This window comes from Ambystoma mexicanum, chromosome 4q (genome assembly GCF_040938575.1).
Source record: "Ambystoma mexicanum isolate Mex_15411 chromosome 4q, UKY_AmexF1_1, whole genome shotgun sequence".
Lineage (NCBI taxonomy): Eukaryota > Metazoa > Chordata > Amphibia > Caudata > Ambystomatidae > Ambystoma > Ambystoma mexicanum.
This window is the reverse complement of record NC_090928.1, coordinates 1,267,699,167-1,268,707,012: the sequence shown is the minus strand read 5'-3', so window position 1 is coordinate 1,268,707,012 and position 1,007,846 is coordinate 1,267,699,167. Positions and strand designations below refer to the sequence as shown.

The 1,007,846-nt window shown below is 48.2% G+C and overlaps 2 protein-coding genes and 2 pseudogenes across 3 annotated transcripts in view; 2 read left to right on the top strand and 2 right to left on the bottom strand.

Moving 5' to 3' along the window:
- Positions 1-164,678: 164,678 nt before the first annotated feature.
- SRF (serum response factor) lies at positions 164,679-696,833 on the top strand. 2 transcript variants are annotated; one of them, XM_069608882.1, is made up of 8 exons: positions 164,679-165,637; positions 259,998-260,264; positions 386,572-386,676; positions 455,994-456,249; positions 507,503-507,619; positions 572,449-572,640; positions 625,348-625,424; positions 696,641-696,833. In XM_069608882.1, the coding sequence occupies exons 1-8, from the start codon at positions 165,194-165,196 to the stop codon at positions 696,734-696,736; spliced, it is 1,554 nt and encodes a 517-aa protein (XP_069464983.1). In that variant the 5' UTR covers positions 164,679-165,193; the 3' UTR covers positions 696,737-696,833. The 2 variants fall into 2 exon arrangements, with proteins under 2 accessions (XP_069464983.1, XP_069464984.1); XM_069608883.1 differs by lacking the exon at positions 386,572-386,676 and having other exon boundaries at positions 165,054-165,637.
- LOC138468737 (5.8S ribosomal RNA) lies at positions 515,277-515,420 on the bottom strand (annotated as a pseudogene).
- Positions 696,834-920,920: 224,087 nt separating the features above from the next.
- On the bottom strand, positions 920,921-921,501 carry LOC138467173 (N-alpha-acetyltransferase 20-like; annotated as a pseudogene).
- Positions 921,502-995,909: 74,408 nt separating this feature from the next.
- CUL9 (cullin 9) overlaps positions 995,910-1,007,846 on the top strand; it is a 1,917,728-nt gene continuing 1,905,791 nt past the window's right edge. Inside the window, exon 1 of the mRNA XM_069608881.1 lies at positions 995,910-996,093. The gene's annotated coding sequence lies outside the window, so the exon portion shown is untranslated. The remainder of the gene's footprint in view (positions 996,094-1,007,846) is intronic.

Here is a 1,007,846-nt window from a genome sequence, read left to right as displayed (position 1 = left end):
AGCTCTAGGAGATGTGTTCATAGCGGACTGAGAGTTTTCACTCCTGTACAGGTTTCCTCCAGTCCCAGTCATTCCTCACGTGATAAGGAGGTTGAGCAAGCTTGGGAAATCCATGATCCTAATTGCTCCAGATTGGGCCAGGACGACGTGGTACCCAGACCTTCTGGACATGTCCATCTGCTCTCCAATACGTCTTCCGCAAAGAGGATCTTCTCACTTGGGAGGAAGGTTTGATTCTCCATCCAGAAGTCAAGACGGTCAACCTACACGCATGATTTCTGAGAGGTTGAGGTATAAGGATTGTGACCTGCTGAATGACGTATTGGAGATTTTGCTCTTTGTACCAGTGCTGTTGGAACAATTTATGCAGCTAGTGCAGCGACAAGAATGTGGATCCTTTTATGTGCAGTACACCTTTATCGTTCTTGTTATATCTGGCTAATCAGGGGCTCCAGGTTGGTACAATAAAAGAATATCTGGCAGCGCTGTCAATTTTTTAGCACTCCTCTGAAGAGTTAACTTTCTTCAAAATGCCACTAGTGATAAGGGGTTGGAGTGGTGCTGTTGAGCGGCCACAAAATGGCTGCAACTTGCTGAGCCTCCATGGGGACCGCCGGCTGATCGTTGATTAATCCCACAATTTGGACAAGCTGACAAGAATAGAGACCACATTTTGTGAGCAAAAAGACTTTGCTACTGCTTGTTGGAATTTTGGACCACAACTCCTTGTGGATCCGGAGATCCGAGACCTGCGCCCAGTCTCGTTGCATCAAAATACGCAAGAGCTGGCTCTCTATCACACGGCGGCCACAGTGAGATCGACCACGCAGAAGGGGCGCTCTGCACACTATGGCACTGACAAAACCGGGGGTGGAGCCCAACACAACTTAATACTGCAGCGCCCTATATTGCGAGACTCTGAGAACTGCCCGACCACTAGTGACGCCTTGAGACATTTTTTGGCAGATGCAACACCACAGAGCGGTGCGACACCAAGACCGGATGGGACAAAGACTGCAGCGGACAGACTGGTCTGCCTCCCTGCCTAGAGTACAACGCTGAGATAAGCGGTGAGTGGTACGTGGGGGGTAAGCCCAAAGACTATTGATGTGTGTCCCCCACATGGTGCTACCCCACGCACCCACAACGCTCTCACCACATGGGGAAACCACACTCTAAGGACATGATAACGCAAGCAATGACCACTTTTTGTGAATAAGATTGTGTCATCCTTACTAGACCAGAATTGGGGCCATAACTCCACAAGGACTCGTGTCCACAGGCTCTCTGAGACCAGGAAATCTATTGTGTTGCATGCTGAGCTCCACGGGACCGGAGCACTTGGAACTGAGACTGAATACTCTCTGAAACAGTGGCGCTCTATGCTACTATACCCAGTGCACCTGCCCTATTACCCGATTACCCCCGGATAATCTGGTGACGGCAAGACCAAGGCAGTGAGGGACAACTGCAGCACACTGAGTGGCCTACAGCTGTGTCCCCTCACCCCCCAGCCTTGACAATAACATCTGGCCACGCAGAGCTGGGTGCGCAAGGAGTGGGCCCATCAAAACCACCAATACAGGCAATCGGGTTTCCGCCCCAGACATGGTAAGGAAACAGCCTTGAATGTCCTTATAACACAATCCAAGACATAAAAGATAAGGGTAAACTAGCCCTCCTACTATTGCTCGAACTATCGGCGTCTTTTGACTTGGTCAACCACCAAACCCTGTGCCACCACCTGAAAACAGCTGCACACTTCTCTGATTCGGCTACATCTTGGATTAGATATTTCCTTGCAAACAGAACCATGAGGATCTTCTCACCATCTGCCTCTGCTGAACCTTCTCCAGTACTCTGTGGGGTCCTGCAAGGGTCATGTGTCTCCCCTACGCTTTATAATGTCTTTATGATATGGCATTTATAACGCGCCTATACACAAGTGTTTTGAGGCACGACAAGGCAAGGGAGGGGGAACAGAGGGAAGACAGGCAACGATCTTACTAGGCCAGGTGTCCTTCAAATCGCGCAAGTGCATGGGATGGGGCAAAGGGAAAGTAAGGGAGAGGGGAAAGTGCAGTACGAAGCCTCTTTTGACATTCTCGATCATCTGGGTGTCAGGTATACCAACTATGCTGATGACACCCAGATACTCATTCTCATCACTGGAGACCACGTAACGGACACAAAAGCCCTTAACGAAATCTATTCAGTAATCCAAGTCTGGATGCCGCACCATGGACTCTGCCTAAACGACGAGAAAACTGAGCTACTAATCGTCTGCTCTCACGCTAGACTTAACAAGTTAGACCCTGCCTTCAAATCCTTCACTATTTATGGCAACTCTATCATGGTCACGAATAATACGAACACCCTCGGTATCTACCTCGATGCCACACTATCTTTCACCAGACAAACTAACGCGGTGTTAGCAGCGTCAGCATACACTTGTAAACTAGTCATCGCATGTAGGCCCTTCCTTACGACATCCAACTGCATTACTCTTGCTAGAACCCTGGTTCTCCAGCATGGGGGGTGGCATGGATACACATGCTCATGAATATTCCCCGTCGTCAGGCTGGGAATCCTCGGTAAAGAAAAAATCAGTATCAGTTTCGTTTCTGATCTGTCTTTCGTAGTAGTAACCAATCACTGATCTCTGCGTCATACTGACCACAGCCAATGACTGCCCTCTACCTAAGCCCCGCCTCTGGCAGCCATCTTCAGATTTTTCCCGCACGTTCAAGTGTTGGGATCCTCGTGCTATTACTTTCGAGCGTTAGTGCTATTTTTCACGTTTTTTCTCAGAAAAAAATTTCTTTTTCAGTCAACAGAGCCTCAAGCTCCACCGTTTCTTCATCCGATCAACGGGGACCTGTGTCGGATTCGTCTACGCCCCTCAAGGGTGAAGATTTCGTCGAGCCACGCTTTTGGAGGACTCCAGAAGTTTCTCAGGCCCATCTCGGACATGGCCCAGGAGAAGGGAAGCTCGACGCCCGGAAAGCTGTTCAGGGTCTGCCCTGGATGCCAGCTTCAGAATGACTTTAAGGAGGACGAACACTCCCTTTGCCTTTACTGCCTACATGAGGACAAGACGCACGTGGAGAAGGACTGTGCGTTTTGCGGCAATATGTCGGAGAGGACCATGAAGGACCGCCATCAACGTCTCGCCAACTGGCTGGAAGGAAAGAGCCCGTCAGGCGAGATGAAGAAGTTGTCCGAGCGGTCTTCTAAGACCTTTGAGGGCACCCCGGTGACGGGGGTCCAACAGAAGGCCAAGCAGCGCGAGTCCGCTGGCACCGGGAGCGCCGAACGGTCGGGCTCTACGGGCGCCAGGCAGGGCGCATCCTCCCCGGCGCCATCAACCACGAGCCAACGCTCTGGCTCGGGTAAGAGGAAGGCCGAGCACCTGGCGAAACTCCTGGAGAGACCCTGGTCGTGCCCTAAGGCCCCATCGGAGGGGGAGCGAGGTGGTGACCCTCCCCCCAAGGAGAAGGCGGTGAGCGCACCTAAGGTGGTGAAAGCCTTGATCCATCCGGCCAAGGCCTCTATCGAGACAGTCGCGGCGGCCCTGGCTCAGCCTGTGGAGGCTACACCAGTGGTGGCGACCCCGGCGCCCAGAATCTCCCTGCCACCGCGGAGGGAGTCCTCTTTCATGCCCATCGACAGGACCCCCATGAAACCGACGGAGAAGAAAAAAGGGGGGCAGGAGGTCGTTGTGGACTCGGCCTCAACCTCTGAGGAGGAGCTGATCGAAGTCTTAGGCCACGGCTCTGGCGTGCAAGAAGGCCATCCTGTTGGGAGGGACCCCGACGTGGAAGATGACGAGGGCGTCGAGGATGCCGACGGGGCTCCTGATCGCCTGTCGGATCTCCCTCAACCAGTGCCGCAAGACAACTCGGCGGCCATTTTGTTGGCTATACAGTCCTTATGCTCAGAGATAAGGACGAGACTGCCGTTATCACCAACGGAGGAACCGCTCCCGATGGGGGACCCGGAGCCAGGCCCTTTTGGGAGCCCTCCCCCTAAGAGATGGATTCATCCTCCACCTCCTTTTCAGCCATCGCGCCCTGTTCAGCCCTCCTCCCCGTCCACGAAACGTGGGGATGATACGGGGACTGACACGGCCGCGAGGGGTACAGACGACGAGGTTTACGACGAGGATCTCCCGTCGTCGCCTCCCACCCGGGCTTCCCCGCCCGACGAGATTGGATCGTTTAACTCCATGATCGCAAGGGGGTCCGAGCTTTTCCAGCTCTGCCCGGAAGAGAAGAAGGAAGGTTTCCTTTATCAACGGCGCGAGACCAAGAGGAAGACGGTCCTCGCTGTACCTCTACTAGACGATATTTGGGATGAGGGCCTTGCCCTCCTCAAGAACCCATCCACGACGCCGGCTAGAAGGGATTGGTACAAGAAGTAGTACCGGGTCCCGGACGCGGCCCCCTTGTGCCTTCGGGCACAGCCGACCCTGGACTCGGTCGTCTCCACGGCGGCCAGGAAGAAAGCGGGGGGGGGGCGCGCGGCCTCTACGTCAACCTCCCCGCCGGACGGCAAAGGGAAAGAAATTAGACACGATGGGACGCAGAGTCATCTCGTCGGCAGCGACGACGATTAAGGCGGCCAACGCCTTGGCTATCGTAGCCCGCTACGACAGGGAGTTGTGGTACAAACTGGCCCCCCTGCTGGACTTCCTACCAGACGACAAGAGGGCGGAAGCCCTAGAGATCTTGCAGGAAGGAGAGGTGGCATCGGACCACGCCATTACTATTGCGACGGACATCTCTGACACTGGATTTCGCCAGTTGGGCAACAGCGTGTGTCTTGGGCGGCGTGGATGGCTCAAGGCTACTGACTTCCGTCAGGACGTGCAGACCAGAGTCTTGGACATGCCGTTCGACGGAAACAACCTGTTTGGGAAAACAGTGGACGATTCCCTTCAAGCCATCAAGGCGGACACGGAGACGGCCCGGGCTCTTGGGGTTCTCCAGCAACGGCGGCCGCCCTTTCGGAGCGGCGGAGGCAAACAGGGTGCCTCCAAAGGTTCCAGCGGCAGATTTTCCACCTACCGTCAAAGGGCCCGTTTGTCGTCACAGGAAGCTTACAGGGGACGAGGCAAGTCAGGCGGACCCTGCCGTCGTCGCCAAGGAGGACAAGGCGGCAAAGCCTCGTCGAAGCAGGACTGAACCGGCCGCGGGGTCGGGCCCCCACCGAAGCACCCCGGTGGGAGGCCGGCTGGCGAGCTTCGTCAGCGTGTGGGAGTCCATCTCCACTGACCGTTGGGTGCTGGACGCCCTAGCTCAGGGTCACGCGCTCGAGTTTCTAAAGAGGTGCCCGCGCGTCCCCCCTGTGGCCAGGAAAGAACATCACGTCCCTCAACTTCTCTTGGAGGTAAAGGCGATGCTCAAGAAGGGCGCCATCGAGCTCGTCCCAAAGAGGCTTCGGGGCTCCGGAGTTTACTCAAGATACTTCCTCGTGAAGAAGACGGGAGGATGGCGTCCCATCCTGGACCTACGACGACTGAACAAATTCATCAAGGCACAGAAGTTCCGGATGGTCACCCTCCAACACGTCCTGGGTCAACTGGAGGAGGACGATTTCCTGTCGTCGTTGGATTTGGAGGATGCCTACTTCCATATTCCCATCCTAAATGGACACCAAAAGTTTCTCAGGTTCGTGGTCCAAGGGCGTCACTACCAGTTCAGAGCCCTTCCCTTCGGATTGAGGTCGGCACCCAGGGTGTTCACCAAGTGCCTCGCACCGGTGGCGGCGCAGCTGCGCCGAGAGGGGATCCACGTCTACCCCTACCTGGACGACTGGCTCATCCGAGCAAAGATGAAGGAGCTCGCCGTGGAGCACACGGCAAGGACCGTCCAACTACTCACGGACCTGGGATTCTCCATAAACTACGCCAAGTCCCACCTGGTGCCCGCACAAGACGCTCCGTTTCTGGGAGCGAAGCTCGACACAGTGTCGCTTCTGGCCTCTCCGTCGGAGGAAAGGACGAGGGCCATATTGGGCAAGGTGCAGCGGATGCTGGTTGCGGACGCGGCCAGGGTGAGGTCCATCAAGTGCCTCCTCGGAATGATGTCTTCTTGCATTTATCTCATCCGCCTGTGCAGGCTCCGGATGCGCCCGTTGCAGGAGTTCCTGGACGCGCGCTGGATCCAGATGACGGGCAGCTTCGAGGAGAGGATCACACTCGACGAGAGTTTCCGAATAGCGATCCAGTGGTGGGGCACCCGCGCGCATCTGACGGCGGGCATGGACTTCCAGACCCCCGGCCACCAGGAGACAGTGACCACGGATGCCTCCCTGGAAGGGTGGGGAGCGCATGCCGAAAATCTGCACGCGAGAGGCCTTTGGCTTCCGACGGAGAAGTCCCTCCATATCAACGTCCTGGAGCTCCGTGCAGTGTGTTGGGCCCTCAGGTCCTTTCTTCCGTCCCTCAAGGGCAAGGTGGTGAGGATCTTCACCGACAACACCACCACCATGTTCTACATCAGGAAGCAGCGCGGTACCAGATCCCCAGCCCTGTCCAAGGAGGCGCAGGATCTGTGGCATTGGGCTGTCGCCCAAGGGATGTTTCTGGTGCCGTTTCATCTGGCAGGGATAAAAAAACACCATTGCCGACTCGCTCAGCAGAGAGCTGCGCTCGTGCCACAAGTGGGAACTACGACAGGATCTAGTGGACCGCCTCTTCCGACAGTGGGGCACACCCCAGATCGATCTGTTTGCGACGGCGACGAACTCCAAGTGCCGGAGGTTCGCCAGCAGGTTTCCCCAGCCAAGGAGCATGGGCGATGCTTTCTCGTTCCCCTGGGAGGGCCTGTTTCTATATGCGTTTCCTCCATTGCCATTGCTGATCCAGCTCATCAACCAGCTCATGAGGTCACGGTGCAGGATGATCCTCGTCGCACCTGCGTGGCCGAGGCAGATATGGTTCCCGGACCTTCTGGACTTGTCAGCGTCCCTGTCAATCAAGCTGCCAGTGGACGCGGATCTTCTCTCCAGGGAAGGAGGCGCCATCCTCCATCACGACCCGAAGTCGCTGAACTTGCAGGCCTGGCTCCTGCAGCATTAGAGTTTGGAGGATACGACATACCGGCCGACTGCAGAGAGGTTCTTGCAAAGGCCAGGGCGTCCTCAACTCTTAAATGCTATTGACACAAATGGAAGAGGTTCTCTGTCTGGTGCCACGCACAGAAGATTAACCCTCTACGGATTACGGCTCCCCAGGTACTGCCGTACCTTCTGACGCTGGCCAAGGCTGGACTGGCGCACGCGTCCATCAAGATTCATCTTGCTGCGATCTCCCGATACACCAGAACCACGGGGCGGACGTCTTTGTGGTCTCATCGTCTGGTGAAAGAGTTCATGAAGGGACTGTTCAGATCGTTCCCGCCGGTGAAGGCTCCGGCCCCGGCGTGGGAGCTCAACGTGGTGCTGACCAAGCTCATGGGACCTCCGTTCGAGCCTCTGCACTCGGCTCCGTTGAAGTTCCTGTCGTGGAAAACAGCGTTTCTTGTGGCCATCACCTCCGCACGAAGAGTGGTAGAGATCCAGGCCCTTTCCTGCAAGCCCCCGTACTTGACTTTTCACGACACGAGGTGCCGTCGGACTTCCACCTCAACGAACCCTTGGTGTTGCCTGTTTCCTTCCCGTCACCTTTGTCGCCGGCCGAAAGGAGTTTGCACTCGCTGGATGTGGCTAGAGCGCTGAAGTTTTACGTGGACCGCAGAAAGTGTTTTCGGAAGACGTCGCAACTTTTTGTGAACTTTGGACCTGTCAATCAGGGGAAGGCTCTCTCAAAGGCCTCCATTTCCAGATGGCTCTCCGGCTGTATCATGTACTGTCATCGGTTGGCAAACCGACCGCTGCCTGGCCGCCCGAGACCCCATTCCACCAGAGCGATCGCAGCTACCACGGCGTTCCTATCTGGTGTGCCCTTGCTGGACATCTGCAGGGCTGCTACGTGGAGGTCGACGCACACCTTCACGAAATTCTACTGCGTCGATCGGGATTCCAGGGAGGAGTCCAGGGTCAGCCAAGCAGTGCTGCGCAATCTGTTCGCCTAAGGTGAGCCTGGTGAGGAGGTAAGAATTGCTTAATGTTGAGTTTGATGTAATGCTTAATGTTGAGCCTTTGCCACCTCCCGTGGTTGTGCATGTGTGTACTGCTATGTATTCTTTATTCATGAGCATGTGAATCCATGCCAGACCCCATGCTGGAGAAGGAAAAAGTTACTTACCTGTAACTGTTGTTCTCCAGCATGGGTCTGGCATGGATTCACATGCAAACCCTCCAGCCTACCCCTCTGCGGCTCTTCACTTGGTCATATTGCCACTTCACGTGCTACCAAATCTGAAGATGGCTGCCAGAGGCGGGGCTTAGGTAGAGGCCAGTCATTGGCTGTGGTCAGTATGACGCAGAGATCAGTGATTGGTTACTACTACGAAAGACAGATCAGAAACGAAACTGATACTGATTTTTTCTTTACCGAGGATTCCCAGCCTGACGACAGAGAATATTCATGAGCATGTGAATCCATGCCAGACCCATGCTGGAGAACAACAGTTACAGGTAAGTAACTTGTTCCTTATGGCTACAATTGATTATTGCAATGCCCTCTATCTAGGGACCAGCCACAGAAATATCAATAAACTCCAAGTAACACAAAACAATGCCATCAGGGCTGCCCTCAACATTCCAAGAAGGTCCACATATCGGACACAAGACATATCCTTCATTGGCTGCCAGTCCAGCACAGAATCTCCCTTCAAACACTTGCTTTAACACACAAAACAAGGGCGAATCTGGCCCCAGCATACCTCACCAATAGACTCTCCCCACACACCTCCACAAGCCCGCTAAGAGCAGCCACACCATGTCCATCCCGAGATCTAAGCTCCCAAAATCCGGAGGCTCCAGTTTCCCTGTTCTGGCAGCCAAGCTCTGGAACACGCCTCCCTCCTCCCTCAGATCTGAACCTTCCTTCCAACTATTTAAGAGCAGCACTAAACGTTGGCTTCAGGAACTTGATCTTGCTGGACAGTACTCATAAGTTTAGCTATCCCTGACAGGGATTACTAGAGGGCTCTCACCTCCACATGTCCTCTACTAGTCCCTGTAAAATGTATAAGGGCACCTGGTAAGGCCCTGGAAAGACCTGGTGGGCGTACGTATAGGTAAACAAAGTAATCAGGGTGCAAAGTCACACATTTATTTCATATTGGTCATGTTGGAAGTTTTGCTTTCATTCGACAGCATATTGTGTTTTAACAAATACATTGTGGACACAAAATGAATTTCAGTGAAACAGTAACAGTGTGAAAGTCTACACCTACAGGACAAATGGCATATATTACACCCAAAACAAAGAAAGTACACTTGCTACTCCATGGTGAACGATATGGGATCTAGAATGGACATGATGCTGATATCAGACCAATTAGTGACGCAAGTGATGTACATATACCCACACACTTTTTCAGACCACTCTCCAATTACGTTAGCCTTTCAATGGGGCAAGGTCCCAATAAATCGGGATATGTGGAAATTCAAATCCATGGCTCTACAGGAGGACCTTGTTTTTAGAACAGATAGAGGAGGATATCCATACTTATTTCTTGACCAACGACAACCGGTCAGTCTCGCAAGCCAACTTGTGGCAAGCATTCAAAGTTTTATATAAGAGGAATGTCGATATCACGTGCATCTGGTATACTACGCACGATACGGGGGGACTTGGCGAAGTTCGAAAATGTACTCCGAATACTAGAAAGACAATACTATGGGACACTTAACCGTAATATCCTGTCCAATATTCAGACACAACTGGACACTTCAACTGTCGGGCAGGGAAATACAATACTTTGCTAAGCCAGCCTTGGCCAGGAAATACAGCGAGGGAGACAGACCTGGGAAGATGCTAGCCAACCTGATGAGAACGGAAGGGGGGCGAAACAACATAACTTGGGTGGAAGATGTGAACCAAGTCATGGTAGATACTGATCTGGACATAAACGAGGTGTTCAATAGGTTTTACGCTACCCTTTATAGTAGACACAGGGAACCAAATTAACAGGAATTAAACAACCTCCTAGATGACATCCCGATATCCTTGTTATCCCCGATGCGGGGGCTCACCTAAACACCCTGCTAACTACTACGGAACTTTTGCAGGTGATCAAGGAACTACCCAGAAAAAAAGCACCAGGGCCAGATGGACTCACCGCCCAGTTCTACATGGAATACGAGGCCTTGTTAATTCCTGCACTACTGAAACTCTGAGTCGGTCAATAACGGGCATCTATCGCAATCCCTACATGAAGTGGTGATAATAGTCCTGCTCAAACCGGGGAAAAGAAGCGAAGAATGTGGGTCTTAAAGACCACACTCGCTGATGAATGTAGACACCAAACTATACGCCAAGGCCCTTGCTAACAGCCTCCTCCCTCTTATGCCAGCCCTAATCCACCAGGATCAAGCCGGATTCATACCGGGTAGGGTGACATCCCTCAATTTGAGACTCCTTTTTGATGTAATGGCAGATATATCCCCAAACGTAAATGCAGTGGCTGTAGCCGTAGACGCCCAAAAGGTATTTGACATGGTTGCGTGGCCCTTTTTATTTGCAGTCTTGAAGTGCGGGCTAGGTGATACTTTTATCAACTACATCCAACTACAATACACAATCTATGGCAACAGTCTGCACTAATTGTCCCTGGTCCCTACTGTTTGAACTATACAGAGGGGCCCGTCAGGGAGGCCCCCTGTCACCATTACTATTTGCTCTGGCTATTGAACCCATGGCTAACTGGCTGCGCTCCTGACGCCGCAATAAAGGTATCCGCATAACAGGCACCCAAGAACTGGTATTGGTATATGCAGACTATGTGCAATTGTACACTCTAGAGATAATAATGCAAGATTTAGCCCGAATTTGAGCATACCCAGGGTTTACAGTAAATTGTAGCAAATCTGAGATACTCCCCGACAGACAACACTCCCTGCCCACAACTACGGACACAGCCGAAATGTGCTTGACGGTCTGAAATACATCTGGGTGTTGGTAACCAGATCCAAGACTACTCTCCGGGCGTGTAACTACACTAAACTGCAAGAATCTGCAGACACCAAAATAACTACGTGTTCGCGAATACCTATGTCCCTGGCGGGCAAGATGGCCTTACTTAAAATGATACTGGTACCTAAGATGTTGTTCACGTTTGTCAATGTCCCTATCTGGCCACGGAAACAATTGTCTGATTTACACAGTTTTTGTGGCACTCTTGGGCATTGCTGAAATGATGGGTCTAAATGGCACTTCCTTACACACCAGGGGGATTTAACGGGCCCAACCTAGAGTGTACTGGCAGCCCAAGCTCAACACGCCACCCACTGTTATGGGGAGGGAATAGAACCACCACTCATCAAAATAGGACAAGAAAGCGGAGGCCATGGCCATCTTTCAGGAGGGGGAAGTGGCATCTGACCATGCAATCATGGTCGCCCTTGACGGTACCGACTCCGGTTTTCAGCAGATGGGCAACTGGGTTACCCTACGCCATCAAGGTTGGCTAAGGGCCACAGATTTCAGGCAGGATGTCCAAGCATAGGTGGTAGACCTGCCTTTCAACATGCATAACCTTTTTGGTAAGCCAGGGTAGAGTCTCTTCTTGCCATCAAGACAGACTCAGAGATGGCCTACCTCCTGGGCACACTGCAATAGAGGAGGCAGAACTTTGGCTCCCAGAAAGGGAAGGTCTTCCGAACTTCCAAGTTGCTCATCCCTTCTACAGTCAGCCCTCCCGCTCCACTACTCGGGAGGAGCATAGAGGCCATTCCCAGGCCTATAGGGAAGGTACCCAGCGTCGTCCGCAAGCCTCCAAGATCCAGAAGGAATGCAGACCAGGCCCAGCCCCTGAGCCTCCACTTCAGCACACCAGTGGGAGGCCAACTATCTCAGTTTGCCGACCTGTGGTGCAACATCTCCATGGACAAATGGGTGCTCAACGTAATTGAGCAAGGACACTCGGGAGTTCCAAGACAAGGGTCCCTTGATGTGTCAAGAACAGCACGGAGCTCAACTAGTCAAGGAAGTTCAGGCCATGCTGCTGAAAGGGGCAATAGAACCAGTCCCAGATATACTCCAGATACTTCTGGTTTGCGGAAGGGGGCACATTGTTAGGCAAGATTGTATGCAGTACCCTTTGGGTGCACTACATTAACCTTGATCACCTGGCAATATGAACCCAACCTTTGGTATAAGTCTGCACTACACAGGTTGGTAGTGTGGCTGAGCAGCCAGGCTTATCTCAAGAAGGGTCAATGTGAGCAGTCATGTTGTGACACAGTTTCACCACACAGTTATTCAAATATCAAGAAACAAGGTTTCTTGATGAAAACAATTATAAATTTGTTTCACAGTCAGTTATATAAGCCTTCTTCAGAAAGGGAGCAAAACATTTAACACTTGAATACACTTCAAAACACACTCTTAGTTTCTCTGAATCAGAGGACACCCATTGGGATGGCACACACACTTCCTACACCCTCGGGTGACTTAAATAGCTAGGACACTGTGGACATTGATTTGTCTCTGGTATATTTAGAGCAATACTGAGTTTGGTGAAAAAGATAGAATAGAGGAATAAAACAAAGGTTAACAAATAATTCACAAACAGGTAAGTACTTTTAAGAACCTTCCAAAGCAGAGTAAATTAACCCTTTCCTGGGGGAAAGGCCAAAGCACAAAGTCGGAGGTAAGGAGTCTTTCAGGGAGCCAGGACAGCCAATGTTAATTGTACAACGTCAAGGGGAGCTGGAGATCTTCTTTGCAGGTAGGTAAAAAGTCTTGCACAATGTTTTTAGAAATGTTTGTAGAAATACATAACATTTGAAGGGCCACAAGCTGGGAGGCTTGTGAAGGGCAAATCTTTAGCAATTCTGCAAAGTAACCAGACAGGTCTCAACTGAGAGCAAGTAAGGCTGCACAAGAGAAGTGCAGCGCTGCAGATCCTGTTGTTCCTGGGCCTCAGTCGTGGGGACAAGAGGGAGGACGTCTGGGGGACCCCTGCTCTGCAACGGGAAGGTCAGCGGCAGCAATGGGCAAACTTAAATTCAACTGTCCTTCAGTGTTTCAGCTCCTCGCGTCCAACAGCAAATAGCAACACTGCAGTACTTGGATACCACTTCAGACTTTACTTGCTTCTAGGGTCCAGCACTCTGTTGAGGTGGCTCAGGCTTGGCCAGTCCTGCATCAGGGAAGTCCGGGGGATCTTCCTAGTGCTCAGGTCTGACTTAAAAGCAACGTACACAATCTGGTGTTCATCTCCCTGGCACTTCTGTTCCTGCAGCAGTGGAAATGCAATCAGCTTCGAGAGGATGTCAATACAGGCTTACTCTGGAGTTGATTACTTTGGAGTTGATCCCACCAACTCAAAGGGAGAAGTCGTCCTTGCAGAGCTTCTCTAGTCAAGGCGAATTCAGAACTTCAGCACAGCAACAGGGCTTCACCGGGCAAACCAATGGTCCAAGAGTTGCAACAAGAGTCTCTTCCAAGTTCTTCAGATTCCTTCGTCCAGTGGTCGACTGCCTTCCAAGCCAAAAAGCCCTGCATTTTTTGCAGGTTCCTCCCATTCATTCTAGCCGGCCAATCACCTTTGGGTGCATTCCTGTAACCAAGGAGATTAAGCACAGGGAGTTTCGGGCACCTCTTTCACTTCCTGCCCCTGCCAGACATACTGGAGCCAGAGGCAGGCTTCACTCGTGAATCCCACCAAAGGCAAAACTAACAAAGAGACCAAACCTAAAACTCAAGAAGGACCTTTCCAACAATAAATGGTGAAAAAAATGACCGGGCCATTTAGATAAAATGGACACCCATGGGTGCCTTAATGCAGCTGCGAACGCTGCCCGTGGTAAAAACACAAAATGGTAGTAAAAAGTAAACCACTGCCACCAGCCATCAACTGTAGAACGGGTAACATAAAAATGTTACATGAGAAATTAGTCAAAGGGGATACTAAGTAACCCCTCTGGCACCCTATGGTAAGATAGTGGGCGCTGGATCTAGAAAGTTACAAATGGTAGTCAATTTCACTTCACTGCTCTTGGAAACAGTAGTTTCACCAAGAGTAGGTATTTAAACCTTTGGGAAATCTAAGAAACGTCCCTGTGCCACTGCACTGAGGGTGCTGTGTGACACAATGTAAAGATGGTGCCTACGGAGTTTGTCAGACTCCAAAGTAAAAAGAAACAGAGAATAAATCACATTAAAATTACTTGAGATAAAAAGTCCTAAAGTCCAGATGCAACACTGGATCTGGAGGATGCATACTTCCACATGCCCATTCACCCAAAACATTGGAAGTTCTTAAGGTTTGTCGTCCAAGGAAGATATTACCAATTTAAGGCGTTACACTACAACCTCAAATGAGCCGAGAGGGTATTCACCAAATGCCTAGCCCCAGTGGTGCCGTTCCTTCAGAAGCAAGTGTATGTCTACCCCCCTACCTGGATGACTGGCTGGTCTCGTTCTTGCGCCCTGGGATTCTCTATAAACTATCTGAAATCCTGCCTGGTGCTTTCTCAAGTTTCACTGTTCCTGGGTGCCCGACAACACCGGCGACCCAGTCCAACGGTGGTCATAGACTAGCGTTGCTACAGTCCAGTCCATCAAATCCCTGTTTTGGATGTCCTCATGCATCCATCTGGTCCATCATTGCAAATTGTAAATGAGACGGCATCTGGAGTTCCTGGATGCCAGGTGAAAGCAGAACTCCTGCTCATGGACGACCGGATAGCCCTCAATCAAATTTGCAGCCAAGCCCTACACTGGCGTTCCGATCACCCTCACATCTGGCATGCAGCTCCCTACAGGGCCCCTGTGCATCAAGAGATGGTTACCACCGACACCTCACTGAAAGGTTGAGGCGCACACATGCAGCAAGTATATGCCAGAGGCCTACGGTTCCCGGCATCAACATACTGGAACTATGGGCAGTTTTCTGGGCTCTAGTCTTTCAAGCTTCCGCTCTGGGGAAAGGTGGACAGGTTCTTAAGAAAACACAGCCACCATGGATTACATCAAGAAGCAGGGCGCAGGACAAGGTCGCCCATCCTCTCTGGAGGCGCAGAACCTGTGGCGCTGGGCTATTTCTCACTGTATGTTTCTAGTCCCGTTGCATCTGGCAGGCATTCAAAACACATTGCAGACTCTCTAGGCAGGAGCTGCAGTCCAGCCACGAGTGGGAGCTCCAACAAGCTCAAGCCTCCTTGATCTTCAGTGAGTGGGGCCAGGCTTGGATCGACCTGTTTGCGAGAGCAGCCAATACCAAGTGTCAGTCGTTTGCCAGCGGGTATCCTCGGGCAAGGAGTCTGGGGGACACCTTCTTGTTCCTATGGATAGGCCTATTCTCCAGCATGGGATCTGGCATGGATTCACGTAGTCATGAATATTCCCGGTCGTCAGGCGGGGAATCCTCAGTAAAAGAAACAGTTTTGCTTTAGCTTGAAAACTGCATTTCTCCTCTAAACCAATCATTTTGCTGTGGGTCATACTGCATCCATCCAATGACACTCCTCTCCCTAAACTCTACTCATGGTGGCCATCTTCAGATCTTGACTTCACGCTTCAGTGTTGGGAGTCCGCGTCTTGCTCTCTGAGCAATTTTTTCATCTTTCGAGTTTTTGGCAAATTTTGACAATTGTTGGACCGATTTTTTTTTTCTTCATCGTTCAACCAAAAGTCAATTACCGGCAGTGGGTACCAGCTATCAGCAAAGATCATCCTACATTGCAGATCTTCCATCAGAGTTTCTAGAAGGCCCGGGCTTGGGTCTACTTCACGCCTTTCCACCATGTCCAAGGGGAAGAGGTGCCTCTTCAAACTCTGTGCAAAGTTTGGCCTTAGGAATGTGTAGGCCCTGGATCGCCACCATAAATGTTTGCATTGCCTGCAACCGGACCATGATGAGGAGGGATGCAAGGTCTGCCATGGGTTTTCAAAAAGAAAACAAATATCGCTACAGCATGCTGGCAGTGTGGCTCAAGTCAGGCAAGGCCTCTGACTCTGCTTCCAGGCACGGTCATACCTCCCCCAGGCCCAGCTAGTCCAACAAGTGAACTCCCTCAGAAAAGAGGTCGAGGTCCTTTAAGGACGCCCCTCTCTCAGGGTCCAAAAGAAGGCCAGGCTCCACGACTCTAATCCCACTGGGTTCGCTTCGGCTGCAGGTCCCAGTATGGGGAGAGTGCAATTGCAGTCACCAACTACTTCCACAGCGAGCCTACCGGTGATGGGTGCTTCCTCTAAGAGAAAGTCCCTGACTCCTTCACTCCTGCGCTTACCATCAGCTGACAAGCCGATGAAGAGATCTGAAGGTGGCTCTTTGATGCCCCCCTTTGGCGACACCATCGTCCAAGTCTACGACCCCATCGGCTGTTCGGCCTCCCAGAACGATTTCATTGTTGACGACACTTTGACGAAGGCTACTGCTACCACCCAATCAACGACCTTGTTGATCACGTCTTTGTCGAAGGGGGGCCTGGCCACAAAGGTGGTGTCCATGGTCACGGCGGTGACCACGCCTCAGGTTTTGCCACCGCCATGTGTGAAACAGCTGCAGTAGCACCAAGGCACCTGCCGCCCCAGGGATGGGAACAACTCCCCTTGCGGCTCTGTTCCAGCCCTAGCGAAGAAAAATGGTAGGATCCCTCCAACTGACCCTAAGAAGAGTGCCGGGCAAGGAGTGGCTCCATAGAAACTGGTGCAGATCTATACAAGCTCCGAAGGAGACGATAATTCACCCGAGGACTATTATTCGTACCACAAAGGAGGTCGTGGAAACGTCTCTGTTGGGGATCTTGATGCGGTGAGCCCTGTTCTCTCCCCCGCCGGAGGAGGCGTGTCAGACCGGAACCTATGCTGCTTGCTCCTGTCAATCCTCATCCAAGGGACAGATCATTGGACATTCTGAAAATCCAGCAGAGGCATCCCCCCACACTAAGGGCCTGCCCCATCTCCGAGCCCTCCAAGGCTTCCAGCCGGGAGCCCACCCCGTTGCAAGCTTAAGTCAAAGAGCCAGTGGCTCTGAGGCGTCAGCCGACATCTCGACCACCACCTCTGCATTGCGATATGACTCCAACTGGGCAGCCGGCACCGCACACAGACCTAGGAACAAACACGCCATGATGTCCAGGGCCTTAGACCTTTTTCATCTGGTGCCTGAGGAGGGATTCATCAATGGCGCGACTCCAGATGGAAGACCATCATGTCCGTTTCCTTGCTAGATGATCTCTGGGAAGAGTGCTTGGCTCTGATGAAGACTGAGCATTGCACTGCCCAAGCAGGATAGACTTGAGAAGAAATACAGGGTCTCGGACTCAGCCCCCAAGTGCTTGAAGTCCCAGTTTTCTCCCCATTCTGTGGTCGCTGACGCAGCCCGGAAGCGCTCGGCGAACCTATCATCTACGCCCATGATGCCCCAGACCAGGAGAGGAAGAAACTGGACGCCATGGGCAAGAGGATCATTTAAACTGCAGCCTTCACCATTAAGGCTGCTAATGCCCTGGCCATTCTGCCCCATTATGACCGGGAACTATGGTATAAGACAAGAAAGTTAAGGCCCTGGCCCTGTTCCACGAGGGGGAAGTTGGCCTCAGACCACGCCATTACAGTGGCGGTGCACATCGCAGAATAGAGAAGAGGAACAAAACCTTGTTGAATATTAAGATAGTTAATTTGATGTTGGATTATCCTTTTTGAAGAAGAATTTAGTGAATTGCATACTGAATTTATGTACCTTTTGATGTATGAATAACTTGAGCAAATTTGCTTGGTTAATAAATAGTTTTAAAATAACCGAGGAAGAGGTTTCGTTCGTACCTCGTTAAGAGTGACTAGGCCATTCATCAGTGGGACTGATGAATTTTGTTGGTATTTTGCTTATTCACTTTGTGGCACGGGTTGGCACCGGAGAACCTTAAGCACAGTTACGTTGTGACTATGTTTATATACTGTTTTTTGAAAGAATGAAGATTAGTAGTGCACCCTAATCCCCATATATTTAATTTATCCTGTAAACCCCCATACTTGCCTTTCCATCCAGCCAAGGTGGTTCTACAAACTCAACTGTCCTTTATGCCAAAGGTCCCGTCTGTCTTTCATTTAAATGTTATGTTATGTTATTTTGCATTTATATAGCGCCTCATATACCATTGGTATGGTCTGAAGGCGCTGGTAGGTTGAACGCCCTTGGGAACCGAAGTTCGGGTCAGTAGAGAGAGTAGAGGGAGTCAAAGGTGCGTGTGCGCACCAGGCATGTGTGCAGCTGGTGCGGAATTCGTGTAGTAGCTGCTTCTTAGCGGTAGGTGTGGTGGTTGAGCGATCAGGCGTATGTGTTCGTTCTGGCAGGATTTATCCAGACCGAGTGTGGCTGCGTTAGGCCTGAGGAGAACGCCTGGCTGGGGGGGGGGTGTAACCAGCATTGTTTACTTAGTGATGGGGAGTGAGTGGGAGATGTTGATATGAGAACAGTTATACCGAATGGTGTCATAGTATCTCTGTGTTCTAGTTGAGTGGTGGTGTAAAGAAGAGAGTAAGCGTGGGGTGTGGTGTGATGGGGATATATGCTCTTTCAAATGTTCCCTGCATTCCAAACCATACGATGTACGTCACGCAACTCTATGCAATCAAGTCCGTTCTATGCACTTTTATTCATTTCATGCGTCCCAGATTGCCCTACTCACTCGGGTCTGCTCGACACACTCACGCACTCCAGGCCGCCTTGCGTGCTTTAGTCCATCCCTCGCGCTCCAGTGTGCCCCACGCATGTACTCCTGTATTCCCCACGCATGCGCTTCTGTCTTCCCCACACATGCAATCCTGTCTGCCCCGCGCATGCACTCCTTTCCGCCACACGCGCTCCTGTCCCCACTCGGCGCTTGTCCCTTCTAGGCGCTTGTCCCTTCTAGGCACTTGTCCCCACTACGCGCCTCTTTTCGTATGCACTTGTTAGCTCATATGCACTCGTCTGCTCTATATATTTGTCGGCTCTACTAGTAGTCTGTTCTATGCAGTCCTCAACTCAACATTCTTCCGCCCAGCTCATCAATCTCGCTCTGCTTATCCACCCGTTCCCGCACTCATCCGTTCTATGCATTCATCAGCTCTGCATGCATTCCATACTCATCCGGTCTTCCTACTTATCCATTCTACGCACTCACCTGGTCTATGAAACTCATCCGCCCTAGGTTTTTGTCTGCCTTATGTTCTCAGATGCACTACACCTTCATCTGTTCTACGCATTCATCCACCCTACGCAGTCACCATCTCCTCGCACTCACTCGCTCTCCGCACTCACTAGTCCCCCGGACTCATCCGCTTGCCACACTCATCCGCTCGCCACACTCATCCACTCTACCCACACTCATCTGCAATATGTGCTCGCCACACCCCTCTGTTCTCTACACTCCTCCGCTCTGTGCGCTCATCCGCTCTGTGCGCTCATCCGCTCTGCACACTCATCCGCTCTGCATGTTCATGTGGTCTATACGGTCATCCGTTCTGTATAGTCATCAGTTCTACGCACTCCTGGGTTCTATTCGCTTCTCTGTATTTACGCACTCATCAGCTCTACACGCTCGTCCGCTCTACACACCCAACCACTCTACACACTCATCCGCTTAGCATGTTCATATATTCTACACACTCATCCGATCTACATACTCATTTGATCTATCTAGTCATCTGTTCTTCCACTCATGCACTCTTCCACTCAGTGCATTCATCTGTTCAACACGCTTCATCCATTCTAACTATTTCATCCACGCCATTCACTTTGTTCCCTCCTCATGCATTATGTCCATTTCAGCAGTTTAGTTCTCCTTACTTTTCCCTATGATTTATTCATATTATCCACTTCACTGTTTTGATCTACTTTACTCGTTTAGTTCTGTTTGTCTTTCTAGTTTACATTCGAGTTTATTAGCTGTCATTTTCTCGCATCAGGTAGTTTGTTGGGTCAGTGTCATTGTGATGCTGTTAGTTTGGAAACCGGTTGGTTTTAAGGGAAGAGCCAGGTTTTCAGTAGTTTGCAGAAAAACACTAAATCCTCAGTTAGGCGGATGTGGGGTGGGAGCGAGTTCCACAGGGTTGGGGCCAGGGCTGAGAATGATAATCCGCCTAACCTGACTGAGTTTGTCTTAGGAATTACTAGGAGGCCGGCTGAGCTTGATCTTAGGGTGCGAGTGGGATGATAAGGTTTTAGTTTGTCTTGTAGATATTGAGGTCCAGTTTTATGCAGTGCTCGATGGGAGATGCATAAGGTTTTGAAAGTCACCCTTCGGGCTACTGGAAGCCAATGTAGCGTCTTAAGGGCTGGGGAGATGTGGTCTCTTGGGCCGAGCGCAAGTAGCATTTTGGCTGCCGCATTTTGTGCCCTTTGGAGTTTATTCAGTTGGTACGCGTGGACTCTGAGGTATAGGGGGTTTGCGTAGTCCAGTCTTGATATAACGATTGATTGGACCGCGGAGAGTCTGTTGGGAAATGAGAGATATGGAAAGATGCGCCTAAGGGTTTTAAGGTGGTAGTGGCAGGACTTTGAGACGTTATTGACTTGGCGCGAGAGTGTTGGGTCAGAGTCAAGGGTGCATCCAAGATTTTTCACTGAGTTGCAGGGGGTTGGTGAGTTGCCTATGGCGGCTGGCCAGGGTAGTGGGTGCGGAAGGAGTTCAGAGTTGCCACATACCATGATTTCCGTTTTGGAGGGGTTTAACAGGAGGTGGTTTTGGGTCATCCAGAGTTCTATGTCGAGGAGGCAGGGGGCCAGGTCAGGTCCGGAGTTGGGATTTGAGTTCATTAGTTTTAGAATTAGTTGTGTCGTCGGCATAGTTGTAACATAGGATGTTGTGTGAACGAATTATTGGAGGGAGGGTGATCAGGTAGAGATTGAACAGGAGGGTGGATAGGCATGCTCCTTGTGGGTCTCCCGTGTTGACTGGTAGGGCTTGGGAGGTATAGGTTGAGAGTATTGTTATTTGGTACCTATCTTTGAGGAATGAAGCTATCCATTTAAGAGCGATTCCACAAATCCCTAGGGAGTGGAGGCGGTCAAGGAGGATTGAGTGATTGTGTCAAAGGCGGCAGATAGGTCAAGAAGGATTAATGTGGCGCATCCCGTGGAGTCTGCCGTCATTTTAAGGTCATCCCAGATTGAGGTTAGGGTGGTTTGAGTTCTGTGACGGGCTCTGAAACCTGATTGTGCAGGGTCTAGGAGATTGTTGGTTTCGACAAAGGCATTTGGTTGGGAGTAGGAGGTTGTCAATGAGTTTGGCAAGGAATCTGGTGTTTGAGATGGGGTGGTAGTTTTTGGGCTCGAGAGGGGCGAGGGAAGGTTTTTTAATTAGTGGTTTGACATGAACCGTTTTGAATGCGTCGGGAAAGATACCAGAGGAAAGGGAGGCATTTATGATGGATCTTGCGTGTTCTCCTGCGCAGGTGGAAGTGAAAATTCCTTTGAGGGTTGTGGCCGGGCAAGGGTCAAGCAGAGAGCTAGATGGTTTGCGGGCAGATAGAAGTTTGAGAAATTGTTCTTGTGATATTGGAGTAAAGGATTCGAACTTTGGTTGTGTATTGGTCGCAGCTGGTGGGCTGGCCGCTATGGGGGGAGTATTGCCTGGAGGTTGTAAGAGAGCCAGTTTGGTGGCTAGCGCATTTGTTCTTTCAAGAGCCGTGGTGTAAAAGTGGAGAGTGAGTCGCACAGTGATTGTGAGGGGGTCGGAACGGTCGTGGTGCAAGCCGGTTTGGTGAATTCAGAGATGATTTTCTGGAGTTCCTTGCTTGGGTTTTTGCAGTTTAGGATTCGGGAGTTGTAGTGGGCTTTTTTCGCTTTCCGGATTTCAGCCTTGTACTAATAGAGGTGTCGGGCCAAGGTGGCCCTGCTCTCCTTGGTTTTGTCTTTCTGCCATTTGCGTTCTAGGTATTTATATAGTTTTTTTATTGGTCTTCAACTCAGGAGTGAACCATCTGGGAAAGAGGCCACATCAGAGGTGAGTTGAGCCATGAGTCGAAGGCGTCAGGGGTTAGTAGTTTGAGTTGGCAGGTAGGTGGTGGAGACTGGAGGAGTGCGTCGGCTAGGTCCGGGACGATTATTAGTTTTTTCCAGCATTTGCGTAGATTCGGTGGTTCAGATTCGAGTACGGGAAGGGGTTCGGGTGAGCGAATGGCGAAAGAGAGAATGAAGTGATCGGACTAGATGATAGGGGTAGGGGGGTTTAAATGAATCCGGGTGTTGGAGCTAAAGATGGCATCAAGAGTGTGTCCTTTATAGTGAGTCGGGCCATTTATGTGGGGTTAGAGGTTAATTGCGTCTAAGCCGTGTGTCATAGGATTGGTGAGGAGGCGAACCATATGTTGAAGTCTCCAAGAACGGTGAGGTTGGGATGGTTTAGTTGGAGGGTGGCAATAGAGTTGTAGAGGTTGTTTGCGAATTGTCTATCGTAGCCAGGGGGCCTGTAGATTATTAGGAAGCTGTGTTTGTTTGTTTGTTTGTTTTATTATTTATAATGCGCGAGCGAACCCGGGGGTATCAGGGCGCAGACTTTACAAGAATTTTCGAAGCTTGGTTACAGTACACGAGGAATATACATAATACAAAAATAGGTGCACAAATGTTATATACAGTATATACAAATCATCAGTAAGGCCAGCAGGCGGTAATGTAATATACAGGTAAGCAAGAGGCACACGTGGTTACGATGTGTGCGTGTAGCGCTGGACACTACCTAGTCTTAGTGGGTCTCTAGTTTCAGCCAGGAGATTAACTTGGAACGGAAGTTCTGATAAGGCAAGTCTACTCTAAGGTTTGGAGGCAGGGAGTTCCAGAGCTTGGCAGCTTTTACCGGGAAGCTGTTGCCTCCTATGGTGGCCCGTTTGTAGTGGGGGACAGATAGGCAATCTTTGTATGCGGTTCTGACGGGTCTTGAGGAGGATTGTTTGTGGAACCTGTTGATCAGGTAGGTTGGGGCTGCGTTGTTGAGAGACTTATGGGTGAGAGATGCCGTTTTTAAGAGAATTTTATCTCTGGTGGAGAGCCAATTGTTCTGTTAGCTGAAACCTGTAATGTGTTCTCTTCTGGAAATGCCCAGAGCTGCTCTGAGAGTGTTGTTCTGAAGGGTTTGCAGTTTATTGGTGGTGGCCTTGGTGGATCCTAGGTAGAGGGCATTACAATAGTCGAGGCGAGACAGTATGAGGGCTCTGGCGAGTGTCAGACCGCTAGTGTCAGACAGGAAAGGTTTGGCTGCACGGATTAATTTGCACGTGTAAGACGTGGAGGATGCAAGGGAGCTCACTTGTCTTTTGAGGGAAAAATTGGAATCTAGATAGAATCCCAATGTTTTGACCTCTTGTCCGACTTTGATGTTGTTCCCGTCAATCATGAAGGAGTTATAGGCCGGGCCAAGTTTCTTTATACTGAATGTGGTGCCTAAGATGATGAGTTCTGTTTTATCATCATTCAGGCATAGTCCATGAGTAGCCATCCATGCCTGGATGATGATGTACACCCTATTTAGCAAGGCCAAATCCTTTCCATAATCTCCTGAAAGCGGAAGGAGGATCTGAGTATCATCTGCATAGTTAGTGTAGGTGATACCGAGATGATCCAAATCATCGAAAAGGGGCTTGGTAAATATGTTGTATAATGTGGGGGAGACACAGGAGCCCTGAGGTACACCACATGTGATGGGTATAGGGTCTGCTGCCGCTGTGGGAGAGAAGACCCTCATAGTCCTGCCGTTAAGGAAGGATGTGATCCAGGTGATGGCCTCATTGGAGAAGTGAGCCGAAGTGTGGAGGTGTGAGCAAAGGACAGAATGATCGACCAGATCGAAGGCTGCAGAAAGGTCGAGGAGGAGGAGGAGGAGGAGGAGTAGGGCGGCTTGCCCGTTGTCTCTGAGCGAATCGATATGCGCTTTCAAGTCATTAAGGGCGGTTTCAGTCCTGTGTTGGGGACGGAATCGAGATTGTCTAGAGCCTAAGAGGTTGTGTTCTTCCAGGTGCTTCTGTATTTGTACATAGGCAACCTTGTCCAGAATTTTTAGTAGAAAGGGAACAGTAGTTATGGGACGGTAGTTTGTGGGTATGGCTGGGTCAAGTGTGGGTTTTTTCAGTAGAGGTAGTACCCAGGATTGTTTTAGGTTAGTAGGGATGGAACCAGTGGCAAAGGAGGCATTGATCAATTTTGTAATGAAAGGGGAGAGGTCGCGGGCAGCATCTTTCAGGGACAGGATAATTTTTTCGACTTCCAGTATGTTGACTTTGGCGAATTGGAAGCGGGCTAGGTCAGTGGGCATGGGCTTGTCCGGAATTTTTGAGTTGAGGGTGTCATTCAGGGATGCTCTTTTGCTGGTGATTTTACTTTGAAGAGTCGCAATCTTGTTTGCTAGGGCTCTTTGAATTTCTGAGCACCAGTTTTTATCTTTGGTGCACGTGTCAAGGGGTGCTATGGGGGTTTCTATTTCTTTAAGGATGGAGAAAAGTTCTTTCATGTTAGATTTAGCTTGGGATATATGAGAGTCAAAGGAGGCTCGTTTGGCCAGGTAGATTTGTTTTTTGTAGAGTGCAGCTAGTTTGGAGAGTTTTAGTTTGTTAGAGACTGAAGGGGATTTTTTCCAGATGGCCTCGCAGTTTCTTTTTTGCTGTCTTAGTTTTTTGAGGAATGGTGTGTACCATTTGTTAAGGTGCGTTTTCGGTTTACTGGATCTCAGTTTAAGGGGGGCGATGCGGTCCAGTGAGGTGGCCATAATCTTGTTATATTCTTCAACTAAGGACTCAGGGTCCAGGTTATCAGGAAGTGAGTTGAGAGTGGGGAGTAGGTCAGGGATAAGTCTTTCTACTGTCATGTTCTTCTTGTTTCTAGTGAGAGTGGGTGGGGCCTTAATGGTGGGCGGGGGTGGGGGTCTGTCGGTGGAGAGCATAAAAGATACCAAATGGTGGTCAGTCCAGGCTTGGGGTGAGATATTTGTAATGTTCACTAGGCAGTTGTGGTCGGCCACCCAGTCAAGTGTTCTACCTTTCGTATGCGTGGGTGTCATACATCTTTGCACAAAGCCTAATTCAGTAAGAGTATTAGCTATGGTACTAGCGGAATGGTCTTCTAGGTCATTGTAGCCCAAGTTAAAGTCTCCTAAGGTGAGAGCTTGAGTGGAGCTTTTGAGGTTTCTGGATAGGATGGAGTCAAGGTCTTCATCGAAGGTGCCAATGGGGCCTGGCGGACGGTAGATCAAGTAGATGTTAAGAGTTTGGGAGTTAGTGAGTGGTATTTTGACTGCTAGTGATTCGCAAGAGAGGGCATCGGTCGAGGTGGCTAGTCTCATGGTGAGACTGCACTTATGGATAAAGGCGACACCGCCTCCTCTAGAATTAGGGCGGTCTTGTCTCAGGATGGAATAGTTATCTGGGACTGCCAACATAAGCATAGGGCCTGCTGCTGGGTGTAGCCAGGTCTCAGTGATGGCGAGGAAGTCAAGGTCTTCGGTGAGTATTAAGTCTGCAATTTCTGTAGCATGAGCTACTAGCGACCTGGCATTGATCAAGGCTCCCTTGATATTGGGGCTAGCTTTGTTTTTAGAGATAGTGGCTATGTTTTTTGAAGTAGTAGTAGTATGGCGCTTGTCTTGTGTAAGTTTAGGGGTACTCTGGTTGCGGGAGTTCTGAAGGGTTTGTAATGGGTTACTGGATTGTGTGGAGGTGTTTGGTCGCGGTGGCAGCGATCTAGAGTTTTGTGTAGTGGGCAGTGAGCGGGCAAGTGGTTCGTGGATTTTGGCTAGTCTGGCTCTAAGTCCTAAGTTCCTTTCTGTGGTGGTGCGAGGGTGACTGGAAGGTAGCAGTGTCTGAAAGTCGTTTAAATCTAGGTAAGGTACTTGGTTGTTGTGTCTGGGTAGGGCTGGCATGTTAGGTAGGTGTGGAGCCATCTTGGTCGGAAATGTGTTATTGAGGCTGATCATGAAGTAGGCAAGCAAGATGGAGGTGAGTAGATACATGCTAAATGGTGGGGTTGAGAGTGTTATGGAGCGCTGTGAGAGCGACGAGGAGAGGGATAGTCTAACGAGGAGAGATTCGCAGGAAGGAATGGAAGGTTGGTAGTCGATGATTGAGGCGTGGAAGAGAGACTTGAAGACTAATGCTACTCCCCCTCCTCTAGAGGGACGGTTCAGTGGGATGAGGGAGTAGTCGGGGGGGGGGGGGGGGGGGGGGAGGCTTCACTGGCGATTGGGGCGAAGTCGTCAGAGAACCAAGTTTCGGTGATGAAAGCCAGGTCTGGTTTGTCCGAGGCGAGGAGGTCAAAGATGGAGGATCTGTTTTTTGCTACGGATCGGGCATTAAATAGGATGCAGTTCACATTGGTTGGCGTAGTTGGTCTCGGGGCTGGAGCCGAAGGGGGTGGGGCTGGGGCAGAAGGGGGTGGTGGCGGAGAGAGAGGAAGCTGGAGAGGGGGGGAGGGTGGGTGATGATCGATGGGAATAGTGGGTGAGCAGAAGTTTGGTCTGAACAGTTTTCTTTGCAAACCCTTTTACACCTGCTGAAAGGTCTTTGCATTCACTGGACGCTTCTTGTGCCTTGAAATTCTATGTGACACACACTAAAGATTTTCGAAAGACTTCTCAACTTTTTGTCAACTTTGGACCTGGGCGTCATGGGAAGGCCTTGTCGAAGGCGTCCATCTCGAGGTGGCTCTCTGGCTATATCATGCATTGCCATCAATTGGCCAACAGACCATTGCCAGGCTTGCCGAAAGCCCATTCCACCAGAATGCCGTTCCTCTTTGCCATTCCCCTGCTGGGCATCTGCATGGCTGCTACGTGGAGGTCTACTCACACCTGCACAAGATTCTTCTATGTCGACAGGGATTTTAGGGTTGTGTGGTTGTGTTTATTTACTGCTGTGTAATCGTATTCATAGCATGTGAATCCATGTAAGACCCCATGATGGAGAAGGAACAAGTTACTTACCTTTCTCTTGCTCTCCAGCATGGGTCTTGCATGCAAACCCTCCAGCCTTCCCCTCTGTGGCTCTTCTTAGTTCATACTGCCACTTTACATGCTTACCAAATCTGAAGATGGCCACCGGGGGGGGTGAAGCTAAGGAGGGCCAATGTCACTGGCTGCTGCAGTATGACTCAAATGTAACAGCAATAGGCTATTAAAGCAACAAGCAGTTTTTTATTTTGGCTTAAAGCAATACTGCTTTATATCACGAAGGATTCCCAGTCTGACTAGGAATATTCATAGCATGTGAATCCATGTAAGACCCATGCTGGTGAACAAGAGTTACAGGTAACTTGGTCCTTATTCTACATCCCTGCTTCCCTAACGGCAGAAACCATCATTCAAGCTGCTTTAATGGTGTAACATTTCTAGAATACGGTTATCCTCCAGACACATCGACTATCACCAATTCATTTACCTCATAAAAGTACAAAATGAATTGAATCAAGGTGCATTTTTAACTTGGAATGTTTTGAATGTAGGTCAATTTTTAATACTGTGAATGTTTCGTACCTATTTGCAATTTGAACACAGCAGAGGTCCCTTTTCTCTATTGGCCCTGGGTATAGTGAACATTGTGAATCTACCTACAGCCGCACACAACTCAAGTTCATCATCCTTGTTACCTTCCAAGCACAGCAGTTGCCTGAACCCAGTGGCGCCCTGTAACATCAGCACCCTCCCACTTGTACCTCCCCCACATCCCACTCTGGAACCACATGCACTCTGACCCTTCCCTCACCTGCCTCCCTCGCAAGGACTGAGTAATATCTGACCCCTGCCCTCTAGCTCCTGCCACAGTCAACTCTAGCCCACTCCCCTGACCCCCTCCCTAGAATTCTCCCCTCATGAGCACTCTTCCCTCCCAAACCCATTCCTCTTTCAGCACCTACTCCCAGGCACCCTCCCAGTAATACCGCCCCTTAAACCCCTCCCCTTCTTATATCTGGTCCACCTCAACCCTGCACACCCCTCCTCCCGCTATCATCCCATTTATAACCCTTCCTTGAAGCGTGCCTCTCCGACTTGCACTCTTCCTCCTCTAGGCACCCTCCCTCACACCCCCCTGCATCTTATTAATCACTGAAACCTGGTTCTCTGACTTCCAATCTATCGTGCATGAGACTGTCCCCTCTGGATACTCCCTGATCATGCACAACAGATCCGGCAGAGCAGTGGGAATAGCCATCCTCCACAAACTTCACTTCAGAGTCATACATTCTGAGAAACGTACCTGCAACAATGATTGCGAGTCTCTGAGTAAATTTCAACTCTTCCCCCTCCCTCACCCATAGCGTCTACAGACCCCCAGACTGCAACAGAAACTTTGCAGAATCCCTTAGCGTCTCTCTAGCGGCCATCCTCATCTCTCACCCCTCACTTACCCTACTTGGAAAACTCAACATCTGGTTTGATACCCTCTCTTCTCCAGCATGGGGTCTGGCATGGATTCACATGCTCATGAATATTCCCTGTCATCAGGCTGGGAATCCTCGGTAAAGAAAAAATCAGTATCAGTTTCGTTTCTGATCTGTCTTTCTTAGTAGTAACCAATCACTGATCTCTGGGTCATAATGCCCCCAGCCAATGACTGCCCTTTCCCTAAGCCCCGCCTCTGGCAGTCATCCTCAGATTTTTACCGCATGCTCAAGTGTTGGGAGTCCTCGTGTTTAGCTTGAGTTTTTTGCTGCGTTTTCAGGAGATTTTCTCATTTTCTCGGTTTAATCGAGCCGCAAGCTCCACCGTTTCTACTTCTGATAACGGGGACTCGTTTCGATATTCTTCTACGCCCATCAAGGGTGAAGTTTTCGTCGAGTTTATACTTCTTGGAGGATTCCGGAAGATCTGCGACCTACCTCAACGGACATGGCCCAGGACAAGGGAAGCTCGACACCCGGATCCAAGCTGTTCAGGTGCTGCCCTGGATGCGGATTACAGAACGTTTTCAAAGAGGATGAGCATTCGCGATGTCTCTACTGCCTCCATGAGGACAAGACGCACGTGGAGAAAGACTGCGTTCTGCAAGAACCTTTCGGAACGGACCAAACAAGATAGTCGTTCCCACCTCGCCATCTGGCTGGAGAAGGGCACAGCAGGTGAGAAGGCGAAGAAGTCTGAGCGGGCTTCTAAGTCCTGTGAGGGCGCCCCGGCGACGGGGGCCCAACAGAAGGCCAAGCACCGCGAGTCCGTCGGCACCGGGAGCGCCGAAAGGTCGGGCTCTTCGGTTGCCAAGCAGGGCACTACTTCCCCGGCATGTTCGACCACGAGCCAGCGCTCTGGTTCGGGGAAGAGGAAGTCTGAGAACCCGGGTAGGCCGCTGGAGCGGACCCGGTCGATCTCGAAGGGGGAGCGAGGCGCTGACCCTCCCCTCAAGGCGAAGGCCCAGGACGCACCTAAGGTGGTGAGGGCTTTGATCCACCCGGCAAAGGCCTCTACCGAAGTGGTCGCTGCGACCCTGGCAAAGCCGGCTGAGATTACGCCTGTGGAAACGCCCACCAGGCCCAGAGTATCGCTGCCACCGCGGAGGGATTCCTCTTTCCAGCCCATCGCTAAGACCCCCGTGAAGCCCCCGGCTGAAAAAGAGGTGGGGGGCTGGTGGACATTAGACTCGGAATCTGAGGAGGAACTGGTGGAAACCGAGAAGGGCCTCAACGAAAGGTCCATAGGCCTCAACGAGAGGTCCTTAGGCCTCAACGAGAGGTTCATAGGCCTCAACGAGAGGTTTGAGAAGGTTCGATCCCAGTGGGCGGTCCCTGCTGACGTGATCGAAGATAGCGACGACTATGACGAACAGGGCCCAATGGAACGGCCATCCCGTCCGTCGCAGCCATTGCCCGAGCTCCAGGATAGCTTGGCGGCCATTTTGTTAGCAATCCAATCCTTATGCACCGAGATAAGGACGAGATTACCACGGACCCCGATGGAGAATCCAGAACCAGGCCCGTCGGGAAGCCCCCCGAACAAGCGGAGGAGAGTCTACCCTGCTCCGCCCTTCGTGCCTGCGAGACCGGTGGACCCCTCATCCCCCTCGCCAGACCCTAGAGAGGATACGGCGATGGATACAGCGACGGGGACGGACGATGACAGCGGCGATGACACAGCAGACATCCCGTCGTCACCAGCCCCGCGGGCGTCTCCAGCCGACGAAATTGGCTCTTTCCACGCCATGATAACCAGGGCATCCGAGCTCTAACAGCTCTGCCCTGAAGAACAGAAAAAGGAGGGGTTTCTGTACCAACGACGAGAGGCCAAGAGGAAGACAGTCCTCGCCGTGCCTTTACTCTACGACATCTGGGAGGAGGGTCTTGCTGTCCTCAACTCTTCCACAACACCAGCCAAGAGGGACAGGTACGAGAAGAAGTACGGAGTCCCCGATGCCGCCTCCTTGTGCCTCAGGGCCCAGCCCATGCCGGACTCTGTCATCTCGGCAGCGGCTAAGAAGAAGGTAGCGGGTGCGGCGGCTTCAACTTCCACCTCCCCGCCGGACAGCGAGGGCAAGAAGTTGGACACTATGGGACGACGAGTCATCTCATCGGCGGCTACGTCGATTAAAGCGGCCAATGCCTTAGCGATCGTGGCCCGCTACGACAGGGAGCACTGGTTCAAGATAGCTCCCCTGCTAGACTTCCTGCCTGATGACAAAAGGGCGGATGCCCTAGAAATTCTGCAGGAAGGCGAGGTGGCGTCGGATCACGCCATAACGGTGGCAACGGACATTGCCGATACTGGATTTCGCCAACTGGGCAACAGAGTTTGCCTCCGACGACGAGGATGGCTCAAGGCGACAGACATTCGCCAAGACGTCCAGACCAGGGTGTTGGACATGCCGTTCGACGGCAACAACCTTTTTGGTAAGGCGGTGGATGAGGCCGACAGGCCATCAAGACCGACTCGGAGACGGCCCGGGCCATGGGGGTGCTTCAACAGCGGCGGCCCTTTCGGAGCTCTGGAGGCAGACAGGGTGCCTCCAATGGATCCAGCTGTGGCTCCTCCACTTACCGCCAGGTGGCCCGCTCCTCTTCTCAGGAGCCCTACAGAGGTTGCGGCAAGCAAGGGGGTTCCCGCCATCGACGCCAAGGAGGACAAGGCGGCAAGGCCACCTCCAAGCAAGACTGACACGGCCGGGTTGTCGGGCCCCCACCAAAGCACCCCGGTGGGAGGCTGGCTGACGAAGTTCGTCAGCGTGTGGGAGTCCATCTCCGCCGACCGTTGGGTGTTGGACACCCTGGCCAACGCGCACTCGCTGGAATTCTAAAAGAAGTGCCCTTGCATTCCTCCCGTGGCCAGGAAGGAGAATCACGTCCCTCAACTACTGTCGGAGGTAAAGGCGATGCTTAAGAAAGGTGCCATCGAGCTCGTCCCCAGAGGGCTCCGGAGTGTACTCAAGGTACTTCCTCGTCAAGAAGAAGACAGGCGGTTGGCGCCCCATCCTGGACCTGCGTCGCTTTAACAAGTACATCAAAGCGCAGAAATTCAGGATGGTCACCCTCCAGCACGTGCTGGGACAGCTGGAGGAAGGTGATTTCCAATCGTCTTTGGACCTGGAGGATGCTTACTTCCACATCCCTATTCTAAAAAGGCACAGGAAGTTCCTCAGGTTTGTGGTTCAGGGACGCCACTACCAATTCAGGGCCCTGCCGTTCGGATTGAAGTCGGGACCCAGGGTTTTCACCAAGTGCCTGGCACCAGTGGCGGCGCGGCTGCGTCTGCAGGGGATCCACGTTTACCCCTACCTGGACGATTGGCTAATCCGGGCAAGGATAAGGGAACTCGCCGTCGAACACATGGCGAAGACCGTCTGGTTGCTCATGGAGCTGGGGTTCGCCATCAACTACCCCAAATCCCACCTGATTCCATCGCAGATAGCACTGTTGCTGGGAGCGAAGCTCGATACAGTGGGGCAATTGGCCTCCCCTTCAGAGGAGAGGACCAAGACCATCCTGGGCAAGGTGCGGCGCCTGCTAGCCACAGACGTGGCCAGGGTGAGGTCCATCAAGTCCCTCCTCGGGATGATGTCCTCATGCATCTACCTTGTACCCCTTTGCAGACTTCGGATGCATCCGCTACAGGAGTTTCTCAACGCCCGCTGGCTCCAAGGAAGGGGCAGTTTCGAGGACAGGATCCCTCTCGACGAGGAGTTCCGTCAGGCGATCTTATGGTGGGGCATCCGTGCTCACCTCACGACAGGCACGGAATTTCAAATCCTGGTGTTTCAGGAGACTGTGACAACGGACGCCTCTCTGGAGGGTTAGGGGGCACACACTGGAGACCTCCACGCAAGAGGCCTTTGGCTCCCGGAGGAGAGGTCTCTCCACATCAACATTCTGGAGCTCCGAGCAGTGTTCTGGGCTCTCAAGTCGTTCCTTCCGTCCCTCAAGGGCAAAGTGGTGAGGATCTTCACCGACAACACCACCACGATGTTCTATATACGGAAGCAAGGAGGCACCAGATCCCCAGCCCTATCCAAGGAGGCCCAGGATCTGTGGCACTGGGCCGTCGCCCAGGGGATGTTTTTGGTTCCCTTCCACCTGGGAGGAATAAAAAACACCATCGCGGACTCACTTGGCAGGGAGCTGCGCTCGTGCCATGAGTGGGAACTGCGCCAGGACCAAGTGGATCGACTCTTCCAACGATGGGGCAAACCCCAGATCGACCTGTTCGCGACGGCGACGAACTCCAAGTGCCAGAGGTTCGCCAACAGGTTCCCACAGCCGAGGAGCATGAGCGATGCTTTCTCGTTCCCTTTGGACGCCTGTTTCTATATGCATTCCCACCGTTGCCGTTAATGCTCTGCCTCATCAACCAGCTCAAGAAGTCCAGGTGCAGGATGATCCTCGTCGCACCGGCGTGGCCGAGACAGATCTGGTTCCCGGACCTTCTGGACTTGTCAGCGTCCCCACCAGTCAAGCTGCCGGCGGACGCGGATCTTCTCTCCAGAGAAGGAGGCGCCATTCTCCATCACGACCCACAGTCACTGAACTTGCAGGCCTGGCTCCTGCAGCACTAGAGTTTGGAGGGTACGATATCCCGGCTGATTGCAGAGAGGTTCTTGCAAAGGCCAGGGTGTCCTCGACTCTCGTGTTACGGTCATAAGTGGAAGAGGTTCTCTGTCTGGTGCCGTGCACAGAGGATTAACCCTCTGCGGATTACGGCCCCTCAAGTGCTGCCGTACCTACTGTCGCTGGCCAAAGCTGGACTGGCTCACGCCTCCATAAAAATACATCTGGCTGCCTCTCCCGATACACCAGGACTACGGGACGGGCGTCCTTGTGGTCTCATCGCCTGGTAAAGGAATTCATGAAGGGACTATTCCGATCATTCCCGCCGGTGAAGGCCCCTGCCCCAGCGTGGGAGCTTAATGTGGTGCTGACCAGGCTCAGGGGAGCCCCATTTGAGCCTATGCATTCGGCGCCTTTGAAGTTCCTGTCATGGAAGACAGTGTTCCTCGTGGCCATCACCTCTGCAGTGGGAGAGATTCAGGCCCTATCTTGCAAGCCTCCATACTTGACTTTTCATGACACGAGGGTAGTGCTGAGGACGCACCCCTCCTTCATGCCCAAGGTGCCGTCGGACTTCCACCTCAACGAGCCCTTGGTGTTACCAGTTTTCTTCCCGTCGCCTTCGACGCCGGCAGAGAGGACTTTGCACTCGCTGGATGTAGCTAGAGGGCTAAAGTTCTACGTGGACCGCACAAAGAGTTTTCGGAAGACGTCACAACTGTTCGTGAACTTTGGGTCTGTGAATCCAGGGAAGGCTCTCTTGAAGACTTCCATTTCCAGATGGCTCTCCGGCTGCATCATGCATTGTCACCGGTTGGCAAACCGACCGCTGCCCGGCCGTCCGAGAGCCCATTCGACCAGAGCGATCACTGCTACCACGGCGTTCCTGTCTGGTGTGCCCCTGCTGGACATCTGAAGGGCTGCTACGTGGAGGTCGACGCACACCTTCACAAGATTCTACTGCGTCGATCGGGACTCCAGGGAGGAATCCAGGGTCGGCCAAGCAGTGCTGCGCAACCTGTTTGCTTAAGGTGAGCCTGGTGAGGAGGTAAGAGATGCTTAATGTTGAGTTGTTGTATTGCTTAATGTTGAGCCTGTTGCCACCTCCCGTGGTTGTGCATATGTATACTGCTATGTATTCTTTTATTCATGAGCATGTGAATCCATGCCAGACCCCATGCTGGAGAAGGAACAAGTTACTTAACTGTAACTGTTGTTCTCCAGCATGGGTCTGGCATGGATTCACATGTGAACCCTCCCACATACCACTCTGCGGCTCTTCACTTGGTCATTCTGCCACTTGGCGTGCTACCAAATCTGAGGATGGCTGCCAGAGGCGGGGCTTATGGAGAGGGCAGTCATTGGCTGGGGGCAGTATGACCCAGAGACCAGTGATTGGTTACTACTAAGAAAGACAGATCAGAAACGAAACTGATACTGATTTTTTCTTTACCGAGGATTCCCAGCCTGACGGGTAATATTCATGAGCATGTGAATCCATGCCAGACCCATGCTGGAGAACAACGGTTACAGGTAAGTAACTTGTTCCTAACCCCATCACCCAACCGCTCATTGAAAACTTGGAAGCCCTCAACACGACCCAACTAGTATCAGGTTCCACCGACACTAGGGCACACCCGTGACGCAATATTCAACTCTACCGACCTGATCTGGTCGCCCTCTAGCATGGACCAACCACTCAGCCATCTTTTTCTCACTTATGACTACCTCCCCCCCCATCCCTCCACGCCATATCCCTCCCTTCCTCTCGTATTCCGCTGTAGTACAAGGTCTCTGTCACTGACCTGGCTGACTCCATGCTTTCCTCCTTTCCCAACCGCCCTATTCAAAAAGTATCGCCTTCTTTCGACCATTTTGACCAATGGCTCTCTGCTGCTCTCACCCACTGCTCTCACCCCCTAGACTCCTCTAGATCCTCCTCCCACAGACCAGGCCTTTCACCAACATGGTTCACTCCCCTCCTCAAATCCCTCAAAACACTCAACCACCGCCTGGAACGAAAATGTCAGGCCAGCCCTTCCCCTCAGAACAAAGCTATCCTGGCCAGACAGATCAGGGCCTACAGGACAGAAATTAGGGAAGCCAAAAGATGCTTTTATGGAAACTGACACTACAATGCCAGCAACGCCAACAGGGAACTCCACAAGATCACAGAATTCAAGGCCTCCCTCTGCCCTAACCCCTCCACCCCACACTCCCAAGCACTCTGTAATGCCCTGTCGATTAATTTCTACAACATCACTATAGAAAGAAAGCACACCATCTGCACCCAATTAACTGCAATTTTCCGCCGCCTTTCCCTCCCCCCTCTGAACCCTCCCCATGCGCCCCATCCTCTGCTTCTTCTCCCCTATTTCACATCTAGATTTCCTGAAGCCACCCCTCAGGATCCCTGAAAGACCACTGCCCCATCCCCCCACCTCCTCAAGAACATTCTCTTCCACCTGCGAAGGCAGCGTCGCTAGATCATTAATCAACAATTTGCTATCATCAGGCGTGTTCCTGGCACCTTTCAAAACCTCTCACGTCAAACCCCTACTCAGAAAGCCCTGCTTCGACACCTCCCTCCCATCGAACTACTGCACAATCTCAAACAGCTGCTTCATTGACCAACTCTTAGATCGCGCTGCATATACTCAGCATTCCCTCTTCACAGAATCCAATGGCCTGCTCAATCCTGCCCAGTCCTGGTTTCAGACCCTTGCATGGAACCAAACCTTCCCATGTCTCTATCTGGGATGTGTGAGAAACTAGAAGGTACGCTCACAACCACTCCCCAGTGATCGTTTACTCAGGTGGCCAGAGAAGGGGCCCTAGGGTTTGGGGAGAGAGTGCTGGATGGTGAGACATGGTATCCCCCTTTCCTAATATAGATTCACCCTTCCTTCAGCCTTCATGGGCTATGTCCACTCTCTACTTGCAAATGCGCACCAAGTACTTAAGGTCAGGCATGTCCCATTAATTGGGCTCAAAGCCAAGCAATTCAGGGCAACAACACACACCTGAGGCCTCTTAATAGTGCTCAGGTGTATGAAGGAAGGAGAACTGCCGGGTTGGAGCGAGACTGGCCCGTCTGAAGACCAGCAACGATCTCGGAAGACCTGCAGGGCCCAGGGAGAACAGGTTGCATTGCGTTCGCATGACCGAGAGCTTTCAAAGTGAAAGGCGGGCAGACAGAGCTGCCAAACAGCTGACCTGCCATGAAATAAGCTGGGAACAGAGAGAACGCTGTCTGCGTTCGGTGAGAAGAACTGGGTTACCAGCGTGTACAAGGATGCACCCGGCGATTGAGCAGAGCAAACACGGTTTGCTTAACGACTACAGAAGAGATGAGCAGCGCGAGCAGGTGGGACCGCCGCTGGGGAGACACGAAAAGTCGGTGAGTGTTATAGGAGTGCTCCCATGGGACCACAGGCAAGTAATGGTCCATAGGCACAAGTGAATGCGAATTATATTGAATGCCGAAATGAATTGAAACTATTTGATTAAGAACAAGTGATGGTGAATATTAAATGAAGATTTATGAACTTGTAGAAAAAGCAATGGCTGGTGCAGAAAAGAGTTGCACTACCCAAAAGGAAAGCCAAGTGTGGAAAACCCGAACCCAAGGCAGAAGAGCCTGTGAGGCGCCAAACAAACCTAAAGGGGAGAGATATGGTTGTGCGACCTGTTATGGGTGGACTGTGCGGTCCAACAACTGCATCTAGACCAAGGAGCCCTCTACTGTGAAGATCAGTCATCCTGAATCAAGCCAAGCAGAAGTATAGGGTTCCTGGTTGTGTAACCTGTAATGAGGGGCCGTGTGGTCTGGTAACTGTGCCTAGACCAGGGGGCCCTAAATGATGGCCAGTAAGCCACTGTGAACTCACTGATAAAGCAAGCCAGATCCAATTAACCTGTTTCTTGCATTGTACAAGTGACTGTAGAATAAGTACTACATTGAGATCCTGAGGTAGGGAACCCTGCCAAACTAAGAAGCGTCTTGGGGAACCATATTGAACTTGGGGAAGGGAACCTCAAGGCATTTTTGAACATTGGTGAAACAAACAGCTATTGGAACTGTACTGAGCCTAAAACAGAAAGCCCAAGATGGACTTAAGCTGAGACTTTTCTTTTCAACATTATTTTGGTTAAGAGAAACCCCACACGTTGTTTATTTCTGGATGTGAGGACAAGCATAGATTTTTGACAAAGACGGAACTTTGATTTGGACTTGGACACAGACTTCCAATCGTTTTTTTTAGGCAGGAGAAATCAATACCTTAGTTATAGGGCAAGTTAATCCTCTCATCATCCTGACATTTGAATTAAAAACTCTTTGAAACTGAGTTCTGTTGTGTCGTCTCTCTTGATGCCATGCCTGTCTCACAAATGACATTAACAGAAATCAGACTCTGAAGGCTGTGCTGCCCTCATCCTCGATCTCTTGGGTGCATTTGACACAATTGACCACCTCCCCTCCACTCCCCAGGCATCAGGGATTCTGTTCTTAGCTGGATTGCCTCTTTCTCCGCCAACCGCAAACAAGTCTTTCTCCCTACCTTCTCTTCCCCCGCCCTGTGTCCTACAGAATCCCATATTGATGCAGTCTAGTCCTGTTCTGTCTCACTGGCCAGGAATGCATGCTGGTAGAATGTTGCTGAGTGTGATGAATGACAGCTCAAGAGAATGTTGGGTGAGTGTTGTGTGCAAGTGTTCCATGTGTGTCAGCTGGGGGTCTGAGCTGGTGATTTGAGGATGGTCGGTGGGTGTACTGCGTGATCTGTGTCTGTACATAACTAATAGTAGCTGGAACTGTAGTGTATAAATGTACAATAAAGCCATCCTGGAACTACAACAGAGGCTACCCGGCTGGTCTGTGAGTGACCCCTACAATACAGCTTCTATATTACAACATTTTGCGACAAGTTAACTCAAGAGAACCCACAGAGAAGGTCAAGAGATTACAAGTATGGACAAGAGTATCAGCAAATCAAGTAAGGAGAGCTGTGGGCGGGGGGAGCAGCCAAGACGGTCACCCACCATTTCCCCCAACAGTTCAATACATCCATCTTCACCCAGCATAGCATGTTGTGGGCTTTCTAGGTGATAGGCCTCAACAGCCATCCCTCACCCGTCCGCCACACAAGTGGAATTCACTGGTGTCCTGAAATGAAGAAACTCCCCCACCCCCCACTGCCATTGCATTGCCTTACACGCTTGTGGGGTCGTTGTTGTGTCCCTTGCCCCAGCGGTGCAGCTCGTGCAGCGGACACAGAAAGGAGCGCCGTGGGGAGAGGGAGAGGGCGAATGGTGTGCATGCAGGGTGGGGCCTCGTTCTGTTTTCATGTACGTGCCCAGTGGTGTGTATTTCATTGGAGGTCGTGCCGTGGGTTGTGAAACTATGCAACCTGGTGTAACTTTGGTGTAACTTTGTATTACAGAATATTGGAGTGTTGAGAGAAACAAGGAACGTGCCTACATGCCTTTTCGGCCTTAAAGAAAAAAAAGATACACGAGGAAGTGCCGCATCGCAGATGGGGATAAGGAAACCGGGTTGAGGTATTTTCATTTCTTTTGACAGACGGAGATTGGAGGGCGGTGTAGGACATATGAACATATGATTCGAGGGGATTGGGTCCTCCGACGTATTCCATATCTATGACAGGTAATCACCACAGCTGTGCTGCTTCAGAAACTTTTTTCTGCGTCGATGACGTCAATGTGCCCTTCGTCGAGGACCTCGTCCGACGTCATCCGATGTGATAAGTAGGACGCACGACGCCCGTAGCCTCAGTTCCGTTTTTTCCACGAACGTGTTGCTTCGTGAATCTCGGTTAATGCCTCGACTCTTTGGAGTTCTGTTCTTCTCGGTTCTTAGAACCTGTTCGTTTTTGTGTGAATCTCCTTCGTGTGAAGATGTCTTCTACTTCGTCTTCGACCCCGCGTCCGGGCTTCAAGAAGTGCGGGAAGTGTGGGTCCAAGATGTCGGTGACGGACTCGCACGACGCCTGCCTCTGGTGCCTCGGGGAGGCCCACGACACGGATGACTGTATCGACTGCCAGTCGCTCACGTCCAAAGCCTTACTTGAACGTAAGAAGAAGTTGTCGGTAGGTCGGGTGTCCAAGCCCCGGAAGTTGAAGTCTGCAGGGCTTTCGACGGATGATTCGAGAGGAGACTCTCCGCGTCATCGTCGGAAGTCTCGTGGGTCTCCTACTAGAAGTCGGTCTCGCCACTCCTCGGCCTCTTCGAGGCATTCTCGGAAGCGCTGACAGCGGTCGTCTTCCAGGTCCTCTTCTGAGGACTCTGCCCGGCACGTCGCTTACCCCACCAGCTGTGCGACGCCGGAGGAATGGGCTTCCTTCGGGAAGAAAATGCTGCCGATTCTCGAGTCACAGGGTACTAAGCCGTCCGCGCCCCCGAGTGGGGTCGGTCGTGAGAGGTCGAGAGACACCGCTCGGAAGAGTGGTCGGCACGAGCCATGGGAGAGGTCCCGTTCGGACAAGGGGACTTGTTCTCAACATACCCGTTCCAGGTCCCGGTCCTCGACGCGTTCGAGACCGTGTGCACCTGTGATGTCTCCGAGTAAGACATCGACGTCTGAGGCGTCGACAGGCTTTCTCGAGGCTCCAGCTCCAAGGAAGTCATCGAAGCCGTCGACGCTCAGGTCATCAAAGGACACGCTCGGAGCTCCGGCTTCGAGGACTGTGTTGACGCCATCGATGCTGGCGGCGCTGCATCTGACGACGCCGATTTACTCGACGTTGACGCCAATCCTCTCGGCGCTGATGCCTGTTCTCTCGATGCCGGCGCCGATTCACTCGACGCCTTTCGAGGCCGGGGTGTTGGAGGTACCCCGTGGCACGGGGGAACCCCCTAGGAAGGCTCTGGTTAAGAGCAAGCACTCTCGGGTGCCTTCTTTTCGCCACCTGAAATATATTTCGGAGGTGGATGAGGATTCTGATGGCCTGGTTCCTAGTCAGGTTCCAGATGAAATTGTCTTGGGCCATAGTCAGTTTGACGATTTGAGGCAGTCACTGCATGATGCCAGTGGACTGGACACCTCTCCGGAGGTGGAGTTTTGTAGGCCTGAGCCTGGCTCTCATGCCAATTCCTCGTACCGGCGCCTTATGGCTAGGGTTTCCGAGTACTTGGGATGGTCTGCTCCCCCAGGGGAGTTTGTGCAGGATGATCTTACGGACATCCTTGATGTTGGTCCCCCAACTGACCCGGTACTGCCGTTTCATAGGGCTCTACAGAGAAGGGTAGCGGTGGCTTGGACTGCTCCGGAGAGTCTCCCGGCGGTGGGCAGGTCCTTGTCGCGAAAATGCCATCCAGCCAGTAGCGACCCCTGCTACTTGACCAGGCGGCCACGGCCCCGCCAAAGCAGGCGTCGTACCCTACCATCCCTCCTGATAGGGACGACAAACGTTTTGATGGCTGGGCGAAGAAAGTGTTTTCTTCTGGTGGTATGGCGCTTCAGGCGGCCAACTCCATTTGTGCCTTGTCTTGTTTCACACACACTCTGTGGAACTGTATTGCGTTAGCGGCTGAACATATTCCCGAAGGGGACGAACCGGATGGTTTCCTTGCTATGGTCCAGGATGGTAAGGATGCCATGTGTGAGTCCGTTCAGTCGGGTTTGGACATGGCTGAATGCGTCAGCAGGTCCATGGCGGCGAGCACCGTGATACGCAGGTTTGCGTGGTTGCGGAAGTCTGGGTTTGCTCTTGATGCGCATCCCCGGCTCCTCAACATGCCCTTTGAGGTTGAACGAGAGCCTTGAGAGGTTGCAGACCACAAAAGCTGCAGCGAAGTCGTTGGGCGCTGCAGTTCGCCAACCTCCGCCTTTTCGTCCTAGGGGACAGCAATGGAGGGGTGGTTCCTTTCGCTATTACTCGTCCTTCAGTAAAGCAAGAGGAGCTGGCAGTCAAAGAGGCCAACGCAGGGGTACCAGAGGTGGATGACAGGGTACCCGTGGTGCCAAGGCCGCTCGGGCAGTTGCCTCTTTGCCCTCAGGTAACGCCGCAGCCGCTGCCACTCAGTCATGAGGCCATGTCCCATGGTTCGCCGGTTGGGGGAAGGCTAGCGCAGCATCTTGTAGAGTGGCGTGCCATTACTTCAGATGTGTGGGTTCTGGAGATCATAACCCACGGCTACTGTCTTCCCTTTCGGCACAGGCCTCGCGACAATCCACCGGGGAACCTCTCTTTGCAGAGTCTCCATCCGCTCCTTGCGCAGGAAATTCAAGCCCTGCTGGAGAAAGGCGCCATAGAACTGGTGCCTGTAGCGGAGAGGAACAAGGGATGTATTCCCCTTATTTTTTTGATTTCGAAGAAAGACGGAGGATTGGGACCCATCATGGACTTGCACGGTTTGAACAAACTCCTCAGGAAGGACAAGTTCAAGATGGTTACTCTCTCTCCAGTCCTCCAGGCCCTTCAGCTTCAGGACTGGTTGGTGTCTCTCGACCTCAAGGATGCTTACTTCCATGTGCCGATCCATCCCAAGCACAAGAAGTACCTGAGGTTCGCGGTTGGCGACTCGCACTTTCAGTTTCGGGTCCTGCCGTTCGGATTGACCTCCGCCCCGAGGGTTTTCACCAAGCTCATGGTGGTGGTGGCAGCGCATCTCAGGCAAGGGGGGGATTCACGTCTACCCCTACCTGGACGATTGGTTGATCAGGGGGAGCTCTCCCGAGCAAGTCCTGGATCATCTGTCACCTGCCACTCCCTTCACAGGCTGGGCTTCTCCCTCAATTTAAAGAAGTCCCATTTGACGCCAACACAGCGGCTCCAGTACATCGGAGCAGTGCTCGACACTTCCCTGGGGCAGTGTTTTCCTCCCCAGGTGAGAGCTCTTCACATTCAGCAGATGGTGCACAAGTTTCAGCATGCCCAGACGCTCCCAGCGTTCGAGTTCTTGAGGTTGCTCGGCCTCATGGCATCCTGCATTCTTCTGGTGCCAGAGGCTCGCCTGCGGAGGAGATCTTTGCAGTGGGCACTCAAGATGCAATGGTCGCAGTCCTCCGGCAGGATGTCGGACCCGGTTCAGGTGTCGCCCTCGGTCGCCCGGGACCTTCTGTGGTGGGCCGTCGAAGGCAACTTGATGAAGGGGGCTCCATTTTGGCTTCCCTGGCCGGAGGTGACGATCGTGACGGATGCATCCCTCACGGGATGGGGAGGTCATGCCAATGGGCTGACAGTCAGCGGTCGTTGGTCTCCATCGGAGTCCAGACTCCATATCAATCTGTTGGAGCTGAGGGCCGTCAGGCTAGCCCTGAAGGCTTTTCTGCCAACTGTGCGAGGAAAGAATGTCCTGATCCTGACAGACAACACAGTGGCCATGCACTACCTCAACAAAAATGGGGGGGCAGGGTCACTTCCTCTGTGCAGGGAGGCGATGCAGCTCGAGTTCTGGGCCATCCAGCAGGAAGTTTCGATCTCGGCAGTTCATCTGGCCGGAGACGAAAATGTGACGGCGGACGCTCTGAGCAGGCAGAACACGATCTCTCACGAGTGGGAGTTGGCTCAGGAGATTCTCCTGGAGATCTTCGCCCTTTGGGGGACCCCTCAAGTGGATCTCTTCACCTCCAGTGTCAATCGGAAGTGCGAGAGGTTCTGCTCGCGGGAATTTCCTCCAAAAGGAGCCTTAGGAGACGCGTTTGTGGTGGAGTGGTCATTCCCGCTGCTGTACGCGTTTCCTCCAGTCCCCGTCATCCCGCAAGTGCTGCGGAGGTTACGGAAGTTCGGTTCCCGGATGATCCTCATTGCTCCGGCGTGGGCTCAGAGGACGTGGTACCCGGACCTTCTCGACTTGTCCATCTGCCCTCGACGTCGTCTTCCTTACCGAGACGATCTGCTCTCACGGGAGGGGGGTCAGGTTCTCCATCCAGAGGTCAGATCCCTCAGCCTTCACGCTTGGCTTCTGAAAGGTTGAGGTATAAGGATTGGGACCTCCCTGAAGACATGATGGAGGTGTTGCTCTCAGCCCGAAAGCCAGCAACAAAGTCTCTGTACTGTTGGCGTAAGTTCTGCGACTGGTGCAGAGTTCAGAATGTGGATCCTTTTGCATGTGACATCCCCATGGTTCTGTCCTTTTTACTTTCTTTGGCCCACAGGGGCTTGCAAGTGGGTACCATTAAAAGTTACCTGGCGGCGCTGTCCATCTTTAAGCGCTCGTCTGAAGAGTGTTCCTACTTTAAAATCCCTTTAATTTCACAGTTTCTGAAAGGGCTCACTAATGTGTTCCCTCCGTCACCTTTCCTGGTGCCCGGTTGGGATTTAAACCTTGTTCTTAAGTTTCTTATGGGTGCTCCGTTTGAGCCTTTGAGTTCTTGCCCTTTGAGGCTGTTAACTCAAACTGTGTTTCTGGTTGCGGTTACTTCCGCTCGCAGAGTGAGTGAGTTACAGGCACTTTCAGTTAAGCCACCCTTCACTGTATTTCATAAGGACAGGGTTGTCCTTAGAGTTCGTCCTTCTTTTCTTCCAAAGGTGGTTTCGGAATTTCATTTGGCCCAGAAGGTTGTTCTTCCGGCATTCTATCCTCCTCCGCATCCTGGTAAGGAAGAGGAGAGGCTCCATAGGCTTGATCCTAGGAGAGCTTTAAGCTTTTATGTTTCACGCATGTCCCGGGTCAGAGTGGACGATCAACTCTTTATTGGTTACGCTGGAAAGCATTTGGGACAGGCTGTGACGAAACAGACTTTGTCTCGCTGGATTATTTTGGCCATCTCGGAGTGTTACCGCTTGGCGGGTAAGGACCCGCCGGCTGGCTTGCGGGCCCATTCTACCAGGGGTATGGCTGCATCTACTTCCCTGTTCCCAGGGCTTTAAGTGGGGTAAGAAATCGGGGGGGGGGGGCTCATTTGGGGGCGTGGCTTGTGGGGGGCGTGGCCTAAAACGTACGCAAATCGTAAGGTATGCACACACATATATATGCATTTTATATATCTGTGTGCGTACCTTACTATGGTTTGTGTACTTTGCAAGCCATCTTTTCTAAACATAGAAATATGTATTTCTATGTTTAGAAAAGATGGCTTGCAAAGTACACAAACCGTAGTAAGGTACGCACACAGATATATAACATGCATATATATGTGTGTGTGCATACCTTACGGTTTGCCTACTTTTCAGGCCATTTTTTTTAAACATTTTGGTTTTATAAAAGATGGCTTTGAAAGTACACAATTCAAGCCATCTTTTATAAAGCTTTGACTACGGACAAAATTGTCCGTTGGCAAAGCTTTATAAAAGATGGCTTGAATTGTGTACTTTTCAAGCCATCTTTCATAAACCTCGAAAAATGTCAAGGAATCCCCAGGTTAGCCGAGGGTTAAAGACGCCTCAGCGACCTGGGGAAACAAAGAGACCAGTAACTGCCTCTGGTGAACCCTCGCGCGAGAGGTCACCAGAGGCAGTTACTATGACTTACAGAAGTGGCAGCCAGGCACAGCATCGCTGTGGTTGGCTGCCACTTCTGTCAGATCGCCTGACTTCATGGCAGGCGCATCTCCCGTTGCGGCTGCTGCCGCGACGGGATAATGCATCCCGCCAATGTTGCGTGCAGTGGGACGGGGGCCCCGGCAGGGCCCCGGCTCAGTCCCACTTTTTGGAGACTGCCGGGGCCCCGCCCCGGCAGGCCCCGGCCCACTTAAAGCCCTGCCTGTTCCTATTCGCAATATCTGTGATGCAGCCACCTGGGCTTCTGTACATACATTTGTACATCACTATTCCCTCGATTCCATCCGGGGAAAGGATCTGGCCTTTGGCAAGGCGGTCCTTTGCTCTGCTATTTGATTGGCAATTCTAAATTTTGATTCTAAATTCTTTCCCTCCTCCTTGCTTTGGTACTGCTTTGGGAGTCTGTCATAGATATGGAATACGTCGGAGGACCCAATCCCCTCGAAGAACAAGTTACTTTCTTACCTGGTAACATTCTTTCGATGGGATGGTCCGACGACTTATTCCATATCGCTCCCTCCCTGCCTTCCCCGCTGCAGAATTTCTTTTGCGATTGCATCTTACGTTCCGCAAGGCTTTGTGTCTGACTGGCAGTTGACTAATGTCACACGTTCTGTGGGAAAAAACTACAACTGAGGCTACGGGCGTCGTGCGTCCTACTTATCACATCGGATGACGTCGGACATCGGAGGAGGTCCTCGACGACGGCGCATCAACGTCATCGACGCAGGACGCAGACGCCAAAAAAAGTTTCCGAAGCAGCACAGCTGTGGTGATTACCTGTCATAGATATGGAATACGTCGTCGGACCATCCCATCGAAAGAACGTTACCAGGTAAGAAAGTAACTTGTTCTTCTGCAGGAACACGAGCAACGTTGGAAGTGAGTGTTCATTTTCATAAAGATATAGCTTTCTACAGTGTGAAGGAAATGGTCATCTGACTGGATAAGGAGTTTAAAAAAGAAAATAAGGGGAACAAAACTTAACGGATTAAAGAATGTGTTGTTTTATGTGTCTACAAAGGAGACAACATGAAAGGAATAACGAGCATCCCTGCAATGGGTGCATTCAACATTAAAATGTGAGGTATGCTGTAAGTATTTTATTTGTTGTGTTCAGCTTTGTGTGTTGGAACTGATCCCTCCGACATACACAGTTACGATATGCAGCTATAGGGAACTGTTCTGCAAGTATCTTAAATGATTGAATGATGGACAATGAAAACACTGTTTTCCAATTGTGGTCATGAAAGTTCCATTTTAATTTAGGTTCACTGCATATAACGTTTAAGAAAGAAAATAGTAATTATGGTGCAAGGGGTGTTTTGTGGAATTCTCAACCTGCCATAATCTTTGGGAGAAAGTTCATTACCTATGTCCGGTTTAAGGTTATTTCATGCATCAGATTTGTATGTGGGTCAATGCCATTGTGAGAGATTAATGAAAAATGGTCACTGCGAGAAGATTTAAAAATGTAATCGTGAGAAGTTTAAAATAATAGTATGTTCTGGTTCTTACTCCTCTGCCATGAGTGTTGTGTGGAGTGGGAATAACTGTTTCAACAATGATTTGGGATCAAATTGTTACTGTTTGCAGTTGTTTAGCCGTTGTCATGTCATTGCCCGCTGCAACTAATCCAGAGCAGGACTGCAAGACTTGTCCAAGACTCAAGCCCTGGGATCGTATCGCTCCAGCTCTGAACTCTCTTCATTGGCTCCCAGTGGATGCAAGGATTACATTCAAAGCCCTCTGCATTGTCCACAAGGCTTTCTCGGGACTGGGTCCAAAATACCTTCTGCTATCCCTCCACAAATACGTCCCCTCTTTAGCTCTTCACTCCTCTACCTCCCTCAGGATGTTAAGGATTTCAATCTGGCGCACACACCTTGGTCTCGCCCTAGTATGTAGCGCACGACTGAGATGCCTTTCTCCTTATTTTATGCAGATTCAATTTGAGATGGTACACACCTCGTATCACACCCCCTTTTTCAAATACCCCGGGTCACAATGGACCATAAACCAGGCTGGTTGGTGAAATGCAATATTTATTTTAAAATTCTAAAGTAATCATACCATTTTTCAAGGGGCAGCAATCACCAATGGGGTGGTAATTATAATGAAAATGAAAGCAATGCACTTGGTTAGCCTTTATACAGCACGGTTGAATAGAAGCACTTTTTGATTTAGGAAAGATGGCACCCAAGTTGGGATTTCCCCCTGCAATGTTCCCTCAACCCACAGATAATCGAATTCTGAGTGGGTAGAAAGAAGCAGCAGTTAATCGGGGATAGGAGGCAGAATAAAAATCTGACCTTCCCTCAAAGAATAACAAGCAAAAATGGACTTTAAACCCTTAGCAAAGTCCTAAAATAACACTAGAATTTTACAAATAATTGTGTGCTTAAATTATAATATACATATATTTTATCACAATCGCATGTATGTTATATCACTGGCAATCACAAGGCACAATTCGAAAATGAGTGGAAAGTTTAGAGCATGCTGCAGCCAAATGGTGCGTGGGAAAACTTGCAATTTTCTCAATTCCCGCTTTAAATTACCCAAATGGTTTCTATGAAAAACGGGTGAAATGCTCTTAATTGGAGTGTGGGTAGATGTTTATCACCGGGATACTATAGAGTTGAAAATAGGTCTCTAGCTATGAGACTGGATGAGTTATGCAAGATATAAAAAGGTGCGCTTTGAGTAAAATGAAGCCGTGAAATAGGAAAGGAAATCAGTTGTGAGAAGAACAGTTTTACTTTAAACTAGAGTATTCAGGTTAGGCCACCAAAGATGGACACAGTAAGATCCAAGGTTGATTCGCAAGTTCAACCCTCTCACCCCAGCGCCCAACCCTGGCGGAAACCAGTCCGATCATTGGAAATATGAATGATGGTTTAGGATTACACAAGACAAAATTGAAGAGGTGGCGCTAGCACTTAAAAATGAAGGACATGATGCAAGGATAATTCTAAAAGTTTCAACAAGTTATCGGGGTAGGATAGGATTGCTTAGAGAGTGGGATAAGGACAAAGGGAAGACAAGGTAGGTAGGCGAGCGCCGGCCCACGGACAAAGGCACACGAAATAAGGCACTGACTGAGCCTTTTTGCCTCCACTCCCCTTCGCCACAGAGCTGGAGCTCTACCAGTTCTCCCAGCTGCAGGAGCAGCTCCATCAGCCCCTTCACCCTGCCGGGTGTTAAGGTAAGGCTCAGGGCTCATTACAGAGCCAAAACCAATTTCGCGGACGAAATTGCATCCCGCGACCTCCCGACCAGTTTCTTTATCCCTGGCTGCCCTGCATCCATTCATTACAGCATTCCTGAAAGAAACGTGGCATTTTGTGTATTTTTGCAAAAACGAGTGTCTACCGCCATTGCCTGCCACGAGGACCCAGCACACTGCATCATGTCTGCTCCAGCCTCCTGCACCTTCCCTGCTGGTGCCACTGAGCCTGAAAGCTCCAGGATTGGCTGCCAGCCTGCTTAACCAGCCAATCTGCAGCGCCGGTAGGCGAGCGCCGGCCCACGGACAAAGGCATACGAAATAAGGCACTGACTGAGCGTGCCGCGCTGCGGGCTGCCACAGGTCATAGCTCGTCGGTAGTGCAGCTGACTACCCATTTCTCCCTGAACTGCTGCTAATACGGTGAGACATCCCGCTACCCACTATAACTGCATAGATCACCCAACCAGGAACCCCCTAGCTTTACTGCGATGTACTTTACAAATATGCTGCCTGCAAGCATACTCGCACCGCCCCACCTACCTCCAGTAACTCACTTATGTCCAGCGTGAGGTACAGATGGCTTCATACAGCCAACTCACACATGTTCCTAAAAGTCAGTGTATGTGCTAGCCTACACCCCTGCTCTATTACAGTACTGTTACTTTAATGTAGGCTACAGCCATATCCATGCTATATATCTACCTACCCATTGCTGCCTTTACCCAGCCATTGTTACCTATGCCTAGCCATTGTTGCCTCTGCCTAGCCATTGCTGCCTCTACCTAGCCATTGCTGCCTATGCCCAGCCACTGCTGCCCATACCAAGCCTTTGCTACCTCTACCTAGCCATTGTTACCTATGCCTAGCCATTGTTGCCTCTGCCTAGCCATTGTTGCCTCTGCCTAGCCATTGCTGCCTCTGCCTAGCCATTGTTGCCTATGCCTAGCCATTGCTGCCTCTACCTAGCCATTGCTGCCTATGCCTAGCCATTGCTGCCTATGCCTAGCCACTGCTGCCTATGCCTAGCCACTGCTGCCTCTACCAAGCCACTGTGCCATTGTGCTGCCCACTCCTAGCCTTGTGCTGCATATGCCTAGCCATTGCGCTAGCTACTAGCCCACCTTCGCTTGCCCGTTTTGGTAAAATTGCATTTAGATTGCTTGTATATGCCCACTAGTTACTAGCCATTGCTTACCTACTCTGTCCCACCTCAGCAAACCGGCTTTTAGGTTGCATGCTATCAAACACGGCTCGCCTATCTTCGCCTACACTATCAAAGCTGCATTTAGGCTACCAGCTCCCCAAGCCACCTGCACTAACTAGCTCATTATGTATTTGCCACTTTTCTACACAGTTCTACTCAGAACCATCCTCTATCTGGCCACCCTTCACAACTTGAATGGATCCCAGCAACAGAACCAACTGCCTCACGGTAGTGTACCCCAGAAGCAAGCCAATATAGCCACTAAACCTTGCAGCCTCCAACAGCGAAACCTAAAGTTACGCGCCAGACTCCCAAGAATTTATGACCCTCTATCTAAGGCCCAACCCACGTCAAACCACATTAGGCACACTTCGCATACCACCAACACTCCACCACTCACACACAACATAGGGCAACACAGACTACAACTTAACAGTCGAATCTTTAGAGAATCCACCTCGCCCCCAAAATGCCAACACAAAGTCCAGCCGCCCTCTGCCCCACCCACCCTACCTGGTATAAAAGGCGCCTTAATAAACGCCCGTTCTATGGTAGCCCATGCAACTTAAATAGCTGACTTAATCCAAAATGAGAACTTAGATCTCCTGGCCATCACAGAATCCTGGCTTCACCCTGCAGCAGGACCAGCCATTATGCTAGCCATCCCTGACAAATACACCCTCATACGCATGGATCGCACCACGTCTAGAGGTGGCGGCCTTGCTATAATTGTCAAAAACAATTTAGCCCTAAGACTCTCCTCACCCCATAATACCAACTCCTGTGAAGCCCTCACAGCTAAGCTCGCCATTGCCAACAATCAAACTATCACTATCCACTTGATATACCGACCACCAGGCCCCATAGGCTCTTTCGAGGAAGACCTCGTGAACTTACTATCTAATAACCTAAAAAAACAACCTCCACTCAATGTCTCATCCTAGGCGACTTCAACCTTGGACTCAATGACCCACGTGACCTCAATGCCCTACAAATCAACAGCACTCTTGTGGAATTAGGATTCACCCAAAAGATCACAGATCCCACCCACATCAAAGGCAGGTCCCTCAATTGGATTGCCGAACATAACTGCCCAATCACTATCACTTCTATAATGCCTCAGATATGGACCGACCACCACTTGTTATCCTTCACCCTAGAAGCCACCACACCCATGAACAATAGGATCCGGTTGCCAGACATTTGGTCGAAAAAAATTGGTAGACCAGACAAATGGTCGAACCAATTTGGTCGAAAACCAAATGGTCGAAAAAAAATTTTTTTTTTATTTTAACCTTTTTTTTTTTTTTGGGGGGGGGGGTCCCCCCACCCCCTTTTTTTCTCTAAAACCCCCTTTTTTAACTAAACGAAAACCCGAAAAATAAATATATAAATAAAAAAAAAATTCAACCATTTGGTTTTTGACCAAATTGCGTCGACCAAATTGCAGTCGACCAGTTTTTTTTCGACGAGTTGACTGGACACCTAGGATCCTAGCTCCTACCGCACCGACCAGAAATAAAAAAAACCATCACCCGGAAAATCTTATTCCCCTCATTCTCCCCACCTTAAACTCCATCTCAGACCAGTCCGACCCAGCCTCTATGGTAGAAAAGTACAATGAAGTGATGCTCGCCTCTCTGGACACTATCGCACCATTGAAAATTAGGAAGAGCAAACCCCACCAACACCTAAATACCTGGTTCACACCCCCATTGAAAGACCTCAGACAAAAGAAACGCCTCAGTGAAAAAACTTGGAGATCAGACCCTTCAGACATCAATAAAAACAACTTGAAGAAACTAGTCACCCTCTACAAAAAAGAAATCCAACTTGCGAAACAAACTTCCTACAACACCCGCATCACCCAAGCCAAATCCAACACTAAAGAATTGTTCACCATTCTAAAGGAAGTAGAATCCCCTATCCAAGCGCCCGACTCCTGCCTCAAGGATAAGAACTGGTGCACAGGCATACAGAATGCCCTTGCCAATAAGATAACAACGCTTCAGGCAAAAATCAACAACAAAAAAGCATCTATAATTGGCCCCTCGATTGTCAACGCAGGCACCCATTCCAAGGTTACCACAAACTCATTACCAACTCTGAAATCCACCCCTTCTCCTCCGACACTAGACATCCCTCCCTTCTACTTTCGCAAAGTATCCACTAAAGAAGTCGCGAAAGTCATCCTCACTCTCAAACCCTCCAACTGCCAGGGCGACCCATGTCCAGCCCAAATCATAAAAGAAGCCGCCCGTGAACTCTCACCCTTCATTACCAAACTTAAAAACGCTTCTTTCACATCAGGTACCATACCTAGCAATCTGAAACAATCCTGGGTCCTCCCTCTCCTCAAAAAGCAAACCTTGGACCCCTCCATCCCAACTAACTACCGCCCTATAACCACCGTGCCGTTCCTGCTGAAAATCCTAGACAAAGTAGCGTACTTACAAATTCAGCACCACCTGGAACTAAACCTTCTCCTAGGAGTTCGACAGTCTGGCTTCAGACCACAGCATGGGACTGAGACTGCACTCCTAGACCTTAAGGCCCAAATAGACACACTAAGAGATAAAGGTACAACCTCACTCCTACTACTCCTCGACCTTTCTGCCGCATTTGACCTGGTAGACCATGCAATACTTTGCAATCACATGGTCACGACAGCCTGCTTCTCCCATGAAGCAGTTGCATGGATCCAGTCCTTCTTAGACAACAGGACAATGCAAGTTTTGTCTACTCTAGCAGCTGCAGACCCCGCACCTATTTCTTGCGGCGTACCCCAAGGATCATGTGTATCCCCTACCCTTTACAATATCTTCACAAAGCCCCTTTTCGATGATCTAGACGATCTAGGTATCACCTACACTAACTATGCAGACGATACACAGATCCTCATCCCGTTGACGGGAGATTATGACAAGGATTTTGCCTTTGTGAACAGAATTTACCTCATCATCCAGGCATGGATGGCCTCCCACGGTCTATGCCTGAATGATGACAAAACTGAACTCCTCATTCTAGGCACCTCCTCCAACATCAAAAAACTAGGTCCCAACTATGACTCCTTCATAATTGACAACAACACCATTACGGTGGCCAAAGTAGTTAAAACCCTGGGCTTCTATATAGACTCCACGCTCACCTTTGGTAAACAAGTGAGTGCCATGACCTCAGCCACCTCCTACACCTGCAAGTTAATCAGAGCAGCCGAGCCCTTCCTCTCTCCCAATAACTGCTTCTCCCATCACCGCCAAAATACAGACTCTTCAAAATAATGCCCTTAGAGCTGCCCTAAACTTCCCTAAAAATGCCCATATTTCAGACCTCAGGAGATCTACCAACTGGCTCTCCACTAAAGACAAAATCCTCCTTAAAACAGCATCCCTTATATACAAATGCCTTAACCAAGCAGCCCCACAATACCTCATAGACAGATTCACCAGACAAACAGCCTCTCGCCCCTTAAGGAAAGCCAACTCCAACCTTTTACTAGTACCCAGATTCAAACTCACTAAATCTGGTGGGAGCAGCTTCGCTGTTAAAGCAGCACAATATTGGAACTCCCTTCCCCCGGCTCTAAGGGAAGATCTCCCCTACCGGCAATTCAGATCCAATCTGATTCAACGGCTAAAAGCTCATGATGCCTAACCTCACCCTAATGTCATCTGGGATCTCATGTATATCTTTGTCATGTATATTTGACCTGTTCTATTTATATGTTACACCTGTATTCTTGTAAACGTATTGTATATATTTCTGTGATTCCCCGACATCACTTGTCTACAGCATTCTAACCGCAGATGTACCAATATGTCCAATCTTCAACCTCTAACCTAAGCTGAACAACCCTCTTGCTGCCTTCGCGCCCGAATACCCCTGGGTCTGGTGCGCTATTTAAATAATAAAACAAACAAACAAACAAACAAGGTAGGCTATGTATTTCTAAGGGGTAGGGATCATACTCAGTCCACTTTCTATTTTTGGGATTTTTGGACAGTCAACAGGGTAGGGTCACCACATGGCTGGCGCGCCTGGCAAAAGACAGCTTGGCAAAAGGTAGCTGGGCAAGGTCTGGTCACCGGGTAGCGAACAGCTGGGCAATCCGGGTCACTGGATGGTAATTCTCCTGGCAAAGATAAAGACAGCTGAATGGCAGGATTGCAGTGGGCATGCAGGTAGTGGGCAGCAAGCCAGCCTGATTTCGGGATGCAAAAGGTACCACAGCGTTCCCCTTTTTTAATGGGAGATTAGTGGGATTTCAGAATTGAGGCCTTGCTGGAAGGGTCAGCAATGCTTAGGCCTTGTAGTTGGGATCAGCAAGATGGATGGAGCAGATCAGGAACGCAGCGCAGGATCTTCTGGAAGAGTGTCTAGAGTCTTGTCAGGGACTCTTATTTATAATGCATAGTGACATCCTCAAAGTATATGGCTGGGCAGGTTTAACTAAGCACACCTCTAACCGACTGGATTGGTCAGGGGTGCTAGTCCCCGCCTCGCTCTCAGCTAGTTGGATTTCAAGAGAATGATGTCAGATTTATGATGCAAGTTTTACAATGTCCAAAAACCTCCCATAGTTACTTTAGCTAACATCTGATTTTGCCACAAATGGTACGTTATACAGTTGACGTCTCTTAGCAACTTACATAAACAGGTTACATATTTTATGCAGACCATTCCACTCCAACTCTGAACTCTGTGAGACACTGTTTCGCCCTTCTAATACTTTTTGGTAATTTTGAGTATGAAGGATTCGGCCTAAAATTTGGTAACTTTATACACGAGTGTGGATTATCAGAAGGAAGGGAGGTATTAAAATTCACAGTGGCATCATGGATACTTTCCTTACAATCCCCAATTTTTTGCCATTTTTCCACAAGGTGTCCGTGAATTCTACAATGTCTCAAATTATAAACCACAGAATCACATTTAAACTGCAAAATGTTCGCATTTTTACAAAGTCCTGCTGCAGAGATGTCTTTACATTTTTATTAATAAATTATCTTTGGAGGGAAATGGCAGTCCTTTGTCCATCAGTGTACCATTCTTTTTTTCAGCTGCCACCAACTGTCATTTCCTCCAGAGTAAGGTAGGGGTTTCCCAGCTTGATTGAAGGTTTATTGCCCCTTCCCCACTTCACACTTCTCACATTCTTGTCCTGGGAGTTCCATTGTCAGAGGGTTCAGCCCAGACCAGATTCTGTCGAACCTAGTAATTATCATGGAGGTGTTAGTATCTACTGAGAGTTTATGGTGGTTCCCTTTCTTGGGGGAAGCCTTAACTCTTTTGGAAGCTTGCAAAATCTAGCCAAGTCAGTTTAAAACCTTTTTTATTTTCTTTTATTTGGCCCTGAATCAAAAAAACTAACCTGTTGAATAGACAGCCCATATGTGTTTCCCATCAGCCAACCCCTTCACATTGCTCGTCACAGACGAGCTTTCATTCAACATTTTACTTTCTTTTAAAATGGGCATTTTACACATGCGGTGCAAGCTGCTAGCACTTTGCTTTTTAAATTTGGTTTTTGACTTTCCATCTAGATTCCCACACTGTTTTGCAGCCATAGTGATTTTCTTGTGGGCAGTAGTTTATTTGAAGTACAGATGCACTGAAATTGACATAGCCCAGATAGCTGGAGTTTCTTTGAACTATTGATCTTTGACACTTTATAACTCAAAAATGAATGTGTTTCCCGTGCGGGTAAAAGTGAGGTTTCTTTGTTGATTTTTTATTTTTTTATTTCAGATTTGGTTTGACGGAGCCTGTCATTCTGTAACGCTCACCTGGTATCCATGGGGACGTCACTCAGCCTGTTCTGACCTCTTACGACCCTGGAGGCTATTCGACTGGAGACTAGGCCTGAAACACAGGATTGGTAGAGTTTAAATCCCTATTGTCTCTGTGTGCTTGAACCCCTTGTTCCCCGGGGTCCAACCCGTCCCTTTGATCCACAGCTCACCTTGTTTTCTTGGATAGTGTGCTCTCCGTCCTGCCTTCAGCACAGGGGCGCGTTGATTGATGCGGGCTCGTTGCTGCCCAGTTACTTCACTGGCAAGAGTCCGACAGGTAAGTATAATGAGTCTTTTCAACAGTTCTCCAACTTCGTTCCTTTCCTTCCTTAGATGATGGCCGGCGTCCGGGGATGGCGGAGTACTGCTGAGATGAGTAGCGCTGAAGGTGAGTGAGAGCGCGATGCACCCCTTTCGTATTTGCATTAAACTGAGTGCTTTTTCTGTGTCTTTTAGGTGCTGTGACGTTTTCAGCGTGGATGCCAGTTATGAAGAACAAATGCGGTGAGTAAGAGCGGTTTGCAGCGCCTCTAGATGTTTCCGCGCTAACCTGGAGTGTCTTTTCCCTCTTGCAGATGGATGAGAAGTTCCGGAGACAGAGTTCCCCCAGAGTGGCTGGGATTCAGGTAAGCGTTTGAAGCTCGTACAGTATTAAAAATTAGCAAAGATTTGCAGAATGCTTACTAATGCCTTTTTTCTGTTCTTTTCCCTTTTCCTTAGGAAGCGGCGTGCCGGGATGAGAATGACACCGCCGAAGATGCCCGCAGAACAGAAGGAGCGATGACTGATGGGCAGAAGCACCGCAAGGTAAGGCTGTTCCTAACGGTGTTCTTGTTCTTGCAGGAGCTGAGCGCAGAAGAAAGATGCAGGCCTACTGGAGACCGATCCGAACACGGTGAGTGTCACGCTGCAGGTGCAGAAAACGCAAAGCATGTTTCGAGGGAATTTGGTCCTCCAATGTATTCCATATCTATAACAGGTAATGTCCACAGCTGTGCTGCTTCGGAAAATCTTCGGCGTCCTGCGTCGATGCACCGTCCCTGAGGACCTCCTCCGATGGCCGACGTCACCCGATGTGATAAGTAGGACGTACAACGTCCATAACCTCAGTTCTGTTTTTTCTGCGAACGTGTTCACTTTGTGAACCTCGGTACGCCTCGACTCTTTGGAGTTTGCTGTTTTCTTCTCGGTTCGTTGAACCTGTTCGGTTTTTTGTGAAGGCCTGTGTCATGATGCCTACCTCCAAGGAGCCAGGTCCGACCCAGCAACCCCAGAGGCAGGCATCATTCCCCCCAGGGAAGTTCCAGCGGGCCCAAGCTGGGGCCCTTTGGACGCAGTCCTGGCGCCTTAGGCGCCAGGTTCATGTTGGACCCCAGTCCTGGCGCCTTAGGCGCCAGGCTCATAAAGCTGGACATGTGTTCAAGTGTTTTAGTATGTACTTATCTGATGCAGACCATGCTGCTACATCCAGGCCCTCTTGAGGCCTGAATGGGACTACTTTACCTGTGGGACTACTTTCCACCCGGGAGTGGTCGGGGAAGGATACATACCTGATCGGTGGAAGGATACATACCTGGAACTTCTTCCATAGCTATTTAAACCCCACCCGAACAGCCACATGTGCTTCGCGTTGTTCGTCACCTAGCAGCTGGACGCTCACCGTGTCTGCTCCTGCTTCTGGACTTCAGCCACGCCTGTCAGCATCCTGGGACACCTGCAAAGGGTAATAAGAAGAGAATTGGTGAGGAAGAAGGCCTTACCTGCTAAACCTGCATCACGGAGACATTTCACCGACGATCCTGAAAAGGAAGACATCATTTTTAAAAAGCATTTCGCTCCGATCGCTGCAGCGCTGCATTTCACTCACCTTTCTTGGGCGCCTCCATCTTCAGCAGCGATCATCCGGATCCGCAGCCACTTCCCAGAGCCTAGAGAGAAAAAGACAAGAACACAAGGTGAGAGAAGGAAGGGAATAGGAAAAGCTCAGTTTCCTTCTAAGACTTACCTGTTGGGTCATTCCCATTTCATTTCGGGTCTTGCTGCTTCCATGCATTTTCTGGACCCCGGCCCCTATGGGGAAAAAAGACAGACATTAGATGAGCGAATGCAAAAACATTACCTGAGCGCTCATCTAGGACTTACCAGATCTTTACTGGAACTGCACGTTTCACTTCGGGTCGGCGCCATATCTCCGGCATTCCGAACCCCGGCCCCTATGGGGAAAAGACATCAACATTAGCGCTTTGTTCCAAGAAGTCTCCAAAGGAATCTTCATTCATCACCTGAAAAAGAAAATGAACATTATTATTTAAAGCTGAACTTTTGAACTTGCAACAGAACTTTTACAGCGCCTTACCAGGATAATCAAGCTTACCTGAACTCCCATCCAACCTCAATCCAGTGAAGTAACTGGGTTCAACGCGCCCCTGCGTCAGAAGCAGGATGGAGAGCTTGTCCTTTCAGGCCCTAAGGTGAAACTTCACGGGGAATCGTGGAAGGGTATCAAGGAGGGTTGGAAGGAAGTGGGAGGCTTGAGCGTTATTCCGCCAGATTGTAATACTCCCTTTTCACGTACAGGAGGATATTCCTGCGAGCCAGATTAGCCAGAGTTGAGGGGCCCGTCCTGTCCATCTTCAGAGCCCTGCGCTTCACCATTGAAGAGGCATCAGCACTCGAAACCAGGCCAGCGCCCCCGTGGGAATCAGGTGAGCGTGACAGCCTGTTTCTGGCGATGTCTACTTCGTCTTCAACCCTGCGTCCGGGCTTCAAGAAATGCGGGGACTGTGGGTCCAAGATGTCGGTCTCGGACTCGCATGACGCCTGCCTCTGGTGCCTCGGGGAGGCCCATGATACGGACGACTGTGTCGACTGCCAGTCGCTCACGGCCAAGGCCTTGCGGGAACGCAAGAAGAAGCTGTCGGTAAGTGGGGTGTCTAAGCCCCGGAAGTCGAGGTCTACGGGGCTTTCGACAGATGACTCGAGAGGCGACTCTGCGCGTCATCGTCGGAAGTCCAGTGGGTTTCCTTCCAGGAGTCGGTCTCGCCACTCCTCCGCCTCTTTGAGGCATTCCCGGAAGCGCCGGCATCGGTCGCCTTCCCCGTCCTCTTCTGAGGACTCTGCCCATCAGCGGGTCGCTTATCCCACCATGCAAGCGACACCGGAAGAATGGGCTTCCTTTGGGAAGCAGATGCTAGCGATTTTTGAATCGCAGGGCACCGGTCCGTCCGCACCTCCGAGTGGGGTTAGTCAGCACCGGTCGAGAGACACTGCTCGTACGCCTTTGAGCTCGGGTGGTCGGCATGCCTCGCGGGAGAGGTCCTGCTCGGACAAGGGTAGCTGTTCTCGCCATGCCCGTTCCAGGTCACAGTCCTCGACGCGCTCGAGACCGCATGATCCTGTGCCGTCTTTGAAGAAGACGTCGACTCCTGTGGCGCCGAGGTCGTCGACGATTTCTCTCGAGGCTCCGCCTCCGAGGGGGTCGTCGACTCTGTCGGCGCCTAGGTCGTCGAGAGACACGCTCGGAGCTCCGATGCTGGCGGCGCTGCAGCTGACGTCGACGCCGATTGTCTCGACGCCAACTCTTACGGCGCCCTCAACGCCTTTCGAAGGCAGTGATGTTGGCAGGGCCCCGTGGCACGGGGTTAGCCCCTAGAAAGGCTCTGGCTAAGGTCAGGCACAGCTTTGGCCCCCAGATGTCTTCCTCTCACTGCCTGGAGTACATTTCAGAGGGTGATGAAGGCTCTGATGAAGGCTTGGTTCCGGTTACGGTGCCAGATGAGCTTATCTCAGGCCATAGCCAGTTTGATGACCCGAGGCAGTCACTGCATGATGCCAGTGGACTGGACACCTCTCCGGAGGTGGAGTTTTGTAGGCCTGAGCCTGGCACTCATGCCGATTCTTCATATCGGAGCCTTATGTCTCGGGTCACCGAGTACTTGGGTTTGTCGGCTCCCCCAGGGGAGTTCGTTCAGGATGATCTCACGGACATCCTTGATCTTGGTCCCCCCACTGTCCATGTATTGCCGTTTCATATGGCTCTGCAGAGAAGGGTGGCGGCGGCTTGGACTGCTCCGGAGAGTCTCCCAGCAGTGGGCAAGTCTTTGTCGTGAAAAATACCGTCCAGCCAGTAGCGACCCCTGCTTCTTGTCCAGGCACCCCACTCCGGAGAGTTTGGTGGTGCAGGTGGCTACGGCCCTGGCAAAGCAGGCGTCGTATCCTACCATCCCTCTAGATAGGGATGACAAACGTTTTGACGGCTGGGCCAAGAAAGTGTTTTCTTCCGGGGGTATGGCGCTTCAGGCGGCCAACTCCATATGTGCCTTGTCTCGTTTCACACACACTCTGTGGAACTGTGTTGCATTAGCGGCTGAACATATTCCCGAAGGGGACGAACAGGATGGTTTCCTTACTATGGTTCAGGATGGCAAGGATGCCATGTGTGAGGCCGTTCAGTCGGATTTGGACATGGCAGATTGTGTCAGCCGGTCCATGGCGGCGAGCACCGTAATACGCAGGTGTGCATGGTTGCGGAAGTCTGGGTTCGCTCCTGATGTGCAGTCCCGGCTCCTCAACATGCCCTTTGACGGTGAACATCTTTTTGGCAGCAAGGCTGACGAGGGCCTTGAGAGGTTGCAGACCTCCAAAGCTGCAGCGAAGTCGTTGGGCGCTGCAGTTCGACAACCTCCGCCTTTTCGTCCTAGTGGACAGCAATGGAGGGGAGGTTCCTTTCGCTATTACTCGTCCTTCAGTAAAGCGAGAGGAGCTAGCAGTCAAAGAGGCCAACGTAAGAGTTCCAGAGGTGGAAACAAGGGTACTCGAGGTGCCAAGGCCGCTCGGGCAGTTGCCTCTTTGCCCTCAGGCAACGCCGCAGCCGTTACCACTCAGTTATGAGGCCAGGTCCCATGGTTTGCCGGTTGGGGGAAGGCTGGCGCAGCATCTTGTAGAGTGGCGTGCCATTACTTCAGATGTGCGGGTTCTGGAGATCATAACCCACGGCTACTGTCTTCCCTTTCGGCAGAGGCCTCACGACAATCCACCTGGGAACCTCTTTGAAGAGTCCGGATCCGCTCCTTGCGCAGGAAATTCAAGCCCTGCTGGAGAAAGCCGCCATAGAACTGCTGCATGTAGCGGAGAGGAACAAGAGATGGTATTCCCCTTTTTTTTTGATTTTCAAAGAAAGACGGGGGGATTGAGACCCATCATGTACTTGTGTGGTTTGAACAAACTCCTCAGGAAGGACAAGTTCAAGATGGTTACTCTCTCTCAAGTCCTCCAGGCCCTTCAAAATCAGGACGCTTACTTCCATGATGGTGGTGGTGGCAGCACATCTCAGGAAAGGGGGGATTCACGTCTACCCCTACTTGGACGATTGGTTGATCAGGGGGAGCTCTCCTAAGCAAGTCCTGGATCATCTGTCCGTCACCTGCCACTCCCTTCACAGGCTGGGCTTCTCCCTCAATTTAAAGAAGTCCCATTTGACACCAACACAGCGGCTCCAGTACATCAGAGCAGTGCTCAACACATCCCTGGGGCAGTGTTTTCCTCCCCAGGGGAGGGCTCTTCACATTCAGCAGATGGTGCACAAGTTTCAGCTTGCCCAAAATCTCCCAGCGTCCGAGTTCTTGAGACTGCTCGGCCTCATGGCATCCTGCATTCTTCTGGTGCCAGAGGCTCGTCTGCGGATGAGATCTTTGCAGTGGGCACTCAAGTTCCAGTGGTCTCAGTCCTCCAGCAGGCTGTCGGACCCTGTTCAGGTGCCGCCCTCGGTCGCCCAGGACCTTCTGTGGTGGGCCGTCGAAGGCAATCTGATGAAGGGGGCCCCATTTTGGCTGCTCTGGCCGGAGGTGACGATCGTGACGGACGCATCCCTCACGGGATGGAGAGCTCATGCCAACGAGTTGACAGTCAGCGGTCGTTGGTCTCCGTCGGTGTCCAGACTCCATATCAATCTTTTGGAGCTGAAGGCTTTCCTGCCGACTGTGCGAGGAAAGAGTGTCCTGATTCTAACGGACAACACAGTGGCCATGCACTACCTCAACAAAAGGGGGGGGGGCAGGGTCACTTCCTCTGTGCAGGGAGGCGATGCAGCTCGAGTTCTGGGCCATCCAGCAGGAATTTTCAATCTCGGCTGTTCATCTGGCCGGAGACGACAACGAGACGGCGGACGCTCTGAGCAGGCAGAGCACGATCTCTCACGAGTGGGAGCTGGCTCAGGAGATTCTCCTGGAAATCTTTGCCCTTTGGGGGACCCCTCAAGTGGATCTCTTCGCCTCCAGTGTCAACTGGAAGTGCGAAAGGTTCTGTTCGTGGGAATTTCCTCCAAAAGTAGCCTTAGGAGACGTGTTCGTGGTGGAGTGGTCATTCCCACTGCTGTACGAGTTTCCTCCAGTCCCCGTCATCCTGCAAGTACTGCGGAGGTTCGGTTCCCAGATGATCCTCATTGCTCTGGCGTGGGCCCGGAGGACGTGGTACCCCGACCTTCTTGACTTGTCCATCTGCCCTCCACGTAGTCTTCCCGACCGAGACGATCTGCTCTCACGGGAGGGGGGTCAGGTTCTCCATCAGAGGTCAGATCCCTCAACCTTCATGCATGGATTCTGAAAGGTTGAGATATAAGGATTGGGACCTCCCTGAAGACGTGATGGAGGTGTTGCTCTCGGCCAGGCGGCCGGCAACAAAGTCTCTGTACCGTTGCCGTTGGAGAAAGTTCTGCGACTGGTGCAGAGTTAAGAATGTGGATCCTTTTGAATGTGACATTCCCATGGTTCTGTCTTTTTTACTTTCCTTGGCCCACAGGGGCTTGCAAGTGGGGACCGTTAAAGGTTACCTGGCGGCGCTGTCCATCTTTAAGCGCTCGTCTGAAGAATGTTCCTATTTTAAGATTCCTTTAATTTCTCAGTTTTTGAAAGGGCTCCCTAATGTGTTCCCTCCATCACCTTTTCTGGTGCCCGGTTGGGATTTGAACCTTGTTAAGTTTCTTATGGGTGCTCCGTTTGAGCCTTTGCATTCTTGCCCTTTGAGACCGTTAACTCTGAAAACTTTGTTCTTTTTGGTTGCGGTTACTTCCGCTCGCAGGGTGAGTGGGTTACAGGCACTTTCAGTTAAGCCACCCTTCACTGTCTTTCGTAACTGGGTTGCCCTTAGAGTTCGTCCTCCTTTTCTTCCGAAGGTGGTTTCGGAATTTCATTTGAGCCAGAAGGTTGTTCTTACGGCGTTCTATCCTCCTCCACATCCTGGTAAGGAAGAGGAGAGGCTCCATAGGCTTGATCTTAGGAGAGCGTTGAGCTTTTATATTTCGCGCATGTCCCGGGTCAGAGTGGACGATCAACTTTTCATTGGTTACGCTGGAAAGCGTTTGGGACAAGCTGTGACGAAACAGACTTTGTCTCGTTGGATTATTTTAGCTATCTCCGAGTGTGTTAGGCTGAAACCTGTGCAGTTCCCTTAGGGAACACTGCAAAAGATTTAAGACTACAGGTGTTTGGCAGTAAACCCACTTGGTAACAGTCTGTACCACACAGATTCACTTGGTAGCTGTGGTTGAGCAGTCAGACTTCCCTCAAGCAGTATATAGAGTATACACAATAGGTACATAGATACAGTAGCACAAGCAAACACTGACCAGGGCTTTGGTGTAAAAGTATATAATTATTTATTTAAAGACACACTTGTAAATTACACTAGCACAAAGAGGTAAGTAAATTCAGCACACAGTCACTATTATATATATATATATATATATATATATAGAGATATATAGATATATATATATATATATATCCCTAATTACTTATTAGACAAGTCTTAATGAGAAACACCACTTATTTTCAGACAGAGGTGAGCGCTTAACATAAGATGGCACTCTAATAAGTTATTAAAAAGGGAGGGGAAAAGGCAGAGTTATAGAAGCACACAAATTTCAATACTTTTTAAAGAACCACAGTAAGGCAGGATAGGCAGAGTTCTACTGGAGAGCAAGGAAGTCAATTGCAAGGCCCACTCTTGGAGAGAGCAAGCAGAAGGGGTCCAGGTTCACACAGTGGAGTTATGCCCAAAGAGTCTTGTAGATAGTTTGCACACAAAGAATGAAATTAGTCAGGAAAAGTTGGCTAGATTGCCCCAGGCCAGCCCAGGTTAGAAAGTCGAGGCTTTAATGTCACCCCGAACGATCTGTCGCAAGGGAAGCCAGGCGGGACACAGTACCTTAAGTGGGAAGGAATCTCCAGCGGGGGCAGTTTTTCCTGGAAGCTGTTGCAAGTCGGTGTTTCGTCCAGAGGAAGAGGAGGTCTCGACGTGGAGGAAAGATGATGGTCGTTGCACTGCCAGGGAAGAAACCAGCCGCGGAGTTCTTCAGTTAAAAGGTACTACCCTTCTATTCGCGGTAGTGGTAAACTGTGGTATTCCGGTTGCTGGGGTGCTTGGCACGGGCAAGGCGGCCACAAGATGCTCCAGGAAGGTGAAAAGAAGGCAAAACTGGTTAACCCCACCAGTCAGGAAGAAGACTCTCCGGACTGGAAATCTCCTCTGTCGTCGGGAAAAGTGGTGAGACGGTTCAGCAGGGCTCCACCGGTGGTGTCGTTGTTGCAGGTCGGCTCAGCTTCTCCCTCCTCGGATTCTTAGGTCCTGTGGCGACTTCTGAAGTTCCAGTCCCCAAAGCCCTGCTTTTATGCAGCAAACCCCCATTCATTCAACCTAGCTGTCAATCAAACATGCTAAGTGGTGAGCCGGCCGGCTCACCACTTGGGCCAATCACACAAGAGTGCGACTTGAGTTGCCAAGGCAACTCAGTCCAGGGTGCCTAAACCCCCTCCCACACCCCCTGTGGTACCCAGACAGAGTGGCACCACTTTCAGAAGCTTCTGTGGAGAAGCCTGCCAAAAAGTGGAACAAAGGGCTCGACTTGCGTTGGAGTCACAGAAGAGAACACAAATGCCATTTTAGAATCGAGTTCTGGCAAAAAATACCAACCGGTGAATTAATATATAAATAAACCGGCGGTATGTTCGAGGCTATAGGAATTAAATAATTAAAGTTGGTAGCCTCGAACAATGGGAAAATCCCATAGATATATATTCGCTGTCGAATATAAAAAGTAGTATCCACTGCCACCAGCCAAAACTCGATCAAGGCTGACGGAGACGTGCCCCCTCGAACAACAGACCCCGGGGCAATCAAATTGCCCCGACCAGTACATCCACAATATGATGGTTTGTACTGATTTCTGTTCATAATTTGGGACTAGTAAAGCCAATGGCGACTTTACATGCCTTGGGAGACAGTAGTCAGTCCCAGGGTATGGAGTCTATGTTGGGGGGTCGCTACGACACCCCCTGGGTTACGGCACGGAGGGTGCTGTGTAACCCACATCCAAAACACTTGAAACCCTATGGACTAAAAGACCCCATAAAACACATGGAAAGACAAAGGGACACCTCAAATCGTGTCCAAGAGTGGGAGTAAAAGAGTCTCACTCTTAGCAGGATAAAGAAATAAACCCCAAAAAATCCAGCAAAGCTGCCGGGGGACTGACTAGGTTTGGGAAATTAGCCTTTACAGAGAATTCTCCTTAACAGAGTGTTACCGCTTGGCGGTTAAGGACTCTCAGGCTGGCTTGCGGGTCCATTCTACCAGGGGAGTGGCTTCGTCTACTGCCCTGCAGAGGGGTGTTCCTATTAGTCACATCTGTGATGCAGCCCCCTGGGCTTCAGTACATACTTTTGTACGGCACTACTCCCTCGATTCCATCCGAGGGCAGGATCTGGCCTTTGGCAAGGCAGTCGTTTATTCTGCAATTTGATTGGGCATGCAAAATTTGTGTTCTAAATTCTTTTCCCACCTCCTTGCTTGGTATTGCTTTGGGAGTCTGTCATAGATATGGAATACGTCAGAGGACCCAACCCCCTCGAGGAACAAGTTACTTTATTACCTGGTAACGTTCTGTAGATTGGACGGTCCCACGACGTATTGCATATCACTGTCTCCCTACCTTCCCCGCTGCAGTATTTCTTTTGCAATTGCAGATTGCGTTCCGCAAGGCCTTGTGTGTCTGACTGGCAGCAAACTGGTGGCACACATTCTGGGTGAAAAAACTGCAACTGAGGCTATGGGAGTCGTGCGTCCTACTTATCACATTGGGTGACGTCGGCCGTCGGAGGAGGTCCTCGGGGACGGCGCATCGACGTCATCGACGCAGACGCCGAAGATTTTCCAAAGCAGCACAGCTGTGGACATTACCTGTCATAGATATGGAATACGTCGGGGCATCCATCTTGTCCCCATCAATGCACTACAAGTCTAATCCCCAATGTTATCCTATGGGAGTGAGTCTGGTGCCACAAGCGCCAAGTCTGGCTCCAAGTGGGTCTTTGGAGGGATGGAGAGGCCCTTGAGGGCCATGTAGGTGATCGTGGCCTGGCTCCAGCCTGACATCTTGGAGGGCTGGGGACATGATGGGCAGGAATCATTCAGGGGTCATGCTTGGTTTTGCTGAAACACAATGGGGATATGCATGGGCATGGCAGGGCCTTATTAATAACAGTAGTTTGAGGAAGAACAGATAAACATAGCGTCAGAGCAGCATCATTCTTAAAGGTGCAATACTTCCTTTTTCAATGGGGACTTTGGGCTTTCAGCAAAGCAGTGCTGCTTTTTCACTCCATTTCTTATATATATATATATATATATATATATATATGTAAGAACACACTGGCAAGCTTCCTCTGTGTGCCCCCTTGTTCCATCCTGCCCAATATGTGCTTGGCAAGATGGTGCAGCCATCTTTTTGTCGCTGCAAAACGCAGTTTTGAGGCCATGGTGCTCACTGGAACCAGCGCAACCATTTTGCTGTTTCTGTTGAAGCGCAGCTTAGTTTTGGAGAAATTTTGTTCAGTGGATCAATGTACCCACAAGTGTCAGTCGTATTTCAAAGAAACGAGCCGGGGGTGGATCAGCCTTCGGCTGGGGCCTCCCTCTGGTACAGCCTACCAAAAACTCTAAAACTTGAGGAGAAGCATCTCCAGTTCCGGAAGCACCTCAAGACCTTCCTCTTTGCTTCTGCCTTTCCCACCCCTCTCCCCTGCTGATCTGTTCTCTTTTGGCACTGTGCACCGGACCACAATCTGTTCTCTGGGCCCAGGTACCTGCCCACCCTGCCACCCTCCCGCACTGCCTCTGAGCCACCCCTTGCACTGGGGTCTGTATCTGTACCCATACAGTTCGCCCTGCACTTATCAGACCTACCCTGTCTGCTGCCTTAAACCCAGCACTTGCCACTTGCTGGCTGCACTACCAGTGTTTGTTGTTGTTATTATTTATTTATTAATATTTATCTGGTTCTCCTTTGCTCTGCACTTTCCACTTCTCCCCCCTTCCATGCACTTTCCCCCTCTCCCATGCAATGGCGCTTTCTCAATGTCACTGGGCCTAGTAAGATCACTGTTTTGTTCTCCCCTGTTCCCCTCCCTTGTCGGCTCTGAAACACTTGTGTACGAGCGCGATAGAAATCCAATATCAATATCAACTGCTGAGTTCAATGTGGTGGCCTACCATCTTTTGACTATATGATGTGTTCTCTTGTGCCTAGCTCCTTCGTGATCTTGAGTGGTAGGGATGCTTTTGGTATTATAGATTCTAAATATATTTTCTTTACAAGATGTATCAAGTAAAAAATAAGAGAAAAGCGCACCTGTGGTGTGGGATTCAGGGGTGGCTTTGGACTGCCTTCTTCAAGGAAGTGAATCAGCCACATAAAAGGGAAAGGAGAAAAGAAGGATCCTCTCGATTTGACGAATCCTGGATATAGATTTGCTGCCAATTGTATTTTAGTTTGCTTGCAGATCTGCTGTGTATATCTTAGATTCACTTGTTTTGTTTACAGTTAGTCACACGGTGCTACCAGGAGCACTTCAAATGTTAATTTGTCGTGTTTTTCTGTTTGCTGTGTATGTGGTGAAGGTCTGGTTTTCCTGTGTGTGCAGCGGGATGTGGGTGCGCAGTGAGGATTCCGTGCAGTGTTGTGAGGACTGAGTGTGTAATGAGTGTTTCTTGTGAGTGTCTATGCTGGATGGCAATTGCTGATTTGGGTGTTGAGTAGAGGTGATTGTGTAGGCTGAGTATGGATGTTAGGTGGATTACGTACCCCTGCTGTGTTTGCTGTTCTAGGTTATGGCCAGCACCACCATTCCTGCATGTCGGTGCGTGGACGGTGGCAGAATGTTGGTCCGCCAAGGTGTTACTCCGCAAGTTGGGATGTACCCTGTTCTGGTGGTTGGGCAATCCGTGTTTCCCTCCCCCGTCATGTTTTCCCCACCCCTGGTGTCTAGGTTGTTTCCTGAGTGATCCCTTTAGGATTGTTTATGCCGGGGTGTGGCAGACCCTGTATCTGGGGGTTGCCGACCTGGATGGGAATGTGTTTGGTTGCAGTGGTGGTATCCTGTGTTTCAATGCTATGCTGTTGTGTGCTGTGATAATCATTTGAGTGTGCATGCTTCTTCTGGTGGTGTATGACTGAGTATGAAGGGTGTTGTTGTGATGTAGTCTAGTCTTGGTATTACAGATACGGTGGGTGAAGCCATGTGCATCACCCACCGTGCACTCCTCTGATCTCATGTCTCACTAGCCAGGAATGCATGCTGATAGAATGTTGGTGAATGTATGATAGACCGCTCTGGAGATTGTTGGGTGACTCTTGTTCGAGTCTTCCATGTGTCAGTCGGGGGCCTGAGATGCTGATGTGAGGATGGCCAGTGGCTGTACTGTGTGATCTGTGTCCTGTACATAACTAGAAGTAACTGGAACTGTACTTATGTATAAATGTACAATAAAGCCATCCTGCAACTACAACAGAGGCTACCCGGGTGGTCTGTGAGTGAGTCCTACAATACAGCTTGCATATTACAACACTCACTCTCTCCTCTTCAACCTTTACACATGCCCCTTGCCTGCCATCCTCTGATCTCATGACCACCTCACCTGCTACATTAATGCTGACGACACACAGATCACCTTCATGAATCCCAAATCCCTGCTTCTCCCCACACAGACCTTGCCTCTTGCCTCAGCAAAATCGACAACTGGATGACTACCAACCACCTCCTCCTGAATCCAGGTAAAACTGAAATCTTGATCTGCAGCAAGACGGCACTCCTCCCCTCAACCCACACCTTGGCTGCCCTCCCCTGGCCTCTGCTGGCAGCTTCGGATTCAATAAAGAACCTGGGATGAAGTTTGAGCTCGGAACTTACACTTTCTCGCCACATCAACACAGTCTCCAAATCATGCCAATTTCGCCTCCGTATTCTCTGATGAATCTTCTTACCCATCCTTCCCTCTCAGAATCTCAGCAATTCTAGCGACCATCCTCTCCCGCCTAGACTACTCCAACTCCCTTTATCTAGGTACCCCTGCCTTTCAGCTCAAAAGCTCCAATGTATCCAAAACTCTGCAGCCAGACTTCTTCTTGGCCTCTCCTCAAGAGAACACATCTCCCCTGCCATCAGGGTGCTCCACTGACTGCCTATGAGTCGACGGGCAACTTTCAAAGCCATGTGCATCACCCACCGTGCACTCCACAAGCAAGGCCCTGAATTCCTCCAAAACAAACTTGCACGATTCCGACCCAACAGAAACCTCGGATTGGGCTATGCACTCCTCCTTGCTATCCCACCTTTCAATCTCACCAGAATAGGAGGTGCCTCTTTCTCCGTTCAAGCACCCACTTCCACCCAACATCCACCTCATTGAGGTTCACCTCTCCTCAGGAAGGTCCTGAAAATGTGGCTTCTCCCAACAGCAACCTGATGAATCCTGCTCCTGATCAGTAGACACTCACTCCAGCAATTCGCTCTGTCCATTCTTGCCTGGGCAGACGGCTGGGGCCAGAGGCATGGTCAGCTCCCCGAGTCTGCTCCCATGCCCTGTCCGACCTGCTTGCAGGTGGGAGCTCCTAAACCGATCACGAGTCCAGCTGCCAGCAGCTGCTAGGTAAGAGACAACGTCCTCTTAGCATCTAGCCAACCCATGTACTTTTTCTGAGGGAATCTTAGTCTTGCCATATATCACATCTAAATGAATGGCAATATGTAGCCTCCTTTAAATGCAGCCAGTGTACTCAAACCTTGGCAGACACAATGTAGCCCATGCTTTCATTCAAGGCTGATGTGAAATGTAGCCTGTGCACTGAATCCGGCTGAATGTAGAATGTAGCCATTGTATTCTAGCTAAAGGCACATGTTGAATCTGGGTGGTTTGTAGAATGCAGCCTATGTTCTCGAATCCAGTTTTATCCCGAAGGCAGCCATTTTATTTGTGGTACAGGTGCATGTTGAGGGTAAAAACCATAGGATGGATAGGCACCTAGGGAAGAACCTATTAAATTAACCAAAAAAGTGATGCCTTACGGAAAATGAATCAATAACCCTCTACTAATTTGCAGGACTCTGATCAACGTGAGGGAGCAAGGAATCCGTGTAAGTTAACCATAAAAACCATATGCTTTATTTCAATGTATACATTCCCTTTAAAAGACCCATACATTAGAGGCCTTTGATCAATTTCATATACAGTAGGTCATCCTCTAATAAAGTGAAAAACTCGCATGTGCAAAACATGTAAATATTTAGTTCTTATAGAGAAATTATTAAAAACCTTTCTCTATAAAACTGAAGATAATTCCCATATGAAATACAAGTAAATGCCAACTATAGTTGTTTAGAAAGGGGTACGGTTATAGGTCAAAGTTTCGACTCAAAAGGGTCGAATGACAATATGGTTGAGTCAATATGACCGAAAAAAAACAGGGGTTTTTGGTGTAAAAAAAAAAAATTCGACCCTTTTTTTCGGTCAAATTGACTCGACCCTTTTGTCATTCGACCCTTTTGAGTCGAAACTTTGACCGGACACCGAGGGGTACTACTATGAGCAAACTCCTCTAATTACAAATTCTGAACTCCCCTTGATTATAATTTTGACGGAAGGCGTCTAGGGACCCCAAATGGGTACTGATGCCATCTTCCTCAGGGCTTTCATGTTGTAGAGAAGTTACCTCCTGTCATTGCACTCACCATCCATACAATACACTGACTCCTCATGTTGGCCATTAAGTTCCTATTAAATTGTATTATGAGGAACAGTTACCCAATTTTTTGTTCAACTCAAAGTCCATAGGATCAACAACACTTCATCCGTTGCCATCGTGGTGGAATTAATCCACACACAACTCTGCAAGACGAAAGCGGAACGTGAAGATAAATCATTCCCTTCCTATAATATAGGGCAGCAGCAGAACACAACAAAGCAAGCAACATGGGTCAACATCTACTGACCTCTCAAAAGACAGCATCCATTTAGCCATCTGATGCCAGTAATTCCTTAAATCTTAGGGTTCAGTCAATTCATCACCTCTGGAATTCTAATAGCCAATATCTGAAATATAAAGGAACAATTGTTGTTCATATTTCACAACTGTATGACATTAAACTTGGGATCGGTCCATAAATTAGGCAATTTCCAAAAATGCAATCATAGCCAATTACAGTGGTATAAATCCAGTGCCTGAAAGGAAAACAAGCAAGTCACTGCAAGGTTTCATAATTACACATAAATCGTTGGTACCACGCTACATTGGTCTCTACTGTCCTTATCGGACACAAGTCTGAAAACATAAGAACTCATATAGCTCTGCTGCTTAGTGCAAGCGCACAAGAACTACTATTGCATAATTGGACACACCGTTTGTATAGGATTCACTTTTTAGTTGCTGCATCCAGCCCATTATTTTTGGCGCAACGAGTAAAACACCACTGAATACGATGGAACACAAATTAGAAGAATCTTGCATCATAACCTTGCTACGTTGTGGCCATAAAAGGGGAAAACAGACCCGCTTACCATGCGTGTCTTGGATTACTACTTAACTCCGCATAGTCATAGAAAATGGAGGTGAATTAATAGACAGATTGCATGTGTAGTCATAAAAATACTATTGATGGTTAATTACTTTTGAGGTCCTATTGTTATAATTTGGATATCAACACGATGCCCAACTTTATTCTGTCCCATAACGGATATGCCAACAATAATGATCAATGAGCTGTATACAGTACATCACACTGATGCAATGTATTTTGATATTTTGCAAATATTTATTTTTCACTTAAAAACTAACTAGCTAAACAGCACTCATTATTAAATATGCCAAATTAGTAGTATATGTTTATGCACTCATATCACACAATGATTCCATTCTTCCTCCAGATTTAAACCATTAAGGTAACTCTGCGTGTGCTACAGCCACCACTGTTCTCTCTCCGACAATTTTGCAGCAATATTCCGCACATCGGTACCTCTGATTTTATATATGTCCCACCATTTTAGATCGTCGGGACTGTGATTTTTCTCAATGACGTGTGCTGCCAATGGTGCATTAATGTTTTTATTACGTATTTTAGATTTGTGCTCTGTAATTCTTAATTTGATTGCTCTAGACGTTTTGCCTACATGTCTTTTCACAGGGGCAAGTTATAGCATATTTGACATTGCTACTATTATATGTGCAATATTTAAAGAGGGGATAGTTGTGTTTTGTGCCAACTACATTCATCAAAAGAGTTATGCCAGTTAATTGATGCTGAAGTAATCTACCAGTGCTGGTCTTGATTCAAAAGAGTATATTTGAAAGGGTTTCTGTTGATTCGCTCTCAACGCGTGTTTCACCATTCAAATTCCTAAATGGATCATCAGGAGAGGTTTATCAATATTATCTATACAGTATTCCCATTTGTAGGGTTTTTTCTGTTTTGGTATTTTTTAGTTGTAGTGATAAATGAAACGGGCATGCCTCCAACAGGAAGCATCTGGGAACAGGAAGGCGAATGAAAGCCCGATACATTTTATCCTGGAGTAAGTGATTTAAGTAATTGAAGATTGCTATTAACAGTGAGCCACAAGAAATGGTTGTTTCATTTCAGAGTGAATCAATAGAAAACCTGACAATAAATATGCTCTTTTGAATCAAGACCAGCACTGGTTGATTATTTCAGCATTAATTAACTGGCTTAACTCTTTTGATGAATGTAGTTGGCGCAAAATACAACTATCCCCTCTCTATAAATATTGTACTTTTGTAGTGAAGCAGCCTCACTAGTGAGATATACTATTTTGCTTGACAACTATCCATAAACCAACAAATGTGGAATTGCCATGTGCCAGCTATTAAAGACTGCAAATTGTTGGAAAAACCTACTATTATATGTGGTATGATTCTTCAAGAACCAGTTTCTTTTGTTGATGTTAACGGTAGTGCATGCTGAAGTCGAGCTACAATTACAACCACCTCCACAGGGAAAATGCCTGACAACTGGTGCCATGCCCTATGTAGCTGTAATGGTCAGTTGTTTATTCTGATTCGAACTTCTGTCAGCTTTGGAAATCCATTCCTTTAGATTTTTACCTTTTTTGAAGGCATACATTGGATTTTGCAATTTAGGAAAGTTTAATTGCAATAAATGCCAATGTTTTGATATTACTTTCTTAATCTTACTGTGGCAAGTATTGTATGTCACACACATATTATTTGCAATCATAATTCTTGTCCTTTTTCTCTATGTTGGTATCTAGCTCTCTTTTTAGATGGATATCCTCTTTCTCGTAACCTATTCTGTATAACATTGGCTTGTACAGCAAAGTCTTCTACTTTGGAGCAATTACGTCTGGCCCTTAAAAATTGGCCATAGGGTATATTAGTGCATAATGCTTCAGAGTGAAAGCTGTCATAATGCAAGATAGTGTTTCTATCCAATTCCTTTCAATATAGATCAACCAGAACCCGGCCATCCTCTTCTTTTATAAATCCAGAAAAGGTATCTGTTTTTTTAATTGGATTGCATTGTAAGGCGTAGGGTAGGATTCAGAGCATTAATCCACTGTAAGAAGAGGTTATGATCACCTTTGTTGCAGTCCCAGACTATCAATATGTCATCTATATAATGTTTGTAGAACCTCAGAGTCTCTCTGTAAGGGTTATGCTGGGTCAGGATGTTGTCATGACCACTGTGAGGGGGCACAAGTTGTACCACAAGCAGGCTCCCACCAGAACCCTGAGGGCCTTAAATCCACTGCAAAAGGGCTCCTGGAGCGAGTCCTGCCGCCTTTGGCACCAGGCTCATATGTAGGAAGGAAGGGATGTTCAAACTAGGTCCCATTTATGTACATGGGCCTTTAAATCCAACATGGAAGCACCCACACAGTCTAGTTATAAGAACCAAGCCATGCGGTCTAGTGTTTTGGGTGTGGCAGGCCTGGAACTACTTTCCCTGGGCTATATAAACCACACCCTGACTGCAGAACACGCCTAGTTATTCTGCAACCCGCAGCTAGACGCTCACCGTGTCGAGCTCCTGGTCTTCAGCATCTTCCTGTAATCCTACAAGAACAAGATTATTCTGCCTTATCTGAGAAAACACCATCCAGCACTCCGCATCTCAACTGGGCTGCAATCTGTGGAAACTAAGAGAAGAAGAAACATCACTCACCTGTGAGTAATAGCTTAAGGACTTCCGTCGAACCGCTACCACAGCTGCTGTTCGAACATTGCAACCTGCAATAACGAGAAAAACAATATTAGAATGCGCGCTTCCAAAACATCGAATTCCATCAGACTTACCTGAATTCCATCGTGCTACGCCACGCTTCCATCCGGAGCACCACAACAACATCTGCAAAGGAGAAGAGACATATTCAGGTTTGCTTTCAATATTAAACAACCGCACAGCGCTGTACTTACCTTAACGGATTCCAGGGGCCTGTTTTTCATCGCGATTTCATCCACTCGCAGCACCACAGCGGCCTGTGAGAAGAAGAAAACTGTAACGCTCACCTGATTCCCGCAGAGGCGCCGGTCTTGACTGGGTGAATGCCGTATCTTCAAAGGTGATGTGTAACACACGGTTGGCTCTTTGGGCTGGACCTCTGTGCACTGTATGTCTGACTCGAAGAGTAAGATGTCTGCAGATAGAAAATATGGGATTAATGAACTGGGTTTATTGGGTGCCTCTCTCCTCTTCCCTTTCTCTTCTCCTGTAGAACCCCAAAGGTTAACGCCCTCACCTTACGTAAGTGAACGCCGAGCTCTCCATCTGCCTCGGGGCAGGGTGCCGTAACCAGTTTCTTCACTGGATAAGGGTGCAGGCCTCTTGACCTCAGAGGACTGCTGTCCGTCGTTAACTGCACGAACGGTAAGTTCTGGGCACTTCAAATGTCTTAAAAGTCTTTTGTAATGATATCTCTTGTTTTGCAGGGTTCCGGCGATGGCGGATGGCGGGCTGATGAGAGTTGAGGATCGAACCCGCGTGAGGAATAGAAGCGCCTGGAAGCACGTAAGTAAGCGCTTGTAGCCTGCTTAACGATGCGCACTAACTGTCCCTTTTATCTTGCAGGTACAAGTTCGGAGCTTTAGAGAAGCTGAAGGGTGCTGGAATACCCACTGGATTCGGCGTGGGAAGGAGTAATGGCACGTGAGTAATAAAGTTGCCCAATGTCTTTAAACGCACCTTCTTTTGTCTTTCAGATGCCGGAATGCAGTGCGAAGACCTCCGGAGCATGCGAAGAGTAGGTAAGCCTTTGTCTTTCAGATGCCGGAATGCAGCGCGAGGCGTTGGTGACAGCCGATGGACCAGGTAAGAGATGCGCTGCCACTGAAGACCGTAGTGCTAACCTGTTCTTTCTTTGTCTTTACAGGTGCTGCTGAAGACTGGATTCCAGGATGGTAAGCCTTTGTTCCCTTAGGCCCAGGATCAGAAGCAGAAGACACGATGAGCGTTCTGCTGCAGAGAATGCAGAATAACGCAAAGCAAGATTCATCCATTGGGTGTGGTTTAAATAGCCTCCTGTAGTGCTTAGGTGTCTCCTTCCACAGCCACGCCTAGGTAAGAAAAGAGTTCCTGCTTTCCAGAAGAGTTCCAGTGTTCTGAACCTAGGGAGTGGCTCCTGCCCCACCCAACAGGAAAAGTAGTCCCAAACAGAAGAGGATCAGGGGTTCAACTGGCAGGTAAGTAAGCAGCATGGTCTGCTGCAGGTAAGTCCACCCAAGCATTATGAGCCCGGCGCTTCCAGCACTGGGTCTGGGCATCTTTATGAGCCTGGTGCCACTGGCGCCAGGACAGGGTCCAAAAGGTCCCAATTGGGACTGGCTGGCACTCGGAACCGGGGTTATGGGTCTGCTTCCAAGGGAGTCGGGCAAGTCCTGATCTTTTGGAAGCAGAGATCATGACAAAAACACAGGTTAGCTTTAAAAAACAATAAAGGCGCTGCGCTTTGCGCTTTATCTTAACTAGAAAACCTGCCCTCCATCCAGCACGCCAGCATCAAGATCTTTGCGCCTGAAAAGAAGGAGCTAGACATTTACTGATTCCCACCATAAACAGAACAAAGACTTACAATTAACAAACCTACCTGCCTACCAGCAGATTTGGGGTCACAGCAGGCCTGGGCCCAAGGAAGGCGTACTGCACCAGTGAAGCAACTCAGGCAGCTCGCCAACAAACATCAAGCGCCCCTGCACAAGAAACGCAGGATGGATAGCTCACCCTACAAATAACTAAGGTGAGAAAAGAACCCAGTGGGAAGGGAATCAGTCAGAGGGAGGTGGTAGATTCACCCATTAGAGACAGTTATCACAAATCCTCCCTTCTGTAATTGCAGATTCATTATTCAGCACTGGGCAACTACGCATCCAGGGTTCCAGATCTTGGAGTCTTCCAGACGCCCCCGGGGATATCAGGTGAGCGTAACAAAAGTCCAATTGTACAAATTCCCACATGTATTTAATAGTGCAGCGTAATTCGGGACAAACACTGCTCCCATAGCAGTTCCCTTTATTTGCATATAGTCAGAGGATTCAAATCTAAAGAAATTCTTTGTCAATGCTATTTCTAGCAATTCTATCAAACTCACTGGGGATAGTTACCTTTCTTCTAGGAATGTATTCATAATGTTTAAAGATTCCATCTGAGGGATGTTTGAATATAGAGAGTCTACATCTAGTGTGAAGAGAATCTGAGTTAATGTCACATGGCAAGTGCTCCATTTCTTTACGTCTGTGGTATCTGCCAGGTACGTTTAGCTCGCTTTCTATCGTATTCAGTGGCGTTTTACTCGTCGCACCAAATTGGAAATAACGGGCTGGATGCAGCAACGAAAAAGCAAATCCTATACAAATGGTATGTCCAATTAAGCAATAGTTGTTCTTGTCCGCTTGCATTAAGCAGCAGAGCTATATGAGTTCTTATGTTTTCAGACTTGTGTCTGATAAGGACAGTAGAGACTAACGTAGCGTGGTACCAACGATTTATGTTTAATTATGAAACCTTGCAGTGACTTGCTTGTTTTCATTTCGGCAGTGGATTTATACCACTGTAATTGGCTATGATTGCATTTTTGTAAATTGCCTAATTTATGGACTGACTCCAAGTTTAATGTCATACAGTTGTGATTTAGTAACAGATATCCGGCTGTTGGAATGCCAGAGGTGATGAAATGACTGAACCCTAAGATTTAAAGAATTACTGCATCAGATGGCTAAATGGATGCTGTCTTTTGAGAAGTCAGTAGATGTTGACCAATGTTACTTGCTTTGCTGTGTTCTGCTGCCACCCTATGCTATAGGAAGTGAGTAATTTATCTTCACTTTCTGCTTTTGTTTTGCAGAGCTGTGTGTGAATTAATTCCACCACGTTGGCAATGGATGTGTTGTTGATCCGTATGGCCTTTGAGTTGAACCAAAAATTGGATAAATGTTTGTCATAATTTAATAGGAACTAAATGGCCTACATGAGTGGCCCGGTAAGGTTTCAGTGTGTTGTGTTGTATTTTAAAATATAGTGGTGTTTGTGTTTTTTAGTCATCATTTTTTAAGCCACACCAAGGGATGGTGAGTGCAATGACAGGAGGCAACTTCTCACCACCACGAAAGCCCTGAGGAAGACGGGCATCAGTACCCATTTGGGGCCCCTAGATGCCTTCCGTCAAAACTATAATCAAGGGGAGTTTAGAAATTGCAATTAGAGGAGTTTGTTCATATTAGTACCCCTGTCTAAACACCTGTAGTTGGCGTTTACTTGAATGTCATATGGTAATTATCTTCAGTTTTATAGTTAAGTTTTTTATCATTTTTCTATAAGAAAGGTCTTCTTAATTACTTGAAAAGTGAATGTATTAGTAATTTCAACTAAATGTTTACATTTTTTGAACATGTGAGTTTTGAACTTTATTAGAGGATGACCTACTGTATATGAAATTGATCAAAGGCCTGTAATGTATAGTTTTTTTTAAGGGAGAATGTATACATTGAAATAAAGCATATGGTTTTTATGATTAACTTACACGGATTCCTTGCTCCCTCATGTTGATCAGAGTTCTGCAAATTAATAGTTATTGATTCATGCTCCATAAGTCATCACTTTTTGGTTGATGCATGTTGAGGGTAGCCACTGTGTCAACTCCAGTTTCATGTAGAATTTTAAAATTCTAGGTAATCTTAGTGCAGGGCATAGATAGTGATTCTAGTCATTTCTTGGAGTGAAACCAATGTACTCAACATAACACTCTACATGCACGGCCTTAGACCCGCACTCTCCTGCTATCATACACTACTCTAGACATTTCGCTCAACACCTCTGCCATAAGACTGCAGCTACCTTTCACGACAAAATTCGAAATGTAGCTACACAACAACTTTTCCTCTTGCATACCACCTTTGGATTACCTCCTGAAACTACTTCTCTCCGCCTCCACTTCCCTCAGGATCAGTTGCTGATCCTGAAGCAACGAGTTGGTGGTAGATCTTTCTTCGGCTGGGGCCTCCCTCTGGAACAGCCTGCCTGCCTCCAGAAACTTGAGGATAATCATCTCTGGTTCCGGAAACACCTCAAAACCTTTCTCTTTGCCCCTGCTTTTCCTCCTTCTCTTCCCTGATTTTTTTTGTGGCTGAAGCTGCACTGGTTACCTGGCCACCCTCTGATCTCAGGCCCAAGTTCCTTCCCCTGCCAGTTGCACACTTGTACTACCTTCCTGGCAACACCTGCACTTGGACTGTTTTCTGTATCCCTACAGTCCCACTACCAGCACTTGATACCTGATGTCTGCACTTACCCTTACACTTGCCACCAGGTGGCTGTATGTTTACTTATTTATTTATTTAAACCGGTTTTTATTATTTTTAAAACAAACAAACAATACAAACCAAACTGGCAGTGTTATTTGCAACAAAACACATGAACATCAATTAGTCAAGACCACTGCTCCCCCAATCCCTCCCCCCTTAAGAGCTTGTTTGTCCTTCTCATTCCGTATCTGCTGTGTGTGGCAGGGTATCGCCTCCTTCTGAGACTGCAGAATCCGTTATTGTTCCAAACAGTCCTGCTATTAATACTCTCCATGCTAGCAGGGTACTCACTTCTTCTTCCCCACAGTTGCTACATTCCTCCTGCCATACCACCGTTTCAGCCTCCGCCCATTTTTGCAAATCCCGCCACCATACCTCCACCCGTGGCTTATGGCACTGCTTCCAGCCCATGGCAATCCTTCGTTTTGCGAGCACATATGCCAAGTCCTTCAATTTCCCAACATGTTTAAGTTTCCGTGTTCTGGGAAACCCTCCCAACAGGCAGGCCCAGGCCGTATCTATAGTGAGCGTGACCCCTTTGTCCGCTAGTTTTTGCGCCACTTCTCCCCAGAAACTCTCAATCACTGGGCAAGACCAAAACATGTGTGTCATATCAGCATCTTCCTTATCGCATTTTGGGGACGCTTGTCGTCCCGCATTTACAAACTTCGATATTCTCATCGGGGTCATGTAAGCTCTGTGCGTTATGTACAACTGTATTCGTTGTAATCTGGCATTTCTGGACACCTTCTTGTGGTATCCCATAGCACGCTCCCACATCCCATCTTCCACCTGTGCTCCCACCTCTGTTTTCCAATCTAGCCTCAAATGCGTCAATTCCTTCCCAACCCGGGTCATCACCATCTCATACAATCTAGAGATCTCATGCCCTCCTTCTGATATGTCATATATTGTCCCCATAGTGGCGTCTGGCTCCTCCGCCAATACAGTTTCAGGCCAGATTTTACGAATATTCTGCACCAGCCTTAGATACGTGACATACTGGCCCCTATGCAAATCCGCCTCTTCCCCTAGTCCTTCAAAATCCTTAATGGCCCCCTCTTGCCAGACATCCCCCAATGTAACCAGCCCGACCGACTCCCAATAGGTCCTGATTATCATCCTTAGTTGTTTGTCTTCCCCTGCCAAGGCCACCAGTGGCACCTGCGGGGAACACGGGTACGGGTCCACCATCATTCGACATACTCTATGCCACATCTTCCACCCAAGCAACATCATACCCGGGCGCTCCTTCATTTCTGACCTAGGCAACCAAATAATTTCCTTCAGGTAAAACTGAGTGCAGTCCTGTCCAAACAGCCTAAATTCGGGAGTTACCTCATCTGAGAGCAATTTGATCACATATTGCAACTGGCCAGCTACATAATAGGCCTCAAAATTTGGCAGCTTAATACCCCATTTTTCATAGAAATTCTGCAACTTCCATAGCGCCACTCTATTCCGATTGCCATGCCATAGGAAGTCTCTGCACATACTATTCAACTTGGCAAAAAACTTCTTAGGTATCATGTACGGGATATTGCTGAAAAAATGCAAGAGCCTAGGCAAGACCACCATTTTGAGCATCGCCCCCCGTCCCATCATCGCCAACGGCAACTTCTCCCAAAACGTCATACTTATACGGATTTTTCCCACAGCCACTTCGGTGTTATGCAAATGTTCCTCCTCTACCGTGTGATACACATCTATTCCGAGTTAGCGGAAGGAGCCAACCGCCCATGGTATCGACAACACTGGCAACCGCTCCGGAGGGGTCCCTCTGTAGCTACCCAATGGGAACATGCTCGATTTTTGGGGGTTCACCGCTATGCCAGAAAGTTCTGCATACATTTCCATTACCTCCAGAATATATTGATGCTTTTCCTCCGGATATTTCAGATATAATAGCAAATCGTCAGCATACAGGGATATTAGGTGTTTCTCTCCCCCTACCTCAATGCCTATCATGTCATATTGTTGTCGAAGGTACACTGCCAGGGGCTCCAGGTCCAGAATATATAACATTGGGGACCAGGGGCACCCTTGTCTGGTGCCTCTGCTAAGTTGCCACATCTCGGATATCACCACTCCTGTACATACCCTAGCCAGCGGCTCACTGTACAGCAACTTTGCCCACCTAACATAGCCCGGCCCAATCCCGTATTCCCTCAGGGCCTCCAGCAACCACGGCCACCTCACTGAGTCGAAAGCTTTGACTGCGTCTAGGGACACAACCGCCATTTCACCCTCGCTCTTGCTCCCCCCTTCAATCACCCGGTGGAGTCGCCTATGGTTGTGGGTTATATTTCTGTTGGGGACATAACCTGTCTGGTCCGGATGTATCAATTTACTAAAAACTCTACGCAACCTATTGGCCAGGACCGCCGTCAATATCTTGCCGTCCTGGTTCAGCATTGACAAGGGGCCTATAGGAGCCGCAGCTATACCCTGGTTTGTTGGGCTTAGGGGGCAGTATTATCGCTTATCTAAGCGATTCCGGCAGCCGGCCCACCTCAAACGATTCATTGCGCATTTCTATCATGGGGGGCGGGGAGGGAGTACCTCCTCTCTATATGCTTTATAAAATTTGCTGGGGAGTCCGTCCGCACCCGGGGTTTTACTGGTGGGCAGTTGCTTCACCACCTCCTCCAATTCCTCTAAAGTAATTGGTGCATCCAGCTCCTCCCTTTTTTCGGCACTAATCTTAGGTAATCCCATATCTCTTAAAGTTTCTCTTATCTCTTCTCGGTTGCCCCCCCTTTGTCCTCATATAGTGCCCTGTAATAATCTAAGAATGCCTCATTGACTCCTTCTTGGGTGTCCGCTACCTCTCCATCCTCTCTGGTTATCATCCTAATCGGGGGGCCCTAGGGGTTTCGCTCTTGTATAACCACGCCAAGAGACGGCCCGTTTTATCCCCACCTGCATGCTGTCTCTCAACATACTTCTTAAAGTTAAGGTTGCAGAGCCTTTCCCAAAGTTCCACGCACCGCTGCTGTAGTTTAAGTACTAGCTCCACATCCCCCCTCCCCTATTGAGTTCCCGTTCCAGTTCATCCTCCGCTTCCCCTATCTCCTTTAGGACCCCACCCTGCAGGACCTTCGATTTAGCAATGGCAGCACCCCGCAATACCACCTTAAAGGCTTCCCAGAGCGTGCCTGCCGAATCCACACTGCCAGCGTTCTCTTCGAAATAATGTATGATTTCATCTCTGATATCCTCTCTAAAGACCGGATCCTTAAGCGCCTCAGCCCGGAGGCGCCACGTCGGTATCCGCGCTCTGGGGCGGCAGTACTGCCAATCCAGGACCAGAGGCGAGTGGTCCGACAGGACCCTCGCTTTGTAGTCTATTTGGGTGGTCTCTATCACCACATCTGGCGTGGCAAAAAAATAATCCAGTCTTGTATGCAGTTGTTGCGGGGCGGATTAATGCGAGTACTGTGCCTCATTAGGATGGTTTAGCCTCAAAACATCTGCCAGCCCGAAGTCGTCGAGCAGTGTCTGCAATGCCCTAGCCGCTGGGGTGGGCCTATCCATCTTAACATCAGATCTGTCTATCCTGGGGTTCAGCATGCAATTAAAATCCCCTCCCCAATTAACTGCCCCACCCACAAACGCACCCAGGTTGGTACACAGAGTCCTAAAATATGCTGCCGTATTTTGATTGGGGGCATACGTATTTACAATGCACACCTCCCTATTCTCCACCAGTGCCTTCGATATGGCCATCCTCCCCTCCGTATCCACTACCTCTTGTGTAAGTTGGAGCGAAACGTGCGGTGCCACACAGACCAACACTCCCCTAGCGTAGGCAGAATACGGAGAGCCCACTACAGTACCTCTCCACTTCTTCCCCACCAGTTCCAACTTTTGCCGAGTCAGATGCGTCTCTTGCAACAGTGCAATATCAATCTTCTGTCTTTTCAAATACATCATGACCGTGTTCCTCTTTAGGTAACTATTGAGTCCCCTGACATTCCACGTTACGATCTTAAGATCCCCCATAGCTCATAAGTATCCTCCCCCCTTCCGTGCAGCAAATCCCACCTGCCCATGCGATACAAATACAGCCCTCTGGCTTTTTCTTGTAGCCTCTTGTACAAACTCGAACTTCCCAGAACTATACACACCCCAAACTCCCCACTTCCCTCCCCACCCTCTACCCATCCCTTCCCCAACACCACACACCTCAACTGCTGCCCAGCTCCATCCTCGGAACTTAGGCACCCCCACATCTAGCCCTGCAAGCACCAAACAATGCTGCAGAGCTCAGTAGGGCGAAGTCGCCCTAATGGCCACTTAACTTAAGTTACTAAGTGGGGTAAAGAGATTCGCTCTGCAAGGCTCCCCTAAATACAGCAATAGACACAGTGCTCATAATATCTTGTGCAACAGTCTGACCTTCTCTGCCTAAGGCCGCGCAAATGACTATAATCAAGTCCCAGAGATCTGTTCCGCGCCATCTTGTATAGCACCCTCCTCGTGCACTACGTATCTCCTCTTCCCGTCCGAACGTCAGGCTCCTGGGGACATCCCTGCGCGTCGAGCCATCCCATGGCGTCCTCCGGAGTCTCAAAAAACAAAGTTTTGTGTTTATGAAAAACTTTCAATTTCACCGGATACAGCAACATGTATTTATGGCCCGCCTCTCTCAATCTCCGCTTTACCGTCCCAAAGTTCATGCGGCTACGCTGCACAGTCAGGGTATAGTCCGGGTAGGCCGTTATGTTTGCCCCTCCTCGTGTAATGGTTCCTCCCTTGCGGAAGTGTTCTAGTATCCTCTCCCGTTCCCGGTAATTAAGGATTTTGGCGATTACTGGCCTAGGCGGGTTTCCCAGCGGCGGTCTCCTTGTTAGGGCTCTATGCGCACGTTCCACTGCAAATCCTTGAGATAAGGCTCCACCGGGTATCTCCTGCAACAGCATAGATTTGATGAACTCCGTAGGATCGTGGCCCTCCGATCCTTCTGGCAGGCCCACGATGCGAATGTTGTTCTGTCGGGCGCGTTCTTCTGCTCTCCAAGTTTCCCACTCTCTGCACCAGGGCCTGCAATTCGGCCTTATGGGAGCACAATCCGCAGTGTTCGGGCTCACCTCTTTCTCGAGGGTCTCAGTGCGCTCCGCCAAGGACCTGATATCCTGCCGGAGTAAATTCACCTCCTCCTGCACCTCACCGACCTTAAGGTCCAATGCCGTTTTCAGCTCAGTTACGGCCAGCTCAAGCTTAGCTTCCCAGGTCGCCTTCAAGTCCGCAATCGCAGCCAGGACCTCTTGGTTAGTACCTGTCGCAGGCATGCCATCTGTAGGAGACTTATCCTTACTCTTGGAATTTTCCAGACAAGGGGACGTCTTGGCGAAGTCGTCCAAGGTGGGCTGCTTCGCCTTCGGTCTCACTGTTCTATTAGACATGACCCAGAGGACCTGCGTTCTGCACAAGTTACAAATGCGCACACAGTTCGCTTCTATCGCCCGACCACCGTGCGGCCTGCTCTTTCCTTTGTTCCGGTTGTTGGTCGGCCATTTTGTTTCGTCTTTCGTCTCCGGGGCTCCATATCTTTTTCGCACAAAACTCCACCACCGTTCCTCCCACGCCTTCCAAAAATTCACCAAGCGCAGTCAGACCGTTCACACACCGGCATGTGTGTTTTCAGCAGTCATAGGCACGTTGTTATGCACTATTTCGCCACGATCACTTCAGGATCTCGGGAGCTCCTCCAGATCGTGTCCTCCTACATGGCCCTCGTAGCCACGCCCCCTTTACTTATTTATTTATTGTATCACCCCATGCACTGTACTGTCCCCTCCCCCTTACCCTCTGCACTTTCTCCCTTCCCATGCACTTGCGCGATCTGAATGGCACCTGGCCTAGGAGGATCGTGTTTGTCTTCGATCTGTTCCCCCTCCCTTGCCCCGTTGCGCCTTGAAACACTTGTGTATAGGCACGTTATAAATGCCATATCTCACCCATCCAAATGGCAAATAGACATGGGTGGCTAGCAGGGACTTGGATGACCTTTATATCCTCGTATTGGCCATAATGCATATGCATACTAGTACCCCATGAATTTCCCTACCTTGGATTTGGGTCCCCCGAGGGTGTTCACCCTACAGCGCATTGTGACCATGCAAATGGTAAAAGGCGCTATACAAATGACGCATTACATTACAAGTAACCCTGCCCTTCTCCACTGCCTAATCTTCCAATCCTTTCCTAAAATCTTTTTGTAACTTCTTTAACTCCCACTGTTTCAAACTTACAACCATATAAGTCGCTCGAGACCCTCTGGGTAGGGCGAGCGCTCAACAAAAATTCAAATAAAATGATTCCTTGTTTTCTCTGTACTCCTCCTATTTTACTAGTCTTCCTATATCCCCTGCTCTCTATTCCACCTCTGTCTATTTATCCTCCCCCTGCTATTACTTTATCATACTCCCTCACTGCTCCTTTGCTTCTCCTCTTCCATGCTCTCTCCTCAGGTCATCTCTCTCCATCTTCTCTTGCTCTTCTTTCTCCCTCTTCTTCCTCCACCCTTCCTTCTTCCTACTGCTCCCTTCTTTCCACTCCCACTGCCACCACCCCTCGTTTCCTTCTCAGCGTACTTCCACCAACTTGCACACATGTAACTTCTGCCCCTTCCCTCCTACTCACATGCCCCTCTCTATCTTATCGTCCCTGTTGCACACATACCCTGTCCGCACTACTTTAATTGGTACTATTCTCCTGAACAACACCTTAAAAGCCACTGCCACAATCTCTGCAACACTTCCCTCTACTGCTCATTCTTTTGCTCCTCTTACTGCACCCTTAACCTCACCAGAACACCTTTCATCCTCGTTCTCTTTGGTTGGGCTTATATAGACCAGTCTACCTTGGTTCTGCTCTCTTCCGCTTTACCACTAGTTGCTTTCCAGAGGCCAGTCTAATCCAATATTTGCTTCGGGGGTTCGGTTTTCATGGTACAGCTTTGAAAAATGCAGGAAACGCTTGACCCCACTCATCGCTGCTGTCTCCAGTTCTGAAGGACATAGTTTGTTCTTACTGCATGGGCTTTCTCCGCTACGACGCAAGTTGATCACAGTTCCTTTTTCTTTCGCTTCTGGTGTGGTGCTAGACAGTAGCCTGTCCACGATTGGTTAATTTATAAGTAGTAATCACTGAGCAGTGTTCAGTTTTCTTATAGGACTCTGGTCTGGATTCTCTCTGGAGCTGCCTGTTGTCTTCGGAGACGGATGGTTCTGGAAGGGGTATGAAACCTGGCCAGGAAGGAGGTTGGAAGGCATTGCAATTGATGCAATGGTACCAATGCTGTTACGCCACAACAGTCCTAGGGGATTCAAAGACTGCACCCTACACCAACTCCCTCGCCCTGTCTCTGAGTTAGGATCGGCTCTGGCAACTGCCCTGGTAGGCTACCTTATCCAGCTTGGGAATGGCTCCTACTCATCCTTGACAGGGCCCCGACCCTGTCACTTACCTACACACCATCTCCAAAGTTCCTCCCCTCTTCCTTCCCTTTAGGAGTTATCTAGATACGCAATGTTGGCTTGCTTTCTTGCCTCCTGATGCTATATGATAAATGTATGTGGTCGTGATGCTAAGAACCACCTGAGAATGTGGGTCCTTGTTACATGCCATTCAGACTTAAGGGTGCATGGTCAGTAATTAGCTTGAGCCGCTGTCCAGTGAGATAATATAGGCTATGCCCTACCTTTAACTGCCAAGCATCTCAGCTCCACTACTGGGTAATTCCAGACTCCTCGGTACAGTTTAATTCATAGAAATAAGATTATTCTCTCCTCCATCCCAAATCTGACACAGGATGGCTCCTAATCCCACAAGTCTAGCATCGCTCTGTAGGATGATTTCTTGTGAGGTCTGGCATGACTAGAATCAGGCTATTACATTGTTGGTCCTTTAGTTGGTGGAGGGAGTTTTGTGCTTGATGGTCCCAAATGATTGGATTGGTCCTTTTCCTGTCAATTAGAGCGCAGCTAAGGTCATGAAATTGGGTATAAAGCTGCCGTAACATCACACCAAACACAGAAAAGCCTGGAAGTCCATTTTAGTCTCTGGTCTGTACCACCTGTATGCCTCCTGTGTAACCAATGACCATTCCTGACCTAAAATTCCAAGTAGTTGATGGACTCCAAGCTAGAAGGAACTTTGTTGGGTTTTGGTGGTTAGACCCACTTCTCTCAGGCAGGTAAAAACTGCCTGTAGGTTGTGAGGAGTCAGAAATGAAATCAGACACAAAGTTGCCATGTTTTTGGTTAAAGACTGGTTGGGAATAGGCCCCTCTGATGTTGCTCTAAGATGTATTTCTCTACCTAAAACAAACAACTAAAGATCTGTCTGTGACAGGATGTCAAAATCAAAACTGACCAAACAATCTATCCTGACCCTCACACTACAAATAAACTAAAGGGTGTAAAGGGAAATGTCTTTAACCTGGTGATTGCAAAAAGAGTTCATAAAGGAAAAATAGAACAGCTCTAACATAAGAACACAAAAACAGTTTAATATCTTTTCTTGGGACTTACTGTCGATTTGCAAACGCCTGGTTTACTCGCCTGCCAGGACTCCTTATATTCACAGGTAACCGTTCCTCTTTTACTTCCACAATTCCATATATCCTCTTGAGTATTGTACATCTGGTTGATTCAACGTTCGCTCTGGGTTCCCCCCATATTTGCATTCCATGCACTCCTATGTGGCTGGGGTACTTATTTTCAATATGTCTCCTTGATTTGCAATAAGTCTTTTTAACTCATTAAATGCGGCGGACAAGGTATCTCGTCCTCCGCACTACGTTCTGTAAGGAAGGCAGGGTATCAAAGAGTAAAACAGGCACAAGTGATCACTGTCCAAATGTGTTTATTGAACTTCAATTGGGTTTAAAAAAACGCATATCGTTATTTATTTATTAATAATGTGTTACAGTTTATATTTAAACTTTACACATACTGATAAATTATATAAGTTCATCATATTACTTATTACATATTACATATTGTTTCTAATCAGCTAGTCAACTAATCAATTATAAGAGATAAAAATAAAAAGAAAAATGTTTAAAATACCATTAAACACAGCATAGTTTGGACTTATTACACTTACAATTCTTCAGATCATTCAAACTTAATAACGATTGCACATACTGAGAATACTAAAACACATATAACAGAGATCATGAACCACTACCGTAATCAATAACCTGCTGTTTAACTAATTCATACAGAGATCTTCAAAGTTCTTTCAATTTCCGACCATACTCTAAAGGTGGCGATCTGCAACTGCATGCTCTGAGTGTTCATGAGGCGTTGCCAGAAGGCAGGTTCCCTTATGAACTCCGTATCATGGACAAAGTTGCCAAAATTTACTATGTAAGTATCCATCATATTTACACATCTGGAGTGTACATGATAAGCTGTTTCTTTGCATCCTTTATTCTTACAAAGTCTAGAATATCTCTCTGTAGAAGTCAAACCGTTATGTTTGCTTTTGTTAGTCGGCAGCGGTAGGTTATCAACCCTCAGTAAGAGTAGAAATCGTCTAAGTCTACTAGAGGGACTGAGGGATAAGTATGGCTGCATTTGTTTAAATGTATAGAGCATGTGATGAATACATTTGTATTTTGGAAGCTTGTCAAGGTGTGCATAATTTTCTAGCCAGTCCCAAAGGTCGATTTTTTTAGATAGTGCTTTTTTTTGAGGATCAGTAAGTTTCTCTCCACTCATAGTCCAACATATTGTCCTCAGAAGGGCTTCGATCTCCTTTTTCAGATGGCATTTGGTGGATTCCTTTGTACTTTCCATGCTAAATTCTTTTAATAGTCGAGACTCTGGTTGATTAGACATCTTTAAATACAGTTCTGCTCTTCTTTTCAGGACAATAGACCTCAGTGAGGAAACCCCAACTTCCAATCTTAGCAATGCCATTGGGATAGATTGAGGGAGACCTAGGATTCTTCTCCAGAACTTCCCCTCTATCACTTGCAGCCAGCTTAAATCCATCTGTAATAGCGCTTCCAGTCCATAGACCACCATTGGGGTTAGTACCTGGGTGTAGATTTGACGGATTCCATATAGTGACATTCCACAGTTCTGCCTTGCAAATTGGCTAATCAATGACGTTACTTGTGCTGCCCGATGTTTTCTTGTTTGAATGCAGATGTTATAACCCAACTTGGCCTCTATTTCGACCCCTAGATATTTATATTGTTGGGTATATTTAATTTCTATTTCATGCTAAATTAATCTGGGTCGTGCTATCTTCTTATTTGAAAAAGCCATCACCTGAGTTTTCTCCTGGTTGATGATTAGGTCGTTGTTTGTAGCATATTCCCACAGCTTCAGTGCGGACCTCCGTAAGCCACTAAATGTGTGATCCATAATAATCAGATCATCGGCATACGCTAGTACCGCACAGTGGATGGTACCGACAACAGGAGGACAATTATGTTCACTTAAAATGACACCTGGTAGATCATATGTGAACAAATTGTACAAGAATGGGGCCGTCACACAACCCTGCTTGACGCCTCGGTTTTGTGGGATCTTTGCTGTGAAGTCCCCCTGATTACTAAGTCTGCAGGCCACTGTGTTGTCCTCATGCAGTAATTTTAGATAGTACAGGAGGATCTCGGTGCAACCTAATAGTTCAAGTTTTGCCCACAGTTTTTCACGACGAACCGAGTCAAAGGCTGCTTTAAAGTCTACAAACAAAGCATATAAAGGTGGATTTCCTTTTCTCATTGCTTTTTGTGCGCAGGGTGTCCAAGATAATAATATTATGGGTTGTTGAATATCCTCTCCGGAAGCCACTTTGAAATGTATTGAATATTTCAGTTTTGGATGCCCATTCTTCTAATTTCTCCAATAGAAGTGCTGCAAAGAGCTTCCCTGTGCAGTCTAACATTGAAAGTAGTCTGTAATTACAGGGATCTTTCTTGACTCCTTTCTTAAAGATTGGAATTAAATAGGCATGTTGCCATGATTTAGGAATCCTCCCGACTGCTAGTACTTTGCCAAATAATATGCTTACAAATTTAGCCCAAAATTCCGGCTGGCTCCTCAGTACAGCATTTGAAAGACCATTGGGCCCAGGAGCCCTAGATGACTTAAGCTTTTTAATTTTACAAATTAAATGTTCATTTGTTAAGTTGAATGGGACGGACCTTGGTGTCATCTTTTCTACCGGCTTACCCACCTCTTCATTGGGGATATTTCGGCACATAAGGAAGTCTGACCATTCATTTGCACTTATCGGGTTGATCAGATCCCTACAGCCATTGCCCCTTGCTGGCCAAGTAAAGACCATATGCTTCTCGAGTTTTTGGAGCATATGATTTGAACCATTGACTGCCATTGCTTAAGTTTTTGCTCAATTCTTTTGGCTTTAATCCACCCTCTGTATTTGTTTTTTAGGGTTCTGCATACTCCATGGTAGTCTCCAAAGGATTTGCTAGTACATTTAGCCTGTCGAATTTCAGCTCTCAACTTGCGTTTGGCATCTCTTATACTTTTGTCGTATGTTACTGACATTTTATCATCTGTCGCTATTTGGTTTACTGCAGATGTCGCATGTAAAGAGGAAAAAGTGGTGGCCCATTGTTCCACCTCATTTAAGGACATGTTTTGGAGCTGGGACAGTATGTTATCGTCCATAGTTTGTACCGCATTTCCAGCCGCGTTAATGTTTTTATCCGACCAGCGTATTCGAGTGCCCGAGTGATTAGATGACATGTCCCCCAGGGATTTAGTATATGTAGCTGTCACGCCTATATTACACATTAACACGAGAGTAGAGTGGTCGCTCCAATCATTTGTGGTGATCTTTAAATCTCTTACTTTCAGGGCCATCTGAGGGCTCACAAATATATAGTCCAAGGCACTTTTTGCTTTCCTACTATGCCAGGTATAGTTTCCAGGATTGTCGCTTGGGGTTCTACCGTTTATCATCTCCATTTCCCATTCATTAAAATATGCCTGCCATGAGGTACCAATTGGATCTTTAATTTTATGCTTCATATTATTTGTTGGATTCAGCAGGGGATTATTCGTAGAACCAGCTACGCCTGACATATGACAATTAAAGTCCTCAGCGATAATTACCGATTTATTAGTCGGATCGATCACCCATGCTGCTAGTAATTCATGAATTGCTTCTTGAAGAGGTTCGGTTCCATTTCCATAAGGTGGGCTATATAGATTAATGATGAGTATGTTTTCTTTGCCTCCATCACTTATGCTCTCCATTTCCACTGCAATCACTTTATCGCTGGATAATGTCTCCAGCTGTCTAGATTTAACAGTGTTTCTAATACCTATGATCAGTCCCCCATAAGGTCTCCCTCTCCTTCCCTTCATCGCAAGAGATCGGTAAATTGAATAACCGTTAAGGATAATAGATGTCCTCAACCAGGTCTCTTGCAGACATATACAAGTGTTTTCAGTTAAGAGCTGGAGCGAACCTGTCGAGGCAAATAGATGCTTAAAACCTCTGCAATTCCATGATACAAGTGAGGGAGTTTAATTTGAGTTCACCACCTCGGTAATGCTGATATTAGCCAAGTTAACACATTTTGGACATCCGCTATCGCTACCTGATCGCTTTTCAGTTTAGGCAGACTTTCGGTAGGTTCTTTTACCACTAAAGGAATTTTACGTGGCCAATTTGGATCCTCTTGGTCAGGATCGGTATCTACTTCCATGTCGACTTCTCGACGCATATCTAATCCTAAATCTAAAGATGGAAGCAAGCTACGACAATCAAATAACGGTCCTAGTCGAGTCTGTCAAATTAAAAAGGGCCTATACTAATAAACCTATTGCCAATCCTTACTTCTAAATACAAAGAGTGTGGGAAACAATGTTATGCAAAAGAAAAGTGCTCAAGAAATGATATGTCAGGATATTCAAGCCGTTGGCTCCCCATCCCCACGTTTCCAGCACAGGACAAGGCGGCACACCCAAGCTCAGCACAGTCTCTGGCTTCTCTAGCACGAGGATGCAGTTCAAATCTCTGAATCAGGGCCTTCTGTGTCAGTCTCTTTGCCCTTCAAAGTCTCTTACTACAAAGGGCCTACAGCGACAAACATTCACATTCAAAAGTTGGTTTCTCCTCAGGATTCTCATGTACAACTTCTTGGGTGATTTTCGATTCACCCCGGATCCCACTCCGCTGGGCTCAGATCCACTTTAACACAAAGCTTTCAATTGATCTCTGTCGGGCTCGAACCAACTTTCTCTACTTTTCCAAACTTTCTTTTCTTCAGAACTCAAAGACTTTCAACTGTGTGCAGGATTTTGCTCAACCCGTCGCAGCTCGGACATCATCATACATGCTCCGACATCATCAGGAAATTAAAATCACATGCTGAAGCTTCAGCATGTAAATTGCGCAGCAATGCTTGCACATGTTACTCAGGCATTTTCTGCCTGATATCCTTGAGTGAGGGCTCGTTGGAAAGGGGAGACTCTCCCCTTTCCAGCAAACCATCACTCAAGGAGATTTCTGGTTGAGGATCGTACCAGCACTAACCCCTGGACCACCAGGGAATTTATTTTGGGGGTGGCCCCTCCAAACCAATCAAGCACCCACCAACAAATAAAAGGGGGGGCACAATGTTTTGCCTTCTTTGCGGGCAGATGGGTGATGCTGTGTACCCAGTTGCCCCCAAGGAAGGCAAAACACTCTTACGTCCCATCCCCTTTCGCCATACTGTATGGGCATCCCTCGCGAGGGTGGGAGACAGAACCTTTTTCAACAGAAAAAATCTTCTTCCCCTTTAAATTTAGAGGCGCGCGGTGGTGTGGCCTTGGGCGCATGTGTTCGCCTGACTCCACCCACCGGTATCACTCCTCCGTCACCTTTTCCATGTTGACGAGAATGGGATGATTTCACCAGCGCGCCAGGGTTTGGCTTCGGCCATGTAATACCACACACTTCCCTGGATATTATCGTGTCTTTTTCTTTTCAATAGGTACTTGGTCCTCCAATGCCACGCTCCTCCCCGGCGCATGTCGACTACAGCAGGCTTCAACAGGTGTCCAGCCTGCGAGGGGCTCTTTGCTACAACTGACGGCCATGCCCTTTGCCTCCGCTGCCTTGACCCGACCACGGCTGGGAAGGTTGTTGCGCATGCGATGCATTGACTCCACGGGCACTGAAGAACAGGCTAGCTAGGTGGAGGGAGCTCTTCTAGAAGTCACTTCCGGAGAACCTAAAGGACTTTGCCAAACATTGCTCGAGGCCCGAAGGAAAGGCCTCTATTCACCATTGCACCCCGTAAGGGCGACTCCTTCCCAAGGAACCGCCCGACCGTGAGGAACCTGTTGGGTTCTAGTACCAGCACACGTACCGAGGCTAGTCCAGCTACTGGCCTCACGGCCGAGGGGTCTCCGGATCCTTCCAGGGTCAGTGCTTACGGACCGCAAGGTTCTTTTACCAGGGTTACTCCCGAGGGGCAACGCCCTAGTACCGGCATAATTTCCGAGGGGGCACCTTCACGCAGCACTACCGGCAACTCTGCTGAGGGCAATACACCTTCCAGGTCACAACCTGAGGTGCGGGATAGGCCTTTTGTTCGAACACCAAGCGTCTTGGACAGGGCTGGTTCCAGCAAGCCAGGCATCACGACTTTGGACATGTGGTACACAGCTCGACAAAATGTCTGCTGCGCCAGACAAGATGGCCGCTCATCCGATACCCCCTCTTGCGTAGCAGGTGGAGGAAAGAGTCAAAAGGTGGGACTGGTGTCAATCAGGGGCGTGGCCTACAGTTTATCCATCAGCAGTGCAGGGCAGGTTTGCCCTGTACCCCAGGCATAGTGTGCCCCAGCTGCCCCTGGCCACTCCGTCAATATCACCTACCACCTCTACAGCCTCCGAAGACCAGTTCTTCGAAAGGTTCCTAGAGCTGCTGTGAACTCACCAGATGGGTGCCATCCTCCGGGATGCCATCAGGGACATGTTCCCTCAGGTCACCCCACCGTCGCCCATAGTCATTCCTCTGATGGCTCCGGTGCCACAGCCCCAACAGACGTTGCTGCCCCAGCCGGCTCCTCAGATTCCGGCTTCCCTGCCGCCCATAGTATAGGTGGTTCCACACCAGGCTGTGCAGCAACCACCGGCTCTGGTCTCCACCCAGCACTCCTCCACCAGTTCCGGACCTCCCGAGCCTGGCGGACACGGAGGAGGAGGACCCTGAGATGCCATCTTCAGCCAGGGCCTTCCACAAACGCCTTGCCGGTTTGGTTGAGTATTTGGGCCTTCCTCATCCCGAGGTAGAGCAGCCCGAGGAGAGGGTCTTATCAGAAGTCCTCACCCTAAGACCCCCTACCAAAACAGGGATCTTGATGCAGAAAGACGTAGTTGCCCTGGCCAAGAAGGGATGGCTCAAGCCGCACTCGGCCTAGCATGTCAATCGGCGCCTCAACGCCAAGTACAGGCGGGACACACTCTTGCTTGGAGGGGGACACACTCTTGCTTTCAGCGCATCCCCAACCGCACTCTTCTGTGAAAGCTGCGGCGTCACTCTATTACAAGCTTTAGTCATCCTCTGCCACCTCATCCTCAACACTGCTAGGCAAGGAAGAGAAGATCTTGGAAGCTGTAATCCAACTCCTCCTTGAACCTGTGGCAGGCCAACGCAGATGCCATGCTAGCAGCTGCTAACCAAAGGCTCTGGCAGGAAATTGCGGACTTCCACCCAGAACTTCCGGTACAGAGCCAAGCGCGCTTCAAGGCGGGACTAGGAGAATCCAGGCTGGTAGCGCAGGGCATTATGGAGTCCATTGTGGCCCACATCGATACCTTTGCCCGGACCATCTGCATTGCCCTGATATGAGAAGGACAGCCTGGCTCCAGGCTGCTAAGTTTAATCCTGATGTCCAGCAGCGCATATTGGACCTTCTCTTCGAGGGCAGCGACCTCTTCCACTCCACGACAGATGAGGAATTAGATAAAAAGAACAGCTTGCAAACTGCAAAGTCTTTATCTATTCTTACAAAGGCCACGCCCAAGACCTACACCCAGTCGCAGCAATGCTCCGACAAGGGGCGGAGCGTTTGGCAGGCTCCGAGGCTTCCAAGAACGGAGGTCCAGACAATCGGACCGTTCTCCGAGTCGGCATCAGAGGAAGCAACAAAAGGGGGAGGGAGGCAAGGTTTTTTTCCCCAAAACCCCTCCTCCGCAACAGTCTCAGTGGGAAAAAAGGCATGTTACGCCCCTTCGGGTCCACATATCTCCAGTGGGGGGCAGGCTTGCCTTTCACGTGCAATTTTGGTGCTAGAATTTTCAGACCCCTGGATCCTCTCTGTAGTCTCCACGGAGTACTGCCTACCGGTACCTTCCTCTCCTCCCTCTTGCCCTCCTCTCCCACAGATTGGGACAGCAACTCTGCTGGTAGAGATCTGGTCCCTCTTCGAGAGCCAGGCTGTGGAAGAAGTCCCAACCTCATAGCGAGGCTTGGGCTTTAATTCCAGGATTTTCGGCATACAGAAGAACCAGGCTGGCCTGAGAGTTGTGTTGGACCTTTCCACCCTCAATTGCTCCCTCTATCATTTGGTTTACGCCAGCTCTTATTGCGGAAACACTGGACAGGGGAGACTGGATGTGCTCCCTGGATCTGAAGGATGCTTACCTACACGTCTTGATTTGGCAGCCGCCTCGTTCCTTACTATGCTTCAGGATCATGGGCTTCCATTTCCAATACAAGGTGCTACCCTTTGGCCTCAACTCGGCCCCCAGGCTATTTACCAGGTTGATGAATGCAGTGGCAGCCCTCCTCGGGGCCAACACATCTAACCATACCTGGTCTGGCTCGTCCGGGCCACCTCTCCGGAAGCGGTTCATCCCTGTTCCTCCAAAACCATCAAGGACCACATTGACTCCCTGGCTCCTGTCCTGGCTGACTTCTGCAACCACTCCTTCGCCACTGGAGTCTTCCCTTCCCCATGGGGCACTCCCTTGTGCATCCTCTTCTTGAGAAACCCTCTGTCGACCCGTCCTGCCCGGCTAACTACCACCCAATCTCCATCACTCCTTTCCTGGGCAAACTCGTGGAAAAGCTGGCCATCTCCCAGCTCAATCTTCACACAATCAATTGGTTGTCTCCACGATCATCAGTCTGGCTTCAGAACTGCCAGAAGCACGGAAGCTGCTCTCCTGAACATCCGTGAAGACCTGCTCTCCAACCTCGATTCTAACACCCCCTGTGTCCTCATCTTACCTGATCTCGAGGGGGGGGCGTGGCTAACTAGCCATGAAATAAGACGTGCCTGAGAGAGCTGCTCCGGGGATCTGACATCGATCCGTAAGAACATGCTTTAAAAATTAACAACCTACTTCAGGAAATGGAAGCACGAGCGTGTGAATAGACGCCCCACCACCACTACAAAAACAGAGCTAATCGTGTGAGCAGCAGAAGAGAAAAAGACACAGAAGCATTCGGGAGCTTCGACACAAAGTATCCAAAATGGCGGATAACAAAGAAGTGTAGCCGCAGTGGCAGGATCAGCTGAACAGTCCCGAGCATGAAGCGAATACAGAGACATTGTCCCCTGGAGGTCGCGTGGATCTTTGCTTCTGGAACAGTGAGCCGCGATTGTCATTGAGGTCGCGTGCCATCGTGTGGGGCTCAGAGTAGCGGACGGACCCAGGCTGTGTGTGCGGTGGCCGCACGTAAGGAATGGTGGGGACCGGTGTCTGGAGCCCGCGCAGCCCCCCCCAGCTACATGAGACTATCGTGCGTACGGCTCCCTGCCGCCCACGTGTGAGGATGCTTTGGAGGCACGGGGGCTGCATATCAATAGAGGAGGTGTGGCGGATGACCCGTACGAGGAACAGCTATCGGGCGCAGTGCCAGCATAGAACGGAAGTCCCATGTATGCGTGTCGGGCGCGCCATGAATACATGAAGGCACCCGTGCGAGCGGGGCTGCCGTGTTAAGGCTTGCTAAGTCAAGTGATTTCATCGGGAGTTAGACCGTATGGAATGGAAGATCTGTGCGGCTTGCTGGACATTTTTCCTACACGGTAGGTGAAATTAAATGCTAAATTAACTGAAACGAAGCGCTGCCATCACACAAGAGGGAGCACAACGACGCGGGCATTACAACGAGGCGCCCCTAGCTGCACACAACCAATACTGGGTTGAACTGACCATGGTGGAGAGGCTTTCGCACTGAATAATAGAGGGGTGCGGGAGCGGTTAAAAGGCGGTGAAGCCTCGAGTGAACAATGATAGTCCCCCGAGCCCACGGCTGCAACCACTCGCGGAGCATTGTTAAGCAGACCAAGGTCACTTAGAACAATCAACACGTGGCAAGTCATGCTGTGCAAGAATTAAAGGGGCCGGTATAGTGCCAACTTAAAACGTGGGAGGACATAACCCACCCGAAGACAATGCTCAGTGCACATGAATCCATACGGGCACACCAAGGATAACAGCCCGGGCCTAGAGTGACTCACTGGCGGTATAGAGAGATGATTTGCTGCACTACAGAAAAGTAATCTTGGAAACTAGATCAAGATCGCAAGATGACGGGGAGAGTGGTTAAGAGGAAAAGCAAACAGCCCATGCTGGAAGCGTTTGCTAAGACGCAGCAGTCTCCAGTGGCGTCAACGCACAGTGGCGCAAATGTACCCGTGGAAAGCTCCCCGGCGACTGAAAATCACCAGATACTAACTGCCTTAACGGAGCTAAGAGACTCCTGGGGGATAGCAATGGCGGATCTGCGAACCTCATTGGAGGCTAAAATAGGCGCAGTGGGGATTGAGGTTAATCTGTTGCGACAAGACGTCAGAGCGCTGGCAGAAAGAACAAACGGCCTGGAGAGTGCGGTCAAATCTAACACAGCCACCAGCGCCGACAATGCAAAGGAGGTCCACATACTAAAACAACAAGTGGCTAACCTGGAGAACCGTGCGGAGGAAGCCGAAGGGAGAGCAAGACGGAATAACATCCGTGTGGTGGGCCTGCCGGAGGGAGAAGGCGGCCAGGACCCTACGGATTATGTGGAGAACATGATCCTGCAAGAAATAGGGGCCGACAAACTCTCGCAAGGATTCACAGTAGAACGAGCGCACAGTGCCCTCATGAGAAAACCGAAGCCTGGAGCCCCTCCTCGCTCAATAATTGCCAAGATATTGAACTATAAAGACTGCAAGAAGATGTTGGAGTACTTTCGCAAAGGGGGAACGATCGAAAGAGCTTCTGCTACTATCACAGCGTATCCTGATTATACAATGCTGGTCCAAAGGCAGCGGTATAGCTATGTGGCGGTGAAGAGGAGGCTGCGCGGGGCCGGCATCATGTATATGCTCCTATACCCTGCAAGATTGAAAATACTACATAAAAGCAGAATGTTCTTTTTTGACACCCCAGAGGGAAGCAGCTACATGGCTGGACCTGCAGGGCTTCCCGGAACGAGAAGCGGAGCGGGCCCAAGAAGAGCACGATAAGTGATTGGGATACTATATGTATACTGGCCTATCACATTGCTGGGTATCCTGGCAGAGACTTGATAAGACATTGATAGACGGGTGCGGATGCATAGTGTTGAGGCCAGGTTGTGATATTCCTGATTTGGTTTATACGTAATGGACTGGAATATAGAGTATTGAACACATGAGTAAACTGGACAGCATTGTGTGGTTGAATTGTAGCAAAAGGAGTGGCAGGATACAGGCACCTTACCCCCCAAGTAGTAGTATTAGCAGGATAGCCATTAGGACTACCTTACCCTGCTGAGCTTCGAGTACAGGCTATCGCCAGAAAGAGCTAGATGTGGGGGTGCCTGAGATCCAGGGATGGAGCTGGGCGACAGTTGGGGGGAGTGAAGTTGGGGGAAGGGAAGTGGGAGGGATTGGGAAAGGGGAGTTTGGGGTGTTTGTAGTGTTTGTAGTTAGGGGGAGTTTGACATGAGGAACAAGCCTATATGCATTGAGATGGAAGTGGGATTTGGACTGCACCGGTAAGTGGGGGAGAAGGAACTCTAATAGGCCATGGGGGACCTTAAAATAATTACGTGGAATGTCAGGGGGCTGAATAGCTACTTAATGAGAAACAAGGTCATGTTGTACCTGCGTAGACACAAAATAGACATTGCACTGTTGCAGAAGACTCACCTGACAAGGGAAAAGATGGAGATGGTTGCGAAGAAATGGAAAGGGGTTGTGGCGGGCTCGTTGTATTCCGCTTATGCTAGGGGGGAGTGCTTATCTGGTTTGCACCGCATGTCCCGTTTCAACTGTTGCAGAAGATAGCGGAGACGGACGGAAGGATGCTCATAATAAGGGGATTGGTAGAGAACAGGGAGATAAGCATTGTAAATACATATGCCCTGAATCAAAATACAGCGGCATATTTCAGAACTTTTTGCACTAACCTTAGCATGTGTATGGGGAGTGCGGTGATCTTGGGAGGGGAATTTAACTGTGTATTAAATCCAAGGGTGGATAGATCAGATGGGAAGATGGATAGACCTGCCCCAGCTGCTAAAGCGTTACAGACACTTCTAGATGATTTTGATATGGAGGATGTCTGGAGGATGAGACACCCCCAAGAAAGGCAATATTCGCATTATTCCGCCCCGCAGCAGTTACATACGAGGCTGGACTATGTCTTTGCCACATCAGAGGTAATGAGGGAGATTACACAGGCAGAATATAAAGCGAGGGTCCTTTCAGGCCACTCGCCCCTGGTCATCGGATGGCAATACTGCCCCCGAGAGCAAAGATCCCGGCATGGCGCCTCCGAGCGGAGGCACTCAAGGACCCCCTTTTTACGGAAGATATGAGGGAGGAGATTATAACACTGCAGCAGAAATGTGCGGGGCACTGGGAGAGATTGTGTAACCTCAACTATAAAAAATATAGAGAGAGACAACATGCGGGAGGGGACAAGACGGGAAGGTTATTGGCATGGTTATATAAGAGCGAAACCCCCAGACCCACGATTAGAACAATAACGAGAGAAGACGGAAGTGTAGCTGACACCCAAGAGGGAGTCAATCAGGAGTTTGCAGAATATTATAGGTTGCTATATGAGGATGAGGGGGGAGAAAATCACGCGATAACAAACTCTGGGGGACATGGGATTGCCTAAGATAAGTGTTAAGGAGAGGGAGGAGCTGGATGCACCGATTACTTTGGAGGAGCTAGAAGAGGTTGTAAGGCAGCTGCCCACTAGTAAGACTCTGGGGGCTGATGGATTCCCAAGTGAATTTTATAAAGTATATAAAGAAGAGGTGCTCCCCCCCAAAGTAAGAAATGTTAAATGAAGCGTTTGAGGTGGGAAGGCTGCCGGAGTCACTTAGAGAAGCGATCATAATACCGCTTCCCAAGCCCAACAAGCCTGGGCATAGCTGTGGTTCCTACAGACCTTTGTCGATGTTGAACCAGGACAGCAAGATATTGACAGCTGTTTTGGCAAACAGACTACAGAGAGTTATTAGCAAACTAATTCACCCCGACCAGACAGGCTATGTCCCGAATAGAAATATAACTAATAATCACAGACGACTCCAACGGGTTATCGAGTTTGGGAATGAGAACGAGGGCGAAATGGCAATTGTGTCCTTGGATGCGGTAAAAGCCTTCGACTCGGTCAAGTGGCCATGGTTGATGGCGGCCCTGGCAGACTATGGGATGGGGCCTGGATATATACGGTGGGCGAAGATGCTATACAGTGAACTGTTGGCCAGAGTTAGAACGGGAACAGTGATATCGGAAAGGTGGCAACTCCGTAGGTGCACCAGACAGGGATGCCCATGGTCCCCAATGCTCTATATATTAGCCGTGGAACCCCTAGCAAGATACCTTAGACAACAATATGATATTGTAGGCATCGCAGTGGGAGGAGAGCGACACTTGATCTCCTTGTATGCAGACGATTTGCTGCTATACTTGCGGCACCCGGGGGAGAATCTTCAGTACATCCTGGAGGTGATGGAGAGATATGCGGGGCTGTCTGGTATAGCGGTGAATCCTCAAAAATCGAGCATTTTCCCGCTAGGCGGCGACAAAGGGACCCCAGTGGGACAGTTACCGGTGTTACAGATACCATGGGCAGTTAATACTTTGCGTTATCTTGGGATAGACGTGTACCACACAGTGGAAGAGGAGCATAGGCACAACACTGAGGTAGCCATTAAGAAAATTGAGAATTGCATGAGATTGTGGGCAAAGCTGCCCCTAGCAATGATGGGGCGGGGGGCAATGCTAAAGATGGTGGTCCTACCTAGGCTCCTGCACTATTTTGAGAACATACCATACCTAATACCCAAAAGGTTCTTCATCAAACTGAATAGTATGTGCAGAGATTTCTTGTGGCATGGCATGCAAAATAGAGTGGCACTATGGAAGCTACAGAACTTTTATGAGAAAGGAGGGATAAAATTGCCTAATTACGAGGTCTACTATGTAGCGAGCCAACTGCAGTATATCGCCAAATCATAGAATGGTGCATAGAATTAGGAGAACATGGCCCGAAATGGTACTAGAAGAGGAACCAGATGCTATCATAGATACAATATATGACATAACGGAATGGGGGCACAAGATCTCTAGACTGTACGAGATGATGATGTCCATGGTTGGGAAGGAATTAATACAATTGAGACTAGACTGGGAAGCGGAAGTAGGAGCCCCAGTGGAGGACAGGATGTGGGAGTGTGCCCTGGGGTACCATAAGAAGGTGTCAAGGCATGCGAGATAAAAACAGATACAACTGTATATAACACACAGGGCATATATGACACCCCAGAGGATATCTTGGTTTGAAAATGCAGAACGACAAGCATGTCTCAAATGATATGAAGAGAAGGCCGGCATGGTACATATGTTTTGGTCATGCCCGGTTATTGAGCGTTTCTGGGGTGAAGTAGCACAAAAACTTGCGGAGAAGGGGGTCAGGATTGTAATAGATACAGTATGGGCCTGTCTGTTGGGGGGGTTCCCCAGATCACGGAAACTCAAGCATGTAAGTAAACTAAAGGATCTAGCATATGTGCTTGCAAAAAGGAGAATTGCCATGGGGTGGAAGACGTGCCATAGACCCCGGGTGGAGGTGTGGTGGAAAGAGTTGCAGAAATGGGCGGATGCAGAAACCATGGTATGGCAGGAGGCGGGAACCCTGATGGCCTGGAAATCATTGATAGTGGAATTGTTTGTGTTTGGATCAATACAAGATCTGACAGAACCCACGGAAAGGGAGACCCTACCACGTGATGCAGGAACAGAGTGTGGGGGAAAATAGGCTTGTAATGGGGGGTGGGATAAGGGGAGCAGTGACCAGAATTAAGCAATGTACAAATGAGCTGTTGATATATTCACTGCACGTTTGGTTTGTGTTGTTTTGTTTGTTTGAATAACCAATAAAATTGTTTAATTTTTTTTTTTTTAAACTCTTCGATTACATTTCAATAACACTATTAACATGGGATTTTTTACATCTTGAGCTGTGACTTTTTAAAATAATAGATTGTATTAAAGCTTATTTCGAAAACAAAAAAAAGGAAAAAAAAAATCTTACTTGATCTCTTTTCTGCCTTTGAAACGGTCAACCATGCCATCCTGCTCAACTATCTCCGTGATAACCTGCGGATCACAGGTCAGGCTCTAGCGTGGCTGACTTTTTTCCTCTCTGATCTACCCTCCCAGGTTCAACTTGGGTCCTTCCTCTATCTCCATCTCTAAATGTAGCGTTCCTCAGGGGTCTAACTTCTCTCCCTGGCTGTTCAAACAATACCTGGCACTTCTTGCCCACCGCATTGCTGCTTTCTGCCCCAACTTCCAGTGCTATGCGGATGACACTCAGCTCATTTTCAGGCTACCCTCAGCCACCTCTTCTTCCTCTCTCATCTTTGGCTGTCTACCATCCAGGAGTGGTATGCAGCTAATGATCTCTGCCTTAATGCCAGTAAGACTGAGATTATCCTCATCGGCACACCCACACCCTCCTTTCCTGTCACTCTCTGGATGGCCTCTCTTGGCCCTCTTCCTGCTTCCACTTGTGAGGCTAAAAACCTCGGGGTCATCTTCGACTCCACACTCTCCTTCTCTCCTTACATCTCCGACGTCTCTAAGAAGTCACACTACCTGTTCCTCCTCAGAGGTATTCTTCTTTTCCTCTCCTTCCTCCCAGAAGCTCACTGTTTCCAGAGCTCTGGTTCTCTCTAGGCTGGACTATTGCAACATCCTCTTTCTAAATCTGCCTGCTTCTACCCTCCGTCCTCTACAACTCATCCAGAACAGGACTGCGAGACTTGTCCTTGGCCTCAAACCCAGGGATCGTATCTCTCCAGGACTGAAATCTCTAAACTAGCTCCCAGTGGCTGTGAGGATTAAGTTCAAAACCCTCTGCATTCTCCACAAGGCCTTCTGGGGCTTGGGTCCTCAATACCTTCAACTCTCTTCCTAAATATCTTCCTTCTCAAGCTCTTCACTCATCCTCCTCCAACTCCCTCAGTGTCAGTCGCTTCTCCAAGCAACGAGTTGGTGGTAGATCTTTCTTCAGATGGGCTTCCCTCTGGAACAGCCTCCCCGCCTCTCTGAAACTTGAGGCGAATCATCTCCAGTTCCGGAAGCACCTCAAAACCTTTCTCTTTGCTTCTGCTTTTTCTCTTCCTCTCCCCTGCTGACTTTCTGGCTGAAGTGGAAACTGCACTGGTTACCTGGCCGCCCTCTGATCTCAGGCCCAGGTCCCCTCCCCCGCCAGCGCGCACCTGCACTGTCATCCTGGCAACCCCCCCGGCCTTGGGGACTGTTTTCTGTATCCCTACAGTCCCACTACCAGCACTTGACACCTGATGTCTGCACATACCACCTGCTGGCCTTGCATGTACTTATTGTTATTATTCTATTATCCCATGTACTGCACTGTCCCCTCCCCCACCCCTCAACCCCCTTCACTTTACCCCTTCCTATGTACTTGCGCAATCTGAATGACACCTGGCCTAGTAGGATCGTTCTGTCTGCCCTCTGTTTCCCCCGTCCCCTGCCTCGTTGCGACTTGAAACACTTGTGTATAGACGCGTTATAAATGCCATATAATATCATATATCATATCATACTGCCTCTGCACTGATGAATGCTCTCCATGACCTGGGGTTCACGCAGAGCCTGACCTTCTTGGGCCTCATCAGGGACACAAGCTCTGTGAGAGTCTTTCCCCTCGGAGGACAAGATTGCGGCTATAAAGAGAGCTACAGCTCATTTCCTCTCCAGGCCGTGACCTCGGCCTGGTGGTACCAACACCTACTGGGGCTTATGGCAGCGGTCCTTTTGGCCGTGCCCTACGTAAGACTCAGGATGTGCATATTACAGCTGCACTTCGCAGCCTCATGGAATCGGGAGAAGGGATCCCAAGAAGAGCCAATCTACATTCCTCCCTTTCTCCTCTCGGACCTCCACTGGTGGTCCGCAGACTTCAACCTGAGGCAGGGCAAGCCCTTCCGGCAGCCGGCCCCTCAGGTCACAATTACTACGGACTCTTCCCTAGAGGGCTGGGGAGCCACCCTGGACAACCACAGCATCCATGGAGTCCGGACTCGGGACAGAAGTCCCACATCAATTGGCTGGAATTGAAGGCCATATGGTTGGCTCTCAAGGCCTTTCTCCCTCTTATTGAGGGCAAGGCAGTTCTTATCCAGATGGACAACTCCACCAGCATGTACTATGTCAACAAGCAGGAGGGCACCAGATCCCCTCCGCTGTGCAACCTGGCAGTCGGCATGTGGGAATGGGCGCTGGAGAACATTTATCTCATGGCTAGCCACCTCCCGGGGGAATTCAACCTGGAAGCGGACACACTCAGCAGACTGGGGGTGGACAATTACGAGTGGCAATTGAATGACCTGGTACTGAAGGAGAGCTTCCTCCGGTGGGGGCATCCCTAAGTGGATCTTTTTGCCTCCCGTTATAACAGTTCGCCTCCTGGCAGGGGCAGGGCTCCGGCTCCCTGGGCAACGCATTCCAGATCCAATGGAATGACATGACGGCATATGCCTTCTCGTCCACACCCCTGGTCCACAGGGTGATCTGCAAGATAAAGGAATCCTGGCACCTCGGCATCATTTTGAAAGCTCCCTGGTGGCTGGCCAGACCATAGTTCTCAGAGCTCCTCAGCCTTTCAGACAGACCACCCATTCACATACCGCTTGGCCCAGCCCCTCTCCTGGCACAGCAGGGGTGCAGAGTATTCCACCCTGCTCCTCACAAGCTAGCCCTCGCAGCGTGGTTCTTGAGTAGGTCACGCTGAAACACTTAAGCCTATCTCAGGCTAACCTAGAGATCATGCAGGGTGCTAGAAGCAAGGCTACTAGGAGCCAATATAAGAATAAATGGTCTAGATGCTGTCATTGGGCTGACTCTAGAGAGATCGACCTTCTTAAGTGCACCTTGCATGACGTGCTCTCCTTTTCAGCACACCTCGCCCACTCTGGTGTGCAGGTGGATACATGCTGCACTTATCTGGCAACCATAGGGGCTAACAGGAACTCGGAGGAGGGCCTCTTCTCCTACTCCAACCCGGTGGTCAAGCGACATCTGGCGGGCCTCCACATTCTTTACTCGCTTATAAAGAAGCCACACCCAGGCGTCCGCGTACATCATGCTGGTCACCATAAAGACAGCTCTGCTGGTGGGCCTCAGCTCGGCTCGCAGAGTCAGGGAGATCCATGCTCTGGTGGCATCAGAACCCTACACCACTTTTCACAGGGACATGGTCGTCCTGTGGACGCATCCCACTTTCCTACCCAAGGTGACCCCCTCCTTCCATCTCAACGAGCAAATAGTCTTACCCACTTTCTTCGCCGACACCAAGGACGAGCCTCGGATGTCCAGTGCATGCTGAAATACTACCTGGACAGAACCAAGGACTTCTGGTGGGTCGAGGCCCAGTTATCAGGCCTCTAAGGCCTCCATAGGAAGGTGGATGGTTGCAGCCATCAAGAAGGCTTATGAGGGGCAGCGGAAACCAGTTCCAGGTAACTTACATGCACATGCGGTCAGAGCCAAGGCCACGGCCATTGCGTTCCAATGTGCCGTGGCAGGTCCTCAGCAGGGCGGCTACCTGGGCCACCCCTTCAGCTTTCTGTAAGCATTACTGTTTTGACGCCGTCTCTAGGTCAGACGCGACTTTCGGACAGGCGGTTCTAAGAAACCTGTTTTGTTAAGGAGGGCCTCCTCTCCACCCTGGGTCTACATTCAGCTGTTATCGCCCCTACAGTATGAAGGAAAGGAGACGGGACTTAAGAGTAATTAATAGTTACTCACCGTAGTGACTAAAGTACTCTTAGTCTATAGTCCCCCTTCCTCCATACGTCCCACCACCCCCCCCCCCCCCAAATTATACTGGTGTCATTAGGCAATTTTGAATATTGTCGACGCGTCAATGGGGACTGAGGAGTTGCACTGGTGGGCGGAGTCAGGAGGGCGCATGCTCCCAGGGGCACGCCTCTAAATTTAAAGGGGAAGATTTTTTCTGGTGAAAAAGGTTCTGTCTCCCGTCCGACGCCCATACAGTTTGGAGGAAAAAGGACTATGGCCTAAGAGTACGTTAGTCACTATGGTGAGTAACTATTAATTTCCATTACATTGCTATATTGTTGCACACGTGGGGGCATCAGGGGGCTGGACCAGTCCCTGGGGGTCAGCCCGCGCAGGAGTTGCCACACAGAAGGGCACATCCTTTCTGCTTCCCTAAGGGGGGGCAGCATTGAGGGTCTGGCCCCATTTTGCCACAGCTGGGAAGCAGAAATGAGCACTAGGCCACCAGGGAAAGGATCTTGCAGGTGGGGCTGTTTGGTCTGTTGCCTGTCGCAGCACTGCTGGCCGTCCTGGATCTCTGGGTGAGCCACGTTAGTGCTTTTCCCTCTGGGTCGTCCCGTGAATGATGCTGTGTCGGAGGGCATTCGACACTCATGACGACAACTTGCTACTCAAGGGAATCACTGTTGAATATGAACATTAACAAAGGGTCTTTTTAGCTCCGAGCATTTTTTTAAATCCGGGGCTTGGGAATTGAAAGAGTAGAACCAGTGAATGTACTGAACCACATTCAGATGCTCAGACATCGATATTAGCCGGACTGTCAAACACTAGATCCGCAGGCGGTTATTCATGCTACGGAGAGCTGTCTTTTAATTGAGTCCGAGAGATAGGATGTTTTATTTTTGACTGAAATATGGTTTACAGATACCGCACATTCCATACTCTTACATCCCGTCCCCATTCCTCCATACTGCATGGGCGTCCCTCGCGAGGGACGGGAGAGGGAACTTTTTTCACCAGAAAAAACCTTCTTCCCCTTTGAATTTAGAGGCGCATGGGGGTGAGCCCTGTGAGCATGCGCTGCCCTGACTCCACCCTCTGGCGCTACACCTCAGCCCCCTTTTTTGTGTTGACGGGAAAGGGCCGAATTCACCAGCGCTCCTGGGTTTGGCTTCGGCCATGTAATTCCATGCGCGGATACTTCTTCTTTGTCTTTTTATCATTCAGGTACTCGGTCCTCAGACGTCAAGCTCCTTCCCGGCGCATGTCAACTTCTACAGGGTTCCGCAGGTGTCCATCCTGCGGCAGGCTCTTCCTGACTAAAGACGTCCATGCCCTCTGCCTACGGTGCCTTGGCCCCGACCACGGCTGGCAAACTTGTACCGCGTGTAACGTGCTTTCTGCAAGGTCTTTGAAGAACAGACTGACCAGGTGGAGGGAGCTCTTCCACAGATCGCCTCCAGAGGACCTAAAAGAATTCATCTATTTTTGATCTATGCCCAAGGTAGGGCTGCTTTTTTCCAGTGCACCCAGCAAGGGAGACTCTTTCCCAAGGACTTGCCCGTGCGGGACCGCACAGGTCCTCGTACCAGCACAAGTACTGAGGCTGTATCAGTTACCGGCTGAGGGATCTGCAAATCCTCCCGGTGAGGGTGCTGATGGACCGGAAGGTTCTTTTACTGGGTCGTCACCTGAGGGGCTATGCCCTAGTACTGGCAGCATGTCCGAGGGGGTGCCTTTACGTAGATCTACCGGCAGAACCGCCGAGGGCGTAATGCCTACCGGGCTTAGGCCTGAGGAACAGGGTTGGTCCCATGATCCACACTCAAGATTCATGGACGTGGTGGGGCACAGCGAGCGGAGCAACACGACGCAAACACGTGGAGGGTAGCTTGACAAGAGGGCCGCCGTGCCAGAAAATCCAGACATCTGGCCGACGCCCCTCCAGGGAAGGCAGGCGGAGGACCTTGTGTCGAGGTGGGACTGGTGTCAACCAGGTATGTGGCCTACAGCTTATTCTTCTTTTGCGCAAGGCAGGTTCCCCCTGCGTCCATATGGGCAGGGCACGCAACGGCTCCAGCAGCCGCCCACTACCCTGTCAACATCGCCTACCATTAATCCAGCTTGAGAGGACCGGTTCTTTGAAAAGTTCCTCGGGCTCATGAAATCTCCACAGATGGGGGTCATCCTCAGGGATGCCATCAGGTACTTGCTCCCTCCAATTGTCCCGCTGGCGCCTCAGGCCCCAGCACAGGCTCCTCCGGTCCCTGTTCAGCCACAACAGCCCACTCCAGCCCCCCCGCCGATCGCACAGACGGTTCTGCACCAGCCTTCACTGCAGCCTCCGGCTCCAGTCCCTGTACCGCAGCCCCCGGCTTCTAGCATTCCTCCTCTGGAGCCGGATCTCCGAATCCGCAGGTGGACACAGACGAGGAGGACCCTGACATGTCTGCAGCCAAGGCCTTCCACAAACGACTGGCAGGGCTGGCATAGTACTTGGGCCTTCCTCAGCCCAAGGTCGAGCAACCAGCAGAGGGGGTTCTTGCAGAAGTCCTCACGCTACGTCCCGTTGCCAGACTGGGATCCCGATGCAGAAGGACGGAGTTGCCTTGGCCAAGAAGGGTTGGCTCAAGCCCCACTCAGCCCAGCCAGTGAATAAACGCCTGGACGCCAAGTACAGGCAGATGGAGGGGAGATACACTCTTGTTATCGGCCCATCTTCAGCCACACTCCTCAGTGATTGCTGCGGCATCACTATACTCCATGCCTCAGTCGTCCTCAGCCTCCTCCTCTGCAGTGCTGTTAGGCAAGAAGGAGATGATCTTGGAAGCATACAGGAAGAAGCTGTATTCCAACGCGTCCTTAAACCTGAGTCAAGCCAACGCCGTTGCCATGCTGGCAGCCGTTAACCAGAGGCTCTGGCGGGAAATTGCAGATTTCCTGCCAGAGCTTACGGCGCAGAGCCAATCACGATTCAAGGCTGGATGGTCAGAGGCCCAAATCATGGCGCAGGACATCATGGAGTCCTCCGTGGCCCACATTGACACTTGGCCGTGCCATCTGTATTGCCATGGACATGAGAAGAACGGCCTGGCTCTGTGCTACGAAATTTAATACAGATGTCCAGGAACACATACTGGATCTTCCGTTTGAAGTGGGTGACCTCTTCCATTCCACAACGGATGAGGAGCTGGATAAAAACAAAAACAGCTCTCAAACGGTCTAGTCTTTATCCATTCTTACAAAGACCATGTCCAAAACGTACACCCAGTCACAGCAATGCTCTGAGAAGGGGCGTACATACAGAGGTTTCCGTGGCATCCAAGAGCGGAGGTCTAGGCAGCTGACCGTTTGCTGTCCCAGCATCGGCGCAAATAACAAGAGGGGAAGGGGGGAGTAAGGGCTTTTTCCAGTCCCCCTCCACCGCAGCAGCCTCCGAGGGAAAGAAGGCATGACATGCCCCCCCGTGTCCATGTGTCTCCAGTGGGGGACAGGCATGCTCTTCATGCAAATTTTTGGGGCCAGAGTTTTACGGACCCCTGGATCCTCTCTGTAGTCTCCACGGGGTACTTCCTCCCTATCCCAGCCTCTCCTCCCTCATCCCCTCCCACAGGTTGGGAAAGCAACTCTTTTGGCGGAGATCAGGTTGCACGTCGAGCGCCAGGCAGTGGAGGAAGTCCCAGTCTCCCAGAAAGGCTTGGGCTTTTACTCCAGGATTTTCACAATTCAGAAAAAGAACCAGGCAGGCCTGAGTGTTGCTGGATCTTTCCACCCTCAACCTCTTCCTACCTCTACAAAAATTCAAGATGGTTATGCCAGCTTTGATAGCACAGACATTGTGCAAGGGATACTAGATGTGCTCCCTGGATCTGAAGGACGCGTAACTACACGTCCTGATATTGCAGCCTCATTGTTCCTTTCTACGATTCAGGATCATGGGCTACCATTTCCAATACAAGGTGCTCCCTTTCGGCCTCAACTCGGCCCACAGGGTCTTTACCAGGATGATGAATATAGTGGCGGCCCGCCTCGGGTTGCAAGGCTACCACATTTACCCGTACCTGGACTACTGGCTCGTCAATGCTACATCTCCGGAAGCAGTGCACCATACCTCCCATGCTCTTATGAACACACTGCACAAGCTGGGTTTTTCGCTCAACCTCAAGAAGTCGCAGCTGCAGCCCATGCAGACACTAACCTTCTTGGGCCTCATTTGGGACACGTGCTCTGAGCAAGTTTTTCCCTCAGAGGACAAGATCACGGCACTCAAGAGAGCCACAGCGCACTTCCTCAGCAGAGAAGTGACCTTGGCCTGGTGGTACCAACACCTACTGGGTCTCATGGCAGCAGTCCTCTTGGCCGTCCCCCACACAAGACTCAGGATGAGGAGGATACAGCTGCACTTTGCAATATCTTGGAACCAGTAATGGGGTCATCAGTCAGAGATGATCAACGTTCCTCCGTCGCTTCACCCAGACCTTACATGGCGGTCCAGGGACTGCAACCTGCGGACGGGTAAGCCTTTCCGGCAAACTACACCACAGGTCACCATCACCACAGACTCCTCTCTCTCTCGAGGGTTGGGGGACCACCCTGGACAACCACTGCGTCCATGGCACCTGGACCTGGCAGGAGTACCATATCAATTGGCTGGAACTGAAGGCCATCTGGCTGGCGCTCTGGGCCTTCCTTCCTGTTATCAAGGGCAAGTTCATCCTCATTCAGACAGACAACTCGACCAGCATGTTCTATGTCAACAAGCAGGGAGGTACCACATCCCCTCTAATGTGCAGACTGGCAGTCAGCATGTGGGAGTGGGCCCTGGAGAACAACATCTACCTCACGGCAGTCCACTTTGCTGGGGGAATCCAACCTGGAGGCAGACTGGCTCAGCAGACTGGGAGCGGACAACTACGAGTGGCAGTTGAATGACCTAATGCTGCAGGAGGTCTTTTGCAAATGGGGTCACCCTCCGGTGGACCTCTTTGCCTCCTGGGGCCACAGGAAGTGCCAACTGTTTGCCTCCTGGCAGGGTCAGAGCCTGGGCTCCCTGGACAATGCCTTTCAGATCAGGTGGGATGGAGTGACAGCATACGCCTTTCCACTCACACCGCGTATTCACAGGCTGATGTGCAAGATCAAGGAGTCTCGCCACCTCAGCATCATTCTGATAGCTCCATGGTGCCGGCCAGGCCATGGTTTTCGGAGCTGCTCGGCACATATTCCGGCACAGCATGGGGGGCAGGGTCATCCACCCCGCACCAGAGAAATTAGCCCTCACAGCGTGGTTGCTGAACAGGTCACGCTAAGACATCTCAGCCTCTCTAAAGCTAATCTAGAAATCATACAGGGCGCCAGGAGCAAATCCACCAGGGCCCAGTATAAGAGTAAGTGAACCAGGTTCTGCCCCTGGGCAGACTCTAAGGGCATTAACCCTCTGGCATGTGCCCTGGATGAAGTACTCTCCTTTTCGGCGCATCTCACCCATTCAGGCATGCAGGTGGACACTTGCCGCACTTACCTGGCAGCCATTGTGGCTTACAGAAACTCAGAGGAGGAGAGTTTTTCCTCCTCCAACCCGATTGTCAGGAAACATCGGACAGGTCTCTCCAACCTCTACCCAGCCACCCACCCATCAAGAAGCCACACCCCGTGTGGGACCTCATCATAGTTTTGCGTGCCCTGGCGCACAAACCATTCGAACCAGTGGCGTCCGCGGACATCAGTCTGGTCACCATTAAGACAGCCTTGTTAGTCGGCCTCACCTCGCCTTGCAGAATCGGCTAAATTCAGGCGCTGGTCGCCTCGGAGCCATACACTACATTTCACAAGGACAAGGTAGTCCTCTGGACGCACCCAACATTCCTTCCTACTGTGACTTCCGCATTCCATCTGAACGAGGAAATTGTGCTGGCCACGTTTTTTGCTGATTCCAAAAACGAGGCGCAGAGAGTTCTGCACTGCCTGGACATCAGGCATGCACTGAAATTCTACCTAGACAGGACAAAGAGCTTCCGCAACTCGGACGCTCTATTCATCAACTTTGGAGGCTCAAGACCGGGGTATCAGGCATCCAAGGTCTCCATAGCCCAGTGGATGGTCTCGGCCATCAGAGAAGCCTACGAGGGACAGCATAAGCCACCCCCGGCCAACATGCATGCCCACATGGTCAGACCCAAGGCAACTGCCATCTCCTTCCAGCAGCATGTCCCCTGGCAAGTCATAAGCAGGGTGGCCACATGGGCCACCCCTTCTGCTTTCTGCAAGCGCTATTGTTCGGATGCTGGCTCTAGATCAGACGCGACTTTTGGACAGGCGGTTCTTAGGAACCTGTGTGCTTAAGGGGCGGGGGGGTTCTCCTTTCCACTCTGGGGCTACATTCAGTTGTAATTGCCTATGCAGTATGGAGGAAAGGGGACGGGACGTAAGAGTAATTATAAGTTTCTTACCGTAGTGACTAATGTACTTAGTCCCCTTTCCTCCATACGTCCCACCAACCTTCCCCCTGATGAAACTGGTGTCATTAGGCAATGTTAAATCTATTGTCCACGTGTCTATGGGACTGAGGTGTGGCGCCGGAGGGTGGAGTCAAGGCAGCGCATGCTCCCAGGGCCGCACCCTGCGCGCCTCTAAATTTGAAAGGGAAGAAGGTTTTTTCTGGTGAAAAAGGTTCCGTCTCCCGTCACTATGGTAATTTATAATGTTTTCTCTGTTTAATCCTGTTTAATCCAATAGACAGGGCAAACTGGGTGGCGGAATAGCAATCGTATATCGATCCAAAGTTTGACTATCTGAAACCCTTACAATGGGACACCATATCGGAGATTGTGTGATAACCTTTTCACTGACCCCAAGGTACTCTGTAAGAATGATAGTGGTCTATAGGCCCCCCTGGGTCAGCAGCAGTATTCTTAGAAATTCTTGATGATGTTCTCATCTCAACAGGTAGTAAATATAAAAAACTGCGATGCATTGGTGATATTAATATTTGGTTGGAGGATTCAACCTGTTAGGAATATGGGCAGGTGGAGACGAAAGCGGTGTCAGGGTTTCAAAAAGCTTGAAAAGACATGTTGGAGGCTATGAACTACATTTCCAAGCAGCCTCCTGGGCATGGAGTAGTTCTTGCTGTGCGCGTGTTGGCCAGCTGACACTAATTAGCATCCGTTTATCAAGGGCCAACGGCGCACGGCAGGTGTGGCTTATTCTGTTTGTATGCTGAAGCTATGCCGAAGGATTGAGGCGTGTGCCTGCAAGCGCTTTTCCCCTTTATGAACTGGCGTGCCGTGGGAGGAGGCGTGCCGTGAGGAGAAGACTCGCACTGCTTTCAAAACGATCAAGATTACGTCCGGGAAGGCTGCTTAGCTTCCCGGATGAAAAGAGAAGTACGGGAAGGGTTTGAGGTTATGGCTGCAGGACGCTTATATATGCGAAGGTGCAGCGTCTGCTTGTAGGACTCATACTGTTATCTTGGCTACACGAGATTACGTCTGGGAATGGTAATCAGTTTCCCGGACAAATAGATAAGTGTGGAAAGGGGTTTTTTCATTGTTGCGGATTCATGTTTGCGAGAGTCATTGAAGCTCTCTTAATGGGCGGCGCACAGAATTATAAAACGCCTGGTTGCCATTAGGGTTTAACAATTGACTGCACTCAAGTATCAGTGCTGCCAACTCGATCTCTGAGTGTGTGTGTTTCACCATAAGGTCCATGACTTTACATGTGTTATGCTATATATGTTGTGATTGCTTGCCCACCGGGCCATGTGTTATGTTTTTTTCATGTGGGAATTATATCCCAACAGTCTGTTTTCATCATTGCTTGCTTATATGTGGTCCATGTATTTGAATGACAACCTGTGCCTGTATTAAGAGATTTTAGAGATATGCAAGTGGGTTCTAGGATGAACAGCAATACCCAGTATCAAGTGGGACTATTGGTGTGTGATGTTTTCTGGGTTGGTCTTTGGTAGAAAAAGTGTTAGGAGGTAGTGTAGGGTTTGTTTCCTGTTACTTCCCCGGTCCTATCCACTTTAGGCATTCCCTAACCCTCTTTCCGGTTTTCCTATACTTCCCCTCCCTGTCCACAACCTCACCCTAACCCTCTTCCCCCACCGGCTGCCACATGGTATCCTGTAATAATAATCAGGTATCTGTGCCAACCACGGGTGGAGTGTCGACTACATTCGGCTTCTGTGGTTCGGGGGAGAGTGTTGGCACACCTTCCCCCATTATTGTGTACGTAAAAGTTAACACCACCAAACCAGACTCAAAGCAGCTACATAAACTTTTAACTCAACACGAGGCGTCAATTCCAGCCCATTCACCCACACATACATTCGGTTACTGTCTCGATGCAGTTCTGGCCATAGGAAAAGGGATTAGTATGATTAATACACTCCCTATTCGATGGACAGATCATTACCTTAGGGTGTTTCGTATTAAGACTAGTAAATGTAAAACTATTACCCCAGTTTCGGTAGGGGCCAAACTTGCCCGAAAGAGAAAGGAACTGGATAGTATACCAGGAATTGAACTTCGTAAGGCATTGAGTAAGTGTATCCATCTGCAACATTGTGACGCCCTTTTTCAACAAAGGGCCCAAACAATGAGCAATATTTGTACGAAATATGCCCCGTTAAGATCTATTGCCCCAAAAAGGTCAGATAAGGTGTGGTGTACCACACAACTCTTAGTTAAACACTGTACATAAATTCCACAAAAACCGTTTCAAATCATCTGAACATGCTGCACTGGCAGGTATAGCATTGAGTACCTACAAAAAGGCTGTGTTGAGAGCTAATTGGATTTCTTGTAAAAAAAAAATCACAACAGCAGTAAATCGTCCGCAAGAATTGTTTAAAACAATTGCAAAATTTGTTGGGCCAAACATAAATTCCCCTGTCAAGACTTCTTCTATAGGCCATGCCAATGGGCTGAATATCTTTTTTTTTGTTAGAACATTTTGAACATTCAAAAACACATTCTGCTTCTTAGAGAACCAGATATTACATCCCATTCGGATGGAGCCAATATAAACAAAGAAAGCGCAGGCACAACAGAGAGATTGGAACCATGGGGACAGGTCAGTTTAGTTTTCAACACGTGTCAGAGGACGAGATCTGCACCATCTTGTCACAACTAAAACCCATAAACGATTATTTCCTTCCTATCCCTGCTTTAGTTACTAAGTGACTCTCTCCTGAGTTAACTCCGTTCATGACCAAGTTTGTAAATCTGTCATTAACGCTGGGTGCTGTTCCTGATCTCTTGAAACTTTCAGTTGTTTCCCCTCTATTGAAGAAGGCTAATTTAGACCCTGAGGGCTATAATAACTATCGGAAAGGAGGGCACGGGCTCTAGGTAAGAACCAACCTTGCTGAGCTCTGGTAATAGGGTTGCTTGGTTTGCGGCACGATCACAGGTTAGGATTGAGGTGCAGGCCACACCTCGTTTGGTTGGTAGGAAAAAGAAGGGAAACCTGGATACCTTGTCTTTATTCTATATATGGAGTAATATATTGTCAACACAATTGTGTGTTTGGTGTGCTAGATTTGTAGCATGGTTAGTTTATTTTCTTAGGTTAACAACACCTCTAGTGGATACAAATAGAGGGGGGTTCTAATTGCCCCATGTGGTCAGCCGACACGTGTTTTGACCTATAGGTCCATCTCAAGGCTAAGTGGTTCGGTCCAGCGCCCCTTATGGGGTTCTGGTTACAATTGGTCCTGTCTATACAGTGGCTCTGTTGGGCCCTGAGGATCGAGGAGTTCCTTCGGTCTGCGTTAGGCAGCTTGGATCCAATATATATAAGATTCAGGATCATGGGCTACCATTTCCAATACAAGGTGCTCCCTTTCGGCCTCAACTCGGCCCCCAGGGTCTTTATAAGGATGATTTATATTTTTTTCATGAAATCCATTACCGTTGTGACATGTAGGCAGCAGGGATCCATTGCCGGTCTCGTTGCCACCTTCCGTTGGATTGCTATGTCGCGTACCATGTTTCGGGCCGACTACATGCACCATGTTGGAGGCCGAGAAGACGAGCCTCTTCAAGGCATGCTTCAGATGCAGTCAGAAGAATATATTAATTGTGGACCACCACCAAAAGTGTATTTACTGCCTGCACCCTGACCATGATGTGGAGGGATGACCCATCTGCCAGTCTTTCTCCACTAAGACGAGGAAGGATCGCCATTGATGACTGGTGTCATGGCTGGAGGAAGGATGCCCTCTGAATCGGCGTGGTGTGCAAACCTGCGTTTCCAGGGCTAGAAAGCCCAACGAGCGTACTCCCTCTGGCAAGAGGTGGAGATCCTTTGAGGATGCCTCCATAGGGAAGGTACCTAACAAGGTGTAGTGGTGCACGCTCCAAGTCCCTCATCCAGCATCGCAGCCACAACGTCTGTCATCTGGTTCGGAGACGGGGACAAACGGAACCCTGTCTTCAGAAGGCCAGAGATCGTCCACTCTATCACCATCAACCCAGTTGACGAAGCAGCGGTAGTCCTTGGCAGTGTCCTCGTCGATGACCCCAGGACTGTTGTCTAAAGCATCATCATTGTTGATTAAGACTCCTTCAATGACATTGTCAATGTCTTCCAGGTCAGCAGTACTGGTTTTTGTTAAGTCTACAGGCTCGTCAACAACTGCAGGCACCATCTCTATGGTCACATAGGTGCTGCAGAAGCTCCAGTGGAATTGTTGTTCACTTTGCTGGGAGCTGGGAACTTTACACTGCTGTCCAAGAAAGGTCCGCCGGGAGGACGTCTTTGTATGCTACACCTACTTGCCTGGACATCAGAAAGAAAAGAAGGTCCGGACACACACGTCGACTCTGCCCTCCGGGCACCAACGCCCCCTTTTAACAAGATATATTCCCAGAAACCAGCGCACCCACAAGTACATAAAAGTACTGTTTACTGCTGTGGCGTGCTGCAGAAGCTCCAGTGGAATCGTTTTTCACTTTGCCGGGAGCTGGGAACTTTACACTGCTGTCCAAGCGAACGTCTGCTGGGGGATGTCTTTGTATGCTACACCTACTTGCCTGGACCTCAGAAAGCAAAGAAGGTGACTGTTTGTGCACGTTGTGCTTATTTAGCCGTTATACAGTGGACCTCTTTGTGATTGTTCGCTGAAACATCTTTTTTATATTCCACCTAAAGGTCCTGACATCACACATCGACGCTGCCCCCGGGCGTCAACGCCCCCTTTTGACGAGATATATTCCCAGAAACCAGCGCACCCACAAGTACATAAAAGTACTGTTTACTGTTCACGGTGTGGGACGCAGGGGTCTCTGGCTAAATGACTTTTTGTGCTTTTTAGGTTCTAAAGAGCATTTATTTAGATTGACCCACATGTGTCTAAGAGAACCTTATTCAGGAAATTGTCTGAGTACTACCGCTAGAGGGTGACCGTTTGTGCTCGAGCCTCTGAATCTTTGAGGGTTGTTTGACTCATGAAATATTTGGAGTTCACTCACTGGTGAGTACTGAATGGATATTAATGTGTAAAGGGAGACTCGGGGCTGTCTAGCCTCTGTATGTAGTCTCGACCAGTGAATTTGAAAATAATGGGCTGTGTCTAAACTGGTACTCACTTCTGCATGCTGAAAGGAACTGCCATTGCCTTTGCATATAAACAGCTTTAATTCGGAGGGGTCATACTTTCTCCACATTTGACGGTGGAAAGCAGAAGCATTTTTCAGTACTAGACGGAGTGCCTGAAGGTTTTTTGTGGGGTGAGGAGGTATTACTGGGCTACTTTGTGGTATTTGTCTGTTAATGTTGTCGCACTCAAGTTTATTTTCCAAGCGCTTTGGTAGTCCTATTTTTTTTAATCTAAGCAGTAAGGTCTCTCTTTCTGTGCGGATCGTGCCTTCAATGCTCCTGGCTAAGCAAGAACAGCTCTACTGATTGCTTTGCTGGAGCATGGCCGGCATGCTTCGCAAATGTAAATCTGTTCGACCTATTCAGGTGGTGAAAAAAACGTATTCTTTGGCTAAACCTGTTTTTGTGTTTAATATGGATAGCCTTCCGACTGGAGGCCAGCTGTCTGATCCCTCACTTAAAGACGTACCAAACGGTTACAGTGAATTAAGGGAACACCTGTCTCTGGTGAACTGTATGGCGAACACTACAGGTGCCGCTTTTTCACCACAGGTGGAAGAAAGTATAGGGGATAGAATTACAAACTCAGGCCAAACTACGCCCCCAACTCAGAAGAGTTAAGTGTACAGGAAAATCTGGGTAGATATTCAATGGGGCATATGGAGGAGGGTGCCAAACTGAAAATTGGGGCTGGCACCTCCCTTCTGGCGCCTATGGTACTTGCAGAACTAGACAGAAGGGTCCGCTTGTCGAAAGAGCTGTCAACTCCTGCTAGGCCCAGTGCAGGGGGCTTTGATAACATACACTTGCATGAAGGTACTGATGAGGCTCCACTTTCCCCCCGCCTATCTCCACTTCTGGTGTGAAATCTTTTGGTACCAACTTTGGGGCTAAGGAAAAAGGGCCATATAATGGGGATAAAGAGGGGTTGGGTAGCCAGGCTGCCAACCTTATAAAATCTTCAAGCCCCACTTCCCCTTCTTCCCCTATACAATATCAGTCATTTGGCACAACCAATCCTCTCATAGGACCGCTTTTTGAAGGCATTAATCCTGAGGATACGGCCTCAACATATGCCACATTTCCGGTCCTAACAAGGATCCTAAATATTTTGGACAAGGGTCATGACGGGGGGGCACGGCAAAGCTCAAAGCCAAATGCACTACCATTATCAGACCTCGCAAACGGAATGTGAGATTGTGGCTTGTCCAAAATCCTATGCAGAGGTTCTTACAAAAGGGAACAATGACACATTGCCTGCCCTATTGAGCAGTCTGGCAGAACTTAAAGTTCTGGTGTCCACAAATGGTACCCAGATTAAAAATCTGGAGGAGAACATTGGTGTAGTGCACACAAACTTCACAAGACTAGAAGAGAAGCTGGTAACTAGCAACAGCTACTCTGACGCCTTGCAGACAGCCACTAATATAGACAGCCCCTCGGCGCTCCTAAGGGCATTGGAGGAAGGAGGGAATCCTGACAGTGATGAAGGGGGATCTAGGGATTTCTCCACAGAATGTGCAGCTGTCATCAATCAGCACACCTCCCGCAGGGATAAAAAAATGAGGGCTAGGGCCATCAGGCGCAGGGCAGCCAGGGCTCGCAGTTCTATTAAAAATCCTGAAAAAAAGCAAGAATTTACCTGCCTTAAGAATTGCCAACACCAACTCCAATTTAAAAGAAATATGCAGACACTCTGTCGAAGGTGGCATTGATTTGTCACAACTCGATGAGGAAAGTAAAAAAGCATTAGAACTGAAAGAACTGGGGACTCCAAAAAAAAAAACAACCTGGCTGTATTTGATGACCATGTCCAGTGTTCATTGGAGCCTATAGTACCGGAGGAGGGCGACTATGGGGACGCCTCTGATACCCTGATTGAGGCTATGAGCCATAAGGGACACACTCAGACACGCAAACAAATAAAAAAGGAAATGTTAAAACAAAATGTACAAATAATGGGAGGGACAAATGGGAGAAAGCTCCCTCAGGGCCTCAAATACTGTAATGATGCGCAGTCCTCTCTAAAGAAAAATACCACAAACAAAACAAAAAATAATTAAAAAACACCGGGCCCGAACGATAACACGGACAATAAGCTCTTTTTTTACACCAAAAACTAAAAATAGTCATTGTAGTGGTGAGGAAAATAAGGGCGCTTTACCCACCCCACACTCTATACTCCCAACACATGTATTAAGAAATCCCACCCCTGTACCCCAAGAGAAGGCCGAGTTTGGGGAATTACCAATGGGAGGGTTAAGGGGAGTGGGGCCTACCTCAAATGCAAGGGAGGCTACTAATGCAGGGGAATCCCATGCCCCAGGAGTTCCTATGCGAAGGATCATGGGGGGGGGACCTGTCGCTGTCTTCGGTACCCACCCTGGTTCCTAGTGAGGATATTAAAATCCTGGTAAAACAGGCCCTAAAGAATTTGTTAGAAGATTCCAGCAGGCAGGGTGTTAGACTCCCGGTCACCTATAATTGGACTGAAGCAAGGCACTATCCAATTGAGAAAAATGATAATATAGAAGGACCCGCTAATGATACTAAAGTATTTGGACCTCCTCAAGATTATGTTGGGATAGAAAAACATCAAATCGAGCCACCGACCACGATTGGGCTGGGCCGTGAACTAAATAACTCAATTAATAGTTCTGGTATTCCATTGAGGCATGGGGACGTCAGCGATGCTCAGCCCGCTACGCATAACTACGCAACACATCCCAATGAGGGACTTGCAGCACGGCTCAATCAATCCTGCCTAGATTCCTCCAAATTACAGCAAAATTTCACGTGTGAGCAATACGAAATGAGAAACATCCCTGAAAGAAATATGAACTTCCACCGGCCTAAAGAATGGGAGAACCTGGCACGAGCTGCGCATTCCTCAGAAGGGGAAAACTAAGTCTCATAGGACCGACGTACGGGCATTTAGTAATGATCTACAGAAAAAAGGGGAGAGCCGGGTATGTCCTGAATACCCTATGGGGGTGAGAATCACCGTCCCTATAGGCCCAACAAACGAGCTTTAAATAATGAGACGCCCATTAGAATGCACTAGAGAGCCCCCCATTTTACTGATTGCACTAGCATTGTTATATTTTATGCTTCCGCAGGGTGGTCCTGGTTCACTAAATCGCCTTAGAGTTTTATCCCTCTTCAGTGAAATACCTAGACTCTCCATGATTTCATCTGCCGACATCAAATTGGTTGACTTCATTCACCCACTGAGGTTCGACTATGTAAGACTGGTATTCTTCCCCCAGGCTGTCATGGAACTAGTGGCTTCGGAAATAGACTCCCTCCACTGCTTCGGCTTTGACCTTGAACCATTCAATAATAGATTGATTAGCCGAGGGGTTGAGGTAGAGGGGAACTGTCTTCCGGATGCTACTTTACATAAACACTCAAAAATGACTGAGGGGGTAACTGCACAAAGTCAAACTCCAGAAACCAATCGGAAATGGCTGGCACAAACATTGAGCGAATCATTAGCTAAAATTCAAGCCTTAAATGGGAAGCCATAGACTCCATTATCATATACAGTTGTATCTTGAAATTCACGGGGAAACAAAGTTCTAAGGTTGGCGTCTGACCGCATTAGCCTTCTAAATGAAGCAAGTATTATTTGTCTCCAAGAGACTTGGGCACTTTCTCCTCTGGTGCTGGACAGGTACTGTTTGCATCAAGTGCCAGCAGTAAAAGAAATCTAGAGGAAGACCCTTGGGGGGCATGCTGATTGCAGTTAGAAATTTGCTGCCCTTCAAGTGTCTTAAGCTTTTTTCGCCTCATAAGGGTTGCATTGCCATGCTGTTGCACTTCTTCCCCCCCATTCCCCTCGGCCAACTGTTGATGATTCATGTTTATTGGAGCCCTGAGCTTGATTTAAAGGAATTTATTAACCTGATCAATGGTATTATACAGGAATGCCAAATGTTGTGTAAAATTTTGAATATCATGATCATAGTAATTTTAATTCTGAAGCAGGTTTGCGCTCAAAGGGGGCACTTGAGGAGTCTACTCTTTGCCCCAAGAATTATGCATCCTCTAGAATACAAGTGCAGGGATTGCAGTGGAATTATTTTTTATGAGCTGGGGCTTAAACTGTGTAAATGATTGCTTGAGTAAGGATGTGACCTGCTACACCTGGACAAATGGATCTGAGTTCTCCACTATAGACTATATTTTTGTAAACATGCATCTACTCAATTTCATATCCAACTTCACAATATTTCCCTCTACGGTTAGTGATCACAGTGTTCTTAAACTGACATTGCAGGCGCAATCTGTGGCCGCTCCCAAGGATGTATATCCACTGACGATGGAGCTTAACATTGCTGGGAACAGAATTAATTGCCACTGCGATAATATTGAGAAAGTAAATTGGTCTTCTTCCAGGACTACGATAAAAATGGTTGTGATAAAAAAAAAATCAGAATGTACACGCATGGGGAATTCAATTGCTATATCAAGGGTGTTATCCTTGGGCTCCAAGGGATCAGGAGACCCAAGAAACCAGGTCCTTCCCATACACGTTTTTGATCCCACTATGTACCTACTCAAAAAAGAGAGGAATCGCGAGATTTGTCGTCTAGTAAAGCTGCTGTTTACTCCCAAACTGGGGGAATTGATAACAAAGGAAAAAAATAAATGGAAAACCAAAGCGCGTACACTAAAAGCAAAAATCTTTCAGAAGGATGCTGAAAGTATACTAGAGGCCTTATCCAAAACAAATATGAGAAACGTTTGGACCCTTGTCAACAGGAGAGGTGAAATCCAAGCTAGAGAACAAGGAGTGTGCATCTCCTCTGCTGGTTCGGATGGCCACTTTGCTTTCCTATACCTTCCACCTACCTCTTATTGGCTGGTGCCGGCAGATATGCTCACATGTCAATGGAATATCCCTTTTACATTGCTGGATATACAAAGACTTATATACGTCTTCACGGGCACCAGGGCCAAACATGCTTGCCAATGTTGTGTTTAAGGGCAATCCGAATCTGTGGGCAAAGATTCTGTTTCTTTTGTTTAAGGACATAGTTATAACCAGGGTATTTCCAACAAGTTGGCACTTGTCGTATGTGGTAGCCATCTATAAAAAGGGCGATAGGTCTACACCATTTAGTTATAAACCTATCGCCCTGCTGGATGCTGATTCAAAAATCTTTGAGTCCTTTGTCTTGGAACACATCCATTCCTGGATGGATGGAGAGGCAGTACTCTCACCCCAGCAATTTGGTTTTAGGAAGCAGTGGGTACGGATGCTGGGGGCCTTCTTTTGTCTATCATGCAGCACCAGACTAGGTTAAGAGGCAGCCAACCAATATACTTGGCGTCAATTGAATTGTTCTCTGCCTTTCATTTGGTCAATAGAGCCACATTGTGGAGCAAACTATATGCTCTAGATCTGCCCGCACAGCTGTTAACTATTATCTATCACCTGCATGTTGAAACCACAATTAGGGTCCAACTTAATACTGAGGGAACCCTCTCGGAGGAAATCACTACAAGTAATGGTCTTAGACAGGGATGTTTATTCGCGCCAACTATTTTTAATCTGTATCTATCTGACGTTGGCCGGTTTTTGGAAGGTGCATCCTTTGCTACTCCTAAAGTGGAGGGTACTAAGGTTGTCTGGACCGCCTATGCTGACGATGTACGCTTCTTTGACCTGACGCCCATAGGTTTGCAACATGTGCTGTCCTCTTAAGAAATATACAGTTGAAAATTCATTGGCCATTAATCGAACAAAAACTTACATCATGCGATTAAGCTACAGGAAATGTGCAATTAGATTTGCTTGGTTTTTAGATCATACGAAACTCTCAATATGCCATGCCTTTCGCTATCTAGGCTATCCCATATTTGAGTTCGTAACTAGGGCAAACTTATGTAGCTATATGTATAAGAAAATAATTCTATTGATTTCCCAATTGTGAAAAATTGGTAATAAATATGGAAAATGTTCAATGTTGCCCTGCTTAAAAGTGTACCGTAGCAAATCTATTGCACAGTTTTGTTATGGGATGGAATTGGCCCCCTCCTGGTTTGGAAGCGAATTTCTTAAATATGAGGCCCGCTTGCTGAGGTCTTTGGTCTGGTGCCTTCCGAAGTGTGTCCCACTTGCGGCGATACGCTGTGAACTTGGGCTATTTTCTTTAGTATAATTGTATGGCGTAGAGTATCGCTATACAGGAAATTGCTTGTGGGTAAGGACTCCACTTTGTATGGAATCCTGGGACGGTGCTTGGCCGCAGGCGAGGATTCGTCCGCGGTATTGCGGGAATTGGAAAGGGAGGTTCAGGAATCCCTCGCAGAAGTTGGGGTCTCTAAAGAATTACTTGTCATGAATCCCATGAAGTTTAAGAGACTCTTACAGCATGCGGATTGGAACTCGACGGTCAGTGTAATTCACAGCAAAAAACTGTATGCGCATGTGGCCCACAACAACAAAATAATGGGCACCACGGAACCTTATCTCATAAAATTCCCAAGCAAAGCGCTTAGACAGGAATTTGAGATTTTGTTTCAATGTTTTGGCAAGTAGCCAAATTATGAGTATAAGGCGAGGGCCGCTTGCCGCAACTGCGGAATGCACATTCTGTAATCTGGATGCCAGGGACGTAACACTGGAACACTTGTTGACTCAATGTGCGGGACTTAGACAAGCACACATTGAATACTTCTCTAAATATGTGCCCAATCCAGAATGTGTTAACCTTGAAGCACTTTGGATGGATGTTACACGGCTCCAGGGTTAAACTGTAATTGGCGGTTTTACGCTTCTTAAAAACTAAATGCGAACTACAAGGATGAATGTTGGTCATTGATTTAGATTGCAACGGTAGAATTTGGTTTAGTAACTGGTCTGATTGTTAATGGAAAGCATGAAAAAGAAATATGATACCATTTTAGTATTATGTGGTAAACAATTGTGAAGGTATGGAATATCTCAACGATAAAGCTGCTAAGTCTTATTGAGATATGTAACATGAAACGTCATGGACGAAGAAAAGTGATGTTTACGCGTCAATTGTAAATATTCTGTCGAATAACGTGTAATGATATTTTGCCTGTTTTTAGTTATGATCAATGTGTATCAGATTTTATCCACTGAAATTTTATGTAATTTTACTTGAGATCAACGGCTTTCTCAAGGGTAGTAATGTCACAAAGGCCTCCACCGGTCCCGGCTGGGACTGTTTCGTCTGCACTGCCTTCACCAGGTGCACCTGTGCTGGGCACCTTCCCGAGACGTTCCAGCAGAGAAAGGGGAGGCACCACCAGATCTCTTTACTACCAAAGCCCATGAGGGCTCCTCAGTTGCCTGCCACATCACCTGTGACATCTCCCATGGTCGTGTCTTCAGCCCCTGTCTCTGCTCCTTTCGTCCTGTTAGAGGAGGATGAGGAAAATGTCCTTGAAGACGTCAGCCTGCACCCTATAGAGGGTGGTGTTTTCCCGCTTCCACAGTCAGCTACACGGCCCACGCACCCGCGTTAGCCTGCTCACCCTAAGAGGCCCTGGCCGCATGCATCAATCTTGACACCTCAAGCTCCAAGAGATCCATTGCCAAGAGATGTTTCTTTGAGACCAGTGTCTGTAGAGTTGTCAAAACATCCAAAGATTCAGCAGCGACTACCACCAGTGGCTTCTGGTCCTCCTGTGGCTCCAGGTCCAGCTCCTGTGGTCAGTCCATCAAGACTGTCTCGGCCCCACCTGGCGCCGCCACCTCTAGTGCCTTCAATTCCTCAGCAATGTACTGTTCCATGACCCTCTGTTGTAGAGGAGTTCGCCCTGACAGAACGGAGACTAATGCGAACACCAACCCGGATACAGATGTTACGCAGGTTATGAAGGAGTTTGACTACATCCCAACAGTGATCCACTGTGAGGAATCCCTCACTGAATCCCTGCCTAGAGTCTCCTCCCAGGTGTCCATGGAAAGACAGACACTTCATGATCCTGACCTTGGGGGTGGTGCTCTGCAGGAGGAACACCTGGGCGGAGACGAGACGCAAGGAGGTCAGAGGAATCCAGAGAATGAGAAGCGGTATTTGTCTTCTTTTAAAGGCGAAATGTTTCCACTCCCACAATATATAAAGGCTTGTTGCCATCATGACCCTTCTATTGCAGGATTTAACCACTTCCATGTAGGTGAAAATAGTCCGAAGCCCTGCATGAATAAAACAAATAACCATCTCTCTCAAATTCTGGTTACTCGGACAATTGAAAATCCCCTTAACATCCAAAAGTGTAACAGAAGGGGGTTTGTAAATGTTAACGAAATTTAATATGAAAACTTGGATCCCCTTTACCAACCAGTCTGATTGATTCATATATTTAATTACTAAGGATTGTAGGGAACAGAAATCAAAGTTTAAGAAAGAAACCAGTTAAGAAAAGTAATTTTGTTATTCAGGACTCCAAGTGCCATAATTCCCTCAGTACTGGGACGAGGAAGAGGAATGGGGAGGAACAAAGTTGTAGTGGTCAGCTAATTAGCCTAAATAGTCCACACCTGAGCAAGGCAGGGGGGTTTAAATGGCCCCCCCTCAGGTACAGACCAGAGAGAGGCTGAATAAGTCAGAGGAGCAGATGAAGCAGTGTATGCTGTGTGGGATGTATCTGTAGGTGTAGGCAGGATTAACAGAGCGAGTAGACTCTGGGACCACTGAGGGTCATTACCTCTCCTAATCCCCCATGCAGAAGATGTGCAGCAGAAATTCTGTGTGGTGAAAGACACTGAGCGATCTCTGGTAGGTCCCCGGTAAGTCGCACAGCAGATTCGCAGGAGCTTGGGAAGCTGCAAGTTAGTGGGGCAGCGGCAGGAGCGAACGATCAGAAACTGTTTGCCGAGTCCAGAAGAGCCGCAGAACACCCTGGCCAGCGAGCACCGAGTGAAAGTGACTTACCCGGTGAGTTTCCCACTTGCAAGATGTACTGGAGCGATCGACTGCTGCCCGCTTACGCCAGGTCAGCCGCGCTGCTGGTGTGTGCATGACAGAAGAATTTCCATTGAATACCGGATTAATAGAAACCACAAAGGTGGCGGTTAATTAAACAAAGTAGCTGTGATGTGCTTTATGAGTTTTTGGAGATCACCAAAAAAGAGAAAGCAGAATTGAGAATACCAAACGATACCAGAGCCAGAAGAGAGCTAATGCTGGGTCAACTCCAAGCATTGCCAAAGGTCAGAGGGGTGTAATAACCCCTCCTGTGGTGAGAAGAATGTGCTTAAGCTAAACTCACATTGCCAAAACCAAGGTAGCCACAAGGAAAGACTATTATTATTGTATTTATTGAGTGCAGACCTAGCTTTGGGAAGCAATGGAGTACTTTACAGAGGTATACACCAATACAGATACACAACAGAGTGCTTTAGAGAAGTGTACCACATTACAAATGCATAACGGACAGCTTTTCAGTGGTAAGATAACAGATATACAGCAGCAGGTAAGGTTACAGAGGAGGGGTACAGCTGTACTGGTTGGCGGGGAGCAGAGGGGAGGGTGGCACGAGGAGCGACGTGATGACCTAGGTGTTGAGGAGGAGAGACTCCTTGAGGAGGTGGGTCTCGAGTTCCTTTCTGAATTGTAGGAGCATGGGGGTGAGTCTGATTCCAACAGATAGGAGATTCCATTGTCTTGGCAGCGCAGAAAGAGAAGGCTTGTCTTCTGGTCCTTTCCTTTTTGCAGTAGCAGATTTCAAGTCTGCACGTGTCCTGGCTTCTAGTGGTGTGCTGTCAGCCGGAGATGCAGAGTTTCTCCCCAAGGTACCTGGGTGATTTGAGGGCGACTGCCTTATAGATGATGCAGCAAGACTTGAAGGTGATTTGTGCGTGCAGTGGGAGCCAGAGAAGGTCAATGAGGGCCGGGGTGATGTGGTCGTATCTGCATAGACCCTTGATGAGGTGAGCGGCTGCCTGTAGGGCACATCTCGGAGGGCCTAAGGGAGGATGATGGGAGGCCTTTGAGTAGTGCATTGCCCCATGCAGGTGGGATAGGAATAGTGCTAGAACAATTGATCTAAAGCTGTCCGGAGTAGGAAGGGCTTGACTTTTTACAGGAGAGAGAGCTGATACCAAGCTGTCCGATTTTTTTTTTTTTTAGCTATGTATGTCTTGCTTGAAGGAAAGGTGTTTGTTGATATGGAACCCGAGGTACTTGGCACAGATGGTGAGGTTGGTGTGAATCCCTTAGAATTCATGGTTTATAGCCAGGTTTGGGTGTTTGGTGGTGTTGGTGAGGAGTAGGAATCCGGTCTTGGAGGGGTTGACTTTCAAGTATGTACTGGATATTCAAGAATGGATCAGCGAGAGGAAGCCTATCAATGTCCTTGATGGAGTCGATCTTGAGATACAGCTGTGCCGTTGGCGTATTGGTGGATGTTGTGTGTGACTAGGAGGGCTCCCAGTAGCTCCATGTATAGATTGAAGAGCACTGGGGCGAGGATGGAACCCTGCAGGACTTCACAGGTGACGAGTAACATTGGTGATCTATAGGAGTCCATCTGAACAAACTGCTTGCAGTTGCCGAGGTAGGACTTGAACCAGGGTAGGACAAGGTTGCTGATCTCCATGAACCGATGCAGTGTGCATAAGCACCTGGTGGTCTAGTGTGTCAAAAGCGGACGGGAGGTTGAGTAGAACCAGGAGGCAGGGTTGGCCATTGTCAAGGATGTTGAGGGCATTGTTAACCACCTGTATGGTTGATGTCTCTGTGCTGCATCTGGTTCTGAATCCGGATTGGTAGGTTTGGAGGAGATGGTTGGTGTTGATGTGTTGCTGCAGTTGTGCACCTACTGCTTTCTCGATCTTAACTAGGAAGGGAAGATGGGTGATGTGGCGAAAGTTCTTGGGATCCAGAGTGGGTTTCTTTAGTAGAGGGAGAGTTTGTCCTGTTTTTAGGGTCAATGGGACGGTGCTTTGAGTTGGGGAGCTGTTGTTGAATCTCCAGGTAGGGAAGGAGAGCTTCTGCAGGAAGAGTCTTGAGGATGGATGCTGGGTGGAGGTCATTTGTGTACAATGTGGCTTTGAGGGCGGCAAGGTTGTTTTCCAGTTCTACTGTGGTCCAGGGTGTGGAGACTTCGCAAGGAGGGTTGTGAGGTGGGTCTGTGGACATGGATGGAGTGTGGCATGGCAGGGTTGGGCAGCAGGTTAACGCACCGCTTTGAAGAGGGCTCTGCTTTTGTTGTCGGCTTCTGCTATGGTATTCTGATAGTAGGAGGCCTTGACTGTGTTGATTAGTTGTCAGCAGGTTGCTCAGAGTTCCTTGAGGAGTGCCAGGTCGGATGATGTCCTGGAGCAGCGCACGGTTTTCTCTTGTTTCCTGATGAATTTTTTGCTGAGGTTGAGTTCTTGTGTGCACCATGGTGCTGACAGTTTTGGTTTTCTGGTGCGTTGTTTCAGAGGCGTGTGTTGGTCGGTGGAGGCTAAGAGGGTGGTGGTGAGTGCTTTCAGTAGACAGTGGCAGTTCGGTTGGGGGTATTCGGACCATGTAAGGTGTAGGTTGGCGAGGTCTTCTGGGAGGGCTTCCACTGGGAGGTTCTTGAAGGACCTGAAGATTTGTCTGCTCCGAGTGCTTGACTGGGGTGGTGTGCAGGATGTTGAAAGGCATGGCTAGATGGTGTAGGGAAGGCATAGTATCACTGACACAGTGGATACAATTTGTAAAGCCTTTGTTGAAGGGATCCAAGGTGGCTGCCAGAGAATGAGGCTGCACATCCCTGCTCTCCGCTCTGGGCCAGAATAAAAGGTGACAGAAGCAGGCGAAAAACAGCTGCTTAATAAGCATAGTCCGCCCCCACCACAGAAATGCGTGGTGAAGAGCAGATCGAGGGAATTAGATCCCCCGAACACCCAAAAAGCAGAATCTAAGCGGATCTGTGTGGTGCAGCAACGCGGAGGACGGCTGAGGCCGGAGCAACCCCCCCCTACAGCAGAGCCAGGAAGGGAAGAGACAGCCTGGCACCTATTGCACCGAAGCAGCTGCGGCATAGTAGGTGGACCGGAACAGTGCTGCTGGAAAGCAGTGGAAAGGAGAGATTCCGCTGGTTCCCAGGGAGACTTGGGAGGACGGGGCAGCGATACATTGTGCACACTGTAGGTCTCCAGAGCACTGGGTAACCCGGCGCCTACAGGTGTAGATTGCAGCGGCGAGGCTGACAGTGAGAGACCCCCGAGGGTGTGGAAGACCAGAGGAGATTGAGGTGGACGGCAGCAGCGCTCTGACACTAGAGACTGAAGTGAGCACCGGCGTGCAGAGCAGCAGGTAACGCCTGTGCACCCCTGTGAAGCACTATAACAAGCAGCGTGCGAGACTGAGGGATAAGGTCCCCGTGAGGAGGGATATATGCCGGGCTGCCATACTGAAGCCTCCAAAAGCGGAGGGTACAGATTTTATATCTGGAGCTTGAGTGAACTCTGAAAAAATGGGAAGCCAAGGTGGAGGAACCACCCAAGGTGATTCATAGGATTTAGGATTGAAGAGAGACAACACGGCAAGGAGGGGGAACCACGCAAGGTGCATCACAGTCTCTAGTAGTACAGAGAGGCAACACCGAGAGAGCAAGGAGTGAAGGAGGATAGAAATGCATGGGAATGGATGGGAACCAACAGTAAAGCCCACCCTGGCATTAAATAAGTTGGCTAAGGCACTATTACGCTGAAGGGCTGTGTGAGGAAGGCAGTCAGAGGAAGAAGGGTGTAGGAAAGAATCAGCAGAACACGCTCTACTAAAACTGCTGTTTAGGAACACTGAATACTACAATTAGGAAGCCCCCAGCATTCCCTCCACACAGGGAAACAGACAGAACACGAGGGAGTGTAACTGAAGAAGTACACGTGCACTATCAGGGACAGTACGCAAAACAAGGGGGAAAACTCACCCATGTCAGGGGCGAAATCTAGGAGTACCCCAGCATGAGCTAAGAAGTTAACCAACATACAAGGACAATTAGAACGCTGCTGGAGACAGCAACAACAGGAAAATAGACAGATACCGGAGCTGGAGAAACAAACGGAGGGGAGAAGATACGGCCAAAGACCCCACAACATGGCTTTAAACAAGGAGGATCTGCAGGAATGCCTGAAAGGTATGGAACGCAGAATGATGGAATCATTCCAAGAACAGTTTGGGAAGATGAAAGAAGAGCTGAAAACATCACTACAGGAAATTAGAAAGAAATTAATGAGTTGGGGAACAGAGTAGATTGAACTGAGGTCGGCCTTTCAGAAATGTCAGAAGAGTTCAAGCAAAATAGTGTCCTACTGGAGCAGGTCACTAGAGCCACCCATAACTTGGAAATCCAGGCGGAGGACCTTGCGAACCGGTCAGAATAAAGGGCCTGGTAGAGTCTGTGCTGGATAGGGACCTCAAGGAGACCATGCAACAATGCTTTAGTAGTCTACTGACTGGACCACAACCAGAGGAATTAAGGATTGACCAGGTGCATAGAGTGGGGCTCAAGAAAAAGGACACAGGAGCAAAACCCTGAGACGTGCTGGTCACCATGACCTCGTACACTATGAAAGAGGAGACCCTTAAAGCGGCATGATCACAACAAGTGACAATACATGGGTCACAGGTCCATCTATATCCAGACCTAGCACTAACCACGTTACAAAAGAGGAGGTCAATGTACCCTGTCACGAAGGAGCTAGTAGCTAGAAACATTACCTACAAGTGAACGTTCCCTTTTGGACTCCTATTTATGTGGGAGGGCAAGCAGCATCGAATCACTTCATGTGAGGGAGACCTGTCCTTGATGCACTTTGAAGAAGAGGTAGAACGAACGGAGCAGAGGACAAGACACAAACCCTCGGCTGACGGCAACAGGGCATGGGAATGGACGGTGGACAGGAGCAAGAGACAGGAAAGAGATGTGAGACTGACTGGCCCCCGCGCCAAAAGTAGGGTAAGAACAGGACCAAGAACATGACCCTTTGAGCACTGAGACTCATGTTGGAGGGGTAAGAAATGCAGAAGAACAGATAAATAAATCACTAGACTAAGTAGGAATAGGCCCGGCCAGAGAGGAGGATGAGGGGCTATCTTGGAAACTAACTCAGGGTATACAATATCCTGGCTGGGGAAATTCCTGGGATGTACAAGACCCAATGCCCCCATGTAGCATCTGGGGAGATTCGAAGGACCTAGGTCACGGATCGGTAAAGGGAAATGGGGATGGAAATGGAGGGAGGGGGTTGGAGGGACGAGACGGGGTTCGGGAAGGGGTTTTTGGAGTTGGGAAGGGGTTGTTGTATGGTTCAAAGCTTTATCAGGTCTGAAGGAAATAAGGAAGTGGTAGAAAAGAGTAAATTGGTATTGAATCTCCCGGACTATGACAGAAATGAATATTTTAACCTGGAATGTACAGGGCCTGAACATACCGACAAAACGCCACTCGATACTGGCAAGGCCAATAGAACTTCAAGCATCAATAGTTTTCCTCCAGGAGATGTGCCTCCTCCCTAAAGACAAACGGAGTATGTCACATAGGGCATACCCCAAGCAATACTACGCTTTTAGTGGGACAAAGAGGAAGGGAGTCGCAATTTTGTTAGGCGCAAAAGTATTCTTTAAAAAGCAATTCGTTCACAGGGATCCCAAGGGACGGTATCTGGTTCTCAATAGCTTGCTAGGGGATCAGAAATACACTTTAATTGTAATTTACGCGCCTAATGAGAGGCAGGACCTCTTCCTGGAGGGTATACTTCAGAAAGTGGGAAGTTGGTGTGAAGGACAGGTAATTATCGGTGGGGACTTTAATTGTGTGATGGACCCGGGCCTAGATAAAATTCTCCTGCCCACTCCCACAGATCAAAGAAATAGGCAAGCTCTGGGGAAACTATTCAAAGATCTCGAGGTCATATAGACATGGAGATTCTTTCACATTGAGGAAAGGGACTACACCCACTACTCTGCAGTACACAAATACTACTCGAGAATAGATATGGCTTTGGTCTTGTTGACACTTATCCCCCATGTAATACATATAGAAATTGGGGTCAAGTACCTATCCGACCACATCCCGGGGATACTACAAATTGAAACACACAAAGGTAACTTGGGGACCTGGAAACATTGGAGATTGAACAAGCTTGCTCTGGGGGACATGGCACTTAGAATACATATGGAGAAAGTAATTATAAACTATTTTAAATAAAATTATACTGGGGAAACAGACTGGAAGACGGTCTGGGATGCAGGGAAAGTGGTGGCCAGGGAAGAATTTATATCTCAATCCATAATATACCCTAGGCAGAGGGAAATAATAGGGAAAAGACTGGAGGGGAGAGGTCAAGGAAGCAGAACAACACAAAAAGCGACCGACACAACAAACACTAAAGGCACTGAAGTTAAGTTAGGACCCAATTAGAAGCGCAAGTGGGAGATCGCTCTGCACAAACCCTAATAAACACCAAACAGTCATCCTATATGCAGGGAGGGAAAGCCACACGATTCCTGGCAGCCAAATTGAGAAAACTAAGCACCCGCAATCACATTGTCCAACTCAGAGATGAACAAGGAAAACTACACATAGCTGAAGCTGATAGAATCAGCATCAAGGAAAGATTCCATACAGACCTGTTGAAACAAGAGGGACTGGACCCTCTCCTTCAAGCAAGATACATGGAAGCACTATGATTACCCCAGATACCAAAAGGGTAAATTGAAGCTTTAGAAATTCCCATTACAGGCCAAGAAATCAGTGACGCAATAACATCCCTATCAAGCAAGAAGACACCAGGTCCCGGTAGAATAGGGAATGGCTTTTACAAAACTTCAGGGTGCAACTACTCACTCCGTTGACACGACTATTCAATCAAATAAGGGAGGGGGGGGGTACAATCATGGATGTGGATGACATGGGGAAATCCACTACGGTACTAATTCTTAAACCTGGGAAAGAACCCTCAGACTGTGCCAGCTACAGCCCCATAGCCTTACTCAATAGTGATGCTAAGATATGCGCTAAGATACTTGCAGCCAGACTCATGAAGGTACACCCGAATATAATCCATGTAGACCAAGCGGGGATTATTGTAGGAAGACATACACAGGACAACATACGCCGAGCCATAGACATAACTGATCTGGGAACTACAACAGGGCAAATATTCTCTATAGCGGCTCTTGACGAGCTTTCGATAGTTTAGATTGGAGTTATTTGCAAAGGCTACTTAAGGATTTTGGGTGTGGACTAAAATGATATTAGCAAACTTCCAAATACCATAACACATTTTTCATTAATGGGCAGACCTCAGCACAGATTAAAATCCAGAGAGGCACCAGACAGGGATGTCCTCTATCTCCCTTAATATTCGCCATGGCAATGGAAACCCTGGCGATCATAATCGGGCAGGATCAAGGAATTCAGGGGATAACAGGTGGGAAAGTAACGCACAAAATTGCACTCTATGCAGACGATATACTGTTATCTTGAAAAACACTCCAACCTCTTTGTCTGGAATGATGGGAAGGCTACACAAATTTGCCATGGTCTCGGGATTCACTATTAATTACACCAAGTCTAAAGCTTTAAATATATCCGAACATCCAGAGGACATTAAGAAACTAAGCAGGGAATACCCCTTGATATGTGAAGAGGAGAGTTTAGAGTACTTAGGGGTATGCTTAACGGCAGGGTATAAGTGCCTATATGGGGCAAACATAATACCGCTCTAGAAACAGCTAAAGGAGGACTTGCACAGTTGGGACATGCAGGAACTGTCCTGGTTCGCTCGCATAGCAGCGGTTAAAATTACTTTGTTCCCCCAACTATTGTACATAGTGAGCTCTCTCCCAGTGGAAATTCCATCCCGCATAATTAAGTAATTACAAGCAGAGATCAGCTCCTTTGGCAGGGGAAAAAACCAAGGTTACAAAGGAGGGTGCTGACACACCCAACACTTATAAGGTGCTTGGGGGTTCCTGATATGTCACGATACGTTCTGGCAGCAACGATAGCGCCTATGCAAAAATAGGTGTCAGACGAGACACCAAAAGGATGGTATCAGATTGAACAAAGTGTCTTGGCCATTACACTGAGTGTCCTCCACGCCATGCATACTGTAGCTCGCAGAGCAAAAGGACAACTTCTAGAGACAACCAAATTAACGCTAAAGGGATGGGACCAGGCATTGAAAAGGCAGAAAATACATTGGGGACGAGGACCACACACCCCAATGGCTCATAATATTGACTTTACCCTGGGGCAGGCACCCAAGTTCTGGGATAGCTGGGTGGGAACGAAACCCCTAACTCTGGGAGAATTCTACCAGAATCAGACTCCCCTTCTCTTCGAGGAATGTAAGCAGATATTTAGCATAGATGAGCGTGACTGATATAAAATGTGCAGATTAGGCATTGGATCACCCAGAAAGACGTCAAAAAGGTGGGAACGAGAGCCCCTGTGGGACTGGAACTAGCATTGCAGGAGGGATTGACAACTAGAGGGTTATCAAAGCTTTATAAACTGCTGTACAGGGCACAATTGGGGGACAACCTTTCATATATGGATAGATGGGCAAAAGACTTTGGCACCCCCGTTACGGTAGAGGAATGGGAGCAAATTCGGAGGAGCTCATAAGACATCTAAAAGTACGGCTATTAAAGAAACAGCTTACAAACTTTGCTAGAGGGGGTACCTATCCCCCCCATCAGTTTCATGGAATTAAGCAACCTATTCTCCTCTGTGTGTCTATCATATGTGAAGGACCTGCCCTAAAGCTAAAATATTCTGGAAGGAGATCCTGGGTGATATAAAAGAAATAACGGGAGCATAGCATAGCTGCCGGACTCACAAACAGTGATTTTATTGGGAGCAGAAGTAGAGGGGGTTTACGCGGCAAGTGGCAATACAGCTACCCTCATCACACACTTGTTAATGGCAGCACGAATTACCCTAGCCCAGGGTTGGAAAATAGTGGAAGGGCCTGTAATGGCCTGGTGGTGGGTAAAGATCTGGGGAGTACTGGCCATGGAGAAGGTGTATGCGATGAGAGCGGGGAAATATCAAAAGTTTGTTGTTATGGCAACCGTTTCATGAATACGTAAAACATAGGGAGACTCCTTTTTACAAACCGAGGCTACTGAAGAATGGACATGTGATTTGACCCTACAAGAATGAACTAACTGTAAAAAGGGGGAAGACCCTACCGGAAAAAGCCCTACGGACCTAGGAAAGTGAACAGTAATGATGATGCCATATATGTTGGGGTTAGGGAGGGGGGTTTACGAGATGTTAATTTGTTAATGTTACATGTTCTTGGGGAAGCCCAGCCAGTTCAATAGTGTTGCACCACTACTTGTGTTTAATCCCTTGGTTATTTATTGGTAATCTTCATTACTTAAGTCCCACTCTTCCTCGTCCCAGTACTTGTGAATGAGGCACTTTGACTCATACATAAGTACTGGGATTAGGTAGAGAGACATGGAGGTAATGCCTGGCATAGTTACCTGTAATCTTCATTATGCCTAGCCCCACTCTTCCTCATGCTAGTACTTACCTATGAGGCAAGGAAAGAAAGCACCAGGAAAATGGATATGGGGGTAATTCTGGGCCGAGAAGCTGATTTTGAGGGTCGGAGGGAGAGGGGATGTGTGGCGGGTTGTGTGGTTGGATGGGGATTGTGTGATAAATCGGAATGGTCATCCATGTCCAGGCTAAGCAGGCTTGCTATGTGTATTAGTGGCTAGAGAGGCATTTTGGTGCAGCCACTGTAGTCGTTTCTTAGTTTGGCTTGACTTTTTTTAACTGGGCATCTCTGATAAAGTAGTCCTGTTAAGTGTAATTACCTGGCTAGACTGGCATGCTGCCAGTCTAGCCATTTCTTACTGCGCCATTGTATATTATTTCGGGCATCTGTGATAGAATAACCATGTTAAGTGTTATTGCTTTGACTGGCATTTTGGTGCAACCAGTCTAGGTATGTCTAAATGTGGCATGGCATGCTTTACTGTAATATGTAATTACGTGTCTAGACTGGTCTACATTGTGCAGTCAGTTGGATATGGTTTAATTGTGGCATGGCATTTTTAATAGCAACGCATTATATTAATTAAAGCATTAATGTTCCTGTGCACTGTTGGTGACTTGCATGTATTGGATATTTAGATTTGTGTTGTCCTACAAAACCATTGCAAATGCTCTAGCCTTTTAGCCAATTTTTCTCAGAACATGTGCTGTATAATGCATTAAAACACATATTTATATCTTTCTCCTAGTGCGATGTGCAGCGTTCCCCTGCAGCAGCACGTTTGTGCGTATTGCACAAGCATGGTAATCTAGGCTGGCCCAGAGAGTGGCACGAACTGTGATTTGTTGCCGAGTTGGGTGTCGGGGGCTCAGCATGGCTCACAAGGAGGCCCCCTACATTTTGTGTTAAGCCACTGATAAGGTCGAGGATGTTACCTTTCTCGTGTGTTGGGTCTTAAGTGTGTTCTGTCAGGCTGAGGGTGTCGAGAAGGCTGAGGAGTGCTTCCTTCATCGGTTTGGTGGCCTTGTTGCCTGGGAGTTTGACATCTCCTAGGAAGATGTTGTTTGAGTTTGTGAGGGACATTCTGGTGACCAGGTTGATGAAGTCTCTGATGAAGGCGGTGTTGGGTTTGGGTGGTCTGTAGATGAGATGGAAGGTGACTGTGTCTGTCGGGTAGAGAGGAAAGTGGTAGAAGAGGACTTTGAAGGAGCCAAAGTTGTCGACATAAAGTCTGGTGCAAGGCCACAAGGTCTTGTGTATGACTACAAGGCCTCTGATTGTCTTGTTCGGTTGGTCTCTGTGTTGGATGCTGTAGCCATCGGCGACAAGGAAGTCTAGGATGTGCGTGGAGGTGGTTGTCAGCCAGGTCTCGGTGACGAGGATGGCATTTTTCTTCTTTTTCTATACCTGACTGTCTACCCGAATTTTGGCTCTGTCTCTGTGCCCTGATGCCCGCGGGCTGTCGGCGGATTACAAATACATACATACATACAAGGTCGTGTGAAGTGATATGTCGGCAATGTCTGCTGTATGGGTGATAGCTGAGGGAAAGTTGGCGAGCATCAACTTCCATGTTGTGGATGGTGAGGGGCTGTTGATGGGCTTGAGGCTGATGTGGGTGAGGTTGCTACATTGTAAAGTCCATGCCTTAAAGGAGGGGTGATGTTGTTGGCGTTGCCTGATGGTGGGGATGGCACATATTGGCACGTGCTTACCTGCTGTCCGAGCAAGGGTTTGGGCATTGGATCCTCCCAGTCTGCCCAGGTCCAAACAGCAATTGCCCTTTCCTTCGTCTGCCCTTCACCTCAGGTGCCTGGGCGAGAGAGTTAAGAGCAGAAAGGAAGAGGCAGGGCTAAGAAGGTGGGCTGGGCTTAGGCCAGGTGACTGCGATTCACTTGCACCTGCTCACCAACTGCAAAGGAAAGAGGCTGGAGGGTTGCTTAAGTAGGGAAAAAGAGCAGGAAAAGAGGAAGAAAAGGAGGAATATCTTTTCCAGCGTCGTGAATCCTCCAGAAAGGCTGTGGTCTCTGTCCCGCTGCTAGATGACATCTGGAAGGACAGACAGATGGTTATGCAGAAGCCCTTTTCCGTGCCTTCGAAAAAGGGGAGGCCCTAGAAGAAATATAGGGTCTCAGATACGGCTCCTAGATGCCTTAGAGGCCATCCAATGCCCGACTTGGTAGTCTTGGCTTCTGCGAGGAAGAGGTAGTCTATAGCAGTCATCCTAGTCGAATAACAGGGGGGACAGTGGGTAGTCTTGACGTGTGCCACCCAGCAGCTCAAACCCTGCCGAGAGGGTGCCATTGACACTAATCCTAGCAGGAGGGCGAGTGTACAATGTAAGTATCCTTACCCACTTTATAAAGTTACTGTCAAACCCGTAATTGTGTAGGCCAATAGACTGTATCAAACGCCTTTTTCATATCCAGTGTTATTACCAATGCCTGCAGGTCCTTTGGCACTGTGGCCAATATGTTATAACAGTGCTGGATATTTGTCTCTGTGGATCTGCCAGTTATGAAGCCTGCTTGGTCCTCATGGACCATATACGTCATTAGTGGTATTAAATGCACAGCCAGGATCTTGGCGTCAGTGTTTATCAATGAAAGCGGTCTATACGAGCCGGTAAACCTCTTTTTCACTGTGCACTGTAAGGAACACATGGTATCAAAGCAAGACAGACACAAGTAATCACAGTTCAACAGTGTTTATTAAACTGTAGAAATGGGTGAGATAAACGCCTAATCTAAACCTAAATCTAAGATGGGAGTCTTGTCTAGTCAAATAAAAAGGGACTACGCTAAGAAAAGCCTATTGCCATGCTACAAAATAGTGTGGGATAATGTTCACAACAAAAGAAAGAAGTGTTAGAAGTGATAAGTCAGGATGTTATGGCCGGTGTCTCCCTTCCCCACGTTTGAAGCACGGGACAAGGTGGGACTCTCGAGCACAGCACCCTTCTGGACTTCTCCAACCCGAGTTTACAGTTCCGTTTTTCCAATATCAGGGGCTTCTGTGTCTAAGTCTCTTTTATGCAAAGTCTCTTGCTTCAGAGGGCCTGGTGTGTCACAAACAAACAAATGTTCCTTCTATTAATCGTCACGTCGGGTGATTACTCTTCACCCGAGGATCCCCCTCTGCTGGGCTTCGATCCCCTTTACAACGTCAGCCTCCCTCAGTCGGGCTCAGACCAACAACTCACTGTGGACATCCCTCAGTCGGGTTCACGTTTGTCACCACAATGCAGTTCAGCTTTTCAATTCACTGCATCATCATCTTGTAATATTCAGGAATCATAATGTCTTTTTAAACAATCCTCTGGGTTACCCTCTCCACTTTACTCAGGTGCCCCTCGTTCAGTCTCCGACCTTCCTTCAACTGCCTCCCAAAGCATTTGCCGATTCACACAGATATCCGAAGGGCAGTTAAGTCTTGCTGTGTGTTTTGCATCTGTTTGGCCCTGTGGGGACAACACTAACACTTGCGTCTCCCTAGGCCCCTCAGCAAAAACAAGTAATTGGACTCAGACTAGCAGAAAGAAAAACACACATACATCATATAAGATTATAAAACAATTGGCTTGTTATAGGCCCTTTATTTATATCATATGTATAGATACCAATAAACAAACACACACTTAGATATAGGAGAATTCGAATATAGGTTACATCACTGTCATGAATGAGGCAGAAGAAAATGTCATCTTGGCCACCAGCAACACTGCTTAGTCCCTTAGCAGGTAGGCAAAGAGATCACTGCGTCTGACAGGGTCTGAAGCGGAGCGTCCTCCCTTCCAGCGAGACTGCATCACCCGGGGCTCAAGTTCCAACAAACTTTCTCCATACAATGCTCTCTCCTTTATGGGGGCATTTCCCGGCCCTTTTCAATTGTGTTCTGCTCTTAGCCAAAGAGCAGATCACAAGTCGAAGGGACAGAGAGTGGAAAAATCCAGTTAGAAGTGTTAAAACCCGCCACCCCTCTCTCTTGCATTCATTCCCAGACCCCTTTTCATGCACCTGCAGTGTGCTCCGACTCCCTTTCTGCATTCGTCCTTCAATGGACAATACAGTAACTATTCTCCGTAGTCAGTCCACTCAAATAATATATGTGACCTTGTCCTGTTTTCGCTGCTACTTGCTCATTCTGTGAGTCCCGCGATAACGCAGACTTCATTACTGTGAGGGAAGATGAGTGTTCAAAATGGCTGTGCATCAACGCTATGTTATTCTGTCTCACATTATTCACACTAGCATTACACTGGGTCAATCTGTGATTCTTTGGAAAGTGCAGGTATCACGCTATCACAATTTTCACAGCGTTCCCCTCAGTAACACAGTTCACTTCACTTTCACAACATGTCAAAGACTTTCGACTGTACAAGGGGTTTGGTTTGACCCTTGTATGACCACTTTGATTTCACGCCGGCCTCCCCTAGGGCGTCTTGGTGCTTGTCGTTTTTCTGAATTCAACATTTCCTCCTTGTTCAGGAGTGGGACATTTATTAGTCTTTCCAATGAGGCCCACATGGCACTGGACCACTCTAACCCTAATACCTCGGTTGTTCACAAGAGACCTGTGTATATTGTCTTCTTTTCTTTACCCAAATGTTGCCACTTTAACCTTGATCTTAACACAGCCCGGTCCAATATCAGTTTCTTCTGACTCACCAGTTTATGGTACACTCAATCCTATGGCAAATTGTGACACCATTGTGGATTTACTTTGTTTACTATTAATTAACTTGTTACTGACCAAAATTGTTGATCGGAACAATATCACAATGGGTCGATTGGAATCTAATGAATTGTGATGTGTCATGTTGGTTGTTAAATGTGACGTTGCCAGTGAACTACTACTCACTATACACTGATCCGGTGAGAACTATAGGCCCTGATGAAGGACTGATATAAATCTGAAATACATTGGCAAAGTCCTAATCTGCACTCAAATGTTATCTATTAAATTATATTTGGAAAAAGGACACTAATCAAGAACAATTTTTCATACAAAGAAATGAAAAACTTGATTCGAAAACCTTCGTAAAAAAATAAACCAAAAACCACACATTGGATATTAGGGTGTACAGCCAACACCGAAGGCTAGTAAGTCTAGGGCTCTATTTTTTCTGCACTTTGAACACAGTGGCACACACTATTGGGTCTGCACCCCACTCACAAAAAGTACCTATCCAAAGGAAAATATATTGAAACAATTAAATACATTCTGAAAAGAAATCTGTAGTGCCTGCTCACATCATTCACAATTCTAGTTTGTATTTTTATTGTTCTTTACATAGCGCCTTTATCCAAAGCGCTGTACATAAGAGATCAATAGTACATCAGAACAGTGGAGCAAAACATGGATCAGGTACAGGTAACATGGATTGCATAGCAGATCAACAGTACATAAGAACAGTGGAGCAAAACATGGATCAGGTACAGGCGGTAACAATTAATCAGGGTACTGATGCAGGTGAATTTTTCAGGAGGAACGGAATAGAGAGTGAGAAGTATTAGAGCGAAGGGACAGAGGAAGCAAGTTCCTGTGAAGGCGGGTGAGGAGCTGAAAGGAGCGAAAGCAGGATTGAGCGCAGGGAGGATGGGGAACGGTCAGTCTAAAGAGATCCGAGGAGTGGAGAGAACGAGAGGGAGAGTAGAATGAAAGGAGGGATGCAAGATAGTTAGGGGCCAGTCCATATAGAAATTTGAACACTAGGCATAGAAAGTTGTATTTAAGTATTTATCAGCAATCGCCTGACTCTCTGCCTGACCCTTGTGTTGGGCTATGTCAGGTAAACGGCTCTGATGTTAGTCTGTTGTCTTTCGCAATGTGAGAAAGTGTTTGTGTAGAAGTGGCGGGCGGGGGGGGTAGAGCTTCTAAATATCTTACAGGGTAGGATGGGGAAAAGGTGTCATAAGGAAGGGGGTACAACCTCTCACCCGTTGCCGTCCCAGTTCTACTCCCCGAAGACCCCCATCCAGGTGATTCTCCTACACTGGTCCACCCCCAGGAACTGGATCCAATAGCGATGGCCGTTTCCTGGCCACCTGGATGACAGATCCCTGGGGACTAGCAAGTGAGACGTCTTTAGGTTTCTCACAGCACAGAAGACTGGTCCCCACAGAGAGGTGCTGCGGCCGATTTGTGAGGACAGAAGATCCCCAACGTCCTGGAAAGCCTGGGGTCCCTTTGTGGTCACCGAATGTATGGATAGGACCCTAATCAACTTAACAAAGCAGGTCAAGCACTTAAGGAATGAGTACATGTTTGTACGTAAAGCCTGTTTATTGTATAATCATCCGGGGAGGAGCTAGATGACCCTGTCGAGTCAAACTACACCAAGTCTCGCCGAAACACAAGTTGACACATTATATACATGTTTGCAACAGTTAAAACACTCCCATATATTTTAGTACAAAATCCACCCCCACATGTGATTGGACACAGCCTATGCAAAGAAATCCCATCTCTCCAATTCATCCAGTTTTCATTTGTCACAGATTATCTTAACTACCATCTTCAGATAGTATTCATAACACACCCCTCTTTGTATATGAATGTGTAACCATGTCATGATGTCACGGCCTACCACGGATGAATCCCAAACATAATTCATTACAGGTCACAACTGGCCTGAAACCTCTTAACCCTAAACACATGGTTTGCATGAATACTTCAAATGACACGAGGAAAGCAGAATAAACAGGTTCTCTTTGAACTGGCAATAACTATCTCTTCTACCCCAACTTTACCGGTGTCCTGGAACACTCTAATCTAAATAACTACCATGCGCGGCCCATCCTGAGAACACAATCCAAACCCCCCTGGGTATCGATCACTTTGGCCTTGAGTGTCACTTGACCCCATATTTATTGCTGGTCAAAACAAATGACCGAAACACTTCTCCAAGCTCCCATGCACTTAAAATGGATTACATCTGCTTTCGCGATACAGCCAGACCATAAAGGCCCTGGCTGGTTTGTTAGCTGAGCTGACCATCTGCGAAGGTCGTAGTTACTCATTTACCCTCCCTCTGGTCTCTCAAACTCTGCAAAACCAGTTTCTCCAAGTCACTTAAAATTCATCTTGCGAGAGCCCTGACTGCCGAGTTTAATCCATTTATAAAAAGCACACTACATGTAGATTCATAATTCCCAGTGTATGTATATCAGTGTGCATGCATGTTTTAATAACTGTCATGTTTCTTCACAGTGGATTCTCTGACCAGTCCTCTTCCTCGCATGCGCATTATGAATATTTCTCGCTGCCCAGCATCAAGGCTCTTCATTGAACACGAACTCTGGATCATGTTTTATATTTCGTTTGGTGGTTTTGGCATTTATCTTTCTACGCGTGTGCTAATCGAATATGTATCAATCTTGAACACATAATAACGCTTAAAGTAACATATCCTATTCACATTTTACTACACTCGATACATAAGAAATTGCAACATCACCGCCATTTCGCTGCACTCCTAGTCACAAATATGGCGCACGCATCATGAACCTCTCCATCGTTGGGACCTTTTTCTGAACACCTCAACATTTTCAGCTTAACAAGTCCTTTGCCTGGACACATCATTGAAGTGGCTGACCTGGCCACATGCTGGACATTCTTTGCTGGGCATATGCAGTCATTGGCAAGATGGGGCGCGCTGCCACCATATCACTGACAGGATATGCTCTGTCTGAGTTTACTTTGTTTCTCTGACTTCTTTTACTCGTCCCAAGCCCACTGCCCATGCTCAAGGTCTGTGGCTTAGCTATGCATTGAATCTCTGTTGTTGAGACAGGTGTTCTTTCCTCACCACAGCCATTTCTTCGTATGATCTGGCTATCTGCACCGCATTATCTAGTGTGGTGTCTTTTTCTTGGACATACTGTTCCTGTTTTATCTTGTGCACCTATCACTTCTTCGCTCTATTGCTGAAATTATAGCACATCTCCCTGAGCTTCCCTATTCAGTCATCTATGGACTCACTGGGAGCTTCGACTGTAGGGTAGAATTTGATTTAGTGGTGCACCACGGTCTCTATTGAAATATCTGTGTGACAAAATTCTCAATCCCTCCTTATGCATTGTGCTATAATCCATCTAAGCCGGAACTAGCCCCCTCCCAGGTATTTGAAAGCATGGCCTTCTTTCTTGGGGGTCAGCAGCAAAATCTGTACCAATAGCGTAGAAGTAAATAGAAGGAACCATTGATTCCATAGGATGGACGGTTGTCCTGGAAGCTGAAGGAATGGTTACAGTGACATTGCCACCTGCATCTTGTGGATTGGATGTTCAGATTCTGTCCTACGCAGACTTCCCTACTGTGGAGAATCCTGCGGCTTCCCCACCAAAACCCTGCCTAGAGTTTCCTACCAGGTGGCTAGGAGAGGACAGATGCTTCCTGATCCCAATCCTGGGGGTGGATCACCTGGGTGGAGACGAGGCCCAGGGTAGTGGGGAGAATGTCCAGGGTGAGACACAGTATTTCTCCTTGGAAAAGGATACTCCTGCAATTGGGATAAAGGAGGAATTGCTTATTGTCATTTTGATAGATCTCTCCCTGCTGTAAAGGATGGAAGGATACAGCCCAAGGATATAATCCAACAACATGGTATATCCAAATAGCCGGTCTTTTGTACCCCTAAAATTCCATATCCTCCCCAACGCCAAAAGTCTACCAACAAGAATGACAGAAAGGTGGCCTTTTCTATTCCATATGTCTCTAAAAGGTTAAAAGCTACAATCCCGCTTAACTGTCATGCCTCACTCACCTGTCATGCCTCGTTTGCCTTCTTTTGGTGTCAGGAATCCTTATGCTGTTAGATCGGCAGCAAAACCATTCTACACAAAATGAAGACTTTTTAACAGACTCCCTGCAAAACGGCGTTGATTCCAACATTAGGATCACGTGACTTTCTCGGGTCTGCCTCTATCACGTGGTCCGTGAACGTATTTAGGTGCCTTCCTCTAATTGGTCGGTGCTTCTGATTCTGGATTGCTTACGTTCACGATTCACACTGAGTTTGCAGTCTGTTCCAGCTTCTTTCAAAGTTTTTGTGACTCCTCTCTACGAGTCACAGTTCCTTGGACTTCGTATACGTCCAGTTTCCACACTGTGACGTCTCGAGAAGGCAGTTCCTCACGTGTCCGCCTGGTTTCCTCGCCGCATCCAGTTTTTTTATCTGCGGCGGTTCCTGTAATGGCGTTTTCACACTTGTAAGCCTTGCTGCTCGCCGCTTCCAATTCTACACTGCGGCGCCTTAGAAGCATTGCTGCTCGCCGCTTCCAGTTCTACACTGCGGTGCCTTGGAAGCCTTGCTGCTCGCTGCTTCCAGTTATACTCTACGGTGCCTTGGAAGCCTTGCTGCTCGCCGCCTTCAGTTCTACACTGCAGCGTCTTGGAAAGGTACCCGCATACCCACCATATTCCTCACCGCTTTCTGGTTTTTCAAACTGAGGTTTTCCGAAAAGACACTAGAGGACGCTCATCGTTTCCAATCTATGGCATTTCCTGGAAGCCGTCCAGCCTGAGAAGACACACGTTGCTCTTTGCAGCAAACCAGGTGAATGTTTCATCCCTCTTCATTAAAGAAGCATATTTTTGTTTCCTTCTAAACGCGGCTCCAGGTTGTTTGTAACTGCCCAGTAGGGAATTTATATAATTTCATATTTGTATATCAAGGGTGAATATATTCCTTAATTCTGCATTCAAGGAAGAACATGTTCCTGTAATTTCCAGGATCATATATTGGGTTACGCTTAATCCAGTTCTGGGGAGAAGAACTTTTGTTTATAAACATTTCTGAAGATGGCAAAAAACATATGGGGTTTACTTTAGTGCACAGAACTAGAGGACGCTTTCCAGAGTGCACCAACCCGACACTAGTGCGACCCTCGTTCCGCCCGGGTTTAGTGTCCTACTAACTTCCCTTTTCCTTGACGTCGTGTTCCAAATGGTGATTCATTTCCCTGGAGTTTATTGGACCTTGGAATTTCCTTGAACAGCTTCTATTATACAGATTGGAGCTTGTGTTCTTTATTCGCCCTTTCAATTGATTCCTCGCTCTGGCTGTATTTCATATCAGACAGTGGGTGTAATCAATGGAAAGTGTTCCACCTTGAGGATTCATCATTGTAGTTAGATAGAAGACCTCATCAGGATACTGTATCCTTTTTTGTTACACCTATATCCTTTATTGGTATATAAACTAGATTGTTAATTTCAGATCCTTAGGGCGGCATGTCATTAACAATATTAGAGGAAGTGGAATTATTTTTAAGAATAGAAAGAACGTGGGAAAACCTAATTTCCTTAAAATGAAATATATGTCCCAGAAATCCATCAGGGTCTGTGACGAAGAAGAGAGCAGAAGAGGCATGTCGAGGTAAAGGACAGGCAGTGCGGCCTAACAGCCTTCCACAAAGTCAGGCAATTAAAACTTAGGGCCTGCACATTAGCCTAGTTGCCCCACCTGCAAGACATCAAAAGGCTGCATCAGGAAGGAGCAGTAGAAAGAAACAGGCACTGGAAGGTCGGCAGCAGTAGCAAAAGAAGAAACAGAGCCACAAGGTTGGCAGTTCACTAGGAAGTGTGACCACAGAAGGGACACCGGAACGAAAGAAGAGCAGATTTCACCTTCAAATTCGTACAATACATAAACTATTACCGGAGTAGTCTCGTTTCTCCTATTAAGAGGAGGAACTCTTGTCCGTAATCATTCAAGAAGTAGCAGATGCCTTTCCCAAAGTGTTACAAGAATATTCAACATCAAAGGGAGCTTGCATGTAAGAAACTGTGTGTGCCGATTCACGTTAAAGCAGAACGCTGCATTAATAAAAGGGAACGCAAGTCTGTAAACTGAAGTTCATCATCATAGATCGCGTGTACCTACATTTGTTTTTAAAATGAGAATAGTTTGTTGCAACAGTCAGAACAAATATTTAAGAGTGGTATACATTGCTGAAGTCACGAGAAGAACGAGCATTACCCGAGCCAGTAGACAGATCATTTCTAAAGCAAAACCAGCCCTACTAAGATCTAAACACTGATATTGTGAAGTTGTTTAAGCTGTTATAAACCCAGAGTCTTCTGATACAAGGGTGACCAGGTTATCCAAGGCTAGAGGAGTGGCAATACAGCTTTTGAGGGACTACTGTAAACAAGAGGGTGTACATACAGCTGGGAAAGGGAGCTGGGTGCCTGTTAAAAGAACGTATGACCAATCTGTGAAGCTGAGACTGTTGAAGCTGAGAGGGAGAAGCAGTCTAGAAGCCAAAACAGATTTTTGTGGTGACTGCAAGACAGACAGAAGAGGCAAAAAGGCTCGCTCTACCCCCACAGCTACCCACCCTAATTTAGCTCTCTACCCACAACCTCTCTACCTGAACCCAGCCACCCTATCCCCACTCTCTCTAACCCAACTCACCCTACCCCCACTATCGCTATCCCACCAACCCACTCTAACACAAATCATCTACCCTTCTCCCACCCACCCAACCCCCACACTCTCTACACCCACAACCCTACCCTACTCCCAGTCTCTCCATACCCTCTCTACCCCCTACCAACACTACAGGCACCCTCCCTACCCCCAGCCCTTCTACCCCAACCCCCTTACCCCACTAATATGCCCTACCCCCACTCTCTGTACCCCCCACCTACCTTAATCCCACCCTACTACCACTCTCTCTATTCCAACCCTACCCCCACTCTTTATACCCCCACTATCTCTATGCCCACCCACACTACCACTGCGCTCCACCCCCACCCACCCACCCTGCCCTGCGCTCTCTACAGGCACCTACCCACCCTACTCCCCACTCTCTCTAACCCCACACACACCCTACCCCAGCACTCTGTACCTCCACCCACCCTCCCCCTACTCTCTCTAGTCCCACACTCACCCTACACCTGCTCTCTGTGCATCCACCCACCAACCCTACCCCAGCTCTCTATGCCCACTTGCCCACCCTAACAAAGCACTCTAAAAAAGACTGCTACCCGCTCTCTACACCCACTCACTCACATTACCCCTGCTCTCTCCACAATAGCCCTGCTCTTTCTATGCCCACCCAACCACCACTCTCTCAAACTCTCTAACCCCACATATGCACCCTACCACTGCTCTCTCTAACACCACCCACCTCCCACTCTTTCTACTCCACCCACCCTACTGCACCTTGGTCTAGCCCCACCCATACTACCCCCACTCTCTCAACCCAACACCTCTTTACCCCTCCCAGCCACCCTATCACCACTCTCTCTAATCCTACTCACATTATCCCCAATCTCTCTAACTCCACCGACCTACCCCATCCACACTCTATCTACCGGCACTCACCTTCCCTGCCCTATTCTCTCTACCCCCACCCACCACCCCTACCCCCCTCTCTTCACCCACACTCTCTACCTCCTCCCCCTCCTCTGTCTATCAACACCCACCCACCCTACTGCTGTTCTCTCTATGCCCACCCAATCTACCCCCACTCTCTCTACATCCAACCACCCACCCACCTTAGCCTGCTGTCTCTAACCCCACACACCCACCCAACCCTGGATCTCTGTATTCCCACACAACCACCCTATGCCTACTTTATCAAGACCCCCACTCACACGACACCCCCTCTCTCTACATTGACCCACCCTACTGCTACTCTCTCTAAAAACAACCACCCATCATACCACAGCTCTCTCTACCCCCACCCACCCTACCACCACTCTCTACCAAGCCCTGATCTCTCTACAGGCACTCGCCCACTTTACAACCACTCTATCTAACCCCAAACACCCACCATACCTATGCTGTATCCACCCCACCCCACCCACCCACCCTACCCTACTCCACTCTCTCTACCCTCACCCACTCACCCTATCTTTGCTTTATCAACACCGAGCCACCCTACAGCTGCTCTCTACGGCCACCAACCCTACCACTGCTCTCTCTACCAACTCCTGATCTCTCTACTGACACTCACACACCCTACTCCCACTCTCTGTACTGCCACCAACTCACATACTCCCACTTTCTCTAGCCCCAAATCACCCTACACCCGCTCTCTCTATGTCCACCCACCCTACCACTGCTCTCTCTACCAAACCCTGATCTCTCTACAGGCACTCACCCTCCTACCCCCACTCTTTCTAACTCCACACACCCACCCTACCCCTACTCTAGTAAATCCCCACCCACCGTACCCCCACTTTCTCTACCCTCACGACACCCACCCTACCACCACTTTCTCTACCCACCCACTCATCCTACCCCTGCTCTCTATCAACGACCACCCACCCTACCCCTGTTCCCTCTATGCCCACCCACCGAAGCTACCACCACTCTCTCTACCCCCACCCTACCATTGCTCTCTCTACCCCCACCCAGCCTACCCCAATCTCTCTACCCCCACCCACCCTTCCCCTGCTTTCGCTATTGACACCAACCCTATCGCTGTTCGCTCTATGCCCGCTCTCTACCCACTCTCTACCCTGTGATAAACCAAAGGGTGTCTTACTTTCTAGTCTCTGAGGGACCTCTCTCTCAGGTGGCCAGTGCACGCACATCCCCTTTGGATCCAGACCCTGGTGGTGGACCAGTGCAGGAGGATCACCTGTGTAGTGGGGCAATTATTGAGTAGAGCACATGGTCAGGCTCTGCCCCCGTTGCCTTCCTCAGAAGAAACGAAATTATAAAATAAAAAAGGACACATTTGAAACTGCACTTTAAATACTCCTGGAAATGCAGCTGTCACAAAGGATAGTTATTTTGCGCCACACACGTAGGGAATGGTAAATCTGATTGGGAACCAGAGTGTGCACCTCATCTCCATTTTTACAGTGGTTCAAGAGTCCCGGGCTCAAGAGGCAGCAGCACCAGGGTCATCATACCTTACTATGGAGAGCCATAAACATGGTTTTCCCCCCTCCCCTATCAAGGGTAAGATTTGTGCTTTGGAGGAGAGTTGGTTTCTAGTCACCTGCATTGAAACAATTGTGCGACTACATGTACCAGAATCCTTAGAGAATTTAATGAGAATTAACCAGACACACCTGAAAAGGAAAAGGAAAACGGACTCCCTGATGATTGATAGAGTCACGAAAATGTTTGGAGGAGAAGATTAACTGTTGCTTTAGCAGGTAAATCTGACTGGGAACCAGAGTGCACGCCTCATCTCCATTTTTTACAGAGAATTAAACACTGCAGCTTTAAGAGAGGACCCAGCTAAGCACGCTATTTGAACAAATACATTTAATTCAGGAGAATGGTGTGGTGGCTGAGCATAGCTGGTTCCAAGGAATGTGAAGGCCCAAGACTCTGTAGGGGAGGGTTACATGGCGGAACAAGTGTCACAACCTTGTGTAAGACTTGAAGTTACCATAGGGGTATTGTCCAAATGCTCCGCTTTCCCACCTGATGCACCACTCTCCTCACCTGAGTCCTCAGGGTCTGACGCTCCGACGCCGTGTCGGTGGGGAAGGTAATCCTTTTTACTCTTCATTGTTAGAGCTCTGACACGGGACGAAGCTGTGGTGGAACTCTGAATTGGTTACCACCTCGGCTCCGGTCCCGTATGCAGGCGGGTAAGGGGAAAAAGCCGGAAGGCGGAAAAAACCCCTGTGTCGCGGTAGAACTGCTGGCCGTGGATTGCGATGAGATATGTAGCCGTAGTTGTCGTAGAATTCAATTTCATCGGGAATCCTGGAGGAAACAATGCGAAGATTCATCCTTAGAAAAAATGGTAAGGAGGAAAAGAACACAGGCAGAAGGCAGGTACACGCCGAGAAGCATAAGCAGAGAGAAAACCGGCGGAAAGAGGGAGCCGCCAGGGAGGCAGAGAGGAAGGAGAAAGAGAGGAGGAGACCCCCTGAAAGGGGAGGAAAGAAGCGAGCGAGAGAAAAGCACTGGAAGCGTCTCACCGTGAAAACGAAAGGAGACGGTTGCAACGCAAGGAACCATGGGTAGCAGGAAGTAAATAGGCGAGAGGAAAGAACAGAGGAAAACACTAGACCGTAAAGAGCGAAACGTGAACAACGTGGTGGCAGTGTTTAATGGCGGCGAAGCCGTAACAACGGCATCCATTGCCAACCGAGAGGGTTCATGACAACAAGATACCATTGTGTGCATTCAACTGTCAAGGTAAATCAAGTTGTGACAACACGGCAGACTATTTAAAGTCTATGGAACAAACTGAACATCCCAGGAAATTTCATTTTATTTGGCAGTATGTCTCAGCGATCAGCTAGGCACGGCAGAGAAACATAGTACTTTAAAAGGCAAATAATTACTGCGCACATGGTGAAAGCATAATGATTCATAATAACAGTATTCATAAATGTGTCAAGAACAGGATGGCACAGTTACTGTTGCAAGAACAGGTCCTTGAGACTGAGCGACATGGCAGAGATAGCATGGGCTGTCTTATTTAATTAAGAACAAAGGCGATACACATGTCCTCTCTGCCCCTCTACATGAAGAATGTCATGCCACCAGTTCACGGATGTTAACCGATAAGCAGATCTCATTTTCACTGCAGAAGTGATTTAGAGGCTACCAATAATATTCAAGCATGATGATGCAGCATATTTTTATGGGTGGGATCTTAGATAAAGAATAGTCCAATCATTATTGGTAGACATATAGAATTATATATGTAGCTTAGTAAAGGGAAGCAATGGCCAGGAGCGATAGGTTTTCATAACTATGACATCAAAATGGTTATATAAACTGCTGTTTCCTGTTGAGAAGTGGAGAAAATCTTGAGTGAGAGTTTGGCTGTTCATCTTGTTTTTCCCCCAGTTTTACATTGCAAATAAAGCTGGGTTACCTTGCATTTGGCATACCACAATCCACTCTGTGTTGTCTCTTTATTGGCTAATACCATTTACAGGGCTATTTGGTTTTTGGTGTCTGTTTCACCTGGGTGAGGGGTCTTCAGGGAGTGGGGGTGAGGCAACTGATGGTGAGACGCGGTATTCCATTTCCCGTACCCATGCCCTATCTTATTTTATAGGATCCTCTAACGTCCCAACTCCCCCCTTTTTCCACAAACACTGGGACGAGGAAGAGGGCGACTGAGAGTAAAGAGGCTAACAGTTACATATCTCATTGGACATGTCCCGCTAATCGGGTCAGGCAAAGTCTGGCACTTGACTTTAATCACATACATCTGATACCCATTAGCTCTCCCAACATGGATAAAAGGCAGAACATAGAGATACAATCTGAGCAAGGTGGAAAACGAAAAGGAGCAGAACTTCTGGGGCTAAGGCGAACCTACTAGAGCAGGCCGATCGATTGAGGGACTAGAGCAAAGGGTAGGGAAACCCTAAAGATCCCTACAGAAGGACGTTGTTTCTGTGGAACCTTGCAGAAAACGCAGAGAAAGCCAAATCGTAGACGAGAAGAAACCTGCATTATTTCAAGGATGCCAGCGACCCTACCGGGTGAACGACAGAGTTGGGAAGGCGAGGCCAAGCCTGTGGTATTAACATTGACTCGTGAATCAAAGTTGCAGAGACAAGAAAGGAACGCGCACAACCAGTGAGTTAGTGCAAGACATTAAAGGCCGGTTTGTGTCAAGTAAAGATTGAAGCCGCAACGGTGTATCTCACAAGTGAAGTTTGCGCACATTGCTGATGAGAAGCGAAAGAGAGCTAACCAGTGATGAACATTAAAGTATCTGGTAACTGTGAAGCCAGTGATACAGAGTATCGGAGTGTACCGGCGAAAGGAGGTAGCCCACTCGAAACTCTCGGCAAAATGGGAAATGTTTTATTATAAAGCGGCAAAGTGAACGCACTCTGAAATGCGTAATGGTCAAGATTAACTCCGGCAAAAGGAGACGTGAAAAGGTGAATGCTTGAAGAGACAGATTTCTTTGAACTATTGTGATTATGGTATTGAACTTCCAAGACAAAGAGACACTGGGGAAAATAACATAAGAGTGTGAGTTGAAAAGAAAGTCAAAGTGGTCCTGCAGAGGTCTATGGTAAAAGCCTTGCACATTCGAAAGTCTTCGACATCAGCAAAAGGTCAGACCCCCACTGAGGGAGATCGGAAGTGTGATAAGTTAGAGGAAGTCAACCCCTAATGAATCTGCATTAAGCTTGGGGAAGGGAACCCCTGCAAGTGCTGTGATTGCGAGGTCTGAGCCCGGCCGAGGGAGATCTGTTACGCTCACCTGGCTCCCACAGGGGCGTCGGTCGGACCCGGACAGCTGTGGTCTCCACCCATGTGATGCGTAGTGCATCGATGACTGACTGGATCTGCCCTCCTAATCTTGTCTGCTTAACCCGTAGAAATATTCTCCTGCAAGTGGAGAGATGGATTTAGCCACTTGGGGATTCAAGTGATGTCCACAGTCCTCCCCAACTAATCGCCTCTGAAATGCCCTTACAGCAATCGCACCTTATATTCTTGAAAGATGAGCTCTCCGTCCTGCGTGGATTTGCAGGGGCGCGTCGATTCCAGTTACTTCACTGGTTTGAAGGCTCGGGAGAGTTCCGGAGAGTATTGACTCTGAGGTTCCTGGTGAGGACCAGTAAGTATTAAGTTCATAGAGTTCAATATGTCCGATGTTCACTCTTGTTCCCCCCCTTTCCTTTCTTGTCGTGCAGCTGGCTCGTGACGAGATGCTCTTGTGGCAGCTGGTGGTGCTCAGGTAAGAGTCTGTGTTACCCGGCGCTGTCCGGTAAATGTTGCACGAGGAAAACGTGTTGTTTTGTCTCTCTTTACAGATGCGGCACGTGAAAATATGGAGAGTCATAAAAGGATGCCTCCGGTGGTAAATCAGGTAAGTCTATGTTGGTAAGAATTATATTTGTTGGTTCCCTCGGCTCACCTTGTGGTTTTCTTTTGTCTCCTAGGTGCCGAAGTTCGGCGAAGAAATGATGGAGTCAGCGCTGACCCGAAGGATGCAGCTGGAGGTGCGGCGCGTGCAGAAATGATGTTCTTTACAGGTCCGGAGACAAGATGGATCCAGAATCCGGTGTGGAATAGAAATGTTTGTTTTCTAACCTTGTTCCTTTCATTCCTCTTTGTTTTAGGAGCTCCGGATTCGAGGCGGACGTGGCAGAAGACTGGATGCAGGCTGCAGGCACGGTGAGTGTTACGCTGCTGGATGCAGAATAATGCGAAGCGTGTGTTGCTGGTCGGGCGTGGTTTAAATAGCCTCAAAAGTAGTGCCAGGTAAGAAGTCCCTAGAACCACACCCGAGTAAAAAATAGTCCCTGTAGAAATATTGTCCCTTTCAGGCTTCATGTTGGATTGGAGTCATTTGCAGCATGGTCTGCCTGAGGTAAGTAATGACTATGAGCCTGACGCCTTAGGCACCAGGACTGATTCCTACTATGAGCCTGGCACCTAAGGTGCCAGGACTGAACCCAGATAGCCCCTAGCCGGGGCTGCTGAGGTTTTACTAAATGTCTAGATGCCTGCTCCCGGGGCTGATGGGCTTGGTCCGGATGCCTGGGGGTAGGCATCATGACAGATCTGCGTTGAATCAGGTACTTGTTGATTGAGAGGTCTGAGCCCAGCTGAAGGAGACCTACGTGAACTTTTTGTTGAACTGTGAAAGAATTTTTGGAACGCTGGGATAAGTGACTTTAACGTGGAGGGCCAGGCAGGCCTCGATCAATGTTAAACTACCTTTGTTTTGGCTTTTTCCGTGCTGTCCAACATGGGGAGGAGATCTGACTCGGCCATTTTGATCTTTTATATTATAACACTGATTTTCCTTTGCATACATATTCCCCATGAAACACTTTTTGTATGAGAGATAGGGCAAGCATTAGGTTTTGTTAGTATAGGCCATTTTGATTTGACAAAGACTGACTAGGACTGTGTTTTCTTTATTATTTCAGGGCAGAGACTACTTCCGTCATAGCTGCAGGGCATAGTAGGAGTTTTTCCAAACCCCAAGAATCTACTAAAGGTTTTGAAACTTGCATCTCTTGAGTCAGTGTCATACTTGTGATACCATGCCTCTCTTACAACCCCTACTCACGCTCTACACACACCCACCCTACCATGATTATCTCTACAAGCACCCATCCACCCTACCCCCGCTCTCTATGCTCACACACCCACTCTAGCCCTGCTCTCTGTACCCCCACCCATCCGACCCCCCACTCATCCTACATTTGCTCTCTCTATGTACACTCACCCTATCAATGCTCTCTATGCACACCCACCAACCTAACCGCAACTCTCTCTACGCCACCCATCCTACCCCCACTCTTTATAACCCCTCCCCCCCCCACAAACACACACTCTACCCTGGCTCTATCTACCTGACCCACCCTACCACCACTCTCACTGCCCCCTCCCAGCGCCCGCTCTCTCTAGCCCATCCACTCACATTACACCCACTCTCTCTATCATACCCCTCTCTCTATGCCCACCCACACTACCATCACTCTCTCTACCTCCGCCCCCCTACACCTGCTCGCTCTACCCCTGCCCCTGCTCTCTTTATAGGCACCCAACCCTCAATCTCTCTAACCCCACACACCCAACCGACCCTGCCTCTCTCTACCGCCAACCACCTGTGCTTATCCTCTACCCACACCCACCCTATCCTCACTCTCTAACCCCACTCAGCCTACACCCACTCTCTGTACCCCATCAAGCCACCCTATCCCCTCTCTAACCCACCCACCTACCCTACCCCTCTCTACCTACACCCACCCTATCTCGGCTCTCTCCAACCCAACTTCTCTGCCCCGACCCACCTTACCGCCACCAACCTACCCCTGCTCCCCCCCACCCTACATCCACTGTCTATAACACACCCACCCCCTTTCTCACCCTTGCTGCCCACTCACACACCACCTTCTTTGCCGTCTCACTCGCCCTGTCCCCGCCTACTCCTCCTCACCCTCTCTGCGCCCACCCCAACAACCTACCTGCCCCACCTACCCCTCACCACCCTACCCCTCACCGCCCACACCCACTGTAACCCCAATCACCCTACTCTCAGCACCCCCTCTCTAACCCCACCCACCCTACCCCTCTTTACTCAACCTCCCAGTTCTCTCTATACCCCCACCACGCACCATACTCCCCTCTATCATCCAGCCACATTACCCCGGCCCTATCCCCTCCCCTCTCATCCTTCCTCTTACACTCTCACTTTATTTCATACCCTCTCTCTCTTTCTCGCACACATTGTCTCTTGCTCGGCATCAATGGCACCCTCTATCGATGGCTTGCTGCATTGCTCTATTACCCTTCTTATTCTATTGCACGCCTGCACCCCTTATCGCATCCTCCTTTGAATCTGGGCACTCTCCCCCTTGCACCCTGGTACCTATAAATGCAAAATGCAAAGAACATCCGTAAACGGCAAAACTACTGGCATTGCCAATGCTTGTTTTTTTGTAGGACTTGACCTCTGAATATGGTATTTATCATCCAGCTGTGTGTGGGGCAGATGAGTGGAGTCTCGCAAGGATGTTGGCGTGGCATCGCACTAAATAAATCTCAGGGTTTTCGATTATGAAATGTAGACGGGCAGGTCTGGTCTACATCACCCACCTGTAGTGATATGGTAGCAGGTCTTTCAGCAATAGCTTTGCCACATATAGGAACAGCAGGCACTGCTAATAAGCTGAACTTGGGATTTCATGTACAAACAAAACTATGCAATACTTCGGGACCGTGGGGACTGCTGGCCCTCTAATGACACCACCGTCTTGTGCATGTGGTACCACATACCACCCACTGTGGTGTTGGACTCAACCCACTCGTGCCATTCCACACGGATACATAGTATGACAGGACACAAGCAACCTGTATCACACCTATGTATTTTCTTTTGTTCTAAAGGACCTTTTACAAAAACAAAAGGATTTTAAGATTTCCATCGATAAAAACAAACATACATTAACAATTCCATAGATCTAGTTCTATTTTTAGAAAATGCACTTTGTGGTACACTCTAAAATACACTTTAAAATTCACTGTAGTTAGGCACGGGCACTAATTTACACACTTTACACAATTGGCATATGCCTGTTCATCGAATTCCTTCAAATCATTACCCAAGCGTGTGTCCGTGGCTAAAATAAGTTAATTCGAGAGTATAAAACCAGTGCGAGATCTAAGAACCAAGAATCTAAAAACACCAGGTTCAATAATATTACCCCGCACTATGGGCTATTGAAAGTTTCAAGATTGCCCGCCATAACCAATGCAAAGCAATGTGAACCCTTTCCATTTCGGTGTTAAGACAATAGTTCCAGAAGGCCTTGTTTCATTGTGTCGAGGTTATGGACATATGTCCCCAAGAGTGGTCATATTTACTGGGCCTAGTTGTTTACACTCAGTGAATAAATGCTTAGCAGTTTCGATGTTCCCTTGGATTCTACATATTCGACAGACCCTATTGGTTAAAGGGGTCCTATTATAGGGCCCCTTAAACACCAATAGTGGAAGTTGCTTAGTACGTAGTCTAAGCATAACATTCCGGGACACCGTAATAAGTACCTTTGAAACGTGCTTATGGTTGTAATCCAATCCCATTTCATCAATTTGTGTTTAAACGTACGTTTCAAAGTAGCAAACCTGGTTCCACGTGCAAAATCGGGATGCCAATTAATGTGGCTATATGTTTTATTATTCAAGCAATTAAACTCATATAGCTAGCATTTGGGGGTATGAGTTAGCTTTTACATGTGGGGCTCCGTGCTTGGCCAGCAGTCTACCTCTAAGAGAAACAAAACCTAACTCCAACCTCAGATACTCCACCGAGGTTGAGGGAGAAAGTTTCAGGAGCCTTTTCCAGAAGTAACCTTCTAGTTTATTCAACCAGCTAAGGTTCTGCATAATCAGGGCCTCCAGTCCATATAAAACCATAGGACAGAAACACTGCCTATAGAGTGTGATTAACCCCTCCATAAAAAAGCCTGCCGTTTGCTTGGCAAATTGCTCAGTCAGATGTGTCAAACGACGAGCTTTAGTTGTTTTTGTTTCTTTTATGTAACAGTAGATACGGCTGGCACTCATTTTCAGGCCCACGTAAGGGTATTTCTCGACCTCCTCTAAATGCCCCAAGCTGGTAGTCATTTAACCCTCTTAGAGGCTATCGCCGTTACCTTTGCATTCTCCATATTAATGATTAGGTCATTGTCTGCTGCATATGAAACTAGTGTTTTGAACATTCTCCTGGCTCCACTAAAGGTATGATTGAACATTACCAGGTCGTCGGCATAAAAGCATGCATGGTAATGGCTGTCCAACAATTCTGGGGCAGCAGCCGACGACCGAAGAGAAGCAAGGAGGGAGGTCCGCCATGTTTAAGTTATAATGCAGAGGGGACTAATGGGCATCGCTGCTACACCCCTCTAAAAATACAAAGCCTAGCGGTCATGAAGACTGCATCATCCAATCGCACCCGCCCTCCTGGACTGTGGTGCAGACCCTTCAATACACACATAAGCCACTTGGGGCAACCCCAGCCTTCCATTTTGGTCCATAGATTTTCACGATTCAAACTGTCAATGGCAGCTCAAAAATTGACAAATCTGGTGTACAATGCTGACCCGCCCCGAAGTGAGGCCCTTCGAAACAGGGTGTCCATTGCCCTCAGGTTATGGGTAGTAGAACTACTCGGGCGAAACCCTGTTTGTGTGAATTCCAGCAACTGACTATCGTCCACCCATGACTGCAAAGCCTTTCAAACTAGGGTGGAAAAAAAATTCCCTTTGGAATCCAGAAGTGACAGCAGTCTATAATTTTGCGGTATAAGTCTACCCCCCTTTTTATAAAGTGGGAGGAGAACAGACTGCTGCCATGAAATCGGGATTTCCTGGGTAACACGCACTCTAGCAAAGAGGATTTTTAAGACTGTGGGCCACCTGCTGGGATCTTGCTTTAGGACAACATTGGCGAGCTTATTAGGCCCAGAGGCCCTAGAATTCTTAAGCTTCAAAATGTGTGTCTCTGGCTTCCTTGCTGCCCAACACGGGCTAGCCCCCGGGATATAATGCGGGACCATGCCTCTTATGGGATTATGCCCTGTGTCTTTCAGACGCTTGAGCCAGGCACTTCCACTTTTCAGGTTTAGGGGTTGCCTCCTGCTATCTCCCTTAGTCTTTGCTAGTAACTTCCAGATATTTCTGGGCTTGACAGTAGCGCTGCGGATCATTGCCTGACTGTGGTGGATTTTAATCCAGCATCTCCAGCACTTGAGCCGGTGCTTATATGTGTTCTTCATTGCCACAGACTGAGACAGTTACGCATGGGCAGGGCTACCGGACCTGCTCACTGCTCTGTTTCCATCTAATTTCTCTCTTAGTATCACAGCTGGCACGATCGAATTGCTTAGTATGTCTTCAAATTGTCACTGGGCCCCTTGCTGGGAGGGCTCCTGTAAGAGAGGCTAGTTTTTTTTATTTATTTATTTATTTTTTAGCCAAGCTTTGATTTCATTAACGTTTAGCCTACCCAGACGTTCAAAATCACCACTAGTGAGCAATTCCCGTGCTATGCTTGCCTTTTGAACGTGTCTTGCTGTCCAACGTATGGCGTTACCAGCATGGTTTACTTGTATACCAGGGCAGAAGGGGGAGTTAACCATCACATGGATGCTAATAGTGAGAGCCAAAATATTATGCTCACTATGGTCCTCACCTCAAGTTTTGATACTGCCATAAGACATGCATCATTACCAAAGAAATAATCCAAGTTTGCTCTATCATTTGCACCCCATGTATATTGCCCTGATATATCATCCCTAGTTCTACCATTCCATTTAATTAAATCCCAGTGTCTCGGGAAGTGCATCCATTTTGCACCCTTGCGGTTCGTAAGGTTCTTGACCATTTCACATTTGTTGGTTACATTTCGTTAAGAGGCACACGCGATCTCATCAGTACATCTGGCATTCAGGTCACTACCCAACAATACTATTTGATTATGTTGGAGCCCTCCATGTGCTGCAAAGATTTCATCGAGTTGGGAATGGATTTCTTCCATACAGAACTTTTCCAGCAGGTTATAGATATTTATTACCAGTGCCTTCCTGTTCTCTATTTTTGAGTCTGGCTATAGTTCAACCGCTTGGACATCCCCTCGCTGAACGGTACCACCACTTGGATAGATTCCATTTTCTGACTCACTCCAATAATTAGCCCCCCATATGGTCGACCTCTGTGCCCATTCTTGGCCATGACTTGGTATAGGTGGTACCCGTCCACATAGAAGGGAGAGTCGAGGCAGGTTTTCTGCAGGAGGAAGACGTCATAGCTGGTTAGCATTTGCATAGACCCGCCACCCCCTGGTCTGTATAAGGTTTCTATAACCCCTGGTGTTGCAACTGGCAAACCTGTAAACTCAACTTCCTCTAATCAATTGGCCCCTAGATGACCTATCAGCCTGGTACGCCGGGGCCGATACCAAAGGTCGGGCCCAGGCTGTGTAGATCTACTTGTGGTTCTACTAGTATATGACCTAGACTGTATGTACCCCTTAAGGGCACAGAAGGGTTAATTTAAGTCATCGAAAACCCTTGGGGGAGGATAAACCAACAACCTTTCCACATACTGCCTCCCGTGAGTTGTCGGTGTTACTGTGACGCTAGAGTACTGCTCATGGCATACAGTTAAAGACCCAGAATATTCAATATGTCACCACTGGAGAATAACAAAAATACCGCTAAAGAGGATACAAATCCTATCAGAACCCAGTTAGTCCTACTTAGGAAGTTCAAGTTGTAAAATGTTTGCTGAAGAAATCATTGACAGCTGAGGGATCGTAGACCACATACGAAGCATGGATGATCGATTTAAGAAGGGACTGGTTGCGGTTGGCTGGGTCTGTTCAGTTGTCACTAAGACCCCCAGCTTTTGGGCTCCGGTGTCAGAGCCACTTCAGCAAGGGTTGTAATGTCCTTGTGCATTGTGCCACATGTTTTGCAAAACGGGTAAACCTATTCTGTTGGGTGGCATTGTGCTTGGTTAACAGTGAACGGTGGGCCCTTGCTCGTGCCTGGTCAGACGTCAGAGGACTGGCGTAGGGTTACTCACCTGATTTGTACCAATGGACTGACTCCTACATTTTGAAGCAAGACCTAACAGCGAGGTCTTTTTGCGGGGCCTTTCTAGAGAAACCCCTCTCCGGTCCAACCTGGACTTTTACTATAGGTTGTTTTGGAACTACGTGAGCCCATTTGTCCAGTGGCCCGCTCAAGGTTACTTTCCTCTTTGTACCATCACCCTGTACTCTAATAATCGTTCTAGGTTCTGGAGGAGACTCTCCACTGGGTTATGGGTAGCTCCCTGGTTTTATTAACGAAACAAACATGTTTTGAATTTTTACGAGCGGTGTCTGAGGTTATCCTTGTGAATTATATGTGTGTGTTTGTTTGACCTCCGTGGCTGCCTCGAGATGTCAACTGAGGGAGAATTTTCCATCATTGATATTGCTTTGCATAATGCTTCAAGGGCGTCCGCTTCATTGCATGCGGCAACTTTGACAGAGTCTTGGGGGATTGGGAGGCTATCCCAGTGCTCACTTAAAGCCTTTAGGCCACCCTACATGACTGGTGTACTTGGTAGGGGGCCCAGGGCTCCGACAGTAGATTTGGGTACTCGCCCTGGTTTATCCATGCCCTTATTTTCCGGCTTTTAGTACAGATATGAAGCTGTATTATCTAAGATAAAGTCCACTACCTTTGCTGTCATTATCTTTAGATCATGTTGTTCAGAGGACCAATAGGGTTTCAATTTTGGGAAGAATACTGTTGAGCTGATATTTCAGGGGTACCATGTGGGGGCAATGACTTCACCCTGTGAGATTCTAATGGATGGCTCTCAATAACTTACTCAATAACACTGAAGATGCCAAGGTGGCAGCTAACACTTTGAGGTACTAGACAAATTTCCTCCAATGTTGTTTTCATGGGTTACCACAGGGGGACCCGAGGAGTTGCAGTTCAACGTCCTACTTAATTGTAGCAAGGAGCCATTATTGTCAAGAGACTGCAGCGAGTTCAGCACTTGATTGTCGAATAAATCTGCTGTATCTGCGATGGTGTTGGTTGCAGAAATTATGTTTTTCTTTTGGCTCTTGCATATTATTGTCCACCTCTGGATTATCTGAGGGGCAGTTTGTGTGACTAAGGGGCATGACATTGACAAATGAGCACAAGGCTGGCTAACGGCCTGGAAACAGCCAGTAATAGGCATCTGATCATTAGGCACTGGTCACCCCCTCCCCCCTTACTGCGATCGTGTCTGCTCTTCTTTGTGGAGGGTGTCTCAGGGTTGCCTATGATGATTAGGTGGGCTCCGTGCCCGGTTCCCTGTTCTTAGAGATTCCCTGCGCAGGCCGGACCTACAGGGCAGTTTGTTCTTCATAGTAGGGGCTGCGTACTCAAGCAAAGAGAACAAGTGGGGATGGGTGCCGCGCACAGCGTTCAGGGTCAGTCAGTTAAGTTGGGGGAAATTGTATGTACTGGGGAAAGCAGGGCGAGTGGGGGTGGGAAAGAAAGAAAAGGGTTGGCAACAATGGTAAGGCCCACATCGGGATAAAACAGGTAGTGGATGAAGTCTTGGACTCGGGTGGGCTATGGGCCACTGTACAGTCCATGTGGTACCCACACTCCAACCGTAGTGTCAATTGTTCAGTTTAAAATTAAAAGTACGTGGCTCACCGGACTGGCTGCATGGCCGCGCAATAGCAGTCACACAGACCACCCATCAGTGATTACAGACCACTCCTGCTTGGCACACTCAACGGTGCAGGGGAGGGGGCTGACCCAGGTTCCGCTGCGTACTCCCGTCAACTGCAGCCAACTCAAAAACCAACTCTGCAGCTGCTCTGCTTAGGTCTGGGGATTAAAAGCACTGCCTCCTCCTCCGACATAGCAATTGTAGACTGAGAAGAAACACTGCCAATGCTGCCAGACTGCAGCCAACTCAACAACCAACTCTGCAGCTGCTCTGCTTAGGTCTGGGGATTAAAAGCACTTCCTCCTCCGACATAGCAATTGTAGACTGAGAAGAAACACTGCCAATGCTGCCAGACTGCAGCCAACTCAACAACCAACTCTGCAGCCGCTCTGCTTAGGTCTGGGGATTAAAAGCACTGCCTCCTCCTCCGACATAGCAATTGTAGACTGAGAAGAAACACTGCCAATGCTGCCAGACTGCAGCCAACTCAACAACCAACTCTGCAGCCGCTCTGCTTAGGTCTGGGGATTAAAAGCACTGCCTCCTCCTCCGACATAGCAATTGTAGACTGAGAAGAAACACTGCCAATGCTGCCAGACTGCAGCCAACTCAACAACCAACTCTGCAGCCGCTCTGCTTAGGTCTGGGGATTAAAAGCACTGCCTCCTCCGACATAGCAATTGTAGACTGAGAAGAAACACTGCCAATGCTGCCAGACTGCAGCCAACTCAACAACCAACTCTGCAGCCGCTCTGCTTAGGTCTGGGGATTAAAAGCACTGCCTCCTCCTCCGACATAGCAATTGTAGACTGAGAAGAAACACTGCCAATGCTGCCAGACTGCAGCCAACTCAACAACCAACTCTGCAGCCGCTCTGCTTAGGTCTGGGGATTAAAAGCACTGCCTCCTCCTCCGACATAGCAATTGTAGACTGAGAAGAAACACTGCCAATGCTGCCAGACTGCAGCCAACTCAACAACCAACTCTGCAGCCGCTCTGCTTAGGTCTGGGGTTTAAAAGCATTGCCTCCTCCGACATAGCAATTGTAGACTGAGAAGAAACACTGCCAATGCTGCCAGACTGCAGCCAACTCAACAACCAACTCTGCAGCCGCTCTGCTTAGGTCTGGGGATTAAAAGCACTGCCTCCTCCTCCGACATAGCAATTGTAGACTGAGAAGAAACACTGCCAATGCTGCCAGACTGCAGCCAACTCAACAACCAACTCTGCAGCCGCTCTGCTTAGGTCTGGGGATTAAAAGCACTGCCTCCTCCTCCGACATAGCAATTGTAGACTGAGAAGAAACACTGCCAATGCTGCCAGACTGCAGCCAACTCAACAACCAACTCTGCAGCCGCTCTGCTTAGGTCTGGGGATTAAAAGCACTGCCTCCTCCTCCGACATAGCAATTGTAGACTGAGAAGAAACACTGCCAATGCTGCCAGACTGCAGCCAACTCATCCACCAACTTGCACAACTTTAAAAATCGTCCTATTTCAATGGGGGAAAAAAAGCAAACTTGTACACAGCTGTCGAATATATTGCAACAAAAAAATGCTACTTTCGCATCCTTCCCTGCACACTGACAGCTGGTAAAAGGATTGCAGCTGCTTCAGTCTGTTTCTTTGTTCGGCTACGAGAACAACCGAAGACCACGCAATACCGGAAAGGTATGGGTTACCAAATATTACAGGACACCGGGAACAAGCTTCCGTGCCGATCAGAGTCTCCGTAAAAAAAATATTGTTTTTTTCTGGCATTGTCAAAGAAACGGAGCAATTAAAATGGTTTCTGGCATTTATTTGAAGGGATTCGGTCAAGTTTGCTAGCATCCAACTCCACGTTAACTTCTAGATACCTATGTATTTATTTGTTTTTGGGATTTGTAAAGCGCACTACAGCCCAAGGGCATCCAGGCGCTGTTGCAAGAAAGAGTCTTAGTTACAGGTACGAAGGCTTGACCATGGCTTGCAGAGCAAAAACCATTTACTGTGGCAATATGTGTTTAACTTGCCATTTCAAGAAAGAACCCCGGTTCCCCTCCCCTTAGAGACCACGATGAAGGGGCGTCATCAAAACGATGCCTTGGCATGCAGAGATTGGAATACCACTGCCTAGTCCTAATAGTCTCAAAAAGCGCCTCCTGCCCCCAAAGTTGGAAACCAGCTGCAGCAGCCTTGCTGACTCTTTTTGCTAGAAGGGTGGGGGGTCAGTGGGTACAAAACTGAGACACGGGGAAAGCAGAGGGTCTCTGTAAAAACCACACGGCCACTAAATTCTGCACGCACTTATCATACGCCGCGCGTCATTTAAGTGAAGAGGCGTGCGCCTCCGCGGTAACGTCATCACGTTTTTCCAAGGAGGGAGTGGTGCGCTTGCGCAGTGGCATATTCCGGGTCTACCCCTTTAAGAGGCGGGTGATGGGCCAGGCGTCGGTTGACGTCTGGGGGAATGACCCCAAACAGTCTTGGTATGTGTATGCAAATTGTCTATCCAAGCGCACCAATCGCCCTCACACATCCCGGCACCAATCGCCCAATGGGCAGGGGCCGCTGTGACTCACCATATATGGAAAGCCTTCACCATATAAGGAAATATTGTCTTTCTTTATATGGCACAAAGTAGTCCCCGGGAGGAGTATCCCTCCGCCTGCGCACACAGCGCACTGAGCGCAGTAAAGCATTCTAGATCCTGGGCAGTGTTCGCATCAGGTCGAGGGGAGGGGCGGAGGAGTGGAGGCCGGCCGAGGGGAGGGGGCAAGGGCACCGGTGCGGAGGAATCCGTGGTGCTGGGGCGGCCCCTGGCATCATGGCAGAGTGACAGTCCGGCTAGAGTTTGTACACACAGTCAGGCGGGCAGGCACCCGGGAAGTAGCTCCGCCGCGCGCTGCATCTTGCAAGCAAGCAAGCAGAGCGCGAGACCGGCTCTGCGTGGCAGCGCCTTGGGAAGGGCGCGTGCGAGAGAGGCAGAGGCTGCTGGGCGCGCGCTGCCAGTGAAGGAGGGAGAGCGAGCCGGTGACAGTTGGGCGGCGCGAGCCGGCACTGCTGCCGTAGAAAGGCTCGCGCGCCGCGGCCGGTGGAGCGCGCGCCTGGCCTGGCGGTTGGAGAGCCGGCGCCGCTCAGTCAGCACCACCGGTCGCCCTCCGAGGAGCGCGAGGAGCCGGGCTCCCGGCCGGGCTCGGCATGGCCGGGCGGCGCTGACACGCAGGCCCGCTCTCCCTGCCTGCCACCCTCCCTCCTCGCCTCCGCCAGCCATGCTGCCCTCGCAGGGTGCCGGCAACGGGCCGTCCCCGCTGAGCCGGGGCCTGAACCTGGGGCGGCGCACGGGAGGCGCTGCGCGAGGCGCCCTGAGGCCCGGTGTACTATCGGGGCCGCCGGGCCGGCGCTATGAGCTGGAGCCGGCCTCCGCCTCTGGCCTCTACAGCGGCTCCGAAATGGACTCCGACTCGGCGGACGAGGAGCCGGAGCGGCGGACGGGGGCTCTCAAGAGGGGCATTTCCGACCTGGAGCTGCCCGAGGGCGGCGGGGCCGGGGGCCCCCAAGGACAGTGCTACCCGGGGCCTCCGGGCGGAGGAGTGACTGGGGCCAAGCCCGGCAAGAAGACCCGAGGAAGGGTCAAGATCAAGATGGAGTTCATCGACAACAAGCTGCGGCGGTATACCACCTTCAGCAAGAGGAAGACGGGCATCATGAAGAAGGTGAGACCCGGGGGCCGGAGGGGGGTGTGCTGGGGGCCTGACCTTCAGCAGGGGCCCGACACATCGTGGGTAAGGGGCGCCTGGGGGAGGAGAGCCAATACTGGGGCTGCAAGGCTGGCATCACAGCTGAGCGGGTACTGGGGGCAGGTAGATCAGCAGGAGCAAGGCTGGCATCACAACTGAGCGGTACTGGGGGCAGGTAGATCAGCAGGAGCAAGGCTGGCATCACAGCTGAGCGGGTACTGGGGGCAGGTAGATCAGCAGGAGCAAGGCTGGCATCACAGCTGAGCGGGTACTGGGGGCAGGTAGATCAGCAGGAGAAAGGCTGGCATCACAGCTGAGCGGGTACTGGGGGCAGGTAGATCAGCAGGAGAAAGGCTGGCATCACAGCTGAGCGGGTACTGGGGGCAGGTAGATCAGCAGGAGCAAGGCTGGCATCACAGCTGAGCGGGTACTGGGGGCAGGCAGATCAGCAGGAGCAAGGCTGGCATCACAGCAAAGGGGATCTGGAGGTACAGAGCGGGTACTGGGGGCAGGTAGATCAGCAGGAGCAAGGCTGGCATCACAGCTGAGTGGGTACTGGGGGCAGGTAGGTCAGCAGGAGCAAGGCTGGCATCACAGCTGAGCGGGTACTGGGGGCAGGCAGATCAGCAGGAGCAAGGCTGGCATCACAACTGAGCGGGTACTGGGGGCAGGTAGATCAGCAGGAGCAAGGCTGGCATCACAACTGAGCGGGTACTGGGGGCAGGTAGATCAGCAGGAGCAAGGCTGGCATCACAGCTGAGCGGGTACTGGGGGCAGGTAGATCAGCAGGAGCAAGGCTGGCATCACAGCTGAGCGGGTACTGGGTGCAGGTAGATCAGCAGGAGCAAGGCTGGCATCACAGCTGAGCGGTACTGGGGGCAGGTAGATCAGCAGGAGCAAGGCTGGCATCACAACTGAGCGATACTGGGGGCAGGTAGATCAGCAGGAGCAAGGCTGGCATCACAGCTGAGCGGGTACTGGGGGCAGGTAGATCAGCAGGAGCAAGGCTGGCATCACAGCTGAGCGGGTACTGGGGGCAGGTAGATCAGCAGGAGCAAGGCTGGCATCACAGCTGAGCGGGTACTGGGGGCAGGTAGATCAGCAGGAGCAAGGCTGGCATCACAACTGAGCGGTACTGGGGGCAGGTAGATCAGCAGGAGCAAGGCTGGCATCACAACTGAGCGGTACTGGGGGCAGGTAGATCAGCAGGAGCAAGGCTGGCATCACAGCTGAGCGGGTACTGGGGGCAGGTAGATCAGCAGGAGCAAGGCTGGCATCACAGCTGAGCGGGTACTGGGGGCAGGTAGATCAGCAGGAGCAAGGCTGGCATCACAGCTGAGCGGGTACTGGCGGCAGGTAGATCAGCAGGAGCAAGGCTGGCATCACAGCTGAGCGGGTACTGGGGGCAGGTAGATCAGGAGCAAGGCTGGCATCACAGCTGAGCGGTACTGGGGGCAGGTAGATCAGCAGGAGCAAGGCTGGCATCACAGCTGAGCGGGTACTGGGGGCAGGTAGATCAGCAGGAGCAAGGCTGGCATCACAGCAAAGGGGATCTGGAGGTACAGAGCGGGTACTGGGGGCAGGTAGATCAGCAGGAGCAAGGCTGGCATCACAGCTGAGCGGGTACTGGGGGCAGGTAGATCAGCAGGAGCAAGGCTGGCATCACAGCTGAGCGGGTACTGGGGGCAGGTAGATCAGCAGGAGCAAGGCTGGCATCACAGCTGAGCGGGTATTGGGGGCAGGTAGATCAGCAGGTGCAAGGCTGGCATCACAGCTGAGCGGGTACTGGGGGCAGGTAGATCAGCAGGAGCAAGGCTGGCATCACAGTTGAGCGGGTACTGGGGGCAGGTAGATCAGCAGGAGCAAGGCTGGCAACACATCTGAGTGGGTACTGGGGGCAGATAGATCAGCAGGAGCAAGGCTGGCATCACAGCTGAGTGGGTACTGGGGGCAGGTAGATCAGCAGGAGCAAGGCTGGCATCACAGCAAAGGGGATCTGGAGGTACAGAGCGGGTACTGGGGGCAGGTAGATCAGCAGGAGCAAGGCTGGCATCACAGCTGAGTGGGTACTGGGGGCAGGTAGATCAGCAGGAGCAAGGCTGGCATCACAGCTGAGCGGGTACTGGGGGCAGGTAGATCAGCAGGAGCAAGGCTGGCATCACGACTAATGTGAGGGTAGGGGGAAGACCGCGAGTACTGGGGGTGGAAGAGTTAGATTTGGTGACTGCAGGCGAGTTGTCGTGCATGTTGGCTATGAGGAGGCTAAGGGCTTTTTGATGTCCCGAAATTTGGTTTGGAGGGTATTCAGTTTGTCCAACATAGCCGACTGGATGTTATTGCACCAATTTTCAAGTTGTCAAAAAAGGTGCAATGTTTTCTGCAGTGAGCTTCTGGTGAAGGCCGCTGGGCAGGGAGTAGTAGGCTTTGAGGAACGTCTTTTGGATAGGAGGTTGAATTGAATATAGTAGTGGTCAGACTTTGGGATGGGCGTGTTGGCAGTTATTTGGATAGTGCAGTTGTGCTGAGTAATCCAGTCTAGGTTGCGTCCTTTTATGTTTGTAGGTTCATGGATGATCTGGGAGAAGCCCAATGTGGTCAGGGCTTTGTTCAGGGTATTAGCATGGGAGTTCTTAGGGTTGTTAACCCCTAAGTTCAGATCGCCCAAGAGCAGAACTTGGGAGGTCCTTTTGATGTTGTCAGACAAGGAAAGGATGAGGTTTTCCTGGAAGTCGGCAATGGGCCCTGGGGGGCGATATACAATGTGCAGTTGCGAGAAATGTTAATTTTGAGTAGGAGGTAGTGGCAACTGTGACTGAATTGACCTTCAACCTCCCTGATGGCAAGCTCTGGTGAGTTTGGTCTTTTCTGAATATTGTGTATCCTGTGGGGATGGCAAGTGATAGAGCAGGACCGGAACTTTCGCTGAGCCAGGTCTCGAGGTTATCTTTGATAATGAGGTCATTAATGTCCAGTGCATGAGCCGGTAATGATCGTGCATTGATGAGTGCACACTTGACGGTGTTGGTGGGAAGAGGAGTGGGGGTGGGCGGTTCATGATGTGCAGGCATGGCCGGACTGGAGTTAGTAGCACAGGTGGGTAATTGCAAGGACACAGGCGTATGTACTTCCGGGTGCACACGCGTAGTAGGGCTAGTACCATCTCGAACAACATGTAGTGCAGTAGGCATGGGCACAACATCAGCAGTAGCATGTATTGGAGTGGGCATGGGCACCACATAAATATCAACCTGTAGTGGAGTAATATTAGCAATCGAAGGTAGCTGTTGGGGCACAGACCTGGCATGGTGTGCAAGCAAAGCGGTAGACGCCTTACCCGGAGGCGTGATTATGTGCACAGGGCAGCCTTCCACTGTATGGGTAGATCACCATGATGCCAGCCTTGCTCCTGCTGAAGGGGATATGGAAGTAGAGGGCGGGTGCCGGGGGCAGGTAGATCAGCAGGAGCAAGGCTGGCATCACGGCGAAGGGGTGGGTCAGAGTAGTGTGGGGGTGCACATCCAGCAGGATCAAGAGCAGCATTGGCATGAAGGCGGTGAGGTTAAGGGGGGTCTGGGCAGGAGAGTGGGTACTTCAGCAGGATCTAGACTGGCATCAGGAGTAAGGTGAGGGGGTGCACTGCCTCCAGCTGGAGCAAGTGAAGTAAGGCTAGGAGCGTCTCGGGTCACAGTGGGCAGCAGGAGCGCGGCTGGCATCCAGGGGCAGCCTGGGGCACTGCTGGAGAAAGTGGCAAACAGTTACATAGGACCATTTATAGTGCATTCCTCTTTCGACAGACTGCCTGAGTATTACACAAAGGGGAGTCTTTTGGGGAAGTGGCTTGCACATTGCCCCCCGTGTTGGCGCTGCACTTGGGGCATAGGCCAGCCAGAGCCGGTTGGCGTTACCAATAATGGAAGCCTGTGTGGGCACTGTGATGGGGGCGCAGGTGGAGGTGGTGGTGTGCAGGCTCTTAACGCGCGAATAAGTGGAGGGGGGCTGGTACGGTTAGGGTAGGGCTTGCATTGTGCATCGGGTATTGCTTGGGGGCAATGGGTCCTGCGCTGCCAGCTGTTGCATACTCTTGTCTTGGCCTCCACCATGTGTGCTCTTTTTGTTTCATTATCAGCGGGCTGGTGCACCTGTTATTTTTCGTGCCCTTTCTTTGCACACTGAGAACCCCCCCTTGTTGAACCGGCAGTGGGTTCCAGGAGTAGTGTGCGTGGCCTGCAGGTGTCCCCCGGGCGGGTGGAGTGATACCCCGGGGCGGGGGCATTGGGTGGACCGAGGGCTTGCCTCCGAGTGGCCCTGGAGGCGGAAGCTGGGCCGTGATGGGCGCCGTGGCAGTGCCCACTGCCTTCCCTCTCGTTGCACGCCTGGAGATGGATGGCTGTGCAGCTGTCCTTCTTGGGGGAGGCATAGCCGAATCCGCCCCCACCCCGAAAGGTGCCGGGCAGCTGCTCAGAGGGCATCCTCCCCCCTCGCCCATCTGTGCAGGAACCGTCACTCCGCATGAGTGACAGCCACCTGAACACTAACGCCCCAGATCACAACACAAGGCATGTCTCGCGGAGACTCCTGGGCGAAGTGACGGGCACATGTAGCAGGAAGACCCGGCTGCCTCTCTGGGAATGGCACTTTACACCAGGCCCCTTGCACGCAGCTGTGCGAGGTAACACCTCTCATTCTTCCCGGCCTGTGGCCACAGCAGGGTTTCACAGGAAAGCTGAAGCTCCCCAGTAAGTGACAATCTTTACGATGCCCAAAGAAACACTAAAAAACATATTAAGCCCTTAGTGCAAACAATTATCAAATTAGGTTTCCTATGTTGGAACATCTATTAAAACATGTAGATGATGGCGATCTTGCTAAAATCAAGCCTTGGTTAAGTCAGCAATATAAAGAGGGGCTAACATTCGACCTTGCTTGAGACCATTAGCAGTTTAAATCTTACTGCCAATACCCAGACTTGAACCCTGTCTGTCTTATTGGCGTTCAGAGTTTGGTATGTAATGGTTTAGGACCCTCCTAGTGAGGATGAGTTGGAGGGACATTCTGATCAGGTTGTGGTGAGGGGGAGGGGTAAATGGAACAGTCAACAGGGACGTTACGTAAGTGAACATGTATAGATTAAGGACAAACCAACATTAGACATTTTTAAGTGCAAGTATGCGGTGCGGACATGACCATGATGGGTAAATGGCTAGAAGGGAGGCAGAGGCAGGTTAGAGGGTAGGGAAAAATGTTAGCTAGCTGTCAGATAAGAGTTACGTTAAGAGGGTAACTCGGAGGCGAGGAGGTAGGCTTTAATTTGTTTTTGAACAAACCCATGTTGACTTTTTATCGGATGTCCGGAGGGAAGCGAAATCCATGCAAGTGGACCAAGAAGAGAGAAGGAGCCGACGCAGGAGGAAGCCCAGGGAGGGTGAGGAGCCACAAGGGTAGTCGACGAGTCAAAACAGAGATTAAGAGAAGGCTTATAGAGTTAGAGAGATTCAGAGGTGCCTTACCGTGGGTAGATTTGTAAACCAGAAGAAGACATTTTAATCTGGCCCGGTTTTCAATCGTCGGCCATCCAGCCTGGTGACGGCACAAGGATGTAGGTGTGAAGTGAGGGGGTTCTGGTAGTGAAGTTAATGATCTTTTCAAGAGGACCGAAAGTCTAGTTGGGGAGACCAAAGATTATACTGGTAGCCCACCCCTAGCTCCCCTCGGACCATTAACATCTCAGGGCGGTGGGGGGCGGGCACCTGGGTCTTCTAGTGATGATGATCACTGGCAATGGTTGGCTGGGTTGGTTCATCAAAGGAAACAGCAGGGTCCCCAACAGTTCCTTTTTTCTCCTCAATTGCAATACAAGGGGACATAACCATTTATATAAACAGGTTGTCCTGCTAGATCACATCGATTGTTTTAGGGCAGTTGCATTGCAGGAGAATTGGCTTGTGGAGCCCTTTGTTCTCGATGGATAGGCCATTATTCAAAAACAATGATTAAGGGGAACATTGGAACAACAGGGGCGGTCTGCTCCTGGGAGTAAAGAAGCCCCTCACACTTACTGAGATTCCTTGCAACTCTAAATATTATTGTAGGTAGGATGACTCTCACTGACACAATTGGGCTCCAAGAAATCATCCTTGTTAATATTTAGGACCCCCTTACACTGCGCTTCATGCAGCAGTTTTAAAAGATCTTTAGGAATGGCTAGATTCTGTGACTTGTGCTTCTCCACTCATTTTGAGCAGATATTTCAGTTCCAGAATCCCCTGCAACTTTATTTCATTGGCTGGGGCAAATGATTCTCTGGAACAGTGTTGGAATCTAGGCTCGATCGTTCTTGTGGTATTAACTGGGTGACTCTGCTTTATTCCAGATGGTTTGTTATGAGGAACAGGGCTCGATTTTCAGACTGTCCTCCACAGTTTACAAGGTCAGCTGCCACTAGCTTCAGCATGAAAGATTACGTGTTTGTGGCCAACAAGCACCTCTCTGATAATTGACATGGGTATTCACCATCGTACAGAGAGCGACCATTTACCAATCATTCTGTGTTTCGATATGGAGAGTTCCATGTTTGGAGATCACACAACGGGGGCGGTCTCGATTTAACAACGCATTGACTCGAGTTGTGTGGACTTCTACTAAATTAGAGGCTGCCTCTGCTACTGCCCGCAAGGTATTTGAAAATGTCATACCACAAGGGTCTTCCTCTCTGTCCGCCATGGATCAGTTCTTGGGCCTTACGATGATTGCAAAATAGGATCACCATTGGTCCAAATAAAATCCACAAACACGGTCATCTGACATGGGGAAAGCCCTGGCCGGTCCGAATTGTACTCTGCCTAAACTTTGTGATCTAGTGGTACACTGGATGGGTTATGCCGACAACCTTGTTATCCTTGATCTAACCCCCTATGGACTTCAAACAGCTCTGGACAACCTCAATTCCTACTTGGTGGAAAACTCACTCAAAGTTAACACCTTTAAAACCAAGAATGATGTTTGATTTCCTAAACGAGCGGCTTGATAGAAGTCGGTTCTCAGTATATTCACCTTGGAATTATCTTTGACACAAAACTTACAAGCGTCCTTCATCTAAACAAACTTAAGGTCCGAACTTCCCAAACATTGGGGGCCTTATGCTCCTTTGCTCCAAAGGGAGGTGGTTATTCTGTGGGTACTCTAGTAAAATTGTATTAAATGAAAATATCACCTGTCATTTCCGATGCTGCAGTGGTGTGGGCCTTTGGGTCTCTGGAGGCTGTTTTTAACTTGAAATTGGAACTCTAAAGAGGATTTTAAGACTACCCTAGTTTCTCATCTGAAATGTTTTATTTGGTATATTGCCGATTAAAGAGCACAGCATGCTGAACTGTTTGACTCTGTACTGCAAAATAGCACATGCACAGAAAAACACTCATGGGGATGTTGTTTGAGGTGTTCTCTACTAAGACTGCATTCATGTACTCCTCCACTTTAGGAACCATCAAACGTTAAGCTGACGTATGGATTAAGAGATCCCTCGGTGACCCGTTAGTTGAATTTAAACCACTACAAAAGATCTATGAGGGTATACCTGTAGGACTTTACCCATGATTAGTTGATCATTAATCAGGCTACTAAATCAACAGCTGAATGGTTCATTCCGTACATGTTTGAAAAACAGTTGGTTCCCCGTATAGCCATAATTCTATCGGCAACCCATTTTTCTGGCACTACATGCGCCTTAAATGTAATGCAGTAAAATATTTTGATATCACTGGGGGATGGCGGAAGATCCCAAGAAGTAAGAGTCTGCCGCACTTGCGGTGAGTTATAACTCAGAGTATAAAACTAACGTTCACTGTAGGAACAGATGTTGGATCATCAATTGGTTCTAGTCCACTGTTCTGTTTGCCCAGCTGTAATGCACAGTGTTGCTTCTTGCCCGGTGTGTGCTCCTTTTTGGGTATGCGTTTTTATGGAGTGATCGGAGGATCCCTGAGTGCACACGCATACACTTTTCGAGCCTCTTCATGCACTTTTATCATCAAAGATCCTAGTCTTATCTCCCACAGACAGTGGTCCCTGGACGATTTTCACCTTTATTCCAAAAGTTACTGACTCATTTGTACCAGGAAATGCTCTTATTTTACAACCTAGACCATATGCCTCTTGCAGAAGAGGCTTTAAAGCTGTATGTCTCTAGAGAGACGAATTGTCTGTCGCATTTTGTGGATTGCCTGTTGCCAGATGGATTTTCTCCTGTTAATAAAGCTTAGTACATAAGAGATGTGCAAGTTCCCAGGCATTGCATTTATTTTATGCCAGCGTGAAGGTAGTTTTGGTGACCCTAAGGCCGTGGACCCATTGCCGACGTCTATGTGACAGCTAAGTGGGCCACTCGTGGTTTTTGTGAGCATGATTACATCGCTGCTTCATCCACGGGAGCTACCACTTTTAGTCTACTCAAGCATTCCGAGGCAAACATTTAGTTGCTTGTGTCCTGGTATTGGCATATGCTACCGTCTCCCCACCCAGCCTTCTATCCTGCACAATCGGACATTGCACCAGGTAGGAAGGAGGTAATCCGGTAGGCCACACATTGTATTGGCACTATCCATTGGAAAGTTTATTGAAACGTGATTATCGCAGAGTGCAGGTTTCACAAGCATAATGTACCAATGGTTAAGTAGAAACTTCCAATCACCTTTAAAATGCACTTAAAATGATAGAATTGTCATGTGCTTATATTTTAAAACAAAACTTTTTCAAGTGCCAGCACTACATTTTGTAATGGGGACCATTACAGTATTCGCAAATGAAACACTGGCAAGAAGTTTGTTTACAAGTTAATTTCCTCCTGTTTGAAACCCTCTACTCACGACCGGTGGCTTGTCTGATCTCTGTTTTATAATGTTTGGGGGAAATCATGTTTTCTCCCAAGTGTTGGCGTTGGTTCATGGAAAAGGCTTTTACAAAATCGACCACGTTACTGACAGAAAACCAAAAAAAGCATACTTTTTTATTTGTTTATGGTTGTAACACCTTTACAAAATTAACATTTTAAATAAACTTTTGTTTGCAGCATTCAGTTACTAAAGAATTATTCAGTGTAAACAAACACAATTTAGGGACTAGTTAACGTCGAGAAGAGTAAAGAAGAAAATAGAAGAGTCTAGGAAGGAGGGGAGGAGAAGAAGCAGAATAATGATATTAAAACAGAGGGAAGGTATATCAAACATATTTGTCAACTCAGTTTTTTTCACAGCACATACTTTCTTTTTTCCATCTAATTCTCCTCTTGCTTAACATTCTTTTTCGAAAGATATTCAAAATCTGCTACTTTGCCCTCCTTCTCTTATTAGTAAGTTACTTTCTAAAGTCTCTGGCTGTTGATCGCAAATAATTCCACTGATTGATAAAACCTGGATAACTGCTATTGTTATGGCTGTATTTTGTCCCGAAATCTGCATATTCCAAAAGTTCTCAGAGTAGCCATTCTTTTCTCTCACTGAACTCTTGTGTTGCATGTACCCTTGCAGTTCATCAGCAGGTGATTCAAACTTTGCTCTGCTGGGTTTTCACAAGCACTACAGTTTGATTGCATTTCGTTGCTGTCCTCTTATTTTCAATGTTTCCCCAGTATGAATAATGTTAAGGCGCACTCTTAGAAAAAACCTATTTCTAGTTTCCCAGTCTGGGCACTTCATCAGGTAGTTTGGCAAAAAACTTTTCTTGTCCACTACCAGGAAGCTATTCCAGGGTTTGATTTGGCGGGAATTCTCTACCTTTCTAATCCAATCCCTTCAATTTCCCTTTTAACTTTCAGTGGATTGGAAATCAAAGCTTCAGTACAGGTGTCAGCCTCTTCCATCTTTTTTTATCTTTTTGCTCCAAAAGATCTAGCATCTTCGATGTATGGGATAATAGATGCGATTTGATGTCCTCGTACAGAGATTCTTCCAGGGGCAAGATAAGCCTGTACATGGAAAGTAGCTTGCGATCAGCCATGGACTCCAATGATTTGAGACCTAATTCAAGCCTGAGGCCTGACATTGGAAGGCTTGTTGGCAGGCTAAGAGTCTCCTTCCAAATCAGGCCTTTGACCTTTTGCCAGTTCGTATACCATAAACTGGCTTTGCCTCTAGGTTATATAGGATCACTGGTACTATCTTTGCTGTATAGAATTTTAGTAGAGACTTAATGGAGAATTTGCATAATTTGTGATAAATCTTCATCTGTGGCACTAGTCTATCTGTTTTTTCCCTCATATCCTGTTTTGTTTTGCATACTGATGGAGAGGCGTATACTACATAGTTCAAATATAATAGCCCCTCTACTCTCGGGATGACCTGATCTTGTAGTGCCCAACATATGCAGGCTTTACTTGTTTCTGTGGGTGCTTAAATATTATTACCCTAGATTTCTTTGGGTTAATAATTGGACCATTTAGTTTTGCATACTCGCTTAACCCATTCAGTAGACTTTGCAGACCCACTGCTGCCCTGTCTAACAGAACAATATCGTCGGAGAGCCAGTGGACCTTCGTTGTCCTAAACCTTGGACTCGCCAACACCCAAGACTGCAAAAAGGGATCCATAGCTGCCAGATATAAATTGAAGAAGAAAGGTGCACCCAGGCAACCCTGTCTCACTCCTCTCTAAGCCTTAATCGGGTCAGTGAGGTGTCCCGCCCCGTCCAGTCGCACCCTCAGAGGTGTCTGTGTAGTTCGACTAATATGGATATTAAGCCCTTTGGGGCACCCCAATTCCTCAGTTTGGCCCAGAGGCGTTCTCTAATTATCAGGTCAAAGGCCCTTGAAAAGTCGACCCAGGCTCCATATATTTGCCCTTTTCCCATATCTCTTGTATGCTCATTCAACAGCTTGAGTACCAGCCCATTGAGGGTTGTAGACATCCCGCCTCTGAAGCCTTTTTGAAATTTTGATAATATTTTTTTGCTCCTTGCCCATCCCTCCATTTCCTTCAGCAATATTCTCATAAAGATCTTGCTTTCTATATCAAGGAGGGCAATTGGTCGATAGTTTTCTGGATGTGACCGGTTGCCCCCCTTGTAAAAGAGCATACTTTCTGTCAAGTTTGGCCTGCCCTGCAGCTTCACCTTCATCAAATGACATACTGGCAAAGTAAAGCTTTTGGAATGTAGCCCTTGGCATAAATTCAGGTGGCCATATGGGATTAAGTTCATTTCTTTTCACCAGATTTAGACATTAAGTCTAGGCCATCCGTCTCACCTTTGTTTTTCTAATGTTGCTTTTTATATATATACTCTCTATGCAGTTGTTGCCAAAGCACTTGGTTTTTGTGAAACCAAGCACTTAACAGCTCTCATGAAACTGTCATTGATCTCTCAAACACATTTTACATTTGCTTGAGACACCTGGCATTACCTACGTTTTATATACGCAGTTTTAATTCTTATATTCATTTATGTAATCGTTCTTTTCGTGCTGAAGATTAATACGCAAGTAATTCATGTTCAAATGTAAATACTCAGTGGCTTTTGTGTCCGGGTGGTAGCTTGCAACTTCATTCTCTTCACTTTGCTGTGGTCCTTGCTCTCCCTTCCTCACAACTCCTGCGGCCATTCCTGCAGAGCATAAGCTTTGCCTTAATATTACCATGTAAGAACAGTGATCTCATGGTGTGCGATGGCTTCACCTCATAGAGGGATGCTCTTGCTAGGAGGCAGGAACCAAATCTTTAATGATGGCTTACTTTGGAGCGCCTTTCCTGGCTATGGTCGATCATTCCCAACCAGTTGTGAAGAAGGGAAGGTGATCATTCACATCTCTGCCATCTTGGATTCGCTAGATGGGGCCAGCATAGACCCTTCTGATGGCTGTACCTAACGTTTACTGGTCATTGGCTGCTTCAGTGCACCATCGCATACCCTTTTAAGGATTTCTTGGTCATTTTCGTTTACATAGATAACATCAGTAACATTAACTTGTAGGACCTTTGCTGGTGGTCCCTTCCTTCGCATCCTATTCTCAGACCAGATTTAGATCTGATTTGAGCTTTGAACAAATGACAATATCGCCCATTAACGTACAGGTAGTGAAACATTTTATTACAGCATTGTAGTAAGTATAGTTCAGTAACCAAGATACAACTAATCTTAGTAAAAAGTGAAGGAAGCCAATAAGTACAAAACTTGTATGTGCAATGGTCGGCGAAAAGTGGTGTGGTAGGACACAAAACGTAAAAATAAAGTATCAAATCCCAAAGGGCTCTGGCATTCTGTTATCTTTCCTCATACTTGTGGGATCCCTGCTCGGGGATGGTATGGCACTTTCGACAGCAAAGGATTCAAGAAACGTGCAGAGCACTGCTCCACCAACATCCACCTGTCCTTTCACAGCTTTATTTTCCCTGTCACCCTAAATCTTATTTTATTCCTCATACTTTTGCATGGATTCACTTCCTGTGTGTTTTTAGAGTTCTTAGGCCGAACACGCATTGGATTTTAGCTCCTTCTGCAATGCCTTGTCAGGTTGCGTCCGTGACACACATGTTAGTCAAAGTGAAGAGTTCTCTCAAGGTAAGCAAACCCTTTTCATTTTTTTAATACTCTACCAAGCCCCAATTGTTACTGGCTACGTGATTTTGGGATCTGTCCTAGTTTAGCCACTGGTTCGCCGTATCTGAAGTTCCTCTTTGGGCGGAGGGCTCTTTGGATCCTGGTACCATAGTATTGATCAAGGGTAGCGCTTTGGTTTTAGAAGTCTATTAAAGGGCCAAATCTTGAGGGCCATCTGCTTGGTAGCACAATGTTGCCTGAGGATCTCTAATCTGCACATTTCGGCCCATAGCATTACCGTGGCTGTTACTGGTCCTAGGAAGCTTCTTGTGATGCAGATTTGTATGTTCTGCAAAATGTCGGCCGGTGCTGCTCCACTGCAAAAAAAAAAAAATCTAGGGCCACCTTTCAATCTGTCCTGTCCCCGTCAAGTACATTCAAGAGGCACTCGTTTGAGGAGCAAGACTCTTCTTTGGTCACCTTGGTGGTTACCATAGCGTGGCATCCAGGGTAGAATGTGGGTACACCTTGCCCAGACCCTTAGAAGCAGGGATGGGTGCGTCCATCACGACTGAACTGGATGCTGGCCTCAACTTCGCCACTCCTCTTAACTTATTTACATGGACTCATGGCACATTCAGCACCTCCCAGTGAAGACTGTTTTTTAAATTTATTTTTAGAAGCTTCTGATATTGCAAACAATAAATGGCTATTTAATGAGCTTGATTAAAGATGTGTAGGCCTCTATGCATCCTCCAGTACTGGTGCCCCTGCCTCGCTGCATCAGACTATTCAACCACCATTACTTGGGGCTCTGCCACCGCCTGAACTTTCCACTTACTGCTCCTCTGCAGCTCCTGCTGATCCCTCCAGAGCCTCCTCTGTCAGCTCCTCAATCTCCGCCTCAAATGGACGACTCGGATATGGGTGATGGCATCTTAAAGGCAGGGGGGGGGCGTGCAGTGCCTCTGTCAGCAAGGGCTCCATGAAGGATGCTCTCTGAGGCAAGAAAGATCTGGGATAATCCCCATCCAGCACAGGCAATACAATGCAGACTGAACATCGGGTAACATACTTTTTTCTTGGTAAAAGCGCTGCCAGGCCTCAGTTACCCAGACACAGTAATTGGTTGTTGCAGCCGGCACATTGTGCCACTCATTGGGCTAGAAGTTCATCCAGCAGCACTTTTTGAATAAATAAAATTATTGAAGGATTTGCTCAAAAAGTCTATAAGAACTTGGTATTTGATTTACAACATGCTAATGTCGACACTGTCCTGGCCAGACATAACCACAAGCTATGGGGTGTGTGGGAGATCGAATCAGGAGATGGACAGGGTGGCATTTTCGAGAAATATTTTTATATTGGAACGCACAAGGCTAAGCTATCCCCAAGACTAAGTTTGTCTGCTGTACTCTATGAAGAAAAGCGATTTAAAAGGGAGAGCTCAGATCCAGTGCTAACCTTAATTCTGTCCCCATCACTAAACAAAAAGGCACAATATAAATTCAACGTAACTCCAGCTAGAGCGCCTGCATGACAAAATGAATGGTGACTGTTTGCTGACCCCCCTCCCCCATCTTGGTGACTTTTGGTCAATGGAATGGCCGCCTTGCCCAGATAGTGAGTAGCATGAATGTCTTTTGCCTTCTGTCCCCTTTTGGAATCCATGGGTCATATGCTCACTCAATGTTTTCTTCTGGTGTCCCCCCAGCAAGGAAAGTCCTGCCACTCTCTGCAGTTTGGTACTTCTTAGTCAGTACACCGCCTTGGGGTTTTGCTCCTCTTAACACATCTTGGGGTATCGGTGCTCTGACCCCTCCCTGAAGCTGTCTCTTTTCCCACCCTACTTCGAGGGTCTGTTTTCTCACCCCACTTTGTCTCTCCCCCCCCCCATTGTAGTCTTGGTTTATTTACCACACCTTGGTTATTTTGTTTTTTACATCCACTCCTTCCTGGAGTCTTGCTTCTCTCACTCCACCTTGGGATCGCAATCCCCCGCCTGTGGACATTTCTTGGCTCTGTAAGGAAGGCATGGTATCAACAGTAAGACAGACACAAGTGACCACAATTCAAGGGCGTTTATTGAACTAAAACAAGGGTTTGATAAGTGCCTTTCTAATCCTAAATCTACAGATGGGAGCATTCTCCGACCATCAAATAATAATAACACAGTTCTATTGATGTCTTGTCAAAATAAAAGGGCCTATACTAAACAGAACTATTACCAATCCTTAACTCTAAATCCAAATAGTGTGAGGTAGTGTTTATATTATGTCAGGGTGTTCAGGCTGTTGGGCCTCCCGTCCCCACGTCTTCAGCATGGGTGAAGGTGGTTCACTCGCGCTTAGCACAATCTCTGGCTTCTTCAGCACGAGAATACAGTTCAATCATTGGCATCTTGGCCTTCTGTGCCCAAGTGTCTTTGCCTATCAAAGTCTCTTCATGCAGAGCGCCTGATATGACAAAACAAACAAGGTGCTTTTCCTCTTACAAGTCCTCAATTCTGTTTTATTCACTATTCACCCCGGATACCCCCCCCCCCCCAACCGGGCTCAGACGGCTATAATACGATAGTCACTTTGGATCCCCCTCTTCCGGGATCAGATCCTTTTTCACAATGTTAATAGAATATTCTTTCTCGGGTGACTCGCGGCTCACCCCGGATCCCTGTCAGCCGGGCTCAGATCCCCTTCTTATAACAATTTGGTCTGCCTCAGCTGGGTTATGACCAATTTCAGTTAGTATCAGGTATCGAAGACTTTCGAATGTGCACAGGGTTTGGCTTGACCCGTTGCAGACCACTTATTTCACAATTCCTTTTTACAATTGTCACTTTTCAGTTGAATACCAAACGGAGACCTTCGAATGAATACCCACGTGGTGCCGGACGCTATCTGTCTTGCGTTCAAAAGTTCAGTCACTCATCTGCTGTAATTATATTTGCGTCGCTTGTCAAATATGCTTCACACACTGTTCTCTTCCGTTTACTCTATACAATGTTGCCGCTTACAACCTTGGCTTCAACACAGGCCGGTCTTGTATCAGTCTCCCCAACTCACTGGCTCTGCTGACTTCACAGGCGCTACTTTGTTGTTACCCAAGGACAGTACCACAGCGGCAAAGGATCCTCCCCGCCTTGGCTATAGACGCGGGAGAGCCATGGGTACCTCCGACACAGTGCAGGTTTTTTTCAGCTTTGATTCCAGGTCTTTCATTTCTTATTCTTTAAGGCCCATAAAAGTAACAGTCTTTCACTGAAGAGGTCAAGGGCACTTCCTGCCTTGTAACCCTCTTTGGTCTTGCCGTCTTTCCCCTTGTATTAAACTGCCATCTTGGAACTGTTGCTTCCTTGTGTGCTTTGCCTTGCTTGTTCAACGCCTTGTCTCTCCTCCTTTGCAGCCCCCCATCTTTATACACCTGGGTCATGTTAAAAAGTTGCAGGTGTGCTTTTGTGCTCCACCTTTTATCCGTGTGGGGAAGTGTGATGGACATCAGGTGTGTTTTAATGATCAGTAATTGCCAGACCCTGCCTGACCGTTGTATTGGGACAATTCAGGTACACAGCTCGGGTGTTTTCTCACAGTGAGCTGTCGGTGAGAAAGTGTTTGTGTCAGAAAGGGGGGAGTGGTGGGATTAAGTTCCTAATTATCCTACTTGGTAGGATGGGTAAAAAGTGTTACAGGGAAGGAGATACTGCGTCTCGCCATCCGGTGTCCCCCTTCCACTCCCTGAAGACCCCCTCATCCAGGTGATCCTCCCGCACTGGTCCACCCCCAGGAACTGGAACCAAGAGATGCCGTGTCCTGGCCACCTGGATGACCGATCCCTGGGGATTAGCCGGTGAGACACCTTCAATTTTCTCACAGCTCCCCCTGTCTTTGTGTTGTGCTTTGCTTACCTCACCCTCCTCCCGGTTCCCTAGAGCCACTGATTACCTTTTGGTTTCCTGGCAGAGCGCCTCGGGAGACATAGTGAGCTGGACTGCCCCAGTGCTGCTGCTTAGGTATCTCGACAGTCCACTGCTACCTGCATCTTCTGCCCTCCTACCGCAGGCTTCCAACAGGACTTCGACCTGTCACTTTGAAATTAAGGCCCTTTGGGTAGCGTGTCATGCAGTGGATGGGAAGCAGAGTAACTCTTACACCAAATAACGGAACCAATTCAGGAAGATGGCAACGTTTTCTTTTTTATTAACAATGATCTAAAACGGGGAGTTACACGGGATATCAACAGACGTCACACAAGCTCTCTCGGCGCATCATACAAAAAAATCAGTTTTATAGTAAAAAGTGTGTCATACGTGGCAAATAAGAGAAACCTACAGGGGTTGTGATACACTCAAGGGGAACATTGAAGTATAATATTTTGCAAGTATCGTTGCCTCTGGATATATAAGGGAGTGTGGGCACGCATTATCGTTATTCTGGAACTCCTCGCCCGCTTCTATTTCCATCCTTGTCTCACGTGACAGGAGACCACAATTTGGTCTATTTTTCAGCATTTAATTATCTTAAATTATTTAACTTGACAACCATGGTGTTCTTTCTTTGAACTGTAACAAGGGATGATTCAGCATCTCGCGTTCACTGCTTTCAAGAATAGATAACCAGTCTTGGCTGCTTCAGCCTTGACACCAGGCCAGACAGCCCTTCCAGCTTATCCATGATCTCGGCTAATTCTTTGATGCGACACAGCTCTCGACTCTTCATGGCTTTAAGTTCACCAAAGCTGTGACACCGATGTCCAGTTTCTATACAATGGCAGCTTCGCCTGCAGTCTATTCACTACTTATAACCAGCTTCTAAGATTACTTGATCTACTTGCATTACAACATCTGTACAGTTATTAGACTACTTGCATTTTCTGCAGTGCTCTTCACGCGTGCAATCTTCTTTTCGCATATGAAAGTTTACTCTATTCTTTTTCGTCATCAGTTTCTATAAGGGGCAAAAATCTTCTTCACCGAGTCTTCTCTGTGCATCACACTCGCTTCTTGTGACGTCTGAAGATCCTTTTTCTTGTTTTGTTTTTTCATATTCCTTCTAGGATTTCCTCCATGAGATTATCATCTCTTCGGGATTAAATCTGACAGGGTTTTCCTAGTGGATACCTTCTTGTGAATATTTTCTGCAGAATGGTCGCAACTGCTGGTGTCAAGCTTGGCACAATCTCAGGCTTCCAACATACAGGTGGGAGGGGGCGGGACTTCCTGCAAAGGCATTTGGCTGCTCCTCTACACTCCCCCCTCGGGTTGAGCCATCGACCACATAGTCAGTCTCCACATTTTGGTATCTTCTCTTGAAGTGCTTCTTCGGAGTCCAGATCTGCATCATTCCCTTCAGGGACCCTGCTGATTTGACATGTTCATCCACACTTCAGGTCATGTAGCTGCACTGTCCATTTAGATTGCAATAGACCCATTGTCCTACGTACTTCATGTGATTTTGTTTTTTTGGGTGCAGGAACCTCGTACCTTCAGGTGCTATGATGCTGGGCTCTATGTATTTTCGGACATCTTCATCCGTCAATTCTTTGTGGCCAAATCATGATCTTCATCCCTACCGCTAATGCAGTCTTCTTGCATTGTGTAATTATTTACTCCTACGTCCCGTCCCCTTTCCTCCATACTTATGGGACATCTCTCTGTCCTGTGGGACGGGACCGGAGCACTTTGTAAAAAGCATCCACATTTTTTTTCCAAAAATGTGTCCTTCCTCTCTTTCTTGCGCGGGGCCCGGCACGCGGCTGTAACCCCGCCCACCTTGGCTCCGGCCCACGCATCGCCCATCAGTTCTTTTCTCCGCTCGTTCGGGACTGGACGCACTTGCATCCGCCGAAGATTTTCTTCCCTTTTTCCTCTCTGGCTCTCGCTAGCGATTGTGTACTAGTCTGTCTATGTCATTCAAACTAGACTTTCCAGATTGTTCATCGTGTCACCGTCGTTTTGCGAGGACGGATCTCCATCATGACTGGGTACTGGACATGATGTGCTTCTTGGATGTTCCGGTGCCTGAGGCACCCGCTCCGCAGGAGGGCGTGCTTTCTGGGGCTTTCACCCTGTCTCCTCTGGAGCGCACAGGCCTGTTCTTACAGAAGGACGTTCTGGCCGAGGTCCGCAGGGTCTGGGAAAAGCCACACTCTGGACTTTTTGTCAATAAGAAAATTGACGCGCTATACAGGCTGCATTCTTCGGAAGAGGAGGCCCTGTCATCTTGTCCGCCCCCCTTCCTCCACGGTGGTGGCTGCGGCCACTTTACAATCCAGGCCTGCAGCATCCTCTTCTACGATGGCTAAGCAGGTTCTGGGAAAGGAGGACAAGCTCCTTGACTCCCTTGGGAGGAAGATTTTTCGCCAACCCGGCCTTGCAACTTCGGCAGGCCAATGCCGAACTGGTGTTAGCGGGGGCAAATATGCGCATGTAGAAAGGTCTGTCGGAGTCTGAGGAGTTCATCCCGGTCGAGAGGCTGGAAGACTTTAAAGCGGCATTGTCCGACGCCAGGGTCTTGGCCCAGGATCTCCTGGAGGCTGTGGCTCACCATGTAGATACCTCGGCTCGGGGTTGATACCTCAAGACAGGCGTGGCTGAATGCCACCAAGTTTTCAAAGGAAGTGCAGGACAAGGTGCTGGACCTTCCGTTTGATGGTAAGGAGCTCTTTCATTCTACAACAGATGTAGAGCTGACCAAGACAAAGGATAGCACACAGACAGCTAAGTCGTTGCCAGTCCTGGTAAAGACCCCCTTTAACACCCAGAGACCGCTTTCGCAGAGTCGGCCCTCCTCTGGTTTTAGAGGCTTCCTTGACCGAAAATCTCGTAGGGTGGATACCCCTTCGGGGAATAACCGCCGGAGGAAACAATGGACTCAGTTTTTCTCCCGATCCTCAGCCTCTGCCTCAGGTTCAGGTGGCAGCGCCACTGAAAAACATGCAAAATGAGGGTTTTCCACGCTCGCACGAGACCCCGGTGGGAGGACGCATTGCGTCTCATTGGGAGGCGTGGCAGACCATCACTGTGGACAGATGGGTCTTGTCAGTCGCTTGGGCGGGCTTCCGCTTACCTTCACCCCCTACCCCACCCTTCAACCCTCCTTTCCAGCTGCCGAGTTCGCCCTCCCTGAAAGCCGAGGTTCAGAGACTACTGGACCTCAGAGCTGTGGAACCCGTTCCTCTCGGGGAGCGAGGGGAGGGCTTCTATTCCCGGCTGTTTACGGTGCCCAAACCCAACCAGGCTGGCCTGCGCACCATCCTAGACCTTTCCCAGTTCAATCTTTCCCTAGCCCAAGAGAAATTCAAGATGATCACGCCCCGCCAGATACGGTCTTGCAGATGAGCGATTGGCTGAGCGTGATGGATCTACAGGATGCATACATGCATATCCTGATATGGAATCCACACAGGAGATATCTCTGTTTCTCTTTGGGAGAGGAGCACTTCCAGTTTAGAGTGCTTCATTTTGGCCTCAGCTCTGCGCCGTGTGTCTTCACGAAGATGTTGGTGATTGCGGCCTATCTTCGTCTGCATGGTATCCATGTGTATCCGTATTGGGACGACTGGCTCTTACGCAATCCTTGCCCGTTGAAAGCTGCGTGCAATCTTCAGTCTCTCCTTCAGCTCCTGTCCCATCTTGGGCTGTCGGTGAACTGGCAGAAATCTTCCATGACTGTCTCACAGGACTTGGTTTTTGCTGGAACACGATCGACTGCAGGGTGTACCTTACCGGGGACAGAATGGCGGATCTGTTGGCCACGTGTCAGATGTTTGCGCAGTTGGGGAGCATGTCGGCCTGGTGGTTCCAGAGGCTTCTGGCCTCATGGCCTCATGCGTGTTGGCTCTTCCTCTTGCTCGTGTCAAGATGAGGCAGATTCAGACGGCTCTTCGGAGGTCTTGGCATCAGGCTGTGGATCCGGATTCCAAGTTGATAACGATTCCGGCTTCCATGAGAGTGGACCTGGAGTGGTGGTCATCTCCCAGCAACCTGTTGGTGGGTGCAGGGTTTCAGGACCCAGCCCCTACGGTGACGATCGCGACGGACTCCTCCCTTCTGGTGTGGCGTGCAACGTTGGATCATCTTCAGGTCTCGGATCTCTGGTCGCCTCAGGACAAGCTCCTCCACAGAAATCATCTAGAGCTTCTGGCGATCTTCCTAGCACTCAGGGCGTTCAGACCAATCGTTGCCAACAAAGTGGTCCGCATACGCACGGACAATCTGGTGTCGATGTATTACATCAACAAACAAGGGGGAACCAAGTCTCCCCCTCTCGTGGACCTGTCCATCCAGATTTGGGAGTAGGCTGTACTTCATGGTGTCTGGCTGCTTGCAGTGCACATCCTGGGCCAGCTGAATGTCGCAGCAGATGCCCTCAGCCGGTGGACAGTGGTCATCTACGAGTGGGAGTTGAAGGCGGAGGTCCTCTCATGGATTTTCCTGCGTTGGGGCACACCGGAAGTGGACCTCTTCGATACTGCGGTAAACAAGAAGCTTCCTCATTATGCCTCCAGAGGAGGGCTGGGAGCCTCCTCTCTGGGGGATGCTCTCGAGTTTCCATGGCACATGAGAGCTTACCCCTTTCCGCCTCTGCCTCTAGTTCACCGAGCAATTTGCAAGTTGAAGAACTCGGTGAACTGTTCCCTTCTGCTCATAGCTCCGTGGTGGCCGGCCAGGTTTTGGTTCTCAGAACTTCAACACCTGTCGGTGTACCCGCCGATCAGGTTACCAGTGACCCCCGATCTTCTTCACCAGGGGGAACAGCAGCTGTGGCACCCCTCCCCACAATCGCTCAGCTTGGCGGCATGGTGCATGAGTTCAAGTCTTTAGAAAATCTTAACTTTTCTGCGTATAATATGCGTATTATCCAGGCAGCCAGGAAACCTTCGACTAGGTCCCAGTACAGGAGCAAATGGCTCACGTTCTGTCATTGGTGTTTAAGCAAGCAGTTGGACCCAAGGGGGGCTACGATTGACACAGTGCTGTCCTTTGTATCCTTCTTAGCAGAGTCGGGTGTCCATGTTCTGTCATGCAGAACTTGCTTTTCAGCGGTTTCCGCTTACCTTTCTACGGACCAATGCTCTTACTCTGTGTAACCCAGTGGTTAAGAGGCGTTTTGCAGGCTTGACACGCCTCTATCCTCCAATTCGTAGTCCGCACCCGTCGTGGGACCTAAATGTAGTCCTGACGGCGTTGCCTTTCGAACCAGTGGCCACGGTGGACCTCAAGTACCTATCCTGGAAAGTGTCCTTTTTGGTCGCCAGCAAGGCTGGTGAGTCAGTTCCAGGCCTTGTCGGTGGATCACCCCTTTTTGGTCTTTCAAAAGGATAAAGTAGTCCTTCAGACAAATCCTGCTTTCCTGCTGAAGGTGGTATCTGAGTTTCACCTGAATCAGTCGATCCCCTGTCGGTCTTTTTTCCGAACCCTACTTCAGAGGCAGAAAGGGTTCTGCATTGTCTCGATGTTAGAAGGGCTTTTAAGTTCTGGACAGAACATCCGAGCTTAGGAGTTCTTCTCAACTGTTTGTGACCTTTGGTAACCCTCAGGGTAAACGGGCATCTAAGGCAACAATTTCCCGGTGGATCGCCGCCTGCATTAGGGAGTCTTTCACCGTCCAAGGGCTGAAGCCTCCTAAGGGCATTCATGCACACCTTGTGCGGGCCAAGGCAGCCGCGGTTGCTTTTCAGAAATATGTCCCCTGGGAGTCCATCGCTAGGGCAGCTACTTGGGCCTCCCCGTCTGCTTTTTGTAAGCATTATTGTCTTGACATGAGCTCAAGAGCGGATGCTCAGTTTGGTCAGGCTGTGCTGAAGAATCTTTTTCAGTAAGGGGTATTTCCATCCACCTGTAGTTACTGTAAGGAGTGCTTGGGAATCTCCCATAGGTATGGAGGAAAGGGGACGGGACGTAGGAGTATAACCAGGTTACTCACCGTAGTGACCACTTTAGGCCTGGTCCATAGTCCCCTTTCCTTCATACGCACGCCCACAGTCCCCTCTAATAGGGTTCCTTTGTTATTGCTAATAGGTCTCTGACCTGGCGATAGAAAAGGACTGATGGGCGATGCGTGGGGCAGAGCCAAGGTGGGCGGCGTTATGGGCGCGTGCCGGGCCCCGCGCAAGAAATAGAGGAAGGACACATTTTTTGAAAACATTTTTTTGATGCTTTTTACAAAGTGCTCCGGTGCCGTCCCACAGGACGGAGAGATGTCCCAAAGGTATGGAGGAAAGGGGACTATGGACTAGGAGTAAGGTGGTCACTACGGTGAGTAACCTGGTTAATCCTGATCATACAGAATCCAACCATCACAAATACTGCTCCAAGAAACTTGAAGATGTTCACCATCCACTGTGGAATCCATGAGAATATGGGCGCAAACTGTCATCTGCAATGTCCTCTCTCTTCCATCTTGGTGTGGAGATCCGTCAACCACCTTATGACCTCTATCAAGGTCCCATTCTCGTCATTGTGAGAAGATATGAGAAGGTGTGAATGTGCAACATGATGGCCCGATTTTGGCGCAAACTCCTCATTCCATCGTAGTGATCATGTGCATGCATGGTCATCAATCTAACTCTTCCTTGATAACATTGAATCCCTTTATGGTGGTGTCGATTGTCTGCATCTGGTAATCTGAAACCATTTGGCATAATCCATCGTCTGGATCCCAGGCATGAAGATAGTTGTGAAGATTGAAGCAGTCTTACTGAACAACCTGTGTTCATACGGAATGGCCTCATATGCGTCTAGATCTGGCTGAGAAGTAATTCTTCCTTTTGGTTCGATTGAGAAATGTAAGTGATCTTCTTCTCAAATGGGCATCCACCTTTGGAACTTGTCCAATATTCAAGTCACTCGGAGGAATCGCTAATGCTGGAACATGTATGAGCAACAAGGAACACGTTCCTCCCCAATCCTTGGGCAGCTTCATGTAGGCCCTAGGCCCAGAAGCCCAAAATCGATCCATCAGGACTGCTGTACCTGCTCCAATTCTGGTAATGTCAACTGGATTTTTGAAGCCTATGTCATCTCCCACACGCTTCCTTTTTTCTCTTCGGAAACAACACATCGCCTTCGTCAATGGAACCACAATTGTTGAACTTGATTCATCTTTTACCCATGTCAGCAGTTTGGCATACTTGGCCCATGACTTCAAACACCCATCGTTTACTCGGTGGACCTCTTGCACATATTCTGGCTTCAGTAGATGAGCTGCACAGGACTTCAGTCCTCCTTCCCATCCCTTCTTGGATTTCACTTGTCCATAGACTAAGACTTGAGTTTGTTCCTGGCATCCAGACGATCCTGCTGTTTGTTATATCCGGGCATTCCATCCTCTTGTCTTTCATAACGACCTCTTCCTGTCCACTTGTAGGATACACGAGCATCTTGCTCTCCTATCCAGGTTGTTTTTCCACCTATGATGTCTTGATATGATCATGCTGGAATGGAAATTACCATTTTGATCTCCATCGATAAGTGGCCCAACTTCCCTGAAATTGCTGCTGCAAGGTAAACGAGGCATCTGGCATTGTGTTCTGGGACGACTTTTGAAATGAATGTTCGCACTGTATTCATGGCATAGGGTATGAGAGCACAGACCTAATAACTCTCCCTCGATGTTCTCTCCCCCACCTTTCTCATGTGCTGATACCACATGTTATTACCCAAGTGTGCTCCATTGTCTAGATATGTATTTATCCCCTCACTATCTTCCTCTGCATTTCTCCTATATCTCCCATACGCAAGGTTTGTATGCTGCCCACAAAGTGATCCAAAAGCAGTTTTCATAGTGACAAGAACCAAAGGGACCTTTGCTTTATCAGGACCAATATGGAGAGAGTGAAACGGGAGAAACGGGAAGACAAAAAGAGTAATCATACAGGATATACTACGTATAAGACCATCAACATCCATCTCTCACATCATCCTGTTGCTGGCTGCACGCGTTCATTTGCAAGAATCGTGCCTACTTCTGTTTTCTCATTTTTAATACACTTTACCAAATTATTTTACTCCTGTAGTTGCGTCATTTGCTCTCTTCCAATTTCTGATCAAGAACTGACGTTTATGCATAACTTTTGTCCCATTCTCGTCATTGTAATTCTAAAGTTAATTTTTCAAGATTCTTAAGACTCTCAGTAAGGGTTTGCACTCCTGCTATAATATTTATGAAGAGTGTCCGTCCGAGTCTTAGTCCAAATGCTAAATCTGCAACAGCAGCTGGTCGCCTTAGTCTGCACACGCTGAAATTCTTGTCTTGCATCTGGATTGGCAACGGTGGGAGGGCGGGTCTCGCCTTTATGTACTTTCAAATTACTTGAGTGAAGCCAAGCTTGCCTGCCTTGGACTGTCACTGCTGATGGGGGTATATTTTCATTGCAAACGGATCCATGAAACGGATCATGCCACTTTCTGGTGACATTCTTTATTAGGGTAGAATCTCCAACAAGCAAATTGGGTGCTGATAAACGTTCAAGGGATCCAGTTGCTGAATTGGCTTCATCTGTGTTCTGAGACTGACCCTGCCCTGACGCTTGAGTTGATCTGAAATGAGAGAAATGCTAGAGGTCATACATGTCAAATATTCTTTTAATTATTCCCCTTATGTTTTGGCTATGCTCTGGGCATCACTTCTACTTCTAGACAGAGGTGTAAGGCATTCTCATCTGCCTCCCTGTCACTCGTTTGTGGGGGGTGAGTTGATGGTCTGAGCCAGACTGATTGTGAAGGGGATATTAAGCTAAGGGTAGGCAATATAGCCATCCCTTCTTCAATGTTAATTTAATCTTGGCAATCCTTTCTTTCAGGAGGCCGTTGAGTCCCTCATATCTCACACATCCCGTTTGCTTGCTGGTGACGAGCAGAAGAAAACATGTGCTTAATGTTAAACAGGAGCCTTATCTGTTCAAATGCCTAATTCACAAAATGTGGCCCACTATCGGATCCCAGCACTTCATACACACCCCATCTTGGAAAGACTTCATGCGCTAAAAACGTTGCTGTGCAAGTGGCATCAGGGTGTGTACATGGACCTGCCTCGATCCACCTAGACAAGGGACACACCACCATTATCGGATACTTGCATCCATTACATACTTGCAGCATATCGACAGTCAATATGTAAATACTGAAACTGACCATTTTGTCAAGGTATTACCCCTCTAATTGTTCTCAGTGTATCCCCAGCAGTAAACCTTTGACTCGCAATGCAATTCACTATAAATAGTGCAACGTGCTCCAATAAATTCGGAATAAACCAGTCTTCTGCAATTGTTGCAGCAAGACTATCCCTTGTTATATGCGCTGGGTAATGCAGCTGCTCAACTTTTAATAATGCTACTGGCATCACCGGCTTTCCATTGGTATCTTGGTGCCATAATGCTTCTGTGGGGGATAAAGAACACCCCCTGCGTTTCCATGATTCCTGCTCTTCCTGTGGTGCACTTCCTTGAATGTCCATTAATTGGGTCATCAGCAATTTATTAAACCCTTTTTGTATCAACATAGTTGTGACAACTTTCTCTTTAATGCTCAGTGTATCGAAACTTGAAATATCTGGAGAATATGCAACCCTGTTGGCTTCTACGTCTGCACCTTTGTTTCCGCAAGAAACAAAATCTTTTCGCTTAGTATGAGCTGCGCTTTTAACAACTTCTATGGCCACTGGGAGTTGTAGTGCCTTAACAAGCCTGTCCAATAAGGATGCGTACTGCACTGCAGTGACATCTGCTCAGAGGTAGCACCTCCTTTTCCAATATGCTAGCCTGCGTGTACGGTTGATTTCACATGGGCAGAGTCACTGTCACTTCCTGCCCTACCAATTTTGCTGCCTGCGCTGAAAAGTGAGATGGCAGCCTGGCACTTGCTACAACTTCAAATTCCCCCTTTCAATCTGTGCCTCACTACAGCTGCTCCAGAATGCCTTTCCCCACTAGTCTGATCAATTTTTGAAGAATCGTCAATGAAGAGAATTTCCCCTCCTGACAAAGCATTTTCTTTCACACGGGTTATATCATCATAGATTTCAACATAATTAGTACAGTTATACACCTAATCGCCTTCTACTATTGGTTTAGCTATAAACGTGGCATGGTTCGCTATTTTACGTCTGACAATTTTTTAATCGCTGGGTTCGAAATTATCACTTAACAGGCGGATGCTCTTTGGGATGTCAAGGTACCTTTAGGCTTCTCTAAAATGGCAAACGGAGCATGCTCCATGATGAGTCATAGAGCAGCTCATAACAATACTTGTGGCCTTCTCAATTGCAAACGCTGCGGCTGCCAATGACTGTTCTCAAGGAAAGTGTACTTTCATAACTGGGTCTAAAATCCCACTATAATACGCTAGAGGTTTGTAGTCCTTTGTGAAAGTACTGCTGTTATAACTGTCCCATTTGTGTGTGGAAACAGATACAATTCCTCAGCATAAGTGGGAATTTCCAAAACGGGGTCTGTACAAATTGGCTTTCATGAACTCCTCTTCCTCCATTTCTTTACTTCATTCTATTTTTACCTTATTCACTTGTGCTTTCTTTAAAGCTTGCAAAAGGGGTCTCTCGTATATGAATTGTAATCAAACACCCAGGCTGTAACATACTTGCAGGCATACCCACAGGTGAGAGGGCAGGAGCCCATCTCCCTCGTGTGCCCAGCTGACCCCTCCTGCAGCACGAGAAACTGTAGCCACGACGACTGCAGCAACAAAGATCCACTTGGATCCACCCCATCTACAGCCCCAGCAGCCTGTGCCTACTATCTACCCATGCAGATCTGCATATTTCTTCATGCCTAAATCGCCCGAGGCACGCAATCCGCAATCCCACACCGCGCTGCTGCTTGCCTGACTATCCAAAATGGCCGGCGCAATGCGGCATGAGAGCGAGGCTCTCGGTTGCTAGGCAACCCAACAATACATCTGCGATCCCGCCCCACCAGCAGGCGGAAGCCTGCGGCGGTACAAGGCCGGGATAAAGGCCATCGCCCCCTGTTTGCCCCTGTTCGCCCTTGTGAGCCTACTAGAGACCCTCCGATCAACAATATCACATCATCAGGCCAAACCACAGAGGACTCGAAACACAACGGTAAGGGTCACCTCTGAACCTGAACTGACCCTAAAGAACTAAATAACTTTGCCCTACTGCTACACTAGCGTCTGCTCCCTAGCGACATACCACAAACACTATGCAACTCCTCACGATGCTACCACTCGTTTTACTAATGTTTAACTGATACGTATATCGACCTCAATTCACCCCTGACAAGCTCCAGAGCTGACCTGGCTGCCCGTGATGCTTGGCATGCCCCCTCTGCCGAGGATGTGCTATTATCACACCTTCGCATGTCACCCTTCGCATCTGCATGCTTGCCTCCTGGGACTTCGGCAGGCACCATGCACTCTCCCACTGCGGGAACTAACTCTACAGTCGCCGAGAGGATGTAGCCACCCTCTTAGGACCACCCTCCTCCTTTTTCCATCATCTACATGATCCTCAGGCTAGGCCGCCGCCTTGCAAACCACCAATATTCCTGTAACGTAACCATGATTCTTGTGATATATCTAAAAAGTGCTACCATAATGTAACTAAGTAAGCTGGCCTCTGATGTAACTAAGAAAGTATGCCTGCCGTGCAACTATAAACGTATTCTTGTAATGTAACAAACTAAATATTATCATAATGTAAAAGAAAAGTATTCCTGTGATTTAACCAAGAAAGTACCCTATGTAACTAACAGAATATTCTTGTCCTGTAACTAAGAAAGGATCCACTCATGCAATGTAACTAAAACAGTATTGTTGTCATGTATCCCTGCTACCTCTTCCTGTAACTAAGATCCCTACAAGTAAGAGCGCCATAATGCCAGAGGGCTGCATGTGCGCTATGCAAATGTAAAAAAATCAAATAAATAAAATAGTTGCATAGACCCATAAACTGCTGCATTTGTCTCACTGTATCTGGCTTTGCGGTTTTGATAATCACCTCAGCTCTTTGTCACCTTTTTTCCTTCATCTGAAATCAACTGCCCTATGTATAACACCTCTTCTTGTAATACAAAAACAAAGTGAACAGCTACCCCTTCCTCAAATCTCCAGCTCTAGTTAGAACTCTACTTGCAGTGCAAATAGTAGTGCGTGTGTTTTTCCATTTGTAAGTGCTGCATGAACTTGTGTATTTTAATTGTCTGAGCCGACATCTTGATCATTGTGTTGCATTCATTAGTAGTGTATTTTATATTTTGACTCGCTCTGTTGCTGCTGCCTTACTTTGCTTGTCTCACGAATTCTATCCTTTTGAAATTAGTTGCACACGATTTAAAGCAGAAAACCTGTTCTGCACGTGTCGTGGAAATTCTGGGAACTTCATTAGTAGGGAGCCTGCCAGAAGAAGTTGCAGTGTCTAACGTAGGAACCCATTGAATATCGGGCAACGACCCGTGGGCCTGAAACAGAAACTAAATGTTACATTTCAGAGGAGTACTTCAACCCGTGACATCACCATTGGACAGACAAAAATTGCAGTGAATACAAAATATCGTGGCAAAAATGCAGTTATCGATAAAATATATGGGGCGATTACCTTGGAACATTTTTGAACATTGTAAAAAAAAAAAATCAGCGACACATCAGAAACCGGCTTTGTCAGAGGGGTCGGCACTGCCACCAACATCTTTATCATTAATATTTTAAAAAGCTGCACTCAGAGTAAAAAGACAAAGTATTTTATTGCTTTTTATCGAGCTGGTTCAAGCTTATGACAAATTCGATCGCCAAAAATTGTGGAACAAGCTGAAACTGGCAAATTGCCTGACTACCATCTTCGAACCCATAAAAGCCATGCATCACAACACATCATTGCGGGTGCGATTGAATATAAGCGGATTGCTATTAGATCAAGTCATCACTGCCATAGGTGTTGAACAAGGTTGTCCTATGGCATCCTGCCATATTACATTTTTTCATGGTAGAGCTGAAGTTCCCTGACGACCATGTGAGAACCTCTGCCCCCACCCCGACCCTCTGCGATTGGTGGAGACCCTTTACCTCGCTTATTGTATGCTGAGCATATTGTACTCCTAGATCAGACTCCGGTAGGGTTGCAACGGCAACTAAACTTGCAAAATTTCATTAACACCAATAATATCGAGATAAACAAATCCAAAACTAAAATCCTAACCTTTGGAAACTCGAATAAAGGAAAGAATGCACATACTTGGAGACTTGAAGGTGAGCAAATTGAACAAGTCTCCACCTTCAAGTACCTTGGAGTCTGGCTAAGTGATACAGCATCCGAAGCTCACATGATCAGTCGCTTAAGAGCCACAACTAAAGCCTTGGCGAGCCAAGCGCCCGCTGTAAATCAGACCTATGGAGAGTTTTCTCTCCTACCGGTTATTTCTTTTTACCGCGCCAAAGTTATACCTATACTTTCGTATGGCTCTGAAGCAATCCTGCATATACCAGACAAAATGTGGCCCTTACTAGAGGGACTATTTTGGAAAAAAGTTTTAAATCTCACGCAAACGGTTCCAATTTCAACCATACGGCGTGAGTTGGGTCTTTCCTCACTTGTATCGATTGTTACATTGCAACGCCTCTCCTTGTTCAATAAATGCCTCCTGCCCAATCACCCTGAGATTCTTGAAATGTGGCGTAAAGTGCTAATGACATCAACCACTCGGATGTTAAAACAATGGTGAGCAAAAACCTGCCTCATGTTGAGGGAAATGGGCAGCTCACTTAAAATCTTGGCCACAAACCTTGGCCACGAACCCCAATCAATGTAAAAAGAAATTAAAAGAATTGGATTAGATCAAAACTCAGTATTTCTGCAGTATAGCATGGATTAAACACAATATGTGAATACTTGAAACAATGTCCTGACAAGAATATAAGAGCATTTCTTTGAACCCTATTTAACCTTCAAATAACAAATGAAGTAAAATATTTGCGTGGTTTAAGTACATAGAGTTGTTGTAGTTTTTGCAAAAACCCTTCGGAAGCAAAGTTTTAAGCACTGGGTAACGACTTGCCCAGCCCTCAACGAAAGACGCACCATTTTCTTTCATCACTTACTTTCTGACTTCCAAAAACAAGATATGGAAGCATGCTGGACAATATTGATCTTGGGATGTAAAACAAGTCATGTGATCCCTTTTTAATTACATTTTTAGCACCCTTGTATGATGAGGCATAACGGAATCTTTTGATTATCACGACAAACAGAATTTTCATTTTCACTTTTTTCTTCTAATTTTGCTAAAAAAATTGTTTTCAATTTGTATGATAATAAAAATAAATATAAAAAATTCCCACACTTCCTGAAGCTTAAATTTATAACGCAGGTGCGAACGCTAAGTTTGTGTTATGGAGGTGGAGGGGAGGCCAGACACCAAAGACATCTTTTTGTTGACTCTTACTATCGGAGACGTTAACGGAGAGGTAGGGGTTGCACACTGGGTGTGCTGACCCTACTGAGGTTAATATGGTCTTACTTGGGGGATGTATGAACATAGGGCTTTCTAGGAACGGGGCAAATGATTGTTTTTGGGAAAATCATCACTTGTGGCTCAGATTCTGAGACACTGAAAATGTGTCTCCTAATACCAAATTTCTTGATAAGCATTGCCTGGATGTAAGAGACTATATAGTGGACATATCTATCAGTGTCAGGGCCTGACCTGGTTATCAGTCAAGTGGCCCGAACATTAATTTAGCTGTACCTCCCGGATATACATTTTTTGCACAGAATAGAGAGAGGGACAGAGGGGAGGAGTAGCGATTATGCGCATACTCATCTCCAAGTTTTTCCAGAACCCTGTTAGCAGTCATTGTGAGATCTTAGCTATCAAAACTACCCCCAGCCCCAATAACTTCACATAATTTTGCTATACAGGCCACCCCAAGAAATTGACACCTTTGTGATGAGCTTGCAGATATTCTGGCATCTACTCATACTTCTACCATCATAGGGGATTTCAACAGATGGTTGGGGAATCCATTCGACCCGGAATCCTCTAGACTAGTACAACTACTGGCTCTTAATCAGCTCATTGTGGCTAATGAGAGCAACCCCACGCACAGACAAGGGTACGTGCTGGACAGGGTGGGCAGTAAAATCCTCCCTTTAGGCCTAGTGGTTTCCCAGCCTTGTATCTGGTCTGACAACATTTTTGGTTTCCTTTTGGTTTTCTTATACTGTTCTCTAAAACCAAGGAAAAGAATCCTTATCAACAAGTCTCTTGACGTAATTTAGAAAAATACAACCATCAGATTTAAAGCTATGTCTCGACACTCTCATGGCCCACACGCAGGACACGGACCATCCTGATCACTTGGTAACAGAATTTGACAACCACTTTACCACACTCCTTAACCGAGTTGTGCCGATAACATTAAAATCGGTTAGGTAGAAGTGCAATAACCAGAATTGGTATACTCCTGCACTGTTGGATCGAAAAAGAGAAGAGTAGGGCAGAAAGAGCTTGGTTGAATGATCAATCAGAGGGGAACAAGGACAAATGGAAATCTTTGGAGAAGCTATATAAAAAGATTATTCTAGCCAAGGGCATGTATTTGGATAACCCAATTTCCCAAGATAAGAACAATGAGTAAACCTTTCCAGCCCCTTAGAGAGCTGGAGAAACCCAAGGTTATGTCTCAATAGAAAGACCATTCAGATGCAGATTGTGAGGCTATACAGAAGGCCTTTGCTTTGAAAATATCATCTGCTCTATTGCAAATCTCTACTTATTTGGACAATATGCCCCCTACACTTAGACTGGACGTTGGTGTACAGTTGGCTAAACATATGTCTCCAACCTTCTCCTTCAGGGACATATCAGAGGAAGTGCTCTTACATGTGATGGAAAAGATGAAACCATCAACATGTGAAGAACTTTTCCATTCTAAGACTATTTTAAATAATAAACAGCTATTTCTACCTTTTCTAGTTCACCTAATTACAGCTAGCCTCAGGGAATCTTGTGTGCCTGTGACACTAAAACAGGTTTCTGTGACCCCATTGTTGAAGAAGCCAGGCCTCGACTAGAATGTGCTGGCCAATTTTAGACCTATTTCTAATCCGCCGTTTCTTCAATCCGGGTTTAGAACTGGCTATGGGACTGGGAGTGCACCTTTGAACATGAAGAATGAAATGCTTCAGATTAAGGATAGGGGCAGGGCGGGGCTGCTCCTATTGGACTTATCAGCAGACTTCGACCTTGTTTTTACTATGGGAAACTATTGGTTGGCCTGGCCCTAGAGGGCTACTATGCCACTCAGGCCATGGCCTGGCTAAAGTCTTTCCTGATTGGCCGTAAGTCTAGTATAGTGTGGTGTCATGCTTACTCCCCATACGAATTATTAGAATATGGAGTCCCACAGGGTGCGTGCTTATCACCCTCCTTATTTAATATCTTTTGCCGCTCCCTTCATGAACTCTTAGACAGGCTGGGTGTGGACTTTACTAAGTGGATGACGCCCAGCTTGACTTTGAGTTAAGCAGCATGTATACAGAGGCCGCGGAACACATAAAAAGTTTGCTAGGCAATTCAATACTGGATGACCACAAATGGGATGTGCTTGAACGCCACTAAAACAGAGCTAATGCCATTTGGATCTCCTCGGGCCAGATCTAAATTGGATGGCCAGTATGAGATCTTCTTTATTGATAAACATGCTATCAAAACGGTAGAGTTAAAACATTGGATGTCATTTTTGACTCCTCTTTGAACTCTAATTTGCACATTGACCAGGTCTGTAACAAAGCACAATATGTAACGGAGGCCAATTGCAAGATCCTCGTGCATGCTTTAATCATGCCGAGGATCGATTATTGTAATGTTCTAATGATTGGAGATAGTACACATTTTATGAGGAGCCTCCAAGTTCTCCAGAACGATGCTGTACGCATAGTCAAGGGGATTCCTAGACATCAGCCTATCAGGATACACAGGAAGAGCCTACACTGGCTCCCAGTGGAAGCACAAGTCCATTTTAAAGCTTTGCCCATTGTTCATAGATGCCTTTATGGCAAGGACCCGGTCTATCTTGAGAGATTGTGTTGTATCAGCATCGACCTAGATTCACTAGAGCAAGTGAGTCAGTGTGCTTATTTGTGGCAATAAGTAGAACGACGAGGGGCATGGGCAGATCATTTACTGTCCGCGCTGCCACTCTGTGGAATCAGTTGCCCAAGGAGCTACGGTCCGAGACAAACCTCTTGAGATTCAGGAAGAGGCTAAAGACTATTATATTTGAGTAGCTCAGGTGTTGCCTATGCCTACTTGCTGCTAGCTTTTCCCACGCTTGTTGGGTTCTCGGTGCCTTGATGCCTGCAGGCTTTGACGCCTTACAAATTCAAATCAAATGTATCATTAGAAATGCGCAACGCCTTTATTTTCTTCGTGCATACCGGGTAATTTATTTCTACTTTTTATGCACAATCCATATCGTTCATAGTACTAGAAATACATATCATGACAAACATGTAACAATATTTTTCTGATATAATTAAAGGCTGAGCTTGTTCTACAATGGTCCTCTATTGTGGGGTTAGTATTTGAAGTGCTCTCAATGCAGTCCAATATCTTTATCGGATTTTATACAATGTTTTTCAGGGTGTACGCTAACAAACATTATATTTTTGTATAGTCGGACTTAATGTCAAAACTTTCCCATGAATAGATCACAATATATGTTGTTTAGTAATGGTTGTTCAGCAGAACTCAAAACACCCAGTGGCTGCAAACGGGTACACACAGTAACCACTCCTCTATTTGTTCATAGGATGTTGTTTTAATAGTTGCGTCGGCACAAAGTCTTTCGGCCCTTTTGATACTTGTTTGCACATCCAAGCGACTATACCATGCAATGTTCTAGTGGGCCTTCATCAGGAGGGAAGAAAAATTGGTAGCACAATCTAAATCAGTATCCTAACCCTTTCTTTTGTGTTTAATCTGGCAACCACTCAATTATGTTGGATGAATCCTCATTCCATAAGATATAGTTCCAATTAAATATGGGATGCCAGCACTCTACGGTCACTGCTGCTGCTGCTTCTTTTTCTTTTTTGTTCTATTCTTGCCAGAGGTCTGGTGTTAGTTCTAGGCCGGTTACTTGTGATTTGTGCCTGTTGTTGCTCCCTTGCTGCTTATACAGAGGGCAGCCTGCCTCATGCACATCCGTCTTGTTTGGAACACTCGGCTCGTCTGTGGCCAAGGGAGCAACAGGTACAGAATCATAACTGGGGGCAGTTTTATACACTGCAATAGATCCTTGCCTGACTTATAGTACCTTTCTCCTGTCCACAAGACCATCGTCCTAACTTTTTCCTGCCTTAAAAACTACTTGGAACTTTGAACTTTATGGGCACAAGACCCAAGTCAATCTAGAGTTGGACTTCTGAAGTTAGGGTTGTATTCTTGTGGACTGCCAAACTTAACCATACATTTCCTTTCAGTATTGTGAGGTGGGGGTGTTGTGGTTTTATTACTGGGACTGTATATTTGTATTTTATTAGTTTGTGTGATATTACTTGCTTGTAGTCATTTTTATAGTGTTTACCTGTCCATAAATATAGTATAATTGTTCTTTCTTCTCTAAGTGCAATCCTTGATTACTTTGTAGACTCATTGTGGACCCTTGACCAGGCTTACCCTTCCTGAGACTTGGCCTTAATCACTCTCCATACTACCTTGATTGGTTTGGCTACAGCTCCCAGAAATGTCCCTGTTCACAAACTATGTTGGCGTCCTATACATCTGGTCACCAGGCCAGAGTATACAAAAGCAGTCTAAAAGGAACATGAGTTCTTCAACGGCTAGCCAACTCATTACTGGTGCTTTTAACTATTGTCTGCACTGGATCCTACAGGATTTAGTAGCGGGCCTGGTATACCTGAGTTGACTCCTTGGCGTCCAAACTAGATCTACTGGGCTCCCTGAGCCTGAGGTACATCTCGCTCTGAGGATTTCTCTACTACCTGGGTAGGCCCCAGGGGGTCTAGAGCACGGCGCTCCACCTTGAGCAAGCCCCCAGTGCCTCATTTAAGGTCGTCACAACTGGTCTGAATACTCAAATGGAGCCGGGGGGGTGGGAGATTGATCACTACTGTGAGGGAGGCATGGTATCACAAGTAGACAGTGACACAAGAACTGCAAGTTTCAAAACCTTTATTGATGGTTTAATGGTAGTATTCTCTACCGTCAAATAAAAAGAAAATACAGTCCTAGTCAGTGTTTTGTCAAAATAAATTTGCCAGTACTACGACACCTAATGCCTGCCCTCTTTCTAATACAATACATGTGTAATGGAAAAAGGAAAATCCGTGTTCAAAAGAGTAACCTCCCTTCCCCACGTTTTGTAGCACAGGGTAAGGTGGCACACTCTGGCTTCGGACACAAGCATGCAGTTGGTTTTGTGGGCCAGGGCCCACTTGGCCTTCCACGAAAAGTCACTAGTTTACAGTTCAATGAAAGTTAGTTTCCTTCCGGTTGCCACAATTCATTATAGGTTTCCCTCCGCTGTGTGTTAAACTTTTCAATCACAATTTATGGGGTTCCCTTCCCCAAACTGAAATCACACCTTCATAGGCTTACCTCGTCTGGCTCAAGCCTCCTTTTACTTATATAAGACATTCGAAACTGCAAGGCTTTTGCTCATACCTCTTGTATCTGTTTCTTTCTCTTCCCGCTGCTTCTATGGGATCGGACATTTCACAGAGACTTTTGATTGGACAATCCTCTTTCCTCGACCATTCTGTTAATTTGTATCTTTAATTTAGTTCTTTACAATGCTTTGCTTTCTCTTGCGTCTTATCGGCACACGCGCAACCTTCATTCGGATACTGTTGCCATCAAGTTTAATTTGACATAGACCGGACTTTCATTGCTTTCACCAACTCGCCGGCTGTTTTAATTCATTTTGGTCTTTTGCGGCTTTGATTCTGAAGTCGAGATTAATACCACAACTGCTGCTCCACCTCCCCAACTATGCCGTTCACCCGGGAGGTTGGCTGGTATTCTTGAAACACAACAGGTTTCTTTTCTCTCTTGCTGGGCTTCCTTGGGCAACTTCCAAGGCCCTTTGCAGGGAACGATCTCTTGCCGGGGTGTCCAAGGTTTCTCCTTACCTCAGTCTCGTCTCTCGGCCTGACTCTCTGCTCCACCTGGTTCGCTGTTACTGTGGAATAACTGCTCCTTCTCGTACATCGCCTTGGTCAGACCGTGACTGTGTTCCACCTTTTAACCATGTGGGGAGAGCAAATAGGTTTGCGGTGTTTGTAATTAAGATCAAGTGCCTGACCCTGCCTGATCTAGAAATGGGAAATGTTCAATGTATTGCATGGGGTTTCTCCATTTAGCACCAGATCTCCTCTTCCCCTGCTCAGTGTTTGTGTAGGAAAGGGGGTGGATCTAGAAAGTTGGAATATCCTAAAAAATAGGATGGGACAGGGATATTTGGAAAGGGGATAATGTATCTCGCCATCGGGCATTCCGCCACCACTCCCCGAGGACCCTTCACCCAGGTGATTCTCCTGCACTTGTCCACTCACAGGGTCTGGATCCAAAGGTGCTGACCGTGCCCTGTCCACCTGAGTAAGGGATTCCTGGTGTCTAGGCAGTGAAATACCCTAGTTTTCTCACACTACATACACCCCAGCGGCTCCAGGTACTTTCTCTATATCCACTTAGTTTCGATACTGCTACTACTGTAACGGATGACTGACAAAAAGGATGTTTCGCTGCCTGCCAAGTCTTTCCATGGCAGAATGTATGGGTTCAAGAATATTTGGGCCTACCCTTACCAGAGAAAGTCTTCTGAACCAGGTGTCTTCAGCATCGAGACTGGACATGAACATCTTTTCAGAAAGATGTTATGGTTGAGGCAAAAAAGTTTTCTTACTAAGTTTCCCGGGCTCCTCCGGCCCGAGGGAGCCCGGAAAACTTAGAAAGAAAACCACAGCAATCATAAATACACCAGAGTTGTATTTATAATTGCCATAAATATAAAAGGAAATACAACAAATTAAAAAGCACTTACCGGAAAGCAGCCTTCCTGCCTGCATGCTCTCCAACACTAATGAAGCAAAAGCCACCTACTGGTAGCTTTTTTTTTTTTATTACTGCTGGCTGGGGGGGGGGGGCTTCATTAGTGCCGCGAGGGCAGAGCTTAACAGAAGCACAGGAGGCTAATCCATTTTACAAAAAGTATGCCTCCTAGTGTTTGAAATGTTTGAGTTTGAGCCTCATTTGCTAAAAACTTTACATAGGAATTTTGTTTAAAAATGTTTATATATATTTTTATTAGCCAATAATATTTTAGTGAACTATTCCTTTAAGCAGAATTGTATTCATCCTTTGTGTGCATAACCCCTCTAAAAGCCATTGTGCATCTGGCATGAATTAGGATTGTTATATAGATGAGTGTTCAGCAAAAGAACTTCAAAACACTATGGTAATCCTTTGGACTCCAATTCCCAGAAAGGTTTAAGTACTGGGACGAAGAAGAGGAGTAAAGTCAATGAGGATCAACAGTAAGACCAAGAGTAACCTGCAGTCTAGTTGTTAATTCATTCAATCAACTGGTGGGTCATTTAAATCGCAGAAACTCCTTTTGATGGGAGAAGAAGTTGGGCTGGGCTGCATAGCGCGAAGTGGAGTCACAGAGGACAGACGCACAGGAGTGAACCTGGCTGAAGGGAGGAGGTGATCCCAGACTGCCGCTTGTCACTCTGACGTACTGGAGTGGCGGGAGACCCAACTGAGACTGACTGGCTCCAGCGAAGTGACGCAAAGGCCCCGGCAGCCACAGAAAGATTGCCCATGGCGCTGTCAAACTAAACGGCAGCAACCTTAACAATGAGGACCCAGGAGGCTGGCAGAGGAGATGAGTGAGGGTTTGACAGGCCACCAAAGCCATTCCTGACCCAAGACTGTGCCGCTGCAAATTGCTACGGTCTGAGAAGCCAGGAGATACCAGTGGAAGTGGAAACCCTGGGGCGTTCCAACAGGCACATGGACAATTAAGTGCAGGTTTTGAATACCGACCAAATAGATTTAAAGTATTGCATATAGATTTATAAAGCGCAACAAAGACCTGGCGGCATCACGTAAAAGAGCAAAAGAGGTACAATTCCTCTTATATGGGATGCCAATTAGTGGTAACTTGGAGATGACTTTGCTGAAGCCAAAAGATTTTGAAGAAACAACCAAAAGGGCAAAAAGCTGTACTATTCCCTTATGTCAAGTGTCAATTTGAGGAAATCGTAAACAAACATTGCAAAGAGCCAAATTACATATAAAAAGAAGTTGTTAAATAGAATTTGAACAAAACCTCATGTATGGGATGCCAATGTTGGGTAAGTTGGAACAAGTTTTACTGAAGCTAAAATTAACGAATGAAAGATGTGATGCTTGCACGAGGAAAGTGAACATTGCTGTCAAACCTGATGCAAATTGCATCAGGTAGTGCACCTTTCTGGGGAAGAGTCACCTAGCAGGAGAGTACACCAGGGGATCTATAAAGACCAAGAGCGAGATATTGCTGGCAGGAGACTAAACCAGGATATCTATTCAATTATAGAGTTTCTGGTAGGGGAGTATACCAGGAAATACAATGTTGTGTTGAAAAGGAATGTTGGTCTAATCAAACCTTTGTTGAAAGTGGATATTTCAGTAGAGGAGTTGCCGGGCAGTACACGAGGAAGTGGCATGTTTTGTTGAAAATAAACCTTTTATTAGATCAAGCCTTCCCGTTGAAATTAACATTTTGTTTTGCCATCCTAAAGACTTTCAGTATATTTAAACATGTATTATAGAAAGAGACCTTCACATTACCTTTATCAGAACTTTGATGAAATGGAGTATTTAAAATACTTTCTCCTGAAACCGCCCAGGGGAAGGAAAGCTAAACCCTGAAGACCAGGATTGTTTTGTTAAAATTGTATATGTATATGGTTTTGCATAACTTGGTTGTTGAAAACCGAAATTCTATTGTATCGTTTTGATTTTGTATATTCGTGTGAAGGTCCGATGTATTTTGGACACACAGTCACATTACTTTAGTTTTAGTTTTGCAGGTTGGAACATTTTTCCTTATAATGATGAGGGCTAATGTTGAGAACAGTCCAACCTTGACCCCCTCTCATTGCTGACACCTCACAACAGCTCTTCATGTTTTTACAAAATGAATGGCTCCGGTAGCAGACCATCAACGTCGTCAAGTGGCACATGTTTGGACTGGCTGATTCAAACAGATTAATTTCAACAAGCTTGGGAGTCTCCAAGCTCTGTTGGATCTTATTTTCAGTTTGGGTCTATCGGTCAATGTGAAGAAATCTGGCCTTATACCACACTGCAACATCAAATTCATTGCATTCCGATGGGATGGTAGCATAAACATTTTTCCCACAACCAAGAATACAAGTCATGAAGTTGGCCACCAGTCACTTCCTAGGCCGTCCACTAACTCTAGTCTGGTAGTTTTAACACCTACTAGGAGTAATCGCATCCTCCATTCTGTGTCTCTCGTTTGCTCGCCTGAGGAAGAGGCATATTCAGTTCCAATTAGCTTAATATTGAAATTGGGGACTGGCCAAACAATCGGTCCAAATACAAAAAACATTAACCTGTCGAAGGGAACGTCGTTTTAAGAGCATCCTCACAAATAGGTGTTGAAGTTCGACTAGTCTCTTATTTAATTGATCATTTGTATAAGGCGCTTACACAGCTGGATTAGTGTTTCGAACCGCCACAAGGCAAAAGCAAAGTGAACCAGGGAGCAAAACCAAACAGTGAAGATAATGACCATGACAAAAGCAAATGACAACAGCGGCCTTGTGACATTGAAGCGTGGAAGTTCAGAGAGAGCAAGGAGAGGTTAAGGGGTTAAGTGCTAGAGGTTGGAGGTGAAGTGACTGTCCATTGCAGAGACAACCGGTAAGTGCGAGGCAGAGATTGGAGGTCAGCCGCCATTCAAGTAAGCGCTCCGACCTGAGGAACACTATAGGGCCAGTAAGGGCCCAAAGGCAAGTGCAGGGCAGTGGGGAGGGGCGCTGTGGACGATTGGGCGGAAGACCAGGTCCCTGGGCTTGAGGCCACAGATAAAATCTTGCAGCCCTATTCTGTATTAGTTGAAGGGGCGGAGTGAGAAGGAAGGCAGAGGTTGTTGCAGTAATCCAACCTGGAGAGAACCAGAGCTCTAGAGACATTGAGCTTCTGGGGAAAGATGAGGAAAGGGGGAATGCATCTAAGGAGGTTAAGTTGGAAATGGGCCTTCTTTGCAAGGTCCAAGATAGATAGATATATATATATATCAGGAGTCCCTGTGTGAAGGACTCTGTAGTTGCACCAGATTGGCAAGGCAGTCCGGAATGACAGAGGACGTAGGAAGAGAGGTGGCAGGAAGTTTGAATAAGAGTGGGTTGTCAGCTGCATAACACTGCACGTTTTTGGAAAAGGTAGAGATCAGGTGGGCAAAGGAGTGTGATGGATGTTAAAGAGCCAGAGCGAACGGATCAAGCCCTGGGGAACACCACTGGTAGAAATAGTGGTGGAGGACTGCCAGTGAGGTCAACCAGTCCAGTGCCCAGCCAGAGGTGCCAAGGTTGTAATGGATCCGCTTTGAGGCTAGAATGGTTGAACGTGTCAATAAGAACAGCCGAAGAGTTGGTCCAGATTTGCGAACAGTTCTTCACAGGTATTCAGGAGAGCAGTTTCAGTGTCTCTGGATGCTCGGAACCAAAGGTATAGAATGGGCAATTCAGCATCAGATGGTACTCCATGCTGTTCATCTAGCAGGGGAGCTAAATTGGAAGCAGACAAACTCTGCCGTCTATTGCATGCCAGCCACGAGTGGAAGTTGAATCAATCGGTAGTGTCAAATCTTCCAAATCTGGGGGACACCAGAGATGGCACAGAAGTATCCAAACATCTTTTGCCATGCATACCTCATTTCTGAAAAATCTGCCAAAATTGATTGATATTTGTGGTTGTACACATCCATTAGTTCATAAGTATAATGAAGATCAAAAAAAGTTATTCTTCCACAGCAATTCATTTGGCAAGTTTTTCTTATCTGTAGTATCAGCAAAACGCATTTCGGGATCCAGGGCCCCTTCATCAGGTGCAAATCAAAGTCTACAATGTAATGTTACAATGTCAATGTAAATTTAAAAAAAACAAACAAATTATGTCGTATTATATTTGAAATGCCACATGTTCTTAAAAATATTTCATTTTTTTCAATTTGATCCGTGAGCTGTGATATGTCACTGTGTCCTATAACTAAAAAGACACTCTTGTGCAAACCTCCCATATATACAGATTGTACCTAGAGGTGCCGTGATCAAAAAAAGTACTTGTGTAGAGGTCACATATATAACGCAAGATAACAAGTTGGCTACCAGTCACATCCTAGGCAGTCAACAAGTTGCATTCTGGCCGTCACCTAATGGGGGTGGGAGAAGCAGTCTGGTGATTACCTTTTCAGACCACCCCACCCAGGTGACACCTTTCCGGCCAGTCTGGTGCAGGTGTCGTGTTGACTCCAGCACCACCTGGGTTTGCCCTGAAGTCCCCCATTCAGGGACTAAACTGGATAACTGAGGCTCCTCCGAGATTCCCCTTCTTGGGGCTAAAGGTACCTGGTTCTCTGCAAAGGGGCTAAACAAAGTCCATGCCACGCTGAGGGTGCAAAATGGTTGGCGGTCTGCCCAAAGTCCGTTAATACTTATTTTGCAGCGGATTATTTATTTTATTGGTCACTTGTTAGGCGCTTATACAATTAGAAAAAACGGTTTAAAATCCCTCAAAAGGGGCTAAGGAACCGTCAAAGACTCCTAAGATAATGGCAAAACCTTCGACATCAGACAAGCCTTTCAACAGACTATCAAAAATAGTGGCTCCTCTTGCAGCGACAATGTCAGCCATTTTATTGACACACATGGCCCCTATGCCAATCGACATTCGGCCCAGGTAAATGCTTTGTGTCATTGGGGAGACATCCCATCAGTTGGACAGTTGATCAGACTCCTCACGCGAGAATGCCCTTACCACAATCAATCTCCCTCAAAAAACTCTCCCCACCTTGTCTCCGTTAAATTACATAGACCCATGATTGTGGGGTCCATCCTGCCAGCATCTTCCGAGTCTTGGAGGCAGAATACGTTTGACAGACCTATTCCAACTCCACAGCTGAGGCATTCCTGAAAGGATGCTTTCTTTAGCATGATCCCCAACCTCATGCATTCGGACTCTTTGAGGACATACTTCAAAGTCCTCTTCAGGGAAGATTCTCCTCTGCCTCAGGAAGTTCCAATGCCACTTGAAGTAAGGCCTCCGCCACCACCATCTCCACAGGCTATGATGGAACGGCCTCCTGAAGCAAAGGAGCCAAAGCCGCGCACAAAATTGCTGTGCCTGGCAGACCCCGTAGAAACTCATGCAGTTTAGGATACGGCAGACGCACAGGAGAAAGAGGGAGGAGTCCTCTTCCTCAATTGGGTTGTTTTATGACGGTTGTAGATTTAATGTTCTACCTGGACATCACAGCACCAGAGCATCCTCCACCTCAAGCGGGAATGTTATCTGGAGGCTTGTCTTAGAAAGCCCCCGATTGCTCGGGCCTTATCCTGCAGAAGGGCGTATTAGTCGAGGTAGAAGTATGTGGGGAAAATCCCATTCTAGTCCACACTTGACAAAGGTAGGTACCAGCTACAGGCTTCTATCTTCCGAAGAGATTCTCTTGACTGCATGTCCTCGACATTCTTCTAAAGTCGTGGCCATTGCTACCCTATACTCTAAATCCTCATCCAACTCTACAGCCACCCAGCTCCTGTCAAAGGATAACATTCTGGGGGGAGTTGGCAAAAATGTTTTTCAAATTCAGCGCCCCAGCTGAGACAGCCCAACATCGAGGCTGTTCTGGCTGCCGCCAATTTAAGTGTGGAAAATAACTTTCTGAATTTGAACAGTAGGTTCTGCAGGATAAACTCGGGACCATTTAAAAACATGATTGTCTGATGCCAGAGCTTTGGCATAAGACTTGTTGGAATCGGTAGCCCATCATATTGACACGTCCTACAAGTGGCCTCCTGATTGGCGTAGATGCTTGTTGCCAGGCTTGACTTCATTCAACAAAGCTTACCCAGGAAATCAAGGAGAAGGTTCTGGACCTTAGTCGATGGCAAGGAATGTTTCACTGCTCTACTGATGATTGATTAATTTACTAAATCAAAGGCCAACACTTAATGATGTCCCAACAACCAGACTGCTCTTCTAGTGTCCCTTGCCAATGCCAAAAAGGGAAAAGGGTGGCAGGATGTGGTCCCCCCTTAACCTCCACACTCGGCTTCCTCCCTCTTCATCAGCTTCGCCATCCTCTTGCATTGAAGTGAGGGTTGTCGATAGTCTCATGAAACTTAATTTGGGGGACTCATTTCTTTACATCTGGTGGCTTGGAGGACCACAACAAAAGACCCTTGGGTCCTTTTTTGGGGCCTGCTCAGGCTATTGACTTTCTCTTCCAGCGATTTGACCATCCTGTTACCCTGTGGCTCAGACATGATATCCTGCACTCAGATTAGAAATTCAGAAACTCCTATCGATGGAGCAAGTTCTTCTGGAAAAGATGAGCAGGGGTTTCTATGCCTGTCTGTTCAGTGTGCAAGAAAACCAGGCTGGCCTGCGCATTAGCATAGACCGGTCAGATTTAAATCTACAACTCCCCCAGGAAAGATTAAAGATCAGTCCGCAGGGATCCGCTCTTCCCTCAATAGGATGACTGGCTCTATGAAGTGGATCTTATGTGTAACTCCATATTCCGATATGGCCACTGCACCGGTAATATCTTTGTTTCTCTGTCTGGAATGATCACTTCCAGTAGCGAGTCCTATCTTTCGGTCGGAGTTCAGACCGAGTCTCTTTACAAACATGATGATCATAACGGCCTTTCTGCTGTGGGTAGTCTACCTTAACCCATACCTGGGCAATTGGCTATTCAAATCACATTGTCCGCGGAGGGGGACTTCTGAGCTGCACACCTTTCTTCACTTTCTGTTCGGCCTTGGTTTATCAGTGAACTGGAAAAAGTCATCTTTGATGTTCACTTCAGACTTGATTTTCATTGGCTTTCATTGTAACGCACTAGCAGCCAGAGTTTGATGGAAGAACGGGGGAAAGATCTTTTTCTAACTTACGCTCACTTTGATAAGTCCACCCACATGACTGCATAGTGATTACAAAGACTCTATGGCATCCTGTGTTCTTGCAGGGCCGTTAGCCAGGCTAAAGATTAGGCGCAAGCAGTTGACATTAAGGTAGGCCTGATACCAGGCTACCGACCCTCAGTCTTGTCTGATCCTACAGGGAATAGTGTCTGATCTCCTTTGGTGATCCGATCATACCAACCTGAACCATTTTCAGACCCAATCCATCAGGTCACCATAACTACAGATTTTTCCCTTCTGGTCTTGAGAGGGGGCAGGGAGGTAGAGGGTGGTGGCACTGCTGGAAAACCTGGAGGGGTTTGACTTTTGCTCCCCTCTGGAGAGGTCACAGCACATAAACTACCTAGACTTGTCAGTCATTTTCCAGGCCTTTAGAGTTTTAATCAAGCATACAGCACAAGATGGTTTGTATCAGAACACACAACGGTCTGTGTTTTTTGTGAATGAGCAAGGGGGAACAAACAACCCCCTACAAACCCGCCCTGCTCCCCCTCCACCCCCCACACCAGCTATGATCATACTATCCTTGCAGTTGTGGAAACTGGCCATTCGGAAAGGGATATGGCTTCAGGCTGTACACATCCCTGGGCAGAAGAATTCGGCAGTGGCCTCTCAGCTGCTTGGCAACAGCAATCAACGAATGGGAGCTGAGCGATGATTTCTTTCCCATTGCGAAGCTCCTTGCATAGATCGATTTGCAATAGGTGCAGAATTATACCCATGTGTGTCTCCAGAGAGGGTATAAGTCCATGCTTGCTGGGAGTCACTCTGTAAATGTCCTGTGACAACCTGTTGGCAGATTTTTTTTCATGCACTGCAGTGTTGCTCCATGGTGGCAAGCCAGGTTCTGTTTCTCGGAATTGACTAGCTTTTCAGGCGGTCCTCTGAATAATTTGCTGTAGATCCCAAAATTCCTCCATCAAAATGGCAGACGTGGCACCCCTCCCCACAATAGCTGAACCTTACGGCTTGGTTCCTAATAATATTATAATAATAATCTGTCTTTCATATTAGATCTGACCGCTTCGTAGATTCAAGTATATTCCTGTAGAATTTACTTGTCAGCCACTGGCGCCTATTTGAATTCTGACACTTGCACCTTCAACCTGTCGAAACCAGTGGTAAAGTGTGATTTTGACAGGTGCTCTATCTCTACCTACCAGTTTAAACCCCCAGGCCAAAAGGGACCTGAACGTGGTTCTCAATACACTTAAGTGCCTGTCTTAGAGTGTGGCCTTCCTGGTCAACATCACCTTGTCTAGGAGAATTAGCGAATTAGAAGTGCTTTGCATCGAGTAACCTTTGTCCTTTCACAAAGGATAATGTAGTTCTTCGCATGCATCCCTCTTCCCTCCCCATTGTGTCAGATTTTCATATCAACCAATCAATCTTCTTGCTGTGTTTTTTTTTTTTTTTTTTTGTGTGCATATTTTTTGTTTTTTTATCCCTTTTCTGAACAGAGGCAGAACTTGTCTTAGACAACTTGGTCGTGTGAAGAGCTCTTAAGTTTTAACTGGACAAAGCGCATTCAGCCGTCCAACCTGTTTTTTACATTGGGACATAAGTCCTCCATTTCACACTGGATTGGTTTCTGCATCATGGAAGCACACTCTGTCCAAAGCCTTCCCGCCTTCCTGCATATCTGGCATGTACTGAGTCTGCCCCAGTGACTTTTCAAAAATCTGTTCCCTTGGAGACGATGGCTAGAGCAGCCAAGTGGGCCACTCCATTGGCCTTCTATAGGCATACTTTCCTTGATCTAAGCACAAGAGCGTAAGCTCTGTTTGGTCAAGCAGTCCTCAAAAACCTCTTTAATTGGGGAGTTTATTTTAATCCATCCACCCAATATCTGTCTCCAGAGCTTGGAAATCTCCAGTAAGTATTGTGGAAAAGGGGAGGGGACGTTGGAGTAAATCAGTTACTCACCATCGGTACCAACATACTCCTAGTCCAGACTCCTCTTTCCTCCATAAGTCTGCTGTCGCCTCTAAAAAAAAAAAAAAAAAAAGTTTCCTTGAGTTGGTAAAATGTCTACCGAATGTGCCGATCGTAAAGGACTGAAGAACGATGGCCCTGGCGGTGCTCAGGAAGGCGGGGGCTAAAGCTGGTCTCGTGCTGGCCATTGCGCAAAAACATAATTTTTTTGCTGCTTAAGTGTGCCAGTCCAGTTCCGATGGACCGACTACCCCAAAAGACTGCAGTCCTGTCCTCGTAGGACATACTCGCCAGCAGAATCGAGGAAAGGGGAATATGGACTAGGTGAGCACTACGGTGAGTGACTTTCTTGTCTTACTTACCCACAGCCATTACCACTAGCCATTAGTGAATGCTCATTCTGAGGCCTGACTATTTTAGCACTATTTTGGCCAGCACTGTGCCTCTCAATCTTTACATATAGGTGTTACAAAGACCGAGAGTACCAATAGGCTACTAATGTGCTAAGTAGTTTGCGTAAGGGACTAAATTGCATGATTGTAATTGCTTTTCTCCAGGTCGGACACAGGCTGTTGAAAGTAAATCTTGCTCTCTTCCCTGCGCAGATCAACTTGAGGCATATATCCTGGTTTTTAGTGAAAGGGCCATCTTATTTTTGGGTCTATTTAAAAAGAGAATCCCGCTTTTGAGAAGTATTATCATTTTGAATTATGTTTAGGACGCTTTATCGATTTGTCTACTTGAGTCTCTAATTTACAAACCTAGTCACCAAAATGATGGCATATTAACATTACTCTTGTGTAGTCTGCTTTCATACGTGCTTTAGGGACATTAAATCCTACTGGACCATACATGTTTTTTTTGTTTTTTTACAGCACTTTGTTAGCAAGCTGGGCATATGCATGGACTAAGCCTGCCTAGCCATTCTTTGCATCTGTGTTTCTTCGGTTTTCATGCCTTATCAGTCCTTCATTTTCTTTAAGGTAATTCTCCAGCATGGATTCACATGCTCATGAATATTCCCCGTCAGGCTGGGAATCCTCGATAAAAGGAAAAATCAGTTTTGCTTTCTTTTCTGAACTGGCTTTCTCCCAACAACCAATCACTGAGCTCTGGGTCATAGTGCCCCTAGCCAATGACTGCCCTCTACCTAAGCCCTTCCTCTGGCCGCCATCTTCAGATTTTTACCGCACGTTCAAGTGTTGGGCGTCCTTGTGCTTAGCTCTCAAGGTTTTTTCTGCATTTTCGCTTTTTGGTACAGTTTTACTCTATTTTCCGGTCAATCGAGCACCTGTGCTCAATCGATCAACCTTCCAATTGACAGCAACCAGTTTTTCAGACTTTTCAGCGCCCCTGAAGGGAAAATTTCATTTCTTCGTGGAGGCTTCCAGAAGATTCTTCAAGGCCTACACCGCATAGACCATGGTGGACGAGAAGAAGGAATTCCCCCCTCTTTTCAAGCTTTGTACCGACTGCAGTCTGCGGAATGTTTATATGGACGACAAACATTCCCAATGTCTTTACTGCCGACGCACAAGGAGGAAGATTGTACATTTTGCCATGAGCTCTCGACTCGTTTGATGAAGGATCGGCGTAGACGGCTGAAGAAATGGCTACAGGCCGAGGACCTGGGAATGCTGAGCAGACTTCTAAATCCTTTGAGGGCGCCCCTCCTGCGGGGGTCCAACAAAAGGCTAAGCACTGCAAGTCCAGTGCCGTTGAGGCGTGGTTCCTCAGCGGCCAGGGCATGTCCAACATCTCCAACGACTTCAGTCACCAGTCAGCGCTCAGGATCGTCGTCCAAGTGGAAGTCGGACCATCCGTCAAATTCAAGGATGGCCCCGGAGACGGTGAAGGAGAAGTCCAAGACCAACCTGCCGGAGAAGGGCAAGGGGGGGGGCCAAGGCTCTGACCCACCCCCTAAGGAGAAGGCCAAGCAGGACAAGGCATCCAGGACGACCATGGCCAAGCAGGACAAGGGACCGGTCCTGACCGTGAAGGCCCAGGGTACACCCGACAAAGGCCCCGCCTTTCATCGAGGTGGTGGTGGCGTCCCCCTCGAAGGCTGCGGAGGCAGACATGCAGGGCACACCCCCGAAGGCAAGTGTGTCCCTCCCTGCCAGGAGGGGGGAGTCTTTAAAGCCCATAGAGAAGACCTTGGAGAAGATGCTGGTCATCTCCCCGAGACCGTCCCCTCTGGACGCCAAGAAGGGGGGGGGGGGGCATGGAGGTCCTCCAAGGCACGGATATCTCCTCAGGAGCTTGTCTACCTTCAGACCATCCAGGAGGAGGAGGACCAGGTCGCAGACGAAGGCGACAATGTAGTGAATGACGACAAGGATGCAGTCGAGAAAGGTGATGAGAGCTGCAGGTCAATGAGGGCCTATTCCACCACCTCAGCTGCCACCTCCCCATCGGCTGCAGCCTAGAGACCTCTCTGTGGACATTCTCTCTACGCCATACTCTGGTCTCTGAGATACAGATGAGGATGCCTATTTCGCCGGCTGCCCCTCCCACGGCGCCAGTGACAGCCCGATCCTCTGGGAACCCCCAGCCAAGAAGAGGAAGAGGCACCCAATGTCTCCTTACCATCCCTCGCCACCCTCTCCCCGGACCCCCCCACCCCCCGAGGGATTAGACGGACCTTGACACGGCGACAGCGGGCACGGATGACGGTGGGGGTAGGGGACCTCCCGTTGCCACCTCCCAGAGCCTCCCCGCCGGACGAGGTAGGCTTGTTTCACTCGATCTCCAGAGCTCTTCCAGCTCGCTTCGAAGGAGAAGGAGGGCTTCTTGTACCAGCACCACGAGGCGAAGAGAAAAACCATCCTTTTGGTCCCACTCTTGGATGACATTCGGGACGAGGGCCTGTCTCATGAAGAACGAAGAGGGATCGCCTTCAGAAAAGTACAGGGTGCCGGACTCTGTGCCCAAGTGCTTGCAGGCCCAACCGTTGCCAGACTCGGTGGTCTAGGCAGCGGCCAAGAAGTCTTCGCCGGACGCTTCTTCCTTGGCAGCGTCCACACCTCCGGACAGTGAGGGGAAGAAGTTAGATGCCATGGGACGACATGTGATCATCTCTGCGGCAGCGACCATCCAGGCCGCCAACACCCTCCCTATCGTCTGCGCGCTACGACTGGGAACTGTGGTTCAAGATCGCTCCCATCCTGGACTTCCTTCCCGACAAGCGGTCGGAGGCATTGGAGATTGTGCAAGAAGGTGAGGTGGCGTCGGACTACGTCGTCACAGTGGTGACGGACATCGCTGACGCAGGGTTCCGCCAGATGGGTTACAGCTTTGCCTTTGTCGTCTTGGCTGGCCTAAAGCCACCAACATTCAACGGGACGTACAGACAAGGGTTTTGGACATGCCCTTTGACAGAGACAATCTGTTCGGGAAGGCTGTGGATGAGTCTCTACAGGCCATCAAGACGGACACAGACGGCACGTGCCTTCCAGTTTGTTCCAATTCTTTTGCTATCCCTTTCTGTGTCTTGGGATCTTGTTAAGAGCCTCTTTAATCTATTTGTTCCTGTCTGTGAGCCCACCTGCCGGCCTCACTCTTTCCCTATCTTTGGGAAATGCTGTTGTGGTTTCCGGCCTGTCCTGGGAGTAGAGCAGGGCTTCTGTACTGTTTCTGCGTTCGGCGTCCCCTCAATGGCTCTGCACCGGTAGGCTCTCAAGTCCTCGGCTGTGTGTCTTCTCCTTGCTTTGGCTTCGCTTGTTGGGTTTCCTCTTTCCCCTGTCACCGGACAGACAGGTCAGTGCTCAATGGAGCTACTGGAAACACTCGTCCTTCTCAGACAGCATCTCATTCTCTTCTCTTTGGGTTTCCCGCCACAGAACCGGCATGTGGTACCTCGCTTCTCCAGGGCTGACCCGACAAGGTGCACAGTCCTTCCTTGTTTCTATCACCGGGGCTGCCTCTTGTAGACTGTACCGCGTATATTGGTTTTGCAGTGGGCCTTTGCCTCCTTGCCTGGTCTTCTTTGTGTCAGTGATTGTATGCACTCCCCCTGGGTAAGCCTCGCTGTTCCCCGTCCCAGTATGATCTGTATGAATGAAGTACTCTAATCTACAAAGATACATAGAGGTGTGGGGGACCACAGGAGACTGAGTGGGGTGAGAATAAAGCGGACCGAAATGGCGGGGGGTGAAAACTGCGTTCTCCCAAGGTGATCGTCGCTGGTCTCGTGGAGGGCTTCCCTCTACATGAAATCGACCCGCTGAGAAACTCTCGCAGGGAGACTATCGGGTAGCAGCCGCACCTCCTTGGCCTCGTTGGAAATGGCTTCCTCCATGGGAGCTGTGACAATGTCCTGGGATTCGTGTCACCTTTCAGTCCCCTCTGAATCTTCATAAAATCAGCTAAAACGGCTTCCACGTCGGTCCTCTGCAAATACTACGGACGCAAAGTTCGGGGATGGTAGTTCTCAAAAACCATGTAATATGGAATTGGGACAATCCATCAAATATTCCTGTTCCTTGCATGGGTATGGAGGCAAGGGAATGGACCCCTAGGATTAAGAAAGTGACTAATGTACTTTGAGTTCAGTGTCCCCTTTCCTCCATATGCCCGCCCACCTTCCTCTCTTAAAATATCCTTTAGCTGTTCAATCCTTTTCTGCTCGCCAAGGTGGATGATTTAAGGCAGAGGTTCAGGGAGGCGATGCAAAAACCGCACATGCGGGTGCTCTGGTCCTGTTCAGATGGATGTGTATTGTCCCCTAAGTATGGAGGGAAAGGACCGCTGGACCAGGAGTAGGTTGATCACTACGGGAAGTACGTTTTTCTGTATTTCCGTTGTCCTTTTGTAATATTCTGCTGATTACACTATGTAGCAACACTGCTTATTGGGCAAGGTTACTAGCTCAGGCAAACACTGCACCTATGGGATGCTTAAATTCTCCCAGGGGACACCTAATCGGATTTTCATCTCTGGCGAGGTCTTTGATTGAACTTGCTGGTGGAAAAGGCAGGCGAACCAGTGTAGCAAATGCTTTTTGTGGGGGTAGTGGGGTGGCTCACACAAGAGCTACGGTTTTGGCTTTCTGCCCAAAAGTTCCTGAGGAGGTCGAATCAGCAGGCTCTTTCAGACCTTTTTTACTGCTAAGTGGTGCCTCTGGTTTCTGCGCTCGAAACCCCACCCCCAGGTGTCAGACGGTAGGAGGCTGGTTTGATTTGATGCATTGTTGCCTGTTCAGCAGACTATTTGTTTCTGGGGCTCCTCTACCTGACCACCCTGCCATACTTTCTTGACGGCGTTTATCGAGATTAGTCTTTCGTTAGTCCACCAGACATGAGAGCATGTAGTTTACTTTCAAAAGCGCCTGTATGAAGATTCCTGAAGAAGGCACTCATTAGAGGTGCACAGATGAAATCTGAACAGATGGACTCGTCCTCCTGAGTTTCCAGGATCTTCCTCTGTAACACCAGTCTCCTTTTCTACAAAGGATACCTGTTTTCCGCCCCAAGCTCCCTCAGCCCCCCATTTTTATGCTCTCCCCAATTAAATAAACTCTGGTTGCAGGCTGAGCGCCTGATTTCTCATAATTTGATAAATGAAGCTGTAAAACTGCTCCAGCCTCTACTTTAATCCCTGCAGTGCCTTATTCATCCATGCCCTTCATCTTTTCAATTACCCTTTTATATAGGTTGGCTTCTCTGGATCGCAATGAACACCTGCGAGCGAGAACATGGTTGGCAGTGTGGCTTTAACTTTGAAATGGAAGTGAAGAATTGCTGCATTAGTCGTCTTCAGTTCCTGCAAATGTATTCCTTGTTTACCCAGTTCTATTTTAAGCTGCTTTTCATACTCTGTATTGGTGTTAACATTGCTTGAAGATGATGACAGATGTTAAGAGCATTTATTCACATATATATGGACACCTTTGCTGAAAACTATGTTTAGAAGAGTTTTCTATCCTTCACAGCTTTCTTGAATTATTTGAAGCAGCAACGTTAGGTTGTTGCATGCGGTATGTATTTTGTTTCCTGCCTTGCACAGTGCACCATCCTACTTTGATTCCCTGCTCCAAGCTAGACATCACAAGAATTCACACAACCTGAAGGACGTTTGACTTTTCGGTAACGGTGTAACATCAAAAGTCATTTGAGTTAATGCATTTGGCTTATTAAGGTGTTCACCTCGTACTGTTCGCATTACTTCTACACACTTGTACTTTGACCGCATCCTAGCTAAATTTTGATCGCTCACTAGCTAGAACTGATTTGATGTTGTTTAGTGCCCGCTATAATTGTTTGGTAGTGATGTCCTTTTACTGTAACTCTCATCATGGAGGGGGTATAAAAGCATTTTATTCATTGTATAAAAGGATCTATAGAAGCCCCTGTATGAATAGCTCTGCATGTGCTTGAGAAGATTAACATTTTGTCACCTAGAAAACTGCTTTGCTAACCTAAGCGGGAATTGTTTGTGAAATCCAGTCTTTTTTAAAATTATCTAAACCCCATCTTAAATTTCATCTGAATAAAGAAACCCGCAGAACGGGTCCAACATGGTTGCCCAACAAGGGCTGAATACCCTCTTAACCAAGAAGTATACAGGTTTTTCAATACTCCTTGTTCTAAAGCAGAGGGTTCCTTACATATCCTTGACATTAAATGTTGCCATAGATAATGTGTAGAGAGGACTGAGTATTCCGAGACTGGTGTGTTATTACTGGTTTCTAGTTCTGTTACAAAAGACAAGGTTGTAGATAATCTGCCATTACATGTAGAATCATTGACTTCTTTAAAAATGGTTACATACTGTCTAAAACAGTGGGCAGGCAGGCTAACTGAACAACATTGGCTATCGCCTGTAGTACGATACCTTAGTGGAGGCTAGGGAATTTGAATAGGGTGACCCTGGGGCTCCCCATCACCGCCTTTTGTGTATCCCATACAATACCTGCTTAAAAACCCTTTTGCATCCTAGGAAATGCCATTCGCATCGGTTGAGCACAGAGAAATTAAGAGTGGTAGCAAGCAGCTCATGAACCTGCCACCATAAGGGGTACACCTGCTTAAACTGTCAGCAAGGAGTACACGTTTATCCATGCCTAGACTTCAAATGGATTGCATCCTCCCATGTTTTCCTCATCTTAGATATATCCTTACCTTCTGCTTTCTGCTTCAGAATTTTTTTTCTCTCCACTCGAGGCTGCGGCTTGGAAGTCCCTCGGCGGCATCCGTCGAGCGCCAACGTCATCCGCTGTATAAATGCCTGGAGCACGCCCGTTGGCATCAGTTCTGTTTTTCTGCTAGTTTCGCTTCGGATCGAGAAAACAGCGCTTCAGTTTGTGAAAAATGTCTTCATCAAATCCTTCCACGGCGAAGACTGGATTAAAAAAATGCCAGAAATGTGAGGGGAAGATGTCGTTGACTGACCCCCCATTGAAATTGCCTCTGGTGCCTCAGTTCCGACCACCGTATAGATGAGAGCGGTTCATGTCAGTCGATGACCCATAAAGCATTAAAGGAACGGAGAGGTAAACTGGTGGTGGCGAGGAGTCCTCGAAGTTTTCTTTGAAGGGTAAAAAAGAGACTCGGCCGAGTCTTCTTTAAAACGTCACAAACCCAAAAAGTCTAGGTTGAGGAGTAGATCCAGGAAGTCCTCTTCTTCCTCAAGGCAAAGAAAAGACGGCGGTGGTCTCCCTCTTCCTCGACGTCGTCCGAGGAAGTTATCACTTGTCCGTCAAAACATGATTTGCCCAAGAAAGTGGGAAGCCTTCAGAACATCTATGCTAAAGATTTTTGAGAATGCGGGCCAGACCGCCTCAAAGTCTAGTGAAGGCCATGCACCTGCTCCTACAAAAAGTGACGGGGGAAGATCTAAGACAAGAAAATCCGACGAGAAATCGTTGAGGGTGTTGTCCAGGCAATCTTCCCTGACGCTTCATTAAAAACGCCTTCCGGTGCAAAAATCAAGGGTAGTACTGGATAAAATAGTGTTGAATACTCATTCGCCATCAAAATCCTCGTTGAAGACTTCCTCGAAGCCTCTATTGAAGGCTATTTAGCACAGGGTGTCGACAAACCATTCCAAAAAGATTATGTCGAGTGCACAGCCGACGGTGTCGAAGGCTCCTTCAGCGTTGTCAATTCCTTCGACGGTGTTAACAGTTCCTTCGAAAGTGTCGAAGGTCACCTCGATGGTATCGAAGGAGATGCCATCAACGCCCTTGTCGACGCCTTTGTCATTCCTGTTGCAAAATTGACATCTGTGTTGAAATCTATGCTACCGGACAAATTATTTCACCCTGAAAGTAGGCAGGATTTCTTTAGAACCATGTCCTCCATTTATGAAGGAGGTTCATCAGAAAATGTTTCACCTGCAGGAGTGAAATTTGGAACAAAACCGGTCCCTGAGGAGTTGATTGACCCTTGTTCTAAAATGGCAGACTTATGAGTGCTTTAGTCAGCAAGTGGTCTGGACACATCTCCAGAATATGAATTTGAAAAGCCTGACCCGGCTGAGCATGCTGATGCAGGATATAGAAAGTTAATGAACAGGGAACTGAATTTATGGGGTGGAGCAGTAATTCACCTATTTATCAGGAGGATATGACTGACATCCTTTCGGGGGGGGAGGCTTCAACAAGATCCCATACTTCCTTTTCACGTAGCTCTACAAAGAAAGGTGAACCATGCATGGGAAAACCCTGAGTCTACTATGGCAGTAAATAAAACAATGTTTCAAAATACAGGCCCTGTTATTCAGATCCTGAATGTTTGAGTAAACGTCCATCACCTGAGTCTTGTAGTTCAAGCAGCTACTTCTACTAGGAATGTGGCATACCCTACAATTCCCCCAGATAGGGATGATGAGAAGATCGATGCATGGTCCCGAAAGATTTTTTCGTCTGGGAGCATGGCATTAAAATCCACGAGTGTAACTTGCACCCTTGCAAGATTTACATACACCCTGTGGGACTGTATGACAGCTGCAGCTGAACACATCCCTGAAGGTGAGGAACAGGAAAGTTTCCTGTCCATAGTAAGGGATGGAAATGAGGCTTTGTGGGAATGCCTTCAATCAGGTTTGGACACAGCTGACAATATCAGTAGGTACATGGCGTCTAGTACGGTGCTACGTAGATTTGCGTGGCTGAGGTAGTCTGGCTTTGCACCGGATGTGCAGGCAAGATTTCTTAATATGCCATTTGACGGCTCTAGGTTGTTCGACAGCAAGGTGCATGAAAGTTTGGAGAAGCTGCAGACCTCCAAAGCGGCAGAAAAATCGCTCATTGCCGCTATACGACCACCTCAACAACGCCCCTCCACAGGCTCCTCTTCCTGCAGGGGTCGTCCCTTTTGATTTTATTCCTCATTTGGAAAGGGAAGGGGACAGGCCAGTCAGAGGGGACAAAGGAAATTTCCTCTGGGCGAGGAAAAGGTACTAGATCTGCCCCAGCAACTGGAACTGTCCCTTCGGCCGCTGCCACAAAGCCACCCACAAGACCCCAGTGGGAGGCAGCATCTGGAAGAATGGCAGGGCATTACTTCAGATGCTTGGGCACTGGAAACAGTATCACAAGGTTACTGCCTTCCTTTTCAAAAGAAACCTCAGTCACCCGCCGGGATACAACTCTGCCAAACATCCAGATCCGCTCCTGTTGCAGGAAGTCTTAACCCTGCTACAGAAAAGTGCAATAGACAATGTACCTTTAGCAGAGAGGAACAAGGGTTGGTATTCCCCATATTTCCTCATACCAAAGAAAGACGGAGGATCGAGACCCTTCTTGGACTTGAGAAACTTGAACAAGTTCCTCAGGAAGGACAAGTTCAAGATGGTCCCACTCTCTCGGATCCTTCAGGCTCTCCAACTCCAAGACTGGTTGGTATCATTGGACCTTCAGGATGCTTGCTTTCATGTGCCAATACATCTCAAACACGGAAGGTCCTGAGGTTCGCGATTGGCAATTCTCACTGTCTGTTTTGCGTTCTGCCTTTCGGGTTGACCTCCGCCCCAAGAGTTTTCACCTAGTTGATGGTGGTAGTGGCAGCGAGTCTCAAGAGGGGGGATTCACGTCCACCCCTACCTGTACGATTGGATGATCAGGGCACGCTCCCCCGAACAAGTCCAGGAGCATCTTACCAAGAAACATTCCAGGCCGCATAGTACCGGCTCGGCCGGGCTTCCGTGTGTAAAGGCTAAAATGAAGACCCCTGATCCATTGGTGGGTACCCCTGCCTCACTACCACATGTGCCGCAGTTCCCCCTCAGGTGACGGCAAAATGGCGGCCGTTTTGGGAGCTTCTCCAACTACACCATTGGCCTCAGGTGTGGGGAGCGGTTCTGTAGGTGAACATAAGGTTCCTAGTGCGCATCCGTTTCGTCCAGTTTAGGACTGGAACGCTCATATGCCCCTTCCGCACACCATCTCGCTGCCTGTGGGTTCAGCACCCTTGATTTATGTGGACACCTCCGGGGATGGGCATGCTTGGCAACCCTCCCCTCTGCGTCCTTGGAATTATCCCCCTCATAAGAGGCATGCTCTGGCAGCTCTAAAGCTTTCTCCGGAGGACGCTTTTTCGGCAAGTTTCAGGTACTCGTGCGTACCGACCCCAAGAGGGAGTATTTCAAGGGTCTTTTTAGGGAGATATGCCTCGGGCTCCACCCGTGCGTCCGGTGGTTCTGCCGGCGCCGCCTTTGCCTACGGTGCCTCCCCCTACCCTTCCGCCTTACCTCCGTTGTCCCACGTGGACAAGGAGGTGTCCGACGTGGTTCAGCAGGACGCTGACCTGTCGGTTGATGCGCACGGCGATCAGGACAGCAAAGACCAGCCCCGCTCCATTAGAGCTTTTAACGACCGGGTGCTGGACATGATGTGCTTATTGGATGTTCCAGTGCCCGAGGCACCCGCTCCGCAGGAGGGTGTGCTTTCGGGGGCGTTACCTTGTCTCCTTGCAGAAGGACGTTTTGGCCGAGGTCCGTAGAGTCTGGGAAAAGCCACACTCTGGACTTTTCGTCAATAAGAAAATTGACGCGCGCTACAGGCTGCATTCTTCAGAAGAGGTGGCTTTAGTATCTTGTCCGACCCCCTCCTCCACGGTGGTGGCTGCGGCCACTTTACAGTCCAGGCCTGCAGCCTCCTCTTCTACGATGGCTACTCCGGTCCTGGGGAAAGAGGACCAGCTTCTAGACTCCTTTAGGAGGAAGATTTTTACTAACTCGGCCCTGCAGCTGCGGCAGGCTAATGGAGAACCGGTGTTAGCGGGGGCGAAATATGAAGATGTGGAAAGGTCTGGCGGAGTTCGAGGAGTTCATTCCGGTCGAGAAACTGGACAACTGGCTGGATTATCGGATGCCAGGGTCTTGGCCCAGGATCTGCTGGAGGCCGCAGACCATCACGTTGACACTTTGGCTCGGGGCCTTATGCAAGGGGTTGATACCTCTCAGCAGGTTTGGTTGCACGTGTTAGGCAGAAACCTGTGCAGTTCCCTTGGGGACCACTGCAAAAGATTTAAGACTACAGGTGTTGGCAGTAAACCCACTTGGTAGCAGTCTGTACCACCCAGATTTACCTGGTAGCTGTGGCTGAGCAGTCAGACTTCCCTCAAGAAGAGTTAGGCAGTATGCAAAGTATACACAATAGGTACTCAGATACAATAGCACAAGCAAACACTGACCAGAGCTTTGGTATCAAAGTATATCATTTATTTAAAAACACACTTATTTAAACACTCCAGCACTATTATTGTAAATCACTCTAAACACAGTTACGATTATTATTATATATACACTCCTTATCAGACAAGTCTTAGTTAACACCACTTATTTCCAGACAGAGGTGAGCGCTTAACTATAGATGGCACTCCAATAAGTTAACGAAAAAGGGAGGGAAAAAGGCAGAATGTAGGAAAATACACCACACTAATACTTAGGAACTCTTAAGCAAGGCAGCAAAGTCAAAAGTTACTTGTGAGCCAAAGTCCATAGGCCGGGCCCACTCTTGGAGAGAGCAGGGCACAAATGCACCCAAGATCACACAATGACAACAGGCTTAAAAAGTCTTGCAGGGAGTTCAGAAAGGTTTTAGTTAGGTTCAGAAAGGTTTAGCCAGGGTGTCCCAGGCTAACCCAGGGTCGAAAGCCGGGGACTAAATCTACCCCGTACAGTCGGTTGCAAGGGAAGCCAGGTGGAACACGGTACCTTATGTGGAAAGGATCCTCCAGCGGGGGCAGTTGTTCCTGGCAGCGGGTGCAAGTTGCGGCGTCGTCCAGAGGAAGAGAAGATCTCGAAGTGGAGGAAAGATGAAGGTCGTTGCACTGCCAGGGAAGAAACCAGCCGTGGAGTTTTCCGGTCAAAGGTACTACCCTTCGATTCGCGGTAGTGGTATCCCGGTTGCCGGGGTGCTTGGCACAGGCAAGGCGGCCACGAGATGTTCCAGGAAGCGAAAAAAGGAAGCAGACTGGTTATCCCCACCAGTCGAAGGAAGAAGGCTCTCCGGGCTGGAGATCTCCTCTGTCGTTGGGAAAAGTGGTGAGACGGTTCAGCAGGGCTCCACCGGTGGTGTCGTCGTAGCAGGTCGGCTCAGCTTCTCCCTCTTCAGATTCTTGGGTCCTGTGGCGACTTCTGAAGTTCCAGTCCCCAAAAGCCCTGCTTTTATGCAGAAAACCCCCATTCACTCAGCCTAGCTGTCACTCAAACATGCTAAGTGGTGAGCCGGCTGGCTCACCACTTGGGCCAATCGGTACGGAGTGTGACTTGAGTTGCCTAGGCAACTCAGTCCAGGGTGCCTAAATCCCCCTCCACCCCTCTTAAGTACCCCAGAGAGAGTGGCACCACTTTGGAGGGATTCTGTGGAGAAGCCCGCCAAAAAGTGGAACAAAGGGCTCAACTTGGGTTGGAGTCACAGACGCGAACACAAACGCCATTTTAGAACCGAGTTCTGGCAAAAAATACCAACCGGAGAATTAATATTAAATAAATAAACCGGCAGTATGTTCGAGGCTATAGGAATTAAATAATTAAAGTTGGTAGCCTCGAACAATGGGAAATCCCATAGGGATATATTCGCAGTCGAATATAAAAAGTAGTATCCACGGCCACCAGCCAAAACTCGATCAGGGGGGACAGAGACGTGCCCCCTCGACTAACAGACCCCGGGGCAATCGAATTGCCCCGGCCAGTACGTCCACAATATGATGGTTTGTCTGGTTCTGTTCAGAATTTGAGACTAGTACATGCCCTGGGAGACAGTAGTCCATCCCAGGGTATGGAGTCTATACTCGGGGGTCACTATGACACCCCTGTGTTACTGCACTGAGGGTGCTGTGTAACACACATCACAAAAACACATGATGCCCTATGGAGTAAAAGACCCCATAGCCCATTAAACACATATAGAATCAAAGAGATGCACTCAAATCATGCCCAAGAGTGAGGGTAAAAGAGTCTCACTCTTGACAGGAGAAAAAAAAACCAAAAATCCAGCAAAGCTGCTCGGGGACTCACTAGGTTAGGAAATTCAGCCTAAACAGAGAATTCTCCCTAACAGCACGCCACCAAGTTCTCAAAGGAGGTGCAGGACAAAGTGTTGGACCTGCCGTTTGACGGTAAGCAGCTTTTTCATTCCTCGACGGATGTAGAGCTCACCAAATCGAAGGACCGCACCCAGACGGCTAAGTCCTTGACCATCTTGGTTAAAACTTCTTTTAGGACTTAGAGACCGTTGTCGCAAAGCCGGCCCTCCTCTGGTTTCAGGGGGTTTCTAGATCGGAAATCCTGCAGAGTGGATACCCCTTTGGGAAATTCCTGCCAGAGCTAGCAACGGATTCAGTTTTTCTCCTGCTCCTCAGCCTCTTCCTCGGGTTCAGGTGGTAACACCACCAAAAAACCTGCCAAATGTGGGTTCTCCGTGCTTGCACGAGACCCCGTTGGGAGGATGCATTGCGTCCCATTGGGGGGCCTGGCAGACCATCACCGAGGACCGGTGGGTCTGGTCAGTGGCTCGGGCGGGCTTCCACTTACCTTTACCCACCCTTCAACCCTCCTTTCCAGCAGTCGGGGTCGCCCTACCTAAAAGCCGAGGTTCAGAAACTGCTGGACCTCAGAGCTGTGGAACCCGTTCCCCTAGGGGAGCGAGAGGGCGGCTTCTACTCCCGACTGTTTACGGTGCCCAAAGCCAACCCGGCTGGCCTGCGCACCATCCTAGACCTTTCCCAGTTCAATCTTTTCCTACCCCAAGAGACCACGCCCGGCCAGATAAGTTCTTCTTTGCAGATGCGCCATTGGCTCAGCGTGGTGGACCTTCAGGATGCTTACATGCATATTCTGATCTGGAATCCACACAGGAGATATGTCCGTTTCTCTGTGGGAAAGGAGTACTTCCAGTTTCGAGTGCTTCCTTTTGGCCTCAGCTTGGCGACGCATGTCTTTACGAAGATGTCGGTGATCGCGGCCTATCTTCGTCTGCAGGGTATCCATGTGTATCTGTATTTGGACGACTGGCTCTTAAGCAGCCCTTGCCCGTTGAAAGCCACATGCAATCTTCAGTCTCTCTTCCAGCTCCTGTTCCATCTTGGGCTGTCGGTGAACTGGTGGAAATCTTCCATGACGGTCTCTCAGGACTTGATTTTCCTGGGCTTTCGCTGGAACAAGATTGACTGCAGAGTTTACCTGACCGGGGACAGAATGGCGGATCTGTTGGCCACGTGTCAGATGTTTGCGCAGTCGGAGAGTATGTCGGCCTGGTGGTTTCAGAGACTTCTGGGCCTCATGGCCTCGTGTGTTTTGGCTCTACCTCTCGCTCGTCTCAAGGTGACCCGGACTCAGATAGCTCTTCGGAGTTCTTGGCGTCAGGCTGTGGATCCGGACTTCAAGTTGATATTGATTCCTGCTTCCATGAGAGCGGACCTGGAGTGGTGGTCATCTCTCAGCAACCTGTCGGTGGGTGCGGGTTTTCAGGACCCAGCCCCGATGGTAACGGTCACAACTGACTCCTCCTTTCTGGGGTGGGGTGCGACGTTGGATCTTCTTCAGGTCTCGGGCTTTTGGTCGCCTCAGGACAAGTTCCTCCACATAAATCATCTGGCGCTTCTGGCGATTTTCCTAGCGCTCAAGGCGTTCAGACCGATCATTGCTAACAAGGTGGTCCGTATCCGCACGGACAATGTGGTGCCAATGTATTACATCAACAAGCAAGGGGGCACCAACTCTCCCCCTCTCGTGGACCTGTCCATCCAGATTTGGGAGTGGGCAGTTCTTCATGGTGTCTGGCTAGTAGCAGTACACATTCCAGGCCAGCTGAATGTCACGGCAGATGCCCTTAGTCGGCAGACGATGGTCAGCTACGAGTGGGAACTGAAGGCAGAGATCCTCTCATGGATTTTCTTGCGTTTGGGCACTCCAGAGGTGGACCTCTTCGCAACAGCGGCAAACAGGAAACTTCCTCTGTATGCCTCCAGAAATGGTCTGGGAGCCTCCTCGCTGGGGGATGTGCTCGAGATTCCTTGGCACAACATGAGGGCCTATGCTTTCCCGCCTCTCCCTCTGATTCATCGGCCGATTTTCAAGCTGAAGAACACAGTGAATTGTTCTCTTCTGCTCATAGCCCCGTTGTGGCCGGCCAGGCTCTGGTTCTCAGAACTTCAACACCTGTCGGTGTGTGCACCGATCAGGCTGCCGGTGACTCCCGATCTTCTTCACCAGGGGGATCAACGGCTGTGGCATCCCTCCCCACAATCGTTCAGCTTGGCAGCATGGTGCCTGAGTCCAGGTCTTTAGAACATCTCAACCTGTCTGCGGATAAAATGCGCATTATTGAAGCAGCCAGGAAACCCATGACTAGGTCTCAGTATAGACAACAACTGGACCCAAGGGCGGCTACGATTGACACTGTGCTGTCCTTCGTATCCCACCTAGCAGAGTCAGGCATTCACGTTCTGTCATGCAGAACTTATCTTTCAGCGGTATCCACCTACTTCTCTACGGACCAATGCTCTTACTCTGTCTAATCCAGTGGTTAAGAGACATTTCGCAGGTTTGACGGGCCTTTATCCCCCCGGTTCATAAACCGCACCCGGCGTGGGATCTGAATGTGGCCCTTAGGGCGCTGTGCCATAAACCCTTCGAACCAATGGCCACGGTGGACCTCAAGCACCTGTCGTGGAAGGTGTCTTTTTTTTTTTTTTGTTGCCGTTACTTCAGCAAGGCGTGTGAGTGAGCTCCAGGCTTTGTCAGTGGAGCATCCCTTCTTGGTTTTTCACAAGGATAAGGTGGTCCTACGGACAAACCCTTCTTTCCTGCCAAAGATGGTCTCTGATTTCCATCTGAACCAGTCAATCTCCCTGCCAGTCTTTTTTCCGAACCCTGCTTCAGAAGCAGAAAGGGTTCTGCATTGTTTGGATGTTAGAAGGGCTCTTGAATTCTATCTGGACAGAACATCTGAATTTAGGAGCTCTTCTCAACTGTTTGTGACCTTTGGTAATCCACAAGGTAAGCAGGCCTCTAAGGCGACTATCTCCAGATGGATCGCTGCCTGTATTAGAGTCTTGCACTGTCCAAGGACTGCAGCCTCCTAAAGGTATTCATGCACACCTGGTGCTGGGCAAGGCAGCCACAGTTGCATTTCAGAAATATGTCCCCTGGGAGACCATCGCAACATTGTCTACTTGGGCCTCCCCATCGGCTTTTAGTAAACATTGTCTAGAGTTGAGCTCCAGATCTGATGCTCAGTTTGGCCAGGCAGTGCTGAAGAACCTTTTTCAGTAAGGGGTTTTCCATCCACCCGTAGTTTCTGTGAGGATTGCTTGAGAATCTCCCATAAGTATGGAGGAAAGGGGACGGGACGTAGGAGTATAACCAGGTTACTCACCGTAGTGACCACCTTACTCCTAGTCCATAGTCCCCATTCCTCCATACGCCTGCCCGCCCGCCGTCCCCTCTAATAAGGTTCCTCTGTTATTGCTTAAAGGTCTCTGACCTGTCGATAGAAAAGGACTGATGGGCGATGCACAGGGCGGAGCCACGGCCGCGTGCTGTATCCCGCGTAGAAAGAGGAAGGACTAAACATTTTGCAACTTTTTTGATGCTTTTACAAAGTGCTCCGGTCCTGTCCCACAGGACGGAGGAATGTCCCATAAGTATGGTGGAAAGGGGACTATGGACTAGGAGTAAAGTGGTCACTACAGTGAGTAACCTGGTTATACTTGCTCGGGGAAAGCCTCGCCTCCCGAAGAGAGATCCCACCACATTCTGCAGATGGTAACAAAATTCCAGAATGCCCAGTATCTACCGGCCTTCGATTTTCTGAGGTTGCTTGGCCTTCGATTTTCTGAGGTTGCTTGGTCTTATGGCATCTTACATTTTTCTGGTCCCAGAAGCCAGATTGAGTATGAGATCCCTACAGTGGGCCCTCAGGACTCAATGGTCCCAATTTTCAGGGGAAATGTCTGTTCTTTTGCAAGTTCCAGCCAGAGTGGTGCAGGATCTTCAATGGTGGACTTGCATCGACAATATCCTCAAGGGAGAATCTTTTTGGAAACCATGGCCGGAGATGACGGTAGTGACGGACGCCTCACTTACAGGGTGGGGAGCTCATGCCAACGATTTGACGATCAGCGGTCGTTGGTCTCTATCAGAGTCCAAACTACACATCAACCTGTTGGAGCTGAGGGCAATCGACTAGCGGTGAAGGCCTCTCTGCCCTCTGTGCAGGGAAATTATGTTGTGATAATGACGGACAGTACAGTGGCCATGTTCTACCTCAACAAGAGAGGAGGAGCAGGGTCACTACCACTGTGCAGAGAGCTAATGCAGCTCTGGTTCTGGGCAATACAAGAAGGAATCTCTCTATCAGCAGTTCACCTAGCCGGAGAGAAGAAAACTGCGGCGGACGCTCTGAGCAGGCAGAGCACTGTCTCCCATGAGTGGGAACTAGCTCAGCAAGTCCTTCACGAGATCTTCACCCTTTGGGGAACCCCTCAAGTGGATCTGTTCGCGACAGAGTTAAATCGGAAGTGCGATCGGTACTGCTTAAGGGAATTTCCTCCAAGAGGAGCTCTAGGGGACGTGTTAGTAGTGGACTGGGAATTCTAACTCTTGAACATGTTTCCTCGCGTAATCGGGAGGTTGAGAAAGTTCAAGAAAACCATGATCCCAATTGCTCCAGATTGGGCCAGGAGGACATGGTACCTGGACCTTCTGGACATGGCCATCTGCCCTCCAATACGTCTTCCACAAAGGGAGAATCTTCTCTCGCAAGAGGAAGGTCGGGTTTTCCATCCAGAGGTCAAGGCACTCTGACTTCATGCATGGTTTCTGAGAGGCTGAGATATAAGGATTGGGACCTCCCAGACGATGTAATGGAGATTTTGCTTTAGGCCAGAAGGCCAGTAACAAAATCCTTGTACCAGTGTCGTCGGAATAAGTTCAGTAACTGATGCAAGGATAAGAATGTGGATCCATTCCTATGTGGCACACCTATGGTGCTTTCTTTCCTATTACATTTAGCCAATCTGGGGCTCCAGATTGATACAATAAAAGGATACCTAGCAGCGCTTTCCATCTTTAAGCGCTCCTCTGTGTCAGGTCTTGTCCAATATCCAATGCAGGAGCTGCTGAACCCCACAGACCCACCAAAGTGTAGCGTCCTCAACTAACTATTTATTCAGTTAAGTTTGTGATACCCCAGAGGGAAGGGGGAGTGGATAAAATAACAAACTACGACACTGGAACTGCTACTTCCTTCTGACAGTAGTATCTGCATAGGTGAGAGATTCACAGAATTTTAGTTCATACATAACATTTCTATTGTCTACTAAATTATCAGTCTTTTTTTTTTGTATTTATTTTGGTTGGCTAAATTACATTAACCTTTCAAAACAAATTTCTGTAACATGCTTTAAATTACAAATCACATCATAACACATCAGGAAGAGACAAAAGAAACAACAAAAAAGTATAAAATCAACATATAACTGAACATACCTGAGAGTTCCTCTGCATATGCTTAGAGGAAAGGTCTGTTGATTAAATAAGAGTTTTCTCTTTAATCAATTGTTGCTTGCCTTTGAATTAAAGTGTGCACCCTTTAATTCAAAATGAGTATAAATTCTGGTCAAGGAATTCAAGAGTTTATACTCAGTCTTGACTATCTCTTCTACTTGAGTTCATTGATGCAAGACTCAGTTTTTGGAGATTATAGAGTTCACTACTGAATGATGGCCTCTTTAGTATTGACTTTCAGAAAATGTATTTTCACACATTGACTCCCTTATTGCAGCTTAAGGATGTAGTAAGCATTTCAAAACAATGTCTTTACTTTCTTAAGGGTTGATATTCATGTTCTTTTTACAAACCTTGCATAAGAAAATATTTGTGTATTTCATATCACGCGTACCGCTTACCTTCTTTTCCTGAAGAAAACAGCCCGGAAGGAAAAATCTCCTCTCACCTCGAATCTCCGGTGACGCCGAAAATCTCTGCGATCCGCATTAACTTCACAGGATTCACACGAACGTGATGCCACAGCTGCTGTCAGATGGAAACAAAAAGGATCAAACCAGGCTCCTGAAGAGGTAATCGGAATACGTGAGAGAAAGGCAGAACACGATTCCCTCACAAAATAACACGCGCACACTAACTTGCGCAAAAGTCCAAACATTAACTCTTTCTCAACCGGATGCTATTAGTTTTGAGTCTCGGGTTTATAATTCCTACTAAGGAGAAACAACATTTACAAGCAAGAGAACCTTCAAAAGAATAGATTGAAAAGTACTTGGCTCAGATTTGAATATTAAAGCTTGAAATGCATCATTTAACTTCCATCATATGAGTCTTCTTTCTTAAGTTTCTTATTGACCAGAATCAGATTTCTTCAGAAACGCATTCTTCTTCAGATTTCCTAGGCCCAAGAGAAAACAAATAACATGACTTGCTCACAGGATTAACTCAAATGAAAGGCAGTTTAGAATGTTCTAAACAATCCTTTGTTCAGCCTTCACCCAATCACGGTTCTTTCTCCTTTCCTCCATTTTGGCTTGGGCTCTCACCAGCATTCTGAGAACAAAGGTTAAGGCCTAACCAACTCCTAAAGGAAATTCATTTAAATAATAAATATAATGAAGCTCTAAATGAATACATAAAATACTGCACAGCCAGAAGATAAATAAAAAAATATATTAATAAATAAACCAGAAATCGTTTCATTTTCAGGGATCTGACACTCTGAAGTGTCTTATTTCAAGATACCATTGATTGTATAATTTTTGAAGAGTCTCACTAACATGTACCCCCCCAGTCCCATTCCATGTCCCTGTTTGGGATTTAAATTTAGTATTAACATTTCTTACATGCATTCCTTTCGAGCCTTTGCATTCTCCAGCATTGGATCTTTCATGGATTCACATGCTTAGAATATTCCCCGTCGTCAGGCTGGGAATCCCCGGTACATTATATAGACCCTTTCCCGTAGGAAAACTTTTTCGACGCTTATGCGTCCTATCCACCTCGTTTTGTATCATGCGTGCCCGCGGCGCCAGGACGCCATGATATAAATACAGGACCCTCCCCCTCGCTCCCTCAGATTTCAACCGTCTTTCAAAGTAGTGGGATCCTCGTGGTTACTACTAGTAGAAATTAGGTTGTTTTTTCTTTCGCTTCGGCGACGTTATATTCTGGAGAATTATGTCCGGAAAAGCGTTATTTCGCCCTTGTGCGACATGTGGACTCAAAAAAGTCTATGAAGGTGATGCCCACATGGATTGTATCTACTGTCTCCACCCGCACCACACGGCGGATACATGTGAGATATGCCAGGGTTTCTCCCAAAAAACCCTTAAAGGATAGTTCCGGGACTTTTTATTTTATTGTTCCTATGGTTCGGCCATGTGTTTTTAAGCATAAATCGGTAGATCGTAGAAAACTTTCCTATGGACCTTACCCGACTTTTCGTCCATTAACGCACTCGAAAACATCCGCCATTTTATGATAATCCTATCATTTCCCCCCATCGCCCTGGCTCACCTGCTTTTGCGGCACTAAATCAAATCCCCCGCCCCTGAGCCTGACATCAGCAGACGCGTACCGCCCATTTCCCGTTTCGTGTCAACAATCGCTGCGCCTCAGCTAATGAAGTGTCGCCATGGAAATGGCAGGACGCCTCTTTCCTCAAGAAGTATAAACACACCGTTTCACAACACACAGCAGCAGATTTTCGGATCCATTCCTCTCTCTGTGTTACTTTGAGTATTCTGTGACTCGTTTCTGTGCTCTGGTCAGCTACCTTCGTTGATTGTAGCCCGTGTGAACAGATACCAGTACCACCGCTATAAATTATTTTACTTTCTTTACCACACAATGGCTACAATAATGCCGTATATGTACGAGCCCGAGTACACCGAGGAAGAACTACTGGAAAGGCAAGCACGCGAAAACGATGGGGATTCGGACGGCAGTTGGGAGGACCAGTCAACGGATGAAGAGCCTGGACCATGTCGCATGGACGGCGTCTCCACCTGGTGCACGTGCAATCGGTGCGAGCTAATGCCAACTGAGGAGAACTGCTGCTGCCGAGAAAACTCGGGATGCCTGGCCTACATTTCGGAAGGCGAGCCAAGTCCGCAATGCATCACCGAGCTGCCAGAGTTCAGGGAAGCCTGCCTCTCACGGACCGTGTTGAGGATGATGATGGTGCTTATGCACGAACTTCGCGGCACTGTTAGTCCGCGTAATCCGAGTAACGAGTAAGTATACTCTGGTTGTGATGTCAGTGATGCCACTACTATGTCATGGTCGTCTCCCACATATAAAATTACATCTACATATCATTCGAATGCATGTAAATTGGTTCCATATTGTGCATTTTCTAGATAGAATTTTTTTCAAAGCACAATGACATTTTTTACCTGAATCGACAGTGATAAGAAAGTTTTGTCATTTTAATACAGTTTGCATCTTTCATTTTCACAGGTGGTACAGGCTGGTGGCCTATCGTTGCTTCACTTGGTGGCTTCACGGGAGGCTCGGACACCGCGTTCAGAGAGTAATACCTGCCTGTGCGGTACTTGCCATTAGACAACATTTCCCCAGCGACAGTGGACAATACCGCGGATTTTCCCTGGATGTGCTGCAACCGCAACTTTACAATGTGTAATGTTTATTATTTATGTTCAATTGAAATTAAGATCTAAAATAAAACCCAACATATATTTTAACAATGGTTGTTTTGATTTTTTAAATGGATCTAGTGTGTCTCCATTGAATAGTCTTCCTGTGCCTTGTCTTGTCACACCACATGTCTCCGGCCAGCATCCTCCCTCACGCTGGCCGCCCACCTTCAATCCACATAACCGTTGAACCCATATGCAGCAGACATACATATGTTATTTTGCGGGGTGGCATCAAGCCTCCCGGCCTTGCCTCCTCCCCCAAAAATACTTACCCCACCACTTTGTTCAAACGTTGGCAATAAAAGGAAGGCCGTTGGATTTTATTGATACAAAACATGGTTATAGGTAAATAATCAATATGGTTGATCATAATAAATCATCCTTTTGGGCACCGGGTACAGAGATGACCACCTCTGGCCCGTGCCGCCTTGCCACCACAGGCCAGCCTGCTGCTGACTAACTGCCTAGGCATCCAGGGTCTCCAGGGTGAACTGCACCCATATATTCTCCTGGGAGGGTGAGGTATTTATAAACTCACCCCCCTGCCTTCCATGTACTAGATCCTGCAGCCAGCCTCTTACATGCAGTTAGATGGCCTCTCCTTGGTGAGGCCCTGCGGCAAACGAGTCTTGTCTGCACGACCACCGCCCTAATCCACACCCCCCCCCCCCGCCCTATCAAAGGCAGTTCGCACCGGGGTACTTGCGCTGCCAAGTGGAGCTGTCAGGGAGCGATAAAAGCCAAGAGGTGCCAAAGACCATGTACACTTCAAAGTGGTCTATAGAGCATGGGTTGTTGTTCCCATGTCTACCTCCAGACCCCGTGTCTCCTGCCAAGCATCCCCCTCACGCTGGACGCCCCCCTGCAATCCACATAAGTGTGTCTCCATTCACAAGTCTTCCTGTGTCTTGTCTGCACGACCACTGCCCCAATCCACCCCCCGCCCTATCAAAGGCAGTTCGCACCGGGGTACTTGTGCTGGCAACTGGAGCTGTCAGGGAGCGATAAAGGCCAAGAGGTGCCAAAGACCATGTACACTTCAAAGTGGTCTATAGAGCATGGGTTGTTGTTCCCATGTCTACCTCCAGACCCCGTGTCTCCTGCCAAGCATCCCCCCTCACGCTGGACGGCCCCCTGCAAACCGCATAATGCCACGACTTATACACGTCATTCATTCACAAACACACCCCTGTTTCAAATTCTTTATAACCCACTTCATATTTCTAATGAGCACTTCTTTGCGCTTTGCTAGTCAACCCGTGAAGGTGCTGGCTATCTGCTCTTCGTCTCTGTGAACTTCCGTGACCACTTCGAGGAAACTCCTCAGTTTGCAACCTGTGAACTGCTCCCTGTTCTACGACAAGAAACTACTCTGATCCCTGCATCTAACTGTTTGTTCGTCAAGGTAAGGCCATGTACCATAATCATTTTGCGTCCAATTTCTTTTCGTTCAAGACAGTACATGCAAGGAACTAGTCACATGTTCTGAGTTTACATTGGTATTCATAGAGAATTGTTGATCTTTACTTTTCAGAACTTTCCACAATGCCTGCCTGTTCCATTGGCGGTTGCCCTTCGAAGACCCATAATAAATCTGAAGGTACTATAATGCATGTTTTCCCTAAGACAATAGATCAGATAAGAGAATGGGTCCGATATTGCGGATATCCACCGTCTGAGCTTGAAAGTAGAGTCCTAGAAGTCTTTGCGGACAAGAGGGGTGATCGATACCGCATCTGCAGCAGGCACTTTACCTCTGACATGTACTCCACATCATTGCTAATAAAGAAGAACACACCGCGAGCGAGGCGAAAATTGCTCTCAACCGCTATTCCCACTCTATTCGTCCACATCCCTCCACTGGTGAGTCAAGTTTACGTATTTATCTCTCGGCCTTGCGGTAGTGTGTAGCATTAGCTAACAATAATTTTCCCATTTATGTATCCACTCAATATGAAGGCGGAAGATTCTCCATCCGTGTCGTTATTGCAGTCATCAGCCACTTCAAGCGCCTATCGGGTAATCTTACTTGGCTATTCTGCCACTGACTTGTTTTAGGCATGTAAATCAATAGTTTTAATTTATCATGTAATTATTTTACCTAATGGTACACCCTTGTACTCGTCCTCTAGTCTTTGTTTTCAGTTATAATTATTGTTATCCAAAATAATGCAAGTACTGTCTTTCAGGGAGATGCTGAGGAGTCCAACGTATTGACGACTACCGTTGATGTCACTCAGATGCTCGAGGTACGTTTCAGGACAGTTCCGTCGCCCTCCTATGTCTTCTTTTTTCAATATTGTGTTCATTACTAATGAAAGTCCTATGTTTCAGGGAGTCGATGGAGCATTAGTCCAAGAAGAAGGGGGAGCATGCAGTTACGGGTCGGCGCAACAGCTTGCAGAAGTGTGCACCGCAGTTACATCGTCCCTTGATGTTCTTATGCATTTCGAGGTATGGATACTGACAGTTCGATCAAGCGAAATCATATGACGTGATTACATCCGCTATACTTCCTTCTTTATTAACGCAAGTACTATGTTTCAGGGAGATGACGGAGCTTCTTCTACAAGAACATCACCCCTAGTAGTTGATGCAGATCTCTGGGTGGTGACACTTCCAACGATCGAGCAAATCGAATCATATTTACATATCCATTATTTATTTTAGACAACTGATCATTTGTGCAGGTCTATTTAGATGAGCCGTTCACGCCTGCACAAAGTTTCTGTTCTTTTTATCAAAATAGAAAACCATACTAATGCAATTACTGTGTTTCAGGGAGTCACTGAAGCATCATCTTCAATAATATCATCAATGGAAGTCTATGAGGAGCCCGAGGTATGGATCTTGACAGTTCCATCTAACTAGATCAACAATGCGTGAATAATTGTCGTTTGAATGTTCTACACAAAGCGTTCATTCGTGTTTTGCTATTGAGATGTACGTGGGTATTGGTCCCCAAGTACATTTTGTGTTTTCGATATTATTATACATACTAATGAAAGTTCTATGTTTCAGGGAGTCGATGGAGCGTCAGTGCGTGATGGATGTGCTTATCATGAAAATATAGTCGTTGCAGCGCAAGAGGAAGTGGAGACATGCACACACGAGTCGGAGCAACAGCGTCCTGATGTTGAAGTTCGAGGCAAGAAAGTTTCAAAGAAAAGAAAGCAAAAGAAGGTTAGTGTCCTGGTCACTATATTATGTTGTTTTTCACTGTTAATAGTTCAATACTGTAAGTTGTGTTTAAACTGAACATCCCTTTTCCAATCTGTCCTCTAGTTGCGAGTGGGTGTACGAACTAGATCTACACAGACAGTGAAGCGAACGAGAGATGTTGCTTGTCAAACCTTTTGGCAGGGACTTGAGACTGGAGATGCATCGTGCCAATGGGAAGAATATGAAGTGATTGACAACGGAGGAAGTATTTTATCGTAAACCAACACCCTGTGTACTGCACACGAACATCGCTTGCCTCAAGATGAAATATTTTGGATCGAGAGCAAATAAAAATTCATTGATCTAAGACCCTGTGTACAGCAAAGGAACATCGTGTGCCTCGAAACGAACTTTTTGGAACGTGAGCAAATAAAAATGCAAATCGCTGAATATTCTCAAAACATTTGATGTCCAATAAATGTACTTTGCCAAATGTACAATCTTGCCGTTTGCTTTTAAACCACAGTTTCATATTCCGAATTGTGGCGATGTATTGTGAGATGATCTAAGACCCTGTGTACAGCAAAGGAACATCGTGTGCCTCGAAACAAACTTTTTGGAACGTGAGCAAATAAAAATGCAAATCGCTGAATATTCTCAAAACATTTGATGTCAAATGTACTTTACCAAATTTACAATCTTGCGATTTAATTTAAAAGTACAGTTTCATATTCCCAATTGTGGCGCGCTGTGTTGTGTGAGCTCATCTGTGTTGATTTCCTGGTTCTGTGTGGAGTCGCGTAGAAGACGCCTGGGCACGTTTGCCTACGCAGCACAGTCACGTCACGGATAGAGGCGGGGAATATGAATGTTTTGATCAAGTCTGTTTCAGGGGCGGGGGATTTGATTTAGTGCCGCAAAAGCAGGTGAGCCAGGGCGATGGGGGGGAAAGGATAGGATTATCATAAAATGGCGGATGTTTTCGAGTGGGTTAATGGACGAAAAGTCGGGTAAGGTCCATAGGAAAGTTTTCTACGATCTACCGATTTATGCTTAAAAACACATGGCCGAACCATAGGAACAATAAAAAAAAAAGTCCCAGAACTATCCTTTAAAGACAGAAAAAGAAGGTTGGTCGACTGGCTTAACGATGGAGCGGGTGCCTATCCGGCATCAGAAGTTGGCTCAACGGCCTCCAGGAGCAAGTCGGAACCTCCCTCGAAGAAGGTACGGCCGGTCGACAACCTCCCTGATGACAAGCATACGGGGAAGCATGCTGGGTCTTCCTCATCACACAAAAAGTCCTCCTCCTCCTCATTATCTAAGACGGTGAGGCAAGCGACGTCAAAATCCTCCTCAGGGGACCGTCATAGGTCTTCCGTGAGTCGGGATTCTTCATCCGGGAAATCGGCATCGAAATCGGCTTCCAAGTCTAAAGTCTCGGCGCTGGCTACTTGCTCGTCGACACCAGTGTCGTTGACGATGCCTATTACTGTTCAGGCTGCAGCGGTGGGGATTCCTTCGTCGACGGCGACTCAGTCTTTGGCTTGGCAACCAGAGGTCTACGACCCGGTCCCCCCTGAAGTCTTACTGCAGCCGGACACGGCCTTGTCGGCGCTGTCGGCGGAAGGGGAATGTGGCATGGTTTTACAGCCGTCGGATTTGGGTTTACGGCCTTCAACTTCGACGGCGAGTGGGGGTATGGTCCCTCTATCCTCGACGTTGCTGACCCCCCAGACGGTCTTGTCTCTGGATGTGCTTAATACGCTGCAGAAGCTCCTACAGCGTCTGGATACGCAGATCCCTCAATCTGGGACCTCATCGTCGCTATTTCCTGTACCTTCCGTCGACGAACAAGCTCAAACAGCCCGCTCGACGACCAAAAGCCCATGAATCCATGAAAGATACCAATGCTGGAGAAATGGAGTTACAGGTAAGAAACTATTCCCTTCTTGTCCTCTAAGGCTTCTCGCATTGAAAACAGTCCTACTAGTGGCTATTACATCAGCCCGCAGGGTGAGTGAGTTACATGCTCTCTTGTAATTCTCACACCATTTTCCATAAAGATAAAGTAATACTCAAAGTCAAACCTTCATTCCTACCCAAGGTAGTCTGACTTTCATATGTCTCAAAAAATCACATTGCCATCTTTCTATCCTCGACAAAGTGACCCACTTTCATTGGATAACCGGCCACAAATTGGGCCTGGCAATAACAAAACAGACAATATCCAGATGGATAATTTTGGAAATTGGAGAATGTTACAAACTGGCAGGTAAAGAACCTCCAGATGGGCTAAGAGCTCACTCCACTAGGGGCATGGCAAATTCGACAGCTCTTCAAAGGGGTGTCCCGGTGAAAGATATCTGTGCAGCGGCCAACTGGTCGTCTATGCATACATTTGTGAAACATTATTGCTTAGATTCAACCTCATCCCAAGGAAGTCTTTTTGCAAAGGCTGTTCTTCATATGGTCCATGATTAGGGTTAATTGGTACTCACTCCAAATTTTCTCTGCTTTGGGAGTCTTATCAAAGATGAGGAATACGTGAGAGGACACAATCCATTTGAAGAACAAGTTACTTAACTACTGGTAACGTTCTTTCGACTGGATGTTCCTCCCATGTATTCCTCACGCCCCTCCCAGCCTACCCCGCCGTACAATTTATGTGAGTTACACTCCGTGCTCCCTGACCGCTTGCGGTCTATGGGTGCGTCTAATCAACTCCTCAATTGAGGATATCGAAAAAACAGAACTGAAGGCAATGGGCGCGGCTCGAGCTATTTATACTACGGATGATGTTGACGCTCTACGGCAGTCCTGAAGGGACATAGACGCCACGACATCAAGCACAGTGCCCACTGGTATGGAAATTCTTTATCCGAAGTAGCAAAGTTGATGATATGAATATATGGGAGGAACATCCAGTCGAAAGAACATTACCAGTTGGTAAGTAACTTGTTCTTCTGCAATACTGGTTTGCTTTCACTGGGGGAAAATACATTTGGTTACGAAAGATTAATTTTCAGTTGCAACTTAGTTTTCCATCTTATTATACAATCCTAAAATGCTAGGAAAATACATATGCACGGTACTCCTGTTTGCTCCATGACATCAACACAGCAGAAGCCGAATGGAAAGAGACCATTCCTTTTATCACAGTGTGAAGTTTCTTTTTTTTAAAGGCTTCAGAGACGTACATAGATTTAGGGGCTTTTCTCCATGGCCTGCAATTACATCCATGTAGATAAAAATCAAAAGAAGCATTCTGCTTTCTGTCAAGTAATCTTACCTTTGCACTGCCCTTTGCTCTAAACTTGTGTGTAAATGTACGCAAGAAAATAATAAAGCTGTCGTTTTTACAAGATTTCATTTGTAAAAAGACCTGGTACGCACCTTATCCGGAGGCTTGTGCATAACACTAGAAGGAGAAGGAGGAAATGAGGAGTGCCAGCTGAGCAAGATAAGTGTTAAGAGCCAGGCTGAGAGGTTGGAGCCCTGGGGGAATCCCACAGGTGGAGAAAGAGGTAGGTGAGGAAAAGGTGCACAGAATAACCTGTGACGAGCAGACAGTAAAGAAGGTCTGCCAATCCAGTGCCTGCTCTGAGATACCCAGAGTATCATGGAGCCGTTTTATGAGGATGGAGTAGTTGACCATGTCAAAAGGCGGAGGAGAGATTGAGTAAAAAGAGGACAGCTGGAGAGTTAGTCAAGAGATGCTAGCAGTTCTTCACAGGTGTTCAGAAGAGCAGTTTCCATGCCTCTGGATGCTCAGAATCCAGATTGATGGTTGTGGAGACCAAACCGCCAACAAGTTTAGTGTGTGAAGTAAGTTGGGGGCAGGCCAATTTCTCCATCAGTTTTCCAAGGAAGGGGGTGATGGACAAAGGGGAATAGTGTGCTGGACAGGTGGGGTCTGCTGAAGGTTTTTTCAGGAGGGGTCGCACAAGAGAGTGCTTGAGCGAGGAGGGGAAGAACCAGTAGCAAAAGTGGTTGCCGAAATCGGCCAGTGCAGGGGCAAGACACCCACTGTTATCCTGTATGGTTCTGGAGGAGCAAGGGGAAGCCTGTTTGGATGAGATCTTAATAGAGCGGCCAACTCTGGTGACCTCATCCGGTGTGACAGAGGAGGAGGAGGAGTAGAGAGAGGCAGGAGGAGGGTGGGAGGGGATTGGCGAGAGGGAAGTAAGGGTGCTCAGGATATCCATTGTTTTAGTGGTGAAGTGTTTGGCTACTGTGCTGCAAAGGGCCTTGGACGTAAGAGGGGGGTTGGCTAGTTCCTTGCAGATTTTAAGATTTGCGCCCCACAGGAGTGCATGGGGCGGACAGGAGTGTGTGGGGCGGACTGGAGTGCAGGGAACCGAACGGACTGGACTGGAGCGCATAGAATTGCGCGACGTATATAGTATGGTTTGGACTGCAGGGAACGTTTGAGAGAGCATATAACCCATCATATCACACCACCACGCTTACTCTCTTCTTTACACCACCACTCAACTAGAACACAGATACTATGACACCATTCGGAATAACTGTTCTCATACCAACATCTGCCACACATTCCCCATCATTCTAAGTAAACGCTGCTGGTTACACCCCCCCAGCCAAGCGTTCGCCTCAGGCCTAACGCAGCCACATTCGGTCTGCATAAATCCTGCCAGAACTAACACATACTCCTGATCTCTCAACTACCACACCTACCGCTAAGAAGCAGCTATCACACGAATACCGCACCAGCTGCACACATATGGTGCTCACACGCACCTTTGACTCTCTCTACTGATCCGAACTTCGGTTCCCAAGGGCATTCAAACTACCAGCGCCTTCAGACCATACCAATGGTATATAAGGCGCTATATAAATGCAACATAACATAACATTTCACCCGTGTTGTTGGATGCACCTGATACCCGTGCCTGGATGTGGGCCCCTTTTCTTGGCACAGATGGAGAGTCTATTGCCTTTGGACCAGGCGGCAGGCCAGGTTGTCGGAGGATGCGCCTGAGGTTTGCCACTTGCGTTTCAGTGCCGCAAGTTCATTGTCCTACCAGGTATTACACTTGGAGGCACGTTTCAGGCAGCTCTTCATGACTGGGGCAAGAATGTCCACAGTGTTAGTAATAGCCAGATGAAGGATGCTGAGAGCGGAGTCGGAGGTAGTGTCTGTGGTAGAGGGTGAGGGGGAATGAAGGTGGATCCAAAGGCAGCAGCTGACACTCGTTTTATCGGACGGATGTTCGTGAAAGGAGGTTGGCAGGGCTGGACGAGGTGCGGTCAGGGGGCCGAGGGAACCCAGAGGAGAGAATGGTCTGACGAGGAGAAGAGGGGTGACCAGAGGGGCTGGGGAGCGAGAGAACAAAGCGTATGAAGGTGTCAAGAGGTGTGTCCTGCCCTGTGGGTAGGACGAGAAGGGAGAACTGAGAGAGAGCGTCAGTTACAGGGGTCAAGGAAGAGAGTGAATGCTGTGATAGCAGAGTCCAAGTGGATGTTGAAGTCGCCCAGGAGAAGATTAGAGGAGGAGAGAGGAGCAGAACTCGGCCCATTCAGAGTGGAACAGGGTATTAGCGTCCGGGGGCCTGTAGCAATTGTAAGAGAAGAGGAGGGAAGCGATGACCAACTTGCAAACCCAGGCTCTCAAAGGAGGAGTAAGGCTGGGTGCATATGAGGGAGGAAGGAACCCACTCTGGGAAGATTAAGGCAACCCCACTGCCAGCATGGTTAGGTCGTGGCTTGTAACCGATCTTGTAGCCATTGGGGGAAAAGGGAGTCAAAAGCAGTCACTGAGCTGGCACTGAACCATGTGTCACTAAGAGCGAGAATGTCGAGGTCCATGTCTTCAAGGAGGAGGCATATGTCTGAGTGTTTGTTGGCTAAGAGGGTGTTAAGTGTGGCCATGTGAAGGAGGTCTCTTCCTTCACGTGGCCATGGAGGTACTGGCCAAATTTTTAGGTGTCCCATCATTGCTCTCTTTACTAATGGCACCGAACTAGCCAACAAGGATTTGGGACTGAGATCTTCTGAGATTAAAGCAAACTTGGCACTTTTTCAGCTTTCAATTTTCGGATTTCTCACTTGGCAGGAGAGGAGTTCCCCCTCCCGCCCCCTATCAATGACCTTGTCAGCCTTGTTCCTAAGGTGCTAGTTGAGGAGCTCTGACAGAGGAAAATCCAACAATCGTCCAAACAGCTAGGCAAGCTTCTACACGGCTTCCATAAAAAATGTATTACTTTCTGTTACTGGATGCTAGGGCATGATTTGTTCCCTCAAACTTTGTACTGAGAAGTTCCTTCATTTGTGTATTAGCAGATTCAGGGGTCAAGGTGGATTATTGTAGAAATCATTGATTAGCCATTGGTGCTTGCTTAAGCTCTCGCCACATTTCTTTATCCACTTCTAAGCATAAGACATTTTGATGGCCTACTGCATTTATATCCCCCGGTATCTAAACCGCATCCTTCTTGGGATCTAAATGTGGTTTTAGCGGCCCTCTCTCATAAGCCTTTTCAAACCCATGCTTCTGCAGATATTAAGTTGGTGGTGGTGGAAAACTATGTTCTTAGTGGCTATTAAATCAGCTAGAAGCGTTGGCGGGATTCAAGCTTTTTCTCCTTCAGAGTCGTGCACAGTGTTTCAGTAGGAAGGTCCTCATCTGGTCACATCCGACTTTTCTTCCTAAAGTTTCATCATTTCATTTATCAACCAGGAGGTTATCATTCCTACTTTTTTCTCCTTGTCAGTCGGAATGAGAAAGGAACACTTCATTGTTTGGATGTTAAAAGAGCACTGACGTTTTACATTGATCGCTCATAATCTTTCAGAAACTCTGATAGCTTATTCATAACATTTGGTGCCCAGAATCCAGGTTCCCAGGCCTCTAAAACAACAAAAGCAAGATGATTATATCTTGTATTATAGAAGCGTACACACTTAGAACAAGCCGCCTCCCAAGGGTCTATGGCTGTGGCTTACCAAACGAACATTGCATGGGATGTTATTAGTAGAGCAGCTACATGCGCCCCCAGCCTTTTGTAAGCATTACTGCATGAACTCTGCTTTCAGAGTAGATGCTAAGTTTGGTCAAGCAGTTTTTCAAAATCTTTTTGGTTAAGATTGGGTTAACCTCCTCCTGGTGTGGTTAGCACTACTTAATGTCCCATAAGTATCAAGGAAAGGGGGCGGTGGAGTAAGAAGTGACTTCTGTACTCCTAGCCCATAGCATAGTCTGCTTGCACTGTAACCACAGCAATGCATAACCTCACTGTCTCCTACTCTGTCAATGTACCAATGCTACTGAATGCTACACCCTACCTATGTTAAGTTCAAGCCTTCTGTAACAGCGCCACGATGCCTCGGGGCAGTTCTGTGTGCTCTATAAATGCAAATAAATAACATTAAAATAGTCCCCTTTCCTCCATATGTCCCATCCGCAGTCCACCTCGAGTTAGTTTAACAAGCCCAACAAACGGTTGGAAATATAGACATGCCCACACTGCCGATCCTCACTGTGCAATCAAAAGAATTATAGGGAAATATTATTTGTCTGCCTGAGCAAAAATGCTCTGGTCCTGCCTCCAGGGATAGACTCCCATAAGTATGGAGAAAATGGCACTATGGACTAAGAGTACAGAAGTCACTATTTTTAGTAACCTTTTCTAACAATGCCTTAATCCTTTTTTATCTATACAGACCCAATCTTGTAGAGGGAGAGAAAAGAAGCAGGGCTGAAGAGTCTGTATGTGATGAATCCTATGGATCCCTCACTAAAACAAGGCCTGAAGTCTCCTCCCAGGTGACCGGGAAGGGTAGAGACTTCTGACCTATGAGGAGGGAGGAATGTAGGGGGTGTACTGTGGGAGGATCACCTGGGAGGAGACCAGGCTCAGGATGGTGAGATCTCGTGGAATGAGAGTGTTTGTCCTGTTTAAAGGTGCCAAAACAGGTAATGGCCTATTGTCATTATGATGTATCTGAACCACATATAACACCAGAGGCTATGGGCACAAATGACATAGAATTTGAACAAACCCTAAGAATAGTAAGACCATTCAAGGTACTTCAGAATAAAAATACTCCTTACTGCCAAAGGTATGATGGAAGGGAAAATAAGAATACTGCCTTAAACTGTCTTCCTTTGTAAGAACCTAGTATAATAGTTCATCCCTAAATAACAAGTGATGTAAATCTACCCTTAAAAACAAGAAGTTACTTAAAAGAACTAACTTTGTCAATAGGGACTACAGGTCTCATAATCCAATAAGTACTGGGATGAGGAAGATGGCTGAAGAGTCATGTAGCAGTCCGGCAATTAAGCCTGATGGCCCACTTCTGAGGGAAGCTGAGAGGCTTAAGACCCCTTCAGGCACATGCAATTAGGAGGAGCTGGAACTGTGGCTGGAGTGTATGCAGTAGTAGTAGTAGCAGCAGAAGGAAGCATGCACGGTGTTGGCAATAAAATATCAGTATCAATCCAGGCAGAAGTGGGAGAACCAAAAGGACACCAGATTTCACCTGCTCGTCCTGAGAGGGTCTTGTTCCCCCAAACTCTGATGTGCCGAGGCAGTGCAGCAGATGGCTGTACAGGAAGGCTGCCTTTCCTGATGTGAGCCTAATTGAAGAGATTGTGCTGCGGGAAGCATGTCGGAGACTGGTGAGAAACGGCAGTAAAGCAGTGGGTCTCAGGAGCGAGAGGGGCTCCTTAATTGAGTGCCTGGACCTGAGACGCCTTCAGCCGGGATGGGTGTCACAAGTGAAGCCGGAAGTTAAGGAAGTTGTGCAACACGCAGAGAAAGGAACCCCGAAGCCGGTGAGTTGAAACCAGGCGTTCTGATTCCTTGTGCAAGCCCTATCAGCAACAGTATCTAGCTGAATAATCAATTGGATATGAGCAGAAATTATGCAGAGTTTATAGTAGTCTTTAACAAAGGAAACCCATGAATTGGACACTCCTGTGTGAGATCAGGTTTTCTTTCATTCACTAGTGTGAAGAGCAAACATTATGAAAACCAATTGGTGAACTTTAAACTTTGTAAAGCACATGAAGAAATGGTTGCTTGTGCACGATTATGATTCTAGGAGGAAGAATATCCTCTGAATATTTATTAACACAGTCAACAATTGCTAACAAAGAGAAGTCAAGTGTTTAAACATTATTTAAGGTGGAGAGAATAAGCATTGCCCAAGCCAAGAGTTAACTATGTATTTCCCCAATTGAAACTGAAGCCCTCCTTTCCCAAAAGTGCCTAAGGTACAAGTGTGCAAGCATTGCCCAAAGCCATGAGTGGCAACAAAGCTTCTGGGTAATTATTCTGACTAATCGTAGGCAGAGGGATAAAGGCATGGTTGGGGGGGGGGGGAGGAAAACGTTCTTTGGAGTTGATACAACATACATTGCCAAAGATAGTAGAAAGGAGAGCGAAGTGTGTCCAAAAGGTACTCCTAGGTCGTTGTTGGTTGCAGACAGACGAGCAAGCTAAAGATACTGGTCCTTTGAAAAGGGATACTCAGAGGAAGAGTGCCTTCTGTACTTGAAGTTGTTGAAGTATCAGTGAAACTTGTCATAACCAAAACCTGTTTAAAGTCAGAAAGTACTGAAGCTGTGGTGGTGTATTTGGTTGGTAGTAGATTTGAGACTTCGGTAGCACAAACGCATGTGGACTACTATGAAGCAAGAAGTAAGCACTCATGGGTAAACTCTTGGAGAAGCTAAAGTTGTTAAGTGGAGGTAGGATTGCTGTGAAGTCATTGTGACAAAGATAATCTACTGTGACACCTAATTTTGTAAAGAGAGACATTCTAAGTGTTGGCCAAGAACTGTGTTTCATTAACATTTATATAAGTTGTATTTCCTTTGAACTGAGACATTTCTTCTTGAACAACTGGAAGTTGGGAAGTTGTGGCAAAGCATTGTGGCTGGGAATGACATTGGTGCTACCTTGGGGAAGTGGAAAGTCTTTGTTTCACCAAGAAGGAATGCTTTTTCTGTTGGAACTTTGGTTAATCGAACTATACATCAACATTGAAGAAGCTAAGAACTAAACTAAGACACTATCACAGACTACGGATTTCCTTTTTTCCTTTAAAAAAAAAAAATCTATTTAATCACCTTAACCTGAGGAAGGGGAGTTCACCCCGGTTACCAAGAGTGAATAGCATTGTTGATGACATAAATTGCCATACATTTCTTTATGTATTTGATGTTTAAGTGTGACGGCCAGGCATCCTTTGTTAGGGTTTCCCTTTAGTTTTGATAGGCAGGAAAATCCTTTTCAGAGTAGGGATAGTGAGGTGCTTGATAATATTCATAATTTAATATACTCCTACGTCCCGTCCCCTTTCCTCCATACTTATGGGACATTCCGTCCTGTGGGACAGGACCAGAGCACTTTGTAAAAAGCATCACATTTTTCAAACAATTGTCCTCTTTTATGCTGGCTACCGCACGTGGCCGTAACCCTGCCCTCCTTGGCTCCGCCCAGCGCATCTGCCATCTGTCCTTTTCTCTGCGCGGTCGGGACTGGATGCACTTGAATCTTTGGAAGATTTTTTTTCCTTCCAATGTTCTCTCCTGCTCCGTTTTGGCGGTCGTGTAGTAGTCCGTCTATGCTGGTTCATTTAGAATTTCCTTCTTCTTCTTGCGAGCGACGCTTCACTAGGGTGGATCCCCATCCTCTTTGTTTAGAGTGTTTGGGTCTGGATCATCGGTGGGACTCGTGTTTCTACTGCAATTCCCTTTCGCTCCGGGCACTTGAACGTCGTCTGGAGCGGTGGGAGGTGTTTCATCGCGTTCCTCCTCCGCATTTTCAGAGTTTCATCGACGAGAAGAGACACCCGGTAAGTTATTTTGTTTTTAGAGCACCCCGGCCAGGGGGACTCCTTCCGGTCCAGGAGGGGCTTCATAAGCTCTAGCACCAGGGTTTCCCCCTGAGGTGCCTTCCAGGCCTAACAAAAGGTACCAGAGTTTTCTCGGAGGGCTTACGTAAGGGGCCTGCCAGCACCGGATTACAATCCGAGGCCCCTCCTGTGGGTGCTAATAGACCGCCCAGTTCTACTGAGGCAGTGGGTACCAGAGCTTGCTTCGAGGTCTCGTTGGCTGGAGCTTCCCATACAGACACTTGCCCCGAGGGCTCTGTAGAAGCTTTCTGTACCGAACTAAGATTCAAGGCCCCTCTTGAGGGAGCTGTTACCGGACTCTTTTCCGAGGTTCCTCTTTCTGAGGCTAAGGTGACCGACCAAACTGAGAGATCTGTCATGGTCTTGTCTGTGAGTTGGATTCCTCAACGTTCCCGTCTTTGCAGCGATACCGGTTCTGTTTGAGGGCCACAGAATTAGGTCGCTGATCTTAATTCCTCTGTTACTGGCTCTGCCTAATTTGGCTAATAGTGTGTCTCAGAAACATCCTAGGCCACACAGTACCGGCTCCGCCGAGGTTCCTTGTGTCAAGGCTAAAGTCAAGGCCTCTGACCTGTCTGTGGAGACCCCTGCCTCACTCACACATGTGATGCAGTGCTCCGATGCTGACAATGGTGCCCGTTGCCACGCAATCTACGGCGGTCATTTTGGATACCTCCCTTACACCTACGCCATCGGCGTCGGGTGCTGGGAGCGTGTTTAAAGGTGAACATCGACTTCCTGGTGCGAATCCTTTTAGTTCAGTTTAAGACTGGAATGCTCAGATGCCATTACCGAACATGGTCTCGCTGCCAGCTACATCTTCCCCTTTGATCTATGTTGATCCAACTGGAGGAGTCCCTTCTTGGCAGCCCTCTCCCTTACGGCCTTGGAATTACCTCTCTCATGAGCGGCCTCTTCCCCCCTCCAATGTCTAAGCCTTCGGCGGAGGATGCCTTTTTTGGAACATCTCAGAGGCTCATGCACTCTGACCCCATGAAGGAGTATTTCAGAAGTCTTTTTGGGGAAATCTGCCCTCCAGCGCCTACTCCTGTGCCGATGGTTCCCGCCGTAGCGCTGGTTGTCCTGGCAGCTGTTCCACCTCTACCGATTGCCCCACCTCCAGCCCTTCCGCCCCTGCCTCTTTTGTCTCCAATAGAGACAGATGTGACGCAGGTCGATCTGGACGTGTCGGATGACACTCGGGGATCAGGATAGCGAGGAACAGCCCCGCTCTGTTAGATCGTTCCATGACCGGGTTCTGGACATGTCTCTTCTGGATGTACCACTACCTGAGGCACCCGCTCCCCAAGAGGGGGTGCTTTCTGGGGCATTCTCCTTGTCTCCTCAGGAGCGTACCGGCTTGTTCCTCCAGAGGGACGTTTTGGCCGAGGTCCGCAAGGTCTGGGATAAACCACTCTATGGACTTCACGTTAACAAGAGGATTGACGCTCGTTATAGGCTTCACACGTCGCTCCCTTCCTCCACAGTGGTGGCGGCTGCCACGCTACAGTCCAGACCGGCTTCTGCATCTTCTACAGCGGCAGCCCAGGTTCTGGCCATGGAGGACAAGTTGCTTGACTTCTTGGGGAGAAAGATCTTCGCTAATTCGGCCCTGCAGTTGCACCAGGCAAACGCAGAGCTCATCTTAAGGGTGGCAAATATGAAAATGTGGAAAGGTCTATCTGAATTTGAGTAGTTCATTCCTGTGGACAATCTGGATGATTTTAAGGGTGGCTTGTCGGATGCCAGAGTTCTGGCACAGGATCTGCTCGAGGCCGGGGCTCATAATGTTGACACCTCGGCTCAGGGCCTCTTGCTTGGTGTCGACAACTCTTGTCAGGCTTGGTTTCATGCCACAAAGTTCCCTAAGGAGGTCCAGGATAAGGTTCTGGACCTGCTTTTTGACTGCAAATAACTGTTCCATTCTTCAACGGATGTGGAGTTGACTAAGACTAAAGACCGCACTCCTTTCTGTGTTGGTGAAGCCACCATTCAAAGCTCAAAGAATGTCATCTCGGCCTCGGGTCTTCTCTGGTTCTCGGGGGTTTCTGGATCGGAGGACACGCAGGGTTGAGCCTCCATCTGGGAACTCTCATCGGAAACGGCAGCAAGGCCGTTTTTTCTCTCGGTCCTCTGCCTCCTTTTCAGGATCCAGGATCAAGCAGTCTCTCCGCCGAGAAGTCAGCTAAATTGTTATTCGGAGCTCGCACGAGACCCCTGTGGGAGGGCGCATTGCTTCTCACTGGGAAGTGTGGAAGACCATCACTGAGGATCGGTGAGTCTTCTCCATTGCTCAGGTGGGCTTCCGCTTGCCCCTTTCCCCTGATTGGCTCAGCGTGGTGGACCTTCAGGATGCGTACATTCATATCCTCATTTGGAGTCCGCATCGGAAATACCTGTGGTTTTCCATGGGGGAGGAGCATTTCCAGTTTCGTGTGCTCCTGTTTGGTCTCCGCTCGGCACCGTACGTCTTTAAGAAGATGTCATTCATCACAACCTTTCCAGCCTACAGGGTATCCATGTTTCTCCAGCATGGGGTCTGGCATGGATTCACATGCTCATGAATATTCCCCGTCGTCAGGCTGGGAATCCTCGGTAAAGAAAAAAAGAAAACCAGTATCAGTTTCGTTTCTGATCTCTTTCGTAGTAATAACCAATCACTGGTCTCAGCCAATGACTGCCCTCTACCTAAGCACCGCCTCTGGCAGCCATCTTCAGATTTTTACCGCACGTTCATGTGTTGGGATCCTCGTGCTATTGCTCTCGAGCGTTAGTGCTATTTTTTCACGTTTTTTCTCAAAAACTTCGTTTTTTTCGGTCAAAAGAGCCTCAAGCTCCACCGACTCTCCATCCGATCAACGGGGACCCGTGTCGGATTCGTCTGCGCCCCTCAAGGGTGAAGAATTCGTCGAGCTACGCTTTTGGAGGACTCCATAAGCTTCTCAGGCCCGGACATGGCCCAGGAGAAGGGAAGCTCGACGCCCGGAAAGCTGTTCAGGGTCTGCCCTGGATGCCAGCTGTCAGAACGTCTTTAAGGAGGACGAACACTCCTTTTGTCTCTACTGCTTACATGAGGACAAGATGCACGTGGAGAAGGACTGTGCTTTTTGCGGCAATATGTCGGAGCGGACCATGAAGGACCGCCATCAACGTCTCGCCAACTGGCTGGAAGGGAAGAGCCCGTCAGGCGAGAAGAAGAGGAAGAAATCCGAGCGGTCTTCTAAGACCTTTGAGGACGCCCCGGCGACGGGGGTCCAACACAAGGCCAAGCGCCGCGAGTCCGCTGGCACCGGGGGCGCCGAACGGTCGGGCTCTACGGGCGCCAGGCAGGGCGCACCCTCCCCGGCACCTTCAGAGGCCCCGGTCGAGCTCGAAGGCCCCATCGGAGGGGGAGCGAGGCAGTGTCCCCCCCCCCCCCTCAAGGATAAGGCGGTGAGCGCACCTAAGGTGGTGAAGGCCTTAATCCATCCGGCCAAGCCCTCTATCGAAGCTGTCACGGCGGCCCTGGCTCAGCCTGTGGAGGCTACACCAGTGGCGGCGACCTCTGGGCTCAGAGTCTCCCTGCCACCTCGGAGGGAGTCCTCTTTTGTACCCATCGATAGGACCCCCGTGAAATCCCCGGCGGGTAAGAAAAAGGGGGGGGCAGGGCTTCGTCGTAGATTCGGCTTCAACCTTGGAGGAAGAGCTGATCGAGGTCTTAAGCCGCCAGGGCCTTGGCGTGGAAGAAGACCGGCCCGTCGGGATGGATCCCGACGCAGGTGACGACGACATCGTCGAGGGTGCCGACGGGGCCACTGATCGCCCGTCGGATTCCCCTCTGCCAGCGCCGCAAGACAACTCGGCGGCCATTTTGTTGGCTATACAGTCCTTATGCTCAGAGATGAGGACGAGACTACCGTTGCCGACGGAGGAACCTCTCCCGTCGGGGTATCCTGAACCGGGACCTTCTGGTGTTCCCCCGCCCAAGAAAAGAAGGATTCACCCTCCACCTCCTTTTCAGCCGTCGCGCCCTGTCCAGCCCTCCTCCCCGTCCACCCGAGGGGATGATACGGGGACTGACACGGCAGCGACGGGCACGGACGACGAGGTATACGACGAGGATGTACCGTCGTCACCTCCCACCAGGGCTTCTCCGCCCGACGAGATTGGATCGTTCCACTCCATGATCGCCAGGGCATCCGAGCTTTTCCAACTCTGCCCTGAGGAGAAGAAAAAGGAAGGATTCCTTTATCAACGGCGCAAGGCCAAGAGGAAGACGGTCCTCGCGGTGCCTCTACTGGACGACATTTGGGATGAGGGCCTCGCCCTCCTCAAGAACCCTTCCACGACGCCAGCTAGAAGAGACCGGTATGAGAAGAAGTACCGGGACCCGGGCGCGGCCCCCCTGTGCCTCCGGGCGCAGCCTACCCCGGACTCCGTCGTCTAAGCGGCGGCCAGGTAGAAAGCGGGGGGGGGGGTGCGGCCTCCACATCGACTTCCCCACCGGACGGCGAGGGAAAGAAATTGGACGCTATGGGACGCAGGGTCATCTCGTCTGCAGCGACGACGATTAAAGCGGCCAACGCCTTGGCTATCGTAGCCCGCTACGACAGGGAGCTATGGTACAAACTGGCTCCCCTGCTGGACTTCCTACCGGACGACAAGAGGGCGGATGCCCTGGAGATCCTACAGGAAGGTGAGGTGGCGTCGGACCACGCCATCACTATTGCGACGGACATCGCCGACACTGGGTTTCGCCAGTTGGGCAACGGCGTGTGCCTTAGGCGGCGTGGATGGCTCAAGGCTACGGACTTCCGTCAAGACGTACAGACCAGAGTCCTGGACATGCCGTTCGATGGGAACAACCTGTTTGGGAAAACAGTGGACGATTCCCTTCAGGCCATTAAAGCGGACACTGAGACGGCCCGGGCCCTTGGGGTTCTGCAGCAACGATGGACGCCCTTTCGGAGCAGCGGAGGCAAGGGCGCCGCCAAAGGTTCCGGCGGCGGTTTCTCCACCTACCGTCAAGCGGCCCGCTCGTCGTCTCAGGAGGCCTACAGAGGACGAGGCAAGTCTGGCGGACCCCGCCGTCGTCGCCAAGGAGGTCAAGGCGGCAAAGCCTCGTCGAAACAGGATTGAACCGGCCGTGGGGTCGGGCCCCCACCGAAGCACCCCGGTGGGAGGCCGGCTGGCGAGCTTCGTCAGCGTGTGGGAGTCCATCTCCACCGACCGTTGGGTGCTGGACGCCTTAGCCCGGGGCCACGCGCTCGAGTTTCAAAGAAGGTGCCCGCGCGTCCCCCCCGTGGCCAGGAAAGAGCTTCACGTCCCTCAGCTTCTCCTGGAGGTAAGGGCGATGCTCAGGAAGGGCGCCATCGAACTCGTCCCAAAGAGGCTTCGGGGCTCCGGAGTTTACTCGAGATACTTCCTTGTGAAGAAGAAGACGGGAGGATGGCGCCCCATCCTAGACCTGCGACGTCTGAACAAGTTCATCAAGGCGCAGAAGTTCCGGATGGTCACCCTCCAGCACGTCCCGGGTCAGCTGGAGGAGGGAGACTTCCTGTCGTCGTTGGATTTGGAGGATGCCTACTTCCATATTCCCATCCTAAAGGGGCACCGAAAATTCCTCAGGTTTGTGGTCCAAGGGCGTCACTACCAGTTCAAAGCCCTCCCCTTCGGACTACGGTCGGCACCCAGGGTATTCACCAAGTGCCTTCCACCGGTGGCGGCGCAGCTGCGCCGCGAGGGGATCCACGTCTACCCCTACCTGGACGACTGGCTCATCCGAGCCAAGACGAGGGAGCTCGCCGTGGAGCACACGGCAAGGACCGTCCACCTTCTCACGGACCTGGGATTCTCCGTGAACTACGCCAAGTCCCACCTGGTACCCGCGCAAAACGCACTGTTTCTGGGAGCGAAGCTCGACACAGTGTCCCTTCTGGCCTCCCCGTCGGAGGAAAGGACCAGGTCCATCCTGGGCAAGGTACAGCGGATGTTGGTTTCCGACGCGGCCAAGGTGAGGTCCATCAAGTCCCTCCTCGGAATGATGTCTTCTTGCATCTACCTCATTCCCATGTGCAGGCTCCGGATGCGCCCGTTGCAGGAGTTCCTGGACGCGCGCTGGATCCAAACGACGGGCGGCTTCGAAGAGAGGATCACACTCGACGAGAGTTTCCGCCGAGCGGTCCGGTGGTGGGGCACCCGCGCGCATCTGACGGCGGGCATGGACTTCCAGACCCCAGACCACCAGGAGACAGTGACCACGGATGCCTCCCTGGAAGGGTGGGGAGCGCCCACCGAAAATCTGCACGCGAGAGGCCTTTGGCTCCCGACGGAGAAGTCCCTCCATATCAACGTCCTAGAGCTCCGTGCAGTGTTCTGGGCCCTCGGGTCCTTCCTTCCGTCCCTCAAGGGCAAGGTGGTGAGGATCTTCACCGACAACACCACCACCATGTTTTACATCAGGAAACAGGGCGGAACCAGGTCCCTAGCACTCTCCAAGGAGGCGCAGGACCTGTGGCATTGGGCCGTCGCCCAAAGGATGTTTCTGGTGCCGTTTCATCTGGCAGGGATAAAAAAACACCATCGCCAACTCACTCAGCAGGGAGCTGCGCTCGTGCCACGAGTGGGAACTACGGCAGGATCTAGTGGATCGCCTCTTCCGACGGTAGGGCACACCCCAGATCGACCTGTTCGCGACGGCGACGAACTCCAAGTGCCGGAGGTTCGCCAGCAGGTTTCCCCAGGCGAGGAGCATGGGCGATGCTTTCTCGTTCCCCTGGCAGGGCCTGTTCCTCTACGCGTTCCCTCCTTTGCCACTGCTAATCCGGCTCGTCAACCAGCTCAAGAGGTCACGGTGCAGGATGATCCTCGTCGCACCTGCGTGGCCGAGGCAGATATGGTTCCCGGACCTTCTGGACTTGTCAGCGTCCCCGCCAATCAAGCTGCCGGTGGACGCGGATCTACTCTCCAGGGAAGGAGGCGCCATCCTCCACCACGACCCGAAATCGCTGAACTTGCAGGCCTGGCTCCTGCAGCGCTAGAGTTTGGGGGATACGACATACCGGCCGACTGCAGAGAGGTTCTTGCAAAGGCCAGGGCATCCTCGACTCTTAAATGCTACGGACACAAATGGAAGAGGTTCTCTGTCTGGTGCCACGCACAGAAGATTAACCCTCTACGGATTACGGCTCCCCAGGTACTGCTGTACCTGCTGACGCTGGCCAAAGCTGGTCTGGCACACGCGTCGTCCAAGATTCATCTTGCTGCGATCTCCCGATACACCAGAACCATTCTTCAACATCCGTTGAAGAATGGAACAGTTATTTGCAGTCAAAAAGCAGGTCCAGAACCTTATCCTGGACCTCCTTAGGGAACTTTGTGGCATGAAACCAAGCCTGACAAGAGTTGTCGACACCAAGCAAGAGGCCCTGAGCCGAGGTGTCAACATGATGAGCCCCGGCCTCGAGCAGATCCTGTGCCAGAACTCTGGCATCCGACAAGCCACCCTTAAAATCATCCAGATAGTCCACAGGAATGAACTACTCAAATTCAGATGGACCTTTCCACATTTTCATATTTGCCACCCTTAAGATGAGCTCTGCGTTTGCCTGGTGCAACTGCAGGGCCGAATTAGCGAAGATCTTTCTCCCCAAGAAGTCAAGCAACTTGTCCTCCATGGCCAGAACCTGGGCTGCCGCTGTAGAAGATGCAGAAGCCGGTCTGGACTGTAGCGTGGCAGCCGCCACCACTGTGGAGGAAGGGAGCGACGTGTGAAGCCTATAACGAGCGTCAATCCGTCAAGGCGGACGTCCTTGTGGTCTCATCGTCTGGTGAAAGAGTTCATGAAGGGACTGTTCAGATCGCTCCCGCCGGTGAAGGCTCCGGCCCCGGCGTGGGAGCTCAACGTGGTGCTGACCAAGCTCATGGGACCTCCGTTCGAGCCTCTGCACTCGGCCCCGTTGAAGTTTGTCGTGGAAAACAGCGTTTCTTGTGGCCATCACCTCCGCACGACGGGTGGGAGAGATCCAGGCCCTTTCCTGCAAGGCCCCGTGCTTGACTTTTCACGACACGAGGGTAGTGCTCAGGATGCACCCCTCCTTCATGCCCAAGGTACCGTCGGACTTCCATCTCAACGAACCCTTGGTGTTGCCTGTGTTCTTCCCGTCGCCTTCGTCGCCGGCTGAGAGGACTTTGCACTCGCTGGATGTGGCTAGAGCGCTGAAGTTCTACGTGGACCGCACGAAGTGTTTTCGGAAGACGTCGCAACTCTTTGTGAACTTTGGACCTGTCAATCAGGGGAAGGCTCTCTCGAAGGCTTCCATTTCCAGATGGCTCTCCGGCTGTATCATCTGTCATCGGTTGGCAAACCGACCGCTGCCTGGCCGTCCGAGAGCCCATTCCACCAGAGCGATCCCAGCTACCACGGCGTTCCTTTCTGGTGTGCCCCTGCTGGACATATGTAGGGCTGCTACGTGGAGGTCGACGCACACCTTCACGAAATTCTACTGCGTCGATCGGGATTCCAGGGAGGAGTCCAGGGTCGGCCAAGCAGTGCTGCGCAACCTGTTCGCCTGAGGTGAGCCTGGTGAGGAGGTAAGATGCTTAATGTTGAGTTTGATGTAATGCTTAATGTTGAGCCTTTGCCACCTCCCGTGGTTGTGCATGTGTGTACTGCTATGTATTCTTTATTCATGAGCATGTGAATCCATGCCAGACCCCATGCTGGAGAAGGAACAAGTTACGTACCTGTAACTGTTGTTCTCCAGCATGGGTCTGGCATGGATTCACATGCGAACCCTCCCGCCTACCCCTCTGCGGCTCTTCACTTGGTCATACTGCCACTTCACGTGCTTCCAAATCTGAAGATGGCTGCCAGAGGCGGTGCTTAGGGAGAGGGCAGTCATTGGCTGTGGTCAGTATGACGCAGAGACCAGTGATTGGTTATTACTACGAAAGACAGATCAGAAACGAAACTGATACTGGTTTTTTCTTTACCGAGGATTCCCAGCCTGACGACGGGGAATATTCATGAGCATGTGAATCCATGCCAGACACATGCTGGAGAACAACAGTTACAGGTAAGTAACTTGTTTCTTTCTTTGTTTCTTTCTTTCTTTCTTTGTTTCTTTCTTTGTTTCTTTCTTTGTTTCTTTCTTTGTTTCTTTCTTTGATCCTTTCTTTTTGTCTTTCTTTGTTTCGGAAAATTGTGTATTTGTATCATGCGTACTGAAAAACACAAAATTATGAATTGGTTACTTCACCATATTTAGCTACAGCAAGAAGAGGGTCAGTCTCTTTTCTATCCCCTCAGTCTAGGTAGGCGGCCCATCACCTCTATCTAGGAAAATGCATCTCATTAGGGAGAGCTAGCACCGGTTGGAGGTGTCCTACTAGGTTATTGATTGACAACTGAAATCACTATAAACCGGTTTGAAAGTGGACCTGACTCAAAGCGGGACTAAAAATGGTGCAAATCTCACAGTAACAATATCCAAACATGGATAAACTTCTGCCACAAAATTCCGATCTGGTGAAACCTCAGTGATCAATGTGGTGGAACCTCACAGTAGCAATAGTCAAATATGATGGTCACTATAAGTGTGCGTGTGCGCGTGCGTGTGTGTGTGTGTGTGTGTGTGTGTGTGTGTGTGTTGCTATGCTGATAGTCTAGGTCAAAGTAAGGCTCATATCACCCAACATCGATCGACCAATCTCGTCCCTTAACTTGCCATGCAGGATTGGCTGTTGGATGATTGAGATTCCTCGTTCTTGCCCTTGTGTGTTCCTGGCATTCAACTTTGCATGACCAATTCTTGTTTCCGGCACATCTGCCAGACAGCTCACCATAATTTCTCCTGGTTTACTGGGAGGAATATTTAAAAACCTCCTGGCAAAGAAGACTCCACAGTTCAAGGGCATTCTTGAGCACAACTAGCAGTGCCTACATCTAGTACCCAGAAACCAATGTACTTGAAACTGCCTTCATGGAAAATTGCTTGGCATCACTCCTTTGTTTTCCCAATCAAAATGACTGTTTGTTCAATGACCAATTATCACATACTCGACCCCTACTACCACAAACCTACACCCCCTAACCTTCTTGTAAATTTCAATTTGTCTTGTTCCTTTTCTACCCCTCTCACCCCAACCCACCCAATGTCTTTTCCTGCACAGAACTGTCTGGCTCACCCAGTGTGAGGGGGACTGTGAACTAAGATGGGGGGGGGGCTAAAAAGTTGCAAACTGCAAGCTAGGCAGAAAAGTCAATCAATGCCAGTTGTCACCATAAACGCGACATCCAATTTCCTACTCCCAGTGAATTGTCAGTCCAATGGCTAGTTGTGGACTGGTTTAGAAGTACCGTAGTCGCCAAGTTGGTTGAGAAACCTTTGTTTTCCCCTATTGGTGACTGCTCTGGCTGAACACACTGCAGGATACTCCTTGGTCTCTCTATTTGCGCTGTTCATATCACCTCTTTATCCCTGACCATTACTCTGTTCCTCACACAGTGGCCAGTGCCATAGTTCTCTTCTAGATCCTATGGCCTTACTTAAGCTAGTCCAACACCAGGATATGATGCATGAGGGTCGCTAAGGTGGTTCAGGGTCCCAGATGCTCCGATTTCTGGGGAGCAGCCCTTGTGGTTCATGTTGCTCAACTCCAGTGGTGATCTCAACGGGGAGAGGAGCTGAATGGCTTGGGGAAGAGAGAACATGGGAAGATCCCATAAGGGAATGACTGGGTGCATCACTGTCCCTGCTGAAAGAGTACTATTAGTATGTGTAACAAAGTTTAGTGTGTTGGCACTGCTCTCTATATCTGAGGCAACAGGAATGGGTATTGCTCACAACCTATATTGCTGGATCCAACAGCCATACCCATACGTTTGCTGCGCTGAGTGTTCAGTAAAGGTCAGAAGTTCTGTTCCCGGGAAGCTGTGTTGAGGGTTATTTTTGGGAACGCATCTAATATTTTTGGTTACACCTTGTACTGGATTGATTAATTCTTTGGAACCTTATCAGTATGCTGGAAGAGAGCTGGGAGAGTTCTATAATAAAACGTGTTCAAGAAGAGTTGCACTCAACCTGGATATCTCTCCCCATTATCCCCCTTTTCCCACCAATACCATTCTGGTGAACAAAATGTATTTGTGTGTGTGTTTTTTTTTTTTTTATTTTTTATTTTTTTTTTTGAAATCAAGTTGGCATCCTTCGGTCACAAAATGGAGCTTAGGTCTGGAAAATTGAGTGGGGAGTAAAATGGATGCTGTAGGACAATAACAGATGAATTGTACACAGGTCTACCCCTCTTCCCCCCCCCCCCCCACAAGATATGTGCCAACTCAGCAGATTTCCTATGGAATTGCTGAATTGTTAACTTAAAGGGTGAGAATTATTCTGCAGTGAATTGTCCAGTGTCTCTACTTACTACATACTTTTCATTTATTGATCTGTACATCTACTAAACTTGTTTCTCATGTGTTGACCCGTGCTTGATATTTTCTTGCAGGCCTATGAACTGTCAACACTAACAGGGACTCAGGTTTTGCTTCTTGTTGCCAGTGAAACTGGCCATGTATACACCTTTGCAACACGCAAGCTGCAGCCCATGATTACCAGTGAGACTGGGAAAGCACTGATCCAGACTTGTCTGAATTCTCCAGACTCGCCTCCTCGTTCAGACCCCACAACGGACCAGCGCATGAGTGCCACGGGTTTTGAAGAGACGGATCTTACCTACCAAGTGTCTGAGTCAGACAGCAGTGGAGAAACTAAGGTAGATTTAAGTCTCATCAATGGTTCACTTGCCTCCATCACTACTGTGCACAGAGCCTTGTTTGTCAGTGACCTGTCTGAAGGACAGTAGAATGTTGAGTGGCTGCCAGGGATGCACATTGATCGAAGATAACCTGAACTTGTGGGAGGTTTACATTTTGAGTGGGCTGCACTTGGACTGATATTTTAAGTGATATAGGGGTTGCATTTGTGTAATAGCTTCTATAGGCATCACCCACCAATGTTTGCGACAGTCTCATCCAGTGCTGACCATGATTAACACATCTGAACATTCCCTGTAGGCTCTAGTTAATACTGCAGTGTGTGAACCATTCCAGAACATCAGTTAGACATGTACTAAATGACTTACTGGTGGAAGTTCATGCAGTACTGGGGCATTGAGATGCCCGCTCATCATACGAGTACTAGTGTCAGGCTGCCTATCATCTGCTTGCAGACCCAAAGGGCCGGATCATGGGGTCTGCTTAGGTATGTGTTTCTCCTTGTTTGTTCAACATTATTAAGTGAGTAGAGCAGTGAATTGGGGTAAAGTTGAAATAAGAGGAAAGGGCAATTGTTGAGAAGTTACCTTGAGCATACTGAGAAACCTGGAAGCTAGGTGCACTTAGCACTCCATACCATAGGCTGTGAGCATGTCTGGCTTGTTCATGAGAATCCAGTGGAGTTGTGTAAGAGCTGTTAAACTGAAGCTCTCCAAAGTTTCCTTGGGAATCTGGCTGCATACTTTGGCACCACTAGAAATTTTTAAATGACTATTGTGGGAGGCCTTAAAGTACTGCATTGCAGTAGTCCAGGTGAGTAGACAGTTGTGTTCATCACTGGCCTCGGGTGAACAGTGAAAACAAGCGTTCTGAATAGGGAAAACCACAACTGAAATGTTCTGCTTGCCAGAAGAGCATGTGAAAGTTGGTTCTCTAAAGTGATCCTCAAATTGGACACCATGTCCAATGAGGAGGGATATGGCCCCAGAACAGCTGACCAGAAACCCCCATACCAGATGTTTGGAGGGGTATATTTGATCTTCACCTCTCTTGCTGGCATTATATTTTAGTTTTTGAGTATCCATCCAGTTGGGGACCATTTTCCTGCAGGTGGTTGTTTTTACACTTTGTTTTCCCATTAGGACTAAAAGACTTGTTTTTTCGGAAATATATCAAATTAATGCAGGCATTTAACCCTTGGCTACATGTAAACATTGCAAAAAATGGAGGCATATGACAGTCCTGTGGCACTCCACAGATGACCCAACTGTTTTTAAAGATACTAGCAGAGCAAATATCATTTGGTGAAGCAGTGGGTTGGATTTCTATAAAGGATTGGCAACTTGAACCTGTCGTGGAGAGGAAAGTGTTCAACCAAGATGCCAAAAAATCAAGTGCCTTCCTGAAAGAGTTTTTAGTTCTAACTGAAGGTTGTATGATCAGTTTTTGCAAGGAAACAGTGGGTTCCGTCAGATCTTTAATTCTTTCTAGTTGCTGAGAACATAGTTTTGACAATTGGGAGATTCTTTGAGTATTGGAGTTTAACTTTTTTATATATCACTTTGTTTTAAAAAGGTAACATAACAAACACCATTGCTTGGTTAGCCATCATCAAATGAATGCCATCAAAATCGGAGTATAGCCACAGAGGGAAGACCCAATGGGTAACAACTTCATCAGTATATCACACACAGAGCCAAAATCAACCTGCCCCCTCCGACACGCCCCTCACCGTTCAGTATTTTTGTTAATATCTGTTAGCATTATAAACTTGCCTCTCAAGAGACATGCATCTGTCCACCTTAGCCGTCTACTGAGTATTGGGCGATCCGCTAAGCCACCACATTGCTGCAGTAATCTTTTGTTTGCCACTGTGGGATAGACAAAAACATTGTTTTCATACTTTGTGAGCCTTGTCTCTCCTCAAATCCCGAGCAGTACTAGTTTCGGATCGCAGGGCACCTGAGACCTCACCAGTGGTGTTAGCCTACGAATGCACTTCCCCCCAGAAGACTTGGAAGTATTCAAATTCCCATAATATGTGGAAGAAGGTACCCCTCCCCTGCCTCCCACATCTGGCTGATATCGCGGTCTGCTATGGCCCAGTTAACCATTGTCATCCGGGAGTAGTATACCCGATGAAGTATTTTGTTGTATTCGACTTCCCGTTGGAACATGAGCACCTCTACCCACTCCTCATGGTCCAAGAGCCCAACATCTCATTCCCATCTATTCCTGAGCTGGGTCAATTCCTTAACTCCAAATGTGGTTAGTACCTGAAGAGAATTTCTTGTCCTTAATTATAGTTTGCTTTTAATGTGTGGCTGCAATTCTTTAATTTGTTTGGTTATCTGAACATTTTCTAATTCGTCACTCAAATGCTAATCTGCAGATTAACACGTTTTCCTAAACCAACGGGATAGCTGACCACAGGTGATATTTTTTCCTTAATGTTAGGTGATTAATCCCTTTTTTTTTGTTTTTTTTCTTCATAGTCCTCTAAGCCTATTTGCTGGCTTTTTAGTGTACTGGCTTATTTTTCTCAAGTCTCACTGAATACAGCAACTCTTAATATGCTAACATGGTACCCTTAATGCTATGTGTGCCTGGATATTCCCAAAGTGCCTCATTTCATATCTGGGTGATTCCCGTCACCTACAAAGTGTACTGGCTTCAGCTCTATTTTTTTGTAAATTCTGTATACTTTTTCATACAAATTTAACCCACATGCCCCTCTTCATTTGAAACATAACCGTGCAAAAGCATTTTCCAAATTTTGTTCCACCTCCCTCCGACAAATCTTCCCCTAACTCCCCTCCACCCTGAAGTCTCTCCCCTTCTCCCCCCAACTCCCTCTGCAACAAGTGTCCAATCAACATTTGTATCTAGCATGTGGCTTCTCGTAATACATTTATAGTTTGTTGTATGAGAACACTCTTTCCATCTCATGTCATGGCTTAGTGAAGAACGTATATGACTATAGTCTACTTTGGGGCTGAGCTGTATTATTGCAGAATCTGACTCTATTTTAGTACCCTTGACGCTGTGCATCATGCAGGGACCCTGTTATATTCTCCATCTCAAAGATTTCTCTTGGTTTTAGCACCTACTTTCTCTTAGTGGGTGACCTGACATTTTTCCACCCTAGAGCGATACATGCTCTTGCCACCAGGAGCAGAAAGTGCACCATGTGTGGCAGACGCTTACATTTACCTTCTATCTCCTCCACCAGTGCCAATAACAGTTCTGTGAGTCTCTCCACCCGTCAAGGTTTCTAATCCAGCCTAGGACATCCTTCCAAAATATGCACACCCCTGGGCATGCCCACCACATGTGCCATTACGTGGCTCTTTGGCCACACCACTCTCCAACAGGACCGGTTGTTAGGCAGAATTATATGCAGTACCCATTGGGAACACTACACAGAATTAAGACTCCAAGTGACAGTACAATTTCACCTTTGGTACAAGCCTGTACTACACAGTTGTAGTGGTAGCAGTAGCGGAGCAGCCAGACCTATCTGAAGAGTAAGTGAGCAGTACAAGTGTTTACACAAGGGACAGTAATTACTATGGTTCAGGCAAACACTGACTCAAGGTTTCTAAGTAAAAGAATTTCTGAGGCTTGTGGAATCTGCTTAGATCACATGCTGTGCATAGGCCGACATCTAGTGGAAGCTGCGGAGTATTAGTTGGTTTTTCGAAACTCGAAAATGGGCGTTGACACAGGGCGTGCCAGTAATACTATCCCAAGTGCGACGTCCACTGTACCCATGATCCCTCATGCGTGTAGGACCCTCAGATTGTTTTTTTCCACCATACTTGTCGGAAGCATTGCATGGAGTTCCCTGGCTTTAAGCCAGTTTGACCAAAAAATCGATATGAATTTCCCCGTTCTTTCACTCCCACGTCAAGACATCAAAGATGGACGCCGGTCCGAAGAACTAACAACCGTCGAGAGCTGCACGACAGACTTTGGGCCTTGGAAGGCCCCTGGCCTCGGACTGAGCCTTGGAAGGCCTCTGGCCTCGGCCCTGCAAGTAGGGAGAGTGGGGGCTGGAAACATACTCTTAATTTTCCTACACACACTAGCACGCTGCCATAAGGTGACATATGGAGAGTCCTCCCAAGTGCAACCGCAAGTATCCTTGGCTTGACAAACACGCCACCTGTAATCTCTGCTTGCCGAGGGACCACCCCGAAGCTAACTGCAGAGCGCGTAGGCTTTTTAAAGCTAAAACACTCAAGGACTGCTCCACTAAACGTTGGGCCCACCACGTCAGGCAGCTCGAGGCCATGGAAGCGGTGGGTGCCTTCAGTGATGGCAGCGACGCCACCCATTCGGATGGCGAGGGCATAGGGTTGTCGAAATACACCCATGCACTAGTCCCCGACCTCGGAGGATTGTCCGACAGGGCAGTTATGGGGAGCACACCCGGCGACACGAGCGCTACCCTTTCTTCTTCTACATCTAAACACGTTCCAGGTCGAGATCGCAGCACGACACACTGTAGCCGTCCACAGTTGCCAAGAGTGCCTCGCTCCCTAAAGTAACGGAGGTTCGTTCGTCAGGAGACGAGTCTGACCTCCATCCTCCATCCCCAAGCCGCATACCCAAAATCTGCTCCGGCAGCACGTTCTGCATCTGCCTCCGAGTCCCGATGTGCGCACTCTAAAGAGAGAGAGAAAGTACCCCCGAATCTCGACGCCAGGCGTCCAAAGATTCCGAAAAGGCCAAACCGTCAGGGAAACACTCTTCTACTCACGGGAAAGGGGACAAACGGCAGGAAAGGTCTACACTTGCAACTTCTACACCCCAGGTACACAACAACAAACACAAGTCGTCAGATGGGGACAAATCTAAGACCCCTGTCCCTGTGTCTTCACCCAGGTTAGCCCCTCCCACCTCTTACGATTTGGGATTAGAAGAGGAACCTCATCAGGATTACTTGCCACTTTTGGCAGAGAATGGAGCACCATGGACATAGACAAGGTGATGAGGAGAATGTCTTCCTTAGCTAATTATCATGAAAAAAATCCACAGCATTTTCTTAGCTATACCCCTGACGATGCTACTCCTTCAGGATCCAAGGACCCCCAGCCTCCTAACAAGAGATCTCGGAATGATAATCCAGCTCAGGGACTGTCTTCAGACCCTTACCATATTCAGCCTTACCAACAGTATGGGGATGACCCAGACGTTTTGGTGCTGGACGACCAAACTGGGGTGGAGTATTATGGAGATGACGAGGGCCAGGAGGAGGAGGAGGAGGAGGAGGATGGACTCCCCGGTTAACAAGGAACCAAAGGTTTCTGACTCCTCTATAGATAACCAGCCCCATCTAAATCAGGTCTTGGCTAAAGCTGCAGAGCACTTCCACATAGATACGCAGGGGGCACGGGAAGAGAGGGACTTTGCAGAGGAGTTAGTGGGGGACAAAAGACCCATTGCTCAAGCCATTCCTATTCTCAAATCAATCCAATGTAGAATTGATCCTTCCTTTCTCAATCTTAATCTCACTAAGGCTGTGAACCCCAGAATTGAGAAGATGTTCAGGGCCGCCCAATCAGACCCTCTTTACGTAAGGGGTCAACTCGAGCCCGACTCCTTGGTAATCACTAACACCAGAAAGAGAGTGGGGACACCTCTGTCATCAGAGGCTCCCCCCAGACCAGGAGAGCAAAGGAATCTACGGTTTAGGAAGAAAAGTAGCCTCCACTTCTGCTTACCAGGCAAGTATCGCCAACACCACCACTCTGCTGGCAAGCTATAATTTCCACCAGTGGGAGCAGGTAGCAGCTCTCATTGACTCCGCACCGGAACCACTAAAGGGTCAGTTGGCCCAAATTGCATCGGAGGGTAGAGCCGTGTCCGGTTGCATTCTGAAGACTACCTTTGACGCCGCAGATAATGCAGGACGGCTCATTGCAGAAAGCACTGTTATTAAGAGGCACGCTTGGCTAAGACAGTCGGGGTTTAAACCCAAGACCCAGGCAACCCTTATTGACATGCCGGTGGAACTGAATGTCTTGTTTGGCGAAGCGGTAGAGGACGCACTCAAAACTGCCGAAGACTTGTATGATACTCTAAATTCCCTAGGACAGTTGACTAATAAGCCCACTAATCAAAGAAGGAATTCCCAGAGGGGCTCCAATTATTCACAGCGACAGGTTACATCATGGGGTGGCAACCAGCAGACTACCCAAAGTTACAGCAGAGGTAACAAGAGGGCCCCCGTGGTAGAGGCAGCGGCAGCCCCGGCAGAGGCGGCGGTACGCCTCCCGCAAAGCAGTGACATTCCGATCACATCGGACAGATGGGTGCTGTCCACAGTGTCTGCAGGTTACTGCATCGAACCGCAACCACCTTCCATGTCAAAAGATACATTCACTGGACTACCAGAAGATCCTCCTCGAGGAAATTGTCATTCTTCTTGCAAAGGACGCGATAGAACTCATCACGGGCAACCAGGTAAACAACCAGGTAAACAAGGGTATCTATTCAACTTACTTCCTTGTGCCAAAAAAGATTTAACAATGTGCCCAGTATTAGACTTACACCCTGCAAACAAGTATGTCAAGCCCCAAAAACTTTGCATGACTACTCGCCAAGAAGTAATCTCCCTCCTAAAAAGGGGATTACATGGCAACATTGGACATGAAAGATGCCTATTTTTCATATTTCCATGTTCCCAGCGCACAGAAGATTCTTGCGCTTCAAGGTGGACAGTCAGCACTACCAGTTCAAGGTGCTGCCCTTCGGTATATCCTCGGCTCCAAGGGTGTTCACCAAGATACTGGCGGTGGCAGCAGCACACCTATGCAGGGAGGCAATCCCAGTGTACCCTTACCTGGACGACTGGCTCATCACAGGGGAGACCCCAGTAATTTGCAGATCAAACATCCAAAGAACGATCGACCTCTTCTTCGAATTGGGTTTCTCGATCAGCGAGAAAAAAATCAAGCCTGGTGCCAAACGCCTTCAAACAGTTCCTAGGAGCTGTCTTTAAACACTCAAGAGGGATTGGCCTTTCCAGCAGAGGAAAGAATTCGGAATCTACTACTTCAAATTCCTCTATCAGCCCGGTCCCAACATAAGGGTGCGCAAAGCGATGCGTTTGCTAGGCATTATGGCGTCATGTATTTACCTGGACCCCATGCGCGCCTGCGCATGCGACCCATGCAAAAATGGTTGGCGAAACAGTGTTCTAAGGCAAGTTGTCAGTGGGACAATCTAGTGGTCGTTTCACCAACACTTGTACGAAGTCTTAACTGGTGGACAAGAGAACCTGTCAAAGGGGAAACCCTTTTACTATCCGGAGGTACAAGCTGTAGTCACTACAGACGCGTCCCTGTCAGGGTGGGGAGCACACCTCCTCCACCACACAGCTCAGGGTCTCTGGTCTCACTCGGTGGCCAAGAATCATATCAATCTGCTAGAACTCCTGGCAGTCTTCAGAGCGCTTCGAGCGTTCAAACCCCACCTGTTGAACCTGTCAGTACAGATCCTAACAGACAGTACGACAGCGATGTTTTACATAAACAAACAGGGAGGGACTCGTTCGCCAAATCTGTCCAGGCTTGCCCAGAAAATTTGGACATGGGCACTCAGACGGAACATTTACCTGTCATCTCAACATGTTCCAGGGGATCTCAATTCACTAGCAGACGCTTTAAGCAGAGATCCCCTCCCAGAAGAGCACGAATGGTGTCTACACAGAGAAGTCGTAGAAGACATCTTCTCACAGTGGGGTTTCCCCACTATAGACCTATTCGCCAAAAGCGAAAACAGGCAATGCCCAGGATTCGCATCCAGGTTCCCTCAGCAAGACTCAAGGGGGAGCGCCCTGTGGATGAACTGGTCAGGGATGTTTGCCTATGCTTTTCCACCAACCCCTCTCATGAGGAAGGTGGTCAACAAGATGCACAGGGAATCGATGACGCTCATCCTAGTTGCTCCCATGTGGGCAAGGCAACTGTGGTTCCCACACCTACGCAGACTAGCATGTGCGACCCCATCAGACTCCCGTGCTGGCACAACCTACTATCCCAGCACCAAGGTCAAACAGTGCATCCTCAACCCAGCTCAATGAACTTAGCAGCATGGCTCCTGAAGTCAGAATTTGGACATCTCAACCTACCACAGAGATGCATGGACATCCTATAGGAATCTAGGAAACCAAACACGAGGCACTGTTACTTCGATAAATGGAAAAGATTTGTTATCTGGTGCCAGAATTAGCAAATCAGCCCGGTTGATTGCACTCCTTCCAATATTGTCACCTACATGCTCCACCTGCTGGATGCATGGTTGGTATTTAATTCACTCAAGGTACACCTGGCGGCGCTGTCAGCCTACACCACCTCCCATAGCAAAGTTTTGTGGTGGAAAGTACCAGTGGTTAAAGCCTTCATGGAAAGGGTAAAGAGACTCCACCCTCCAATTTCTAACCCACCTCCAGGATGGGACCTTAATGTGGTGCTTGCTAAGCTCATGGGCCCACCATTTGAACCCATGCATAAAGCCAGTCTCAAACACCTGACCTATAAAACTGCCTTCTTAGTGGCCATTACATCCATAAGAAGGGTCCGTGAAATTCAGGCTCTGTCAGTGCAGGATCCTTTCTTTACTGTTAATAAGGATAGACTGGTTCTACGAACACACCCTAGGTTCTCACCCAAGTTCATTTCAAAATTCCACGTTAACCAGTCCATTGAGCTTCCAGCCTTCTTCCAAGAACCCAAAAGTTCTGCTGAGGTGAAACTACACACTCTAGATGTGTGAAGAGCGGTCCTCTACTATATAGACAAGACCAGACCGCTAAGGAAAACAGACCAACTGCTTGTCCCCGTAGCTACAGGCAGAGAGGGAGATCGCCTCTCTAAAGGTGCCCTCTCGAAGTGGATTGTTAATTGTATCCAGCTATGTTACTCACTTTCTGAAAGAACTCTGCCTTTTACGCCAAGAGCCCACTCTACAAGAGGCACAGTGGCCACTCTGGCTTTCATTGCAAATGTACCCCTTGACACCATTTGCAAAGCAGCTACTTGGAGCGCTCTTCACACTTTTACTCAGCACTACTGCATTGACACTCATTCCAAGACAGATACTCGAGTGGGACAAGTGGTTCTAAGACACTTGTTTGCTCATGACCCTTCTCACATCCCACTTCCTTTTTCTAACACTGCTCGCTAATCTATGCACAGCATGTGATCTAAGCAGATTCCACAAGCCTCAGAAGGGATACATTACTAACCGTAATCGTATTTCTGATGCTTGTATCTGCTTAGATTCACATGCGCCTGCCCTTCCTCCCCTCTGAGAGAAGGCGCATGGTTGCTTGTAGTCTTACCTTTCTATCTATCTGCTTGGATTATCTGTACTCGCGCTACTCCTCGTGTCAGAAAAAATACAATCTGAGGGTCCTAAACGCGTGAGGGATCATGGGTACAGTGTACGTCACTCTAGGGATAGTATTACTGGCACGCCCTGTGTCGACGCCCATTTTGGAGTTTCGAAAAACAAACTGCAATACTCTGCAGATTCCACTGGATGTCGGCCTATGCAAAGCATGTGAATCTAAGCAGATACAAGCATCAGAAATACGATTACGGTGAGTAATGTATCCCATATATGTATTTACTCAACAGTTGTATAACATTTCACTGTTATAAGCAAGATAAAAATCACAATAAAAAATACACCACACCACTTCCCGACAAGTTAGGCTCACAAAATGAAGTGGGAGCAAAATGGCACTCCAGCAATTTAAAAGGGAGGGAAAGACAAAGTTGTTAGAAATTAGGCAAAACCAACAGGTAAGTGAGCAGGGCAACTGAACAAGAAACTACAAGGGTAAACTCAGATAGAAAAGGCTTAGGGCCAAAGTCAATGGTTCAAAAGTCTTTTGTTCAAGATAATAGGTTCAGTGTAGTTTGTGGTAAAGTTCATGGCACAGATTCTGGATGAGGTTGGTCGGTAGACAAGTTAAGTGAAAGAGAAGAGAAGGAGAAGCACTCGGATTGGAGAAAGATTTCAAACACTTTCACCGCGGCTGAGTGAAACGCACAACCGGATTTGCACAGTACCTTAAAACGGAGAGGGAGCTGTAGCTGAGGCAGACGTTCCTGGTGGTTACTGCAGGCTCACGGTTCCTGAAGCGACTGTCGGACTGACAAGAAGTAGGAAGACTGGAGGTTCCTGCCCACCCAGGGAAGAAACCAGCATAAGAGCAAAACAACGAATAAAAGGTGCGCTCCTTAAAACCCAAGCAGGGTCCGACCTTCCTGGCTATCCGGCCCACTGTAGCTTTGTACAGCGAATTCGACCAGAGGGGTCCTGGCTTGTAGTTTGGGTGAACTGGTTGGTCGCACCAGCTCAAGGGAAGAAGTTTCCTGGAGTACCTTCTCTGATTTGGAGATTCGGATCTGTAGCAGGGCTTCACCGGGCGGTTCAGTTGTTGTAGGGGTCCTCTTCTTCCAGTTTCTTGTTGGTTCTTTCGTTCCAGTGGCGACTCTGCTCTTCCAGTCCCAGAGACCTGCTTTCTATGCAGTTTTCCCCCATTCATACAGCCTGGCTGTCAATCACACAGCAGGGTGGCTGGCCTGGAAAGGCCAGTCCCCTTAGCCAATCAGCCTAGAGTGCGACTTGGGTTGCTAAGGCAACCCATGGCAGGGGGTCTGAAGATCCCTCCCTCACATCATGCCCCTCTAGACTATCGGGCGCCTTAAGGAGGGCTTCTGTGCAGAAGCCCGCGAACAAAGGAGTCATCCCCAGTTTGGCACGTAGAGTAAAACACGAGAAAGACTTTGACAAAAAGAATTTGAGAATAAACCCAGCCGGAACCAAAATAAAATGTATTTGGTCAAGCGTGTATATGTTCGAGGCTGCTATAATAGCCTAAAACACTAACACGTTTATATAATATAATCGCGGTAGAAAAGTTCAGGCAGCTACCACTGCCACCAGCCAAGTCTTAATGTTAAGGGTGCAAAACAAGGCTCCAAGAGGCACAGACAAAAAGGAATAGGAGTTAACCCTTTCCAGTACTCCATGTAAAATGGGGTGTACTGGGTCTGTAATTTAAAGTGACTATATAAAGTTAATGGCAACTTTACTGTTTCTGGGGGACAGTAGCCCGCCCCAGAAGAATGGAGTCAGAGGGAAGTCTCAAAGACAACCCAGTGTCACTGCACTGAAGGTGCTGTGTAACGCACACAAAAAGTGGTGAACTTGGAGTAGGTGAGGCTTCAGTGCCCAAGATCACACACAAAGTGAAAACACACACAGCAAAACACATGTAAAAGTGGGGGGAAAAGGCTCACACTCTTATCAGGTGAAAAAATAAATCCTAGAAATCCAGCAGAGGGACTCATTAGGTAAGGGGGAATCAGCCATTTATTGAGAATTCTCCCTAACACCGGTCCACACCAGGGAACATTCTGGAGAGACGGTGGCAGGGTTGTATTGCCACCTGTATGGGAGCTTTAAACCTTGCAGCTTATATTGAAACGCCACTGATGTCCTTTGTGGATTAATGCACAGGGTTCCCCATTGCCAGTCATCTAGCTTGCTGCCAAGGTCCCTCCCCACCTTCTGCGCTACTGCCCCTTATCGCCTCCTCCACCTGCAGCAGTGCCTGGTATATGCTGGAGGTCAACCCTTTCGTTGTCCTCATTATCCGTTCCATTCCCGTGAGCTCCCTCTGCAGCTCCCCCGTCCATTTCTCTGCCAATACCACCCCTTTCAGTTGCAGATTGTGGAACTCCGAGTTTCCCCAGGCTTAACGCCCCTTCAAGCTCCTACAGTGATAAAGGTGTTCGACTTGACCAATTGTCTGACCCTTTCCAGCCCTGCTTCGAACCATGCCTGAAAGCGCTGCGGGTCGTGGATCTCATGTGATTGGGGGATGGCCAAATGTGACTCAAGGGCGACGTCCAGGTTGTTGCCCCTTTCAACTTTCCCTTCATGCTCCATAGTTTCCAGAGTGGCCCTAGTATGTTGGGTTTTCTAACCTTACACTGCACCCTACGTTATGGCGCTCACAGCCGTTCCCCTGCCGTCACTGGTGGCAAAAGGTGATTTTTCTTGGCTACCCAATGCTTTTCCTTGCCTAACCATAGGTAAGGGATCAGAGCACGAAACTGGCCTGCGCGAAACTAGGTACACGTTTCGGTGAGTCATCCCCACCACCCCCTGTTTGGGATTCATCAGCGTCACCCTTGCCACTTTGTTTCTACCCCTGCTATATGAACCTCATTTTCTGCGTTACCACTTCGAAATGCTCCTCTGGCATTTCGATCGGTAGCATGTGGTATAGATATAGCACCTTTAGGGGCTAGGGTCATCTTGACCGCGTTTAAGCGGCCAAGCCAGGAGAGTGTCAGAGGACCAAGTCTACAAATCTGAAGATTGTGGCAAATTTCCCAGTACTCCTCAACAAACATGTCTTTCTTGATCCAAACACCCAGGTACCCAATACTTTATGTTCAATGGGCAGCCTTTATTTACCTAAATCTTCAGCCGACTGTTCCTTAGTACGACCACGGGAATATGACAGACTTACCTCTGCTGACCGTAAAACCCGAAAGTCGGCCCTACTCTCGGACCGCCTAAAGGCTTTGGTTCCTATGTGTGCTTGTCCCTTACATGCAGGAGTACGCTGTCCGTATACATTTCAAGTTTATATTCCCTATGATGTCCTTTTCCATCCGGATCCTCAGGGGCTCTATTGACAGTGCAGAGAGTAAGGGCGGCAGGAGACAGCCCTGCCTGGTCCTGCTCGTTGATGACCTCCCATTTACCACCACTTTTGCCGTTGGGTCCCTATATATTGTATACCCGTCAAGATCTTGTCCCCAAACCCCAACTTCTGCAGAACCACAAATGAACAATCCCCCGCCCCACACTCCACACAGTCCAATACCTTTTTGGCGTTCATGCTTAGGGAGAACATAACCCCTGGACCCCTATTTTTCCCAGCGTACTCCATTGCATTCAACTTTTTGTGCATCACGTCGGCTCCCTGCCATCCCGTAATGAAGCCCACCTGGTCTGGGTGGACCAGGTATAATATCATCCCTTCAAGCCTCGTAGCCAACATTCTCGCATAGATTTTCTCATCCAGATTTAGGAGTGATAATGGGCAATAAGATGGGCAACGTTCCGGGTCCCTGCCCTCTTTTGGGGATCAGTGATCTGAGTCCTGTTGAAGGAGGGTGGAGGGTGATGGCTCTCCCTGTCTCCATTGTTAAGGATTTCAATCCGGCGACGCACACCTTAGTCTCGGCCCAGAATTCAGCGCGCAATTGAAATACTTATGGTATGGATTAGATTCAATATTGTGGTGATATACCACTCATATCTCACCCCCTTTTCAAATACCCCTGGTCACAATGGACTATGAACCAGGCTGGTTGATAAAATATAATATTTATTTGAAAATAAAAAGAAATCCTACAATTTTTTATTTGGGGCAGCAATCACCAATGGGGTGATAAGAACAATCGGAATGGAGGCAATGCACCTAATTCAACCCAGATAGAAAACACCAGGGAATAGAAACACTGTTTGATTTTCAGAAAGATGGTACTCAAGTTAGGATTTCCCCTGCAAAATTCCCTCAGTCCACAATCCCTTCTGAATGGATATAAGGAAGCAGCAGGCAGTTAGGACTATGAATCTGGAAACGGAATTCAAATCTAACTTTCCCTCCTCAACTGAGAGTGAAAGACAGATTTGAAACTCTTGCAATGTTAAAATGACACTCGGGAATGGCTGAATAAAACAATGAATGTGTATAAAAATCTTGAAACAAAAAACAATTCTTTACTGGAGCAACACTGGAAACCTACTAGCAATCACAAGCAATGGATTGAGCAAAAGCACACAATTCGAAATTACATGGAAGATTGAAAACAGTTTATAATATAATCAAAATGACGCGTTGTGAAATTAGCAAACTTTTGCCATTCCTGCCTAAATTTACCAAAACTGTTTTTAATAAAAAAACTGTGAAATATTGTAGCTATGGAAAAACAGGTTTGTTGCTCCCGGCTATCTTGCTTGTAGTTTGTGAAATGATTATTTCTGACACCTTGGTTAGTGTGAATTAATTAGTTTATTGTTCGTTGTTTTTCTGGGTTATTTTTTTCTTTAATTACATGTGTTTATGAAAAACACTCTTTGGAACTTGACGAGCAAGTTAGGTCAGCCCTTGACGAGCAAGTTAGGTCAGCCGACACGCGTTTCGACCTTACGGTCGTTCTCAAGGCCAGTTGCGGTTTGCTGTGTGCCCAAAGTGGGGTTCTGTAATATAAACTGTCCTTTACGGCAGTCCTGGCTCCTGTTGGGCCCTCTATGTTCCGTCTGGCGTCCTAGGCGGTGCTCCGCTGCTTCTGCACACCGCACTGGGTGCCGCCATTAAGAGCTGTTCGTTTCCTGTTGACTGTGAGTCAACAGGAAACGAACAGCTCTTAATGGGTGTCAACAGGAAACTAACAGCTCTTAATGGCGGCACCCAGCGCGGTGTGCAGAAGCAGCGGAGCACCGCCTAGGACGCCAGACGGAACATAGAGGGCCCAACAGGAGCCAGGACTGCCGTAAAGGACAGTTTATATTACAGAACCCCACTTTGGGCACACAGCAAACCGCAACTGGCCTTGAGAACGACCGTAAGGTCGAAACGCGTGTCGGCTGACCTAACTTGCTCGTCAAGGGCTGACCTAACTTGCTCGTCAAGTTCCAAAGAGCGTTTTTCATAAACACATGTAATTAAAGGAAAAAATCACCCAGAAAAACAACGAACAATAAACTAATTAATTCACACTAACCAAGGTGTCAGAAATAATCATTTCACAAACTACAAGCAAGATAGCCGGGAGCAACAAACCTGTTTTTCTAATTTACCAAACTGGGGCTTATGCTAAACCCCAAAACCGCTCCTGTGATCTTGCCTAAAATCGTAATCACAATATAATTGGAGCTTAGCACTGGCAGGTTCCATTCCTAGAGCCTAAAACTCACTTCATTGTAGCTATGGATCCTAGGTACAATATGGAAGTGAAATGTGGTCTCTAGCCGGTAAATAGTGTGAGTTATGCAAGATCAAGTGAGGACCATTTTTGAGGCAATGAATGTGCGAAAAATGCAAAGAAATCAGTTTTGATAAGGATAGTTTTACTCTACCCTAGGGCATTCAGGCTAGGCTACTAGATTGAGACAAAGTAAGCTCTGGAGAACTCGAGAGTTCAACCCTAGCACCGCCAGTCCAATCACTCCAAACAGGATTAATAGTTTAGGATTTTACAAGACAAGATTATTAAAGATGTTGGCACTTGCACAAGGAATCAAAGACAGGGTGGCAGGAATGACTTTGACAATATTACAAGTTATTAGGATAAGTATAGGATGACTTAGAGATTGGAATGGAGCAAGGCAAGGCATACTATGAATTTCTGTGGTTCCTATTGATACTCACAGTCCACTTTTAGTTTTTGGATTTTGGACAGTCAGCGCTCTTGTCACCACACGGATCTGGTCTTACCAAGGACAGCCGACAAAATCAGCGGGACAGGATCAGCTGGGCATGGACTGGATACTAAAGGATAGTTCCTCTGGTTACTGGACAAGAAGGGGCATCAGGATAGCAGGATGGCAGCAGCATGCAGTGAGTGGCAAGCCAGGTAATTCAGGATGCTTCCCAAAACACCACAGCGTTTCCCTTAGTTATTGGGGATTATTTTAGAATTGAGGCCCAGCTGAAGCAAGATCAACAATGCTTGCCTTGTGGTTGGGAATCTGGAGTTTAGATGGATAAATGCAAGATACAGACAGGAACAGGACACCGGCGTAGGAAATCTCCCTGTGTGTTGTCAGGGGCTCTTATTTATAATGCCAGGTGACATCATCACAGTACATGATAGGGGCAGGCTTTACTACACACGCCTCTAACAATAGGAATGTGCAAGGGTAGAAGTCTCCGCCTAGCTCTTTGCTGGTTGGATCTCAGAAACATGTCATGTTTATGGGGTGATATTAAGTGTCCAGAAACCTCCCAGAGTTACTGGAACTAAAATCTAATTTTGCCACAAGCACACATTTACACATGAGTGGGGATTGTCATAAGGAAGATATGTACAACATTTTACATTTGCAACATGGATGCTTTTCTTGTAATTCCACATATAACACCATTCCCGTCCCGTTGGTGTCACTACATTCTACCAAGTTATAAACTAAAGGCCACAAATTTACTTTTACACTGTGAAAATTCTATATTGTTATCAATTTTGGTTGCTGAGTTAAGTCTTTAAAGTTTCCTTATGGAATAGTCTTTAGAACAAATGGGAGTCGCTGTCTGTCATTTTTTTTCTTTCCAGCTGACACCAACTGGCATTTCCTTTCAAGCAGGATGGGGGGTTCCTTCAGCCTGATTGAAGTTTTAGGGTCTTTTACACCTCCGGCTTCATTCCCTGAGAACTGCATTGTCCTGGGTTCCAACAGACGAAAGTCTGCTCCACTTATCAGTGGGTTGGCCGGATCTGCTGGGAGAGATGGCCCTTTTGGCAGAAAACCTGTTCTTCAATTTGGTAACCCAAACCACCCTGGGTTTAACATCTTTCACGTTTGATCTTAAATCCAGAATTAAATGAGCCTGTTACATCAAATAACACATGTGATATATTCTCCCAGTAACAAACCCCTTCATTTCTAAAGACAAGTAAAACTTTTATTTACCAGTGTACTGTTTTAAAACGTAGGCATTTGTTTTTCCTTATTTTGTAAGCAGCCTATTTTCACACATGGTGCAAGCTGACATTTCTTTGTTTACTTGGGTTTTGGGCAGCTCACTCAGATTTCCACAATGTCCTTGCAGCTAAAGTCCTTTTTCTTTGAATGCATGAGTTTTATCTGAACACTGGTATATGAAACTGACCGGGCTCAGATAGTTAAAGTTCTTTTGAAGACCGCTGATGTTTGCTATATTGTTAAGAAAATGAACGAAAGATCCTTGTAGATTTTTTTTCCAAGCTACTTTGACTGGGCCTTTAATTCACGAATTATGCCCGGTTTTTCTGAGGCACAATGAATTATCCTGGGCCTGGCAGGGCCGTTTCCCTCAGTGGTTTCAGAATGCACAGATCACAGCATTTTGAAAGGGTGAAAAAGGTTTCCTTTTGAAGGGGAATTTCTCGCTTTTGCAGCAATGCAGCGCTGCCTTCACTTGATTCCATATTTATGTCTCAACACATATTGGCACGCTCCTGCAGCATGTCCCCTGTTCCACCCCACCTGAAACGTGAGTGGTAGAATGATGCAGCCATCTTTTGGGTTGTTAAAAATGCAGTTTTGAAATACTGGTGCGCACAGGAGCCAGCAAAGCCATTTTGCTGTGTCTTGTACAAATGCACCAAAGTGATGTGGTAAAGCACCGCTTAGTGGGTCAATATATCTCACAACATTACATTATTGTTAAATTTAGACTAGATGGGCTTGAAGGAACCTTGCAAATTTCTTATAGAACCCTATGGTGTAGGCATCCTCCCTAAATGCTTTTCTATTTGGTAGTCTTTCGATGGCTCCCTGCACTTCCTCCGTCAGTGGGCTGTCCAGCAGAGCCATGTCACTATCCTTTAACTGCACCATATTTCTCCCAAATATCTCTCTAGGTCCTCCTCCTGCCCTGAGATGTCACTCGTGTACAGCTGCTCATACTATTGCATAAAGCACTCAGTCACTCCCTTGGGTGTATTGTCTAGCCTCCCCTCTAAATTCCGAGCAGCAAGCCCATACATTTGTCAAAACCAGTATAATTAGCCATTGCCAGTTATTATCATGTGTGCAGTTCCTCCTTGTATCGGCGGCGAGGGAGTGTTCGGCCGTCAGAATTTCCAGCTTCCTCCCCTGTTTGTCCCCCCCCTCCCCCAATCTTTGGGTCTTCGTTCCTTTGGTGCCTCAGCATTTCTTCCTGACGAGTGGTCGTCCATGCATTGCAGATGCACCAAGACCCCCTTCATATTTGTATTTGGTTTATTTATAAAGCGCAACCAGGCCCAGGGGCATACAGGCGCGTACGTTTTTTGATCATGTTACATTATCAAGCAGTAGGCAACAGTTACAATAGTTGCGGTTACAAATAAATACATACATTGGTCTTTCAGGTACAAGCATACATGTTGCAATTAAGGCGGTGGGCCGAAGGTGAGACAGATAGTAATATTATTTACAATATGTACAGTGGTTAGGCAGTAAATCTAAGCTCTAAGATGTTAAGCTGTCAATGTGTCCAGGTCATGAAGCCAACGTTTGGTGTTGCGTTTAAATAGGTTGAAGGAGGTTACAGACCTGATTGGAACAGGTAGAGTGTTCCATAGCTTTGACGCTTGTACAGGGAAACTAACTCCTCCCGAGTTATGGAGTTTGAATCTTGGTATACACATAGTGTTAACTTGAGCTGTTCTAAGTGGTCTCGTAGATGTGTGTGGGGTAAGTTGGTTAGAGATGTAGGATGGTGCGAGGTTAGCCCTGGCTTTGTGGGTAAGGGCAAGAGCTTTGAGGGATATTCTGTGCTCTATAGGGAACCAATGCAGATTACGTCTAGTCTCGGAGATATGTGACTTCTTAGGGATGTTGAGGGCTGCCCTAATGGCGTTATTTTGAGTTACTTGTAGTTTGTGAATATTTTTGCAGCTAGTGCCTAAGTAGAGGGTATTAGAATAATCTACTTTGGACAAGACTAACGTTCTAGCAAGAGTAATGCAGTTGGGAGTGGAGATAAATGGCCTACATGCGGTAATAAGTTTACATGTGTAGGCGGCTGAAGACGCTACTGCATTGGTTTGTTTGGTGAAGGATAATGTGGCATTGAGGTAGATACCAAGGGTTTTAGTATTATTAGAGACAGGGATGGGGTTACCATCAAAAGTGAACGATTTGAAAGCAGTATTTAGTTTTTTTAGTTTAGCGTGAGTACCAAGGATAATCAACTCAGTTTTTTCGTCATTGAGACAAAGTCCATGGTGTGCCATCCACGCTTGTATTACTGCGTATATTTCATTGAGGGTTTTGCTATCGGTTTCATAGTCGCCAGAGATAGGAATGAGTATCTGGGTGTCATCCGCATAATTAGTATACGTGACACCCAGATAGTCGAGGATATCGAAAAGGGGCTTCGTAAATATATTATAGAGCGTTGGGGACACGCAACAGCCTTGCGGGACACCACATGGGACTGGTGAGGGTTCAGCCGAGTCAGTAGGAGAAAAGATCCTCATGGTTCTGTTGGCCAAGAAGGAGCTGATCCAGGCAGTGGCTGCGTCGGAAAAGTGAGCTGCAGATTTCAGGTGGTGGCAAAGCGTTTGGTGGTTGACCAAGTCAAAAGCTGCTGACAGATCAAGCAATAAGAGCAGTGCTAGTTTGCCATTGTCTTTTAAAATTTGAATCTGAGTAGTGAGATCTATTAGGGCAGTTTCTGTGCCATGTCTAGGTCGGAAGCCGGATTGCCTTAGTCCCAGAAGATTGTTTCTAGATAAGCCTGTATTTGCAGGTAGGCTGCTCTATCTAGTATCTTTAGTAAGAAGGGTACAGTTGTTATCGGCCTATAGTTAGACGGGTTGGCTGGGTCAAGAGTGGGTTTTTTGATTAGTGGGATGACCCAGGCGTCTTTTAGGTTATCAGGCACTACTCCCATTTTGAAGGAGGCGTTGATAAGGTTAGTAATGAATGGTGCCAGTTTATGAGCTGCTGCTTTGATAATCAGAGCATGACAAGCGTCGCCTTGGCAATTCAATGGTTTAAGTTTCCTAATGATGTTCGTACTGACCCGAAACTATTCTCCTCCTCTTTCAAAGGTAAGCAAAAAGGGGAAACCCCTGCAGTATTTCATGTCTTGCTCCCTCAGCCACTGGGTCAGGGCTTGACAGTCTCTGCGCCTGGCCAGTGTAAAGGCAGACAGATCCTGATATATTGCCACTTTTTCTCCTTCATAGGTGAGATCCAGACTGGTCTGGCCTCATCTTGAATTTGTACTCGGTCACTGTAGTTGAGGCACTTAGCCAATATGGAGCGCGGTCCACCCGGGTGCCCCCAAGCCGCTTGACCTTGTAAACGCGACTAGCCTTCATCTATTTAGCTCCCCCATCAAACAGCAGTCCCAGAATCAACTTGACTTTCGACTCTAGGCCCAGAACACCTTCTCCCTGTCCTTCCTTCACACCCAGGGTGCAGATGTTGCATCTACGGTCTGTTCTCTAGGTCATCAATCTTTAATGAGGTTTTGTACTCTTGATCTTCCAATTCTTTCATGCCCGCATCCCCAGAAGGTCTATGGGCAGCTGATAGTGCTCCAGCCCCTCGACTTTCTCCTCCAACTTGTCAACTCTTCCACCCGGTGTCTGGAGTGAGGCTTGGATGTCCCCTCTGATCGATTTGAGCTCCCCCAGCAGCGCATTAAAGTCTGCCTTCGTAACCATTTCTGCGTTACTGCTCGTGGGGCCTTCTCTATTTCTACTGAGCCTGCTGTATCTTCTGCAACCCTCTTGAATGCTCCCAGCTTTTTAGCGGGCTTCCCTGATAACATGAGCCCTTCAGCCCTCACACCCCCTCCCCATCGGGGCATCTCACTTGTGCCAGGCACCTCTAGGTCTCCTCTCTTCATTGGGCCAAGTGACCGGATGGGAGCTGGGGGGGGTTGCCTTTGCTTACCCTGTTTGTAGTCCATAGGCACTCTGAAACACTTGTGTACAAGCGCTATACAAATAAAATATCAATATCAATAGGCGGCTCCCCCCGTCTGCGTGAGCGAGCACACCTCTTCGGGCCTTTCCAGCCCATTGCGTCCCGATCTGCAGCCTCTGGTTCGCTCCCCAGCAAGTCTCCTCAGCCCCGTTGGGCTCTCTGCCAGCCCGACCAGCGCCACCTGCCTGGTATCCTTCACTTCCGCACCGACTGTCATGGGCTGTCCTCCGCTCCTCGTGACCTCCTCGGGGAGAGGTTAGGGGGGGGTCCTGCCTGCCGCAGCTCCTTCCAAGAAAGAAAACTTCCGCCTGGGCTCTCAAGCTGAATTCTCCGCCTAGATTTGGTTAATAGCCGTTCAGAATTCCGCTCCAGCCCCGCCTCCTTTCACTTCTGCAGCTGCACCATGGACGGACCAGTTCCTGCTGTGCCACTGCTCTATAGACCTGGGGCCTCCCTGCCTGCTTCACTTCAGTTCCCCGGGTCACAGTAGTTTATCTTCACTGGGGGATCTGCAGTTTTTTCCGCTCCTCAGACGTGTACAGATGTCCCCGCTGCTCAGTTCTCGCACAACGGGGGTGCTTCAGCAGAGAGCCACAGGGTCGGGCAGCCATCTTGCCCGCAGTCTCCAATCTCTATTTCTAATTTGGGTGCACAGTGTTGTCACATTTTTACTGCTTAAAGTAACCTCTTGCTTGCTGAAAAAGAGCAGAAATGGCCACCACATGTTTTTTGTAAAGTCCTGTGCCTAGGCATTTTTTGTGGTCCCTTGTCATTTTTCACTAACATTGGACAAACCTATTCTGTCTAAAAGTATCCAAAACGTGTACTTGCCTGAAACCGTATTTGAATGTTTATTAGATCATTCTTTGGGAATTTTAGGGATACTTCACTGATTTATATAATGCACCTTTTTATAAGTACTTGCCTGTATCGTAGATGTTGTTTGAGTCTTTACTTGACATAAAGAGTATGTTTTCCATGATCTAATGTTGGAACCTTACTTTGTGTGCTGCTGCTTTTAAGCTGTTCTTTACCAGCCCTCTCTCCTCCTATGATTGCTGTTAGGCTGCTCAGTCACAAATACCATTGCGAGTCCTGAATCTCTCAAGGTCTAAGCTGTCAAAAGCTTCTGAAGCATCACTACAACCGCATCCATTGCTAATGGAATTTATGAACTCAACATACAAGTTGAGTTTGTTGCCGTACTGGATTGATGAGAGGAAATACATTTGAGGTGTTGGATACTTGGGATATGGTACATTCTGTAAAGGGAGAACAGCCTAGAAAGAGGATTTATAAAATTGGAATTCCCAGGTGATCAGCCCAAACAAGTCTATTCGAAGCACCTGTTGTTGTAGACGATGGTGGTGATACTATCAATGGCAGAACTAATTGAGTGAATAGGCCCTTTTTATATGTTGCAATAGCCCAACTTCTTTAAACATCACAAGGCAAGATGTAGTTTTATGGGTTCTAGGGATTTCAAAGCAAATTTTGCCTCATATGCAAATGTATGGGCATAGTGTGATAAATGCAGGAAAATCTACAAAGTTTGGCATATGGTGATGGGGACCTGTAGAGGAACATAAGGTTTGTTACTTTGCTGCAGTGGAATATTTGGTGTATAGAATAGCCACACCAGTATGTTGGATCTGGTGATTTGTTTATATAACCAAAGTTACCATCCCTCTTCTCCCATCTCCTACCCCCCCCCCCCGTTGACTAGGTATCATAGGCCATGGGGTCGGGTCTCAGGGCACGGGGTAAGCTGTTCCGAGCTTTGGGTCTCGTTAGAAGTCATGACAGATGCTTTTACACAATGTTGGTGCAATATTAGGTGTCTTCTTTTACAAGCATCATTAATCTGGGATGAACTGGTGGGTCGTGGGACCTATGAGGGGGGCACCTCTGACCTCTGGTTAGGGCCGGATTTTGCTGCTGGGCTATAAATAATTCAGGTGGCTGTTTGTGGCCATGTGAGCTGCGGGGGAATCAAGAATGCCTGAAACGGCTCCAGCCGAATTGGGGGAGGTGATGCGGTGTCGCTCGGGCCTTTGCTTTCTCTGGCAGGCTTCAATGGGAAAGGAGGGGAGGTGGCCTTGGATATGCCCACAATGATAGTCTTCTCGCGAGCTGCAAATTGTATTGAAAACGAAGGGATTCGCATAATGTAAAATGGCTAAAGGGTTACACGTCCAGTCTTTACATCAGTGCACAGTCATTTCAGAACACGTTAACTACGTCAACAGTTCTATTAGTCTGTACAGGATAAGTATTTGTAAAATTAACAGCGCTAACATCATATTGTAAACACGATACGTGAGGTAGCATTAGGGTTGGTGGAGCACGCAGGAGCAACAGATCAATACGGTTGACGGCAGTAATACACGTTAAATTTGTTCATTCACATTTGATGGTATTCTATGTATCTCATTACAGGAGTTCACAATACTGTCGCGCTTGTGTCCCTCTGCACTCTAGCAGCATCAGGGCAGTCATGGCATAAGGACTTGGTATCACTCTTTTTACATTACCCCTGGAGAAGCACATGGTAGGAGGCCAGGGGCCCTGAGTGTGTGCACATACTGGGGGGTGGGGGGGGGGGGGGCGGGGGTGGGGCTTGGTTTGCAGAAGGGATATCATTGTAATGCAATGTGTGTGTGTGTGTGTGTGTGTGTGTATATATATATATATATATATATTTCTGAGGCTTGTGGAATCTGCTTAGATCACATGCTGTGCATAGGCCGACATCTAGTGGAAGCTGCGGAGTATTACAGTTTGTTTTTCGAAGTCGAAAAATGGGCGTCGACACAGGGCGTGCCAGTAATACTATCCCTAGTGTGACGTCCCCTGTACCCATGATCCCTCACGCGTCTAGGATCCCCAGATTGTTTTTTTCCGCCATTCTGGTCGGAAGCACTTCATCGGAGTTCCCTGGCTTTGCCATATTTTCACTCTAAATAATTCTAATTTGCCCCGTTTGGCCAACCTTTCGTCGATCAACATCTCGACGCCGAACCGGGGAGGAGATCAACGTCGAATACCCGACGGATTGGGCCTTGAGGCTTCCGCCTCGGCTCGGGCCTGGGCCGCTGGCCTCGGCCCTACAAGTAGGGAGAGTGGGGGTGGTACACTTCCACACTCGACACCTTATTACCTACACACACTTGCCCGCTGCCCACAGGCGCGTATGGAGGGTACGCCCTTTCAGTTTTGCCCCAAGTGTAATAAGAAATACCCTTGGGTAGATAAGCACGCTACGTGCAACCTTTGCCTACCCAGAGACCACCCCGAGACGGGTTGCAGGGCCTGTAATAGGTTTAAGGCCAAAACTCTTAAGGACCGCTCCACCAAGCGTTGGGCCCACCACGCCAAGCTAGCAGCTATGGAGGCGGAGGGTACCTTCAGCGACGGCAGCGACGCCGAACTTTCGGACGGCAAGGGCACCAAGGCGTCGAAGGACAGCCGAACGCACGTCCCCGGCCTCGGAAGGTCGTCCGTCCCGGCGACTATGGGGAAGTCCCCCGGCGACAAAAGCGTTACACATACACACGCTAAACACAAAAAATCCACCCGAGATTCGACGTCGTCGAAACCTCGGAAAGAGGCACAGAAGGAGCGGTCCGAAAGGACGTCCTCTGGGCGGTCCCGGTCGAGGTCGCCGCACGACGTCAGGCAAGCCTCCACACTTGCACAGAGTGCCTCGACCATTAATATCCCGGAAGATCAATCGTCCGGAGACGAACACGACTTCCACCCCCAGCCTGCACCCCAGGAAAAGGGTACATCACTTGGGAGTAAAGAGGGGCCAGTTTCGAAGGCTAGTTCGAAAGACAGGGATTCCACCTCCGATCCTCGACGCCAGGCGTCGAAAGATAAGGGAAAGGGGAAGCACACTTCCACCCACGGGGAAGGGGGTAAACAGCAAAGGAAACAACCCTTGCAGTCCTCCACTACAAAAGAACTGACCAAGTCTTCTCAGGGCCAATCCATAGAAAGTCCCAGCAAGGTCACCCCAAGCTCAAAACTCTGGTCATGCGAGGACATTGACAGAGTAATGTCAAGGATGTCTTCCTTGGCGAATTTTTTCGAAAGACACCCTGAACAACTCCTAGCTTTAAACCCTCAGGAAGATTCTCCCTCAGGGTCAGGGGACCCTATCCCCTCAAATAAAAGACCCCGGGTCGAAACACCATTTAGGCCTTTAGACCCCATCGAGGTCCAACCCTATTCTTACCTCTTCCCTACAGACCAAGGAAACTCTTCCCTGATAGAAGGTCAGGAAATTGACACGCCAGAAGATCCTGCAGGATCAGATTATTACGGCGAAGACGAAGACGAGGATGAGCCAGAAAATAGCCCAGATATTTTCAGAATGGACTCACCAGTCGAAAGGGAAGCCCCAGTGTCTGACTCCCCAATAGATAATCAGCCCCTCCTGAATGAACTGCTCTTTTGGGCAGCTAACCACTTCCACATAGACACACAAGGTGTCCAGGAAGAAAGGGACTTTGCGGAAGAACTAATAGGGGAAAGGAAGCCAGTAGCCCAGACCATTCCCATCCTAAAATCTGTTCAACGCAGAATAGCACCATCCCTTGTCAACCCAAACCTGACAAGACCTGTAAATCCGAGAGTGGAGAAGCTGTTTAAAGCAGCCCAGTCGGACCCCCTATATATTAGAGGTCAACTTAAGCCAGACTCTCTAGTAGTAACCAACACCCGCAAAAGAGCTGGTACACCATTATCTTCCTCTGAGGCTCCCCCCGACAAAGAAAGTAAAAAACTTTATGGTTTTGGCAGGAAAGTAGCTTCCACGGCAGCCTACCAAGCCAGAATCGCGAATTCCACCACACTGTTGGCTAGCTACAACTGTCACCAGTGGGAAGAAGTGGCAGCACTAATAGACTCTGCTCCCGAACCCCTTAAAAGCCAGCTAGCTCGCATTTGTGCGGAAGGAAGGAACGTGTCAGGCTGCACTGTAAAAGCAACTCTGGACGCCGCTGACAATGCGGGTAGACTTATAGCAGAGGGGACTGTCATCAAAAGGCATGCTTGGTTGAGGCAGTCGGGATTCAAAGCAGAAACACAAGCTGCGCTCTTAGACAAACCAGTGGAAAGTGATCTCCTGTTTGGGAAGGCAGTCGAGGACGCTCTAAAAAACGCTAAGGAAGAATTCGACACCCTCAAATCCCTTGGCCAGTTAACTACCAAACCACCTAACCAAAGAGGGAATGGCAATTTTCGTCGCCCCCGCGGCCAAAATTCCAATAGAGGAAATAGCTACTCCCACACCCAGGGTACACAGTGGAACACCAGCTCACAACAGTCTACCCAGGCGTATGGTAGGGGTAGTAAAAGAGGACGTGGTAGAGGCAGAGGCAGCCCCAGTAAAGGAGGAGGCACGCCTCCACCAAAGCAGTGACGCTCAGTTCAGGGTCCCTTCCCATGCAACCCCAGTAGGGGGACGAATATCAAGTTTCACCCAGGCATGGGAAGGGATAACATCCGACAGATGGGTGCTGTCAACAGTATCCAATGGGTACTGCATAGAACTACTGCAACGTCCCCTAAACCATCCTCCAAGACAAAAAGTCCACTCTTTACAACATCAGAAGATCCTCCTCGAGGAGATCGCCATTCTGCTAGAAAAGGACGCGATAGAACTCGTCCCGGGACACCAGGTAAACAAGGGTATCTATTCAACTTACTTCCTTGTGCCAAAGAAAGATTTAACAATGCGTCCACTTTTGGACTTACGGCCTGCCAACAAGTATGTCAAGCCCCAAAAATTCCGTATGACCACACTACAAGAGGTAATCCCACTCCTAAAAAAGGGGGATTACATGGCAACCTTGGATATGAAAGATGCCTATTTTCATATTTCCATGCTCCCGGCGCACAGAAAATACTTGCGCTTCAAGGTAGACAGTCGCCACTACCAATTCAAGGTACTGCCCTTCGGGATAGCTTCTGCACCAAGGGTATTCACCAAGGTACTGGCGGTGGCAGCTGCACACCTACGCAGGGAGGCAATCCCAGTGTACCCTTATCTGGGCGACTGGCTCATAACGGGGGAAACCCCAGGAATCTGCAGATCAAACATTCAGAGGACCATCGACCTCCTCCACGAATTAGGCTTCTCCATCAACGAGAAAAAGTCAAGTCTGGTGCCAAGCACCTCAAAACAGTTTCTAGGAGCTATCCTAGATACTCAGAAAGGATTGACCTTCCCTTCGGAAGAAAGAATTCGGAACATACTTCTGCAAATTCCGCATTATCAGTCAGGTCAACAGATAACAGTACGCAAAGCTATGCGGTTACTCGGCATGATGGCGTCATGCATTTACCTGGTCCCCCACGCGCGTCTGCGCATGCGTCCCATGCAGGAATGGTTGGCGAAACAGTGGTCTCAGGCAAGTGGTCAGTGGGACGATCTAGTGGTCGTTTCGCCAACACTCGTACAGAACCTACACTGGTGGACAAGAGAGAATCTCGCAAAGGGGAAACCCTTTTACGATCCCGAAGTACAGGCAGTGGTGACGACAGATGCATGCCTGACGGGGTGGGGAGCTCACCATCTCCACCACACAGCTCAGGGTCTCTGGTCTCACTCAGTAGCCAAGAACCACATCAATCTGCTAGAGCTTCTGGCAGTATTCCGAGCGCTGCAGGCGTTCGAGCCCCATCTACTAAACTTGTCGGTGCAGATCAGGACGGACAGCACGACAGCCATGTTCTATCTGAACAAGCAAGGAGGGACTCGTTCGCCAAATCTGTCCAAGCTTGCCCAGAAAATATGGATATGGGCACTCAGACGGAACATCTTCCTGTCATCGCAACATGTTCCAGGGGAGCTCAATTCCCTAGCGGATGCTCTAAGCAGAGACTCCCTCCCAGAAGAACACGAATGGGTCCTTCACAAAGACGTAGTAGAAGATCTCTTCTCTCAGTGGGGTTTCCCCACTATAGACCTATTCGCCACAAGCGAAAACAAACCATGCCCAGGATTTGCATCCAGGTTCCCACAACCGGACTCCCAGGGGAATGCCCTGTGGATGAACTGGTCAGGGATGTTTGCGTAAGCTTTCCCACCAACTCCTCATCAGGAAGGTGGTGTACAAGATGAACAAGGAATCGACGACGCTCATCCTAGTTGCTCCCATGTGGGCGAGACAACCATGGTTTCCACACCTACGCAGGATGGCGGTATGCGAGCCCATCAGACTCCCAGCCTGGTACAACCTTCTGTCCCAGCAACAAGGTCAAACAGTGCATCAGGAACCCAACTCTATGAACCTAGCAGCATGGCTCCTGAAGTCATAGTTTGGACATCTCAAATTACCACAGAGGTGTATGGACATTCTAAAAGAGTCCAGGAAACCAAATACAAGGCACTGTTACTTTGACAAGTGGAAAAGATTCGTTATCTGGTGCCAGAGTAAACAAATCAACCCGGTTGATTGCACTCCTTCCAACGTTGTAACATACATGCTCCACCTGCTGGATGCAGGGTTGGTTTTTAACTCTCTGAAAGTACACCTGGCAGCCCTCTCAGCCTACACCACATCCCATAACAAGGTTTCGTGGTGGAAAGTACCAGTGGTTAAAGCCTTCATGGAAGGAGTAAAGAGACTTCACCCTCCTATCTCGAACCCACCGCCAGGATGGGATCTCAATGTGGTGCTATCTAAGCTCATGGGGCCCCCCTTCGAACCCATGCATAAAAGTAGTCTCAAACACCTGACTTATAAAACGGCCTTCTTAGTAGCCATTACCTCCATAAGAAGGGTCAGTGAAATTCAGGCTCTGTCAGTGCAAGATCCTTTCTTTACTATCCACAAGGACAAACTGGTTTTACGCACACACCCTAGATTCTCACCAAAATTCATATCCAAGTTCCATGTAAACCAGTCCATCGAGCTTCCGGCTTTCTTCCAAAACCCACAAAGCTCAGCTGAGGTGAAACTACACACCCTAGATGTGCGTAGGGCGGTCTTATACTATGTAAATAAAACCAGACCGCTAAGGAAAACAGATCAACTGTTTGTCTCCGTAGCTACAGGCAGAGAGGGGGATCGCGTCTCTAAGGGCGCTATCTCAAAGTGGATTATCAACTGTATACAGCTGTGTTACTCTCTTTCTGAAAAAACTCTGCCTTTTACGCCAAGGGCCCACTCTACCAGAGGCATTGGGGCCACTCTGGCTTTCATTGCAAATGTTCCCCTTGACACCATTTGCAAAGCAGCTACTTGGAGCTCTATTCACACTTTTACTCAGCATTACTGCATTGACACTCATTCCAAGGCAGATACACAAGTGGGACAAGCGGTTCTAAGACACCTGTTTGCTCATGACCCTTCTCACATCCCACCTCCTTCTTCTGGTACTGCTCGCTAATCTATGCACAGCATGTGATCTAAGCAGATTCCACAAGCCTCAGAAGGGATACATTACTCACCGTAATCGTATTTCTGATGCTTGTATCTGCTTAGATTCACATGCGACCCACCCTTCCTCCCCTCCGAGAGAAGGCGCATGGTTGCTTGTAGTCTTACCTTTCTGTCTATCTGCTTGGACTATCTGTACTCACGCTACTCCTCATGCTACCTCATGTCAGGAAAAACACAATCTGGGGATCCTAGACGCGTGAGGGATCATGGGTACAGGGGACGTCACACTAGGGATAGTATTACTGGCACGCCCTGTGTCGACGCCCATTTTTCGACTTCGAAAAACAAACTGTAATACTCCGCAGCTTCCACTAGATGTCGGCCTATGCACAGCATGTGAATCTAAGCAGATACAAGCATCAGAAATACGATTACGGTGAGTAATGTATCCCATATATATATATCTATCTTTTGTTTCATTGAGGACGGTTGTTATTTTCCAAGCCACCCCCGCTGCCCGGGTCACGCTGAGGATGATGATGCCTGCGGAAGGTGAAAGATAGTGTTTGCTCTAACACTAGCTCATGTCCGACTGCTCGTGGGAACGGGCTTTCAACGGATCTGCCAAGGAGCGAGGGCAACAGGGTAGGCGAGGATTCTCTGGAGGTGGGGGCCGTGCTGCAGCGCACATGGAGTCTTGTCTTAAGATGGCGTTCTGGTTTTCAAAATGGTTCCCTGGGCCTAGCCTAATACAGTATGTTGGGTCAGTGTGTCGGCCAGTGGTCCACCCACCACCTGGGCCCTGGTGGCAGGGGGGGTCCCCTGACGAGTCATAGACATCACAAGGAGGGGACTGCAGGTGAGGGGGAGGGGGTCTCTTTGACCTGTCCTCCCATACAGGTGCTAGAGTTGTCATGAGTAAACAAAACTTCTGTCCAGCAGTTCCTGCCTAATCTAATTGTAGACTTGCGTCTATATGGCCAAACTGAAAAAAAACTGCTGGTTACTCCAGCTACACTGGTACTACCAGCGGGACACTCGGGGGCACTGACCAGGAGATTGTTGGCCTAAAGCCCTAAGGAAGGGAGTCAGTGCCCGTCGAGGGATCGGCTCGAGCCCGGCCAATCCCGAGCCGCTGCAGCGTGAAGTCCCTCATTGGCTAGGACCGCCTCGATACTCCGCCTGTAACAAAAGAAGAGAAATTAGGAACAAATCATACAACACACCAAACTTATCTTATCAATAGTTCTACTATGTGCACCCTACTAATTCTATTGATGATGCAAAAGCCTCACCCTGATCCTACTCTTACAACCGGTCTGCACGTATTAACTCCAACTCAAATTCTTACCGACCTTCAACTTGTTTACCCCATGATTTTATTATCAGGCGTGGGTGGGCGGGGATTCAAACGAGGCAGGAGCCTCGTTTGAATCCTCGTTTGTAAAACCTTACATCAAGAAGAAACTCGGAGGCACCGCTTTCTACCACTTAGCCGCGAAAACCTGGAACAACATCCCAAAAGTAATAAGGAACACCAAAGATCACCTTAAATTCAGAAAATTACTAAAAACCTGGCTCTTCAACACCAGAGATTAAAACCGAAACAGTAAGACAAATGACTCAACAGGAAAGGACATTGACAAGCCCTAGAACCGACAGAAGTACTCTGAGCACCAATAGGGCTGACGCTGGGCACAGGGGTCCACCTGAGAGACCCAGGGAGACGGAGGCAACAACTCCAGCCAACCCTTACCTTCCTCCGCCGCCCGTACAGCCACAACTAGGTACCACGGGGTTGTGGAACGGACGAGATACCATCAATCAACACACAATCGGAAATATGGACACTAGCAGGTGCGCTAGTCATGTGGGTGGGGGTGAGGAGCATGCAAAGTTATTAAGGGAGCGGACGGAGGGGACAGCTAAATGCTCAAACGGCCTTGAATGTAAAAACGGGCACGTACCTCCTGAGGCACAGGATGTGCAAGCACCCCATCGTGTAAGATTACACGAGCCCAACCGATCAATCCAGGATAGAGATACCAACTAACCAATACCACTAACCATTTCCTTCTCTGCATACACCTCTCAAACTCCAAACCAAACACAACCACAAACCTCCAGCACAACAAACCGCACGAACTTCACTACACTGCAACAACAAAACAAAAAACACACATAGACTCGCACATCAGCACACAACGACTGCAATCTTGCACTTTTCCAGCCTCCACCCACTAACCCACCTCTCCCTCCCTCTTTCATAGCCGCCAGAGTGCCAGGGGACCACTCCGGTGGTGATAGTGCCCGGTACGAATGTCCTTTAACATTAACATTAACATATATCTGCTTAATGGGGATTAACCACGCATCTGTTTACATTTCCACAAGAGAGAGTGTTTGCTAGTTTCTCAAATGATAATCTGAGAGAATAAAATCTCTGTGTAATACATGTACAGCTGAAGTGAATTTGAGACTATGTTTGGAGTAAGTTGCAGGAGCGTATCAGATGAGTAGTGCTAGTCCACCAGCCGATTATCCAAGCTCACCAAACAGGGGGTGAGATTCCTTGGCCCAGCCAGATTTTCGAAAAATGTAAAACCGACATATAGTTAAATATACAATACAATTGGGTTGATGGAGGCTGTTCAGGCCCAAGATGGCGTCACTGTTTGAGCTTCCATTTCGGGCTCAAGGCATAATCTAAGCAGTGTTGCATAGCAATTTGCTATGCAACTCTGTAGGTTTGTTAATTTGGCACTTGTGTAGCAAAGCTAGCTATTTAAGTTACCCTGCTCAATGAAAGCACAGCACACCTTGCATTCCTTTCTTGCCTTCAGGGCTCTCTCCACCCTTCTATGTTCACTGCAAGTTCAAAGGGGCTAATTGAGATGGAGTGCAGCTGTAATCCTCTCCTTCTCCATTGGTATGTGCCTAAAGGCCTCTGTGGAAGTGATCTGCAAATGTTTTTTTTCCTTTCAAATAATTGCAAACCAGAAATAATCTGGATAATACTTTTATGAAGCGAACTGTATCGTGCCTGCCAAAGACTAGTATGTGTTAATGTTATTTTCTTTTACAAAAATACATTGTTTTTAGTAATGGAATTTAATTTGTTCCATAATTACAGTATTGCTACTGTGAAACACTGCATTGTCTCCATGCTTTACAGTAAATTGTAGGTTAGTGTATCTAAACTCATATTGTCAACTATATTTAATTTTGTTGGGGAGGATGCATCATATTGAGGAGTGGACACTTTTGAAAATATACATGATCACACCGCCAAATGCTTTTGATGGCAAACCTTGTTCTGTAACCTATTGGTTACATAAAGCTTGCAGCTGGTGGTCAACCCATGAGCTGATCCCATACTCCTTGACATTCTATCTTATCACCCTCTTGCTTTATACCAGCTACCCTGAAAGTGAGATGGCCGCAAACTACAATATTCCATCTATTTTTCCCAGTTCTCTGCCTGCTAGGCCATCCACTCTGCTTAATCTCTTACTTGTTTTCCTCCTACACAATGATTTTGATTTTGAAATTTATATGGCGTATATCCGCAGGGAACCAAGTGGCAAGCCACATCTTGGGCAAGTCAGAGAGAACTTTTACAAGGGCATGATTCATGTTACAGATTACTCAAAAAGATGTGTTTTTAAAGCTGTTTTCTAATCAAAGCCAGTGATTCTATTTTACTCAAAGCGGCAGCTCATTCCAAGCTCGAGGCCTAGCCGTTAAGAATCTTCTGTCACCCCTAGTAGATTTTGAGGATGGAACCACCAAAAGGTCTTAACTTAGGGACTGTAAAGATCATGGAGGATAATAACTTTTATATTTCCTGCTAGATCTACTGGTGCCAACTTCTGCAAGCACTTAAAACCAGGCATAGTAATGGAAACCTGATGCGTTGATGGATTGGCAACCAGTGAAGCTTCCTGTGTGATTCTGAAATTGATCCTTTCCAAGGAAGTGAAAAGATCAATTGAACTTCAGTGTTTTGAGCCACTGCGAAGCGTTGCAGCTGGTATTTTGGGCAACCCACCAGGAGCCAATTGCAATAATACTGCCTCGCACTGACAAAAGTACCAATCCCAGTGGATCAGTCCCCTTCTGAAATGCTCTGATTAGGATTTCATTTGATATATCAACACCTGCTGTAGAGCGAGATAACCCTTTTACAAACAATCATCCAGGGCTTACACAGTATAGCAGATTTTAAGATGGGCCAATACCATTTACATGGGATGTTTGAAACCTTTATTTAGACTTTGTTTACAGTAAATATCAAATAAGTTTCACTATGCATGGTTGGCCCCTTGGTGGCAGCAGTGTACCAAACTAAAGTGGGTTTGTGGTAACATCCACCATTTTACAAAAAGTGCATTTAAATTTACCTTCCATTGCCTTGGGTCTAGTGCATTTCTCGTTGGTTGAGTGGGTAAACTAAGTTCTCCAGCATTCGATCTTTAATACTTTCACATGCTGTCAATATTCCCCATTGGGCTGGGAATCCTCAGAACTTGTAATTTAGTACTTTTTCTATGGAAAAACTTCTGACACATTGAGTGTCCCATCAACGTCGTGGGTGCTTTTGGTCCCCACCAATAGGACGTCAAGTATGTAGCTCTGGCACAGCAGCTTCCCCTCAGATTTCATCTGTCTTCTTAGCTGGTGGGGTTCCTCAAGTTTTTCTCGTCACGAAGAAATCCTCTTTACACACAAAAAATAGATATTCAAAGGGATTGTGTCCTCCGACGTATTCCTTATCTATGATATTTGTATCTTCAGCTTGTTAAATTTTTTTTCCCAGTAGAGGGCGCTGTGCGTCGACGTCTGTCGAGTAGGTACTCCTCGACGGCCACCGTATCGACGCCGACGTCGTCATGCCTATAAATGGCCACGCGCAGCGTCCGTTGCTCAGTTCTGTTTTTCCGCGCTTCGTGTGCCTCGGAATACCGTTGCTCAGTTCGTCAGTCGATATATATTCATATTTCCTCGAAAACCGACTCGTACTCGATGGCTTCCTCCTCCGACCCGACGACTCCTCGGTCCGGTTTCAAAAAATGCCGAGACTGGGAAGAAAATGTTGTTGACGGATCCTCACAGGATCTGTTTGTGGTGTCTGGGAATCGAACACCAGTGTTCGGAGTGTGAGGAATGCCTATCCATGACGGCAAAAGCCTTGAAGGAGCGTAAGGGGAAGCTCGAGAGAGGTAAGTCAGTTTTAACTTTCTCGAAAGTTTCCGCGGTAGAGTCGAGACATTCGTCTCCTCACCGTCGAAAGCATTCTCGGTCTAGGTCTCGAGGTGGCTCCCACCACTCGTCGAGGTCTAGACACTCGAAAAAAAGACAAAGAAGATCCCCTTTATCGTCGTCTTCTAGTTCCCCTGAAAGAGTAAATTGCCCCACAAAACATAGCTCTCAAGCTGAGTGGGAGGAAATCAGAAAAAAGATGCTAAGCGTCTTCAAGAAAGCGGCTCGACCCCCTCGAAGTCAGCTGAGGGTGATACCCCGGGTGAAAAGCCCAAAAAATCTAAACGGCGCGAGTCGAAGCACCCGGCGAAAGACGACCCGAAAGCGCCATGAGCCATCGGGAAGTAAAGCATCTTCGACGCCATCGTCAAGCCCCTTCGAAGCATAGATCGGCGCCATCAACGCCGTTATCGAAGGGTTCTTCGACGCATCCGTCGATCGAGTCGACGCCGACAAAAGAAAAACCCACGGCTACTCCACAGCCAACGGTTACACTGAGAGCTTCCGACACGACGTCGAACGTCGTCGACATCCTCGAGCAGGATTCCGATCCTCTCGAGTTCTTCGAGGCCTCTTCCAGTTTTCTCGACGCCTTTGTCGGCACCTTCGAGGATTTTTACATCGGCGTCGACGACATCGACCTTTTCAAGGCCACTGATGATGGCTCCCTCTGCCTTAGAGATGGGTTTTATACCATTTCACAGACCAGAGCATCCCCCCCTTAACTTCAATTTTTGAAGAAAGGGAAGATTCTGATCAAGAAAGGCCTTTTGGGCTGCAGAGGACCACATTACCTGAACCAGAGACTTTTGCCTCTGAGGAAAGAAGGTTGAAAGACCTTCAGGATGCATTACTGGAAGCAGGTGGCCTAGACACTTCCCCAGAAGTGGAATTTGTGAAACCAGACCCAGGGGAACGTGCTGATACCCCTTATAGAACCCTAATGTCATGAATTATGGAGTTCATGGGTTGGTCTGCGCCTTCACCTGTTTTTCAACAGGATGACCTCACAGATATTCTGGATAAAGGTCCACAGGAGGATCCTGTGGTTCCCTTTCATTCTGCTTTACAAAGAAAGATTTTAACTAACTGGGAAACTCCTGAAGTTGTCCCTGCGGTTAACAAGAAGTTGTCAGCGAAATATAGGGTATCTGCTGCTGACCCTGAATACCTATCTAAGCACCCTACTCCAGAGAGTCTTGTGGTCCAGGCTGCAACTTCATCAGGCAGTACTTCTGCATACCCCACTGCTCCTCAGGATAGGGATGATAAAAAATATGATGCCATGGCTAAGAAAGTCTTCTCGGCCTGTAGCATGGCTTTAAAATCTATTAATGCAACATGTACGCTCGCTAGGTTCAGCCACACTCTTTGGGAGTGTGCTTCATCGGCGGCTGACTGAAAGAAGAAAGGGACGCATTTTTAAATATCATCAGAGATGGTAAAGATGCAATGTGTGAGTCCCTTCAAACTGGCATTGATTCTGCTGACGGCATCAGCAGGGCCATGGTGGCAAGTACCACAATCCGCAGGCATGCGTGGTTGAGAAAGTCCGGCTTTGCTTCTGACGTACAGGCCAGACTTTTAAATATGCCCTTTGACGGCTCTTTCCTATTTGGTAAAAAGGCGGATGACAGTTTGGAAAAACTACAAACATCTAAAGCAGCAGCCAAGTCACTAGGAGCTGCAATCCGACAAACTAATTTTCGTCCCTCAGGATCCTCTTGGAGAGGAAGGTCCTTTCGCTATTATTCCTCATATGGAAGAGGCAGAGGACGGCCGGCTCAAAGAGGCCAAGGAAAATTTACCCCTGGTGGACAGGGTAAAGGAAAGAAAGCCGCATCAGCAGGAGCAGGAGCCGCTTTACCTTCGGCAACTGCATCAGCAGCTCCTAAACCACTCTGAGGTCTCCCATCACAAGACACCTGTAGGGGGCAGGTTAACTCACCATCTGACGGAATGGCAGGCTATTATGTCAGATGGTTGGGCATTGGAGACAGTTGTCCAAGGTTACTGCATGCCTTTTCTACGCATCCCTCAGAGCCATCCACCGGGAAACAGCTCTCTGAAAGTGCCAGATCCGCTCCTCTTGCAGGAAGTTGTAGACCTGCTAGAGAAAGGTGCCATAGAACCGGTACCTGTAGCAGACAGGAACAAGGGCTGGTACTCCCCCCTACTTTCTCATACCAACGAAAGACGGAGGACTGAGACCCATCCTGGACTTAAGAGAATTGAACAAGTTCCTCAGGAAGGACAAGTTCAAGATGGTAACTCTCTCTCAGATCCTTCAGGCCCTCCAGCTTCAGTACTGGTTGGTATCTCTGGACCTTCAGGATGCTTATTTCCATGTGCCAATCCATCCCAAGCACAGGAAGTACCTGAGGTTCGCAATTGGCAACTCTCATTATCAATTTCGAGTTCTGCCATTTGGTCTGACCTCCGCCCCGAGGGTCTTCACCAAGCTAATGTCGGTTGTGGCTGCAAGTCTAAGGAGGCAAGGGATTCACGTCTACCCCTACCTGGACGATTGGTTGATCAGAGCAGTTTCTTCGGAACAAGCTCAGATCCAGCTAGATTATGTCTGCCACTTCCTTCACAAATTGGGCTTCTCCCTGAATTTAAAGAAGTCACAGATGATACCATCACAAAGACTCCAGTTCATTGGAGCAGTCCTGGACACGTCCCTGGGAAAAGCCTCGCCACCAGAGGTGAGGGCTCAAGATATTCTGCAGATGGTCACCAGGTTTCAAAATGCCCAACGTCTCCCAGCCTACGACTTTTTGAGGTTGCTAGGCCTCGTGGCATCCTGCATCTTCCTTGTGCCAGAGGCTCGCTTGAGAATGAGATCCCTTCAGTAGGCACTGAGAATTCAGTGGTCGAAATTCTCAGGGAGAATGACGGACCTCCTTCAGATTCCGTACAAGGTGGCTCGAGACCTTCAGTGGTGGGCCTGCCAGGAAAACATCTTGAAGGGGGAACAGTTTTGGCAACCATGGCCGGAGATGACCGTAGTCAGATGCCTCACTCACGGGGTGGGGAGCCCATACCAATGACTTGACCATCAGCGGTCGTTGGTCTCCATCGGAGTCCAGACTACATATCAACCTGTTAGAGCTGAGAGCAATCAGACTAGCTCTGAAGGCTTTTCTGCCATCTGTACAGGGCAAAAATGTCCTGATAATGACGGACAACACAGTGGCCATGCACTACCTCAACAAAAGAGGGGCATAGGATCACTACCCCTGTGCATAGAGGCAATGCAGCTCTCGTTTTGGGCAATTCAGGAAGGAATCTCTCTATTGGCAATTCACCTAGCCGGAGAGAAGAACTTGACAGCGGACGCTCTGAGCAGGCAGAACAGTCTCCCACGAATGGGAGATAGCTCAGGAAGTCCTTCAAGAGATCTTCGCCCTTTGGGGAACCCCTCAAGTGGATCTGTTCACCACCAGTATCAACAGGAAGTGCGACAGATTTTGCTCAAGGAAATTTCCCCCGAGAGGAGCTCTAGGAGACGCGTTTGTAGTGGACTGGGAGTTCCCACTTCTTTACGCGTTTCCTTCAGTCCCTGTCATTCCTCAAATGATCAGGAGGTTGAGAAGGTTTCGGAAGACCATGATGCTAATTGCCCCGGATTGGGCCAGGAGAACCTGGTACCCGGACCTTCTGGACATGTCCATCTGTCCTCCAATTCGTCTACCGTACAGAGAGGATCTTCTCTCGCAGAAGGGAGGTCAGGTTCTCCATCCAGCCATCAAGACCCTCCACCTTCACACTTGGTATCTGAAAGGTTGAGGTACAAGGATTGGGACCTCCCAGATGACGTCATGGAGGTGTTGCTTTCGGCCAGAAGACCAGCAACTAAGACTCTATACCGCTGCCATTGTAATACATTTTGCAGCTGGTGCAGAGAAAAGAATATCGAACCCTTTTCATGTGGTACACCTGCGGTGTTATCCTTCTTACTTTATTTGGCAAATTCAGGCCTTCAAGTTGGCACTATTAAGGGCTATCTCGCAGCGCTATCTATCTTTAAGCGCACTGCGGAGGTGGGCGTTTTACTCCCACCTCCAATTGCACACCACTGCTATGGGAGTCTATCAAAGATAAGGAATACGTCAGAGGACACAATCCCTTCGAAGAACAAGTTACTTCTTACCTTATAACGTTCTTTCGATGGGATGTTCCTCCGACGTATTCCTTATCGCCCCTCCCATCCATCCCTGCAGTAATACTTCCCTTGTGGTTGCAGCTTACGCTCCTTCAAGGTCAATAACCAATTCATGTACAACATCTATTAACATCAAAACGGAACTGAGCAACGGACGCTGCGTGAGTCTATTTATACGTGTGGTGACGTCGGCGCCGATACAGAGGCTGTCGAGGGACATCGGCTCGAGGGACATCGACGCGCAGCACCCTCTACTGAAAAAAAAAATTGAGGCCAGCAAGTTGGAGATTATCTATCAAAGATGAGGAATACGTCTGAGGAACATCCCATCGAAAGAATGTTACAAGGTAAGAATTAACTTGTTCATCTGGGTCATACTGCCCCCAGCCAATGACTGCCCTCAACCTAAGCCCCTCCTTTGGCAGCCATCTTCAGATTTTTACCGTACGTTCAAGTGTTTTGAGTCCTCCTGCTTAGCTCTCGAGCTTTTACTGCGTGTTGCATTTTTTCAAAGAGTGTACTCTTATTTTTCGGTCAATTTGAGCCTCAAGCTCCACCGATTCATCTTCCGATTAACGGGGACCCGTTTCTGAAACTTCTACGCCCCTCAAGGGCAATATTTTTTAATCAAATTTCACTTCTTGAAGGATTCCGGAAGATCTTTGAGGCGTACCCCGCGTGGACCTGGCTCAAGACAAAGGAGACTGTACGCCCCTTGGATCCAAGCTGTTAAGGATCTGCCCAGGATGTGGACTACAAAACGTCTTCAAGGAGGATAAGCACTCCCAATGTCTTTTTTGCCTGCACTCTGACAAGTCGCACATGGAGGAGAATTGTGCGTTCTGCAAGAACATTTCCGTCCGACCATAAAGGACTGTCGTAAACGACTCGCTGACTGGCTGGAGACAAAGAACCCGGCATCAGGTGAGAAGTCTGAGCGGTCTTCTAAGACGTCTGAGGGCGCTCCGGCGACACGGGCCCAACAGAAGGCAAAGCACCGCGAGTCCGCGGGCATCGGGAGCGCCGTTGGTTTGGGCTCCTTGGCTGCCAGGCTGGGCGCAACATCACCGTCAACCACGAGCCAACGCTCCGGCTCGGTGTAAAGGAAGTCTGAGAACCCGAGTAAGCTTCGGGAGAAGCCCCGGTTGATCCCGACGGAGAAAGCCTAGGAGGAGCAAGGCGGTGACCCCCCCACCCCCCCCCTATGGTGAAGGCCCCAGACGCGCCTAAGGTCGTGAAGGCCCAGATTCACCCAGCTAATGCCTCGATTGAGGGAGTCGTGGTGTCCCTGGGGACCCCTCAGAGGCGACCCTAGTGGAGACGGCCTTCAGGCCTAGAGTTTCCCTGCCATCCCGGAGGGAATCATCTTTCCAACCGATCGAAAAGACCCCCGTGAAGCCCCGGGCCGAGAAGGAGGGGGGGGGGTGTGGTAGTCCTAGCGGACTTAGATGCCTCCTCCGAGGACGAGCTGGCTGTCATCAAGTCAGTCCTGGACAAGAGCTTCGACGAGGTCTGGACATACGGGAAGGATCCTGATGAGGCAGATGCGGAGAGCGAAGGAGGAGGAACCTCTGCCGACGCTCGTGTCGCTACCGATGCCCATCGGCCAGATCGGAAGACATCTTCCTGGCACTGCACACCCTGTGCACATACATAAGGACAAGGTTGCCCTTACCTCCGGCGGACGATCCAGCAGCGCCTGGTCCGTCAGGGAGTCCTCCACCCAAGCAGATGCGAGTCCATCCGCTCCCACCCTTCTATCCTAAACCTCATCCCCTCCGCCGAGGGATGAGACAGAGCTTCCCCTCCCTGCGATTGGTTTGTTTCACGCCATGATCGCTAGGACCTCTTTTCCAGCAATGCCCCGAAGAGCAGAAGGAGGGATTCCTTTATCAATGGCGAGAGGCCAAGAGGAAGACCGTACTCTCGGTCCCCCTGTTGGACGACATTTGGGACGAAGGACTGTCCCTGCTGAAGAACCCGTCCACGACCGCTGCGAAGAGAGACCAGTACGAGAAATACCGGGTCCCAGACTCTGCTCCCATGTGCCTCAGGGCGCTGCCGTCCACGGACTACATGGTCTCCGCTGCGACTAAGAAGGAAGCAGCAGGGGCGACGGCATCGACTTCGATCTACCAGCCGGACGGTGAGGGGAAGAAGCTAGACGCCATAGGACGTCGGGTCATCTCGTCGGCAGCAACGACCATCAAGACGGCCAACACTCTCTCGCTATCGTGGCACGCTACGATAGGGAGCTGTGGTTTAAAATCGCCCCCTCCTGGACTTCCTCCTGGATGACAAGAGGGCCCAAGACCTTGTAATCCTACAAGAGGGCGAGGTGGCTTCGGACCACACCATCACCGTAGCCACGGACCTGCCCGACACCGGGTTTCATCAGATGGGCAACAGTGTTTGTCTTCACCAGCCACCGATTTCGTCAGGACATACAGACCAGAGTACTGGACATGCCCTTCTACGGGAATAACCTGTTCGGTAAGGTGGTGGACGAGTCACTGCATGCTATCAAGGCAGACACCGATACGGCTCGTGCCTTGGGCACGCTTCATCAGCAATGGCCGTCCTTTGAGACTTCCGGAGGCAAGTCTCAAGGTGCCTCCAAAGGATTCGGCGGCAGCTCTTAATACCGTCAAGCGGCCCACTCTTCATCGCAGGAAGCCTACAGAGGCCGTAGCAAGGCCGGTGGACATCGTTGTCACCAAGGGGACCAAGATGGCAAGGCCTCAGTGAAGCAGGATTGAACCGGCCGTTTCGTCTGGCCCCCACCCAAGCCCCCCGGTGGGAGGCTGGTCGGAGAACTTCATCAGCGTGTGGAAATAAATCTCCACCGACCATTGGGCGCTGGATGCCCTGGCCCATGGGCACACTCTGGAGTTCCAAAGGAAGTGCCCACATTTTGCACCGGTGGCCAGGAAAGAAAACCACATTCCACAACTACTTCTGGAGGTACGAGCGATGCTGAAAAAGGGCGCGATGGAACTCATCCCGAAGAGACTCCGGGGCTCCGAAGGAGACTTGTGGTACTTCCTTGTACGAAAAAATACCGGTGTTTGGCAACCCATCTTAGACCTCCGCCGCCTCAACAAATATATTACATTTCAAAAGTTCTGGATGTTCACCCTTCAGCACGTGCTGGGACAGCTGGAAGAAGGGGACTTCCTGTCGTCGCTGGACCTGGAGGATGCATACTTCCACATCCCCATACACAAAGGGCATCGAAAGTTTCTGCGCTTCGTGGTCCAGGGACGACACTTCGGGTTGAAGTTGGCACCAAGGTTCTTCATCAAGTGCCTGGCACCGGTGGCAGCGTGGCTGAGCCTTCAAGGGATCCATGTCTACCCCTATCTGGACGATTGGCTCATCCGATCGAAGTCAAGAGAACTCGCCGCCGACCACACAGCGTGGACCGTCCTCCTGCTCACGGAACTGGGGTTCTCGATAAACTATGCAAAGTCCTGCTTGTTGCCATTGCAGGACGCCTTGTTCCTGGGAGCCAGGCTCAACACGGTGGCGCAGCTGGCTTCACTGTTGGAGGAGAGGATAAAAGCCATCCTGGGCAAGATGCAACTGCTGTTAACAATGGAAGTTGCAAGGGTTAGATCCATCAAGTCCCTGCTCGGCATGATGTCTCCTATCCTGAAGATGGGGCAACCCCCAGGTCGATCTGTTCGCGATGGTGGCGAACACCAAGTGCAGGAGGTTCGCCAGCAGGTTTCCCCAGCTAGGGAGTTTGGGGAAATGAATTCTCCTTCCCCTGGGATGGCCTGTTCCTCTGTGTTTCTGCCGTTGCTTCTGTGACTGATCAGTCAACTCAGACGGTCCCGGTGCAGGATGATCCTCGTCGCACTGCCGTGGCCGAGGCAGATCTGGTTCCCGGACCTTCTGGCAATGTCGGCGTCCCCTCCAGTTAAGCTGCCTACGGACGCAGATCTTCTCGCCAGGGAAGGAGGCGTGATCCTGCATCACGACCCAGGATCGCTGAACCTACAGGCCTGGCTCCTGCAGCACTAGAGTTCGGAGGCTATGATATCCCGGCGGACTGTAAGGAGGTGTTTGCCAAGGCCAGGGCTTCCTCGACCCTTAAGTGCTATGGACATAAATGGAAGAGGTTTTCTGTCTTGTGCCGTGCACAGAAGATCAACCCTCTATAGATTACGACCTGTCAAGTGCTGCCGTACTTGCTGTCGCTGGCCAAGGCGGGGCTGGCGCATGCCTCCATCAAAATTCATCTGGAGGCTATCTCCCACTACACCAGAACTCTGGGGCGGTTGTGGCTGTGGTCGCACCGCATGGTGAAGTCCTTCATGAAAGGAGGGTTCCGATCGTTCCTGCCGGTCAAGGCCCTGGCGTGGTAGCTCAATGTGGTGCTGACCAGGCTCATAGGGCCCCCATTTGAGCCTTTGCATTCAGCGTCACTGAAATTTCTATCGTGGAAGACGGCGTTTCTTGTGGCCATCACCTCCGCACGACGAGTGGGAGAGATCCAGGCCCTCTCCTGTAAGCCTCCGTACCTGACATTCCACAAGACGAGGGTAGTGCTGAGGATGCATCCCTCCATGCCCAAGCTGCCGTCGGACTTCCATCTCAACAAGCTCTTGGTGTTACCTGTTTTCTTCCTGTCGCCGGCTGAGAGGAATTTGCACTCGCTGGATGTGGCTAGAGCGCTGAAGTTCTACATGGACCGCTCGAAGAGTTTTTAGAAGACGTCACAGCTGTTTGTGAACTTTGCCACCGTGAACCAAGGGAAGGCCCTCTTCAAGACTTCAATTTCCAGGTGGCTCTCCGGCTGCATCATGCACTGTCACCGGTTGGCAAACCGACTGTTGCCCGGCCGTCCAAGAGCCCATACAACCAGAGCGATAGCTGCTTCTACGGCATTCCTCTCTGGTGTACCCCTGCTGGACATCAGCAGGGCTGCTACATGGAGTTCGACTCACACTTTCACGAAATTCTACTGCGTCGACTGGGATTCCAGGGAGGAGTCGAGAGTCGGCCAAGCAGTGCTGCGCAATCTGTTCGCTTGAAGGTGAGCCTGGTGAGGAGGTAAGAGATGCTTAATGTTGAGCCTTGACACCGCCTGTGGTTCTGCATGTGTGTACTGGTATGTATTCATGAGCATGTGATTCCATGCCAGACCCCATGCTGGAGAAGGAACAAGTTACTTACCTGTAACTGCTGTTCTCCAGCATGGGTCTGGCATGGATTCACATGCAAACCCTCACGCCTACCCCTCTGCGGCTCTTCTCTTGGTCCTACTGCCACTTTACGTGCTACCAAATCTGAAGATGGCTGCCAGAGGAGGGGCATAGGTAGAGGGCAGTCATTGGCTGGGGGCAGAATGACCCAGAGACCGGTGATTAGTTATTAGTAGAAAGACAGTTCAGAAACGAAACAGATTTTTTTTCTTTACCGATGATTCCCAGTATGACGACGAGGAATATTCAAGAGAATATGAATCCATGCCAGACCCATGCTGTGGAACAACAGTTACAGCAAAGTAACTTGTTCCTTACAACACAGTCAATACAAATATCCAATGACTCTTCGGCGGTGTCAGCAACAAGCATGGAGACAGTTGGCTCCAAAAAATCCTTATTCAGGGCCTGTGAGAGACGTCTTTGAAGGTGACAGGAATGTATACTGCCTGTACCCTAACCATTCCTCAGAAGAATGTGAAATACATTGAGGTTTCTCTCAGACAACCCTCAAGGACAAGAAGTGTCGACAGATTTTCTGGACGATAGGGCATACTCGGCGTCGGAGGCGGGCTTGTCAAGGAGTGGGAGAGCAACCACCTCCTCTGAAAAGCATTCGCCATCAAGCCTCAGATCCAGGTTGGAAGAAGGACCTACGAAGAAACAAAACGGGTGAGACAATAGTCAAGCCACAACCCTGGTCTCCTTCTAAAAAGAAACTGGCTGGCCACGAAGGCTCTCAGTCCGTGACTAAACAGTCGTTGAAAACCCTGTCGACGAAAGCAATGATGACCAAAACTATTCCATCGTCAAAGCATATAGATGAGGTTCTCATGCCAGTCAGCAAAGTCGGCCCTCCCATTCGTCGAACATCCTCACTGACAAATGACAGGCATACAATCAATTTGTCCACAAAGACCCCACCTTTGACAGTGCATCCTCCTCTGAAATCGGGACATCACTCGTTGATGAAAAAATGCATATCTCTGGGGAAGGAAACCACAGTACACACTCCCGTCAACCAGTTCTATCGCGGCTCAAGCTACGGGTCAGCCCGAACAATCTAACCTACAGCTGCAGGAAGAAAATATAATTTCCTGCACTAAATGAATACTAAGAACTCTAAGGAGGAGCCAGCTGAGCCCAGGCAACCCCCTATAGGTGTGTCACCCATACAGTACACCGAAATTATTCCAGATGAAATGTTGCAACATGAGATAACGTCTGACTTTGGAACTCCTAGGGAGGAGTCAGATTTCGAGGAATGCACAGTGATCCAGACCCATGCAAAGGGTAGATCTTTCATTCAGCCTCAATAAAGACGGGAAAGAAACACCTGTACTATTGGTTTTCCCTCTACACCATTGGGAACAGGAGGATGACGCCAGCATACCCTCTTAATAAATCCACAATATCGACTATCCCTACAAGTACTTTCTACTATACAAAGTCTATTGGGACAACTCAATGCTAGGCTTCCAGCGCCTCAGCCTCAGGGTATCCCTCAATATCAGGGGAGACCAGGTAACGCCACGTCAGCAATCACAAGCAGTACAAGGAAGAGATCAGGGTCACTCGTCCCGAGACCACGCCAAGTGATTGCGTCCGGCCCACAGGTCTCAATCTCCACCCAGGGCTCCCCCTCCACGAAGAGGTAGTCCGCTAATAGGCGAACAAGAAGGGGGAGCTGGTGGATACAGACCAGGACACTGATCCATGGGACACAAGCTCTTCCACCATTTCCAGCTCTCCTCGCAAAGACGACATTTGGGATACAGATGACCCAGACCAGGAAACACAAGGTAGTCCAGCACAACCCTCTCCACCGGACGACATTGGTGCTTTCCACGCCATGGTCTCAAAGGAGTGCCAAGAATTTGGGCTGACCCCAGCAGAGGAAATACTGTTTTCTTTTTGATCATATGGGTAAGCGCAGAAAAGCTATTTGCTATACCCATTCTAGATCACATCTGGAAAGAGGGATTACGAACCCTGAAACACCTTTTTACTGAACTTGCAGTAAAAGGAAGATTCGACAAGAAATTAAATGCACCGGATGCAACCCCGAAATGTCTAACCTCTCAACCCACTCCAGAGTCGGTAGTGTCAGCTGCGGCAAGCCGCAAAGCGCATTCACACAACAAATGCACTACGCCCCTCGAGAATGAAAACAGAAAAATCAATGCTTTCGGCAAGAAAGTACTAACCATCGGAGCAATAACTGTCAAAGCAGTCACCGCCCTGGCGATTGTGGCACGCTATGACTGCGAAATGTGGGACCGGTTGTCTCCCATCTTGGACTGTTTGCCCGAACACCAGCGAAAGGAGGCCATGACAAACGTACGTGAGGGCGAGGAGGCCTCAAACCATAGTATACATATTTTAGTATATCTTGCAGAGACTGGATTCAAGCATATTGGTAATGGGGTCATCCTAAGAAGGCAAGGGTGGCTACGCTGCACTGACTTTAGGCAAGAGGTGCAACTTAAGGTTGTTGGCATGCCATTCGAGGGAGAAAATGTTTCTGGCGACATAATTGTTGAGGCTCTTAAGGCAATGAAGGCAGACTGATACTGCTTGATCACTGCCTGCCTTGCAGGGCAGAAGGTCTGTTCGTCCATTTCAGGGAGCCTCAGGCCAAACCAGGTTCTCTTCCACAAGAGGCTGCAAAGGCTACGCAAGATCTAGCTACTACTCCCAGGGGTATAGAAGGAACTACCAGTCTTCTCAACACAGCAGGGAATACCACCAACCACAACGTAAACGCGGCTCTGCCACCTCGCAGAGATCAGCAGAACAATGCCCAGCAATGACTGCCCTGAAGGCGCACCAGTGGGAGGAAATGTGGGTCTTCATTTCATCAGGCAGCAATCAATTACAAAAGACAGATAGTTGCTAGATGCTGTCCAACAAGATAATCTGTTGGAATTCAAGCGAAAACAGAAACCCTTACCACCTGTAACGGTGTCGCATGCACACCGTCTAATTCTTCAGCAAGAGGTGTGTCAAATGATAGAAAAAAGGGCAATAGAAAGTACCTCCTCCATCGAGGGGGGAAAAAGAATGTACTCGAGATACTTTGTTGTAAAAAAGCCAGACGGAAAGTGGTATCCAGTCCTGGACTTAAGAAAATTAAACAAATCTAAAGAAAACAAAAGTTCAAGATGGTCACACTACAAGACGACATAAAACGAACATCTATCAGCTTTTGACTTAAGACACATACTTTCACATCCCAATACATCAGAGGCACCAACAGGATCTCTGATTCAAAGTCTTGGAAAGTCAGTACCAGTTCTGAGACCTTCCGTTCGGCCTTAAATCAGCCCCCATTACTTTCACCAAATGCCTTGCTCCAGTGGCAGCTTTCCTCAGAAAAGTGGGCCACCACGTCTACCCATACCTAGACGACTGGTTAGTCAGAGGCCCAACACATGAAGGAACGGTAACGTCACTGGCGCAGACAGAGACTCTAATCCAATAATCAACTATGCCAAATCCTGCATAGTGCCATCAAAAAGTTAAGTGTTTCCGGGTGCACAATTTTGTCACAGCACAAGGCATAGTCTGGCCCTCAGCCGACTGAGTGCACAGATTAATAACCCTGGCATGCTCATTCACCCCAAACAAACTCGTCATGGTACACGGATACATGGCTCTATTAGAAACCATGTCGTCCTGTATTCCACTGAACCCCCCCCCTAAATTGCAGACTACACGTGTGATGGGTGCAGCGGTTCCTAGTTTACCAGGTGGTCGCAGACAAAAGATTCCTAGGGAGACAAGATAGCCATCACTCCTGCGCTGTCAAGGTCACTGAAATGGTGGACGGGTCCCGACAACATCTTGAAAGGGAAGCCACTGTTGGAACCGACTCACCAACTCACAATTGTGACCGATGTCTCCTTGGCGGGTTGGGGAGCCCACCTAGGCAAACAAGAGATAAAGGGCCTGTAGACTCCCAAAGAATCGACCCTACACATACATGTCCTGGAGCTGCGGGCAGTCCATTGAGCCCTAAAATCCTTTCTTCCACTGATCCAAAATTCAGTAGTGCCGATCCTCACAGACAATACCACCACAATGTTTTACCTGTGCAAGCAGGGCGGAACGAGATCAAACACTTTGTCTCAAGAAGCCCAAACAATTCGTCACTTGGCCATTTGTAACATCGCTCTACAAGCATTCCGCCTGCCGGGGATACAAAACCAACAGGGGGACACCCTGAGCAGGGATTCTACACAGTCCCACGAATGGCGCCTTTAGGGCAACCAAATGCACAAGACCTTCGCAGCGTGGGGTTGGCCTCCTCTGGACCCCTTTGCCACAATGTCCAACAGGCAATGCAAAGAACTTGCATGCACGTTGCTGCACCCGTGCGTTCTCATACCCGTGGACCAACATCCTTGCTTATGCGTTCCCTCCGCTTCCGCTGATCAGAAAGACAATCCAGATTATCTGCCGGTACCCCTCAAAATAATCCTGGTGGCGCCATGCTTACCCAGACAAACCTGGTTCTCTGACCTCCTTCAGCTATTGGCTCCTGATCACGCAGAGTTCGGGCACCTAGACATACCACAGGAATGCCAATGCATAATAGCGGCAACTAGGGCTCCTTTTACTAAGAGCATGTACAATCAAAAATAGAAAAGATTCTGCATGTGATGTTAACAGCAACCCAACCTACAAGCACTGACCATACAGCCCCAACAGGTGCTTCTGTTCCTGCGAAGGAGGGTCTTGCTGTTTCCTCCATTAAGGTACACTTGGCAGCAATCTCCAGGTTCACTAGAAGAAGAGGGAGACCTCCCCTATACAGCGCCAGACTCCTCAAATATTTTGTGAAAGGACTGTTTTGCTTCTTTTTACCAAAGAAAAGAATACCATTGTTATAAGAGATGCTAGCTCCCGCTTTGTTAATGCGCCCAGAATTGTCTAGAATTAGATTTTAGCAAAGCCTTCAATAGGGACTGATTCTCTCTCAATCATACTTTAAGGCACACTGGCACACAAGTTTCTTTTGCTTTAACTACTGAACCACAGAGAGATCCTTACCCTTTAGTAGTTTAATGTCCAGCAGTTTTTGCCCCTTACAAGCTTTGATCTTAGGCTCAAAGTACTGCGGATACGTTATTTTTTTTATTTTAATTTTTTTGTTGCTCCTCCAGGCTCAAATAATAACTTTTCGAAGGGATTGGGTCCTCCGACGTATTCCTCATCTTAGATCTCTACTTCCAGCTCTGCTGGCCTCGGAAAACATTTTCTCTAGAGGGCGCTGCGCGTCGACGTCCTCCGAGTCGATGTCCCTCGACAGCCGCCGTATCAACGTTGACGTCATCCTGCCTATAAAGGCCGCGCGCAGCGTCCGTTGCTCAGTTCCGTTTTTCCGCGCTTACTCAGTGCCTCGGAATACCGTTGCTCAGTTTTGTCAGGTTAAACTATTACCTTGAGTTATTCGATCCGTACTCGATGGCTTCTTCGTCGGAACCGACAACTCCTCGATCCGGCTTCAAAAAATGCCGAGATTGTGGGAAAAAGATGTCGCTGACTGACCCTCACAGAGTTTGTCTGTGGTGTTTGGGAGCTGAACACCATTGTTCGGAGTGCGAGGACTGTATGTCCATGACAGCTAAGGCCCTGAAGGAGCGTAGGGGGAAGCTGGAGAAAGGTAAGACTTTTAAAGCTTCTTCTTCGTCGACGAAGTCGAGACATTCGTCTCCTCGTCACCATTCGCGCTCCAGGTCTCGGAATGGGTCCCATCACTCCTCGAGATCGAAGCACTCGAAGAGGAGATGTCGAAGATCCCCTTCTCCGTCTTCCTCTTCCTCTGTTTCACCAAAGAGAATCCCTTGCCCCACGAAACTTAGTTCCCGGGCTGAATGGGAGGAATTCCGCAAAAATATGATGAGGGTCTTCGAGAAAGCGGCCTCGACCCCCTCGAAGACTGCCGAGAGCGATGCTCTGGTCGAAAGACCCGAAGGTCAAAAACGCTGCGAGTCGCAGTACCCGGCGAAGGAAACCTCTCGAACGCGTCTCGAACCCTCGAGTAGGACTATCACCTCCAAACCTTCCTCGAAGGTTCCGTCGACGCCGTTGTCGAAGGGACCTTCGACACACGGGTCTGTCGACTCGACGCCAGCTTCGACACCGGCTTCGACGCCAAGAAAAGTCACTGTTACGACACACCCAGTGAATATCCCCAGGTCCTCGATGACGATGGCTTCGAGATTGTCGAGTAGAATCCCAATTCTGTCGAGGTCATCGAGGCCTTTTCAACGCCACGCTCGAAGCCTTCGATGTTTTCGAGGCCGATTATGACAAGTTCGGCACCCTCTGCCTTGGAAATGGGGTTTACACCCTTTATGAGTTCAGAACAATTGAGAACTATGTCCTCAATTATGGAAGAGGGTGAATTGTCTGAACAGGAAGACACATTTGAGTTGCAGGGACCTGTAACCCCAATTAGAGAGGAATTTTCCTCTGAAGAACGCAGGTTAAAGGATCTTCATGATTCCTTACATGAGGCAAGTGGGTTAGACACTTCCCCTGAGGTGGAGTTTGCTAGGCCAGACCCGGGGGAGCATGCTGAAACCCCCTATAGAGCCTTAATGGCCAGGATCACAGAGTTTATGGGGTGGTCTGCACCTTCACAATCTTTCCAACAAGATGACCTCACGGATATTCTTGACAAAGGCCCACAGGAGGATCCTGTGGTGCCTTTTCATGAAGCTCTTCAGAGGAAGATTATGACAAACTGGGAAACCCCAGATGTCGTCCCGGCAGTAAATAAAAAACTTTCTACAAAATACAGGGTATCCTCTACAGACCCGGAGTTTTTGTCAAAACACCCATCCCCAGAAAGTCTGGTGGTACAGGCAGCATCTTCTACCGATGTCAAGACGGCTTATCCTACCGTCCCGCAGGACAGGGACGATAAAAAATATGATGCTATGGCATGGCGTTAAAATCTGTTAATGCTACTTGCACCCTTGCTAGATTCAGCCATGCACTTTGGGAGTGTGCTTCTACAGCGGCTGACTACATCCCGGAGGGAGAAGAAAGGGATGCGTTCCTGAATATCATACAGGACGGTAAAGACGCTATGTGCCAATCCCTCCAGACGGGCATTGATTCGGCTGACCGTATCAGCAGAGCAATGGCGGCAAGTACAACAACCAGGAGATTCGCTTGGTTGAGAAAGCCTGGTTTTTCCCCAGATGTGCAAGCCAGGCTCTTGAACATGCCATTCGATGGCTCTTCTTTGTTCGGGAAAAAGGCGGATGACAGTTTAGAGAAACTGCATACTTCAAAAGCAGCAGACACCTTTTCGTCCCACAGGAACCTCTGCGAGGGGCAAGTCCTTTCGCTTCTACTCCGCATTCGGAAGAAGTAGGGGACGACCGGCTCAAAGGGGACAAAGAAGAACTACCCGAGGTGGACGGGGTAGATATTCAAAAGCCGCAGCAACAGCAGGTTCCTCTTTACCATCGGCATCTGCATCAGCCGCCCCAAAACCACTCTGAGGACTTCCCTCACAGGACACCTGTAGGAGGCAGGTTGACAACATCTGGCGGTATGTCAGGCTATCACGTCAAATGCTTGGGCATTGGAAACAGTTGCCCAAGGTTACTGCCTGCCTTTCCTACGCATACCTCAGAGTCATCGACAGGGGATCAGCTCTCAAAGCTCCAGATCCGCTCCTCTTGCAGGAAATTTTGGACCTGCTAGAGAAAGGTGCCATAGAACCGGTACCTCTAGCGGAGAGGAGCAAGGGCTGGTACCCCCCTTACTTTCTCATTCCAAAGAAAGACGGAGGACTGAGACCCATCTTGGACTTGCGAGAATTGAACAAATTCCTCAGGAAAGACAAATTCAAGATGGTCACTCTTTCTCAGATCCTCCAGGCCCTTCAGTTCCAGGACTGGTTGGTATCTCTGGACCTTCAGGACGCTTATTTCCATGTGCCTATCCATCTCAAACACAGGAAGTACCTGAGGTTCGCAATTGGCAACTCTCACTATCAATTTCGAGTGCTGCCATTTGGGCTGACCTCCGCCCGAGGGTCTTCACCGAGTTAATGTCGGTAGTGGCGGCAAGTCTAAGGAGGGAAGGGATTCACGTCTACCCCTACCTGGACGATTGGTTGATCAGGGCTGTTTCTTCGGAACAAGCTCAGATCCAGCTAAATCGCGTGTGCCACTCCCTTCACAAACTGGGCTTCTCCCTCAATTTAAAGAAGTCACAAATGATACCATCGCAGAGACTCCAGTTCATAGGAGCGATCCTGGACACTTCCCTGGGAAAAGCCTCGCCACCAGAGGTGAGGGCTCAAGATATTCTACAGATGGTTACCAAGTTCCAAGATGCCCAACGTCTCCCAGCCTTCGACTTTTTGAGGTTGCTAGGCCTCATGGCATCATGCATTTTCCTAGTGCCAGAGGCACGCCTGAGAATGAGATCCCTCCAGTGGGCACTGAGGACTTGGTGGTCACAATTCTCAGGGAGAATGACAGATCTTCTTCAGGTTCCCGATAGGGTGGCTCGAGACCTTCAGTGGTGGGCCTGTCAGGAGAACATTCTGAAAGGAGAACATTTTTGGCAACCCTGGCCGGAGATAACAGTAGTCATCGATGCCTCACTCACGGGGTGGGGAGCCCACGCCAACGACTTGACCATCAGCGGCCGTTGATCTCCATCGGAGTCCAGACTACATATCAACCTGTTAGAGCTGAGAGCCATCAGACTTGCGCTGAAGGCTTTCCTGCCAGCTGTACAAGGGAAAAATGTCCTGATAATGACGGACAACACGGTGGCCATGCATTACCTCAACAAAAGAGGAGGCGTAGGATCACTACCCCTGTGCAGAGAGGCGATGCAGCTCTGGTTTTGGGCAATCCAAGAAGGAATCTCTCTATCGGCAGTTCACCTAGCTGGAGAGAAGAACTTGACAGCGGACGCTCTGAGCAGGCAGAGCACAGTCTCCCACGAGTGGGAGCTAGCTCAGGAAGTCCTTCAAGAGATCTTCGCCCTTTGGGGAACCCCTCAGGTGGATCTGTTTGCCACTAGCCTCAAAAGGAAATGCGATCTGTTCTGCTCAAGGGAATTTCCCCTGAGAGGAGCTCTGGGAGACGCGTTCATAGTGGACTGGGAGTTTCCGCTTCTGTACGCGTTCCCACTGGTCCCTGTCATTCCTCAAATGATCAGGAGGTTGAGAAGATTCCTGAGAACCATGATCCTAATTGCCCCGGAGAACGTGGTACCCGGACCTTCTAGACTTGTCCATCTGTCCTCCAATTCAACTTCCACTCAGAGAGAACCTACTCTCACAGAAGGGAGGTCAAGTTCTCCATTCAGACATCAAAACCCTCAACCGTCACGCTTGGCTTCTGAAAGGCTGAGGTACAAGGATTGGGACCTCCCTGATGATGTTATGGAGGTGTTGCTTTCGGCAAGGAGGCCAGCAACAAAGTCTTTATACCGCTGCCGTTGGAACAGATTTTGCAGCTGGTGTAGAGAACAGAATATCGACCCTTTTTCATGTGGTACACCAATGGTTTTGTCCTTCCTACTATATTTGGCGAATTCAGGCCTTCAAGTTGGCACCATTAAGGGCTATCTCGCAGCGCTATCCATCTTTAAGCGCACTGCGGAAGAACCATCCTATTTCAAGTTACCCTTGGTAATACAGTTTCTAAAGGGGTTAACCAATGTTTATCCCCCAAGACCATTCCAAGTTCCCCTATGGGATTTAAACTTAGTCCTAACTTTCCTGATGGGCACACCTTTCGAACCACTCCATTCTTGTTCGTTAAGATTCCTTACCCTTAAAACTGTTTTATTAATAGCACTTACATCTGCTAGAAGGGTGAGCGAATTACAAGCTCTTTCTTGTAAACCCCCCTCACACAATCTTTCACAAAGACAAAGTTGTCCTGCAAGTGAAGCCTAATTTCCTCCCAAAGGTGGTTTCTGAATTCCATATCACTCAGAAGATTACCCTACCATCTTTCTTTCCGCCTCCTCATCCGGGGAAAGAGGAAGAGGGGTTACACAGGCTAGACCCTAGAAGGGCTTTAAGTTTTTACATCAGTAGACTAGCCAGGATAAGACAGGCAGACCAGCTGTTTGTAGGTTACACAGGTCACAAGCTGGGGTTACCAATATCTAAGCAGACCATTTCCAGATGGATCATTCTAGCCATTCTGAAATGTTATAAACTGGCAGGAAAAGAGCCCCCTCAAAACCTTAGGGCTCATTCGACCAGAGGTATTGCAGCTTCATCGGCCCTCAAAAGAGGTGTGCCGGTTAAAGACATCTGTGCGGCCGCTACATGGTCGTCTGCCCATACCTTTACACGATTTTACAACTTGGATTCCTCCTCCAGTCAAGAGACTAGGTTTGGAAGGGCTTTACTGCAGTCTATTCATCAATAGAAGACAGCGTGAAGTCAGTAGTCCCTCCTCCAATAATAGAATACTGCTATGGGAGCCTATCTAAGATGAGGAATACGTCGGAGGACACAATCCCTTCGAAGAACAAGTTACTTCTTACCTTGTAACGTTCTTTCGACGGGATGTTCCTCCGACGCATTCCTCATCGACCCTCCCATCCATCCCCGCAGTTCTACTTCCCTTGTTGTTGCAGTTTACGCTCCTTCAGGGTGATTAGTCTAGTCCAGAAAGAATTATTGTATGCTACAAAACGGAACTGAGCAACGGACGCTGCGCGCAGCCTTTATAGGCAGGATGACGTCGACGTCGATACGGCGGCTGTCGAGGGACATCGACTCGGAGGACGTCGACGCACAGCGCCCTCTAGAGAAAACATTTTCCGAGGCCAGCAGAGCTGGAAGGAGATATCTAAGATGAGGAATACGTCGGAGGAACATCCCCTCGAAAGAACGTTACAAGGTAAGAAGTAACTTGTTCTTTGATGCTATGAATAATGCCTGTATCCAAAGGTTTAAAACCAACTTGGTCATGAATCATACTCAAAATCACTGAATCTTCACATTGTTGCTTATCACCATGGAATACAAGCTTAATTGGCTTGTTGTACATACCCCCGTCCCAGTGACAGGCCAGGCCACTCCTCAGATCTGACCAGGACCAACATGCTTGGAGATGGATAATTTGAGAATAAAATATGATCCGTAGATGAACCCTCTACATGGGGGATCATCAAAAGTCAATTTAGTACATATAGATTTCAAGGTTGAAGAGGCAAAGAAACGGTCAATCCAAGATACAGAGGAGCCACTTTGCCAGGTATAGTTAAGTGCTGTTGTGGACTCCATGGTGTCTCGTTGTAAATCCAAAATGTCATTAAAAGCATCCCATGCAGGACCCCATGCGAGATTGTTATTAGGAAGTTCGGGAGTGGTACAAGAGGAGGTGGTAACCCTGACCCTCAGCACAGTTGGTGTTGAAATGCCCCACCCCCCATGATCATCGCGTGTATCGTGGTGAGTGGGGGTGTCAGAGATTGATACCAAAAGAAAATGGAAATCATAAATGTAATGTTCGAAGGGATTGTGTCCTCCGACGTATTCCTTATCTTAGATATCTCTTTCTATCTCGGAAATATTTTCTCTAGAGGGCACTGCGCGTCGACGTCCGCCGAGTCGATGTCCCTCGACAGCCGCTGTATCGACGTCATCCTGCCTATAAAGGCCGCGCGCAGCGTCCGTTGCTCAGTTCCGTTTTTCCTCGCTTACTCAGTGCCTCGGAATATCGTTGCTCAGTTTTCGTAGAGAATGAATCCAATTTCCTCGAGATATTCGATCCATACTCGATGGCTTCCTCGTCGGAACCGACGACCCCTCGGTCCGGCTTTAAAAAATGCTGAGACTGTGGAAAAAAGATGTTGCTGACTGACCCTCACAGAGCTTGTCTGTGGTGTTTGGGAGCTGAACACCATTGTTCGGAGTGCGAGGACTGTATGTCCATGACAGCTAAGGCCCTGAAGGAGTGTAGGAGGAAGCTGGAAAAAGGTAAGACTTCTAAAGCTGCTTCTTCCTCGACGAAGTCGAGACATTCGTCTCCTCGTCACCATTCGCGCTCCAGGTCTCGAAGCGGGTCCCATCACTCCTCGAGATCGAAGCACTCGAAGAGGAGATGTCGAAGATCCCCTTTTTCGTCCTCCTCTTCCTCTATTTCACCTAAGAGAATCCCTTGCCCCACGAAACATAGTTCCCGGGCTGAATGGGTGGAATTCCGAAAAAATATGATGAGCGTCTTCGAGAAAGCGGCCTCGACCCCCTCGAAGACTGCTGAGAGCGATGCTCTGGTCGAAAGACCCGAAGGTCCAAAACGCCGCGAGTCGCAGTACCCGGCGAAGGAAGCTTCTTGAGCACCTCACAAACCCTCGAGTAAAGCTAAGACCTCGAATCCTTCTTCGAAGGTTCCGTCGACGCCGTCGACAAAGGTTCTGTCGACGCTGAGGTCGGCGTCTTCGATGCCGTTGTCGAAGGGACCTTCGACACACGGGTCTGTCGACTCGCCGCCATCCTCGACACCGGCGTCGACGCCAAGGAAAGTCACGATTGCGGCGCACCCAGTGGCTATTCCCAGGTCTTCGATGACGATGTCGTCGAGATTGTCTACATCCTCAAGCAGAATTCCAATTCTATCGAGGACCTCGAGGCCTCCGCCTTTGTTTTCAACGCCACGTTCGAAGCCTTCGGCGTTGACGATATCGACGTTTTCGAGGCCGATTACAGCAAGTTTGGCACCCTCTGCCTTGGAGATGGGTTTCACACCCTTTGTGAGTTCCGACCAATTGAGAACAATGTCCTCAATTATGGAAGAGGGAGAACTATCTGACCAAGAAGAGACATTTGAGTTGCAGGGATCTGCAAACCCAGTTCAAGAGGAGTTCTCCTCAGAGGAACGCAGATTAAAGGAACTCAATGATTCCTTACGCGAGGCAAGTGGTTTAGACACTTCCCCTGAGGTGGAGTTCGCTAAGCCAGAGCCGGGGGAGCATGCTGAAACCCCTTATAGAGCCTTAATGGCCAGGATCACAGGATTTATGGGGTGGTCAGCACCTTCACAGGCTTTCCAACAGGATGACCTCACGGATATTCTTGATAAAGGTCCACAGGAGGATCCTGTAGTACCTTTTCATAAAGCTCTTCAAAGGAAAATCATGACGAACTGGGAAACCCCAGATGTCGTCCCGGCAGTAAATAAAAAACTGTCTACTAAATACAGGGTATCTTTTGCAGACCCGGAGTTTTTGTCCAAACACCCATCCCCAGAAAGTCTGGTGGTACAGGCAGCATCTTCTACTGACATCAAGACTGCTTACCCTACCGTCCCACAGGACAGGGACGATAAAAAATGTGATGCTATGGCTAAGAAAGTCTTTTCGGCATGTAGCATGGCGTTAAAATCTATTAATGCTACTTGCACCCTTGCTAGATTTAGCCATACACTTTGGGAGTGTGCTTCTACAGCGGCTGACTGCATCCCGGAGGGAGAAGAAAGGGAGGCGTTCCTAAATATCATACAGGACGGTAAAGACGCTATGTGCGAATCCCTCCAGACGGGCATTGATTCGGCTGACAGTATCAGCAGAGCAATGGCGGCAAGTACAACAACCAGGAGATTTGCTTGGTTGAAAGTCTGGTTTTGCCCCAGATGTGCAAAACAGGCTCTTGAACATGCCATTTGATGGCTCTTCTTTGTTTGGGAAAAAGGCGGATGACAGTTTAGAAAAACTGCAAACATCAAAGGCAGCAGCAAAATCTCTAGGCGGTGCAATCCGTCGGACACCTTTTCGTCCCACAGGAACGAACCTCGGCGAGAGGCAAGTCTTTTCGCTTCTACTCCGCTTTCGGAAGAGGTAGAGGACGACCGGCTCAAAGGGGACAAAGAAGAACTACCCGAGGTGGATGGGGTAGATATTCAAAAGCCGCAGCAACAGCAGGTGCCTCTTTACCATCAGCATCTGCATCAGCCGCCCCAAAACCACTCTGAGGACTTCCCTCACAAGACACCTGTAGGAGGCAGGTTAACTCAACATCTGGCGGAATGGCAGGCTATCACGTCAGATGCTTGGGCATTGGAGACAGTTGCCCAAGGTTACTGCCTGCCTTTCCTACGCATACCTCAGAGTCATCCACCGGGGATCAGCTCTCAAAGCTCCAGATCCGCTCCTCTTGCAGGAAATTTTGGACCTGCTAGAGAAAGGTGCCATAGAACCGGTACCTCTAGCGGAGAGGAACAAGGGCTGGTACTCCCCTTACTTTCTCATTCCAAAGAAAGACGGAGGACTGAGACCCATCTTGGACTTGCGAGAATTGAACAAATTCCTCAGGAAAGACAAATTCAAGATGGTCACTCTTTCTCAGATCCCTCAGGCCCTTCAGTTCCAGGACTGGTTGGTATCTCTGGACCTTCAGGACGCTTATTTCCATGTGCCAATCCATCTCAAACACAGGAAATACCTGAGTTTCGCAATTGGCAACTCTCATTATCAATTTTGAGTGCTGCCATTTGGGCTGACCTCCGCCCCGAGGGTCTTCACCAAGTTAATGTCGGTAGTGGCTGCAAGTCTAAGGAGGGAAGGGATTCACGTCTACCCATACCTGGACGATTGGTTGATCAGAGCTGTATCTTCGGAACAAGCTCAGATCCAGCTAGATCATGTTTGCCACTCCCTTCACAGACTGGGCTTCTCCCTCCAATTTAAAGAAGTCACAAATGATACCATCGCAGAGACTCCAGTTCATCGGAGCGATCCTGGACACTTCCCTGGGAAAAGCCTCGCCACCAGAGGTGAGGGCTCAAGATATTCTACAGATGGTTACCAAGTTTCAAAATGCCCAACGTCTCCCAGCCTTCGACTTTTTGAGGTTGCTAGGCCTCATGGCATCCTGCATTTTCCTTGTGCCAGAGGCTCGCCTGAGAATGAGATCCCTCCAGTGGGCACTGAGAACTCAGTGGTCACAATTCTCAGGGAGAATGACAGATCTTCAGGTTCCCGACAGGGTGGCTCGAGACCTTCAGTGGTGGGCCTGTCAGGAGAACATTCTGAAAGGAGAGCAGTTTTGGCAACCCTGGCCGGAGATAACCGTAGTCGCGGATGCCTCACTCACGGGGTGGGGAGCCCATACCAATGACTTGACCATCAGCGGTCGTTTGTCTCCATCGGAGTCCAGACTACATATCAACCTGTTAGAGCTGAGAGCCATCAGACTTGCGCTGAAGGCGTTCCTGCCATCTGTACAAGGAAAGAATGTCCTGATAATGACGGACAACACAGTGGCCATGCATTACCTCAACAAAAGAGGAGGCGTAGGATCACTACCTCTGTGCAGAGAGGCGATGCAGCTCTGGTTTTGGGCAATCCAAGAAGGAATCTCTCTATCGGCAGTTCACCTAGCCGGAGAGAAGAACTTGACAGCGGGCGCTGTGAGCAGGCAGAGCACAGTCTCCCACGAGTGGGAGCTAGCTCAGGAAGGCCTTCAAGAGATCTTCTCCCTTTTGGGAACCCCTCAGGTGGATCTGTTCGCCACCAGTGTCAACAGGAAGTGCGAGCTGTTCTTTTTAAGGGAATTTCCCCCGAGAGGAGCTCTGGGAGACGCGTTCATAGTGGACTGGGAGTTTCCACTTCTGTACACGTTCCCACCGGTCCCTGTCATTCCTCAAATGATCAGGAGGTTGAGAAGATTCCGGAAAACCATGATCCTAATTGCACCGGATTGGGCCAGGAGAACGTGGTACCCGGACCTTCTAGACTTGTCCATCTGCCCTCCAATTCGACTTCCACTCAGAGAGAATCTGCTCTCACAGAAGGGAGGTCAGGTTCTCCATCCAGGCATCAAAACCCTCAACCTTCACGCTTGGCTTCTGAAAGGCTGAGGTACAAGGATGATGATGTTATGGAGGTGTTGCTTTCGGCAAGAAGGCCAGCAACAAAATCTTTATACCGCTGCCGTTGGAACAGATTTTGCAGCTGGTGTAGACTAAAGAATATCGATGCCTTTTCATGTGGTACACCAATGGTTTTGTCCTTCCTACTTTATTTAGCGAATTCAGGCCTTCAAGTTGGCACCATCAAGGGCGATCTCGCAGCGCTGTCCATCTTTAAGCTCACTGCGGAAGAACCATCCTATTTCAAGTTACCCTTGCTAATACAGTTTCTAAAGGGGTTGACTAACGTTTATCCCCAAGACCATTCCAGGTTCCCCTATGGGATTTAAACTTAGTCCTAACTTTCCTGATTGGCACACCTTTCGAACCACTCCACTCTTGTTCGTTAAGATTTCTTACCCTTAAAACTGTTTTATTAATAGCACTTACATCTGCTAGAAGGGTGAGCGAGTTACAAGCTCTTTCTTGTAAACCCCCTCATACAATCTTTCACAAAGACAAAGTTGTTCTGCAATTGAAGCCTAATTTCCTCCCAAAGGTGGTTTCTGAATTCCATATCACTCAGAAGATTACCCCTCCATCTTTCTATCCTCCTCCTCATCCGGGGAAAGAGGAAGAGAGGTTACACAGGCTGGACCCAAGAAGGGATTTAAGTTTTTACATTAGTAGACTGGCTAGGATAAGACAAGCAGACCAGCTGTTTGTAGGCTACCAGGTCACAAGCTGGGGTTACCGATAACTAAGCAGACCATTTCCAGATGGATCATTTTAGCCATTTTGGAATGTTATAAACTGTAAGGAAAAGAGCCCCCTCAAAATCTTAGGGCTCATTCGACCAGAGGTATTGCAGCTTCATCAGCCCTCAAAAGAGGAGTGCCGGTTAAAGACATCTGTGCGGCCGCTTCATGGTCGTCTGTCCATACCTTTACACGATTTTACAACTTGGATTCCTCCTCCAGTCAAGAGACTAGGTTTGGAAGGGCAGTATTGCACTCTATTCATCAATAAGAGAAAGCATGAAGTCAGTACTCCCACCTCCAATAACAGAATACTGCTATGGGAGCCTATCTAAGATAAGGAATACGTCGAAGGACACAATCCCTTCGAAGAAAAAGTTACTTCTTACCTTGTAACGTTCTTTCGATGGGATGTACCTCCGACGTATTCCTTATCGACCCTCCCATCCAGCCCCGCAGTACTACTTCCCTTGTTGTTGCAGCTTACGCTCCTTCAGGGTGATTAGTCTAGTCCAGAATGAATTATTGTGGTCTACAAAACGGAACTGAGCAACGGATGCTGCGCGCGGCCTTCATAGGCAGGATGACGTCGACGTCGATACGGCAGCTGTCAAGGGACATCGACTCGGTGGATGTCGACGCACAGCGCCCTCTAGAGAAAATTTCCGAGGCTAGCAAAGCTGGAAAGAGATATCTAAGATAAGGAATACGTCGGAGGAACATCCCATCGAAAGAACGTTACAAGGTAAGAAGTAACTTGTTCTTTGGTGGGATTTCAATGTACCTTGAAAGGTAAGTGTTCCCCTGGCTGCATCTGGCAAGCTGGGGCAAACTTCCAAAATGCCCTCGCAGGCAAACCACAAGGTAGAAGTAATGCTTTAGTTGATGTCAATCGCAATAGCCAAACCACCACTGGGTCGCCCTTTGGCTGAATGGCTGGCTGGAAAGGAAAAGGTAAATACCCCTTTAAATAAAGACTCTCCATATACATTGTTCCAAGATAAACAGAATATTACAATTTCGTAAATACAAAGAACCATTCCCCATATGCCTGAAATTTGTGAAACCAGAATCTTGATATCCTGAAGGTTAGGATTGATTTAGGCCAGGGGTTAGAGACGTAAAGATTTTAATGGCAGACTCCACCCTGGACCAATCTCGAACCTCTTTGATCCTGGAAATTAAAGCTACCTTAGTTTGTATAGAAGATGGCAGGCATAGCCAAACTATCTGGGGTTGCAAGCGGTTTAAGTGCCAAAACAGGAGGAGTCAGACAACTTCACTGCATCACCAGATTTAAGTTTGTACACATCATATCCCAAAGAATGAAAAATAGCCTTCTGGCCCCTGACCAAGTTTGCCACAATTTTGGAGTTAAAGTGAGAAACCATGCGATTTTTTTTTTTTTTTTTTTTTTTTTTTTTTTTTTTTTTTTTTTTTTTTTTTTTTAGGGGCAGGAATATAGTGAATAGAGTGAATATGTCCAACACCTTTGACCCGTTCAGTCGTTTTGAGCCATGGCTCTGCGTATTAACCTCCCAACCCAAGATCTTCAATGAACAAGTCACAGTAAGGTCGATCAGTGCTGTCTGGTCACTGATTATGTCCATCTGTTTAGTCATTGAGGCCAATGTCGGCAAGCTGGTAGAACCTATGCCGCAAATGAACGACGCATGGACCACAAGTGACTCAAGACATGGCAACAGTTGCTGTAGCCATGGAAGGCAAAAGGTCCACTGAGACGGGCTAAGCAGTGGATTCCAAAGTTGGAATGGACCTTTGCGATGGTTCGGACATAGAAGAGGTGGTAGAACTGGACTTTATAGTTCTTGATGCCCAGAAAGAGGTAATTTTGGACTGTTGACCTCTAACAAATACGTCAATCGGTTTGGAAGGCAGAGAAGAAAATGGCCCACCGTAGGATCAGGATTAATCATGAAGAGATTTCTGTGAGAAATATCATGGCTGAGTGGGTCAGAGCCCATATCTTTTGACCACACAATGGGACTGGTAGGCCAGTCAGCCACCATTTGTGTGGGTAGGAACGAACCAGCCCTCTCAACTTTTTTTTTTTTGTTTTGATTGACCCTGCTCTTGAATTTTTGATGAATAAAGATTGTCAGAGTCGGAAACCAGTGGATCATTTGATTGGGAGTTTAAATCAATAGTGCTATCAATTGCCGACAGCTGTCTCGCGTGTTTTTTGGATCCGTTGCCAAGTCTAGAGTTAAGGGCTTGCAGATTTGTAGAATTATTTTTCTCTTGTTACTTTTTTTTTTCTCATATGATTTATAATTGGAGACGTGGGTGGGTCTTCTACCAAGACTAGAGAGGAACCTTCTCCATTGACGCTGACCTCACCCACAATTACCAGGTCGAGGGGTGGTAGGGTTGTCTTAGGGGCTGAAGGCGTATTTGCTCTTCTAATACAGTCCATCAGTGGAGACAGTGAGTTGGTAGACGTTGTAGTATCAATGGAAGTCACAACGTAGGCCGACACATGAACTGAGGAAATCTGAATGGTCTCAATTCGCCAGTTATCCGGCACTCCAGGCAGTTTGGGTACAAGGGAATTTGAGTCATGGACATCTTCCTCCCTACAGGAGAGCACCCCCGGTCCCCCACAAACCCCAGGTACCCCTCAAAGTTCAATTTTACATTTAATGCATTCAGCATGGCGGTGTTAGACGACTGCACACGAAACCAATTCTTGTTGCTCATAAAGGGCAGTTAGTTCTTTGATGTCTGGTGAAAATTTCCGCCAAAGATGCCATTCAGTGGCCCTATGAGGCTCCGCCGGTGGCAGCTTATTCCAAATGCCCACAGCAGGAGATGTGCAAAATGTTCTTCATTCTTCAGCTCTAACAAGTGATCGATATGGTGACTGCGAGGCTGGGGTTTGGGATGCCACATTTTTACGGGTTGTCATGGTTGGAAATAGTGCCACATGGCTATCAGTTGCAACTGCCCCAATTGGCTCTCGTAGGGGGGCAGAGTAGGGCGGGTAGACGCATGTTTTCTGGTAGCGCCTCAGATCAGCTCCACACTGTGCTCCCAAGGACAACCTCTGAGGGCCAGATATCGTCTTGGACAGTAGTATGCACAGATCATACAGCACACCAGAACTGTAAGCCTTATCCAGCCGCTGCCCCCCTGCCAACGTGGAGAGATCTATAGAGGTTTGCACAGGTTGTTTCGCCTCATCACAACCGGATAATAGTTCCAGATCTGTGATTTCCTTCAAGATTCCCCTGTTTTCTGTTGACTGGTTAAGAAAGAATCATTTCTCCAGCATGGGGTCTGGCATGGATTCACATGCTCATGAATATTCCCCGTCGTCAGGCTGGGAATCCTCGGTAAAGAAAAAACCAGTATCAGTTTCGTTTCTGATCTGTCTTTCGTAGTAATAACCAATCACTGGTCTCTGCGTCATACTGACCACAGCCAATGACTGCCCTCTCCCTAAGCACCGCCTCTGGCAGCCATCTTCAGATTTGGAAGCACGTGAAGTGGCAGTATGACCAAGTGAAGAGCCGCAGAGGGGTAGGCGGGAGGGTTCGCATGTGAATCCATGCCAGACCCATGCTGGAGAACAGTCACAGGTAAGTAACTTGTTCCTTCTCCAGCATGGGGTCTGGCATGGATTCACATGCTCATGAATAAAGAATACATAGCAGTACACACATGCACAACCACGGGAGGTGGCAAAGGCTCAATATTAAGCATCACATCAAACTCAACATTAAGCATCTTACCTCCTCACCAGGCTCACCTCAGGCGAACAGGTTGCGCAGCACTGCTTGGCCGACCCTGGACTCCCCCCTGGAATCCCGGTCAACGCAGTAGAATTTCGTGAAGGTGTGCGTCGACCTCCACGTAGCAGCCCTGCATATGTCCAGCAGGGGCACACCAGATAGGAACGCCGTGGTAGCTGCGATCGCTCTGGTGGAATGGGCTCTCGGACGGCCAGGCAGCGGTCGGTTTGCCAACCGGTGACAGTACATGATACAGCCGGAGAGCCATCTGGAAATGGAAGCCTTCGAGAGAGCCTTCCCCTGATTGACAGGTCCAAAGTTCACAAAGAGTTGTGAAGTCTTCCGAAAACACTTTGTGCGGTCCACGTAGAACTTCAGCGCTCTAGCCACATCCAGCGAGTGCAAAGTCCTCTCAGCCGGCGACGAAGGCGACGGGAAGAACACAGGCAACACCAAGGGTTCGTTGAGGTGGAAGTCCGACGGTACCTTGGGCATGAAGGAGGGGTGCGTCCTGAGCACTACCCTCGTGTCGTGAAAAGTCAAGTACGGGGCCTTGCAGGAAAGGGCCTGGATCTCTCCCATCCGTCGTGCGGAGGTGATGGCCACAAGAAACGCTGTTTTCCACGACAGAAACTTCAACGGGGCCGAGTGCAGAGGCTCGAACGGAGGTCCCATGAGCTTGGTCAGCACCACGTTGAGCTCCCACGCCGGGGCCGGAGCCTTCACCGGCGGGAACGATCTGAACAGTCCCTTCATGAACTCTTTCACCAGACGATGAGACCACAAGGACGTCCGCCCCGTGGTTCTGGTGTATCGGGAGATCGCAGCAAGATGAATCTTGATGGACGCGTGTGCCAGTCCAGCTTTGGCCAGCGTCAGCAGGTACGGCAGTACTTGGGGAGCCGTAATCCGTAGAGGGTTAATCTTCTGTGCGTGGCACCAGACAGAGAACCTCTTCCATTTGTGTCCGTAGCATTTAAGAGTCGAGGACGCCCTGGCCTTTGCAAGAACCTCTCTGCAGTCGGCCGGTATGTCGTATCCTCCAAACTCTAGCGCTGCAGGAGCCAGGCCTGCAAGTTCAGCGATTTCCGGTCGTGGTGGAGGATGGCGCCTCCTTCCCTGGAGAGCAGATCCGCGTCCACTGGCAGTTTGATTGGCGGGGACGCTGACAAGTCCAGAAGGTCCGGGAACCATATCTGCCTCGGCCACGCAGGTGCGACGAGGATCATCCTGCACCGTGACCTCTTGAGCTGGTTGACGAGCCGGATTAGCAGTGGCAAAGGAGGGAACGCGTAGAGGAACAGGCCCTCCCAGGGGAACGAGAAAGCATCGCCCATGCTCCTCGCCTGGGGAAACCTGCTGGCGAACCTCCGGCACTTGGAGTTTGTCGCCGTCGCGAACAGGTCGATCTGGGGTGTGCCCCACCGTCGGAAGAGGCGATCCACTAGATCCTGCCGTAGTTCCCACTCGTGGCACGAGCGCAGCTCCCTGCTGAGTGAGTCGGCGATGGTGTTTTTTATCCCTGCCAGATGAAACGGCACCAGAAACATCCCTTGGGCGACTGCCCAATGCCACAGGTCCTGCGCCTCCTTGGACAGTGCTGGGGACCTGGTTCCGCCCTGTTTCCTGATGTAAAACATGGTGGTGGTGGTGGTGTTGGTGAAGATCCTCACCACCTTGCCCTTGAGGGACGGAAGGAAGGACCTGAGGGCCCAAAACACTGCACGGAGCTCCAGGACGTTGATTTGTAAGGATTTCTCCGTCGGGAGCCAAAGGCCTCTTGCGTGCAGATTTTCTGTGTGCGCTCCCCACCCTTCCAGGGAGGCATCCGTGGTCGCCGTCTCCTGGTGGGCTGGGGTCTGGAAGTCCATGCCCGCCGTCAGAGGGGCGCGGGTGCCCCACCACCGGATCGCTCGTCGGAAACTCTCGTCGAGTGTGATCCTTTCCTCGAAGCTGCCCGTCGTTTGGATCCAGCGCGCGTCCAGGAACTCCTGCAACGGGCGCATCCGGAGCCTGCACATGGGAATGAGGTAGATGCAGGAAGACATCATTCCGAGGAGGGACTTGATGGACCTCACCTTGGCCGCGTCGGTCACCAACATCCGCTGCACCTTGCCCAGGATGGTCCTGGTCCTCTCCTCCGACGGGGAGGCCAGAAGGGACACTGTGTTGAGCCTCGCTCCCAGAAACAGAGTGTCTTGCGCGGGTACCAGGTGGGATTTGGCGTAGTTCACGGAGAATCCCAGGTCCGTGAGAAGTTGGACGGTCCTTGCCGTGTGAACCACGGCGAGCTCCCTTTTCTTGGCTCAGATGAGCCAGTCGTCCAGGTAGGGGTAGACGTGGATCCCTTCGCGGCGCAGCTGCGCCGCCACCGGTGCGAGGCACTTGGTGAACACCCTGGGTGCCGACCGTAGTCCGAAGGGGAGGGCTTTGAACTGGTAATGACGCCCTTGGACCACAAACCTGAGGAATTTTCGGTGCCCCTTCAGGATGGGAATATGGAAGTAGGCATCCTCCAAATCCAACGACGACAGGAAGTCTCCTTCCTCCAGCTGACCCAGGACGTGCTGGAAGGTGACCATCCGGAACTTTTGCGCCTTGATGAACTTGTTCAGACGTCGCAGGTCCAGGATGGGGCGCCATCCCCCCGTCTTCTTCTTCACGAGGAAGTATCTCGAGTAAACTCCGGAGCCCTGAAGCCTCTTTGGGACGAGTTCGATGGCGCCCTTCCTGAGCATCGCCTTTACCTCCAGGAGAAGTTGAGGGACGTGAAGTACTTTCCTGGCCACGGGGTGGACGCACGGACACTTCCTTTGAAACTCGAGCGCGTGGCCCCGGGCCAAGGCGTCCAGCACCCAACGGTCGGTGGAGATGGACTCCCACACGCTGACGAAGCTCGCCAGCCGACCTCCCACCGGGGTGCTTCGGTGGGGGCCCGACCCCACGGCCGGTTCAATCCTGCTTCGACGAGGCTTTGCCGCCTTGTCCTTGGCGACGACGGCGGGGTCCGCCAGACTTGCCTCGTCCTCTGTAGGCCTCCTGAGACGACGAGCGGGCCGCTTGACGGTAGGAGGAGAAACCGCCGCCGGAACCTTTGGAGGCGCCCTTGCCTCCGCTGCTCCGAAAGGGCGTCCGTCGTTGCTGCAGAACTCCAAGGGCCCGGGCCGTCTCGGTGTCCGCTTTAATGGCCTGAAGGGAATCGTCCACTGTTTTCCCAAACAGGTTGTTCCCATCGAAGGGCATGTCCAGGACTCTGGTCTGAACGTCTTGACGGAAGTCCGTAGCCTTGAGCCATCCACGCCGCCTAAGGCAAACACCGTTGCCCAACTGGCGGAACCCAGTGTCGGCGATGTCCGTCGCAACGGTAATGGCGTGGTCCGAAGCCACCTCACCTTCCTGCAGGATCTCCAGGGCCTCTGCCCTCTTGTCGTCCGGCAAGAAGTCCAGCAGGGGAGCCAGTTTGTACCAGAGCTCCCTGTCGTATCGGGCCACGATAGCCAAGGCGTTGGCCGCTTTAATCGTCGTCGCTGCAGACGAGATGACTGTGTCCCCTCGCCGTCCGGTTGGGGAAGTCGATGTGGAGGCCGCACCCCCCCCCCCCCCCCCCCCCGCTTTTTTCCTGGCCGCCGCGGAGACGACGGAGTCCGGGGTAGGCTGCGCCCGGAGGCACAGGGGGGCCGTGTCCGGGACCCGGTACTTTTTCTCGTACCGGTCTCTTCTAGCTGGCGTCGTGGAAGGGTTCTTGAGGAGGGTGAGGCCCTCATCCCAAAAGTCGTCCAATAGAGGCACTGCGAGGACCGTCTTCCTCTTGGCCTCGCGCCGCTGATAAAGGAAACCTTCCTTCTTCTTCTCCTCAGGGCAGAGTTGGAAAAGCTCGGATGCCCTGGCGATCATGGAGTGGAACGATCCAATCTCGTCGGGCGGAGAAGCCCTGGTGGGAGGCGACGACGGTACATCCTCGTCGTATACCTCGTCCGTACGCGTCGCTGCCGTGTCAGTCCCCGTATCATCCCCTCGGGTGGACGGGGAGGAGGGCTGGAAGGGGCGCGACGGCTGAAAAGGAGGAGGAGGGTGGATCCTTCTTTTCTTGGTAGGGGGAACCCCAGAAGGTCCCGGTTCTGGCTCCCCCGACGGGAGAGGTTCCGTCGGCAACGGTAGTCTCGTCCTTAACTCTGAGCATAAGGACTGTATAGCCAACAAAATGGCCGCCGAGCTGTCTCGCGGCGCTGGCAGAGGGGAATCCGACGGGCGATCAGGGGTCGTTTGATCCATCCCGACGGGCCGGTCTTCTTCCACGCCGAGGCCGTGGCTTAAGACTTCGACCAGCTCCTCCTCCGAGGTTGAGGCCGAATCTACGACGACGCCCTGCCCCCCCTTTTTCTTCCCACGGGGGATTTCACGGGGGTCCTATCGATGGGCACAAAAGAGGACTCCCTCCGAGGTGGCAGGGAGACTCTGAGCCCCGAGGTCGCCACCACTGGCGTAGCCTCCACAGGCTGAGCCAGGGCCGCCGCGACAGACTCGATAGAGGGCTTGGCCGGATGGATGAAGGCCTTCACCACCTTAGGTGCGCTCACCGCCTTATCCTTGAGGGGAGGGACAGTGCCTCGCTCCCCCTCCGCCTTCGAGCTCGACCGGGGCCTCTCTAGGAGCCTCGCCGGGTGCTCGGCCTTCCTCTTACCCGACCCAGAGCGTTGGCTCGTGGTTGATGGTGCCGGGGAGGGTGCGCCCAGCCTGGCGCCCGTAGAGCCCGACCGTTCGGCGCTCCCGGTGCCAGCGGACTCGCGGTGCTTGGCCTTATGTTGGACCCCCGTCGCCGGGGCGTCCTCAAAGGTCTTAGAAGACCGCTCGGGTTTCTTCCTCTTCTTCTCGCCGGACGGGCTCTTCCCTTCCAGCCATTTTGCGAGACGTTGATGGCGGTCCTTCATGGTCCGCTCCGACATGTTGCCGCAAAACGCACAGTCCTTCTCCACGTGCGTCTTGTCCTCATGTAGGCAGTAAAGACAAAAAGAGTGTTCGTCCTCCTTGAAGACGTTCTGCAGCTGGCATCCAGGGCAGACCCTGAACAGCTTTCCGGGCGTCGAGCTTACCTTCTCCTGGGCCATGACCGGGCCTGAGAAACTTCTGGAGTCCTCCAAAAGCGTAGCTCGACGAAATCTTCACCCCTTGAGGGGCGCAGACGAATCCGACACGGGTCCCCGTTGATCGGATGGAGAGTCGGTGGAGCTTGAGGCTCTTTTGACCGAAAAAAACGAAGTTTTTGAGAAAAAACGTGAAAAAAATAGCACTAACGCTCGAGAGCAATAGCACGAGGATCCCAACACATGAACGTGCGGTAAAAATCTGAAGATGGCTGCCAGAGGCGGTGCTTAGGTAGAGGGCAGTCATTGGCTGTGGTCAGTATGACGCAGAGACCAGTGATTGGTTATTACTACGAAAGACAGATCAGAAACGAAACTGATACTGGTTTTTTCTTTACCGAGGATTCCCAGCCTGACGACGGGGAATATTCATGAGCATGTGAATCCATGCCAGACCCATGCTGGAGAACAACAGTTACAGGTAAGTACTTTGTTCCTTTGCAATTCCTGAGGAGAGGCTCCACCCTTGTCCTCCGCAAAAGCGAATCGCCCCAAGTTGGCGTAAGTACGATTACTTGCAGCTTCCTCACATGGGAGGTCTCTAAACGTAAATGACTGGAGAAGCTGAGACCCGAAGACTAAGGCATTCGCTGCCGGGATATGCCGGTGCAGTCCCTGAGGAACGAATTGCGGAAATTTCGGTATATCAAAGGACAGCATAAAGCGAACCCGCTTACAAATGGGAGAGATGTTGGGAGCTGCCATCATAGAATGCAAAGTCTCGGGAATTCATCTGTGAGGAGTCAATGAGTGTAGATAAATCTGCAAATGGGGAGATTTAAAGGAGGCCTTGTTTGCCCCATAACCATTGATACAGCCCCAAGTAGAGAATGCGGTAACCGTGTCGCCAAAGGGACCTGTTCTCAGAGAACTTCTCCAATCATCACAGGGCCTGGAATCCCAGTTGTAGTGACCTCTGAAGTTGGTTGAGTCTCGAGAAAGTATCAGCGGTGGGAGTGGGGGAAGGAGACTGAGGAAACTCTGGACAGAACGCAGCTCGAGACCTCAATGCGCAGTGTGCCATTATGTAGATTTAAACTATTTCATAGGACCGCACTCAAAAATTCACTAGAAGATCGACTCAATGGCCGTCCGCCCACAATCGTAGACCCTCTAATAGGTATGCAAATTAGATTAGAAAAGTTCTGAATAGTCATGGTGCTTTCCTTAAAGCTGAAAAGCAATTGAGTGAAATAGGCAAGTATAAGACAAATGTTCCAACAAATTGGTTGAATCCTAATTCAAAAACGTACCAGGAGAAAGCAATGTCGGGAGGCGTCGTTTGCTGGAGTGATCCGTGTATTTTTAACAAAGTTTGCGGGGTGTCTCGTCTCTCCTCCAGTAGATGCAATACTGCAAGCCGAACAAAAAAAGAAAAACCAATGGTGAAGCGTGGCCACGCAAACTACACAGTCTGCACAGACTGCACTGACTTGCCACTCTCTCGTCACTACGCCAGACCATAGAACTATTCCCTGTCGAATTGAAACCTGCTGAAAGTGAATGTAAGGTTTCTGGTCGTGTGACCTGTAATGGGTGTACCGTGTGGTCTAACAACTGCACCACAACCAGGAAACCATATATGCCAACAAGGAAGTTTGCTGTTGTGGTAAAGAGGAAAACTATCATTGGTGCAAACAAGGTGTGGCGAGGAGAACCCTGAACTGTAAAGAATTGCTGAAACGTCTAAAGAACCAAGCCTCAAGATACTCCTTTTTGTGTCATTTTTTAATATTGAACTTGGGGAAGGGAATCCCGAGACGTGTTGCCCTAGAACTGTATAGAACCTGGGGAAGGGCACCCTGACCTGTATTAAAAAGATGAAATTTTTCTGATATCAAGTCCACCAGAAGGTAAATTGAACATTCAAATGGCTTGTGTCCTCCCACGTATAACTAATCTATATCTTCTATATCCAGCTTCAGCTGCTTTGGAAAATATTTTCGGCAGAGGGCGCTGTGTGTCGATGTGGTCGACCTGATGTCCCTCTAGGGCCTCTGTCTCGAGGATGACTTTATCGAAGGTATATATATGGAACGTGCAGCGCTCGTTGGCATCAGTTCTGTTTTTCCGAGTAAGCTATCGCTTTGTGAACTACTGCTCGCTTCATATTGTTACTTCGATAATGTCTTTGTCTTCGGCTCAGACCACCCCGAAGACCGGGTTTAAGAAATGCCAAGACTGCAGCGCTAAAATGTCGCTGATGGACCCACATCGGGTGCGTTTGTGGTGCTTTGGTGTGGAGCACAAGACCTCGGCCTGTCAGTCGTGTCAATCAATGACTTGGAAAAGCTCTGAAGGAGCATAAAGAGAAATTGGCAGTAGGTAGACTTCCCCAAAAAGTCCCCTTAGACTACCCCATCGAAAAAACATTCCTCCGATGAAGCGAAAGAGACTCCTCGATGGAAGAAAACTTAAAGATCTAGGTCAGGGAGTGGCTCTCACCACTCCTCGTCATCAACAAGAAAAACAAAGCAAAGGCATCATAAATCGCCTACTTTGTCTTCCATGTCCAACTCATCTCCAGAAAGGAGTATTTCTTGCCCTACTAAGGCCTCATCATTCAGGCAGGAAATTATAATTTTTTTTCCAAGAAACAATCTTCCTCGAAGCAAGTAGGCCATGCTCCTACCGCACCATCTGAAGCCGGTAAGGAAAGGGCCAGAGCCAAATCTCACACGCCCTCAAGCCTGGGACGAAGGCCAGATTTTCATTGAGAACCGTCGAGGTCTCGAGTAGATTAAAAATCATTGCAGACACCATTGAGTCTTATGAAGTCCATCACAGACAAAGTTCACAAAAAAATCGAAACCATCAGCATCCAAGACACTGACTTCGACTCCAAAACTGAGTTTGTCGATCACTCTATTGGCATCTGCTTGAAACCATTGAAGTCATTGACTCCTCCACCGGACATTAAAATCCTTTAAACCATTGCCAAGAAAGGATTTTATTTTAAATTCTCTCACGTCGATTTATGAAGACTGAGCCTTCAGTTGAAGGTAATATTCTCTTTGGGTTACAATAACGCACACCTAATGTTCCTGATAGTTTTATATCAGAGGAGTCTAGGATGCAGGACCTGTGTGAATATTTACAAACAGCCAGTGGGGTGGACAGAATTGGAATTTAGCAAGCCAGACCCAGCAGCTCATGCAGATGCTGCTTACATTCAATAATTGACCAAGGTCATTGATTGTCTGGCATGGAGCAGGCCTGCCCTCTCATTCGAACATGATGACCACACTGATCCCCTGTACAAAGGGATCCAATCCTGCCATATCATGTTGCTCTACAAAGAAGCGTAAGTGCAAACTGGGAAGCACCAGAATCAAGTCCGGCAGTCGATACAAATTTGACAAAAAAATGCAGACCAAGTAGTGACCCGAGCTATTTGAACACCCTACCCCAGAAAGCCTGGTAGTGCAAGCAACAAACTCTACCTCCAAACAAGCTGCCTATCCAACCATTCCACCAGATCACGATAAGGGTATAGACGCCTGGTCAAAGAGTCTTTTCTGCTGGGAGCATAGCTCTCCAGTCAGCCAACTCTACATGTGCCCTTAAGAAATGTTTCGAGGGGATTGGGTCCTCCGACGTATTCCATATCTATGACAGGTAATCACCACAGCTGTGCTGCTTCGGAAACTTTTCTCTGCGTCGATGCGCCGCCGTCGAAGACTTCCTCCGACGTCATCCGATGTGATAAGTAGGACGCACGACGCCCGTAGCCTCAGTTGCGTTTTTTCCGCGAACGTTTTGCTTCGTGAATCTCTGTTACGCCTCGACTCTTTGGAGTTCTGTTCTTCTCGGTTATTCGAACCTGTTCGTATTTTGTGCGAAAATCCTTCGTAAGAAGATGTCTTCTACTTCGTCTTCGACCCCGCGTCCGGGCTTCAAGAACTGCAGGGAGTGTGGGTCCAAGATGTCGGTGACGCCTGCCTCTGGTGCCTCGGGGAGGCCCATGACACGGATGACTGTATCGACTGCCAGTCGCTCACGTCCAAAGCCTTACGGGAACGTAAGAAGTTGTCGGTAGGTCGGGTGTCCAAGCCCCGGAAGTCGAAGTCTGCGGGGCTTTCGACAGATGATTCGAGAGGTGACTCTCCGCGTCGTCGTCGGAAGTCTTGTGGGTCTCCTTCTAGGAGTCTGTCTCGCCACTCCTCTGCCTCTTCGAGGCATTCTCGGAAGCGCCGACAGCAGTCGTCTTCCAGGTCCTCTTCTGAGGACTCTGCCCGGCACGTCGCTTACCCCACCAGCCGTGCGACGCCGGAGGAATGGGCTTCCTTCGGGAAGAAAATGCTGGCGATTCTCGAGTCACAGGGTACTAAGCCGTCCGCGCCCCCGAGTGGGGTTGGCCGTGAGAGGTCGAGAGACGCCGCTCGCAAGAGTGGTCAGTACGAGTCACGGGAGAGGTCACGTTCGGACAAGGGGACTCGTTCTCGACGTACCCGTTCCAGGTCCCGGTCCTCGACGCGTTCGAGACTGTGTGCACCTGTGATGTCTTCGAGGAAGACATCGACGCCTGAGGCGTCGAGGGCGTCGACAGGCTTTCTCGAGGCTCCGGCCCCGAGGAAGTCGTCGAAGCCGTCGACGCTCAGGTCGTCGAAGGACACGCTCGGAGCTCCGGCTTTGAGGACTGTCGACGCCGTCGATGCTGGCAGCGCTGCATCTGACGACGACGCCGATTTACTCGACGCCGATGCCTGTTCTCTCGGCGCCGATGCCTGTTCTCTTGGCGCCGATGCCTGTTCTCTCGGCGCCGATGCCTGTTCTCTTGACGCTGGCGCCGATTCACTCGATGCCTTCGAGGCCGGGGTGTCGGAGGTACCCCGTGGCAAGGGGGAACCCCCTAGAAAGGCTCTGGTTAAGAGCAAGCACTCTCGGGTGCCTTCTTTTCACCACCTGGAATATATTTCGGAGGTGGATGAGGATTCTGATGGCCTGGTTCCTAGTCAGGTTCCAGATAAGATGGTCTCGGGCCACTCAGTCACGAGGCCATGTCCCATGGTTCGCCGGTTGGGGGAAGGCTGGTGCAGCATCTTGTAGAGTGGCGTGCCATTACTTCAGATGTGTGGGTTCTGGAGATCATAACCCACTGCTACTGTCTTCCCTTTCGGCAGAGGCCTCACGACAATCCACCAGGGAACCTCTCTTTGAAGAGTCCGGATCCGCTCCTTGCGCAGGAAATTCAAGCCCTGCTGGAGAAAGGCGCCATAGAACTGGTGCCTGTAGCGGAGAGGAACAAGGGATGGTATTCCCCTTATTTTTTGATTTCGAAGAAAGACTGGGGATTGAGACCCATCATGGACTTGCGCAGTTTGAACAAACTCCTCAGGAAGGACAAGTTCAAGATGGTTACTCTCTCTCAAGTCCTGCAGGCCCTTCAGCTTCAGGACTGGTTGGTGTCTCTCGACCTCAAGGATGCTTACTTCCATGTGCCGATCCATCCCAAGCACAAGAAGTACCTGAGGTTCGCGGTTGGCGACTCGCACTTTCAGTTTCGGGTCCTGCCGTTCGGATTGACCTCCGCCCCGAGGGTTTTCACCAAGCTCATCGTGGTGGTGGCAGCGCATCTCAGGCAAGGGGGGGGATTCACGTCTACCCCTACCTGGACGATGGTTGATCGGGGGGAGCTCTCCCGAGCAAGTCCTGGATCATCTGTCCGTCACCTGCCACTCCCTTCACAGGCTGGGCTTCTCCCTCAATTTAAAGAAGTCCCATTGGATGCCAACACAGCGGCTCCAGTACATCGGAGCAGTGCTCGACACTTCCCTGGGGCAGTGTTTTCCTCCCCAGGTGAGAGCTCTTCACATTCGGCAGATGGTGCACAAGTTTCGGCATGCCCAGACGCTCCCAGCGTTCTAGTTCTTGAGGTTTCTCGGCCTCATGGCATCCTGCATTCTTCTGGTGCCAGAGGCTCGCCTGCGGATGAGATCTTTGCAGTGGACACTCAAGATGCAATGGTCGCAGTCCTCCGGCAGGATGTCGGACCCGGTTCAGGTGCCGCCCTCGGTCGCCCAGGACCTTCTGTGGTGAGCCGTCGAAGGCAATTTGATGAAGGGGGCTCCGTTTTGGCTTCCCTGGCCGGAGGTGACGATCGTGACGGATGCATCCCTCACGGGATGGGGAGCTCATGCCAACGAGCTGACAGTCAGCAGTCGTTGGTCTCCGTCGGAGTCCAGACTCCATATCAATCTGTTGGAGCTGAGGGCCGTCAGTCTAGCCCTGAAGGCTTTTCTGCCGACTGTGCGAGGAAAGAATGTCCTGATCCTGACGGACAACACAGTGGCCATGCACTACCTCAACAAAAAGGGGGGGGGCAGGGTCACTTCCTCTGTGCAGGGAGGTGATGCAGCTCGAGTTCTGGGCCATCCAGCAGGAAGTTTCGATCTCGGCAGTTCATCTGGCTGGAGACGAAAACGTGACGGCGGACGCTCTAAGCAGGCAGAGCACGATCTCTCACGAGTGGGAGGTGGCTCAGGAGATTCTCCTGGAGATCTTTGCCCTTTGGGGGACCCCTCAAGTGGATCTCTTCGCCTCCAGTGTCAACCGGAAGTGCGAGAGGTTCTGCTCGCGGGAATTTCCTCCAAAAGGAGGTGGGGTGGTCATTCCCGCTGCTGTACGCATTTCCTCCAGTCCCCGTCATCCCGCAAGTGCTGCGGAGGCTACTGTAACGCTCACCTGATTCCCACAGAGGCGCAGATCTTGACTGGGTTGTTACCGTGTCGTCAATTGTAAAGCGCAGGACTCGGCTGGTTCCCTGGGCTGGACCTCTTCTCACGGTATGCCTGACTTGAAGAGTGAGGTGTCTGCAGGCAGAAGAACAAGGGGTTAATGAACGGTGGTTGGACGGACTTCTCCTCCTCACTCTCTTTCCTTGAGGCCCAAAGGATAGGTGTGCTCACCTTAAGTAGGTGAATGCTGGGCTCTCCATCCTGCGACTGGTGCAGCGGCGCGGGTACCAGTTACTCCACTGGTGATATTGTAAACCTCTACTTGCAGAGGACAACTTTGAGCGTGGTTTAAATAGTGTGCAGGAGTGCTTAGGTGTCTTCTTCCACTGCCTCGCCTAGGTAAGGAAAGAGTTCCAGTTTCCAGAAGAGTCCCAGTGTTCCTGATCCAAGGAGTGGAGCCTGCCCCACCCAGGTAAGAAAGTAGTCCCTGTCAGAAGAGGATGTGGACGTCATCTTGTTGGTGAGTATGCAGCATGGTCTGCTGTAGGTAGGTCCACATAAGCACTTTTACACATTTTATGAGCCCGACGCTTCCAGTGCCGGGACCGATGATCTTTATGAGCCTGGAGCCACCGGCGCCAGGACAAGGTCCAAAAGGTCCCAATAGGGGCCGGCTGGTGCCCGGAATGAAGGTTATGAGCCTGCTTCCAAGGATGTTGGGCAGGTACTGCATTCTTGGAAGTAGTGATCATGACAGCTATGGAAGTTTGGTTCCCGATGATCCTCATTGCTCCGGCGTGGGCTCGGAGGATGTGGTACCCAGACCTTCTCGACTTGTCCATCTGTCCTCCACGTCGTCTTCCCTACCGAGACGATCTGCTCTCACGGGAGGGGGGGGGGGTCAGGTTCTCCATCCAGAGGTCAGATCCCTCAACCTTCATGCTTGGCTTCTGAAAGGTTGAGGTATAAGGATTGGGACCTCCCTGAAGACGTGATGGAGGTGTTGCTCTCGGCCCGACGGCCAGCTACAAAGTCTCTGTACCGTTGCCGTAAGTTCTGCGACTGGTGCAGAGTTCAGAATGTGGATTCTTTTGCATGTGATATCCCCATGGTTCTGTTCTTTTTACTTTCTCTGGCCCACAGGGGCTTGCAAGTGGGTACCATTAAAGGTTACCTGGCGGCGCTGTCCATCTTTAAGCGCTCGTCTGAAGAGTGTTCCTACTTTAAAATACCTTTTGATTTCACAGTTTCTGAAAGGGCTCACTAATGTGTTCCCTCCTTCACCTTTCCTGGTGCCCGGTTGGGATTTAAACCTTGTTCTTAAGTTTCTTATGGGTGCTCCGTTTGAGCCTTTACATTCTTGCCCTTTGAGGATGTTAACTCTGAAAACTGTGTTGTCAGTTGCGGTTACTTCCGCTCGCAGAGTGAGTGAGTTACAGGCACTTTCAGTTAAGCCACCCTTCACTGTATTTCACAAGGACAGGGCTGTCTTTAGAGTTCGTCCTTTTCTTTTCTTCCGAAGGTGGTTTCGGAATTTCATTTGAGCCAAAAGGTTGTTCTTCCGGCGTTCTATCCTCCTCCACATCCTGGTAAGGAAGAGGAGAGGCTCCATAGGCTTGATCCTAGGAGAGCTTTAAGCTTCTACATTACACGCATGTCCCGGGTCAGAGTGGACGATCAACTCTTTATTGGTTACGCTGGTAAGCGTTTGGGACAAGCTGTGACGAAACAGACTTTGTCTCGCTGGATTATTTTGGCCATCTCGGAATGTTACCGCTTGGCGGGTAAGGACCCACCAGCTGGCTTGCGGGCCCATTCTACCAGGGGTATGGCTGCATCTACTGCCCTGCAGATGGGTGTTCCTATTCGCAACATCTGTGATGCAGCCACCTGGGCTTCAGTACATACATTTGTACGTCACTATTCCCTCGATTCCATCCGAGGACAGGATCTGGCCTTTGGCAAGGCGGTCCTTTGCTCTATTTGATTGGCAATTCTAACTTTTGAGCCTAAATTCTTTCCCTCCTCCTTGCTCTGGTACTGCTTTGGGAGTCTGTCGTAGATATGGAATACGTCGGAGGACCCAATTCCCTCGAAGAACAAGTTACTTTTTTACCTGGTAATGTTCTTTCGATGGGATGGTCCGACGACGTATTCCATATCGCTCCCTCCCTACCTTCCCCACTGCAGAATTTGTTTTGCGATTGCAGCTTACGTTCCGCAAGGCTTTGTGTCTGACTGGCAGTAGACTAATGTCACACGTTCTGGGGGAAAAAACTACAACTGAGGCTAAGGGCGTCATGCATCCTACTTATCACATCGGATGACGTCGGACGAGGTCCTCGACGGCGGCGCATCGACGCAGGACGCAGACGCCGAAAAAACTTTCCGAAGCAGCACAGCTGTGGTGATTACCTGTCATAGATATGGAATACGTCGTCGGACCATCCCATCAAAAGAACGTTACCAGGTAAGAAAGTAACTTGTTCATCTTCACCCTATGCAACTGTATATCCATGGCAGCTGAACATATTCCCGAAGGGGACGAAATACGGCTTTCTGGCCATTGTGAAAGATGGGAAAGAGGCCATCTGTGAGTCTCTATAGCCAGGTTTGGATTCTGCTGACCGTATCAGCAGAGCCGTGGCGACACGCCCCGTGATACGTAGGTTTGCGTGGTTAAGGAAGTCTGGATTTGCACCAGACATGCAATCTAGACTCTTTAAACGTGCCCTTTTGGCAGTAAGGCTGACGAAAGCCTTGAAAAGCTGCAGACCTCTAATGGCGGAAGCCAAGTCTCTAGGTGCTGCCATCAGGCAACCTCAGGCTTTTCACCCCAATGGACTTCTTGGAGGAGTAGATCCTTTTGCTTCATCTCCGCATTCGGAAGAGCAGGAGGAATGGCTGGTCAAGGAGGCCAAAGAAGATTGGTGGACAAGGGAGAGGTGCAAAGCTCGCCCATGCAGCGGCACCTTTACCATCAACCGCTGCTTCAGCCACCTCAAAACCTCTCTACGGTCTTGACTCACAACATCCCGGTGGGAGGCAGACTGTCTCAGCATCTGAATAATGGCGAGGCATTACTTAGGATGTTTGGGCATTAGAAACCATAGCCCTGGGTTACTACTTCACAGTCAATCGGAGACCTCGGAATCATCCACCGGGAAACCATTTATTAAAGGTTCCAGATCCATTCCTTTTGCAGGAAATGTTGAGCCTGCTAGATAAAGGTGCTATAGAGCCAGTGCCTGTAACAGAGGAACAAAGGATGGTTTTCTCCATATTTCCTAATCCCTGAGGACTGAGACCCATCTTGGGCTTGAGATACTTGAACAAGTTCCTCAGGAATGACAGATTCAAGATGGTCACACTTTCTCAGATCCTTCAGGCCCTCCAGCTCCAGGATTGGATGGTGTCATTGGACCTTCAGGATGCTTACTTTCATGTGCCAATCCATTTCAAGCACAGAGTACCTGAGGTTTACCATTGGTGGTTCTCGTGATCAGTTTTGAGTTTTGCCATTCGGGCTGACCCCCACCCTGAGGGTGTTCACCAAACCGATGGCGGTGGTGGCAGCGAGTCTCAACGAGAGGGGGATTCGCATCTAGCCCTACTTGGGCGATTGGCTGATCAGGGCACGTTCTCCTGAACAAGTCCTGGATTATCTCAGCGAGACCTGCCACACTCTCCACAAAGGGGGTTCTTCCTCAATTACAGAAGTCCATCTGATACCATCTCAAATGCTCCAATTCATCAGGGCTGTAGTGGATACATACTTGGGAAAAACCTTGCGACCCAAGGTGAGGGCTCAACACGTTCTGCAGATGGTCACCAAATTTCAGAGTGCCCAGCGTCTCCTGGCCTTCGACTTCTTGAGGTGGCCCGGCCTCATCATCCTGCTTTTTCCTGGTGCTGCAATGGTCTCAATTCACGGGCAACATGTCAGACCTACTTCAGGTTCCAAACAGGGTCACACAGGATCTGCTGTGGTGGGCCTGCAAGGACAACATTCTAAAGGGAGAAACATTTTGGCAACCATGGCCGGAGATGACATTAGTGACTGACGCCTCACTCACGGGGTGGGGAGCACACGCCAATGAGCTGACAATCCACAGATGTTGGTCTCAATCGGAGTCCAAACTACACATCAACCTTTTGGAGCTGAGGACTATCGGACTAGCGCTGAATGTCTTTCTGCCCTCTGCAGTGGGAAAGAATGTCCTGATAAGGATGGACAACACAGTGGCCATGTACTACCCCACCAAAAGAGGTGGTGTAGGGTCACTACTACTGTGCAGAGGTAATGCAGCTCTGGTTCTGGGCAATTCAAGAAGGAATCTCCCTATCGGCAGTACAGCTAGCTGAAGAGGAAAACCCAGCGGCAGACGCTCTGAGCAGGCAGAGCTCAGTCACCCACGTGGATCTGCATGATCTGCCCGCGGCTGCATTTCCCGCGAGGGAAATGTTCGCATGGAAAATGCACAAACACAAAATGTTCGTACATTTCCCATGCGAACATGCAGGGGTTTCCCACCACAACCCCTGCTCACTATACTGTGTAGTATAGTGAGTGGGATGTTGCGGGGGACACCCCCGCAGCCCCTGTTTTTTTTTTTTTTTTTTTTCCTGTTCTGTTGGGGGAGCTCAGGGTTGTCCCCCGCAACCCCTGCAGTCTTTATTTGTATTCTTTTTTCATACCGACCCCACCTAAACACATAACATGAAAAGTTCAAACTTTTGGTAGTTGGAACTTTTCGTGTTGTTTTTTTTAGGCCTTTTGGTGGGGTCGGTCAATTTGGACATTTCGTCCTATTTCACCCACGTGTGAGAACTAGCTCAGGAAGTTCTTCAAGAGATCTTCATCCTTTGTGGAACCCCTTGCTGGATCTGTTTGTGACCATTGTCAACCGGAAGTGTAAACTCTTCTGCTCCAGGGAATTTCTCCCAAGAGGAGCTTTTGGGGGACAGTTTCGTAGTGGACTGGGAGTTTCCACTTATGTACGCGTTTCCTCCAGTGCCTGTCATTCCTCATGTGATCAGGAGGTCGAGAATGTTTGGGAAATCCATGATCCTAATTGCCCCGGATTGGGCCAGGGGGACGTGGTACCGAGACTTTCTGCACATGTCCATCTGCCATTCAAAATGTCTTCCACAAAGAGAGGACCTTCTCTTCCGAGAGCAGGGTTGTTCTCCATCCAGAGGTCAACATGCTCAATGTTCATGCATGGTTTCTGAGAGGTTGAGATACATGAATTGGGACCTCCTGGATGCCGTAATGGAGATTTTGCTTTTGGCCAGAAGGCCAGCAACAAAGTCTTTGTACCGCTGCCGTTGGAACACATTCTGCAGCTGGTGCAGGGATAAGAATGTGGATCCTTTTCTATGCAAAACAATGAGGGTGTTATCTTTTCTGTTATCTTTTCTGCTGCATTTGACCAATCTGGAGCCCCAGGTTAGAACCATTAAAGGTTATTTAGCTGCACTTTCCATCTGCAAGTGCTCGTCTGAGGAAATGTATTTTCAATTTCTAAAGGGACTCGCGCACGTGTTCCCTCCAGCTCCTTTTCAAGTTCCTATTTGGGACCTTAATCTTGTTTTGAAATTACTCATGTATGCACCATTTGAACCACTCCATTAATGTCCTATAAGGCTATCATTAAAAACCATCTTGTTAGTAGCGTTAGCATCAGCCCGTAGGGTGAGTGAGTTGCAGGCACTATTTTCTAGTAGGGCAAACCTTCATTCCTACCTAAGATTATATCAGATTTTCATCTGGTACAAATGTTAGTATTACCCACCAGCTCATCCTGGCAAGGAAGAGGATAGGTTACACAGACTTGACCCAAGAGGGGCACTGAGTTTCTACATTTCAAGACTGTCAGTTTTGTTTAGATGGCCAACTGTTTATAGGATATACAGGTCATAGATTGGGACCGGCTGTAACTAAACGAACCTTGTCTATTAGCTATTACTGAATGCTATAGACTGGCCCTGAAAGATCCCCCAGAAGGCCTGAGAGCCCATTTCACTAGGGGCATGGCTACATCTTCTATTCTGCAAGGAAGGGTTCCAATAAAAGATATTTGTGAGGCAGCCACTTGGTCTGCCATGCATACATTTACAAAGCATTACTGCCTTGATTCCACTGTAAGCCAGGATAGAAGCTTTGGGTAAGCAGTCCTTCATTCGGTTCATAATAACCCTTGATTGCAAAATTGTTACTTCCTCCACGCAAATACTGCTTTGGGAGTCTGTCATCGATGAGGAATACGTGGGAGGGCACTATCCATTCGAAGAACAAGTTACTTACCCATGGTAATGTTCTTTCGGCTGGTTGTTCCTCCCACATCTTCCTCGCCCCTGCCAGCCTTCCCCAGAGCCAAATTCCCGTGATTTACAATGTTTGCTCCTTCAGAGTCTGGTATGGTCTAAACCACATTAATGCTGGTAGTTCTACTGTAAGAAAAAACAGAACTGAAGCCAACGGGTGCTGCCCGATCCATATATACCTTCAATGACATCATCCTTGAGACGGAGGCCCTAGAGGGACATCGAGTCGATGGGGTCGGCTGTCAGATCTATGGTCTATTTTGTCCCACTCTTCTTGTTAGTCACTGAATACAACTTCCCCCTCCTCCTCACCTGTCTCTTCCAAAGATGAATAGCGCAGATGTCTGTTTCCTTCGTTCCTTTCGCTTTTTTTTTTTAAGAGGTACGGCCTTCCCCGGATAGAAGCCACTCTACTGCCTTGGTATAACAAGGTAGGTAGAGGACTCCTTCCCGAGAGCGCCAATAAGAGGAAAAAGCCAAAGCTAAAAAAAACCTCTGTGGATATTCCTTCTAACGTCCTTCTGAAGAGCAGAAGTTGGGTTGCTTTATTCCGAGGTATGAAGGAGTCCAAGAAAGAGAAACGATGGAGTACTCTTTCAGGAGTGGAAAATCCCAACCGGTCCAAAGAGGAAGAGTCTGGTGCCCGTACGGACGGTGGAGAGGTCAGTTATAGGAGGAAAGGATGTGGCACAGAGGTAGAAGACAGCCAAGAGAATTACACACGGCTATGGAGAAGCCTCTGAAGAATGGAGAAAGGACAGAAGTGGAGCACCGCGTGACGCTGAGGTAAGGCACCAGGGCTGGTCCCGAAATGGTAGAGGGAGCCGTGGACGCGGAAGAGAAAGTAGCCAAATGAAGGGGTTGAAAGAAAAAAGGAAGGGGAGAAGGCAGAGGTAAGCAGTAGACAGAAAGCGGGTTGACTCCAAGAGTCATAGAGGAAAAAAACTAGCGGATAAACCAGAAAGCACCAAAGCGGAAAAAGGGTTGCAACGCAACGATGCTAAGACTGGATGCGTTGTTAAAGGAAACACTAAAGATTGACGTAGGACAAAAAACCTAAACACTAGACCATAACACACGTAGACGATAGGACAGTAAGCAAAGAAAAAGGACAAAAAATAGTTAGAACCGCAAACCAGGAAGAGGACAAGATAGTGAACATAGAAAAGGGACAAAAAGTAAATAAGCCCGCAAACCAAGGAGAAGACAGTACAGAAGAAGAAACAGAACCTGGTGGCGATCCTAATGACGGTGGAAACGCCAAGAACTCCACAATCTCCAAGCAGGCAGGTGCATGACATCGGCGCACAGAGCCCTCAGTCGAAATATTTTTGCGAAGCAGCTGAAGCTGGATAATAGGAGGTATCGTAGATGAGGAATACGTGGGAGGAACATCAGTCAAAAGAATGTTACCAGGGGTAAGTAACTTGTTTTTATAACTAACATATTGACATTTGGGGAAAAGAAGCTCAAGAATAAGCCTGAACTGGAAAAGGTGCAGAACTTTCTGTTTAGAACACTGTTTAGTTTATGGTCGACATCCTTGCACATTGCTTTGTTTTAGTGTGAGGTCTAGCATAGGTTTTGGACACAGACTTTTCCGTTGAACTTTCTGACATACTTTTCTTCGTTTCTTTAGGTAGGGAAATCCCACCTTAGTATAGGGCAAGTTAGGCCTTAATGCAGCCTGACCTTTTCTTTAATTAAATATTTTGCTAGACCTTGAATCGGTCTGTCTCCTTCCATGATGCCAAACTCACAGTGGACATACATTTGGTGATGGTACGTGCTCTGTGTTACATGCATCAAGACTGCTCTTGGGATATTTGCTCACTGCCCGCTTTGCTAGACTCGTCTGAAGGTAAAGTTAGCCGGTGAGGTGACTATGCATAGTGCTATTGGGGCAGAGTTGGATCTTCACAGCCTTCTCGGAGGTGACTTTCAAAAAGCTGCCGCAGATGTTTTGTGAATAGATTTGAAATTTGTCGTGAGCATTATTTGAACTGTGTATCTTCTGTCAAATTTCCACACCTGTTCTGATCAGAGTTCTACCAAGATTGAGTGGGTGGCTGATTGCAAAGGCCTGCGAGCTTAATAGAGCTTGTTTTGAGTTGTTGAAGGTAGGGTGGAACTTCAATGTGTCAGCTAAGCAAGAGTGGGCCAGCAGAGGATCTTTAACTTTATTTATGGTGGACGAGTGCCTGTAGTTTTTTCTGCGGACTTGCAGGCATCCTGTCAAGATTTTGAAAGGGCTGAGTTTTCTACATGGGGTAATGAATCTACTTTTGGAAAGGTGGAAAACTGGCCTTTGGTCACATTTATAAGTTTATTTTTTCATATAGGTTGTTAGTCCGCTTTGGAGCTTACTATGGCACCAAGTACAGCTTTGAGCAGTTTGAAGTGTGCCTTGCTGACATTTGGGGCCTAGATCACAGAAGTGTTTTATAATGGAAAAACCCCATTGGAAAACACTGCGAATCGTGGCCTAAATAACTTCATGCTCAAATTAGCTGTGACTTAGACATCACGTCTTTTGGCAGTTTAGTGTTGGTAGTGTAGGTGTTTTTGGTGGTTGGAGTCCATACGCTGGGACCTTGGTAAGGTTGTTATGGCTGCTGCTTCTCGTATAGATCTGATGCATGAGCGGTTCTGATAGATCTGAACGTCTCTATATGCGTTGAAAGCAAAGCACAGGACCAAACAAAGTTTTCTAAAGGGGTGTTGAGAGGGCAGGTGGTGCACTGATGTATTTGCACTAAGGCCGACTCGGCCTAGGGTGGCATATTTGTATGTGTATTCAGTATTTATTTTATTTTGGTGGCACCAAAAACTAAATACTGAATGCACATTTGATGTTTTACATTTTATATGTGCATTTACTTAAACCTGGACCCACATGATTTAGGCTGCTTGGAATGCCGCCACGTGACGTCACGGCGCATGATGTCCGTCGTGCACGTGCCGTATCCTATGCTGCATAATCACTGCAGCTGGCCGGGGACCAGGCACGTTAATGTCCACAGCCCGCTGCTGCTTAATGTTTCTTACTGTTTCCATAAAATTACTTTAGTAGTAAGGACGCCCAGAGGAACCTCGAGGTCGCCCACGAGCCGTAGGTAGTGAGTGTGCGTCTCGCGTGAAATATCTATATTGCTTACAGCATGGACTATCTCACTGTAGTGAGCACAGGCTGTCACAACTCACAAGTGCTTGTGAGGTCTCCTTCGCCCCACTATGTATGCACCAGTCAATGATTATAAAACATGCCAACAATCCGATGGGTGCATAAACCTGAAGCACGTCTTTCTGAAGTTTGTTGGAGGTGAATTAATGTGTCACTTTTATTTCTTCCTCCAGTAGTGAACGTTGATTTGTCTAGGTTGTCTGAGAAAGCCTGCACAAGCAGGCAGTGTGTCCTGGGAACTAGAGCCTTGGCCCCTGTACCCTCCTGTTGGGCACTAGAAAGTGGTAGGCGCCTCTAACGCAGGGGTTGTCTGGTGTGCTGCTTCCAACGCAGCAAGATGGCCCACACCGGTGTCAAAGGTACCACCCACGGGTAAATACCACGTTGGCAGAGTTCTCTGAAGCCCACCAGCTGCCATGTGGAATGTGCGTGAAATAGGATGGTTAGGGCAGCAAAAGAATTCTCACTCGATAGTTCCAATCCGAGCGTCCACCATTCTGAAGAATGGGCCAAGTCACTTGGGCATAGGATGTGCCCTATTTCTCAGCCCTGGAATCCTTTACAATATCAAACTGAGGTGCCACTTGTTGAATCATTGTCCTCAGAAGATTAGTGGCCCCCCTGTCCTGCTTCCATGCCAAGGAGCAGCTGTTGTGCTTGCTGTACCCCGCCAGACTGGCAGAGGCAGCCTCCTGGCTACCTAAAAGTACTGCCAGAAACCCTATTCCTGCATCCTGTGCGGATGCTGTCATGCTGCTTGAGTTTAAAGTGCCTGGAAGCCATGTGAAGATGCCCAGGTCATCATACATAAATGGGGCAGTAGGATTGTGACAGACCACTCAAGAGGCTAGAGCAGCGGAATGGTGGCCTCAAGGCAGTGTCCCAGACCAACACACAGTAGGGAACGGACATTGACTAGACCCCATTTGCTTAACGCAACATCTAACATTATTCCCGTCATACAACAGTGGAGTTCCATAAAAATTCTCAATACTAAAAAATGCAAATTGCACACAAAAAAAGCACAAAATAATGTGGGTTCGTTCCACGCTCTGCAAGAACCGAACAGGGCACAGGGAAGGTGACTCGCCCCGCCAATGCCTGCGCCACTGTAGGCTTGCCTAGGACTTTCAACATGTTGCGTTTGTAATGTATACAGACTGGGCTGGGGGATGTTAGCGAGATGTCCCTTAAGAAATGCTGTAAAATGAGACATGGGAAAGGTGCATAACAAGCTTTGTGCTGTGTGGAACAATGAATTCATCATGCTTTTTGTTTTACTGTTTCTCTTCAGTCCTCTTAAGGATGGGGGAGTAAAGCTGAAGTCCCACTATTCTTCCTCAACATGTTGTATAATGATGAATTGTTTTTTGTGATTTGTGCACTTTTTAAGATCTCTCCAATTAGTAGAAATTGTGTTAGCCCTGAAAAAGTAACATTAACGCAAATCTGAGGCATTTAGTGTTGGATTTATATCTGGTCAAGTGCCTACATTTCAGACAAGGCTCACATTCCAGCCTCATCACTTTTCCAAATTCTCTGATCCTAGGTATAGCCTTTAAATCCACTATGTCGAGCTGCCAAAGTTGGGAATCCCTAGAACTGATTGTTTGCTCTGATTGCTATAAAAAAAATCACCCAGGGTTTGTTAGCGTTTAATGCTGTATGCTAACTCAACAGCTATGATCAATAGTTGAAATGTTCTTTCTTGCAACATAGTCGGAATACAAATAAGGATTTCTTTGTTAACGTGTGAGTTGTCCCCACCCACCCCATCACCAAATGTGTGTGTAATGCTTGAAACGCCTGCTGTCCCTTAAGGCCACGTCCCCTGTAGAGCTGGCCCATCACGTTAGGCCATGCTGCCTTGTTGGCGTCCACCTCGATTTCTCATTCAGCAGAAAGCACTGAACATCTCTAGAGGTCACTCCATGCATACATTGAAACAAAAGAAGCTTTTTTCCACCACAGATTGTATGGATCCGGATACTTAGTTAGGCGGGGGGTGGGAGGGGGCAGGCGTGAGAACAAGTGGGGGTGGGGGGAGGGCATGTGTGTGACCATAAGTAATAAGCCTCGGACTGGAACAAAAGAGAGTTCTCCATTGGAAAAAGATGCACTTTAAAGTTCATTGGGCCAGTAGCATTGGTTAATACCACCAGGCACACTGTTCAGTGACTGAGTACAGGGCAGTAGCAAAATCCCTCACTGGGTCATGGAGCCCTGCACCCCTCGATCAGCTGGTTAGTCTTCTATGGTTTCATCTGTTTATAGCCATTGAAACCCAAACCCTTGCCATTGTACCGGGCCGAAACACTAATTCTGCTACCTCGAAGCAAAAACCAAAAGCTTTAGTAATTAGCCTGCAGCATATGTGTGAGATGCTGAACTTCAGAGTCCCACAGATTGGCATATTGCAGTGTTGATTCTAGTATACAGACAGGCATAGCAGCAGGATGGCGTCTACAGGTTCCATTAATTGCCTGCTTACTTCCTGTACTCGAGTAGAGTACCACCAGGCAACTTGGAAGATTTCACAATTCTGCAGATTTTCTCCAAAGCTTGTGCTGCAATCAAGTTGTTCATTTCTCTGCATGTGGCAGCTGGTAGCTTATGGAATTGCCTCCTATTTATCGGGTGCTTTAGTTCTTTTTACTATTAGGATAGACCTCCTTAACATTCTTTTTCTAATACCACTTTTCTACTTTTCAAATTGCTCTTTGATTTGCACAGATGTGTCTGCCGTAGTGCCACTAGAGCCCCCAAGAATAACTGCAGATGCTACTGGGCCTGAGGCCAGGGTTCCTACAAATTCATTTGGGCTAATTACCCACAATACCTTGCTGATGTGGCTCAGAAGTGGAGGTGAACTTCCAGCACTGGCTATTAGGTGGTGGTGTGGAATATTAACTTGGTTCAAATGGACTATCCTACTTTAACATTTCAAGCCTTATAAAACCCATCATAACTTCCTTGCAGGTCAACTCGAAGCACATGTTGGCTCCTACAATTTTGTTAGCGACAACAACTTACATAAAAGTATGTGTTGCATGACAGAGGTAAGTATGCAGCAAACGGTTCATGATTGTGTGTTAGTGTAAGGAGAGATCAGAGTTGTGTGAATTGAGTTGAAGCCTTGGTATGGCATTACTGTTCTCATGGGGGTTTCCTATTTGCTAAGTTTACCAATTTGAGTGGCTGCACTGTGGTCAGACATGCCTAAAACGTGTAGGAGATAACATTTTCTTTTCCACTTAAATTTATCGTTTAAGGTAATCGGGGCTGAAGGGGCGTAGTCTGGTAAAGGGGGCGGAGGAAAGCTTGGGGCCAAGAGCTTTGTTGGGCCTAGGGCAGCTGAAGTCCAGAATACACCACTGGGTGTACGTGTGATGTTTGATAACAAATATCTTTTTGCAGGATGCCCAATGCAACTGGCATCGATCCCGATATGGTTTGGTTCACTGAGGCCTCAAAATGTGCAATCTCCACATGCCATAGCCTAGATTATTTGAAAGGGAAGACTGACTTCAACTCCCTGCCTCCCTTCTCCAATGCGCACAACAATTATAGCTGTACGGTCTGCTGCTGACAAACTGGTTTGCGAGTATATCCTTTTCCTCGCCTCTTTCTCAGCGAACACGAGAGTTGCTCAAACTTGCTATCATCGGGTCAGCAACCCTTCTACTGTGGCTGAGTAGAATGCCTTTTCTCTCGGGCGCTCATTGATAAAAATTGAAATGTGCCTCCATGCCCATATAAGGCTTTCTTTCCCTCGGAGAGTCCCTGGCCGGGCCTCTCGCATTCCTTATAAGCTGCAGCTGTCTCCAGCTTTGGTGCTGCTTGAAAGAGGGAGGCAAGGCAGTCCGAGGACACTGGTGATAAAAGCATTTGGTTATCCCGGCACTTAAGCTCCAGCACTGTAACCCCAGATTCTGACCCCTTACCCCTCCCTAGTGTGTGGTCTTTTGAAGTGCGTTTGTGAAGATGCTTTTCAGCAAATCGGTTGTGTGCGCGTGTGCACACATCATCCCGAGAGCGTGCTTCTTTTCGGAAGACTTTGTGCCAAGTCCTGAGGGTGTTCTTATGTCGTATTACTGTGTCAGATTTTTTTTTGCAACAGTAATTATTTTGTTGGAAAGGGCACCTTTTTAGCGTTCAATCTTAGAGCACAGGCAGCCATTCTTCTAAGAGGCAGCCAGCTCTTCGCCCAACCACGAATCTGTTTACCTTGTCACCTGATAAAAATAGCTGCAGCGTTTGTCAGCTGACATGCCCAAACTATAATTATTAGAGCGAAGTAGCTCTCCACAACCACCCTCAATGAGCCATGTTTGAGGTTTTTTTTCTGTTCAGTGTTCACTTAAAAATTGGTCGGCATAATGACACACGTTAGTTTTTACTACTTGTGTGTGATTCTTTTAGTGTCCGTTGGTGTTAGACACTAAATGCAAGGGTATACATTTGTTTTGCCTTGGAAAGGACTCGCGTTTTCAGACTTCATTTAAGGCAGTGCATTTTTGTTTTATAGCCTTTTTATTTGTTCTCGTATACCTATTTTATTCCCCCCTTTAACTACTCAACATCAAATAAAATTGCATGCTGCTCTCAAACAGATAATTACAATTCTGTGTCTGACACACAGTGCGTAATGGTACCCAAACCTAGCGTTTAAACAAGTGGAATTGCAGCCGGTGTCTTTGAACCAGTCCTAAGAGAAGCAAGGGTGCTTCGCTGCGGTAATGATGGCTGATTAAGACCCAGCTCAGTGTCCTAAAACCGTACAAAGGAACAATCGGGCCAGTCGGGGCTAATTTCAAGAAACCCCTTTCAACCAGAACTACTAAAATATACAACAGAACTAGTTGGAACACAGGATGTTTCAGTCCTCAACTCCTGTTGATTTCTTTGAGTCCAGTAAGAACTGGGCATAAACCAGCATTCTCCTGAAGCCAGTGTGCATATGGTCCTGCTCACCAAATAAGTAGTCTTTCAGTCTTTTAATAGTGTGCATGGTGGCTATGGGATCCTTGCAGCTTGTCTGGTTGACAAAAGAAGGGAGGAAGCCGTATTTGTGGATCCATGTTTTGGCAGCGTCTGCCCACTTGGTGTGTTTACTTTGTGGTGAGAAGTATATTGCAGCACGTCTTGGTTTGGCAGTTTTAGGATTAAAGAGCTCAAGTTCACCCAAAGGCATGTTGGTGCTGATGAAGGTAAATTCAAAAGGGAAGTAAATCCTTCAACTGAAAATCCAAGCGTGTACAGCGTTACAGAACTGAAGCAGACTCTGCAGAGTTCAAACAGAAAAGGATTGGTTGCCCACACATTTTAGGTTGAAAGTAGGGACAAATCACATTTAGAGAAGCTGAGATGGGAAGGGAACATGAGACCATCTTGTCCTTGATGCGTGATTAACCTGCACCATACAAGCAAAAAACTGGCATCCAGTCAATGAAACCGATGTGAGGGATGTAATCTGACGTACAGGCCCTCATAATTGGGCAAAATACAGAATTCTGTACAGTCTGAAGATGACTACTAAGATAAAGTGGGAGCCCAAAGTAAAGAGGAAGGCCTTGGTAAAAATGAGGCGATTGTAGCCACGACTAAAGTGGTGTGAAGATCTGAAGGAAGGTAGGGACCAGTAGGTCTATGAAGTGTGATGGCTGAAACAAACATGAAAGGGCCAATATGGGATGATGCAGAAAGCGGATGTGGTACAATGAAACCACGCCTCACCAACTCTTCAAAGGTTTACTCTGCTTTATTCACTATCGTCCTATAACGGCGGCATTCAGTGTCAGCCTCCCCCTTCAGCTCTCGTCTTTCATAGCATTCTGTTAAAGATTTGCTTGAAAAGTAAGGGAAGTTAGCAGCATTCTTAACTCTACAATGACAGTTCAACTATGCACAAATGGGGTTGCTCATATTAATTTTACAACAACCATTTAGATTTGCCCTATGAAATGTCATTGATGCAGAAATTGAACAGAGTATATCACAAGCAAGATATTGTAAATTCTCCATTGCCCCCATCCTAGGTTACTATAAACAGAAAACCACACCAATTCTATTATATGGTTCTGAGTCAAAATATGGAAATGTTACTCCTTTTGGTATGTCATGGAGAGCAAATTCTGGAAAACCATGCTAAACCTTCTGTCGTCCATCCTCATTGCTCTAATCAGACATGAATTGGGTCTTATATCTCTGCATGCCAACTACAAGTGGAAAATGTGCACCATGTTCCGTAAATGTGTCGCTTGGGATAATGCCAATGTCCTGTTACAGTCTATCAGAGTATCTGCAAAACTCAAATGATAACTTCATACGATTGGAAACTAAAAGTCAACGAGTATCTCCACGAAGCGAACATCTCCCAAGAACTACTCATATCGAATCCCATGAGAGCAAAAACTAAACTCTGGGAAATTGACTGGATAAAGACCAGAGGAAGATGTTGGAAGTATAAAGACTTCAATACAAATCCATTTCTGTTGAAACGTTACGGTAGAGTTGAGGCCTATCTAATTAAATCTCCTAATGCTGAACACCGTGGCAATCTTTTGAGGGTCAGGCTTAATGCATGGCACACCAAGGAAATTTTAGGTAGATGGTACCCGCTGAAAATGGAAAATACACTTTGTCGATATTGTAAATTTTCAGATGAGACTTTCACATACATTGTAGTGGAATGTACAGTATTTTTTTAAATTTTTTTTTATTTACTTGTATTTAATCATAAAAATATTTTTACAAGAGCGCATTCCAATCTGAATGAAGTGCTTTCATATTTTGTTTGATAAGTGATGCAAGCCTTGCAATTAGATTCGTTGATGGTGCGATCAGACCCCAACTTCCGGTGTCGCTTTTATTCTTTCCAAGGCCAGGTTCAGAAGTTTTGCGGCAGCCGTGTGCCATCGAGTCTTTTCTCCTGTTATCAGGCGCTTCCACCAGATATCTTCGTTCCCCGCGAAGGAGGTGGCCGTCAAAGTGGCGAAATAGGCGATCATGGCCGGCTGAAGAGCCGGACAACGCATCAGTAGATGTGTTATCGATTCAATGTCCTCGGGATTTGCAGAGTCTACAAGTTTTTTTCTCCAAGCCTCCTCTGATAGCTAAGATTTCTCTAGTCGGTAAGACATTTAGGCGTGCTTTTAGAAAAGTTCTCATCAGTAGTTTATCAGGGTATTTTTTGCAGTACACCATCGGTTCTTTTCAATTTGTTAGTGTTCATTGGAAGGTGTGCTAGAAGTTTGTACGATGATGCTAAATCAGTCGTGTTGATCCAGTCCCAGCATTCTAGTTTAGTTTTTATCCTAGTTGGGTTTTCCTTCAGTTCATCTTCAGTACACACTATTTGCTGAAATTTTTGTTTTTGATCCGCTGCCCACTGGTTCATAGTCCGATTGAAACCTTTTTCCAGTTCTGTTGCCATTATTTGATAGATTTCGAGACTCTCAGGGTGAATAATTTTCCTATATAGCTGAAGAGAGCTATGGTCCACTACTGCCTTTAGAGACAGAAGGCCAAGTTCTCGCCTGATCGGAGCGATCGGGGTCGAGTTAGGTAGACCCAGGACGGCTCTCCATATATGACCTTCCAGTTTTTGCCAGAGTAAGGGAGGGATTGAAGGTATGGCGTCCATGCCATAGGTCAGTGACGGCACAATTTTAGCTTTGTAGTAGTTTATAGCTGGTTGGAGTGAGAACTTTCTGTATTTCCGGTCAACCAATCTCAGCTGTGCTGTCAGATTTTTGGTTTTCGACCATAAGATAGCTTGCATGCTGCCGGATTTTTTCGAGCTGTCCAACTGTACTCCCAAATATTTGAAGGAGTCCATCACTTCAATTTGTGTCTCGTTGAGATGCCACTGAAACCGCTCCTTTTTTTTGATGGCCGTTTTTTGTAAAATCATTATCTTTGTTTTGTCTGTTAATCTCCAGGTTGTTTTCCCGTATGTATGATGACAGATTATCCAGTTGACGTTGGAGGCCCACCTGGGTAAGGTCGAGTAGAATTAAGTCGTCCGCGTACAGCAATCTCGGGATTGGTGTAGAACCTATTTTAGGTGGGAATGTTCTGATCTTGCTTTGGCTATCCTTGAAGTCTCCCAAAAATGATATAAACAGCGCCGGGACCAGGGGGCAGCCTTGCCTTACCCCACAACATGTTTGGATGGGTTTTGATGTGAGGCCTGCGTTGTTTAGGCGGACTCTTATGTAAGTGTCACTATGTAGACTGATTATGGGCTCCCGGGTTGAATTTGGACAGTCCCAAGTCTTCAGTTTCGCCCATAGTTTCTGCCTGTGAACTCGGTCGACAGCTTGAGATAAATCAACAAAGGCAAGATAGATGCGAGGGCCACCTTTCCGGACTCTTTCTTTGAGTATGGTTAGACACATATGTTTGCGCTGGTGCTTGCGTTTTTCTGAAAACCTGTTTGTAGAGGATCAAAGCAGGTTGCTGAGATCGTCCATTTTCGAAAATGAGACAGAAGGATGGAGGCGAAGATCTTCCCAATAACATCCAGAATTGCTATCGGCCGATAGTTCAAAGGGTCGTCTCTGGAACCTTTTTTGAAAATTGGGACGATCAAAGCTTTTGACCATGATTCTGGTACTGTTCTTTTTTCTCTGCAGAGTTTGAAGATTGCACTTATGAGATTAGACCACTCATCTGGATGTTGTGTTAAGTCGCAATTTGCTAAGCCATCCGGTCCGGCTGCTCTTGATGAGTTCAGTTTCATTATTGTAAATTTGATGTCACTTACATCTGTCAAATCCACCCATGGTGAGTCCGGAGCTCCAATAAACGCCTCCTTTTGTTCTTCTGGTTGTTGGAACAGATTCGAGAAGTGCATACTCCAGTTTTCTTCTGGAACTGGGTTTATCATGTGCGAGTTTGAGATCTTATTAAATGTGTTTCACAGCCCAAAGTCACAGGATTTTTTGTTGGCTAGTGCCTTCAGCATCTGCTCGGCGTCCGCTTCATATAGAAGGCTTCTTGTATTTTTCAGCCATTGTTTATAGCATCTAGTTTCTACTTTGAGAGTTTCCCAAAGTGATGGTAAATTTCGGCTTCTTGCTTCTCTTCTTAGTTTTCTTGGTGTTCTGCGTTTTCGACCAAAGTTGCATTGTATTCGTGGGTGTGCTGGGTCGACTGCCTGTTCAGGTTTTTTCTAGGCTTCTTGAAGGCCAGGAGGAGAGGAATGTAGCTCGATCTAGCCACACCATCTTGCAGTGTTGGATCCGAGATTAAGGTTGTAAACTGGTCTTTAAGTTTGCAGACATCTGATGCAATTATCCGTAAGCAAGTTTGTTGTGGGTTTGTCTCGATTTCTGGAACATAGAATTGCGATACAGTCCCCTTATGTTTATATTTGAGATTTAGTAAATTATGGTCACTATGATTTGTTTTGACGACGTTGAAGGAGACTATGTTGCGATGTAGGGAATCGGAGACAAAGATGTAGTCAAGAGTGGCCGATGATGCATCACGTTACCAAGTTGGTAGCAAGGAATCTGAATCTGTCACTGAGGATAAGTTGTGAAGGTTTCGAGATTTCATGATTCTGTTCCATGCCAAACCCCTGTTTAACGAGGTCGAATTTGTGGATAGTTTTCTTTGATTTGGGCTGGACGTTGCGCAGTTGGAGTTTAAGTCACCACAGATCATGATATTAAAGGATTTGTAGTTAATCGCGATTTCATCAATTGTGTTGGTTACTTCTTCGCACGTGTTCTCAGTTGAAGTCTTTTGGGGATTCCAAAAGATGTTTATTATTGCTACAACATCTTGTGTTCCAGACTTAGTTTTGAAAGTTCTTGGATTCCATGTAGTTAAAACTGCCAGGATTTCGTAAGTCCGCTTTATGATCTTTATGATTTCTACCCCGGAACCAGTCCGGATCGCTGTTAGTAGACCTGATGAAGGGCGGCCAAGTGGTCCCTTATGGGCCGGGGATATTTCGATACAATAGCCATCGAGTGCCAGTTTTTCACGCAGCCAAGTCTCTTGCAAGCATATGATGTCATAACAGCTGATATCATGGCTCTCAGATTTGGTGAGGTGTGCGTGTCCCCTGGTATTCCAAGATGCTATACTTATAATGTTGCTCACTGAAGTTGTCGCAGACGAATGGGATGCGGATATCATCGACTTTGCATCCCCAGGTGATTGCTATTTTTTCTGTCCCGACGTTAGAATACTGCGAAACCAGCTCCATTTGTCATTCTTTGTTGCTTTTTCTGTTTCATGCTGGGTTTGTTTCGTTCTTCTTGCGGACGGGTCCTCAGTCGTTGAGGGTCTGCGTTCATGATCGCGGAAACGTAATGATGTGGCTTGTTTTGTCACTCGATCAGACTTGTGATTTTGTCTCCTCTCTTGTCTGTGTTCAAATCTTTCGTCACTCCTTGACTTGTGTGGCCAATGGGAAACTGTTGGACTTTGACCTCGTCTTCCAGATCTGTATAAGTCTTCAGTTCTAGATTTGAACCTGCAGTTCCTTTTTGGGGAAGTTCTGTGAAAATGTCCTGGAGAGTCTTTTGGTCTCGTAATGGGGATCTCCGATAAGTTAAACCCCAAGTGTGCTAGTTCCAGGTAGGCGTCATGGGAGAGTTCTTTCAAGGCACGCTGTTTAATGTCCAGAAACGCCTTTGCTAGTTTCTTTCTATGATATGGTTCAATTAGTACAAAATCGATTTTAAGTTTTGCAGGGATTTGGTCTTTTTAAGTGTTTTCAGCACCGTACTGCGGTTTAAGATCATAAATTGGTCGATTGAGGGTTTTTGTTCAATCTTGAAGAGACGTGTTTCCAATAAAGACGGACCACTATGTCTAGCGTGATCGTCCCTTACGCTTTTCGGTGAACGCTTATTACGGAAAGAATTAGGGACTGATTCTGAAGGTTGTTTTAGATGTTCACGAGCTGTCGAATCCGGTACAGGAATGGGGTCTTTTAGTTAGTTTTTTCCCTTGAGTCACCTTGTTGGATACTGCGGTAGGATTGATGGTTTGGACACGATTGCCTTTCATGGCTCCAGGATTCGTTGAATCCTCTTCAGCTCCATCTAGGTGTTGACTTAGGTCCATCAATGAGCTCTGACCTATAAAATCTTCAACCGATCTCGGAGAGGAAGATGTGCAAATTACTGAGTTGTTAGCACTTTGGGTTGGCTGAGGTAAGATTGTGGTTGCTTTTGCTAGTTCCTTTTGTTTATTTCTCTTTGCCAGCAAAGGATCCAGAGCCGACACTGTTTGTTCTCCGTTTCCTCTCAGTTCATTATTCGTTGCAATTTTCAATAATGGTTTACTTTTGGTTGCCGGTGTTGTCATTTCTAATATTCCTATTGTTTTCTGATTATTAGTCACTGTTGCAATACTTTGGGAAGGCTTTTCTGTTTGCTTTTTGAAGACCGGTTGCCAGATCTCGAGACAAAAGTGGCCCTTCGGTCTGAGATTCTTTTTCCACTGTAGCCGGGGGGGCTGGATTGAGACGGGACAGAACTTCTTCTAGCCTACTCAGCTTTGCGTCCCATGTATCACTCCGATCTTTATTCTTTTGGTCCAGCGCTGTGATAAACCCTTTGACGAAGATCAGTTTGCTATGCATCACTGCAGTTAGAACCGCACTGTCTTTCAATGAATCGTTAATTGTTTCGTATAGCTTACCAAAGGGCGCTAAGGCAATTGTGATGGCTGACATGATAATTGGGAGGTCTGTTTTTTTTGAAGGAGAATATTTATTGCCTGGAGCTGCAATTTCGCTGAGCCTTCGATTTTTTTGGGGGTGATTTGAGATGGGGTGTTTGTTGAGATGCTTGGTTTGAAGCTTGCATGGGACCGTCCAGGCTGAACGTGTCTACGTCTGGCGTCCGATGATCTGGCAGGGGGCATATATCTGGTGACATCACATATGGGCTGGATCTTCGTTGTGGGACCTTTTTAGGCGTTGAGGAGGTTTGCATGCCCTGTTCAGGGCTTTTAGGGCTGGATGATTTTAATGACACGTGATGATTGATCTCCAGCATGTGAGAGTTTTCCATGACAGATCGGTTAACATCCACTGTATTGCTGCTTTTTCGGTTTATGTCACTTTCTATGTTCGGAGCGGACATGTATTTTGGGTTTGATTCGCCCCTTTCAGGTGGCTCTTCATTTCTCGTGGCTTCCAAAACTTCTCTCGCTCCCATTAGTTGGTTTTTACTGGCCGTTTAAGTCTGGGCTTGGTTTGACAGCCCAGAGGTTAATTTCCGTGATTTGCTCACCAGCGGTAAATCCTGTATGGCCTCTAGAATTTCTGCATCTGATAATTCTTTTGTTTGATCTAATTTTCTTTTGAATTGTTTGTTTTTAAAGTCTTTCAGGGCACTGGAGAGAAGGGGAGCCGGTAAAGTTGACTTTCCTGTTTTCCTGGCTCTATTTAGTTTTGTTTTTACATTTGTCGAGGTCATTTTCTTTCTTTTTTTACTTTGTTTGGGAGCTTCCTGCGAGTCTTTAGCTGCTAATTCCGACGTGGTAACTGTCTCCAAGTGGGCGCTAGACAGATCAAGAAGCAAGTCTGTATGCAAAAGTGGGCATGGGTTTCTTGGATGGACGGGCAAACCCATTGGGGTTCCACGAGGCGCATCGCATCCCCTGCTGCATCCTCAATTCCCTGTGCAGAAGGTTCATCCCCAGCTGATTCTGGGAGGGCCAAGTGAAGGTCTATTTTGTTTGAAGATTCTTGAGAGGCATGATACTGAGCCTTCACCGTACTTCTCATTGCATTGCTACTGGAAGTTTCGTCCGTCGTGAAACCCTTGGTGGAGCCCACTGATTCAGGCCGTGAGACGGCGTCGTTCTGGGCGGGCTTTGTGCTTGAATTTTCCTCCTTACTCGAGCTCCTCGCGCTCAGATTTCCTTGAGGATCCGCGGATTGATTTATGGCGGAAATTCATGCTTTGGGGGCAACCCTCTTTACTTTTGCATCCGAGATGCCCCTTCCCGTGGCCACACTCCCTTCGCCCACGGCCGGGTGCACAGGTGCCTGGGCCAACCGTCCTCCGACGGGTGAATCCCGGGCGCCGCTCGTCTCGTTTCCGAGATGGGGAGGCAAAGCCTGCCGGGCAGGGGAGTGGTTGCCAAAGGGAGGGGGGGGAAGCGGCTGAAATCCAGCGGATCGCGAGGCGTCTAGGGGCCTCAAACCTTGGGTCCGTGCCGCCGGAGGGACCGGGGAAACAAGTATGTCAAGTATTGTGTTCTTATTTGACTCTGAGATTTTACCAGGTAATTCTGTTTTTGCCACTTCTGAGTGTGAGGTTTCCGATGCGTTTAAGGTCATATCGATCAAAGAGCTTATTGATGTATATGTTGACTCAAAGGATGTTGTCGAGGCACTCGGAGGTTCAGCCTCGATCCTGTGAGTAGTTTCGAGCCCTTGATCGTTGTTTCCTGTGGCCCCTATCGGAAAAAAGATGATATTCCCCGTGTTTGTTGTAGTTTTAGTGGTCGGTGGTACGACTATCGTTGCTTTTGGCGGTAAACGCTGTCCTTTCGGTATTTTGATAGTCGGCGTAGTTTTGGGTTTTGTTTTCTTATTGTCGGTTGACTTCAGGGAACTCGTAAAATTCGGAGGGATAACTCGGAGGAGGATTCCATTGTAATGGTGTTTGGTGTAATGGTGTTTGCGGACTGAACAGGCTGAGTCTGAGATGTTACTGTCTGTTTTAGTGCCTCCAATGCCTCCATTGTCTGCAGCAGACTGCAGACGACTGCTCTCCCTCTGCTCTCGCTCTGCTCACCGCTCCGTGGAAAATGACAGCCTTAAAACACTTCTCACAGCGTAGAAAGACTGCAGACGACTGCTCTCCCTCTGCTCTCGTTCCGCTCACAGTATTAGCAGCTCAAAGGAGCAGACATTTTCGGAAATGTCTTGACATCCATTTTAATCTAGACATGCAAGAAGCCTGGCAAATATTTCATATGAGGTATAGAGTCTTGAGATATGCATTCACAAACTTCTTAGCAGAAGTAAATCTGGCGAGCGAGGAGTTCATGGAGTCAATTATCGAAGGTTCATTGTTTTTCCAGCATGGGATCTGGCATGGATTCACATGCGCATGAATATTCCCCGTCGTCAGGCTGGGAATCCTCGGTAAAGAAAAAATCAGTTTGTTTTGTTTCTGAACTGTCTTTATACTAGTAACCAATCACTGGTCTCTGGGTCATACTGCCCCCAGCCAATGACTGCCCTCTTCCTAAGCCCCTCCTCTGGCAGCCATCTTCCGATTCGGTAGCACGGAAAGTGGCAGTAGGACCAAGTGAAGAGCCGCAGAGGGGTAGGAGGGAGGGTTTGCATGTGAATCAATGCCAGACCCATGCTGTAGAACAGTTACAGGTAAGTAACTTGCTCCTTCTTCAGCATGGGGTCTGGCATGGATTCACATGCTCATGAATATAAGAATACATAGCAGTACACACATGCACAACCATGGGAGGTGGCAAGGCTCAACATTAAGCATTTTATCAACTCAACATTAAGCATCTCTTACCTCCTCACCAGGCCCACCTTCAGGCGAACAGGTTGCGCAGCACTGCCTGGCCGACGCTGGACTCCTCCCTGGAATCCCGGTCGACGCAGTAGAATCTCGTGAAGGTGTGCGTTGACCTCCACGTAGCAGCCCTGGAGATGTCCAGCAGGGGCACACCAGATAGGAACGCCGTGGTAGCAGCAGTCGCTCTGGTCGAACAGGCTCTCGGACGGCGAACTTCAGCGCTCTAGCTACATCCAGCGAGTGCAAAGTCCGCTCGGCCGGCGACAGGAAGAAAACTGGTAACACCAAGGGCTCGTTTAGATGGAAGACCGACGGCACCTTGGGCATGAAGGAGGGGTGCGTCCTCAGCACCACCCTCGTCTCGTGGAAAGTCAGTTATGGAGGTTTACAGGAGAGGGCCTGGATCTCTCCCACTCGTGCAGAGGTCATGACCAAAAGAAACGCAGTCTTACACGAGAGGAACTTCAACGGTGCCGAATGCAGAGGCTCGAATGGCGGCCCCATGAGCCTGCTCAGCACCACGTTGAGCTCCCACGCCGGGGCTGGAGCCTTCACTGGCGGGAAAGATCGTAACCATCCTTCACCAGACGATGGGACCACAGAGATGATCGTCCTGAAGTTCTGGTTAAGCAGGATATTGACGCTAGATGCATCTTGATAGAGGCGTGCGCTAGCCCCGCTTTGGCCAGCGATAGTAGGTACGGCAGCACCTGGGGGGCTGTAATCCACAGAGGGTTAATCTTATGTGCACGGCACCAGAGAGAGAACCTCTTCCACTTATGTTCATAGCACTTGAGAGTAGAGGACGCCCTGGCCTTTGCAAGCACCTCCTTGCAGTCCGCCGGGATATCATACCCTCCAAACTCTAGTGCTGCAGGAGCCAGGCCTGCAAGTTTAGCGACCCCAGGTTGTGGTGGAGGATGGCGCCTCCTTCTCTGGCGAGGAGATCCGCATCCGTCGGCAGTTTAACTGAGGGGAAGGGGGGACGCTGACATGTCCAGAAGGTCCGGGAACCAGATCCGTCTCGGCCACGCCGGTGTGAGGAGGATCATCCTGCACAGGGACCGTCCAAGTTGGGAGCAGCAAGAAAAGCACAAGAAGCGTTTCCACCCACTAGGTGTCGATGCAGTCCACTGAGAGGACATCAATAAGAAACTATTCCAGCCACAATGTTAGATCTGCAGAGTCTGCTACTAGCAGTCTCAACACAAGCCATGATTCCGCTTATTAAATTACAAGAATCCAGTGTGGAGGAAATATAAGATCAGGCGACCCTGCTAGCCCTTGAACACTCAAAGCAGATTCATCTGGAAGCCTTCGTGAATACCATACATAACCGACATAATGTAATGCAGAGGCAACCCTTCAATGGCAGTGTAGACTATTTGAGATTGCCAGAAACGACTGCGATGAGAAAACGCATATGACAACTGCAATGATGGCAATGCTGGCTGCGACTCACCCGATAAGTGATACAACAAAGTCCATAACGGAACCTCCGCTATTCCAAAAGCAAAACCACAATCCAAGATCCTTGCAAAATTACGTTCATCAAACTACTGATAGGAACGCATCAAATGAGGGACAAAATGTTAACGAACATATTGGAGCAAATAGCGGCCACAAGCCTAATACTGGTGATTTGCCCCCTCCTATATCTGGACCACATATGACGTTGATTGAAAATGCAGCGTATCAAACAACTCAAGCTCAACTACCATGAAGCTAGCCTATTCATTATTGCCAGCAAATGGAACTGAAGCATTTGCGATATTTACCCAGAAGTCTACCAAAAACATTCAAAAATCAAGCCAAGAAGTGACGAGGAGAACAAAGAAAAATAAGACAAATGGTCCCAGAACCTTTTAAAGAAACTTTTCAACACTGGTGCCTGTTAAGGCAAGGAACAACCCAAGCTTTCCATATCCAACGCAACAAGTCGAAAACAAATTACTCAGCTGCCTGTGACAAATCAGAAACAACCGACTGATTTTGTTACAGCGCATCTTATAGATGAACAACACCAACAAGATATACTGATGAACTTATCAGTCCATATGGATTACGAACAGTCCGCAAGAACCGACCGAACAATAACAGATGATGACCGCTCATGGATTATCATAGATCACTATGAAGGACATACTGTTCAACTTCAGTCCAGAGATCTTACTTGCAAAGACATTTCTGATCATGAACTTGATATCACTGTCTGGGAACACAACAGTGATTGATCTTACATCTGACAACGACAAACCATCAATACAAGGTACTCGAGTTATCACAAGACAGAGTAGGGTCAAATGACTCATCTAAATGCATGTGATATGGAACTAAAACAAACCACTTTTCTTGACCCGCTGGCACGCGAGTACAAACTGAAAATAGAAAGATTGGAAACTATGTGATGGATTCCTGACTCTTATGAATCCAGCGATTCAGCGTAACAAAGGACGTCCATCAACGGGCTAATTAACACTGATCAAAAATGACACTGAGATGTAAGTGTTGGAGTCCTTGAACATAAACCCTGGGCGCAATTGACCATATGCTAATACCCTCCTGGATTCCCTGCGCAATCATCACAAAACTGGACTAGTGCAGAGCAAAGAAACACTAGGCTTAATGAACCTATATTGGAACCTGTTTGCAATCAGTGACAAAGTTAATGGACTGGTTTCAGACATCGATTTGGCAATGGCCAAATTTCACTATATTCAATTTATAGTGTATGCAGATGTTAATATTCGCTTGTTTACGCCTACCGGTGTGATAATACCCCAGGAATAACTTCCACCGAAGGTCCAACGTTGGATTAAAGAAATGAAGATTAGAAACCTGTACCTCAATAATCCGTCCATCTCTAATGCATCACCATATAAACCAATTTGGCCCTGTGGTAATTCGACTGCTACGCTTGATTACATGTATGCATTGCATGCAATGAAAGAGAAAATTTGTAGCATTGATAATATCAAAACCACAAATGGTAATCACCACATACTCACTATAAATTGTAATTCCACATGTTTGTACAAAGAAAAAACATTTCTCCCTCATATGGAGATTAATAGTGGCATGAATAGACTTTGTATCATTGATAAACAAGCAGGAAACCTTATACGGGTTCTCTCCAATACAACATGCATAGGTGCAGATAAATTAAATTATAAATGGATGTTAAGTCCCTTCTATCAAAAAACACTTAAAGATCAAAACCCAATGAATAATCACAAACACTCCTATTTTCCACTGATTGTCGAGAAAAAAAAAAGGAACTGCGAAGGGAAATGAAAAGAATTGAAAAAGTGGGAACCTCAGATCCTCTTCAACTAAAGCAAATGGCAAAACAACGCTACAGAACTTGGATAGAAACAACAAAGATGTTGATTCAGAATGACACTGAGAATATTCTTAAAGCCCTGAAATCAAACAACTCAAGAGAGCTATGGAACCTTCTCAGTCCACAAACCCAACACCAGGAATAAATTATCCAGGACGTTCTGGAATCAAAATGGCTCGCACGTTTTGAAACCCTCTACAGCAAAAAAGATAAATCTGGTGATGAAAATATCTTGACTAAATACCAAACAAAATGGATACTGAATTGGGAACAAGAGGAAATCCTGTCTGTGATCAACAAACTAAACACCTCACGGGCCCCAGGCCCTGATGGGCTAGGCAATGCCATTTTAAAATGTAATCCAGAGACCTGAGCAGCCATTTGTAAACCACTCTTTATGATCATTGCAGAGATAAATCAGATACCTATCCCATGGAAGGTGGCTCCGCTCATTCCTATCTTCAAACAAGGAGATGGGAATTTTTGCCGCAACTATTGGCCTGTAGCGCTATTAGATCTGCTGGGCAAGATCTTTGCCTCTCTTCTCCTCAAAAGCCTGACCGCCTGGATCAAGAACACCAAAAGAGACATAAGGCAAACGGGCTTTGTGAAGAGTACCGGTACTAACGTCAATCTGATTATTCTTAATATAGTGAAACGAGAATCAATCGTGAAGAAATGTCCAGTATATGCAGCTTTCATCGACCTTCATTTGGCTTTTTTTTGATTTTGTGAATCGACCCAAACTATGGGAATAAAATTGCACTTTGGAAATGTCCTTACGAAATTCTGGAGCTGATAAAACAACTATACACGAACACCAGCATCAAAATTAGATTGTTACAAGATGGAGTTGTATCAGCACCAATACATACAACAAATGGTCTCAAACAGGGATGCCCCCTTGCTGCGACTCGTTTTAATTTGTATACGTCGGACATTGCAGAAGAGCAACGTTTTTCAGCAGCAAATCCACCTAAACTTAATGGGAGTCTCCTTCCCTGCATGTCGTATGTCGCCGACATAGTAATCTTGTACAAAACTCTGCTAGGACTTCAAAAAAGCCTATCCATGTTAGAAATCTACATGGGGAAAAAACAATCTACAAATTAAAACGAAAAAAACAAAATTCATGACTTTATCCAATACTCAGAACCATAAAATGGAAGTTATGGCCTTCTTTATCGATGGGAAAAAATTGGCACATGAAAAAACAGTAAAATATCTTGGAATGTGGCTTAGCCATTCTGAAGTGTAAAAGGACTGGGCAGAACACCCTGAAATCGAAGGCCCGATCTCTGGCACAACAAGGTCTTTTTCTCCATAGTAAGTTTGGGAAATACTCTGAGACCAGTTATCAATTTCAATAGACAAAAGTTGGTGGCTATCCTGACCTATGGAGCGAATCAATGATAAATCTAGATCAAGCAATATGGCAATCACTTGAAGGAATATTTTGGCGGAAAGTACTAGCGCTGCCTTTGACATACCAGATGCTGCATATCCGGCATGACATTGCAACGCAATCCCTTGAGTGCATAGTCGCCTGGAAACATTTAGATCTCTACAAGAAGACCATAAATGATGACTCGATACCGGCAATCGAAATTCTACGCCACAGACCCAATTCGATAGCCGTTAAAGTTCTAAAGGAATGGAAGCGGTCAGCAGACATGAAGCTTCAGCAGGTGGACATCACTGCGGAAACGCTTATACACGGGACGCAAAAAAGCAAATTAGACTAAAGGGTTTGATTAACACCATCAAACTCAAAAATCAATATCTGCTGAATCTCAACTTCGAAACTGATAAGACCTATCAGATTTAGATTCCACCTACATTTTTTACCAACTTGTGAAGTGTTAACCAAGACATGACAAATCCCTACAACGCTTCAAAATTGCCGCTTTTGCTCCCAACACGAAACTGTGAAATTATATCATATTATAATGGTTTGTCCTGGACTGCCGGATAAACAAAACTTGTTCAGAGATATGTTGACAAACGCAAATATGCCTCTAATTCCCAAGGAAAGATGGGCCCAGATTCTTTCAGGAACCAACAAAAAACTTGTCCTAACTTTTATTCTTTTTTTGTACAATATTATGGAACCATACAGAGAAGGCATTATTTAAATATTATTATTGTTCAACAAATAGTTCACAAACTTAGTTGTATAGCAGAAGGGTTCAGTAAATGTGTCATCCAGTGTAATTGTAAATGGAAAGTTTATAAATAAACGAAATAATTATAAAAAACTAAAAAAGACAATTGAGGGTCACCTGTCTTGCAAGCTACCCATGATGGTCCTTTCCCAGTTTTATCAGATGGTCACAACAGCACAGGCGTGGGAGCTATTGGCTATATGAAGGGTTGGAGAGGGAAAAGCTCCTTTTGGGTGTAGGGGACAGGGGGCAATATCTAGCAAGGTGCTGCCCTTAAGTTCTTGGCCATACCTGTTAAGGCACATGTACTTTCAGCCTCCAAATAGGACTAAAAAGATCTGTCATTCACTTGTAATTTTTTGCAGTCACCCTGAATTGTTTAGTATTTGAACAAGATTGTAGTTCTAGATCCTTTTAACAAACCTTTTATCCACAAACTGCAATATTGTCTATGTGGTTATAGTTGAGTTGGACACGCATAGGAAAAGGGCATTTTGAATGGATTGTGTCCTTCCACGTATTCCTCACCTTATGATATTCGTACCTCGCCAGCTTCGCTGCTTTGGAAAATAAATTCTCGGCACAGGGCGCTGTGCACGAGGTTGTGGCGTTGATGTCCCTTCGATGGGCTCCATGGTGATGTCACCCTCAGTATAAGTAACTTGTGGTGCGCCCGTTGGCTTCAGTTCAGTTTTTCCGATTGCTTCGCTCTCGAGTTAACGGCGGGCTTCGAATTTTCTTCGAGAAAATGTTGTTGTCTTGTACCCCTTCTACTCCCAAGACGGGGTTAAAGTGTCGACTGTGGATCTAAAATGTCGATCACTGACCCTCACTGCGTTTGCCTTTGGAGCCTGGGTTCGGACCGGCGACTGTGGCTCCTGTCAGTTGATGACGGAGAAAGCGCTTTGTGAGAAAAGGTAAACTGGCATTGGGGCGGGAAGCGTACAAGGCCTCTTCGAAGGCCTTGTAAAACAAAAAACATAGAAAGTCGGGCGAACCGAAGGATTCGGATCGGCGTAAACATTCGAAGAGGTCTCGATCACGTAGTAGATCGAGACGTTTTTCATCTTCAAAGAAGATGAAGAGGAGACACAGATCTCCTCCCTCTGACACATCTACCAAATTGGTAAGATGTCTGACTAAGTCTGATTCCCCAAGGAAATGGGATGAATTTAGAAAGCAGATGATGGTCTTTGAGAATGCGGCCTCAACCCCCTCAAACCTCGAAAGAGCCAGTCCCTGGTCGCTCTGTTGGACGGCGCACAAGAGACAAACTACTGTGGGCAGAACCAGTAGTAAGGGTGAAGCTCGAAAAATCTCGACCCGATGTCAAATCGTCGAAGGTTCCTCGTATCGAGCGATTCCCCGACACCGATGAAGAAACGGAAGTCGTTGAACCTCTTGACGACTTTGTCAACGCCATCGGACCTGATGGCTTCGACACCAAAGCTGAATGGGTTTTGAAACCTTCGAAGTAGTCATCGACGCCTTTCAATACTCCTTCAATTCCCTCGAGCAAAACTCAGACACAGAAAAGGAGGTTTACTCCCTTACCTAAATCAGACTTTATGTCCATGTCCTCTATTTCTGAAGAGGAGAGTGCCTCAGAGGAAGAAGTTTCTCCTTTTGGGGTACAGTTTGGTACCAGAGGGCTGCCAGAGTAGTTAATCAATCCAGAATAGAAAATGAAAGACCTGTGTGACACCCTTCACTCTGCTAGTGGCATTGATACGTCACCAGAACTAGAATTTACAAGACCTGACCCTGCAGAACATGCAGATCCAGGGTACAGGAGTTTGATGAATAGGGTTGTTGAATACATGGGTTGGGGTAGATCCTCAACCACATTTGATCAGGATTATATGACTGATATCCTGGACCAGGGCCCCCAGAAGGACCCCATTCTCTCCTTCCATCGGGCGCTTCAGAGGACAGTGGAAAAAACCTGGGAGGCTCTTGAGACTGCTTCTGCGGTTAACAGTAATTTTCCTAAGTAATACAGAGCTTCTAGTTGTGACCCGGATTACTTAGTCATCCCACGCCTGAGAGTCTGTTGATTCAGGTTCCAACTTCTTCAAGACAAACAGCCTATCCATCTATCCCCCGGATAGAGAGGATAAGAAAATGGATGCTTGGGCCCGTAAGGTCTTTACCTCGGGTAGCATGGCTCTCAAGTCAGCAAATGTCACCTGTACCCTGGCCAGGTTCACCCATACCCTGTGGGATTGCAACACAGGGGCGGCTGATCATATTCCGGAAGGCGAGGAAAGGGAGGGCTTCCTGAATATTATAAAAGATGGCAAGGAGGCAATGGGGGAATGGCTCCAATCTGGACTGTATACTGCTGATAGCATCGGCAGATCCATGGCTGCATGCAGTGCTACACAGATTTGCGTGGTTGAGGAAGTTGGTGTTTGCACCTGATGTGCAGGCCAGGCCACTCAACATGCCTTTTGATGGCTTGAGGCTGTTTGGCAGTAAAGCTGATGAAAGCTTAGAAAAACTGCAGACCGGGGGCGCTGTTGAGCAGCCAAACAAGATGGCCGCTTAGCGTTGGAGCTCTGTCTTTACATACCTCAATCCTCGCCATATCAGCACGAATCCGATTTGCCTGCTGCAGCCGTGACAACGATTCATCTAACGGCGCCGTCCGCTACACTCTCCTGCAATTTCGAGCCGAATCGGTGCCCGGGACCCGCACTTCTGCCATCCGAGGCCTCCCGGATTCACTTGAGGCTGCCGGCCCAGCTGCCGCCGGGAGGTGCTGCGGCTCCGTGGGCCTCCCGCGCTGCTAACCGCGGAGTCTATACCCCGGGGCTTCCTCACATCTGCATCTCCATTGTCAGGAGGAGCTGTGGCTCCTGCTCCTCCCGCGCTACTGCCTGCTACCGTAGGCGACGCTTCCTCGCTGGTGGGCCTGGCCTGCGGCCCCGGGGGATACCCGGCTGCTGCGGGCTTGCGGCGCCTGGTGGGCCCCGCGCGCCAGACTGGGCGGCGACCCGCTTCCTCTGCAGGAGTAGATCGGACCGCTTGCCCGCTCCTGAGCGGGGGGGGGGCCTGCTGGTTGTGGAGCCGTGTGCTGGGCGGGCGGTCGCTCCCCTGTGACCTGAGATGCTGCCGTTGGGACCCCCCACCTCTCCAGTCTGCTACCGAGATCACCCCGTACTGCTGCCGCTGTGGGCCTGGATCCATCATAGCCATCCCGGAGGCCGCAAGGTGGGTGCTGGGGGCTGCAACACGTTCTCCCTGCTGCCTACCTGGGTGGGCCCCAGATCCCTCCAGCCACATCTAACCCCGCAGGGGTGTCTCCCTCGACCGCTGCTGGGCTCGGCCCCCACCTGCCTTTTCCACTCTGCGCACTGGGCCCGGCCCGGCGTGGGGCAACCAGTGCCCGCACAGGATACGCGGGGCCTCTGGGCTCCCTTGACCGGCGAGGCCTCCGCCCCCCACGAGACCCATACTGCCCGGGACCAAGCATACCTCCTGCTGACCTACACCACCTCTGCGGCCGCGCTGTGACCCGCCTTCTCCACCCTGCTGGCGCACTATCAGCACCCCTGTGCCTACAATACTAGGGATTGGCGGCTACAGCCCTGCCTCTCTCTCATCCGCCGACTCCTCAGCCATTGCCCATCTCTGACTCTGCCAGATTCGCTGGAGACCCCCCACCACAATTATGTCCAACAGAGCGCGGGGGGCTAACAAAGTGGGCGCTATGGACAAATTTGCCAAGGCAGCCCATCGGGCGGATCCGGCGTCGTCCTCCACGACACAAGAAGACGGCGAGACATTGCCGGACCCCCCGCAACCAGACCTCACTACCATGATGGAGTCCATGGCTAAAAACTTTGCATCCTTCCACGAAAAGCTGGACGACATCAATGCTAATGTCGCCTCCCTACGTGCTCAAATCGACCAGCATGGTTCCAGGCTCACGGAGACGGAGCAACGGATAGGGACCAACGAATATCACATTCATACCCTCCAGACCACAGTCACAGAGCTCGTCCGCGACATGAAACAGGTCAAGGCCAAGAACGATGACCTCGAATCGAGATCACGGCGGAATAACATTCGAATAGTGGGGGTTCCCGAATCCGCGCTCAAGGGCCGAATGGAGACCGCTGTTGTGCAGCTCATCAAAGATCTCCTGGGCAACCCTGAGCTCTCACCGTTCTTCACGGTTGAAAGAGCGCACCGCTCGCTGCCCTAAGCCTGAAGACTTCCCCAGGCCTATCATCGCAAAATTATTCAGCTACAAAGATAGGGATCACATTCTCCGGCTGGCCAGAGAGAGAGGGGAACTGAGGCTTGAATCCCAAATCATCAGAATTTTCCCTGACTTTTCGGTGGGGGTCCAGATGGAGCGACGCCGATTTAGCAGGGTTAAGAAGATGCTGAGAGATAGGAAAATTGAGTACTCTATGCTTTTCCCTGCTCGCCTGAAATTTATTCACCGCAACAAAAGCTATTTATTTACGGTCCCGGATGAGGCCGTCAAGTTTATCGAAGCACAGGTCCCCCTGCTGAATCCTCCGGAGGAACAAATGGACGACTGACATCGTAATTTCTAGGCTCCTCCGCTGACCTGGGGTGGATGATGAGGCCGTGACACTGCTCTCCTGCCCCCCTGCCCCCTGTCATCCCACTTGCTGGCCACCCAATGGCCCCTGGCAATTTAGCAAGTATTTCCCATCCTGGGGGTGCCGCCTCTCTGCGCTCCACGATTCTATGGCCAAAACCCAGGCCACTACTACAGTGACAGGACCGCACCGTTGTCCACGGACCTGCGGTTGACCCAATTTCGTCCTTGCTATTCTGTAAACCATGGTTATCCGTTATTCGTAACCTCCACTTCAATAGTCTAACAATGCTGAAAAATGTGTATGTTGACATTCATTCAAAGTTCTATTACTGGTGTGCTCGACGGCAGCAGCAGCCCCCACTGCAGCTGCAATGCCGTTTATAGCGGTAAGGTTGTGTTTGAGCCCCTGTTGGGCTACCTGTCAGGCGTTGCCGAGTTGGGGATGGCACGCAGTTTCGCTTCAGGGTGGTTGCTTATACACTGCTAGGTATTACTGGGCGGTGAGGGTGGGGGGTGGTATAGTTGGGGTTTGTTTTTCGCAAAAATGTGGGTTGGTCTTGACCAGTGCGGCAAGGTGGCAGGCCTGCCGCATCACAGTGCTCCAATTTAAGTTCAAAGTGAGAATCCACATCTGGGATGTCCCTTAACTCATTAATATGGCTATTAGGATATTGACGTGGAATGTGCGGGGGCTGACCAACTTCACCAAATCTCGTAGAATTACTGCGTATGCACAGAGGCATGGGGTCAAGGTTCTCCTGTTGCAGGAGACCCATGCTAAGAAACTCTTGGCTTCATACTTTGCACAGTCCTGGGGCCCCAACAGGTACTATACTCAGTACTCCACTCAGTCCAGGGGTGTCCTCACTCTCATCCACAAATCAATCAGATTCGCACTTCACACATCCCACATTGATCCTGAGGGCAGATTTGTGATCCTACACTGCTCTCTAGCCGGCGAAGAATGCCTGCTTGTGAACTCGTATGCTCCCAACATTGATTCTCCCGACTTCATGGATACAGTGTCCTTCATTCTCATGAAATATGTCGATGTCCCCATTGTATGGGGCGGCGACATGAATCTGATTCTTGATACAGCCCTAGACAGGACAACTACGGCCCGGAGACCTGTAGCCCGAGCGGCCAAGCGGCTGCTAACCCACATGAGCTCCTTGAAACTACATGATGTTTGGAGAACACTCCACCCCCAGGAGAGGGACTACACCTTTTACTCCACGGTACATGACAGTTCCTCGAGAATAGATCTATTCCTCCTGTCAGGTAGTCGGATGGGCAGGGTGTCCGAAGTCAAGATTCTAGCGCGCACACTCTCCGACCACTCCCCCGTGCTACTCCAGATCCAGCTGGGTTTCGTCTCGGGGGCTCGCCCCGCCTGGCGTTTCAAATCCGACGCCCTATCAGATATCGTTTTTAGGGCAGAGATACTGGCTGACATAAAACCTGTTCTACGAAACCAACAAGGTCTCTGACACGTCCGAGGGGACCCGCTGGGAGGCTTTCAAAGTCTACATCAGAGGAATGTGCATCGCTAGAGAGGCAGGGGTCCTCAAATCCATAAAACAGGCCTTAAGCCGCTCCGAATCCAAACTTAAAACTTTGGAACAAGAGTATGCCTCCGGGCCGGCACCTGCCACCCTAGCGAAAATTAGGACGGAACTGGAACTATTTGAGGCACATGCCCTTAGCGAAGTGAGATACCATACCCGCCCTGCAGCTGCCCGAAGATATGGCGAGGGGGACAGGTCGGGTAGAACCCTGGCTAGGCTGGTCCGGGCTGAGGGAGGCGGGACTCGTATAGATGGCATTATTGATGATAATGGGGCGAGACACTGGTCAGACCACGCTATCCTTGACACTTTTGCCAATTTTTATGCCACCCTGTACGGCCCCCAACCAGAGCACACGACCCGCGACCTTGACGACCTGCTGGAGTCCATCCCCATGACCCTGATCTCTCAAGACACCAGGGAACTTCTAGATGCCCCGTTTTCACTAGAAGAGATAGTCCGGGTGATCTCGGATCTCCCCAAGGGCAAAGCCCCCGGCCCCGACGGACTCACATCTGAGTTTTACCAAGAGCATGTTGCCATACTAGCGCCGATACTACATGGGGTCTGGACCGAATCACTCCGCTCACAATCCCTCCCTCCCTCCCTAAGAGAAGCATTAATCACAGTCCTCCCCAAACCAGGGAAACCTCCAGACGAATGTGGCTCCTACAGGCCCCTGTCCCTCATCAATACTGATATGAAGCTCTTAGCTAAAGTAATTGCCAATAGATTCCTCCCACTCATGCCCCACTTAGTCCTTGCCGACCAGAGTGGATTTGTCCCTGGCCGCTCTACGGCACTTAACATCCGGCGCCTATTCAACGTACTGTCTAGAATTGACCCAAACGCGGACGCAGTGGCAGTCACACTAGACGCCCAAAAGGCGTTTGACATGGTCTCGTGGCAATACTTGTGGGCCGTCTTGGAGAAAATGGGAATTGGGCCGAACATGATCGCCTACATAAAACTGATGTACACGGGACCGTCGGCAAGGGTGCTAGTTAACTCCGTCCCCTCTTCCCCCTTCGAGTTACACAGGGGTACCCGACAAGGCTGCCCATTCTCCCCCATCCTCTTCGCACTTGCCATCGAACCCATGGCCGAAAATGTCAGAAATCGTCATACTCACAAGGGCGTCCCTCCGCTTGCAGGGCACACCGGAAATCATCTCGCTGTACGCGGATGATGTACTCCTCTAGGTCAGACAACCCTCCATATACTTGGACCCTATCATTCGAGATATAACAAAAATAGGCACCTATTCGGGCTTCACCATAAACTACTCAAAATCCGAAATCTTTCCCCTCACTAAAACAACTCCGCAACCGTCCTGCGAGTTCCCCCTACGCTGGTCCCCGGCTGGGATTAAGTATCTTGGGGTTCAGGTGTCACGGGCTAAAGTCTCCCTGCTGGCAGATAATTATGTAGTAGCGGCGCTGCTCATTGAAACCAAGACGCTTAGGTGGCGCAATCTCCCTCTATCCCTCGCTGGTAGACTCTCCCTAATAAAGATGATTGCGGTACCCAAGCTACTCTATATATTTGTAAATGTGCCAGTTTGGCCAGGCAAGCAGTATTTCAAGAGACTCCACGCGTCGTTCGCCCAATTCCTCTGGCACTCGGGGGTGGTCCGTAAGAAGTGGCAACATATGACCCTCCCCTATGAGAAGGGAGGCTTTACTGCCCCCGATTTAGCTTTCTACTGGAATGCTGCGCAGGCCCAACATGCTACCCATTGGTACACACACCCCAACCCGTCCCCACATGTTAAATTGGAAAAAATGGCAGACGGTACCCACATCATGACCCTGCTATTACACCATGGTTACCACGCGGATGTCCATAGGACCCGGTAGCATCCACGATTAGGACATGGAACAATATCCTTTCCCCCAGTCCAGTACAGCCCCCATACTATAAGTGGCTCCCCTTATGGCAATTTCCTGGCTTCACCCCCACGCATGACCAACACCTCTCCCAACGCTGGGAGAGCCTGGGATACCGGGCCCCGACCGACCTGTACCCTGATGGCTCATTCATTACCCCCCAGACACTGCGCCCCGGGCACTCCTGCTCCACGCTCGACCTGTTGCAGTACTACAGATTGAGAGCAGCGGTGCGGACGATGTGGCCCTCCTTCCCAGAGGAGCCTCCTGACTCACCTGAACTCCTGTACATAGCGAATTCCACAGGCTGTAGGGGCTTAATATCCTCCCTGTATAAAATGCGGATGGGAAAAATAGAGAGTACCTCCCTGGCACCACAGGAGGCATGGGCCAGAGAACTCTGAACGGAGATCACTAATGAAATGTGGGGCAAGATGTGTGCACACACGCGCAAAGTATCACTCAGTGCCAGGTTCCGCTGTATCCAATACAAGTTACTCAATAGACTCTACTACACCCCGTACAGAGTGGCAAAATTCACGCTTAGTTCGACACATAAATGCCCGAAATGCGAATCAAACGAAGCAGACCATGCTCACATGTTTTGGTCCTGTGCTGCGCTGGTTTTGGGGGGAGGTGACACAGGCGCTCTCTGAGATAATTGACGCCCCGGTAGAGATGGACCCATTGCACTTGCTATTTGGCGTTTGGACGGGAGAAAATGTGAGGAAATTGTCAAAATTCTTGAATGTCAGTGCTATTGTTGCCAAAAGATGCATATTACAATGCTGGAAGCGCCGCACTCCCCCCACCCTCAACATGTGGCTGAAGGCCCTCACATGGGTACAAACATGCGAGGAGGAGTACATCGGCACCTTGCCCGCTCCATCCCGCCCTGCAAATGTATGGACTGAGTTCTGTAGTTACCAGCAAGGATGGGGCCGAATGGACCTCCGCCCCTTCCCCGGCACCACCGGACTCATCTTGACACACGCCGCATGGGTACGACTCTGCTGTTCCACTATGCGTTTTCCCTCTACAATGTGAAACTGACATTATTTGTGAAGCAATGTATATTGACGCTGTAATGCTGTTTTCTTTTTGTTCTCACTTACATGCTAACTGAGCTGTACCTGTCTTGACCACCTGGCAATAAAAAGAAGTTTAAAAAAAAAAAGAAACTGCAGACCTCCAAAGCGGCGGCTAAATCTTTTAACGCCTCTATGTGACAGCCTCAAACCTTATTCGGGCTCATCTTCCTGGAGAGGTAGTTATTTTCGATACTATTCCTCTTTTGGTAGAGGAAGAGGACGGGCCATACAAAAGAGGTAAAAGAAATGTCCCTCGTGGTGGACTAGGAAGAGGTGCGAAACCAGCCTCAAAACGGCATTGTTGCCCTCAGCCGCTCATGCTGCCTCCCCAATGTCATTCTGAGGCCTTATCACACAAGACCCCCGGTGGGTGGCACAATCTCACAGCATCTGAAAGAATGGCGGGGCATTACTTCAGATGCTTGGGCACTGGAGACAGTAGCTCAAGGTTACTGCCATCCCTTCCTAAAAAGACCCCCGGACCCTCCACCGGGAGCCAATTCTACCAAGATTCCAGATCCGCTCCTTCTGCAGGAAATAACCCTGCTAGAGAAAGGAGCAATAGACCATGTACCTGTAGCGGAGAGGAACAAGGGTTGATACTCCCCTTACTTTCTCATTCCAAAGAAGGACGGAGGTTTGAGACCCATCTTGAACTTAAGAAATTTAAACAAGTTCCTCAGGAAGGACAATTTGAAGATGGTAACCCTTTCTCAGATCCTTCAGGCTTTCCCAACTCCAAGACTGGTTGGTATCATTAGACCTTCAGGATGCTTACTTTCATGTGCCAATCCATCTCAAGCACAGAAAGTACCTGAGGTTCGCAGTTCTCACTATCAGTCTCGAGTTCTGCCATTTGGTCTGACCTCCGCCCCGAGGGTTTTCACCAAACTGATGGCGGTTGTGGCAGCGAGTATCAGGAGGGGGGGTGATTCATGTCTACCCCTCTCTGGACGATTGGTTGATCAGAGCGCGCTCTCCTGAACAAGCTCACGATCATCTGTCAATCACCTGTCACTCCCTTCACAGACTGGGCTTCTCCCTCAATTACAAGAAGTCCCACATTATACCATTCCAAAAGCTCCAGTTTATCGGAGCAGTCCTGGATACTTCCTCGGGCAAAGCCTCGCCTCCTGTGGTGAGAGCTCTTCACACACCCCTATGTCCCGTCCCCTTTCCTCCATACTTATGGGACATCTCTCCGTCCTGTGGGACGGGACTGGAGCACTTTGTAGAAAGCATCCATATTTTTTTCAAAAATTTGTCCCTCCTCTCTTTCCTGCGCGGGGCCGGCACGCGGCTATAACCCCGCCCACCTTGGCTCCGCGCATCACCCATCAGTCCTTTTCTCCGCATGATCGGGCCGGACGCACCTGCATCCTCGGAAGACTTTCTTCCCTTTTTTCCCCTCTCTGGCTCTCGCTAGTGTTCGTTTACTAGTCTGTCTTTTAAACTCGATTTTCCAGACTGTTCATCGTGTCACCGTCGCTTCGCAAGGGCGGATCCCCATCCTCTTTGTTTAGAGTGTTTGGGTCCGGAACACCGTTGGGACTCCTGTTTTTACTGTGAATCCCTTTCGGTCCGGGCACTTCAACGTCGGTTAGAGCGGTGGGAGGTGGTGTTCGGATGGACTCCTCCTTCGCATTTTCAGGCATTCATCGACGAGAAGAAAAAACGCCCGGTAAGTTCTTTACTTTACAGGTTCCTCTCGAGACGGGAGGGGCGTTGATCGCTCTGTTACTGGGGTTCGCCTTGAGGTGCCTGTCGGGCCTAATAATTCTACCAGAGTTTTCTCCGAGGGTATCCGTACGGGGCCTGTGTCCACCAGAGTGCGCTCCGTGGCCCCTCCTGTGGGGGCTGTTTGTAGACCCAGTTCTACTGAGTCGTGGGTTACCGGAGCTTGCTCTGAGGCTGCTCTTTCGGCTTCCCTCAAAAACAAAACCGGGGTGCGCCCGAGGTCTTGGCTGGGCTTGAAGTTACCGAACGGATGTTCAAGGTCCGTGCCGATAAGGCTTCTCCCGGGCCTAGGTCCGAGGTCCCTCGTATAGAGGCTAAGGATACCAACAATTCTGAGGGGCCGGGCAAGGCCCTGTCGGTGACAGCGCACCGTTCCCGCTCTTGTGGTGACACCAGATCTGTTGAGGGGGCAAAGAAGACATTTTCTTCTTTTACCGGCAGTGCCGAGGCCCATCCTTCGAAGGCTCAGTTGGCGGTTGGTATGTCGCAGAAACATGCCAGGCCTCATAGTACCGGCTCTGCCGAGGTTCCTTACGTTAAGGCTAAAATTAAGACCCCTGATCCATCGACGGGGACCCTGCCTCACTTCCTCACGTGCCGCAGGTCCCCTCAGATGAGGACAAAATGGCGGCCGTTCCCGCCACGACCACGGCGGCCATTTTAGGTACTACCCCCTACAACTACGCCATCGGCCCCTGTTGTAGGGTTCGGTCCTTCGGGTGAACCTAAGGTCCCTTGTGCGCATCCTTACCGACCGGTTTATGATTGGAACGCCCGTATGCCTCTTCCGCACAATGTTTCGTTGCCCGCGGGGGTGGCTCCCTTGATTTATGTGGATTCGTCAGTGGGGCCGGTGTGGCACCCTTCTCCGTTACATCCCTGGATTTGTCCACCTCATGAGAGGCCTCCTCAGGTTCCAAAACAATCTCCTGAGGACGCTTTTTTCGGTAAATTTCAAGCGCTTATGCGCACCGACCCCATGAGGGAATATTTCTAAGGGCTTTTCAAGGAGATATGTCCACCCGCGCCTCCGGCTCCACCCGTTCCGACTGTGGTTCCGCCGGCGCCTCCCTTGCCCGTGGTGCCTCCCCCTGCGCTTCCGCCTGTGCCACCATTGTCCCCAGTGAACAAAGCAGTGCCTGACACGGCTCAGCAGCATCCTGACCTGTCAGATGACCCTCAAGGCGATCAGGACAACAAGGACCTTCCCCGCTCTATCGGAGCTTTCCATGACCGGGTGCTGGACATGATGAGTTTCTTAGATGTTCCGGTACCCGAGGCACCTGCTCTGCAGGAGGGCGTGCTTTCTGGGGCGTTGTTCACCTTGTCTCCTTTGGAGCGTACCGGCCCGTTCTTGCAGAAGAGGTCCGTTCTGTCTGAGGTCCGTAGAGTTTGGGAAAAGCCACATTCGGGACTTTTCGTCAATAAAAAGATTGACGCGAGGTACAGGCTGCATTCTTCGGAAGAAGTGGCCTTGTCGTCTTGTCCGCCTCCCTCCTCCACAGTGGTGGCTGCAGCTATGTTGCAATCCAGGCCTGCAGCATCCTCCTCCACGACGGCTACTCAGGTCTTGGGAAAGGTGGACAAGCTCCTGGACTCCCTAGGGAGGAAAATCTTTGCCAATTCGGCCTTACAGCTCAGTCAGGCCAATGCAGAATTGATTTTGGTGGGAGCTAACATGCGGATGTGGAGAGGTCCGTCAGAGTTTGAGGAGCACATTCCGGTCGAGAAGTTGGAGGATTTCAGAGGAGGCCTTTCCGATGCCAGGGTCTTTGCCCAGGATCTCTTGGAGGCTGCGGCTCATCACGTAGACGGCTCGGGGTATGATGCTTGGGGTTGATACCTCGCGGCAAGCCTGGCTGCATGCCACTAAGTTCTCGAAGGAGGTGCAAGACAAGTTTCTGGACCTTCCATTTAATGGTAAGGAGCTTTTTCACTCTTCTACTGATGTAGAGCTCACCAAAACCAAAGACAGCACTCAGACGACTAAATCATTGTCTGTTCTGGTTAAAGCTCCCTTCAAGGCTCAAAGGCCGTTGTCGTAAGGTCGACCTTCCTCTGGTTTTAGGAGCTTCCTCGACTGCAAATCTCTGAGTGGATACTCCTGCGGAGAATAACCGCCGTAGACAACAGCGTACGCGATATTTCTCCTGCTCCTCAGCTTCCTCATAAGGTTCAGGTGGCACCGCCACCGATAAACCTGCCAAATGAGGGTTTTCTGCGCTCGCACGAGATCCCGGTGGGAGGACGCATTGCGTCTCATTGGGAGGCGTGGCAGGCCATCACAGAAGACAGATGGGTCTTGTCAGTCGCTCGAGCGTGCTTCCGCTTACCTTTACCCCCTACCCCACCCCTCAACCCACCTTTTCAGCTGTCGGGCTCACCCTCCCTCAAGGCCGAGGTTCAGAAACTTCTGCACCTCAGAGCTGTGGAACCCGTTCCCCTTGGGGAGCGAGGGGAGGGCTTCTACTCCCAGCTGTTTACGGTGCCCAAACCCAACTAGGCTGGCCTGCGCACCATCCTAGACCTCTCCTAGCTCAATCTTTTCCTACCCCAAGAGAAATTCAAGATGATCATGCCCGGCTCAGCGTGGTGGATCTTCAGGATGCGTACATGCATATCCTGATTTGGAATCCACACAGGAGATACCTCTGTTTCTCTTTGGGAGAGGAGCACTTCCAGTTTCGGGTGCTTCCTTTTGGCCTCAGTTTGGCGCTGCATGTCTTCACGAAGCTGTCGGTGATTGCGGCCTATCTTCGTCTCCAGGGTATCATGTGTATCCCTATTTGGACGACCGGCTCCTACGCAGCCCTTGTCCGTTGGCAGCAGCGGGCAACCTCCAGTCTCTCCTTCAGCTCCTGTTCCATCTTGGGCTGTCGGTGAACTGGTGGAAATCCTCCATGGCGGTCTCACAGGACCTGACTTTCCTGGGTTTTCGTTGGAACACGATAGACTGCCGAGTGTATCTGACCTGGGACAGAATGGCAGATCTGTTGGCCACGTGTCAGATGTTTGCACAGTCGGAGAGCATGTCGGCCTGGTGGTTCCAGAGGCTTCTGGGCCTCATGGCCTCGTGTGTACTGGCTCTTCCTCTTGCTCATCTCAAAATGAGACGGACCCAGATGGCTCTTCGGAGTTCCTGGCGTCAGGCTGTGGACCCGGATTCCAAGCAGATAACGATTCGGGATTCCATGAGTGCACCTGGACTGGTGGTCATCTCAGCAACCTCAGTGGGCACGAGGTTCCAGGACCCAGCCCCCATGGTGACGATCACGACAGACGCCTCCCTTTTGGGGTGTGGTGCGACGTTAGATCTTCTTCAGGTCTCGGACCTCTGGTCACCTCAGAACAAGCTCCTGCACATAAATCATTTGGAGCTTCTGGTGAGTTTTCTGGCGCTCAAGGCGTTCAGACCTCTCATTGTCAACAAGGTGATCCGCATAAGAACGGACAATGCGGTGTCAATGTATTGCATACACAAGCAAGGGGGAACGAAGTCTCCCCCTCTTGTAGACCTGTCCATCCAGATTTGGGAGTGGGCTGTGCTTCATGGGGTCTGGCTGCTTGCAGTGCACATCCCGGGCCGGCTGAATGTCACCGCGGATGCCCACAGCCGGCGGACAGTGGTCAGCTATGAGTGGGAGTTGAAGGTAGAGATCCTCTCATGGATTTTATCGCGTTGGGGCACACCGGAGGTGGACCTCCTTCGCCACGGCGGTAAACAAGAAGCTTCCTCAGTACGCCTCCAGAGGGGGGCTGGGAGCCTCCTCTCTGGTGGACGTACTTGAGATTCCATGGCATAACATGAGAGCTTACGCCTTCCCGCCTGTTCCCCTAGTTCATCGAGCAATTTGGAAGTTGAAGAGCTCTGTCAACTGTTCTCTTCTACTGATAGCTCTTTGGTGGCCGGCCAGGTTTTGGTTCTCAGAACTTCAACACCTGTCGGTGTGTCCGCCGATCAGGTTACCAGTAACTCCCGATCTTCTTCACCAAGGGGAAGAGCAGATGTGGCACCCCTCCCCACAATCGCTGAACTTGGCGGCATGGTGCCTGAGTTCACATCTCTAGAGCATTTGGGTTTGTCTGCGGATAACATGCGCATTATCCAGGCAGCCAGGAAACCCTCAACCAGATCCCAATACAAGAGTAAATGGCTCAGGTTCTGTCATTGGTGTTTGGAGAAAGAATTGGACCTGAGGGTGGCGACGATTGACACGGTGCTATCCTTCGTATCCTCCCTAGCAGAGTCAGGGGTTCATGTTCTGTCTTGCAGGACTTATCTCTCAGCGATTTCCGCTTACCTCTCTACAGACCGGTGTTCTTATTCTTTAACCCGGTGGTGAAGAGCCATTTTGTTGGCTTGACACGCATCTACCCTCCGGTTCGTAGTCTGCACCCGCCTTGGGACCTAAATGTAGTCCTTACGGCTCTGTGCCATAAACCCTTTGAGCCAATGGCTACAGTTGACCTCAAGTACGTGTCCTGGAAAGTATCCTTTCTGGTAGCCGTTACGTCAGCGAGGGGAGTGAGTGAGCTCCAGGCATTGTCGGTGGAGCATCCTTTCTTGGTCTTTCACAAGGACAAGGTAGTCCTTCAGACGAACCCAGCTTTCCTACCAAAGGTAGTGACCGAATTCCATCTGAATCAGTCGATTTCCCTTCCGGTCTTTTTTCCGAACCCTGCCTCGGAGGCGGAAAGGGTTCTACACTGCCTGGAAGTCCGAAGAGCTCTTAAATTCTACCTGGATAGGACTTCCGAGCTTTGGAGCTCTTCCCAACTGTTTGTGACCTTCGGTAAACCTCAGGGCAGGCCGGCGTCTAAGGCATCCATTTCCAGATGGATTGCCACCTGTATCACGGAATCTTTCACCGTCCAAAAGCTGAAACCTCCTAAAGGTATCTATGCACACCAGGTGCGAGGCAAGGCAGCCGCGGTTGCTTTTCAGAATTATGTTCCCTGGGAGTCCATCACTAAAGCGGCTACTTGGGCCTCCCCATCTGCTTTCTGTAAGCATTACTGCCTTGATATGAGCTCTAGAGCTGACGCTCAGTTCGGCCAGGCTGTGCTGAAGAACCTGTTTCGGTAAAGTGTACTCCCATCCACCCATAGTTCCTGTAAGGAGTGCTTGGGAATCTCCCATAGGTTTGGAGGAAAGGGGAAGGTACGTAGGAGTATTACCAGGTTACTCACCGTAGTGACCACCTTACTCCTAGTCCATAGTCCCCTTTCCTCCATACGCCCGCCCGCCGTCCCCTCTAATAAGGTTCCTCTGTTATTGCTAATGGGTTTTGACCCTGTGATAGAAAAGGACTGATGGGCGATGCGCGGGGTGGAGCCAAGGTGGGCGGGGTTACGGCCGCGTGCCAGGCCCCGCGCAGGAAAGAGAGGAGGGACACATTTTTGAAAAAATGTGGTTGTTTTTGACAAAGTGCTCCGGTCCCATCCCAAAGGACGGAGAGATGTCCCATAAGTATGGAGGAAAGGGGACTATGGACTTGGAGTAAGGTGGTCACTACGGTGAGTAACCTGGAAATTCTGCAGATGGTAACAAAGTTCCAAAATCTGCCGGCCTTCGATTTTTTTTGAGGTTGCTCGGTCTCATGGCATCCTGCATTTTTGCTGGTGCCAGAGGCCCGATTGAGGATTAGCTGCCTTCAATGGGTTCTCAGGGCTCGGTGGTCCCAATTCTCTGGGGATATGTTTGATCTTCTAAAAGTTCCAAGCACAGTTGCTCAAGACCTTCTTTGGTGGGCTTGCAACAACAACATTCTCAAGGGAGAATCTTTTTGGCAACCATGGCTGGAGATAACAGTAGTGACGGACGCCTCCCTCACAGGGTGGGGAGCCCACACCAACGATCTGACAATAAGCGGTCGTTGGTCTCCATCGGAGTCCAAACTACACATCAACCTGTTGGAGCTGAGGGTAATCAGACTCGGTCTGAAGGGTTTCCTGCCCTCTGTACAGGAAAAGAATGTCTTGATAATGACGGACAACACAGTGGTCATGTACTACCTCAACAAGAGAGTAGGAGTAGGATCACTACCACTGTGCAGAGAGGCAATGTAGCTCTGGTTCTGGGCAATACGAGAAGGAATCTGTCGGCAGTTCACCTAGCCGGAGAGCAGAACACGGCGGCAGATGCTCTGAGCATGCAGAGCAGTGTCCTACGAGTGGGAACTAGCTCAGGAAGTCCTTCAGGAGATCTTTACCCTTTGGGGAACCCCTCAAGTGTATCTGTTCGTGAACAGGGTCAACCGGAAGTGCAAACAGTACTGCTCAAGGGAATTTCCTCCGAGGAGCTCTAGGAGACTTGTTCGTGGTGGACTGGAATTTTCCGCTTCTGTACGCGTTTTCTCCAGTCCCCATGATCTCTCAAGTAATCAGGAGGCTAAGAAGGTTCAGCAAAACCATGATCCTATTTGCCCCCGATTGGGCCAGGTGAACGTGGTACCCAGACCTTCTAGATATGTCCATCTGCCCTCCAATCCGTCTTCCACTCAAAGAGAATCTTCTCTCGCAGAAGGGAGGTCAGGTTCTCCATCTAGACACCAGAACCCTCAACCTTCACGCTTGGCTTCTGAAAGGGTGAGGTTCAAGGATTGGGATCTCCCTGATGACGTCATGGAGGTGTTGCTTACGAAGCCAGCAACAAAGTCTTTATACCGCTGCCGTTGGAACAAATTTTGCAGCTGGTGTAGGGAAGAGAATATCGACCCTTTTTCATGTGGTACACCAACGGTGTTATCGTTTCTACTCTACTTGGCAAACTCAGGCCTAAGGCGATCTCGCAGCGCTTTCTATCTTCAAGCGCACTGCGGAGGAACCATCGTATTTCAAACTTCCTCTAGTGATACAATTTCTCAAGGGATTAACTAATGTTTATCCTCCAAAACCATTCCAGGTTCCCTTATGGGACTTAAATTTAGTCTTAAACTTCCTAATTGTCACTCCATTCAAACCACTTCACTCTTGTTCGCTGAGATTTCTGACGCTTAAAACTGTCCTATTGGTAGCACTAACATCTGCTAGGAGGGCGAGCGAGCTACAAGCTCTCTCCTGTAAACCCCCACATACAATTTTTCATAAAGACAAAGTTGTCCTACAGGTGAAGCCTAATTTCCTCCCAAAGATGGTTTCTGAATTCCACATCACTCATAAAATGACCTTACCTTCGTTCTACCCTCCTCCCCATCCGGTGAAAGAGGAAGAAAGGCTACATAGGCTGGAGCCTAGGCGAGCTCTCAGCTTTTACATCAGCAGAATGGCTAGGATCAGGCAAACAGACCAACTGTTTGTAGGATACTCAGGTCACAAGTTGGGACTACCCATAACAAAACAAACCATTTCCAGGTGGATTGTTTTGGCCATTTTGGAATGTTACAAACTCGCAGGGAAAGAGCCACCCCAAAATCTTAGGGCTCATTCAACCAGGGGTATCGCAGCCTCTTCGGCTCTCCAAAGAGGGGTACCGGTCCTAGACATATGTGCGGCTGCCACATGGTCGTCCGCACATACATTCACACAATTTTACAACCTGGATTCCTCCACTACTCAAGAGACCAGTTTTGGCTAGGCCGTATTGCATTCGGTCCATCCCTAAAGGGATACATAACATTCTCACTCCCACCTCCAATTACATGCCACTGCTATGGGAGTCTATCAAAGATAAAGAATATGTCGGAGGACACAATCCCTTCGAAGAACAAGTTACTTCTTACCTTGTAACGTTCTTTCGACGGAATGTTCCTCCGACGTATTCCTCATCGCCCCTCCCATCCATCCCCGCAGTAATACTTCCCTTGTGGTTGCAGCTTACGCTCCTTCAAGGTCAATAACCAATTCAGGCATGACTTTTCTTATGCTACAAAACGGAACTGAGCAACGGACGCAGCGCGTGGCTATTTATGAGCATGGTGACGTCGGCGCCGATACGGTGGCTGTCGAGGGTCATCGACTCGGCGGACGTCGACGCGCAGCGCCCTCTACAGAAAAAATTTCCGAGGCCAGCAAGCTGGAAACGTATTATCAAAGATAAGGAATACGTCGGAGCAAAATCCCGTCGAAAGAACGTTACAAGGTAAGAAGTAACTTGTTCTTTGGGGTGAGAAAACACCATGTTGCATATTGAACTTCCCAGGACATTTGAAATTCGGATCAAGAGACTATACAATTATTTGGGAAACTTTGATATTTCATGAGACTTGTTTGACGCCGTCCGCCTAATCCCTCTGGTTCCTATATACCCAGAGGATCTGCATCCCCACCTTTATGTGACAGTGACTACTCTCGAAGTACAGATGATGCAGTGTTCCAAAACATTTCTGATGGCAACGCTCTGACTAATACCTAGACACACTGGCTGCTTCCGACTAGAAATAACTGGTGATGCCTTCCCTTGATCCCCTGGGCACAGCCAAGCAGGAAGGCCGACTTGAACCTCTATTGCCCAGTCCATCTACAAATCTGGCACAAAATGCAGAACCACTTGCTACTGATCAAGCTGCAAGGGTCTGTAGTTACCAACCAAGGCAAAAACCAAATAAGCTATAGCCCAATGAAATACAAAATTAACATGGACTATCTCGTATGGGAACTGCTGCTGCTGGGTATAGTGTGCCCCACCAGCACGTGAGGTGCGTCAACTGCGAAATGGGCAGATCCACTAGTTTGTACCCCCATCTCCAGTAGTGCCCCTTATGGCACATTAGGTGCTGCATTCCATTGTCTTCATAGCAATTCCTTATGTTTGAAGATTACCTCAAACAGACTGCAGGAAAACTCACATTGTAGTGACAGTGTTGACTGATAGCTGTTGGAAATAAAATAAACCCTATTTCAATCTCCTGATGGTTGTAGAACTATTGAGGTGCCTTTTATTAAATAAGTCCCAACTTTTACTTTAGGCCTTGTAATTCTTGTGTGCTGCATTGCTTCAGAATCATTTAACTAGGCAGACGTTAATCTTCCAATTCCATGTATGGGAGAATGAATCCCAGGTGAACCTATTCTCAAGGCCTTTGATACTGGTGAAGTACAAGCTGTCAAACCTGATGAAGTCCCAGTGGACCTTTAACCCACAGAATGTTAATTTCCGGATCCACATTGCTTACACAAATCTGCATCAATACCTTTTTCTTGCCTTTAACAACATATAAAGTATATATTTTCATTACAGCCCTAAACATGGTGTCTAGCTAATGTTGCCTTGACCGTTGTCTGCATTCTATGACAAAGATCCGTGGAGCTAACCTCCATTGAAAGGGGAAAAGGGCTCCTGTTACTATTCCCAAGTCGACCATCTTTATTGCATTTTTTGGAGGTGGGAAACATTGTTCTGTGTGGGGAAACTGGTGTCTTCTACCCACTCTTCCCACCCCAAACAAACATTAGTACCCCAGACACTTCCCTGTTGGCTATTGGCAGTCATGCTTTCAGTGGGGAGCGGTTAACCAACCGGTTAAACCTGCCACTGTGCAATTAATTACTAATACATGTGTGTGTGTGTACATTCCTACAGTCAAAGTAATAATGTTCACCTGCATTTTTGTTTTCTGTTCTGCTGGCTACCTTTAGCATACACAAGGAAAGATTAAGTATTTACTTTTTTTCCAATGTATGGGAAGATAAGGTTACACTTTTTACCAGGGCATGGAGTTTAGTCTGTAAAATGCCTATCCTTCCAACTTGTCATTTATTTTTTTATGTATTCATTTGTCACATGATTGGTTTCCACAGTTGGTGTTAAAATGGTAAAATGGTAATTATATTGCTGTCAAATATTTCTAAAATGGTTTAGACCACCACTTGTTTTTTTTTTTTTTTTTAGCAATGCTTAAAGGCCATGTGCATAGAAAATATTCTTTTAACTGGTCGATTTCTTTACAAAGGGATCAATATTCTGTCATTACCAGATTTTCATCGGAGAAGCCAGTCTTGAGTCTTCGTCGATAGCACAGGATCGGGCTGTAGAAGTAGGACGTTGGTGGAGTGGCATGTGTTCCAATGCATTCAATGGGGTATTTGTCATGTTTTAGACGAATATCGTTCACATTATTTTTCTAATGTTAGTGTGGCAGCCTGATATTCTAGGTTTGATGTTTGTGCTTTGAAGATGTGCACATTTGAGTTCTGTTGCCTTAAGATTTCAAAATACTAGGTAACAAAAATGTACTAGCATTCTTGTTATAAACTGCATCTCATTGCTGACATAACTTTCTGATAGATTGCCTTCGCTCATAGATGCCTCATCTCTTTAGACGCAGTCACATCAAACCTTTGCAAGGACATGTCTGATCTGACTTTCAAACCTTTTTGTGGCTTGGTGAACAGCCGTCAACAGTATCTTTTAAAAGTGCCTAAAAGTATGAAAAAAATGAATTGGTGTTATATAGATTCACCCGGTACAGACCCATATAATGGGATATTGCCCACCTGATGGGTGGGTTTCAGCCATTGGATACACTTATGGGTGATTTGCAGGTTTAGCATGGTGCAATCAGATTGGCTTGCTTCTTTGGTGCAGCGGTGGAAATGATAAACGATGTCTCAGAAGCTTGCATATACTGTGCATCTGAGATACATTTGGGCCAAAATGTGATTAAAAAATGTGCCAGTGAGCTGGCCTACTATAAGAGCAATCTGTGCAATTGTTGCTCTCGTACAGTATGTACAGATTTTCCTCCATCTGACAGGAGTTTTGGGAGCTGAATGCAGGGATCGAAATTAGGATTTGTTGACCAGGACCAAAAAGCAACTCATGGGTATCTGGCATCACCCGTTACCCAGGAGATACCTCTCGGGAACCAGGATCCAGTCCATAGCGCACAGCAACACATTTGCACAAGATGCAAAATCTAACAGTCCATTACATTTCGTATAATATGGTTTAAATGTCCCTTGGGTGAGTTCTTTATTCACCTTTTAAACATACCCCCAAATCTACAGTTAATATCACATAGCTATGCTTGAGTGGCACCACTTGTCTGGGGAGTGAAATGTAGCTCCTGGTAGCAGTTGTTTTTCAGCTAACCAGGAGCTAAATGGCTCCCAGCAATTTTCGAAACCTCTGAATGAAAACCCTACCCCAAGTCACAATTGTGTAATTTAAAATATGTGGTTGCCACCCAATCATTGGGAGTTGCTGCATTCAAACGTCACTGTTCTTCGTGGGCACAGATTGGACTACGCCTTATTCTCCTACTTCCTGTCCCCTTCCCTCCATGTTCATCCGAGTCCTCACAGGGATGGGACTGGAGCTGCCTAATATGTTCTCTTTCAAATTTGGAGCATTCAAGAGAGAGCTAGAGGGCGACTGGCAAAATGGCTGCATAGCTGCCACACCATCACCACCACCCCGAACCACACTGCAAGAGGCCCCCCACCACTAAATCCAGGCACACCAGGGAGTTGAGCAGCAGGCATGTCGCAACTAAGAGGATATATTTTCACACAGCCCTCAAATGTGTGGATGCTGGAAATCTATGTGCCTACTGGCGCTGGGATCTGTAAGAGTCCGATTTATAGGGGTATGCGCAACTCCACTCCTGTGTCAAAATCTCTAATTCTGTCCCTTACGCGTATAACTAAACTAGAGGGTTGTGTCAATGTTCTTGGCCCAGGAGAATGATTCCCTTCTCCTGGCTGGGCAGCACAGTTCTGGTTGTACGTTTTTAACCAAGTGGAATGACTCCCTAGTCTCAATACTCCCCAGACAAACGACTGTCAATCCTGTAACACTCTGTAACTGAAAAGTTCTGTTTCCTCACGCCAGGGGGAATGACTCCCTGTCCCTGGATCACACTATTCTGTGGTTTGATCTTTTTTACAGATTCAACTGCCAGGAGAAGAACTCCCTTCTCCTGGTATCTTGGTTTTACAGTCCCTTCACACTCTGCGGTACTGCCACGAGGAGAAGGCCGTTCTCTTTTCTTCTTTGTCCGTGGGTCCCAGACCTGTATTTCTCTATTCAGCTCATTGGGCAGACCTGTTTCACTGTCCTACCAAGTATTGTCACGAAGGAGATGAGTTACAAAGTCCTTTTGACTCTCTCAGGTTGTGGGGCTATGCACTGTCCCCTCTTTGGGACTCACCCCCCCCCCAACCCTACCCCTCTTCCAACCGCAATATTTATTTCTCTGGGGGTCTTTTACTGCCCCTATACAGATCTTTTATAACGCGCCTAATACCAGAGATTGCTTTCTAAGCGCAGGATTGGGATTCAAACCTGTGTTGTGCTGCGTTGTCTAGCTTTCAAGACAAATGTGTTGCCCCTGAGCTAGCCCCCATCACCATGTTGCTATTCTCATGTTGGGTTTCTAGGACACTTTCCCTTAAGTGCCAACATTCCCTTTGGACCCCACCAGCTGGCCTGGTTTCTTCCCTACCTTTTTAGGGAACGTCTTGGGGAAAGTCTGTCCTGGGACTCTTTCTTGGGCTTAGCAGTTCCTATGTGTACGTCTTTCTTCAGTCTGTGGCACCACAGCTGCTGGTTTCCTCCAGCGTTCTCGCCGTCTCTAGACCGTGCAATCCCTCGGCTTTCTCCGGTCTGGCTGTTCTTTCAGCCAACGTATAGGTGTTTACCCGTTGACCTGGTGGAGACGCTGGCTTCCCGCTGAAGGCGTCCCAGACTGCAGCCCTTACTTCGTCCGGCGCTCAACCGCCACCCGGTCCTCGCCTCGTCCAGGTATGGTCCCTCGTCCCTAGTCCATCTTCTGTTTTTATGTTGGTGTTAGTAGTGGCCTTTAGTGGAGAACTAGAATGCTCACACCTACTTTTGGTAGTGGTCTTCATAGTTCTTGGCCTCCTCTTTGTCCCAATCTTTGTGATACAAGTCTTACTTGGGTATTCTGGGCTCTTCTTTGTCTCAGTGGATCTTATGTCACTTGCTCTACCCAGGTACATGGGGGTGGTTGGGCATATTACTGGGATGTACCATAGGTGTAGATTGTCCCTAGATGTTTGCCCCCTATCCCCAGAGGGTGAGTCTCTCCCCATGAGATTCTCCCGCTGTGCACTACCCCAAGGGGGACTATCGGGTAGTGGCCTCATCTCTCTGTCCTCATGGGAAGGGGTGGTTCCTTAGGGAGAAGTGATGACATATAGGGATTTGTCACACCACCAAAGTTCCAAAACTCTTCTCCGGAGCTACTCAGAGATTCCAGAAGAAGAAATGGGTGGGGTTTTCTACTCCCGCTATTTTATTATTCCAAAAAAGACAGGTGGAATTCGACCAATATTGGATCTTTCAGATCTGAACCAATTTCTCTTGGTGGAATCCTTTCACATGGTAACTGTGCCTCAGGTTCTAGTAGCACTCCAGCATGACGACTGGATGGCATCTCCAGCGCTTCAAAATGCATATTTTCATATTCCCATTTTGAATGAACACTGTCAATACCTGAGGTTTACCATAGGGAAGGTACACTACCAATACACCTTTCTCCCGTTCGGGCTGAATTGTACCCCCATAATTTTCATCAAGGTTCTGGGTGCTCTAGCAGCTTACGTACGGTTGAAGAAGGTTGATCTCTTCTCTAAACTGGACGGCTGGTTGATAAAAGCCAACCTGGTGGTACCAAAGACTCTTGGGGCTGATGGCTTCTTGCATCTAGTGCCCCTCGCAAGACTACAAATGAGTATCCAATGGCATCTGGCCATCAGCTGGAATTAACTGTCGGCCCTCAGAGCTCAGATACCAGTACTGAATCATGTTCAATAATCCTTGCATTGATGGAACATTTCGTGAATCTTTTCATTGTTCTTCCTTTTCAAACTCCCCACCGTCACATCGTGGTTACGATGGATTTGTCAGAATATGTTCCATCGTCGTGCCCCACCCAATAAGGGAGGAGTCAGTCGTAATGGTCACCTGAGGGGGAGGGCTCCTGAAAAGGCGCACCCACCGACAGATTGCTGGAAGAAGACCACCAAAGGAGACATGACATATAGGTTGGAACCGAAATCATTTTGGTGTCCGGGTCCACCGCCTGGAGCCAGGAGCTCCGAAGAGCCAACTGCGTGAGTCGCATCTTCAGGTTTTCGACCTGTGGTCGCACCAAGACAGACAATTTCTCATGAATTATCTGGAACTTCTCCAGCATTGGATCTTTGATGGATTCACATGCTTAGAATATTCCCGTCGTCAGGCTGGGAATCCTCGGTAAGTTTTATATAGACATTTACCATAGGAAAAATTCCGACACTTTTGTGTCCTATCTACGTCATTTTGGGCCGCACACGCTGGCGCCACTAGGACGTAGGGGTATATATAGCTCCGCCCCCGCGACTCCCTCAGATTTCAACCGTCTTCCAAAGTGGTGGGATTACCTCGCGTATCTGCTATTTGGTTAGGTTGTACTTTCTACTTCTGCGACTGTTTGTTCTTCTCAAGAGAATGTCTGGAAAGGCGTTGTTTCGTCCGTGTGCTACGTGCGGCCTTAAGAAGGTGTACGAAGGGGATGGTCATATGGACTGCATTTACTGCCTTCATCCTCACCACACGGTGGACCCTTGTGAAATCTGTCAGGGTTTCTCCCGGAAAACCCTCAAAGATCGAAAAAGACGCCTGGTCGATTGGCTCAATGACGGAGCGGGTGCGTACCCGGCATCGGAGGTGGGCTCCACGGCCTCAAAAAGTAAGTCGGAATCCCGGACGAAGAAGGCACGTGCTGCCGAAAAACAAACCTCGGAGTCGGCCGAAAAACGACCCTCGGAGAAAAATTCGGAGAAACATTCGTAGGCGGCCTCCTCTTCACACAAGGCGCCGTCTTCTTCCTCCTCATCTAAAAAGGAGAGAAAAGAACCATCTAAATCCTCCTCAGGAGACCGTCATAAATCTACCTTGAGTGGAGAGGCCGCGGCCAGCAAGTCGGCCCCAAAAGCGGCGGGAACACCTCAAGGCCCTGCGCCACTGGCTTCGCCGACGACCCGCTCGTCGACGGCTCCTCCCACATGTCAGACTGCGGCGGTAGGAAACGTATCGTCGACGGTGGTCACGTCGATGGGATGGCAACCGGAGGTTTTCGATCCCGTCCCGCCGGAGGCCCTGCTTTAACCAGAGGCGACTTTCTCCATCTCGTCGGCTGACGAGGAACGCGACACGGTTGCGCGCCCAACCAATCTGGGTCTGCAGCCCACCAGCGCGATGTCTCTCTTGGGTGTGGGTTCCATCCCTACTACCTCATCATTACTGAACCCCCAGGCGGTTCTGTCCTTGGAGGTGCTAAATACGCTACAGAAACTATTACAGCGTTTGGACACACAAATACCCCAGCCTGGGGCCCCGACATGGATACAGTCTATGCCATTCGTCGACGAGCCGGGCCCGGCTCCTCGCAAGGCGACCAGGATTACGGCCGAATCCCACGCGCCGGAAGATTGCCCTACCCTGCAAGAAGAAGAACTACAGGACTCTGACCGTGAGAGATCAGGTTCAGACATCTCACTATCCCCCTCAAGGGACCCAACTTCGGACTCTGAAGCAGAGATGGAAGCTCAGAGAAGCCCGGCACAGCCATCGCCACCTGACGACGTGGGTGCATTCCATGCCATGATGAGTAAGGCGTGTTCGGAGTTTGGCCTAGTACCTGAAGAGGAGAAAAAGGATTGTTTTCTTTTTGATCATATGGGCAAGAGAAGGAAATCCATATTCGCCATCCCGAATTTGGATCATGTCTGGCAAGAGGGCCTGAAGACCATGCGGCACCAGTTCTCTGAACCGGCAGTGAAAGGTCGTTTGGAGAAGTTCAAGGCTCCGGAATCGACTACCAAGTGCCTGACGTCTCAACCTTTGCCGGAGTCGGTGGTATCTACGGCGGCGGCTAGAAAGGCCAGGTCTCAACATAAATGCACGACCCCTCCAGACAACGAGGCTAGGAGAAAGGACGCTTTCGGCAAGGAGGTGCTGTCCGTCGGCGCGACTACAGTTGAAGCAGCCAACTCCTTGGCGATTATGTCTAGGTATAACAGGGAAATGTGGCACCTATTTTGGAGCATTTGCCCGAGGAACATAGAAAGTCCACCAAGTTGCTAGTGCGGGAAGGAGAGGAGGCCTCCAACCATGCTATAAACATTGCCGTCGACCTAGCCGAGTCCGGTTTTAAGCAAATCAATAATGGCGTAGTTCTACATAGGCAAGCCTGGCTCAAGTGCACTACGTTCAGACCGGAGGTGCAATATAAAGTCTTGGATATGCCGTGTGAAGGGGAGCAACTGTTCGGTGAAAAAGTTGATGAGGCCTTGAAGGGCATGAAAGAGGATACTGACACGGCACGGTCACTCGGAGCTCTCCAGAGTGGTAGGAATTTTCGTTCCTTTCGTCCTTTCAGAGGGGCCTCTGGTAACTCCCGGTTTGGACCATCTAGAGACCGAGGTTTCAGCAGACCCTCCTACTCGTCCCAAGGCTACAGGCGTGCGGCCCAATCTTCTCATAGAGGCAGAGATTACCAAACCTCCAGACGGCGGGGTGCCTACCCTTCGTCGACGAAAGATAAACAAACCAAGAACCAACAATAACATGTTTAAAGACGTCCTGGGGAGCCGAGTATCTCGTCACATCGGTGAGTGGGAGCGCATAACAGACCGACGGGTCTTGGACACGATTCATCTGGGCCACTCTCTACAGTTAAAGGGCAAGCCACCACACATTCCACCGGTGTTCTCGGCCCAGCCCCACCTTCAAATACTACTACAGGAGGTGGCGCTTATGCTGCAGAAAGGGGCTATAGAACAGGTCCCGGTGGCAGAAAAAGGACAGGGAGTGTACTCCCAGTACTTTGTCGTCAAGAAACCAAATGGGAAAATGGCGTCCCATTCTGGATCTACGAGCACTCAACAAACTGCTCAAGAATTTAAAATTCAAAATGCTTACGCTCCAGGAGGTTATCCGATCGATACAACCCAGAGATTATTTGTCGTCGCTAGACCTTCAGGATGCATACTTCCATATCCCGATCTGTCGACGACGACAAAAGATTTCTGCGGTTCGTCGTCGGACGAACCCACTATCAGTTCAAGGTCCTCCCGTTCAGACTAAAATCTTTCACCAAATGTCTGGCTCCAATAGCAGCCTAGTTAAGAAAGGAAGGTCACCATGTGTACCCTTATTTGGACGACTGGCGAGTGAGGATTGTCTCCGGAAAGGGCACAAGAAAGCCTAGGTGCCACCATGTCCCTCCTACAACGTTTGGGCTTTGCAGTGAACTTCGACAAGTCCTCATTAAAGCCATCAAGGACCTTGGTCTTTTTGGGGGTAGAGTTCCACACACAATCGGGGCTGGTGAGGCCATCCCTCGAAAGGATTCGCAAACTGCAACAAAAGGCATCGGAATGGAAGGTCGACACCAGAGTGTCAGTGCGAAGGTACATGTCCCTGCTGGGGACCATGTCGTCCTGCATACCCTTGATCGACAATTGTCACCTCTTCATGAGGCCTCTTTAGGAATTCTTGACGGATCGATGGGCACAGATTCAAGGGCGCTGGTCGGACAAGTTGACCATCAACGGCCAGCTCGTGCAGGCTCTTCAATGGTGGAGAATTTCCATACATCTGACGAAGGGAATGCCCCTGCTGGAACCTGCGTTCCAGAGGACAGTGGTGACGGATGCTTCTCTAACTGGGTGGGGAGCTCATCTGGGGTCCCTACAGGTTCAGGGTCGTTGGTCATCGGAAGAATCCGCCCTTCACATCAATCTGCTAGAGTTGAGGGCGGTGCGTTGGGCCCTGAAATCCTTTCTACCACAGATAAAGGGCTCAGTGGTGAGAATCATGACAGACAACACGACAACAATGTTTTATCTACGAAAGCAGGGAGGAACTCGCTCCAGGATCCTGTCGACGGAAGCCCAGGAGATCTGGCATTGGGCCCTGCAACACGACAAACATCTGTTGGCGTTCCACTTACCAGGAGTAAAAAATTTGCAAGCAGACGCTCTCAGCAGGGAGATGAATCGTCTACACGAATGGGAACTGAACGACCAACAACTGCACCGTGTTTTTGCGAAATGGGGTCATCCGGCCCTCGATCTCTTTGCGACGAGAGACAACAAGAAATGCTCACAATACGCGAGCAGGTGGCCACAACAAGACTCGCTAAGGGACGCGTTCTCCTTCTCGTGAACAGGCAAGTTTCTGTATGCTTCCCCCCCATTTCCTCTCATCCGTCAGACTCTGCAATGGATCCACAGATATCCATGTCGGGTGATCCTGGTGGCCCCGTATTGGGCCAGACAAGTGTGGTTCTCCGATCTACTTCACCTTTCAGCGGCAGAACCAATGAGGTTCCAGAAGATCCCCAACCTTCTGTCTCAGGAGAAAGGGGTTGTTTGGCATCACGACCCGGACAGCCTCAGTCTGACGGCCTGGCTCCTGATTTCTCCGAGTTTGGTGCGTTAGCGATTCCAGCAAATTGCCCTTGCAGCTTGCAAAATGCGACGACACCTTCCACGAACGCTGCATATTCATACAAATGGAAAAGGTTCTGCATATGGTGCGCAGGTCAACCAGGTTTGGTCCCGCTGACGATCACACCGGAACAGCTCCTACCATACTTGTTGCTCCTGGCTAAAAACGGTTTGTCTGTTTCATCCATAAAGGTGCATCTGGCTGCCATCTCGAGATTTACTCGGAAGAGACATTCAACTCCATGGTTCATTGACCGCCTAGTTAAACACTTCCTTAAAGGGTTGTTTCGAGCCTTTCCTCCCACAAAGAAGTTTCCTCCGATCTGGAGTCTAAACCTGGTTCTGGCAGCCCTGATGAAACCCCCTTTTGAACCAATGTCGTCGACATTAAATTTTTTGTCTTGGAAATTGGCTTTCCTGGTGGCCATTACTTCAGCTCGACGTCTGTCAGAAATACAAGCTTTAGTGATCGACCCTCCGTATTTGAGGTTTTTCAGTAATAAAGTTGTGCTGGCCACTAACCCGCATTTCATAGCTAGCGTGCCTTCCATGTTCCATAAACACGCTTCTATAGTGTTGCCTACATTTTTTCCAACACTGTCTTCGGTGGCGGAGAAGACTCTCCATACATTGGACGTGAAAAGAGCTTTAAAATTTTATCTCCATTGCACTCAAAGCTTCAGAGACACGAGATAACTTTTCGTAGCTTATGGTCCTGCGGCTAAGGGTAAGGCGATCTGCAAACAAGGACTATCCAGATGGGTGTCTTTGGCCATTTCTTATTGTCATTCCAAGGCCGGAAGACCACTAGAAAAGCGTCCACGGGCCCATTCGACGAGATCTACATCGTCGACGGCGTTGTGGTCCGGAATTCCGCTGGGGGATATCTGCCAGGCGGCTTCCTGGTCGGTACCACACACGTTTACCCGGCATTACTGTCTCGCACAGCAACATGCTGAATATACACAGATGGGGCGTGCAGTACTACGTCACCTGTTCCAATAAGGTAAGCCCCAAGTGGGGGTTACACCCTTTGGCAACTATGCTTTAAAGTGTCGTGTCTTTCACTGTTAACATACTATAATGTAATGTGTTGCCATGGTAAATATGCATTGTGATTATTGTGATGTTGGTTTGCATACACGCCTCCAATGTTGGGGGATACTGCGATACAATCTATTCTAAGCATGTGAATCCATGAAAGATTCAATCCTGGAGAAGGAAATAGTTTCTTACCTGTAACTCCATTTCTCCAGCATTGGTATCTTTCATGGATTCGCATGCGCCCGCCTGCCTCCCCTGAGCATGCAAACTAGAGATCCCTCCCCTTACTACTTTGGGGGCCGAAATCTGAGGGAGCCGCGGGGGCGGGGCCATATATACACCTCTACGTCCTAGTGGCGCCGGTGTGCGCGGCCCAAAATGACATAGATGGGACACAAGTGTCGGAATTTTTCCTATGGAAAATGTCTATATAACTTACCGAGGATTCCCAGCCTGACGGGGAATATTCTAAGCATGTGAATCCATGAAACATACCAATGCTGGAGAAATGGAGTTACAGGTAAGAAACTATTCCCATCTTGGAGGGCAACAATGTGAAGATGTCAGCAACCATACTGGAGAAACTCTGGTTATGTAGGCCAATTACTGCTCTCCTGGAGAGATGGGGATTTCCCTTCTAATGGATTGTGTCCTCCCACGTATTCCTCATCGTATAATATCTCCATATCCATCTTCAGCTGCTTTGGAAAGTTTTTCCAGCAGAGGGCACTGCACGTTGGTGCCTTCGTCTCGATGTCCCTCGGAGGCCTCTGTCTTGATGTCGGTGTCCTTGATAGAATTAAGCGCATGCAGCGACCCTTGGCTTCAGTTCCGTTTTTCCGCAAAAGATATCGCTTCGGATATGGTGCTCTTCGGTTTCCTACGAGAATTTTCGAGTAAAAATCTTAACAAATGTCATCATCAGTGTCTTGGACTCTGGGATAGGGTTTTAAGTGCCACGATTAGGGGGCGAAGATGTGTCTGTGGTGCCTCAGTTGCTCTCACGCTACCTTTGACTGTAAGCCCTGCCTATCGATGATGGCGAAAGCACTGAAAGAGCGAAGAGGAAAATTATCGGCAGGTAGGTCAAAATCCCCTTCGACAACCCCGTCGAAAAAAGTCTTTAGACCAGTCGAGAAATATTTCTCCTTGTTGAAAGAAGACAAAATGATTGAGATCACGGTGTGGTTCTCACCGCTCATCTTCGCAACGTTCAAAGAACCTCCCCAAAACGGGTAAAATGCCCACAAAATCAGCCTCTACGGCTGTGTGGGAGAAGTTCGGCGTTAAACTGATGCAAGTATTTGAGAATGCAGCCTTCACGCCCTCAAAGACTTATGAAAGCCATGCCCCGGTTGAAAAATTTGACAAGAATAAGGGCAAAACCTGTGCGCCATCGGGCCCAGGAGGCAAAGCAAAATCTCCTTGGGAGCAGTCGAATGATCCGTCGAGTCAAATTTTCCTCGAGGAAGAAGTAATCGATGCCGAAAGAGTCGTCGACGGAACATGACAAGTCCTTGACGCTGAGTGTCGAAGCCGTCAACGGTGTCGAAGATTTTGGCGCCACCATAGACTCGAGAATTACAGAAAGTGTATACACCACTGCCAAGAAAGGATTTTTTTTTTGTCACTTTCTTTGGTTTATGAGGAAGCAGAACATTTCTCTGATGATTCACGACTTTTCTGTCTTCAGTATGGAACACCTGGGGTCCCTGAACACTTGTTATCATATGAATCAGGATTAATAAACGTACAGGATTCCCTTCAAAATGCAAGCAGACTAGATAACGTCCCCAGAATTAGAGTTTGGGAGACATGACCCTACTGACAATGCTGACGGGTCTTACAATTAATCTCCAGTGTGGTTGAATACATGTGATGGAAAAGACCCACACCAATATAAGAACAGGATGGTTTTACTGACATCCTAGATAAAGGACCCAAGGAGGATCATATTCTTCCTTTTCATGTGGCATTGCAAAGGAGAGTAAACACAAATTGGGAGACGCCAGAATAAATGACTATTCCACCAGACAGAGATGACACGCGTTACGCTTTGGCCAAGAACGCTTTCTGTGCTGAAAGCCCCTTAAGTCAGTGAATGCTACATGCACGTTTGCCAGATTCACTCATACTATTTGGTATTGTGTAGCAATGGCGGCTGAGCATATCCCCAAAGAGGGGGAAAGAAACAGATTTTTAAATCTAGTATGGGGTGGGTGGGGGGGGAGGAGGACACAATGTGCAAATCCCTCCAGACAGGTCTTGACACTGCTGACGGCATCAGCAGCGCCATGGCGGCTAGTACAGTAATGCGCATATTTGCCTGGTTAAAGTCTGGTTTTGCTCGAGATGTGCAATCCAGACTTCTTAACATACCCTTTGATGGCACACATGTATTTGATAACAAGGCTGACGAGAGCCTGGAGAAACTGCAGACCGCCAAAGCAGCAGCAAAATCTCTTGCTGCTGCTATTAGACAGCCACAAAACCACCCCACCGGCATGCCTTGGAGGGGTAGGTCCTTTCACTTTTAATCCTCAGTTTGAAGGGGGAGAGGATTGTCAAATCAAAGAGGTCACAAAGGATTTCCCTGTGTTGGACTAGGAAGAGGTACTAGGACTGCCCAGACAGTGGCTACTTTACCATCAGCCACTGCTCCAGCCACCTCAAAACCTCTCTGAGGTCTTGGTTCACAAGTGGGAGGCACTCCCACTGCATCTGAAAGAATGGCGAGGCATTACTTCAAATGCATGGGCACTGGAAACAGTTGCCCAGGGTTGCTGCCTTCCCTTTCTAAAAAAGCGTCGGAGCCATCCACCGGGGAACATCTCTTTCAAAGTTCCAATCCGCTCCTTATGCAGGAAATCTTGACCATGCTAGAGAAAAGTGCTGTACCTGTATTGGCGAGTAACAAGGATTGGTACTCCGTGTACTTCCTAATTCCAAAAAAGAAGAGGGATTGAGACCCATTTTGGACAATAAGTGGTAGTTGGTCTACATTGGAGCCCAAACCACATATCAACCTTTTGGAGCTGAGGGCAATCGGACTAGCGTTGAAGGCCTTTCCGCCTTCTGTGTGGGGAAAGAATGTCCTGATAATGACGGACAACACAGTGGCCATGTAATACCTCAACAAAAGAGCTAGTGTAGAGTTACTACCACTGTGCAGAGAAGCAATGCAACTCTGTTAATGGGCAATTCAAGAAGGACTCTCCCTATCAGCAATTCACCTAGCCGGTGTGGAGAATATGGCGGCGCTCGCTCTGAGCAGGCAGAGCACGGTCTCCCACGAGTGGGAACTAGCTCAGGAAGTCCTTCAAGAGATCTTCACCCATTGGGGAACCCACCAAGTGGATCTGTTCGCGACTGGTACTGCTCAAGGTAACTTCCCCCAAGAGGAGCTCTAGGAGACGCGTTCAGGTTGGACTAGGAGTTAACACTGCTGTATGTATTTCCTCCAGTCCCATTCAATCCTCAAGTTATCAGGAGGTTGAGGATGGTCAGTAAATCCATGATCCTAATTGCTCCGGATTGGGCCAGGAGGACCTGGTACCCAGACCGTCTGGTCATGTCAATTTGCCCTCCAATAATCTCATACTTAACGCATGGCAAACACCAGTACGGACCTAGCAAACAATTCTTTCTCGCCCAAGAAAAACTCCTCTCATAGAAAATGTAATCCTAATAGTTCTGCCTCCCTTATCAAGGACGGACTCATTAATGCTAGCTCCTTGCCAGCCCATGCCTTAGATATTGCTGACATAACTTCTAATGACCTTGACTTTTTGCGATCACCAAGACTTGGCTCCATGCGGCGGCAGGGCCTTCTCTATCCCTTGCCATATCTGATAATAATTTCATCCTCCGCCAAGACAAAGATTCCAACCTAAGGGGCGGAGGCAGTTGCCAAAACCATCTTAGGCTTCAGTCTCATGCCCAGCAACCCCATTAAGTCAGCTGAACTATTATCCATTAAATTACCCATCTCAGCATCATGCACTATAACCATACACCTAGTCTATAGACCACAAGGCCCCCCTCCACATTCGAAGAGGACGTCACACTTCTTATCACCAACACTAAACCAGGATCCCAAGTTATTTTATTGGGTGATCTTAAACTGGGCTTCCCGGACCCCAAAGATCGTAAGGTGCTAGATTGCTATCTCGATATCTGAACTAGGCTTCAATCACCGCATCATGGGACCAACACATAAGAAAGGAAGGACTTTAGATTGGCTGGCCGAAATCAACTGTGACACTAATATACTTGCCAGCACACCCTGTGCCTGGTCAGACCATGATCTTATCACATTCACCATAAAGGAAAGTAACCAGCCCAACCATCAGAACGTAGCCCCTCCTTTATGCACAAGAAATAACCGCAACATAACAGTTGAGAAATTACTCCCTCTGTTATAGCCCATCCTCACCGCTCCCACCACATACTCTGATCATACTGTACTGGTAGACATTTACAATCACACACCACTCAAGGCCATTAACACATTAGCCCCACTAAAACTGCGTGAAGCTAAACCCCAGGCCCACCTTCACTCATGGTTCACTGCGCACCACAGGTCCCTACCCAAAATTTATAGAAATGCAGAGGCTTTATGGAAGAGCCTCGCTACATTCACAAACAAAAACAACTTACTTTATACTGACATCCCTCAACTACAAAGAGACCATTCTCCAGGCAAAAAAGACACCTACAATAATTGCATCATCAATACCAAATCTAGTACAAAAAAAACTCTTTAATATTCTCAGAGTTAGAATCCCCCACCTCACCACCAGACACATGTACAAAAGATACTACCTGGTGCTCTAACATCCAAAAGGCCTTATTAAATAGAAATTACTATGCTACAAGAGAAAATTGAAGCTAAGAAACTAAGCCTGTCCCCAGACAATGCCCAACCGACCTCGCCACTGACCCCTTTCATCAATCAGAAAACATTCAACTTCTCCCCCCTCTCTATTAAAGAGGTCGAGGACTTCATCTCTACATTAAAACTCTCTAGATGTCGGTGACATCTGCCCTGCACTGATCGGCAGCCAAGGATCTGGCTCCATTCATCACGTCCTTTATCATGCCTCTTTCGAAACGAGCATAGGTCCGAACAACCTAAAAGACGTCTAGGTACTTCATGCCTAAAAAAACAACCCTTGATCCTAATATGCCCCCAAACTATAGACCTATCACTACGGTGCTGTTTCTCTTAATAATCTTGGATAGAGCAGCCTACCTGCAGATCCAAGAACACCTACAAGTAAATAACCTACTTGGACTCAGGCAATCCGGCTTCAGACCTAAACATGGGACCGAAACGGCTCTGATCGACCTTAAGACTCAAATTGAAAATCTCAAGGACAAAGGCAAACTTACCCTCCTTCTACTATTAGACTTATCAGCAGCATTTGACTTACAAACCACAATGTCCTCTGCAACCATCTCTCCTCAGCAGCACATTCTCAGACAAAGCCAACACCAGAGTCCAGTCCTTCCTCAACAACAGAACAATGAGGGTCTTCGCACCCTCAGCCTGTGCACAAACCGCACCAGTCTCATGCTGCGTCCCCCAAGGATCCTGCGTCTCCCCCACTTCATATAATGTGTTCACAAAACCACTGTTTGATGATCTGGACCATTTGGTTGTCACCTACACTAATTATGCTGATGACACCCAAATACTCATCCCCCTCACTGGAGACTACGCTGCTGACTCCAATGCACTGAATGGCATTTAAATCATCCAAGCCTGGATGGCTAAGCATGGACTATGTCTAAATGATGACAAGACGGAATTACTCCTCTTGGGCTCTCAATCTAAACTCAATCTTGATGGACAGTTCAACTCCTTCAACATCGATGGTAACCTGAAGTTCTCAAAGGACGTGAAAACCTTAGGCATATTCATTGACTCGACCTACGTAGACAAACTAATGCGATGGCCTCCTCAACGGCCTACACTTGTAAAATAATTATAGCTTGCCGACCATTCCTCACGACTGCCAATTGCATAACACTAGCCAGAGCACTAGTCCTAGCAAAACTAGACTATTGCAATGCTCTCTACCTGGGAACCAACCAACAAAACCTGAAAAAGATGCAGGTTGTACAAAATAGCACCATCAGATCAGCACTAAACATTCCCAGGTCTCGACACATCTATTAATCAAGACGCAACCTGAAATGGCTATTGGTCAATCAAAGAATTGCCCTCAAACGATATGCAGTGATAAAATCGCGGCAAAAATGCTGTGGATTGACCCGGTAAAGGTGTGCCCCATTATACCATTTAAGTGGAGCGGGTGTGTCCCCCACCCCCTTAAATGGTATAATGGGTCATGGGGTTACGGGGCTGTCCTTTACATGGATTGCGGCGGAAAATCCACAGCATTTGTGCTGCAATATTTTGTAACCACAGCCATTTCTGCCATGATTTTAACACATGGAACCCCTCAAAACCATATCCTTCACACACAAGTGTCTCACTAACCAAGCACCCAGTTACCTCACCAACATCTCTCACCACCTCAAATCGCCCTACCGGAGCTGCACAGTCTTGTTGTCTCAAGATCCCGAGAGTCAAATTGCAGAAGGCAGGAGGTCGTAGTTTCCCGGTACTTGCAGCTAATTTGTGGAACTCCCTACCCTGAAATGCTAAGATCTGAACCATCCTTTCTTACTTTTAGGAAAAATGCAAAACTTGGCTCTCCACACGAGAACTAACAACTTGCCGTCCCCGATGACTCTCTATACTGCTATTCTGTACTGAACTAGATTCACTTCATCAACCTGTATGTTTTCATGTAACCTCTCATTTTTGTAACCATTTGGAATTTAATGTAACCATGTAACTTATTCTCATGTAAGAAATGCACCCAGATGCCTCCGGCTTGGTGCGCTTTACAAATAAAATATAAATACAAATAGTTTCTGAGCGGTTGAGGTATAAGGATTGGGACCTCCCAGAAGACGTAATAGAGAGAAGGACAGCAACAAAGTCTTTGTACCGCTGCCGTTGGAGCAAATTCTGCAGCTGGTGCAGGGATAAGAATGAGGATCCATTTACATGCAATACACCTATAGTGTTATCTTTTTTTATTGCACTTAGCCAATTTGGGGCTCCAGGTTGGTACAATTAAGGGGAATCTGGCAGCTCTTTATTTTTAAGCGCACCTCTTAAGAGGTCTCTTTCTGCAGGATCCCTCTTGTGATACAATTCTTAAAAGGACTGACAAATACATTTCCCCCTTCCCATTTCAAGTTCCAACTTGGGACATCAACTTGGTGTTGAGATTTCTAATGTGTGCTCCTTTTGAGCCTATCCAGACCTGCCCTTTAAGGTTATTAAGTTTTTAAAGACTATCCTTTTAGTGGCCCTTACCCCAGCCAGAAGTGTCTGTGAAGTTCAGGCCTTGTCTGCAAGCTTCCTTATACAATCTTCTGTAAGGACAAGGTGATCCAAGCCAACCTTATTACCTCAGGTTGTGTCAGAGTTCCATTGAACTCAGTAAATCATTTTCTCCAGCATGGGGACTAGCATGGATTCACATGTTCATGAATATTCCCCATCGTCAGTCTGGGAATACTCGGTAAAAGAAACAGTTCGAGTTTCGTTTCTAAACTTTCTCCTATAAACCAATCACTGACCTCTGGGTTATACTGCCTGCAGACAATGACTGGCATCTACCTAAGCCCCTCCTCTGGCATCCATCTTTGGAATTTTTACCGCACCTTCAAGTGTTGGGAGTCCTCACATTTAGCTCTTCAAGCTTTTCTGTGTTTTTTCACTTTTTTGCTAGGAAAACTCTAGTTCGGTCAATTGAGCCAGTGTGCTCCATCGATCATCCTTCCGATTAATGGGTATCTGTTTTTCGGCATCGTTCACGCCCCCTGTTCTTCTTGGAAGCTCCAGAAGTTATTCAGCCTACACCGCGCGGATCATGTCGGATGAGAAAGACGGTGCGTCCCTCTTCAAGCTGTGCATTAGCTGTGGTTTGCAGAATGTGTTCACGGACTAAAAGCATTCCCAGTGCATGTATTGCCTACACCTAACGCATAAAGAAGACTGAGATCTGCCGTGGCTTTACTAAGCGCACGATGAAGGATCGACACGCCTGGTTGGTGATGTGGCCCAAGGCCATGGCCTCTACCCAGTGTGATTCACACGGGCATACCTCTTCAAGATCAACCCAACCTGAGCAGGCTTCTAAGTCCTTTGAGGGCGTTCCATCGATGGGGGCCCAATACAAGGCCAAGCACAGCAAGTCTGCTACCGTCGGGGTTGCTGCTCCTGCAGGTCCCGAGACGGTTGGGCGTGTTTGTTCGTCCCCGGATACTTCGATCTCCAGCCACCACTCCAGCTCTTCGTCCAAGAGAAAGTCAGCTACCCCCGGGAAAGCTGTGAGACACGCCGGAGAATGCCAAGCAATAGAAGACCAAGCAGGACAAGGACCAGGTGGCCCAAGCCAAATCGTCCTCCTTGATCGAGTTGGTAGTGGCCTCACTTTCGAAGGCAAAAGGCAAAGACCCGGTCTAGGGTACCCCTGCGGTGGCCAGAGTGGTTCTTCCTCCCAGGGAGGCTTTGGCCAAGCCCATTGAAGAGACACCGGAGAAGAGGATGCCGAACCTCAGTCCGCGACCGACCCCTCGGGACCTGGAGAAATGGGGGGTGAGGGTGGGTGGAGAAGAACTGGGGTGGGGGGGGGTGTTAACAACAATGAGTAAAGTTGGAACGCAGCCCGCCGGAGGCGACGACAGCAGCACAATTGATGGGGATGACGACATGGGAGCTGGACCTAACAACCCTGTCCCCCAGGTGCCTCAGAGACGTCTCGCCGGATATCCTCCCGACTCCCCACACGTTGGAGTCAGAGATTCAGAGGAAGATGCCGACGGCACATCCAGCAGTGACCCCGTTGACACCAGGGCAGCCACCACCACCTGCAAAAGAGGAGGAGGAGACCACCTACTCCTCCATTGCAACCGTTGCTGCCCTAACCCCCTTGGGGTACAGGGACGGACACAGCGACAACTGACAGACGACTATGGCGGGATGGGATATCTTCCCTCGCCACAGCCGAGAGCTTCTTTACCGGACGAAGTGGGATCCTTGCATTCCATGATTGCCCATGCTTCCTGTACCAGCGCTGGGAGGCAAAGAGTAAGACCATCTGGTCGGTCCCGCTCCTGGAAGACGTTTGGGATGAGGGGCTGGCCCTGCTGAGGAACCCTGCTTCAGCCCCAGCGAAGGGAGACCGCCTTGAAAAGAAATACAGGGTGCTGGAGTTTGCACCCACGTGTCTGCGGTCTCAACCGTCCGACTTGGTCTCCGCGGCCAGCAGGAAGAAATGGCAGATTTCAGCGTCTCCTTCATCAGCCCCTCCAGACAACGAGGGGAAGAAATTGGTTCAAGAGTAGAAGGGTCATCTACTCAGCTGCGACAACAGTCAAGGCAGACAACATCATAGCGATCGTGGCCAGTTATGACCGGGAGCTTTGGTACAAAATGGCTCTTTTCCTGGATTTCCTCCCCTATGACAAACGGGTCGAGGCTTTGGAGATCCTCCAGGAAGGCGAGGTGGCGTTGGACCACGCCATCGCGGACATGGGTTTCCGCCAGATGTTTGCCGTCGTGGCTGACTCAAGGCCACCAAGTTCATGCAGGAGGTCCAGGCGAGGGTCCTGGACCTGCCGTTTGGAGGCCACCTGTTCGCGAAGGCCGTCAATGAATCCTTCCAGGCCATCAAGAACGACACTTGCGGCCTGTGCCTTGGGCATCCTGCAGCAACACCGGCCATTCTTTCGTTCCTCAGGAGGGACGTCTTGCAGGTCTTCGAAGGGTTTTGGCAGGGGCTCATCCTCTTATCGCCATCCCTTGACCCAGGAAACCAATTGGGGCCGCTCCAAGGTCTTCGGAGAGGGCCGGCGTCGTCGAGGCTCTCAGGGCGGCGCGCCGACCGCCAAGCAAGACTGAACCGGCCAAGCCGTTGGGGCCCCAACCCCTGCACCCTGGTGGGAGGCCAGCTGGTGAACTTCGTCAGCGTGTGGGAGACCATCTCCACGGATCGATGGGTGCTGGCCGCTCTCACCTACAGACACACCTTAGTTTCAACTGAAGTGTCCGCGAATACCAAGTTTGAAAAAGGGGAAGAAAAGGGTAGTCATAAGAAGTGCACCAACACAGTTCTAATTGAGAAGCAATTTAAAGAAGGCAGTTCTAACAAATGTAGCCAGAGTCAATAGGCCTGTGCCAGAGTCGGTGCTACAGGGCAAGGGCCCAGGAGCAAAATGTTCTTGTCGCTGCAGTCAGGTCTTTGGTTAACGATTTCGAAAAAAAGGTGGATGCAGCAGGTGAAAGACAATGTTGAGAGAGGGGCGGCCAACCCAACAGGTAGGTAAAGGATTTAAAACACCTTTAGGGCTACCGCGAAGAAAGGGCGGCCTGGCGGAACAATGTACCTTTAAAATGAAGAAGTGGCTCCTGCGGTGGCGGTTGTTCCTGGTAGTTCCTGCAATTTGGGGGATCCAACGGAGGAAGAGAGGCTGTTCTCGTCGTGGAGGAAGGTTCGAGTTACTGCACTACCCAGGGATGAAACCAGCCGCGGTGTTGCCCGACGAATAAAAGGTACGCTCCTTTAAATCACAGTCCGAGTGGACGGGTGCCTGGCTATCCTGTCTCCAAGTACAGGGTACTAGCGATTTGACCACGGCAGGTCCGGGAAGGCGATTGGCTAACTGGTTGGCCCCACCAGCTCAAGGGAAGAAGGCTCTTGCAGATGATCTTCTCTCGTCGTGTGGAGAAAAGTGGTGAGGCGCTGCAGCAGGGCTTCACCGGTGGTTCAGTCGTAGATGTCTTTGGCTTCTCTCCTCTTCGGCTTCTTAGTTCCAGTGACAACGGCTTGCTCTTCCAATCCTCAGGACCCTGCTTTTATGCAAAAAGATCCCCATTCATAGGCCTAGCTGTCACTCACACAGTGGAGTGGTTATCTTGGTGGGAGACCCTACAGCCTATCAGGATAGAGTGCGACATGGGTTGCTGAGGCAACCCTGTCGAGGGGGTCCTATTTCCCCTCCCACACAATGGACCCACCCAAGACTCGATGGCGCCGAAAGGAGGGCTTCTTGGCAGAAGCCTGCCAAAAGGACGAACAAAGGATCCCCAACCTGGGTTAGGAGTTTAGAGGAAGACACGAGAAAGAAGTTATATTAAAGTTCTGGCAAATAAAACCTACCGGAGTAAAGTTAATATTGAAATACACCGGCGGTATGGTAGAGGCTGTCCGAAAAAGTGGTAGCCTCGAACAATGGGAAAATCCCATAGGAAAATATTTGCGGTCGAATATTTTTGGTAGTAACCACTGCCACCAGCCAGAAACTTTTGAAAGGGGGACTGTACGTACCCTTTCGAAAATGAACATTAGGGAAAAACTATTACCCCTTCCCAGTTCTTCCATTGTAAGATGGTTTGTACTGGTTTAGTTCACAAAAATTAACTAGTAAAGTCAATGGGGACTTTACATGCCCTGGGAGACAGTAATCAGTCCCAGAGTATGGAGTCTTTTTGGGGGTCACTATGACACCCCTGTGACACTGCACTGAGGATGCCGTGTAACACATGTGAATAAAGATGGTTCCTATGGAGGTGAGAGAAACCCCATAGATATTAAACACAAAAATAGCCTAGAACACTCATAGCAAAAATGTCTGAGTAGGAAAGAGAGTCTCACTCTTAGCAGGAAAGCAAGAAACAAACCCACCGAAGCTGCTGGGGGACTATAGGTAAGGGAAATTAGCCATAAGATGAGAATTCTCCCTAACAGCCATCTTGGTCAAAGTGCAACGGCTGCTTGCACAGAAGGTCTCCACGATGAGGACCAACAAGCCGCTACGAGGCATGATGTCGTCATGCATATTCCTGTTTCGGCTCTACAGGTTGCAAATGAGCCCTCTACAGGAATTCCTCAACGCCCGTTGGGTCCAGGTGTCGTGAGGCTTCCAGGACAGGATTGCGCTCGACGAGGAGTTCCGTTGAGTGATAAGGTGGTGGAGAGTACGCTCCAACAACGCCGGAGGCATGACTTTCCAGTGCCCTCCGTACCAAGAGACAGTGACGACGGACGCTTGCCTGGTAGGATTGTGCGCCCACACCGTACGTCTTAATGGCAGAGGCCTGTGGCTGCCGCAGCAGAAGATACTACACATCAAAGTCATGGAACTACGGGCAGTATTTCGGGCCCTTGGGTCTTTACTGCTGTTCCTCAAGGACAAAGTAGTGAGGGTCTTCATGGGCAAGAACACCACAATGTTTTACATCCAGAAGCAGGGGGGCACCAGATCACCAGCGCTCTCCAAAGAGGCGCAGTAGTTGGGGGCACTGGGCCGTTGCCCAGGGTATGGTCCTCATTCGGGTTCACCTGACAGGAGTAAAGAAGACAGTCACCAAATCTCTCAGCAGGGAGCTATGCTCTTGCCATGAGTGGGAGCTTTGGCGGGATCAAGTGGACAACCTTTTTCTCAAATGGGGCAGTCCCCAGATCGATCTGTTTGAGACAGCGACGAACACCAATTGCCGGAGGTTTGCCAGCAGATTACCCTAGCCGTGGAGCATGGGGAACGCATTCTCATTCCCTTGGGAAGGCCCGTTTCTGTATTCTTTCCCTCTGTAGCCACTACTTCTTTGAATCATCAGCCAACTCAGATGGTACCAGTGCAGGATGATGCTCGTCGCACCAGCGTGGCCGAGGCAGATCTGGTCCCCTCCAGTAAAGCTGCCAGTGGTTGTCTATCTTCACGCCAGGGAAGGTGGCGCAATTCTGCACCACGACCTGGGATCTCTGAAGCTGAAGGCCCGACTCCTGCAGCATTAGAGTTCAGTGGCTACTATCGTCCGGCGGACTGCAGGGAGTTACTTGCCAAGGCCAGTGCTTTGTCTACTTTGAAGTGCTACGGACACAAATGAAAGCGCTTTGCTACCTGGTGCCAGTCTCGGAAGATCAACCCTGTGAGGGTCACGGCCCCTCAAGTACTTCCGTTTTTACTGTCATTGGCTAAATTGATGGCTCACGGCTATCTCCCGCTACACCAGGTCTCCGGGACGGTCTTCACTGTGGTTGCACCGTCTAGTGGAGTTCATCAAGGGGACTGTTCCGCTCTTTCATGACGGTGAAGACTCAACCCCAGGCATGGGAACTCAAGGGGGTGCTGACTGGGCTCATGGGGGGGCCCCATTTGAACCTATGCTTTCAAGCCCCTCTCAGGTTTCTGTCATGGAAGACTGCTTTCCTCATAGCCATCACCTCTGCAAGACAAGTAGGTGAGATCCAGGCCCTGTCATGCATGCAGCCTTACTTGACTTTCCACGAGACAAGGGTGGTGCTGCGGACGCACCCCTCCTTCATGCCCAAGGTTCCTTTGGAATCTCATCTCAACAAGCCCATGGTGTTACCTGTGTTTTTACCGACTCCTTCATCGCCGGCTGAAAGGACTTTGCACTTGCTGGATCTGGCTAGAGCGCTGATGTGCCCCGCACGAAGAGTTTCCGGAAAACTCCTCCGCTTTTTGTGAACTTTGGTCCTGTGAACACTGTGAAGGCCCTGCCCAAGGCTTCCATTTCCAGGTGGCTCTCTGGCTGTATCACTCACTGTCACCGGTTGTCAAACCAACCGCTGCCTGGCCGTCCGAGAGCCCATTCTACCAGAGCGATTGCTGCTACAACTGCGTTCCTTTCTGGTGTGCCCCTGCTGGACATTTGCAGGGCTGCTACGTGGAAGTCGACACACACCTTGACAAAATTCTACTGCGTCGACAGGGATTCTAAACTGTTCGCTTGAAGGTTGTGCATGTATGTACTGCTATGTATGCTTTATTCATGAACATGTGAATCCATGCCAGACCCCATGCTGGAGAAGGAACACGTTACTTACCTGTAACTGTTGTTCTCCAGCATGGGTCTGGGATGGTTTCACATGCAAAAACACCCCACCCCCACCTGCCCCTCTGCGGCTCTTCTCTTGGTCCTACTGCCACTTTACGTGCTACCAAATCTGAAGATGTCTGCCAGAGGAGGGTCTTGGGTAGAGGGCAGTCATTGGCTGGGGACAGTATGACCCAGAGCTCAGTGATTGTTTTATAGGAGAAAGACAGTTCAGAAACAAAACTCACACTGTTTTTTCTTTTAGCGAGGATTCCCAGCCTGACGACAGGGCATATTCATGAGCATGTGAATCCATGCCAGACCCATGCTGGAGAACAACAGTTACAGGTAAGTAACTTGTTCCTTACCTTTATTTTATCATCATCCTGGAAAGGAAGAGGAGAGGTTACACAGGCTTGATCCAAGGCGTGCACTGACATTTTACATCTCCAGGATCTCTAACATAGGACAAACTTTTTGTAGGTTACACAGGCCACAGGTTGGGTATGGCAATTTCTAAACAAACCTTGTCCCGATGGATCATTTTAGGAATATCTGAATGCTATAGAGGGTCTTGGAGCTCATTCGACCAGGGGCATGGGTACCTCCTCTGCCTTAGAGGGGTGTCCCAATTTAATCCACTGCGGGGTGCCCCAGGGCTCATGCGTCTCCCCAACAGTGTACAACATATTCACGAAGCTGCACTTTGATCGACTTGACAACATGGGTGTCATCTACACAAACTACTCAGAAGACACCCAGGTTCTCATCACACTGACAGGCTGTTATGAAGATGACTCTTAAAATAATTAACAAAATCTACTTGGAAATTCAGACATGTATGGCTGCCCACAGCCTCTGCCTTAATGACGAAAAGACAGAGCTCCTGTTTTCCGGCACTCGGGCACATCTAAACAAACTCGATCCTCGGGACATGTCCTTCCATATTGATGGGAATCAGATCAAGTTGCTAAGGAAATCAAAACCTTAGGAGTTTATCTCGATTCTACCGTGTCCCTAAAGAAACAAGTTGGCACCATTGCATCATCTACGGCATACACCAACCAGCTGATCAATGCCTGTAAATCGTACTTGTTTCCCATTAGTTGCACTACGCTAGCCAGAGCCCTAGGGCTCTCAAAGATTGATTATTGCAATATGCTATTCCTAGGATCTTCCGAACGGAACCTTAACAGGCTACAGGTCCTACAAAACTGCTTGAGATCAGCACTACACATTCCGAAGTCCAGCTACATCTCGAAACTCAGACGGAATACCCATTGGCTCCCCGTGCGCGATACATTAACTTTGCGCACTGTAGCTATCGCCCACAAATGCCTGTCAAATTCCGCCCCAAAATACTTGTCCGATAAATTCTCCAAACACCAATCAGCCCGACCTACCAGATCTTCCCAATCGCACTGCCTCACAGTACCTAGGTTCAATCTAAAAACAGCTGTAGGAGAAAGCTTCCCAATTCAAGTTGCCAAATGGTGGAACTCCTTGCCCCCCGCCATCAGAATGGAACCCTCTTCTGCTCTTTCAGAACTAGAGTAAAGACATGGCTCACCGATGAAGCAGTGAATGCCCGTCCATCTAAAGCCCTAGTATGCACTCTGACCACAACTGCCTTCAACTTACCTCTAGCCTTACTTTGTATTACATAGATACATGTGCCTTATCGTTTTGTCATTCAACTGCTACCTATGCTCTTACATGTATTTATTGGCTACTAGACCTACCTGTAACCTTTGGTCGAATTGCCTGTATCCTATGTTTTCCTGTAACGTTTTTAAGTCTTCTCCAGCGCCCAGTTACTTGAGGGTTAGGTGTGTTACAAATAATAAACAAATACAAAAGATATTTGTGCAGCAGCCACATGGTCGTCCGTACACACTTTTACAAAACACCATCTTGAGACTTCCTCAATCCAGGAAGGCTCATTTGGAAAGGCAGTGCTACGTTCTGCGCACACAGACCTATGAGAGAACTCCTAAATTATCATGAGTCTGAAAATGTTAACTCCCTCCCCCAGGAATATATTCACTGCTTTGGGAGTTCATCATAAGATGAGGACACAATCCATTCAAAGAACAAGTTATTTACCTATGGTAACTTTCTTTCGACTGAATGTTCCTCCCATGTATTCCTCATTGCCCCTCCCAGCCTGCCGCGCAGTAGAATTTTCAATGGGATTGCAGTCTTCTCTCTTTCAGGAGAAGTAACTGTCGATTGTAGGAAATCCTATACTCGCTTTAAAAACAGAATTGAAGCCAACTGTCGCTCTGCATGCTTTATACCATCAGTGACGTTGACATCGAGACGGAGGCCTCTGAGGGAAATCGAGTCGACTGGCATCAACACACAGCGTCCTCTGCTAGAAAACATTTCTGAAGAGGCTGGATATGGCATAAGATGAGGAATACGCGGGAGGAACATCCAGTCGAAAGATACCATGGGTAAGTAAATTGTTCTTCTCTCTCATTTCAACTTGCAGGAACGCTTTACAGGCTATCGGATACAGAGCTGGTTAATCAGCTCATGAATTAGATAAAGAGCAAACCAAGAGTAAATAATACTGGAATTGATGCGTCAGAAAGATTGGTTTTTTTTTAGTGCTTTCTTGATGGGGGGGGTGGGAGGAGGAAAAAGATGTATGGCTCAGGGAAATTCGGGAAGATTACAACCCATTCGTCTAAGGTTAGACCTATTGAAGGGCGGGCAATGTGCTGCACCTGAATAGATCTGCAAGTGTACACTTTGGGCGGCACCTTATGTTAACCTGTCTATTGCGCTCAGTTGTATAACCTGTCAATTGCAATTAGATTATTTCTAACACATCATGATATGCAGGTATCCTTGATACTGCACTAGAAGATGCCTGATGGTAGCCTATAATGTAAATTAGAAGACCTAGAGTAAGACTATAAGGGTAGCCTGTCTATTGTGCTAGAAACTCCTTTGACCCTAGATCTTAGGGCAGCCTGTCTGCCACGCCTAGAAGACTTTATAAGGGTAGCCTGTCTATTTGCGCTTAGTGGACTTTGAGGGTAGAATGTCTATAGTGGCAAGAAGAATGAGGGTAGCTTGTCTTTTTCACACAGACGATCGGATCACACAGCAATATCAAAGATAAGCTTCTTCTGAGCTTAGGGTGTAAATATAAACTCCCCACTTTGCACGGGTATCCATTCACACACTTTAGAATGCAGCTACAAATTCGGTCTAGCTGTACACGCAACACTTTTGCCCCTTACAAGAGACTTGCCTCAACACCTCTGCCATTATAATACGACAACCTACGACAACTTTCGGTCTTGCTGGTCACATATTGAGTCTCTTGCACTAGCACTCTTTCGTGACCTCCCTTGACACCCATCCACATGCCTGACATCTTGGGTGGCTTACTTGAGCCTAGCCAGCCCACCTAATTCCTAACCTTGGCCATGCACACAAGCCCCATATACACTCACACCATACACACACACACCATACACACCTGGACTTCAGTCCCCAAGGGCGTTCCTACCAGAAACTGCGTTTAGGCCATACAAATGGGAAAAGGCGCTATATAAATTACTACTTCAACAACTAAAAAAGCATAACGCTGTTTGAAAGGTCTATGGCAGGGCTGTCCAACTACAGTCCCCGAGGGCCAGAAACATGTTGGATTTTCAGGATACAGTTCATTAATATTCATGTGATAAATTTGCATACAATGATTCTGAATGTATGCACATTTGTTCTCATGAATATTAATTGAGATTATCCTGAAAACCTGTCAGGTTTGCGGCCCTCCTGGCCTGGTCTAAGGGTTTAAAGGGGATGGACATGATACTGCATTATGCAGATGGTATTCGAAAAAAAGGGGCGTGGTAAACAGGATATGGAGAGAATCTTCAACACGGGCAGGTGAGTTAATTGGAAATATGCGTTCGTGGATTGATGCTCTAACTCTACTGTAAATTATATACCCTGGGCTATATTCGCAAGGTGTCTAACAAACCAACAAATGCAGACACCAACACTGTGGGCAGACCGGGAGGACGTTGGCAAAGTGTGGAAGCAGCTCTTAGAGGGTCCAGTTGAAGCTGACCTAAACACAAATCGGGGGAAGAGCTGAGCAGCGTACCAGAGCGCTGATCCGCCAGGATGCTGCCGAAACTGGAGCCAGAAGTCCAGTGCATTGGAGAGAAGAACCACTGTCCCAGGAAGTCCTGGTGGCATCCCTCTGAAAGTAACAGGAGTTGCGAGAGACATGGAGGGGACCCTGGGGGTGGAAGATAGACGGGTATGGCACCCTAACCCTGGTATACCCAGTACCCTGTATTTTCTCACTGTTCAGGGGCACTCAGTTGCTCCTTGCCTTCTCAATTCAAATACAATTTCTGTCCAGAGGGTATTTCCTTCTGCTGGATTTATCACGCTCAAGGGGCACTCTGTTGTTCCTTGTTTGCGCAGGTCAAAGCATTTCTGTCCAGAGGGTATTGTTTCCCATCTCCTGGAGTTTCCAAATTCCCAAGAGATTGCTTTCTTAATTGTCTGTTCGCTTTTGACAGAATTACGTTGCCAGGTATACTCTCCTGCCAGGGCTTTCACTTCATACACTTTGAGTGCATGTCCCAGACTCTCAGTTCTCAGTGCCTGGTTCACATCCTTAACAGGACTTTTTAGATAGTCCCATCTCTTCATTTTCTCATGCCTGTTTTCCGACTCGGTGTTCCTTTCAGTATGGCATCAGGTCTCTGACCCCTTCTTATTCTCTTGCGGTTCTCTCCAGTAATGTTCCGGGAGCCCTTCTTCCCTGTTTGGGTCTCCCCAATCTTGATATACTGTTTCTTTCAGCATGCAGTGTACCCTTTTACCTGCTCTGGCGTCCCAATTCCTCTGCGTGGGCTTACCAGTTCTCAGCTGCAGTTTTAGGTTCCTTTGCATCCTCTTACTGCGTCTACGGTCTCCTGTTGGGGTCTGGCAAATGCCTCGCTTGCTTCCCGGTACCTGCAGCGCCTCTGACTTTCGGCATGTCTGCGGCAGACCCCTGTCTCTTGGGCTTCTTGCGACGGCGTCTCCAGCCTCTTCCCGACTCCACAATGCAGGCTACTACTTCTGACTGCACCGACTTGCGTGGGGAGCAGCGAGTCTCTCACCATCCTAACGCTTCCTGCCTGTTTCAACAAACTAGAGCTTGACTCTAGTTCTGTGCTCTATGTAGCTTCCCTGCTCTTCCCCATCTCTGTCGTCTTGTACGAAGAGTGTGGAAAAGGCTGAGTCATTATAAAGCAGATGGACTGGCACTATATTGCAATATGTAATATGGGTTGGTGGAATCAGAGTAAGTATAAGGACCTGATGTAAGTGGGAGGCTACTGGGGTATGGTCAGTGAGTCTTTCTCTCGCCCATGAGCTTTACCTCCCACCACCCCTTACATGGTTCTCCCTCAGGCAGCCACCCCAGGGTCGGGTAGCAGCTGCCATTCCCGTGTAATATGGGAAGAGGTTTTCCCCACTGAGGGAGTGGCAACGTCGCTGGATTCACCACATTTATAATTGCATTTCAATATAATGTGAGGGTGCAGAAGTAAGAGTCTGACACAGTGGTAGCATGTCTGTTGGCAAAGACTTCTATTTATAAAAAGTGAAAGGGGGGAAAAAACCCTATCTTGCCTCTTACTATGAGGGGTTACCCTGCCCTGCCTCAACAAAAAGTTCTCCAGCATGGGGTCTGGCATGGATTCACATGCTCATAAATATTCCCCGTCGTCAGGCCGGGAATCTTCGGTAAAGAAAAAATCAGTATCAGTTTCGTTTCTGATCGGTCTTTCTCAGTAGTAACCAATTACTGGTCTCTGGGTCATACTGCCCCAGCCAATGACTGCCCTCTCCCTAAGCCCCGCCTCTGGCAGCCATCTTCAGATTTTTACCGCACGCTCAAGTGTTGGGAGTCCTCGTGTTTCGCTCTCGAGCTTTTGCTGCGTTTTCGTGCTTTTTCAAAGAGAAGTTTCTCATTTTTCGGTCAAATAGAGCCTCAAACTCCACCATCTCTACATCCGATTAACGGGTATCCGATTTTTTTCTACGCCCCTCAAGGGTGAAGATTTCGTCGAGTTACGCTTTTTAGGGGATTCCAGAAGTTTCTGCGGCCTACCTGAACATGGCCCAGGAGAAAGGAAGCTCGACGCCCGGAAAGCTGTTCAGGGTTTGCCCTGGATGCCAGCTACTGAATGTGTTCAAGGAGGGACGAGCATTCGAAATGTCTCTACTGCCTTCATGAGGACAAAACGCACGTGGAGAAGGATTGCGTTTTGCAGGAACTTGTCGGAACGGACCATCAGGGGCCGACATCTTCGTCTCTCCAACTGGCTGGAAGGAAGGAGTCCGTCAGTTGAGAAGTAGTCCGAGCGGCCTAAGTCCTGTGAGGGCGCTCCGGCGACGGGGGCCCAACAGAAGGCAAAGCACCGCGAGTCCGCGGGCACGGGGAGCGCCGCACGGTCGGGCTCTTTGGCTGCCAGGCAGGGCAGGGTGCGCCTTCCCTGGAACCATCAACCACGAGCCAACGCTGTGGTTCAGGGAATCGGAAATCGGAAATCCGAGAACCTGGGTAAGCTTCTGGAGAGGCCCCGGTCGATCTCGAAGGATTCAGCTGAGGGGGAGCGAGACGGTGACCCTCCCCCCAAGGTGAAGGCCTCAAGCACGCCTAAGGCAGTGAAGGCCTTGATTCACCCGGCCAAGGCCTCTATCGAGCGGGTAGCGGCGGCCCTGGCGCAGCCTGTGGAGGCTACACCAGTGGAGGCGACCTCGGGGCCCAGAGTCACCCTGCCTCCGCGGAGGGAAGCCTCTTTCAGACCCATTGAGAAGACCCCAGTGAAGACCCCGGCGGAAAAAGAGGGGGGGGGGAGTGGCCATTGTGGACACGGACACAGCATCCGAGGAGGAGCTGGTCGAAGTCTTAGAGGGCGTCGAAGAGGCCCGTCCCCACAGGACGGATCCCGACGAGGGTGACGACGAGAGTGACAGCGGCACCGGCGAGGATCCTAGTCACCCGTCGCTTCCGGAGCCACAGGATAACTCAGCCATTTTGTTGGCAATACAATCCTTATGTTCCGAGATAAGGACGAGATTGCCCTTACCACCGACAGAGGACCCGAACCGAGCTCAACGGAGGAACCAGAGCCGGGCCCGTCGGGAAGCCCCCCGAACAAGAGAAGACGGATCCATCCAGCCCCGCCTTCTCAGCCCTCGCGGCCTACTCGGCCCTTAACCAAGTCCCCCATCACTGGGGATGACACAGGAACGGGCACGGCCACGACGGGTACCGACAACAACGGCGCTCCCATCGCCAGCCCGGGCCTCCCCGTCCGACGAGATAGGATCTTTCTATGCAATGATCGCCAGGGCATCCAAGCTTTTTCAGCTCTGCCCTGAGGAGGAGGAGGAAAGTTTCCTTTACCAACGGCGCAAGGCCAAGAGGAAGGCAGTCCTCGCCGTGCCTCTGCTGGATGACATCTGGGACGAGGGTCTCACCCTTCTCAAGAACCCGTCTACGACGCCTGCCAAGAGGGATCGGTACGAGAAGTAGTACCGGGTCCCCGACGCGGCCCCTTTGTGCCTTAGGGCACAACCGACCCCTGACTCGGCCGTCTCAGCGGCGACCAAGAAGAAAGCAGGGGGGCCATCGGCCTCAACGTCAACTTCCCCGCGTGACGGCGAAGGGAAGAAGCTGGACGCAATGGGACAATGAGTTATCTCGGCGGCGGCAACAACGATTAAGGCGGCCAACGCCCTCGCGATCGTGGCCCGCTACGACGGAGTTATTGTACAAGATCGCCCCCCTGTTGGACTTCCTACCGGATAACAAGCGGGCCGAGGCCCTGGAGATCTTGCAAGACCACGCCATTACGGTGGCAACGGACATTGCCGACACCGGTTTCTGCCAGCTAGGCAACAGTGTTTGCCTTAGACGACGAGGTTGGCTCAAGTCGACGGATTTCTGCCAGGATGTACAAGCCAAGGTGTTGGACATGCCGTTCGATGGGAACAACCTGTTTGGGAAAACGGTGGATGAGTCCCTCCAAGCCATGAAGGCGGACACGGAGACAGCTAGGGCCCTAGGCGTTCTCCGGCAACGAAGGCCGTCCTTTCGGAGCACCGGAGGCAAGCAGGGTGCCTCCAAGGGATTCGGTTGTGGCTCCTCTACGTACTGCCAAGTGGCCCGCTCCTCCTCACAGGAATCCTATAGAGGACGAGGCAAGTCGGGTGGGCCCCGCCATCGTCGCCAGGGAGGCCAAGGCGGCAAGGCGTCCTCCAAGCAAGATTGAACCGACAGCGGTGTCGGGCCCCCACCGAAGCACCCCGGTGGGAGGCCGGCTGGCGAAGTTCGTCAGCGTGTGGGAGTCCATCTCCACCGACCGTTGGGTGCTGGATGCCCTGGCCCAGGGGCACGCCCTCGAATTTCTAAAAAAAAAAAGTGCCCCCGCATTCCACCCATGGGCAGGAAGGAAAATCACATCCCTCATCTGCTAGTGGAGGTAAGGGCGTTGCTCAAAAAAGGTGCCATCAAGCTCGTCCCGAAGAGGCTCCTGAGTATGCTCAAGATACTTCCTAGTGAAAAAGAAGACTGGAGGATGGGGCCCCATCCTGGACCTGCGACGACTGAACAAGTACATCAAGGCACAGAAGTTCCGGATGGTCACCCTCCAGCACGTGCTGGTACAGCTGGAGGCGGGTGATTTCCTGTCGTCGTTTGATTTGGAGGATGCGTACTTCCACATCCCCATTCTGAAAGGACACCGAAAGTTCCTCAGGTTCGTGGTCCAAGGACGGCACTACCAGTTCAAGGCCCTCCCGTTTGGATTGAAGTCGGCACCCAGAGTTTTCACCAAGTACCTCGCACCGGTGGTGGAGCGGCTCTGCCTGCAGGGGATACACGTCTACCCCTACCTAGACGACTGGCTCATCCGAGCAAGGACAAGGGAGCTTGCCGTGGATCACACAGCAAAGACCGTCCAGCTGCTTTCCCAACTTTCCCAAATCCCACCTGGTCCCGTCGCATGTCGCACTGTTTCTGGGAGTCAAGCTCAACAAAGGGGCGCGTCTGGCCTCACCGTCGGAGGAAAGGACGAAGGCCATCCTGGGTAAGGTGTAGCGTCTGCTGGCCACGGACGTGGCCAGGGTGAGGTCCATGAAGTCCCTCCTCGGGCATATATCGGGCATATATCTCGTGCGCCTGTGCAGGCTTCGGATGCGCCCTCTGCAAGAGTTCCTCGACTCACGCTGGATCCAAGCGACGGGCAGCTTCGAGGACAGGATCCCGCTCGACGAGACCTTCCGACAAGCGATCCGGTGATGGGGCACCTGCGCTCATCTGACGGCGGGCACAGACTTTCAGACCCCATCCCACCAGATAACGGTGAAGACGGATGCCTCCCTGCAAGGGTGGGAGGCACACACCAGAGAACTTCACGCGAGAGGCCTTTGGCTCCCGGAGGAGTAGATGCTCCACATCAACATTCTGGAGCTCTGTGCAGTGTTCTGGGCCCTCTGGTCCTTTCTCCCGTCCCTCAAGGGCAAGGTGGTGAGAATCTTCACCGACAACACCATCACGATGTTCTACATCCGGAAGCAAGGAGGAACCAGATCCCCAGCCCTCTCCAAGGAAGCCCAGGATCTGTGGCATTGGGCTGTCGCCCGAGGGATGTTTCTGGTGCCCTTTCATCTGGCAGGGATAAAGAACACCATCGCCGACTCACTGCGCTCGTGCCATGAGTGGATTGACTCTTCCAACGATGGGGAAAACCGCAGATCGACCTGTTCGCGACAGCGACAAACTCCAAGTACCAGAGGTTCGCCAGCAGGTTTCCCCAACCGAGGAGCATGGGCCATGCTTTCTCGTTCCCCTGGGACGGCCTGTTACTATATGCGTTCCCTCCATTGCTGCTCTGACTCGTCAACCAGCTCAAGAGGTCCCGGTGCAGGATGATCCTAGTCGCACCGTCGTGGCCGAGACAGATCTGGTCCTCGGACCTTCTGGACTTGTCAGCGTCCCCACCAGTCAAGCTGCCGACGGACGCGGATCTTCTCTCCAGAGAAGGAGGCGCCATACTTCATCACGACCTGGAGTCGCTGAACTTGCAGGCCTGGCTCCTGCAGCACTAGAGTTTGGAGGGTACGATATCCCGGCTGACTGCAGAGAGGTCCTTGCAAAAGCCAGGGCGTCCTCAACTCTCAAGTGCTATGGACATAAGTGGAAGAGGTTCTCTGTCTGGTGCCGTGCACAGAAGATTAACCCTCTACGGATTACGGCCCCTCAAGTGCTGCCGTACCTATTGTCGCTGACCAAGGCTGGACTGGCTCACGCCTCCATCAAGATACATCTGGCTGCGATCTCCCTATACACCAGAACCACAGGGCGGGCATCCTTGTCCCATCGCCTGGTGAAGGAATTTATGAAGGGACTGTTCGGCAGGAACGATCAGGTGAAAGCCCCTGCCTCGGCGTGGGAACTCAACGTGGTGCTGACCAGGCTCATGGGGGCGCCATTCGAGCCCCTGCATTCGGCACCGTTGAAATTCCTGTCGTGGAAGACTGCGTTTCACCTCCGCACGGCAAGTGGGAGAGATCCATGCCCTATCATGCAAGCCTCCATACTTGACTTTGCACGACAAGAGGGTGGTGCTAAGGACGCACCCCTCCTTCATGCCCAAGGTGCCATCGGACTTCCACCTCAACAAGCCCTTGGTGTTACCTGTTTTCTTCCCGTCGCCTTCGTCAACGGCCGAGAAGACTTTGCACTCGCTGGATGTGGCTAGAGCACTGAAGTTCTACGTGGACGGCACGAAGAGTTTTCAGAAGACATCACAGCTTTTTGTGAATGATTGGACCTGTGAACCAAGGGCAGGCTCTCTCGAAGGCTTCCATTTCCAGATGGCTCTCCGGCTGCATCACGCACGGTCATCGGTTGGCTAACCGACCGTTGCCTGGCCGTCTGAGAGCCCATTCGACCAGAGCTATCGCTGCTACCACAGCGTTCTTGTCTGGTGTGCCCCTGCTGAACATCTGCAGGGCTGCTGTGTTGATGTCAACGCACACCTTCATGAGATTCTACTGCGTCGACCGGGATTCCAGGGAGGAGTCCAGGGTCGGCCAAGCGGTGCTGCGCAACCTGTTCGGCTAAGGTGAGCCTGGTGAGCAGGTAAGAACTGCTTAATGTTGAGTTTTGATGTAATGCATAATGTTGAGCCTTTTTTCCACCTCCCTTTGGTTGTGCATGTGTGTACTGCTATGTATTCTTATATTCATGAGAATGTGAATCCATGCCAGACCCCATGCTGGAGAAGGAACAAGTTACTTACCTGTAACTGTTGTTCTCCAGCATGGGTCTGGCATGGATTCACATGCAAACCCTCCCTCCTGCCCCTCTACGGCGCTTCACTTGGTCATACTGCCACTTTGCGTGCTACCAAATCTGAAGATGGCTGCCGGAGGCGGGGCTTAGGGAGAGGGCAGTCATTGGCTGGGGGCAGTATGACCCAGAGACCAGTGATTGGTTACTACTGATAAAGACAGATCAGAAACAAAACTGATACTGATTTTTTCTTTACCGAAGATTCCCGGCCTGACGACGGGGAATATTCATGAACATGTGAATCCATGACAGACCCATGCTGGAGAACAACCGTTACAGGTAAGTAACTTGTTCCGACTCTGTCAGGATGGCTGTAAAGTGTCCACCGTCCTGTGTCCAAACCTATTTTTGTCCCTTAGACTCTAAACTAAGGAAAAACTAGGTGTCGTCTTGATCAAGAAGGCGGTCCCTCTCGGTCTGTGGATGCAGCCCCAAAGTGTTCAATTCTTGATGGGAGTGAATCTTCAACTCAAAAGTTATTTCGAAGGGATTGTGTCCTCCGACGTATTCCTCATCTTTGATAATTCGTCTCCAGCTTGCTGGCCTCGGATCACATTTTCTCAGTAGAGGGCGCTGCGCATCGACGTCCATCGAGTTGGTGTCCCTCGGCGCCTACGTCACCATGCCCATAAATAGCCACGCGCAGCGTCCGTTGCTCAGTTCCGTTTTTCCGCGCTTCGTGGTGCCTCGGAATATCGTTGCTCAGTTCTTCAGTCAAACATACTTCATTATTCCTTGAATACCGACTCGTACTCGATGGCTTCTGTCATCCGAACTGACGATTACACGGTCCGGCTTCAAGAAATGTCGAGACTGTGGAAAGAAAATGTCGTTGACGGATCCTCACAGGATCTGTTTGTGGTGCCTGGGAGTCGAGCACCATTGTTCGGAGTGCGAGGACTGCATGTCCATGACGGCGAAAGCCTTGAAGGAGCGTAAGGGGAAGCTCGAGAGGGGTAAGGCAGTTAAAACTTCTTTGAAAGTTTCCTCGGCGGAGTCGAGACATTAGTCTCCTCGCCATCACAAAAGACATTCTCGTTCTAGGTCTCGAAGGAGTTCCCATCACTCTTCAAGGTCTAAGCATTCAAAAAGACGTTGAAGATCCCATTCTTCGTCTTCTGTTTCCCCGAAAAGGGTCTCCTGCCCCACAAAACGTAGCTCTCAGGCTGAGTGGGAGGAATTCAGGAAAAAGATGCTTAGCGTCTTCGAGAAAGCGGCCTCGACCCCCTCGAAGACTGCTGAGGGCGATACCCTGGGTGAAAGACCTGAAAAATCAAAACACTGCGAGTCTCAGCACCCGGTGAAAGAAGCTACTCGAGAGCGCCACGAACCCTCGAGTAAAGGCAAGGTCGCATCTTCGCCATCATCGAAAGTCCCTTCGATGCATAGATCTGAGTCTTCGACACCATTATCGAAGGGTTCTTGACGCACAGGTCAGTCGATTCAATGCCGTCTTCGACACCGAGAAAGGACAAGCCCACGGCCACCTCACAGCCAGTAGCCATACCCAGATCCTCGATCACGAGAATGTCGTTGACAACCTTGAGTAGAATTCCGATACTCTCGAGTTCCTCGAGGCCTCTACCAACTTTCTTGACGCGTTTTTCGATAGCTTCGAAGCCTTTAACCTCAGCATCTGCATCAGCCCCCTCCAAACCGCTCTGAGGACTCTCCTCACAAGACACCAGTAGGGGGCAGGTTAACTCAACATCTGGCGGAATGGAAGGCTATTACGTCAGATGCTTGGGCATTGGAGACAGTTGCCCAAGGTTACTGCCTGCCTTTTCTACGCATCCCTCAGAGTCATCCACCGGAGAACAGCTCTCTGAAAGTTCCAGATCCGCTCCTCTTGCAGGAAATTGTAGACCTGCTAGAGAAAGGTGCCATAGAACCGGTACCTGTAGCGGAGAGGAACAAGGGCTGGTACTCTCCGCCCCCCGCTCCCCCCCCCCTACTTTCTCATACCGAAGAAAGATGGAGGACTGAGACCTATCTTGGACTTACAAGAATTGAACAAGTTCCTCAGGAAGGACAAGTTCAAGATGGTAACTCTCTCTCAGATCCTTCAGGCCCTCCAGCTCCAGGACTGGCTGGTATCTCTGGACCTCCAGGATGCTTATTTCCATGTGCCAATCCATCTCAAACACAGGAAATACCTGAGGTTCACAATTCGCGGCTCTCGTTATCAATTTCGAGTTCTGCCATTTGGGCTGACCTCCGCCCGAGGGTCTTCACCAAGTTAATGTCGGTAGTGGCTGCAAGTCTAAGGAGGGGAGGGATTCACGTCTACCCCTACCTGGACGATTGGCTGATCAGGGCTGTATCTTCGGAACAAGCTCAGATCCAGCTAGATTATGTCTGCCACTTCCTTCACAAACTGGGCTTCTCCCTCAATTTAAAGAAGTCACAGATGATACCATCACAGAGACTCAGTTCATCGGAGCAGTCCTGGCCACTTCTCTGGGAAAAGCCTCGCCACCAGAAGGTGAGGGCTCAAGATATTCTGCAGATGGTCACCAAGTTTCAAAATGCCCAACATTTCCCAGCCTTCAACTTTTTGAGGTTGCTAAGCCTCATGGCATCCTGCATCTTCCTTGTGCCATAGGCTCGCCTGAGAATGAGATCTCTCCAGTGGGCACTAAGAACCCAGTGGTCGCAGTTCTCAGGAAAAATGGCAGATTCCGGACAAGGTAGCCCGAGACCTTCAATGGTGGGCTTATCGAGAGAACATTTTGAAAGGAGAACTGTTTTGGCAACCATGGCCGGAGATAACAGTAGTCACGGACGCCTCACTCACGGGGTGGGGAGCCCATGCCAACGACTTGACCATCAGCGGTCGTTGGTCTCCATCGGAGTCCAGAATACACATCAACCTATTGGAGCTGAGAGCGATCTGACTAGCGCTGAAAGCTTTCATGCCATCAGTACAGGGAAGAAATGTCCTGATAATGACGGACAACACAGTGGCCATGCACTACCTCAACAAAAGAGGAGGCGTGAGATCACTTCCACTGTGCAGAGAGGCAATGCAGCTCTGGTTTTGGGCAATTCAAGAAGGAATCTCTCTATCGGCAGTTCACCTAGCCGGAGAAAAGAACTTGACGTCGGAAGCTTTTGAGCAGGTAGGGCACAATCTCCCATGAGTGGGAACTAGCTCAGGAAGTCCTTGAGGAGATTTTCGCCCTTTGGGGATCCCCTTAAGTGGATCTGTTCGCCACCAGTACCAACAGGAAGTGCTATCTGTTTTGTTCAAGGGAATTTCCCCCGAGAGGGGCTCTAGGGGACGCGTTCGTAGTGGACTGGGAGTTTCCACTCCTGTACGCGTTTCCACCAGTCCCTGTCATTCCTCAAATGATCAGGAGGTTGAGAAGATTCCAGAGGACCATGATCCTAATTGCCCCAGACTGGGCCAGGAGAGCGTGGTACCCGGACCTTCTGGACATGTCCATCTGCCCTCCAATTCGCCTTCCACTCAAGGAGAATCTTCTCTCACAAAAGGGAGGTCAGGTTCTCCATCCAGACATCAGAACCCTCGACCTTCACGCTTGGCTTCTGAAAGGTTGAGATACAAGGATTGGGACCTCCCTGATGACGTCATGGAGGTGTTGTTTTCGGCCCGAAGGCCAGCAACAAAGTCTTTATACCGCTTCCGTTGAAACAAGTTTTGCAGCTGGTGTAGATAAGAGAATATCGACCCTTTTTCATGTAGTACACCAACGGTGTTCTCCTTTCTACTCTGTTTGGCAAATTCAGGCCTTCAAGTTGGCACTATCGAGGGCTATCTCGCAGCGCTATCGATCTTCAAGCGCACTGCAGAGGAGCCATCGTATTTCAAATTACCCTTCGTAATAACATTTCTAAAGGGATTAACTAATGTCTATCCTCAAGACCATTCCAAGTTCCCTTATGGGACTTAAATTTAGTCTTAAATTTCCTGATGGGTACTCCTTTCGAACCACTCCACTCTTGTTCGCTAAGATTTCTCACCCTTAAAACTGTCTTATTAGTGGCACTAACATCTGCTAGAAGGGTGAGCGAATTACAAGCTCTATCTTGTAAACCCCCTCATACAATTTTTCATAAAGACAAAGTTGTCCTACAGGTGAAGCCTAATTTCCTCCCAAAGATGGTTTCTGAATTCCACATCACTCATAAAATGACCTTACTTTCAGTCTATCCTCCTCCCCATCCGGGGAAAGATGAAGAAAGGCTACATAGGCTGGACCCAAGGCGGGCTTTAAGCTTTTACATCTGCAGACTTGCTAGGATTAGGCAAGCAGACCAACTGTTCGTAGGTTACTCAGAGCACTAATTGGGACTACCGATAACAAAACAGACCATTTCCAGATGGATTATTTTGGCCATTCTGGAATGTTACAAACTAGCAGGGAAAGATCCTCCTCAAAATCTTAGGACTCATTCAACCAGGGGTATCGCAGCCTCTTTGGCCCTCCAAAGAGGGGTTCCGGTTCGAGACATATGTGCGGCTGCCACATGTTCGTCCGCACATACCTTCACAAGATTTTACAACCTGGATTCCTCCTCTAGTCAAGAGACTAGGTTTGGCAAAGCCGTATTACATTCCGTTCATTCCTAAAGGGAAACATGGCGTTTTTGCTCCCTCCTCCAATTACACACCACTGCTATGGGAGTCTATCAAACATAAGGAATACGTCGGAGGACACAATCCCTTCGAAGAACAAGTTACTTCTTACCTGGTAACGTTCTTTCGATGGGATGTTCCTCCAACGTATTCCTTATCGCCCCTCCCATCCATCCCCGCAGTAATACTTCCCTTGTGATTGCAGCTTACGCTCCTTCAAGGTCAATAACCAATTCATGCAGGACTTATCTTATGCTACAAAACGGAACTGCGCAACGGACGCTGCGCTTGGCTTTTTATGGGCATGGTTACGTCGGCGCCGATACGGTGGCTGTCGAGGGACACCAACTCGACGGACGTCGATGCGCAGCGCCCTCTACTGAGAAACATTTCCGAGGCCAGCATGCTGGAGACGAAATATCAAAGATAAGGAATCCGTCGGAGGAACATCCCATCGAAAGAACGTTACCAGGTAAGAAGTAACTTGTTCATCTTGGATGTTTCTTTTATTGTATTTCCAATACAGTTCCCAGAGTGATATTGGGCCTGGTTCATTATCCTGCCAGACTTGACCGTAGTTTCCTTTCACACACAAAACACAATGTCCAAAATATCTCCATGTCACCAATGTGGTATCAAGCCTTGTCCACTACCCTGCCAGACTTGATTGTATATTTTAGAGTTCCAAAAAGTGTGTCTCTTTGGAAAAGGCTCCCTGACCCTTTTCCTGGCCCCCTGTACTACTTTTCCTGTTTTGCTTTGGTCCCAGACCCCTCTGGGTTGTTTAGGATCTCGCTCATTGTTCCTGTTGCTTGTTTCTCTTGTCTCTGGGTTCCAAACCACTCTAAATTCTTTTGGAGTCTCCCCAATTCACTTTGGGTCCCAGGCCCTTGGTTATGCCCTTACTTCCTCGTTTGGTGGGTCCCTGACCCAGTAAACTTACCTTGCGTGGTCGTCCCCTTCTACATGGGTCCCAAACCCTAATATGCACTGGCCTTTATCTTTAACACCTCTTTGCACCCTTCGCATAAGGTGATAAGAGATCGCAAGAATACCACTGTCTGAACCTGTTGGCCTGGTGGACAGATTTTAGGAGGACAATCTAGTTGTAGTGAACAGGGGAACTCTGAGAGGTTAGCCACAAGAAGGTAAGTAGTGATGCAGTAGAAGGAAACCCGTTCACAAGAATTATGCACTAAGTTTAGAAGTCAAATCCCTATGATGTATGGCGTCTTGTGTCAAAAAGTCACAGCTATTTTTTAGTAGCAGGGACCGATGTAGGAAGAGTTCTCGTGGTGGTGAAAATGTTCCAGAATATATTTCAATAATACATGTCAGTAAAATGATTTCCTATCTTTTAGATGCAAGCGTTTAGATCCGATGATTAAAAAGCTTTGAAATGGAATAACTAAAGGTTATTCCAAGGTCTATTCGAAGTAGAACAGGGGGAAGTTAATGTGTTGCAATTACTTGCCATCCCCCTTCCCCCTCACCCCACTGCACCCCTTACTCGAATTTTCCCAGGTGACTAAATGTCAATTCGGGGTCGCTGGAGGTAGGTTTTCCCACCGTTGGATTCAGTAGAAGGTGCCTAGGAGTTGCGTGTGCAAGGATTCTTCCGGTTGGTCCAGGAGCAGAGTGCAACCCTTTGCGAAGAGGAAATGCAGAAGGCACCGATGCAGACCTCTTCGCCAGATGGGGGAAGGTGAGTTCTAGCGACGGATACCGCACACGAACGGCAGCTGGCCTCTTTCCAGTCTTGGTTGAAGACCTTCCAGAGCACAATTACTTGATGCTGGCAAGCAAACTTTGCTGGAGGGTGACGTGTTGCATAAGATGGAGAAAACGGCAAAGTTCTGGCGACTAACATGTAATGGCGATGATTCTACTGAGGGAGCCCACTGGAGTTGCTGGTCAGTTCACCTGGTGGTCCAGGGACACTTCCAAAGGTTCAGGATGGACTGGATCGCGAGAATGCGTCAAACTGGTTGGTCCCACCAATCCAAGGGTCGAAGCATTGCAGAGGGCCTTAACGGATCAGGTAGTCCAGCAGGGCTTCACTGGGCCTAATGCAGGAAGGTATGCTGGGCATCGTTGGGAGTAAACTACGGATCTTCAGTCGACTGCCTTTCTACACGGGATACTTGGCTCCAACGCTGATCTGGAGAAATGGCTGCAGGAGTCCTCTTCGTATCATAAATCGTGGCTCGAAGCAAGTCCAAGCCCACCAATGGTAAGGTTCTGCAAAATTCAAACAGCCAGCAATGTTCCAATCAGGGACCATTGTGTTTTGGTCATGCCACATTCCCAGATTCTCTGGCACCACACATGTGGAGTGGGACCAGACGATGAAACCCACTTCTTGGGCCACAAAGGCACCACAAGTCCACAAAAGCATCTATTAGCCACCTTTCTACAAAGCCAAATTAGTTTGAAGAATTACCTTATTTTGGCAGAATCAACTTGATCATTAACAATGTTTCTAGCGTACTTTGACTGTCCTAGTTGCAAGTAAGCAGAAGATGATGAAAATCATGACAATAACCACTTTTTAATTGAAGATTTCCCCACCCAGTTCTGGATCGGATGTTTAGGGAATTGGTGCATCCAATAGTGGACCTCTTTACAACATAGCAAGACAATAACAATAAATGTACAAAGTGTGCCATATGAACTCCTTAGAATGCACGTTCCTACTTTGTGGGAGGGTCAAATGCAATGCCTTTCATCCACTTTGTTAATTGGTGGCTGTGCTTAAACGATGACTAGACAGAACTGATAGTCGGCTCACCTGCCCGTCTCAATAAACCTGACCCCAGATACCACTCCTTTGTCATTGATGGTAATCTTATAAAAGTCTCGCATAAAGTCAAAACACTCTGTGTGTATCTTGACTCTACCCACTCCCTAAAAAAACAAATCAAACCCACAATCTCCTCCACAGATTATACAAATAAACTCAATGCTTGCAAACCATTCCTGGCTACTAACTGATAATGTTGTACACTGACGCTAATCAGAAGCATGTGTTTATATCTAGATGTTAAATGTTTGAAAGATGCACATCTGATTGGTGGCTATGTGCAAACTCTGCTTTCAATATCACTATAAGATGGGGCACAATCCCCAAAATAAGAAGCATTTTAAACCACAAGATCTGTGGAAGCTCTGCTTTCGCAATCTGCCTAAGATTATTTTGCAGGCGAATGTCAGGTTGAGATCTCCTCTAATGTCCTCAGAAGCTGCTGAAGTCCCTCCAAGGTGTTGTGCCCCCAACCTGGTTTTAAAAACGGCTGAGCCCGGAACACCCCCAAGGGGAAGTGGATAAAATTACAAACCGATCGGAATCCTGGTCTTGACTCTGGCGGATATCTGCAATGGGCGCGAGAGAGAACAAGTTAACTTCCATCCTCAATTAACTACCCTCTCTCATTATCCCCTTGAGGTCTATAATATACCTGAATAGCCCTCTGGAACTGCTAAGAGGACGTTTACAAAAGACTAGTGCTGAGACTTATCTGAGTTCTGAGCGGAATCGCCTCCCTAGCCACACAGGGTGTCTCCGTCTTGGGGAGAAAGGGTGAATACTCTTGATTCGTGTCGCAGGCTATAAATCACAGTTCTTTGAGAAACCCGCTTAGTCCCCATGTAGAAAGAAGAGTCTGGTACTACAAGCCACTGTGGACTTTGTGAAGAGACAGAAGACTTTTTATCCTACGAGGAAGGGGGAAATCTGAACTCTGTGGTCTGAGTCTGCATCGCCATTCGGTACCGGTCTTAAGGTGCCACCTCAGATAGATCAAAAGGACCATCCATCACCGGTTAAGGGTTTCACTCTGGGAACATGCACTTGCCAGTACCTCTTTGTGGGAAAACAGCAGGTCGCAAAGCTTTGCCGTCATATCCTTTTACCTCACCAAATGGAAATTCCTTGAAGAATGAACCAGTTACTCGTCCCCTTCATCTGAGGAAGAAATCATTTAATTGACTCTGGGAACCCATTCATTCCTCATGGCAGTTCCATATGGTGATGGCAAAGGCTATGAAGGCATTCATTGCCTCCTGAAAAAACCTTCCTCTTCTGACCTTTATTTTGGCTTTCTTTTTTATCAGATATATCTGTTAGCAATGGAGGCTTCATTAATGGAACAAGCAATGGGCAATTGGTCAAAGCCTCATTCAGAACCTATTGCCACATTCTTGGACTTCTAAAACTCCTAAGGTGGAGCCTTTCATCGCCATGGGGAATTTGCTTGCATTCTTTGGTTGTCTCTGCAGCCCTTAGTAAGGGCAAAGGTCCTATTCAAATTCCTGCATCTGTCTTTGTCAAATATTCCAAGTTGTGGGAATCTCAAGGAAAGGTTTAATGCCGGAGACAGGTTGTTGCTGCTTCTGTACTACCCAGATACAATTAGCACAAGTGCGAAACTTTGGAAAAGCTTGAAGATTTGCTTCCTGTTGATGATCGGGAAGAGTTTTTCTACTAGTTGTCGCAAGTCAGAAAAGCAGCTTTACAGGAGTTGCAGGCCAATAAAGACCTCTCTGACAATACACACAATGCTATGAGCTCTTCTGTTTGTATAAGGTGTGCCTATCGCAAAACCTCTTCTCTTCATGCTGATATCCAGAAAAAAGGTGATGGATGTACTTCTGAACTCTGGGACAGCCCCACCTCATATGGATGTAATCCCCCCCTCACCCGATGACACTTCCAACAGCCTGAGTCACACCCCCTACCCATCTTTGCAGGCACCTCCGGGGGTAGTGTCATCTGTGCAGCAGTTTCATGGCCTGATGTCTATACAGCGAGGAGGCCGTCGAGCAAGAGACTCTTCTACACATCAATGACCAAAGGGCATACTCAATGTCTCTCTCCAGATCCTTGTCCCCACCTGCTTCTGGCTGGGAGTGGGTCCCTGGGCTCTTCCAATAATATTACCCGATACAGCTAGGAGACAAGCCCCCTCCAGCCTGTTTTTGTGAGTAGGAGCTGTTCAAAGCCTGTTAGTCTCTGCTGCAAGTTCTCACCACAATGCAAGTCCATCAACACTCCATTCAACTGTAAGTAGCGGAATACCGACAGCTTTCCCCCACCCTACCGCTCCTCCAACCGGCCTACAGAAATGAAGGCACCCTCCTTCCCACAATCAGGCCCTGCTGAATCCTGCTTCATACCATAATTGGAAGGCCAGCAGCACTGGGACACCGTCCCTCAAAGGAGGGGTCCAGATAAAACTCAAGGGCGACGGCCATGTAGTGAGCCAACTGTTCTCTTCCCCCTTCTCTCCACAGGGAGCACAAGACCTCTAGGATTGGGTGGTGCAACACCCTCAGCAGGATGCGGGACTTGGACACCCACAACCATTCTCCAAGGGAAACTGCACAGGACCTCGTCCATTGGCACCCACTGCTTGTCAGTGATTGGGTCAAGGTTTTTTTTACCAAGAAATGGAGCTGCGTCTCCCTATAGTAGGTTGATAAATCTGGGAACTCTTGAGCGGGCATCCCTGACTTGTGCCGTGCTGCAGTGGAAAGGCCTGCGACATGCCTCAGTTCACCACCATCCTGGCTGTCGGTTCGAAGTATAGACGCGATCCATTCCCTACATCTTAAGCCCATCCCTATGGCCTAGAGAACTTCCCCCATGAAGGACCAACTCGCCCAATCGAATGCTTTTTTGGCATTTAAGGCCAGAAGCAGAGCCCCCTCCTTTGCCACCGCTGGTGTGTTTAGAATAAGAAGCTTCTTGCACATGTTGTCTGCACCCTGCATAGGCATGATGAAGCCTGTCTGCATGAATCAACTGGTTGAGGCAGGATGTCAGGCGGAATGCAAGAACCCTGGCAAAGACTTTGGCATCCACATTCAATAGGGCGATGGGCCTATACCAGGCACAGTTGGCGTGTTCTTTCCCCGGCTTTGGAATCACTGCTATTAAGCCCCGGAGGAATGCCAGTGGTACGGTATACTCCCCAACGATTGAGTTAAACGGCTTGGCTGGGGGAGCCCACAGGAGGGTCTGATACTGTTTGTGGAAAGATGTGTTGAACCCATCCTCCCCAGCGGCTTTGTCTGCCTTTAGCTTTTGTATTGCCCTCAACACTTCTTCCCATGACACCTCCCCCTCTAGCGCCTCACTTTCCTACCCTGTAAGTCTCATCAGCTGTACTCTATCAAGATATCGATGCATTTCCTCTCCCGCAGCCTCTAACAGTATGGCATAGAGATCCCGATGTTATACAGCAAACTGTGCTGGAATACCTTCTGCTCTCTCCACCATGACACCATCAGCCCAGCGCACCCTGTCTACTCTCCTCTCCACCAAGCACGCTCCCACCCACCCTGTTTGCCAAAAGCGTGCTGACTGTGTCACCACGTTCATAATCTTTGCCGCCTCACATATTGACACATTGTGGAGCTCTTGTCCCTCATCTGGCTCACGCGGTCCTCCCTGTTGGTGCCCGTCTGGACCAGCTGGGACATTACGGCTTTCAGCTCCTCCTGTAGTCTAGCCTCCACCAGCAGCCTTTCCCTTTTCTTCCGTGCCCCATCCGCAATGGGGCGCCCCCTGAACGTGGCCTTAGCTGCTTCCCATCCCACGTTCCCATATTTAAGTGAATCAGATAATCCAGCCTCAGCCTAAAAACTCTCATACCCCCCAAAAAAATGAAGATTGGTATTAGTAGCCCTTAATTGTTTTGTCATGTCTTGTCCTTGTTTCTTTGTGGCGCCTTGATGCCTGTGCGCTTCAGCGCGGTTTAAAGCAATAAATAATACTGTGGCCATGCTCACCTTCCCATTTTCATTGGTTTCAAAGTAAGCTTCCCCAAGAAATCCCGGTACACCCAGTCGATCACCAGTGTGTCGTTACACCTCCAGCACGCCGAGGAGGCCTCCTCATGTAAGACTGGTGCGGGGGAGAGAAATAAATATAGCCCCATCTCCCTGGAGAGTGGGCCCACCAAATGTCAACCCAGTAATAGTCTTGCACGTCTTGCAAGAGGTTCCCCCTTCGCCGACCACCAATCCAGCGCTGGGTCCATTATTAAATTAAAAACGCCCCTTAGGATCGTGGGTCCCTCTGCCCATCCTTCCATCACCTTGAATATCTGGCGCAAGAAACCATCTGCCCTAAAGCCCTTCTCTAATAAGATACCTACCCTCTTCTTTCTTATGATCCCTGTGTGAGTCTCAGTAGGTCTTGCCCATGTCCTTTCCTTTTATTGCAGATTCCGCCCCTTGTCTATAGTGGGTCTCCTGGAGAAAGAGGATCGCCAGGCGCAGTTTGTGAAACATATTACTGGTTAGAGATCTTATTAGCAAAATTCAGCCCTTTTATGTTTAACGTGGCCACCCTCAGCTCGCCCATAGCCCTTCTTTGCTTTTCGCTGAGTGTCCTTTTTGTTCTTTTGTCCTTCATTCCTGCTCCCGTTCCATGGTCATCTTTCTTCCATCTATGCTGAAGCGTCTGGGATTCGTGTCCTGTTCATCGTGCAAATGTCGTTTCGCGAGGGCGGATGCCCACTCTTTGCCTGGAGTGCTTAGCCCCGGAAAACCGTTGGGACTCGTGCTTCTACTGCGACTCCCTCTCCGTCCGTGCACTCCAGCGTTGGCTTATCAGGTGGGAGGAGACGTTCATTGAAGAAAAAAAGAAACAGCCAGTAAGTTTGTTCCTTTTTAAGGCACCCCGGCTAGGGAACTTGTTCCTGGGGTTTTCTAGGTCCAGGAAGGCCTCAAGTGGCTTTATTACCAGGGATCTCCCTCAGGTGTCCTGAAAGGGATCTAACTGGCGCTCCGTAGTTTCCTCTGAGGACCCCTGCAAAGGGGCTGCCAAAGCCGGCTCTTCATCCGAGGTTCCCCTTTTGGGGGCTAGAGTTAGGCCCAGTACTTCTGGGACTGTTGTCAACGGGGTCAGCCCAGAGGTTTCCACATCTGGAACTAAGCGTACCGAGTCTTGGCTGGAGGTCGCCGGGTAAGGTGTCTAAACATACTGAGGTTATCCCCGAGGTTCCCCTTCTTGGGGCTATATCTAAGACCAGCAAGATTGAGGGTCCTCCTTTGAGGGTTCTGGCTTCACGGGGTGACTCTAAGCCTTTAAACACTCAGACCTGTGGTGGAACTGATCCTGCTGAGGGGGCAAAGAAGCAGGTTAAACACCTTAACTCTTTGAGTACCAGCTCTGCCGAGGTTCCCTCACTTCGGGCTAATTCATCAGCAGTCTCTAAAGTGTCTCAAACACTCTAGATCTGTTAGCATCGGCTCTGCCGAGGTTCCTTGTCACAAGGCTAAAATGGAACATAAGCCCCTGACTCCCCTGTGGTGACCACAGCCTCACTTAGACCTGTGGCGCAGTTTCGCCTCAGGCGTTAACAAAATGGCGGTCCAACCCCTATGGTCCATGATGGCCATTTGGACTAGCTCTCTTAGACCAACATTGACCACGGCTGGTGCTGAGAGGCCTGTTTTTGGGGCTGAGCAGCCTTGTTCACGTCTAGTGGATAACAAGAACCCGTTCTGCCCTCCAATGGATGGGCGTGCTCAGACTCCGCTGCCGCACAATCTCGCTCCCTCCTACGTCCACTCCATGCTTTACGTCGTTCCAGTTGGTGGAGGGCCATCTTGGCAACCATCCTTTTTGCGATCCTGGGGGTATGCCCCTTCCAAGCGGCCTCTGCTCACTCCAGTGCCTAGACCACCTTCTGAGGATTCGTTTTTTGGCTAGTTTCAGACGCTGATGCATTCTGATCCCATTTATTTTAAGGAAATCTACCCTAAGCCGCCTGAACTTATCCCTGCTCCGGCACTCCCTTTGCAGGTCCCGGTAGTGCCACCTCCTCCACCACTTGCTGTGGGGCCTCCTCCACCTCCACTGCCTGCTGTACCTCAACTTTCTCCCGATAAGGCTCCTTTGCGCAGTCAACTCTGCCCTCAGATCCTGAGGCGCCACGGATCAGTTTATTGCTCCCGCCTCACTGGATGAGGATAAGCGGACCAGGACAGCGACGACTGCCCCGCTTTATTAGAGCCTTTCACAACCGGGTTGTGGATATGATGGCGTTGTTAGACATCCCAATACCCGAGCCTCCGGCTCCACATGAAGGAGTAATTTCTGGAGCCTTTACGCTTTCAACACAGGAGCGCACTGGCCTGTTCCTTCAAAACGATGTCTTGGCCGAAGCCCACATGGTCTGGGGAAAAACACCATTCTGGGGAACACCTAAACAAAGAAATGTACACTCTACACGCTATGTGCGTCTGAAGACATATGCTTGTCTGCATGTCCACTACCCTCATCGACGGTCGGTGGCAGCAGCTACGCTCTAGTCGGATTCTAAATCCTCTACTGCAATGTCTCATATCCTTTTCCAAAGAGAACAAGCTTCTTGACACCTTGACGGAAAAGGTTTTTTCCAATTTGGCTCTTCAGCTGCGTCAGGCTAATAATGTGCTTATCCTTGCGGCTGTTAACGTCAAATCTGTGGAAGGAGCTCGCAGAGTTTCAGGAATTAATTCCTCCTGATAGGCTTGAAGACTTTAAGGGCGGCTTATCTGATGCCAGAGTTCTGGCACATGATCTACGTGAGGCTGCGGATCATCATGTAGACACTTCAGCTTGAGGCCTTATGGTCGGACTACACCCCTCCTACCAAGTGTGGCTGCATGCTACGATGTTTTCGAAGGAAGTTCAGCACAAGTTGCTTGACCTCACCTTTACGGGTAAAGAACTGTTCCACTCCTCCACGGATGAGGAACTCGCAAAAAGACCAAGGCAAGCACTGAAACTGCCAAGTCTTTGTCGGTCCTTGCGACAATCTCCAGCAAAGGCATCTTGTAGAGGTCGGGGGGAGGGGGTCTCAAACAAGGCCCTTCTCTGGTTTCAGAGGCTTTCAGGATAGCCTTGCGTGCCGTGCAGAGGCTCCAGCTGGTGGCCCTTGCCGTAAGCAGCAAATGCAAGGTGGCCGTTTTTTCTCTCGGTCAACAGCCTCCTCTTCAGCAGAGGGTGTCTCCCCACTGATAAAACATCTTAATAATATTTAACATTGGCTGCACGGGACTCAGGTGGGAGCTTGAATTTCGTCTCATTTGGAGGTGCGGCAAACCATCACAGACAGATGGGGGTTTTTTTCCGTTACTTCGCGGGCTTCCTTTTGCTTCCCCCCCAACCCACCCTTTCACCCTTCCCTCTAGCAGACTGGATCGCCCTCCATCAGAGCTGATGTACAAAAACTTCTAGACCTCAGAGTAGTGGAACATGTTCTCTTGCAGGAGCAAGGGGAGGGCTATTACTCCAGTGTGTTTGCAGTGCCCAAACCCAACTAGGCTGTCCTGCGCACTATCCTCGACCTCTCCAAAGTTCAATCTCTTTCTACCCCAAGAAAAATTCAAGATGATTACGCCCTGCCAGATAAAGTCCTCTCTCCGGAAGGGCGATTGGTTCAGCGTGATCGTCCTTCAGGCTGCCTACATGCATGTTCTGATCTGGAGTCTGCATAATTTTTGCGGTTCTCTGTGGGAATGGAACACTTACCGTATTGTGTGCTTCCGTTTGGTCTCAGCTCGGCACTGCGTGTCTTTATGAAGAAGTCTGTCATCGCAGCATTCCTCAGACTGCAGGGGGTTCATGTATATCCATGCTTGGACGATTGGTCCTGCGCAGTCCTTGCACACAGGCTGCTACTGGCAATCTTCAGTCACTCCTTCAGCTCCTGTTCCATCTTGAGCTGTCAGTGAACTGGCAGAAATCATCCGCTCAAGACATGATCTTTCTGGGTTTCCGTTGGGATACCGTGAGCACCAGAGTGGTCCTGAAGGAGGACTGAATTACGGACCTTTTGACCATTTGCCAGCTCTACCGGCAATCCTCCCAACGGTCAGCCTGGTGGTTCCAGAGACCACTGGGCCTCATGGCCTCTTGCTTGTTGGCTCTACCTCTTGCATGCCTGAAAATGAGGGTGCACTCGGCTTGCTCTTCGGAACTTCTGGTCCCAGGCTACAGATCCGGAATCCAAGATGATTCCAGTCCCATCTTGCATGACGGCGGATCTTCAATGATGGTCATCCGCCAGCAACCTATCAGTGGGGACCTCCTTCCAGTAGCTCTTCCCACAAGCAACGGTTAATTCAGACTCCTTCTGGACGCATCGGGAACGGCGGTTCCATATCAATTACATGGAGCTCCTGGCAGCTTTTCTGGTGCTCAAGGCCTTCCTAACTTTCCACAAGGATAAGGTTGTGCTTTGCACTCACCCTTCCTTCCTTCCTAAAGTGGTTTCAGAATTCCATTTAAGCCAGTCAATATCTTTACCGGTCTTCTTCCCGAACCCAGTCTCCGATGCCGAGAAGGTTCTACACAACTTAGATGCCACACGTGCTTTGAAATTTTACCTCGACAGAACAAGCAAACTCAAACTCTTCACAATCTGTAACATTTGGTGACCCAAAAGGGAAACCAGCCTCGAAAGCATTAATCTCCCGTTGTATAGCTCCTTTTATTTGCGAGGCCTACAAGAGTCAAGGCCTTCAACCACCAAAGGGTATTCATGCACATCTGGTCCTTCCAAAAATATGTCCCTTGGGAGTCAATTGACAAGGTGGCTGCGTGGGCCTCCCCATCAGCTTTTTGCGGACATTACTGTCTTGACCTGAGCTCCCGGGCTGATGCCCAATTTCACCAGGCAGTTCTTAAGAATTTGTTCCAGGAAGGGAAATTTCAATCGACCTGTAATACTTATGGTCGGTGCTTGGGAATCTCCCACAAGGAGGAAAGGGGACTATGGACTAAGAATAAGGTAGTCACTACCGTTATTGACTTTATTACAATCCTTTTCGGCAATCTGCTAGGAGTGACTTTTCAACATCTCCTCTGATTAGAAGAGAATCAAAGCGAACCTTCAGATATGGCTAATCAAATTACCAACACAGTCCTAAGGACCATGTTATTTGAGCCTTTTCAGGAAGTCCTGGAACAACGCATTAAGGATAAGATGACTTCTTCAGTGCTTCCTCAAGGAGCGAATTCCGTAGAGCCAGCTCCTTTACCAGCTGCAGGATCACTAGGACAGGACAATGCTCCTCCTACCAAAAAAACTAAAGGTTTCTAAAGACACTGATATGCACTCGGATGACTACACCATCTATTTCTCAGTCAAATGTATTCCATGACATAGTAGCAAAGGTTGTGCAGGCCTTACAAATTACACCTAAAGATAACCACGAAACCGCAGGTGTCTTTGTAAAACGTCATTCTCAGCAAACTTAAATGCCTTTTCCTATGGAATTGTCTTTAATGGAACAAGCTTTAGCCTGTTGAGGCAAGCCCCACTCTGATCCTCATATTTCTAAATCCTTTAACACTAAATCTAAGGTGCCTACAGAGGAACCTTTTGTGCTTATGGGTAATCTTCCACTACAATCTGCTTTAGTTTCAGCAGCTTTAGGTACTAAAGGTAAGGGTCATGCACCTTCTCCTTCTACTGTTGGATGCAAATTCTAAAGACTGGGAAGCTCAAGGAAAGAAATCTTATGCCAATGCTTCTCTTCAACTCAGTCAAGTTAACACAGCTACTGTGCTGGCAGGTTTTAATATTCTAAACTGGAAAAACTTGGATCGATTCACAGAACTGCTTCCTCAAGAGGCGGCAGATTACTTTTGCTTCTGGGTTTCAGATGGAAGAGAGGCGGCCCATCAACAACTTCATGTGGTTAAGGGTTTAACAGACACCATAGCAAGAGCAATTGCAGGCGCAGTCTGCAGGCATAGGCATGCTTATTTAGCAGCCACTTCCCTGCATCAAGACATCAGGACAAGGTTTTAGACCTTCCTTTTGACTGTAAAAGGCTTTTTTTAAAAAAAAATTTGAATTTCATTAGTTTTAGTACATACAAGTAATGAGAAACCGACTTTCGCTATCGTAATATTACCTCGCTTCAACAAAACGTTTCAACAAAACTATACAATTGTTAATATTAACCTTTCCCTCCCCCAAGTTCGTTATTGTGTCCCCCTCCCTCCATAAACAGTCGGCTATTTCTGTGCAGTTCATTGGCTGAGATGCATACTTTGTGTTGATTGGGACAATTGTCTTACTTTGGTCGTGTTTTTTCGTGATTTGCAGCTGGCTCTTTTGCGGTGGGTGGGTAGTTTACAGGCCTTCCTCCATTATGTGGATTGAGTCAGTCTCGGGATCATTAGTTCACTGTCGCCCTGGGTTTGGAACCTGCAGGGCGGCAAAGTCATACCATATTTCTTCATTGTGTGCTGTTTTCCCGTGGAGCATTGCTGTAATTTTCTCCATTGTATATATATTTATCGCAATATTTATCCATTCATTTTTCGTTGGGAGGCGTGGGATTTCCATTTGATGACTAGACCTGCTCTTGCTGCCAGTAATAGCGGTGATGCTAGTCCCTTTGTCCTGCATGGAGCTTGTCTTTTGGGCCCAGGTACCTGCTCATCCTGTCACCCTCCCGCACTGCCTCCGGGCCACCCCTTGCACTGGGGTCTGTATCTGTACCCATACAGCCCCCCCTTTGTCTTCCTGCACTTATCGGACCTACCCTGTCTGCTGCCTTAAACCTAGCACTTGCAAATTGCTGGCTGCATTACCACTGTTTGTTGCCTTTATTATTTGTTTATCTGTTTCTCCTCTGCTTCGCACTTTCCGCCTCTCCCCCTTCCATGCACTTTTTCCCCTGCCCCCCTCTCCCATGCACTTGCGCGTTCTCAATGTCACTGGGCCTAGTAAGATCGCTGTTTTGTTCTCCCCTGTTCCCCTCCCTTGCCTTGTCAACACTTGTGTACGAGTGCGATAGAAATAAAATATCAATCAATCAAAAGACCAGCTCATCATCTTCTAGTCCAAATAAGGTCAGGAGGGGTGTTGCTGTCCTCTCGACTCCATCTATCAGTTTAATCCATCCCAGCACATCATTACAATATGTTAGTACTTTAGGGTACTCCCACCACATGTGCCAATAGTTGGCATCCGTTCCGCACCCTGTCCAGCATTTTGGGCTGTTAGTCTGATACATTTTGGAAAGTCTGTGTGGGTCATATTGCCATCTATTTACTAGCTTTATTGCATGGAGCTTGTATAGTGCAGCAATTGATATTTGGGATGGTGTTTTACATATCGTATCCCAGGTTTGTTGCTCAAATTTTCTTTTATTAATTCTTGTCCCCACTTGTCTCTGAGACTTGAGGTGGAGTCTTGATTTTTGTTGATCAGGGCCCTATACATGCATGATATTAGACCTTTGTTCGTGGTAGTCGTATTGAGGATTTTCTCAAATGTGGTGAGTTCTCTGCATATTTTGGAATGCCATTCCCGTTTGGATAGGACACCTTTTAGACGTATGTAGAGGAATATCGGTATTGAGTGCAGTTGGAGGGCTTCCTCTAGTTCTGATATTGCTATGAATTTGTGTTCCCTCCATAGTTGACCAACTCTTTCAAGCCCTGCATCAAGCCAGGTTTGGTATCTGGCGTGCTCTGGAATTTCCACCCTGATTCCCGGAACCCACAGGTGTCTCGGGCGACGGCCAAGTTGTTATGCCTGTCATTGCTTTGCCCTCTTTCCATATGTCCCATATCGTCCCCACAATGAGGTGTTCGTGCAATTTTCTCATGAGCTTTGGTCGTGGGACCCACAGCCATTCAGAGAGTGTCGCCGGGGTCAGGTTATCATTGTCCAGTTGTACCCATTGTAAGTCTTTTCTGTCTCCTAGGTGGGGGACGAGGACTCGTAGCTGGACCGCCTGGTAGTATCGCTCTGTCTGGGAGGCCGACTCCACCTAGTTCTTTGGATAGTATGATAGTTTCGTATGGTATTCTAGGCTTTTTCCCCACCCACAGGAATCTGATTATTGCCTTTTTCACTTGTTTGAAGAAGTCTTCCGGGATCCTTATAGGGAGGACTTGGAATGGGTATAGCAAGCATGGGAGACTAACCATCTTGACGATAATAATAATTTGGCACTTATATAGCGCTACAAACCCTCAGGTATCTGAGTGCTGCTTATTATTACCCACAGTGTGTGGTGCTCATTTATCGACCTCGGAAGGATGAAAGGCTGAGTTTTGGCCCCGCCGGGATTCGAACCTGCGTTAGCAGGGTCTGCACGGATGTCAAAGTGAGCGCTCTACTCACTGTGCCAATTGATAGCGTTGAGGCGGCCCATCCATGAGATCGTGAGGGGTTGCCATCTCGCTACGTCTGAAAGGAAATGCGGAAAGTTGGCTTCATATAGATCGGCTATGCTTCTCGTCGGGTTGATGCCCAAGTAGCGGTGCGCCGGCCCTCTGATTGTGAGGTCTAGTTGGGCAAATTCCCATAACTGATGTGAGGTGGGATCTTGTAGAGGAAAGAAGGTGGACTTGGTTCTATTGATTTTGAAGCCTGAGAACGAGCCATATTCTTGGATGAGTTGTATGGCACGTGGTATTGATGTCAAGGGGTTCTGGACGTGGAGTAGGATATCTGCGCACAGGGCCAGTTTTTATTCCCTTCCCTTCCCTGTACACACAGGCCTTCCAATCTTTCGTCTGCTCTAAGCGTCTGTGCTAAGGTTTCCAGGCACAGTGCGAATAATATTGCCGAGAGCGGGCATCCTTGCCTCTTCTAGTCAGTGGGAACCATCGGGAGTATTGTGAATTCACTGTTACAGATGCTCGGGGCAAGGTGTATAATGCTTTTATTCCTCTCTGGAGTATCGGGCCAAGTCCTATTTTCTTTAGTGTTGCTTCTAGGAAGGGCCATTCGACTGTCAAATGTTTTTTCTGCTTCGATCAAGAGCAGTGCAGGTCTAATGGGCATTTTCTTGGCCTCTTGTATTAGATGGAGGGTCTTGCGAGTGGAGTCGGCCCCTTGTCTACCAAGGATGAACCCAACCTGATCCGCGTGGATTAGTGAGGGCATGTGCCTTTCTAGTCTTGTTGTGAGGACGCGCGTGTATATTTTGGCGTCAATATTAAGGAGGGAAATGGGGCGAAAAGACGTGCACTGCTTGGTGTCTTTGCCTTCTTTCGGAATGACTGTAATGAGTGCTTCGGAGAAGGATTCGGGTGCGATGCCTGTTTGGAGAATGTGATTGAAGAGTTCGACCATGAATGGGAGGAGGGGGACCAAGGAAGGTTTTGTAGAACCCTGTGGTGTACCCATCGTTTCCGGGAGCTTTCCCAGTCGGGAGTCTTTTGATGGCGTCTTCTATTTCTTTGTCTGTGATGGGGGATTCGAGTGCCTCAGCTATTTCTTGGGTTAGTCTAGGCATAGTTATTTTATTCTTTTAAATATTTTTTTCATTGTATTTGGTTTATACGCAGTAAACTTTTTACAAAAATTAAACCACGTTATTACATTAAAAAAGAAATCATAGAATCAAGGTACTTTAAAATGACAAGAAATAAAAGAGAACAAGCAAAACAAATAGCCTATTTCACATTAAAAGAATTAGTTCAATTTTTGTTTTTGTCCTTTCTCAAAGATGGTTAGTTCTGAAATAAAAGGATAATGTGGTACTTCCCTAACATAGGATTTATCAGATAGTTACTTTATTCATATATTCGTTGATGACCTCCTCGTCTGGTGTGGCTTGGGATGTGTATAGTTTCCCATAAAAGTATGCTCCTCTTGCCTGGTGGGGCCTTTGCTGTAGCGTCCTAGGTATTTTAGTGGCTACCTATGCATACTCCGGCCCCTGCCGTGGCTTGTGCCCCTCAGGTTGCTCCCGCAGGAGAAGACCAAGTAGGAGCCCCACCCGCTGCAGCAGCTGGCAGGCCGCCAGTGGGGAACGCTGTGCTGGGGTCCTCTGGGCTACCGGCGAGGTGGGGGGGCTCGCTTCTTCCTGTTTCGATGTCTGGCGGGGGTCCTCCGCCTGTGTGAGGCCAGGGCTGGCGCTGCGCGTGGTTTACTGGGAGGCTCTCGCTGGTCGGTATGGGTACTGGACGTGAGATGTAGTAGGTTGGGCGCTCCGGCTCACACTGCAGGGGTGCGCACTCCCCTCTACCGGAGGGGGAAGGGTCTGCCTTGGTGGGATATCGTCTGTTGTGCAGACCCAGCCAGGTGCTCCACGGGCCAAGGATCAGCCGTCTTTCAAAGGGATTGTGTCCTCCGACATATTCCACATCTATGACTGTAATCCCCACAGCTGTGCTGCTTCGGAAAATTTTCTGCGTCGATACGCCCCTTCGAGGCCGACGTCACCAGCTGTTATATGTAGGACGCCCGTAGCCTCAGTTTAGTTTTTTCTGTGAACGTGTTCGCTTCGGAATCTCTGCGCGCCTTGGTTCTTCTACCTGTTGAATCGGTTCTTGGTTTCTTATTCGAATTACGTTGTCGTCTTCTTCCCCGAGGTCGGGCTTCAAGAAGTGCCGCGGCTGCAGTTCCAAGATGTCGCTTACGGACCCGCACAACGTCTGCCGGTGGTGCCTCGGCGAGCACCATGCTACAGAAGACTGCGACGAATGCCAGTCTTTAACGTTGAAGGCCTTGCAGGAGCGAAGGAAGAAGCTTTCTGTAGGTAGGTTTTCCAAACCCTGTAAATCAAAATCCGCTTGGCTTTCGACCGACGATTCGAGGGGCAACTGTCCGCGTGGGCGTAAGTCCAGGGGGGGGTCTCGATCCCGGAGTGGTTCCCGCCATTCCTCTGCCTCTTCTAGGCACTCGCGGAAGCGCAGTCACCGTTTGCCTTCCTCGTCCGAGGACTCCACCAGACAGCGGGTAGCTTGTCCCAACAAGCATTCATCTCCGGCGGTATGGGACGCATTTCGTAAGGAGATGATGGCGATTTTCGAATCGCAGGGCTCCGTTACGTCCCTGCCTTCGAGAGAAGCCGGCAAGGAATGCGCTAGGGCCACCGCTCGCACGCCTTCAGGCTCGGGCGGTCGTAGCGATCATCGGGAGCCGTCGAGGTCCCCGATCGGACAAGGTAGATCGCTCTAGCCGTGCCCGCTCCAGGTCCCGGTCCTCGACGCCCTCGAGACCATTGGAGCCTGTAAGGCCTTCTAAGAAGGCATCAACGCCATCAGCGCCATGTCCATCGAGGGACTCTCTCGAGGCTCCGCCTCAGAGGAAGTCATCGGTGCCGAGGCCGTCGAAGGACATGCTTGGGGCTCCGGCCTCAAAGCTGTCTGCGCCTGGTTCTGTGTTGATGCTGATTCCGTCGACGCCTTTTGAGGTGGCTTTATCGGAGGTGCCCCGGAGACCAGTGGAAACCCAGATGAAAGCCCCGAATAAGTCAGTGAGGCCTGTGTTTGAGCCTTTTTCTGTACCCTTATCCAGGGATTTATTCCAGCCCTTGGATTACATCTCTGAGCTGGATGAAGGGTCCGATGTGGAGGGGTTTGTTCCTACTGAGGTTCCTGATTACCTGTTTTCTGGTCATAGCCAATTGGAAGACCTTCAATCTTTACATGACGCAAGTGGTCTTGATACCTCCCCGTAGGTTGAGTTTGGCAGGCCTGAGCCTGGTACACATGCTGACTCCTCGTACAGGCGCCTCATGTCGAGGGTGACAGAGTATCTGGGGTGGTCTGCTCCACCTGTGGATTTTTTGCAGGATGACCTGACAGATATTCTTTGCCCAAGGTCCACCCACTGACCCGGTGTTGCCATTTCATATGGCCTTACAAAGAAGGGTGGTGGCTTGGACTGCTCTGGAGAGTCTTACGGCAGTAGATAAGTTGTTACCGAAATAATACTGTCCAGCCAGTGGCGACCCCTGCTACTTGTCCACGCACCCCACTCCGGAGAGTTTGGTGTTACAGGCGGCTACGGCCCCAGCGAAGCAGGCGTCGTACCCTACAATCCCTCCTGATAGGGACGACAAACGCTTTCACGGTTGGACGAAGAAGGTATTTTCTTCTGGGGGTATGGCTTTGAAAGCAGCCAACTCCGTTTGTGCCCTTGCAAGATTCGCTCACACTCTGTGGAATTGTGTATCTTTGGCGGCTGAACATATTCCTGAAGGGGAGGAACGGGATGGTTTTCTTGACCTCGTTCAGGATGGCAAGGAATGCCATGTGTTGAATCCGTTCAGTCGGATCTGGATGTGGCAGACTGTGTCAGCCGGTCCATGTCGGCAAGCACCGTGATGCACAGGTTTGCGTGGTTGCGGAAGTCGGGGTTTGCTCCTGATGTACAGTCCCGGCTTCTCAACATGCCCTTTGGTGGTGACCATCTTTTTGGCATCTAGGCTGACGAAAGCCTTGAGAGGTTGCAGACCTCCAAAGCTGCAGCAAAGTCGTTGAGTGCTGCAGTACGTCAACCTCCACCTTTTTGTCCTAGGGGACAGCAATGGAGGGAAGGTTCCTTTCGATACTACTCTTCCTTTGTTAGATCAAGGGGAGCTGCCAGTCAAAGGGGCCAACGCAGGAGTACCAGAGGTGGTAAACACGGTACTTGAGGTGTCAAAGCCGCTCGGGCAGTTGCCTCTCTGCCCTCAGGCACTGCCGCAGCCGCTTCAGCTCAGTCATGAGGCCATGTCCCATGGTTCGCCAGTTGGGGGAAGGCTGGTGCAGCATCTTGTAGAATGGCGTGCCATTACTTCAGATGTGTGGGTTCTGGAGATCATAGCCCACAGCTACTGTCTTCCTTTCCGGCAGTGGCCTCACGACAATCCACCGGGGAAGCTCTTTGAAGAGTCCAGATCCGCTCCTTGCACAGGAAATCAAATCCCTGCTGGAGAAAGGCGCCATAGAACTGGTGCCTGTAGCGGAGAGGAACAAGGGATGGTATTCCCATATTTTCTTATCCCGAAAATAGTCGGAGGGGGGGGGAGATTGAGACCCATCTTGGACTTGAGTGGTTTGAACAAGCTCCTCAGGAAGGACAAGTTCAAGATGGTTACTCTCTCTCTCAAGTCCTCCAGGCCCTTCAACTTCAGGACTGGTTGGTGTCTCTCGACCTCAAGGATGCTTACTTTCATGTGCTGATTCATCCCAAGCACAAGAAGTACTTGAGGTTCGCGGTTGGTGACTCAGTTTCGGGTCCTGCCGTTCGGATTGACCTCCGCCCCAAGGGTCTTCACCAAGCTCATGGTGGTGGTGGCAGCGTATCTCAGGAAAGGGGGGATTCACGTCTACCCCTACCTGGACGATTGGTTGATCAGGGCGCGCTCTCCCGAGCTAGTCCTGGATCATCTGTCAGTCACCTGCCACTCCCTTCACAGGCTGGGCTTCTCCCTCAACTTAAAGAAGTCCAACTTGACGCCAACACAAAGGCTCCAGTACATCGGAGCAGTGCTCGACACATCCCTGGGGCTGTGTTCTCCTCCCCAGGTGAGAGCTCCTCACATTCTGCAGATGGTGCACAAGTTTCAACATGCCCAGAGTCTCCCGGCGTACAAGTTCTTGTGGTTGCTCGGCCTCATGGCATCCTGCATTCTACTGGTGCCAGAGGCCAGATTGCCGATGAGATTTCTGCAATGGGCTCTCAAGATGCAGTGGTCGCAGTCCTCCGGCGGGATGGCGGATCCCGTTCAGGTGCCGCCCTCAGTTGCCCAGGATCTTCTGTGGTGGGCTGTCGGAGGCAATCTGATGAAGGGGGCTCCATTTTGGCTACCCTGGCCGGAGGTAACGATCGTGACGGACGCATTCCTCACGGGATGGGGAGCTCATGTCAAAGAATTGAGTCATCGGTCGTTGGTCTCGGTCGGAGTCCAGACTCCATATCAATCTGTTGGAGCTGAGGGCCGTCGGGCTAGCCCTGAAGGCTTTTCTGTCATCTGTACGGGGGAAGAATGTCCCGATTCTGACGGACAATACAGTTGCCATGCACTAACTCAACAAAGGGGGGGGAGGCAGGGTCTCTCCCACTGTGCAGAGAGGCGATGCAGTTCTGGTTCTGGGCCATCCAGCAGGAAATTTTCGATCTCGGCAGTTCATCTGGCCAAAGACGAAAATGAGGTGGCGGACGCTCTGAGCAGGCAGAGCACGGTCTCTCACGAGTGGGCACTGGCTCAGGAAGTTCTCTTGGAGATCTTCAATCTTTGGGGGACCACACAAGTGGATCTCTTCACCACCAGTGTCAACCGGAAGGAAGTGTGAAAGATTCTGCTTGTGGGAATTTCCTCCAAGAGGAGCCTCAGGGGACACGTTCGTAGTGGAGTGGTCCTTCCCACTGCTGTACGCGTTTCCTCAGTCCCCGTCATTCCGCAAGTGTTGCGTAGGTTACAGAGGTTCGGTTCCCGAATGATCCTCATTGCTCCGGCATGGGACAGGAGAGCGTGGTACCCGGACCTTCTACACCTGTCCATCTGCCCTCCACGCCGTCTTCCCTACCGAGACGATCTGCTCTCACGGGAGGGGGGTCGGGTTCTCCATCCAGAGGTCCGGTCTCTCAGCCTTCATGCTTGGTATTTGAAAGGTTGAGGTATAAGGATTGGGCCTCCCTGAAGACGTGATGGAGGTGTTGCTTTCGGCCCACAACAAAGTCCCTGTACCGTTGCCTTTGGAGAAAGTTCTGTGACTGGTGCAGGGTACAGAATGTTGATCCTTTTTCATGTTCCATTCCTGTGGTTCTATCTTTTTTACTTTAGTTAGCCCACAAGGGCCTGCAACTGGGTACCATAAGGGGTACCTGGCGGCGCTGTCCATATTTAAGCGCTCGTCTGAGGAGTGTTCTTATTTTAAGATCCCTTTTGATTTCTCAGTTTCTGAAAGGGTTAACTCATGTGTTTCCACTGTCGCCTTTCCAGGTGTCGGGATGGGATTTGAATTTGGTTTTAAAGTTCCTCATGGGAGCTCCTTTTGAGCCCTTACATTCTTGTCCATTGAGACTGTTAACCTTTAAAACTGTATTTTTAGTTGCGATTACTTCCGCACGCAGAGTGAGTGAGTGAGTGAGTTGCAGGCACTTTCCGCCAAACCACCCTTCACTGTTTTCCATAAGGACAGGGTTGTCCTTAGGGTTCGTCCTTCTTTTCTTCCGAAGGTTGTGTCGGAATTTCATTTGAGCCAGAAGGTAGTTCTTCCGGCATTATATCCTCCTCCGCATCCTGGTAAGGAAGAGGAGAGTCTCCATAGGTTGGATCCTAGGAGAGCTTTAAGTTTCTACATCTCACGCATGTCCCGGGTCAGAGTGGTCGATAATCTCTTTATTGTATACGCTGGAAGGCGTTCAGGTCAAGCTGTTTCTAAGCAGACCTTGTCCCGTTGCATCATCTTGTCAATTTCTGAATGCTACCGTCTGGCGGGTAAGTACCCTCCGGTAGGCTTACAGGCCCATTCTACTAGGGGTGTGGCTTCCTCTACTGCTCTGCAGAGGGGTGTTCCCATTCGTAATAGAAGCAGCCACATGGGCCTCTGTCCATGCTTTTGTAAGCCACTACTCCCTGGATTCTATCCATGGGCAAGATTTAGCCTTTGGTAAGGCGGTTCTCTATTCTGCAATTTGATTGGGCATTCTAAAATTTCTAAATTCTTTTCCCACCTCCATACGTTGGTACTGCTTTGTGAGTCTGTTATAGATGTGGAATGTGTCGGACACAATCCCTTCAAAGAACAAGTTACTTCCTTACCTGGTAATGTTCTTTCGATGGGATGTTCCTCCGACATATTCCACATCGTACCCTCCCAGCCTGCCCCTCTACAGAATTTCTTATGCGATTATAGCTTCCGTTTCCGCAAGGCTTTCTGTAGTCATACTGTCAGAAGATTGGTGCCACACGTTCTGGGAAAAAACTACAACTGAGGTTACGGGTGTTGTGCGTCTTACATAGAACATCTGGTGCCGTCGGAGGAGGTCCTCGAAGGGGCATATCGACGCAGGACGCAGACGCTGAATATTTTCCAAGCAGCACAGCTGTGGTGATTACTGTCATAGATGTGGAATACGTCGGAGGAACATCCCATCGAAAGAAAGTTACCCGGTAAGAAAGTAACTTGTTCTTCTTGCTCGGCCTGCAGGTGACTGCGTAGTCTAGCCGGGGTTTCCCTTGCAAATGTGTGTCTTTGTTTGGGCCAAAACTTCGCACAGTGATTTCGTGCCTTTTTCTTCTCCGATTTTTTTCGGTATTTTCCCTGTGGGTGGGGGTAGTCTTCCCACCGCTTTTCACTCATTCTTATTTCCAGGTGGGGGAGGGGAGGGTCACAAAGCGGGGGCTCAAGTCACTTCACGGACCCACGGGTGCAGAGCTCACACAGTGATGTTACTCATCCGTGCGCCCCCTGGTGGCCAACCGTAAAATGCTTTTTGACCCCTCCACTGACAACGTTCTTTAAAAATGCAAAGCTAGAGTTACTGTAGCTAAGTCACTCATTTCCATCTCAGTTAAATAGCCTTATCAAAACTTCAAATCCTTCAAATTGCATGTCCAGGGAAATAGTGCCTTTTCAGCAGCTGATAAATCCTGTGGATGCAGACGTACCCAACATGTTGTGAAGGAGGGAGAGCCTGGACTAAGAGAACCTGAATCACTATGAAGGTAATTTCTTTTTATATTGTCGTCCAAAGAGACAGTCGTCCTCCAGATTCTATCATCTTCCCTAAAATCTAATATGACTTTAATATATATCTGGAGATTACTTTGGTGTTCTTCCACTCTAAGCCTTACGCTTCCTCAGCAGAGGAGGTTTTGCACCATCTCGAAGTCGGAGAAACCATAAAGTTCTCCCTGGAAAGAACTTGGCGTTTCATGAAATCTGGCTGCTTGTTTATTTATGGGAATGGGGCGAGTAAAGATACCATCTGAAGGTGGATTGCTTCTTTTATTTCTAAGACTTGGAAGCTTTCTGATCTCCAGGTTCCGGAAAGATTACATACCTACTCTACTATAGCTAAAGCAGCATTGTTGGCCTTCTAGAAACATGTTCCCACAGCAGACATCTGATAGCTTGGCTGCTCCTCATCCCTTAGTTAGGCAGACAAAATTCAAAACACAGCAGTTCATTAAAATAGGCCCATCTAGATCTGATCCAAGTGTGAATTAATTAGACTTTGCAGTTAATGTCTAAGGCATGTTGCGTGATGCAGTGAGGAAGCTGACCAGCTGTTCTCATTTTGGCTATAGACTTTAATTAAGAACTCAAAGAAAGTAAACCTGTCTTTCCCTATCTCGAGTGGTTGTCCCTGCCTCAACTGAAAATGCTTGTGTGCTCATCAGAATGTCCATCAAAACAAAATGGTACTGTCCCCTGTCCAAGTCAACTACTGCCGCTAAGAAAGAAACCACTCCATGTTCCAGGTTCTTCTTGGCAAAAACACCAGGAGAATGACTCCCTTCTCCTGATGACCCCATCCAGTCTTGGCTGATTTAATAGCAGCCTTATGTGATAGGGTCTGTTTTACCAAAAGTACTAGTACCAGGAGAATGACTCCCTTCTCCTGGTCTGCTTGTGGATGTTTTGAACACTGTTCCTTGATCTTCTCTTGAACAGTCCTTTCACTTCCTCCTAAGGATTAATGAACAACTGGGTTAATCTCTTTTCAATTCTTGTTACTGATGATACCCTCTTAGGGCTGCTTGAATCTTGACTATAGAGGATATTGCTCCTAAATCGCTCTTGGTCCTTTTTGATCTCTTTCATGCAAGTTGGATTTCCTACTTTGACGAGGGAGTACACTCTTGGCACTCTTGATGGTTAGGACTCTTGTCACCACTATGACGAGGGAGTTCACTCTTGATGTATTTTTTACTTCAGAAGTAGGGTTGGTATTTAGGGAGACTATCGCTGTGAGTCTTGCCTTCTTCCTCCTGGACTATCGGCACCAGTGTGACGTCTTTTATTTTCAAGGGATACTGGATTCTTGGTCTTTTGTGGATCACTGTGATAAGGGATATCTCTTGACTTTCTATCTGACTTGAAGATTTCCCTTGACCTCACTGGGGTCTCCCGCAACTCCCATTACTTTGGCTGTGGTCAGAGTTTGTCTCTGGTTCTTCCTGGGGTCTTGGGTCGGCTTCTCGCTCACACGTGTCTAAGGCATGTCTGTCTTCTTGGGTTCCTGTTTCGGGCGTCTCCACGGCACTGTTCTGCTCGCGGGGGTCTGGGCAGAGTTTCTAGACCATGTGGCCCACCTTCGAGAGGTTGCGCAACGACCAACGTCCTTGCAGTTGAGTTTGTCATGACTCTCAGAGAGCCTCTCTCCCTGTTGCTTGATGTTCTCTCTCTAGACTGCCTCTCGGAAAGTCCTCTTTTTTTTAATTTGAATCTCCCAGGTCGGTGTCTCAGGATGCCAACTTCCCTCGCTGCGACTGCAGGAAAGCTGCCTGTTCCCAGTTTCATTGAGTCCTCCAATCTCTACTTCATGCATCAGTGCCCGCCCCCGCGTAAGTCTCTTTCCAGTTGTTTTGAGGTCCTCTTCATGCTTCCTTGAAGTCATCTCATTGCAGTGCTTTGGTTATTCAACAAGGTTATTCATGGTTCCCTGCATCTTGTTCGTCAGTTATGTTGGATTTTTCAGGCTACACAAGCGAAACCTTACAACGGCACTCTCAGGATGGTTATTAGATGGTTTAACCAGGGTCATGGGTTGTAAGTGAAAGTTTTGTGGGATGTTATTCACAGTATGGGAGTCCTTATTCCCATGAGGGGACTCTTTCCCTTTGTGCTCCTCCTGCATGTTACCACATCTAGTGGAACTTTTGGCTAGCAGCCTCACTTCCCTACCATGATGGGGAAGGACTCCCCTCTGGGGAGAAGTTACTAGTTCCCGTGAATCGTTACAGATAGGCATAGCCTTTTGGACAGCATTTTAACAAAGTGACTTCAGTTCATGCTAGAGTTGATTTGATTGGCTGGTTGGGCTACATTGAAGTGGTCCATATGTGTTGTCATCAGTGTACTTGTTTGTTGGCGAGCATATTAAAATGGCCTAGGATGTGTGATGCTTCAGAAATGAGGCATACACAAAGTTGCAATATTTTAAACTAACCTCTTTTTATTAAAGAAAAGGGATGATTGGATGAAGGCCTTTCTGTCCCTAGTGTTCCCTTACTAGAACGCTAAAACTGAAGATCAGTCTGTCTTGTCAAAATTAGGCAAACTGTCCTTGTGTCGAACAACGTAGCTGACCCTCGCACTAAACAATCCATCAAAGGTGTGTGGCAAATGTCTGTTTTGATTTAGCTAAAAGTGTATAAAAACAATAATTTTGAATATCCAACAAACAATCCCTGAATCCAGGAGGTGATTCCCTTCCCCTGGATGGTTTCAGGTAAAATAGTAAAGTGTTCTTTTCAACCAATGATTCCTTAGGAGTGACAGAAATGTCTTTCACACAACACTTTCTTCCGGATGGCAGAAATGTTGCTGGCGGACTGACCCATGACATGCTGATGTAGCAACGTTTCCCCACCGGTAAGGCTTGCCCTGCTCAGCTGACACTTGCAAGCTTCGCGTTCGCCCGCCATCAGAACTATTGCTGTTCCAAGAGACCATGTCCCCAGCAGCCTTGCTGCCTTTGCCAGTGGTGCAACGGTCTTCTCACATCATCTGCAGTGCTTCTTTCTGTCTTGCGCTTCTCTGGTAAATCGGGCTCGCAAGCGGTTGCTTGAAAGAGCCTGTCTCTCTTAGCACAGTTTATTAGTGTGTGCCGGTGTGTGCCTTCATTTCTGCTTCCTGCTCTGCATCGCTTGTCTTCACCTGTTAATGTAAGGTATTGCCCAGGTTTAAATGTCCTGCACAGCTGATTTTCATTATGACTAGTCTGCGCCCTTGGTTTGGGTTTTCCTTTAATCCACACTAACTCCTTCCTCGTCTCAGTACTTGAGGCCTTGTGCGAGTCGGAGTCCACCTGCATTTTAGCTCGTTTAAGGTTGATTTGGATCTTTTAAGGTTGTTTTGGATTTTGAATCAAAAACATAGACCGGAGACAAGTGAGTATTGTGTGTCCATGAAGTATAGCTGGTGTTCTGTTTAGATTGTTCTGCAAGAATGTTTTTGAATCTCACAATGAGAGGGATTTTTTAAATGACAGTAAGCCATCAGGAATTTAGGAATTATAGGGTCTTCTTCCTTTGGAAGGGAATAATACTGCAGCTCTCTTGATGGGGTCACCACATTTCCCCAACAGCCATTTCCATGTGATCCTCCCTCGTAATACCACCCCCAGGGTCAGGATCAGGTTACTACTACTATTACTACTATGATATGAGAGTGGTCCTAGCTTCAAGAAGCAGTGGAGCGCTTTACAGAGGTATCCACCAATACAGATACATTACAGATGCTTAGCGGAGCGCTTTTCAGTGGTAACAGAACAGATATACAGCGGGTGTAGGATACAGAGGGGGATGGACGAGGGGGACCACTGTACTGGGTGGCGTGATGAGACCGCCTAGATGTTGCGGAGGAGAGATTCCTTGAAGACGTGTGTCTTGAGTTCTTTTCTGAATTGTAGGAGGGAGTCTGATGCTGACAGGGATGAGGTTCCATTGTCTTGGGGCATAGGCAGAAGAAGCTACTACCTTCCCCATGCTAGATGGGAGGGGATGTTAGGCTCTGGTTCAGTGGACTCCAAAGGATAAATCAAAGATGACATATGGCAAGACCAGACCTCGAACAGTCATGTCAGTGTGTGGAGCTCTGAGGCTTCGCGCAATTAAAGGACATGAGCTTGGACGTAAATTGTCCCCATCTTGAAGTAGCCAAGCATTTATTGTGGAATGAGGCAATCCATTGTGGTGATGTGCATTTGGTGCCAATGTATAACTTTTGAGAATAGACGGGATGGTTCATAGTAGCATAGGGTGCAGACGGGCCAAAAAGGACTATTGCCATAGGGCTATTTCTGTCAATGTTCACGAAGGTATCTCATGTGGTATCTTGGGCGATAGTGACCGTGTTAAGAAATCCGTTTGCGTGGATGGGAGTGGGAGTGCATATATTGTTAGCCTTTTACTGTTGGGTGCATTTGGTGCGGTTCCCAGTATTTCCATGTTAGGGAGAATTCTCAGAAATTTGCTAATTCCTCTCTACCTTAGAGACCCCCAGCAATTTTGCTGGATTTTGAGGACTTGCATTTTTAACCTGGAGAGAATGAGACCCCTTTTTCCCACACTCTCATGTATTTTAATGTGGTTTTGGCCACAGTGTTTCTTTTGGGTGTGGAGTCTGACAAACTCCAAAGGCATCATCTTTTTACATTGTCACACAACACCTTCAGTGCAGTGACACATGGAAGTCCTTTAGATTTCCCAAGGTTTGAATAACTTCTCTTGGATTAACTACTGTTTCCAAGAGCAGTGAAGTGAAATTGACTTTGCTTACAGTTGTAACTTTCTAGCGTGCTGGAGGGGTTACTTAGTATCCCCTTTGTCTAGCTTCTCATGTAACAATTTAATGTTGCCCTTTCCTCGATGAATGGCTGGTGGCAGTGGTTTACCTTTAACTACTGTAGTGTGCATTAACCGCGGGCTGTGTTCGCAGCTGCAGTAAAGCACCCAAGGGTGCCATTTTTGTCAAAATGGACCCTGGTCTTCTTTTTTCACCATTTCTTGTTGGAAAGGTCTTGAAGTTTACTCTGCGCGTCAAACCAGGTTTGGTCCCTTTGTTCGTTTTGTTTTTTACGGGATTCACGAGTGTATCCCGCCTCTGGCTCCAGGGTGTCTGGCAGGGGCAGGAAGCGACTGAGTTGCCCGAAACTCCCTGTGCTTAGTCTCCTCGGAGACCAGAATGCACTCTTAGAATAGTCAGGGAGAGGAACAGCAGTTTGTGTGCGTTGCTTTTAAGCTGGCCAGGAGCTCCAGGACTGACCGAGCCTGAGCCCCCTTAACAGAAAGCAGGACCTCAGAAGCATGGAAAGTCCATCTCGACAGCCTGGAACTGCTGTGTTGCTATTTGTGGGAGCTGAAACACCGAAGTGCCACTTGTTTGAAGATTGCCGGTTACAAGCGGTGACCGTCCCATTGCAGTGCAGGAGTCCCCGAAGTCCTCCCTCTTGTCCCCTCGACTGAGGCCCAGGAACAGAAATCTGTGGAGCTGCACATGAACAGAAGTAATCTGCTGCACTTTTTCTTCAACCTAAAGGTACTGTAACTTAACATTGGCTGGCCTAGGCTCCCTGAATGACTCTTCTCTACTCTGCTTAGGTGTTGATGCTCTTCTTCCAGGAAGGGGTTAAATTACTTTGCATTGGGGGTTACCAAAGTACTTACCTGCTTCAGAATATTTGTGTGATCTCTTGTTTTGTTCTAATAACCTTTTTCCTTTGCCATTAGTCTGATTCTAAATGCAACAGTGATATATTAATGTCCCTCACCCTAACTATTGAAGTCTCCTGAGGGTGTAGGTAGTATCTGTGGGCCATCCCAAAAGGGTATTTGCTGATTTAAAAATATTAAGTGTGTATTTTCGAAGTGTATTTGAGTGTTACTAGTATATTGACCCTTTTGAAGAAGGCTTACTCTGACTGTTAAATCATTGTTTAATCAAGAAACCTTGTGTGTAAGAGTTTATTTGAAAACTTGTCACTGTGAATGTCTGTGTAACTCCTCTACAGCTCACATTGACCCCTCTTGATATAAGTCTGGCTGCTCAACATGCTACCAACCTGTGTAGTATAGACTTATACCAAAGGTTGGGTTCCTATTGCCAGGAGGTCAGGGTTGTTGTAGTGCACCCAAAGGGTACTGCATACAGTCTTGCCTAACATTCCGCATTGTGATTGTGTAATGCTTTGAACTGAATACAGAAGACGCTGCATCAGGTAAATAAAGTTTCCATAATCGTAATGCCAAATTGAAAATAGATTGGAAAGCAAATGGTGTACTTCTGTGTTCCTGCCTTTATAGATAAAGTATACCAAAAGTGAATGTGTAGTACACAGGAATGAAGACCTGCATGGAAAAGCTAAATGTTTGTGTTGCCCCTACGGTGCAGAGTTTAAAAAATAAGGATTCCTCTTGTGACAGTCGTGATTATAGTGCATGAGAACTGGTTCTACGCTATCTGAATTAGGATTAATGTGAGCTCTTTGGTTTCGGGCCAGTATCCATCTAATAGTGCACTTCTTTTTCATAGGACTCGCTAAAACCTGCTTTTACAGTCACTAATTTGCCTGGGACATCGACTATCCAAACTACTCCTGCCACCTCCACCTCTATGCAGATCAGCAGTGGTCATTCTTTTCCCATCACCAATTATCTTGCCCCTATTTCCTCAAGTGGCAACTCAAACTCTATAACCAGTGCAAATGGCACTATTCTGAAAACATCTGGCAGCGCTATGACCTCTGGAGGACTTATGCAGCTTCCACCAGGGTTCACTTTGATGTCAGGTACGTTTTTTTTTAATTTTTTTTATTTTTTTAACCAAGCAGTATAAAGCCACAATGGTGTGTAAATTGGCAGCTGTTGATTGACTTTGGATCCCACAAAAGATCTTGGTAACAGATTATGGTGCTAACGAATTTTGGTAGCTGGTTTTACATTCCCTCCGATCTTTTGTTCAATGTGCAGAGTACCAAATAATCAGATTCCTGGTTACTGCAGGCAGGTTTGCAGTTTGCATCATTCTCCACACAGATATTAAACAATGATTTTACTTTGTAGACCTAACCTGCACTGTGGCCGCATAGCTCTTTTTGTTGCAACATTATAATGTTCTTTCTCTATTGTGGGACCTTCATTGATATTCATATAGCGTTGGCACCCCGTTCCAAGGGTTGGAACAAAGGGGAATGGCCACAGAAGACCAAGTTGTAGAGCGGAGAGAGGGCCTTATACGGAGGGCACCGGGACGTAAACCCCGTTTCAGCCCTTGGAGCACGGGGTGCAACCGCTATTAGCACCCGAGGTTACCAAAAAAAAAGTTTTCATTGAATTCAAATAATTTTCCAAAATGGCCGTGCCCCTCTTCCATTACCATGGCGGCCAGACAAGCAAGATGAACTGGAGCTGCTGCAGCAGCAGCTGCACCCGCAGCAACAATCAGGAATGTGGGGCAGAGGAGGGGGGGTGAATAGATGTTTTTTAAAAATGGGAGGGTGGGGGAGGGAAGGATGATGTCGCTGAGGGGTGGTAGAGGCGGCCTGCAGGTTCCGTGGTGTGCCGGCTGCGTTCAGAGGTTTCAGCCCACGATCCACGGAACCTAATTGGCTGCGCCCCCCACCCTGGGCACTAATAAAGATTGAATATCTTTGCCCTCGGTGAGATAACTTGAAAACCTTTTTACTGTAAATAGAAAGCTACAAAAAAATCATTCGGTAAGAAATGGAAGACCCCACTGTTAATTTATATTAATGTCTCTTTAAATAGCTTCACTTACCATACAGAGGCTAAACTCCCCTTTCAAGAGGAAGGTTCTGTTGCAAAGGCTCTCGCAGCAGGATGTAGATCTAGTTCTGCTTCAAGAACTGCATCTGAAGAGTGTTGATGAATGGTGGCTGTACTCCAATTCCTGCTTCAATTCTTCTAATCCGATGAATGCAAAAAGAGGGGGAAGCAATTCTGATGAATCCTATGACAGTGTGCACTGAAAGAAGGGTCTCCATGGGGAGATTGTGGGTAAAACCCTTACTATAGTTTTTGATGCATGGCTAACGCAATAATCCAGGTTATTTGATCACACATTTCCACCAATAGCACAGTTCTCGTGGGGCGGCATTATTTGCGGAGGGTGATTGTCATGCAGTTATGGATCCAATCAGAGATTGCTCATCCATCACAACAGCCAATTATGCCTTCACCCCACCCCTTGATAAGGGGGATCGTGGATTTCGGGCTGGCTGATATTTGGTTTCACCGCCCACACCACTGATTGAAATTATACATTTTATTTTAATATTCACAACAGTCACTCTAGGTATGACAGGATTTATTTACAATTCTGTTGAGGAGAATTTTCAATTTAGTACTCAAATCCACCTTAGAGACCCCCAGCTCTTTTGCTGAACTTGGGAACTTTTTACTTTTAATTCTATGTGTTTTCTGTGTTTCCTTTTGGTTTTGGAGTCTGACAAACTCCATAGGCATCATCTTTACATTGTGACACACTGCACCTTCAGTGCAGTGGCACAGGGAAGTCTTTTAGATTTCCCAAAGGTTTAAACACCTTGTCTTGGTGAAACTAATGTTTCCAAGAGCAGTGAATTTAAATTGACTTTACTTACATTTGTAACGTTCTAGACCCAGCACACACTATCTTACAATAGGGTTCGGAGGGGTTTCTTAGTATCCCCTTTGTCTTGTTTCTCATGTAATATTTTTATGTTACCCTTTCTACAATTAATGGCTGGTGACAGTGGTTTACTTTTAACTACCATTGGGAGTTTTTAGCCCGGGCTGCGTTCACAGTTGCAGTAAGGCACCCATAGGTCCCCATTTTGTCAGAATGGTCCCGCCCGGTCTTTTTTTTGTCATTTCTTGTTGGAAAGGTCCTTCTTGGAATTTACTCTTTAGTCTGCGCGCCAAACCAGGTTTTGTCCCTTTGTTCGTTTTGTCTTTGGCGGGATTCACGAGTGAAGCCCACCTCTGGCTCCAGTATGTCTGGCAGGGGCAGGAAGTGAGGGAGGTGCCTGAAACTCCTTGTGCTTAGTCTCTGTGGTTACAGCAATGCACCCAAAGGTGATTTGGCCGGCTCGCTGTCCTGCAAGGACAGCCTCCATGCTGTGTGATTGACAGCTAGGCTGGAATGAATGGGAGAAACCTGAATAAAAGGCTTGGCTTTTTTGCTTGGAAGGCAGTGTCTACCACTGGACAAAGGAATCCGAAGAAGAACTTGGAAGAGACATTTGCTGCAAGTCCTGGACCGTTGGTTTGCCTGGTGAAGCCCTGCTGCTGTGCTGAAGCTCAGAATTCGCCTTAACTGGAGAAGCCCTGCAAGGACACCTTCTCCCCTTGAGTTGGTGGGACCAATCGACTCCAAAGTGAACTCGTTTGGACATCCTCTCGAAGCTGTACTTCCACTGCTGCTGGAACCGAAGTGCCAAGGAGAGGAAGACCAAATTGAGTGGATCGCTTTTAAGTCTGACCTGAGCACTAGGAAAATCCTCCGGACTTCCCTGGTGCATGACTGACCAAGCCTGAGCCACCTCAATAGAGTGCTGGACCCCAGAAGCAAGGAATGTCTGAAGTCGTATCCGAGAACCGCAGTGTTGCTATTTGCTGTCAGACACGAGGAGCTGAAACACCAAAGTGCCACTGAATTTAATTTGGTCCTTGGCCACCTCCAACCGTCCTGGTGTGTTGCAGGAGTCCCCAGATGCCCTCCCTCCCCACGGCCCAGGAACAAAAGGATCTGCAGAGCCACAAAGGAACAGAAGCCAGCTAGAACCATTTCTTCTAACTGTACAGTCTAAGAGAACTGATCTCTTGTCTTGTAGCCTTACTTGTTCTCAGTTGAGACTTGTCTTGGTTGCTTCTGTAGAGTTGCTTGCATCTTCTACAACTCACAAGCCTCCCAGCTCGTGTCCCTACTTGATTCTACTTTTTCTACAAATACTTCTAAAACATTGTGCAAGACTTTTACTTAACTACAAGAGGTGCTTCAGCTCACCTAGACTTTTGCCCAATTGACAATGGCTGGCCTGACTCCCTTAATGACTCTTCTCTCCTCTGCTTGGGTCTTCCCTTCCCTCCAGGAAAGGGGTAATTTACTTTGCATTGGGGGTTTCAAAACTACTTACCTGCATCAGAATATTTGTGTGATCTCTTATTTTATGCTGAAATCTCTTTGCTTTAAAACTCCTCAGTATTGCTCTAAATGTACCAGTTATATATCAATGTCCACAGTGCCCTAACTATTTGTCACCTGAAGGTGTAGGAAGTGTCTGTGTGCCATCCCAAATGGGTACTTGCTGATTTAGAAATGTTAAGAGTTTGTATTTGAGTGTTACTAGTATATTGCCCCTTTTGAACAAGGCTTACTCTAACTGACTGTTCAATAAATTAATCATTGTTTAATCAAGAAACCTTGTGTGTGAGAGTTTATTTGAATACTTATCACTGTGAATGTCTGTGTAACTCCCCTACTGCTCACATTGAGAGAAGCCTGGCTGCTCAGCCACACTACCAACCTGTGTAGTACAGACTTATACCAAAGGTTCTGTTCCTATTGCAAGGTGGTCAGGGTTGTTGTAGTGCACCCAAAGGGTACCGCTCCAAATCCTGCCCAACAGATTCAGTGTGGCACAATATGGGATAGCGTCCATGCGGACCGTTCTGTTTGATTTAACATTTTTTCTAGACTTTAATCCGTCACCTAACTCTTTTAGTTGGTGCCGCAATGATATCCTCTTGAGAGAGTATACTAGAGGGCAAAGTGAAAGAGCACATAACACATGTTTAAATAAATGATGACCAGGGTTCATGGGAAATCGTGTGGTAAGCCTGTAAGGTATTGATTGGAGAAGAACTGATTAAGCTGTCAGTGTTGCAGTGCAAATAGAGGCAATCCCAGTTGGATAGTCTTGATGGCCGCATTGCAGTCCTCGAACAAGAACACCAATTAGGCCAGCTTGGAGTTTAATGCAGGTTGAGAACTGCGAAAGGGGCTATGGAAACTATGCTAGACAGTTTTATATTAAGGCAAACGGATTATTTGCTTATAAATTGCATTCGCGCGGAAGAAGGCTAAAGGACGGCGATGCTGTCCTGTGTGAGAAACCTGAAGGTGTCTCACCTGCTAGTCCCCGGGGATCTGTCATCCAGGTGGCCAGGACACGGCCATCGCTATTGGATCTTCTTCCTGGTGTGAACAAGTGCGGTAGGTTCAGCTGGATGGGGAGTGGATGGGGGTCCTCTGGGGAATGGAAGTGGGACACAGACGGGTGAGGGGCAGTACCCCCTTCCGTATAACACCTTTTCCCCATCCTACACCGTAGGATATTCAGAAGTTCTGCCGCTGACCCCCCCACCCCCGTTTTCCGACATAAACTTTCTTATACCATTAAAGACAACGGACTAACACAAGGGCCGTTTATCTGACATGTCTCACCACAAGGGTCAGGCAGAGTCAGGCAATTGACAATAACTACACACACCTCACGGCCCTTTCCCTTCCCCACAGGCATAAATGGTGGAGCACGAGAGCACACTTTGAGCAAGCGAAAACTCACGAGGAGGCAGCTATTCCAGGATGGCAGTTCAAAAGGAGGAGAAAATCAGTGGGAACTGAAAGGACAAGGAAGGAAGTGCCCGTGCCCTTTTTCGACCCGACCTGCAAAGCCTCTGTGAAAGGAATCATAAGGCCGGGCACAACAGCTAGCGTGTGGTCAACTGTGCACTGAGCCCTCCTACACTGATATCCAAGGCAGGGAGAGCCGCTCGCTACCGTGGTACCGTCCTTGACTCTAGAGACAAGAAATGCCATCCGGTTCATCACAGGCGGTGTGTCAGAGGGAGAACTGTTAATAAACCGAACTGTGTTGAGCGAAGATTGCAAATGGCAACAGGATGTAAATTGAAGACAAAGACCTTGTGTGTTGCAGAACTTTTAAAAGCAGGGAGAGACCAGCTGCAGAGTGGTCCGGCGCCACATGGGTGCTCGTTCAACTGGTTTGGTCTCCTTTTTTGTTTAAACTAACGATACCAGGCGGCTCTAGGAGATCCGACAAGAGGTCAACGTGGTCATACAAGGTTCGAGTAAAACCCGTTGTACAATCGAAAGTCTTTGATCCGTAAAAAAGAGGAAAGCTAAGGGAAGTGAATCCTGCATTAGGATAAAGCAAAGTGAACTGTGTAGCTGGCAAATGTGAACCAGACAATGGGATGCTTGCAAAGTGGGGTGAAGCATGATAACCCCATGAAGATTGTGTTGACAAGGCTTTACCCGGCTGAGGTATGTCCACATTGGAAGCTTGTTTAAAAAGACATTGAGACTTGTGGAAATATTGTGAGTGAAAGGCTGTAGTGAAACCGACGGAGGGAGGCTAACATTTGAGAAGGGCCTGAGCCCGGAAGAGGGGGAGGCATGGGTGAAGAGCAATCACCCAACGTAAAAGAATACCAGAAGGAACTTTTTGTTTTCTTATTTTGATACATCAGGCCCTCTGAGGCAAGAGACTTTGTAGAAAAGAGACTTGACCAGCGAAGGTCCTTATATCGCTTAAAGGAACTGTAGCCTCGTGCTGGAGAAGCCCAGGAGTGTGCTGTGCTCAAGAGTCCCTCCCTGCCCCATGCTAAAAACGTGGGGAAGGGAGACCCCGGCCATGTGAACACTTCTTTCCTTTCTTGAACACTACCCCACACTATTTTGTAACTTAGCAGTAAGGATTGTCAATAGTTCTTTTTTAGTATAGGCCCTTTTATTTGACAAGATGCCACGAGGACTGTCTTATTATTATTTGATGGTCGTAGCTTGCTCCATTCTTAGATTTATGTTTAGGTTTGGCATTTTTCTCACCCATTTATACAGTTTAATAAACACCCTTCTACTTTGATCATGTGTCTGTCTTTACTGTTGCCACCATCAGCGCCTTACACCTGAGATAGGAGAAATAGTCTAAACTATTTACTCCTAAATCCTGTCCCCTTTCTCCATACTTGTAGGGCATTCCTTCCTTCGGGACGGGACCGGAGCACATTTGTAAAAAGCATTAAAAATTGGGAGTTTTTGTCCTTATTATTTTTACGCGGGGTACCGCACTTGTCCGTAACCCTGCCTTCCAGAGCTCCGCCCCAAGCATCTCCCTTCAGTCCTTTTCTCGGCACAGTCGGGGCTGGACGCTCTAGCATCACTGTGAATTTGTATTCCCTTTGTCCTTCCTTCCTGCTCTGGTTCCTCGGTCATCTAGTTCTCAGTCTGTGCTGGAGCGTCTGGGATTCGTGTCCTGTTCTTCATGCGAACGTTGATTCGCCAGGGTGAATCCCCACTCTTTGCTTGGAGTGCCTAGGGCCGGAACATCGTTGGGATTCGTGTTTCTACTGCGACTCCCTCTCTGTCCGGGCCCTCCAACGTGGTGGGAGGAGGTGTTTCAGCACGTTCCTCCACTTCATTTCCAGCTTTTCATCCATGAAAAGAAGAAACACCCGGTAAATTCTATACTTTTTATTGCACCCCGGCCAGGTGACTCCTTCCCGGGGTCTTCCAGGTCCGGGAGGGGCTTGTCTAGCTCTGTCACCATGGGTTCCCCTGAGGAGCATCAACGGCCTAATAGGTGCACCAGAGTGTTCTCTGAGGGTTCCTGCAACTGACCTGCCAAAACCGGACACTGTTCCCAGGTTCACCATTTGGGTGCTAAGGTTCAGCCCAGTTCGTCTGTGGCTCGGCTCTGGATACCGGGGTTCACCCTGAGGTCTCCATTTCCATAGGGATAAGGTTGTGCTACGCGCTCATTCTTCTTTCCTGCCTAAGGTGGTTACCGACTTTCATTTGAACCAATCTATCTCCTTACCTGTCTTCTTCCTGAACCCGGCATCTGATTCCGAGAGAGTTCTACACAACTTGGACATCAGGCGAGCCCTGAAGTTCTACCTCGATAGAACTAGTGAATTCAGAAGCTCCTCACAACTCTGTCATATTCAGGGACACGAAAGGGAATCCAGCTTCCAAAGCAACTCTCTTGCTGGATTGCCTCATGCATTTCGGAAACTTATAGCATTCAAGGCCTTCAACCCCCAAAAGGCATCCATGCACATCTTTTAGGTGGCAAAGCGGCTGCTGTTGCCTTCCAAAAGTATGTCCCTTGGAGACCATTACCAAGGCGGCTATGAGGGCTTTCCCATCAGCTTTTTGTAAGCATTATTGCTTGGACATGAGCTCCAGGGCTGGTGCCCAGTTTGGCCAGGCTGTTCTGTACTTGTTCCAGTAAAGCGGTTTTTTTCCCATCCACCTGAACTAACTGTGGTGCACGCTTGGGAATCTCCTACAAGTATGGAGGAAAGGGGACGGGACGTAGGAATACCTACCTTAGTCCTAGTCCAACGTCCCCTTTCCTCCATACGTCTGTCCGCCGTCCCCTCTAATAAGTAGCCTCTATTATTGCTTAAATGGTCTCAGGGCTGGCGATAGAAAAGGACTGAAGGGCAATGCGCGGGGCGAAGCTCAGGAGGGCGGGGTTACGCCCTTAGTACCTGTTACTCACCACTCCGAAATAGGCCGAAGATGCGGAGGAGATGATGGTGGTACAAGAATCGATATTCAGACTTCCATCCCAGCCCCCCTGAGTACAAGACTCAGGCTTCCTCAAAGAGGGGCTCTTTTCTACAATGTACCTCTCTGCTGTTTCAGTTAGGACAGAGGTGTCAGTTGAATAAAAGAGCGGGGAGAACACACATCGCCAATACCAATGCTGCAAAGGAATACAAAGATATTAGACAGTGTTGAAGTTAAGGCAAGTAATCAGAACAGTTAAATTAAATGGGAAACTACCTAGATAGGTATTGGAGTGGAGCTTCCCGGGGTGGATCTACAAGGAATATAACACAAAATGAGTGGGAATGGTCTAAAGAGCCTTTAAAGTATCAGTTCCAACTTATATATCAAATTGGTAACAACTGACATGAATAAGGATATTTTGAGTTAAGGAATCCAGGAAACAGAAGACGACGAAAGGAGAAAATAACAAACAGGAATGTTAGTATGGGGAAGTAGCCCCGGATGGCACGAGGGTCGCACTAGTGCCGGGTTGGTGCAGTTTCAGCAGAGCGTTTATATGCACTTGAAGCTAAGTTCACAGGATAGTCACTCAATGTCCCAGAATCCAACAGGAGACAAATATCCAAATAAGTCGTGGAGAGAAATAGTAGCAGAGATGGGATTTGCCAATTAAGTATGTACCTGAGCACAGCTGTATCCAAAGTAGGTGTAGTAAAGTTCCGGATGGTTGACAGCAAGTTCTCTGCTTTGGTACTGTATGCAGAAGCGGCAACCTGGAATGAAGTACCGCAAGAGACAGAAGGGAGCCGGATCCAGTAACGTTCCGTGTAAAAAAAAAAAACCAGACGAGCACAAACGGGAATAAAGGAGGAGACCAGCCAATCCAATAATCGGGCAAGGATCAAAACCAGGAGTTCAGATGAGGAGTTGTGTGGGAAGACACGAAGAAGTAACGGACGTAACCGCATGTAGCTTGTAACACTAATTAGCAGCAACGATCCCCTTGAAAGACGGTGGTTTTATAGTCGTAAGGGGGCGTGTCTTGCTGTACGTCTTCCACGTACAAGACGTGTCAGCTGACCCGGAGTCCGTCGTAGTTTGTACAGGCGCCATGGCAGCCTGTATCTGGTCCAAAGTGGAGCTTGTAAAGAAGTCGTATTCTGCAAGGAGGCCCGCGGCCTCCTGTTTTCCTAGTGTTTCTAGATATATATTTTTTTGGGAATACCTTAACCCCGCCCGAGGCGATATCTGTGTGGGTCTTTACTGTTCGGGTTTTTTTTTTTAAAATCCAGAGGCTAATTGTAATTCGATATATGTGTAATGTAGATGTGAACACGGACTCAAAATTGACAGTCAGCTGATGTAGGTTCAAAAAAGTAGGTTCTGATATGATATGCATGTATTTCCACAAAATTTAAATATGCAATGGGTGCATTTTGTGCTTGAAGACGGAACATTGTCCAGCTTTCACCTATACTACTACGACCCTAAAGGCTAGGTATAAAATGTATTTGTTTCTCTGATTACCCTTCCTATTCAGATCTATTCTGTTTTTCCCTGTATGTAATTTGTAGATTTACAGAGCGTTTTAAATGTCTTTCAGCACCACCTCCTTTTGGGTTAAGCACTTTAGATTTATGAAGTGCTGCAGTGAATGCTAAAAAGAATGTGACAGATCAAAAGACTTCCTCCTGAAGAAAGTTTTCAAGAAATCACATGAACTGAAACATGTCGAAGCATACTACCAGGGATTAGATCTACTGGTTTATGTATTTGGGTCGTCATTGAAAGATATTTTTTCCTCCTGTATATACTACATTAATGTGTCAATAGAGTTTTGTACCTAGTCTATTGAATAACTAGAGATGAATTGTTAAAATTTGATTGTATTTAGTTTGGTGTCACTTGCACTTTATTTTTACTAGGTTTTAACGTGTGTATGTTTTTGATGTTTTTTAATTATTAATAAAAGCTGTATTTTGTGATATTTGGTCGCTGCTGTCTACTTTTTCTCTACCTTGTGCTATTGTATTTTGTCTCTATAATCCCTTCTTGAAGGTAGAGGTTTCTTTAACTACCCTAGGGAGTAATTGTTTTCTGAAGGGTTTCCTTCTAATATAATAGTCCATGTTAGGCCATCCATGCCTGGATGATGAGGTACACTTTGTTTGCAAAGGCCAAATCCTTGTCATAATCCCCCGTTAGTCAGATGAGGATCTGGGTATCATCAGCGTAATTCCTGTGGGTGATACCCAGACCATTGAGATCATCGAAAAGGGGTTTCATAAAGATATTGTACAGGGTGGGGGAGACGCAAGAGCCCCGTGGCACACCGCAGGTAATGGGCATAGGGTCAGCAGCTGCTAGCGGGGAGAAGACGCGCATTGTTCTATTACTGAGGAAGGCCTGAATCCAGTCTATTGCCTGCGCAGCCGACTCGAGGTGATTGCACAGGATCCATCCAAAGCTCCCATGAAATCTGTTTCTAACACCTCACAGAGGTCTCTGGATTCTCATATGGACGCAATGGGCAGTAAAATTGTGAGATGTAAAAATGCTGCATAAATAGTTACCAGGGATGTAGCCACTGCGATTATTGGGCATTGTAATTCCAATAGCAGTGGCGGCAGCATTAATAATGTAACCGATATAGTGGAAGGGGTTTCCCAAGGGGACTGTGAGATGCTCGTTAGGGGGAGAAATCCGGCAGGGGATGCTTCAGAGTTGCATCTGGGAGGGAACTGGCCAGCAAGGGTTTGGACAAGTAGTTTGAGGAACTCCAGGGATCCCAGCTCCGACTTAGAAACCTCTCAGGATGGTGAGGATGACCAGATTTGGCTGGAATCCTTGTTAGAGGAAAAACTGAAGCCCCTCCAGATGGTGCCCCAACCGCTTTAGGCACTTAAGGCGGGGGTCCTAAGCATGCTAGCAATAATGGATGATTCCATTAGAGAGTTAACCTCTAAGGTACTGGATTTGAGTACGGCTCAGGATGGAGAGGAGAGGAGAGCTATGCCATGTGGTGCCTCCCCGAAGGGTCAACCTATACCAAGCAGTGTTGTGGTCGTGGTGGGGGTGGGGGTTAATCAAGGTTTTCCAACAGTTGCAGAAAATAAGTAAATGCCGGAAACAATAGAACACCCGGTGGACCGCAAACTAGGGAGGGGAAGGGGCAAGGAGCTGATAGGGGGGCCCTCAGCCATGGGGCGTAATGTACCTCTGGGGCCACGTGACCAAACCATCCTAAATCTGCCCCCAGCAGTAGTATCCTATGGTAGGGATAATTACTGGGCTTCCAAAAGGCATTGATGGTGACAAAGGGGATCAGTAAAACCTCAAATAGGGCACCCTTAGAACTTCACCTGCTATCTTGGAATATTGCGGAGTCAAAGGAAAAGATAGATGGGGTTGATTGACAATGTGGTGCTCCTGCAGGCAAATTAGGTGATTCTCTTGCAAGAAACATGGGCACTGGAGACCCCGAAATTGGATGGCTTTGTTTCTTTTGGGATCCCTGCCACAACAAAAAAAAGAGAGGCAGATGTTTTGGTGTCTGGCCACCCTAATAAAGCTCTCCTGACTGTAGGGTCAAGTTGGTTGAGATTTTCTCCAGGTAATTCACCTTTCCCCGGAGGGCGGAGAGCAGTTGTGTATCAACTTTTATAATAGTCTGAACAAAGCATAGGTGGATAGGCTTGCTAAGGTTAATGTGTTCTTGGAGGAGTAGACAGGAATTGTATATATGGGGTGGTGACTTTAACCTCAAAATGGGTATGGGCTTACCAAATGATATAGTAGATCCCTTAGAGGCCATGTCCTTAGGCATCCCTGCGCCTCAAATGAGGGATACCAGGGGCTGTGTAAAAGGTCTGCAAATGTATTCTTGGTTGACAGAATGGGGGCTGCGTACTGTGAATGGTCGTTTGGCTCCTGATATTCCTGGTCATCTTACTTTTTAACAGTTATGTAGGTCCCTCAACCATTGATTATTTTTGCATCTCTGTGGGACTATGAGAACAGGCTATGAGTTTTGAAGTGTTAGCAGATGTGAATAGTGACCACCATCCCACCCGTTTGACCCTGAAGGGAGTGCTGGGGGACGGGGGCGCACCTAATACTGTAGCCTGCCCAGTGAAGGGGGTAGCCCCGGGTTCCAGTAGAATCAAAAGGGGTGAAAATTAGGAAGGCTAATCTGAATCTAGATTCGATCTGCAAGAATATAGCCCTGGTTCTTGGCATTCTGGATGATAGTACTCCCCCCCTCCCCCCCCCCGCCGGCAGATTGTGCTTCATTTTGCTGAATTGGTGAGTACTTTGTCTAAAAGGTTCACGAATGTGAGCAAGGTACCAGGGAGGGCATTGCACAAGGGCTGGTGCTGGGAAGAAAACTGGCAGTAAATATGCGCCCTATGCTCTGTGGTTGTGAAGTAATCCCAAGGGTGAAGGTGTTTGACTATCTTGGGATCCAAGAGAGCAGACGAGATACAAATAAAGAAAAAACAGTTTCTTAGGAGATTATTGGGCCTCCCAAGCTGTTCCCCTCGCTTGTCCATTCAGAGGGAATTGGGCCTGGAATTTTTGGTGGACCAGTGGGCTTTGGCCTGATACATTTTTGGGTCCATATTTGGGCAAACGAAAGTGCCTCCCTCCGCCATACTATAATAAGGTCAGTAATGGCAGGGATGGGATGGAGAAGAATCATGTGGCTCAACTACATTGATAACCCCCTTGGAGAAGCAAGCCTAAGTACCCCTTTCTCCACCAGGGGCTCTTCTGACAAAAATAGAGGCAGAGAGTTATAAACGTGTTTTGGGGGAAGCATTTGCTATGAAGAGACTATCTGCTGAACATGAGTAATTCTGATACAGTGCATGCTGTGATTAGCCGGCCGAATGAGATCCAACTGTACTTAATTTGGGGTACGAGTGATCAAGACCGCTGGATAATCACAAGGGCAAGGTTTCATTGTGACCCATTTGCTATTGTTTTGCCTGGGGTACGAAGGGATTCAATATAGAGCTGCCATTTTGTTCCTTTTGCGCGCTTGCTCCGTTTTGGCTGCTTGGGCCTTACTCTCTTTTCAGAAAAGAGCAATGTACTTCAGAACTGGGATATTGAGGTTGCAAGGTGAATAATGCAGTGAGTTTTACACTGGATTGTAATGGGAAAGGGAGCCATATGTTGAAGATCGTGTTTTATTGCATGCTTGTTAAAGAATTATTGTACTAGATTTTGTGTATTGTTTTATCAGAGTGTATCTGATATGTATTATGTGGGTTTTTAGTGTTGTATGTAAGCTCAAGGGAAGAGTTCTTTTTAATGCTCAATCGAATGTGATTACTTTTGTGTAATGTTTTGTGGAATTTGAATCCTAAATGAACATTTTTGACTGACAAAAATCCTCTTGAGGATCCTCTGCGCCTGCGACGCCTGGGGTTTCGGTCTGGTCCCACCAACGGCTTTCTCATTTAGAAGATTCTTGACTTCGACTCTTCTACGCTGAGGCCTACTCCCATTGCTGAATCCAGGAGAAAGCGTGTGTTCAAGCCCTGAAAATGACTCAATGTTCAGGAGTGTGGGATCTGCCAGTTGATTTCTAATAACGCTACGAGATTCTCACCGGAGGTAAGTGGCATGGCTGGATGACACCAGGTGGGGGGCGGGGGTGCCTGCCTCTGCTTCGGTCCATAGTCATTCCTCACTTAGGAAGGGCAGACCAGCGCAGTGACCACCTCTAATAAGAGGTCCAGGTCATGCGAAGAGGCATCCTGAAGCAGAAAGAAGACTTGCATTGCAGCGCCTTTCTCTAGATCTTCTTTGCAGAAGTTTGTTTCTGATGCTTGTGAATCTGCTTAGCATGCTGTGCATATAGTCTGCGATCTAGTGGTAATCGCAGAGTATTGCATCGAAGTTTTTCGAAGGTCAAAAGGGGGATGTCGACATGAGCGTGCTTGTAACACTATCTCTAACGTGATGTGTATTGTACCCAAAAGCCCTCACGCCTATAGGTCCCTCGGATCGTTTTTTTCCGCCCAGCTAATTGGTCGAACTATGTGGAGATTGTACATTAAGTTATAACTTCATTATCCATGACCGTTGGTAGTTTAGTCTTTAGACCTTTAGACCTTTCATCATTGCTGACTACTTCTGGATCTATGCCGAATAATACGGATTTCGGCGACTGGTGCTTCAGTCAATGCTGTCGACGACATGGCCTTGGCCCTCTGGCCAGGCCTATACAGTAGGAAGAGTGGGGCCCTGGGGTTTGATTCTTTTTAGAATGCATTTCCTTTTCCCCTTCTCACTGAAAGTGTAACAAGTGCCTGCCTCGTGATCACGACGAGTGATCCTGCAAGTCTTGCCAACTTTTTCGTCCAAAGACGCTAAAAGATCAGTGGACGAAGCAGTGGGCGGCCTACGCCATGCAGGCTGAGAGTGGTTCCCCCGTCGGCGCAGGCGCCTCGAGCGACGAGGATTTAAGCGTCAGCCATGGCTCCGATCTGGAGGCCATTGGCCTTTCTGCTGAACCATCATGTTCCGAAGTGCCCAGCCCTGACAAGCAGGCCACCGTTGCTGCTATGGGGAGACATCCCGGCGGCAGGGGCACACCCCCACCAAAAAGGGTGAAGCACACAACCTCACAAGTTCCATCGACGGACACGTTGAGGAAGCTACAGACGTCAATGTGCCCGTCGAAAGTTTTGACGCCCACCGAACCTCCGTGAACCCCCGCCCTCCCTGCAACCGTTGTCACGCCATGCGTCCTAGCATAATCATAAGGGCATCTCTTCCAAACACAACAAGAGTGCCGATCCGCCTCCTAAAAGCGCGTCAGCCCCAAGGTTTTTTGGCAGTGCTGCAAACTTCGACAAAGCCTACAGGCACGTCCACCACAGGAGCCACGTTAATTTTCGCAGCCATTGTTTCGGTGGATAATCAATCTAAAGACCAGTCCAAACCTCCCCTCCTCTCCCAGCCCCACCAGACCCCTGAGGTTCATCCCGATGGACCAGAGTTAGGTTTGAAGGTTACATGGACAAACTTTCAAAGTTTTTTTACTTCTCTGAGAAATGCATTACCCCAAAAAGACCTAGGGAGAAGGATTCCTGCCCTACTCTTTCTAAAGTACAAAAACGTTCTATTTCTTTTCCCCAGGAAAAAGTCTTAGAATTCTCTGACCCTGAAGAACTCTACGAGGACCCCTATAATCGGAAAGGAAATCCTTTTGAGGAGACACCAGACCAGTGTCAAGACTGAGGTCAAGAACTGCCAGTAGAGGAAACACCATGGCGTTCCCCCACTACAACTCCAGATCCAGACGCCCTCTGTCTAGATCCTCCTTCCTCACCTCCTCGGAGGCAAACCTCACCCATTGACGATCAAATGGCCTTCAACGCAATCCTTAAGAGGCCTGCAGACCATTTTCAAATTGTCATACAAGAGGCAGTACAGGACACAGACTGTGGAAGGCATCCTAAAAGAGAAACACCCCCACAAGTCAGGCGATCCCACTGCTTAACTCTATCAAGATGCGCCTCACACCCTCAGTGTTGTCCCCATCTCTTACAAGAGTGGTTAACCCTAGAGTAGGAAAGCTTTTTCGCCCCTCCCCTTCTGACACGCTGTAGATCCTGGACCATCATACTCCAGACTCCCTGGTAGTCACTACTACCAGAAAGAGAGCCGGGGTGCCGTTGTCTACGGCAGGGGAACCACCAGACAAGGACTGCAAAGTTGTACGCACACGGAAAGCACATCACTACCTGTGTGGCATATTCACTACAATTGCCAATAACACTACATTGCTGGCAAGTCATAGTGGCGTACAATGGAACTTAATTCTGGGGGGCCTTCAAGAAGTCCCGGAACCAGTACGATCACGCCTGCTGGTGGTTGTCTCGGAAGGGAGGACAGGTCAGCTAAAATATCCTGAAAAACACCTTGAATGCAGCAGAAACAGAGTACCCTTCTCAAAAGGCACGCCTGGCTCAAAAATTCGGGCTTTAAACCTGAGACACAGGACTCCCTTATAAACCAGTGAAGGAAACTAATTTGTTTGGGAAGGCAGTAGATGATGCCTTAGAAACAGCAAAACAGTAAAAGAGGAGCATGAGACTCTTAAGTCTCTGAATCAAATCACAGTAAGACCCTATCAACAGCAATGAGGTAACTCTTGCCGTTCCTTTTGGGGGGGGCAATCCTTCTCACGTTCCCCCCCACAACCAGTATTGGCCGTGGAGTGCACCATGGTCCTCCGTTCAGGCCGCAACTGCCACATGTCAATACCAACAAAGGGGTCAGCGAAGAGGCAAAGGCAGGGGTAGGAATTCCACCCCAAGATGCTCCCTGGCCTCTGCACAAAAATGACTCGCCAGTCCGGGTCCTCTCCCATGCCGCCCTGGTCGGGGGACGATTAACATCTTTCCTTCACGCATGCGAGGGGGTCACTTCAGTCCAGCGGGCGCTCAAAACCGTTGTCCACGGTTATTGTATCAAGTTCCACCGGCCACCTCGCTACCGTCCACCATCCAGATGCCGATCGCCAGCACACCTGAAAATTCTGCCACAAGAGGTGGATATCCTTCAAGAAAAGGGCGCCATAGTCCCCTTTCAACAGGTAAACAAGTGTATTTATTCAGTGTACTTCCTTGTACCCAAAAAGGATCTCACCATATGCCCTGTGTTAGACTTGCACCCAGCGAACAAGTTTGCCAAGCCACAAAAGTTCAGAATGACAACATTGCAGGAAGTAATCCCACTGCTAACACAGGGGATTATATGGCAACATTGGACATGAAAGATGCATACTTCCATATTCCAATACTCCCTGCGCACAGAAAGTACCTAAGGTTCATGATAGAGAACAAACACTATCAGTTCAAGGTCCTCCCCTTCGGCATAGCATTAACCCCAAGGGTGTTTACAAAGGTACTGGCGGTAGTAGTGGCTCACCTGCACAGACAGTCCATCCCAGTCTATCCTTACCTCGACGACTGGCTAATAACGGGGGATTCGTACAGAATATGCCTATCAAATACCCAGAAAACTATAGATCTCTTCAGTCTGGGATTCTCGATCGAGAAAGTCTAGTCTAGACCCCAGTCAAGTCGAGCGGTTTCTTGGGGCTCTAATTCGGACCAAAGACAGCCTCGTCTTTCCCTCCGAGGGATTGAACACCTGCTGTTCCAAATCCCTCACTATGTAGCCAGCCGCGAGGAGACCGTACGTAAAGAAATGTGATTGTTAGGGATGAGGGCCTATGTTTATCTAGTTCCACATGCACATTTGCGCATGCACCCCATGCAAGAATGGCTCTCCAGCCGATGGTGTCAGGCCAGCAGACAATGGAACGATCTAGTGGTTGTCTCGGCAGCCCTCATTCTCTTTCTGCAGTGGTGGTCGCGAGAAAACCTCTTGCAACGGAAGACCTTCACCACCCCCACAGTAGAAGCCATTCTCACCACAGATGCATCTCTCACAGGGTGGCGGGGATCACCTCCTTCATCACACAGTGTTTGGTCCCCAGCAGTAGCATCCAACCACATAAACATGTTGGAATTGTTAGCAGTGTTCAAAGTCCTCAAGGCTTTTCAGACACAACTAAAGGGAAAGACCGGACAGCACCACGGGCATGTATTCCCTGAACAAACAGGAGGGCATGCACTCTCCATGGCTATCCAAACTGGCTCAAACCATATTGAAGTGTGCTCTCAAACACAAGATTTTTCTCCTGTCTCAACACGTTCCAGAGGAACTCCGAGACGTGCTCAGCAGAGACTTCCCTCTACCCACAGTGTGAGAATGGCGATTACACAGAGACATAGTCTCCAACGTCTTCGCTGAATGCAGGTTCCCAGACATCGACCTGTTCGCAACTCTAGAGAACACTCGGTGCCCAGATTACGCTTCCAGGTACCAGCAGAACCGCTCCAGGGGGGACGGACTCTGGATAACATGGTCAGGGACATTTGTCTAGGCTCCTCCCCCTGCCCCGCCGACTCCCCTACTGAACAAGATAGTGCATAAGATGCACCAGGAACTAGTCACTATGATTCTGGTGGCCTTGATGTGGGCCCGCCAACCCTGCTTTTCTCATCTGATGGCAATGTCAGTCTCCCCTGCGAGGAAGCTGCCATGCCCGTATAACATGCTTTCACAAGACAACAGGTAGACTCTACATCCATGCCCGCCAGCTCTACACTTAGCCTGGCTCCTGAAGTCGTAGAGTTCGGACACCTCCACCTTCCTCAAAGATGCATGGACACACTTAAAGAAGCACAAAACCAAACACCAGACACTGCTACTCCAGCAAATGAAAACGCTTTGTGGTCTGGGGCAGTACTAAAAGCTGCAATCCCATTGAATGCTCACCTACACATATGATCCTGTACCTAACTCACTTGCTAGATTCAAGCTTGGTTTTCAATTCCTTATGTCCATTTAGCTGCACTTTTGGCTTCCACCATGTCTCATGATAGGGTTTCCTGGTGGAAAATTCCTGTCGTCAAGGCTTTCATGGAGGGGGTTAAGACTTCATCCCCCAATCTCCAACCCAGCTCCTGGATGGGACCTAAATGTGGTATTAACTAGACTAATGGGATCTCCATTTGAACCTATGCATAAGGCGAGCCTTTAGGTTCTCACTTACAAAACCGCCTTCCTTGTGGCAGTCACTTCAATAAAAGTTGGTGAACTGCAGGCTCTTTCAGTCCTAGACCAATTTGTCACGATTCACAAAGAAAAAGTGGTCCTGCGCACTCGCCCACGATTTGCATCTACATTTATTTCAAAGTTCCATGTGAACCAATCAATAGAACTACCCACTTATTTCCAGAACCCCACTAACGTGGCGGAAAGAAGTCGCCACACGCTTGATGTGAGGAGAGCTGTCGTCTACAAAAGACCAAAACCACTTTGAAAGACAAACCAGTTTTTCGTTTCAGTGACAGCTGTTAGTGAAGGGGATCCTGTTTCTAAATCCGTGTTTTCAAGGTGGATCGTAAACTGCATCAGACTGTTAAACTCTTGTTAAGAGAGATCTGCCCTTGAAGCCTAGAGCACATTCTAATCGGGCCACTGGGGCTTCCATAGCATTTGTTGCAAATGTTCCTCTTGAGTCCATTTGTAAAGCAGCAACCTGGAGTTCTGTACACACCTTTACAAAACAGTACTGCCTGGATACACACTCTAGGTCTGATACTCGGGTGTGACAAGCGGCACTAAGACATCTCTTTAATACTGTTCCTTCACACATCCCACCACCATCTCTAGGTACTGCTCACTAGTCTGTGCACAGCATGTGATTCTTAGCAGATTCACAGGCATCAGAAGACATGCATTACTTACCGTAATAGCATTTCTGATGATTGTATCTGCTTGGATTCACATGCGCCCACCCTTCCTCCCCGCTTGGAATAGACATCTTACTCCTTTCGCTCTGTGCTCAGTCACGATAGTCATAAGGCTCCCTCACGGCATAAAAAATACAACCAGAGGGACCTCGACACGTGAGGCATTTTGGGAATCCTACACGTCACGTTGGGGATAGTTTTACAAAGTATGCCCATGTCGATGTCCCCCTTTCGATCCAAGATGCAATACTCTGCGATTACCACTAAATGTCGAACTATATGCACAGCATGTGAATCTAAGCAGATACAATCATCAGAAATGATACCACACTAAGTAATGCATGTCATCCCCACCATTGACGACCATGCAGACTAAGTCAGTTGGCTTGTCGAAGGAAAAATCATCAAGACAGTCTACGTCATCACCTATCATCCAAGCGACTTCTGCTCATGGCAGGTCCCCATCTTCGAAAAGTAAACCCTTGTCGACTCAGACACACACATTTTCAACCACGACATCATTGACGACCATGTCTTAAACCATGATCCAGTCAGTGAGTGTTCTAAAACAGTAGACTGCAACGCCGTTTACTATCTTGACTAAATCTTTCAACCATGATCAAGGCTATTCCTGTAGTGCCGCCATCAACTCCTTCATTGGCCCAGCCATTCGCATTATAGGTCTTGCCCCGACACTCCTTACCACATTCTAAATTCTACGCTCCACTTGCTATACTCTGGGTTAGTATTCAACTCTATAAAGGTCCCCCTGGCGGCCTTATCGTGGTTGAAAGTGCCGGTGATCAAGACATTCATGGAGAGAGTCAAGACTCCTCCCTCCAATTTCAAACCCATCGCCAGGCTGGGATCTCAATGTAGTACTCTCAAAGCTCATGGGGCCCCCATTCGAGCCTATGCATAAGCCTATGCACAAGTAAAGTCTTAAACACCTGACATACAAGACTGCCTTCTTAGTGGCTATTACTTTCATAAGAAGAGTTAGTGAATTGTAAGCATTGTCAGTGCAGGACCCTTTCTTTGTCATACACAAGGACAAATTGGTTTTACATACACATCCTAGGTTCTCTCCTTAGTTAATTTCCAAATTCCACGTAAACCAATCCATTGAGCTGCTGGATGCCTTCCTGAATCCAACTAGCTCGGCTGAGGTAAAACTCCACACGCTTGATGTAAGGAGGGCAGCCCTTTACTATGTAAACAAGACCAGGCTGCTTAGGTAAACGGACCAACTGTTTGTCTCTGTAGCACCAGACAGAGAAGGAGACCTCATTTCCAAAAATGCCATCTCCAGATGGATAGTCGGATGCATACAACTGTGCTATTCATTATCAAACGAAAAACTGCCTTTCACACCAAGAGCTCACTCCACAAGGAGCACAGGAGCTATTCCGGGTTTTATCGCAAATGTCCCCCTAGACATTTGCAAAGCAACTACATGGAGCTCAGTACACGCTTTCACTCAGCACTACTGCATTGACACTCATACCAAAGCAGATACATAGGTGGGACAAGCGGTTCTATAACCTCGATTTGCCGCTGACCCTTCTCACAACCCACCACCTTCTCCTGAAACTGCTCGCTAATCTATGCATAGCATGCGATCTAAGCGGATTCCACAAGCCTCAGAAGGGATACGTTACTCACCGTAATCTTATTTCGAAGGGATTGTGTCCTCCGACGTATTCCTTATCTATGATATTTGTAGCTCCAGCTTGCTGGCCTCGGAATCTTTTTTTCCCAGTAGAGGGTGCTGTGCGTCGACGTCCGTCGAGTAGGTGCTCCTCGACGGCCACTGTATCGACGCCGACGTTGTCATGCCTATAAATGGCCACGCGCAGCGTCCGTTGCTCAGTTCCGTTTTTCCGCGCTTCGTGTGCGTTGGAATACCGTTGCTCAGTTAGTCAGTCGATATATATTCATATTTCCTCGAGAAAACCGACTCGTACTCGATGGCTTCCTCCTCCGACCCGACGACTCCTCGGTCCGGTTTCAAAAAATGCTGAGACTGTGGGAAGAAAATGTCGTTGATGGATCCTCACAGGATCTGTTTGTGGTGTCTGGGAATCAGTGTGAGGAATGCCTATCCATGACGGCGAAAGCCTTGAAGGAGCGTAAGGGGAAGCTCGAGAGAGGTAAGTCAGTTTTAACTTCCTCGAAAGTTTCCGTGGTAGAGTCGAGACATTCGTCTCCTCACCGTCGAAAGCATTCTCGGTCTAGGTCTCGAAGTGGCTCCCACCACTCGTCGAGGTCTAGACACTCGAAAAAAAGACGAAGAAGATCCCCTTTATCGTCGTCTTCTAGTTCCCCTGAAAGAGTAAATTGCCCCACAAAACATAGCTCTCAAGCTGAGTGGGAGGAATTCAGAAAAAAGATGCTAAGCGTCTTCGAGAAAGCGGCCTCGAAGTCAGCTGAGGGTGATACCCCGGGTGAAAAGGCCCAAAAATCTAAACGCTGCTAGTCGAAGCACTCGGCGAAAGAGTCGACCCGAAAGCGCCATGAGCCATCGGGAAGTAAAGCATCTTCGACGCCATCATCGAAAGCCCCTTTGAAGCATAGATCGGCGCCATCAACGCCGTTATTGAAGGGTTCTTCGACGCATCCGTCGATCGAGTCGACGCCGACATCGACGCCGATAAAAGAAAAACCCACGGCTACTCCACAGCCAACGGTTACACCGAGAGCTTCCGACACGACGTCGAGAACGTCGTCGACATCCTCGAGCAGGATTCCGATCCTCTCGAGTTCTCGAGGCCTCTTCCAGTTTTCTCGACGCCTTTGTCGGCGCCTTCGAGGATTTTTACATCGGCGTCGACGACATCGACCTTTTCAAGGCCACAGATGATGGTTCCCTCTGCCTTAGAGATGGGTTTTATACCATTTCACAGACCAGAGCATCCCCCCCTTAACTTCAATTTTTGAAGAAAGGGAAGATTCTGATCAAGAAAGGCTTTTTGGGCTGCAGAGGACTACATTACCTGAACCAGAGACTTTTGCCTCTGAGGAAAGAAGGTTGAAAGACCTTCAGGATGCATTACTGGAAGCAAGTGGCCTAGACACTTCCCCAGAAGTGGAATTTGTCAAACCAGACCCAGGGGAACGTGCTGATACCCCTTATAGAACCCTAATGTCAAGAATTATGGAGTTCATGGGTTGGTCTGCGCCTTCACCTGTTTTTCAACAGGATGACCTCACAGATATTCTGGATAAAGGTCCACAGGAGGATCCTGTGGTTCCCTTTCATTCTGCTTTACAAAGAAAGATTTTAACTAACTGGGAAACTCCTGAAGTTGTCCCTATGGTTAACAAGAAGTTGTCAGCGAAATATAGGGTATCTGCTTCTGACCCTGAATACCTATCTAAGCACCCTACTCCAGAGAGTCTTGTGGTCCAGGCTGCAACTTCATCAGGCAGTACGTCTGCATACCCCACTGCTCCTCAGGATAGGGATGATAAAAAATATGATGCCATGGCCAAGAAAGTCTTCTCGGCCTGTAGCATGGCTTTAAAATCTATTAATGCAACTTGTACGCTCGCTAGGTTCAGCCACACTCTTTGGGAGTGTGCTTCATCGGCGGCTGACTGCATACCGGAAGGAGAAGAAAGGGACACATTTTTAAATATCATCAGAGATGGTAAAGATGCAGTGTGAGTCCCTTCAAACTGGCATTGATTCTGCTGACAGTATCAGCAGGGCCATGGCGGCAAGTACCACAATCCGCAGGCATGCGTGGTTGAGAAAGTCTGGCTTTGCTTCTGACGTACAGGCCAGACTTTTAAATATGCCCTTTGACGGCTCTTCCCTATTTGGTAAAAAGGCGGATGACAGTTTGGAAAAACTACAAACATCTAAAGCAGCAGCCAAGTCACTAGGAGCTGCAATCCGACAAACTAATTTTCGTCCCTCAGGATCCTCTTGGAGAGGAAGGTCCTTTCGCTATTATTCCTCATATGGAAGAGGCAGAGGACGGCCGGCTCAAAGAGGCCAAGGAAAATGTACCCATGGTGGACGGGGTAAAGGAAAGAAGGCCGCATCAGCAGGATCAGGAGCCGCTTTACCTTCGGCAACTGCATCAGCCGCTCCCAAACCACTCTGAGGTCTCCCATCACAAGACACCTGTAGGGGGCAGGTTAACTCACCATCTTATGGAATGTCAGGCTATTACGTCAGATGCTTGGGCATTGGAGACAGTTGCCCAAGGTTACTGCCTGCCTTTTCTACGCATCCCTCAGAGCCATCCACTGGGGAACAGCTCTCTGAAAGTGCCGGATCCGCTCCTCTTGCAGGAAGTTGTAGACCTGCTAGAGAAAGGTGCCATAGAACCGGTACCTGTAGCGGACAGGAACAAGGGCTGGTACTCCCCCCTACTTTCTCATACCAAAGAAAGACGGAGGACTGAGACTCATCCTGGACTTACGAGAATTGAACAAGTTCCTCAGGAAAGACAAGTTCAAGATGGTAACTCTCTCTCTCTCAGATCCTTCAGGCCCTCCAGCTTCAGGACTGGTTGGTATCTCTGGACGTTCAGGATGCTTATTTCCATGTGCCAATCCATCCCAAGCACAGGAAGTACCTGAGGTTCGCAATTGGCAACTCTCATTATCAATTTCGAGTTCTGCCATTTGGGCTGACCTCCGCCCGAGGGTCTTCACCAAGCTAATGTCGGTTGTGGCTGCAAGTCTAAGGACGGAAGGGATTCACGTCTACCCCTACCTGGACGATTGGTTGATCAGAGCAGTTTCTTCGGAACAAGCTCTGATCCAACTAGATTATGTCTGCCACTCCCTTCACAGGCTGGGCTTCTCCCTCAATTTAAAGAAGTCACAGATGATACCATCACAGAGACTCCAATTCATTGGAGCAGTCCTGGACACGTCCCTGGGAAAAGCCTCGCCACCAGAGGTGAGGGCTCAAGATATTCTGCAGATGGTCACCAGGTTTCAAAATGCCCAACGTCTCCCAGCCTACGACATTTTGAGGTTGCTAGGCCTCATGGCATCCTGCATATCTCTTGTGCCAGAGGCTCGCCTGAGAATGAGATCCCTTCAGTGGGCACTGAGGACTCAGTGGTCACAATTCTCAGGGAGGATGACAGATCTCCTCCGGATTCCGGACAAGGTAGCCCACGACCTTCAATGGTGGGCCTCTCCAGAGAACATCTTGAAAGGAGAACTGTTTTGGCAACCATGGCCGGAGATAACAGTAGTCACAGAGGCCTCACTCACGGGGTGGGGAGCCCATGCCAACGACTTGACCATCAGCGGTCGTTGGTCTCCATCGGAGTCCAGACTACACATCAACCTGTTGGAGCTGAGAGCCATCAGACTGTCACTGAAGGCTTTTCTGCCATCTGTACGGGGAGAAACGTCCTGATAATGACGGACAATACAGTGGCCATGCACTACTTCAACAGAAGAGGAGGCGTAGGGTCACTGCCACTGTGCAGAGAGGCGATGCAGCTCTGGTTTTGGGCAATTCAGGAAGGAATCTCTCTATCGACAATTCACCTAGCCGGAGAGAAGAACTTGACAGCGGATGCTCTGAGCAGGCAGAACACAGTCTCCCACGAATGGGAGATAGCTCAGGAAGTCCTTCAGGAGATCTTCGCCCTTTGGGGAACCCCTCAAGTGGATCTGTTCGCCACCAGTATCAACAGGAAGTGCGACAGATTTTGCTCAAGGGAATTCCCCCCGAGATGAGCTCTAGGAGACGCGTTCGTAGTGGACTGGGAGTTCCCACTTCTGTACGCGTTTCCTCCGGTCCCTGTCATTCCTCAAATGATCAGGAGGGTGAGAAGGTTTTGGAAGACCATGATCCTAATTGCCCCGGATTGGGCCAGGAGAACGTGGTACCCGGACCTTCTGGACATGTCCATCTGTCCTCCAATTAGTCTACTGTACAGAGAGGATCTTCTCTCGCAGAAGGGAGGTCAGGTTCTCCATCCAGCCATCAAGACCCTCAACCTTCACGCTTAGTATCTGAAAGGTTGAGGTACAAGGATTGGGACCTTCCAGATGACGTCATGGAGGTGTTGCTTTCAGCCAGAAGACCAGCAACTAAGACTCTATACCGCTGCCGTTGGAATACATTTTGCAGCTGGTGCAGAGAAAAGAATATCAAACCCTTTTCATGTGGTACACCTGCGGTGTTATCCTTCTTCCTTTATTTGGCAAATTCAGGCCTTCAAGTTGGCACTATTAAGGGCTATCTCGCAGCGCTATCGATCTTTAAGCGCACTGCGGAGGAGCAATCGTATTTCAAAATTCCATTGGTATTACAATACCTGAAAGGTCTAACTAATGTTTACCCTCAAGACCATTTCAAGTTCCCTTATGGGACTTAAATCTAGTTTTAAACTTCCTAAAGGGTGCTCCCTTTGAACCACTCCACTCTTGTTCATTGAAGTTTCTCACCCTCAAAACTGTTTTATTGGTAGCATTAACATCTGCTAGAAGGGTTAGCGAGATACAAGCCCTATCTTGTAAACCTCCTCATACAACTTTTAACAAGGACAAATTAGTTCTACAGGTGAAGCCTAACTTCCTCCCAAAGGTAGTTTCGGAATTTCACATTACTCAGAAGATTACTTTACCTTCATTCTATCCTCCTCCCCATCCGGGGAAAGAGGAAGAGAGACTACACAGGCTGGACCCTAAGCGAGCCTTGAGTTTTTATATCAGTAGACTTGCTAAAATTAGACAGGCAGACAGGCAGACCAACACTTTGTAGGTTACGCAGGACATAAATTAGGATTACCAATAACCAAACAAACCATCTCCAGATGGATTATTTTAGCCATTCTGGAATGCTACAAAATGGCAGGGAAAGAGCCCCCTCAAAATCTAAGAGCTCATTTGACCAGGGGTATCGCAGCATCCTCAGCTCTTCAAAGAGGGGTACCAATTAAGAGACATATGTGCGGCTGCCACATGGTCGTCCGCACATACCTTTACCAAATTTTATAGCCTGGATTCCTCCTCTAGTCAAGAGACTAGATTTGGCAAAGCTGTGTTACACTCTGTTCATTCTTAAAGGGTAATATAGCATCTCTTACTCCCGCCTCCAATCACATACCACTGCTATGGGAGTCTATCATAGATAAGGAATACGTCGGAGGACACAATCCCTTCGAAGAACAAGTTACTTCTTACCTTATAACGTTCTTTCGATGGGATGTTCCTCCGACATATTCCTTATCGCCCCGCCCATCCATCCTCGCAGTAACATTTCCCTTGTGGTTGCAGCTTACGCTCCTTCAAGGGTAGTAACCATTCATACAATAACTATTTTACTCTACAAAACGGAACTGAGCAACTGACGCTGCGTGTGGCCATTTATGGGCATGATGTCGGCGTCGATACGGTGGCCGTCGAGGAGCACCTACTCGACGGACATCGACGCACAGCGCCCTCTACTGGGAAAAAAATTTTCCGAGGCCAGCAAGCTGGAGATACAAATATCATAGATAAGGAATACGTCGGAGGAACATGCCATCGAAAGAACGTTACAAGGTAAGAAGTAACTTGTTCTTCTGATGCTTGTATCTGCTTAGATTCACATGCGCCCACCCTTCCTCTCCTGAGAGAAGGTGCATAGATGTTATGTAAGCTTCTCTGATATTTATCTGCTTGGATACACCTGTACTCACGCTACACTTCATGCTACCTCATGTCAGAAACAAAACAATTTGAGGGATCTCGACGCGAGGAGGACCGTGGGTACAGTGGACGTCACACTAGGGGTAGTATTACTGGCATGCCCTGTCGATGTCCCTTTTCGAGTTTGAAAACAACTGGAATACTCTGCAGCTTCCACTAGATGTCGGCCTATACACATTATATAATTTTTTGTTGGCTGGGGATTTCAATATGAAATGTATTGATATTGAGAGCAATTCTGATATGCCCTTGGATACGATCAGAGATGGTACCAACTGTTCATTATTTCTACTTGGCTGGAATTTGACATGTATAAATCAAATGAAAATGAGGCTTGAGGGTAATCGGAGGTAAAATCTTTACTTGGTATAGGGGACCGCAGAAGTCAAGAATAGATCACAGATTTGTCTCATCACCTTGGGAATCTTGTAAATGGATACAGTCCGATAATCAGACTTGAGAGATCATGTAGTACTTTGTTGTGAACGAAATGTAGGTTGGTAGCACAGAAATAAACCGATACTGGGTCCAATTTGAGGGCACGATGCAGAAAAAACACATACGATGGGAGGTCGTATGGTTGAAGCCTTTAATAATGCTATTTTGGGTTTGTTAGAGATTGAACTTTATTTGGGGGCCCAAGAAGGTCCGGGATGGGAGGGAGAAATCCAGACTATAATGCTCAAAATTAGCTCGGCTGTGGACTTAGTTCGAGATAGTGGAACCAAATTTGTGTTGAATAATAACGAAAAAGAAACCGTATTTGAACTTGCACTAAGGAAGTTATTTAGAACAGAGACTCATTTTGTTAAAACCATTAAATGCAAGGAGATAAAACGTAAATGGTGACCAGGGAGGCGTGGCCTGGCATGCAACAAGGTGACCTGGCTGCCTGAGAGCTCATCATCAAACGGGAAAATAGCCAGTGAAAACATGCAGAAAACCAAGATTTGCCCACAGAGACACGGCAGGCGTGTGTGAAGCCCCATTGAGCCTGGAGCCTGACACTCATGGTGAGACTTGTCCGGATGCCTGCGCCAGAGCCGTGCTCGCCCGACACGCCTAAGGTCGCGCTGCACACCGGGACAGCCGCTCATGAGGCAATATGAAAGGCACGGCCCAGGGCTACTGCAATCCGAGTACTGTGGGCACCTGATCAACAGCCTGCGGGGGCTGCCATGGCAGGTATCTGCCTGGCACCACTTTAGCGCATCTGGGGCGGAGGCCCAGGGAAGAAGCCCCCTGCCTGTGCGGTCTGAGTTTCTGCGCCCCTGGGGGGCCGCTCGGGTCGAAGTGACCCAAGTGCTGGGCTCAGACGGCCCAATCTGCTGTGCGGGCTCAGCGGCCAGCGGGACCCGGGCTTATCTCAATGAACCGGTGGGATATGCAGGCCTCCTCGGACCCCCGGCTACTCCCTGGGGTCCTGCAGTGCCAGAGCCATGTGCCTGAGGTCGCGATCCCTCACAGCTGTCATTGGAAAGGCTGGAAGAACAGTCTACAGTGCGACAATTAGCAACGTAAAGGGGCTGGGCCGAGACAGAGAACCACCAGGTCAACCGGATAACCCCCTACTAAATCCTAGGTCCAGCAACGACGACTGCAGCAGTAAAGAGGCATCCGTGTAACACCCGCAGAGGCTGATGGACCACTCCATCACGTCAGAGGAGATCCCTCCGAGCCCAAGCCTACCCTGCTGCTGTCCTCGAGTGGTCCTACTGGTTTGGGCCTTCCCAGTTTGGTGAGGTACTCTTAGATCCGTGCCGAAGTCCAGGCTCGCCCAGGGGAGTCACTCAGAGTATCTCCTACCTCTGTGACCAGCACAAAAACAGGCCTAGGGCCCCAGACCTCACCTCCCGGAGGTGCCGGGCTAGTGCTCACTTGGTGATGGTGCGAGCAGCCGCTTGGGGCCTTCGGATCTCGTCAGTGACGCCAACTACTTGTACATTGAACCCACAGTCTCCTGCGACCTACAGTTCAGAGACACGGTCAAAGCTTGAGGGCCAATGGTGAAATCGCGTAAAGCCCAAAAATTCTCAGACATTGCATTACTGCTGCAAATTCAGGACCGGGGCAGGAAGGAAACTGCAGCGGTGGCACAGGTCTATGGGGTGGGGGGAAGGGAGGGCAGGAGCTATCTTCACCTGGCTACAAAAGACTACCTGCAATTGCTCACCGAAATTCGCAGAGACATTCAGGGGAGTCTGGCAGAGAAGGCAGGGAAGGTTCGGCTATCAACAACCGCCTAACATTAACTGAACAGATGGTGGATGAAGTCTAAAAATGTCCCTATGTGAGCAATCATACGAAACTAGCGAGTTGGCTCAACGTATGGAAGCATTGGAGGATTAAGTTGCCATTTTGGGGGATAAGTCCGTTCCCCCCTACCCCCCGAAATGCCAGAGTACGACCTGGAAGCATACGCCATAGACCTCTTTCACCAGACCTTGAACATGCTGGTGGATGAGCCAATAGTTAGACTGGACACACAGGGTCCGGCTGGCAGGCATGGAACGCCGCAACCTGGCCCCCGACGTTCTCCCGAGAGTGCATTTCTACAAAATTAAGAAGATCTTGGCCCGAGCCATGTAAACTGATGCAATCTGCTTCCGGGGAGCGACCCTTACCCTTTACCAAGATCTGGTCTGCATAAACCTATAGCAGTCCACTTCGCATACCAAATTCGCTCCTGGTCGGTTTCATCAATGAAAGAGGTTGAACATCTGCCCTCCCCGGACACACCTGACTCTTGCAAATGTGGAACCGGACCCATCATTCTGAGAGAGAGCCAGAGAAGGGGGCCCTGGACAAAGATGGGTGGGAAAGGCTGGAGAAATAAAAAGGGTCACTGGAGGAGACGGTGCCGGCTATGGCTCGGTGGGTGAATGTGGATTGTGGCTGATCCGATCAACTGGGGCCCATACCCGGGTGACCTTGCCGCCCTCTTCGGAAGCTGGTTGGAGCGCTTTAGTTGAGGAGGCAGTCTTGGTTAGGTTTAACGCTTACACAATAGACCATTCCCCTTCACAGGTTCCTCCGACCTGACTTAGTGGTAGATCGTTTGCCAGTAGTGGTTCTTGGAAATGTTGGGGAAAGTTGGGTTTTGTTGGGGGCAGGTGTATGGTGCGGTAGGAGAGCGGGACGGTGATGGATAACACAAGGGGGAATTACCTGCGACTCTGGCAGAATGGACAGTGAGATAAGCTAGTTCATAGACCTTAAAGGCTGACCCCCTCCCAAACCCCCACCCTCTCAGTAGTTTTCACACAGGATACTCTCCTACTGAAAGCACATGAGGAGACTTTTACACGCCCACTTTACACCAGGGTACTTTGCGTCTAACGGAGAGGGGTAGCTATATTTAATAAAGCCACTCCCTTTATCCAGACGGGGACCCTGTGCGATCCTACTGTGAGGTTTATGGGAGTTAAGGGCACTCTGATGGGAAATGCCTGGACCTATTACTGGAGGGTCTCTTGAGCAAACTGCTTGTCTTTGCCAAGGGCACTCTGGGCATAGGGGGGGATCTCAATGTGGCCTCAGACCCGGACATCAACAAAACCCTCCAGGGTGGATTTTAGAAAATCATTGGCACTAATGAGCATCCTGCGGGAGTTGAATCTAGTAGGCATCTGAAAATTAAGGCATTAATCAGCCTGGGATTTAACTCACTACTCGCATGTCCATTTGGGCTATTCCTGCATAGATATGTTGCTGGTCTCGTCTTCCTTGGCTCCCTGTATTCTGGAATGCAGCATCCACGTAGTCTCTATCTCGGATCACACGCTGGTATCACTCTCCCCATCGATAACTGGACTGGTCCCCCAATCCCGTAAACCTTGATGTTTTATGGCCTGATTCTTATGGGCCTGCTGGTTCGGGGGACAGCCAATACCTCCTACTTCGAACACAATCTCACAGGCGAGGAGTCTTTAGCCACAGTATGGGTTGCTATGAAGGCCACGGTCAGGGGGGAGATCATAAGCCTTTCTACTTCTTACACGCACGCGCGGACCTGCATGCAAGAGAAACTGAAGTGCGAGGTACAACAGCAAAAAGCTGCGCATAAGCACTCAGGCTCTCTGAGACAGGCGTCTCCTAAATATGGCGAGATGATCCAAACTCAATGCCCATTTAGCGTAATGTACTTCCCATGCCCTCCTTAAGTTCAAACAATTTTAATAACTCAGGTGAACCAGGCTAATAAGGTGTTGGTACGCAACATGGCAACAGAGGGTCCACAAACACATGTATCATACGGCTGTATTCTTTGTTTTTGTAATTTGTTGGAACCTTTAAGCATAGTGCCCAGATGCCTACGGGGTTCGTATGTTACAAATAAATAAAATAAACCATGTGCAAGCTCTGCTGGATGACAAAGGGGGCTCCTCCTTACTTTGCTGAGCTTTTGGGCACAATGCCCCATACATCTTTGGGATGGACTTCAGATGCTAGGATTGGAACTCTGTGGACCTGCAGTGCTTATACTAATATGTACCTTCCTTTTCAGGGGTTTGATATGTTTGATCCTAAGTAAAGAAGTATTTTATACGTTTTTGTCTAATTGTATTCCTTGACTCTTTCACTGTGTGTGCGCTCATTGTGGACCCCTTTACAAGCTCACCACCTCTCGAGACCTTAAACCACTTGCCTTGCTACCTTGAATTTGTTTGGCTACATCCTCTAGAGTTGTCCCTGTCAAAATACTAGGTTGTCCTTCTATAGATCTGTCCACCATGCCAGAGAATAGAAAATCAGTCATAACAGAATCACCATGATAAAATGATGGGGCATTTTAAAGAATCTTTAGAGTAATTAGGCAACATTATAAAAATAAAATCTGGCAAATAAAAGGCAGGATGTTCCACCAAAATAGGGAATTTGAGCATACATTATTGGAAGTTATTAAATGAACAAGAAAATGTCCGGTCTAATGCTCAGACAAATCAACTGTTAGATTCTGCATGGGTTGCTTACTTTATCTCTCTGTTTAGCAAACCGGCTAACGGGATAGATGAGCATATAGATCTTGTTCCTTGGGTTCTCCACTTTGATCAGGAGGATGTCCTACTAATAAAGAAAACAATTGATTCTTGTGCTCCGGGCCATGGAGGCTTATGTAATAAGGTTCTAAAGACTGATCCAAAATCCTGGGCTACTTTATTTATTTTTAAACAAATTATAAAAATGGAGATTTTTAAAGAAACCTTGTATTTGTGCAAATGTGATTCCCATTTATAAAATGTGAGAAAAGTTTGATCCCCTCAATTACCGTCCAATAGCTTTATTGGACGGAGAGGCAAACATTTTTGCTGCATTTGTGCTCAGACCTAATGGCATGTGTGGAGCAAAATGGGATTTTACAGCCTTTCCAAACAGTATTTAGAAAAGGTGTGGGGTCCACCTTCCCAGGGGTGGCTATGGATATATTCCAACATATGCTTGCTAGAAAGAGTCAAAGAGAAATGTATACTGCCAGTATAGATTTATCTCTGACTTTTGACACTGTTAATCCTCTCCCCTTTTCTCTATCCTTGATTCCTACTTCCTTTCCCCTCTCCCCTCCTCTCCCACACACTCCTCTGGCTCCACCCTTGACCTCATCTTCAACTCTTCCTACTCCCCTTCCCCTGTCTCTACCCTTCCTGTATATCTCTCTGATCATGCATTACTCTCCTTTTCTCTTTCTCCCGCACTGCTCCCCTCCTAACCCCTCCCCTCCAATTTACTCACGGTGAGACTTGCGCAACTTTGACTCCCTTGTCTTTATTGACACCTACTCTTCTCTTCTTCCATCTCTCCATGACTTTTCCTCATTATCGGCGAATGATGCTCTTTCCTCCCTTTACTCTATTTCATCCTCCCTTGATCAACTCTATCCCCTTACTTTCTTCCGCCCAACCCGGAAACCCTCTCAACCTTGGCTCACTCCTCAACTCCTCTCTGCGGTGCCTACTCGACGTCTCGAGAGACTATGGCTCAAAACTCCCTCGCTTCCTAACAAAACCTCCTACTTCTCTTATCACACCATCTACGACTCGGGTCTAACCTCAGCTAAATCCTCCTACTACTCTAATCTACTTCAATCTCAAGCCACTCATCCCGCCGTATCTTCCAAACTCTCTCGACTCCTCTCTCTCCCCCTACTCCTAATCCCTCCTCTAATTCTTCTCTCTCTCCCTCTGACTGCGCTAACTTCTTCTCCTCTAAGATTGTTTCCCTTCGGCAAAAAATACACACCCCTCCCTCTGATCTCCCTTCTTCTCCCCCCCCCCACTTTCCTGCTTGTCCATCTTCTCTCCCGTTTCCCCATCTAAAGTTTCTACCCTCTTATCCAAATCCCACCCAACGTCTGCCCCTACTGATCCTCTCCCTTCCGTTCTCACCCCTAATATTTACTATTCTTATCCCCTACCTCACCTCCTTCTTCAACATCTGTCTCTCTTCAACTACTTTTCCCACTGCCTTTAAACATGCCACTATCATCCCCATTCTTACGAAACCTGCTGACCCTCGTCTCGCCTCTAATTTCAGACCTATCTCTCTTCTCCCATTCCTCTCCAAACTTCTCAAACGCCTTGCCTACTCAACTTTTATCCTTTGTCACTAATTCCTCTCTTACCACCCTTCCAATCGGGCTTTCGTCCTAAACACTCGACTGAAACTGCTCTCACTTCTATTCTTAACTCTCTTCTTATTGCTCGCCATGCCAAACAATCCTCTATCCTTATTCTCCTTGATCTTTCTGCAGCCTTTGACACTGTTGATCACCCCCTTCTCCTTCATACTCTCTCCTCCTTTGGCTTCAAAGGCACCATACTCAACTGGTTATCCTCCTACCTCTCATCCCGCTCCTTCACTGTCTCCTTGGGTGGCCGGTCCTCTCCCAACTATCCTCTTGAATATGGCATGCCCCAAGGCTCTGTACTAGGCCCTTTCCTCATCTCTCTATACACCTCATTGCTCCTATTATCTCCTCGTTTGGCATCTCCCACCACTTATATGCTGACGACACTCAACTCTTCCTCTCTTTCTCCTCCTTCTCTACTCACCTCCACCTACAACTCTCTTCCTGCCTTACTGCCATTAAGAACTGGATTTCTTCTTGCTTTCTCTCTCTCAATACAGACAAGACAGAAGTGCTATTCTTTCCCTCTAACTCTCTTCCACCTCCCTCTCCTCCCCCCGTTCATTCACTTCCCTCCCTCCAACCTTCCTATCTCGCTTCAAGCTCGTAACTTAGGCGTCCTCTTCGACTCCTCTCTCCCCTTTTCCCAGCACATCTCACCTCCCGCACCTGTCGTTTCCACCTCTTCAACATTCGCAAAATTCGTCCCTCTCACTTTCCACGCCACTAAACTCTTAATATCCTCCCTTATCTTCTCCCGCCTCTTCTACTGCTCTTCCTTGCTCTTCGGACTTCCTACTTCTCACCTCACCCCTCTTAAATCCATCTACCACTCTGCTGTTCGCACCCTCTGTCTCCTCACCTCCCGTGACTCCATCTCTACCTCTCTCCCCTACCTTGGCTGGCTTCCCTTTCACTCCCAACTTAAATTCCAATTTCTCTGCCTTGTCTTCAAATCTCTCCATGGTCTTGCCCCCCCTTATCTCTCCTCCCTTCTCTCCTTCTACTCCCCCTCCCGTTCCCTTCGCTCTGCTGACCATTTCCTTCTCACTTCACCCCCACCCCCTCTGTGCCTCCTCCCGTTTTCCGCTCCTTCCAACTCTTAGCACCTCTACACTGGAACTCCCTTCCTCTTGATATCCGTTCCTCTACCACCTTCACTTCATTCCGCACTTCCCTTCAATCTCTCCTTCTCCATTCTCCGCCTTGAAACCCCTTCCCCCCTACTTTTACCCCCCTCCTCACTCTTTTCGCCAACTTTCTCCCCTCCCTTCTCCTACCTTCCCTCCTCCACCCTCCCCTTCCTCCTCCTTCCCTCTTTTTTCACTCCCCCCCTTTCCTGTCCCTCTCCCCTTCCTCCCTATCCCTCTCAGTTAATTGCTCTTCTCACTGTTTTATTGCTTGATCGATTCATATTGTAATTGCTTCACTGTTATTTCATTCATGTTTTATGTATTCTTGTTCCATGTACAGCGCTTTGGCGTAAGGCGCTTTATAAATATACAAATACATTTGTGGAAGAAGCTAAGATTTTGGAATATTCCCCCCTTGTGTCTTAGTGTACTAATTAGTTTATAGAGCAACAGTGTTAAGATTCAGACTTCAGACGCAAGGTGACCTTTCTCAGCCAATTAAAACCTTCCGAGGTTTCGGGCAAGGCTGTATGCTTGCCCCTTTTTTATTCAAATTGTACTTGGCAGACATGGGAGAATATTTACGAGCTTCCCTTATTTCCCCAGAAATCCAGAAATCTTTAACCTCAAATCATTTGGATCGCTTATGCAGATCTAGTCCTCTAGGATGGGTCAAAGGTTGGCCTTGGGAGACTTTGAGTTGGCCTTTGCTAGTTATGCAAACTATAGTTATTAATGAGAACAAGACTAAGATTTCAAAATTTCCTAAGCGCAACAAGCAGACGATGAGTTGGTGGTTATGGGTTCAGCCATTTGAAATGAATAACAAACTGCCATACTGTCTCTAAACGTGTCCTAACAGAACATTTCTAATAGTAGAAATTAAAAGGAAAGAAAAACACTGGGATATCAGTTGAAACATTTTCTTCCAAAGTTTGGGAAGTTCTTTGTTTTGCCAGTACACGGATTGTACGAGTGGAAAGTGTTCCCAGCCCTGCTGTAGGGGCTTGAAACATATGTGTCCCTTTTCCACCTAGACCATACTTCCATAGAAGATATGATATGCAAGTTAGTTCTTTCATTACCAAAGAGATTTCTGATGATAGGCCTTCGATTTGTGTTGGGCTTGCCATTATTGAATGTTAAGCTGTTATGAAAGAGGCTGCTTTTATGTTCCACGTTCCCCACGCCCTGCCCCTTGATCGCAATTTCTGCCACTTTTGCAGAATCTGCACGAGATGGGAATAATCTTTTTTTTAATATCTGTGAATCAGCATTATCAAAGTTGGGTATTACGCTGGAAGAGGGTATAGCAGATATATTAAAGGCCTAATAATTATATTTTAAAACTGAATTACTAGTGTTGCGGTGTGTGGACTCATTGCAGCCCTAGATTACTCACACCCTTCCTGGGGCTAAGCTTTGCCGTGTACTACTTTACCCCAATTTGGTTTGGCTGACCTCTGTTTCTTCCAAGTTCACCATAAGAATGTGGCCTCCTAAATCCCACCCACTTCAGGCTTATTTTGGAAATACATCCTAACAATAGGGTCACCAGATCTGAGAACCAGAACCTGGCTTGCCACCAGGAAGCCTGACAAATTAGGGAGCATGATGCTGCTTCCCGAAAACTTCTGAAGGGCATGATGAATCTGCAGTAGAGGACGAAAGGCATACGCAGTCATTCCGTCCCATGGGATGTCCAGAGCATCATATAGAGTTGGATTCCCGGCCCTCTCTGGGTGCATCAAGACATTAATGTGTGATCAATATTATGGCAATCGGATCAACCTCTGCGGCTCCCCATGGCGAACACGGCCGAGACCACCTGTGGGCTCAATTGCCACTCATGGTTGACTTCCGTTAAGTGGCTAAACTGATCCTTTGTTCACTGCTCCTAGTAGATTAAATGGCCCATTCCCATATCTGCAAAGCTAGAAGGATGAATTTAGCAATAGGCCCAGATCGAACAGTAAATCCAGAAGTTTATAGAGGTGTGCTGCCAACACCTCTGGAGATTGAGCCCTCCCTGGTCTGCTCTGCCATCCATGTATGGGTATTTATGGACATCCTGGGGACGGAGGAAGGCTGCAACTGCCGCCATCCTCTTTGTGAACACCCACAATTGAGGCCAAATTGAAGTACTTGATATGGAAGTGAGATTCTCCCACCGATTGTCTCGGGAACGAGTAAGATTTTACAAAATTACATTATTTTATTCAATACAAAAAGCAGCTGGAACAAACCTCTGGCTTTCATTGCAAGGGTGGAGAGGAATGAGGCTTACCTCAATGAAGTCTCTGGAGACCTGCCTGTCCAACCTAGACTCCTCCGGCCTTCATAGTCTCACAGTAGTGCTTGTCAAACATTTGCCTCACCTTCCACGTTAATACTCTGCAGAGATATTTCAGGGCAACGCAGGAGATCGGTGTTGTGGCCACACCTGTCCCTTATCTCCATATTGAAAGGCGTCTGTCCATGGGACAGGGGCTATTTTTTGCACAAAGGTAGATACAGCTTTTAGTTGTGCCATAGAGTGGACGTGGCTAGCCACTCTGACCCACCCAACGGCAACACCAGTCAGTCTTCTCTGTTGGATGGGATGCTCTGCACGGTTAATTGCTTTTTCCCGTGCAAATTTGTTCCCTTTTTCTTGTCCAATTTCTCATCTTGCCCTCCGACAACATATGTTTTTTCTTCTATGATGGATGTTGGGGGCTTCGCGTTGTGCTCCTTCTGTGGGAAACCCCACTTTGCATCAGACACCCACAGATTGTCTCGAGTGCCTAGGCCATGAGTATAGGTGGGTGGATTGCCATTTTCATGTCATTCTTTTTCTACCCAACTGTGCAGGAAATCTTCAAATGGCCTTCACGTCATGTTAAGGAGTTAATCCTTTTGGTCGTCGAACCTGGGTAGTATTTTCTGGAAGATAAAAACACAATTATCTTACCTAGTAACCTTGTTGAATATCTTCTTTGAACTATAACCAACACAGTACTTAGAGAGATTACATTCTGGGAGAAGCATTTGGGAACCAAGCCCCTAGTCTTCTCACGTTGGGGGAATTCACTTGTGACTTGGTTCCATCTTATTGCATGAATTTACTTCTCTCCTGGGTTAAGTAAATTCATGCAATAAGATGGAACCAAGCCCCTAGTCTTCTCACGTTGGGGGAATTCACTTGTGACTTGGTTCCATCTTATTGCATGAATTTACTGCTCTCCTGGGTTAAGTGATGATTTTGAATGCCTTTAAAGAACCTATGGTGAATTCCAAGATGGCTGCTTAGTGGGGAGGGCGCAGTGCCCTGCGTGCCCGACCTGCACACACTAATAGCCCACCTGCCGAACCAGCTGCTCTCCCCGGCGCCCGAACAGGCTGGTGTGAGCTCCCTGCCACGGGTGGTGTGGGTTGGGACAGGAGCCGAGCCCCTGGTGTGGACGCGGCCGCTGCCTCTGGAGCCATGGGCGACTGAGGATCCGGGCCTTGAGCAGCGCTTCTCGAGCGGCTACGGAGCAAGGAGGGGTGAGGGCTTGAGCCCCGTGGAGGGGTCCAGGGTGCCCCCGCCGGCACCCCGCCAGAGGTTTCCTGCCAGCCCCTCGCCTCTTAGGATTTCGCTCCCCCTAGTCGCAGGGGTGGTGAGTGGACGGGAGCAAGAGCCGAGCCCCCAGTGAAGATGCGGCCGGCGGCGCTGAGGCCGTGGCAGCCTGAGGGCCCGAAGCTACAGCGGCGCCTGTCGGGCGCTCTGGAACGAGAGCTAGGGAGAGCCTGAGGCCCGGGGAGCCCCAGGCGGGCGAACCGCCGGATTATTGTGGCCAGCCCCTGGGCTCCAGGGGATCGCCGACCTGCGCTGTGCCCGCCCATCGGGGCTGAGAGGAGGGGTCGCCTGCGTGGTGCGACGCGGGCCTGGAGGCTGGTCGCCGGGAGCCCGGAGGAGGTGCGGCGGTCCTTTCCCCAGCTGAGCCCCTCGGACTTGGCTGGACGGGCTGCTTGCTGGAGCCCGCTGGAGGGACGGGCCAGGCCCTCCTGTGTGGAGGTAGCGGGCGGGTCAGGCCATTGGTCTACTACATGAGAACTTGCACCGTGGACGTGTAGTGCAGCAGCCGTCTCTCCCCCCCCATTGAGGAGTATATGACTGAGCTGCATCAGCAAAACAGAGGGGTCCCAGTGCCACAGGGAAAGAATCACTCCTGGGGTGGTTCCGCCGCCATTGTGGACATCAGCTGAGGGGGAGTTTGCCCAACTAGGGGTGGGGCTAGGTGGGGCTGGAGGTCCCCGACTTAGTCGCCCCAGGGGAGGGTGCGAGCCTGGTGCGGCCCTCCTCCCTGCCCCCGCACCGCCCCTGCCTGGGGGGTTCCTTGTTGACGGTGTTACGACTCCGTCTTCCGTCGCTTAGGTCGGCCATGTCCAGGAGCAAGGGAAAAGAATGGCCTTCCCAGGGAAAACCGTCCATAAAGACTACATTGGGCCCCCTCATGAAATTCTGGCCCAAAGACATGGAGCTCATGGAGGTTCGAGATTCGCTCCAGGGGTCGGCCGGGTCCACCTCCGGCCCTTCCCAAGAAGTCCAGGATAAACCGATAACCCAAGAGACACTCTCGCACTTCATGGGCAAATTGTTGAAGATCACGGCGGCGGGGCAACAACAAATGGACAAACTGCGTGAGGACCTGGCTGAAAGCCTAAGGGATCTCAAAAGAGATGTGAATAAGGTCGAGGAGAGTTACACTAATGAGCGGGCCAGTCAGGAACTGACAGAGGACGCGAGAAAAGTTGACACCCTGTTGGAGACCTTGGCGGTGGCCACACAAAACCTGGAGTTGCAAGCAGAAGACCTGGAGAACAGGTCAAGAAGGGCGAACATTAGAGTTAAATCGCTGTCGAGGATATTCAAGACCAGGAGCTGCCGTCAGTGTTGAAAGGAATATTCGTAGACCTGCTGGACGTCACCTCGGATTTCGACATGCAGTTTGACAGGGTCCACATGGTGGGTCCGCGACATTTGAACCGGGATCCAGACCACGAGATGTGCTGGTAACCTTCCACAGCTGTGCGGCGAAGGAGAGAGTTATGGAGAGAGCGAGAAAGGCCGCTCGAATCACCTACAGTGGCCAGGAAATCTCACTCAATCAGGACCTGGTGAGGATTACGCTCATAAAGAGGCGACGAATGGGCCCTGTCTTGTCCTTCTTTGGATCGTAACAGATCCGTTACAGATGGGCCCACCCATTTGGTTTGTCCTTCGCCTGGCAGGGCTCCCAACACAAGATCACAACCTGCGACTAGGGCTTGGCCTTGCTGGGCCTGGAGGAGCAGGCCTCAACCCCTATGCGGGGAGATAAGGAGCAACAGTCTTCGCGCAAGCCATGGGAGTGGTCCACGACTAAGCACCAGAGAGGACGGAAGAAACCTTTGGGCCCGGATCGCAGATGCCCAGCTAAGAATGGCAATCACAGAGATTTGTCGGGACGGAGTAGCCCCTCGGCTGCAACATAACAGGCCTATGATTCTATCAAGTTTAGATTAGAGGCCGGGGAGGGCTCTAATGGAAGCTGTTCAAGGGCTTTGGATGAGCGGTTTGTTGTATTGGGCTGCAGGTTTGGGGAAGGGCGGGATTGGGTATCTTGGAATGGGATTGGGATTTCCTGCGTGGGTTGTTTCTGGGTCTGTTATTGGGGTCGGCTCTCGTGTTCATTGTACGAGGGGGGCTGAGTGCCAGTCGATTCCCGCCTAGAAGGGAATTGGGGGGTGTGGGGGGTTCAAGATTCAGAGTTGAGTGGCCAACAAGTGGGGACGGGGGCTAGAAGGCTCACTGGGACTCTCTAGACTAACATGAAACGGGCAGATGGCCAAGGCTAACGCTCTTTCCCTAAATGTGAATGGGCTTAATTCCCATGTTAAGAGGAGAAAATGTGAGCGCTTTCTTAGGCGGGGAACAGCCCCACGTAGTGGCGTTGCAAGAGACCCATGTGCAGATAAAAGATTCGAATAGGATTAGATTCTGGGGCTATTCCCGGCTGGTTCAGGCTATGCAGTCAAGCAAGAAGGCGGGGTGTTAATAGCTAAACGGGGCGGGTCAGGGTTGACTATTAAAGACATGCAGAAGGATAATCGAGGTTGGTATCTCCCAGCTGCTCGTCTGGGGAAATTTGCTGGGGGGGCGGGACATCATCCTAATGGGTGATTTTAATTTAGCTTGGGACCCTTCCAATGATAGGAGCTCCTTGACGTGGGATAAACAGGGGGAGGGGGGGCGTCTGGAGACTTGTTGAGGAAAATGCGCGATCTGGCCCTAGTCGACACGTGGCGCAAACTTTATAGCACGTCTGAGGGGGTATACGTTCTAGTCGCATGCGCATAGGACTCATTCGCGGATAGATTGCCTGGATCTCGAAACCACTGCTGGGAAGGGCATTGGCATTGGAGGGCGGCGCGATCACCTTGGGGGACCATGCCCCTCTCACCCTGTTGTTGGCGGAGCCTAGGGGCCCTACGGCCATTTGGAAGTGGAGATACCCAGTTTCCCAGTTTAGGGACCCTCTCCTGGTTAGGGAGCTAGCGGACGAGGTGGGGGGAGTACTCTATTCATAATAAATGGGAGGATTCAACGCCTCAGATTTGGTGGGACGCCTTTAAGGCCACAATCAGGGGCAGGATCATTGCTATCAAAGCTAGAAGGGAAAGGGAGCTCAGGCTTGAGGAACTACAGCTGGAAGCGCAGCTCAAGGAGGTTATGTCTCGTATGAGCCTTAGAATGTCGGCTGCCACCAAAAAAGAGTGTAGGGTTCTCCGTGGTAGTTGAACCTCCTACAAACCAGAGCTGTGGAACGGAATCTTTGCCGCCAACGACAGAGGTTCTATGTTAAAGGTAACAAAGCAGACCGCTTACTGGCTAGAAAGCTGAGAAAGGAGGCCGGGGATAGGACCGTACTAAAAATAAAGGGCGAGCGGGGGGGGCTTGCTCACGTCTCATTCCGATAGGGTGCATTCACTAAATTCTACGCCGCCCTTTATAGTTCAAGTTACCCCGAGACCGCAGAGCAGGAGGCATACCTTTGGGATATTGGCGTCCGACGGTTATCGCAAGTTGATAGACGCGCTGGAAGTCGAGATCACGCCAGATGAAGTGAGGAGGGTCATTAACAACCTTCCGTCGGGTAAAGCCCCTGGCCCTGACGGATATCTTTCTGAATTCTATAAGGCCCACAAGGAGGTGTTGATTCCCATCCTCCCTAAAGTATTTAATTGCATAGGATCCTTGGGGCAACTCCCCGGATCCACGAACGAAGCTAAAGTGACCTTGATACATAAACGAGGTAAGGATCCGACTGACTGCGCGTCCTATCGCCCCATAGCATTGATGAATGTCGACGCCAAAATCCATGCTAAAGTCTTGGCCAATCGTCTAGAATCCATCCTCCCCAAACTAATTCAAGGTGATCGGTCGGGTTTATAAGGGGTAGACAAACCTCAGATAATGTTAGACGTCTGATGCACCTGATTGAAAAGTCCCAGAAAAAGAATATTCCGGCCCTTCTTTTGGCAATCGATGCCGAGAAGGCTTTCGATCGGGTTGAGTGGGGGTTTCTGTTTGCGGTCTTGGATCGAACTTTGTCCCTCCTATTTCCGGCGCGGGGCCCGGCACGCGGCCATAACCCCGCCCACCTTGGCTACTCCCCGAGCATCGCCCATCAGTCCTTTTTCCGCTCGATTGGGGCCGGACGCACTTGCATCCTCGGAAGATTTTCTTCCCTTTTTTCCTGTCTGGCTCTGGCTACAGTTTGTTTACTAGTCTGTCTTTCAAATTAGACTTTCCAGATTGTTCATTGTGTCACCGTCGCTTCGCGTGGGCGGATCCCCATCCTCTTTGTTTAGAGTGTTTGGGTCCGGAACACCGTTGGGACTCCTGTTTTTACTGCGACTCCCTTTCAGTCCTGGCACTTCAACGTCGGTTGGAGCGGCGGGAGGAGGTGTTCCGACGAACTCCTCCTTCGCATTTTCAGGCGTTCATCGACGAGAAGAAGAAATGCCCGGTAAGTTCTTTACTTTTCAGAGCACCCCGGCCGGGGGATATCTTTCCGGGTTCCTCTCGGTCCGGGAGGGCAGTTGATCGATCTGTTACCGTGGTTCACCCTGAGGTGCCCGTTGGGCCTAATAATTCTACCAGAGTTTTCTCAGAGGGTCTCCGTAAGGGGCCTGTGAACACCAGAGTACGCTCCGAGGCCACTCCTGTGGGGGCTGTTTGTAGGCCCAGTTCTACTGAATCGTGGGGTACTGGAGCTTGCTCTGAGGCCTCTGTCGGCTTCCCTCAAAAACAAGACCGGGGTGCGCCCCGAGGCCTTGGCTGGGCTGGTTGTTACCGAACGGATGTTCGAGGCCCGTGCAGATAAGGCTGTTACCGGGCCTGGGTCCGAGGTCCCTCGTTCAGAGGCTAAAGCTACCAACAGTTCTGAGAGGCTGGACAAGGCTTTGTTGGTGAAAGCGGTTGCTCACAGTTCCCGCTCTTGTGGTGATACCAGATCTGTTGAGGGGGCAAAGAAGCAAAGTTCTTCTTTTACCGGCAGTGCCGAGGTCCTTCCTTCGAAGGCTAATTTGGCGGTTGGTATGTCACAAAGACATTCCAGGCCTCATAGTACCGGCTCGGCCGAGGTTCCTTGTGTTAAGGCTAAGGTTAAGACTCCTGATCCATCGACGGGGACCCCTGCCTCACTTCCTCACGTGCCGCAGTTCCCCTCAGATGAGGACAAAATGGCGCCCGTTCCCGCCACGACCACCATTTTAGGTGCTACCCCTAAAACTACGCCATCGGCCTCTGGTGTAGGGCACAGTCCCCTGGGTGAACCTAAGGTCCCTTGTGCACATCCTTACCGGCCGGTTTATGATTGGAACGCCCGGATGCCTCTTCCGCACAATGTTTCGTTGCCTGCGGGGGCTGCTCCTTTGGTTTATGTGGATACGTCGGTGGGGCTGGTGTGGCACCCTTCCCCGTTACATCCCTGGATTTGTCCACCTCATGAGAGGCCTCCTCAGGTTCCGAAGCAATCTCCCGAGGACGCTTTTTTCAGTACTTTTCAAGCGCTTATGCGCACCGACCCCATGAAGGAGATAAATCCACCTGAGCCTCCGGCTCCACCCGTTCCTCCGGTGGTTCCGCCGGCGCCTCCCTTGCCTGTGGTGCCTCCCCCGGCTCTTCCGCCTGTGCCTCCATTGTCCCCAGTGGACAAGGCAGTGCCTGACACGGCTCAGCAGGATCCTGACCTGTCGGATGACCCTCAAGGCGATCAGGACCCCAACGTCTCATTGGGAGGCGTGGAAGACCATCACAGAAGACAGATGGGTCTTGTCAGTCGCTCGAGCGAGCTTCTGCTTACCTTTACCACCTACCCCACCCCTCAACCCTCCCTTTCAGCTGTCGGGCTTACCCTCCCTCAAGGCCGAAGTTCAGAAACTTCTGGACCTCAGAGCTGTGGAACCCGTTCCCCTTGGGGAGCGAGGGGAGGGCTTCTACTCCCAGCTGTTTACAGTGCCCAAACCCAACCAGGCTGGCCTGCACACCATCCTAGACCTTTCCCAGTTCAATCTTTCCTACCCCAAGAGAAATTCAAGATGATCACACCCAGCCAGATACGCTCCTCCTTACAGATGGGCGATTGGCTCAGCGTTGTGGATCTTCAGGACGCGTACATGCATATCCTGATTTGGAACCCACACAGGAGATATCTCTGCTTCTCTTTGGGAGAGGAACACTTCCAGTTTCGAGTGCTTCCTTTTGGCCTCAGCTCGGCGCCGCATGTCTTTACGAAGATGATGTCGGTGATTGCGGCGGTGATTGCGGCCTATCTTCGTCTCCAGGGTATCCATGTGTATCCATATTTGGATGACTGGCTCTTACGCAGCCCTTGTTCGCTAGCAGCAGCGGGCAATCTCCAGTCTCTCCTTCGGCTCCTGTTCCATCTTGGGCTGTCAGCGAACTGGCGGAAATCTTCCATGACGGTCTTGCAGGACCTGATTTTCCTGGGTTTTCCCTGGAACACGATCGACTGCGGTGTGTACCTGACCGGGGACATGACTGATCTGTTAGCCACGTGTCAGATGTTTGTGAAGTCGGAGAGCATGTCGGCCTGGTGGTTCCAGAGGCTTCTGGGCCTCATGACCTTGTGCGTGCTGGCTCTTCCTCTTGCTTGTCTCAAGATGAGACGGACCCAGATGGCTCTTCGGAGTTCATGGCGTCAGGCAGTGGATCCGCATTCCAAGAGTGGACCTGGATTGGTGGTCTTCGCTCAGCAATCTGTCTGGGGGCACGGGGTTTCAGGACCTGCTCCCCATGGTGATGATCACGACGGACTCCTCCCTTCTAGGGTGGGGTGCGACGTTGGATCTTCTTCAGGTTTCGGACCTCAGGTCGCCTCAGGACAAGCTCCTGCACATAAATCATTTGGAGCTTCTGGCGATCTTCCTAGTGCTCAGGGCGTTCAGACGCTCATCGTCAACAAGGTGGTCCGCCTAAGAACGGACAATGTGGTGTCAATGTATTACATAAACAAACAAGGGGGAACAAAGTCGTTCCCCCCCCCCCCCCCCCCACTCGTGGACCTGTCCATCCAGATTTGCGAGTGGGCCCTGCTTCATGGTGTCTGGCTGCTTGCAGTGCACATCCCGGGCCATCTGAATGTCACAGCGGATGCCCTCAGCCGGCGGACAGTGGTCAGCTACGAGTGGAATTTGAAGGCGGAGGTCCTCTCATGGATTTTCTCGCGCTGGGGCACACCGGAGGTGGACCTCTTCGCTACGGCAGCGAACAATAAGCTTCATCGGTATGCCTCCAGAGGGGGGCTGGTAGCCTCCTCTCTGAGGGATGCTCTCAAGATTCCATGGCACAACATGAGAGCTTACGCCTTCCCGCCTCTGCCTCTAGTTCACCGTGCAGTTTGGAAGTTGAAGAACTCGGCAAACTGTTCCCTTCTACTCATAGCCCTGTGGTGGCCGGTTTTGGTTCTCAGAACTTCAACACCTGTCGGTGTATCTGCCGATTTGGTTCCCAGTAACTCCCGATCTTCACCAAGAGGAACAGATGTGGCACCCCACCCCACAATCGCTCAGCTTGGCGGCATGGTGCCTGAGTTCAAGTCTTTTGAGCATCTGAGTTTGTCTGCGGATAACATGCGCATTATCCAGGCAGCCAGGAATCCCTCAACCAGATCTCAATACAAGAGTAAATGACTCAGGTTCTGTCATTGGTGTTTGGGGAAGAAGTTGGATCCGAGGGTGGCCACGATTGACAGTGTTGTCCTTAGTGTCCTCCCTAGCAGAGTCAGGGGTTCATGTCCTGTCATGCAGGACTTATCTCTCAGCGGTTTCCGCTTACCTTTCTACAGACCTGTGTTCTTATTCTCTAACTAACCCAGTGGTGAAGAGGCATTTTGCTTGCTTGACACGCCTCTACCCTCCGGTTCGTAATCTGCACCCACCATGGGACCTAAATGTAGTCCTGACTGCGCTGTGCCATAAACCCTTTGAACCAATGGCTACGGTGGACCTCAAGTACTTGTCTTGGAAAGTGTCCTTTCTAGTCACTGTTACGTCAGCAAGGAGAGTGAGTGAGCTCCAGGCATTGTCGGTGGAGCATCCTTTTTTGGTCTTTCACAAGGGCAAGGTAGTCCTTTGGACAAACCTGGCTTTTCTACTGAAGGTAGTGACCGAATTCCATCTGAATCAGTCGATCTCCCTTCCGGTCTTTTTTCCGAACCCTGCCTCAGAGGCGGAAAGGGTTTTACACTGTCTTGATGTCCGAAGAGCTCTTAAATTCTACCTGGACAGGACTTCCGAGCTTAGGAGTTCTTCCCAACTTTTTGTGACCTTTGGTAACCCTCAGGGCAATCCGGCGTCTAAGGCAACTATTTCTAGGTGGATTGCCGCCTGCATCACGGAGTCTTTCACCGTCCAAGGGCTGAAACCTCCTAAGGGTATCCATGCACACCTGGTGTGGGGCAAGGCAGCCAGGGTTGCTTTTCAGAAATATGTTCCCTGGGAGTCCATCGCTAGGGCAGCTATTTGGGCCTCCCCATCTGCTTTCTGTAAACATTACTGTCTCGACATGAGCTCAAGAGCTGACGCTCAGTTTGGTCAGGCTGTGCTGAAGAACCTGTTTCAGTAAGGGGTATTTCCATCCACCTGTAGTTCCTGTAAAGAGTGCTTTGGAATCTCCCACAAGTATGGAAGAAAGGGGACGGGATGTAGGAGTATTACCAGGTTACTCACCGTAGTGACCACGTTACTCCTAGTCCATAGTCCCCTTTCCTCCATACGCCCGCCGTCCCCTCTAATAAGGTTTCTCTGTTATTGCTAATGGGTCTTTGACCTGGCGATAAACGGACTGATGGGCGATGTGCGGGGCAGAGCCAAGGTGGGCTCGGTTACGGCCTCGTGCGGGCCCCGCGCAGGAAAGAGAGGAGGGACACATTTTTGAAAAACATTTGGATGCTTTTTACAAAGTGCTCCGGTCCCGTCCCACAGGACGGAGAGATGTCCCACAAGTATGGAGGAAAGGGGTCTATGGACTAGGAGTAAGGTGGTCACTACGGTGAGTAACCTGGTAAATCCTGCCCCTGCTCCTGTATCACTTCGTTGCCCTACCGATACATGTTCCTGCATCCTTTTTCAGGACTCTGCAAAAAAATAACCAACCGGTTCGTTTGGAATGGAAAGCGCCCGAGGGTGGCGGCTCCCATTATGAAAGTTTTTCCTGACAGGGGGGTGTGTGGAGGAGCCGGATTTTCGAGTGTACTATTTAGCAGTGCATCTCAGGGTCATTAGGGACTGGCAGAGGAATGACCGGGGCAAGGTGTGGAGACCAATGAACAGAGCGGTGGTTGGTACAGACCTATAAGGCGTTCTGTGCTTGCTGAAGCAAGATAGGCCATATAGAATGTACTGTAGTGCAATAACATCGGCGACTGGGGATGTATGTGACCAGGCTGTCTGTAGAGCCCGGATCACCACCTTCTCTTCCCCTTATTCGCCCCTGCATGGTAACCCGCAATTCACTCCGGTGGCCACTCCCGCGCCGAGCTTTGATCTATGGTTTTCTGGGGGATGTAGGATGTTGCGGGATTTGCTGGTGGAGGGGGAGGTGAAAAGCTTCGAGCAATGTAAGAAAGACTTTGGTGTGGGGGAGAAGCAGAGATTTTCATACCTCCAGTTCAGGCACTGGATCTCCCACCCGTCCGTGAGGCAACCGGGTTCACGCTCTTACCCAATTTGAAAACTATCTGGACACTGACTCGGAGGACAGGGCGGTGGTCTCGTCCATCTACAAACTCATAAAATGGGAAGAGGCATTACACTCCAGGTCTTGCATGAGTAAGTGGGAGAAAGATCTAGGTGCTGACATAGGGGAACAGGAGTGGCTTAGGCTGTGGTCCCAAATTCCGAAACTTGCCAGGTCTATTCAAATCCAGGACATATGGCTAAAGCTTTTACTGAGATGGTACCGTACCCCGCTCAAGTTAAACAAGATGTACCCCACGCTTTCAGCATTTTGTTGGAGGGAGTGTGGCGAAGTGGGATCCTGGGCTCACATTTGGTGGAAATGGCCGAAACTTGATGTATTTTGGTCTTTAGTCCGGCAGGCGTAAGGGTCCTTTGCAGGATGGAGGTAGGGGGGCGGGACTTATTGGGCCTCAATGGGATGCTTGCCACCCTGTCCACCAAAGCGGAACGCAAACTATATGCGCTAATGATGTCGGCTGCATTGGTCCTGGCCAGGAAGTGGAATTCCAAGGACCTTGTGGGCACTGGTGGCAATGGAGTGGCTCACCTACGTGATCCAGGGTGCACACATGCGGTTCTACTCGGAATGGGCCACCCTGTTGTCGTTCCTAAAGGCGGGAGCCTGCCGGGCCTGGTGCCCCAAGGCGATGGAACTACTGGGCATAGTTCGCCCTCAGGATGAATCGCACCTCTCAAGTTAAAGAGTGGTTGCCATTTTCCTTGTCCTATTTGTTGAACTTCATCGCTCAGTGAACCTGTAGAATCTTGGAGGGGGGGAGAAGGGAAGGGGAGGGGGGGTGGATGTCAAAGGGGGAGGTAAGGGGTTGTTTTGTTTATTTTCGTCCTGTTACTTGTTTTTGTAGTATAAGTGACAAACGGTTAATAAAAACTTATTGGAAGAAAATAAAAAGAACCTATGGTGAATGTATATATGTTTTATTATTGGGTATTGTGCGATGGCATCACCTGCTAGCTTCATTTTTAGTGTGTAAAAAAAAAGCCTAAAATAAATATTAGAATGGCCTTGACTGCTCTCTACGTTTACCTTGATTGGGTTTTGGCTAACCTCTCCCTGTTCACTATAACTAGGGAGGCCTCCTTAAATCTTTTAACCAAGCCAGATTGTCGAAATCCATCCAGACAGCATGGTATTGTCTTGATGAATGCTGAATAATTTTGGGCAGGGAGAGAGCGGTTTGAGGGGTGGGGTGCATAAAGAACTATATTGAACATGGGAAGGATGATTATGGGGATGCTGCTGATTACCACTCCTCTGAGCAGCTTGCCACACTGGCTTGAGCGTGGTGGGCTTGTCCTGAGTGGTGTCCCCTGCTCTTGGGTGGGAGCACTAACTTCAGTAACACTATGAAAGTGTTACTTCAGTATCGCCCCCTACTTGGTCAAGACTGTGATATTCTCGTATAGCCCCACACAGGGAACTGCATGTACATCCAAGTCTTGCCACGCAATTGGAGAACGTAATGCACATCTGTCCAATTGCCATGAAAACGCAGCTTTGCTCCAGAGATCATAATTTCTGGAACAAGTAGGCCTAATAGAAGGTAATGTTATGCCTCGAAGAGGGTCATGCCATTTGGTCCAAAGTAAACTTGCTTTACTACTACATGTTTAGAATTAGACCGCCTTGATTAAGGGTTTGTCAAATAGCTAGTTAAAGATTTTAGGCAGCACTGAGTGTTTATACTTGATCGCAAACCAAGTTGTCGCGGTGGGAGGTACCAGTGGTGAAAGCTTTCTTGAATTGTAATGTCAGGATGAGGGGCGGTGTCTGTAATTGGAGCTGATGGGGAAAATAAGCACATTAGCAAATGAGTAGGCATCTGACATTTTATATTTATGAATTTGGAGCGTATTGGAGTCCCGCCATTCACTTCATTTTGAAATGCATACAGAATGAAACCAGTGATGTGCATCTGGAGTAAGCGGGGAAACCTAACATGATATGTAATAACAAAATGGCATCGACAAAAGAAAGCAAATTAAGTGAACCAATTATGAAAACAGCACACATAATAAAAATTTTCATCTGGCCTAGTGTGAAAGTAGGTTATGTAGACATGATATATGATGTGGCATTTATAACGCGCCTGTGCACAAGTGCTTCTAGGCGCAACAAGACAAGGCGGGGCTAACAAAGGGAGGACAAAATAACAATCTCACTATGACTTGTCATTCATATCGTGCAAGTGCGCGGTAAAGGGAAGGGGAGAAATGCCACGGGGGAGGGGCAGAGCGTAGTGCAGTTAACTCAAAAGTGCAGCCAGCAGGTGGCTCCTAAATGCAGAGAGAAGGGACTCTGGTTGCAGTTACAGACCCTTAAAGGCATGGTCTAGTAAAAAATGTTATTTAAAAAATAGATAGGCAACATAAAAAAATACTAGCATTCTCTGTTTTAGAAAAAAAACGCAGCTAGTGCTTATTTAAAAAAAATAGCACTTACCGAGATTCAGCTGCAGCTTTCCTGCTCTGGTCTCCGGTCCGCGTCCTCCGAGTCCCGGCACTAATGAAGGGAAAGCAACCCAGCAGTAGCTTTTGTTTACTACAGCTGGCTGGCCTTTCCTTCATTAGTGCCGCAAAAGCCAGCACAGGAGGGCATCCATTTCACAAAATGGATGCGCCCATGTGCTTGCTTTTGCGAATGTTGAGCTTGAATAGCTCAAAAGTTTACATAGGAAGTTTTAAAAAAGAGAATGCTAGTATTTTTTTTTTATGTTGCCTATCTTTTTTTTAAATAACATTTTTTTACTAGACCATGCCTTTAAGTGCCCGGAGGCAGTGCAAGGGCAACTGGACGTTTAGCAGCCTAGGCCAAAGTTCAGAGGGTGACCAGCTGACCAGTGTGCTACGCAGTCGGGTGCATCAGCAGGGTACAGGAAGTGAGAAAGCAGAAGAGAAAAGGAAGGCCTGGAGTTTCTTCTGGAACCAGAGGTGGTTCTGCTCAAGTTTGAGAAAGGCAGGCAGGCTGTTCCAGAGGTAGGCCCCGGGTTGAGGAGAGAGATCTCCCCCCCCCATGCCCCCTACCCCAACTCTCTGCTTGGAGGAGCACCTGACCCTCAGAGTTGGAGGTGGATGAGCAGAGAGCTTGATAAGGAATATGTTTTGGAAGAGAGAGTTGGAGTTGGAGCGTTCCCAGGCCCCAGAAAGCCTTGTGGATGATGCAGAGGGTCTTGAACTAATACTGTTCAGATAACATTTACTTGTTTGGGCTTTAGCGAGCAGTGTTATAGCGTATGTGCAACATTGATGTTGATGACCTGATTACATTGTGGTTGGTAATGCTGCAGCTAAACGAGTAAGATCATTGTGCAAAGTGAGACACTAACTATCACTTAACTCTACTTTCTCTTCTTCTTTTTCCTGTGCCTCTCTCCCGCTCCTGTATATTTCTTCCAAACCTCTGGGATTATTCTACAGGAGGACCCATGGGTCAGCCAGTTCCTCTTCAGGCCATCCAGGTGCACTCAACCCAGCAAACCTCTCCATCAAGTGACAGCAGTTCTGACTTTATACAGACATCATCTAGTGGAACAGGTATTAATTGTGTACAGCCTTTCTAAAGTAGCTTCCTGAAATTATACTTTGAAAATATATTGCGCAAAAATCTTGATTTATGCATGCTTCTTTAATTCGAGTTTATTGTAGTACTGAAACATTTACTAGGGAATCAAAGCATTTTGTGTCCTCCTTGTCTGATGTGACGATCTGTTAGATAGCGTCAGTTTTTACCAAGGGGAGACCCTTTCCATGAGGCTAGTGAGGTGTGGCCTCTAAATTATAGTCCCCCTAAGGATGCAAATATGTGAGAGGAACTCTTCCTGGGAACAAGGACGCGAGTCAAAGAACCGGCCACTTTAAATCCGACCCCATAAGGTATTAACATCACCTAGATCTCCTTTACCTGTATTCATATCAGAGACCATGTGTTTTTGTACAAGATCAGATAATCCTAATATGATGAACACAAGGACCCAAACGAACCGGCGAACGCTACAGTTAGACGAGGGAAATGCTGAACCAGCTGTAGTCGGTAAAGCTCACGTTGGGCTAGGACGGATCCTGCTATATCTAGACCTCAAACGACAGCGCAAGAGGGAGTGAGAGCAAGGGCGAGAGGAAAACGCTGATAAAGACATTGAGGCCGAGCTGTAGGCTGAGAGCCAGAGAGAGAATGAGAGCTCAGCAGCAGGGAGAAGCAAGGGACCGGAGAGGGCCGTGAAGGTTGTGGTTCAAGGGATCACACAAGGATGTCTCGTAGTCTAACTAATTGTTGGTAGCGGTAGAAGCAGAAGTGGTGGAGACTAGAGAAGTTATTTCCGCTCTGAGTCAGAACGCCAAACAAAAAGTAGAATCTTGGGGCTGGTGGACGAAAGTAAGACCGAGAAGAGTCGATACAACGCCCTTGTGAAAGAAACTGCTATCCTTGGTGAGACAACTGAAAAACATCTTACTATTTGGCAGTGAGCTGGCCCAACGGAAGGACGTAGTGTATCGCTGTGGTGTGACCTGTAGTGGGTGGACCGTGTGGTCCCAACAACTAAGCCGAGACCGCTACCCCAGGCCTGCCACAAGTGAGACTAAACGAGCCTGGGGAAAATCATGAGTGGTGGTGTATGCCGGATCGGTACAGAAGGGAAAGTCAAGTCTGTTACCAACATCAGAGCAGTGAGCGCTACAGGGCCTTGGAGACAAGCGCCCAGCCAGAGAGGATCTATATACCACTACAAGATCTCCGGTAGGACCGGCAAGGTATCTCAATGTAGAGAGCAGGTAAGAGTTGTTATAATCCAGGTGGGAGCTGAGCGTAAAATTGAGAAAGTTTGTAGAAAATGACGACTATCAAGTCTAACAAATTGTGCAGACAATACAGAGATGACACTCAGCTCATCGGCTGTGAAGTAATTTTGTCTGAATAATCGAAACCCTGCTCCCCGAAATGTTATTTGAGGTGTTATCCTCTCAGATGTGGGCAGTAGACCTGAAACCCTTAGAGGCGTTTCAATGGCTATTATTGGTGAGAACAGGGTTTGTGATGACTTTTGAGAGAAATATTGGCAAAGACGTTACACCCCCAAAACACATGCCAACCAAAAATCTTGCTACATGCACCTCAGAATCGTCTTGGGGCTGGCCCTGAAAGCAAATGCCGATCCTCATCTTTCAAAGGACGTTTTTAACTTGCTATTGGTCGACCCACACTCTTGTCAAGAGTCTAGCCCTTTCGAATCTCAGGGTTTAATGTTCCTTTCGTAAATGAGAAAATATCGTCTTTGTCCTCACTTTGTGAAAGAACGAAAAAGCTGATGAATTTGTGAATCATCAAGTAGAATGGTTCACTGATAAGTCCCATAAACAGAGGTGCTGGAGTGGCGAGAGGGACTCGGGAAGCATCTTTATTTAAGTAGGGAAAGGATAAAGAGTATAAAGAAAGCTCAAGGTGTCGAGACTGCCTTGAAGGAACTACACGTTTTGTTAAAAACTATAAGTTTAGTTTATTATTTGTATAGCGCCGCCTGGCCCTAGGGCATCCAGGCGCTTGCGATGAATACAACAAGAATAATACAACAGAAATGTACAAACCGATTACATATTTACAAATTTACAGTCTTGGTGCATGCTAGTAAGGTAGGGCTAGGCAGTTTACGTTTCTTTGGATAGAAGCCAAGTTTTGGTGTTGTCTAAATCTGTGAAAGGAAGGTTCTGATCTCAGCTCGAGTGGAAGTGAATTCCAAAGTTTGGAGGCAAGCACGGGGAAGCTGGAGCCCCCTGCTTTTTGGAGCTTAAATCTTGGGATATTTAAGCAATGTGTTTGAGCTGATCTGGTAGGGCGCGCTGGGGTGTGGTGATTGAGATTGTCGGATAGGTATCTGGGTGCTTGGTTAGCTAGGCATTTGTGTGTGAGTGAGATGGTTTTATATTCAATTCTTTGTGGTATGGATAGCCAATGGCAGGTGCGTCTGGCGTCCGAAATGTGTTCATGTTTGGGTATGTTCAGGGCTGCTCGCAAGGCGTTGTTTTGTATGACTTGTAGTTTGTTGATGTTTTTCTGACTGGTTCCCAAGTATAACGCATTGCAGTAGTCAACTTTGGAAAGGACTAGCGCTCTGGCTAAGGTGATGCAGTTGGATGGTGAGAGGTAAGGTCTGCTGGCATTGATGAGTTTACAGGTGTAAGCAGTGGCTGATGAGATGGAATTGATCTGTCTTGTCAGTGTGAGGGAGGAGTCGAGGTAGATTCCTAGGGTTTTGACGCTGTTAGAGACGATGATGTTATTGCCGTCTATAGTGAATGCTTGATAGAGTTTGTCGAGTTTATTAAGTCTGGGTTGGGAACCTAGGAGAAGAAGTTCGGTCTTGTCGTCATTGAGGCATAGGCCATGCTTGGCCATCCATTCTTGGATAATGGAATAAATGTTGTTGAGAGCAGTGAGGTCGGTGGAGTAGTCGCCTGTTAAAGGGATCAGTATTTGGGTGTCATCTGCGTAGTTGGTGTAGGTGACACCCAAGCGGTCCAATATGTCAAAGAGGGGTTTCGTGAACACATTATATAGAGTGGGGGAGACGCAGGAGCCCTGGGGGACACTGCAAGTGACTGGGGCTGGGATGGCAGAGGCTGTGGGTGCGTAGACTCTCATGGATCTGTTGTTAAGGAAGGAATGGATCCATGCGTTGGCGTTATCTGAAAATTTGGCTGCTGAGGATAGATGTTTGCAGAGGATGTCGTGGTTGACCAGGTCGAAGGCGGCCGATAAGTCAAGAAGGAGAAGGATGGCTAGTTTACCATTGTCTTTAATGTTGTCCATCTGTATCTTAAGGTCAATCAGGGCGGTCTAAGTGCCGTGTTTGGGGCGGAATCCTGATTGTCTGAGTCCAAGTAAGTTATTTTTCTCAAGGTGGTTCTGTATCTGAAGATAGGCAGCTCTGTCGAGGATTTTTAGTAGGAAGGGTACGGTCGTAATGGGTCTGTAGTTGGTGGGGACATTAGGGTCAAGGGTGGGCTTCTTAAGTAAAGGAAGAACCCAGGAGTCCTTGAGGTTGTTGGGCACTATGTTGGAGGTGAAAGATGAGTTGATGAGGGAAGTGATGAAGGGAGCAAGTTGTTTGGCTGCATCTTTAATGACTGGGGCTGGGCAGGTATCGCCTTGGCATTTGGACGGTTTAAGAGAGTAGATTATTTCTTCAACCTCTTCGATGGTTATGGTGGAAAACTCAAAGAGGTTATTGTCATCATTTTGGGGGGTGGTGTGGGTGTGTGTAGAGGGGGTGATGTTATCAGTGAGTGTGAGGCTTTCTTTCTTTGTCAGGATTTTGGCTTGTAGTGTGGCAATTTTGCCTAGGAGTGCTTCCTGGATGCTCGTGCACCAGTGGATGTCTTTGTTACAAGTGTCTGGAGTGGGGGAGGGTGATTCGAGTTCTCTCAGGATATTGAAGAGCTCTTTGGTATTAGATTTGGCGTTGCTGATTCTTTCATTGTACATGTTTTTTTTTAGACTGGATGATGGCTGATTTATAGATGTTCGATGCCAGTGCGTAAGATGTCTTATTAATAGTGGATGGTGACTGTTTCCATGCTAATTCAGCTTGTCTTTTGGATTTGCGGAGTGTTTTTAGTTTGGGGGTGAACCAAGAATTGAGGTGTGCTCGTGGTTTGGCTTTCCGAAGCTTGAGTGGTGCTATGGTGTTTATGGCCTTATGGATAGTTGTGTTGTATAACTCTACTAGTTCAGTAGGGTTGGTCATGGTGGGTGAGAAGTCGATGATGGGTTGGAGTAACGGGAGGAGTTTCTCTAGTGTGATATTTTTGTTGTTTCTAGTGAGTGTGGGTGGGGCATTGGAGGAAGGCCCTGGTGTTTGAGTGCCTTTGTTGATGGTGAAGGTAATAAGGTGGTGATCAGTCCAAGCGCATGGAGTGTTGGAAAGGATGGTAGTGTTGCAGTTGAGGACAGCTATCCAGTCAAGGATGCGGCCTTTGTTGTGTGTGGGTTGTGTGATATGGTGGGTGAGTCCTAATTCTGAAATTGTGTTGGCGACAGTGTGAGCTTTGTCATCTTTCTCATCATTGAGACCTAGATTAAAGTCTCCTAGAATGAGTAGTCGAGAGTTAGGTTTGATATTGTCAGAGAGTAAAAGGGCTATGTCGTCATTAAAGGATAGTATAGGGCCTGGCGGTCTGTAAATGAGGTGGATGGTGATAGTGCTTGTGTGCGTTGTGTATAGTTTGAGGGTGAGTAGTTCCGCTGATGGCAGTGATTGGTTTTGTATGTGTCTTATGTTGATGGAGCTTTTTGCAATAATGGCTACTCCACCACCTTTAGCTGTTTGTCTGTCTGCACGGTAGATATAAGGAACATTGGTCAACCAGCTAGGAGTAGGAAGTCATTCTCCTAGCCCCAACAAGATCCTAAAGACCTGGTGTCTTTGAGACGCTTTACATCCAGGAGAAAGCAGTCATTCTCCTGGGTCACGATCGGAACCTGAGCTTTATTATTGTTTATTGTAGTGACGGGGATAGCATAGAAACGTTTGGAATGAGACAATGCCATTTTGATTTGGACTTTCACAGGCTTCCTGATAGGCACCCAAGTTTCTTTAGTTTAGGTAATGAAACCCCATTAGAGTCTAGGACAGTTGGATTTATTTTTTTTGTAACATAAGTCTGTAGCAATCACCATTGCATGACTTGTTCAGTCTCTTCATTCCTTGTTGCCACACCGGGGGCCACGTTGATCTTTAGCCACTACCAAACACAAAAAGCCCCACAAAAACTGTGTTACCATCTGTGGTTTGCAGATTGTTTTTTCGGATGTCGCGCATTCCCAGTGTCTGTATTGTCTACACCTGGCGCGTAAAGAAGATTGTGAGAACAGGTGTGGCTTGACCAAGCGCACAACGACGGATCGACACATCCGGTTAGCGGCGTGGCTCAACACTCAGGGCCTCTATTGGTTATAGAGGTTTATTGCGCTTTATGAGATGATTATATAGATTGTTGTGTTGCTTTTATTTGTTTGTTTTATTTTTTCTTCTCCTTCTCCTCTTTCCTTCCGGATCGCAAGTTTGGATTTCTTTTAGATTTTTGGGTGCTGGAAGGAGGCAGTTGGTAGAGTAGTTATTGCATTTAGGTTGGGTGAGATATTCATGATGAAGTAATTGTATTTTAAATTTTGGTTTGTTGGATAATTTGAATAAAATTGTTTTTAAAAAAAAAAAAGAAAAACCAGCGGCATGCATCTTCCGGATCCAGCCAACCTGAGTGGGCTTCTAAGTCCTTTGAGGGCGCTCCATCCATGGGGGTCCAACACAAGGCCAAGCACTGCAAGTCTGCTTCCATATTGGTTGCTGCGCAAGCGGGTCCTGCGACGGTCATGACGTGTTCGTCTGTCGGCCTCGATCTCCAGCTCTTCATCCAAGAGTAAGTCAGCTACCCCGGGGAAGCTGCGGGAGACACTGGAAAAGGCCAAGCAGAGAGCAAGGTGTTCAAGCTCCCAGTGAAGGAGAAGACCAAGATGATGGACCTGCCTGCGAAGGCCCAGGTAATCCAGGCCAAATCATCCTTCTCAATCGAGATGGTGGTGGCTTCCCTTTCGAAGGCAAAAGGGACGGTCTGCATCCAGGGTGCCCCGGCGGCAGCCAGAGTCTCTCCTTGCCAGGCGATTTTTCATTCAAGCCGATAAAAACCCCAAAGAAGAGGATGCCGGAGCTTAGCCCGGGACAAGCCCCTCGGCACCTTACCGCCACACATCAGGAGCATTGACACTCATGCAGCCTTCTGTAAGGCGATCAAAACTAGGATCTTTGTTTGAATATGTGGTTCTAACCTGCTTAGACTACCGCTGCGCCTGTAACCATGCAGCCTTGTCACTCTTATGTTGTAGAAACCTTTACCATGTTTAAGAATCCTCAGTTGCATTTGCTGTATGCAATCTAAGTACCGCCCTGTGTTATGTTTTTTACGTTGAGTTTAGCTAATTCTAATTCTACACATTTTTTTATATTTGATAATTCTTTTACTTTTTTACTTTTGGTATCAGCTTTTCGTTTACATTCTTCTAGGGATTTTTCTGTGATTATGGCATCTCCAGGAAATAATGTTAGACTCTTTGCATATAGTATCTTGGAATATAAATGGCCTAAATAACCCAAATTAAAAGGAAAACATTTTTGTTGCTTTTAAAACACTTAAAAGCAGACATTATGTTACTACAAGAGACACATTTAACAGATTCCGAGGCTTCGAGGATTGAGAGGTTGGGCAGGACAGATGTACCATTCCACTTACTCTTCGAATTCAAGAGGTGTGACAACCTTGTTTAAAATGAATTTTCCAGGAACGATTACAGGATCAAAAGCAGATAAACAGTTTCAATCTAGATCCAAGATTTGGATTTCACAATATGTAACATCTATGCTCCCAATGCTATAACAGTAGGCCATTTATTAATGGGTTTGGTCGGCTTCTTTTAGATATAGGAGGGAAGAATCTGTTGATAGGAGACTTTAATCTTCTGGTGGATCCAGTTTTGGACAGAAGCAGCCAGATATTGAGGAATGGAAGGAAAAAACGAGAAGCTTCGAGATTATTGATGCAGGATTTTGTATTGGCAGATGTTTGGAGATTGGATCATCCTACAGGGAGAGAGTACACTTTACACTCTGGGGCTCATAATATCTTTTCAAGAATAGACAATATGTTAACCTCTGGGGTTTTGACACAAAACCTCAGATATTGTGAGATAGAGTATCGTCATTTCAGACCATGCAACCATTAGATTGGAACTTTCATTAATTATAAACATGGAGCATGAACCCCACAGTTTTGAGAGGTGAAGAACTGAGGAGTATTTTGGTGTCTGAGGCAGAAGAATTTATCAAGGCAAACGTGAATGGTGGAGTAGGATTGGATATGGTGTGGGAGAGTTTCAGTTGTTATGCAAGGTGTAGCCATGAGTGTGTCTGGAATCAAAAAGAGGAAAAGAGATGATGAAATGTTCATCATCAATTCATTGTTTCAATTAAAGAATTGGAAAAGGAGTTGATGAGATCGGCAGATAGTGGAAAACAGTTGAGTTTAATGAGGGTATAATATGATTTGAACAAAATTATAAGTGAAAAGGCAGAGTTTTCAGTATTCAGGACTAAATGTAGATATTATGAAGGAGGGGAAAAATGCGGGCGATTGTTGGCTCATTGTCTGAAGTTGAGAGAGAAACGGAACCCGGGGCCGCAAGGTGCGTTCGAAGTGTCGATGATCAATGTGTCCTGCAATTCACACTAATTCTCGCAGCTAGCTGCGTTCCTCATCGACGCGCGAGCCGAGTGATCCACCGCCAAGAGTCACAGGCAACTTTTTGTTTGGTTCCAGACGTCGGCCCGAACCTGCCGGTGCAGCAGAGGCCGGGGGGGGTAGGCAGCGCCGCCCGTCCCGCCAGGGACACGGCCCGGCGCCCCGTCTAGCTGCCCCACTTGGGAGTCGGCCGAGACCATCTGGGGTTTTAAGAGAAAACAAAAAAAAAACATCCAGGCGCTCAGCCCGGGAAGCCTGTGCGGCGGCAGGGCTTCCCACGGCGACAGAGGCAGGCCGCTCCGCCGCCGGCCCGGCCCGGTTCCCGCCCGGCCTACCCCCGACCCCCCTCCGCCGCTCCCCTTGCGGGGAGCCGGACAGAGGGGCGGGCCAGAGTCGGCACGGGTGGGGGTGGGGGGGTCCGGTAAGGGACCGCTAGAGTCTTCAAACCGCAGCCCGGCTGCAAGGGCCGGGCTCCAGGTACCTGGTCAAGAGGGAAGGTCGCCGGCGGGCCTGGCCATCGCTCGCCCACGTGGACGTGGGCGGCCGGAACCTCAACGCCCGCCCGTCAAGTACGCCCGGCTGCGCCATGGCTCAGGGCTCGCCCGGCGTGCCGGGCCCCTGTCCGCCCTGGGGAGGCGTCCCTCGAGAGCGGCCGGGCTTCCCTCGGCTCCCGGCTGCTCTCACTCGGGGGCTTCCCTGCCGACCGGGCTGCGCCCTCTCCGACGCCCGGCCCGCTGGCGGGTTGGGGTGGAGGAGCGCGCCCCCGCCCGGCGCAGCGGCTCAGGGGCCGGCTCGGTGTGGAGAGGTGCGAGGGGGGGCCCCGCTCGGGGCGCGCCTCCCTCTCCCCCTTCCGGTTGGCCGGGATGTCCAACCCCGCCGGGGGGTCCCCATCCGTCTGCTGGGTCGCGGACCCCCCTCCGGCGGAAGGGGGTCCCGCTCCCCGGGCTGTGGGTCGTGCACGTCTGGGACGCAACTGAGGTCGGGCCCGCGGCTCTCCCTCCGGCTGCTCCGCCGTTAATTCTTGGTATATTTATGAATATGTGTATGTATCTTTGTGTTTGATAACGTGATTAGTGTGCATTTTAGGCATTTCAAAGGATTGTGTTTTATTTTCCTTTCTCTTGTCTATCCACCTAGAATTTGTATTTGACCTATAATGAGGATTGATAGGGGTGTGGAGGGTTGGCTTAATTGTTGCTGAATTTAGATTGGTTGCGTTTTTTAATTTGTTTAATGTTTATTTGCTTGTTGAAAAATGTAATAAAACTTGTTCCAAAAAGCCTCAAAAGCTTTGTATGGCAACACTAAAGGAGGTGATCCTGCTGCTAAAACAAGGAGATTTCATGGAAACGTTGTACATGAAAGATGCATACTTTTGCATTTCAATGTTGCCAGCGGACAGAAAATACCTGCGGTTGAAGATCGCAAACATACTACCAATTCAAAGTCCTCCCCTTCTGCATTTCATCAGTGCCAAGGGTGTTCACTAAGGTACTGGCAGTAGTAGCAGAGCACCTACTTAGAGAATCGATCCCTGTTAACCCTTATCTTGCCGACTGGTTGACACGTTTTCAAAAACACCCATAGAACAATCCATCTGTTCGATTTGGGGTTCTCCATCAACGAGAGAGGGTCAAGTCTCATCCCCAATGAAGTAAAACCATTCCTGGGAGCGATTATGAAAACTCAGGAGAAATTTGTTTTCCTCTCAAATGATGAGAGAGTACAAAACATGTTATTTCAAGTACCTCACTATATAGCCAGTCGGAGAACGGCGCGCAAGGAAATACGCCTGCTTGGGATGATGGCTTCATACATTCATCTTGTTTCACATGTGCTGCTGCGCATTCCCTTGATGTAGAAATGGCTAATCTCGGGTAAGCGGTCAGTGGGACGATATAGTGGTTCTTTTGCAAACATTAGTACAGGTTCTACGCTGGTGGACAAAAGACAATATGTCAAAAGGGAAACCTTTTCACAAGCCACTCTCAACAGACGCCGCTCTCTCAGGATGGGGAACTCATTACCTTCACACTGCACACAGCGTGTGAACACAAACGGAAGAAAAAAAACACATAACCCTACTGGAATTGCTTGCAGTCCTGAACGTCCTTGCAAACATTTCAACAACACATAGCAGGACAAAACGGTTCTAGTCCTTACTGTTAGGCAGAAACCTGTGCAGTTTCCTCTGGGACCACTGCAAAAGATTTAGGACTACAGGTGTTTGGCAGTAAACCCACTTGGTAGCAGTCTGTAACCCACAGATTCACTTGGTAGCTGTGGCTGAGCAGTCAGACTTCCCTCAAGAAGAGTTAGGCAGTATTCACAATAGGTCAAAAGAACACAATAGAGCAAGTAAACACTGACCAGAGCTTGGTGTAAAAGAGATAATTATTTATTTAAAACCACATCTAGAAAAACACACAGGCACTAATAGTATGCAATTCAAAAACAGTCACTAAAAGATATACACTCCCTTAAAAGAATATTAGATAAGTCTTAAGTAAAGCCCCACTTATTTTCAGACAGCAGTGAGCGCTTAACGTAGATGGCACTCTAATAATTCGGTTTTAAAAGGGAGAGAAAGCAGAGAATAAATTGAAACAGATCCCAACACTTTTTCACGAACACAACAAGAGAGGAAGGCAAAGTAACACCGTGAGATTAGAGTCAGTAGGCCGGATCCGCTTTAAGAGGATCAAAACGAAATGTGTCCAAGGTCACACGGTTGCAGTGCACAAAAGTCTTGTAACGGTTCAAAAAGGAGTTGGACCAAAGAAAGGGACCAGTTAGAGGGTCAAGGCGGCCAGCCCAGTCCAGAAGGTTAAGGGGTTATTATTACCTTGTAGCAATCTTTAGAAAGGGAGGCTTGGCGGACACGGTACCTTAAAGTGGTGAGAATACTCCATCGGGGGCAGTTGTTCCTGGCAGCGGATGCAAGTCGGTGCTTCGTCGGGGGAAGAGAGGATCTCGTCGGGGAGGAAGACAGGAGTCCGTTGCACTGCCAGGGAAGAAACCAGCCGCAGAGTTTCTCAGGTAAAAGGAGCGGTCCTTTAATTTGCGGTCCAGTGGTAAGTGGCTATCCGGTTGCCGGGGTGCTTGGCACGGGCAATTCGACCACAAGCCGGTCTGGGGTGCGAAGAGAAGAAGGTAAACTGGTTGTGCCCACCAGTCAGGGGAAGAAGCCTCTCCAGCCGGGAGATCTTCTCTGTCGTCGGGAAGTGGCGAGTCGGTTCCGCAGGGCTCCACCAATGGTGTCGTCGTGGTAGGTCGGCTCAGCTTCTCCCTCATCGGATTCTCAGGTCCTGTGGCGACTTCTGAAGTTCCAGTCCCCAAAGCCCTGCTTTTATGCAGCATACCCCCATTCACTCAGCCTAGCTGTCAATCAAACATGCTAAGTGGTGAGCCGGCTGGCTCACCACTTGGGCCAATCACACAAGAGTGCGACTTGAGTTATCAAGGAAACTCAGTCCAGGGTGCCTAAACCCCCTCCCACACCCTGTGTGGTACCCAGACAGAGTGGCACCACTTTTGGAGGCTTCTGTGGAGAAGCCCGCCAAAAAGTGGAACAAAGGGCTCAACTTGGGTTGGAGTCACAGAAGAGAACACAAACGCCATCTTAGAATCGAGTCCTGGCAAAAAATACCAACCAGTGAATTAATATTAAATAAAAAATCCGACGGTATGTTCGAGGCTATCGTAATTAAATAAATAAAGATAGTAGCCTCGAAAAATGGGAAAATCCCATAGAGAAATATTCGCGGTCGAATATAAAAAGTAGTATCCACTGCCACCAGTCAAAACTCGATCAGGGGGGGCGGAGACGTGCCCCCTCGACTAACAGACCCCGGGGCAATCTAATTGCCCCTACCAGTACGTCCGCAATATGATGGTTTTTACTGGTTTCTGTTACTAATTTGGGACTAGTAAAGCCAATGGTGACTTTACATGCCCTGGGAGACAGTAGTCAGTCCCAGGGTATGGAGTCTATGGTGGGGCGTCACCCCTGTGTCACTGCACGGAGGGTGCTGTGTAACAGACATAGTAAAAACACATGAGACCCTATGGAGTAAAGGAGCCCATAAAACACATTAACAGTCAAAGGAACACCATAAATCATGTCCAAGAGTGGGAGAAAAAGAGTCTCACTCTTGGCAGGAGAAAAAAACAAACTCCAGAAATCCAGCAAAGCTGCTGGGGGACTCACTAGGTTAGGAAATTCAGCCTAAAGAGAGAATTCTCCCTAACACTTACATACAGTGCCACTGCCATATTTTATCTAAACAAACAGGGCTGGACACACTCTCTAAGTTTGTCAAGATTATCCCAAAAGATTTGGAAGTGGTCTCTCAAATGAAACGTTTTCCTAGTGTCACATGTTTCATCGGAATACAAGTCACTAGCAGACACACTAAGCAGAAGTCTACAGCTACCTGCAGAACACGAGTGGCAAATTCACAGATATTTTAAGCCATATCTTCACCCAATGGTGACATCCAACTCTATTGTTCGCAACAAAGCAAAACGCACAATGCCCAGACTTGGCATCCAGGTTTTCCCAAACAGTATCCAGTTGGAACGCCCTGTGGATGATTTGGCACAGGAAATGGGCTTACGCTTTTCCTCCAACACCACTCCTGAACAAAATAGTGCACAAGATGCACCGGGAACAAGTCACACTAATTCTAATGGCCCTTTGTGGGCGTGACAACAATGGTTTCCACACCAACACAAACTAGCAATGTGCAAACCAATCAAGCTTCTGTGCCCATCCAACATGTCCCAACACAAGGGGACGACATTCCATCCATACCCTCAGTCTATGAAATTGGCAGCTTGGCTCCTGAAGTCAGAGTGTGAGCATCTAGAGCTTCCACAAATGTGTATGGACATCTTTAAAGAAGCATGGAAGCCTATCAAAGGACAATGTTATTTTAACAAGTGGAAAGGATTTGTCATTTGGTGCCGGTCATGCACCATTTGAGTGTTCTCCATCCCACATACTTTACTATATGCTTTACCTACTAGACTCCGGTTTAGTCTTCAATAATATCTAAGTACACTTAGCAGCATTGTCTGCTTACACTACATCTCAAAATAAAGCATCATGGTGTAAAGTTCCAGTTATCAAAGCATTCGTGGAAGGAGTAAAAAGACTATACCCTCCCATTTCTAATCTACCAGGTACCTCAATGTGGTCCGCGCACAACTCATGGGTCCACCCTTTGAACCTATTCACAAACCCAGTCTTAAGCCTTTAACTTACAAGGCTGCTTTTCTGGTGGCTATCACTTCTATAAGACGAGTCAGTGAATTGCAAGCACTTTCAGTACAAGACCCTTTAATTATCATCCACAAGGACAAGGTGGTTCTTGGAACAGATCCCAGGTTTTCGCCAAAATGCATGTCAAAGTTCCATGTTAATCTATTGGACTTCCTACCTTTTTCCAATGTCCTTCAAAATCAGCAGAAAATAGTTTCCATTCCCTAAATGTAGTGAGGCCAGTCTTGTACTACATGAATACAACTAAACCACTGAGGAAAACAGATCAACTCTGTTTCCATAGCAATTGGCAGAGAAGATCATATTTCTAAAAATGCAATCTCCAGATGGTTGGTCAAATGCATCCAATTTAGCTACTCACTGTCAAAGAAGACTACCTTTTACAACAAGAGCACACTACACAAGGCACAGGGGCTTCTTTAGCATTTATTGCAAAGGTTCCTTTAGACACAATTTGCAGGGCTGCTACTTGAGTTCTATTCATACCTTTACTCTGCATTACTGCTTAGAAGCACTAAAGCAGATTCACAGGTGGCACAAGCGGTATTGAAACAAGTATTTGTCGCTGTACCTTCTCACAACTCACCTCCTTCTCCAGGTTCTGCTTGCTAATCTGTGCATAGCATGATATCCAAGCAGATCCACAAGCCTCAGAAGACACATTATTAGCCGTAATAATATTTCGAAGGGATTGTCCTCCGACGTATTCCTTATCTTTGATAATAGATCATCTCCAGCTTGCTGGCCTTGGAATTTTTTTTCAGTAGAGGGCGCTGCGCGTCGCCGTCCCTCGAGTCGATGTCCCTCGACGGCCTCCGTACCGATGCCGATGTCACCACATGTATAAATAGACTTGCTCAGTGTCCGTTTTTCCGCGCTTCGTGGGGCCTCGGAATATCGTTGCTCAGTTCTTCAGTCAAATATATCGATATATTCCTCGTGAATACCGACTCGTACTCGATGGCTTCCTCACCCGAATCGATGACTCCACGGTCCGGCTTCAAAAAATGTCGAGACTGTGGAAAGAAAATGTCATTGACGGATCCTCACAGGTTCTGTTTGTGGTGCCTGGGAATCGAGCACCATTGTTCGGAGTGCGAGGGCTGCATGTCCATGACGGCGAAAGCCTTGAAGGAGCGTAAGGGGAATCTCCAGAGAGGTAAGGCAGTTAAGTTTCATCGGCGGAGTCAAGACATTCGTCTCCTCGCCATCATAAAAGACATTCTCGTTCTAGATCTCGAAGCAGTTCCCATCACTCTTCGAGATCTAAGCATTCAAAAAAGAGACGTCGAAGATCCCCTTCTTCGTCTTCCGTTTCCCCAAAAAGGGTCTCCTGTCCCACAAAACATAGCTCTCAGGCTGAGTGGGAGGAATTCAGGAAAAAGATGCTAGCATCTTCGAGAAAGCGGCCTCGACCCCCTCGAAGACTGCTGAGGGTGATACCCTGGGTGAAAGACCCGAAAAATCTAAAAGCCGCGAGTCGCAGTACCCGGCGAAAGAAGCCACTCGAGAGCGTCACAAACCTTCTAGTAATGGCAAAGTTGCGTCTTCGACGCCGTCATCGAGGATCCCTTCGACACATAGATCGGCGTCGTCGACACCGTTATCGAAGGGTTCTTCGACACACAGGTCAGTCGAGTCGACGCCGAGAAAGGACAAACCCATGGCCACCTCACAGCCAGTGGCCATACACAGCCTCGAGCACGAGAATGTCGACAACCTTGAGTAGAATCCTGATACTCTCAAGTTCGAGGCCTCTACCACCTTTCTCAACGACTTTTTTGATGGCTTCGAAGCCTTTAACATCTGCGTCGACAACGTCAACGTTTTCTCAGCCAATCGTGACAAATCTGGCTCCTTCTGCTCTGGAAATGGGATTTATACCATTTTTAAAACCTGACCACTCCAGGGACTTTTCTTCTATTTATGAAGAAGGGGAGGATTCAGATGAGGAAAGGCCTTTTGAGTTGCAGGGATCTGCAACTCCTGCACTAGAGGAATTTACCTCTGAGGAAGGTAGGTTGAAAGACCTCCATGAAACCCTACAGGAAGCAAGTGGGTTGGACACTTACCCAGAAGTGGAATTTGCCACACCAGACCCAGGGGAACATGCTGAAACCCCTCATAGAACCTTGATGGCAAGGATAATAGAATTTATGGGATGGTCTACACCCTCACCTGCTTTTCAGCAAGACGACCTCAGACATCTTGGTCAAAGGTCCACAGGAGGATCCTGTAGTGCCATTTCATGCGGCATTACAAAGGAAAATATTGGCAAACTGGGAAACACCTGAGGTTATCCCAGCAGTTAACAAGAAACTATCAGCTAAATATCGGGTGTCTTCTGCTGACCCTGAATATTTATCCAAACCCCCAACTCCGGAGAGTCTGGTTGTTCAGGCAGCTACTTCAGTAGGTAGTAAATCGGCTTACCCTACTGTTCCACAGGACAGGGATGATAAGAGATATGACTCTATGGCCAAAAAATATTTTCCGCATGTAGCATGGCGTTGAAATCCATCAATGCTACTTGTACGCTCGCAAGGTTCAGCCACACACTTTGGGAGTGTGCTTCATCAGCGGCTGACTGCCTCCCGGAGGGAGAAGAAAGGGAAGCGTTTCTCAACATCATTAAGGATGGTAAGGACGCAATGTGTGAATTCCTTCAGACTGGCATCAATTCTGCTGACAGTATCAGCAGGGCCATGGCGGCAAGTACAACAACCAGGACATTTGGTTGGTTGCGAAAATCTGGTTTTGCTCCAGATGTGCAAAGCGGACTATTGAATATGCCCTTTGACGGCTCTTCTTTGTTTGGTAAGAAGGCGGACGACAGTTTAGAAAAACTACAAACATCAAAGGCAGCAGCAAAATCCTTTGGAGCTGTAATCCGTCAGACACCATATCGCCCCACAGGAACCTCTTGGAGAGGTAAGTCCTTTCGCTTCTATTCCGCATTCGGAAAGGGCAGAGGACAGCCGGTTCAAAGGGGTCAGAAGAAATTCACCCGAGGTGGTCGGGGTAAAAACACAAAAGCCGCAGCAGGTGCCTCTTTACCCTCGGCATCTTCATCAGCCGCCTCCAAACCGCTCTGAGGACTCTCTCCACAAAACACCAGTAGGGGGCAGGTTAGCTCAACATCTGACGGAATGGCAGGCCATTGCGTCAGATGCTTGGGCATTGGAGACAGTTGCCCAAGGTTACTGCCTGCCTTTTCTACGCATCCCTCAGTCATCCACCGGGGAACAGCTCTCTGAAAGTTCCAGATCCGCTCCTCTTGCAGGAAATTGTAGATCTGCTAGAGAAAAGGTGCCATAGATCCGGTACCTGTAGCGGAGAGGAACAAGGGCTGGTACTCCCCCCTACTTTCTCATACCGAAGAAAGACGGAGGACTGAGACCTATCTTGGACTTACGAGAATTGAACAAGTTCCTCAGGAAGGACAAGTTCAAGATGGTAACTCTCTCTCGGATCCTTCAGGCCCTCCAGCTCCAGGACTGGCTGGTATCTCTGGACCTCCAGGATGTTTATTTCCATGTGCCAATCCATCTCAAACACAGGAAATACCTGAGGTTCGCAATTGGCGGCTCTCATTATCAATTTAGAGTTCTGCCATTTGGGCTGACCACCGCCCCGAGGGTCTTCGCCAAGCTAATGTCGGTAGTGGCTGCAAGTCTAAGGAGGGAAGGGATCCACGTCTACCCCTACCTGAACGATTGGCTGATCAGAGCTGTATGTTCGGAACAACCTCAGATCCAGCTAGATTATGTCTGCCACTTCCTTCACAAACAGGGTTTCTACCTCAATTTAAAGAAGTCACAGATGATGCCATCACAGAGACTCCAGTTCATTGGAGCAGTCCTGGACACTTCCCTGGGAAAAGCCTCGCCACCAGAGGTGAGGGCTCAAGATATTCTGCAGATGGTCACCAAGTTTCAAAATGCCCAACGTCTCCCAGCCTTCGACTTTTTGAGGTTGCTAGGCCTCATGGCATCCTGCATCTTCCTTGTGCCAGAGGCTCGCCTGAGAATGAGATCTCTTCAGTGGCCACTGAGAATTCAGTGGTCGCAATTCTCAGGGAAATTGACAGACCTTCAGATTCCAGACAAGGTGGCTCGAGACCTTCAGTGGGGGGGCCTGCCAGGAAAACCTCTTGAAGGGGGAACTGTTTTGGCAACCATGGCCGGAGATAACAGTAGTCGCAGATGCCTCACTCACAGGGTGGGGAGCCCATACCAACGACTTGACCATCAGCGGTCGTTGGTCTCCATCGGAGTCCAGACTACATATCAACCTGTTAGAGCTGAGAGCAATCAGACTAGCGCTGAAGGCTTTTCTGCCATCTGTACAGGGCAAAAATGTCCTGATAATGACGGACAACACTGTGGCCATGCACTACCTCAACAAAAGAGGGGCATAGGATCACTACCCCTGTGCAGAGAGGCAATGCAGCTCTGGTTTTGGGCAATTCAAGAAGGAATCTCTCTATCGGCAGTCCACCTAGCCAGAGAGAAGAACTTGACGGCGGACGCTCTGAGCAGGCAGGGCACAGTCTCCAACGAGTGGGAACTAGCTCAGGAAGTCCTTCAGGAGATCTTCGCCCTTTGGGGAACCCCTCAAGTGGATCTGTTTGCCACCAGTACCAACAGAAAATGCGGTCTGTTTTGTTCAAGGGAATTTCCCCCCAGAGGAGCTCTAGGGGAAGCGTTCGTAGTGGACTGGGAGTTTCCACTCCTGTACGCATTTCCAACCGTCCCTGTCATTCCTCAAATGATCAGGAGGTTCAGAAGATTCCGGAGAACCATGATCCTAATTGCCCCAGACTGGGCCAGGAGAACGTGGTACCCGGACCTTCTGGACATGTCCATCTGCCCTCCAATTCGTCTTCCACTCAAGGAGAATCTTCTCTCACAGAAGGAAGGTCAGTTCTCCATCCAGACATCAGAACCCTCAACCTTCACGCCTGGCTTCTGAAAGGTTGAGATACAAGTATTGGGACCTCCCTGATGACATCAAGGAAGTGTTGCTTTCGGCCAGAAGGCCAGCAACAAAGTCTTTATACCGCTGCCGTTGAAACAAGTTTTGCAGCTGGTGTAGAGAAGAGAATATCGACCCCTTTTCATGTGGTACACCAACGGTGTTATCCTTTCTACTTGGCAAATTCAGGCCTTCAAGTTAGCACTATCAAGGGCTATCTCGCAGCGCTATTGATCTTCAAGCACACTGCGGAGGAACCTTTGTATTTCAAATTACCCTTAGTAATACAATTTCTAAAGGGATTAACTAATGTCTACCCTCCAAGACCTTTCCAGGTTCCTTTATGGGACTTAAATTTCCTGATGGGTACTCCTTTCGAACCACTCCACTCTTGTTCGCTAAGATTTCTCACCCTTAAAACTGTCTTATTAGTGGCTTTGACATCTGCTAGAAGGGTGAGCGAATTACAATCTCTATCTTGTAAACCCCCTCATACAATTTTCCATAAAGACAAGGTGGTCCTACAGGTGAAGCCTAATTTCCTCCCAAAGGTGGTTTCTGAATTTCACATCACTCAGAAAATTACCTTACCTTCATTCTATCCACCTCCCCATCTGGGGAACGAGGAAGAAAGGCTACATAGGCTGGACAAAACAAACCATTTCCAAATGGATTATTTTGGCCATCCTGGAATGTTACAAACTGGCAGGAAAAGAGCCTCCTCAAAATCTTAGGGCTCCTTCAACCAGGGGTATCGCAGCCTCCTCGGCCCTCCAAAGAGGGGTTCCGGTTCGAGACAGATGTGCGGCTGCCACATGGTCGTCCGCACATACCTTCACAAGATTTTACAACCTGGATTCCTCCTAGTCAAGAGACTAGGTTTGGCAAAGCCGTATTAAATTCGGTTCATTCCTAAAAGGAAACATGGCGTTTTACTCCCACCTCCAATTGCACACCACTGCTATGGGAGTCTATCAAAGATAAGGAATACGTCGGAGGACACAATCCCTTCGAAGCACAAGTTACTTCATACCTGGTAACGTTCTTTCGATGGGATGTTCCTCCGACGTATTCCTTATCGCCCCTCTCATCCATCCCCGCAGTAATACTTCCCTTGTGGTTGCAGCTTACTCTCCTTCAAGGTCAATAACCAATTCATGTACAACATCTATTAACGTCAAAACGGAACTGAGCAACGGACGCTGCGCAAGTCTATTTATACGTTTGGTGACGTCGGCGCCGATACGGAGGCCGTCGAGGGACATCAGCCCGAGGGACGTCGATGCGCAGCGCTCTCTACTGAAAAAAGTTTCCAAGGCCAGCAAGTTGGAGATGATCTATTATCAAAGTTAAGGAATACGTCGGCGGAACAGCCCATCGAAGGAACATTACAAGGCAAGAAGTAACTTGTTCTTCTGATGCTTGTATCTGCTTAGATGCACATGGGCCCACCCTCCCCCTTCCATACCCCCTGGAGTTTGAAGGTGCATAGATGTTCTATCTTTGCCATTCTATTCTATCTTTGCCATTCTACTTTTTATTGTACCCAAGCAAACACTATGCACCCTCATGTCAGAAATAAAACATTCAAATGGATTGTGTCCTCCAACGTATTCCTCATCTTTGACATGTAATGCCCAACTTCAGCTGCTTTGGAAAAATAATTTCGGCTGAGGGCGCTGTGAATCGATGGCGTCTGTCCCTTGAAGGCCTCTTTCAAAGGTGATGTCATCGGAGGATATATGTAGCACGCGCTGTGCCTTTTGGCCTCAGTTTGGTTTCCCATAAACAGCGTTTGCTTCATGTGAAACTTGACACGCCTCATACTGTGACATTTTTTACTTCGGGCGATTGTCTTCAAACTCAACAATTATGTCTTCATCTACACTGTCCACACAAGTCTGGTTCAAAAATGCAGAGATTGCGGTTCGAAGATCTCCCTAACTGACCAACATCTAATCAGCCTGTGGTGCCTCGGGGAGGACCACAATACTACAGTTTGCTCCAAGTGTCAGTCCATGACAGGAAAAGCCTTGAGGGAATTGAAGGGAAAACTCAAAGTAGGAAAAACACCCTAAGCCCCGACCTGCTAGGCCTTCGACTGATGAATCGAGAGGAGACTCTCCTCGGAGGAAGAAGGCCAAGCGTTCCAGGTCGAGGAGTGGTTCCCGCCACTCGTCTTCGAAGAGGTCGAAGATGAGGCACCACAGGTCGCCTTCGTCGACTTCTTCGTCTGATGGATCCCCCGTAAAGGTTGCGTGCCCTTCGCAAAAGTCTACTCCAGCGGAATGGGAAGATTTCCGTGTGGAAATGCTAAAAATATACGAAAAACAAAGCTGTGCTCCGAACAAGCCTTCTAAGGAAGCCGTAAAGGAGAGGTCTTGGCCTAAAACTCGTGAGCCCGGGTAAGAGGCCTGATCCTCATCGAGAGCCCTAGAGGCCTCGATCTGAGAAATCGAAGGATCACTCGAGACATGGGGAAAGGTCGAGGTTCTCAACGCCTTCGAGACCTACGACGCCATCGGTGCCCATCAGGCTTTAAACTCCATCGATGCCACTGTCGACATCAATGCTGAAATTGTCAATGCCAGCTGCAGCAATTTTGCAAGCTAAACCATCTGAACCAAGTGACCTTCCTAAAAAAGCACTTTAAGAAAATGTCGATGACTTCGACAACGTCTAAGCCTCTGGGTTCAAGATCAGAAAACATATAAACTCCTCTCCCGCAAAAATACTTTTTCAAGTCTCTAACTTCCATTTTTGAGGAGGAAGAGCATTCAGAGGATGAAGATGCCCCTTTCCGGCTTCAATACAGTACACCTAACGTGCCTAAATGCCTAATTTCAGAGGAAAGCAGAATGCAGGATCTATATGATATGCACAATGCAAGTGGAATTAACACATTTCCAGAGCTGGAGTTTGGAAAACCAGAACCAGGGGAACATGCAGACTCCTCTTACAGGCAGCTCATCTCTAAAGTTGTCGAGTACTTAGGTTGGTCCAGGCCTCCAAACACCCTATGACCAAGACCATCTAACTGACATTCTGGACAAGAGTCCCCCTACTGATCCAGTCTTGCCTTTCCATGTGGCACTTCAATAAAGGATGGCCAGGAGGAGACTCTGGAAACTAATCCGGCAGGTAACAAGAATCTCACCAAAAAATACTGTCCCTCCAGTAGCGACCCCAGAGAGTCTGGTGGTCCAGGCAGCTACGGCTACTTCAAAACAAGCAGCTTACCCTACCATCCCACCTGATGGGGACGACAAGCGCGTAGATGGATGGGCGAGAAAGGTATTTTCCAGAGGGAGCATGGCATTAAATCTGCCAACTCCACTTGTGCCCTTGCAAAGTTTTCGTATACTCTAGGGGAGTGTATTTCTATGACGGCAGAGCATAATCCTGAAGGGGATGAAAGGGACTACTTCTTGGATATTAAGGACGGCAAAGAAGCCATGTGAGAGTCCCTTCAATCTGGATTGGATTCTGCAAATAGCATCAGCAGGTCCATGGCAACCAGGACAGTGATGCGCAGATTTGCGTGGTTGTGTTGTTCTTTTTATAAAGAAGCCTCAGAACAATCCACCGGAGAAACACTCTTTGTACATCCAGTTTCCAGGGGTAATTAACTTCATCTGGGGGACCTCGACGCATGAAGGACCATGGATACAGTAGATGTCACACTGGGGCTAGTATTACAAGCACGCCCAGTCGAAGACCCTTCTCTGGTTACGAGAAAGTCATGCAATACACTAGATGTCAGCCTATGCAGGCTGGACTTCTCAACATGACTTTTGACGGTTCTGTCAAGGATGGCACTCTATTAAGAGCGGCACAGGACACCCAGAAAGGGTTTGGGTGGTTGTGCCAAATAAAGTGGACAGATAGGAACAACCACAGCGGAAAGGAAAGGGAGCGAAGAGTAGGCAAGAGTAGCAAGGGAAAGGATGCAGAATGAATACCCTCTTGGGGTGAATGCAGATATAGGAAAAGAGTATTCCACGAACCTTGGAAATACTCTAGCCTTCTGCACAGTTTGCTATAACAGAGGCCCACGCTATTTGCTCATGACTTGGAACAGCAGCTATGGGTGTCTGTGATGTAGAAACGGGACAAGGGAAGGGGCAGAGGTTGACTGATGGGAACCAGCAGACAAGCCCTGTACAAAAGGGTCTACAAACAGTACAGGAGAAGATACAACAGACAAATCCGGGAAAGGAGATGATAGCAAACTAGCAGAAGGATATGAAGGGAAAGTCTAGTAACAGGATAGGATGGCAGAGGACAGAAGGGTAGGTAGAGAGCTCAGAGGAGCAGGAAGGCAATGAGTAAGCCCACAGGAGTGGGACTGTAAGGTAGAAATCCCAGAGGAAAAGGTCTTAGGGCAACAGAGTAAAGCAGACTGCACGGCAAGGATCCCAGAAGGGCCGGGCAGCAAGCAGTGAACCCTGAGGGGCAGGGCCGCTGAACGTAGAAGGTTGTAGAGGGCTGCTAGGCCGAGGACCCAGCGGGAAAAAAGGTAAGGGGTAGGCAGCGGAGCGTGATAAGCTGCAAGTAGGAAGCCCAGAGGACAAGGGCTGTAGGCAGCCGGAGAAAGGGAGGCTGTAGAGCAGGGAGCCCAGAGGACAAGGGCAAAGGCAGCCGGAGTGAGGCAGGCTGTAGAGCAGGGAGCCCAGAGGACAAGGGCTAAGGCAGCCGGAGTGAGGTAGGCTGCAGAGCAGGGAGCCCAGAAGACAAGGGCTGAGGCTGGAAAGCAGCAGAGCGTGATCAGCTGCAATGTGGAGAGCCCGGCAGGGCAAGGGCGAAGGCTGGAGGGCAGCAGAGCGTGATCCGCTGCAATGTGGAGAGCCCGGCAGGGCAAGGGCGGAGACTGGAAGGCAGCAGAGCGTGATCAGCTGCAGTGTGGAGAGCCCAGAGGAGCAGGGCTGAGAGGCAGGGAGCCTGGAAGGCTATGGCTGGAGGCAGCCGGGTGGAGCAAGCAACAAGGCAGGGAGCCCAAAAGGCTAGGGCTGTAGGCAGCAGGGTGTAACAAGCTGCAAGGCAGGGTCCAAGCAGGAGTGAGGGTAAACAGCATACAAGGATCCGAAGACTGACGCGAAAAGTGCAGGAAGGACTCTCAATGCAAGAGGCTGAGCCACTGCAGACAGCAGCCTTATATACTGCCTAGCCCAGCACAGAGGCAGGCTAATTGGTAGCACCTGGCTAAGCGCACCTGCAGGCAATCGGCCACCTCCCTTTCTGTTCCTAGGCTGGTGGAAGCAGGGCAAGTCCCTAGGGCTTCTGGGGGGTGTAGTTCCTTTGATGACAAATAGGAACAGCCAGGAATCGATGTTAGTAGCCAGGTGCATTGTGGTATACGTAGTTTGTTGGAGTCTGTTAATAAATGATAAGAAAATAGTCCATATAGAGCGTAAATGGATGCGCCCATGGCGCAAGCATGACAGGTTCTCATCTTTTTGGCAGCAAGGCTGACGTGAGCCTTGAGAAGTTGCAGACCTCAAAAGCGACTGCCAAATGTTTAGGCGCAGCCGTTAGGCAACCTCACCCTTTTTGTCCTAGTGGACAACCTTGGAGGAGTAGATCTTTTCGCTACTACTCATTTGTACGGACAAGAGGAATGGCCAGTCAAAGAGGCCAAAGAACATTTCCTCGTGGTGGATGAGGTAGAGGTGCCAAGCCAGCTCAAGCAGCAGCCTCTTTACCATCGGCCTCTGCAACAGCTGCAACAAAACCCACTCTGAGGGATTGAGTCACAGCTCACCAGTGGAGGGGGGCAGACTGTCTCAGCATCTAGAAGAATGGCAAGACATTACTTCAGATGCTTGGGCTCTTGAACCGATAGCCCACGGTTACTGCCTTCCTTTTTATAAAGAAGCCTCAGAACACTCTATGAACATCCAGTCGAAAGAATGTTTCCAGGGGTAACTTGTTCATCTGAGGGACTGTGACGCGTGAAGGACCATGGGTACAGTAGATGACATACCAGGGATAGTTTTACAAGCACGCCCAGTCGAAGACCCTTTTCTGGTTACGAAAAAGTCATGCAATACACTAGATGTCAGCCTATGCATAGCATGTGAATCTAAGCAGATACAAGCATCAGAAATACGATTACGTTGAGTAATGTACTCAAAATATATATATATATATATTTCTGAGGCTTGTGGAATCTGCTTAGATCACATGCTGTGCATAGGCCGACATCTAGTGGAAGCTGCGGAGTATTACAGTTTGTTTTTCGAAGTCGAAAAATGGGCGTCGACACAGGGCGTGCCAGTAATACTATCCCTAGTGTGACGTCCCCTGTACCCATGATCCCTCACGCGTCTAGGATCCCCAGATTGTTTTTTTCCGCCATTCTGGTCGGAAGCACTTCATCGGAGTTCCCTGGCTTTGCCATATTTTCACTCTAAACTAATTCTAATTTGCCCCGTTTGGCCAACCTTTCGTCGATCAACATCTCGACGCCGAACCGGGGAGGAGATCAACGTCGAATACCCGACGGATTGGGCGTTGAGGCTTCCGCCTCGGCTCGGGCCTGGGCCGCTGGCCTCGGCCCTACAAGTAGGGAGAGTGGGGGTGGTACACTTCCACACTCGACACCTTATTACCTACACACACTTGCCCGCTGCCCACAGGCGCGTATGGAGGGTACGCCCTTTCAGTTTTGCCCCAAGTGTAATAAGAAATACCCTTGGGTAGATAAGCACGCTACGTGCAACCTTTGCCTACCCAGAGACCACCCCGAGACGGGTTGCAGGGCCTGTATATAGGTTTAAGGCCAAAACTCTTAAGGACCGCTCCACCAAGCGTTGGGCTCACCACGCCAAGCTAGCAGCTATGGAGGCGGAGGGTACCTTCAGCGACGGCAGCGACGCCGAACTTTCGGACGGCGAGGGCACCAAGGCGTCGAAGGACAGCCGAACGCACGTCCCCGGCCTCGGAAGGTCGTCCGTCCCGGCGACTATGGGGAAGTCCCCCGGCGACAAAAGCGTTACACATACACACGCTAAACACAAAAAATCCACCCGAGATTCGACGTCGTCGAAACCTCGGAAAGAGGCACAGAAGGAGCGGTCCGAAAGGACGTCCTCTGGGCGGTCCCGGTCGAGGTCGCCGCACGACGTCAGGCAAGCCTCCACACTTGCACAGAGTGCCTCGACCATTAATATCCCGGAAGATCAATCGTCCGGAGACGAACACGACTTCCACCCCCAGCCTGCACCCCAGGAAAAGGGTACATCACTTGGGAGTAAAGAGGGGCCAGTTTCGAAGGCTAGTTCGAAAGACAGGGATTCCACCTCCGATCCTCGACGCCAGGCGTCGAAAGATAAGGGAAAGGGGAAACACACTTCCACCCACGGGGAAGGGGGTAAACAGCAAAGGAAACAACCCTTGCAGTCCTCCACTACAAAAGAACTAACCAAGTCTTCTCAGGGCCTATCCATAGAAAGTCCCAGCAAGGTCACCCCAAGCTCAAAACTCTGGTCATGCGAGGACATTGACAGAGTAATGTCAAGGATGTCTTCCTTGGCGAATTTTTTCGAAAGACACCCTGAACAACTCCTAGCTTTAAACCCTCAGGAAGATTCTCCCTCAGGGTCAGGGGACCCTATCCCCTCAAATAAAAGACCCCGGGTCGAGACACCATTTAGGCCTTTAGACCCCATCGAGGTCCAACCCTATCCTTACCTCTTCCCTACAGACCAAGGAAACTCTTCCCTGATAGAAGGTCAGGAAATTGACACGCCAGAAGATCCTGCAGGATCAGATTATTACGGCGAAGACGAAGACGAGGATGAGCCAGAAAATAGCCCAGATATTTTCAGAATGGACTCACCAGTCGAAAGGGAAGCCCCAGTGTCTGACTCCCCAATAGATAATCAGCCCCTCCTGAATGAACTGCTCTTTCGGGCAGCTAACCACTTCCAAATAGACACACAAGGTGTCCAGGAAGAAAGGGACTTTGCGGAAGAACTAATAGGGGAAAGGAAGCCAGTAGCCCAGACCATTCCCATCCTAAAATCTGTTCAACGCAGAATAGCACCATCCCTTGTCAACCCAAACCTGACGAGACCTGTAAATCCGAGAGTGGAGAAGCTGTTTAAAGCAGCCCAGTCGGACCCCCTATATATTAGAGGTCAACTTAAGCCAGACTCTCTAGTAGTAACCAACACCCGCAAAAGAGCTGGTACACCATTATCTTCCTCTGAGGCTCCCCCCGACAAAGAAAGTAAAAAACTTTATGGTTTTGGCAGGAAAGTAGCTTCCACGGCAGCCTACCAAGCCAGAATCGCGAATTCCACCACACTGTTGGCTAGCTACAACTGTCACCAGTGGGAAGAAGTGGCAGCACTAATAGACTCTGCTCCCGAACCCCTTAAAAGCCAGCTAGCTCGCATTTGTGCGGAAGGAAGGAACGTGTCAGGCTGCACTGTAAAAGCAACTCTGGACGCCGCTGACAATGCGGGTAGACTTATAGCAGAGGGGACTGTCATCAAAAGGCATGCTTGGTTGAGGCAGTCGGGATTCAAAGCAGAAACACAAGCTGCGCTCTTAGACAAACCAGTGGAAAGTGATCTCCTGTTTGGGAAGGCAGTCGAGGACGCTCTAAAAAACGCTAAGGAAGAATTCGACACCCTCAAATCCCTTGGCCAGTTAACTACCAAACCACCTAACCAAAGAGGGAATGGCAATTTTCGTCGCCCCCGCGGCCAAAATTCCAATAGAGGAAATAGCTACTCCCACACCCAGGGTACACAGTGGAACACCAGCTCACAACAGTCTACCCAGGCGTATGGTAGGGGTAGTAAAAGAGGACGTGGTAGAGGCAGAGGCAGCCCCAGTAAAGGAGGAGGCACGCCTCCACCAAAGCAGTGACGCTCAGTTCAGGGTCCCTTCCCATGCAACCCCAGTAGGGGGACGAATATCAAGTTTCACCCAGGCATGGGAAGGGATAACATCCGACAGATGGGTGCTGTCAACAGTATCCAATGGGTACTGCATAGAACTACTGCAACGTCCCCTAAACCATCCTCCAAGACAAAAAGTCCACTCTTTACAACATCAGAAGATCCTCCTCGAGGAGATCGCCATTCTGCTAGAAAAGGACGCGATAGAACTCGTCCCGGGACACCAGGTAAACAAGGGTATCTATTCAACTTACTTCCTTGTGCCAAAGAAAGATTTAACAATGCGTCCACTTTTGGACTTACGGCCTGCCAACAAGTATGTCAAGCCCCAAAAATTCCGTATGACCACACTACAAGAGGTAATCCCACTCCTAAAAAAGGGGGATTACATGGCAACCTTGGATATGAAAGATGCCTATTTTCATATTTCCATGCTCCCGGCGCACAGAAAATACTTGCGCTTCAAGGTGGACAGTCGCCACTACCAATTCAAGGTACTGCCCTTCGGGATAGCTTCTGCACCAAGGGTATTCACCAAGGTACTGGCGGTGGCAGCTGCACACCTACGCAGGGAGGCAATCCCAGTGTACCCTTATCTGGACGACTGGCTCATAACGGGGGAAACCCCAGGAATCTGCAGGTCAAACATTCAGAGGACCATCGACCTCCTCCACGAATTAGGCTTCTCCATCAACGAGAAAAAGTCAAGTCTGGTGCCAAGCACCTCAAAACAGTTTCTAGGAGCTATCCTAGATACTCAGAAAGGATTGACCTTCCCTTCGGAAGAAAGAATTCGGAACATACTTCTGCAAATTCCGCATTATCAGTCAGGTCAACAGATAACAGTACGCAAAGCTATGCGGTTACTCGGCATGATGGCGTCATGCATTTACCTGGTCCCCCACGCGCGTCTGCGCATGCGTCCCATGCAGGAATGGTTGGCGAAACAGTGGTCTCAGGCAAGTGGTCAGTGGGACGATCTAGTGGTAGTTTCGCCAACACTCGTACAGAACCTACACTGGTGGACAAGAGAGAATCTCGCAAAGGGGAAACCCTTTTACGATCCCGAAGTACAGGCAGTGGTGACGACAGATGCATGCCTGACGGGGTGGGGAGCTCACCATCTCCACCACACAGCTCAGGGTCTCTGGTCTCACTCAGTAGCCAAGAACCACATCAATCTGCTAGAGCTTCTGGCAGTATTCCGAGCGCTGCAGGCGTTCGAGCCCCATCTACTAAACTTGTCGGTGCAGATCAGGACGGACAGCACGACAGCCATGTTCTATCTGAACAAGCAAGGAGGGACTCGTTCGCCAAATCTGTCCAAGCTTGCCCAGAAAATATGGATATGGGCACTCAGACGGAACATCTTCCTGTCATCGCAACATGTTCCAGGGGAGCTCAATTCCCTAGCGGATGCTCTAAGCAGAGACTCCCTCCCAGAAGAACACGAATGGGTCCTTCACAAAGACGTAGTAGAAGATCTCTTCTCTCAGTGGGGTTTCCCCACTATAGACCTATTCGCCACAAGCGAAAACAAACAATGCCCAGGATTTGCATCCAGGTTCCCACAACCGGACTCCCAGGGGAATGCCCTGTGGATGAACTGGTCAGGGATGTTTGCGTACGCTTTCCCACTAACTCCTCTCATCAGGAAGGTGGTGTACAAGATGAACAAGGAATCGATGACGCTCATCCTAGTTGCTCCCATGTGGGCGAGACAACCATGGTTTCCACACCTACGCAGGATGGCGGTATGCGAGCCCATCAGACTCCCAGCCTGGTACAACCTTCTGTCCCAGCAACAAGGTCAAACAGTGCATCAGGAACCCAACTCTATGAACCTAGCAGCATTGCTCCTGAAGTCATAAAGTTTGGACATCTCAAATTACCACAGAGGTGTATGGACATTCTAAAAGAGTCCAGGAGAGTAAAGAGACTTCACCCTCCTATCTCGAACCCACCGCCAGGATGGGATCTCAATGTGGTGCTATCTAAGCTCATGGGGCCCCCCTTCGAACCCATGCATAAAAGTAGTCTCAAACACCTGACTTATAAAACGGCCTTCTTAGTAGCCATTACCTCCATAAGAAGGGTCAGTGAAATTCAGGCTCTGTCAGTGCAAGATCCTTTCTTTACTATCCACAAGGACAAACTGGTTTTACGCACACACCCTAGATTCTCACCAAAATTCATATCCAAGTTCCATGTAAACCAGTCCATCGAGCTTCCGGCTTTCTTCCAAAACCCACAAAGCTCAGCTGAGGTGAAACTACACACCCTAGATGTGCGTAGGGCGGTCTTATACTATGTAAATAAAACCAGACCGCTAAGGAAAACAGATCAACTGTTTGTCTCCGTAGCTACAGGCAGAGAGGGGGATCGCGTCTCTAAGGGCGCTATCTCAAAGTGGATTATCAACTGTATACAGCTGTGTTACTCTCTTTCTGAAAAAACTCTGCCTTTTACGCCAAGGGCCCACTCTACCAGAGGCATTGGGGCCACTCTGGCTTTCATTGCAAATGTTCCCCTTGACACCATTTGCAAAGCAGCTACTTGGAGCTCTATTCACACTTTTACTCAGCATTACTGCATTGACACTCATTCCAAGGCAGATACACAAGTGGGACAAGCGGTTCTAAGACACCTGTTTGCTCATGACCCTTCTCACATCCCACCTCCTTCTTCTGGTACTGCTCGCTAATCTATGCACAGCATGTGATCTAAGCAGATTCCACAAGCCTCAGAAGGGATACATTACTCACCGTAATCGTATTTCTGATGCTTGTATCTGCTTAGATTCACATGCGACCCACCCTTCCTCCCCTCCGAGAGAAGGCGCATGGTTGCTTGTAGTCTTACCTTTCTGTCTATCTGCTTGGACTATCTGTACTCACGCTACTCCTCATGCTACCTCATGTCAGGAAAAACACAATCTGGGGATCCTAGACGCGTGAGGGATCATGGGTACAGGGGACGTCACACTAGGGATAGTATTACTGGCACGCCCTGTGTCGACGCCCATTTTTCGACTTCGAAAAACAAACTGTAATACTCCGCAGCTTCCACTAGATGTCGGCCTATGCCCAGCATGTGAATCTAAGCAGATACAAGCATCAGAAATACGATTACGGTGAGTAATGTATCATATATATATATATATATATATATATATATATATATATATATATATATATATATATATATATATATATATATATATATATATATATATATATATATATATAATTTGAGGCTTTTTGTATCTGCTTAGATCACATGCTATGCATAGGCCGACATCTAGTGGCAGCCGCTGAGTGCCAGTAATACTATCCCTAGTGTGACGTCTCCTGTACCCATGGTCCTTCACGCGCCTTAACTTAAACAAAATTTAAATGTAGACTTTCTATCCTTTCGACGGCCGTACACTGCAAGATCTCCGGTGACGACGGCTTTTGAGGATAAGACCATTTGTCGACGGCAATGACTCGCCCGTCTTGACGGGCCTCGGACCTGCACAGTAGGGAGAGTGGGGGGGGTTATAAGTCATCTCATTTAGAGAATGCCTATTTCCCTGTTCTTGCTTTTACATCGCCAAGCTGCCATCTTTCCATAATATTGAAAACACACAGTTTAAATGCTGTAACAGGACGTTTCCCAGGAAGGATTCACACAGTGTGTCATCTCTCCCTTCTGTGAGAAAACTGAAGGTGTCTCACCCGCTAGTTCCTGGGGATCTGTCATCCAGGTGGCCAGGACACGGCCATTGATTTTGGATCCAGTTCCTGGGGGTGGACCAGTTTGGGAGGATCACCTGGATGAGGGGCCCTCGGGGAGTGGAAGTGGGACACCGGAGTGTGAGACATGGTATCTACTTACCAATAACACCTTTTCCCCATCCTACCAGGTACGATAAATAGGAATTCAACCCCCCACCCCCTTTTCCAACACGTACACTTTTCTCCTGGACAGTTCATCGTGAGCGATGAAGGACCAACACTAGAGCTGTAGTCCTGACATGTCCCAACACTAGGGTCAGGCAGAGTCAGGCAATTACTGATAATTACACACACTGGACTTCCATCACGCTTCCCCACACAGATAAAAGGCGGAACACGAAAGCACTCTGAGCAAGGCAACAAGCATGAGGAAGCAGCAATTCCGAGGTGGCAGTTTAAACCGAGGAAAAAAAGCTGCAAAACCAGAGAGGGTTACAAGGAGGGAACTGCACTTGACCTTTTCGGAGAAGACCCTCGACTTTCAAGCGGCCTCAAGAAAAAGAAACATAAGACCAGGAATTAAAACTGAACAACGATTCAGTGTGTGTCAAATGTACACTGGGTCCTCCTGCATTGATGGCCAAGACGGAGAGAAGCGATTGCTGCTGTGGTATGATGTGATATTTTATTTGTATCGCGCCCATACACAAGTGTTTCAGAGCGCGACGAGGCAAGGGAGTGGAAACGAGGGAGGATAAAACAACGATCTTACTAGGCCCAGTGACATTGAGCGTGCAAGTACAGGGGAGAGGGAAGGTGGAAAGTGTTGGGGGGTGGGGGGGGAGTGGAAAGTGCTAGACACGTGATAGAACAGGTAGTGCGGCCAGCAGGTGGTAAGTGCCTGATGCAGAAGGACGTAGTTGCCTTGGCCAAGAAGGGTTGGCTCAAGCCTCACTCAGTCCAGTCGGTGAATAAACGCCTGGACGCCAAGTACAGGCCGATGGAGGGGGATACGGTCTTGCTACCTGCCCATCCTCTGCCACACTCTTCAGTGATCGCTGCGGCATCACTATACTCCAAGCCTCAGTCTTCCTCAGCCTCCTCCTATGTGGCGCTGCTAGAGAAGATCTTGGAGGGGTACAGGGAGAAGCTGTATTCCAATGCGTCCTTGCACCTTTGTCAAGCCAACGGGGATGCCATGCTGGCAGCTGTTAACCAGGGGCTCTGGCGGGAAATAGCAGATTACCTCCCAGAGCTTCCGGCACAGAGCCAATCAAGATTCAAGGCGGGATTGGCAGAGGCCAAGATGGTGGCGGAGGACATCATGGAGTCCACCGTGGCCCACATCACACCTCTGGCCGTTCCGTCTGCATTGCTGCGGACGGGAGTAGAACGGCTTGGCTCCGTGCTACGAAATTCAACCTGGATGTCCAAAATCGCATCTTAGATCTTCTGTTCGAAGGGGGTGACCTCTTCCACTCCCCAACCGACGACGAGCTGGACAAAAAGAAAAACGGCTGACAAACGGCCATGTCTTTCCATCTTGACAAAGACCACCCCCAAAATGTACACCCAGTCACAGCAGCGCTCGGACAAAGGGGCGTACATACGGATGGTTCTGTGGCTTCCAAGAACAGAGGTCCAGGCAGCCTGTCCGTTCGCCGACTCAACATCGGCGCAAACAAAACAGTGGGGGGGGGGGGATTTAAGGGCTTTTACCAATCCCCTTCTCCGCAACTGCCTCTGAGGGAAAGAAGGCATGACACGCCCTTCCGGGTCCATGTGTCTCCAGTGGGGGGCAGGCTTGCTCTCATGTACATTTCTGGTGCCTGAATTTTGCGGACCCACTGGATCCTCTCTGTAGTCTCCACAGGGTACCGCCTCCCTATCCCAGCCTCTCCTCACCCTCCTCTCCCACAGGTTGGGACAGCAACTCTTTTGGCAGAGATCCGGTCGCTCGTCCAGAGCCAAGCAGTGGAGGAAGTCCCAGCCTTCCAGCGAGACTTGGGCTTTTACTCCAGGATTTTCGCCATTCAGAAGAACCAGGCGGGCCTGAGAGTTGTGCTGGACCTTTCCACCCTCAACCTCTCCCTACCTCTAAAAAAAATTCAAGATGGTTACACCAGCTTTGATAGTTGGAGACATTGTGCAAGGGAGACTGGATGTGCTCCCTGGATCTGAAGGACGCGTAACTACATGTCCCGATCTGGCAGCCTCATTGTTGTTTTCTACGATTCCGGATCGTGGGATACCCTTTCCAATACAAGGTGCTTCCTTTCGGCCTCAACTCGGCGCCCAGGGTCTTTACCAGGCTAAACACGCTCTTATGAACACAATGCACGAGCTGGGTTTTTTACTCAACCCCAAGAAGTCGCAGCTGCAGCCCATACAAAGACTGACCTTCTTGGGTCTCATCTGGGACCCGTGCTCCGGGAGAGTTTTTCCCTCGGAGGACAAGATCACGGCCTTCAAGAGGACCACCACACACTTGCTCAGCAGAGAAGTGACCTCGGCCTGGTGGTTCCAACACCTACTGGGTCTCATGGCAGCAGTCCTCTTGGCCAACCCCACACGAGACTCAAGATGAGGAGGATACAGCTGCACTTTGCAGCCTCTTGGAACCAGTCAGAGATGTTTAACGTTCCTCCATCATTTTACCCGGACCTTACATGGTGATCCAGCGACTGCAACCTTCGGCTGGGCAAGCCTTTCTGGCAACCTACCCCGCAGGTCACCATCACCACGGACTCCTCTCTCGAGGTTTGTAGGTATCACCCTGGACAACCACTGCGTTCATGGCACCTGGACCCTGCAAGAGCTGGAGTACCACATCATACTCCTACCTCCCGTCCCCTTTCCTCCATACTTATGGGGACATCTCTCCGTCCTGTGGGACAGGACCGGAGCACTTTGTAAAAAGCATCCACATTTATTTCAAAAATGTGTCCCTCCTCTCTTTCCTGCGCTGGGCCCGGCACGCGGCCGTAACCTCGCCCACCTTGCCTCCGCCCCGCGCATCGCCCATCAGTCCTTTTCTCCGCACGATAGGGCGGAAGATTTTCTTCCCGTTTTTCCCCTCTGGCTCTCGCTAGCGTTCGTTTACTAGTCTGTCTGTCTTTTAAACTAGATTTTCCAGACTGTTCATCGTGTCGCCGTCGCTTCGAGAGGGCGGATCCCCATCCTCTTTGTTTAGAGTGTTTGGGTCCGGAACACGTTGGGGCTCCTGTTTTTACTGTGATTCGCTTTCGGTCCGGGCACTTCAACGTCGGTTGGAGTGGTGGGAGGAGGTGTTCGGGCGGACTCCTCCTTTGCATTTTCAGGCGTTCATCAGAAAAAAACGCCCAGTAAGTTTTCAGAGCACCCCGGCCGGGGGATACCTTCCCGGGTTCCTCTCGAGCCGGGAGGGGTGTTGATCGCTCTGTTACTGGGGTTCGCCCTGAGGTGCCTGTCGGGCCTAATAATTCTGCCAGAGCTTTCTCCGAGGGTCTCGGACACTCTGAGGCCCCTCCTGTGGGGGCTGTGTGTAGACCCAGTTCTACTGAGTCGTGGGGTACCAGAGCTTGCTCTGAGGCCGCTCTTTCGGCTTCCCTCAAAAACAAAACCGGGGTACGCCCCGATGTCTTGGCTGGGCTTGGTTACCGAACGCATGTTCAAGGCCCGTGCCGATAAGGCTTCTACCGGGCATAGGTCCGAGGTCCCTCGTACAGAGGTTAAGGCTACCAACTGTTCTGAGGGGCCGGGCTAGGCCCTGTCGGTGACAGCGCACCGTTCCCGCTCTTGTGGTGACACCAGATCTGTTGAGGGGGCAAAGAAGAAAGTTTCTTCTTTTACCGGCAGTGCCGAGGCTCTTCCTTCGAAGGCTCAGTTGGCGGTTGATATGTCGCTGAAACATTCCAGGCCTCATAGTACCAGCTCTGCCGAGATTCCTTACGTTAAGGCTAAAATGAAGAACCCTGATCCATCAACGGGGACCCCTGCCTCACTTCCTCACGTGGCGCAGTTCCCCTCAGATGAGGACAAAATGGCGCCCTTCCCGCCACGACCACGGCGGCCATTTTAGGTACTACCCCTACAACTACGTCATCGGCCCCTGGTGTAGGGTTCGGTCCTTCGGGTGGACCTAAGGTCCCTTGTGCGCATCCTTACCGGCCGGTTGATGATTGGAACGCCCGGATGCCTATTCCGCAACAATGTTTTGTTGCCCGCGGGGGACAGCTCCCTTGATTTATGTGGATACGTCGGCGGAGGGGCCGGTGTGGCACCCTTCCCCGTTGCGTCCCTGGATTTGTCCACCTCATGAGAGGCCTCCTCAGGTTCTGAAACAATCTCCCGAGGACGCCTTTTTTAGTAAATTTCAAGCACTTATGCGCACCGACCCCATGAGGGAAGATTTCAAGGGGCTTTTCAACCCTTTACCACCCGCGCCTCCGGCTCCACCCGTCCAGTCGGTGGTTCTGCCGGCGCCTCCCTTGCCCTTGGTGCCTCCCCCTGCGCTTCCGCCTGTGCCACCATGGTCCCCAATGGACAAGGCAGTGCCTGACTCGGCTCAGCGGGAGCTGGACCGGTCGGATGACCCTCAAGGCGATCAGGACAACGAGGACCTGCCCCGCTCTACCAGAGCTTTCCATGACCGGGTACTGGACATGATGAGCTTCTTAGATGTTCCGGTGCCCGAGGCACCTGCTCCGCAGGAGGGCGTGCTTTCTGGGGCGTTCACCTTGACTCCTTTGGAGCATACCGGCCTGTTCTTGCAGAAGGACGTTCTGGCCGAGGACCGAAGAGTTTGGGAAAAGCCACACTCGGGACTTTTTGTAAATAAAAAGATTGATGCGAGGTACAGGCTACATTCCTCGGAAGAAGTGGCCTTGTCGTCTTGTCCGCCTCCCTCCTCCACAGTGGTGGCTGTTGCTACGTTGCAATCCAGACCTGCAGCTTCCTCCTCCACGACGGCGACTCAGGTCTTGGGAAAGGAGGACAAGCTCCTGGACTCCCTAGGGAGGAAAATCTTTGCTAATTCGGCCTTGCAGCTCAGACAGGCCAATGCAGAATTGATTTTGGCGGGAGCTAACATGCGGATGTGGAGAGGTCTGTCGGAGTTTGAGGAGCACATTACGGTCGAGAAGCTGGAGGATTTCAGAGTAGGCCTTTCCAATGCCAGAGCCTTGGCCCAGGATCTCCTGGAGGCTGCGGCTCATCACGTAGACCCCTCGGCTCGGGGTCTGATCCTGGGGGTTGATACCTCGCGGCAAGCATGGCTGCATGCCACTAAGTTCTCAAAGGAGGTGCAAGACAAGGTTCTGGACCTTCCATTTGATGGTAAGGAGCTTTTTCACTCTTCTACCGATGTAGAGTTCACCAAAATCAAAGACAGCACTCAGAGGGCCAAATCATTGTCTGTTCTGGTTAAACCTCCCTTCAAGACTCAAAGGCCGTTGTCGCAAGGTCGACCTTCCTCTGGTTTTCGGGGCTTCCTCGACCGCAAAAATCGCAGAGTGGATACTCCTGCGGGGAATAACCACTGTAGACAACAGCGTACGCGGTATTTCTCCCGCTCCTCAGCCTGCTCATCAGGTTCAGGTGGCACCGCCACCGATAAACCTGCCAAATGAGGGTTTTCCACGCTCGCACAAGACCCCGGTGGGAGGACGCATTGCGTCTCATTGGGAGGCGTGGCAGACCATCACAGAAAACAAATGGTCTTGTCAGTCGCTCGAGCAGGCTTCCGCTTACCTTTACCCCCTACCCCACCCCTCGGCTCTCCTTTTCAGCTGTCGGGCTCACCCTCCCTCAAGGCTGAGGTTCAGAAACTTCTGCTCCTCAGAGCTGTGGAACCTGTTCCCCTTGGGGAGCGAGGGGAGAGCTTCTACTCTTGGCTGTTTACAGTGCCCAAACCCAACCAGGCTGGCCTGCGCACCATCCTAGACCTTTCCCAGTTCAATCTTTCCTTCCCCCAAGAGAAATTAAAGATGATCACGCCCGGCCAGATTCGCTCCTCGTTGCAGGCGGGCGATTGGCTCAGCGTGGTGGATCTTCAGGATGCATATATGCATATCCTGATTTGGAACCCACACAGGAGATACCTCCGTTTCTCTTTGGGAGAGGAGCACTTCCAGTTTTGGGTGCTTCCTTTTGGCCTCAGTTCGGCGCCGCGTGTCTTCACGAAGATGTCGGTGATCGCGGCCCATCTTCGTCTCCGGGGTATCCATGTGTATCCCTATTTGGACGACTGGCTCCTACGCAGCCCTTGCCCATTGGCAGCAGCGGGCAACCTCCAGTCTCCTTCAGCTCCTGTTCCATCTTGGGCTGTCGGTGAACTGGCGCAAATCCTCCATGCCATTCTCGCAGGACCTGACTTTCCTGGGTTTTCGTTGGAACACGATAGACTGCCGAGTATATCTGTCCGGGGACAGAATGGCGGATCTGTTGGCCACGTGTCAGATGTTTACGCAGTTGGAGAGCATGTCGGCCTGGTGGTTCCAGAGGCTTCTGGGCCTCATGGCCTCGTGTGTACTGGCCCTTCCTCTTGCTCGTCTCAAAATGAGACAGTCCCAGATGGCTTAGGCGTTCCTGGCGTCAGGCTGTGGACCCGGATTCCAAGCGGATAATGATTCGGGATTGCATGAGAGTGGACATGGACTGGTGGTCATCTCTCAGCAACCTGTCAGTGGACGTGGGGTTCCAGGACCCAGCCCCCATGGTGACGATCACAACAGACTCCTCCCTTTTCGGGTGGGATGCAACGTTAGATCTTCTTCAGGTCTCGGACCTCTGGTCACCCCAGGACAAGCTCCTGCACATAAATCAATTGGAGCTTCTGGCGATTTTTCTGGCGCTCAAGGCATTCAGACCTCTCATTGTCAACAAGGTGGTCCGCATAAGAACTGACAATACGGTGTCAATGTACTACATAAACAAGCAAGGGGGAACAAAGTCTCCCCCTCTCGTGGATCTGTCCATTCAGATTTGGGAGTGGGCCGTGCTTCATCGGGTCTGGCGGCTTGTATTGCACATCCCGGGCCGGCTGAATGTCACCGCGGATGCCCTCAGCCGGCGGACAGTGGTCAGCTACGAGTGGGAGTTGAAGGCGGAGAGTCTCTCATGGATTTTCTCGCGTTGGGGCACACCGGAGGTGGACCTCTTCGCCACGGCGGTAAACAAGAAGCTTCCTCAGTATGCCTCCAGAGGGGGGCTGGGAGCCTCCTCTCTGTGCGACGCACTCGAGATCCCATGGCACAACATGAGAGCTTACGCCTTCCCGCCTCTTCCTCTGGTTCATCGAGCAATTTGGAAGTTGAAGAGTTCTGTCAACTGTTCTCTTCTACTGATAGCTCCGTGGTGGCCGGCCAGGTTTTGGTTCTCAGAACTTCAACACCTGTCAGTGTGTCCGCCGATCAGATTACCTGTAACTCCCGATCTTCTTCACCAAGGGGAACTGCAGATGTGGCACCCCTCCCCACAATCGCTCAACTTGGAGGCATGATGCCTGAGTTCACGGCTTTAGAGCCTTTGGGTTTGTCTGCGCATAACATGCACATTATCCAGGCAGCCAGGAAACCCTCACCAGATCCCAATACAAGAGTAAATGGCTCAGGTTCTGTCATTGGTGTTTGGAGAAAGAATTGGACCCGGGGGTGGCGATGATTGACACGGTGCTGTCCTTTGTCCCCTCCCTAGCAGAGTCAGGGGTTCATGTCTTGTCCTGCAGGACTCATCTCTCGGCGATTTCCGCCGACCTCTCTACAGACCGGTGTTCTTATTCGTTAACTAACCCGGTGGTGAAGAGACATTTTGCTGGTTTGACACGCCTCTACCCTCCGGTTCGTGGTCTGCACCCGCTTTGGGACCTAAATGTAGTCCTGACGGCGCTGTGCCATAAACCTTTTGAGCCAATGGCTATGGTTGACCTCAAGTACGTGTCCTGGAAAGTGTCCTTTCTGGTCGCCGTTACGTCAGCGTGGAGAGTGAGTGAGCTCCAGGCATTGTCGGTGGAGAATCCTTTCTTGGTCTTTCACAAGGACAAGGTAGTCCTTCGGACGAACCCAGCTTTCCTACCAAAGGTAGTGACCGAATTCCATCTGAATCAGTCGATTTCCCTTCCGGTCTTTTTTCCGACCCCTGCCTCAGAGGCGGAAAGGGTTCTACACTGCCTGGATGTCCGAAGAGCTCTTAAGTTCTACCTGGACAGGACTGCCGGGCTTCGGAGCTCTTCCCAACTGTTTGTGACCTTCGGTAAACCCCAGGGCAGGCCGGCGTCTAAGGCATCCATTTCAAGATGGATTGCTGCCTGTATCACAGAATCTTTCGCCGTACAAAAGCTGAAACCTCCTAAGGGTATCCATGCACATCAGGTGCGAGGCAAGGCAGCTGCGGTTGCTTTTCAGAAGTATGTTCCTTGGGAGTCCATCGCTAGAGCGGCTACTTGGGCCTCCCCATCTGCTTTCTGTAAGCACTAATGCCTCGATATGGGCTTTAGGGCTGACGCTCAGTTCGGTCAGGCTGTGCTGAAGAACCTTTTTCAGTAAGGGGCATTTCCATCCACCAATAGTTCCTGTAAGGAGTGCTTGGGAATCTCCCATAAGTTTGGAGGAAAGGGGACGGGACGTAGGAGTATTGCCATGTTACTCACCGTAGTGACCACCTTACTCCTAGTCCATAGTCCCCTTTCCTCCATACGCCCGCCGTCCCCTTAATAAGGTTCCTCTGTTATTGCTAATGGGTCTTGGATCCTGCGATAGAAAAGGACTGATGGGCGATGAGCGGGGCGGAGCCAACGTGGGTGGGGTTACGGCCGCGTGCCGGGCCCCGCGCAGGAAAGAGAGGAGGGACACATTTTTGAAAAAAATGTGGATGCTTTTTACAAAGGGCTCCGGTCCCGTCCCACAGGACGGAGAGATGTCCCCATAAGTATGGAGGAAAGGGGACTATGGGCTAGGAGTAAGGTGGTCACTACGGTGAGTAACCTGGTAAATTGGCTGGAACTGAAGGCCATCTGGTTAGCGCTCAGAGCCTTCCTTACGGTTATCAAGGGCAAGGTGGTCCTCATTCAGACAGATAACTCAACCAGCATGTTCTATGTCAACAAGCAGGGAGGTACCAGACCCCCCACCGTGCAGGTTTGCAGTCATTATTTGGGAATGCACCCTGGAGAACAACATCTACCTCACGGCTGTCCACCTGCCGGGGGAATACAACCCGATGGCTGGCAGGCTCAGCAGATTGGGGGCGGACAACTACGAGTGGCATTTGAACGACCTAGTGCTGCAGGAAATCTTCTACAAATGGGGACACCCCCAGGTGGACCTCTTTGCCTCATGGGACAACAGGAAATGCCAACAGTTCGCTTCCTGGGCGATGCATTCCAGATTCAGTGGGACGGCATACGCCTTCCCGCCCACTCCACTGATAGACAGAGTGATATGCAAGATCAAGGAATCTCGCCACCTCAGCGTCATCCTAATAGCACTGTGGTGGCTGGTCAAACCATGGTTCTTGGAGCTGTTCAGCCTCTCGGGGAGGCCTCCCATTTGCCTCCCGACAAGCCCAGGCCATCTTCTGGCGCAGCAGGGGGGGCACAGTCGTCTACCCCGTGCTACAGTAACTAGCCCTCGCAGCGTGCCATAGCCCGCTGGATGGTCTCGGCCATCAAACGAGCTTACGAGGGACAGCATAAGCCTCTGCCGGCTAACAGGCACGCCCACGCAGGCAGAGCCAAGGCAACGGCCATCGCTTTCCAACAGCATGTCCCCTAGTTAGTCATAAGCAGGGCGGCCACATGGGCCTCTCTATCGGCTTTCTGCAAGCACTACTGTTTGGATGCCGGTTCTAGAGCATACGCAGCTTTCGGACAGTCGGTTCTTAGAAACCTGTTTGATTAATGAGGGTCTCCTCTCCACCCTGGGGCTACACTCAGTTGTAATCGCCCATGCAGTATGGAGGCAATGGGACGAGACGTAAGAGTAATTGAGTTACTCACTGTAGTGACTCCCATTTACTCCTTACATCCCACCAACCTCCCCCTTAATAAAACTGGTGTCATTAGGCAATGTTAATCTATTACAGACACGTCTATGGGGACTGAGGTGTGGTGCCGGAGGGTGGAGTCAGGGCAGCGCATGCTCCCAGGGCCGCAACCCAGCGTGCCTCTAAATTTAAAGAGGAGGAAGGTTTTTTCTGATGAAAAAGGTTCTGTCTCCCGTCCCTTGGAAGAGACGCCCATGCAGTATGGAGGAAAGGGGACTAGAGTATGTTAGTCACTACGGTGAGTAACTCATAATTTATCATCCTCATAGACCTTCTTGGCCCCAGCATGCTTTATCGCCCCTACCCTTCTAGTGTTTCTTTGCTCACGCAGTCTCCATGCCAGTATCTTGTCTGTGCACTCCCCCCATTTCCATGTATTTTTGTTTTAGGAAAGCAAGCTTTTGCTCCGTCTGGTGTACGAGTAGGGCCCTCAACTGTCTTTTGTATTGCTGCATTTTGGCAAAATGTGTGGGGGAGACTTGGATCTTGGGGTCCCTTTTGGGTTTTAAGACATCTATCTTTCCCCTTAGGTCTGACCCCACCCTTTCTCTCCCTTTTTTTCCTTGCCCTCAGCCACAGAAGCTCTCCCATATTGAGGCCTTGAATGCCTCCCATACTGTTATCTTTGAACTGAAAGAATTCTTTTATAGATTTTAACAGCCCTGGGCTGTTTTGTCTTTCAACAGTAGATCATTGCATACCCATCTTACCCCTCTGGGTCTGCCCAGTCCAATTTCCCAACTTGACTAGTCATGGTCTGACCATGGGATGGGCTCAGTAGTGGTTTTGGATACCTTGCTTGACTGGGAGGTAGGTTCGTCTTGCACCTATCCTTCCGAGCATCATAGACCCAGACCAGACTGGGTTTATAAGTCACAGGTCGACGAAAGCTAACATTCGCAGAGCACTGAACCTGATAGAGATCGCCAACCGGGACTCCCAGCAATTGGCCCGACTGGCGCTGGACGCAACCAAGGCCTTCGATAAGGTGGACTGGTCTTACCTACGCCTCACTCTGGAGGCCTTTAGCTTTGGTCCGACCTTTGGGAAAATGGTCTTCGCGAACTACCAAGCCCCCAAGACCAGGCTGAGGGTCAACGGCCTCCTATCAGATCCAATCCACCTCACATGCGGGACGAGGCAGGGATGCCCTCTGTCCCAGCTGCTCTTTGCTCTGGCCATGGAGCCGCTGGCCCTACGGATTCACAAAAGCCCCCGGATCAGTGACCCGAGGGTCGGCTCCGAGCAACATAAAGTGGCCCTCTATGCGGATGACGTCCTGTTGACCATCACAAACATTGTAAACTCCATGAGGGCGGCCCTGACTGAAATCCACGACTTCGGGAGAGTATCAGGGTTCAGCATTAATTTTCAAAAGTCAGCGGTGCTCGGATTGGGCCTGACCCCAGCCGAACGAGAGACCCTAGAGGAACGAGGCCCGTTCCAATGGAGCACTCACTCGATCCCATACCTGGGGGTCCAGATTCCCTCACTCCCAATGAAAGTCTATCAGGCTAACTTTCCGCCGCTCTTGGAGGAATTGGAGAAGGATTTGGCCCGCTGGCAATCGCAAGAAATCTCCCTGTTGGGTCGCATCACGACATGTAAAATTAACCTTGTCCCCCGCTTACTCTACGCCTGCGCCTCCCTCCCAGCCCTAATTCCGCTTCCCCCCCCTACAGCGGCTTCAAAGAAAGATGGTCGCCTTCATCTGGAAGGGGAAGAAAGCGCGCATCCCGCAAAGATCAATGATGGCCAGCACGAGACTGGGTGGATTGGGGGGTGCCTGATCTCCGAAAATACCAAATTGCAACACAGCTGGCCCACCTTCAGGCATGGGGGGCTTGCCACAGTGCAGCCAAAATGGGTGGACATTGAGCAATCCTGCCTCCCTCTCCCCCTCCGCTTCCTCCCGTTTCTCCCTACGCCGGAGCTGGCCAGGAGTCCTGACGGCCACGAAACAATCAATAAAGGCTTGGGAGTGGGCCCTCAGACATCGTGGCGTCCCTGGAGAACTGAGTGCACGATCTCCAATCTTCCTCAACCCATCGTTCTCCCCTGGAGCCTGTGCAAGGAACTTTAAGAATCGGGTCGCGGGAGGCCTTGAAACCCCGGGGCAACTCTTCGATGGGGACTCCCCCCTAACCTTTGAATGCTGTAAAGCGGAATTCCAACTAGCGGAGACGGAGATACTCCTATGCCCAACTCAGGCACTGGTGCTCCCACCCCCAGACCCAGGCAGCGGCCACAAGACCCTTGAAACACTTGTGTATAGGCACGTTACAAATGCCATATCATATCATATATCATACTTCGCTAGAGCTAACAGTGGGCGACCTGCTGGCCCGGGGAAAGATCTCAACTGTCTATAAGCTGCTACAAGAGGACCCCTTTCGTTCCAGGCCCTCCTATATGCCTCAATGGGATGCGGACCTTGGGCACGCCATAGAAGACCATGCGTGGGTGGACATTTGGTCCAGAACACGCACAGCATCCCGCTGCATCACCAACCGAGAGTGCGCCCTTAAACTGCTCCTGCGGTGGTATTAACGCCCCTCCGCCTCCATCACTTCCAACGGGCCCTGGACCCTCATTGCTGGCGTCTCTGTGGCCTCCCAGGATCATACTTTCATATGTGGTTGACCTTTCCCAGAGTAAAGGACTTCTGGACTCATTGCCTAGCCACTATAAGGACGTCACCCAGGTGGCCATTCCACTTCGCCTGAGCACGTCCTCCTGGAGATCCCGCTACCAGACGTGTACCCGAGATCGGGGAGGAGAGCGGCCCTGGTATCCCAGTTCTTGCTGGCAGCCAAAGTCACAGTGACCTGCACTTGGAAATCCGCAGACGGTCCCCTGATGACCCTCTGCTGGATAAAACTGTGACATCCTGATCGCCGAGAAGGTCACGGCAGCTAAAGCAGGACTGCTCCACCGATTCATGGACATTTGGGCTCCGGTGCTGGAATATTACCAGAACTTTCTGGCCCTGACATTTAAGCCACACCTGATTGCGAGAGCCCTTCATTCGAAGGGATTGTGTCCTCCGACGTATTCCTTATCTTAGATAGAAATCCTTCAGCTTTGCTGGCCTCGGAAAATTTTTTCGCCAGAGGGCGCTGCGCGCCGATGATCGCCGAGTCGATGACCCTCGACGGCCTCCGTGCCGACGTCGACGTCATCCTGCCTATAAAGGCCGCGCGCAGCGTCCGTTGCTCAGTTCCGTTTTTCCGCGCTTCGTTGTGCCTCGGAACACCGTTGCTCAGTTCTCGTCAAGATAACGTATATAATAACTACTATTTACCTCGATATCGATGGCATCCTCCTCCGACCCGACGACCCCTCGGTCCGGTTTCAAAAAGTGCCGAGACTGCGGGAAGAAAATGTCGTTGACGGACCCTCACAGGGTCTGTTTGTGGTGTCTGGGAATCACGCACCAGAGTTCGGAGTGTGAGGAATGCCTTTCCATGACGGCGAAAGCCTTGAAGGAGCGTAGGGGGAAGCTCGAGAGAGGTAGGTCAACTTTAACTTCCTCGAAAGCTTCTTCGGTAGAGTCGAGACGTTCGTCTCCTCACCATAAAAAACACTCTCGATCTAGATCACGAAGTGGCTCCCACCACTCGTCGACATCGAGACACTCGAAGAAGAGACGTAGGAGATCCCCTTCGTCATCTTCGTCGAGTTCTCCTGAGAGAGTTCATTGCCCCACAAAACGCAGCTCGCAAGCTGAGTGGGAGGAATTCAGGAAAAAGATGCTAAGCGTCTTCGAGAAAGCGGCCTCGTCCCCCTCGAAGACAGCTGAGGGTGATACCCCGGGTAAAAAACCCAAAAAATCTAAACGCCGCGAGTCGCAGTACCCGGCGGAAAAGTCAACCCGAAAGCGCCTCGAGCCATCGGGAGATAAAGCATCATCGACGCCATCGTCGAAAACTCCTTCGAAACAGAGGTCGGCGCCATCGACGCCGTTGTCGAAGGATTCATCGGCGCATCAGTCGATCGAGTCGACGCCGACGTCGACGCCGATATCGACGCCGGTGAAGGAAAGAACCACGGCTACTCCACAGCCAACGGTTAGACAAAAGACCTCCGACTCGACGCCGAGAACGTCGACGTCGTTCTCGAGCAAGACTCCGATCCTTTCGAGTTCTTCGAGGCCTAGTACACATTTCTCGACGCTTTTCACGGCGCCTTCGAGTACTTTCACGTCGGTGTCGACGACATCGACGTTTTCAAGGCCTGTGATGATGGCTCCTTCTGCATTGGAAATGGGGTTTATACCATTCCAAAGACCAATGTATCCCCCTTTAACCTCGATTTTTGAGGAAAGGGAGGATTCAGACCAAGATATTGATTTACAGAGGACCACATCACCAGAGCCAGAGACTTTCGCCTCTGAGGAAGGAAGATTAAAAAATCTTCAGGATGCACTTCAGGAAGCTAGTGGCTTGGACACTTCTCCTGAAGCAGAATTTATCAAACCAGACCCAGGAGAACATGCGGAGACTCCATATAGAGCTCTGATGTCTAGAATCATAGAATTTATGGGTTGGTCTGCACCTTCTCCTGCCTTTCAGCAGGATGACCTCACTGACATACTGGACAAGGGCCCACAGGAGGATCCTGTGGTTCCATTTCACTCTGCTCTACAGAGAAGGATTTTGACAAACTGGGAAACGCCAGAAATTATCCCGGCAGTAAATAAAAAACTGTCAACAAAATACAGGGTGGCTAGTTCTGACCCTGAATATTTGTCAAAACACCCTACTCCTGAGAGCTTGGTTGTACAGGCTGCAACCTCATCAGGCAGCACATCTGCATACCCCACTGCTCCGCAGGATAGGGATGACAAAAAATATGATGCCATGGCTAAGAAGGTTTTTTCTGCCTGTAGCATGGCGTTAAAGTCTATTAACGCGACCTGTACGCTCGCTAGGTTCAGCCACACCCTTTGGGAGTGCGCTTCATCAGCGGCTGACTGCCTCCAAGAAGGAGAGGAAAGGGACGCATTTTTAAACATCATCAGGGATGGTAAAGATGCGATGTGCGAGACCCTACAAACTGGCCTAGATTCTGCTGACAGTATCAGCAGGGCCATGGCGGCAAGTACCACAATCCGCAGGCATGCGTGGTTGAGGAAGTCTGGTTTTGCCTCTGACGTGCAGACCAGGCTTTTGAATATGCCCTTTGACGGTTCTACCCTCTTTGGAAAGAAGGCGGATGACAGTTTGGAGAAACTGCAAACGTCCAAGGCAGCAGCCAAGTCATTGGGAGCTGCTATCCGTCAGAATACCTTTCGTCCTTCGGGATCATCGTGGAGAGGACGGTCCTTTCGTTACTATTCCTCATATGGAAGGGGCAGGGGACGACCGGCTCAAAGAGGCCAAGGAAGATTTACCCGTGGTGGACGGGGTAGGGGAAAGAAAGCCGCACCCGCAGGAGCAGGAGCCACTTTACCTTCGGCAACTGCATCAGCCGCTTCAAAACCACTCTGAGGTCTCCCCTCACAGAACACCAGTAGGGGGCAGGTTAACTCACCATCTGACGGAATGGCAGGCTATTACGTCAGATGCTTGGGCTCTGGAGACAGTAGCCCAAGGTTACTGCCTGCCCTTCCTACATATCCCTCAGAGTCATCCACCGGGGAACAACCCTTTGAAGCTTCCAGATCCGCTCCTCTTGCAGGAGGTTTTAGACCTGCTAGAGAAAGGTGCCATAGAACTGGTACCTGTAGCGGAAAGGAACAAGGGTTGGTACTCCCCCTACTTCATAATACCGAAGAAGGACGGAGGACTGAGACCCATCTTAGACTTACGGGAATTGAACAAATTCCTCCGAAAGGACAAGTTCAAGATGGTGACTCTCTCTCAGATCCTTCAGGCCCTCCAGCTTCAGGACTGGTTGGTATCTCTAGACCTCCAGGACGCTTATTTCCATGTGCCGATCCATCCCAGGCACAGGAGATACCTGAGGTTCGCAATTGGCAGCTCTCATTATCAATTTCGAGTTCTGCCATTTGGGCTAACCTCCGCCCCGAGGGTCTTTACCAAGCTAATGTCGGTTGTGGCTGCAAGTCTAAGGAGGGAAGGGATTCATGTCTACCCTTACCTAGACGATTGGTTGATCAGAGCTGTATCTTCGGAACAGGCTCAGAGACAACTAGATTATGTTTGCCACTTCCTTCACAAGCTGGGCTTCTCCCTCAATTTAAAGAAGTCACAGATGATACCATCACAGAGACTCCAATTCATTGGAGCAGTCCTGGACACTTCCCTGGGAAAAGCCTTGCCACCAGAGGTGAGGGCTCGAGATATTCTGCAGATGGTCATCAGATTTCAGAATGCCCAATATCTCCCAGCCTACGACTTTCTGAGGTTGCTAGGCCTCATGGCATCCTGCATATTCCTCGTGCCGGAGGCTCGCCTGAGAATGAGATCCCTCCAGTGGGCACTGAGAACTCAGTGGTCACAGTTCTCAGGAAGGATGACAGATCTCCTTCGGATCCCGGTCAAAGTAGCCCGAGACCTTCAGTGGTGGGCCTGTCGGGAGAACATCCTGAAAGGAGAAATGTTTTGGCAACCATGGCCGGAGATAACAGTAGTCACGGATGCCTCACTCACGGGGTGGGGAGCTCACGCCAACGACTTGACCATCAGCGGTCGTTGGTCTCCATCGGAGTCCAGACTACATATCAACCTGTTGGAGCTGAGAGCCATCAGACTAGCGCTGAAGGCTTTTCTGCCGTCTGTACGGGGAAGAAACGTCCTAATAATGACGGACAATACAGTGGCCATGCACTACCTCAACAAAAGAGGAGGCGTAGGCTCACTACCACTGTGCAGAGAGGCGATGCAGCTCTGGTTTTGGGCAATTCAGGAAGGAATCTCTCTATCGGCAATTCACCTAGCCGGAGAGAAGAACTTGACAGCGGACGCTCTGAGCAGGCAGAGCACAGTCTCTCACGAGTGGGAGATAGCTCAGGAAGTCCTTCAAGAGATCTTCGCCCTTTGGGGAACCCCTCAAGTGGATCTGTTCGCCACCAGTATCAACAGGAAGTGCGACAGATTTTGCTCAAGGGAATTTCCCCCGAGAGGAGCTCTAGGAGATGCGTTCGTAGTGGACTGGGAGTTCCCACTTCTGTACGCGTTCCCTCCGGTCCCTGTCATTCCTCAAATGATCAGGAGGTTGAGAAGGTTTCGGAAGACCATGATCCTAATTGCCCCGGATTGGGCCAGGAGAACGTGGTACCCGGACCTTCTAGACATGTCCATCTGCCCTCCAATTCGACTGCCATACAGAGAGGATCTTCTCTCGCAGAAGGAAGGTCAGGTTCTCCATCCAGCCATCAAGACCCTCAACCTTCACGCTTGGTGTCTGAAAGGTTGAGGTACAAGGATTGGGACCTTCCGGATGATGTTATGGAGGTGTTGCTTTCGGCCAGAAGGCCGGCAACTAAAACTCTATACCGCTGCCGTTGGAACAAATTTTGCAGCTGGTGCAGAGAAAAGAATATTGAACCCTTTTCTTGTGGTACACCTATGGTGTTGTCATTCTTACTTTACCTGGCTAATTCAGGCCTACAGGTTGGCACAATTAAGGGCTATCTCGCAGCGCTATCAATCTTTAAGCGCACTGCAGAGGAGCCTTCATACTTCAAAATTCCATTGGTAATACAATACCTAAAAGGATTAACTAATGTTTATCCCCCGAAACCTTTTCAAGTTCCCTTATGGGATTTAAACCTAATTTTAAACTTCCTAAAGGGTGCCCCTTTTGAACCACTACACTCTTGTTCATTGAAGCTTCTCACCCTCAAAACTGTTTTGCTAATAGCATTGACATCTGCTAGAAGGGTTAGCGAGTTGCAAGCCTTATCGTGTAAACCTCCACATACAATCTTTTACAAGGACAAAGTTGTTCTTCAGGTGAAGCCTAACTTCCTCCCGAAGGTAGTCTCGGAGTTTCACATCACTCAGAAGATTATATTACCTTCTTTCTACCCTCCTCCTCATCCGGGGAAGGAGGAAGAGAGACTGCACAGGCTGGACCCTAAGCGAGCCTTGAGCTTCTATATCAGCAGATTGGCTAAGATCAGACAAGCAGACCAACTCTTTGTAGGTTATGCAGGACATAAGTTGGGCCTTCCAATAACAAAACAAACCATCTCCAGATGGATTATTTTAGCCATTCTGGAGTGCTACAAATTGGCAGGAAAGGAGCCTCCTCAAAATCTAAGGGCTCATTCTACCAGGGGTATCGCAACATCCTCAGCCCTTCAAAGAGGGGTGCCAATTCGAGATATATGTGCGGCTGCCACATGGTCGTCCGCACATACATTTACCAAATTCTATAGCCTGGATTCCTCCTCTAGTCAAGAAACTAGATTCGGCAAGGCTGTGTTACACTCTGTCCATTCTGGAAGGGTAACATAACTTTTATTACTCCCGCCTCCAGTCACAATACCACTGCTATGGGAGTCTATCTAAGATAAGGAATACGTCGGAGGACACAATCCCTTCGAAGAACTAGTTACTCTTACCTTGTAACGTTCTTTCGATGGGATGTTCCTCCGACGTATTCCTTATCGACCCTCCCATCCATCCCCGCAGTATGACTTCCTGTGGGTTTGCAGCCTATGCTCCTTCAAGGTGATTAGTCTAATCCAAAAACATTACTGGGGACTACAAAACGGAACTGAGCAACGGACGCTGCGCGCGGCCTTTATAGGCAGGATGACGTCGACGTCGGCACGGAGGCCGTCGAGGGTCATCGACTCGGCGATCATCGACGCGCAGCGCCCTCTGGCGAAAAAATTTTCCGAGGCCAGCAAAGCTGAAGGATTTCTATCTAAGATAAGGAATACGTCGGAGGAACATCCCATCGAAAGAACGTTACAAGGTAAGAGTAACTAGTTCTTCTATGGACAATCCGTCGCCACTATTGGACCAGGCCGACCAGACCGGGGTACAGTGCTCACCGAGGGACTTAAAGGGGAGGCGGAGGAGGGTTTTGTGCCTTATATGTCTTGAGCTGCTATAAGTACTGTGAATGTATATCCTCCTGTGTTGAGTTATAAATAAAAACATTTAAAAAAAAATCTGCAAGGAGCTGGCCAACCTCTCTACCCCTCCTGTTGCCTGCGGCTCTCTGCGATGCCCTTGCCCCTCACTTTATCTCAAAAACCCAGGACATCCTGTCCGCCCTTACTTTGCCTTCCCTTCCCCGCTTTTCTCTGCGTCTATGCCTGCTGACCTTCATTCAGCAAACCTCCTTCTCGTCCTGTCCTCATTTTTCCCCCGATGAGGTTGCTAGACAATTCCGATCTATGAAAACCTTGTCACAACGGGTTCATCCCTGTTCCTCTAAAACCATCAAGGACCACATTGACACCCTTGCTCTAGCCCTTGCTGACTTTTGCAATCACTCTTTTGCCTCTGTATCCTTCCCCTCCCCTCTGAAGCACTCCCTTGTGCATCCTCTTCTCAAGAAACCCAAAGCGGATCCTACCTGTCTGGCGAACTATTGCCCAATTTCCATTACTCCCTTTCTGGGCAAACTCTTGGAAAAACTGACCATCTTTCAGCTTAACCTTAATTCTGACAGTGTTGGCTGTCTCCATGACCGCCAATCTGGCTTCAGAGCTGCCAGAAGCATGTAAACAGCCTTCCTGAACATCTGTGAAGATCTGCTCTCCAACCTTGACGCTAACATTCCCTCTGTCCTCATCCTACTCGATCTCTCATCTGCCTTTGACACAGTCAACCATACCATCCTGCTCAACCGTCTCCTTGATAACCTCTGTATCACTGATCAGGCTCTGGCCTGGCTGACCTCTTTCCTCTCTGACCGACCCTCCCTGGTCAAACTTGGGTCCTTCCGATCATCTATCTCCCTCTCTACGTGTGGTGTTCCCCAGGGATTTAACCTCTCATCCTGGCTTTTCAACCTATACTTGGCAACTCTCGCCCACTGCATTGCCATTTTCTGTTCAAATTTCCAGTGCTACGCTGACGATACTCAACTTATCTTCAGGCTACCCTCGGCCACCTCCTCTCCTTCTCTCATCTCTTAATGCCTTACTGCCATTCAAGATTGGTGTTCCGCCAACGATCTCTATCTGAACGCCAGCAAGACTGAAATCCTCCTCATCGGGACACCTTCTCCATCCTTTCCCCTCACTTTCTGGCTGGCCTCCCTTGGCCCTCCTCCTACCCCCACCTGCGAGGGTAAGAACCTTGGGGTTATCTTTGAATCTACACTTTCCTTCTCTGCCCACATCTCTGAGTTCTCTAAAAAGTCACTTACTACTGCACCTCCTCAGACGTACTCTACCTTTCCTCTTTCCCCCAGAAGCTCACTGTCTCCCAAGCTCTGGTTCTCTCTAGGTTGGATTATTGTAACAGCCTCTTTCTAAATCTACCTGCCTCTTCTCTGCGCCCTCTGCAACTAATCCAGAACAGGATTGCAAGAATTGTCCTGGGATCGTAGCTCTCCAGCTCTTAAATCTCTCCATTGGCTCCGAGTGGATGCAAGGATTAAATTTAAAACCCTCTGCATTGTCCACAAGGTTTTCTGGGGCCTGGGTCCAAAATATCTCCAGCTATCCCTCCATAAATACCTCCCCTCTCGAGCTCTTCGCTCCTCCTCCTCCTCTAACTCCCTCAGGGTCACTAGTTTTTCAAAGAAACAAGCTGGGGGTAGATCTGTCTTCGGATGGGGCCTCCCTCTGGAACAGCCTCCCTGAGACTCTAAAACTATCAGGTTCCGGAAGCACATCAAGACCTTCCTTTGCTTCTGCCTTCTCTCCCCCCCCCTTCCATCTCCCCTGCTGATCTGCTCTCTTGGCACCTTGCATCGGTGTGAAGACTGGAGGGGGGTGTCTACTCCTGCTCTCTATATGGTAGAGGGGAGGCACAGAGGACCCCAGCCAAGATTCTCCATTATTGGTACGTGGTCGAGCAATCAAGGCCTAGCTTCTCAGGAGGTGATGCAGGCTGGTTCTTAAGTACAGTGTAGTCCCCAAGCCCCCACAAACGAATGTCCACACCCTGTATTACCTAAAACAGTGTTTATATAATTAATATTCAAGGTTATGTACGCTATCACAATAACTCACTTTGTGCTCAGAAAATCTACATTGGCAAATATATGCAGTTCTAAGTGGTATTAATAAAGGGAACCAACAATAGACATAAGAGGAAAGCAGTTGGTTAGAACAATTGGCTGAATACTGGCCCCCTACCCTTGGACACAGTTCTGTGTAGAGATCACCCCCCCCCCCCCAACCTGGGCAACCTGTAAAATAAAAATATTACACAATCCCAGTCCATATATTGTTCTAGGAGTCTTATTTCCTTCTATAATGTTCCCTCCCCACCCCCCATGTACCTGGTGTAGCAGAGTTCTTCGAAGAGGTGTCAATAGATCCTTCTTGAGTGACTCCCTTTAAAGCAGGAGCCACGGATCGTCGAGGGGCGTCAAAGAAGGTGAACTTGGCGTCGATGAAAGGTTCGAGGGTGCCGAGACCACGGCGTCGATCCAGGCGGTGCTCGTCAGCGACGTCCTCCGAGGATGAGGTGTGCGGGGCACCTTGGCGTTGGATAGTTCAGGACCGCAAAGAGTTGCTGAAGTACTGTGGCCCAACAAGGGCGTTGATGTCTTTGTGTGGCAGTAAACCCACCAGCGGATTCTCCTCGGCGCGTCAGCGTCCTCGACTTTCGCCGGCGGGATAAAGCGGTCGACGGTGCGGACAAGGGAGTCCTTCGATTCAACAGTCTTAGGCAAAGGAGCGGACGGCTCCGGTCTTCGGCAGCACAGCATCGATCGGTCTCCTCTTCTGGGTAACACGGCTTCGACGGTCCTCCAGCGGTTACGCCGATACTCCGAACCCTGGTCGACGGCAATAGACTTCGACGGCGTCTATGTCCGGGTGTTTACCTTCGTTCTCCTCGACGGTCCCCGTCTCCGGTCGACAGCCTTTCGAGGGTCTGACATCCAGGGAGCTTCGGCGAAGGTTAGCGGTGCTTGATGGTCCCTCGGAGCACGGGAAGAGGGCACCTAGCCAGGTCCTCTCTCCGGTCAGTCCTCGACTAACTCAGCCGCTTTCGGATCGGGTCGAAGCAAATGCAGCAGCAGTTTTTCTTCTTCAAGCTGGGCATCAAGGATCAGCAGTTCCAGTTACTCTTCAAGTGTAGACACAACTTCTGAACAATTTCCAGTGGTGAGAGGTCCCGAGATATACTATTCTGCCTCTCATCCACACTGCTGGGTCACACTCAGCAGCCAATCATACAGAAGGGCATTCATGCAGTCAGTCAGCCAATCAGGCATACAGTGCGTTCAGGCCATACTCCTCCTTCTCAGACACTCACAACAAGGAATGTGTATTGGGACAAGTACCCAGCCATTCAACACTACACACTGCATTCATACCAGTTTAGGACAGGGCTGTCTCAGTCTTTGTCTCTCATACCAGAAACCAGACACCCACAACAAGAAGTGCATATTGGTCACACTCCATTCACCCAGGTCCCACCCACAGGGTGTACCCACAACAGTCACTGGGAAGGCTCCAGCCAGTCTGGCCTGGACTTCACAACACCACCATATATGGAACTTCCACCCAACAGCCAGTTAGGGGGAAGGGACAGAGTCAGGGCTTCCCAGGACTTTGGGAAAACAAGGTAACAGGCAATAGAATGCAAGAGGCCACAGGGGCCATCTTGTTTCCTTTCAGGAATCAACTGATTCCAATGGCAGGGCCTGGGTATCCCAAAATGGAGGATACTCGGAGCACCTGTCAAATTCAGCATGGAGATGCCACCAACCCATACCCTGCTCTGTGGGCCACGCACAGGTGCCCAGAAACATACACTAGGGGCACAGGGTTGCACCCGCACCTATGGGTGCCATAAGGGTATCCCATGGGTCTGTACACCAAACCAAAAACAGGAAGAGAGCTGCACTGCCAGAAGTCCCACATGGATTCTTAGGCAGAAAACAATACAGAACAGAAATGAAAAAGGACTACAGGACAAGGACAGGGAGGCCCTCTCCCTCCAATGCATTTCCAGCATCACAATTGGGACACCCTCTGTCTCTGGTTCCAGGTTCCTGCTCACCCTGCCTCCGGCCCACCCCTTACACTGGGGTTTGTAGCTGTACCGATACAGCCCCCCCCTTTTTTCCCCCTCCTGCACTTATTAGACCCACCTGATCTGCTGCCGCAAACCTAGCACTTGCCTGCACTACCACTTTGTGCTGATTTTATTATTTATTTATTTTTATTATTTATCCTGTTTCTCCTTTGCTCTGCAATTTCCACTTTCTCCCTCTCCTCCATGCACTTTCCACTCCCCATCTCCCATGCACTTGCACATTCTCAAAGTCACTAAGCATAGTAAAATCGTTTCGTTCTCCCCTGTCCCCCTCCCTTGCCTTGTCACGCTCTGAAACACATGTGTATGAGCGCAATATAAATAAAATATATCATGTCCCGGTGCTGTACCTGTCCCTCATTGGAGCAATTAACTGAAGGCAGGGATACCTTTTATCTACCCTTTGACTAGTAGTAAGCACCCTTCTGGGCCTTTCAGGGTAGCTTCTAACAAAACCCAGCTTGTTGGCTATAACAATGGCCACTCCCTTTTTCTTGGATGTTCTAGAGGCGTGGGGAATTAATGCCACCAATTTCGACTTAATGGATGGTTCCCTGCCTCTCTGCCAATTAATCTCTTGTACAAACAGTAGGTCAGCTTTCAGCTGATTGAATTTGCGCAGCAACAAGGATCTTAAGCAGGGAATTGAGACCCCCAACGTTGACGGTGTAGGACTAAGGCCACGTTTAAGTCTGCCATCTGTGCCCTCTTTTGCTAGCAGTAGTACTGCCCTTGCTCTTTGTGGTCCTGCCAGGGGATCCGTGTATAACAATAACATGTGTGTGGAGGCCCTGTGTAGCCTATAATTACTGAAACATTTTTGGAAAACTTCCCCTTTGGAATAGACAAAACTGTCAAGAACTTATTTACAATGTGCCCACCTCCACCTCCCTGAACGCGCCTGGATCTTTGGCGGTGCATCTTTCACCATCAGGCCAGACCACCAACCTACCCTTCTTCTGTGGGCCTTGATCCACATCAAGTCACATCCCTGGAGCCCCCCAATCAAACAATTATCCCCTCCCTTATGAGAAACCTGCACCCCCCTCCTCGCCCCTTATCACTTTTTTAAAGGGCCTCTGCCCAGCTTCAACAGTGGGAAGATCAACCCCAGTAATCATCCTTGCCGGGCCCAGCTCCAAAGGCGATGAGCAAGTTCAGAGGGTCTTGCCCGTCCTTGGTGATGCCGGTTACTTGGGCCAGGTACACTCCTCGGTTAAGTGTGGTACTCTGGACCATTCCTTATGTTTGAGTGGGGGGGAGGGTGGGTTAAGCTTCTTATATTTACCGAACCCCTAATGCAGCTTCTGTCGGAGGATCTTTCAATATTCACCTTTGCCGCTGCATCCACAGGCGCCTTTCCCATCAGCTCTCGGGGACCCTGTTGATGTCCTCAGTCACTAGATTGTACTGTACCCTTCGTATTCGAAATTTAGAGAACAGGGGAACCCCCATCGGTATCTGGCGCCTTTGGCAATCAACCATTTTAGTCAGTGGGCCGCAGAGTCTTTACCTCAACAAGTTGAATGAAGAGAGGTCCTGGTCGATGCTGATGCGGGAAGACCCCAACTGCAGCGTGACCACTCACCTAGCTTTGTCCAGGATCTTCAATTTCTCTGCATTTTAATGGAACCTTGCCAAGATGTAGCGCTGTCCCTTACCTCCACCTCGGGCTCTGTGCCCTGTCAATGGTTGGTTCAGTGGTCATATCTTCCTCAAAAAGGTGTGTGATAACTTCGTTGATCACTGCTACAATATCTCTCTGGGACTCACTCTTTTTCTGGCAATCCATAGAAACTGAGGTTATTGCAACACTCTCAATTCTCGATCATCCATTTTTAGGGTACATTCTTCTTCTCTTCTCTCCAGTTCTGAGATCCTCATATCTACTTTGGTCTCTAGGACATCACTGAAGACTGGTTGGCCTCTATCCCCTGAAGTCTATCATCCATGTCGTCCACTGTATTTTCGAGGCTATCCAGTCTACGACTGATATCGGACCTGAATCCCTTGAGTTCCTCCTGTATTGCCGCCATGTCTCTGCACAGTGAAAGCATATCCTCCGCCATGGTCGGGTCGGATTTTATTAACCCCTCTATTGCTGGACTGGAAGGCGAGGCACATTTGTATTTTTGGAGTGCAGTGTACCAGTTCATGGATGTGGGCGAGGGGGCCTCTGTAGGATTGCCCCAGCGTATCCCGTCTTTCTAGGCGCCTGGTGCGCCCTACCCATGGCTGGATCCCCCCCGGGGGCGCTCAGTGGGAGGGTGTCTTGATGGTGTCAAGCCTTTAAAGGGTGCAGAGTCTTGCACCTAGACTCCAGCTGAGTCTCTGGGTGTTTACTCTGGAGGCAGTGCAAGGTTCTCCCAGAGCTCCGTGGGGTCGGCACATATGCTGGGTGCACGTCGGGTCGTCCCTCAGAGGGGTCCTCACTGTTTTTCTTAGCCCAAGGATCGAGTGGTGGCTCAGGATCCTGCCCCAGCATCTTGGTTTGGGTGACCCACTGATACAGAGGGGTTGGGGGCCCTCTCTTCTGATAGATGCAGCCTGTCCCTGTCCCCAGCACAGGACCCAGCAGGCAGTGGGCATGCATACCAACTCTGTGCGCTATTTCCAGTGGGGGCTGGGGGTTCTCAGCTAAGGTTAATTTCAGTCCGGGAGACTGCGCGCCCTGTTGGCCTTTTGCCTTTTGAGTCTATTAGGGCTCTAGTTGGGCCGGCAGACTCAGCAAGGAGGCGGGGCGGGGTATGGCAAGCTGAGGCGCGCTGGAATTGGAGGGCTGTCTGCCAGGACAGAGAGCGGAGCGTGGCTCAGGACGAGGGGGCAGTCCACGCCACCCCGGGTCCCTCAGTGTGGAGGCTCTTGCCATTCGGCCCGCTCCTTTGGGGGTTCAGGCACCCCGTCGCTCACCAAGATGGCTGTGGGAGAGGGCTCGCCCTGGGGCAGCGACCTCGGATAGCAGATGTATGATGCTGCAGCATGGTTCGGCAGTGATGTCGGTGCCGTTGCCGGCTTTCTACCCTGTTACAGGGTGAAGGCGGGGCCCTCTGTGTCTATTGTTTCACGCTCTGGAAGCTTGGAGCATGGCCTCACCCGGGAGGTCAGAGGCACATTCTAGAGGGGGGGGGGTTCCCCACACCAAAAGGGGAGCGACACGGATATATTAGTGCATCTCTGCACCCCCTGGTGGCCGATCCTTGGAGAAAATGTTAATGTTGACAAACTATGGATTTTGGGGTCCTTCAGTAGAAATTAATCTTGCATCCTTAGTCAACAGGACCCACCATGGACCCCTATGGACAGCATGATGCTCCCTTCGCAGACCCTACTGATGATCCTGTGGATCAAATGGAAGGTTGGGAAGATAGCCACCCGGTTGATAATCAACCTTGGGCGTCCCCTACTCCTACCCCGGAACCTGACATTCTGTGTATGGATTCCCTGTCCTATCATTCTAGTCCGCCAAGCCTCACCTTTGGATGATCAGATGGTGTTTAATGCCATCTTAAAGAGGGCTGCTGAACATTTTCAGATCGGCACACAGGAGGCTGTACCGGACTCAGATTTTGTAGAAGACATACTAAAGGAAAAGCCTCCTGCCAGTCAGGCCATTCCGTTGTTGAACTCCAAGAGACGTCTGGCACCTTCATTGTTGACACCAGCTCAGCTCAGACCAGAGTGGTTACCCTCAGGGTAGAGAAGTTGTTTCGTCCTTCTCCTACCGACCACGTTTACATTAAGGGCCATTCCACTCAGGATTCTCTGGTAGTTACCACGACCAGAAAAAGGGCTTGTGTACCCCTGTCTACAGGTGAGGCACTGCCTGATAAGGAATCCAAGAGGTTCTATGCCCTGGGGAAGAGGGTCACGACTGCTGCTGCATTCTCCACCCGTATGGCCAATAACACCACTCTGTTGGCTAGCTACGCAGACGTACAGTGGAAACTGATGCAAAAAGGCCTTCAAGAAGTCTCTGAACCAATGCTGGCTAAGTTGCTTGCAATGGTATCGGAAGGCAAGCAAGTGAATCGGGATGTTCTTAACACTTTCGACTCTGCTGAGACAGAGGGAAGAACCTTGGCACAGGGTACCTTACTTAAATGGCACTCCTGGCTGAGGAACTCCGGGTTTAAGCCTGAAACCCAGGCAGCCTTAATAAACAAGCCCATTGAGGAAACCAACTTGTTCGGCAAGGTTGTGGACGAAGTACTTGAGAGAGCCAAAAAGGAACATGAGACTTAAGTCCCTGCAACAGATTACCCAAAAGCCTTCACAACCGAGAGGAGGCGGCTCTCGCCGTTCCTTTCGTGGTCAATCTCGCTCCCCTCAAAACTAGTATGGTTCAGGAAACAACTGGAATTCAGGACCAGGATCTAAAACCACCACCACGTATCCACGTAGAGGACAGCGCCGTGGAAAGGCTAGAGGCCGGAGTTCCACCCCCAGAGGCTCCCCAGCCTCAGGTCAGAAATGACCCTCCGATCCGGGTCCCCTCCCCTCCCATGCCACCCTGGCCGGGGGGGCGTTTAACTTCATTCCTTCATGCATGGGAGGGGATAACTACAGACCTGTGGGTACTCCAGATCGTCGCCCACAGGTACCGCATAGAATTTTGCCAACCACCTCAATTCAGACCGCCAAAATCAAGACGCCTGACGCCGGAACACCTACGCATCCTACTGCAAGAGGTCGAGATCCTGCAGGAGAAGGGCGCCATAGAAGTTGTCCCTGTTCTACAGGTAAACAAGGTTATGTATTCAGTGTTGTACTTCCTTGTACCCAAAAAGGATCTCACCATGCGCCCTGTGCTAGACTTGCACCCAGCGACCAAACTTGTCAAACCTCAAATTTCATATGATCACTTTACAGGAAGTACTCCAGCTGTTGAAACAGGGGGATTACATGGCAACATTGGATATGGAAGATGCATACTTTCATATTTCAATGTTGCCAGCGCACAGAAAATACCTAAGGTTACTGATGGAGGCCAAGCACTATCAGTTCAACGTACTCCCCTTCGGCATTGCCTCGGCACCAAGTGTGTTTACGAAGGTAGTGGCAGCAGCGCACCTGCGCAGAGAATCCGTCCCGATTTAACCTTACCTCAATGACTGGCTCATAACAGGGGAGTCCTACGGAACATGCCTGTTGAACACGCAAAAAACGATAGACCTCTTATTCAGCCCGGGATTCTCCATCAATGAGAAGAAAACCATGCGTAGACCACTGTCAAGTCCAGCAGTTTCTAGGGGCTCTAATCCGGACAGAAGATGGCCTCGTCTTCCCCTCCAGCGAGAGGGTTCAGAACATGCCGTTTCAGATCCCTCATTATGTAGCTAGTCGGTACGCAATGCCATGCGACTGTTAGGAATGTTGGTGTCCTACATTTACTTAGTTCCTCACGCACGTCTGAGCTTGCGTCCCATGCAAGAGTGGCTCAACAGCCAGTGATGTCAGGCCTTTGGCCAATGGGAAGATCTGGTAGTTGTCTCGCCAGCCCTCGTTCTCTCTGCAGTGGTGGTGGAGGGAAAACCTCTTGAAGGGGAAAGCCTTCACCACCCCGCAGTTGAAGCCACTCTCACAACAGACTCATCTCTCACGTGGTGGGGGACTCACCTGCTTCAGCAGACAGCGCAGTGTGTGTGGTCCCCAGAAGTAGCATCCAACCACATAAACCTGTTCAAGCTATTAGCTGTATTCAAAGCACCGAAAGCCTTTCAGACACAGTTACAGGGGAAGACAGTCCTGATCCTAACAGACAGCACCACGGCCATGTACTACCTGAACAAGCAAGGGGTCGCACACTCTCCAGGGCTATCCAAGCTGTCCCAGAACATTTGGAAATGGGCTCTCAAACACAGGATGTTCCTATTGTCCCAACACATTCCAGGGGAACTCAATCTTCTGGTGGACGTGCTCAGCAGAGACTGCCCACTTCCCACTGCTTGTAGAGTATGAATGGCGACTACACGAAAACATCTTCTCCAATTTTTTTGCGCTATGGGACTCCACAGAGACCGATTTGTTCGCAACTCTGGTGATTGCTCAATGCCAAGAATACGCCTCCAGGTACCCCCAGAACTGATCCAAGGGGCAAGGTCTCTGGATTACATGGTCAGGGAAATTAAGTTACGCAGCCCCCAACTCCCCTCTCCCCCTCACCCTCCGACTCCCCTACTCAACAAGATTATGCACAAGATGCATTCGGAACCAGTCACCATGGTATTGGTGGCCCAATGTGTGGGCCCGCCAACCATGGTGCCCTCAACTGATGATGTCCCTTTCTCCTCCAATGAAACTGCCTTGTTCGTACAATGTTATTTCAGGACAAGGGAGAAACACTTCACCCATGCCTGCAAACCCTGAACTCAGCGGCCTGGCTCCTGAGGTCATAGAGTTCGGGCACCTACAACTCCCTCAGAGATGCATGGACATACTTAGGGAGGCGAGGAAACCTGAAACCTAACACCCGATATTGTTAATCCAGTAAATGGTGGCGCTTTATCTGGTGCAACTCCAAGGGCATCAATCCCATTGACTGCTCTCCTACACACATTTTATTGTACCAGACTCACATACTTGACTCGGGTCTGGTTTTTAATTCCCGGAAAGTTGATCGAGCTGCTCTCTCAGCCTACACCACATCACAACAGAAGGTGTTGTGGTGGAAAGTACCAGTTAAGGCTTTCATGAAAGGGGTTAAAATAATGCATCCCCCCATTTCTAACCCAGCTCCCGGATGGGACCTAAATGTGGTATTGACTAGATTTATGGGGTCTCCCTTTGAGCCTATGCATAAGGCAAGTCTTAAGGATCTTGCATATAAGATAGCCTTCCTGGTGGCTATCGCTTCTATAAGAAGAGTTGGCGAACTACAGGCCCTTTCAGTTCTAGACCCTTTCGTTACAGTCCATAGAGATAAGGTGGTTCTGCGCACTCACCCTTGATTTGCGCCTACATTTATTTTCAAGTTCCATGTGAACCAATCAATAGGGCTACATATTTTCTTCCAGAACCCCACTAACGTGGCCGGAATAAGCCTACACACATTAGATGTGCTCAGGGCAGTCATGTTTTACTTGGAAAGAACTAGACCAGTAAAAAAGACAAATCAGTTTTTTGTTTCAGGGGCAGCTGGTAGAGAAGGGGATACTGTCTCTAAATCGGCTATCTCAAGGTAGATTGTCAATTGCATCACACTCTGTTTCTCTATTGCTAAGAGAGAACTGGCCTTCAAGCCTAGAGCACATTCTACTCAAGGCACTGGGGCTTCCATAGCATTCATTGCAAATGCTCCCCTAGAGTCCATTTGCAAAGCGGCAACCTGGAGTTCTGTACATGCCTAGACACTCATTCTAGGTCTGATTCTCAGGTGGGACAAGCAGTACTAAGACATCTTTTCACTACTGTTCCTGCTCACAACCCACCTCCAACTCTGGGTACTGCTCACAAGTCTATGCACAGCATGTGATTGTAAGCAGATTAACAAGCATCAGAAGACATAAATTACTCAACGTAATAGCATTTCTGATGATTGTATCTGCTTCGATTCATATGCTCTCACCCTTCCTCCCCGCTCGGGTGGAAGGAACATGGACGTCTTACTACTTTCTCTCTTTATGTACTCACTCACGATAGTCATTAGGCTCTCTCATGGCAGAACAAATACAATCGGAGGGACCTCGACGCGTGAGGGATTTTGGGTACACTACAAGTCACGTTAGGGATAGTGTTACAGGCACGCACATGTTAACGTCCCCTTTGGATCATCGAAAGAAAAGATGCAATACTCCGCGGTTACCACTGGATGTCGGACTATATGCACAGCATGTGAATCTAACCAGATACAATCATCAGAAATGCTATTATGGTGAGTAATGCATGTTCTACCAGCATTGTGAAGAATGCCTTTAATGAACGAGAGTTTACTTTGTCAAACCAGAATGAGGAAATAACACGTGCCTACATTTATAAATATCAGCAGATACTTATGGGGGATTTTAACAACACTTCATTATCGGATTGTTCGGATCTTTGTGAACTTTTGCACAGCCACAATTTGAGACCACTAACTAAATCTTCTATACATCGACTTGGCCATTGCCTTGATCCTAATTTGGCCCATGGTGGGGTGAGGGGTATACTTTCTTCAGTTTAGAGGCAGATTCTTAGTCAGATCCCTTGGCTAGTCTGTTCTCCATAAATGCGGCTGAAATATGTCCTAGGACCACCCTGTCAAGCGCACCACTTACCTACCGTAGGTTTAAAGATCTGGAAGCTCTTCCTGGTACACCAGTAGTAGAGTCCTTGGCAACAATCTATCCTTCCTTGAATTGTTTAGAATTCTTCAGGCAAGGTATTGGTGCATTCGATTCCATTTGTAATGAATATGCCCCTCTTGCAAAGAACACCTAAAAAAGCTATCCATTCCTTTGTTTGCCGACCCTAGTACCTCTGAAGAAAGATTATCAGCCGATGGAATCCTTTTGGAGGAAACAGAAAAATGCCATTAAGTGTAAAAATGGCTTTGAAAGATTACAAAGTTGTGATATTCGAAGCTAAGGCTAGGTTTCTTCAGAACAAAATTAGGACCTCCCACAATAAACCTCGAGAGCTGTTTTCCGTGATGGCTAATCTGTTTCTCCCCAGCTGCACATCATGGGCTTGTATGCCCTCAATATCCCAAGCTTATGCTTTTAATATCTTTTTTATTAATACATTTAACAAGGTAAAGGAAACAATCGATCAGAACCTGAACCAGGTTACAACTTATTCTATTTTTATGTTGTATTTTAAGGCCCTAGCTCCAGAACCTTGTCCTTCAATCTTTTCGATTTCAATCTTGTCCCTCAGGACACCATCTTTGATCTCTTATAGAGATTGAAACCCATGAATAATTAATTTTTCATTCACCCTGCCTGTCCAGCTCCGGCCCATGCGACAACTCTCTCATTTCATGTCCATTTTTATTAACCATGTATTGTCCCAAGGAGTAGTTCCCTCAGAGTTTAACCTCTCTACTGTGTCTAACCTGTACCCAAACGATTTTCAAAACGATCGTCCTGTTGCTGGCTTAACTTGGCCGGTCAAGATCTTGGCAAAGATAGTGACGTCCCAATTGGGAGAGCATGTAAAGAAATATGTTTTCTCGGATACCCATCAATCCGGTTTCTGCCCAGGACATGGAATGGAAAACGGCTTTGACCTCGGTTTGGGATTGCATTTTAGCATGGGCTGATGACAGTGAACTTGTCCTTGTGATTATGTTGGACCTGTCTGCAGCATTTTATACTGTTGACCACAATATTTTAACACATCTGAAAAAAGTAGGCAGGGTCTCAGAGAGAAGGCCCTCTTATGGTTCAAATCTTTTCTGACCAAGCACTACCAATAAGTAAATTATGGAAGATTTATCAGATACACTCCCATTGAGCTGGGGGGGTTCCCTCTGGGCAAACCTTTAATGTAGATCTTCAGGAAATTCAAACTGAACTTCCACTTGTTTGAGGACGATATGCAAATCTTTGTGAAAATCGAGAATTTCGATGAAACGGCCTTGAGAGTGGGACAGTGTCTCAAGTAAGTTGGCCTGTGGCTGTCACAGAACCGGCTACAGCTAAATGCTAAAAAGAAAACAAAGAAAAACAAAGAAGCATTACTGGAACACTTATTAGCCAATGCCTCAAAATGCTTTCCCTGTGTGGAGCTCAAGCATCTAAATTGAAATCCCCCACCCCCCAATTAAAACAAATCTAGGTTGCATCTGGCAAGCAAATTTGGGTAGTGAAACTCGGGTTGGAGCCAAAGCACTGTCTATTTTTCACTCCTTCTGCCTGCTGCGCCTTACTCTCCTTCTCCTATCTCAATATGACCATGACTTTCTTTTGTGGGAGCGTTGGTAAACTCTTGCCTAGACTAATGGAATATAGCCTATTAGGCTGCCCCGCGAATTAAATGATCAGATTAAGGGGGGCTCAGAACGCAGCAGTCAAGTTAATCTTCAAGGTACGCAAATCTGCTCCAGTTTCTTCTTTAAGCTGGTACCTTCATTGGCTCCCGGCGCAGAATAGAATCAAGTTCAAGGTTTTATGTCTCTTATTTAATTGCCTTCATGGTCTGGCACCACCATATCTAATTCAGAAGCAGAACTGGTACCTACCAAGCAGAACTCTGATACGCAGAGAAGCTGCATCTCCGGGTCCCATCTTCTCAATGTGCCTCCAGAGGGGACTGGCGTTTTGCAATTTTGACCCTAGTCTCTGCAACTGTTTCTTTGGAACTTTGAAGCATAGCCAATCTGCGATATTGTTAAAAGTTGATAACCTTCTTGTTTAGTTAATGGGCTACACCAATATTTCTCTTTCAATATCTAATATCTTTTTAGGAATGTCAGTCACATGAACTGTTAGTTTTTTATATCATCTGTGCCCAAATGCAGTTATTCTGCCAGGTTTCGTGCCTTAAAAATACAAAATACAAACATAAATGATGGAAAATCAGAAACTGGATTCGTAGTTTAATAACCGCCAGGAAAAAAGGTTCAACTTAGCACAAGATGGAATAATAGCATAGTATCCAAAGTAAAACCGAAGAATATGGCAATTTAAAACAGAAGGGGAGGTGTTAAACCAGTCAACCAAGGAACACCGAAGGCGCCACAGTAAGCATGAGCAAGTAAATGCTAGGTTTTCGGTTTTGTAATATGTACAAGAAAGTCGGGTGCCATCTATAAGTGAAGTCCCGGAGATCAGGTTTTCGGGAGATGTATATGTTGGAGAGAGGAGACATGCAATTACAGCAGTGTGTTATCTCTGTTAACTTTGGTCTGTCTGTTATTTAAAGGTGCTTATGCTGAATGAAAGGGGACCCTTGGTTGAGCGGTTGACTGGGACAGGTGGGTGCATGGGATTGTCAGCAAGGGTTGCTTTGTGTCTGAGTTAGTGTGCGAGTTACATTTGTTTTGTGATGGAAAATTCCATGATTAATACTTGACTTTGTATTGCCTTTTCAGTGACTATACCTGCAACAATAATGACATCATCGGTACCAACAACTGTTGGAGGCCACATGATGTATCCAAGCCCTCACGCTGTGATGTACGCTCAGACGTCAGGTCTAACAGATGGTGGCTTGGCAGTCCTCAACGCTTTTTCCCAGGTCCCTTCTGCCATGCAAGTATCTCATGGGCAGGTCCAGGAGCAGGGTAAGCAAAGCTCTGTGACTATATATCTAGAACTGTGCCAATTATAAATTGCCATTCGTCTGTACTGCCTCACATTAACAGTAGTGTAACTTTGATTATATTCAGAAACATTTTTATTTCACTTTAGGTGATGCTCGCCAACACTATATATTTTATAGGGTTTTTGTGGTGGTAAAATTTGAAGCAGTTTATCTGCATCATTAGGCACTACTGTCCCTCATGGATCAGGAATATATATATTTCTGAGGCTTGTGTATCTGCTTGGATCACATGCTATGCATAGGCTGATATCTAGTGGTAGCTGCAGAGTACTACATTTTTTGTTTTTGAAACTCAAAGGGACGTCGACTGGGCGTGCCAGTAATACTATCCCTAGTGTGACGTCCACTGTACCCATGGTCCTTAACGCATCGAGGCCCCTCATTGTTTTTTTCCATCGTAGTATGGTGCATATCGCAGAGTTACTTCTGGCTGACGCCTTTACCAGAGCCAAAGTTGCTTTCTTTCTGTTCTTTCAACGACCATACACCGCAAGATCTCCGGAAACTGCTTTCGAGGACAAGACCATCCGTCAACAACAATGACTCCCGTCTTGACTAACTTTGTCTGTGGCAGACCTAGGCCCCAATGGGCCTCAGCCCTGTAGAGTAGGGGGAGTGGGGTGAGGTCCTATTATATCTCACTTAAAGAATGCACATTCCCCTATACTTCCTCTTATTCCGCCAGGCTGCCATCTTTCCACACAATGGAAAATACTCCTTTTAAATTCGGTCCTTGATGGAACAGGAAGTTTCCCTGGAAGGATTCACACCGAGTGTGTAACCTTTGCCTCCCTAGGGACCACACCGAAAAACAGTGCAGGTCCTACAAACTGTTTAGGCCAAAGACTTTAAAGGACTGAAAAACTAAATGCTGGGCCCACCACACCAGGCAGGCCGAGGCTGCCATGGACGTCGAGGAAGACTCATGCGATGCCAGCGTCTGTGTCCGAAGTGACGCTCAGGGTGATCGGGACCCAATGTATTTCTGCGTGTGAGCCCCCGACTCCAAAAGGTATTCCGGTGGTTCTGTTACTGAGACGACACCCAACGGCTCAAGCACCTCTGACATGCCACACTAAGCACATCCCCCAGGGCGACAGTTGACCTTGTCAACCGATAGGCCACACACAGTGTTGTGGGAGCTTTCGGGAAAGTCCCTGTCCTCTGGGCCATCGTAGTCGCGATCACCACGCGACGGGCTCCCCCAAAACAGATGCCAAAGTATGTTTCCGACACAGGGTACCAAAACAGGGAAGTCCTCGGGGTGCGATGAACGGGCATCGAAAGACGCGTCGACGGCCCCTACTAAAAATTCCAAATGGGTGATTTAAGAAACACATCCCTGGGACCCTGATCAAGGCAAGAACGTCAAAAATCAGTCCTCAGCGCCGCAAGTCACAGAATCACAAGGTTCAAAGGTTAGGGATTACTCGACCCTTAAAGACACCCTGTCGGGGCAATGCATCACAAACAGCCCCCTGCACCAGAGCCTCTGCCTACACCTTACCACCTCAGTGTTGCTAAGCTCCTCCCAGTGGACTCCAGAACAGTTCGACAGGGTCATGAGGAGAATATCTAGTTTTGTCAATTTCTTTGAGCAACACCCAGAACAACTTATCAGCCTCCAGGCCCCCCCCCCCCCCATCGAAGCGATACAGCTAACAGCCTGACACCAAGAGAGCCCGCCTGGACGCAACACAAGCTAATACCTCATCATATCAAGACATGGCTCAAGACGCATATTATTTCTACACTCAAGGCTCCCAGGACCCTTGCTGATTTAGAGACCCAGAAGACGGGTGGGGGACAGGGGACATAGACAAATACTGTTACGCTCTCCTGGCTCCCACGGGGGCGTTGGTCGGACCCGGACGGCTGCGGTCTCCACCAACGTGATGAGTAGTGCAAAGATGACTGACTGGACTGGCCCTCCTAATCTTGTCTGCTTGACCCGTAGAAGTAGTCTCCTGCAAGTGGAGAGATGGATTTAGCCACCCGTGGATTCAAGTGATGGCACCCCCCACAGTCCTCCTACTAATCACCTCCGAAGTGCCCTCTCAGCAATCTCCCCTTATACTCTTGAAAGATGAGCTCTCCATCCTGCATGGATTGCAGGGGCGCGTTGATGCCAGTTACTTCACTGGTTTGAAGGCGTGGGAGAGTTCTGGAGAGTATTGACTGAGGTTCCTGGCGAGGACCAGTAAGTATCAAGTTCAATATGTCCGATGTTCACTCTTGTCCCCCCCCCCCTTCCTTCATTGGCTTGCAGCTGAGTTTGTGAGAAAGATGCTCTCGTGGTAGCTGGTGGCGCTCAGGTAATAGTCGCCACCAGACGCTGTCCGGTAAATGTTGCACGTGTTTAACGTGGTGTTTTTCTCTCTTTGCAGGTGCGGCGCATAAAGATGTGGAGAGTTATAGAATAATGCCTCCGGTGGTAAATCAGGTAAATCTATGGTGATAAGAGTTATATTTGTTGGTTTTCTCGGCTCACCTTGTTGTTTTCTTTTGTCCCCCAGGTGCCGGAGTTCGGCGAAGAAATGATGGAGGCAGTGCCGAATTGAAAGATGCTGCGAGGACTGGTGAGTATGCCGCGGCGCTGCAGCTGGAGATGCGATGCATACTGAAATATTCTTTCTAGGTCCGGAGGCGAGATGGATCCGGAATCGGGTGAGGAATTTGAAAATAGTTTGTTTTCTAACCTTGTCCTTTTCTTTCCTCTTTGTTTTAGGAGCTCCAGATTCGAGGCGGGCGTGGCATAAGACTGGATGCTGACTGCAGGCACGGTGAGCTTTGCGCTGCTGGATGCAGAATGACGCAAAGCGTGTGTTGCTGTTCGGGCATGGTTTAAATAGCCTCCAAAGTAGTTCCAGGTAAGAAGTTCCCCAGAACCACGCCCGAGTAAAAAATAGTTCCTGTAATAAAATAGTCCCATCCAGGCCTCACGTTGGCTTGGACTCATTTGCAGCATGGTCTGCATCAGGTAAGTAAAGTCTGAGCCTGGCGCCTATGGCGCCAGGAATGATTTCTATGATGAGCCTGGCGCCTAAGGCGCCAGGACTGAACCCAAACAGCCCACAGCTGGGGCTGTTGGGGTTTTAATGAATATCTGGATGCCTGCTTCCGGAGCTGATGGGCTTGGTCCTGAAGCCCGGGAGTAGGCATCATGACAAATACTATGACGATGAGGATGTGTACATCATCCAATCTTCAGACCATACCGACCAACCAGTGGCTGATTCCCCGGTGGACAACAGCTGCAGTACAATGACTTGCTCTTAAAAGCTGCAGAACACTGGATAGATGCCCAAGAAGCTCAAGTCGATAAAGACTTTGTAGTGGACATCCTTGGGGATAAAAGATCTGCAGCATAGTTCAGCCCACTGCTTCAATCTGTCCAAAGGCGTATCCAGCCTTCTCCACTTAGCCTCAATCTGACAAGGGCAGTCAAAACACGCATTCGATTTTTATTATTTTATTTTTATTTTTTTATTTTTATTTTAGACCAACCCCTTCAGACCTTTTGTACATTAGGGGGGCCACTAAAGCTAGACTCTCTGGTAGTCACCACCATAAGGAAGAGAGCAGGGAACACCTTTAGCCTCTGCCGAAGCCCCTCCTGACAAGGAAAGCAAGACGATCTACACCCTGGACTGGAAAGTAGCTCCCTCGGCTGCCTATCAAGTGAGGATAGTGAACAACACTATGATATTGTCCAGCTATAATTGTCACAAGTGGGAGAAGCTCGCACAACAAATAGAGTTGGTCTCAGAACCCCTAAAGAGACAGCTTGTTGGGGGAGAATTCTCTGTAATGTGCTAATTCCCTTCTGCCTTGGAGACCCTCAGCTCTTTTTGCTGGACTTTAGGACTTTTAAATTCTAACTTGGAGAGAGTGACCTTTTTCCCACTCATCTATTTTTCTGTGATATGGACTTTGTTTCATTTGACTTTGGAGTCTGACAAACTCCATAGGCGGCATCTTTGCATTGTGACACACAGCACCTTCAGTGCAGTGGCACAGGGAAGTCTTAGATTTCCCAGAGGTTTAAATACCTCTTTTTGAAATTAAATTATATTTTATTTATATCGTGTTCATACACAAGTGTTTCAGAGCGCGACCAGGCAAAAAGAGAGGAACAAGGAGAACAAAAAAGAAAACGGCGATCTTACTAGGCCCAGTGACTTTTAAGCGAGCGCAAGGGCATGGAAAAAGGGGGAAGTACATGGAGAGGGGGGGTGACAGTGCAGAGCAGAGGAGAGAAAACAGAATAGGGGTCTTGGTGACTACTCTTTCCAAGAGCAGTGAAGTGAAATTGACTTTACTTATGTTTTGTAACTTTCTAGACCCAGCCCTCACTATTTTACCATATGGTGCTGGAGGGGTTACTTAGTATCGCCTTTGTCTAGTTTCTCACATAACATTTTCTATAATTAATGGCTGGTGGCAGTGGTTTACTTTTTGCTACCATTGTGTGTTTTTACCGCAGGCTGTGTTCGCAGCTGCAGTAAGGCACCCATCGGTGCCCATTTTGTCAAAATGGCCCTGGTCGTCTTTTTTCACAATTTCTTGTCAGAAAGGTCCTTCTTGAGAATTACTCTGCCCGCCAACCCCAGTTTGGTCCCTTTGTTCGTTTTCTTTGGCGGGATTCATGAGTGAAGCCCGCCTCTGGCTCCAGTATGTCTGGCAGGGTCAGGAAATGAGGGAGGTGCCCGAAACTCCCTGTGCTTAATCCCCTTGGTTACAGGAATGCATCCAAAGGTGATTGGCCAGTCGGCTGTCCGGCAAGGACAGCCCCCCTCCTTGTGATTGACAGCTAGGCTGGAATGAATGGGAGAAACCTGCATAAAAGCTGAGACTTTTGGCTTGGAAGGCAGAGTCGACGACTGGACGAAGGAATCCGAAAAAGAACTTGACGAGGACGCCTGCTGCAAGTCCTGGACTGTTGGTTTGCCCGGTGAAGCCCCGCTGTTGTGCTGAAGCTCCAAATTCGTTTAGACTAGAGAAGCTCTGCAAGGACGACTTCTCCCCTGAAGTGGTGGGACCATTCAACTCCAAAGTGAACTCGGTTGGACATCCTCTCGAAGCTGGCTGTACTTCTGCTGCTGGAACCGAAGTGCCAGGGAGAGGAACACCAAATCGAGTGGATCGCTTTTAAGTCGGACCTGAGCGCCAGGAAGATCCTCAGGACTTCCCCGAAGCAAGACTGACCAAGCCTGAGCCACCTCAACAGAGTGCTGGACCCATGATGGAAGGAAAGTCTGAAGTGGTATCCGAGAACCGCTTAGTTGCAATTTGCTGTCAGACACGAGGTGCAGAAACACTGAAGTGCCGCTGAATTGAAGTTTGCCCATTGCTGCCGCTGACCTTCCCATTGCATGGCAGGAGTCCCCAGTCGTCCTCCCTCTTGTCCCCATAACTGAGACCCAGGAACACCAGGATCTGCAGAGCCGTACAGGAACAGAAGCCAGCTGGAACCATTACCAACTCTAACTTTATTCTAAAAATACTGGACAAGATGGCTACTAATCAATTTCAAAACCATATAGAAGCCAAGGGAATTCTTCATGAGCAGCTATCAGGTTTCCTTGTGGCACACAGCACAGAGACTGCTATGCTAGATTTGCAGACACATATGCTCGAAATTCTTGATGGGGGTAAGGCGGGGATCCTGATGCTCCTAGATCTAAATGCCGCTTTTGATTTGGTTGATCACCAAATATTGCAAAAGGCATTGGACAAAATGGCGGGATGCTCACCAACCGCATTGGCATGGTTGACATTATTCTTGGCGGACGACAAAGCAAAAGTTAATTGGGAGGAAAAAATCTCTGAGGCTCCTCACATCAACTTTGGACTCAGCTTGTTGCCACTATTATTTAATTTAAATATGAGATGTCTTTGCCAACTCTTGGAAAGCGTCAGTGTGTTATTCACAAACTACGCCGACAACACACGGTTAGTGCTCGAGCTGGAGGGTGATAATCTCAGTGCCAAAATAGCAGCAGTATATAACATAGATAAATGGATGAAGCACAACTGGATAGGCCTGAACAATATGTTAATGTTAAAGGATATTTGTACCACGCACTATCACCACCAGAGTGGTCCCCTGGCGGCTCTGAAAAAGGGAGGGAGGATGAATTAGTGGGAGTAAGCTGAAAAGTGCAAGAGAGCAGTGATGTGCTGTTGGCGGCCTCAACCCGGAATTCCGTTGGCTGGGCTTGGGGTGTTTTCTGGTCCGTAGTCGTTGTGCGCTGTTGTGCAAGTACTTTTTGTTGGTGTTTGACGACTGCTGGCTTCCTTGGCTTTCCCTACGGACACTTGCAGACACATCTTGAAGCCACCAGTGCAGGAGCTGCCCTTTGCCTCGGGCCCTTAGCTGCAGGAGCTGCAACGGGCAGAGGGCTGCCCTGGGGGGAGCAGCTAAGACCAGGGAACTGACCATTCACAGGTGGCAGAAGGGATGGTGTGCGGGCTTTGGGAGCAGACGAACAGGGAAGGGATCTGGGGATACAAGGCAGCACACGGCGCCTGGGGGCAGACAAAAGGCAAGGCCCAAGATTTTTCAGAGGGTCAGGGGGCTCTGTGGAGGCTCACATGAGGACGCCGGCTGTTAATGGCGTAATCCCCAGTGTGGAAAGCATACTTCCCGGTGCCTGATGCAGGCAACCAATCACTGGTGGCGGGAAGGCTGGGGACGGGCTTTGCGAGCGGACGAACAGGGAAGGGATCTAGGGATACTAGGCAGCACCCAGTAATGACCCAGGTCAAACACTAGGGATGATGGTAGAAGCATCTGTTGGGACCTAGGTACATGTTAAGTTTCTTCATGAGAATAATGCCTATTACCTACGCCTATTGAGAGCCATCCGCCCGTTTTAAATTAGGAAAACATGGCTACCATTGCCAGGGCGAGTATCCTATCACGTCTGGACTATGGCAACGCGTTGCTGCTAGGGGCGACTAAGGAGATCGAGAGATGCCAGGTTATGGCGAATAATGCATTACGCATCATTAAAGGGATTAAGAGCGGAGAGCCTGTAACAGAAGGAAGGAAATCTCTGCATTGGTTGAGGATAGAAGACAGTATCCTATTCAAATCCATGACCATAGTCCATAGGTGTTTGTATGGCTCAGCTCCAACCTATCTTAAACATTTCTCAAGATACATCCTGATGCGGTCTTTGAGATCAGACAAACAGGGCAGGCTAAATGTGCCCCATTTCAGTTAAGCAACCGGCTCGGGTAAAGCTTTTCCAATGCAGGCAGTACAACACTGGAATAAGCTGCCTCTTACCCTTCGGCTGGAAAATAAATATTTGACTTTTAGGAAACTCCTGAAAACTCATTTGTTCAAATGAGCTTCCCCAGCCTAGTAAGCCTATACTCTTTTAGTACCTGCAGTAATCATGTGGTGTTTGTTTAGTGTGTTTTGTGTTTACGCGCCCTGATGCCTGCAGGCTTTCGGTGCGCTGTAAACATATAAATAAAAATTACCATTACTTAGCCTTACTTGCTCTCAGTTGAGACTTGTCTTGGTTAATCTTTCAGAGTTGCTTGCATCTTTGCCCCTCACAAGCCTCCCAGCTTGTGGCCCTTAAAGTGAATCTTATTTCTACAAACTTTTCTAAAAACATTGCGCAAGACTTTTACTTACCCGCAAAGATCAGCAACTCCCCTAGACAACTAACATTGGCTGTCCTGGCTCCCTGAGAGTCTCTTCTTACCTTTGACTCTGTACCTTTACCTTTCCCCCAGGAAAGGGTTACATTTACTTGACATTGGAAGGTTCAAAAAGTACTTATCTGTTTATGAATTCTCTGTTAACCTTTGTTTTATTCCCTTACCTAACCTTTACACCAAACTCAGTATTGCTTTAAATGTACTAGTGATTAATCAATGTCCACATTGTCCTCACTATTTAAGTCACCCGAGGGTGTAGAAAGTGCCTGTGTGCCATCCCCTAAGGGTATCATCTGATTTAGAGAAACTAAGTTTGTTCTGAAGTATATTATAATTGTTACATGTGTTGCTCCCTTCTGAAGAAGGCTTATTTTAACTGCCTGTTAAATAAATTGTTTAATCAAGAAACCTTGAGTGTAAATGTTTATTTGAATAACTGTCACTGTTAAACTCTGCTACAACCCTACTGCTCACATTGACCCCTCTTAAGATAAGCCTGGCTGCTCAGCCACATTATCAACCTGTGTAGTACAGACTTATACAAAAGGTTATGGGTCCTATTGCCAGAAGGTCAAAGTTGCTGTAGTTCACCCAAAGGGTACTGCATGCAATCTTCCCTAACACAGCTCTTACAAACTGTTGCTGAAGGGAGACCAATAGTAAACTGCATTCTAAAAAAACAGCATAGACCCAGCAGACAATAGCCACAAGAATTTGGCAAAACAACGCTACAGGAAGTAATCCCACTGCTAAAACAAAGGGACTACATGCCAACCTTGGATATGAAAGATGCCTACTTTCATATTTCAATGTTCCCAGCACACAGAAGATTCCTGCGCTTCAAAATAACTAACCAACACTACCAATTCAAGGTGCTACCCTTCGGCACAGCCTCTGTGCCAACGGTATTCACCAAGTTGCAGCGCACCTACGCAGAGAATCAATCCCAGTGTACCCTTATCTGGACGACTGGCTGATAACAGGAGACTCCTCTCCAATTTGCAAGCAAAATACCCAAAGAACAATTAATCTTCTGTTCCAATTGGAATTCTCAATGAAAAAAAGTGTTGTTCCAAGCAAGACAAAAACAGTTCTTGGGAGCTGTCATAAAGACAGAAGGTCTAGTCTTTCTGTCAAACGAAAGATTGCAAAACATACTGCTGCAAATACCTCGGTATATAGCCGGTCGCCGATGCTCTTGCTCGGGATGATGCCTTCATGTATTTACCTGGTTCCGCACGCACAGTTGCGCATACCCCCAATGCAATAATGGTTAGTGAAACAGTGGTCTCAGGCAAGTGTTCAGTGTGACAATCTAGTGGTTGTTTCGCTAACCCTAGTTCAAGCACTACGCTGGTGGGAAAAAGAAAATCTATTGAAGGGAAATCCTCTTCACAACCTTACAGTGCAAGCGATTGTCACAACAGACACATCTCTCACCGGGTGGGGAGCATGTTACCTTCACACAGCGCATGGCCTGTGGACCCATATCACATCCCAAAACCACATAAACCTTTTGGAGCTACTAGCAGTGTTCAAAGCCCAACAAGCCTCTCAAGTGCATCTATCAGGCCAAACAGTACAAATCCTCACAGATAGCTCCACTGCCATGTTTTACATAAACGAGCAGGGAAGCACATACTCTCCAAGTCTGTCCAGGCTAACACAAGATTTGGAAGTGGGCACTCAAGCAGATCATGCTCCTTGTGTCGCAACATGTTCCAGGGGAACACTATTCTCTGGCAGACTCATTAAGTAGAGATCCTCTACCCGAAGAACACAAGTGACCGCTAAGCAGAAACATTTCAGACAATATTTTTTCCTCTCTGGGGCTATCTTCCCTTAGACTTGTCTGCCACAAGCCAAAACACACAATGCACAAACTTTGCATCCAGGTTTCCCCAACCCGGGTCCAATGGGAACGCCCTGTGGATGAGCTGGTCAGAAAATGTGCCTGCCCCCCAACACCATTACAGAGCAGAATAGTGAACAAAATGCATCAGGAACAAGTGATGCTAATCCTGGTTGCTCCTATGTGGGCAAGAGAACATTGGTTTCCGCATCTGCGCAACTGGCGATGTGCGATCCAATTAAACTCCTGTGCCCCTCCAACATTCTCACCCAGCACAGGGGGACAACGTTGCACCCACATCCTCAATCCATGAACTTGGAAGCTTGGCTCCTGAAGTCAGACTTTGGCCAATTAAAACTACCTCAAAGGTGTGTGGAAATCCTCAAGGAGGCACGCAAACCAAACACCAGACACTACAAGATTTGTAATATGGTGCCTGTCAAAAAAATGTAAACCCGATTGAATGTACTCCCATCACACATTCTTCATTACAGCCCTACTTACTAGACTCTAGTCTAGTATTCAATGCCATCAAGGTTCACCTAGCAGCTCTATCTGCATACACCACTTCTCAAAGCAAGGTGTCCTAGTGGAAAGTCCCTGTCATTAAGGCATTCATGGAAGGAGTAAAAAGGCTTTAGCGCCCCCTCCCCCCCCCGCCTCCAGGGTGGGATCGAAATGTGGTACTCGCAAACCTCACAGCGCCCCCTTTGAGACTATGCACAAATCCAGCCTTAGACACTTAACATATAAAATGGCTTTTCTGATGGCCACCGACTCTGAACTACAACTACAAGCTTTGTCAGTGCAAGGCCCTTTCTTAGTTACCTTCAAAGACAATTTGGTACTCAAAGCACCCTAGGTTTTCACCTAAGTTCATATCCAAGTTCCATGTAAACAAGTCCATTGAACTACCCGCTTTCTTTCAAAACTCTTCAAGCTTAGCTGAGAAGAACCCCCATATGGTGGATATAGGGCTGGCAGTTCTTTACTATGTACATCCCTTCGCCTGCCCACAAATGAAGTATTCAGCATTAAGACAATAGTAAATGCACTAGCGAGACCCTCTGTGAAACCGCCTGTGTCCAATTTAAAGAGTGGTATAGCATTTCAAGCTCTGTGCAGAGCGAGTCAATTATGACCTGTCCTGCATTACCTGCGCTGTCTTAACACGAGAGCGAAGGACCCAGGAAGCTCTGCCCCAGTTCAGTCAGTGGACATGGGTTCTGGGTCGATGAGAAGACGACAAACCCCATACTGCTATTTTAGAGGACCAAATCTGATTAATAAGAAGGCCGTAAGTAATGGCCAAACGGGAGGGGGGGTGGGGTCTCCTGTTGCTTAAGCCCACTCCAATGAGAAACTTCTTTAGCCGGATCCACAATCCTGAACCCAGGGAGGTGAATATTCCCATCCCGACCTGCAACAACCTCCGGAGTGGTCATGTAACCCATGGCTGGCAAACATTTGCGGCCTGTATTACTAAAAGGAGGGAAGACCCACAGGGCAATGCTGTGTGAAATGGGTTCATGTATGATGTTCCAAGGATGAGCACAGGCCAATATGAAAGCCAGACCTCGCTGGTAAATAGAACAGTCCATTGGCTGCACCATGTTGGAGGCTGCTCATCACTAATAAGGAATGACCTAATCAAATGTGAAAGAGGCAGGATGTCCAATGGTGGGACGGATTCTATTCAGATCTCTCTGGTTGACCGCTGGATCGCCAAGGGCTTGCCGTCTATTGAATCTCGCCCATACCCTCCTGCAGGCTCAAGAATTTCATTACGTCGCTGCGCCCCACAGACCAACAATAACATCCAGGTGTGGGTCGAATATGAGAACTGTTCTACCAGAGAGGAGAGAAGAGGGGCTGGGCGGAGTTGATTGACTAGCAGATGTAGTCCATTCTTCAGGGCCCTCTACAGCCCTGGAAATCCCAGTTAGGGATACACCTGGTAAGGTAGCACATACGATTACCATAGATGGGGCCTCTGATAGTCTAGTACCCTCGATCCACGGCAACACTGGAAGTTTTAAGGAATGCAATATGTTGTCCTGAAACGTGGCAGGGGTCACAAGATTAATGCTGGGTTAGATTCATTTAAAAACATGATCTGATATATCTACAGGAGACGTGGATCACATTGACCTCCAGGGGTTCAGTACTGTCTGCAAATTGGCCCGCAAGGGTAGTAAAGGGACACCAAAGTGTGGTTTAGCCATACTGGTTGATCCAAGACTGGACCTTGTAATGAACATAATCCATACAACATCAGATGATTTACTTTGCCCCATCTGATTTTTAATATATACAATAGAATGGGGGGTGGACGGTCTGCTTTGAAGGAATCTATGAAATGAATCCATGCACACAAAGCCCAGAATAAAAGTGCTTCCTTTATCCTGGCAATGGGATACTTTAATGTCCAGTTTGAGCTATGTGATGCGGTAAGTGGCTTATGGCACGACCAAGACACAGCATACGAGATCCCACAATTGGTGTCCGGAAAACCGGCTAGGCTCCAGAGGTTTATGAGCCTACTGTATGAGGTTGGACTCCGAGCATGTAATTCGCGAGAACCCCCTGATGTCGCAGCAATAGTCACCTATGCGGGATATCAGGGGAGCTCTAAGATTATGTCCTGATCAGTATGACCGATTGGGCCCTAGTGGTAAGCCTGGAGATAGTAACCCGAAGTGAGAGTGACCATTATCCTGTGAGTTGCACTAAAAGAGGTCCTTGGGGTGGAGGTGGCTGCATGTCGACCCCTAGTGAGGTCACTGTGGCCTGTCATTCTAAACAAGCCATTAAATGGACCTCCCTGAATTTGGCCTTGGACAAACCTACTAATTAACGAAAGCATGGTCCCCCTGATAGCAGACAACTGCATGTTGGAAGAGAATGACGCCAGTATCGGATCCAGATGTAATAAACTCATTCATACAATATATCCTTTCTTCACTACTGTTGGGGAAGATTGGAAAGGCAACTCGTAACAGAGGGTGGTTTGATGAGGTGTGCCAGGTTGCCAAGCAGAATCTGTTGCAACACTTGAAAAACCCTGGCATATTGAATAAAAAACACCCAAGTTCTTTGAAGGCTGAATATAAGCGTATCAAGGGTTTGAAGAAATCAGAGTATGTTAAAAACCAATGGAGCAAACTCCAATCGTGTTGCACCAGAGGCGACAACATAGGCTTCTGGAAACTCATTGGCGGCACAGGCCAGGACAAGGTGGGGTTGGACCTGTGCAATATCCCCCCTGAATGTGCGGCACCAGTATTTTAACCGCTTATATCAAAAAGGGTCCTGGGGCTAAGCACGAGGGCACACCTTGTATTGGCGCAGCGCAAGAGGGGTTGAGTTCTTGCCTTTCCAAATGGCTGAAGTGGGTGGGGGGTATTCAGGGCCTGGGTCCCGATGGAATCACCATTGACCTGTTTAAGGACGAAATAGGAATGTCAGTTTCTCTGTTAACAAAAGAATTCAATTTTTGTCGCCTGGTCTAAACGTATCCCCCGACCTGGTGCGAGGCTATTATTCTACCTATTCATAAGAAAGGTGACAAACAATCTGAGAACTATAGCCCTATTTCCTTGATGCTGTGGGCAAGGTATATGCAAAGGAACTGTTGACACGTCTCCACCACTGGGTAATTGTAGGAGAACTATTGAAACATCTCTAGGCTGGTTTCCGACCAGGCGTAAGCACTGTGGATCAGTGATTTAGGTTAAGAGCAATCCTGGCCAAATGCGTTACAGTCAAACATCAGAAAATGTACCCAATTTTCGTTGATTTACACACTGTTTGATTGTGTTTCTTCTCCCAAGCTGTTGAGGGGGGATTCTCATTTCTGTGCTAATTCCCTTCAACCTTGGAGACCCCCAGCTCTTTTGCTGTACGTAAGGACTTTTGATTTTTCTATCTTTGAGTGAATGAGACCTTTTTCTCACTCATGTATTTTTGATCTAATCTGGACTGTCAGTAGTTTAATTTTCCTACCATTGTGCGTTTTTTTTCATCAGCTGCGGTATTGCACCGATGGGTGCCCATTTTGTCAAAATGGCCCCAGTCGTTGTCTTTCGCCATTTTTTGCTTCTGAGATCTTTCTTGGGGTTTACTCTGCATGCCAAACCAGGTTTGGTCCCTTTGTTCATTTTTTCTTTGCAGACTTCAGTGCTGAAAACCCGCCTCTGGCTCCAGCGTGTCTGGCAGGGCAGGAAGCGAGGGAGGTGCCCGAAACTCCCTGTGCTTAGTCCGCTTGGTTTCCTGAATGCACCCAAAGGTGATTGGTCAGCTGGCTGTCCATGGAGGACAGCCACCCTGCTGTTCGAGTGACAGCTAGGCTGCGAATAAATGGGAGAAACCTGCATAAAAGGTGAGGTGTCTCAATCAGAAGTCAGTCGACCACTGGACGAAGAATCTGAAGGAAGAAACTGGAACAGAAGCTTGCTGCACCTTCCTGGACCGTTAATTTGCCCTGTGAAGCCCTGCTGCAGTGCTGAAGCTCCAAATTCCGTATCGACTAGAGAGGCCCGGAACTGAAGACTTCTTCCCTTGGGTTGGTGGAACCAATCGACCCCAAGACAAACTTGACTTGAACCCCTCTCCCTGCTATCTGTACTTCTTTGCTGCTGCTGGAACTGAGTGCCAGGGAACAGGAACACCAGGAACGAGTGCATCATCTTTAAGCCGAACCTGAGCTTTAGGAACATCCTAAGGACCCTCTCGAAGCAGGACGACCCAAGTCTATAGCCACCTCAACAGAGTGCTGGATCCCAGAAGCAAGGGGAGCCCATAAGGTGTCCAAGAACCGCGGAGGTGCATTTGACCGGTAGATGAAACTGTGAAGTGCCGCTGATTGGAAAATAGTCCATTGCTGCTGCCGACCTGCAAACCGCAGTGCAGGAGTCCCCAGACGTCCTCCCTCTTGTCTCCAACCAAGGATCTGCAGGACTGCACCAGGAACAGAAGCCAGGGGGGGGGGTGTGTGTGTGTGTGTGTGTGTGTGTGTTTTCTATTGTTGCATATTGCCCTTTCTAAAGAAGTCTTGCTTAAAACTGTTCATTATTTTACTAGAAAACCTGGAGTATAAGTGTTACTTGCAACAGAGAATCACAGTTACATCTCTACAGCTCACATTTACCCCTCTTGAGCTAATTCTGGCTGCCCAGTCACTCTACAAACTTGTGTAGTACAGACCTTTACCAATAGTTGGGATATCTATTGCCAAGAGGACAAGGCTGGTGTAGTCTCCCACAGGCGTACTACATACAATCTTGCCTAACACAAGCTTTGGTTGATACTAAAGAATAAGGGGGTCCCAGGGTACCTACTGGATAATATACAGGTCTTATACTGTGAGAACTTGGCTGCTGTGAGGTGGGGCTTGGGTGATGAGCTCACTCAATTGTTCAAAGTTGAGCGGGGGTCCGCCAGGGCTGTGTGCTGCCCCCATACTGTTTTGCGTGTACATAAATGAGTTTATTTAGGGACTTTTGGCTGACTGTCTTGATGTCCCCAAATTAGGCATTGGCAGGGTCCCGGTATTACTGTATGCTGATGATGCTGTGATCCCAACAACCTCCCCTATGGGCCAGAAGCATAATGTGAAGGTCTTTTAGAGAAATGTAAGGAACTCTCTATGGAGCTCAACATTGAGAAAACCAAAGTTGCGTGTTTGCCCAGAAGTCTTTAAAAAAAAAAGTGCAAAATGACAATAGAAGTCAAGGGGAGTGTGCTGGAACACGTCAGTACATATGACTATTTGGGGATAAGGTTTTGGAAGACCTGGGTTGTGGGGGCCCAGGTCCCCAAGGCAGTGGCTACATTAGAAAAGCACAGTGGTGGGATTCAACGTTTTTACTACAGCCACGGCGGAGGATTAATCTCCCCATCAATCCAGCTTTACAAAACAGATTGTCAGCCACAATATATGGTGCAGAGCTGTGGGCAGTAAATAAAGCCCCAACACTCAAGAGTTTGACAACTTCCTTAGAACACTCTTGCAGAAGCCCATAAGCGCACCTAGAGCCCGTCTCTGCTGGGAGTGCAATTTTAAACCTATATCTAAGTTACTGGCGACAAGACCATTAATTTATTGGTGCAGACTATGAAGCACCCCGAAACTTGAACCCTATAGAAACCCACTTGCTTGGAGGTTTGTTAGATCTTTTTGGCTCATGCTCCTTGCCTCAGTTGAGATTTGTACACAGTGGTTTTGAAGGGCTGAATATGATGGGCCTCTAGCTTGTTCCAGAAAATATGCCATCTGATGTGAAATCAATGGTTCAGCCCAACTGCTGCACTGTGTTTAATAATGGCATGATATTGGCTTGTCAAAGCTAAGCACAGGCACTTTATTCTTGGATTTGAAACCTGGAGAAGGGTTTGAGCCATACCTAGGCTTGGCAGGTCACGGCTATACTCTGTCATTATTCATCCAGCTGTGGAACATCTCCCTCAAACTGGTAATAAACACTGTAAAATGGTAAAATCTGATAACGGCTGTAAATTATACAGGGCCCAGAGTGAATCATTGAGCCATTTCCTTCTATTGTGTCTGGGGTGTAAGGACCTAAGGCACTATTATCTACTGCCACTTTTTCGAAGCAGGGCAGTCATATCTACCGCATTGGCTGTGGTATTAGACAATCGGATCTTAATGTAGTTCACTTTGTCTCGAAGTATGTTTTTAGGGTCTGAATACGAAGATTTCAATTAACGGCTGTAGAATGTACCCGCTCCTGAAGCCTCTGGCTATTTTAATGTTTTAATACCTTATTTTTCACCCCTGATGCACTCTGACCGAGTACGATTATTGTATTTTTATTACAATGTCTGCATTTATGTGTATGACAATGAAATGCTTGTTTTCTTTTTACAACCAAATAATGTTGTGTTTAAACACACACTATGTAAATAAAACAAAACTGCTATGAAAAACAGACCAACTGTTTTTTCGCCATAGCACCTGACAGAGAAGGTGATCGCGTTTCAAAGAATGTCATCTCCAGATGGATAGTGAACTGAATACAGCTCTGCTACTCTCCATCAAACAAAACTCTGCCTTTCACACCAAGAACTCACTCTACCAGGGGTACAGGAGGTACTTTGGCCTTTATTGCAAACGTCCCGCTGGACGCCATTTGCAAAGCAGCTACATGGAGCTCTATACATAATTTACTCAGCACTATTGCATTGACGCACATTCTAAAGCAGATTCACAGGTGTCACAAGCGGTGCTTAAACATCTGTTTTCCTCTGTATCCATCAGGTCCCAGCGCCGGAAATCCTGCAGGAGCAGACGAATAACCCACCAGATCCCCCAATCCAGTACTCCCAACAGTAAATGAAACAACTGTTGAGTTGACCAGACAGGGGGAAAGTGGATGAAATAACAAATAGACAGGATTCTTCCGGTTCCCTTTATCTCCTGACGAGACTCTTCAATGGAACCCCTGTAAACCATGCAGTATTGGCATTTACCAAAACACTTTCTCTTCTATTTGTATATTCACTTTTCTGAACTCTCCTTACCTGTCTGCCTCAGATAACTGCTTAGGGGCAGTTTAAAAGGATGAAGCTCTCAACTTGCTTGACAACTTGAACTGTAACTTCTGTTTCTCTCTTCCTTATTATCGGCTTAAGTAAACTGCATATGCAACTAGACTCTCCTATTTGTGATGTACTTTTAAGGACACTTGCTTCAGCTCACTGTTGCCTTTTCCTTGGCTAGACTATCTTCCTGCATACTGCTGGGTTCTGATTCTTAGACATCTCCAAATGGACTGACTTTTTATATTTCCTTAGAAAAACAATGCTGCCTTGCTGTCTGCTGCCTTAGTCTCTTTACCTTTCTGTACAATAACTTATTTTTAAAAGTATTCAGTATTTTTTACAGTTCTTTCCTTGTGACCATGGAACTAGTAAATGGAAACGTTGAATGCTTTGAAAAAAAAAAATAAACACAGAAGGTACTGAATCTGAAGGAGCACACGCACATCAGACGCACTGCTGCTCCTGCCAGAAAAGATCAGATCTCTGATTCACATTAAATAAATGCGCGCGTAGCAGAAAATTCACTGCGCCGAACGAAAAGGACTCTTTCCTCACGAACCGCACACTCCTGTTCCTTCTTATCGATCCTCTCAGCGAGAGATGAGTGCTGCAGACTTCAGGGCCATTGACACAACTCACTTCCTGCTTTAACTTGACGCAACAACCTACGCCGCAAGATCCTTTGCTCAAATTCGACACGCCCTGAAAAAACGATACGAAACTTGAGCTCACGCGCTTCCCGAACTCTGTATTTCCTTTAAATGAAATATCACGCGCACCTGAACTATTAGCTCACTTATAAAATATTATTTCAGTTCCAAGAATAACATGAAATTGTACAAATAAACTGCTGCTTTTTCTTCTATTTCCTTCGACACTGTTGCTTCCTTCAATACTGCAATTGCAATTTCTCAGGTTTCAAAAATGGAAACTAGTTCCTTAAACTGTCACTTATCTGAATGAAGTCTCTGGAGTCTCTGGCTCTTTCAGGTGTTGATTTCTTCCTGAAGTGTGGTTTCTTTACTGGGATTTCTGTAGTCTTCTATGGAGCTCTTGGGCACTGAGACCACTCCTTAACAAGTCTTGAATGAAAGGCAGTTTAGAACCTCTCCAGAGGTTCCAAACTGCATCATAAAGGTCTGTAATAGTCCGTAGCCAATTTTTACTGAGCAGGAAGTACACCATCTTGCTTTTGGAGAATGTCAGCTGCCTAACATTAAGTCAAGGAAATATTGTGAACTTGATCCTACCAGCACCATAACAGCAGAAATATAACTCCAATACCCTGGAACCTGACAGTACCTTCTCACAGCCCACCACCTTCTCTAGACACTGCTTGCTAATCTATGCATAACATGTGATCTAAGCAGATCCACAAGCCTCAGAAGGGATACATTATGCACCGTAATTGTATTTCTGATGCTTGTATCTGCTTAGATTCACATATGCCCACCCTTCCTCCCCTGAGAGAAGGTGCATGGATGTTATATGAGCTTCTCTGATATTTATCTGCTTGGATACACCTGTACTTGCACTACACTTCATGCACCTCATGTCAGAAACAAAACAATCTGAGGAACCTCAATGCGTGAAGGACCATGGGTACAGTGATTGTCACACTAGGGATAGTATTATTGGCACGCCCCTTTTCGAATTTGGAAAACGACAACTATAATACTGTCATCTCTGCTTCCAAAAGATCAGGACTTGCCCGACTCCCTTGGAAGCAGAACCATAACCCCGGTTCCGAGTGCCAGCCAGTCCCAATGGGGACCTTTTGGACCCTGTCCTGGCGCCAGTGGCACCAGGCTCATAAAGATGCCCAGTCCCAGCGCTGGAAGCGCCGGGCTCATAATGCTTGGGTGGACTTACCTGCAGCAGACCATGCTGCTTACTTACCTGCCAGTTGAACCCCTGATCCTCTTCTGTTTGGGACTACTTTTCCTGTTGGGTGGGGCATGTAAGAGGATTCAATTCAACACTACAGCTAAGTCAATGCCTAGTCTGGGATACTGAATGGAAACCCTTATTGATATATCTTTATGTCCAGTTCATGCGTTCTGGATGACTACCCCTATATAACACCCCTCTCTTGGAATCCTCCTGACCCCACTGAGCCAAGAAGTAGTTCTGTTTTGCAAGTTAAAAGGTTTATTTGATAATTTAAACAATAGATATATATATCACACTTTAGAATAAATTAATAATTGAATAGCACACTTAATCTGATATGATAAAGATTAACAACGGAGAATCTGGCACTAGCACACTTCTTTATAATCAATTATGAGTGGTTATAGGATGGATAAGATAGCAACAATACTTTTATGGTTTCAAATGGATGCAATGTGGAAGGAAATGCAGTACAGAAAATAACTTGATAGGATTTCAGCAAAAGACAATGTAATCACTTTCTTGTACAATTCACCCCCCCCCCCCTTTTATGCAATGCAAGGAAAGGGAAGGAAGGCACACAATTCTCAGAAATGCAATTCAAATGTAATTCAGTTCACCCAGCAACTTAGACTACAGAAGTTGAAAACACAGGCCCAAATGCTTTTAAATGTGCTGGCAATGAAGAAAAAAAATATACTAAAATGCTTTTAATTCACTCTAGAGGTTTAGGGTGAGTGGTATATGCTTTGAATAAGTTCAGGATCACTTTAGCAATGCTCTATAATGGTTGTCAGGTTGCAAACGAATTTTTGCAACGGAAGGCAAGCAGCAGCAGATTTTTACACGTGGAGAAATTTGCAAATCGCGGTAAAATTCACGAGTGCGTTTTTCATGATTGCGGCAAAACTATAGGGAGTAGGAATGCGGTTCTAGGTTCCTAGAAAAGCCACGATTCCCAGCTTTCAGAGGAAAGTTACTGCAAGTCTCTAGCACAAACGGTCACGGAGATATGAGCGATTAAATAAAGGTCGTTTTTCAGATTTGATATTTTAAAGTTCAAAAAGACAAGTGACAGCTAGCAACTAGAAAATGACAAGTGACAGCTTTACAAATGACAGGTGACAGTTAGGAGACAGTTCTACTTAGATTAAATAGGATTGAATTATATTATTTTAACTAAGAGATTGGTTCTGCACAGTCTGCTAGGTACTCACAATATATTTTTTAAAATATGTCTTGCCACGGATCTGGTCAGGTTTTAGACTGGACTCTGGTCTCTGCACTTCACAGTGATCTGGGTCAGCTCTCTCTGGTTCTGCTAACAGGTCAGCTCTACTCTGCTGGTCTGGTCTGGGTCTCTGAAGGTTGATGGGGGTAAAGTATGGATTTTCCGGCAGAGCTTCCAGCTGCAAATGGATTTCAAGGTCCCTATCTGCCCTGTCTGTCTGCTTTTATCTGTTTTTAAAATGGGTGTGTGTGCAGCATCACTAGGCTCTACCCCTCTCCACTTATAATTGGCCAAGCTTTCATTTCTCCCCTGATTGGGGGAGCTAAGTTGTGTCAGAGTGATGTCATTTTACAGCCTGCAGAAAGTCCACTCCTCCTGTCAACTTGCACACAAATCTAGATTTGAACCAAATACATATTTGCAGAGGTACATATTGTTTTAAAATTACACGCACCCCTCACATATCACAGAAGGTATCCCCTGTTCAAACTCTGCTCTTCCTGGGGGCTTGCATTCAGAAATGGCACATTTCACTTTTTAACTGATTTCGCAATATCGGACATTACCCCAAATTTACACACATGTGCGCGAGGAGTATGGACATTAGTTGATGAAGTGTCAGATTTTTCACATGCACACATTTTGAGTAATATCCTCTTTTCCGCTAAAACCCCCCTGAACATGCCACCGGTTCTAAAAACCTCTTAAAATGTGGGCAGAAAAATCACAAGAATTATGATATCATTTATAAAATGTTCACATGTCCGCTCTATGAATGATCCATCTTTTTAGAGTTATGTTCTGGCCCCAAAGGGGTGTGGTTTCCCCCCAGCACAAGGTTGAATTTCTGGTTTTTCCAGTTCTGCCAAGCCAGCTTGCTCTCACAGGCAGTACTCCTCCCCTTTACTTCCAGGAGGAAGCTACATTTACGACATCTGCAATAAACCATCTGCCTGGGTGAAGGGGGTTGCATTGTTCAGAGCTCCTGTATTCTGTGGGGGCTCCCCTTAATTCAATTATCAGAGAGATGGCATATCCTTAGTGTGGCCAGCAAAAGGCAGATAGGCCTGGGAACACAGCTGTGACTCAAGTTTCATCTCCTGTCGGGGGTAGCTGGTGGGCAGAATTCAGTTCCTTAAGCCAGGTTTCAGATAAAATGTCACTTTTTGTTACCCAGTTTAAGTCAAGACAATGTTTACATATGCAGCTAGAATGCTGATTTTGAGTTTAAAACTATGACATTTAAACAATTGCAACCTATGTGACACTCAAAGTAGGTCACTCATTTCTTTTAAACATTTATATTTTTAGTGTCTTTCGGTCCAAATTTACTTAAACTGCTGAAATCCACAGCTCAGCCAGTCTTGTTATAAACCTTCAAGTCACTTCAGAATATAACTTTACATTGGATCCACCTCTCAGTAAGTCTTTCTTTGGCTTGCCTTGGGTTCATTTATTCAGTTTTACACAAAAAAAAGTAAAATCTGGTGTTTTAAAACGCCGGCTTTTTGATAGTGGTGAGTACTGGTACTGCACCCCTTTTTGGGATTTAAGAAACAGAATTCCCAACAGTTATGGGTTTGCTTTTGGCAATCAGCATTGCCATTCCCAATGGTTTCAGACTACTGTGTGGGTAGTCCAATGGTGGTTTTAGGCAGTGTCCTTCTGTGCCCATAACATCGGCAAAAATGAGTGGCAGCCTATTCTTCATGCATTTCCCTGTGCATTTTCTGGGAAGCTCTGGCCATCATGTTGTTTTCCATGTCAGTACTGCACAGTTTTGAGGTAGGGCTTGGATGCGTGGATAAAAACATCCCACAGGCAGGAGCCACTCCCTAGGTTCAGAACACTGGAACTCTTCTGGAAAGCAGGAACTCTTTTCTTACCTAGGCGTGGCTGTGGAAGGAGACATCTAAGCACTACAGGAGGCTATTTAAACCACACCCGATGGATGAATCTTGCTTTGCGTTATTCTGCATTCTCTGCAGCAGAACGCTCATCGTGTCTTCTGCTTCTGATCCTGGGCCTAAGGGAACAAAGGCTTACCATCCTGGAATCCAGTCTTCAGCAGCACCTGTAAAGACAAAGAAAGAACAGGTTAGCACTACGGTCTTCAGTGGCAGCGCATCTCTTACCTGGTCCATCGGCTGTCACCAACGCCTCGCGCTGCATTCCGGCATCTGAAAGACAAAGGCTTACCTACTCTTCGCATGCTCCGGAGGTCTTCGCACTGCATCCCACATCTGAAAGACAAAAGAAGGTGCGTTTAAAGACATTGGGCAACTTTATTACTCACGTGCCATTACTCCTTCCCACGCCGAATCCAGTGGGTATTCCAGCACCCTTCAGCTTCTCTAAAGCTCCGAACTTGTACCTGCAAGATAAAAGGGACAGTTAGTGCGCATCGTGAAGCAGGCTACAAGCGCTTACTTACGTGCTTCCAGGCGCTTCTATTCCTCACGCGGGTTCGATCCTCAACTCTCATCAGCCCGCCATCGCCGGAACCCTGCAAAACAAGAGATATTACAAAAGACTTTTAAGACATTTGAAGTGCCCAGAACTTACCGTTCGTGCAGTTAACGACGGACAGTAGTCCTCTGAGGTCAAGAGGCCTGCACCCTTATCCAGTGAAGAAACTGGTTACGGCACCCTGCCCCGAGGCAGATGGAGAGCTCAGCGTTCACTTACCTAAGGTGAGGGTGTTAACCTTTGGGGTTCTACAGGAGAAGAGAAAGGGAAGAGGAGAGAGGCACCCAATAACCCCAGTTCATTAATCCTATATTTTCTATCTGCAGACATCTTACTCTTCGAGTCAGACATACAGTGCACATAGGTCCAGCCCAAAGAGCCAACCGTGTGTTACACATCACCTTTGAAGATACGGCATTCACCCTGTCAAGACCGGCGCCTCTGCGGGAATCAGGTGAGCGTTACAAATACTCAGCAGCTTCCACTAGATGTCAGCCTATGCATAGCATGTGAATCTAAGCAGATGCAAGCATCAGAAATACGATTACGGTGAGTAATGTATCCCATATATATCTCTGAGGCTTGTGCATCTGCTTAGATCACATGCTATGCATAGGTCGACATCTAGTGGTAGCTGCAGAGTATTACTTTTTTTTGTTTTCGAAGCTCGATAAGGGACATCAACAGGGCATGTCCGTAATACCATGCCTAGAGTGACGTCTCCTGTACCCATGATCCTTCACCTTCGAGGTCCCGCAGATTGTTTATTTTCTGCCATCATAGTCTGACCCAAGTTCGGAGTTCCTTCTTCTGGATAACGCCTTTACTTTGACTAGACTTTCTTTCTATCCTTTCGGCGGCCGTACACCGCAACATCTCCGGCGATGGCTTTCGAGGACAAAACCATCCGTCAACGACAAAGACTTGCCCGTTGCAACAAACTTTGTCTGCGGCCTATATAGGCCCCAACGGGCCGCGGCCCTGCACAGTAGGGCGAGTGTGGGGAGGACATAATTCATCTCATTTAGAGAATGCATATGTCCCTATTCTTCCTTTTACATCACTGAGTTGCCATCTTTCCATACTATGAAAACACACTGTTTAAATGTTGTCCATCCTGTAACAGGAAGTTTCCCTGGAAGGATTCACACAGGGTGTGCTATCTTTGCCTTCCTAGGGACTATTCCTAGAAACAGTGCAAGTCCTACAAACTGTTTCACCCTAAGACGCTAAAGGACTGTAAGACTGAATGCGGGGCCCACCACACCATGCAGGCTGACGCCGCCATGAACGTTGTGTGAGCCTCCAGCGATGGCAGCAAGGGCGATCCGGACCAGACTGTTTCTAGCATTCATGGCCCCGACTCTCAACAGACAGGCCGGTGGTTCTGCTATGGAGATGACACCCAGCGGCTTAAGCACCCACACTGCACGCCACACTAAACACCCCTCCCCCCGCCCCCTCGTGGTCGACAGTCGACTGTGCCGTAGACCTATAAGCCACATGCGGTGTCGAAGAAAAGGATTGAAAAGCCGCTGTGCTCTGGGCCATCGTGTTCACCACTTGACAGGCCCGCAAAACAGATGCCGAAGTCTGTTTCTGACACAGCAAGTAAATAAGATAAGTCCTCGGGTACCGGCGTACTTGCATCAAAAGGCACGTCGGCGGCCCCTTCTAATAATAAATAAATAAATCCCAGACGCTCTCCTCCGATCCAAAACGTCGAAAAAATCCAAATCTTTAACGCCCCCATCAAACACTGGTTACAAAGGATAAGGAACACTCTGCCTCCAGTGACGCCCTCTTTGGGGCAATGTACCACAAGCAGCCCTCTACACCAAAGCCTTTTGCTACCCCTGTTCCCACAGTTTTGCCAAGCTGCACTCCATGTACCCCAGAACAATTTGATAGAGTAATGAGGAAGAACTATTACGTTCCGAAAGCCTTGACCCAATAAACCAGAGATCCTACATGTTAGCAACTCCCCTACCCAAAATCACGGAACAGGACAGAATCACAAGCGGGGGTCTGATCACGGCCCAAAAGGTCAATGACGCTATCTCAGCGTTACCGGCGAACAAAACTCCGGGCCCGGAAGGCCTGGGAAATGGCTATTATAAGACATTTCGTACAGAGCTACTGGCTCCATTCACACGCCTTTTCAATATTATTAGAGAGGGGGCTTGGAAACACTCTTGACATGGGAAGTTCCACAACGATATTACCTCTGAAACCGGGTATGGACCCGATAGAATATGCTAGCTACCGTCCCAGTGCACTTTTAAACACGGACGCGAAGATTCTAGCAACCAGAAATCGTACACGAAGATCAGGCGGTTTTGCAGACACACACAAGACAATGTAAGAGCAGCAATAGACATCGACATGGGTACACGAACGAAACAAGGTTTCTCTGTAGCCGCTCTAGATGTTAGACAAGCCTTCTACAGTCTGGACTGGGAATATCTAAAACTTGTGCTGGAGGGGTTCCTGTGCAGACCTGAATTCACCACAATGGTTTTAGCGAACTATCAAATCCCATCCACTAGTTTCTTAGTAAATGGTCTAGGTTCAGAGCAGATCAAAATAAAGAGAGGCACGCGACTCGGCTGCCCTCTCTCCCACCTGATGTTCACAATGGCAATGGAGTGTTTTGCAGTGCAGATCGGACTAGACCCAGGGATGAAAGGTGTGACATGTGGGAAGGCAACACATATGATATGATAAAATCGCATTTTACGCGGACGACATAATGCTATTTATGAAAGACACCAAAAACACACTGCCTTGGGCCATGTAAAAACTACAAGAGTTTGCCACCAATGTATCAGGTTTCTCTATAAACTACTCTAAAGCGATAAGCATTTCGGAAGAGAACGTGGAGATCAGGGAGCTGGAGACAACGTACCCCCTAATCTGGGAAAAAGAAACTGGAATACCTTGGGATAAATCTAACAAGGGATGGGGAGCCAGTGGGAGAGCCTATTTAGAACAAATATAAAACCCCTTTGGAAACAACTCCAAGACGACATGCCAAGATGGGAAACCCAAGAGTTGTCATGGTTTGCAATAATTGCAGCAATAAAAATGACCCTCCCCCCGACTGCTCTACCTGGTGAGCTTGGTGCCGATAGAAATACCGTCCTGTTCAATTAAGGAACTACAAAAGGCAATATTCACCTTTATTTGGCAAAACAAGAAACCTAGGATACAAAGGCGTATTCTGACGTGTCCCCCCGCTTCTCGAAGGTCTGGGGGTGCCGGACCTAGGGAGATACATATTGGCAGCACAATTAGTGCCGATGCTGAAGTGGGTGGGACAAGACATAACGAAAGGGTGGTGTGGGATAGAACAAGTCTCCACGAATATCCCACTGAAAGCACTTAGCGTTAGAACGTGTGAGAAGGGGGGGTACTCTGTTGGCAGCTACCAGAACATCGTTACGCAGTTGGGACAAGGCACTGAGCATGAAAAACATCAAGCAGGGGTTGGGCCCACTCTTCGCTATAGCGAATAATGCAGACTTCACACCGGGCCTGCAACAGAAATTCTTGGTGGAATGGCTGGGGGCGGAAGCACTAATGCTAAAAGACATGTATCAAGATGGGAACCCCCTGCCCTTCGTAGATTGTAAACAGAAATTTAGGATTGGGGGAAAAAGAAAGATCTAGGTACACACGAATCAGACACTGGATCTCGCAGCCTCGGGTCGAGAGAGCGGCCTCCAGACCCCTAACTGAATTGGAATTAACCATGCAGGAGGGCTCGACCACGAGAGGGATAGCCGGATTATATAGACTGCTGAGCAATGCAAGTACGGGAGACCAACTTCCATATAAAGCGAGTTGGTAGAAAAATATAGGGGAAAAGATCACTGAAGAAGAATGGGACCAAATATGGCCAAGAGCACACAAAGCATAAAAATTTACCGCGATCAAGGAATTGGCGTATAAGCTATTTTATAGGTAGGACACCATCGCTTACACAAAATCAATGCAAAATATTCCCCAACACGGAGGCAATGTGGGGGGGAGATGGGACCTCTATCATATGTGGTGGACGTGCCCAAAACATTTATTGATGACAGCTAGAATGACGTTGGCACAAAGATGGAAGAATGAATGCAGCCTGACAAAGGCATGGTGGTGGGTCAAGATCTGGGGGGTTATGGTAATGGAAAAAATATGCGCCCTCAAGGCTGGTAAATACCTGAACTTCCTGGCGGTATGGACTCACTTTCAGGAATTTGAAAAGGATAGAGAAGCCTACTTCCATAAGCTTCACACGCTTAAAAACATCCGTAAGCACTGATGCAATGACAGTAAGCAAACCTGCACTACCAGAGTAAAGGTAAGACTTTGTAACGTGAAGAAATCTCTGGAACCAAAACATTGGGGAAACGACGGGGGGAGTGGCGGGGACAGCTGAGGGGGGGATGTAGGGGAAAGGGATAGGGAGAATGGTTGAGGACTTTTTCTTTTTTGAAATCCTTCGGAGGCGACCGAACACTGGCTGAAACGGTCAATCTGACAATATGGTACTTGTTCTGTAAATGTGATGCAGAGCGCAATGACTTTTATGTTGTAACCTTGATATGCCTTCAAGAATAAATAAAACGGTAGTAACGGACGCTTCACTCACGGGGTAGGGAGCCCACGCCAATGATCTGGCAGTCAACATTCGTTGGTCTCCATTGAAGTCCAAACTATACATCAACCTTTTAGAGTTTAGGGCGATCAGCCTAGCACTGATGGCCTTTCTGCTCTCTGTATGGGGAGTAAATGTCCTGATAATGGCGGACAACACAGTGGCCATATACTGCCTCAACAAAAGAGGAGACGTAAGTTCATTGCCACTGTGCAGACACGATGCAGCTCTGATTCTGGGCAATTCAAGAAGGAATCTCCATATCGGCGGTTCACCTGCACGGAAAGGAGAACACTGCAGCAGACTCTCTGAGCAGGCAGTGCAGTCTCCCATGAGTGGGAACTAGCAGCAGCAGTCATCCAGCAAAGGACTCTTCACGCTTTCTCTGCCTTTTTTGGTGCCTTTGTACAGCCGCCAGATGAACGAATATCGCCAGTCGAATTCTCTTCACTCCCTCGGTCCTGCACTCTGGTGAGGGGACTTAGGGATTCAAATCCTGTCACTGGAGATCCAGCATGAGTTCACCAAAGCTTTGGACGAATTCAGACTTCAGAAGACTGGACTGCACTCGGGTCCGAGGGAATTCGCTATTTTCAGCCCAGCAAGGTCGTAGCTCATTGTGGGATGGCTCAAAATGCAGAACTTCTTGGGAGTAGTGGATCTCGCCATATCTGGATAGGAGACGTCGCATTTGGGACCCCCCCAGGTCGATTGGAAGGAAAGGTTGCATCATGCTCTGGTTACACAGCAAGCTCTCTGGTAGCTGGAAATCGCTACAGACGTCTTTTCGTAATCTTCCCCTCAGATTCAGCTCCAGTGGTCGACTTGTCAGCAGCTTACAGGATCGGAGTATTTATCACAAACTATAGCATTACTTAAGCAAACTGTCCCTGGCCAGGGCTCTTCCAGCGGTTTTCAGCCTCCACAACAAGGAGGTTTTCGAGCATGCGCTCCCATGACTATGCCCACCAGCGCCACACCTCAGTTCTCTTTTCCGGCGGCGATGGGAGCGGACCTGGTTCACCAACGCTGTGTTTGGGCCTACTTGCTTCCAGTAATTCCATGTGTTCGAAGTCTTCCCCGGGGACCTTTGTCGCTATAGATATGTTTTTCTTATAATCCTTTGTTTAAATTTTATTTAGGACTGTGCCATCCACAGTCCTCCAGTGCCTCGCCCTTCCCCGGCGCATGTTGGCTGTTATGGGTTTTAGGAGGTGCCCGGCCTGCAACTGTTCCTTCCCTACATCTGACCTTCACGTGCTGTGCCTCCACTGCATAGGCGACGACCATGGCTGGGAAGGTTGTTTGGTGTACAACACTTTTACACCCCGGTCCCTGAAGCCTACACCTGAGGTGCAGGCCATGTCCGACCCTACGCGACCAGGCAAACGGGCCGAGGCCAAAGCCAATGTCTCCACACTTGCAGCTAGCACGTGGGATGGTATGCGCCAACATGTGGCACAACCATAGAAAATGGCGTTGCATGCAAAGCTGGCCATTCCAACGATGCTCTAAGGGTGAAATGGTCCCCCATGACCACGCAGCAGGACACATGGTGCACCTCATACTCATCCCAGATGATACACGGAAGCGGGATTACGCCCATGGCTATGGCACAGGGAGAGCATACATGTCGTCAGTACCGGGGTACAAGGGCACGAACATGCCACTCCAGCTTGCGAGGAACGGTTTTAAAAAAAAAAAATTCTCACATTCATGAAGTCGCCTCAAATGGGAAATACCCTCAAGGGGATCATTCAGCGCATGATCCCGCCTATGCTTCTACCAACTCGAGCTCCAGTACAGCCTCAGCCCCATGACCGTACGTCGGGCTACGGAGGTCCCGGCCCGATGCAATCTACCATTACAGACCAGTCTCCACCTCAAGTGGTCCCTCAACCAGCGCCCCCCCTACGAATGCTGCCTGCAGACAATGCGGATCCACAGGACACAGCGGAACAGGTCGACACGAAGACGACGAGGAGCAAGACACCCCGTCCTCGGCAAAGGCCTTTCATGACAGGCTTGCGGTCCACCAGCCTCAGAAGGAGCAACCGGAAGGGGGTTCCTGGCAGAGGTCTCGACCATCCGCGCATCCAACAGATACATTCTCCAGCATGGGGTCTGGCATGGATTCACATGCTCATGAATATTCCCCGTCGTCGGGCTGGGAATCCTCGGTAAAGAAAAAACCAGTATCAGTTTCGTTTCTGATCTGTCTTTCGTAGTAATAACCAATCACTGGTCTCTGCGTCATACTGACCACAGCCAATGACTGCCCTCTACCTAAGCACCGCCTCTGGCAGCCATCTTCAGATTTTTACCGCACGTTCATGTGTTGGGATCCTCGTGCTATTGCTCTCGAGCGTTAGTGCTATTTTTCGCGCTTTTTTCACAAAAAACTTCGATTCTTTCGGTCAAAGAGCCTCAAGCTCCACCGATCCTACATCCGATCAACGGGGACCCGTGTCGGATTCATCTGTGCCCCTCAAGGGTGAAGATTTCGTCGAGCTACACTTCGGAGGAATCCAGAAGCTTCTCAGGCCCGGTCTCGGAGATGGCCCAGGAGAAGGGAAGCTCGACGCCCGGAAAGCTGTTCAGGGTCTGCCCTGGATGCCAGCTGCAGAACGTCTTCAAGGAGGACGAACACTCTTTCTGCCTTTACTGCCTTCATGAGGACAAAACGCACGTGGAGAAGGACTGTGCGTTTTGCGGCAACATGTCGGAACGGACCATGAAGGACCGCCATCAACGTCTCGCCAACTGGCTGGAGGGTAAGAGCCCGTCTGGCGAGAAGAAGAAGAAATCCGAGCGGTCTTCTAAGACCTTTTGAGGGCGCCCCGGCGACGGGGGCCCAACATAAGGCCAAGCACCGCGAGTCCGCTGGCACCGGGAGCGCCGAACGGTCGGGCTCTACGGGCGCCAGGCAGGGCGCACCCTCCCCGGCACCATCAACCACGAGCCAACGCTCTGGGTCGGGTAAGAGGAAGGCCGAGCACCCGGCGAAGCTCCTGGAGAGGCCCCGGTCGAGCTCTAAGGCAGAGGAGGAGCGTGGCAGTGCCCCCTCCCTCAAGGATAAGGCGGTGAGCGCACCTAAGGTGGTGAAGGCCTTGATCCATCCGACCAAGCCCTCTATCGAAACGGTCGCGGCGGCCCTGGCTCAGCCTGTGGTGGCTGCACCAGTGGTGGCGACCTCAGGGCCCAGAATCTCCCTGCCTCCTCGGAGGGAGTCTTCCTTTGTGCCCATCGATAGGACCCCCGTGAAACCCTCCGTGGGGAAGAAGGGGGGGCAGGGCGTCGTCAGAGATTCGGCCTCAACCTCAGAAGAGGAGCTGATCGAGGTCTTAAGCCACGGCCTAGGCGTGGAAGAAGGCCAGCCCGTCGGAATGGACCCCGACGCAGGTGACGATGACATCGTCGAGGATACCGACGGGGCCCCTGCTCGCCCGTCGGATTCCCCTCTGCCAGCGCCGCAAGACAACTCGGCGGCCATTTTGTTGGCCATACAGTCCTTATGCTCCGAGATAAGGACGAGGCTACCGTTACCGACGGAGGAACCTCTCCCGTCGGGGGATCCAGAACCGGGACCTTCTGGTGTTCCCCCTACCAAGAAAAGAAGGATCCATCCACCACCTCCTTTTCAACCGTCGCGCCCCTTCCAGCCCTCCTCCCCGTCCACCCGAGTGGATGATACGGGGACTGACACGGCAGCGACGGGTACGGACGACGAGGCATACGACGAGGATTTTCCGTCGTCGCCTCCCACCAGGGCTTCTCCGCCCGACGAGATCGGATCTTTCCACTCCATGATCTCCAGGGCTTCCGAGCTTTTCCAACTCTGTCCTGAGGAGAAGAAAAAGGAAGGCTTCCTTTATCAGCGGCGCGAGGCCAAGAGGAAGACGGTCCTCTCAGTGCCTCTGTTGGACGACATTTGGGATGAGGGCCTTTCCCTCCTCAAGAACCCTTCCACGACGCCAGCTAGAAGAGACCGGTACGAGAAAAAGTACCGGGTCCCGGACACGGCCCCCCTGTGCCTCCGGGCGCAGCCTACCCCGGACTCCGTCGTCTCCGCGGCAGCCAGGAAGAAAGCGGGGGGGATGCGGCCTCCACATCGACTTCCCCGCCGGACGGCGAGGGAAAGAAATTGGATGCTATGGGACGTAGAGTCATCTCGTCGGCAGCGACGACGATTAAAGCGGCCAACGCCTTGGCTATCGTGGCCCGCTATGACAGGGAGCTCTGGTACAAGATAGCTCCCCTGCTGGATTTTCTGCCGGACGACAAGAGGGCGGAGGCCCTTGAGATCCTGCAAGAAGGTGAGGTGGCCTCGGACCACGCCATCACCGTGGCGACGGACATCGCCGACACCGGGTTCCGCCAGCTGGGCAACGGCGTTTGCCTTCGACGTCGTGGATGGCTCAAAGCTACGGATTTCCGGCAGGACGTCCAGACCAGAGTCCTGGACATGCCCTTCGACGGGAACAACCTGTTTGGGAAGACAGTGGACGATTCCCTTCAGGCCATCAAGGCGGATACTGAGACGGCCCGGGCCCTTGGAGTCCTGCAACGACGGACGCCCTTTCGGAGCGGCGGAGGCAAGGGCGCCTCCAAAGGTTCCGGCGGCGGTTTCGCTTCCTACCGTCAAGCGGCCCGCTCGTCGTCGCAAGAGGCCTACAGAGGACGAGGCAAGTCTAGCGGACCCCGCCGTCGTCGCCAAGGAGGTCAAGGCGGCAAGGCCGCGTCCAAGCAGGATTGAACCGGCCGTGGGGTCGGGCCCCCACCGAAGCACCCCGGTGGGAGGCCGGCTGGCGGGCTTCGTCAGCGTGTGGGAGTCCATCTCCACCGACCGTTGGGTGCTGGACGCCCTGGCCCGGGGCCACGCGCTCGAGTTTCAAAGAAGGTGCCCGCGCTTCCCCCCCGTGGCCAGGAAAGAACTTCACGTCCCTCAACTTCTCCTGGAGGTAAAGGCGATGCTCAGAAAGGGCGCCATCGAACTCGTCCCAAAGAGGCTTCGGGGCTCCGGAGTCTACTCGAGATACTTCCTCGTGAAGAAGAAGACGGGAGGATGGCGCCCCATCCTAGACCTGCGACGTCTGAACAAGTTCATCAAGGCGCAGAAGTTCCGGATGGTCACCCTCCAGCACGTCCTGGGTCAGCTGGAGGAAGGAGACTTCCTATCGTCGTTGGATTTGGAGGATGCCTACTTCCACATTCCCATCCTAAAGGGGCACCGCAAATTCCTCAGATTCGTGGTCCAAGGGCGTCATTACCAGTTCAAAGCCCTTCCCTTCGGACTACGGTCGGCACCCAGGGTATTCACCAAGTGCCTCGCACCGGTGGCGGCGCAGCTGCGCCGCGAGGGGATTCACGTCTACCCCTACCTGGACGACTGGCTCATCCGCGCCAAGACGAGGGAGCTCGCCGTGGTCCACACGGCAAGGACCGTCCAACTCCTCACGGACCTGGGATTCTCCGTGAACTACGCCAAATCCCACCTGGTGCCCGCGCAAGTCGCACTGTTTCTGGGAGCCAGGCTCGACACAGTGTCCCTTCTGGCCTCCCCGTCGGAGGAGAGGACCAGGACCATCTTGGGCAAGGTGCAACGGATGTTGGTGGCCGACGCGGCCAAAGTGAGGTCCATCAAGTCCCTCCTCGGGATGATGTCTTCCTGCATCTACCTCATTCCCATGTGCAGGCTCCGGATGCGCCCGTTGCAAGAATTCCTGGATGTGCGCTGGATCCAGACGACGGGCAGCTTCGAGGAAAGGATCAAGCTCGACGAGAGTTTCCGACGAGCGATACGGTGGTGGGGCACCCGCGCGCATCTGACGGCGGGCATGGACTTCCAGACCCCAGCCCACCAGGAGACTGTGACCACGGATGCCTCCCTGGAAGGGTGGGGAGCGCACACCGAAAATCTGCACGCAAGGGGACTCTGGCTCCCGACGGAGAAGTCCCTGCATATCAACGTCCTGGAGCTCCGTGCAGTGTTTTGGGCCCTCAGGTCCTTCCTTCCGTCCCTCAAGGGCAAGGTGGTGAGGATCTTCACCGACAACACCACCACCATGTTTTACATCAGGAAACAGGGCGGAACCAGGTCCCCAGCGCTGTCCAAGGAGGCGCAGGACCTGTGGCATTGGGCCGTTGCCCAAGGGATTTTTCTGGTGCCGTTTCATCTGGCAGGGATAAAAAACACCATCGCCGACTCACTCAGCAGGGAGCTGCGCTCGTGCCACGAGTGGGAACTACGGCAGGATCTGGTGGATCGCCTCTTCCGACGGTGGGGCACACCCCAGATCGACCTGTTCGCGACGGCGACGAACACCAAGTGCCGGAGGTTCGCCAGCAGGTTTCCCCAGACGAGGAGCATGGGCGATGCTTTCTCGTTCCGCTGGGAGGGCCTGTTCCTCTACGCGTTCCCTCCCTTGCCTCTGCTAATCCGGCTCGTCAACCAGCTCAAGAGGTCACGGTGCAGGATGATCCTAGTCGCACCTGCGTGGCCGAGGCAGATATGGTTCCCGGACCTTCTGGACTTGTCAGCGTCCCCGCCGATCAAGCTGCCGGCGGACGCGGATCTACTCTCCAGGGAAGGAGGCGCCATCCTCCACCACGACCCGAAGTCGCTGAATTTGCAGGCCTGGCTCCTGCAGCGCTAGAGTTTGGAGGATACGACATACCGGCCGATTGCAGAGAGGTTCTTGCAAAGGCCAGAGCGTCCTCGACTCTTAAATGCTACGGACACAAATGGAAGAGGTTCTCTGTCTGGTGCCACGCACAGAAGATTAACCCTCTACGGATTACGGCCCCCCAAGTACTGCCGTACCTGCTGACGCTGGCCAAAGCTGGTCTGGCACACGCGTCCATCAAGATTCATCTTGCTGCGATCTCCCGATACACCAGAACCACGGGGCGGACGTCCTTGTGGTCTCATCGTCTGGTGAAAGAGTTCATGAAGGGACTGTTCAGATCGTTCCCGCCGGTGAAGGCTCCGGCCCCGGCGTGGGAGCTCAACGTGGTGCTGACCAAGCTCATGGGACCTCCGTTCGAGCCTCTGCACTCGGCCCCGTTGAAGTTTCTATCGTGGAAAACAGCTTTTCTTGTGGCCATCACCTCCGCACGACGAGTGGGAGAGATCCAGGCCCTTTCCTGCAAGGCCCCGTACTTGACTTTCCACGACACGAGGGTAGTGCTCAGGACGCACCCCTCCTTCATGCCCAAGGTACCGTCGGACTTCCATCTCAACGAACCCTTGGTGTTACCTGTGTTCTTCCCGTCGCCTTCGTCGCCGGCTGAGAGGACTTTGCACTCGCTGGATGTAGCTAGAGCGCTGAAGTTCTACGTGGACCGCACGAAGGGTTTTCGGAAGACGTCACAACTCTTTGTGAACTTTGGACCTGTCAATCAGGGGAAGGCTCTCTCGAAGGCTTCCATTTCCAGATGGCTCTCCGGCTGTATCATGTACTGTCATCGGTTGGCAAACCGACCGCTGCCTGGCCGTCTGAGAGCCCATTCCACCAGAGCGATCGCAGCTACCACAGCGTTCCTTTCTGGTGTGCCCCTGCTGGACATATGCAGGGCTGCTACGTGGAGGTCGACGCACACCTTCACAAAGTTCTACTGCGTCGATCGGGATTCCAGGGAGGAGTCCAGGGTCGGCCAAGCAGTGCTGCGCAACCTGTTCGCCTGAGGTGAGCCTGGTGAGGAGGTAAGATGCTTAATGTTGAGTTTGATGTAATGCTTAATGTTGAGCCTTTGCCACCTCCCGTGGTTGTGCATGTGTGTACTGCTATGTATTCTTTATTCATGAGCATGTGAATCCATGCCAGACCCCATGCTGGAGAAGGAACAAGTTACTTACCTGTAACTGTTGTTCTCCAGCATGGGTCTGGCATGGATTCACATGCGAACCCTCCCGCCTACCCCTCTGCGGCTCTTCACTTGGTCATACTGCCACTTCACGTGCTTCCAAATCTGAAGATGGCTGCCAGAGGCGGTGCTTAGGTAGAGGCCAGTCATTGGCTGTGGTCAGTATGACGCAGAGACCAGTGATTGGTTATTACTACGAAAGACAGATCAGAAACGAAACTGATACTGGTTTTTTCTTTACCGAGGATTCCCAGCCTGACGACGGGGAATATTCATGAGCATGTGAATCCATGCCAGACCCATGCTGGAGAACAACAGTTACAGGTAAGTAACTTGTTCCTTCTGCTTCAAAAGGGTGTGGAGGCCCTGGCAAAAAAGGGGTGGTCCAAACCACATTCTACACAGCCTACCAACAAGCGACTGGAAGCTAAATTTAGACAAGCCGAAAGCGATTCTCTAATCCTATCGGTGCAACTGCAGCCTCATTCTTCTGTCATCGCGGCGGCATCTATGTACACAGTTAGGCATCCACCAGCACTTCGGCTCTACTAGGCAAAGAGGAAATGTTACTAGAGGCATACGGAAAGACGATTTACTCCAATGCAACTGTTCACTTGCGGCAGGCCCACGCTGATGCAATGTTAGCCGCTGCAAACCAGAGGCTCTGGAGGGAGATGGCCGAATTCCTCCCGCACTTGTCACAGAGATGGGCTTGCTTTAAGGCAGGAATATCGGAAGCCAAATTGGTGGCGCAGGACCTGATATAATCTGCAGTGGCGCACAGGTACAGCGGGTATGAGGCATACGGCGTGGCTCAAAGCCAGCAGTTTCAGTCCAGATGTGCAAGATCGCATCCTTGACCTCCCATTTGAAGGAGACGAGTTCCACCCATCCACTGACGAAGAGCTGGATAAGAAAAAGAACAGCTCACAGACAGCCAAATCCCTGGCTATACTTACAAAACCAGCACTAAAACACTTCGGTCAGGTCCAACCATGAGCTGACAGAGGTCATACTTCATGCAGGTTCAGGGGTTTCAGGGCCACCGATCCAGGCAGCCCGGACAGATCCACCCCCAGAGCAAATCGAGAATACAGCGTCCAGTTTAATGCATACTCTATGAGACGGGGTTCTCCATCAATCTCAAGAAGTCGCAGCTCCAGCCTACACAGTCGTTGACCTTCCTGGGTCTCATCTGGGATACAGAGGAGGAACATATATTTCCCACGGCAGACAAGGTTGTGACAATCTAAGGGGCTACATGGCATTTTCTCAGCAGGGAGTTGACATCTGCATGGTGGTACAAGCACCTGCTAGGGATTATGGCAGCCTGCCTCCTGGCAGTCCCTCATGCAGACTCAAAATGAGGAGGCTGCAGCAAAGAAGCTGGTTCTCAGGCAGCATCATCACCATACCAACCCATCTTCATCAGGACCTATCATGGTAGAGGATGGATACAAATCTCATGGAGGGCAGACCCTTCGGACAGCCACAACCTGTATACGTTATGATGGATTCCTCCCTAAAGGAATGGGGAGCCACACTGGGCAAACAGTGTACACAGCCTATGGTCGAGAGGGGACCAAGACAAGCACATCAATTGGCACAAAACGATGGCCATCTCTCTAGCCTTGAAAGATTTTCTCACGATTATCAACAGCCCAGTTTGCATTCAAATGGACAGCTCTACCTGCATGTACTACCTCAACAAACAGGATGACCAGATCACCCCCTCTGTGCAGGCTAACTATTGATATCTGGGAATGGGCCTTGGACAACAACATTTGGCTTTCTGTGATCCACCTGCCGGGCGAGTCCAACCTAGAGGCGGACAGACTCAGCAGACTGGGGGTCGACAACTAAGAGTGGCAGTTGAACGAGAGGGTCCTGAAGGAGATCTTAAACAAGTGGTGTCATCCACAGATGGACTTATTTTTTTTTCCACTTAGTTTTTATTGAGCATTTCATCAAACAATAAATCTGCCAGCCAACATCTGGCAATAATCAAGTTTATAACACATCAAAAGTAAAGACAAAGCGATACAGAATCGTTGTCAGGCAAAGGAGTGCCCAGAAGAACTTCCAAGGGGTGAAGGGAGGGACACATTCCCAGACAGCTCTTGATCCAACTAAGCAGTTCCGCCCAATAAACCTGAGTGACCGGGCAATCCCATCACATGTGGAACCAAGTACCATGAAGAGAGCACTCCCTGGGACACATTGGAGATACCTTGGCAAACATCCTTGATAAGTAACTGGGGGACGGTGCCACGAGTGGAGAATCTTGAAATTATGCTCCATAGCTGCTGTGTACAAACCCGCCCCCCGAAAATTGACCTGAACACCCCCTGCCATGTACGATCATCAAGGATAAAGCCCAGCCTCTCCTCCCAGATGCGCTTGAACGATTGTCTACCCTCTAGGTTCGCCGTGATCAGCACGTTGTAAATGTTAGAGAGAGAACCCTTCCTGGACCTAGCATCCACCAAAATGCTCTCAAATGGGGTTAAAGGACGGGACAAATCTATTCGCCAACCAACCTGGTTGAGGATACCCTTAAGCCGCAGGTGTTCAAAAATGGAGAGCGGCTTTTCACGCAACACCTCCGACAACTGGCCAAACTCAATAAAATCGCCATGACGAAAGAGTTGCGCAGCCCTCTCCACCCCCTGGTCCGACCACGACTGAGTCTCCCGGAACCCTCTGGATCCTAAGTTGATCGGGGGACCCCATAGAGAAGAAATGGGACAGGGCCAAGAAGAAAGGAGCCCACAGAACTGACAAAATTGGATGCAGTTGAGCCCTCACTGGGAGGGAGCGCGGATGCGCCCAAAGTAAGTCCCTGACTTTGAAGGGGTGGACCTGAACGTCCTCGACATACGTCCAGTACGTTCTAAGGTCGTCCCTCAGATGTTCTAACATCGTCCGCAGCTGAGCTGCCTTATAATACAATTTTAAATCAGGGAGACCAAACCCTCCGTGAGACTTTGGAAGGGACAGGGTGGAATATTTCACTCTTGCCATTCCAAACAAATCGCAAAAGACGAGATTGCAGTGAGTCAAAAAGAGTCCGGGACAATGCAAGGAAGGGACGAAAAGAGATAGAGTAGACGGGGGAGTGCATTAATTTTAATCGTAACCGTACGCCCAAACCAAGAGAGAGTGAGAGGACCCCATCTTGTCAAATCCCTAAAGATCTTAGCCTGAAGGGGTAGAAAATTCAACTCATACAATTAGTTTAAATCTCTAGGGATATTAGTGCCCAAGTACCTAGTTGATTCCCACTCTACTCTCATCCCCAGCACCTCTTATCAACCACAAATCTCCCAGTCTAGCCGGCCCATTGGCATAATACATGATTTGGATACATTAATCCTAAATCTGGAGAACGCCCCAAAGTGGTGAATCAAACCTAGCGGGTGCGGGAGGAACTCACGAAGCCCGGTCAGGTACGCTAAGAAATCATCTGCAAAAAGGGATAGTTTGAATTCACAGTCTCCACGCTGCACACCGGAGGTACCACTATCCGCTCTGACCGAAATGGCAAAGGGCTCCATTGCCAGAGCATACAAAAGAGGGGAGAGGGGACATCCCTGTCGAGTGCCTCTGGAGAGTGAAAAACCGGCCAAAGTACAGCCATTTACCAGTACCCGCGCTGAGTGGCCATTGTACAAGGCAGCAACCCACCCGCAGCATTTGACACCCAGACCCATCTTACGCAGCACCTTCCCCATGTATGGCCATTTGACATGATCAAAGGCTTTTTCAGAGTCAATCGAAAGAAGGTAAGCCTCCGAATCCCGCTTATACACCTCAACCGTAAGGTCCAGGGTTTTCCTTGCGTTATCAGAGCCCTGACGTCCGGGGTTGAAGCCTACTTGATCTCCATGGACTAGAGAGGGAAGGAGTTTGGACAATCTATTCGCCAGCAGTTTAGCCAATATTTTAACAGCTACATTAAGAAGAGAGATGGGCCTGTAACAATGACAAAGCGAAGGATCCTTCCCTTCTTTAGGGAGCACCATTATGAGTGCTGACATCATGGTCTCTGGGAGGGAGCCAGATTCCAGGGCCGAGTTATACACCTTAGACAGAAAGGGGGCCGAGGTGTATCAGAAGGTCTTATAAAAACGGACCGAGAAACCGTCATCTCCTGGTGCAGTACCACTCTTCAAAGATGCAATAGTATCAATTACTTCTTGAGACAAGATGGGGTGCTCTAAAGATTCTGAGGTCTCCCGAGCCAGGCGAGGAATAGGAAGGGAGTCCAGGAACCGGTCTACTTCTGGACCATCCCCACGATATTCTGAAGCATAGAGACCCTCATAGTACTGCCTAAACTGCTCCGCTATTTGGCTATCCTGCAGAATTTTCTCCCCCGCCTGGCCAGAGACCCAATTAACCCTCATGCTATTACGCCACTCTCGCAGCCTCCAGGCTAGAATTTTGTCTGCTTTTTCCCCTCTCTCCATATATTGCTGTTTTAAAAACGCAAGCTTTCTATCGGTCTGACCTACAAGGAGGGTGGACAATTTCGCCCTGAGGCACTGAAGCGCCTCTCACTGACTTGGGGCAATCTGTGTTTTCAAATTACTCCCCGGCTGGATGGCGGTGATCTGCTCCCTCAACTTAGACTCCTCCCTCTTTCTCCTAGCTCCCATTTCCATCAGGGTACCTCTAATCGTGGCCTTAAATGCGTCCCAAACAAACCAAGGCTCCACCTCTCCCGTGTCTTTAAGGCTAAAGAATTCCTCGATAAAAGTTAATAGAGACTGCCTCAGCTCCCTATCCAATAGCAACGAGTCATTGCATATCCACCTCGACTTACTCGGGGCAGGGGAAGGGATTCCCAAATTAACATGGACAAGGTCGTGATCGGACCATGGGACAGTCTCCACCCCGAAATCGGAAACGCAGTCCCTTATCGTGCAATCCACCAGAAGATAATGAATCCTAGAGAAGGATTGATGCACCTTGGACTAATACGTAAAGAGGGATTCGGGGTAGCACCCTACCGGGTGAGCATCCACAAGGCCCAGCTCACCATTGATCCGATTGAATGAGTTCACCATCTTCAATTGGGATCTTAGGTCGGGGCAGGGGTTGGGAGGAATTCCTGTCGCTATCCGGATTCAGGACCATGTTAAAGTACCCCTCAACAATTAAGGCACCTTCGACAAATCCTCTAATTTTCTCCCTCAACCCTTCCCAAAAGACATCTTGCCCTTCGTCCGAGGCATACACACCCACAAAAGTGAAAAGACGGCCTTTCATCTCGCCCTTAACCATGATGTAACGCCCTTCCGGATCAGCTTTATGGGATTTGGGGGAGAAGAGAGCATTCAGAGAAATCAAAAGGGCAACCCCCCGCTTTTTCGCCACATAAGCTCAAAACACTTGCTGGACAGCCGTAGACCTGAACGCAGGCTTCCTCCCTTTGACCCAATGAGATTCCTGTAGGAAGAGGAAATGGAGTTTCAGTCTAACAAATTCCCTCAACACGAAGGATCTCTTAATCTGAGAGTTCAGACCCCGCAAATTTAAGGACCCCAACACCACCAACTGCAAAGAATCGCCCATAAGAAAAGACAAATAGGTCTTCCGCCTCCACGAGGGAGACTAATGGGAGTGCCCAGCCCCCTGACCTTAGTGCCCATATGCAGCCCCAGTAAGGACTTGTGTAACCTCAAAAACCAGGTAGACCCGAGAGCAAGAAACAACCCACCCCAACCATCAAAAAGAATACCAACTCCAAACATCCACCCCCCCTACCCTTCCCCACCAAGACAAACCCCATCCACCTCCCACCCAACCTATCCCTGAGTGCCTGGAACAGTCGCGACATCCAATTGCCGTACCACCAAGCCGCCAAGGATTGCCTCCACCTGGGTCAATTACGCCAACAGAAACCTGAAATTCTGGGCCCCCTCCTACTAAGTAATCACAACCCAGCAGTTCAAACTCCTGGACCCGCCCTCAGCAATAAAGTGAAGACCTGTAGACCAAACCTAGGAAAATCACAACAATCTTAAACAAGGCCAAATAGCCAGCCATATGGTCCAAGGCACTCAAACATTAATCAGAGACAGGATTCGCCACATCACGGGCGTGTCGCCGACTGCTCCGGGGAGGGCAGCGCAACTTTTCTGTGCTTCCTGTGCCCCCGGACTCGGCGCCGGCCCGTTGAGCCCGAAGGATCCTTATGACTTCCCGCCTTCCAAACTGGGACCGAGGACACAGCCCCCAGTAAATCACTAGACACTTTTTGAATCTCAGACTCTGTAGTTAGGGAGTACTTAAAGCCATCCAACTCAAACGGAAGTGAGAACGGATGTCCCCACCTATAACGCACTCCCTTCGCCTGCAGCCACTTTGTCAGAGGGCCACAGTGTCTCTGGCGGGAGAGGTTGAGCGCAGATAGGTCCTGGTAGATCGTTATTTTAGCGCCCTCCCAATCAATAGGGCCCTTTCTACATGCCAGTTCCAAGATCTTTCACTTCTCTACGTAATAGTGAAACTTGACAAGAACGGATCTCGGCCTACCCACACGATCTCCCGCTCTGTGGGCTCTATCAATTGTGGGCTCGCTGATGTTCTCTCCGTCAAAGAGCTTGCTTATAATTGACTTGACTCTCATTGCAATATCCATCTATGTCTCCCAGACATATTCTGGATACCCAGAAACCTGAGGTTGGAGCGCCGTTCCCTATTTTCCAGGTCATCAAGCTTGAGCGCGACCTTCTCCTCTCGCCTCTCCAACTCCGCCAGGACATGTTGAATTGAGTTTCGAAGAGATCTACCGAGGTCTGATTGGCCTCAAGGGCTTGGACCCGGTCCTCAACATCGTCCACCTTTTTGTCTAGAGAGTCGAGCCGCCTTCCAATGTCTTTCCTGAAGCTGCAGATCTCCTCCAACAGAGCAGCCATGTTCTGGCTCATGGAGTGAGCCTCCGCTGGCTCCGACAGACTCGCAGACTGCATATTCACCTTTCATCTACTCTACCGGCCACCCGGCCCACTATCTACCTTCGCGGAGGACCTCTCCAACATCTTCACACACAACACCAAAGCTACCTCCCAGGTCATGATACTGGGGGATTTCAATTTAGGCCTCCACGACCCCAAGGACACCGCTGCTTCGTCTATTGACAACATCCTCACTAATGCTGGATTCACTCAGTTCCTAAACCAACCTACCCACAACAAGGGCAGAACCCTTGACTGGCTAGCCGCCCTCAACTGTCCCATCAACATCACCTCTAACCAACAGTGCGCCTGGACAGACCACAACTTAATTACATTCAATATTGAGTCCAAACCTATCAGCCTCCCTCACAACATTGCCCCGGCTATGGCCACCCGTAACAAACGCAACATTACCTGCGATAGACTCCTCCCCCTCCTCCTTCCAGCTCTTAATGTTCGGGATCCATCATGCTCTGACCCTACGGCCCTGGTCGACACTTTCAACCGGGCCATGCTTACAGCCTTAGACACCATTGCACCCTCGAAACTGAGAAAATCTAAACCTCGAGCCCACCTAAACTCCTGGTTTACACCCCATCTCAGAGCACTACGCAAAGAAAAACGAATTGCAGAATCCCACTGGAGAAGCAATCACTCTCTAGCTAACAAATCACGCGTACTCCTGGCCACCCTTAACTACAAGGAAGCTACATTCCAGGCAAAAAAAGACACATATAACAAACGCATCGAGCAAGCCAAATCTAACACCAAAGAATTGTTTAAAATCCTAAAAGAACTTGAAACTCCTGTTACCCCACCTGACACTTGTACCAAAGATAGCACCTGGTGCTCCAAAATCCAAGAAGCTCTCCTAGGTAAGATTGCCACTCTCCAAATTAAAATCAACAACAAACAATCTAGCCTTCAATCCAACCCTCTACAGATCCCTATACCTACCATAAACCCCTCTATCACAGACTCTCTGACTCCTTTTAGCTTCTCTCCACTCTCCATTCTCGAAGTGGAAAAGATTATCACTAGCCTTAAACCGTCCAATTGTCAGGGTGACCTTTGTCCTGCACCTATTATTAAGGAAGCTGCTCACGACCTAGCACCTTTCATCACTACGCTCATCAACTCCTCCTTTAGCTCTGGGATTGTACCGGACAATCTTAAGGATGCATGGATCATCCCGCTTCTGAAAAAACCTACCCTGGATCCCAGTATACCCACAAACTACAGACCAATTACCACTGTACCTTTTTTACTAAAAATCCTTGACCGCGCGGCCTACCTACAAATTCAGGAATACCTTGAATCAAATAAACTTCTGGGACTCAGGCAATCAGGCTTCCGGCCTCGCCATGGCACTGAGACCGCCCTTATTGACTTAAAAACGCAGATCGAAGATCTCAAAGACAAAGGCAAACTGGCGTTATTACTTCTCCTGGACCTCTCTGCTGCTTTTGATCTTGTCAATCACAAAATTCTCTGCCATCACCTCAAATCAGCCGCACACTTCTCAGAAAATGCCGCCACTTGGATCAGATCCTTCCTGGATAATAGATCAATGCGTGTGTTCTCCCCACTTGCGGCCGCACCACCCGCTCCGGTCTCTTGTGGTGTGCCTCAAGGGTCCTGTGTCTCGCCCACGTTATATAACGTGTTTACCAAACCCCTTTTTGATATTTTGGACCATTTGGGCGTCACGTATACCAATTACGCTGACGACACACAGATACTAATCCCCATCACAGGAGACTACACAACTGACTCCCTTGCCATCAACGCCATCTACCAGGTCATCCAAGCGTGGATGGCCCAGCACGGCCTCTGCCTAAATGATGAAAAGACAGAGCTCCTCATTCTTGGTTCACCACAAAAACTCACTAAACTTGACCCTGCCTTCAAGTCTTTCACCATTGATGGGAACACCATCCCGATTGCTAAGGACACGAAAACCCTAGGGATTTACATCGACTCAACCCTATCCTTGACTAGACAATCCAACGCAGTCTCATCTGCAGCAGCGCATACTTGCAAGCTCATCACCGCCTGTCGCCCGTTCCTAACCACTGCCAACTGCGTAACCTTGGCCAGGACCCTTGTACTATCCAAGGTCGACTACTGTAATGCCCTCTATCTAGGTACTAATCTCCGCAACTTAAACAAGCTACAAATTGTCCAAAACAATGCGATCAGAGCGGCCCTTAACATTCCTAGGCGCCAGCATATATCTGACACCAGGCGCAACCTGCACTGGCTCTCTATCCCACAGCGCATCTCCTTGAAGTCCTTGGCTCTCACACACAAATGCCTCCACAACCAAGCCCCTCGCTACCTGGCAAACAGATTCTCTTTCCACAATTCCACCAGACCTCGCAGAGCGGCCCAAGCCAACTGCCTTGACATCCCGCGTTTTAATCTCCAAAGATCTGGTGGAACCAGCTTCCCCATCCTGGCAGCCAAACTTTGGAACTCACTCCCCAATGACCTTAGAGCAGAACCTTCCTTCCTGAAATTCAAATACCTTACCAAAGCATGGCTATCCGCCCAAGACTGCTAATACCAGCTTACTGCCCTACTTGCACTTTGACCTACTCTGCATCCCTTATTAACTATCCTGTAAATCACTGCCTTATCGATATTCATTTGAATGTATATTTTGTAAATTTTGTAAATCTTCCTGTAATAATCTTGTAATACTCTGTCACATTGCCTTGTCATGCTTTCATCTTGTTGTAACTAAGTTAAGCGCCCGGTTGCCCCTGGGCCTGGTGCGCTATAGAAATAAATAAAATACTAAATATTGGCCCCCTCCTGCGACTGTTCAGGGACACGTCGAAACTTCTGAAGGGACTGCCCAGTCCATCCAAGTACCAGAGCGGCGTGGGCCACCTTAGAAGCACCAGTGGCAGGCACCAAGAAGTCACCCCACGGACACCCTCCGCAACTCTGCTGCACCCTTCCACCTGAGACCAAAACCCTACTGCAGACTGATCGTTGCTCCGCTCACCGCACTTAAAGATAATATCAGGCGGGCCACATCCACGCGCTTGCTCCAGGAGATCGGACAAAAAAACGTCAAATAAGAGTCCCACATACAGCACTCCAGAGGGCCCGAATAGAAACCCATTCCAGGCCGAATCTCATCCACTTACTGGCCTTCCTCTGGATGGTTTCTGTGCGGATGACGGCAGCCAGCACCACCACTCAGACTCTGGATACCCGCCACTGGCAAGCAGGAGCTCCCAGCCAGACCACCCAGGTGCTTGGGGGGTATATTGCAGATGCAGGACGATAGCAGGGCCACCCGTGTCCCCCAAGGGCTTCCTCTGTGAGCCAATTGCAGCTGCACGCAGCAGGTCCATTAGGCCAACCAGTCCCTGTTAGGCAGAAACCTGTGCAGTTCCCGTAGGGATCACTGCAAAAGATTTAAGACTACAGGTGTTTGGCAGTAAACCCACTTGGTAGCAGTCTGTACCATACAGATTCACTTGGTAGCTATGGCTGAGCAGTCAGACTTCGCTCAAGAAGAGTTAGGCAGTATGTAGAGTATACACAATAGGTACAGAGATACAGTAGCACAAGAAAACACTAACCAGAGCTTTTGGTGTAAAAGTATATAATTATTTATTTAAAGACACACTTGTAAGTTACACAACCACAAAGAGGTAAGTAAATTCAGCACACAGTCACTATTATATATTATATACAACCCTAATTACTTATTAGACAAGTCTTAGTGAGAAACACCACTTATTTTCAGACAGATGTGAGCGCTTAACATAAGATGGCACTCTAATAAGTTATTAAAAAAAAGGGAGGGAAAAAGGCAGAGTTATGGAAGCACACAAATGTCAATACTTTTAAAAGAACCACAGTAAGGCAGGATAGGCAGAGTTCTACTGGAGAGCAAGGAAGTCAATTGCAAGGCCCAGCTCTTGGAGAGAGTAAGCAGAAGGGGTCCAGGTTCACACAGTGGGGTTATGCCCAAAGAGTCTTGTAGATAGTTCGCACACAAAGGATGAAATTAAAGTCAGGAAAAGTTAGCTAGGTTGTCCCAGGCCAGCCCAGGTTAGAAAGTCAAGGCTTTACTGTCACCCCGAACGATCTGTCGCAAGGGAAGCCAGGCGGGACACAGTACCTTAAGTGTGAAGGAAGCTCCAGCGGGGGCAGTTGTTCCTGGCAGCAGGTGATAGTCAGTGTTTCTTCCAGAGGAAGAGGAGGCCTCGCCGTGGAGGAAAGATGAAGGTCGTTGCACTGCCAGGGAAGAAACCAGCTGCAGAGTTTGTTCGGTTAAAAGGTACTACCCTTCTCTTCGCGGTAGTGGTAAGCCATGCTATTCCGGTTGCCGGGGTGCTTGGCACGAGCAAGGCGGCCACGAGATGCTCCAGGAAGGTGAAAAGAAGGCAAAACTGGTTATCCCCACCAGTCAAAGGACGAAGACTCCGGACTGGAGATCTCCTCTGTCGTCGGGAAAAGTGGTGAGACGGTTCAGCAGGGCTCCACCAGTGGTGTCGTTGTTGCAGGTCGGCTCAGCTTCTCCCTCCTCGGATTCTTAGGTCCTCTGGTGACTTCTGAAGTTCCAGTCCCCAAAGCCCTGCTTTTATGCAGCAAACCCCCATTCATTCAGCCTAGCTGTCAATCAAACATGCTAAGTGGTGAGCAGGCCGGCTCATCACTTGGGCCAATCACAGGTGTGCGACTTCAGTCCAGGGTGCCTAGACCCCCCTCCCACACCCACTGTGGTACCCAGACAGAGTGGCACCACTTTTGGAGGCTTCTGTGGAGAAGCCCGCCAAAAAGTGGAACAAAGGGCTCGACTTGGGTTGGAGTCACAGAAGAGAACACATGCCATTTTAGAATCGAGTTCTGGCAAAAAATACCAACCAGTGAATTAATATTAAATAAATAAACCAGAGGTATGTTCGAGGCTATAAGAATTAAATAATTAAAGTTGGTAGCCTCGAACAATAGGAAAATCCCATGGATATATATTCGCGGTCGAATATAAAAAGTAGTATCCACTGCCACCAGCCAAAACTCGATCAGGGGGGACGGAGACGTGCCCTCTCGAGCAACAGACCCCGGGGCAATCGAATTGCCCCGACCAGTACGTCCACAATATGATTGTTGGTACTGGTTTCTGTTCATAATTTGGGTGTAGTAAAGCCAATGGTGACTTTACATGCCCTAGTAGACAGTAGTCAGTCCCAGGGTATGGAGTCTATGTTGGGGGGGGTCTCTACGACACCCCTGGGTTACGGCACGGAGGGTGCTGTGTAACCCACATCAAAAAACACATGAGACCTAATGGAGTAAAAGACCTCATAGCCCATAAAACACATGGAAAGATAAAGGAACACCTCAAATCATGTCTAAGAGTGGGAGTAAAAGAGTCTCACTCTTAGCAGGAGAAAAAAAAAAAATCCAGCAAAGCTGCTGGGGGGGGGGGACTCACTAGGTTTGGGAAATTAGCCTTTACAGAGAATTCTCCCTAACAGTCCCAGACCTCAAACACTCCCCCAGGTTGCAGGGGACACTAGACCAAGCCCAAGTACAGTCTACTCTGCAGGCAGTGATCAGGGAAGGACCGCCTGATCCAACGAACATAGGCAGGCTGCAGGCCTTAAGTGAAGTCTCAAGGGGCTGCCACGGCCCAGCGAAAATCCGACGAAAATGGGGATAGCAGACCACTCGGGATCAGGAGGGCATCACCGCTGCAGGCTGCACGTACCTGGTATGCTGCCAAGACAGCTCCGCAGATTCAGCCGACTGGTCCCTCTAAGCTCTCAATGGGACCCGTCATCCGCGTTCAAACGAAGGAAACAGACAGGTCCGCCGGGGCTGCTCCAACCTTCCTCCTTCAGGCCCCAGCATGGATCGTAGCCGTCCCGCCAAAGCTCTTCACGGCGGGGGATGGGCCTGCGGCAGAGGCTCCTGCCCCTCCCCCTCCGACAGGCAGCTGGCGCTCATGCGGTTACCGCAGCCGGGCGGACCGGTCCACTGCCACCGCTCGCCTCTGGTTGACGGCCGAACTCCGGCTTGCGGCACCGGAGTCTCAGTCCCCAGAAGCACACCAACACAGGCACTCACTGAGAAGGGGGGGCTGTGGGGCCCAAATAACAAAAATCCACACCCAGGGGAGGAGATCAGCCGAGACCCGTCACCACATTGCGGCGCCCCCTGGCGGCTCCCCAGATGGACTTTTTGCCGCTGTACTCAACAGGAGGTGTTAACGGTTTGCGTCCTGGATGGTACACGGCAAGGGTTAATTGGGGCATGCCTTGCAGCTCCAGTGGGACGGCATGTGGGCTTACGCCTTTTCAAGGTCAAAGAGGCACGCCAATCACGCCTCATTCTGCAAACAGCACTGATGCGGAACAATGGACACCGGTTGGACTTTGTGCTCCCTCGGTCCTGCACTCTGGTGAGGGGACTCTGGGTCTGGAGGTCTTGCTTCTAGGGGGTTCTTAGGAGGCTCCTGTAGCTTTTAGCCAGATTTGTTTCACAGCAAACGTTGCACTCGACTATGGACTGTCGACCCGGGGCATGGGGCTTCTGCAGCAACAGAGAGGCACAGCACGGAAGGGATGGTGCACAAGAGGAGTTTCTCAGGGTTAGTTGGTCCCACTAACTCAAGAGGGAAGTCGTTCCGTCCAGAGCTGCTCTGTCTAGGTGAAAAGGGAGGTTGGCACAGCAGCAAGGCTTCACCGGGCAATTCAAAGGTCCAGGAGGTTGCATCAGGCTTCTGTCGCGGTTTCTTCAGGTGTTTCTCCCAGTGGTCGACTCTGCATGTAGTCCCAAAACCCACGCCTTTTAAGCAGGTTTTTCCCATTCATGCACAGTATGGGCTGTCGATTACACTGCACACAGCCAATCAGGACTAGTTTCATTCAGGCATTCCTAGAGACAAAGGACTGGAGTTTCGGGGCCCTCCCTCACATCCTGTCCTTCCAGACACACTGGAGCCAGGGCAGAACAAACAAAGGGCTCAAACCTGTGTCAACGCACAGAGTAGCCCAAGAAAGACCTCACAAACAGAAAATGGCGAAAAAAGAAGACGGGGCTATTTTGACAAAATGGTCACCCAAGGGTGCTGTGCTGCAGCTGAGGGTTTAGCCTGCGGTAGAAAAGCACAATGGTAGGAAAAAGTAAACCACTGTCACCAGCCGTTTAAAGTAGTGAGGGAAACTAAAAATGTTACTTACATGAGATAGTAGGATAGAAGGGGCTACTATATAACCCCCCCCCCCAGCACTCCACATAAAATGGTTTGCTGGACCTACAAAGAATAAGGTAAGTAAAGTCAATTTCACTTTACTGTTCTTGGGAACTGTGGTTCACCGATGAAAAAGTATTTAAACCTTAAGAGAAACGCAAAGGATTTCTCAGTGACACTGCACTGAAGGTGCCGTGTGTCACCATACAAAAAGCAGATGCCTATGGAGTTTGTCAGACTCCAAAAACAGTGAAAACACAGAAATCCAAATCGGTAAAAACATGTGTGAGAAAAAGGCCTCACTTCAGGGTTAAAATTAAAAAGTCCTAAGTCTAGCAAAAGACTGGGGGTCTCTAAGGGGTACAACGTCCCAACGTCCTTTCATCGCGCAACGTTTTTTCGTGGGGGTTTTTTTACCACAAATTTGTTACCAAAAAAAAATCTAATTTTCTGGGGGGGCTTAGAAAATTATATATATATGGGATGTGGGTGTTTGGGAATAGATAAAACTGAAAAGGAATGGGGGGGTTGGGGGTAGGACCCCCCCAAAAAGAATGTAAAAAAAAATCCTGCAATAAAATGTCATGGAACACTCTAAGGTGGGAGGAATTTAGCACTGAAATTAACATTCTCCCTAACATTGTTCTTTAAATATATTGACACCTCCTTCCTCTCGTGCCTCTTCACAAAAAGTCTCTGTTCACCTTCCTGCTCCCTTACAGAGTGTTGGGGAGAATTCTCAGAAATGTGCTAATTCCCAACACCTTAGATACCCCCAGCAACTTTGCTGGATTTTGAGGACTTGATTTTTTTTTACCTGGAGAGTGAGAGACCCTTTTTCCCACTCTCTCATGTATTTTATTCTGAACTTGGTGTTTCTTTTGGTTATGGAGCCTGACAAACTCCATAGGCATCATCTTTTACATTCAGTTCAGTAGCACAGGGAAGTCTTTCAGATTTCCCAAGGTTTAAATACCTTCTCTGGGATAAACTAGTGTTTCCCAGAGCAGTAAAGTGAAATTGACTTTACTTACATTTGTAACCTTCTAGACCCAGCACACACTATCTTCCAATAGGGTGATGGAGGGGTTACCTAGTATCCCCTTTGTCTAGCTTCTCATGTAACATTTTTAATGTTACCCTTTCTTCACTGAATAGCTGGTGGCAGTGGTTTACCTTTAACTACCGTGGTGTGCATTTACCGCAGGCTGCGTTCGCAGCTGCATAAAGCACCCAAGGGTGTGCCACTTTTTGTCAAAATGGCCCCAGTCTTTTTTCTCCATTTCTTTGTGGAAAGGTCCTTCTTGAGATTTACTCTGCGTGCCAAACCAGGTTTGGTCCCTTTGAAAGCTTTGCCTTTGGCGGGATTTACAAGTGAAGCCCGCCTCTGGCTCCATGGTGTCTGGGGTAGGCAGGAAGTGAGGGAGATGCCCAAAACTCCCTGTGCTTAGTCTCCTGAGAGACCCAAATGCACTCTGTGGTGATTGGTTGGCTGACTGTCTGGCAAGGACAGCAACCCTGCTGGGTGACTGACAGCTAGGCTGGAATGAATGGGAGAAAACTGAATAAAAGACAAGACTTTTGGCTTAGAAGGCAGAGTCGACCACTGGACGAAGGAACCGAAGAGGAACTTGAAGCGGACGCCTGCTGCAACTCCTGGACCGTTGGTTTGCCCAGTGAAGCCCTGCTGCTGTGCTGAAACACCAAATTTGTATCGACAGAGAAGCCCCTGGAATGACGCCTTCTCCTTGAGTTGGTGGGACCAATAAACTCCAAAGTCAACCACCTGGACGTTCTCTCGGAGCTGGTTGACTTTCCACAGAGTTGCTCCTGGAAACCGATACGCCAGGGAGAGGAACGCCAGATTTTAAGCTGGCCAAGACCTCCTGGAAGATCCTCCGGACTCCCAGGAAGCAGGACCGAGCCTGAGCCCCCTCAACAGAGTGAGGGACCCCAGAAGCATGAAAAGCCCATCTCGACAGCCAGGAACCGCGGTGTTGCTATTTGCGGTTGCCGCGAGGAGCTGAAACTCCAAACAGCCACTTGTTTGAAGATTGCCGGTTGCGAGCGGTGACCGTCCCATTGCAGTGTAGGAGTCCCCAGAAGTCCTCCCTCTTTTCCCCACGACTGTGACCCAGGAACAGTGAGATCTGCCGAGCTGCTTAGGAACAGAAGTCTCCTGCTGCACTTTTTCTTCAATACAAAGGTACTGTAAAAGTCTGAGAGAACTTACCTCTTGCTGTAGAGTTGCTTGCATCTTCTACTACTCAAGTCTAACCGCTTGTGGCCCTACGTTGATTCTTCTATTTCTTCAAAGACTTCTAAAACATTGTGCAAATACTTTTCTTTCTTACCTGCAAAGTGCTTCAGCTCATATAAAGTTTAGCCCATTGACTTTGGCTTAACCTGTTCCACTGAATGACTCTTATTGGGGGGATCTGAAATTATTTGCCTGCTTAAGAATATTTGTGGTCTCTTGTATGTTCTAATAACCTTTTCATTTGACTTATTCTTAAATTACTTTAAATGCAACAATGATATATTAATGTCCCCAGCACCGTAGCTATTGAAGTCACCTGAGGGTGTAGGTAGTGTCTGTGGGTCATCCCAGAAGGGTACTAACTGATGTAGAAATATTAAGTGTGTGTATTTTGTGAAGTATATTTGAGTGTTACTATTATATTGCTCACCTCTGAAGATGGCTTACTCTAACTGACTGATAAATAAATGAATTGTTTATTCAAGAAAACTTGGGTGTAAGAGTTTAATTGAATACTTGTCACTGTGAATCTCTGTGTAACTACCCTACAGCTCACATTGACCCCTCTTGAGATCAGCCTGGCTGCTCAACATGCTACCAACCTGTGTAGTACAAGCTTATACCAAAGGTTGGGTTTCCTATTACCTGTAGTCAGGGTTGTTGTAGTGCACCCAAAGGGTACTGCATGCAATTGTGCCTAACACGGAGGTTCCTCAGTTGTTATTTTAAATTCCCTTGGCTTGTAGCTTTTCTATCCAGGCTCCTAAAGTCCGGAACCTCAGTCCGTCTTTCCAATTAGGCTACCAATTTGAGTGCAAAATGTAAAACCTTTATCTTCAGTGACCAGTATCAAGACACCCATTTAGGGTGCTATACTATACACGTGTTTATGCATACCAACATGAAAATTGCTTTGTGAATGTTTAAGCCATTATTATGAAGATTAAAGACTGTTCAAATGTGTTAATTTGATTTGAAAGAATATTAATTTAAACATTTCTTTTGGTCTAGGTGGTGTTCAGCAAGTGTTTCTAACTGCACCATCGGGCACAGTGCAGATCCCAGTATCTGCTGTTCAGCTACATCAGGTAGGATACTGTCAATCCTGTTATTCGTAAAGCATTACATACTCCCCATGGCGTCTTTAAAGTTCTGAAATAATTACTGTCAGTGGAAGTGAGGATACAATAAGTGTACCAACCCATTTGGCCCTACAATTGGATTGTTTTCTCCGAGCAGGCCCCACAAAATCAGCTCGACTACTCACATAGCCGAGTAGTTGTTATGAACGTTGAGTACCATTAGCATACATCGCTCCTTGCTATTGAGTTCAATGAAATTCTGGGATGTTTGAAACTTTTATTTGACATATACTGCAAACACGCTTTGTTTGCAGTACATGTGAAATAGGTTTTACTGCATGCAGCTGGCCTCTGTGAGGGTGAAAGGTGGGGGGGTAGAGCAGTGGGTTTATGGTGACCTGTACCATTTTACAGAAAGCATTGGTGAATGGTGTCACCCGCCACCATGGGTCAAGTGAATTTTGCTTAGTTCGAATTGAGAAGGTGCCCCAAGCACTAGAATTAAAAAGCTAAGCCCAGAAGAGCCAGAGCTTGAATGCTACTTCCATCAGCCTTTCCCTTGCATTGGTGTCTTCTCCGCTTGTTTTATTTTTTCTGCCTGAAATCAATGATGTAAGTAGTTTCTTAGATTGCAATTGTTATGCCTTAAAAGCAAGTTTTAAACTGTTCAAGGTGTACTGTTGTTTGACACACGCCCTTCTTGCAGTTAGGTATTTGGAGGTTTACACAACTTCAGCTTGTTCTTAGTGTGCCGGTTTAAGATCTAGAAGTCTTAAAGGTATGGAAGACCTTTTTAGAGATTTGTTTTTTAGGAGCGTCCTGTGGGTTTCTGGTTCTGAATAATGTAATCTTCGTTATTAAGACTAAACAGTTGAATATCTCATAAGCAGTGTACTAGAACATGTTTTAATAAGTGAAAGCTCTTTATGTATGAAGAATCATAAATAGGCCGGTCTTAGAACTGAACAAGATCCCTTAACATTGCATGAGTCTGCTCTTCCCACTTGCACACTCCTTTTTTAAAAATGTTTTTTAATTCTACCCTTCCATCTGCTACTTTCCGGTAAGGCATGATTTTTTGAGTGTTAATCTTGCAAGCACCAAATCCTTCTCTGCACACTATTGCACACTGAGTATTTGGAGCAGTATTTCCATGGGACATTTGAGTGCTGTGCTAAAGCCTTGTCATTCTGCTCTCTGGTGACAGGCTTCCTCACTATTGGGACGTTTTCAACCTTCATCCTCCACAAATCATGGAGTACCCGGTATGCCAGAAGAAACGTCATTCAGTAGGTCTGCTTTTCACTGCAATTAGATCTTTCTGCATGATGCAGATTCCGGGAAGAACCCTTGTGGTTCTTATTTTATGAAATGCTGCACATTCAGAACTCACAGAAAGCCCAATGCAAGAACTGGGACAGCTGTCCAGGTGGCTATCAGCCTTTTACTGGGCACACACCTACCTCAGAGAGCTCAAACTCTTCTACTGGGGCATTTGTCGTGGCAATTGTCAAGATCCTCTGTCGGGTGTCTGCTTTTCCCAACAGTGGCCCACATTAACAGGTGACTTTTTTTTGAAGTGCATAAAAAAGACCAGGAAAACCTTTATTGCGCCACTTTATACCCCAGAGCTGTCATGTGATATATAATCCAGTTCAGGGGCTCTGGCCTACTGCAGCAGTTTTCTAGCTTTGTAGAGGCCAGGAACAGGTCTACTTTGTCTGACCCGGAGTCTCTGTTCCCCGTCCTTAGGCCTCATCAGACAGACTCCCTTTCTGACTGAAGCACTCTGGATTACTCCCGACTGCTTTGAGTTCTGTCGGGCTCTGCGACGGCTTCACTTCATCTCTGAAGCTTGTATGACTTTCCTGCTCCAATATAACTGGCATTATTTGCTGTATTGATGCACTATCATGAGGGGAGTGGTTGATTAGATCATTGGGGAGCTGTCGCTTTATTAATTTGTGCAACTAGTAATGGATGCCATTGTTTTGTGATGAAATGTTAAGCACTCAGCAGACAATTCCAGGATGATCCGATCTAGCATTTTCAGTAAATGCCCTTATTTATATTTGAGTTGATCACTTGACACCACACACATTCCTATTACTCTGGCGTCCTCCTCTCCCTCCTTCACAACTGGATGTTCACCACAGGGTGGGCAGGAAATTCTCATCTAAAAGAGGATGCTTTCACATTAAGAACTTTGGCATGGGGCTGGTTAGAGCAAGCATGCCTATGCTTGCCAGAACACAGCCCGCCCATTGCGTCGCACGCAATCACCTGCCAGTTATATTTTTTACAACCTACACGTTTGATATGGGAAGAGATTTCTCTATGCACGTCCCTTTTTATGCCAGTGTTTTACTTTTTGCCATCATCTGCAAAAAGGTGGACAGCCCACATCCCAGATTTGCATGAGGCTTGTGGTATGATTGGTGGGCTTAGACAGTTCTTAAAATAATAATGGCGAGGGTCTTGGGACTAAACCCCAGAGTCAACCACCAGACTGAAGATCCGAAGCAAAAGGACGCCTGCAGCCACTTGAGTAACCGCTGTATCACGACATCAACTTCTGAACTACAGGGAAGACCCGAAAAGAACAACTTCCTCCCCTGCACTGGTGGGATCAACCAGTCTCAAGACTAACTTCAATTTGAGACATCCCTGGAAGAGCTCCACAGTTAATGAATACCCAGGGTCTTGTGCCATTTTGCTTGCAAAGTCTGCTGATGGTCGGTTTCGTCTGTAACTTGGTCTGTACATTCTGGACCTCCAGTGACTGGAGCCCGCTCCTGAAAGTCCCCTCAACCTAGACGAGAACCAAGAAAGGGTGCAAATCCCACCGCACGATAACCAGTCTGCATCCAGAGCCTGTGAAAGGCTCCGACACACCAATGCCGTGGAAATCCACTGCTGGGCGTCCCCCACTCGAGTGCATCTGGCTGCTCCCTCCAAAGGACCACCTTCAGCCTTCCAGGCCAAGAAACCCAAACTGGAGACATCTGTCACCTCAACTGGTGGCACGACCTGCAGCAGCAAATTCACTACTGAAAAGGTACTGTCTCAAGCCTTGGTACTTAACTTGGTCTTTCTGTGTGATTTAGTGCACCGGGAGGGCTGCAGTTAAGCTGTTACTTGCACCCCTCTCAAGGGCGCCATAGGTCCCCATGTAGTGAGCTACCCATTGGGCATAGTTTTCTAAAACTATTGTACTTACCTGCAAACAGGAAAACTTTGTCATATAACCAAACCTACTACTCACCTGCTTCCTTCCTCCCCAACCTTGGTCACTGGACCTCCAGTACCCCCTTCACTCTGTTTATAGCACCTAGTATAGGGTTGGACATATGAAGCATGGTTTCGCAGGCGGTCTTTCAAGTTACAAGGGTGATTTAAGTGTGCTTACCTGGTACAAGAGTTTTAACATTACTTTGATTTAAAGTGTGCCTCCGTTTATTCTGTTTGATTTAAAGGATACAACCATTTATATTACTGTGATTTTACTTTGAAGCCAGTCCCTCTCCAAGGCCCCCTTCTAAGACCATTGATTCCTGTCTGGGCCTACACTACCTCTTTGCAGGCCTCAGACAATCTCCCTTGCACCTGGTGCTTCAGGCAGCCACGGCACTGCGGCAACTCTTGCCTGCGCGCCCTTGAAAGGGCCTGTTGGGCTGCCACCACCATTGTGCCCACAGGTCCGTCCATTTTCCAACATGGCTGCCCTCTACATTGCAGAGCTGCACCCGACGAGGGGTCGGAGAGCAGCTTCATCAAGCTCCCAATTGGGCTTTTACACTGGATTTACCCACCTTTCTGCCGGAGCTGGCAGGTGAAAGCTGGCCCCTTCCTAAGGTCATTGATACCCGTCTCAGACTGTGCAGTTGTTCCTGGAGTCATGGCCCAGCTCCCCGCACTCACTATGCTGTGACAGCCGCTCCATTGTCGTTTGGCAAAGCTACTCCTCTATGCCCCTGGACAAACACCCACCAGCCAGCTACATACCCTGCTGCTCCTCCGACCACCCCCTTCCTTCCAGACACACTGGTAAGCCGCAGGCCAGATAAAAAGTAAGCCCAACACCCGACTCCTTCTATCACCCCTCCTGTACCAGTGACCACTTTTACTAACTTTCCTGACATGCCACAACCCTCCCCATTCCTTCAGGTTAGTAATAGACCCTGCCAGGCTATATACTCCATTCTATATCAAACAATCAAGACCCTAGTTCTCAATGCCAGCAGCTACCACTGCAACCCTCTCCCCCCGGCGGCAAGCCCATTCTATTCCAAGGCCTCTTAAACCCCACTCCCTTCCTTACCCCAGATACCCCTCGATAGCAACCCTATCACCACACATCTTCCCAATCCCACAACCTTCCTAACCCAGACGTCCCCTTTTCCACAGCTCTTCTCTTACAGCTCTAACGTCAGCAAATCACGCCCCAGCACAAGAGTAGAGATTTCAAACATTACAGATCTGCATCACCTCTCCTAACCACATGGCCTATACCACACCCATCAGAGGAGTTACCAGAACGCAGACTGTCCTTCTACACGCTCCCCGCTCCCTTGCCCTCATCCACTCCACCAGCCCACCATTAAGGAGACAACTCATACAGAACCTAATCCTAAAAACATCACTCAAAATGTGCACTTAAATGCCTGCGTCCTACTTTCACACGCCACACACATCCATTACCTCATTTTCAAACCGCATCCTTGCAATCACTGAAACATGGTTCCATAACTTATCTGGCTCTGTTCTCTCGCTTGCTATACCCCCTGGATTCACTATACTCCGACAGAGGTGTGTCCATCATCCACAAATCGATAGTGGCCATCAGAGAGAGACCATTCCACCCCACAGGGCATATACAGTCTGCTAACTAAGATCTCTCTCAACCCCAAAACAACCATCAACCTACTCCTTGTCTATCGACAACATAACCCCACAAGCTCCCCTGATCTCGACATCCCTTTACTCCTCTCATTAAGCCTAACACCAAATTCATCCTCCTATGCTTTAATGATTCTACTGACTCCAAAGCAACTGCTTTAGCGTCCTTACTCGACGAGATGAATTTCACCCAACATATCACAGCTTCCATCCACAACAAAGGCTGCACCCTAGATTGGATTCTCACTCTCAACGTCTCAGCCTAGCTCACATACCCTGGACCGACCACTCACTCATTTTATTTAATGTGCTGCATCACAGTAGTTCCACCAATACTACCAAACCCATCCTCGCCCACAACACCCGAAGACTTACTTAGGAAACCCCATGCTCCCACACTACTAAAGCATCTCATGGACCTGGATACCAGTTCATCTAACCTGGATACCATTGCGGTACACATTAAGCAATCACTCTCGCACAGGCTTAACCAACACACTGTCATGGGTATCAGGCAGGTAGTTGGGGCAAGCTGGGTGGAGGCTTGGCAGGCCTGGCATAGGCACACAAAGAACCCATAACAAATCCCTCCTTTCATTCCTTCGTAGTGTTTGTAGTAACTTCCTTGTTACCAAACAGGAAGTGCATGATAACTCATGAGCTCTCTAGTGTTTGGGTGTGGCTGGCTATATAAACCACACCCCAGATTCATTTTTCCACTGCTTCCTGTTGCTTACTGTGAGCTGTATCAGCAACACACTTGCCGTGCTCTGGATCATCCTGCTTCTGCTTACCTGCTTCGGATCATCCTACTTCTGCTTACCTGCTTCGGATCATCCTGCTTCTGCTTACCTGCTTCGGATCATCCTGCTTCTGCTTACCTGCTTCGGATCATCCTGCTTCTGCTTACCTGCTCCGGATCATCCTGCTTCTGCTTACCTGCTCCGGACCATCCTACTTCTGCTTACCCGCTCTGGATCATTCAGCTTCAGCTTACCTGGTTCTTAATCCACGCCGCAGCTATCTCCAGTCAAGAGGGGACTTCTACACTGGCACCTGTAAGAACAAAGAAGAACAGTGTTAACACGTGCACATCAGTAACGCTGCGCATACTCGCCGAATCTTCCCGCGACGCTGGAATCCAGGTTAGTTGCAGAAGCGCACAAACCCCTGTAAGAAAGAAGAGACATTATTCATTGTGCTCCCTCTACGCGGTGCATACTTACCAAAAGCCTCCGTGCAAACTTACCTAACCACCAAGTCTCCAGTAGCGCTGAACCCGGACTCGAGGCGCTAATACCACATGTCTCCTGCAAGGGAGAGATTACCAGGCGCGCTCGAATTGAAGGCGCTGCACAAACCTACCAGCAGCTAGCTTCTACATGCAGCACTACTCGCCCACAAAAATACCGGCAAACAAAGACAATACGACAATTTTGGAGACTCAACATTCTCTGCGCAACGTTCACTTGTGGGAAGGACTTTCTAGCCAGTGAAGAAACTGGCGCCTTGAACTCTCTGCCTCTCTGTGAAGGCATAAAACAGCAGTTGGCATCTGAACTCAGCCTACAGACATTGGCACCAATCACATGAGTGAATCGCGCCCCTGCAAATGCAGGATGGAGTGCACACCCTACTAAAGATCAAGGTAAGCCCATAGGGGGACATCACAGCACACAGTGAAGAGAAGAGATGGGAAGGGCCCAGGGGAATCGGGTGAATTCAGGTCTGAGTGTACACCTTGTATTTGACAGGTCTTCCTCCAGGTGAAACAGGGGAAGTGAAGACTCTGGGTCAAGGGTGGCTCGTCCATTGCTCCTGCAGAGACACAGGTAAGTGTGGTAGACGCCCTCAAATCCATAATTCCCAAACCACGCACACACTCCCAACATTTGGTTCTCTGAAGAATATATTGCTCTCCGCAGCCAAAAACGAGCACTGGTACACCTCTGGAAAAAACACTCCTCTACCAGTAACTTAGAAGCTGTCACATTCACCTGGGTCTCAGCGCGAGCGATGAAGCCTTCTAGCCCCCTTCCCTGCTTTCTCTGGTTTAGTAGCGTTGTACTGCAGGTACCTGCCAAATGGCGAGGTAAGATGCTTAGCCTACCAGGATTTGGACCCAGATCCCTCTTTCTCCTGCCTCCCTTTGTAGTGTACTGTGATGGTGAAATGACTCACCTTAGGGATTAATTAGGCAAACTCTCCATCCTAAACTAGGCAGGGGCGCTGTGTATCTGGAATCTGCGGGTCAGTGCTTCTCTTGACTGGGTCTGGTAAATCTGTTCTGCCACTCGCTGTGTTTCTTCACCCAGCAGAGATGTAGCAGGTAAGTTTGGATTCCAGATGCTTCACTGGATCTGGTGCTGTTGCAGGTAAGTTCGGATTTCCAGTTGCTTCACTGGATTTGGTGTTCTCAGCCCATGAATGGGTGGGTATCTGAAGGTAAGTTTTCTGGCTATGCTGCTTGGTCGCTGCGTATTCTTAGATCACAGGGAGTTCTGCACGAGAAAGAAGTTGCAGGCGCTAATCTAATCCTGATTCTCTTTCCCCGCAGGTCTTTTTCTGAAGAGTTTGCTGAGAGAGGATGTGCGCGAGAACTCAGAATGCAGCTCGGAAGTTCCCAAGAAGATCGGGTAAGTGGTGCTGTAGCTTGCGTGTGCGAGAACGAGCCAGGAGTCGGGGTCTAAGCGTGAGCGCTTACAGGTATTGTCTTTCCTTTTCTCCTAGTTGCTGAGTTCAGGAACGTGCGTGCAGAGAGTCTGGAGTTGAATCCAAGGGAGGTGAAGTTCGAGGATCGCAGTGAGCGTGTTGCTTGACGCTACAGATACAACACGAAGCACGGGTCTGCCTTTGGGTGTGGCTTATATAGCTACTGCATTCACAGAAAGACTGCCAGGGGGCATCTTGGGTGTGCAGGAAGTGCGGCTGAACCAATCCGATTCCTGCAAGGGGGCCGAGACCAACTGTAATGTGTACGTGATTGTGAGAGAGTGGAAAAGGAGTGCTGGATGCCTGCAAGGCGTGTCTAGTCTGCCAGGCTCTAACCCATCCTGCCCCTGCCTGCTCTCCAGTATGTGACAGAAGCATTAAATTTAGAAGCCAAAGCCTATAAACATACCTTGATCACCACAAAAGCCAACTCTTATAAACCAGGAATCTTGTAAGCTAGTTCCAGCGGGTGAGCTAGAAAATCACCTACACTGGTTAACTCGGACCAAACGTGTTGCTCCACCATTCAAATTTCCTTCTCCAACAAAAGCGAGAAACTAGGAGAAAGAATCTTGTCAAAAAAGCCCCAACTATCCTCCAAAGCACCCACTGCAACCCCACCAAGTTCGGCCCCCCTCTCGCTTGGAACGACCCTCCTTAGCATTGCACTTCCACTTCTCTCCAGTTACCATTGAAGAGATCTGCATCACCATCCACCGCCTCAAACCCTGGAACTGCAGAGGCGACTCTTGTCCCACATGTATTTTCAAACTCTCTGCCTTGACACTCGCCCCTACCATAAATGACTTCATCAACACCTCGTTCTCCACGAACACCATCCCCACCCTTATAGAAGCCTAGGTCTCACCTCTCATCAAGAAGCCCTCAATGGACCCGTCTCTCCGTACCAATTAGTGACCCATCACCACAGTGCCCTTCCCTCTAAAAATACTTGACCGAGTAGCATATACCCAAATACAAGCACACTTGCAACACTGACACATAGACACCAGACAATCACCTTTTCTACCCAAACACAGCACAGACAGCACTCCTAGACCTTTAAATTCAGCTGGGCACATCTGCGATACCATTAACATAGCCCTCCTATTCCTTCTCGACCGGTCGGCGCCCTTTGACCTTGTCGACCGGAACATCCTACGTCAACACCCCTCTGCCAACTTCAACTTCACCCAAGATGCCACCGCATGCGTAAAATACTTGCTTAGCAACCGCTCCTCAAGAGTCTTTATCAGCGATGCCTCCTCTAATCCCATCCCCATCCCCTTGGGAGTCCCTCAGGGTTCCTGAATCTCCCCAGCCCTCTACAACACATTAGCACCCTCTACACTACCTTTACTGACGACATCTAAATCCTTCTGCCCCGGTCACAATGTCCAGGACATCGAATCAATCAACCAAATATACAGCATCATCCAAAACTGAATGGCCTCCTACAATTTATGCCTAAACGATGACAAGACGGAACTGCTAATTGTAGGCTGCACCGTCTAAAATATCTAGACCCACCCTACTCGATCATCCCCATTCTTGGCTTCTCCATACAGGTATCCAAACACGTTAAGACACTGGGTGTCTACATGGACGTAGAACTCTGTCCAAACATGTGAACTCCCTCTCCTCAACCACTGCATACACAGCCAAACTGGTATCACTCTGCAGCAAATTCCTTTCCCGACCAAACTGCTTAAAACTAGCCCACGCATTCGTAGTCTGAAAACTCGATTATTGCTACGTGCTATTCACTCACAGGCGCCTCCGCGAAAACACTTGCCAAACTAAAATTGCTTCAAAACAACACCCTTGGAGCCTCCAAAGGTCTGAACCCATCAGAACACATCACCACCACCACGCAGGAAATTCTTGTTGCCATAACCTTCTGTGAGTTGGTCTTGAATGAAAGGCAGTTTAGAACCTCTATAGAGACTCCAAACTACCTCACAAGAACACAGAACCAATCATTATTGTTCTGTTGAGCCACCATCTTGTGTTGGGACAATTCCTGCTGCCTGACATTGGAATTAAGGAAGATGACAGCAAATGGTTCACACTACCCCAGTGCATTAATGGCTAGAATCTAAAACCCTCTCCCTGACCACCAGCTCCATGCTCTATGGGATGGCTGCAAGGGATGCTCATATTCAAAGGGGTCTTGGGCCCAACAATGATTTGATGAATGTCTGCAAAAGTCCTTCTTTTATCTAGGATTCGAGCTGAAGTCCCTCACCACCCAAACCCACCAATGATAAGGATCTGCACTGTTCTAACTGACAGGGGCTGTTCAATCACACAGTTTCCAGCCACCACATCTGCCCAACAGGCCCACTTTGGCCAGGATGTCAAAGGGACCAGACGGTCTGTTAGGTAAGATTTCCACAGAGCTGGTAAATCTTCCTTTCCTGGTTCAACTCCAGAACTTTTTTGCTTTTCTAGTGGGATATTTTACGTTAATACCTCAGTGAGTGGGAAACTTTTTCCACACTCGCCTCTCTTTAACTCTTTTTATGGGTGTCATTTTTAAGACTCTCCATAGTGCCTTTTTAAAGTTATCATGTCTAACAACTTATTGGCAATAAGAGCCTGTTGTTGCTGGGTTGCCCTAGGGGCTCCCCATTTAACTTTCTTGTGCGAACCTTGAGTGAACTACAGTTCCCAAGGGTAGAAAGGATCTTTGGATCCCTTTTACATTTTATTCTGTGAAACCAGCACACCCCACCTTATGTGGAGTGCTGGGGAGATACAATGTATCCCCTTTCACATTTAAACTGTAACAATTCTGTTACAGTGACAAGCTTACCCTTAATGGCTGGTGGCAGTGATACCTTCTACTAATTTGTTGCACCTTTACCGTGGGCTGTAATAACAGCTGCAGTAAAGGCACCTAAGGGTGCTCATTTTACCAAAATGGCCCCATACTTTTTCTGCCATTTTAGCGTTTCTTGTTCCTTCCCCTGACATCCAGGGCTTGAAATTCCTTTGTTTGAGTTTTGTCTTTGGCGGGAGTGCCCTGGACACCCCACCCAGGCTCCAGTCAGTCTGAAAGCACAGGAAGTTGGGGAGGAGTCCAAAACTTTCCCCTCTTTTGTCTTAGGGCTTCCTTCAACTGGGCCAAATCCCAGTGGGGAGTTGGCTGTCCTGATTGGCAGCCAGACGCCCCTTTCTTGTAAAATGCGGGGAGAGAATGCAGAGGTTGTGTTGCCGTTCCTGATAAATACTGGAAACCTGGAAGCTGAAGTGATGTCGACCACTGGAACAGAAAACCGAAGAGGATGATGAAGGAAAAGCGGCTGGAATGATTTCCAGCGACCAGAGAGCCTGCTGTGTAACCGGAGCCTGCTGCAGCCCTTCCGATCGACTTGGGGTCCCCAAAAACGACGATCCGATCCCAGAGCCTGTTGAGACCCACTAGACTCAAGACGACCTGCATCTTAAGCCATCCCACGGGTTGCTGCGACCTTGCCTTCTTGCAATACCCCAATACCCTGGGACCTCCAGCCACTGTGCGGTGCACGGTCTTCCGAATCTTGCTGAAACTTTGTGGGCGTCCTGGTGTATCTCCAGAGATACGAATCGAGTCCAAAAAGTCCCCTCAGAAGAGTGCTGGACCTTTTAAACGACAAGAATTCAACCATGATTTTCTGTCTTCTTCTGTGCTCCTTGAAAAGGCACCAAACCCGCAGAACCGCATTCAGCCACGAGAGAAATCTTGCCTAGAGCCTTCTTCATCGATCCCTGCTGCAAAGTCCCTTCTGAGGTCTTGTGTTCAGTCTCCAGGACAAGGAATCCACTGACCGGGTATTTGGCTGCAGTCCCTGAAGTTCTCCTGCTGCAATCTCTTCTTCATTGCTGAGGTACTGTGTTGGCTTGGGTATATACTTACCTTAAGCCTGTTGGGATTTCTGTGTAGTCCTGGGGTGTTTTCTGTGATTGGGAGGTCCCTCATCCAGTGCACCCAGTCCCACTGCTAGAATCCTGCTGGGGTGTCTTCTGTGAAGCCCCTGGACCCTCTTCTAACCCTAGAAGTAAAGTACTCACTTGTTTGCCAGTTTTCCTAAGGAAACTCTGACTTTTGCTACTAAAGAACTTATTCTAACACTATGAAGGCAAGCGTCCCCAACCAGCACGATCCTCCCCGCAATGAGACAATGAAGGACTCTCCCAAGTTGGGAATAAAGCCAAGACAGAGTGCGGGTGAGCTTAAATGGGAGTTTATCAATCAGAATAGGGCATGCAAAGAACTCTGCAAACTCCGAGAGCGCTCTGTCTGACAATAGCAAAGACAGGCGTATATATTTACAAAACACGTCATCAGAACCTACATACTATAAGGGGCACAAGTTCAACGGGATTGGGTGGTGATGACTAGCTATAGGCCCTGCTGCGATGTGGTTGGCCTTGGCTGGAGGACGTCACTGGTCAGCCTCGTGGGTTGGGCTGGGCCTGGCGGGTCGGCTGAGTTCATCCGGGCGGTGGTGTTGTGCCATTGTGGCCAGTGTCAGAGATGAATGTCTTTTCCTGACTTATTTGCCCTAGGCCATGCACACCGCAGTCATTCAGTTATTGCAATATTATCTTCTTTAGTAAATCTTTCAATAGGTTATACTACAGGTTAATGCAACACAGGAGGAATGCACCTTGTGAGGGGTCTGACGGTCATTCATCAGTGCATGGTTACCAGTGTCCTGTTGACCGGTACCATAGGTCGAGGTGCTAAGTCTCAGGGCATGGGACGGGCGGTACATGCCTCTGTCTTGTTAGAAGTCGTTATGAATGGGCTGCTGTATGTTGCCCACAGTATTGGGTATCCTAATTGCACCGGGCCATAAGTCTAAGGTGATCCGGTGGGTTGTGGGGTTTAAGAGGGGGCGCCTTTGGATTTGTGTATTCAGGCAGAGGTTTACTGCTATGCTGTAAATAATGCAGGTGGCGGGCCGTGGCCTTGGGTGCTGCAGAGGGGACTACAAATCTTTGAAGCGGCTCCAGCCTGGTTGGGGGAGCGGCGCGGGCCTCTGCTCTCTTGTTTGGCAGTCTTCGCAGGGTGGGAGGGGAAATGGCCTTGCACATATTCAAAAAGGTATCTTCCTCGTGTGTTGCTGACTTTAGGTACAAACATTTGAACACTCTATAATACTCTTTGGATCACTCGAAAGCATACATTTCAACTTTGCTAAATGTCTTTTCAAATATAGCCAGTCTGAGCACCTTATTTGTACACTAAGTTTTAACAACTACAGCATTTAGTTATATGCATATACATTTGCAGTAAGTGAGGTAGTAGTGTGGTTGGTGGAGCACAAAGAAAGAGACCCGCCACCGTGCGTGGCGGTAGTGGCACATAAGGGCTTAGACATACAAACATGACGGGTGCATTCTCGCGCGTCCTTCACATGAGCCCTCTGTATGATTACACTTGTCTTCCCTTGTACTCTGGCAGCATTAATTCGGTTATGGCGCGGGACCGTGGAGTGTAAGCTTTTCACTGATACATATAACGAATAGTCCCCCAGAACGCTTTTTATTATTTGCACACAACTCCAGGGGTATGGGTCCTTCATTGCTGGTGTCATGTGAACATGCATTCTACCATAATTACACATTTTTACAGGTTTCTTTAATAGAAGAAGTTTTGTGAAGAGAATGCGCGTATTGCAAGTAGTTTTGGCATTAGTATTTGGGGACTTTTCTGCTTTCATCCGATGACCATTTTACAGTTCTCTCCATCACCCAGGCCTCGCTGGCCGGGTCATGCTGGGAGCAGTGATACACGGCAGAAGGTGAAATGTTACAGTGTTAGTCCTACGCTAGCTCGTGCCCGTCTTGTTCGTGGGAACGGGCTCACAGCGGATCTGCCAGCGAGCTGCGGCAACAGTGATGATTGAAACTCTCCGAGGGTGGGGGCCGCGCTACAGTGCGCTGAGCTCACACCATCTGTATTAGACAAAATGGTTTCTGAGGCCTAGCTAAATTCAATACGTGTGGGCAATGTCTCCAGCAGGTGAGCCCTCCACCACCTGGGCCCTGGTGGTATGAGGGGTTGCCCAATGAGCCATGGCCCTCACCTGGGGAAGGGATGTAGGCTAGGGGGGTCTTTTGGACCAGCCCTCCCCTACATTTCCCCCCTTTCGTTACTTAAGTAACAAATTCTTTAACTCATTCAATCTCCTACACTCTTCTTCGTCAATAATTGCGTCATCCCATGCTGGTGTGCCTTTTATGGGCATCCATGCTCTGCAGACCCCCCTTAGGCTCTCCCCCCTCCTAGCATATTCATCTGGGGTACAGGTCAGGTAGATACATCCGCCCTCTCCTTCCAAGTCTACCCACACCTCCTGGTACCATTCTAGTATACGAGGCTCTCTGATGGTGGTGTGCCACAATTTGTCTACGATATCCTTGTCATGATACCTGGGCACTAGCTGATACCTGGGTGTGTCATCAGTTCCTGTTTGTATCTGCACTTCCTGCATAGTTTGTATTGTACCACGGGTGTTGCCCATTGTCACCATCATCATTGCACCATTAGGTACTGCGTTAGCACAACATCGAAGACCCACCTGGCACAGGCAAAAAATAAAGAGGAACACCACAGCTGGCATCAAAAATTTCACAGTCATCCCCAGCCATGAGGGAACCCAGGAGAAGATATTATCAAACCATGTGCTTTCTTCTGCTCCACCTTCCATTTTCATCCTCTCTCCTAGGTTGTGTACTGCTTCGCTCACATGGGACAGGGAGCCGTTTTCTGCGTCTTCAGAAGGTACGAAAGTGCAGCAGGCACTTCCGATTTTTCGGCAAACACCTCCATCCATCGCCGTCAACAGGTCCAAGACATACCTGTTTTGCATGGTCATCAGCCGTAAAGCTCTTAGTTCCACTTTTATTACGTTGAACCCTTCTTCAGTGTCATTTGCCAGCTGGATCAGTTCCCAGCGTGTTATCTGGAGCCATTTTGCATTTGCCCTGGCTTGGATACTTGGGTTGAGTGAGGCAAAGAATGTTTCTGCCGAGCTGAATAATCGATATCTGTCTGGGATCTGTGCCAGCAACTCCGATGATGCCTTTGATATGTAGTTTGATGCTCGTCTGTTTCGGGACAGCACCTCTTCCTTGCTCCCGGAAGACAAGACATAGATTTGTGACTCTGCAGTCGGCTGGGCCTCGCTCTGTTGGGTGTTTTCTCGTGTTCTTTTGCTCCCATCAATGTGGCTTTCTGGTATTACCATTAGGGCTGAGTGCAGAGTGGCCATTGAGCAGCTGCCACTCCATGACTGGGGGAGGTGCAGGTATGCCTGGTTGCCACATACCCAATACGTGTCCATCAGGGCCGCTGTCCCTTTTCTCAGATCTGGGATGGTGAGGGTCTTGTTACAGTTCTTGTTTGTCCCCAAGGAGGTTTTCCCCTCTCCTTTAAAACATAGTTTATAGTCTATTTCGTTCTGCAGTTTGAAGGGTTTTTCAATGGCTGTTACCCAAGTTAGTTTTGAAATGTGTTCCTTCCATACTGGTGTGCACGTTTCTTCTATCCATTGCAATTTCTCTGGTGCCACACCCCTCAGTGCTTCAGCTTTACACATTACTTCTTCATCTTTCCACTTGTTGTCCGAAAAAAGTGTCCCTTGTACTGCAAAAAATGGTTCCTCCAGACATACCACTCCTACCGTCTTTGGGTAGCAAGTTTTCTCGTTCTGCAGCATTCTAAAAGTAACTTCATGTGCCTGGAAGGTGTTCTTAATCCTGCATAACGTGAGATGATGAAGGAAACATTGGGCATCTATAATAGGCAACTCTTTGGGTAACAATACTTTGGGTGTACATGAAGCATGAGGAATGAGGGAGTAGACATAACAGCTCTCATTTGTTGTTTGTTTAGCTGTTGCACTCATATCCGCATACCATTTATTCGTCTGGTGGGGGTGTTGTGGGTCTTCCATTTTATCTAGTCCTAACCCATAGTACTCATCATACTTCCTCCTCCCTGCTTCCCTTTTTCGTCTGTTATTCTTGTTCCTCATGTACTTCCCGGCTTCATGGGCAATAGACAAAGTAGACCCCCCTTTCTCCTTCCCGGCCCCCTTTACCCAGTCTTCATATAATATTTCATGTGTTGCTTTCATTCTTTCATTTTCTTCCATTCTGTTATCTGACAATGTGTCTATGGCTATGGGGGCAGGTTGGCTGGTGGGGGTGTTATACAACCAGGATATGGCGGAGGGGTTTCGGTCGTTTAAACTGCAAGCATTTTAATTAGATATCTTTGGCGGAGACACTGTTATTTTGCATTTCACCCTGTAGCCATTCGTTTTTTGAGATGACAGCATTGGATGGTGTGGTATAATAACCCCATACAAGTTTAGTTCCGTCCCATACCAAAAAATCACCTTCCTTAGTATTTACACTTGCAGTTGCATTATTTACAGTAGTGCTGTTAGTCCCTCCCCCCTCGTTCATCTCGATAGAGATGAACGCTATGAACCAATATGTAACCAGGCCAAACATTATTGTAAAAAACAATGTAATGCACACAGATAATCCACACTCATACGAATATCTGCATCTCTCAGTTAACAATTCTCTAAATCTAGTAAATCTATCCGTTGCAGGCTGCCCGTTAGATGCCATGGTAGCTCCTGTTTGAGATATAAAAGTGCATTAAGTGCATGAATGTAAACATTTTGTTGGTACTACCAGTGCCAATATATATTGACAGGGAATGGAAGCGGGTAGGGTTGCAGGGATGGGGATGCACAGACAAGGGTGTAAACACTTCATAATTTTATCATATCATTAGTTACATATACGTTCACAAGTGAAAAACACACATTTTTTTTTATTTTGTAATATAAAAATGCAAGTATACTTGTCGGCCATTTTTTCATTCTTCTGTATTACTGTCACACACACAAGTTCATATTCAGACATTCTGCTCAGTTGCATTGTTTGCTGTTGTCTGTGCCACCTCATCCACCTCTTCCTGCACATTACTATATGGTTTTCATACGTCTGTCAAATGCACCCAGTACTTCAGGCCCTTTACTTTAACTGCTGTGGGCGTGCAAAACACCACTTCGTATGGGCCATGAAACCGTGGTGCATTCCACCGACGCACAAAACTCCTGACATATATGAATTCACCAGCCATCAGCTGTAGCTGTGGTTCAGGTTCACCAACAGACCCTGTTGTGTTTCCTTCCTCTTGCGTGAATGGTGGAGAGAGCTGCTTTGATATTGTGCGCGCTGCTCTTGTCAATTTCTTCAAATAGTCTGTGAACTCGTCTCGCAATATCGCTGCGCTTCTGTGTGCATCTGAATGTTCGCGCAGTGGGGAGTGTGCTGTGTGCATCCGTCTCCCAGTCACGATCTCGTGCGGGGACAAATGGTGGTCCTTGCTTGGCTGATTTCTCAGCTCAAATAGCGCAAGGGGCAAACAGTAAATCCAGTTCTTTTTTAATGAAAAGCATAGTTTTGATAACCTCCCTTTTAACAGTCCGTTCATCTTTTCCACTAAGCCATTACTTTGAGGATGATAAATCGAGCACAATTTATGCTTTATTCCTAACAATGTAGTTACTTCCTTGAAGAGCTCGTTTACAAAGTGAGTGCCGTTGTCCGAGCGAATCACGTCACAAATTCCCCAACGCGGGAACACTTCCCTCACTAGGAACTTTGCAGCGCTTTTAGCATCAGGTCGTGCGCATGGGCCTGCTTCTACCCACCTTGAGAATGGGCATACAACCATGATCATGTAACGTGCCCCATTACACCTTTCTCCCATGTCCGCATAGTCGGCATGTAGCTCTCTGAATGGCCCAACGGGTTTTGGAATTGTTCCCCGGAGCGTACGTAATGTCATTCCTGAATTGTATATCTGACATGTTGTGCATTCCAGCGTCAATCGAGATTTGTGCCCCTAGCATGTACTCACCTGCTTCATATTTCTGAAAGTAGGAAGCTTCCTTGGCGGCAGCGTCCGCTGCCGCGTTTCCCAAAGACACAACATCTGTGTTGGATGTATGTGCTTGGCACTTCACTATTGCTACCGCTGTGGGATCTTGTAGGGCCTCAATCAACTCCTTCAGCAATTCTTCATGCTGCACTGGAGTTCCATCTGCTCGTCGAAACCCCCTCCGCCCCCATCTTGCTAGACCCCCATGTACTGTTGTCGTCATGTAAGCTGAGTCTGTGTATATTGTCACTGCACAACCTTTAGCTGCATGTAGTGCTTCTATGAGTGCAATCAGTTCTGCTGCTTGTGCGGAGTAATGTGATGGGAGGCGGTATTGCAGTAGTGTCTCATACTCACCGTCTTCTAATCTCACCACTGCCATACCCACGTGTTTCTCTCCCGTGTCCATGTCAATTGATGCTGACCCGTCTACAAAGTACACTTCCTCCTCGCTCAGAGCATTCTCGCTCACCACTGTGTCCTCCCCTCTTTCTCCTGTGTAAGTTGCACAATCGTGTTCCTGCATGTCCTCTAGTGTGTACGCTTCTGTAATGAATGTTGCTGGGTTCACTGTCTTGCATCTCACCACATGGATATTGGCGCTGGACAATATTATCTCATAGGCGGTTGCCCGCTGTGTTGTCAGTGTGCTTTTTGACCTCTCAAGTATTGCAAATAATGAATGTTCCACAAACAATGTCACAGGGCATCCCATTACTATTGTGGCACTTTTCTCAATTGCGAACGCGGCTGCAGCGAGTGATTGCTCGCACACGAAATGTCCTTGCATCACAGCATCTAAAGTGCCACTATAGTAAGCCAAAGGCTTGTGTCCTAGGGACGTTTTCTGTGTCAGTACAGCTGTCATGAGTGTTCCCTTGCAGTGTGAGAACAGGTAAAACTCGCGTCCATAATCAGGATTTGCTAGTACTGGAGCGCTTGAAATTAACTCTCTTAATGATTTAAAGGAGGCGCTCTTTTCTTCTGACCATTCTATTTTCTTGTTCTCCTGTTGTGCCTCCTTGAGTGCTTGTAGTAGGGGTCTGGTGTATGCTGCATAATCTAATATCCATGCTTGGCAATAGTTGCACATTCCCAGGAATTTCTGCATGTCTTTCACTGTTGTGGGTTCTCCTACTGATGTTATTGCTTCTACCCTGTCGGGGATTATTCTTTTTCCATCTTTTGATATTAGCTGTCCCAAGTATAGAACCTCTATCAAACAGTACTGTAGCTTTCCCTTGTCTACTTTGTACCCCTTATTGGCCAATAGAGTCAGGAGTGTTATTGAATCTTTTCTGCATGCTTCTTCGTCTTGTGCACAGACAAGTAAATCGTCTACGTACTGAATGATTGTACTCTCAACTGATAGGTTTCCCAAGTCTTCATGTAATATGCGGTTGAATATGCTCGGGCTCTCACAGTATCCCTGCGGTAATCTGCAGTGTTCATAGCCCTTTCCCCCTAGTGTGAATGCTCTCAGGTATCTACTCTCTTCAGCCAGGGGGATGGAGAAAAACACGTTTTTCAAGTCGACCACCGTGAAATGTGATGCCGTTTTTGGGATGCTGCATAATATTGATGCAGGGTTCGGGACCAAAGGGAACTCTTTCTGAATTACATCATTTAGGGGGCGTAAATCCTGTATCATTCTCCAAGACCCTCCCTTTGCTTTTTTGATTGGGTAAATACATGTGTTACATGGGGAGTTTGAAGGCACTATTATCCCTTGTGCTAGTAGTGCATTTATTGTCTCTTTTATCCCTTCTTCAGCTTCACGGGACAATGGATACTGTTTCACTCGGGGTAGAATTGCTCCTTGTTTTAGTTTTATTATCACAGGTTGTACTCCATGCAACAGCCCTACATCATGGGGGCCTGTTGTCCACAAATTATTTGGTACGAGCCTCATGTCATCATCGAAGAATGATGGCAGTGCTCCTACCACTGCCATCAGCTGAACAGGGATTTCCCTGGCTTGAATCAAAATGTCACAGGGCATCGCTATTTGCATTACTATCTCACCATCCCCCTCTGCATCTGAGAAGAGATCCTCATCTGTTAAGTCTCTTAGGGCGATATTGGCATTTGTACACAGTACTGTACGCCACTCACATCCTTCTATATCTATTCCAATCACAGAAATCCTTTTCGCCGATATCTGTACAGCATGCAAATCTAATGATACCACTCATCCTGGTGCTGTGTCAGGGCACACTATTGGGCGGAAGAGGAACTCCGCTGGAATCCTCCAATCCATTCTTCTCAGCTCTGGAATTATGAGGGCCAATGTCTTTAGCCCTTCAATAAACATTTCCTCGTTTTCCGGCAAACCTCGTATTTCTTGTGTGGTTGTGTGAGCCTGTACTACCAACATTACACGTAATGGGCATATTCCAGGTGTTGAACACACTATACCTCTCTCAGTGAAGGATATGGTCATGTTGAGTTTACCCAGGAGATCCCTCCCTAATAAATTTATTGATGAGTGTTCATAATAGAGTAAGGGTGTCTTTACAGTTTTGCCCCCCACTGTTCCATCCAATGCTTCTGTGTAAGGAACTTCAATTACAGTTCCAGAGAATCCCTGCGTCTCTAACTTCCGGTTAGATAACGGGAACCGGCCCTCTCTAATGCATGACTTCTCCGCTCCCGAATCCACCATGAATATGAACTGCTTGTCTCCTATCTGCGCCCCTACCAATGGTTCCTCTGATGCATCGTAGGTGGTAGATAGAACTGGACACGCAAGTGTTCTCTGTGGGTTGTCCTATGCGGGGTGTCTCATTGCCCCCCCCCCCCCCTGATTGAAGACGCTCCCTGAAACCACTGACACGCCACTATAGGGGGCTGGTGCGGGGGCCCCATTTGCTGTTGTCGCAAAAGGGTTGCCTGGCGTGTACTGCATATTGTCATTGTTTTGTGGGTGGTTCTGTGTTCTATACTGATGCCCCTGTTGCTCATTGTGCCCCTGGCCTGCGTTTCTTTGTTGTTGTTGTCGTCCCATTGGGAGACCATATGGGCTCCCCGGATGGGGATGGCCATAATGTTCTGCCTCTTGGAACCCGTTGTTGGGTCTCCTTCTGCACTCCCTAGAGTAATGCCCCCATCTTCCGCAGTTCCAACAACTCCCTTGTGCACCTCTAGGACCCTGCCATCCATTTCCTCCCATTCCCCCTTACCCTGGTCCACCTCCTCTTCGGCCCCTGTACCCACCTCGTCCCCCTCGAGGGGCCCACTCTTGCCACTGCGGACCTCCGCCTTGCTCCTGCTCGTTCCACTGCCGCTGTCCTGCTCCAGCCCAATTAGTTGCCATCCTTCCTTGTATTGCTACCAGCCCCTCCTCCTCCTCATCTCTCTCCCTGCTGTGTGGGAGCGCGGCTACTGCTGCTGCGACCTTCACCAACTTTGTCTGCACTAGTTTTGCTTCGTCTGCCAATCTTTTCTGCGCCACCTCCTTCTCCCTTTCTTTTATTCCCTTACAGTGGTGCACTATTATGCTTTGAATCTCAGGCCATCCTTTCCCTTCAATACCTGCTATCTTGTCGAGCGCCTTTTGCACCTCTTTTGGGAGCCCTCTTTTTATAATGAAGTAAAATAAAGATGTCGATTGATACCAGGGCGTACCCTTTTCTGCTCTCCACATCTCTTGGACCCGAAAAATGTAATCCATAGCATCTTCCCCGTCATTCATTGTACACTGCATTACTGACTGTAAGTCTGGGGTATCTGGAAATGTTTCCCGCAAAGCATCCCACACCCTCGCACGTACTGTGTTAAAGGAAGCCCCATCATGGCGATCGCAGTCTAATGTTACTCCTGGGAAACCAGCCTTTACCCATACTCTATCAGCCTGTTCCCCCACTGCTGATACAAGCAAGCTCTTCACATCTCCTATTGCTAGGGGTACCCCGGCAGTGTGTTTCTCAAAGGCGTATATCCACTTACTGGCCCCTCCCGATAACGGGGGCAATAACTTTAATAAATTGGCCTTGTCCATCTGAGCCCATGGGATGTAGTTCGGCATCCCTCCTCCCCTATGAATCAGCGGGAGCTGTAACTTTCCTTTCATCGTGATATCTGTACCCGTCTTCACTCCTGATGTTCCCAATGATGCCATTTTCCCCACCCTGTTTCTCAATCGCCCCGTCCACTCATCATCCAGTGTTCTCATTGAACATGCACCATCTAACCCTTCACTTCCCCCTCCCAGTGCCATGCTCAACCTGTCGCTTTCCTCCAAATCGTCCCTTATATCACATAGTAGTTCTTCCCTGTCCCCTATAGGCCTTGCTTCATTGTCAGTACATCCCTCTCTTGTCCCTAGTTCAATTATTCGTGTTGGTTCTTCCTGAATTCTGAATAGTATCTCACCTTTTTTCCACCCGTCTTCAAGTGTTCTACTCTCGCTCGGGGCTCTAGACGTGTGCTCTGATCTCGCTGCATTAAGTGCTGTTCGCTCACATATGCCTTTTAACCTCGAGAGCTCATCTTTGGCTATTGAGAGTCTTGACTCCAGATCGTCTGTTAGCTTTTCTATGTCCACCCTTTGTGTACTTACCTGGGCTCGCTCCCTAGTACTCTCGTATGACGGGGGTGCCGTTGGCCTTTGGGGTGTAGTAGTTGTCGGGGGAGGCACATAAGTGGGGTCACTGTACCCCTCTGCGGGCACAGGCTTGTTCAATATCGGGTACAAATTTATTACCTCTATTGGTGGCTCTGCATTTGGCAATTCTTTAGCATCTTTCTGTATCATTAGTGGATTGTCAGTGGTAGATGGTAGGTCAGGATTTAATTCTGGTGCTTTAGGCGGTGGTATCTCTTCAAACAACCTCCAGAGATCTAGTATTTCTCTCCTATTATGCAACTGCTTCCACTTGTATTTCAAACAAATGCATGTGGCTACCATATCCAGGACACTTTTGTCAAACGACCCCCCCCCTCGGGCCATATCTGGGGCAATCCCTCTCCCTTCAACTCTGTGATCCATTGGTCATGATATTTCTTAATTCACTCCGCGTGCCCCGGTAGGTTCTTACAAATATGTGATAAGGGTGTTTCTGCCCCCATACTTTGTGCCCTCCTGGTACTTGTGTGTCTCAAAATTACAATGTAAACGTATCACCATGTGAGTTTTCGTCTTCTATTTCTCATTCAATAATGGGCGCCTTTGTGTTCTTCCCCCTGCCTGCACACCACAAGAATGGCTGTATGCAGTCTCTATTCTATTCTCTTTGGGGGGCACATACAAGAGCAAACCATCAGTGATCTCGACAATGTTAACCCAGAAATCAAAAAGGTACACATTCACTTCACCTTATTATTTTTGTCTTCATGAAGCTTTGTCCGGCCACACTTACCATGACCATTCAATGGCTATACATTTATGACCATTTTTACACACCCACAACACCAAATTGTCTCATGACGCATACGATGTGCGCACACCTCTCTGTAACACTCCATTCACAATTCAATTTGCCCTCCCTTTCCTCCCTGGCCGGCTGTCCCTGTCCGTCTTATTCAGATATATGTATGCACATATATATATTTATACGTTTGATCTTCACTCTTACAGTAGAACTCTGTCTCTTACTTTATCTCTATGGTTTTGTACTAATCTCACTTTTATTTTTCCCCCAACCCTAAAGAAAAGAATAGAAAGAATAGCAGTCACTAATATATTCTCTGTGTCCCCCTTTGCCAGACACTTTTATCTTATTATCCACTTCTTCTTATATTCCCAGTACTAGTCAAGATAGCACTATGCGGCGCCGCCTTCCACCCCCTCTCGGAGCTAGGTTCCCGTCACTTTTGTCTCTTATTCACCTCTTAATCCTAATGGCCATATGCAGAGAAAAAGCAAAGAAAGTCTAAGATGGTCCTTAGACCTACGTGCCCCCCTTTCTACCCCTCCTCGTTCCCTGTCCTAAATTTCCTCCTCCACTCCCTTTATGATCGCTCGCACTCAATACTCACGTGCCCGTCTTGAACCGATAGTCTCCGAAACTGGGTCCGTCCAGGCAGTGTTGCCGTCCGCTCAACAGTCAGCCCCGGCTCCGGCGAGCGGTACTCAAAGGGGATTTTTCAACCGGGATCCCGTACCCTCTTTCTGTTGAGTGCGCACTTCTGAGCGTACCGGTCTCCGTTGGCGGGCAGCCTCCCGGAGCCGGCGCACCGTGCGTATCCCTTTTCGACCGGAGATTTTCGTGCCAAAAGGGGACGGTAGTGATAGGTTAGGAAAAAATAATAATAATCACGCTTTCGGGGTCACCACTGAAGGCAAGCGTCCCCAACCAGCATGATCCGCCCCGCAATGAGAGACGATGAAGGACTCTCCAAAGTTGGGAATAAAGCCAAGATAGAGTGCGGGTGAGCTTAAATGGGAGTTTATCAATCAGAATAGGGCATGCAAAGAACTCTGCAAACTCCGAGAGCGCTCTGTCTGACAATAGCAAAGACAGGCGTATATATTTACAAAACACGTCATCAGAACCTACATACTATAAGGGGCACAAGTTCAATGGGACTGGGTGGTGATGACTAGCTATAGGCGCTGCTGCGATGTGGTTGGCCTTGGCTGGAGGACGTCACTGGTCAGCCTCGTGGGTTGGGCTGGGCCTGGCGGGTCGGCTGAGTTCATCCGGGCGGTGTTGTTGTGCCATTGTGGCCAGTGTCAGAGATGAATGTCTTTTCCTGACTTATTTGCCCTAGGCCATGCACACCGCAGTCATTCAGTTATTGCAATATTATCTTCTTTAGTAAATCTTTCAATAGGTTATACTACAGGTTAATGCAACACAGGAGGAATGCACCTTGTGAGGGGTCTGACGGTCATTCATCAGTGCATGGTTACCAGTGTCGTGTTGACCGGTACCATAGGTCGAGGGGCTAAGTCTCAGGGCATGGGACGGGCGGTACATGCCTCTGTCTTAGAAGTCGTTATGAATGGGCTGCTGTATGTTGCCACAGTATTGGGTATCCTAATTGCACCGGGCCATAAGTCTAAGGTGATCCGGTGGGTTGTGGGGTTTAAGAGGGGGCGCCTTTGGATTTGTGTATTCAGGCAGAGGTTTACTGCTATGCTGTAAATAATGCAGGTGGCGGGCCGTGGCCTTGGGTGCTGCAGAGGGGACTACAAATCTTTGAAGCGTCTCCAGCCTGGTTGGGGGAGGTGGAGCAGCGCGGCGCGGGCCTCTGCTCTCTTGTTTGGCAGTCTTCGCAGGGTGGGAGGGGAAATGGCCTTGCACATATTCAAAAAGGCATCTTACTCGTGTGTTGCTGACTTTAGGTACAAACATTTGAACACTCTATAATACTCATTTGGATCACTCGAAAGCATACATTTCAACTTTGCTAAATGTCTTTTCAAATATAGCCAGTCTGAGCACCTTATTTGTACACTAAGTTTTAACTACAGCATTTAGTTATATGCATATACATTTGCAGTAAGTGAGGTAGTAGTGTGGTTGGTGGAGCACAAAGAAAGAGACCCGCCACCGTGCGTGGCGGTAGTGGCACATAGGGGCTTAGACATACACACATGACGGGTGCATTCATTCTTGCGCGTCCTTCACATGAGCCCTCTGTATGATTACACTTGTCTTCCCTTGTACTCTGGCAGCATTAATTCGGTTATGGCGCGGGACCGTGGAGTGTAAGCTTTTCACTGATACATATAACAAATAGTCCCCCGGAACGCTTTTTATTATTTTCACACAACTGCAGGGGTGTGGGTCCTTCATTGCTGGTGTCATGTGAACATGCATTCTACCATAATTACACATTTTTACAGGTTTCTTTAATAGAAGAAGTTTTGTGAAGAGAATGCGCCTATTGCAAGTAGTTTTGGCATTAGTATTTGGGGACTTTTCTGCTTTCATCCGATGACCATTTTACAGTTCTCTCCATCACCCAGGCCTCGCTGGCCGGGTCATGCTGGGAGCAGTGATACACGGCGGAAGGTGAAATGTTAGTGTTAGTCCTACGCTAGCTCGTGCCCGTCTTGTTCGTGGGAACGGGCTCACAGCGGATCTGCCAGGGAGCTGCGGCAACAGTGATAATTGAAACTCTCCGAGGGTGGGGGCCGCGCTACAGTGCGCTGAGCTCACACCATCTTTATTAGACAAAATGGTTTCTGAGGCCTAGCTAAATTCAATACGTGTGGGCAATGTCTCCAGCAGGTGAGCCCTCCACCACCTGGGCCCTGGTGGTATGAGGGGACGCCCAATGAGCCATGGCCCTCACCTGGGGAAGGGATGTAGGCTAGGGGGGTCTTTTGGACCAGCCCTCCCCTACAACTGCCTGCTGGTCCCTAGTCCTAGTGACCCCCATCTGCTACTGAGAGAAGAAATCAAGTGTTTTACTTACTTGTAAAGAGTTGGTGGGTAACTGTAATTCTCAGAGTGAACAGTTACAAAGGTTCTTACTGATCTTGAATGTGTGATGCACTATTATTAAAAGTATGGTTAACATCTTTTCTTCCTTAGCCACTGTTTTACCAGTCTAAAAGAAAGTAGATGTAAAAGTATTTTACTCTCCTGTGATTAGGTTGTGCCCCTTTACAAAAGTAATGTTGGTTTCACCAGATTATTCCTGTAGGGTAATTGTACGGGTGTCCTCCAACTGTTGGTATCACCAGGTTAGTCCTGCTAGGATAACTGTACGAGTGTCTCCCAACTGGGTCTTGCTTCCCCTGACTTGCTGCTAGCCTGTCCTTAATAAGTCTACATTAGGTTGTTGCCTACCTAGAATAATTATTCAGTAAAGTGTGACATTGGGTTTTACTTTCCCCTTCACTGTGAAGTTAAAGTATGTGGGTTTTACTTACCTTGTGTTAGCTGTGTGCCATCCAAAACTCAGGTGGTACAGCCTTATACTAAAAGTGGAGTCTTGTACTGCCTCAGTAGAATGGTTTTGCTAGGCCTTTAATTGGACTTCAGAAAAACTGTCCTAACACGGTCCCAACCAACACATCTGGCCACAAATACTGTCAAAACTGACATTTCTTCCCGCAGGAGTTATGCTAGCCCACCAGACCCCCTAAGTCTGCCTGCCCAACAATTCCTCTACAAACAGTAATCAAGCTGGCAAACCCAAGGGGAAAGGGACTGTGGAGAAAATAACAAACGTAGAAATCTTCTACTGCTTGTCCCTCCTTGTTCTCTTAACGACTGGAATCTTCAGTAGAAGACCTATCGAAAAATAACAGATTACTAACTTACTGTTGCTATTTCTTTTATTTCTGTAACTATTTCTTATTGAATCTATCTTAATATTACTAATAATTACTTACTGTTACTATTTTTTATTTCTGTTAGTATTTCTTATTGAATCTATCTTAATATCTGTAACCCCCTCAGTACCTGCTGCCTAAGCTTATATTGCTGTTAGGCTTGTAAATATCTCTTAAACTGCTACTACTCCGGAAATGCTTTTGAGGCTGAGACTGCTCTGTAATTCAGCTTCTCCTAAGCTTCTTGCAGTTGTATCTTACTTGAGTTTTCTTTTCTTTTTAAAATAAACAACAATGACTTATTTACAGATTAACCACTTCACTTCTTTCATTGGTTAAATTGTTAAATTCTCTGATGTTGACACGTAATTCAGTTCATAGCAATCTTTAGACTGACTTTAGTTTCGTGTAAGTATACTAGAAATTTGTCAGCGGCTGCCAGTTAAAAACGAACAACTAGGGGATGACTCCTCTCATAACTTTTAATGTGTGCCCAGCTGTGAATTGTTGGCAGATTATACATTTCACTATAATAACTGCAAAAGTGCTCGGTTAAGTTCGGTATGAACCAGTCTTCCGCGAGTGTTGCTGCTAGATTCTCTTTTGTCATGTCTTTTGTGCGAACCTCCGATTAGTACGTTGAAAGAAAAGCTTCAGTTGATTGCCAGTGCGAACGTATGATATTCTTTGGAGACACGCACGCGACGCACGTGATGTGTGTGGTTGCCTTCCTTTAGTGCGCACGGAACTCGGCTCCCTTACACATAGGATTGAAATGAAAAATCAATCGAAGCCTAAAAACAGCTAATATTAGTTATATTAGTTCTACAATCTTGACGCAACAGTCGTGCCACGCATAAATGTTAATAAGGAAAAGGAAATACACGCGCAACAAACTTTAAAAAAAAAATACTTAAACACTCGCTATGAAATGGAAAAGATATCTTCTCAAAAATTACTTTAAAAAATCCATAGACTTTTTAAACTGGCACATAGTTCATTAGTTCAGTTGCATTTAGATTGTAAACATTTTAGCACTTAGCTCAGTCTTTAGTACAGCTTTTATTCTCTCAGCAGACAGGACTCCTTCTCAAGATAGCATTTCATAGATAATCTCACCAAGGTTCACTCATGAATCTTCTTCACGTAGAAATTGAATAAACTCTTCCTCAATAATAATCTCTACAATTTGGGGTTAAAATATTCTAATTTCTCAGGAACTTCAAAGACTCTTGACCTACTTGGTTAAAAACTTTCATGAAAGGCAGTTTAGAATTCTAAGAATTCCAAGTTACATCATAATCAACATTAACCAATCACTGCTGGACATTCGCCCCTCCAGTTTGGTTTGGGACAGCAAAAGCTTCCTGAGAAGAAACATTAAGGAAACCTTTACCAAACCAACACAAACACTCAGCTTCTACCTAAATCATTCTACTAATCTTCCTTCCTACACTTCCAGAGATAATGCTGAAAGCGCAGACTGTAACATGGACCCCTGACAACCCTGAAATTATGGGAGACTGACACCTACCACTGCTTTGTCTGGAAAAACTGAGGCTTTGCCCCCTGGAAAGGTCTTATTATGAATAGCAAATCCGGCCCTGAGAGGGCAGGAAAAATGGCAGAATACAAGATGGTCAAAGGTGAGGGAGAAATCTAGTGGCAGTGACATTTTAGAGTAGATCATACTCTAAATGGATTATGCAGTAAAATGCAAGTGCATGCAAGAATATTAAAAAAAAAATAGTTGAAAAATATCCACTGCCACCAGCCTGTTTTAGGCACATAATGCAAGTAACTACAAAGTTACCAAAAACCGAGATAGTGTCACACAGTATCCCTACAGCATCTCACTGTGAGGTGAAGTATGCAGTGTTAAAACAAGGAGTTTCACAATGGGTAACAAAGTTCCCCTGCACTGATAGCCATAGGGGCTGATCAGTGCCCCTAAAACAGATAGTTTAGTAAGGTAAGTGAGGTAAAAACGCTTCCCTAGGGAATCGCCCTGGGGCGCCCGAAATGCCCCCCGCCCACCTGTGTTACCTCCCATTCATCCCTACCTCACTGCGCCAAACTTGGCCGAACATGCTGGCAGCCACTAAACTTAGTGAGAGCCTGGGACTGGGCCCGCAGACACAAAGGCATCCCGGGGGGCCGGAGCACATTTTCTCCAATTTTCCTTAACCCAGCCTTCTCCCCGGGCTTCTGCCCAACAAACTTTGGGAATAGGGTGGCGGGAGGCCTCGAATCGCTGGGGCAGCTCTTTCAGGAGGGCGCACCGCGCACCTTTGAACAATGCAAGATAACCTTCCAACTTGCAGACACTGACAGGTTCACATATGCCCAAATGCGGCACTAGTGCATCGCTCCCCCCTCCCCCCTAACACCCTCCCAGACACGAACTCAGCAGCAACACGAGCTCCCGCTACTGCTGGAGCTCACTGCAAATAACCTGCCAGCCCGAGGTAAGCTCTCGGCGCTATATAAACTACTGGAGGATGATACCTCCCTCATTAAGCCCTCATACATGTCCCAATGGGAGGCAGACCTGGGACATGCCATGGAGGACCAAACCTGGGTGGACATCTGGTCGAACATGCACAGTCTCCTCCTACATCACCAATCTGGAATGCGCCCACAAACTGCTCCTACGCTGGTACTTCCCCCACCCCCTCCTCTCCGCCTCCACCACTTCCAGCGGGCACTGGACCCGCACTGCGGGCGCCTTTGCGGCCTTCCAGGATCCTATTTCCACATGTGGTGGACGTGTCCTAAGGTATGAGAATTTTGGTCCCAATGCCTCACCGCAATAAAAGATATCACCCAAGTGGCTATCCCACTGGCCCCCGAAAATGTCGTCCTGGGGATCCCAGTCCCAGGCTCCTACCCAAGAACAGGAAGGAGGACAGCCCTTATAACCCAACTCCTGCTGGCGGCCAAAATTACAGTGGCACGCACCTGGAAATCCACTGAAGGCCCCCTGATGACTCTCTGGTGGATTAAGCTTTGCGAGATACTGATAGCCGTAAAGGTCACGGCGGCCAAGGCGGGCTTTCTCAATCGCTTTACGAACATTTGGGTGCCTCTGCTAGACTGACAATAACTATCCAGCCCTGACTTATAAGCCACGACTAATTGCAAGAGCCCGCACTTAACCAGCGAGCATCCATCACTTGACCCGGCCCAATGAGACTGGGAGCCAGTAAATGTTGATGTATATGTTCACCTGTGTGCTGATTTATAGATAAACACTTTTTTTAAAAAAAAAGGCTACCCTTACCTCCAAGTCTGGACCGCTTAAAAACAACAAAAGGAGATGTATATGGAGGGAAAGCAGCACAAAATAATGTGCCTAACACTCTGCATGAGTAGACGCGTTTACCTAAAGTCTTCCTCTCCATTTAGCTATCCACGACAAGTTTATGGATTTTTCATTTGATGGGAAAGCCTGGTTTTACCCTTCCACAGAAGAGGTAATTTAAACCTACAAGACTGGTGCAGTTACTGTAAAATCCCTAAGCACCATTTTGCTACTGCTAAGTCAGGGTACCGGCTCTCTGGCTTTCATGGCCTTTAAAGCCATGCAGCTAGCTAATTCATAGTCTTCCTCCTCAGCAGGGGACTTCCTTCAAAAAAACTGTATATGGAACCAAATCCCTCAGTATCCTCTTCCTACAACTATAACATTTCAATCCCATGTGGAAGGAAGGCTTTCCACCTTTTTATAAAGCCTGGACAAATCGCACGAGACTCCTGGGTGCATAAAATACTTGGAGAGGTTTACTCTGAATATTCATCAATCTCCTCGGGTTCCAGAGGTCATCACCAGAATTGATGCAAGAGATTCAAATTTCAGCAGAGATGCCATAGATGTAATACCACAAATAGGCTCTGCCTTTTGTTCTCATTTACTTCACTGTGCTCCAGAAAACGGGAGGAATCTGACCCATTATAGACTTCTCAGAACGCAGAGTTCTTACCCTTGAAAAACGTGCACGTGACTACACAGCAAAAGAGTCTAGAGGCCCTTCAGCTGAGAGATTGACTAAGATCAGTGGGTCTTCAAGACTCCTATTTTAGAGTTACAAATAAAAGGGAGCATCACCAATTCCTCAGGCTATCATTGGACTGTGTGGCTGCAGCCCATCTTGTTTGGGGAAGTTCTGTATGGTTCCCCCTTCCCTTAGCATTGGCCACCTGCATGATGGCTCACATTTGCAGGGTGTTTCTAGTGGCTCCTTACTGGCACTGTCCAACATAGTTCTAGGAACTATTCTCTTGAAGGGCAGGTTTGTTTCTCCCCAAGACTCAGAACCTGCATTCCATTGCTGACCACCCACATCTGCTTCATGAAGAACTAGCCTACTCCAGATTGGGTATATCTGAAGTAAACATTGACATGATTTCTGCTGCAAAGACAGATTCAACAAGAAGTCAGAAGAAAAACAAATGGATTGAATGTTGCCTTTTGCAAACATTACTCTTGGTGCTTCTTTAGACAATGTTAATTCTTTGTCTTACCTCGCATGAACAGTCTTCAAGATGTAGTCCTGCAAGCACTGCCTTTTCGGCTATTGCAGCTTACCTTAACTCTCCCAAAGTTACTTTGTTTGTTTATTGAATTTGTAGTGCGCACCGGACCCGAAGGTAGCAGGGCGCAGCAAGGATATGCAAAGCTTACAAAATTACATAATGGTAAACAGTATACATTGATAAGTGAGATACAGAGTAGAGCTGAGAATGTGTCGTTACAAGATTTCAGCCAAGTTATTTACATTGTAATGTGCAGAAGTATACAGTGTTATGCGTATGAGGTAAAAGTACAGGGAGATTTATATACATAATAATATACAGAAGTTTACACTCTAGGGGAGGAGTGCCATGTAGTACTGAGTTAAAAGGGATTAGTCTTCGGATAGATTAAGGTGGGTGATGAGGTTATTTCACCTTAAAGAACAAGGATCTTAGGGCGCACTTCAGCATTCTCCTCCACTTGTACCCTCCTTCAGATTCCCCAGTTATGATCCTAACGCAGTTTTGGCTGCCATTATGAGTAAATCATTTGAGCCTTTAGTCTCTTGCGACTTGGAACAGTTAAACTTGTGAGACTGCAATACTATTACCTTAGCTAAGATAGGTAAGGTCCAAGTTGTTTCCACAGAGTATCGTTGATCATCTTGCATATGGATAAAGTAGTTGTATGCACTATTCTGTCGGTCCTTCCTGAAGAATGTTTCTGACTTGCCTTTAAATCGGGACATTGTTTTCAGTCTAACATTCCAGACCTCACTCTTCCTCAGCAGAGGGTTTGCACAATCTCCATGTGGTAAAAACTCTTTAGGTCAGACCTAAATCATTCAGATGATAAAACTATCATTTTGTAATTGATATAGGTCTTTCTCCAAGAAACAAAGCAGTCAACCATCTCTAGATGATACTAGCCTCCATATTCAAATTATCTAATCTTCAGGTTCCTCAAAGGATTCATTCTCATTACAGCTAAGCAAAGGCCCGAATCTAGTCCTTGCAAAGACCTGATATTGGGGTTGCCACCTTTGCCGCTCCATTACTCATTTGATACTCTTACAAGAAGGATACTTGCTTTGGCTAGCCGATTTTGTACAATATATTTGCTTGAAAATTACTGGGTGTATGCTTTCATAGCTTCTCGTTGTTTGTGTTTGGACAGTCTGGTTTCCCAACAATTTGGAAAGGAGGGGAGAGTAAGGAAAAATTACCTTCATTTTAATTTGGTACTTTTAAACCTTGATCTCTCCTTAACAATGCCCTCCGATTCATTCCCTCGAAACATATTCTGTCTGACCACTGCAGAGGAAAACTGGCATAGCTGGGAGGTGGCTGGTTGGGACACATGGGAGTGGGCCTGGCACATGGAGGCATACTCCTGCTTGCAGGCTTACTCAACCAGTTGTGAAGGAACTCTCGGGTCCCAGAACGTCTTTCCTGCAGGAGAAGACGAGGAATCCTCTAGACCCCCTAAGCTCGCCCACTCTAATCTTTAAGTTCAGAATTGCAAGGTTGGCAACCCTGGGGGGAAAGGGGAAGTGGATAAAATAACAAATCCGATCCAAACTGTTCATCGCTGAACTCGATGAGTGATCTATGAATAAATGCAGTTGTGTTCACGAATGTCTATCTTTACCTTTTCCCCTCTCTGACTATTATTTCCAACCAAGATTTGAAGATGTACCTCTGATCCTTACCTTCCTGCTGAAAGGCCTTTCAAATAGCCCTTGCTACTGATTTCTTGAAAGATCTGAGTTTATAGTGCAGTGTTTCTTGCTTTTGATCCAGTTCTAACTTCTCAGAGTTCTTGTGGAATTATTTGGCTATTTTTCTGAGGAAACGTGTCTTCTCTTCCTTCTGCTAAAAACTATAACACCCAATTAATTGTGCACATAACTCACTTGTGCAGTTGAACTTAAATTTTCTTCTTGCAAATGTTTATTCTGAACCTAACTCCATCATACAGTTCACTTCTCAATATTCACTTTTTTTTCTTTATATCACTCCTCGCTGTGTGTTAAAGGTTCGCGTTCACTTGCCCAAGAGGAGCAGTGCAGAACCAGCAGTCTGCTTTCTCTCGGGAAACCGATGCATTTAATTACTTTCGAGACGCACCACAGTGAAAGGGATTTGACTGTTTTGTCTTCCGCGCGCATGCGATGCATTGTCATCGCATGTGTGATTTTTATCATACCAACGCTCACTAATTCACCGGCAGAAGAACCATTAACTGTTTAAATACACTGACACTACGGTTTTTATTGCTAAACGTTTACAAATAATTAACTTAGCTTAATAGTTGCTGAAGTCACTCAAGTATCTTCCTTACTCAGATCACGCCTTCAAATAATAAGTCCTTTTTCTTCATTTAACTTTACATTTTCCTTAAAATTGTCTGGAGCTCAAAGTTCTGTGGCCTTCTCATGTTTGCTGAATGAAAGGCAGTTTAGAATGTTAGGAAAGATTCCAATCTACCTCACTGCCGCAGTCCAGCCAATCAGCTCTAAGAATCACCTTCACCATCTTGAGCTGGGGTCACGTCTACCTGCTAAATAAGAGTTCAGGAAAACCAGGCCTTGATTACCATTTCTTGACGTTTGTTTCAGATTCCAACCTTTAATTCCTGCAACTCCCCATCCCTCCATTACACCTCCAAGGTCCCTTCCTAGCCTGCAAACGATAAGAGAACCTGACAAAGATCAAAGGAAAAAGAATACCAGAATCCTTTACTAATCATGCTTGATCAGATTCAGGTAGCAGATGAAGTGCTCGAAACATCTTTGGCATGTAAAGTTCAAGAAAATAGCAGCATATTGTTTAAGTGGAGACCACTCATTGTCAAACTCCTTTTGTGTACATTTAGTTAATGCTGTCGGTTTTCATTAATTAATTTTGTTAGGAAAGATTCTTTTTGCTACGTTCCTCCCATAGACTACTATGGGACACACTGTTTGCTAAAGTGAAGTGTGGTTAGGATACTTTGTTCATTTATAACTTTCTTTTGTAATTTTGGGTTGCAAATAGTGTCGGCGTGTTTTTGAACTTCTCCAGCATGGGATCTTTCATGGATTAATATGCTGTGAATATTTCCCCTTGTCCTATCAACGTTCTTTTTGGGTGCTTTTGGCCACACCAATAGAACGTCTGATATAAATAGCCCCACCCTGCGGCTTTCCTTCAGATTTCAACCGTCTCCAAACTGTTGGAATCACCTCCTGTGTTTCTTCGTGTTTGCACATGCTTTTGGTTTGTGGGCTAGGATGTCTTCGGTAGCCCAGAAGAAGTCTCTTTCGGCCTTGTGCTACCTGTGGCCTCAAGAAGGCGTACGAAGGGGATGGCCATATGGGCTGTCTGTCTCTACCCCCATCACTCAGCGGATGCCTGCGAGATATGCCAGGGGTTTTCGAAGAAGACCTTGAAAGACCGTAATCAACGGCTCATATGCTAGCTTAATGAGGGCACTTACCCGGCTTCTGAGGTGGGTTTGGCCCAGGGGAGCCAGTCTTCAGGGAGAGCGGAGAAGGCCTCGGAGCATCGCTGAGCGTGTCAGCAGAACCCTTGTTACATCTTGCACAAGGAGGCCTGGCGTTGTCATCCGTTAAGGTGCATTTAGCAGCGATTTTTAGGTTCAAGAGAAATCGCAATACTGCGTCTGTTTAGTAATCGTTTTGGTGAAACATTTTCTGAAAGGGTCATTTCAGACATTTCCCCTGTAGAAGAGGTTTGCACCGGTGTGGAACCTCAATATAGTGGTTTCGGCTTTGCTGAAACTTCCTTTTGAACCCATGTCGACGGCTTCTTTGAAGTTCCTCTCGTAGAAGGTGGCTTTTCTATTGGCGATTACCTCGGCCAGGCGGGTGTCGGAATCGCAGGCACTGGTCATTGACCCACCTTAACTAAGGTTTATGAAGGGCAAGGTTTTCCTGGCTATAAACCCGCACTTTATCCCGAAAGTGCCATCAGCCGTTCACAAACTTGCCTCTATTGCATTACCCTTGTTCTCTGCTCATACATCCACGCCAGCAGAGAAGGCCCTGCATTCTCTGGACGTTAAGAGGGCACTAAAGTTTTATCTGAATCATACACAGGAAGTCAAAGCAGCTTTGTGGTATTTGGGCCCTCCAACAGGGGGCAGTCTATTTCCAAACAAGGACTTTCCTGTTGGGTTTCCTCTACAATTTAATTTTGTCACATAAAAGCTGTCAAGCCTTTGAGGGGGTGCTCCAAAGGCTCATTCTACGCGGTAGACTTAGTCGGCGGCGCTGTGGTCTGGAATACCGCTGGTGGGCATTTGCTAGGCAGCCTCCTGGGCAGTGCTGCATACCTTCACCAGGCATTACTGTCTGGGGCAGCAACATGTGGAAGATGTGCAGGTGGAGCGAGCGGTCCTCCAACGCCCGTTTCAGTAAGGTAGGACCTGCAGCTTTGGGGATTTCTATTTTGCTCCATCACTTGCTGGGTTTGTTGTCTCATGTATGTGATAAAATGGTAATTGTTGGTTTGCCTGTGACACACCGCCACACATTAGTTTTAGTGCTATGTAATCTATTCACAGCATGTGAATCCATGAAAGATCCAATGCTGGAGAAGGGAGTAGTTTCTTATCTGTACTTCCATTTCTCCAGCGTTGGTATCTTTCATGGATTCACATGAACCCACCCCTGCAGGCAAACCTGGGTTCGTGTTCCCTCTACTTTGGAGGCTAAAATGTGAAGGGAAGCCGCAGGGGCGGGGCTATTTATCACACGTCCTATTAGTGTGGCCTAAAGCACCCAAAAAGAACGTCGATAGGACACTAAAGTGTCGGAAGTTTTCCATTGGAAAACGCTAAGTTAAAGTTACTGAGGTTTCCCAGCCTGACAACGGGGAAATATTCACAGCATGTGAATCCATGAAAGATACGAACGCTGGAGAAATGGAGTTACAGGTAAGACACTACTCCCTTTTTCCTCGTGCACTTTTGCAATTACCGCAAATGGCTACTGAAAGTGGCTAGCACTCTTAAGATGTTGGTGCCCTGAGATTTATGCCGGTCTTTCGGCCATATTGTTCTTTGGCCGCCTTCCTGCATGCTCAGGGCCACAATGATCTTATGTGGCGTTCCCTTTGCTAGTGAAAACAACCTATTTCGTGGGCTAAGGGTTGCGCTGTATGTGCAGCTGGATGTGCGGCTGGGACTGTCTGGGTGTGGAACATGAGTTAAACCAACAGTGGTCCCTGATTGGACCACTGCTGGCTGTTTGAATGGTGCAGATCCTTACCATTGGTGGCCTTGGACTTGCTTCCGTGCCGTGCTGCATTTTGGATAAGAGGAGGACAGCGCAGCCGTTTATTTCAAATCCGCATTGAGGCAATAATCCTGTTTAGAACTGCGAACTGAAGAACCGAAGAAGACTTCTGAAGATGCCCAGCATCTCTTCCTGCGTCTGGCTGGTTGTTGTCCTGCTGGACTATCTATACTCCTACGTCCCGTTCCCTTTCCTCCATACTTATGGGACATCTCTCCATCCTGTGGGACGAGACCGGAGCACTTTGTAAAAAGCATCCACATTTTTTCCAAAAATGTGTCCCTCTCTTTCCTGCGCGGGGCCCGGCACGCGGCCGTAACCCCGCCCACCTTGGCTCCGCCCCGCGCATTGCCCTTCAGTCCTTTTCTCCGCTCAATCGGGGCCGGACGCACTTGTATCCTCGGAAGACTTTCTTCCCTGTTTTCCTCTCTGGCTCTCGCTAGCGTACGTCTTCTAGTCTGTCTGTCTTTTAAATTAGACTTTCCAGACTGTTGTTCGTGTCATCGTCGCTTCGCGAGGGCGGATCCCCATCCTCTTTGTTTAGAGTGTTTGGGTCCGGAACACCGTTGGGACTCCTGTTTTTACTGTGACTCCCTTTCGGTCCGGGCTCTTCAACGTCGGTTGGAACGGTGGGAGGAGGTGTTCCGACGCACTCCATCTCATTTTCAGGCTTTCATCGACGAGAAGAAACGCCTGGTAAGTTATTTACTTTTCAGAGCACCCCGGCCGGGGGATACCTTTCCGGGTTCCTCTCGAGCCGGGAGGGGCGTTGATCGCTCTGTCACCGGGGTTCACCCTGAGGTGCCTGTCGGACCTAATAATTCTACCGGAGTTTTCTCCGAGGGTCTCCGTAAGGGGCCTGTGTACACCGGAGTAACTTCCGAGGCCCCTCCTGTGGGGGCTGTGTGTAGACCCAGTTCTGCTGAGTCACAGGGTACCGGAGCTTGCTCTGAGACCTCTCTTTCGGCTTCCCTCAAAAACAAGACCGGGGTGCGCCCCGAGGCCTTGGCTGGGCTTGTGTTTACCGAACAGATGTTCAAGTCCCGTGCTGATAAGGCCATTACCGGGCCTAGGACCGAGGTCCCTCGTACAGAGGCTAAGGCTACCAACAGTCCTGAGGGGCCAGGCAGGGCCCTGTTGGTGAAAGCGGTTTCTCGCCATTCCCGCTCTTGTGGTGATAACAGATCTGTTGAGGGGGTAAAGAAGCAAGGTTCTTCTTTTACCGGCAGTGCCGAGGTCCTTCCTTTTCGAAGGCTCAGTTGGCGGTTGGTATGTCGCAGAAACATTCCAGGCCTCACAGTACCGGCTCTGCCGAGGTTCCTTATGTTAAGGCTAAAATTAAGACCCCTAATCCATCGACGGGGACCCCTGCCTCCCCTCCTCACGTGCCGCAGTTCCCCTCAGATGAAGACAAAATGGCGGCCGTTCCCACCACGACCATGGCGGCCATTTTAGGTACTACCCCTACAACTACGCCATCGGCCCCTGGTGTAGGGTTCGGTCCTTCGGGTGAACCTAAGGTCACGTGTGCGTATCCTTACCGGCCCGTTTATGATTGGAACACCCGGATGCCTCTTCCACACAATGTTTCGTTGTCTGCCGGGGCGGCCCCTTTGATTTATGTGGATACGTCGGCGGAGGGCCCGGCGTGGCACCCTTCTCCGTTACGTCCCTGGGTTTTTCCACCTCATGAGAGGCCTCCTCAGGTTCCGAAGCAATCTCCTGAGGACGCTTTTTTCGGTAAATTTCAAGCGCTTATGCGCACCGACCCCATGAGGGAGTATTTCAAAAGGCTTTTTAAGGAAATATGTCCACCAGCGCCCCCGGCTCCACCCGTTCCTCTGGTGGTTCCGCCGGCGCCTCCTTTGCCCGTGGTGCCTGCCCCTGCTCTTCCGCCTTTGCCACCGTTGTCCCCAGTGGACAAGGCAGTGCCTGACACGGTTCAGCAGGATCCTGGCCTGTCAGATGACCCTCAAGGCGAGCAGGACAACGAGGACCTTCCCCGCTCTGTTAGAGCTTTTCATGACCGGGTACTGGACATGATGAATTTCTTAGATGTTTTGGTTCCCGAGGCACCTGCTCCACAGGAGGGCGTGCTTTCTGGGGCGTTCACCCTGTCTCGTTTGGAGCATACCAGCCTTTTCCTGGAGAAGGATGTTTTGGCCGAGGTCCGAAGAGTCTGGGAGAAGCCACACTCAGTACTTTTCGTCAATAAAAAGATTGACGTGAGGTACAGGCTACACTCTTCGGAGGAAGTGGCCTTGTCGTCTTGTCCACCTCCAACCTCCACAGTGGTGGCTGTGGCCACGTTGCAGTCCAGACCTGCAGCATCCTCTTCCGCGACGGCTACTCAGGTCTTGGGAAGGGAGGACAAGCTCCTGGACTCCCTAGGGAGGAAGATCTTTGCCAATTCGGCCTTGCAGCTCAGGCAGGCCAGTGCCGAATTGATTTTGGCGGGAGCTAACATGCAGATGTGGAAAGGTCTGTCGGAGTTTGAGGAGCACATTCCGGTCGAGAAGTTGGAGGATTTCATAGGAGGCCTTTCCGATGCAGGGTCTTGGCCCAGGATCTCCTGGAGGCTGCGGCTCATCCCGTAGACCCCTCGGCTCGGGGTCTGATGCTTGGGGTTGATACCTCGCGGCAAGCGTGGCTGCATGCCACTAAGTTCTCGAAGGAGGTGCAAGACAAGGTTCTGGACCTTCCATTTGATAAGGAGCTGTTTCACTCTTCTACTGATGTAGAGCTCACCAAAACCAAAGATAGCACTCAGACGGCTAAATCTTGGTCTGTTCTGGTTAAAGCTCCATTCAAGTCTCAAAGGGCGTTGTCGCAAAGTCGACCTTCCTCTGGTTTTAGGGGCTTCCTCGACTGCAAATCTTGCACAGTGGATACTCCTGCGGGGAATAGCGGCTGTAGACAACAGCGTACGTGAGTTTTCTCCCGCTCCTCAGCCTCCTCATCAGTTTCAGGTGGCACCGCCACCGATAAGCCTGCCAAATGAGGGTTTTCCGCGCTCGCACGAGACCCCGGTGGGAGGACGCGTTGCGTCTCATTGGTAGGCATGGCAGGCCATCACAGAAGACAGATGGGTCTTGTCAGTCACTCAAGCGGGTTTTCGCTTACCTTTACACCCTACCCCACCCCTCAACCCTCCTTTTCTGCTGTCGGGCTCACCCTCCCTCGAGGCCGAGGTCCAGAAACTTCTGCACCTCAGAGCTGTGGAACCCATTCCCCTTGGGGAGCGAGGGGAGGACTTCTACTCCCGGCTGTTTACGGTGCCCAAACCCAACCAGGCTGGCCTGCGCACCATCCTAGACCTTTCCCAGTTCAATCTTTTCCTACCCCAAGAGAAATTCAAGATCACGCCCAGCCAGATACGCTCCTCCTTGCAGATGGGCGATTGGCTCAGTGTTGTGGATCTTCAGGACGCGTACATGCATATCCTGATTTGTAACCCACAAAGGAGATATCTCCGCTTCTCTTTGGGAGAGGAGCACTTCCAGTTTCAAGTGCTTCTTTTGGCTCAGCTCGGCGCCGCGTGTCTTCACGAAGATGTCGCTGATTGCGGCCTTACTTCGTCTCCAGGGTATCCATGAGTATCCATATTTGGACGACTGGCTCTTATGCCGGGGTGCGCCCCGAGGCCTTGGTGGGGCTTGGTGCTACCGAACGGATGTTCGAAGCCCGCGCGAGTAAGGCTGTTACCGGACCTGGGTCCGAGGTCCCTCGTACATAGGCTAAAGCTACCAACATTTCTGAGGGTCTTGCAAGGCCTTATCGGTGAAGGTTGTTTCTCACCGTTCCTGCTCTTGCGGCGACACCAGATCTGTTGAGGGGGCAAAGAAGGGAAATTCTTCTTTTACCGGCAGCGCCGAGGTCCTTCCTGAGAAGGCTAATTTGGCGGTTGGTATGTCACAGAAACATTCCGGGCCTCATAGTACCGGCTCTGCCGAGGTTCCTTATGTTAAGGCTAAAGTTAAGACCCCTGATCCATCGACGGGGACCCCTACCTCACTTCCTCACGTGCCGTAGTTCCCCTCAGGTGATGACAAAATGGCACCCGTTCCCGCCACGACCGCGGCGGCCATTTTGACCGCTACCCCTACAGCTGCGCCATCGGCCTCCGGTGTAGGGCTGGTTTCTCGGCCTTGTGCGTGCGCATCCTTATCGGTCAGTTTGACCGGAATGCTCGGATACCCCTTCCGCACAATTTTTTGTTGCCTGCGGGGTGGGTACCTTTGGTTGATCTGTCCATCCAGATATAGGAGTGGGCCATGCTTCATGGCGTCTGGCTGCTTGCAGTGCACATCCCGGGCTAGCTGAATGTCACAGCGGGTGCCCTCAGCCGGCGGACAGTGGTCAGCTACGAGTGGGAGTTGAAGGCGGAGATCCTCTCATGGATGTTCTTGCGTTGGGGTACACTGGAGGTGGACCTCTTCGCTACGGTGGTAAACAAGAAGCTTCCTCGGTATGCCTCCAGAGGGGGGCTGAGAGCATCCTCTCGGGGGGATGCTCTCGAGATTCCATGGCACAACATGAGAGCTTACGCCTTCCCGCCTCTGCCTCTAGTTTCATCGAGCAATTGGGAAGCTGAAGAACTCTGTGAACTGTTCCCTTATGCCCATGCCCCGTGGTGGCCGGCCAGTTTTTGGTTCTCAGAACTTCAACACCTGTCAGTGTTTCTGCTGATCAGGTTACCAGTAACCCCAGATCTTCATCATCAAGGGGAACAGCAGATGTGGCACCCCTCCCCACAATCGCTCAGCTTGGCGGCATGGTGCCTGAGTTCAAGTCTTAGAGCGTTTTAACTTGTCTACGGATAACATGCGTATTATCCAGGCAGCCAGGGAACCCTCGACCAGATCCCAATACAGGAGTAAATGGCTCAGCTTCTGTCGTTGGTGTTTGGAAAAGCGGTTAGATCCAAGGGTGGCTACGATTGACCAGGTGCTGTCCCTCGTGTCCTCCCTAGCAGAGTCGGGTGTTTACGTTCTGTCATGCAGAACTTGCCTTTCCGCGTTTTCTGCTTATCTTGCTAGAGACCAATGCTCTTTCTGAGTAACCCAGTGGTTAAGAGGCATTTTGCAGGCTTGACACTCCTCTACCCTCCGGTTCATAGTCCGCACCAGTTTCAGGACTTAAATGTAGTCCTGACGGCGCTGTGCCATAAACCCTTTGAGCCAATGGCTACAGTTGACCTCAAGTACGTGTCCTGGAAAGTGTCCTTTCTGGTAGCCGTTACGTCAGCGAGGAGAGTGAGTGAGCTCCAGGCATTGTCGGTGGAGCACCCTTTCTTGGTCTTTCACAAGGACAAGGTAGTCCTTCGGACAAACCCAGCTTTCCTACCAAAGGTAGTGACCGAATTCCATCTGAATCAGTTGATTTCCCTTCCGGTCTTTTTTCCGAACCCTGCCTCGGAGGCGGAAAGGGTTCTATACTGCCTGGATGTCCGAAGAGCTCTTAGGTTCTACCCGGACAGGACTTCCGAGCTTCGGAGCTCTTCCCAACTGTTTTTGACCTTTGGTAAGCCTCAGGGCAGGCCGGCATCTAAGGCATCTATTTCCAGATGGATTACCGCCTGTATCACCGTCCAAAAGCTGAAACCTCCTAAAGGTATCCATGTGCACCAGGTGCGAGACCAGGCAGCTGCGGTTGCTTTTCAGAAGTATGTTCGCTAGGAGTCCATCGCTAAAGCGGCTACTTGGGCCTCCCCATATGCTTCCTGTAAGCATTACTGCCTCGATATGAGCCCTAGAGCTGACGCTCAGTTCGGCCAGGCTGTGCGGAAGAACCTGTTTCAGTAAGGGGTATTTCCATCCACAGTTCCTGTAAGGAGTGCTTGGGAATCTCCCATAAGTATGGAGGAAAGGGGACGGGACGTAGGAGTATTACCAGGTTACTCACTGTAGTGACCACCTTACTCCTAGTCCATAGTCCATTTTCCTCCATACGCCTGCCCGCCGTCCCCTCTAATAGGTTCCTCTGTTATTGCTAATGGGTCTTTGACCCTGCGATAGAAAAGGACTGACGGGCGATGTGCGGGGCGGAGCCAAGGTGGGCGGGGATACGGCCGCGTGCCGGGCCCCGCGCAGGAAAGAGAGGAGGGACACATTTTTGGAAAAATGTGGATGCTTTTTACAAAGTGCTCCGGTCCCGTCCCACAGGACGGAGAGATGTCCCATAAGTATGGTGGAAAGGGGACTATGGACTAGGAGTAAGGTGGTCACTACGGTGAGTAACCTGGTAAATCTGTGAAAGGCCCTTTAAGATGCTTCAACCCCTGGACTGTTGGGACCAACCTGTCTCTGCGTGTTCTCTGGGATCACTAGAATGGTTGCCGTTCACCATTTGCAGTCGAATATTGGGTGGGTGGCAGCTTGTGGTGTCGCCCTCCTCCCAGCTTCAAGGAATCCTGCTATAGAAGGTCTTCTTCCACTGTGGCTGGACGGACACCTGCCATCTGCGTGTTGGCTGTTGTGAAACTCACCCTTCCCCTGTCTTGTGAAGAGGTCTGAATGATTGTTTTCTGCATTTCTCAAGGGTTGCACTCTGCTCCTGGACCCGACCAGAAGAATTCTTGCACCTGCAACGCCTGGGCACCTCTCACCGGAGCCAACGGCAGAAAAACCAGCCCCCAGTTGACCCATCCAGTCCTCTGGGCAAATCTGAGTCAGGTGGGGCAAGTAAACACAAAGCATTAGTCTCCCCCTGTCCTCCACAGGATAACTTTGAGATCAAGCCTCTTTCCATCCTTTGATTCCACTGCTTTTTGGTTGTTGCACCCTAGCAGTGAAACCTGAAAGATAAGTACACATATTTACTTACTCGTAACTTTGTTGCATCTCTTCTCTGTAATATTTCATCAACACAAGTACTTTACCGGCATCCGATACATTCTGGGGAGAAGCATTGACACTTTTGGGCAGAAGGCCTCACTCTTCATACGGATTCTACTTGTAAAGCTTAGGGATTTGATTTCTAAAGCTAGCGCATATTTCCTGTGACTTGGTTCTTTCTTCATGCATCACCTACTTACCTTATTTTATTAATTTGTCATTACCTGCCTATTAGAACCTATGGTGACCATATATATGTTTGAGTGTTGTGCAAGCTTATCACATGCTTCTTTCATTTTTAGTGTGTGTTTTGGGCCTAGAATAAATCTATTTTTGTAAATTCCTGTCTATATTGAATTGGAGCAGTGCAAGCTTCCAGTCCACATCCTGGATAAAAGGACTCCTACAACCATTCCACAAATAGCCTTCTAAGAAGCACAGCCCACTGATGACCCAAGGACGACTCCTGCAGCTGATCAGCACCAACTCCAGTGAAATCCCGGTGAAGCCCTGCTCCTCAGCCCACTTTTAAGACCCTGCTCTGTGCTTCGACCACTGGACCGGTGGAAACGGCCAGTACCGAGCCCTGCTTGAGCATCCATGCCTTCTGAGCCTTTGTAAAGTGTCTCTGAGCCAGCCGGTGGATTGACAGGCTTTCTCTTGGTCTAACTCACTGCAGCCGGCGCCGTTCCAAGTGCATCCTTGGAACATGGCCTGCTCCTGCATTTTTCAGCCTTGTGCATCAACGAAAGCTATGCAGAGCCTGTTTCATTGTCCATTGAAGATAGCCTGTTGACAACTGCCCGTGGTGACTCCCGTTGTAATCCTTTTTCTTGCTCCCTGGTGGTGTCCTGCGGTCACTGCTCCGCAGAAATCGTCATCTTTTGTTTGCAAAAGTGCTCGGCTGGAAGGTGCCTGGAAGCCAAATTAAAGCACAATCTGAAGCAAAATCCTGTGTCAGAATGTGATCTCTGTGACCTCTGGGCCTCCCTCGACCAGACAACGCACAGAAGACGGGGTCCAGCGGAATCCAGAACCTTGGCAGTGGTATATGGAGAAATCTGAGTAAGGGTGTAAGTTAACGTACCTATTTCACCCCCCCCCCCAATCCACCATTATGTTAAATGACTGCAAAGTCCTGTCCCTATCGCTCTTCCTGAGTTATGTTGGTGGTAACCTGGTGCAGGAGCCCTTCCTAGGCCTATTCTAGTGTAGTGGGATTGAGCGAGTTACTTACCTGAACTTTACTTAACTTTTTGATCTTTGCATTACAACCACTGGCACCATCAAATCACATACTAAACCTACCTGAAAAGTATAACTTTGGAACTTGTGACTTTGGGGCATAAGGCCCCCAAACTATCATAGGGCTCCACCTGGCGTCAAATGATCAGGTGATGGCAGGCGATCTGCAATGGGTGAACAAAGGAGATCTCTGCTTCTCCAGCATTGGATCTTTCATGGATTCACATGCTTAGAATATTCCCCCTCGTCAGGCTGGGAATCCCCGGTACATTATATAGACCCTTTCCCGTAGGAAAACTTTTTCGACGTTTATGCGTCCTATCCACCTCGTTTTGTATCATGCGTGCCCGCGCCGTCAGGACGCCATGATATAAATACAGGACCCGCCCCCGCGCTCCCTCAGATTTCAACCGTCTTTCAAAGTAGTGGGATCCTCGTGGTTACTGCTAGTCGAAATTAGGTTGTATTTTCGCTTCGGCGACGTTACATTCCGGATAAAGTATGTCAGGAAAAGCTTTATTTCGCCCTTGTGCGACATGTGGACTCAAAAAAGTCTATGAAGGTGATGCTCACATGGATTGTATCTACTGTCTCCACCCGCACCACACGGCGGATACATGCAAGATATGCCAGGGTTTCTCCCAAAAAACTCTTAAAGACCGGAAAAGAAGGTTGGTCGACTGGCTTAACGACGGAGCGGGTGCCTATCCGGCATCAGAAGTTGGCTCCACGGCCTCCAGGAGCAGGTCGGAACCTCCCTCGAAGAAGGTGCGGCCTGTCGAAAAAGGCCCTGCGGACAAGCATACGGGGAAGCATGCTGGGTCTTCCTCATCACACAAAAAGTCCTCCTCATCCTCCAAGACGGAGAGGCAAGCGGCATCAAAACCCTTCTGAGGGGACCGTCCTAGGTCTTCCTTGAGTCGAGACTCTTCAGCCGGGAAGTCGGCAACGAAATCAACTACGAAGTCTAAAGGCTCGGTGCCGGCTACTTGCTCGTCGACCCCGGTGTCGTTGACGATGCCTATTACTATTCAGGCAGCAGCGGTGGGGATTCCTTTGTCGACGGTGACTCAATCTATGGCCTGGCAGCCAGAGGTTTGTGACCCGGTCCCCCCTGAGGTCCTACTGCAGCCAGACACGGCCTTGTCGGCGGAAGGAGAATGTGACAGGGTTATGCAGCCGTCGGACTTGGGATTACGGCCTTCCAATACGTCGACGATGAGTGGGGGTGTGGTCCCTCTATCCTTGACGTTGCTGACCCCCCAGACGGTTTTGTCTCTGGATGTGCTTAATACACTTCAGAAGCTCCTGCAGCATCTGGATACGCAGATCCCTCAGCCTGGCACTTCATCGTTGCTATTTTCTGCACCTTCCGTCGACGAGCAAGCTCAAGCAGCCCGCTCGACGACCAAAAGCCCGTCGGCCTCCCAGGTGGTGAAGGATCGTCCTCGAGCGCAGGAGGAGGGTGAGCTATCGGAGTCCGATTCTATACGAGGTGACTCAGGGTCGGACATTTCCCTGTCACCGTCGAGAGACCCAACATGGAATTCGGATGTAGAGGTAGAGTCTACGAGGAACCAGGCACAACCATCTCCTCCGGATGATGTGGGAGCCTTCCATGCAATGATGGGAAAGGCGTGTTCCGAGTTCGGCTTAATTCTTGAGGAGCAAAAGAAAGACTGTTTTCTTTTTGATCACATGGGTCAAAGGAGGAAATCGGTATTTGCCATCCCAATCCTGGACCACGTGTGGCAAGAAGGCCTCAAGACGATGCGTCATCCGTTCTCGGAGCCGGCTATTAAGGGGCGTATTGAGAAAAAGTTTAAAGCTCCGGAGTCCACTCCAAAATGTCTAACATCACAGCCTCTGTCAGACTCTGTGGTATCGGCGGCAGCGGCTAGGAAGGCCAGAGTACAGCAAAAATGTTCAACCCCACCAGAAAGCGAGGCCAGGAGGCAGGACGCCTTTGGAAAAAAGGTGCTCTCAGTCGGCGCCACGACGGTAAGAGCAGCCAACTCCTTGGCGATTGTATCACGATACGATAGGGAAATGTGGCATAAACTAGCCCCTATCCTAGAACATCTGCCGGAAGAACATCGAAAAGCAGCCATGTTGCTAGTACGAGATGGTGAGGAGGCCTCGAACCATGCAATTAATATTGTGGTGGACCTAGCAGAGTCTGGGTTCAAACAAATCAACCATGGCGTAGTACTACGTCGACAAGCGTGGCTCAAATGTACTACTTTCAGACCTGAAGTCCAATTCAAAGTCCTGGACATGCCATGTGAAGGAGAACATCTGTTTGGAGACAAGGTAGATGAAGCATTGAAGGGGATGAAAGAAGACATGGATACCGCTAGGTCTCTCGGCGCCCTCCAGACAGGTAGAAGTTTTCGCTCTTTTCGCCCCTTCAGGGGTGCGTCCGGAAACTCCCGCTTTGGAGCCTCTAGGGACCGTGGATTTAACAGGCCCTCATACTCCTCACAAGGTTACAGACGTGCATCCCAGTCGGCACGTAGAGGCAGAGATTTTCAAGCCTCCAGACGACGTGGCTCGGGTCCCTCGTCGACGAAGGACAAGCAAACCAGCAACCAATGACGGCCTTCGGAACGTCCTGGGGGGTCGAGTCTCATCATATCGACCAATGGAAAGGCATCACCACAGATCGATGGGTTCTGGACACGATACGCATGGGTCATGCGCTACAATTCAAAAATAAGCCTCCAAGTCTTCCGCTAGTGTTTTCGGCCCAGCCCCACCTTCGGGTTCTACGACAAGAGGTGGCGCTTATGCTGCAAAAAGGAGCGGTAGAACGGGTTCCCGTGGCACAGGAAGGACAAGGGGTTTATTCCCGGTTCTTCGTTGTCAAGAAGCCAAATGGAAAATGGAGGCCCATTCTCGACCTGAGGGTACTCAACAAGAGCTCAAAATTCAAAATGCTAAAGCTCCAGGAGGTTATCAGGTCAGTGCAACCCATGGATTACCTGTCGTCGCTAGACCTTCAAGACGCGTATTTTCATATCCCAATACGTCCACGACACAGGAGATATTTAAGGTTCGTCGTCGGGCGAAAGCATTTTCAGTTCAAGGTCCTCCCGTTCGGTCTTAAGTCCTCCCCCAGGACGTTCACCAAGTGTTTGGCCCCTATAGCGGCCCATTTAAGGAAGGACAGCCACCATGTCTATCCCTATCTAGACGACTGGCTGGTCAGAGGTTCGTCCATGGAACAAACACGAAACAGTCTGGGGGCCACAATGTCCCTCTTACAGGAACTGGGCTTCGAGATAAACTTCAGCAAGTCCTCCGTAGAGCCTTCGAGGACCTTGGTCTTTCTAGGAGCGGAGTTTCATACGCACACAAGCCTTGTAAGACCGTCCAGCGAAAGAATACAGAAGCTACAAAGCAAGGCGTCGGAATGGAGATGCGGTACCAGGGTGTCGGTGCGCAAATACATGTCCCTGCTAGGGACCATGTCATCCTGCATTCCGTTGATAAACAACTGCCGTCTGTTTATGAGGCCTTGCCAGGAATTTCTAGCGGACCGTTGGGCGCAGAGCCAAGGTCGCTGGTCCGACAGACTGGTCATCGACGAACAACTGGTACAAGCACTCCGTTGGTGGAGAGCTTCTACTCATCTAACGAAAGGAATGCCTCTGGTGGAACCGGAGTTCCAGAAGACGGTGGTGACGGATGCATCGCTGAGCGGATGGGGAGCTCATCTGGATACGTTACAGGTACAAGGCCGGTGGTCGTTACAAGAGTCCTCCCTGCATATCAACCTGCTAGAACTGAGAGCAGTGCGGTGGGCTCTAAAATCTTTTCTTCCTCAATTGAGAGACTCTGTGGTGCGTGTCATGACGGACAACACGACTACAATGTTTTACATAAGGAAACAAGGAGGAACACGTTCCAGGTCCCTGTCGACGGAGGCACAGAAAATCTGGCATTGGGCCCTGCAACACAACATGCTAATCTTGGCGTTCCACCTGCCAGGTGTGAGAAATGTGGAGGCCGATGCCCTCAGCAGGGAAATGAACGAAGTTCACGAATGGGTGCTGAAAGACCAGCAACTACAACACATATTCAAGAAGTGGGGACATCCTTCCATCGATCTGTTCGCGACGAAGGACAACAGGAAATGCCCGCAGTATGCAAGCAGATGGCCTCAGCAGGGCTCACTGGGGGATGCGTTCTCCTTCCCATGGACGAACAAATTCCTGTACGCATTCCCTCCTTTTCCTCTTATCCGGAGGACGTTGCAATGGATCCTCAAGTACCCATGTCGGGTGATTCTGGTGGCCCCGTATTGGGCCAGACAGGTGTGGTTTTCAGACCTGCTGCACCTAGCGGCGGCGGAGCCAATAAGGTTCAGGAAGATTCCCAACCTTCTGTCTCGACAGGAGGGTATCGTTTGGCATCACGACCCGGACAGCCTCAAGTTGACGGCCTGGCTCCTGACTTCGCCGAATTTGGTCAGCTAACGATTCCGGAGGAGTGTCGTATTCTGCAAGCGGCAAGAGCACCTTCCACAAACACCTCATACTCCTACAAATGGAGGAGTTTCTGTCAGTGGTGTGGATCAACCAGGTTGGGTTCCGCAGTCGATTACGCCGGAACAGCTCCTTCCATACTTGCTGTTCTTAGCTCAAAAGGGCTTATCGGTGTCGTCGATAAAAGTACACCTGGCTGCCATCTCCAGGTTTACCCGTCAACGACATTCCGCACCATTATTCAGCGACCGCCTGATTAAGCACTTCCTTAAAGGTTTGTTTCGGAGTTTCCCTCCCGAGAAGAAATTTCCTCCGGCGTGGAGCCTCAATCTGGTGTTAGCATCTCTTATGAAACCTCCTTTTGAACCAATGTCATCATCGTCTCTAAAGTTTTTGTCGTGGAAATTGGCCTTCCTGGTGGCCATCACTTCAGCTCGACGTATTTCGGAAATCCAAGCTCTAATGGTAGACCCACCATACTTAAGAATTTTCAAGAACAAGGTGGTCCTTGCCACAAACCCACAGTTCATACCGAAAGCTCCTTCAGTGTTCCATAAACATTCCTCTATTGTTTTTCCTACGTTTTTTCCAGAGCCATGCTCGGGAGCGGAGCGCACGTTACACACATTAGACGTGAAAAGGGCTCTCAAGTTTTATCTTCATCGCACGCAACCTTTCAGGAAAACGAGGCAATTGTTCGTGGCCTATGGTTTGGGTGCTAAAGGCAAAGCCATTTCAAAGCAAGGACTGTCAAGATGGGTATCGTCTACCATTTCGTACTGCCATTCCAAGGCTGGGAAGCCTCTTCTGCGACGCCCAAGAGCTCATTCAACTAGAGCGGCGGCATCGTCGACGACGCTGTGGTCTGGAGTCCCTCTAGGGGACATCTGCATGGCGGCTACCTGGGCGGCTACACACACTTTTACCCGCCATTACTGCCTGTCACAACAACATGCCGAAGATACTCGGATGGGACAGGCGGTGCTTCGACACCTATTCCAATAAGGTAAGCCCTGGTTGAGGGGTTAGATCTTGTTGCAATTAAGATTGAATATTGTTTGTTTCCTATGTTAACAATTGCTGATGTGTACACGACCATAGGGAACGGGCATTGTGAGGAAAGTATGTGGGTTTGCATGCACGCCTCCTCTTTTCGGGATGGTACTGCTATGTAAACTATTCTAAGCATGTGAATCCATGAAAGATCCAATGCTGGAGAAGGGAATAGTTTCTTACCTGTAACTCCATTTCTCCAGCATTGGTATCTTTCATGGATTCACATGCGCCCGCCTGCCTCCCCTGGACATGCAAACCGGTTCCCCCACTACTTTGGGGGCCGAAATCTGAGGGAGCGCGGGTCCTGTATTTATATCATGGCGTCCTGACGGCGCGGGCACGCATGATACAAAACGAGGTGGATAGGACGCATAAGCGTCGAAAAAGTTTTCCTACGGGAAAGGGTCTATATAATGTACCGGGGATTCCCAGCCTGACGACGGGGAATATTCTAAGCATGTGAATCCATGAAAGATACCAATGCTGGAGAAATGGAGTTACAGGTAAGAAACTATTCCCTTCCTCAGCATTGGCCTCTACAGAGATGTTTTCAAAGTCCAGGCCTAGTTCTTCTTGAGGCTCTTGAAGGTCAAAAGCAATCTGCCTCCAGCCTTTTCAGAGGATGCCTGGAAAGTAGCAAAAATGCTTCTCAGAACAAAAAGAACGGGGCATCATCCCCCTACAACGCTCAATGAAAGATGGCTTGTCCTGAAAACCGTAAAATACACTGGTAATAAAATGGAGAAGACTACTCCCTGGCAGCACACTACATAAGGCGGGAGGTTCTGCCGTAGGAGCCAAAACCAAAGAGGAAACGGTCACCCCACACTGGAACCTTTAAAGAAGGGTCTAGTGTTCCCAGAGCCAAATTAAATGTTTGAGATAAAGTCTCACTTACTAGTATTTGTTCATTGACTTTTAAGTTATGTCTGGGAGGCTCAGTACAGAAGATAAGATTTGCAAAAAGAAAACTCCCTAAAACTGGCTGTCCATTATTAAGCAGCCCTTTGGTGTAGATCCTTGCCATTTGTGTGCTGGGATAAACCTCAGCCTCCATTTTGTCCTATTCCTCTGACCTATTGTCCTCATCAATCCTCGGACCCTTAGGATGGGGAGGATTAACTAGAGGCCCTTCAGATGTTACAGAAGAGTGGATGGTGTGACAAATCCAGGGAGATCGTCACCTCTCCCCAAGAGGGGGCCACCCCTTGTGGACTAGGGAGGTGAGCCTGCTACACTCCCTCTAGGAACAGGGCAAGAGAGAATCCTCTGAAGGCGACTCCCAATTATCAGACAGACCCCGATAGGCATATGTCACTTCCCCCGCCCTCCCTCTTTGTAACAACCATATAAACCCTCAACTCGTGATTTAGTTGGCTTCTCACCAGAGATATGCCCAATCCCACAATGAATGAGGATAAACTAGTGAACCAGCCCCCTGGAGGAATGTCTTGAGACAGCCAATCACAGAGGAACCTCAGGGCAAAGTAAGAGTCCCCGAGAACAGAGCAAACACCAACAACAGCATCCTGTGCAGAGTGCATTAGGAAGACCAATGTGGTGCACAGTTGAAGATTTGTGTAAACAGTTCCACATCTGCAGAGGAGGAAGAGACTCGACAGCCCACCTGAAGAGAACCGTTGCAGAACGTCTGTTATGCAGTTGCTCAAATGGTGCCCTGTTGAAGTGGTGTAAGCAGCTCTGCACCAGCAGAGGAGGCGGAGAAACTCGGCACCCCTCATAGCAAGAACCATCTCCGGAGGCCATATATGCAGTCAACGATAGAGGGAGGCAGACGATTGAATGATGGAGAGACAAACCCCAGAGCTGGGAAATGGAAAGATTGAAATCCCACAGTGGGGAATGACAAGGAGGACTGAAATCTAGAGTGGGGACTGAGAAGAAACTGAACCCCAGAGTGGGGAGTGAGGAGAAACTGAACCGAAGGGTGGGGATGAGCAAGCATGACCAGGAAAGGGCGGAGATCCCAGAGTGGGTAGCAAAAAGAAATGCAGCCCCAGAGTGGTGAGACCCCCATTATAGAAGAGAAAAGACTCAAAGAATCCCAGAATGGGACGAGACTGGGAGAAACCTCGGCTGGAACCACAGGACAATCTTCCAGCACACTAAAAACACCCTTTTTATTTTTGACATTTGTAAGGGAAAAGGCCTGCAGCAAAGGTGACAGGGTGGGGTCAGAAGCTAGCAGCCATTTATAACAGTCTCCCTTTCCTGTTTTATTTTGATTGTCTGGATATTTTTCTTTTGAGCTAGGGAAGGTGAACGGGTTAGAATAGGATTCTCAGCCGAGGACTTTATTATGGTCTAGATGGCACGACGGGCACCTTTAGACTTTCTTTGATAGAATAGAGATTGAACCTGTAGCGTTAGGGAAAGACTATTTGAAGTTGACCAGAGTAAAAACCTCAAAAATAAGTCTTATTTATTTTTTTTTTTTACATTTGTATAGCGCGGTACAGCCCAAAGGCATTGAGGCGCTTGTTACAAGAAGGTGTACGTAAACAAGATTGCATAGGAGGCAGTAGTTACTTAGTTACATCATATTGGCAAGTTACAGACAAGTAGCAGTTTAGACAAATAGCGCTGTTTTGATGGCTTTGCTGAACGCTAAGTGGGAATCAAGTCCCCTGATGTGCGATGGTAGAGCATTCCACTGGGTAGCTGCAATAGCAGGGAAGCTGGAGCCGCCTGCGCGTTCTATGTGTTATGGGTTTGGTGATCATGTTGGTATAGGCAAGTCTTGATGCCCTTGCGGAGGTGGGCATGGTAACCCGCTGAGCCAAGTAAGGGGGGGGGGGGGGCAAATCATGTAGGCATTTGTATGTGAGGGAAAGGATTTTGAAGATGATTCTTTGTTTTACGGGAAGCCAGTGGACTTGTCTCCTCAGGTCTGAAATGTGATCCCTTCTGGGGAATCCTGTAGCGACCCTAAGGGCATTTTTCTGGACAAGTTGTAGTTTAGCAATGTTTTTACCTGAGGTCCCTCCAAGGAGAGCATTGCAGTAGTCAAGCCTCGAGCCGATAATAGCCCTGGCAATGGTGAGGCAGTTCTGTGTAGTTAAGTACGGCGTTGCTGCGTTGAGCAGTTTAGCTTAGTAGGTGGATGAAGAGGCAATAGCGTTGACCTGCATGTTCATGTTGAGATTAGAGTCTTAAGTAGACTCCCAAGGTTTTAACTGTGTGGGACACCGCTATGGGTATATTGTCGATGGTGAATGAGCAGTATTTCTTGTCAAGGTTAGCCCGGATGGTGGGTGAGCCGATCAGCAGAAGCTCAGGTTTGTCGCTGTTGAGACAGCCAGTTTTCTGCCATCCATGCTTGGATGGTGCTATAGATAGAGTTAAGTGTGGCCTTGTCTGCTTCGTAGTCGCCCGTGAGTGGAATGAGCACCTGGGTGTCATCAGCATAATTAGTGTATGAGATGCCCAGTGAGTCAAGAAGGTTGAAGAGGGGTCTCGTGCAGAGGTTATAGAGTGTGGGTCGATGTAGGATCCCTGCGGCACTCCGCAAGTGATATGACTTGGTGAGGCACATGCTGAGTCGGAGAATACTTTCATGGCCCTTTCTGCAGAAAGGAGATAATCCATTCACAGGCTTTGGGAGAGAAGTTGGCTGCAATGGAAAGGCGGTTGCGTAGGGTATTATGGTCCACAAGGTCAAAAGCGGCCGATAAATCTAGGAGCAGCAGGAGTGCTGGTTTGCCGGCGTCTCTAATGTCATCCATCTGATTTCTTTAGGTCGAAGGGCAGTTTCGGTCCCGTGTCGTGGTCTGAAGCCAGACTGCCGAAGGGCAAGAAGGTGGTGGTCCTCTCTGAATTCTTGGACCTGCAGGTAAGCTGCTTTGTCCAGAATTTTGAGCAGGAAGCGGACAGTAGTGATAGGTCTGTAGTTCCCCAGTGCCGATGGGTCCAGAGAAGGTTTTTAGAGGAGTGGTCGTACCCAAGCCTCGTTTAGGTCCGTAGGACCAGGCCAGACTGGAAAGAGGCATTAATGAATGCTGTCAGAAATGGGACGAGAGTTGAGCCACAGTCTTTGAGCTGGGCAGGGCATATGTCGCCCTTGCAGTTGGAGGGTTTGATCGTTTTTAGAAGAGAGATGACTTCGGACTCGGTCATGTCCTTAAATTTGAATACCGGGGCGGAGTTGGCTTTAATGTGCTTCTCCTGGTTGTCGTTCTGTGAGGCAATAAGGTGAGAAAGAGCCTTTTGGTGGGCCAGGATTTTGGTTTGCAGGGTATTAAGTTTGTTGAGCATGGCTGATTGGATCTTATTACACCAGTTTTCATCCTTTAGAATGGTTGGTGGGGGGGGATTCTAGCTCCCTAAATATGGCGAAAATGTCTTTTGTATCTGATTTCGCATTGGCTACCCTAGTGTTGAAGGAATTGGCCTTGGCGATGATTATTCCTGATTTAGAGATAGCTTTGAAGGATAGTTTGGTTGAGTCATTAGATTTTGCTTTCCAGGCTGCAAGGGCGGTTTGTTTTTTTGCACTGGAGGAGTTCCTGTGAGAACCAGGCATTAGTGTGCTTGGTTTTTTTGGCTTTCCTAAAGGTGAGGGGGGCGATAGTAAACTGCTTTGGTGATCGTGGACTTAAATGCTTCGGCTAGAATTTCAGGGTTAGTTGAGAACGGGGCCTGAAGGGCGGAAACTTTGAGGAGGGGAGTGATCCGTTCCACAGTGAGTTGGCGTGAACTTCTGGTGAAACCTTGGGGGAGGGGAATGGAGGGGTTGGGAGGTTCTTTGAAACTGCTGAGGTCAAATTGGATGTAATGGTGGTCAGACCCTGGGATGGGAGAGTTTTCAGTGATAGTTACTGGGCAGTTGTGGTGTGTGACCCAGTCCAGTGATCGTCCTTTCAGATGAGTGGGATTGGAGATGGCCTGGGTAAATCCTAGGGTAGATGGCGCAATGTCAAGGGTAGCTGCGTGGGTGTCAGCGAGATCATGGTGGCCTAGGTTAAGGTCTCCTCTGAGTAGGACTTTGGATGTGTTTTTAAGGTTGTCTGATACTGAGTGGAGGAGGGCATCATGGAAATCCGACAATGTGGAGGGCCAGAGTTAGGTTAGGGGAGAGGTTGATTTTGAGTGAGAGGTGGTCGCAGCTGTTACCAAGGTTACCTTCCACTCTCCTAACGCATAGGCATTCTTTGGCAATAAGAGCTACTCCACCACCCTTAGTGAGGGGTCAGTCTTACCTGTAGATGGTGTAGCCGTCAGGGATGGCAAGGGTGAGGGCTGGGCCTGAAGTTTCGTTCAGCCAGGTTTCGGTGATCATGAGGAGGTCTAGTTTATTCTGTAGAATGAGGTCATATATGTCTAGGGCGTGGGCTGGGACAGAGCGTGCATTGACCAGGCCACATTTCAGCAAGTCTTGTTTGCGGTCCTGATTCTGACTTGCCACCACAAGGGACAAAAGGCTGTACTGGAGACAAGCCCTTCTGTATTTGTTTTGTAGGCAAAACATCAAAAACTGATCCGACATAACCAATTCTAAATAGTTGTGTTTGTACTTGGTTGTGGGAGCCTCGTGGTGGGTTATAGACATGCATAGCACACCTTATGAATATCCTAATTTGTGCAAAAGAGAAACGTGATAGTTGATTTGTTAGTAACGCACGAAAAAGACCAATTCACCACAAAGAAATAGATTAGGCAAGATATGATTTGCATGTCATTAAGAAGCATCATGCACTTTACAGCTCCAAGATGGCCCCACAATAACCCTGTTAAGAATAGGTGCAAACAAGTGATGTTCACATTATTTTTGAAAATAGAATGTCTTTTCATAAATGTAGGTGTAGTCAGGAGCATACAATTCTTTAATAACAGTATAATATATTTTTCAATGGATTGCATTCTCCCACAGATCGGTCTTGATAGTTATCCAACATCAGCTGCTCGAAAATATATCTGAGCAGCTGACGCTGGATCACTATCTTGCAAGATGGGCAGTCTGTGGGAGAAGAATCCATAGAAAGAAAATTACTGGTAAGTAATTTCCCATTTTGATCAGATTTGTTGTGATGTTTTTTAAAAGCATTCACCTGTTCACTACTGAGAGATCACAATGTAGTTGCCTAGTTGTTCAGTTTCCATAAATCAAATCGCACCTACATATGCTCTGGAGTTTTCTGTATACCGAACTCCTCATGATTGCTAGTCTAACTTGAATACCACCCTCTTTATCCTCTAGCAACTCGGCTTCACGTTTCCCCAACTTTCTGTTAGAGAGTTTGGACATTGTAAGGAGAGTAACTGTGTTGTGTTGGCTAGTCTGAGCTGTGTGGCAGCATTGAGGTAGTCTATCTTGCTAGTAGAGTCGAGCGCCTTGTCCTCTTTATTCAAGCCTCAGAAGCGATCAGAGTGTCTACTCATACAGCATGGTTGCTGTAACCACACGTTTGTATCGTGAGGATTGTGTTGAGGAATGGGGTTTGCGGTAAATTATCAGGGTTTCCATTTGGACACCCTTTTGCAGATAAAGTCATGAGTTGCAGGTCTGACATGTGAGCCAGTACTGAGGCCAAAACACCTGCTTTGAAAATGGAATCTCCTGAGTAGAAATGCCCAAAAACTCTCATGTCCCATGATTCGATCGTAGACGTTTTTGGCAGAAGAGGGAGACTACTGCTGCCGAAATGGTTGTCCAGCGCCATTAACAAAAAGGTTGGCAAGGTCCATATACAAAGCCAGCTTCAGATCCCTCAGAGTGGAAAGAGTTTTTAGGGAAGGAGTCTGTAATCTTTGTCTCCATATTTTCAACTGCACCTCCTAACAGCCCCAACCAGCTTAGTGAATGGTGAGGCATAAACCTGAGTCATCACCTAAAACATCTTGAAAGCCAAAGGCACTGACCTCTGGTTTAGGAGTAGGGCAGAATACTTAATCAGAGAAGCCAACAGAGGAGCAGGTGGCTGCTGCAGATGCACGCAGTGTCGCAGCTTGAGGTGTCTGAGCCCTGACCATGTCTGGAATGATTGCGTCATTGGAGAGAGATCTTATGGATGATTGGCTCTGATTGAGCCTGATATTGAATATTTTCTAGCATTAGCTACAAAAGGGCGCATATAGCAAAGTTGATGACTTCGAGGGGATCAAAGGATGCAAAGGGCAGACCAAGGAGTACATTCACACAGTAGTCCAGTTTACTGAGCACCAGGGTAGAAATTAGGCTGAGTGGTGGGGGATTCATGACTGGATATTTCTGATGATAGGTGATTTGTAATGCGCTTAATACCCAGAGGTTTAGAAGCGCGGACCTGGGGCTCGAACCTGTGTTGCTCTGTGTCGTCTTGCTTCCCAGGCAAGCACGTTGCCCATGAGCTAACCTCCCGAGAGGTTGAGGTTTAGTCTGACGGCAGTGGCTGTGTTGAACTGAACGTTTTAGGTTGCTAGCAGAGGTTTTCGCAATGGGGGAAGGAGTGAGATCAGGGGGCAAGGGGAAGTGAGTGTGGGTTTGGCATGGTGGGGCTGGGAAAATAAATTCTGTCTTGCAGTTCAGCATAAGGTAGCATAGAGCCATTGTGATAGTTGGTAATTTGTTTGGAGATAAGAGGTGAAGGAGACAGGTAGTCATTATTAGCAAAGAGGCGTTAGTAGAAGCTGAAGGAAGGAATTAAGTTTACCTATGGAGGAGGTGGTAATGGTGAAGAGTGGGCGTAGGACGTAACACCCACAGGAACCAAAGCGGAGGAAGTTCTGCATTAGCTAGGACCTGTCGGAGAGATGGGCCAGCCAGCTGAGTCGTGAGAAGAGTTTGGCATAGACGGGTATGGTCCATAGTGTCAAAGGCTGCATGTGCTTTGGTCAATAAGGTGAAGATTTAGGTGAGCAGTCTCAGTGGAGTCTTTAGATTGATATCCAGATTAAAGGGGTTTGCAGAGTGCATGTAGCCAGTGATCTGAGTGATGATTCCGAGAGAGATGAATCTGGTGAATGAGGTCAGCACTTACTGTTTTTTTTTTTTTAATACTGTGGGTATGACTGGGTATTTTCTTACAATAGTGACCTTGAAGAGTGAAAAGTTAGTAGGTGATCGAATGAGAGCCCTTTAATCGTTTTGGGGAAAAGGTTTCAATGGAAATGCATTCTGCGTAAAGAAGCTGGGACAGAAGTGGGCTAGTGAGGGAAGGGGGCAATAGAGGGTGTGGCGCTAAGGAATTGGGCGAGACCAAAGGGTAGATAAAGTGACATGTTCTCGCGATTTGGAGAAATCCATTACTGGTGACCAACCTTTGAACTAACGGCATGCACAGTATGAACCCTTTTTCTTGGTGAGTGACCTTGGATGTTTTTTCCATCACTGAAACTTTAGAGAAACTATTGGCACCACTCTACCAAGCTGTGAAGCTAGACGGAAACTGCATGTTGGTTGTGAAGTATTGGATGCCCTCCTCCGGAAATAGAAGTGGCAATGGGAGCTTACTTTAAATCTTCCTCAGTTAATGTCTTTTTGAATTTGCCTCGGTTTTTATTTACCACTACGGCCCATCCCCTTTCTTCCATGCTGATGGGAGTCCATCCCACAGGGACAGGACTTGGAGCCTTTTGCACCACACGAAATGCTTCCCCTTTAAATTTGGTGTATGTTAGGGAGTGCCCACCAATGCGGATTCTTCACACTGGCCTCACCCATCTGTCCTTTTTACCACTCTACTGGACATGCACCACTGCAACCAATTGTAAGCTTTCCACTCATGAAAAAGTCCTCTTTTAATGTACTTATGCTGTCGCACTGCCAGCTTCACTGCCATAACTTAAGTTGTTTGCTGGTGATAACCTGATGCGCTTCCTGTGTCAGGAACTTCCCGCCATCAGACACGCACAGTCGCTGCTTGAGGTGTCTGAGCCCTGACCATGTCTGGAATGCATGCCCATTGTGCTCAGCCCTTGCACCTGTGCGCTTTGTCAACGGCTTAGCCAGTGCCGAGATCTCTGGTGATTCCTCTTTACGGTCAGTTAGGAGTTTGCCATGGATCAACATTGCAGAGCTGTGTATGCCGCAGAGCTAACATATTTTCTCAGCCACCCCAGTGCAGTGACTCTGTCCCTGGACCAACATGCATGGGAGGGGTCTGTCAGATTCTCCAAAACCCACTGGTTAAAGGACATGAGGGCATAACGGCTGACACCGGGTTCGAGGGGTCTTTTGGGCCTACTAGTACTGGAGCAAGTTCCGAGGGACCAGGTGTTAAAGGAGATCTCCTCTTCAAAGGGGACTCTGGGTCCCTGCGGACCAATGCTAGAGACTCTAGTTGCCCCTACTATTAGGATACATACAGAAGGTCTCTCTAGACCTAAATCTAGGGGCTCCACGTTGGTATGCAGATGCCCTTGTCCCTAAATCAACAGGCCTCAGTACTTGCAAAATGGCTCCAAAGGAGTGTTCCTGTAAGCCAAGGGAGCATGTTCACAATATTCCCAAATTGACCTGCAGCTGGTCTGGGTGCCCATGTTGATCCGAGATCACCGGCCAGTTCTTCACCGGGGTAGCTGGCTATGGTCATCTTCGACTCTACTCTCTCTCCTCTCACATCTCGGACATCTCCAAAAAGTCTCACTACCAGCTGCACTTCCTCAGAGGTATTCTACCTTTTCTCATCTTCCCCCTGAGGCTCACGTCTCCAGAGCTCTGGTTCTCTCCAGACTGGAATACTGCAACAGTCTTTTTCTCTATCTTCCTCTACTCTCCGACCTCTTCAACTTATCCAGAACTACAAGACTAATCTGTGGCCTCAAGCATAGGGACTGCATCTCGCCAGCGTTGACATCCCTCCACTGGCTCCCTATGGCTGCAAATATCAAGTTACAGTCCCTCTGCATAGTCCCAAGGCTTTCTGAGGCGGGGGCCCGTACTATCTACAGCACTCTATTCCTAAATACTCGCCATCTAGAGCCCTCCGCTCGGCCTCCTCCAACTCTCTACGGGTTAGCCGCTTTTCCAAACAGATTTGGGGGTAGATCCTTATCCTCTGCAGGTGCCTCCCTCTGGAACAGCCTCCCTGCCTCTGTCTTGAGCTGGACCTCCTTAAGTTCCAGAAAGTCCTCAAGACCTTACTCTTCTCTTCCTCTTTCTCTCTCCCTCTCCCCTGCTAACGTCCAGTCTCCTCTTCTGCCTCCCTCCCTCCTTTCTCTTTGCCAACTGCTCAGTTTGCCGACAGGTTGCCTGGTGCACCTCCAGAGCCTCACAGGACCCAGGCTCCCCCTTCATTACTGCACTTACCTCCGGGCCTCTGCACGGTACCACTACACTCGGAATACGCTCTAGGAGAGGGGCTACAACCCTGCACTTAACCCAGGCCCCGGCTGGACTGGGCTGTTCCCCCACCTCCGCACTTCCTGTCTGCGCACTTGCATTACCTTGAATGTACTAGGCCTACCAAGATTCTTTACTGTCCTCCCTCTATCTCCCCTCCCCAGCTTGGTTGTGCCTGAAATACATATACATAGGCGAATTAGTGATGACCAACCACCAATCAATCTTTATGTAGCCAGGCCTAGTACGGTAGTTATTTGTTTTGTAAGACCTTTTCCCTCTCCCTCTCTCCCCACTCTGTCATGCACTTAACGACAAGTAGTTAGGCATACTATTGTAGTTTCATTGAATGCTCTTTTCCTCCACCTCCCCTTTCTCTCATTCCTCCTTCATGCACTTGCACAAGTAGCAATGCCTCTGGCCTAGTATGCTAGTTATTTTTGTTAGATCATTTGGAAACTTCAAAGCCTAAGAATGACGATTGTATTCCCTTGTTCCCTTCCCATCTTGAACCGCTTTGAAGCATTTCATCTGTGTGTAAGCGGTTTACTAATAAACAATTATAATTTGATGCCAAGAGACTGAGACCGTGAATCTCCGCTCTCTTTGCTGTAGACAGTAGCACAAGGGTCATTCGGGCCTTGTTTGTGCTGGCAGTCCAGCTCACCACATTTCTTAGCAGACTTCAGGATCTGCGCCTCCCCGAGGGACCCCTACAGCATGGACAGCCCAGTACAGACAACCGTACTAGGTCACTTCTGTGTCATCTTGAGCTCCTCTTCCTCAGACACCTCCAACCTCCACGTGGACCCTGACAGCAGACCCCCAGCACCAAAAAGTGCAGACTCTTCCACTGGTTTCAAACCTTCATGAAGTAGAGAGCCATGACAGAATATTTAAAGAATAGTATTAATAGGATGTCTCAACTGCCTACATATTCAGTCATGCCGCCAACTCCAGTCACTGCTACGACGACTACACATTAACGACAAAAAAATCTTATTAAAAAATAGTGCCAAACTTCCTTCAGATTGCTGGGCGTGCCTCCTATCATATCCGCACCATCCGAGCACACAGCATAGTCACAAGCTCGGTGGCAGCTCTGCCAGCTCCCCAATAGCCAGTAGCTCCTACCTGGGATCTTGCCGATCTTCAAGGATTGATTGTCGAGTGAGGCACAGGACGATATTAATCATTCTGCTGAGGCCTTCCATGACTGGATGCTTGGGCTTTCGGAATCTCTTCACCTGAAGAACTACAACAGGAATCTGGTGTGCTCTCCAAAGTACTGGCGCGCTGGTTCTCTGGCAAATCCGAACTACAGATACAGAAACATGTCTTGGTGGAGGGTAACACAATCTGGCATACGCCCCACACAGTAGAAGTCACTAATGGATAGCTTAAGGTGTGTTACAAGTCCCTCTGTTCCAAGAACTTGTGCCACGCTACACTCCTTTCACATCTGGCGGTTCTGCATCACCAGCCTTATTGAATAAGCAGGACCAATCTTTGAAGGCCTAAATTGCAATGTATACACCAACACCACCCTACACTTCAGACAGGTTAATGCAGACACCCTTCTGGCTGCAGCCAACAAGCTTTGGAGCCAGAACAGCGTTTTCCAGGCTTTTCTTCCAAAGGAGCAGCAGGAGGCCTTTAAATCTGGCATGGTGGAGGCCGAACGTATAGCGGAGGGAATCCTTGAGACGTTGGTACACCACATCAATGCCTCCATTAGGGCCATGGGTCTAGACGCTGACATGCAGACAGTGGCTTGAATGCATGCTTCTAGATTCTCAAAGGAATTTCGAGGCAAAATACTAGAAGGTCAGGATCATTTCAATGTGTCTACAGATTTGTAACTGTGCAAGAGCAAACGTCTACCCATGCTGCCAATTCCCTATCAATCCTCTCCAAACCAACACAGAAACCCTAACCGGCCTCCCAGTGGCCATAACGGGAGGCAGCCTTGCAGAAGAAGAAAAGGGTATTTCCTGTTTGGACCTGTTCGGACCAGGAGGACCCAGGGCCGACCCCCTGCTCAGACAGTAGGTAAGCATGCACCAACATGTGTTACTCCCTCTGTCCCCACAGGCCATCCCCACCCTCTCTGGTCCCCCGTGATGTTCTCTTGTGCCCCCACCATTCTCGCACACAGGTGTTGCCTGTTTTGCTTGATTCTTCTACCCTGCTCCCTCCATACCCACCTCAAGCCTACTTCTGCAGGAGTCTGTCCTGATAGATTCTGGTTTCACCATCACCGTCTTGTGGCCAATGCTGGATTTGACTTTTATGGACTTCATTTATTCACGGTGCGTCACCCTTTCTTGACTCTCATGCTGGACTTCCTTTGCATCTTGTACTCATGGTGGCCCTGAATGATGCTGTTCCCATCTTCATCTTGTATCCTGGCTTGCAACATTATGTGTTACTACTGACTTCTGCAATTGTATTCACTCTCACCTTGCTTCTCCACTCTTTTGATTGCTAACTCTGTTTTCTCCTCCTTTCCCTTCTCCCTTTTCCTATCTCCTCCCCTTACTTTCTTCTATGCACTTACTCTATCAGAATTGTCCCTGGACCTAGTATGATAGCAACCTTGTCTGTCTCCCCCCCTTCCCCTTACTGTTTCTCCCCTCTTGCCCTGCCCCCACCCCCAAGCACTATCTGAAATGTCATCAGGCCTAGTACGATAGTCGCTTGTTTTGTTCCTCCCCTACCTTTCTGCACCCCTCTCCCTCACCTCTTGTTTTTCTCCAGCTCTACCAGAAATGTCATCAGGCCTAGTACGGTAGTCGCCTGTCTGTTTCCATTTCCTTCCCACTCTCCCCCTCCCTTATCTATGTCTTAGCTCTTGCAGTATCTGAAATGTCGTCAGGCCGAATACGATAGTTAATTTCACATCCTTACTGCTCATGGCCTGTAAGAATGTCATTGTATTTTCCCTTGTTCCCTCACTTGCCTAGAAGCGCTTTGAAACACATTGTGTATAGGCGCTATATAAATGAGATGATATATCATATCTTCAAGTCTTCTTTATAGAAGCATCCTCTGCAGTTTCAACAGACCTAAAGAAGCAATGACATGACGAGCCAGGTCTGCACAACATCACTCGGCTGCAGGTACACTAACAGACCACTCCCAGGACCCTTGGAAACTGCCCATAGTCTCCAGGTGCTACCAGCTCTCCATTTCCACCCGCCCTGCTCTCAACAAGATTGGTTCCACTCCCCTTCTGAAAGACGTCAGCAAGCTCCTCACCATGGAGGCCATAGATGTCGTTTCCAGGGACCAGAAGAGCCAGAGCTCCTACTCCAGTCTATTTTCTCTGCCTGAGAAGAACCAGGCTGGCCTGAGGGTAATCCTATACCTCTCTACCATCAACCTTTTCTTCCCAAACGAAATGTTGAAGTTGGCCATGCCTGCCCATATGCTTGGCTCAGTTCAAGCGAATAACTGGTTTTGCGCAGTGGCCCTCCCATATGGAAACCCATTGGCGATTTCTGAAGCTCTGTGGGAGGCATTTTCAATACAGTGCTCTCCTATTTGGATTGATCTGTGCTCAAGAGTATTTATGACGCTGAGGAACACAGTTGCCAGCTCCCTTCGTCTGAGGGCCATACGTGTCTACCATACTTGGGCGATTGACTGCTCTGAGCCCCTTCTGCACACCAAGCAGCCACATCAGCTCTAGTATTGACTGACCTACTCTTCAATTCAGCTTTCTCCATCAACCACCAGAAATAGGCCACCTTAGTCCCTATTAGGAGACTGACGTTTCAGGACTCGCAGGCTACAAGGATTTTTCCATCACATCAGAGTATGTTAGATCTCTCTGGTGCCGTGACCCATTTTTAGCAAAAACAGGCAACCTCTCCCTTGTGCATACTTTGTCTTCCTCTAGCACGCCTGGAGATGAAGAGCCCACAGTTACACTTACCCAATTCTTGGAACAAGTCTATGGGGAGACAGTCAAACCGAATACAGATCTCAGCCTTTTTGTACCAGGATTTGACATGGTGGAGCTAGCTCTGCAACTTAACTCGCTGCATTGCCTTTCCGAAATCGGACCCAGAGGAGTGTTGCCACGGACTCCGCCCCTGGGGTTTGGGGGGGCCTCCTAGAACCATCTCAAGACAGCTTGCTGTCGTCCCCAGAGGGGAGCCTTCTGCACATAAACTTGCGCAAGCTCCAGGCTATTTTTAACTCCAAGAGTCTTTCTACTAGTACTTAGTGGGAAGAGAGTTCTCTTCGAAACAGTTCAGTTTCCATGTATTACCTGAACAAGCAGGTAGGAACGTTATTTATCTCCCCTACCCCCTAACCCCCATTTGTTTGTAGGCAGTGAGGATATGGGAATGGGCCACAGCATAGAACAGCAAGTGCCCCTTCTTTGCCTACAAGGAGGAGTTGGCATAAAGTCCAGCGGAGATGCACTTTTAAACCACACTCTGTATGCGTTTCCCAGGACCCCTCTGTTAGGGAGAATTCTCAAAAATGTTAGTTCCCTCCACCTTAGAGACCTCCAGCAACTTTGCTGGAATTTGAGGACTTGATATTTTTAACCTGGAGAGAGTGAGACACTTTTTCCCACTCATGTATTTTAATGTGAATTTTACCTCTGTTTCTTTTGGTTATGGAGTCTAACCAACTCATAGGCATCATCTTTTACAGGTGTCATAAAGCACCTTCAGTGCAGTGGGACAGGGAAGTCTTAGAGATTTCCCAAGGTTTAAATACCTTCTCTGGTATCAGCTACTGTTTCCAAGAGCAGTAAAGTGAAATTGACTTTACTTAGCATTGTACTTGCTAGACCCAGCACAGCCTAGCTTACAATAGAGTCCTGGGGGTGGGGTTACTTAGTATCCTGTGTCTAAATGCTCATGTAAAAAATGTTATGTTACCCTTTCCTCAATTGACTGGCTGGTGGCAGTGGGTTTGTTTTGAACTACCTTGCTCCGGTAAAGTAACCGCGGGAGCCATCTTTTTCAAAATGGCATACAGCCATCTTTGCTAAAATGGTGCCCTGTCTTCTTTTTTCGCCAGGTCTTTGTAGAAAGTTCCTTCTCGAGAGTTTCTCTGCGCGCCAAAGCAGGCTTGGTCTCTTTGTTCATTTGCCTTTCCGAGAGAAACACACCTCTGCCGCCCGAGTGTCGGGGGTAGGCAGGAAGTGAGGGAGGTGCCTGAAACTCCCTGTGCTTGGTCTCCCAGGAGACCCAAATGCACTCTGTGGTGATTGGCTGTCTGACTGTCCGACAAGGACAGACACCCTGCTGGGTGAGTGACAGCTAGGCTGCAATGAACGGGAGAGAACTGAATAAAAGGTGAGTCTTTTGGCTTGAAAGGCAGAGTCGACCGCTGGACGAAGGATCCGAAGATGAGCTTGAAGAGGACGCCTGCTGCAACTCCTGGACCGTTGGTTTGCCCAGTGAAGCCCTGCTGCAGTGACTACTTGCCAAGTGTGCAGCGACAGAGAAGCCCCTGCAAGCACACCTTCTCCCTTTCAGTTGGTGGGAGCAATCAACTCCAAAGTAAGCCGCCAGGACACCCATCTTGGAGCTGGTTGAATTTCCTCAGAGTTGCTGCAGGAATTGTATAGCCAGGGAGAGGGACACCAGATTGTGTCTGTTGCTTTTAAACTGGCCTAAAGCTGTTGGAAGATCCTCCGGACTCCCACAAAGCATTATTTAACAAGGTTACAAACAAAAACAAATCCATGGTTCAGTTAGTAGGATTTCCCCATTTGACTGCAGCCAGACCCTAATTGGGTATACTTTGAGGACACACATCTTTTTTTAAAAAATGTCTTTTGTATTACTATTAATTGAACCATGTATTTGTTTTTGTTCGTAACCTTGTTAAATAATGCTTTGCACTACACTCTGTTTGAACAACTATGTACTCAACTGAGGAGCAGTTATTTTATATTTTTCTAATATGTTGTCCATTGAACATACAAGACTCAAGCTAAAATAGAAGCTATTGGTTTGTACTACGGAATAAATCCATTGGCATAGCCAATTTAATAAGGCTATCCCTGAATACATTTGTTAGTCTACTTCACTTTATCTGTAACCCCGTTTACCCAATCTCAGACTGCAGATGGGTCTGAATGGCGATTTATCTACGCCAAAACACTTTTGAAAAAATAAAAATTCATACAAAACTAGAAGTATGACCAACTGATTGTTGGCTGAATCCCCCCCTTATGTTACACTCCATTTTCATCCCTGGATCCCGCCTTTTAGGGCTTACCCTTTTGTTACATGATTCCCACCCCAAAAAGGGCAGTCCAACCCAAACTGCTTGGTCTCATTCTTGCGACACAAGCCCCAAACTTCTCCTCTCTGATGAGGGCCTATGAGGCTGAAACATGCCTGGAGATGGTCTCGTGCAGAAGGGATGTGACTAAGCAGTTTGGGTTGTACTGCCCTTTTTCGGCTGGGACCTGTTTTGCCTATGGTATTTCCTCTTTTGTAATGGATTGGCAGGCAAAGAACGATGGTCTGGGGGGGTTGCCCAGAGCAATGCCAGAGGTTACGATTAACTCCTAACCTTTCAGCCATCACCACTGTTGTCTGGAACATGTGCCAGGGCTAGCGCCAGATGTGTACAAATTGTCTTACCCAAACTTTTGTTGCAGTGTAAGAGTTGCCCCTCCTCAGAACACTACTTCTTGCTGTGAAATCTTCCTTCAGACCCACCCTCTGTCCTCTATAAATTGGTAAGATACTAGTAGCCGACAAGCTGTGAAGGACTAAGAGGCGAGGCTGGTGGGAGGAGTCAGGGCGGGCGCACCCAATGCCCCTTGCTTGCAACAGATTTAAAAAGGAGGCTATCTTCTTTGCAGTGCAAAAGGCTCCAGTCTCGTCCCTGTGGGACGGACTCATCAGTATGGTGGAAAGGGGACTATGTACTTGAGTGTCGTAGTCACTACAATGAGTAACTATTTAGTAAATCCAGCTCTCCTGTATTTTAATTTCTTGAGCAGAGTGGCAAAATAAATGACCCCTCAAGGCCATAGTTGTTATGATGCCTGTACTTGATCCAGTGAAGTTTTCATCTCAGAACCTTACTTTCTTGTAACCTTGAATAACTCTGACGTGTATTCAACTGTCTCGGGACCCTGATCCAAGCAGGTCATGACACTGCTTGTATTTTTAATGATCGGCACAAAAGTGCACACATTCAGTTAGCTTGAATATTTGTGTCACAGAAAATGTGGGAAATCCCCTACAATGCTCCCACACCTATATTGCCGAACACCAACTCACTATGTACATTCTAGGGGCTAAATTTGATCAAATAAATTTGAGAAAATACCATCCAATCGGTGTTTGCTGGAGCAATCGACCTACTACCATGAGACTTGTTAGCTCGACACCAACAGCTACCAGGAGCTACTTCTGATTCCACAAGCAAACTGCTAGTACACAAACATACCTATGCGAAATAAATGGGTGTTCGGGAATGTCTGGAAAGGGGCATTATGACACATCTTTAATGTTAGTAGTGGGCATAGAGTTATAGTTTGCCTCTATCGTAGGGGTTAGATTTGCTACTTGCATTATACAAACTCCTTATTCCCCAGAGGTTCTTTATACTTGTCGATGCTGAATGTTCGGCAAGATTGTGTGCAGTACCCTTTGTGAGACTACAGCAACCTTGACCTCCTGGCAATAGGAACCCAACCTTTGGTATATGTCTGTACTACACAGGTTGATTATGTGGCTGAGCAGCCAGGCTTATCTCAAGAGGGGTCAATGTGAGCAGTAGGGTTGTAACAGTGTTTCCCAGTGAGTTATTCAAATAAACACTTACACGCAAGGTTTCTTGATTAAACAATTATTAATTTAACAGTTCAATAAGCCTTCTTCAGAAGGGAGCAAAACATGTAACAATTATAATACACTTCAAAGCACACTGTTTCTCTAAATCAGATGATACCCATTGAGGATGGCACACAGACACTTCCTACATCGTTAAGTGACTTAAATAGCTAGGACACTGTGGACATTGATTTATCACTGGTACATTTAGAGGAATAAAACAAAGGTTAACAAATAATTCATACACTGGTAAGTACTTTTTAAAAAGCTTCAAATGCAAAGTAAATTAACCCTTTCCTGGGGGGAAAGGCAAAAGCACAAAGTCAGAGGTAGAAGTATCTCAGGGAGCCAGGACAGTCAATGTTAGTTGAACAAAGTCTAGGTGAGCTGATGGCCTTCTTTGTAGGTAAGTAAAGGTCTTGCACAGTGTGTTTAGAAAAGTTTGTAAAAATAAGATTCACTTGAAGGGCCACAAGCTGGGAGGCTTGTGAGGGGCAAAGCTGCAAGCAACTCTGCAATGGCAACCAAGACAAGTCTCAACTGAGAGCAAGTAAGGCTACACAAAAAGAGGTACAGTACCTTTGGTTAGAAGAAATGGTTACAGCTGGCTTCTGTTCCTGTTTGGCTCTGCAGATCCTACTGTTCCTGGGCCTCAGTCATGAGGACAAGAGGGAGGTCTTCTGGGGACTCCTGCAACACAATGGGAAGGTTGGAGACAGCAAAGGTCAAACGTCAATTCGGCAGCACTTCTCGGTTTCAGCTCCTCGCGTCTACAGCAAATAGCAACACAGCGGTTCTCAAATGCCACTTCAGTCTTTCCTCGCATCTGAGGTCCAGCACTCTGAGATGGCTCAGGTTTGGTCAGTCCTGCTTCAGGGAAGTCGGGAGGATCCTCCTGGCGCTCGGGTTCGACTTAAAAGCTATGCACTCGATCTGGTGTTCCTCTCCCTGGCACTTCTGTTCCTGCAGCAGCAGCAGCAGAAGTGTAAGTACAGCCAGCTTCGAGAGGATGTCCAGATGAGTTCCATTTGGGGTTGATTTGTCCCACCAACCCAAGGGGAGAAGTCCTTGCAGGGCTTCTCTAGTCGAAACGAATTTGGAGCGTCAGCACAGCAGCAGGGCTTCACCGGGAAAACCAACGGTCCAGGAGCTGCAGCAGGCATCTCTTCCAAGTTCTTCTTTGGATTCCTTCGTCCATTGGTAGACTTTGCCTTCCAAGTCAAAAAGCCTCACCTTTTTATGCAGGTTTTTCCCCATTCATTCCAACCTAGCTGTCAATCACACAGCAGGGTGGCTGTCCTCCAAGAGCCGGCCAATCACCTTTGGGTGCATTCCTGTCACCAAGGGGATTAAGCACAGGGAGTTTTGGGCACCTCTCACACTTCCTGCCCCTGCCAGACCTACTGGAGCCAGAGGCGGGCTTCACTTGTGAATCCCGCCAAAGACAAAACGAACAAAGGGACCAAACCTGGTTTGGCGCACATAGTAAATCTAAAGAAGGACCTTTCCAACAAGAAATGGTGAAAAAACAAGACTGGGTAATTTTGACAAAATGGGCACCGATGGGTGCCTTACTGCAGCTGCGAACGCAGCCCACGGTAAAAACACACAACAGTAGTAAAAAGTAAACCACTACCACCAGCCATTAATTGTAGAAAGGGTAACACGAAAATGTACCTGAGAAACTAGACAAAGTGGGGATACTAAGTAACCCCTCCAGCACCCGCGTGTGTGTGCTGGGTCTAGAAAGTTACTAAATGTAAGTAAAGTCAGTTTCACTTCACTGCTCTTGGAAACAGTAGTTTGACCAAGCAAAGGTATTTAAACCTTTTGTAAATCTAAGACTTCCCTGTGCCACTGCACACAAGCTGCTGTGTGTCACAATGTAAAGATGATGCCTATGGAGTTTGTCAGACTCCAAAGTCAAAAGAAACGGAGTCCAAATCACAGAAAAATACATAAGAGGGTGGGGAAAAGGGTCTTGCTCTCTCCAGCTTAGAAATTAAAAGTCCTAAAGTCCAGCAAAAAAGAGCTGGCAGTCTATAGGGTAGAAGGGAATTAACACATTTCTGAGAATTCTCCCTAACACTGAATATCCAGGAGATGCTTTTAGCTATTGTTCAACAATCCTTACATCAATCGCTATTCATATTCCAACATCGGGTCAGTCAGTTCGTAATGACATCTCAAGCTGGCCTTTGTGAGCAGACTGTCTTTGACTGATAGTGCCTTTAGATTATAGCCCTATTCTGAATGTTTACTTGGATTCCTTGAGGCTACGGAATGAGTGTTCAGAGTATATCCAGAATGTCTGCTTGAGCCTTGGTTCTTCTGTGCCATCCCCAGTAAAGGGTTGAGGGGTGGGTGCTATGTGTATCATGGTGGCGGTCCACATCAGCTGCAAATCACACAAAGAAGAGCTTCATGAAAGATTCCTGCATGGAATGTCACCCAGATGCCCTTTCTCCTGCTGGCTTCCGCCAGACCCATCCTGTCGTGTACTTTCAGATGAGTGTTATTGGCTTATCCTCTGGTACTGCATAACCTCAAAGCCTGCCCACTGGCCTTTATTGCTGATGGTCGGACCACCCTCCCTAAAAGTGGAAATGAGGAAAGTCTTCATAGAGAAGCATAACCATTATGGCTGAGATTCTATCTAATGGGTAGTAGTGATTTAGTGATGTTGGAGCCCAGTACATCACATCTTTCTGTGTGACTTGATCGAGAGAGGTTTGATCTACCAATGATATTTTGAGGTGATCTAGATGGCTGCAGATTTTTTGCCAGGTCATGTTCCTGTCTAATCGAGAGATCTGATGAATTCAAGTAACCTTGCATGTTTTTTCCCTCCAAATTTAGATGGCGGTAATCGGCCAGCAATCCAGCAGTGGCAGCAGCTTGACGGAACTCCAAGTGGTCAATCTTGATACAACACACAGCTGTAAAAGTGACTGATCGATTGGCTGGCCTACTTTTGTTCCCTAACGGCGAAGAGCACCCAGCGGGAAGCATGAGCTGAAGCAATTTTCGTTAATACAGACTGCCTCACTTATTTATTTGTTGCCTTCTCACGTTTTTTTATTTACACATGTAAGCATACAGTACAGAGGTGCAGTCTTACTTGTTTGTGCCCAACCCAGAAGCGGTATCCTGTTTGTGGCTGCACTGTTGTCTCATCAAGGGATTGACAATCTTTCAGATTAGTTTAGAACCATTCATGCGTTTTGATGCCCTCTCTGAATCAGGTTGTTTTTACTGCCATATCCAACTCATTTGTAAGGTTTGCGATTACTATTATAATGAAACTGAGATGGCATTTGTCTTTCTGCACAAATCAAATAGGATTGTATTTTTGTCCTCAGTAACAGGGTGTTCAAATAGGACTACATGTGAACACAAGCATGGGAACAGGGTGATTGGTGCAACTACAGGCACAATTCTGTATTGCACAGATTCACTCCGAACGGACTCCAGGGGCATTATCCAAATATGGCAACTGGGACTTTAAGGGCGCGACTGTTATTCACAAACTGATTCTGCTTTTTTAGATTAAATCTCCTATGCTGTGCCACACTTGCACACCACTTTAAAAGGGAGATACGCCTTTTTGGCATGGTCAAAGAGGAAACGGTTCCTACCTGGTTGAAGACAAATTGCCTTGGCTAATTCATTGCTGCCTGATAGGAGTACTTCCTCGTGAGTTCCTGTGCAGTGTAGTCTCCTGCAGAAGAACTGGAGAAGCATTTGAACAAATGTTCTGTGTCCTTTTCTCAAGGCTGGCATATCTTGTTCTCTCTCTGGACACTGTGTCACTTGGAGCGAGGACCACCTTGATGACAATTGAGATGTTTGCTTTCATTGTATGAATTCCAATGTGCATAGTTATATTTATGGAAATCAAGAGGGCAAGCGTTTTTCTCCTACTGCCATAGGGTGGAGTTTGCTAGTAGTATCGTCGTTAACATGTCTCTGGTGTAACTGATCATGTTCAATAGTTACAGGTTGAGCACACTGCTTGGACGGACTGAGAAGCTCTAAACAGAATCTATCTTGAGCAGGGTAATAAAGCATACTTAACATGGGGCTAATGGTCTAAAATCTACCATGTCTTGTTCCATTTGTAAAGTTAGGCCTAGTGTAACCCCTGGTGGTGAAAATAAGGTAAACCCCCCACTTTGTCGTCATAGCTTGCCCAAAGTATGATTATTCCCATGCTTGAAAGTGAGTGAAAAATTAAATATATACAATAAGGGATGAGAGGTCGTCTTCCTAACTTTAAAATTGACCATAGTAAATGCTGCAAATATCTGCTAGCTATTGACTTTACTGTAAACCGTGCAGTATGTCGTCATGCTAGGGATCCTAGTAATTTAGTTTATTTCCTGGAACGGGATTCCTTTTGTGCTAGTGGATAATGAGCCAGAGTAAAACGTGGTTCCTCATGTGCCCGTAAAGTGTCTATATCTGAACTGTGTGCTTGAGACACTAATGTATTTCCTAAAATATATAATGCAATGCCTTGCATATCAGTGAAGGTCAAATCTATAATGCGCTCTTCACCTGATGGTTAGTTTACTGTATTCCTTCGAGCATGTAATTCACATGCAAATGAGTGATGTTTACTTACATGCCATTAAAATGGATGCCCTAGTTTATATTCTGTGGTTCCTTGCACACTGATAGTTTGTATGCCCAAGAATGTACAATACTTGCCTGTAACAGGTATTGTATAATTATGTCTTGCCCCCTTACAGATGGTTGACCTTATTGCCTCAGTTTAACTCTGTGTAGTAAAAGTATGGATGTTAAGGCATAACTGTGAGCAATGTTTTCCAAGGTGCCAAGCATTGTTGCCTATGCTGTGGAGTTGCTTTGCAGGGGGCCTTTGTCAACGCACACTGCTCTCTGCTTAATAGGTGGTGTTACCAGGGTTTTCTTGCTGCCTTGTGTATTGTATGTTTTTGGTACAGTGTTGATACCTTGTGTATTTTACCTGCTTGGTTCAGTCAACAGTCTGATTCACCATTGATAGCAGGCAGCCAGAACCGCACCTGTTTACAAAGCATTTGGCTGTTTCATCTGAAGTTGGTGCTGCCCATATCCTGTAAGGTGGTGGCATGTGTCTGGTCTACAGGACAGTGCATAGTCTCCGGCAGGCTTGCTGCTGAACATAGCAGTGAAAGAATTTTGGTGATTGCTCTATCCAAAAGGAGCAGGCCCTTGTCCCAACGGTGTGTAGTGTGCGGTGTCATGTCTATGCATCTCCCTCCACATCTTTCCACACTCCACTCCCATACCTACGCAGGGATACAAAACCCTGGTCTTGCAAGTAACCTGTGTCAGATTTGCTTATCCCAGCTAAATGGACAAAATGGAGTAGTGGATTCCCTACTGGAATGTATTTGTGGGTAGGGGATATCCATGAGTCGGCTATGCTCTTGACAGTATTTGTAAAAAAAAAAGCACTTTTCCGCCATTCAATGTGCCATAAAGTGTGTGGGGGAGATGGCACGCTGGGCTGCCAGCATGACTGGCTAGAGCAAGCTCTGCCTTGGAGATAGGTTAACACTGGAGGGGCGTGACATGCTTTATTCACAGAAATAGGCCAGAGGGTCGGAGGGTATGTATCGTGGTTTTGCTTTTCAAAGAGAAGGAAAAGAGCGTGAAACTTTTTTTTAGCAAAAAAAAACTGATAAAAGCCTTGAAGAGAAGACTTTATTTTTCTAAGTGTTAAGCTCAGTATTTATGTATTTCTTAAAAAGGAATAAAGACACCGGCTCTTGTACAGTTTTCATGGGTTTTGTCTACACGTTTGTATCACTTGGGAAGGGTTGAGGGAGGGTTCAATTACTTTTTTAAATGTTTTGAACATTGGCATTTAAGCTAATCAATTGTGCCTCGTATGCCAAAAAGTATAGTTGATGGTTAATTTGGACCGTTGATGGGAAGGTGCTGTGATCAGCCTGTTAATCTTTGCTTAGTGGTTCCTTGAATCGAAAGTGGGAGCATGGATTGGGTGGAAACTGCTCTCCAAGGATAAAATACATCCTTGTTTGAGGTCACTTCAACTTTGCTCTTTCCGTTCTCTGGTCCGCTGTCCTCTAATATGCGTTGTTCTTCGTATCCAGAGCAATGCCAAATGGAGTGATGTTACATAATATGCCAAATCTATCATTTTATTCTGAACATTTGAAATTATCCCGTTTTGCAATTTTACTCCCCTTAAGAACTGTAAAACATTTTACAGAGAATTGTGCAGCTTTTGGAAACCGTGCACACGTTTTTTTAAAGCTGTGAATAGAATATTTTTTTTAGTACCAAATATAGGGCCTACTTTTTTAAATTTTGATTAATATGCTTTGAGAATGTACTTTGCTGACTGCACTTTTAATTCTACATTGTGATCGGGTTGGCACTCAGGGAAACTGAAAGTTCCATATTCCGATTCCATGCTGGCAAGCAGTGAGCATATCTTTTAAATTGTTCTTATTTGCTGTCAATGTGGGTTCACAAGCTTTGCACCCCTGTTTGTGGAGAGGACTCTGTTCAGCCTCTTATTAAACAATGGCTCTATAAACTCGTCAACTTTAGTCATCTAGTGCATGGCCATAACTTGGCCTGTTTGAGCCTATGCTAAAATGTGTTGCTGTATGTTGGTAAGACAATCATAGAAACATAGGTCCATTTAAATGAATGTTTATTTTGCTTTCCCATGCAAAAGTTGTAAATGGCAAGATGATTCACTGAGAAAGTTGATAACTTGAATAGTAAACATTTCTACATGAGGACTATTTCACAAATGCTATTGGGACATCCTTCATGTGTGCACCAGACCTGAACATCGTGCAGCAGTTTGATTTTGAGAGCACCCAAAGACTGGGTATGTGCAGCACCACCGTGCCTGGCTCCAATCCGCTTCGCTTGCCTGTCCTTTTCTCGGACTGGACGCATAAGGACGCTCTTTTCCTATTTTGTTATTCGCTATCCACCTCTTCCCCACATATCCAGGTGGCAGACGCTAGCCTATGGCCCTAAGCATTTCCAAATGCAGATCCTATGTCCAATTTCCTTACAGCGCACCAACTCGCATTCCTTCTGCCTAGAGTATCTGGGTCCTGTTCACTCAAGAAAAATGTGCACCCTATCTTGACAATTTTACCTTGCGCGCACAGTGTTCTCGGTTGATGTGCTAGATTTTCAAGCAGCCTCTGCCAATTTCATGGTACAAAGCAGCAGACAAGCTCCTTCTTCTCAAAAGCACCCTCCAAATTCTTTTTCAACTATCGCCGGCCCTCTTCACCCTACACCCCCCCCCCCCCCATCCTGCGGTTCTGCCACCACAGACCAACTTCTCCATGTGGGACCTTGGTCCTTTGTCCTCCGTCACCAGCATCACTGGGGTTCATCCTTCTAAAATTCCTATCCGCTCTAAGGAAACATTGAAAGTGGTATAACCTGAGGTCCTGTATTATGTGATAGAGCAGCAGCATCGCCCATATTTTATTTTGTGTGGGGTGGGGAGATAGAGGGGATCATTGCTGGACTTCAGTTAGACTTGCCACTGCACCACTTGTCTGCGACCAGTGCCTTGCCCTTTGCCAAAATCGCAACTGCATGTTTGTGGCTCTAAAATGGCATGTCACTCACAAGGGGTATTCAATCTCAGATGCCTCTGGCAAACTCCACATGCCTTCAGAAATTGTACCCTTTGCTTCCTTAGGAAGCAGACAGCCAACTGCATATCTCTCCAGAATATAGGGTGCATCCATTCTTTATCAGCCCACAGTTGGGTCTACCCTTTTCTCCTTCCAGGGCCGAAAAGTGAATACCTGCACACCAGGGGCGTGTCTGTATTCTCTGCCACGAGTATCTACTACTGACTTTCAGGTCCAGGGTTTCTTCCTCTGCATCGTTGAAGTCTCACACACCTACGTATATCTCTGGTGCAGTTCTACCTGTGGTTAACTCGTAGCACTCAGGTGCAGGTACTTTGTGTGACTTTCTAGCCTGTCTCCACAACCTTAGACTAAAGAGCCTCATGACTGGAGTATATGAAGGCATAGTTAAAGGCCCCTTGGTCATAAATGCAACCTTTGCACTCATCTGCACTGGTTCTTCCCTTGGCAGACCCACCTCAACCTGCAGATCTTATAGCACTGCTACAGTAACTGCTATGGTGCTAGTCAGCACAGATTATGCTTTTAACACCCCACTAAACGTACTCACAGAACATCTACTGCAACTAGCATCGATCGCTTCTGTGGCACTAATACCCATGGTTGGTCAATAAGTTAATCTGGGTTTGGTCGGCACAAAAGTCCTTCTATGTATACGCTTGGTTACTGTTTACCCTTGGCCAACTGAAAAAAATCCCTTAGTCCCCACCCCACTGCCCCCACAAAGTTCCTGAGGTTGATAAGGTATGGGATATAATCAGGCAGACTGGTTTCCCCTCTCCCAAGAGATTACACTCAAAGTTGCTTTTGGGACTCCAACACAATAATTGCTCTTTGGTTTCATAATACCCCAGGATTCATTTTGTCTTGGAAACTGATAGTACCCTTTTTCAAGATGGTGGGAGCTGTAGCTTCCTCTAGCAGTCTTGAGACTAGTTGCAACTTGTTCCCCATCAGGACGCAACGGTATCCTTGTTGGCTGACTCCCCAGAGTTTGGACAATGGGCTACCCTGTGATATTTGACAGTCCTTGGTCTCTGATACTTTGTGGAGCAGAGGAATCACATCAATGTCCACAAACTCGGGGGAATGGCGGGGGGGGGGTGGTTCCTGGAACTTATCAGCAATGGGATGGTCCTGATCTACACGCAACGTCGGTATGTTTAATTCATGCAGGGGTACCAGCTCTGCAACAATGTACGCACTGGATCTGTGAAACTGGGCCCTCCAGAAGACTTTCTGAAGGCCACACACCTTGCAGTTGTTCTAAACTCAGGGCAAATCGCTGAGCAGGTTGTTCCATTACCCTCATGATTGGAAGTTCAACCCAAATACCCACCAGGAAGTCTTTAAATGTGGACCTATTGCCTGAGTTTCTTTTGTTTTTTTGCTACCTTGACCAACAACAAATAGTTTGGCTAGGCTATGTGTCGATCAGGAGGTGAATTCACTGAGGGATGTGATGCACAAGTCCTGGTAACTCTGAATGTTTGCCCCCCGCCACCTCTTTCCCCCCCCCCCCCCTGTCCCAATGGAGTGGGGTGATGGCCATGCCCGAGGCCAATCACAATTCATTGATCATGGTGACCTTTTTCCCCCCATTAGGGTTTGATTCTCTGATCTGCTGTCCTTGGCATAGGTACTACCCCATCCACCTTTCAGCAGATGGCCTTGTACTCACCTCCTCCCCCCATCCCTTCTCTTAGTGATTAGTTCCAGGGAGTTTAACATTGTCAGCTGGGCTTCGATTCCATGTGTTTAACCAGCCAATGTATCACTTTTTTTATCACTTTCTTTTATTTTTTTACTGCATGTTTAATTTTTTGTTTTTGCTGTAAATGCGGGGGCAGACCCTACAACCTCCACCAAACCCTCACCCATTCCATATTGCCTCACCCAAACCTCCCTCTGTAGTTTGTGGCATAAACGTAGTCAGAAAGTGTTAAAACGAATTCTACAGTGACTTTTCTCTGGCCAAAAGACTAGATAATGGGCTTCACAGGACAAGATCAAATTGACTAGGAAATTCTCCACCCGACAGAAAATATAAGTGTGGGCCAGGTTCTGCGACTGGTTTAGCCTTTTAAGGGTCACTCGTGCTTTGAGCTATATATCCTGAGCTAGCAACGTTTGGTCTTAAGATGAGTCATGTATGCTTTATCTTATCAGCTGTTGGTGTTTAAATGAATTCAGACATGTAATGTTTCTCTTTTGTAAAACCCTTGGTCAGCTGAGGTCAAGAGGCACTTTTAACGGTCCAATCATATTGTTCACCCTGCACATTGCAATCTTAGTGTTTATGGTGGCTTCTGGCTCCTACATCATTCAAGTCTATGGCCTCCACTGACCTTCAACTTGTCACCTGGCAAACTACGTTTTTGGCAGCTGCCGCTTCCTCTAGGGAAGTTGGTCTGCAGGTTCTCTGTAGATCAACTAGCTCTCTGCTTCCTTCCTGTTTTACTGCTGTACCCCTTTAAAAGGTAGAAAAATTGTCAATGTGGATGTGTTCAGAACCGTTAGATTCTATAGCCATGGTACTAAAAATATCCATGGTACTGATGTGCATTATTATGGGTTAGCTCTGGCTACAAAATATTAAAAGCCTCGATTTCTTGGCAGGTTGCATCTTTTCTGGAGTTTTACAAAATCTTAGAACCTGGTTCTTTATGAACGTAGCGTTTCAGCAGACTGCCTCCATACCTTTCAGCAAACGTCATTTATTTTTAACACATCTGTAAAGAGGGAATATATTCCTCCCTGCATTCTTTCTGCAGGCATTATGCCGTGGACTCCAGTTCCAGCGCACACTCAATTTGGGCAGGCTCTATTCAGCAACATTTATGGTTGTGCTATTCATGCATTCCACCTCCTGTACTATTGTGTACCTTGCAAATCTCCCAATAATGTGTACCTTGCTAATCCTCCAATAATATGGAGGAAAGGGGACTGTATGTAGGAGTACACCGGTTACATAGCCTCCTTCCTTCCTTCCAAAAGACCCACCTGCCTTCTTCCTAATAAAAGCTCATGGCCAGTTAAATGCCTAAACTGGCGAAAAGTATTGCTAATGGAAGCCATGTGCATACGAAATAAGGAGATGCTGCACATGTGCTTCATGCCTTCACGCATGGCTTCACACAGTCTCCAGACCTAACCCACCAAAAAGGCTGTCCCAATAGCATGCAGGAAAGGGAACAAGAAGTCACTAAAGTAACGTGCTCTTTTTATTTGTGACGTTAAATCTTCTTAATTGTTTAAGGTGGCAGTTGCAATGATGATTGGAGCAAGGTGCTGATTCGGATTGTCCAGTACCTTAATACATATTTGGCTTGTCTCATGACTGACATTCATGACAGTAATTTCACTGTCGTACAAAACACGGTTTGATTGTTCTTGAATGCTTTCTCATTTAGGCTTGTGTTGCATTGTCAAAGACTTTTGTACTATACCATCCACTATATTACATGTTAGTTGGCTTTATTACGTTTTGATCTGGTGTAATTGGCAAGCATGGCCACTTTACTGAGGAAAAGTCTACCAGGATGCTACATAAATGCTTCTTGGTATCTCAATGTTTATTAACATGAGGGCTTTGGGATGCTACCCACACCGAGAGTGAAGACCACTTGTTACTTCAAGGTCCTAGGTCTGAGCTCTTTAGATTCCTACCTCAAATACACTGCCCCATGTGGCTTTTCACAAGGGGAGGGAATCTGTTAAAAAAAATTTAAAAAAAGAAAATCATGTACTTTATTTGTTGGGCCTGTGTAAAATTGACTTCAGATTAAATGCTAATGTTCTGAGAATTTGTATCAGGGATTCATTGGCATTTTATGTGTGTGGTGAAGATTTCACTCTATTTTCATGATTGTTTTTGTTTTTGAAGTTTTGTGTGTTTTTATTTTTTTATTTGAAAAAATAAAGTTCCAGGGTTGTTCTTGGAAAGGCTGTGGAAGTAAACACCGTACTGTGTACATAACTTTTGTATAAAACGAAAAATATATACTTTCAATAAAGGTATGAATTTGTGCACATGTTTGAATTCTTACAATGCTCATTATTCCGCAGTGATGCCAATTGACTTCATCCATTAAGTGCTTTGTTTCCTTATGATGGCATGTGCCCAGTAAATCTGCTGTGACAGGTACTCTGATCTGTCTGCACAGCCCGTCTTTTAAACAAAACAGATGATTAAATGTATAAAAGAAATGTATTTGTATTTTCTTAAATATTTATCATGAGTTAAACTGAAGGAATACAGTGAAATGGTTGATTGTTCTAATTGTCCGCTTTAAAACCTATACATGTGTCCTGCCTCATTAGGAACTCATCTTTTGGAGCCCCCATCTTGCACCACAGTCTCTAGCGTGGTCTGTTGGCACCATATGAAGCAAGCCAGAGCTAACTATAGATGAAACGTAGGACTATGGCATGCAGCAAACGATGCATGCTTTATTTGTTTAATCGTCTTATTGCCTTCTGTTGCTCTCAACAATGTATTTGATGCCAGGCTAAATGCTACCTTTTCATTTTAGCACTCTGGCAATGGAGGCTGTATTAAATTCGCCAGCCAAATGCCAGTTTGTTTTTAATAGGCATACTGTTTTCAACAATGTATCGGTCCACTACAACTACCCAAATGTCCTCAAATTAGTCCTTAATGGGATTACCTGGTCTCAAATAAGTATTTCAGCATTTAATGTGCCTAACCAGCATAGTAGCTTTCTATTTTAATCAGATGACCTGCTTTCGGTATGGGAGTTAAAGAACACACCTTCAGTTTCTTGGTTTTCACAGGTCCGTTTAGAGGGAGACACAGAGACGACTACACCTGGGAAAAGGCATGTACCTCTTGAACCAAAAGAGCCTGGATAGGATTTTGGCATCTCGTTACTGGATGACCTAGCCAAACCGAACAAGGTCACTACTGAGAATCTCTCCCTTGGATCAGCATTTTACAGACAAGCACAGCTTTGGAATTTTTCCTTCCAGTGAGATTGGTTTGGTCCGTACTGAAACCTCTTCTACGGTGCATTCTCAGTACCAATCTGAATACTAGTGTTGGGTAAGTTCTTCTAAAGTCCAACTGGTGTGGGACTTCATAAGACTAACCTCTTGGTATTAGGGACCCACCTCTCTCTTAATATAGGCTTGTACTACACACGTCGGTAGAGTGGCTGAGCAGCCAGGCTTATCTTAGGAGGGAGTTATGTGAGCTGTAGAGCAGTACAGAAATCAGTTCACACAGGTATCCAAGTAAACATTTGGTTATATTGAAATATATTTATTTATACTTAGACAAGCAAATCTAAAAATGCAGCAATTTACAGTAACATTCAATGTGAAATGGAATCAATTAATATAAGAAACAATAATGCAGGTGAGTAACTTTTTCTGTGCTTTACATATCCAGCACACAGAGTGACGTAAACTAAGGTCAATATTGTCACCTACATGTATCGCCTTTACAAAATTGAGATGGGAGGGAAAGTTTCAGAGGTAGGCAGAACACACTTTAGCAACTGTTAACAAATATTCTCCAGCATTGGATCTTTCATGGATTCACATGCTTAGAATATTCCCCGTCGTCAGGCTGGGAATCCCCGGTACATTATATAGACCCTTTCCCGTAGGAAAACTTTTTCGACGCTTATGCGTCCTATCCGCCTCGTTTTGTATCATGCGTGCCCGCGGCGTCAGGACGCCATGATATAAATACAGGACCCGCCCCCGCGCTCCCTCAGATTTCAACCGTCTTTCAAAGTAGTGGGATCCTCGTGGTTACTACTAGTAGAAATTAGGTTGTTTTTTCTTTCGCTTCGGCGACGTTATATTCTGGAGAATTATGTCAGGAAAAGCGTTATTTCGCCCTTGTGCGACATGTGGACTCAAAAAAGTCTATGAAGGTGATGCCCACATGGATTGTATCTACTGTCTCCACCCGCACCACACGACGGATACATGTGAGCTATGCCAGGGTTTCTCCCAAAAAACCCTTAAAGACAGAAAAAGAAGGTTGGTCGACTGGCTTAACGATGGAGCGGGTGCCTATCCGGCATCAGAAGTTGGCTCAACGGCCTCCAAGAGCAAGTCGGAACCTCCCTCGAAGAAGGTACGGCCGGTCGACAACCTCCCTGATGACAAGCATACGGGGAAGCATGCTGGGTCTTCCTCATCACACAAAAAGTCCTCCTCCTCCTCATTATCTAAGTCGGTGAGGCAAGCAACGTCAAAATCCTCCTCAGGGGACCGGCATAGGTCTTCCGTGAGTCGGGATTCTTCAGCCGGGAAATCGGCATCGAAATCGGCTTCCAAGACTAAAGTCTCGGCGCTGGCTACTTGCTCGTCGACACCGGTGTCGTTGACGATGCCTATTACTGTTCAGGCTACAGCGGTGGGGATTCCTTCGTCGACGGCGACTCAGTCTATGGCTTGGCAACCAGAGGTCTACGACCCGGTCCCCCCTGAAGTCTTACTGCAGCCGGACACGGCCTTGTCGACGCTGTCGGCGGAAGGGGAAGGTGGCATGGTTTTACAGCCGTCGGATTTGGGCTTACGGCCTTCCACTTCGACGGCGAGTGGGGGTATGGTCCCTCTATCCTCGATGTTGCTGACCCCCCAGACGGTCTTGTCTCTGGATGTGCTTAATACGCTGCAGAAGCTCCTACAGCGTCTGGATACGCAGATCCCTCAACCTGGGACCTCATCGTCGCTATTTCCTGTACCTTCCGTCGACGAACAAGCTCAAACAGCCCGCTCGACGACCAAAAGCCCATCGGCCTCCCAGGTGGCGAAGGATCGTCCTCGAGCGCTATCGGAGTCTGATTCTATCCAGGGTGACTCAGGGTCAGACATTTCCCCGTCACCGTCGAGAGACCCAACATGGAATTCGGATGTGGAGGTAGAGTCTACGAGGAGCCAGACACAACAGTCTCCTCCGGATGATGTTGGAGCCTTCCACGCCATGATGGGAAAGGCGTGTTCCGAGTTCGGCTTGATTCCTGAGGAACAAAAGAAAGACTGTTTTCTTTTTGATCATATGGGTCAAAGGAGGAAATCGGTTTTTGCCATCCCAATTCTGGACCACGTGTGGCAAGAAGGCCTCAAGACGATGCGCCATCCGTTCTCGGAGCCAGCTATCAAGGGGCGTATTGAGAAAAGGTTTAAAGCTCCGGAGTCCACTCCAAAATGTCTAACGGCACAACCTCTGTCAGACTCCGTGGTGTCGGCGGCAGCGGCTAGGAAGGCCAGAGTACAGAAAAAATGTTCGACCCCACCAGAAAGCGAGGCCAGGAGGCAGAACGCCTTTGGAAAAAAGGTGCTCTCAGTTGGCGCGACGACGGTAAGGGCAGCCAATTCTTTGGCTATCGTATCAAGATATGATAGAGAAATGTGGCACAAACTAGCCCCTATCCTAGAACATCTGCCAGAAAGAACACCGAAAAGCAGCCATGTTACTTGTACGAGATGGCGAAAGAGGCTTCGAACCACGCAATTAATATTGCAGTTGACCTAGCAGAGTCTGGTTTCAAACAGATCAATCATGGCGTAGTACTTCGTCGACAAGCGTGGCTCAAATGTACTACTTTCCGTCCCGAAGTCCAATACAAAGTCCTTGACATGCCCTTGTGAAGGAGAACATCTGTTCGGAGAAAAGGTAGATGAAGCCTTGAAGGGGATGAAGGAAGACACGGATACTGCTAGGTCTCTGGGAGCCCTCCAGACAGGTAGAAATTTTCGCTCCTTTCGCCCATTCAGGGGTGCTTCTGGAAACTCCCGCTTTGGAGCCTCTAGGGACCGTGGATTTAACAGGTCCTCGTACTCTTCACAAGGTTTCAGACGTGCATCCCAGTCGGCACGAAGAGGTAGAGATTATCAAGCCTCCAGAAGACGTAGCTCGGGTTCCTCTTCGACGAAGGGCAAGCAAACCGGCAACCAATGACGGCCTTCAGAACGTCCTGGGGGGCCGAGTCTCTCATATCGACCAATGGAAATGCATCACCACAGATCGATGGGTTCTGGACACGATTCGCATGGGTCATGCGCTTCAATTCAAAGACAAGCCTCCACGTCTTCCGCCGGTGTTTTCGGCCCAGCCCCACCTTCGGGTCCTACGACAAGAGGTGGAGCTTATGCTAAAAAATGGAGCGGTAGAAAAGGTTCCTGTGACACAGGAAGGAAACAGAGTTTATTCCCGGTTCTTCGTTGTCAAGAAGCCAAATGGAAAATGGAGGCCCATTCTCGACCTGAGGGTACTCAACAAATGGCTAAAGAGCTTAAAATTCAAAATGCTAAAGCTCCAGGAGGTTATCAGGTCGGTGCAACCCAAGGATTATCTGTCGTCGCTGGACCTTCAAGACGCCTATTTTCACATCCCAATACGTCCACGACACAGGAGATATTTAAGGTTTGTCGTCGGACGAAAGCATTTCCAGTTCAAGGTCCTCCCGTTCGGTCTCAAGTCCTCCCCCAGGACGTTCACCAAGTGTCTGGCCCCTATAGCGGCCCATTTAAGAAAGGAAGGTCACCACGTCTATCCCTATCTAGACGACTGGCTGATCAGAGGTTCGTCCACGGAAAAAACGCGAAACAGTCTGGGGGCCACGTTGTCCCTCTTACAGAAACTGGGCTTCTCGATAAACTTCAGCAAATCCTCCTTAGAGCCTTCGAGGACTTTGGTTTTTCTAGGAGCGGAGTTTCATACGCAAACAAACCTTGTAAGACCATCCAGCGAGAGAGTACAGAAATTACAAAGCAAGGCGTCGGAATGGCAATGCGGTACCAGGGTATCGGTGCGCAAATAAATGTCCCTGCTAGGGACTATGTCATCCTGCATTCCGTTGATAAACAACTGCCGTCTGTTTATGAGGCCTTGCCAGGAATTTCTAGCGGACCGTTGGGCGCAGAGTCAAGGTCGCTGGTCCGACAGACTGGTCGTCGACGAGCAACTAGTACAAGCACTCTGCTGGTGGAAAGCGTCTTCTCATCTAACGAAAGGAATGCCTCTGGTCGAACCGGAGTTCCAGAAGACGGTGGTGACGGATGCATCGTTGAGCGGATGGGGAGCTCATCTGGATACGTTGCAGGTACAAGGCAGGTGGTCGTTAGAAGAGTCCTCCCTGCATATCAACCTGCTGGAACTGAGAGCAGTGCGATGGGCTCTAAAATCATTCCTTCCTCAGTTGAGGAACTCGGTGGTGCGTGTCATGACAGACAACACAACTACAATGTTTTACTTGAGGAAGCAAGGAGGGACACGGTCCAGGTCCCTGTCGACGGAGGCACAAAAAAATCTGGCATTGGGCACTGCAACACAACATGCAAATCTTGGCGTTCCACCTGCCAGGAGTGAGAAATGTGGAGGCCGATGCCCTCAGCAGAGAACTGAACGATGTTCACGAATGGGTGCTGAACGACCAGCAAATGCAACACGTATTCAAGAAGTGGGGACATCCCTCCATCGATCTGTTCGCGACGAGGGACAACAGGAAATGCCTGCAGTATGCAAGCAGATGGCCTCAGCAGGGCTCTCTGGGGGATGCGTTCTCCTTTCCATGGACGAACAAATTCCTGTACGCATTCCCTCCATTTCCCCTTATCCGGAGGACGTTGCAATGGATCCTCAAGTACCCATGTCGGGTGATTCTGGTGGCCCCGTACTGGGCCAGACAAGTGTGGTTTTCAGACCTACTGCACCTAGCGGCGGCGGAACCGATGAGGTTCCAGAGGACCCCCAACCTTCTTTCTCGACAGGAGGGGGTTGTTTGGCATCACGACCCGGACAGCCTCAAATTGACGGCCTGGCTCCTGACTTCGCTGAATTTGGTCAGCTAACGATTCCGGAGGAATGTCGGCGTATTCTGCAAGCGGCAAGAGCACCTTCCACAAACACCTCATACTCGTACAAATGGAGGAGGTTCTGTCAGTGGTGCTCGGATCAACCAGGTTTGGTTCCGCAGTCGATCAAGCCGGAACAGCTCCTTCCATACTTGCTGTTCTTAGCTCAAAAGGGCCTATCGGTATCGTCGATAAAAGTACACCTGGCCGCCATTTCCAGGTTTACACGTCAACGACATTCCACACCATTATTCAGCGACCGCCTGATTAAGCACTTCCTTAAGGGCCTATTCCGGAGTTTTCCTCCAGAGAAGAAATTTCCTCCGGCGTGGAGCCTCAATCTGGTGTTGGCGTCTCTTATGAAACCTCCTTTTGAACCAATGTCATCACCATCTCTAAAGTTTTTGTCGTGGAAGTTGGCCTTCCTGGTCGCCATCACTTCAGCCAGACGTATTTCAGAAATCCAAGCTCTAATGGTAGACCCACCATACTTACGTTTTTTCAAGAACAAGGTGGTCCTAGCCACTAACCCACAGTTCATACCGAAAGCTCCGTCAGTGTTCCATAAACACTCCTCTATTGTCTTAACTACGTTTTTTCCAGAACCATGCTCGGGAGCGGAGCGTGCGTTACACACACTGGACGTAAAAAGGGCTCTCAAGTTCTATCTTCATCGCACGCAACCTTTCAGAGAAACGAGGCAGTTGTTCGTGGCCTATGGGTTGGGTGCTAAAGGCAAAGTCATTTCAAAGCAAGGACTGTCAAGATGGGTGTCTTCTACCATTTCGTACTGCCATTCCAAGGCAGGGAAGCCTCTTCTACGATGGCCAAGAGCTCATTCAACTAGAGCGGCGGCATCGTCGACGGCGTTGTGGTATGCCGAAGATACCCAGATGGGACAGGCGGTGCTTCGACACCTATTCCAATAAGGTAAGCCCCGGCTGAGGGGTTAGATCCTGTTGCAATTGTGTTTCAATATTGTCCGCTTTTCTATGCTAATAATGATGTGTACACGACCATAGGGAACGGGCATTGTGAGAAGTATGCGGTTTTGCATGCACGCCTCCTCTTTTAGGGATGGTACTGCTATGTAATCTATTCTAAGCATGTGAATCCATGAAAGATCCAATGCTGGAGAACGGAATAGTTTCTTACCTGTAACTCCATTTCTCCAGCATTGGTATCTTTCATGGATTCACATGCGCCCTCCTGCCTCCCCTGGACATGCAAACCGGTTCCCCCACTACTTTGGGGGCCGAAATCTGAGGGAGCGCGGGGGCGGGTCCTGTATTTATATCATGGCGTCCTGACGCCACGGGCACGCATGATACAAAACGAGGCGGATAGGACGCATAAGCGTCGAAAAAGTTTTCCTACGGGAAAGGGTCTATATAATGTACCGGGGATTCCCAGCCTGATGACGGGGAATATTCTAATCATGTGAATCCATGAAAGATACCAATGCTGGAGAAATGGAGTTACAGGTAAGAAACTATTCCCTACTCTCCTAGAGGGATATAGGCAGTCTGTTTCCTAGCATTAAGAGGGTTCACAATTAAAACCTATGGAGGAACCCGCATTGTCAAAGCCAATAGTATCAGAAGATGGCCCTTTGGGAAACAGGGACAGCCGAAGTCCAATGGGCACTTCCAGTTCTGATGAAATTCATTTGGATGAAAAGTTAACCAGTCAGTGGTTCTTGAAGAAACACAGGAGCTCAAAGGGAACCTACCTGATAGTGCAGAAGCTGCAAGACCTGCCCAAAGGAGTTGGGTGCCAACTCGAACTAGCAGAAATCGGCACTTCCTAAGCCAGGAAGCACCGCAAATAGCACAAGGTAATTAAAACCCAAGCCCCAGAGTCCCCTGAAAGTGAAGAAGAAATTGTAGCTCGCTGCCTTCTAGGTGCAACATTACAGACCCTGATTACTGCTCCTTTGTCGTGATGATGAAAGGGGGGACCTCTGGTGGGCTTCTGCAGCAAGACTCCGGAGAAGTGGTCAGCAGCAATGGATTCGGCTCACTCCAGTGGCTCTTGGTGGGTTTGGTGCCTTTTCCTTAGCACCAAGAAGAAACAAATATCACTCATTGGATTCTCCTCGATTACTCTGTCCTGAATTCCTGCCTCTGGAGGTCCACACGGATGCCTCCAACGTTTCAGCCGGATTCGATCTTCGGAAGACACTGCACTTGATGATGGTCCAGGTACCCCAGGTATTGGGATTGTGCAGCTCAGGAAAGTCACAGCAACTCGGGGGAGATGGCCCAAAATGACGGAGGTCTTGAGGCTAGTTGGTCCCACCAGTCTAAGGGAGGAAGTAGTCCTTTGGCGGGTCTTCCATGTCGATGTGAAAACTGGGTCAGCGCAGCTGCAAGACATCACAAGTGTCTTTGCGGTCCTGGAAAGTGCTTGCTGGCATCTCTGCTAGTCTTCTGCTTTGTATTACTTGTTCCAACTCTGTAATCCCGAAATCCTTGCCTTGTATGCTGGATCCCAGTCATTCACACACTTGGATCTGTCAATCACCCGCCCAGTTAGAACTGGTTTCAGCAAGGCATACCTACAGACAAAGGATAGTGAAGGTTCGGGCTCCTCCCTCAATTTCTGCCTTCCCAGACACAGGAGCGTAGGTGGGCTTCAGAGCTGAAGCTCGCCAAAAGCAAAACTCATAAAGGACTTGGAAAATGGTGAAAAAAGAAGACTGGGCAATTTTGAGAAAATGGTCATCCATGGGTGCTGTACTGCAGCTGAGAAATCAGCCTGCTAGTAACCTGCACAAAAGGTAGTAAAAAGTAACCACTGCCACCAGCCATTTAAGTTAGTCATTTGTAACAAAAAGTTAAATGAGGAGTGGGAGATGTTTTAATGTAACCCCCAGCACCCACCAAGTGTGTGCTGGCCCCCCAAAGAGAAGATGAGAGAAGTTATCCTACTATTCTTGAACTGTAGTTCTCAAAAGAAAATGTATTTAAACATCACTTTTAAGTGACACTGGGTACTGGGTATCACAAAGCAGATGCCTGTATTAAAAACATGTAGTTTACCAGACTCCATAAAACAGTACAAATAAAAATCCCAGTCAGATAAAATGAATGGATGAGTGGTAAAAAGTTCCACTCACTCAGGAGATTAAAATCAAAGAAGTTCAAAGTCCAGCAAAATTGATGGAGGGAGGGGGGTATCTCAGGTTAAAGGGAATTAGCACAGAAACTTCAGTACTGATATCTCCAAAAGGGCTATCCTCTGAGAAGCAGAAGTTCTCCAGCATTGGATCTTTCATGGATTCACAAGCTTATTGACGATTCCCTGTTGTCAGGCTGGGAATCTTGGGTAATATTAAAGGGGTAGTCCAGCTAAAAATTTTATTTAAAAAATAGATAGGCAACATTAAAAAAAAAAATACTAGCACTTTTTCTTTTTTTAAACTTCCTATGTAAAATTTTGAGCTATTCAAGCTCAAAATTCGCAAAAGCAAGCACATGGGCGCATCCATTTTGTGAAAACTTGGAAAGAAAAACTGCAGCGTTTTCAGACACAATAACGTTGTATTTATGTTTGCGGTCGCTTCAAAATACATTTTTAAAGCTGCGGTTTTATTTCTAAGTTTTCCGGGCTCCTCCTGCTTATTTTAAAAAAAAACTAAATGGCACTTACCGAGATTCAGCTGCAGCTTTCCTGCTCTGGTCTCCGGTCCCCGTCCTCCACGTACAGCACCAATGAAGGAAAAGCCACCCAGCGGTAGCTTTTGTTTACTACAGCTGGCTGGCTTTTCCTTCATTAGTGCCGCAAAAGCCAGCACAGGCGGGCATCCATTTACCAAAATGGATGCGCCCATGTGCTTGCTTTTGCGAATTTTGAGCTTGAATAGCTCAAAATTTTACATAGGAAGTTTTTTAAAAAAAAGCGCTAGTATTTTATTTATTTTTTTAGTGTTGCCCATCTATTTTTTTAAATAACATTTTTAGCTGGACTACCCCTTTAAAGCAGTTTTTTTTCAAACCTTAGAACTGCTGGTCACTTGTATAGCCTATTGTCACTTCAGGTCATACTTCCCAGCCATTGACAATTGTCCCCCTTAGCTCCACCCCTGGTGGCCATCTTCAGATTTTTACCGTACATTTAAGTGTTGTGAGTCCTCGTTGTTTAACTTCTCGAAATATCAACATTTTTGTCCTGTTTGTGAGAACATTTTTGTTTTCTTCAACGTTAGTCACTTCATTGACTGACTACCGGTTATGGGGATGGGGACCCAATGCTGGTGGAGATCCTGACTCCGGTTATTGCCAATTATCGCAGAGGTGCAAGTATGGACAGGAAGATGCCTCCAGCACTCTTTTCTGGCACGACCTACAAAGGCCACGCCACTTTTCATCCTGGTACCTGCTAAGAATTTTTCAAGGGTCCAGCACCTGCGTGGAAACCCAATGTTCTTCTTTCAAAGTTAATGGGCCCTCTATTTGAACCTCTTCACCAGGCTCTGTTAAAGATTCCATTATGGAATACGGCTTTCTTGGTGGCCATTATGTCTGCCAGACGGGAACTGCAAGCCCTTTTTTTGTGTGTAAACCGCTGTTTCGAAGGGATTGTGTCCTCCGACGTATTCCTCATCTTAGATATATCCTTCCAGCTCTGCTGGCCTCGGAAATTTTTTTCTCTAGAGGGCGCTGCGCGTCGACGTCCCTCGAGTCGATGTCCTTAGACAGCCGCCGTATCAACGCTCTACGTCATCCTGCCTATAAAGGCCGCGCGCAGCGTCCGTTGCTCAGTTCCGTTTTTCCGCGCTACTCGGTGCCTCGGAATACCGTTGCTCAGTTCTTAGTCACTATGACCTCCAAACCTTCCTCGAAGGTTCAGTCGACGCCGTTGACGAAGGTTCCGTCGAGGTCGATGTCTTCGACGCCGTTGTCGAAGGGACCTTCGACACACGGGTCGGTCGACTCGACGCCAGCCTCGACACCGACGCCGAGAAAAGTCACGGTGACCACACATCCAGTGACGATCCCCAGGCCCTCGACGTCGATGGCGTCGATATTGTCGAGTAGAATTCCAATTCTGTCGAGGTCCTCGAGGCCTCCACCTCTGTTTTCGACGCCACGCTCGAAGCCTTTGACGTCGGCGTCGACGACATCGATGTTTTCGAGGCCAATAATGACAAGTTCGGCACCCTCTGCCTTGGAAATGGGGATTTACTCCCTTTATGAGTTCAGAACAATTGAGAACTATATCCTCAATTTTAGAAGAGGGTGATTTGTTTGAACAAGACACATTTGAGTTACAGGGACCTGTAACCCCAGTTAGAGAGGAATTTTCCTCTGAAGAGCGTAGATTAAAGGATCTTCATGATTCTTTACATGAGGCAAGTGGGTTAGACACTTCCCCTGAGGTGGATTTTGCTAAGCCAGAACCGGGGGAGCATGCTGAAACCCCCTACAGAGCCTTAATGGCTAGGATTACAGCGTTCATGGGGTGGTCTGCACCTTCACAATCTTTCCAACAAGATGACCTCACGGATATTCTTGACAAAGGCCCACAAGAGGATCCGGTGGTGCCCTTTCATAAAGCTCTTCAGAGAAAGATCATGACAAACTGGGAAACCCCAGAGGTAATACCAGCAGTAAATAAAAAACTGTCTGCAAAGTACAGGGTATCTTCCACAGACCCAGAGTTTTTGTCTAAACATCCATCCCCAGAAAGTCTGGTGGTACAAGCAGCATCCTCTACCGATGTCAAGACCACTTATCCTACAGTCCCACAGGACAGGGACGATAAAAAAATATGATGCTATGGCAAAGAAAGTATTTTCAGCATGTAGCATGGCGTTAAAGTCGGTTAATGCTACGTGCACCCTTGCTAGGTTCAGCCATACACTTTGGGAGTGTGCTTCTACAGCGGCTGACTGCATCCCGGAGGGAGAAGAGAGGGATGCGTTCCTGAATATTATACAGGACGGTAAAGACGCTATGTGCGAATCCCTCCAGACGGGCATTGATTCGGCTGACAGTAGCAGCAGAGCAATGGCGGCAAGTACATCAACCAGGAGGTTCGCTTGGTTGAGAAAGTCGGGTTTTGCCCCAGATGTGCAAGCCAGGCTCTTGAACATGCCATTCGATGGCTCTTCTTTGTTCGGGAAAAAGGCGGATGACAGTTTAGAGAAACTGCAAACTTCAAAAGCAGCAGCAAAATCCCTAGGAGCTGCAATCCGTCGGACTCCTTTTCGTCCCACAGGAACCTCTGCGAGGGGCAAGTCCTTTCGCTTCTACTCCGCATTCGGAAGAGGTAGAGGACGGCCGGCTCAAAGGGGTCAAAGAAGAACTACCCGAGGTGGACGGGGTAGATATTCTAAAGCCGCAGCAACAGCAGGTGCCTCTTTACCATCGGCATCTGCATCAGCCGCCCCAAAACCACTCTGAGGACTCCCCTCACAGGACACCTGTAGGAGGCAGGTTGACTCAACATCTGACGGTATGGCAGGCTATCACGTCAGATGCTTGGGCATTGGAAACAGTCGCCCAAGGTCACTGCCTGCCTTTCCTACGTATACCTCAGAGTCATCCACCGGGGATCAGCTCTCAGAAAGCTCCAGATCCGCTCCTCTTGCAGGAAATTTTGGACCTGCTAGAGAAAGGTGCCATAGAACCGGTACCTGTAGCGGAGAGGAACAAGGGCTGGTACTCCCCTTACTTTCTCATTCCAAAGAAAGACGGAGGACTGAGACCCATCTTGGACTTGCGAGAATTGAACAAATTCCTCAGGAAAGACAAATTCAAGATGGTCACTCTTTCTCAGATCCTCCAGGCCCTGCAGTTTCAGGACTGGTTGGTATCTCTGGACCTTCAGGACGCTTATTTCCATGTGCCTATCCATCTCAAACACAGGAAGTACCTGAGGTTCGCAATTGGCAACTCTCACTATCAATTTCGAGTACTGCCATTTGGGCTGACCTCCGCCCCGAGGGTCTTCACCAAGTTAATGTCGGTAGTGGCTGCAAGTCTAAGGAGGGAAGGGATTCACGTCTACCCCTACCTGGACGATTGGCTGATCAGGGCTGTTTCTCCGGAGCAAGCTCAGATCCAGCTAAATCACGTGTGCTACTCCCTTCACAAACTGGGCTTCTCCCTCAATTTAAAGAAGTCTCAAATGATACCATCGCAGAGACTCTAGTTCATAGGAGCGATCCTGGATACTTCCCTGGGAAAAGCCTCGCCACCAGAGGTGAGGGCTCAAGATATTCTACAGATGGTTACCAAGTTCCAACATGCCCAACGTCTCCCAGCCTTCGACTTTATGAGGTTGCTAGGCCTCATGGCATCCTGCATTTTCCTTGTGCCAGAGGCTCGCCTGAGAATGAGATCCCTCCAGTGGGCACTGAGGACTCAGTGGTCACAATTCTCAGGGAGAATGACAGATCTTCTTCAGGTTCCCGGCAGGGTGGCTCGAGACCTTCAGTGGTGGGCCTGTCAGGAGAACATTCTGAAAGGAGAACAGTTTTGGCAACCCTGGCCGGAGATAACAGTAGTCACGGATGCCTCACTCACGGGGTGGGGAGCCCACGCCAACGACTTGACCATCAGCAGTCGTTGGTCTCCATCGGAGTCCAGACTACACATCAACCTGTTAGAGCTGAGAGCCATCAGACTTGCGTTGAAGGCTTTCCTGCCAGCTGTACAAGGGAAGAACGTCCTGATAATGACGGACAACACGGTGGCCATGCATTACCTCAACAAAAGAGGAGGCGTAGGATCACTACCCCTGTGCAGAGAGGCGATGCAGCTCTGGTTTTGGGCAATCCAAGAAGGAATCTCTCTTTAGGCAGTTCACCTAGCTGGAGAGAAGAACTTGACAGCGGACGCTCTGAGCAGGCAGAACACAGTCTCCCACGAGTGGGAGCTAGCTCAGGAAGTCCTTCAAGAGATCTTCGCCCTTTGGGGAACCCCTCAGGTAGATCTGTTCGCCACCAGCCTAAACAGGAAATGCGACCTGTTCTGCTCAAGGGAATTTCCTCCGAGAGGAGCTCTGGGAGACGCGTTCATAGTGGACTGGGAGTTTCCGCTTCTGTACGCGGTCCCTGTCATTCCTCAAATGATCAGGAGGTTGAGAAGATTCAACCATGATCCTAATTGCCCCGGATTGGGCCAGGAGAACGTGGTACCCGGACCTTCTAGGCTTGTCCATCTGCCCTCCAATTCGACTTCCTCTCAGAGAGAACCTACTCTCACAGAAGGGAGGTCAGGTTCTCCATCCAGACATCAAAACCCTCAACCTTCACGCTTGGCTTCTGAACGGCTGAGGTACAAGGATTGGGACCTCCCTAATGATGTTATGGAGGTGTTGCTTTCGGCAAGGAGGCCAGCAACAAAGTCTTTATACCGCTGCCGTTGGAACAGATTTTGCAGCTGGTGTAGAGAACAGAATATCGACCCATTTTCATGTGGTACACCAATGGTTTTGTCCTTCCTACTATATTTGGCAAATTCAGGCCTTCAAGTTGGCACCATTAAGGGCTATCTCGCAACGCTATCTATCTTTAAGCGTACTGCGGAAGAACCATCCTATTTCAAATTACCCTTGGTAATACAGTTTCTAAAGGGGTTAACCAATGTTTATCCCCCAAGACCATTCCAAGTTCCCCTATGGGATTTAAACTTAGTACTAACTTTCCTGATGGGTACACCTTTCGAACCTCTCCATTCTTGTTCGTTAAGATTCCTTACCCTTAAAACTGTTTTATTAATAGCACTTACATCTGCTAGAAGGGTGAGCGAATTACAAGCTCTTTCTTGTAAACCCCCCTCATACAATCTTTCACAAAGACAAAGTTGTCCTGCAAGTGAAGCCTAATTTCCTCCCAAAGGTAGTTTCTGAATTCCATATCTCTCAGAAGATTACCCTACCATCTTTCTATCCTCCTCCTCACCCGGGGAAAGAGGAAGAGAGGTTACACAGACTAGACCTTAGGAGGGTTTTAAGTTTTTACATTAGTAGACTAGCCAGAATAAGACAGGCAGACCAGCTGTTTGTAGGTTACGCAGGTCACAAGCTGGGGTTACCAATAACTAAGCAGACCATTTCCAGATGGATCATTCTAGCCATTCTGGAATGTTATAAACTGGCAGGGAAAGAGCCCCCTCAAAACCTTAGGGCTCATTCGACCAGAGGTATTGCAGCTTCATCGGCCCTCAAAAGAGGCGTGCCGGTTAAAGACATATGTGCGGCCGCTACATGGTGTCTGTCCATACCTTTACACGTTTTTACAATCTGGATTCCTCCTCTAGTCAAGAGACTAGGTTTGGAAGGGCTGTACTGCATTCTATTCATCAATAGAAGACAGCGTGAAGTCAGTACTCCCTCCTCCGAATATAGAATACTGCTATGGGAGCCTATCTAAGATGAGGAATACGTCGGAGGACACAATCCCTTCGAAGAACAAGTTACTTCTTACGTTGTAACGTTCTTTCGACGGGATGTTCCTCCGACGTATTCCTCATCGACCCTCCCATCCATCCCCGCAGTTCTACTTCCCTTGTTGTTGCAGCTTACGCTCCTTCAGGGGGATTAGTCTAGTCCAGACAGTAATACTGTGGGCTACAAAACGGAACTGAGCAACGGACGCTGCGCGCGGCCTTTATAGGCCGGATGACGTCGAGCGTCGATACGGCGGCTGTCGAAGGACATCGACTCGAGGGACGTCGACGCGCAGCGCCCTCTAGAGAAAAAATTTTCCGAGGCCAGCAGAGCTGGAAGGATATATCGAAGATGAGGAATACGTCGGAGGAACATCCCGTCGAAAGAACGTTACAAGGTAAGAAGTAACTTGTTCATCTGGCCTTTCACTAATCCAAGGTAGTGCTACGCTCAAACCCTTCCTTCATACCCAAAGTTCCCTCAGCTTTCCACCTGAATGAACTTTTGTGCCTTCCAGTTTTTTTTTTGTACTCCCACTTCTCCCATGGAGAGAGCCTTACACTGGATGGATGTCTCACATGTGTTAGTTTTATAATGCACACACATGCAAGACCTCACAGCTCTTCGTAGCATTCGGACTGGTGGGCCAAAAGCAGTGCCCTGGCAAAATCTTCCATCTCCAGCTGTAGCTCACATTTCCACCAACTTGTGAACAGCCCCTACTGGGAAGACCCAGGGTGCAGTCCTTTATTTGTGGGGTTGTTTGATGTGGCTCACCCCCAGCACTTATTTCTGAGCCTCTGCACTAATTTCTGAGCATCAGCACTTATTTTCAAGGGATTGTGTCCTCCGACGTAGTCCACATCTATGACAGGTAATGACCACAGCTGTGCTGCTTCGGAAAATTTTCGGCAGAGGGCGCCCTGCGTCGATACATTGTTCCTCGAGGGCCTCCGTCGAGGGTCAACGTCACCGGATGTTATATATAGGGCAGACGGCGCCCGTAGCCTCAATTCCATTTTTTCCGCAAACTTGTTTGCTTCGGAATCTCGCTGTGTTCGAATCTTCTCTTCGATAGCGATATCTTCTTCTACTACCCCGAAGTCGGGCTTTAAAAAATGTCGGGACTGCAGTTCGAAGATGTCCATCACAGGCCCGCACGACATCTGCCTCTGGTGCCTCAGCGAAAGCCACGCCACCGACTACTGCGATGATTGCCAGTCCCTGACGTCCAAGGCCTAGCGGGAATGTAAGAAGAAATTAAAGGTAGGTGTAGGGTGTCTAAGCCCCGTAAATCGAAGTCCGCTGGGCTTTCGACTGATGATTCAAGCGAATACTCTCCGCATCGGCAAAAATCCAGGGGGGTTCTCAGTCTCTGAGTGGTTCCCGCCATTCCGCTACCTCTTCGAGGCACTCTAGGAAGTGCCGTCACCCATCGCCTTCCCCGTCCTCATCGGAGGACTTCGCCAGATGGTTGACTTGTCCCACCAAGTCTTCGTCGCGGGTTGAATGGGATGCATTCGCCAGCAGATGATAGCGATTTTCGAATCGCAAGGCACAGATCCGGCCGCGCCTTAAAGAAGCCGGCAGGGAACAGGCCCGGTCCACCAAATATCTTGAGACAAACTCCTAGTGGTCAGACAATCAGGATTCCGCCCGCTACATGGGACAGAAACTGCACTGATAGACATGAAAGCACAAATCGATGAGCTGAGAGACAAAGGGAAGATGGCCCTACTGCTCTTACTTGATCTCTCAGCTGCATTCGATTTGGTGGACCACAAGGTCCTCTGTAGACACCTTGACTCAGCTGCCCACTTCTCCACAGATGCTGTTAAATGAATTGAATCATTCTTGAGTGACAGAACCATCAGAGTCTTCTCTCCATCAGCGGCAGCTGTGATCCCAACCCAATCGTGTGCGGGGAGTGCCTCAGGGCTCATGCGTGTCCCCTACTCTGTACAACATATTCACCAAGCCACTGTTCGATGATCTGGACCTTCTGGGTATCACCTACACTAACTATGCAGATGATGCACAGATTCTCCTCCCACTTTCCGGGATCATGGTAAGGACCTGGCGTTGGTGAATAGGATCTACCTCATCATTCAGGCATGGATGGCCACACACGGCTTATGCCTGAATGATGACAAGACAGAACTGATAATCCTGGGCACCCCGTCCAACATCTCCAAACTAGGTCACGAATATGCATCATTTATCATCGATGGTAACAAGACTTTAGTCTCTAAGGAGGTAAAAATGCTAGGCTTCTATCTAGATGCTACCATGTCCTTCAATAAACAACTGAACTCCCTAGCTTCTACTACAGCCTACACATGCAAGCTTATCAGAGCTGGCAAGCCGTTCCTCTCTAATGATGGCTGCATCATACTGGCCAGAGCACTAATTTTATCCAGATTAGACTACTGTAATGCTCTTTACAGCAGTGCCAATAAAGCCATTATCCAAAAACTACAAATCTTACAAAATAACGCCCTTAGAGCCGCTTTAGGTACCAATAAAAGAACGCACATGACCGCAATGAGACGCCAACATAAATGGCTATTTACCAATAACAAAATACAACTAAAAATCGCTTCCCTGACGCACGAAGCATTACATAATGCTGTCCCTAGCTACCTAATCAATAAACTGTCCAGAAAAACCTCTAGCAGGCCCACCAGAACCGTCAATACAAACTGCCTGGTGGTTCCAAGATTCAAATCCTCCAAGATTGGTGGTACATGTTTCCCTGTGATGGCCCCCAAACTGTGAAACTCCCTGCCACACGAACTGAGAGCGGATCAACCCTTCCCACTCTTCAGAAAGAACATCACCCTCCTCAATCTGACCGAAGACTAACCCTAATCTAAATCACTACACAACAGCACACCCTACCTTCAAAATTTTATAGTATTGTGTATTATGATGTAAATAACTGTCTTTATCCGCTATATATGTAAACCAGGGTACATTTCTGTACTCCATGAGGTAATTACCTTTTGAATTTGTTAGCTGTACATTTGAGCCTTACCTATTCTGTTCCTCACTTGTTAATTTTATTGTTTGCCATTATGTAACCTTGTAAGCCTTGCATATCCTTATTGCTGCGCCCGGTTACCTCTGGGTCTGGTGCGCATTAGAAATTCAATAAACAAACAAACCACTCGCATGCCTTTGGGCTCGGGCGTCGGCGCGATCATCGGGAGCCGTCTAGGTCCTGCTCGGACAAGGGAGATCGACATAGCTGTGCCAGATCCCGGTCCTCGACGCCATCGAGACCGTCGGAACCTGTGGAGCCTTCGAGGAAGGCGTTGACGCCATCAGCGCCGTGTCCGTCGAGGGACACTCTCGGGGCTCCGGCCTTGAAGAAGCTGTCGACACTGTCTGCGCCTCGGTCGACTCCGATTCCCTTGATGCCGTTTGCAAAGGATTTGACAGAGGTGCCCCGGAAGGCTGTGGAAGCTCTGAGGAAGGCTCTCAGTAAGTCTGAGAGGCCTGTTTTTGAGCCCTACTCTGTTCCTCCTCCCAGATTGGATTTGTTCCAACCTTTGGAGTATATTTCAGAGGTGGGGGAAGGGTCTGATGATGAGATGGTTGTGCCTCCTGATGTCCCTGATGACCTTTTGTCGGGGCACAGTCAGATGGAGGAACTCTGTCAGTCTTTGCATGACGCCAGTGGTCTTGACACCTCTCCGGAGGTGGAGTTCCTGAGCCTGGGAAGCATGCCGAATCCTCCTATAGGCATGCTTCCCAGGTCATGTCAAATGTGACTGAATACTTGGGGTGGCCTGCTCCACCTGTTGATTTTGATCAGGATGATCTGACGGACCTCCTGTACTAAGGTCCCCCCACTGACCCAGTGTTGCTGTTTCATATGGCTTTGCAAAGGAGGGTGGCGGCGGCATCTTGGACTGCTCCGGAGAGTCTCCCGGCTGTTAATAAGTCGCTTCTGAAAAAATACTGCCCAGCCAGTAGTGACCCCTGCTACTTATCGACGCACCCTATTCAGGAGAGTTTGGTGGTGCAGGCGGCTATGCCCCCACGAAGCAGGCTGTGTACCCTACCATCCCTCCTGATTGGTATAAGCGATTTGATGGTTGGGCGAAGAAGGTATTTTCATCTGGGGGTATGGCTTTGAAGGCAGCCAACTCTGTTTGTGCCTTGAAGAGATTCACTCACACTCTGTGGAATTGTGCATCTTTGGTGGCTGAGCATATTCCCGAAGGGGAAGAACGGGATGGTTTTCTTGCCCTCGTGCGAGACGGCAAGGATGCCATGTGTGAATCCGTTCAGTCTGGTTTGGACACGGCAGACTGTCAGCCTGTCCATGGCTGCGAGCACTGTGATACGCAGGTTTGCTTGGTTGCAGAAGTCGGCGTTTGCTCCTGATGTGCAATCCCGGCTTCTCAACATGCCCTTTGATGGTGTCCATTTGTTTGGCAGCAAGGCTGACGGGAGCCTTTAGAGGTTGCAGACCTCCAAAGCTGCAGCGAAGACTTTGAGTGCTGCAGTACGTCAACCTCCGCCTTTTCGGCCTAGTGGACAGCAATGGAGGGGAGGTTCCTTTTGGTACTACTCTACCTTTGGTAGATCGAGAGGAGCTGCCAGTCAAAGGGTCCACTGTAGGAGTACCAGAGGTGGAAAGCAATGTCCTTGAGGTGCCAAAGATGCTCGGGCAGTTGCCTCTTTGCCCTCGGCACTGCCGCATCCGCTCAGCCATGAGGCCATGGCTCACCGGTTTGGGGGCAGACTTGCACAGCATTTTGGGGAATGGCGAGCCATTACTTCAGATGTGTGGGTTCTGGAGATCATAACCCACGGCTACTGTCTTCCCTTCCGGCAGTGGCCTCACGACAATCCACCGGGGAAGCTCTCTTTGAAGCATCTGGATCCGCTCCTTGCGCAGGAATTTCTATCCCTGCTGGAGAAAGGTGCCATAGAACTGGTGCCTGTAGCTGAGAGGAACAAGGGATGGTATTTCCCTTATTTTTTGATCCCGAAAAAACTGTAGATTGAGACCCATCATTGACTTGCGTTGGCTGAACAAGCTCCTCTGGAAGGACAAGTTCAAGATGGTAACTCTTTCTAAAGTCCTCTAGGCGCTTCAACTTCAGGATTGGTTGGTGTCTCTCGACCTCAAGGATGCTTACTTTCATGTGCCGATTTATCCCAAGCACAGGAAGTACCTTAGGTTCGCGGTTGGCAACTCGCATTTTCAGCTTCGGGTCCTGCCATTCGGATTGACCTCCACCCTAAGGGTCTTCACCAAGCTGATGGTGGCGGTAGCAGCGTATCTCAGGAAAGGGGGGGGGGGGATTCAAGTCTACCCCTACCTTGACGATTGGTTGATCAGGGCGCGCTCTCCTGAGCAAGCCCTAGCTCATCTGTCCGTCACCTGCCACTCCCTTCACAGGCTGGGCTTCTCCCTCAATTTAAAGAAGTCCCATTTGACACCTACCCAGCGGCTCCAATACATCAGAGCAGTGCTCGACACATCCCAGGGACAGTGTTTGCCTCCCCAGGTGAGGGCTTATCACATTCTGCAGATGGTGGACAAATTTCAACGTGCCCAGAGTCTCCCGGTGTTCGAGTTTTTGAGGTTGCTCGGCCTCATGGGCATCCTGCATTTTCCTGGTGCCACAGGCCAGGTTGCGGATGAGATCTCTGCAGTGGGCTCTCAAGATGCAGTGGTCGCAGTTCTCCAGCAGGATGTCTGATTCCATTCAGATTCCACCCTTGGTCGCACAGGATCTTCTGTGGTAGGCCGTTAAAGGCAATCTGATGAAGGGAGCTCCATTTTGGCAACCCTAGCCGGAGGTGACGATCGTGACAGACGCATTCCTCACGGTTTGGGAAGCTCATGCCAACGAGTTGACAGCCAGCGGCCGTTGGTATCCGTCGGAGTCCAGACTCCACATCAATCTGTTAGAGCTGTGGGCCGTCCGGCTAGCCCTGAAGGCTTTTTTGCCATCTGTGTGGGGGAAGAATGTCCTGATTATGATGGACAATACGGTGGCCATGCACTGGGGGGCGTGGCAGGGTCACCCCCGTTGTGCAGGGAGGCGATGCAGCTCTGGTTCTGGGCCATCCAGCATGAAATTCCGATCTCGGCAGGTCATCTGGCTGGAGACGAAAATGTGGCGGCGGACGCTCTGAGCAGGCAGAGCACGGTCTCTCACGAGTGGGCACTGGCTCAGGAAGTTCTGTTGGAGATCTTCGCCTTTTGGGGAACCCCACAAGTGGATCTCTTCACCATCAGTGTCAACCGGAGGTGTGAAAGATTCTGCTTGTGGGAATTTCCTCCAAGATGAGCCTTAGGGGGACGCGTTTGTAGTGGAGTGGTCCTTCCCACTGCTGTACGTGTTTCCTCCAGTCCCCGTCATTCCGCAAGTGTTATGGAGGTTATGGAGGGTCGGTTCCCGGATGATCCTCATTGCTCCGGCATGGGCCAGAAGAGCGTGGTACCCGAACCTTCTAGACATGTCCATCTGCCCTCCACTTCGTCTTCCCTACCGAGACGATCTGCTCTCATGGGAGGGGGGTTGGGTTCTCCATCCAGAGGTCAAGTCTCTCAGCCTTCATGCTTGGTATCTTAAAGGTTGAGGTGTAAGGATTGGGGCCTCCCCGAAGACGTGATGGAGGTGTTGCTTTCGGCCACAAGGCCTGCAACGAGATCCCTGTACCGTTGCTGTTGGAGAAGGTTCTGTGACTGGTGCAGGGTACAGAATGTGGATCATTTCCAATGTTCCATTCCTTTGTTTTTGTCTTTTTTTGCTCTCTTTAGCCCACAAGGACCTGCAAGTGGGTACCATTAAGGGTTACCTGGCGGCGCTGTCCATATTTAAGCACTCGTCTGAGGGATGTTCTTATTTTAATATCCCTTTGATTTCTCAGTTTCTAAAAGGGCTAACTAATGTGTTTCCACCGTCGCCTTTCCAGGTGTCGGGATGGGATTTGAATTTGGTTTTAAAGTTCCTAATGGGAGGTCAGTTTGAGCCCTTACATTCTTGTCTGTTGAGACTGTTGTCCTTTAAAACTGTGTTTTTAGTTGTGGTTACTTCCACACGTAGAGTGAGGGAGTTGCAGGAACTTTATGGTCAAGTCTCCCTTTACTGTTTTCCATAAGGACAGGGTTGTCGTGCGGGTGCAGCCTTCTTTTCTTCCGAAGGTTGTGTCGGAATTCCATTTGAGCCAGAAGGTGATTCTTCCGGCGTTTTAGCCTCCTCCACATGCTGGTAAGGAAGAAGAGAGGCTCCATAGGTTGGATCCTAGAATAGCTTTGAGTTGCTATCTCTCACGGATGTCCCGGGTCAGAGTGGGGAATCATCTCTTTGTTGGTTATGCTGGAAGGCGCTTGGGTCAGGCTGTTTCCAAACAGACCTTGTCTAGATGGATCATTTTGACGATCTCTGAGTGTTACTGTTTGGCGGGAAAGGACCTTCCAGTAGGCTTACGGGCTCACTCTACTAGGGTTGTGGCTGCCTCCACTGCTCTACAGAGGGGTGTTCCGATTTGCAATATTTGCGAAGCAGCCGAATGGGCCTCTGTCCATACTTTTGTGAGACATTCTTCCTTGGACTCGATCCATGGGCAGGATTTGGCCTTTGGGAAGGCCTTTATTCAGCAATTTCATTGGCCATTCTAAAATTAAAAATTGGTAATTCTTTTCCCACCTCCATATGTTGGTACTGAAGGCGAGCGTCCCCCCAAATAGCACGATCCTCCCCACAATGAGAGACAATAATGGACTCTCCCAGGATGGGAATAAGGCCAGGACAAAGTGCGGGTGAGCCTAAATGGGAGTTTATCGATCAGAATAGGGCATGCAAAGAACTCTGCAAACTCTGAGAGCGCTCTGTCTGACAATAGCAAAGACGGGCATATATATTTACAAAAAGCGTCATAAGAACCTACATGCTATAGGGGGCACAAGTTTGTGGGAATTGGGTGGCGACGACTAGCTATAGGTGCTGCTGCGATGTGGTTTGTCGCGGTTGGAGGACGTCACTGGTTACCCTCGTGGGTTGGGCTGGGCCTGGCAGGTCAGCTGGGCTCATCCGGGCGGTGTTGTTGTTCCAGCCGTGACCAGTGTCGGTGATGAATGTCTTTCCTGACTTTCTGCCCTAGGGCCATGCACACCGCAGTCATTCAACATTGCAATATTATCTTCCCTGGTAAATCTTCCAATAGGTTACTCTACATGTTAATGCAACGCAGGAGGAATGTACCTAGAGTGGGGTCTTTTGGTGATACATCAATACATGGTTACCATCGTCCTGTTGACCGGGTACCATAGGTCGCGGGGTTGGGTCTCAGGGCATGGGACAGGCGGTCTGCGTTATCATGTCTTGTTAGAAGTCATTATGGATGTGTTCCTGTAGTGTTGCCACAATATTGGGTGTCCTAATTATACAGGGGCCATTAACCTAAGGTGAGCCGGTGGGTCGTGGAGCCTAAGAAAGGGCGCCTTTGGATCTGTGTTTTTAGGCCGGGGTTTACTGCTGGGTTGTAAATAATTCAGGTGGCAGGCCGTGTCCTTGGGTGCTGCGGGGGAATGTGAATGTTTGAAGTGGCTCCAGCCGAATTGAGGGAGGTGGAGCAGGGCAGCACAGGCCTCTGCTTTTTCGTCTGGCAGGCTTCACTGGGGGTTGAGGGGGAAATGGCCTTGCATGTGCTCACAAAGGTATTTCCCTCGTGTGTTGCAGATTAAGGTGGAAGAGACATAAACATTCACATAATATACAATACTCATTGAGTCTTTTCAAAGCTTATGTTTTGACATTATTAGTGCCTTTCACATGGCCATTTAACACATGTTATCTATACGCTAAGTATTTAACACCCACAACATTCTGTTACATTTCTATACATGTACGGTAAGTGAGGTAGTAGTAAGGTTGGTGGAGCGCGCAGGAACAAAACCGTCAACAAGGCTGACGGCAGTGACGCATAGTGAGCTTGGACCTGCATGTGGTGCCTTTTCATGCACCCCTTACATGAGCTCTCAATATGGTTGCATTTGTCTTCCTTTGCACTCTAGCAGCATTAGTTCAGTTATGGCGCGAGACCGTGGGGTGCAGTCTTCTCGATGAAACACATTACACGAAAAACCCCCGGGATACTTTTACTATTTGCGCTTAGCTACAGGGATGTGGGTGCTTCATCCCTAATGTCATATAAGCACACATTCTGCCATTTTTATAGAGTTTACAGGTTTTTAGTCAGAGAGGTCGTGGAGAGAAAACTTTCATCACAGGTGGTTTGCTCATTAGTATTTGGGGACCATTTTACAGTTCTTTTCCACACAGGCCCTGCTGGCCGGGTCATGCTGGAAACAGCGATACACTGCGGAAGGTGAGTAGTGTTGGTATCGAACACTAGCGCATGTCCGTCTGTTCGTAGGAACGGGCTCTCAGCGGATCTGCCAGAGAGCTGTGGCCACAGGGATAATTGAAACTCTCCAAGGGTGGGGGCCGCGCTGCGGTGCACAGGGCTCAAACCATCTTTATTTCACAAAATGGTTTCCAGGGCCTAGCTAAATTGAGCAGGTTTGGTCAATGTCTTCAGCCAGCGGCCCCACCCACCACTAGGGCCCTCGTGGCAGGGGGGGGGGACCCCTGACGAGCCATGGACTTCACCGGGGGAGAGGATGCAGGGGAGGGGAGTCTCTTGGGAGTCTGTCATAGATGTGGAATACGTCAGAGGACAGAATCCCCTCGAAGAACAAGTTACTTACCTTATCTGGTAACGTTCTTTCGCTGGGATGTTCCTCCGACGTATTCCACATCGAAGCCTGCCTCTCTACAGAATTTCTTATGCGATCGCAGCTAACGTTTCCGCAAGGCTTTCTGCAGTCATACTGGCCGGAGTTCGGTGCCACACGTTCTGGGGAAAAAACTACAACTGAGGTTACGGGCGCCGTGCGTCCTATATATAACATCCGGTGACGTCGATGGAGGCCCTCGAAGAACAATGTATTGACGCAGGATGCCCTCTGCTGAAAATTTTCCAAAGCAGCACGGTGGTGGTCATTACCTGTCATAGATGTGGAATATGTCGGAAGAATATCCCATCGAAAGAACGTTACCACATAAGGAAAGTAACTTGTTCTTCTCAGACTCATTCTGATTATGGTGAGGGTTTCCAGAAGCTTTCTTATTTTAAATCTCATTCAATAGTCACACAAGGAACAGTATGCACTGGGTGCAGTCTCTTCATTCTGGGCTGATATTGTTATTATTGAACCGAATTGGCAGAACAGTGCTAGTTTTCATGGATAACCATGAGTTGGAAGGTAATAGTGCTGGGTGTACTAGTCATCTTGCATGCCCATGGTAGGGCTCTACTACTGCAGTGTGGGTTGACCATAAGAGGACAGTCACCAGCCATCAGCACCAACACAGTGGCAAAGCCAGGGAAAAGTCCACTGCATAAGAGGACTGACTGCCATGAACAGCAAACGATACACAGCGATTTTGCTGCAGTGTTTGATAGGTAGGTTCAGAATGATTTTTCCTGCATTTGTCAATTTACCATGGTAGGAAAGAATTAACTTTTTCTGTGGATAGATGTTTAACATGTTCCACTTGCCGCCTATTGAATCAGTTAATTATGTGTTTAAAGAATCACTCAAACATTTGCCTTAAACTAGTATGTTATTTTACGTCGATGGGTATCTATAAATTGCACATCTGCCACAGGTAGTACATCCATCACCCACAATTGCTGTTAGGAGTTGCAGTTGATACCCTAAATAGGCCGACACTTTGTGGACCTGCCATGCATGGTAGGGGAAGCAGGACTGGGTTTATGAAGTAATGGGCCAGATCGGGTTAGTTATGTTGGATTAGTATTGGAATCGTTGAGAGGTTAGTTCTCTCGTAGTTAATTTCGGTTGAACATGGTCCGGTTCCCAAGAAGTATTGGGATGAGTCCTAGGATGCCTGGTCCAGGTCTGGAGTGGGGGAATAGGGATAAAGGTGGGGATTTGAGTTTGGGTGGGCGAGGGTTGGGAGGGCGAAAGATCCATCTTGGTGGAAGGGATTTTGTTGGAGTATCCGAACATGTAGCCAATACGGACATCAACATATACAAACCAATGGCAGCAATACAAATATTGTCAAATAATGTGCACGGTTTAAATACCCCAACAAAGAGGAAAACACTTGTGATGCAGATAAGGAGGGGACTTATTGATATAATTTTGCTTTAGGAAACACAACTCATTCAGAGAGTAGTCCAATTTAGATTTAGAATATGGCAATTTTCAGAGATTTTCCAGGCTAATGCATGGGGGAAAACGGTTGGAGTTATGATTGGCCTTGGAGATATGTTGGATGCTAAGGTATGTGTCACAATGATAGACCCTGATGGTAGATATCTTTTTATAAAACTGAACATGTGGGACAGGGTCATGACAATAGGTACATTGTATGTACCTAACTGTGGACAGGAAGAGTTTATACACACAGCATTGGAGAGGTTGGAACTGTTTTCTGAAGGGGAAATATTATGGACTGGGGACTTCAATCTAGCCTGGGACCCTCGCAGAGACAGAAGCACTTTCACAGCAGTTAAGGGGACCGGTCCTTCGGACACATTGAAAGAAAGCTTTTCTAATATGGCTCTGAAAGACCTCTGGAGGGTTAAAAAGGAATGAGTGGATGCACATGTTTTACGCAGGTGCACCATACGGTTTCAAGAATTGATTGTGTGTGGTACTCTGGGAACGTTTGGTGCACTGGTAGTTATAGAGTTAGACACAATTTCTCTGTCTGATCATGACCCCATGAGTTACCTTACGGGGTAGCGGATTATGGTCATGGTCACTTCCTACAGAGGTGGTACAAGATGTGGTTTCTCAAACATTAAGAGAGAAAATGTATGAATACTTTCAAACCAATATCTCAGAGGTGACCTTGAATAATGTGTGGGATGAGTTTAAAGTGGTGATTAGAGGCAAAATGATCCAACTTCAGGTGATACGGTTTAAAGAAAAGGATGTCCTGGAAAAAGAATGGGAAGACTCTCCAATAAAGGTGCAAATGGTATTGGAGAAAAAAAAGTAAAGAAAGGTGTAAGAGGTCATAAGACCACTAGAACTATTTCGTACTGAACGGGCTGTGAAATCCCTACTTAATATAAAACAAAGCTACTATGTTAAGGCTAATACAGCTGATAAACTATTGGCAAGGCAATTGAAGTAACAAAACTCCAATCACCATATTGATGGGATTAAATACAGCAATAGTTATATAGCCACTGTAACGGGACATTGTGCAATCCTTTGTGTCATACTACAAAAATGGTATTCTACGGATTGTCCAGATTTGAGGCAATTAAGGGATGTGTGAAGGAATTACAGATGCCACAAGTTACGGTGAGTGATGGGAGATATAAGAGAGGAAGAGATGGAAAAAATTAAAAGGGGCATCCCTAAAAATAAGGGGCCTGGTTTTATAAGACATTAAAAAAAAGAATGAGTTGCTGTGTTAACAAACTTGTTTAATTTGTTCCAACAACATGGGAATATAACCCAATCAATGACTGAAGCAAAGGAGATCCTAATGGAGAAACCAAATAAAGAGTTAACATTATGCAGTTCTCACCGATCCATAGCATTGTTAAACATTGATACAAAAATGTACACAGGGATTTTGGCTGAAAGATTTAAATATATTCTCCCATCTCTGATGGGTCATGACCAATCCGGATTTATAATGGGGAGACAAACGTGCATTACACAAGAAGGGTGACGCACCTGATGGAGAAAGTGGCAATTCAAAATGTTCCTGCAACATTGGTTTCCTTAGACGTTGAAAAGGCGTTCCATAGAGTTGAATGGCCCTATCTATTCGAGGCAATGAAACATAGGGATTTTGGTCCGAGATTTATACAAATGGTAGAGGTCAATTATAAAGACCCAGTAATACACCCATCCATTAATCGATGGTCATAAATATTTATCCTTGAATATCTTATTCCTTGAAAATGAGGGAGGACTTCAATCGATGGACCACCCCAAGAGTGTCCTGGTTGGGGCGTATTAATATTGTTAAGATGGTGACTTTGCCAATATTGCCTTACCTGTTTCAGGCCATCCCAATACAGATTCCTCAGGTGTTTTTCAAAATAGTCAACACAATGATAATGGCAAAATAAACATCAGAGAGTTTCTTTGGAGATGTTAACAAATCCTAGGGGCAGAGAAGGATTAGACCTTCCAAGTATGAGTTAATACTCTGAAGCGGCTCAGATATGGGTGATCCGCAAATGGTTCACCAATAGTATGGATCGAGCGGTAGCAGGGGTGTCCTTGGCGAGGTCTTTATGGTTACCAGAAAAGGATAAACCATTAAGCGCTCAAAAGTGTGGCATTGAGGACAGCATGTGACGTGGGACTGATATTTAAAGAAGGGACATCTATCGACACGCCCCTCTCAATTTACGATTTTATTTGAGAATCTTCAATTCTCTCCAGGACTGTCAAAAGGGTCCTTTAGCCAGTGGAAGAAACAAGGTTGTTAGCGGATAGGACAATCGAAGGGGACATAGCGACATTCGGAATATGTAAATGACAGGTTTAAAAGAGACAAACGGATTTGAATATCATCAAATGAGACACTGGCTGATGCAATCTGAAAATAGGCAAGCTACATGTAGACCCGTAACACATTTTGATATATATATATATAACGACCCACACGGGACATGGACACTTGGTGTCGCAATTGTATCGGACACTATTAGCTTGTAATCCCCCGACTATCTGGCCTTATCAAATATGGGAGGGAACTTTAGGGGGAAAAAATTTCATAGGAGCAATAGGAAAAATTGTGGAGCCACACTCCGAAATGAACTTGCTCACTACAATCAAAAAACATGTGGTATAAAATTATGATGCAGTGGCATTACACACCTCAAAGGCTGCATAGAATGTATAAGTCGTCATCTGAATGCTGGAGGGATGTAGGGCGAAGGGAAACTGGAAACATCTGGTGGGAATGTCCAAGGATTAAGAGCTTTTGAGATGATGTTAAAATACAATTGAAGAATATGTACCTGAACCAACAAAGAAAGTGCTAATTTATGTTAATAGTTGCATGGTAAGTACTTGCAAAAACTTGGGAAAGTAAGGATCCCCCGTCAATGGTTTGGCTGCGCAAATTCTGGGAAATACTGTCGATGGAATGGACATAAGGGGAACTTGATGTATTTAGGAAGGATTGGGGAATGTTGGAATACCTGAGAAGTGACTATCTGCTGCAGTAGTTCCCACAAAATATTTGATTGTTGGACATTATTTGAACTTTAAAGGCTGATCTATGGACAATTGAGCTATGAGACCTGGTCTGGTGTATACGAGATGGAAAGATTAAAGGAAATGTGATCTTTGGTGGGAGAGCAGTTGGGAGGAGGGGTGGTTTTCTATCTTTGTATTATTGGAAATGCTAATAAAAATAATTTTAAAAAAGAACAGCTGGGCAAAGGATTTTTCTCCCATCAAGCTTCTTTATCTTCGGGAACCGCTTCCTTAGATAAGACCACCAACTGATGGTCTATATGGTCCCACAAAGCTCCAGTTGGTGGATGCATTTTTCTGCATCTATAGGCTTGAAGGACCGATACAGTGGATGCTTTGGTACTGTCTGTGTCCTCCAAAGGTTATCGCCTTTTTCTACTGCCTGTTCACCATCACGTCCCCTGCTAGCACAGAAATAATCTCCCAGTGTCCTCGAGGAGATTCAAAAACGGCTCTATGAAAGCAATAGACAATTCTTATGGTGAAAGTAGATGGGGGGCTTTTATTTCCGCCTACTCGCAAGTGCCCAAAACCAACTCCGATCTGTCGGAACTCAACCTCGACCTCCGCCAGGAAAGGTTCAAGATGATTGCCTCCACACAAATCCGTTCCTCTCTACAACCGTTTGCTCTGTGTAATGGATGATATTCCAATAGGGCCCTAGCACTTTAAATGTCTGTTTCTCTATCGGGACGATCACTTCCAGTACCAAGCCTTCCTTTCGGTCTGAGCTCAGCCTGAGTTTTTACAAAAATAATTTCAGCAACAGTTGCCTTCCACAGTCTGCAGGTCCACGCATATCCATATTTGGACAATTGGCTTCTTGTGTCCCATTGACCATGAAAGGCAAGTACTGAACTGCAAGCACTTCATCTTCTATTCCACCCTTGGCCCATCTGTGAACTGGAGGGAATGCTATGTTGGTCACTCAGACCCTGAATTTAATTGGATTTCGCAGGAACACAACAGTTTTCATCATGAAGGAACAGATAACCGGTATATTTCAAACATATGCCGTCTTCCTAAGTTTGACCCAGACAACACCATTGTAATTCCATTTACTGTAGGGCATGTTTGCTTACTCCTACGTCCCATCCCCTTTCAATACCAGATCATTAGTTGCTCATGCTACTGACATAGCAGATGTCATACGGGAAAATGACCTTGACTTCATCTCCATTACTGAATCATGGCTCCACGAGGCAGCAGGTCCTGCTCTTACTCTGGCAGTCCCAGAAAACTATACCATCCTCAGAGCTGACAGACCAGACGCACGAGGTGGAGGAATAGCAATTATCGCCAAATCTTATCTCTCTATGAGAATCACCTCCACACCCTTCCTTAAATCCTGCAAGCTTCTCTCTATCAAACTACCCACCGCCAACTCTCAAACACTAAATATCTACCTCCTCTATAGACCACCAGGCCCCATCAGCACCTTCAATGAAGATATCACCACTGTTATCTCTGAGAAGCTAAAAAATTCCTCTCAAACCTTATTGTTGGGAGACTTCAACCTAGGGTTCAACGATATCAACGACCACCAGGCCACTGCCGTAGCCAATACCTTGTCGGAACTAGGTTTCACGCAGATCGTGAATACCCCCACACATACCAAAGGGAGAACTCTTGACTGGATTGCCAGTCACAACTGTAACCCTTCTATAACAGCCATTGCCCCCCAAATATGGTCAGACCATCACCTTATCTCCTTTACCCTCAACACTAAAACACCCACAGTTTTAACACCCACTCCCGCCATACCCACCTTAACCAGAAATAAGAAAAATATCACAGCTGATAATATTCTGCCCCACATCCTACCCAAACTTCTCTACCTGACCATTCCGACCCAGGCATCCTAGTGGAGGAATTCAATAATGCCATGTCCTTCGCTCTTGATAGAGTTGCTCCGCTTAAACTTAGGAACAGTAAACCAAAAAAGCATCTGAACTCCTGGTTTACACCCCACTTAAAAAACCTAAGACTACAGAAGAGAAAATGCGAAAAAGCATGGAACCGGCATCCTACCGTTGAAAATAAAACCAACCTAATAAACATCTCTTCGCAATACAAAAAATATATTATCCTGGCCAAACAAGAAACCTATAATAACAGGATCACCCAAGCCAACTCCAGTATGAAGGAGTTCTCCAGCATGGGGTCTGGCATGGATTCACATGCTCATGAATATTCCCCGTCGTCAGGCTGGGAATCCTCGGTAAAGAAAAAACCAGTATCAGTTTCGTTTCTGATCTGTCTTTCGTAGTAATAACCAATCACTGGTCTCTGCGTCATACTGACCACAGCCAATGACTGCCCTCTACCTAAGCACCGCCTCTGGCAGCCATCTTCAGATTTTTACCGCACGTTCATGTGTTGGGATCCTCGTGCTATTGCTCTCGAGCGTTAGTGCTATTTTTTCACGTTTTTTCTCAAAAACTTTGTTTTTTTCGGTCAAAAGAGCCTCCAGCTCCACCGACTCTCCATCCGATCAACGGGGACCCGTGTCGGATTCGTCTGCGCCCCTCAAGAGTGAAGAATTCGTTGAGCTATGCTTTTGGAGGACTCCAGAAGCTTCTCAGGCCCGGACATGGCCCAGGAGAAGGGAAGCTCGACGCCCGGAAAGCTGTTCAGGGTCTGCCCTGGATGCCAGCTGCAGAACGTCTTTAAGGAGGACGAACACTCCTTTTGTCTCTACTGCTTACATGAGGACAAGACGCACGTGGAGAAGGACTGTGCGTTTTGCGGCAATATGTCGGAGCGGACCATGAAGGACCGCCATCAACGTCTCGCCAACTGGCTGGAAGGGAAGAGCCCGTCAGGCGAGAAGAAGAGGAAGAAATCCGAGCGGTCTTCTAAGACCTTTGAGGACGCCCCGGTGACGGGGGTCCAACACAAGGCCAAGCACTGCGAGTCCGCTGGCACCGGGAGCGCCGAACGGTCGGGCTCTACGGGCGCCAGGCAGGGCGCACCCTCCCCGGCACCTTCAGCCACAAGCCAACGCTCTGGGTCGGGTAAGAGGAAGGGCGAGCACCCGGCGAAGCTCCTGGAGAGGCCCCGGTCGAGCTCGAAGGCCCCATCGGAGGGGGAGCGAGGCAGTGTCCCCCCCCCCTCAAGGATAAGGCGGTGAGCGCACCTAAGGTGGTGAAGGCCTTAATCCATCCGGCCAAGCCCTCTATCTAAGCTGTCACGGCGGCCCTGGCTCAGCCTGTGGAGGCTACACCAGTGGTGGTGACCTCGGGGCTCAGAGTCTCCCTGCCACCTCGGAGGGAGTTCTCTTTTGTACCCATCGATAGGACCCCCGTGAAATCCCCAGCAGGGAAGAAAAAGGGGGGGCAGGGCGTCGTCGTAGATTCGGCTTCAACCTCGGAGGAAGAGCTGATCGAGGTCTTAAGCCAGGGCCTTGGCGTGGAAGAAGACCGGCCCGTCGGGATGGATCCCGACGCAGGTGACGACGACATCGTCGAGGGTGCCGACGGGGCCCCTGATCGCCCGTCGGATTCCCCTCTGCCAGCGCCGCAAGACAACTCGGCGGCCATTTTGTTGGCTATACAGTCCTTATGCTCGGAGATAAGGACGAGACTACCGTTGCCGACGGAGGAACCTCTCCCGTCGGGGGATCCTGAACCGGGACCTTCTGGTGTTCCCCCGCCCAAGAAAAGGATTCACCCTCCACCTCCTTTTCAGCCGTCGCGCCCCGTCCAGCCCTCCTCCCCGTCCACCCGAGGGGATGATACGGGGACTGACACGGCAGCGACGGGCACGACGACGAGGTATATGACGAGGATCTACCGTCACCTCCCACCAGGGCTTCTCCGCCTGACGAGATTGGATCGTTCCACTCCATGATCGCCAGGGCATCCGAGCTTTTCCAACTCTGGAGAAGAAAAAGGAAGGATTCCTTTATCAACGGCGCGAGGCCAAGAGGAAGACGGTCCTCGCGGTGCCTCTACTGGACGACATTTGGGATGAGGGCCTCGCCCTCCTCAAGAACCCTTCCACGCCGCCAGCTAGAAGAAACCGGTACGAGAAGAAGTACCGGGTCCCGGATGCGGCCCCCCTGTGCCTCCGGGCGCAGCCTACCCCGGACTCCGTCGTCTCCGCGGCGGCCAGGAAGAAAGCGGGGGGGTGCGGCCTCCACATCGACTTCCCCACCGGACGGCGAGGGAAAGAAATTGGACGCTATGGGACGCAGGGTCATCTCGTCTGCAGCGACGATGATTAAAGCGGCCAACGCCTTGGCTATCGTGGCCCGCTACGACAGGGAGCTATGGTACAAACTGGCTCCCCTGCTGGACTTCCTACCGGACGACAAGAGGGCGGATGCCGTGGAGATCCTACAGGAAGGTGAGGTGGCGTCGGACCACGCCATCACTATTGCGACGGACATCGCCGACACTGGGTTTCGCCAGTTGGGCAACGGTGTGTGCCTTAGGCGGCGTGGATGGCTCAAGGCTACGGACTTCCATCAAGACGTACAGACCAGAGTCCTGGACATGCCGTTCGATGGGAACAACCTGTTTGGGAAAACAGTGGACGATTCCCTTCAGGCCATTAAAGCGGACACTGAGACGGCCCGGGCCCTTGGGGTTCTGCAGCAACGACGGATGCCCTTTCGGAGCAGCGGAGGCAAGGGCGCCTCCAAAGGTTCCGGCGGCGGTTTCTCCACCTACCGTCAAGCGGCCCGCTCGTCGTCTCAGGAGGCCTACAGAGGACGAGGCAAGTCTGGCGGACCCCGCCGTCGTCGCCAAGGAGGTCAAGGCGGCAAAGCCTTGTTGAAGCAGGATTGAACCGGCCGTGGGGTCGGGCCCCCACCGAAGCACCCCGGTGGGAGGCCGGCTGGCAAGCTTCGTCAGCGTGTGGGAGTCCATCTCCACCGACCGTTGGGTGCTGGACGCCTTAGCCCGGGGCCACGCGCTCGAGTTTCAAAGAAGGTGCCCGCGCGTCCCCCCCCGTGGCCAGGAAAGAGCTTCACGTCCCTCAGCTTCTCCTGGAGGTAAGGGCGATGCTCAGGAAGGGCGCCATCGAACTCGTCCCAAAGAGGCTTCGGGGCTCCGGAGTTTACTCGAGATACTTCCTTGTGAAGAAGAAGACGGGAGGATGGCGCCCCATCCTAGACCTGCGACGTCTGAACAAGTTCATCAAGGCGCAGAAGTTCCGGATGGTCGCCCTCCAGCACGTCCTGGGTCAGCTGGAGGAGGGAGACTTCCTGTCGTCGTTGGATTTGGAGGATGCCTACTTCCATATTCCCATCCTAAAGGGGCACCGAAAATTCCTCAGGTTTGTGGTCCAAGGGCGTCACTACCAGTTCAAAGCCCTCCCCTTCGGACTACGGTCGGCACCCAGGGTATTCACCAAGTGCCTTGCACCGGTGGCGGCGCAGCTGCGCCGCGAGGGGATCCACGTCTACCCCTACCTGGACGACTGGCTCATCCGAGCCAAGATGAGGGAGCTCGCCGTGGAGCACACGGCAAGGACCGTCCAACTTCTCACGGACCTGGGATTCTCCGTGAACTACGCCAAGTCCCACCTGGTACCCGCGCAAAAGGCACTGTTTCTGGGAGCGAAGCTCGACAGTGTCCCTTCTGGCCTCCCCGTCTGAGGAAAGGACCAGGTCCATCCTGGGCAAGGTACAGCGGATGTTGGTTTCCGACGCGGCCAAGGTGAGGTCCATCAAGTCCCTCCTCGGAATGATGTCTTCTTGCATCTACCTCATTCCCATGTGCAGGCTCCGGATGCGCCCGTTGCAGGAGTTCCTGGACGCGCGCTGGATCCAAACGACGGGCGGCTTCGAGGAGAGGATCACACTCGACGAGAGTTTCCGCCGAGCGGTCCGGTGGTGGGGCACCCCCGCGCACCTGACGGCGGGCATGGACTTCCAGACTACCAGGAGACAGTGACCACGGATGCCTCCCTGGAAGGGTGGGGAGCGCACACCGAAAATCTGCACGCGGGAGGCCTTTGGCTCCCAACGGAGAAGTCCCTCCATATCAACGTCCTGGAGCTCCGTGCAGTGTTCTGGGCCCTCAGGTCCTTCCTTCCATCCCTCAAGGGCAAGGTGGTGAGGATCTTCACCGACAACACCACCACCATGTTTTACATCAGGAAACAGGGCGGAACCAGGTCCCCAGCACTGTCCAAGGAGGCGCAGGGCCTGTGGCATTGGGCCGTCGCCCAAAGGATGTTTCTGGTGCCGTTTCATCTGGCAGGGATAAAAAACACCATCGCCGACTCACTCAGCAGGGAGCTGCGCTCGTGCCACGAGTGGGAACTACGGCAGGATCTAGTGGATCGCCTCTTCCGACGGTGGGGCACACCCCAGATCGACCTGTTCGCGACGGCGACGAACTCCAAGTGCCGGAGGTTCGCCAGCAGGTTTCCCCAGGCGAGGAGCATGGGCGATGCTTTCTCGTTCCCCTGGGAGGGCCTGTTCCTCTACGGGTTCCCTCCTTTGCCACTGCTAATCCGGCTCGTCAACCAGCTCAGGTGGTCACGGTGCAGGATGATCCTCGTCGCACCTGCGTGGCCGAGGCAGATATGGTTCCCGGACCTTCTGGACTTGTCAGCGTCCCCGCCAATCAAGCTGCCGGTGGACGTGGATCTACTCTCCAGGGAAGGAGGCGCCATCCTCCACCACGACCTGAAATCGCTGAACTTGCAGGCCTGGCTCCTGCAGCGCTAGAGTTTGGGGGATACGACATACCGGCCGACTGCAGAGAGGTTCTTGCAAAGGCCAGGGCGTCCTTGACTCTTAAATGCTACGGACACAAATGGAAGAGGTTCTCTGTCTGGTGCCACGCACAGAAGATTAACCCTCTACGGATTACGGCTCCCCAGGTACTGCCGTACCTGCTGACGCTGGCCAAAGCTGGTCTGGCACACGCGTCCATCAAGATTCATCTTGCTGCGATCTCCCGATACACCAGAACCACGGGGCGGACGTCCTTGTGGTCTCATCGTCTGGTGAAAGAGTTCATGAAGGGACTGTTCAGATCGTTCCCGCCGGTGAAGGCTCCGGCCCCGGCGTGGGAGCTCAACGTGGTGCTGACCAAGCTCATGGGACCTCCATTCGAGCCTCTGCACTCGGCCCTGTTGAAGTTTCTGTCGTGGAAAACAGCGTTTCTTGTGGCCATCACCTCCGCACGACGGGTGGGAGAGATCCAGGCCCTTTCCTGCAAGGCCCCGTACTTGACTTTTCACGACACAAGGGTAGTGCTCAGGACGCACCCCTCCTTCATGCCCAAGGTACCGTCGGACTTCCATCTCAACGAACCCTTGGTGTTGCCTGTGTTCTTCCCGTCGCCTTCGTCGCCGGCTGAGAGGACTTTGCACTCGCTGGATGTGGCTAGAGCGCTGAAGTTCTACGTGGACCGCACGAAGTGTTTTCGGAAGACGTCACAACTCTTTGTGAACTTTGGACCTGTCAATCAGGGGAAGGCTCTCTCGAAAGCTTCCATTTCCAGATGGCTCTCCGGCTGTATCATGTACTGTCATCGGTTGGCAAACCGACCGCTGCCTGGCCGTCCGAGAGCCCATTCCACCAGAGCGATCGCAGCTACCACGGCGTTCCTTTCTGGTGTGCCCCTGCAGGACATATGTAGGGCTGCTACGTGGAGGTCAACGCACACCTTCACGAAATTCTACTGCGTCGATCGGGATTCCAGGGAGGAGTCCAGGGTCGGCCAAGCAGTGCTGCGCAACCTGTTCGCCTGAGGTGAGCCTGGTGAGGAGGTAAGATGCTTAATGTTGAGTTTGATGTAATGGTTGTGCATGTGTGTACTGCTATGTATTCTTTATTCATGAGCATGTGAATCCATGCCAGACCCCATGCTGGAGAAGGAACAAGTTACTTACCTGTAACTGTTGTTCTCCAGCATGGGTCTGGCATGGATTCACGTGCGAACCCTCCCGCCTACCCCTCTGCGGCGCTTCACTTGGTCATACTGCCACTTCACGTGCTTCCAAATCTGAAGATGGCTGCCAGAGGCGGTGCTTAGGTAGAGGGCAGTCATTGGCTGTGGTCAGTATGACGCAGAGACCAGTGATTGGTTATTACTACGAAAGACAGATCAGAAACGAAACTGATACTGGTTTTTTCTTTACCGAGGATTCCCAGCCTGACGACGGGGAATATTCATGAGCATGTGAATCCATGCCAGACCCATGCTGGAGAACAACAGTTACAGGTAAGTAACTTGTTCCTTATTCTCTATCCTAAAAGAATTGGAAACTCCTATAGCAGTACAGGATGACTCCATTAAAGATAAAACCTGGTGTACAGACATACAACTGGCACTAACCAACAAAATGGCCAACCTCCAAACTAAAATTGCCCTAAAGAAAGCCGCATTACCAACTCCACCTCCGTTGGACAAAACTACCACACCCAAACCTAAAGAATCTACCCAATTCCGTTTCTCCAAGGTCTCAGTAATTGAGGTAGAGAAGACCATTCTGACTCTTAAACCCTCTAATTGCAAAGGTGACCAATGCCCCGCACAACTGATCAAGGACGCGGCTAGAGATCTAGCCCCCTTCATCACAAAACTTATTAATGCCTCCTTCACTACGGGCATCATCCCTCGCAATCTAAAGGAATCTTGGGTACTCCCCCCCTTCTGAAAAAGCAAACATTGGACCCCAACATTCCCACAAATTATAGACACATCACCACGGTGCCTTTCTTACAAATAATATTAGACAAGGTAGCGTACACCCAAATCCAGAACTTCCTTGAGATGAACCATCTCCTTGGCACTCGCCAATCCGGTTTCCGTCCGCAACACGGCACAGAGACTGCCCTTATCAACTTAAAGGTCCAAATAGACTCACTCAGAGACGAGGGCAAATTAGCTCTCCTCCTCCTTCTAGACCTCTCAGCCGCCTTTGATTTGGTGGACCACAGAGTCTTATGCAATCACTTGGACTCGGCGGCCCACTTCTTAGGAGAGGCTATAGTCTGGATACAGTCATTCCTTAATGACAGGACCATGAGGGTGTTCTCCCCCGCAGCAGCAGCAGACCCAATTCCCATCACCTGCGGAGTGTCCCAGGGATCCTGTGTCTCGCCGACACTCTATAATATCTTCACCATGCCACTCTTTGATCTCGATAATCTGGGTATCACCTATACCAACTACGCAGACGATACCCAGATTCTCCTACCACTTACTGGGGATTACGTTGAAGATCTGGCTTTGGTGAACAGAGTCTATAGCATTGTTCAAGCATGGATGGCCAACCATGGCCTATGCTTGAACGATGACAAAACAGAGCTCATCATCCTGGGCACTGCAGCCCGCATCTCCAAACTCAACCAAAACTACTCGGCCTTCATCATCGATGGCAACACTATCAAGGTCGCCAGAGAAGTAAAAATCCTAGGTTTTTACCTTGATGCGACACTATCCTTAACCAAACAGGTGAACTCACTGGCCTCATCCACGGCTTATACATGTAAATTAATACGAGCTGGGAAACAATTCCTATCAGATGTCAGCTGTCTTATCCTAGCTAGAGCCCTCATCTTATCAAAATTAGACTATTGCAACGCCCTTTACATAGGGACAACCAAACAAATCATCAATAGAAGCCAAGTGCTCCAAAATAATGCACTTGGAGCGGCCCTAAGTATCCCTAGAAGAGCACATATCTCAGAAATAAGACATAAACACAAATGGCTCTCCACCCAAGAAAAAATCAACCTCAAATCTGCCTCCCTTATCTACAAATGCTTAAACAACAAATCCCCCCGCTACCTTTCAGAACGCTTCAACAGAAAAAATCCCACTAGACTTACAAGGACAGTCAGCCCTAACTGCCTCCTAGTGCCCAGATGTAAACTAGCCACTATTGGAGGATCCAGCTTCCCAGTCAAGGCAGCGCAATTATGGAACGCCCTACCTCATGCACTTAGATCTGACCAAACGTTCAACAACTTCAGAAAGAATACCATAAAATGGCTCACCGAGAATGCGATATAAATGGCACTCTACCCCTCGCACGTCCACTTGTACTTCACCTGACACGCTATGACCTGCTATACTGTTTGTTCGCCACTGACTTGCTATATTGTTCGTTCCCCATAGATTTGATTGTTTGGCTGTGCTTTAGCTGCACTTGCACTTGTCTTACCTTGCTGAGTCAAGAAATGTCCACTCTGCCTGCTCTGTAACTTGTAACGTCTGTAACTAAGCTGTAAACCTCCTTGTCTCTTGCGCCCTGCTACCCCAGGGTCCGGTGTGCACAATAAATAAATAAACAAACTGTCCTCCATACTTGTGGGACATACAAGTGGCACTTACTTTTTACCCGGGGTACTGTACTTGGCCATAACCCCTCCCTCCTGAGCTCCACCTCACGCATCTCCCTTCTGTCCTTTTCTCCGTGCGTTCGGGACTGCACGCACTAGCATCACTGGGAATTAAAAAAATGATTCCCTTGTGTCCTTCCTTCCTGCTCCGGTTCCTCGGTCATCTAGTCCTCCGTCTATGCCGAAGCGTCTGAGATTCGTGTCCTGTTCTTCATGCGAATGTCGCTTTGTTAGAGCAGATCCCCACTCTTTTTGCTTGTAGTGCCTAGGCCCGGAACATCGTTGGGATTCGTGTTTCTACTGCAACTCCCTCTCCGTCTGGGCACTCTGTTGTCTTCGGTAGGAGGAGGTGTTTCAGTGTATTCCTCAACCTCATTTCCAGCTTTTAATCGACAAAAAGAAGAAATGGCCGGTAAGTTGCTTTTTAGGGCGCCCCGGCCAGGGAACTCCTTCCCAGGGTCTTCTGGGTCCGGGAGGGGCTTGTGTAGCTCTGTCACCAGAGGTTCCCCACAGGCATAATAGGTGTACCGGAGTGTTTTCTCTGAGGGTTCCCACAGCAGACCTACCAGTACTGCACATCATTCAGAGGTTCACCATTTAGGTACTAAGGTTAAGCACAGTTCGTCTGTGGCTCTGGATACCAGGGTTTGCCCTGAGGTCTCCATTTCTATAGCTTTCCTTGGTGACACCAGGGTATGCCTTCAGGTCTCAGTTTCTGGAACTTTCCATGCCGAGTCACGACTCGAGGCCCCTCTTAAGGGAGCTCTACGTACTGGGTTAAAACCTGAGGTTCCTCTTGTTGAGGCTAAAGTCAGCACAGACAGATCCGAGAGACCCTCTTTGAAGGTCTTGTCTGTGAGGTATACCCCTCAACCGTCCCACGGGCAGGGTCGTGGTGGTACCGGTTCTGTCGAGGGTGCAAGGAGGGCGGTCACGGACCATTACCGGCTCTGCCAAGGTTCCTCCACTCGAGGCTAATTTTGGGACCGGTTCCAAGATGTCCAGTAAACATCCGAGACCACCCAGTACCTGCTCTACGGAGGATCCTTGTATCAAGGCTAAGGTGTTACTTAAGTCCCCTGACTCTCCTGAGGAGACAATTGCCTCATGTCCACATGTGACGCAGTTCTCCTCAGGTGTCGACAAAATGGCGACCCAACCCCTGTGGTCTACGGTGGCCATTTTGGATAGCTCTCTTACACTGACGTTCACGCCTTCTGGTGCTGGGAGCATTCCTTTTGGGGCTGAGCAGCCTTTTCCATGCTATGTGGACATCAGAAATCCGTTCCGCCCTTCAATTGACTGGCACACCCGGACACCGCTGCCTCATACGATTTCGCTACCTCCTGCTTCTGCTCCACTGACTTATGTGGATCCGGCCAGTGGTGGGCCCTCCTGGCAACCATCCTCCTTGCGTTCATGGGTTATGCCTCTCACAAGCAGCTTCTTCCTGTACCAGCGCCAAAGCCTTCAGCAGTGGGTGAGTAGTTTTTTTGGGAAGTTTCAGATGCTCATGCGCTCTGACCCTATGAAGGCGTATTTCAAGCATCTTTTCAGGGAAATGTACCCTGAGCCTTCTGCCCCAGCTGTTCCATTGTAGGTTCCGGTGGTACCACTCCCTCCACCGCTTCCTTCTGGACCTCCTCCATCGCTTCCTCCTCTGCCTCCATTGTCTCCTATAGAGAAGGCACTGGCGGCCGATACAACACTTTGAAACCTGAGGCGGTATGTGTGGTGGACCAGTCATCTGTTCCCGCCTCGTTGGATGAGCCTCAAGCGGATCAGGACAGCAATGAGCAGCCCCGCTCGGTGAGAGCATTCCATGACCGGGTCCTGGATATGATGGCCCTCCTTGACATTCCAGTACCTGAGGCCGGTACTCCTCAGGACAGGGTGCTTTCGGGAGCCTTTACCCTGTCACCACAGGAGCCCACGGCCTGTTCCTTCAGAAGGACGCCTTGGCTGAGGCCTGCAAGGTCTGGGATGAACCCCACACTGGGCTACACATCAAGAGAATTGACGCTCGATACAAGCTTCACACTTCTGAGGAGATGGCTTTATTGGCTTGTCCGCTCCTGTCAACGGTGGTAGCAGCGGCCACCCTCCAGTCCAAGCTGGCCTCTGCATCTTCAACGGCAGCAGCCCAAATCCTTTCCAAGGAGGGTAAACTTCTTATGCATGGAGGGTAAACTTTTGGACTCCTTGGGCAAGAAGGTCTGTGCCAATTCGGCGCTCCAACTTTGTCAAGCGAACACCAAACCCATTCTGGCAGCAGTCTGAGGCTGTGGAAAGTTAGCTGACTTCCAGGAGTGCATTTTGCAGATAGGCTACATGACTTTAAAGCCAGTTTGTAGGACGCCAGAGTGCTGGGGCAGGATCTACTGGAAGCTGTGGCACACCACCTAGATACCTCCGTGCAAGGCTTTATGGTAGGGGTTGGCACCTCCCGCCAGGCGTGGCTCCACACAACGAAGTTTTCAAAGGAAGCACAAGACAAAGTGCTGGACCTTCCTTTTGATGGCAAGAAATTGTTCCACTCTTCTACCGATGAGGAGCTCACAAAGACCAAAGCGAGTACCCAAAACGCCAAATCCTTAACGACCTTGGCAGAAGCTCCAGCTAAGGCCCCTTATACACAGAGGTCAGGGCCCCAGACTCGATCCTTCTCTTGGTTCATGGGGTTTCAGAATCGTCGTGCGTGCCAAACTGATGCGCCTGCTGGTGGGACCTGCCGAAAGCATCAATGGCAAGGTCGTCTGTTTTTCTCTCGCCCATCAGCCTCTTCTCCGGGGACAGGTACTCTCCCTGCTGACAAATTATATTTTTTGTTAGTTGCACGGTGGGAGGACAAATCTTGTCTCAGCTGGAGGCGTGGCAGACCATCAACGAAGACCGGTGGGTTTTGTCCATCGCTCAGGGGGGCTATCGCTTGCCCCTCCCCCCACACTTCAACCCTCCCTTCCAACAGATCGGAATGCCCTCACTCAGAGCCAATGTACAGAAGCTTGTAGACCTCAAGGCGGTGGAACCTGACTCTAGTCTGTTCAGTGCCCAAACCCAACCAGGCTGCCCTGCACACTATCCTCTAGGTTTCCCAGTTCAATCTTTCTCTTCCCCAAGAGAAATTCAAGATGATCATGCCTTGCCAAATAAAGTCCTCTCTTCGGAAGGGCGACTGGCTCAGTGTAGTGGACCTTCAGGATGCTTACATGCACATCCTGATATGGAGGCCACATCGGAAACATCTGCGGTTCTCTCTGGGGGTGGAGGGGTGGGCATTTTCAGTTCTGTGTGCTCCCTTTTGGTCTCAGCTCAGCACAGCGTGTCTTTACGAAGATGTTGGTTGTCACAGCTTTCCTCCGCTACAGGTCGTTCATGTATATCCGTATTTGGATGACTAGTGTGGGATATATTGACCCACTCAACAGTATTTGACTGCAGAAAGCACAAAATGGCTGCGCTGGCTCCTGTGAGCTCTATGGCTCAAAACTGCGGTTTGCAACAACATCAAAAATGGCTGCACCGTCCTGCCAATCACACATCGGGCAGGATGGAACCAGGGGGCACATTAAAGGAGATGCCAGTGGGTTTCCACATAAAGAAAAGGAAGAAAGTGGAAAAAGCAGCGTTGCTTTGCTGTAAAAGTCAAAATATCCATTGAAAAGAAACCCTTTTTGCAGCATTGATGCTAATTCCCTCTGTTCCTTGAAACCACTGTGATTAAAAATGCCTTGTCATGCCCAGGATATTTCACTGTGCTTCACCAAAACCAGGCGTAATTCATGAGTGAGAGGCCCAGTCAAACCAACTCTGAGAGAAATCAATAAGCAACTTCACTTTCACTCGCACAGGAACATGCGTTGATGTCTTTCCAAAAGTCTCCAGGCTCAGCAGTTCAAAGACACTTTAACTCTCTAAGCCAGGTCAATGTCAATGTATCTATGCTTCAGATAAAACGCCTGCATTCAAGGAAATGACTATAGCTGCAAAGACCGTGTGGAATCTGAGGGAGCTGCCAAACCGAATTTAAAGAAAGAAATTCTAGCAGTTTTCAACACCTGTAAAAATGGGCTTTGCTGACTGAAGGAAAAAAATGTTACCGTTTAAAAATAAACTGTGAATGAAAGCCTGCCTTATTTAGCAATGTGAAGAGGTTTTGTTGCTGGGGAAAGCACACCCCTGAGCTATTTTTCTCCTTAGGTTGGTTTAATTCAGGAACCAGAAATCGGGAAATGAAGATTTTGAACCAACTGTGCGGAACTTGCAAGATAAAAAGAAATAAGTTATTCCAGATGGCAGGATGTAACTTCCCCCCCAAGGGGAAGGGGACTATCATAAAAACTCTCGGCAGAGAATAACCCCAGGATAATTACAGTGTGGGGAAGAATCTTGTCTCTGCTGAGCTCATTAACAATGAGATTTCTGGGACAAGGAGATGTGAACGGAATGTCGCATGTGATTGTGATTTCCGCAAGGAGCTCCAAGGAAGATCTCCATGGCGACCCTGCTGTTCAGGTGGTTTGCTTGCCAGCTAAGACCATATATGGCTTACAAAGGATTGCCATTTGGTGCTAAGGACTATGTATGAATAAAAATATAAAGACTTTTATCTCTGCAGCAGGACTTTGGAAACATGTAGATATTTCACTGTTTAGAAGTAACTTTATGGCCTTTTAAGATGTCATAGGTTTCATTGCTGCATAGGGAACAGAAGTAACAATATTGCAGATTACCAGAAAAGTATACATGTCCTGAATGTACATTTTTATACTTGCATACTGTATGATCAACCCCACATATGTATAAAGTTATGGCATTTTAGGTCTAACTTTTTATGCTTAAAATGATCAAGTAGTAACCGTCCAAAATAATGTCTCTCAGATTGCAGGATTGGATGGCTGTCCTTTACATAAAATATGTGACCTGATTATGCAATTTATTAAGGTGCCACCATTGTACAAAAGTGTCAATACTGAAATGACAGATTATTGGCAAAAAGGTCTGTGGGAAGTCTTTTTCCATCATCAAAATTCAACCTCATAAATTGTGTACAACCCAGGGGAGGCAACCAACATTGATTTTCCAATCCAGTTGTTTAAAGGTGTTAGGGAGAATGCTCTGTTTAGGCTGAATTTCCCAACCTAGTGAGTCCCCAGCAGCTTTGCTGGATTTTTGGGGTTTAATTTTTTCTCCTGCCAAGAGTGAGACTCTTTTACCCTCACTCTTGGACATGATTTGAGTGTGTTCCTTTGACTCTAGATGTGTTTAATGGGCTATGGGGTCTTTTACTCCATAGGGCTTCATGTGTTTTTGTGATGTGTGTTATACAGCACCCTCAGTGCAGTAACACAGGGGTGTCATAGTGATCCCCCAGTATACACTCCATACCCTGGGACTGACTACTGTCTCCCAGGGCATGTAAAGTCACCATTGACTTTACTAGTCTTGAATTCTGAACAGAACCAGTACCAACCATCATATTGTGGACGTACTGGCTGGGGCAATTCGATTGCCCCGGGGTCTGTTAGTCAAGGGGGCACGTCTCCGTCCCCCCTGATCGAGTTTTGGCTGGTGGCAGTGGATACTACTTTTTATATTCAACCGCGAATATTTCTCTATTGGATTTTCCCATTGTTCGAGGCTACTATCTTTATTTATTTAATTACGATAGCCTCGAACATACCGCCGGGTTATTTAATTATTATTAATTCTCCAATTGGTATTTTTTGCCAAAACCCGGTTCTAAAATGGCGTTTGTGTTCTCTTCTGTGACTCCAACACAAGTCGAGCCCTTTGTTCCACTTTTTGGTGGGCTTCTCCACAGAAGCCCTCCAAAGTGGTGCCACTATGTCTGGGGTACTTGGGAGGGGTGGAGGGGGATTTAGGCACCCGGGACTGAGTTGCCTAGGCAACTCAAGACGCACTCCGTCCTGATTGGCCCAAGTGGTGAGCCGGCCGGCTCACCACTTAGCATGTTTGAGTGACAGCTAGGGTGAGCGAATGGGGGTTTTCTGCATAAAAGCAGAGCTTTTGGGACTGGAACTTCAGAAGTCGCCACAGGACCTAAGAATCCGATGAGGGAGAAGCTGAGCAGACCTGCCACGACGACACCACCGGTGGAGCCCTGCTGGACCATCTCACCACTTTTCCCAACGACCGAGGAGATCTCCCGCCGGAGAGTCGTCTTCCTTTGACTGGTGGGGATAACCAGTTTCACCGTCTTTTCGCCTTCCCAACGCATCTCGTGGCCGCCTTGCCTGTGCCAAGCACCCCAGCAACCGGAATACCACGTTTTACCACGACCGCGAAATAAAGGGCAATACCTTTAACCGGAAAACTGCGGCTGGTTTCTTCCCTGGCAGTGCAACGACCTTCAGCTTTCCTCCAAGTCGAGATCTTCTCTTCCCCTGGACGACGCTGAGACTTGCAACCGCTGGAGGATCCTTCCCACTTAAGGTACCTTGTTCCGCCTGGCTTCCCTTGCCACCGACTGTACGGGGTAGATTTAGTCCCCGGCTTTCGAACCTGGGTTAGCCTGGGACACCCTGGCTAAACTTTTCTGAGCCTCTCCAATCTCTTTTCAAACCCTCTGCAAGACCTTCAAGCCTAGTGCAACTGTGTGATCTTGGGCGCATTGTGCTCTGCTCTCTCTGAGTGGGCCCAGCCTATGGACTTTGGCTCACAAGTGACTTTTGCTCTTCTGCCTTGCTAAAAGTGTTCCTAAATCTTAGAGTGGTGTATCTTTCCATATTCTGTCTTTTCCCCTCCCTTCTTCATGAACTTATTGGAGTGCCATCTATAGTTAAACGCTCACCTCTGTCTGGAAATAAGTGGTGTTAACTAAGACTATCTGATACGGAATAAGGGTTGTATATATTATAATAGTAACTGTGTCTAGAGTGTTTTACAATAAGAGTGCTGGAGTGTTTCAAACAGTGTGTTTTTAAATAAATAATTATATACTTTGATACCAAGGCTCTGGTCAGTGTTTGCTTGTATTATTGTATCTGAGTGCCTATTGTGTATACTTTGCATACTGCCTAACTCTTCTTGAGGGAAGTCTGACTGCTCAGCCACAGCTACCAGGTAAATCTGGGTGGTACAGACTGCTACCAAGTGGGTTTACTGCTAACACCTGTAGTCCTAAATCTTTTGCAGTGTTCCTAAAGGGAACTGAACAGGTTTCTGCCTAACAAAAGGCGTGCTTAGCTAAGCTGGCCCAGCAATATAGTCAATGATGTCACTATGCTCTATATAAAGGGTCCCTGCAGGACTCCAGACACACTCTTCCTGATTTCCTGCGCTGCGTTCCTGTACTGTCAACTTCCAGATCCAGACTCCAACAACAAGGCCAAGCATTGCTGACCTTACTCTAGGGACAATGCAAAACCCAAGCAGTGCTGATCCCATTCCCAGCAAGGCCTCCAATATAAAAAAAAGACTAAATTTCCCATTAACAAGGGGAAAACTGTGGTACCTTTTAGCATCCTGATCCAGCCTGGCTTGCTGCCACTCACTGCATGCTGCTGCAATCCTGCTACCCTGATGACCTCTATTATCCAGTGACCAGAATTGACATTCCAGAAGTGCTACCCGGTAACCAGAACTGCCCAGCTGTTTGCCGGGCACCCTGCCATGTAGTGACCAGAACCGTTGACTGTCCAAAATCCAAAAACTAAAAAGTGGACAGAGTATCAATTGCCACCCCACCTAAACCCATAACCTATCTTGTCTTTGTTCTCATCCCACTCGCTATGTCACCCTATCCTTATCCTGATAACTTGTAAAACTGTCAGAATCATTCTTGCAACCCTGCCATTGATTTCTAGTGCTAGCGCCATCTCTTTAGTAATTTTGTCTTGTGAAATCCCAAGCTATTAATCCTATTGTGAGTGATCAGACTGGTTCCGCCAGGGCGGGCGCTGGGGTGAGGGAGTTGAACTCACAAATCAACCCTGGAGCTTACTGTGTCCCTCTTTGGTGGCCTAGCCTGAATACTCTAGAGTAAAACTATTCTCGTCACAACTGATTTCTTTCCTTTTTCGCATCTTCATTTACTCAAAGTGCACCTTTCTAGATCTTGCATAACTCATCCAATTTACCAGCTAGAGACTTAATTTCACTTCCATATTATACCGGATAGATATCTATCTCCCTACCTAAATACTGCATCGCGATTTACAATATTTCACCCGTTAGAAACTGTTATAGTAAATTTACACGGAAAACGGAAATATTTGAAAAGTTTCCAACGTGTCATTTTGATTGTAAACTGTTTTAAATCTTCCATTAATTTTTCGGACTGTATGCTCTTGCTAATCCATTGCTTGTGATTTAGTGCCTTTACATTGTTGCTTTAGTGAAGAACTGGATTTGTTTCAAGGTTTTTGCACACATTCCTTATTTTATTCATCCATTTCCGAGTTCCCTTTTTAACATTGCAAGGGTTTTGAATGCATTTGTCACTCTTATTTGGGGAGGGAAGATCGGATTTGAATTCCATTTCTGCTTCTTATTCCTGATCACCTGCTGCTTCATTATATCCATCCATCCAGAATTGATATCCATTCAGAATTGATTATTTGTGGGTTGAGGGAACTTTGCCGGGGGAAATCCCAACTTGAGTGCTATCTGTCCTAAATCAAAAGTGCTTCTATTCTGCTGTGAAGTGTATATGCTCCACTAAAAGTCAAACTCTGTGCATTGCTCACATTCTCATTGTCACTATCACCCCATTGCTGATTGCTGCCCTATATTAAGTGTGTGATTTCTTTTGAATTTTAAATTTGTGGTCCACACGAGACATATTAGCACAACGAAAGCAAATTGTCGTTTCTGATAACTTTTGTAGATTCTGTAACAACTTATCACAAAAAGAAACTCCAGAACATCTAGTGGTTGAATGCTCTGAACTATGTTCAATAAGAAACAATAGGTATAAGAAACATTTATCCACTGTTGCCAATGCCCAACCTAGCTTGAGATGATCTTGTTTACTAAATTCAACTAATATGAGCTTACTCATTGCCTCTGTAAATTTTGTAAATAATCTTTGCTTATGCACGATAGCAGATGACTAATTTGTCCTGAAAACTAATGTTAATTGGACAATTTGAATGGGCACTTGAACTTATTTTAGTATGAAAAAACTGTAGAAAACCTTTTTTTTTAATTCTTGCAAAAATAATGCACTTTGACTTATTGTGTTGAACATTTTTTTGTCTTGTAAAAATCATAATTGATTAAAAACAAGAATGAATAAATAACATTTTAAATAAAAATAAATATTGCCTTTGACCAACCAGCCTTGTTCATGGCCCATTGTGACCTGGGTATTTAAAAAGGGGGTGTGATATGAGTGGCGTTCCGTCCCAAAATTGAATCCACATAAATAAGGATAAAAACACCTCATATAAGTGCTACATACGATGACGAAACCACGCTGTGCGTGTCGCCTGATTGAAATCCTTAACAAATCTGGGGGCTCGTAAACCGAGATTTTGGTTTTTGGTTGCCACCCGTGACAGTCTAACACAGCCGACTAACCTGCTAGGCAGTAATACTTTGCGGGGTTGTAATACTTGGTTACACTGTACAAGCACCTCCCAAAACAAATACTCTGAAAACCAGGCCTGTGTCTAAAATTAAAGCTAAATCAACCCCAAAAATAGACAGAAAAAGCAATACAATACAGGTTACCCATACATAAATTAATAAAGAAAGAACATATCCAAAATTACCGTAGTAGAAATGAATATGGCTAGGGACCACCTTCTTCACAAGCTATTTGTCAGAGGTGAGTGGCCAGAAAAGGATGAAAAAATCTGACTATAAGAAATAACCCAACAGGTCACCACCATGGGCCTGGATACATGGCAGGACGGTGGCCTATTACACCAAGCTCTGAGCGAGCTATATATGACCCCAAAAATTAAAGAGGTGCAAATCAAAATTGCCAGAATCATGGCCTACCTGTATCTTCACACGGGAGTGATGCGGGAAAAGCAGGAGGAAAAAGGAACTCTAGTGCAGAATCAATCTGAACTATTAAGTCAAATCCAGATTGATTTAAGTTGGCCAAACCTTACAAAGAGCCAAGAGTTGGAGGTAGAATCTGCAAACTACATCATAAAATTAAGAGGATTTGGCTCGCCAACAGCAAAATAATGCAGATCAAGAGGCCCAACTAGAAGGAAAAGGTTGACTCTTTAGAAGAGAGTTGGCAGAAGCTGACTCAACAATTAACCTATAACAGGGTCTACGCAGAGCAGATAGTTACCCCACAAAATCAGATAGCTAAATTGAAAGAGGAAAATAAGTTAATCTTGAGAGACCGCCACTCTCAAACAGAATTTAATGAAGAGCGCCAGAAATTCAATATCATCAGGCAACAAAGGGATGACCTGGCTGCACAGAGAGGCATCCTAAATCAGGACAAAGATGCCCTAAGCCAGGAAATCAGCAAATTAAAAATAGTTACAGGGGAGTGAGTTAGCCCTCCAGAAACTCAGTGGACTAGAAACAGAGTATGGGGATCTACTGGAGCATGCCAAACGGGTAGAAGGTACTCTGGAAGAGAACACCCAGACCAAAGATGCTAAAACTCAGTAGGTGAGTCTCCTGCAGCAGAAATTATCTCAGTATTCCCAGACCATACAGGAAGCGCAGAGAGACAATGAGGCTCTCTGTGAAAAGAATGATGGGCTCAACAAACAAGTGGCAGCGCAAGAGCGGGTCATAGAGGCCAGTAAAGCCTTGATAGTTGAACAAAAAGCTCAGAGGTTTGCTTCTTATCTAGAAGCAGGGGCTGAAAAGGAGAAACTAGCAAGGTTGAAGAAAGAGGGTGCTAGATTTCATTTGAACTGGAGGGGCCCTGTACAGGTAGAGAGGGACAGGTTACCCCCTGATCATAGTATAAGTACCTCTATGCTAAGGGACTACAACCCATTTAATACTGCAAACACTGTCAGCTTCATGTCTACCGGTTCACACGACCCAGAAACCATGAGGCCGGCAGAATTCAAGAGACCAAGCATGATGGAAATAACAGGTCAGTGCCCCACAGAAAGTGATGGAAGGGCGTCCCTGTATAGATACCCAAACATTCAGGCAGAAGTCTCTGACAAGGAAGTCTCCTATGAGGGTAGGGCCAGGGACTTGGATCCACTGAAAACATTACTTTCCAAGGGAACAGTTGGTCCAATTTAATGAAAAACCTGATGAATTAGGCCCAAAAAGAGCATCCTGAAGACCTCTGCCCAATTAGAGCAGTGGGGGGGGAATACTCTGCCAACCCTGGCATAGAGAGGAGTCAGGAGACTACTCTCCTGTGCCCCACAGGAATGGAGAAACTAGGCCCCATCATTCTGTGAGCCCCTCAAACTCACAGAATCCGGGAGAGCCTAGATAATCATGACTAGTAGTGCATCGGAGTCTGAGAGCGAGTTATGACCAAAGACCCCTTTAGGCAAATTAAGGCCCTTAGGAGTGTCATAACCCCCTACCATAGAAAAATATTCTGTTTGGGAATACCTGGAGCTCTATGACACTTTTCATAGGAAAGACAACCAAAACTGTATAGAGTATGTAAAATGGACATTCTCCCCTGAGTACTGTTTTTTTTTTTTTTGCGGGACTGGAGAACCAGAACCACTCAAGATAGTCCACCTACAGGGTGGCCATTTTGAAACACTTTTCCGCCCACAGAAACCCCCAGGAGGCTTGCAAAGCGGCCTACAATCTGCAGTGCAGGGAAGATCAGGCCCCACGAGAGTTTGTGCAGGAACTCAAACACGCGTTCGCACAGATAGCAGGGAGTTTGTAACCACCTTCTTTCATGCACTCCCCAAGTTTATTATGACCCAGCTGGTGAGGGACTTCCACGAGAAAAGAACTCTGGACTGGGTCATAGAGCAGGCGGCCCGCATTTATGAGGTCAAAAAACCTGCAGAAAATAAAAATCTGAACAAAACCCCCAAACCAGCCAACACCCCTGCCGCTGCATATATATGCTTACACTGTAACCTCAGCAAAGCATAACTCCCTGACCCTTTCGATCTTATACTGGCTATCAATGTTTTATTGCAACCGACTGTTACTCTTTACCTATGTTTTAAGCTTAAGCCTGCTGTAACAGCACCATGATGCCCCAGGGCAGCTCTGTGCGCTTTATAAATGCAAATAAATGAATAAAGTAAAATAAAGGTGGCGGAGGTGAAGGTTGCCCCCATTTTAGACGTAAAGATGGGGGAGCCCAAAAACGCACCTGCCCAAAGGTAGCAAAATCAAAGACCCAGAAGGCCTTCTGGCCAGTCACAAACAGGTGGCAGTCAAGGAGGTAATCCCACTAATGGGACCCCCGACTCCCCTGATTATATCGGCCCCCAATACAAGGGCAACAGACCAATCCTGGGGTATGTATGTACTCCCCCCACCCCCACCTAATGGGGGGGATCCAACCATGTAAGTGCTATCCCGGGAAACGTCCCTCAGGAGGGCAGGAATTCCCCAAATGCTGGGTTAAGCTTCTTTCCCCGATACCCACAAAACCCCAACCTGCAGGACAACCCTCCTTTAATTCCCCGCTTTCAGGAACCCAGACAACCCAATCCGGGAGAGGGGAGGCCAAGGGTGGAGGGTTACCAAAATTCACCATATCCAGGGTACTATGGGAGAAGGGATAGTGACCCTTCCCGTGATCCACCTAGGGTTGACCAGAGACCCCCGTACCAGCCAGAACGGGTATCCCAACTGGAGCGCCGGGTCCAGAACCTAACCCAGGATCTGGGTTGCATGTTGAGGGCTCAACAGAACCCTCAGGCAAACATGGTGGCTCAAAACCCCACAAACCAAGGATCTGGCACCCCAGAACAAGGACGGGGCGACACCCTGACAACTCACCGGTTCCAGAGGAGGAGGCACGGGGTGAAGGGGGTGTAAAGCCCTAGAGGAAGCTTCCTTCCCCACTCGTGAAAAGCCCCTGGACAACCAGGTACCAGAACCAAAATCTCCTGCCCCCGAAAACCTGCCACCTAAGGAACAGAAGGGGGGGTAGGAGAAATAAAGAACTCAAAAAGACCCAGTTTGTGGAGGCGGTTAGTGTCCTCCAATTTGAAGGGGAAGAATTCTCAGAGGATTCTGGGAAAAATATCTTCTCCAGGGACGGGGGACTCCTCCCAAAGAAAAATGGGTCCCAAGAGATCTAGATGAAGACTGGGTGGGAGTGGGGACTGATTCTGAATCGGCCATCCCAGAACCCCAGAATGAGCATCAAGAAGACATGAGATTAAAAGAGGATTCCAAAACTTCCCAAAGCAATTCTGGTGACTCCCCCAAAAAAAGGGGAGGGGGGAGCAGCCCAGAATCAGAAAATGAGGAGCCTGAAACTCCTCGAATCTCTGAGTGCAAAATTTTTCTTTCAGATTCCCAAACTCCCACACAGAATTATGCCCAAACTACCCCTGTGTCTGAGTCACAAATAAGGAAATTGACCACCCAGCTTGCCCAGAATGCCTATTACCTTTGCCCATTGGAGGAGAAAGAAGGTAGATACTACGCCTCTGTCCAAGTGTAGGGGCAATGTGCAATTCCAGCACTGGTGGACACTGGATCCCAAGCCACTCTTCTGTCAAAAAGGACCTTTGATCAGATAAATTCAGGAAGGGGGGGAAGAGATACCAGATCCCTCTCACCCCTCTTCCTGAACAACTCCAGAACTTCGATGGGAATGAAATTCCTGTCGAGGGGACTGCAGATTTGGAAATAAAAATTGGGCGACTTAAGGTGAAACACCCTGTCATAGTCGTGACTCCTGAGGGCACACCCTGTCTACTAGGGAATGACATCCTACAAAGGTTGTCCACCCCCATCCCCCAATAGACTGTGTGAACAAGGTCCTCTGGACTCAGACTAACAGGCCAATAAATTTGAAACAGAGTGTCAACCATGTTAGTTTAAATGGCACCTGCCACATGGTTGAACAAAAACCTGATCATATTGAGTTCCATTTTCAGAACAATCAAATACCGGACGTGACAGTAATTGCTATAGGACAACAAACTGGTAATGGGAACTCCTCTCCATTCCTGAAAATCAACCTTCCTTCCACTTTCAAGTGGTGTTCCACACTGGAAGGAAATACTTTGAAATGCTATACTGGCTTACAATCTGAAAATCCCAATTCCATAGTTAAAAGTGATAAGAAACCAGCTCAAGGTTTAGCTGACATTGAGAAAATCAGAGAACAGCTATTCATCCCTATTCAGTTAAATGAGGGGAAGGAATCTGTTCTCACCCGAGTGTGCGTGAACAACTGTAAAAACTCCATCAGTGAAGCCATGTTCCGACAGCTCCCAACAGATCCAGCCATTCCCATATTTAAATTGATCGGTAAGTGGGAAATGGGCCTGGAAACTCCCAATTCCAAACATCTCCTGCCTAGCAGGTGTATGCTCAGAATCTCTAACGGAAACAAAAGCATAGTACATAATTGTTGGGTCGTGCAAAATTTCCCTGCTGCATTCTATTTAGGCAGTGACATTCTCAATCGCTTTGCGATTAACCTGGACCGGATAAATTACAAAGCCTGGACCCAACTTGGTTTTAGCACAAAGAGAGGGGGGGGAAGTGTCCCAAAAAGCAGTAATGGAAAGGGGACTGTGATCTAAGCAAAACCAATAGATTCCATACTGCTGTGAATTCAGTTGAAAAGCTTATGTAAATTATTTGATAGGTGTACCAAACAGTATCCCTAAACCATTCAAATTAGGCTACTGTAGATTAAAAAAGCAATCAAGGTAATCTCTAGCTACAAACAGTAAACATATTTATTTTGCAGTGAAAAAACATAGGCAAACATTTTTCAAAGACATTTTTACATAAAAAAATAATGGATAACTGATCTAAACAAAAGCAAAGCCAGAAATAGTCATCTTATCGCAGGGAAAATTATACAAACTAAGTGGTGCCCTAAAAATGAGCCAGCACACTCGCATATGGCTTATATTCAGCCACAACACAGATTTCTGGATTTTACAAAATTAACTTAATCAATGTTCGTCATTTAACTGACAGGTGTGCCTACGTGTATGTGTCAAAGGTAGATTGGAAAGGAGAAATCAACAAATTAAATGGACATCTTGAACACGTTTCGGCAAAGAAGCCACCTGTCTGGCAAGTAATTTCAGTACATGATTAAAGTTGCCTTCTCACTAAGAGATTATCTCTTGAACTTAATTTTTTTCTTTCTGTCCATGTCTGCTTCCCCACAGGGTCCAGTTGTTGTGTGATATTTCGCCCTGAGGAAGGCAACTTTAATCAATTGTCCCGATGGCCTCTCCCCTACATTGACCAGGGGCTGGCCCAGATGCAGGGGTCAAAGGTATACACCGCCATTGACCTGACCAGTGGGTACTGGACCCTGTCTGTCAGTAGGGAGGACCAATACAAGCTGGTCTTTACCTTTGGGGGCAGCAGTACACCTGGACCCGGACTCCCTTCGGATACCTCAACTACGGCAACAAATTCATCTTCTTACACAAGGCCATGCCTCACTTGGGTTAAAGGGTTAACCTGGCCTATGTGGATGATGTCCTGATAAAAAGCTTGACTGTGGAGGAACACATAGCGGAAATCCGTTAAGTTCTGACACAGTTGAGGGTTGCCGGAGCAAAACTCTCCTTCCAACAGACACTTCTTGGGGCATGAGATAACTACTGAGGGTCTCTGTCCCCAGGAGAAGAAAGTGGAAGCACTCCTAAAACTTAAAGACCCCACAACTCTGCGTGAGCTAAGAAGCCTCCTTGGACTGACTAATTACAGTAGGAAGTTCATTGAGGATTACGCAGAGCTCACACAACCGATGATCCATCTGTTGAAGGGGGGTCAAGTGGGAGTGGGGTCCAGAACAAGCCGAGGCAGTAAAGCAAGTCAAAAGAAGTCTCTCACAAGTGCCTTTTCCAGCTTACCCTGTCAAAAACAAGGAGTTCTTCTTGGAGAATAAAGTCCTCTCCTATGCAAGCAATACTTTATCCTCTGTGGAGGAAAAATTCAACGATTGTGAGAAGGCACTCCTGGCAACGGTGTGGGCAATGAAAAATGACTGCCCATTCATCCAGGGGGAACACATCATAGTGGAGACTCCACACCAGCCTTTGCAATATCTCCAAAGTGACAGAATCCGGGCTGGAAATGTGAGTAATTCCAGAATTACTTCCTGTATTCTGTCAATGCAAGGCTTTCCTGTGGAGATCAGATATGGCCAAAACAAGAAGAGTCCCCTGGCTCATGGTCTGGTTGACTTGCATAATTGTGCCAGAGAAAACTGTCTCGAGGACGAAAGACTTAAAATCCAGGACAGCATGGAGACGTACCTGAATTCCCTGCACAAAGTCTATGAAGAAGACAAGTGCGAAAGAATGCACACAGTTTATGTGGACGGGTGCTCCTACCATGTTGAAAATGGGGAAAAGGAACTGGTTGTGTTGGGAATGCCTGGGTGAATGATGCCCCGCAACCCTCCGCTGGGTACAAAATCGATCCCCGCAGTAGTCAGGTGGCAGAGTTGATGGCAGTTCATCAAGCCATCCTCACTGCCGTCCAACACCAACTCCACGAACTGGTCATAATCACAGATTCAGATTATGTTCGGAAGGGGTTCGTGGAGCACCTGGTTAATTGGAAAACCAGAGGCATGCTATGTGCTAATAATAAACCACTTAAATATGGCAAACTCATCCAAAATATTGATGATCTGGTCACCTCTAGTGGGATGACCATCTATTGGAAGAAGATCAAGAGTCATTCCAGAATAGAGGGGCCAGACAAACCTAGAAACAACCTAGCTGATCAGCTGGCCAAAACCGGAGCCATCCAGGGGGAGCTCCTCGAGATCGAGTCTCTGTTGGGGGAAATCCAGGTCGCTGCCATCACTAGGTCCCAGACAAAGGCTCACAATTAACTCTCAACTGCACAATGGAGTAAGGAGACCCCAGATGCTGATTTAATCACGGCACAAAAAGGGGATCCGATTATTGGAAAATGTTATCAACACATGAAGGACCCTGAGAACTTTCCCCTGACACATACCGGTTACATTGGGAAAGAGGACCTCAGGATGTTGATGAAATGTCCAAAAATGTTCCGAATCCAAGACGGCTTGTTGGTAAGGAGATCCATATCTGGCTGTGACCAGTGGGTGGTCCCTACCTCATTCTGAAGCCTGATTCTAAGTCACGCCCATGATGCGACCACAGCCGGTCATCAGGATTTTCACACTACTTTAGAAATCTTGCGAGAGTTTGCATACTGGCCACACATGGGGCAGGACCTCGACCAATACTTGAAGAGGTGTCTTGTGTGTGCACACCTTCAGCCAATATCACTCACACACCGAGCTCTCCTCCAGAAGATGGGGATGACACTGCCTTGGTTAGATTTACAAGTAGATCTCATTGGGCCCTTGATTCGCTCCTCTATGGGGAACAAGTGCATGTTAACTGTAACATGCCTGTTTACCAAATGGGTGGAATGTCTCCAGGCCCCAAATTGCAAGGCAGACACAGCAGCTGCCGTTATGGTCAATCAAATCTTCTCGTGTTTTGGCCTACCCCAAAGGATTGAGTCAGACCGAGGTAGACACTTCACCAGCGAGGTGATGACAAAGATGTGGGAGATACTTGGGGTAAAAAGGAAACTTCACATTGCATAGCGGGTGTCCTTTAGTGGTGAAGTTGAGAGGTACAATAAAACCATTGTGAGCATTCTAAAAATGTTTGTGGCAGACTCTGGGCCAAGTTGGGACATCCGATTACTGCTTGTCCTGATGGCCATCTGATCTACACCTTCTTCTGCAACTAAGATGTCGCCATTTGAGCTGATGACTGGGAGAAGGATGGTGCTACCTCAGCATCTGCTCTATAGAACACAGGAGCAGACACTGATTAACGCCTCCACAACTCATGAGTATGTTGAGAACCTAAGAAAACACTGTCAACATGCTTTTGCGTACGCTCAGTGGAATCTAGAAAGTTCGGCAGAGGGGATGAAGATTCTGTATGATCTAAAAACAACCAAAAAGGAATACCAAGTAGGAGACAGGGTCTACTTGTACAATTTCCAAAGGAACCAGACCAAAGAGTGCACATTTTTGCTGAGCTGGTGAGGACCTTATGAAATTGTAGACAAAATTTCACCTGTTGCCTACAGAATCTGCATCCCCAAAGGCGAATTGACAGACGAGAAATGGGTCCATATTAATCAGCTAAAGAGTTGTCAACCTATGCACACTTTGCAGCAAACTGAGGAGCCCAGAGAGAATCAAATAGATGAGACATCTGAAACATGAGAATAAGAAAAAGAAGAACCAGAAGGGAACAGATAGAGTATTCGGTATAATTATGTAACAGGTAGTATTGTTCCTCATTATCAATGGTTATCACTGAATGCCTGCGTATAACCCGATTGGAGGGCAGTTAGTGGGAAATGGTAGTAAACGGTTTGTGTTCCCTTTCATAGATCTGTACTGGTCACACCGTCACTACCAAGGAGGACCTCCTCGGGGATCCGGAAAGAAGAAACCCAAGGAAATACGGGGTTGTCGCTCAACAATATAAAGGAAGATTCAAGAGAAATCTAGGGGTGTCGTTCCACGTTCAAACCAGAGGCGGCGATAGGAGTGTGATGCACCGTCTCTGATGGAAGAAGAACTCATACCTGACTGATCCTGCTTTGGACCATGAAGAAATCCCAGTTGCCTGACTCTCCCTCGACTTGGAAGCTCAGCAGAAGTTAGGGGTGGGGGGATGTGTGGGATATATTGACCCACTCATCACCAATCTGCGGTTGCACAGAAACCACAAAATGGCTGTGCTGGCTCCTGTGAGTGCCATGGCTCAAAACTGCAGTTTGCAACAACAAAAAAAATGGCTGCACCGTCCTGCCAAGCACACATTGGGCAGGATGGAACCAGGGGGCACATTAAAGGAGATTGCCAGTGGGTTTCCACATAAACAAAAGGAAGAAAGTGGAAAAAGCAGCGTTGCTTTGCTGTAAAAGTCAAAATATCCATTGAAAAGAAACCCTTTTTGCGGCTTTGATGCTAATTCCCTCTGTTCCTTGAAACCACTGTGATTAAAAATGCCTTGTCATGCCCAGGATATTTCACTGTGCTTCACCAAAACCAGGCGTAATTCATGAGTGAGAGGCCCAGTCAAACCAACTCTGAGAGAAATCAATAAGCAACTTCACTTTCACTCGCACAGGAACATGCGTTGATGTCTTTCCAAAAGTCTCCAGGCTCAGCAGTTCAAAGACACTTTAACTCTCTAAGCCAGGTCAATGTCAATGTATCTATGCTTCAGATAAAACGCCTGCATTCAAGGAAATGACTATAGCTGTAAAGACCGTGTGGAATCTGAGGGAGCTGCCAAACCGAATTTAAAGAAAGAAATTCTAGCAGTTTTCAACACCTGTAAAAATGGGCTTTGCTGACTGAAGGAAAAAAATGTTACCGTTTAAAAATAAACTGTGAATGAAAGCCTGCCTTATTTAGCAATGTGAAGAGGTTTTGTTGCTGGGGAAAGCACACCCCTGAGCTATTTTACTCCTTAGGTTGGTTTAATTCAGGAACCAGAAATCGGGAAATGAAGATTTTGAACCAACTGTGCGGAACTTGCAAGATAAAAAGAAATAAGTTATTCCAGATGACAGGATGTAACTTCCCCCCCAAGGGGAAGGGGACTATCATAAAAACTCTCGGCAGAGAATAACCCCAGGATAATTACAGTGTGGGGAAGAATCTTGTCTCTGCTGAGCTCATTAACAATGAGATTTCTGGGACAAGGAGATGTGAACGGAATGTCGCATGTGATTGTGATTTCCGCAAGGAGCTCCAAGGAAGATCTCCATGGCGACCCTGCTGTTCAGGTGGTTTGCTTGCCAGCTAAGACCATATATGGCTTACAAAGGATTGCCATTTGGTGCTAAGGACTATGTATGAATAAAAATATAAAGACTTTTATCTCTGCAGCAGGACTTTGGAAACATGTAGATATTTCACTGTTTAGAAGTAACTTTATGGCCTTTTAAGATGTCATAGGTTTCATTGCTGCATAGGGAACAGAAGTAACAATATTGCAGATTACCAGAAAAGTATACATGTCCTGAATGTACATTTTTATACTTGCATACTGTATGATCAACCCCACATATGTATAAAGTTATGGCATTTTAGGTCTAACTTTTTATGCTTAAAATGATCAAGTAGTAACCGTCCAAAATAATGCCTCTCAGATTGCAGGATTGGATGGCTGTCCTTTACATAAAATATGTGACCTGATTATGCAATTTATTAAGGTGCCACCATTGTACAAAAGTGTCAATACTGAAATGACAGATTATTGGCAAAAAGGTCTGTGGGAAGTCTTTTTCCATCATCAAAATTCAACCTCATAAATTGTGTACAACCCAGGGGAGGCAACCAACATTGATTTTCCAATCCAGTTGTTTAAAGGTGTTAGGGAGAATGCTCTGTTTAGGCTGAATTTCCCAACCTAGTGAGTCCCCCAGCAGCTTTTCTGGATTTTTGGGGTTTAATGTTTTCTCCTGCCAAGAGTGAGACTCTTTTACCCTCACTCTTGGACATGATTTGAGTGTGTTCCTTTGACTCTAGATGTGTTTAATGGGCTATGGGGTCTTTTACTCCATAGGGCTTCATGTGTTTTTGTGATGTGTGTTACACAGCACCCTCAGTGCAGTAACACAGGGGTGTCATAGTGATCCCCCAGTATACACTCCATACCCTGGGACTGACTACTGTCTCCCAGGGCATGTAAAGTCACCATTGACTTTACTAGTCTTGAATTCTGAACAGAACCAGTACCAACCATCATATTGTGGATGTACTGGCTGGGGCAATTCGATTGCCCCGGGGTCTGTTAGTCAAGGGGGCACGTCTCCGTCCCCCCTGATCGAGTTTTGGCTGGTGGCAGTGGATGCTACTTTTTATATTCAACCGCGAATATTTCTCTATGGGATTTTCCCATTGTTCGAGGCTACTATCTTTATGTATTTAATTACGATAGCCTCGAACATACCGCCGGGTTATTTAATTATTATTAATTCTCCAATTGGTATTTTTTGCCAAAACCCGGTTCTAAAATGGCGTTTGTGTTCTCTTCTGTGACTCCAACCCAAGTCGAGCCCTTTGTTCCACTTTTTGGCGGGCTTCTCCACAGAAGCCCTCCAAAGTGGTGCCACTATGTCTGGGGTACTTGGGAGGGGTGGAGGGGGATTTAGGCACCCGGGACTGAGTTGCCTAGGCAACTCAAGACGCACTCCGTCCTTATTGGCCCAAGTGGTGAGCCGGCCGGCTCACCACTTAGCATGTTTGAGTGACAGCTAGGGTGAGCGAATGGGGGTTTTCTGCATAAAAGCAGGGCTTTTGGGACGGGAACTTCAGAAGTCGCCACAGGACCTAAGAATCCGATGAGGGAGAAGCTGAGCCGACCTGCCACGACGACACCACTGGTGGAGCCCTGCTGGACCATCTCACCACTTTTCCCAACGACCGAGGAGATCTCCCGCCGGAGAGTCTTCTTCCTTTGACTGGTGGGGATAACCAGTTTCACCGTCTTTTCGCCTTCCCAACGCATCTCGTGGCCGCCTTGCCTGTGCCAAGCACCCCAGCAACCGGAATACCACGTTTTACCACGACCGCGAAATAAAGGGCAATACCTTTAACCGGAAAACTGCGGCTGGTTTCTTCCCTGGCAGTGCAACGACCTTCAGCTTTCCTCCAAGTCGAGATCTTCTCTTCCCCTGGACGACGCTGAGACTTGCAACCGCTGGAGGATCCTTCCCACTTAAGGTACCTTGTTCCGCCTGGCTTCCCTTGCCACCGACTGTACGGGGTAGATTTAGTCCCCGGCTTTCGAACCTGGGTTAGCCTGGGACACCCTGGCTAAACTTTTCTGAGCCTCTCTAATCTCTTTTCAAACCCTCTGCAAGACCTTCAAGCCTAGTGTAACTGTGTGATCTTGGGCGCATTGTGCTCTGCTCTCTCTAAGAGTGGGCCCAGCCTATGGACTTTGGCTCACAAGTGACTTTTGCTCTTCTGCCTTGCTAAAAGTGTTCCTAAATCTTAGAGTGGTGTATCTTTCCAGATTCTGTCTTTTCCCCTCCCTTCTTCATGAACTTATTGGAGTGCCATCTATAGTTAAACGCTCACCTCTGTCTGGAAATAAGTGGTGTTAACTAAGACTTATCTGATACGGAATAAGGGTTGTATATATTATAATAGTAACTGTGTTTAGAGTGTTTTACAATAAGAGTGCTGGAGTGTTTCAAACAGTGTGTTTTTAAATAAATAATTATATACTTTGATACCAAGGCTCTGGTCAGTGTTTGCTTGTATTATTGTATCTGAGTGCCTATTGTGTATACTTTGCATACTGCCTAACTCTTCTTGAGGGAAGTCTGACTGGTCAGCCACAGCTACCAGGTAAATCTGGGTGGTACAGACTGCTACCAAGTGGGTTTACTGCTAACACCTGTAGTCCTAAATCTTTTGCAGTGTTCCCAAAGGGAACTGCACAGGTTTCTGCCTAACAAAAGGCGTGCTTAGCTAAGCTGGCCCAGCAATATAGTCAATGATGTCACTATGCTCTATATAAAGGGTCCCTGCAGGACTCCAGACACACTCTTCCTGATTTCCTGCGCTGCGTTCCTGTACTGTCAACTTCCAGATCCAGACTCCAACAACAAGGCCAAGCATTGCTGACCTTACTCTAGGGACAATGCAAAACCCAAGCAGTGCTGATCCCATTCCCAGCAAGGCCTCCAATATAAAAAAAGACTAAATTTCCCATTAACAAGGGGAAAACTGTGGTACCTTTTAGCATCCTGATCCAGCCTGGCTTGCTGCCACTCACTGCATGCTGCTGCAATCCTGCTACCCTGATGACCTCTATTATCCAGTGACCAGAATTGACATTCCAGAAGTGCTACCCGGTAACCAGAACTGCCCAGCTGTTTGCCGGGCACCCTGCCATGTAGTGACCAGAACCGTTGACTGTCCAAAATCCAAAAACTAAAAAGTGGACAGAGTATCAATTGCCACCCCACCTAAACCCATAACCTATCTTGTCTTTGTTCTCATCCCACTCGCTATGTCACCCTATCCTTATCCTGATAACTTGTAAAACTGTCAGAATCATTCTTGCAACCCTGCCATTGATTTCTAGTGCTAGCGCCATCTCTTTAGTAATTTTGTCTTGTGAAATCCCAAGCTATTAATCCTATTGTGAGTGATCAGACTGGTTCCGCCAGGGCGGGCGCTGGGGTGAGGGAGTTGAACTCACAAATCAACCCTGGAGCTTACTGTGTCCCTCTTTGGTGGCCTAGCCTGAATACTCTAGAGTAAAACTATTCTCGTCACAACTGATTTCTTTCCTTTTTCGCATCTTCATTTACTCAAAGTGCACCTTTCTAGATCTTGCATAACTCATCCAATTTACCAGCTAGAGACTTAATTTCACTTCCATATTATACCGGATAGATATCTATCTCCCTACCTAAATACTGCATCGCGATTTACAATATTTCACCCATTAGAAACTGTTATAGTAAATTTACACGGAAAACGGAAATATTTGAAAAGTTTCCAACGTGTCATTTTGATTGTAAACTGTTTTAAATCTTCCATTCATTTTTCGAACTGTATGCTCTTGCTAATACATTGCTTGTGATTTAGTGCCTTTACATTGTTGCTTTAGTGAAGAACTGGATTTGTTTCAAGGTTTTTGCACACATTCCTTATTTTATTCATCCATTTCCGAGTTCCCTTTTTAACATTGCAAGGGTTTTGAATGCATTTGTCACTCTTATTTGGGGAGGGAAGATCGGATTTGAATTCCGTTTCTGCTTCTTATTCCTGATCACCTGCTGCTTTATTATATCCATTCAGAATTGATATCCATTCAGAATTGATTATTTGTGGGTTGAGGGAACTTTGCCGGGGGAAATCCCAACTTGAGTGCTATCTGTCCTAAATCAAAAGTGCTTCTATTCTGCTGTGAAGTGTATATGCTCCACTAAAAGTCAAACTATGTGCATTGCTCACATTCTCATTGTCACTATCACCCCATTGCTGATTGCTGCCCTATATTAAGTGTGTGATTTCTTTTGAATTTTAAATTTGTGGTCCACACGAGACATATTAGCACAACGAAAGCAAATTGTCGTTTCTGATAACTTTTGTAGATTCTGTAACAACTTATCACAAAAAGAAACTCTAGAACATCTAGTGGTTGAATGCTCTGAACTATGTTCAATAAGAAACAATAGGTATAAGAAACATTTATCCACTGTTGCCAATGTCCAACCTAGCTTGAGATGATCTTGTTTACTAAATTCAACTAATATGAGCTTACTCATTGCCTCTGTAAATTTTGTAAATAATCTTTGCTTATGCACGATAGCAGATGACTAATTTGTCCTGAAAACTAATGTTAATTGGACAATTTGAATGGGCACTTGAACTTATTTTAGTATGAAAAAACTGTAGAAAACCTTTTTTTTTAATTCTTGCAAAAATAATGCACTTTGACTTATTGTGTTGAACATTTTTTTGTCTTGTAAAAATCATAATTGATTAAAAACAAGAATGAATAAATAACATTTTAAATAAAAATAAATATTGCCTTTGACCAACCAGCCTTGTTCATGGCCCATTGTGACCTGGGTATTTAAAAAGGGGGTGTGATATGAGTGGCGTTCCGTCCCAAAATTGAATCCACATAAATAAGGATAAAAACACCTCATATAGGTGCTACATACGATGACGAAACCACGCTGTGCGTGTCGCCTGATTGAAATCCTTAACAAATCTGGGGGCTCGTAAACCGAGATTTTGGTTTTTGGTTGCCACCCGTGACAGTCTAACACAGCCGACTAACCTGCTAGGCAGTAATACTTTGCGTGGTTGTAATACTGGGTTACACTGTACAAGCACCTCCCAAAACAAATACTCTGAAAACCAGGCCTGTGTCTAAAGTTAAAGCTAAATCAACCCCAAAAATAGACAGAAAAAGCAATAAAATACAGGTTACCCATACATAAATTAATAAAGAAAGAACATATCCAAAATTACCGTAGTAGAAATGAATATGGCTAGGGACCACCTTCTGCACAAGCTATTTGTCAGAGGTGAGTGGCCAGAAAAGGATGAAAAAATCTGACTATAAGAAATAACCCAACAGGTCACCACCGTGGACCTGGATACGTGGCAGGACGGTGGCCTATTACACCAAGCTCTGAGCGAGCTATATATGACCCCAAAAATTAAAGAGGTGCAAATCAAAATTGCCAGAATCATGGCCTACCTGTATCTTCACACGGGAGTGATGCGGGAAAAGCAGGAGGAAAAAGGAACTCTAGCGCAGAATCAATCTGAACTATTAAATCAAATCCAGATTGATTTAAGTTGGCCAAACTTTACAAAGAGCCAAGAGTTGGAGGTAGAATCTGCAAACTACATCATAAAATTAAGAGGATTTGGCTCGCCAACAGCAAAATAATGCAGATCAAGAGGCCCAACTAGAAGCTGCAAAAATAGTGTCAGGAAAAGGTTGACTCTTTAGAAGAGAGTTGGCAGAAGCTGACTCAACAATTAACCTATAACAGGGTCTACGCAGAGCAGATAGTTACCCCACAAAATCAGATAGCTAAATTGAAAGAGGAAAATAAGTTAATCTTGACAGACCGCCACTCTCAAACAGAATATAATGAAGAGCGCCAGAAATTCAATATCATCAGGCAACAAAGGGATGACCTGGCTGCACAGAGAGGCATCCTAAATCAGGACAAAGATGCCCTAAGCCAGGAAATCAGCAAATTAAAAATAGTTACAGGGGAGTGAGTTATCCGTCCAGAAACTCAGTGGACTAGAAACAGAGTATGGGGATCTACTGGAGCATGCCAAACGGGTAGAAGGTACTCTGGAAGAGAACACCCAGACCAAAGATGCTAAAACTCAGTAGGTGAGTCTCCTGCAGCAGAAATTATCTCAGTATTCCCAGACCATACAGGAAGCGCAGAGAGACAATGAAGCTCTCTGTGAAAAGAATGATGGGCTCAACAAACAAGTGGCAGCGCAAGAGCGGGTCATAGAGGCCAGTAAAGCCTTGATAGTTGAACAAAAAGCTCAGAGGTTTGCTTCTTATCTAGAAGCAGGGGCTGAAAAGGAGAAACTAGCAAGGTTGAAGAAAGAGGGTGCTAGATTTCATTTGAACTGGAGGGGCCCTGTACAGATAGAGAGGGACAGGTTACCCCCTGATCATAGTATAAGTACCTCTATGCTAAGGGACTACAACCCATTTAATACTGCAAACACTGTCAGCTTCATGTCTACCGGTTCACACGACCCAGAAACCATGAGGCCGGCGGAATTCAAGAGACCAAGCATGATGGAAATAACAGGTCAGTGCCCCACAGAAAGTGATGGAAGGGCGTCCCTGTATAGATACCCAAACATTCAGGCAGAAGTCTCTGACAAGGAAGTCTCCTATGAGTGTAGGGCCAGGGACTTGGATCCACTGAAAACATTACTTTCCAAGGGAACAGTTGGTCCAATTTAGAGCAGTGGGGGGGAATACTCTGCCAACCCTGGCATAGGGAGGAGTCAGGAGACTACTCTCCTGTGCCCCACAGGAATGGAGAAACTAGGCCCCATCATTCTGTGAGCCCCACAAACTCACAGAATCCGGGAGAGCCTAGATAATCATGACTAGTAGTGCATCGGAGTCTGAGAGCGAGTTATGACCAAAGACCCCTTTAGGCAAATTAAGGCCCTTAGGAGTGTCATAACCCCCTACCATAGAAAAATATTCTGTTTGGGAATACCTGGAGCTCTATGACACTTTTCATAGGAAAGACAACCAAAACTGTATAGAGTATGTAAAATGGACATTCTCCCCTGAGTACTGTTTTTTTTTTTTGCGGGACTGGAGAACCAGAACCACTCAAGATAGTCCACCTACAGGGTGGCTATTTTGAAACACTTTTCCGCCCACAGAAACCCCCAGGAGGCTTGCAAAGCGGCCTACAATCTGCAGTGCAGGGAAGATCAGGCCCCACGAGAGTTTGTGCAGGAACTCAAACACGCGTTCGCACAGATAGCAGGGAGTTTGTAACCACCTTCTTTCATGCACTCCCCAAGTTTATTATGACCCAGCTGGTGAGGGACTTCCACGAGAAAAGAACTCTGGACTGGGTCATAGAGCAGGCGGCCCGCATTTATGAGGTCAAAAAACCTGCAGAAAATAAAAATCTGAACAAAACCCCCAAACCAGCCAACACCCCTGCCGCTGCATATATATGCTTACACTGTAACCTCAGCAAAGCATAACTCCCTGACCCTTTCGATCTTATACTGGCTATCAATGTTTTATTGCAACCGACTGTTACTCTTTACCTATGTTTTAAGCTTAAGCCTGCTGTAACAGCACCATGATGCCCCAGGGCAGCTCTGTGCGCTTTATAAATGCAAATAAATGAATAAAGTAAAATAAAGGTGGCGGAGGTGAAGGTTGCCCCCATTTTAGACGTAAAGATGGGGGAGCCCAAAAACGCACCTGCCCAAAGGTAGCAAAATCAAAGACCCAGAAGGCCTTCTGGCCAGTCACAAACAGGTGGCAGTCAAGGAGGTAATCCCACTAATGGGACCCCCGACTCCCCTGATTATATCGGCCCCCAATACAAGGGCAACAGACCAATCCTGGGGTATGTATGTACTCCCCCCACCCCCACCTAATGGGGGGGATCCAACCATGTAAGTGCTATCCCGGGAAACGTCCCTCAGGAGGGCAGGAATTCCCCAAATGCTGGGTTAAGCTTCTTTCCCCGATACCCACAAAACCCCAACCTGCAGGACAACCCTCCTTTAATTCCCCGCTTTCAGGAACCCAGACAACCCAATCCGGGAGAGGGGAGGCCAAGGGTGGAGGGTTACCAAAATTCACCATATCCAGGGTACTATGGGAGAAGGGATAGTGAACCTTCCTGTGATCCACCTAGGGTTGACCAGAGACCCCCGTACCAGCCAGAACGGGTATCCCAACTGGAGCGCCGGGTCCAGAACCTAACCCAGGATCTGGGTTGCATGTTGAAGGCTCAACAGAACCCTCAGACAAACATGGTGGCTCAAAACCCCACAAACCAAGGATCTGGCACCCCAGAACAATGACGGGGCGACACCCTGACAACTCACCGGTTCCAGAGGAGGAGGCACGGGGTGAAGGGGGTGTAAAGCCCTAGAGGAAGCTTCCTTCCCCACTCGTGAAAAGCCCCTGGACAATCAGGTACCGGAACCAAAATCTCCTGCCCCCGAAATCCTGCCACCCAAGGAACAGAAGGGGGGGTAGGAGAAATAAAGAACTCAAAAAGACCCAGTTTGTGGAGGCGGTTAGTGTCCTCCAATTTGAAGGGGAAGAATTCTCAGAGGCTTCTGGGAAAAATATCTTCTCCAGGGACGGGGGACTCCTCCCAAAGAAAAATGGGTCCCAAGAGATCTAGATGAAGACTGGGTGGGAGTGGGGACTGATTCTGAATCGGCCATCCCAGAACCCCAGAATGAGCATCAAGAAGACATGAGATTAAAAGAGGATTCCAAAACTTCCCAAAGCAATTTTGGTGACTCCCCCCAAAAAAAGGGGGGGGAGCAGCCCAGAATCAGAAAATGGGGAGCCTGAAACTCCTCGAATCTCTGAGTGCAACATTTTTCTTTCAGATTCCCAAACTCCCACACAGAATTATGCCCAAACTACCCCTGTGTCTGAGTCACAAATAAGGAAATTGACCACCCAGCTTGCCCAGAATGCCTATTTCCTTTGCCCATTGGAGGAGAAAGAAGGTAGATACTACGCCTCTGTCCAAGTGCAGGGGCAATGTGCAATTCCAGCACTGGTGGACACTGGATCCCAAGCCACTCTTCTGTCAAAAAGGACCTTTGATCAGATAAATTCAGGAAGGGGGGGAAGAGATACCAGATCCCTCTCACCCCTCTTCCTGAACAACTCCAGAACTTCGATGGGAATGAAATTCCTGTTGAGGGGACTGCAGATTTGGAAATAAAAAATTGGGCGACCTAAGGTGAAACACCCTGTCATAGTCGTGACTCCTGAGGGCACACCCTGTCTACTAGGGAATGACATCCTGCAAAGGTTGTCCACCCCCATCCCCCAATAGACTGTGTGAACAAGGTCCTCTGGACTCAGACTAACAGGCCAATAAATTTGAAACAGAGTGTCAACCATGTTAGTTTAAATGGCACCTGCCACATGGTTGAACAAAAACCTGATCATATTGAGTTCCATTTTCAGAACAATCAAATACCGGACGTGACAGTAATTGCTATAGGACAACAAACTGGTAATGGCAACTCCTCTCCATTCCTGAAAATCAACCTTCCTTCCACTTTCAAGTGGTGTTCCACACTGGAAGGAAATACTTTGAAATGCTATACTGGCTTACAATCTGAAAATCCCAATTCCATAGTTAAAAGTGATAAGAAACCAGCTCAAGGTTTAGCTGACATTGAGAAAATCAGAGAACAGCTATTCATCCCTATTCAGTTAAATGAGGGGAAGGAATCTGTTCTCACCCGAGTGGGCGTGAACAACTGTAAAAACTCCATCAGTGAAGCCATGTTCCGACAGCTCCCAACAGATCCAGCCATTCCCATATTTAAATTGATCGGTAAGTGGGAAATGGGCCTGGAAACTCCCAATTCCAAACATCTCCTGCCTAGCAGGTGTATGCTAAGAATCTCTAACGGAAACAAAAGCATAGTACATAATTGTTGGGTCGTGCAAAATTTCCCTGCTGCATTCTATTTAGGCAGTGACATTCTCAATCGCTTTGCGATTAACCTGGACCGGATAAATTACAAAGCCTGGACCCAACGGGTTTTTAGCACAAAGAGAGGGGGGGAAGTGTCCCAAAAAGCAGTAATGGAAAGGGGACTGTGATCTAAGCAAAACCAATAGATTCCATACTGCTGTGAATTCAGTTGAAAAGCTTATGTAAATTATTTGATAGGTGTACCAAACAGTATCACTAAACCATTCAAATTAGGCTACTGTAGATTAAAAAAGCAATCAAGGTAATCTCTAGCTACAAACAGTAAACATATTTATTTTGCAGTGAAAAAACATAGGCAAACATTTTTCAAAGACATTTTTACATAAAAAAATAATGGATAACTGATCTAAACAAAAGCAAAGCCAGAAATAGTCATCTTATCGCAGGGAAAATTATACAAACTAAGTGGTGCCCTAAAAATGAGCCAGCACACTCGCATATGGCTTATATTCAGCCACAACACAGATTTCTGGATTTTACAAAATTGACTTAATCAATGTTCGTCATTTAACTGACAGGTCTGCCTACGTGTATGTGTCAAAGGTAGATTGGAAAGGAGAAATCAACAAATTAAATGGACATCTTGAGCACGTTTCGGCAAAGAAGCCACCTGTCTGGCAAGTAATTTCAGTACATGATTAAAGTTGCCTTCTCACTAAGAGATTATCTCTTGAACTTAATTTTTTTCTTTCTGTCCATGTCTGCTTCCCCACAGGATCCAGTTGTTGTGTGATATTTCGCCCTGAGGAAGGCAACTTTAATCAATTGTCCCGATGGCCTCTCCCCTACATTGACCAGGGGCTGGCCCAGATGCAGGGGTCAAAGGTATACACCGCCATTGACCTGACCAGTGGGTACTGGACCCTGTCTGTCAGTAGGGAGGTCCAATACAAGCTGGTCTTTACCTTCGGGGGCAGCAGTACACCTGGACCCGGACTCCCTTCGGATACCTCAACTACGGCAACAAATTCATCTTCTTACACAAGGCCATGCCTCACTTGGGTTAAAGGGTTAACCTGGCCTATGTGGATGATGTCCTGATAAAAAGCTTGACTGTGGGGGAACACATAGCGGAAATCCGTTAAGTTCTGACACAGTTGAGGGTTGCTGGAGCAAAACTCTCCTTCCAAAAGACACTTCTTGGGGCATGAGATAACTACTGAGGGTCTCTGTCCCCAGGAGAAGAAAGTGGAAGCACTCCTAAAACTTAAAGACCCCACAACTCTGCGTGAGCTAAGAAGCCTCCTTGGACTGACTAATTACAGTAGGAAGTTCATTGAGGATTACGCAGAGCTCACACAACCCATGATCCATCTGTTGAAGGGGGGTCAAGTGGGAGTGGGGTCCAGAACAAGCCGAGGCAGTAAAGCAAATCAAAAGAAGTCTCTCACAAGTGCCTTGTCCAGCTTACCCTGTCAAAAACAAGGAGTTCTTCTTGGAGAATAAAGTCCTCTCCTATGCAAGCAATACTTTATCCTCTGTGGAGGAAAAATTCAACGATTGTGAGAAGGCACTCCTGGCAACGGTGTGGGCAATGAAAAATGACTGCCCATTCATCCAGGGGGAACACATCATAGTGGAGACTCCACACCAGCCTTTGCAATATCTCCAAAGTGACAGAATCCGGGCTGGAAATGTGAGTAATTCCAGAATTACTTCCTGTATTCTGTCAATGCAAGGCTTTCCTGTGGAGATCAGATATGGCCAAAACAAGAAGAGTCCCCTGGCTCATGGTCTGGTTGACTTGCATAATTGTGCCAGAGAAAACTGTCTCGAGGACGAAAGTCTTAAAATCCAGGACAGCATGGAGACGTACCTGAATTCCCTGCACAAAGTCTATGAAGAAGACAAGTGCGAGGGAATGCACACAGTTTATGTGGACGGGTGCTCCTACCATGTTGACAATGGGGAAAAGGAACTGGTTGTGTTGGGAATGCCTGGGTGAATGATGCCCCGCAACCCTCCACTGGGTACAAAATCGGTCCCCGCAGTAGTCAGGTGGCAGAGTTGATGGCAGTTCATCAAGCCATCCTCACTGCCGTCCAACACCAACTCCACGAACTGGTCATAATCACAGATTCAGATTATGTTCGGAAGGGGTTCGTGGAGCACCTGGTTAATTGGAAAACCAGAGGCATGCTATGTGCTAATAATAAACCACTTAAATATGGCAAACTCATCCAAAATATTGATGATCTGGTCACCTCTAGTGGGATGACCATCTATTGGAAGAAGATCAAGAGTCATTCCAGAATAGAGGGGCCAGACAAATCTAGAAACAACCTAGCTGATCAGCTGGCCAAAACCGGAGCCATCCAGGGGGAGCTCCTCGAGATCGAGTCTCTGTTGGGGGAAATCCAGGTCGCTGCCATCACTAGGTCCCAGACAAAGGCTCACAATTAACTCTCAACTGCACAATGGAGTAAGGAGACCCCAGATGCTGATTTAATCACGGCACAAAAAGGGGATCCGATTATTGGAAAATGTTATCAACACATTGTAGGACCCCGAGAACTTTCCCCTGACACATACCGGTTACATTGGGAAAGAGGACCTCAGGATGTTGATGAAATGTCCAAAAATGTTCCGAATCCAAGACGGTTTGTTGGTAAGGAGATCCATATCTGGCTGTGACCAGTGGGTGGTCCCTACCTCATTCTGAAGCCTGATTCTAAGTCACGCCCATGATGCGACCACAGCCGGTCATCAGGGTTTTCACACTACTTTAGAAATCTTGCGAGAGGTTGCATACTGGCCACACATGGGGCAGGACCTCGACCAATACTTGAAGAGGTGTCTTGTGTGTGCACACCTTCAGCCAATATCACTCACACACCGAGCTCTCCTCCAGAAGATGGGGATGACACTGCCTTGGTTAGATTTACAAGTAGATCTCATTGGGCCCTTGATTCGCTCCTCTATGGGGAACAAGTGCATGTTAACTGTAACATGCCTGTTTACCAAATGGGTGGAATGTCTCCAGGCCCCAAATTGCAAGGCAGACACAGCAGCTGCCGTTATGGTCAATCAAATCTTCTCGTGTTTTGGCCTACCCCAAAGGATTGAGTCAGACCGAGGTAGACACTTCACCAGCGAGGTGATGACAAAGATGTGGGAGATACTTGGGGTAAAAAGGAAACTTCACATTGCATAGAGGGTGTCCTTTAGTGGTGAAGTTGAGAGGTACAATAAAACCATTGTGAGCATTCTAAAAATGTTTGTGGCAGACTCTGGGCCAAGTTGGGACATCCGATTACTGCTTGTCCTGATGGCCATCTGATCTACACCTTCTTCTGCAACTAAGATGTCGCCATTTGAGCTGATGACTGGGAGAAGGATGATGCTACCTCAGCATCTGCTCTATAGAACACAGGAGCAGACACTGATTAACGCCTCCACAACTCATGAGTATGTTGAGAACCTAAGAAAACACTGTCAACATGCTTTTGCGTACGCTCAGTGGAATCTACAAAGTTCGGCAGAGGGGATGAAGATTCTGTATGATCTAAAAACAACCAAAAAGGAATACCAAGTAGGAGACAGGGTCTACTTGTACAATTTCCAAAGGAACCAGACCAAAGAGTGCACATTTTTGCCGAGCTGGTGAGGACCTTATGAAATTGTAGACAAAATTTCACCTGTTGCCTACAGAATCTGCATCCCCAAAGGCGAATTGACAGACGAGAAATGGGTCCATATTAATCAGCTAAAGAGTTGTCAACCTATGCACACTTTGCAGCAAATTGAGGAGCCCAGAGAGAATCAAATAGATGAGACATCTGAAACATGAGAATAAGAAAAAGAAGAACCAGAAGGGAACAGATAGAGTCTTCGGTATAATTATGTAACAGGTAGTATTGTTCCTCATTATCAATGGTTATCACTGAATGCCTGCGTATAACCCGATTGGAGGGCAGTTAGTGGGAAATGGTAGTAAACGGTTTGTGTTCCCTTTCATAGATCTGTACTGGTCACACCGTCACTACCAAGGAGGACCTCCTCGGGGATCCGGAAAGAAGAAACCCAAGGAAATACGGGGTTGTCGCTCAACAATATAAAGGAAGATTCAAGAGAAATCTAGGGGTGTCGTTCCACGTTCAAACCAGAGGCGGCGATAGGAGTGTGATGCACCGTCTCTGATGGAAGAAGAACTCATACCTGACCATGAAGAAATCCCAGTTGCCCGACTCTCCCTCGACTTGGAAGCTCAGCAGAAGTGAGGGGTGGGGGGATGTGTGGGATATATTGACCCACTCATCACCAATCTGCGGTTGCACAGAAACCACAAAATGGCTGTGCTGGCTCCTGTGAGTGCCATGGCTCAAAACTGCAGTTTGCAACAACAACAAAAAATGGCTGCACCGTCCTGCCAAGCACACATTGGGCAGGATGGAACCAGGGGGCACATTAAAGGAGATTGCCAGTGGGTTCCCACATAAACAAAAGGAAGAAAGTGGAAAAAGCAGTGTTGCTTTGCTGCAAAAGCCAAAATATCCATTGAAAAGAAACCCTTTTTCAAAATGCAGCTTTGACGCTAATTCCCTCTGTTCCTTGAAACCACTGTGATTAAAAAGGCCCTGTCATGCCCAGGATATTTCACTGTGCTTCACCAAAACCAGGCATAATTCCTGAGTGACAGGCCCAGTCAAACCAACTCTGAGAGAAATCAATAAGCAACTTCACTTTCACTCGCACGGGAACATGCGTTGATTTCTTTCCAAAAGTATCCAGGCTCAGCAGTTCAAAGAGACTTTAACTCTCTGAGCCAGGTCAATGTCAATGTATCTATGCTTCAGATAAAACTCCTGCATTCAAGGAAATGACTATAGCTGCAAAGACCGTGTGTAATCTGAGGGAGCTGCCAAACGGAATTTAAAGAAAGAAATGCTTCCCAGAACTAAAACCCCTGTTTACCAACAACCCTGACATGCTCGCCAACATTTACTCTAACACCCTCACCAAAGCCATTGCGTCCATAGCGCCTCTTGAGAACAAGAAGGAAATAAAATCAATGCATACTAACTCCCGGTTCACGGATGAGCTATCTACGCTACGTGCCAGCAAACGTCTAGCCTTAGCTAAATGGCAATCTTTACCCAACCCCACTACTCTAACTGAATTCAAAAACATTGCTGTGACCTACAAGAAAGCTATCTTCAAATCCGAATCCCTTAACCCCAGAATCGCCTCAGCCAACTCTAAATCCAAAGAAATGTTCGCTATCTTTAAAGATCTCATTTCTCCTTCCTCCAACCCTGAAGAAATTGTCAAAGATGAAACCTGGTGTTCCAACATGCAGGCAGCTCTCCTGAATAAAATCAACCTACTCCAAGAAAAAATCCAGTCACAGCGCAAAGCTCTACCCAAGTTAGACAACTTACCACCCACTGCACCCTCCACCTCTCACCCTAACATTCCACTGTTCTCATTTAAAAACATCACTGATGCGGAAGTAGCAGACCTGCTCCTCCATATCAAACCCTCCACTTGCAAAGGGGACATCTGTCCGCCAGCCATTATCAAGCAATGCTCTGATGCATTGACCCCTATCATCACAGCATTCATCAATGCCTCCTTCTCCACAGGCACGGTCCCTCAAAGCCTAAAAGAGGCCTGGGTTTGTCCCCTCTTAAAGAAACAATCACCAGTCCCCGCCTGCCCTAACAACTACCATCCAATCACCACAGTTCCCTTCTTCCTCAAAATTCTGGATAAAGCCACCCACTCCCAAATCCAACTCTACCTCGAAACCAACGCCATACTAGCCAAAAGACAATCAGTTTTTCGTAAAGGCCACGGCACCGAAATTGCCCTTCTGGACTTGGAAAACCAAATCACTAAGATAATGGACAAAGGCAAACCTGCATTACTATTACTCTTAGATCTCTCTGCTGCGTTTGATCTGGTTGACCACAACATCCTAACTTCCCATCTCTCTAACGCAGCCCATTTCTCTAATAAAGCATCATGGATAACTTTGTTTCTAGTAGGCAGAGCCATGAAAGTGTACTCCGACCAGGCAAATGCCCTCCCCACCGCCATCCATTGCGGAGTGCCACAGAGTTCATGCACTGCACCTACCCTCTCTTCACAAAACCTCTCTTCGACAAACTTGACTCGCTCGGCATAGCCTACACGAACAATGCTGATGACACACAAGTACTTCCTCCCCCTCACTGGCTCCTACGATCAGGATGCTACAGCCCTTCTCCAAATCTACACCACCATTCAAACATGGATGGCAACCAAAGGACTCTGTTTAAACAGGGATAAAACCAAGATCATCATCCTAGGCCCTATGGAAATTCTACCTAAACTGGACCCAAAATATGAAAACTTCACCATTTGACAACTCCGTCATACCTGTCTCCAACACTGTCGAAACTTTAGGAGTCTATCTTGACTCAACACTGTTAATGACTCAACAGGTTAACGCCATTGTGTCAGCTGCAGCCCACACTACCAAACTCCTAAATGCCATAAAACCATTTCTAACCACCCAAAACTGCCTCTTCATAGCCCGAGCCACAATAGGAGCAAAATTAGACTATTGTGACGCTCTCCTTGCAGGCACCTAAAATCTCAACCTCCACAAACTACAAACAGTACAAAATAACGCCCTCTGGCCACCCTCAGCATCCCGAATAGAGACCACATCACCCAGGCCAGACGCGCAGCCCACTGGCTCCCTGTCAAAGACAGGATCGACTTTAAGATACTCACCCTGACGCACAAATGCATTAATCTCTCTGCTCCATCTTACATAGCAGACACCATTACCAGAGACCTTAGCACACGGCCCAAACACAAGTCACCACACCAATCAACTCTGCGTCTCGCCCATCAAAAGAATGAAAGCAGGAGGCATTAGCTTCCCTCACATTGCTCCCAAACTATGGAACGCACTGCCCAATGCCCTCAGAGCTGAACCTTCACTCCACATTTTGCAAAACCACCCTGTTCAACTAGCCTGCGCATGACCTCCTTGCCACCCGACACCTCCTTCTCCTTTCTACGTCCTGCAATGTAACTAAGCTATGTTTATTATCACACTGTGAATGGCACAAGGAACATGTAACCAAGTCCTGTCCTTCACTCACAATCTGTTTATCTATAAATACCATGTGTTGTATTTTGTGTAACCAGCATGATTTTTCACCTCTGTAACAAGCGCCACGATGCCTAAGGGCTGCTGGGCGCTCTACAAATGTTAATAAATAGAAGAGACAACGCTGTTTCAATGTGCTATGTGAACAAACAAGGAAACACCAAATCTCACCCTCAGATTTGGCTATCACTATAGTTGTGGTAATGCATGATTCAGAGGGAGATATGGCTGCAAGCTATCCCTATTTTTGAGTGAAGAGAATTCAGCAGCAGGCTACCTATGTTTCTCAGCGATCACAAGTGCGAACTAAGCAACAAAGTCCTCAGCCGGATTTTATGCGAATGTGAAACTCCTTTGATAGACCTATTTTCAACACACATCAACAGGAAGCTTCCTTTGTATGCCTCCAGGGAAGGACTGGGTCCAGGCTTTCTGGAGATGCTGTAGGAACTTCCTGGTATGACATGTCTGACATAGCCTTTCCACTGCTGCCCCTAATTCATCGGACACGTCAAATTGAGAGAAGTGAAGAATTGTCATGTGGTGGTCATAGCACCAAGGTGGCCAAACAGGTTTTGGTTTTCAGACCTGGCAAACCTCTCAGTCAGTCCTCCAATTCACCTGCCGGAGATACCGAACCTCCATCAGAACAATTGACAGGTGTGGCACCCCTCCCTACAATCACGTAGCTTAGCAGCCTGTTTCCTGAGATAATGTCAATAGCACAGCTGGACCTGCCATCTACGCAAGCAAAATATAGGAGCAAATGGCTCTGTTTTTGTCATTGGTGCCTGGACAATGTTCTCAACCCTCTTTCATTGTTGATTGACAATCTTCTTTCATATCAAAGCTGGCTGCCATTGGAATTGAAATGTATTCCTGAAGTACTTACCTGTCTGCCATTGGAGCATATTTGAATTCCGATTCTCTCTCCTTCACTTTGATGAATCCAGTGGTGAAACACCTTTTTGGCGGGCTCCTCCATCTGTAGTCTGCATACTAAATGGGATCATAATATATTCCTTAATGCTTTATACCACAAAACCTATGAGCCCAGGGCCACAATTGATCTTAAATTACTTTCTTGGAAGGTGACGTTCCTAGTCGCCAACACCTAAATGAGGAGGATTAGCGCATTGCAGGCACTTTGGCCAAAGAACCCTTTACATACTTCCATAAGGATAAAGTAATTATTCGCACACATCCTTCTTCCTTGATAACGCTGGTAACAGATTTTCATGTTAACCAGACAATTGCCTTACCAGTTTCTTCCTAAACCTTTATCCTTTGGGGGAAAGGGTCCTCTGTTATTGGGATGCGAGGAGAGCACCTAAATTCTACCTGGATAGAATAAAGGACTTTATTATTTGTATAGTGCAGCCAAACCTAGAGGTATCTGGGCGCTTAGACATGGAGCATAAGTTACAGATGCAGTACAGTGGATGAGAAAAACAGAGAGGATTGTGTCACGGCTCGCTCTCTTCGCTCCCGTTCTCGCTCCCTTCGTTCCCGTCCCCGCCACTTGGGGGCATGTTCTGGGGTTTATTCCTTACTGGACATTTCCTTCGAACCCTATGCTACAGTGTTCTGATGAATTGGGAGCGTTAAAACCTTATTTTCCCAGTTACTTCCCTTCCGGATCCATTCCTGGTTTTTGGCAGCCAGCATGCTATTTAAATCAAATGACTATGTTTCCCAGAATGCCTTGGCTCACTGTTTCACCTCCTGCTTCCCAGAATGCCTGGCTCACTGCTTCATCTCCTCCCTGGCATCCGGCATGCTACTTAAATCAAATGACTATGCTTCCCAGAATGCCTTGGCTCACTGCTTCACCTCCTGCTTCCCAGAATGCCTGGCTCACTGCTTCATCTCCTCCCTGGCATCCGGCATGCTACTTAAATCAAATGACTATGCTTCCCAGAATGCCTTGGCTCACTGCTTCACCTCCTGCTTCCCAGAATGCCTGGCTCACTGCATCATCTCCTCCCTTGCAGCACAACGCTGGGAGGAGGATAGGCAACACCTGTGGCTGCAGGTGCAGCAGGCGGCACGCCTGAGGGGTGTGCTCGTTAAGCAGCTTTAAAAGCCTCAGTTTGCTTCAGTCCGGCGCTGGTCATTGTAGCAGTGTTCCTGTTGTGACTAGTCCCTGTTTCCTGTACTTAGTTTCTGTACCTTGTACCTAGTTCCAGTTCCCTGTTCATAGATATTGAGCCAAGTATCTAGTTCCTGTTCCTAGCTTTGTGCCCAGTTACTAGTTCCTGTATCTTGTTCCTCTGTCGGATTTATGCGCTTATTTGATTTATGCTTTCTGAATTTCCTTTCTGTCTTCCTCTGTCTGCAGACAGCCTTTCTCTGTACTCTACTATTTGATGCAGCCCAGTTTGCCGGTGTTTTCTGTCCCTTTATGCTGTCCTGGTTACTGAAAAGCATGATGTATTAATATTTACTTTCGTAGAATTAGTTACTGCCTTTTCTCCTTGGATTGGGTGGGAAAGGTTTCCTTTTGTGATATCATTTTCCCTGCTCCTGATCCTACTTTATTGAGATTCCACTCCATGTTTTCCATTGCACTTCTGCATTCATTTTCCATTGATTATTAGGTGTGGGTTTGTTGTTACAAGTTCCAGAGTGTTCCCCTTTTAGTTTTCCTCACGATTTATTATCACAATTCAGACTTGCCTTTTACTAGGGTTTATGTATTTTGTTATCTTTAACCCTTTGCTTTTACAGCCTTCTGGGTCCCTGTTCGATCTACAGGGTTCGTGAAATTACTGACATTCAAGTGGTCTTTCCGGTCCTCGTGAGTACTGTTTATAATTGCCTTATTCAGTATTCTACAGATTGTCAGTTCACAGAATCTGTCCTTGCTTGCCCGCTACGTGGGTTTAGCGCTGTCAGTATCTGTAAGAGCATAGTGGGTAAAGAGTTTGCCGACTTCCCTTTCAGTCATAAGGAGGTCCTAAGTGTTTACCCCACATCCCTTTTTCTATATTGGTAATACTGTTTTACCTTATTGACGTTCCTGGGTTTTACATATATACACAAGACTTGGGTATTAGATACACGTTGTTAGATTCAGAGTTGTTCACAGTGCAACTGTGTGCACTTTCCCTTTTGCCATAGTATGCCTTCTTCCTTTCTTAACAGATTGTGACTACCAGGTTACAGAATGGTCAGTGTAGAAACAGTCAGCAAACGGACCCCGTTACAGTGCGGTCATTATGTCCGCAGCAAGGAGAAGTGATAGGCTTGGAAGAGGTGCTCCCCTGCTTGGAACAAGGTAATAGACATGGCAGTAGTGCATGTACAGTAATTATGGGTAAACAGGAAGAGCATTGGCCAAGTGCTGATGATACATAGCTAGAAAGTAGTGAGCTAATGTTGCTGGGTGAAGAGCAAGTCCTTCACCTTGGATCTGAAGGACCAGAAGGAAGGTTCAGCTCTGATGTCTGTGGGGAGTGTGTTCCAGCACTTTGCTACTAGCACCGGGAAACTCAACCCACCTGCAGTTTTCAGATTATACTTGGATATATTAAGGCAGTGTAGATAAGGTGATCTGGTAGGTCTGGTGGAGCTGTGCCTAGAGAATTTGTGAGATAGGTATTGGGGCACTGTCATGGATAAGCATTTGTGGGTGATGACAAGGGTGCATAATTTAATTCTGTCAAGTACTGGTAGCCAATGTGAATCCCGTCTAATGGTGGATATGTGATTGGTGGTATGTTTAAGGCACACCGGAGGGCATTGTTCTGGAAAACCTGTAATCTATTCAGGTTGTGATTAGAAGAGCCTAGGAATAGAGTATTACAGTAAGCCAATTTGGACAGAATCAAGGCTCTGGCTAGGGGTGGGCAGCTGCTTCTGGACAGGAAGGGTTTGCACGCGTTGATTAATGTATTAGTGTAAGCTGCGGTTGAGGTTGTAGTGTTAACTTGCTTTTTGAGGCAGAGGGTGGCGTCAACAACTTTAGGTCTTCCTCATGCCTATTTGTGATATTTGGAAATTCAAGGAAAGTAGTTGAGAAATCTAAAACTACTGTTTCGCATTGTATAGTTTCCTGCATCACAGAAGGTCATACTGTTCAAGGCCTACCAGCACCAAAAGGCCTCCATGCTCATGTAGGGCTTGGGAAGGCAGCCTCTCTGGCTTTCCAGAAATATGTCCCAATGGAGTCCATTGGAAAAGTAGCCATGTGTGTGTGCCACTCCATTGGCTTTCATCTTAGCTCTCTAGCCGATGCTTAATTTGGTCAGGCGATTCTCATAAACCTTTTTAAATGGGCAACGTTTTTCCATCCACCCAGTCCTCCAGTGCTTGGAAGTCTCCATAATTATATAGGGGACAGGACTTAGGAGTAAAAAAGGTACACACTGTAGCAACTAACATACTCCTAGTCAACAGTTCGACATACACTTGCTTACCGTCTAAAAAGAATCCTGTAATTGCTACAACTGTCTACCGACCTTGGCAATTGAAAAGGATTGAAGAGCGAGCGTGTGGCAGGGCTAAAGTTGTATGCGCGCTGGCCCTTGAGTAAAATTGAAGAAAGGACAGCATTGTTTGGTGCTTGGTGATTTGTAGAATCTGGCCTGATGGACAGATTTTAGGAGATCACCCGAGTTGTATGAAAAGGGAAATTTGAGAAGTTAGCCAAAACACAATTACATCAAGACTATTCTTAGGGGAGTGGGGTCAGAGGCCCTCCATGATTTCACATATCATATACACAATAATTCAATTTAAACAGGAATGTATAAAAATACAATGCTCTAGGCCGCTTTCACACACTGAAAAATGAAACCAGCAGTTTCATATTATCACACATTACTCAATAATACACGTATTTGCATTCACCATAGGTTCATAAACTGCATTCAAATGACTTGATAAACATATGCAAGTAAAATAATGCAGCATAGAATAGAACCAATTCACAAGCGATTTCCCTCGCTTGGACAGTCCAATCCTTAAGAATAATGGGGTTTTGTGCATAAGAGTCAGAGGAGCCACAATGCTTCTGCCAGGAATGATTCTTTGCAGATAAGTTAGAATTTACTTGTGTTGATGATTGTTCGAAGAAGATATTTGACAATGGTACTAAGTAATTGTGCTATCTTTCAGAAAGTACTACCCAGGTTTGACGACCAAAAGGCAGTGGAATGGAAGGTTAAGTGACAAAAGGAATTGTTCCCAATGTTCTTTGTTTACTTACCCCCCTGATTCTGACTTTCCCCAGATGTCTTGATGGGTCTGTTGGATTTCCCATCATTGGTTCTGGTGAGAGGTGACCAGGAGCTGCGGGTGCAAGGATTCTTGCGATCATGTCGTGATGCATGATGGGACCCAGGCACTTTACAGGACGGACTTCCAGCGACTGCATCTGCACACACTTGACAGGTGTTCTTCCAGTCGCAGTTGTAGAAGCTTCTCTAGGACAGGATCCCTTGATGCTAGGATGCTCAAATTCGGTACCACAACCTGATGACCACCAAAGTTCTGGTGACGGTTCTGGCAAAGTAGCCCACTAGAGAGCTGGTCAGTCCACCGGTTGATACAAGCCCACTAATAATGGTAACAATCTGCACCATTCAGTAGTTGTCCAATCAGCTACAGCTATTGCTTTCACTCATGCCCCAGACTTGGATTCTCTGGAACTATGGATGTGGAATGGGACTAGACAGTCCAGTCCCCTTCTTAGGCACCCCCACACACATTGTGAAAGCAGCAGCTTTCCCAGGCAAGTGCATGGCCTTATATGGGATTTCTTGACCTGGCAAGGCAGGAAGAATGCCAAACTAGAATATGGCCAAACGACAAGTGAAAATCTCATGACCATTTTTGGGCTGTGACCTAGCAGTTCAGGCTGGACTGCCCCTTTTGGGGTGGGACCAAGCCTGATTTGCATATAGGCTTCCCCTTCTGCAATGGCTTGGCAGGCTGAAAAACAATGGTCTGGAAGGATGTGCAGAGCTGTGCCAGTGGTTATGAATGATTCAAAACCTTCCAGCCATGTGTTGTGGGCAGGGTTGGGGGGTGCTCTAGAGCCCAGGCAAGATGGCGGCTCCCTGTGAAGCTCCATGGCGACGGAGCCTTTCTTTAAGCTACTGCCCTGCTCCCGTCGCATTTGCGCTGCAAGCTGCATGGCTGTGCACGCCTGAAGATCCCTGGCATGCCAGAAGCCCGTTTGGACCGCTGAACAATCCTGCTGGTGCGGCTGACTTTGGGCACAGCAGTGGGACCTTGGCTGCAGGGCCTGGGTGTCAGCGCTGCCCTGCACATAGACTCTGCCCTTGGAGACACTGAAGGCCACACCTTGGGGGCTGAGCTGGCACCACTTTGGCATCTGGCATAGGAGCGGGTGAGGAAGGAGTCCCGCCCGCACTTTATTTTTTATTTATAGTTTTATGAGGCACCGTAGTCCGTGCGCATCAGGGCGTCAACATGGAGACAATAGACGAAAAACAAAAGTGACACACTACACACACAAAGAGGAAGAATGAACTGTCTATCCTAGTGATTACTTAAAGATAGTGTTTTTTAAGGCACAGCAAAACTTCATGTTATTTCGTTCGAGTCTTAGAGTAGTTGGGAGTTTGTTCCAGATTTTGGCCACTCAAACAGGGAAGGATCTACCCAGTCCATTGGACTGTTTGTGGGTAATGCTGTTGATCTGGCCCTGGTTTCCTGAACACAGGGATCTGCTAGGCACATATGGACAGATTAGTGTTTTCAGATGGAGAGGAGCTGTACCAAAGAGACATCGGTGTACCAGTATGCTAGATTTGAAAGCTATCCGGTCTTCCACCTTCAGTCAGTGTAGATCCCTTCTACCTGCCTAGATATGTTCTCATCACGGTATGTTTTTAACACTATGCACAGCGCTGTTCTGGATTGTTGGACATTTAGTCAGACAAGCAGTGTTTGCCCCTATTAGGAGCGCATTGCCGTAGTCCAGCCTTGAAAGTATAGTGGCTCAGGCAATAGTGGCACAATTCTCTTTGTTCATCAAAGGCCTCGTGTCTGAGCAGGCGTAGATGATACTAATCATTTTTGTTTATTTGATTGACATGGGCTTTGGCACTCATTGAGGATTCCAAAGTGATGCCAAGGGTTTTTACTTTGCCTAGGACTTGGCATTGTTCTTGATATTAAAGCTGGTGAAATCAGCGCTCAGTTTAGCGCGAGCCGGTCTTGAGCTGAAAATAAGTAGTTTGTTTTTGCTGCTGGCTAGGCATATCCAGTTCATAATCATCCATGCCTCAATGATGTCGTAAATGCCTGAGATTTTACTGGAGTCCTTAGAGTAGTTGCTGCTCAATTCTAGGGCTAGCTGAGTGTCATCAGTGTAAATGAAGACGCTGCTGGGAATGGTGGGGTGCTGCACCGCCTGGCCTCGAAGCGGCCTGTGAAGTAAGTGGCTTCCCAACCCCCAACATGCATACACCTCCCTGGAACGATGCTGAGACCCTGCTGTGAGGAGCCAGGCCAGCCAGTGAAACCCCAACCTGTGCAGTGACATGCTTCTGCCTGTGGTGTGGGGGGCTGCGGGCCTTTCATAACTGCTGGATGGATCGACTAGTACCTTGGCATCAGGGAAAGACGCATGAACTGTTGCTGGATAGCCACTGGGAGGAGAGCCCTGCATCTCATGTGCAGCTTCTAAGGCCCAGGAACCTAGGGGTTCATACCAGGACACCCAATAGGCCATGTGGGACCAGTGGCCCGTTGCTGCTGACACTGACCTACCACTTGGGGGGACAGTTGATCTTGTGGCAGGATTCAGGGTCTGGAGAAGGAGCAATGCTGAAGGGATTTATGGAGCCCACCACACTGCATTCCACAACATTGACCAGGTGTGAAGGTAAGGAATCCTTGGGGTGACTGTGGCCCAAGGGCTGGAACTGGCTGGCTGGACTGTGGGCAGATGGTGATGGGTGGATTAGTGTAGCTGCAGGTGTGACTGGGGCACCTGACCATTGGGACCTGATCCTGGGCTGCGCGGCTGCCCTGGGGAGCAGCCCCACCTCCCGGAGGAGAGAGTCAGAGTGGGCATTGACGGGAGAAAGGCATACCAGGAGAGCAGTGGACCATCTGCAGCAATATCAGAAAGTGCCTTGTGCGAGTGTCGCCACTTGAGTGGGGGCGCATCCCACTGGCTCCATAGTGGGAAATGGGTCATATCCAAGCCCCAACATCCCAGATGCAATAGCAGCCCTAAAGGGTGACTGGGTGCACAGTCCACTACCAAAGCCGCACAAGGCAGCAGATAAAGGAGACATGGATATGGCTGCCCAGCTCCAAGCCATACTTGCGGAAATTAAGACATTGAATCAGAAACTAACCTGACAGTGCAGGATGTAGGGGAGGAGCTTAAAGACATTAAGTGCTGCTTCATTGCGCAGGCGGAGAGAATGACAGACAACGAGCAACGGATCCATGCGGTCAGGGATGATCAACGTGACATGGCCCAGGAGCTGGATGCCTCCATTATGGAAATACAATGCCTGGGTGCAAAGCTAGACGACCAAGAAAACCGCTTCAGATGTAATGTCCACCTAGCCGGTTTAGGAGGGTTATCTGTAAACGGTCTGGCAATCTGAGCTCTATATCATCAACCCCAGGAAACTGCTGATTGAACATGCTCACAGGGCCCTGGTCTTGAAACCACTCAGTGACGCCCGCCCCCAGGCCATTACCATTCACTTTCCGAAAATTCCAACATAAATTGACTGTTCTTAGAGTCTATCAGAGGCCTGGTGCGATCAGGCTGTGAGGAGCGCAGATCCAGCTGTTTAATTACTTTTCGTTGGAAGTCTCCAGGCACCGTAGGGAATTCCACCCGGTCCTCAAAGCTCTGAAGGGCCCATCACACCGTTACTGCCTGAAGTTCCTGGCAGTCTGGTGCTTTCAGCTGGGGGCCTTGTTTGAATCTCCAGCCAAGGCCTGGTGATTCCTGGGCCGACATGACATCCTGGGTCCAGATGCTATTCCTGACCTGGAGGAGCAAGCTATCCCCTCTAAAGAGGACAGAATGGAGCGAAGTGCTAGAAGAAGGGCAAAAGGCTGAAAGGGCTGTTGAAATAGTCTGATGGTGGGATGCTGAACAAGGCACCTGGGAGGGGGGGATCCAGCAGTCTGAAGCAGCAATGTGACTGAAGAGTGGGGTGGCACTCTAACTCACGAATTCTGCTAACTCACTTAACGCCACAATGGGTGTCACAATGTTAGTTGCTAATGGGGGTGCAGGGGTCATGGTCGCATATGGCCCTTGAGTGATATTGAGATTTGTGTTTTGAGCTGGGGCACTGTTGGTTCAGTTTGCTGCTGGGCGATTCGGCTTGCCGTGCCCCTCAGTAGTTGCTGTTATGTTTGAGTGTGACAAACTAGTCACCGCGAAGATTCACAATTTATTGCAGTGCTGGAGGGAGACCTGTGGCGTCTCGCTTGTTTGCTCCGCATTGGCTGTTCACTTCTCTTATTGGGCTTCTCCCTTGGGGGCTCAATGTTTGACTGTTTCTCTAGTTTTATATTGTTGTGTAGGGGGGGTGGAAGTGAAGCTACATGCTGGCTCTTCGGGGGAGATCCATGGGGATAGATATTTGGGGTGGTCTGAGGATCATAGGCTGGGGGAAGAAACATTGGCGAGGTGGGCACACAGAGGAGGGGAGGGGGTATCCATGGAATCTGTTAACAGGCCTGCACTGCCCACGAAGGAATGTGAAGCTGAAGAGGTGGGGGTTGGTCTTGAAGTGCCAGGTCGCCGACATGAGTACGCTCTGATTGATATCCCTGAACATTCAGGGTCTGGGTGATAGGATAAAGGGCTGGCGGATGTTCAATCTGCTCAGGGATGAGGGGTGCAGGGACATCATCTTTCTACAAGAGACCCATCTAGATGTGGCAGAGTTGGGGAAGCTGGTGCGTTGATGGGTGGGGCAGGCATTTCATGCTCCTGTTTCACGCAAGCGGGAGGTGTCCATTCTCCTTCATAAAAGACTACCTTTTGTCCCAACATCAACCCTGAATGACCCTGATGGGTGTTATGTAAATGGTAAGGTGGCTGCTTTTCCAGCAATGTTTCGCACTACTGGACATCTATGGCCCAACCAAGGATTATGCAGGCTTTTTTGCCCATGTGTTCACTCAATGTGCTCCCTATATGGGGCCCTTGACATTTGTGGGAGGGGACCTAAGCATTGCCCTGGCTCCAGAGATCGACAGGCATCCTCTGCACTCGCCTTGCGCGAGGCAGCCTGAGAAGACTAGGGCCCTGCAGAATTTAATGGAGGAGCTCCGCCTTCGAGAGATTTGGAGGGAGATACACCCTCAGCAACGTACTATTAATTCTATTTGAATCACCATGCCATGGCAGCTCTGCCCGCCTTGATTACTGGCTGTTGGCCTCATCCATGCTGTTGATGGTGGAACAGTGCAAGATCAAGCCCATCACCATATCGGACCATGGCCCGGTTGTGCTTCAAATCGTGTTCCCGGCGGAAAGAATCTAGTGCCCACTGTGGCGGTTGAACCTCGCCACCCTGGAATACCCCAACTTTGTTGAGCACCTCGAGCAGCACATAGACTGCTTTTGGGACGAGAACCTGATGGAGAGATACACAGCGGTCAGATGCTGGGACATCTTTAAAACCTCCCTTCAGGCGCAGTGGATTGCCAAATGGACCTTTAAATAGAAAGAGTGGCAGGAATGTGAGAAACCGCTCCAGGCTGATCTCCAACTGCTGGAGCGAGCTGATAAGGGCACACGCGACCGCTCTCTGCAGAATAAAATCAAGGTCTACAGAAGGGAGCTCATAGACTGTTCTATGCAGCGCGCACAGACCTTCTTTGCCAGATGTGCCCAGTCCTTTGAAAATAACAATTGCTCTGACCTCTGGCGGTCCTCAACAAAGAGCGCATCTTATTGACGCAATTAAGTCAAAGTCTGGTGCGCATCTTTCCGATAAGGAGATTAACAAGCATTTTGTAGAGTTCTATCAAGAGCTGTACGCAAAGCCGGCTGAGGAGGGGGGCAGAGCTGACCTTCCTCAAATCTTTGGCTGCCCTTTGTATCCGGGGAGGACCTTGAGTGGCTGAATGCTCCTATTGAGGAGAGGGAGGTAGCAGCAGCAGTGGCTGGCCTAAAGGGTGGCAAGGCCACTGGCCCGTATGGCCTCCTGGTTAATCTATATAAAGCCCTAGTAGATAAACTGGCTCCCAGATTGACTACAGTGTTTGAGGAGGCCAGGACCTAGGACGCTCTGCTGGTCTCCCTTCAAGGGGCGAACATCATTGCAGGCAAGGACACCACAGAGTGTAGCGCCTATAGTCCTCATTAATACGGACGCTAAGATCTTGGCCAAGTGTTTGTCGCAGTGGCTGGACCGGGTTCTCCCAAAACTGGTCCAGAAAGGCTTAATCCGTGGCCGGATATGTGATATGAGATGCTTATTGCTTATTGATGCTTATTGCTTATTGAATGTGGTGGAGGTGGACTGAAAAGATATCGACCTATCCCTTGATGCCGAGAAAGCATTTAATAAAGTCAAGTGGAGCTATATGTTCACTGTATTGTGGACTTTCGGCATTGAGGGATATTGTCTGGATATGGTGAGACTCCTTTATCGCTGCCTACGCGCCTCTGTGGCTCACCTTGGCCCTCTCCCAACTATATACTGGTACAAGGCAGGGCTGTCCTTTTTCCACGCTCCTTCACACCCTGGCCATAGAACCTCTGGCGGCTAAGATCTGACAGGACAGTCTACTGAGGGGTATTACGAGATCTGGGGTCGAGCACTGTGTTTCCTCTCTACGCGGACAACGTCCTGCTGTATGAGGCGAACTAGTCTACCCTGCATCAAGGCCCTCCTGAACTCTTTTGTCCCAGTTGCTGCCTATAAAGTCAACAAATGACAAGTCTGAGATCCTTCCTCTGCGGCGTGACATTTCCAGAGGGAATGGCCCTGTTCTAATTGCATTCTAACGCTATCAAATATCTAGGGGTACATGTGGACGCCTCTGTGGGAACGCTACACTACCCGGAGCTGAGTGCAAATATTCTGACCGACCTTGCCATGTGGAATGTGTTAACCCTTACACTGCTGGGAAGGGTCAACGTAATTAAGATGAACACTCTGCCTAAATTGGTCTACCTCGCCCAAATGAAACCCTTCCCCATGCCTGCAAGCATGAGATGGGTTCTTTCCAAACACATAGCAAATTCCTTTGTGGAGGCACATGAAGGCCAGGCTGTGGACGGAGTAGCTATATGCCGCCAAGAAAGGTGGGGCCTGGCTCTCCCATCATGGCAATCATATAGCCTTGCGGCACAAGCGTGTTGGGTCAAGCAATGGCTGGGCTGCTTGAGTCCGCCAGCTGGTATAGGACTGAGTTAGCAGCCCTACTGCCCCTCACCCCGCAAGATGCGGTGGCTCGTGAAACCCCTGCTGAAACATATTGCGCGGTACCCTGTTGTTGGGGCATCCCTGTGTAGTTGGGTGAAATTGCTGAGAAGGGTTCGGGTGGACCATAAATCGGTTCCACCCTGGCTTAGCCGTGGGGCACTGATTCTGACAGACCCAGGGGGCAGAGAGAGGTAAAAGACGCGAATTCTGGCGACAAGTGCGCCTTATGGACCTGTTTGAGGAGGCAGCTCGATTGCTCTTCGATGAGGTCAGGGACAGCAAGGCTGGGACGAGGCGAATGACTGGAGCACAGGGCGGTAGTCGCAGTGGACCAATCTCAGATGATGGTGGCCATGCTCTCAAACAGTCCTTCCTCCTGCAAATTGGAGCTTGAGGCTGATCTTTTGAATTCCCTAAGTTAAAGTCCTTCTATCAGCTCAGTATCGTAAACAATGTGGGAAGGAGCACAGTTTCGGCTCAGCAGAGGTCTGCTGAACTGGAAGTCCAGCTAAATTGTGGGGACATTTACACATTTTCTTCCCAGGTCTCTGAGGTCTCATTCAGTATGGGCAACAGAGAAATTCAGTACAAGATTGTCCAAAGCTATATGCCATCTAAATTAGCGGCGATGAAGCTACAGACTTCAGCGGATTGTTGGAGGGGTTGTGGGCAGCGGGGGGATGCGGGGTCATCTGTTCTGGGCTTGCCTGGTGATTTAAAGTTTCTGGGATCAGATGCGGGCCGCTGTGAGTGGGATCCCGGGAGTGGTGGCTGCGTTGGAGCACTGGCCGATGCTGTTCGGGGTTGGGGTGGAGGACTGGCATGACACACTAATGTGATTCGGCTTCTGCACGTGAAGCTGTTGGCACTCTATTGAGTGTTTGGGAGGGAGTGGTTTCCAGCCTTTGTAGGCTTGAGAGGAGGACTTTGGTCAACCGATGTGGAATGGAGAGAGCAAGGCGGCTTTCAGAGATATGCGTATAATACGACCAATATATTTGATTGTTGTGTGGCCATCCTAGGCCGGTTGCAGTGGGGTCAGGGGGAGTGGAGAGGATTGGGTCGTTGAGGCGGGAAGGGTGGGCTGCGTGATGCAGAAGACTGGGTCCCTTGTTTCGGTTTCTGGCAATGTGCAGGTGTTTTCCTATGTCATCTCCCTGTCGAGGTGTTTGGGGTTGGGTCTATACTCCCTCCGGAAGTGCAATTTAAGCAGTGGGCCTGGTTAGGTGTGGGCCCTCCCATGCCCCCTGTCTATCTTTTTGTATCCCCAATGTGTGATTCTCATGACCTGTATTATGCTCCCCAATTACAGCATTGATCGCTTTTGGTATTTTCCTTTCATGTTTGTATGTTCTATTTCTTTTAATAAAAAGGTTTAAATAAAAAAGAAACATTCCAGCCATCACTGGCTTTTTTTGCTTTGGGGCACTAGCCACATTTAGTGCCATAAACAGTAAATCCAAATGTGCACACTAAAGATAATGCAAACATGGTTACAGAGTATCTGCTGCCACCAGCTTGTCTTTAGGCGACCCCCATGATTCCAATGCCTCCACACTTCAGAAAGGACTAGCCACCCTTGGATTTCTTCAAAGCATCACCGAGCCCATTCACATCAAAGGACGTACACTGGACTGGGTTGCACATCACAACTGTCCCATCCCATTCTCCACCACCACCCCCTTAGCTTGGTCAGACCATTTCTATATCAACTTTCACATTGACACGTCCTCAGCTCCCTCCAAACCCTCTATCCTTCTCCCTGCCACTCTTTCTAGGAGCTCCAAGGAGCTGACCAAAGACACTCTCCTACCGCGCCTTCTAGTTCCAGCACTGCAACCTCCCTTTCTAAATGATCCTGTTATCCTAGCCAACACCTTCAACCAGGTGATTACCACTGCGGTAGACATCATTGCCCCCCTTACAGCCAAAAAAGCCAAGAAAACCAAGCACTCTAATGCCTGGTTCTCCCAAGCACTCATGGATCTTCGAGCCAAACAAAGGGTATCACTTTCCACATGGAAAAGAAACCCTACTGAACTGAACAAAACCACATTAAAGACGATTGTGAGGGAATATAAAGCAGCCATCATTCATGCCAAAGCTGATTCCTACAATAATAGGATCAACAATGCAAAATCAGGGACCAAAGAAATCTTCGTGATTTTTAGGGAACTGGAATCACCCTCATCTCCACCCACCACAATTGTTAAAGATCAATCATGGTGCAACCAAATCCAATCTGCCATGCTTGACAAACTTGACACCCTGCACACCAAAATTCTTGCCCATCAAGAAGCCCTCGCTTCCCTCATAGCCTCCCACACAGCACCCCCACTTGCAATGCAGACAACCGGACACCTAAATTTGAATTCACTGCCATGAACGAGAGAGGTCACGGCCCTCATAAAATCCATTAAGCCCTCCAACTGCAAGGGGGACGCATGCCCAGCTCACATCATCCAAGAATGTGCACCAGCACTTGCGCCATTTGTTACTGCTTTCATCAACTCGTCTTTCCAAACAGCTCATGTACCCACTTCCCTTAAAGAAACCTGGGTGAGACCTCTACTAAAGAAACCCTCTCTCGATCCAATGACACTAGGGAACTATAGACCCATCACCACGGTTCCGTTTCTATTGAAAATCCTGGACAAAGCAGCCTACCTGCAAGTTCAAAAATACATTGAGGACAATCACCTTCTTGGACTTCGCCAGTCTGGCTTTCGTCCTCGCCATGGCACAGAAACGGCACTACTAGATTTGAAAAACCAAATAGATGACCATAGAGATGCAAGCAAACCTGCTCTCCTCCTGCTACTAGACCTCTCCGCTGCCTTCGACCTCGTTGAGCACAAAACCTTATGTCACCATCTCACCTCCACGGCAAACTTCTCTCCTAAGGCCTGCGACTGGATCAACTCGTTCCTTCAGGAAAGAGTAATGAAGGTCTTTTATGAATCGGCCAATGCCAACCCGAGCCCTATCAAATGTGGGGTCCCACAGGGCTCATGCATAGCCCCTACGCTGTAAAACCTTTTCACCAGACCCTTATTCAGAATCTTAGACTCGCTAGGCATCTCATATACAAATTATGCAGATGACACCCAGGTGCTCATACCTCTCACAGGAGACTATCTAGCTGACTCTGACACCCTCAACCTCATCTACTCCACCATACAATCTTGGATGGCAGATAATTGGCTTTGTTTAAACAGTGACTAAACAGAACTCCTGTTGATAGGATCCCCCTTCACTCTAAATAAACTTGCCAAAGAATACCATACGTTCACAATTGATAACATCCCTATCACAGTATCACAAACGATCAAAACACTAGGCGTGTATCTTGAACCAAGCCTCACCATGGACAGGCAGGTCAACGCCATCGCATCCTCTGCAGCTTACCACGCCAAACTGATTAACGCTGTAAGACCATTCCTGACCCAACAGAACTGTATCACCATAGCTAGAGCCCTCATCGGCTCTAGACTGGATTACTGTAATGCCCTCTTCATTGGCACATCAAAAAAGAACCTGGCCAAACTTCAGATAGCACAGAACAACGCCTTAAGGGCAGCCACGGGCCTTTCAAGCAGGGAACATATCTCCACGATCAGAAGACAGGCACACTGGCTACCTATTAAGGAAAGGGTCGTCTTCAAAACACTAGCCCTAACCCACAAATGTATTCACAGCCTCGCCCCCAGATACCTTACGCAAAGGATCTCCAGACAAACAGCCTCCAGACCTGCAAGAACTGCATATGCTAACCGTATCACAGTACCTCACTCACGCAGAGTGCGTGCTGGAGGATCTTGCTTCCCAACTATGGCCGCCACTCTTTGGAACAAACTCCCAGACCAGATTAGATCTATCGAGTCCCATGCCGCCTTCCGCAAGGCCCTAAAAACAAGGCTCTTTGTCTAAAGAGCCTATTCTTCCTCCTGTATAATGTTTCTGCTACTGCTATAACTTGAAATCGACACACACTGTATTGTAGAACATTGTACCCAGTAATTCAACTATATAAATAATTGTATGTTGGTAAGCTTCACACATTGGGCCGCTTATTGTAACCCACAAGCAAGCCTCCTTAAGTATACTTATAGCGCCTCGTTGCCTAGAGGGCTGTAGTGCGCTTTACAAATCCCCAAAAAATAAAAATCAATACAAAAGTAACCAAAAATCCCATGTGTAAAAAGCTACGGTGATACCCATTGCACTGCATTATAAGATGCTGTGTGCAATGTTAACGTCACAAAAATGTTTCCCAGTGCTGATAGTCTGAAGAGCTCATCAGTTTCCCATAACTAAAGAGGAAAATGCAGGGCAAGTGAAGCTGAAGGCTTTATTCCCGCTAATTATGTTCCATAGAAGCAATGGAGGGAAAGTTGCCAAAAGACAAATCTTTCATAAAACTGCTGATGACAGAATATCCCATAAGTATTGAGGAAAGGGGCCTCTGAACTAGGAGTATGTTAGCCACTTTGGGCTTTCTCGCTCCTCCGTGCCGTCTGCGTATTGCTGCTTCCTGGTTCTGCCTTGAAGGGGAGACATTCCCTGCTATGTTACCACACAGGCTTGTTTCTCCCGCTTTCCTACACCCCCTCTTCATATCAGTCTCACGGGGCATTTATGCTCCTCCCTGCAAGGAGATGGAACACTCCATTGGTTATGCACTTCATGCAAGGATTCACACATTGGTCTCTTGCAAAGTACATATAGACACACAGGCATTTGCTTCCTGAGACAAGGAGGGGAACACACATCCATGATGAGAGATGGCCTATCCTCTATAGGGGGGGACATGCCCAGTGGGATCCCACTTACTCTGTCCCCTAGGGGGTGTAGCCGCTCTAGCTGTTAGTCTTATGGATCATTTAATCTCTAGTGAATAGGCAGAGATTCCCTTAGCTCCATGCCTGAAGGCCATCTTCACATTCTATACCACATGTTCAGAGTTTGGGGGTCCTCTTCAGAGTTCTCACTTTATTCAACTGTTTTAAGAGAATCATTGCTATTACAATATTTCTCATTCTACAGCTAGAGATAGGTCCTTGCATAGTGTGGATGTTTGGGAGCAGCACACTCAGTAGGAAATCCCCTAAGGTGGGGCACTAGAATCTGGTTTTCTTTCAGGGTTAGTGTACTGGGGTCTTCCTCCTTACCACACTATGTCTCATCCTAAGCTTAGAAAAAACCTCTTCAAAACTTGCTCCACTTGCACACTTAAAAACATATATGGGAAAACCAGCACGAGGAGTGCTTGTACCTTGACCATGGTTTGTACACTTATCCATTTGTCAGTCTTTCTCCAGCAATAATAAAGTATAGGCATAGAAGTTTGGTTGCTTGGCTTGTTGATCTCTAACCTCTGACCCTTGATCCACTGGAGAGCTGTGATTCACTGCAGTCTATCAGGCCAATGTATTAAGCTACCTCTTTTGCCTGAGACCCAGGTTTGCAATATCTGTAGCTGTGGATATTGCAAACCTGGGTCTCAGGCAAATGGTGCTGTTCTTCTCTGCCAAGGCACGTTGAAAGCTACCTATTTCAAACCCAGGTCCAGCCCAGGAGAAAGTAGGCGACATGCCGTTCGACTCAGGATACCTTTTCGGAAAGGTTTGACACCCTGCTAGTGATAAAGACAGACACAAATACAACCAGATCACTACAGCAAAGGCAGAATTACTAGACCTTTTGATCCAGAATCACTTCCAGCAGGATTCCTGTTCCACTTGGCGCTGCCAGTCTAATCAAGGACCCTCTATGCCTCTGGTGATCAATGGAAAGCTAGATCACAATCCTACCAAGGGGGCAATAGATAAAGGGGCACATCACAGCCCAAGGGTCAATTAGGAAAGCAGGCTTGACTCCTGTCACCGGCCTCCCCTCGCCTTAGCACCCCAATGGCAAAAAGTAATATTGGACAGATTAATGCTTACCACAGCGGCGCACAGCCGCACCTTAGACCTCCTCAAACACCACCAACCCCACCTCCTGCCAGCAGATTGGAATATCCTTTAGATGCACCATAACGTTAAGTGGTGATGCTACTGTTCAAAAAGCCATATTATTATTATTTCTCATAAAATGCAACTCGCCCAGGGGCCTCAGTGCACTAAACGTAGAACCACAAACGGAACAAGTCACAAACTAAACAAAAAAACAAGAAAAAGGATAGTACCAGCTTCTCTAAAAGCACAGCAAGCTAAGTATCAAATAGATCGGTTTTTACAGCAGACGTGAAGCTCTGCAGATAGGAAATGCAACGCAGAGCGCGCAGCAAGGGATTCCACAGAGCTGTACAAGTATGTTCAAATATAGTGCTGCAGGTTCGCTGCAATTTAAAGTGATTTGTCACAAGACGATCATCATTGGAACACAACATTCGGTGAACAATTGCCCACTTAATGTGGCGGGAAAGAGAATTATGGGCAGGATCATGCAAACACTTGTAGGTAAGAGCCAGTATCTTGTGAGAGATAAGCGCCTTGACTGGCAGCCAATGAAGCATGCATCTAGCCAGAGTAACATGATCACAGCGTGAAAGACCAAAAACAGCGTGCACATCGTCATTCAGAATAACCTGACGTTTTGCCAGGTTGGACTGAGATACCAGCAAGTAGACAGTTGCAATAATCAATCTTCTATCCAGTAATGGTACATGCCAGTATGGCACAGTTAGGTCTGATAAGTAGGGCCCAATCTGCCTAATAGGTTCAAGAAAATCTGAGGTAGTTAACATGCTGATTGTCAGTTCAGCATCCAAAATTACTCCCAAAGTCTTGACATTGCCAGCGAAAGGACACAATCTACGATGGTAAAGGCAATATAAGCGATGGCCAACTTCCTCAGGTGGGCCCCAGTCCCGAGAATAAATAACTTGGTTTTGGCATTAAGTGCCAAGAACTTCTGTGCCATCCAAGCCTGAATTACCAAGTAGATGTCATCAATGGCCTTAGAATCTTCTTCATAAATGCCCAGCAATTAGAGAAGTATATGCGTGCCATCCACATAGTTAGTATATTTGACACCCAGCCTATCCAATAAATGAGGGGGATGAGTATAAATATTATATAAAGCGGGGGCCAAGCAAGAGCACTGCAGGTCAGTTTAATAGGAAGAGCAGAGACTTTACCAGCAAAAGCTCTGTCTAGTCTATCAGTTAAGAAGGACTTTACCCAAGAGGAGGACGCAGAAGAAAAATATGCCACCTCCACGAAGCGCTCAATCGGGATAGAAGGGTTGACAAGATCAAAGGCTTCTGAAAGATCCAACCGCATTGGCAGGGCAGTATGGCCACCATCAATACCTGTGATGTTATATTTAAGATCAATGAGGGCAGTCCTGGCACGTACCATCATGCCAGGCATGGAAGCCCGATTGGATATCACTAAGGATCCCATATGTTTCAAGATATGCTGTACCTGAAGATGGGCAACTGGATCCAAGATTGTTAATACAAATGGGACTTGGATAATCGGGCGATAGTTCCCAGCAATGCTGGGATCAAGCGACTCTTTAAGTAAAGGCAAGATCCACGCTTCCTTGAGACTTCCAGATGCAATAGAGGCATGAAATGAAGCATTAATGATCTTAGTAATAATGGACACCAGGGAATCAGCACAGTCCTTCATCACGAAGGCAGGACACACATCACCCTTGCCAGTAGATTTCAAATATTCTAAAACCTTAAAAACAAAGTTCTCAGATACATGACTAAAGCAGAATTGGAGGCTCTCAGGAACATTCCCAAGATATTCATGAATATTCATAGAGCAAGTTCCTCGATCCGAAAAGAAGCATAGTCTACTCTTGCTATTTTCTGGTTTGTACAAAGTCTGTAGCATAGCATGGAGGCCTATCCCCTACCTCATGGACCCCAAAAGGTTCTTCTGCTGTCAAGCATTCCAAATGGTTACCCTACAAAACATCATGGGTAAAATTCCAATCCTCCTTGGACATGGAAGACTCCTACGTCCATGTTCGCATTCCCCCGAAGTACTGTAAATACCATTTGGTTTCTGGTGGTGGGATGGGTTTACTCCAATACACAGAGGGAAAAAAGGTTGAATGCACATTTATTGTGCATTCGATGTGGTATAAAAAATCGAAGCCCATAATACCGAACAAGGGGAGCCATGGTTGTAGGGGTGTCCCCAGCTTTCCTAGTTCGGTATTATGGGCTGCAGGGGTGTTTCCCCACATACATTAAAGCAGGGGGGTGGGGTGACCAAAAGCTCGAATTGACACCCAGTTCACAATGTGAACAAGCGGGCTTCGCAATTTTGTAATTCGAGCTTTTAGCATTCAGTTTTATAATGTAGAACCGGTGGGAGGGCATTAACAATTCAAAGAGCTCCTATTTAATCTCAAATCAGCCCCAAGAGTCTTTACAAAGTGGCTGCCCACAGCCCCTCTTGAGAGAAAGGAATGCACATCTACCCATGGGTGAGTGACCTCATACAAGACATACATCTCTGGCATCATTGGGATTCACATGAAACTACTAAGTGCCATCAAGATGTATGGTGTTTCTGGGAGCAGCCCCAAACACAAATGCACCCCGTTCGGAGGAGACAACCTGTTGTACCTTTGTTTTAAAGACGGCGGTGACCTCTGTCTGAACAATTGGGTCTCTTTTGGGCATCATGTCGTGCATTCCCATGATTCAGAACTGCAGACTTTACACGCACCCGATAGAGTCAGATTTTTGACACTTGGACAACAAGATCCGGCTAACCAATTCTATCCATAAGGCTCTTCTCTGGTTGCAAGGCTGCAACAATTTCAGGAAAGGTGAGCCTTTCATAATATCCTGTCAAGAGGTGACAGTGACCATGCATGCATTTCTGGTGGTTGTGGTGCTCACACAGGGAGTCTCCATGCCAGAGGGCTATAGTCAAAGATGTCCTTCCAACCCCAGTTGCAGGCAAAGGCCCAAGTGTTCATGGACAACACTACTGCAACGTTACATCCGAATGCAAGGAGGCGCAAGAATCTTCATAGACACAAAACCTATGGATATTGACAGTGGACCAAAGGATTCTCCTGCACCACTCTCCCCCATAACCCACCTGGAGTCAACAACTCTGTGGCAGACTCCCTGAGCAGATTCCTCTGCTCCAAAAACAAATTGAATTTTTGCAGAGCAAAAGTGCGGAACATCTTTAAAACCTGGGGGAAAACAGACATAGACCGATTTGTAAAGAGACAAAACCCCAAGTGTGAGTCATTTCCAAGCAAGTTCCCAGCAGGACAGTCTAGGGGATGCATTCACAATCCCATGGGACTTAACGCATTCCTACCAACATCTGCCATACCAAGAGTCCTCTACTCGGTCACACAGTGGACCTGCAAACTGAACTGAATTGCACCGGAATGTGTATTGGTTCTTTGAACTTCTGGCGCTCTGCAAGGTCCATCCAAACACACTGCTACCTGTTCGTAAATGCTTTCCTGGGAAGGAGGTAGGGTTCTCCATCACACCTCGCCCCTCGGAGCCTCAAAGTTCCTGCATCCTTAGTTTGGTCACATCGACAGAACTCAAAATTGAAGTATCCTTTCATGGGCTAGAGCCCCTTCCACAATCTGTTTATGATCAAAAATTGAAGTGGTTCACTGTCTGGATTACCAGCAGCAACGTTGTTATAATTTATTTTGTCCATCAAAGCACACTTTAGAAAAATGTATTGTGACCTGCACACCAAATTCAAGGAGTATCTCTAAAGTAACTTTGGGTGAGGTGGAGAAAAATACAGCTCTGTCACTGAAACCTGTCACTATAGTACTTGTATTTTAAGTGTCCTAAAGTAGTGGACATTCCCGTACCCCATTTGTACTAGAGGATGTCCCTCGTACAAATGATCTGTACTAAACAAATTACAATAATAGATGGCTATTTTCAGTCTGTATCCCTGTGTTAAACAGGTGCAAAGCACAGATATTGCTCCCTTGTTGAGTCCTCTACAACTTCTGATGATAGAGGTTAGTTGCATGCCGGCACGCAAGCTTACAAGGTATGCCTAAAAAGACAGTGACAATGTTTTTACATATTATTTCTCAGATATGTGGCCAAAAAGGACAGATCTTCCTCTAATTATATTGCAACACTTGAATCTGGATAATTCCTCAACTCACACACACACACACACTGAAATACAAAATGTTGATGAAGTATAAACATTGGAATTAACTGATGTCTAACATCATTTATAGGCATTACTAAGAATGTGTTATCTAATAGATTTACCATTGACCGTCTAGTTCAGCTAAGAACGTGTGCCGGGAACAGGTCTGTCCACTACTATAGGACACTTAAAATACAAGCATCAAAGCACACTTGACTGCACGTTTGCACTATACTCTAATGCCTTCTACACCCTCTTTATAGCCTCACAGACTGATTCAAGCTTTCATGAAGGGACATTTTCCAATGCACACAAAGTAGCGATGTCATGGGAGCTGAAAACAATTCGCACCAAACTAATGGGACCTCTCTTAGAGCCTCTGCACAAGGCTGGCATAAATTATATTTCCTGAAAGACTGCGATCTTGGCATCACTTCCACTCACGGTGTGAGTGAAATCTGTGACTTATCAACGCGGCCACCATATTTAGCTTTCCTTAAACGCAAGATACTGCTGCGGACCAATCACAAATTCATGCCTAAAGTACCATCCTTTCGAATGGATTGTGTCCTCCCACGTAGTCCTCATCTTTGATATTCAATATACAGCTTCAGCTGCTTCAGAAAAAATGTGCGGCACGGGGCGCTGTGCGTTGATGCAGTCGACTCTGTCCCTCGGGGGTCTCCATCTCGAGGATGATGTAATTGAAGGTATATATGGCATGCACAGCACCCATTGGCTTCAGTTTCGTTATTACGCTTTGAGAAATTCACAACACTCTACTTTTGTTTCATTGCGATAATGTCTTCTTCCTCGACACCTACTACCCCGAAGACCGGGTTCAAGAAGTGTCGAGACTGTGATTCTAAGATGTCATTAACCGACCCAAACCGAGTTTGTCTGTGGTGTCTCCGGGTCGAGCATAAGACCTCGGCCTGCTCCAAGTGCCAGTCAATGACCAGAAAGGGTCTGAAGGAGCAAAAGGGGAAATTGGCAGAAGGTAGAAACCCCAAAAAATCTCCATCGACTACCCCGTCAAAGAAACCTTCATCCGACGAGCCGAGAGGTGACTCCCCTCAAAGGAAGGTTAAAGGGTCGCGGAGTGGCTCCCACCACTCATCATCGAGGAAGTCGAAAAAGAGGCACCACAGGTCGCCTTCTTTGACTTCGTCATCAGACACCTCCCCTGAGAGAGTATCTTGTCATACGAAAAGCTCCACACCTGCCGAATGGGAAGCATTTAGATCTGAAATGCTAAAAAATATTTCAAAAACAAAAACCCTCGGCAAGTCATGCTCCTACCGCGCCTTCCAAAGAAGTCAGTAGGGAAAGGGCTTGAGCCAAATCCTGTGAGTCCTCGAGCCTCATCAAGAGCCGTCGAGGCCTTGACGTGACGAAAGTATCCTTTGTGCCATAAGGCCAAACATGAGTCGTGGTCATCGATGCCAGCTGCAGCCATTTCGCCAGCTGTGCCCTTGACACCGGCGGCACCATCGACACCAGCTGCGCCATTGATGCCAGCCGCTCCATCGACGCCAGCCATACTGTCGATGCAAACCGCGCCATCTAAACCAATGGCACCATCATTGCCAAAAAAGATTTTGATGACTCCTCGAGCATTGAGTTCAGTTTCTTGAGACTCAATGCCTATCCCAGTCAAGACCTATATTGCTTTGCCAAGGAGAGATCATTTCAAATCTCTGATCTCAATTTATGAGGAAAATGACTGTCATGATGCCTACCTCCAAGGAGCCAGGTCCGACCCAGCGACCCCAGAGGCAGGCATCATTACCCCCAGGGGAGTGCCAGCGGGCCCAAGCTGGGGCCCTTTGGACGCAGTCCTGGAGCCTTAGGCGCCAGGCTCATGTTGGACCTCTGTCCTGGCGCCTTAGGTGCCAGGCTCATAAAACTAGACATTTGTTCAAGTGTTTTCATGTGCACTTACCTGATGCAGACCATGCTGCCACATCCAGGCCCTCTTGAGGCCTGAATGAAACTACTTTACCTGTGGGACTACTTTCCACCCGGGTGTGGTCGGGGACGGATACATACCTGATCTGAGGAAGGATACACACTTGGGACTTCTTCCAAAGCTATTTAAACCACACCAGATCAGCAACTCACGCTTCGCGTTGTTCTGCTCCTTGCAGCTGGACGCTCACCGTGTCAGCTCCTGCATCTGGACTTCAGCCACGCCTGTCAGCATCCTGGGTCACCTGCAAAGGGAGACAAGAGACCTTACCAGCTAATCTGCACCACGGAGACATCACCGACGATCCTGAAAGGGAAGACATAATTTTTAAAAAGCATTTCGTTACGATCGCTGCAGCGCTGCATTTCACTCACCTTTCCTGGGTTCCTCCATCTTCAGCAGCGATCATCCGGATACACAGCCACTTCCCAGAGCCTAGAGAAAAAGACAAGAATAAGAGGTGAGAGAAGGAAGGGAATAAGACTTACCTCATTTCATTTCGGGTCTTGCCGCTTCCAGGCATTTTCCGGACCCCGGCCCCTATGGGGAAAAAAGACAAAGACATTGAATGAGCGTATGCAAAGTCAGTTCCCGAGCACTCATCCAGAACTAACCTGCCATTTACTGGAACTGGAACTGCAGGTTTCACTTCGGGTCGGTGCCATATCTCCGGCATTCCGAACCCCGGCCCCTAAGGGGAAAAAAGATATAAGCATTAGCGCTTGCTGCAAAAAGACAATGAACATTATTATTAAGTTTGGACTTTTGAACTTGCAACAGAACTTTTACAGAGCCTTACCTGAATAGTCAAGCTTACCTGAACTCCCATCAATCCTCAATCCAGTGAAGTAACTGGGTTTCAACGCGCCCCTGCATCAGAAGCAGGATGGAGAGCTCATCCTTCCTGACCCTAAGGTGAGACTTCACGGGGAATCGTGGAAGGGTATCGTGGAGGGTTGGAAGAGAGTGGGAGGCTTGATCATAACTCAGTCAGTAGGTAATACTCCCTTTTCACGCACAGGGGAATATTCCTGCGAGCCGAAGAAGCCAGAGAAGAGGGCCCTTCCTGTCCATCTTCAGAGTCCTGCGCTTCACCATTGAAGAAGCATTCGCACTCGAAGCCAGACCTGCGCCTCCGTGGGAATCAGGTGAGCGTTACAATGAGCCATCAGACAATGATGCGCTTTTTGGTCTTCAATTGGGCTCACCAAATGTGCCTTAGAGCTTTATTTTGGAAGGGTCTAGATTGAAAGATCTTTATGATAATTTACAAATGGCCAGTGGGGTCGACCCCTCACCAGAGATGGATTTTGGTACACCTGAAGCTGGTGAGCATGCAAATGCTTCATATAGACAACTAAGGTCTAAAGTTGAAGACTATTTGGGGTGGAGTATGCCAACCTGCCCTTTGAACAGGATGATCTGACAGACATTCTTAAGAGTCTGCAAATGGATCCTATTTTACCATTTCATATCGCTCTCCAAAAAAGGGTGGTGGCAAATTGGGAGATGCCAGAGACTAATCAGGCAGTAAACAAAAACTGATAAAAAAAATACTGCCCTTCCAGTAGTGAACCTGACTATTTGTCCAAACACCCCACTTCAGACAGTCTGGTGGTACAGGAAACTACCTTAACTTCCAAGCAGGCAGCTTATCCAACTATCCCTCCAGATAGGGATGACAAGAGAGTAGATGGATGGGCAACAAAAGTATTTTCTGTAGTCCACATGGGCCCTAGCAAAATTCTCATTCACTCTATGGGACTGTATTCCCATGGTAGCGGAGCACATTCCAGATGGGGAGGAAAGAGACAGATTCTTGGCTATTGTTAGAGGCGGCAAGGAAGCCATGTGTGAGTCTCTTCAGTCGTGTCTGGATTCTGCTGACAGCATCAGCAGAGCCATGGCAACCAGCACCGTAATATGCAGATTTGCGTGTTGAGGAAGTCGGGCACGCGCCACAAGAAGTGCCCCGGGAGTGCCTGTTGGCCTGAGACGCTGTCTGCCGAGCTCCTGTTGGCTGTGGATTCCACTCTGAAACTTTGGACTTTTCATAAAAGGACTTTCAAACATTGGCCATGCCCACAAGACTCTCCGTCACCTGAAATGCCCGGGCCCAAGATCCACAACGTGTGCCTTAGGAGTGCCTTGAGGCCTGGGACGCTGTCTACCAAGCTCCTGCTGCCTGTGAATTCCACTCTGAAACTTTGGACTTTTCATAAAAGGACTTTCGAACATTGGCCACGCCCACAAGACTCTCCCGCACCTGAAATACATGGGTCAGCGCGCCACTGCGCGTGTGCCACAAGGAGTGCCTCAGGAGTGCTTGTTGGCCTGCTCACCGACTCGCAAGCGGCAGTGGCCTTTCTTAATTTTTTTTTTGTTCTTCTTAGTATTTTTTTTTCCTATTCATCTTTATCCTACATAAAAACTGCCAGCTACCGAAATGCTGGCATCCACGTTTTCAGTGTAAAGGATTAGATTTCTATCATTATTCCTTTGTCTGGTAAGAGAAGGTTTTAATTGATTTGAAAATGCTGTCCGGGCCGCAGACATGAAGCTTGAAGGAACAAGGGGCGAGGAAGTACGATGACATCTTATCCGCGCCCCTTGTCTTCACGCCCGTAAAGAACACACTGAGGAAGGTGCTAGTGATGCTGCTACCCCCGTCACCCCTAGCCATAAGCGATTTAGTAAAGAACACACTGAGGAAGGTGCTAGTGATGCTGCTTCCCCCGTCACCCCTAGCCATAAGCGATTCAGTAAAGAACACACTGAGGAAGGTGCTAGTGATGCTGCTTCCCCCGTCACCCCTAGCCATAAGCGATTCAGTGATGCTGGAACAGGGGTAGGGGTGGGGATCTCCTATTCTTATAGAGTCCGGCATCATGTTGAGTTAATGCGTAGAGGTATCACCTGTCGGGCGGCCGATTGGGGGAGGGGAGGCAGCTGCTACTGCCTACTGATTGCGCTGCTATGGAACTTTTGTGACACCCAACCTGCATTCCGGCCGGGGGAGGTTACGCTCCTCGCCCTGTCTCAGTATCTGCTGGGACAAGACGAGGTACCGGATGACTCACTTCCCTCGGCTCAGTCCAGGTCGGACCAATTTGGGGGAACGGGTCGGATCAGATAGGCCGAGTTATTGACCCCCATATTGGCAGAACTAAAGATTCATACCACCTGCTTGCAAGACATAATTGTGTATTTGAGAAAAATATCAAATGCTGTGAATAACATGGAGAACAGGGGTGGGTTTCTGTACCAATCCGCTCACTAAGGGCTGCTGTACCCAGGAAATCCAAAAGAGAGATCTTGATAGTGTAATGTCCGCTTCTAGTCCACCTATTAAATCACCTGTTTGTGGTGGATCGATTGATGGGGAGCCGGGGAGAGTGTGAACTCTGGTCCCCTCCCACAGGTTCACACAAACAAAAGAAAAAGGTCTAGAATGCACTCTTGGAATTAACATCCCTTTCTGAATAAAGGCGGGAATAAACCATCATGTAATAATTGGTGGTCTCTTGTAATTGAGTGGGTAGTGGATTGTGAATGTTTTAGGCAATTATTGATATGGGCGAGGGAGAGTTGGCAAAAAAACACCCTATCTGAGGAAATGACTCACAAAGAAACTAAAAATACAACACAAAAAATACAAAAATAGCAATAAAAATCCCCATTTACTTGGGAATCCTGAGATTTGTAATTATCAGCTGTCAGTTGAGAAGAGGGGGAAGCAACCAACAACAAAGGGCGTGTACCAGCTCTTTGCCAAGAAATCCATTAATCAACCCATTTCACTAACGACTCCTGTGGAAAATAGGCTGATAATCAATGATATAGAAGTAGGGCCTACCATTTCCAAGGAGGTTCTTCCAGCCCCAATAGGGTCAGTGAGTGAACCCAAGATACGGACCGGGGTTCCTATTCAGATAGCACACAATGCTATACGGGAGCCTATTGATACAGATAGCCCATATGCTCTGCCGGAAGTAATGTCGCCTAGAAATCAGCAGTGCTGGAACCAGTGAAGAACAGTGAACTAATTGAGTCAGAAAAAGAGGAGTGTCCTGCACAAAATCCCTCACTAGAAGCCTTCATTAGAACTACTATTGCGCAAATGATGCACCAACACTCAATCACCCAGGAATGTCCTTTACCATCATGGACCAGCTGCATTCTGAAGAGGGTTCTAAAAGGGGGGTCAATGTGAGGAACCCAGCTGTACCGTTACATTTGTTGAAAGCACCAGTATCTTCCGGCCAAGGTATTCCGGGGGTTGTATCGGTTGAGAAAAAATATCAAGAAAGAGGTAATAATGAGGGAACGTCAGAGGAAATACTACCAGTGGATTCTACTGGGAAGGTCCCTGATTCACTATTTCACAGTGACCTAAAATCTGTTCACTGGCATCTGCCCTTCTTCCCTGACAATCCTAGTATTGTCTTGTATTACCCATTTGATTATGGGGTTCCCCCTTCATTAAATAGACTCTTAGCCCTAATTAAATGAGATACCTGCTCTGAGACTTCTCTCCTCCGCAGATTTGAAATTGGTGGATTTTATTCACCCGGAACGATATGACTATGTAAGACTAGTATTCCATTCTAGTTCCGTATATGATGCTGTTCTCTTGGAAACTCTCCAGTTTAATCGACTGGGCTGTGTTATTTTCATCTTCAGTCATGATTTGAAGTTTCTCAACCAGGGCGAGGAATACCAGGATACCTTTAGGTAGTCCCAGGGATGGAGAGGTACAGCGAACAACCAGGTGTGGGACAAAAAGTTAGAAGATGGGCTTAGTTGAAGATGGTTAGCACTTACATTACGTGATTCTAATTCCCAGCTAATATCTATAAAGAAAGACCTTTGACCATAAAAAAGACATCCTTTTAGTATCCTGGAATTCCAGGGGTTCGGTCCGTCTCACCACCTCTCTATAGTTATGTACGAAATTAAGACACTGTATTATCGATTGTATCCAGGAATCCTGAATCACCACCGAGTTCCACCTCAACGGTTTTGAGTGCCGGTATCAATTGGCAAAAAAGGGCGTCAGGGGTCGCCCGTTTGGAGGACTGCTGATTGCTGTCAAGAGTGGTGAGGGCATTCTAGTTCTGGAAGCTATTTCTCTTATCGGGCGTCCTTGCAGTGGTTTTGGAGCTAAAGTTAGTTTGCCTTTCAATCTACATTCTTTTAGTAAATATATATTGGAATCCGGTACAAGATGTAGGACTGTTGAAAAGATTAATGGATTGTTTACCGAAATGACCTTGAAATATAAAGGGTTACAAATAGTGGTGGTGGGTGACCTAAATGTTGAGATTCCGAGAGGAGCATCTTTGAATTCGGATTTAGAGTCTGGCCTGGGCTGTCTGACAGTATTGCAATTAGATGGAAAACATCGAATAGTAGGTGGGCCTGATGGAACCACAAGAAAGTGTCTACAGGGCCATATTTGGTATACCCTCTTTTTAAATTGGGACATGTCCCATGTAAACTCCATCTTAAAGCAAGATATGGATTCTTATACATGGACGGATGGCTGTCGCGTTTCAACAATAGACCATATATTTATGTCCCAACGCCTCTTTGAAGCGTGTCATTTATTTACTATACAGGATTCTAGCTTGAGCGATCATCGTTTTCTGGAAGCTGTTATCAAGGTAGAACACTGTGGTATTCCTCATGATTTGCTTCCTATGCATTTCGAAGTAAACTCTTCCAAAACTAGAATTACCTGGCATGGTGATAATGTGGAAAAGATTAATACAGTCTTTATCTAGGATTATGAAGAAACTCATTGTACTTAAGACGTTTGATCTTTGCATATTCGGAATTTCCAGCGTACCTCAATATGATTACCAAATCCGTTAAAGGACGGGGTGGAATTCCCTCTAGAAGTACTCATTTGCATGTCTGATTCTTTGGTCAACTCCCACATAAATGTATTAAAAAAGGAGGTGAGAAGGCTGCTGAATAGAGGCCTCGATTGGGAAATGAAAATATCATGAATCCGCAAACAGAAATTGAAAAACTGGTTGAAGGGTCACAAGGCTGATATGTTGCAGGCAGATAATGAATTTATGCTAACGGCATTGAAAGATGGCACTGCACGTCAATTTTGGAACCTGATAAATGCCACTGAGTCTTCTCAAGTCTCAGTACAATCTAATTGTATTTCTGAGGAAATATGAGCAGGCCATTTTGCAGCCTATATGCTGAAAATAATTATATGCCTGACATAATAACGCCATCCAGGACCCAATCTTGGAATTGCAATTTTTCGATAGCAAATATTATATTGCAAATTCAAAAGTCGAGTTTGTCTAGAGCCTCAGGACCAAACCGATTAGCAAATGTTATATTGAAGGCCAACCCCGAAATGTGGGCAAAAGCCTTGTCGATGTTATTCTCAGACATCAACCAGAACAGATCTATTCCAGAATCATGGCACTTGTTGCACACCATCCCAATCTACAAGAAAGGTGATGGGAGTTTCCCATGAAATTATCGACCCATCGCTTTATTGGACGCAGATTCGAAGATTTTTGCTGGGCTTGTACTGAAGCAGTTAGATGAATGGTTGGAATCTAATTGCATCTTGTCACACTGGCAGTTCGGATTCTGTAAGGTGGTAGGAACAGAGGTGGGTGGGCTCTTATTCACATTATTACAAGAGAAGGGATGCAAAAAAGAGGCTGCCCCAATATACATCACAGCTATGGATTTGTCTCTTGCTTTTGACCTTATAGATCATGTTTTGTTATGGTCAAAAATCTCTTCTCTAGGGATCCCCCCCAGAATACTAGCCATCCTAATCCACTTGCATGAAGGATCCCTAGTGCAGGTGCGACTTAATAGTGAAGGTCTACTTTCTTATCTGATTAAAACACTGAACGGACTACGCCAAGGTTGCATCTTTGCCCCTATACTTTTTAATCTTTACATGTCAGACGCTGTAATAAACCTTGATACCGCTTCCATGATCTCTCCTACAATTTGGGGCTGAAAATAAACTGGTGTGCTTACGCTGATGATTTTTTGTTAATGGACAGCACACCAATTGGTTTGCACCACCTAATAACATCCTTCTCTAATTATGTTACCTCTAATGGCCTTGTCATAAATGTAAAGAAACCCGTGATAAAGCGGTTGAGCAATCTTAAGAAGCCGCCTGTATTCAGTTGGTTCTTGAATAAACAAAAATTGGTATTAAGGAAATCCATGCGGTACCTGGGTTTCCCAGTGTTTGATAGCTCAAATAAATGCCTTTATTGGAATCATCTATTGGAGCGGGCAGGATTTTTGAGAAAGGTGGAGTGGAAATATTGTAAATATTCTTTGTCGCCTTTCATATGTTTTTATAAGCTAAAAGTAATTCCAAAATTATGTTACGGTTTGGAGTTGTTTCCTTTAGGGTTACAGTCCGTCGTGTATAAGATTGAGGCGAAAATCTAGAGAGCGCTTTTGTATTGTCTACCAAAATGTATTCCACTAGCAGCCCTGAGATATGAATTGGGACTCCAATCTGTGGCAAGTCTAGTGTAATGGAGGCGACTATACCTCTACAGGAAAATGGCTTTGGAGAGGGGAAATAGTCTAAATTGTCACCTGGGTGCTAAATTACAAGCTGGGAATCCTGACTCACAGATGTTGTCCACCTTAAATGAGGTATGTCAAAATGCCCTGGATAAAATTGGTGTAACCAGAGAAACCCTTTTGTGTAACCCTATGCGTGTGAAGCGCCTGTTGCAACACTCTGACTGGGCGGACACAATGGAGCGTGTGAGCAATTCTGAATTATATCATCAAATGGTCTCTAATTTGAAGCACCTGGGTAATCCTGAATCGTATTTACTGCGATTTCCAGATCAGGCTAGGCAAAATGCCTATATGAGATTTCGATTCAATGTTTTATTAACTCGGGAAATAATTGAAATCAGAGACCCCAGGTTGTGTTCACCTGTGCCCTGTAGTTTTTGCAAAAGCGATAAAGTCAAAGAAACACTTAGACATTTTCGTTTAGAATGTGAATCTATCAGTACTAATAGTATGAGTAGTTTTGGAAAATCTGTCTCAGACACACAGAGAGTCATTTTAGATCAGGTATGGTGGGATATGATGCATGGCAACTCGGTGGCACTAAAGATTGCAGTGATTCGTTTCCTGTCAGCAGTATGTGGGGTAATATCGATAAGACCTCAATCCTCTTTAAAGTGACTTCAGCTTCTTGATAGAGTAGTTTTCTCCCTCATTTATATTCCCATTCATTTATCAGACCTATAATTGGGACGTAAAAGCGCTCCATTTTGTTCTTCCAGATTTGGAGCCTTTAGGGCTCACTACATTGCAACTTACATTTTTTTGGAATTCGAATTGAATTGAAATTGGAAATGGAAAAGTTCATCCTTCTATTTTATGGAAATGTGACATTTTAATTAATGGTGAATTTTAAATGTGTTTATGTTTGACTTAAACTATTTTACATGTAACTTGATACACCTATACTTGTGTAGATAATCTTTGATATTGAGCAACTATTAATTTATTGAAAGTAATCTTATAGGTTTAATGAAAAAACCAAAACAAATAATTTAAAGAAATAAAGGAAGTCTGGATTTACGACAGATGTACAATCCAGACTCCTCAACATGCCCTTTAACGAGTCTCACGTTTTTGGTAACAAGGCTGACGGAAGCCTGGAGAAGTTGCAGACCTCAATGGCGGCAGCCAAATCCTTAGGTGCTGCTATTAGACAGCCTCATCCCTTTCACCCTAGTGGACAGCCATGGAGGGGTAGATCTTTTCACTACTACTCCTCAGTTGGAAGAGGGAGAGGAATGGCTGGTCAGAGGCCAAAGGAGATTCCCTCGTGGTGGACGAGGGAGAGGTGCGAAGCCCGCTCAAGCAGGGACAGCCTTACCAACAGCCACTGCATCAGCCGCCTCAAAACCTCTCTGAGGTCTTGAGTCACAAAACACCAGTGGGAGGCAGGCTGTCCCAGCATCTGTCAGAATGGCGAGATATTACTTCGGATGCTTGTGCATTGGAAACCATAGCCCACGGTTACTGCCTCCCCTTCATTCAGAGACCTCCGAACCATCCACCGGGGAGCCACTGTTTGAGGATACCAGATCTGCTCCTTGTGCAGGAAATGTTGACCCTGCTAGAGAAAGGCGCTATAGAACTGGTGCCTATAGCAGAAAGGAACAAGGGATGGTACTCTCCTTATTTCCTAATACCCAAAAAGGACGGTGGACTGAGACCCATCTTGGATTTGAGATACTTGAAGTTTCTCAGGAAGGACAAATTCAAGATAGTTACACTTTCTCAGATCATTCAGGCTCTCCAACTCCAGGATTGGATGGTGTCATTGGACCTTCAGGGTGCTTATTTGCATGTGCCAATCCATCTCACACAGAAAATACCTGAGGTTTGACGTTTGCGCTTTTCATGATCAGTTTCGTGTTCTGCCATTCGGGCTGACCTCCGCCCGGGGGTTTTTACCATACTAATGGCGGTGGTGGCTGCCAGTCTCAGGAGAGGGGGGATTCACATCTGCCCCTACCTGGACTATTGGCTGATCAAGGCGCGCTATGCCGAATAAGTCCTGGATCATCTCATTGTCAACTGCCACCCTTTTCACGGATTGGGCTTCTCCCACAATAACAAGAAGTTCCATATGACACCTTCTCAAAAGCTCCAGTTCATCAGGGCTGCACTGGACACATCCTTGGGGAAAGTGCTTGCCACCCGAGGTGAGGGCTCAAGACATTCTACAGATGGTCTCCAAATTTCAGAGTGCCCAGCGACTCCCGGCCTTCGATTGATTTTTTTTTTTTTTTTTTTTAAATGTTGCTCGGCCAAATGGCATCCTGCATTTTTCTGGCTATTTCTATCAGCAGTTCACCTAGCCAGAGTGGAGAACAACGGCGGTGGATGCTCGGAACTGGCACAGCACAGTCTCCCCTGAGTGGGAACTAGCTCAGGAAGTCCTTGAAGAGATCTTCACCCTTTGAGGAACCACTCAAGTGGATCTGTTCGCAACCAGTGTCAACCAGATGTGAGAACTGTACAGCTCCAGGGAATTTCCTCCAAGAGGAGCTCTAGGGGACGCGTTCGTAGTGGACTGGGAGTTTCCATTCCTGAATGCATTTCCTCCAGTCTCCGTCATTCCTCATGTGATCAGGAGGTTGACAAAGTTCAGGAACACATGATCCTAATTGCCCCGGATTGAGCCAGGGTGACGTGGTATCCGGACCTTGTGGACATGTCAATCTGCCCTCCAATACGTCTTCCACTAAGCGAGGACCTTTACTCGCAAGAGGAGGTCGGGTTCTCCATCCAGAGGTTAAGACACTCTGCCTTCACTCATTGTTTCTGAGAGGCTGCGATACAAGGATTGGGACCTCTTGGATGACGTAATGGAGATTTTGCTTTCGACCAGAAGGCCAGCAACAAAGTCCTTGTATCATTGCCATTGGAATCAATTCTGCACCTGGTGCAAAGACAAGAATGTAGACCATTTTCTATGCAAAACACCAGAAGTGTTATCTTTTCTACTATCCTTAGCCAATCTGGGGCTCCAGGTTGGAACAATTAAGGGCTATTTGGCGGTGCTATCCATCTTGAAGTGCTTGTCGGAAGAATGTGTATATTTCAAAATCCCACTGGTGGCACCATTTTTAAAGAGACTCACCAATGTATTCCCCCCATCTCTTTTCCAGGTTCCAGTTTGGGACCTTAATCTGGTACTAGAATCTCTAATGTGGGCACCCTTTGAACCTTTACATTCATGTCCGTTAAGGTTGTTAACATTTAAAACCACATTCTCTTGGTAGCATTAACTTCAGCCCGTAGAGTGAGTGAATTGCAGGCACTATCAACCAAGCCATCCTTTACTATCTTCCACAAGGATAGGGTTGTTCTGAGGGTTAAGCCTTCTTTTTTTTTACCCAAAATCATTTCTGATGTTTATGTAGGGCAGAAAATTGTATTGCCCACTTTCTATCCTCCACCCCATCTTGGTAAGGAGGAGGAGAGATTACGTAGATTGGATCCACACAGAGGGCTGAGCTATTACATATCTAGACTCTCCAAACTTTTTTATACAGGTCACAAACTGGGTCAGGCTGTGACAAAACAGACCTTATCCAGATGGATCATTCTGGCAATTTCGGAATGCTACAGGCTGGCGGGCAAGGATCCTCCAGAAGGCTTAAGGGCCCATTCCACCAGGGGAATGGCTTCCTCTACAGCCCTGCAAAGGTGTCTACCGATCAAAAACATTTGTGAGGCAGCTACGTGGTCTACTATTCACACGCTCACAAAGCATTACTGCCTTGAGTCTACCCTCGGTCAGGATGGAAGCTTTGGAAAAGCTCTCTTCCATTTGGTTCATGGAAACCATTGAAAACTAAATTCTTACTCCCTCCACCAAAACGAACACTGCTTTGCTAGTCTATCAAAGATGAGGAATACGTGGGGGGGGACACAATTAATTCGAAGAACAAGTTACTGGTAATGTTCTTTCGACTGGATGTTCCTCCCATGTATTCCTCATTGCCCTCCCAGCCTACACCACGGTTGAATTTCCCATCCTATTACAGCATTCGCTTCTTCAAAACTTAGTATATTCAAACACGTGGTTATGCGGGTAATTTCTACTGTAAGAAAAACAGAATTGATGCCAACGGGCGCTGCGCATGCCATATGTACCTTCGATGCCATCATCCTTGAGTTGAAGGACCTCGAAGGACATTGAGTCGACCGCATCGACACACAGCGCCCTCTGCCGAATTTATTTCCGAAGCAGCTGAAGCTGGATATCGAATATCAAAGATGAGGAATACGTGAGAGGAACATCCAGTCGAAAGAACGTTACCAGGGGTAAGTAACTTGTTCTTCTCCACTTGAAGGAGGCCTTTGTGTTGCCAGTTTTCTTTGATGCCCCAACAGGACCTGAAGAACAATCTCTTCATTGGATGTAAAAAGGGCACTCGATTACTGTATCAGTTGGAATCATCTCACCTAGTCATAGGATTTTGATCCAATGGTACGAGCAAGATTTCCAAAGCTACATCTCAAAAATGGCTTGCATTACTTTTTTCCACGTCAGGTGGGAAGACCACTGCCTGGAAGGCCAACAGCACATTCTACAAAAGGCTGTGTCGTTTACAACCGCTTTCTTGGTGGGATTGCTGCTTTCAGACATTTCAACTGCAACATGGAGACCCCTGCATACTTTCAACGAGACTGGAGTCATCCAGGGTCAGACAGGCAGTCCTCCAAAATCTACTGCCCCAAGGTGAACTCCTCCCTGTCTGTTTTATTTATGTATATATATTTCTGAGGCTTGTGGATCTGGTTAGAATCCCATGCTTTGCATAGGCCGATATCTAGTGTTTGGTGCAGAGCATTATAAGTTAGCTTTTTCGATTTCGAAAAGGAAAGTCGACTGGGCGTGACTTTAATATTATACCATGATGTGTGTTGTACCCATGATCCCTCGCGCGTCGAGTTCTTCAGATTGTCTTTTCCCGCCACTGGGCTGCTCGCACTCAGAGTTCTCGACATGCTATTCCTCTTTATCAAGAGGACTTTGTGTTTAGATATATGCACACACAGATAATACGTTTTGTTAACAATCCATCTTGCCGATATCGCCTGTCGAAACACAAAGACCACAGATTCACGGTTGCATCGAGCAGCTTCACAGATAGTCCCTCAACGACTACAGCTACAGCCTTCGGCCTTCGCAGGGAGAGTGGGGGAAAGACGCATCTTTAGTTTGGGAGAATGCCTCCTTACATTTCCCCATTAATATTTACTATCTCACTGCCCATCCGCTGTCAAACATTGAGAATATCCCCTTTCGATTCTGAATTGCTGGGCTGTCTTTGTGATGCCTGCTGAGGTATCCTCGGACTACCCCGCCAGAGCGGAAGCGTCGGAGCCAGAACAGGACAGCCCCAGTTCTATTTCAGAAGCCTAAAAGAGATCCAATCGGGAATCTTGAGACTCTTGCAAGCCAGGGCCCAGCTTTGAACGGCAAGTGCCAAGCTCTGCTATGTAGACTGCACCTGGCGACAAGTTTCAACATAATAAACCTCCCCACAAAACCATTTTGCAGCCTCCGCGGGACCACCCCAGAGTAAACATAAGCACACCACTCCCCCAGTTACTTCTTCAGTTCCGGTTCCAAATCCTCAGATGAGAAAACTATCTCTGCACCCTCACTGTAGGTTGAACAATGGACACACATTCCAAAGGTTTTGCAGTCGTTGCAGGGCCCCAAACCTACGTCCATGTCGACCGGCTCCACAACGATAGATTCTGTGCCTATACAAAAATACAAGCAAGATTGTAGAAGGTGGCAGAGGTTACGAGCTCATGTTTACACTAAAAGTTATGCAATAGACAAATCTTAAATTAAGAATTTGTAGAGTTGAATATATTCTCTGGTGAAAAAATGAATGTATTCAAGAAATGGACGTCCTCAAGGCAAAACCGCTAATTCCAGTTCAAATATTTGCTGTAGTTCAAATGACGTTCGCTCTTTCAGAGAAATGAATTTCATAAATGAGGTTGCCAACGGGACCCAGATTTTCGGGTATATACATAAAGTTCATTCTTTTTGGTGGACTAATCTAAAAATCTAAAGGAAACATGACTTACGTTGGCAACATCGTTTATGAAATTCACGAAACACTTAAAACAATCGTCCTTTCCAACAGAGCCTTGGACAAGGCTTTTTATGATCACAAAATCAGATACCTTATTCCTCTGGTACAGGTTCCTCCTCTTCTTGTTTCAGGAACCAGGGCTAATCATCTGCCACGCAATACAAATTTACAAGGCAGTTTAGTAGAGCCTGTGGTAGAGGTTCGGCCGCCACCTCGACAAAGCAATGACTCTATACGCCAGGTGCCCTTCCATTTCATCCCAGCAGGGGGTCGGCTAACATCATTCACCAATGAATGGGAGGCAATCACCATGGAAAAGTGGATGCTAGCTACAAAAAGAGACGGGTACTGCATCAAATGTATAGAACATCTGCGCAATCACTCAGCAGGCCACAGAAGAATACCAGCCGAACATCTGCAGACTCCTCAAGAAGAAATTCAGATACCACTACAACAGGGAGCCATAGAACCTGCTCCACCAGCAGATGTGATAAAGAGGGGCGGTTATTCAGTGTACTTCCTTGTGCCAAAGAAAGACAAAACAAAGCGCCCAGTGTTAGATCTAAGGCCAGCAAATGCATACGTAAAGCCACACAAGTTCAGGATGACAATACTACAAGAAGTCATCCCACTACTCAAGGAGGGAGACTTCAGGGCAACAAAATACATTGGTGATGGGAAGGATGTGTCCAGCAAGTCAGGTAAGTTTCTTATAAGTATTTATTGGTATAATAAAGGAGGCCCTCCTGTCTAAGATGAGTATCCGCCAGAACAGGTTTGCAGCCTTACATACATTGTACTTTGGAACCTTTGTAGGTTCTATGTTACTCAGGCAACTTAACATGTTGTTCTTCCACTATCAGGGTGGCAACCAGTACATCTTTAAATGTAGCAATGATCACAACATGTTTATGCAAACAGTTAACTGCCCCAAAACATGTTTGTCTATTGCAGTTAACATGATTAAGATAAGAAAATGCATTCCCCATAACTGAAACCTATGGCAATAAACAATATTGACAGCCTAACTGAAAAGACATGAAACACATATACAACACACCTCCCTCTCTATAGCAGAAGTATCATTTACTTTTTACAGTACCTATTCTGCCTTTATTCCCAAGTGCGGCCATCATTTAATATCATAGCATCATCTAAAACGTCTACCACCTGCGATGGTCCAAGGAATTTGCTCTCTCCTTTCAAGACTCTATCTATTCTCTTTTTGTATTGCGCTTTGCACCCATGGGCCTACATGCACTCACTCGACAAAAGCAACTAGAAACGCAGAAAGTCCTAGCAGATGAGGCGTAAAGAAGGTGCTAAGATAGAGCTAGTCTGGACCTGAGTCAAACGGATATGTCCTCAATTGATTTTTGAATTGAGCGGTTAACTCGTTGCTTTTAAGGACTGCGATAACTGGTTCCAGAGGTATGGGCCGCAGGCATTGAAGCTTGTGCTGGCCAATTTTTTTCAACATGACACAGGTTTGCTGTAAGAGAGTGCCTTTATTCGATCGAACGGTGCGACGAAAAGGCATTTTGGAGATTCTAGTTGAAAGTTAGTAAGGGGCTTTACCTGTTAAGCAGTTATAGGTAATCATAATTCCTTGAAATCCAATTCCTTGGCTGACGAGAGCCAGTGTAGTCTCGACAGGCGCTGTTAACATGGGTGCGTCGGCCAATGCTGCAAACAGCCCTGTTCTGAAGCACCTAAAGACTTCTTATGTTTGCCTGAGATGAGCCAATCTAAAGGCTGTTGTAATAGTCCAGCTTGGTGTTGATGATAGCAGCTGCAATCGTGGCCCTGTTGGTCTCTGAGAGATAAGGGCACGGTTGCCACAGCAGGTGAGTATAGTAAGAGCAGGAGGGTTTAAGATAAAGCACATATTTATTGAAAGAAAGATGAGTGTCAAAATAGACCCCCAAAGTTTTCACATGATCAGAGACCTTGATCAAGTTACCTGCAATCAGAAAGCTACTGTAGGATGGGTCAAGCCTTTTAAGTTTGGTCTGTGTGCCCAGAATGAGTAGCTCCGTTTTCGTATTGTTCTAGGGAGTTTCTAGCCATCCAAGATTGTTCCGGTTATAGATGTTAAATATGATGTTAATCAATTCGAGGTGTTTGCTGTAGTGACCTGAGAGTTCAAGTACAATCTGGGTGTCGTCTGCATAATTTCCTCTACCTCTGTGGCCAGCCATGGCCACCAGTAGTCTGTTCGCAGTATGCCTTTTGCCTTAGAAGTGCCTAAATGGCCATTGTGAGCGAGACCTACTCGTTTCATTCTTAACCCTAGAGGTGGAATAATGCGACCAGCTCTTAGCACACGATAACCTTCAATTCCTATATCGTCTCTTACCCTGTAAAATGGCACTAAACCCATGTCATGAGTCCAACCTGACCAATCATTTTGTACCAGCTCTTTTATTTTAATTGGATCATGGTCCTCGTTCAGAGCTGTGTCCATTCCTCTTGTGAAAAAGAATCGCCACATACATAAAAACACATCCTGACGTGGTTCCTCAATGTCTTCACTGTAGCACACAGAGTTCCTGGAGAGAAAGTCAGCAATGGTATTATTCTTCCCTGGAGCATGCTTAATATCAAAAGCGTGGCTCTGTACAGATGTCACCCAATTGACAATACGTCTGGATACCCCATATAAACCTTTCAAAGTGAACACAGCTACTAATGGCTTGTGATCGGACAGCACTGAAAACGTCCTGCCCCAAATTAATGTCTTGAATTTTTTGATGGCACAAACCACGAATAGTGCCTCATTCTCAATGACTGGGTACCTTCATTCTGCATCCTATAAGGTCCTTGAGACAAAAGTGATAATGTTGTCACCTTGCATGAGTACTGTGCCCAAACCAGAAGCATTAGCATCTGTCATCACAAATGTTTCTTTAGATGTATCAAAAGGGGAAAGGATTGGGGCATTAGAAATTGTTTGTTTAATATCCAGAAAATCCTTATCACACCCATTGGTCCATTCAAACTCACTGCCTTTTTTGCAAAGTGATCTTATATTCAAACCTTTGTCCGAAATGTTCTTTACAAAGTTCGAGTAATATTCAACTACTCCTAAGAATGAGCAAAAAGCGTGTGCTGCAAACTCTCCCCTCAGAACAGGCTATCGTGCCATGTTCTCTCTGGAGAGGAGCGCCTGCTACCTTCTGTGAAATACTTCTGAGAATGACATTACTTCATGTTTATTTTTTGGTGCTGAAATGTGTAGTATGGCCTTTACTAAGCCCTCCCTGGGCAGAATTCCTTCGCCTGATCAGCAATGCCCCAGATAATCAATCTGAGAGGCCCTAAAGCAGCATCTGGATTTCTGTAGGGTTAGTCCTGATTTGTTGAGTCAATCCAAGACCTCGTTTAGCTTGGAATCATGCTCACTGACTGATGAACCCAGAACAAGAATGTCGACATGCCTATAGGACACACAATGTCACCAAGAACATCCTTCATGACTCCTTGAAAGAATGCAGCTGCAGAGATGAGTCCGAAGGGCATTCTTCTAAAGCTGAACGGTTCCTCCTGAGTGATGAAGGTGGTGAGATCTCTGCAATTAGGACGGAGTTTGATCTGGGGGTATGCTAAAGTTAAATCGAGTGTGGAAAATATTTTGGCACCAGAGCTGAGGCTGACCAGTTCCCCAATGTTTGGGAGGGGAAAACGATCTACCACCACACACTTGTCCTGAGGTCAAACCATAAACAAGCACTTCCATTGGGCTTCCTGACCACCACCACCGGTGGAGAGCACCATTCAAAGGCCTCATCTGCTTCAATGATGTCCTCGTCAATCAACCTTTTTAATTTCTTTGGAGATTTCATCTCTGAAGGCAAGAGGTAAGCGCCTCAGCTTGGCTGCTACGGGGACAGAACCCCTGTTGAGTTTGATTTTGGAACATCTGCCTTTCAAGCAACCAAGTGTTTCTCTATATACATCAGTCACTCTGCTGTCAGGAAGTGAGTTAACAGTGGACACGCACGTAGGAACCTTGGGGTTGATTGTCATACCCATGTCCCTCTGCTGGTTTCACCCCAAGAGGAATCCCCCTCTGTCATAAACATACACTAGCCTTCGTGGTCCTGTTTTTACACTCCAACGTTGCCAAAAAAAACACCCCAACGTGGTGATTTTTGAACCACCGTTAGCATTGGCATTCATACGAGAGGGTTTTAAACTGACATCGGAAAATTTGCTCTGCCAGGCATCAGAATTTATAATAGTATAATCGGAGCCTGAATCAATTACCAGTCTTCCAGCCACTCCTTCAATCAGTACCACACAGTGAGGTTTTTCATCAAGTCTTTTGGAGGGACCAACTTCGCAAACTGACTAGCTCACTCCACAGGGCTCCTCATCAGACCCAGTTTTGGCCATGCACTCACACTCAGTATTCTCATAAACATCTTTCAGCACTTTGTGGGATAGATTCTGACAACATTTATTAAAGTGGCCCTTTCTCCCGCATTTTATTACACTGCGCCATGGACATTGCGGATTGTTTGCCAAGTGAGATGAACTCCCACATCTGAAACATTTTCTAGGACCTGAGGAGGACACCAGCCTAGCAGAGGTCTTTCTGTGGTCTATCTTGTTGTCATGTTCATCCCACCTTTGATGTTGTCTAATGGGGGCAACAGGAGGTTTCATTTCAGCAGTTTGTGTGAACCCCAGCGTTAATTTATTCCTTAGCCTCTTTGGCACAGGCTAGCTTATGTGCAAGCCTTTTGGCTATGTCCAATACACCACTTGCCCAGATGTCCTCTTATTTTGGCATCTCTTACCTTCCCCATGAATTGATCATGAAGTCCTTCATCGTAAGACAAGCCAACGTTACATTTGTTAGCAAGTTCCCTGATGGCAGTAATACAAAATTCAATAGACTCCTCTTTAGCATGTTCTCTGGTGCTGAAATTATAGGCTGTAAAATGATGTTAACTTTGTTTCTCATAATGATATGGTAGGTTATTTATAATGCGCTTAATACCCAGAGGTTTCTAAGCGCGGACGCGTCATCTTGCTTCCAAGGCAAGCACGTTTACCCCGTGCTATCCTCCCGAGATAATGTTTTTGTAACTTTTTTAAGATGACACCATAAGCTGAAGGAAAAGCAATACCCTCACCAGCTGCCTGAGTGGGTGTGGTAAGGTCAGGGAGGCTCTTTAGAATGTGTTGGCCCTCATAGCCAAGGCAATGCCTTAACAAGGCTCTCTCTGCTCCATGTTAACATTAGAATCATGAATGGCAGCAACATACACATTGAAACTGTCCCTCCAGGTGTCCCATGGGACAACAGGTTTACCAGGTGTCTGATGAAACTGGGGGTGGAGGGGTAGGTTTGCCATGGTGAAGATGGTTCCACCCCAGAACACAAATAAATAACTGGGGCCCTTGAGTAGTAGTCGGAAGAAATATGCAACAGGTAACAAGAGGAGCAATACTTATTGCCCAAGAAACAATGCACAGACATGTGAGGTACACCAGTTGCAGCGCATACCTATGGCAAATAAGCAAGTGAGCCGACAGAATGAGCACGCAGCCATATGATGAAAATGTCAGAGTGAGGAGGGAGCCACTGGAGGAGTGTGCAGTCTGCATGGTCAGCGCGCATTAGCAGCAGAAGTGGAGGTGAGCAGGGCAAAGTGTCCAAAGACTGGAGCGCTTATGATTGAAAAATTCAAAGTCCATTGGGAGCTGGCTGCTGGGTCCCCAATAGAGGAGAAGGACTGGGCTTGGCTGTGGAGGCAGATCCCTAAATTAACAAAATCCCTCCAATTAAGGGAGATGTGGCTCAAGTTGCTTACCCACTGGCACTTAACTCCCGCCAGACTTCAGAGAATGTTGCCCAGAGCCTCCCCTCTTTGTTGGAGACAGTGCGCAGCTGTAGGCACATGGGCGCATATATGGCGGGAGTGTCCGCAAATTGAGAGCTACTGGGCGGGCATTAGGCAGGCAATATAGCAAGTTTTGGGGGTGAATCAGGGGAGTCCCACGGGCCTGGAGATGTTGGGCCTGGGGGGGTGCACTGGCCTCTACTAAATCTAAAGCGGGTCGTAAGCTCTATTTTATTATGATGATGGTGGGGGCAATGGTCTTAGCTCGCCGATGGAAGGCAAAGGAGCCCCCGCAGGATCATGAATGGGTGGCGAAGATGTGGCACTTACTGGCAGTGGAGTGGCTTACGTATTATATTAATGGGGAGCATTTACGATTCAGATTGGACTGGGCCTCTCTGCTGTCTTATCTGATGGATGGGCAAAAGCAGTGGTGGTGGGGGGGGCTGGTCGGCCTTCCCCCCTCAGTAACTAAGGGAGCGCTGCTGGGCTGGGGCAACGCTTTGCTCTGGTCTTTTCAGGGGAGGGGATTTGGGGGTTTCTGTTATTCTTGGTTGTTGCTGCTGTTTTTTTTCTTCTTAAATGCTAATAAAAACTTCTGGGAAAAAAGAAAATTCAAAGTCGAAATGGGGGAAGCTGCACTGAAGACTGAAGGGAGGGGCAGGTCAGAGGAACCCAGGAGTACTGTACAAAAGGGGTTCACCTCAGAGGGCTCCAGGGAAAGCCGGTGACGCAGTGCAGCTCGTGTTGAGAAGTTGTGTGAAAGACATAGGCGACGCTACGCAGGTAACGTAAATGCCAAGGCAACAAGTAGGCGCCACGAGGAAGGCGGATGTGTCAGCCGTGCTGCTGGATAATGGCGCTACGCTGGAGGCGTAGGAGAAGCAAAGGCGTAGACAGGGTAGGGCCTGAGCGGGCAAGGCTCACGCAAAATCCGCAGCACTCTGTGGGCGTTTACAGATGTTAATGTCACTGTGGTGGGCCCAACTACATTAGCTTCAGGCCCCACTTGTTAGACAATCCTGGCTATGCCTCTGAGGAGAAGGAGAAAGGAACGCAGGCATGCGGGGTACCTAGACAGCAAAGGCAAAGAGGCAGGTCACGGGATGTTGCGGAAGGGAGCAGCACGTCAGGCGGGACCAGCTTGCAGACCCGTCCTCCTGTCAGGGTAGCGCAGGAAATGGGAGCCAAAATCTGAAAAGATCAGCGGCCCGGATGCAGCAGTAGGAGAGGAGAGCAGCCAAAGCGTGGAGAAGAGCCAGAAGACATCAAACACGCAGGGCGTCGCCATTCTGAAGGGAAGGATGCCCAGCTAGTCAGGCAGGTTTCTTAGGAATAGTTATTGGTATAATAAAGGGGGCTTAACATGTTGTTCTGCCACTGACTATCAGGATGGCAACCTGGTAATCCAGTACATTTCTAAATGCAGTGATGATCAGAACATCTTTATGCAAACAGTTAACTTCCCCAAAACATGTTTGTTTATTGCAGTTGACATGATTAGGATCAGAAAATGCATTCCCTTTAACTGAAACCTATGAGAATAAACAATATTGACAGCCTAACTGAAAAGCCATGAAACACATATACAACACACCTCCCTCTCTAGATCAGAGGTAGAGCATTCATTTTAACATGTGGGCATGAAAGATGCCTGCTTTCATATTTCAATGCTTCCTGGACATCGAAAGTACCTCAGATTCAAAGTGGGTCAAGTGCACTATCCATTCAAAGTGTTCGTGTTCAGGATCGCTTCTGACCCACGCGTATTCTCAAAGGTACTAGCAGCAGTGGCAACGCACCTGCAGAGAGACCACATCCCAGTGTACCCTTATCTGGGCTGGATAATAAGAGGAGAAAATCAAGAGATGTGGCAATAAAACGTGTAAAAGACTATATATCCTCTGCACAAATTAGGATTCTTGATCAACGAAAAGAAATCCAGCCTAATTCTAAATTGCCAAAAACTATTTTTAGGGGCTGTCATTCAGACAGAAAACGCCTCCCACGAGAGGGTCCAAAACCTAGTTAGTTTGCCAGATTCCGTGTTATACAGCCGGTTGACAAATAAGTCAGAAAGGCCATGCGCCTTCTGGGCATGATGGCATCATGCATCTTCATCGTGCCCTATGCAAGACTTGATATGCGTCCAATACAAGAGTGGTTGGCAAAACAAAGGTTGCAGAAGGGCGGGCACTGGGACGATCTACTGATGATCTAGTGGTAGTTTTGAAAGCCTTAGTGTCAGCCCTTCAGTGGTGGTCTAAAGAAAACTTGTTACAGGGAAAACAGTTTTTCACCCCCCCCCGCCAGACACCACAATCACAACAAACTCATCACTTTCAGGTTGGGGAGCTCATTGTCTCCATTACACAGCACAAGACACATGGTCGCCCATACTCGCAATAAAGCATATCAACACACTAGTGTTTCTCAAAGCACTTCAAGCTTTCCAACAGCTGTTAATTGGGACGAATTTGCTAATCAATACAGACAGTACAACAGCCATGTTTTACATGAACAAACAGGGTGGGACTCATTGCCTCACTCCGTCCACTAAGCTCAGAAGATCAGGAACGGGTGTCTAAAGAGAGGGATACATCTCCAATCACATGTTCCAGGGGAATAAAACTGCCTTGAGAGACATGCAAAGCAGAAGCACACATCAACCCTCAGAGCATGAGTGGGAGTTGCATCCAGACATTCTACACAACATTTTCCACCTTGGGGGCAACCAGACATAGGTCTATTCGCCACAACGGAAACCGCCGCATGCCTAAATGATGTCTCCATTCCCGCAGAAAGGATCCAAGGTAACGGTCTGTGGATCAGTTGGTTACGAATATTTGCTTAGGCTTTTCCTACGACTCCACTACTGAACAGGGTAATCCACAAGATGCAGCAGGAGAGAGTCACAATTCTCCTAATAGCTCCCATGTGGGCTCATCAGATTTGGTTTCCACACCACCTCAAAATGTCCATCTGCACTCCAATGAAATTGTCATGCTCCTACAACATTATGCCACAGAATCAGGGGTTAACCCTTCATCCTCCACCCCAGACAAACAACTTAGTTGCTTGGCTCCTGAAGTCATAGAGGTTGGCCACCTTAATTTACCTGGCAAATGCATGCAGACTTTAAAGTAGGCCCGGAAACCCAATTCTAGACACTGCTACTTTAACAAGTGGAAAAGATTAGTGGTTTGGTGTATAAAGTGAAATATCGACCCTATAGATTGTTCTCCATCTCATGTAGCACAATATTTATCACAACTCTGGTCTTGTTTTCAATTCATTAAAAGCACATGTTGAAGCACTATCTGCTTATACCACTTCTTAAAGCAAAATCTCTTGGTCGAGAGTACCAGTCGTGAAATCCTTCATGGAAGGAGTCAAATGTCTGTACCCACCAATGTGTAACCCACTACCAGGATGGGATTTAAAAGTTGTCTTAAGCAAGCTCATGTGGCACCCTTTGGGCCAATGCATAAAGCGAGCCTACAAGGTCTCCCTTCTCATAGCGATTACATCTATTCAAAGAGCGAACTTCAGGTGTTCTATGTGGCAGAACTCTTTGTCACGTGACAAATCTTTGGATGTCGTCCCTTCTCCCCTAGGGGCAGCACCTTCCCATGAGGCCAGGGTGGTGAAGCCGCTACCCGATAGTCCCCCTTTCGGTGGTACTGAGCGGGAGGATCTCATAGGGAGGGAAGCACCCTATGGCACTAGATACGACTTCTCTCTGAGAACGCAGTGTGTCCATAATACATCCCAACCTCCCTCACCTGCATTCCCTGGACACAATACACTAGTCCTCCCACAATTCCATATACTTGTGTAAAGTAGATGGTGACACCCTTGTAAGGACCACTGAGACGAGGAGGTGTAGGGACCTCTTGCCTGAAGTATGCTGAAAAACTGGGATGAGGAAGAGTCCAGCAAACCCAATGGAGAGTGATCATAATCATACTGGGATGAAGATGTGCAGAGCCATGAAGAGCGCTTCATGGAACCAAAGTGAGCATCCGAGTCTACATGGACATGGTACGAGTATAAAAACTAATGAAGCACAACAGAAGAGAAGAGGCAGCAGCCAATTGGTGCGAGATGCCCAGGAAGTGCAAAGGTGAAGCTGGCGAGGCCAAGGGAGAGCCAAGAGCAGTCTGCTCCCGGTATTGCAAGAATACCAGGACTCCTTTCCCCGAAGGTGCTGCCGAAAAGTCTGGCTGAAAAAGGGCTGCTGCAGGATGACAGTGTGGCAGTCGAGAGTAATGCCGGCACCATCCAGAAGGAGAACAGAGCCTGAAAACCGGCAAGGACAGGAAACGCGAGGCGGAGACGCTGCACAGTGACGGAAAAGCAGAAGTTGACCGTGGCAACAACCAGCCGAGCACCCAACAAACACTGAAGGTAACGAGTGATGCTCATGGGCCGGCAAGGGCAACCCAACACGTGAGGTGACAGCACGGTACGAGTATAATGAAGCAAAATACCCACTCCTTCATCACAGTGCTTGGCAGAAGAATCTGCCAAGTACATTGTGAAGAGATACCACGGGACCAGAATAAAAATAGTGAAAATCAAGAAGCTACTCATCCTCTACAATGCAGTACTGGGCAGGGGTATACTAAGTTTGTTCAGAAGGGAAACCGGGGTCTGGGACCCAAATCGAGAAATACTGCCTGGTATTGGAAACATTGTGAAAAAGGTTAAGAGAAGGGAGTAATTCTCTTAGCATTGTGAAAAGGCGGAGAAAGGCCAGGGGAAGGGAATTGTCCCATCCTGGTGGTTGTGAACATTGTGTGAGAGACCAGGGGAAAGGAGTCATTCCCGCTAATATTGTGAACTGTACGCTAAAAGCCAGGAGAAAGCAGTTGTTCATCCTGGTGCTGTGGAAGTATTAAGAACCCTGAGAAAGGTTAGAGGAAGAGGAAGCCATCCCCCTAACCTTGTGAAGATACAAGACTTTCTTTTTCCATGTGCGTCAGTGGAACCCCAAGTCAAGAGAGCTTTTTATTCTTTTTGATTTTGACATTTTTGGAAGAACTTTGCCTTTTCATCACCTAAAAGGGAACTTTTGTTGACCATCCAGAAGAATGGAGACACTCTTCTGGATCTAGAAGAAAACAGCCTTATTTAGTTTGACTTAAAGTATAAGGGAAGGTTTTGACACACCGGTGGATTACTTGTTTTTTTTTTAAACTTTATTTTTATTGACAACATACATATAAGGTTGGGTGTAAAAGCCAACCCAGCCAGCAAAACATCAAAATGAACCAGGTTGTCAGTATTTTCAGTATTAACTCCCTTCCCAATTCCTCCCTCCCACCCCACCCCCACAATATTTCAACATACCAGGTTTTGAGGATTTGCAAACTACAATAACTTTGGGGAGAACACTTGCTTACCATTTGATTATTAAACGTACCACTTGACACAGTGGGGTCTGTCAGAAAATCAACTGATTAGGAAACAAACCAGGTCCCTGGGAGGCATGGAGATAGGCACAATATTGAAGCGACCTAGTATACATTCTACAAACGCATAGAGATACAATCCTCATGGAGAAGAACTGCTGTCCATTCTTGTACAAAGTCCGACATAGTATCGTTCGTTATCGCAGTGAGCTTTTCATATATACAAATCGACCTAAGTTTACAGAGCCATTCCTCCTTGGACGGAGCCAAGCCGCTTTTCCATTTTTGGGCGAGTGCTAGTCTCCCCGCTCTCAGCATGGCCCCGATGACCTTGGGGAATGTATTCAGTTCTGTCTCCGGCGTGGGAATGCCCAGGAGGATTTCCAGTGGTAGTAAGGACGGGCAGAACCCCTCAATATCCTTAATCCAACTGAGTAATTCCGACCAGTAAACCTGTATGACCAGGCATCCCCACCACATGTGAAACCAAGAGCCCCGTTGATGACAACCCCTAGGGCAAGTGGGGGACACATCGCTAAACATCTTGGACACCGTGGCCGTAGGGTGGTGCTATGAGTGGAGGATTTTGAAGCTGTGTTCCATGGCAGCGGTGTATAGAGATCCCGTAAAGATACATTTAATGATTGCCCTCCAAGTGTAGTCGTCCAGTGGCATGCCCAGCCTTTCTTCCCATCTTTTTTTGAAGGGTTGTCTACCCTCTAGGTTCGCTGTTATCAAAATGCTATAGAACATAGATAGAGAGCCCTTCCGGGATGTGCTTTTGGCCAAGATATTTTCAAAAGGAGTGAGGGGGCGTTTAAAGTGGTCGGCCCACCGAGGATGGGTCAAAATCCCCTTTAAGCGTAAATATTCAAAGACCGAGGGAGGGCTATCTTCCAATGCTTCGATCAATTTGTCGTATTCTATGATATGATATATGATATGATATGGTATTTGTAACGTGCCTATACACAAGTGTTTCAAGGCGCGACAAGCCCTCTTCACGAAAAAGTTGAGAGATCCTCTCCAGGCCCATATCTGACCAGGATTGGGTGTCTCGAAAGCCCCTGGAGCCCAGGTTGATGGGGGGGCCCCAGAGCGATGTCAAGGGGGACAGCCAAGAAGACAATTGTTTATTAACTTTTTTGGGCTTCCAAACTGCCCACAGGGCCGCCAAGGTGGGGTGTGTTCTGAGATAAGAAGGGAGAGCTTTAGGGGGAGCCCACAAAAGGTCCCTGACTTTTTTCGGGTGGGTGTGAATGTCCTCAATATAGGTCCAATATGTTCCCATGTCGTCCCTCACATGCTCCAGCATCACCCGGAGCTGGGCTGCTTTATAGTAAAGCCTAAAATCCGGGAGACCGAATCCGCCATTAAGCTTTGAAAGGGTCAGGGTAGGAGTTTTGACTCTCGTCCTTTTACCGTTCCAAATGAACTGGAGGACCCGGGACTGAAGTGCCTTTGAAAAAGTCATCGGGAATCACCACGGGGAGCGCCGCAAAAAGGTAAATGAGGCGGGGCAAGATATTCATCTTCACCGTGACCATGCGCCCAAGCCAGGAAAGTGTAAGGGGTGCCCACCGTCTGAGGTCGCTGCTAACCTGGGCCAGGATCCCCGTGAAATTGCATTGGTAAAGTTGAGATAAATCTCTGGGGATGGTGGTGCCCAGATACCTAGTGGACTCCCGCTCTATTCTCACCCCCAGTATTTTGGTGTTATCCCCAATGTCTCGATCCCCCGGACCCATGGGCAAACTGCTTGACTTGGACGTGTTTACCTTCAGCCCTGAGAAGGAGCCGAAGTAGTGTACGAGATCGAATAACCGGGGTAGGGAGTCATGAAGGTTTGTTAGGTAACCCAGAATATCATCTGCAAATAGAGAGAGTTTAAAGTCACAGTCGCCACACCTTATCCCCGTGATTTCCTGGTCAGTCCTAACCGCTATGGCCAGGAGCTCCATTGCCAGAGCACATAGAAGGGGTGACAGGGGACATCCCTGTCGGGTGCCCCTAGAAAGGGAGAAAGGTTCCGAGGTGCCTCCGTTGACCAGTACTCTCGCCGAGGGGCCATTATATAATGCTGCGACCCACCCACAAAAGTTATCTCCCAAACCCATCTTTCGGAGAACCCTGCCCATGTAAGGCCACTCGACGCGGTCGAAGGCCTTTTCTGAGTCTAGTGAGAGAAGGTAACCTTCCACCTACTGTCTGGATGCCTTATGCATGAGATCAAGGGCTTTTCTTATGTTATCTGATCCCTGGCGACCCAGGATAAAGCCCACCTGATCACCATGCACTAGGGTAGGGAGGATTTTCGCCAGTCTATTTGCTAGGAGTTTGGCCAAGATTTTAACATCAGTGTTGAGAAGGGATATGGGGCGATATGATAGGCAATGGGCGGGATCCTTACCCTCTTTAGGGAGGACTACGATCAAAGCGGACATCATCATGGGTGGGAGGGAGCCCTGATCCAACGCAGCATTGAATATCTTGGCCATAAACGGGGCTAGCGTGGACCGATAAGGTCTTATAAAACTTAACTGTATAACCATCATCCCACGGGGCTGTGCCGCTCTTTAATGAAGATATGGTGTCTATTATTTCTTGTGGGGATATGGGCTGCTCCAGAGAATCAGCCTTGTCGGGAAGAAGCCCCGGGATTGGGAGGAAGTCTAGGAAGCTGTCAACCTCATTCCCATCTCCCATGTATTCCGAGCAATACTGTTTTTCATAATATCACCGAAATTGTTCTGCTATCTTGCTATCCCTCACGGTCGAGTCCCCATCCGGAGTGTGGATGGAGTTCACCCTCCTGCTGTTCCTGAGCTCACAAAGCCTCCAAGCCAGTATCTTATCCGCCTTTTCCCCCTTTTCCATATATTTCTGTTTCAGGAAAGAGAGCTTCCTTTCCGTTTGTCCCACCAGGTGGTCCGCCAACTTAGATTGCAACCTCTGTAATTCCTCCCATTTCCTGGGAAACATCTGTGTTTTCAACTTCCCCCCCCTGGTTGAATAGCCTCTATCTTTTCCCTTAACAATTTCTCCTCAAGGCCTCTCCCCCTTTTTTTCCCAGACCCTATTCCAATAAGGGTGCCTCTAATAGTTGCCTTGAATGCCTCCCATCCTCCCATAGTACCAACCTCCCCGTTATCATTGAGGGAGAAGTAGTCCTCTATGGCTACTAGGAGGGATTGGCGTACCTCCTTGTCCTGCAGGAGGAGGTCATTGCACCTCCACCGGGATCCAGATGCCAGGGCAGGGGGAAGACCCAACCTAATCTCTAATATCGTGATCCGTCCAAGGGACAATCTCCACTCCCGAATTCGTGACCTCTCCCTGCAGCGAGGAGTCAACCAAAATGTAATCTATACGTGAGAAAGCTGCATGTGGCCTTGAGTAGAAGGTGTAATCGGGATTCCGGCCCCGCTCAGAGGTACACGTGTCACACAAGCCCAGTTCCCCGTTCACTTCCTGGAAGGCCACCGCCAGTTTCTTGTGAAGACGCATGTTAGGGCAGGGATTAGCAGACTTCCTATCCATTTTGGGGCAGAGAACCATATTGAAATCCCCACCCACCAGTAGGTTGCCCTCAGAAAATGACATTATTATCTCTTTTATTCCCACCCAGAAGGTGTCCTGTGCTTCGTTCGGAGCGTAAATGCAAACCAGGGTAAACAACCGGCCCCACACTTCCCCCTTAACCATGAGATATCGTCCATCCGGATCTGATTTCAAAGCTTTGAACGCAAAATGGGCCCCGGGGGAAACCAATAAAGCTACTCCTCGCTTCTTTGCATGGGAAGACGCTGTGAACACCTGGTCAATGGTTTTGGCCTTGAGCTTAGGTTCCTTACCCCGAACCCAATGAGTTTCCTGTACAAAGAGGAAGTGGAGCTGGAGCCTTGCAAATTCCATCACCATTAAAGACCTCTTTGTAGGCGAGTTAAGCCCGCGTACATTTAACGACCGCACTGTCAAGAATTGGAGCGAATCATCCATTAAAACACTGGTAAAGGCTCATAGCTCCCCTCTTGGAACAGCAAGTGTTGTTACTCCCACAGTGCTTCCGCACCCCATTAGTGGCTCGAGACAGCCCCAGGGATGCGAAGTAGACCAGAAAACTTGGCGCGCCATAACTGTAACCCCAAAAAACCAACCCCCACACTTCCCCCCCTCACCCCTGATCGCCTGGCAGGTCCTTGGCTTCATCCTATCGCCAAGCCAGGCCACCATTGTCCCCCCCCTCCGGGCTCATTAATTCTTTATAAACAACAACTCTAGCCCCCCTCCAGCCCCAAGATCCATGCAGAATATGAACATTTACATCCCCCCTCCACTCACAGAGTCAAATACAGACTTATTAATTGAACACCAGGAGCCCCCTCAAATATTCAGAAGTTCTGGTGATGCTGGAGCCACTCTCCTAAATTTCCTTTGGCCTCGAACCCTGCGTCTTTCCCTTGGAGCCTTGTTCCCTTTTGGGCTTGTCGGGGCTCGCTCACATTCCTGCTCACCCAACTCCATATTTGGACTGTCCAACAGTTCGCCTGACACCCTGTGAATATCATCCTCCGTGACCAGTGCGTACTTATAGCCCTCCAACTCAAAAGAAAGTGAGAATGGGTACCCCCACCTGTATCGGACCCCCTTGGTCTGGAGCATCTTCGTCAGCGGGGAGCAAAGGCGACGTCTTGCCAGGGTGAAGGCTGACAGACCCTGATACACCTAGATCTGGGCCCCCTCCCACTCCACCGGGCCTTTCTTGCGAGCCAGATCGAGAATCTTGCTTTTCTCGGCAAAGTAATGAAAGCGTACGAGAATGGACCTGGGGCCTCTGGAGGATGCGCCCGCTCTATGGGCTCTGTCGATGGTTGGTTCATTCGTGTTGGCCCCTTCGAAGAGCGATCCTATCACTGCGTTGACAGCTTTTATAATGTCCGCTTGCATTTCACCCTCGTGCTCCGGGAAACCTAGAAAGCGCAGGTTGCAGTGGCGTTCCCTATTCTCCAAATCATCCAGTTTTAGGGAGCATTTCTCTTCCCTCCTCTCGAGCTCTGCCAGGCGCATGTCAAATTGTGTCTCAAAGATGTCGTTTGAAGCTGTATTGTTCTCCAGCGCCTGAACCCTGTCATCTATATTGTCAACTTTCTTATCCAAGGAGTCTAGTCGCAGCGCAATATCCGCCCTGAAGCCTCCGATTTCCTCCAGGAGGGCCGCCATGCCCTTGGTTACCGTGCTGGTGTCTGACACACCCTGAGATGGCGGCCCAGACGCATCAGGAATCTACAGAGGGCCAGGGGACGGGTGGCGGAATCTCTGTAGGGACTCCTTCCAGTTCATAGACCCCCCCCGAGCATCCCTGCCCCGTGGGGCCCGCCCCTGAAAGCCTGTGCCCAAAGAGTCCTGCCGTCAAGATCCCAGTCGGCACCACAAGGAGCAGGGGCCGATTCCACAGGAGAGGCAAGGATCGAAGGCCCAACGAACACGGTCCGGATCCCCGACAAGCTCACCCTCGTAGGTGCAGGTCTCTCCCCCACAGGGCTTCCACCTCGCCTTTCACCCACCTATCTGCGTGTCTACACTCCTGATAGAGCTATGGATAAGGCCTCTCGGGGCACTTATGAAGTCTTGTCACGCCGCTCCTCTTGGGAGACCCCCGCATTATGACGTGGTACCGGCACCCGGAGGCACCCCCTCCTGCCAAATGCTTGTCAGCCCAGTGGCTGAACGCCTGAGGGACTAGTCCCGGGGCCCCGGCCCGATTGCCCTGTGCCTGCACCCCGATGCGGCCCGTCGATGCTGGTCCTCCCTGATGGGGCCCCGTACATTTGCTTTGTCTGCTTGGGTCCCTCGGGTCCTGGGGGACACCCTGTTGTCAAAAGCCCCTCCGGGGCGACGATATGTGCAGGGGGCTCCCTACGATTGCACTCCCACCTCCTCCCGTGTCTCTAGCAACCCCCGGGGAGTCGTCCAGGCCTCGCCGGCACCTCCTTACCTCGCCGGCTCCGTGTTGTCTCACCGCCGGAGGAGGTCCGTGTGCTGCATGCGCGGGCCGATGAAAGGCCCCGCCTGCCGTCCGTGTGCCCCCAACACCGGCACCCGGTACCCCCGTCCTCACCTCGCGTCTACACACGGCACTGCTCACTCCAGCGGGGGCTCCCCAACTGTGTGGAGACCCAACGGCGACTCCTCCGGCCTCCAATCTTACCAATCCGGAGATCCGCCGCGACTCTCCAAAGAATGCCGGGGAGCCTTAGCTGCCTCCTGGACGCACTCTGCCACTACAGCCGTTTTCGAGGGAGGAGGGGGGAGTCGCCAGCCGGGGCCGCCTAGCCGAGCCACAGGCCACACACAAGCTCAGGCCCGCAGTAGTTTCGCGCGGAGCCGCGGCGCTGCGGGAAGGAGGGGCCTCTATCCCTCCAATCTCAAACAGCTCGTAGCTCCGAAACGGCTCCACATCGGGGGTTCAAAGTTGGGGATAAGGTGCCCAGCACTCTCAGAAGGTTGGGGATGAAGTTTGCCCCTCACTCCGGTGGTGTCAGGGGGGGCTCAGGTCCCACAAACGATGCCCTACGGAGGAGACGAGCTGAGATGCGTTAGCACATCTCTGCGCCCCCTGGTGGGTCTCGATTACTTGTTTTTGATGGACATTCTGACAGAGTCCTTAGTATTTAGTTGAGGCAGGGAAACCCCTCTGAGTAACAGGGACAGGCAGTGGCTTCCCTTTTATTTTGTACAATATAAATGTATGAGCAAACATATGCGCCAGTCTCCTACCTCTATGCCCTTACACACAATGCACAACAACAAAGTAGTTCTAAGAACACAACCTCGGCTTTCCACAAAATACATTTCTAAATTTCATGTGAACCAGTCAATTGAGCATCCTGCAATCTTTCAAAACCCGCAAAATGTAGGTGAAAGGGCACTTAACACACTGGATGTCCAAAATGCAGTCATGTACTACCTAAATAAAATAAAACCACTCAGGAAAATGTATTGTTGAGGAGGAGCTAGCGCCTTCCTGCACCCCAAGCGCTTTACAATTAGGCAAGACTTCTCTAAGCACTAGAGCACTGAGAAAGCTTTTTTCATGCAAATATATTCACACACAGACGTGGCCGGCCACTAAATGAAGATAGTTTTATTTTTTATTTTTTTTTAACTTTTATTTTTCAAAGAGAACTACATCAGAACAGAGCCACAACAGGGACATCAGTTCATCAAATACAATCGTGATGCCCATTTGCATATTTCACGGTTGATATTGCAGGTTAGGGTGATGTCGGAGGAGCAGTGTCATCGTCTGATAGCATATTACATAGGTAGAGTCAGAACGGGGTCCAAATGTCTTTAGGTCGACAGGTTGGCGAAACGGTCAATACAAATTGTTCCTCACATTCATTCACCATCGAAAGGTCCTTAAGGAAGTCTTCCCTACTGGGTACACCAACGGACTTCCAGCACTTCAAAATACAACGTTTTGCGATAACACATGCAATATTAAACAGTCGCCTGGTGGTCTCTGCCACCTTACCGATGTCCCCAAACAGGTATTTTAACGGATAGGGGGATGCAGGTATTGTCGTGATCTCTTCAACCTCTCCCCAAAATCTTGCCACTAGGGGGCATGCCCAGTACATATGGTGTGCATTCGCATTCGGTGATTTACATTTTAGGCATTTTCCTGTGCAGCCGCTCACAAATTTAGCCAAAGTAGCCGGGGTATAATGGAGTTGATTCAGTATTTTAAGTTGAGTTCATGGATACAGTTCTAGTGAGCTGACAACATCAAAGCCATAGAGTTTCGTTTAATTCGATGTCCAAGTCTTGTTCCCAGACCTTAATGGTGTTACATGAACCAGAATGAGACTGAACCAGGGTATACAACATTGAGACCCCTTTCTTTTGTCCTCCAACCTTTGTCATGGCTCTTATACATTTGTGGGTAGAGGACTCCAAGGGATAATTGGCCATTTAGAAGCAAAAGCAGCCTTCATTCGGTGGTATTGAAAATGTTTGAGCTGCCCACCTCCCACCGTTTCGACAAAATCCCCCAGTTCACAGTATGTGCCCCCCGGGAACATATCACGCATTTTCAATTGTTTATTTGGGTCCCATGACCTCTGCAGGGCCTTGTCAAATGTGGGTGCAATGTTGGGGAAGTTCCATAGTGGAATTTCCGGATCATATGGGGTTGTCAATCCGATCCTCTTATATATTTTGGACCACGAATGTGTAGTGGTGCTTACAGGGTCAAATTCGCAAGAGTCTTTATGTTTAGGGCCAAAGATGACTGATCTTACATCAACGGGGGAAGCAGCATATTTCTCTAGAGAGGTATGTGTGGCTGTGTCATCGGGGTCAAACCAATGTTTAGCAAATTGTGCCTGGGACACCAAGTAATACAATTCAAAGTCGGGGGCTGAAAGGCCACCCTTCGAGAATGGTTCCACCAATTTGGCCCATTTCAGTCTGGCCGTCTTTCCGCCCCACACAAAAGAGGTGGTGAGTGTTTGGAGCCTCGCAAAAAAGGTTTTTCCGGGTCAAACTGGAATGTTACCAAAACAATACAGTAGTTTGTGGAGGACTACCATTCGGCCATATAGGGAAATTGGGAGCTTAGACCACAGGCGTAGTTTCATGGTCAGATTCTGCAACACTTCCCCATGATTCTCAGGGTATAGTGTATGCTTGTCTCTGGATACCACTATTCCCAGGTAGCAGACCATTTGAACCCGCTTATATCCAATAGATCTCCAGTACTGGGGGTTAACGGGAGCAATTCAGATTTTGAAACATTAATCTTATACCCAGAATATTCGGACAATACATGGATGTCAGCTATAATAGGTTCCAAATTTTCTTTTGGGTTACGGATATATAACAGGCTGTAATCGGAGTAGAGAGATATTATCTGCGGGGGTCCTGTCATCCTGAACCCTCTATGCGCATGGTTCTTCTGCACAAATTCTGCCATGGGTTCTATAGTAAGTGCAAACAAGATCGGAGATAAGGGACATCCCTATCGGGTACCCCTACCTAGTGTGAAGAGAGATGACATGGTGCTGTTAGTGAGAACCTTCTCTCCCGGGTTCGTGTAAAGCAACCGAACACACTTAAGAAAATATTGGCCCAGACCAAACCGCTCCAGTACCAAGAATAGGTAGGACCAGGATACCGAGTCGAAAGCCTTTTCGGCATCTAGCGCCGCAATGGCCGCATTTGCCTTTGGGTCAATTTGCGCCATCACACCAAACAGCCGTCGCAGATTTAAAGCCGTGGGCCGGGTAGGGATAAAGCCGGCTTGGTCAGGGTGGACCAAGATGGGCATGTACGGCAAAAGTCTGGCCGTGAGAATTTTGGCAAAAATATTGGCATCCGTATTGATCAGGGAGAGGGGCCTGTATGAGGCCATGTCGTGTGCGGGGTGTTGAGGCTTAAGGAGAACAGTAATAACCGCCTTGCGCATAGATTCGGGGAGTGTGCCCCGAACCATTGCTTCCTCCTAAACTTTCAGCAGTACTGGGGCCAGTTTGTCATGGAACTCCTTGTATAGCTCGAATCCTAGGCCATCTGAGCGAGGGGCTCTGGCGGACATGAGTGCTTTTATCGCACTGGTGATTTCCTCTAGCGTGATGGGTATATCTAGTGCGCCACATGTGTCGGGGGTTAGGGTTGGGAGGTCGAGTTCATGCAAGTAGTTGGTTATCTCTTCCTTGGATTTAATATCATGGTTGGAATACAGGGACTTATAAAAGTCAGCAAATGTGTTGTTGATATCTTGCTCCCTGTTTACCATTGTCCCATGTGTCGTCTGGATGCTGACAATGGGGCCATGGTAACTCTCTGCCCTGAGTATACTAGCCAAGAACTTACCACCCTTATTGCTTTCCCCGTATCTGCGGGCCTGGACTGGGGTGGTCATATACAGGATTTCTCGGTCTGCGAGTTTGTTGAACTTGTTTAATGTTACATGGATATCAGAAAGGGTCTCCTTACTGTGTGTAGTGCTATATCCAATTGCAAGCATATCTAGCTTTGCTTCCACAATACTCAGGTCCCTCCTGACAGTTTTCAGCAGCCCAGTGGAGTTTGCCATGATGGCACCCCGCACCCACACCTTGAACGCCTCCCATAGGGTAGCGTGATTGTTTACCGACCCCTCATTCAATTCAACAAACTCTACTATTTCAACGTAGAGTGATTCACATACATGGGGATCCCTAAGTATGGTGGGGGGCATTCTCCAGCGTTTGGCACGTGGTGCAGTGTCTCGCAGGGTGAGGGATATTGGGGAGTGGTCTGAGAGGGTGCAGGGATGGATCTTACAGCTGGATGTTGCATCCGAGAGGGACGAACTAATGAGCCAGTAGTCTATACGTGACTCTGAGTCGTGTATAGATGAGTAGTAAGTAAATCGCTTTTCCTGCGGGTGTAGTTCACACCATAGGTCAACTATGGATATTTGTTGCATTATGTGTCTTAGAGCAAGTGCGGCTTTTGTGGGCACCCGGGGAACAACAGAAGAGCGGTCCAAGGACACATCCAGGATAGTGTTGGAATCCCCCCCCCACACCACTAGTGCATCATCGGATGTGACCAGCATGTCCAGTATTGTGCTGTAAAATTCTGGATTATCGATATTCGGTCCGTAGGTATTGACAATCACTATTTGTCGACCCGCCACTTCCCCCCAGACCAGCACATATCTGCCTTGGTGTCTATTTTACTGTCCAGGTATTGAAAACCCAGTTTTGGATGGATCCGCGTGAGCACCCCTCTAGATTGGGCTGAGTACTCTGTATAGTACCTAAGAGGTCCCCAGTGCGAGTGAAAGCTAGTGATGACATTTCTGAGCGCATGCATCTCCTGTAAAAGCAGGATCTGAGGACTATGCCTAGTCACGTAAGCTGCAATTTTCTTGTCTTAAACTGGGTTGTTGAGTCCCCGGACATTTCAGGAGAATAATATAATCATCAACCCCTTATCAACCTGTGTCATAGTCATTTATTTTGGTTCTGTTTCCTGTGCACCGACATGTGCCTTCCCAGTGGATGACATCTGCTGCAACACAACTCTCTAATTTTGAACTTTTAACATTCCCAACAAATCTTGGCATAGTGCCAAGGGTAACATATCTCTGTGCCCCACCCGCACCATCAACTCCAAAATGATGATGAAACCCTCTCATTAACTTGTGGAACTTTTCGGAGGTGCGTGCCTTGCGGCCCACAGCTAGCGAAACCAAACGCAGCTCATCCGGCTAATAACAAATATAGGTGGGGCGTGGCTTGGCAGCCATGGACTAGGCTGCTCTCTTGGTGAACTCCTGGATCTGAATATTGATCCGGATATGCGAAAGCATTTCTAACGCTATTTCCAGCAAGAAATTAAGACCATGACAATCGGAACACAAGAGGACACCAGCGCAAGTAGCCGTCGGCAGAACGAACGAACATAACTGAAGTTATGAGACTTTGAAGGGACAAACAAGCGGTGTGGGGTTGGCAACAAAATGGCCATGGTTCTAGAACAAAGGAGCCCTTGAGCACGAGGACTGTTACAGCATCGAGAGCAGAAACAAGCAGATAAGCAGGCGTTGCCGGCGAAGGAGCAGACTGCAACAGGGCAGCAGGAGCACGCCCAGCGAGACGCTGAAAACACAGAGGAACGAGTCTGCTCGCACCGGAGAACCGCGAGATTGCTGCAGCAGGGGGTGGCCCCAAAGCACAGGAAGAGGTGATGTGGACCCCCCTATAAGAAACCCAAGGGAGGCAGAGCCGCGAAAGTCCAGAGACCCGACGGAGGAGGCGTGAAAAGCCAATAAAGCGAGACACTTACAGCGGACATAGGCGCGGCGGGGAGACCCCTCTGCGGCCTGAGACGGAGAGCCGCTGCACCCAGCAAGGCAAACTCGTGGACACGTACGTGCATACTGTAGATGCGAGTCAGCAGTGAATAAATAGATGCGCCGCACAAAGGGGACCCACGAGTGTAGCGCCATGAGGCTATAATAAGCAAATCGTGTATACCGCCAGTACCAAACGACATTGACTAAAAGCGAGAAACGAAAATCGAAGGCATAACCTTGACAAAGAAGTGGTGTCAAGTGCTGCTGCTGCAGCACCTCCCCTATGAGCCAGCGCACATTACACGGAGTGGGCAAGGAACGTAGACTCAAGGTCACATTGACAGCATGCCAGGATGAATCACACCTAGATGTTGGGACATCACCGAAATGACACACAGCAAAAGGAGCCCTACATAGGAGAGGCTAGACGAATAGCCTTGAGACACCGAGAGGCTATCACCGGGTGAAGCGCCACACGGAACGAACGAATGGTGATAAGCAGAAATCTGGAGGAACACCAGGAAGACACCCCTGGCGGTGCAGCTAGACACACAAGAAAGCCCACAAGAGAGTTGGATGCTGCGCATGGGCTCCCAGAAAAAGTCATTGCGGCAACCATACCAACGCATGGCCAGATGCATAATGGCAGACTAATGCCCTATTCAGAATGAAGCTATTAGGCACGGGAAGAACTGCAAGCACACAGCACCGCCTCGGACAAGCCTGAGCATACGGAACACACAAGACAGAGGCGCACATGGAGGAAGCCAAACGGAACCTTGACTAACCGCATTGCAGAGCGAAAATACTCATGCAGAGCCACTGCCAATGACAACTGACACCGAATAGAAGCAAGGCAGGGAAGAGGCGGATATAGCCCTCGCATAGGAATAAACACTGCTGAAACATCTCCCTGGGACTCAATGAAACTAAAAGGAAAACCATGGGAAAGATTGTTATGGTGAGGCGCGACAAGCAGAGGTAGCATCACAGAGGTAGCGGGCAGTGAAGCTAAGCCCGAACAGGGGCGGCGTGGTGGTATGCCTTGAGGCTGTGAGAAGCTGCCACTGGAAGACATGCCTCACGTGGTGGCTGGGTGGAGGAAGACAAAGGGCTGCTCAAACACAAGATGAACATCCCGAGTGAAGTGGGGGAAAAACACCGGAAAGCTTAGAACGAGTGCAAGTTGCCCCACGAAAAGCCACAGAGGCAACTGGACTCACGTCTGGCCCACCCGACAAGGGTGGGCTAGTGCCTCAGCCTGGACGGACTGAAAAGGCACATTGCACGCTATCAGCAAGTACCATGTCCCGGGGTGCGGTTACAAACACGGCACACTCAGAAAGGGTGCCTTGAGAACGCGAAGCCAGAGTCTTGAGCATTGGACTTCAGAAGGGCCGAGACCCCCATGGGCGGATCAGGATCATGCAGATCTGAATTGCAGCCGGATAATAAACACGGACCCGGTGCATTTTGGAGCCACATACCAGGCAGTGGGAGAGAAAAGCAGGCAGCTCCACCCGAAGCCCCGCACCTACGGAAGCGGAGCCACGGACCAAAACAGGAACCAACGCATAGTTGGTCAGACACAACCTCGAGCAGTGGATGAGTGTGCCAGTGATATCCAGTGTGATGGCACTCAGGGGAGGTAAAGGCAGAGGCAAACAACCAACAATGGACATCTTTACTAAACAGCAGCAGTCTCCAACCACGCCGGCACAAGCCATGACCACTGCACAGGGAGAGAAGACCCCTCCAAGGGACGACCACCTGATCCTTGCAGCCATTACGGAACTGAAATCCTCATGGGGGACTGCGATGGCAGAACTGAAGGCGGCATTGGAACTAAAGATAGACGCAGTTGCGATAGATAACAACCTGCTGAGACAAGATGTGAGAGCGTTGGCGGAGCGAACAAGTGGCCTAGAGAGCGCTGTTAAAACAAACACAGACGTTAGTGCCACCAATGCCAGGGAGGTCCATATATTGAAACAACAAGTGGCTAACCTGGAAAACAGAGCAGAAGAAGCGGAAGGGCGTGCAAGACGCAATAACATACACCTGGTGGGCCTACCGGAAGGAGAAGAAGGCTCGGACCCTACAGACTATGTGGAGAATATGATAATCCAGGAAATAGGGGCTGGCGAACTCTCCCAGGGGTTTGCGGTGGAACGAGCACACAGGGCCCAAACGAGGAGACCCCAACCCGGGGCTCCTCCCCGTGCAATAATAGCAAAGATATTGAACTACAGAGATCGAGAAAAGATCATGGAATTCTTTCGGAAAGGCGGAACAATAACATGGGCGTCAGCAACTGTCGCTGCCTACCCGGATAACACCATGCTGGTACAGAGACAGCGCTACAGCTATGTGGCAGTGAAGAGAAGACTGTGAACAGCCGGATTCAAATATATGCTTTTGTACCCGGCAAAACTCAAGGTCCTGTACAAAGGCAAGGCTCACTTCTTTAAAACGCCAGAGGAGGCGTCATGTTGGCTGGACGCACAGGGCGGCCCAGAGTCGGAAGAAGGACGAAGGCGAGATGGACAGGATAAGTGACTCGACGCCATGTTTTTGTGCTGGTGGGAGCGGGTAACACCATAGTGGTGACATTTGAAGGGAGTGTAAGGGACATGTTAGTAAAGTGCGGATACTAAGTACGATACATACTCGCTAAGTGAACTTGTTGGACTGGAATATAGTAGCGAGTAAATCAGATATCAGCAGTAAATGCGCAGTGATCCCTTCAACATAGGAGACACAGGATGCACGCGACCTACACCCTTAAGTTGAAGTAGTAGGTACGCCGATAGGGTGGTTTCTCCCTGCTGGGTCCCAAGTATTGGCAATAGCCAAGGAAAGGGCTAGATGCGGGGGTGCCTGAGATCCAGGGATGGAGCTGGGCAACAGTTGGGAGGGGAGCAGGAATACAAGAAGTTGGGGATTGAGTTGGGGCGGGTGAGGGGGGGGAGAAAAGTTGGGGGTGTTGCAGTGTTGGGGGTGGGGGGTTGTTTGGATAGTTTAAGTTGAGAAACAAGCAGGAGCGGCGGCGCGCCAGACAGGGGTTGAGGATACACAAAGGGGGGGCGGAACAAGGCCAGAATATGGGGAACTTAAGGTGATATCTTGGAATGTCAGGGGGCTCAATAGCTCCCTAAAAAGGAACAAGGTCATGATGTTCCTAAGAAGGGAGAAAATAGACATAGCCTTAATACAGGAGACTCATCTCACAAAAGAAATGTTAGAGGTGATCCAGAAGAAATGGAAGGGGACGGTCATTGGTGCAACATACTCGGCGTATGCCAGAGGAGTGATTACTTGGGTAGCACCACATGTCCCATTTCAGCTAATATAGTCTATGGTTGAAGAAGATGGGAGGATGGTGGTAATACGGGGGCTGGTGGAAAATAAATATGCATTATAAATACATATGCCCCGAATCAGGACACAGTGTCATACTTCAAGACCCTATACAATAAAGTGAGCTTGTACCTGGGAGGGGCGATGATATGGGGCGCTGATTTTTATTAAAACTTTTGTTTATTGGCAGAAAGTTGAGACAGTGATAGCACATAGTACACAGAGATACACAGGAGTCACAGCATCGCAGTTAGGCATTACATCATGCATTTTCCAGGACAGCACCGATTGGGAGGGGGGGGGGAATTGACAACACAGGGGAGCTCAAGGTACGTCCTTATGATGAGTCGGGCGGGTTCGGCGGGGGGTGGAGCTCCACTCAACCCTGTCTCTATTGTTCAGGTAACTGCAGAATTCGAATTCGGTCCACACATTTTTGGGGCGGGATGATATAGGTAGGGATCCAGTATAATCTTCTTCACACCTTTGTACCCAGGTAAGGGCTTTCAGCCACATCTCTAGGGTGAGGAGAGAGCGGCGCTTCCAACATTATAATATACTTTTTTTAGCGATAAGTGCACTTACATTCAAACATTTCGACATTTTCTTTGCATTTTCTCCAGCCCATATCCCGAACAGCAGGGCCAGTGGATCAAGGTCTAGTGGGGAGCCAATTATCTCTGAGAGCGCTTTCGTTACCTCCCTCCAAAACTCACTCAGTGCAGTACAGGACCAAAACATATGTATATGGTCTGCCTCTTCAGATTTACATTTCGGGCATGTGTGAGTCGGGGTGTGTGTGAATTTTGCCACTCTATGCAGTGTATAGTAAAGTCTGTTGAGGAGCTTATACTGTATGGAGCGGAATCTGGCACTGAGGGAGACTTTGCGCGTGTGTGCACACATTGTGTTCCACAGCCCTTCAGTGATTTCCATTTCCAGCTCCCTAGCCCATTCCACCCGTGGTTTGAGGTATGCATTTTCTAGTTTTTCCAGCTGCATTCTATACAAGGAGGATATTATGCCCCTGCCGCCTGTAGAGTTTGCTATGTACTGGAGTTCGGAGAGTCTGGGGGCTCGTCTGGGTAGGAGGGCCACATTGTGCGGACCGCCGCTCTTAGCCTGAAGTATTGTAGAAACTCAAGCGCTGAGTTGGAGTGTGCGGGCCGCCACGTTTGAGGGGTGATAAATTTACCATCAGGGTAAAGATCGGTTAGTGCTCGACGTGGTTCTCCCAGTGTCGCAGGAAATGTTGGTCGTGCGTGGGGGAGAGCCCTGGGAATTGCCATATGGGGAGCCACTTATAATATGGGCAATGCTCTTGTTTCTAATTCAGAATCCTATTCCATGCTCTGATCGTGGCAGCCACCGGGTCCGAGGGGGCGTCTGTCTGGAACATGCGGTGTAGTAGCAGGGTCATAATGTTGGTCCCGTCACCTGCCCGTTTCTCTAATTTGACATGAGGGGCGGATTCGAGTGTGCATACCAATGCGTGGCATGTTGGGCCTGTGCCGCGATCCAGTACAGTGGTAGGTCTGGGGCTGTGAAGCCCCCTTTTTCGTAAGGTGGGGTCATATGTTACCACTTCTTGCGGAGAGCACCAGAATGCCAGAGGAATTGAGCACACGCCGAGTGGAGTCTACTGAAGTATTGCTTCCCGGGCCATACCGGTATGTTGGCAAAGATATAGAGGAGCGTAGGGACCACAATCATTTTAACTAGGGCCAGTCTGCCCGCCAGGGACAGTGGGAGGTTGCGCCATTTGAGCATCTTGGATTCAATGAGCTGTGCTGTTGTCTCGTAGTTATCTGCCAGTAAGGAGGCTTTGGTTAGTGACACTTGCACCCCTAGGTACTTGATGCCACCTGGGGACCAGCGTAGGGGGAACTCACATGGCGGCTGTTGGGTTGCCGCCGTGAGGGGGAATAGTTCAGATTTAGAGTAGTTGATGGTAAAGCCAGAGTACATGCCTATTTTGGTTATGTCACGAATGATCGGGTCAAGGTGTGTGGAGGGGTTTCTGACATATAGGAGTATTTCATTGGCATACAGTGAGATGATTTCTGGTGTATCTTGTAAGCGAATACCTTTGCGGGTGTGATGGGGCAGTGATTTTAACTGCACACTAAACCCAAATGTGGATAGGTCAGATGATAAACAAGACAGGCCCGCCCCTGCTGCCAGACCCCTGCAGACCCTGTTGACAGACTTTAGGGTAGAGGACATCTGGAGGGCGCAGCACCCACAAGAGAGACAATATTCGCATTACTCTGCTCCACAGAATTTGTACACAAGACTAGACTACATGTTTGCCACGCAGGAGATGATGGTGCAAATGGTACAGACAGAATATAAAGCGAGGGTCCTATCGGACCACTCGCCTTTAGTCCTAACATGGCAGTACTGACCTCCAAGGGCTAGGATTCTGACGTGGCGACTTAGAGCTGAGGCACTGAAAGACGTGATGTTCAGGGAGGACCTAAGAGAAGAAATTATAAGTTACTTTGAGACCAATACAGGAAGCATAGTCAGCTGGCACATTATGGGAAGCTTTTAAAGTGGTGGTAAGAGGGATAGCCATAGCCAAGTCCAAAGGGCTGCAGGGAGGCATATTGAGGGAACTGCAGAAGGCAGAAACTAAGCTGGAAACAGTCCTGGGTAGGGGAGGCAGCACTAAGGAGGAGGCTGAAACTATAAGCCAACTGCAACAGGAGTGTGCAGGCCATTGGGAAAGGTTATGTAACCTGAACTATACAAAATATGTAGGGAGGCAACATGCGGGTGGAAACAAGCCAGGGAGGATTCTGGCATGGTTGTACAAACACGAGACCCCTAGACCCGCGATTAGAGCAATAACGGGGGAGGATGGGCAAATAGTGGACACCTAAGAGGGCGTAAACTGAGAGTTCCTTGAATACTACCAAAGATTGTACGGGGACGAAGGGGGTAGCTGTTATGCTCACCTGGTATCCGCAGGGACGCCACCCAGCCAGGTTACTCACTGGTATGCTTCTCAGCTTTGCCCTGATGTGGTCTGTGGGGAAGGTTCTGCCTGAAAATACAGGAGGACTGTGTTCAAGACTGACCGACTGGGGTAAGTATCCTCCCTCCACCCCTCCCTTCAGTCCCTCTGGCGCCCTCTCCTCACCTTGTGGTAGAATTAGGCGTGCTCTCCGTCCTGCCTTCTTTGCAGGGGCACCTTGTCTTTCATGGGCGAGTGCGGTCCAGTTACTTCACTGACGCCGGCCTGTTTGATATTGTTCAGGTAGCTCTTATTGCTGTTCTTTAGTTTTGTTGCTATCCTGCATGCCTTTCTTTGTTTAAAATGTCTGTTTTTTCTCCCTTAGGTATGCAGAGCTTCAGCGCGGCGAACTGGCTTGGTTGAGCCCTGCTGGTAAATGATGGCGCATTAAGAGCGCTATGATGCGGTAAGTAAGCGCTATGCGCAGCGCTGCAAAGTCTTGCCTTTGCTAACCTGTGTTTTCCTTCCTTGTAGGTCGCGGTGTTCTTCAGCGCGAGTGGAATGTCCGGAGTGGGGCCAGCCGAGAGGCGACCTGCTAGGTAAGCCTTTTGAGCAGTTCGTAAGTTGTAAATGTCTCTACTGCTTTCTTTAATATTGCCTCTATCTTCCTCTTTCAGGTCGTTCTGTCCGGGAGGCGTGCAGATTCGAGGAAGCTGTTCTCAGTAGCTGCGAGTGTTTAAAGATGAAGACTGCAGGTAACATGCTGCTGCTAATGATGTTCCTTTTGTCTCCTTGCAGGTTCTGCTTCTCCGAGGTTCGAGGGAATAGCTGGACACGGTGAGCGTCACGTTGCAAGCTGCAAATTAACACGAAGCGTGTTGTCTTGCTCGGGTGTGGTTTAAATAGCCCCAACAAAATAGTCCAGGTAAAGTAGACGCTAGGCTACCACACCCAAAACACTAGACCGCATAGCTTGGTTCTTAGGAACCAAGCTATGTGGATGCCTCCATGTTGGCTGACAATACAAAAAAGTAGTTCCCAAGCACATTGTTTTTCATGGTGTATGAGCCTGGCGCCATAGGCGCCAGGACTGGCCCCATGAGGGCTTTTGAAGAGGATGTCAGGCTCTAGAGGCCCGAGTCCTGACTCCACCTGGCCAATGGGTTTGCCAGAGGGGGTTTTGGGCGAGGGTTGTGACAGCAGCGACAACGGGGAGATAATGGACACACTGGAGGACATAGGCTTGCCACGAATAAGTGCTGAGGAGCGAGAAGACCTAGACGCCCCAATCACTTTAGAAGAACTAGAGGAGGGGGTAATACAACTTCCCACTAGTAAGACCCCTGGGGCTGATGGACACCCCAGAGAGTTTTACAAAATGTATAGGAAAGAGGTGCCCTCCCAACCCCCTGCTGCTAGTGACGCTAAATGAGGCATTCGAAATAGGGCGGCTGTCAGAATCCCTGAGAGAGGCGATTATCATCCCACTTTCCAAACCCAATAAGCCAGGCAAGTATTGTGGATCATTCAGACTGCTATCTATGCTGAACCAAGATAGCAAAATGCTTACGGCAATGTTGGCAAACAGAATGAAACGGATCATTAACAAACTAGTACACCCTGACCAAACGGGATATGTCCCGAGCAGACATATATCCGACAATCTCAGACGACTCCACCGAGTTATGGAACACACAAAAGGGGACCCGAGTAAGATAGCAATAGTATCGCTAGATGCAATGAAAGCCTTTGACTCAGTCAAATGGCCATGGCTAACTGCAGCCCTGACTAGCTATGGGATAGGGCCGGGGTACCTCAGGTGGGTGAAACTACTATATAGTGCACCGCTAGCCAGAGCCAAGACGGGGGTTGTCATCTCAGAAAGGTGGCAACTGAGTAGGGGTACTAGGCAAGGATGTCCGTGGTCTCCAATGCTGTACATTTTAGAACTGGATCCCCTGGCAATATACCTGAGGCAACAGTACGAGGTAATAGGGATTAGCATCAAATGAGAGCCACATTTGGTCTCGCTATATGCAGACGACATGCTGTTGTACTTACGATACCCTGAAGAAAATCTTCAATATATCCTGCAAGTGATGGAGCGATTCGCGTTGCTATCTGGCATAGCGGTGAACCCCAGAAAATCATGCATGAAGATGGTGGTATTGCCGCGATTATCATACCTGATACCGAGGAGATTTTTTAGCAAGCTGCAGAGCATATGTAGGCAATTCCTATGGCATGAGACTAGGAATAGAATCGCCCTTTGGAAGTTGCAGAACACGTACGATAAAGGGGGCATAAAACTGCCTAACTATGAGATCTACTACTTAGCTAGTCAAGTACAATATGTGGCCAAATAGTTATCAGAGGACCCGACCTCAGAATCGAGATTGTTGAGACTAGAGTGTGCCCCGTACTTCCTGAAAGAAATGATTTGGCTTCCCAAATCAGAGGTGAAAGAGCACTCAAAGATGTTGGTATTGGGATGGGAGTTATGGCGCAGAGCTTATCAGGTCATGGAGAACCCAGCCCCGTGCTCACCACAAGTGCCGTTGGTTGCATTGACTGGAGGGAAAGGGCAATTAAGAAAATCGATTAGGAGGCACTGGGAACCGGTGGGAATTGTAACAATGGGAGATATATGGCACGAAGGAGGGATAAAGGTATTCGGGATGCTAGTAGAGGAAACAGGGTTACATGAAGGGCAATATATAACATATAACAGAATGGGACGACGGATCAGAGATACATGATCAGAAACAATACTAGAAGAGCAACCTGATGCTGCCATGGATACGATTTATGATATAGCAGAAGGAGGGCATGAGATTTCCAGAATATATGAGCTATTGATGTCCAAAGTGGGGAAGGAATTGGTGCAATTGAGATTTGACTGGGAGGAAGAATCTGGGATACCTATGAGTGACGGGATGTGGCAATGGGCCCAAGGGTACCATAAGAAGGAATCTAGGAATGCTAGACTACAGCAAATACAACTATACATAACCCACAGGGCATATATGACACCGCAGAGGATAGCTAAATTTAAAAACGCAGAATGACAAGAATGCCCCAAATGCCGGGAGGAGAATGTGAGATGACGCATGTGTTCTGGGCATGCCCCGAAATTGGGAAATTCTGGGAAGAAGTAGCCCACCGGTTAGAGGAGAAAGGGATCAAGATAGATGTGGAATCAGTATGGGCATGCTTGGTAGGTGGATTCCCTAGGCCACGCCAATTAAAACATGTAAGTAAACTGAAGGACTTTGCATACATACTTGCCAAGCGTAGGATTGCCATGGGATGGAAGGCATGTAACAGACCCAGGATAGAAGTATAGTGGAGAGACCTCCAGAAATGGACAGAAGCTGAAACAGCAGTGTGGCAAGAAGCGGGGAATAGAGGAGGGGAGGAAGAGGCAGAAACCCTGATAGCTTGGAGACATTTAGTGGACACACTATACGGGCCCACCCAGGACTGGTCGAGTAACCAGGACTCTGTTGAAGATATGGAAAAAGGAACCCCTTTGGAAGAGAAAGATGCGGACGGCGAAGTGTAGTAAGCTCGAATTGGGGGGAGGGAAAGGGGTAAGCAGTAGACACTGAAGGATATATGTATACCTTGTAGTGTCAAGACATGTACTGCAAGTTTTGGTTGTATGTGGTTTGTTTATAATAAAATCAATAACATTGTTTTAAAAAACAAAAAAAAATGTATAGGTTGGTGCCACCTTGACACCCACTTTCCTGATTGCCAACATAAAAAGGATATTGTGTTACATTAATCAGTCATCTGGGTCTCTCATGTCTATAACTGGCTGCAGGAGATCATTTTGATCTGGACCTCCTCCTTGTGGCGGGAGTATAATTGTGGCTTCTAACAACTTCTGGAAATCTCCGGGGGGTGCGAGTGTCGCAGGTCACATTCAATGTGGCTGAGCGTCACTCATCCAGTCTACAAACCAAACCATTGTCGGTGCCAACCGGGCGCCACCCTCCACACCCTTAATACAATTGTGAAAAAGGATGTCAGAGACAGCCTGCTCATTTATACAAGTCTCTTCATTCCCCCAAAGGATTTGGGAGTTCGTTTTGATAATTTCTAGGTCTCTGCGGCAGTAGTGGAATAGTGGCCTCTATGTAGTCCATAGCTGCCATGAGATGTTCAAAAAAGTAAGAGCGTCCTCCATGTTGTATACAAAGTTTTGCCAGGAACAATAAGGCATATGGCACTTGTCGCAATCTAAGCTGTTTTTTGACCTGATCATAAGATTTCTTATGGGCCTGTACACCAGCAGCAAAGTCTGGGTAAATGTGGATGTTATCTCCCTCATGTCGAAGGGGGCCCATCTCCCTAGCCAGTCGGAGGGCCGTGTCTCTGTCCCTGTAATTCAACAGTCTGGTGATAATTGTCCTTGGTGGGACACCGGGTTTGGGCGTCGGAGCCAGCTTGCGATGGGCCCTTTCTAATAGGAAATGTTCAGAGAAGGCGTCACTTACAAGCAAGGATTTAAGTAGCGACTCCACATGCACCTCCATGGGACCTTTACAAAAGGACTCTGCCACCCCCACTATATGGATATTGTTGCAGCGGGATCGAGATTCCAAGTCGTCGCATTTACCCCACAGTTTGCACATCTCACTTTTTAGTAAGGTGAGTTCACGAGTGTTTTGGCCATTTGTGTCTTCGTTGCTGTTTATGCGTGATTCAGCCACCATCAGTCGTGCACTTTCTTTCTCAACATAGGCTTTCAATGAGCCAACAGTGGCGATGATGTCGTCCAGTTTCATATTGACAGAGTTAAACCCGCTTTGTATTGTAGTGATAAGTTGCTCATATCTAGCATTCTCGGGTGAAGTCGACGGAGGTTCAACCGGTGGAGGAGGCATGGTAGCTGGAGATTTAAAGCTTGTAAAGGAGTCCATGGGCCCGGTCTTCTTTTTCTTGGCCCCGGCTCCTTTGGTCATTGCCAAGTGATCAGGCTGTAGATATATTATCTGTGGGCTTCTGCTGAGGTAACGCTGAAGTTGCAGCTTATCTGTGCCTTATTTTCATCAATGCTGTAAAAAAGCGTATTGCTGTGCAGCAAGCAGAGTGGGTTTGGCTCTGTGGCGAAATGGATGTCTAGGGAGAAGCACCTGCACACCTGCCCCCAGCATACACCCAGTTCAGTGTAAATATCGTGTGGCTTCCTTGTAACAAACAATGAGTACTTCAAAAGACCACTAGTGAGTGGTTCTGTCACAGCAATGACCGTGTGCCACAATGTGCTTGCAATGTTAGAATATCTGAATGGATTGTAGCCTCCCATGTCACTGTTACAGTAAATTTATGATTCCTATGGCTCTGTCTAAGTGGATCAGTATTCCTGTTTTATTGCCGCTGCATCTTGTGACAGGGACAGTGGTCTGTGCACGCACCTGGGGTGGTCTAACGAGGGTCAGTACGATGATCACGGAGTCAGGCACTTCTTTACTTGACACCAATTCCTCCAGTTGTGCAGTAATATGTGGTGTTGCACGGTGCGCGGGTGGGACTTGGTATCTGTGGCAGTATCAAACAGAGAGAGATCACCTATCCGCTGTTAGGAGGGACGCTGGTGAAACAAGAGTGGACCAGAGAGCTTCAGGCCGATTGCTCCAAACTAGAACATAGTTAAGGATATATAGATTTCTGGTAAGCACTTCACACAGTGTTAATATAGGATATTTTAAACGCTCAGCTCCCTTTCTACTATGTGCATACAACCCACAGGCTTTAAAGGGTCAGTCTGATTCAACAGATTTTAGCTCCTCCAGTAATCCGGTCGATAAGTTCATGAGGCATAGCACTTCGTTACTGACTGCAAGTAGGGGTCCACAGATGGAGCTGTTTCACGTGAACGTCGAACGGGCAGGGTGCTGGCTGATTTCTGCTGCCCGCATGTCTTGTGGCAGCAAGGTGAATGAACAGCTGTGGTATCGGAGAGTGGCAACAAGCAGTTAGCTTGGACTCCGTAGGTCACATGTGGCGCTTAATCTGTCCGGCAGGCAGAGAGGTGTACGGGGCTCAGCTTGGGCCTGAGACACCAATGCAATCAAGGGCTGAGGCCACAGGCCACGCGCAGGTCGCAGCAATACTAACAGAATTTAAGCGGGCAAAGGGTAAATGTCCAATGATCCGAACAGATTGTACTCTTCCACGTACCTTTAGGAAGGGCGCAGCTGTCTCTGTGTCTTATAGTCATGCAAGGCACGTAGTTCTCCAGCACTAAGCACCAGCCACAGCGTTATGAGTGTCTCAGATGTTTTGCCTAGGGTAAAGAGGCTCCGTAGTATCAGGGTCCGCACCAGAGGCTGGCCGTGTAGCATGGCATGCGGTCCCTCAGACCCGCTCAGTTCCAGCGGATGATTGCAGCTACAAGGATTATGTCCCAGATAAACGCTGCCTGCAGCCCCTCCGCTGGGATCTTGTCCCAACAACGTGTCTCCGAGGTGAGTTCCGCCAAGGAGCTCCAATCGGAAGGGGTGAAGCAATGCTAGGTCTCCCCAGTCACGCCCTGACTCAGGGATCCACGCACCACCTCATGGGAGGTGGAGGGGGATGTGCAAGATGCACCCAAGGAGGGGCCAATGTTAAGTCCCTCAGCCCAATGCAGCCGATGGGGGAGGAGGGTGGTCTGGCCCGCACACTGACTGCAGCGTCTCCAGAGCCAGTCTCCGAATCTGCTCGGGGCGAAGGGCGTCCGTTGGCCGAGCGGTGTGTAGTAGACTGGCAGAAGGGGAGCCGCTGCTGTAACAGTGGTCTGACAAAGAAAAGCCACGGGATCTAGAAGTATAGAGGCTGATAAATTCGGTGGCCTGGGGCGATGAAGGACCTGGCGGTCAGTTGCCTCACTTCAGAGCCGCCGCCAAGCAAAGAACAAGCAGGATCGGCAGCAGGACCAGGTGGCTACACAGGCCCCTCCCGCTCATCAGCCACGGAGCGTTTTTAAGCGGCAGGGTGAAGTTACCACGGCATGGTTCTCCCGCCCAGCGTCCCCCTGCGGCAGCTTGCGATAAGGAGATAAAGGTTGATTCTAGGCGATCCACTGTCCGATTTTTCACGGGATTTCAGCCGGAGGAACACCGGGACACAGTGGTAGGCTGTGCATCGTGTGGGTACTGCTGGTGGCCCCGAATCAGGATTAATTTCAAATCAGGATCTGTGCCAGAGAGGAGCTCTCACATCAGGTGGCCATCTTGTGTGCGCTCAACAGCGCCCCCCGAAGATAGTTAGTATTTAAATATAAGGTGTACATAACCATTAGCTGAACACATTTGTAAAATGTTAAATTGTATTTGGTTTTTCTGAAAGCACTGTAAAGAGCAGTGGGCTCTGTGCCAAAAGGAATGTGGTCTGTGCTAAAAATGGATCGCAGGGCATGCAGCATTGCGTCACTGAGGCTAGCTCTGGCAGAACCTACGAAGTGGCTGAGCAGCTGTTCCTGTCCATCAAAAGCCCATGCAGACTAAGAATAGGGGAGCGTACATGCTCATGCACACAATGCAACATTATGTGAAAATAAGGTTTTAAGGGGAATTACAGGACCAGATAAAATATAAGTTTATTGAGTGAAGTGTGGTGAGTATGGCAGAAAAATGTGTTTATAGATAAATGTTCATAATATAGCAAAATGATGAAAAATTAAGCTACAATGTATTCTTGCATAGCTAGCAATAGGCTAGGTAGTATGTCCCAAACTGAAACCCGGCCATGCTGGAAGGAAGACTGCAGCATCCCTTGTAAGGGGACAAGGACGGTTTTGGATGAGCCATGCCACGATCCAGTGACCAAGTCAAACAGTCTATAAGGCTCCTCCTTGGCACTAGTCTGCAGGAGCCAGCCACGAAAAGAGACACACTGCTAGTCGGGGAGCAGAGTTCTTTGCCCCACCATCCTCATTTCGGTACAGATTAAACTTGTTATCCTTGCAAGATAAAGACTCTTGGGCTTAATTCCCTAGAGCGGTGAACTGTAATCTGGTGTGAGCGTGATATGAGTACCGTATACTTAAGGGGTACTTCTGTAATTTGGGCTACCTTTCAATGGTGACCTTTTTCTTTTTTTTAAATATGTTTATTTTAAACCAAGGCAGAGTGACAACAGTACAAAGTAGTCAAGACATTTCAGATAGCCCCATAAATCCCCTCTAATCCCCCCCAGCTCCCCCTGTGGCCAGTAGTCAGTGGATGCTTCCTGCTAGATTGTGTTTACTGTGCCTGCTTCGATTCTATTACCCCTGTCCGGGTGAGTCATGGGGCCTCATTGCGAGTCCGGCGGTAAAACTGCCTGGTTACCGCCGGACTCGTATTACCATTCCGCCTCCGTGACTCCCGGAAATACCGGGGCATTATGACCCTGGTGTCCTGGGAATCCCGGAGGCGGAAAGGTGTAAATCCCCATTCCCATTGAGTCCGATAGTGATGGTGCTGGTGTTTCCACGTCCGCCTGCAGGCGGGAGGTGATCAACCCGCCAGGTCAGACTCGGGATCAGGCGGTCCGGAATTAACAGTGGCGGCGGGTTTACCGCCACTGTTAATTCCGGACCGCCCGACCTGTAAGGAGGCCCATGGTCTCTCCAGGCTCGCCGGGCACTAGTGGGCTTGTAGGTCAATACAGGGAATTTCTGATCATATTCCAGCACAGGGCACAAATGTTCTGGAAGCGGTGGAGGGTTCCGGTCTTTGCTGCAATTACCTTCTCCGTGATCAAAATGTCCCAGATTTTTCCCCACCAGTAGGTTATTGAGGGGCCGTCTGGGGCATTCCAGGCACGGGCGGTTATTATTTTCCCCGCCAAAAGGCATTGAGTCAGTAGTTTAGCTTTATTTCTGGATCGTGGATAGATCCCGGGAATCTGAGCTCCCAAGAGGATTGGCTCAGGCTCAAGGGGGAGGACCATCTGGGTGATCTGTTGAATGGCCGCTAAATATTGTTTGCAGAACTGTTGGATCCTTGGGCATGCCCACCACATGTGGAAAAAGGAGCCTGGTCGGCCACACCCTCTCCAGCAACTAGGGTCAAGGCAGTGGTTCATATGATGGAGCCTGAGGGAGGAGTAGTACCAGCGCAGCAAGATTTTGTATGCGCATTCTCTGTTGGTGACACAAGCGGAGGACGCGTGTGTTCGAGTCCAGATGTCCACCCAGGCTTGGTCCTCAACCGGGTGTCCCAGGTCCGCCTCCCACTGGGCCATAGCGCGGGTCTTTGAATCCAGAAAGTCCCTCTGAAATCATCTATATAGAGTGGAGATCCTGCCCTGAGCTGGGAGGTCCTTAAGGGTTAGTTCGAGGCCGGTGAGTGGGCGCGTGGCTGCTTGTAGAGTTTGGGGATGGGAGCTCCAGTGGCGTAGCTGAATATATGTGAATCTGTCTCTTTCTTGAAGTTGAAACCTTTCCTTACTTTGTTCAAAAGTGAGGGGTAGGCCTCTCTCATATAGCTGGTCCAAAGTTTTGAGGCCTCCCGCTATCCAGTTCCAAAAATATTGGGGGTTCGCTTCGGGTGCGAAGGTTGGGTTGTGGAAGATTGGTGATAGGGGGCACAGTCCCCTCGGGATTCCCCCCATCCTCAGTGCCCAATCCCAGGAACTCAGAGGGTGTTTAGTCGCTAGCAGAAGACCTTCCCAACGTTCTCTGGGAGGGGGCGGGATGTGCGGAAGAAATCGCAGGGGGAGAGGGAGCCTTGATTGTTCTAGTTCCACCCATCTAGGGCGGTTGGAGGTTATTTGCCATGCGCAAACATGCGCTAGTTGCACTGCCACCCTGTAGGCTTGTAAGTCGGGGATCCCCAGTCCCCTCAGTCCCCAGTCTTGCATCCCCCAGCAGTGACTTTTGGGGGATCCTGGCTTTTTTACCCCTCCAGATAAAAATGAAGCATCTTCCTCTGCCGTTAATCGTCCCATCAGTGAAATTTCCTGGGTTGCCCAGTGCGTTCAAGCCGCCCTCCAATTCTTTGAAGAGCCGGGGGAAGTTGACCTGAAAAGTGTCCCTCGGGTTTGCGGGCACCTGGACCCCTAGATAGGGAATGGCCTTCCTCTACCATGCGATTAGACACATCGGGATCAGTGCTTCCCATTCCTGCGGGGAGAGACCTATGCCCAGTGCCACCGATTTGCTAAAGTTAATAGAGAAGGCGGTGACCTCTCCATAGCTGGATATTTCATATAGAGTGTGCTGTAGCGAGGAGCGGGCCTCTGAGATCGTGAGCAATACGTCATCTGCATATAGAGCAATTTTATGCTGGGATAGACCGACCTGGGGGCCCTTGATATGGCTATTCCGTCTGATCTTTGGGGCGAAGGGTTCCATGATGAGGGTGAATAGAGGTGGGGATGGCAGGCAGCCCTGTCTGGTGCCGCAGGTCAGGGGATCAGGGCGGAGAGTGGGCCATTAATCCTAAGGAGCGTTTTTGGAGCTTTATAGTTAGCCAGGACCATTGCCTGGAACGCCAGGCCAAACCCAAAAGCCTTCAGGGTCAGGTTCATAAAGGACCAGTCCACCCTGTCAAACGCCTTGGTGGCATATAGAGCCATCAACACCAGTTCCTGGGAGTTCCAGGCTGCTATGTCAACCAGGTTCAGAGTTCTGCGCATGTTGTCGCCTGCAGATCTGTTTAGAATAAAGCCTGTCTGGTCGGGGCAAATTATGTCCGGTAGAACACGTGCTAGGCGGTTGGCAAGAATTTTGGAATATAGGTTGGCATCAATGTTCAGGAGGGCTATTGGCCTATAGGAGGCTGGGCCTCTCGGGTGTTTCCCCGGTTTGGGTAGGAGGATAGTGGTAGATTCTTGCATTGAGGGGGCCACTGTCCCAGTCTCCCTGAAGGAGTTAAAGAGCACCACCAAGGGGGGAACCAGCTATAGAACCGAGTGGAAAATCCATCGGGGCAGGGGCCCGAGATTTAAGGGACTTAATGGCTTCCTCGACCTCCTCAACTGTAATCAGAGCCTCCAAGCTCTCTCTGGTTGAGTTGTGCAGTCGGGGGAGGGCCGCTTCCCGCAGGTATTCTTTTTGTTTATTCTGATCTCGCAGGGGTGCCGTCATTACTTGGGCCAGGTGGTCTGCCTCTAGCTGTAGCTTTTTTGATTCTGCATATTGGATCACCCCATGTGGGTCTCAGAGGCCAATGATGGTGCTACTGCGTTTTGTTGTAGCTAATTTAGCCACCAGCAGCTTGTTCGCCTTGTTGTTCTTGACATAATAGAATTGTTTGGCTTTGACAATGCGTTGTGCGGTGTGTTCGGCGTAGTGGGCCTCTAGTTTTTTCCTGGCGATACGGGTAGCTTGCTGAGTCTTGGGGGACCAGCCTTTTTTCTTGTGAATTTCTTCCGCTGCTTTAAGCTCCTCCTCGAGGTCTAGGCGGGCCTGGCACCTGTTGCGGTGGAATGCCACTCCTTGTGCGATTAGTTCTCCCCTGATCACTGCTTTCAGGGCATCCCAGGTGTTTGCGGGGGAGGTGTCCTCGACTGGATTTTCTCAGAGAAAGTTTTTGATTGCTGTTGCTGTCTTATCCCTTAGTGGCATTTCATTAAGAATTGGATCGTATGGCGACCATCTGGGAGGAGAATTAGGTTTGGGCATATGTACTCGTATCTCCATGGTTACTGGGGCGTGATCAAACAGGATTTGTGGGCCGATGGCTACGTCCTCGATGTAGGTAAGCATCTGGACAGATGTCAGGAGGAGGTCAATCCTTGAGAAGGTTTGGTGGACGTAGGAATAGAAAGGGTACTCCCCCTTGGAGGGGTGGAGCACACGCCACGAGTCCACCACTTCCAGCGATATGAAAAGGCGTAGGAGGCTAAGCGCCTGAGTGAAGTCTCCGGGGGTGGGGGGTGGTCATTTATCCAATGTAGGGTCTGGCACACCGTTAAAGTCTCCCGCAATTATGATTTGACCTTCTATGAAGTGAGAAAGGGAGGAGCCCAGTGAGTCGTAGAAGACTGCTTGCCCAGAGTTGGGGGCATATACTGAGGCGAAAGTGTACAAATCTCCCAACAATAGGCATTTGACTGCCACAAATCGCCCTTCTGTGCAAGTTTTTGTTTCCAGGATCTGGGAGTTTAGGCCCTTCCTGAAGAGGATAGCCGTACCGCCTTTCTTAGAGCTCCCTGAGGCAAAGAGTTGGAGTGGAAAGAGTCTGGAGCGGAGCCGCCCCCAGTCCGCCGGTAGAAAATAAGTCTCCTGAATCAAAGCCACCACTGCATCCTGGTCCTGGAGCTTTTTCAAGATCGACTTGTGTTTGGCGGGGGAATTCAGACCGTTGACATCAACGGTACGAAATTTCAGGGTTTGATGCTCCTGGGTCTGGTCCGTCTCCGCTGCCATGTTTGGGGGGGTCCAAAGTGTGTGGATTAACCATCGTCTCGGGAAAATGCTGTAAATGTGTCACCCTGCTCTTGGGGTTTTAACACGTGCCCCAAACGGGGGGCGTAACTTTAACTGGTGGGGGGGCCGACATTGTAGGTGTGGCCATTCCCCTGGCCAACAGGGCCAATTGAGTAGGTACAAGTAATGTGGGATTCCAAGGACTCATAGATGGAATGTGCCATGGAAATGGGCATGGGCCGTGGATAGGGCCCGCTGCATTGGTTGTGATTATTTGTAGGCTGGGTCTAGGTTGGTGAGGTTCCTCTTCGGCGGCGCCAGGAAGTCAACGAGAGCGTGGGGAATGGCACCACCGGGCACTGTTTCATACCCCATTAAATCTTCCTGCTGCTCAGTGGGACTTTTGACGAAGAGGACCGTCTTGGCTTCGAGAGGGAGGCCAATCCCCAGCCCACAGTATCCTCCGATCTTGGTGGTGTGGCCTCATTGGGCGAGGCGGGGTGCATGATTTTGTCAGCATCTTCAAGGTGGCCAATTTTGCGTGGGGTGCCGTTATATGAGAACTGTAGGGCTGTCGGGAATAGCCATCTGTAACAAATCTGTTGCTCCTGCAGATAAAACGTCAGGGGCCGGAGGGATTTCCTCTTCTGAAGGGTAAGTAGAGAGAGATCTTGATAGATCTGGAGGGGTGAACCCTGGAAGGAAAGCTTGTCTCGGGTGCGGCTGATTGTTGAGATTGCTTCTTTCGTAGTAAAGAAATGTACTCTAGTTATGACATCTGGAGGGAGGTCTGAGTCCAGCCCCCGACGTGGGTGCAACCTGTGAGTGCGGTCCAGAAGGAGTTGGGGTTTGTGCAGGAGTGGGTGTAGGGATTGAAAAAAGTCCCCTACATTTTCTGCTAGGTCCTTGTCCAGAACGGAAGATGGAATCCCACGAATTCGGAGGTTGTTTCGCCACGCCCTATTTTCAAGATCTTCTTGCTTATACTCGAGGATTTCAAATTTGTCCTGTAAGGTTCTGATTGTACGTTGGATTTCCTCCAGAGTTCCTGCCTGGTCTTGGGAGCGGTCATCGATCTCCCCCAGCCTTTGTATAACTTCAGTCACCCTTTGATCGGTCTGCTCTAGTTTGGTGGTGAGCTCTGTCATGCAGGATCTGAATTCGGATTTAATATCGGCAATGAAGGCCTGTATGTCTTCTTTGGTGTCCAGGGCTTCTCTGTCCTCTTGGGATTTTTGTGGGGTCAGTTTGGGGGGGTTTGAGTTTCTTTCCCTTGTCAGTTGTTGTGAACATGGTAGCTATATCTGGATTCTTACCAGCTTTTAGTTGCTTCGCCATTGCTCCACATTGGGGGTAAGGCAAGTAGTCCAGGGGTCTTTCGGGTGTGTAGAGTGGTGGCAGTTATTGACTGAGGTCCAGGTGTAGAGAATGTTGGAGCAAGAGACTCTGTTATTTGGTTGATGCTCGTGGGGGGTTACCGTGGGTTGGGGCCACCCCAGGTAGTGAGGTAGTAGAGTTGTGGGAGCAGGGAGTTGAAGAGTGGGCAGGGGCGCCCCAGGAAAGAAGAACGGCGGAAAAGGGGGAAGCAGCGCAGCCAAGATGCCCCCCACCTCCAGTGGGGGTCTTCAGGAGGACGAGCTGGGGCCCAGTCCACGTCAGCTGCCGCGAGGTCCTTGGCGGTAGGGAGGAACCGCTCCAGAGATTGTGCCTTCAGATGGACCAAGCGTGGGGCCAGCGTGCCTGGTTAGGCAGGGAGAGACACGTGGCAACTGGATGTAGTGGTCCACTAGGGCCTGCTGGGTTCCCACCACGATTGGAAGCCGGTGAGCTGCTGCTGGGAGAGAGCTGGAGGGGGGGCTTTCCCTCGGAGTGCAACACGCCACGCTGGGTCTACACCAGCAGTTCAGAGATACTGCCCCACACATTGGGGATAGGCTGGGGGGGCTCCAGGCCCAGGCCAGCCCCTCTTCCCTTTTGGCAGCAGGGCTGCAGGGGCGTAGCGCGAAGGCGGCTGGGCTGGATGTTGGGCGCCCGCTCTGCAGGAGGCAAGAAACGTTGCAGCTTCTTCACGGCTGCCAGCACGACTCACTGGGGCTCAAGGCAGGGGGCACTCCAGTGCCACCACCCACTCCTCACCTGGGTTAGAAGTCCGGGAGTTCGATGGTGCTTGGGTGCCTCTTGTTCCGTCGGGGCTCGGGGTTCCCTCCCCCGAGGGCGCTGCGCTGTGTATGAGGAGACCGGGGTTGGCAGGCTTAGGGTTGGCTCTGTGTGCAGCGGCCGGTGGAGACTCTACACGAGGGTCGCAGGTGAGTTGGCGCAGCGATCGGGCATGAGAGAGCACGTCGCGCAAGTACTCCGAGCCCAGATGTCTTCACTCTGTGGGAGGCAAGGAACGTTGCGGCTTCTTTGCGACCGCCAGCGCGGCTTACTGGGGCTCAAGGCAGGGGGCTCCTCAGTGCCACCACCCCTCCTCACCGGCGCTAGAAGTCTGGGAATTCACTGGTGCCTGGGGGGCCTCTCATCGCCCAAGCACTCCGAGCCCAGAAGGTTCATCTCCGGAGCTCTGCCCTGCAGCGCCGCAGGCTCTACCTGCTCCGTCCGCCATTTTGAAAGGAGGCGGCTGAGGGGCGGCTGTGTTCACGGCTCAGTATGGAGCTCCCAGCTCACTGGTGACCTCGCTGTTTGTCCCCCCGTCAGCAGCAGGGCTTCCAACGGCTCAGATAGGATTTTGGCTCCTTAGCGAACACTGGGACTGCATCAAATTTGCATGTGCAGCGGGCCCATCACGGATGCTTCTAGAGGAGCATCCGAGTCGTCGGAACTCCATGCTATGCCTCCTCTGAATGTTGACCTTTGATGGGATCTTCATTTCTTGCCCCAGTACTTTGCGAAGCCCCAGGCCAGTCAGCCATGCCCATCTCTAGCGACCGGTCCCCTAAATCAAAAAACACGTTTCCCGAGTGGTTTTAGTAGAAGCCATTGTAAAAGAAATCCTCTCTGCTCACTGAAGCAGGGCGTGGCTCCAGAAAGACAGGCCAGCATGGAACTTTGTAACCGAGGAAAACTCAAGTGAAGCACGCCCATGTGAGTATACTCTTTCAAGTGATAACAACATGGGAACATGTATGTATGATATGGTGATGTGAATGATACTATGGTGATGTATTATGGAATAGGACTTTTGGTGATCTATTATGGAATAGGTCTTTTGGTGATGTATTATGAAATAGGACCTTTTTGGTGATAAGGGATAGATTGGATTGGATTGGATTTCAAGTGATGTGTTAAGGAGTAGAGTAGATAGGAGGTGGGTTATGTATTGAAATTGTCACATATTTCTGTTTTTCTACTTTTTATAATGGAAAAAGGGAACCTCAGCATATAAAAGACTGAGATGAAAGGCATCTTCAGCGTATAAAAGACTGAGATGAAAGGGAACCTCAACGTATAGAAGACTGAGATGAAAGGGAGCCCCAGCTTATAACGACTGGGAGGTAAGGGATCCTCAGCCATAACAGGTTGAGAAGGTAGTACTACGCATTTTTCTTTTATGACGATACAAGCAATAAGTGTTATTACAAAGGATATAAGGAAAAACAGTAGTGGCTCGGTATAAGGAATGGGCCTGGATGTTAGTCAATTATTTTTGTATATTTTCTATTGCTGTCTTTTGTGGTAAAAAAGGAAGGAAGGTGGATGTGTATATGTGTGAAATCAAAGGGGAAAAAGTGTAAAGGGGGTGGGGGAAAAAGGAGGTTGATCTGAATTTTTGTGTAAAAATAATAGCTGCATGTGCAGCATAGCAGTAGGATCTGAGTGAAGTATTAGGGACGCGTGCAACATCATGGAGGAAGAGACCCCAATAAAACACATGCATTGGGTTCTGCCACAGTATTGTGACAGAATAAATAAACAATGGATAGTAGAAAAAAAGGAAGGGGAGATGTCCTGTTCCTGGCCAGAGCAGGGCTCCCATAACAGAAACGTGCTAGAAAAAATGACCATCTTTTTAGCAGAAAAATATAAAGGGAACAAATCCCAATATATAAAATAGATTTTAGGTCTCTGGGAATGATTCAAGGATCTGGAAGATCAGGAAGGTGAAAAAGAGATCCAATGTAAAGGGGTATACCCAGGTAACGCCTAAACCTGCAATAGGGTATACAAACCCAGTCTATACGCCTCCAGTGGTAGAAAGAGTGTCAACAGGATTATCAGGATTAGCAACTAGGGGGCGGGGAGACTCAAGAGTTTTTGCACCTCTATATAACCCATCCACAAGCGCTGATATGCCCGTAGCATTGGTGTACCCATAGGATCCACAAGTAGACATAGACAGCGAGTTAAGAGCATTGCAGGAAAGGTTGGTCACGTTACAAAAACCTGAAGTATCACCCGAAATAAGGGTACCGGTGCAGAAAACAGAGGATTGGAAGTCAGGAAATCTTTTGTTTAGGTTTAACCCTGGGGGCAACAAGAAATGTTTGTGTTAAGAAGATGATGGGCAGAGGGTATGGACGGGCCTGGGACTACAATTAGGACAAGCAAGGCATAATGGAGGGGAAGATCAAGGTGGTAGAAATAATGAAGAGGCAGGGCAAGAAGGAGATCAAGGAGAGGAGGTGGCAAGAAACCCATCCCTACCACAAGAGGCAGTGAGGAGGGACAGACCAAGAAATAGACCAGTTTTAATGGTGGTAGTACAAGATCAGAAGAATACTACAAAAGGGGTAGAAGACAAAATAGACATGCAGATACCTCTTATACATGAAGGAGTAGGGATAACGCAGTATGTGCCATGGCCTCAAATTGACAGAAATAATTTGACTAAAGCTCTCCCCCAGCTTATAGCCGAAGTAGTAAATGGATCTATGAATTTGAAGAACAAACAGCAGGGGCGGCCTTAGCACTAGGAGACTTTGAGAGTTTACTGGGCACCATAGTCGGGGACCAGGCTGGGGACATATGGGCAAGGGCTGGGGTACGTCTTGCAGATAATGGACATGATGGAGCAGCCTTTAATGAGGTAAGGGCAAGGGTACGAGATGCCCTACTGAGGATGTACCCAGATACCCCTGACTTACATTCTTTAATGCAGTGCACAATGGGTGATGATGAGGACCCAGTTAGGTTTATTCTTAAGTTACAGGAAATGTGGATAGTTGAGACAGTTCCATTTTTCTATTTTATCATAAAGAGGGGATTGCCAAGAAGGCACTAGATAAAATTGTGGGAATTGAAGCTAAAGGGTGGGCAGAGATACAAAGTATAATAGTCCACCATTGTACGAGAATCAAGGAGAGGGACAGGGAGGCAGCCCAGAGGCTGCAAACGGACGAGACAAAACTAGTGGAAAAGAAACTAAATAAGGCCGTCCGAGTACCAGTGACGGTACCGGCTCAGGGGGAAAGGACAGGAGACACTCAACAAATTGGGAATGCCACAATTATTGCACTATGGGGTGAAGGAGGATAGGAATAATAGGGCATGGGGGACAGTACCCCTACCCACAGTGGCAGTATGAAGGAGCACCAAGGGGAAGAGGGGGATTTCGGGGAGCAACAGCAGGAGCCTTTGGGAGGATAGGGCCCTGGTGAGGAGGATTGGGAACATCACAGTGCTGGTATTGCGGGAAATGGGGGCATTTCGCAAGGGAATGCAGGAACAGGTCTGGGATGGGATTTAATTAGGGGCCATCAACTCCAGGGCAGGGATTCCAAGGGCCTCAAGGAATGGGACAGCAGCAATTTGTGCGAGGTGGTCCAAATCAGTTTCCTTATGGGACTGACAGGCAAGGCCAACATGGGCAACAACTACAGCAGGGTGAGGGAACACAGTTTAAGAGGATGGCAGGGGGAACAGGTGCCCCATTCCAAGGAGTTGCAATGGCGGGACGGCCCTTTTTCATTCCCCGGGACAAATACATATTCTGATTGGGACAGTCCACAGACAGCACTTGCATGTCTAATCCTATTGACAACCACACACCTGAAGAGTAGCCCTTGGTGGAGGAGGAAATAGGAAACAAGTAATTTCATTTATGGTAAATTCAGGTGCAACTAAATCATGCATCATGCAGGGGAACTTTCCATTATCAGGTAAAACTCTTTACACACAGGGATTCTCTGTGGCTATTTCTACACTTCCATACACTGAACAGCTGGATATAAAAAGTGGGGGGGGGTAGTACGAGCCCCCTTGTTATATTTAGAGAGTTCCCCTGTGAACTTGTTGGGTAGGGATCTGCTCAGTAAACTAAATATAACTATATCATTCACAAATCAAGGGGTAGTGCGTCACACTCCAGGGATGTGTGTAGTTCGAGCAATGGTAATAATCAATGCAGTAGCAAGGGAGTCAGTAGTACATGGTGTTCCTGTTGTCCCACATATATTATTGTTATGGTATTATGGTATTAGTAAAAGCAGTGTCTCAAATTGCGACAAAGTGTTGGCGAGTGCCCACAGATTTTATTTTTCAACCCATGGTGCTAACCGAGATGGTGGCAGGGACAATATTGTCATTAGATTTACAAGGACTAGTAGTGTCAGAAAAACGTCCTGATTGGAACTGACCAGGTTGGATGCGAGTGGCTACAGTATTAAGTGTAGACCCGACAGTACAATTAAAGAAAATTACTGATGAGGAGTTATTTGAGCATAGTGAGCAACATGGGGAGATTATTTTGGAAATCTGCATCCCTGTGATATCATGGTACAGTATAGGAAGGTACAGTGCCCCCTGATGGCAGTGGTGACCCTGTCTTTATTATTTGAGGAGGACATACGAGATGTGCCGGCACAATTATGGACTGTTAATCCACATGGTGTTGGGTTACTGAGAGATGTGGCCTGAGTAAAGATTACACTGAAGTCAGGTGCTAGCACAATCCTCTAGTATGTGGATGATCGTTTGGTATGTAGTGAAAATGAACATCAGTGCAGGAGGGATTCTGTTGCATTATTGCAATTGCTGGCTCACAAGGGCTACAAGGCAAATAAAAAGAAGCTACAATACTGCCAACTGGAGGTACTATACTTGGGACAACTCATTTTTCTTTTTGCAGTTTTTTGGGCTTATGTAATTATTGTAGGGCATGGATCCTAGACTATGCAGTCTATACAATGCCACTATTACAAAGTCTCTGGGAAGGACAGAGGACTTAAAAGTAAATTGTAAAGGACTGACAAAATGAATAGACAATTTGAGGACTTAAAAGATACTATTTGCATGGCCCCTGTTTTAGCAACTCCAGATTATATAAAGGAGTTTTATTTATTTTCCTACTCTGATGACCGGTTCAATCATTGACATAAGGAGACATACCGTATGTTGGTGGGTCATAAATAATTGACCAGGGTACGGGACAGAGGTGGTAGTGGGGCACTGTAAAGGTGCGGAGAAATAGTGACCACCCCTGTAGAAAGCGAGACCACAGTTCCATACACAGCATTGCCTATATTACAACTGGACCATTATTACCTGGGGAACTCCTCTCGCCATCCGTATGAAGGAGTTAGATATTGGGTGCATCTCTCGGATGTCTGGCAAGGCTCAATCAACAAAGTAAGGACATAGCTAAAGAAGAATTTTTTTTTAATGTATCCAGGGTGGTATGTAGTGGCACACGGCTGATTTATTTCTTTTTTCAATTTTTCAATTTTTTTTGAAGGTCCAGAATCTGGTCAGCCCTGGTGGAAAAAGGGTCTCTCTCTGTCCCTCCCTCCCTCCCCTTTCCCTTTCCCTTACCCTCTCCCTTCTCTCCTCCCTTTCTTTCTCTCTGTCCCTCTCTTTCTCTCTCTCTTTCTATCTCTATCTTTCTCTTGCTTCCTCTCTCTTTCTTGATAACCTTGTTTCTCTTCTCCAGGAATAAGCAAAGATGTCTGACCCACCTCTCTGGTATGTAAGGATAATGATAATAAAGATGTTATTTATTCTAAAAATGTAGTATAATTATTTTGTGTGACACTGGTTGTGGTTGTTGGAGTGGATGAAGGTATGTCTGTTGTATGGGGTGGCCATATAAAGGGGGGATGGATAGTTTGAAAGAAAATATGCTAAAATTAATACGTCTATAAAAAAGAAATACAAAATGACTCATTTTCTGCCGGCCACCCCTACAAGTTTCTTAGACGAATGAAACAGAAAGTATGAATGACGTATGATTTATATAAGGGGATGGGCTTTGACGTCATTTCTTATATCGAGTACCCAGAATACTCCAATAGCTGGTACTCTGATATGCGCACTGCAGGAAGGAATGTAATCAATGAAAGCTGTTTTTGTGTGCACTTATCCTGCACGCACCAGGGGCTCCTAAGGTTTTTAGTTCCACATCGAGTCCCAATTACAGAGGCACAATGCCCGGTACATCTTGCACTATAGGGGATAAAAGGCACATTCCAGGCACACAGCGTGCAGTTGAGGAGCATTGATCTAGACCCAGCATTATGCAATGACAACAAGAAATACTGCCAGTGTGTACAAGTACCCTATTGTTTCTTGGGAGGTTACTCAAATGGCAATGACAAATGGCAGGGCACCACAGTAACGTTCAGCAGAGATGCAATATCCCAAAATAGAGACTATGGGCCTCATCACAAGTCTGGCGGTAACCCTTAAATGCGGCGGTAGTGCTATTACCGTCGCATTTAAGGGTCCGCCACATCATGGCCTTGGCGGATTTCCCTGCAGCTCAGAGCTGGGGGGAAATCTGCAGCAAATTTGCCAATTTTCGGTGCTATTACAGCCAGCGGGATATCCGCCGGCGGTAAGAGCGCGAATTTTCCCAATTGGGCCCAATGGGGAATGAGGAATTCCCGAAGGGGTCCAATGGGGAATGGGCACTAACCATTCCGCCAAACCTGTGATCCGGCGCTAATAGCGCTGTGGGTTTGGCAGTAGGGCTAATAGCACCGGCACTAATAGCGCCAGCGTTACTGCCCAACTCGTGATGAGGCCCTATGTGTGCGCACATATGGTCCCAACACAGCACAAGGCCGACACGGATTGCAATAATGAAGAAACCAGTGCGATTACATAGAGCCATAGACATAACAAAGGAACACTTCCTGTTGGCGCAAACACCCAGTGATCCCTGATATGCCGAAAGGTACGGCAGCACTGATGAATTACTACTGCGTCTGTGGCCAGCAAGCCTACTTGCATCTTCCACTCTCATGGAGAGGCAATCGTTCACTGGCCACCCTGCACTCAGTGCTACTAGTAATCCTGGAAGAACACCTGAAGGGAGAAGAAATGCCTTTCGAAGTGCCAACAGCCACCCCAGCACCTAAAGAAGCAAAAAGAACCATGCAGATCACACAAGAATTTGGTGTGCTGCCAGAATAAGGATGATTTCAATGGCAGGGAAGAAAGAAGAGCTCAAAGTGTATCAAAATACTCTTCCGCAAAGAAAATGGAAATGTGACTCACTCAATGAACGAAGCAAAGGTGCTAGTATTCCATAAAACAGGGAAAGACCCATCCTTCCCCAGCTCCTACCGGCCTATAGCACTGATTAATTTAGATGCCAAGCTATACACCAAAATTCTGGCAAATAGGCTATCCCCTCTCCTTCCGTCCATAATAAACCCAGACCAATCAGGATTTATCTCAGGGAGACAAACGCATGATAACCTTAGAAGAATAATACACTTAGTGGAAAAAACAGAGATCACACGCAAACCGGCAGCCTTACTCTCACTAGACGTCGAAAAGGCTTTTGATAGGGTTGGGTGGTCAATATTATTCAAAACTCTACAACATATGGGCTTTGGGGAACAGTTTAAAAAAATGGTAAAAGCCAATTACACCCCCCCAACAATCAGGATTGCCATAAATGGGGTGGTCACAGACAAAATTGAGTTCTCTCGGGGCACCAAACAGGGATGCCCACTCTCCCCCCTGCTGTACGCCATATTCTTGGAACCTCTCATGATAAGAATAAGGGAGTCAATCCGCATAACGGGGATAGAAATGGGAGGCACACAACATAAGGTAATAGCGTATGCAGACGATATGCTGCTAGCCCTAGCGGACCCGGGGAGGACACTACCCATAGCTATTAGAGAACTGGAGACTTTTGGGGCAATCTCGGGACTCAAAATAAACAAGAAAAAATCAGAACTGTTACTCTTAGCAGGAGAGAGGCCTGAAATAGAAGGAATAGCCGCAACATTAGACTTGACAATAGCTGAAAAAGGGATCAAATATCTGGGGACACACAAGATAGAAACTCTATACAATGGGAACAACTCCCCCCCCTTCTGGAACGGGTAAAGAGGGATCTAAATATCTGGGGACACACAAGATAGAAACTCTATACAATGGGAACTACCCCCCCTTCTGGAACGGGTAAAGAGGGATCTAGAGCGCTGGACTCCCCTAATGGTTTCATGGTGGGGTAGAATTCAAGCAGTGAAGATGAGCATCCTCCTTAAAATGCTATATCACTTTCAGGCTCTCCCAATAAAAGTTCACAAATCATTCTTTAAAACACTAGCTAAAGCAATCTCGTCCTATATTTGGATTAAAAGGCCCCCGAGGATCACCAGAGCGACTCTTACGGCACCCACCAAGGAGGGGGGAATGTGCCTGCCACATTTCCGCAAATACTGCCAGGCAGCTCAACTATGGGTCCTGAGAGAATGGCTGGGAGACAACCAGCAAACAGTATGGGTGACAAAAGACCGAGCGGTAGCCAGATCCCCCTTGGAAGAAACTCTATGGAAAGCTAAACAACATAGGCATCACAACCTCTGTATAAGTGAAATCATGAAAACCACCCTAGAGGCCTGGGATGAACAAACACGGAAGGGCATCATGACCACAGTGGAGGGACCCTTCACACCCATTTGCCGGAACCCCCAATTCCCCCCGGGAATGGAGCAGGGAGCCTACGAGAAGTGGGAGGCGGCCGGATACACAAAAATAGGAGAAATGTACCAACACGAAGAAATAAGGACATTCAAAGAATGCACAACAATACTAAAACTAACGGAAGCAGACAGATACAATTATGAGCAGCTTAGACATTGGCTGGCTACCCCAGACATCAAAACAGCAGCCACAAGAGAACTCAAGTCATTTGAGTAGTTCCTAATAACCAACTCGGGATCAAAGAAATTGATCTCCTCACTGTACACCTACATTAACTCCCAGGAAGAGGAAATTAAATGGGCATACATGGTCAAGTGGACGAGGACACTGGGGGAGGATATCCACAAACAACAGTGGAGAGGCCTATGGAACACCATTCCCAAAATGACCCGATCAGTCCAGAAAAGGGAAATGTGGCTAAAAGTTCTAACCCAATGGCACTACACACCGGAAAGGCTGCACGCCATGTACCCCCAAACACCAAACACGTTCTGGAGAAGCTGCACAGAGGTGGGCACGTGGAGGCACATATGGTGGGACTGTAGGGGGATTAGAGCCTTCTAGTCAGAAATAAAGTCCGAAATAACGAAGATATCCCCGGATGCGGAACAACTAGGGAAAAGAGTCTGGCTATGCGGAATTAAGGATCAGGCAGCCAAGAAATTTAGGAAACCACAATGGAGAAGTTTCATGGGTCTTCTCATAGCAGCATGGGTGACAATAGCCCAAAACTGGAAAAAACAAGAACCTCCACAGATCTTTACATGGCTCCAAAACGTATGGGCACAATTGACCATGGAAAAGCTCACACACACTCTACAAGGATCAAAAGAAACCTTCACAAAGGAATGGGGAGACATTCTGGACTACTTACAATCAGACTACATGGAACAATGGTGCCCACATAATATAAGAATATCAGACATTTTCAGTTCATAGACATTCCCAGGAACAACAAGGACATCTAAGAATTCTTCCGGGGTGGTAGGGTGGTGGGCAGGGGGGAGTTGGGGGACAACATGTGTTCCTAGTTTGTATTTTGAAAAATAATAAAAATAAATTTAAAAAAATAATAATACTCTTCCGCACTGCTCAGCAGAATACTTGACGAGTATCGGGCTTCTTAGCTCAGCAGAGACTTTCTTATAATATTTTTTGGCTCCTGGGGTACAAGCAGCTGCTGCACTCTTATACCCCCAGAGGTTGCTGAGAATGTGTTGCTATACCACGTCATCAAGGCGGTGCACAATCTAGGTGTTCAAATGAAGAAAGAAGGTGGAGTTCAGAAAACGGATTGGCTATCGCTTGCCTTTGATTTGGTCCTGTCATGACTGGAGGCAGCAGTAAAAATACTGGTTCCTGGGGCGTGGCATGGAGCGCCATCGATGCGGCTGCTCCCTTGAGGCCACCCGTGAGAGGCCCGCCGTGTTTTACATAAATATGCGGCTTTCCGACCTTCGAGTGGGGCCATGCTGACACCCTGGGCGAGCGTAGCATCTGGGGCACCCACAGCTCAGCTTTGAGAGCTTAACGCTCCCGCTGGACCCAGCAATCCACTTTGTAGCGGTGAGACTCGGCCCGGCCCCGGCATCCAAGATGGCGGACTCGTCTTCGGCGGGGGAGCGGAATCCCCAGAGGCGGCTCGGAGGACCCTGCTGACCCCCTGTGGCCCCCGTGGGGTCTGCTGTGTGTGCCGCACGCTCTTGGCGGTGGGGGCCGGGGGCTCCCTCGCGACGAACAACCAGACGAGGGCCCCGAGCTGAGGGGGTGGAGCCCCAACACCATCCCCGTGTAGAACAGCCTCCCAGAGGCAGCCGTCCTGTCATCTCGCGGCAGAGCCGGCGGAGCCCTTGGGACCAGAGGTAACCCGCCACCATGGATCCAGGATCCCTCTCACTAGGAGAGGCAACAGTAGCTGCGGCGGGGACGTGGCGGGCCCCGCGCCCACAGGTGAGGCTGGCTGGAGGGGTTCATGGGGGGGCTGGGACACTCCTGGCCCATTGAGATTGCAGCACACACCTCAGCCACCCCCCCTGGCCCCTCCAGGCGTCCCTTGAGTCTTCCCCGGTACTCCCCTCGGATCCAGATCAGGGAGCACCTGCGGCCCGCACGGCCTGCCCCCGCCACCTCTTAGGGCGCCCAGGCCCTCTACACCCTCCGGCCAGCTAAGCACCACCAGCCAGCACCTTGCCTGCAGGCCAATATAGCGGAGATCCTGCCTCTCCCCCGCTTCAGTTGAAAAGCGGGGGGCCTTGTCTTGGCTTCCACCGGCAACATAGAGGGCCCCTCACACCACCCCGCATTACCTGCTCCCCGGACCACCGGACACCATCAGATCCAGACCAGAGAGTGCTGGCAGAATCACACGGCCTGCCCCCCACCTCCTGGGGTGCCCAGGCCCACAACACCATCCGCCCAGCCTAGCACCGCCTGCCAGTTCCACGCTCCCCAGACGACGGAGCGGAGGCCCTGCCTCTCCCTTGCCGCAGTTAAAAAGCGGGGGCCCTGCCCCGACCTCCACCTGCAACGCAGTGGGCCCTGGTCACCACCTCACACTATCTGCACTCCGGGCCACCGGATACCCGTATAGACCTGTGGACAGGCGGAGGAGCCTGCGTCCCATGCTCAAACTCACCCCCCAATTTGAGGATAACTCTTTCCCCCAAACCCCTATCTCCTGGGGCGCCCCGGCCCACCTCATCATCAAAGACTTGCCCTCCTCCCCCGTGAGTACCACACCAACAGCCTCCAGATCCTACATGCCCGAGCCCCAAGCGGCACCCTTGCAGAGGCACACATAGTGGCCTCCCCGTCTCATCTGCAGCCTCAAGCCTGGCCACCATGTCCAAGCAAACAAAAGCCAGCAAACACGGGGACATAGCCTCCATGCTTACTGCCGCAGACAAAGGGAAGAAATCTGACCTTCCCGGCCCCTCAGCACAGATCCACCAGGAGGAGGGCGATCCCCCGGCCACCAGGAAGGATCTGCTAGCTTTCATGGCGGATATCAAAGCTGAATTTAGATCCTGCATGACTGAACTCTCCTCCAAACTGGATCAAACCGACCACAGAGTAACGGAGGTGAAGCAGAGGCTGTGGGAGGTCGAAGACCGTTCCCAAGATCAGGCATCCACGCGGGGGAGATCCAACAAGCAGTGAGAGCCCTGCAAGTCAAGTGCGAAATCTTGGAGTATAAACAAGAAGATTTGGAAAATAGGGTCCGCCGCAACAACCTTCGAATCTGGGGGATCCCATCCTCAGTCCCGGACAAAAAGCTAGCAAAATATGTGGGGGACTTCTTCCAAGCCCTTCTCCCAGAACTGGACAAATCCCTATTACTCTTTGACCGCACCCACAGGCTGCGCCCGCGTCGGGGGGTTGCCTCGGACCTCCCTCCAGATGTTATCACCAGGGTCCACTTCTTCTCCACAAAAGAGGCCATCACAGCCATCAGTCGCTCCCAAGACGAGATCTCTTTTCAAGGCAAGCCTCTCCAGATCTACCAAGACCTCTCGCTGCTAACCCTCCAGAGGAGAAAAGCACTCCGACCCCTGGCCATTATCCTCCAAGAGCGATAGGTTCGATATAGGTGGCTCTTTCCAACAGCCCTGCAATTCTCATATAACGGCACCCTGCGAAGGATTAGCCACCTGGAAGACGCCAGCAAGATCATGCACCCGGCCGGCCCTGAGGAGGCCACCCCAGCGAGCTCGGACGCGTCCGGGACCCCGGAGGCTTCCTCAGCCCTGTGGCCTAGACGATCCTCATGGTCAAGAGCCTTCCGTAACAACAAGAGGTGATGAACACCCCCGGGGCTCCTCCGCGGGACCCAGGGACGCATCTACGGACTAAGCGCCCAACTCCCTGATGCACCAACCCATCATGCCCGACTTAACCGCCAACCTTGCTTTCTTAACACGGCGGGCCTCACCCACGGCTCATGCTCATTTCAAGGTTCATTCTATCTCCATGTCCTTGGAAATCCAAGTTACCCGATTGACTCAACTGGCCCCGTTGGCCAGGGGTCTGGCCCCATAAACAATGCTGCCTTTGGGGGCCCCTGTTAAAACCCCAAGAGCAGGACAACCCGTACTTAGCCCTCACCTATGGCGGTGAATGACAGTCTAGCCCCGGGGCCCCCTCCCACCGGCACAATCCACAGAGGGGACGCAGGCTCTCGAGCATCAGAAATTACAATGCCTTTCCCTAAACGTTAACGGGCTGAATTCCCCCTTGAAACGTAAATCGATACTACAAAAGTTGCAAGACGATGGGGCCGGAGTGGCCTTGCTCCAGGAAACCCACCTCCTCCCACCTCCTCCCAGCAGACTTTGAGCGCCTTTGCTCACGCCTATTTCCTCACCAATTCTTTGCTTCAGGAGGAACCAAGAGGGGGGGCACAGAGATTCTTTTCAGGAAAGACTTAAACCCCCAGATCTTCGATTCTATCTCATGCCCTCAAGGCCGCTTTGTGGCGGTTAAATGCCTCTTAATGGGGGATCTCTTCACTTTTTTCTCGGTTTACGCCCCCAACTCGGGCCAAGCAGACTTCTACGACTCTCTGGGCGCCTCCCTCATGGGATTCACGGAGGGCCAAACAGTGATGGGCGGGTTTCAACGGGGTGCCAGACCCCTCCAAAGACAAAATCCCACCCCCCCACCGCGGGAGACTTCACACTAGCCCTCAGTCTCCTACGACTGTTCAGAACCCTGGATGTGGTGGACGCGTGGCGGGTGCTCCATCCTACCGAAAGGGATTTTTCCTTTTTCTCCCATGTCCACCGAACGTTCTCGAGGATCGACCTCCTCTTAACCTCGCCCCAGACTCTCACATATGCTAATGAGGTCTCCATCGGCTTAAGAATCTTATCAGACCATGCACCAATAATCATGGAACTCTGAACCCAAAACCCCAGAGCCAACCCCGCACGCAGATGGTCACTATACGACCCGATCCTTAACGACATGCTGGTCAGGGACAGAATCGCAACCACTATCAAAAACTTCCTCGGGGAAAACCCGGTCACAGATACCTCCCCCGCTAACAATTGGGATGCCATGAAAGCTGCGATCAGGGGAGCCCTGATAGCACAAGGGGCGGATTTCCACCGGAATCGCCAACAAACCCGGCTAGCCCTTGAGGAGTAACTGCAAGTAGCAGAGGAGGCGCAGAAGAGGAAGGGGTGGTCCCCCATATCGCAACGTGCTATCAGCACAGCTAGCAAGAAACTTGAAGCCCACTACACGGAACATACTGCACAACTAATGGCCAAGACCCGACAATTCTATTACGCCAAGAACAATAAAGCTAACAAATTCCTTGTAGCCAAATTGGCCAAAGCAAGGCGTTCCAATACGATTGCGGGGCTACGCGACCCACAAGGGAGGATGCACTACACTGAGCAGGAGAAACAACAGCTGGCCACAGTCCACATCACCCAAGTAATGACTGCACCCCCACGAGACCGGGCTGCACAGAGGGAATACCTGCGGGGAGCGGCCCTGCCTCAGCTGCCCACCGCAATGAGAGAGAGCCTAGAGGCCCCAATCACCGCCAAGGAGGTCGACAAAGCCATCAAGTCTCTTAAAGCTCGGGCCCTGGGCCCGGACAGCTTCTCCCCAAGATTTTACAAGATTTTCAAACTCCAATTAATCCCCACCATGGTGATGCTCTTCAACTCATTCAAAGAGACAGGCGCGGTGACCCCCTCCATGCAGGAATCTACGACAATCCTCCCCCCCAAGCCAGGGAAAGACCCGAGAGACCCAGCTTCATACAGGCCAATCGCTCTGATGAATATAGACGCTAACCTCTACTCTAAGATCCTGGCCAATTGCCTATCACACATTCTCCCGACCATAATTAATCCTGACCAAACGGGCTTCATTCCGAACAGAGCGGCGGGGAACAACATCAAGCGAACCCTGAACCTGGTCGAAATAGCCCACCGGCACTCCCAGGGCCTTGCGCTGATGGCCCTAGACGCCACTAAAGCATTCGACAGAGTAGATTGGTCATTCATGGAGCTTACCTTCGAAGCCTTTGCCTTCCGCCCAACTATCCGAGCTATGATAATGGCCAACTATAAATCACCCAAAACCCTCCTGAGGATCAATGGTGCCTTATCTACCCCGATTCCTATGACCTGCGGGACGAGGCAGGGCTGCCCACTGTCACCCCTTCTCTTTGCGCTAACAATGGAACCCTTTGCCCAGAGAGTCAGATAGAATGAGCTCATTAGATGCCCTCAAGTAGGGCCATCCGAACACAAAATTGCGGTATAAGCCGATGACGTCCTACTGTCGCTCTCAGAACCCATCGTCTCGGCGGAGCACGCCCTGGGCGAATTAGCAAACTTTGGGAAGGTCACCGGCTTTGTGTTTCACTTCGCTAAATCAGTAGCCCTGGGTGTCGGCCTCCAGCGGGAAGAACAAGAAGCCCTGTCCAAGCTGTGCCCAATCGCTTGGAAGAAACGATCCATTCCCTACTTGGGAGTCTTCATCACGGCGGTCCCGCAAGACACATACCAGGGCAACTTCCCCAGACTGTTCCGGGAACTGGAGGGGGACCTAAAACGCTGGGCCACTCAGGAAATCTCGCTAATTGGCTGGATCACGGCTGCCAAGATGAACCTACTCCCAATATTCCTCTACACGTGTTCCTCCCTTGCAAAGGTGATCCCAAACTCAGCACTCCAGGATCTGCAGAGGAAAATGCTGAAGTTCATATGGAAAGGCCAGAATCCCCCATAAAACGCTTACTGGCAGCTCCAGACTAGGGGCATGGGGGGTCCCTGACCTGCGGGCCTACAGGGCGGCAGCACAGCTGGCCACGTTCGGGCCTGGCAGATAATCTCAGACCGCCCTAGATGAGTAGAACTGGAGCAAGTGCAGCTTCTGCTCCCCCTCAGATTCCTCCCACACGTTCAGCCCGCCCGGAGAGAGCACTGGGGCAACCTCCTACTGACTACCAAGCACACCCTAATCTCCTGGGACTGGGCTCTGAAACAAAAGGGAACACTGAGAGGCCAAAGTCCCCTCTCCCCAATCTTCCTCAATCCAAACTTCACGCCAGGGATGTATCCACGTAATTTCTGGAAATGGATAGATGGCGGCCTCGAAACCCTGGAGCAACTATACATGGGAAACACTCCCCGCACCTTTGAACAATGCAAGGCTGAGTTCCGGATCCAGGAAAAGGACAGGTTCGCCTACTGCCAGCTCCGTCACTGGTGCTCACATCCCCAGGCCCTCCAGGCTGCTACGCGTCCGCTCACTGCCAAGGAAATGACGCATAAGGATCTTCCAGCCCGGGGCAGGATCTCCTCCCTATATAGACACTTCCTGGGGGACTTCCTAATCTCTAGAACGCGATGCATGGCCCAATGGGAGGCCGACTTGGGTCACCCGATTGACTACCAGACCTGGGTGGACATCTGGACACGCACCCACTCTTCATCGTCCTGCATCACCAATAAAGAATGCGCATACAAGCTCATGTTGCGCTGGTACTTTGCCCCCCTCAGATTACACCACATGAACCCACGAGTGAACGCCACCTGCTGGAGGGAATGCTCTAAGCCTGGTTCCTTCTTCCACATGTGGTGGTCGTGTCCAAAGATCCGGCAATTCTGGGAGCGGTGGTTGGCGATGATTGAGGAAATTACCGGGCGGACACTCCCCCTGGAGCCCGAAACGGTTCTCTTGGGGGTCCCAACCCCTGGGACCTACCCCCACTCAGGGATCAGAGCGAAACTGATAATGCAATGCCTACTGGCAGGTAAAACGGTTCTAGCCCGCTTCTGGAAGTCCCCGGACGGCCCTTGTATAGCCCACTGGTGGGGCAAGCTATGGGACATCCTGATAGCGGAAAAAGTGACCGCGGCAAGGGCGGGGGTGCTGCACCGGTTCCAGAATGTCTGGGCCCCAGTGTTGGACTACGATCAGCGCTTACCCGCTTTGACATTTAAACTGCTTAACGCACAATGGACCCTGAAGAATGGGGAACCTACCTGAGCTGCAGGGGCCTCGGTTGTACCCAGGGAATGGGGGAACTGGGGAGGACTGCTCGAGGTTAAGGGGGGAGTCTGCAGGGGAGAAGGGGGCGATGGGGTATGATTTAAAAGTGAAATGTTATAGGTGTGTTATTTAAGCAATGTCATTGATAATTTTTCCTGCCTTGGTTTAAAATAAACGTATTTAAAAAAAATAATATTGGTTCCTGTTATGGTATTCCTCTTGGTCCTCTTCTGCACGTGCCAATTGGGTCTCCGATGTTGTATTTATATAATCCCTAATAGTGCAAAGATGATGGTATGGGGGATCTAAAACACCTTGCCAAACAATAAACAAGCAAACTCAAAATAATATTTCTGGGCTTGTAGATTTGTCGGGTGGGGATGAGTTTGTTACTGCAAAATTAACGAAAGGGGGGAATGTTGGTGAGGAGCTAGTGCCTTCTTGCACCCCCAAGTGCTTTACAATTAGGAAAGACTTTTCTAAGCACTAGAGCACTGAGAAAGCTTTTTTCATACAAATATAATCACACACAGATGTGGCCGGCCACTAAATTAAGATAGTTAGTATTTAAATATAAGGTGTAAATAACCATTAGCTGAACACATTTGTAGAATGTTAAATTGTATTTCGTTTTTCTCAAAGCACGGTAAAGAGCAGTAGGCTGTGTGCCAAAAGGAAAGTGGCCTGCTCTGTGGCCTGCGTAGAAAATGGATCGCAGGGCATGCATTGTTGCGTCACTGAGGCTAGCTCTGGCAGAGCACACAAAGTTGCTGAGCAGCTGTTTCCTGTCCATCAAAAGCCCATGCAGACTAAGAATAGGGGAGTGTACATGCTCATGCACACAATGCAACATTATGTGAAAATAAGGTTTTAAGGGGAATTACTGGACCAGATAAAATATTAGTTTATTGAGTGAAGTGTGGAGAGTACGGCGAGAAAATGTGTTCATATATAAATGTTCATAATATAGCAAAATGATGAAAAATGAAGTTACAATGTATCCTTGCATAGCTAGCAATATGCTAAGTAGTATGTCCCAAAATGAAACGCAGCCATGCAGGAAGGAAGACTGCAGCATCCCTTGTAAGGGAAGAAGGACAGTTTTGGATGAGCCATGCCAGGATCCAGTGACCAAGTCAAACAGTATATAAGGCTCCCCCTTGGCACCAGTCTGCAGGAGCCAGCCACGGAAGAGGGACAGAATGCCAGTCGGGGGGCAGAGTTCTTTGCCCCCCATCCTCATTTCTGTACATATTAAACTTGTTATCCTTGCAAGATAAAGACTCTTGGCCTTAATTCCCTAGAGGGGTGAACTGTAATCTGGTGTGAGCGTGATTAGGGGTACCTTTATACTTGAGGGGTACCCCTGTAAATTGGGCTACCTTTCAGCTGCGATTTTTTATTCCTTTAGTGGCCGAAGCTGCTATTTTGAAATGGGTTGTAAAGTACATCCAACACTGTTACACACCATGAAACAAGACACTGTGATTTACACCTAGAGCTTACTCCACACATGGCACGGGGGGCTACACTAGCATTCTTTGCTAATGTGCCATTAGAAGCTATCTGCAAAGCAGCCACATGGAGTTCAATACACACGTTCACACTACATCATTGTGTTGACACACAAGACTGCAATGACTCAAAGGTGGAACAAGCAACATTAACACATTTGTCTTGGTTCTCTCCAGTGGATGCAAGGATTAAATTCAAACCATATGCATTGTCCACAAGGCTTTCTGGGGCCTGGATCCAAAATACCTTCAGCTATCCCTCCGCTAATACCTCCCCTCTCGAGCTCTTCGCTCCTCTACCTCCAACTCCCTCAGGGTCAGTCGTTTTTCAAAGAAACAAGCTGGGGGTAGATCTCTGTCTTCGGCTTGGGCCTCCCTCTGGAACAGCCTCCCTGCCACTCTAAAACTTGAGGAGAACCATCTCTGGTTCCGTAAGCACCTCAAGACCTTCCTCTTTTCTTCTGCCTTCGCTCCCCCTCTACCCTGCTGATCTGTTCTCTCTTGGCACTGTGCACCTAGCCACCCTCTGTCCTTCGGGCCAAGGCACCAGCTCACCCTGCCACCCTCCCGCACTGCCTCCGCGCCACCCCTTGAACTGGGGTCTGTATCTGTACCCATACAGCCCCCCCTTTTTCTTCCTGCACTTAACAGACAGACCTACCCTGTCTGCTGCCTTAAACCTGGCACTTGCATATTGCTGGCTGGATTACCACTGTTTGTTGCCTTTATTATTTATTTATTGTTATTTATCAGTTTCTCCTCTGCTTCGCACTTTCCACTTCTCCCTACTTCCATGCACTTTCCCCCCCTCCTCTCCCATGCACTTGCACGTTCTCAATGTCACTGGGCCTAGTAAGATCGCTGTTTTGTTCTCCCCTGTTCGCCTCCCTTGCCTTGTCGCACTCTGAAACACTTGTGTACGAGCGCAATAGAAATAAAATATCAATCAAATTAATCAATCATCAACCCACCACCAGCTCCTGGATCTACTTGCTAGTCTATGCAAAGTAAAACAAAATATCATCCCTGTCCCCTGGGCTCCACCGCATCTCAAAAGGAGAGCTGATTTTTGTAGGTGGGTATGGGGATTGCGCAACAAAGGCATTTTTAAAATGCCTTGTTGTACAACCCTCCTTCCCCCTCTACCTCCCACTCACCAAAATCAGCTCAACGGACCAAAACAAATACACACACACACATTCACACAGAAATCACTCTATCATTCATACGAGCAGCCATCACCATAAACTCACTCATAACACAAGAATATACGCATCCATGCACATATTTAAATAATAAATAAATTAACATAAATGTACCTTCTGCAGGGGCCTGCGCGTGGGTGCTGAAATGCCCCACTCCATGTTGCTCTGTCCGTATATGCGAGGAGGAGTAGGAGCTCCCCCTCGCACATACAGACATGCACCGCCCCAGCCAGGATTTCCAATGAGCTATGCAAGACTGGCGAAGCTAAACGCCCCCAGCGTTGCATGGCTCAGTGAGCATGTGCAGCTTGGGACCTGAACTGTCAAAGTGAAACAGTGGTTCCCTTTGACAGTTCAGCCAGCCCAGGAGCACTCCCTCAGCTGAAAAAAGCAGCTGAGGGAGTGCTCAGTGTTTCACTGGGCTGGCTTCTCGGCTCCTCTATAATGGGTGAGGGGGCCACTGGGTGGACGTCCCCTTGCCCATTATGGATGAGCCCCCAGGTTCGGACGGGCCTATAGGGCAATATGGTGATGCCAGTACCATAAATGTAAAATGCTAGGGTAGGCCAGTCAAAATGGGCCACTTTTTTGGCCAATGTGGGCCAGTTTGATGAGTTACTTCACTGTGCAGCTAATAGTTTTGATAATTGTTGCTGAAGAAATATTCTTTAAATAAAATATCAGAATTTGCTTACATTTTAACAAAAAACACTCCCTTGGGTACTATTCAAACAGTCTGTGACTAAAGGAATGAATATCCATTTGCAACTGCGGGCCACTTTTTTTTTAATTGGTGCCTGAGACAGTTTCATGGTCCAGTCCGACCATGTGAGCCGCCCCTGCTCATTTCCTCCAATCTAAAAAAATATATATTATAATAATAATCTTGTTTTATTGTTTTATTTTTACATGTAATGCTTGGCTCTTGTGCTCCCCCCTGGGGTGCGGCCGCGCCCCACAGTTTAAAGACCTCTGTTCTAAGCAGATCCATAAGCTTCAGAAGAAAAATATTACATACCTGAAATCACCTTTCTAATGCTTGGATCTATTTAGATTCACACACGTCCACCCAGCCTCTATGCATTGGGATAAGAGTTACCATAGACAAACTATGTAATTCTTCACATTCATACTTCAGAATCTAGTCCACGAAACCTCAGGTTAGGGGTAAGGAAGTAACAATCTGAAGACCTCGACGTGTGAGGGTTCATGGGTACAACACACGTCACGGTAGAGATAGTATTACAGTCCTGCCCAGTCGTCGTCCCTTTTCGAAACCGAAAAAGTTATCTTTTTATGCTCAGCACCAACTACTAGATGTTGGCCTATGCAAAGCATGTTAATCCAAGCAGAAACAAGCATCAGAAAGACGATTACAGGTATGTAATATTTCTTATGATCTATACAACCGCATGTCAATCTGAAAGATCCAATGCTGGAAAAGGAAGTCACTTACCTGTAACTCTTGTTCTCCTGCACTGTTATCTTGAATAGATTCACATGCAACCCTCCCTCCAACCCTGCATGAAGCTCAATACAGTCCTTTGCCAGTGCGTTAAAAGAATCCGAAGGTGGCCTCCAGAGGGGAAGTAATGGAGGCACTGCCCATTGGCTGTAGGGCAAGTGACCCAAAATGAGACACTAACGAGAGCACAGTTTGTTGTGTTTCCATTGAAACTGCTTTATTAATATACAGAGGATTTCCAGCCTGACAGAATATTCAACATCATTGAATCTAGATACCAATGCTGAAGAACTAGAGTTAAAGCTAATTATTCCATAACGGGCACGACAAGAGGTATGAATGTAACTTTGCACCCTGTGGTGACAAGGAATGTAGAGCCTGGCCAAGTGCTGCATTGAACAAGTTATTTACCCCTTGGTAACGTTCTTTCTACTGGATGTTCCTCCAACGTATTCCTTACTTTATGATATTTCCAATATCCAGCTTAGTTGCTTCGGAAGAAATGTTTAGCAGAGGGCGCTGCGAATCGATGCCTGTCAACTCGATGTCCCTCGGAGGTCTCAATCTCGATGTCAACGAAGGTATATATAGCGGACGCAGCGTCCGTTGGCTTCAGTTCCATTTTTACGAATATAGGATCTATCCCATACCTGACAGTTACTCCTCCTGAGAGAGCGCAGACTGCAATAGCAAATGAAATTCTACTGGAGGGTAGGTTGGGAGGGTCGATAAGGAATATGTGGGAGGAACATCCAGTAGAAAGAACATTGCCAGGGGTAATGGATTCAAATGGATTGTGTCCTCCCACGTATTCTTTATCTTATGATAGACTTCCAAAGCAGCTTCTAGTATTTCTGGAGGAGGGATTCAGAATTTGTATGACAATTTAGTACTTCTCATGAGTCTGCGTGCACAGAATGCAACACTGCCTTACCAAATAAGCCTTCCTGGCCTGAAGAAGAGTCCAAACTGTAATGTTTGGTGAGTATGTACAGACGACCATGTGGCAGCCGCACACATTTCTTTTACTGGTGTTCCCCTCTGTAATGCAGAGGAAGTCGCTGTGCCTATGGTCGAATGAGACCGAAGGCCTTCTGTAGGATCTTTTCCCACCAGTCTGTAGCATTCAGATATTGTCATTATTATCCATCTGGATAATGTCTGTTTAGTAATAGCCATACCCAACTTGTGGCCTGAGTAGCCAACAAACATTTGGTCATCTTGTCTTATTTATGCCACTCTGGTAATATAGAAGCTTAGTGCACGTTTAGGATCAAGCCTGTGTAGTCTCTCCTCTTCCTTCCCATGGTGCAGAGGAGGGTAAAATGATGGTAATGTTATTTTCTGAGTCAGATACAATTTTGTGTAAAAAAGGTGGGTTTCACCTTAAGGCTTGTCCTTATAAGAAATTGTGTATGGAGGCTTGCAGGATAAAACCTGATGTTCACTCAACCTTCGGGCAGATGTAATGGCTACTAGGTAGATGGTTTTTACGGTTAGCAACGTCAAAGGACAGGAGTGTATAGTCTCTAAACGAGTAGACATCATAAATTTCAACACCAAGTTGAGATCCCAAACCGGGACTTGAAAATGAATCGGAGGGAAAACATTTGCCAATCCCTTTAGGAATTGTATTATTAGAGGGATTTTAAAGTAAGATACTTGCTCCAAAGTGTGCTTAAATATTGAAAGATCTGCAAGATATCCTTTAATAGTACCAATCTGGAGCCCCAGATTATCTAGGTATAACAAAAATAATAACACCATAGATGTGTTACATGTAAATGGATCAACATTCTTATCTCTACATCAGCTGCAGAATTTGTTCTAACGGCAGCGGTACAAAGACTTAGTTGCTAGCCTTCTGGCCGAATGTCATCCGTGAGGTACCAATCCTTGTATCTCAGCCTCTCAGAAACCATGCGTGAAGGCTGATGTCTCGATCTCTAGATGGAGAGCCCGACCCTCCTCTTGCGAGAGAAGGTCCTTTCTTTGTGGAAGACTTATTGGAGGGCAGATGGACATGTCTAGAAGTACCATGTCTTCCTGGCTGAATCCGGAGCAATTAGGAACATGGATTTCCCCAGCTTTCTCAACCTCCTGATGACTTGAGGAATGAGGGGACTGGAGGAAATGCATACAGGAGTGTAAATTCCCAGTCCATCACGAACACGTCTCCTAAAGCTCCTCTTGGGGAAATTCCCTGGAGCAGAACAGTTTGCACTTCCGGTTGACACTGGTCGTGAACAAATCCACTTGAGGGATTCCTCAAAGGGTAATGATCTCTTGAAGGACTTCCTGAGCTAGTTTCCACTCATGGGAGACTGTGCACTGCCTGCTCAGAGCGTCCGCCACCGTGTTCTCCACCCCGGCTAGGTGAACTGCTGATAGGGAGATCCCTTCTTAGATTACCCAGTACCAGAGCTGCATTGCCTCTCTGCACAGTGGTAGTGGCCCTACACCTCCTCTTTTGTTGAGGTAGTACATGGCCACTATGTTGTCTGTCATTATCAAGACATTGTGTCCCCGTACAGAAGGCAGAAAGGCCTTCAGCGCTAGTCTGATTGCCCTCTGCTCCAAAAGGTTGATGTGTAGTTTGGACTCCGATGGAGACCAACAACCGCTGATTGTCAGATGGTTAGCATGGGCTCCCCACCATGTGAGTGAGGCATCCGTCACTACTGTTATCTCCGGCTATGGTTGCCAAAAAGGCTCTCCTTTCAGAATGTTCTCCTGGTTGGCCCACCACCAAAGGTCCTGTGAGACTCTTCTTGGAATCTGTAGGAGGCCTGATAACCTTCCTGAGAATTGGGACCACTGAGTCCTGAGAGTCCATTGGAGAGATCTTATTTTCAGGTGAGCCTCTGGCACCAGTAAAATTCAGAATGCCATGAGGCCGAGCAACCTTATAAAGTCGAAGGCCGGGAAATACTGGGCACTCTGGAATTTGGTAATCATCTGCAGAATGTCTTGAGCCCTCACCTCTGGTGGTGAGGCTTTCCCAGGGATGCATCCAGGACTGCTCCAATGAATTGGAGTATTTGAGATGGTATCATGTGAGACTTCTTGAAGTTGAGGGAAAAACCCAGTCTGTGAAGGGAATGACGGTTGGAGCTGAGATGTTCCAGGACCTGTTTGGGGGAACTGGCCTTGATCAGCCAATTATCCAGGTAGGGGTAAACATGAATCCCCCCTCTCCTGAGACTCGCTGCCACCACTGCCATTAACTTGGTGAAAACCCTCAGGCGGAGGTCAGTCCAAATGGCAGAAATCAAAACTGATAATGAGAACCACCAACGGCGAACCTCAGGTACTTTCTGTGCTTGCGATGGATTGGCACATGAAAGTAAGCATCCTGAAGGTCCAATGATACCATCCAGTCTTAGAGTTGGAGGGCCTGAAGGATCTGAGAAAGGGTAACCATCTTGAAGGTGTCCTTCCTGAGGAACTTGTTCAAGTTTCTTAAATCCAAGATGGGTCTCAATCCTCTGTCCTTTTTTGGAATAAGAAAGTACGGGGAGTACCAACCGTTGTTCCTCTCCGCTACAGGTACTGGTTCAATAGTACCTTTCTCTAGCAGGGTTAATATTTCCTGCATAAGGAGAGGATCTAGAACTTTGAAAGAGCTGTTCCCCGGTGGATGACTCTGAGGATTTTTTAAAAAACAGAGGCAGTAACCCTGGCCAACTGTTTCCAATGCCCATGCATCTGAAGTAATAGCCATTCTTGCAGATGCTGTGCGAGTCTGCATCCCACTTCAGTCTTGTGAACTAAGTCCTCATAGAGGTTTTGGGGCGGCTGACGCAGTGTCTGATGGCAATGTAGCCGCTGCTGAGGCGGTCTTGGTACCTCTTCCCCGTTCATCACAGAGGAATATTCTTTGGCCTCTTTGAACTGACTGTTCTCTGCCTCTTCCAAATGTGGAGTAGTGACAAAAGGACCTACCTCTCCAGACCGTACCTGTGGGGCAATTTGGAGGTTGTCTAATCGCAGCACCAAGGGATTTGGCTGCTGCCTTTGAAGTTTGCAGATCCTCCAGACTTTGATCAGCCTTGCTACCGAACAAATGTGTGCCGTCAAAGGGCATGTTGAGCAGTCTACATTGTACGTCTGGAGCAAATCCTGACTTTCTCAACCATGCAAACCTGCGCTTAACTGTACTAGCCGACATTGCTCTGCTGATACTGTCAGCTGAGTCGAGACCAGTCTGGAGGGATTCATACATAGGGTCCTTTATATCCTTGACTATGTTTAAAAACCTGTCTCGTTCTTCCCCTTCGGGGACATGGTCAGCCACCATGGATATACACTCCCATTGACATTTTCTAGAGTTTCCGCACATAGTGGCCTGCATCATTCTTCAACAAGAGTCAATCTATTTGCCATCACAGGCCATGGCATGGTTTGTTCTTCCCCGTCCACATGGCTGGAGTTCCCGTGTGGTAGCTTTGCACGTTTGCGCTAGTCTAGAGACCAGCACCAGCATCGAAGCTGGACATGGTGCTGTCTAAGCTGATGGGCCCTCTGCTTGAACCAACTCCTCAGATTGGAAGCTGGCTTAAATGATGGGTTTCATTCTGGCCATCACGTCTGCACAGAGCGCCGGAGCTGCTGCCCTTTCCCCGTAGGAAACATTTGTGTGCCCATCAGCCCCGGGAGCAGGCATCATGTTGCCTTGAGAAAACCCAGCAACCCCTACTAGGGGCTGTCTGGGTTCAGTCCTGGCGCCTATGGCGCCAGGCTCATATGGGACATCAGTCCTGGCGCCTATGGCGCCAGGCTCATAGGTGCACACTTACCTGATGCAGACCATGCTGCAAGAAGATCCAAGCCCATGTGAGGCCTGGAAGGGACTACTTTACCTTAGGGACTATTTTGTTACTCGGGTGTGGTCGGGGAGGAAGACCTACCTGGGACTACTTTGGAGGCTATTTAAACCACGCCCGAAGAGCAGCACACGCTTCGCGTTATTCTGCATCCAGCAGCGTAACGTTCACCGTGCCAGCAGCAGCATCCAGCCTTCTGCCACGCCCGCCTCGAACCTAGAGCACCTAGAAAGAAGGAAAGAAGCAAAGGTTAGAACAAGAGTATTACCTGATTTCTAACCTGATTCCAGATTCATCGCATCTTCAAACCAGAGGAAAGACTTTGTTTTAAACGCGTTGCATCGCCAGCAGCAGCGCCGCGCCATACTCACCGTTCCACGCAGCATCTCTTCCATCCAGCGGCGTCTCCATCTTTACATCGCCGAATCCCAGCACCTAAGGGGGACAAGAAACAACAAGGTGAGCAGAGAGAACAGACAGAGACAATGGGCCTCATTACGAGTCCGGCGGTAACCGCGGCGGTAAAACCGCCTGGTTACCGCCGGACTCGTATTACCATTCCGCCTCCGTGATTCCCGGAATTACCGGGACATTACAACCCCGGTTTTCCGGGAATCACGGAGGCGGAATGGTGTAAATCCCCATTCCCATTGAGTCCTGTGGGACTCAATGGGAATCGGGATCATGGAAACACCGGCAGCATCTTGTAATGCTGCCGGTGTTTCCTCATCCGCCTGCATGAGGGAGGTGTTAAACCCGCCAGGTCAGACCTGGCGGGAACATCACCTCCCGCCTGCAGGGGTCGGGATCAGGCGGTCCGGAAACAACGGTGGCAGCGGGTTTACCGCCACCGTTATTTCCGGACCGCCAGGGTCGTAATGAGGCCCAATCTCTTTAACCGCCATATGCTTACCTGATTTTACCGCCGGAGGTATTATTCATCAGCACGCCATATCTTCTTATGCCGCACCTGTAAGAAAAGGAGAAAGCAGCAAGTTTAACCCTTGGCATTACTTACCGGACAGTGTTGGGTAACACAGACTTTTACCGGAGCGCTTTCAGCTGTCAATCTTCTTATTGGGTCAAAGCTGCAAGATAAAAAGAGGAATTGGACAGGAGTGAATTCCAGACATTTTGAACTCTTACGAACTAAATACTTACGGTTTTTCGCCAGGACCTTTTGGAGTCAGGATTCGTCTACAACTCTTCCAATATCTTCAGGCCAGTGAAGTAACTGGTCATCAATGCGCCCCTGCGTGCTTCGCAGGGTGGAGGGCTCATCCTTCAAGAATATAAGTTGAGATTGTTGAGAGGGCACTTCAGAGGTGATTAGTGGGGAGGACTGTGGGGGTGCCATCACTTGAATCCACAAGTGACTAAATCCATCTCTCCATTTGCAGGAGAATATTTCTATGGGTTAAGCAGACAAGATTAGGAGGGCAGATCCAGTCAGTCATCGCTGCACTACGCATCACGTGGGTGGAGGCCGCAGCAGTCCGGGTCCGACCGACGCCCCTGTGGGAGTCAGGTGAGCGTAACACTTGGTTCATTTGGGGGGGGGTCAAGCTTTCACATTAACCAAAGTTTCTCTCTCCCCCCAGGGGGCTGCACATGCTGGATGCAACGAGGGCTCTGAAATTCTACCTGGACATGACTAAATCCTTTAGGCAGTCGGTGCAGTCACCTTTTCTGATAAGAGCAAGTGCCGAACCATATTGAAGGGCATCCCCTGATGTTTTATGGACCATGTCTCATTTTGTTAAGAAAAAGCTGATCGGCTGTTGCCAGAGAGGTTGCTAGTGCAATCAACCAGGGGCAAGGGTAGCGCTGTGCCGCTTGCTCTTGAACGCTCCGCTCCCGAAGATCTGAATTGCAGCCACTTGGACAATAGCGTGCACACTTTAAGCAGGCACAATTGCTTGGACTCAACAGCTTGATAAGATATATGGGTTGGCCAGTGCAGTGGCAAGAAACCGTTTCTGATGAACTCTCCACTCCATCACAGGTATGGAATCAATTGTGACTTTTCCTTTTGCATTCTGCATTGTGAATTCAGTTTCCATTCATTTGCTCTGCTTCCTTGATTACTTGGCATTCTTTGTTCTAAACTATGGATCTATAAAAGACCCAGTTCTAGGGATGGATTAGTCACTTATTGTAAGAGTATTGGTGACTTTCATAGACTCACATATGCGTACCCTCCTACATTAGGAGCCTGTGTCTGATTTGAAATAGGTTGAGAACATGTGTTACGAATCTGAAAGTGAAACTAATCTGTATGATGTGGGCTGGCTGTGACCTTTGTCCTGGGTGTGCATGTGCGCTTAATGGAACAGCAGCCTGCTAACGCAGGCTAAAAGTAAATTGAATGGATTTAAATGTCATTTTGTGGGGTTCCCATCCTGCTGTTGAAGTATTCTTAAGTATGTGCATTCATAAAAGACACTCATTCTGGGGATCTAAATTCCCAAGTAACCAATTATTCGCTGGGATAGTGTGCTCAACTGCTGCCTATCGCGGGATCAGGATTTCATTGCACAGCTTGTAGAAGATCTAAGCTCAAACTTTAGAGAAGAGAAGGCAAAACTGTGGTCGGCATGTGCAATGGTCCTTAGCGGTTTAACAGTATCTGCATCAGTTTGAACTAGGAGCCTATGTAACCCAATGCGCAATTTAAGGAGCATGACTCCTCTGCTACACCAAACGGTGCAGCAAATTTTCATGCTACAAGATAGAGTTTCCAAAGATAAAGGCACCCAACTCTAATGTCTAAGAAAGGGGCCACATAAGTTCACCATTTTCTAGTTCTATGCATAAGACAGTTAAACTATGAGGGAAAGTCAAGAGGACCCAAAGGTCTTTAAACCAATAGCTGTGCAACATTCCCTAAAAGAGAGAGGCCGCTGATCCTTCAAGCTAAAAGCCGGAAATGCACCCTCATGACCAAACAAGGCTTTTGACACTGACATCAAAACTTTTAAAACAATGAAATGCAAGTATTTCTCTGTATAAGATGTTGTTGGGGAGTACATCCAACATCCCCAATGTATACAAAAATACAAACTTCGAAAATCACTGTGAAAATGCACACAGCATAAAGAAAGCAGTCCCACACATATAGACCCACAAATACCCTAGTAGCCATGCTTAAGCAAGCTATATACCTGAGAGGCAAGCAAGCCAGCAAGCAAGCCATAAAACATAGATATTACACTTGAATATAACCACATATCCTCAATGAGTATAGTACCATTTACCAGTAGTGAGGGAAACATTAAGGGGACAATTATAACGCTAGCAAATGGCAGTGAACCTTTACACTAATCAAATGTATCACACATGTAGGCCTCGAGACCCAGTTAGCCATCTCAGAAGCATGAAAGCCCTCACCACCTCAACAGAAAATATCAGCCAGATCCTTGCAAAGAGACACACACATACCAAGCTGTGACTTCCCGCATTTAAAATGAATGCAGTGCAGGGATTGGTTAAGGCAAGGGGTGTGTGAAAACATTCACAAACCTGAATTGTGGTAGTGAGGTCATGAAAAAGCAACAAAGAAATATCAGACACCAGAGCTAAAGGACAAAAACTGCACACGGATCGGTCAAAAAACACATCAGCCTAGCCGAGTTCCAAAGCCTGTGTTCAAAGGACATATAACAATTTATGTTCATAGTCAGTGCATCAAAATGTATCGTAATGAAGGTCACAAGCTCATAGGAATCAAACAATGAGCAGTGACGAGCATGCCTGTCAAGAGATAATGATCAAGGAGCAACACTGCCCTGTGTAGGAAAAACCTCACTGAAAGAGTTATAATTGCTAAGGTAGGAGCCATACAAAACGCCCTCACACAAAGAATAGAATAAATCGGGGGGGGGGCGCTGTTGCGCGGCTCGGAAGATGGCCGCTGCCTGAGAGTGCTCTTGCAGAGGCTCGAATATGTGGCCAAAAATATGCGTTTCAGGGCCGATTTCCTTTATCCCTGGTGCTGCATGATGGATCGGAATCTGCAAGGCAGCTGAAGTGCCGGTTTCGGGTGCCCTTAGTGAAGCGGGCTCACCCTTGTTGTTCTTGGCTTGGCCGCGGCCTTCTCCCTGTGGGCCACCCCTCCCCCAGCGGTGCAGCGGCGTGGATCCTGCCTTGTCCACACACGTTTGTCGGGGGTGCCGCTTGCTGCTGGCGCCTTGCGCCTTCTTGCCGAGGTGGTCGTACTGGACCGGCAGCGCTGCCGTTGGGCTGCGTGCAGAGCGGCTGATGCGGGTGGCTCAGGGCTGCCCTCCCGCTGATGTGGTCTTGCGGGACACGCACCCTGGCCCCTGCAGCCCATCTCCTAAGCTCCTCGGAGCTCCTGTGGGCGGCCCGCGTGCAACGCTGGGGCGGACCTGGCGTTGCTGCTCCTTGGGCCTCGGTGGTCTCGCCACCTCCGCTTCACTTTTTCACAGTGAGTGGGGGGACCCAGGGGACGAGGGGGTTGCGCTGCTCCAGGTGCCCGCTCCCCACCATCTGTGAGTGTTCCGGGTCCCGCCTCTTCTCCATCGTTGGGACAGATCCTTTTGTTTTTTAATTTTAATTTTTTTATTTTTTATTTTACCTGGAAAATCTCTGCAACCATATTTGCCTGAGAAAGTGGTAAAGGAGAGGACAGAAGAACAAAAACAGGGGAAAAACAAAAACTGCGAAATTGTTAGGTGGTGCTGGCTATATTGTGACAATCCCTGAACCTGGGGGCAGGTCTGCTCTGCTGGGGGCCTGTACGTGGACTGAGATAGGAGGCTGCACCCTTTCATCCCTTTCAGGTCCGGCCTGCTTCATGGGAGGCAGCCCCTGGGGTAGGTTCTGTTTGCTATGTTTTTGTGGGCGAGGGGCACCCCTGACTTTGAGTTCTTCTGTGTTACGCTGCTACTTCCCAGCTTCAGCGGTGGCAGTCATTTTGGGAAACCTCATCTCCACGACTGGCACCCGCTTGACCCCTTGAGGAGCCCCCAGTACCCTCCACGATTGTTGCATTCATCTTGCCTGAGATCTCCTATCACAATGGGCAATAATAAGAAGCAGGCAAGGATGGAGCAGTATACCAGGGCTGACCCCTCGCAACATGAGGATGACCCTGGCCCGCCGCAATTGGACATTTCTGCTCTGAACCAGACGCTATTAGCCTTGAAGAACAGCACGGACAGTCTAGGTGCTAAAATAGATGCTCTGTCCTGTAAAGTGGATGTGACGGCTGTCCAGATTGAAAAATTATGTGGTAGGATGTCGGAGGCGGAGCATCGAATAGGGGACGGAGAGGACAAAATCGCAGAGCTCCAGCGTGAGGTGGCGTCTCTCCAACAAACGGTTAAGAAGGTGGTCGCTAAGAATGATGACCTGGAGGGGAGATCGCGGAGATATAATATATGGATTATGGGGGTGGCCGAGTCGACCCCCACTGATAACATGGAAATTTTCATGGAAAAACTGCTTAGGGAGGTCCTTGGGGACCCTCCGGTGTCCGAGTTGTTTATGGTAGAGCGGGCTCACCGCTGCGTCCTACGAGGAGAAGGAGAAAATATTAAGGCTGCAAGAGGGCAAGAAACGATAGCAATAAATGGCTCGGAGGTAAGTCTATTTCAAGATTTGGCAGCATCTACCTTGCAGAAAAGGAGAGCGATGGGACCGGTGACAAGGAAACTCCAGGGAAAAAAGTCCCCTGTAAATGGACATTCCCCTTTGGCTTCATATTTCCTACCTAGTCATACCCGGACAGGGGCAGTGGTGTGGGGGGTAGAGGAGGGATGAGAGGGGGGAGGTCAAGGGGAACCGCATCGACAGATGTTTGCTAACGAAATGGAAAGGTCACCCCAGGTGCACATGGGTCAGCGGATGGAATACGTTTAGAGATTAATGGGTAGGCCCTTGCAGATTTATTCACACAATGTACGGGGACTGAACACTCCGATAAAAAGAAATATGGTGCAAACTCAGATAAAGAGATGTAATCCCGATATATTCCGACTTCAGGAGACACATATTTGGTAAAAGTATAGTCACAAAACGCAGATACAGCAGTAAACACAATTACACCAAGCAAATGCCTGTAATAAGACAGCAGGAGTAATGGTGGGCTTTAAAAATACATTAGTGGCACAAATACTTAAAACACTAGCAGACCAGAATGGGAGGTACATATTTGTGCAAGCGCAGATAGGAACAAGATTTATTACCATAGGCACTATATATGCCCCCAACACAGGACAAGATCCCTTTCTGAACCGGGTTTCGGGGAAACTAGAACAGTTCGCCGTAGGGGAAATAATTATTACAGGAGACTTCAATAAGACCTGGGACCCGGAGATCGATAGGAATGGGCATAGTGAGCATAAGGGCACCAACCCTTGGGCGGTGCGAGCAAGGATGGAAGGATTTGGAGGGCAAAAATGGGACAGGAGCCAGGGTATACATGCTTCTTGAATGTGCATTGCACATACTCCAGAATAGATTACGCCTGGGGGACCCCCCGAAACACTTGGTTCCTTAACAAATATAGAACTCGACCCAGTCTCCCTATCGGACCATGCACTAACGAAGATACATCTAGGGTGCTAAAGCCAAGCAATCCGCTATGGAGATGGAGGTTCCCAGGGCAACTCATGAGAGATCCAGTAGTACGGGAAACAGTGAGGGGTAAAATAGCTGAATACTTTGATCTGAATGATACGAATGAGGTCTCACTGAGGTTTTTATGGGATGCCTTCAAGGCGGTATTACGGGGAGAGTTGATTTCATTAAAAGCTCAGAGGCGGAAGAAGAGGGAAAGACTAGAGAAAGAACTTGAGGCAGAGCTGAAACAGGCACAAAGCGCATTGGCAGGCCGCAAGAATAGGGAGAACTGCAACAAAGTAAAGAAGGCGCAGAGACAGCTACGGCTATTGAACACTTCGAAGGCAGAGAGTGCCTTGTTAAGGCTTAAACAGCGATACTATGTTGATGCCAATAAGTTGGACAAAATGTTAGCCAAGCTTCAGAAACAGCAGAAGAGCCAGCAGCATTTAGGGGGAATAACACAAGCAGATGGCTCATTAACAAATGAATCGGACAGGATAACGCAAGCCTTCACAGCATATTATAAGGAGCTTTGCTCCACAGAGAACCCAGAATTACAAAAGATTCGGGCTAACTTAGAAGGGATAGAACTGTCCAAGATTATGGTAGAATAGAGGGATAGTCTGGAAAGGGAAATTACGGAGGATGAAGTGGAAAGAGCAATTAAAACCCTGCCGAGGAATAAGTCGCCAGGGTCGGATGGTTACACTGGGATGTTCTACAAGGTGTTCTGTAAAGAGGTTAAAGGTTTCCTAGCAAGATAGTTCAACACATTTAGGAATGGGGAAGGGGTGACGAGCTGCATGAAAGAAGTGAAGGTCGTTCTGTTTGAAAAGCCAAATAAGGACCCCACAAATTTCGTATCATATAGGCCTATAGCACTATTGAATATAGACGCCAAATTATATTGGTGGATAGAGTAAATGAGGTTCTCCCCGGCGTCATAGTGCAAGACCAATCAGGTTTGATAAAGGGGAGGCAAACATGGGATAATACCAGAAGGTGATCCATCTATTAGAAAAATGTAAGGTTCAACAAATACCGGCCATACCTGTTTCACACGATTGAACTAATGGGCTTTGGGCCTAAATATATGCAAATGGCAGGGGCAAACTATAGCAACCCATCGATTCGGCTGGTAGTAAACAATCAGGTCTCAGAAACGATACGTATAGAACGCGGGACGAGACAGGGATGGCCGCTGTCGCCGCATCTGTACGCTATTTTCTTAGAACCCCTGTTAACAGAAATTTGATAGAATCAGTCCCTTAAAAAAGTCCTATTCACGCCGGCAATGCATAAAACGGCTGCTTGTGCAGATGATATGTTACTAACAGCAGTAGAACCTGAGAGGTCTATCCCGCCCCTAGTATGTACTCTTAAAGAACAAGAAGGGCTGTCAGGCTTGAAAATAAATATGGGAAAATCGGAAATGTTAGAGGTGGGACTCTCGAAGGAAAAGGCTGCACAGATACAGGATAACTGCCCATTTTGTCTAGCAGGGGGAAGCCTAACATATCTATAATTGACAAACAAGGTGGCAGCGCTTTATAAAGCGAACTTCCCGGATCTAAGGATCTAATTAAACAAACGCAAACAGATTTCGCAAAATGGTCCCTGATGCAGATCTCCTGGTTGGGGCGTATAAACACAGTGAAGATGGTGACCCTCCTGAGGGTACTTTATAGATTCCACACGCTACCAATAGCGATCCTGAACACTTTCTTTAAAGCAATGAATACACTATGCTCTAAATTTATATGGCAGAATAAACGCCCGAGAGTAGCATTGGACTTATTGAGGTCCCCTAAACAAAGGGGAGGAATAGGGCTTCCAAATATACACCAATACTAGGAAGCAGCCCAATTGCGAGTAGTAGGGGAATGGTTCTCGGAAATTACGGACAAAATATGGGCTTGCATGGATAGAGCAGTGGCGGGAATGCCCCTGACGGGATTGCTCTGGCTACATGGAAACAAGAGACCCCCCAAGCGTTAGGCATAGTAGGGTTCTGCGCACGACATGTGACATATGTGACACATGTGAATGTTAGCATGTCCCACACTTAGATGGAATTCTTAGCCTGCGTCGCATCTAGATAGAAATGTGAATGTTAGCATGTGCCACACTTAGATGGAATTCTTAACCTTAGCCTGCGTCACATCTAGATAGAAATGTGAGTGTTAGCATGTGCCACACTTAAATGGAATTCTTAACCTTAGCCTGCGTCGCATCTAGATAGAAATGTGAATGTTAGCATGTGCCACACTTAGATGGAATTCTTAACCTTAGCTTGCGTCACATCTAGACAGGATTATGAATGTCAGCATGTGCCACACTTAGATGGAATTCTTAACCTTAGCCTGCGTTGCATCTAGATAGAAATGTGAATGTTAGCATGTGCCACACTTAGATGGAATTCTTAGACTGCGGCGCATCTAGATAGAAATGTGAATGTTAGCATGTGCCACACTTAGATGAATTCTTAGGCTGTGTCACATCTAGATAGACATGTGAATGTTAGCATGTGCCACACTTAGATGGAATTCTTAACCTTAGCCTGCGTCACATCTAGACAGGATTATGAATGTCAGCATGTGCCAACCTTAGATGGAATTCTTAACCTTTGCCTGCGTCGCATCTAGATAGAAATGTGAATGTTAGCATGTGCCACACTTAGATGGAATTCTTAGCCTGCGTCACATCTAGATAGAAATGTGAGTGTTAGCATGTGCCACACTTAAATGGAATTCTTAACTGTAGCCTGCGTCACATCTAGATAGAAATGTGAGTGTTAGCATGTGCCACACTTAAATGGAATTCTTAACCTTAGCCTGCATCGCATCTAGATAGAAATGTGAATGTTGGCATGTGCCACACTTAGATGGAATTCTTAACCTTAGCCTGCATCACATCTAGACAGGATTATGAATGTCATCATGTGCCACACTTAGATGGAATTCTTAACCTTAGCCTGCGTCGCATCTAGATAGAAATTTGAATGTTAGCATGTGCCACACTTAGATGGAATTCTTAACCTTAGCCTGCGTCACATCTAGATAGAAATGTGAGTGTTAGCATGTGCCACACTTAAATGGAATTCTTAACCTTAGCCTGCGTCGCATCTAGATAGAAATGTGAATGTTAGCATGTGCCACACTTAGATGGAATTCTTAACCTTAGCTTGCGTCACATCTAGACAGGATTATGAATGTCAGCATGTGCCACACTTAGATGGAATTCTTAACCTTAGCCTGCGTTGCATCTAGATAGAAATGTGAATGTTAGCATGTGCCACACTTAGATGGAATTCTTAGACTGTGGCGCATCTAGATAGAAATGTGAATGTTAGCATGTGCCACACTTAGATGAATTCTTAGGCTGTGTCACATCTAGATAGACATGTGAATGTTAGCATGTGCCACACTTAGATGGAATTCTTAACCTTAGCCTGCGTCACATCTAGACAGGATTATGAATGTCAGCATGTGCCAACCTTAGATGGAATTCTTAACCTTTGCCTGTGTCGCATCTAGATAGAAATGTGAATGTTAGCATGTGCCACACTTAGATGGAATTCTTAGCCTGCGTCACATCTAGATAGAAATGTGAGTGTTAGCATGTGCCACACTTAAATGGAATTCTTAACCTTAGCCTGCATCGCATCTAGATAGAAATGTGAATGTTGGCATGTGCCACACTTAGATGGAATTCTTAACCTTAGCTTGCGTCACATCTAGACAGGATTATGAATGTCAGCATGTGCCACACTTAGATGGAATTCTTAACTTTGGCCTGCGTTGCATCTAGATAGAAATGTGAATGTTAGCAAGTGCCACACTTAGATGGAATTCTTAACCTTAGCCTGTGTCACATCTAGACAGGATTATGAATGTCAGCATGTGCCACACTTAGATGGAATTCTTTACCTTAGCCTGAGTCGCATCTAGATAGAAATGTGAATGTTAGCATGTGCCACACTTAGATGGAATTCTTAACCTTAGCTTGCGTCACATCTAGACAGGATTATGAATGTCAGCATGTGCCACACTTAGATGGAATTCTTAACCTTAGCCTGCGTTGCATCTAGATAGAAATGTGAATGTTAGCATGTGCCACACTTAGATGGAATTCTTAGACTGCGGCGCATCTAGATAGAAATGTGAATGTTAGCATGTGCCACACTTAGATGAATTCTTAGGCTGTGTCACATCTAGATAGACATGTGAATGTTAGCATGTGCCACACTTAGATGGAATTCTTAACCTTAGCCTGCGTCACATCTAGACAGGATTATGAATGTCAGCATGTGCCAACCTTAGATGGAATTCTTAACCTTTGCCTGTGTCGCATCTAGATAGAAATGTGAATGTTAGCATGTGCCACACTTAGATGGAATTCTTAGCCTGCGTCACATCTAGATAGAAATGTGAGTGTTAGCATGTGCCACACTTAAATGGAATTCTTAACCTTAGCCTGCATCGCATCTAGATAGAAATGTGAATGTTGGCATGTGCCACACTTAGATGGAATTCTTAACCTTAGCTTGCGTCACATCTAGACAGGATTATGAATGTCAGCATGTGCCACACTTAGATGGAATTCTTAACTTTGGCCTGCGTTGCATCTAGATAGAAATGTGAATGTTAGCAAGTGCCACACTTAGATGGAATTCTTAACCTTAGCCTGTGTCACATCTAGACAGGATTATGAATGTCAGCATGTGCCACACTTAGATGGAATTCTTTACCTTAGCCTGAGTCGCATCTAGATAGAAATTTGAATGTTAGCATGTGCCACACTTAGATGGAATTCTTAACCTTAGCCTGCGTCACATCTAGATAGAAATGTGAGTGTTAGCATGTGCCACACTTAAATGGAATTCTTAACCTTAGCCTGCGTCGCATCTAGATAGAAATGTGAATGTTAGCATGTGCCACACTTAGATGGAATTCTTAACCTTAGCTTGCGTCACATCTAGACAGGATTATGAATGTCAGCATGTGCCACACTTAGATGGAATTCTTAACCTTAGCCTGCGTTGCATCTAGATAGAAATGTGAATGTTAGCATGTGCCACACTTAGATGGAATTCTTAGACTGTGGCGCATCTAGATAGAAATGTGAATGTTAGCATGTGCCACACTTAGATGAATTCTTAGGCTGTGTCACATCTAGATAGACATGTGAATGTTAGCATGTGCCACACTTAGATGGAATTCTTAACCTTAGCCTGCGTCACATCTAGACAGGATTATGAATGTCAGCATGTGCCAACCTTAGATGGAATTCTTAACCTTTGCCTGTGTCGCATCTAGATAGAAATGTGAATGTTAGCATGTGCCACACTTAGATGGAATTCTTAGCCTGCGTCACATCTAGATAGAAATGTGAGTGTTAGCATGTGCCACACTTAAATGGAATTCTTAACCTTAGCCTGCATCGCATCTAGATAGAAATGTGAATGTTGGCATGTGCCACACTTAGATGGAATTCTTAACCTTAGCCTGCATCACATCTAGACAGGATTATGAATGTCATCATGTGCCACACTTAGATGGAATTCTTAACCTTAGCCTGCGTCGCATCTAGATAGAAATTTGAATGTTAGCATGTGCCACACTTAGATGGAATTCTTAACCTTAGCCTGCGTCACATCTAGATAGAAATGTGAGTGTTAGCATGTGCCACACTTAAATGGAATTCTTAACCTTAGCCTGCGTCGCATCTAGATAGAAATGTGAATGTTAGCATGTGCCACACTTAGATGGAATTCTTAACCTTAGCTTGCGTCACATCTAGACAGGATTATGAATGTCAGCATGTGCCACACTTAGATGGAATTCTTAACCTTAGCCTGCGTTGCATCTAGATAGAAATGTGAATGTTAGCATGTGCCACACTTAGATGGAATTCTTAGACTGCGGCGCATCTAGATAGAAATGTGAATGTTAGCATGTGCCACACTTAGATGAATTCTTAGGCTGTGTCACATCTAGATAGACATGTGAATGTTAGCATGTGCCACACTTAGATGGAATTCTTAACCTTAGCCTGCGTCACATCTAGACAGGATTATGAATGTCAGCATGTGCCAACCTTAGATGGAATTCTTAACCTTTGCCTGTGTCGCATCTAGATAGAAATGTGAATGTTAGCATGTGCCACACTTAGATGGAATTCTTAGCCTGCGTCACATCTAGATAGAAATGTGAGTGTTAGCATGTGCCACACTTAAATGGAATTCTTAACCTTAGCCTGCATCGCATCTAGATAGAAATGTGAATGTTGGCATGTGCCACACTTAGATGGAATTCTTAACCTTAGCTTGCGTCACATCTAGACAGGATTATGAATGTCAGCATGTGCCACACTTAGATGGAATTCTTAACTTTGGCCTGCGTTGCATCTAGATAGAAATGTGAATGTTAGCAAGTGCCACACTTAGATGGAATTCTTAACCTTAGCCTGTGTCACATCTAGACAGGATTATGAATGTCAGCATGTGCCACACTTAGATGGAATTCTTTACCTTAGCCTGAGTCGCATCTAGATAGAAATGTGAATGTTAGCATGTGCCACACTTAGATGGAATTCTTAGACTGCGGCGCATCTAGATAGAAATGTGAATGTTAGCATGTGCCACACTTAGATGGAATTCTTAACCTTAGCCTGCGTCGCATCTAGATAGAAATGTGAATGCTAGCATGTGCCACACTTAGAGGGAATTCTTAGCCTGCGTCGCATCCAGATAGAAATGTGAATGTTAGCATGTGACACACTTATATGGAATTCTTAACCTTAGCCTGTGTCACATCTAGACAGGATTATGAATGTCAGCATGTGCCACACTTAGATGGAATTCTTAACCTTAGCCTGCGTCGCATCTAGATAGAAATGTGAATGCTAGCATGTGCCACACTTAGAGGGAATTCTTAGCCTGCGTCGCATCTAGATAGAAATGTGAATGTTAGCATGTGACACACTTATATGGAATTCTTAACCTTAGCCTGTGTCACATCTAGACAGGATTATGAATGTCAGCATGTGCCACACTTAGATGGAATTCTTAACCTTAGCCTGCGTCGCATCTAGATAGAAATGTGAATGCTAGCATGTGCCACACTTAGAGGGAATTCTTAGCCTGCGTCGCATCTAGATAGAAATGTGAATGTTAGCATGTGCCACACTTAGATGGAATTCTTAACCTTAGCTTGCGTCACATCTAGACAGGATTATGAATGTCAGCATGTGCCACACTTAGATGGAATTCTTAACCTTAGCCTGCGTTGCATCTAGATAGAAATGTGAATGTTAGCATGTGCCACACTTAGATGGAATTCTTAACCTTAGCTTGCGTCACATCTAGACAGGATTATGAATGTCAGCATGTGCCACACTTAGATGGAATTCTTAACCTTAGCCTGCGTTGCATCTAGATAGAAATGTGAATGTTAGCATGTGCCACACTTAGATGGAATTCTTAGACTGCGGCGCATCTAGATAGAAATGTGAATGTTAGCATGTGCCACACTTAGATGAATTCTTAGGCTGTGTCACATCTAGATAGACATGTGAATGTTAGCATGTGCCACACTTAGATGGAATTCTTAACCTTAGCCTGCGTCACATCTAGACAGGATTATGAATGTCAGCATGTGTCAACCTTAGATGGAATTCTTAACCTTTGCCTGCGTCGCATCTAGATAGAAATGTGAATGTTAGCATGTTCCACACTTAGATGGAATTCTTAGCCTGCGTCACATCTAGATAGAAATGTGAGTGTTAGCATGTGCCACACTTAAATGGAATTCTTAACCTTAGCCTGCATCGCATCTAGATAGAAATGTGAATGTTAGCATGTGCCACACTTAGATGGAATTCTTAACCTTAGCTTGCGTCACATCTAGACAGGATTATGAATGTCAGCATGTGCCACACTTATATGGAATTCTTAACTTTGGCCTGCGTTGCATCTAGATAGAAATGTGAATGTTAGCATGTGCCACACTTAGATGGAATTCTTAACCTTAGCCTGCGTCACATCTAGACAGGATTATGAATGTCAGCATGTGCCACACTTAGATGGAATTCTTTACCTTAGCCTGAGTCGCATCTAGATAGAAATGTGAATGTTAGCATGTGCCACACTTAGATGGAATTCTTAGACTGCGGCGCATCTAGATAGAAATGTGAATGTTAGCATGTGCCACACTTAGATGGAATTCTTAACCTTAGCCTGCGTCGCATCTAGATAGAAATGTGAATGCTAGCATGTGCCACACTTAGAGGGAATTCTTAGCCTGCGTCGCATCTAGATAGAAATGTGAATGTTAGCATGTGACACACTTATATGGAATTCTTAACCTTAGCCTGCGTCGCATCTAGATAGAAATGTGAATGTTAGCATGTGCCACACTTAGATGGAATTCTTAACCTTAGCTTGCGTCACATCTAGACAGGATTATGAATGTCAGCATGTGCCACACTTAGATGGAATTCTTAACCTTAGCCTGCGTTGCATCTAGATAGAAATGTGAATGTTAGCATGTGCCACACTTAGATGGAATTCTTAGACTGCGGCGCATCTAGATAGAAATGTGAATGTTAGCATGTGCCACACTTAGATGAATTCTTAGGCTGTGTCACATCTAGATAGACATGTGAATGTTAGCATGTGCCACACTTAGATGGAATTCTTAACCTTAGCCTGCGTCACATCTAGACAGGATTATGAATGTCAGCATGTGCCAACCTTAGATGGAATTCTTAACCTTTGCCTGCGTCGCATCTAGATAGAAATGTGAATGTTAGCATGTGCCACACTTAGATGGAATTCTTAGCCTGCGTCACATCTAGATAGAAATGTGAGTGTTAGCATGTGCCACACTTAAATGGAATTCTTAACTGTAGCCTGCGTCACATCTAGATAGAAATGTGAGTGTTAGCATGTGCCACACTTAAATGGAATTCTTAACCTTAGCCTGCATCGCATCTAGATAGAAATGTGAATGTTGGCATGTGCCACACTTAGATGGAATTCTTAACCTTAGCCTGCATCACATCTAGACAGGATTATGAATGTCATCATGTGCCACACTTAGATGGAATTCTTAACCTTAGCCTGCGTCGCATCTAGATAGAAATTTGAATGTTAGCATGTGCCACACTTAGATGGAATTCTTAACCTTAGCCTGCGTCACATCTAGATAGAAATGTGAGTGTTAGCATGTGCCACACTTAAATGGAATTCTTAACCTTAGCCTGCGTCGCATCTAGATAGAAATGTGAATGTTAGCATGTGCCACACTTAGATGGAATTCTTAACCTTAGCTTGCGTCACATCTAGACAGGATTATGAATGTCAGCATGTGCCACACTTAGATGGAATTCTTAACCTTAGCCTGCGTTGCATCTAGATAGAAATGTGAATGTTAGCATGTGCCACACTTAGATGGAATTCTTAGACTGTGGCGCATCTAGATAGAAATGTGAATGTTAGCATGTGCCACACTTAGATGAATTCTTAGGCTGTGTCACATCTAGATAGACATGTGAATGTTAGCATGTGCCACACTTAGATGGAATTCTTAACCTTAGCCTGCGTCACATCTAGACAGGATTATGAATGTCAGCATGTGCCAACCTTAGATGGAATTCTTAACCTTTGCCTGTGTCGCATCTAGATAGAAATGTGAATGTTAGCATGTGCCACACTTAGATGGAATTCTTAGCCTGCGTCACATCTAGATAGAAATGTGAGTGTTAGCATGTGCCACACTTAAATGGAATTCTTAACCTTAGCCTGCATCGCATCTAGATAGAAATGTGAATGTTGGCATGTGCCACACTTAGATGGAATTCTTAACCTTAGCTTGCGTCACATCTAGACAGGATTATGAATGTCAGCATGTGCCACACTTAGATGGAATTCTTAACTTTGGCCTGCGTTGCATCTAGATAGAAATGTGAATGTTAGCAAGTGCCACACTTAGATGGAATTCTTAACCTTAGCCTGTGTCACATCTAGACAGGATTATGAATGTCAGCATGTGCCACACTTAGATGGAATTCTTTACCTTAGCCTGAGTCGCATCTAGATAGAAATGTGAATGTTAGCATGTGCCACACTTAGATGGAATTCTTAGACTGCGGCGCATCTAGATAGAAATGTGAATGTTAGCATGTGCCACACTTAGATGGAATTCTTAACCTTAGCCTGCGTCGCATCTAGATAGAAATGTGAATGCTAGCATGTGCCACACTTAGAGGGAATTCTTAGCCTGCGTCGCATCCAGATAGAAATGTGAATGTTAGCATGTGACACACTTATATGGAATTCTTAACCTTAGCCTGTGTCACATCTAGACAGGATTATGAATGTCAGCATGTGCCACACTTAGATGGAATTCTTAACCTTAGCCTGCGTCGCATCTAGATAGAAATGTGAATGCTAGCATGTGCCACACTTAGAGGGAATTCTTAGCCTGCGTCGCATCTAGATAGAAATGTGAATGTTAGCATGTGACACACTTATATGGAATTCTTAACCTTAGCCTGTGTCACATCTAGACAGGATTATGAATGTCAGCATGTGCCACACTTAGATGGAATTCTTAACCTTAGCCTGCGTCGCATCTAGATAGAAATGTGAATGCTAGCATGTGCCACACTTAGAGGGAATTCTTAGCCTGCGTCGCATCTAGATAGAAATGTGAATGTTAGCATGTGCCACACTTAGATGGAATTCTTAACCTTAGCTTGCGTCACATCTAGACAGGATTATGAATGTCAGCATGTGCCACACTTAGATGGAATTCTTAACCTTAGCCTGCGTTGCATCTAGATAGAAATGTGAATGTTAGCATGTGCCACACTTAGATGGAATTCTTAACCTTAGCTTGCGTCACATCTAGACAGGATTATGAATGTCAGCATGTGCCACACTTAGATGGAATTCTTAACCTTAGCCTGCGTTGCATCTAGATAGAAATGTGAATGTTAGCATGTGCCACACTTAGATGGAATTCTTAGACTGCGGCGCATCTAGATAGAAATGTGAATGTTAGCATGTGCCACACTTAGATGAATTCTTAGGCTGTGTCACATCTAGATAGACATGTGAATGTTAGCATGTGCCACACTTAGATGGAATTCTTAACCTTAGCCTGCGTCACATCTAGACAGGATTATGAATGTCAGCATGTGTCAACCTTAGATGGAATTCTTAACCTTTGCCTGCGTCGCATCTAGATAGAAATGTGAATGTTAGCATGTGCCACACTTAGATGGAATTCTTAGCCTGCGTCACATCTAGATAGAAATGTGAGTGTTAGCATGTGCCACACTTAAATGGAATTCTTAACCTTAGCCTGCATCGCATCTAGATAGAAATGTGAATGTTAGCATGTGCCACACTTAGATGGAATTCTTAACCTTAGCTTGCGTCACATCTAGACAGGATTATGAATGTCAGCATGTGCCACACTTATATGGAATTCTTAACTTTGGCCTGCGTTGCATCTAGATAGAAATGTGAATGTTAGCATGTGCCACACTTAGATGGAATTCTTAACCTTAGCCTGCGTCACATCTAGACAGGATTATGAATGTCAGCATGTGCCACACTTAGATGGAATTCTTTACCTTAGCCTGAGTCGCATCTAGATAGAAATGTGAATGTTAGCATGTGCCACACTTAGATGGAATTCTTAGACTGCGGCGCATCTAGATAGAAATGTGAATGTTAGCATGTGCCACACTTAGATGGAATTCTTAACCTTAGCCTGCGTCGCATCTAGATAGAAATGTGAATGCTAGCATGTGCCACACTTAGAGGGAATTCTTAGCCTGCGTCGCATCTAGATAGAAATGTGAATGTTAGCATGTGACACACTTATATGGAATTCTTAACCTTAGCCTGTGTCACATCTAGACAGGATTATGAATGTCAGCATGTGCCACACTTAGATGGAATTCTTAACCTTAGCCTGCGTCGCATCTAGATAGAAATGTGAATGCTAGCATGTGCCACACTTAGAGGGAATTCTTAGCCTGCGTCGCATCTAGATAGAAATGTGAATGTTAGCATGTGACACACTTATATGGAATTCTTAACCTTAGCCTGTGTCACATCTAGACAGGATTATGAATGTCAGCATGTGCCACACTTAGATGGAATTCTTAACCTTAGCCTGCGTCGCATCTAGATAGAAATGTGAATGCTAGCATGTGCCACACTTAGAGGGAATTCTTAGCCTGCGTCGCATCTAGATAGAAATGTGAATGTTAGCATGTGACACACTTATATGGAATTCTTAACCTTAGCCTGTGTCACATCTAGACAGGATTATGCATGTCAGCATGTGCCACACTTAGATGGAATTCTTAACCTTAGCCTGCGTCGCATCTAGATAGAAATGTGAATGCTAGCATGTGCCACACTTAGAGGGAATTCTTAGCCTGCGTCGCATCTAGATAGAAATGTGAATGTTAGCATGTGACACACTTATATGGAATTCTTAACCTTAGCCTGTGTCACATCTAGACAGGATTATGCATGTCAGCATGTGCCACACTTAGATGGAATTCTTAACCTTAGCCTGCGTCGCATCTAGATAGAAATGTGAATGCTAGCATGTGCCACACTTAGAGGGAATTCTTAGCCTGCGTCGCATCTAGATAGAAATGTGAATGTTAGCATGTGACACACTTATATGGAATTCTTAACCTTAGCCTGTGTCACATCTAGACAGGATCATGCATGTCAGCATGTGCCACACTTAGATGGAATTCTTAACCTTAGCCTGCGTCGCATCTAGATAGAAATGTGAATGCTAGCATGTGCCACACTTAAATGAAACTGTGAATGATGACAAGTGCGACACTTGAATAGAATCGTGATCACTAGCCTACCTCACATCTAGACAGAATATTGAAATTAGCAAACGCCACACTCCGATGGAATAGTGAATGATAGCAAGTATCACATCTAGACATATTGCAAGGACTGCAAGGACAACAATGCCAACTAACCAATCCACTAACAATTTCATCCCCCTGCATACACCTCTCAAACTCTAACCACACACAACCACAAGCCTAAAACGTAGCAATCCGCACAAACTTCACTACACTGCAACAACAAAACAAACCACACATAGACTTGCACAACAGCACATGACGACTACTGACCATAAAACACCCCAAGCACAGCCAACTGACCCACCGGCCTGAGGCTGCCAATAGCACATCACTGCTCTCTTGCACTTTTCCAGCTTATTCCCACTAACTCACCCCCCCTGTCCCTCTTTCAGAGCCGCCAGAGCGCCAGGGGACCACTCCGGTGGTGATAGTGCGCGGTACAAATATTCTTTAACATTAAGATTTAGGACAGGAGGATCAGGAAGCGACACTTATCTACTATCTCATCTCCCTTTACCCCAATGTTTGATAATCCCAACTTCACACCGGGCATGGCGAAGTTGAGGGCTGGGAGGGCTAATAAGACCGGCACTGTACAGAATTTCGAAGTCTCAGAAAAGAGCCTTTTAATAGCTGCATGAATGGTAATTGCTAAAGACTGGAAACAAAGCGGCCCCCAACAGCGATAAGCTGGCTCCGCAAACTCTGGGACATAGTAGCGTTGGAGTGGATTACGTATAGGGTCCAAGGGGGTGCGGACAGGTTCCAGAAGGAATGGGGGGAAACTTTATGATTTTTAAAAAGCGATTTTGTGTAACAATGGTGCCCCCAAAGTATACGGGCGCCGGACATGGGATGACCTACTGGAAATGTGTGGAGAGCAACGGGTAAAGAACATAATGCTCCGGAGGATGTTTATAAAATGCCAATAGAAATAGCGTTAAAAATAAATAAGATGACCTTGCTCCCGAAAGTGCTGTAACTAAACCAAATGCACCTCATAGACATGTCAAGGGAGCACTTGATGGAGCTTAAGCACCGGATAAATCGGTTCTTGCGACAAGGGCAGAGGCACAGGGTGGCGTACATGACCCTGATACAAACAAAGGACAGAGGAGGGGCTGGGACTCCCTGACATGTGCGAGTACTACAGGGCCACGCTTTTCTGGGCATTGGTGCCATAGCTGAGAGGGCAAGGGGACAAGCAGTGGGTAGGGATTGAAAACCACTTGAGAGTGGTGACAGTAGGGCAATAGCTGTGGGCCCGCAAAGCAAAGGTGCCCCGCAAGGTGCTGCAGCATAGAGAGCTGGGCTTGCTATGGAGACTTTGGTGGGTAAAGACAGAGATGAAGGGGGTCACAACGTGGCTGTCACCTCTCAGCCATATATGGGCCCCGCCCATCAGGGATGACATTCAAGAACCACTGAGGTTTCAAAAATGGTTTGAGGCTGACTTGGAGAGGGTGGGACAGGAAGTCAAGGGGGACACCTTCATAACTTGTGAGTAACTATGGGAGGGGCTTCACCTGGAGACATGCTCTGTCTTTCAATATATGCAGTTGAAGTGGGTGCTGATGTCCAAGAAATGGAAGGTGGGGGTGCAGAGGGGCCTGGCCGCGACAGAATCCGTTCTCAGTGAAGCAACCTCATCGAAGGGACTGCTCTCTGTTGTTTACAGTGTTCTGCTGGAGGCAAAGGCAGAGGGGACGAAAGCCTTAATCTGGGGAGGGAGCTCAGTGAACCGCAATGGGTACGCATCTGTAAGAATTCACACAGAACCTCCATTGCATGCCAATATAAGTCCCACTGGCTGAAACTCCTGTACAGATGGCAATATGGCCCGGTGCGCCTGTCAAAAATGTACGCCAGGGTGGACCCAACCTGCTGGAGGGGATGTGGAGAGAGCCGACTATTGGCATAGGTGGTGGTCATGCCCCAGGGTGCAGTGTCACTGGAAAGAGGTGTTGGGGTGGATTAGAGCGCTGGAGGGCATGCAAAGAACCATGGCCCTATTGCTGGTGCTGTTTGGCATCGAGGAAGGGCAAGAGGGCTGGTTACGCCTCCCACATATGCCACGCTTCCTGTTCCTTGTAGCTAGGGTATGCATGGTAATCGGGTGGAAATGTTGGGAACTACCAAATGACGAGATGTGGTGGGCCCGCAAAGCAATGGAAATGTTTGAAATGGAGAAGCTCGCAGGAGCTCTACATGATCATCGGTATCCCGCAAGGGAGATGGAATGGGCCCCATTCCTTAGCAAATATAAACCACAACACGGGGCAGACCCTCTGCGGGAAGGGTTGGACAATGGCAAAGGGGGGAGCACTGTGACAGGAACAGGGCAACTACAGATGATCGCCCCGTGCCGCAAACGAGGCAGACACACAGATTTTACAAACATGAGCTGATGTTAGAAAGCAACCGGATGTCCCAAGATTTGCCGTGATTCGGAAAGCATGATACTCGGCCGGAGGATGTGATATGATTATTTAGTTATTGTACAATAAAATCACCTGCACCAGACAGGACTATGTCTGCACAGTTGTGTGCTATTTCATGCTGCTTTATAAATGTTCAAGGTGCAAAATAAAGAATTCTTTAAAAATGCGGTCTTTTTGTTGTTGTTTTTTATTCACTATAAAAATAAAAATATGTTATTAGGTCTAATCGCTGGATACCAGCCAGATCTCAGTTGCAAGCATCCCGTTTAGGAGTGAAGCTGTTGGGAGTCCAATGCCCCAAACACGAGAGAAAGTACAAACTAAGAAAGCTGCTATAGCATGGAGAACTAGCCAGCTTAGTGCCAGCATGTGTTGTCATTGTGTGCAACATGTTTGCCACGTGCAAACTGCACTTACTTCAGACACACTGCACAAGGCACTTCAGGGTGAATGCCCAAGAGATACAATGGGCATTTGCTAGCGATCAGTAGCTGGATTGGATGGTGGCACGTGCATACCTGGGAGAAATTGTGGCAGGTACTCTGTTGTATTGAAGAGAGCTTTTTTGTTTAGTTACTAGGAGTCAGTCAGTGGAAATATTAAGGCAGTTGCACGCCGGGTTTATTTGTATATATATATTAGCTAGAGTTGTGCCGGGTTGAATTAGGCCACATTTGATATTGTAGCTTTTGGTTGCCCCAGGTGACGGGGCCGCAGCTTTAACTTTGGTTTTCGTTGGTGAGTTTGATTTCATTCCTGCCCCTCCCACCCCCGCCAGGGCACAGACGGTGTCAGCCTCCCTGGAGGTGGGGTAGAAGGCCACACAGTGATTGGTTGATGTTGTAGGGCCATTAAGGACATTATAACAGTTTTGTGTTCCGGATATTGGCTCGGCAGTTTAGTGGTGAAGGAAATACCTTGGTGAGAACAGGGTAGTGCTGGGCTGTGGCCAGAGGGATCTGATCAGGTTGTGCTTTGCAAGTGCCTGGCCCCATGCAGGCCCCAGTTTCCATGCAGCCGCAGCCCATTCAGTATCCAGCATTGAATGTCACGCAGACGCCCATTTAGCTAGCACCTGCACAAAATACTACACAGCCATGGCACAAGAATCCTTCACCGCAGAGTAGCACACTGCACAGGAGGGAGTTTTTTAATTTGTATTTAATTCACTTGGTGATAACAGTACATACTTACAATAAACATTGAGAGCATGTGCACAACAACTTTACATTTTCTGCAGATAATATTCATACTGCCTCTTCAGCTGTGGCAACCTCTTGCTCTTGGGTTATATCTCTAGTGGGCCGCACCTTCTCGTGGAGGTTTTGTCGAAAGTCCATCCATATGTCCTTGGGGCTACACCTAAATCCTTCAGCCATTCCTCTGTCGTTGGCGGGCTCTTCAGCTTCCATTTCAGCAAAATCCGTCTTTTAGCCAGCCGTGGGCCCAGGTTGAGAAATCTGCGCTTGGTCTCTGGTCGTTTATCAACAAACCCCAGTATACACACCTCTGGAGTAAACTGTAATTGCAAACCAATTAGGTCAAGTAGTGTGCGGCGTACGTCCCCCCCCCCCAGTATTGAACAAGCTTCGGGCATGTATACAACATATGGAGCAAATTGGCCTCATCTCCCAATCATCTGGGGCACCTCCCCGAACAGTCTGCATTAAAGGTCTGGATCTTCGATGGGGGGTAGTGCAGCCTATGAAGGATCTTAAAGTGGTTGGTTCTGAGCTTGGAATTAGAGGATATTTTCTTTGATAGATTACAAATGGTAGTCCACTGCCTCTCTGTGATGTCCACCCCCAAATCCCACTCCCGTTTAGTCTTACTAGCAGGTCCTTTTATTTTTAGTTCCTCCAGCACCCAACTATACAACACAGAGATACTTTTCCCACTGCCACCCACTGGCGTTTCATGCCCATGTGACATCCCTAGATTATTTGGGGGTTCGTCTGGAAAATGTGGCCAGCAGGCTCTAAATGCAGATCCCATCCGTTGGCAATATAACAGCTGCACTGGGGTGTGGCCTCCACTGGCCTTGACGCCTTTCCAACTCATAAACCTCCCCTTCTAGTGAGGATTCCTGCTGACTTCCACTTCCTCTTACGTGTCAGAGGCAGGCAAGGCAACTTCCGTAAAGGCACCTGTCTGGCAAGTGGGACCCCTCCACCCTGCATCTGCATCAACTGCATCCAGGCAGTTCTCATGCCTCTACCGGATCCATCGCCCCCCCCCCTCAGGGGAGTCTGCACCACCATACATGCAGTTACGCCCGCTGTGCTCCTGGCAACATGTGGGGGAGCATCAGGTTGGTCCAGTGTGCCGCACATGACCCCTGTGCTACCGAGTAATAAACTTCCAAATGCCTCCGTCCCCCCACAGTCGGGCCATCCCCGACCACTTTGCCCTAACTGCCCGATTGCCCTACACAAACACTGTGCATTTAGGAGTTCCATAAAAATCGATCGCCCTGGCCAAGCAGGTATATTATTAAACAGATATAGTAATTTCGGCAGCAGGATCATCTTAATAAGAGAAAGTGACATCAGTATTCAACTCCACCTGATGAGAAACCTGAAGATCAACGGAAAGATTTTTGGGATAAAGTAAGTTTGTGTTAAAGTGAATTCAATTGGTCCAAGCCTGGTGAAGGGAGACTGATTGAGCACTGTCCGGTCCAGTAGCACAGCAAGTAGACTGCTCGCTTTGACATCTGTGCAGAGCCTGCTGACACAGGTTCGAATCCTGGCAGGGCCAAACTCAGCCTTTCATCCTTCCAAGGTCAATAAATGAGCACCACATAAGCAGCGCTCAGATACCGGAGGGTTTGTAGCGCTATATAAATGCTAAATTATTATTATTATTACTGTGTTAAAACAGATCTGAGCCCAGCTGAGAGGGATCCAAGGTGAGCCATGAATAACCTGAGAAATTGAGTGCGTGTAAAATCGCAAGAGGAAAATAATGTATTGTTTGTTTGTCGCATCAGGCCCTCTGAAAGAAGAGACTTGGGCACGGAAGGCCCTGATGCTCATGTTTGAACTGCACCCTCGTGCTAGAGAAGCCAGAGTCTGTGCTAAGCTCGAGTGTGCCACCAGCAGCCTGATTATCCTGACATATCTTTTCTTGGATACTTCTTTCTTTTACATAACATTGTTTCCCACACTATTTGTAATTAGAGGTAAGGATTGGCAATAGGTTTTTTAGTATAGGTCTGTTTATTTGGCAAAGACACCAGTAGGACTGCATTATTATTAGTTGATGGTCGTAGCTTGCTCTCATCTTTAGATTTAGGATTAGATAGGCGTTTTTCAAACCCTTTTTGAAGTTCAATAAACACCCTTGAACTGTGGTCATGTGTGTCTGTCTTACTGTTGATACCAGGCCTTCCTTACATTGCCCAGTTTGGCCTTGAGGGTAATGATATATGTGGTGCAATTTAGTTCCATCGTCTTGGATAGTGTTCTAGCTATGGTGATAGCCAGGTATTTCATGGGGGGCGTAGCGACCCTGATGTTTCTGTAGGGAGAAGCAGGGGAAAACCTCTGACTTATTGCTGTTCAAGCAAAGCCATTAAAACCTCCCTCCCACCACCTTTAGGCTAGCTTCCACATTGACTGCAGTATTACGAATATACAGCAGTATATTGTCTGCATAAAGTGAGACTAGGTCAGGGAGTTCCCCCAGAGGTAGGTTTCATGCCCCAGACTTGTCCCGGAGCAGATCTGCCAGTGGCTCTATGGTCATTGCAAATAAAAGGGGCAATAGCGGACATCCCTGGCGTGTACGTCCCTCCAGGCATATGGGAGAGGACATGGTGCCATTAGTGAGCACTCTGGCCAGCGGGGTCATAAATAGTAGGCTTATCCAGGGGTGAAACCGTGGGCCAAACCCATACTTCTCCAATACCGGGAAAAGAAATGGCCAATGAACAGTGTCAAAAAGCTTTTTGCATGTCTAACATGATTGCGACAGCATGGGATATGGGGTGAACTAGTGACATGACATTGTAAAGTCTCCAAGTTAAGTGCTGTGGCCCAGCCAAGAATAAACCCAGATTGATTCATATGTATTGAGAATGGCATCAATTGTAGGAGCCTTTTAGCTATGGCATTAGCGTAGATTTGTGTGTCAACATTAAGCAATGACAGCGGGCGGTACAAGGAACCGTCACTGGTTTCTTTGTCGGGTTTCAATAATACAGTGATTACTGCTTCCCTGACCGATCCCAGAAGGACACCTGAACTCACTGCCTCTTCCCACATTTGTAACATATAGGGAATCAGGATATTCTTTATAAAATTCAAATACTAAACCATCTGTACCTGGTCCCAATTTCGCTAACTTAAGCTCCAACGGTGTCAGCAGTAACTCACGTGAGTCACACGCCTCACGTGATATCATCGACGTGGGTATTGTGAAGGCATCATGAATCAGACACAGACAACAGGTTCAAGTTTTCTCAACACAATTTTATTAAACTTAAAAGGCATGGGGGATGAAGGCCTATCATGCCCTATGCTAAGGTGGGATTTCCCCATCTAAAGAAAACTAAGAACAGTCTAAGGCAGGAAATCCAAAGTAAAGTATCTGTCTGTGTCCAGAAATCTACACTTGCCTTCACAACTAACTGCATACAATGCGTATGGGATGTCAGCATCAAAAATGAATAGTGTTCAAAGTAAAGTTCAGAGCTTCTTCTAGCTGTCTAGCTTGTAATCAGCTCCCCTTCCCCAGGTTCAAAGTAGTTCATCAAATGCAGGGGTTCCGTTCCCCAAGAGTTCAAATCTTCCAGCTTTCAGACAAAAAGAGTTAAATTCTTCCAGCTTTCAAACTTTTAATTGTAATTAGTTATGTATAACATAGTTAATACCCAGAGGTTTCTAAGCGTGGAACCGGGTATCGAACCTGTGTTGCACCGCGCCGTCTTGCTTCCAACACTTGACTTCAATAAAACAACAAAGTCTTTGCACAACACAAGCTTTGTTATAGGTGTTTTCAGTGGCTTTTCCCTTCAGCATCACCTGGTCTAGATGCTGTTGTCGGACCACAGGTTCCACCCACTACAGGTCACACAACCGGTACCCTTCCTTGAATGCTTTTCCTTTGACAACTGTCTACTGCTTCTTCTCAGCAGTGAGGCTTGCCTTAGTCACATGTGCCGTACTCTCCGGACACTGTATTGTGGCTTGGTTGAACACCTTGCACATGTTTCACCTTATTTTTTTTATTGGTTTATACAAACCTTTAAAACAACAAAAAAGACAAAAGACACTCATATCTCACAAGCTATTCCATTTCTTACAGCAGAAAAGAAACTCATGCAGTCAGTTTCAGTTCGGCCCCAAGATCCATAGTTACATTGAGATGTTTACCCAAACCCATAATCCGTTAAACCTTCTGATATTTCCTTGGCCCTTGCCAATGCTTGTTTATACAGTTATTTGCACAGTGTTGTATTCCTTATATCCTGCATTCAATTCCTTGTGTTCTCTTGGCTTTACTGGCACTTTTTTCAGTTAATGCAGTTCATTATTGCCATCTGGTTCACAACTTTCCTTTCAGTAATGTCCATTATCATTCTCTCACTTCTTACATTATGCCAAATAACCAGGGTATTCATGGTGAAAGAGAAATGGATTATACCATGTCTCACCTAAGGACCTCCTCTCCTCACTCCCCAAGTCTCCTCCACCCTGGTGACCCTCCCTCACATATCCACCTAAGTAATTTAATCTGGGCTCATTTTATAACGTTTCAGTATTTCACGTTTGATATACAGATTCCACCTAACCCCAGAGAAATCAGTCCTAAATTTCGCACAGGGAAAGATCTTCCAGTGCTTTGCAGAATACCCAGTGATTTGTGCTCGTGCTTCAGATGGCTCATACTTTTCTCTCCATGAAATCCGTCAACTATACTAGACCAATCATGCATGTACAACAACCTTTTATTTTTTTCCTGGATTGAATTTAAGATCTTCAACATTTTTCCCTAGTTCATCTAGTAATTTCCCACAGGAAACACTCAATTCTCTTACCGAAGAAACCTTGTTTAATATTAACATTTTGTTCCAGTCCAAGAACAAGGAATCCAGACGGGGACACAGAATATTATAGTAGAGTGATTGCTGATTTCATCTAATCATGGTATAGACTCCGCAAATTCCCAATTTATACAATACTGCTGATCTGGGTACTGCGTCTGGAATACCCAAACTCCACGCCAAATTCTTCCCTCGATTTTTTTCAAAACTGACACAACCCACAGAGGATAGATTTCTGCCCCATACATTCATTTTGGAATGGCTACTGTCACCAGTGTTATCAATGTAAATGTCAAAACTTATTTTTAATAACCTCAATTTGACCAATGATTCTTTTAGCCTTATGCATAGAAAAGTTAAACATACTTTCTTTCCCTGGAGTACTGGTAATATAGAACCCACGATCCATCATTTCATTCACCCAAATTCCAATTGCCCTTTCCAGCTCCCTTTTTCTTACTGAACGATATACTCTTTGTTTTTTTAATTTAATTGATTTTTATTGAAAGTTAAGAATAATTAAGTAGACATCACTTGATGTAATGACTCTTAGTTTTTTAAACATTTACTTTCAGATGATTGTTCCCTGCATCACATTCAAAAGAGTTCAATAGGCGCTGGAAGGCCACTATAGTGGTGTCCAGGAGGACAGAATCATCAGCGTACGGAGGCCATGTTGGTCTCTGATGACCTAACATAGGGGCAGCGAACATCTCGAATTCAATATCCTCACCCACACCCGAAACATAAAGATTGAATAGTGTGGGGGCTAACATACATCCTTACCTTAACCCATTTATTGCAGACATTTTAGAGGAGAGAGTACCAGCCTCTTCCAATCCCACACAAATAAGCGTGGTTTCATATAATTGAATAATACTTTTTAATAAACCAGGAGGAATCCCCTATTGATTTAGCTTCCAACAAAGCCTATTCCGGCTTACTAAGTCAGAAGCCATACTTATGTCTATTGATCCTACATGTATTACTTCATAAGTACCGTCTAGTACCATGTCTTGCAAGCATCTCAAAAGAAAACTATTAACCACAGTTCCGAGGCACTTCCTAAAACCAACCTGCCACTTTTGCAGCCTTACTTATTTTACCACCTACAACTCTAGTTGTTCCCACAAAATGGCTGCATACATTTTGCTATCAGCGTCAATAATGGAAATAGGCCTATAGTTCCTAGGGTCATTTCGACTTCCAGCTTTTAAAGCTCCCACCTCCATTGCCATTACAAAAAGGACTAGACCGCTCACCAGCAAAGTGGTAGTCCTTCCTTGCTCTTGTTGTCCTCCTCCTCGTCCCAGTACTTAGTTGGGGTTGATCGTATTTATGAAAGTGGGATGTGTCATTGTCCCAGTATCATATTGATGCAAATTGTGGCATACTTTAGGGGAGTCACAGTAAAAGGGCTGAGAAAAGCCTACGAAGGCTTGAGGGATGGAGGGTTCATGGTGAAAGGGAAATGGGGGATACCATGTCTCACCTAAGGATGTCCTCTCCCGACTCCCCAAGTCTCCTCCACCCAGTTGACCCTCCCTCACATATCCACCCCCAGGATCGGGATCCAACAGTGATGGCCTTTTCCTTGCCACCTGAGAAGAGGATACCGGGGGGGGGGGAAGAAGTGAGGACGTCCTCTAGTTTCTCACAGTATGCTATTTAAACAATCTGCTATTTCTGACAAAGTCGCTGCGCCCTTCGGCTGGTACAGTTTGGAGTAGAACACATGAAAAACAGTATTAATATCATGATCTATATGTACCAGGTCGCCATCCTCCGTTCGCATAGATGCAATGGGTGTTCTACTCGCCTCCCCTTGTACTAGACGATCAAGGAGCCGGCCCGGGCGGTCCGCCTTCCCATACCTCAGAGCCATCATGTGTCTATCCAGGTAGCGTAAGCCCCTGCTCGCCAACACCTGAAATTTATCAATCTCGGCCTTGATATCTGCCAGTAGTGTAGTAGAGGGTACACTAGAGCACCCATGCTGTAGCTCTCCCAGGCGCTTCTCAGTCCCAGCTAAGTCTCGCCTGATCATACGCAGCACCCCGAATTCTGAAGCCCAGGCCATACCCCTAACATAGACCTTAAAGGCCTGCCATAGTGTTGAAATAGACTAAACTGACCCTTTATTATCTTTATAATATTGGTAATGTTTTCGTGCAGGCTGAGTGAGAATCCAGGATCACAGGATCACAGAGAGCTTCCGGTTTAAATCTCCAGGTGGATTTTCTTTTTTTTGGTCTTTTTTTGTTGTTGTGCTTTTAGCATTTATTATACATTTACTTTCTTCACATCAGCTTTTTAAAGCATCATAGAAAGAAGAACATATGCTGTACACATATGGCTCTTGGGCCCACAGATACAAATTCTGCCTGACTTCCTTTTTCATAACGTTATGGCTTAAACTGTCCAACTTTAGTGGCATTTCTACCAAAGAATTTTAAAAATAGTACAAGTATACCTTTGATACGGAACTTGAATTATGAGACTTGCAAGATTAAACATGAGCGATCTATTAAATAAAACAGACAAGCTTACTAGCCAACTCAGAGCAGATCAATTCACATGTATAGAAAAATACAATGTTCCTATGCCTTTCCAACATGTAGCCGTGAAAACCGCTTTTCAATTAAATGAGATGTTGAAACTCCATATATTATACACAAAACATTTTTCATCTGAAATGTTAGGAAGCAACCTACTATTTTTGCACCCGTTTGCCCAAAAACCATATCTTGGCACTATTCAATATCCTCAGGTCTCACAGGATGGGGCAATGGGACAATAGATTTCTTCTCAGTGTCCCTTGAAAGTGCTTTCCTCATGTCTTAAGCATCTTCATCTGGCTCTCCACTACTACCACAGTCCTGTACACACTGTAGCCAAGTTGCTTATACATTGTTACAGCCTCCTGATTCGACACCCACCCTTTCTCTCTGAAATTTCTTCGAGTAGTTCCATCGGTTTAGCAGCCAAACCCAGCCTTCCGAATTCAGGAGCAACAGACAAAGCTGTGACATGGCCATGCCATTCCTCTCAGGCCACTGAGCCTTCAGCTTTACCCATGATATAGCCCATTAGTTCCCCACCAGGTGCCTCAGCGACAATAAAGTATTCCGGCCAGTGAGCAAGATACTGCAGGTAAAAGGGTATACCATAAGACTCTGTGAAATGGTCCAAGTTGATCTTATTGAATCGAAAGAGGTCGCCACATATTTAAGCTCGTAACGTGGTCATCTTTTGGCAGTGTAGAGTTGTGTGTTCTTCAGGGACCGGTTCCCGTTAGAGTCAGGTGGATTTTCTTCTATCCGCCTTCGCCCAAGTATCTGTTAAAAGAATTTGGGGAGTGGTCCGAGATTGTGCTGGGTAAGACTTTGCCGTCAACCGCGTTATTCACTAATGACTCAGAAGTGCACCAAAGATCTATGCACAAGTGCATATCATGCAAATATGAATAATATAAGTGTACTCCCTCTTCTATTCCCATGCAAAACCTTCCAGACATCTATGAGGTGCTATTTGTGAAGGCATCATGAAGTAGATTCAGACAACAGGTTCAGGTTTGATCCACAAAGTTTTATTCACTTCTAAATGCAGGATGGGGTAAATCCTAACTTGCCCTATGCCAAGGTGGGATTTCCCTACCTGAAGAAAACTAAGGATAGGCTGTTCATAAGGCATAGGGATTCCCTTCCCCATGAGTTCAAATCTTCCAGCTTTTCAAAAACAACACAATTCCTTGGGACACTTCCCAGCTCTTCTGATATTGTTACTTTTCAATAGTTCACACAAGTAGTTCAGTTTCTAGACTTCAAAATCACAGGAACGTTTGTTGCAGTTCAAACAAGTTTCTTTGTGGGTGCTTTCAATGGCGTTTTCATACACTGGTGCACTCGGTCTAGGCCCAGTTGTCAGACCACACAGTCCACCCATTACAGGTAATGCAACCGATAGCCCTTCCTTGCTGCTTTACTGTCAACACTAGGCCACTGCTTCAACTTGACAGTGATGCCTGATTTATTCACCTGTGTCAATCTCTCCTGACACTATACCATGTTCTGGTTGGCCACCATGCACCTGTTACACTTCCTGGAATTCTCTTGGCTGTTGCCAATGCTTGTTATTTCATAGAATACAGTTCCTTGAACTCTCTTAGCTTTTGCCAGTGCGTGGTTTCCGTTGTAACACAGTTATTTGTATCAGGCAGATTTGCAAACTTTCTTTCACACAGAAATATATTCAAAAGTGCTCAAACCTGCTTTCACTCAAGTCGGTATTCAAAAGTACTTATATTTGCTTTCACACAAATCGATATTCATAAAAATGCTTGCTTCGGATCAAATCAATGTTTTTTTTTCGCTTAGCATATTCGCCTGCCAGCATGGTGTTCCCCTTTCTGGTACACTCGCCGGTCGGAGCTTACGGCTTTCCAAATCAAGGCTTCTGTTCAAATCAATGTTCTTTGCTCGCTTTGAATATTCGCCTGCCAGCCGGGCGTTTCCCCTTCTTGGTACACTCACTGGTCAGAGTTTACAGCTTTCCTGTGAGCCAGTGCCGCCACAAGGTCTCTCCTTCCCGTGCAGTGCCTCGCTTATTCTCTCAGCAGCTCTCGGTGGCTTCGCTCAGCCAGTGATGCTCCTCCTGCAGCCTGAGACTCACACAACCGCTTTGCTCGGTCATGCCAGTCTCCCTCTCGTGGTCTGCCACCGGCCTCCAGCGTCCTTCAGCTCCGCTTCCCGCTGCATAAACTCTGCCTCTTCGAAAGGGTCTCGAGCGGTCTGCTTGCCACACCGCCTCTCCGGAAAAGTCTGACTGCACCCAGTAGTCTGTTGTCCTGCTTCCACAGCTGACACCATTTCCACAATGACTCCTGCTTTCAAGGCTTGCGCCACCATGATTAGTCCGAAAAGAACTAGACCACACATTGTTGAAATGCTAGTCCTGCCTTATTCTTGCTGTCCTCTTGCTCGTCTCAGTACACAACTGGGGACTGTATGTATATGCATGAATAAAGGCTTGAGGGATAGCAGGTTCATTATGGAAAGGAAATGGGGATACTATGTCTCACCTAAGGACATCCTCTCCCCACTCCCCAAGTCTCCTCCACCCAGGTGTTCCTCCCTTGCATATCCACCCCCAGGGTCAGGATCCAAGAGCAATGGCCTTTCCCTGGCCACCCGAGAGGAAGAGGCAGCGGGAAAAGAAGGGAGGACTCTGTCAGGTTCTTCACAACTCCTTCACCGCAACTGGCAGTGCATGAAATCCCAACCCAACCCCCCTAGTACAAACATCTGTGCATATGCAGTGGGGCTAAAGGCACCATCCTGTTGTGTATTTACAGGTAGTTAGCAGCAACTCTTTTTCGTGGAAATATCAGGTTGGCATTTACTTACATCTACTAGGTTACCATCAACAGATATCTTAGTTTATACTAATATTTATGCATTACAAATAAGGGGCAATAAGCCAAGAAAAAGGGGACACGCCCCAATGGACTCAGGTGGAGGTGACCTGGGGGAGCGATTAAGTGTATGGATCTTAGCCTCAATGAATTTCATTGCCTCCTCTGGCACTGTGAACAAATATGTTTTACTATTGAATTGGAATCTTAGTTGTGCTGGGTATAACATCGATCGCAGAATAATTTTTTTAACTCCCATAAAATGACGCCTTTCTTGCTGAACTTCCACCGAGAGAATTCTATGAATAGACATATCACCTGTGAGTCCAATCTGGGTTCCTGTTTGACCCAGGTGAGTTTTAACAGCAGGTCTCTATCTATACAGTTCAAAATTCTGGCAATAATCGGCCTGGGAAAGTCTCCCGGTTTTGGCTACATGGGCGAGTTCCGTGTGGGACCGCTCATCCGTAAAATGGTGAGATATGGTAGTGTGATGAAGCAGAGGTGATCATCCCAAAGACCCGGGCCTGGATCCCTTCTCATGTGGCCAGGGAAAGGCAGACACTTCCTGATCCCGAACCTGGGGATGGTGTTCTGCAGGAGAATCACATGGGAAGGGACTCGGGTCAGAAGAATTGTGAGAACCCTCTAACCAACTTCCCTAATGATCCCACGGTGTTAATGGCCTTTTGTAAAATTGAAACATGTGATGAAAAAATGAACAAGAACATTGGGGACTAATGCTCTAGGTACAGAGATGAGGAAGAGGAGCTCAGAAGTGCAAAACTGTTATAGGCTGTCTAGTGGTTCTAATGACCCACGCCTGAGCAGGTCTTTTGAATATTTAAAGCCCCTTCAGGTGCAGGTCATTAGAGAGCAGCAGCAACGGGAGCAGCAGAAGCACAAAGAAGATGCTGGGGCTGCTGCTGTGTTTCCGGAGAGTTGCGGTGCCAAGAGAGTCATAAGAGTTGGGAATTGGAAGTGCAGAGATCATGCAGCGGGAAGCGGTGTGGATACTGGCTGTCCCGTGGGAGAGAGGAGCTCTCCTAATTCTGTGCTGTCTCCGGTGGCTGGCAAGCACCGGAGTACGCTAGGAGTGAAGCAGACTCCCTCTACAGGAGGCGCGAGCACTGGAAGTGTTAAAGGAGCTGTCAGATCCCCAAATCCCGACGTGAGAAGAAGAAGCTGAAACAACAGCAGGTCGGACGGATGCACAGGGAAAGTCTTTTGAATACCGACCTAATGAATTAAAGCATTTTGGAATAACACTTATAAACAGAGAGACCGAATGAAGAACATTTATAAACATCATTGCAAAAGTAAAGAGGAGGCAATATTTGAAAAAGACTATAACCATCATTGTCAACTTGAGCAAAACAACCAGCATTGCTTTACCCAAAGAAGGACAATAATTAATAAAATGGAACCACGCTTTCCTAAAGAGAGCAACTTGAATAAGAAACATAACCAGCAGTTAACTGGTGTAGTAGAAGGAACTCAAAGGTGGCAGGAGAAAAGTCCTCCTTGTAGCAATTATCAAGGGAGAGAGGAATATAACCTGCATTACATATGTGAACCCAGGAGTTTTTAGAACTGGCATAGCCCCTCCATTTAACCAGGTACTTTAATCGTTCCCTGTTGTACTGATAGTCACAAATCTGGGCAACTTCATACTCCTCAGGTACTGGAACAGACCTCATGCGACTGTGGGGGATTGTGACAACCTGCACCGTCAACCAGTACGGGACGCAAGAGGGAGGTATGGAACACTGGATGGATGCATCTCAGACCCCTGGGAAGCCGGAGACGAAAAGCCACTGGATTTATTTTGGACAAAATCTCATAGGGTCCCAGAAAACAAGGTGACAATTTAGAGGGGCGAACCCAGCGGGGAAGATACTTTGCAGAAAGCCAGACCTTAGAACCAACTTCCCAATCAGGACCCTCCGAGCGATGTCGATCTGCTTGAGTCTTGTAGGATCGTCTACTGTCTTGTAGACGGCATTCATCGGTCTTGTGAGCTCCCGAGATCTGAGCCAAAGAATCCTCAATGGAAGGTATATTAGAGGACAAGAACACGCTGGTAGGATGCTGCAGAGGTGTTTCCTATAAGTACAAAAGAAAGGGCTCATGCCTGTTGCAGAGTGTAGTGTATTGTTATAGGCGAATTCCGCAGTTGGCAACAGGGACAACCAATTGTCCTGTTGCTGATTGATATAACAGCGTAAGTATTGTTCGAGCGTACCATTGAGGTGCTCAGTCTGTCTGTTGGTTTGTGGGTGGAAACCAGAACAGAGAGCCCTTTCGATCCCTGATCTGTTGTAGAGGGCCTTGCAGAACTTTGAAGTATATTGACTCCCTCGATCCGACACAATCCTCTCTGGCAACCCATGAAGACGGAATATGTTTTTGATGAAAACTTCGTCGATTCCAGATGCCGTGGGAACTCCGGAGAGGGGCAAAAAACGTGTGAGCTTGGAAAAAAAGTCCACTGTAACCATTATACAGGAACACCCTTGTGAGCAAGGGAGTTCCACAATGAAGTCCGTGGATATATGGCTCAAAGGATGGGAAGGCAGGGGACCTTGCTCCAGGAGCCCAATGGGTTTTTGAGTGCAGTGTTTGCTCCAAGCACAGATGGGTCATGCCTTGGTGTATTCCTTGGCATTGGTCGACATGCACGGCCAGAAGAACAAACGCCTCATGAGATCCAAAGTGCCCTTATTGCCTCGGTGGCCTGCAGTGCGATTGTCGTGACACAATGACAATACCGACTGACGCAAGTACCTGTTAGGGACATACAATCGTTGGTTGATGAAGAACAGTCCGTCTTTCTCTAGCTTGTCCTGGAATGCTTTGTGTCGGGGTACTTGGTCTTGGACGGTGGCCTCTTTGACTTCTTGGAGGAATGATGAGACCAATGACACTATGCTGTTCCTAGGAAACAGACGTTCTGGGCTGATGTTGGAGGATTTATCATTGGAATGGTGGCGAGAGAGGGCATTGGCCAAGGTGTTGAGACTTCCGGGCAAGTAGGTGATTGAGAAGTCATATTAGGCAAAGAAATGGGCCCACATCGCCTGGCATGAGTTGACACACATGATCTGCTGGAGTACTTTTAGGTTCTTGTGGTCGGTACGAATGAGAAAGGGATGGACCCCTCCTTGAAGCAGATGCCGCCGTTCTTCACAGGTCATCTTCATGGCCAGTGATTCTTTTTCAATAACAGAATAATTGGCTTGGCTGGTGGTAAGGGTCTTTGAGATATAGGCAATGGGGTGCTCCAACCCCTCATGTTCCTGTAACAGGGCGGCTCCCACCGCGGCTAAGGACGCATCAGCTTCCATGATGAATGGTTTTGTCTGGTCCGGTTGACGAAGTATGAGAGCAGTGGAAAAAAGTGTCTTGAGATGAGATAGACCAACCCTGGCTGCTTCTGTCCACTGAAATGGTGTAGCAGTCTTTTTAAGCAGGCTTGTAATGGGTAGCACAATATTGGAAAACACAGGGATGAACTTACATTAAAGGTTTGTCAGACCCAGAAATCTCTGGACTTCCTTTACTGAGGTCAGGGTGGGCCAGTCGATTATGGTGGAGACCTTTTTGGAGTCCATCATGATTCCTTTGTTAGAAAGGATGAAACCCAAGTACGGGACAGAGAAGCTCCGAACACACATTTTTCTGGTTTGACCAGAAGCTGGGTGGACAGTAGTCTATGGAGAACCTCCTTCAGGTGATATTGGTGATCCTGTGGAGTAGCGGAGAAGGCTAGTATGTCGTCCAGGTAGACCTTTATGGAGTGAAACAGCAAGTCAGAGAACAGCCGGTCCAGAAACCTCTTGAAAATTGCCAGAGCGTTAACCAACCCAAACGGTATGACCTTATACTCGTAATGCCCAAAAGGGGTCTGAAATGCCATTTTCCATTCATCCCCCGCACATATGCCGAGAAGAAGGTAGGCGCTCCTCAGGTCCATCTTGGTAAATATGGTTGCTCCCTGGATGGCTTCTAGGATGTGTGATATAAGAGGCATGGGGTAGCAATCCCGAATGGTAACTTTATTGAGAAAAAGTTTGTTTGTGCCCACACCTGATTGCGCCAAACTTCTTATGTAGCGAATTAAATTCACAAAAGTCAAATTGCTTGATATGAATAATCTTCACCAAAGATTATTCATATCAAGCAATTTGACTTTTGTGAATTTAATTTGCTACATAAGAAGTTTGGCGCAATCAGGTGTGGGCACAAACAAACTTTTTCTCATATTTTTCATACGGAGTTGAGGAACTCTATGTCTCCGTGCTGACCCACACTCCTGCGACAAAAGAAAAGTTCAGAAAATAACCCAGATAAATATCATATAAGAAAGACACTAACAGCTACAGCAGCATCCATCTACAGGTTGCGAGTGTACACTGTAAGATGTCTCCTCATTAAAAAGTTCCTCTCCAACTACATAACTTTATTGAGTCCTCGAAAGTCGATACAAGGCTTGAGCTCCTTGGAATCCCTTTTAGGAATAAAAAAGAGAGGGGCACCTGCCGGGGAGCGGGGGGCGGTTGAATCTGACCGTTCACGAGATTGGCGTCCAAGTACTCTCGAAGAGCCTTCTTTTCGGAAAGCGAGATGGTGTACATCCGCCCGAAAGGCACCAGGTCTTCAGGAACAAGGTCAATGGCGCAGTCTTCGGGTCGGTGAGGAGGCAAGTCTTGCGGTACCTTATCAACAAAAACTTTCTAGGGAGTCGATCGTTTGATCCTTTATTCTGAGCTGTATGGCATCTACCATGAGACGAGAATCTTTAGGCATTTCAGGGGAAGATACTGTGAGAGTCACATAGGGACTGGCATTGATACCTCAGTAGCCCATCCCTTCTAGGACTGAGGTCGCCTGTTTCCCGAGCATCGAGGAGGAACCTCGGGCAGTCTCTGAGAAGATGACCGCCAGAACCATAGTACATACACCAGCCTTTGTCTTTCCTTCACTTACGTTCCTCCGGGGTCAGAAGGGCTCAGGCTGTTCCGATTTGCATGGGTTCTTCCTTTGTCTGGCGTTTGGCGGTCTTGGGTGATGGGACGTAATCACCAGAAGGTAAGGAGAAGCCTCGTGCCTTCTTCCTCTCAACCCTGCTTTCAAACAGACGATATACTCAATCTGGAGAACCGCTGACAATAGATCGGAGAAAGAGGGAGGACGCAGGGTTCTGGCTAGCTCATTTTTAATTTCTTCGTTAAGACCCCGTCGGAAGATGGCTTATTGAGCTTGCCCGGGCCACCCTGCATCTGAAGCAAGTTGTTTGAGGTTGTAATGTAGGTAAGTAAGTCGGAATTCCCCTGTCGGACATCCAAAGAATCTCTCTAAAAGCTCTTGCACTAACTCATAAATGTCTTGCCAACCAAGCGCCTAGCTATCTGGCCAGTAGATTCACTATCCACACTACCAACAGACCCCTCAGAAGTGCCCAGACAAATTGCCTCTCCATACCCCGCTTCAACCTTCAGAGATCTGGGGGGATCAGTTTCCCAGTCATGGCGGCGAAACTCTGGAACTCACTACCTAACCCTCTTAGAGCAGAACCTTCCTTCCTGGTGTTCAAGAGTAAGGCCAAAGCCTGGTTGTCTGCCCAAGACAACCCTCTAAATCAGACTATTCGCTAGTCACCCCCTTTGCTTTGGCCTACCGTTTAACTTCTGTTTGCATATATGTAATTTGTTGTTCTTATAATTTGAATTTGTATATAATCTGTAAATGTTCTCTTGTTCGTGTACTGCCTATTACCTTGCCCTGCTTGTATATACTATGTTGTAACCTAAGTGATGTGCCTGGATGCCAATGGGCAAGGTGCGCTATATAAATAAATAAAATACAAATCCAGTAATTCTTCACAGGCTACGAAGGTGGTCTCAGGCCGTTCAAAGGTTTGATTAAGTAAACCTACAAAACCTCTGTAGTCATGGAGAATAGGGTTGGCGACCAGTGGAGTAGCCCAGGCTAGGGCATTCCCCACCATGTTAGAGCTCCTTTACCAGACACGTGTGTGTTCAGTCGCGTCAGTACTGGCTCTGGAGGTGAAATGCACCATGCAGGCTTCTATAAACTCCTTCAATTTCTTAGGAGACCCGTCAAATTTTCCAGAGGACAAGGCTATGAGTGGTAGGTCTGCTGAATGGTGTTCACGGCCTGTCACAAGTTGGCTGAGTAAAGCGTTTTCTATCTTCAGACTTTGTACTTCTTGGGAGAGACCTAGAACTGCTGCGACCAGTTCCTGGATCTGCTCAGCTGTGGCCATCACTGTTTCTGGGCGTTGCAAACTGTCAACTTCAGATGGCTCAGTATCAGTTTCTTCCTCACCTGAAGCTGGTGCTTGGAGTGGACAACTTCTTCCTTCCTCTGATACTGTAGTCTTTTTTTATGTAAGTATGGTCTACCACGAGAGGAAGCCACAATGGCCGCTAAGGTATAAGCAGGTCAGTGACCTTGCTTCCAGGATAGCCGAAAAAGTGGAAAAGGCCTCTCTTGGCATAAAAAAACCCTGGAAGTGGAGAGCGATGAGCAGCAAGAGTTCCGGGTTGCAATGTGGTGACGTCCGTGGCACAGAGATCCATCGAGGTAAGTCAGTGTCCAGGTCTGGCAAAGGCATGGGGGGGCAGTACGCTAAGCAGTATGGTAAGGATCACCAGAGGGAACAGGCCAATCCCAGCGAAAGTGCAGGGAGACCCAATAGAACCAGGAGAGCAGCTGAATAATTGGAAGGAGGAACCAGAGCGGTCTGCGGAAGAAAAAGAGCCCAGAGAACGGGAATCGAGAGAGACACAGGGCGAGAGCTGCGAGGGGAGAGAGAGAGAGCCAAAGGGACATGAAAGCGACAGAAATCAGGCAGAGCCATGGGTAGGGGGAGATCCTGCCGCGAGACAGAGAGAAGCCGGAGCAGAAGCCTACCAGGAAGGCAGAGGAAAAAGCAGGCGGCGGGGCGCCCAAAGAGAGAAAACTAAGCATGTAAATCCAAAGAGGAAAACCAACCGGGTTGCAACACGCTGACTGCCGGGAAGGACAGGATTAAGAACATCTCAGCGGCCACCATATTGGAAACAACTAGACCGTGCCGTGAGAACGGAAGATAGCGTAGCGGAACACTAATGGAGGCGAGTCCTCCATGAATTCCACAAGCGCCAGCCACCAGTGCGTGTGACACATAGGCAGAGAAAGCTTGTTTTCTGGTCCTTTCCTCTTTGCAGCGGCAGATTTCAAGTCTGCACATGTCCTGGCTTCTGGTGGTGGGCTGTCCACTGGAGATGCTGAGTTTCTCTGCAAGGTAGCTGGGTAATTGCCTTATAGATGATGCAGCTAGACTTGAAGGTGAATAGTGCGTGCAGTGGGAGCCAGTGAAGGTCGGTGAGGGCCGGGGTGATGTGATTGTATCTGCATAGACCCTTGATGAGGCATGCGGCGGCATGTAGGACACTTCTCAGGGGCACTTGGGAGGATGACAGGAGGCCTTTGAGGAATGCAATGCCCCCATCCAGGTGTGATAGAACCAGTGTTTGAATGGTGGATCTAAAGCTGTCTGGAGAGAGCAAGGGCTTGACTTTTCATAGGAGGGAGAGCCGATACCAATTTTCTTTGCTGTGTCTGTCTTGAGGGAGAGGTGTTTGTCGATGTGGAACCCAAGGTACTTGGCGCAGAAGGTGAGCTTAGATGTGAATCCCTCAGAGGTCATGGTTGATAGCCAGGTCTGTATGTCTGGATGACCTTGATGGAGTCGATGGACTATGGCATTACCACAATCTTTGGCCACACTGGCAAACTCAGAATGAGGCCCACTTTCCTATTATAGAGGAGGCGAGTGGGACGTCTGCATCTTGGAGAGCAAAATGCCGAGGATCCAGAGGTATGACAGCATGTATTCATAGGTGCATTTTGTATGTATCTCAATTCTTTAATATTTTAGGTCATGATTGTTACCAGATGAAAATGTATTAGGAAATGAAATTTGTTGTTGTAATCAATGTGCAATATGGTCTTCTCCACCTTCAACCTATTTGACAAGGATGAAACCATCATGTCAGCTATGTTGTCAGTTCATCAAGGACGGGGCATGGTGAGCAGGTACCCATTTCGATTTATGTGGGTTTTACTATACTAGTTTACTAACAACCTTGTTTAGTTAACCAATGTGTGTTTGTATTCTTACTCGATTGACTGTAGGTTATCAACAAGCTTTTACATTAGAACATATTCGTTAAAATCTACCCTGTTTTTTCCTTTGTCCCAACAGTACCACATGACACTATGGAAGAACAACGGGCATTGGATAATCATTTAGTTTTTGTTTTCATCCTCAATGTTTTAATAATAGAGGGCTAATCAACACTGTCAGTATGCTATATGCATTTTTATGCATACTTTTCCGTGAACGTACAGCATATAATTGTACATAATTTTAACGTTTACTTACCTACTCACTTGTACTGAAGGATTATACTGTAATGGGCGGTCATCTTTACAGATAATATGACTGCACACGAGGAGAACAGGTAAATTGCTACATCATATGATAATTTGTATGTTTATTGTTAAACCTCGTTCTTGTGCCTCACTGACTACTCAACACTCTGAAACCTCAAGCAGCACACAAAAGGCCCAACTCCGAGGAAAGGTAATATCCTCAACCTCAGCACCACCACCATCCATCACATCTCTCCAATGCTGCTCGACTGGTCACACCATCTAGCAATCCCCATTGACATAACCCATTGGAAACCCTGCAAACAAGCTTTCAGATCATTCAAGCACTTCCCAGTGAGGGCTCTCACTTCCAATCGCCAAGCTCTACTTTGCATGGGCTGATCTACTTCTGATGAACCAGGACTGTGATTCTCTTCTCCATGAACTAAACACCACTCTCACAACCAACATCAACTGCCATGCCCCAGTAAAATAAAGCATGCTCAGTGTCAGTACTCAACGAAAACCCCAGTGATTGAATTGTTGCCTTCACTATCTGTGGACTGGTAACCCGAGTCTATTAAGACCGGGTCTCCTCAAGTTAGAGCGACCTTTCCTTTGATGTACCTCTCTATTTGTTTTCAACAAAACACAAACAGAGATGTAGTACTAATGAAAGAGCAGAAAATACCACCAGGTATACGCCGGGCTGTGGAATCAAGGAAAGGATTTACTATGGGCACTTGAACTTGTTGTTACGTAAACATAGGCAGAGGGCAGCACTAACCTGATTAGGTTTGAGGCCCTGCTGAAATTTCATTCCAGTGGCAAGGGAAAGAGCGAAGTCTAGTATCAGATGAGTAACCAAGGTAAGTTCCAAAAATACACAGAGGGATACACAGGAAGGGTGAGGACGGTGTCGGGGGGGGGGTTAGTAATGTTAGTAGGGACCTACCCCGGGCAGCATGAGGACGCACTCACATTAAGAGGGTACACAGAGTTGATCCGAGCTGCAGAGCGTCCAAGGTCTGTGCGCTAACTCTTCAGGGTCCGGTATGTCCACAATCCCAGGATGAAAACCAAGAAGCAACACAGCAGTCAAGGGTAATCCGTTAGACAGAAAATAGGGCGTAATCAGATATACTAAGCAAGAAGGGTATATGTACACAAAAAGAAATAATCAGGATGAAGAAGATCCTACAGATAAGCCAGTTTGTGCCATGCATGTATATTTATTTTACATTAACACAGTCCTTTTTTGGTTGATTAAACAATTTATTTTACAGATCTTTCGATAAGCACGAAAGTTTTTTAGCATCAAACGGACAAAAGTTATTGTGAACGGTGGTAACACGGGTTAAGTGTCAACCTCTGATGTATTGAGGTTGAAGCTCCACACTGAAATACATTCCCTGTATAAATGTGATAGAGAAAGAACTATCAAGCAGGGAAAGTATACCTGAGGCTTAAAGATGGCCCCAGGGTTAGTTCACATAAGGTGTACACAACAAATATTTACATAACATACACAAGGGGGAAGATACAGTTGTGTCACAGGGATCGACACAGGTGTGGACATAGTTGTGTTTCGGCCAAAAACGTGGCTTAATTGAAGCCGGTCTATATGCTGGCCTTCATCAGGAAAGGCACCATTGGTGGTGCTGTCCGTTGATTCTGTGGGTGTAAGAGAGGCATTGAGGATCTTCAAATAAAGGGGTGATTTAATTGATTTAGGATAGTATTAGATACAATGTTACATTTCATGGTGCATCTAGGAAGCGGCTTACCTGCTGCACCAGTAGCAGTGGCAAGCTGAGAACTATCCTCACGTAGTTATAGGATAGTATGTACGTGATTGCACTTAGGAATCTGCCTGTGAATGCTTCAGGTCGACATCTCTCGGGTTCCTACTGACTGTGAAAGACCACAGCGGGTCCCGGACCTGAGAGAAAGAGAATACAGGATCAGAACGCATGATCCTGGATCAGGATTCAGAGGAGTGGATTCAATGATCGTAAAAGAATCCTACTTGGGGTAGATTACCCTCGAAAAGCATGGTGGTGGGCGAGTGCGTGGCTATGGGGTGTGGACGTCTGGCCGGTGGTTAGGTGGTCTGAAAGACTGAAGTTGAAGTAGTGAAACCGATTTGGGAAAAAAATATACTGGGGGTGTAGAAGACTTAGAGTGCCTAAAGATGCGTGCATGAAGTGACGCTGAGATGTGGTGGGGAACACTATATTCCATGCAGTGAGATCGAGTTGGGAAAATGCTGTTTCCTAGCTAGCTTACCGTAGTGTGTCCGGCGTACCTCTGTATACGGGGTCCTCAGCTCGAAATGAAACTGTGAGGAGAATGCTGGCTGCTATGTAGATATGCATTGTGCAGGCTAGGCGGCAGCCAATCAAAAAAGCGCATTGGAAGTACCCAATCGGTACAGGAGGGAGTTTGAACCAATCGCGTGTTGTCAAGAAGGTGAAGCATACTAGAACTACTCAAACAGTGGAGCATCATGGGAAGTGTAGTCCTTAAAGCGGTGCTAACAGGCTAAAGCAATGCTGAATGGGATGTACTAAATGCAAATTGTAGAAAAGGGTGTGTTGGAAAAAGGCAAAACGGTTGGCTCTGAGTCTGGTAACATTTCATAATAGTTCCATGGAGACACCTATTGTTTATTTAATTGTTACCAGTGGGAGGTGCGTTGTGAATATACATTTTGCAGGCTAGGAGGCAGCCAATCAAAACGAATTGTGAATGCCCAATGGGTATAGGAATGAGTGTGAACCAATCGCGTCCTGAAGATGGAGCATGATTGAACTACTCAAATGGTGGAGCATCATGGGAGGTGTGGTCCCAGAGGCGGTGCTTGTAGGCTAAAACCGAAACACAACTGTGTCCACACCTGTGTCGATCCCTGTGACACAACTGTATCTTCCCCCTTGTGTATGTTATGTAAATATTTGTTGTGTACACCTTATGTGAACTAACCCTGGGGCCATCTTTAAGCCTCAGGTATACTTTCCCTGCTTGATAGTTCTTTCTCTATCACATTTATACAGGGAATGTATTTCAGTGTGGAGCTTCAACCTCAATACATCAGAGGTTGACACTTAACCCGTGTTACCACCGTTCACAATAACTTTTGTCCGTTTGATGCTAAAAAACTTTCGTGCTTATCGAAAGATCTGTAAAATAAATTGTTTAATCAACCAAAAAAGGACTGTGTTAATGTAAAATAAATATACATGCACGGCACAAACTGGCTTATCTGTAGGATCTTCTTCATCCTGATTATTTCTTTTTGTGTACATATACCCACCTGGGCAAATCAGGACTCCGCCAGCCGCCCTATATTCTTTACTATACTAAGCAAGAAGGCCAAATCAGAATCCAAAAGCAGTCGAAGGCACAGAATACAGGGTCAGAGAGGTTTAAGTACAGGAGACACGGAAAAGGATATGCAGGTACTTATGGTCGATCAGAAGCACCAGCGCCATTGCAGGGTCGTGTTTTATGTTCCTGTGGGCGGATGTAGAATGTGCTGACGTCGCCCCTCGCTTCGGGTAACCATGGCGATAGGAGGTTGTACCCGACACAAGTGAGCAATGGTTTAGGCACGTCGCGTGTGTGCCCGGCATTGGCCCAAACGCCATGGCAACTGCCAATGCATCAAGAAGGGAGCTGCAAAGCTACGTTGTGTGCGTAGCGATCGTGAAAAAGACTGTTGGGCCATGACACTTGGGCCTAAAACTTCCACAACCTAGTACACTCAACAACTGAACTTCAACAAACGAACCATCAGAAAACAAGAGAAGACTGTGAAAATTGTGCAGCGCATCCGGCCTCGCCCTGATCAAGGAACTCTGCGCTACACGCAGACGACTCATCACCAGCGCCAAAGCCAACTACTGCCAAAACACCATAGCCCAGGCCAACAAGGAAAGAGCTCTCTTCAAAGCCATCAAGCTCTGCATCAACCCTCTGCCCAACCTACCCGTACTGCATTCCATTGTGAAATCCACCGACATCAACTCTTTTTTCATGAATAAGATCAACATGATCCACAAACAAATAGACACCAATGCTACAACTGACAGAAACCCACGCATCCCATCCGGCAAAACCACAATTACCTGGGCAATTTTCAAGACACTAACAGTGGAGGACCTCACTACCATCCTAGCACCCATCAAGGCCACATTGGATGCAGACGTCATCCTCCCTGCCTCCATACTTTAGACACTTCTGACTAAAGCACTCCTCCCTTACCTGACAATCATCAACAGCTCCCTACCTCCCTAAAAGGCAGTCTGGATTCCGCAAAGGTCACGGCACTGAAACCGCTTTACTAGATTTGAAGAACCAAATTACCCAAATTCTAGATAAAGGCAAGCCGGCCCTTCTGCTCCTCCTAGACCTCTCTGCGGCATTTGATTTAGTCGATCGTGCCATCCTCACTAACCATCTCACTCAGGCTGCACATTTCTCCAAAACAGGCCACAAACTGGATCACCTCCTTCCTCGAAGGAAGAGTGACGAAAGTGTTTTCCAATATAGCAAACGCAGAGCCTACCACCTTCAGGTATGGGGTCAGGGCTCATGTACGGCTCCTACCCTCTATAATCTTTTTACCAAACCTCTCTTTGATAAACTTGACGCACTTGGGATCACATACACCAACTACGCTGATGATACCCAAGTGCTCCTCCCGCTCACAGGACTCTACCATCAGGACGCAGCCACCCTCCAGAATATATACGCCACCATCCAAGCATGGATGGCCACGAACGGTCTATGTCTTAACGGAGATAAGACCGAAATTCACATCCATGGTCAAAAATCCACTCTCACGAACCTCGACCCACTCTAAACCAACTTCTGCATAGACAATTGTGTCATCCCAGTTCTACCTTATGTCAAAACACTAGGAGTCCACATTGACGCCTCACTTTCCATGGCCAAGCAAGTCAACTCCATTGTTTCTGCCTCCGCCCTGAGCACTAAGCTCATTAATGCCATCAAAACTTTCCTAACCAAAGATAACTGCCTTTCTATTGCCAGAGCCACCATTGGAGCCAAACTAGATTATTGTAATGCACTATTGGCTGGCACCTCCAACTCCAATCTTAATAAACTCCAAACAACACAGAAGAATGCACTAAGAGCAGCTCTCAATATACCAAAAAGGGACCACATCTTGCAAGCCAGAAAGGCAGCATACTAGCTACTACCTGTCAAAGAGAGTATTACCTTCAGAATACTTACCACCGCACACAAATGTATCAACCTGTCTGCCCCCTCATACTTGTCTGATACGCTAGCCAGATCTCACTCCACCAGACCCACTAGACAATGCCACACCAACCAACTAAGGGTCCCACGCATCAAACGAGCTAGAGCAGGTGGAATAAGTTTCCCCTACATTGCCCCTAAACTATGGAATGCACTATCCAGCACACTTAGAGCAGAAACCTCTCACTGACTCCGAAAAAAATGAAAACCACTTTGTTTAACTAATTCCTCTTCCCTCGTGTCGTTTACTCTCTTCTCCTCCTCTCCTGTATCTACTACTCTTCTCTTGTAACTAAGTAATGACTTCATTGTTTGTACAACAAGTCATTTTCAAATCTGTAACAAGCGCCACGATGCCCTCTGGGCTGCCTGTGCGCTAAACAAATGTGAATAAATAAATAAATAAATAAATAAGGCACCTTCCCCTCGACCCTCAAGACTGGACAAATGCTCCTGCTTCTCAAGACACCAACACTGAACCTTGAAGATCACAACAACTACCACTCCATCACCCATCTTCTCCTCCTAGGTAAGATCCTTGAGAAAGCAGTAGCCACGCAACTCCTTCAACACATGGAAGCCACCAACCTCCTTCAGTCCTACCAGTCTGGCTTCAGACCCAGATGCAGCACAGAAACAGCCATCAAGTTGATAGACGATGCCCTTAAAATCCTTGATGATAACCATCCTTGCCTCCTGGTTCTGCTTGACCAATGCGCAGCTCTACTTTAAGATATCCTCCATCGTAGACATACACAGGCTCAAGGACTGCCTCTCACCGAGCCAATTGTGGATGTCCAGTGCTTACATGAAGCTCAACCCCTCCAAGACTGAATTCCTACTGCTGGCTAACACCAAACTCCCGGACATCCCGACATGGCTCTCTCCTATGCAACTCGAGGGCTTCACACCCCAGCAGGACACCTGCGCCAAGTCCCTTGGGTTTGACAGACAGACACCTCTCCTTCAAACAGCAAGTAAGACAAAAAATGGCTTGGCACCAACCTTCTCTCCTGTGTAAAATCATGCCAAAAGGTAAGGACATCTGTAGACTTGAACTCTGTCCGTGCAGGAGGGAAAAAACAGAAGACAGGCCTCAAGACTCTGGAACCTCTTCCCCCATCAACACCCTTGCTTCTACTGTTTAGGGAGGTGCTCAAGTCCATTCTCTTCAAAGAATGGTTCCTCCCTAACACCTAGGTCCCCACTACCCACCCCACCTGAGATTGGGTCATCTGATCCCCAGTTTACTCCCCTGGTTGCTTGTAGATCCAATGTTGACAAATTGTCCTCCCTCCTGTTGTTAGATCCCCATGCCTTTGTTTCTCTGATGCCTAATCGTGTTCTTCTCCCTTAGATTGTAAAGCACTCCATTGCTTCCCGAATCTAGGTCCATGCTCAATAAATACAATAACAATAATAGAGCCACTCTTCTTCATGTATATTGAAGTGTCATGAATACATAATTATAACATTAAAGTCTATTCATTTATGACCATACCACATATCAAAACACATATTCATTACACCTGGTATTACATTGAAACAAAAACAGATAAGAATAGTCAGACCTCTGTGTGTGGTACAAGGCCTTTTTAACACATTCAAATCTTATAAATACGACACTTTTCATCTTCCATGCATATCATTTACACACCAGTTGAGAGCAGAGGGCAGGTAACTTGACAGAAACCAGAACACATCCTTTGAATCTTATCGGCATCAACGAAATTGCAATGCATGAAGCAGCGTCTGAAAACAGACATTTATTCTCTGCCATTAATGATATCTCACACAGTGAGAGTAGGAAGGGTTTGTTTCTGGTCACATCCCATTGTGTTTTCTGTCTGTAGATGCTGACGAAAAGAACTATTACGCATACATATTTATTTTCCCCGCATTTTAGGATCAATAATAAGATGGAAAACTATTACAATTGGAAAGTACCCTTTGTAAAAAAGAAAAAAATGTTTAGTGAATGTATGCTTGCACCAAAGTATTTTTTGTGAGTTCCTGTGTTTGTCAGTCTAGAAAAAGTAGGTACCCCCCCACCCCCAATTATGGAGGCAATGTATTTTGTTGGCCGAAGACCAACCGCCTCATTTGTCGGTATTAGAAATACACATTTATCAGCTTGACTAAAGTGAGGCCATTTTGATGTGACTGAAATCACCATTTTGTTTTTAACTTTTGCCTCTTGCTTTCTGTTGAAACTGCTTTGCTGAAAGCTTATTCTGCTCCACTATTACATTATTGTTCATGCATAGAGCAAGGCCGCGAGATACTTGTTGAAACATAACGCAGGTGACCCAGACAGAAATGCCCGGTCTCCTCCCTCACAAGTCCTTGGAAGTAAGCAGCAAGGCATTTAATCATTACACAGGTGCCAGGCAGTCTCGCTCATGCGGTAGGAATGGTAGAAACGAACAATTAATGGCTTGAATTATGCTCTTCTTTGTGGCCCCCCTTTCTGAGCACTGTAGAGCCCTGGAGAGCGAGTTGACCCCTAGCACACGAATAGAAACTAGGAGATAGCGAGGCCTGGAATGTGTCTCTCCCCTGCACACAGCTTGCTTGCAAAAACAGAAACAACGTGCTCTCTAAAACAAAGAACTTTGTCTGCAGGCTCACAAAATTGCAAACTGTTGCTAAAATGAATGTCTGAAGGTGTCATACTCGTCACATTTGTCAATCATCGAACCCAGTTCAAAGGAAATGCATTATGGGCGGTATTGAATGTGTCACCGCTGATTGTAAGATGCTCATTTTGTATATATGTAACTGTTCTAGAATTATTCGCTCACTTGCGTTCGTCAGGGTCTGGAGACACACGTCGCGGGGCGTGAGACCGAGTTGGCCAACTGAGACTATTTGCTTTGCAATAAACCCTAGCTTTTGGGAATACAACCTCGTGTCTGGCGTATCAGTTCGTGTGTGGTGATTGTGCCTTGTTTCCATACGCAAGGGTCCCATAGGGGCCCCATCATGTTGTGTGTGTATTTATCATCATCAAGATGCATCTATGTGATATGCTCATAGTCATTAAAATATAGAACCTTTTCCACAAATGTAATACATTGTTTAAAGCAAGGCATCTCTGCTACACAACTCTGTTTTGTTTCTTATATGTTCTATTCATTTTCAAGTTTAGTCATGCTCTGGTTGCCTGTCGCATACTATTTACACTCTTGCAGAGGCAAATCATTCTTACTCTTAAAATGTAATTTACACTCTAATTATAAAAGCTGTGTGTAAAAATATCCCCACCTCAAAACCTTATCTGGGGCACAGATGAGTATGCTATGGGCCTCATTATGACCCTGCCGGTCCGGAAACAACGGTGGCGGTATATCCGCCGCCACTGTTGTTTCTGGACCGGCTGATTCCGAGTTTTGCAGGTGGGAGGTGTCACTCCCGCCAGTCTGACCTGGCAGGAGTAACACCTCCCGCTTGCAGACGGAAATGGAAACACCGTCTCCGTCATAGACGGAACCAGTGTTTCCATTGTCCCCATCCCCATGGAGTCCTATGGGACTCCATGGGAATGGGTTTTACGGAATTCCGCCTTCGGAATTACTCGGTCACCAGGGTTGTAATGCCCCGGTGATTCCGACAATCACGGAGGTGGAATGGTATTTCGGGTCCGGCGACAGCCTGCCGGATTTTCCGCCACGGCTACTGCCGGACTCGTAATGAGGCCCTATGTCTAGTTTAAACATCCATTCAACAATAACATGGAGTCAAAATTACTACAACGGCACCTATTCTCTGCATGCAGGGGAAGTGCAGAGTGTTAGTGCTCATCTGTTCCATTTATGAGAGGGTGATTGTGAGGGTAACTTGCTTTTCTTTCATGGTAGGGACCGCTGCCACGTGCTAATGATTTACATACAGTTATAACTTTTTGCATGATATGTCTGGATTTCACAAACGTTTTACTCTCTTGCAAAGGAGAACACTAATTTCCCTTGAAATCAATTTACTCTCAAAGTTTAAAAATAGGGAGTAAAATACCCCCACCTCAAAATCTTATCTGGAGCACTTAAAGTAGTGCAATATAAAATATGCATTCTTGTCAGATCTATATGGATTGCATTTTTGACTATATTGTGAATAGCAATATCTTTGACTTCTTATATTGTTTCTTTCAACAAGAATATATACCTTAGCCATTGATAGCACAAAGCAAACACTGGCTATATACCTGTTCTCCTTGTGTGTAGACATACAATCAACACTGAGGCTTGACAAGGCCATGGGTTGACCTTGTCACGCACCCCCACACACTCTCCTAGGTCCCCTTCCCCAGATTCCTCCCTCTGCGTTCTGTCTGTCTTTGGGTAACTAATGTGACGAAACAAATCTAAACTGGCTTGTCGTGTGCCCGCTCTATGTTCTACCGTAAAAGGCTGTAAGGCCAGGAACCACCTTAAGATTCGATTTGTATCTTTGTTGCTGACCAACCAAATCTGTGGGGCGTTGTCTGTTACACACTTGAACTTTCTCCTGGTTCGATAGTACCGGAGACTATGCATGGCCCACTTGAACTCTAGAGCGTCCTACTCTACAATGCAATAGTACAGCTCACTGGGTTGTAGCTTTGGACTAATGAAAGTAATGGGGTTCTCCTCTACTTATGATAATACAGCTCCTAACCCAACAGTAGAGGTATCACTCTGTAGAATGAACTCCTATTCAAAGTTGAGCATAATTAGAATAGGACGTGGGCACATGCTTTCTTCAGATGTTCAAAGGCACTTTTAGATTCTTCATCCCAGACTACGATATTAGGGTGGTCCTTTTTCAAATTCAATTTTATTGGTTTTAAACAGCAAAAGTGAATCATGAGGTAGAAGCACATTCGAACATACATAGGAACCATATATCGCTTCTGCCTCTTTTCCCAACTTAGATTCAAATAGCATAACTATAATGACAGTACAGTCAAGCATGGGTCCACTCCTGACGAGTGAACTATATAACTCCCCTTCCTTCCCTCCCTCCCCTCCCTTTTATTGCTCATAACACTTCCGTGGCATGATGATTGCTGTAGTCCGAAGAAACTTGCGACGCGGCAACGTCCGAAGGTAGTTGTCATTGTGAATCGTGAATCGTTAGCATTGTGATCGGGTGTGTGACAGGCACAGGCGTTTGATTGATAAGGGTCTCAATTTTCATACATCATGCAAGGCAGTTGGTGAGTGCTTTTACTGACTAGATGTTGGGTAGGCGTTCGATCTTGACATGTAATGGCTTGCGAAGTCACTCCACGCTTCTTCATGTTTCGCAGCCTTGTTGTGCAGGGCTGCCGTTATTTTCTCCATAGTGTAGATATTGGTGGCGACTTTCAGCCAGTCCTTTTCGTTTGGCAGCCGTGGGGATTTCCATTTCGTAACTAGGGCTGCCCTGGCTGCCAATAGGAGGGGGGATACCAGTCCCCTCACCTGCACCAGCTCGTCATCATCATCTTCAAGACCGAACAACATCAGAAGGGGGGAGGATTCTCTGTCTATGCCATCTAGACGCTTGATCCATCCTAGGACCTCCTGCCAATAAATGCGCACTTTGGGGCAGTCCTTTTTCAAGTGGTCTGTCAGAGGACTGGCTTCATCGGAGCACTGTGAGTAACATCCTACTAGCCCCAGAAATGCTTGGATGTCCTTCTTTGTACTGACTGGATGGCTTCCACCTTCTTACTATTGAGAATGGGCTTTTTCATTTCCCACTTGAAAGCCCAAGTATTTTATGCTAAACCGGACTAGATGGCATTTAGTGGGATTTGCAGTTAGGTTTGCTCTTCTGAGTTTTGTGCAGACAGCCATGAGATGTTTGATGTGCTCTTACCAGCTTGAGCTATATATGAAAATGTTGTCTAAATAAACTCCATAAAAATCTTTGCATGGCTCCGACACTTGGTCCGTTAGTCGCTAAAAGGTTGCTTGAGCTTCATGTAGGCCAAAAGGCAGTATGGTGAACTGGTACAGCACATCGGGTGTAAAAATCATAGCCTTGGGTTTGGCTTTGTCATCGAGGGGCACTTGCCAATATCCTTTTGTAAGGTCTAGTGTTGGTATGTGTTTGGCAGGGCCCAACCTCTCTCCGAGGTTGAATCCCACTATATTACGGGGTTTGCAGGTGGGGCTTCATCAGATTTCCTGCCATATCTGCAGCCGATACTCAGAGGTCTAACTTCAGTCAGGATTCTGAATACAGGCTCCGGTAACAATGTACATAGCTATAAATTTGACAAATGCACACAATAGATGAAAAAGGCACTCTGGAGGCAGGTTACGGCTGCCCTGAAGGAAGGTTTGGCTGGTATTTCCAAAGTAAAAAAGTTAAAACAATCTTATGTTAATTGGCTTAAGGGCCAAAGATTCTTGTTATATCAGAGAGACTCAGAGGCCATGCTAAACTCGATAGGTGCAAGTAACGTGTCACCATTTTAGTCCCTCCTAAAATAGACCTCTTCCCAAAAAACTAGCCAAGCTCAATTACATTTATGGCCCAGGATGGGAATCCTACTTTGCAAAGCTTTATGCTAGTAATGAGGGTCAGAATACGGTACCAATCATCCAGGAGGTAACATTTACTTTGGGGCTGACGTGGGACATTCAGGATATCGAATTGTTTGGTATCCAATGTGCTATTGCCTTGGAAAACGCGTCACATGCCCCAGAACCTGATGGGCTCTCGAATTCAACACTAAAATCAGATTCGGCTTTATGGGCAAACATTTTATTTGACTTGTTTCATAACATCAGACATTTCATCCATCATGGAGGGATTTGACTGTCATACTAATCCATATGAACGGGGATAGGTCCAATCCAACTAATTATCGGCTAATCTCATTGCTAGATGTTTCCGATAAAATATATTCTACTTTCTCCCTAAGAAAGCTTAATAGCTGGTCTAAGGGTATTATGTGCTCTGATTATCATCATTCAGAGTTTTGAAAGTGAAATTAGTGCCTCGCTATATTGCTTCGTGATTCATCTCGACTAAATAAGTCAAATATCAAAAAACAGCTTTATTTGGCTTTCTTAGATATTAGCAAAGCTTTCGATTGTGTGATAAGAACATTGTTATAGGAAAAGATGAGGGAGCACAGAGATTTTGTTAAATATTATTGCATTGCTCTACTCAGACACTAGAACGAGAGTTAGGCTTAATTTGAAGGGGAAATTCTCGGCTTGGATAGCGACTCAACAGGCTTTCGCCAGGGCTACATTTTGGCCTAGTTGCTGTTTAATGATTACATTTCTGATTTGAATGAATGTTTACAAAATGTAGGTGCAAATCCTCTGAAATTGGTCTCTCTGCCCATTCACTATCCCCTGTATGCAGACGATATGGTCGTTTGCATGTATACGCCACTTGGACTTCAGCAGTCTCTCACAATAGTAACCGATTATTTTCAGAAATTAGATTTAGATCTTAATATTTCCAAGTCAAAGATTATGATTGTGAATCCTGCTAGAAAGACAAGAGCACAAAAACACTCCTTTATTTGGAAAATTGGTAAACTAAAACTAGAGTGTGTTGAAAGTTTTAAATACTTGTGGGTTCAGATGCCTGGCAAAGAAACAAGAGAGGCCCGGAAGGTTGCCTTAAATACTGCTGCAGTGGTTGCTGCAGCCCAACTGCGGATGCTGGACAGAAAATTCATACGGTTCTCGTTATGTCCAGTGCTTAGATTCTATAATAAGATAATACCGAGAGTTATCTATGGAGCAGAGACTTTGGAGTATGAGTTGGAATGGGCTCAATTCAAATCAAAATTAAGGAAAAGTACACTGTCATTTCCACCAGGTATACCGTTGGTGGCGATTCCACATGAACTGGGGATTAATTCACTACAATCATTCATAGACTGGCGGCGTATGCAGTTTCTGAGAAGCCTTCTTAGTCCACCGGAGGGTACTTTATTCATCAAGTTAAATTAATTATGGCGAAATGCCTCATGTAGAACCCTGTCGATATGGATGGGTTCTTATGTATTTTATTGGTCATTTGTAATGTGCTTATACATCAAGAAATTGTGCTTCAAAGCACCCACAGGGCAAAGGGAAGGGAACATCAAGGCAATGGAATATGATAACAGGGATGAGCAAAACATAGAAGCGGCCCTACTAGGCTTTGTGAACATTTGGATCGTGCAAGTGCAGAAAGCGGGAAGGGAAAGGGGAAGGGGGTAAGTGCTAGAGGTTCCACAGAGGGGTGAAGTGCCAGTTGCAAATGGAGCAGGTAAGTGCCAGGCAGTGACCACTAGTTGGAGGAGGGGTGACCAGCCCATACATTAAGAGCAGGCCTGTGAGACAACACAGGCCAAGTGGTGCCCAAAGGCAAGTGCAGGGGGAGGACGGATGCTGCAGGCGATCGGGCAAGAGGCCAGGACCCAGAAGAACACATAAGGGCCCAGGCCAACCAAACACAGCGATTCTTGTTTAATATTTTTGGGTATGGGAGAATCTACAGAAAATAAATTTCTGTACAGTCCACATAAAGTGAAAAAAGGTAACAGGATCGGATATAGAATAGACACACTTTGACTGGTTATAAGATAGAGCATTTGAACTAAAACTATTTAATGTTTTACAACCAAGTAATGCAGAAATGTGCTACTAAGGGTGAAACTCAATCTATTACCAACATTTGATGTCCTAGGCACAAGAGGAATAATCCCCCAAACAAAATAGAGTGTGCCGTTTTTGTAATTAGTCAGTTGAAATACTGTACTATTTATATGTTGAATGTCTGGGATTGGTGGGGTACGTGCTCAAGTATTTGGTTACTTCATGACAAAGACAGTGATACATTCATGGGAATGGATGTGGTTCTGCCTTTTACCTGTACCTACGGACTAACTGTGCACAGCAGCGGGCGATTTGCTAATCAGATCTTTGGGGAGGACGTTTTTTGAACTGCAGATGAATTTTGGTGTAGTTGGTTTTTAAAGACTTCATATATGTGCACATCCATTTAATGTTTTGGTGTGGATCTTTTTATAACCTATGTATTTGTGTATTTTTTAGGGTGATTTTAGACATGTATGGTATTGTATGAAGTAAATTCTGTGATTTGTGTAATCGAAATGTGTGAAAGGTTTATATTTGCAGTGCACTTCTTTTTGTGGAAACTATAACTCACAAAAATACATTTCATTCAAAATCATCACTGATTAATCCTATTCCAGAAGAAAGTTGGCTACGACATGCTAGCTCTAGCCAACACTCTGGTGAGTCAGAGGAGATTGTGATTGAAACTGAAGGCGAGAAGTGGCTGCTTGCCTGTAGTATTTTGGACATTGGGGCAGCTATTAGACATCTTAAATCCGCAAGGGCAGCTGGCCTAAATAGCCTTTCCAATTCTGTACTCAGATGTGATCCGGATGGCTGGTCTCCAATCTTTATCTTACTGTTTGACGGACTATCTCAGGAATGTAGGCATCCGCTTTCCTGGTGCTGTTCTATTTTGATCCCTGTTTTTAAGAAAGGTGGCCGAGATTTACCTTGTATTTATAGACTCCTCTCCTTACTTGATTCCACGGGCAAACTCTTTGCTACCTTGGTTTTAAAGATCTTATGGAATTGGGTTGAGACAAATAACTTGTTGTCCCCATAACAGACTGGATTTCGACAAGGCTCCTCCACTACACATAACATCAGAATGGTGGATATGTTTTGCAAAGGTTCAGAGCCAGGAAGGAGGCTAGTTTATATGTTGCATTTATAGATTTTATATCTGCATTTGATTGTGTTAATCGGGCTACGTTATGGGGTATGCTGAAAGCATTGGGATGTCATAACTGGATATTGGAAATTCATATCCTATTCCTGTCATAATTCACCCAAGTATCTTATGAAAAGGATAGGGTAACCAAAAAAGATACAATTGGTAGGGCTCTTCCGGATCCTTGATATAAGACTGGTAGGGGGTGTCTGTACTTCCGCTCTCTATATGGTAGAGGAGAGGCACAGAGGACCCCAACCAAGATTCTCTATTATTGGTAACGTAGTCGACCAATCAAGGCCTAGCTTCTCAGGAGGTGATGCAGGCTGGTTCTTAAGTACAGTGTAGTCCCTGAACCCCCACAAAGGAATGTCCACACACTGTATTACTGAAAACACAGTCTTTATATCATTAATATTCAAAGGTATGTACACGATCACAATAACGCAGTTTGTACTCGGAAATCAACAATGATAAATATATACAATTCTAAAGTGGTACCACCAATGTTATCGAATCTCATTAAAGTGCATCAACTGTACGGTTAAAATGTCACACAGATCAATAACGAGGAAACCAGCAATAGAGATAGGAAGGAACGCAAGATGGTTGAACAATAGGCAGAATTCTGACCCCTACCCTTAGGCACAGTTCTGCGTGGAGATCCCCCCACCTGGGCAACCTGTAAATAAAGATATATAACACAAGCCCAGTCCATGTAATGTCCAATAGTCTTATCTCCTCCTATTAAGGTTTCCCCCCCCCCAATGTACCTGGTGGAGTAGAGTTCTCCGCAGATGCGTCGACCGATCCTTCTTGAGTGCCTCCCTTTAAAGCAGGAGCCACGGATCGTCGGGGGAACTTGGCGTTCGGTGTCGGGGAATCAACGGCCCTTTTTGAGTGCCCTCCCTTTAAGGCAGGAGTCACGGGTCGTCGAACGTCCGACGGTGAACAGGTTGAACTACGGCAGTGAAGTGGCAGCTTCGTTCCTAGCGGTGCTCGTCGACGACAGAGCGTTGGCGTCCTGCAAGGAAGAGGCGTGCCAGGCACCTCGGTGACGATAGTTCTGGACCGCAAAGAGATGATGAAGAACTGTGGCCCAGCAAGGGCGTCGAGTTGTCGGCTTCTCTGTGGTCTTTAGGTGGCGGGAAACCCACCGGCGGATGCTCCTCGGCGCATCAACGGTCGAGCCTTCTCCAGCGGGAGAAAAGCGGGTGACGATGCAGACGAGAGCGTCCGATGATCAATTGAAGTTCTTAGGCAAACGGGAGCACGGCGGCTCCGGTCGGCGATGGCGGTCGTCGACAGTGGCGGACAACAGTCCGGGTGCTTCTCTTTGAGATTTTGCAGCAATCCCTGTCTCGGGTCGGCAGCCTGTCGAAGGTCTGTCTACCAGGGAGCTTTGGCAAAGATCAGCTGTGCACGATGGTTCCTCATAGCTCGGGAAGAGGGCGCCTTACCAGGTGTTCACTGGGTCAGTCCTTGGAGGCACAGCAGCTTTCAGATTGTGAAGGAGAGCAACAGCACTTCTTCTCATCCAGCGGGGCTTCAAGGTCAAGCTTCAGTTACTCCAGTTACTCATCGTAGTGGACTTCAGCTTCTGAACACGATTCCTAGCAGTGAGAGGTCCCCAGATATACTGTTTATCTCCCATTCATTCCGCTGGGTCACACTCAAGCATCCAATCACGACTAAGGGCATTCATGCAGGCAGGCAGCCAATCAGGCACACAAGGTATTCAGGCCATTCACTTCTCTCCAGACACTCACAACAAGTTATGTGTATTGGGACAAGTACCGAGCCATTCAACACTCCAAGCTGCATTCATACCGGTTTCGGGCAGGGCTGTCTCAGTCATTGTGTCAACCACCAGATACTACACATCCACAACACAGAATGCATATTCGTCACACACTCTATTCACCCAGGTCCCACCCACAGGAGGTACCCACAACATTCATCACTGGGAAGGCTCCAGCTAGTCTGGCCGGGCCTTCACAACAACACCATATATGGCACTTCCACCCAACAGCCAGTCAGGGGGAAGGGAAAGAGTCAGGGCTTCCCAGGACTTTGGGAAAACAAGGTAATGGGTAATAGAAAGCAAGAGGCCACCGGGGCCATCTTGTTTTCCATCAGGAATCAACTGATCCCAATGGCAGGGCCGGGGTATCCCAAAATGGAGGATACTGCGCGCACCTGTCAAATTCAGCATGGAGCTGCCACCAGCCCATACCCTGCTCTGCGGGCCACCCACAGGTGCCCAGAAACTTACACTAGGGGCACAGGGTTGTACCCCCACCCATGGGTGCCATAAGGGTATCCCACGGGTCCGTTCACCAAACCAAAAGAGAGAGAGCTGCACCGCCAGGAGTCCCACATGAACTCCTGCGTGGAAAACACGACAGAACACACGATAAAAAGCAGTAAAGGACAAGGATACGGAGGCCCTGTCCCTCCAATGCATTTCCAGCATCACACTTGATAAATCACACGGCTTGACAGTAGTGCAGTCAACATTAGACCTTCCAAATGATACAACTCTCTGACTAGTAAAACAGACAGAGAGAGGGATCACTGGAAAGGGCGTGGGAGCATCATAGAAAGTCAGCCTAGGATAAATTAAAGTGTAATGAGAAAGTGTCCCAACTAAAATCTCACTAATAATACAGCAATAGCACTTAGTACCACACTGACCTGTAGACTTAGAACTGGAGTCTCTGCCAACAGGTCTCTAAAGAAATCCAGGAATGAAACAACGACAAAAGGAGGGAAGGTCAGTAAGGGAAACTTATCCCGAACGGCACGAGGCTCACGCTAGATACCGGGTTGGTGCACCACAGGATAGCGTCCAAAGTACTGTGCACAATCACCTTCAAATAAACAGTTGTTGGTAATACTTCCTTTTCCCACGTAGAACAGACAAATGATGAATACAGTCCACCTGTTATCTCATCACAGGTGCCAGGGATTAAATCCAAAGCGAAGCACAACTTGCGTGTGGAATTACACATTTAAAGAGTTCAAAAAACCATGTGCAGTTATACACGTGACAAAAGTTCACGCAGCCTGGACAGCTGCGCTTGAAAAGTACAGTAGACAGCGTGGGGTTTTACATGTGACAGAAGCACACGCAGCCAGGACTGCGGCGCATAAAGAGTACAATAGACCGCATGTGGTTTTACATGCGTCAGAATTACACGCAGCCAGGACAGTCGCACTTGAAGAGTTCCAGAATCTGCGTGGGATTTTACATGCAAACAAACGTACATGCAGCCAGGACAGCCGCGCTTGAAGAGTACAGTAGACCGTGTGTGATTTTACACACAACAAGCTTATACGCAGCCAGGAAAGCAGCATGCAAAGATATCAGGAACCCGCATTTGTTGATACACGTGACTGAAGTGCACGCAGACAGTGCTGTCAGAACTCGCGTGTGAAGCAAAGCCGTCCGTTGGTCTTCTAATGGACGACTGCCGAAGATAGCATGTAGAAATTTCACGCGAACAGGAAAAAACTGCCGTTACTTCTAGAATGCAGCTCCAGCAGTTTGCGTGTGGAAGAAACACGCAGAGGAAAGCCAAAGAAGTAACTGGAGAGATGCAAGGACGCAGATCAAGGATTCAGCTACCAAACGCCCTGTTGGTTCAATCGGAACCGGTGTTTCCATTGTCCCCATCCCCATGGAGTCCTATGGGACTCCATGGGAATGGGTTTTACGGAATTCCGCCTTCGGAATTACTCGGTCACCAGGGTTGTAATGCCCCGGTGATTCCGACAATCACGGAGGTGGAATGGTATTTCGGGTCCGGCGACAGCCTGCCGGTTTTTCCGGCACGGCTACTGCCGGACTCGTAATGAGGCCCTATGTCTAGTTTAAACATCCATTCAACAATAACATGGAGTCAAAATTACTATAACTGTCCCTATTCTCTGCATGCAGTGGAAGTGCAGAGTGTTAGTGCTCATCTGTTCCATTTATGAGAGGGTGATTGTGCTAACGCACCCTGTACTTTATCTATTGTGAGGGTAACTTGCTTTTCTTTCATGGTAGGGACCGCTGCCACGTGCTAATGATTTACATACAGTTATAACTTTTTGCATGATATGTCTGGATTTCACAAACGTTTTACTCTCTTGCAAAGGAGAACACTAATTTCCCTTGAAATCAATTTACTCTCAAAGTGTAAAAATAGGGAGTAAAATACCCCCACCTCAAAATCTTATCTGGAGCACTTAAAGTAGTGCAATATAAAATATGCATTCTTGTCAGATCTATATGGATTGCATTTTTGACTATATTGTGAATAGCAATATCTTTGACTTCTTATATTGTTTCTTTCAACAAGAATATATACCTTAGCCATTGATAGCACAAAGCAAACACTGGCTATATACCTGTTCTCCTTGTGTGTAGACATACAATCAACACTGAGGCTTGACAAGGCCATGGGTTGACCTTGTCACGCACCCCCACACACTCTCCTAGGTCCCCTTTCCCAGATTCCTCCCCCTGCGTTCTGTCTGTCTTTGGGTAACTAATGTGACGAAACAAAGCTAAACTGGCTTGTCGTGTGCCAGCTCTATGTTCTACCCTAAAAGGCTGTAAGGCCAGGAACCACCTTAAGATTCGATTTGTATCTTTGTTGCTGACCAACCAAATCTGTGGGGCGTTGTCTATTACACACTTGAACTTTCTCCTGGTTCGATAGTACCGGAGACTATGCATGGCCCACTTGAACTCTAGAGTGTCCTACTCTACAATGCAATAGTACAGCTCACTGGGTTGTAGCTTTGGACTAATGAAAGTAATGGGGTTCTCCTCTACTTATGATAATACAGCTCCTAACCCAACAGTAGAGGTATCACTCTGTAGAATGAACTCCTATTCAAAGTTGAGCATAATTAGAATAGGACGTGGGCACATGCTTTCTTCAGATGTTCAAAGGCACTTTTAGATTCTTCATCCCAGACTACGATATTAGGGTGGTCCTTTTTCAAGTGGTCTGTCAGAGGACTGGCTTCATCGGAGCACTGTGAGTAACATCCTACTAGCCCCAGAAATGCTTGGATGTCCTTCTTTGTACTGACTGGATGGCTTCCACCTTCTTACTATTGAGAATGGGCTTTTTCATTTCCCACTTGAAAGCCCAAGTATTTTATGCTAAACCGGACTAGATGGCATTTAGTGGGATTTGCAGTTAGGTTTGCTCTTCTGAGTTTTGTGCAGACAGCCATGAGATGTTTGATGTGCTCATACCAGCTTGAGCTATATATGAAAATGTTGTCTAAATAAACCCCATAAAAATCTTTGCATGGCTCCGACACTTGGTCCGTTAGTCGCTAAAAGGTTGCTTGAGCTTCATGTAGGCCAAAAGGCAGTATGGTGAACTGGTACAGCACATCGGGTGTAAAAATCATAGCCTTGGGTTTGGCTTTGTCATCGAGGGGCACTTGCCAATATCCTTTTGTAAGGTCTAGTGTTGGTATGTGTTTGGCAGGGCCCAACCTCTCTCCGAGGTTGAATCCCACTATATTACGGGGTTTGCAGGTGGGGCTTCATCAGATTTCCTGCCATATCTGCAGCCGATACTCAGAGGTCTAACTTCAGTCAGGATTCTGAATACAGGCTCCGGTAACAATGTACATAGCTATAAATTTGACAAATGCACACAATAGATGAAAAAGGCACTCTGGAGGCAGGTTACGGCTGCCCTGAAGGAAGGTTTGGCTGGTATTTCCAAAGTAAAAAAGTTAAAACAATCTTATGTTGATTGGCTTAAGGGCCAAAGATTCTTGTTATATCAGAGAGACTCAGAGGCCATGCTAAACTCGATAGGTGCAAGTAACGTGTCACCATTTTAGTCCCTCCTAAAATAGACCTCTTCCCAAAAAACTAGCCAAGCTCAATTACATTTCTGGCCCAGGATGGGAATCCTACTTTGCAAAGCTTTATGCTAGTAATGAGGGTCAGAATACGGTACCAATCATCCAGGAGGTAACATTTACTTTGGGGCTGACGTGGGACATTCAGGATATCGAATTGTTTGGTATCCAATGTGCTATTGCCTTGGAAAACGCGTCACATGCCCCAGAACCTGATGGGCTCTCGAATTCAACACTAAAATCAGATTCGGCTTTATGGGCAAACATTTTATTTGACTTGTTTCATAACATCAGACATTTCATCCATCATGGAGGGATTTGACTGTCATACTAATCCATATGAACGGGGATAGGTCCAATCCAACTAATTATCGGCTAATCTCATTGCTAGATGTTTCCGATAAAATATATTCTACTTTCTCCCTAAGAAAGCTTAATAGCTGGTCTAAGGGTATTATGTGCTCTGATTATCATCATTCAGAGTTTTGAAAGTGAAATTAGTGCCTCGCTATATTGCTTCGTGATTCATCTCGACTAAATAAGTCAAATATCAAAAAACAGCTTTATTTGGCTTTCTTAGATATTAGCAAAGCTTTCGATTGTGTGATAAGAACATTGTTATAGGAAAAGATGAGGGAGCACAGAGATTTTGTTAAATATTATTGCATTGCTCTACTCAGACACTAGAACGAGAGTTAGGCTTAATTTGAAGGGGAAATTCTCGGCTTGGATAGCGACTCAACAGGCTTTCGCCAGGGCTACATTTTGGCCTAGTTGCTGTTTAATGATTACATTTCTGATTTGAATGAATGTTTACAAAATGTAGGTGCAAATCCTCTGAAATTGGTCTCTCTGCCCATTCACTATCCCCTGTATGCAGACGATATGGTCGTTTGCATGTATACGCCACTTGGACTTCAGCAGTCTCTCACAATAGTAACCGATTATTTTCAGAAATTAGATTTAGATCTTAATATTTCCAAGTCAAAGATTATGATTGTGAATCCTGCTAGAAAGACAAGAGCACAAAAACACTCCTTTATTTGGAAAATTGGTAAACTAAAACTAGAGTGTGTTGAAAGTTTTAAATACTTGTGGGTTCAGATGCCTGGCAAAGAAACAAGAGAGGCCCGGAAGGTTGCCTTAAATACTGCTGCAGTGGTTGCTGCAGCCCAACTGCGGATGCTGGACAGAAAATTCATACGGTTCTCGTTATGTCCAGTGCTTAGATTCTATAATAAGATAATACCGAGAGTTATCTATGGAGCAGAGACTTTGGAGTATGAGTTGGAATGGGCTCAATTCAAATCAAAATTAAGGAAAAGTACACTGTCATTTCCACCAGGTATACCGTTGGTGGCGATTCCACATGAACTGGGGATTAATTCACTACAATCATTCATAGACTGGCGGCATATGCAGTTTCTGAGAAGCCTTCTTAGTCCACCGGAGGGTACTTTATTCATCAAGTTAAATTAATTATGGCGAAATGCCTCATGTAGAACCCTGTCGATATGGATGGGTTCTTATGTATTTTATTGGTCATTTGTAATGTGCTTATACATCAAGAAATTGTGCTTCAAAGCACCCACAGGGCAAAGGGAAGGGAACATCAAGGCAATGGAATATGATAACAGGGATGAGCAAAACATAGAAGCGGCCCTACTAGGCTTTGTGAACATTTGGATCGTGCAAGTGCAGAAAGCGGGAAGGGAAAGGGGAAGGGGGTAAGTGCTAAAGGTTCCACAGAGGGGTGAAGTGCCAGTTGCAAATGGAGCAGGTAAGTGCCAGGCAGTGACCACTAGTTGGAGGAGGGGTGACCAGCCCATACATTAAGAGCAGGCCTGTGAGACAACACAGGCCAAGTGGTGCCCAAAGGCAAGTGCAGGGGGAGGACGGATGCTGCAGGCGATCGGGCAAGAGGCCAGGACCCAGAAGAACACATAAGGGCCCAGGCCAACCAAACACAGCGATTCTTGTTTAATATTTTTGGGTATGGGAGAATCTACAGAAAATAAATTTCTGTACAGTCCACATAAAGTGAAAAAAGGTAACAGGATCGGATATAGAATAGACACACTTTGACTGGTTATAAGATAGAGCATTTGAACTAAAACTATTTAATGTTTTACAACCAAGTAATGCAGAAATGTGCTACTAAGGGTGAAACTCAATCTATTACCAACATTTGATGTCCTAGGCACAAGAGGAATAATCCCCCAAACAAAATAGAGTGTGCCGTTTTTGTAATTAGTCAGTTGAAATACTGTACTATTTATATGTTGAATGTCTGGGATTGGTGGGGTACGTGCTCAAGTATTTGGTTACTTCATGACAAAGACAGTGATACATTCATGGGAATGGATGTGGTTCTGCCTTTTACCTGTACCTACGGACTAACTGTGCACAGCAGCGGGCGATTTGCTAATCAGATCTTTGGGGAGGACGTTTTTTGAACTGCAGATGAATTTTGGTGTAGTTGGTTTTTAAAGACTTCATATATGTGCACATCCATTTAATGTTTTGGTGTGGATCTTTTTATAACCTATGTATTTGTGTATTTTTTAGGGTGATTTTAGACATGTATGGTATTGTATGAAGTAAATTCTGTGATTTGTGTAATCGAAATGTGTGAAAGGTTTATATTTGCAGTGCACTTCTTTTTGTGGAAACTATAACTCACAAAAATACATTTCATTCAAAATCATCACTGATTAATCCTATTCCAGAAGAAAGTTGGCTACGACATGCTAGCTCTAGCCAACACTCTGGTGAGTCAGAGGAGATTGTGATTGAAACTGAAGGCGAGAAGTGGCTGCTTGCCTGTAGTATTTTGGACATTGGGGCAGCTATTAGACATCTTAAATCCGCAAGGGCAGCTGGCCTAAATAGCCTTTCCAATTCTGTACTCAGATGTGATCCGGATGGCTGGTCTCCAATCTTTATCTTACTGTTTGACGGACTATCTCAGGAATGTAGGCATCCGCTTTCCTGGTGCTGTTCTATTTTGATCCCTGTTTTTAAGAAAGGTGGCCGAGATTTACCTTGTATTTATAGACTCCTCTCCTTACTTGATTCCACGGGCAAACTCTTTGCTACCTTGTTTTTAAAGATCTTATGGAATTGGGTTGAGACAAATAACTTGTTGTCCCCATAACAGACTGGATTTCAACAAGGCTCCTCCACTACACATAACATCAGAATGGTGGATATGTTTTGCAAAGGTTCAGAGCCAGGAAGGAGGCTAGTTTATATGTTGCATTTATAGATTTTATATCTGCATTTGATTGTGTTAATCGGGCTACGTTATGGGGTATGCTGAAAGCATTGGGATGTCATAACTGGATATTGGAAATTCATATCCTATTCCTGTCATAATTCACCCAAGTATCTTATGAAAAGGATAGGGTAACCAAAAAAGATACAATTGGTAGGGCTCTTCCGGATCCTTGATATAAGACTGGTAGGGGGTGTCTGTACTTCCGCTCTCTATATGGTAGAGGAGAGGCACAGAGGACCCCAACCAAGATTCTCTATTATTGGTAACGTAGTCGACCAATCAAGGCCTAGCTTCTCAGGAGGTGATGCAGGCTGGTTCTTAAGTACAGTGTAGTCCCTGAACCCCCACAAAGGAATGTCCACACACTGTATTACTGAAAACACAGTCTTTATATCATTAATATTCAAAGGTATGTACACGATCACAATAACGCAGTTTGTACTCGGAAATCAACAATGATAAATATATACAATTCTAAAGTGGTACCACCAATGTTATCGAATCTCATTAAAGTGCATCAACTGTACGGTTAAAATGTCACACAGATCAATAACGAGGAAACCAGCAATAGAGATAGGAAGGAACGCAAGATGGTTGAACAATAGGCAGAATTCTGACCCCTACCCTTAGGCACAGTTCTGCGTGGAGATCCCCCCACCTGGGCAACCTGTAAATAAAGATATATAACACAAGCCCAGTCCATGTAATGTCCAATAGTCTTATCTCCTCCTATTAAGGTTTCCCCCCCTCCAATGTACCTGGTGGAGTAGAGTTCTCCGCAGATGCGTCGACCGATCCTTCTTGAGTGCCTCCCTTTAAAGCAGGAGCCACGGATCGTCGGGGGAACTTGGCGTTCGGTGTCGGGGAATCAACGGCCCTTTTTGAGTGCCCTCCCTTTAAGGCAGGAGTCACGGGTCGTCGAACGTCCGACGGTGAACAGGTTGAACTACGGCAGTGAAGTGGCAGCTTCGTTCCTAGCGGTGCTCGTCGACGACAGAGCGTTGGCGTCCTGCAAGGAAGAGGCGTGCCAGGCACCTCGGTGACGATAGTTCTGGACCACAAAGAGATGATGAAGAACTGTGGCCCAGCAAGGGCGTCGAGTTGTCGGCTTCTCTGTGGTCTTTAGGTGGCGGGAAACCCACCGGCGGATGCTCCTCGGCGCATCAACGGTCGAGCCTTCTCCAGCGGGAGAAAAGCGGGTGACGATGCAGACGAGAGCGTCCGATGATCAATTGAAGTTCTTAGGCAAACGGGAGCACGGCGGCTCCGGTCGGTGATGGCGGTCGTCGACAGTGGCGGACAACAGTCCGGGTGCTTCTCTTTGAGATTTCGCAGCAATCCCTGTCTCGGGTCGGCAGCCTGTCGAAGGTCTGTCTACCAGGGAGCTTTGGCAAAGATCAGCTGTGCACGATGGTCCCTCATAGCTCGGGAAGAGGGCGCCTTACCAGGTGTTCACTGGGTCAGTCCTTGGAGGCACAGCAGCTTTCAGATTGTGAAGGAGAGCAACAGCACTTCTTCTCATCCAGCGGGGCTTCAAGGTCAAGCTTCAGTTACTCCAGTTACTCATCGTAGTGGACTTCAGCTTCTGAACACGATTCCTAGCAGTGAGAGGTCCCCAGATATACTGTTTATCTCCCATTCATTCCGCTGGGTCACACTCAAGCATCCAATCACGACTAAGGGCATTCATGCAGGCAGGCAGCCAATCAGGCACACAAGGTATTCAGGCCAATCACTTCTCTCCAGACACTCACAACAAGTTATGTGTATTGGGACAAGTACCGAGCCATTCAACACTCCAAGCTGCATTCATACCGGTTTCGGGCAGGGCTGTCTCAGTCATTGTGTCAACCACCAGATACTAGACATCCACAACACAGAATGCATATTCGTCACACACTCTATTCACCCAGGTCCCACCCACAGGAGGTACCCACAACATTCATCACTGGGAAGGCTCCAGCTAGTCTGGCCGGGCCTTCACAACAACACCATATATGGCACTTCCACCCAACAGCCAGTCAGGGGGAAGGGAAAGAGTCAGGGCTTCCCAGGACTTTGGGAAAACAAGGTAATGGGTAATAGAAAGCAAGAGGCCACCGGGGCCATCTTGTTTTCCATCAGGAATCAACTGATCCCAATGGCAGGGCCGGGGTATCCCAAAATGGAGGATACTGCGCGCACCTGTCAAATTCAGCATGGAGCTGCCACCAGCCCATACCCTGCTCTGCGGGCCACCCACAGGTGCCCAGAAATTTACACTAGGGGCACAGGGTTGTACCCCCACCCATGGGTGCCATAAGGGTATCCCACGGGTCCGTTCACCAAACCAAAAGAGAGAGAGCTGCACCGCCAGGAGTCCCACATGAACTCCTGCGTGGAAAACACGACAGAACACACGATAAAAAGCAGTAAAGGACAAGGATACGGAGGCCCTGTCCCTCCAATGCATTTCCAGCATCACACTTGATAAATCACACGGCTTGACAGTAGTGCAGTCAACATTAGACCTTCCAAATGATACAACTCTCTGACTAGTAAAACAGACAGAGAGAGGGATCACTGGAAAGGGCGTGGGAGCATCATAGAAAGTCAGCCTAGGATAAATTAAAGTGTAATGAGAAAGTGTCCCAACTAAAATCTCACTAATAATACAGCAATAGCACTTAGTACCACACTGACCTGTAGACTTAGAACTGGAGTCTCTGCCAACAGGTCTCTAAAGAAATCCAGGAATGAAACAACGACAAAAGGAGGGAAGGTCAGTAAGGGAAACTTATCCCGAACGGCACGAGGCTCACGCTAGATACCGGGTTGGTGCACCACAGGATAGCGTCCAAAGTACTGTGCACAATCACCTTCAAATAAACAGTTGTTGGTAATACTTCCTTTTCCCACGTAGAACAGACAAATGATGAATAGAGTCCACCTGTTATCTCATCACAGGTGCCAGGGATTAAATCCAAAGCGAAGCACAACTTGCGTGTGGAATTACACATTTAAAGAGTTCAAAAAACCATGTGCAGTTATACACGTGACAAAAGTTCACGCAGCCTGGACAGCTGCGCTTGAAAAGTACAGTAGACAGCGTGGGGTTTTACATGTGACAGAAGAACACGCAGCCAGGACTGCGGCGCATAAAGAGTACAATAGACCGCATGTGGTTTTACATGCGTCAGAATTACACGCAGCCAGGACAGTCGCACTTGAAGAGTTCCAGAATCTGCGTGGGATTTTACATGCAAACAAACGTACATGCAGCCAGGACAGCCGCGCTTGAAGAGTACAGTAGACCGTGTGTGATTTTACACACAACAAGCTTATACGCAGCCAGGAAAGCAGCATGCAAAGATATCAGGAACCCGCATTTGTTGATACACGTGACTGAAGTGCACGCAGACAGTGCTGTCAGAACTCGCGTGTGAAGCAAAGCCGTCCGTTGGTCTTCTAATGGACGACTGCCGAAGATAGCATGTAGAAATTTCACGCGAACAGGAAAAAACTGCCGTTACTTCTAGAATGCAGCTCCAGCAGTTTGCGTGTGGAAGAAACACGCAGAGGAAAGCCAAGGAAGTAACTGGAGAGATGCAAGGACGCAGATCAAGGATTCAGCTACCAAACGCCCGCCTTCGGAATTACTCGGTCACCAGGGTTGTAATGCCCCGGTGATTCCGACAATCACGGAGGTGGAATGGTATTTCGGGTCCGGCGACAGCCTGCTGGTTTTTCCGGCACGGCTACTGCCGGACTCGTAATGAGGCCCTATGTCTAGTTTAAACATCCATTCAACAATAACATGGAGTCAAAATTACTATAACTGTACCTATTCTCTGCATGCAGTGGAAGTGCAGAGTGTTAGTGCTCATCTGTTCCATTTATGAGAGGGTGATTGTGCTAACGCACCCTGTACTTTATCTATTGTGAGGGTAACTTGCTTTTCTTTCATGGTAGGGACCGCTGCCACGTGCTAATGATTTACATACAGTTATAACTTTTTGCATGATATGTCTGGATTTCACAAACGTTTTACTCTCTTGCAAAGGAGAACACTAATTTCCCTTGAAATCAATTTACTCTCAAAGTGTAAAAATAGGGAGTAAAATACCCCCACCTCAAAATCTTATCTGGAGCACTTAAAGTAGTGCAATATAAAATATGCATTCTTGTCAGATCTATATGGATTGCATTTTTGACTATATTGTGAATAGCAATATCTTTGACTTCTTATATTGTTTCTTTCAACAAGAATATATACCTTAGCCATTGATAGCACAAAGCAAACACTGGCTATATACCTGTTCTCCTTGTGTGTAGACATACAATCAACACTGAGGCTTGACAAGGCCATGGGTTGACCTTGTCACGCACCCCCACACACTCTCCTAGGTCCCCTTTCCCAGATTCCTCCCCCTGGGTTCTGTCTGTCTTTGGGTAACTAATGTGACGAAACAAATCTAAACTGGCTTGTCGTGTGCCAGCTCTATGTTCTACCCTAAAAGGCTGTAAGGCCAGGAACCACCTTAAGATTCGATTTGTATCTTTGTTGCTGACCAACCAAATCTGTGGGGCGTTGTCTATTACACACTTGAACTTTCTCCTGGTTCGATAGTACCGGAGACTATGCATGGCCCACTTGAACTCTAGAGCGTCCTACTCTACAATGCAATAGTACAGCTCACTGGGTTGTAGCATTGGACTAATCAAAGTAATGGAGTTCTCCTCTACTTATGATAATACAGCTCCTAACCCAACAGTAGAGGTAACACTCTGTAGGATGAACTCCTATTCAAAGTTGAGCATAATTAGAATAGGACGTGGGCACATGCTTTCTTCAGATGTTCAAAGGCACTTTTAGATTCTTCATCCCAGACTACGATATTAGGGTGGTCCTTTTTCAAGTGGTCTGTCAGAGGACTGGCTTCATCGGAGCACTGTGAGTAACATCCTACTAGCCCCAGGAAGGCTTGGATGTCCTTCTTTGTACTGACTGGATGGCTTCCACCTTCTTACTATCGAGAATGGGCTTTTTCATTTCCCACTTGAAAGCCCAAGTATTTTATGCTAAACCGGACTAGATGGCATTTAGTGGGATTTGCAGTTAGGTTTGCTCTTCTGAGTTTTGTGCAGACAGCCATGAGATGTTTGATCTGCTCTTACCAGCTTGAGCTATATATGAAAATGTTGTCTAAATAAACCCCATAAAAATCTTTGCATGGCTCCGACACTTGGTCCGTTAGTCGCTAAAAGGTTGCTTGAGCTTCATGTAGGCCAAAAGGCAGTATGGTGAACTGGTACAGCACATCAGGTGTAGAAATCATAGCCTTGGGTTTGGCTTTGTCATCGAGGGGCACTTGCCAATATCCTTTTGTAAGGTCTAGTGTTGGTATGTGTTTGGCAGGGCCCAACCTCTCTCTGAGGTTGAATCCCACTATAATAGGGGGTTTGCAGGTGGGGCTTCATCAGATTTCCTGCCATATCTGCAGCCGATACTCAGAGGTCTAACTTCAGTCAGGATTCTGAATACAGGCTCCGGTAACAATGTACATAGCTATAAATTTGACAAATGCACACAATAGATGAAAAAGGCACTCTGGAGGCAGGTTACGGCTGCCCTGAAGGAAGGTTTGGCTGGTACTTCCAAAGTAAAAAAGTTAAAACAATCTTATGTTAATTGGCTTAAGGGCCAAAGATTCTTGTTATATCAGAGAGACTCAGAGGCCATGCTAAACTCGATAGGTGCAAGTAACGTGTCACCATTTTAGTCCCTCCTAAAATAGACCTCTTCCCAAAAAACTAGCCAAGCTCAATTACATTTCTGGCCCAGTATGGGAATCCTACTTTGCAAAGCTTTATGCTAGTAATGAGGGTCAGAATACGGTACCAATCATCCAGGAGGTAACATTTACTTTTGGGCTGACGTGGGACATTCAGGATATCGAATTGTTTGGTATCCAATGTGCTATTGCCTTGGAAAACGCGTCACATGCTCCAGAACCTGATGGGCTCTCGAATTCAACACTAAAATCAGATTCGGCTTTATGGGCAAACATTTTATTTGACTTGTTTCATAACATCAGACATTTTCTCCATCATGGAGGGATTTGACTGTCATACTAATCCATATGAACGGGGATAGGTCCAATCCAACTAATTATCGGCTAATCTCATTGCTAGATGTTTCCGATAAAATATATTCTACTTTCTCCCTAAGAAAGCTTAATAGCTGGTCTAAGGGTATTAAGTGCTCTGATTATCATCATTCAGAGTTTTGAAAGTGGAATTAGTGCCTCGCTATATTGCTTCGTGATTCATCTCGACTAAATAAGTCAAATATGCAAAAAACAGCTTTATTTGGCTTTCTTAGATATTAGCAAAGCTTTCGATTGTGTGATAAGAACATTGTTATAGGAAAAGATGAGGGAGCACAGAGATTTTGTTAAATATTATTGCATTGCTCTACTCAGACACTAGAACGAGAGTTAGGCTTAATTTGAAGGGGAAATTCTCGGCTTGGATAGCGACTCAACAGGCTTTCGCCAGGGCTACATTTTGGCCTAGTTGCTGTTTAATGATTACATTTCTGATTTGAATGAATGTTTACAAAATGTAGGTGCAAATCCTCTGAAATTGGTCTCTCTGCCCATTCACTATCCCCTGTATGCAGACGATATGGTCGTTTGCATGTATACGCCACTTGGACTTCAGCAGTCTCTCACAATAGTAACCGATTATTTTCAGAAATTAGATTTAGATCTTAATATTTCCAAGTCAAAGATTATGATTGTGAATCCTGCTAGAAAGACAAGAGCACAAAAACACTCCTTTATTTGGAAAATTGGTAAACTAAAACTAGAGTGTGTTGAAAGTTTTAAATACTTGTGGGTTCAGATGCCTGGCAAAGAAACAAGAGAGGCCCGGAAGGTTGCCTTAAATACTGCTGCAGTGGTTGCTGCAGCCCAACTGCGGATGCTGGACAGAAAATTCATACGGTTCTCGTTATGTCCAGTGCTTAGATTCTATAATAAGATAATACCGAGAGTTATCTATGGAGCAGAGACTTTGGAGTATGAGTTGGAATGGGCTCAATTCAAATCAAAATTAAGGAAAAGTGCACTGTCATTTCCACCAGGTATACCGTTGGTGGCGATTCCACATGAACTGGGGATTAATTCACTACAATCATTCATAGACTGGCGGCGTATGCAGTTTCTGAGAAGCCTTCTTAGTCCACCGGAGGGTACTTTATTCATCAAGTTAAATGAATTATGGCGAAATGCCTCATGTAGAACCCTGTCGATATGGATGGGTTCTTATGTATTTTATTGGTCATTTGTAATGTGCTTATACATCAAGAAATTGTGCTTCAAAGCGCCCACAGGGCAAAGGGAAGGAACATCAAGACACTGGAATATGATAACAGGGATGAGCAAAACATAGAAGCGGCCCTACTAGGCTTTGTGAACATTTGGATCGTGCAAGTGCAGAAAGCGGGAAGGGAAAGGGGAAGGGGGTAAGTGCTAGAGGTTCCACAGAGGGGTGAAGTGCCAGTTGCAAATGGAGCAGGTAAGTGCCAGGCAGTGACCACTAGTTAGAGGAGGGGTGACCAGCCCATACATTAAGAGCAGGCCTGTGAGACAACACAGGCCAAGTGGTGCCCAAAGGCAAGTGCAGGGGGAGGACGGATGCTGCAGGCGATCGGGCAAGAGGCCAGGACCCAGAAGAACACATAAGGGCCCAGGCCAACCAAACACAGCGATTCTTGTTTAATATTTTTGGGTATGGGAGAATCTACAGAAAATAAATTACTGTACAGTCCACATAAAGTGAAAAAAGGTAACAGGATCGGATATAGAATAGACACACTTTGACTGGTTATAAGATAGAGCATTTGAACTAAAACTATTTAATGTTTTACAACCAAGTAATGCGCTACTAAGGGTGAAACTCAATCTATTACCAACATTTGATGTCCTAGGCACAAGAGGAATAATCCCCCAAACAAAATAGAGTGTGCCGTTTTTGTAATGAGTCAGTTGAAATACTGTATTATTTACATGTTGAATGTCTGGGATTGGTGGGGTACGTGCTCAAGTATTTGGTTACTTCATGACAAAGACAGTGATACATTCATGGGAATGGATGTGGTTCTGCCTTTTACCTGTACCTACGGACTAACTGTGCACAGCAGCGGGCGATTTGCTAATCAGATCTTTGGGGAGGACGTTTTTTGAACTGCAGATGAATTTTGGTGTAGTTGGTTTTTAAAGACTTCATATATGTGCACATCCATTTAATGTTTTGGTGTGGATCTTTTTATAACCTATTTTATATGTATTTGTGTATTTTTTGGGGTGATTTTAGACATATGTATGGTATTGTATGAAGTAAATTCTGTGATTTGTGTAATCGAAATGTGTGAAAGGTTTATATTTGCAGTGCACTTCTTTTTGTGGAAACTATAACTCACAAAAATACATTTCATTCAAAATCATCACTGATTAATCCTATTCCAGAAGAAAGTTGGCTACGACATGCTAGCTCTAGCCAACACTCTGGTGAGTCAGAGGAGATTGTGATTGAAACTGAAGGCGAGAAGTGGCTGCTTGCCTGTAGTATTTTGGACATTGGGACAGCTATTAGACATCTTAAATCCGCAAGGGCAGCTGGCCTAAATAGCCTTTCCAATTCTGTACTCAGATGTGATCCGGATGGCTGGTCTCCAATCTTTATCTTACTGTTTGACGGACTATCTCAGGAATGTAGGCATCCGCTTTCCTGGTGCTGTTCTATTTTGATCCCTGTTTTTAAGAAAGGTGGCCGAGATTTACCTTGTATTTATAGACTCCTCTCCTTACTTGATTCCACGGGCAAACTCTTTGCTACCTTGGTTTTAAAGATCTTATGGAATTGGGTTGAGACAAATAACTTGTTGTCCCCATAACAGACTGGATTTCAACAAGGCTCCTCCACTACACATAACATCAGAATGGTGGATATGTTTTGCAAAGGTTCAGAGCCAGGAAGGAGGCTAGTTTATATGTTGCATTTATAGATTTTATATCTGCATTTGATTGTGTTAATCGGGCTACGTTATGGGGTATGCTGAAAGCATTGGGATGTCATAACTGGATATTGGAAATTCTTATCCTATTCCTGTCATAATTCACCCAAGTATCTTATGACAAGGATACGGTAACCAAAAAAGATACAATTGGTAGGGCTCTTCCGGATCCTTGATATAAGACTGGTAGGGGGTGTCTGTACTTCCGCTCTCTATATGGTAGAGGAGAGGCACAGAGGACCCCAACCAAGATTCTCTATTATTGGTAACGTAGTCGACCAATCAAGGCCTAGCTTCTCAGGAGGTGGTTCTTAAGTACAGTGTAGTCCCTGAACCCCCACAAAGGAATGTCCACACCCTGTATTACTGAAAACACAGTCTTTATATAATTAATATTCAAAGGTATGTACACGATCACAATAACGCACTTTGTACTCGGAAATCAACAATGATAAATATATACAATTCTAAAGTGGTACCACCAAAGTTATCGAATCTCATTAAAGTGCATCAACTGTACGGTTAAAATGTCACACAGGTCAATAACGAGGAAACCAGCAATAGAGATAGGAAGGAACGCAAGATGGTTGAACAATAGGCAGAATTCTGACCCCTACCCTTAGGCACAGTTCTGCGTGGAGATCCCCCCACCTGGGCAACCTGTAAATAAAGATATATAACACAAGCCCAGTCCATGTAATGTTCAATAGTCTTATCTCCTCCTATTAAGGTTTTACCCCCCCCCCAATGTACCTGGTGGAGTAGAGTTCTCCGCAGATGCGTCGACCGATCCTTCTTGAGTGCCTCCCTTTAAAGCAGGAGCCACGGATCGTTGAGAGGCGTCGGGGGAACTTGGCGTTCGGTGTCGGGGAATCAACGGCCCTTTTTGAGTGCCCTCCCTTTAAGGCAGGAGTCACGGGTCGTCGAACGTCCGACGGTGAACAGGTTGAACTACGGCAGTGAAGTGGCAGCTTCGTTCCTAGCGGTGCTCGTCGACGACAGAGCGTTGGCGTCCTGCAAGGAAGAGGCGTGCCAGGCACCTCGGTGACGATAGTTCTGGACCGCAAAGAGATGATGAAGAACTGTGGCCCAGCAAGGGCGTCGAGTTGTCGGCTTCTCTGTGGTCTTTAGGTGGCGGGAAACCCACCGGCGGATGCTCCTCGGCGCATCAACGGTCGGGCCTTCTCCAGCGGGAGAAAAGCGGGTGACGATGCAGACGAGAGCGTCCGATGATCAATTGAAGTTCTTAGGCAAACGGGAGCACGGCGGCTCCGGTCGGCGATGGCGGTCGTCGACAGTGGCGGACAACAGTCCGGGTGCTTCTCTTTGAGATTTTGCAGCAATCCCTGTCTCGGGTCGGCAGCCTGTCGAAGGTCTGTCTACCAGGGAGCTTTGGCAAAGATCAGCTGTGCACGATGGTCCCTCATAGCTCGGGAAGAGGGCGCCTTACCAGGTGTTCACTGGGTCAGTCCTTGGAGGCACAGCAGCTTTCAGATTGTGAAGGAGAGCAACAGCACTTCTTCTCATCCAGCGGGGCTTCAAGGTCAAGCTTCAGTTACTCCAGTTACTCATCGTAGTGGACTTCAGCTTCTGAACACGATTCCTAGCAGTGAGAGGTCCCCAGATATACTGGGCCTCATTACAACCCCGGCGTTAAGGGCTTTACGGCGCCGTAAACGGCGCCGACCCTTAACGCCGGATTCCGAGGTCCCTTAGCGCCATGGAGATCTTAACGGCTGCTTTTTGCAGCCGTTAAGATCCATGGCGCTAAGGGACCTTGTCGTTAATTATGCCACCGTAATTTACGGTGGCGTAATTAACGCCTTCCCCACTCCCATTATGCCCTATGGGGCAAAAATGGGAATGGGGAAGGGTAAATGGGGATTGGGGACTTACCGCCCCGCCGACCTCGGAATGGGGCGGTAAGTCCGCCAACCACCATGGCGTAAACGTAGTTTACGCCATGGTGGTAAAGGTACGACCCAGGCGGTAACTTACCGCCTGGGTCGTAATGAGGCCCACTGTTTATCTCCCATTCATTCCGCTGGGTCACACTCAAGCATCCAATCACGACTAAGGGCATTCATGCAGGCAGGCAGCCAATCAGGCACACAAGGTATTCAGGCCATTCACTTCTCTCCAGACACTCACAAGTTATGTGTATTGGGACAGGTACCGAGCCATTCAACACTCCAAGCTGCATTCATACCGGTTTCGGGCAGGGCTGTCTCAGTCATTGTGTCAACCACCAGATACTAGACATCCACAACACAGAATGCATATTCGTCACACACTCTATTCACCCAGGTCCCACCCACAGGAGGTACCCACAACATTCATCACGGGGAAGGCTCCAGCAAGTCTGGCCGGGCCTTCACAACAACACCATATATGGCACTTCCACCCAACAGCCAGTCAGGGGGAAGGGAAAGAGTCAGGGCTTCCCAGGACTTTGGGAAAACAAGGTAATGGGTAATAGAAAGCAAGAGGCCACCGGGGCCATCTTGTTTTCCATCAGGAATCAACTGATCCCAATGGCAGGGCCGGGGTATCCCAAAATGGAGGATACTGCGCGCACCTGTCAAATTCAGCATGGAGCTGCCACCAGCCCATACCCTGCTCTGCGGGCCACCCACAGGTGCCCAAAAACTTACACTAGGGCCACAGGGTTGTACCCCCACCCATGGGTGCCATAAGGGTATCCCACGGGTCCGTTCACCAAACCAAAAGAGAGAGAGCTGCACCGCCAGGAGTCCCACATGAACTCCTGCGCGGAAAACACGACAGAACACACGATAAAAAGCAGTAAAGGACAAGGATACGGAGGCCCTGTCCCTCCGATGCATTTCCAGCATCACACTTGATAAATCACACGGCTTGACAGTAGCGCAGTCAACATTAGACCTTCCAAATGATACGACTCTCTGACTAGTAAAACAGACAGAGAGAGGGATCACTGGAAAGGGCGTGGGAGCATCATAGAAAGTCAGCCTAGGATAAATTAAAGTGTAATGAGAAAGTGTCCCAACTAAAATCTCACTAATAATACAGCAATAGCACTTAGTACCACAAAGACCTGTAGACTTAGAACTGGAGTCTCTGCCAACAGGTCTCTGAAGAAATCCAGGAATGAAACAACGACAAAAGGAGGGAAGGTCAGTAAGGGAAACTTATCCCGAACGGCACGAGGCTCACGCTAGATACCGGGTTGGTGCACCACAGGATAGCGTCCAAAGTACTGTGCACAATCACCTTCAAATAAACAGTTGTTGGTAATACTTCCTTTTCCCACGTAGAACAGACAAATGATGAATAGAGTCCACCTGTTATCTCATCACAGGTGCCAGGGATTAAATCCAAAGCGAAGCACAACTTGCGTATGGAATTACACATTTAAAGAGTTCAAAAAACCATGTGCAGTTATACACGTGACAAAATTTTCACGCAGCCTGGACAGCTGCGCTTGAAAAGTACAGTAGACAGCGTGGGGTTTTACATGTGACAGAAGCACACGCAGCCAGGACTGCGGCGCATAAAGAGTACAATAGACCGCATGTGGTTTTACATGCGTCAGAATTACACGCAGCCAGGACAGCCGCACTTGAAGAGTTCCAGAATCTGCGTGGGATTTTACATGCAAACAAACGTACATGCAGCCAGGACAGCCGCGCTTGAAGAGTACAGTAGACCGTGTGCGATTTTACACACAACAAGCTTATACGCAGCCAGGAAAGCAGCATGCAAAGATATCAGGAACCCGCATTTGTTGATACACGTGACTGAAGTGCACGCAGACAGTGCTGTCAGAACTCGCGTGTGAAGCAAAGCCGTCCGTTGGTCTTCTAATGGACGACTGCCGAAGATAGCATGTAGAAATTTCACGCGAACAGGAAAAAACTGCCGTTACTTCTAGAATGCAGCTCCAGCAGTTTGCGTGTGGAAGAAACACGCAGAGGAAAGCCAAAGAAGTAACTGAAGAGATGCAAGGACGCAGATCAAGGATTCAGCTACCAAACGCCCTGTTGGTTCAATCAGAAGCAGCGAGCAACGTATCCACGCTGCTTATGAACGTAATGCAGTAACACATGTGACTACCCTGAATCACGTGAATTGAACGACATGAATAATGCAAATGTCGTTTTCCAGGAAGGACATCAAACAACCTCCATTTAGAATAGAAAGGTCTAGCAGTTCTATGAGCATAACCCGTTCTGTGTGAAGACGGTGTTCCAGGTCCGGAGGTAAGATGTCCACCATGCATGACAGTGCCACCCCCCAAAGGAGCAGCCACTCCCCTCTTCAAGTGAAATTTGCGTAACAAAGCGGGAGCATGGATATTGGAAAGAGGTTGCCAGCATCTATCTTCTGGACCATACCCTTTCCAGTCCACCAGATAATAAGCCCTACCCGAACGCAGTCTCATATCCAGTATTTCTTCTACCTCAAATTCATGTGAACCTTTCACTGAAACAGCAACAGGCCGTATAGGCAATCTAGTAGCATCGGAGCATGGCTTGATGAGTGACAGGTGAAATACTGGATGCACTCGCCATCGTTGTGGCAATGCCAGACAGACAGCAGCCGGGTTAATCATGTTGAGCACCTCATATGGCCCAATGTACTTAGGCAACAGTTTCATTTTACCAGGTATCCTCAAGTTCTAAGTAGATAGCCATACTTTCATTCCTTTTTTGTAGACTGGTGCAGGATCAGCATAGATCTTATCTCGTCTTTTTGCCTGCTCCAATTGCTGCTTCACCTTCGTCTGTAAATTTTTTAGATCTCTGATATTACGGACTGCTGCAGGCATATCCATAGACAAACTGGAATCCAAAGGAATGGATCTGGGGTGTTTCCCATACAGAGCATAGAAAGGAGAGGTACCTATGGCACTATGGTAGGAATTATTGTAGGCAAATTCTGCTGCCGGGAGGACAGTGACCCACTCTGATTGGAATTGAAGACACAAACACCACAGATATTGTTCCATAGTGCTATTGACCCTCTCAGTCTGTCTGTCCGTTTGTGGGTGATAAAGACTAGACATCCGGTCATCAATAAGCAATGCAGAGGTTAGTGCTCTCCAAAAACGAGACGCAAATTGTGAACCCCTGTCGGTAATTATCACTGAAGGTAGACCAAAAAACTGGAATACATGCTGGATGAATAATTCAGCCAAGACAGCAGCTGTTGGTAACCCAATACAGGGAACAAAGAGAGCCAATTTCGTAAAGTAGTCCATGTTAAGAAAGGAGAAGGCAATGAATATGGCAAGGGAAATGTGCACGGAATCGCACAGTGTACAACTTTGAATTTAACTACGTGCATACAATACCCAAGACTCGTGTATACTAAAACCCAGGAGTGCAAATAGACTGAAACAATAATGCCAATATATGAAAAGGGATGTGGGGTAAGCACTTAGAACCTCCTTATGACTGAAAGGAAAGTCGGCAAACTCCTTACCCACTATGCTATTACAGATACTGACAGCGCTAAGCCCATGTAGAGGGCAAGCAAGGACAGGATCTGTGAGCTGACACTCTGGATGATACTGAATAAGGAACTTAGAAACAGTACTCACGAGGACCGGAAAGACCACTTGAATGTCAGTAAACTCACGAACCCAGTTGATCAAACAGGGACCCGGAAGGGTATAACAGCAATGGGTGGAGGGGAACTAAATACATAAGACCCAAGTCAAGGGGCAAGTAGGAATTGTGATAATAGAATAGTGAGGAAAACAAAAGGCATTCACACAGTGACTAGTTACAACAGCACCCCACACCTAATAATCAATGGGAAATAAATGCAGAAGTGCAATGGAAAACATGGAATGGATCCCAATAGAAAGTAAGGAGCAGGGAAAATGATATCACAAAAGGAAACCTTTCCCACCCATCCAAGGAGAAAAGGCAGGAAGCTAAATCCATAAAGGGAAAGACTAATGCATCAAGTTTTTCAGTAGCAAAGGACAGCATCAAAGAAACAGAGAACACAGGCAAATTGGGCAGCATCAAAGGGTAAAGCACAGAGAAAGGCTGCCTGCAGACAGAGGAAGACAGAAAGGCAAATCCAGAAAGCAGAAATCAATTAAGCACATAAATCCAAAATCTAGGGCAGAGGAACAAGAAACAGGAACTAGGAACTAGGCACAAAAGCTAGGAACAAGGAACAAGGGACAAGTCACAACAGGAACACTGCAACAATGACCAGCGCTGGACTGAAGTAAACTGAGGCTTTTAAAGCTCCTTAACGAGCACACTCCTCAGGTGTGCCGCCTGCTGCACCTGCAGCCACAGGTGTTGCCTATCCTCCACCCAACCTTGTCCTGCAAGGGAGGAGGTGAGGCAGTGAGCCAGGCATTCTGGGAAGCATAGTCATTAGATTAACGTAGCATGCTGGCTGCCAAAAACCTGGAATGGATCCGGAAGGGAAGTAACTTAGAAAATAAGGTTTTAGCACTCCCAATTCTTCACAGCACTGTAGTATAAGGTTCGGGGGAAATGTCCAGTAGGGAAAAACCCCAAAACATGCCCCCAAGTGACGGGAACGGGAGCGAAGGGAGCGAGCCGTGACAGTCCACCACAACTCATATGGTATTGTAACCATTATTTCTTTGCAGTTCTACCAATAAATCCATTGATATCATATACCATGGTTTGTGAGGAACAGGTAAAGATTGTAGTAAACCCACTGGTTTGCCAGGAGTGTTCTTGCATTGGATGCATACTGAACATATAGAAACATAATCTATTACATCTCATGTAATGGAAGGCCACCAACACCATCTCTTTAGCAGCTCTAGGGTCTTCTTTTGTCCAGGATGGGCTGCCACAATGGAGTCGTGTCCCCAACTGACAGCTTTGTTTCGAGTGGTATCTGTTGGTAGATAAAGCACCCCTTGTGTGAAAGGCAAACCGTTGTGTATGTCTAGGTTAAATTCCTGAACCAATCGTGGATTTTGTTTAACCCATTCCTGTTTTAGGGAAGACTGTGCAGAACAACTACATATCACGTGATCTGCCAACAAGGTATTTTGAACCGGAGGTCCTTCCTTCACCTCCTCACTGATGAGGGATAAAGCATCCGATTTGACATGTTGTCTGGCAGGGCGATATGTAATTTGGAAATCGTATTGATCAAAAAACACATGCCATCTGGCCTGTCGAGCCGTAAGATATTTCATAGTTTTGAATGCTTGAAGATTCCAATGATCAGAGTACACCAACACCTGATGTTTGGCCCATGAAGATGATGTCGCCATTCTCGGAAAGCATCCTTGATTGCAAGCAATTCCCGCTCAGTAACGGTATAGTTCTGTTTGTATGGGGTTAGCTTACGAGAAAAGAAAGCGACTGGATGCTCCTCCTTGGTTTCGACACAAACTTTCGAAAGTACAGCTCCTGTAGCGACACTGGAAGCGTCAGCTTCTACGATAAACTGACAATCAGGATCAGGATGTTGTAGTACAGGTGCAGTGGTAAACGCTTCCTTTAACATCTCAAATGATACTTGAGCGTTCTGGTTCCAACAGAATGGTACCTTTGAACTAGTTAAAGCTATCAATGGGGCCACTGTTTTGGAGAAGGAACGGATAAATCTGCGATAAAAATTTGCAAAACCTAGGAATGACTGTAGAGACTTGACATTATGTGGCATGGGCCAATTCAATATGGCCTTCACTTTGGAACGGCTCATTCGGACACCATGGTTGGTAATGTCATAACCTAGGAATTCAACTTCTTGTGTATGAAAGACACATTTCTCAGCTTTAACAAAGAGTTTGTTCTCTCTGAGCCTTTGAAGGACAGCGGACACATGCTTAACATGTTCTGGGAATGACGATGAATATATCAATATGTCATCCAAATAGATCACCACAAATTGATCTATCATGTCTCTGAAGATGTCGTTCATGAAGAATTGAAACATGGCAGGAGCGTTACAAAGGGCAAAACAAAAGGCATCACAAGATATTCATAAACGCCGTACCGCGTCTTAAAAGCAATCTTCCACTCATCGCCCTCACGAATGCGAACCAGATTGTATGCTCCTCATAAGTCCAATTTAGAAAAGTACATGGAAATACCTAGCTGATCTAACAACACATTTATCAATGTTAATGGATACTGGTTCTTTATGGTGATGTCATTAAGTGCCCTGTAATCTATGCAGGGCCTTAGATCTCCCTCTTTTTTTGGAACAAAAAATAAGGGTGAGGCAGCAGGCCATTGGGATGGCCATATGAACCCCATATCAAGAGCTTTATCGATGTATTCTTTCAAGACAACATCTTCTTTGGGAGTTAAAGAGTAGACTCGACCAGTAGGGATTTTGGCCCCAGGAATAAGTTCAATCGGACAGTCATACTGTCTATGTGGAGGCAGCTGTTCTGCCTGGCCTTTGTTAAAAACATCTGCATATTCCGTATACTCGCATGGTATATGTGTACTACTCTGATGTACAACACTGATAGATGAACCTCCCTCCATAGAGGCCAAAATATGTGATTTGGTTGACACCCCCTGACTTGTAAAGCAATGTTCATTACAATAAACAGTCAATGGCTGGATTATGGAGAGTCAGCCAGGCAAGACCAAGCAATAGTTTGTAATGAGGAGCCGCAATGACATCAAAAATCATTTCCTCTGAATGCCCATTTGATAAAATCATTCGAATAGGTACAGTCTCTTGGGTTACCATCCCCAAAGTCAAAACTGACCCATCCACAGTGCTCACTGTTTCAGGTTTATTCTTGGTTATCAGAGGTATAGAACATTTCTTAGCATATATGATGTCAATGTAATTATTTGTGGCTCCGGAATCAACCATAGCCCTGGAAACTAATTCTTGGTCAGCAAAATGTAACGTCACCTCCACAGCTATAGGTGCGTATGCCGAAATGGTATGGAAGTCCGATGTAACACTCGACACAGGGACTCCTGCTAATGTCGAGTTTTGGCATTTCCTGAACGCTTAACTGGTTTCTTGGGACATGCCACCCGTAAATGCTCAGATGGACTGCAATACATGCATACATTGTTTTTTCTTTGGTTCTCCCTTTCTGCATTAGATAACCGACCTCTCACGGCACCAATCTGCATTGGTTCAGGGTCATTCGAGGGGGCTGCCGGTACATCCAGACGAACAGGTGCTTGCAAGCAAGGTTTTTTCTCTCCTTTGCGAGCATTTCGTCGAGCATCGATTTGCAGAATTAGATCGAGCTGTTATGTGAACCCTGTAGGGACCACAGGAACAGTAGACAAGGTGTCTTTTAGATCTCCTGAAAGACCCTTGTAAAAAACAGCCGTTTTCTTGTCTTCAGGCCATTGAGTCTCGGCTGCTAATTGGTTGAATCTGGCTATGTAAGCCAATAAGGTTTGACTACCTTGTTGTAGACTTAGCAACTCCAAATCTGTGGCTTGAGTGGCATAGCGAATGTCAAAGACCTTACTCATGGCGGCCAGAAGATCGTCGCAATCGTAAAGCAAGGGACTGTTTGTCTCCAACAAAGGATTAGCCCAAGCGGCAGCAGTACCCCGTAAAAGGGAAAGTACGAATGCTGCCTTTGTAGTTAAATCGGGAAACGAGTTAGGCCGGCACAGGAAATGGAGTTGGCACTGATTGACAAAGGTTCTATAGGTTTTAGGATCACCTGTGAACCTTTCCGGGGAAGCCAGAGGAAACTGTGTTGGCATAACCACTTTAGGGGTTTCTTGTTGTGGTGCCGGTGTCCCGGATCCAGATGCAGTGGCCGCTGGAGCATGCACTCCCTGAGGAGAGGCATGAATGGCGTCTTGCATAACATCCATGCGATGACGCAATGTGTCCTGTGCCATAATCATTTCGTTTCTCAAATCATTGATTAGCTGAGTCAAGACCGTTAAAGGATCTGTACCCTCCATGGCTTCTGATTCTGTCATAATTCACCCAAGTATCTTATGAAAAGGATACGGTAACCAAAAAGGATACAATGGTAGGGCTCTTCCGGATCCTTGATAAATTACACGGCTTGACAGTAGTGCAGTCAACATTAGACCTTCCAAATGATACAACTCTCTGACTAGTAAAACAGGCAGAGAGGGGGGATCACTGGAAAGGGCATGGGAGCATCATAGGAAGTCAGCCTAGGATAAATTAAAGTATAATGAGAAAGTGTCCCAAATAAACTCTCACTAATTATACAGCAATAGCACTTAGTACCACACTGACCTATAGACTTAGAACTGGAGTCTCCACCAACAAGTCTCTGAAGAAATCCAGGAATGAAACAACGACAAAAGGAGGGAAGGTTAGTAAGGGAAACTTATCCCGAACGGCACAAGGCTCACGCTAAATACCGGGTTGGTGCACCACAGGATAGCATCCAAAGTACTGTGCACAATCACCTTCAAATAAACAGTTGTTGGTAATACTTCCTTTTCCCACGTAGAACAGAAAAATGATGAATAGAGTCCACCTGTTATCACATCACAGGTGCCAGGGATTAAATCCAAAGCGAAGCACAACTTGCGCGTGGAATTACACGTTTAAAATGTTCAAAAGACTGCATGCAGTTATACACGCGACAAAAGTTCACGCAGTCTGGACAGCCGCGCTTGAAAAGTACAGTAGACAGTGTGGGGTTTTACACGCGACAGAAGTACACGCAGCCAGGACCGCAGCGCATAAAGAGTACAGCCGCACTTGAAGAGTTCCAGAATCCGCGTGGGATTTTACACGCGAACAAAAGTACACGCAGCCAGTCCAGCCGCGCTTGAAGAGTACAGTAGACCGCCTGTGATTTTACACGCGACAAGCTTACATGCAGCCAGGAAAGCAGCATGCGAATATATCTGGAGCCTGTGTGTGTTGATACACGCGACTGAAATGCACGCAGACAGTGCTGCCAGAACACCCGTGTGAAGGAAAGCCGTCCGTTGGTCTTCTAATGGACGACAGCTGAAGATAGCGTGTAGAAATTTCACACGAACAGGAAAAAACTGCTGTAACTTCTAGAATGCAGCTCCAGGAGTTCGCGTGTGGAAGAAACACGCAGAGGAAAGCCAAAGAAGTAACTGAAGAGATGCGAGGACGCAGATCAAGGATTCAGCTACCAAAGTCCATGTTGGTTCAATCAGAAGCAGCGAGCAACGTCTCTAGGCTGCTTATGAACGTAATGCAGTAACACACGTGACTACCCTGAATCACGTGAATTCAACGACGTGAATAATGCAAACATCGTTTTCCAGGAAGGACATCAAACAACCTCCATTTAGAATAGAAAGGTCTAGCAGTTCTATGAGCATAACCAGTTCTGTGTGAAGACAGTGTTCCAGGTCCGGAGGTAAGATGTCCACCATGCATGACAATTCCATACCAATATTACTGCCAACATGCGATTGAACCGTGAAGGTACCATTTCATATTCAATCCAATTTAGCAGGCGAGTCAAGCAAGGTTGTGTGCTGGCTCCCCTGCTATTTAATTTATATCTGGTGGATCTCCTGGTTCGGTTATACACACAATCCAACTGTCCGACCAGAGTGGGGGACAGCACGATTTCATCGCTTTTGTACGCTGATGATTTGGTTATTTTTGCAGAGCTTATTCTGGTATGGGAAATATGATAAATGAATTGCAGGCCTACGGCTTGGAAAACGATCTGACCATCAACTTAACTAAAACCAAAGTGATGCTGGTTGCCCGTCGCAAGATGAATAGGGTAAAGATGATCCCTACCCAAGGCAACATAGAATATACTAACAGTAAAGTGTTGCTGGTGTTGATTATTCTTTAATAATTGAAGCCAAAACTAGAAAGGCTAAACAATTGGTGGGCCTAATATACAGATTTGCCACAGATTAAGATCATCGATTGGGCACCCCAGTACAATTTGGAAACCTCAACGGGAGGCCGTATTGCTGATTTCAGTAAATAAATGAAACTGTGGGACTGGACTATTAACTTAGAGCACCTTTATACATTAAAGTATTATGCAATGGTAACGGACACAACTTACAAATATTTAAAATCTCAGTTGTATAAGTTACTTTGTCCCCATCCTGCTGTAGGTTGTTTTCTCCCATTGCTACGCACATATCAGTTACCACTTCTCTCTATTGTGGGATTTCAGCGTAAATTCCCACATGATGAGAGATATTGTCGGGTCTGCTGTAGGAAGAACATTCCTGAAACTCCTAGGCATGTCCTTACCAAATGTGCTGGTTTGGTACCCGTTTATATTGAGGAGCTAGGGTCCTTAGACCATAAATGTGGCTCGATAATCTAAGTTGTTTTGGGCATACTGTTTGAACACTCCCTCTACCTCTGCGCACCTGGCCTTTTATTGAGTATGGCTAAAATCAAAGGAGATACTTAAATGTTATTTGTGGGAGTCTATGAATGTGACAGCCTGTGTTTGCTTGTTATTTATTGATGTTGTGTGAATATATTATATATGTATTTTTAATTTGTTTTTATTTGTGAAAAATTCTTAGGAGCTGAACACAATATATTATTATAAAAATAAATTAGGTGTGGATTCTGCAATTGTGTTTTGTTGCTGGACGGAGCAAGTATGGGCTGCCAATGCTATGATTGTGGCATGGAGCATAGCAGCGGTAGCTCACACTTTGCTCCTGCGGTCCCATCTCCAAGCAAGCACCTCACAACCTCCCTCTCAGCTCCCGCCACAGGAGCTCCCAACCCACCTCCCCCTTTGTGCATTATCTTGCAATCAATAACAGGACACACATTTTTTGTGGGTAGGAAAGGTCGCGGCTACTTTATTAGGCAGGAGGTAATTTACAGGTGATCGGTTTCTACCACGCATACTCCGAGTTCTACACTGAGCATTGGGTTCTTGCAATTACTGTACCTCGACCCTAGGTCACCTGCACTTCTGCATGGCTTGCACCGTTTCTCAGTCTCCCAGGTCACCTGACCTCTTACACCCATTGCTAGTTTACCAGATCTCCCACCCCCTAACAAACGTAATCAGTTTTCCCCAGTGCATCCCCACCTCTTCGTCCTTGCTCGTTTCCCAGGTCTTAAACCCCTTACGTGATTGCTCAGTTCTCCTAGGGCTCCCGACCTGTTACACCATTCCCAGTTTCCTAAGCCTCCTAGCCTCTTACACCATACTAGGTTTCGAAGGTCTCTAGCCCTCTTATCAAAGTCCTTGGTTTCTGATATTGTGCCCCCTTATCTTCCATTTACTTAGTTTCCCAGGTCTCCTGACCCCTCACTTGGTTTCCCAGACCTCATTGGTGGCCTACTTGTTACGCCCAACCGCTTAAAGTTTACCAATTTCTATTTTACCAGACCATCTGACCTCCACCATCCACAACTTCCCTCTGCATGCCCTTTCCTTCGTTTGCTAATTTTCTGCCCTCTTCTCCAATTTGTTTTACCTGTTGTTCATCCTAGATCCAAATCCCCATAATCCTCATTCCTCCCCCCGCTTTAATTGCCCCCCACCTTGCTAGTGCTACTATCTTTCCCACCCCCTCCTTTTCTGTTTTCCATATGCCCTGTGGCTTCCCAGAGGTGGGGCCCCCACAGCCGTTGCCTTAACGTTGTGACTGTACAGTCCCTTGTGGTCCCTGGCAGCACTTCTTGACTGGACACACTATGTACCTCCAATGCGACGGCTCTGTAATACGTATGACAAAACACATCAGCATTTTATCAAAACATTATTACATCTCATCAACTTCGTTCCTGGTGTGGGCGGGCAGGTTTACTTCATATCAAACTCACACCTGCTAAAGAGGATCAGTTGCTCCAGTGAAACCTATATAACCTCTACCTAGGCCTGCCCTTTCCGTGTTAACCCTGTCGCCCCCAAACCCAAATAGGTCCTGCCCCCCAGTTCCACCCTTTCCCCCACCCCTCCCCTTACAACCTCTTTGCTATGATCCCAGGGTATCCCTATGCCCTCCGAGCTGGACCCCCAGGGGCAGTGTGTGTCGCTGCTAATGCAGCGTACACCAATGCCTTGCACTGCTCGGTACGTTCACCGACATAGCAGCGGCAGCTGACACTTCACCCATGCAGCCCCATCTCCAAACAAGCACCTCACAACCTCCCTCTGAACTTCTGCCCCAGGAGCTCCCGACCCACCTCCCTCTTTGTGAGTTATGTTGCAATCAATAAAAGGACACACAATTTTTTGTGGGTAGGAAAGGCTGCAGCTGCTTTATTAGGCAGGAGGTAACTTACAGGTGATCTGTTTCTACCACGCATACTCGGGAGTTCTACACTGAGCATGGGGTACTTACAATTACTGTACCCCCACCCTAGGTTACTTGCACTTCTGTATGGCGTGCACCCTTCCTCAGTTTCCTCTTGCTAGTTTCCCTGATCTCCCAGCCCCTAATGATATTACTCAGTTTTCCACAGTCTATCCCCACCTCTTCGTCCTTGCTTGTTTCCCAGGTCTTACACTCCTTACGCGATTGCTCATCACTCCAAGGGCTCCCGACCTGTTACACCATTCCCAGTTTCCTAAGCCTCCCAGCCTCTTACACCATACTAGGTTTCGAAGGCCTCTAGCCCTCTTACCTAAGTACTTGGTTTCTGGTAGTGTGCCCCTTTATCTTCCATTTACTTAGATTCCCAGGTCCTCTGACCCACTTGGTTTCCCAGACCTCATTGGCGGTCTACTTGTTACGCCCAACCGCCTCAAGTTTACACATTTCTATTTTCCCAGCCCATCTGACCTCCTCCATGCACAACTTCCCACCCCGTACCCTTTCCTTCATTTGCTAGCTTTTCTGCCATCTTCTCCAATTTGTTTTACCTGTTTTTCACCCCAGGTCCAACGCCCCATAATCCTCATTCCTCCCCCCGCTTTACTTGCTGCCCCACCTGGCTAGTGCTACTATCTTTCCCAGCCCATACTTTTCTCCTTTCCGTATGCCCCGTGGCTTCCCAGAGGTGGAGACCCCACAGTCGTAGCCTTAATGTCATGACTGTACAGTACCTTGTGGTCCTTGGCAGCACTTCTAGACTAGACACACTATGCACCGCCACTGCGACGGCTCTGTAATACGTATGACAAAACATATCAGCATTTTATGAAAATTATTACATCTTATCAACTTTGTTCCTGGTGTGGGCGGGCAGGTTTACTTCATCTCAAACTCACATTCGCGAAAGAGGGTCAGTTGCTCCAGTGAAACCTATGTAAACCCTACCTAGCCCTGCCCTTTCCATGTTACCCATGCCGTCCACAAACCTTATTTTTCCTGCCCCGCAGCTCCACTCCTTCCCCCACTCCTCCCCTTACAACTCCTTTGCTATGATCATAACGCATCCCTATGCCCTCCGAGCTGGACCCCCAGGGGCAGTGTGCATCGCTGCTAATGCGGCGTACACCAAAGCCTTCCACTGCTCATGTGCCCACCGACGTAGCAGCGACAGCTGACACTTTGCCCATGCAGCCCCATCTCCAAACAAGCACCTCACAACCTCCCTCTGAGCTCCTGCCCCAGGAGCTCCCGACCCACCTCCCCCTTTCTGCGTTATGTTGCAATCAATACCAGGACACACCATTTTTTGTGGGTAGGAAAGGCTGTAGCTGCGTTATTAGGCAGGAGTTAACTTACAGGTGATCTGTTTCTATCACACATACTTGGAAGTTCTACACTGAGCATGGGGTACTTACAATTACTGTACCCCCACCCTAGGTTACTTGCACTTCTGCATGGCGTGCACCATTCCTCAGTTTGATCTTGCTAGTTTCCCAGATCTCCCAACCCCTAATGATCTTACTCAGTTTTCCCCTGTCCATCCCCACCTCTTCGTCCTTGCTCGTTTCCCAGGTCTTACACTCCTTACGCGATTGCTCAGCACTCCAAGGGCTCCCGACCTGCTACAGCATTCCCAGTTTCCTAAGAGTCCCAGCCTCTTACACTTATTTAGTTTCCCAGGTCTCTTGACCCCTCACACACACACTTGGTTTCCTATACCTCATTGGTGGTCTACTTGGTTCCCCCAACCGCTTTAAGTTTACCAATTTCTATTTTCCCCCACCTTCCTCTAGGGGGCGGAGGAATATGCTGAGGTTAATTCCTTGGTGCTCCTGCATTTATTAATTTCCCTCATCCTGACCTCTTTCTTCATGTATTCTTTTCCCAGGCTCATTTACCTCCTACACAGTTATTTTTCTCCAGTGCCTTCATGTTCCTGGTCATCTTACAGTTATTAATCACCATGTGCGTTAACCTTTTACGCAGTTATTAACAATTCTTTCCCCCAGGTGGCTTGACCCTGCTTCTTCTCCGTACTCCCGGATATTATCTCTTTCGCGTGGCAGTCACGAACCTCTTTTGCTTAGTGAACATTGAGCCCTTGGTGTGCATGCCCTGCTTGCCCCAAGCCAACCACCCCTTGTGGTGGTGTTTCCAGGTGAGAAACCTGAAGGCGTCCCACCCGCTACTCCCCAGGGATCTGTTGTCTAAGTGTCCAAGACACAGCCATCGCTTTTGGATCCAGTTCCTAGGGGTGGACCAGTGTGGGAGGAACACCTGGGTGAGGGGTCTTCGGGGAGTGGGACACCGGATGGCAAAATGCTGTATCCCCTTCCCTGTAACACCTTTACCCCATCCTACCAGGTAGGATACTTAGGAACTCACCCCCTCCCTTCACAACAAAAACAAAAACTTTCTCACGGACAGCTCACTATGATAGAAAACGGACTACCACCTGAGCCGTATGCCTGATATGTCCCAATTCAAGAGTCAGGCAAGGTCAGGCAATTACTGACCATCACACACCCCTGACTTCCATTTTCTAAAATGTATTTATTGCTATTTAGTTTAGATTCTGATCCAGCAGGCCGTTGCCAGTTTCTTTGTAATTTAAACTTTATCAGTTAATTTCTTCAAAATTACTTTTTCCAAGATCGACCTGTAAAAAGCAGCTGTGGCTACGGTTAAGGAAATGTTGTCCCCTTTTAAGATACATTTCAACCATAGATCTGGCGTAATTGTCCTGAATTCTGTCATGAAATGTCAGAAGAACCTTCTCCTTTGCTCTGTAAAATAAGAAAACAATGTGAAGAGATGCTTGAGTGATTCTTTAGCTCCTTCCTCCAAACAGAATCGGCACTTAAGGTTGTTTGAGTCGGAAGGAGCTTAAACCGCCATGGTTTTTCCAGTTTGGCACAGATTGAAAAGGATCCTCATAAAGATTCTCCTGACCGCTGGGTCAGGGCATTTAATTATGTATGGGTCAGGAGATCCTATTTTCTGCCATTCTGCTGCAAGATCCTGCTGGAGGTGTAATTGGGAGAACTCGTTCATAGCCGTTATCCAGCCTTTGGCTTTTAGTTTTTTTTTCACTGATATCTCTGAGGTCGACAAGTCGTCAATTTGTGATTCCAAGGACTCTGATAGGCTATTACAGTCTTTTTCCCCAAGTGATGGTTAAGGGATTAGATCTGCTTATTAATTACTGTCTCAGCGCTTCCAGCATAGGTGATGATGAGGCTGTCAAACATTTAGCGTACAGGGCAAGTTTCTTCCATTGTACATCAGCTGGATCGAAGTTGTATGAGAGAGTCCTAAGGCTTTTTCCCAAAAACAACTCTCCAGTCTCGGCCACCATTTGGATTGTAGGTTAATAAGCACCTCAGAGCCATAGGCTAGGGTTGGCATGTCCTTTCCTTGATAAAATTTGATTAGGGGAATCAGAGAACATTTACACTATTTTATTTTTAGAACCAGAGCCAGGCTATGTCTGACTTCTATGGCCAATGACTCCAATGCTTCTCATTCCAACCTACTGCATGAGATCGTTATTCCTAGGTAGATAAATGACCCAGTACTCACAATCTCTTCTTTGTTTAGGTACCATTTAAAGTTCTTCTTTGGTCTTTTTCCCGGTTTCTTCAGTGTCATTATTTTTGGTTTTTTTATATTAATCTGTAGGTGGTTCTGCGCAGCATACTTTTGTAATCCATCAAGTTGCTGTTGAAGTCCTATTTCTGTGAGGTCTAAAAGGACAAGGTCATCAGTGTAGAGAATATGTGTTATAGCTGTCTTGTCCAATTTCGGTGGAACGCATTGGATATCTGCCATATGATGGTTAAAGTCTGAGATGTAAAAGTTATATAGTGCCGGTGCTAAGGCACACCCTTGGTTTTCTCCTCTTTGCGTTTGGATGTTTACGCTCACTTGGCCCACTTATTTAAGCTGTACTCTAGTGGTGGTGTTTGAGTACAGACCTATTATTTGTTCTAGAAGGTCTTTAGGGCAGTTCTTCACCCTCGGTTTATGCCACTGCAGTGGTCTATCAAGGCTATCAAAAGCCTTGGAAAAGTCTACGAATGCTAGATGGATTTTGATGTTAGATGTCAAGACTTTTGCTTTCAGTAAAGAGATGATAAATGCCAGGGGTTTTGTCCCCAGGCCCTTTACAAATCCTGCTTGAAATTTGTCCTGGATGACAGTTTCTAACCAGTGGGTCAATCATTTCAGCAGTAGGGAGGCGTATAGTTTCCCCATGACATCGAGGAGGGCTATAGGCCTATAGTTAGTCGGATTAGATCTTACCCCCTTTTGGAAAATTGGGATGATGTTGGCGGTCTTCCAAGATTTCAGGGTCATTTGTTTTTTCAAGATTTCTTGAAATATCATATCCAGGAATCTAGCCCATTGGGCCGGGTATAGTTTCAGCATTTGATTTGAGATCCCGTCCGGTCCCGGATCTCTTCAGGTATTCGATTTTTCTATCATCAGCATTAGGGACTCTTGATGATATGGTAATAGCCAATTGCCTGAAGCTTTAGGTTCTTCCGTGGTATCCCTGTTTGGGGCCTCATAGAGCTTTAAGTAGAATTTTGACCATGCTGCTTCCATGACTCCTGTTGCCTAGCCTACAAGCAATGCTGTGTTTTGAAAGGAGCTCTTAAAAGTGACCAAATTTCGGCGGGCGATTTATCCTCGATTGCTGCCAATATTCTTTCTGCGTCTTTTTGTATAAGGATGGCTTTATAGTTTTTACACCAAGATCTATATATGGATTTGATCTGTTTCTGTTGAGTCTTTTGCGACATGGGCTTTTGTGGATCGAATAGCTTTCCTCATTTCTTTAGGTTTCTGTACAAGGATTAGGTTGTAGGTATGTTGATATCCCTTGTCTATGTCCGAGCTTTGTTTTTTCTTTGCCCTGTAGCATGTCAGCTGCCATGTATAGTCCACCATCTCTTCCAGCTGATCAGTCTGAGACAGGCTGATTGTGTTGGCCAAGTTCTCTGCTGCTTGATCAATTTTCGCTGCTGTCATGCTCAGGCGATTTCCTTGTGAGTTTGCGTCACTCTAAATGTCAATTCGGCCTCACAGATGGGAGAGTAGGTGGACCAAGTATAATTCAGCCAGATATGGTCGCTTTATCCGCTGACGTCACTTCCAGGTCTAATATTAACAGAGTCATCTCTCGAGAGACAAAAACTTAATTTTGAGGATGTGCCGCCCCTCTTCCATGTTGCATGAAACAGGTTGTCTTGCTCAAAGAGGCTGTTGGCCATATGAAGATCATGGTTTTTTGCGAAACCATTCCAGGGTCTTATTTTGTCCTTCATACCCGTTTAGGGGAATTTTTACGCTGGAGTAATATGACATGTATCACAGGCGGTCATATTGAAATCCCCGCAGATAACGGTGGAGGTGTTTTTATATGCCATACCCACGTCAATTGCATCTGCCATTTTTTCCAACATGGCTGGAGGGTCAGTATGTAGATCGTTCCTGTAGATGTTAAGTGGGTCTGACTAAGGTGACCTTTTTTCGCAGGATTGTTTGTTGGATGTAGGGAGACGGATTGCTACTTTCTACAATCTCATATCAAGCCTGAGCATTTATTAAGGTTATCAGGCCCGCCTTCCGTCTTCCTGTTAAACCTCTATTGGCTGGGTTGATCAAAACTGTAGGACCATTGAGAGTTGGTTCTTCTCTGAGCCATGTCTCCTGTAAACAAACTATGTCCAAGTTGTTCCATGTTAGAGTGTCTTACTGGGTTAGATGAATAAACCCCCTCGTGTTCCATGAAACCAGGGATAGTGTGTTAGGGACCCTGGTTTTTTCCTTTCTTGGCTAGATCTTCTTTTTAGCAGTTAAAGCCCCGGATAGCCATGCCCATGGATCTAATGTGGCTGCTGAGCTCGCGATCGCTGGTTTATCCTGAGTTAATGAGGACTGCAGCTATTGTTCCTCTCTTTCAATCGTTACGAGTAAAATTGATTTGGGGTTTCTTAGGGGGTTGGTCTGTTCTCTACTTAGTTTTGTCTTTTTGAGTTGGGTTACACTTTTGGGTGTCGTTTTTCGTACTGTTGTCAATAGTGTCAGGTGAAGCCCTACGGCGGATTGTGCTTCTTGTATCCTCGCCACCTTGTTCACCTTTCGATTTTCAGAAAATGTAGATTTTGAAGATAGTTCTGTGATATCGAATTCCATAGCTAATAATCAGGGAGTCACCGATAGGATGAGGTATTTTTTCCTCACTGAGTGTAGATGTATGTGGATAAGGTCCGCTCGCGACTTTCTTTGAAATTTGATGATTGCCATATCATCCGTTGTCAAGTTTTCCAGTCGTGGGATCAAATGACACAAGCCAACTATGTTTTTACGATTAAGGAGGACTCTCTCTAATCTAAGGCACCTGTGATGAGCTGTCTTCCAGGTGGGCCGCTGTTATCTCAGACAATTTTACAATCTCTGGATCTGTCTCACCCTTATGTTTAGCATAGGCGGACTGACCCGACTTTTTAATAATGGGGTCTTTCATTGATTTCCTTGATCTTGTGGTGTAGCTTCCCTTATTGTTTAATCGAATATTGTGTCTTTGGTTTCGATCTTGCCTGTGGCAACCGGGACTCTGGGATAGTGCCCTTACAAGGTCTCTGGGCTGAGCCCGAGGCACACTTGATTTTTTGGAGTTATTGCCCTCTCGTGTTTGTTTTGAGAGTTTAGAAATGAGCCTTTGTCATTTTTCAGATAACGTCAGAAATGGCAATCTCTCAGCAGATGGATAATGGCGTCCATTTCCTGGGGAAGATGAAGGACACCGAGGTTCTTGCCCTTGAGTGGGATTTTGTCTCAGGAGATGGTATAGCTGCTTCATCCTCTTCCAATGAATAGACTGATAAGTCCATGGGATACAGATTAGATTGGTCCAGCAGTTGTACTAAGGTATCGGGACTATCCCCAGGAAAATAACTCAGCTGGCAGTTGGATTGGGTCCCGTGATCCTTATCTAGATTCACCGGTCTAGAAACTTTAGGTATCTCAGGTGGTTTGGAGACAGATGTTTTCACCTTTTTCTTAAATTAAAACTCCCTTTCGCTGGAAAAGGGCTCTTCCCAGGTTTCTCAAAGAGGGGGTAGATCTGATCTACACAGTATTACCAGAATTGTTCGTTTACAATTGTTCGAATGACACAATTGTTCGAATAATAGGGGTCCTAATTGACCTTCTGCACAATTGACCGTATGGTCATTTTAATATATATTATGGGTTGGTGTAATAATAACATAAGGGGATTGGGAGGGGGGTTGGTGTTGGATTGGGTGGAGGGCTGCGGGGGGTTTCCCCCCGCATATATTTCCCAATTGACCATTTAAATTCGGTCAATTGTGCAGAAGGTCAATTGTTATTCGAACAATTGACATTCGAACAATTTGTATACAACCGATCTACACTACTTACTTTCGCAATGTATTAGAGGCGTCTCTAGTTTGCCTTTTCGCTTAGCACTGATTGAGAGCCTAGGCTCCTCACTAGACCCCCGAGTATCAAATAGGAGAAGCGGGAGAGGGTGATTCTTCTCCATCCTCTCCGCTATTACCTCTGGTTATTTTTTGTCTAAATGTTGAGGTTCCTTACTGCATTCACTGTGTTTGGCAAGCAGGGAGCCGCCATCTTTTTTCTGTCCATAGATTTCGGCAGTGCTAATCCTGCGTTTTCAACTGGTGGAGTAGAGAGCACAAGGGGGCCGTGGGCTCTACCTGTCTAGATAACGACTCCTTAGTCACAATGTAACCCTCCATGTGTATCAGTTTTGTGTGCATTATTGCTAGCAAGGCGGTATGGTCAGCTAAGCTCTTGTGGATGGCTTCGTAAAGCTTCATGAACGGGCCATTGCTATTGTAACAATGGACATCTCGGCAAATGGACCCTGTTTTGTGATTTCTGTTGCTTGGTAGCGTGATTAGAGTGGGAGTGATGGTCCATTGACCGTTTATCATTTTCTTCATGGTCACTATGTTTGGCTGTACGTCCAAACCCAGCTTTCGTAGACCTTTGATGGACAGATGGACTTGGGAGACCTGCTGCTAGTATTGCTTTCCTCAAGATTAAGTTCCATGAAGTTAGTGTGTGGAGTATTCCTGGCAGAGTCGTCCTTGCTCCGTGAAGACCTGCTACAGAGTATTGTAGATCCAGAGGCCCATTGTCCTATGTTGGACTCATGAGGGGTGCTCCTGCCAAGCGCTGTCCGGCCCGGGCTCTGACCAGGGCCTCTTTCCAGCAGACCTTGCGCTTGGCTCTGAAGAGATTGGAGGGTTTTACTGGCAGGCGGGAAAGGTTCCCTTCACTCGACGCTGTAATAGGTATTCAGTTGATCCACGGAGCCTCTCAGACTCGTAACCGGCACTACACGCCTCGTATACTCTTCAATAGCGTCGAGTGAAGGGAACCTTTCCCGTCTGCCAGTAAAACCTGTGGTCTTTTTCCTAGACTGAACATCTCTTGTTCCAGTCTATAGGACTGAATCACTATTCTACAACTACCTACTGACTGAAGTAGAGAGCCCCCACCAGCACCATTCTAGATGTTAAGAGACAGACGCCGATTATATTATTGATCCAATAATAATTAGGGTACGTTGTAAAACTTCTTCCTCCTGATGAATGTTCTATACTAATGCCTTGATGAACAGAAACATGTCGAGACAACTCTCTGGACTATAAACAGAGATATAATTCTATGACACATTTATTTCAATAGAATCTGGTACTTCACTATTTGCCTTACAAGTACCAATTGTGTTTGTTTTTTCTGTGAACCTGTTTTAACTTGCTATAATAGCCTGTTACGTAACCCGTTTTTTATATATTGGATGTTAAGTATTGTATTGTGGACCACTTTATTTAATTATATGTTTTAATCTCTATACCTAATTATTAAAATTGATACCTATCTTTTAATCATGACTGGTCCCCGCCCTTGAGTTATCATCATTATTTTTTAATCTCTAGCATCTGCACATTAGCTTTGTCTTCTTATATATACTGACAACTATCCTCCCCGATATAGACAGAGTATACACTGTTAACTTATCCTAGTCAGTGTTATACCGGGTCTCCTCTCCTTATAAGTAAGGAGTAAGACAGGGGCCAGCCAGAACCGGCAAGTTTTTGGTAATGTGAGAAAACAATGATATTTCCATCGGGAGACAGATTGCCTCCTTGATTTCAAGATTCCGGATTGTTGAGGCATGATCCGGTCAGCTTATCAGTCCAGAAAAACTAAGCACCCCTTGAGGGTCCGGAAATGAATGATAATTGGTTGGCCGAAGACCAACCGCCTCATTTACAGTGTAAGAATATATACTCATTAGTTATTACGTAGCTATTAGTTTAACTAGAGTGAAGCCATTTTAAGCTGACCAGAATCGCCATTTTGTTTTCTCGCTCTGCTCTCTCTAACGTTGCCACTTTGCCTCATGTAAAACTGCTTTGCTGTAGATATTATTTCGCTTCAATAGTCCAAGGCTACGAAAACATGTTGAAACATCACACTGAAAAGCCAGACAGAAATGCCCGATTCCCTCCCTCATATATCCTTGAGGACAGGGAGCGAGGTATTTAATCAGTACATGAATGCCAGCGAGTCTCTTGAAAGAATAGCAATGTACGAAACTAGCATTTAAAGAGTTGAATTATGTTCTTCTTCACGGCCCCCCCTTCCTGAGCCTAGTGAAGCCCCGGAGAGCGGGTTGACTTCTAGAGCGAGAATCAAAACTTAGGAGATAGGGAGGCCTGGTATGTGCCAGTCTCCAACGCACAGCTTGCCTATAAAAAACAGAAACGCTGTGTTCTCGCAAACAAAGAATGGTGTCTGTAAAAATGGAGATTGCAACCTGTTACTAAATATGGTGGTCTGAAGTGTCATATTTGTCATGATCGTCAATCATTGCCCCTAATTCAAAGGGAAATGAATTGGGGGCGGCATCAATTGTGTCATTGCTGATTGTAAGGTGCTCCTTTTGTATATATGTAACTGATGTACGACTCTTTTTTGCTTGCGCCCCCGAGGTCTGTTAGACACACGTCACGGGGCGTGGGACCACTTGGCCAATTGGAACTATTTGTATTGCAATTAACCCTAGATTTTGGGAACAGAACCTTGTGTTTGGCGTATCTATTCGTGTGTGGCGACTGTGCCTTGTTTCCACATTCGAGGGTCCCTCAGGGGCCCCTTCAGTCTTATAGCCTGGGTGTTCATTATTGAAGTGTGACATCCGGACGCTGTAATTGGTGGCATATCTAAGACAATCTGGGATTTTCTCAAATTTGGGTTAGCGCAGATATTGTTGGGCTGGTCCTTGGAGAGAGGCAGAGTATCCAGCTGCCTTGTTTCGTTAGGGCCCTCTAAAGGGCTCGATGGAACTTTTGCTGCATTCGCTACAGTCACAGTTTGGGACAAAGCTGAAGCGAACTGGTGGTGGGGTGAGCAATGGAGCTTGGGTAACCGCAATCTCTGTTTCGGGTAGTTCTACCCTCTCCTTTCCACCGTCCGGGGGGGGAGGGGGGGGGGCTAGGGGGTGGATGCGATAAGCATTCCAGTCCCGCCTCACAAGGCGCGGCAGAACTCAGAGGCGCCTCCGCCGTGACCAGTGTCAGCGGGATGGAAATGTCACAATCTTGGGCCTTACCTTGATAGTCCATGTACTGTGTCCTCTTGCACATAGCGTTGGGGGCCTCCATAACCTCAATTAAGTCAGAGCCTTTCTCAAATGGCCTCTCGCAAGGGGAGCACCTCAGGCTGCTGACACTCCCCCGCGTCGTGTTGGGCTCTGCTTGAGATTTTTTCCCCCAGCTTCTTAATCATTTAAGAAACTTACATCTGATAAACTACAAACTTTTATTCAGCAATTAATGTACACAACCTCAGATCAGGATACACCCACTTTATTAGTATCCAGGTACACAGAAGGCATAGGAAAACTTATTTATCAAGTCGCTCCCTTAAAAACGAAGAAAATTAGAAACACAGAACAATCAGAAATGGTTTATACCACAATTGCCCTTTCTTAAACAAGAAAAGAGAAAAGCAGAAACGCCTGGGGATAAAAACTCAGTTGGCAGAAGACCACCACGAGCGCCACCATGCCCAACCAGAAGCAATAAAAGTATTAGGGTAGAAAAAATCATCCCCGCCATACTGCCTACGCTCAACGCACTGCCTGATAATCTCGACCCCAGCAGCCTAGTTCAGGAATTTAACAATATCATAGCTCACCACATTGGATAAAATTGCTCCTAGCAAACTCAGACTGAGCAAACCCATAGCCCACCTAAACAAATGGTTCACCCCACAACTCAAAGACCTTCGCACCTTAAAGAACAAAAGTGAAACAAATTGGAGACTTTGCCCCTCTAGCGAGAATAAAGCTAAATTAACTGCACTCTCCTCGCATTACAAAAAGGAAATCTGCCAAGCAAAACGCGACTCCTACGACGAACATATTGCTAATTCAAACTCAAGCATGAAAGAAGTCTTCTGCATACTCAAAGAACTAGAGTCCCCTATTGCTATCCCAGACGTCTGCACCAAGGACAAATCCTGGTGTACAGATATACAACAAGCCTTAGCGCATAAAATTGACACACTTCAAAATAAAATTCAACTAAAAAAGAAGACCCTAAACTTACTGCACTCGCCCAACACTCCCCAGCCCAATGAGCCACCACCGGCACACAACACTACATTCCACTTCTCTAAAATGTCCATCCTAGAGGTAGAAAAAATTATCCTATCTTTGAAGCCCTCAAACTGCAAAGGCGATATCTGCCCTGCACAGCTAATAAAAGATGCTGCTAGAGAACTCCCCCCCATTTATAACTAAACTGATAAATGCCTCATTTGCTACAGGTACGATACCCGGCAACCTCAAGCAATCCTGGGTGCTACCACTCCTCAAAAAACAGACACTTGATCCCCTCATTCCTACAAACTACCGGCCTATTACCACAGTCCCATTCCTATTGAAAATATTGGATAAGGCCGCCTACACTCAAATTCAAAAGCATTTAGAATTGCACAAACTCCTGGGCAACAGATAATCTGGCTTCCGTCCACTGCACGGAACAGAGACTGCCTTAATTGACCTCAAGTCCCAAATAGACGAGTTGAGAGACAAAGGAAGGACAGTACTCCTGCTCCTACTCGACCTCTCTGCTGCATTCGACCTGGTCAACCATAAGGTCTTATGTCGGCACCTTGACTCTGCAGCTCACTTCTCCACGGACGCTATCAAGTGGATCGAGTCCTTCCTGAGTGAGAGGACCATGAGAGTCTTCTCCCCCTCAGCATCGGCCGATCCTACACCCATCCTATGCGGTGTCCCCCAAGGACCCTGCGTCTCGCCTACCCTCTACAACATCTTCACTAAGCCACTGTTAGACGATCTGGACCAGCTGGGTATCACATACACTAACTATGCAGATGATACTCAGATTCTCCTACCACTTTCTGGGGATTACGGTACGGACATGGGCCTGGTGAACAAGGTTTACCTTATCATCCAAGCATGGATGGCCACTCACGGCCTATGCTTGAACGATGATAAGACTGAACTAATAATACTGGGTTTGCAGCGCAATATCAAAAAATTAGGTCAAGAATATTCATCTTTCAATATTGACGGCAATACTATTAAAGTCTCCAAGGAAGTAAAAACCCTGGGATTTTACTTGGATTCCACACTATCCTTTGACAAGCAGGTCAAATCCCTTACCTCGGCAACGGCTTACACATGCAAACTTCTCAGAGCTGTTAAACCGTTCCTCTCTGACAATAGTTGTCTGATCCTGGCTAGAACTCTCATACTCTCTAGAATCGACTATTGCAATGCCCTCTACATTGGGGCTAACAAATCTACCATTCAAAAGCTCCAACAGTTACAGAATAACGCTTTAAGAGCAGCCCTTGGCATAAACAAGAAAACCCACATTTCTGCCTTGAGTCGTCAACACAAATGGCTCTCCACGTCCAATAAAATACTTCTAAAAACACTCTCCTTGACGCATAAAGCCTTGAACAATGCGGCCCCTAGTTACCTTATAGACAAACTTTAGAGAAGAACCTCTCTCAGACCAACTAGAAGTGGGAACACCAATTGCCTGAATATCCCCAAATACAAATTTACTACTATTGGGGGTAATGGCTTCACTGTTAAGGCAGCCAAAAGCTGGAATTCACTGCCCCAGGAGCTGAGAGCTGACCAACCATATCCACTCTTCAGAAAAAACTTAATAAAACACATCACTGCCTTCAACCCTTAGCCTCCCATCTCCCTCTCCCCGAGGACACTATCCTGCAATTAAGAAACAGTATATCCTGCTATAGTCTTTCTTTTGTAAATGGCAAATATTGCAGCCTGTGTATATGTAACCTATTGTTCATATTGTATATAAGAACAAAGTTATGGCAGAAAAAGTCACGAGTCCACAGCGCTTATACAGTGATTAAGAAAATAAACATCAAGGCTGCGGGTATCTGGGCGGTGTGGGTGAACTGCCAATACACATCCACAGGAATAGTTGAAGAAAAACAAAGATGTTCCCAGTCTCACTGTGCCAAGAAATTATAATTAGTTGTTTGTGCAAAGAAAAGCCTTTATTGTTTGTGCAAAGAGAAGCCCGACACGTGTTTCAAGCTGTGTACAGCTTTTCATCAGAGGCTTAGGTTGCAGCAATAAGAACTCCACATTTAGAGTAGGACAATGCCAGATACAGTTCTCAAAATGCCTCGCAGTTGCGGAAAGCTCAATGACCGCTTGTTTCAGTCTACTCGTGTTACCATTGCACTGGTACACAGCTTGAAACACGTGTCAGGCTTCTCTTCGCACAAACAATAAAGGCTTTTCTTTGCACAAACAACTAATTATAATTTCTTGGCGCAGTGAGACTGGGAACATCTTTGTTTTTCTTCATATTGTATATATCCTGTAGTCATGCAAAATTGTTCACCCTGTGATATGTAAATTCTGTAACCTATGTATATGTAACTATGTAAGCATTGCATCTCCTTGTCGTTGCGCCCTTTTACTTACGAGTCTGGTGCGCTTAATAAATGAACAAACAAACAAGAAGTCGAAAATATTAGAAAAAAGTTATCGCTCTGAAATTTTTAAATAAAAAAAAGGGTTGTATGATGCTTTGATTTCAAACTCTGCTAATGACACGAAAAAACGATTTGAAATTGTAAAGTCACCAGAAACACCCTAAGCCCAAATACTGAATTTAACCCTTACAATACAGATTGCAAAGCAGTACAAAAAGCTTTCTCAAAGTACATAAAGCTCAAGCCTCAATTGTCAAGGCCAGGAATATTCCCATTGATACTCAGAATTACATCAGTCAATTGAAGCCACCGGTCGGGCCCACCTTTCTCCCTTGAACCTATAGCAATAGATTTTTTAGAGAATATTTTAAAGAAAATGCCCCCTACTCCCATGTCAAATGGACATTTTACCTTCAAAATTTGTTTTACAACATCCAGAGATCTTTGAGTCATTTTTAATGCGTTTTATAAATGTTTCTCTTTTTAAACAATGAAGTACTAGACTCATTGAAAAATCGGACAGTTGCCCTGTTAAAAAAAATCTAACCTTGATCCTGCAGTGTTGTCAAACTATAGACAAATCACAAACACCCCCTTTTTTAATTAAAGCTATTGGACAAGATTGCAGCTACTCAAATTCAGCAATGCATTGAGAGATCCAACATTCTTCATCAACGTCAGTCCGGTTTTAGATCTGCCATGGTACTGAAACTGCCATGTTAGATTTGCAGACAGAAATGTTACATATAGTGGACGATGGCAAAGCCGGCATTTGGTTATCTCGGCGGCGTTCGACCTTGTCGACCATGCCAAACTGCATTCAGGAAAATGGGAACTGCCCTCTAATTTTGTCAAATGCTTCCAATCTTTCCTAAGCAACAGGAAATCAAAAATTACTTGGCAAAATGCATTCTCGGAATCTGAAAAGATCACTTGGGGTGACCCGCAGGGAGTCTAGTCAGTCTGTCGCCTGCTCTTTTTAATGTATTTTGTAGATCATTATGCAACCTACTTGAGTGGTTGGAATTGTACTTCACAAACTATGCTGACGATGCTCTGCTCTTATTTAGACTAAGTGGAGGCTATGATGAGGACACAGAATTGATTAGGGCTACCTACCAAAAAATTCACACTTGGATGATGGAAGAGCCTTTGTCTAAACTGCCAAAAGCCGGAACGAAAAATTGGGGGATACCAACAAACCTGTTCCCTGCCCCTCCCCCACACTTACCTCCCAACTGCCACATGATGACTTTACTTCATCTCAACCTCACACCCGCAAAAGAGGATCATTTACTCCAGTGGAAGTTATATAAACTCTACCTTTCCCGCGTTATCCCTGACGCTCCCCAAACATTCCTTTTCCTGCAAAGCAGCTCCACTCCTTACCCCACAACTCCTTCGCTATGATCCCAGGCATCCCTACACCCTCCAGGCTGGACCCCCCGTGGCCAGTGTGCGTCGCTGCTAATGCTGTGTACACCAAAGCCTCACGCTGCTCAGTGCCTCCTCTGACATGACCTCCACATAATTCCTTTTTACTGCAGGGCCAAGCTCTGATCAAGTCTTTCCTGCCTCTTTTGCATTGTGTTCTGCCCCTGACAGGTGTCTTTGCCCTCGTCTCGCACCCTCTCTGGGCCATGCACCCGCCTCTCTTCACTCCAAGTGCGGGATTTGCACACTGCCCAAAACATCCCATGCACTGCTGGGCACTCTCAGCCATAGAGTGATCATGCTTAGCCCCGACACCTAGCACATGACGTTATACAGAGGTAGTGAGGCGGGGATCCGATAAAGGCAGGCCAAAGGCGGCAGTGAGGCTCTCATGCCGATCCATCTACGCCACAGGATGGAAAACCCCATCAAGAGTCGGAGCGCAGCGCTCCCTGCGTGACTGTTGTGTCCCCCTGTGCACACGTGAGAAGGCGGCTTCCGTGGACCATTCTTCCTCTTCTTCTTGCCGAGGGGGTCGAGCTGCCTCCTGGAGAGGTCTTGAGCTCCTCTGCGGCAGCAGGGAGTCCCTGGGACTCGGCTCCGCGGTGCGTGACTCCGGGCCGTCGCTGCAGCGTCTCCGGCGCCGATGAACCGCTCCACACGGCGGGGCAGCCCAGGGAGAAAAGGAGGGAAGTGGTGAGTTGCCATAGCAACGACGTGCCCGTGGTCACGTGACCCGCGCGTCGCGTTCACCAGTGCGTGCGTGCGTGCGTGCGGCTCGGCCAGGGGGCGGGGCGCTCCCGGCAGCTCTGACCTGTGCTGGAGGCATCAGGAAGGCACTGCTGGGTGGACCGGGGCCCGAGAGGCCAAGGCTCTTTATATCGCGGCGGAGTTACCTTCCGAGGCGGGCGCCCGGCACAAGAGCTCCGGCAGGGGGAGAGCTCCAGTAACAGGCGGCACTGTGAGTCCAGGGATCCGCCGGGGGGCAGAGACGAGGGCCTGAGGGCAGAATGACAGGCAGCCCGGGCTGTGGCCTGCCTGCCTGCCAGGAAGCAGGGCCCGTGGGCAGACTGCCGGCGAGGGCGCGAAAACACACTGACAGACCTGGATAGGGCTGAGTCTCCGACCAGACTGACTGACTGACTGACAGGGGATCGAGGAAGAGGCTCTGAGGGGACACTGCTTTGGGAGGACGAGGGCAGAGTGACAGGGGGGATTGAAAAAGAGGGTGTCAGGGAAGACTGACCGGAGCGATGAGAGAAGAGGGTCTCAGGGTTAGACACCAGTGATTGAGGAAGAAGGTCTCAGGAGACTGACAGGAGGCTTGAGGAGAAAGGGGTCTGACTGACAGGAGGCTTGAGGAGAAAGGGGTCTGAGGCAGACTGACAGGAGGCTTGAGGAGAAAGGGGTCTGACTGACAGGAGGCTTGAGGAGAAAGGGTCTGAGGCAGACTGACAGGAGGCTTGAGGAGAAAGGGGTCTGACTGACAGGAGGCTTGCGGAGAAAGGGGTCTAGGTGCAGACTGACAGGAGGCTTGAAGAGAAAGGGGTCTGACTGACAAGAGGATTCAGTAGTGTGTCTCAGTGCAGACTGACGGGGCGATTGAGGAGAAGACTGGGGGATTGAGGAGAAGAGGATATCAGGGCAGACTTACAGGAGGATGAAGGAGAGAAGAGGGTTGCGGGGCAGACTGACAGGAGGCTTGAGGAGAAAGGGGTCTGAGGCAGACTGACAGGAGGCTTGAGGAGAAAAGGGTCTGAGGCAGACTGACAGGAGACTTGCGGAGACAGGGGTCTAGGTGCAGACTGACAGGAGGCTTCAGGAGAAAGGGGTTGCGGGGCAGACTGACAGGAGGCTTGAGGAGAAAGGGGTCTAGGTGCAGACTGACAGGAGGCTTGAGGAGAAAAGGGTCTGAGGAAGATCGACAGGAGGCTTGAGAGAAGAGGGTTTCAGGGAAGACAGACCGGAGTGATGAGAGAAGAGGGTCTCAGGGTTAGACACCAGTGATTGAGGAAGAAGGTCTCAGGAGACTGACAGGAGGCTTGAGGAGATAAGGGTCTGAGGCAGTCTGACAGGAGACTTGCGGAGAAAGGGGTCTAGGTGCAGACTGACAGGAGGCTTGAGGAGAAAGGGGTCTGACTGACAAGAGGATTCAGTAGTGGGTCTCAGTGCAGACTGACGGGGCGATTGAGGAGAAGACTGGAGGATTGAGGAGAAGAGGATCTCAGGGCAGACTTACAGGAGGATGAAGGAGAGAAGAGGGTTGCGGGGCAGACTGACAGGAGGCTTCAGGAGAAAGGGGTCTGAGGCAGACTGACAGGAGGCTTGAGGAGAAAGGGGTCTGAGGCAGACTGACAGGAGGCTTGAGGAGAAAGGGGTCTGACTGACAGGAGGCTTGAGGAGAAAGGGGTCTGAGGCAGACTGACAGGAGGCTTGAGGAGAAAGGGGTCTGAGGCAGACTGACAGGAGGCTTGAGGAGAAAGGGGTCTGAGGCAGACTGACGGGAGGATTGAGGAGAAAGGGGTCTGACTGACAAGAGGATTCAGTAGTGGGTCTCAGTGCAGACTGACAGGGCGATTGAGAAGACTGGAGGATTGAGGAGAAGAGGATCTCAGGGCAGACTTACAGGAGGATGAAGGAGAGAAGAGGGTTGCGGGGCAGACTGACAGGAGGCTTGAGGAGAAAGGGCTCTGAGGCAGACTGACAGGAGGCTTGAGGAGAAAAGGGTCTTGAGCAGACTGACAGGAGACTTGCGGAGACAGGGGTCTAGGTGCAGACTGACAGGAGGCTTGAGGGGAAAGGGGTCTGACTGACAAGAGGATTCAGTAGTGGGTCTCAGTGCAGACTGACGGGGCGATTGAGGAGAAGACTGGAGGATTGAGGAGAAGAGGATCTCAGGGCAGACTTACAGGAGGATGAAGGAGAGAAGAGGGTTGCGGGGCAGACTGACAGGAGGCTTGAGGAGAAAGGGGTCTGAGGCAGACTGACAGGAGACTTGAGGAGAAAGGGGTCTGAGGCAGACTGACAGGAGGCTTGAGGAGAAAAGGGTCTGAGGCAGACTGACAGGAGACTTGCGGAGACAGGGGTCTAGGTGCAGACTGACAGGAGGCTTGAGGAGAAAGGAGTCTGACTGACAAGAGGATTCAGTAGTGGGTCTCAGTGCAGACTGACGGGGCGATTGAGGAGAAGACTGGAGGATTGAGGAGAAGAGGATCTCAGGCAGACTTACAGGAGGATGAAGGAGAGAAGAGGGTTGCGGGGCAGACTGACAGGAGGCTTGAGGAGAAAGGGGTCTGAGGCAGACTGACAGGAGACGTGAGGAGAAAGGGGTCTGAGGCAGACTGACAGGAGGGTTGAGGAGAAAAGGGTTGCGGGGCAGACTGACAGGAGGCTTGAGTAGAAAGGGGTCTAGGTGCAGACTGACAGGAGGCTTGAGGAGAAAAGGGTCTGAGGCAGATCGACAGGAGGCTTGAGAGAAGAGGGTTTCAGGGAAGACAGACCGGAGTGATGAGAGAAGAGGGTCTCAGGGTTAGACACCAGTGATTGAGGAAGAAGGTCTCAGGAGACTGACAGGAGGCTTGAGGAGATAAGGGTCTGAGGCAGTCTGACGGGAGACTTGCGGAGAAAGGGGTCTAGGTGCAGACTGACAGGAGGCTTGAGGAGAAAGGGGTCTGACTGACAAGAGGATTGATTCAGTAGTGGGTCTCAGTGCAGACTGACGGGGCGATTGAGGAGAAGACTGGAGGATTGAGGAGAAGAGGATCTCAGGGCAGACTTACAGGAGGATGAAGGAGAGAAGAGGGTTGCGGGGCAGACTGACAGGAGGCTTGAGGAGAAAGGGGTCTGAGGCAGACTGACGGGAGACTTGAGGAGAAAGGGGTCTGAGGCAGACTGACAGGAGGCTTGAGGAGAAAAGGGTCTGACTGACAGGAGGCTTGAGGAGAAAGGGGTCTGAGGCAGACTGACAGGAGGCTTGAGGAGAAAGGGGTCTGAGGCAGACTGACAGGAGGCTTGAGGAGAAAGGGGTCTGACTGACAGGAGGCTTGCGGAGAAAGGGGTCTAGGTGCAGACTGACAGGAGGCTTGAGGAGAAAGGGGTCTGACTGACAAGAGGATTCAGTAGTGGGTCTCAGTGCAGACTGACGGGGCGATTGAGGAGAAGACTGGAGGATTGAGGAGAAGAGGATCTCAGGGCAGACTTACAGGAGGATGAAGGAGAGAAGAGGGTTGCAGGGCGGACTGACAGGAGGCTTGAGGAGAAAGGGGTCTGAGGCAGACTGGCAGGAGGCTTGAGGAGAAAAGGGTCTGAGGCAGACTGACAGGAGGCTTGAGGAGAAAGGGGTCTGACTGACAGGAGGCTTGCGGAGAAAGGGGTCTAGGTGCAGACTGACAGGAGGCTTGAGGAGAAAGGGGTCTGACTGACAAGAGGATTCAGTAGTGGGTCTCAGTGCAGACTGACGGGGCGATTGAGGAGAAGACTGGAGGATTGAGGAACAGAGGATCTCAGGGCAGACTTACAGGAGGATGAAGGAGAGAAGAGGGTTGCGGGGCAGACTGACAGGAGGCTTGAGGAGAAAGGGGTCTGAGGCAGACTGACAGGAGACTTGAGGAGAAAGGGGTCTGAGGCAGACTGACAGGAGGCCTGAGGAGAAAAGGGTCTAGGGGCAGACTGATGGGGGGATTGAGCGAAGAGGGTTTCGGGGCAGGCTGACAGGAGGCTTGAGGAGAAAAGGGTCTAGGGGCAGACTGATGGGGGATTGAGAGAAGAGGGTTTCAGGGCAGGCTGACAGGAGGATTAGAGGGTTTCAGGGCAGGCTGACGGGTGGATTCAGAGAAGAGGGTTTCGGGGCAGACTGACAGGAGGATTGAGGAGAGAAGAGAGTTTCTTGGTGGGAGAAACTGATCCAGTTTTAAAAAAAAACAATCTTTAAAATAATTCATTAATATATTTTTAGACAATGCACCAAATGTACTAGGTTTGCACCAAAGAACTGACAAACCTATCTCAGAAAGTATGTGCCTAACAAATTTAAACCAAGGAAATGTATTTTCTCCATTGGACTGCAGGACATCATGGATACCCTCCTCTATAGAGGATCACGGCATCTGAGTTGCATACCCTTAACCAAAAAGCAGATGTTTTTTTTTTTTAACCAACTTTATTTTCGATTTTACTATGACAAGAGATTGTAACAGTTACAACTTGTACTATGAAACATTACTGCCCTCATCTAATTGTCAGCCATATTGGGAGCCTTCACATTGTTTCCAGTGATTGTCCTCTTGAACTTTCCCTTGTCTTATTTTCTCCCCACCACCTCCCTCTCCCACCCACCCTTGCTGTTGTCTTTACCAAATTACCTTGGTTCTTGACCAGTTCATGTCTTTGAGTCCAACCATCTGCTGTGGTTCCTCTATGTCTCTTCATCGGATCTGGATGTTTCTGAGCAGTCACGGTTTAAAGTAGTGAGCCTCTCTTTCCCCTACGTAATCCTGGAGGGGTTACCATATTGCGAGAAATGTTAGGTACCTTCCCGATTTCGTGGCACAGATGTTTTCCATTGCCATAACTCCCCACACTTTGACCCACCACCATGGTGCAGTGGGCCCTCCACCGTCTTCCACCATCGGGCCACTGTCATTCTCGCTGCTGTCAAAAGGTGGGTTATGAGGGCCGCTCTATTCCCTGAAGCCGCATATTTTCCTTCTGCTACTACGCCTAGCAGGATTACCTTTGGTGGCCATGGTAGTTCCGATCCTGTTATGTCTCTAATGTGGCCCAAGATTTCTTTCCAATGCAAGGTCATCTTTGGGCACAACCACCATATATGGAACATATCTCCTCTTTCCCCGCATAGTCGCCGACATTCCGGGGGATAAGTAGGGATCATCTGATGTAGTCTATCTGGGGGCATATACCAGCGGTAACAGAGTTTGTACGCCGATTCTTTGATTGCTGTAGATTTGGATAACTTATGCACCCTCATCCATATTTGACTCCACTCTTCCTGCGTGATCTCCTCCCCCATATCCCGCTCCCAATCTTTCATATATTGGAGGGTATCATCTGTCTGCGTCCTGTCCAGGAGTCAATATAATCTAGTTATCCCTTTCCGTAGGCGTTCCCTCCCTTAATGTTAATTCTAGGCTCATTGGAGGTCTTAGCTGGCCTTCTTTACGACTGGATGTGAGATCCAATGGCCGAGTTGTATGTATCTAGATCTGTGATTTTCGTCAATGCCAAATTTCTCTTTGCAGTCTTCAAATGAGAGTGGGGCTCCTTCCTGATACATATCTTGTAATGTTATTGTGTCAGCGTCCTTCCACCCCACCCAAAATGTTTTATGTAGTCCGGGTGAGAAATCTGTGTTGTGCACCAGGGGGGATAGCGGACCCAGCCCCGGTCTTATCTTACTGCCCCAGATTGCTCTATTCCAGCTGCATAGGGTCGTTTTAGTGGCCTCCAATAGAGAGCCCCCTTTTCACGGTTGCCTGGCTTTAGGAGATGCATCACTTTTAGTGGTATCTCTGTTCCTGTTTGTTCTATCTTCCCCCATCCAGGGAGAGGGTCCCGACCCGCCCATTTTAACATTGGTGTCAATTGGGCTGCTAATATGTACCTCCCTATGTCTGGGACTCCTGGCCCTCCGAGGAGCATTGGTCGCATCAGGATCTGTCTTTGGATCCTCGGTTTCTTATTTCCCCAGATACATTTTAACACTGCCCTCTGAAGTTCCTTAATTAGCTTTGGGGATATTTCCACTGGGATTAGGTCATTATTACTGCTGCTATCCTTGCGATCCATGAGAGTCCCTGAGCGTCCCACCTTTACAAGTCTTCCTGGAGGCGCCTCCAGAGAGGTGTAATATATGCCTTATGTAAGTTCTTCAGTTGTCTAGTAATCTGAATCCCTAGATACTCCAGAGAATGCTTTTCCCACTTTAGGGGGTAGAGTTCCTCCATGAGGGCTACGTCTTCTCCTTTCTCCGTGATGTTCAGTGCTTTTGATTTAGAGTAGTTTATTGTAAACCCTGAGGCCACTGCAAACCTCTGTAGTTCCTTAATGATCCTAGGTAGTGTGTGCGCGATGTCTACCATGTATAGCCTGACATTGTCTGCATAGAGCGCTATCTTATTCTGGGACTCCCTGCTACCCACTTTTTTGATGTTTGGGTCCTCCCGGATTCTAATTGCAAATGGCTCATCGCCATACCGAAAATGAGCAGGGAGAGTGGGCATCCCTGCCTCTCCGAATACTGATTCTTTCAGAGGTATACCAGTTTACTAGCAATTGCATGGACGGGTGTTGGTAATTTGCTAATACAATCTTAATAAATGTCGGTCCGCAGCCAAACCCCTCTAACACCAGTCTCAGGTATTCCCAATCTATGCTATCGGAAGCTCGCCTGGCATCCAGTGCTGCTATCATGAATTTCTGGTTCCCTCTCACACCCCAATCAATGATGTCAATCACCCGTCTAACGTTGTCCTGTGTGTGTGTGTCTCCCTTTTACGAAGCCTGCTTGATCCTCGTGTATTATTTCTGGTAGCACTGTTGCCAAGTGGTTTGCCAATATTTTTGCGTACAATTTTGCATCTGTATTGAGGAGTGCTATGGGGCGGTAACTAGTGCATTGTACAGGGCCCTTACCAGGTTTTAAGGGTAGTATCGTGGCTGAGTGTGCCATGTCCATTGAGACCGACCCCCTATCTCTGATTTTATTGAAGAGCCGGGTGAGGGGTGCAAGTAACTGTGTGTGGAATGTTTTGTAAAACCCGTTTCCCAGACCGTCTGGACCCGGTGCTTTCCCCCTTGGTAGGGCTGCTATCGCTTCACTAACCGCCTGGGCTGTAATTCGTCCTCCTAGCATCTTTCTGTGTTCCGTGATTTGTGGCAATTGTATTGCTGACATATAGGATGTCTGTTCTACTGTATTCAGGTTATCTTTGGTCTGTAGGTTCTTATGGAATTGGACCATTATTTTTCTTCGTCCGCTGTTCGCAGTTCTCCCTGACTATTTCTTAGCCTCATAATGTTGTTGCGTGTCTCCTATTTACGCAGTTTGGCTGCTAAAAATGTATTCGCCTTCCCCCCGTGTATGTAGTACGATTGTTTAGTATTCAGTAATGCTTGCGCGGTTCTATCTGCAGTGTGGTTTTCTAATTTGGCTCTGACCTTCTTGTGTTCTCGCCAGGTCCTGGGCATCTGGCGAGTCTTATGGAGTTTTTCGGCCTCTCCCACTTCTCCCTCAAGTTTACATGTTATGAGGGCTTGGATCCTAAAGTATTGCGTTGCTTGTGCAATGAATTCCCGTCGGACTACTGCTTTCCGAGCATCCCATACCACCCTCCAGTCGACCTCAACGTTATTGTTTTCCTGAAAATAGTTTTTTATGACGTCCTCCATGTGTGCCCTGAGTGCACTGTCCCTTAAAATTGTTTCATTTAGCCTCCACTGTGGCCGGTCTTGTGTTCCTTCCCTTTCAGTTCTATGTGGAGCGATACTGGGGCATGATCTGAGAGGTATTGGACTCCGATTTCTATCTTCGTGACATTGTGGATTAGTGAGGAGGAGACCAATATCATGTCTATTCTAGAGTATCCTCTATGCACTGCTGAATGTGTGTAGTCTCGATTTTCCACTTGAAATAACCGCTACGTTTCAACTACCCCCAAATCTCTAAAAAGCTTACCTTGGGCTTGTCTGTTCCTCTGATCCGCACGCTGTCTGGGGGAGTGTTTTTATCTAATTTCGGGTCCATTACACAGTTAAAGTCCCCTCCTATGATCACATGGCCTTCACACCACCCTTGCACCTTCTGGAGTAACTTGGGGATATACCGGTCTTGTTTTTCGTTGGGTACATAGACTGCTATAATTGTGTATATTTGTCCTTTAATTGTGCTCTTTATCCCCACATATCTACCATCCTCATCTCTTATCATTTGTTGTTTGTGGAAGCCTAGGTCTCGATTGCATGGGATTGCTACTCCTTTCGATTTTTTTTTTTCCCACTTGAGGCAAAATATTAGAGAGGGTATGTTGTACTTCGCATCCTCTTTTCGTCCTTCTGGAGGAGGTGCGTCTCTTGCAGGATTGCTATTGCAGCGTGCATTGCTTCCAGTCTACCCAGGATCGCCGTACGTTTAGCTGGGGAGTTAAGCCCCTGTACATTAATCGGAACTATGTTCACTTCTCCCATTACACCCAGGATTACGGATATCTACATGTCTCTCCGCTCGCTCTTTGTTCCGTGTCTTTCTCCGCTTTGGTTTTATTTCTGCTTTCCCCCCCTGAGATGTTGGCTCACCCTTCTTCGTGGTCTTTTGGTTCTTCGTACTCTCTTCCCCCTTACACTAATCCTGGGAGTACACGTGGCCTGGGTTCTTTGGGAACCCCCCGCTGGTCAAACATGGGCTTTGAGCCTCAACGTTTTCCCAGTTCTTTAACCGCCAGATATGACTTTTTACCTAACCCAGCTTCCGAGATATGTGACCTACCTCCATTCAGACACGTCCATTCATGCGGTGTAGTCTATTCTGGTGCAGTGCGGTCGGCACGTCGCCCATTATCAGTATTAGGGGCCTTGTTCGGTGAGCGTTATCCCTCTCGTCCATCAGTCTTGGCTCTGTTGTGGGGTCCAGGGTTTCGTAGCCTTTCCTCGTCTTTGCTTTCTTTCCATCGACCACTCGCATGGCTTGCTAAATGGGCCCGTCATGTTGTGCCGTGGGTGAACGGCTGTATCCGGTTGGTCATCTTCCAGGTGCAGTAGTGCTAGGCCTTCAGCACAATCGCCAATTCTCTTCTGTTTTCCTTCCCATGTAAATGATAGGCCAAACGGGTGCGTCCATCTGTATTGGATTTGTTGTGATTGAAGGGCTTTCGTGACTGGCTGCATTAGCCGTCTTTTCTGAAGGGTGACCAGCGCTAGATCTTGATATAGCTGTATGTGAGACCCATTGATTGTGAGATCCCTGTGTGTTCTTGTTGCTCTCAATATGTCTTCTTTCAGACAATGTGATGTCATCGCTATTAGGACATCCCTGGGTCTCATCCCCCAGTTCATTCCGTTTCGGACCTACCCGATGTAGTCTGTCAAATCCGATCACCTCAAGCTGGGTATCATTTAGTAAGTTGCTAAAGCAGTGTTGCATCGTATCCTTTAGATCCTTGTCAAGCACCGATTCCGCTAGGTCCTAGACCCTAATGTTCGATCTTCTTGATCTGTTTTTCAGGACTTCCGTCAGGAGTTCCAGGTTATTTGTCGCGTTAGCCAACTGATCCAGCAGAACACTATTTTGGTTGGTTTCCTCCGCCACATTCGAAAGTCCGCTTTCAACCACGTCTACTCTTTCTCCTATCTCTGCCATTTCTTTGCTGACCTCCTGGAGGGAGGATTTCAGTTCCTCCTTCATTTGTTCCAGTTGGCTGTGAAATGTTTTTCGTCAATCTGGCTTCCATTCCCTTTAGGCAGTTCAGGAGTTACTCTTTGTCTAACGCCATTGTGTTTAACCACTGTTGTACCTAGTTCCAGGGAAAAAGGTCCAGGGGGTGCATTTAAAAGGTAATCCTAATGGGTGTTTTAGGAATTCTGTTCTGTCACCTGTATTTTAGAGCAAGGGACATGATTACATAGCTCTACTCCAAATGTAATATCTTGGGTTGCTTGGGCTTTATAGACTTTCACAGCATTTCATATCAATTTGCCCCCAAAGCGGGTGAGAAGGTCGCGACAGCACCACTTTGCTGCTGTTAAGTTTCTCTTTTCTATCTGTGATGGACATTTCAAGTTAATATAAATAGTGGCAACCAGGTATTCAAAAGACGTAACATAGTTTACGGGGACATTATTTGTTAAGAATTTTGCTGGCGGATGACGACTAAAGCCCATGGGTTGGCATACCATAACTTTTGTTTTGGAAATTCTACTGGTTAAACCCTTGTCCCTACACATAGTTGAAAAAGCACAGAGTTGCTGTTGTAGCCAGATCGAGTTTTAGAACAAAGCACTGCCTCATCTGCAAACAGCAAACTCCATATTTTTGCCTGAAGACTGGGCATCTGACGCTAGACTGTTGATGGCAATGGCGAGGTTGTTGATATTACCAATACACACCCTTGCTTTACTCTGGTATTGATGTCTACAGTGTCAGAGCAGAAGGGATGTGATCTAGCAGTTCGAGCTGGACTGACTCTTTGAGGGTCGGACCAAGCCTGATTTGCCTATGGTCTTTCCCTTCTGTAATGGCTTGGCAGGCGAAGAACAATGGTCTGGAGGGTTTCCCAGAGCAATGCCAGAGGTTGAGATTTATTCTAAACCTTCGAGCCATCACCTCTTGGGTTTGCCATAGACACCCTGATTGGGACGGGTATGCCCAGACGTGGGTCACGTGCCTGCTGGGCATAGAGATCCAAGCTACTCCTCACTGATGAGGCTCAACAATGCTGAAACATGTCTGGGGATGCTTGTGGTCTTGTGCAGAAGGGATGTGACCTAGTAGTTTGAACTGGACTGTCCCTTTTATTTATTCATATTTGTAGAGTGCGCAACAGCCCGAAGGCTGGGTGCCCTTTGGGGGTGGGACCAAGCCCGATTTGCCTATGGTCGTTCCTCTTCTGTAATAGCTTGGCAGGCAAAGAACGATGGTCTGGAGGGTTCCACAGAGCAATGCCAGAGGTTGAGATTGATTCTAAACTTTCCAGCCATCACCTCTTGTGTATTGCTACAGTGTCAGAGCAATCACCATTTGAGCCCCATTGTATCCTTGCATGGTTGTTGGTGTATAAGGATTGGATTGAGAGAAATAAATTAGGCGGGATCTGGAGGGCATCAAAGGGCAGCCATAGCAATGGCTGCGGGACCGTATCAAATGCTGTCGGCAGGCCAATAAAAGCCAAGAACATGGTTTATACAATTTTGAAGGATAAGAGACAGCCTGAACGACTGGTCTGTCCTCGACACTCACTCCCTTACGGAAACCAGCCTGGGCTGCTTGAGAGAATTTGATATCAACCTAGTCTTCTAATAGGAAGAGGATAATTTTAGTGTAGCTTTTAGCTAACGTGTCAATTATAGATATTGGTCTGCAATTTGTATAGATTGGAATTATTGTTGCTTCTCTCTTACTTGTATGGAAAATATGTGTGTTGTTTATTTCATTGAAGAATTTCAATAGAAAAGGAACCCAGATGTCAAGAATACATTTGAAGGTGTCTGCTGTCATATTGAGCCTCATTACGAGTTTGGCGGTAGCCTTGCTGGAAAAACCGGCAGGCTGCCGCCGGACTCATAGTGAATTACCGCCTCTGTGATTGCTGGAATCACCGGGGCTTTACAACCCTGGTGACCCGGTAATTCCGGAGGCGGAATTCCGTTAATCCCCATTCCCATGGAGTCCCATAGGACTCCATGGGGATGGTGACCATGGAAACACTGGCACCTTAATTAATGGTGCCGGTGTTTCCATTTCAATCTGCGCGCGGGTGGTGTCACTCCCGCCAGGTCTGACCTGGCAGGAGTGACACCACCCGCCCCCAGAACTCTTTATCTGCCGGTCTGGAAACAACGGTGGGGGCAGCGTTGTTTCCGGACCGGCAGGGTCATAATGAGGCCCCTTGTCGTTTGATGTTCTTCTGGGGGAGTAGAGCCCTCTCAACTTCCAATGCAGAGAGGGCAAGAGGTTTAGGTAGACTGTGTCGCAAGTACCATTGGATC

Coding starts and splice junctions, on each gene's coding strand:
- SRF (XM_069608882.1), top strand. CDS start 165,194: ATGCTGCCCTCGCAGGGTGCCGGCAACGGGCCGTCCCCGCTGAGCCGG. Junction 456,250..507,502: donor AGGGTTCACTTTGATGTCAG/GTACGTTTTTTT, acceptor ATTATTCTACAG/GAGGACCCATGGGTCAGCCA. Junction 507,620..572,448: donor GACATCATCTAGTGGAACAG/GTATTAATTGTG, acceptor TTGCCTTTTCAG/TGACTATACCTGCAACAATA.